Below are 1,057,760 nucleotides of genomic sequence, written 5' to 3'. Positions count from 1 at the left end.
GGGGTGATTGTGAAGTCGAGGTTCTCATGTTCCTTGATCGCCTGCCTCAAGGCATAATCAAAGTCAATGATGAAGAGAAAAGATGCCAGCGTGTCTCCCTGTAAGACCCCCGCGAGGATCTCGAACACTTTGCTCTCGCCATCCGGGGTTACAACCTTGGCCATGGTGCCCAAGTGCATATCCTCAATGGCTTTCAGGAGCCAAGGAGGGATACCCTAAGCCTTCAAAATCCTCATCATTTTGCATCAATGAATCGAGTCAAATTCCTTCTTGAAGTCTATGAAGGTTAGGAGGCCGGCAGGTTGTTATTCTTCACCTCCTCAATGATTCTTCGGAAGGCACAGATCTGTGTGACTGTGTTCCTCGTCTCTCTGAAGCTGTTCTGATTGTAACGTAACTTCAGGTCGATAGCAGCCCTAATCCGGTTGAGAATCGAGCGGTTGTACAACTTGGTCAAGGCACATGTCAGGCTGAAACCACGATAGTTGTCAGTCTTGTTCAGGCTCCCAGATTTGGGGACGGGGTCGATGTTGGATTGTGAGCACTGTGTTGGCTTGTCATTCGTCATTAGCGCTGTGTTGCAGAACTTAAGCCTAATGTCGTTGAGCTCATAGATTTTCAACACCTCTGGAGGGATGTTATCAGGGCCTGGACTTCCCTTGCATCAGCGAGGTCTTCACTTTTCGCAGCTCCTCCATGGTGAAGGGGCCGTCGTGAATCTGTACATTCATGAGGACAGTCTCGATCTCCTCATCTTCCTCAGTGACAGTTGGAGATGACCCAAGCAGGTTCTTGAAGTGGGTGAACCACGTGTTGATTTGGTCCTCTGGAGAATTCCCATTGACTTGACCTAACTTGGCCTTTTTCCTGCCACTGATCTCGTTCATGACCCTCCATGCCTCGCTGTACCGCTTGCCACATTGGCTGCCTCCACTCCCTCTATCATTCTCGCAACCTCCTCCTCCATCACTTTGTCATAAACATCGAAGAGTTGGGATTTGGCCGTCTTCAGGTCAATAGACAATAGACAATAGGTGTAGGAGTAGGCCATTTGACCCTTCGAGCCAGCACCGCCATTTAATGTGATCATGGCTGATCATCCCCTCCTTGAGCTGCTTCATCCTGCTCCTCGTGTAAGCCTCTTAGCATTCAACAACTACTTTCTGTGCTGCAACAATTTCCGGGTGCTCAGATTTGCAACTTCAGTTCACACGCTTCACTTTGGGTAGACTCTTCATTGCTTCAGAGTTGGCGTCTATGAACCGATCATAGCGAGCAGTAGCATTTTCCCTCGCCTCAGCTCCTCCCCTTTCCTCTTCCTCCTCATCTTCTCGTTTCTCCTCTCTCTCTCTAATGGTGTTCAATTATTGAAAAAGGCTATAAGGGATGAGCTACAAAATTACAGGCAGGTGAGTCTTACATCAATATTAGAGAAATTATTGGGAAACATGTAAAGAACAGGATTTACTTTCAGTTGGAAAGGCAGGGACAGGTTAGTGAGAGACAGCATGTTTTATTTGTAGTGGAACTACTGTCTCACAAATCTGATTGAGTTTTTTGATAAGGTAACCAAGAAAATTAATAAAGGCAACATGTTAGATGTGGTTTACATCAACTTTATTCATGCCTTTGAAAAAATCCTGCATTTATGCTGGTCCAGAGATTTAGGGCATAAGGGATCAAAGGTGTGTTAGCAAAGTGGATGTACTGCAGGGATTGGTACTGGGACCATTGTTGTTTGATGTATATATAGACAGTATATATGACTTGGATGAGGATATACAGTAGGTGGACTGATTAGTAAATTTGTTGATAACACAAAATTTGGTGAAATGACATTCAGCGAAGATAGTTGTGAAAGAGAGATATCAATGGGAAAGCTGGGCAGAGTGCGGCAGATGGAAATTAATCCAGAAATGCGTGAGGTAATGCTTTTTTGAGACATCAAATACAAGTAGGACATATACGGTAAATGGCATGGACCTCAGGAGTGTTGATATACAGATAAAACTTGGGATGCAAATTCATAGTTCCTGAAAATGGTGACACAGGTGGATAGGGTTGTAACAAAGGGATTCGGGATGCTTGCCTTCACAGGCCGTGGTATTAAGTATAAGAGTTAGGATTGACACATAACGCTGGAGTAACTTAGCAGGTCTGGAAACATTTCTGGAGAAAAAGGATGGGTGATGTTTCGGGTCGGGACCCTTTTGCATTGGGGTGCCATGTTGTAGCTGTATAGAGCATTGGCCAGGCTGCACTAGGAATATTGTGTGTAGTTCTGATCACCACATTAAAGAATGAATGAATAGTATATTGTCATATGTGACAGGTAACAGTGAATTTTTTGTTTTGCATACCCAAGGTATGCAAAGAGTTACCACATAGAGGGCGCCAACAAGGTTACAAAGTATCCCGCACCAGGTCTTCCTTTGTTCTTCCCCACCCAAACTCATGGCGGCCCCCCACTCCGGATCCTCCTTTATCCCTTTGTTCCTTTCTGGATGGAATATGATTGTGCTGGAGAGAGTGCAGAGGAGATTCACCAAACATTTGCCTGGTTTGCGGATGTCATTGAAAAGGAAAGATTAAAAAGGTGGGGTTTGTTCCCCTTGGAGTGACGGAAACTGAGAGATGACTTGATAGAAGTATACAAAATTATCAGAAGCATTGATAGGATAGTCAGAATCTTTCTTGCATGGTAGGGGTATCAAAAACAAGAGGGCATAGATCTAATATAAGAAGAAATAGTTTTATAGGGCATATGAATGGTATTTTTTTTACACAGAGAATGATTAATGTGTGGAACACACTAATTAGAACTGGTAGTGTCAGATACAATCACTATGTTGAAGCGGCATTTAGACCGATATTTGGATAAGCAAGGAACAAAAGGATATGGACCTAAATCAATTTGGGAGCAATAATGAAGCTAGGACAGATGGGATAGACTGCAGGAAACTTTTCCTTATATCAAATGATTGGCAGTCAGAGAGTGTAGTCAGGATGAGAGCAGAGAGGAGCATCGGGGACCAGGCATGATTGGCGAATTATGATGCGGGAACCAAGGAATTATGTGGAGTGACATCCTTAGGCTGTAGTGTATGATCCAAAATGATGGAACGTGTGTAGTGGACCAATGACAGTAATTCTTAGGAGCATAGGGAATAACGATATTTGCTGCATATCTGACCTGGATAACATGTTGCATGCACAAGCATAACTCATGCCAGAGAGAACCCAGTGCAATTTCCAGAGAGATGTAATATATTTTGAGGCAGTTGCTATTGCATTGCCCTCCAACAAACTTTCACATCCAATTGTTTAAATCCTGAAATAAACAATGTTGCATAATTGAATTTCTATCACAATAAATTTAGAATGATGCATATTAAAATCATCTTCAAATGTTCAGATTTGTTTGCAAGCTCTTTTCTTGCTGATCACAAACATCAACTGCAAATACATTAGATCCTAAGTATTCAACTTGTAAACAGTTTGGTGAAATGTTGTATGATCACTCACAAACAAAAGTGGGAATGGAGGTTTCTGGGGAAGTGCTTTAATTGACAATGAAGGGAATTCAGGGACTGGCTTCATGTGGGCTGTGGGCATGACAACAGGGCCATTGCTTCAAGCAATTCAGGCCTCCAGCAAAGTCTCAAGTCGGACTGATTAGATAATCATTTTACTCATAATTGAGATTGGCTTTAAAGAAAACTCAAACAAGTGATCACAGAAAAAAACAAACATAAAACCTACAACCCACAATCCCTAAAATTTGAAGTGAATTAAAAAAAAAATCCCTTTTCCCTATAAAGAAAACTGCTGCTGAGCACGACTGGATTTTTGCCTCGGTATCTCATCGGTAATTACTGATTGGTTTTGATAATAATCTTCCCATAGTGGGCAGGAGCGGATGCCCGTGAGTGTAGTTATAAATTAAATATGTGAAGTGCATGTTGCTGTCAATGAGAATAGTGTTAAGTCAGCAGAATTTTGAGTCTGGTTTAAACATAATATTTGCCGTATGGGTTTCCAATGGAGCTTAGGAAAGCTATCAGTAAACGGAAGGTGAGGGTTGATGTTTCAAGGAGGTACAGTAAATGCTTTGTATATTTCCCCAGACTCTTCATGGGTTCCTTCAACCTCCTTTGTCAATGGCTTGCTTTTCTACTGTCCTGCCTGACTCGGTGACCTTACCACAGTTTAGATGTTAAACTGTTGAACCTCTCCTTCTGTGATGTGGTAGTTACATAGTCATGATACATGTAAACAGATCATTCAGCCCAACTCGTCCATGCCACCAAGATACCCACCTAAACTCATCTCATTTGCCCACATTTGGCCCATTTCCCTCCGAACATTTCCTATCCAAGTGCCTGCACAAATATCTTTTTGTATTGTATTGTATTGTATATCTTTATTGTCATTTCCTGAGTATTCGCATACCCAGAGGAAACAAAAAAACGTTGCTCAACCAGTGTCCATTCAGTGTGCATGAAAAAATAAATAGAAATGAAAATAAAAAATACATGTCATGAACAAATTTAACACTCTACTAAACATTCAACAGCCGTTCCGACCGGCAGCGGCACAACAGTGGCTCTGCTGCAGTGTGGGGGTTTGTGCGCGATACTTGGCAGGGGGCAAAGTCCATTTAACAGTCTTATAGCCTGTGGGAAGAAGCTGAGGAGCATCCTGCTGGTTTTGCAGCTAATGCTCCTGTACCTCTTCCCAGATGGGAGGATGGAGAAAATGTCATGCGATGGGTGGTAAGGGTCTTTGATGATGGAGATGGCTCTGTTGATACATCTCTTCCTGTATATGTCCAGCAGGAAGGGGAGTGGAGCACCAATAATCCTGCTTGCGGTCTTCACTATCCTGTCCAGTTGGTGCCGTTCGTACGCCTTGCAGCTCCCGAACCAGGAAGTGATGCCGTATGTCAGTGTGCTCTCGACAGTCCCCCTATAAAAAGTCCGTAGGTGTGTGGTGGGGAGGCCTGCTTTACGTAGTCTTCGGAGAGGGTGAAGTCGCTGCTGGGCTCTCTTGACCAGAGCTGTGGTGTTGGCCGTGGACGTCAGGTCATCAGACAGATGTAGTCCTAAGAACTTCATGCTGCTGACCCTTTCCACATCAGCTCCGTCGATGTGCAGAGGTGTATGGTGTTGTTTCCCCGCCCTCCTGAAGTCAACCACCATCTCCTTAGTTTTTCCCACGTTAAGAATGAGGTTGTGGGATTTGCACCAACCTGTGAGCAGCTCCACCTCCATCCTGTACGCCGATTCATCATTGTCACTGATGAGACCCACCACTGTTGTGTCATCAGCGAACTTGTTGATGAAGTTGTTATTGAGTCTGGCACTTGTTGATGAAGTTTTTAATGTTATGGAGAAGATATATAGCAGAGGAGAGTTATGATCCATCAACCTCTGATAGACGACATAAGTTTCAAGCCCTGATCATTCACTTGTGTGCACCTGCAATAGTTTACCACATCTCCACGGCAACATTTTTCCCCAAAATGGTCTTTCCCAAGGGAAAGCCACAACTTACCCTCTCTCCTGATATATTCACACGATCCTCAATCTCTGGTACTGTCCCTCAAATATAGGCCCTTCACACCCCCTAAAACATCTATTGGTAGTACCTGATTATCAGACAACCTATGAACTTCCTTAAAAGATACAGTGCTGGAGTAATTAAGCAGGCCAGGCAGCATTTTTGGAGATCATTACATTTAGGGTTGAGATGTGGAATTTCCCAGACATGGTAAATGCGGCTGTAAATTTATCTGAAGTTCCTCTCCATTAAGGTGTAGAACTTCCGCAGGGATGCCATTTGCCTTAATATTTTTCAATTGATACATAACCTGTTCAGCTTCTTCTCAGTCAGGAACAGGGAAGGTGTCAAGTGCACATAAGTCAATAGCAGAGTCATGGTGGAGAGGTTTTTGAGTCTGTTCCTTCCAGTGGGTACTGACTGCATTCCAATCATGATAATGGCCCTCTCAGCTGTGTGGGCCAATGAATACTTGGACCAACGATAGCTTTGAAGTTGATGAACACTCGAAAAATATCACAACAAGCAGCAAATTGATGTATCTTTTGTACTCTGTCCATCCACGATCTGTTCTTTTGGCTTTTGAGTGATGGTTTTCTGTTGGATCGCCACTCCTGGTATCCGTAGAACAAAAGTATTTTATTTTGGGGGATGTTAGAGTTTCCAGTCAAAGAATAAATGGCACTTTCAATTATTTAAATCCTGGATTTCCTAATCACTCTCATCAAACCGGTCGGTATTTATTGGGATGCAAAAATCAAGAGCCTTCGACTCCTTTCGTTGAGAATGATAATAGACAGATCTTCTTAATTTTTATGTGTTCTCGGAGCAGAATAATGCCATTTGGCCCATCAGATCTACTCCACCATTCAGTCGTGGCTGATCTATCTTTCCCTCTTAACCCCATTCTTCAGCCTTCACCCCATAACCCCTAACACCCTTACTAATCAAGAATCTGTCAATCTCTGTCTTAAAAATATCAATTGACTTGGCCTCCACAGCTGTCTGTGGCAATTTTGGCTGCTCACACAAATTTGTCTCCATTTTATGCCTGCTCCATGGCAGCATGTAAGCAGCAATAGAATCACAGAATTATATAGCGTGGAAACGGGCCATTAGGGCCACCACGTCCAAACTGAACAGTGGGCACCTATCCATATTAGTCTAGCTAATTGTTGATATGTAATTTTCTTAACCTGAGCAAGCTCCCACTATATTGATAACAAAAAAAAAATCAAGATTTTTTGATTTAGTCTAGCTAATATGGACAGGCCATATTGATTGCATACCTGGAATCCCAATCCTGAAACAGACGTATTATTCCAAGCTCCTTTTGGCAAGGGACTATCAGGTGGTGATAAGAAAAGTCATCAATGTTCTGATAGCTTTCTTTACAAAGATCCTAAGACATCACATGTATAAATTCATTTGCAGGATAAATGACTCTAAAAATGTGCTTATTGTGGCCTTGTCAAACATAAGGGTTAGCACTACACGCTACGAATCCCAGCTGTGGAGACACTGGTATCGTTGTCTCGTTGTAGGACATTGATCATTCTTTTAATCTGGATTTTTAACATATGTATTGTGTTTTAAAAAATATATGAATTATGATGTTTTTATAAGTGACATACTAAGATTTTATATGTATTTTTGATATTTAATATGCAATGCATTTTTAATGTAATGTTGCCCCTTGTCTGGACCTTGAGTCCGTAATAAAGTTTTATTATTATTATTATTATTATTATTATTATTATTATTATTATTATTATTATTATTATTATTATTATTATTATTATATCCCCTGACTCTGGGGCACACAGCTATTCAAAATGGAGAACGAGTATTCAGGATGCCATTGAGAGTCCATGCAATGAAAGCACATACAAGCTCAGCATAAGCTGTTGAAGGAACGCACCACCTCCCTAACAACCCACCCACCTGTCTCATCAAAACATTCCTGCAACACCTGTGGCAGACTCTCAGCAGCTAGCACAAAACCTATCAGAAGTGGAAAGCAAATCATCCTTGCTTCGAGAAACAATCTGAACATTGTTATTTTCCACATTCAAAAATGGGACATTACAAGGTTTATAGTGCTATGATTGCCACCTAGTGGTGCACTGTAGCTATAAAAGCTGTTTAAAATACAGTACTGTATTGCACACAGCATTGCATTTTTACATTGGGAGTATTTATCACTTCCATGCCATTTAGGTATTCCTTACAAAACCAACATTTCTTATACACTCCATAATTGTTGATATGCCATTTTTTTTTAACCTGAGCAAGCTCCCATTCTATTAGTAACAAAAAAAAACAAGATTTTTTATCCAATGATGATGAAGAAGTCGGATTATATTTTCAGCATAACGTGTGACTTGGAGGATAATATACGGATACCGGTGTTCCCAAATACTTGATACCTTCACCTTTTAGCTATACTGAAATAAAGCTTGGCACCTTCTTAAAAGGTTACAGGTATGGGTGCTGCTGTCCAAGAGGCCTTGATAAGTTTAGTTTAGAGATACAGCATGGAAACAGGCCCTTCTGCCCACCAAGTCTGTGCCAACCAGTGATCCCAAACATTAACATTATCCTACACACACTGGTAGGGACAATTTACAATTATACCAAGTCAATTAATCTACAAACCTGTACGTCTTTTGAGGAGATCCCGGAGAAAACGGAGATTGTTAAGGGTTTGGACAAGCGAGAGGCAGGAAACATGTTCCCGATGTTGGGGGTCCAGAACCAGGGGCCACAGTTTAAGAATAAGGAGGAGGCCATTTAGAACGGAGACGAGGAAACACTTTTTCTCACAGAGAGTTGTGAGTCTGTGGAATTCTCTGCCTCAGAGGGCAGTGGAGGCAGGTTCTCTGGATGCTTTCAGGAGAGAGCTAGATAGGGCTCTTAAAAATAACGGAGTCAGGGGATATGGGGAAAAGGCAGGGACGGGGTACTGATTGGGGATGATCAGCCATGATCATAATGAATGGCGGTGCTTGCTCGAAGGGCCGAATGGCCCATTCCAGCACCTATTGTCTATTGTCTAAAACTCATGCAGGTCACGGGGAGATCTAAAAACTTGATACAGACAGCACCCGTAGTCAGGATCGAAAGCGGGTTTCTGGTGCTGTAAGGCAGCAACCCTACCGCTGCAGTGCATCTTGTAGATTCAAACCAATTTGTGACAGCAAGCTCCCACAAGCGTTTGACAACAACCAGATTATTTATTTCTGTAAAGTTTAGTGAGATTTCCCAAGGACATTAGGGATAAATCCCTTCCTCTGCTTTGAAATACTATTTTTACATCCACTGAGAGAGCAGATGGGCTCAGTAGATGCTGTAACTGTGCTGCTTCAGTGGTGGAGGAAATATATATTTAAAAGGATGCATGGGAATAATCAGTTTGATTAATATTTAAGGAGGCTGTTGGGATGCCCATCAAGCAAACTACTTTGTCCAAGATGATTCTGAGCTTCCTAATTGTTATTGGAGTTGGCATGGCAACATTTTCAGTGCTAATGTAGTCTTACAGTTGCATGATTTCTAAGACAATTAAACTAAATTAAAAAACATGATAGTGATAAAAAATTGAATTAATGTAATGAAATGTGAATTTTTTTTAGCACTGTTTAAAGTGTGATTTGTGGTTATTCAAAATGAAAAATTGCTTCTAACAGTAATGACAACAGATATTGATTTATAACTAGGAGAAACAAATCTAATTTTAACTTTTCCAATTTGCTCGAAAGCAACTTGTGGACATTAAATTGAGAAGGAAGTAAAAACAGCAACTGCTGGAAATACTCAGCAGGTCAGCCTGCATCTGTGAAGAAGAGAAACAAAATCAATGCTTTAGGTCGGAAATCTTTAGTCAGAGCTAAAAAGGAAACGAAAGAAACCTATTGCGCTGCAGGAAGTTTGATTTAGTTTAGTTCAGAGCTACAGCATGGAAACAGGCCCTTCAGCACACCTGGTCTGCACTGCCCTTATTACCCGTACACTAGTTCTATGTAATCCCAGTTACGCATCCTACACACGAGGGCCAATTTACAGAAGCCAATTAACCTACAAACCCGCAAGTCATTGAAATGTGGGAGGAAACCATAGCACCCAGAGAAAACCCACATGGTCACAGGAAGAACGTACAAACTCTGTACAAACAGCACCAATAGTCAGGATCGAACCTGAGTCTCTGGCACTGTAAAGCAACTCTACCAGTGGGGGGGGGGGGGTGGTTAAGGGAGATGGAAGCAGTTAGATGACATGAAAATTGACAAAGAACCTAGATTAGAAATGTAGACAAAAATGCTGGAGAAATTCAGCGGGTGAGGCGGCATCTATGGAGCGAAGGAAATAGGCGACGTTTTGGGTCGAGACCCTTCTTCAGATGGAGTTGTGAAATAGGCTGGGCTTGTCCTACTGCTCTGCTTTTTGTGACCTGCAACAATTATGTGTTAATCGATGCAAACTATGGTTTTTCCATGGTTTGATTCCACAGTATGACCTATATTTTACTTCCATTGCACTATTATATGTTTTATATGTTAATATATTTAACTTGTAACCCATTGGTAACACCACCAAAAACAATGAAATCACCTTTTTTTTACAATTATCTCTTTAACTCTGAAACCATTTTATGGGAAAAGATTTATTAGGAGAAAAATACCAGATAACTCTAAAAAACTGGTAACCATTAAGACTCTTTTAAAAAAATAGATCAAAAAACATTTCATATTTCATAGAACATCCCCAAACCACGGATATTTTAAATTCATTTGTGATGAATTAATTCTCTATTAATATTCTATTAGTAATCTTCCACACCAGGGCATCGGAAACGTCCTCGTTCTTCAGGGAACGGGGATTCCCCTCCGCCACCATAGATGAGGCTCTCACCAGGGTCTCATCCATACCCCGCAACACTGCTCTCTCTCCCCATCCCCGCACTCGCAACAAGGGCAGAGTCCCCCTAGTCCTCACCTTTCACCCCACCAGCCGGCAAATACAACAAATAATCCTCCGCCATTTCCGCCACCTCCAACGTGACCCCACCACTCGCCACATCTTCCCATCTCCCCCTATGTCTGCCTTCCGCAAAGACCGCTCCCTCCGCAACTCCCTTGTCAATTCTTCCCTTCCCTCCCGTACCCCCCCCCCCCCCCCCCCCCCCCCCCCTTTCACTTTCCCCCCCCCTCCCGGGCATGGCATGAACGTTGAATTCTCCCAGTTTTGCTAGCCCTTGCTGTCTCCTCCCCTTCCTTAACCCTCGAGCTGTCTCCTCCCATCCCCCCGCCCTCGGGCTCCTCCTCCTCCCTTTTTCCTTCCTTCTCCCCCCCACCCCTCATCAGTCTGAAGAAGGGTTTCGGCCCGAAACGTCCCCCATTTCCTTCGCTCCATAGATGCTGCTGCACCCGCTGAGTTTCTCCAGCATTTTTGTGTACTCTATTAATATATACATCTGCACATAATTAATGAAGTGGGTTTTTTTGTGATAGTAGTAGCAATTAAACTCCAGAAAATGAAAAATTTCACAGACTGTCCCCAAAAAAATAGTTTTGTTGCCATTACAAAGGTATCTCATATTTTTGTTTGAGATGTAAAATTCAGGAACAAATATTTAATACTGAAAATGAGTGGATTAGTTCTAACTGGAGACTAACGAATGCCAATCAGCAACTTGAAATCAAGCTTCTCATAGTCGTATACTGAGTATTCAGAAGTGAGATGGAAAGAGATCACCTGATTATGTAACTAATGGTAGAAGTGCACAAAAAAAACAAGATACTAATTCAACATATACTAATTCAGAATGCAGAAGAGTCCCAAAGCAAAACACAGTCTGTTCATTGCCCTTCAAAGATGCTGCTGACCAGTTGAAGTTCTTCCAGCAGTATTTTTTTTGCTTAAACTCCAGCATTTGTAGATCTTTCTGTGTCCATACTAGCTCAACTAATCTCACAATCTGAGATTGACAGAATTTTGTAATCCAAGATTTGTAATCCAAGTGTTAAAAGATGTGGAGGCAAAGTGGGCGGTTGAATTAGGATGCTAATCAACCGCCCATCAATCTCAACAAACTGCAGAACAGAATTAAATAGCTATAAAGTCTACTACTAAAGACGGGGTCATCTACCGCCGTTCCCGCCAGCATCTGCTGCTCGTTAACGAGCCCCGACCTCCGCCTGCTGTCCCCTTCTCCCCTCCCTTGTTTGATTCCGCTCCTGCCGTTCCGCGGATGCCCAGATCCCTCCCTTCGCCGTTGATTAAGCCACCGTCTCCGCCTCCCAGCCCTCGTTCTCCCTCTACCCCGCCGGCGGGTGGGTCTTCTCCTGCCGCTTCTCCCCCTGTATCCCCGGTTCGCTCGCCTGCCCCGGCCCCGGCTGCTCTTGTTCCTGCAGGGGGAGGAGGTGGCGAGCTTCGCACCCGGTCAGGCAGGCTGGTCAAGCCGCCTGTTCGATACGGGGATTTCGTTTAGCTCTGTAATCATTGTATGCCTGCTTGTAGCGCATGAGACGTGGTCGCCCTGTCACTGTTATATTGCTTTGTTCCAAGAGGAAGGATGTAGATGGCTAGTGCATGTGCCTTTAACATAGTGACCTCACCACCCTTAACCACTCCCCTTATTAGGTGTATAATTGCATGTTCCCTCCCTGGTGTCTCTCTCTCTAGCTCTGGTGACAGACCACGTACAGCTAGTATAGCAATAAGGTGGACAGTTAATAAAAGCTACAGTTAAGACAATGTGTTGTTGAGACTTCTTTACAACTACTTACAGAATGCTTTCAAAATACCCCTACACCAAAACACACCAAATAGATTGATTATTTCACTCCTTTCCTGGTAGTCATTTTCAGTGGGAAAAGAGCAGATTGAAAATTGGTATGATGTCCGTCTGTTGGCCTTAAATTGGGTCATTATTGATTCCTGGTCTTACACTGTACAAAGCTCATCTATTAAAATTGAACGTAAAGTGGCAAAACCAGTGACCCTTTAATTGACCGGCTGCTTGTAAAGTAGGTTCGGTTATTTAATTGATTTTTGCGAAGGATAAGGGTTATAAATGCAGGATGGGTAACCTTGATTTTTCCCACAGCATAAATATTATGTGTAGTCGTTTGGAAAGAGAGGGAGGCAGTCACTTGGTAGAATAAAGTAAGATCAAATAAACGGTGATGGAACAAAGAAAGACTAATAGAGAAAATGAAGCAACTGTCTGGAAATAAGAACAGTGCATGGGTGTAGGAGAGGTTTGGAAAGAAAGAGTATAATAGAATAAACATATAACAAGCACAGTTTGCGAACCTGAAATGTGAACCATTTTTTAGTACTTTAACATTGGGATGGATGAATGAAAACAAGGAGTTAGAAGTCATGAGATGTGAAGCACAATGAATATGAATTATTAGAGATTTCACAAGATTAAAATGTGGAATTCACAATAATAAGAATAGAAGAGGGAATGTATAAATACCAGCATTGCATATATCAGAGCAGACACATACTGAATAGGAAATGTTGTTTGTTAAAGGGCCAGTCCCACTATGGCGAGTTTATTTGCAAGTTTAGGAGAGTGTCATGGTCCTGTTGTATCGCCGAAAATTTGGCATCCATCGACTAAGTAGAACACCTCCTACGACCTCCTTCGACTAAACCTACGAGTAAAAAAGTATCGATTTTTTTGCATGCCGACTAATTTTTACGAGCAGAAAAATATTCAGTCTGCTGAAAAATGTTCCTCGACCAAACTGAGGCCGCGAGTAGTAACCACTATGCGGGAACCCCTCTCGACCATGAAGGAGACTTACCAGTGACCACCTACCACAACGTGTCGACCATGCTGCAAGCTTGTGGTGAGCGCAAACTCTCCTAAACTCGCAGATAAGGTCGCCATAGTGGGACAGGCCCTTAAGTGTCGCTCATACCATGTCATTCCGGATTCTGAATCTGAGGCAGGAGTGAGTTTTAAGCTCAATTAAATCCTGAACACAGTTTAGGAGTCTCAGTGCAGTCTTTAGTTCATCACTTTGCAGGATGAACTATCTTTTAAACAAGATATTAAGATGAAGTTCTCTCGGGACTGGAAAATAAATGACATGGTGCTATTCTGAAAAGAGCAGAGATGTTCACTTTACAGTCCTGGTAAATTTTTATTATTTATCTATATCCACCAAATGAAATAATCTGGTCATTGTAATATTGCTGTTCTTAGGAAATGTATTGACAGCACTGTTACATACATTGCAGAACTGCCTACATTTATAAAGCACTTCATTGCTGCAAGGTTTTGAAAGATATATATATACAAGCAAGATGCTTTTATTTCAATCTTCAAGATAATTCCTTTATTATTAATGCTTTAGATGAAGTAATACTACCTGTCATCAGACTTGAACCTATCTTTTATGAGATGGTGTCCTTGCCCTGCATGGTTTAAGTTGAATTAATTGTCAGGATTTATATTCCACTTAATAGAAATAAATCTTAATAAGATCCTGTCTCAGATACTTTATGACTAGGCTAACATATCCAAGAATTTCTGGCCTTTCCTCACAATTCACTTCTTCATTAGCCTTTCCTCACAATTCACTTTTTCATTACGATCGACTTTCTGACTCTGCTTGGCACTGATTCCAGGCCTTATATTAGAAAGCAGGATGATAAATGACAAGGTTCTACTTACTGATTACTTACTTATAGTAATCATTTGCCTGTTCAGGAGCACAGAATTGACAGATTGATAACAGTAATAAAATGTAAATGCAAAACATCGGAGTAATGATACCTAATTAGAGAAACTGCAAAACCAAGTCATAAAAAATATTAGTCTGCGGCACTGATTAACTATTATGGCTTTAAGGTATAAAGTTTAAAATGTTTAAGAATATAAATGATTGCAAGAATTGAGAGCTAACTGTTGAGATACTCAAATATTGAGTGAATGTGTAGACCAAGAAGCTGGGGTACAGACTCTGTCCTCTACAACATTATCCGTTTATCTGACAGAATTTTGTCCCATTCCAGTGTGGATTGAGATTATGTGTAAGAAGGAACTGCAGATGCTGGTTTAAACCGAAGATAGACACAAAAAGCTGGAGTAACTCAGTGGGACAGGCAGCATTGCTGGAGGAATGGGTGATGTTTCGGGTCGAGACCCTTCTTCAGACTGAGATGAAAGCCACTTCCAGGTTAAATTGAAACACTTTTTAAATCAAATGATTTATCCTGCACATATCATTTTAGAACACTGTGCACAGCCCATTGAGTGAAGTAAGTAGGGTTGACTTAATTAAGTGATGGGCTTTGGTGAGGTTGGATCAAATTAAATTCAGTTAAAATAGGGATGGCAGGACAGGTATAGAACATGGGGGCTGATGGAAACCATTATGACCATATCTGCTGTATCTGCATTTTGAGGGACTTTGGCTTAGAGTTGGATTCATAGATTCAGTGGTTGTGTATATCCAGGGAGCAGGAAATTATCTGGACATTTTTGTACTAGGAATCATGTTTTCAAATTAAAATGTCAAATCAATGATTTGAAAGTGTTTAAAATTCAAATGAATTTTTTTTTCTTCAAATAAGGATTATTTCCTTTTTGATTATACATTATTTAAATGCAGGGATTAAAAGTAACATTAGCAAATTTCCAGATGACCCAAAGCTGGGTGGTAGTGTGAACTGTGAGGAGGATCCTACGAGGTTGCAGGGTGACTTGGACAGGTTGACTGAGTGGGCAGATGCATGACAGATGCAGTTTAATGTGGATAAATGTGAGGTTATCCACTTTGGTGGCAAAAACAGGAAAGCAGACTATTATCTGAATGGTGGCCGATTAGGAAAAGGGGAGATGCAACGAGACCTGGGTGTCATGATACACCAGTCATTGAAAGTAGGCATGCAGGTGCAGCAGGCAGTGAAGAAAGTGAATGGTATGTGAGCATTCATAGCAAAAGGATTTGAGTATAGGAGCAGGGAGATTCTACTACAGTTGTACAGGGTCTTGGTGAGACCACACCTGGAGTATTACGTACCGTTTTGGTCTCCAAATCTGAGGAAAGTTATTCTTACCATAGAGGGAGTACAGAGAAGGTTCACCAGACTGATTCCTGGGATGTCAGGACTTTCATATGAAGAAAGACTGGATAGACTCGGCTTGTACACATTAGAATTTAGAAGATTGAGGGGGGATCTTATAGAAACTTACAAAATTCTTAAGGGGTTGGACATGCTAGATGCAGGAAGATTGTTCCCGATGTTGGGGAAGTTCAGAACAAGGGGTCACAGTTTAAGGATAAGGGGGAAATCTTTTAGGACCGAGATGAGAAAAACATTTTTCACAGAGTGGTGAATCTCTGGAATTCTCTGCCACAGAAGGTAGTTGAGGCCAGTTCATTGGCTATATTTAAGAGGGTTAGATGTGGCCCTTGTGGCTAAAGGGATCAGGGGGTATGGAGAGAAGGCAGGTACGGGATACTGAGTTGGATGATCAGCCATGGTCATATTGAATGGTGGTGCAGGCTCAAAGGGCTGAATGGCCTACTCCTGCACCTAATTTCTATGTTTCTATGATATAGCTGAGGAGGGTTTCTATGTTAGCCCTGCACTGTGCTCGACTTGAAATGGAATGGATTGAATTGTTGGCCCTGCAGTGTGCTTGACTTGAAATGGAATGAATTGAATTGTTGGCCCTGCAGTGTGCTTGACTTGAAATGGAATGGATTGAATTGTTGGCCCTGCACTGTGCTGGACTTGAAATGGAATGGATTGAATTGTTGGCCTGCACTGTGCTTGGTCTAAAGGTCCAGCTCACTCCGGAAGTCCCACACAGTGGCGAGGCCTCGCTCAACCGCGTGAGTAGATTCAAGAGTTTTACTGTCATATATATGTTGTATGTGAGTGTGTGTGTGTGGGTATGTGTGAGATGGAGGGTGGCTGTGTGTGTGTGATGTGATGGAGGGTGACTGTGTGTGTGTGTGTGTGTGAGAGATGGAGGGTGTCTGTGTGTGTGATGGATTATGTGAGTGTGTGTGTGAGATGGAGGGTGTCTGTGTGTGTGGCTGTGTGTGATGGTGTATGTTTGTGATGGAGGGTGTCTGTGTGTGTGTGATGGATTGTGTGCGTGTGTGAGATGGAGGGTGTGTGTGAGAGATGCAGTGTGTGTGTGATGGAGGGTGTGTGTGAGCCCACCAACTGTGAGTCAACTGCCAGCCCACCAGCCATGAGTGAGTGAGCCAACTGCCAGCCTACATTTGGTCTACCTGAAACCACTCATTTTGGCCCCTAAAGCCCAGAATCCAGTCCCTCTTGCCCAAAATGCTCGCATTAGCCCAGGAGGAGCAGTTTGGGCCTAAAGGCCCATGCCAGGCCTGGAAAAGTACAGAAAAAGTGCCTTTCACTGAGATTTCACTTGGATTTTTTGTTTTATAAAAGTCCCTTCGGCCCATGGGCAGTCTGCACCCCAGTGGCTTGAACATTGCCTTCTCCAATTTCCGGTAGCCCTTGCTGTCTCCTCCAAAGATACAAGGGGAGCTCCTCTTTACTCTCCTCCCCTTCTCAGCTCTCCCTCAGCTCTCGGGCTCCTCCTCTTCCTTTCTTCTTTCCCCACACCCGGCATCAGTCTGAAGCAAAGATAATAGAGCAGAGCTTCTATAATCTTTGGTCTGAAGAACTGGGTTTCGACCCGAAACGTTGCCTATTTCCTTCGCTCCATAGATGCTGCCGCACCCGCTGAGTTTCTCTAGCACTTTTGTCTACCCTGTATGAGTTAATAGAATAGAATAGAATAGAATGCAATTTATTGTCATTCAAACCTAGGTTTGAACGAAATATCATTTCTACAGTTTACACACAATCCAAGACCCACACTTAACACAGTTTTTACATAAACATCCACCACAGTGAGTCTCCAACATCTCCTCACTGTGATGGAAGGCAAAGTCTTCATCTCTGTAAAGCGGGCTCGAGTTGATAGGATTTCCTGCTGCCTTGCTCTGATCTCCTATCTGATATTTAATGCTGATATCTCAAGGTTTGTTTAGTATTTAACAAAACAAAAATCACTTCAGTTTTGACTGTTTTGTTGCTTGAGACAAAGGCTGTGTTTTGAACAGTTCGTGGCTGATGGTCAGAGCCTCAGAGCCTGCATCTGGACCTGAAAATATTCCCAAAGCATGAGAATTATCAACTGTATGAGTTAATATGTGTAGATTATTTAAAATATTTTGTAATCTGAGGAAACTTTTGAAGTAAAGTGAAATAAAACTTGTCCACATTGTGCTTACTCTCTGAGCCGCTCAACCGCCTCGGTGTGTGGGGTCGCTAATGCGCATGCGGATTACCGCGGGTGGGCGGGCCGGGGCGGGCACTCGCATCTTTGGGCCCAGGGGCCTGGTGGCGCCAAGCGGCCGCTCGGACGGTCTCGGCGCTCGGGAGGCCCCGGTGCTCGGATGACGATGATATTGTGCGTGTCGTCCCAGTGCACCTGAACATGACATCCCATATCCAGCGTGCCCACAGGCCCTGGATCGCGGAGCTGTTGCTGCAGCGGGGAACCGCCGAGAGTTGGTACAAGTCGGCCCCGGTTCAGGTGACAGAGGTGAGCAGTCAATGTGTGCAGGGGGAGACCCTCATAGTGGCCGCAGCACAGAATGGGCAGCTCTTGAATGAAGCCAGGCAGCAGGATTTGTCACTGAAGATTCTCACCAGTCTGGAGAGTACAAAAGATTAGGAAAAAAACCCATAAACATAGATTAATATGTTTATGTTTTAAGAGAGTACAGAGGAGATTTACTAGAATGTTGCCTGGGTTTCAGCAACTAAGTTACAGAGAAAGGTTGAACAAGTTAGGGCTTTATTCTTTGGAGAGCAGAAGATTAAGGGGGGGGGGACTTGATAGAGGTCTTTAAAATGATGAGAGGGATAGACAGAGTTGACGTGGATAAGCTTTTCCCACTGAGAGTAGGGAAGATTCAAACAAGGGGACATGACTTGAGAATTAAGGGACAGAAGTTTAGGGGTAACATGAGGGGGAACTTCTTTACTCAGAGAGTGGTAGCTGTGTGGAATGAGCTTCCAGTGAAGGTGGTGGAGGCAGGTTCGTTTTTATAATTTAAAAATAAATTGGATAGTTATATGGACGGGAAAGGAATGGAGGGTTATGGTCTGAGCGCAGGTATATGGGACTAGGGGAGAATACGTGTTCGGCACGGACTAGAAGGGTTGAGATGGCCTGTTGCTGTGCTGTAATTGTTATATGGTTATATTTCAATCTTTTGTACTCTCCAGACTGGTGAGATCTTCAGTGACAAATCCTGCTGCCTAGCTTCATTCAAGAGCTGCTCATTCTGTGGTCATAAAGGTTCCTCAGTGTGCAAAAGATTTTAAAGAATTGTACATTGAGAAATCTTTTGAAGTGAAGTAAAATAAAACTTGTCGAAAGCTTACTTTCTGAGCTGATCTATTTCCTTCGGTTTGTGAAGTCACAAATAAGTATGCAAGTTGATGAGCTGGAGTTGCAGGTGAACGACTGGAGAATGATGATCTTCTATTTCTGGTTAGTGAATGTTGCACACACAGCATAGAATGAAACTATGTAGGGATTTGTCAATAAGATGATTTTAAAATTTATGCATTGCTACATGGGACATCCCAGTTGTGTTTTTATTTGACAATGTTGTCCTTTTATTTTAGATGTAATCAAATTGAGATAAGGTTATTTGAGAAAATGACTTCCTTTCCCAAAATATGTCAGTCTTGTAATTTCAATGTAAATTCTTAAAATATTTGCTTAAATCTGTTTAACAGAGTTCAGTCTGTTTGAAAGTTGTCATGCTTAATTAATTGTTGCATATATTTGTGCATCTAGCTATGTTTCAATAGACAGTAGGTGCAGGAGTAGGCCATTCGGCCCTTTGAGCCAGCAACGCCATTCAATGTGATCATAGATGATCATCCCCAATCAGTACCCCGTTCCTGCCTTCTCCCCATATCCCCTGACTCCGCTATCTTTAAGAACCCTATCAGCTCTCTGTTGAAAGTATCCAGCGAACCGGTCTCCACCGCCCTCTGAGGTAGAGAGTTCCACAGACTCACAACTCTCTGTGAGAAAAAGTGTTTCCTCGTCTCCGTTCTATATGGCTTGCCCCTTATTCTTAAACTGTGGCCCCTGGTTCTGGACTCCCCCAACATCGGGAACATGTTTCCTGCCTCTAGCGCGTCCAAACTCTTAATAATCTTATATGTTTCAATAAGATCCCCTCTCACCCTTCTAAACTCCAGAGTATACAAGCCCAGCTGGTCCATTCTCTCAGCATGTGAATATGACAAACAGCAATGTTACAGCACATTGACCTGCGTGAGTGAACAGTTTGGGTTCTGTCATGCTATTTTCACAGATAATGCTTGAGATACTATGAGATGTATTATTGATATGTGCAAATGTGCGGATAAGTATATTGTTTTATAATCGTAAGTCATGACAGAAATAGAAATAAATAATGTACATTTCCTGCAGTGGCGCAGCTGAGAGCTGCTGCTGCCTCACAGTGCCAGAGACCCGGGTTTGATCCTGAGTGCTATCTGTGTGGAGTTTGCACATTTTTACGTGGTTGCACATGGTTACATTTTTCCTGTAACCATGTGGTTTTCCACCCATATCCGAAAGACATGGCAGTTTGTAGGTTAATTGGCCTCTTTTTAAAAAAAATGCCTCTACTGTGTATGAAGTCAGTGGAAAGATAGGATAACATAGAACATGTGTTAACTGGTGATTAATGGTTGCTGTGGATTCGTTGGGCCAAAGGTCCTGTTTCCATGCTGTAGGTCTAAAGTAAAACGTAAAAACTCAACTAAAGGTGCTACGTAATTAGATATGATTTATTTTGAAATTGAATAATAAAACATCAAATTAACATTGAAATTTAGTAGTATTTGTTATATGTGTGCAGTTATGGACTGGCTGGGCTTGTATACTCTGGAGTTTAGAAGGATGAGAGGGCATCTTATTGAAACATATGAGATTATTAAGAGTTTGTGCAATGTCGTCCACTTCTAGAGATTAGTCAAGGTTAATTAAGGGTGTTTGAGAAGATGTCATTGTTCTTTAAAAAAAAGTCAGTTTTGTTATTAACATGTGAATTTTTAGAATGTTTAAATGAGGGTTTTCTTTGCAGCTTGCTCCACTGGAGAACTGGATTAAAGAGGCTGGATATCAATCTGCTGTTGTTGTATTTATATCAGATTTAAAATACAGGATTAAAGCTGTTCTGACAGAAGAAGCTGGGAATAACATGCAGCAGTAAGTGATTACATTTAATAAATCTAACTTTTATGTAGTAAGTTACATTTTTGATATTCCTGAGAAGAGGAAATTCTTGACACATGGTATCCAGGTATCCAGAAACCAGTTTAACTATCTTTCTCCCTGTTATAAATAAAAAAGCATGCTATCTAATCAAATCAAATGATACTATACGTAAATAAGGGCCTGTCCCACTGTGGGGACCTAATTTGCGAGTTTAGAAGAGTTTGCGCTCAACTCAAACTCGCAGTATGGTCGACATGTGGTCCTAGGAGGTCAATGTAACTCTCCTTCATGCTCGAGAGAAGTTCCCGCATACTCGAGGCCTCAGTTTGGTTGAGGAGTATTTTGTAGCATGCTGAAAATTGTCCGTGAGTAATAATTGGTCGTCATGGAAAAAATAGATTTTATTTTTACTCATAGGTTTAGTTGAAGTAGATCGTCATAGGTTGACATGTTATTTGTTGGTAATCAAAGGCAATCTAAGGCAATCAAAGGTAGTTGAAGGTAATCGAGGGTAGTCGTAAATAGTGTTAGTATAGTCGAAGGTGGTCGTCTTCACTCTCCATTATTCGGTGTCCAATATTCCCGAAGCTAGTCTTCAACATGGTCGAAGGAGATCGAAGGAGGTCTTCTACATATTCGGAGGACTTCTACATATTCGTAGGAGCTTCTCTGCATAGTCGAAGGAGGTCGTAGGAGGTGTTCTACTTCGGCGATACAACAAGACCATGACACTTTTGAAACTCTCCTAAACTCTTCTAAACTCGCAAATTAGGTCCCCGCAGTGGGACAGCCCCTATACAATCAAGCCAAGCTCAAGTACAATAGATAAAGCAAAGGGGAAGGTAGAGAGTGCAAAATATTGTTCTCAGCATTGTAGTTCACCAGTTCAATAGATAACAATGGGGTAGAGGTGAATCTGATGGTATCCTAACGTTTGTTTGGATACAACACCTATGACAATAATCACCACTCCTAGAGTGGTTCAAGATATGATGGTGCTTTTGGATGTTTAGAAAGCATTTTATCGGGATGCGTCACAGCGTGGTTTGGGAACAGCACCATCCAAGACTGCAAGAAATTGCAAGGCATTCTAGATGCAGCCCAGATCATCACACAAACTAACCTCCCTTCCATCGACTCCATTTACACCTCACGCTGGCTCAGCAAGGCCACCAGCATAATGAAGGACGAGTCGCACCCTGGCCGCTCTTCTCACTTATCCCATTGGGTGAAGGTATGGACTTTATCTTGCACTTAACGTTATTCCCTTTATCATGTATCTGAACACAGTGGATGGCAAGATTGTAATCATGTATTGCATTTCCACTGGCTGGTCAGTACAAGTGACAATAAACTAAACTCAAACACATTAATAGAGAAATCTTCTTTGTGAGTTGTCTGTCAAACAATGCAGCTCAGTGAATATACCTTGACAAAAGTTTGTAAAAGTTTGACAAAAGTCAGCTGCATTTATTTCTATTAACTTTTAGGGAGGAGGAGAACTATACACTCAGTCAACTCAAAAACAAAATTGTTATTTTGAAAAAATTCAATATTCAGGTCAGATTGGAGCTTGAATTGGTAAGTGATTTTTGATATTTTACTGAATGTTTTTAGGTTGATTTTGGGTTTGGTACTGAATTATGTTAATGGCATGTTTTAAATTGGTTCAATGTTTTATTTCATGGGTATAGCCATTGATTATTAAAGCAAAATACACATTTTAATTAACAGTGAGGTTTTGGAAGTAAGTGCAAAAACATATATTTAAGATGCCTTTAACATAATAAGTGCCCCTAAGTGATGTTTAATATGTTGGAGCTTACAAAACAGTAGTAGGCTATCCTGACATCTAAGCCTATTTTGATCATCAGAAATTCTTTACTCATAACCCACGGTTTCTTCTAAAAACTGTAATCCAATTATCTATGGATCTTCTCCTTGAATACAGTCAAATGAGTTAGAGTTTAGAGTAAATGTAAAAGACAGCACTGAACAGGGTGTGAGAGGTGATTATTGCATTAATCGGATTGGAGTGGGGAAGAAGCTGCACTTAAGTCTAGAAGTCCAAGCTCCTGTTTCTTATCCTGGAAGGTGAGAGAGAGAAGGGAGAGGCCAAGGTGACAGACCGGGGACAGTTTCTTCCCAGCTCGGGCAACCGAATCATCCTAACATATCTACTTGATCGGACTTTGCTGGCTTTACCTTGCACTAAATGTTATTCCCTTATCATGTATCTGTACACAGTGGATGGCATGATTGTAATCATGTATTGTCTTTCTGTAGACTGGTTAGCACGCAACAAAAAGCTTTTCACTGAACCTCGGTACACGTGACAATAAACAATAGACTGTAAAATGGTGTCAAAGTCTGTCGACTATTGCGTATGGACTATTATGAATGGGCTATTCAGAGTCTGAAGAAGGGTTTTGGGGCGAAACTTTGCCTATTTCCGTCGCTCCATAGATGCTGCTGCACCCGCTGAGTTTCTCCAGCACTTTTGTCTACCTTCGATTTTCCAGCATCTGCAGTTCCTTCTTAAACTTTTCTTTCAATGTCAGCAAGACAAAGGAGATAGGAACTTCAGGAAGCGAAGCGGTACACACACCCTGGCTTGCATTAACGGCACCTAAGTAGAGATGGTTGAAAGCTTCAAATTCCTAGCAGTAAATATCACCAACAACTTCTTCTGGACCACCCATATTGAAGCAATGGGCAAGAAAAGCCCCCCCCCCCCCCCCCCCCCCCAACGACTCTACTTCCTCAGAAGCATGTCCCCAACAGCTCTTGTCAACTTCAGATGCCCCTTAGAAAGCATTTTATTGGGATGCATCACAGCATAGTTTGGGAATGGCTCTATCCAAGACAGCAAGAAATGCCCAACCCAGACCATCACATAAACCAAACTCCCTTCTGTAAACTCCATTCATACCTCACGGTGCCTCGGCAAGGCCACCAGCATAATCAAGGATGAATCGCACCCTGGCCACTCTCTTTTCTCCCATCGAGCAAAAGGTATAGAAGTGTGAAAACGTATACCTTCAGATTCGGGGACAGTTTCTTCCCAGCTATTATCAGTTATCTGAACCATCCTACCACAATCAGAGGCCAGTACTGAACTCCTGTCTACCTCATTGGAGACCCTTGGACTATCTTTGATCAGACTTTACTGGTTTTATTTTGCACTAAACATTATCCCAGTTATTCCCTTTACCATGTATCTGTGCACTGTGAATGGCTCGATTGTAATCATGTATTGTGTTTCCGCTGACTGGTTAGCACGCAATGAAAGCTATTTACTGTACCTCGGTGCACGTGACAATAAACTGAACTCAAACGCTGTACTTGGTCTACTCCCTGTACACCCATGATTGTGTGGCCAAGGGATAAAGCACACAACCATGTTTTAGTGCCCCCTCTACCACCCACCAAATGGAGCTCAGGGCCTGGCAGACATTGACACAGAGACAACAACCTGACTGCTCAACACCTGGCTTGAGATCTAACTGTTCCTTTGGTTTATGTTCCATTCGCAAGAAGAAGATAGGGCGCTGTATCTAATGACTTTCTCAAAGTTGAATGGGTAGATAGTGAGGAGAAGTGATCATAAAAGGCTGTTTTAACTGTGTTATGAGGAATATCACACAAAATAGAACTGTTCTCTGGCACTGAATTTGTTGCAGATTGAAAGTACAGGTACTCCGGTCCATTATTCTGTATGAGTGGATAAGGCATACAGGGATTATACTACCCATTAGATCCTGCAATGTTATCTACAGTTGTATACAATTACTAACAATGCTTATTCTATATTTTTTCTTTTCTTCAGAGGGATTGTGAATTTTATCTCGTGGTTCAGGATTTGAAGATTTTGCCAGGAGACATGGGTTTTGCTGATGCATGTTCCTGGTAGGAAGTATTCCAACTATATGGAGCAATATATTTATTGATTTTATAAGTTTGCTAAATAGCTAAACTTTGAAATTATTTTGAATTTCAGTAACATGGACCTTGCTGTGCTGAAGAAGTTAAGAGAACTCTGGGAGTAGGTGTTACTTTACATTATTTTTTAAGCTTGTCAATGTTTTTTAAGCTTGTAAGCTTTCCTTGAATTGTGTAGAGTTAAGAAATTAACTAAACCTTTGTTGCCTTGAGTTGCTGAAGGTTTAATTTATTCAACCTACGGTTAGGATGAGTAACTTTAACATTTTCTTTAGGATTCTTTTCCCACAACTGTTCACATTTCTATTACCTTCAAAAGTTCCTCAATTAACTCTAACCAAGTTTTCAGTCACCAGTTTTAATTGTAGTCCATTGGTGATGTTGTTGTGCTTGGTCAGTGAAGCCACCAAGGACATTTAGCCCCATTAACATGGTACATTAGCACATAGTGTTAAACATAATTAAAAAGCCAGTCTGGACTGAAAAAAGGATCCATTGATTCACATTGATTGATTGATACATTATTGTCACCTGTACTTGGTACAGTGAGTTTCTTTGTTTGCATACAGTACAAGAGTCGACAAGTAAAGGGTGCCGACCAAATTACAAAAATAAAGTTGGAAAATTGTGAATAGATACAAAATATTTTAATCCTAGGATTCATCAAAGGCACTGTAAACTGAATGTATGTTGATCTTTATGACCCCATTTCTTCTAAATCCTCTAAAGAGGGAATATTTTACAGTGAACACAGCTCATGCATGTACTTTTAAAATCTTGGTCACTCATTCTTATCTCCAGTGTATTTTATTTTCCTGATTTAGAACAAAAATCAAATGGTTTTCAAGAGAGAGTTAGGGCTAATGTAAACAATGGATATGGGGTGAAAGCAGGAACGGGGTACTGATTTTGGATGATCATAATAATGAATGGCGGTGATGGCTCAAAGGGTCAAATGGCCGACTCCTGCACCTATTTTCTACGTTTCTATGATTTTATTGATGTCCTAGTCAGAGGATGTGAGCCAGTCATGCACACTAATATTTCAGTGTATTTTGTGATAGTGTACATTTTAAAATGGAAACCCATTGGTCTCAAGTAAACGGAGACAAGAATAATAAGTAACTCACTTTCCCAAAGGAAAATTGGGAAAATTACAGGATAAATGATCTCTGTGCAATCTGGTGTTATTTCTGTGGAACTTGTATTAAATGTGATTGTCCTTGAATTTGGAAGAAACTTGAAAATAGGGAGAATCTGATAATTTAAGGGCAACTAATATCGCTGAACTCCAGCTAGTCTGTTTGAGATTTAGCCTGTCTCTTATTTCATTTAAAATCATGTTTTGCATTGACTACAAACAATTAAAACAATGTAAAAGAAAAGTAAAATTGTGGATGAATTGTAACTCAATATTCTTGAAATTTTACAGAAATCACTTAAATATCACAGTCACCCAAGAGAAGACGTTTACCGGTAAAGTTCTGCTTGATTTTTATTCTTGCTGTATATTCTATCACATTTTCATAATTGCTAAGATGCGTCTTTCTAAAGTTTAATTTTTAAATGTGTAGCTAATTTCCTACCCTCGAAATGATGTTGTGTCACACAATGGCCTGGCTATAGCTTCAGGCAACAGGTTTAAACTAACAGATCTGCAAAACCTTTGACAGCAGGCAAAGCCATCCCTTGAGTTGGCTGACTGGCCCTGATAAAAAATGTTGATAAAACTCACCAATCAGGAAATAATTAAACAAATTTAAAACAATATCAAACCTCTAAACAACATGTTTTAACTGTAATTCTATTTTTAATTTATATAATAACACTTAAAGAAGCTTTTAATTCAAAGAAATATAAATTGCCTCGTAATTACCTAAATCCTCAACGTTCTTATTTATTTTATTCAACAAATCTACTGTTCCTTTGACAGCACAACTGTCGAGACATTGCAGCATATTTTCATTCTGGCAGTGGACTCCATGAAGATCGTAGAGTAGTTATCAGCAAGAACATGCCAGCAAATTTGTGACATTGCGTTTGGGTGGGAATCTTGAAAGGAAGCACTAAGGATGAGACATGCTGTCAGTTCAGCATTAAAATGCCAGTGTTTCCAAGCAATTTCCAATCAAATGTTATTTTGGACCTTCATGCTTCATGATACCTTCATAAATACAGTGGTCTCCATTATGTTTGGGACAAAGACCCATCATTTATTTATTTGCCTCTGTACTCCACAATTTGAGATCTGTAATAGGAAAAAAAAATCACATGTGGTTAAAGTGCACATTGTCAGATTTTAATTAAGGCCATTTTTAGACATTTCGGTTTCACTATGTAGAAATTACAGCAGTGTTTATACATAGTCCCATTTCAAGGCACCAAAATGTTTGGGACACATGGAGGGCACTGTAGACTGGCAAATCTGGAATTAGTATTTTTATTGGTACAATTATGACAAAATTGTCCTTTATGTTTTAATTTTTAGATCTCAGTTTATCAAATATGATTACTGCAGCAGTGGAAGATGAAGTTAATGTGTTAAAACATGCTGCAGAACTCTGCCTTGATCCACTTGCGTCTCAAGTTACAGCATCCACATCACATTCAGAAAATCAAACTACAGGATGGAAAACCATGAGAAGACAAAATACGGTAAAGGAGTTTATTTTTGTTCTCTACTATTTGCTTTTGTTGTGTTGTGTCTGTGAAGTATTAGAATTTGTCAGGCTTTTTAGTAAATAATAAAACTTTGACTGAAACTTTCATGTTTGTGGTGAGTTGATAAAATACAGATTTTTCAAGAACACTTGGAGTGAGACTTTCAAATGAGATCCTTGCTGCCTTTTATTTCTCATCTGCATGCTGTAGCTCAGTTATATATTTAAAAAATATGTCAACTTCAACATGTACCTGGACAATACAATTATTCATCATCCATAGTCGCAAACTAGAACTTTATTAATAATTAATTTTAGAATATAGACAATTTTAGAATGCTGGGTGAGCAGATGATTTATACAGCAAATCAGGCATTAAAAATGAAGGATGCTTGAGAAATGTTTGTTAAGATGATATTACATCATCTAATTGCTACACAAATTGACCACTATTCAAGGGAGAAATGTTGAATATTTGGTAAGAACTGGAAAATATAATTTATATCATGGGGTTGGGCAAGAGTGGCATGGTGGCATAGCTGGTAGAGCTGCTGCTTCACAGCGCCATAGATCTGGGTTCGATCCGACCTTGGGTGCTGTTTGTGTGGAGTTTTCACGTGACTGCATGGGTTACCTCCAGCTGCTCCAGCTTCCCCTCCGTCCTAAAAATGTGTAATTTTGTAAGTTAATTGGCCTTTGTAAATTGCCCCTGATGTGTAGAAAGTGGATGAGGAAGTGTATAAAATAGAACTAATGTCATCGGGTGATCGGTGGTCAGTGAGGACTCAGTGGGCTATGGGGCCCATTTCAATACTGTGTTTCTAATTTAATCTGTTTCAAACTAACTAGTGAAGAACATATTTAATCATAATTTTAATTTTTGTTGTTATTAATAGGACAAGAGAAACATTTTCACTGTTCCTGAAGCAATGTTGATGATTTCTTCTGATCAGGAAAAAGCCCTAAATAATATAAAAGGTGAGCAAACCAAGCATTATGCTAAAATTTATTATTCCACTAATTGAATGATCAAGTCTTTATGTAATTGTTATTTAAAATATATTGCCATGTTGGGGTATTTTTTTTCCCCTCAATTACAAACAAAATTGCCATGGTGGCAAATTCTGTGTAGTGTTTTATGCCATTACTGGAGATAAAGCACCATCAACGAGGGAAAAAATGAAATTCATTTGTTTGGGAGTTATGATTTGTAGTTTAACAAAATGATTGACCTACTGGTCTGGTTGGACAGAGTGCAAGATGTAAAGGAGGCCATCTGGGGAATATGCAGTAGATGAGGTTTGAGGAGGTGCACGTGGTCTCTGTCTCACCAGGAAGGGCCGCTGGAGTCTCTGGATGGAGGCGAGTGAGGAGGTGTAGGGACCGATGTTACACCTACTGTGGTTGCGGGGGAAAGTACATGGGGAGGACGTGTTGGCTGGGACGACATGAGTGAACCAGGCGGTGCGGGAAAGAGTGATCTCTATGGAAAGTGGACGGGCATGGGAACGGGAAGATATGTGGTGGCGGGATCGCGTTCAAATGCAATCACTTTTTTTTACACCAATTTGAATCTTCACGCTGTTAGATTCTTACTTACAATTTTTTTACTTTTGTAAAGTTTAAAATAAATAAGAATGCAAAATGTTGTTACAAGCTATTGGAAAACACTTATTTTTCATCATTAGAATGGAAGGATGATTTTGTGTGCACGGAAGATCCAGAATCTGACTATCACAGCTGCATGGATGCATTCACAGATATTGCAGGTATGTTTACGTGTAGGAAGCGCATCCGTTTTTGGAAATTCCAATTTACGCATTTAACAGGAGTCTGAGGGCCAGCAGCAGGCTTAGTTTTAGTTTAGAGATACAACGTGGAAACAGGTCCTACGGCTCACCAAGTCCACGGCGACTAACGATTCCCGCACATTAACACTATCCTGCACGCACTAGGGACAATTTACAATTTTACCAAGCCAATTAACCTACAAACCTGTACGTCTTTGGAGTGTGGGAGGAAACCGGAGCTTCCGGGGAAAACCCACAAACACCGTACAGACAGCATCCATAAATCGAACCCGGGACTCTGGTGGTGTAAGGCAACAATTCTACCACAGCGCCACGTGCCGCCCCATGGCAGTAAATTATTCACTACGGAAAGAGGAAAGCCAAACTTTATAGAGGTAGTGGCAAATTAAAACACTTCTGCATGAATGTGTCTGTTCCAAGTACCTCAACTTGAACAGTTTACAATAACTTCAGTCTTGCGAGAATTATTTTACCCATACCCCAATTAATACTTTAAGGTAACCCCATAAAACAAATAAATAAAATGAATTGTAATGTGCGTTGCAGAAGAGCAGGAGGATCCATCTTCGCAGAATCCTTGGAATATGGTGTTACCTGTCTCCCTTGGTGGAATTCCATCTTCAGGGGGTGAGTAATATGCTTTGGTTGATCAAACGTTTCAGATTTTCAGAAACTGCTTTGAAAATTAATTGGCTATTTACCACCTTCCCCTTGCAGCACAATCGGATTTTAATTGTGTTTTTCTTTGCTAATCAGGAAGCATTTAGTATACAAAGGGTAGTGTGAATTTCTGTGGCTAACCAGGGAGTTGTTCTTACTGATGTTTGCACTTTGAAATCGACTTGAAAGATCAAGATCTAAGATACTTAGAGGAGGAATTTCTTTAGCCAGAGGGTGGTGAATCTGTGGGATTCATTGCCACAGATAGTGGTGAAGGCTTGGTCATTGGATATTTTGAAAGTGAAGATTGATGGGTTCTAGATTAGTAAGGGTGTCAAAGGTTACAGAGAGAAGGCAAGAGGAATTGAGGTTGAGTGGAAAATAGATCAGCAGTGATTAGATGGCAGAGCAGACGTGTTGGGCTGAATTGCCTAATTCTGCTATGTCTTATGAACATATGGTCTGACCCGATATTATCAATACTGCAAATTGTACTGTTACCTTGAAAGCACCTTGTAGTTCAGTTAAATTATGTTTTTGCTTAAAAATTCTCCCAGCTGTTTGAGGGAATATTTTCTATCGATGTTTGCCCGCTCTTCCTGGGATTCCCTGGCACCTTCACAAGCTTTCTGGGGAAAGTTTTGCTAAATAAGTAGTGGAAAGATGGAAAGGAATATATACATTGAAAATTTCTGTATTTTAATATTTGGATTCACTAACAGATGAGCAGACATATGTAAAGAAATAGATGAACTGTACAAACATGGTCCAGTGCACTTGGCTGAGAGATACATTTTGCTAGGACACCAAGAGAACTTTAATCAAAGGATGAGAGTATCTTTTGGGCATAACTTGCACTTTCGACTCTGCTATTCTCTTGCCAAGCTACTTGTCAGAACTGAAATTCAGGTTCCATGTTAAATAATTTTCAAGCTGTGTAGCTAATAGATCAGAGGAGTGACTATCAGTAGATTGGCACAAGATTCAGTGACTTTAGGAAATGGTACGAATGGGTAATTTGTTTGTGTGGGGAACAACAGAAAATATTTTAATACTTTATTATGATGGTTCAGTCCCTTGGTCTTACAAACAAAGAACTGCAGAACCTGGTAAATACATAAAAGGGCACAAATTGCACGAGTAACTCAGCAGGTCAGGCAGCATTACACATGGAAGATATGAGACTCCTTCTAGCAGGCAAATCAGACCACTTCCAAAAGACTTGGTCTGCATTTATCGACTTACTACAAGTATAAGGTGCAACAGAACTCTGGTGGTTTCAGGACCTGGTGAGGGGGGAGGAAAAATATGAAGTTGGTATATCCCTTCCAGTTTTCTACTTTTGACATAGCTTTTGTTTCTTTTTCTCATTTTTCTTTTCTATGATGCTTACTTCTTAACTTTTTTCTCTAACTCTTCGTGCCTAAGGGTCTTTTTTCTTGATCACTCTTTCACACACTCACGATTCTATCTCACTTTCTTTACCTTTCTTTCTTTTTAAAGCTTAAAAAATGAAGTGATAAAAGACATGTATTAAGTTATATTTGGCTTGTATTATTGTAATGTACTTTACTTCTAATAAATAAAATTTAAAAAAAAATTAAAAAAGAAATGTAATTTTAGACAATTTTTTTTGAAATTGTACTCTTGTACATTTTGTGTATAAATACCTTTGCAGATGGAAACTTTCTGTGTTGATATGTCAGTCTTTAATATGTCGTACTCCAGGGATGGCATTGTTATTTCCATTACAAACAGACGTAAGTTAATAATAAAGTTGAAGAGAAGGGTCTGAGATTGCTGTTTTCAACCTGTAAATGTAATAAAGCAGCTCAATTAATGTAACCGATTATTTGTTTAATTCCAGAAACTTGTATTTCATGTACCTGTTCTTCAGAATTGTGTAAGAAGCACGGTGAGAAAAGTCATGCCCTTTGCTCCACGTTGGTCGACGTACCTGCTTGCAGTGAGCTATCTGTGGGGCTCCAGCTTCCAGACATCGGCACACAGGATGATCCAGACAAATCGGTGCAGTTATATACAGATGAGTCCCAACGTTCGGAAGTGCAATGTGCAAAAGGCCGTTTGTGCTCACCAGCCACGGAGAATGGAAGGAACAGAATATATGCCACGGTGCTCAAGGAGGACAACGGAGAGACATCTACAAACTCCACTAGTGCTACTAATTATGTTTTGTTTAAAAACCTCTGCCCTTTATCAGGTTCATCAGTTACTTCCAGTGGCTTGAATTGTGTGAGCTCATTCAAAAACTTAACCCCTATGTCAGCCATAATAAATGGAGGGCAATTGAAACTGAGCATGGCAGCATATGATGATGCAACAGTAACTAGAAATAATATACTGGAGACGGAAAAACAGTTGGATCCCAGAGGTGAAGAACTCTATGAGATCACAAGAGCTGCAAAAAGGAAAAGGCAGATTGTGGATGCAGAAGATCAAATGGACGGAAAAGGTGTTTATCAAGGAGCTTCCTGGACACAGGCGAGGGTCGAAATAGAGGATGAGAACTCCAGGAACTTAAGCAGTGATGAAGCAATCATTGATAGAGGGCATTGTGAAGAAATTGCTAACGATGTTTGCGAAATGAGTAACGTTACTGGACACGAAGCGTTTTTCCGAAAGAAAAAAGGTAGAATTAATAAATTGCCTAAAGATATTGCTTTGAACAATTTGCCAGGAAACAAAATGGCAGTAGAGTCAACAAAGTATAAAAAGTTAGATTTTGTTTCCAAGAGCCCATCTCAACAAGTTCAAAATTGTAACGGTCAAACATCAACAGCTATTCCAAATCGGCAGCACACTGAGGATATAAGGATGCATGCTTTACATCAACATCATGAAAATGAGCCTCGGGTAAGTTCTTCAAAAAATGGTAACCGGAATCTGAGAATCAATTTTTACAGAATTATTTGATTCTTGGAATTCCAATGTAATATTTCAAATTGCCATTTAAAATGCTTCTAAGTTCTGTGGTTGGGTTACCAAATGTTCTCTGAACATGCTGATTGCTTTCACAAATTGGCCCAGTTTAGATTGCATGTGTGGTGCAGGTTTTAGGCAGTTTATGTGCACTGAACCTTTTACTAAATGTACTTTGGTTTACCGCAATTACACTCGTGCTTGTTATAATTTTGGGATTTTGAGTCTGAAACTCTAGCCTCTAACTCCTTCTTCCCCATTGGCAAGTTAGTTATTATAGCACGATTTTCTGTAACAAGACAACTGTTGCATGTATCAGAACCACCTGCAGCCATCGTACTTATCCCCTTTGTGCCTTCGCCCACAGTTGTGGAGGGATGTTTTTATGTTAAATTTCTTCTTCAGTGTTATGTTGTATTTTTATTAGTGTGTTGCAAGGCCACCTGAATTTCCCCTGTAAAGGGGATTAATAAAGTATTTATTATTATTATTAAGTTTACGGATAGCACATAGCTGGGTGGCAGAGTGAGCTGCGAGGAGGATGCTGTGAGGCTGCAGGATAACTTGGATAGGTTGGGTGAATGGGCAGATGCATGGCAGATGTGGTATAATGTGAATAAATGTGAGGTTATCCACCTTGGTGGCAAAAACAGGAAGGCAGATTATTATCTGAATGGTGTCAGATTAGGAAAACGGGGAGGTGTAACAAGACCTGGGTGTGCTTGTACATCAGTCACTGAAAGTAAGCATGCAGGTACAGCAGGTAGTAAAGAAAGCTAATGGCATGTTGGCCTTCATTGAGAGAGGATTTGAGTTTATGAGCAAGGAGGTTCTACTGCAATTGTACTGAACACTGGTGAGACCACACCTGGAGTATTCTGTGCAGTTTTGGTCTCCTAATTTGAGGAAGGACATTATTGCTATTGAGGTAGTGCAGCACAGGTTAATTCCCGGGATGACTGATAGAGGATGAAAGAATGGGTCGACTGGGCTTGTATTCACTGGAATTTAGAAAGATGAGAGGGATCTTATAGAAACATAATGTTCTCAAGGGATTGAACAGGCTAGATGCTGGAAAAATGTTCCCATGTTGGGGGAGTCCAGAATCAGGGGTCACAGTTTAAGTATAAGGGTAGGCCATTTAGGACTGAGATGAGGAAAAACTTTTTCACCCAGAGAGTTGTGAATCTGTGGAATTCTCTGGTGAAGGCAGTGGAGGCCAATTCACTGGATGTTTTCAAGAGAGAGTTAGATTTAGCTCAGAGGGCTAATGGAATCAAGGGATATGGGGAAAAAGCCGTAACGGGGTACTGCTTTTGGATGATCGTCCATGATCATATTGAATGGCGGTGCAGGCTCGAAGGGCCGAATGGCCTAATCCTGCACCTATTTTCTATGTTCCTATGAAATGCCAAATATGGGTCGGAAAACAAAGCATGTTCTCCTGAGCTGGATAATTGATCGAATCTGAGTGTTTTATTGGAGGTGACATCCAATATGATCAGAACCAGGTACATCTAATTGTGTCGTGGGCATTATGCTAGGAGGCCAGGCTATGTGGCAAAGTGGTTTTGATGTCACTCACCACGTGAAAGCAAAGGATTAGTGTAATCATCCTGAAATAAATCAAACTTTCACAGCTGACCGGACCAAAGTGAGAGAGACAATGGCTGTGACAGAAACATTTCACCAAGTTTCCACAAAAATTAGTGCAGTTTAAGAACTCATAATTTTCACCAAGTCTGGAAGCAGTTCTGTCATTCAATGTTGAAACTGTGCTATCATTAGATGACAAAATACTCTTGTCAAACATGCATGTATTAAACATAGTTTAATAATATTACTTAAGAAGAGCTAAGTATTTCCATTGCGACCTGGTTTGCCTTACAGTTGGATGAGGAAGCATGTTTGTGAAATAAATGAGTTTCAACAGAAATTTCTGTGGGTTTTTTGTTTGCTGTGAATCAAATTTCTTTGTGACTTTTGCAGAGACATCCTGATGGAACCAGATTTTTATACAGCTACCCAGCACCTACTGCCGTACTGATTGCTCAAGTAAACTCTATAAGGTTTGTTCACTGAAATCACATGTCTGTTTTTTAAAGATGTTTCTCTCAAGTGTTTCCACAAATACTTTAAATGTTGTCATACAGATTAATGACACAAACATAGACTTTTTGGCCCACAGAGAATGTACTATCAATCGCTCAGTTACTCTAATTCTATATTAAGCCCATATTGTCATCCTCCAGTTTGTGCGGCCCATAATGGTCTTTGGGTTTGTCCAATTGCAGTGTACACAAACTGCTTCACAAACAACCATTTTGGCAAGATAGACATAAAATGCTGGAGTAATTCAACGGGACAAGCAGTTTCCCTAGAGAGCAATAATGGGTGATATTTCAGGTGTTCAGGGAAGGGTCTTGACCCAAAAGGTCACCTATACCTTCTCTCCAGAGATGCTGCCTATCCTGCTGAGTTACTCCAGCATTTTGTGTCTATCTTCGGTGTAAACCAGTGTCTGCAGTTCCTTCCTAACCATTTTGGCAAGTTGAGCTGAAGGGCCTGTTGCCATGCTATATGACTCTATTTTCTTTCCCTCTATCAGATAGCCACATATGGTTAATTGCGTTTCATTTAGAGTAATGTAAGTAATTATAGTTCAAAGTAATAGTCTATTGAACCATAAAAGTGCTCACCGGACTAACACCGAATCCCATCTCCAGGGGTCCTTAAAGGTTTTCACACATCAAGTGCTCACCCTAAAAACTATTTAATGTGGACAGAAATGCTATGGAATCTCAGCGGGTGCACCCGCTGAGTTTCTCCAGCATTTTTGTCTACCTTTGATTTTCCAGCATCTGCAGTTCCTTCTTGAACAAACTATATAATGTGGTCATTTTCTGCATTTACTCTCCTTTTATCTCCAGGACTCTTATTCACACAGAGGTTGGGGGAATTCTCAACCCTTTTGATAAGCTTACCCATTTAATAATAGAGTTGCCGTTTTATTGAAATTCCTTGGGTCTATTTTTAGCAATTAAGGAAAGGAAAACTAGATTCCTTTTTACGCATTATTTTTTCAATACCTACTTACTTTGCCTCATAATTTTACCCCTGTGGAGTTCAATAGGGACGACGTCTGGAAAGAATGACTCTTCATCTTGGCATCGCACATGAGTCTCTAGCTTCTGCATTCTGATCAGTGTGTTAGCAAAAGCTATATTACTTTGGTGCTTTTCAAGTTTAGAAAACAACAGTATTATAGAATGCTGATCAAAAAGTAAATAGAAGGTAGACAAAAACGCTGGAGAAACTCAACGGGTGAGGCAGCATCTAAGGAGCGAAGGAATAGGTGACGTTTCGGGTCGAGACCCTTCTTTGGCCTCACCCGCTGAGTTTCTCCAGTATTTTTGTCTACTTTCGATTTTTCCAGCATCTGCAGTTCTTTCTTAATCATAAAGAAAGAAAATAAAATAACCAGAAGCCTCATCAAATGTAAGGAAGGAAATAACAAGGTGGAGGGTCCAGAGTGTGAGTCTGAAGGTTAAAGTCTGACTGTCATCAACAGATCGAGTTGATGATAAAACTAATACTTATATGATAGATATGATAAAAATAAAAATAATACTGGAAAAGGGCAGGATTTACACAGGGATGTAGAGTTGGGATTAAATTACAGAAATACCTTGACATCACCTTGGAGGTATGTAAAATTCATTTTTGGGAAGAGGTGGACTTTGATATGGATATAGGTAAGAATGTAAATCAATAAAATCTGGGTGAGGGACAGATGCAGAGAGCATTGGAGATGTTGAGTTCGCGACTGAATAACCAATAAAAGTAGCGAGAATAAACAATAAATAACCATAAAACCGTAAATAACCAATTTGGAATGGTGGAGACACATTTGAAATGTATCATTAGATCTGGATTTGAGAAGAGTGCCAGAATGAGCAGGTATCGCAAGCTTTTATCATTGGTCTAAGCATGAAATGAACGTGGAGAGATTGATGGGGCAAAGGCTGGAGACATTTCACTGTATTCGGGAATCAAAACATGCAACAATTAACATAAGTAAAATGGTAGCAGATATCTTAAGCTCAATGGCAGAAATAATAAGACACACCATTGTATAAATGATGTACGTCTTGAAGTGGCATTTCAGGGATAATTGGAACAGAATAGCACAGGGTCCACATTTTAGAAAACATTTACTAGATGAGCATAGGCACTGCTGTTGGAGGAAATATGTTTTCTTCAACAGTAAGACTTGCAAGCGAGGAATTACGGGAGCTGTACCATTTAATTGAATTGTAAAGAAGAATGGAATATTTAAACGTTCATGTTGAAACCTATAGTGTATTGTCTTTTCTTTTTTATTTTATATGGATGAATGGTAATCTAATTTTTTTCTCTGTAAAGCACTTTGGCTTCAACGTGATTTGATTTAAAAGTGCTATATAAATAAAAATTAATTACTTACTAATCTAAGTCTTTGTATTTTTCAGGGTTTCGAGTGACCTATTGAATTGGGCAGTTTCATATCTCTCTGGAACAAGTTTGACACATAACTGACTGCTGCTCTTTACTGACGGGCAATTAACTACGGCTGGAATTCTTTCAAAGCATTTCAACACATTTTAATGCCGCTTTCGTGTGTTTTCAATGGTAGTTCATCTCGAAACTGCATTACCCTTAATACTGCTGAATACCAAGATGGTTTATTTATAGGTACTATGATATATAGTAGTAGTTATTAGACCGGCAAAGCAGGAGTGGAAAAACAGGAATGATACCATTATCATGGGCTGATCTTGGCTGCTCCTTCTGTTGACTGAAGGCACCTTTGGCTTTGAACAGGAAACTACCATGCTTGTGCTGGAAGATCAAAAGATTTGGAGACATCAGAGAACCACTTTGCTCTTGACAAAAACAATCATTAAGTTTCTATATGGGAATTTTGTAGGGGAATAATTAGCCTTCACTGAAGTATTATTATTGTAATGAAGGGATTATTACCTATATTTCTATATTAATCTCTTGATTGACATGAGTTTCACTCCAACTCCAATTCAGAGCTGCATTTTTTTCTATATGTGTAACATTTGGAAAGGAATCTTTATTGTTCTTTGGCGAGTAAATAAAAATATAATATTTTTCTTCAACGTGGGTCTTTTTAATTTTTAAACATCTAAACTTTTTGACAAGTTTATGTGATGAAATCTAATATACATTTGTTAACAAACATGCTCACCAAATCCCAAAATGCCCCTACTGAGTAATTAGGTTTGGAAAAACCCAATCTTGGGAACTCTTTCAAAGTTTTACAAAGAGTTTACAAATGTGGGAACTTGCAAGATCATAAGGGGACTTGAAATCGGGTGAGATTTTTAAAACTTTGTATTGAATGGTGTCATCCTGAGACCAGTACCTGCAGACAGAAAGCAGCTTGAAAGCATTTGAATAAAGACTGTCTTCATTTCATCAGGTGAGGTGGCAATTATGGTGAGAGAAACACTATCCATGTCCTGTAACTGAAGATATTTATGGTTTTAAATTTCTGTATGTGTGTAGATGGACTCTGGATAATACTTAGCATCTGTTGGTGACCAAATCCGTCCTACCTGGTGTATTGGCACACTTGTAGTCTATACATTATAGTAACTTCAAGGTCAGTTTATTGTCACATGTACCAGTTAAGGTACAGTGAAATTTGAATACCATACTCAGAAAAAGCAACAAGACACCAGGACTACATGGAAGTTAACATGAACCCACCACAGCAGCTTCCCCATGTTCCTCATTGTGAAGGATGGCAATAAAGTCCAATCTTCTTCCTCTTATTCTCCTGCGGTCAGGGCAGTTGAACTATCCACAGTCGGGGCGATCGAAGCTCCCGCAGCCGGCGGTTGAAGCCCCTGCGTCGGGGCGTTCGAAGCACCCGCGTCAGGGCAGTCGACGCTCCTGTGGCGTGGAGTTCCCAAAGTCGATCTCTAATCAGAGACCGCGAGCCCATGTTAAAGTCTCAGAATTTTATGTCCTTCTATCAGGTCTTCAGAGACCCACAAAATTAATATTTCTAAATGCAATTATTAATTTATATGTAAATGCAATCTATGATAGCAGATAAATGCAATTATGCATTTTATTTTATCACTTTAGAGATTTGGTAGATGATACAAATGCTTGGAACTATTGCATATTAACTTCAAGTTTAACTGGATTCTATTAAGTACTTTTCAGACAATATTTAAATTAATTGAATAGAGTGTGGAAAAGAATTAATGCCCAAAAAAGACACAGTGCTAGAGTAACTCAGCGAGTCGGGCAGCATCCCTGGAGAGCATGGATTGTTTGTGGTCAGGACCCTTTGGACACCTAATTGGTTCATTTCACAGGTGGTAGTTGTGGTTTTAACTTTAAAGAAATCCAAAAAGATAAATTATTACTAGCTCATTTTATATTTCTAGTTGAGCAAGCTGCTTTTGGCATGGAGGTGTTGACGTAGCTATAGATCTTTATGTGACTTGGACTACATTTCCAGTTCACTGTCCCAAGACAACTGGACAATGCAAAGCTTGCAACAAAGATAAAATTGAAAAAATATTTCAGAAACTGGATACAGCAGAATGGTAACGGGCATTTAAATGCAGCCTTTCCAATCTCACCAAATCCTGGGAACATCAAAAAAGAATCACGGAATCGTTGTAGCACAGAAGTAGGCCATTCAGCCCATTGAGTCAATGTCTGTTCCTATTAATGCACTTCTATCAGTCCCAATCGCTTTTTCGTCGGGGTTGTGCAATGATTATTTTTGCCAATGTCTATCATTTCACAATGATATCTCCTACTTGATCAATCAATTCAGCCAGACTTTCGATGTCACCTGGTAATCTATTTCTATCCTTTTCGATCGTCCAAGCTTTATATCATCTCAAAGTTTGGATTTTTTATCCCGTAATTCATGTCGGAGTTATTAATGTGTACAAGAGAAGGCGGTAATGTCAGCTCCAACTCGAAGTGCGCACCACTGTCTGCCATCTTCATTCTGAAAAACTCTCTGCTCTCTTCCTTTTAGCCCTTGTTGTATTACTACATCCCTTTTAATTTCATGGGGTTCCATTTTGCCAATTAACAAACGTCTGAAAATATAGGTTGAGTACATCTATAGTATTTCCTTCATCAACCTTCTCTGTTAATACATGTGCAACGTTGGCTCAAAAGGCAAGTGTGCTTGTACATTTTGGAATTGGCATCTGCTAAGGGTTCTAAGAAGGGTTGAACACCAGACAGAGAAATCGCTGCATCCATCCTGTCAAGCCCCCAAAAATATTGCACGGTATGAAGATTTTCATAGTTTAATTTATTTAACATATAAATGCCTTAAGACATCTGACACTGGGATTTTAAGAAATGTAATTTCACATTGGTCTCAAAAAACATTTGTATTTACATAGGATTTTTACTATTTTAAAATATTACAAGGTAGTTTACAGGTATATAATCAAACAAAATTAACAATTGGGCCACCAGCCATTTCCCAGACCACGGACGTGAGGAACTGCACGCATGCGAGGAGAGGAAAAGCTGGCATGCATTACGAAGCATGTTAGAATACTTTTCAGTTTATTCGATTCATGGACTGCTTTTGCTATGTTATATTGAGGTACTGTTAAAACAAGTTGGTAAATGTGGAAATGTGAGTGGTCAATTTATCCTCTTCCGTGAGCGTCCATTTTGGCCATCTGTGAAATCATCCCCGTAATAAATTGTAGCATCTCGTGATGAAACAATCGTGTATAAATTGTCTATTCCTGGATTTCTTTTACCGATTTGAACGTTAATAAGGTCAAAAATATATAGAAAGCTAAAACAGAATAGAATGGAGTGTTCTTTTGGCTTCAGGCATGGAATGTGGGTGATGCCTACCCCATAATTCTTTCTCTGAGATTGTGATACAGTTCAATTGCCTTTTTAAAATGTTATGCACTGGTGCAGAATCTACGCTCAGTCGCCCATTTTGAGGCTCCCAAGATTTTAATCCAGGAACCACTGATAAAGGAACAGCAATTTATTTCCAAATCAGAATGGTGTACAAGGTTGAGGGAATGGTGTTGTGAATGCCTGCTGCACTGGTCTTTAGTGTAGGTTGCAGATTTGGGCGGCACAGTTGGATAAAGGTTGACATTCCTGCAGGGACTCTTATGGTTGATATGCAGTACAGTCACTATAATTGGTGGTGGTGAATGGGATACTGGTTAAAATATACTTTTTGCTTGATTTCTTTTTAGAGATATGGTGTGAAAACAGGCCTTTTGGCCAATCAAGACCACTCTAACCACATTCACTAGTTCTATCCTACACCTAAGGGACAATTTATTTTCACAGATGCCAATTAACCTACAATGTGCACATCTTTGAAATGTGGGAGGAAACCAGAGCACCCAGAGAAAACCCATGCAGTCACAGGGAAAACGTACAAACTGCACACAGAGAGCACCCATAGTCGAGTCTGAACCCGGGACCCTGGCGCTGTAAGGTACCAACTCCACCGCTGTGCCGCCCTTTAAATTTACATTTTTTTTTAACAAAATGTGTTGGAATGGTATAAAATATTTTTAAGCATCATTGGAGCTTAAGTGGAGGGTATTCCATCGCATCCATGATTTGTGCATTTATAAATGGTGGTAAGGTGATGACAGACATGGAGAATCTCCACAGAATTCTGACATATTACGCAAGATACTGGCCCAGTTAAAGTTTGTTGAATGTCAGAGGAAGGTTATCAGAGTCTCCCTCTTTGGAGAATCGTATTTCTTTTTGAAAAACCAGGTCTGCATATCTTGTTCATTGTGCTGTTGCTCATCTCAACTCCAGGAAAGAGCACTTTGCCACTTCTGGAACCATTGGCAGAGAATGATCTTGGCAGAACTCAACTCAGTTGAAGACGAGACACAAGGAACTGCAGGGGCTGGTTTACAAAAGGACACAAAGTGCCAGAATAACTCAGCGGGTCGGGCATCATCGCTGGAAGACTTGGATAGGTGATGTTTCAGGTCGGGCCCCTTCATCAGACTGATCATGTTGGGGAAGTATTGATACTACTGACAACATTCATTTATAATTAAGACAAAAGGATGGGGCACTGGTTAATGGAGTTGGTTTGTTTCTGCTTTTGTGTCGGGTAAATGGCAATGGGAATTGTAATAGAACGCTTGGTTCTCAAACACATCCAGCAGGAAAATGGGAATATTGTCAGGCCTTTCCCTCCAATGTCCACAGCTATTTGATAACACATAGAATTAACAGAGTTAATAGAATTAATAGATAGAGCTCTTGGGGCTAATGGAATCAAGGGATATGGGGAGAAGACATGGGTTATTGATTGGGGACGATCAGCCATGATCACAATGAATGGCGGTGCTGGCTCGAAGGGCTGAATGGCCTCCCCCTGCACCTAATTTCTATGTTTCTAATGCAGTTGGCTGAATACTGACTTTTGTGATGTTGGTACCTCAGGAGGCCAAGATAGAGCATCAATTTGACACTTTAGGCTGAAGGTGATCCTACGCTTTCGTCAACCAAATCTGCAAACGCAAGTTACATGTATTTTAATCAACGTTTCATACAAATAGTATCAAAAAATAGAACTATCAAATGGAAATAATTTTCTCTTCCAATTCCTTTTTCAACAGATAATCCAGGTAGGTACTTCAAACTGGTGCAGGGGCAGCCCATTTTCACTTCAGCATTTCAATCTTGATTGCATGTGCTGGTTTTAGACAGTCAATCAGCAATGATCATGAAGACTTTCCTTTAAAAATTATGAATGCTCTGCACAGTTGGAGATCTCACGGGGTAACTGTTCTACAGTGGAGGTTTCACTCTTATCTGGAAAGTCAAAGATCACGTTAATGCTTAACTAGACTTTTCTCCAGCATCTTAACTGCTGCTAATTAACAAATGCATTTGATAAAGTGCTGATTAATTGCTGATGTTGAAGTATGAGGTGATGGTGATTGTGTTAGTTATACAAAACCCTCTGTTCGAACCACACATCTGGAGAAGTGTGGGGAGTTTCAGGCAATATTGGACAATGGTGTACATAGAGTTATTCAGCTCTTGTAATTATGTAACTGAGACATTAGAGTGATGATTTGCTTGAACATAAGAAAATAGGAGCAGTGAACAGTACCAGGCCCCTCCCTCCATTCAGTATGCTCATTGTTGATTGATGCTGGCCTCAAATCCTCTTCTGCGCTAGTTCCCCATAACCCTCAATTCCTTGATATTTCAAATATTTATCTGTCTCTACTTTAAACATATCTAATGATCTGATGTCCACCACTAGCTGGGGGAAGAAATTCCAGAGACTACACCCTCTGAGAAAATACATTTCCATGCATCTCAGTTTTAAATGATCAGCCCTTTATTTTTGCAGCTACAGCATGTCTCCTTGTTCGTGGTTCTCCTACCAATGAAAAATTCTCAACATCTACGCTGTCAATCCCCCTTAGGAACATACCTTTGAATAATTGAATTTGCAAAATATGATGAGCAGATAAGGATAGATGGGGAAATTATCCAGGAGTGGTGTTTTAAAAAAAAAAAAATCTGACTGACACGATAATTTTAAAAAGTGACTGACTATAAATCCCTTGAGACTGGATCTTTATCTCTATGATAAAGGTTTACAGCAAAAATAAAATATAGATAAAGAAGCAGTTAGCTGTACCTTCAGAGGCTGAACTTTCTTCATTCTTTTCCTTTACTGCAATGTCATTTTTCTTTATTGATGTTGAATTTGGAGTTGGCGTTGTATGCTTCTCAATGCCATGCGTTTCATCCAGAGTTAAGCTTTGTTGCAATGACACTGTCTTTCTCGGAACTGGTATAGGATTTACATTCTGTTCTTTTTTCCGCTGTTGCAAATATTTTGTTCGTGGAAGTGGAAACAGAATTTTCTGGTCCTTTCCTGATGTGAGTTCTTGTCTTTTATTTTCTTCCTTGCTATCAACTTCTGCATTCCTGGCTTCTGGCGATAATTGCCCTTCAAAATCTCCTCCTTTATCTGGATTGATCAATGAAAATATTTTCTCAAACATCCATAGAGTCAACGTTTCCCCTTTTCTCAAATTTCTGTCATCTTGGTTCTTCTACAATGACGTTTACATTATTACGAATGATTACTTATTTTCAATTTTTCCCCTTTCCTCCCTCTCCTGGTGGCAGCAAGTACTCGTGATTTACTAAGCCCAGGATCTCTATGCTGATTCATAGACCTAGACAGTAATGTTGAACACTAGAAAGGAAGCTTTTGAGACATATTGCTCAGAAGCACAACTCCGGGGACCATTCCCCTCACTCGCTAAAAGGAGATCATAAAGCAAGCTTTCAAACCTAGTGGAAATAGCAATCATCTTATGAGTACAATTCCACCTCCGCATTTGGGACCTCTATTTTATGTACCCAACATGCTCCTATGTGCAGCTGCCAAGGTGGGGGGGGGGGGGGGGGGGGGGGGGGGGAGGGAGATTTTTGGGCAGCACAGTGGTACAGCAGGAGAGTTGCTGCCTTACAGTGCCAGAGACCTGGGTTCCATCCTGACTACGGGTGCTGTCTGTATGGAGTTTTGACACAAGAAAGCACAAACTGCTGGAAACCATCAACAGGTCAGGAAGCATCTGTGCAGACTAATGCCGCAAGATCACTGCCAGGACATTACAAATGATGTGGAAAAAATAATCTATGTGGAGTAACCAACTGAAGGTTCCAGGACCACAAATTCAGAAACCACTAAGAGAAGAAAAGAAGTTAATATGCTGACATAAATAATGTAAAACAAACTGTAGCATTTATTTCTATAGGGTTAGAATTGAAAACTAGAAAATACTGCTGAACTTGGACCATACACAAAGTAGTAATACTGCATTGAAATAGGCCCTTCTGCCCGAATTGCCCATGCTGTCCAAAATGCCCCGTCTACATTAGTCCCACCTGCCCACGTTTGGCCCATATCCCTCTAAACCTTTCCTATCTCTGCACCTATCCAGATGTCTTTGAAATGTTGTTATAGCACCTAAAAGTAATATGTACATTTCTGGTTGCTGTAATATAAAAGTGTATTCAGGCAGTGAAGATCCACTGTAATGATAACAGAGTTGAGGGATTCTGGCTGCGGGAACGTATGAAAGAAATACATGGACATGGACATATTAGACTGAGAAAGTGATGCTAGAGGCTTTTCTTTCAAATTAGTTACAGTTTTATAGAGTATACACGGAGAATGTTTCCACTTTTGTGGATCAAGTAATCTTCAAGCAATTAAATAAAGAATTTGGAAGCAACAGGTTTATCAAAAGGAGGAGTAGGTCATGTTAAATAGAAATGGATTGAGGAAAGATAGGAAGATCAATTTATGTAAATCCTGACATGGTCTGATGCATATTTTTATGTATTCCTACGTAAAACATCCTGTTGAAATTTTGTATTTACTGCTGTTCCCCTAGCAACATGGTAGTTTGTTTTGTGATATTTTCCTATCAAATAATAGGATGCTTTGACTCACCAATAGGAGAAAGATATGTTATTATCTGCAAGATTCTTACCTAGCTTTACTGCTGTGAATTATGACAGGAAGGGAAAGTCAACAAAGTTCTATTTCACCATAAGATAAATGAGGAGTAGTCTACGAGTTAATGGCTATATAAAACCCACTTGTGATATAGTGCCTGTATTTATTACCGTGTGGTAGTTTATCTCCAATGTGCGTCGTATAGATTGTTACTGAATTGGCTGACTGCAGATTAAGCAGTAAGGGTGCTAAAAATTGTATTGATGCCTTTAAATTAGGTAAGGGGAAAAAGGTCAGGCTTTCCGCATCCAATTGCAATCTGCAATAGGTGCATACATTCGAACATCAGGCAAGAAAGCCAACCTTGTCTTTAATTAGATCTTACTGTTCCCTCAAAATATTCATCAGAATACTTTTTCTACAAGATTTGCTGTTAATTACAGTTTGGGTTGTGTTTGGTTGTAATAGCCCCACTAAGCAACAGAATGCTTAAACTCATTGTAAAGACTTGAGAATGGTGACCCAGAAATAAATTATTTTCTTATTATCCCTTCAGCATATTTAAAGATGGTGAAGGGGAAAACTTCTCATAATTCTGCATTAAATTTCAGTATGTCCCACTTCCATTGTAGATGTTTTATCAGTGAGATGAAAATCAATTTTACCTGTTTTAAGGCTTGCACTGGACTTGGCTAAATTGGCTTGCATGGCACGTTTAAGTGATTGAGGCGGAGGCTGTGGTTTGTTCTCTTTGGATATTCCTTCAAATCAAACATATCTGCATTAAAACTATAACTTACATGATTATAGAAAATGTCACAAGTCTTGTGAAACCAAACATTGTCACAGACAAATTACACATTTTGGTTTTAGTGTTCATAAACATAGTCTAAGTTCCTACAAAAGGTTGAGAGGCAGGAAGATTTGGTGAAATTATTCTAGAGTTCAGAGACTGGAGAAGTCTGATAATGTTACACATATGGAGGCATTCGTTGTCATGCCACAGATATTTAAAACAAAACGCACGTGGATGTAAAATATGCCTAGGTTCTGTACGGTTTGGTTTAATTTCAGACAAATGCCAAGAAGAATGGATTTGCTGCCCAGGGAACACAGTCTGATGGGTTGTGAAGACGTCCAAAAGATGCTGATTGACTGTCAATAGCTCAGCATTTGACTGTCGGCCTTCGAAGCGTGGGCACACGTCTGCGGTCTTGGCAATTGAATGAAGCAGCTGACTTAGTTTAGTTTTAGTTAAATAAATAAACGTTATCCTTTTAAAATAACCCTTGCATCTTAGGACATCTTGGGGCAGCACGGTAGCATGGCGGTAGAGTTGCTGCCTATAGCGCCAGAGGACAGGGTTCGATCCTGACTATGGGTGCTTGTCTCTACGCAGTTTGTACGTTCTCCCCGTGACCTGCGTGGGTTTTCTCCAAGATCTTCGGTTTCCTCCCACGCTCCAAAGACGTACAGGTTTGTGGGTTAATTGGTTTGGTATTAATGTAAAATTGTCCCTAGCATGTGTAGGGTAGTGTTAATGTGCAGGGATCGCTGGTCAGTGTGGACAACTCATAATGGAGTAAAATCTGACAAATTAGTCCCTTCATCAGGACTCTACTCATCAATGATCAGAGGAGTAAGATGCTTTCCATTAAATTTACTCACTAATTTTCTTTTATTTGAAGCAGTTTATATTTTGTATTTTCTTCCGTGTTAAATTAATCTTAAATTCATGTTGGCTTTAATGAAAATGTTGAATATTGAATTCCATCTCAAGCAGTTATTTTCACATGAAACAATATTTAAAATAAACTTTTTTCTGTCTTACCTTTAAATTCTGTTACTTTAAACTCTGATTCCGAGCTCTATAAATGCAGGAAAAAGTGAAAGAATAAATTACCGCATAGTACGCAAGTGTCTACTGCATGGAAATTCAATTCAACCAATGTGCTGAAATCTTCTGCAAGTTTCAAATGGACCATTGACTTTAATCTCTTTCTGCCATCATGGTTTTATTCTGGCTTTTCCTGCTTTCTGCAAAATCCATGCAAAAATTAATTTTGTTCTTCCTGGGTCCTGCTTATTCATATATAAAATTAGAATTTGTGAATTGCCATCATAACCCACAAATTGTATGTTTTTTCAGTTCAAGTGAGAAATCTCAAATTTGTTTCCTATAGGTTTCAGTTTTACTAGGTGCAAAAGGACCAAGCAATGAACATAATTTCCTGGTCCAAAACAATGCATGGCATCATCTAATAAAAGTCTTTAACCCAGAATAAGAGGAGATCATTGTTTGTTATAGTCAGTGAATTTGTGGGGAATATTAAATCAAAAGCTAGAACACACAAAATGGCAACGGTCAGGGTGTAGACCCAATTAATTTTACAACAAATACTTAGAAACTAATGAGAGAACAATATAATTTAGGAAAGAAGAGAAGTGTGTTAAAGTTTGTGTTAAGATTGATTATCGAACAGAGGAGAGAAAGTTGGAATAAAAGGGTTGTTTTTAACCTCAAAGGATGTAACTAGTGGAGTGCTGAAGGATCAGTACTCATTTGGTTATGATTTATATTAATGACCAGCAGGAGGAGTGTAAGGCATCCAAGTTTGCCAATGCCATGAAAATAGACAGGAGGTTTGTTGCAATGAGGAGAGTAGAATTCTACAAGAGGCTAGGTGTGTACGTGGAAACTTGGCAAATGAAGTTTAAGGTGGGATTGTGTGAGGTCTTGTTCAAGGAGTTCAGTGCATGAGACGAGGGAAAGGGAAACCCCGAATGCACATCAACATCCTACTATTCTGGCATGTTTTAAGATATTCCAATAACTCGGGTCCATCCTGGCAGGGGCCTCTGAAATGTACATTAAAGTTCTTCCTCCTAATGCTAATTTTAGGTCGAATGCAGAAAGATCAACCCAATTCATTCATGCCAACCAGGATGCCCATCAACCATAGCCAACCTTTGTAATACCTGAAACTATCGAATCACTGCATATTTATTCTACATCTTCAACATATACCATATAAAACAAAGGATATTGCACTGAGCTCTACAGAATCTCTCTGCAAACAATTTTCCATTACCAAAAACACACTGATCATTGTGTTTTGGACTCAACTTGCTATTGCACCATCTGTTTTCCATGAGATATTTTAATGTTGGAAGCTAACACCTAACACCAGTCTTACTATAAATCCAGGCTGACTACATCAAATGCACTACCCTTATCAACATTGTTTGTTATCTTATCAAAAATTCAATCCTCAGCAGATACTATCTTCTTTTAACAAATCTGTGCTGACTCACCTTGCAAGCCTTTCTAATTGATGATACTGAGACTCAAAATTATTTTTCATTATCTTTTATTCAAGAGAGAGATTCTATAGATATAGCTCTAAGGGCTAACAGAATCAAGGGATATGGGGGAGAATGCAGGAACAGGATACTGATTCTAGATGATCAGCCATGATCACATTGAATGGCGGTACTGTCTCGAAGGGCCGTATGGCCTACTCCACCTATTCGCTATGTTTTCCAACAGCAATGTTACAAGCCTATAATTACTGAGGCTGCCTCGTTCTTCCCTTTTATGCAACACATGTTCAATCAATTGGTTACGCAGCACCAGGCTCACATCTAGACCATTTACCCAAATAGTCAACAAACAATATCAGCTTTAGATGCTTGAACAAGATGCTTGAAAAACATTGACAAGTGTGGTTTGCACTATGTTTTGGCATCAGACATCATTGCCTCTAAACAGCTTACATGCCCACTACCATGACCAGTGACTCCACCTTTCGTCTCTCTAAATATCCTTTCAAGTAATTGAGAGAGTCTCAGTAAAACAGGTCAGTATGCAAACATCATTAATTGATTGTAATGAGTGATCTGTTATCCTGGATTAAGGATCTTTCTTTTGAATGTCTGCCAGATTTCATTGGCCCTGCAGAGTTTCAAAGAGAGTTCAGACATTTTAATCCGATTTTCAGAAGCTGTTTTTTCTTACCAGACTCATCTGAGGGTCAGAGGGCATTGTCTTCAGACCTGCTGTGTCTAGTGCCTGGTGTATGTGTTCTTCAGATCTGAACAGCAGTTTTCCTTCAGAGAGCTCAGAGTTACATTCCTGTGTGTTGGCAGAAATATCAGAGGCCCAATATTAACTCACAAAACCTTCAGTTTCAAGTGACTATATAATATATATATATATATAAAATCAGATTGAATACATTTCAGACTTCCATTCACTGATTCATTACATGTAAGCCACAAAAATTAAATGACAAATACAACATGCATTATTTGTTTTAAGAAGGAACTGCAGATGCTGGAAAATCGAAGGTACACAAAAAAGCTGGAGAAACTCAGCGGGTGCAGCAGCATCTATGGAGCGAAGGAAATAGGCAACGTTTCGGGCCGCTGTTTCTCCAGCTTTTTTGTGTACATGCAATATTTGTTTATTGAATAATATTAAATACCCTTCTCCTTCTACCCCCCCCCCCTCCCCCCCCGTTGTTGTTAACCCCTTGATTACAGCTTAATGGTTCCCTGTGCCTCGCCCACATGGCATCAGGCCAGAGCTTGTCCCCCTCCCCTCATCTTAAAACACTTATGCCACTTATGTAATCATGTCCTCTCCTGACTAAAGCCTAGATAATATACAGGTAGTTCTGCCAATAACATGATTGTTACATTCCTAACAACCTTGTGTTATAGAAAACTGGGTTATTAAAACAACTGTCTCAATGGGGAAAAGGGGTTACGGGGCTAGAGTGTTCCAGACACGCAACGACAAAGACATTTTTCAAAGAAATGGGACATCTTGGTCTGTGCGGGCAAGTTGGGCACAAGGGCCTGTTTCCATGCTGTATGCCTCTAGGATTCTATGTTACATTGTATAGTAGAGCATCATTACACAAGTGCCAATAGAAGCAATTGCACATGAAAGCAGCTGTGTTCCTTGGAGACAGGGAGGTTACATGGAAAGTTTATTTTTTCTAGACTGTTTTTTTCCAAGGCAGGTTTGTTTTTACCCCCATCTCCGCCCTATCTCGAGGGGCAGAGAGAATGGGGCAAAGAAAGAGAGAGAGAGGGGGTGGTGGGAGGGGGGGTAGAAGGGGGTGGAGGGGGAGAGGAGGGGAGGGTGAGAGGAGAGGGAGGAGGAGTGGGGGAGAGGGGGGGAGAGGTGGGGGAGGGCGGCTGGGCTGGGGCGGGGCTCGGACGCTGTGGATGGCCAGCCGAGTGTGGGTTGACTGCGAGCATGAGGCGACAAAATGACTGCGAGTCGGGGGGGGTTTAACGTAACTCGCAGCTCGTGGAAAACAGTGGCCAGCAGGCTGCGCGTTGAAAACTCTGCGCAGCTGGCCGCGAGGAGCAGAGCCATTGTGACGTCATCAGCTCGTTAGCTTTAAAAAATGTCGGAGGAGACTTGATGAGCAGGATGGCCCAATTCTGCTCCTATCACTTATGAAGTTATGATCTTAATTCAATGTCAATAAATACTCACTCTTGTAATGAAGATGCTATGAATGAGTGTGGGCTAGATCGCTGGCATAAAACTGCGGTTATAAAATGTGTCTGACCCCTAGGCTCATCCGGTTAGGAAATGTTTTATGATGGTGGAGCTACAGGACACATGCTTTCCGGTGGTCATTTTTTTTGCCCTCATTACCAGATATCTTTCTGCAATCTACAGGTATCATCCTCATTAAGTCATTATTAATCATAGACAACCTTTGTAATACCTGAAACTATTGTAATCACTCCATATTTATGTCTACATCTTCAACATATACAATGTAAAACAACAGATCTTGCACTGAGTACTACAGAATCTCACTGCAAATACATTTCCATCAACAAAAACACTGATCATTATTCAGTTTTAAACTACACTTGCCATTGTCCCATCTGTTTTCCCTGAGACGTTTCCATGTTGGAAGCTATCAACAGCCTTGCTATAAATCCAGACTGACTACATCAAATACGCTACCCGTATCAACATTGTTTGTTATCTCTTCAAAAATGCAATCCTCCGCAGATACTATCTTCCTTTAACAAATCTGTGCTGACTAGCCTTGTAAGCCTTTCTAAGTGATGATCAATACATGGACGCAACAGCAATGTTACAAGCCTATACTTACTAAGGCTTCACTTTTATACAACACATCATTTGCACCACCTGGTCATGCAGAACCAGGCTCATAGCTGGACCTAGAGCTTGAGACTAGGAAATGCTCGAGTCCCCTCTTAAACAGGCTGTGGCACATTTTATCCAGGTCCAGCAATTTCAAATGCGCTACACCTTTTAATACAGTATTTAATTTCCCCAATAACTAATGATATTATTCTCCCTGACGTCTGCATCATTCCCCCTTGTTTGTGAGGAGAGGTGCAAAATATTAATTGAGAATCAGAACCACATATTCTGTCTCCACAAATCAGTTGTTGCTGTGGTCTTGATTTGACCGTACCCTTTTTTGTTGGCCTCGTGTCCTTTGCATATATATAGGCTTTACTTTCTCTAAAATAGACACATTGTGCTGGGGTAACTCAGCAGGCCAGGCAGCATGAGAAAAAAGATAGGTGATATTACGGGTCAGGTCCCTTCTTCAGTCTGAAAGTAGAGCGGAGGAAACTGGAGATAAGAAAAGACCAGAACAAAGCAGGGTCTGCAACAGATGATCAAGGAAGGGTCGAGCCCATAATGACCCATTGTTGGCTGAGGAAGAGGTGATAATGAAGGGATACAAGGATGCGAACAGTGGAACTAGTAGGATGACTAGGATGGGGAAGGAGGAGAGAGAGGGAATGCACAGTTTACTTGAAATTAGATAAATCATACCGCTCGGTTCAAAGCTGACCAAGCAAAATATGAGGTGCTGTTCCTCCAAATTAATGACATGATGTATTTGAATTTAGAGAAGGTAAAATCACTGTTGACAATGTAAAATTACTGATTAATAATCTTATATTCGTAAAAAATGGCCTTGTCCACACAAAACTAAATCAGAAAATGTTGGAAATGAAATGTAATGACATCAGGATTTAATGCAATTACATCAGGATCTCATTAGGAGAAAAACTATTGGGGAGGGGGAGGAGTCCAGAACCAGGGGTCACAGTTTAGAAATATGGAGTAGGCCATTTAGGACTGAGATGAGGAAAAATGTCTTCACCCAGAGAGTTGTCGATCTGTGGAATTCTCTGCCACAGAAGGCAGCGGAGACCAATTCACTGGATGTTTTTCAATAATGAGTTAGATTTAGCTCTTAGGGCTAAAGGAATCAAGGGATATGGGGAAAAAGCATGAAAGGGTACTGATTTCTGAAGAAGGGTTTCGTCTGAAGCCTGAACAGTCTGAAGAAGGGTTTCGGCCCTTTGCTCCATAGATGCTGCTGCATCCGCTGAGTTTCTCCAGCATTTTTGTGTACCTTCGATCTTCCAGCATCTGCAGTTCCTTCTTGAACACAATACTGATTTTAGATGATCTGCCATGATCATATTGAATGGCTCGAAGGGCCGCATGGCCTGCTCCTGCACCTATTCTCTATTATTTTATGTGTCTATGCTTCTAAAACCTTGTTTCAGGTAAACACTGATGGATTTTGGCAAATCCAATGATTTTTTCAAATTTTCAGCATTTCTGGTTTTCGAAATGTCTGAACACGTCTCTCTTCCAGTCATCTCTGAGCATTCTCACTGTTTTAAAAACATCTTACCACATACCAAAGCATGAACTGACAAATTACTGGCATCCATGTTCCCAGGGAAGAGAATTAATGAGTGTGCTTTAACCCTTCGTGGCGGCGACTGACATTTGAGAACATCCTCTTGTTTGCTTGGCTCGCCACTGCTCTGTGGTGGTGCTGCCTGACCCAGCATCTCCTCTGATTTACAGTGCGGTCTCAGGAAATCCAAGGATGAACTCTTCTTGTTTTTCCGTTGGTTTCCCTCGGGGTCTCCCTCTGTTTTTTTCATTTTATTGATCTTTCCTTTCTTGAAGATAAAGAAGTCGCTGAGTTTAGGGTATCTCTTTTTAGTTTTTAAAGGGATTGACGTTGTGGTGCTTGGTTCTTCTTGCTTCACAGGGTCGGCGTTCCTGTACAAACCAGAGAAATAGTTCAAGGAGAAACAGTCGGATCACAACAATCCAGCCCCATGTGATACAAACGCTTCCCCAAGTTACAATACATCAGCTACTGGGGGCTCTTTATATGACGTGTTTGAAATTATAGTTAATAATAGACTTTCTAACAGATCTTCATTCAACTTGGCACATCCAATTTTCTAACATAATTTACACAATGATCCAGGCTGTTACAAAAAATAATTGTGTGTCTGATCATCCCCATTGTGAAACTGTAGATTGCAAATATCCATCAAGATGAGAAGTTGCAAACTACAACCTAATGATTTGTGGGCATAATCTTGTCTAGCCACAGTGCACATTGACCCAAGTCGATGATGTATTTGTTATCTCGACACAATATTTCAATGTTTGGTAGTTTTAGCTAAAATTGGGTACGTTTTAAAAAGCTCACTCCTGTAAATTGTGATTTATTGATAGGGAGGATTAATTTGGGCTTTTGCATTTACTTGATAACTGATATACAATATAAAGAAAAAATATTCATGGTTAACTTAGATCTTGTCAAAGACTTCATTTTCATGCTCGATTTGTACATCTATTAGGATATCGGAAATTCAGGAACAGTTTGACGAAAAATACTGCAGATTCTATAAGCACATATAAGCCAACTAAGAAAATATTCATCAGCTCAGAGAACAAGGGTATCACATGGACACAACATGCTGGAATAACTCAGCAGATCAGGCAGCATCACTGGAGAACAAGGTTTGTCTAGAGATGCTGCCTGACCAGCTGAGTTACTCCTGTGCACTTTGTGTATCGGGCAGCGGATTTTTTGTAGAATGGTAACCAAAGTTCTGCATCTGCAGTTCCTACGTTTCTATATATCATACCCACCTAATCCCTTCCCAACTGCAAGAAAATACTACATAAGACTCAAGACCTATATGACCTCGGCGATCGAGTAACGCTGGGATGAGCTGCTAGGCGCAAACTCGCGACCTTGCGGATACGAGCCGAGCACTCTACCACTGAGCGGGATCTCTTAGGTTACAGACCTCTGCTCTAAACCACATCCAGTCATAAATAACAAATGCTAGTGGCTACAATAAATATGTACATTAGTGAGATTTCGAAAAAAAATGGGAGAGGCTAATCGGGTCTAAATACACTCTTCCTTTATATAGTTTGCACAATTTCTATAAAATATATCTACTTTGTTCCTTAAATTCCTTATTACCCACAATCCATTCCCAATTAGTTTAGAAAATTATATATTGGACCTGAAACGTCACCTATTCTTTTTTTCCAAAGATGCTGCCTGATCATCTGAGTTACTCCAGCATTTTATGTCTGCCCTAATTTAATTGAGATGATTTCAACTTATTAAAAGTGATCAAGCAGGGAAAAGCAACAGTGACAACCTGGTTGGAAGGAAATTAAACCTTGGGCAAATCCCAACTAATTTGGTTTATTACTGCCAAAATAGCAGGAGGGTTCAGATTTGTCTCTTTTGTCTGATCGTCATGGCTTCTTTGGGAAACAGTAACAGTGAGTTTTGAGGTAAACAATAGGACAATAACAGCAGAATGAAACGGTTGGCATCTGTTTGAAGGAAATCATCGCTTTGGAGTGTTTTGTTAAAAACAACCCTAGTCTTACCCTAATGAATTATCAATGACAGAAGTCTGTGATATATGAGGCAAGATAGTTTAGAATGTAGTAGGGGCGGCACGGTGGCACAGTGGCACAGTGGTAGAGTTGCTGCCTTACAGCACCAGAGACCTGGGTCCCAGGTTCGATCATGACTACGGGTGCTGTCTGTACGGAGCTTGTACGTTCTCCCCGTGACCTACGTTGGTTTTTTCCCCCGAGATCTTGGGTTTCCTCACACACTCAATAGACGTACAGGTTTGTAGGTATAAATGTAAATTGTCCCTAGTGTGTGTAGGATAGTGCGAGTGTGTGGGGATTGCTAGCCGGTGTGGGCCGAAGGGCCTGTTTCTGCACTGTATCTCTAAACGAACTAAATCAAGATTGGGAAGAAACAATAAGCTTGGGCTCTGCACGTGGAAACATAACATGGTCATATTGTATTTTCTGCTTATTGGTTAAATAAATTGTGTGTATCTGTGCATGATCTCACTCAGTTAACCAGCCTGGCTGTAAACCATATTCTGGCTGTAAACCATATTCTGCTATTTGAGTTCATGCTTTGTTTCAGAATCTGTGTTCTTACGTTAGATATTAGTATAGATCAATCAATCCTGTATAACATCCACAAACCTATTTGCCTGCATTTAGCCCATATTCCTCTAAACCTTTCCAATCCACGCACCTTCTAAGTATCCTTTAAATGCTATTATAATACCAAATATTCATCAAATGTTTTATTTTTTATTTAAGATTTCTATTACATTTTGATTAAAGAAGTTATGCTTACAGTGATAGAAATCTTCAATAAAAATTAAACATTTAATGAAAATTTGGTATTATAACAGCATTTAAATGACACTTAGACAGGTATGTGGATCTTTATAAATCCCTCATTAGGCCCTAACTTGAATAATGTAACACAATTTGCCACTACACTTTAAGCTTTTCAAGGTCTTAGAGTGGAAAGCAGATTTAGCAAAAATTTGAATTGGACTCAGTTATGCTCACGTACTCCAAACGCTGTGTTCTCTTTAAATGAGAGAAAATGAGGCAAAGATTGAGTAGTAGGTGTTCAGAATTATGAAAGGTGTTGAAACAGTACCTAGGGTGAAAGCCTCCAGCAGCAGATGGCAAGCGCATGTGTTGAAAATAATTAACATGAAAAACCTTAGGCAAAGAGAATTATTTTTATATACAGCAGATTGTGACAATTTGGCTCGTGGAATGTGAAAATGTGGCTCAATAGTAACTTTAAAATGGAACTGAGTTACTGCTTGAACAGGAACATTTTACAGACCACTGGAAAGAGTAAGGGAGTGGCACTAATTGGTTTTCCACTGCACGTAGAAACATAGAAAAATAGGTGCCAGAGTAGGCCATTCAGCCCTTCGAGCTAGCACCACCATTCAATTTGATCATGACTGATCATCAAAAAATCAGTACCCCATTTCTGTATTTTTCTCACATCCCTTGATTCCTTTAGCCCTAAGAGCTCAATCTAACTCTCTCTTGACACAATCGGCCAAAGACCTAATAGATTATGATGCAAGCCATGGACCATTCTGCAGCTTACTTGCCACAGGATAAAAAACAGTTATATTAACAACATGCTGAGGTGAATGAAATACTGCAAATGTGTTGCATATAATCTTTTCTTTCCGAAACATTCATTTAAAATCAAAGAGGACATCAGAATACTTTTCTGGTAATAAGTCTTCCATCTCTAACATATAATGAGAATATTTCCTCAACCCCATCTCCCACTTAATCCATGTAATTGCCTTGAAAATGGTGCCTGCCATTCTTTAAATGTCCACCAGGAGGTACACAGGAACAGTGTAAGGCGGCCCGGGCAGTGTGCAGGGCGGTGTGCAGGGCGGTGTGCAGGGCAGTGCTGCTCCCCACCATCATCACCGCGATGATCCAGAAGGGCATGGCTGGCCGAGGTGGACTCACGGTGGAAGGTAAGACCTTTTTTTCACCCAGTTTTATTCCACCAGGGAGGTCTTGCCTTCCACTACCTACAACCTCCAGCAACCACCGTCAACTAGCATCGCAACCGGCTTCGACTAAAAAAACTGGCCGCAACCTATTTTTAGTCGTGGCCGGTTTTGAATTTTTTGAAATAATCGCCAGAACATAGAAGAAGCGGAAACCACTTTCAACCATTAGGAAGACTGACAAAAACCTCTGGGAAACTCCAGGAACCGCTGGACAACCTTGGGTGGGGCGCAAAGTCTCCAGAGGTTTCCGTTCAGGTTTCCTAAGTGGGACAGGGGCATAAGGCAGAGACTAGGTATTGTCCTCTGCGCCCTTTACAAACTTCAATTCAAAATTTACCAACTGAATGATGAATCATCCTGGCATCAGCACATACCTGGTTTCCTCAAATACTGTCTTATTATTGAAGAATTCTTCAAGTCCATCATCTACCTGGGTGTTGGCTGCATTCTCTTTCTTCTCCTGGTCTGCAAATTTCACCTAGTCCACATACAAACAAGACATGTTGAACATACAAGCAGGTATCATCGTCAAATAGAATTTAAAAACGCCCTTCTCAGACCGAGCAAAACTGCAATTTCAATTCTGAAGAATAAACTCTTACCAATGCACAATCATTTAAAGAATTGAGGACCAGAGGATCTAGGTTTATGGTGAAGGGGGGAAAGATTTAACGGGAAGCTGAGTGGTAACTATTTTGTACACAAAGGGTGGTGGGTGTACGGAACGAGCTGCCAGAGGAGTTAGTGGAGGCAGGTACTATCACAACGTTTAAGAAACATTTAGACAGGTACCTAGATTGGGTAGGTTTGGAGGGATATGGGCCAAAGGCAGACAGGTGGGACTAGTGTCATGTGCAAGCTGGGCCGAAGGGCCTGTTGCCACGCTCCATGACTCTATCTATAACTGCGAAACAACTTTTTACAAGAATTCATTTTCCAACTCTCACTTTGCATAAAAAATAACCAAGTTCACCCCACAGGGGAATCATCGGCACACCTGGAACAACATAAAAGGAGCTGAAAACCAGCATGGTTTCTTCCCTCTCCTTTGTGGCCTAGTTACTGAAGGTATTCCAGATACATTTGTACAGGTTAACCAACTTCCTGTTTTCTAACACCCAGGTCCACTGTATAATGCTGATGTTAAAAGTGAATATAATATTATTTTTTTAAATCCCACTTAATCTACTACTGATTCCCTATCCACTTCAAAAGTCTGTTCCTCGTTTCATTAAAATCAAATCCAATATTTCTCTGGCAACTATTATTAAAGGTGTCTTATTAGATTAGCTTAAAGAATTAGTTCCTATCCTTGTGATGACACAGTGTATCGGGATAACAATTTGCCAACATAAGATTGTGCAGAGAATGCTGACAATTCATTAGGTCATTGACCTCAGTACAAGTGACAGTAATAATAAACTAAACTAAACAAAAAATACTTTATAATTTTAGTTCTTCTCCATTTACTTAATTGAATTAAGAATGAAGAATTATTTTAATTGTTAAATGTATCCAGCTGATACTAAGGTTAGGACAAAACTCTGATTATCAATAACCATTTTCTGTTACTTGCACTTTATCAGTTTATTTATTCATGTGTGTATATATTTATATCATGGTATATGGACACACTGATCTGTTTTGTAGTAAATGCCTACCATGTTCTGTGTGCTGAAGCAAAGCAAGAATTTCATTGTCCTATACAGGGACACATGACAATAAACTCACTTGAACTTGAACGTGCTAACTGACCTTCCCAAGTTTTGTTATTGTCATGGTAACTTTGCACTGATATTTCAACACATATTATTCATCGTGGATAGAGGGGGGCAGCAAGAGCTACAAATGCTGCAACACACAATGTTCCTTTTACTGTCTTCTGTTGGTGAACAGCACTCATTAAACGTTTATCCCAGGATGCTGTGTTAAATTCACAAAATTACAAATTACACAATTACAAGTATGGAGTAACTCTAATCTGGTCAATTAGCACTCTCCACGTTTATTCTAAAACTAGGAAACACTATGGGAGCTGGAATCTCATCCTTTACCATAAAAGGTTCCTGATTGCACACTTCCTTTTTGCAGTCGGGGGGAAGAGATAGGAATTTACTGGTAGCCGCAGAGTTCTTTATTTCTACCTGATCTTTTCAAACATAAGTAACTACCAAAAAGATTATTGGATTGATCAACAACCTTTTAACGATTTGATGATTTGCCTGCAGATATTGATCCGTCAGAACAGGTAAAAGACACAAAGTGCTGGCGTTACTCAGCGGGTCAGGCAGTATAACTGGAAAACATAGATAGGTGACCCTTTTTTCAGACTGAAGGGTCCCAGCCCGAAACATCACCCATCCATGTTATCCAGGGATGCTCCTGACTCACGGAGTTACTACACCACTTTGTATCTTCTTTTGTAAATCAACATCTGTATTTCCCCCCTCCTACATAAACAGGTACATGATAGGAAAAGTTTGGAGGTATATGGACCATGCACAGGCAAGTAGGACTAACTCCATTAAGCAACTTGGCTGGCATGGACGTTGGGCCGAAGGGCCTGTCTCTATGCTGTAGGGATCTATGTACAGCTTTGACTCTGAGAAAATGACTTACGGAAGGTTTGGAAGGAGGCTGCTTCCTGGTCCGATTTGGCCTTGGTCTTCCCCGTGTGTGGTGCTGCAGTTTAAATCCTTCTGTGGGCAGCTCTATTAGACAATCCGTAGAATCATTCTCAGTATTTGTGCCATTTGCAGCAGTTATTTCTTCACAGGCTGGATGCGACTTAACAGACTGAACGTCATCTGCCAGCAGTTCTGTTGTAGTTGCAGAAGGCACTTCTTCAGTTTGTCTTTCTACCTCCATGTCCGAGCTCCCTGAGGAAAAGAAAATAACTTAATTAAGCACACAGTGAATCTGTAGCTCATACTTAGTCCTTGTTTTAATCTTCTCCCCATCTCCGGCTGTTCACTGTCTTTGGGCCAGTGTTCCATTGGTACCATTCACAATCATGTGTCGCATCCAACCACCTTGAGATTAATTGGGACAGGACCAGGGTTCTGAATGGTGCAGAATTTTTTTAATCCATTCAAGAAGACCATTTTTAGCATCAGAACGTGGCGATCCTAACGCAGAGGAGTCAATGCAAGGCTCGTTGTGATGGAATGACTTTGAACAAGTGGGCATGATGGATCTGCAAGAGGCATGTTGGTTAGAGCAAATATAATTCAGTTTAAATTTGTTATAGAAAAGGCAAAAATAAATAGACTGGATAAAATTTCTAGAATAATACAACTTCTTGAAAATCAATGCCACTTGACCCAGTGGTTGATATGGAGTTACCCAATCTAATCCCACCTTCCAGCACTAGATCTGTCGACCTGCAGTCCATAGCTCTTCAAGCCCTTTTCCAAGTAGGTCAAAGCTGTTAGAGGCTTCTGCTTCTACCACCAGTCAGTTTCAGACGTCTACTGCCGTCAGTGTGGACTTTTATTTAACTTCTACCAATTACTGTAAATCTACGCCTCTTGGTTTTTTAACCTGAGGGAAATAGGTCCTTCCGTTTTCACTCTGTCTAGGTTCCTCATAATGTTTTAAACCTCATTTAAGTCCCGTCTCAGCTTCCTCTGTTCAAAAGAAAACAAGCGTCAAAACTTATCTTACTGGTAAAATGTTTCTGCACTGACAACATCACTGTCTGAAGAAGTGTTTTGGCCCAAAACGTTGCCTATTTCCTTCGCTCCATAGATGTTGCTGCACCCGCTGAGTTTCTCCAGCATTTTTGTGTACCTTCGATTTTCCAGCATCTGCAGTTCCTTCTTGAACACATCACTGTACATCTCCTCCTTGCCCTCTCTAGTATTTGTTTTCTTCAAAATTGATGATTTTCATCAACAGAAGATCAGGTAGACTTGCTGCCTCACAGCGCCAGAGACCCGGGTTCGATCGTGACCTCTGGTGCTGTCTGTGTGGAATCTGCACCTTCGCTCTGTGACTGCCTGGGCTTCCTCCGGGTGCTTCGGTTTCCTCCCACATCCCAAAGATGTACGGGTTTGTCGGTTAACCGGCCTCTGTAAATTGTCCCTGGTGTGTTGAGAGTAGGATAACATACTGTAGAACTAGTGTGAACAGGTGATCAATGGTCGGCGTAGACTTGGTGGGCCGAAGGGCCTGTTTCCCTGCTGTTTCTCTAAACTAAACTAAACCGTACACAGTCCACGAGTACTGTCTGTGTTGTATGCAGTTTTAGCAATAAAACGCCTGCCCTTATATTCACTGATAATATAACTAATAAAGTAAGTTATTTTATTAACCTGTCCTGTTACCTATTAGGATCTATGGCAACCACTTTAAGTCTTCCATGCCAAGTTACAGTGGTGAAATTAAGCGGTCTTAAGAATTGGCATGCATGTGATTAAATGCTCACGTATGATTCAAATCTAACACCAAGTCTGAAAACAGCCTGATTCATTCAGAGACTGGCAATAGGGAAGGATCAGGCTCAGAATTTACAGTAAGGACTGAACTGGGCATGTTTAAGAAATCCATTCAGAGAAATAAAGACAGCCTCAAATTATAAAGCATTAAATGTCATGGGTAGAGTAGGCAAAAATTAAAATCAGATAGTTAATAGATTTTATGATATTAATAGAAACATAGAAAATAGGTGCAGGAGTAGGCCATTCGGCCCTTTGAGCCTGCACCGCCATTCGATATGATCATGGCTGATCATCCAACTCAGTTTCCCATCCCTGCCTTCTCTCCATACCCCCTGATCCCTTTAGCCACAAGGGCCCCATCTAACTCCCTCTTAAATATAGCCAATGAACTGGCCTCAACTACCTTCTGTGGCAGAGAATTCCACAGATTCACCACTCTCTGTGTAAAAAATGATTTTCTCATCTCGGTCCTAAAAGACTTCCCTCTTATCCTTAAACTGTGACCCCTAGTTCTGGACTTCCCCAACATCGGGAACAATCTTCCTGCATCTAGCCTGTCCAACCCCTTAAGAATTTTGTAAGTTTCTATAAGATCCTCCCTCAATCTTCTGAATTCTAGCGTGTACAAGCCGAGTCTATCCAGTCTTTCTTCATATGAAAGTCCTGACATCCCAGGATAATAATTGTGATGAGTATATATTATGGTTCACAGTGTGGTCTATCCCCTTATAAAATGTGAACATTTTCTGCAGTTGCTGGAGTTAGAAAAATCGTTCATTTTCAGTTAGTATGTTATTTTCCCCACTTACTCTTCAAAGCTGTAGTTGGCCTGATTCTTCTGGAATGTATGGTCTTCCTACGAAGTATAGACAGATTCTGTGGAAGAGATGTCACATTTGTTAGAAATTAGCAATATTTTATATTATTCATTCAGTTTTTGGATCTGAGTATCACAAGCATGGACAGCATTAATTGGCTTGAGAGGTGGTAGTGAGCTGGCTTCTTAAAACACCATATTATTTATGCAACAAAGTCTGAGTTGCATAAATTAATGTCGTAAGCCAACCCCAATAAGAATTATCTAATCTTTGAAGTTCACCTTGAAAAGAAAGCACGATACAGTAGTCCCATGTTATAATGGACCATGGGTTGGGGGTAGGGGAGGGGGGGGGGGCATGGTGTCCATTATTGCCGATTATCCACCCAATGCAAAAAACTGCAGATGTTGGTTAATACACAAAAGGACACAAAGTGCTGGAGTAACTCAGACAGGATCTCTGCAGAACATGGCAAGGTGATGTTTTGGGTTGGGATCCTACTTCAGACTTCAGTCTGGAACTGGGCCGAGAATCCCGGTGAGTTGAGGGGATGATCTACGGAGACATTGGTCGTGGCCCGCGGGCGCCCGGAGTGCAGCGAGGGTTGGTGGTCTGGACGTGGGCGGGGGGCGGGGGCAGTAGGTCCGGCTTGGTAGTTGCCAGGGGAGACGGTGTGGGCCAGAGGTGGCGCCTGCAGCCTGGTCTGGCGGTGAAGGTCGGTAGATCCGTCCTCTGTAACTGAAATCCATTACAAAGAGATCCATAAAAACAAGGGTTTACTGTACTCAGTTTCAGCCAATTCCCAATTTTAAAATCTGCTGTGACTAATACCTCCATTGGAACCAAGCCGTCCACTGGGATTTTTAGTGAAACACTACTTTTGTTGCTGATGACTTCTTCCTCTGAGATTTCTACACGTGTTGTGTTTGTGTCTAATGTTTCACACGGAGACTGCATTACATAACATGCCTAAATGGAGAAAATTCAGAGTGTAAATGAATTGTCTAAAATTAAAGGTAATAGCTTTTCATAAGTTCAAAGTTCATAGTTCATAATATGGGAGCAGAATTAGGCCATTCGGCCTATCAAGTCCACTCCGCCATTCAATCATGGATGATCTATCTTTCCCTCTCAACCCCATTGTCCTGCCTTAACCCCTACCATCTGTGCTAAGCAAGAATCTTATTGTTTAGTTTGCTGCCCATTTTACAGGGGAAAGTACAAGGTGGCTGTAAATTGATGTGTAGAAAGCAGATGCTGGTTTAAACAGAAGATAGACACAAAGTGCTGGAGTAAGTCAGCAGGTCAGGGAGCATCTCTGGAGAAAAAGGATGGATGTCGTTTCGGATCGGAACACTTCCTCAGATTGAAAGTAAAGGGGACGGAACATTAGATAGGAAAAGGCCAGAACAAATCAGGGCTGGCATCAGATGACAAAGGTAGGGTGATGTGCCTAATGGCCCATTGTTGGCTGGGGAAGAGGGATACAAGGATGCAAAGGATAACAAAGGGATACAAGGATGTAAACAGTGGAACCAGTAGGATGACTGGGGGGGGGGGGGGGGGGGGGGGGGGGGGGGGGGGGGGGGGGGAAGGAAATGGAATGCAGGGGTTACTTGAAATTAGATACATCAACGTTCATGCAGCTGGGTTGCAGGCTGCCCAAGCTGTAAACAGGTTCTTGATGTGAAAGGGGAGAAGAGTTCTCATGATGAGAGGAAAATGGGAGCGTTGCCCTCTGTGGGAGTTGGTGTTGGAAAGAGTGGAGTGTGGATTGCACGGGTAGATGTGTGGCAGGGGTGAGGTGGGAGAGGGGAGTGTGGCAGGGATGGGAAGAGAAGCTCCAAGACAGGGCGGGGAGGTGACATAAACGGCCAGAGGTTGGGAGCATTGCAGTCATCAAACTGCCAGAATCTAAAAAAAAATAATAATTTATGAAATGTCTTTTACATAATTTATGTCATGAGCAACACTTACAAGCTTCTGCTGAGCAATGGCCAAGTCCTTCAGAACATTGTCGACAATGTGGTTGATTAAAGCAGCGGTAACATTGAGCTTCACTTCACTGTGCCAACACAGAGCAACCATTCGTTATTTACATATCATCGTAATACATCATTATCTCACTTTAAATCCTAACTCGTAGTAGATTCTAGAAACAAGCCGAGTTTGACGTTTCTAATCCCGATTCTCGTTCTCTGACATTTTTTAACTAACTATAATTAAACAGCAAAGGCACAGGGAAAATATTGGAGGAATTCAGCAGAATGGGAAGCCTCTGCCGAGAGAGGTTACAAGTTAATACTTTCTTTCAGAACTGGAATCACACTTGGCCAACAGTATTCAAACATTGTGTGTAGGAAGGAACTGCACATGCTGGTGGTTTACACCAAAGATAGACACTAAATGCTGGCAGTGGCGGACTGGGTCTAAACATTTTTGTTGCCAGGAGACAAAGGGGGCCCACTTCATCAGGGGCCCACTTGATATAGGGGGCCCACTTCATCAGGGGCCCACGCCATCGGGCAAGCTGACACCTTGGCCAGTCCGCAAACGAATGCTGGTATAACTCAGCGGGTCAGGCAGCGTCTTTGGAGAAAAGGAATAGATGATGTTTTGAGTCGAAGCTGAAGAAGGGTCTCAACTCGAAACTATCAAAGGGAAGCTCCTCAGATGCTGCCTGACCTCTTGAGCATTTCCAGCAATTTCTGTTTTTATTTCAGATTTCTGGCATCTGCCATTATTTATTTGTCTATGTTGTGTGCTAATAAAGCCCACTGCATTCAGAAGGCAAAGACACACACAGCCCAGAGAAAGAGGGGATATCATTAGTAGTTCATGAGCTCCTCTCCACAAAGACCTGTCATTTCAAGTTGGTGACATGCTAATATGGTCTGTACCTGTGATGTTTGGTGGACTGTGTGGGGTGGGTGGGAGGCTACAGAGGGCGGTAGACACCGTCCGGTCCAACATAGGTACTATGTCATCGGGGTATCTACAGGAGTCACTGCCTTAATAACACAGTTAATGTCATCACAGACCCACACCGCCTTGACCCCATTCTTATTTTGCTACTTCCATCTGGAAGTAGGTACAGGAGCCTGAAAACCTTGACCACCAGGTTCAAGAAAAGCTTCTTCCTAGAAAACTATCAGGTTCTAGAACACTACACAACATCAGCCTCAGCAACTATGATCTTCTATAGACCGTGTCTTTGGTTACATTGGGGACTTTGCTGGGGTTCATTTTTGCACTATTTGGTTGCCTTCTATAACAGTTCTGAATTGATTGTATTTTTGATTACTATATATTATCTGCGTGCTGTTGTGTTTATGGGGCTGTTAAGCTATAGCAAGCAAGAATTCTATTGTTCTGTCGTCAGCGCATATGACAATTAAATACCCGACTCTTGGACGGGGGAATATCCAGACCTGAGTTTGTTCACGATCCCTAATCCCGTTTGATCAATAATCATGCTCCTTGCAAAATTCTTAGGGTTGACGATTTTGTCAGCTACTTTGCTGATGAACTGTTCCTGCATGTTGACTTTCTGCACAAGACTGGGGCAGAGATTGCTGGCGGACTTCATGAGAGACTGAATGAGTGTCTGAGGAAAATGGAGAGACAAAATTTAATTTGAAAAACATTCATTTTGAAGAAAGATTTTTTAACATACGTTTCCGATTTATTTTTGCCTTAACTTGAGATTATTTCTAGAACGGGATACAGGCGTTGTTCCCAGTTTCAAAACGTTATCCATGTTTATGTCAAAACATTGAGCAATGCAGGTTACAAAACCAAGGGAGTTCCCGGTTTAAGACAGATGATCTCAATTAGCAATAATATGCATACAGTTCATCAAGTTGAAATGATATCAGTTCTCCTCTCGATTAGTACAGTCATAACCAACAATATCTGACTAAATTATAGTCAGTCTTATATGTCCTAAAAAATAACATTGTCACAATTACAGATCTATGCTTATTCATTATCGTTTCATATGGTCAAAACTCAGAACAAAGTTGATGGAAGAATAGTAAGCCCATGAAGACACAGTAGCCTTGTCACAATCTCTCTCTGCAACTGTATTCTGCAGCAAATCTCTCTTCTGTCCTAATCAAGACCGAAGTGCCAATGCTCAATCCTGCATCACCTTTGATTTTCAGAATCGACCTGTTGTTCAGTACTCCCTGCTCAGAAAGGAGAGCCAGTTAGCTTCTATTTTACATTAACTCAGCCTGGTCTTGCTGCTTTGAGAGAAGACCTCTTTCTGCTGACCTTGCTGGAGAAAGGGGGAAAACAAAGATCTCATTCCTAATCACACCCAAATTCTGGCAGACCTTTGTGTCAGGATCAACATCCCAATCCTAAGGCAATACGGCACATGGCACAGCTGTATAACTGCTGCCTTACTGAGACCTGGGTTTGATCCCGACTACGGGCACTGTCTGTGCAGAGATTGTATGTTCGCCCTAGGACCATGAGGGTTTTCTCCGGGTGCTCCGGTTTCCTCCCACATTCCAATGCATGCAGGTGTGTAGGTTCATTGATTACCGTAAATTGCCCCTAGTGTGTAGGATGTGAAAGTGGGATCACATGGAACTAGTGTACGGGTGATCAATGGTCGGCGCGGACTTGGTAGGCCGAAGGCCCTGTTTCCACACTGTAGACAATAGCCAATAGGTGCAGGAGTAGGCCATTCGGCCCTTCGAGCCAGCACCGCCATTCAATGTGATCATGGTTGATCATCCCCAACCAGTACCCCGTTCCTGCCTTCTCCCTATATTCCCTGGCTCCATTATTTTTAAGAGCCCTATCTAGCTCTCTTGAAAGCATCCAGCGAACCCGCCTCCACCGCCCTCTGAGGCAGAGAATTCCACAGACTCACCACTCTCTGTGAGAAAAAGTGTTTCCTCATCTCCATTCTAAATGACTTGCTCCTTATACTTAAACTGTGGCCCCTGGTTCTGGACTTCCCCCAACATCGGGAACATGTTTCCTGCCTCTAGCGTGTCCAAACCCTTAACAATCTTATATGTTTCAATGAGATCGCCTTTCATCCTTCTAAACTCCAGAGTGTACAAGCCCTGCTGCTCCATTCTCTCAGCATATGACAGTCCCGCCATCTCGGGAATTAACCTTGTAAACCTACGCTGCACTCCCTCAATAGCAAGAATGTCCTTCCTCAAATTAGGGAATCTCTAAACAAAACAAAACTACATTCCCTTGAAGGATGCAGATGTTAGTTAGCATTCTCGTTGGATTTTGCTTCATGCCCAGAGAAAATCAATGAGCCACAGATGGAATGCGATGAGCTGCAGCCAAATCTCCGGGATGCAGGACAGGAGACTGTATTACAGGAGCAATACCAAGGATGCTGTTCCTTCACTGAGCAGGAGAACAGGTTACAATAGTCAGACTGATCTGATTCATCTCTAAAGTCATACACCAAGGAAAATGGTCCTTCAGACCATCAAATCCATCAGTACATTTTGTAGAAGATGTACAGCTAGTTCTTACCTGGATTTCCTCAATTATAGCTTGGGAGACCTCTTCAGCAGCTGACTCCAGCTTTCCCTGCACCCTCCTTAACAAAGGTGTTGTGTTACCCATTTGATACATGGCTGGTAACAGCTGTAATATAAGAAGTACGAGAGGGAAAGAAAGAAGCAGAGCGATATTCAAGGCGATAAATAAGAATGTTTGTAACAGTAATAACAAAGAACAAATTTAAAGCTTGACTTTCAAGGTCTTGTAACATTGCCTCTCCATTTCTCATTTCTCCAACTTGATTCTGAGAGAGTGATTTTGAGAGAGTGAAGTGTCAATGTGCACAAGAGTACCAAGATACAGCGACAAGAATAGACTTCAAGCGCATAATGCACAGCAGTGACTTGATTTCTTTCAAAGTTGTTGGTTAGTTCGAATATGTGGGTGGTTAAGGATAGAAGCAGCAGGCCACTCAGCCAAGGCATTCCAGTCACCCAGCCCATTGCAAGAGAATTACCTCATTGATGTCCCAAACTAGCAGGATGGAACCAACAGCCACCTTTGAAATTACCTCATATCTCAAACGACGAACAAAGTTAGCCCTTTGAGACGGTGTTTGTCATCTCCATGTGAACCAACTAGATTCAACTTGCTTTTACTGACTCCCCCTCCGGCTTTCTAATAAATGGGTCAAAAGTACGCAGACTCCGTCTTATCTCTGCACAAAAAATGACATGCATTTTACAAATGACTTTGTTGGACTAACCTTTATTTTTCAAAGTGGATATAGGGGTAGTGGATCAGTATATTTTACAAACTTGTTCCCACATTAGAACAGAGCCCGCATGAAGTTATGGTCCTGGTCATAGATGGCCTGGCCACAAGCTTAATTCTGTGACTATGTGCAATTGCAAAACCTAAAGGTGTGAAGAAGGGTCTCGACCCGAAACGCCGGCCATTCCTTCTCTCCAGAGATGCTGCCTTAGTTACTCCAGTATTTTGTGTCTATCTTTAATTTAAACCAGCATCTGCAGTTCTTTCCTACAAATGCAAAACGTAAATGTTTGAATACAACAAATTCTCTGCCCTTTTGTAACTGGCATCAGTAGATTCACTGCAATTCCTATTCTCTCCAAGATTAAAAATGTCATAACATATTTCCCTGTATAGTAATTCTTCATTTATTTGATTTGTATTCTGAAATGGCCACACTTTAACAAGGGCAGACTTGCTTTAAACTTGACCTAATCAATAATCTACTTATAACAATCAGAGATAACATTCATGTTCCAATGACAAAAATGTTCCAAGAATTTATTATAAAAATATATTTTATTCAGATGTTGGTCAGCGTGATAATCGAAACATTTTACCAAGTATATTTTGCAAATGTTATTAAATCATATCAATGTGTACTCCAGTAAGCCCACATTCCAGCACATAGAAAGATGTACTTTTCATTATTTCATAATTTTAAAAGATAGCAGTCTTTTCATGGACTCACAGTGGTTAATGTCTTAGCATCCTTAATGATTTCTTCCGCAAATATGATATCGTCTTGCCTTTCTTTCACTGATCCATTGTCAATAATGTGCAGATATTCTTGCACCTTTTCACACACACTGTCCACCATCTATACAAGCAAGAAAACCAAGTTATTTTGCGGTCAATTTATTGCTTGACAATTGATATTCATGAGACCCAGGAGCAGAATTAGGCCATTCGGCCCATCGCCTGCTCTGCCATTCTATCTTTCCCCCTCAATTCCATTCTCCTACCTTCGCCTCAGTCTTTGAATTACATTCCGTATCGTTATTTGCTGGTATCATAATTTAAAGTCAGCGTTTACTCTCGTCAGAGGGGTCTCCAATGAGGTAGATGGTAACTCAGCACTGCTCTCTAGTTTGTGATAGGATGGTTCAGTTGCCTGATGACAGCTGGGAAGAAACTGTCCCTGAATCTGGAGGTGTGCATTTTAACACCTCTGTACCTCTTGCCTGATGGGAGAGGGGAGAAGAGGGAGTGTCTGCGTTGAGACTCATGCTTGATCATGTTAGTGGCCTTTCTGAGGCAGCGTGAAGTGCAGATGGAGTCAATGGAAGGGAGGTTCGTTTGTATGATGTTCTGGGCTGCATCCACAATTCTCTGCAATTTCTTGGGGAGAGATTCAACTTTGCAATGCCATTCTTCACGATGCAATTGCAAGTTCTATGGGGGAATTTTCTGAACCACCTTTATCAACTCTATTAACATGTCAATACAAAATAAACTTTATATTCAGTAACTCACTAAGGATAATATTCTTCAATTTCTAGCATTAATACAAACTTAAGAAAAATAAATGTACAAATTCAGTTTTAACTTAAATTAGCCCACAGCTTTCCAATATAATCTTAGATTGCATGGATATGGAAATTACAATACAATATTAAAATTAGCTCCAGCATTAGATTTTAATTTCCATGAACAAAGATGGAAAGGAAAACAACTTGATATTTTTCTCCAATCCAGCTTACTGTTAATCATTGCTAATAATAAAAGCTGATTTTCCCCATTGGTAATGAAAAATCTTCCTACTTGTTGAGTGGAACTTGTTACAATTCTCTCTTGCAGTCGAAAAGCATGTTCTGGAGAAACCTTCTTCATCTGATTGTTCCGGAGGAGATGTGATTGTATCTGGAATTCAAGAATTGACCATTAAAGTTTCACATCTTGTGCAGTCCCAAACCAGAGTACGTACAGAATCAGAGATATAACATTGACAGAGGTTGCGGGCAGACCTGATGGAAGTATATAAAATGATGAGAGGCATAGGTAGGGTGGGCAGTCAGGACCTTTTTCCATAGGATGAAAAAATCAAATACTAGAAGGCATAGTTTAGTTTAGTTTAATTTATAGTGTGGAAACAGGCCCTTCAGCCCACCGAGTACGCACCGACCAGCGATCCTCACACACGAGCTCTATCCTACACACTAGGGACAATTTATATTTTTTATTCAAGCCAAATTAACCTACAAACCTGTCCATCTTTGGAATGTGAGACGAAACCGCAGTATCCAGGGAAAACCCACACGGTCACGGGGAGAATGTACAAACTCCGTATAGACAGTACTGGTAGTCACGATCAAACTCGGGTCCTTGGCGCTGTAAGGCAGCAACTCTACCTCTGCGCCACCGTGCCGCCTGTCATCTTCAAGGTGAAAGGGGCAAAGTTTAAAGGAGATGTGTGAGGCAACTTTTTTTTTTTTTACACAGTTGGTGGTGATTGCCTGGAATGTGTTGCTGGGGATGGTGGTGGAGGCAGATATGATGGTGGCATTTAAGAGACTTTTGTATAGGCACATAGATATGCAGGAACTGAATGGATATGGATTAAGTGCAGGTAGATAGATAGTCTTGGCATCATGTTCGGCACAGACATAGTGGGCCAAAGGGCCTGTTCCTGGGCTGCACTGTTCTACTTTCATTCCATTCAGCAGTGTTGTTCAGTACATTAATTGTCGTTACCTTCTGCAGAGCTTCCTCAGTTTTCTCTGGATTGCTCCTACAAGCCTGAGAGACATCACTCATAGGTAAAGGCATCGACCGTAGTGTATAATTCCTGAAATCAATAAAAACGGCTGCAGGAATGACTGATCAATCGTGATTAAAATCACAAAATTACAATTGAAAGCGGTGGGAGGTTGTCTTTCAGACAATGGAACTATCATTTTTAATCTTGATTCTTTTACCAACATATATCAGATGTCAAATAGAGTTCAGAATTTTATTTTCATTATTTTACACCGGCTGTTTTAAAATTCAATTTGATTTAGTACGTAGGTCAGTTTAGCAGTTGAGTGATTGAATTAACATCTATATTTATAGGAATCTCAAACTGGGGAGTCACTATCTCAAAAATAAGGTTAAGGCCTTTTACCCTCCTTTATCCTTAAGTGTTGTCAAGGGCCAGTTATTGATTGCATTCAAAACAGAGATCAATAAATTCTGGATATTAAAGGAATCAGGGAACTTAAGGATAGGGCTGGAAAATGGTGCCTAAATGTTTAGCCAATTTCATATTTATATTCCATGTTTTCTTATATGAAATGTGGCAAGACCACATTGAATGGTGGGTGAGGTTTGAGAGAATGAATGTCCAATTCCTGCTCTGAATAGCTGGGTACCGACCCACAACGCCATCTATCCATTCCCTCCATAGATGCTGCCTGACCGGCTGAGTTCCTCCAGCACTTTGTACTTTGTTCAACATTCCAGCATCTGCAGTTCCGTGTGTCTCTTTTCCTGCTCTTTATTTCGTCTGTTCTTTGGATGAACATGATAATGGGATGGATCTTACTGGACTGGGGCTGACACCTGGAACTGCTGCCTTCATTTACCTGTTCCTGGGTACAAAAGGCAGGCCTTGTTAGAACAAGCAACAAGGGTGAGTCAGTGAAGACAGACCCAAAATACTGGAGCAACTTAGCGGGACAGGCAGCATCTCTGGAGAGAAGGTATGGGTTACGTTTCAGGTCGACACCCTTCTTCAGATTGTGCTGGTGAGATGGTGATTAACCATTAGTTGGTGCAGAGTTCTGCCTTCTGTAAAAAACATTGATGTTATTCATTTTAAATGCCTCTGACAATTAAGGACATTTAAAATTCCTAAAATTAATGTGTATGTGTATATGTATATACACACACACACATATGTGAGTATGTATATATATATTATATGCATTTGTATGTCAAAGGTCAAAGGTCAAAGGTCAAAGGTCAAAAACTTTATTTGCCATTTGTGCTTACACACATAGGAACTCTTGTGCGGTTGTTCAGAGAGTCAAGTCGTCAAGTTTAAAAAGACACACAGAAGACACATAATCTATAAAAACATATACTTCTCTAGAACTAAAAAAGAAAGAAAATGCCTAAAACCCTATATAAAGGGGAAAGTGAGAGCATTGTAATTTACACAAAACCTATATAAAAAGTGTCGATTGCATTATAAATATCTATATTATATACACACGCACTGAACTTTGTTCTTGTTTATTATATTGTTTACAGGGTTAACATATTCTGTTGTGCTGCTGCAAATAAGAATGTAATTGTTCTATCTGGAACATTTGACAATAATACAAACTTGCACATCAGAGCATGCCTCAATTCAAGGGATGTCAAATTCCTTCAAAGGTGCTGGCCCTACTTTACAAGTGAATTTTTGATTTGTTTCTATCTGGTTACAAAACATAAAAACTGCAGTCCTTTAAAATGTTATAACGGAATTAAATTTCATAGAAGATCAATATGACCAGTATATTATACCACGGTTACCTCTCCAGAGCCCTTGCAACATCCAGGAATCCCACCGCTGTGGTGTTATTTCGGTCCCAGATCACGGTCCTGTCATTAGGAAATCAAAATTGCCATTAACTGCTTTACATCTGCACAGCAATGTCTTTATCACAAATTTGAGTGGAGAATGTTCAACTACATCACAGTTAGAATGCAGGCACAGTGGTAGAGTTGCTTCCTTACAGCGCCAGACACCCAGGTTTGATCCTACTATGGGTGCTGTCTGTACGGAGTTTGTACGTTCTCCCTGTGACCACATGGGTTTCCTCCCACATCCCAAAGACGTGCATGTTTGTCAGTTAATTGGTTTTATCCACCGTCCTTACATAGTGGATTTATAAATTGGAATTTTACTCTGGTGGCCTAACAAGGGTACTACAACCATAGTATCCATACTACAACGGAATAAATGAAAAAAAAATGTTCTTTGCAAAGAGTAATAATTGTGTTGATAATCACATAGTTTGTTGAACGAGGTTCAATTTTTTGACATTGCCGAATTATATAGTCAATGTATGTTCAACATTTGGAACACATCCTTCCCTCCGCTACTGCGCTAATTCCATAGGACAGTATTGGTCAACACTACTATTGAAATATAAAACAAGTATTGTAAACTACATTCTAAAGGTTCATTTTTATTACATTTTGATTTGCTCCACTTCTAAAGCAGTACGCAGTCTATGGTCTTTGGAGATTTATTACTTTTGTTTTCTTGTTCATCATGAGGTGTGTCATTTTTTATTCCATTCATGAGTTCAGTTTCAAAGTTAGACGTTGCTTGCAGCTAAACCATGGTCAAGATGCAGATTTATGTTTTCAAGCAGTTTTACACTGCTATACAAACAAATAAGATGCAGAAAAACTATTTCCTACCAATCTTAGTTAATAGTCCATGAGATGTCAACTCTTGGTGACAGATGGCTATCACTTACCCAAGGGTTGTATTGATCTGCAAAGCTTTGGCCAACATCTTTGCTCCAATGTCTCCCATGGCATTTCCACTAATATCAACTTCCTTCAAGCACGTGTTGTTGCCCAGTGCATTAATGAGAATATTCGCTCCAGACTTCAATCGTGAATCAGCAATCGACAGTGACTGCAGAGGCTGGAAAGAAAAGAAATTGATTTTTTTTTAAATGATTACCTTGTAAAATGTGCAATTTTCACAATTCCTTCCTTGCTTTGTTTCCATGCACTATTCATAATTCAGCTCTAAAATGGGAAACAAATGGCTGAGTTGAGTAGTTCAACTAGTTTTACTCGATGGCAGCAAGGAAAGGGTAACTTCTAGGAGTCTTCTGTCCGTGTGCTTCCTCCTGCTGGGATTTGGAGATTTGCTCGGCGAGATATCTGAGCGGCAAGCCCTGTCTCGCAACTTCCAAGAATTTCCACATCATTGTACTGACCAAATTCTGACCGTTTTCTTCATGACTGTCTATAAATTGCTCCCAAAATTGATTTCCAAGCTGTTGGAAATTGAAATAATTCAGGAACTAACAAAAACATTTTGTTATGTGAATTGTCAAATCAGTTTCATTTGGGTTTCCCCAAATACAAAACAATTCCCACCCCTCTCTTTCCTCCAAGTATCTTGTTGGAAGATATTGTGAACACGCAACTAGAAATGTTCACTAAAGACCCCACTATTTTTCCAAAGTGGCTTTCCTTTTGTGATAGGATATGGGTTGCTACAGAAAACAGACATGTCGGTCTTAGCTGACAGGTGGTTGACAGAGACAGAACTCCTGTATTACCCGGGGACGGGTTGCAAAACTGCACGGTGGCGCAGCGGTGGAGTTGCTGCCTTACAGCGGCAGAGACCTGGGTTTGATCCTGACTACGGGTGCTGTCGGTGTGGAGTTTGTACGTTCTCCCCGTGACCTGCGTGGGTTTTCTTCCAGTGCTCCGGTTTCTTCCCACACTCCTGAGACATACAGGTTTGTAGATTAATTGGCTTTGGTAAAATTGTAAATTGTCCCTAGTGTGTGTGTAGGATAGTGTTAGTGTACGTGGTGATCGCTGGTCGGCACAGATTCGGTGGCCGAAGCGCCTGTTTCCTGTGTTGTACTTTTACCCTAAACTAAATTCTCACTTCCACTATTGATAAAAGATCAGCCTGCTTTTGTCAGTTTTGTTTTCCTCCACCAAGATCCCTTATCTTGCAATTTTCTAGTTTTATTTAAGTCAAGTTTAGTTTATTGTCACCGAGGCACAGTGAAAAGCTTTTGTTCTGCGCTGGCCAGTCAGCGGAAAGACAATACACGATGAACCGAGCCACCCACAGTGTACAATGTGAATAACGTTTAGTGCAAGATAAAGCCAGTAAAGTCCAGTAAAATTGTATTTTATTATCAGATAAAATAGCCAAAGGTGAAAATACTTACACAGTCTTCATCCTGGATAAGTTGGACAATCCTGTGAAGAACATCAGCCAAGGCTCTGAAAATATTAACACGAAAAGTGGACCGTTAACTCATGTGATCAGTAAGTCTTCTTTAAAAAATGAGACGTTAACACGTGACACTTACTTTGGCTTTATATTGAAGTTTTTGCCGAGTGCTACATGTCGGATGGATTTGCTTCTCCCTATAGATAACACCAACGTCACCATGTCCGAGTCAAACCCTGCCAAGACCAGAAAACTAAGTAAGTATCGTCAACCTCTTGTATCGGCCTTAGTGTATCTGAAGAAAGTCACCTACCATTGTCCGAGATATCCAGACTAGTGATGCCGCTGGCATCGATGATGTGATCCTGGATCACCTGAGCCCCAGCTGATCTCAACTGCATGAGAAGACAAAGGGAAAAGGTTTCCTTTAAAACACCACACATCAATAGACATCCAGGACCGTATTGCCCTTGTAGTTCATGCCTTTACTGTTGAATGCCAAAGACTGGTTAAAGGCAGCAGCAATAGTTACACATTATTTAATCCTGTTGCGAGGGAAACAAAACTTGTAGGTAATTCCCTTTCCATTTGGACACTGATATCTTTGCAGCAACTGACAGTGCTACTGACAGTCCTCCCAACGCCAGAGATCCATGTTCGATCCTGATCTCAGGTGCTGTCTGTGTGGTGTTTGCATGTTCTCCCTGTGATCCCAAGGATTTTCTCTGGGAGCTCCGGTTTCCTCTCACCCCCCATAGGTGTGCAGGGTTTGTAGGTTAATTGGCCCTCTGTAAATTGCCCCTAGTGTATAGGGAGTGGATGAGAAAGTGGGATAGCATAGAACTGGTGTGAACAGGGGATCGACGGTCTGCATGGACTTGATGGGCCGAAGGGCCTGTCTCATGCTGTATCTCTGAACTAAACTAATTCTGGAGGGCTGTTCATGAGGAGTCACAGAGCCATACAGCACAGAAACACGACCTTGTGCCACTATGTCCATGCCACACATTGTACCTATCCTCACTAATCCCAGTTACCCGCACATTAGGATCATAAAGTATTTCTCTCGACGCTTCTTAACCTCCTGCTCTTCAGACCGTTCACTCCAGATCACAACCACCATCTCTGTAAAATATACTCCCCCTGAGAAGCCTCTAAACCCGTTACCTTTCACCCCAAACCTATGCCCTCTTGTCTTGGATACCTTTGTCATGGAAAACTGCTTTTCACTTTCTACAGAAGGCTGTGGAGGCCAAGTCAATGGATATTTTTAAGGTGGAGATTGATAGGTTCTTGATTAGTGCGGGTGTCAGGGGTTATGGGGAGAAGGCAGGAGAATGGGCTTGGGAGGGAAAGATAGATCAGCCACAATTGAATGGCGGAGTAGACTTGATGGGCTGAATGGCCTAATTCTGTTCCTACGACTTATGAACTTAAGAACTTTCTGCCCAGTAAATCCACTTCTAAACCTTTTACAGCTCCATTAGATTACCCCTGACCCCAGCCATCTCTGCTCCAGGGAAAACTAACCCAGCCTTTCCAGTCTCTCCTTATAACCATAATAACCATATAACCATATAACAATTACAGCACGGAAACAGGCCATCTCGGCCCTACAAGTCCATGCCGAACAAATTTGTTTCCCCTTAGTCCCACCTGCCTGCACTCGTACCATAACCATAATGGTCCAGTTCAGGCTATATTCTGGTGAATCTCCTTCACACCCTTTCCATCTCAAACGTAACATATTTAAATAATCTGACTGCAGCCTCAGATCAGTGAAAGAGATGGAGGATCAACATAAAATAATTCAAAATCAAGATCCTGGCAATTATTTATTTAAAGTGGCTCCACGTTCAGTATCCTCACTCTAGGCTGCCTCCCAGTGAGATCGGCGAGCTACCTTTATTTTTGGTCACAGGTTTCCTAATGCTGCTGTGTCCCGTTGCAGTCGACTTACACACCCAGGAACACGATACAATTAAGTTTGCCAAGCTCGGCAACTTTTAGACTCTAGAGATACAGCATCTATAGGAAACAGGCCCTTCGGCCCACCGAGTACATGTTGACCAGCGATCACCCCGTGCACTATCCTACATACTAGGGATAATTTCCAAATGTTACCGAAGCCAATTAACCTACAAACCTGCAAGTATTCGGAATGTGGGAGGAAACTGGAGCACCCGGAGAAAGCCCACGCGGTCACGGGGGGAACGTACAAACTCCGCACAGAGAGCACCCGTAGTCAGGAATGAACCCAGGGTCTGTGGCACTGTGAGGCAGCAACTCTACTGTTGCACCACCCAGGTGTAAGCCCTCCATCACTATTGTAGTAATAATGGCTTTAGCTTCCTTCTTGGTGGTAGGTTACGCAAGAGAAAGTCATGTTTTAACATAAAAAGATTGTCGATGCTGATGAAACAGCATTTATATTACTCTAACCGAACATTTACACAAATTGCTTTTGCAGATTATTAATAAACATGTAATAAATTCCTGTTCTATTGGTTTATTGGAAAGCCAATGTACACATTCATCCATCTGGTCTCTACTTCCTTTGAGATTAAACAGGATGGCTCGTTTAGAATTTGCTTGAATGCACAAGATTTTCTCTTTGAAATAAAAGTTATGAATTGAGCATAAATAGTGCACATGTTGGAAATACTTTACATGGCAAAGTATTGAAAAAGATTGCGCTACAGGAAATGATGCATCCTGATGATTATACACAGCTCACTGCTACTTACCTCACAACTACCTAGATCCAGGTGCACATCACAGATGTGAGTGTTAAAGGCCAGGCCTTGGAAAATTGCTCTGTGGATTTGAAACATAAAGAGTATTAGCAAAGCAAATTGCCAAGCATTGAATGAGGGAACCAAACGCTGCCTCAAAGACTTAACGAGTGCCGTTGGCAGTCAAATGGCTTGGCTTCACATTTATGACCGTTTTTATTGTTTAGTTCTCAGGACTACATGCCATGTCCAACCTGCCTTTGGTTCACCTGGGTGGCTAAGGACCTTCTGACTAGTAAAGCAGGCTCATAGAAACATAGAAAATAGGTGCAGGAGTAGGCCATTCAGCCCTTCGAGCTTGCACTGCCATTCAATATGATCATGGCTGATCATCCAACTCAGTATCCTGTACCCGCTTTCTCTCCATACCCCATGATCCCTTTAGCCACAAGGGCCACATCTAACTCCCTCTTAAATATAGCCAATGAACTGGCCTCAACTCAGAGAATTCCAGAGATTCAACACTCCCTGTGTAAAAAATGTTTTTCTCATCTCAGTCCTAAATGATTTCCCATTTAACCTTAAAATGTGACCCCTTGTTCTGGACTTCCCCAACATTTATGAACAATCTTCCTGCATCTAGCCTGTCCAACCCCTTAAGAATTTTGTAAGTTTCTATAAGATCCCCCCTCAATCTTCTGAATTCTAGCGAGTACAAGCCGAGTCCATCCAGTCTTTCTTTATATGAAAGTCCGGACATCCCAGGAATCAGTCTGGTGAACCTTCTCTGTACTCCCTCTATGGCAAGAATGTCTTTCCTCAGAGTAGGAGATCAAAACTGTATGCAATACTCCGGGTGTGGTCTCACCAAGACCCTGTACAACTGCAGTACAACCTCCCTGCTCCTTTACTCAAATCCTTTTGCTATGAATTGCTAACCATTACAGGCCATGCTCTCTAGAGATGGAATCTCCCCACCTTTACATCGATGGCAAACCCCCTCCCCTTCACTGAGTCCACGCCGGCCATCGATCACATTTTCTCATCGATTCCCTACACACTAGGGACAATTTACAAAGGCCAATTAACCTACAAGCCCGCACATCTTTGGGAGATGGGAAGGAACGGGAGCACATGGAAGAAATCCACGTGGTCACAGGGAGAATGTGACGCAGACGGAACCCGAGGTCATGATTGAACCCAGGTCTCTGGTGTTGTGAGTCTGCAGATCTACCAGCTGCACCACTGTGCCACCCAGATTGTTGTTCATTGTTTGCAGTGTATTAGTATGTAATATTAATGGAAGTTTCAACAAATGAACATGATTGCAACCAGTGTTCTGATTGCAGCCATGACCCCACATTGGGGTTTGAATATGGATCTCAGCAGGTCAGGCTGTGCGGGAGGGTAGCTTGATTTACACTAGCTCTGGGTCTCCTTGATGTGACCTTTAGCCAGCTTGCACTGCTGCGAACCAAAGATCCTATAGCAGAGTTCTATAGCAGAGCTCTGCTATAGGATCTTTGCTGCAAAAGACCAATTTCACTTCATCTTTCTCAGTAACTTCCTTTAGTGAAAAAAAATCCTGAGTTTTGATCTGTCAGCATCGAAGCTCAAGGTCTAGAATTTAATGGATGTTCTCAAAAGCTTTGTGAATTTAACATTGTTGTGAAAAGTTTAAAAAGTTACACAACTTGTAGCAGCTACATCTTTTACCAGTGCTATCTGTAGGTTTATAAATACAGTGGGAACTCCAGGCCACAGTCCATATGGTAGTCATTGACACTGACAATTGCGATACAATAGAACTTTATTACTCCCAGGAAGGAAATTGATCTGCCAACAGTCATAAAAACACAAAATACATGAAACGTAAAATTAAAGTGATGAGTGGAAAGGATTGGGGATGTGCAAAACTGTCTTCTATTTATAAATGTTTTAACAAGTAATTTTAGTAAGTTTTCTATGAGTTACTAACTCATAGTACTGGTGCTGTAGAGTCCGCAAAAATATTTTCTGACAGCACGGAGGCGCAGCAGTAGAGTTGTTGCCTTACAGCGCTCGCAACGCTGGAGACCGGGGTTCGATCCCGACTACGGGTGCCGTCTGTACAGAGTTTGTACACTCTCCCCGTGACCTGCGTGGGTTTTCTACAAGAACTTTGGTTTCCACCCACACTCCAAAGACGTACAGGTTTGTAGGTTAATTGGCTTGGTATAAGTGTAAATTGTCCCTAGTTTATGTAAGACAGTGTTAACGTGCGGGGATCGCTGGTTGATGCGGACTCGGTGGGCCGAAGTGTCTCTTTCCACGCTGTATCTCTAAACTAAGAAATCTGAAAGTCAGGAAGATTACACTAAGAGGGAAGTAGATTCTCAGTGTTATTTGAAAATGATTAAAACAATGTAGTGGCATTAAAACACCATTCACAGCCTGTGCGCTGACCAATGGTCAGATTCAGTTACCTTGTCTGGTTTTTAGCATAACATTTTTGTAAACCTGCATGCCAAAAGCTGAACTGTTTTGAATAGAACCATACATTGAGAGATAGGGAACAAAAGGCATCTGAAAAATATGTAAACTGACCAGGGTGTCAGATTCCATCCACATGCAAGGGTAATGCACAGTGGCACATTAACCTGACAACCAATACATTCTGTGGGACATGCAAGTGAAGTCACCCAAATGGCCACAGGGAGAATGCACAATCTCAGTAGTTGCTGCCTCACAGCGCCAGAGACCCGGGTTCAATCCTGACTACAGGTGCTGTCTGTACGGAGTTTGTATGTTCTCCCCGTGACCTGGGAGGAACACCCATATCTATGTACCTCCCACTACCCTGACATCAATCTGAAGAAGGGTCTCGACCCGAAACATCCCCCATTCCTTCTCTCCAGAGATGCTGCCTGTCCCGCTGAGTTACTCCAGCATTTTGTGTCTATGTTAGATTTAAACCAGCATCCACAGTTCCTTCCCACACAGTATGAATATTGATTTCTCTAATTTCAAGTAACCCCTGCATTCCTTCTCTTTCCGCCCCTCCCCACCCTAGTTGTCCTTCCAGTTCCACTGTTTGCGTCCCTACATCCTTTCGTTATATCACCTCTTCCACAGCCAACAATGGACCATTGTGGGCTCCACCATTCCTTGGTCATTGATGCTGGCTCTGATTTGTTCTGAACCTTTTCATGCCTCTAGTTTCCCTCTCCCCGACTCTCAGTCTGAAGAAGGGTCTCAACCTGAAACATAACCTAATCCTTTTCTCCATAGATGCTGCCTGACCCACTGAGTTACAATTTTGTGTCTGTCTTCAGTCACTCAATGTTCTGCCTGAGAACATTGCACTACTGCATTATCTTACTGTGTTGCCATCACAAGGCAGAGAGTCATTTGTTAATCAAAATGATTGATCATCCTTGGGGTGACCTGGATATTGATTATAAGTTCACATTAGAAAAGATTTGCTGGTCTCTTTGTACCTTACTGCTTCTAGTGGTAGTTTGATTCCAGATAGTGAGATGAACTTCAAGGATAAACAGTTGCTGAAGAACTGCCTCATCGAAGAAGGGATTTCCTTTGTTTTCCTGCAAGAGATGACATTGCAAAACCTGTAACCAGAAATATATCTGTGAATATTAATAACAATTGGGGCAAATGAAAGGGATACATAGGGTGAATGCACAGAATCTTGTATCCAGAGTAGGGGAACCAAGAACCAGGGGACACAGGTTTAAGGTGAGAGGGGAAAGAGTTAATAGGAACCCGAGGAACGACATTTCCACACAGAGAGTGGTGGGTATATGGAACAAGCTGCAAAAGGAGGTAGTTGAGGCAGGTACTACAACAACATTTAAAATACATTTGCATAGGAAGGAACTGCAGATAACCAAAGTTAGACACAAAATGCTGGAGTAACTCAGCGGGACAGGCAACATCTCTGGAGTGTAGGAATGGGTGATGTTTCGGGTGGAGACCCTTCTTCAGATATTTTACAGGTACATGGATTGGAAAGGTTTAGAGGCACTTGGGCCAAACGCGGGTGGGTGGGATTAGTGTAGATGGGGCATCTTGGTCATCATGGCCAAGTTGGGCCGAACACGTATGACTCTATGGCTTAAATTTAACCAGAGAGACCAGGGCAGGTTTTCAGTTTGCCTTGGGACGCCAAAACAACCAAATACAATGAAACTTGGACCAAAACGGGGAGTGAGTGTAACTTCAGGTTCAGAACCAAATGGCTCGATAAAAATCCAAAGATGGATATTCTAGCTTGCTGTTAACGAACAGGAGAGAGTAACTGTTGACAATTTTTAAAGGTCACCATTTCACATTAGATTCACCACCCAAACAGTTTTACTCAGTTCATGCAAATAAATTACAGCTCACACACTCATTTATTCTATATTTATACGAGCTAGATCCCCCTTTTCCAACCAGCTTTCACCTTGCAGATCGAAATCTGTGGCCGTACAGGATCAAAACAATACTAAGTTCACTGCGGTTGCTATTTTCTGACTTCATGCAGACTAAGATGTATGGAGTGGAGATTGTAAGCCTGTGAACTGGGTTTTACTAATCTTGGTGCGGTTTGGAGGTGAGAGTTGGTGTGTCACTGTTACAACTTCAGGGCGTTCACAATGGAGCAGCGGGAAAGTTGCTGCCTTACAGCGCCAGAGACCCGGGTTCGATCCTGACTATGGGTGCTGTCTGTATGGAGTTTGTACATTCTCCCTGTGACCTGCATAGGCTTTTTCCTGGATCTTCCTCATACACTCCAAAGACGTACATGTTTGTAGGCCAATTGGTGTGGTAAAAATTGTAAACTGTCCCAGGTGTGTGTAGGATAGTGCTAGTGCGCAGGGAATGCTGGTTGGTGCAGACTCGATGGGCCGAAGGACTTGTTTCTGTGCTGTATCTCTAAACTAAACTAAATTAAATCAGTTTGGGAGTTAAAATATTTGTCTACAAATTGTTTCTAAGTGAAGCAGTCGACACTAAACCAAATCCAGTTTGCAAAATGTAAATTGAATGTAACAGGTCTCACAGGACTATTTCAAAGAGGAACTTTCCCTTATGTCCAGGTCAATATTTGTCCCTCAGTTGTTACTGAAACCAATTATATGGGCATTACATTAGCACTGGTGGGAGTTTACTCTGTGGGAATTGGCTGCACCCCTTCTCACAATAGCAACTATACATTAATAAAACATAATTGGTGGTGGTGCCTTGTTGTGGTTCATCCCGAACAGTGACGCAACAGAGAGCTCTCTGGTTCATGGGTGACTCCCAGAAATGCAGACCAGGATAGATATCGTGCTACTGGAAGATCGTCAACTCAGTGATGATCATCAGCTGGTTGGTCTTCCAGTAGAATGAGATGTCCTTAAGGAAATACTGCCGACTGGCGCATTCCAGACTGCAGGAGCATGAGCTGGGGGACAACACCGAAGCTCCATGCAGCCAACGGAAAGGCTTTGTGGGTTAGGTCCGCAGTCTAGAGTCCTTCTGCTACTGGACATTGATGGAGTACACCTAGTACAGAAAACTTTGAGGTAATGGATGTTGGTATCATCCCAGGAGGTCATGCAACTGGCAACGGTGTGAACACTCCCAATGTATGAAGATAGGCACAAAAGGCTGGAGTAACTCAACGGGGCAGGCAGCATCTCTGGATAGAAGGAATGGGTGACGTTTCAGGTCGAGACCTTTAGACAATAGACGAGAGGTGCAGGAGTAAGCCATTCGACCCTTCGAGCCAGCACCGCCATTTAATGTGATCATGGCTGATCATCCCCAATCAGTACCCTTCTGCCTACCCCTTTGAATTAGTCCAGAATTTTGTGTCTATCTTCGGTGTAAACCAGCATCTGCAGTTCCTTCCTGTACTCACAATGAATGGATCCAATAACACCATGAATGCATAGACCAAACAACATTACAAATATAAAAAGAGCCATGCACTATTTAAATGTATTGCATATCTTTTTTACAAAGCAAGTTTATTTTTGAAATTAAAACAAAAAAGGTGGTCCAGCATTTTAGGACATCCCCATACTGCCAAAGGCATCATGTCAATACAAATGCTTTCTCCCAAATGGCTTCACTTCAATTTATTTACTTACTTGTGGGAAGTTACATTTCGGTTGAGAATCAGAGAGGATAGGTGTATACAACAACCACGATTCAGTGCTCCAAACAGCTATGGTGGAGAAAACAGAAAAGCAGCTGCGGAATGCCAGAATAATATCACAACAAATAGTCACTTATTGTTAACAAAACCATTCTAAAAAGTGCAATTAGACATAAAAAGCTGAAGAAACTCAGAGTGACAGGCAGCATCTCTGGAGAGAAGGAATGGTTGACGTTTCGGGTCGAGACCCGTCTTCAGAGCCAAAAGGCCACCCATTCCTTCTCTGCAGAGATGCTGCCAGTCCCGCTGAGTTACTCCAGCTTTTTGTGTTTATCTTCGTTTTAAACCAGCGTCTGCATTTCCTTCCTACACCAAAAAAGTGTAATCCTGTGTGGGAATCTTTCCCACAGATACTAATAAACTGAGGATACCCAGGAACTCTATTATGGGGTCCCCCACACTGTCGCTTGCATTAAGTACATTCACTAGCAACTTTCTAAAGCAGCTGTGCGTGCATCATTGTTACTCCCTGGCAAATACATCTGTTGTTTACCAGCATCAGGGAAGCTGCACCATGTCATCAGCAAGTTGCAGCAAGGTGTCATTGACAATGCTATCAAGTCACACTTGCTCACCAATAACCTAGTTATCAAATCCCATTGTGGGTTTTACCAGGTCCCCAATGGTAGGCTGGTAGATTAAGATACACAGGATTCACAAAGACTTGGTTGTCGTTCTGAGATGGTAAGACGTACATTGGAAAAAGCAAGGGTTCCCAACCTGGGGTAAATTTACCCCAGGGGATACATTTTGCCTACCCAATTTGTTGATTCTAGATTTGTACATATTTTTTCTCGAATTGAATTGAATTGAATTGAATAAACTTTATTAATCCCCAACCTGGGCAGCACACTAATAAAAAATTTACCCCAGTTCAGGATATCCTCTTGTCCACCCAAAGTTTTCGCCTACCCAGGGGTAAATTTGTTGGTGATGGTACTGGAGAACCCCCAGCGGCTTTGTACGATATTTTCCAAGCCAACCTGACCGCGCCTCATCCACACACTGACTGCGACCCAGGTGTTAAAGTTCAGGTCGCAGCTGGTAGTAATTTAGTATAACCGGATGATGTTTTTCGGCAGTGTACTGGAGTTCCATAAAAAGGCATAAGTGAAATCCAACCGCGTCGCCGCCAAAGCCGATTTCTGTGCTACTAAAGCCGATTACCTGGGCAGTAAACGGGACCCGCTGGTAGGCCGCGAACAGGGAAGACGCTGCTCGGAGGAAGAACCCCTCCGACCTTGAGATAAAGGAACAACAGATAAAAAGATTAGACCCCCTGACTGCACACTCAACTTACTAAAAATCCAAAAAAGAAGCGGACAGCTGCAGGACAGCAGCCGTCAGGACAGCGCCTTCCCGGAAAGATCCGAGGTGAAATAACATTGCTATGTGCTACTAAAGTTACCTGGGGTAAACGGGACGAAAAAGGTTGGGAACCCCTGAGATAACGGAACAAAGAGAAAGTGGTACTTACAGAATCCAGGGCGCAGTCGGTCCCAGCAAGATCCAGGTGAGTCAGTGCATTCGGACGGGCAAGGAAGGCATACAAATTCTGACAGAAAGCAATTTAAAAAAATCAAATCTTTAAACATTTCACATGAAATACTCATTTCAAGCTCAAGAAGCAAATATTTAATCAGACCCCTGAATCTCTAAAAGTAACATTTTTAATTGCTGAAAAGCGGAACATATTTCCAACAAATCCAAGTCTTAAACTGCAAATACAGTTTATTAAAATTAATAAGTCTTATCAACAGTTTGATCATTTTGCATGTTTTATGTTGCTGTTTAACAGGTATAACTTTAGATGGGCCGGGTTTACATTGTGGGAATGAAGATGATAAAAGATCTGGTACTCTTTAGATCACAACTGTTTTATTTCAGGTTTTCAACATTTTATTATGTATTTTACTTTTGGAAGAGGTCAGAAAATGCTGCACAAAATAAACTTGTATTCCTTTTAACTTTAAAACAGATAACTAAAATATGTGTGGAAGTCCGAGCTGCTTTGTAAACTTGATCATTTTCACTAATGCAAAAACAGTGGTTTTAATATTTAAAAGCCAAAACTGGGAGTGCATCCAAAAATATATTTTGTGAAGTTGGCTGTCTAGGCCTGAACAAATGCTTTGTATAAATAGGTCCATGAAGGTGTTTCAATACAGCAAATATGGGATAATAAATATTCAGAAACTGAATTCTAAAATTAACCGCTTCAGATATCAAAAAGGTGTTTGCTTTCCAAAACATGAAATTACTTTGATCAACTTACACAATTCTCTTCAACAGCAAAGATGCCGGGATTACCAGAGAGATCCAGCTGAACAAGAGAGGATGCAAATGTTTCATTGGCAATGAATGACTGAGCCAAAGAGTTCAGACCTGTAAAGTACAAGGTGAAAGGTAAGAGGGAGTGCCGACATATCTGGATAATTACCACTGAGGCACCTTACTTAACATTTCTATGGAGGCTGGTTGGAAGAGACTGGACTCCAGAAAGAGCACAGGTAGCCAAAAATGACCGTGTAACCCATTTATTTTGGATTTCCCCAAATTTCCATCAAAGATTATGCAGGACATTGTTAACATAGAAACATAGAAAATAGGTGCAGGAGTAGGACATTTGGCCCTTCGAGCCTGCACCGCCATTCGATATGATCATGGCTGATCATCCAACTCAGTATCCCATCCCTGCCTTCTCTCCATACCCCCTGATCCCTTTATCCACAAGGGCCACATCTAACTCCCTCTTAAATATAGCCAATGAACTGGCCTCAACTACCCTCTGTGGCAGAGAATTCCACAGATTGACCACTCTCTGTGTAAAAAATGATTTTCTCATCTCGTTCCTAAAAGACCTCCCTCTTATCCTTAAACTGTGACCCCCTAGTTCTGGACTTCCCCAACATCGGGAATAATCTTCCTGCATAAATACTATGCTGGTGTCTTTCGCAAGGAGAATGTGATTCTCCACCACATTACTGGTCGATGAGAGTAAAGAATTATGTGAAGGTTATTTAGATAAGTTTTCAAACATTTTAACTGCCAAGTTTGGGCCCAAGTGGCAGGCTAATGAATAAAGCCTTCATACTATTTTTTTCACAGATCAGTTGATACTTTTATTCCGATGCAGATTCTTGGATTCTGATTCCAGAGCTAACACTGACAACCAATGTTTGTGTGATTGCTCACTACATTCTTTGTTTGCAGCCTCGTTTTGTACTTCATCAATCTATTCATCAATGAGTCAGTCAATCTATTACATGGATGGCTGCCAGGGTTGATGGTTGAGGCAGATAGGATTGTGGCATTTAAAAGACTTTGGATAGGCACATGGATATGCGGGGAATAGAGGGTTATGGACTATGTTCAGGCAGGTAAGAGTTGATCTTGGCATCATGTTCGGCACAGACAATGCGGGCTGAAGGGCCTGTTCCTGTGCTGTACTGTTCTACGTCGCAAATCTAGACCAAATTTAAGGCAGCCTATATTTCCCTCATCACTAGTATTTCATGTAATATAATGCCTCTCTACGATGTGTGGAGGAGAATAATTTATTTTGGGATAATTATCCAATGCAAAAGTTGGTCCATGTAAGAGTTGAAGCTTGGTGTCATGGCCAAGACTTACCCTTTGTTGTCAGTGATGTCCTGGAGAGGTTGATGTACTTCAGCCCTTTGCTGAGCTTTTCAAACTGTTGACTGAGTGCTAACACTCCTGTTGAAAGACAGTTGTTATCATATCATTGTTCAGTTTGTCTTTGCGTTTACATTTTCACATTATTTTCATATTACCAACCCCTTTCACACACCATCTCAATGCAAGATAATTAAAGAGCCTTTTAGATCCCTTCTCAAAATTTCATTACTAATTGTGTTCACTGGCTAATGCCTTGTTTTTTTTCCTCTATCCCCCACCCCTTCCCCTCTTTAAAATTGTTAACAGACTTCCACTGATATAATTTAAACGCCTCGTTAGTTTAAACATCAGAGGTTAGTGAAGGATGCAATTACTGTTCCTGAATGCACTGTTTCATTTAAATGGTTAAAATCAGTTGCAATTGCAGAGGTTATGATTTTGTTAATTTGATGAAGGGCTTTACTACTGATAGTGCTGTTTTGGATCAGGACCTTTCTTCAGAAGGGTCTGAAGAATTGGCCCGACACGAAAAGCCATTATGAAAAAGGTCCTGAAACAAAACATCACCGATCCATGTTTTCCGGAGATGCTGCCTGACCTGCTGAGTTACTCCAGCACTTTGTGCCATTTTTTGTATAATCCTGCGTCTGCAGTTCCTTGTATGTTCTCTACTTTGTGTTCAGAAACCTGCTTTGCTACTAAAACACATTACATGGTTTAAAAAAAAAAAATGTGGTCAATTGCCTGCTTGCAAAACCCTTCATCAAGAGACAACTGCATTTCGTTGTCTCTGTACTGTACACTGACAGTGACAATTAAAGTTGAATCTGAATCTGAATCTGAATCAAATTAACAAAATCATAACCTCTGCAACTGATTTTAACCATTTAAATGAAAGTGCATTCAGTAACAGTAATAACATCCTTCACTAACATCTCATGTTTAAACTAACGAGGCACTTAAATTATATCAGAGGAAGTCTGTTAACAATTTTTGATAGAAAGCATTACAATTTTTCAGACATGCTTAAAACAGATTTTCCAAAAGGCTGATAATCCAAAGACCGCACAGTGGTGCAGCGGTAGAGTTCCTGCCTCACAGCGCCAGAGACCCGGGTTCGATCCTGACCATGGGTGCTTGTCTGTACGGAGTTTGTACATTCTCCCCGTGACCTGCGTGCATTTTCTCCGGTTTCCTCCCATACTCCAAAAACGTATAGGATTGTAGGTTAATTGGATTGGTATAACTGTAGATTGTCCCTAGCAAGTGTAGGATAGTGTCAGTGTGCGGGGATAGCTGGTCGGCGCGGACTCGGAGGACTGAAGGACCCGTTTCTGTGCTGTATCTCTAAACTAAACTAATCATACTCTGAAGTAAAACACAAAGTGTTGGAGGAACTCAATGGATCAGACAGCATCTGTGGAAGGAATGAACAGGTGACAATTCGGGCATTAGACTTTATTGGTGTTGGACACACTTTTAATTCACTTTATTTTTAACCGTGTTACAGAGTATTCTCATGAGCTTTTAAGTGAACCCATTAAATTTAGAGGGAAATGGGAAATGGGGTCCTCGGTTTAAAGAGAGAGTAGAAGAACTGATGCCACAGGACAAGAGACTGCCATCAGTGTGAAGGAGGGTCTTGACATGAAATGTCATTTGTCCATTACCCTCCACAGATCCTGCCTGGCCTGCTGAGTTCTTGAAGCAGTTTGTTTTTACACAGGGACTGGGACCCTGGTGAGTTGATGGGGAGTGAGGCTGGAGGTTTTAGAGCATAATGGTAGGTGGTGTTTGATGTGACAGAATATCAAGGAAACAACTTAAAAAGGGAATTTATGAAAGATTCTTCCGACACCATAGCAGCAGGCAAGGTCAATTTGGTTAACATTTTGTACAAAAGCTTTCTGAGCCGAAAGATCGCCTATCCACGTCCTGCCTGACCCGCTGAATCACTCCAGCACTTTGTGTCTTTCATTGATTTAGTCTTTTCCAATTTTTACTGTTGCGTTTGTTTTTGTAAACCAGCATCTGCGGCTCCTTGTGGCTACTATATCAAGGAACTTGAACTGACCAAGATCTGATCATTACCTCTGTCCTCTAGTTGATTGTTGGATAGATTTATTGTGTGGAGTGCAGGATTCACATTCTCTTCCAGGGCCTGAGCTATTTTCTGTGCAGCATCACTGAAACAGTAGAGCACATACGATGTACACACAGATCAAAGTTTAAATACACATCGACACAGAACTTCACATTCCATAACCCCGGCCAACATGGTTCTCTTTGGTTTTCATAGATTGATACCCACTGCTTGAACACAAAGGAAAAGTACTCATTCACAGGTACGTACGCAAGGAATACAACACATGAAATTGTGGAGAATAAAATTGAGGGAAGATCTGCATATACACGATAGAAAGTCCTTCTTATTAGTGGAATCACTACAGTTTTTGTATTTTTTTGCATTAGATTTACGGTTATTAACATTGTTTTTTTATTTGTGAGGTTTGACACAGTGGTGCAGTTGGTAGAGCTGCTGCATCACAGCGGTGGGGATCTGGGTTCGATCCTGACCTCGAGTGCAGTCTGTGTGAAGTTTGCCTGTTCTCCCTGTGACTGCATGGATTTCCTCCGGGTGTTCCGGATTAGTTCAGTTTTGTTTACTATTGTCACGTGTACCAAGGTATACTGAAAAGCTTTTGTTTGCGTGCTATCCAGTCAAAGAAAAGACTGCATGAATATAATCAAGCCGTCCACAGTGCACAGATATAGGATAAAGGGCACAGCATTTAGTGCGAAGATATAACATTATAGTCTGATAAACTCCGATTAAAGATAAGACAAAGATCTCCATTTAGGTTGATGGGAGGTGAGGACCACACTCTAGCTGATGAAAGGACCGTTCAGTTGCCTGATAAAAGCTGGGAAGATGCTGTTCCTCAGTCTGGAGGTGTGCGTTTTCAAACTTTTGTATCTCTAGCCTGATGGGAGAGGGGAGAAGAGCGAGTGACTGGGGTGAGACTGGTCCTTGATTATGCTGCCAACCTGGCTGAGGCAGCGTGAAGTGTAGATGGAGTCAGTGGAAGGAAGGCTGGTTTGTGCGATGGTCTGGGCCACATCCACATTTCTCTGCAATTTATTGCGGTCTTTGATGGAACTGTTCCCAAACCTGGTGCATCCCAATAAGATGCTGTCACATATTCTAAAGACGTTCGGGTTTGGAGGCTAATTGCCCCTGGTGTTTAGAAAGTGGAATAACAGAGTGAATGGGTGATCGAACTAGGACTTGGTGGGCCAAAGGGTGTTTATCGAGGTGGTCGTTTACGTGGACTTGGTTTGGGGTCCAAAGGGAATGTTTCCATGAGAACATTTGCAATTACTTTCAATCAATTTGAGAGATTAAATAAGTTCACTCTCATAGAAATGTATGGAGAAATGCCAATTTTTTCCTTCCAATGTTAAGCTTGATGCAGAAGACACGAGCAAGTAGAATCATGGAAGGACCGTTTTCTGGGGTACCACAGTTGTATTGTATTGTACATTTTATTGTCATTTCCTGAGTATTCACAAAGAGGAACACAAAAACGTTGCTCACCCAGTGTCCATTCAGTGTGCATTTAAATAGAGATTAAATAAATGAACAAATTCACTCTCATAGAAAGGCGTTCTGCTGCATTCTATGGAGAACGGCAGTGGTAAATAAATGAACACAATTTTTAGCAGTCTTATAGCCTGCCAATCAGTTCCTGCTTGATGCAGCTAAGACACCTGTACCTCTGTCCCAGATGGCAGATGGAGAAAATCATGCGAGGGTGGTAGGGTTTTGATGGGAGATGGCTCTGCTGACATCTGTATATGTCCAGCAGGAAAGGGAGTTGTGTATGAGTCTTCTTTAATCATTTTGCAAAGTTAGCTTACTTCTTGCAAAATGTTAAATTGCTAATTTTCATCTTAGATGCAACTCTTCAAACAAGTAGAAATAAATTCAGTAACAGGTGAATCGAAACAGCGTCAAAATTGTTTACTCACAACTTTATTCCAGCATTTTCTAAAACCAGCTCTTCTAGTTTAGTGGACCAGCTGATTACATACAAGACCTGTTCAATCACATCAGGACTCTGCCAATGACAAGAAAAGTAATGAAAAGGATACATCATTTACTGCTAGTACGCAAATTACTTTTTTAATAGCTCCCTATTATTCCCTTTTGATGTACATGCACTTGGTCAACTTAGTAATTCTTGGCTAACTGGGTGGTAAAGTGGTGGAGAGCAGGAGTTGCTGCCTTAAGGGCCTGTCCCACTTCGCCGTTATTTGTGCGTCACGCAGATTGAAGATTGTAAAATTGTCCCTAGTGTGTTGGATAGCGTTAGTGTACGGGGTGATTGCTGGCCAGCGCATAACCTAACGGGCCAAAGGGCCTGTTACGATGCAGTATCTCTAAAGTGTAAAGTAAAGCCTAAAGCAAGGATCTGGCTGAAAGAAGGCTTTTGTCCCCATTATCCTAATGTTTGTTACAAATTATTATAAAGCTTATGAACAATCATTGCGTATAGCATTAGGTTCTCAATCAATTATCTATTTTATTTATAGATGTCAAAAATTGAGTTGCACAAAGGAATAATCTGGAACAAAATAAACACTGTAGTTTTGCTGCAGTTAATTTGGATTTAAAGCTGACTGTTAACAAGATGTGAACATGTTTACAACTGCCTTCCACATTCTCTGGCAATGCCACCTAGAGTGTCTGCCAGATCAAAACTTGGTGTAATATATGTAAATTGTTCCAGATGGACTTACCAGTCTCAAATCCTTGGAGAAAAGTTTTGTAAACCATTGATTGAATGCCAAGGCTGCCACACTCAATGCCATATCTCTGTTAGACAGAACAGACACAAACTATTGTTTAGAGTCACAGAGCCAAACACCGTGAAAACAGGCCCGTCGGCCCAACTTGCCCATACAGACCAACATGTCCCATCTACACTATTCCCACTTAGCTATGCTTAGCCCAACTCCCTCTAAACCTGTCCTATCCATGTACCAGTCCAAATGTTTCTTAAACTTTGCAAAAGTTTAACTCAACTACCTCCTCCAGCGGCTCATTCCATACATTCGCCAACCTTTGTGCGAAAAAGCTATCCGAAGAAAATCTACCCATGTTGCGAAGTCCAATGGATTCAGTCACTTCAATAGAGTTTCTCCAGCATTTTTGTGTACAGTCACTTCAATAGTTTGTTCAATGGGACCGCGATTTTTTTGGCGACTTGCCAGCACCCATCATCAGGTCGCTGAAAATTTTCAAAATGTTGAAAATCCAGCGGCGACGAGAAAAAGGTACGACTCTTTGGGTGACTACTCACGACTATACTGTATGGTCATGAGTAATCACCCAAAGAGTCGTACCTCTTTCTGGTCGCCACTGGATTTTCAACATTTTGAAAATGTTTGGCGACCTGCTGCGACTATGACGGGTGCCGGCAAGTCACCGAAAAAATCGCGTAAGTGGGACAGGCCCTTAGGCTGGCACATAGCAGGTAGCATTCACAGCATGTCATTGTTGGCTAATAGGCAGCAGCTGTAAGAGAAAGTACAACCATGACTCACTGTCTAGACACACAAATAAAGAACAGTATTGAAGTGTAGCCAGCATTAGTGGGACTAATATTAACAGAAGAACTTTCAGAACAAAATAAGGGAGAAAATCAATAATATTCAATGAACCGCCGGTTAAGTAAATATATTTTTGTACACTTTTCATATCAGATAATATTCTTCTACACCACAGACACATTTCCTCCCAATGTTTAGCCAAGACACTGTCTCCTTCCCCGATAATAGATTGTGCAATTTGTTCACAAATACAGGACCTTGCTCAATACAGTACAGTTGAAGTAAATGAACTGGATATTTTAGGAAATGTATCAATTGGCTGATACATGTCCTAAAAATCTGCTTTGTGCTTTCATCCAGGTTACATTCCTACTTTGATTTTACTGCATTTGGGCTAGGGTGCACGTAATTACAGAAACCTGACTTTTAGTTCAGCTCAGGAAGAGAATGAAAGGAAGACTTGGGGTGGAAGATTGCAACCTTCACGTGGTCCGCCCTGTTTCGATGAATGCGATCAACCCAGTGTACACAATCAAATAAGATCAAATAGAACAAGTTGTCCATATAGATTATTGTAACTCTCTCCTCTCTGGTTTACCCCACAAGTCCATCCATAAACTCCAATTGGTCCAGAACTCAGCTGCCCGCATTATCACCAGAACGCCATCCACCGAACACATCGCTCCCATCCTCAAACAACTGCACTAGCTCCCTGTCCAATACCGCAATGAGTTTAAGATTCTCCTCCCCACTTTCAAAGCGCGCCACAATCTCGCTCCTCCAGACCTCTCTGAACTCCTCCAGCCTTACACTCCATCCCGAACTCCCCGATCCTAATCTTCCTCCCTGCTCTCCACTCCCATCTGCCCGCCTGTCCACGATGGGGTTCAGAGCCTTCAGCCGTTCTGCTCCTCACCTCTGGAACTCTCTCCCACTATACATCTGTACCATAGAGTCTCTCCCCACCTTTAAAACCTCCCACAAAACTCACCTATTCAGACTGGCCTATTCAACGTAACTCCACTTTCTATCAAATTCATGGATATGTTGTCTTTGTTTATTTTTATTTATATATTTGTAATTTGCTTGTTTTAACTGTAAGGTGTCCTTGAGTGTTCTGAAAGGCGGCCATAAATAAAATGCATTATTATTATTATTATTATTAACTTTAGGCTGTGCACGCCATACGCAAGAAGAAGAAGAAAGGAAGACTTGGGTCATCTCACCTTGTGTCCAAGTGGCTGAAGTCTAGAAGGTTAAACTCCTTGGTGTTCTGGCTATGATAGATGGTATCCACATCCTTGGAAGAGAAATGAAGAGGAGTTGAACAACTACATTTAAAGTGTCTCACTGAAGCTGCACCACGGATGCCGATTAATTTCACAGATCGCCATAAAAGCGCTTGTTTTCTCAATTTAGTGGACATTTATGCCAGAGAGATTAACGATGTAATTTTAGATACTATCAGCGTAATACTAGTTGTGAGAGAGTTCCTAACCCCTGCTGGTAAGAACAGAGTAACTGACATTCGGATAAAATATCTGATCAGGGATAGTTAGCAAGGATTTTTAGAGTGTAAGTCCTTCAAATGAATATTGTATATTTTTGTGGAAATAAATGACACACAACAGGTCAGGTAGCGAGGACAGCACATTGACGCAGTGATGATCAGTTTTCCAAATAATATTTGGAGGATGTTCTGTATTGATATATTCAACAGTGAATAACTTTGATCGTAGTTTGAACAAAGACAAACTGTGAAAATCTCCAGTACGAAATTTGCACTTTTTCTATATTGCACCTTTCATTGTTGCACCCTGTTTAAAATACCTCAAAGTTTTTGCTACATTTTGGCATACTGTGAATATTTTAATATTTTAAATAATGTATGTCTACTGTCTATTTTTATTGGTATGTTGTCTGTCTGTGTTTTTAATATTACTTGCACATTTGGAGTATGGGGAAACGTAATTTCGATCCTATGTGTAATTACCGTTGCATAATTGAATTGACAATAAAGTTACTTTTGAACTGAACTTTTGAGTTGAAGGATCAATAGAAGTGCCATTGGCATTATAATACAGCATTAATTCCACTTGTGTACTGGTTTTCGACAGCGTACAGGTAGTAGAACAGCTGTGGTGTTTTTGAACATCAATGGCAACATGTCGAGTACAAACAGAAGTGGACCAAAGACAGATCCTTGCTGGTTGGTAAGTAGTGTGGGTCAGGAAATGAAGCCTTCTATGGTGATTCTCTAAACCTCACAGACATTGTGGGCTGAAGGGCCCATTCTTGTGCTGTACTGTTCTATGTTTTTTTTAGTCTGTTTTTTCTTTTCTTTTTTTCCCCAATGGTACAATGTGGTACAAAGAAGTTATAGGCCGGGTGAGCCTCACGTCAGTAGTTGGGAAGCTATTGGAGAGGACTTTGGGATAGCTCATTTTGAAAAGAACGTGCTAATAAGGGGGTGTCAGCGTGGCTCTACTGAACTCGATTGAGGTTCTTTGGAAGTGACAAAGGTGAGGATAGGGCATGGGGTAGATTTTAATAAGGCTTTTGATAAACACCCTCATGGTAGGCTGATCCAGAAGATGCATGTGATCCATGATGACTTGGTCATTTGGCTTCAGAACTGTCCTATGTTCTATGTCATGTTAGCTGTCTTCCCATTTTACAGCTGTTGTTGTGGTACCAGAGTGATTACAAAAATGGCCACAACCTCTATCTCGGACACCATTCTGGGACAATTCCAATTTTCATTTTATTGTCAATTTCAGGGACATTTGTTTCTGCACACTGTAAATAACAAAGTGAATGCTGTAAATCAAATATAATTCCAACTTTTAGCAATCTTTCCGAATCTTGACTGTGTACTTGATGATCTCACTCAGGCCTTGCTACATGATGTCAGTGAACAGCCTAGTTTGTTGATTTGCCTAGCTTATGCCGCGATAAATATTACAGGGGAGGCAATTGGCGATGCATTATTTTCATAAGGATGTCCCAGCATTCACATTGACATCATTCTCCACCATATGACTTTTTAATATTTTCTATTAAATAACCACACTAGTTATTTTGGACACACTGTACTCAATGTAGACATACCCACTGGATCTCTTCTTTGAAGAGAAACCCATTGTAGTCGCACAACGCTGCGTACATTTCTGAGTAGCCACCTGAAAATAAATGAGAATTATTAGACTTGCGGTTCACTCTGCGATCTGGAATGTGAAAACAATAGTTTCAATTAAGAATGATTCATGTGTAATCCCCAGAAATATCCTAATGTATAAAAGGTGAGAGGAAGGGAACTTCTTCAAAGTAGGCATACCTTGAGGAGATTTTGCAGTGTAGCAGTCAAAATGTAGAAACAAGGACTGCAGATTCAGATTCAGATTCAATTTTAATTGTCATTGTCAGTGTACAGTACAGAGACAACGAAATGCATTTAGCTTTTATGCAGATGCTTTATAACAAAAATCATTCTTACTAAATCATTGGGAGCTGAGTTAATAGTTCAGTTTTGTTTATTGTCACGTGTACCAAGGTACAGTGAAAATCTTTTTTGTTGAGTGCTATCCAGTCAGTGGAAAGGCTATACATGATTACAATTCAAGCCGTCCACAGTGGAGAGATACAGGATGAAGGGAATAATGCTTAGTGCAAGATAAAGTCCAGTAAAATCCAATTAAAGATAATCTGACAGTCTCCGAAGTGAATGGCAGGTCAGGATCGCTCTCTAGTTGGTGATAGGAAGGTTCAATTTAGTTTTGAGATACAACGCAGAAACTGCCCCTTCGGCACACCGAGACCACGCCGACCTGTGATCCTCGTACACTGACATTGTCCTACACACTAGGGACAATTTACAATTCTTACCAAAGTCAATTAACCTACAAACCTGTATGTCTTTGGAGTGTGGGTGGAAATCGGAGTACCCAGAGAACACCCATGTGGTCACAGGGAGAACGTACAAACTCCGTACAGACAGCACCCATAGTCAGGATCGAACCCGGGTCTCTGGCGTTGTAAGGCAGCAACTTTACCTCTGCGCCACTGTGCCACCCTAGCAGTTGCCTGATAACAGCTGGACGGAGGAAGGCTCTACCCCCTTAAGCTCAAGATACAGCAACTGCTGATTGTGACGGGGTTGGCAGGAGCATTACCCAACAGTGGCAAGAAATTGCAGGAGGCCAAGACCAGCGGGACCAAGGTACAGAGGAGAATGTAGGCCAGCAGAAATTCCTCTCTAGAACAGTAAAGATTGGCCTCCACCCATATTAATAAGCTAAAAAAAAATCAAGCAGATATGATTAACTTTTATCATCTCAATGATTTACAGTATACTAACATTGGAGTTATATTTTGTTGCAAATAAGGCTATGATTGGCCAGTATAGAAAAATAAACAAATTAGATGCAATTAAGTCTCATCTAGTCGACTAAAGTAAATTGCTGCTTAGTTCTTGGTTCTTGGTTTCTTGGTCCTCCAAAATATTCCAAATGGAATTTAAACTGGAGGTGGTGGAGGGAGGACTTAAGCCAGAAAGGGTTATTGGGAAGAAATAGCTACTTTAAATTTAGTTGCATCTGGTTGGGTAACTATAGTAGGGTGGAGATTATTCCATGCTTTGTGCGGGGGAAGAACGAATTGCTGTACACATCTGTCTTTGTAGCTGGGATCACAAATTGGATCGAATGCCCTCGTCTGCTCCTAATTGGTTTGGGTTTGGTGTAGGTCTTGTAATCTATGCCGAGCTGACCATTTAACATTTTGTAAAACCAGGTCAAACGTTCATCCCATTAGAATTTGAAAGCATTATGGAGGTGTAACTGGCATGAATCGTACCCATATATAGCAAATTCTCAAACTAATCAAATATTTCCAGTCAGCAGAAGGACTATTAGAGCAGTTGGTTTCACAGTGGGGTGAACTGAGACATACCACATGGTCCTGGATTGGAATCAGTCTGTTCCTCCAACGCCAAACTGATTTTTTTAATCCTCTCTTGCAACTCCGGTGAATTCTTCTTGAGTAATTTCCTACGAAAGCAAATAGAAAATGAAGGGATTCATAGTCACAAAGGTGAGTATTCATGGCCGAGTATTCTGAAGTTAATTTTCAGTCTCATGTTGGACCTCAATTGATATAAAAAGTAAATAATTATGTGACTACACACCTTTAATTAATTAGTTTATTGAGTTTAGTTTATTGTCACATGCACTGAGGTATAGTGAAAATCTTTTGTTGCCTACTAACCAGTCAGCGGAGAGTCAGTACATGCTCATAATCGAGCCATCTACAGTGTACAGATACATGATGAAGAGAATAACATGAATAAGCAAAAGTTAATCAATTATTTTAACCTGGGATGATCTGTAGTTTGTGAGCAGGGGTAGAGTGCAAAGACAGATTTGATTAGAGGACTCAGTGTTTAGTGTCCAAATCAACCTTTTGAACAATTCCACCAATATCAATTTGACTTCATCGAAGTCATGGAGCAAAAATGTTTTTAGTTGAACTCAAAGCAAATCTAGATTCACTCATCCTTCCCCTTGAAATGTTTTGGTACTCATTACAAAAAGCAGAGACTACAATTAAACAAGGAAATCGGACCACCAACATGGATAATTATGAGCAGCTGATTCTCGTTCAGTCTAGTCAGAGCCCAAGTTGACTGGAGAGGCTGGTTCTGATGGATGCCAGAAACAAAATGGTGCCAAACAGACTTATACAATGATATGATTTAATTTTAATCGTTTATTTTGATTCTGTAGAAACCAGACTATGTTTCAGTTGTTTAATATCTGTACTACCTCAATACATAGGTTTGTTTCTTAGCTGATAGCATCAGGAAAACCTTAATCTTTACAGATCAATTTATGCGGCAGAGTGGCGCAGTGGTAGAGTTGCTGCCTTACAGTGCCAGAGACTCGGGGTTCGATCCTGACTACTGGTGCCATCTGTACGGAGTTTGTACGTTCTCCATGTGACCTGCGTGGGTTTTCTCCGGGTGCTCCGGGTTTCCTCCCACATTCCAAAGACGTAAAGGTTTGTAGGTTAATTGGCTTCGGTAAAAAAAATATGTATAGTCCCTTGTGTGAGATGAAACTGACAGTGGAGATATTGGCTTAATGCAAGGAGGAGTCATGAGCACGAGGGAACTCAAAAAGTAGTTGTAGAATGAAATCATACTCAAGGCCGACATAGTTAAATACCATCCATCCACTCTGCGTCAGAAGATGTGGTGGCATGTCATTTGGTTTAGTTTTAGGATGATAGTAGATCTTCCTCCGGGAAGGGAACTCAAAGAGTTGCTACACTCTGGGTTTGATCCCGATTACAGGTGCTGTTTATACCGAGTTTTGTACGTTCTCCCCGTGACCGCGTGGATTTTCTTCCCTCACTCCAATGACAGACAGGTTTGTAGGTTTAATTGGCTAGATGTAAAAAATTGTCCCTGGTGTGTGTAGGATAGTGTTAACGTGCGGGGATCGCTGGTCGGCGCAGACTCGGTGGGCCGAAGAGCCCGTTTCCACGCTGTATCTCTAAACTAAACTAAAGCAGTTATGGCCAGGAAAGAACGACAAAATAAAAGCATGGGTCAGTTGCTGACTCACCTCGGCGATGAGTCTGGAAATATCTTTTTGAGCGATGCTGTGACATGAGTAACGACCTGTTCCAGATCTTCAAGGGACATGAGTTTGAAAGCGTATGAATTTTTCTCCGTTTCTATGACAACCTGCAAAAACAAAAGGCACTTCCCTCAATTCCGCTTTAATTTCTAATAATGTCACCAGTTCCCTTTTGTTATTAATAAAACTTCATTACATTTTCAAAACGCAAGACACCAGGGATGGGAGATGCAAGGAACTGCAGATGCTGGAACCTTGAGAAAAACACAGAGTGCTGGAGTAACCTTTGTGGCGGGAATGGGCAGATGGCGTTTTGGGTCGGGACACTTCTTTGGACTGATTGGAGAAGGGGAGGGGGGGGGAAGAGAAAGTTGAAGAAGGGTCTTGACCCGAAACGTCACCTATTCCTTTTCTCCAGAGATGCTGTCTGGCCCGCTGAGTTATTCCAGCTTTTTGTGTCTGTCTTCTGGAGAAAAGGAGCAGTACTAAAAATAGGTAATAAAATCAGTAATTGAAGAAACTGCATAGTTCATAAGTGATAGGAGTAGAATTAGGCCATTCGGCCCATCAAGTCCACTCTGCCATTCAATCATGGCTGATCTATCTCTCCTAACCCCATTCTCCTGCCTTCTCCCCATAACCTTTGACACCTATATTAATCAGGTTCATAGATTCATAGAGTTAACAGCACAGGAGCCGGCACTGCAGCTCAACCTGTCAAAGCCAGTCAATGTGCCTATCTAAGCTAGTCTCATTTGCCTGTGTTTGACCCTTATCACTCTAAACGTTTCCTGTCCATGTACCTGTCCAAATGTTTTCTTAAAAGTTGTAATTGTACCTGCCTCTACCATCTCTGGCAGCTTGTTCCCAATACCCACAACTCTCAATTTGAAAAACCTGCCCGTCAGGTTCCCTTGAAATATTTCCCCTCTCCTTTTAACTCTACACCCTCGAGCTTTGGACTCTCTTATCCTTGGTAAAAGATTGTGACTATTTACACTTTCTCAGCCCTTCAGGATTTTATAAACTTCTAGGTCACCCGTCAGCCTGTTCCACTCCAGTGAAAACAGTTCCAGCCCATCCACTCTCTCCTTACCTCCAGTCCAGGCAACATCATTGTGAATCTTTTCTGCATCACTTCTAGCTTAATCACATCCTGTTTGTAGTTTGGAAAACAGAACTGCGCACAATACTCCCAAGTGTAGTGTTTAAGAAGGAACTGCAGATGCTGGAGAATCGAAGGTTACACAAAAAAGCTGGAGAAACTCAGCGGGTGCAGCAGCATCTATGGAGCGAAGGAAATAGGCAACGTTTCGGGCCGAAACCCTATGGGTTTCGGCCCGAAACGTTGCCTATTTCCTTCGCTCCATAGATGCTGCTGCACCCGCTGAGTTTCTCCAGCTTTTTTGTGTAACCTCCCAAGTGTAGTTTTGGTTTGGTTTAGTTTAGAGATACAGCGCGGAAACAAGCCCTTCGGCCCACTGAGTCCACACCGACCAGCAAGCCCCCTACACCAGCACTATCCTACACACTAGGGACAATTTACAATCGTTGACCGAAGCAAATGAACCTGCAAACCTGCCGCATGGAAGGAAACCAGAGCACCTGGGGAAAACCCACACGGTCACGGGGTGAACGTACAAACTCCATAGAGAGAGCACCGGTGGTCAGAATCGAACCCAGGTCTCTAGCGCTGTGAGGCAGCTACTCTACCGCTGCGCCACCACAAAAGTGATATTTTGTCCAACTGTGACCTTTACTCACCGCCATGACCAATGAAGGTAACTGTGCCACATTCCATCTTCACCTATCTCTCTACCAACGTTAGGTTGGGTAAGTTAGGTCTATTTACTTTGTATCATGTTGAGGGAAAACTTAATTGATGTTTATAAAATAATGAGAGGCCGACCTAGATGGACAGGAAAGTCCCATTTCCCCCAAGTAGAGAAGGGAAAGTCCCATTTCCCCCAAGTAGAGAAGGGGTTAAATTATTTGTGAGGTGAAAATACATCCACAAGTTCATTGCCCTGCCCCCTACATATGTTTACATCCATATGCGCGTGACAGCCTTCCTGCAGGGTTATGGGCCCAGTGGTCAGGGACAGAATAAGGTTCAGTAGCTCCTCTATCAGCGAAGAAACAAGGTGAAAGGTCTGACCTGTACATTTTATGTAACCTGAAGTAAAATATTCAGGTTATGCTATGTCATCCATGATGCCAGGATAAACTAATCTCCTCTGCCTGCACGTGATCCATATCCTTGCAGTCCCAGCTTCACCCACTGCTCCCATTCACTACATTTCAATGTGAACTGTACCTTTATTCCTCTGTTACACATTATTGTGGAATCGATGCCGATCAGTTGCCAAACTGATCCTGTACTATTTAACTTCAGAGCTGCAGCTGTGAGCTAACAATTCATTTACAAATGGGAGTGAAGTTACCCTGAAGCTGTATTGTACATGCAACCAATTTTCAACTGGGCAGCTAGTGATCGTGTGGTGGACTGGGTTACATCCACAAATCTCTGCCATTTCTCGACGTCTTAGGTAGAGCCATTCCTAAACCATGCTGTGATGCAATCCAATAGTCATCTTTCTATGGGGCAATAAGTTGTGAAAGTTATTGGAGACGTGGCTGAATTTCCTCAGTCTCCTCAGGAAGTAGAGGCATTGATATCCCTTCTTGTCTCTCACTTAGTTGTGATAGGTCCATGCCTGATCGTTGGTTATATTTCCTCCAAGGAACTTGAAGCTCTCACCAATTTACACTTCGGCACCATGGATGCTGACTGGGGATGGACACCACCACGTGGACATGACTTCAGAATTAAGGGACAGAAGTTTAGGGGATGGACTCAGAGAGTGGTAGCGGTGTGGACTTCCAGTTGGTGGAGGCCTGAAGTCAATGGAAGAAGGGAATAGTTCCTTGAGACTAAGGGGAAAAAAACATTTGTTCGGCATTGTAGGGCCTAGATGGCCTGTTTCCGTGCTGTAATTGTTATATGGTTATATGGTTAATAACTAGTTCCTTCGGTATGCTGACAGTGAGTGAAAGGTTGTTGTCCTGATACCTTGTTAGTAAGTCCTCTATCTCCTTCCTGTACTAGTCATGTCATTGTTTGTGATCCAGCCCACCACAGCGCTGTATTTTCTGCAAACTTACAGATGGAGTTAGAGCAGAATTTGGCTGCACAGTCGTGAGTGTGTAGGGAGTATAGTAGGGGACTGAGAATGCATCCTAGTGCGGCACTGATGTTGAGACCTCCTCAGTGAGGTTGTAGTCTGTGGGTCCAAATGTAGAGGATCCAATGGCAGAGGGTGGTTGCTGACTCTTAGGTCCACGAGTTTGGAGATGAGTTTTATGCGATTATGGTGTTGAAGGCAGAACTATAGTTGATAAGTAGGAGTCCTGCACAAGTGTGCTTGTCAAGATGTTCCGAAGATCACTTTAGGGCCAGGGAGATGACGTCTGCCGTGGACCTGTGGTGACGGTGGGCAAACTACAATGTATCAAGGCTGGCTGGGAGGCTGGAGTTAATGAGCTCCATCACCAGTCTCAGGAAGCACTTCATCATGGTGGACGGCAGGGCCATTGGACGGTAGTCATTAAGGCATGCTACCTTATTTTCTCTGGCATCAGGCCGATAGAGGACTTCTTAAAGCAGTTGGGGACCAGAATAGATTAGAGTGAGGTTGAGAGAGATCTCCATGAATACCTCTCTCAGTTGGTCCACAGGTCCCGAGGATGCATTTGGGGACCCCATCCTGGCCAGTTGCCTTCTGCGGATTCACTCTCAGGGAGGCCGATCGTACGTCTGCCACAGTACCTGAGACTGGCAGGGTGAGTAATGTTCCACCACCAACCTTCTGTTTAAAGCGAGCATACGTAACATGTATTGAGCTCATCAGAGCAGAACCAGTTATTGTCATCGATACTGCCTGCCTTCGCTCTGTGGCCCATTATAGCAGTCGTACATCTGTCTGCTTTGATACATCTGCCTCCTGCTCTTAACTAAAGGAGGAATAGAAATAAGGTGCTGCTTTCTTGTTTGGAAAGTTACGATACTGCCCTTGATGCTGATGTGAGCTGTAAACTGTGAAACACAGATTAACCATGCAATGACCTACAGATTAATAATGTTAGAACGCCAATGACCTTTCCCTCTAGAGACACAGTCATGGCTGGTCCACAGTCACAGTCACCGTCCACAGTAACAGACACAGGTTCATGGCTGGAAATACCAGTGGTTTGCCCGACATTATTGCCTCCAAAAACATTAAACCTTCAAATACCCTGCCTCTCCTGCTAAAGGTAGGAATGTGATCCGAATATACTCTGAGCAATAGGATTTTGGGCAAATGCCCTTCTTTTGTTTTTCCTTCAAGGTCAACTGGCAAGTCTGCTTCACCTTTGAATCCTTTCCTCTTGTTACTGGGATGTAGACACCAAGCAGATATATCACAGGTACACACCCATGGGAAAGAAGCACAGTATGAAATAACATATGGCACACGGTACTCACCAACAGTTTGAAAGCAGTTACTGCTACACTCGAGACTCTGAAACCATCAGAGATCATCTGCACTTGACGCTCGAATAAAGTTATACGTGGTTGATTGCTCTTTAAGTAACGTAGGCACCATGCATCAGTGCACTGTTAAAAAACATTGAATACTGCGTGTGGCCAGCACTGTTTCCTAACTCGAAATGTGGTAGGATTTCAATGGGGAGGTTCTAAAGAAACATAGCACAGGTGACTTTTGTTATCAGTGTGTGTGTTGCTGTGCTGTGTACGCAAGCAAACATGGACAAGGAAGTGCTGTTAAGGATCTTAAATGATTTGCATCATTGTTTTGCTGGGTTTGCCCAACATGCTCGATAAAATAGAGGCGGTCATCATACACAGCTTGAAAAGCCAATGTAACATAAGAGAATTTCTGGCTACTGACTTTTTACAGCTGTATTAAAATATCAGGCGTACAACACACACCTTGGTTAGTGGTACATTGGTCACACTTATAGATTAGAACCTGCAATTTCAAAGCTGTTGGGAAAAACTGAATATATGCACAAAATGTTTCTATTTTTACGGATTATTTAAATGATTTAGGGTGTCATAGTGGCACAAGGATTATCCTGCAAATCTGCAGGCATTTGGAATGTGGGAGGAAACTGGAGCACCCATTGAAAACCCAGGAAGAACCTACAAATTCCATACAAACAGCACCCTTTGTAAGGATCGAACTTGGGTCTCTGGCGCTGCAAGGCAGCAACTCGATCGCTGCGCCACCATGCCATCCCGAACATCTGCAGCTTCTTGTTTCCACAACTCCACGAGGATGCATGCTATTTGGGCTTGATGTTATTAGGCCAGAAAAAGATCAGTATCACCCAAAACCACAATAAAATCGCCACTGTAATTGTTATGAATGGCAGAAAAATAGGAAAATATATTACTTGGCTGTGGTATGATGAGGTTGTTTGGTGTCAGTACTGATAAATGCACTGGACTATGGCAGTACACTTGAGTGCACACCGAGGAAAGAGTAAATATTCTAGAGTACAAATGAGTGAAAAATGGTGAAAAAGCTTTATCTGCATCAACAGCATCTCAAATATAAATTTGTAGAATAAGCTTTTTTTTTAAAAAGGACCATCAGTTTGCAACGTGGTGGAGAGATAGATGAGCAGATTTTCTCACCTGCTTACTTACGTATGATGGAACATAATGGTTTTCAAACCAGGAAATGCCTTTGCAGGCGGCAAAGGAAGTTGAAATTGTATTTGAAAGATTTACCCTTCAAAATACCCTTCAAATACCCACATACAATCTTATGTCACATTTAAAAAAAAAAAAAAATCTGTTTCAGTTGGAGGGGTTTGTAGAACAAATTGTACTTGTGCTGCAGTTTCAAGGACAGTGCATCGAAAAATAAGGGGGAGAGAGAGAACTTCTAGGTAAAATTAGTGGTTATTCAAAACAGTGTGAGATGTAGTTGATGCGTTTTCCATTTGAGTGATAAGATCGTCTGACCCGAGCAAATTATTTCCTGCCATGTTTCAGATCGAGAAGAGCATGCATTATGTTGGCATTTTACTGGCATTGCCATAGCATAAATTGCATTTTTCTCAGACAAAACTACCTTTGATTTTCACCTTTAGAACTTTTTCTGTCCCTTATAATTCCAAAATGCAAACATTAAATAGCAGAGTTCTTAAACAGGTTTTTATTCTGCATGCAGGCACAACATAGTGAGAATTTAAAAATTGCAGTACACCCCTCCCTAACGAGTCAGAGAGTCAACAAGTGATATAATCATACAGTGTGGAAACAGGCCCTTCGGCCCAACTTGCCCATGCTGACTAACCCACGCCCAAATTGCCCATGCCAAAAGTGTCAATGTTTCAATTTCATATAACACAGGACCAAATGGGTATTTAAAATATCTCATCGAAGGGTCTTTTATTCATGAACTTTTAGAATGCAGAATGCTATCTGCTCTACAATGGGTCGGAATGGTGATGCAACAGTATAGTTGCTGCCTTACTGCGCCAGAGATCCGATTTACAGGTGCTGTTTTTGTGGAGTTTGACCGCGTGGGTTTTCTCAGGTTTCCTCCTCCGTTCCAAAGTCATACAGGTTTGTAGGTTAAATGGCTTTGGTAAAACTTGTAAATTGTCCCTCGTGTGTAAGATCGTGCTAGTGATCGCTGGTCGGAGCAGACTGGACGGACGAAGGGCCTGTTCCTGTGCTGTATATCTAAAGTCTAAGTGTCATTGCTTGTCCCCAGCACAGTACATAGAAACATAAAAACATAGAAATTAGGTGCAGGAGTAGGCCATTCGGCCCTTCGAGCCTGCACCGCCATTCAATAGGATCATGGCTGATCATCCAACTCAGTATCCCGTACCTGCCTTCTCTCCATACCCCCTGATCCCCTTAGCCACAAGGGCCACATCTAACTCCCTCTTAAATATAGCCAATGAACTGGCCTCAACTACCCTCTGTGGCAGAGAGTTCCACAGATTCACCACTCTCTGTGTGAAAAAAGTTCTTCTCATCTCGGTTTTAAAGGATTTCCCCCTAGCCTTAAGCTGTGACCCCCCCCTGGACTTCCCTAACATCGGGAACAATCTTCCTGCATCTAGCCTCTCACCCCTTAAGAATTTTGTAAGTTTCATAAGATCTCCTCTACCCTGGAGTATAAACAAGTCTATCCAGTCTTTCATAAGACAGTCCTGACAAGGAATCAGTCTGTAATTCTGCATTATGGCAATAATGTCCTTCTCAGATTTGGAGTCAATGCAAAGTTGTGGATGATAGAACTCCATTGCTACACCACAGATTTCTGTTTTGATTTTAAATCACACACTGTGTATTATTGTAATCATAATTACATTTTGAACAAGTAGATTCATCGAGTCATACAGCGTGGACACAGGCCCTTTCAGCCCAATTTGTCCACACCGACCATCTTGCCCCTTCTACACTAGCCTCACCTGCCCGTGTTTGCCCCACATCCCTCCAAATCTTTCCTAGTCATGCACCTGTCCAAATGAGTATATTCTGTCCAAAGTAACGTATTCAGTGTCACAAATTTAGTTGGGTTTTATGTTTATAAATAAATAATTGCCCTAGACTTCTGCATCAAGAAAAGAATATGCTTTGGTAATTTTTTTTATTCAATATTTATCGCAGCACATGGTAAGTTCAGGCATGATGTTTTCCTAAAACCTTTATGGTTGTTGTTCATTGTTGTTGTAACATTACAAAATCAAAGAATGGTGAGTCTGCAGTGTCCCTCTTGAAGAACAATCCATTTTGTTCTATTCCATCACCCCTTCCCCCATTTTCCTGCAATATTATTTGCTTCCAAACAGTTTTCAGGATCCCTTTTCAAGGCTACACTTAAACCTGCATCCAGCACTCTGCTGGAAAGAATATTACAAATCATAACCACATGACTGGTGCAGTAGTGTGGCTGGCAGAGTTGCTGCCTCACAGCGCCAGAGTCCCAGGTTCGATCCTGAGCTTGACCTCGTGTGCTGTTTGCACGTTCTCCCTGTGACCGCGTGAGTTTCCTGCAGGGTGTTGCAGTTTCCTCCCACATCCCAATGAGAACGTGGGATAATTAGTGTGAACGGGTGATCGATGGTTGGCATGGACATGGTGGGCTGAAGGGCCTGTTGACACGCTGAGATATCCAACACCGTGACTTTTTTTTGTAAACCAGCATTGCAATTGTTTGTGTCTGCATCTTATAGGAATGATTTGAAATATTCGACTCAGTTCTAGAAGAACATTGTATCTATCCTGATGCACTTTCCATACTTCATCATAGTAAGTGATTAATTTTTGATCATTTCAAATGAAAACAACAAAATGTGTCTTCTACCTTGAATAATATGTAGCAAAAAAATAAATTGGAGGTAGCTTTCATCGAAATATAAACAAAACTCCTTGTAATATTTCACAACTCGGATCAAAGATGTGCCAAAAAATGGGACAGCAAGTCATATATCTCATAACAGTCACGATTAGACATGGGTAGACAGTCACAACCTTTTAACTAGACTGGAAATGTCCAATATTTGAAGGCATAGCTTTAAGGTAAGAGGGGGGAAAGTTTAATAGAGATATGTGGTGCAAGTTATACAGATATCACTGGGGGCCTGAAACGCGTGGCCAGGGGTGGTGGTAGAGGCAGATACGATAGTGGCGTTTAAGAGACTCGTAGACTGGCATTTGGAAGTACAGGGAGTAGAGGGATATGGATCATGTACAGGCAGATGAGATCAGTTTAAAATGGCATCATATTTGACACAAATATTGTCGACCGATGTGCCTATTCCTGTGTTTAAGAGGGAACTGCAGATGCTGGAGAATCGAAGGTTACACAAAAAAGCTGGAGAAACTCAGCGGGTGCAGCAGCATCTATGGAGCGAAGGAAATAGGCAACGTTTCGGGCCGAAACCCTTCTTCAGTCTGAAGAAGGGTTTCGGCCCGAAACGTTGCCTATTTCCTTCGCTCCATAGATGCTGCTGCACCCGCTGAGCCTATTCCTGTGCTGTGCAGTTCTAAGTTCTATCTTTGCAGAGATCAGTAGCAGGTTTTCTCAAGATTTTTTAACTTTTTGGAACTGATAACAAGTCTTCAGACTTATGATTATGTATTATGTATTTGACACATTATATTAAACAACCAACTGGTTGTAGAGAACATTTATTATTGTGCTTTACAACACATTTTCTGTTGGTAAGGGCTTACAGATAGAGGCTGAGAAGTGAAACACTTACCTGATTGTGATCAGCGACATCAATTGCACTGATCTCCAGGTAACTGAAAGAGCTTTCCACCTGAGAACAAAGGCAGATGCACAAATTGTTATATGTGAGGGGGTCTGCGACAGAAAAAAGAATGGCGATCCATGAAACCACAAGCACTTACTGTAGCTCTTCAGTGGAATGCGGGAGTTTTAATAGTTAATCATTCTTGAGCTGGTATATTGAAGGACCTGCCAAATCAGTAGCTTACATGGTGACCAGAAGCTTTCAAACCAACAATACTGTTTCATACCCCTTACTGCCATTCACTTGTGCATAAGAACTACAAATTAAAGGAAAGCTCATAGTACAAGAAAAAATGCCTTATGATATTGTATTTAATAATAATAATAATAATTTTATTTATAGAGCACTTTAAAAACAAACATAGCTGCAACAAAGTGCTGTACATCTGTAAAATACATGCTGTATTTGTATAAGGGTGCCACAGCGGTAGAGTTGATGCTTTACGATGCCGGAGACTAGGGTTCGATCCTGACTATGGGTGCTGTCTGAATGGAGTTTGTGCATTCTCCCTGTGACCACGTGGGTTTTCTCCGGGTGCTCCGGTTTCCTCCCACAATCCAAAGACGTACATGTTTGTAGGTTAATTCGCTTTCGTTGAAAATTATATATTATCCCCGGTGTGTATGATAGTGCTAGTACACAGGTGATCGCTGGTCGGCACTGACTCGATGGGCTGAAGGGCCTGTTTCTGCGCTGTGTGTCTAAAGTCTAAAGATACACAGAACCCCAAGTATGGAAGGTATACAAGATTGACACAAAATGCTCGAGTAACTCAGGAGGTCAGGAAGCATCTCTGGAGAAAGTCGATGGGGGAACGTTTCGGGTCGGGACCTTTCTTCACCGGGTTTGCTCCAAATAGAAGTTACAGCCACATATCTCAGAAGTTCAGATTCTTTACAAGAGAAGAATAGATTAAGTTGAACCATGGGCTATTGTTCAATGGACAATGGGAGAGCAAACGTGTCACCATTATTGCTCTACATGTTTACCATTTTAAAAGTTGAATTTCATTTATATTTCATTATTAAGCTGCCCGTGTGTTTTTAGAAATTGAGAGTGGATTTCTATCAAACCATAGGGGCAATGAAATGGATCCGTGATCCAGCAAGAAGATTTAAGGACAATTACAAGGCTTGATCTGTGTTCTGTGTAGGAAGGGACCGCAGATGCTGGTTTAAACCAAAGATAGACACAAAAAGCTGGAGTAACTCAGCGGGTCAGAAAGCATCAGGTAGAGAAAAGGAATAGGTGACTTTTCTGGTCGAGACCCTTCTTCAGACTGAGAGTCAGGGGAAAAGCAAATAGGAGATACAGCCGGTGATATAGAGAGATATGGAGCAAATGAATGAAAGATATGCAAAAGGTAACAATAATCAAGGAAAGGTGGCGCCCACAATGGTCCATTGTTGGCTGTGATAACAAATTATGCAGACAGTGAAACTCAACTGGACGACAGTGAAACTAGTACGACAACTAGGGTGCTGTCTGATTGGTTAATTTAATACAGATTGTGTTATTGTAATGTTAACTTTTAGTATCTGTTAAGTGAATGCAGAGCACACTAACTCTGAAATGTGGGCATGAGTTCAAGACGGGAGGGGAAAAGTTTAAAAGGAAACCGAGAGGACGAGCTGCCAGAGGAAGTGATTGAGACAGGTAGAATAACAACAAGAATAAAAGGCATTTGGGCAGCTACATGGAGAGGAAAGGGTTCGATCAGTGGGTCCCAAATCTTTTTTGGCCACCACCTTCTTGGGTCCATAAACTGATTCCCAGTGCTCCCAAATCTACCCTATAAAGAGCATTATTCAGAATAGTGGTTTACATGACTCACCAAGAAGATAATAACACAATAAAATTTAAAATGGTAACACTTATTTGCACATTTATTCAAAATACAATTACAACTTTTTAGTTTAATTAATTTAACAAATTTGATCTACTCGAGTCAGATACCAGCTTTTCAAAGTCTGATAGTCATTTGGCAAGACACCACATTGAGTAACTGCGTTACTACTCAGTAAATTCTCAATGCGACGGACAGGCATTAGAACAGTTTCCCAACTTTGAAAACGTTCCAGGAAATACTATTTAGCAAAACAAGTGTGCGTTTTTATAGAGGTGAGTGGAATGCACGGCAGAACTACCAACCTGTAAGCAGGTCGAATGTGTACTGACACCTCTCTTGCCCAGTGACCTGCCCACCCCTGGCACCCCCTTGCCTCGAAGCGCCCACCCTAGGTAATTCCACCGCCCACCAGGGGGCAGTACCACCCACTACGGGAACCACTGGTTTAGAGGGATGTGGGTCAGAAATGGGACCAGCTTGGACAGGCACCTTGGTCGGCACGGACAGGTTGAGTTGTCAGGATTGCTGCCAGGCCGTATGACTATAAATGTAACCATTTTTGAGCTTGTAATGAAAACTTTGAATAATTGCCCGCAATTTGCCTGTACCAACAAGAGGCCAATTCTTCATAATCCATTTTAAAGGTTCCACATGGCCGGATACAAGACAGTATCATCATACAGCTTATACTACACGGGGCAGACAGCAAAGCTGCATGAAAGCCAGCAGTTGAGGAAACACGCCTGCAAATGTGCAGTCCACACAGATGAAACATTTGCCTGTAAGTGTTTTCAGAGCCTTTTACTATCTCTCTTCATTGTGCTTACTCGTCAGGGAATAAACCTCTTTCACCTTATAATATTTATCCCCGACAACAGCACATTTTATTTGGAACTTTGAAGTTTATTTAGTATGAATCTTCAGCCTAGTATGCATTTCATGCTGGTGTTTATATAAATAGACTTGAGGTCTCTATGAAACTTGCCCACCTGCCCTCTCTGTGCTGAGGTTAGGTGCAGATTATTTACTGCATGCAGCATCTGCAGGTTTTTGCACAAAGCAACGGATTGTTGCAATGTTGTGTAAATTTGAAATGAAGAATTTTTACCCCACCTCTGGTATTCACCGATTAGCATTGTTCACCCACAAGGCGTGAAGTTGTTTCAGTGTTTCAATGATTCAGCTACAAAAAAAAAGTTTCTTCTTAAAATTATTTTTCCAGGGCGACACAGTGGCGCAGCAGTCAAGTTACTGCCCTACAGAAGCCGTATCAGTGCTGACTATGGGTGCTGCCTGTATGGAGTTTGTACGTTCTCCCTGTGACGGCAGGGGTTTTCCTCGGGTGCCCCGGTTTTCTGCCACATTCCAAAGACGTACAGGTTTGTAGGTTAACTAGACTAAGCGGGACCCGTTGGGTCCCAGTCACACGGGAGGCCTGGTCCCCCAACGCAACCCATTCCCCAACGCAATATTCCACCACTCACTTGTTTCCCCCAACGCAACCCGCTCCCCCAAAGCAATATTCCACCACTCACCCATGGCCCCTAACTGCGCAGGCTCCGCTCATTTCCCCCTCATCCCCCAGCAATCCTCCCCCATCCTCTTCATGTGCGGTAGGAGGGGAGTGGGGATGTGTGTGGGCAGGGGAGTGGAGGTGGAGGGGGGGGGGGGGAAGAGCGTGGTGTGGGGGGGGGGGGGTGTGTGGGAGGGGGGGTGTTTGTATGCGTTGCGTCTCTTGCTGCGTTCTTCAGGTGGGGCCTGTCGGGGGACAGGGCCCACCTGAAACTCTCCCCATGGAGGGCGTGGGCGTGTGAGTGGGTGAGGGGGTGGGGATGGGGGTGTGTGTGTGGTGGGGTGTGTGTGTGAGGGGGAGGTGAGGGGTAGTGTGGGGTGGTGTGTGGGGGAGGGAAAGGGTGTGTGGGGCAGAGGGGTGTGGTCGCCGCAGACTCACCCCGCATTCTGCTCCTGATTAGCGATTTCCGCTGATGCTTGTTTTCATTGTTCTTTATCTCTCCACATCACTGTCTATATCTCTCTGTCTGAAGGATCTCGACACAAAACATCATCCATTCCTTCTCTCCGGAGATGCTGCCTGTCCTGCTAAGGTACTCCAGCTTTGTGTGTCTATCTTCGGTTTAAACCAGCATCTGCATTTCCCTCTTACACAGGATCAAGCTTAGACTGTGTCTACTTTTGTATTCCAGCAAGTCATAGTCCAAAGTCATTCAGTGCAGAAACAGGCCCTTCAGCCAACTTGCCCTTGCCAACCAAGATACCCATGTATACCAGTCCAACATGGTACCTGCCTCAACGACCTCGTTTGACAGCTCCTTCCATGTACTCACCACCCTCAGGTTCCTATTAAATCTTACCCTTCTTACCTTAAACCTAAATCCCCTGGTTCTTCCTCTACTCTGGGTAAATCTATCTATTCCCTTCAAGATTTCATACACCTCAACAAGATCACCCTCATCCTCTGACCTCAATTTACTAATCATTTTCTACATTCTCATTGAATTCATTGTTATAAACCACAAAGAACAATGGGCCTTGCACTGAACCATGAGGCACACCACTAGTCACAGCCACTAGTCATAGATTGTGAAAGTCAAATCTTCTATCTTTAGATTTAGAGATACAGCGCGGAAATCTTTGTAAGATAAAATAAGAAATCGTCTTCAATATAACTGTTAGTAGTACGTAGGCAATAATATTAAAATAGTGATTATATTATGAAAGAACTAGAATTAATAAAGAAGAAAGAAAAGGTGAGGAAGGGAGATAAGTGAACTTGCTTCTCTCCAAGTTGTTCAAGGAGGAACTGCAGATGCTGGAAGATCGAAGGTACACAATCTCTCCAAGTTGTGTTCCCCTGTTGCAGAGGAAGACTGAGTCACTGGGACAAACCTAAGACCATCAGCGCCACCGTGTGGTCGAGATTGGACTGCCGGGGAAAGAAGCCCTAATCAGTCAATTCCTCTAATCTGAGACTAAGATTGAATGGCCGGGGCAACAAGATCCAGAACTCATCCTCAGACCTCAAGGGTCACTAATCATTTTCTACACACACTCACACACGCACATTGTTATAAACACATAACACGCAACAGATGGGCCTTGCACTGAAATCCATGAGGCACACCCATCTAGTCACAGCCAGCTGGTCATAGATTGTGAAAGTCAAATCGTCTATCTTTAGATTTAGAGATACAGCGCGGAAATCTTTGTAAGATAAAATAAGAAATCGTCTTCAATATAACTGTTAGTAGTACGTAGGCAATAATATTAAAATAGTGATTATATTATGAAAGAACTAGAATTAATAAAGAAGAAAGAAAAGGTGAGGAAGGGAGATAAGTGAACTTGCTTCTCTCCAAGTTGTTCAAGGAGGAACTGCAGATGCTGGAAGATCGAAGGTACACAATCTCTCCAAGTTGTGTTCCCCTGTTGCAGAGGAAGACTGCAGTCAAGTCAAACCTGTGTTAAAAAGACCAGCTTCGTACAATAGCTAAAATCCACCATGTGGTCCAGATTCGACGACTTGAAAAAAATCATCCGGGCATTCAAGCCCCTACTCACTCAATTCCTATACACTGAGACTAAGACTGAATGGCCTGGGCAAGCCTGAGATGCCAAAACGCCGCAGCGAGCCTTCTGACAGGTACCCGTAAAAGGGACCACACATCACGATCCTGGCACTCCACTGGCCCCCAAGACGGTACAGAACCAACTTCAAGCTCCTCTTATTCGTATACAAAACCCTCAACGGGCTTGCACCCCCTATATCAAAAATCATCAGGATAATCCAGAGACTGCCAGCGCCATCTTGTGGCACTGCCCTGAGCTGGTTCGTTTCCTACCTCAAAAATAGGAGTTTCGCTACCAAAAATATAAATTTTTTACATCTCTTGATAGGAAACGTACACATTCGCTGCATGGGTGCCACAAGGACCCATTGCTGCTTACAGCGCCAGAGAGCATGCTCGATCCTGACCAAGTCAATTTAAAGGCACGGCAATAGTGAAAATGAACTGTTAATGCAAAGAGACACATCAGAGCTATCGGTGATCCCTGAGAGCTTACCTTAGCAGGGACCCGAATAGGCAACAAATATGCCCGCCACAATGTAATGCCTGTAACACAAAAAAAACATTTTAGTAATTCTGGAATAAAAAACATCGTACAAAATAAAAATCAACTTTAGGAGATTCAAAGTACATTACTTACACATGAAAGAAATGGCCAGGAAAATATCTAATAGATCATTCATGCTGTACTACAGTTATGCTTTACTATGAAACGCAATATATATCTATTTATATTCTCCAACTCCATCAAAACGATATCCTACCTGGGAAGCCGTCCGAAGCCTATTCTCTCCAACTAGTTCATAACCGCGTTGCGATCAAAATATTCAATTGGCGGTGATATTATGACTCCGCCCCATTTAAGTTTGCCAGCAATTCAACTCTGTGTTAAAAGCTGAAATTTTCCCCATCGTATACAATGGCCTCGTTGGTTTTTCCGTGACAGCTTCATACAATAGCTAAAATCAAACTATAACATTCCATCGTGTATCCAGTACCCTTTGTGACGCTCTCAAATGCTGCACGCATATCGGCAAGGTCAAGGATAAGGACTAGGAGGACTGCAAACATTCTTGGGGTACACGGTGGCAGTGATAGAGTAGCTGCCTTACAGCCCAGTCCTGACTACAGCATCATCCTCTCTTGTCAATTACTAAGAGGACAAAAACAGCCGCAGGTGCGAGACTTTAAAATATACGGTACAATCGTAAAAAGGGGTTAAGTCGTGTAAAACATAGCAGAGGCTGGGATTGATTGTATTCAACCAATGCCATTCAAAGAGATAGCCTTTGGTAGATAGTAAAAATAATAATATTGTTTCAACAACCCTTTATGTGTGTAGCCTTATTTTAACTTTCCAGTACATACATTTTAAAACTCTGGTTCTCTAAAATATATATATTTAAGCTGTAAGTTTCTTTTAAAGAGATTTGTAAAGCACCCAATGCTTGTACAGTTACTTTTGTGTCAACTTCATCTCCATTATACCATCCACATTAGGCAGCACAGTTTCGAGGGCGGTGTGTGCATGTGTACACAAGTGTGAGGGGGTTGGAGGTCAGGAGACCAACTTGGGGCTACTGACTATCCCTAATGGAAAGGGTAGGTGTGTGCATGTGTACACAAGTGTGAGGGGGTTGGAAGAATTATTGCAAGTTTTTTTTTGAAATACCCTAACCAAAATATAAAAAAAGTGTTCAGAATCTTTTATAAACCAAAAATCCATGTACATCATTTCAAGTAAACCCCATCAGGTTAATGGCTCAATGTGTAAGACAGAGTGCAGATGCTGGTTTAGATCGAAGGTGGACACGAAATGCTGGAGTAACTCAGCGGGTGAGGCAGCATCTCTGGAGAGAAGGAATGGGCTACGGTGTATGGTGACATTTAAATGGAACTAGCAACATGTACTCCAATTGGTTGATCAATAACAAATCTTCAGCAGCTCATACACTTTGATAACTAATTTGTAACTCATCATCATAGACGGTCACTCGAAATGTGTATGACTATCCTCTCCTCTCCTCTCCATAGGGTCATCTACTTGTGGGTCTGCAGATGTCTGTTGAGGCTGATCCGCAATCTACACACCTTGGTGCAAAGTGTAACTATTAGGTCACACACTTAAATACCTCATTGGTGGATTTTGAGGTTCATTTGACCAGAAGCTGTGAGATCTTTGGAAACTGCAAGCAATCTGCAATCCCTTTACTGTTGTGCACTGTGCTAGCCAGATTAAAGGAATTTTTTTTTTTTTTTAAATTAATTAAGACAAATTGCTGAACTCAAATAATTATTCAAGGGAGACTTTTATTCTCAACCTCGATAGTTTCGATGATGGACTGATGGGCAGCTTTCCCGGTAAGTTCCTAAAAAGAAGGATTCTGCTGGTCATTTCTGCATAACATAAAACCCAAGTATGAATATCTATTTATATTCTGGACTCACTTTACTCTTATACTCCCCTACCTGGTAGGAAGGAACTGCAGAACGTTTAAACCGAACACCCGACACAAAAAAACTGGAGAGACTCTCGGGACAGGCAGATTCTCTGGAGAGAAGGAATCGTGCATTTCAGGTCGACACCCTTCATCAACGACTTTCCAGCTGAGGTACTCCAGCTTTTTGTGGCTATCTTAGCCTTAATTTTGTTACAGTTAATGAAATGCTCCGTTGGATGCACAGAACTTACCCTAAGTGGCGTTACGTATCCATATACAGAAAAACATCGCAAGGCACTGTACTAAAGCATTATGAATAATTAAATGTTCAATTGATAATCTGTAAGTGTTTTATTTTTCATTATGCTTGCAAGACTCTCACAGATAACTTATGATTCAATTTGTATGGTGTCATTTGAATAAGATTCCCCAATAGCCAATCTTCACTTTTTAAAAAAAATTAAAATACTGGAGTAGTTTCTGGAGGTATTAATGCTGCTGTTCGTATTATGAATAAATTATTAAAATTGTAAAAATATTATTATTAATCTGGGCAGTAGCACAGTGGTGTAGCGGTGGTGCTGTTGCCCCACAGTGACAGAGACCCGGGATCAATACTGACAACAGGTGCTGTCTGTGCAGAGTTTGTATATTCTCCCTGTGATTGGGTGGGTTTTCTCCTGGTGCTCCAGTTTCCTCCCACATTTCAAAGACATGGAGGTTTGTAGGTTAACTGACCATAGTGTGCAGGACGTAGAACTAGTATAAGGGCGATCGATGTTTGGCACGGACATGTTAGGCCAAAGGGCGTGTTTCTGAGCTGTATCTCTGAACTAAACTGCAAAATCTGGAAGAAGCAGTTTTGCACTAGAAGTTGGAGAAGAGGTGTAGTTTTCGATCTTAGAGACTGTCATACAATGCAGAAACACGCCCTTCACTCCCACTTGCCCACACCGACCAAGATGCCCCATCTATGCTAATCCCACCTAGCCATATTACTCAAAACCTTTCCTATCTTCTAGAAGAGGAAATGTTGGGTTAGTCCCTAGAATTGTTTGGGAAACTAGGAATATGAGGCAAGGTGCTAAAATAATGGAACCGCTGAATGCTTTGAGTTTCCAAAGATCTCGTTGCTTCTAGTTTTAATGGATGATGGGAGATCTTTGTTACGATACAGTTAAGCCTGTATGTTCTGTTTCTAAACTGATTGAATTACAATTGGAAATTAAAGCAGGCACATTAGCTTTACACACATGCCAAGAATAAATAATAGCAAAGAAATAACATTTGAGGTTGACAATGCCCCAAATATCACGACAGACCCTGGGTTTCTTCTCTTGACATTAATGAATGAAATGAACGTATGTAATAATATGATTGATTGTATTTGCTTGCTTAAAATATCTCTTGCAGATAAGTTTTAATAAACATGGTTGCAGTCTCAATTTTTATGCCATTATCTCAAATCCAGCACAAAACAGCATCCACATTCTGCTTAAACATCACAGGTATTGTAACAGTTGATATAGAATTGCTCTTTCATCTTAAAATATGCATGCTGTTGTAAGTGCAGGAAAGTTAAATTGCTTATTTCAAAGGCCATGCCTTATGACCTAAATATTAATATGCATGCATATGAATGTGGTGGGAGTACTGCTACTTTTAAACACCGAGCAAACGATATTACCTTTAAGTAATATTCATTTGTGTCACGCACACGTTAAGAAGCAAATAGATTATTTTACACAAGAATATGCACCTGCCTACTTTGTTTGAGCTGTGGATATGTCAGTTGCCTCTTTACTATATAAGGGAACATTTGACAAGGAAGTGGAATCATAGGTTGAAGCTGCACTTGACCACAAATGTTACTGTATCGGTTGGTGCATGCTACAATAAATGTCTCTTGTCTTGTCATGTCACTTGTGCACCTACCGCGCTTGTCACATTATCACTTCTGAACCTATTGAAATAACAATTCAGGAAATAGGTTCACTCATTTAGCATGAGAGGTGGGATGCACGTTGCTTTTGTAATTGAGAGGATACAAACTATGGCATAGGTATTGTCTTTCTAATTAATGGCAAAATATGATTTTATATCAACTCAATATTAACAAAGAAGAACTTCCGTTAAAGTTCTATTACAATGCAGCAGTTTCAATGCTTATCCCTGGGGTGGAAGATTGCAACCTTCACGTGGTCCGCCCTGTAATCAACCTGGCGTGCACAATCAAATAAGATCAAATAGAACAAGTTGCCCTTGGACTTTAGACTGTGCACGCCATACGCACGAAGAAGAAGAAGAAGAATGTTCATCCCAGATTCTTCCTTCTAGAACTGAGGCATTATATTTGACGGTGCACAGTTATTGTTTATTCATTTGTAGGTTTGAGGTTATATGTGTGCATACAAGAAGCGCTAACTCCACTGCTCCGGTCCGGTGTCCCGTTAGTCCAGGGCTGTCGGTTAACCTGGCGGGACAGGCAAAGTTGAGCTGGAGTTAGCGCTTCTTCTCCCTGCTGGCCTTAAGCCAGGGCCGCCACTGCAACGGGCCGGTGTCCTGTCAGTCCAGGGACATCTCCGGCCTCCCCCAGACAGGGATGGGACACCCGGGAGGGGACGGGGACAGTCCAGTAGCAATTCAACAGCGCTTGCAGCACCGGAGACCCGGGCTCCATCCTGACTACGGATGAAACACAGGTCTGTATTCATGCAGCAGCACAGCTGCCGAGAATGTTTATCGCGAGTGACCTATGACCTGGGCATGCGCTGTCGGAATACCGAACTTGCTTATACTTTGCAAGCCATTTTATTAGTTGCCTCCTAATTTCACCTTGAGCATGAATTTACCCATCATACCTCACGGTATTCTACACGAATCAAAATGAAAAACTCCACATTCTACCCAAAATAATGTAAAAGGATCTTCAAGACAGAATGTAGATTCCAGACAGAGTTAAGTTTACTGTCTTATTTGTAATATATATCCTGACAATGCAGTACTTTTGCAGCACAGCACTGAAGTGACAGGTTTCTGCAGTGTCTTTGGATCAACAACCTAGGTTAGGTTTACTATTTCATGTGCACCGAGATGGTGTGTTACCCAAACTAAACAGATAATACTATAAATGAATACAATCAGGCTAAAACAGGTACAAATGATAGAGCAGAGAGACAGATACAAGAGTGCAGAATATAGTTCTCAGCATGATAGCGAAATAGTTCCAGAGAGAAAATCCAATATCCGCAATAACATTTGACTACGATGCATAAATGTTACCAAAGGTAAGAGTGATGTTTTGGTTGCTTTGTTTCCAGCGATTATTTGAGGGAGTTAATATATTGAATACAGTATTTTGAAACCTTTTATATCCTGGGTAAGCCATTTACATAGAAACATAGAAATTAGGTGCAGGAGTAGGCCATTCGGCCCTTCGAGCCTGCACCGCCATTCAATATGATCATGGCTGATCATCCAACTCAGTATCCCGTACCTGCCTTCTCTCCATACCCTCGGATCCCCTTAGCCACAAGGGCCACATCTAACTCCCTCTTAAATATAGCCAATGAACTGGCCTCGACTACCCTCTGCGGCAGAGAGTTCCAGAGATTCACCATTCTCTGTGTGAAAAAAGTTCTTCTCATCTCAGTTTTAAAGGATTTCCCCCTTATCCTTAAGCTGTGACCCCTTGTCCTGGACTTCCCCAACATCGGGAGCAATCTTCCTGCATCTAGCCTGTCCAACCCCTTAAGAATTTTGTAAGTTTCTATAAGATCCCCTCTCAGTCTCCTAAATTCTAGAGAGTATAAACCAAGTCTATCCAGTCTTTCTTCATAAGACAGTCCTGACATCCCAGGAATCAGTCTGGTGAACCTTCTCTGCACTCCCTCTATGGCAAGAATGTCCTTCCTCAGATTTGGAGACCAAAACTGTACGCAATACTCCAGGTGTGGTCTCACCAAGACCCTGTACAACTGCAGTAGAACCTCCCTGTTCCTATACTCAAATCCTTTTGCTATTTGATTTAGCAAAACACAATGTTATAGTTTCTACTTAACTCATGTCAGTTACATTAATACTGCCAGTTAAATCAAATGATTAATTTTAAATGTGTTTCACGGACAGCATGGTGGCGCAGCAGTAGAGTTGCAGCCTTACAATGCCAGAGACCCGGGTTCGATCCTGACTACAGGTGCTGTCTGTATGGGGTTTGTACGTTCTCCCAGTGACGTGTGTGGGTTTTCCCCAGGTGCTCTGGTTTCTCCCACACTCCAAAGACATTCACGTTTGTAGGTTAATTGGCTTTGATAAAATTGCAATGTTTTTTGTCCCTCGTGTATGGAGGATAGTGTGCGGGGATCGCTAGTCGGCACGGACTCAGTGGGCCGAAGGGCCTGTTTCCGCACTGCATCTCTATACTAAAATACTAAACACAATAGCATTTTCAAAACATGTGAAATTATAAAGAATATTTAATTTGAATTAATTATGAATAAACAAATTATATAAAGGTCAATTTTCTGAGTTGGTAAATTGCTGCTCATTGCAATTTGCATTCCTGAGGCTCAGTGATCTATTCTTACAAATATATGCAATCCTTCACTTTTCAAATGCCTATGTACATAGTTGCTGCAAACTTTTAGTAAAGAAAAAGAAAATGAAAACTGTTGAACCAAAAGAGTCAGAATGGTCAGATAATTCCTCACCAGGCAATCTCGCCAACAACTTACTTGGCATGAAATGTATGTGCGTACTTGCAAACACATGATGGTTATCTGCAATTGGGTGCCAGTTATATTTCTGTGGATACAATGCCCTTTATGCATTCAAATTGTTGGTCAGGATATATTTTAACAGTGCTGGAGGCCGAGGATTTGCTTTCATACTTCTAATCCAACACAGCAGTTCAATGTCAGGTTGACACAACACCAAATTTAAATCATCTCATTCGGCCCAACTTGCCTATGCCGACCAACATGCCCCATCTACACTAGTCCCACCTACCTGCGATTGGCCCATATGCCTCTGAACCTATCCTAATCATGAACCTGTCCAAATGTTTTTTTGTAATGTTGTGATAGCAACCACCTCAACTACCTCCGCCAGCAGCTCGTTCCATATGCCTAACACTCTATGTGTATGAAAGCTGTCCCTCAGGTGCCTTCAGTTTAGTTCCGTTTTCAGTTTGGAGATTAAACGTCACCCATCCTATTTCTCCAGAGATGCTGCATCTGCTGAGTTACTCCAGCACTTTGTGTCTATCTGACAACATTTGCCAGGATAGTCCAAGATATTTTGAGTTGTAAATTTAAAAAACATTAAAAAATTAAACATTGAATACATTGGAAATAACTAAAAGCCATGCAGTAAACAAGCCAATATTCTTAAACGTATCTTCCAGTCCGCATTGCCGGAGCAGCTAATGTATATTCTGCAATGCTATATTTTTAGATTTGTAGCACTACAGGTTTTAAAAAATTCTCATTTACTGTGGGAAGAGTTCCCTATTTACTTCATCTATTTTACAGCATTCCACGTGGCTTCCTATTTAACCAGTTATATCTGCATGTTTACTTCCTTGTAAAAAGATACCCAGATCTCCAATGTATAGCATTCCTTTAATGAGAAGGAAAAATATTCCTAATAAGGCACATTAATTTCCCTTTCCCAATTCATTTCCTGCTCGCTCCCAGAGAAGACATTGAAACTTATGGGAGTACAACTTCATGGATAGTTGCCAATTTTCAGTTTTGTGCCATCTGGTTGTTGTTTAATGAACCCGACAGCTAGTCTTGCCAGATGATCCCCAATGCATAAATCATGTCCACACGTACACACTTCTAACAAAAGTCCGTCATAGTCGTGGGAAGTGTTCAATTGGGGCATTCTTATTTTAAATTCAGAGTAATACAGCACGGGGACAGACCCTTCAGCCCAACCAGTCCCTACCGGCCAAGATCCCCATCTACCCAGTCCCATTTGTCTTAATTAAGCCCATAATAACCCTCTAAATCTTTCCTATTCACATAATGATTCAGATTAACAAACGCATTGTGGACTGGGGAGAATCAAAGGCCTGCTGGTTTCTATGGTTGAATTTTTTTTTAACCTGTAGTGAAATTCTCTGCTTTTTGCATCTGTATTTGGAAATTTTTTAAAAGCTAACACTACATACTTGTAGGTATCCTCAGAAAGCTAAAAACATGAAGCCACTGAAGTATTTTCAGGATTTGAAAGAAAGTATTTTAAGGATTCACAATTAGTGCAATTTCATATTATATCTTGAAATCAAATTCTTCGAATTACTATTTCTCTCTGGATTTTTCTCAGTTGTCTGTATTGCTTCCATGTTTTCTTTCAGAGATAGCAAGTACCATCTTGCCATCTACCAATGGAGATCAAGGAGAGAACATTGAGCAATTGGCAAGAATCCCACCACATTATGACATTGTCCACAACGCTTAGTCAAATACATGTTAATTTAAAGGGGTAATCAAGTGAGTATTAGCAAAGTCAGTACTTCGCTTCTCAGTCCATAGCACCTTGCTAATAGCTTAAATATAATACAACATAGAGCAATACAGTGCATGAGCACGTCCTTCATCCGAGCATGAGGTCTGTGCTGAACAAGGGGCCAAAGTAAGCAAACCTTATCTGCTTTCACAGGACCCATATTCCTCCATTCACAACATCTCTATCTGCCTATCTAAAAGCCTTTTAAACACCACCATCCTATCTGACCACCACCACCCCTGACAGCACGGTCCAGGTTCCCACCACACTCTGTGTAATATAAAACTTGCTCTTCACCTTAAAGCTGTGCACTTTAGACTTTGACATTTCCACCCTGAGAAAAAGGTTCTGATGGTCTGCCCTATCTATGCCTCTCATAATGTTATATACGTCTGTCAGGTCTCCCCTCAACCTCTGGAGTTCCAAAGAAAGCAAATCACGCTAGAATTCAAAGATTCAAAATCAGGCAATACTCCAAATGTGGCATGACCAAATTTGTACAGAACTGCCTCATGACTTCTTGACTCTAATGCCCAGTCCAATAAAGGTGAGTATACCATATGCATTCTTTACCACTCCATCTACTTGCTTTGTTATTTTCAGGGAGCTATAGACTTAGACCCCACGATCCGTCTGCACATCACTGTTGTTAAAGAGTTATCCTTCTGCCTATCAACTCTCGATTATGATTTTGGAGATTTTGTTCCTTCACAATGTTTAGTTGAGTTTACATCTCTTAGGGCTAACCGAATCAAGGGATATGGGGAGGAAAAGCAGGAACAGGGTATGGATTCGGGATGATCAGCCATGATCATATGGAATGGTGGTGCTGGCTCGAAAGGGCCGAATGGCCTCCACCTCCACATATTTTCTATGTTTCTATGTAATTTTCTGTTTCCATCTATTAAATGGAAACGACCTCTGCAGTGGTATAAATGCACACAAATGAACAAGATGCCCGGATTTTATTGCAAGACCAGGCTCTAGGCCTGATAGCAGCTCATGACAACCGAGTGTTAGATCTGAGTTACATATTTACATGTTACCCCCTCCCTACTCTCGACTGCAGAGCAGGACCAACTGCAGTTTCTCTATTGTTTTCCAGATAAAATCAGTCACTAGTTCAGAATGAAATACTCCTAGCATGAGCTTTGAAGTAAGTGGTTTACCATTGCTGCTGCTAGCTTAATGATAAATTTAAAACACATTTTCCCACTAGCACAGATATGTACCATTTTTTTTAGAACATCTCAAAAATTGAACATACCAATATCTTTGCTTCTGATTTGCACTTCACTGTTGACGACACTTTCTTCATGAACTCTACTTTCTTTGGCTGTAAAATCTTGGTTATTTGTTCTGTAAACAAATAAAACACTGAAGCATTGCTGGAAGGGATGACATTTTCCAAATCACAATGTTAACGTACTCTACTCACGAGGAAGCAAATCTATTATTACAGCTCAATCTATAGTTAAATATTGTCAGGGTTGCAAGTTAGAACAAGGTCTTAACTGAGGTGTATTTTCATTTTACTTCCGTGCAACAGGAACAGGTTCTATTTTTCTAGTTAAATAGTGAGACCCCATGAACAGGAAGTCATGAGCATAATCTAGTGGTTAAATGTATAATGTGATCCGATAATTGTTTATCAGTCTGGGGTTGATAACTTTAGGTTCAAAATGAGGAGCTCCATGAAATATTCCTCAGTTAGGGGTGGCACGGTGGTGCAGCAGTAAAGCTGCTGCCTTACAGCACCAGAGACCCAGGTGCGATTCAGACTACGGGTGCTATCTGTACGGACCGCGTGTGTTTTCTTCTGATGCTCCGGTTTTCTCTCACATTCCAAACACATGCAGCTTTGTAAGTTAATCGGCTTTGGTGAAATTGTCCCTAATGTCTAGCAGAGTGTGAGTGTATGGGGTGATCGCTGGTCGGTGGATCGAAGGGCCTGTTTCCATGCAACTCTAAAGTAAATAAAATAGGCCTTTTCAGGCTGATAGTTAACTATGGTAGATCAAAGTGCTGGAGAAACTCAGCGGGTGCTGCAGCATCTATGGAGCGAAGTAAATAGGTAACGTTTCGGGCCGAAACCCTTTTTCAGACAAGTTATCAGACATAGTTAACTATATCTGGTAGTGATTACAGGATGGAAGGGATTCAATTGAGTGAATTGCAGAGTGAGAGACAGCTGCTGATTTGCTGACACCACAGGCAGTAACAGGTTCTCTATGTTTAGATATCACTTTCTGATAACACCATCCTGACTTCAATCGTGGAAGTCCTGTTCTGTCCTGGTTTTGACTACTAAAACATTGTGGCATTGAAACTGTAGAAAGGGAGCATTAAAGATCCAATTTTCTCCTTGTGACATTTTTTCACTTCATCAGTTTCGGTAAGCTTGAGCTGTTTATAAAGGATTGCTTCTCAGCTCAGGATTAAGAAACATATGGACTTTATTGAATCTCCTGTTGAGACTCCATTGTCTATGGGCATGGCCCATGATAGCTACGTCCAACTTATTAGTCCCAGGAACAGATGTAGAAGTTATGGTCAACTAGAATCAATTTGGAATTAGAGGAAGTGTTTCAGTTTCTTGATTGATTTGGGTAAAATGCTCTCCAAATCATACCCATGGACTCTCGGTGTGGTGTTCTGCATTGCAAAGCCTCTGCAGAGGCACAGAGGCACAATTAATCCTGACTTGACAAATGTACACCAAGATATTTTGCTTTCAATGATGATATGGAGACAGGGAGTCTCACAATACTTAACAATTGTCTTCATGAGCACTCAAATTGCCAAGGCATTGCAGGCTGTGGACCAACTGTTTGTATAGAGGATTAGTTAGGAGTGGTACATGATGTTCAGCATGAACATGTTGGGCCAAATGAATGAATGCTTTATGGTCACATGTGACGAGTCACAGTGAAACTCTTTGTTTAAGGACTTCTTTCTGTGCTATATGACAGTATTAGCTTTACCTAAGAAGAGCATGAATGTATACTGATTGTGGATGAAAGTGAATGGCGGTGCTGGCTCGAAGGGCCCAATGGCCTACTCCTGAACCTGTTGTCTATTTGCATGTGTGTGATAACTTCATAAAATGTGACCTTTCAAATCCTGAAAAGCTATTGAAACAGTTTTGTATGTTAATTAACAAGTTTCATGAAACATTTATGTATCTTCATGAAAAGGTCTTAATGTCTAGCTTTTCACAAAACTTGTTAATTCTTTTTTAAGTGCTATAGTATGACAGGTAAGAACTGAAGATTAATCCTCAAGGATGTCTTTAATTTTTCACTGTCAATTTTTCACCTTCCTAACTCCATTCATTACCTGCTTTAATAACATCTGCTCATCTCAGCGTGTTTGTGGAAAAGTGCCTTATTTTGATTCCGTTGTTCTCTGCAGAAATTACAAATTGCCCATCTGTGCTCTGTCATTCCCTGGCAATGTGCCATCATGAAACACACACACACACTTCCATTTATTTATATTATTGTATTAAACACTATATACGGTATATAAAATAACCAAATGGCACAGTGGAAGCCAGAAGTCAGCATCACCTACAGAAATGTAGGAGGTAGGGTCGGGGGGGGGGGATTACAAGGCTTTCCTGATACATGTTAACTTCTGCCAAATTGGCTGTAATGTTGCACCAGTTCTCAAAATTCTAATGAAAGAAAGCATGAGTGTTACCCATATTAAAACAGATATGGATCAATAAACAAAATTGCACTTTTGAAAAGCAAATGTCATCTCAAGGGAGTTAAATCAGAGGAAATTTAAAATCATTGCAATCAGTGGAAATAGACGGCAGAGTACATGAAACAGAGTAATTAACCCAGATCATGTATGCAATATTGAAGATATTTCAATGCTTTTGCTAGCATTAAAGTATTTCTGCTGTTATTTTTGGCAAATGTATATTAGTTATAATCTAACTGGATTCATTTTGCTATGGAAACCCATTAATAAAATACCAGATTCAGAAAAACATTTATCAAATTACTCTTTTACATTCTTTAATTTAATCCAACTGATCCCAGAACTCAAAACACGCACGATTTCATATCATTTTCTCTCCTTCACTATTTTGCTCTAGGAGCAAACTTTACCAGACTACTCCATCCTCATTCAGTTATTGCAATCGTTACCTTCAACAATACTTCAACTACATTCTCAAAGCAAGTCAAATTTCCACAAACACATCATTCCTGGCAGGAAAAGGGATACACAATTGCTTTTGGGTCCGGATGGGTCCTGACATGAAGACGTCACTGGTCCGCATTCTCCAGAGATGCTGCCTGACCCACTAAGCACCTTTTGTCTTTTTTGGCCTGGTAGTCATCTCCATTAACAGTGATCTCACCATTCTGGAACTTCTGCTGGCAACTCTCATAAGATTCAACAGCACAGATTGCAGACACTGAAGCACAGGCTACTGGTACATCAACTCATGGACATACCGTCAGAAATAGATCTTTCTGCGAAGGTAATGGCTATCATCTCAGTTCTGGAAGACAGTATTGACAGTGACCATCATAGCAGTCCTGTACTCTTCAAGAGTACTTATTAACCTGTAGGTCTTTGGAGTGTGGGTGCAAACCGGAGCACCCAGAGAAAACCCACATAGTCACAAGAACGCAGAATTCTTTACAGACAGCATGTGTAGTCAGGAACTAACCTGGCATTGTACCCCAAGTAACTTATTGTGCATTTATTATTGTTGTTAAGTCTAATGTGCCTGTAAAGCTATGGCATATCCAGTGCAAAATGGCAAATATACACTCTTGAACAGTGTAATTCTACTGTGATAATCACTGTCTATAGTCTTCTAAAACCAAAATGTTACAAGCGGAGCATGAAGCTTTGTGCCAGGAGGGACGTTGGCTCTATTGAGGAAGTCTCTCGGGATGTCAATATGCCTGCATTTCATCTCATCGTGCCAATTGGCTGACCCCTTATTTTAAGACTTTGACAGTGGGTTTTATGTACTCCAGCCAGCATTAACCATCAGCTCCACATCCACAATATCAAGCTCTTAAAAAAAATCTAAGATTACATATCATTCTCGTCAGTTTGGGAGTATAGGCCGAGTCTGCATAGTCTCTCATTATAAAATAAACCTATCAAATTAATAACAAACTGAAAAGCACTTAAATGAATACAGTTTGTGTAGAAAGCCATTTTCAGTTAAAATTCAATGCAATGCATTCATTACATTGTTTAATGGCCCGTGTATCACTCTGACAGCTGTGGACGTGAGCAAATTTAGTCTCAATTTAAAAGTAACACAATGTAATCTTGACGTGAAGAATATTCTCAAGATGCTTAAAAAAAATTAAGTGTTTTAAAATGGCTAAAATGCATTTATTAAAGCATACATGCCCAGATTACAACATAACCTTTCACATTTTAACAAATATAATATTCATGGATGTATTTCTGCTAATGAAATGTTCTTGTATTTTTTTCTATGCGTGATCTACTTTACTCGTGTACTTTGCAAGTGTTGCTTAAGCACGTTGCAGGATGAATCATATGCTAGTTGCTCGGCTCCTTTCTGCTTTACATTTTCAAAAGTAACTCCTTAAAACTGAGACTACAGAGAAATTTAAAGGTGGCACACTAAACTCTTCTTTAAGAATTACCAAAAGCAAAAATCATTACCTTGCAACTCTTCTGAAATATCTTGACTTGAAATATCCATTTCTACAGTGATAGCGTCAGTGGAGTAACCGAGAATGATAAATACCAATTTGAAGCAGCTCCACATCCTGAATCAGTAACCACAAGACCCCAAGAGGAAACAGTGCTCGTTGGAAATATAAAAATCATCCAGTAACAATATTGTCATCGGTATGCTTCAATATTATTTTCCTGAATTGTCATTTTTTTATTTAACCAGTTGTTACAAAACAAAAATCTATCAGCTTGGTTAGGTTTTAATGCAATTGTTCGTTCAGCTAGCAACACTCAGTTGTACACATAGGTTGCCCTGGACACTGTTCTCCAAGGTAGAGAATCGTGTTCAATTTTATTGCATTTGGTTGCAGGAAATGTTCTCCATTAAAATACCATGAAGAAGTCTAACAAAAAAGGGAGCAAATTTGGAGATTATACCAAAATGAGGGGAAACGGTATAAATATAATAATATGCAAAAATGAGCATTAACAAAATAACACTATGAAGGGAGCTAGAAGCAAAGTATGCGCCAGTATTTGCAAAAAAACTGTCAGCATTCGTCGCTATTACACTGCAAATTTAATTATGGATTGTACATGCTCGATTAAACTCAGAAGTTCAGATGTTGTCATCAATGATTCCTTATGCTATGCGTTGTTTGACACACGAGCGAACAAACTCCTTTGCTGGACCCAATATCATGCAATCTTCTCAAGTATAATCCAGAAACTTAACTGAGAAATTTGGGTACTTACAAACTATAATTCCTGAAACTTTTCACTTTGTAACCAGAGGTACATGCAAGATCTTCATGATGTGCTAATATTTACGAAACTATCTTCACCCAAAGTAGTTGTTATAAAAGCACAACAATGTTAACATGCAATGGAGTCCAGGTAGTCAGTGGGTTTATAGGGTGATTTCACCAAATGTCAAATGAGCGTAGATCCCCCCCTCACGTGACCGAAAATTTTAACTGGAGGACATATCTCAGTTTGGTACATGTTAGTGAATGGGGAAACACGCACTTTCCCACTCGTTAAAAACATCGAAAACGGCCGATTTTTGAGCTGAAATTGTCTGTGCTAGTCGGGGTGACCGTGAAGCACAGCGACCTAAATTTTCAGGCAAAAAAAAAGATAGAAAGTAAGGTAATTACAAGAGGGAACTGAAGGTAGAAAACAGCGGAAGTGAACAGCAAACATTTGCCGTGGAGATTTAAAGATCCAAAATATCGGGAATTATCGCGTTTGCTCGCTGAATTTCATCAAAAGTAAGGAATTATTAACTTACTTTTGATGAAATTCAGCGAGCAAACGCGATAATTCCCGATATTTTGGATCTTTAAATCTCCACGGCAAATGTTTGCTGTTCACTTCCGCTAGCACAGAAAATTTCAGCTAAAAAATCGGCCGTTTTCCATGTTTTTAACGGGTGGGAAAGTGCGTGTTTCCCCATTCACTAATATGTACCGAACTGAGATATGTCCTCCAGTTAAAATTTTCGGTCACGTGAGGGGGGATCTACGCTCATTTGACCTTTGGTGAAATCACCCTATAGTGGATGTCGGTCAGTAGTCTATCACTTGTGATAAAGAGTGAGGTCAAGAAATGGTCAAGGTGTCAGTGGGTTTATAGTAGATGTCAATGGATTAAAAAAGTTTACATTTTTTCAACTCTCAGCTTGATCTCATATGTTCCAATCTTTATCATGCACAACTTAAAGGTTAAATAATTGCCTTGTCACTTTGGTGCCAGTATTTCCATCAGAACTCCACTTCTTCAGAGAAAACAATCCAACAAAAAACATACCAAACATGATGCCAAATTAAACTGATCTCATCTGCCTGTACGATCCATATCGCATTATTCCTTGCGCTTCCATGTGCCTATCTAAAAACCTCTTAAACACCACTATCGTATCTTCCTCCACCACCACCCCTGGCAATGTGATCTTGGCCATCGCCACTCAGTAATAAAACCTTTCCCTGTAATTCTCTATTAAAGTTTCCCCCTCCCACCTTATAGCGATGCCTTCTAGCGTTGGATATTTCCACCCTCTAAAAAAGGTTCTGACTGTCTACCGTATCTATGCCTCTCATAATTTGATATACTTTTATCAAGTTGCCAGGGAATGAAGCACAATCCAAGCTTATCTAACCTCTCCTTGGAGCTGAAACCCTTTAACCCAGGCAGCATACTGATCTTAAGTGATAGGAGTAGAATCAGGCCATACGCTCATGGCAGATCTATCTCTCCCTCCTAACGCCATTCTCCTGCCTTCTTCCCATAACCTCCGATACCAGTCTGACATACTGGAAAATCCTCTCTACCCTCTAAAGGCCTCCACATCCTTCCTGTAGTAGGGCAACCAGAACAGCACGCAATACTTCAAATGCGGCCTAACCAGTCTTATAGAGCTGCATCATGGCTTCCTGATTCTTATACTAAATGCCCCTAGCAATGAAGGCAAGCATACCATACACCTTATTTACCACCCTATCTACTTGTGCTGCCATCTTCTGTGAGTTATGGACCCCAAGTTCATTTTGTGCATTAATGCTTTAAAAAAAAAAAAAAATTGACTTAATTCCTCAGACTGCAATCCCAGCAATCTTGGTGTCATCTTCACACTTACTAACCAATAGACAATAGGTGCAGTAGGCCATTTGGCCCTTCGAGCCAGCACCGCCATTCAATGTGATCATGGCTGATCATCCCCAATTAGTACCCCGTTCCTGCCTTCTTCCCATATCCACTATTTTTAAGAGCCCTATCTAGCTCTCTCTTGAAAGCATCCAGAGAACCTGCCTCCACCGCCCTCTGAGGAAGAGAATTCCACACTCACCACTCTGTGAGAAAAAGTGTTTCCTCATCTCCGTTCTAAATGGCTTACTCCTTATTCTTAAACTGTGGCCCCTGGTTCTGGACTCCCCCAACATCAGGACCATGTTTCCTGCCTCTAGTGTGTCCAAGCCTTTAACAATCTTTTATGTTTCAACCCCTCTACATTCATATCCTAGTCATTTTTATATATCACGAACAGCAGAGGTCCCTGTGAAGCTCCACTGGTCACAGACCTCCAGCCTGAATATTGTCCTTCCACCACAACCCTCTGTCATCTAACAGTAAGCCAGTTCTGAATCCATATGACTAAGTGATTACTAAAACCATGCATCTTAAGTTTCTGCATCAGTGTACCAGGGGGAACTACATGAAATACATTACAAAAATCCATCTAGATAATATTCACTGCCCAACACTTATCGATCATCGTTGTCACTTCCTGAAACACCTCAATCAAGTTTGTAAGATATAACCTGCTGTGGAGTTATGCTGACTGTCCCTAATGAACACATTCTCTTCCAAATGGGAATTAATCCTAACCCAAGGAATTATCTCCAATAGCTTCCTTACCACTGATGTGAGGCTCACAGGCCCATTATTCCTTGGTTTCTCTCTACTTCCCTTCTTAAATAAAGGGACATTAGCTACTGTCCAGTTCCCCGGGACATTGCTAATGGTTAGAGATGCAAAGATCTTTGTCAAGGTTCCCATCATTTCCTCACTTGCTCCTGTCAATAACCTGGGATAGATCCCATCAGATCCTGGAGATTTATCCACCTTAAGAACCCCAACACCTCCACCTTCTTAATCTCAAACTGTCCATGTATATCAACATTCTCCACACTTATGGTAAAAAAAAGTTTTAAACTGCATAACACTGGGGAGAAAACAGTACAATGCAATTTGTTTTCCAGGCAATGCTTTGTATTTCATTTGGCATAAGCTCATGGCTTGATCTATAGCACCATCTTGTGGCTAAGCAATCCTGTGATACCAAGGCAAAGTTTTAATTTGTTCCTGTTGAGATCACGCTTGCTGAAACGCATACTACAGTACATACTCTATGTAATACAACTATGAAACCATGCAAACTGTTAGAAAAGTATATATATTTTTAATGAATAGGGCAGCATAATACCACTATTACACAATGTCCCATCTCCCCTGCTGTTTAGGCCACATTGAATCCCACCGAATCATCAGCAATCCACCCTCTCAAAAAGGAAAAACCAACAAAGGCTGCCCAAATTCAAATCAATACTCCAAAGTTTAAAGCACGCAAATCCAAACTTACTATTGTGCCATGAATTATGTTATGGACTGGCAACCAGTTGCAGACAACCCGTAATAAACCAGCAGACCTTGTACTTTAGCGCCATGATCACCTGGAGGTTATAATGCTGAATATGGGAGTCATATTACAGATTTGTTGTCAATAAAATTTGGTCGACTTGTACGCAATAAGTGAGATACACAGTTGATTTTTTTTTTAAACCAAAATGTTTTCAAATGTGCTCTTTTCAGTGAACGTGTGAAGAGTTGACCAAGTGTGATAAATAGATTGAAACTTCAGAACCAACCTGTGGATTTTGATTGACTTCCATATTGTAATCCTCAAACTAAATAATCTTGAAGATTATGCCAGCACCCAACACCTTACAATATTTCCATTGACACAGTATTCAACAACGTTATGTTATTGGTTATGTAATCTGATATCAATGTTAACCGATACCTGGAGATTCAGAAGGCCTTCGATAAGGCGCTGCACATGAAGCTACTACAGAAGGTGAGAACCCATGGTATCAGGGAGGAGATATTAGCATAGACAGGATGGCTGGATTGCAGAAGGTCGATAGTGGCAATAAAGGAGGGTTTTTCTGGTTAACAGCAGGGGTCGGTGCTGGGGCTGCTACTCTTCATGGTGTGTATACATGATTTGGATGATGGAATTGAAGGTTTTGTAGCAAAGTATGCAGATGGTACTAAGATAGGTGGAAGGGCAGGTAGTGTAGAGAAAACAGGGACTCTGTAGAAGGACGGATAGGTTGATAGCGTGGGCTTATGTGGCAGATGGAATACAGAGTAGCAAAGTGTGGAATCATGCATTTTGGTAGTAGGAATAAAGGCATAGATTATGATCTCAATGGGGAGCAAAATGAGTAATCAAGAGGTGCAAAAGGACTTGGGAGTGCTGGTGCAGGATTCCTAAAAAGTTAATTTGCAAGTTGAATCGGCAGTAAGGAAGGCGAATGCAATGCTAACATTTATTTAGAGAGGGCTACAAAACAAAAACAGGGATGTTATGCTGAGGCTTTATAAGGCACTGGTCATGCCGCATTTGGAATATTGTGAGCAGTTTTGGGCCTGATATCTGAGGAAGGATGTGTTGGCATTGGACAGGTTCCAGGTGGTTTAAGAGAATGATCAGATTAACATATGTTGAACGTTTGAAGGCACTGGGCCTGTACTCACTGGAGTTTAGAAGTATAAGGGGGGCGGGGGGAGAAACCTCACTGAAACTTAGCGAATAATGAACGGCCTAGATAGAGTGAAAGTGCCATAGCCTCAGAATAAAAGGACGTACCGTTAGAAAGGAGATGAGAAGGAATTTATTTCATCAGAGGATGGCAAATCTGTGAAATTTATTGCCACAGATGGCTGTGGAGGCCAAGTCAGTGGATATTTTTAAGGCAAAGATTGACAGATTTGTGATAGTAAGGGTGTCAGGAGTTATGGGGTGAAGGCAGGAGAATGGGGTTGTGAGGGATAGATAGATCAGCCCTGATTGAGTGACTCGATGGGTCAAATGGCCTTATTCTGCTCTAAGAACTTATGAACTTGTTAAGGGCAATTATGCACCGTTAAATTAAGAGAAGGAAATCTGCCATCCTTACTAGGATAGGAGCGTATGACTACAGGCCAAATATCATTAACTGCCCCTTTAAATGCCAAAACCAGCTGTTCAGTTGTACCAGATACAACTCCAGCTTTTTGTGTCTTTCTTCATAATAATACACCCTTTCTAATGGCAATTTGATAGGACGGCAGTAGTGTAAATCTGCAGCAACACATTTTCTCAATCAAATAAACAAAAGGCATTAATTCTTATATCTTAATTGTTAATTAAAAATGAACCACATTCCCAATAGACATCCAGACCCAATGCATTATATACAAAAGGTCTAACTTAAATTAGTCACTTTTACAAACATTTTACAAGAAACTTGCTAGTTATTCATTTTTCATCTATATTCCTTAGCAGCAGTGTCCACTGGTATGAGCCCTTACATTTCTGAGCTTTTAAGTTCAGACTTTATTCTATAAACCTTTGGTAGAGGCCTGTGAAAGTAAAATTAGCGTGAAATATTATCCAGCCAAATCAATAGCAAATGTACATATAATGTATAACACATTTATGTCAGATTAAGGTGAGGGGGTGGGGGAGGAGAATGAAACACACCCTAAGTGAGAACCAATACAATCTTAAATTTACAAAACAGATATTTTATAAAAATGCACTGGTTCTGCGATTTTATATGCTCCAAATATTGACGGATGGATGAAAATGCAAATGTAATATAAATTCACTAAAATGAAAACACACATGAAAGGCAGGTAAATGGTTTATTTACCAGCTGTACAGCACTACATTAATTAGATGCTTTACCCTAGCTTTCACAAACCCATTGAAAGAGTATTTTTACAATGCTTTCTCATCAGCTTGTCTCCCTGTCCTTCACGGAAACAGTACAGCCACAATAAAAAAAACCCAAAATCAACCCAGAGTCAAAAGCTAAAAATGGGCACAAAGCAGATTTAATTGCAATTCACCGAGAACAAAAAAAAATTCATGTTGATTTAGCAAATAAAGCATATGTTTTCTGACATTCTTTTCTGGCACAACTTTCTCATATCTGCAATAGCGCTAACTTCACATTACTTTATTTTGCATCACAAAGCACAAATGGATATAACTCAATCTTCAAAACTCTCTTCTAGTTTTAAAGGATTAGTTCCATTATGCCCTCTTACAAATATATCAGATACATAGAGGTTCAGAGAAGCGAAAAGTAATAGGTGGGAGACAGCCAACCTATAATGAAAGTAATTAAAATTTACAACATTAAAATCTGCAACTATAAAGGGATTTGTAGTATGCTGTGAATGTGCTTATTACAATTTGACAGTTTCTGCTCTGAACAGCTCAATTTGCAAATTAATTTTTACATGATTCTGCACATATTCACAAACACGGAAGAGTTTGACTCTTTGTGACAAATAATTTGTAAACGTCTCAAGCAGTGGTTAAAATGTTATTCTCCTGCACTTTTGATACATAATCACTAGAAAAGATTAAAATGTAAAAAAGTTATCTACAACAAGCATGACCATTTTTGAGATGCCCTGTACAAAAAAAAGCAAACACACAACAAACATCAGTGTTACTATGGGTGGTCAGTTCTAAAATAATTCATGTGGCTTGAACTTAATTTAACAGTAACACAATGATTTTGAATCAGTGATTTGCACTTTGATACACCCTACCATAGTGAAAGAAACCAAAACTTATGTATTACCATTTATAATCAGGTTGCACAAAGTCATAACTATACTTCCAAAAATTCACAATTCTTTTGTATTTAAAGTTTACTACAAGTCAAATTTCCACCTGCTCAGCTCTTAAATAGGGCAGGACTGTTATGGTAAAAATAGCCTATGTTCTTTGCAACATATATATATCACAATATTTCGTGCCACTGGGAAACATTCCTCTTATGCAAAAGGAGCTACGGCACAGATACTGTACACAATTGTTATATTAGGACAGGAACAAGTTTACTGCTCTGTGTACATAAAGCATACAAAGCATCTCATGGTGTACCATTTCAGTACTGAGAAATTATTCAGAGAAAACATTGGGGACAATTTTTAAACATATAAAATAACAATTTCTGATTCATAAATAGCATTCTATGCTGTAAGAAGGGACTAGTCTATATTCATTTCAGCTTCCCGATGAAAAGTTCTCTAGTACTCAAAAGGTTAAATGGTCTAAATCATTTCATATAAGCATGTGTCAAAGCAAAAAAATACATGTTTATCTTATTGCGCTGGGCCATATTATTAGCATGCCTGGCCTTCCTCCATCACCGGTCCATCATACTGAGGATCATCTCAGGTGTGATGTCTCCATTCTGAGCCTCAATTCCTGCTTGCACCTGTACATCTTCTGCCTCGGGCTCTTTCTTTATCTCAACAATGATGTTTTCAATAGTTGTAGCCCCTGTTTCTTGTAATTGTTGACCTGTTCCTGATGAGAAAATGCAACTAAATCAAAGCCAAGAATAAATGCATGAAATATAGCTATGCTTCTGAAGTAGGGGAACTGATCAAAAATGGTTCATTCCCACACATAATTGGAAAGGAGGAAGCAAATGTATATTGCTGTTCTCTTTCTACGTTGAAACCAGACATAGAAACAAAGAAAAATAGGTGCAGGAGTAGGCCATTCGGCCCTTCGAGCCTGCACTGCAATTTAATATGATCATGGCTGATCATCTAAAATCAGTAACCCATTCCTGCTTTTTCCCCATATTCCTCGATTCCCTTTGCCTAAAGAGCTTAATCTAACTCTTGAAAACATCCAGTAAATTGGCCTCCAATGCCTTCAGTGGCAGAGAATTCCACAGATTCACAACTCACTGGGTGAAAAAGTTTTTCCTCATCTCAATCGTAAATGGCCTACCCGAGTCTTAAACTGTAACCCCTGGTTCTGAACTCCCCCAACAACGGGAACATTTTTCCTGCATTTCCAATCCTTTAAGAATTTTATATGTTTATATAAGATCTCCTTCCTGTTCTTGTCACCAAAGTGGAGAACCTCACATTCATCCACATTATACTGCATCTGCCAAACATCTGCCCACCACCCAACCTATCCAAGTCACCCTGCAGCCTCATAGCATCGTCCTCACAGCTCACACAGCCACCAAGCTTCGAGTCATCTGCAAACTTGGAGATGTCAAATTTAATTCCCACGTTTAAATTGTTATTATATTGTAAATAACTGGGGTCCCTCCGAGACTTGCGGCACCCCATTGCCTGCCATTCTGAAAAGGACCCGTTCATTCCTACTCTCTGATGCCTACATGATAGTGTTGCAGGTTGGCAACTTGTAGGTTCTGAATCAAAATGTCGAAATTGCAGCTGAGTGTGTCATTATTATAGATATTTTTCTTGGTTCAAACTGTTATTGCTAGATCATGGGTCAAATTGCTAGATCATGGGTTATTTTGTATTAGACAAATACCAGAGATTCAACACGAATCGCGTGCACAATTCAAGAAATACTTCAAACACCCCTAGTTTCTTATATTTCTCAAACTAATTTCTTATTGTCACATCCTTCCTTAAATATGCACAAATATTAAATTTGTGATGCAAATGTGTTACGCATAAATACATTTCTTCCCATCAGCTACCCATTTCTGACCTCACTGGTCATGAAGGCCGGGTTGTGCCGCTACAGCTAGCATTTAAACAGGAGCAAAGGTACACAATAATAGGATATTTCTACATTTTATGGACACATTCCAAATATTTTAAAGAAAAGAGTACACTACCAGCATTCTTGTTTGCTTGATTACTTTTTCCAGGTGGTCGGCCCCTTCGTTTTTTGGTTGGCGTTGGTATTGGGATGACTTCAACAACAGGAGGCTCCTCCTCCTCCTCCTCATCTTCCTCTTTCTCAGCCTTGCCCACATCAGGCTCATCATCTTCATCTCCATCTAGATCAGGTTCAGCAACATCATCTTCATCTACAAAAGTATCATCATAAAAACAAAGGAACAGTCAAGTAACTTGTTCATCTAATTTAGGAAAAAACTTGTTTATCTAATTATTAAAAAGTTATTAATTATTAAAAATTATTAAAAAGTGCGAAGTCTACTGAATACCAAATCTGAGGAAGGACATTATTGCCATAGAGGGAGTGCAGAGAAGGTTCACCAGACTGATTCCTGGGATGTCAGGACTGTCTTATGAAGAAAGACTGGATAGACTTGGTTTATACTCTCTAGAATTTAGGAGATTGAGAGGGGATCTTATAGAAACTTACAAAATTCTTAAGGGGTTGGACAGGCTAGATGCAGGAAGATTGCTCCCGATGTTGGGGAAGTCCAGGACAACGGGTCACAGCTTAAGGATAAGGGGGAAATCCTTCAAAACCGAGATGAGAAGAACTTTTTTCACACAGAGAGTGGTGAATCTCTGGAACTCTCTGCCGCAGAGGGTAGTCAAGGCCAGTTCATTGGCTATATTTAAGAGGGAGTTAGATGTGACCCTTGTGGCTAAGGGGATCAGAGGGTATGGAGAGAAGGCAGGTACGGGATACTGAGTTGGATGATCAGCCATGATCATATTGAATGGCGGTGCAGGCTCGAAGGGCCGAATGGCCTACTCCTGCACCTAATTTCTATGTTTCTATAGTGCTGAAATCAATGAGCATAAAACAAAATGACAAAGAATATATAATATGGAAAAGTAACAACTATTAATAGAAGAGTGACAAATATTAAAATATAAAACCTCTAGATATTTCTCTACTTTCCCCTCATATCATCACTTTAAATATTTAGATTGTTCTTGTCATTTCTACCACCTCTCCACAGTTCTCAATGCTTTGAAGTAGAAAACAAAAGTGGAAATCCCAAACCAATTGCAAAAAAGTAAAACTAAAGCTTACTGGTAAACTGTGTTTTATAGCTAAAATACTTGCTTGCAATGGAATATGGAAAATGAGATAATATTAGGAATTGGGAAAATAATGAGCAACCAAGCAATAATCAATAAATGTCAATGAAATCAAAATGTAAACTGCTTAATGCATAGTTTAATTAAATACAGGTAGTTTTCAATTGTTTCACCCCCAATTAATTATATATAGGCTGGAGAGTAACAGGTCTGGGTCATAAGTATTATCCTCTTGCAAAGCAAACAAAAATAGATCAGTAACTATCTTCTGCCGGATCTACGGGGCATTCAATGAGTTACACAGAATTGAATTACATTCTTGAATTGGTAAAAGTGTTTCGGAAAATTTCTAACCACATTCCCAATCTCACTTTCTATAGAGATAATACAGACATTTGAATAAGAATTTTCTATTCAGGTTTGTTAAGCTACTGCAGAAGACTTAGAGTAGAGCACAAAATTACCACTATCAGAAGAATCTCCTTTCTTAGATTGCATTTTCCGCTTCCTCCCTCGTCCCTTGCTCTTCTTGCGTTCTGCTGCATCTCCTTCCTCACCTCCTGGCCCACTACAATTCTCAGCATGTTTTGTCATCGTATTCTGCAAAATGCAAAGCAAGAAGGTCAATAAGTACTTTAATTTTTAAACCAAAAAACTTCCGGTTACAGAAACAATAATTTGATTCCAACCTTTGGGGAAAAAATACAATAACCGCATCAACATTCTAAATATTGCATTCTTTTCTTTATGGTGTAGGATTAACCAGCAGTCCAATTTTACATGAAAAATATATAAATGCTGAAAATATGACAACCAAGATGCATTCATCTGACTCTAAATAACCTGACTAATTGTTATACAAGAATTTCCCCGAACAGTCTGTGATCGTAGCGCTGTTTAAAGCCCATAGCGCTCCAGCGGTAGCGCTATATTTAGAACCCACAGCGCGCAGACGACAGCTCTTCGTTTAAATTCCCACGCGTTTAACTGACAAAGCTCTGTTTAAACCTGGAGCGGGACATGCAGCGACTCTGGAGAAGGAATGGGTGACGTTTATGGTCGAGATTCCTCTTCAGACTGAACCGAACTCCGTATTTAAAATCCGTATACAACACAAAATCGTACATCACTATTCTTATTGCATTTCCGTATAAAATACGGAAAACCCGTACTACTTGGCAGCTCTGAATGGGGACAGGCAGCATCTTTAGAGAGAAGGAATGGGTAACGTTTCAGGTCGAGACCCTTCTTCAGAACTGCAGATGCTGGTTTAAACCGAAGATAGACACAAAATGCTGGAGTGACTCAGCAGGACAGGCAGCATCTCTGGAGGGAAGGAATGGATGATGTTTCAAACTGAAGTAGGGTCGAGACCCCATTTCAGTTTGAACAAGGGTCACAACCTGAAACGTCACCCATTCCTTCTCCCCAGTAAATCTCCCCGTCTGAAGAAGGGTTTCGGCCCGAAACGTTGCCTATTTCCTTCGCTCCATAGATGCTGCTGCACCAGCTGAGTTTCTCCAGCTTTTCTGTGTAACCCCCAGTAAAACTATATTGTTTCAAAAGCAGACTAACATATTTTAACAGTAGTTGCCAGACATTTTGGTGTGAATGTATGGAGCCCATTGCTTTATCTCCATCAGTTTTAAATATGCTTTTGCACTTGATTACTTACAAACAAGCAAAGTTATGGTGATTAAGCTAGGATTCCAGGAGCCAGCCTACAATAGAAGAGCATCATATACACATAGCCTATACACATCATTAGTGTAGACGGGTACTGATGGTCAGTATGGATTCAGTGGTCTATTTTCCTTGCGCCGTGACTTCAAATACATTCTGATAAATATGCTTCCCTTCAATTGAAAAGTACTGCTCAGGAAAGTACTATGCTTGGGGGAAACAAGCACCAAAATGTGCTCTTGAAAAACAAGGCAGTGCTATTCACAAATGAAAAAAAGTCATGTTAATTTGTGAAGGAGCAGCACATCACCACAACCCTCCTTCAAAACCTTCAATTTTTTCTAGTATTTTCTTTGTACATTTGTACATTACCTGCTAGCAATGAACAAATCTAAGATATTTGATACCTTACGAGTGAAGGCTTTTGAACATTTTGAGCACATAAACGTAGCAGGAATAAAACTAGGATCATGGTAGCGCTTGAAGTGCATGTCCAACAGTTGTTTCTGCCGAAAGGTTTTATCACACTGGTTGCACGAATAAGGCTTTTCTCCAGTATGAGTACGTTTGTGCATCACCATGTGACGTTCCTGCAGGAAAGAAACAGAACAGCATTAATATAGTAAGTAATATGGTATGCACTGAAAGGTTATGAACATTTAACAAATTACTTTTGGCTCTTGCCATGAGCATCTCTATCACTACTTTAATTCAAAATGCACACCTACCACTTATTCATGATGAAAAATTGGCAGTTCAAAATCCATTCTATTTCTCAGCAAAATTGCTAATTTTCCACTTGGTTTGAAACACTAACTTTTGTACTACTTGTGGCCTATTTCTTCATCACTTACACTGCACAGATTGACCCAAATTCCATAGATTGACCCGAGTCACATTTAATTCAAAACCAAGTTCCATATCCATGTTACCACATTCCCACTGACCCGACTTTCTATGAAGTAAAATTCCCGAGAATTTAAATTTCTCTGATCTAAAACTGTCATCATAAAAACATAAAATATACTAAATATACCACCCTACCACCCACAGTTAAATTAATAAGGATGTTTCAAGTACAATACCTGTTTACATGCATAATCGCAAAGTTCGCATTTGAAACGTTTCTCATTCTTGTGAGATTTTTGATGCTGTATGAGGGCATATCTCTCATGGAAGACTGCATCACAATAACGGCACTTTTTGCCTGACTCAAGATAGGAATGCTGTTTTCTCAAATGAACACCTGGGAAGAAAATGGTTTGAAGAGATATGACTTGCACCTCACAGTAGAATTTGCCATAAAAGAGGGGCAAAATTGTACAATAATGTTGTCTCACTATATGGTGGGAATAACAGATTATGAATGTACCACAAGCATCCCATGTGATGCTCTGTGCCACACACAGGAATCATTGTTTTGAGTGAGTGTATTACACAAATCTCCGAAAAAAGACAAATAATAACGAGAAGAAATTAGGCGTAAGAAACAGTAATGTTACGTTAATGCTGTGACAAATCGCTTATCTTAATTTACATTTTACCACACTGCTAATATAAAGCAATATAAAATCTTAATCAATAAGAAACAAAATGAAAAGCTTACTTAGTGACAATAAAATGCTTCTCTTCTCTATGACAGCAAGTATTGAAGTTAAAATTACATTTCTTTGCCCATCAGAAAATGGATCTTACAAGTAGTTATTTGGAATTGGTAGCCAAAAAATATAACGGCGACATTGTATGCACAGTCAAGCAATGTGATGATAGGATAATATAGGAACAAGCATGTGCCTACAATGGTCTCCTCGTAGCATCACTACATTAAACAAAAAATTAAAAAATTGTACTTCATGCAAGTACGTCATGTTCAGCACAAGAAATCAGACATTTATTTTATCTACTATCAAAGTGCTGAAGTGCACAGCTTTTCAATGCTCTCTATAAGTTTTTTGTGTGTTTTTCTTTGGAAATAATAGAAGGGAAAGAATGAATGAACCAACGAAAGTAAACATAGAGAGCATTCGGGTGAAAAGCAAAGTGTATGAATCTAAGTGTTACATTAATATTTTTGTTGCCACAAAATTCAATGAATTACAGGTCACATGGAGCAAAACCTTAGCTTTGAAGACATTGCGCGTGTCCCTCACTAATGTTTGCTTGGATGTGAATATTGTTTAATGTTCAATTGTAAGAGAACTATTTTACTATTTGCTACAAATGTATACAAAATAAATTAGAAATATCATTGGCCTGGAAACAAATCAACAGTTGTAGAGCAGGACTTGTACACATTTAATAAAACTGTTGAAAATTTGAATGCACTTACCCAAATCACTTTTTCTAGCAATGACGGTGTCACAATGTGGACAGTGAAACTTGGCCACATTTTCTGTATGTTTCTGTAAAATATGCATCTTCATTGTTCCACTTTGAGTGAAGCGAGCATGACAAATGTAGCATTCATACGGTTTCTCACCTGGTAAAGAAATTTACACTATAAGAATACTCTGCTAAAGATTCGTACAATGAATGGTGTTTTTGCACACTTTAATTAAAAGCAACAACATTTACGCTAAAACATTTATGCGTTTTAACACCAAATGATTTGCTTCAATGTTAAAAATGAAGCATACTGGGCAGCACAGTGGCACAGCTACCTTACAGTGCAAGAGATCCGGGTTCGATCCCGACTATTGTCGGTACAGAGTTTGTACGTTCTCCCCTTGACAGTGTGGGTTTTCTCCAAGATTTCCGGCTTCAGCCCACACCCCAAAGACGTACAGGTTTGTAGGTTAATTGGCTTAGTGTAAGTGTAAATTGTCCCTCGTGTGTAGGGTAGTATTAATGTGTGTGGATCGTCGGTCGGCGCGGTCTCGGTGGGCTAAATGGCCTGTTTCCACACTGTATCTCTAAACGAAACTAGAATTTTCAGAAAGAAAGCTTCACTACACACGTGAGATTGTCCAGCTTTATCACTGGATAAAGCTTGGTTGAATGTTGAAGCTAGTCTTTAAAGGTGATTAACATATCATCACGGCATCATTACTTGGAGCAAGAGATTGGTGTGAACCTGCATTTGTCCAAAATGCAACACCTATATCGTTCATCTCATATGGATTCTGATAAATATCTTCCTCCAATACTGTAGAAACGGCACATCTGAGAATAGTACCTGTTGTTGGGAAGAACTTTGTAAAGGAATACCAAGCTATAAATAAAGGACTGAACATTACCTGACGTGACATTACAACGTAACATCACCAATTATTTTCTTTACTAGCACTAAAAGAATTTAACTCTGCCAGAAACAAATTATTTAACACAAAATTTCACAATACTAGTGCATCTAGAACAAGCTTACAAATAAGTACTGCACTCAAGATTAAATAGCAGAATGCACTGGATTACTGTACCGGAGTGGGTCCTCATGTGGCGCTTCAGTTTATAGGTGTCCCTGCTGGCATAGCTGCAAAGACTACATTGGAACGGGCGTTCTCCAGTATGAGAGCGAATATGGCGCTTTAACTTACTGACCTGGAAATCAAAAAGGCAGTCACATATTTCACAATTTACCCTTTAGTCCTGAGAATACGAGCATTTTATAACAGTGTATTATAACTTTGGCCCAATTAATTATTCAATCACTCACTCTTTTTGTTCAACTAATTCTCACTTCTATCTATTGACTGTATTTACATTTTGGTGCCCAATATCATTACCAAATCTCCCAAAATACACAATTTTGGACATGGTCTTCTCTAGGTGTCCAACACATGATCAATGTTAGTTTTAAAGTAATTACCATATTATTTACATTTACTTTTGAAACATCAATTCAAATTGTAAAACATGAGAATACAGCATTCATTCCATTATACCTTTGTCTTGTGGACATTTTCAATAAATTTCAAATACATTTGTCTTCAATATTGCTCATTACAATACTTCCATATAGCGTGAAATGATACAAAATTAAGTTCAACCGTTGTTTCAGCGCCATACTCAATAATGTACCATATATTAATGTTTCCATAATAAGGGAATCCCATTGAAGTCCTTGTAGATATCAGATTTTTATTTCTTTAAAGGTATACATTAATTTCAATCCTGCTAATGTTTCATAAAATTTAACGAAGACAAAGATTTAATATTTCACTCTTACCTCCACACTAGCATAGTCACACATGGAACATTTAAATGGCTTCTCATGGGTGTGTTTGTAGCGACGGTGCCTCACCAACTCTCCACTGGTTACAAATGCCATATCACAATCAGGGCACTTATGTGGTTTAGTACCTACAATTGCAAAAACACTATTTTTATATTGTTATTTCATTATTTCACCACTGCATGCTTAGTTTTATAACAATTGATTTCAGTTTTAGAATGATGCAATTTATTCATCCCCCTGCAGTTTAAATAAAATGAAAACAAATTATTTTTATCAGTCAGATTTAACTAAACACCTTTTCCTAAACACTTACATTTTAAGTAAAGTTCATTCACCAGCTGCAGATTCATAAGATGTTACATTTTTAGTGCAGTGGTGATTACTTAGTCGTATGTATTTGGAATAGTCTCAATAATATTCTTCTGAATAAAGAGAAATGATTAAATTAAGAGCCAATTGGTAGATGCAAAAATTAATTTGTCAAGAACTTTCTGGGATTTTGTTTACTTTGTGCAGGTGTTGTTCTATTGAATTAGTCAGTCAAATTCCTTCTCGTTTTAACCTGATTGCAGCCTGAGGAACCAGGAAAATATTCAAAGTGTATGTCAAAACTATCCTGTTTTCAACTGCTCCCAATTGCACCCAAAGCACCACTAAATGACAGATCATTCTCAGGCATAACAGCCAGTTATAATGACAAATATCCAATGCAGAGTTTTGGGCTGAGAGTAAGAATCCACAGTTCTTTTTCCACTTTTACTACTAACCTTGAAGTGCTCCATTCTCTCAGAGACAACCAACCAAATGTTTCTCATCAACACCATCCATGTGATAGCTACGATTGACTTGGAACTTGGTAAGCTAAACACCAGCAAAGCCTTCTTACAAAGGAGGACTTTCTAAGAAAGGAAAAATCCCACATGGCATTTTCTGCCACAGAAGGCAGTGGATGCCAATTCACTGGATATATTTAAGAGAGTTAGATATAGCTCTTAAGGCTAACGGAATCAAGGGATATGGGGAGAAAGCCGGAATGGGGTACTGATTTTGGATGATCGGTCATGATCATATTGAATTGCAGTGCTGGCTCGAGCACCTATTTTCTATGTTTCTACATCATCCAGCTGGGCAAGAGTTCAGAAGAACTGACCGAGGTGTAAGAAACTAAACTTGAAAAGTAGCTATCATGACCTCCGTGTAACTGAAAGTTCCCATTCAAAACAATCCCACCATAATAAAAGCCAAAGCAAGGACATTGGCAGAAGCTGGATGTGTCATTTGTCTTAATAGCATTAACAACATACAGCCATCGTAGTATGGAGAGACAAAGATCACTCCCTGGGGTGTACCAAGTTCAGGATGCACTATTTGAGCAATATTTCCGAGTCTATCCATCAGTCAATGGAGATTAGTGGAGTTTGAACTGACCACCAGCAGAATGATGAATGCAGCCCAAAACTGCAAAACCAAAATCAATTAACAATCATAATGCCTTCTAGGAGGTTGTTGACAACATTACATCCAAGCTCCACAACCAACAACAGTGTGTTATTTGTGCTAAATTCAACAGCGGTAGCTTTTGCAATTTCCACAGTATGCTTACAGTAAGCAATAAAGAGGACAAACAATAATTTGGCACACAATACCAAATAATAGAAATACCAAGCCTTACTTCAATGGTGCGGCCAGAACAAGGAAATGCTAAAGCTAACCATATTTTCAAGTATATTCTAAATGGGTAAATTGGCTGCAGGGCCAGCACTTATATATAGCCATATCTCCATAGTTATATATACTTCATACCTCCTGGATTATCCCCATTTCCCTGCGTTAACAAAGGAACACCATTGGCTACTGTCCAGTCTTCCTGGGGGTGGCCTATAGCTAGAGAGGATTCGAATATCTTTTCAGAATGGCAGGCAGTGGCGAGTGGAGTGCCGCAAGGCTCGGTGTTGGGGCCACAACTGTTTACCATATATATTAATGATTTGGAAGAGGGAATTAGGAGCAACACGAGCAAGTTTGCGGATGACACAAAGCTGGGTGGCAGTGTGAACTGTGAAGAGGATGTTAGGAGGTTGCAGGGTGACCTGGACAGGTTGAGTGAGTGGGCAGATGCGTGGCAGATGCAGTATAATATAGATAAATGTGAGGTTATCCACTTTGGCAGCAAAAACAAGGAGGCAGATTATTATCTCAATGGGGTTAGGTTAGGTAAGGCGGAGGTACAGCGAGACCTGAGTGTCCTTGTACACCGGTCACTGAAAGTTGGCGTGCAGGTACAGCAGGAAGTGAAGGCACAAGGCTAATGGAAGCTTGGCCTTCATAACAAGAGGATTTCAGTATAGAAGTACAGAGGTTCTTCTGCAGTTGCATTGGGCTCTGGTGAGACCACATCTGGAGTATTGTGTACAGTTTTGGTCTCCTAATTTGAGGAAGGACAGCCTTGTGATTGAGGCAGTGCAGCATAGGTTCACGAGATTGATCCCTGGGATGGCAGGGCTGTCATATGAGGAAAGATTGAAAAGACTAGGCTTGTATTCACTGGAGTTTAAAAGGATGAGGGGGGATCTTATAGAAACATATAAAATTATAAAAGGACTGGACAAGCTAGATGCAGGAAAAATGTTCCCAATGTTGGGCGAGTCCAGAACCAGGGGCCACAGTCTTAGAATAAAGGGGAGGTCATTTAAGACTGAGGTGAGAAAAAAATTTTCACCCAGAGAGTTGTGAATTTATGGAATTTCCTGCCAGAGGCAGTGGAGGCCAAATCACTGGATGGATTTAAGAGAGAGTTAGATAGAGCTCTAGGGGCTAGTGTAGTCAAGGGATATGGGGAGAAGGCAGGCACCGGTTATTGATAGGGGACGATCAGCCATGATCACAATGAATGGCGGTGCTGGCTCGAAGGGCGAATGGCCGCCTCCTGCACCTATTTTCTATGTTTCTATGCCTGTCCATAAATTAGGTTTCAGTCATGTCTACGTCTCAGTCGCACGTACCTATCCATGCCCTAAGCTCATCTGCCTTACCCGTCAGGCCCTTTGCATTTGAATACATGCAGTTTAAACCAACCCTCCTTCCTCGCTCTCCGCCTTTCACCTGCCTATTCTGTCCACTAACCTTTTCCACACCACCCTCCATACCAACTTCTACCTCTGTCCTACACAATATCCAAGCCCCTTGCCAATCTAGTGTAGCATTAGCAAACCTTCCGGCTAGGATGTTGGTCCCCCTCCAGTTTAGGTGCAACCCAAGTTTAGTGTTTATGATTTTATTAGTATTAATAATAGTGTGAAGAACTTTCAATATATTTCAATGTAGATGACAGTTAAAAAAATGTTGACAGAGTGGCTTAATTGGTTACTACAATAATTCTGAAGGTGGGACTTGCATTCACTGGTCAGGCCCTGTGGAACAATGGGCCAAGAACTGGTTCAAACGGTCTGAAGAAGGGTTTTGGCCCGAAACGTTGCCTATTTCCTTCGCTCCATAGATGCTGCCACACCCGCTGAGTTTCTCCAGCAATTTTGTCTACCCTGGTTTCATAGACCAGGTTTCCCCAGAATTAAGTGCAGGTTGGGAAATAGTGAGCCCACGTTACACCATCACCAAGGTCCTTTAAAGGAAATTTGATTACTTTTTTCATTGCTCGTCTCCATCAGTCGGGCCATTTGTCATTTTCACCCGCCAAATGTGTTTGATGTTATTTTCTGCCCACACAAAAGGTAAACTAGCCCCCATATCATAAGGTTTTGCTTTCTGTTATATCATGGATAAAAGTATGACCGTTAAGTAGGTCTGAACAAGTTGTTTTTGCCACGAATAACACAGCAAATTATTTTCTCAGCTATTGTATGAAACAAAATACTGGAACCTAATAGTGAGATTTCTTATAGAATACAGGAGATTAAAAAAAAATATATATATATATATGGCTAAAACACAAAACTGAATTCTGACATTTTAAATCTTGATTATCCCAACACGATAAATATTTAATTAATGCAGTTATTTTTGTTACCTGTGTGTGTATTGAGATGATTTCTCAACAGTGTGACTGTTCGAAAGGCTCTCCCACAAAGGTGACACTTATGCGGCCGCTCATCTGTGTGGCTTTTCATGTGACGATCTAGGTTGGAACGTCGAGGGCAAGTATAGCTGCACAATTCACACTGGAATGTCTTCTTTACCCCTAAAATTAAAAAGAAACATGACGATTTTCAGTTATATGCATCATAAGAATATGAGAATGGATCTCCTCATTATCTCATAACTAGTAAAAGTCTGATTTTGTGTGTGTGTGTGTGTGTGTGTGTCTGTGTGCGTGTAATCACATCTGCTCCAAAAAACGACGCCCTTACGGTCATTCTTTTTACATATCCGGTGGAGTCCAAAATCGTCTTACCCGAAAAAGTCGAGCTTTATTTCTTGAATTATTTAAGAAAATGTTCCCAAATCTCAAATAACTTTGAAAATAAACGAGCTGATAACATCACAATGGGTCTGCTTGCGCAGCGTGCTGCGCACCTTTTCCCACACGCTGTGAGTTACCCCATCACCCTCCCCCCCCCGACTCGCAGTCATTTGGTCGCCACCCGCGCACAGTCAACTCGCACTCGGCCGCCCCGCCCTCTGGGCTCTGGATTGAAGCCGCTGAACATGCGGTAATTTGGTTGACTCGCTCACCACTGCCCGCTCCCCGCTCGTTTTTCAGACTGCGGCAAGCACTGCGAGTGAAGAACGAGCCCTGTATTAGAGCTCTCTCTCCCCCCCCCAGTTCTCTTCCTCCTCCCCTGGCCTCTCTCCCTTTCCCCGTACTTTCTCTCCCCTCCCCTCCTCTCTCCCCCTCTCCCCCCAGCCTTTCTCTTCCTCCCCCAGCATCCATCTACCTCCCCCCTCCCTCCCGTGTGTTGAGGGGATGGTACCCAACGGGTCCCCCTTGGTTTAATGTAGTATAAAATTAATTTTCATAACTTACTCTCGGCAATGTTCCTCAGCACAATTTTTGCAGCCCAGTGGGTTTTCCCCCCCCAAATCGACAGCATCTAGGATGCTTCAGTCTTAAGATAAAAGGTCAGTGACCAGTGCATAATACCTCAGTAAACTGATGAAATCATACACAAGAAATAATGATGATTAAGAAGTCAACACCAAGTTTATGGTGTTATTTCCAAAGTATAACGATAAGAAATTCATGGAAACTTTTCCCACCATGACCAGAATACAATATTCAATTAATAATGATTTCAAACTTGGCCACCTTTTAGGAATAATTTAAGTATTATAGTAAGGGTATCAGAGTAATGGTACATAAGCAATTAGCTTCCATTACGAACCAAATAATTCAATATCTTACAGTTGATGGGGAAAAAAAGTGTTTTGCATAACCTATCTCGATATGGGTCTTTAAAAATTACGAGGACTATTGTTGCTATGGGCTACTCTCGACCTGAGCACAAGTAACCTACTAACGTAATCTGAAGCCATACCCTTACCCGTTTTAGTCCCTCTCGCAAGAAAAAGAATTACTGCCTCTTTATGTAACATAGTCTGGTAATAATCCAGCAGGTTTCTTGGACGTCAACTTGAAATGTTAACCATAAACTTAAGGCCCTATTTATTTAAAAGCAAAATACAACATATTACAGAAACAGAAATTTAAAATAAAACATTTTGGTAACATCATGCAACATCTACAAGGAAAGAAAAAGAATGATCACCCTAAACTATTAACGGTTTTCTCACTTTTGACTACTCCCATAATTAGCCTGTACTCCTTAGCATATTCTGTTTTTCAATATTTAAGGAAACATAAATTTATATACTAAAAGACTGTTATTTTATATTCCAAAAATTGAATTGGGCAACCAAAGCACTGCAAAAATCAACCATAATCCAGGAGGAATTATTTTAATGTTATTTATGATTTAAACTATATATTCAACTACTGTATTAGTATGCTTCAAAAAGTCCAGAGGTGAAAACTTTTAAAAGCTTATTTGGAAGGATTATTTGTTCTAAAATACTTTTCAGGCAAGGAAATTGGCAGGTCAGGTCATTGACAGACCTGACCCAAAGCAAGGTGGTTGGTTAAAAAAATACAACCAGACCCAAAGCAAGGTGGTTGGTTAAAAAAAAGTGAAATGGTCAAGCAAACCATTCGATTGTAAAATAATATTTACATTGGACGTAGAAAAAGATAAAATTAAATAGACAAGCCATGCACTTAAGCACCAAATTCATACAAAGTAAAATCATTCCCAGCCCTACCAACTTGACAATAACATCCAAATGAATGACTGTCAGAAATACAATACATTGGGAGATCTAACAAATAACAAGTCTGATGTATTTAGAATTGAACACTACTGACAATATACAACATAACTTCACAACAATCGCCAACTATATGGTCTCTCACCAGCATAACTGCCCCACAAGCAAGAAGGCTCAGAAGTATGCAAGTTGGAAGACGGAGCATCCATAATGACCTTACTCATGGCATCAAACATGGGAAAGAAAGCCACCTGTACTTATCAACTTCCCTAAACGGAACAATCAGTGCTATTCCATGCTATTCTGGGGAAAAAACAATCCCACAATAAATTCTGGGCAGGGGTCTTTCATAACCAAATATTTCTTCTGTCTCTACCAATCACTCCTCATCACACAGCACTTTCCCGCACAATTGCAGGATTCACAACACTTATCCTTATACCTCTTCTCATGCTACCATCCAGGAAGCATTATTTCCCTCTGGAGCGGTAATACACTTATAATCTAGTATACTGCATTCAGTGTTCACAATATTGTCTCCTTTACATTGAAGGAACCTAATGCAGATTGAATGTAGATTCATACAACAATCACCCAGCTTGCATCCAAGCTTCAGTTGCCTGCCACTAATAGACTTAGAGACCAGAATTTAATTTTCCAAATTTAAGTAATTTACTTTTTCTTACTGTGTATATGAGAACTGGGTATTTCTGACAGTCATTCATTTGTGATCTTGTCTCAGTTTTACCCTCTCTCCAGCTGTCATTAGTAATATATAAGAGACTTTGTGAAGTGTTGCATTTTGAGAAGTTAAACCAGAGCAAGACTTGCACAGTAAATAACAGAGCTCTGTGGAGTGTTGTAGAACAGAGACATCTAGTGGTTCAAGTGTAGGAGAGAACTGCAGATGCTAGTTTAAACTTCCTAGTCCTTACCTTTCACACATCTGCCGTCGCGTACAACACATAATCCACCAATATTTTGCCACCTCCAACGGGATCCCGACACTAGTCATATCTTCCCATCTCCGCCCCTTTCTGCCTTCCGCAGAGACCGTTCCCGTTGCAACTCGCTGGTTAACTCATCCTTCCCCACCCAAGCCACCCCCTCCTCAGATACCTTCCCCTACAACCGCAGAAGATGCAACACCTGTCCCTGGACCTTCTCCCTCGACTCTGTCCAGGGACCCTGACAGTTCTTTCAGGTTAGGCAGAGGTTCACTTGCACCTCTTCCAACCTCATCTATTGTATCCGTTGTTCAAGATGTGGACTCTTATACATCGGTGAGACCAAACATACACTGAGCGATCGTTTCGCTGAACATCTTCGCTCAGTCTGCCTGAACTTACCTGATCTCCCGGTTGCTAAACACTTTAATTCTCCTTCCCATTCCCACACTGGCCTTTCTGTCCTAGGTTTCCTCCATTATAAGAGTGAGGCTAAACGCAAGTTGGAGAAACAACACCTCATATTTCGCTTGGGCAGCTTACAACCCAGTGGTATGAATATTGATTTCTCCAACTTCAAGTAACCCCCGACATTCACTCTCGCGCTATCCCTGCCCCACCTAGGTCGCACTAGCTTCTCGTTTTCAGATCAACCAATTTGGTCTCACCTCGTCAGAGGTTATTCTACCCATTCTAACCCCATTTTGCCAGCAATCAAAAGCAAAACATGCTTTCTTTTCCCCAGTTGTAGCGAAGGGTCTTCAACCAGAAATATTAACTTGTTTCTTTTTCCACAGATGTTGCCTGACCTACTGAGTGCTCCCAACATTTTGTTTTCCTACCCTTCCATATTTTCAGCATGAAAATAAAATGACAATAAAAATGTCAATATGCAAGATAGATTTGCCTATGCACATCTATCTACCTGTGAAAACACGTGTGCACAGTAGCAGTGGCTTTAGTGACCACGGCACAGTCCCCGTGAAGATAGTTTCATCCTCATGCCAAGGACAACTGACATTATAGCATTACAAACAAGCAAAATGGGAAGGATTTGCACCAGATTCTGGTACATTAAAACTGGACCATAATGTGCAAAAATGTACACAATTTGTAACCTAATCTTTCAGCATTTCTAGCACCATAATTTACCATCAAGCCTGAGAATCCACTCTGATTCAATGAGCTCAGATGCTTGCCAGGAGAATCACCAGGCATGATGCGTCAATGTGGTGAAGCTGCAACACAGGACTAAGTACTTACTCAACAGCGGAGACAATTTGCAACAGGCAGAACCAAACTTTCTCACAATCAATGGTTTTAAACTCTGTATCCTCAACAATGACACGGCCCAGCATGCAGTTACTAAAGGTAAAGCTGAAATCTTTGTATCCATATTCAGACAAACGTGCTTCCTCCCAAGCTAGAGAAACTAATATTTAGCTGATGCAATTTACTCCACATGGTCGAGGATGCAGAGTACAGCAAAGGCTATGGAAAGCAGAGTCTATTAGACAATAGACAATAGGTGCAGAAGTAGGTCATTCGGCCCTTTGAGCCAGCACCGCCATTCACTATGATCATGGCTGATAATCCACAATCAGTACCCTGTTCTTGCCTTCTCACCATATCCCTTGACTCCGCTATCTTTAAGAGCTCTATCTAGCTTTCTCTTGAAAGCATCCAGAGAATTGGCCTCTATTGCCTTCTGAGGCAAAGAATTCCAGATTCACAACTCTCTCTCATCTCCGTTCTAAATGGCCTACCCCTTATTCTTAAACTGTGGTCCCTGGTTCTGAACATTGGGAACATGTTTCCTGCCTCTAGCGTGTCCAATCCCTTAATAATCTTATATGTTTCAATAAGATCCCCTCTCACCTTTCTAAATTCCAGTGTATACAAGCCCAGTCGCTCCATTCTATCAACATATGACAGTCCCGGGAATGAACCTCGTGAGCCTACTTTGCACTCCCTCAATAGCAAGAATGACCTTCCTCAAATTTGGAGACCAAAACTGCACACAATACTCCAGGTGTGGTCTCACCAGGGCCCTGTACAACTGCAGAAGGACCTCTTTGCTCTTATACTCAACTCCTCTTGTTATGAAGGACAACATGCCATTAGCTTTCTGCAGTGCCTGCTGTACCTGCATGCTTACTTTCATTGACTGATGAACAAGGCCCCCAGATCTCGTTGTACTTCCCCTTTTCCCAACTTGACACCATTCAGATAATAATCTGTCTTCCTGTTTTTCCACCAAAGTGGATAACCTTTCATCTATCCACATTAAACTGCATCTGCCACTCACCCAACCTGTCCAAGTCACCCTGCATCCTCATAGCATCCTCCTCAGTTCACACTGCCACCCAGCTTTGTATCATCTGCAAATTTGCCAATGTTACTTTTAATCCCTCCATCTAAATCACTAATGTATATTGTAAATAGCTGCGGCCCCTGCACCAAGCCTTGCAGTACCCCACTAGTCACTGCCTGCCATTCTGAAACGGACCTGTTAATCCCTACTCTTTGTTTCTTGTCTGCCAACCAATTTTCTGTCCATGTCAGCACCCTACCCCCAATACCACGTGCTCTAATTTTGCCCACTAATCTCCAATGTGGGACCTTATCAAAGGCTTTCTGAAAGTCCAGGTGCACTACATCCACTTGTCCATTTTCCCAGACTTTGGTCTCAACTAATGTTTTCCTCTTCACATACGCACAGCACTAGAGTTGCTGCCTTACAGCGAATGCAGCGCCGGAGACCCGGGTTCGATCCCGACTGTGGATGCTGTCTGTACGGAGTTTATACGCTCGACCCATGACCTGCGTGGGTTTTCTCTGAGATCTTTGGTTTCCTCCCACTCCAAAGACGTACAGATTTGTAGGTAAATTGGTTTGGTAAATGTAAACATTGTCCCTATTGGGTATAGGATAGTGTTAATGTGTTGGGATCACTGGTCGGCGCGGACCCGGTGGGCCAAAGGGCCTCTTTCCGCGCTGCATCTCCAAACTAAACAAAACCAACCCTAATAATTGGCTCTGTTCAACATCAGCAAAGTGATGATTAGTCTCAGCAATAATGGTCAAATAACTATAGCGAGTATCAGTATTCCTAAAACAACGATTGTCCGGAAAATTATATTCTGGGAAAAGAGCAAGAAAAAGAAAGCTAATGAGGGAGTGAAGGCAGAAAGGAGAGAGTGATAGACGAAAAGGCAGGATTAAGAGAGTACAAGGGGGAAATTTGATGAGGGGGAAAAAGGGTGACAGTGAGGGAAAAGAGTGGAATGAGAAGGAAAGAAGAGGGGAACAGGAGAAAAAGACAAGAAAGAAAAAGAGCGACCATGGAGTGACATAGGGAGAAGGTTGCTAAAAATAATTAATATTTCCAACATTTTAAACACTGTTAGTACTTTTCCACTTATCACTCCGACAATCGGCATCTTAGTTTTTAATATAACACTGATGGGTACCTTTCTTTTTAATTTTCATTGGCTTTGGAGGCTTCATTGTTCCAACTGCCTTCTCCACATTAACCTCTGAAAGCAAACCTTCTTGCTGCTCCTCTTCAAAATCATATACAGACAAGTCAACATCTTTGGAATCATCCACTTTGTAGCGCAATTTATTCTTTTTCTTTTTAATTTTTTTGACTGGTGGTTGGTAATCAGGATCTTTCTGCCATGCAGCAGAACTATCATCTTCTTCCCTTACTTCTACTGCCCCATCTTCTACCGTCTCCACTTCACCATTAGCGCCTACTTTCACAACCTGAAAACCTTCTGGTAAAGGAAGAGTATGACAGATTACTGGGTCCCCTTCTTGAAGTCCATCTTTGGGAGCTTCATTTTCATAGTTTCCCTGTAGTTCATCAATGCTACTTTGGGCTACTTGCACTAGTTGCAATTCCCCAATGTTTATTGGCTGTTCTTCCATGTTCACCACTTGCAGTGTAATAATTTGTGTATCATCTACTGTATCTGACTCATGAGCTGCACCCTCCATCGGCTGCTTCATTTGTAATAACGTAGGGTCCAATGGCTGCATCATTACCACCTGCATGTTGCTGTTCATGGCTTGTGCTACCTCAGCGACATCCGGCTCTTTCTGCTGCCCGTCGGAATCTTCTGATTGCCCACCCTCTCGTCGCCGTTGATAGGTTTTGTGCTCTTTGACCTTTGTAAACATTTCAGACTCCTCCACTGGCACAATATCTGTTTCGGTCGCCATGGTTACTGAAATTTAAATAAAAAGTGATTAACTATAAATACACAATTTTGTTCCTAAGTTGACTACTGACCATATCATTTAAAAAACATCACTTGCAATAGCACACATGTATATTTTCAATTGTGGCAACTACCAACCAAAACATAGTGTTTTATTGTCTTTCAAATCATTCACTGCGCATTAGTCACTTTACTTAAAACAGATCTTTTTAGGGTTTAATTGATTATCTAACATTAGTAAAATGTAATTGTTAGCAGTAATAACAGCACCATTAGGTACTCTTCCACATTAACCAAAGTGTGAGTAATATTGTGAGTCATCCACTGTATCTGAATTATGAACAAACATCCACCACCGGTTGCTTCGTTTATGGGTGAAGTACTCCCCATCTCCCCTTCAGTGAAAGATGACATGCAAAACAATTTAGACACAGCAAACAAATTTAAGGGACAAACAATAGATAATTATACCCTCACATTAAGGCAATTCGGGCAACAGCCGGTAGAGTTGCTGCTTCTCATCGCCAGAGAATGGGGTGCTGTCTATGTGGTGTTTGCATATTCTCCCTGTGAGCGCTTGGATTTCTTCCAGGTGCTCCAGTTTCTGCCCACATCCTAAAGGCATGCAGGTTTTATAGGGTAATTGGCCTGTATAAATTTCCCCTGTGTACGGAGTGGATGTGAAGGGAGGATAATATAGAAGTAGTGTGAATGGTTGCCGTGGACTCGGTGGGCCAAATGGCAAGTTTTCATACTCCATCACTAAAACTAAAATTATGCTTAAGGAACTCACAAATCATTATCAAAAAAATTATGGTATGGAATAACATTTTATTCTTTTGGAAATTGCTATACGAAAGTTTTTTAAAAAAGCATAAAGAACTGAATTAGATTACCAGGGACAATGATCACTGGCTGCCATTTCACGACGCAAAGGGATTTAATAGTTTTGCCATGTTAGTTTCCAAAGCAATCTCTTTGATGATACTTATACAACAATCACTGGCTGCTGGTTGATGGAAACATGCTACTTAAGGGAGTTGATTTAGAAAGTGGCATAGCTATATCTTCCACAGATAATTGCACACTGATACCTTATCGAACAATGTAACATCCATGTTTAGTTCATTGAAACACTCTTCTACCTGCAACCCTTGCCTTTACGACTGAGTGCCAGCAGGGCATTACTGCCGAGAGAAAAACATCCAGTATGAATGCAATTCCACTTGGGATTCAATGGAGTAAAAAGCTTTTGCCCTCTCATTAACAACTCCCTTGCTCATATTTAGTCTGAAGAGGAGTCTCAACCTGAAACGTCACCCATTCCTTCTCTTCAGAGTTGCTGCCTGTCCCGCTGAGTTACTCCAGCTTTTTGTGTCTATCTTTAGTTAAATTTCTTAGTTCTGATTCCTTCCATCAGATTTTCTATCCTCCTGCAGAGTTCCAGTTCATCAGTTTTGCTACATAACTTAAGTCCTACAAACAACAGATTCTTATTTGTACACTTCATGAATAAAAAAAAGTCAAGGATTTGACACTTTGGTTTAAATTTATCTTTTCACTTTAAGAAAGGTATACAAGAGCATGTATACCACGTATTTCTGTCCCAGCTTTAGAATTGTACCATTTCAATCAGATTGACCAATCTTACTTCATACCAAAATGTCTCAACTGAACTCTAGTACAGGCAAGCACACCTTCCTGAAGTGTCCCTGCCCTCCTCGTTGCACACACGTGAAAGCCAATAGGAGAAGTCCATAAGGCCTGCATTCAATGGAGCTTTGTACCTGTGCACCCAAAGTCCACTTTCCTGTCAACTTGTACTTTGAGCCAATAGTAAATTGTAATTTGTTGTTGGACAAGATATTAGCCCTATACTGCTGGCATTTTTTTGTAATAACAATTATAAAGACCACCGTAGGACATCATTTAAGTCGTAATCATAGATTCACAGCATGCAAACAGGCCATTCTGCCGATTGAGCTTGCATTGATCATTATGCACCCATTTTCACTAATTCACCATTAATCCAATTTTATTCCCCCATATTACGATCAGGTTTACTCCTCGGTTCATCCACGTAAAGAACAATGCTTAATACTGATATGTTCTTATGAATATAAAATTTCCAACCCAGTTTCTCTTGCACCTTGTGCCATAATCTACTCTCCTGAATGTGAAGCAATGATATTCCAATATTTTTTCAAAATAACAACACTACTACTAGTTCTATGACAAGTGTAACAAGATGGTAATGGTCTACCATGGTGAATTTGAAATTAGTAATTTCAGTAAATTATATTTTTTTATCCCAATGTTTAAACATGATTACTACAAAACCAATTATTTTAGGGCCTTTGACCATGCATGTTTGTATTATCCTCTTTGTTTTTAAGTGAAAGGCAAAGGTTGGCAATATAAATTCTATAAAAATGTGGAAATCAACAGTATTTTCTTTTAAAGCCTACTCTATATTGTGTACAGTAAAAGGCTGAACTAAATCAGCAGGTATTAATCTGTCAGGTCAAATTGAACTGAAACTTACTTCACAAATTTCAATTGTCATATGATTTTATGTTAATAAAAAATGCAGAAATACATTTACTCTGGCAGTCTGCAATTTTAATTTATTATTAAGATGCATGATTAGCAAAACCAAAGTAAAGATCTACATTAAAGTCCTGTACCTATCTATATTCACTGTTGTACATTTTCCCCAAAGTGGGCAGACTTTGAGACTTCAAAAAGCAACCTTGTGGAGCTGTGGCTGTTCTGCTGACAGCACAACAGGAACACTTGACCGAGGTTGTCAATTCACATTCAAATTCATTATTAGCAGCAGTGTGATTGGAAGAAATGTAGACAAGATCGTTTTTTGTTAATATTGAATTTATTTTAGCAGATCTACCACACTTATAATAGCCGAGGGGACAAATATTTAAGGTGAATGCAAGTTGTAATTAATTTCAAGAGTGTCAGGACTGAGACCATGCCAGTTTTAATTATGGACTAACATCTACACGTCAGTTCGACAAAGTATTAATTTATTTTTTTGTGCAAGTTCAAGACCTTGGAGTTTAGATTTTCGTAGAACTACTCAGATTAGGCTTGATGCCGAGGAAAGAGGACAGGCCACACTCTACATTACTACTTCCTTTTCAGAAGCAGTTGATATGCTACATTTGCAATTAAGGGAGACGTCTTTGATTTGATCCAATTTGATTTAAGAAAGTTTTAAGTAAGGCGACTAGTTCATTTATTTGCTCGGGCATAAATAAAACCATTGCAGCCGAATCCATGCCGTTGAGCGTTGGATTAAAAGATTGCAAAAGCTTCATTAAAATGTGTCCGGTTTGCATAAAATGGCGACGAGACGGAGAGCCGAAAGCAGCATATGTTTGGATTCCGCCAGCACCGGCATCTCCGTTAGAAATAACCCGCCACTGCCCGGCCGCCTGCGATCAGCCCGGTTGTAGAGGGAGCTCTTTTCAGTTTTAGTGCCACCGAGCGAGCGGGCCCTTGAAGTCGACACACGCAGAGGAGGGGAGGGAGAGGCAGAGGCAGCAGCAGAAGCAGGCGGTCACACTGGGCAAAGGCGCTGCTGGAGCGGCTGCAGCCGAGGCGAAGCCCAGCCACGAACAAAGAAGAAAAGGCCTCAGCGCCAGCAACCTTGCCGAGCCGCCATGGCGCGCACAGGTGAACCGTTTTCGGCGGCTGTCCTCCCCCTCGTCGCCGTTTGGGGGTTTCTTTAGACGCACGGTTACATTTTTTTTTCCCCGAGCATTTTTTCTGTCCGAATATAACGATAGAGGGAGACAAACACACCCAGCGCCGACAAGCCCCACCGTGACACCTAGAGGCGGCACAAAGGACCTGCATTCGGCCCCTAGAACCGCCTTCACTTACATTTTCACCGTCTTTTCTTGCAGAAAAAGTCCCTTTCGGTGTCTCTCGGTGCCTGCCTGAGGTCCCCAGCAGCCCGAAACGCCCCGAAAGCGCGGCGCCAATCGGTTAAAACGTTCCCATTAGAGCAGGGAATAGAAGATGGCGGCCCCGAGCGCCACTACGCATGCTCGGCAGCTCCACAGCCGTGGGGAAGCACGCGGGGCACCCTGGGTAGAGGCTAAAAACCGCGCCAACCGGCATTTTGAAACAACGGTTTAAACCGTCGCCGACGCCCGCGCGCGCCCCGCCCCCCCCGCGCGACGTCAGCCCCGGCAGGTGGCGCCTCCTCCCGGCCGGCCTCAGCAATGACAAGGCAGGACCAAAGATACCAGAGGAGGCGCCTCCAGTGTCATCATGCAGGACCAAGTTCCCACTCAAGACTTGTACTTGACCAGGGAGATCAAAATGCTGGAGAAACTCAGCGGGTGAGGCAGCATCTATGGAGGAAATGGGCAACGTTTCGGGTCGACTGATGTGAGGGTGGGTGGGCGGGGAAGAAGAAAGGAAGAGGGAGAGCTGGGAAGGGGAGGAAAAAGTAGGGACTACCTGAAATTAGGGAAGTCAATGTTCATACCGCTGGGGTCTTCTTCCTCGTGTCCAGCCATCTTCTAATATCACGTCTTTCCGGTCGGTCAGTGACGGTTGATGGTCGGTGGTTGCAGAATCGGCTACTTCAGTCAGTCACTGTGGTACAGTTTCTGTCGTCAGCATTGCCCAGGGAGGCTTTTGCTTGCATCCCATCACTGGGGTGCAAACTGCCCAAGCGAAATATGAGGTGCTGTTCCTCCAATTTATGGTGGTCCTCACTCTGGCCATGGAGGAGGCCCAGGACAGAAAGGTCGGATTCGGAATGGGAGGGGGAGTTGAAGTGCTGAGCCACCAGGAGATCAGGTTTGTTATTGCGGACCGAGCGGAGGTGTTCGGCGAAGCGATCGCCAAGCTTTGGTCTCACCGATGTAGAGCAGCTGACACCTAGAGCAGCGGATGCAATAGATGAGGTTGGAGTAGGTGCAGGTGAACCTCTGACGCACCTGGAAAGACTGCTTGGGTCCTTGAATGGAGTCAAGGGGGGAGGTAAAGCGACAAGTGTAGCATTTCTTGCGGTTGCAAGGTAAAGTGCCAGGAGAGGGATGTGGTTCGGGTGGGAAGGGACAAATTGACCAGGGAGTTACGGAGGGAGCGGTCTCTGCGGAAAGCAGACAGGGGAGGAGATGGGAAGATGTGGCAAGTGGTGGGATCGCATTGGAAGTGGCGAAAATGTCAGAGGATTATTTGTTTTATGTGACAGCTGGTAGGGTGGAAGGTGAGGACAAGGGGGACTCGGTCCTTGTTGCGAGTGGTGGGGATGGGGAGTGAGAGCAGAGTCACGGGGTATAGAAGAGACCCTGGTGAGAGCGTCATCTATAGTAGAAGAGGGGAACCCCTGTTCCCTGAAGAATGAGGACATCTCTGATGCCCTGTTGTGGAACACCTCATCCTGGGTGCAGATGCGGCGTAGACGGAGGAATTGAGAGTAGGAAATGGAGTCTTTACAGGAAGCAGTGTGGGAAGAAGTGTAGTCCAGATAGCCATGGGAGTCAGTGGGTTTATAGTGGATGTCGGTCAGTAGTCTATCACCTGCGATCGAGATAGTGAGGTCAAGAAATGTCGGAGATGGTCCAGATGCATTTGAGTGCGGGATGGATGTTAGTGGTGAAATGGATGAAGTCAGTGAATTGCTGTGGGTGCAGGAGGTAGCACCAAGGCAGTCGTCGATGTAACGGAGGTAGAGTTCGGGGATGGGGCCACGGTATGCCTCGAACAAGGATTGTTCGACGTACCCAACAAAGAGGCAGGCGTAGCAGGGGCCCATGCGCGTGCCCATAGCTACGCCTTGTATTTGGAGGAAATGGGAAGAGTCAAATGAAGTTATTAAGAGTAAGGACTAGCTCTGCTAAGGGAGGAGAGTATCAGTAGACAGTAGGGATTGGATGGTTCTACGGTCGAGGAAGCAACGGAGGGCTTTGAGACCCTCCTGGTGGGGGATGGAGGTGTGGAGTAACTGGACATCCATGGTGAAGATGAGGGAGTGGGGGCCTAGAAAACGGAAGTCCTGGAATAGACGAAGAGTGTTCAAGACACCTCACACGTAGGTAGGGAGGGATTTAACCAGAGGGGATAGGATGGAGTCGAGGTATGTGGAAATAAGTTTGGTAGGACATGAACAGGCAGAAACAATGGGTCTGCCAGGACAGTCAGGTCTGTGGATTTTGGGGAGAAGGTAAAATCTGACCGTGCGGGGCTGGGGAACGATGAGGTTGGAGGCTTGGGAGGGCAGGGAGCCGGAGTTAATGAAGCCATTGATGGTGATAGAGATAGTGGCCTGGTGCTTATCTGTGTGGTCATGGTCCAAGGATAAGTAGGAGGAGGTGTCTGAGAGTTGGCGCGTGGCCTCAGCCTGTACTTGGCCAGTGTGTGGTGGTGGAGCAGTGGTTTGTTCCTTCAGTACCTTGTGTCTCTGTCAAGTTATCCAAGGGCTTGTTAAGAGTTGATGTGGAGAGGATGTTTCCACTCGTGGAATTCCTGACAATTAAAGGACATTCCTTTAGGAAGGAGACGAGGAGGAATTTCTTTAGTCCGGGGTGGTGAATCTGGAATTCTTTGCCACAGAAGGCTGTATAGGCCTAGTCGGTGGGTATTTTTAAGGTAGAGATAGATAAATTCTTGATTATTCACTGTCTTTGGGGGGAAAGGCAGGAGAATGGGGTTAGGAGGGAGAGATTGGCAGTGTTGACAATGGGCCTAATGGCCTAATTCTGCCCCTCTCACTTCTGACCTTATTCATGTGATATATTAATTGACATATTTTAAAGCAAATGATAACATTTCCATTCAATTGTTAGTTCTTTACCAGTATTTGAATTTCTATTTCCAGTTTGGTTTAACTCAGTGGGCCAGGCAGCATCTCTAGAGAGAAAGAATGTAGTCTCAACCCAAAACGACATCCATTCTTTATCTCAAGAGATGCTGCCTGTCCCATTATGTTACTCCAGCATTTTGTGTCTATCTTGAGTGAATCTGCCATCTTTGGTGTAAACCAGCATCTGCCATTCCTTTCTGCACATCTAGTTTGGTTTAGTTTGGTGTCACGTGTAATGAGGTACAATGAAAAGTTTTTTAGTTGCGAGCTATCCAAGCAGCGGAAAGGCTATATATGATTACAATTGAGTGTAGGAATGATCTGCAGTTGCTGGTTTAAACTGACGATAGACACAAAAAGCTGAAGTAACTCAGCGGGTCAGGCAGCATATCTGGAGAAAAGGAATAGGTGAAGTTTTGGATCGAGACCCTTTTCAGACTGAGCAATCCACAGTGTACCGATACTGGGTAAACATTTAGTGTAGTTCAGTGTAGTTTATTGGCAAGCGTAACGAGGTACTGCAAAAAGCTTTTTAGTTGCGTGCTATCCAGTCAGCGGAAAGACTATAAACGATTACAATCAAGCCGTCCACAGTGTATAGATAGAGGATAAAAGGAATAGCATGTAGTGCAAGATAAAGTCCAGAAAGATCCAATTAAAAATAGTTGGTGCGAGGATAGTTCAGATATCTGATAACTGCTGGGAAGAATCTGTCCCTGAATCTGGAGGTGAGTGTTTTCACACTTCTGTACCTCTTGCCCGATGGGAGAGGGGAAAAGAGGGAGTGGCTGGGGTAAGACATCCTTGATTATACTGGTGGCCTTGCCGGGCAGCGTCAGATGTAAGTGGAGTCAAAAGAAGGGAGGTTGGTTTGGGTGATTTTCTGGGCTGCATCCACAGTCCTTTGCAATTTCTTGCAGTCTTGGATGGAACTGTTCCCATACCATGCTGTGATGCATCCTGATAAACTGCTTTCTACAGTTGATTAGAGTTGTTGGGTACAATCCAACTTCCTAAGCCTTCTAAGGACTTACTAAGCACTAAAGCCAGTTGGGGGGGGGGGGGGAAATCGGTGAGGAAACACGCATTGTAGGGGGGCTGCTGGTTGGGGATCGAACATGGGGGGGGGGGGGGGTGTAACTGGTGGGGGAACACACATGGGAGGGGCGGCCACTGGGGGGTGGGACACGCATCGAGGTGGGGGTGGGGAACTGGTGGGGGAATGTGCATCGGGGGGAAATGGGGGAGGAACGCTCATTTCTGGAGGGAAGGAATGGGTGACGTTTCAGGTCGAGGCCCTTCCTCAGACTGATGTCAGAGGAGTGGGCAGTACAGAGATAGATAGATATATAGATATGCCATTTATTGTCACTATACATGTACAGTGAAACTGAAAGCTGCTCGTACTCAGTGCATACATACAATTTAGCACAAAAAACAAGAAACAGAAAAAAAAAAAAACAGAAGGGAGATGGGGGGGGGCGGGGGGGGGGAATAGGTGCACAAATTCTGCGGCGCTACATACATATATACATATATACAGATGGAAGTCCGTGTTGGGCGGTGTAGTCAGTGCATGTGTGAATTTGAATTTATAGTAGATATAATTCTCGGAAAGCAACTATTCCTGAGTCTGTTTGTCCTGGATTTGATGCACCTATAGCGCCTTCCAGAGGGCAGCAGGTCGAACAGTCCAAACGCAGGATGGGAGCTGTCTTTGATGATCTTCTTTGCCCTGCTAAGGCAGCGGGAGGTGTAGATGTCCATCAGGGAGGGGAGAGGGCAGATAATGTAGTCAGAGACAGTAAGGCTGGTAGGAGATAGATGGGACAATGAGTGACGGTGAGGGATGTGGGGGGGGGGGGGGTGGTGTCACATGAATGGAGAGTTTGGAGGAGTTGGGCAATGGAGGAATAGGTGGAGGCAAGGAGAGAAGTTGGGTGACCGAAAAGGAATGGTGGATTCTTGGGAAGAAGGTGTGGGAAGTGCTGGGGAAGGGATTCTGGGGTGAAGGGCTATCTGGAGGGATGGTGGAAGGGCCTAGTCATGGAGAAGTGGTGGATGTGGAAGGCCAAGATGTTAGAGGTGGGGAGAATTGATGTGAGCTGGGTGATGAGTACAAAAAGGAGAACATGGTTGACAGAAAAGGATGTGGCAGACTACATTGGGGGGGAGGATGGATACATGAGGTGAGTGGGAAGGTGGTGGGAACAAAAAGGTGGAAGGGGAGTGATGTGAGTGTGGGATAAATGGGGTGTAGTACAGGTGGTGAGGGGACAGAGGGGAACATGCAAGGGGAAGGAATAAGGACATCATAGCCAAATTGATTCAATGCACACTTACAACTGAGGTGCCTGGAAAATGATTGATGGTAGTAGCCCTAAAGCAATGCATCATTGCAGTATTTTAGAAATTCTGAGTGAGAGGAATTTCTTTGTTTATATCCTTCCCCACCATTGTGTTTCAGGTAGTGTCAAAAGTTAAATATTTCTTAGAATTACTGTGATTGACTAGAAAATTTAATTAATTTTTCTATTTATTTATTGTTCACTGGCATTGAAATGTAAATAAAATTTGTCATTCAAAACTTATTTTCCTGTGGATGTGGAATTGTTTTGGTAGCCTACATTATCCTTCTCTTCTGCTAATCTAAGGATAAGTGAAACCAAGGTCCAGACCTGAAACATCACATATCCATATCCTCCAGAGATGCTGCCTGACTTGCTGAGTTACTCTTAACACTTTATGATGTGAAACCATCTGAATTAAGCTGATTTTATTTAGTATTTATGTTCTTTAGTGTGTGTTTAAAGTGGGCTGTGGCTTATAATTAAAGGGGAGGCCACTAATGATTTTCTTTTGCTGGTGGCTAATGGAATTTGAATATTTTGCACAAAGGCAGACTAAACGTGATAGTGCTTGCTACATACACTGCAGTATAAATGTGACAGTCTTGCCGTAATTACAGCTGAAATTAGTAATAGCTTCGAGAAACAATCTGTAGATGCTGCAAATATGAAATAAAAACAGAAAATACTGAGGATACTCATTACGTTTAAGAAAGAACTGCAGATGCTGGAAAAATCGAAGGTAGACAAAAATGCTGGAGAAACTCAGCGGGTGAGGCAGCATCTATGGAGCGAAGGAATAGGTGACGTTTCGGGTCGGGACCCCTCTTCAAACTCAATTAGTCTCGACCCGAGAGGATACTGATTGGGTCAGGCAGCATCTGTGAAGAGGAACTGGTTTAAAATTATAGCTCCATGAACTTCAATCAGACCTGAAATATCAACAGTGTTTCTCTCTTCACCTCCTCTCTGGTTCTGATGTCATGACATTAACACAGCAGATCACAGCATTCCTTCTTGTCATTTTGTCTAGTACGCTGTCTTTATCATGTCAGCCTATTTACTGGTTATTGGAAGAATCCTTTGGTGTCTGCACAAATCTTCTCCATATCTCTGAGTATTTACTCCTGCCAGTCTGTCCCCATTTGGTTATGATCAGCCCCTTGCATTCGAAGACAAGCAGGCTTTGATCAGGCTAGGATTACACACGGAAGCAATAACTGATGGGCACACCTTGTCAGATGTATCATGAAGGTCCAAATTGCCTCATGGTATCTCAAGTAGCAGTAAATAATGGTAAAGACTTCCAAGACCAAGTAACTTCAAGATAAAGTGAGTGTTGTGTCCACAGTTGATGATGATAATAAAAATATCTGGAAGGGTTTATAAGACTGTCTTTCACTTGGCACCAGCAATGTCATCTGTCATTGGCAAGATTAGTTTGCTGAGCTAATGCACGTTACAGCATGCTGAATCTGAAAAGCATATGGCGGAAATAATGGTTTCAAGATGGGGGAAGAAATAGGGGATAAGTTGGTCTGTGAACTCACTTCCATTGTCAAGAAGGCTTTAAAATTATAAAATCAAATGTTAATTCATTTTTGTTTACAATGATTTAATTAAATAAACCTCATGTCAGTTAATCATTTTTTAATAATCAAAATTTGCATTGGGGCCTTTGTGTCTTTGTGTAAATCAGCATCTGCAGGTCATTGCTTCCACAACCGAAAAGCTGTGGTGGATTTAGTCCTCAGCCAGAAAAGGTCCTTACCATCCGTGTGACATTTTGGTGAGATAAAATACAACCTTCGTAATTCCCAGAGATTCCAGTTACTATTGCAGTGCCACTAGGGATAATGAGCAATACCCTTCGTTGCATCCACAGTAATTGTACGAAAGATAACCAAAGAGGTGAAATGCTGGGGAATGGCTTGAGTCTTCACTTTGACCACTGCACCTGGCCACTTCCCTCCAACCACCATCCATCATTGTGCCCACACATCCATTCCTAAGCCCAAGCTACTGCGGTGAGATCATAATACAGGCAGAGATCAGTACAATGATTCCTGCAATGAAGCGTTGCTGCTAGCACCTCAGCAAGCAGAAAAGATCTGGGGAGAACCATTAATGTCCCAGAGGAACACTTACATTTGGATTCGATTGGCATATGATGTGAGGTTTGCTTGTTGCTTGACAAAGAGTGTTTGATGCAGTTAACAACAATGATATGCATGTGGAGACCCAGGGATTTGACAACAGCAGGAGGATGAGTCATGCCCAGAAGTGACCAATACAATTTCCTGATGGATGGAAGTTTGGCTGGAAATGGACAAAAACTGAACTCAAACTGAGCCTGATTAATTTTAGGTGGATTTCATGCATTAACTAATGGGTCCCATGTGTAAGTACAATCTATTATTGTGTCACGGCAGTTTCAGTAATGGAAATTCAATCTTAGAATCACAAATCACTGCAAAAAAAGGAAAAACATGCTACAGATATTTCAATAAATTGCATATTGCATAAATTGGGGTATATTGTATTATGTTTACATTTAAGGTTCCTTTAAATTATGTTTTCATGGGGCTGTGGCCTCATGCTGACCTTGATTAGTAATCAAATCAGTACACACTGAGATGGTAGTGAGGGGAAGGCATAATCATCAAGAGAAAATTCCACCTCGTGTGCCCATATTAAACATATATTGTGAATTGTCAACGTTCTTTGAAGAATTGTGTTTCATACACAGCATTACATTTTATTTCATTTAATAAATATGTTTTGTTATTTGTTCAATAGCCTGGAATTTTAACTGGAATTGGAATATATTTACTGATATAAGACAATAGTATTTCAGAAAAACAAATTTCTTAAAACTGTAATTTGCTTCAGATAAGTTATACAAGCTAAATACAAGTGAATGTTTAAAAAAAACTGGTGCTGTAAATACACGTGTAGAGAAATTAATTCTGCTTTCTCACACCATAACTAAGAATTAATAAAAGTAATACTATTATTTTGATATTTGTTAGAATATTTCTTCAAGATTAGCCAGCCTGTGACAAGTTACTTCCTGTTTTTCCTGTGGCGGAGCAGCAAATCAGACAGCGAGGTGATCAACTAGTCGCGCTACTTCATTTGGCTCAGTGTGTCATTAATTAATGCTGTTCTCAGCAATCAAACGAATGCTTAACCTTAACAAGAACCAATCTTAGTCTTCAAGCAACCACAATTTGTTGATCAGGCCACTACAGTAACCTATAATCATTCTAGGGGGTTTTGGATTTCAACAAGAGCTATTTTATGCAATGATTCGTAGTTTGTTAATTTAAGGGTCAAAGTAAACAATACAACAATAAACATTCCAGAGATGGTACAGTATTTGAATGTGATCAGTCATCCTACAATACATTGAGGGCAACATATGAAGGCAACGAGAATTGAGAATTAAGGGACAGAAGTTTAGGGGTAACATGAGGGGGAACTTCTTTACTCAGAGAGTGGTAGCTGTGTGGAATGAGCTTCCAGTCGATTTTATCATTTAAAAATTTAAATTTAAAAATAAATTGTATAGGTATATGGACAGGAAAGGAATGGAGGGTTATGGTCCGAGTGCAGGCAGATGGGACTAGGGGAGAATAAGTGTTCGGCCCGGACTAGCCGAGGTGGCCTGTTTCCGTGCTGTAATTGTTATATGGTTATATATGTGCATCTCATTAGGTATGCCACGTTTACAACTGCCTGAGCGAGTTAAAGTAACATTTTCCAAATTTTTATTTCTAACTGGACCAGGACATTTACTATTTCTCTCTGAGATTATTTAGCTGATGACTGGTAAGGGGACACAAATAATGTTTCATATAATTTGGTCTGGCAATGCTGTGGTAGTCGATGGTCAGTTGCTGACTCTCACTTCTCCATCCTTATATCTGAAATTGTCAAAAAGGGTTGTCTAAAATAAACACTCATGGTGAGAGATTGTAAGCCCCCACTCCAAGGGCCAACTTGGTTTTATTTTGCAGTGATACAAGGGGAATTGTAAATTACTTTGTAAATACATATGTAGAGTGATTGTAAATATCTACATCTACACATAATCCTTCATTATCAGATTAGAATTTTGCTAATAATTCCCTCCTTTCACAGGGGGAAAAGCAGGTTCAAGGTGTGATCATTAATATTTTCCCTGCAAACACCGTGATTGTTAGATCATGGTCTTCAAAAGAAACAAAATCAATTCAAGTTCTGTCACCTCCATGTGTATCTCATTCTGTTTATTCTTTTTGTACTAGAGGCATTGATTTTAGTGGGGAATAATTCGAGCTTTTTGTGAAATCTGTCAGAACACGAGTCCAGCTTATCCTGATATGCAAAAAAGGGATCTTGCCTAGATACTCTTATCATCTTGGAGACAATTCTGCCTGTTTTTAAAAATACAGGCTTTTAAAATTATGGCAGAGAGTAATTAACAACTCAGTTTGACACATTGTAAATATGCATTAAGTTTAAACACACGCAACCAGACGGAAATCAAAGGAGATTATGAATATATTTAATTGAGTATTTAATGCCAGTAATAATAATATCTTTTTTTAAATTGTTATTGCACATGATGCTTTAAGTGATGATTCAGATGAATTCTATGACTTTAGGCATTCTAAGGTAACATAGACATAAAAAAAAGTTGTCCATTGGGATCAGTGCCAGCTCTGGCACTTGATAAGATCGTGGTTGACATAATACATCAGCACCACCGTCCTGCAGTACAGGTATACCCACTTCTGGTGATTATCTTCACAAGCAAAATGTATTTATCTCAGTCTTGGATATACTCTGTAGTATGTTCTGGTGACATTTAGGACATAACACAGGTGCTTTAAAAAAAGTGTTGCCGCAGACCAAAGGTTGTTGTCTTATGAAACACTTACACATCAGACCTGATTTCAGTAATTGAGCTAGCAAGCTTGGCACGACAAACAGTCCAGTGGAATGTTTTCTCAGTCAAAGCAATTAACCCCTGGAGGAGTACGGGGGGGGGGGGGGGGGAGGGGGGTGGGTACTGGTAATAACAGGGACGGGACGGGGAATACGGGGACAAGGCCTGCTGGAATAAATGTCTTTGGGGGGGGGGGGTAGTTTTGAAATCAGATCTGGTCAATGGAGGAAAGTGGGTACTGGTAATAACAAGCCTGCTGAATACAAATGTCTTTTGAAGGAATGTGACACAGATTGATCGGAATAGTTGCTTTTGAATCGAAAGGATCTTTTATGATTGGATACCTACCAAGGATGGAAGTCTAATCTCTGGTTGGTCAAGAAATAATAGCAAATTTTTTTGCAGGTTGTACAGGAGATGCTCCTCTAACGCATATAGCGTTAGAATTGGCTATGGATCACTTGCAGTCATTGTCTGGTTATAATCGTTATCAGTTGCGATTCATTCTTCGATGGGAGCAAGCTTCATTAGTCCCACCTTGACTGGGTGTAAATCTGACCCAGTTGATCATTTTAAAAAATGGGACACAGGTAGTCCCTGGGTTACACAAGGGTTTGTTTGTGAAAAATGCTCCTGTAGATTTCTCCCAAGTCAGAAACGTCTGTTTTCAGTAGTAATCCATATTATAACCACCCTGATACCAACCCATAATTAAACTAATATAATAAATATGATATCGAGTCATTAATACCATGAAACATTATTACTAGCTTTAAAAATATTTTCATATTTTAAGAAACATTTAAGCAGATTATACAAAATTCTGCGAGAGTTAAGAAGAGAAAAAAAATGCAGAAAAAAAGCAATGAGAGACTGGGCAACGGCCCAGGAGTGGGTACGCTACTAAAGCTAAAAGGCATGTTCCAGCCTTTCTTCACTCCCTCCTTTTTTAAAACAACATTCCCCTCCACTGATGTATTAAAAGGATCTTAAAGCATTGTCTTTTTTCATCTGGCAACAATTAGCATCCGAGTATCTGGGGCTGGCACTTGCACTCCTTACCCTGCCCTAGGCCAGCACAGAAGAAAAGGAGTAATTTGAGTCTTTGCCCATTCACAAACGGTAACTATCTATTGGGAAGTGAGAAAGACAAATGCTGGAAATTTGAGATGTTAAAAAATGTTGGGAGATAATCAGCAGGTCATGCAGCAGCTGAAGAGAGTAAGAATTAGCATTTCAGGTCAATGAAGTCAGTTATTGCCTGCTGATGTCTTGTGATCTTTCTTGCAAAGAAACACATCCGACTGATACTGACCTGGGCTAATATTTACTTTATTAGCAAAGCCATTTCTACCATTTTCGTGTGGATTGGTATCCGGTATGAATCGCTGGATACAAGGAGAGAAGAAAATCAGCTTGTTTCCTCTCCAAGCCAGAGATCAACAATCCCCCCCACTGCTAACAGTCTGGCTCAAACAAAGCTGGGATAGCACTTGTCTCGATACTCATCTAATATTTGCCAAGACCTTTGGGGAGGTCTCTGATAGTAATCAGAATTCTTCTGTAGACAGACTGCTGGTGTAGCTCAGCAGGTCAGCCAGCATCTCAAGGAAACATAGATAGGTGACATTTCAGGTGGGGACCCTTTTTGTTAAGGGGATTTCACATGCAGCAAAATTCATTCATGATAAAAATAACAAGTGGTGGAAACACATAGCTACTCACACAGCATCGCTGGAAAGAGTTAATGTTTCAGGATGATTAGCTTTCTTTAGGCTTGGAATGAAATTCAAAAACTTTTAAACATGGAAAGAGAGGGATGGGGCACTTTGGTCATCAAAGGGAAGTTGGGCTGAAGGGACTGACGTACACCGAGAAAAACCTTTGGTGCTTTCCGATTACATCAGAAAATATTGCACACGAGTACAATCAAGCCATTCACAAATAAAACCGGAGCAGGAAAAGAAAAATAGTGGCATTTTAGCGTAACATTTCCAGAGAAAAAGTCAAAGGTCTGCAATGAGGTAGGATGGAAGATCAGGACTACACAAGCTTATGAATAAAAAGGATCTTGCACTCTCTTCCCTGCTCCCATTCCCTCTGCAACTCTAAATAATCAGAGCTTTTAAGTTTGTAATGGACAATTCATGTTTGCAGCAGGGTAGAGTTTGAAACAGAACATTTCTCCTCTCAGTTTAAAGAGAAGTGATTAACCCAGTACAGAGGCAGCACTACAGCATACAGACAGCACCACGGCCATGTTAGTTTTTAGATGCATTATGCATGGTCTTCGGTCAGCTGTAGATAAATCTACTTGTTGCAAGTAACCTGAGGAAATTATGTATGTTTTGATTTTTAAGGTAGTTCAGAATCCAAGTGTTTCTGTTTAACAAAGGAAGTTGTGTTTTGGCCTGCACATAAACAATACATCATCGAGGGAACAAGGCATCAACCTTTGACCTCTTGCGAAATCAGTCATACAGCAGTGCAAATGTTCAGGTGTGCATTTACTGGGCCAATCGTCACTCACAGAAGGTCAAAAGGGCTCAGGTTTGGACTGCGAAGCCAATCTCGCAGAGATCCGCAGCTTTTGAGACCCGTGCGAAAATGACTTGTATCACGGCATTAAAATGTTCTGCATTCTCACATACCGAGCATCTTGTGTCCACAAACAAGAACGTTGTAGCGATCACTGTAAACATCAAACTAATCTCTTAGTTGCTGTGGGGTTAATCTTTTATCTGCTGTTGGGTAAATACTGAAAGGCTTCACAACAGCAAAAAGATTACCAAAAGTGGATCATTACTCACAAGGCTGGAGTTTATAATTAATTTTCCGAGCTTTACTATTGCAAGGTTGGATGGGGAAGAATAAATAGAGAAAGTAAAAAAAACCAGAAAAACCAACCTTGATAGAAACAAAATGCTGGAGTAACTCAGTGGGTCAGGCAGCATCTCCAGAGAAAATAAATCCGTGACGTTTGAGGTCAAAACTCTTCTTCAGACTGAGAGTCAGGGGAGAGGAAACGAGAGGTATGAAATTCTGTTCAGAACAAATCAAACCCATGACCAAGGAAATGTGGAGCCCACAATGATCCATTGTTGGTTGTTTGTCGAGGTAAAAACAACAGGGTATATGAATGCGAACAGTGGAACTGGCAGGATGACTAGGGTGGGAGTGTGCGGAGAGAGCGAGGGAAAGCAGCGGTTACTTGAAATTAGAGAAATCAATATTTATACCACTGAGTTGTAACTAGGCATCTTTGTCAAGCAGTGGCAAGCACAATCTGATTCAAGATTATCTTTGATTGAATGTATTAATTCACATTCCCACAGCTAACAAATTTCCTTTAGCCAACACCATTAAAAAAGGATAGACTCAAAATACTGGAGTAACTCAGCAGGAAAGTCCTTTTGTCTATTCCTTCTATCTAGAGATGCTGTCTATCCAGCTGAGTTACTCCAGCATTTTGTGTCCATCTGCAAGGTAAATCAGCATATGAGAAAAATATATGCAAACCTTTCTTAAATTCCCATGGACTAGATTTGCATGATATAAATATTGAGCAGCAAAACAGGCCCCCAAGCCAGGCGACTCTTGTGTGCAGGTCACAGAAGTGGATCAGCAGCACTAAATGTTATTCTCTTTATCATGTATCTGTACACAGTGGATGGCTCGGTAGTAATCATGTATTGTCTTTCTGCTGACTGGTTAGCACACAACAAAAGCTTTTCACTGTACCTCAGTACACGTGACAATAAACTAAACTAAAGCAACAAAAGCTGTACTTTTATACATATTTTTTAAAACAAATGACAAAATTACGTTTTTTTTTGGTAGTATAATACAACATTGTATTTAATGAAGTTTTATTTGTGATCCACAATTCACTCTTACTTACATAATACATTTATATAGAAAATCAAAGTATATCTTTTGAAACTTTACTGCACCATCTGGAAAATAATATAACAGGTTAACAAATTTGAAGCTTTTGCAGTTTCTCCTTTACTGCAAATTAAGTCAATATTAAATAAAAAAAAACTATTGTACACAGAATACTTGTATGCTCCTCAATGTAACACCAGGCACTTGGACGTGACATTGCACGTTTCTTTTCTGCCTCAGAGCAGCACGACATGCAAAACTGTAAATATTTAGCTGTGGCTTTTGGAGACATCTGTCTAGGACCATCTTTCCATCAAGGTCCACTGGTCCCATGTCCCATGGTTCACTCACACCTTCCATCGTTCAAAGTGCATTTTCACAAACTGTCCTAAATTTGGCTGTAGATTCTTTTTACAGGGAGGCCTTCTCCTAAGTTAGGCTTTTGGCTTTTTAGTCAAGACATGTGCATTCGTGTGAAATACTGGCATTGTGATGTAACCATCCCTAGAAAGTGGTATTGCTGAAAGCAATAGTCCAGTATGGCGCCTTTCGAGCCCCACTCCCAAACCTACAAACAGTGAACGAGTGCTGCTGCATGTTGCAAAAATCAACTCCGAAGCAGCTCAACCTTTAGATTACTTGACGCTTTGACAACAAAAGTCACATTTCTTCAGAAACTCTCTTCAGTGGGAAGTGGGCCATTTCTCTGTTAAAGTTGAGGCAGACCCTTTGTTTCAGAAAGCTGTACTAGCCATGCTGACAGAACCCAAAAGCCTCTGCATGCCGTCCAAAGATTCTTCCATCTGTCGATAGGCAATTTTACCTTCATCACCTGTTGGGGCAATCAGAAACCATCACAAGTGTTTGCATGAATGTAAATCACCTTGACACACATCAAAGAAACTGCAGCCCAGACTGGTTGTTATTCATGTGACAATAGTAAACCACATTAAAAACGTTCCCACTTCAGCGAATGAAGAAGTGGAGAGCAAACCAGCTTGAATTTTAATGTCAGTTATTTAAATAATTGTTTAAAAACACACAACATGGTACTGAGGCAAAAACACACAACATGGGTACATCCAAAAAAGAAAATAATCTGTGATCACACAACTAAAAATGAGAGAGCATCCTTTAAAGATATACAAAGGCATCCCAAATTTCATGATTATCATATCATTTTCTGGTTTTCATATTCAAGGAAGTATATGACCAGATAATGATTTAGCAATGTTTAAGAAGAGTCTCGAACCGAAACGTCGTCTATTTCCTTCGCTCCATAGATGCTGCCTCACCCGCTGAGTTTCTCCAGCATTTTTGTCTACCAGTGATTTAGCAATGCTTAGGGGGGGTAAAGGTAGAAACGAGGAAATGCAGATGCTGGTTTGCACCAAAAGGACACAGACTGTTGGAGTAACTCAGAGGGTCATGCAGTATCTCTGGAGAAACATAGAAAATAGGTGCAGGATAGAGCAACCTTTTCAGAGCTGATCAAAATAAGAACTCTGCTTTGGTGAATAATCTCAAATTCAACCAAGTATAAAATCAAACTTCCAATCTTTGAGTAGTACAAGACTCGGAATGTGCAAGATAAAACATCAAATTTCTCAAGAGCAACAAAAGCCTGCAAAATCACCGCATTCTCCAGCATGAAGGCATGTTCCACACATATTGATCGAAGGTTGTTAGTGGAGTTTAATTTCACATTTCAGGATACACAAACCCTGAAGAGATTACTCAAAGCTGCGAGTGTTTCAACTGTTAAGATGGTGAAACCTGATCTGTAAAGGTCCCTGGAGGAGGAACAATTATTCCGTTGTACATGTGCACGTTTGCGTACATTTGGATTAAAACTTGTGTAAATAAATCTGATCTAACAGATCTGGTAAATTAATTTGTTGATATTTGTGTAGGTCTTCTTGCTTTTGTCAGTATTAGCTGAAGGTTCAAGGTGTTTTGCAACCAACATTTGGAGGAAAGCAAACCTAGGAGAGATGGCCGGAAGCTCGCTGAAAGAAGAGAGTTTAAAGCCAGAGACACATGTTTAATGAGGCAATTCCAGAATGTACCGCCCAGTCACCAGTTATAACAGGGGATGCAGAAGAAGTTAGAATTGGAGGAATTACGAACCTAGCACATTTCTCCCAAATCGAAGGATTCCAACCCGAAACGTCATCTATTCTTTTTCTCCGGAGATGCTGCCTGTCCCGCTGAGTTACTTCAGCTTTTTATGTCTATCTTCACTATGAACCAGCATTTATTCAATGAATAGGAAAGAACTGCAGATGCTGGTTTAAATTGAAGGTAGACACAAAATGCTGGAGTAACTCAGCGGGAAAGGCAGCATCACTGGAGAGAAGGAACAGGTGACGTTTCGGGTCTGAAGAAGCGTCTCGGCCTGAAACGTCACCCATTCCTTCTCTCCAAAGATGCTGCCTGTCCCGCTGAGTTACTCCAGCATTTTGTGTCTGCCTTCTATTCAAGGGGTGTTGGGTAGACAAAATGTGCTGGGTTTTCAGAGGCCACAGCACGTTCAAGGACATGAAGGGAAGCGGGGACAGGAGGTTGTGTAAATAGTTAGTAAGCATGGGCTGATCAACACTAGGATTTTGAGGCAGTCACTAAAGCACATTTCAAGGCAAGCGCTCAATATGTGAGATGAAAAGATTTAATGGCATGGGACATTGGAGCAAGGGCAGAAATTAGTGTTCTGCAGTTTTGTGGGAATAGAGTAAGAAGCAGGTGGGAGCTGGGGGATAACCATCGGAATAAACAAGATGAGCTCAGAGTGCATAAGATGGAACAGAAAAAATATACAATGGTTTGGAGGGGCTATGTGAGGGTAAATTGGGAAAGGTTTGACACAGGCCTTCAGGGAGGAAGGGAAGCTATTTTCTGGAGCAAGAAAGTTTTAAAAAGCAGCAATCATTCTATCCCTTATTTTTGTAGTATAGTCTACCCTCGTTATTATGGACATCTTTATAGCAGATTTTGGTTATTGCAGACAAAGTGACCACTAAGTGGCGGCAATGGGCAAGAACAACACCACCAATTTATAATGAATTATGTCCACTATTTTCATTGTTTAAATGAACTTCTTTCCAAATACAATGCAACCCATGATGGAATATGTGAAGTAGTTGGCTTTCTTATCATGCTTGCAGTATCCATTTCATCTTTCATGTACCACTTCAGATATAACATTTAAAATATATGAACTAACATCCCCTTACTTGGTTATATCGAGGGTTATCTGTACTTTTATTTAATCATTCCCCCTGAACAGGGGATCAGTTAAGATTCAACCCTATGAATGGGTCTGGAGTCGCATCTGGATCAGATTAGGCAACAATAAAATATTCCCGTCTCTGATGGTAATGAATGAACTAAATGAGTTGTTAAGCAACAACCCAGTGGTCTGGAGACCAGCACAACCAAGCCAAGCTGCTTTTTCTACATTACAGATTCGTGGTGGGATTGAACTCAGGTCTCTGGATCAAAAGTTGCTGTTCCAGTCATTTAAATAAATAGGACACAGTAACCTTCAGGCTAAGTTTATCCATAATTTCAAAAAAGATCATATACAAGCAAGTCACAAAATGCTGGAGTAACTCAGTGGGACAGGCAGCATCTCTGGAGAGAAGGAATGGGTGACGTTTCAGGTCGAGATCCTTCTTCAGACCCTCCGACTACGACGCGTCTTAAGCCTGATCCCTCCGACTCATATACAAGCACGTTTTCAAGGTACACCCAGCAACTCAGGAGGAGGTTGTCAAAGATAAAGTACTATTAAATATTATCCTTCAAATAAATTCTGTGCAAACACACTAATCTGCATTTTGCAATGCAACAATTAAATGACTTACCAAAGGAAAATAGGGTCTGTTTTGCAACATCACGAACGTCTTTGTCAGTCTGACAAAGGTAGACTAATTGATCCATGCTCTCTTTGGCCTGAGAAACACAAATGGAAATAACAGAAAAATAATTTTGAATTTCCGATCCTTGTGGTGAAATTTCTAACTTTTGTTTACAAAGGTAATTCATTGCTGCCAAAATATGTGCATAACACGACGTTCTGGTTGCTAATTTTCCAGTTCGGGGAGAGGGAAAAGGCTGCTCTCAGGTGGCAATGTCACTTGATCAACCACTAGAGGGCGTATGGAGTGGCAGTGACATTATCTTCGGGGTAAGATGATGAAAGCACCGACAAACACTCATCATAGGTTAACCTACTTATTCCTGGGATCATTCTTGTAAACCTCCTATGGACTCTCTCCAGAGCCAGCACATCCTTCCTCATATATGGTGCACAAAATACGTCTCACATCTTCTGGTTTCCATTGTTGTTTCTGAAGGGCTCACCTTGAGATGTGCAAGTGCAGTGCAGCCTACTTTCCTCAGCTGTCCATCCTCATTCTCCAGCAGCTCCAGGTAACAAACCAAGGCCTGAACACAAACACACACTTTAATTAGTCAGTCGAAACAAAACAAGCCACCATCCATCACTGACCTCCACTTGCTGACTGAACAGCCAGCACTGTGGAAAGGGTTGAATATTGGCCACTTTCACTGACCGCCATCTTGGCAAGTGAAATAAAATGCAACAACGTTGACTGTGATTATTGAAACACACTGGAGCAGCATTAGGCAGGAGCCGCATATTAACAAAGGATAGACACAAAAATCCTGGAGTAGCTCAGTGGGTCAGGCTGGAGAGAATGGATAGGTGATGTTTCAAGTCGGGACCCTTCTTCAGAATAGTTGTGGTAGTTGGAAGCAGGTTAAAAAATGAAAGTAGAAAGATTCAGGACACATAATGGCCGGCAACAGATGTCCTCAGGTGAGGATGTTCCCTGATAGGCAGATTGTTGGACAAAGGCGAGAGATAGAAATAGGTGTGAGCCAGAGAGAGATACATGCTTGTGAAGTGTGGAGCTAAATAACAGACTTTCAGTGGAGGACGGGGGAGAATGTGTAAAGTAATTCAGGGGAAGGGAGTGGGGGGAGAAAAGGTAATGGGGAGAGAAAATGGAGGGGGAAGGTATGTAAAATTAGAGAATTAAATGCTTATACCGTTAGGTTGTAAGCTACCTATGCGGAATACAAGGTGCTGTTCCTCCAGTTTGTGTGTAACCCCATTCTGGCAATGGAGGAATCCCAGGCCGGAAAGATCAGTATGGGAATGGGAGGGCGAGTTTGAATGGTCAAACTCTGAAACTGGATTCAAACTGCATAAAATTGTAATCTGATGAAGAGTTAGGCCATTGAAACCCTGAAACCTATGCCGTTGATCCTCTGGATCACTGTCGCTTGTACAACTCTTAGTCTTCTACACAGTAACACACTATACACATGATCATGCTCTTTCCCCCACCCCGACTCTCTGTATGAAGAGAGCTTTGGCTGCCATTATAAACAGTGGAGTTTTTGATTCTATGAAATTTGAAAATGGTTTCTCTGTATCAATCAAATTCTTTCACCATCTCAGCCCTTCCAGTCCGTGCCGAACACTTATTCTCCCCTAGTCCCATCTACCTGCACTCAGACCATAACCCTCCATTCCTTTCCTGTCCATATACCTATCCAATTTATTTTTAAATGATAAAATCGAACCTGCCTCCACCACTTCCACTGGAAGCTCATTCCACACAGCTACCACTCTCTGAGTAAAGAAGTTCCTCCTCATGTTACCCCTAAACTTCTTGTCCCTTAATTCTCAAATCAAAACCTCTCTGAAGGAAAAACTTTCACTTAATATTAAACACCTCCCAATTGACGATGTCTCTTTTCAGAGCACCCAAAACTCTCCTCTACGACAGATACTGGCAGCTACTAGCTGGATCAATCAGGTTTTCTGCAAAAGAAAGGAAAAGTTTGTGCGGATTTGTCACGACTGACCTTCTCGCGTAACTTGGAGTCTTCTGCCAGGTTCCTCAGCAAGGAAGCAGCAGTGTTGCAGATCTTGGTGTTGTTTTCCAGCAGGAGAAGCCCTATTGCTTTCAGCCCATCCTTCTGCAGCTGAGAACCCGAGAGATGCTTCAGGGTCTTCAGCACCACGTCCTTATCACACGACTGCAGATTCTGCACCAGGAACACTGCAAGAGATGCAACGTACAGCTGTGAGTGAGTCCACAGGAGAGAGCCGAATGTCAAGCCCGTTTGTTGTCACACATCTCTAAACGGAGCAGCACAACAACAAGTTTGTAAAGGCAGCGCTCAATGTGTAACAAACCAAAAAAAACATTCAATAAATAAAAAGACACCCAATATAGCGCAAAAACAAAACAAAGCCCAAAGTTCCGAGTGCAACCCAGGCTGTGGGAGAATAAATAAAAATGGGACCAATGTAGAATTATAAGCAACCTTAGCGTTATTTAGCGTTATGACTGTTCTGGTAATGGATATTCACCCTCACAGAGGAAAACTGGTCACTACAAGAAAAATTGAGAAATGGAAAAAAAAACTCATTTAATTTGTGAGGAATTACGTGAATAATTAAACAATTATTTTCAAGAAGATAGACACCAAATGCTGGCGTAACTCAGCGGGTCAGGCAGCATTCCTGGAGAAAAGGAATAGATGACGTTTCAGGTCGGAACCCTTTTTCAAACTGAAAGATAGAGAAGGCCAGAACAAAACAAGGTCTTTACTCAATTCTCATTTATTGACACGTGCAGATGAGGTGGTTTCGCATTACGTAAAATTGCAATGCAGACTACTATCTTTACACAATACCCCCCCCCCCCCACCACAACCTGGGGTAAAAGTCCCCTGCATTGTAGATGAGTGGTTGATGGTGAACATGGACTGGGTGGGTTAGATTGCCAGTTTCCGTGCTATCTGACACTCTAGGGAGGGGAGGCATTGTTAACAAGAGCTGTAGTTACAGAGACAAGCCAAGGCTGCTGCACAAAGTACATGAAATGCTATTTTGTCATATGAAAAGCAACAAAGTACCTTCCTCTGCCAGCTCCATGATATATGACGGTAAGGAGGGCACATTCTGTTCCTCAATGTGACCCAAGTACTGGAAGATCGTCAGCAGTTCCGCACTTCCACTCCGGGCACGTTTTGGCAACGTTCGGTCCAAGATCCTTTCCACTAGTTTGACAAAAACTGCAACAGGAGATTAAAATGATTCATACTGAAGGAATTATTGAAGGCTGCCTGTAAAGTAATTAATACCAACCGTAACATCCCCCACATTTGGTAGAATCAAAACTAAAACGCGACAACAATCTAATTCTACACCAACCACTTTACATTTAAGTTCATAACCAAGGATTTAACTCAGTTTTAAGAGAGCAATAAATTGTCCACAACTGCGAGCCCCATTTAATTGCAGAAATATGGCAGAGTCCTTCATAACATAAAGCAGGGGTTCCCAACCTTTTTTGTCCCGTTTACCCCAGGCAACTTTAGTAGCACATAACAATGTTATTTATGAACAACTAATGATGAACAGAACCAAGCACAGTCAGTCAATGAGAAAAAATATGTACAAATCCAGAATCAACAAATTTACCCCAGGTTGGGAATCCTTGACATAAAGTATCTAAACCCACGATGCCTCAGACTGATTTTGCAGAGCAGATTCTCTTTCTTTGTTACGTGCATCATCTCTAATAAACTATTATATGATCTTAAAGATCTGTCAGGACATTATACCTCTGAACACAATGCTCCACCTCATTAAAGTCTGCCGATAACGAGACTATTTTGCAAGTATGCTGCCTTTATTTTGCCACAATGATTCTGTAGTTTGGTTTAAAAAAATGAATACGTTGGAAACGTTCAGAAGGTCAGGCAGTATTTCTGGAGAGGATAGTTATCACTTCATCGGATCATGGACCTTTCACATCAGATAGAGGAAATAAATAACAGGGTTTCATGTTGAGGGGGAAAAGAGTGAGCAAAATCCTTGTTTTGTGCCGTCTGTAACTCTTGAAACTGCAGTATGATTCCAGTTTGAACTGTAGAAACAAGAAACTGCAGATGTTGGTTTACAAAAAAAGGGCACAAAGCGTTGGAGTAAGTCAGCGGGTCAGGCAGCATCCATGGATGGATGACGTTTTGGGTCAGGAAACGTCGCCTATCCATGTTGTCCCAGGGATGCTGCCTGACGTGCCGAGTTATTCCAGCACGTTGTGTCGGAATTTGTGAATTGCTCACTGTGGAACATTAATCTCCATCCCATCTTAATTCTTGTCCTTTTCTCAATGTTTTCTGTTCCGTAGCCCTGCTATCACCCAACCCCTATTCCACAAACACAGAGCATGTTATGTGAACATGTAATGTGGTACTTTATTTAGAAGCTTTGTCTTGGCATTGCTTGCTTCTCACACAGATGCTGGCTTATTGATCGAGGCCACCCACCTGTTTCGGCTGGACCCGAGTACTGCTCATTCACTCTGCTCCCAAAACTCAAGTTCAGCTTCTCCAAGACCCTCTCCACCGTGGTGCTGTAGAGGTTTGGGCTCTCGGTACAGTGTGTCCAGAAGGAGAACACCGTTTTATCTTTCAGCAGTGGCATGACTGAATGGAAACAGATTACAAAAAGAACAAGAAAGCCATGAACAACTTCAGCTCCCACAATTATTTTAGGACAAAAAGCAACAAAACTCAAAACCATCTGTACCTCTAATTGGACCAATCTGCAATGAAATGTCAATGGGTGTCCCTCCTGTAGTTTTTTTTTTAATTTCAAAATAAAAACAATTTTTAATCAAAATAAAAACTTTATTCAAAATAAAAACCATTTACCAAACAAAAAAACTGGAGACAAGGAATAGGTACTTCTATACCTCTCGTTTCCCTCTCGCCTGACTCTCAGTCTGAAGAAGGGTCTTGACCTGAAATGTCACCTACTCCAGCTTTCTGTGTCTAAAAAAAATTCTTCGTTCATTCACACTTAGTAATGGTCGCACTTATCTTTAAACAAAACACCCTCGGGTGATAGCCCTTATCATCTTTGAGGGAGGTCCCCACCAGGCTCAGCCCCTCAATGTCCAGCAGTGGAAGGACCCTAGACTCTGGTCCTCCCCCACGGAGCCTTGGCGTTGGCTGCACCGAGCTTCAGTGCGTCCCTCAGCACGTGAGCAGGCCCAAGTCAGCAACATTGCCTGATGGACAGCTCGCTCTGCTGGGAGACCAATACGTTTCTGGCAGACCAAAGAGAGTCTTTCACTGAGGATGGTCTTCCAGCAGTACTTGATGTCCGTCTCTTTAATGTGTTCCAGGGAACAGTGCATAAATCCGAGCACAAGATGAACCATGACAAAGACGCATGCTTCCTTCTGCAGACCCTCTTCACAAACCTCAGTCCCTGATACCACTGGTCATCAAGGCTCAAGTGAGAAAGGACAACAGTTCATCACCTGGAGTTGGCTGATCCAATTAAGGATGGGTGCGATTAACTGTAAAGAAGGGACGGTTGGATGGAATAGGGAGATTCCAAAGAGCTAAGGCGTTTCTAGAAGGCAACGCTTTGAAATATCTCACTCACCCTCTTCGGCAGTGCTTATGTACCCGGATTTGTCCTTGCTTAGTCCAGAGATCACTTCTAGAGTGCGGGCTTCTCTCAAAAGCTTGTCCAGTGCATAGATCTCTCGACATCGTAGAGGTCCGTAGATACCCAGTTGCTGCAACATGAAATATTGGTGTTGATGCACAAGTTAACAAAACTCCACATGAGCCTGACCTGCACCAGGTAACCAGTTGGGGTTGACTTTCTCTACTTCTATACTAGTGTACTTGATAAAAGACACAAATGCATCAGATCAATTAACATTACAATAAGCAAAGAGAACTCACAGTAATTTTAATCTTGGGTGGGAGAATATAATCCAGAAATGCTATTTCTCAAACCGAGGAAGCTGTATTGGTCAAAATATCGGTCAAACTTATATAAGTTATACATTTGGCTTTCAGTGGATGAAATTGTAAAATAAGAACAAAATGTGCACTGTTTATATTGCATTTTTCAAATCTGTATACCACCACTGTGCTTCACAGTTAATAAAGTACTTTCAAAGTTTAGTCACTTTTGTAACGTGTGTATCATTTCAGTCACGGACAGCAGCATCTCCATCAATGAGACTGATGGCAACTGACAGAGGAAGGACCAAGGAAATTCGATCAAACCAGGTAGAGAAATAAAAAGGTGGAGAGAAACTGCATTACAAGGAAAACAAACACAAAGAGAGCTAAATAAACTGAATTATAAATGTTGTTTTCTAATAGTTGTTTATATTCGGTAAACAGATTGAACACCAAGCGATTCCCAGACTGAAGAGAGATCAATTCATGTCAAATTAACGAAGTACTCTTAACTCTGCTAACTCTAATTAAAAGTACTCTGCCCTTGAATTCCAGTATTAATTTTCTCGAGTGCTATTGAGCCTTGGATTCAAACAGCTAATACAAATAATAGAGTCCAGGGATAAGTGCAGAGGTAAATAATAGAGTCCAGGTGCACCGCACACAAAAATGGGATGAGTGTAGGATTAGTGGAAGTTGATGCTTGGGGTGGGTTGGCATCGATACCCCGTTTCCTTGCTGCATTTCTCTATGATTGTCAGACTAAAGCAGGCTGTGTAAACTGAGCAGTCATTTCTGGTGATCGATAAAGTTCTTCTAAACCCCCGAGGGAGCAGGCAGATTTGCATGTACAGTTTGTTGTTGACGTGCGCATATTTTTCCCCAACACTTGTCCCCTTGCTTCACTCAGTTTCCCTAATTCAGAACACTTCAGGCAGATCTTTCCAGTTCCAAACTTGCTTTGATTCTAAAATCAGCTAATGAAAGCCTCTCGATTCTACATAACAAACTCAACATTCAGAGTTTTGTTCCTTTCTGCAGCACCATTTGAACTGCTGCACTGGTTACACGGTTGCATGTCACGGCAAGTTATGAGCTGTTCCCACCTGCTGCTCGCCATTTCATACTTACCAGAAGCAGGTTTACCAAAGGCAGCTTCCCATCACCAAGGCCTTGTGCAAGACATGCCCTTCCCACAGTGAACAGCAATTGCCGAACCATGAAATATATTGTCAGTCAACTAAGCCATTCCACTTGCCTGTCAAATCAAAGCATTTCTGCTTGTCCCTGACATTTGTCTTCTGACATCTTAGGCCTTTATCCACTCATTTGCAAATCATAATGGTTTACTGTATGCCATGTTGTTACTTGCGAGCGGAGCACCAAGGCAAATTCCTTGTATGTGTACATACTTGGCCAATAAACTTATGCTTTCATTCATTCATAAACTGGAGGTGCGAAAAGGCCAGAACAAATCAGGGTATTATTTAATTCAATTTAAATCTTGTAAAGTACTTGAAATTCACTTTTAAACTAAAATTCACTTTTAGTTTAATTTAGAGATACAGTGCCCACCAAGTCCGCATCTACCAGCGATCCCCGCACACTAACATCATTCTACACACACTTGGGACAATTTTACCAAGCCAATTAACCTACAAATCTGTACGTCTTTAGAGTGTGGGAGAACCCTGGAGAAAACCCGGGGACGGGTCACGGGGAGAACACGTGTCATTCTCATTCTCCATTGTCTTAAATTGAATTACTGAACATGTGTCAGCCATGATTGAATGACGGAGCAGACTCGATGGGCTGAATGGCCTAATTCTGCTTACCCTGGCACAGGTTCCACTGGCATCCCAGCAGAAGTTCAGAAAGTTGCAGTGCCAATGCATAGCTAAAATGACAGAAGCAAAGACCAGTGTGGAGTTGGTCTTTCCCATTCACATTTAGTGTCCTTCAGAAGTGGTTCCAATTGTCAATCTAGCTCTCCCAGCAAAACCATTGAAGACCAGAGCGATTTAAGTGTCATCAATTGCTGTTTACCAGTGCCATCTGCAGGCTAAGGTGAGCACTGCAGAACAATCAGTTCCAAGTTGGAGAATGTATTCAAATTCATTATGGCGCAGCAGTAGAGTTGCTGCCTTACAGTGCCAGAGATCCGGGTTCGGTCCTGACTACGGGTGCTGTCTGTACGGAGATTTTACATTCTCCCTGTGACCGTGTGGGTTTTCCCCAGATGCCCCGGTTTCCTCCCACACTCCAAAACCCTACAGGCTTGTACAGGGCCGGCCTTAGAGGGTGCGGGGCCCAATTGGAGGCAATCGGTCAAATCGGCTTAAGGCCGGCCCTGGGCTTGTAGGTTCATTTGGCTTTGGTAAAAAAAAGTAAATTATCCCTAGTGTGAAGGATATTGCAGAGCATGGGGATCGCTGGTCGGCGCAGACTCTTGTGGGCCGAAGAGACTGTTTCCGCCCTGTATCTAAACCAATGATATTGAATAATGAAGAACTTTATTGTTGCCCGATGGCTTGCTTATAAATTGCTGATGACTGTGGATTTCATGCAGCAATCTTCACACGCTCCTCACCACTGACAGCCACTTGACAAGCTCCACTCGATTCGGTAACACTGCTCCACACACGAGTCCCAGACAATGTTAATTCAATGCAGCAATTCTGCGCCATCTTGTGTGTACTTCCATAGAAGAAGGAAAACACACCCAAACGCCCTTTAGACATTTTAAAATTGTGCAATTTAATTTGGTGGAAAGCATTAAATTGCTCCACCTACTTGTTGTAAAGTTAAAGATCTGTGGCAACCATTTTAAGTTGAGCACGAGCAGCCAAAGGATGTTGTTGCGCAACAACCCATAAACTTTAGGAAGATTTGTTACAGGTTTTGTTCCTCTCCACAAACCCTAAAGACAGGGTTAAACTCCTGCTTTAGTAGCAGATTGTATAGACCAAAGATCCTATAAGATAGACCACTCCTGCTCAATGCAATGGGCTGACGTGTAGTACGCAACGGAGAGGAACGCGGGCCTTTTTTTCATCCATTTCAGTAACCCGGCCCGACTTTGGTTATCCCTCTCGCAGTTGTGGGAGAACAGTTTGTGTTAATAAATTGTAATTCTGAAAATGAGGAGAAGACTTTTACCAAAGAACTTTTATTTTTACGAGGATGTTTCCGTAACCAGCTTCCGTCTCCGCACTAGTATCTTTGCTCCGCTATGGGATCTTTGGTGCGGAGCCGGAAGCCGGTTACGGAAATGGGGCCGAAAATTACCCATGAATCTGCCCATGACCGTACTACGTCTCTTTCCTCAAGTGGACTAGCTTGCTTGCTATAGGATCTTTGGTATAGACAGCCACACTACTTTATGCATACATTGAGTGGCATTTCGCAGCACAGGCAGGGAAAACAATGAGAACTATGCATGGCCTGCCAAATAAAAGCTATGCAAGGTATGTCAAACTCCCAACATCCACCCACACCCCACACAAGGTGAGAATAGTGTTTACCAGCAGCAGCTTGTTGCAGGTGTTCAGGTGCAGAGTGAGAACCTGGTCCAAGTATTCACTCCCTGTTGTCATTGGAACTGGACTTCCTTCCGAGCCGCTGCCGACTCCTGTATCCTCCGTTAGTGCCTCGCTGATTCCGGTGGGAAGCCCACGGCCACTCCCGCCGTGCCTGTCAGGAGGAGCAAAGCCAAAGTCAATTCAGTGCCCACAACACAATGCTGGTGCAATCCAGCATTCACTCAGGAGGGGCAGGCTGACCCGTTTCACAATAGAAACCCAAAATGCTGAAGATACGCAACAGGTCAGGCAGCATCTCTGGAGAGAGAAAGTGGTAACTTTACAGCTCTGAAAGTAAACAAAACTGCACCGGCAGGAATTTGAGGCACAAACAGAATTGCTGGAAGAATTCAGTTAGACAAGCAGCATCCGTATAAATAAAAGTAGCTAACATTTCGGGTCAAGGATCTTCATTAGATCACCAGTCCTAAGGGAGGGTCCTTGATCTGATGTGTTGTATAGAAAGGAGCGGCAGATGCTGGTTTATACCGAAGATGATCACAAAGGGTCAGGCAGTATTTCTGGAGAAAGGGTCTGAAGAAGGGTTCCGATCCGAAACATCACCCATCCTTTTTCTCCAGAGATGCTGCCTGACCCATTGAGTTACTCTAGCACTTTGTGTCTATCTTCGGTGTAAACTGCTTTCTCTTCCCACAGATGCTGCTGTCTGAGTTCTTCCAGCATTCTTCAGATTGATACTTCGATGGAAGGCCATTGACCTGATGACTGTTGATCTCTCCTCTGGTGCTGCCTGACCTGCTGGGTATATCCAGCAGCTGCAGTTTTCTGCTTTTGATCTTTTCAAGTCAAAGAGATCTTAAAACAAGGTCTCGTAGGGTGCAATGACTTTGTCTTGCACAGATCTTTCAACGGGGCGAATGTCCTACGTGCAATAAGATGTGGAACTGCCACTAGGCCAAAGCAGGAGATGTCAGGTGTGGTGACTTCATCAAAGTAATAGGATTTAGGGGGCAATCTGAGGAATGTATGTTTAGGGAAGGAATTCCAGTTTGTCAGTTATTTAGCTTTGGTACAGGTTGTAAATTGTCCCTAGTGTGTAGGATAGTCCAAGTGTATGGGGATCACTGGTTGGCACGGACTAGGTGGGCCGAAGGGCCTGTTTCCGTGCTGTATCTCTAAAACTAAACATGACTGCGATATGTGGCTTGGCACAAGATTAGGTGCTCATCTCCCAAATGCCAGCCAGGGAATTGCATCGTTCACACTGCAGCTGAACTCCACGAGGAAACCAGTGGCAATGTGCAACAGGAACGTTGTGAGAATGTGAGAATCTCAAACATGTTGACACCCACACTGCAAATTTCTGGCTGATCGGTGTGGAACAACCAGCACTTCCCTGTAGGATTCAGCCCCCTGGGCCAATATTGTGGTGATGCAATGATATCCAGCATCGTGACACAGTGGTGGAACTGGTAGAGCTGCTGCCTCATAGTACCTTCTTCTTCTTGCGTATGGCGTGCACAGCCTAAAGTTGTAAGACAACTTGTTCTGTTTGATCTTCTTTTTGTGCACGCCGGGTTGATTGCATTTGTTGAAACAGGGTGGACCATGTGAAGGTTGCAATCTCACACCCCAGCCTTGTACTGGAGGCTCAGGTTCGACCTTGACATTGGGTACTGTCTGTGTAGAGTGTGCACGTTCTCTCTGTGACCATGTGGGTTTCCTCCGGGTGCTATGGTTTCTTCCCACATCCCAAAGACGTGTGGGTTTGTGGGTTAATTGACCTTTGTAAATTGCCCCAACAGTAAATGAGATAGTAGGATAAAATAGAACTGGTGACCAAGGGCGGGCACGGACTCGGTGGGCCAAAGGGCCTGTTTCCATGTGTCTCTAAACTAAAAATTCACAGAGTGGGCCGTACCTTCCAGTCCTCTCAGCCTCGTCTTCTGAGAACTCGGAGTCCTCCATGTCGGACGTGTTGAGGAAGTCAAAGCTCTCCAGTGCGTGTTCGACCGTCAGGCTGAAGCTCGAGGCTCTGCTTCTGTTCACACCCTGCCGTTGCTGCAAAAAAACACAACACCCACTGTTCAGCAAAAGGAATGCAAATTGGCATTTCGTGCAACCAAGGCAGAGGCAAGGTGAGACTTATCATTTTAGAGGATCATAAGTCTTTAGAATTCTCCAGATATTTTTCAGAAATAATTGGTTTCGAATTGGAGAAACAAGGCGGTCGGTGAAAGACAAGATAAGCATACTTTATTAGCCAAGTATGTTGTGCAACATACGAGGAATTTGATTTGCCATACAGCCATCCTAATAAAAAGCAACAGAACACACAAAATACATTATTAACATAAACATCCACCACAGCGACTCCTCTGCATTCCTCACTGTGATGGAAGGCGAAGAAAAGTTCAGTCTCTTCCCTTCTTTGTCCTCCAGTGGTCGGGGGTCTCTATCCTTCACGATCTTACTCCCGCAGCCGGTGGCGGGCCTCCTCATCAGGGCGACCAAGCTCCTGCATCAGGGGAATATCAGCTCCCCACGTCATGCGATCTGACCCCAGGTCAGGGCTAGTCGAACGTCATGCGGCTTTTGGAGCTCCCAACATCAGTCCCTTACCCGAGACTGCGAGCTACTGGGGTTAACGTCCGCAGGCCGCGGTTGGAGCGTAATCGCAGGCAAGGGATTGGCTCCGATGTTACGTCCACGCCCCGCGGTGGAGCTGATAGTCATTCCCGAGCAAGGTCTCCAGCTCCACAATGGAGTTGAAATTGCAGTTACATCTGCCATGATCTTATTGAAGCGTACTTGAGAAGCCAAGACACTTTCGCACTGATTAACACGTTACAAAAGAATTGGCCCAGATAAGCACAACCTTTAAAGCAGTGTGAAGATTTCCAAAATAAATCTGGTCATGATTGAATTGCTAAAGGGCCTGTCCCACTTTCCAGAGTTACCCGCGAATTCTCCCGAGTTTTCCCCTCGATTCAAACTCGGAGAATGTCCGTAGCGAGTCCGTAGGAGGCCGTAGATATATCGTAGCGGCTCGTTATGCCAACCGTAGGTACTCGGGGCATCAGCTAAGTCGGGACGTTTTTTCCAGCATGACAAAAAAGTCCACGAGTAAAAAGATAGTCAGGAGTAGGAGTTCGTAGATCACGAAAATCTTTTTTTTTAATTTATTTTTTATTTTTTAAGGTCCTTTCAACTCGGCAGAGGACTCTGGAACGTGGGACAGGCCCTTTAGACATTACCAGGACAGTTTGTTCCCAGCTGTCATCAGGCAACTGAACAACCCATCCACAACTAGTTCCCATGATTTTGTTTCTCTTGTCCTTCTAGCTGGTGGCTCCATCCAAGGCTGCAAGACATTGCAGAGAGTTGTGGACGCAGCCCAGACCACCACGCAAACCAGGCTCTCTACCATTCACGCCATCTACACTTCACTCTGCCTCCGCAAGGCACAGAGTGCTGGAGTAACTCAACTGGTCAGGCATCATCCCTGGAGAATATAGATAGGTGACGTTTCTAGTTCAGATAGATTGGTATACCTACAGTGCTTGAGAAGGAACTGCAGATGCTGGAAGTTGTTTAGTTGGTGCCTCATGCTTCAATCTCCGTTGGTCTGTAACATCACTGAGACAGACGGCTGCATCCTCACTCCCTACGAGTGATACAAGATGCTGCCAGCAGGTGGGGCTATGGTGCTAGACTCAGCCGTTTACATGTAAAAGTGTGCTCTGGAAACTCATATTTCACGCTTTCTTGCTTTAACTTTTGAGGAAGCAGCTCTTACTTCCCAAAGGAAGTTTACTCTGTTACATAACAGCTTTTTAACCGTGAAGAAATTGATCCTTACAGACACAAAGAAAATGTAGGTCGTAATCACGGTGAATTGAAAATGTATCAAAGCAAAACAGCAGGAGGTATCAGGGATAGTGATGAACAGGATATACAATACATGGTGATGGTTCACTGCAAAGCACCAAAGCAAAAGGACGTAAATAAAAACAACCGGCTGCCCTGGATCACAAAATCAGTTTGCTGTTTGCTCCTCGCCAAATCTCCCTGGGCAGTACAGTGCACAGCAGTAAGGTGGAGTTGCTGCCTTACCGCCAGAGAACCGGGTTCCATCCTGACTATGGGTGATGTCTGTATGGAGTTTGTACGTTCTCCCTGTGATGGCGTGGGTTTTCTCCAGGAGCTCTGGTTTCCTCCCAACGTTTCAAAGATGTGTAGGTTAAATGGCTTCTGTAAATTATAAATTGTCCCTAGTGTGTAGGATAGTGCCGGTGATCGTTGGTCAGCAAAGATTCAGTGGGCCGAATGGCCTGTGTCCACGGTGTAGCTCTAGTCTATAATCAATGATCTCTTGATATCACAATAATGGCCTCCGCAGTATAACTAGCAGCCTGTGCTCTCAAAGAGACAAGTTATTCGCAAAGGTCACCTTTGTTCACTGTCACTGTCTTCCTATGGGAATGGGGGGGACATACAGATGTTTATGGAACAACTGAAGGTTACAGAAGAATTATAGCAGTTAAATTGCTAACTAGTAACAAACTAGCATCTGGAGTTTCAGGCATAACTACCAGAAAAAAACCCCGTGTGACTCGATGGCAAAGACTTTACAAGGAGAAAGGATAGGGCGAGGGAGCTGGGAGTGATGACGGGTGGAGTGAGATGTGGAGACCTCCATACTCTCTTCTCCATCTCCAAAGAACTCACAAAGAATTAGGAGGGAGGAGGGGAGGAAGAGGCAGAGGGAAGAGATAAAGGCGGGAAAAATTGAACTGGCTACATGGACTCCACATGTGACATGTATCAGCCTGTTTGCTGTGGTGGTTTCACACATCACGTCTATTCCCCCATATAGTACCTGGTCTATTCGCAGCCTTTCACACCGATGGAATGTGAAGGTGCTTCTCAGGGATCAGATGTGCCTGAATTGATCCAACTAACCAACTGTAAGTATTTTTCTCCGGAATATTATTAAAGCCACAGTTTAGTTTAGAGATACAGCATGGAAACAGGCCCTTCGGCCCATCGATTCCACGCCGGCCATCGATCACCCGTTTACACTCGTTCTATGCTATCCCACTTGCACCCATTCCCTACACACTGGGGGCAATTTGCTGAGGGCAAGTAATCTACAAACCTACACGTCTTTGGAATGTGGAAGGAAACCGGAGCACCCGGAGAAAACCCACAGGGAGAACGTGCAAATTCCGTACAGACAGCGTCCGGGGCCAGGATTGGACTCGGGTCTCTGGTGCTGTGAGGCAGCAGCTCTAACAGCTGCACCAGCAGGTTAAACAGCCTTTCTATCCAAATAGATGGGGTTCAAGCATTACTTATAAAAACAAACTCCATGGCAAAGAAAAGACACGCAGTCAGTTTGGCTGGTGCTGTACAGGAGCTGTGCCAGATACCCCGTCGATCCATTGGAGCAGTGGTTTCTGGCTCGGAGTAAACCGCATTGGTTCCTGCTTCGAGGAGGGCAGTCTGCTCTGGCGAGGGTATACAAGAAGACAGCAGCCAGTTGCACAACAAACAGTGTTCTATGAACATCACTGTGTCAAGCCGGGGCTTTGCAAGATACAGCACCCAGCATGTCCAAGTCCTGAAGGGCGTCAGCACGTGGGGATTGGCAAAATGGCTCCTCTTTAGTGCCAGATCGCGACACAATCCCTCTACCACAACTGACTCTGCGCTGTCACTCGGTCTTGGGGCCATCACCACTGGTTTCTGTAAATTGACCGGAATTGTGGAGGATGCAAAAGTGGGGTAACGGGGAATTAGTGCATGGGTGACCGATGGTCAGCATGGAAACGGTGGGCTATTCCATGCTGTATCGCTCAACTAAAGTAAACTCTCCCTCCCAGCTGCTTCTCATTTTCATTACTTCAGTATCAAAGCATCTAAAACTCTGCTTCATGCTTGCTCTTTTACACTAGGCCCAGTTCACCCATTGCCCTTGTGCTCATTGTCCTGCACTGACTCCCAGTCTGCGAACAGCTCCATTTTAAAGTTATTATTATTCATGTCTTAACACAGCACCGTGCCTTGGCTCCTCCCTATTTCCGTGACCTCTTCCAGCACTGCTGCCAATAATAAGCAGTCCTCCAACTTCAGCCTTTTGCACAGCCTGGATTTTAATAACTCCCAAACCTCTCAACAGCACAGCGGAGAACAGCACAGCACACGGTGGTAAAACTGCTGCTTCACAGCACAAGAGATGTGGTTGATATTGACTACGGGTGCTGTCTGTGTGGAGTTTGTACATTTTCCGTGTCCATGTGGGTTTCCTCTGGGTGCTCCGGTTTCCTCCCAAATTCCAAAGATGTACAGGTTCGTAAGGTTAATTGGTTTCTGTAAAGGGCCTGTCCCACTTAGGCTATTTTTAAGGTGACTACAGGCGCCACATGGTCGCCCGTATGGTCGCGAGTCGTCTCCTCAAGCACCTTCATACCTCATCTTTTCTCCCCTTATTGCTTTTCTATTAATCTTCTTTTGCTCTTTAAACATTACCCAATCCTCTTGCTTCCTGCTCATCTTTGCTACGTTGTACTTCTTCTCTTTTATTTTTATACTGTCCCTGACGTCCCTTGTCAGCCACAGTCTCCCCTTACTCCCCTTGGAATCTTTCTTCCTCTTTGGAATGAACTGATCCTGCACCTTCTGTATTATCCCCAGAAATACCTGCCATTGTATTTCCACTGTCATCCCTGCTAGGGTCTCTTTCCAGTCAACTTTGACCAGCTCCTCTTCTCCTGACGTAGGTGCTGTTGTAGGTTGTCGTAGGTGCTGGCTTCGGTGGATTCCATTGGCGACTACCTACGTTAACCGGTGACAGGTACCAGCGACTGAATTGTCTTCAGTTGTCGCTGACAGGTAAGTAGCTTGACTTCGGTTGTCGTAGGTTGTCATAGGTGTGGTCGTAGGTTGTCGTAGGTGTGGTCGTAGGTTGTCGTAGGTGTGGTCGTAGGTTGTCATAGGTGTGGTTGTAGGAGGACGTCCTAATGGGTCGCCGGTTGTCGGTAACTTGACGTTGACTAGGTGGTAGGTTGTTGTAGCTTGTCGTAGGCATTGTCGAAGGGGGGGGGGGTCCAGTCGCTGTTTTTTCGCCGACCTGCTACAACTATGACAGTCGCCGGCAGTCGCCTAATTGGGACAGGCCCTTAAAATTGACCTACTGTATAGGATGAAAACGTGGGATAATATAGAAGTAGCGTACGGGTGATTGATGGTTGCCGTAGACTCGGTGGCCGAAGGACCCGTTTCCACGCTGTATCTCAGATCAGACAGCATGTGGGCAGGGAATGGACTGGCAACTTCTCGGGTAGGGACCCTTCATGATATTATTATGAATTTCATACAACAATCTTGAAAATCCACTAGTCCAGCAGGACTGAAGTCCCAAGGCCGTCTGATTATCTGTTTTACTGTAGCTGCGTTTCCCACAACATTTTGAAAATTGGCTGAAAATTTAAGCTTCTCACACAAGTAAACTGGACGCATTGAAGTAGTGGCCTCAAAGGGAGAAAGAAATGGATTGTTTGGCCAAAAACGCCGATTTACACAGAAGCTGCAAAGATCATGCCTACATATTGATTCCTACACTTTACTACAGATTACTACAGATTACTACACACCAGACTGATTCCTGGGATGTCAGGACTGTCTTGTGAAGAAAGACTGGATAGACTTGGTTTATACTCTCTAGAATTTAGAAGATTGAAAGGGGATCTTATAGAAACTTACAAAACTCTTAAGGGGTTGGACAGGCTAGATGCAGGAAGATTGTTCCCGATGTTAGGGAAGTCCAGGACAAGGGGTCACAGCTTAAGGATAAGGGGGAAATCCTTTAAAAACTGAGATGAGAAGAACTTTTTTCACACAGAGAGTGGTGAATCTCTGGAACTCTCTGCCACAGAGGGTAGTTGAGGCCCGTTCATTGGCTATATTTAAGAGGGAGTTAGATGTGGCCCTTGTGGCTAAGGGGATCAGGGGGTATGGAGAGAAGGCAGGTACGGGATACTAAGTTGGATGATCAGCCATGATCATATTGAATGGCGGTGCAGGCTCGAAGGGCCGAATGGCCTACTCCTGCACCTAATTTCTATGTTTCTATGTTTCTATATGTATGTGTAAAAGTCATATAAAGAAACTGTGGCAGACAGTGAAGTGGCAACAAGGAGGGCAGTTCAAGCAGCAACACAGGATGCGTAACCCTAACCAGCACAATGTTCTAAATGGGAAAGAATCACATAAGCAATTAATTTTCTCTTCACCACTAAGTGTTGTGAAAATGTGCTTATAATTGTGGAAAGGCTGGGAATGCAGTCAGAGTCTCTTTAATTACTGACAGATTACTGACTGATTGGGAATTGTGGAACAAGAACAAATGATGCTTTAAAAAAATAAATTCTGGAAAGCTTTAAAGATTTAAAATACAATTCGCTGGTGGAAGGAGGGAAATGTACCAACTATATTTTGAGTCGGACTGATGGAGTAGAGGGGAGGTAGCTGGTAGAGAGGGGTGAGGCAAGAACTAGCCGTGTTTGGTCCAGGTGAGGAGGGATTCATTGGCAGACGAGTCAAATGGTTGGGGAGAGAAGGTTGGAGATCGGAACCAAGGCTGTAGATAGTAAATGGGGCAGCACAATACTTTCACCTGCTCAGGTGCGATTCACAAGAGGGCTTGGCATAGTACCCGACTTCATTAAGTTGCTAAACACCCGGAAGGAAAACCTTTCTCAGGATAGTAAAGAGTGGCACAGTGGTGCAGCTGTTTGTTGCTGCCTTACAGCGCCAGAGACCCGGGATGGTTCCCGACTACAGGTCTTGTATGTACGGACTTTGTACGTTCACCCCGTAACTGCGTGGGTTTTCATTGAGTGCTCCAATTTCCTCCCACATGTTCCCCAGAGATGCTGCCTGATCCTCTTTCTTTGTCTCTCTCAATCATAACCTTGTCAATATTCACTTTGTATTGTAATATTCACAAGTATTGGAGCTGTTAATTTAGTAATTTTTTGTTTATTGTCTACGTATAATATCCACTTGTATTGTATTACAGGCCTGTTGTGTTGCTGCACATAGGGATTCCATTGTCAGTACGTGTGACAATTACACACTTGTGACTCTTGCTGGTGAGTCAGACAGCTCTGGCCTCTTACAACATGAAACTCATTGGCGTCTCCCGTCATCCCTGCTCCCAGGGACTGATTCACAGAGAAACTCAAGACTCAGCGAGGGGACAACAACGCACATGCAAACTCCTTTATGGACATACACACCCAACCCAACAGCAGGAGCACGAATGCTGTGGCAGGACTGTGATTTAACATAGACACTCCCTGACGTACGCAATAGACAACTTAGATGCACGCACTGAGTATAAATAGCTCTGTACTCAGTCCCTAGTTCAATCAAGGCAGTTCGTAATTTGCACAACATTGTACAATAACACAAGTTAACATCGGAAACAAGCCGGCAATGGCGGCAGTGTTTACCCATAAGGCCACATGCTGCAGCAAGTTCCCTGGATGCAGCCAGACGCTGTTGAGACAGTTAATAGTCTGACACGTAGACAGACTGAAGGAGGATCTCGACCCGAAACGTTACCCATTCCATCTCCCCAGAGATGCTGCTTGTCCCGCTGAGTTATTCCAGCACTTTGGCGTAAACCCGCACCTGCAGTTCCTTCCTACTCAAATACTCTCAATTAGTTATTTCAGGCTGGGGATAGTGATTATGTAAAATATGACTTGCACAAGAGTTTGTGGAACGTAACCCGTACGTAGGTCGGGGAGTAACTGTGTAGCCAAATTCACATTGCACTGACAAGGCACAACAGCCCAGCCTACAGCAGGGCCTGATGAAGTGACGAGAGGAGGCAAACATTCAGATTGCACAAGTGTCTAATAGTGACTGTGAATTGGAAAATAAACTGCCAGTTCACTGTGGGTTCCCTGGAAACAAATGCTCAATTCCTACCAACGTCACTTGGGGATGGTCACTGAGTGGGCCCAACACATCATCATCATCATCATGATCAGGCCAGCATGGAAGTGGCAGTATTTTGCAATGACTGCACCATCAACAGGACTCAAGAGAGTATTTATTATGCAATGCTCCCCACTCCCTACATGAAACCAGGGATCGATACCTTCTAGGACAGAGAAATCATTACTGTTCTCATTAAATGAATCAGATCATCTGAGGGGAAGAGAGGCTCAACAAATGAGGAGAGACAATTCAACTGCAGAGCGCCATCGGGTGGTTCCGCACGCAGCAGCCTCGCCAGCAGTTTGTCTGTCAATTCACCCTTTTTGTTATTTTTAGTTGTGTCAAAAGTATGTTTTTGAAGGTTTCTTGGTCTTTTTTTATGGGGGAAGGGGGGTGGGGGGGAAGGGGGAAACCGTTTTCTCAGTCGTTTCCAGGTCGAGGATGCGTCTTTTCTCCTCCTCGCATCTTCACAGTCCTCCTCGCGGCCTACCATCTGGATTGGCGCGGCCTTTCCTGCTGGAGACCGGCCAGGTCTTCAGCAGCGGCACAGCACTGGATTCCATCGCCGGGGCTCCGGAGTGTTGGGATTGCTGTTTAACACCGTGGAGCTGAGGTTTGCGGAGCTGACTCTAACATCGCGGAGTCCTGGGGACCTCTTGCTGGGGATCACCAGCGTTGAATCTCCGCCCAGCTTGGCCTGTGGACTTCGGGTGCCGTGGTCTCCGGTAGGAAACTCCAAGCTCCTTGGAGTGTTCTCCATTCCGACGTCGGAGCTCCGATCATCCCGACGAGAGGGCCTGAAACATCGGGCCGCCCATGGCGACGACTGAGGAGGCCTCAAAGGCCTCGACCACGGGTGAACAAAGAGGAAGATGACTGAACTTTATTGCCTTCCCTCACCGTGGGAAACGTTGATTCTGCTGTGTGGGGATGTTCATGTTAAATTCTATTGTGAATTGTGTTCTATTTATTCGTATGGCTGTATGGTCATTCAAATCTCACTGCACCAATTGTTGCATGTGATAATAAATGTCTCTTGAACTTGAACATAACAGGGATTTGAGAAGAAGCTAGTCAACTGAAGAACTTCACCCTGTGGCCTCACCCGACTCATTATTAGTTATCACGCTTGGGTACGCCAAAAAAAAAGGCAGAATTATTTAACTCTCACTGAGGGAATCCAACTCTGAGGAATTCTCCAGCAAACACAGCTGAAACGGATATAGCGCACACCAAGTCCATAAACGAACGGCCACAGAGTTAAAATGTAATTTAATTTAGAGATGCAGTGTGGAAACGGGCCTTCCCGCCAACCGAGCCTGCACCGACCAACAATTACCCCGTATACAAATGTGAGCATAGTACTGCAGTCCCACACTGGAACATTCACACCAAGTTACAACCAACCCTAACCAAACACACTTACCAATAGAACTTCTTCCAAATGCTTGACCTCCATCTCCAGTTTCTGGAGCTCAGGGAATTGGCCGCGGTAATCATCAAGTGTGGAATTTAACATCATCAAGGCTTCCTCGATGCCTGGGTCCGCCGGCTTCACTTTGGCCGGCTCTGCTGGCTCAGTCTTCTCCTCGCTCAGTTTGCTATTCTCCTCTATGGAGGCAGAGCTCTGAGCTGCCACGTCAGTGGTAGCCGCTTCCGCTTGTAGACCACAGGAAGGGACTTCAGGGGTTTCTGCCGTGAGCAGTGGAGCCTCCGACTGTAGCACGGCATCAATGCTCTGCTCAGGCACAGGCGGAGTGGGCTCGGTTGCGGGCATTGGTGGTGAGGCTGCGAAACTCATGGCGGCAACCACCTGTACCTCTGGCTCTGTGCTCAGCAGGGCATTCGAGTCCATCACCACGTCCACACTCGCTTCACTGATATTGCTGAGAGTTCTTGAAATCGGCATGTTCCCATTCCACATTACGTGCTCCGGCTCTACCACGATTTCCTCTTCCACCGAGTGCCTGTTGGCCTCAGCACTCTCCGCCTGTGGTTCATCGGCATGTGCTAACGTTATGGTGATCCTGGGCACCGTTCCCTGAATTTCAGGCTGCACCAGCGTCTTGGGTGAATGCCTGACGCTTGTTGACAACTGCGGGCTGGAAGAACCGTCGGAAGAATCGGAGGAGATGGACCAGGCGGCGCCGTTCTCCAGGTCTTCCTGTCTCCGCAGCATGTTCTAAACAAAGCAGAATGGCACAGGTCAGTCAGCTCCAGGGACACGCTGTACAACAGCACACTGCACGTGCGGGACAAGGTGTGTGTGGGGAACAAGGTGCAAGCAGACTAAAACTGTCTTGAAGATTATTGATTTATCTAACTTCAAGTAACCCTTGCATTCCCTCTCTCTCCGTCCCTCCCCCACCCTGGTCGTCGTACTAGTTTCACTGTCGTCCTGCTCAGTTTCACTGTTTGTATCACTCCTTATCACCTTCTCCACAGCCAGCAATGCACCATTGTGGGCTCCACCTTTCCTTGATTATCATAGTTGGCTTTGATTTGTCCTTTTGCATATCTTTCATTCATTTGTTTTTTGTACCTTTTCATACCTCTCCCATCCCTCTCCCCAGACCTTCAGTCTGAAAAAGGATCTCGAACCGAAACGTCACCTATTCCTTTTCTCCAGAGATGCTGCCTGACCAGCTAAATTACTCCTACATTTTGTCCTGCTAAAGATCCAGCTGGGTGTAAAATGGAAAAGTAATTTACTGGGGCTTCAAAACAATCACCTTGTAGGTCATAAACCCAACTCTCACGACTAAAAGGAATCAAAACTAAACCAATGCAAGGACATATTGTGTGAGGTTGGCTTGACGTGAGGCTTCAGGTAGTGAGATGCTTCTGCTGCCAAAACACCCAATAAAGAGGCAAAACTGTGCAGCAAGGATTTGCCATTTGTCAAAGCTGTTACTGATTCTTACTGTTAAATAATTTTCCCTCCAAAATAAACTTTATTCAAGGTAAAAAATATTTACAAAGCAAAAATCTCTTCCAAATACCCATCACCCTTTGTATAAAAATGGTTGCCCCTCAGTTTCCTATTAAATCTTTCTCCCCTCACCTGAAACCCTCTGGTCCTCTGGTTCTTGATACCCCTACTTTGGGTAAAAGTAAATGTGCATCTACCCTATCTATTCTTCTCATGATCTTATACACCTCTATAAGATCACCCTTCAATCCCCCCGCGCTCCATGCAAACCTATACCCAAGGCTGCAAAAGTAAATCCAAATGTTATAATTTATTAGAAGTTTTATTGAGAACCTTTCTGATTTTTGCGCACCAGTTATCCTTTGTCAGTGAGCCGATTCCCTATTCCTCCCTCCCCAAATTTCTCAACTGTGTGTTTAAAATGTGCGGATGATGTAGCTCGAGTCAGAGCCTATGTGCACCCAAGGGGATGTGAAATTATTAACAAGTTTATACAGACGGTGATAGCTTTACCACATGTGGCTCAAGAACAAAGGTGACTCTCTTCCTTTCCTCAAGTGTGCAGAGCCGCACATTCACACAGAGGGTGGTGGGTTTATGGAATGTGCTGCCAGAGGAGGTAGCTGAGGCATGTACGATGACAACATATAAAGGCTATTTGGACAGGTACATGGATAGGAAAGGTTTAGAGCCAATTTGTGATCCCAGCTACAAAGACAGATATGTACAGCAATTCTTTCTTCCCCCGCACAATTAAAGCATGGAATAATCTCCACCCTACTATAGTTACCCAACCAGATGCAACTAAATTTAAAGTAGCTCTTTCTTCCCAATAATCCTTTCTGGCTTAAGCCCTCCCTTCACCACCTCCAGTTTAAATTCCATTTGGAATATTTTGGAGGACCAAGAAACCAAGAACCAAGAATATGGGTCAAACGCAGACAGGTGGGACTAGTGCAGATGGGGAATCTTGGTTGGCATAGGGTAGTTGGCCCGAAGGGTTGGTTTGCAAGCTGTATGACCATACACTACATCCTTATTAATACTGTAACCCCCCTCCCTATTTACAGTACCCACTGCTGAATGAGCCAAACCATCACGGAACGCAATCTGAAAATAAAAGCTCCGGAGAACCTGGATGTAAAAATCATAAATTACTACGTGGTTTGATAACTTGTTTTAATCCTAAAAGGTTTGTCAGAGGAAACAATTTTCTGTTTAGGCATTTTAGGCAGCTGGCCTGTTGCGTTTGCTGTGAATTAACACGGCTACCCACCAACACACAGGTTAACTTTACAGGTAAACAGGTGTTTTTTTTGTCCTTAGAGTGTGACACAGTGTCGCTGCGGTAGAGTTGCTGCTTTACAGCACCAGAGACCCGGGTGCAGTTTATAGGTATGTTCTCCCTGTGACCACGTGGGGTTTCTCCCGGGTGCTCCAGCTTCTTCCCACACTCCAAAGACGTGTGGGTTTGTAGGTTAATTGGTTTCGGTAAAAGTGTGTGGTAGAGTGTTAGTGTACAGAGTGATCACTGATCGGTGCGGACCCAGTTGGCTGAAGGTCCTGAGTCCGCCCTGTATCTCTAAAGTTTAAAGTAAAGCTCGGAGACACTTACGTAAAAGGCTTGTTCCCGCAAGGATGGGGTATCTGGTGGACTCTGGTTGTAAGTGGAAAATCGCTTGTTTACTGTGGCCACCTTGTTAACCGTGCTTGCAGCAGATGTTTGATCGTCTTTATCAAATGGACTGAAAGACACAGAACAACGATGCAAATTAAGAAATGATACACTGAAGAAACAAGGAACTGCAGATGCTGGTTTACAATGTAAAAAAGAAACAAAGTGCTGGAGTAACTCAGTGTGTCAGGCAGCATCTTTGGAGAGCATGGATAGGTCCGAAACGATATACTGACATTGCCAGCACTTCAGGCTACAAACCAAAAGGGAATTTATTTTCCCACCCTTTTTAAACGTTGGAGTTCAATACATGCTATTAGTTCACGATTAGTGCAAAAACCTGGCAGAAACATTATCAAACACAATTTGACATCAAGTCACATAAAGAAACTACAGAGATGACCAAAAGCTTGGTCAGATAATTATAAGGAGTGTCAAACATAGAAAAATAGGAAGAGTAGGCCATTCGGCCCTTTGAACCAGCACTGGCATTCAATATGATCATGGCTGATCATCTAAAATCTGTACCCAGTTCCTGCTTTTTCCCCATATCCCTTAATTCCTTTAGCCCTAAGAGCTAAATCTAACTCGCTCTTGAAAACATCCAATGAATTGGCCGCCATTGCCTTCTGTGGCAGTGAATTCCAGATTCACAACTCTCTAAGTGACAAAGTTTTTCCTCATCTCACTCCTAAATGGCCTACCCCTTATTCTTAAACTGTGACCCCTGGCTTTGCACTCCCCCAACATCGGGAATTTTTTTCCTGCATCTAGCCTGTCCCATCCTTTAAGAATTTTATATGTTTCTAGGGAACTTAGTGAGTGAGCATTGTTAATATAAAACGCCTAATATACGTTTTAAACAAGACAAGAGCTTGCCCGCACCATTAAGTAAGAGTAGCTGCTAGGAACGGTAATGTCCTGCAGTCCGATGCTGTACATAGATCTAATAAACATGTGTTGTATCTTGATATGTGTTTGACTCCACTCATTACATGGTGTCAGAAGTGGGATTTGAACCCACGCCCCCATTGTTGAAAGCAAGGTTGCCACTGGCGAGGGATTAAAGCCAAGGAAGGGAGGAGCTCAAAGATTTTGGAGATTGGAAGGGATGAAGAGGACGCTAGTCCAGTTCAATTGCACTAGTCCATGGAGGGAATTGTACACATTTGGGAATATTTTATAACAAAGCATTCTTTACTGGAGGCCACATACTATGATCCATAATTGATACTTGTTGAATGGTGTCAGTGTATACCTCAGATCCTTCCTTTCCTGAAGACACATATTAACAATGTAGTTTTCTCTCGTTTTATTTAAGAAAAATAATCATGCAAAAGGAGTCTTGATATGCCTGGGGCAAGTCACCATGCTCCAGAGACGGAGAACGTTAGGTCCTACCCACTGCACTATAGGGACCGAAGCGCACAATGACGCTGTGATGCTCCAGTGCACAGTAACAGGAGAGCACTGCAATGCCAGAGGTTGAGACAATTCACTCCCTTGATGGATGTAAAAGATCTATTCAAAGCGCAGTGAAATTATCTGGCCCATTCTTTGGAAAGTGAACCAAAATGTCACACACGAGTCCAGATGTCATCACAAATTAAGGCATAAAAAAAATTCTTGTAAGAGATTAACCTTATTCATTGCTATTTTCCTGCCTACAGAACTATAATGAGTGCCTGCTAATGATATCAACATTCTAGCTTTTAAAAATTCACAGAGTTTGTAAACTGCTTCCGTGTGGTGTCACACACGTGACCAGTCGTATTTTACCTCTGACCCTAAACAAACATTGTCAGCATAACATATTAAAATTTCACTTGATAAACCGAATAAAATATGAATCATTCATATGCAGTACAAAACAATATACCTTTAATGCTTTCAGAATTAGAAGAGATGTATTCCACAATTTTTCATCTTTTTGGTCCCACACGTGACTAAGATTGGGCCATCTCCAGTGTGCTGGGGAATGTGCAATTCCTAACCAAGTAATTTATTTAGTCCTTCATTTGACTTCTGTCGGCTGCGCACACATTAGTGTTGTGTTTCCTTGTGTTACAATAAAGGCTATCATTTATCTTTGGCAGGAAAGGCCTTTTGATGACCCCCGAGGTTGTGAAAGACGCTGCAGGAATTCAAGGCCTCTAAAGATATTCTCAGAATAAAATTATGTACCTTTAGAATGGAGATGAGGAGGAATTATTTTAGGTCATGAATCTGTGGAATTCATTGCCACAGGCAGCTGTGGAGGTCAAATCATTGGGTATTTTTAAAGCAGAGATTGACAGATTTCTTGATTAAGAAGGGCATCAAAGGTTATGGGGAGAAAAGTGACAGGAGAATGGGGTTGAGAGGGAAAGATAGATCCGCCATGATTGAATGGCAGAGTAGACTCGATGGGTTGAATGGCCCAATTCTGCTCCTATGACTTATGGACTTGTATTACAACATATTGCTCATCTAAATAAAAAAGGAATCCTCATTCAACCTTCAACAATAGCATAGAGTTATGGGAAAGTACAGAGCCAAAGACCATCAATGCTACTACTCTATTTGATTTGTGGCAAACATCTAAAAACAAGCGGTCCTAGAACACTGCCACGAAGGATAATTTTGTAACTTTACATACCGTTGGGACATTCACGCCCTCCTCCCTTCCTTTCCTGAAGACACATATCAACACACAATGTCTCCCATGGGGCCTGCTGACTTCACTGACCTCATCTCCAAACCTGCAAGGTTCAGGTCAATCAAAAAATACAAAACTTTGTCTGACCTAAAAACCTTCTAAATCCAGAACATAGATTGGAATTTAGCGGAAATTAACGTGGATAACTTCCCTTTTCCCAACTAATTCGCTCATTTTAACGTCATCTTACTTCGCCCACCTTTATCAGTGCACCACAATGCCTTGAAAATGATCCACATATTCCAACTCTGCTTTCTGTCATTTAGCCATTCCTTCATCCCTGCTCATATAATACCTGCAAAGTCATGAACGTTTACCTTGTTTAGCAAACTCTTACATGGCACCTCATCAAATGGTTTTGGGAATTCCAAATGTAACGTATCTATCGGATCCCCTTTTTCAAATATCATATATCTTCGAAAAACAGTTGCTACTATTTCTTCAGAAACAAGGAACTGCAGATGTTGGTTTATACCAAGGATACAGACACAAAGTGTTTAACTTCCTTGCTCGATCACAAATGGGTCCTAATTCTTGTAATGGATTTTTTTAATTTTAGAGATTTGGCGTGGAACCAGGTTCTTTGGCCCACCGAGTCCGCGCCGACCAACAATGACCCATACACTAGTTCTATCCGACACACTAGGGACAATTTACAGAAGCCAATTGACCTAAAATCCTGCACATCTTTGGAGTGTGGGAGGAAACTGGAGCAACCCGAGAAAACCCTCACAGGGAGAACGTACAAACTCCATACAGACAGCACCTATAATCAGAATCAAACACGGGTCTCTGGCGCTGCAAGGCAGCAACTCTATCGCTGCGCCACAGTGCCACCACTCAATGGAATCTATTTTTGTTGAGAGTTACAGAATGTTTCTTCGAAATCCTGTCGCTGCTTATACACATCATAATTGATTTTCCCAGTCTGCTCAAGTCAATTCTGCCATCACAATAATTGTTTTTAATCGATGTTTACGATACGGATTCCAGTTATATGTTTCCGGCTCCCATCTGAGAAAATCTGCCATGCTACGATCACTCTTCCCCAAGGGATCCATGACAACGAGATCTGTAATAAGTTCTTAAGTAAAAGTTTCCGTTTGGTTTAGTTTATTGTACAGTGAGGAACAGTGAAAAGCTTCTGTTGCGCGCTAACCAGTCAGCTGTAAATAGCCTGTTCCTGGGATAGCTCAACAACATAGCGTTCTAAAAAACTGCCTCAAGTATATTCTTATGAACCCATCCATAACATCTAGTTTGTTTATTGGATTCGTCCAATTTCCAAGATTGAAGTTATCCACAATTATTGCCATTCATTTCATAAAGATTCCTACTATTTCTTTATTTAAGATACTTTTGTTATTTTTCTTTCTCCACACAAGGGGCTGAGCTGAACAACTTCCTTGCAATTGTGCAACAATTCTGAACGACGCGCTCGACAAAAATAACACAGGAATTTGCAACAGATTGAATGTGAAAGGACTCGTTGTGAAGGGATGACAGTAGCCCTTTGAGAATGTAATATTCTTACAAGTTTTAGATGGAAACGAATCATTTTCAATGCCATCAACACACCACAAAAGGCCAATCCTGTCCCATTTTTAGGCTGCGAAAGACTTACTTCCAGATGACCTCCAGGCTAAGTTTAATAGTTCCCAAGTCATTGATGTCCACAGCGACAGACTGGGGCAAGGCTGCGAACAAATCCTTTGTTTCACACGAGACGTTGCCAACGATGACGTGATTTGCCAGGCTTTTCAACTCTGTCACCTGCAAGAATGAATCAATCAATAATAGCTGTGATGCTAAAAACAGTTAATCTAAAAACAATTCATCTGAAAAATTTTGCTCAATAACCTTCACGACAGTGCAATGAAAGGTTTGCAATTCAATGCATGAAGGACACCTATATATTGGATGAGCCATTCCATGTTGTTTGCTGTGTCAGGAGGTGCAGCAAACCAATGGTACAGCAGACATCCAAATTAAAACCCATCCCTTAAATGTAACTATATTTAAATTTTCCACTTGATGTGGCAGGTCCTGAAATGTAGTCACTGGATTGTGATCCAATGTGGCTTGTTTACTATGTAGAAACAAAGAACTACAGCTGCAGGTTTATACCAAAGATAGGCACAAAGCGCAGAAGGACTGCAGGGAAAATGCTGGGAACTATGGGCCAGTGAGCTTAACATCTGCAGTTGGAAAGTTACTAGAGAGTATTCTGAGGGATAGGTTATACAGGCATTTGGACGGGCAAAGGCTGATTAGGGATAGTCAGCATGGTTTTGTATGTGGGAGGTCGTGCCTCACAAATCTGACTGAGTTTTTTGAAGACGTGATCAAAAAGGTCGATGAGGGCAGAACTGTAGATGTTGTATACATGGATTTCAGTAAGGCATTCAATATGGTAGGCTGCTTTGGAAGGTTAGATCGCACGGGATCAAGGAGAGATAGCTGAATGGATAGCAAATTGGCTTAATGGAAGGAAAGAGAGGGTGACGGTGGAACCCTGAGTGACCGAGAAGGTTGCTTCTCGGACTGAAGGCCTGTGACTAGTGGTGTGCCTCAGGGTTCGGTGCTGGGCCCGTTACTGTTTGTCATCCACATCAATGATTTGGATGAGAACATACTGGGCATGATTAGCGAGTTTGCTGATGATACAAAAGTGTGTGGTTTTGCAGATGGTTGTGAAGGATTGCAGCAGGATCTGGTTCGATTGGCCACCTGGGCTATTTAATGGTTCTGGGTAGTGTTGTAGAGCAGAGGGATCTAGGGTACAGGTGCATGGTTCCTTGAAGGTCAAGTCTCAGGTAGATAAGGTGGTCAAAAAAGCTTTTGGCACTTTGGCCTTCATCAGTCAGAGTATTGAGTATAGAAGTTGGGAGGTCATGTTGCAGTTGTATAAGATGTTGGTGATACCGCATTCAGAATATTGTGTTCAGTTCTGGGCACCAGGTTATAGGAAAGGTATTGTGAAGCTTGAAAGGGTTCAGCGAAGATTTATGAGGATGTTGCCAGGACTAGAGGGTGTGAGCTATAGGGAGAGGTTGAGTAGGCTGGGTCTCTATTCTTTGGAGCGCAGGAGGATAAGGGGTGATCTTATAGAAGTGCGTAAAATCATGAGAGGAATAGATCGGGTAGATGCACAGTCTCTTGCCCAGAGTAGGGGAATCGAGGAATAGAGGACATAGGTTCAAGGTGATTTGATAGGAATCGGAGGGGTAACATTTTCACACAAAGGGTAGTGGGTGTATGGAACAAACTACCAGAGGATGTAGTTGAGGCTGGGACGATCCCAACATTTAAGAAACAGTTAGGCGGATACATGGATAGGGCAGGTTTGGACTAGGCAGGTGGGACAAGTGTAGCTGGGACATGTTGGGTGGTGTGGGCAAGTTGGGCCGAAGGGCGTGTTTCCACACTGTATCACTACGACTCTATAAGTAATTCAATGGGCAGGAAGCATCTCTGGAGAGAAAGGATAGGTGAAGTTTTGGGTCGGGATCCTTCTTTAGACACGACTGTAGAGTGGTCCTGACCCAAAACATCACCTATCCCAGAGATGCTGTCTGACCCACTGAGTTACTCCACAACTTTGTGTCTGTTGTCTACTAGTTTGAGAATGCTATGTTACCAGTCCCTGCGTTACCTTCTCTCTCTGCTCCACATGCAGACCATATGAATTGCATGAAGAAAATTGTGCGAGGGTTTGTGCAAGGGGGGAGGCAAGCAGAGAACCAAATGCAGCTGTCTGGGTAGCAGACTCTGCCGTACAGTCTGTGCCCGAGGCTATGGAAAGGCTCACTCTCTTATATGGAAAACATGAAGCAGGAGGAGGTTATTGGAAGAAATAAAGGAGAAATGTTATCTTCCAATTCTGTTTACATTTCAGCTTAAAAGGATTTTACTTTCATTGCAACCAACATTGAAAGGTCACAGACTCGCGTTCTGGCTGCAGGTTTTAGTTTGAGTCTGGCAGTCGACAGCAATGAGTTTGCAGAGTCATTTTTTCCACTGGAGAATGTGGGCGAGTTCATCATTACAGGCCGATCCTTCTTCTGGAGATCTTCCCTCAGTAAACAGGAACATAGCCAGTAAACAAAGCCATGTTGGGCAGGCTCCATGCATCAGAGAGCAGGGAACTTTGCCCATCTCTCTCTCTCCGAGGGACGCAGGCTGGGAAATCAGTGTTGTTCCTCAGAAGTGGCCCAGCCGCTTACCTTGATTGAGAGGAACTCCGTAACCAGAGGCTGGAGGACCATCTCCTCACTATCCCACACTTGCTTCCCATTAGCTTCAATGCGACCTTTCAACTTCCACCTCTGGCGACCGTATTTCATAAATATCTGGAACCAAATGTTGGAATGTTTTAAAACATGCTGAAAGGGTTTTCATTCCTTAGTTTCGCAAAACATAGAACAGTACAACCCTTCGGCCCACAATGTCACATCATGCCTAGCCCAATTCTTATCTGCCAGAAGATAATCCATATTACAATATTCTCAGCATATCCATCTGCCTATCCAAAAATGTCATAAATGCCACTATTGTATCTGCCTCAACGGCCTCCCCCAGCAGCACGTTCCACACACGCACCACCCTCTGTAAACAAATGTTACCCTGCACATCTCCTTTGAACTTTGCCCCTCTCACCTTAAAGCTATGGACTCACTCGTATTTGATTTTTCCATCCTGGGAATAAGGTTTGACTGAATATCATATCTATGCCTCTCATAATATTCTATATTTCTATCAGGTCTCCCCACAACCTCTGATGTTCTAGAGGAAACAAACTAAGTCTGTCAACCTCTCCCTGTAGCTAATACCCCCTAATGTGGGTAACATTCTGGTAAACAACCTTTGCAGCTTTTCCAAAGCCTCCACATCATTCCTCAACCAGAACTGTACATAATAATACAATGTCGTATAGAGCTGCATTGTGAATTCCAGACACTTTAACTGCGCTATAAAATACACCTGGTGTAGGCAACTGGTGGGAGAATCGTGTGAGAGAATTGGTTGCGGGGAAATATGCAGGGAAAGGGCCTGACGTTCTGACAGCCAGCATAACTTTGATGGGTTTTTACAGCTGTAAAAATATGAGAGATACGTGATATTCAAGTATCTCCCACAGAGGCTGCCCGACCTGCTATGTGTTATTTCAGATTTACAGCATCTACAGCACTTCACGCATCTTGAAATGTTTTCTCACCTCGTACTGATCTCCGGGACAGAGACGTGCAAAGCCTGCAAGTCCTGAAAACAAGACAAGAACGTCAGTCATAGAAAAACATTGAGCAATTGAATACCAACTCCACACAGCAAAAGCTATAACTTTTGTCACAACATTCACAGCCAGCAAAAGCATCACAAAATCAAAAGGTTAACTGCTGCAGGTATTAAGATACAGCGTGGAAACAGGTCCTTCGGCCTATTGCACCATGCCGACCAGCGATCTCCCCGTACATTAACACTATCTACACACTCAGGACAATTCATAATTTACAGAAGCCAATTAACCTACCAACCTGTGCGTCTTGGGAGTGTGGGATGAAACCAGAGCACCCGGAGAAAACCCATGTGGTTACAGGGAGAACGAACAAACTCCGTACAGACAACACCAGTAGTCAGAATCGAACCCGGGTTTCTGCCGCTGTAAGGCAGCAACTCTACGGTTGTGCCACTGTGCTGCCCTCAAGAGAACTTCTTCAGAGAGGGTAAACCTTGAGAAGATTTTGCAATGGAGCAGTGAAAAGTAGAAGCAAGAAACTACAGACGCTGGGTTACAAGAAAAGACACAAAGTGCTGGTGAAACTCAGCGGGTCAGGTAGCATCTCTGGAGAACATGGACAGGTGACGTTCCAGAACAGGGCCCTGCCTCAGACTGATTATAGGGGTACAAGTTAGAAATATCAAAAGTAAGGAGATCTTAATACAGGGTGAGAAAAATATAGGATATTAAAATCTACCTGATGGTGGAATCTGGTGAAGTTCCTTCTATTAGAGTTCTGTTTGTGAGCAGTCATAAAAGGATTTCAGTTTTGTTTTTAATTAAAAAAATATACCAAGTCCTGCAAGATTTTGCAAATTTAAATAAGATGCAATGCTTTGATTCAAAGACAAGAGTGTGGTCAAGGCAGAATTTAAATGTTTTGAGGATCTGAGCGATGGCAGGGTAAGCAAGGAGGAACTAGTTGATGTTTAGAGCTGAGAAAAGCACAAATACAAGCTACAGTGGCAGGCAGCCTGAGACAGGGCCAATGATAAGTTATCCCACAATGATAATGGATAGGATTTTTTTTTGTAATTACATATGCTGGAAATATGAAATATAAAGATAAAATTCTAGAAAAACTCAGCAGATGGTCATCGATCTGGAACGTGAACTGTTCCTCTTTCCACAGATGCTGCCTGGTCAGCTGAATTGCCCCAGCATTTTCTGTTTTTAGTTTTGAAAATAGGCAGTGCTTATGGCAGAGACAATGTGGTGTTGGGAATGATATGAATGGAGATGTTGTTTGGGATACAAAGTGCCGAGCTCATATGTGAGGCAGGAGTTTAGACTTTATGGTGGGGGAAGTGACAATACTGGCTAATATTTAATACTGAGGAAATCACGGCTAATTTGAGATTGGCAGCCAAGCAGCCTCATAGCACAAGAGATGGTCAAGGTATATAAAGTCATCAGCATGCAAGTGAGAATATCATTGTTCTGTGTTGGTACATTTCAACAATTAAACACTCTTGGCTCGCAAAGTGGAATTTCTAGCCTAGAGTGAATTCAAGCAAGCAGATGTGGAATAGGCAGCGGTTTGCATGCCACCGATGGGTAAAAACCTTGGTGGATGAATTCAAAGCCGGATTGCACGAATGATGGCCACAGATATGGAAGCTATATGGTCAAGAAGGGCAATTCGAGGTTAAGCATTGGTAGATAGGATGAGGGTTTTGCTTTCTTGTGGAGATGTACAAAATCATGAGAGGAATAGATCAGTTAAACGCACAGAGACTTTTGCCCAGAACAGAGGAATCAAGAACCATAGGACATTGATTTAAGATGGGGGGGGGGGAACGATTTAATGGGAACCTGACGGGTAACTTTTTTTTTTACACAAAGGGTGGTGGGTGTGTGGAACGAGCTGCCAGAGGAGGTAGTTGCGGCAGGGACTATTGCAACACTTAAGAAACATTCGGACAGGTACAGATTTAAAGGGATATGGACCAAAAGGAGGCAGGTGAGACTCGTCTAGATGTGGCATGTTGGCAACGTGGGCAAGTTGGGCCTGTTTCCACGCAGTATGACTCTCTGAATATACAAAGGATGATGTACAACAGAATGTAAATAGCATCACAGGGGCAAGAACCATTTATAATGGTTGGCATCGTATCCGTGATAAAATATGGTGTGGCAGTTGTTATAGGTCAAGGAAACTAGAATGAACTCTCAACAAACATTCCACCTCCACTCAAAATAAAATCAGCTATTTCAAAATACTCGTATATAGGAATATGAGATAGCTATTTAAGATCTTCAGGTCTGTTTTGTCTTTAAAGAAATGAAATTCGATCAATGACCAAGCTCCTTATCTCCAAATACTTTATATTCGAGACATAATTTATCAAGCTCAGCGATAAAATGAATCCTCCTGACATAATGTGTTCTTTATTAATGCAGCCTCCAAATTCTCAGCACCCTCTGCAACCTTCGCTCCTGGCTGTTCCAATTCCAATTTTTATGCCTCGCTTGTCAGTCTCTGATTCTCTTACTTGTGAAAATAAACATGGACGAATGAACTGCAGATGCTGGTTTAAATCGAAGATAGACTCAAAATGCTGGAGTAACTCAACGGGTCCGGCTGCATCTCTGGAGAGAAGGAATGGGAATAGATGCTCTATATCTACTCTATATCTACTCTAGATCCCCTTAAAATCAACAAAACTGTTTTTAATACGCTATTTAACTCTGAATATTCTCGGGAGTGCAAAACTAGTTTGTGCAATTCTAATTGTACACTCGAGTTTAGATACAATTCTGATAAATCCACCCAACACCATCATAGTCAACACATCTTGAGATACAGGGCCTATAATATCAATCTGTGAGATGTACTGGAAACAAACACATTTACTTAAAAGGTTAAATACAAGGTCTTTGCCTTGGTAAATATACAAATAAATAAAAACGAGGGCTATCAATGGGCTACCTGTGTTGCATTTTAATGCCCACATCAATAATCCCCAAGAACATCTTGACTAGATGGTGCCTACCTTTCCTGAGAAAATGTAACAAAAAATCAAAGTACACAATCTGGGTTGATGAAATAAAAACTGACCACTAAACTAATCAAAACCAATCCGGAGACCACATTGTTTGATGGTCTACACCATATGTATTCCTTCCTCTGGCTTCACAACTCACACTTTTTCCTATCCTTCTCACATGTTTTGTCTTTTCATCTCCGGTGTTTGTCCAACCATCTGCCTATCAACCCCCCTCCCCCATCCACCTGTATCCGCCTATGACCTGCCAGGCTTTGTCCTGCCCCGCCTCCTCTTTCCCAGTTTTCTCCCTCTGATCACAATCAGTCCGAAGAAGGGTCCCAACCCGAATCGTCACCTATCCATGTTCTCCAGAGATGCTGCCTGACCCACTGCGTAACTCCGGCCCTGTGTCTTGTTGCGAGAGTGATATATACAACGTTCCCCAACTGTTGCAATGCCAACCGGTTTTATTTTCCTGAGAGACCGTTCAATATTAATAACTAGATAGTCGTATTCAAAAAGCATAGAAATGTGACCATAGAATAATGAGACATAACTGCTAGTCTAAATACTTGTACTTTATCTCCATTGTGAGTTCAGTAGCTGCCAATTCTCCATACGGTAGATTCTGAAGTTGCAGGCAATTAAAAACTCAATTACTGATGGGAGTCGCAAATATTTTCCTCGGTCCAATTCTTTGTGGTAACACCCACGACGGAAGGTTTGATATGTGCAGCCTTTTATAAGATTATTCAAGCACAACAAACTAATTATGAGCAGAAATGCACAGACAGACATTCTTGAAGACACTCTTCTTGGAAATTCAATTTCTTTCTCAAAACGCATTTAATGTAGTACAAACAAGCTATCTGTGGGCTGAGCAGGGTTTGCTGATGAATATCTGAACACAGAACGGAGAGAATAGGACTTTAATTAGCTGAGGAGTGGAGTACAACATCAATAAGCTATGACAAGAGCAGTGAGACGTATTATTAATTGATTGCTTGTAAATGTAGCCAATATGATTTAAAGACTGATTTCCACTTACTTAAATACTTCATTAATGCGGTGGTCACTAAACCATCCCCACAGGAAAAATTGAAAAAGAACTGAAATCCTTTTATGACTGGAGTGATTGCTGGTCGGCACGGACTCGGTGGGTCGAAGGGCCTGTTTCCGCACTGTATCTCTAAAGTCTAAAGAACTTTGGTTAGAATAATGCAGTCCATGTGGTTTACATTGGCAGAATATCTAATCAAGAGATTTTGTTGAATGCAAAATAGATAAATGTTGTCCTGTCAGAAGGGGGTTTATTAAATCACCACAATACTCTTCCTCTGCAGTCTTCCCGTCTCTCTCATGTAACATCCCCAATTACCAACCACCTAATAATGTATTGCACTCCTGTCACTTTTGCATGGCCAGAACCACTGTTGACATTGGAAGCACAAGAAACAGCAGAAGCTGGCATCGTCAGCAAAAAACAAATGGCTGGAGGATTCAGTGGGTTAGGCAGCATTTGTGGCAGCGTTTCGTGTCGGGACCCATGTTCAGACTGATGGGGTGGGAGAAATCTGGAAAAGGGGTAGGGGTGGGGCAAAGTCTGGCATGTGATATATGGATACGGAGTGGGGGGGTTGGAGTAAGTGACAAGGGCTAGAGGCATAAAGAAGACAAAAAGGTAGCATATAAGAGTGAGTGAAATGTAGGGAGAGAGGAATAAGGGTGGAATGGGACAAGGGGAAAGGAAAGCAAGGGGATGAAAGGGAAATATGGGATTTGGGGATGGCAGAAAGAAGAGGAGCAAGGTGGAACATCTGTGCGTGCTGGGGTGGGGGTGCGGGCAACGGTGGTTTTGGGGTGAGAGAATTACTTGACATTGGAAAGGTCAACTTTCATATTGTTGGGTTTTAAGCTACCCAAGTGCAAAATGGGCTGCTGTTTTTGTAGTTTGCAGTGGTCTCATTCTGGCAATGGAGGTCAAGCACAGAAAGTTCATTCTGGGGATGGGAAGGAGGGTTCTAAATGGTTAGCAGTCGGGAGATCCAGCAAGCCTTGGCACAAGTGTGTGGCGATACGGTGCAACATTCACTCCCACAGCGTCTGCACAATCAGCAGCTTCCAAACAAATCTGTGAAGGGATCTCTCACAAAAGCGAAGAAGCCATGAAATCACAACAGGATCTCTTTGCTGCATCGAGAGCGACACATTGTCGCAGCTGGTAGAGCCACCGCCTTATAGCACCAGAGACCCAGGTTCGATCCTGACTTCAGGTGACGTCTGTGCAGAGTTTGCTCCATCTCCCTGTGATCACATGGGTTTCCTCCCACACATCCTGAAGATGTGCAGGTTTGTAGATTCATTGGCCTCTAAAATTGCCCCAAGTGTGGAGGGAGTGGACAGGAAAGCGGGACAACACAGAACTAGTGTGAATGGGTGATCGATTGTTGGCAACGGTTACTGAAGGGCCCGTTTCTCTAAACTAAATTTGCAATCTGTCTGCCAATTGCGCTTCAATATTGCGAAGTGTTTCACTTAGTGCAAAAGTTGGTTACGTTTTTAATTTTGCTTTTAGTTGGTGAAGATGTGGACATTCCAAACAAGGCTGGCCTTGTCCACTTCTAACAGTCCCTGAATTGTGGAGGCAATTATACATCGACTCCATTGCCGGGTCTAGACCAGACCAGCTGAGCACAGCATACTTGCCGAGTCTAGACCAGACCAGCTGAGCACAGCAGATTTCTGTCCCCAAGGGCCGTGAAGTGGATTAATTTTTAATAACTCAATAGTTTCATTGCCACCGTTATTGATACTAGCTTTCAATTCCAAATTTAATTTAATTATTGGAATTTAAGTTCCTCTTATGCTTCCGTGGGATTCGATGTGTTAATGTTCCCGATACCAGCCCAGTAACAGCAGTTAAAAACAACATGGGGATAGTAACTGCTGTGTTAAGGCATTCGAGATTAGCTGTCGGCATCCTTTTTAAATACAGGGCAGCTTTATCCTGGGAATGCACATCTGCCTGACATTCGTTATGTCTGAAGGTTCCTGTCCCGAAATGTCGCCTGTCCGTTTTCTCCAGAGATGATGCCTGACCTGCTGAGTTACTCCAGTATTTTGGGTCTATGTTGATTATGTCTTCTACAGTCCAAATGGTATTGATGTAAATCTCACAATATTTCTCCTGCTTCGGCGAACATTGCAGATGTGATTTACACCCCTGCGATGCAGGAAAGGCAAAATAGTAGACAAACAATATCCTGCATCGCTAATGATCTCAGACTCCTAATTATGGGTTAAGTTACTGCCTTTGGCCCAGGGAGGTGCATGTTTAGAAAAAAATATTTTTGCAAAAATCATTCACTGCTGAACTTAATGACATAAACATGAGGTTGGGCTTCAAGTCTCCTGCTGTGTGAGTCTCCTCGCTAACACAGCCTCTGTGTACCACGTCACTACTGATCCATAGCAGATGTTTCCTTCACTTAACCACATAAACCCGCACCCCCCAAAACAAAGATGTTCTCTTATCCTAGACAAACTTTCCCAAAGGCTTGCTACCACGTTTTAACTTAAAAAAAAAGAATAAATGTAACAAAAGTAAATTACAATCCACAGACAACAAGAACCAAACTCAGTGATGGCACAAAAACACAACTGTCCAGAAAAAGACAATTCAGACACTAAGTTGTCTGAAGGGGGAGTCTGAAGAAGGGTCTCGACCCAAAATGTCCATGTTCTCAGACTTGCTGAGTTTCTCCAGCACTTTGTGTCCTTTTGTGTATGAATCGGCATCTGCAGTTCTTTGTTTACCCATTCAGCAATAACTTGATTGTAAAATCTCTGCCCCCCCCCCCCCCCCCCACCACAACCCCCGTGCATCATTTAATTGTCCACATTTGGTGACCATGTTTGCCCCTGCTGAGGCTGTTAGTCTCCACACTCCTCCCTCCCTCCCTCCCACCACTTCTTTAAGGTGCTGATTAAAGCATCAGTCCGACTGTCTGCCTTGTAGGACCAGCTGTCTCATGTTTTGGTTTCATTTCTGTACTATGAAGGATCTTGAGATATTTTAGCTGTTTCGTGCACTGCAGACTGGAAGCAGTCGGTGTTGAAGAACCCACATTTTCTTAGTATTTCAGAAGCAGTGACTGATTGTCAGTTGGTTGAACAAACCGGTCCATTGTAAAACAAATAGGCAGAGCAAGGCCACACACAAACTGGAAGAACAGCGCTGCATATTCTGTTTGGATAGCCTATGACCCAATGGCATGAACTTTGAATTCACCAATTTCAAGTAACAGCAGCCTTGCCCAACTTTCATCCCCATTCCCTCCCTCCTGCAACAGTGCACACACAGTTCTCCCACCATCCTAGTCACTCCACTCCTTTCCCCTCCTCTGTATTCTCATCTCTCATCCCCGAGTCCCGTATTTCACATTTATTCCCTCTTTCCCCTCCCGTCCCATTCCACCAATATCCCTCCCTCTAGATTTACTATTTCAATCATCCCCTTTCTTCAGTTTAGTTTAGTTTAGAGACACAGCACAGAAACAGGCCCTTCAGCTCACCAAGTCCGCACCGACCAGCGACATTAGCACTATCCCACACACACTAGGGACAATTTACACTTATACCAGGCCAATTAACCTACAAACCTGAACGTCTTTGGAGTGCGGGAGGAAACCGAAGATCTCGGAGAAGACCCACGCAGGTCACGGGGAGAACGTACAAATCCGTACAGACAGCACCCATAGACAGGATCGAACCCGGGTCTCCGGCGCTGCAAGAGCTGTAAGGCAGCAACTCCCCATTTGACTCCATTATCTGACTCCATTTTGTCTCCCTTTCACCTCCAGCCTTTGTCACTTACTCCACCCATCTGCCAATCACCCCCTCCTCTCAGCTCTATCCACCTATCACTTGCCTGACCTGGTCCCACCTCCAGCTCTCTCTCCCTCCTAGTCCATCTGTCTGAAGAAGGATCCCGACCAGAATCCACTTCACCAGATGCTGCCTGACCCACGTTTGCGGATGATATAAATGTATTTTGTTCAGGGAATGATATAAAAAGACCTAGTGAAAACAGCAGAAAGAGAATTGATAGCGCTAAAAAAAAGGTTTGATGTTAATAAATTATCCCTAAATGAAAATAAAACAAAATTTATGATGTTTGGTGGTGACAGGGTTCATTGTGAATTTAAATGGAGTTGAAATTGAAAGAGTATATCAAACAAAATTCCTGGGAGTGATTATAGATCATAAACTTTGTTGGAAGTCACATATTGAATACATCAAATGGAAATTATCTAAATCCATTGCTATTCTTTACAAAACAAAGGATCTGTTGAATAAGGAGTGTTTGTATATATTGTGTTGCTCGCATATAATGCCATATATGTCATATTGTGTTGAAGCTTGGGGAAATGTATATAAAACAAATATAGACCCTATAATTAAACTCCAGAAAAGAGCTATTAGTATAATACATAAAGCTTCTTACCGTGAAACTACAAATCCATTATTCATAAAGTCCGGTACCTTAAAATTTTTGGATATTGTGCATGTAAAGACATTAGAAATACTTTTCCGAGTTAGGAATAAAACAATTTTAAATTAAGAGAAGGACATTATAATTTAAGAGGGTTGTGTATTTTTTTGAAACACGTAAAGTGAGAACCAATGTAAAATATAGATGTGTCTCAGTTTTGGGAGTCAAATTATGGAACGGGCTTAGCGATGAGTTGAAATTTTGTAGCTCTGTCGAGTTTCAAAAAAGCCTTAAAATGTAAAATAATTAAGGATTATAATGTAAAATGATTAAAATGTAAAATAAATAAAGATTACAATTTAGAGTATTTTTTTTTCTTTCCTTTGGAATGCTGATATTCTGGGTTATCTTATCTTCCGGATTTTATAGGATAGGCAAAAAATAAGCTTTGTGGCTTCAGCCTATTCCTTTTTCGGTCATTGATTATGTGAACGTTGCGTGAAATGGATACAGTGTTGGTTCATATTCACACAGATTGTAAAGTTCTGTTCTTTTTAATGTATGACCGAAATAAACTGTTCTTTTAAATTATATAGCACCCAAAACATACCAAGATACTTGAGTTGTTGCCTTACAGCACAAGAGGTTCAATCCTGACTATGGGTGCTGTCTGCACGGAATTTGTATGTTCTCCCCGTGACCTACCTGGGTTTTCTCTGGGTGTGTGTAGTACAGTGTTAGTGTATGGGAATTGCTGGTCGGAACAGACTCGGTGGGCTGAAGGGCCTGTTTCTGCGCTGTATCTCCAAACTAAACTAAACGACTGGATCAAACCCAGCACCCAACCTTATCATCCACTCCTGAAAAACTCCAAGGTATTTCACAGGAGTTTCATCAAACAAAATAAATTTGGTACTGAGCCAAATAAGATTTCTGGATAGATGATTAAAGGCTTGGAACATTGTGCATGAACAGAGAGAAATGCAGTTGGGGAGATTTTGAGAGAGGACTTCGGAGTCGAGGCTCAGGTTGCTAACGGCAGTGCCACCAGTAGCAGTAATTAAAATCTGGGATGTTTAGGGGACCAGAACGAACATGTACAGGCATCACAATGAGTTCTAGTGCTCAAAGAGATTACACACAATTATGGGGGCGCCTTGAACTGTAAAATCATACTGTTGTTTACTAGCGAGCAAATATAATCATCAAGCACTGGGTAAATAGGAATTATTGAGAGGTAGAGTTTTCAATTACATCAGAGAGTATGAGAGAAACCAGGATAAGGAGTTCATTGCGAAAGCCTAGATGAGAGGTAACAATGAACTTTGGTCTTTGACCTTCCCAATAGTTCAACAGAGGAAAAGTTTCTCACCCAGTCCGGGAAGCTGAACAAAGAGTCGGACAATTCATACATCATTCAGGATTCAACAGAGCTCATAAGCGAGCAAACGACGTGGTGTTGGGATCACTGCATGTCGTTCAATCCAGTCCTGGTATCGCCCACATTTAACCGGGACTTGGCCTCTTCTGTCACATTTAATTCCACCCCCAGTCCCCCACAGCCCCTTGATTATAACCATTGCTGATACAAATGTGAAAGAGCGATTACAGTAAATCCAGGAAATCAGGATTTTCAGTTTAAGTTGGAAAGACTGCAGAGAAGATTTACGTGGATGTTGCCAGGACTCGAGGGCCTGAGCTGCAGGGAGAGGTTGAACAGGCTGGGACTTTATTCCAGGAGGATGAAGGGTGATCTTACATAGGTATATAAGATCACGAGAGGAATTGATAGGGTAGGTGCAGTCTTTTACCCAGAGTAGGGGAACAAGAACCAAAGGACATAAGTTTAAGGTGAAGTGGGGGGCGGTTAATAGGAACCCATGGGACAGCTTTTTTTTTTACACAAAGAGCTTCCAGAGGAGATAGTTGAGGCAGATTCAATCACAACTTTAAAAAAAAACCATTTGGATAGGTACATGGATAGGATAGGTTTAGAAGGGTGTAGGCCAAACGCAGGCAGGTGGGACTTGTATAGATGGGGCTTGTTGGTTGGTGTTGGCAAGTTAGGCCAAAGGGCCCGTTTCCACGTTGTAGGACTCTAAAATCTAAAATCATCCTCACATCTACACAGCAGCAAATGTGTATGCAATTTTACTGAAGTGTTCCTCTTTAGAGTTTCTTTTCTTTGTAAACAATGAAGTTTTTGATGTACACAGCAAGGTTGCTCACTGCAGCTCTCTCTCCTGACGCAAGCTTCCCTTCTCTTCACATCCCTTCTGAATGTGTCAGCCACACAGCAATAAAAGAAACCGACTGTCTGCATTATTCATTTTGTACGATAATCCTTAATTACCGACGTTTTCTAACCACAGCTCCAGATTATAATGCAGTTTTTCCCCCCGTTGCCTGGCAACCCTGAGGCAGCATGGTGGTGCTGATTCCATCCTGACGTTGTACAAAGTGTCTTGATGAGGTCATCTACCTCCTCCACTCTATTCATCAGCAGGAGCTGTAATAGTAGGTGGCTACCGCCTGGACTGGGGATCATGACAGATCCCTGGATGCAACGACACGATGCACTCTGTGACGCGTCGGGTGACAATTCTGTCAACATGTTGGACGACGATAGAAGCCAACAGCGAGCTACAACGTGTGACACACGAGCGAATGAACCGCCTGGACTAAGAATCACCGAGCAGTTTAGAGATTTAGTTTAGAGATAGTCGGGTGGCACGGTGGTGCAGCGGTAGAGTTGCTGCCTTACACCGCCAGAGACCTGGGGTCCATCCTGACTCCGGGTGCTGTCTGCAGCCGACCAACCTCCCTTCCATTGACTCCAGGTACACTCCATGCTGCCTCGGCAAGGCCAGCAGCATAATCATGGACAGGTCATACCCCCCCCGATCACTCCCTCTTTCCCCTCTCCCATCAGGTAAGTAGTACAGAAGTGTGATTCACGGACAGTTTCTTCCCAGATGTTATCAGGCAACTGAACCATCCTACCAATAACTAGAGAACGGTCCGGAGCTACTATCTACCTCATTGAAGGCCCTCGGACAATCTTTGATTGGACTTTACTGGACATTATCTTGCACTAAACTTGTATCTGTATACAGTGGATGGCTCGAATGTATTATCATGTATAGACTTTCCACTGACTGGTTGGCACACAACAAAAAACGTTTCACTGTACCTCGGTACACGTGACAATAAACAAAATGAATCTTCTGCCACATGTAAGCAGCCAGGATGAATTGAGCACGGCAATCCCACATTCACTACGAGACCGTCTGATTTACATCTCAATGATCAGGACTAGAAATAGAGCCTCACAGCCTCAGAATTAAAGGGCGTTCTTTTGGAAAGGAGATGAGGAGGGATTTCTTCAGTCAGGGGGTGGTGAATCTGTGGAATTCTTTGCCACAGAAGGCTGTGGAGGCCAAGTCAGTGGATATATTTAAGGCAGAGATACATAGATTAATGATTAGTACAGGTGTCAGAGGTTATGAGGGAGAGATAGAATGTGGTTATGAGGGAGATATAGATCAGCTATGATTGAATGGCAGAGTACAATTGATGGGCCGAATGGCCTAATTCTGCTCCTATCACTTATGATCAGGTGTCCCGCACATACACCTGGGAAGGAACGGACAATTTTAAATGAACATTTCCGAGCAGGTACGTTTTTACTGTACTCGAAGACAACTGAAAATAAGCACCTTCGGGTCACTGAAGATTATGTACACCAATCGGTGAAGAAACCTAAGTAAGGCCAAATGAATTTGCACAAAACAGAAGGCCAGATTCAAAGCACAATGACTGCACTTTTGCACAGGAAGGAAGGTGTGAAAGGGAGTAAAATAAACAGGAAATTATTTGTTGCTTCTCCAAACCCTTTTGGCAAGGACTGGCAGACAGCATTCAATTAGCGACCTGCTTTGCTCAGCGAGATGCTGGCGTGTTGCTCTGCCGGCTGCGGTCAGCACTGCTGCTGCTTGCCATACAAGCCACCGATCCTTCTCTCCACTGCTGCTCTTTGCACAAATACAAAGCCCTCATTCAGTGTTGCAATCTCAGCCCGGTCAAAACTGATATTGTTCAGTAAAGTCAAATCCGGGACACCATGCAGCCAACTGTGGATGAGACAGAGACCTCCTGTACACTTACGTCAGCAACAGAGTATTCATTCCCAGGACACAATAAGAGCTGCATTACAATGAACGGCTATTAGTTCATAATCCTGCATTCAGTGCTGTAATTACTAATCACTTGAAGTGGATCAGAACCAAGCGAGAGTAAATACATTCTCTGCACAAGCAGATAGTCCATTACGTAAATTACATGAATTTAGAAACATTTACACTGTAACCTGCCTCATCATTATCTCATCTAGCTATTACATATGACACAGCCTGAAAGCATAATGCAGACACTCCTGTACGGCTGTGTCAAATGTAGCAGTTAGATGAGACAATGATCGCACAACATAATGGCATATTCTTACAGAGGACAAGAAGTGTACAAAGGCAAGGAGTTATCAACACAGCAGATCGACATAAAGCAGATAGACATCTTTTTAAAAAAAGCAATCGGTTTTTGTCAGGGCGTTACCCACCTTTCATTTTGACATGGAATTCTCCTAATTGGTTTTCCAAGTCGCTCTCCATCGTACACATACTCTGAATGAAAGAAAAAAATCTTTAGGACCATGCTGCACATGTTTATTTTTGAAGACAAAGCAGAGATAATACTTAAGATATCATAACGCTGAAGGAGAATAGTTATAGAAACAAAGACCATTCCAGCTGCTTTGATTCATGCGGGTGTCAGAGGTTATGGAGAGAAGGCATGAGACTGGGGTTAGGATGGAGAGATAGATCAGCCATGATTGGATGGTGGAGTAGACTTGATGGGCTGAATGGCCCCATTCTGCTCCTATCACTTATGACCTTGTGCATGGCGAGGTTCACTACACGTGGTAAATCTTGTTCAGTCATTCAGCACTCTGGTTCACATCAGTTAAGCACATATACAGTGAAGTTCTCTGTGGGAAAGTGCAGTTTGGCCGCACTTATCCCAACCTAATCATTCTTCCCAACCATAGAGGCCAGAGTGAGTGGGCGCCTGATGACAGACACTAGTTTATTGAGCAGATTGCTTAGAATAATAGACATGGGATGTTTCTGTCATCCCTCACCATCAATGCAGTGCTGTGGACAGAGATAAGGCCAGGCTCCAGAATACAATGACACCAGCCTCCGCCCTGTGGCAGGACTCACAAACTCAGAGACACTTTGCACTCTAGTGAGGTGCAGACATAATCAAGCTGATAATCGGACAGTGGAGAGCATTGTACTATTAAAGCCGGAGTCTTTCTGGCAGCAAGCTCAACTCTGGCGACTAGTTAAGGGAGGGATTGTGAGACCAGGCACTACACTGTAAGAGAGAGTAGCTGAGATCTCCCAATGACCTGGCCTAAATGAATAACTAAACATTTCATTAGTTTTAAATGATTTGCTGTAAGCAATTTTCCGTCATGCTTCTGACATTACAACAGTGATACTTCAAAAATTATTTGTATGGACCATTCTAAAAATATAATACTTTATAATGCAGATTCTTCTTGACAAATGCATAGAAGCTCCACAAATGATTCAGAATATACCCATTAAATTTGAATCGTTAATACACAATGCAAACACCAGAAAAGACAAAAATAAATCATCCCTCATCTTGATGGTAGAAGAATTGATTCATGAATGGAACGGCACAGTGGCACAGCAATTGAGTTGCTGTCTTAGATCGCCTGAAACCTGGGTTCAATCCTGACTACGGGTGCTGTCTGTACAGAGTTTGTACGTTCTCCCCATGACCTGCGTGGGTTTTCTCCGGGAAGCTCCAGTTTCCTCCCACACTCCAAACACTTACAGATTTGTAGGCTAATTGACTGGGAATTGACTGGGAATTAGAGTGTGTGGGAATTGCTGGTCGGCACAGACTTGATGGGCTGAACGGCCCGTTTCCGCGCTGTATCCCTAAACTAAAAATACCAACGTGCAAAAATGAAAGAACACCCAGATGGTTTCATGAATGTGGATCAGAGGTCAACTTAAATTCAGGAAACAAATTTAGATAAAAACAATTTCCATTTCCACAATACAGGCTCAATGAACAAGTCTTATTTTTTTTTGCCATAGCGGTTTCTACACTCTAGCAAATGCAGGGTTGAATCGGGGACCGTCCAGATCCTCAAGATAAACACATTCAATGTTTTACTCAGAGCATGAAGGAAACTTTAACAAACTACTATCGTACTTCCGTTCCCAAGATTCGGTACAGGGTTTGGAATGGGAATCCTTTAGTTACATAATAACATTCCTCCCGTTCCTGGATTTACCTCTGTGTATTCTTTGTAGCCTTTGTTCGCTTCAGCCAAGCTCTCCCTTGCCTCTTTGCTGGTTTGCGATGTGGTGTAGGCCCGCACCATGTTGTTGGCTCCATCCCGCAACCTTCGTTGAATGCAGTAAGATTCATACAGTTCATCAATCTGCAAGTGAAAAAAAAATAATCAGAATGCCAGTGCGACAAGATCAGACCATATTAAGCTGATGCTGTACAGTGTTGGCACAGGTAATTGAGATGGCAGATGAGGGTCAGAACTGGAGACAGAATGAATGACTCGAACTCAATACTTCTTCAGAAGCTACACAGCTGAAGCATTCCATTGACAATTACCAGTGGGGCACATCAAGCAGAGAAGTCAGCACAGGATGAGGTTTACACAAAATGCTGGAGTAACTCAGCTGGACAGGCAGGACACCCAGGATATAAAGAATGGGTGACGTTTCGGATCAAGACCCTTCTGCAGTCTGAAGAAGGGTCTCGACCCGAAACGGCACCCATTCCTTCTCTCCAGAGATGTTGCCTGTCCCGCTGAGTTAGGAAACCTGAACGGAAACCTCTGGAGACTTTGCACTCCACCCAAGGTTTCCGTGTGGTTCCCGGAGGTTGCAGGTGGTTGCAGGTAGTGGAAGCAGGTAGGGAGACTGACAGGATCCTCCGGGAACCACACGGAAACCTTGGGTGGGGCACAAAGTCTCCAGAGGTTTCCGTTCAGGTTTCCTAAGTGGGACAGGTGCATAACTCCAGCATTTTGTGTCTATCCTCGGTGTAAACCTGCAACTGCAGTTCCTTCCTACACATAGGCTGAGGTTCATCTCTCAACAAAGAGATGCGACAGACAGTGGTATCTATATTTATAAGGAAATTTCAAACAGTCATCTAAATTCACCATCTTTTTTTGCTGTGATATTTAATTTTAAACATCTGCCTTTTTAAATTGCCGCATGGCCTATTTTGATATTTTCTGCAAAGAAAAGCTTGGCTCAGAACTCTGGCTGTGTGAGGGATAATACTGACATGGACTTAGATGGTGCGTTTCGACGTTCCAACTTGTAAATATTTCTATTTCTGCACTTGGGCTCAGTTTGAAACGCAGAGAACCACACATTCCCATGCGAGCCAGATTGGAGCGATTTAAAATTGCATTGGCAAAAAGTGTCCAGAAGAAAAGAAAATAGCAATAGGAAGTCAGGAAGACATTAATAAACATCAGCAAGTCGGCAGTAGTGCTCTGAATGCTAATAGTCCCTTGCTCTGTTCTCTGCCCAACTCATGCATTATTATGCAACACAATAGACTGCAGATACTGGGATCTTGAGCAAAGAAACAAACCTCTGGAGGAACTCGGAGTTTTCAGCGGACCAGCTGTACACCTCCAGCAGTTTGCTTTGAGCATTATTTAATGCTGACCTGTACAGCCACATCATTAGCTCATGATAACATTAGATTAGTTTAGAGATACAGCACAGAAACAGGCCCTTCAGCCCACTGAGTCCATGCCGATCAGCGATCCCAGCACACTAATGGTATCCTACACGTACTAGGGAGAATTTACATACATCCAGCACATGTAGTCAGGATCAAACCCGGATCTCTGGTGCTGTAAGGCAGCAACTCTACAGCTGCGCCACTGTGCCGACATACTTAGTTCAGAATTGCTTCACTTAAAGGATAGCTTCATACCCTCAGACTGATGGAAATAATTCCTCCAAAATAATTGAATATTCCCTTCCTTACACCAACACAGCAGGGCTCACACTACCTTCATGTTCAAAGCACATCATTCCTTTATGCTTTTGAATTCTCCTTGATAAAGGTTTTGAGATAACCTCACAGCTACAAGTGTTCAAGCTGGTGTGACACAAGCTGCATCTGGAGTGGGGAGGAGAGTGTGGGGCTTAGCGACAGATCACAGTGGGTCTTTCTATGCCGTTAATGGGTAATTAGTGCAGAATGATAGAGCCACCTGAGTTCTCTTCCGCTGTTGAAAGTACAGCTTCGACTCAAATCATCGTCAGCACTGCGAGATCACCCATTAGTCATTGTAGGGGGAAGCTGCCTCTCCAGCACAATGCACATACATTCACGGGGTCGGATATCCTGAACCTACTTCATCCATGGGATAAGCATTATCTGCTAAAATAAATACTCCTTTCATGCCTTTGAGCATGTGACCAAAATTCTAACGTCACTTCAGTGACTGAATATATTCAAATGGGTGATGTAAAGCATCTCGTATTTCCCCCACCGACATATGATTTTCTTAATTAATCCATGAGATCTTTTTTTCCCCAACACAAAAACTTAGCAAAGTATACAAAGTAGGAATGTGATATTCACGGATCAAGGAATCCCAGCTGTTGGAATTTGCTCAACAGGGTATTTTAAGCAATGACATAATAATGAGATACTGAGGCTGACAAAGTCAAAGCGGGAAGACTGAACAAACTCCGAGATTGTTGCAATGCAAGCGTGGAATTATTAAGCAATACAAAACATTGTAATTCCAGACTTTTGATGCAGATTAAGAGTAAATCATTTGGAGATTTACTTAGCTGCTTTTTCCGGTTGAAATTATTTGAGATTGTAGCCACAAACAAGTTATTCATCGTCCAAATGTCTAAATTTTGCATGCATCAGGTAATTTGAATAGATACATAATGCAGCAGACAATTAAAGATCCGAGCCAGACACCCTCTACAATCACTTCCTCCAAGTAGCAAACACATACGGGTCCACCACCGATTCTCCTGCATCCTTGGTTCCAGAGCCTTTCTGGATGATCCGCTTTGCCGGACCATCAGAGGTCATGGTCTCCGAGAGGAGTCCAACGGTACGGGAACGGTTCGCCTATGCCGCCGAGGGATCAAGATACCGGCTCGCAAAGTCGGCCTTTGAATTCGACCTACGGGAACGGATCTACCGGCTCCGGCAGGGCCGAGTTCCAGAGCTTCGACCTGCTGATCGGCCGCGGAAGTCCCGAGAAGGTCGCGATCGGCCACCTCACCCGGCCTAGGCGCTACATTACTGGGGGGGATTGTCCAAATTAAAGGTGGTGTTGGACTACCAGTGGCCGGATAAATCGGTGCTGGACCTCTAGTTGTAGAAGAAAATCACAGCATTTGCTTCTGATTAATTTCTACATATGATAATCTAGCACTGGGTTTGGGGACAAAAGGAACTGCAGATGCTGGAACCTTTAGCCAAACACAAAGTGCTGTAGTAATTCAGTGGTCAGGCAGCATCCATGGAAGGAATGGACGTTTCGGGTCGGGTAGTGTTTGGGAGCTGAAGCAGGGTGCACTGTGAAAACAGGAGTTGCACAACACTGCCTCAAGAACTTCTTTACAGGTTTGTATACACTTCCCCCGAGTATTTGCAGGGTGATTAGTTCCAGAGAAATAACCATTGGTAAGCCGATTATAAAAATGACATATTTATAAGTGTCTGCACAGACGTCTGATTTTAAGGACATCCAGTCATTACAGAAACATTTCAGAGCATAAATTAAGTGATTTCCATGACAGCAAGCGTATATGCAACTACATCAGCAGCAGTACTTCAAAACAAGTGCCAAAAAAGGAGGTCGCAATGATCCAAGGTCAAAAAAAATTTATTTTATTACTCAAACAGTTGCGGAAATCTAGGAACTTATGAAATCATTTTTGAAGGGGGGTAAAATAGTAAGAATGATTGACATGGAAATTTGGACACATAACACATTTATTTTTCCTATGTACGAATCAATGTTTTTTTCTTTTGATTAATTGCGACCACTTTAAGGTTAAATTGGGCCACTATGGAAATTGCACCAGACACTTCGAGACATGAATATAACATGCAATATTTAACACGGTTTTGCATGGATGCTCATCAAATGATGTCAGTTCCCATGACAAGGTCATTCGTACACGCTGTTCTATAGTGGGACACTTTCAGAACCAACACATCTTAATCATAGAAACAAGGAAATGCAGATAGATGTAGTGCTGGAGTAACTCAGCGGGACAGGCAGCATCTCTGGAGAGAAGGAATGGGTGACGTTTCGGGTCAAGACCCTTCATCAGAGAGGGAGTCGGGGAAGAGGGAAACGAGAAAACAATGAAAGTGTAAGGAACTGCAGATGCTGATTTACACCGACTGCACCAGGACTTTACACCTTTGATTTCTGAATCTTCTCCCCATTTAGAAAGTAGTCTTGGCCTTTATTCCGTCTACCAGTGTGTTTGACCAAACACGTTATATTCTATTTGTAAAAATCAAGGGCGAGGTGTTTAATTGTAATATGACAACGAAACAATGAAATTCTTAGTTCCAGCAGCATAACAAAGCTGTAAACACAATACACGTGGATACTATATAATAAACAAAAAAATTATAAAATTGATAACGCCAATACGTGCAAAAAGGAAACCCAAAATTAGTGGAACCAAAGGCGGTTTATAGATTATAGTTGTGGTTAGTGTTGTGTAGTGTTCAAGAGCTTGATGGTTGTTGGGAAGAAACTATTGGTCACAAAAAGTTTAGTTAAGTTTAGTGATACAGCGTGGAAACAGGCCATTCGGCCCACCGAGTCCGGGCTGAACATCGATCACCTGTACACTGGTTTTGTCCTACACACCAGGGACAATTTACAGAAGCCAATTAACCTATAAAACGGCACATCTTCTGGAATGTGGGAGGAAACTGGAAAACCCAAGTGGTCACAGGGAAAAGTGCAAATTCCGTAGAGACAGCAACCATGGTCAGGATGGAACCCGGGTCTGTGGCGATGTAAAGCAGCAACTCTACCGCTGTGCCACCGTGCCGCATGCTAGGGCTTCAGTAAAAATTATAAATTATCCCTTCTTCTTCTTGCGTATGGCGTGCACAGCCTAAAGTTGTAGGACAACTTGTTCTATTTGATCTTATTTGATTGTGCACGCCAGGTTGATTGCATTCGTCGAAACAGGGCGGACCACATGAAGGTTGCAATCTCCCATCCCAAATTATCCCTTGTGTGTAGGATAGTCTTGGTGTACGGGGAGATCGCTGGTCAGAGCGGACTCGGTGGGCCGGAGGGCCTGTTTCTGCACTCTATCTCTAAGCGAAGCAAAGAAGTATTTTTAACAATACAGAAGCAATTGAATAGAAAGCTCTTGCAGAAAAGCTAGTGCTGCAGAGCAAAGATTCTTGGCTCATCAGGAAATTTGTACATGCTTGAAGCAACTAAAGACGTACTCAAATACTGTGTTGAACATCAGATAGTTGAAAATTGTTTGACAGGGTAAATGGTCTTTGGTTTGGAAGCGTTTAGATCTCCAGCTGCAAACTATTAAATCTGTAACCATCCACTTCAAAGGTCAACTGCGTGACACTGTTGCATGGTTGTGGTTCAAGTGCAGGATTCACCTTTCCCTTTCCCCTCCCTCCTAAGGTCATGTGATAGGAGCAGAATTAGGCCATTCAGCCCATCAAATCTACTCCGCCATACAACCATGGCTGATTTATCTCTCCCTCCTAACCTCATACGCCTGCCTTCTTCCATTAACTCCTGACACAACTACTGATCAAGAATCTATATCTCTGCCTTAAAAATATCCACTGACTCGGCCTCCACAGCCTTCTGTGGCAAAGAATTCCATAGGTTCACCACCCTTTGAGTGAAGAAATTCCTCCTCATCTCCTTCCTAAAGGAACGTCCTTTAATTCTGAGACTATGAGCTCTAGAGTCGAGACTCTCCCACTAGTGGAAACATCCTCTCCACATCCAATTTATCCAAGCCTTTAATTATTCAGTATTTCAATGAGGTCTCCCCTCATTCTTCTAAACTCCAGCGAGTACAGGCCTAGTGTCGTCAAACGCTCATCATATGTTAATCCACTCATTCTTGGGATCATTCTTGTAAACCTCCTCTGGTGGAGAAGGTTTCCTCAGATAGGGTGCCCAAAATTGCTGACAATACTCCAAATGTGGCCTGACCAGCGCCATATAGAACCTCAACAAGACATCCGTTTTTGTATTCTAGCCCTCTTGAAATAAATGTGACCATTGCGTTAGCCCTCACTCGCTCCCCTTCCCTCCTTTGCTCCCCTCCCCTCCCTCGCAAGTAGATTCCGCCGTTCAATCACGGCCGATCTATCTTTCCCTCTCAACCCAATTCTTTTGCCTTTTCCCCATGACCCCTGATACCCTGACTAAATCGCCTCAACAAAACATTTCATTCGTGCTACATTAAATATCAGTGTAATTATGTCATCTAAACTATTTTAACCAGTGGCTTCCCCTGATGTGCCCAAACATCACACACTTCTCCTGTTCGTTACCACATCCTGTCGCATGGACTTTACCAATTGGTTCTTCTCTGCATCAGACAAAAAAACACATTTAACTTATTTTTTTGCAATCCAGCGTTTAATCTTGCCATCGTGGCCACAATATCACACACTGCATGTGATCACATAAAAACCGACTGCACATGATCAGATACATGCGATGATTCATCAACTGTACAATGAGAGACAGCACAACGCAATTAGGTCATTACAATCTAGCACAGAATTATACCGCAGGCATACTGTTATCAGCACTCTCCGGAAGATAGGATCTGTCACCAAGATGGGAATGTAACTGATATCATGGTAAATATTAACAGAAGCAGCGCAGGAGGCTGAGTGGTGATCATATAGCGGTGTACAAAACCATGAGGGGAATTAATAAGGCAAAAGCACAGAGTATTTTACCAATAGTAGGGGGATCAAGAACCAGAGGACACAGGTTTAAGATGAGACGGAAACCGGAGACAAAATGTTTTCACTCAGAGGGTGGTGAGAAAATGGAATAAGCCACCAGAGAAGGTAGTTGAGGCAGGCATAATAACAACGTACACCATTTAAAAGATACTTGGACAGGTAATGGATGGATAGGAACGGTTTATTGGGACTTGGACCAAATGCAGGCAAATCGGACAAGCTTAGATGGGGCATCATGGTTGGACTGAAGGGCCTGTTTCTATGCTGTATGGAACTGAAGGGCCTGTTTCTATGCTGTACGACTCTATGGCACCACGGGCCAGACAGTACATAGAACATAGAAAAATACAGCACAGGAACAGAACCCTTCGGCCCACAATGTCGGTGCCAAACATGGTGCAAAGTTAAATTAAACTGCTACATGTGGACCATACCCTTCCATTCCTTACGCCTATCCATGCGCCTATCTAAAAGCCTCTTGAATGTCACTATTATATTCACACCCAAGCAACCCCTGGCAGTGGGTGCCAGGCACCGACCAGGCTCGGCGTTAAAAACTTGCCTGCACATTTCCTTTGATTTTTTTCTTTTGTTGCCTTAAATCTAAATCGGTTTAAAGATCACAAAGCAGTGTTACAAGTTTCAACGGCCGCTGCACTATCTGTAACCTCACGGAGCAGACACAGACAAGCAGCCTATCGAGGAGAGTACGTATGGGCAAGCACCTAAACTCAAAACAGGTGGATGCTTTGATATGCGTATGATGAAAGCTTGCGTGAGAACACTAGTCAAAACACACACATTTCAAGACCACCACAAGATCCGGCTCCTCTCACTTTGTGCCATCATCAAGGATTCACAGAAAGGTTTACAGTCATATCAAGATCACAAGCTGACACGGAAAATTATGAAAACACCTCCACCCACAACATTCTACCTTGTCGCACTTTACTCAAGGCAAAACTCTCAGGTCGACACAGAGTGCTGGACGAGCTCAACGGGCCAGGCAGCATCTCTGGAGAACATGGAGAGGTGACGTTTCAGGTCGGCACCCTTCATCAGACTGTCTGCCTGACTTGCTGAGTTACTCCAGCACTTTGTATCTATCGTTGGTATGAACCAGCACCTGCAGTTCCTTCTTATCACAACATTCTCAGGTGTTGGTTTCAAGTGCAAAACACACAGTGTAAAGGAAATACAAGAATGTATTTGTTGGATGTCTTGTCCTGTACTTTCTTACCTTACTGACATGAAATTCCAACCGACGGACAAACCTTTCAATCGACTTGATTTGCTGCCGGGGAGGAAGAGGAGGATAAAAGAAAAAAGACAAAATTAAACTTAATAAATTGGCAAGTCTTTTTACTACCAGCACAATGAACAGGTTGGGAATGTTGTTACGTTTTGATCAGAGCACTATTTCAATCACCATCACACCAATTCATCCAGTTCACTCAGAACACAAAATCCGAGATCCAGCCATTCGTTAAATACAAGCAGCTTTACACAAAATAGAGTAGCAACAAGGAAATGCAGATGCTGGTTAATACGCAAAAGGACACAAAGTGCTACAGTAACTCAGCAGGTCAGGCAGCATCTCCGGAGAACCGAGAACAACTCTTATGTGCGGCAGTGGTGCAGCAGTAGAGCTGCTGATTAACGGCGCCTGACACCCAGGTTGAATCCTGACCTCGGGTGCTGCTTGTGTGGAGTTTGCATGTTCTCCCTGTGTGACCTTTAGTGGTGAAGTGGTAGAGCTGCTGCCTCACAGCGCCAGAGACTCGGGTTTGATCCTGATTACAGGTACTGTCTGTGCAGAGTTTGTATGTTCTCTGTGACCACTTGGGGTTTTCCCCGGGTGCTCCGGTTTCCTCCCACATTCCAAAGATTGTGGGAGGAAACCCACAATTGGTGTGAAGGTGTGTACATTAAATGGCTTCAGCAAAAAGCAGGATGCGAAAGTGGGATAACATGGAACTAGTGTGCGGGTGATCAATAATCAGCGTGGACTTTGCGGGGTGAAGGGCGTGTTTCTACACCTGTACTTCTATACTAAACCAGATAACTCATGCACGTCATGAATGTCCAGATGTGCTGCTTGTGCAACGTATTCATTTACAAATGACAAGTTGGAGTTACCATTGTAGGAGGCTGTTCCAAGGGCACGTTTGCCAAATGTGACAACCCTACTCAAACAGGGACAATTGGGCTGAAGACACAAGAGACGGCAGATGCTGGAATGTTGCTGGTCCAGCCATCTGAGCAGGTTGGTAGTTGGTCACAAGCAAAGGATGTGTTAATTGGGAACTATTAGACAGAACAAGGTGCTACAAGTTCAGTAGTAAGAAGATGTGCTAGCGAGAATGAAAGGTATTTGGAATTAGTCCTGATATTTGGGAAGGTCCGGTAAATGACAAAATAAGTGGCAGCATTGGGGGCAGCATGGTGGCACAGCAGCAGAGATGCTGCCTAATAGCGCCAGAGACCCGGGTTCGATCTCGACTACGGCTGCTGTCTGTATGGAGCTTGTACGTTCTCCCCATGACCTACGTGGGTTTTCTCCGAGTGCTCCAGTTTCCTCCCACACTCCAAAGACATACAGGTTTGTAGGTTAATTGGCTTTGGTAAAGTTGTAAATGGTACTCAAGGATACCGAGTTGGATGATCAGCCATGATCATATTGAATGGCGGTGCAGGCTCGAAGGGCCGAATGGCCTACTCCTGCACCTATTTTCTATGTTTCTATGTCCTTGGTGTGAATGGGATAGTGTGAATGTGCAAGGATTGCTGGTCGGCACAGACACGGTGGGCCGAAGGGCATGTTACAGCACTGTATCTCTAATTTAAACATTGGCACCAGTATGGCTTCAAAATATCGGCTCAAAGTTGGAAGAGAAAAGGAGGAAACAGGCAACTTCCAAACCATCCATTTTAATACACTTGCTTCTGAACATGCAGGCAAAGCTGCAGATCCTACAGATGTCAGACGGGACTCGTTAATCAGACCAGACGCTGCAAGGCACCTGTGCCTCAGCCTGCAACCTCGACACATGAAAGGATGTGTCGGCAATCAAGTTCGTAAAATACTGCAAGTTCTTACCTTGTCAAGGTCATATAGAAATCCCTGCAACAATAAAACACAAGAGTTACAATGTGTACTGTGCAATTAACCATAGTAAAACTGCCAACATGCAAATAAATACAGCACATCCCGGATACAAGGGAAACAAGACACCATAACTCTTTTCTCTGCTCAAGTGAACATAAATACAGCAGGCAAATTTCAACCTTAATTTACTTGCAATCAGTTGACATTGCCTTAAAAGTCAAAATGAAACTGATACAAGTGTTTATGTATCGCACAATGGGCAGAATTAACCGCTAGGATAAATGGAACCGTGACTGAAAACAAAACCAGAAACCAGTAAACATGTTAAGACAACCCCCATGCCAAGCACCAAAATGAACACAAAAACAAAATAACAGAAGAAAGTCTTCCTAAATTTCTTAAGAACCCAGAGCGAAAAGCACAATAGAACACATGCCAGAGGGTGAAGCTTAATTTTAGCAAATTTGGGATCCCGTATCCTTCTATACAATTAATTAACAGAAAATGCCAATTAACATAGAAAGATTTTTCAATGACAATGCACTGATGATTTTTCTAATCTTTAACAAGTCATCAAGCAATTCAACTGACAATGTTAGGTGAAAGGGGTAAAGTTTAAAGGAGATGTATGAGGCGATTTGTTCAATGCAGTGGGTGGTGGGTGCCTGGAATTCGCTGCCAGAGGTGGTGGAAGCAGATATGATAGTGGTGTTCAAAGTGCTTTTAGAAAGGCACTTGGATATGGAAGGTTTAGAGGGAAGTGGGTCGTGTGCAGGCAGATGAACATAAAAATATAGAAAATAGGTGCAGGAATAGGCCATTCGGCCTTTCCAGCCAGCACCGCCATTCAATGTGATCATGGCTGATCATCCAAAATCAGTACCCCATTTCTGCTTTCCCATCTAAGATTAGTTTATCTTGGCAGTATGTTCAGCACAGACATCGTGGGCCGAAGGGCCTGTTCCTGTGCTATGTTCTAACCTTCAACCAATTTCAGATGTAATTTGAGCAACAATCCTTACCAGTCTGGAATTCCTTTTCATATCTTTGAGCTGAGCAGTTAAATTGTCCAGTTCCAACTGATGAACTTGCAAGTATGCGCTGTGGGTATACAAGAAACAACAGTTACTTACAGCCAAGATTCAAGAATCAGGAGATTTTATTGCCATCAGAACCAAATGGGAAAGACATAATCTTAGCACTGCATTAACAAACTAAAGTGTCTCGAAATTGTTCCTCTGTGTAAATCACCATCAGCTATCATATTTTACAGGTCAAATAAAATGTACTTGAGCTGATACTTGCTGATCATGTATCTGTCCACTGCAAATAGCTCGATTGTAATCATGCATTATCTTTCCACTGGCTGGTTAGCAGGCAAAAAAAAAGCTTAATTGTACCTCAGTACACGTGACAATAAACTTAACTGAACTGAATTTATTCTCTACTCCCCCAGCTTTATTGTTAATCCTCGACATCTGCCAGGTGATGCAAAACAAAACTTGCTGTTCATATTCAGCGGGTCAGGAACCTGTTTATGAAAAGGTTCCATTGCACTGAAACCCAGTTGTGGGATTGATTTGGGTTATCAAGTACCTATGTAATAAAGCAAATGTCAATACCACTAAATTGTGGGGGAATTCCAAAAGCACAATAAATCCACTGTAGCTTGTGCATTTCCTCCTCCACCATTACCGCTAACAGCTGTAGAAAAGAAAAAGTGTCTCGACCCAAAACGTCCCCCATTCCTTCTCTCCAGTGATGCTGTCTGTCCCACTGAGTTACTCCATCATTTTGTGCCTATCTTCAAAAAGCAAACACACCTGCTTTTGCTTTGTCTTGAATAAAAATATTTCAACATTTGAGTATCTGCATTTCTCACAAGTCAATTCATCAAAGAATTCATTCTAAAAGCAGACCTCTTATCTGATGGGAAAATATTGAGTAACAAGTGTTCACACAATGGTTTAGCTCTTGAGTTATGGAGACCATCTTGGAGCAAATAATTAAGATCATGGAAAGATTAAGCACGGAAACAACTGCATGTACGGCAATCATCAACAACTATGCCAATATGCCAATCCTAGTTGGGCACAGTGCCGCAGCTGATAGAGCTGCTGCCTCTCAGCATCAGAGAACCAGGTTCGATCCTGACCTCGGGTCATGGCTGCGTGGTTTACACATTCTCCTTGTGACAACATAGGTTTCCTTCTGGTGCTCTGGTTTCCACATACATCCCAAATTTGTCGATTAATTGGTCTTTGTAAATTGCCCCCAGAGCAAGAGTGCAAAAGTGAGATGATATTCCTTTTCCTATTTATTTTCTCCAGAGATGCTGCCTGAACTGTCGAGTTGCTCCAGCATTTTGTGCCTATCTTTGGTGTAAATCAGCATTGGCAGTTCTTTCCTACGCATAATATAGAACTTGTGTAGATGGGTGATCAATGATCAGTGCGGATTTGGTGGGCCGAAGGCTAATTTCCATGTCGTATCTCTAAACTCAATTATATTAATCCCATTTTAATTCTCCCCATATTCCCTCACTCACCTATAGACCAGGGGTGATTTACAGCAGCCAATTTACAAAGCAATCCGCACATCTTTGCCATGTGGGAGGAGACCGCAGCAGGAGGAAGAAGCAATACATTCAGACAGAGAACATGCAAACTCCACACAGGCAGCACCAGATGTCAGATTGATCTCTGGCACCGAGGGGCAGTGGCTCTACCAACTGCACGACTGTGTTGCCCAGAGTAGAATGATGGAGGACACAGGAATCAAAATCAATTTACAGCTGAGCTCGTACCTGAATCTTTATAAAGTACTGGGCTCCTACGTGACACAACAGAAAATAGTGCGAATAGTTCAATGTTTCAGGTTATAAATCACAACATTGCAAGTCGCTCGAAGCCATGGACAAAACAAATTTAATAAACTTCAACTCAAGGCAGTGCATGGATCAATATTCTTTTCAGCCAGGATAAGACTAGTCATGTGTCCCTCATATCTATTACAAATAAAAAAAGGAACTAAAGTGTCCAAATCAATCATTTTGCAACCTTCCAGCCTCATACTAGCATTCCATTGTGACCTTTCATTAGAAAGCACTCTGACATATAATCTTAAGGCAAGGAATGACTGCACTTCATCAATTCAAATTCCTGAAAAATACGGACTGTAGCTCAACTAACTTTCCAGAGATCAAATAGAAACAAATAATTAATGCAAGCTGAAGAATATCACAGATTACAAACACATCAACATTCATGTGGAAAACCTATTTCTAGGTGTGTCACCACATAAGTGTACTCTGTTACAATTAGCACAAGTCACTGACATGTACAGCCTCAAAGCTTCACGGTCTCACATTGACTGGAGGCACAAGAAACTGCAGTTGCAGGAATTTTGAGCAAAGAACAAAAAGTGCTGGAGTAACTCAGCGGGTTAGGTTGCATCTGTGGAGAGAATGGATAGACCACAATTCAGGTCGGGAACATTTTTCAGACTGATGAAGTGTTCTGACCCGACAGATCGTCTGTCCATTCCCTCCACAGATGCTGCCTGACCTGGTGATTTCTTCCAGTATTTATTTTTTTTTTTAATTCATGGTGTCCAAACAATAGGATTTTCTCAGTTATTTCAATTCGTCAGGAATCTTCAAGCTGAAATTTTACCGCAGTTTCCCTGTCCACAATTGTTACCTAACCTGTTGAATGTTCCCTGTATCTCCATTGTTATCTCAGCAGGGAACAAAGGAAAATTTCAGGGTTGAATCCTCAAAATCGTGGTATTTAGCATTTTTAATGCCATTCAATTGAATGGTGAAGGCAGATCAGTTTCCTCTCTAGTTATTGTATTCAGATCACCTGAGAAAAAGAAGTGGCGCTCCATGTGAATACACAAAGTGTAATTAAAGGCGGGTGGCTACTTCTGCAAATACTGAATGGATAGATCTCAAACTTTAGCAAATATTTAAGGTTAAGCTCGTGGAAGTACTGTAACCACTAATTAAGTGGAATTAAATATCCAGGCCCTCACAAAGGATGTTTACAGATAACCTCTGTAGACAAGAGGGTGAATGTTCGCGTGGGATTTTCTCATCAATCAACCTGTAATTAGATTCCTCAGTTGTTGGCACTTCATTTATTTTACGCAAATCGTAAAGTGCTAGAGGAAGTTGGTGGGTCAGACAGCATCTGGGGACGGAACGTTTAGTTTAGAGCAGGGAAACAGGCCCTTCGGCCCACCAAGTCTGCGCTGACCAGCATTCCCCGCACACTAACACTATCCTAAACACACTAGGGACAATTTACAATTTTGCCAAGCCCGTTAGTCTACAAATCTGTACGTCTTAGAAGTTTTGGAGGAAACCAGAGCTCTGAGACAAAACCCACACAGGTCATGGGGAGTACGTACAAACTCCGTACAGACAGCACACGTAGACAGGATCGAACCCAGGTCTCTGGCGCTGCAAGGCAGCGACTTTACCGCTGCACCACCGTACCGCACAAATGGACAGATGACGTTATGGTTGAGGATCCTTCTCATTGTGTACCTTGTTTACAAACCTGTTGTGCTGCTGCAAGTAAGAATTTAATTGTTCCGTTTCGATACATATAACAATAAAGCAAGCTTGACTGATTGTAGCGGGGTGGGGGCTGGGGGGGGGGCTGGGGGGGGGAGAGCTGGAAAAGAGAGCGGGGCCGGACAAATCTTGGCAAGTGATAGGTGGATATAGCGGATGGATGAAGTAAGTGACAAAGGTTAGGGGCGAAAAGGAGAAAAAAAAGTGTTGGGTAGGCAGGAGAGGAGGTGCGACCTGATCTGAAACATCGCCTATCCATGTTTCTCCAGAGATGCTGCATGACCGCTGAGTTACTCCAGCACTTTGTGTCTTCTTCTAAGCTGACTGGGGAGGGTAGATTTGGGAGATGGTGGGAGAAATGGGAGCGCACCGGACTTAGCGTGGGGGGCACATTACTTGACGTTGAAGAATTCAACATTCGTGCCATTGGGTTGTTTTACAAAAGTACTCAGTGGCAATTGTTCAAAATGGTTCCAAGCGGCCTCAGAAATGGCGATCGTTAAGCAATTACCTGACACGTTGAGATTCAACACAAACTACAGCTCATTATTTGCCACTGACCTTCACTTACATCCAAACTGTACGTGCATTGGTTGTTCAAGGTTGTTTACCAATTGTCAGCAAGTTACATGAGCAAGGGTGGGCGATACGACTTGTTGACATGGTAACTTGGTTAATAATTGGAAACCTGGTTCTTGTGGGGGTGAGAAAATGAGTACAAGGAATTTTGAAAATGAACTCAGCAAATATTTTGCCATGTCCAATTTCCAACGACGGTATTGAATGCGCAACATTTAAAAAAAAATGCAGCACAGTGGCGTAGCAGTAGAGTTGCTGCCTGACAATGAAAATCTTACTTGCAGCAGCACAACTGGTGTGGATGTGTGGGAAGGAACTGCAGATGCTGGTTTAAACCGAATATAGACACAAAAAGCTGGAATAATTCAGCGGGTTAGACAGCATCTCTGGAGAAAAGGAATAGGTGACGTTTCGGATTTAGCACCTTCTTCAGATATGTATATCCATGTAAAGTTCTCTTCACTGATCAGAAATGAACCTCTGATGAATGAAACCAGCAGCGTTTTTATAAAAGTCCCGCAGGTCCCAAAAATAACATGTTAGTATCGTCATATTCCTTCCACCCCCGCCCCCCCCCCCCCACAGTGAGAACTCCTTACTTTAGCCCCTTTTTCAAGGCTTCATACACCTCATCCAACCGCTCAGGCTGAGGGTACTTGGGAGGCAGTGATTTGTGAGAAATGTTGAACATCTTGCCGGCTCGAGAGGGGGATCTCCGCTGTGTGGTTGGTGTGCTGAACACCTTCAGCTTTCTGCAAGACAGAGGGTCATAACATCAATGAACACGATCAGAAGCCTTTACAAGCACAACGACAACAACAAAAATTAACGCAAAGTTTGGAAATTCTTTCAGCGCAAGAAACATGGCGACTCTTTGTGTACTGCTTACGTGGTCGGCTGTATGATTTTACCGGATTGTATGCAAAACAAAAAAAATTCACTGTACCTATGTATAGCAGCTGACAATAGAGTATCATAGAATTGAATCATTCAACACCAGACTGATTACTCTGGAATTGCCACTCTCATTGCTCGACCCGTTGTACTTGTGCATGGCCTGATTGTATTCATCTGTAGTATTATCTGATTTAATTGTTTTGCACACAAACAAAAGCTTTTCACTGTATCGGTGCACGTGTCAATAATAAACCAATACTAAGACTTCAAAAAGTTACATGAAGGAAGGAACTGCAGATGCTGGTTTAAACCGAAGATAAACACAAAAAGCTGGAGTAACGCAAAAGTTATTACGGTTTTACGTTTTCTGTTGAATCACATAATAATAAAACATGAGGAGTGTAACTTTGAAAGGTATGATTTTGTTAGAGTGATGGTAACCATGAAGATCAGACGTTGCGTACTTTGTAATTAGCAAAAATGCTGTTGAGCCGCAAGAAACTCAGATGTGGGAGCAGCCGTGTAGGAAACGACAAGTTGAGACCTTGGTCTGAACGGTTTGTAAGTAATGTAAACGGCAGCACAGGAGTGTACACCTGCTTATCCAGTCAATGTATTCCCTCCCCCTTCCACCAGCCATTGCTTCCCCCGACTTCACATTTCACACCTCTGCAATCCTTCTCTCACACTTTCTTTGTCAGTTCATCTCTGCCCTTTGTTCAATCTGCCATCTGCCAATGAAACCCCCTCCTCACCTGCATCTATCCCAACCACTTGTCAACGAGACCACAAAGTGCTGGAGTAACTCCGTGGTTCAGGCAGCATCTCTGGAGAACATGGATAAGTGATGTTTATTATACTTCACATCTTTCATATGACTCACTGAGTTACTTCAGCATTGTGTGGCAGCAACTCTACCGCTATGCCACCGTGACGCCTTTCCTAATAGCTGTGTACATCTTATATAAATTAGTCACATTTCATAAGTCTGTCAGAAGAGACTGATTTCCCTCGTACTGCGCTGCCCACTCACAAACCACACAACTCTAAAGAAAACGGCCATTGTATTTTGCAGGTATTTGAGCCGCCTAATACAAGAACTCACGGAGCCAGCTAACCATTCCCACCAGTTATGCATGTCAACCTGCCTGCACACTGAGGGTTTAATTGTGATTGTTGCATGATAAAATTAAATGCCTGTAATATAAATGGATGCTTGCAGTTTCTAGTTCACTTTTCAAACAATCATTCAAGGAAACCAAAAATCCCTACGAGACCAGCAAACTATTTTTATTCCTGCCCAACCCTTCCTGATGGAGTCATACAGTGTAAACAGGGACGACAGGCCAACTTGCCCACGCCGACCAACATGCCTCATCCACATAGTCCCACCTGCCTGCATTTGGCCCCTATGCTTATAAACCAATTCTGTCCATGTACCTGTCTAAATGTTTCTTAAATGTTGCAACAATACCTATCCCAACTACCTCCTCTGGCAGCTTATTGCATTCACACGCACCCCCATTGTGTAAAAAAGTTACCTCTCAGGTTCCTATTAAATCTCACCCTCCCACCCCCTCACTTTAAACCTATGCCCTCTGATTCTCGATTCCCCTACTCTGGGCATAAGACTGTGTGCATTTGCCCGATCTATTCCTCTATGATTTTGTACACCTCTGTAAGATCACCCCTCATGCCCCTGCCCTCCAATGAATAAAGTCCTGGCCTGTTCAATCTCCCCCGAGAACTTAGGCCCCCCCCCGCCTCGCTGATGTCTTGTATAACGGTAACATGACCTCCCAACTTCTATACTCAGTACCTGTAGGAAGGAACTGCAAATGCTTTAAATCGAAGATGCTGGAGTAACTCAGCGGGACAAGCAGCATCGCTGGAGTGAAAGAATGAGTGACGTTTCGGGTCGAAACCTTTCTTCAGACTTTATGCTTCTATACTCAGTACTCTGACTGATGAAGGCCAGCCAATGTGCCAAATGCCTTGTTGTCCACCCTGTCTACTTGATGGAAGTGCCCAATAACCATTTTGGAATTAAATAAGTTTCAGAATAGCCTTGGGCTGGTGGTGCGTGGTCCCTGTAACAAAGGCACATTTCATTGGCAGAAGTCACTAACCTGAATGCTTTGTCCTGTGGTGAATTGACTCCACCAAACGAATGACTCCTAGTAATTCCAGTGAAGAAAGTGCGGCGTGCAGGTCGCACGGAGAGCGACATGGTGAATGGAGTCCTGGCTCAGAGCCCTAGAGGAGGAACACAAACAACATCCACTGTCAACATCTCCCCTTCAACTTCATGCGGCAGCAAAAACATAATCACAAATGGCTCAGTTTATCATTGAGTCATTGAGGCTCGGAAACAGGCCCTTCAGCCCACCGCGACCATGCCGACGAGTTCAAAGGATTTATAAAGCAACAAGTAGAAATTGGTGACGCTAGAAATTGTCGCCACGTCATTAGGCCATTCGGTCCATCAAATCTACCCAGTTATTCAATAATGGCTGATCGATCTCTCCCTCCTAACCCTAATCTCCTGCCTTCTCCCTATAACCTCTGACACCCGTACTTATCAAGAATCTATCTATCTCTGCCTTAAAGAGATGCAAAGACTTGGAGATGCAAAGACTTGGCCTCCACAGACTTCAGTGGCAAAAAATTCCACAGATTCACCGAGGTACAGTGAAAAGCTTTTGTTGCATGCTAACCAACACTTGGTTAGCACGCAACCAATCTTGAGCAATCTTGGTTAGCACTCTAATCTTGAGCAAAACATCAAAGTGCCTGCTTTTACCTCTCTCTCCGCCCCTCCCCCATCCCAGCATAACTGGTGACTGCATAGGGAGGAACTGACGATGCTGGATCAAACCGAAGTTAGACACAAAATGCTGGAGTAACTCAGCGGGACAGGCAGCATCTCTGGAGAGAAGGAATGGGTAATGTTTCGGGTCTAGTCCCTTCTTCAGGACTCTGTCTCAATGTACTTCTGCTACACATACTACTCAGTGCACTACTGCTATTACTGTATCTGAGATGCTTATCTAAGATGTATTTAAGTGCCTCTGTATAGTGATTCTTGTACTGAACTGTATACAAAAATAGATTTCACTGTACCTCAGTAGTGTGACAAATAAAGTACCATTGAACGGCACAACATAGGAATGCAGGTGATATTATTACAGGAGTGTATAGATGGAGAACAAGATGTTAACAGTTTGAAATGCTAGTTACTGCTCACTCTCTATCGTGTGATCATATTTACGTTAATTCAGCACTAACTTTAAGTTTGAATGATTGATAGTACTTCAATGTAGATGGAATGAGCTGCATTAAGTAAATTACCAAGCATGTTTGGAACTATGACTCAACACCATCCATCATCAAAACAAGTGGAGAGATTGAATGGCTAAGACTTGGCAGCTTTTACTATAGATTGGCATTTTATACACTGCTCTAAATCAAATACAATAAACAGCCTTCAATCATATACAAGGTCCAAATGAAAGCCACCCAAATACTGATCCAACATGACAGATCGATAAATCGTACTGTAATTCTCAATTGGCAAATACTGTACAAATCAGTATGGTGTACCGAACAAGGAAAAAAGTAAAAACAAGAAACTGCAGATGCTGGTTTGCACAAAAGGACACAAAGTTCTGGAGGAACTCAGCAGATCAGGCAGCATCTCTGGAGAACACAGATAGGTGACCTTTTGGGTCAACTGTTCAGACTCATGTTTCTACACACCAGTCATATGACTGACACCAAACTCACAATTCCAACACCTTACTCCAAGCATTCACGGGAAGAGATCATCAGGGAGTCAAAGAAGATTCAAGTACGGGCTCAAAGCAACTTTAAGGAAATGTGTTATTCCCACTAACTCTTGATTCATGACCAGTCACAGTAAGATCATGTGTTGGGAACACATAGGCATCTGATGTGAGGTGCACGGCCACACAAACTACCCACCTGCCTGCTTCCTGAGGCAGCGCCTACTCTCTCCATGGGGGTGATGCAATGGTGCGGCTGGTAGTCTCACAGCTTGAGACGCCCAGGTTCAGTCACATCCTCTGGGGCTGCCTGTGTGGAGTTTGCATGCTTTCCCCATGTCCATCCGATTTCCTAGAGATCCACAGATTTCCCCTCCAACTCCTAAAGGGATCATCGGTTAGTTGCCTACTATGACTTGGCCCTAGTGTACAAGTGAGTGGTAGAATCTGGAAAGTGTTAGTGGGAAAAGGACACAGGGCGCTGGAGTAACTACTCAAGCAGCATCTCTTGAAAACATGGATAGGTGATGTTTTGGATACACTGAAGATGGGTCTCGACCTGAAATGCCACCAATCAGTCAGAAGAAGGGTCTCAACCCGAAACGTCACCTATCCATGTTCTCCAGAGATGCTGCCTGATCCGCTGAGCTACTCTGGCACTTAGTGTCCTACAGTGGATTAACCAGCATCTGCAGTTCCTTGATTCTACAAGAGTTGGTGGGAATGTGGGAGAGAAGAAAATGGGATTACTGTCGGATCACCAATGTGTTTGGCACTCGTTAGTCAACATGGACCCAGTGGGCCGGAGGATCCATTTCCATGCTGTATGATTGACCTGATCAGCCAGCTCAACACACACACAAACTGGAGCAGAAGCAAGAATTCCCGAGGGGCCGTCACAGAAAGAAGATGATTTCCTGCATTTTAATTTTAATTGAGGGAAAAAGTAATTACACCTGGTCCTCTCATTGAACTTGGATGTACAAATGATTAGAAACCTGCTGGCTGGTGTATCTCATCTCTTGCCATAAGCACCGTTCGTACACATATTCAGGAAGTTTTTATCCGCAGGAGATGCACTGCATTTTATTATTATCTAGTTTAGTCTAGTTTAGTTTAGAGTTACAGAGTGGAAACAGGCCCATCGGCCCACGCTGACCAGCGATCCCAGCACACTAACGCTATCCTACACACACGAGGGATCATTTAAAATTGCACCAGGCCAATTAATCTACAAACCTGTACATCTTTGGAATTTGAAATACATCATTCCATCAGTATTGGGAGAATTCTTTCAAAAACTATATTAGAACAAGAATAGGTTTTCCTTCCCATTACAATATCTTTAGTTTAAAGATACAGCATGGAAACGGGCCCTTTGGCCCGCCGTGTCCACCCACACCGACCTGTTCACACTATTATCTTATTCCACTTTCTCTTCCACTCCCTACGCAATTTTACAAAAGGCCAAATAATCTACAAACCCACACGTCTTTGGGATGTGGGAGGAAACCGGAGCAGCAGGAGGATAAACCATGCAGTCACAGGGAGAACGTGCAAACTCCGTACAGACAGCAACCAAGGTCAGGATCGAACCCGGGTCTCTGGTGCTGAGGCAGCAGCTCTACCAAATGGGCCGCTTCACCGCCCAAAATCTTTGTATTTGGAATTCTCTTTCTCTCCTCTATCCTCAACTTGGTGCCTCCACCAAGCAATGTTTAATAACAGTCTGCCTATTATTTGTATGTATCAACAGTGGAATTTAGAACACAAAAATATAGAAGAAAACCATTTAACTTACTTCAGTGCAATGCCACTAGACATTCAATGACATTTGATGTCAGGCTATTTATTTATTCCAGGAGAAACACTGCATTAAGTGTAACACTATCTTTATGGCTATTAAATAAGCAATGCGAGCAGCGGGTTTCACTGAGCGTTCCAAGTCGCTCTGCATGGGATTTCTGACAAATCGTATCAATGTAATGAAAGAGCAGCCTCAATCTCGCAAAGCCACAAGAAATCTTCTACTCTCAAGAAAATTAACAGCAGTGGAGAGCCCCATGGGGCTACATGGACCTTACGTAACCCAAAATGAGCAATTGCCAGGAAATGTCCAATGCTTACTGAAGCAGAAGACCCCCAAATGAGATATAAAAGAATGCAACAAAAAATATTTTACAGAAAGTACTAACAATATTAAGTCAAAGTCTGCTTATTCCACCAATTAAGCTGAAAGATACTCTGCTTTAGATAGACACTAAAAACTGGTGTAACTCAGTGGGACAGGCAGCAACTCCCATTCCTTCTATTCAGTGATGCTGCTTGTCCCGCTGAGTTACTCCAGCATTTTGTGTCTATCTTCGGTGTATTCCAGCATCTGCAGTTCCTTCCTACAAATATTCTGCTTTGCTTGCTGGAGTATTAGATTCAAGTTGTGTTCTTGTGCTTCCACACAACAAACTAACCACACAGACCCATGACTAGCAATGTCTAACATTCAAATAATTAATACAGAGTTTACACATGTAATCCTTTAAGTCACAAAAAGTCACAAGTCAAGGGTTGCATTACATTAAAGCAAAAGGCCGACACACACACAATAAAAAACAAAAAAAGGATTAGATACATAGATAATAGGTGCAGGAGTAGGCCATTCGGCCCTTCAAGCCAGCACCGCCATTCAATGTGATCATGGCTGATCATCAACAATCAGTACCCCGTTCCTGCCTTCTCCCCATATTACTTGATTCCGCTAACTTTAAGAGCTCTATCTAACTCTCTCTTGAAAGCATCCAGAGAATTGGCCTCCACTGCCTTCTGAGGCAGAATTCAACAGATTCACAACTCTCTGGGTGAAAATGTTTTTTCCTCATCTCCGTTCTAAATGGCCACCCCTTATTCTTAAACTGTGGCCCCTGGTTCTGGACTCGCCCAGCATTGGGAAACAAGTTTCCTGCCTCTAGCGTGTCCAATCCCTTAATAATCTAAAATGTTCCAAGAAGATACCCTCTCATCCTTCTAAATTCCAGTGTATACAAACCCAGCCGCTCCATTCTTAGGGAGCGAGGAATGAGCTGTTTTCAGAAAGGAAGACCGGAATATTGATAAGGCAGTGGAAGGAATGCAAACGTTATCCAGCAAGAAATGTGACAAGAAACCGTATGAGCTCCAACAGATATGAAGGAAAAACAAAATTTAATGGAGTCGGGTCTTTTGCAGGAGATAAGGAAATCGCAGAGAAATTAAACAATTATTTTGAGTTAGTCTTCATGGAAAAGGACATTAAAACAAAATGAGAGAACAGTGGGGCCAGGGAGTACAATAAAATTTAAAACAAGTTTAAAATATTGGTGCCTCTGCAAATGGGTTTTGGTGCAAGGAAATATGTGCTCCTCGACATCGAAAGTAAATGGGCGATAAAAGGAACTGAAGATGCTTGAATCTTGAGTAGAATACAAAGTGCTGTTGTAACGGCGTAGGTTAGGTGGCATCTCTGGAGGACATGGATAGGTGATGTTTCAGAAACCCTACATCGAAACATCGTCTATCCATGTCCTCCAGAGTTACCCTTGAAGAATGCCATTCTGTACATTTGAGGGACTGGAAGACAAAGATGTCTTCAACCACTCTATAAATCTTAGGTTAGACTATGGCTAATCTATGACTAGTTTTGGTGATCACACATTAGGAAGACAATAGCCAAGAATGCATCACAAATTCACAGAGGTCCAAACACCGCGCTGACGACATCTGTATTCAGGGTCTCTTTCTCTGTGAGGCAGCAACTCTACCACTGCGCCACCCTTCTGGACAAGAGTTTCCATCGCAGCATTAATTTGGAGCCAGGCCACTCAAAACAGAAGCTGGGAAATGCATCTTCAAGCAAACAGGTGCTAGTAAGTATGGGACCCTCACCACAAGGAGCAACAGAAGCCAAGGATTGCAAGTCCAACGTTGATAGAATGTGTAGAAAAGAACTGCACATGCTGCTTTAAATCGAAGGTAGACACAAAATGCTGGAGTAAATCAGCGGCACAGGCAGCATCTCTGGAGAGAAGGAATGGGTGACGTTTCGGATCGATGTCTTTGCTGGCCAAGAATATTAAGGAATATTGAGCCATGACAAATAAATGTAAATAGAATACAGATTATTCCTCCTCTTGATAAATGGCACAATGACCTGTATGGAACATGGCAATGTAATAAGAAACTGGTAGTAAAAAGCTATTTCTCAAAGAGAAGATCGGTGTACTGCCGTGTTCCCCAGAGGTCAGTATTAGCTACATTGCGTAATGCATGTTCATTTGTATTTGAGGGAAAAATGTCCAGGTTTTAAAATTAGATGTGAAGAGTTATGAAGAGATTAATGATAGATTTCGAGAAGAAACAAACATGCTGTGAAATGCGTGAAACATGGCAAATGAAATTTAATGCTGAGAAATGTGAAAATATATTCAAGGAATGAGAAAAGCCAATAAAAACTGGCAAGCACAATTCCGAGAAATGTACAGGAACTGAGGGATCTGGGGGGCAGAGGTGCAGCGATCATTAAAGGTGGTGAAGCTGGTTGAGAATACAGGCCAAGTCGCACATGCAGGGGCATAGAGAGTGCCAGAGGAAGGAAGGAAGCCATTGCGAGGCTTCATAAAATACTGGTTTATGTACTCGCGTGTAACTGTAGAACCTGCCAAGGTACCACATTTCAGGAAAGGAGTAAATACTTTAGAGATGGTGGAGAAGGGATTATCAGAGCAATTCCAGAGAAGAGTAGCTTTCATTACATGGGTAGGCTGGAGAAGTTTAGTTTAGTTTAGAGAGATACAGCGTAGTAACAGGCCACTCAGCTCACCGAGTCCGCCCCGATCAGCAATCACCCACATACCAGTTCTATCCTGATAGCAGAGACAATTTTGTGAAAGCCAATTAACCTACAAACCTGAATGTCTTTGGAATGTGGGAGGAAACTCACAGGGAGAACGTACAAAGTCCGTACAGACAACACTCGTAGTCAGGGTCGAACCTGGGTCTCTGGCGCTGTAAGGCAGCAACTCTATCTCTGTGCTACTGTGCTGCCGTGGCCTCCCCCTCCCCCTCAGCTGAGGTTGTTCTCCTTAAATTGAACGGCTTTTGATCAGCATTTTTTTTAAATCAAGAGCGTCAAGAGTGTTTAATTGTCATATGTTCCAGACAGAACAATTAAAGCATGGGATAATCTCCACCCTACTATAGTTACCCAACTAGATGCAACTAAATTTAAAGAAGCTCTTTCTTACCAATAACCCTTTCTGGCTTAAGTCCTCTCTCCACCACCTCCAGTTTAAATTCCATTTGGAATATTTTGGAGGACCAAGAACAACAAAATTCTTGCTAGGATTAAAATCCTAGGAAGTCTAAAGTCAGTAGAAAGATAGGAACAGTTCCCATTGACAGAAGGGTCAAGAACCAGGAGGCACAAAGTGTTACTCCCAGTTTTGATGGAAGCTTATCACCCCGATCATTAACTCAGTTTCTCACTCCACAGATGCTGCCTGAGCTGTTGAGTGTTTCCAGCAGTCTTTTTCTTTCAGATTTACGGCCTTTGCAATTTTTATTTTGCTTTTAGAACAAAAACGATCGGCATAAGAGCTGATACTAACATGAGGAAAAACTTAACACAGTATGTGACCAATGTCTGGAATGCATTGCCAGGAGTAGTATATATTTGATGTGCTCAAAGTGGAACTGGATTAAATATTTGAAAGGAAAGTATTTTCAGGGCTGTGGGGAGAGGGCAGAGTGGTGACATTAATTAGATCGTGTTTACATCCAGCCATGCAGCCTTGACAGGTCATACAGACTCTTACTCCCTCTTCTCCCATCGGGCAAAAGGTAAAGTGTGAAAACTCATACCTTCAGATTCAGGCACAATTTCTTCCCAGCTGTTGTCAGCCAACTGAACCATCTTACCAACAACCAGAGAGCAGTCCTAAACTGGAGAGCAGACCTCATTGGAGACCCTCAAACTATTTTTGCTCAGACTTTATCTTTCGTCATTCACGTTATTCCTTTTATCATGCATCTCTGTATACTGTGGATGACACAATTGTTATCATGTATGGTATTTCCCTCTCTGGTTCACACGCAACTAATGGGCCTGTCCCACTTGGGCGTTTTTTTTAGGCAACTACAGGCGATTAGGTTGTCACCGCACATTAGCTGGTGGTCGCCAGGAGTCGTCTCCTCAGTCGCGCAAAAAGTCGTAGCGTCTCTCTGGTCGCTGCTACATTTTCAACATGTTAAAACATTTTTGGCGACAGTGGGTTTGACGCCAATAAGCATAGCTTGACTTCTCCTGACGTAGGTGCTGTCATAGGTTGTCGCCACGATGACGCAAGTTGTCGCCGGTTCTTCGGTGACCTACTATGAATATGACAGTCGCCGGCAGTTCACTAAAAAAATCGGCAATTGAGACAGGGCCTTAAGGCTTTTCACTGTACCATGGTACACGTGACAATAAACAAATAATAACTGTGCTGTAACCATTTTGTACAAAATCAACGGGCTAAATGGCCTAGATCTCTCTCACATTTATAATGAAGTCCAACTTCAGAGCCACCTTCAGTCACATTTGTTCTACATTTGGTGTGTGCTGCTAGATTGTTAAGTTCTCACACAGCAGCCCTGTATTTCTTCAAAAGGATCACAGATAGGCAGGAAAAAAAAGATGATTGGACAGACAATGCCAGCAAAAGGATAAACTTCAGGAAGGCAGCAGAAAGTGAGAAATACCCAGTTCTAAGCAATCGTCTTGAGACTTGCACTTAATGGAACAAAGTCAGAGCAATCTCTAAACGCAGATGAAAACCACAACATAAACCTTGGAAAAACTAACCTGGAAAACGTCCAAAATATTCAATTGGGGATTTGTCAGAAATGAACTCATAACTCGTTTTACGAATAAATTATGGCTACCACAGCCCACCAGTCGGTCATAAGAATGTGTAGTCACCAAGAGGTCAGCAGCATGCAAGTGTCTGTGGAACTATTTCATGGTTAAATGCTAAAGCAATATATTTTTTAATCAAATTGTAAGAGATCTCATGTTAACTCTCTGCTACAGTGCAAGATAGGAGGCAGACTGTTGGACCATTCAGTGCAAAGTCACGAGACTTTCGCCAGACAAGCACACTCGTCTCCTGCCTATCACCAACGGCATGATAGAGCCGTCCTACAATCTGCCAAGCTCCCAAACCAAATGTCCCTGGCAAAGTTAGGCTTTAAGTTCGGCAGGTCGGCAGCATGGTCAGTGGAGTGACAGAAAGTGGTGTCGCAGGTGGATAGCGTGGTTAAAAAGGGTTTTGGCACATTGGCCATCATCAGTCAGAGTATTAAGTTGGGAGGTCACGTTGCAGTTACTCAAATGTCGGTGAAGGTAGACAAAAATGCTGGAGCATCTATAGATGCTGCCTCACCCGCTGAGTTCCTCCAGCATTTTTGTCTACCTTCGATTTTTCCAGAATCTGCAGTTCTTCCTTAAACAAATGTTGGTGAGATCGCATTTAGGTTATGATGTTTGGATTTGGGCACCATGTTCTAGGAAAGGATAGGTTTATGCCCATGGTACATAGATAAGATAAGATATGGGCCAGACACAGGCAGATTGGACTAGTGTAGAAGCGACATGTTGGCTGGTGTGGGCAAGTTGGGCCGAGGGGCCTGTTCCGAGTGGATAAGTTTAGTTTAGTTTATTGTCACGTGTCATGTATAGTAAAAAGTTTTTTTGTTGCGTGCTACCCAGTCTGTGTCATTCCAGCAGAAATAAAGAGCCTTCGGTCCCTCAGGTTTTCTCTGGGATCACAAGAAAACTTCAATAAAGGGTGAATGAGGGCCACGGCTAGTCATGTATTGTCTCAGAGCAACCCACAGTTAGGCAGAGCTAACACAGTCTAGTCTTTTTATGTGGGGGGGGAAAGGGTGAAACTGTTTTTTTTCTCAGTCCCTACCTAGTTCTAGATGCGGCTTTCCTCCGACCCGCATCTTCGCCCCTTCCTCGCAGCCTACCAATGGGACTGGAGCGGCGTTTCCTGCTGGGACCGGCGGCGGCGCAGCAATGAAGTACCAGCTCGGAGCGGGCGATGCCGTACCGAGGGTCTCCGTGTGGTAAGCTCCAGAGTGCTGTGACCGCCGACTCCAACATCGCGGAGCTGTCGTTGCGAAGCTTCCAGTCGCGGGCGCGCGCTGAGTTGAAACACCGCAGAGCCTGGGATCTCTCGCCGAGATCGCCAGTGTTGGAGTTCCGACCTGCGCAGCCTGTGGGCTTCGGGAGCCGCGGTCTCTGGCAGCAAGTGGCCGTTCCAGACACTCCAAGCCGCTGAAGAGTGTTCTCCCTACGCCGGAGCTCCATCATCCGGCGAGAGGGCCCGATACATCGGGCCGCCGCTGCGGCGACTGCGGAGGCCTCAAACAGACCCCGAGCACGGGGTGAACAAGAGGAAGAGGACTGGACTTTGCTGTCTTCCCTCACAGTGGGAACCATTGTGGGGGGATGTTTCTATGTTTTATGTTAAATTCTTCTTTAATGTTGTGTCTTATTTTTATTGGTGTGCTGCAAATGAGAAATTGAGAAAATGGCTGCTGGAAGTGAGAATGAACGCAGGCGCGACTAGCTGCCGCTGCTCACTCTCCGAATTCTGTAATTTGCTTGTTTTAACTGTAAGGTGTCCTTGAGTGTTCTGAAAGGTGCCCATAAATAAAATGCATTATTATTATTAATACGTAAACCTTTTAAAAGAACACAACATCATTATTTGAAAGCCAAAAACACGTGGGTACAAAGAAACGTGAAGGTCCATGTACATTTGAGCATCAGAAGTCATGCTCAAGTAAATACCAGTGAAGGCTAATGTACTGTTGGCTTTAACATCAAGAGAATTAGCGTAAAACCTCAATAATCCTCCAGCCTTGGGACTTTGATGCTGCTGGACTAAAAGATTTTTTGGACTACTTAATATTACTCTTATTAATACCACAACACGCTATTATTTGACTTTTTCAATATGTTAAACAGTAGCATAATAAATTTTCCACGAAACAGATTAAGTTTAAAAGAAGTGTGAGGAACAGGGAATGCAGGAAATGGGACCCTAGTGGCTTTAAACGAGTTGGGGGAAACAGGGCCCAGGTGACTCTAAAGAGAGCACAGGAAATGGTGTTGCGGTGAGTCCAAGATAAGGGGCCCCAATGAACCAGATGTCAATTGATTCGGAGTTCTAACACTTGGATAATGGATTATCGGACTTAGTTTAGTTTAGAGATACAGCATGGAATCAGGCACACCCGCCCACCGAGTCCGTGCCGACCAGCAATCACCCTGTACACTAGTTCTATCCTACATACCCAGGGACAATTTACAGAATCAAATTGACCTACACGTCTTTGGGATGTGGGGGGAAACCGGAGCACCCAGAGGAAACCCTGGTCACAGGGAGACCGTAAAACTCTGTACAGACAGCAACCGTAATCAGGATTGATCCTGGGTCTCCGACGCCGTAAGGCAGCAACTCTCCCATTGCGCCACTGTGCTGCAAGACTTGCACTATCCTCTGAAAAGGAGGCAGCAATTATACTTCACCGTCATGAAGCCCTGGTTAGACCACGTCTGGAGTATTAAGGGCAGTTCTGAGCCAATGGCGCAGGGGTAGAGTTGCTGCCTTACAGCGTCAGAGACCCGGGTTCGATCCCGACTACAGGTGCTGTCTGTACGGAGTTTGTACGTTCTCCCTGCAACCACGTGGGTTTTCTCCGGGCGCTTCGATTTCCTCCCATATTCCAAAGACGTCCAGGTTTGTAGGTAAATTGTCCCCAGTGTGTAGGATGCAAAACTGGCATAACAAAACAAGTGGACGGACAATCGCTGGTCGGAGCAGACTCAGTAGGACCAAGGGCCTTTTTCCATGCTGTATCTCTAAACTAAACTCATGTAAGCTTTATGTCGTGTGTTGTCTGAATTAACATGCCCACAAAGTTGCTCGGGGCAAGATGTTTACTCCCCCTGTACTTCACCGGTCTTGCATATGGCAATAAACTCGACCTGACAGTACAAGAGGCACGATGTAAAATTTCAGGCAGGTCTTTCATGAGAATGAGAAACACTTCTATATACAAAGGGCGGCAGAGATGTGAACAACCCTCCTACAAATAGTCATTGATTCTAGATCGATTGCTGCATGTAATTTTAACTCCGAGCGGGATAGATTTTTGTTAACCAGAGGTGTTGAGTGATTTACGGGACAACCTTGTGGGGGTTAAAGGACATTGTTACAGGACTCGCAGGGAAACATTTCCCTCAGTAAAGTATGACCCAAATACAGCTGCCTCGGTGATCGTTTCCTTCACCAGTTTAGCGCCACATGTGCCCAATTTTTTGGGGATCATTATTTGTTTCATTTCCTTACAACACTAAAAGGAGAGCATTTGGCTCATCAAGTCTCTGCTGGCTCTTAGAGAAATTTCGTCAATCTCATTCGCCCAATTAAGGGCCTGTCCCACTTACCCGATTTTTTTCGGCAACTTGCTGGCACCCGTCATAGTCGCAGTGGGTCGCCGAAAAATTTCAAAATGTTGAAAATCCAGCGGCGACCAGATAAAGGTACAACGCTTTGTGTAACTAGGCACGACCAAGCAGGCATCGCCCCGCATAAGTGCGTAAAAATCGTGTAAGTGGGACAGGCCCTTTATTTGCTTGCAATCCATTCTCTCACACATGACAGTAAACACCAAAGATCCTATAGCTATAGGATCTTTGGTAAACACTCTCTCCCCACCTTTCCTATACCAAGGGCAATTTACAGCGGTCAGTCAGACCAACAACCAACATATTTCTGGAGCATGGGGAGGGAACCAGAGCATGGTGCTCGGCACGGTGGCGCAGCGCTAGAGCTGCTGCCTTACAGCGCCAGAGACCTGGGTTCGATCTTGATCACGGATGCTGTCTGTACGGAGTTTGTACCTTCTCCCCGTGACTGCGTGGGCTTTCTCCAAGTGCTCCAGTTTCTTTCCACCTTCCAAAGACGTACAGGTTTATAGGTTAATTGGCTTCGCTAATGATTGTCCCTAGTATGTTGGGCAGTTATAGTGTGCGGAGCTTGCAGGCTGACGCGGACTCAGTGGGCCAAACGGCCTGTTTCCATGCTGTATCTCTAAACTAAAAACTAAATGAAGCTGGAGAAACTTGAACAGTGACAGGGATTCCACACAGACAGTCCCAGAAGCGAGCATCACTAGAGATGTGTGACAGTTACTCTACCTACCTATCTAAGTGCCACACAATAGTACAACCACACTCCAATCATAATTCAGTAATACGAGTTGTAGGTTGCTGAAGGCAAGATAAATGCAAGTTTGATCTTCAAAACCAAGAAGCAAAAGCCTGACATGTCTTAATGCTGGAGTCAAGTGTGAAGTAAAACAGTTGGACATAATGTTTTTTAAAATTACTTACACTGGTTTTTGTCTAATTTAGCAAAGCCTTTGAAGATCCAAATACTGAGCGAGTGTTGAAGCACGAGCACACAAAAGATAACCATCTCCATATTATTGCCGTACCTGGTACATCAGCTAAAGATCCTACCTCATTTTACCTGCTACACGAACAAAAATAAATCACACCCAAAAACACAAAGCTGCAATCTCATGCTGTACAACAACCTACCATCACCTCTCATTACTTTAGCGAAACAGGCCCTTCGGCCCACTGAGTCCGCACCGGCCAGTGATCACCCCGTGTACTAACATTATCCTGCAAACGAGGGACAATTTACTATTTCACAGAAGCCAATTAACCTACAAACCTGTGTGTCTTTGGAGTGTGGGAAGGAAACCAGAGCACCCGGAGAAAACCCATGCAGGTCATGGGGAGAATGTACAAATTCTGTACAGACAGCACCCGCAGTCAGGATCAAACCTGGGAATCTGGCACTGTAAGACCGCTGCGCCACCATGCAGCCCTCTTTGGACTGCATGTCAGGTCATCGAAATCAACTATTTAAATAAAGGAACATTTAAAAAAAACCCACACCTTGCTTACTCAATCTGTAGATAGATGATTCAGGATCTCTCTTCAAGGACAGACGGCGGTTATCTCTTTGATTGAAGGGTTTCACAGTGGGCTGTCCACTTCCAAGTAAAGCAGGCAGTCAACCTGCTGCATTCAATCTCCGTACAGCTGCCATCACTTAATAAAACAGAAATCGCCTCTTCCTCTACCTCCTCTCAGAAACAGACTTGCTCCAGCCCCTGACCCCTGCCAATCCAATGAAGCTCCCAACATCTGTGACAGTCACTAACTGGTCCCGGCAGCTTCTGCATCCCAGTGTCCATTTGTGTATGGAGGTCGTGCCTTTCTGTCCCATTACAATGCACCCACACACGGCATTAACTGTGTTTTGTACCAGGGATGGAAACATGATAAGGGATCCACACAAGCCGGCCCCACATAGCTTGGCAAGAGACCCTTGCAGCACTAAAATTTCCTTTGTGGCTTTCAACAAAAGCACATCTTTATTAACGGAGAAAAGGCTTAAGAGCAACTTTGGGAGAACTGACTGAGACGGACTCCAAGCAAGGCAACCGTTTCAATGGAACAACGTGGACAAATTAAATAGCGATTCATTGCCCTGTGCAGGAGTAGATTATGTACAAGCTCACTCCACAATGTGCCGGCTTGTCAATTGAACGCAGTGTTTTAAAATACAATTAACGCCTGTACTTGTGTCACTGCTTGTGAAAGAATCCAGCAACTACACGGCTTCATTCTCGCTGCCACACAAATGCCTTTGGAGCGCTCAGGGTTAACACACACAGCTCTCAGCAAATTATTTTTATTACAGAAAAACATCTTGGGAGGATGTCAAAGAGGATCACAGATGTGGGACGAGGCGAAAGAATGTTGGTACTGTCCAGAGGGGATTAGCAGGAGTTCAGTGTCTTCATACTAACCGTTTACTAAAAGATGCATTTTAACTCTATTTTGTTTCTTGGGCAGCCATAAATATGCTGCATTCGACTTTGGTGCCTCTACATTGAAAAGGAAAATCAAATGTAAAAGCTGACCAAGGTTTGCGAACCACATTGATTAGTAAGGAGGTTAAAGGTTACAGGGAGAAGGCAGGAGAATGGGATTGAGGGGGAAGATAGATCAGCCATGATTGAATGGCAGGGTAGCCTGTCTATGTCTGCCAGGAGACAGACAATCCAATACCCCCATCAACAAAGCTTTGATCACGCTCCTACAACTCCAGTGGGAATCCACATCAACCCCACAGCAAACCTGGAGCTCAGTCAAGACAAGTTTGGCAGAGGAAATATTGCCAGGTCATTTCCAAATTTTCTTGTGAGAACACAAATGTAATACAGGTCACCACCGATTTTCAGGCACCCTTGGTTCCAGAGCCTTCCCGGATTATCCGTTTTGCCGGCCCAGAGGTCACAGCCGTGGTGGGGGTCGAGATACCCACCCACACTCGGCTACGATAACCGATGGTTTAACGCCAGTCTGGTCAGAATCCAGTGGTGGGCGGCTTAATCCTTACATTCTGACCAAGGATATTTACAAGTGCCAACAGAACATTCGTTCCCTTTTGCCAGACAGCTTATAAACTTCAATGAAATAACAAAGCAGCTGGTTAATGAGGATTCTTTATCTAACAAATTAACATGTCCCAAAAACAATATGCTGAATCGTGCAGGAGGAGTGATTGCTATAGTAAGGTAAACTAGGCCCCAAAAAAAAGTCTTTATTGTGCATCCTATGCAAACTAGGGCTTTTGAATGTGGATTTAAGGAACTGCAGATGCTGGGTTTACAAAAAGCCACAGTGCTGAAGTAACTCAGCAGGTTAAGCAGTGGCTCTGGGGAACATGGATAGGTGACGCTTCAGGTCGGGACCCTTCTAGAGAAGTATCTTGAATCTTCTTTTCACACATACCTAGTACCTCTGCTCGATGCACAGTAGTAAAGGTTAGAAATACCGATCAATAATGAGCAAATTAAATGCCATTCTTGAAATACTTGCTAATGTAAATGAACATATTAGGTACGATTGGGAGGATAATCCCATATGCCCTTATTGGTGTAGCATCTTCTGCATGGAAATGTAGAGAGGAGAAGAGAAAACGTATGGGGGCTGAGAGTGAAAAGAAATCACCAACTTGAGCCTGCTCTCCCTGCATTCCCCTCGATCAGATAAGGCAGCTGCTTGTCCTTTTGGTTGGAGAATAGTGCCAAGTGCTTAACTTAAGATCGCGTCTTTATACAATTCCAAAGGAGGACACACAAGTTCCAGATAGAGCACAGCGTGTAATACATTATCAGCAACACTGGGTGCCTGTCATGACAGCATTCAACTTTGTTAGCCGCAGTCAAACTCCGCCATTGTAAAACACTACAGCTGCGCTAGCCTGCAAAGGTCTGAAGCAAAACAAGGGTCATTGGGCTTTGCAGGATTTAAGTTGGCCCAAAACAATGATGAGAGCGATTCACTTATCTGTCCACAATGTAAGTTTGTAATTTAAAGATGTAAACCCATTAATCAATTGTGCGTAGCCACAAATCAAATGTGCGTACACAACCCCTCCTGACCATACAGCCCCACTGGCAGTGCAGCAAATCTTCCAGTGATTGCGATGGTGTCACTGCAGCACCAACACTATAAAAGGCAGCACAAATGTTGCTCGAGTGGGAGGTTGAATGTAATGGGAACCCACACATTAATTGGAGGTACAGCACCTCATATTTCGCATAGGCAGTTTACACCCCAGCAGTATGAATAATGATTTCTCTAATTTTAAGTGACCCTTGCATTCCCTCTCTCTCCGTCCCTCCCGTGCCCTAGTCATCTTGCTAGTTTCACTGTTTGTATCGCCTCATCGCCACTTACACAGCCAACAATGGACCATTGTGGGCTCCACCTTTTGAGTCATCTGTGTTGGCTGTGATTTGTTCAGAACCTTTTCATTCCTCTAGTCTCCTTCTCCTGACTCTCAGTCTGAAGAAGGGTCTCAGCCCGAAACATTACCTATTCCTTTTCTCCAGAGATACTGCCTGACCCGCCGAGTTACTCCAGCATTTTGGGTTTACCAGAATGTTGCCTGGGCTAGAGGTTGTATCAGAAGTTGGATACATCTGGGTTGTTTCCTTTGACGCATTGGAGGTTGAGGGGAGAACTGATATGACATTACGGGGAGCATATTTAGGGGACACAGTCAAAATCTTTTTCTCAGGGTGGAAATATCAGTCTAGTGGGCATAGTTTTAAAGTCAGAGAGTTAAAGTTTAATGGAGATATGTGGGGCTTTTATTTTTAAGCACAGATAGCAGTGGGTGCCTGGAATGTGCTGCCAGGGGTAGTGTTGGAGACAAATACATCAGGGACATTGAAGAGGCTTTTGGATTGGCATGTGGATATGCAGGAATATAGATCATGTGCAGGCAGAAGAGATTAACTAGGCATGATGTGTGGTACAGACATTGTGGGCCAAAGGGCCTGTTCTTGTGCTATGCTGTTTTATGCTCTCTGTTTAATTGTTAGTCAGCAACATGGGGACAATTGTCCCACCACCAGTTTTTTTCCTATTGAATAGAGTTCTTCTTCGCTCACTCTTCCAGGATAATTACTGTTCAATGCAAAATATTCCTAAGTCTAGTATTTTTCAAATATTTCAATGACACGATGAGAGTTTTTCTAACAAGGACCACATTTATTACCCAATTGACATCAGTGCCAGAGAAGCGAGTTTTTTGTTTTGAAGTAAGCCAAGGCAATGCGAATGTGCTCCACCTGCAGTTCCCTTCAGCTTCAGGCTTGTAAATGTTCCACTGGTTTTGGTCATTGATCGATGCGTTTGCCACAAGATTGATTGTGACAAACACATCGACCACTTTTACACAGAACATTGAACAGTACAGGTACAAATCTGAAGAAGGATCTCGACCAGAAACGTCAGCTATTCCTTCTCTCCAGAGATGCTGCCTGTCCCGCTGAGTTACTGCAGCATTTTGTATCCACCTTCAATTTAAACCAACATCTGCAGTTCTTTCCACATAGAACAGTACAGCACGGGAACAGGCCTTTTGGCCAACAATGCCCGTGCCAAACATGATGCCAAATTAAACTAATCTTCCCCGTCCACAAGTGATCAATCGCCCTCCATTCACCGCGTACCCATGTGCCTCTCCAGAAGCCAATATGGTATCTGCCTCCACCTCCACTTCTGACAGCACGTTCCAGTTACCCAGTACTGAGTTTTAATCGTCAACCCTTGCTACTAATTCCTCACAAACTGTAAATTGCGGATAATGAGAAAATGCGTTTGATCCAGCTCGGAAGCCATTTTACAAACAAGTTATTAAAAGATTGTTTGCAGGAGGAAAAAAAAAAAACGGCTGGGGAACAGATTACAGAAACATTACGAGACATGGGAGTCTTGCCAAGTTGCAAAGGGAACTTGGAGAGGACAAGATTACAAGTGTTGGATCATATTATAGAAAAGAGAGGCCCCCGAGTGTGGATGATGGCAGTCTGATGAAATACAGACCTTCATTGAGATGATGAATAGGCTTGTGGCCTAGCAACTGAAACAAAATAGCCAGCAAAATGGGTTAATCTTCCCAAATGAGATTTTATTGAAAGAAATATCAACTGGAGGACTTTGAATCATCTGCATCGGCCAGGTCCATCCAGCTGTACATCGGAGTACTTGTGACTTTACAAAACTTGCACAAATATTTACATTTCCCAAAGCTTATTTCTTTCCACAAATGCAAAATGCAGCAATGAGGTAATATCCTGTTATTAGAATTATATTATGAAATATAAGAATCCGTCTGTATCATAAATCATTTCTGGTCACTGTACTGGTCCAGACTCTGGCAGAGTTGCAGGAGCTTAACATCTTGTCCCAGAGGCAGCCAAAAGAAATCCTAACCTGGACTCGTGAGCATTTTCTCATTGGTATTTGTTTATTATTGCCATGTGACAAACTTTGTTTTATGTGCTATCCAGTCAAATCCTGAATGCAATCAAACTACACACAGGTCGTGCAAAGAGCAAAGAAAATAAAGTGCAGAATATCGTGTCACAGGTACAGAGAAAATGACTGGTTCGTATGTAGAAACAGGGACTACATACTGTACGCTCGGGTACTGTCCCATTCACCTCTACCTCATTGAGGACATTGGATTCTGCCTCAGGAACCGATGCGCTACAATGCTGAGAACTGTACACTGCACTCTGTATCTTCCCCTTTGCTCTATCTATTGTATTTGAGTTTGAACTGATTGTATCCATGTATGGTATATCTGATCTGTTTGGAGAGTTAGCAAAGCAAAGCTTTTCACTGTACGTCGGCACACGTGACAATCATAAACCTAAACCTAATTAAATAGCAGGGAGGGGCTGACTGGCCTATTCCAGCTTCAAAGTTGTACGTTCATATATAAAGCGCATTGTTGCTCTTGCCGGAGGTCGATACGACAGGGAAAGTTCCCAAAACGAGGAAAGTAATTCAGAAGGAGGAAGTGGAAAAGAACAATACTTTTCAACCCTTCCCTGGGATGCAAAAAACCCCACAGTATTCAACATTTACGGCGTTGTCAGAAAAAGATTTCTAACCCAAAGAATCAATTCCCAGGGGGTAGATTGTACTACAGAGCAGCAGTCATCAAATGATGACTACATCATCTTGTCTGAACACAGGAAGAGTATGCAAGCTAAAAAAAAAGTCTGGTTGCAACTCTCCACAGATCAACTGTTATCCTTCAGGCATCAATATATTTCCAGCGCGACTTAAATCTCGGGCAATTCCTTTGTTTTCCTTCCAGCCGGGAATCTGACATTTATTCAAAGGAGTTAGCGGTGGGAGGGAGGCAGGAAAAGGAAAGGGCTGGGCAATTGACAAAGAATACGTGGAAGACATCCATTTTTACTTGAGAAGCAGAGCTATTGCTCGTCTGGTATTTATAACCCAAGCTTTAAGGGTTATTCAAATTAAATTAATACCAGCTCACAATAGCAATGTCTGCTGACATGCCTGAATGTGAGTCAGCCACTCGTCACTGTTTGAAAACGTTTTGTAATTAAAATGGAAAATTGGAGCGAGTTGGAGATTAGAGTTAGCAGTCTTCCACAGGCTGATTCCCTGCCAAGTCAATCAGCGCAGCATCTCAATGAAGACATTTTTTTCTGAATGGCGAAGGCCGACCTTTGCCCTACCGCCAAGAGTTTCCAATTGACGGAGCAGTGCGGTGCGGGTTTGTCTGCTTCGCAGAATCAATCACTCTCCCAAAGGACACAAGACCTAACAACAGCAGCCTGGAGGGTTGGAAAGATCAAACGGCAGATGAAAGGGGGAAAAAAGGAAAAAAGCCTGAAGACGTTCAAGCCAGTGCTGTTCTTCCCTGGACCAAAACGAACTTTTAAATAACATCAGGCGAATTTCAGCTGTTCTAAAAGTTTACAGATTCTACTAATATCAGCGTGGCCAACTCATCTGTTCCCACAGCGGGAGAATTTGCAGCATTCAAAGCAGAAGGTGGTTCAACTCCGTGGTTATATGTATTTATGTGCCAAAGGGCCTGCCACAGAAGCTTAGATGGTTTAGGAAGTTTGGCATGTCCCCCAACAACTCTCACCAACTTCTACAGATGCGCCGCACAAAGCATTTGATCGGGATGCATCACAGCATGGTTTGGCAACAGCTCCATCCAAAACCGCAAGAAATTGCAGCGAATTGCGGACGTAGCCCAGACCGTCACGCAAACCAGCCTCCCTTTCAATTCCCATTTATACCTCACGTTGCCTCGGCTAGGCCACCAGCATAATCAAGGATGAGTCGCAAACCTCGTCACTCCCTCTACTCCCCTCTCCCATTGGGCAAAAGGTATAGAAGTGTGAAAAAACACACCTCCAGATTCAGGACCAGGTTCTCCTCAGCTGTTTTTAAGCAACTGATCCATCCTACCAACAACAAGACAGCAGTCCTGAGCTACTATCTACCACATCGGTGACCCTCAGACTATCTTTGATCGGACTTTACCTTGCACTAAACGTTATTCACGTTATTCCCTTTATCATGTGTCCGTACACTGTTAATGGCTTGTATCAATGTATCATGTGTAGTCTTTCCCCTGACTGGTTAGTACATGACAAAAGCTTTTCACTGTACCTCAGTACACAATAAACTAAACTCAAAACTTAGACTGCATATAAAGCATTTGCCCAGAGGGACAGCAAATAAAGAGGGAATAGTGGCAGTGACTCCAAAGTGTTTTCACTGCACATCTCCTTGCAAATGTAGAGAAAGGCGAAGAGTTAAAAGCAAGTAAGAACTTTATTGTTCTATCGGGGTTCTCGAGTTGGATGCATAACATTGGCATTCATGTCCATTACGCAAGACAGAAACTTACTAATCTATGAATCCATCTGCCCCTAACACTGCCATCTGTTTAATTAGTGCAGATCAGAAATTGCAGGTACAAGTGCCCCTCAAAAATGTGGCTAAATAATCCAGTCTGCACTTCAGTGCAAGGAATGTTGCACTATTGGCATTTTGCATGAGAAATTAAACCCAACTACCTACTGGTCTTGTGTAGAGAGGAACCAAAGATAGACACAAAATGCAGGAGTAACTCAGCGGGACAGGTAGAATATCAACCCAACTATAGTTACCCAACCAGATGCAACTAAATTTAAAGTAGCTCTTTCTTCCCAATAACCCTTTCTGGCTTAAGCCCTCCCTTCACCACCTCCAGTTTAAATTCCATTTGGAACATTTTGGAGGACCAAGAAACCAAGAACAAGAATGTCCCACCAGCTTGGATCTCCAACCCAAAACGTCACCCATTCTTTTTCTCCAGAGATGCTGCCTGACCCGCTGAGCTACTCAAGCATGTTGTGTCTACTCAGTTGAAAGACAAGACCATATTAAATTGTCCAAAGAAGGGTAGTCCTCCAAGTACCAACTGATATTTTACCTCTCAACCAACATGCTTACAACTTTCAATACAAAGTGGCGGAGTAACTCTGCAGGTCAGACAGCATCTCTCCAAAGACACTGTTCTCCAAAGACACTGCCTGATCCATTGCGTTACTCCAGCACTTTATGTCCTTCTATGTAAACCCGCATCTGTAGTCCCTTGTTTATACATGCTTAAAATTTCGTTCCTCTGTATCACACTGCAGTTTGTGGGGCCTTTCTGTATCAATATGCTCGCTGTGTTTCCAAGTTAACGACTGCATTTTGAAAGAACTTCAAAGTTGAGTTTTTCCTCCCTCACGAGTCTACTTCCGCATCGCCCGACTCTCCTCCCATTTAAACAGGGATTTCACGCAACCCTTACCTGGCTCATTGAGAATTCCAGCACCTAGAACTGGGAGGGAAGTGAAATGTGAAAGATAATTAGGACCAGGTTGAGGAGCTTGTACCTCAGATAGTAACTGTCCCCACAGAAGCCGCATACGTTGGTTTAAATCTCCTGAACCAATTGGGAAAATAACTAAAACGATGGGAGCACTGTGGTCTGAAATACTTAAACACCTCAGCCCTCCCACATCTCCAATGACAATAGTAGACTTCACTGCACGAGTGTGCTGATTGATACTGGCCATTCAACATTCTGTGAAGCATTTCTAACTTAGTCCGAGAACTGATACTGCAGCACTTCAGATATTTCTGCATGCAAACAGTAAAAGATAAGTTCATGTCATAAACACTTTAGCCCCAGGACCACTGCATACAGAGTTAATATAATTTGGTCTGAAAAGGGGCCTCGATCTGAAATGTCGCCCTTCTCTCCAGAGATGCTGCCTGTCCCGCTGAGTTGCTCCAGCATTTTGTGTCTATCTTCGTTAATATAATTGGACTGAACTGATGTTGCAGCCAACTGCATCAATGAACCAATTGCCACACATCGTAAAGAACATAAAACAGGACAGCACAAGAACCAGTCCTATGGCCCACAATGTCTCCGCTGAACATGATGCCAAGACCATCACTTATCCACACAGAAACCATATCCTTCCATTCCCTGCCCACCCAAAAGTCATAAATGCCATTTACATATCCGCTTCATCCACTACCCCTGGGAGCCCATTCCAGGCACTCACCACCCTCTGTGTAAAGTAAATGCCCTGCATATCTCCATTAACATTTCCCCCTCTCACCTTAAAGCATTACCCTCTAATGTTTGATTTTTCCATCCTGTGAAAAAATATTCTGTTTGTCTACCCTATCTACACCTCTCATAGTTTTATAGACATCTAACAGGTCTCTCTACAATACAATACAATACAATATTTATTGTCATTTGAACCTCAGTGAGGCTCAAACAAAACTCTGTTTCTACAGCCATACAAACAAAAGCGATTCCTACTAGACACACTCACAAAACAAAACCTCTGTGTTTAAGAGGGACTGCAGATGCCGAAGGTACACAAAAAGCTGGAGAAACTCAGCGGGTGCAGCAGCATCTATGGAGCGAGGAAATAGGCACACGGGCCGAAACCCTTCTTCAGACCGGCCCGAAACGTTGCCTACTGAAGAAGGGTTTCGGCCCGAAACGTTGCCTATTTCCTTCGCTCCATAGATGCTGCTGCACCCGCTGAGTTTCTCCAGCTTTTCTGTGTAACCTCCTCCTCACTGTGATGGAAGGCAAAGTCTTTTCTCTCCCCTGCTCTCCATTTTTCCCCCGACCTCCGGCAATCTAGCGAAAACCGTCAAAGTAAGTACAATCTCTCCCTGTAGCTTAGACCCCCCTCTGATCCAGGCATCATTCTGGCAAAGAGAGACACAAAAAGCTGGAGTAACTCAGCGGGTCAGGCAGCAAGTCAGCAGAAAATAAATCCGTGACGTTTCAGGTCAAAAACCTTCTTCAGACTGCGAGTCAGGGGAGAGGGAAACTAGAGGTATGAAATTTTGTTCAGAACAAATCAAACCGATGACCAAGGAAAGGTGGAGCCCACAATGGGCAAAAGAGAAGCAATGGGTGACGTTTCGGGTCGAGACCCTTCTTAAGACTGGTAAAGCTCCTCTTTCGAAAGCCTCTACATCCTTCCTGTCAGAACTGCACAGAATACTCCAAAGCTTGCAAACAACACCGAATATCTCACACAAATACACAAGGCAGGTCAATAAAAAGATGTGCGTGTGTGATTGCAGCAAAATATCAACCAGCAGGAAGCAAAACATGACCAAATATTTACACAAGTGACTGACATGACTCAGATGATCCATGCTGAGTTGCTCATAAATAACACACCCCATAAAATTAACAGAATTCATAGAATTAAGATCGTATAGAACAGAAATTTGGCATGGTGGCGCAGCGGTAGAGTTACTGCCTTACAGCGCCAGAGACCATTGTTCGATCCGGACCACGGGTGCTGTCTGTATGGAGTTTGCCCTTCCTCCCCATGATCTGCGTGGATTTTCCCTGGTGCTCCAGTTTCCTCCCACACTCCAAACGCCTGCATGTTTGTAGGTTATTTGGCTTCGGTAAAGATTGTAAATTGTCCCCAGTGTGTAGGATCGCTGGTCGGCACAGACTCAGGAGGCCAAAGGGCCTGTTTACTAAACTAAAAAAAACAGACTTTGTCAACCCATCCCATCCATGCTGACATGATGCCTCCTCAAGCCATTCCCCTTTTCCCACATTAATCCCCCATCTCACCCCCCTCTATGCTGTTCCTATACAATTATCTGTCCAAATTATTTTTAACTCTGTGAAATTCTTTGTTCTGCTGAATCTTGCTGGTCTCCCAGCACAGCGAGATGTCCATCAGGGAATATTGCCGACCGGCCCGCTCCAGACTGTAGAGGTACGTGCTGAGGGGCTCCCTGAAGCTTGGTGCAGCCAATGTCAAGGATCCAAAACATCACCTGCATCAATCTGAATAAGGTTCCTAAACTGAAGCACCAAATGTCCATTCCCTCCCCAGATGCTGCGGGATGCACTGAGTTCCTCCAGCACGCTGCTTTTTGTCAGCGATTCCATCATCTGCAGTCTCTTGTGTCTCTATCCAATCCCTCCTTATAATTACAGCCCTCCATTACTGGCATAAGACTAGTGAATCTCTTCTGCACTCTTTCAATTAGTACCACATTGCCAGAAACATATGCAATACTCCAAGTACCAAAAGTATTGTACAACTCCCAGTTCTTGTACTCAATGCCTCAGCATGAAGGCAGGCATACCAAATGCTTAAGAAGGAACTGCAGATGCTGATTTATACAAAAGATAGGCACAATGTGCTGGAGTAACTCAGTGGGTCAGGCAGCATCTCTAGAGAAAATGGGTTAGGAGACATTTTGGATCAGGACCCTTCTTCAGACAGTGCTTACCAAATGCTTACTCCACTGCCCTATCCACCTGTGTCACCACTATCAAGGAGCTATGGATTCGTACCCCACTTACAAGATCTCTGCCATTTACTATCTCGGTCCAACCAGAATTGAACTTCCAGAATTATCACTCTTGGAACAAAAATGAGCATCAGTAAAGAGTTATAAGAGCACGGTTTGGGCCATGCAACCAATGGCTGCACTGCTTCAATCTCCCAAGGTCAACCAATCAGTTGAAGAAGCCAAAGACCAAGAACATGGCGGCCAGTACAGCTCAATTTTAATCATGTATGATCTCTCCACTGACTGGATAGCATGCAGCATAAAAGCTTTTCACTGTACCTCGGTACATGTGACAAGAACACACCCGGAAGGTCCCACAAATAGGCCTGGCACGCCCACTGGCAAAAGCAAAGGGGATGGGATGAAGAAGGGACCAACATTGCATAAAGGGGACTTTTTGTAACTGTTGGCACCTTTGTGGCAACTCTTTTGTGCACTTGGTTTGCAAAAAACAAAGCATTTCACTGTACCTTAGGTGCACGTGACAATAAAGTATCTAACCATCTATAAACTAGACGATCAAACGATCAAGTGAAACCACATTTACCAATTCCTCCCCACAAATGCAGAAAGACTTATTGTACTACACCTGCCCGCCAATGGAACGTTTATGGCAGTGAAGTAGTTACAAACTGAGCTGAGAATAGCTGCAAAGGTTCACAGCCTGGTTTTGTTTCCAAGTTTGGACCTCGCATCGGGGCGGCCTCAGCCTATGAGAAGCAGATGGCTAATACACAGCAGGATCCTAGCGTTAACTATTGAAAGTTCACCATTCAAGATGCAGCCTCCAGGAGAGAACTTTAACCTTCAAATATGATTAACCATTCACATTACCACTATCTCAACAAACAAGATACTCAGGACTTATCTAGCAGCTATTGCAACCTAATCCTGTCATCAAAGGAGGAACAGTGTCTCACATTTTGCTTGGGCAGTCTACAAACCAGTGATACGAATACAGATTTCTCTAACATCAAGTAACCCATTGCTTTCCCCCTCTCTCCATCTCTCCCCCACCCAGTTCTCCGACTAGTTTCACCATCCTGCGGATTAATTTTACTGATTGTAATTTTACTGATTTACTGACTCGTTATCACCTTCCCCTCAGCCAACCATTAACCATTCTACATTTCTTTACCCTTCCATATCTCTAGACTCCCTCTCCCAACTCAGTCTAAAGAAGGGTCTTGACCTGAAACATCATCCATTCCTGCTCTCCAGAGATGCTACCTATCCCGCTGAGTTACTCCAGCATTTTGTGTCCAGCTTCGGTGTAAACCTGCATCTGCAGTTCCCTCCCACACATCAAAGGATCAATGATTTATAAAGAGGAAAGAGAACCTGGAAATAGTTATTGTGGTCTTTTCGTTTAAGGCTACAGCTAAAGTTCTGTTTTTTATCCAAGGCAGTGTGACTAAATGGTCTATTAATCCAAGCATCGACCCTTTCAAGTACAGGTGCACAACCTTTTATCCGGAGTTCCGGAAACCGAAAAACTCCGAAAACCGGCCATTTTTTCCAGATGTCTTCTGCGCACCAAAGCTCGCGTTTGGCGCCAAACTTGATCCAAAACGACCCACGGTCAACCCAGGTCTGTACTACTGTAGCGCCTGCCTCCTCCCCGGAGACCGGGAGACGCTTAAACATCTGTAAATCATTGCTTAAATGTTAGTCAGTTAGTTTGGAGGGCTTTTATGTGAAGGGGGGGTGAAGGGGTAAACTTTAATTCTTAGTCCCCTACCTGGTCGGAGAGGCGGGGAGCGGTCAATGCCTTACCGGGTCGCCGTGCAGTAAACTCCGCAGCGCTGTGGCCGGTGGGGCTGCGGGCGGCGCCGGTTGTAGCTCCGACCCCGGCAACTCCACCCCTGGCTGCGAGGCGCTCCACATCCAGCGCGGCCCGCGGCCGGACGCCCCAGCTCCGCGAATGTCGGGAGTCGGCGGCGTCGCAGCGCTGGGATACCAGCGGGGAGCAGGCAATGCCTTACCGGGTCGCCGTGCGGCAAGCTCCGGAGCGCTGTGGCCGCCGACTCCCAACATTCGCGGAGCTGGGGCTGCGGGCGTCCGGCCGCGGGCGGCGCTGGATTTGGAGCCGCGCAGCCAGGGGTAGAGTTGCCGGGGTCGGAGCTCCAACCGGCGCCGCCCGCGGCCGGACGGAGCCCCCAGCTCCGCGAGGTTGGGAGTCGCCGACCAGGTAGGGGACTAAGAATTAAAGTTTCCCCCTTCACCCCTACTCCACCACCACCACCACATAAAATCCCTCCAAACTAACTGACTAACATTTATGCAATGATTCTCCCGGTCTCCAGGGAGGAGGCAGCTGCTCCAGACTTTTCAAGCCGCCCGCGCTACCTACCTAATCTACGCTAAAAATCTTCCATTCGGAAATCCGAAAATGTCCGAAATCCAACAAGTGTCTGGTCCCAAGGCTTTCGGATAAAAGGTTGTGCACCTGTACCTACAATATAAAAAAGCACTTGTGGTACAATATCCAACCTCTGATCCAGAAAGATAATTAAAGACAGCAAACCTCATTTCCCACCATAACTTTTATTTAAATATACCATCAAATCAAAACAGTGGTTGAAAATGAACTACATTCCAGCGAAAGGTTGATCCAAATAAGGTTGTTGCACTTAAAGCATGCACGGATGCAACAATGCATCTCATTAACTTCAACATGCTGCTTTTAGATCATTCAAAGCTCACCACTTAGAATGGAGATGAGGAGAGATTAATTTAGCCAGAGGGTGGTGAATCTGTGGAATTCATTGCCACAGACTGCAGTGGCGGCCAGGTCATTTGGTATTTTTAAAGCGGAGATTGACAGGTTCTTGATTAAAGGGAGTCAAAGGTTACAGGGAGAAGGCAGGAGCATGGGGTTGAGGGGGAAAAATAGATCAGCCATGATCAAATGGCAGAGCAGTTTCGATGGGCCGAATGCTGCTCCGATGTCTTAAAACAATATCAATTTTGTATCTGCGACAAAGATTGAAATCAGGCACCTGGTTTCACCCACTCATTAAGTGCATACAATAGTTCAGGACTCCAAGGCCTGAGTTATAGGGAGAGGTTGAGCAGGCTAGGAATTTATTCCGTGGCGCATAACACCTGAAACAAGTAATTGGCAAAATTTTAGTGCTGGATGAATCTCTCTGCTAAAAACAGGCCGCCATTTTGCTTTCTAATACAATAGCTTCACTTCTCAACTGCAGAGGTTTAGGATGGCTAGTGGGCAAGGTGGTGAAAACAACTGCATTTATATAACCGCTTTACTGACCTTAAAAAGGGTTCCAAAGTGTGTTACAGTTTACAATGATCCAATAATTCCATTCAATGATACTTTATTGTCACATGTACCTAGGTACCGTGAAGTGCTGTGTTTTGCACACAACCCAGTAAAATCATACAGCAGACCCTCCCTAGACAGTACACAAGTGTCGCCATGTTTCTGGCACCGACAAAGTTACAACGGCTCATCAAACAGTCCTATCTAGTGCCTCCCACTGCACGTGGCAGCAGGCGGCCAGTCCCATCGTTCTCAGTGACCTCCCTCCCCCCCCCCCACCCCACCCCCTGCTGGTCCTCTGAACAAGTCTGAAGTAGGGTCTCGTCCCAAAACTTCCTTCTCTCCATAGATGCTGCTTCACCCGCTGAGTTCCTCCAGCTATTTGTATCTACCATGCATCAGAATGAGACAGGGTTTCGGTTAAGGACACTAGCATGTATCAGAATGAGACAGGGTTACACAAATTCAAATTCTTTCCCATAAACTGACTAAAATGCATTCAAGAGCATGATTCATTGAGTCAATCTGGGAATGCATTGGAGCAAGGCCAGATTTAAACATAGACTCAACATTGCAGCATTCCTTATCAACCACACCTGAAAAGCCCAACTCTGCAATGTTGGTTTCTATTAGTATCGGGGTCAGGCCCTTCCTGCCATAAATCCACTATCTACCTCAGTTCGTTTTTCCAGCGGATGACGAGCTTAAAGTTGAAGCAGTCACTGCGACAATCACCAAATCTACTGCTGTGCTCGAAAGTCAAGGGAGGAAGTCAAATTCAATTAACGGCATTTTGACTTCATGCTTCACTCAACACCACAGGACACACCACAGGAGTCGCGACCCAAAACGTCACCCATCCTTTTTCTCCAGAGATGCTGCCTGACCCGCTGAGTTACTCCACCACTTTGTGTCTACCACAGGACAGGCCCACGTTTTTACCAGACAATACACACTTTTACTAACTTGCCGTTTTTTGTATTTGCTCCACGGTTTTGTGTAATTGAGAAAGTCAGCATGAGTGTGGGCCAGAGCAAAGGGGTCAGAAGGTAGAAGTGGAAAAATACAATAATTGTGGTCACTGAAGATGGACACAAAATGCTGGAGTAGCTCAGCGGGTCAGGCAGCATCTCTGGACAGAAGGAATGGGTTGAGACATTCTTCAGACTGCCACCATCATTGTGGTCACACCCGATTCACAAAGTGCAAGTTACTGTGCAAGTTGGAAAATATAGACACAAGGGACTGCAGATGCTGGTTTACATAAAGACGCAAAGTGCTGGAGTGACTCAGCGGGTCAGGCGGCACCTCTGGAGGCCATGAATTGACAAGGTTTCAGGTCGCGACTCTTCAGTCCAACTCTTTGTGTCTTTAAATTGGAATATAAATAGTTTTTTTTTGCAGCCTGAGAGATTATCAAAGACTGGCAGATTACAATGTAGTATAATCACACACCTGCTTCCAAAAACACCCAAAAAGGTAGCTTTGTGTGTAATCTACTTTGTATATTGATCAATGGCTAGTTAATTGCAGCCTGCAAGGGGACATATAAAAGGCACCTCTAATTCTCTGTAGGAAACAATGTGACCTTGAGATGACAAGAAGTTAGTAAACAGCACATTGTTCTTCAGAGGGGAACATAAACATGGACTGTGATGTGAGCCTAAAATAGCTTTATCTCCAAACTCAAACTACAGGACTCCATGTAAGGCAAAAATGTAATAAGCACATGCACATGTACATGCACATGCAGTGAACTTTATTCAAATTCACGGTGTTACTCAAATTTAAAAACAACGCTCCACTCGTGAAAGTTGAAGGGAGAGTGGGGTGTTACAGAATGAATTAAGTTTGAGTTTGTTTATACTAATGCAACCCCAACCTAAGGGAATCCATGAACTAGGGGAGCAACATAAAATCATCCCGCCACTCTTCCCAGAATGATTCAGAATGTGCTTCAAGTAGTCAGGCCTCACAGTCTATTTTTAACCTAAACAACTTGCTTATGTTTGCTAAACACAATTTTTTGGCAAATCTCAAAGAATCTCAAAATCAAACCGTGCTGGATAAAAGGCTGTTCCAATTCATCTTCATTTGTACACTAGTCTAGTTTAGTTTACTTTAGAGATACAGCCCCTTTGAGAGAGCTGGGCAGTTTCTTTGTGTCCCATTAGTCTATTCCCACTTTTGGTGAATTTCCTTTTATTCCGATTCTCTCCAACCCTTTGTTTTAAGACATTTCAGAGAACTAACTGCACCACTGCCCATTACTGAAGTTGATGTACATGGCAACAAAATGGAACCAAAACAAAAACTGCTGGTGGTCTCTTTAGCAAAGACTTTAGTTAGGTTGCAGCTGGAGCACTGTGTGTAGTTCTGGTCATTGCACAATAGGAAAAACACAAATGCATTGGAGAGGAACTAGAGGAGAATTACTGGGATGTGGCCAGGATTAAATGTCTGTTACGAAAAGAGGCTTGGTATTGTTATCAAAGATAGACACAAAATGCTGGAGTAACTCAGCAGGGCAGGCAGCATCTCTGGAGAGAAGGAATGGGTGACGTTTCGGGTCGAGACCGTTCTTCAGATTCAGGTATTGTTATCTTAGGATTGGAGGAGACTGAGCGGGGAGCGTAAAAGAGGAATTCAGAATTTAAAGGGGCGCAGATAGGGTGTAAAATGGGAAACCTTTCCCCATAAAGCATACATTCAAAACCAGAGGAGATGGATGTAAGATGAGCAGTCAGAGGGTTGGTGAGAATCAGAATAAAAGGAAATTCACCAAAAGTGAGAATAGAGTAATGGAACACAAAAACAGGCCCTTCGGCCCAACTCACTGATCCCAACCAAGATGAACACAAAGTGCTGGAGTAACTCAGTGGGCAGGCAGCATTCTGGAGAAAATGACAGGTGGCATTTCGGGTCAGGACACTTCTTCAGGCTATCTGGTATAAACGAAAGATGTGTCTATCATTGGCATAAACCAGCATCTGCAGTTCCTCGTTTCTACATTTTGTCTGCTCCAACCAAGATGCCCCATCTCACCTCGTCCCAATTTCCCATTTTTTGCCCATATCCCTCCAAAGTTTCCCTATCCTTGCTATCCAAGTATCTTTTAAATGAATATTAAAGGAATATTACCTTCCTCAAATATTGCCTGTGGCACCTCATTCCATATTCATACCACCCTCCGAGCGAAAAAGTCGAACCTCGGATTCTTATTATATCTTCCCCCTCCGACCTTAAATCTATGTCCTTTGGTCTTGATTATATCTTCCTTGGGCAAAACACTCTGCCATTCACCCCTTCTATTCTCCTCACAATCTCATACAGCTCGTTACGTCACCTATCCATGTTCTCCAGAGTTTGTGCCTGTCTTTCCTAGTTCACTCTACAATGCAAAATGCAGCACTGAGACTTGATTCACTGGCATGCAGCCCATGATTATCTAGATCTCCCTTGAGGAATTATCCTTTGTGACATTAACTGGCCACTAAAATTAGATTTTGGCATCTCCACTAAATACATTGATTTTTCTCTTTTACACAATAAATGGCCTCATTGGTCCAAACAGTTGGTGGTGAAGCCTTGCCTAAACTGTGGTAATGTTGTACATGTTACTTAGCGTAGTCCTCTCGCAGCCCAATTACTGACGGTGGCTGGATCTCATGCAAGTTGTAACTATCCTGAGTCGCAAAATAAACATGCTCATCATACACAGAGCCATCAGAAAACTATGCAGCAATTAACTACAGTGTTTTCCAGATACAAGGAACTGCAGATGCTGGTTAACAAACAAAAAATAACAAGGTGCTGGTGTAACTCAGCAGGTCAGGCAGTATCTCTAGAGAACTTGGACACGTGACGCTTTGGGTCGGGACCCTTCTTCAGACTGATCATCGTTGAGGAAGGGGGAAGAAAGCTGGAAGAGAGGAAGGGCCTGACAAGTGATAGATGGATATAGCTGAGGGGAAGTTTTGAGAGTAAGATGGTTGGATAAAGGCCAGAGATGAAAAGACAAAATGTGTGAGATAAGGATAGTAGTGTGAATTATGAAGCCAGTGGAAGCATAAGTGGAGGTAAAGTAGAATTGTCCAGGTGGGCCATAAGGGATAGAGCAGGAGGGGAAGGGAGGGAGAAGGGGGTGGTTTGCTTGTAGGTTAGCTACCTAAAATTGAAGAGTTTAATGTTCATACCACTAGGTTGTAAACTACCCAAGCAGAATATGAGGTGTTGCTCCTCCACTTTGCCTGTGGGCTCACTCTAGCAATGAAGGTGGCCCAGGACAGAAAGGTCAGTGTAGGAATGGGAAGGGGAGTTAAAATAGTTAACAACCAAGCGATCCAGCAGACCTTGGTGGATTGAGCGCAAGTCTTAGATTCATAGAGTCATACAGCTTGGAAGCTAGCCCTTCGGCTCAACATGCCCACGCAATACCAACACACCCCATCCACACTCGTCCCACCTGCCTGCGTTTGGTCCATATCCCTCTAAACCTATCCGCGTCCATGTGCTTGTCTTAATGTTTCTTAAACGTTGCGATTGTCCCTGTTCAACTACGTCCTCCGGCAGCTTGATTGGCTTCATTTTAGTCTTACCTGTTCTTCAAACAACATTCAAAAAAGTTGAGGAAGCTAATTATTGCACATTCCCTCCTTACGAACAAACCAAATCCAGAAACCGAGCAACAAAGCTCTCAACCGAGTGATCATCATTGTGATCAACTACAGATCACTGGTTTTAATAAATATCATGAGCTTTTCATCAGCATGGACAGATAACACATGACACTTTAATGATGGGAGGGAAAGAGGGACAATGCGTTCATTTGTACACAACTCGATGAGCCTATCCATCCAATACCTCGAGTTGTGCAGAGTTTGTAAATCCCGGTTTACAAAGAGTTTACAGAAGGGATGTTGCATTTTGCAGGACAATAATAAAAAGGAAAACACTTGAGGCACTTGCTTCTGCTTCCTGGCCAATGACCTCCAAGACAAACGCTTGTGTAACATCAACTGGAGCCCCCATTGTGGGCTCCACCTTTCCTTGATCATCGTTGTTTTTTGCATACGTTTCATTGATTTGTTCTATGTATCTTCTATGTCTCTTGTTTCCCTCTCCCCTGTCAGTCTGAAGAAGGGTCTCGACCCGAAACGTCACCTACTCCTTTTCTGCAGAGGTGCTGTCTGACCCACTGAGTTACTCCAGCTCTGAGTGTCTATCATCAGCTAGAACACACCTGACCTCAGCTGTAAGGTCTAAACGTTATTCCCATATCATGTATCGATAAACTGTAAATGGATCGATTGTAATCATGTTTAAGAGGGAACTGCAGATGCTGGAGAATCGAAGGTTACACAAAAAAGCTGGAGAAACCCAGCGGGTGCGCTGATTGTAATCATGTATTGTCTTTCTGCTGACTGGTTAGCACAGAACAAAAGCTTTGCACTGTACCTTGGTACACGTGACAATAATCTAAACTGAACCAAACGGGTCCGATCACGAACAGCTTGCTGACACTCAGACAAAATCCACCCATAAATAATCCCCACATTAATTTTACTGAAGTTCAATGCAGGGTGATCTACACATTCGGGGCAGGGCCCCAAAGATAAAAGGGAGGAAAGAACAGAGAATTTTTTTTAAATTTTTTTAAAAATAAATATACGATTATTTGGAAACAGAAATTGAACAAAACAACCTCCCACAACGTCTTAATTTCCACTCTTGGATGAGCAACAGCTGGTTAAAGGAAGCAAAAGTTCTTGCATTTGGTCTGCATCTCAATAGAGTGTGTGCTTCAACGCTGCAGGAGCAGAGGGGCAGTGTATCTCAAAGATTTTTCTTCTAGCAATAAAGTGATTTATCAATCAAAATCGTTCAATATAAAATAATGCTGTTTCACCCCCCCCCCCCCCCCCCCCCCCCCACACACCAAATCGTTCACAACAGATTAAAATGGCAGACCATTTCCAACCTCACAGTTTCAATGAGTGTGAAAGCCTTATTTAGCTTCACAGAAGGATTATGGTATTTGTTAAGTTAATGGCACAGGTGGCAATGTTTAATCATTTGAGAAGGCCTGGGGTAGGGGAATGGGCAAGGTGCAAGAGAGTAGACAGTCCAGTCGAGTATACTGGACCCAAACAACTTGGAATGTCAAACACATCAGAAACAACCCCTCAGTTTAATCTAGCCAACCAATTATACTTTTAGACAGACACAAATAGCTGGAGTAACTCAGCGGGTCAGACAGTATCTCTGGAGAAAAGGAAAAGATGATGTTTCGGGTCTACCCCAATAGTCACCTATTCCTTTTCTCCAGAGATGCTGTATGTCCGTCCTGCTGAGTTACTCCAGCTTTTTGTGTCTATCTTCAGTTTGAACCAGCATCTGCAGTTCCTTCCGACACAATCAGACTTTTACCTTTCATCAACATCAAATCAAAAAGATTATGAGCTATATTTACCCACTGTGTCGTTTTAAAGTCGGCTGATAATGCAGTGCACAAATCTCAATGGAAGCAACATTTACCTTCTCTTCCGCACAGGCAGCCAAGCGAACGGCTTTTGTGTCTAAATCAACATTGTGAAACTCCAGCTTGTAGCCTGACCACTCAGAAACAGGAATGAAACTCCAGTCCTGTAGCATTTGGGATCCTTCCCACACTAAACACTGACATCATGCATTTCCTGCTGCTCCCGAGAATCATGTCCGAAACATTGTTTTATTGTGTAAAACAGCCACAGGCGTAGAACAAGAGTCTACACCGCCTCATCTGAGGGTTGGCTCAGAGGTTATTTAAGTAAAGCTCCTACGTATTGCTCAGGACTGTTTCTGCTGCAAAACACTGAAAGATTCTGAAGCTCAAAAGATGGTGCGATCAGCCAAAGACAAAAGAACGATGAGGGGAATGGAAAAGGAGACGGGAATGAAGGAAGATAAATCAAATCCAATGATAGTCTCACAACCTCCAAGGGCAATTGCCACACATTACTCATGTGTATTATCATAAAGTTAAAGGACATTTCAGGGCTCATTAGGTCATGGTATTAATTACAGGTCTCTTATTTTCACTTGTCATCATTATCATCACCCTAGCAACCACATAATACATTGATGTACAAAGAAAGTCCACCATTAAACCAATCTCCCCCCCCCCCCCCCCCCCCCCCCCCCCCCCCACTCGTTAGAGATACAGTGCGTAAACAGGCCTCGCGGCCCATCGAGTCCACACCGACCAGTGATCCTCACACATTAACGCTATCCTACTCACACTAGGGACAATTTACAATTATACCAAGACAACTAACCTACAAACCTGTACGTCTTTGGAGCGAGCGAGGAAACCGGAGATCCCGAAGAAAACTCACACAGGTCACGGGGAGAAGGTACAAACAAGCACCCGTAGTCGGGATCGAACCCGGGTCTCTGGTGCTGTAATGCTGAGCCACCATGCCACCCGAGATTCTAAAGTTCTTGTTAGTCCAGCATCTCAAAATTCGATCTGACTCACTTTAACCGAGTCATCTTAAACCAGTGTTTGCTGGAGTCATTAGCAAGTCTGATTAAGGCATTTAAATAATTTTGACGTACTGCAACAAACAGGAGTTACTGACTCAGTAATACTGAGTCATCAGAATTCCCACCAAATTAAAAAGATATGTTCGAGTAATCTGGAACTAAAGGAAAACAAATGAAGGCAGGAGAATAGTCCCGTCCGGAACATGATCCATGTTCTCAAGATGCTGCCTGACCCGCCGAGTTACTCCAGCACTTTGTGTCCTCTTTTGAAAACCAGCATCTGCAATTTACTCAAAGATAGACACAAAACGCTGGAACAACTCAGCGGGTCAGGCAGCTTTTCTGGAGAAAAGGCGTAGGTGATATTTCGGGTCACAAGACCAAAGTTCCCTTGCAAATAGCAAAGTGACAAGATTTTACAATTAATTTATAGTGCAAATCAGAAATACTGGTGAACTTTACTTAAAGCAGTGAAAACCATTTCATTGAAACTTGCAGCACTGTATTTTGTGTGATACAAAATGATTAATGATAGTGTCAAAATCATCTGTAATACTTGTCAGGAGGATTTTGATCAATCGAGAGCATTGTCTTTCTGTAGAAAAAGTTAAATAAAGTTATGAAGCAATTCTCACAACCTCGCCACTCAGTATCCGCCATCTTTAATGCCCCCTCAATCGCACATGATTTTTCACAGCAGTTCATAAGTAATAGGAGCAGAATCAGACTGTTCGGCCCATCAAGTCTCTGCCATTCAATCATGGCTGAGCTATCTTCCCCCCCTCAACCCCATTCTCCTGCCTTTTCCCATACTAATCAAGAATCTATCTATCTCTGCCTTAAAAATGGCCATTGTCCTGGTCTCCACAACAATGCAGTTTCAGGTTTAATGTTGATTTTCCAGGTTACCACACACACAGCTGCAACTTGGGGAGAGGTCCCCGTGAGTCATTACCGGCAGGAAGTGGAAACACAGAAATTGTTCCTCAGAATATCCTTTTTGGGGAAGAACCCAATTTCTGCCTCGCGAGCAACATTTGACAATAACAAACAGCAAGATGAACTCTCTACTCCCCACTGTGAAGCGCAGTACACAAAAATGTTAAAACAAAACACTGCATTAACAGATCAAGATCCATTTCTTGGCAAAACACGACCTCCACATGCAAAATAAATGGCCTTCCTTCACTATTGGTCCCCAATCCTTCATTTATTTTATGTTCATTGGAGCAAGCAGTCTTGCCTTTAGCTTAGTTTAGAGATACAGCGCTGAAACAGTCCCTTCGGCCCATTGATTCCACGCCGACCAGCGCTCCCCGTTACACCAGCCCACACTACACACTAAGGACAATCTACAATATTTACTGAAGCCAAATAACCTACAAACCTGCACATCTTTGGAGTGTAGGAAGAAACTGGAGCATCCGGGGAAAACCCACACGGTCACAGGGAGAACGTACAAACTCCGTACAGACAGCACCCGTTGTCAGGATCGAACCCGGGACTGTGGCGCTGTAAGGCAGCAAATCTACCGTTGTGCCACCATGCCGACCCAGATGTGGGGCATCAGACAACAACACTAAGAATCTGCAGCCTTCACCATTTAAAATTCCTTGTTGTTCCCACGAGACAAGACCACACACAGGCTACAGTGCAATATAAACCAAGGGGGCACAACATACCATCATAACGTTTAAGGGACATTTTGTCAGGTATGTAGATAAGATAGGTTTAGCGGGTTACGGGCCAAATGCAGGCAGGTGGGATTAGTGTAGATGGGGCATGTTGGTCAGCGTGGGTAAATTGTGCCGTAGGGCCCGTTTCCATGTTGTAAGACTCTGACTCAGAGTCAATACCAAATACAATTATCAATACCAAATAAGACAACCAAATTGTGCATTAGATGGTCAGAACACATTGTACACAGTTTGAGCCGTCCCTTGGAATCATCCAAAGCACTTTAAAATGCCGCAATTTTGCAGGGGTGGCACGGTGGTGCAGTGGTAGAGTTGCTGCCTTACAGCGCCAGAGACCCAGGTTTGATCCTGACCATGGGTGCTGTCTGTACGGTGTTTGTACGTTCTCCCCATGACCTGTGTGGGTTTTTCTCAGGTGCTCCGGCTTCCTCCCATGCTCCAAAGATACACAGGGTTGTAGGTTAATTGGCTTCCGTAAAAATTGTAAAATTAGCCCAAGTGTGTAGGATATTGCTAGTGTATGGGATCGCTGGTTGGCCCGGACTCTGTGCGCTGAAGGGTCTGTTTCCGAGCTGTATCTCTAAACTAAACATCAAACCCCAATCCCTATACAGGATAAGGTACTGCGTTTGCTTATTTGCATGTTATTGAACAAGGGCTCCAGTTGTTCACTACATTATACCAAAAAAAGGGGCTAAATAATATTACAGACCTGACCACAATGATCCATTGATACTGCAAAGTCCGAGTTCCACACTGATCAGATATGACAGCGTTAAGTGGAGTACAACTTTCAAAAGCTCACAGGAAACAAAGACGTTAAGAACAAAAAAGGTAAGCAATCCCCAAGCAACTTTATAGAAATAAAGGTTTGCTAAAAGTAATTCAGTTGTAGGTATTGAAACTAAATAGTTTGTTTCCTTCTGTGAAGAAACAAAAATGAAAGAGACTTCACGTTATGCTGTGCATGAGGCAGTGTCAAGTCCCAACACTCTGCTGAGTCTAAAATTACACATATAATCTTCCACACCAATGACTTTACCAGGTCAGAGAACATGAGAACTGCACCAACACAGAAAGGAAAATAAACAGGGCACCCCACCAGATTTTAAAAGAATAAGGACCCGAAATTGCATAACTATCCACCCAGGCAGTCACAGTGGTTCCAAGTTTAACATTTGACGGAATAGGGAGGAGCTGTTTGTGTAGTTCCTGTTTCCGCCAACTAATAATACCAATGACCAACATGCCTGAAAGTTGCGTTGCCTCATTTGGCACCTTACCAGATAAGGGCATAACGGGCTAACCTTTCAAAAGAGTATAGTCCAATCTTCACACTGTACTCACTTTGTGTCTTTTTGTAGGTAAAGAAGATAATTGTTCATCAGCTTTTATTCACACACTTCAGATTCCTGAAGGCTACCAGATGCTTTACTGCACCTGTGGTACCCAAGTACAATTCCTGAATCCAAATGATTTTCAAACAGTGCAGAACCTGATTGGAAAATCTGCTGGAAGGAACTGCAAATGCTGGTTTAAACCGAAGATGGACTCAAAAAGCTGGAGTATCTCAGCGGGTCAGACAGCATCTCTTGAGAAAAGGAATAGGTGACGTTTCGGGTCAAGGCCCTTCTTCAAATTGTTCTTTAGGGTGTCTTACTTGCAAATCACTTGGATAAAACCTTTCACATCCATCACAGTCTTTTTGAGAGAGTCTACTTTTTGGAGAAGGGAGGTGGATTCAGCAGCATAAACTCTCCAATTTCAAACTATAAGACCAGCAGTTTAAAGATCCTTGGAATGATGATGTTTGTGGGGCATTTGGACTGCTGGCAGCCTGCTTGCAAAACCTTACGCCAATGCTAACCACAAGGGAACTTCCTAGACCAGTGCTTGTAGAGCCAGTGACAGAAGCTTATCATTGATAATAATCTAACAGCAATCTGTGATCCACATGTGGCACAGTGCTACCAGTTCATTGATGAAGTATAAACAAACGGCAAAGCCCATCTCAGCTTTTAAGTCAGATCCTTTGTTTATAATGAAAACACCGGAAGAACATGTAGTAAAACTGGATTCACAATCCACGGCAGCACCAGCCCAGCTTAGTGGATAATAGCCCCAGTGAAAGAAAGGGGCCAATAAACGGCACAGCGGTAGAGTTGCTGCCTTGCAGCACTTTCAGCGCCAGAGCCCCGGGTTCGATCCTGACTACGGGTGCTGTCTGTACGGAGTTTGTACATTCTCCCCGTGACCACATGGGCTTTCTCTGAAATCTTCAGTTTCCTCCCACACTCCAAAGACATAGAAACATAGAAAATAATAGTGCAGGAGGAGGCCATTCAGCCCTTTGAGCCAGCACCGCCATTCATTGTGATCATGGCTGATCGTCCTCTATCAATAAACCGTGCCTGCCTTCTCCCCATGTCCCTGGACTCCACTAGCCCCTAGAGCTCTATCTAACTCTCTCTTAAATCCATCCAGTGACTTGGCCTCCACTGCCCTCTGTGGCAGGGAATTCCATAAATTCACAACTCTCTGGGTGAAAAGTTTTTTTCTCACCTCAGTCTTAAAGGATCTCCCCTTTATTCTAAGAGACGTACAGGTTTGTAGGTTGATTGGCTTTGTATAAATGTAAATTGTCCCTAGTGTGCATAGGACAGTGTTACTATGCAGGGATCGCTTGTTGGCGCGGACTCGGTGGGCCAAAGGGCCTGTATCTCTAAACTAAACTAAAAGCAATGCCCGGCAAACAGAATTCTGCCCATTATATATTACTATCAATGTTTCTCTGTGGAGAAGGCAAGTGCCAGCAGGTTTTCACATCCACAGAGCCCATCATTTTCTCATTCTTCACTGAGAACTTACTCCTTATCAACGTTAACTCATTTAAAAGAGACTTGCACAGGTAAATTTTAGAGGGATATGGGCCACATTCAAGCAAATGGGGAAACATGTAGAAGCAAGGAACTGTCAATGCTGGCAAATACAAAAAAAGGACACAAAGTGCTAGAGTAACTGAGCAGGTCAGGCAGCATCTCTGGAGAACATGGGTGGTGAATCTGTGGAATTCATTGTCACAGAAGACTGTGGAGGCTGTCAATGGATATTTTTTTAAGGTGGAAATTGATAGTTTCTTGATTAGTTCGGGGTTACGGGGAGCAGGCAGGAGCATAGGGTTGAGAGATAGACGAGCCATGATTGAATGGCAGAGTAGACTTGATGGGCCGAATGGCCTAATTCTGCACCTACAACTTATGAACATGTTCTCCAGAGATGCTGTCAGATAGAGGCATTGAGTCCCAGATTAATAGTGTGGAAACAGGCCCTTCGGCCCAACAATGTCCCAGCTACCCTAGTCCCACTTGCCTGCACTTGGTCCATAACCCTCCAAACCTGTCCTATCCATGTACCTGTCCATCTGTTTCTTAAACAATGGGATAGTCCCAGCCTCAACTACCTCCTCTGGTAGCTTGTTCCAAACACCCATCACCGACAGTGTGAAAAGATTACTTCCCGGATTCCTATTCAATCTTGAACCTATCTCCTCTGGTCCTCGATTTCCCTACTCTGGGTAAAAGACTGTGCATCTACCCGATCTATTCCTCTCATGATTTTGTATACCTCTGTAAGATCTCCCCTCATCCTCCTACGTTCCATGGAATAGAGACCCAGCCTACTCAACCTCTCCCTATAACTCACACCCTCTAGTCATGGCAACATCCTCATAAATCTTTTCTGAACCCTTTCAACCGTGACAATATATTTCCTATAACTGAACACAATATTCTAAATGCGGTCTCACCAACGTCTTATACAACTGCAACACGACCTCCCAATTTCAATATTCAATACTCTGACTGATGAAGGCCAAAGTGCCAAAAGCCTTTTTGATCACCTTATCTACCTGCGACTCGACCTTCATGGAACCATACACCTGTACTCCTAGATCCCTCTGCCCTACAACACTACCCAGAGGCTTACCATTTACTGTGTAGGTCCTGCCCTTGTTCGACGTCCCAAAATGCAACACCTCACACTTCTCTGTATTAAATCCCATCAACCATTCCTCCACCCACCCGGCCAATCGATCCAGATCCTGCTCCAATCGTTCACAACCATCTTCACTATCTGCAAAACCACTAACCTGCTGAGTTACTTCAGCACTGTGTCCTTTCAGGCAGATGAGAGTAGATTAGATGAAGCATCTTGGTCAGCATGGACACAATGGACCGAAGGGCCTGTTTCTATGCTGTATGCCATTATGACTAATCTGGGCACAACATATTCTGCACCTTGTTTACAATAACACCAATATGGGTGCCCATAAAATTGAGGTGCTTTGGTGCTTCTCCGTGGATTGTCACCTTGTCATGGTGGAGAAGCTTGTGTGGACCTGAGATCCTGAGAGCGCGATGCTGTCTGGAGCTACGCTCCTGGTAGGGCCACCCATGGCAGTAAGATCGAGGGGGAGGTCTCTGACAAAGAGCAATCCAACCAAGACCTCAACAGCGGAACAGGCGGAGGATGATGGCTGACCTTAGTGGAGCGTCATAACGGCTGGGAAGGCGGATGAAGGCTGCAGCAGAAAAGGGTCTCTGGTCGTCTTGGACTCCATGCTACTGGATCCTGACCCAGATCTGTTAAGGACTGTGGGGTGACTGTCTGTGCATGAGTCTCCCCATGTTAAACAAAGTCACACACAGGTGTCCTCCATACAGGGAATAACACCCTGGAGACACCCGTGGAAACCTAAGAAGGTGTTTCTAAATGGGGATGTGTACCAAAGATGGACAGTTGTCAATTTATTATCTGGGCAGAAACAGACCGAGGTCTGCTTTGTTTCTTCTACAGTACCATCGGCAGAAGGAAGGAAACACAAGATCCCAGAGGTTGCGGGTTATTTTCCTTTTAGCAAAAAACGATGTGAATGTTGCTTCTCGAGTAGGAATTAGCCCAGAATAAGATACGACAATAGGTTTCACGAACTGCCGAGTTCTGGCAAAATCCCACAAACTTTGAATCTGAAGGCAAAACAAAAATCCACTGTCAGGGCAGCGGTCACTAGCCTGACCAACGTCAAGCCTGGGAAGGAAAAGGAAGCACATTCTTCTGTGTCGTCAGCTTGGCTTGCAACGGGAGACAGTCTGGAGGAGAGATCAGATCCTGGTGATTTCATACACTTCCTTTTCTTGTGGAAACCCACCTCCCATCCCCTGCTGCTGAGCCGGCGCCAGGAGACAGCAGCTCCTCCTCGCTGGGCCAACAGGGCATCACGGAGCGTGGTGGAAACTGGGTTAAGATGTTGACCCGAAACGTCACCTATTCCCAGAGATGCTGCCTGACCCACTGAGCTGCTCCAGCAATTTGTGTCTGTCTTAGATTAAGTCTGTGTCCTCACCCTGGGCTCAGGGCTCAGCCTCTTCCAGGAGTTGCCAACACAACAGCACAGGAGGCTAACCGTGTAGGGAGGAACTGCAGGTGCTGGTTTATTTACAAAGATAGACACAAAATGCTTGAGCAACTCAGCAGATCAGGCAGCATCTGTGGAGATAGGATCAGACGACGTTTCGGGTCAGACCATTCTTCAGACTAAAGAGATCTGAATCCAGTGGTGCTGCCTGACCTGCTGAGTTACTCCAGCATTTTGTGTCTAACCACAGTAGACTAGCCAAACATGCTGCATTACTAGACGTGCCCTCAGTAAGTTGACCATTTTACAAGCTCAGTGATCCATTTTTAAAGCTGGAATAGAAACTGAATTGCAAGACACAGCCTGGAGTCCTCGCGGACCATCGATCACCCTTCCACACTAGTTCTATGTTATTCCACTTTCATATCCACTTCCTATACACCAGAGACAATTTAGAGGCCAGTTAACCTACAAACCTGCACGTCTTTGGGATGAAATCGAAGAACCCGGAGGAGAACGTGCAAACTCCACACAGACAGCACTGGAGGTCAGGATCAAACCCAGGTCGCTGAGAGGCAGCAGGTCTACCAGCTGCCCACTGTGTTGCTCTCTACTGAAGAATTGAGGAGGGCAAGGGACCATTTGCAAACACCTTTCAAGGTGGTAACAGCCAAGCTGAGGAAGCTGTTTAAAAGCTTTGCTTTATGAATAGGGTAATAGCTGGTGATGGTAGCTAGTGGCCAGTTCTGCACGGTCACCCCGACTACACAGTAAATTGCAGCCGTTTTCTATGTTTTTAACGGGTGGGAAAATGCGTTTTTTCCCATCCACTAACATGTACCGAACCCTCGAGTGTCCTCCACTTGAGAATTTTGGTCACGTGGGTGCGGATCTACGCTCCAGTGACCTTTAGTGAAATCACCCTATAGCTGGTGATGGTGGCTGCTGGCCAGTTCTGCAGAACCAGGTACAACATGCACGCACGCACCCCCTCTCTCGCACACACACAATCTGTGTGTGCCGTGTCTGACAATGTGGCTGAAGCCAATACAATAGTAACCACAGGAGAATTAGAATAATGTACTGAAATCAGGAACCAACAGAAGGGCGGGGAAAGCGGAGAGGAATGGAATTACAGTGAATCAGCCTACAAACCCACACGTCTTTGGTATGTGGGAGGAAACCCACCCTCGGTTTCAGGGAAAACATGCAAATACCTCACAAACAGCATCAGAGATCAGGATTGAACCCGGGGTCACTGGCACTGTGAGGCAGCAGCTCTACTGTGCCGTCCCTCACGTCCTGCAGAGATGCTGTCTGACCTGCGGAGTTACTCCAGCACTGTCTTTTTTTGTAAACTAGCACCTGCAATTCCTTGTTTCTACATCAAGTATTGACTGCGGCCTTCACCCACCCCAGCAACACCTATTAAACAATCCCTCATTTACTAAAGGGCACAAAGTGCTGGAGTAACTCTGCAGGTCAGGCAGCATCTCTGGAGAACTTGGATAGGTAACTTTTTGACCATTCCACATCTACCTTTGATTAGTGCGATCCTCCTGTGTTAAACTTGATGCAGTTTCCTTCTCATCTCTTTTTCCCCCTTCAAGACTTCCACTCTCAAACCTGCCACTGGCCCATTGACAAGCTACTTGTCTGAGCCTTAATGCAAACTATAACATTAGTTTACCAACAGTAACTGCACCCTCTCTACACATTCCTACAAAAAAAAGTCCAACCTTTTCTTAAAGTTTAGTGATTTAGAACAGAAACAGGCCCTTCGGCCCACCGAGTCTGCGCTGACCAACGATCTATGTACATTAACACTATTCTACACACATTAGGGACAATTTACAATTTACCAAGCCAATTAACCAACAAACCTGTACGTCTTTGGGATGTGGGAGGAAATCGCAGTCCTTAAAATAATTTTACAGGAACTAGGAGTCTAATCACCATTAGTCTTAGTCATCATTTAAGTAACTCCAGTAACACACCACAATTTAATATTAATCACAGTTGCACTTTTCCTGCAAAATGAATCTCAACACCTTCCTTCAACGTTCAGAACTTGAGAAATACTTGAATTTGGTACAACTAGAGCTAGACTTTATGATGAAAGAGTTTACGGGAGTGAATGTTATGCAAACCCATAACTCTTAGCCACTTGACATGCTAGGACACAAAAAATTACAGAAATCTAAACCACACTCATTATTTATTCTCCAGGGAAGGACATGTTCCCTCGTCCCTCTCCTGGCATCACCCCATCAAACAGCTGGAATAGACAATAGACACAGGAGTAGGCCATTCGGCCCTTCGAGCCAGCACCACCATTCATTGTGATCATGACTGATCATCTACAATCAGTACACCGTTCCTGCCTTCTTCCCATTTCCCTTGACTCCACTATCTTTAAGAGCTCTATTTAACTTTTTCTTTAAAGCATCCAGAGAATTGGCCTCCACCGCTTTCTGAGGCAGAGAATTCCACAGATTCACAACTCTGTGGGTCTTCTTCTTGCGTATGGCGTGCACAGCCTAAAGTTGTAGGACAAATTGTTCTATTTGATCTTATTTGATTGTGCATGTCGAGTTGATTGCATTCGTCGAAACATGAAGGTTGCAATCTCCCACCCCAAACTCTGTGGGTGAAAAAGTTTTTCCTCATCTCCGTTCTAAATGGCCTACCCCTTATTCTTCAACTGTGGCCCTTGGTTCTGGACTCCCCCAACATCAGGAGCATGTTTCCTGCCTTTAGTCCAACGCTTAATAATCTTATACGTTTCAATAAGATCCCCTCTCATCCTAAATTCCAGAGTATACAATCCCAGTCGCTCCATTTTTTCAACAGCAGCCCATTTTCACTCAAAGGGTGGAGAGTGTATGGAACGAGCTGCTGGAGGAGGCACTTGAGGTACGGACTATAGCAACATTTAAGTAATTAAACAGGTACATGGATTAGACAGGTTTAGAGGGATATGGGCCAAATCCAGGCATGGGACTAGAGTAGTTGGGGCAAGTTGGGCTGGTTTCCTGTATGAGACAAAGCTGTTCAATAGCGTTCAAATACACAGCCTGGTAAGTGGATTGCATCATGATTTATCTGGTGTCAACCAGTGTGTGATCATTCATGGAACTGACTGCTCCCAGGTAGAATCCAATTGCCATAATGTTAGCTTGGAACCCAGGCTTAACAATGGCGAAAATAATAATAATAATAATAACTTTATTTATTAAGCACCTTAAAAACAACCAAAGCTGACCAAAGTGCTGTACAGAAAAAAGAAAACAAGCAAGACATCATAAAACAGGCAGAACAACAGAACATACAACTAACACGAGGCGCATAAATTACATACAAAAATCCAAACAATAAATTAAAAAACATAAAACACAAGTACAAACAACGCAGCAAAACCAAGAAAATGAAAGGATATGCTTACAAACTCTTTGATACTTCTTCCTTGCACTCCGATTTAAATACCACAACTTCCTGGCATGCAATGGGAAACAATTGGGAATGTTTCCCATTCAATTGGGAATTTTTTTTTTTTTTTTAAATTGCACATATCGGTAAAATCAGAGACCTTCCCTCGACGCAGCAGGCTCTTGGGAAATTGTTTTCCACTGATGTCAACTCAAAACTGAAAACATACAAACATGCACGATTAAAGATGTGATCTCAATAGCACTCGTCAGTGCAAGCAATCAGCGATGCCAGTGAAGCCTTTACTCCATCACTTTTCAAATGGATCTGCTAGCTTAAAAAGCAAGCCACATTCCTGAACAACTGTATGAGTAACAAACTTATCGACCCCCACTGCACACAGCCACTGAACTGAAAAGAGTCGTGCTGCTGGGAAACAGCGTCAGTAAAGGTTTTGTCATCAGTGACGGACAGCTATGGGGTGAACAAGTGCTGAACAGAGCAACACAGAGCACGATGCCTTCACATTCTGTACATTAGACCCACTTCAAAGGGCTTACTACATGGGTGAAAGAGGCTCTGCACACTCATTTACCTTCATGTACAAAGTACTATGATCACACACGTAACCCTAAACCAAGTCACACTGTTACTCTAACACAACCTGATCTTATGGGTTTTTCAAAGGAAACATCAAGAGAATCAAGAGTGCTGAGTTGTCAAAAGAAAAATCAAAGAACTGCAGATGCTGGTTTAAATCGAAGGTAGACACAAAATGTTGGAGTAACTCAGCGGGACAGGGAGTATCTCTGATGAGAAGGAATGGGTGACGTTTCAGGTCGAGACCCTTCTCTTGACCAGATCCGAAACCCATTCCTTCTCTCCAGAGATGCTGCCTGTCCCGCTGAGTTACTTCAGCATTTTGTGTCTACCAAAGAGCTGCAGATGCTGGTTTACAAAAAAAAGACACAAAATCCTAGAGTAACAAAAAAAGGCACAAAGTGCTGGAGTAACTCTACAAAAAAAGACACAAAGTGTCTGAAGAAGGGTCCCGACCCGAAACGTCGACTGTCCACGTTCTCCAGAGATGCTGCCTGACCCTCTGAGTTAAGGGTCTGTCCCACTTTGCGATTTTTTCGGCGACTGCGAACGTCAGCGACTGATGCCCATAGTCGCCCTAAAAACCGTCAAGTTGTATGACACTCCACGTCACCGTCAAGTCAAGCTACGACACTCCGCGTTACCCACCTTCACAACACAAGAAGGTTACACCGAAGTATAATAATCACATTGGAAATGAACTCATCTACAATAACTTTAAGAAATCAATTGTTTATTGTACATCAGCGTCACCGGGGTTCACACGCATGTGACAGGGTGCACGATATAAGACACCCAGACATCACCTGAAGGTTTTGAACATTCAAAATCCAGGGGCGGCGGGGGACACCGTGCGTCACTGCACACGTCACTACACGCATCACTACACGCATCATGCCCTGACAACCTCTTTTCAGGCTGTCGCCGAAAATGTCGCCCAAGTGGGACAGGCCCTCAAACCCAGCACTTGGTGAGTTTCTTTTATGTTTGTCATGTGTACCGAAAGAGAACAATGAAATTCTTACTTGCAGAAGCACAATTGATCTATAAACACAGTACTCAATAGATAACATAATAAAGCAGACAAAATAAAGTACAATAAAGAAAATAAACCCCCAAAAAACCCAGAGATTGATCTTTGAAATTCTATCACACAGGCTGACACCCACCTCCTAAAGACCAGCATTTGAGGTTGTGCAGGAAGGGAAATATTAGCATCACAATTAAACTGTTGCTGAAATATTTCAGATACATTACATTCATGAGATAAATATTTAAAAAAACTGTTTAGCATGAAGCCACATTTGGACATAATCTGCAACAATATGATCTGCACTGGTAAAATGATAGATCAACCAAAATATCAGCTAAAACGTGACGCTCTGAGGAAGAAGGAGAAAGGAACAACTAATGTGTTGGAAGGAACAGCAGATGCTGGTTTAAATCAGTGATAAACACAAAATGCTGGAGTCAGCATCTCTGAAGAGAAGGAATGGGTGATGTTTCAGGTTGAGATCCTTCCTCAGAATGACCAACTAAGGAACTACGGTAATGGCTCATTGCTATCCTAATGGCCGATCTCCTTGCAAGCTTTACAAAGTTTCATGCACACTTTAAACCCTTTCCCTTTAGTGATTTAATTACCTGTTATTTAATACTTACTCCATTGGGAGAAATGAGAATTGCCTCAAAGGGCATGTACACTTTATTTTGCTTTAAATGAGTATTAAGGAATGTAGTAGCATACAGATGCTTAGAAGCCCGATGCATAGAAAAGCAGATGTTTAGAAATGCACCACAGACCTGCAACGTCAACGTGGCCCATGCAGTGTTGAAGAATTCACCTTGGCAACAAAGTCACAGTTCCACCTCGGTGATTGAAAGAGGGAATGAGACAATGAGTGTTGTGTCACAGTACCAGATTGAAATAGGCAAAAACGACATACATGAGAGGAATAGATCAGGTGAACGCACAGAGTCTCTTACCCAGAGCAGGGGAGTCGAGAACCAGAGGAGATAGGGGGGATCAAAAAAATTGGAGAGGTAACTTCTTTACACAAAGGGTGGTGGGTGCATGGATTGAGCTGCTGGGGGAGAAAGTTGAGGCAGGTACTATCACAACGTTTAAGAAACATTTTGACAGTACATGGACAGGATAAATTTAAAGAGATATGGGCTAAGCAGCAGGCAGGTGGGACTAGTGCAGATGGAGTTACTCCAGCTTTTTGGGTCTACCTGTAGATGGGACATGTTGGGTAGCTAAACCATTGGGTTGTAAGCTACCCAATCTTAATATTATTTAGAATATTAATTAAATATATTATTATTCATCTTAATATTATTCAGGAAGAATGTTTAATATTTGTTAATCAAAACACATTTCTTAAGTTTGCTTCAGCGAGTAATCAGAAATGCTACAAGTCGAGTCAGAGTGAGAATTTGACCAGCCAAATTATGCAATTAGAGCAATGGAAAGCAGGAAATGTAGTTACACAGCCATTCCAAGCAACCTTCCACAAGCTGGGTCAAAAGCAAATTAAAGTTCAAACAAATGAGACAAAGTTACTCAGAACAGGCAAATGCTCTCTTTTTCTAATCCACATTAGAGGTTAATCATACACCAATAATTTGCTTTGTAATTTCTTCACAATTTAAAAAGTTATGTGTGAAATTAGTTTGGATTATTCAGGTATTTAACAGGTAACATCGAATCAGAATAGAAGGTTCACTAATGTCCACAATGAATAAAACAAACACATCACGCATGGTAGTGTTTAAATTGTACATTCCCATTTTTGGTCACATACTTTAGTCTTCTGCACTGTATCTACATTGAAATATTTAAAATCAACACATTTCAGATGCACATCAAAGGGGAAATGGCCAGACAACAATTTGGAGACACACCTGATGGTGGAATGGTGTTTATATCTTAATGGGGAAAGTAGATCGGCCAATAATCCAAAACAACAATATGTGCACGTGGGATTCTTAACAGAGTAAACTGAGCCAATCGGGGGCAACTTTGAAGAAGACTTTCATTTTATTGCTGACAAGGCACTACTTAGTGCCTTGGTGGCACTACTGTCTGTGGGCTTACATTGCAATAATATTGAATTTTTAAAATTTGTTGTATTTTTTGTTTATGCTATCTACGGTATTGTTTTTACGGGGCTGTTGCACTGCTGCAAGTAAGAACGTCATTGTTCTGTTTTCGGTACACACAGTTAAACCCTCTCGACTCTTGAGGCAACGGTTATGTGGAAAAACATACTGCTGTCCAGTACAGGTATAACAAAGCACTCATCCGAGCTGCATCCTGTCAGCCTCAGCTGCACTGGAAATGTCTGCCAGCCCGCCAGCCTCAACCATTTCACAGTGCAGTAAACCCACGTTAAAACAAACCATAGGGAAGGGAATGGTGTCCTTTATTGCTGATTGTCCAGTTGGACAGTCTCCCATGGAAAGGACGAAGACCTTCACTATCTCCTCATGTTGCTGCATGGATTAAAGGAAGCTCCCATTCCTTTTGGCCTCTGTTCTTTTCACATAAATGTAATTATTTATTCCCTTTCAACTACTTATCCGATATCTTTTGGATTATTTGTGAGTCTGCTTCCCCCGCGATATCAGACGATCCATTCCAGATGATAACTCTGGCACAAAATAAGTCAGTCGTTCTTCATCTCCCCTTCGATGCTATTACAAGTTACATCAATGAGTAGATTTCCACTGGCTCTTTAACAGAACAATTAGAAAAACGGAAGGGTTCAGGGGAAAAGAACATTGCATTCTCCGTATGCAGTTTACGTCACATTGAGCAGAGGCAGTGGAGGTTGCATCATTCAATAGACCAATGATGTGGTAGATATATTTCTTAATGTTAAAGATATTGGGGAATATGGGGAGAAGGCAGGAATAGCAAAAGGATTTGAGTATAGGAGCAGGGAGGTTCTACTGCAGTTGTACAGGGTCTTGGCGAGACCACACCTGGAGTATTGCGTACAGTTTTGGTCTCCTAATCTGAGGAAAGACATTCTTGCCATAGAGGGAGTACAGAAAAGGTTCACCGGACTGATTCCTGGGATGTCAGGACTTTCATATGAAGACTGGATAGACTCGGTTTGTACTCGCTAGAATTTAGAAGATTGAGGGGGGATCTTATAGAAACTTACAACATTCTTAAGCTGTTGGACAGGCTAGATGCAGGAAGATTGTTCCCGATGTTGGGGAAGTCCAGAACAAGGGGTCACAATTTAAGGATAAGGGGGAAATCTTTTAGGACCGAGATGAGGAAAACATTTTTCACACAGAGAGTGGTGAATCTTTGGAATTCTCTGCCACAGAAGGTAGTTGAGGCCAGTTCATTGGCTATATTTAAGAGGGAGTTAAATGTGGCCCTTGTGGCTAAAGGGATCAGGGGGTATGGAGAGAAGGCAGGTACAGGATACCGAGTTGGATGATCAGCCATGATCATATTGAATGGCGGTGCAGGCTCGAAGGGCCGAATGGCCTACTCCTGCACCTATTTTCTATGTTCTATGTTTCTATGTTTAATAGGACCTTGAAGTGAACAATCTAACATGTAAATAGTAGGTTTAAGGTTGAATGCAGCAAAAGCTTTTCACTGTACCTCAGTATATGTGACAATGAACTCACTGATAAACTGAATGGTCTTCTTCTGCTATTTTAGTCTAGTTTATTATTGCCACGTGTGCAGAGGTACAGTGAAAAGCTTTTTTGTTGCGTGCTATCCAGTCAGTGAAAAGATTATATATGATTACAGTGTACAGATACAGGATAAAGGTATACTGCAAGATAAAGTCTAGCAAAATACGATTAAAGGTAGTTTGAAGGTCTCCAATGAAGTAGAAATGCTGGTGCTGAAATAAAGATTTAAAAGTGTGGAGCGATTGTAATGAATGATAGCAGATCGACTTTTGGGCCCAGAGTCACCTGGGCCTGGTGCCATCTTGGGTGGATCTTTCTCCATGTCCCGTCATGTAATGCAAAGTAGCACAGCCCCACTGAACATTCACCTGGGCCGACTTCAAACATCATCAACCTTAAATGTTCCGCTGTTCTTTTCTCCAAGGCTCCCCAGCCTGCTGACTATTTCCAGCATTTTCTGTTTTTATTTCCGATTTTTCACTGCACTGCCGAACTCCCAACAAAAGGCTAGTGTGCTGTGGTTTTAATTTGGAAAGATCAGCTTTAAAATTAAATATTAACTTTGACTAGAGCAAATAAAAGCACAGACTAAATAGTAGTTGTGTCCAAAATTATGATGTGATCTTAAGACTCATGAATAATCCTATTTCTTTTGGCTTTAAAGTTATTCATTTCATTCTCCCTGTCCACAGATACTCAGGGTGATGGAAGTGATGATCAGCTGTGTTATTTTTAATAAGTTTTCTGTTAATGAAGCATATTGGTGAGATGATATCCCAGTTTTGTTTAGTTTAGTTTAGTGATACAGTGTGCAAGCAGGCCCTTTGGCCACCGAGTCCATACTGACCAGCGATCCCTGCACACTTCGAGACAATTTACAGAAGCCAATTAATCTACAATCCTGCACATCTTTGAAGAAAGTAGATGCCTGCACACCTTTTTGTGATTACAAGTGTTGGGTGCTATTGATCATAAGGTCATAAGTGATAGGAGTAGAAGTAGGCCATTCAGCCCATCAAGTCCACTTTGCCATTGATGGTTTTAAAAGAGGAGTTAGATGCAGCAGAATGAGAGCTGGTGTCAAGAACAATTGCCTGCAACCCCACAGCAATCAGCAAATCAATCCCGCCAGTTACCCAAACGCCCATTTGTATGTATGGGTTGTTCAGAATAAAGTGTTCGTAAACTGGGGAGGACCTATACATGCATTGGTATGACATTCACTCAAGGCTGCACATTTGACCGTTCAAACATTGAAAACGTCTCAAGTTTTGATTTGGAGCAAGGGAGGTAAAATGCAGAAGGCAGCAACGTGCACCATGATTAACATTCAAACATCCCATAAATGGAAATGAAAAAGCAAGAAATATTTTTATACTCCACTGCAGAGATGTGAGCTAATCAGCTTTGGCACTTCAGTGCAGTATTGAGGGGAGGCCCCAAGATCTTCTGAATTTTGATTCAGCGTCTTATTCAAAGACAACTGTTCTGAATGTGGTGTCAGAGAAGAGCAGCAAACAGCTTGTCATATGGTGAAAAGATCCCTAGGACCACTTGAGAACATTTCCCACAGTAGCCAACCTTCAACCAACATCAATTATTTCCTTATTTTTATCGTGGCAGCTTGCTGGTAGTCTCATTTTAGTATTTTAGTTTTACTTTTGGAGGAACAGCATGGAAAAGAGCCCTTTGGCCCACCGAGTCCACATTGACGATCCATCACCCGTTCATGAGTTCCAGGTTATCCCATTTGCCCATCTAACCCAAGGTCAGGATCTAACCCGGGTCGCTTGCGCTGTGCCGCTCTTAAAATGGATGAGACAGACAAAAACAAGATTTTTTACCTCACAAAAGTGACCACAGTTGAAAAATAACTCATCAGTTGTAAAGGACTTCAATGTTGATCTTTCTCAAAAAAGGATTACAACGTTGAAAATGCATCATTGTGAATACTGGAACTAAAAAGGCAGATCTATAGGGAACATGGGAAGGACACAGCAAAAAAAAAAGGGGTAGAAGATTACAATTACATGGATCGGGCATGTTTAGAGAGATATGGGCCAAACGCAAGTAGGTGGGACTAGTGTAGCTGCGACATGTTAGTCAGTTGGGCCGAAGGGCCTGTTTCACGCTGTATCACTCCATGACTCTGTGGAAGTCTTACGTAAAGTTGGAGAATTCAATGTTCATACCGTCGGGTTGTAAGCTACCCAAGACCGTTAGGTTCTTCATTTGAGCTATACATACTGCAAACCTTCAAATTATATGAATAGACCGACAATTCTAGAAATACAGCATATGGCACGTGTCTGCACTAATCCTATTACCTTCAGACATTAAGTTCATACAAGAAATGCTGACCAATTTATTTTACTTCCCTAATACCCTCCCTTACTAATTTGAACAGCACACTAAGAGCTCACAACTGATTAGCAGAGACAGCAGCTCAATGCCAAAAATAAATCGTCAATGGACATATGGAATGGTCTGGGAAATTCTGTGGGAGTGACAGTGTTAAAAATAAAAATCAAAGCAAGAGAAATGCAAGCGGCAAAATAAAAGTCTCATTTCAGAATTTTAAAAACACTTAACAAACCTGAAGAAATTAATACTAACATACATATGGACACTCGGAACTCAACATCTCTCATCAACTCTGCACCCCTTTGGTTCTAAACCCCTTCTGGATGGATTGAAAGATATATTGTAGAAACAGATCTTTCGTCTCACTGAGTCCATGCCACCCACCACCTGTTCAAACTAGTTCAACGTTATCCCACTTTTGTATTCACTCCCTACCCACGAGGGGCAATTTATTGAGAGGCCAATTGACCTACAAACCTGCATATCTTTGGGATGTGGGAGGAAACCGGAGCGCCCGGAGGAAACCCATGTGGTCACAGGGAGAACGTGCAAACTCCACACAGATAGCATCCGAGGTCAGGATTGAATCTGGGTTTCTGGCGCTGTGAGGCAGCAGCTCTACCAGCTGCGCTACTGTGCTGCCTAATGTTGGAAATTTGAAGTAAAAAAAAAAATGCCCGAGATACTCAGCAGGTGAAGGAAGCAGCATTTACCAGATGAATGGTCACTGAATTGATGTGGTATTGGTCATTCAATGGGAAGTATTAATTCTATTGTCACAGAAGCTGCCAGACCTGCAATGTATCTGTATCATTTTCTGTTTTTATTTAGTACTTTCAAGCAGCACCGTCATTAAATACTGCGAGCTGACGACACAAACACAATAAACAATTAGAAACTAACTGGATCAATCATTTTTGCAGGTATTTAGAAAGAACATTTAGAGAATCCATTAGCCATTATGACTTGCACGATTAACTCTTACTTGTTTTCTTGATAGCAATTTAATTTATTCCTCTTTATTCAGCCAACAGATAATGATTAACTGCATGTAGGAACCAATTTGGAGAGGAGTTCAGGCTGTGCAATACAAGAACTTGGTTGGGTGGGCTCCGTGAAAGCAATGAGGCATTATCAAGTACAGGAGAGGCAAAGGTAAGACAGAAATAAATATATAAAAACATGAGAAAGAATATTTACATTTACATCTGGCTAATTTAATGTTATGTTTAGATGCACCAATAAAATTGCAATGCTGCATCCCATTATTTGGACATAACACGGGATTTTAAAAAAAGATTCTTCCGAGCAGCAAAGCAAGCACACTACGCAACTAAGTAGACATGAAACGTCACCCATTCCTTCTCTCCAGAGATGCTGCCTGCCCCACCGAGTTACTCCAGCATTTTGCATCTACCCTGCTACACAGCAAAGTGTTTGCTTTTGGCATTAATAAAGCTGCCTCTCACAATTTTACTTTAAACAAAAAGCACAGAATGGTTGTTCAACAGAAGAATGATCATTTAGAAAATAAACATATTCTACCTACACTGGCTGCACTATGCAATTTGGTTGGCACTATTATGATTCAGGTTTCCTAAGTATCCTAGTATGTAGGAAGGAACTGCAGATGCTGGTTTAAACCGAAGATAGACACAAAAAGCTGGAGTAATGCCCCTGTCCCACATAGGAAACCTGAACGGAAACCTCTGGAGACTTTGCGCCCCACCCAAGGTTTCCATGCTGTTCCCGGAGGTTTTTGTCAGTCTCCCTACCTGCAACCTCCGGCAACTACCTGCAACCTCCGGCAACCGCACGGAAACCTTGGGTGGGGCGCAAAGTCTCCAGAGGTTTCCGTTCAGGTTTCCTAAGTGGGACAGGGGCATAACTCAGCGGGACAGGCAGCATCTCTGGTGAGAAGGAACGTCTCCCATTCCTTCTCTCCAGAGATGCTGGTATCCTAGTATTACCGATTTATTAATTAATTGTATTATTGATTATTGTTCATCTATTTATGTGTTTTACATTTATGAGCCTGTAAAGCTGCAGCAAGAAAGATTTTCACTGTTCCTTTGGCAGTATACAAGACAATTAAACACTCTTAACTCCACAATATTTTCAGTTTTGGAAATTGGAAACAAATTTACTTTAATATACCTTTCTGAAAAGACAAACATCCAGATTAAAATTGTTTACACATCTGAAAATAAAGTCCCACCTAATCAATTGGTTGGCTTGGTTCAAATTGTATTAAACCTTGACCATTGTAAAGGCAATCATGAACGTAAAAAACTCCCATTCCCAGCTGCCCATTGCCAAATTTGTAGTGTCAGATTAAGAATACCTTTTCCTTAAATAAAGTAGGTATTCACGATTACGCCACAGACATCACACTGAAGTAGTAGCCACCTCACCCGCCAAATTTTCGGGGGGGGGGGGTCCGGAGCAGGGGAGCGGAGGGAGGTGTGGGACAACCAGTTGCCGGAAAATCGGTGATCGAACAGTATAAATATGATTGTTGTACTGGGAACCTGGGGAAACTGCCTTATTGCAACCGAGGAATCTACCCCAGCACTCACGTGAGACATTTGAAGATGAAAGAAAAGACCAAATGAAAGAGATTAGAGAAAAATAAATAAGTAGAGCCAATTCACTAAATCACGGCAAAGCATTTGTATTCACTCAAAATTATAATTTACAGTTGGAGGCAAGTAACCCACAGTCTTGTCTATAAACAAGGCAACTTGCCTTGTCCAATGCAGCAAAAAAAAAAAAGGATGCATGAATTTTTCTTTGGTCATTATAATCAGAAATAAGGAACCCTCGGTATCTGTCATGTGAATATAGAAAAGTGAAGCAAAAGTAAAAATTTCACTTCCCGGCGAGCCGCTGTGGCAGACGCCTGCCGGTCAAGAAAGGGGAAGTCAATGGAGTTCGCTTCCGAGGTAGGAGCCCGCACGCCTCGAGTCGACGGAGCACATGGATGATGGTGCCTGGGTCGGCGCCATGGAGGCATCCGTAGAGGACCCAGCAGCGATTGTGGAGAGGCCGGTGTGGAGGTCGATGGGGGCACCGACTGATGGAAAAGGAGTGAGGACGTCGCTGCCAGGGGAGAGAACAAAGGAGGACCTAGCGTGGGGGGACCGCCGTGAGGAAGAGGGAGAACAATGGGGACCTGCCGCGGATACCGTGTATACTTTGTAGCTTTGTCAGCGCTCTTATGCAGCGACTATTTGCATACCTTGCTTATGCAAGCAAAGAATTTCACTGTGACTTGTCCCATGTGACAATAAAGTATTCATTCATTCATTCTCTGTGTTACCCATCTGTCCACAATATCAAAGAGTCAAGTTACATCAGCATCAGTAGGAGATAAACACAAAAAGCTGGAGTAACTCAGCGGGACAGGAGGAAATACATCTTCAAGAAAAACTGTTCGAAATTTGTCTTTAACAGCAAACTATTGCATATCACATGATCCTGCATACCTGTCCAACAGTGACATGGGTGGGCCACAACATATATTTTTGCACTTAACATGATAATTATCTAACTCCTTTGTTTACTCGCGCTGTTGTGGTTCCCTCATATGCTCCCACTGTAAAATCTGTTGATGAGATTCAGGGGTTTTCAAAACATTACCAAAGGAAAATGCTTGCACTGAACGTTGAAGCGTTGCATTTCCAAAGCACTTCAGCAACTACATGGAGGCAGAAGTGTCAGGATAAGCAGCCTCCCTGCATGGAAAGTGATTTATTCACCACTTTGGTGACATACGCCTTTAGTTCAGGATATTGGGAGAAAATTGAAGGCATCACTCTAGCGAAAAGATCGAGACTCAAAATTGCAATGATACAAAGTGTGTAGGAAGGAACTACAGATGCTGGCTTATACCGAAGATAGACACAAAATACTGCACAGCTCAGCGGGTCAGGCAGCATCTCTGGAGAAAAGAACTAGGTGATGTTTTGGGTTGAGAACCTTCTTCAGATTGACACAAACCTCATTTCACATTAGGAACAGTTTCTCCACTCCCCCCCACCCCTGAATTATCTCGACCTCATTGTAGACATTGGACTTTGTCTCTGGAACTGTTGTGTTAAAGTGCAGAGAACGATATTCTGCACTCCATTCCTTGACGTTCACCTTGCCTATTATGCTGCGTTTGGCTTGAATGTATTTATGTATAGTATTATCCGATCTGATTGAATAACATGCAAAACAAAGCTTTTCACCGTATCTCTGTACACATGAAAGTAGTAAACATAAACGTAAACAAGATCAAACATATATCTGGATTGGTATCACACCACTACTCATACAACCTCAAAGTAATTACATCCAATCAATGATACTTAATTAAAAAAAACATCATTGACATTCAAAAAGACAAATATAATGGGTTTTAAAAGATTTCTTAAGTTTATATACTCCTAAAATTGAGCCTATTGAGCAAAAGGCTGGGAAGTAATGAATTCTGTTGTAGTTGGAATCCATCCGAGACACATCCAAATCATTCCCAAATTTAACGAGCATATGTAGATTGACAGAGGCAATCTCTTGGGGAAGGAATGCCTTTTCTATTTGACGGATCAAATGAGTCTAACAGAGCATTTCAGAGGAAGAAAGTAGTGGCAGGGAGCACCAGCGGATGAAGGGATTAAAACTAAAACAACTTGGAGCTCTCAAGCCAGTCAGACATGACAAGCTGGATGACAAGATTACCATTATGAAATGGCCTAAGTGTTTCATACCAGTGATTAACAAACAATTTAACAAACCTTTCAAGGAGATATCAGGATATCACTAAAAACGCGTGGACAGCAGAGCTGCTTTTTAACAGCACGTTTAAAGTGCACGTGAGATTGTGGAGGGAATTAGCTTTGCATCTTGCTAGCTGAAGGCACAGCTACCCATAACAAACATGAATGTCACCGTTTCAATGGTGATTTCGTTGTCACGTGTGCAAAATTAAATACTTCTCCTTACAAGCAGTCCAGTAGAGTATTGCCATACCCCTGATTTCCGATTAGCAAGAGTACAGAAGTGGTCTACTCAGCCCGCATGCAAGAGGCACCATGTTTTGTTCTCTCTGAGAGTGTAAACTCCAAGACAAAACACAGCAGTCCAGTGACTCATAGAATGTAAATTGTTCTCAACTGAGAAAGAAAGGGTCAAACAGCCTTTTTCTACTGACTGGGAAAGGTGGCAGAATGATTAAATGACACTCTGATCATAACGTCCGTCCATGTAGATTACAGCATTACCCCGTCATTGACAAAAAGGCACTTCAACAACTCGCCCACCTCTTCCTCCAAGGAAGCTAATGGTTGTCACAACGCCAGCATTGAGACAAGAATTTATACGTCTTGGCAGTGTTGTCATTACGTCCCATATTGGGCAACGCAAATAATAAAGATACCCTGTTGTTTCATTGTTTTGTTAAGTTCATTTAGTTTATTGTCATGTGTACAGTGAGTACAACGAGTTCAGTGGAAAGCTGTTCTGTTGCGTGCTATCCAGTCAGCATAATTGCAATGATTACAATCTCGCCATCCACAGTGTACAGATACAGGATAAAGGGAATAACGTGTAGTGCCAAGATAAAGTCCAGTAAAGTCCGATTAAAGATAGTCCAAAGAAGTAGATGGGAGGTCAGCACCACTCTCTGGTTGGTGATAGGATGGTTCACCTGCCTTAGAACAGCTAGGTAGAAACTTCCCCTGCTTATTATGAGATGTTTGGACCGAATTTCCATTTGGAGTAATAATATTTTTGAAATATGAATTCACTGTTGCAAGAGCTTACAATTGGATCCCCGACTTCCTCAGCAGCAGTCTCAATCAGTATGAATTGACATAAACATTTCTTCCTCCACAACTATCAGCACAGGGGCACCGTAGGGTTGTGTGCTCAGTCCCGTTATACTCTCTCCATACCCATGATGGAGCAGCCAGAAACCGCTCCAATGCCATCTTTAAATTCGCCGAATAACGGTTAATGATGAGTCAGACTGCCAGGAGGGAGATCGATAATCTGATCAAGGTGGGCCAGAACAATCTTGCTCTCAAGGCTAGCAAGAAGGGTCTCGACCCGAAACGTCACCTATTCCTTTTCTCCAAAGATGTTCTCTGACCTGCTGAGTTACTCCAGCTTTTTGTGCCTGTCTAAGGAGCTGATTGTTGACATCAGGTAGGAAATTCACATGTTCTAACAAGTCTTTTGTTTTACACTTACAGCAAGGAGCTAACTACAGCCAAGGGGAAGCAACCTGATGTGAGAGATGACCATCAGCAATGAGATTGAACAACAAAACGGAGAAAGTTAAGGACAAAGTCAACAAGAATGCAGCATTTGTGCAGAGATTTGTGACACAGAAATGGCACAGCTTGAGCTACAGTGCACACTGCCATGCCCAGCGTAGCTTTGTTCCCGAGGTGGAACTACACTCTTCATTACTTTGTGAATGAACTTCAAAAGCATTTAGGACGTGATTGATTGACTGGAATAGCCATTCAAGGAAACCGTTAGAAATGGCAACTCCAATTAGCGATGATAAACATGATTTCAACAACTTTGTTTCTGTGACTGATCACCAGTAAAGTGTAGAATCTTCACCTACCCAGTCACAACCTCTTTTCATTGTATCCATGGAAACTACTGGCATGGGATTTGTAACCTTACATCACAATCAAATCTGAAAGACAACAAGCACAGCCCTTTCCTCCCGCAACACTCCCACCCTGCTCCCCCATCCCTACCATTCAGCGGCACTTGAAAGGCATTGAGGTACAATATACTGGAGGAACTGCAGATGCTGGAATCAGAGCAGGACATAAAATGCTGGAGGAACTCAGTGTAATATGGTCTATCTACCTGCTAATGAAATGTTTAAAAAAACGTAAATTTATGGGAGGAAAAATGGCCAGATGCGAGGCTCTGGTACAAAAATAAACATATTCCACTTTAGTCATAGTCTTGTAGCGTGGAAACAGGACCTTCGACCCAACTTGCCCATAGCGACCAACATGCCCCATCTACACCAGTCCCACCTGCCTACATTTGGCCCATATCTATCTAAACTTGTCCTGTCATGCATCTGTCTAATTGTTTCCTAAATGTTGTAATATTCCCTGCTTCAACTTCCTCCTCCGACAGCTCATTCCATACACCAATCACCCCTTGTGTGAAGAAGTTACCCTTCAAATTCCTATTAAATCTTTTCCCCCTTCACCTTTAAAAGGGATGATTTTACAAACCTATATTTTTGCAGTTCCCTCTGCATCATCCCCAAGTGACATGCATTCTTGTTTGGTTTTCCACCTTTTCCCATTTTCCAGAGAAATGGTTAAAAAAATGTCCATAGCCTCAAGGGACAGTGAAATGGATGTTGTAACATGTGGATAATTCTCTCAACTGGCGTTTCTTCAAGGAGGTGGTGATACGGTAATTGCACAGTCATATTTAAAAACACATTTGCTGAACATGCACTCACGTTTAGATTTACCCACAAGCATGTATTTGCTTGCAGATATAGCCAATTTTATGCTAAGATAATGCCGTTTATTATAGACTGCCAAACTGCTGTCCCAGTGTGAAGATGAACTCATCACCATCTAGTAAACATTCTGCAATGATTACAATTCTGTACATGTTGTAATCATGAATTCTCTGAAGTACTCCTGTTTCATTTAATAATGTACCACAACAATCCCAGCACAAAAGTGGTGTTACTGCAGAGAAGTTTAAGTCGCAGAAAAACATTTTGAGGACAGTTTATCTCTGTCATTGGCAAAACAAAAACAACAAATAAATATTTACGTGTAGGTAGGAACTGCTGGTTTATACTGAAGATAGACACAAAATGCTGGAGTAACTCAGCGGGACAGGCAGCACCTCTGGAGAGTAGGAATGGGTGACCTTTCGCATCTGAAGAAGGGTCTCGACCCAAATGTCACCCATTCCTTCTCTCCAGAGATGCTGCCTGTCACGCTGAGTTAATCCGGCATTTTGTGTCTATCTTCAGCAAATAAATATTCTCAGTCCCAAATGGTGACGGTTGTGAACCCGGAGTTTAAAGGAGTTGTTTTGTTTAAAACTATTCTTCTACGAATAGGCAATACCAATGCTGATTTACAACAAACCCTTCTTTGTCAGGAGGTTGGGCAAAGTGTCCTCTTAAGTACCTGCAGGCAGACCTCATGAAATGACACAAGTACATATCTACACTGGAGGGGGGGGGGGGGGGGGGGACCCCCCCCCCATCAAAAGCAGGATTTAAATGAATTAAGGTAATGAAAATATAAATCCCCACCTGGTTCGGCACAGGGAGATACAAGAACATATCAATGCAAGAAGGTCATTCACCCTGAAGCCAATTCCATCATTTAATTACATCATGGCTGATCCATATCAAATTCATTCACCTGCTTCAATTCAATATTTATTAACACTATTTTCATACAAAAAACAAGTCAATTTCAATTATGAAAATGTTAAGCATCTGAACCAAAGTTTTTTTTTGTGTGGAGCTAGTTCTCTATCCAGCCAATGTTTGCATTGAGAAAACAAAAAAAATGTCTTTCAAAAAGCACAGCTCTTACACTTTTAAGGTTAAAGCCCCTGGTTCAGCAATCCTCCACCATAAACATCCACACAATCAAATACATTTTGTTATCATTTAGGTCACCCCTTGCATGCCATTATTTTAAATTAGAATTCAAAATGTTAATGTTATTTACAACTCTCATGTGCAGTTGATCCCACAGTAAAATATTTAAAAGATAATCTGCTGACAGCGAACCTGTACCAAAGGACAAATTAACATTAAAATAGACAAAGTGGTGGAGTAACCTCAGTGGGTCAGGTAGCATCTTTGGATAGGTGATGTTTGGATGGATAGGTGATGCTTTGGGTTAGGAACCTTCTTCAGACACAAGAACATATATAGTGTGTGTGTGTGTGTGTGTGTGTGTGTGTGTGTGTGTGTGTGTGTGTGTGTGTGTGTGTGTGTGTGTGTGTGTAAATATATATTTGTATATACGCACACACACACGTGTGTATATATGTGTGTATGTGTATGTGTGTATATATTTTATTGTATAATACATAAATAAAATATAAACGTCTTTTTTAAGTTTAGAGATACAACAGGGAAACAGGCTCTTCGGCTCACTGACCAGCATTGACACTATCCCACACACACTAGGAACAATCTTACATTTACACCAAGCCAATTAACCTACAAACCTGTATGTCTTTGGAGTAGGTGCAGAAAATGTTAATATGGTCACTCGACACTTGGCAGCAGTTTTTCTTCTCCTGTGGAATCGTGCATTCATTCAGCATTCTAGCAAAAGCCAAAAGTGTATTTTTTCTGAAAAGGTTGGAAAAGGATGCTTCCATTTAGCCCAAATGAGTGCACAATACTTCAAACCAAGTGAAATGTTCGGAGATCTTGGCTGAGACAAGAAGCTGCACAAAGACCAGGCTTGTTCTAATATTCACTTTGCAGCAGTCAAAACAAAACACCCAGTTGGAATATTTAGTCACTTCTTTTCCCTAAAGGTACAATTTACAGGGACGGTGTTATCCAACAACAACTGGTGAGTAAACTTCGATTAAATTAGAGCAAGGAATGAAATACTTGAATTGAACCCAAGGAAAATGTGACTTCCCACTACATTCAAGGACCACAGTCTTATATTGCCAATCAATAAGAACAGGTCAGGAAAGGAAACAACAAAGTGGAGGTAATTCAAAAGGCTGCTTTATTATCCCTTCAACCATCACCCACCTAAACTCCGGAAGCTTACAAATCTAATGGTGGAACACATCACTAAGATTCAATGCAAACATACAATTCAATCAACGAGGCCCACCCACATGCCAACTGGAGGTATTGCAGTTGTGGAAAGGTCTCCTTTTAAAATCTTGGGTATCGCAGGGATAAGATCACAAGAGATAGGAGCAGAATTAGGCCAATCAAGTCTACTCCGCCCTTCAATCATGGCTGATCTATCTCTCCCTCCTAACCCCATTCTCCTGCCTTCTCCCCATAACCTCTGACGCCCGTACTCTAGGCTCCAACTCGGAAATGGTACGTTTAAGTTCCATTCTAAACCCTCAAGCACAAAATCTCCAGTGCAATACTGAGGGAACAGTGCACCTACGGTTGGTATGAGGCTTGAGGCCCAATCTGCCCTCTGCCACAACATCCTACAGAATTATTTTAAACAGCGGCATTTCCTGGCTTGTAGCCGATATTTATTCTTCCAACCAAAAGCACTAAAACAACTTCTTAAGGAGTCCCTCGGGATGGCTTCCTTCCACTCCAGTTCTGAGGTTGCTGATAATTCCAATGTGGCATCTGCAGACTCTACCACAGTTGGGGTAGGAGGTACTTGGTGGGTGGGTGGTTAGTCAGAAGAAAGTTCTCGACTCAAAACATCATCCATTATTTTTCTCCAGAGATGCTGCCTGTTCCCCGAGTTACTCCAGCATTGTGTGTCTATCTTTAGTCAATTCCTTCCCATTTATCTGTACGCACAACATTGTCAGTTCAATCGTACATGTTCCTTCTCCATTTTGTTCAGTCACGGCCCACGGATTCCCATGAGTGAGATTGTATACAGTTGCTAAAAAGGTTTTGTAAACATCTTTGAATGTTTCCCTTTGCCCACTTAACAATCTCTTATCGTGATGAGGGGGAATCTCATTGAAACCTACCGAATAATGAAAGGCCTAGATAGGGTGGATGTGGAGAGAATGTTTCAGGTAGTGGGAGAGTCTAGGACTAGAGGGTACAGTCTGAAAATACAAGGATGTACCTTTGGAATGGTAATGAGGAGAAATTTCTTTGCCAGAGGAATTCAATGCCACAGACAGCCTTTGCTACATGGGAACTACATACATTAGCAGATGATGTGCATAAATGCCTGTTACATTCTCAAGAGTTGTCACTAACCCATACGCCACAACTCATTGCTCTTCAGCATGCCACCACTCCCCACCCACCCAGCTATTTGTTGGACCTTGGTGTGCCCAAAACTGCTGTGTTTTCTGCATTTTAACACTAACTAAAGTAGTATCTCCCTGGCAGCAAAACATGGAAATATTCCAAATACACAATCCTTGAGACACACTACTCCATTAGTTTTGCCTAGTTCGGATTGACAAGGTGCATTTTGCTCAATTATTGCTAAAGAAATCAAAACACTCTGTAACAGCTTTTAAAAAAAAACCTACAGCTTTTTGCATCCCAAATTTTAAATCATCCATCTGGTGCATCCGACTCTGCCAGCATCCGACAAGGCACACCATTCTCTGACAAAACCACCTTTCAGCCTACGCCCAACTGAAAGCAAATTTTATAATTATCTCTGACATTATTAAAATATACAAATTGCTGTGTTTTTGGCACACTCGCAGCAAGCCCATAAAGCAATGAAGTGTTTGAAAAATATTTGAACATTCAGCTGTTGTACAGCAGACAATGGCACACTTATTTAGCCAAGTCATGGTAGGTTATACATCAAGTCCAAAACAATGCAACGTTCTGATCCATTTCAAAGTACCAATAGAAAAACATTCAGCAGAGTCTGCCCAAATGCCGACAATAAATTTAGGCCTTCACGATACAAGCCGTCGGCATCTCGTGGCATAGAATACGTCCTTGTTGATTCTCCAGACAACGCCATGACTCCTCTCATTGCTACACCATTCACCCACCTCCACATTGAAAACTTCCCAACAGAAAGTACCACGCTGCACGGAAAAGAACAAGAAAGATAATAAATGCATCAAGATGCACAACCGTGCCAGAGTTTTACATTTTTGCCTCCGGGCTTTTGAGTCAAATAATGCTTATGAACACCAAGCACGATTTGCCTATTACTACGTAATTAGCCTTCATTTGGCGTGCCTTCTCTTGTTCCGTCTCACGTGCAAAATCAGCTGTACGGGTCAGTTTTCAATGCAAAGGGCTTCATTTTCACCTGTACAGACCTGCCTGTCTGGAATGCACTGCACGCTCTATAAACCACCAACCCAACCACTCCTTTTAAAAACTCGTGCCCACACAGAACTTAACGGCTCTTAGTAAAATTACAGATTACATCCCGAAGAAGTTGCGGTAAAATAATCTGTTAAAAAAAAATGTTGATTGCCAATTCCATTGCATCACTTTGGCAGTACCATTTCTGAATTACTGGGGAAAATGCTTCAGATTAATCATAAGATCATACAGCAACAAAGCAGGCCCATCAGCCATTGAGAATGCATGACAACCAAGCACCCGTTTACACTGATCCTACACTAATCCTGTTCATTCTCCCCATATTCTCATCAATATGCCCCCATATTCTACCACTTAGCTAGATACTAGGAGCAATTTAGTGACCAATGGATCTGTGACCCTTTGGGATTTGGGAGGAACCTCCAGTATCCAGAAGAAACCAATTTGTTCACAAGAAGGACATGTAGACTCTTCATTTGCACCATCCAAGGTCAGGATCGAACCCAGATCAATGGAGCCGTCAGGCAGCGAATAAGAATTGTGCCGCTGTGCCACGCAAATTGGATGATGCATAATAAGAGATGGAATGAAATGTGTGACATTATTACTGCTTCAGACCGGCTAATAATAGTACCAAAAAACACACAACCTAGTATGAGCCCAACTTACTAAAGTCTACCTCAGCAGTATTGCATCTCCACCTACTTGTGGAGTGCCTGTCATGCAGAATGCCTCAATGTCACTACAAGCTGAAACTTAAACTCAAAATTAAACTTGCAGAGCGTGTCAACCTGCTAATTATTTAGGTGACAGTATTACTAACAGTATGAAGTTTAGAGCAACAATTCTGTGAAAATTAATAGCAATGGACTCACAGCTTCATATTTCAAACGAAAGACGTTATACCTTGCATTCCAGTAAGTCATCCTAGTTTTGTCTTAAACATCAAGTCTACTCGTGTCTCGCAGGATATTGATGAAACATCTCAAGAGACCAGAAGATATTTAATGCTCTTTGACAAACTTAGTGCAAACTGCCCTGATAGTATATCATTTGACTATAAATTCAGATTTATCTAACCTACATAGCCCAGGTAGTGAACACTGCAGAATAACATTTAAAAATTCAAACAATAGTTACGTGATATGTTTAATTAACAATCACTAGATCTTTAATTTTCCTGTACTAGATTTCTCCAACTGTGATGCTGACCAGATTACAGGCGGCCATCAATAGAAAATATCCTCACAAGCTAGTTGGGAGCTTAGGTTGTATGGGGAGACGGGGAATTAATAAATTACATCAGAGATGGATAATGTAAACATGTTGATGATTGATTTAATTACTGAAGGAAACAAACAGGAGCATTGTGATGATGTGTGAATCTGGGCTTACAGCTGGCTTCAAGATGCATCCAAAATGCACCTTGAAGCCAGCTGTATTATGGATGCCTAACTCAGATATGCCAACTTCTCATGCCTGCTTCGACACAAAGTCTCGATACAAGGAACTGCAGGTGCTGGTTTACATAGAAAGACAAAGTGATGGAGTAACTCAGCAGGTCAGGCAGCATCCCTGGAGAGTATGGATAAGTGACTCTCAGCCTGACCCCCCCGAGTTCCTCCAGCACATTGTGTCTTTTTTGTAAACCAGCATTTGCAGTTCCTTGTATCGAGACTTTGTGTCAAATCAGGCATGAAAGTTTGACATATCCGAGTTTGCCACCCATCTTCAGACTGAAGGTGGTTCCTGATCTGAAACGTCACTGGTCCATGTTCTCCAGGGAACCTGCCTGACCTGTTGAGATACTCCAGCACTTTGTCTATCTTTGACACAAAGTCACCAGATACAGATCACTTGCATTAACATGCCTGGACCCTGCCCGCCCATATCAAAAAAGTCACTGCACCTCACATTCTACGTCAGATTTGGTACCCTTTTGAAAGTCAGGTAGAGAACAGAGGATATGAGTAATGCATGCAAAGTTTTGATGTATGCACGTGCACAGTGCTGTTGGAGAGAGTGTCGTAAACAATGTGCTTATGTTTAAGTAGTTCTCCAATTCTCTTGGAATTCGTTATATTCCTGGCACCACATTAAGAATATGAACTCACACATACATTAAAGTTGGCGAGCAAGGTGACAGATGTTTTAAATATTGGAACAGAGGCACAGAATTTCACAGGGGTGAAGTTGAAACAGTTCTTGAGAAGCAACCCAACTATTCTCATCTCCTGACTATCGTGTCAAACTGTTTAGGGTTGCCCTAGGCTTACAGTTGGGTCCCAGATCACATCTACTGGTTAATGTGGTAATACTTTTCCAAGTTGCAACTTTTCCAAGTCAAGGGCTGCTGACTGCAAAACGCCTTCCAAAAATCAGTTAAAAATATATTAAATTCTGGGAAAGACTTGGGCTTCCCGAGACCTGGCAGAACATTTCCATAATGAAACAATTCAAGTCAAAGCACTGGCTGGACAATGTGATCAGTGTATAGAGAGAGATAATAACTCTGGCTACACAGAAGTAACTTTCGATTTAGTTCACTGTAAGGCAAACATTAGCAGAAGTAGGACTGACAGAAGCACAAGAACAGTTGGCGCCTCATCGTTGGCTCAGGATTGAAGATGATTAACTCTGTTTCTCATGGCTGAGGAGGCCAATGTGGAACCCAGAACTGGGGAGGTGGTTTCTCACAGAATGCAGGGATGGGCCGTCTGTTAACCAGTGCCCCCCTTTCAGTATTTATGCGAGGTTGCCTCATGCTCACATGGGCTCAGGTTTCTCAGTGCCAACCAGAACACTCCTTCTTCGCTTTAGAGTTTTTAGAGATACAACATGGAAACAGACCCTTCAGCCCACGAAACCCATACCATTCATCGATCACCAGTTCACACGTGTTCTATGTCATCCCACTTTTTCATCCACTCCATACATATTTAGGAGAAGTTTACAAAGGCTAATTAACCTACAAATCTGCACATCCTAGGGAGTTGGGAGGAAATCGGAGCACCCAGAAGAACGTGCAAACTCCACACAGACAGCCCAGAAAGTCAGGATCAAACTCTAGTCTCTGTGAGGTAGCAACTCTACCACCTGCACCACAGTGCCGCACTTTGAGTGGTAGGAATTTTAGGTCTACAAGAATGTTGTATTTTTCCCCAACAAGAATTTGAGAACATCCTTGAATCTTTTTCTCAGTTCATGGGTGGTAAAATAGAGACAACACTGAACAACTCTTACATTTTATTTACAAAACTGGCAATAGGCTATTGAAGTGATGTCTACCTTTGTGTTAAAAATCAGTTAACAAATGGCCTCCAGAGTTCCTGAATCATTAGGGCCACTTTGTTCAAGACAAACTTAAGTAACTTTTAATTACTTTCCTAAAGTACATTCAAAATACAAGTTTTTTTTCACTTCAGTCCTTGACAAAGACGAGGCCAAATGAAAGATACTTAGTGCAACAAATTCACTGCACGGCTCTCCATTGGAATGCAATTATGCTGATGTCAGAATTACTAGGTCAAAATTCACACATTTTGTTGTAGCATTGCACATAATGATTGTACCAATATAGTAGAGGATAGAATCTTTCCTTAATAAGATTGCAATTCATTGCCATTTTATACTCACTGGAGTCTAGCAGACACACTGAAGAAGTTGTTTTGCACGTAAATACTAAATGACTTAATTTATCACGTTAATTTCTTCTAGGATTAAACTCCCAACGGTAATCTGGGAGAGATAATATTCTACTGAAATCTGGACATTATTTTTTTTTAAACCATCCAAAGATAAAACTTAATTTTTTGTGTTTTAAAAGACAGGGTGGAAGAGAGGTAAGAAAATAGATTAAATTAATCAAATCTACTAGAGACGGGTAATATCCACCAAAGATGTTGGGGAGACAAGAGGGAAAGGAAGTGGTGTAGAGGAAGGGAGAAGGGTAGTGTGAAGGTGAATCAGGGGTGTGTGAGGGAAGTGGGGGGGGGTGAGAGTGCTGGGGAGGGGGGAGGAAGGGGATGGGAGTTGCCAGGCGGGAGGGGGTGCGGAGGTTAGATATAGGTGTGCTGGGGATTGAGAGGTGGTGCGAGGGGTGCCAGAGGGGAGAGCAGACAGATGCCGGGGAGGATTGGAGATGGTTTCCAAGGGAGTGGGGGTGAAGGAAGAAAGATGGATGCACAGGGAGTGGCGGAAGGGGTGCATGGGGAGGGGAACAGAGAGGTAGCAGGGGGGGGGGGGGAGAGAGGTGTCAAAGGGGGGGGGGGGAAGAAAGGTGTCAAAGGGGGGAGAAGAGGGGTGGCAGGGGGGGGGGGGGGGGGGGGGGGGGAGGGGAGAGGGTGGCAGAGGGGAAGGGGGAGAGAGAGGGGGGGGGGCCAAAGGGGGGGGAGGAGTGGCAGAGGGGAGGAGGGAGGAGGGGCCAGAGAGGGTGGCAGAGGGCAAGGGGGAGAAGAGGGGTGGCCATGGGGAAGGGGGGGGGGGGGGGAGAGGAGCCGCAGCCGCAGAGGGGAGGAGGGAGAAGAGAGGTGGCAGAGGGCAAGGGGGAGAAAGAGTAGTGCCGGGGAGGGCTGTTGGGAATCCCAGCTCTATCTGTCCTGTCCCGGCTACAGCCGCCTGTTGAGCGCCGCTCCCTGCCCAGACTCGCGGGGGGGATGAGCCCTTCTCCCCGCGGGACCGCTCCTGCAAGCCCGGCTTGAGCCGAGACTCCGGGGCACGGCCCTCCACCCTCACTGCAGAAGTTTCAGTCGCCCCTGCCCACTCCCTGCCTTCCAGAGAGCAACACGCTGGCGGCCTGGGCTTAGCAGACGTTGCCTGCAGACTGTGCTGTGTTTTGTCCACCCACCCTCCCCGACTTCTGATGCCTTGCAGCCCGTTCTGCAAACCCCGGGCCCCGGCCCCAGCCTGTCGGTCTTCCTGCAGCAGCGAGTTCAATGTCAAGCAAAGCACCCCCTCCCTCCAGCGCGATTGCACAGCGAGCAGGGACGTGGTAGCTGTTGTAAAGGGAAGGGCGAGCGGAGAGGGCTAAATAAATAAAAGCGCCAGCGAAGGCTCTTACATGGTTGCTTGCAAGGGGTCGGCAGGGCGGTCGCTCCGGCAGGTCTTGGTCTTTGCCCGGCGCTTCTTGTGGAGGCAGGGGCTGAGGCGGCAGAGACTTCAGGCTGGCAGCAAGTCCGTGTCCACACACACACACCCACCCTGGAGACAGAGCGGCAGGCACCGGTTGTGCCACCACCGCCCCGCTGCGGCACACACACTCACCCCCTCCTCTTCTTCTTCACTTTCTCCTCCTTATCTCCCGTCCACTAGCTGCTATTTTCCACCCTCCTCCCCCCTCCCCTCCCCAGCGCTGCAGCAGCAGCAGCAGCAGCCCAGCCACCAGTTGTGTGTGAAAGGCTGACACACCACGGCTCGGGGGGGAGGGGCATCAAGCAACAAGCCGCTCTTCGTTGCAGACAGTCCGGGGCTGTGTGTTGTGTTGTGTTGTGCCTTCGCTGGACGTGTACAGACAGTATACTGAGCCGGAGACCCGCACCCGCCGCGGGCAAGATGCGACTCCAACCGCTGTCTGTGTGGTGGGTGGACACAAAGTACCGCTGCACACACAGACACAACGAACCAAATAAAGAAGTGTGCACCATAACAGTAACACCGACTTTCATTGGGGGACAAGCTTTAAGACAAATCCACCCCATTGCTGATATAACGTGCATCAGAGAGAGTCATACAACATGCACTTCAGCCCAACATGTCCCAGCTGCACTAGTTCCACTTGCCCGCCTTCGGCCCATATCCCTCCAAAGCTGTCCGATCCATGTACCTGTCTAATTGTTTCTTTAAAAGTTGCAATAGTCCCCTGCCTCAACTACCCCCCCCCCCCCCCCCCCCCCCCCCCAGCGCATTCCATACACCGCCCCCCTTTGTGTGAAAAAGTTACCCCCTCAGATTCCTATTAATTCTTCCCCCTTCACTTTAAACACATGTCCTCTGGTTCTCGATTCCCCTCCTCTGGGCAAGAGACAGTGTTCTCCTGATGTTTTAAACCTCTATAAGATCGCCCCTCATCTACTACATGAGCCCCCTCATCTATTTCTTACCCCCCCCCCCCCCCCCCCCCATGTTAATCTTCAAAATTGAATTGCAAAGGTAATGGCTTTTTTTGGGCGGGGGTCTGGTTTACAAGGGTTTGGTACAGTTAAATATAGATCTCCTTACAATTCATTTTTAGGGTTCACTTCTGAACTTTCTACGTCGGGAAGGTTGTTGCGAATTTGTGTCCACGTATCACTAATCTCACCATTCTTGCCCCCACCTCGCTTTTCCCCTTGCCACACGGAACCCCCCCCCCCCCCCCCCCGCCTTACAATCTGTATGAGTTACCCTGACCCGCTGAGTTACCCAAACACTGTGTTTTGCCCAAGATTCCAGCATCTGCACTTCCGCGTGTCTGTGACTTTAATGCAGCAATTTTCTGACCCGAAACGTCTCTCACCCCTTTTCTCCAGGGGTGCTGCCTGACCCGCTGAGTTACTCCAACACTTTGTGTCTATCTTCACGAATTACATTGTGCTGAAATTATTAAATTAGAGGAACTGATTGCAAAATTTTATTCCCTCATGCAAAAAAACACGAAAAGCTGATCTAATTAAGATTTGTAAAATTGATTTGTTGGGTTAGATGGAAACTTTTCCCATGGTGAGAGTTTTACCTGGGGACTCTGCAGGTTTGACCAGTAATTTATGGGTACTGTACTTGGCTGCGATCACCAGTGTCTGCCTGTACACACCTCAGCTTAAACCTTCCAGGGCACAGATGCAATAATTGCTGCATTTGTCTTCGACATCATATTTGTATGGGCAAAGAAGAATCTGAAGCCTAAACAAACGTCTCAAAGGCACATCATTTGCCACCCTCCAGTCTGATTAGTTTAGGTTAGAGACTTGGCATGGAAACATGCCCGTCAGCCCACCGAGTCCACGCCTAAGGAGACCAAAGGAATGGAGTGGAATCCTCTTCACCACCCAAAGAATAAATCAAGCCAGATTGATAAATTATTAGTGTTATGATTAATTCATGTGAGATGTTAAGGAGCTGAATGGTGGAGTTGGTGAGGTAAAATTTGTTGCGAAAAGGTCAGTGTGATATTTAGGAAGGTAAAACTAAATACAAGATGTCTTTGCTGCAATAAAGTAACCTTAGATCAAATATTAATTTGTGGTTAATTATGTGGTTGGGACAAGAGAGTAAATAAGGAGTCCGCAATGACTTTCCATCACTGACAAGGCACAACCTGGGCCAGGAACGTAATGCAATATACCCAACTTTCCTGCACAAACACTAAAGGAACATTCTGGACAAGCTTGATACTCCAAGGTTTAAAAAGCCACAAACTAAATACAATATGTGAGACTCGTGTAGCTAAGAAACAATGGTTGGCACAAACCTGTTTGAAAGAAGGGCTTATTTCTGTGGGGTACAATTCCACAGGCACAAACCCATCTAAGTCAAAGCATTGGCTAACCAACCAGCATCTTAACATTCAATGCTTCCACCACCTGTGTATATTAGCTGCCTCGCGAAGCATCTTCAAAAGGCACTACAGTTACATACTTGAGTTATTCTGGCAGCCTCCACCATCGCTGTGCCCTACAAATCACAGAGAGTCCTGATTTGCAAATAACATTCCCCCTAGAGTTTTGTTGAGCGAGGAGTTTCAAGATTTAGACCTTGCAATACTGAAGGTGCAATTATGTGGTCCAGTCTGCCATCACAACGGATGGATAAGCTATAACAAATGCCATGCGTCAACTAACAACAAGATTTCAAGAGTAGTTGGTATTTCTGCTGAGATGGTGAGCTGCAAAAATAGTATTTCACTGTACCGAGTACACGTGGCAATAAAGAAACCATGCAACCATTGAACTTCAGTCAAAAATGCACAATGCCATTATCCTCATCGGGCAAGAAAAAACAATACCAGGAGATCTGAGATAGATCACAATCCTGACCTTCCTGAAGAAACAAGTCTAACTGCAGTATCTCCAGTGGCACCTCCTTATTGACCACACCACAAAATGTCACCAGTCAGATCCTCCTCGACCACCTCTTCCCAGTGTCTACCAGAGTTACAGCATGAGCTCTATGTGGATGGAGGTTCCATGAATGTGATCTCGACTGCCAATAACTCCAAGAGGAAGCAACACTGACCATTATGCATGGTCTTTGCAACTTCACTAAAGCCTTTGACTCCACCAGTTGAGGAGTTTTATGCCACATTCTCCTTGGATTTATTTCCCTTTATACCACAGCCTATTATTCAAGCTTCCCTGATGGCTAATTTTATGTCAGAGAGACTGAATGCTTTAGTTACTCAGCTATAACTCAGCACTTCAAAATTAACCGGTGCATTTGTGGGATTGAAAAGGAAAGTCGTTGATATGGTTCCTAGTGTGGCCCAATTGGAGGGTGCATGCCAGTAAGTACACACTTAAACTAAGCTGTGATACCATAATGGTCATATAACAGGATGACAGTCACTGTTTAGACATAATTAGCACAAGGAGAGTGACTGATATACATGAAACTGCACTCCATTATGAAACTGGCAACTTCAGGGGAGGAAGAACATTGGTTGGGCTTACAATAAGCCACAATTCTGCAAAGAAACTCATTCCCTCACGATGAATATTTTCTTTAAACAGGTTATTCTTAAGAACGATAAGCAAATCTGACTTAGATACCAAATAATTGCCTTTTATTTGCAACGTTGGCACTGTTAATCTATTTCCACCAACCACGATGAATTATCATCTTGATTTGACTTGAAGCCCCCCCCCTTCCCCTCATGTTCATGGTGGCTGCACAATTACCAGTGATTTTTTTTCCCAGGTCCTTTCCCTTTGCTCCACTCAATGTCCGTTCCCGCTGGGATTCAATTCCACAAGTGGCAGGCCATCCTTCAGAACATTGTCCAAACGGTGATACTTCAATCTGATTGTAAGTAGTGTTGGCAGACTAATTCCATTTGCAGGAATGGAAATCCAGGGCGATCGTCTCTTCCCTGACCCACAGAAGACTGGGGCAATGACAATCTTCTCTCCGCCTCTCCGCTGATCAGACAGCTCAGCACAGCTTAGGAAACAAACCTGTGACCTTGTGGTCAGTCCAATTTATTGTTCTTATGAAACCGAAGCACCAGGAAAGCTTTTGTGTGATCTTTTAATATAGAGTATTTTTTGTTTATTCAGGTGAAAACATACTCAGTCAAGTTTGTAATTTTTTTTAAATGAATAAAATAGCTGAGATACACAACCTGCTAAAAAATGTATACTTCAGACACCAAATGAAATGAATAGAAGCTCAGCAATGTTTTGAAGACTGTCATAAAATGAATAGAAACATGTCCTTATCGATCAAAGACTTTTACAGTGAGGATATCCCAACAGACTGCAGGCTAGTTTCTGATGCATCGTAAGAGACAGCAGGGATGGATTCAGACATAATGTTCATTCATATTTTACTTGTCTGGAGATTATTCTGGAGAAGGACAAAGAATTTGCTCATCTTGATTAATATTCATTTGTGTCGCAGCATGTAACATATGTTTCCCCACCTACATTGAATTATAATCTGATTTGACTTTGAGGCCCCCACTCGTGTTCCTGATGTCTGCACTATTACCTGTAATTCATATTTTCACAGGTCCTTTTCCTTTTATAAAATATTGTCTATTGTTAAAACATCTGTTACTTGTGTACATATAAAGGTAAAAGCATAAAAATGTCAATAACTATCACATAAATAATTTTATACCTCCGTGTTCACGTGTTTCTTCCTCCTAAACCTTTTACAGGGCCCATCAATACCAACCTGCTATCATGCCTCACCTAATGACTACAATTGGTAAAGAGGTCCTTGTCTGAAGAAGGATTCCGACCCAAAAAGTCACCCATCTTTTTTCTCCAGCGATACCTGCAGTGACCATTTGGCTTGTTTTGTGTGTCATTAATTATGGCATGTGTCTTTAAATTTTAGACTGCCCGTTATTATGTGGTCGGGATTTATGACGTATTCTAGGGCATGTTTGGAGCTATGTTTCTTGCACAGAAGCTTAGTTTTTAGTTTTAGTTTGGGATTTGCATGAGGAAGGCATACCCTTTGACCATGCGAAGCGTAACGGAGACACGAGGAGTTTTCTAAGCGATATGCTGGAGTTCGATGAAGATTATAGTGTATGAGTCGGAAGAAGTTTGGATGTATACTTTATTGTTTTTCATCAACAATAAAGAATCTATTAATCAAAAGACTGTGTTACGAAGATTTATCCGTGAAGAAGCTCTGAAGGTCTCAGACGGAAAGCTCACATGCGTATAACAACATTCTCCTTAATCATGTAGTCCACTTAGTGGCTAGTGGGAGTAATCTCTTGAACGATATAAAAATCTGCCGCTACAATACCTGACCTGCTGAGTTACTTCAGCAATCTTTGGTATCAACCAGTATCTACAGTTCCTTCCCACACATGCTTATAGATTGGTGTCTTACACTATTTACTTATTTCTCCTACCTCCCAGATAAAAATGTGCAAGAAAGGACTGCAGATGTTGGTTTAAATCAAAGGTGGACACAAAATGCTGGAGTAACTCAGCAGGACAGGCAGCATCTCAGAGATGGCCCGCTGAGTTACTCCAGCATTTTTTGTCTACCTCCCAGTTGAAAATGGCAGGTTCCCTATTTATATTTCCTCCAATAGTAGAGGAATTAGCCCGGGAGGAACAGCCTAGCCTTGCTTCGCAGATTCCTCGGTAATAACTATGAACTGCCTACAGACATGACTGAAGTGGCATATGGCAGTTAGAGCATCATATGAATGCTAACTCTCACCATAAGCCATTTTCCAATGGTGATATTGAGAAACAAGGAACTGCAGATGCTGGTTTAAAGACACTAAGCGTTGGCGTGATACAGCATCTCTGGAGAACATGCTATACATTTGGTGGTGCCAGTCTCAGGATTTGCTGGATCTTGGTGGCTGGTGATGATATTGATGCTGCCTGACCCGCTGAGTAACTGCAGCACGTTTTGTCTTTTCTCCCCCGAAAGTGATACTTATGTATAGACATATGCAACATTGACAAATCCTTATTTGTTGCAGTACTTGTAACGTGGTGTCACTTAATCAATATAACTTAATGTTCACTTGAAGTTCACGTTTTAAATAGCGAAAAGCAATGATCTATTTCACAAAAGAGTAGAACATCTAAGATAATTAACAGAAAGTAACAATGCAGAGCTGAATGTCATTATACCGCGCCATATACTGTAATGGGATGCCAGATACTGGGTTTACATCTGTCATTCTCCACATGGTGAGAAGCTGATTGAGCCACTGCATTAAAACGGTATCAAAAGTGAAGAGTGACACCAGGCTTCTTTCTCAATGAACTGAAGCATCAGTCAATCATTTGTTCATTAGATTGCTCCCACTGCTATCACCACTAATTCCAGGAGAGATCCCCTGAAAGACTACGGACTCGAAGGGGCAAAGAAAATGGATGGCCCATGCATTCTAATGCATAAGCCTCATGCACTGTTCCATAACATTACTGTTAGCGCCATCCATCGTGTTCATTTTATGTCCGCTTTCTTTCAGGGGATTGCACCTGGAATTAGTGGTGATGGTTTTGGGAGCAATCAAAATAGAACTGTCAAATGATTGCATTTGAAATGATCAATAATGGATTCTCTGCACATTGTCCAACATTCTGCAGCCATCCCTCATTGTCCAAAGTCCAAATACAACGAGCCATCGAATCTGTAATATTAACTCTGAAACCGTCCAGTCAAATCAATAACAAATCTGACAAACATACTAAAGGTGTCAGAAAATAAAGTTAATATTGTTCAGAAAATGCCTCTTGTTTCAATCATAAAGTAGCTATTGTAATTATTTTGAAAAAACGGAACAGATGCTACTTAGTTAGTTAACAGTGGGATTACTTTAATATCAGGTTACACAGATAAAATTATTGGGGTGTTATAGTGCAATTCAGAAGAATTGCCTTGAACATTATGTTCACACAGAATTACCAAACAGCTTAAAGGAAGCAGGTTTCTTTTCCCAATGCCATCAGTTGCCGTGGCAACTAGTTCTCGACGCTATATGCTGACAGTGATGTAATTCAATAATAATCAGTCTGACCCATTTTACCCCGACACACATTTGCAGATTATCTTACCAATCAGCAATAGGTCAGTAGAAACTGACTGACAAACTCTATGCCTCCGTTCCGGTCAATTTGAAATTAAATTAAAGGAGAAAGATTGGGGGAATTAAGATTGATTATTTCTACAGATACACTATGGGCGTTTTCAAGATACAAGGATTTTTAATTGACTCCAATTTAATCAGTTTGTTCTTTTCATGTATATTTTGGGTAGAACAAATTCCAATGGACTATTGTCTGCAATTTAATTGATGACACGGCTTTATAACTACTTTCCGGAGGTGGTTTATGGGGCCAAGAACCTGGTGCCCTCATTTACGTCATCTGTCATGCTATTGAACACAGGGGTTGAGAAGTCATGTTACAGCTGTACAAGACCACATTGGGAATACTATGTGTAGTTCTGGTTGACTTGCTGCGGGAAGGATGTCACTAAACTGGAAAGGATGCAAAAAAGTTTCACGAAGATGTTACCTTCTCTCCATAACTTTTGACACCCATTACTAATCAATAATCTGTCAATCTCTGCTTTAAAAATACCCATTGACGTCCGCCACAGCCGTCTGTGGCAATGAATTCCACAGATTCACCACCCTCTGACTAAAGAAATTCCTCCTCATCTCCTTTCTAAAGGTATGTTCTCTTATTCTGATGTTGTGCTCTCTAGTCCTAGATTCTCCCACTAGTGGAAACATCCTCTCCACATTGTAAATATAGATCACATACAGCAATAACATGCTGCTTGTGGTTGTGCATACTCTGAATGTCAACAGGGCATAAATATGAATATTTCAGCACTTAAGTGTATTTAATAAATGATTAATTGTCCCCATGGTTTTTTAAGTCACACTAGTATTCGTTTTATGTCAAGATATTATACAGCAGGAAGAAGTGTCTCGACCTGAAACGTCACCCATTCTTTCTCTCCTGAGGTGCTGCCTGTCCCGCTGAGTTACTGCAGCATTTTGTATCTATCTTCAGTTTAAACCAGCATCTGCAGTTTTGAAGAAGAGTCTCAACCCGAAACGTCACCCATTCCTTCTCTCCATAGATGCTGCCTGTCCCGCTGAGTTACTCCAGCTTTTGGTGTCTACCTGCAGTTCCTTCCTACACATTATACAGTAGGACTGAGCGCAGGTATATGGGACTAGGGGAGAATATGTGTTCGGCACGGACTAGAAGGGTCGAGATGGCCTGTTTCCGTGCTGTAAATTGTTATATGTTATATGGTTATACGGTTAGGATATATCTTAGGCCAGAGCTGATCATATTCTTGGCTTTAATCACTTGGGCCTGGATTCAGAGTCTGTCTCTAAAGTTCATATACGCAATATGTTTAAGTACTGTTGGCCCAGTTTTCTGTGGCTACGGACCGCAGCCCAAGATTGGCAATTTTTTGCTCAGAGGACCACAAAATGTCTGGAGCACAAAATTACTTTGTGACATTGCGTGTTGGACAATGCATTTAAAATGCCTTTGTAAAAATCCTGCTGTAAGGCACAACTTTCATAATGGGACCATGGTATGAGCAATGCTTTCCATCTGTCCCCAGCACTCTTCTTCATTCATTTGGATAGCTAATATGTGCAGAATATCATCCCCACATATCAGAGACCCAGTCAAGCTGTGTAAACTGCATACAACCAATCTCTTGGAAGCACTGATTAACAAGGCTATCTAAACCCTAAGAGAAAAAAAGTATCCAGGAGCACTATGATAGGTCCAACCTTAAGATTTTACCTGAGATCCATGTTTCACTGGTGAATTGTTCTGCTGCGTAAGGGAATAATGCAAAACTGTCATGTTAGTTTGGTACAAAGATCAATTGTTGTCTTTTCTTGACATCACTTCATCTTGGAACCACATCAACCTCAAGGAAAGCACTCTTGTTTTTCCCTCTGACAAGAAGCTATCTGAACTCCAAGGAAAATGATTACGAACTGTTTAACAGATAACCAACATGGACAGTGACTACCATCATCTGTTAACGATCAGCACATTGACTAGCTTAACCTCACTATAAACAATGAAGTGCAAAAGCAATAGCACCATGCATCCATCAATATAATGGATACACCAAACAAGTGTTGTTTTATCAATTGGAGATACTGCAGCAAATGCTCATCCAACTTCATCCTCAGCAGTGTAAGATTTCAGGCCCACACTTGTGAATTGTCTCCCTCCTCCAGATAGCAACTTCCATCAGTTGCTATAAGAGCAAGGCATGTAGATGGAAGGGCAAGGCACCTATTTCTCCCCTCCCCTTTCAGCTACATTCCTTCCTCTAGCTTCACAATTTTCAACCCTTCACTCCTTTTGTCTCACACCTTCTGTCTTTTCGTCTCTGGCCTTAGACCAATCATTTGTCTATCAACCCCTCCTCCCCCCCCTCCTCCCTTACCTGCATCAACCTATTACCCTGCCATGCTTTGTCCTGTTCTCATCTCTTCTAGCTTTCTTCCCCCCCCCCCCCCCCCCATCTAGAATCAGTTTGAAGAAGAGTCCTGACCCGAAAGAAAACAAATCTTTTGTTTTGTTGTTCTGCATTATCAAAGAGACATCTGAAGTTCATTGTCCAGGCTCGCAGGTGAATTATGGCCTTTTGTAGACAAGATCCAGAATTGCAATATCTTAAAAACTAGTATCAGCAGGTAAAAGAAAGATAGACAAAAATGTGTTATTTCGGAATGAGAGATATCGCAATAAGATTGTATCATCATGATTAAATGAAAGTAATGGGTTTTATGAATGCTTACATGAAATGAACACCACTGCTCACATTACAAAAACTCTCAATGTTCGGCTTTATTAAAAGCATTAAATTACCGGGCTTCTCTTGCTGCACATCAACACAGGTGTGAACCGACAGCCTACATTCAATGTGGGTGGTGAATGCACACACTCTCCGAGCACCATTTTCCAGTGTTATATGCTGATGCTCCAAAATACTGACACTCCATCTTTTTTTTTCATTCTCTGAAAATCTGATACATGCCTCGCAACTTAAAGATCAAAAGCAAGATTGTCAGATTTCGTAAAACCATGATGATTGCATTTGAGTTTTAATTATTTTCCATATCGGTTTTGAAGATACAAGATTGTTTCAGACATTCAAATCCCCATGGCAACTTATCCCCAAACTTATCAGTCCCAAAATGAAAGTCATAAGAGTGATACAGTGTGGAAACAGGCCCAACTTGACTGCAGCGGCCAACATGTCCCAGCTACGCTAGTCCCACCCGCCAGCATTTGGTCCATATCCCTCCAAACCCGTCCTATCCATGTACCTGTCTAACTTTTTCTCAAATGTTGGGATAGTCCCTGCCTCAACTACCTCATCTGGCAGCTTGTTCCATACATCCTCCACTATTTGTGTGAAAATGAAAAAAATAATGAATGTTAAAAGCTGATGTTTCTCAGAATTAGATTTATCATTTACTTTTGTCTTTGTTCAATTCAACAATTTTGTCAGTCTCTTTTTGCAAGACTGCAGTCCAAAAATGCAGATAGTTAAACGGGCTTTTATCAAAGCAAAACTTATTTGGAATAGCAGGAGGCTCAAAAGCAAAGAGTATAAAAATGTAATCCAACAGAAATTTGGCAGCTTAATAATATGCCAGATGGCAGAAACTTGTGTTTTTGGACCAGTCACATTCTGGATATTTACAGTTTCATGAGGGTCATGTTGCCGGCAGCGATTGGGTGCCTTTGAACTAGGAAAACACAGAATACAAACCGATAATGGGAGATAAGGTGGCTGAACATTCTTGATGACTTAATGCCAGTTTTAATGGTGAGCCGGATGGAAATTTAGGATTTGTTGCTCTGTTGGTTTAGTTTAGTTTAGTTTATTATTGTCACATGCACCAAGGTACAGTGAAAAGCCTTTGTTTGCCTGCTATTAGGTCAATGAAAAGACAATACAAGATTACAATCAAGCCGTGCACAGGGTACAGATAAAGGATAAAGGCTACAACATTTAGTGCAAGAAAATTATCAGATTAAAGATAGTGATAAGCGTCTCCAATGAGGTAAATTGGAGGTCAGCACTACACTCTAGCTGATGAGAGCACTGTTCAGTTGCCTGAAAACAGATGGGAAGAGTGTCCCTGAATCTGGAGGCATGTGTTTTCAAACTGAGAAGCACTGGTACATTTAATTCCTTTTTATTATTGAAATATTGCATTAAAGGTGGAAATAAGAAATTCACACTGAAGGTTATGCTTGTTTGTTGTTGCAGTAAACTTTATGACAGATTTCTAAAAAGCGAAGGATCTGATGTAAATATAATTTACCTTGCTAGATTAGGTCAAATAACTGATGTAAAATTAAATATTTTGCCAATTTTAATCAAATTATACTGGCAGGTTAACAATGCTATAGTTTGTAAATGCTATTCTACATATGTTTGGGTGTGTAATGTTTTAATGATTAACCAGATGTAATTATAAAAGATAGACTAACAAACATAAGCCCTAACTACACCCAAAAACAGTAGAGTGTGTTGTGTGCAAAATTATTGTGGAGTTTCATGTCGATTTATTGCTAATGTATCTAACCTTTCCACGAGTATAAAGCTATTTCAAGTAACCTTTTGTTATCTCATCAAATTCAACATAGGAATTGGGAAGCTTGGGTCAGCAAAGCCTGGTCAGTCAGATTCACAGCTAACCTGTATTTATAGATCTGGCACAACTAATGACAATTAATGATCAGCTGCAGCCTTAAATTTTCTTCTGCTGACTCTCTACAGGAAATGCTGTGTTGCTGATCTTTAGGCAGCTTTGTCTGAAGTGGAATATATCCTTTAGTTTAGTTTAGTGTAGTTTAGTTTAGTTTAGTTTAGAGATACAATGGGGAAACAAGCCCTTCGGCTCACTGAGTCCACGCTGACCAGTGATTCCTGCACATTAAAGGGCCTCTCCCACTTGAGCGGCATTTGCGCGCAAATGATGTTGCGTAAATGACGCGCAAGTGGGACAGGCCCATAACACTATCCTGTACACTAGGAACAATTTACATTTATACCAAGTCAATGAACCTACAAACTTGTACGTCTTTGGAGTGTGGGAGGAAACTGGAGCACCCGGAGAAAACCCACACTGCAACGCTACCGCTGCGCCACCCAAACAAATTCTATACAAACAAATTCCCCATTAAATATAGGTTCATCTGGCTTCAGACAGTTTTAAGCTGCCACATCTCTGTTTCCTACCAATGGATTTCCAACCAACTAGGCTTGTCAAAGGCTGCCAGTATTCAGCTTACTCACCCGTAAGTGGCACTCTGCCTTGTACTTTGCCAAGTGTCCCCAGCTGTCAACCTTCTACTGCTGCTTCTGCACAGTTTCTTAACCTCTCTGAGTGGCCTAGTGCTCAGCAAGGCTAAATGAATGAATTCCACAAAATCATTGAATGCATTAGTATTTGCTTGAATATTAACGGCACACCATCTGACTACTGTCTGCACAGATGGATGATTGAAAAGTTATTCTTAGGAGTCAATGATTAAGAATGCGAATGCATAACCATGTGCAACCAACATATGCAGCATTGTATATTTATTATGCTTATAATTATTCCTTCAGCAAGATGCTGCCAGGGTTTCGTTTCCAGGTTGTTATGAATACCAGTCAGGAATATGTGTCAGAAATTAATTAACTTTTATTTGTAGCTCCCATGTTGATATCATCAAGGAGAGTAAAGGTGAGAAAATTTAAACAGGAAGTATGCTTAAACGATCCTACTGACACAAATATTGTTTTCTGAATTGTACAGGCACCTTGCCAAAACCCAAAGTTGTGCCAAGTAAATTCCCACAGTTCCAAAGGGAGTGGCATCTTTGGGATAAGGAAGTTAAAATGGCTCCTGCCCTTAAGAATCTACAGCGATCCTTGTTGGAAGTGCATTCGTGGTCAGGATCTCTCTACTACACATCTGAAGTTGGTAGAGCTGCTGCCGCACAGTGCTAGACACCCGGGTTCGATCCTGACTACGGGGTGCTTGTCTGTACGGAGTTTGTACCTTCTCCCCATAATCTACGTTAGTTTTCTCCGAGATCTTCGGATTCCTGTGATTTCGGACTCGGTGGGCAGTGGCGGACTGGCCAGGGTGTCAGCTTGCCCGATGGGCAAGTGGGCCCCTGATAAAGTGATAGCAAGTGATGGCAAGTGGGCCCCTGTTAAATGATAGCATTGTAGTTGTGGGTGGCCCCCTTTGTCTCCTGGCAACCAATATTTTTAGACCCAGTCCGCCACTGTCGGTGGGCCGAAGGGCATGTTCCCTTGCTGTATTTTTAAACTAACCTTATCACTTGTCAGGCTTTGCCCTGCTCCCATCTCTCTTTTCCAGCGTACACCTCCCTTCATCAGTTTGAAGATGGTTCCCATCCTGAAAGATTGCCTGTTCATCATCAACATATGCTGTCTGACCTGCTGAGTTCCTCCAGTGCTTTGCGTTTTGCTCATCATTCGTCAACAACTAGATATTCAAAGCTTTTATCTGGAGAATAGACCTTTTTTAACGTTTTTTTTTAACCTGCTATTATCGACTGATGCTAAGATTATCATGAGCTTATGTGGCAGTTATTCCAGTTATTTTTGTGCCTCACCTACAATTTCTACTTCAGTGGGGATCTCCTGTTCAAAATGTTTGGGAGAAGCAGAGGTGATAAAGAAAGTAGAGACAGGTCAAGTTGCATTAGGCATTTGACTCTTACTCACTGGTGCCTGTGCAAATATTTCACAGACAGTCATTATGAACCTTGTGAAGTTAATGGGAAATCTCCAATCCTAAAGAATTGCAGATGCTGGTTTACAAAAAAAAAGCACACTGACACAAAGTGCTGGAGTAACTCAGTAGGTCAGGCAGCATCTCAGGAGAATATGGATATGTGACGTTTCAGGTTGTGACCCTTCTTCAGACTGATATGTCTGAAGAAGGGTCCCAACTCGAAACGTCGCCTATTCAGGTTCTCCAGTGATAGTATTTGACTCTTTGAGTTACTCAAGCACTTTGTGTCAGTGTGCAATTTCCTTCTGTTCTAGAGAGTTAAACTTAGTGAGTTGTCATCTGCAGAAGTTTATTAACTAATGCAAAGCCTGGTATTTGTCTCGGAGAAGGCAGAGGTACAGATAAAAAACATAACACATGGACTTATTGTCAGAAAAATGGTTCATATTAATTTAAACGATTCCACCATAAGATGTATGATGCGTTAAGATTGTTTTACAGCTCAAATGATAGATAGAAGAATTTTGTTGCATTCCTGCACCAGGAGGTATCAGGCATGATTGCAGCTCTGAGGGTGATGGGAAGTTGGGGGAGTCATTTAAATTTAATTCTGTCAGTACATAACAAATGAGATCAGATAGGTCTTCTAATTAAACCCTGGCTCTCTCCCCACCCTCACCGGAAAGTATGATAGATTGGATGTAAAACAGGTGGCCAAAAGAGATCTGGTTAGCTTCTGCCAAAGAGGCTTGGTTAAAACGACCCATCGTCTTTATTTTTATGTTGCCTTGCAAAACATTGTACTGCCCTTTCCTTCCTCACACTGTGAATGTGCGTCCATCCACCATCCTAGCACAAACATTGCCTTTATTATTTTATAATTCAGTGACAATACAGGGGAAAATATCAACTCACTTACCCTGGTTATATATGAAAGTGAAAGCTGACCAGCATTTTTTTTCACCCTATGAATTACAGCAAGAGGAAAGATATGTATGACATACAGGATGCATTATAAAACCTTCCAGTGACGAATACATCCAGACCCCCTTTGCTCTGGAACAGCAGCAATGGAAGTGTTCAGCCAAGATCACAGTCTGTGTGTGAAATTAATTTAAAATCCCAATATCCTTTATTTTCCCTGTATTACAGCAATCCACAGAGTAACATTTTCCACTCTTTAAAATGACAGGTTGTATAAACTTTCCAGTGCCTACATATAAATAACATGAGAAATTTATTTTTATGTTATTCTTCCAACTTTTACTCTTTCTTCTTCACTCAACAGCGCTTAGTCATACTAAAGACTGGACTGTGGGAAGCAGCAGTCCCAACAGGCAAGCATGAAACAATGCATTGATGGGGCATGGGTAGGAGATTTGGAAGGGCAGTTTGGGAGATAGGGAGAAGGGAATATTATGTACCATTTTCCCATTGTCCCATAACCACACATAGTCACTTTCAAGCAAGGATCACAGCCATCAGGAGAGACAATCCTCCCTGATATTCTTCTCTTTGTTGTCCAGGGATCACAACCAGATATAGAACCAATCCATTTACAAACTGAGGTCCATTATCTGCACGAAGAAACAAAGAACTGCAGATGCTGTTTAATGCAAAAATGGGCACAAAGTGTTGGGAATTGGAGCAGGTCAGGCAGCATCTTTGGAGAACATGGATAGGGGGCATTTTGCAAAAAAGATCCTTCTTCAGGACCCCAGTCTGAAGCATCTCTGGAGCACATGGACAGGTGGCATTTCAGATCGAGACCCTTCTTCAGACTCCAGTTTGATGTCATATTGACATATGATGAAAGAATGGGTCGACTGAGATTGTATTCACTGGAAGTTAGAAGGATGAAAGGATATCTTATAGAAACATATAAAATTCTTAAAGAATTGGACAGGCTAGATGCAGGAAAAATGTTCCCGATGTTGAGGGAGTCCAGAACCAGGGGTGACAGTTTAAAGTAGGCCATTTAGGACTGAGATGAGGAGAAAACAAATTTACCCAGACAGTTGTGAATCTGTGGAATTCTCTGCCACAGAAGGCAGTGGAGGCCAATTCACTGGATGTTTTCAAGAGAGAGTTAGATTTAGTTCTTCGGGCAAAAGGAATCATGGGATATGTGGAAAAAGCAGGAACGGGGTACTGATTTTAGATGATCAGCCATGATCAAATTGGCTCAAAGGGCCAAATGGCCTACTCCTGCACCTATTTTTCTATATTTCTGACAGTATCGACCCGAAAAGTCACAGATCCATGTTCTCCAGAGATGCTGCCTGACCTGCAAAGTTACTCCAGCACTGTGCATCCTTTTTGTCGAATAACTGCATGCTTTGAGTGTGAACCATTCCTGACTTATGAAACTTACTACCAAAGTGGATATTTTGAGATGAAGCACAAATAAATTAATCTCTTCCACATTTTCAGGACAAAAGGGTCATAAACATACATTACTCAGAAGAAGTTGACAGGGAGTAATGGGAAGTGTAAAAATAAAACTGAACAAGATATCTGGCCCTGATAAACTGCATAATGAGAAAAGGCAAATATTAAGCCACAGAATGTTAATCTACATAAAGACAGACTTGTGAGTTTGTCATTGGTAGTGCTAGAATAGAAAATGTACGAAAGAACAGAAAGCAGCAGGAGGGAAACTAATCAGAATTCCTTGACATATTTAGGAATTAATTGATGGGAGAACTCAATGGGCTGGGTCTTGTTAACAAATACCACTCGTATTCAGCCTTTGAAACGTCCGCATGCCCACTTTCTAACACAGCAGTCTGCGACTTACAGATTCAGAAGGCCGAAGATTGTGATTCTGTCTGCTGCAGATGGCAGATTTCTTTGATGTTATTATCCATTTTGTACAGCATGTTTCCTGCACGTGATTCGTTGCTGAATAAATGAGAACACACTGGTAAAAAAATAAATCGGCATTGCATCATGACTTGGCTGCTTCTCAAATCTCCAGTGGACTCTGGTTTTAAGCTGCACAGACCAGGTGTAGTCCTGGCTGCTTGAAAATGCTTCAAATGCCAGGCTGCTCAATGGTACAACTATAACCACTACAAGGTAGTTAACAGTCAATGGTGGAGGTGCTGCAGTTCCATTTGAACCAGACCAGCTAAGGATAGCTGGTTTCTTTCCCCAGGGACACATCTGCCAAATTATAGTACTTTAAATGTTCATATTTGTCTTTTACCTTTCAGATTTTTAAAAATCAATTCAAATTGTCCAAGTCTGTGAATACAGGTTCAGTAACATAACACCACCAACACCAACATAATGAACAATATGCATACATTTATTATGCATTTTGATACTGGACTGCACATGGCTTAGTACTCTTAAATATCCTCCTACCCTTCCAGAACCAGCCTCTTGGCTCTGAATAGAATAGATATGTGTTTCTTCTCTTGCAAACATTTCCCTAGAGTTTCCAGCCATTTGTGTTAAACAAGGCCACCACAAGGGCATAAAAGAAATTGAAAGAGTTATAGGTTAACTTTAGCTTGGAGTAGTTTGCTCCTGGAAGGATTTGTACCAGGGCTAGGACTTGCTACAGCTGATGCTCGCTCTCCAACTCATTGCACCTGGAGCAGACTACAGACAACATTCCACGTTTCCATCTTGGGAGCTTCCAAACTTTAAAATTAATCATTGGAAAGACATGGGTCCTGGGTATAGGATTTCCCACTACGAGTTTCCAATGTTCTCTTGGAATGCCGGAGTGGAAATTCCCAGTAGTTCGCTCTCTGCACTTTAATTTATGTGCAGAGGAAAAAATGGTTTATTGCAAGTTCCATTTGTTTGTCTGAGTCATCGAGCAAGTAATTTGCCTTAGAGCACCGGCAGGGGTGAATTTTGCAAATCGAGATGGGAGTAAAGCCCTAAAACAATTTACCTTCAGCTCTCAAATTGCACCTATACACGTAGTACTACATCTGTAAATGTTCAGCTGTGGAGCACACTAGAAATACAGTGACCTGAACTATGAAACTATGCCAAAATGCTGACATGTTAAAATTTTCAAGCACCCCTTGAGGTATACGAACTTACAGCTGGCTCCAATGTAATGAGTGTTAGTAAATATCTGACACATTCAGTTGTATGGTCTCCATAACTCCTACCAATCCAACTCCCCCCCATCATTAGCTGACACTAAACAGTGCTCATTAACCGTTGTACATCGGCAAGACAAAGACTGTGTCACTGAACACTTACGCTTTATCTGCCAAGGCTTGTTGGATCTCCTGGCTGCTAACCACTTTAACCGCAACATCCTCATCCTCCTCGACCTTAAACAGCACCTCATATTTTGTTTGGGTAGTTTACAACCCAGTGGTATTACCATTTAATTCTCATACACTCCCCTCCCCCTCCTTGCTTCCCCTTTCTCCGCTAAAAGTCACTTGACCAGTTCCAGTTTGCAACGATGTATCCCTCTGAGGGTGAAGATGTGTTAAAAGTTACGGTTCTTGTTTTGAGGGGGGCCAGAATGTTAAGGGAGGTAGACAAGGTGGAGTTGAGATGGTTTGTGAGATCATCAGGTGAGATATGGGTTGAGTCCAGGGGGAGAGTGGTGGAGAGCAGGTCAGAGAGATGGTGGGGATCGATGGATTTTAGATTACGGAAGGTGATTTCTCGGAGGAAGCGGGGGCGAGGTGTCGGAGAAGGGATGGTGAACCGTATAAGCTTATGATCAGAGAGGGGGAAGAGGCATGGATGGAGGTCGAGTACCGGTTGATTTGTGGAGCAGACCAGGTCAAGGATGTGACCTTTGTCATGGGTGGGAAAGGTGACGTGCTGAGTGAGAGAGAAGTTGTCAAGTAAAAAGGCGAATTCAGATGCGAGCTTGCAGGTGGGGGAGTCCATATGAATATTTAAGTCACCAAGTAGCAGCAGACGTGGGGAGAGGGATGAGGCAAGTGTGAGGAGTTCAGTGAAGTCAGATAGGAAGGAGGGGTTTGGTTTAGGTGGCCGGTAAATGAGGATGACTGTCTTGGAGGAAAGGGCTTTGAAGGCGAGGAATTCAAATGATGCTACTGGGGGGGAGGGTGAGTTCAGTGATCCGAAAGTTCTGGTTGAAAATAACAGCGAGGCCACCTCCATGGCGGGAGGGGCGGGGTTTGGAGATGTAATTAAATCCAGGTGGGGATGCTTGATTGAGGGAGAAGAAGACATTGGGTTGTTGCCAGGTTTCAGTGAGCAGAATAGGCAGTTAATTACTGTATGTGGACCCGACTCATCCTTTCCTCTGCCCTTCTAGCACATAGTAGGAACACAGCATTAGGTGTAATGTGTCGGTACTTGATTGCAATCGCCTCATTGATATTATGGTCCCAACTCTTCCTTTTGGTGGCAGAGATGCAAAGATGCAAAACTAATTGGTAAATGTCACTCAACGGCCGATGTTGTTACTGTAAGCATGGAACATAATAAACTTCTTTAGCACAGTGCACTACTATTAAGGGAATATTGTCAAAAGGAGTGGTCGAAGAGGTGGGTTTACGGAGGACTTTGGACAGAAGGCAGTGCATAATGGCAGAATGAGGCTGGTCTGAAGCTGTGACTGAGCATATCAGATGCTGCAGTGAGATGAAGCAAGGAGGTAGGCAACTCACTCCAAGTTGGAGCTGGGTTGATCTTATTGCCATCGCTGGTAGAAGCCAGCTTCAAATGACAATGGCAAATTCCAGAGCAAAGACAAAAGAGAATAGAGACAAACAATAGTTGAAAAGGTAAAAGGAGCTGGGAGAGAAATAAAGCCAGCAACAATGCCACCAAAGCAAGCTTCAAGTTAAGGTGGAGTTGGTAACAATACAAGGTCTGCCCTTCATTTCATGTTGTTTCATTCACATGAACTGATAATTCAAAAATACATTAGTGTTGTTCGTATTGTGTTCTGCTATTTGTTTTGCTTAATGCAAATGATTTAGCAATATTTTTTTAAACCAATAAACATGACCACATCATCAGGCGTTCCAAGCTTTATGGTTTAAAATGTGCAGATTTGAAACAGTAGTAATGAAATGCGAGATTGATGGGGCCCTAAGACTGGAATATATGCTACAGTTAAGATTTGGAAAGCTGGCCTGGAGCCCAGCAGTTGCAAAGTCTGGCTCCGTGAGTTGCATTTCGCCTTTCTTTCAATAGTTCTATTTAGAATTCAGTGCTCAGTCTGTTGTGTACACAATTCAAATCACATTCCATTGCTATTGTCCTGCTGGGTTTCACAAAGAAACTGTGCTTCCCACATATAAATCAGACCACCAATGTGCATTCAATTAGCCCAATCACCTTGGGATGTCTGGCGGCTCTTGTTCTCTTTATTACATTTGCTCTATTTTATCTCGAACTGTTCTCTTCATTCAAAATGTACAGAACATAGCTGTATGAAATATGAAACCTTTACTTTGGTTATGTTAAATAATAATGTATTTTCTTCTTCTTTCCAAGGTTGTTTCCCCCTCTCAAGCTTTTGTCATCTGGTTCTTTGCACACACACTGCAAACATTCAGACATTCGCCGGTGAGATTCTGTGATGCGTCGATTGAGAGATCATAGAAACATAGAAAATAGGTGCAGGAGTAGGCCATTCGGCCCTTCGAGCCTGCACCGCCATTCAATATGATCATGGCTGATCATCCAACAGTATCCTGTACCTGCCTTCTCTCCATACCCCCTGATCCCTTTAGCCACAAGGGCCACATCTAACTCCCTCTTAAATACAGCCAGTGAACTGGCCTCAACTACCTTCTGTGGCAGAGAGTTCCAGAGATTCACCACTCTCTGTGTGAAAAATTATTTTCTCATCTCGGTCCTAAAGGATTTCCCCTCTATCCTCAAACTGTGACCCCTTGTCCTGGACTTCCCCAACATCGGGAACAATCTTCCTGCATCTAGCCTGTCCATTTTTCAAACATTTTTCTCCAATGTGCCAAGTTCAACACATTTTTGAAGGATGGGCGGTTGAGGGATTGACACAGAGGAGGACTGAGGCAGATCGACCAAGATCATTAAGGAAATAGATAAAATGCTGGAGTAACTCAGTAGGTACAAGCAGCATCTCTCGAGAACATGGATAGGTGACGTTCTGGGTTAGGGTCCTTCTTCAGACAGTTGAATCGTGGGGCAGGCAGTCTAATCCTGTTTGTATTTTCTCGTGTAGCACCCTGGAGAACTATAGACGAAGGAGGATTTGGATAGCAATGTATAATTGAGATAAGCAGACAAATTTGGCTGGGTTTTTCTCAAAATTCAAGCCTATCAATTAGATTCGCAAATAAAAAGTGTGCACCCATTTTGTAGTGTGTAAATCTTGCATAAGAACCATTTTGTGCATGTTTTGAAGTGTTGGCACACATTTGCTGTTGAGTCCCGCCTAAATAGAAATTGGACTGCAGACTTCATGTCACGTTTCAACCCGGTGTGGATGCCACATTCTCATTGCCAGTTGACATTATCAACAGGTACAGCGTGTATTTTTTTAACCTATCAACAAAATCCTTTGTTATTCACTCACAGTTAAACAAGGAACAAACCATGCAGCAAGTGAGAACCATGCATGATATACAGGGTGCTGTGGCATCCGTGCATAGCACAAGATGCTGGATTAGTGGCTCCAGTGCTCGTAGTGTCAGTGGCCACTGGTTAACATGGTGGTCTTCATCGCAGCACAGTGCACTCTTTCATCTCTCCACTTCTATTTCTCTCCATCCCCCACAGTTAATCCTCACTTCATTCCAATTCCCCTCCTCCCCCTTCCATTCCCCCTGCCTTCTTCAACTACATAGCAACCTGTTTGACTTCTGTACAAGGTGCCTCTTAGTGGCGCTGGCATGTGAGTGGGAAACCAAATGTCATCGTTCCTGCTTGTAAAAAGGAGAAAATCACAAAACTATGCCTTAAAGCATACGTTCCAATTTAATGGCCTCGTTCAGTGATCCTTGATTTGCATTAATTCCAGCCATTGCACCCACTGAACAAACCAAATAGGTCAAATCCAATTTATCGGCTTCCCTTGAAAAGTTCACCTCAAGAATTAAATACAAATGGGAGAAATACCAGCATCCATTGACTCAATAATCCTGACATCACCCAAAAGACAATTATCACTTTACTCAGTTGTACTCCCCATTGACACAACCTGACTCACCAAACCCTCAACCCTGGGGTGGCACTATGGTGCAGTGGTAGAGTTGTTGCCTTGTAGCGCCAGAGACCCGGGCACAATTTTTATTGTGTATTGTGTGTTCTTTTTAAGTGTATCGCTGCTGCCAAATTCATTTCATTGCATGTGATGTGCATGTGACGAATAAAATTGACTTTGACTTTGACATTCCTGACCATGGGCGCTGTCTGTACAGTGTTTGTACATTCTCCCTGTGACCGTGTGGGCTTTCCCCGGGTGCTCCGGTTTCCTCCCACACTACAAAGACGTACAGGTTTGTTGGCTAATTGGCTTCAATAAAGCTTGTAAATTATCCCACATATGTAGGATAGTGTTAGTTCAACCTCTGCAACATACTTACATCACACTCACTATTTTCTGTACATTTCCTCAGCTCTCTGGATCTATTCAGGAAAACAGGAAATATGTCGATGTCTCCTCTGTTAGACGTTTCAACTTCATCCTGAGTGACTTATTGTCATGGTAAGAACAAGTAAATTGACAGAAAACATATAAAAAATATTGGCCATAGTGCACATCAAACAGTAATTATTTGATAATCAGTTGACGATAGATTTTGGTAGACAGTCAGAACCTTTTCCAAGTGTGGAAATGTCAAAGACGAGGGCCCAGCTTTCAGGTGAAAGAGGCTAAGTTTAAAGGAGACTGGTGCTGCCTGGGGTGGTGGTAGAGCAGATACAATAGTGGTGTTTAAGAGGCGTTTAGATAGGCACATGGATGTGCAGGGAATAGAGGGATATGGATCATGTTCGGGCAGGGGAGATGAGTTTAACTTTGCATCATGTTTGGCACGGACATGTACTTCCTGATCAGACCAAGTCATCAAAGTCTCGCCTTCAGCCAGCAACAATATTTAAGAATAAGGGATAAGCCATTTAGAACGGAGACGATGAAACACTTTTTCATACAGAGAGTTGTGTCTGTGGAATTCTCCGCCTCAGAGGGCGGTGGAGGCTGGTTCGCTGGATACTTTCGGAGTCAGAGCGGAGTCAGGGAATATGGGGAGATGGCAGGAACGGGGTATTGATTGGGGATGATCAGCCATGATCACATTAAATGGCGGTGCTGGTTCGAAGGGCCGAATGGCCTACTCCTGCTCCTATTGTCTATTGTCCATTACTGTGTCCAGGGAATGTTAATCTTCCAATTTAAAGATGAGGATCAAGCAAAGCAGAAACAGCATGTTTCTATGATAATGTAAATTTCAGCACTGAACAACTTATTTGTGGGAGTGTTAATTTGGAAGAGAAAAAAAAAGTTGGAAAAATTCTGTTAGCTTCTTGTAAATTAATCAGTGAACATATCCTTCAGGATATGAGTGAATCATTTGGATAGATATCGTTAATGAGAAGTCAGGACAAAAGGATTCTTCAAAGTAAATTCATGGAATTTATATCATGACTACAGAAATTCCAGCAAAATCTGGCTAACGCGGATCCCTGTTGAATGGCTGGGCGATGTTAATGTGGGAGCCTTTTTTCTCTGTCGGCACTAGGTTTAAATTTATTCATGCCATCAATGCCAAGATAGGACAAAGTCATGCTGTTTTGGAAACAGACTTTTCTACATTATCTTTCTTTTGGACCTGCAGTTCACAGCACAGCACAATTCTTAAAAGAAAGAATTCCCACCTCCTCATTCCTCTTTCTCCCTTCCCCCAGCTCCTTCCACAGTGGTTGAGTGTAAATTCAACTCCACTCACTTGTAGATCCAACACTTGAAGCTATCCGGGTCCAAAGTACCCATGCCCCTCACGTCTGAATGAGTGAACTTGTTGTTCCTGTACGATCCCACAGCCTAGACAGGAAACAGGAGTGCCAGTACCAGTGCCTACGGGAGTGGGAGAGTCTAGGGCTGGAGGTCAAAGCCTCAGAATTAAAGGGCGTTCTTTTAGGAAGGAGATGAGGAGGAATTTGTTTAGTCAGAGGGTGGTGAATCTGCAGAATTCTTTGTCACAGAAGGCTGTGGATATATTTAAGGCAGAGATAGATAGATTCTTGATTAGTATGGGTGTCAGAGGTTATGGGGAGAAGGCAGGAATATGGGGTTTGAAGGGAGAGATAGATCAGCTATGATTGAATGGCGGAGTAGACTTGATGGGCCGAACGGCCTAATTCTACTCTTATCACTTATGATCTTATGACATGATCTTATGACACAAAGATGGCCGGGCAAGGAGAGGGACTTCGGTTCGCTGGAACTGCTCCAGTACATCGAGCACCTGGACCATTGTGCTTTGGAATAATGGCGCCAAAAATGGCGACGCTGCATTGGTAATATATGCAAAGATTTCACTGTGCAGTTGCACATGTGACAAATAAAGCATAATTCAACTATTGAAATAATCAGCAGAGTTTGATCACTAAATTCAGTGCTTCACCATTTACACCGTCCTGAGCTTCCCGACATCGGTTGTGATCAATCCCTCAAAGAACTTCCATGTAAATGGTTGTCATATTCCACAATGCCTTGATTAGAAGTCAGTTTTTAACTTATATTGGTTAATTAACAAAATTGATCAAATCTGCACTAACATTTGTTTGCTTTAAACAACTAGACAGATGGGTATCAATACTGTCAATGCTGCTGATCAGTTCCAATCTCAGCTTTGTGTTTGGCTTCTAACGAAAAGACAGAATGGGGGTGCGGATCGAATGTTCGTTACGTCTTTTATTATTAGATACTCCACAGAACTTACTTTCACAGAACATGCCACAAAGATGATAAATGTGACCTTTGGGACCCGAAACATAATCTAGTCCCTCAGATACAGTGCATCTCTTGTCACCTTTATTTATTGCATGGATGTGACTTCAGCCCTGTCACAATGATGAGCTTGTTGTGACCATAGGCAGATCACATCACACTCCAGCTCCTACCCATATCATGCCTGCAGCTGCAGTACAGTGATTGAAGGCTTTCATGCATATTGCAGCAAAGAATCTGTTGCCCGTGTCAATACTCCGTCCAAAGTGTGAACTCCATATCTAGAAATGCACATTACCTGCCTTTCCAGTGTTCCAGGCAGGCGCTGACAGCAATTGGCACCAATTCTGGGCTGATTTATCCAAGAACGTTGTCATTTGGTCAGGAAAACTTCACAGTCTTTCCCTCAAAAGAGGAACAGTTAGAAATGTGATAGGATTCAAATAAATAAATGGAACTGATGAAATTACCTCCATCATTAGCTCCGTGCTGGATTCAGTGTTGCTATTGGGTTTTCCTATGTATGAGCTAATTATATTTCCAGTTTTTTAGCACATCTAACGGATCGAGCTGTTGATCTAATTGCTGTCATCTGTGCCCGTATGTACATCTGACGTGTTCATAATGCAGACAATTATAGAACAAGGCTGCTTACTGAAAAAATGAATTCATCTTTTTCAGATATTCATAACTATTTCTTCTTTGCTGTGTTGACTCTGTTTCTACAGAACTTGCAGCAGCTCTTCAATGAGGGCAAAACATTTTCCATTCTTCAAACCCTTCTTTTTACATCCACAGCAGTCACTTTTTGATAGCAGAAGTGAATCCTGTTTTCACACATCCGAACCAGGATTTCACTTGGCCCAATATAAGAACCAAAAAGATAAGGAGTGCCACGGCGGCCCAGTGGTATAAACACTGTCTTATAGCGCCAGAGACCCGGGTTAGATCCTGAATACGGGTGCTATCTGTGCGGAGTTTGTATGCTCTCCCTGTGACTGCTTGGGTTTTCTCTGGGTGCTCCGGTTTCCTCCCACACTCCAAAAGCATACAGGTGTGTAGATCAATTGGCTTTGATAAAATTGTAAATTATACCTAGTGTGTACGATAGTGTTAGAGTATGGGGATCGTTGGTCGGCGCGGACTCAGTGGGCTGAAGGGCCTGTTTCCGCACTATAAAGTCTAATGAAACCAAAACAAGCTAAAATTATTTTGTTGTAACTGCATTGAATCCCCAGCCAGAAATGTTGGGGTGACGTTGGTGCTGAAATTGTAGCCATGACCTTGCAATCAGATCCCTGATGCAACAGTGAGCAATCAGAATTATGACAACCTGGGGGACAATTTCATGTTCATTTTAAATCAGAAATGCTGGATATTCTCAGCAGGTCAAGCAGCAATCAAGGAAAGAGGTTAGCATTTCAGGTTAAATTCTCAGCGTTTTCTCTTTTTATTTCAATTTTCCAGCACCTATATTTTTCTAATTTTCTTGCACGCAAAAAAACCCCATTTATTTCACAAGAAATGACAAGGCTGCTTTGCAGCATGCTTGCCTTGTTGTGTTAAGTAATACTCTATTTGAACAGCAGCTTGAAGTGATGAATTTGTGCAACTTTTGCTTCTTCCTCACATCCTTCTTTCTCAAAGACCTGATTAACATAGATTGAAGCAGCAATTGCTGAGTTAAATTGAATAATTATTCTAACGTCTTTTCTTAGCAGTATTTCCTTGCGATTTATTTTGAAGGTTTGAAGAAGAGCTTTGATTGATTGTGTGCACTAAAATCTGATAGCGTAAAATTACCTAATAAACCAGTGGCTATGAAGCAGTGTCAGACTACTAGTAATGATGTGAATGTGGTATGTGACCCGACCTGAAACGTTTCCAATTCTTTTTCTCCAGAGATGCTGCCTGACCCACCGAGTTAACTCCAGAACCTTGTGTTTATCTGTGGTATGAGACACATGCTTATGGGCCAACACAATGCCTCGTCCACGTGATTTAACTTTCCTCCTATGCTCATTATCACTGCTGGCACAATGAAACCTAAACTGTTATTTAACATCAAGGTTTAAGTTAGCACATTCCTGGGTAGACAGTATTTGGGTAATTAAATGCCTGTCATGAAAGGTGCACATTGAAAACAATGGAAACCAAGAAACAACTCCCATAAACAGCGGGGGAGCCCCGAAACTCTGAGCAGTGGTCAAGTCTCAACCAATGTAAGGAAGCAGAGAGCGCTCCTGTTCCCAAATAATTTTGTCACCCAGCTAAGCGGCATTTGGTCGTCAATGTTTTCTGGGCTTTTGACATCTAGAAAGTTAATAATGATTGAAAATAAAATAAAGCAACCAAAATTAAAAATTGGCTTTGCCAGCTAAATCCAAGCCATTAACCTTTCTGTGTAGGGTGGAATTGCAGATGTTGGTTTATATTGTAGAAAGACACAAAATGCTGGAGTAAACTCAGCAGGTCAGGCAGCACCTCTGGAGAAAAGGAATAGGTGACGTTTCGGGTCTGAAGAAGTTCGGGTTCCCCCCAAAAAGTCACCTATTCCTTCTCTTGAGAGATGCCCCTCGACCTGCTGAGTTACTCCAGCATTTTGTGTCTATCTTCACCCATTAACTTTTCTGGTCTCCACGACACTGGATTTATAAACTGCAATGAAAATTATGTACTCATATTTATCTCACTATAAATCCAAATCACCAAGATTCACACAGTTTCATAGTTAGCTATGTGGGAAAGAAATTGCAATGATGTAGCAGTGTGTCTGGCCCTCTGCATAACTATATTAAAGGTTTGTGAAGACCTGTGAAGGCAGGGTGAGTATTGAAGATGAAAATAAATCCGGCTTTTTTTTCTGTATCTTTTGCGTTGCTTTAATATGTTATTTGCACAACACCATTAATGTACAAAATAAACCAAAGCATTTTCCAGAAAAGTCGGCAACAGGTTCAATTTGAGCTGAGGGGGAAATTATTGAAGGTTTACTGTCACATGCACATGTACGGTGAGGTATAGAAACAATGAGAATCTTGCTTGCGGCAGACACAGACTCAGACAACATGCAGAAACATAAATTAAACATATATCACACATAAAATTCTGCAAGATAACAAAAAACTGGGGGGAAAAAAGGAAAATAAATTAACACATTAGCGCAAAAGACAATGAAAAAAACCAAGGCCACAGTCGTGAAAGTGGTCTGTAATGTTCCTTTGTCGATGTTAGATTTGGGTTGTGCAAGTTGGTTCAAGAAATTGATGGTTGTAGGTAAGTAGCTGTTCCTGAACGTGGTGGTATGAGACTGGGGGCTTCTTACCTCCTGCCCGACTGTAGCAGCGAGAGAAGGGCATGAGCCGGATACCTGATGATAGATGCTGGTTACTTGAGGCAGCATCTCATGTAGATGCTTTTGATGGTGCGGAGGACTGTGCCTGTGATGGACCATGACTCTCTGCATCCTCTTGTGTTCCTGTGCTTTAGAATTACCATACCAGGCCTGGATGTAACCTGTCAGGATACCTTGTACAGTACATCTGTAGTCGCTTGTTAAAATATTTCGTGACATGCTAAATCTCTTTTAGGCTTCTAAGAAAGTAGATGTGCTGTAGCACCTTCTTTGTGACTATTTTAGACTTTAGAGATACAGCGCTGAAACAGGCTCTTAGCCCACTGAGTCCTTGCCGACCAGCAACACTGTCCTACACACTAGGGACAATTTACAATATTTCACCAAAGCTAATTAGCCTACAAGCCTGTGTATCTTCGAAGTGCGGGAGGAAACTCTAGAACCTGGAGAAAACCCATGCAGTCATGGGGACAACATACAAACTCCGTACAGAGAGCACCCGTAGTTGGGGTCGAAACCGGGTCTCTGGCGCTGTGAGACAGCAACTGGCGCTGTGAGACACCATGTCGCCTTCACACGACTGTGCAGCCTCCATCTATGTGCTGGGCCCAAGACAGTTAAGGGTTGAATTTAGAATAGAAGTGAAATGGACAAGTAACTTGAAAGAGCATGACCCTAGAGCAATGATGCTGATGAGATGAATAGAGATGGGGCTCCGACGCACACCGGAGAGATGGAATGATGCTGGAGGGAATTTAACAATAGTTCAGGTTACACAGATCTGTTCCAGAGGGAGTCTGGAGTGATTTGAGAATACAGATGTGATTATAATTGCAATTTCTATATTTTCCAATGTCCAACTTTCCGTTGCCATTACTACACAGGTAAGTAGGAGTGATCTTACGCAGACCAAAAAGAACAGTTTATCCCGTCGTTATTTCCAGTTTAATTGGTTCTTTATTGAAGTAGTTGTACAAACAAAAGATGAACGAACCAGGTTCTCCTTATTCTCATACAAGTTGTAGCTTTCTCTTCTCCCCAATCTGTGTTGAGAACTGTGTATCCTCCACCTTCTGTGCCTGGTCTGAATCACTCCCTGTCCCCTGAACCCATATGTTACACCCTCTATGCATCAAATGACCGCCCCCAACTGTCCAAAATAATACTGCTAGAAATTTCTCGACAAAATAATATAATATGCCAACAGTCGCTAGCCTAAATATAAATGGCTCCTACAGTTATATTAAATAGTAATTTGGGGAAAGGAAGTTAAACTAAGAGGCCATGACGAAGTCCCCCGAAATGTGCCCACTCCCCACCAGTACCTACTGGCCACTCAACGATCATTTGCTCTAATCTCAAAACACAGTCCACTTTGCCCATCTAATGGCACATTAATGGCTCCTGTATCCTGCACGATCTTCCCCTCCAATCCCAGCCCCACTGCATTTACACAATGCTCTCCACATAAATATCCCCCTATGCACTCAATCCATTCAGCCACCTCACCTCCCATGTTGTGACTCCACGCCACCATGCTTGATCTGATGGTCCCAGACCTCCATTGTACATGGCCATGTTTCTGACATCCCACCTCCTACCCCTCCTTCTTTTCCATCCCACTTTCATCCCACACCCTACAGTGATCATCTCTCAAACTCTCCTCTCTCTGAATGAAATGCTCTCTCTGATTCTCACACCTCCCACTCTGTGTGATCCTTTCTCCATCTGTGACTACAAACCTGACCCCTTCCACCACTCCCTCCTCTGATATAATTCCCCCCCCCCCCCCCATATCTGACTAAGCCCTTCCTCTACAAATCCATACAATAGCTCAGCTCAGGTTGGTTCCAGACCGGCAAAATGAAAGATCGAGATACAATGGTGTTCATCATCCCAAATTATCCTACATTTTGTCGAGGCAAACATTTACCTTTCAAACATCGACACAAAGAGATCAACAGCCATTTGTATGATTTTGCCGAGTGTACGTTAATCTGAGAAAATAACAATGCTTCAAGAAAGTAATTCATTAGCAACAACGCACGCAGATGACTTAAGGCCATGACAGGCAATATCCAAATAAAGGGTTTTCATTCTGTGGAACTCAGTACCAAAAAACATATGCAAACCATCAGGGGATTGTCTAGTTTTTCCGAACCTCTGATGTCCAGCATTAATCTTATTCCCTTCCCCAGTATACTTGGCATGAAGATAAGAAAACTGCCAGTCTGTGATATTTTGTCATTAAATCAATATTGGAAGGTTAGAAGGGGGAACAGGAATTTAACTCCTGACACTGGAAGGCACTTGTTTAACATTTGTTGGCTACACTCAAGATCTTTTGTGAATGCACAACCAGAAATGAACATCCTTTCCAAAATTACCTTGTGAACCGCAAGCGCACAGTATATTGCTCTCACTCTTTTAATCAGTAATTGGGGTCAAAACACTTTAGATACACACACCACTTGGTTAATAACATCATTGGGCAATGGAAAAGTTAGTTTTTTACAACTAACTAGGTTTGTTGGACAAAACGTGTTGGTATGAAATAAAAGAGGCATAATTATAGAGTTGAATACATTTTCGTGAGAGATCTCAATCAGAATCAAGCCTTACAGTTTACAGAGTAATACCTCAAATAAATCAGTGAGTAATCAGTGACATGTCAAACATCAGTCCCCGAGGCATATCCCTTTTGTAGAACTGACTGTAAAAACAATGTCCTTTTATGCTTCAATAATACAAGGTTAAAATGAAGTACAATGCAAAGAAAGGTACTTTATTAACTTTAGAAAAAATAGCTAAGATTGTGATAGATTAAAATCTCTACCAATTGGTCTCAGGACTTCTTCAAGCTTCTTCAAGCTTCATAATCCCATGACATCTTTCTGGAAACTTGCACCTAATTCACTTTTGAATGATTTAGGAAAAATAAATCAGGTTAATTTCCTCACTGACTAACATAATTTCAATTAGCTTCTTCTGTCACTGTGCTCTTTCAGATTCATTACCTGATGAGAACCAGTATGAAGCTGGATAAAGCAGGAACCAGGTAGATTACGTTTCAAGCTACTCCAAAGAGGATAATGAGAAACCAAATCTGTGATAACTAATCCAAGTTCCTTGTCAGACAATAACATTTGAGTTCACTCCCCTATTCCCAGCATAATTTGAGCTTGATGTTGTCTTGGTGTTTACCTCAGTGCAGACTGGGGCCAACCCTATGTCACCACTCTAACCCCTTTCCCAAAGTGTTGCAACTTTCCTCCAATAAGCTTCCCACTACATGGAGCTAATTTGCAGGGTGATTGGGAAACGGTTCCATTTCTTCTACTGCCATTCCAAAACTAAGGTCAATCCAACCTCAGTCATTGACATTTGTAAACGCAAATGCTCAGGCCCAGGCTACAGGTCATTGTTGACTTTTGAGTAAAGCACACAAGAGAATGGGCTGAACACTGAATATTTGCAACTTGGTGCTGGGTCACTGAAGTAGGGAGACAACAGCTCTCTAAAGTGCACTATTGTGCATTCATATGATATCCCTTGGAATATTCCCAGTTATTACTTGAAACTACAATTATTGTTGTTCATTGACCATTGTGGCCACTATATGTGAACTGAAGATCCCATAGACTGCAGGCAAAAGAGACTGCAGGTGCTGGAATCCTGAACAAACAACAAAGTGCTGGAAGATCTCACCAGGTCAAACAGCATCTGTGCAGGGAGTGGACAGATTACATTTTGGGCCGAGACCCTTCTTCAGACTGATCCACGTATCCCATAAACTGCAACAAGTTACGGTAATCTATTTTGGAGGATGTTGACCAGTGTCGAAGGTTGCTTCTATTGTGACAACATGGGACTTTATTACCTCCTCGAGCCATGCCGGAAGGAACTCTTCCAAAGTGGGTTGGGACTCCCACACCATTGTATTATCAGGCCTTTTGCTGTTTGGTAATGTTTTTGAGCCAAGAACTGACTGATGGAGCAGCAATGACAACATATATGATCTATTTCTAAGTCAAAGTGCATTTTTTTCTCCCCAGTCATTGAATACAAAAACAAAAGGTGCTAGAAAGCCACAGATAAGGCAATACTAGATTGGAAACTGTAAAGGTAAGAATTGGTATAGAGGTTGCCAAATTATTCATTTTAACAAGAATTACACTTGAAGCAAATTTATTAATTTTCACATAATACTGCTTGGGGCAATATTTTTGGTTCAAAAACACATTTAAGTGGGTTCTGACTGGCAACAAATTCTGGTTAATGCACTAATGTAGGGTGTCAGGCCAGAATGTGTCCATTGTCATTACAGAACAAATGTTCACCTTGATGGTGTTCAGTGAAGGCAAAATGTTCCCTCAGGAATGATATTCAGAAGTATAGTCACACCGGGCCCTCATACAAGCCTGCTGATCACGAATGAAATAATATTATCTCAAGACCTGCTCAACCTGAGAAGGAGATGAATAATGGAATCAAACCAATGGATGGGAGAATGTCAATATGAACATATGAAGCGTAGACATAAATGGAGAGCAGTGAGTCACCACATCCCTGCATTGTGCGGTACAGCAGTAGAGTTGCTGCCTTACAGCTCCAGAGACCTGGATTCGATCATGACTATGGGTGTTGTCTGTGTGGAGTTTGCACGTTCTCCCTGTGACTGCATGGGTTTCCTCTGGTGCTCCGGTTTCCTCCCACATTCCAAAGATGAGCAGGTTTGTAGGTTAATTGGCTTCTGTAAACTGTCCCTCGGGTGTTGGGTAGGACTAGTACGATACAATACAATAGAATTTTATTTATCCCAGGAGATAAAATTGATCTGCCAACAGTCATAAGGGTGATTGCTGGTCAGTGTGGACTCGGTGGTCCGAAGGGTCTGTTTCCATGCTGATATCTCTAAAATAAATCATATCGCAGTACTTGCTCGGTTGATGAATAATCAGTCTTCTGACAGTTAACTAAGGTTATGGATTATTTTTATTTAGGCTCGTACACATCCTAGTTCCCAGCCAATCAGCCACATCCAATGATAATTTGTTGCATTGAATTACTGAGCACTTTGAGAAACTTTGTGGAAGAATTTAACTACAAATTCCTGGAAGAGGTAAATGAAGGTCAGGGAAATCTGTAACAAAATGCTGACCAAAATCTGGCTGTTTTGTTTATTTTATGACTTAAGGCCTGACATAAAAACAACAAGTTTACTTTCTACCAAGGATTCATTTAAATAACATACAGGGGAGCCAGATTTCTTTCCTCCTAAGATGCTTTACAAATTTTGTCCTGGTTGTAGGAATAATTGCAGCTTATCTCAAAAGTTACTGCATTTTGTTATTTTCTGTCAATGGTGCTTCAGTTGAGTAACAGATGATCCAGATGACATTGGTTTGAGGTTTAATGTGAGGGGGGGATAGATTTAATGGGAACCTGAGGGATAACTTTTTTACTCAAAGGGTGGTGGGTGTATGGAACAAGCAGCCGGAGGAGGAAGTTGAGGCAGGTACTATCGCAATGTTTAAGAAACATTTAGGCAGGTACATGGATAGGATAGATTTAGAGGGATATGGTCCAGAAGCAGGCAGGTGGGATTAGTGTAGATGGGGCATGTTGGTTGGCGTGGGCAAGTTGGGCTGAAGGGCCTATTTTCATGCTTATGAGATGGTAGAAAAGGATTACATTCAATAGTTCCTTTGGCCTTTTTCCACCTAGACTCTATGTGACGCCCATGATAAATAAAATCTGAAATATTGGGGGCGAACAGTCTGAACTTTAGAATCAGAGCTAATCACATGGACTATTGAAATGCATTGTGCTGTGCTAATAATTGTTTTTCAGTTCAGCATAATATAGCAACTACAGTACCTTCTATCTCCCAGCGTGCCTGGGAGCTTTCTTGCTGGAGTCTCCAAGGTCCTGTAAAAGCTGCAGTATTTCCTGTATTGCCTCATTTTTCTTGACCATGTTTTACTTAAATATTTGCATTGGATGTGCCGAAGTCTCTCCCTAATGTAATACTGCCATTACAGCCAATCAAGAAATTTCAAATGTCACATCATAGATCATTGGATCCAAAATAACACCACACACTGCAGACTTCACAGAGTCTAAATCATTATTAAAAATTTGCCATTTTATACTGTTGTTCAATCCTCGGGCATTTTCCAATCTGTGAGTTTGTCTCCCCAAAAAGCAATTAAGCTCCAATTGATCTTGGATCATTTTTATTAAGAGAAAATGTGGCATTTGCTGGACATAGCTCCTCCACTCTTCATTATCACCACTGAACACAAATTAATCTAGGCCGCAGTGCGATATGAAGCGTAACACTGCTGTTATTACAAACCAGTACCTTATCAGACTCCATGAATAATAGTAATGGAAATATACCAGTCATTTGCAAAATTTCAATTAATACTTTCATATGCCAGGAAATTGACCATTTCCTTTTCTGAAACTCCCTATGATGTTTTGTTTTCCTGCTCACTGCTCATTCAGGAGGCACAAAATGTGCCAATCCTTTGCTGTCCATATTTCAAGGATTCAAAGAATTCCTTGAAACTCTGCGAATCACAAAAGATTTCCCAAGGCTCCCAAAAATTCTTTGAGACGCGATTGTTTGTTGGAAGAAACACTGTGATGCTGCCCTAAAACCTCATGGAAACTGGAATCTTTTATTTATTCTGTGAATGTTGACAACATTAAATTGGCCAGCGTTTACAACACATCCATAAATACATTCTAGTTCAATTTTCTTTTTCAGAGTACAGTGTGGGAATAGTCCCTTCGGCCCACCGAGTCCACGCCGACCAGTGCATTAGCTCAATCTTACACACCAGGGACAATTTACAATTTTTACCAAAACCAATCAAACTACAAACCCTGTAGGTGTTTGGAGTGTAAGAGGAAACTGGAGCACTCGGGGGGAAGCCCACATGGTCAAGGGGAGAATGAGAAACTGTATAGGTAGCACCTGTTAGAATATAACCCAGGTCTCAGGCAGGTAGCAACTCTACTGCTGTACCACCTTGTCGCCCTTGATAATGTGCTGGCACTGCCACATGTCGTTGGGTTATGATATCAATGATCTTGGCCCAGTGATAATGAATGAATGTCAACCATCAGCTTTATCTACAATGACAAAACGGAATAGAGCAAGGAGATTGAGAATCATATATGAAAAACCTGCCCTTCAGATCACCTTTTAAACCTTTCCCCTCTCACCTTAAATCTAGCCCTCTAGTATTCAACTCCCCAACCTTGGAAAAAGACAATATCTACCTTATCAATGCCCCTCATAATTTTATAAAGCTCTATTACATTGTGTCAAGACATCAACCTCTCCCCCAATGTCAGCAAAATGAAGGAGTTAGTCACCAACTTCAGGAAATGGGGTTATGTACATATCCCAGTCAGCACCAATGTTGTGGAAATGGTGATGGTAAAGAGCTTCAAGTTCCTTGCCATCAATATTATTAACACTTTGTCCCAGACCAACCATATTAACACTACATCTAAAAAACAAACCAACGACGCTAGTCATAGAGTGATACCGTGTGGAAACAGGCCCTTCGGCCTAACTTACCCACACTGGTCAACAATGTCCCAGCTAAACTAGTCCCACCTGCCTGCGCTTAGTCCCTATCCTTCCAAACCTGTCCTATCCATGTACCTGTCTAACTGTTTCTTAAACGATGGGATAATCCCAGCCTCAACTACCTCCTCTGGCAACTTGTTCCATACACATACCACCCTTTGTGTGAAAAAGTTACCCTTCGGATTCTTGTTAAATCTTCTCACCTTCACCTTGAGCCTATGTCCTCTGGTCCTCAATTCCCCTACTCTTGGCAAGAGACTCTGTGCATCTACCCGATCTATTCCTCTCATGATTTTGTACACCTCTATAAGATCGCCCCACATTCTCCTGCGCTCCAAGGAATAGAGACCCAGCCTACTCAACCCCTCCCAAATAGGTCACACCCTCTAGTCCTGGCAACATCCTCGTAAATCTTTTCTGAACCAAGCTTGACAATATCTTTCCTCTAACATGGTGCCCAGAACCAGCTACTTCTTCAGAAGACTAAAGAAATTCAGTGCATCTCCAATGCCGCTTACCAATTTCTTCAGATTCATCATGGAAAGCATCCTGTCTGGATGCATCACAAATAGGGTTGTCAGCAGCTCTGCCCGAGACCATATGAAATTGCAGAGAGTTGTGGATGGCCATCACACAAACCAGCCCATCCCCATTGACATCATTAATACTTTGTGCTGATTCGTTAAAGCAGCCAACATAATTAAGAAACACTTACACTCCTCTCCCCTTTTCCATTGGACAGAAGATATGATAGCTGTGCATTTGTTGCACGTATGTATCACTAGATTCAGGAACAGTTTCTTCCCTGCTGCTATTATGTTACTGAACGGACCTCTCACAACTACGGTTACACAGTCCCGATTTCGCAACCTACCTCGTTGCAGTCCTTGTGCTTTTTTATCTACACATTCTTGGTTGCTGTCACATTGTATTCTGCACACAGCTTATTTTTCTCACTGCACTATCTGTTGCACCTGTCTATGGCATGATTATATTCATGTATAGTATAGTTTGACCACATAGCATGCAAACAATTATTTTCACTGTATCTCATACTCATGACAATAATAAACCGATATTAACACCAATACCAATCAGCATAATTGCATGATGTGGGAACAATCTTGAAGGTAATGGTGTTCACACATACCTGCTATGCGGTTTGCACAGTGCTGAAGAAAGAAGATGGTGGCACAACAGTGCAAATCCATAGATGCAAGTTCAAAACCCACCGTGGCTGTAACGTTTAAATTCAGTTAATAATCTGGAATTTGGGAGGGGGTACACTTAATATTTGTAGTGATGACTTCTGGATTGTTGTAAAAATAATATTTAGTTCATTAATGTCTTTCAGGGAATTAAGTCTATCACCCTTACCTTGGTTTGGCTGCAAGGACTTCCAGACCAAATCCTTTTGATTGATTCATAAATAAAATGACTGAGCAAGCCATTAAATTCAAGATAATTTTGGGATGGGCCTTGCTGGTGACTCCCCAATCCCCACAAAAGCATTAATAAAGTGACTGCTGCAATGCATCCTATGGTTGAGATTCATCTTAGCACTGCGGTGGTGGTGAATTAAGGAGCACAGAATGAGCTGTTCAAGCAGGAACTGCAGATGCTGGAAAATCGAAAGTACACAAAAATGCTGGAGAAACTCAGTGGGTGCAGCAGCATCTATGGAGCGAAGGAAATAGGTAACGTTTCCTATTTCCTTCGCTCCATAGATGATGCTGCACCCGCTGAGTTTCTCCAGCATTTTTGTGCACAGAATGAGCTACTGGCTTTATTTAAGTTCCAATTAAAATTCGGCGTTGGATCAAGCTGCGTTTGGAATCTGTTCAAACTTCGATTTTGTTGCCACAAAATTCTTCTGTTACTTTTAAACAGCAAAAGTCAGGCTCCAAGGGCATCCATAACTTTCCACTTCACTTCAGTGCCTCAGAGCAGACAAACATGTCTGCGGAAATTTACGATTGCTGAGGAGAAGGTTTTGGAAACCTATTTATCAGTCGCCGTTGCTGAAGCAGCATAAAGTGCGGCAACAGTCTCATTCCTTTACAGCAACGCAGATTCCAATTGGAGCCAGGACTTCAGTTTAAAGTATACTAAATGTATCATCAGAATCAATGAGTGAACTTTCCTGAAGCTGTGCATCATCAGTGTGCTCTTTGTTTTGCACTGGGCTCCTATTAAACAATAATTGACTACGGTCTACATATTTTCAACCTTCCCTAATTTGTCAACAGCAACAAATCAATTTAAAATAATACTGTACAATTATTATTCTTTAAAAGAAAACATTGGACAAAAGCACAACAGGACCTTCATGTAAATGTATGATAGAATCTAGGAGGAATTAAGAGGAATGTTTGGGAAATTAATGGGGGTGTGGTATGCTCAATGAGCAAGCATTGACTCAGTGGCCCGAATGGCCTTCTCTTTTATAAGGACATTTTTCTGACTTACAAAATCTTTTGTACAATGTACTCTTTAAACATGCACCTGCTAATGTAAGGTATGCACATTTACCTTCTTTATTAGACATTTTTAAACCCTCGCCTGTAATCCATTTTGGGCCCAATCCACATACAGGTTCAGGAACAGCTTCTTGCCTGCCTACTCAGGCTATTAAACACTACAACCTTCAAATAAACTCTGAACTACACAGACTTGGAGGCATTGGTTCTATCTTTTTGCACTATTATTGCTTTTTTTTAATGTGTATCTATGTGTTTGTGTGTGTGCGTGTGTATATATATATATATAATATATATGTGTGTGTGTTTGCGTGTATGTGTGTGTGCATGTATATATATTTATATATAACTAAAAGTCTCATCTTGAGCACTTCCTGTCTGCGCTGTATATTGATTTTAGAAAAAACCCGACCATATACCGCTGTGATTTTTGGCCCTTAATCACAGTCCTCCTCCGCTGAGGCAGCCCCGAGGATCTTGAGATCCGCTGATTGGTCCTCTTGCCTGTCAATCAGCATGATGAAGGTAACGCCCTTTCCGGGGGGCGGGAGGACTATAAAACCCCAGATGCCTGGACGTGAGTCAGTCACTCTGGAAGATCACGAGGGAGAGGCCACAACTGTGATTCTAAGCTGTGAATAAACTAAACTGTGAGTATGCAATGTAATTGCAATAAATGATTTGTTAGCCCTTAATGAAAATGCAATGAGGTGTTTGGCCTGCCCTGCCTGTGCTTGAAACTGCAATGCAAAATTGGAAATGAAATGACGATGCAATGAGTTGTTTGGCCTGCCCTGTGCTTGAAATGGAAATGGAAATTGAAATTGAAATGAGCTGTTGGCCTGCCCTGTGCTTGAAATGGAAAGGAGTCGAGTTCTTTGGCTTACCTGAAACCTCTCATTTCGGCCCACATGGCCCCATATTAGCCCAGAAACCAATCCTTTTTACCCCAAATGCCCAATAATAGCCCAGGTGTAGCATTTTGGCCCAAAAGGCCCATGCCAGGTCAGGAAAAGTTCAGAAAAAGTGCCTTTCACTGCGATTTCACTCTCCTTTTTTTTTTTTAGGAGTCCCTTCGGCCCATCAGGCCTGTACTAGCCCAGGAGGAGTCCCTTTGGCCCATCAGTAAGTATTCCCCCTGTGAGTATTAAACCTCGCCCCAGTATTTTTCTCCCTCCCTTCATTGGCTCCCTGTGAGATACAGGCCAGGATAGACTTTCCTCTGTCATTGCTGTGATCTGCAGAAAAAGATGAAAAATATCTAAAATTGATTCTCCACCCTCTTCCCCCTTCTCTCTCACCTGTTTTGGGCAGAATTTCTGGCAGTTTCTGAGCGAGCCCCCCCACCCCCATTTTTTTCCATTTATTATATTGTTTACAGTATACTGTGTTTACATATTCTCTTGTGCTGCTGCGAATATGAATTTCATTGTTCCATCTGGGATATTTGACATTAAAACGCTCCTGACTACCATTCTATGTCGTATATTCATAAGCTACCCCTGGTGACAGGAATGTGCCATTCATAGCCCGGACTTAAGTCAGTTTAATGATCAAAAGTTAAATACCGCTGATTCCAGCTGATAAAAGCAGACAGTTTAGACCAAACTGTGCATTTAATTTATGGTGCATGTGGCAATCAATCTCAAGGGATCCAGTAGTTTATTACAGGATGTGCCCTAAACAAAAGGCAGCTAAGATACAGCAACAAGCAAAGTGGAGTAAAGCTGATTTTTTTCCTCTTCTTTATTGTAAAATTGTTTAATGGCCAGAAGGAAAAATTGATTTAATTATCACCTCCCACCTTGCTCCTTTTAAAAAACTCTGGCAGAGAAAATTAATTTAATTTGGCATCGTGTTCTGCATCGACACAAGGTTCTGTTCTATAAATATTGCAACGCACATCTGCACTGGTTTTGTATTCAACTGTCAAAATGTTCTGCTCGCTGGTTGTGGTGCAGTAATTTCCTGATTTGAGCAGACAGCCGGCCGGCGAGAGCTTGCAGCCAGAGTGGGTGAGTGTGTTGAATGCCTGCAGCACCATCGTGTGTTCAATGCCTGCAGCACCATCGTGTGTTGGACCGTCGACCCAGCAGATGCACACAGAATACTACCGCACAAAGCTGGTGAATGTGGCATGTTTGACAGCAACTGGACGCGATTGCCTGGGCTACAGGCGAGTTATTGATGGAGGGAGCGGATGCAGCCAATCGCTTCTGGTTTCTAATGGGCATCCTCAAGGGGTCTCATTAGTGTTCTTACTGTTTAATGCAGAGACAACCAGGCGCGCCGCCCCTTTATAACGAGAAGTGAATGTTATCGGTAAGCTCTGAGGCTGGCAGACCTTGACACAGAGACAACAACCTGGCTTCTCAACACCCGGGTTGAGATCTAACTATTCCTTTGGTTTATGTTTCATTCGCAAGAAGAGGTGGGAGTGGGTGTTCTGTAATGATAAAGCATGGATGTGCATTGCTCGGGTTGGGGAAATTATAGTGCCAAAATATAAAGTTATGCAATGTTTCAAATTCTTAACCGGTTAACTTGGAAAAGTAACCACACATCCAACTCGATGCATCACAGATCAGTATCGACTTGTGGGACATGTGGCATCTCACTCGCCTGGGCCACGGGAAGAATGTGTGCCCACCATGTTCTGTGTTGTAGTAGCAAAATAGAAAGTCGGTGCAGGATTAGGCCATTTGGCCTTTTGAGCCAGCACCGCCATTCAATATGTTCATGGCTGATCATCCAGAATCAGTACCGTTCCTGCTTTTTCCCCATATCCCTTGATTCCGTTAGCCCTAAGAGCTATATCTAACTAGAGCTACAGTTAACTATATCTAACTAGTTTTGGGCTTGTTTCTGGACGCCAGTCCAACAGCATGCATACTTCCAAATTAAAGGATTTTCAAAGAAAGTTGGTAGATGGGGGAGTGTTTCACAAAGGCCAGAGATCAAAAGGTGTTTTGTCTCAGATCAGGAAAGCGGAGTGAATTGTACAGTCGGAGGGAAGGATATGATTGGAAAAGGACATGGGGGGGGGGGGGGGGGGGGAGAAGACGGGCGATGAGAGAAATGGGAATGCCTAGGGTGAGAGGCACAGGAAGGGAAGAGGGCACAGAGGGTTATTACTTAAAATTAGAAAATCCAGTGTTCATATTGTTGGGTTGTAAGCTACCCAAGGAGACTAGGAGTTGCTGTTCCTCCAGTTTATGTGCGACCTCAGTCTGGCAATGGCGGAGGGCCAGTACAAATAGGTCAGTATAGGAATGGCTAAATGGTTGGCGACTGGAAGATCCAACAAGCTTGGTAGATCGAGCACAAGTATTCAGTGAAATGGTCACCTAGGCCATGATTGTAGTTGTAAAGGGAGCCACATTGGGAGCATCAAATGCAGTAGATGAGGATTGAAGAAGTGCTTGTGAATCTCTGTCTCGGCTGGAAGAGCTGTTGGGGTCCCTGAATGGAGGTGAGGGAGGAGGTATCAGGTCAGGTTTTTCATTTCCTACGATGGCAGGGGAAGGTACCTGGGGAGGGGACGGTTTGGTGAGAAGGGATGAGTGAACCAAGGAGTTGCAGAGTGAGTGATCTCTGCAGAAAGCAGTGGGGATGGAAAGGTGTGACTGGCGGTGGGAGCAACATTAAAAGATTAGGTTCAAGCCCCCTCTTCGAGACTGCTCTACACAAGATTGGTGGTTCTTTTAATGTTGTTTCAATTGTCATTACACAGTCTCTTCAGATGAAATGAACACTCCATCCAAGTAATGTAAAATAGCCCAGGGCAAGATTTCTTTTGGAATAGTAGGTAAGGTAACACCCACTAACTGCCGTTTAATTAACAAGGCTGCAAATAAATCCAAATGTAATAAAAAGGAAATGCAGATGCTGGTCTAACACCTGACCCTCTCAGTTACTCCAGCATTTTGCATCTATCTTAAGTAAACCCAAATGTTTAACATTACGATACGGTAAAACTTTATTCATCCCTGGAGGGAAATTGGTCTTCTGACAGTCACAACACACAGGGTAGACAAAAACTTGAAATTAAAAGTAAAAAACAAAAAGAAAAAGGCAGGCGACTGTTGACTGGCTGCAGTGTGCACAGCACCTTCACCGGAACAAATGAACAAACAAACACAGGCTTATCCCCTGGGCAGAGGATTCTAAAACTAGAGTGCCCCCCCACTCCATCATACCGGATCCCCCTTTGTTCTCTCACCGTCCCTCATGGCCGCCTCCCCACACCGGGTCCCCATTGTCTTCCCGTCCCCCCTCACGCTCATCGACCGCGAGGCCCCACCGCCGCCGTCGAAGCTCCCATCGCCGCCACTGCAGAGGCTCCTGTGGCTCGCTGCCCGGCTTCAACGCAGTCCCCTGGGAGACCTGTGGGGCGAGTCGGGCCTAACGGGGAGCATTCGATACCACACCAAAAATATATGGTACAAAGTACGCCTGCTCTGGGATGGGTTTTGGAAACAAGATTAATTCTCTTCACTCAAGTGCAAATAATCATATCAGTGAATGAATTACCAGAAAACAGTGCAAATTGCAAAGTTCCTTTTTGTTCAGTAATAAAAAGCAGGGGCTATAATTAGGAAGTGAGATAATTCAGGGTAAGAATATAACCACAAACTATAATTTAAGTGTAATTGTGTTAGAATTTAACAATTTTAAGTTGTATAAAATTGCAGGCAACCATTGAACAGTCTGAAAGTAGAAATTGGTAGATCTTATAATGCTTAAAACCTGGAACATTATACAATAGGAGCAGGCCCTTGGGCCCAAAATGGCTGTGCTGAACATGATGCCAAATTCAACTCATCTCCTCCACCCGCACATGATCCCTATCCTTCCATTTTCTGCATACCCACATGTCTATCCGTGGGTAAATTCTGATGCTGTGATTCCAACAGGTAAGGGACACATTTCTCAGGAAAGGTTTGAAGACTGCGATTTGAACAAAGGAAGGTTTTGGAATTTAAAGGAGCAATTAGGTTTGAAGCATTGGGGTTCTCTCTGCCACTGTGGAAGCTGTAAATTACAAGCAGGAAACAGCAAAGACATGAATGGTTGTAGACTTCTAGGGTCTCGGAGCATTCAAGTGACGGAAGGCATCATCTACAGTACCTATCAAGTGACTAGTCACAAACGTTCATTTTTGGATTCAACCAAGATCATTTGTTTCCAGTCCTCCAATTAAGTTTTTGTTTAAACATCGACACAGGGGCTGAATTCCAGACAGATGCTGCAATTGGCTAAGTGGACTTCAAGACATAATTGCTGACCTCTACCTGAAGCCATAAAGTGAGATGACTATGATTGTTGAAGGTCAGCATTCTCAGAACCACAACATCACTGCAGAAGTGCACCAGGTCCAAGCCAATGACTCTGGAAACCCAGAGTACATTTCTGAACTATTCACTGCAGGAATCAACAGATGTAAGTGATTATGAAAACCAAACTCCATCTGATTGTAGGGAAGTTTTAACTAATTGGATAAATACACTTATTTGCAAATTCAAGGCTACAAATATACCAGCCTGACTTTATTGGAATTGAAAAAAAGTCCTAACCCCCAATTTATTTTACTGTCCATCCATTTGTGTGAACCACCTCAGAAATGAGTTGTGTCTTGACCTTTTATAGTGTGAGTATCACCAGTGGACACATCTTTCAAACTGAATCCTACAGATGTTGATGCACCAGGCTTAATAAAGTCAACGGGAGGGGCAGGAATCAGATATTTGCAAATCATTTTGGAATAATTTACTGGAATTATTAGAATAATCTAATATCGCTGGTGCAGAGGTGGTGCACTTGCTGAAAATGGACTTTCAGACACAAGGTGTGAATATAGGATCTCTACTTAAATATATTTAAAGACTGCCTCCACCACCTTTTGAAGAAGGGGCGTCCAAAGACTCGCAACCCATCTTCAATGGGTAAGCATTCATTTTTTTTTATAGTGACACTCTGGTTGTGGATTTTCCCACAAGAGGAAACATTCTTTACACATGCAACCTCTTACTTTTCTGAACTTCACCCAACAAAAACTTGTCCAACCATTCCTCATAAGACAACCCACCTATTTCAGACATTGGCGTCGTAAATCATATCCAATCTGCTTGCAATGCATTGACATCCTCCCTTAAACATTCTATGACTGCACACCTGTACATGGTACTAACACCATCATCAAGTATGCAGATGATACAACGGTGATTGGCCTCATCAGCAACAACGATGAGCTGGCCTACAGGGAGGAGGTCCAGCACTTAGCAGCATGGTGCGCTGACAACAACCTGGCCCTTAACTCCAAGAAGACCAAGGAGCTCATTGTAGACTTCAGGAAGTCCAGAGGTGGCACGCACACCCCCATTCACATTAACGGGACGGAGGTGGAACGTGTTTCTAGCTTCAGGTTCCTGGGAGTCAACATCTCCGATGACCTCTCTTGGACCCACAATACCTCTACTCTGATCAAGAAGGCTCATCAGCGTCTCTTCTTCCTGAGGAGACTGAAGAAGGTCCATCTGTCTCCTCAGATCCTGGTGAACTTCTACCGCTGCACCATCGAGAGCATCCTTACCAACTGCATCACAGTATGGTATGGCAACTGCTCTGTCTCCGACCGGAAGGCACTACAGAGGGTGGTGAAAATTGCCCAACGCATCACCGGTTCCACGCTCCCCTCCATTGAGTCTGTCCAAAGCAAGCGCTGTCTGCGGAGGGCGCTCAGCATCGCCAAGGACTGCTCTCACCCCAACCATGGACTGTTTACCCTCCTACCATCCGGGAGGCGCTACAGGTCTCTCCGTTGCCGAACCAGCAGGCCGAGGAACAGCTTCTTTCCGGCGGCTGTCACTCTACTGAACAACGTACCCCGGTGACTGCCAATCACCCCCCCCCCCCCCCCCCCCCCCCCCCCCCGGACACTTATTATTTATTTTTTATTCAAATCGTTTGCTATGTCGCTCTTCAAGGGAGATGCTAAATGCATTTCGTTGTCTCTGTACTGTACACTGACAATGACAATTAAAATTGAATCTGAATCTAAAGGATCAATGCACTACTTAACACTTCTGATCTGGTATCAGCAATGCCTTATAACGGAAGCAAAAGTTTCCAATTTTTGTATTCAATTCCCCACAAAATAAATAACATTCTGTTAGCTTTCCCGATTTCCTACATACTAGCCTTTAACAAAATCACATACACTTCTGATTCACTGTAGTGTCAGGCATGAAAATGCATACAAAGAATTTGGCTTGAATGTTACTTTGCACTATCCTGATTGAGATCAAGATCGCAGCTAGAACTCTTCAAACCACAACCTGGTCCCAGGCACGATTGGTTTCTCAATGGCAGAATAATCCTGGGGTCATGTGCAATGGCATCTCACAACAGCAGTCCTCAAACCATCATTGGTTTGTTATGCATTGTCGAATTAGCCTTCCTGAACCACCACCATTTACATTCTAGGCCATCCTCAATGTCTTCCCATCCAATTATCTGCGCCTCTTAAACTGTGCACCTTACATCAAAATTTGAAATACATTTAGAGTGAAGCAACTATAATGAAGGAACCCCTTAAATGGACTATAGAAATTTGAGTATGACTAGCCAACAACAGTCTTGCAGGACTTTAACCATAAAACAAGCATATGAAAGGGATGGCAAAAAGATACCCAATCTTGCTTGGCCCTAATCTCACAAATATGTAGAAAAATGAACAGAAATAGTGGATAACTAGAAGGCAGTTTCCTGAAGGAAAGATCTTTAAGCTTTTGAGATCAAGGATTTTTTTTTTGCCTGTTAAAAGATACTTTATTTCAGAATAAAATGTCACTTTTGATTTACATCTATTAAAACAAAACTAAACAGTCAGCACAATACCTTTAAAAATGCAGCTCTTTACTTTGCTTTCACATTAACAGAATACTACACTCCAACTCCCATCCTTTTGTCAGATTGCAAAAAAACGACACACTTTACAACGAGTATTTCATTAGCTGAAAAGTGCTTTGGGAACACTCGAAATCACACAACATAAATGCAAATATTTCTTCCTTCTTTCTTTGTGATATATTTATTAATATTTCAGGAATGCTTGGTGTCAAGTCACACAGCCTAGACTGAAGACAAATTGGACCACTGTCAAATTATTACTTATTTAAACAATGTGAATGTATTTAATTTCATGTTCAATTATCATGAATCCTTCAGTTGATAATTTTATGGTTGTCCTGTTCCCAGCATTCCCACTTCATATGTTTTGATCGACATTATGGTGGTGAGCTGCCTTTTATAAACCATGGCTGTCTTTCTGATGAGGGTACCAATAAGCGTGTTGGAGAGGAAGTTCCAGCATTTTGATGCAGTGATGCTGAAGAAACCACAATATATTTCCAAGTCAGGCTGGTGTTGTGGAGGGGATATTGAAGGTGATGATGTTCTCTAGTGTTTGCTACATTCTTGATGGTAGAGGTCAGAGGTGGGGAACGTAATGTCGAAATGTGCAACTTGGTATGCAACTTCAATGCTCTGCCAGTGTGCGTGTGGGTGGACAAGATAAGCTACTCATCAACCGTGACTCCCCAACTATTTATAAGGCATTTGCTGAGGGTGTTGCCTTTGAATGTCAAGAATAGAAGTCAGAGTGTTAGAGGAGATAGTCATTGCCTGCCACTTGTGTATGGCAAATGGAATTTGTACATCAGACCTTGCTAAATTTCCCTGGGTCTTGCTACATGTGGGCCTGACTGTTTCATTTGCTGAGGAGATGCAAAATTGAATATTACAAAGTCATGGATGAACTTCCGCACTTCTGAGCACATGATGAAAGAAAGATCATTGATGAAGTCGCTGAGAACTGCTGGGCCTTGGACACTTCCCCATGGAACTCCTCCGATGATTTTTGAGACTGAATTGATTGAAGTCTAACAACCACAACCACCTTAGTGTAAGGAATGACTCCTGCCATTCGAGAGGTTTCCCTTTGAATCCCATCAAGACTGACGTTTAGTTACCAAGACTCCCTGATGCCTCCATTCAGTCATTCATGCCTTACCGCAGGAAGTCAGTTATATGTCCATGGTTGTATTAAGATGTGAAGCCAGGTGGTTCTGGTGAAACTCAAAATGGAGATCAGTGAGCAGGTTACAAATAAGTAGTGGTGAGTGACATTATTGATAGCATTGGTGAATACTGTTGGTCTTACCAATGATCCACCTTCCTCTGATAGTGGCTATTTTAGCAGGCTAACCCTCTCAGTATGTCTCCACGTGCCAAATTTCGAAAGTCTTCTTGGCTATTGGGGATAATGTGCGAGGAACTGTAGAAACCAAAGCTGGTCGTAAATTACCATCCATCTATACCGCTGGAATCCTGGAGCTCCCGACAGCACTGGGAGAGCACCATCACATACTGGAGAGGTTTAAGAGACAGGCTCACTGCCACCTTAATGAAAGAGTATTCAATCCTGGTTTAGCCAGGGATGAACAGTTTCAGTTTAGTTTATTCCCCATGTACCGAGGTACAGTGAAAAGGTTTTGTTGAACAGATACCAAGAGTGAATGTTAATAAGCTTATCTTTTCACTATTCAACTATCTGTGATTGTCCCTTTATTGGAGATGGAGGGTTTGGCAAAACATTTGTCTGTTGTTTTAATGTAACTGAGAAACCAAGGCCCTGTATGGTTTGAGTCTGGACAATAAACAGAGGTTTCAGTGTTTATTTTCCTCCCTTACGCAGACCAATGTCATTTCCATAAGCAAGGGGTTGGTGGAAACAGAGATTAAAGTGCATCTGTTCCAAGTCAAATACTCAGTCAACAGCTTGAGAGCTGATGCTCCTTTGTCAGTGGACTATAATTACAACTCAATTTGTTTTCCAAAATTATATATTTTTTAATTCCTGATATTTAAGTAATAGTGAATGACACACTGGTTTCAGGTTAAAACGCTCTGTGACAGCCAGCCTGGGCATAGCGGGGCAGCTTCTGAACATGGAGTCTGGAAATAAAAATGCCATAGTGGATCATCCATCAATGGAAGTGGAAGCCAGACAGGTTCTATATTGAGCAGCCGAACCGCGACATTGGTTTTATGTCCTGACAGCAAGTTCAAAATCAATCCCAGAGTGACAAAAGATTGATGCCCAGGCCCAATTGGCTATATCCCAGTTAATACTTTTTGACTGTTGATTGACAGAGCAGCGAACAAAGGAGTACAAGGCTGAATAAGATGGTATAATAAAAGCATGCACAATGCAGGCAAAATTTACAGCTGTGGGTTATGAGAAACCTTCAAATCTATTTGAGAGGCAGTGCTGCGCTTTTTATGATAACAATAGAAAAACCTTGGTTACCCTTCCTCCACCAACTAATCACACCTCTTTCCACCTCCAATAACTACCTGAATACCACACTCCACAACATCTTTTGTGCTGGTTAAAAGTTAATTTGTTGCCTTTGCCAAAGGTCTAACATAGAGGTCAGAGATTCATTATCATCAGTCTTCACCTATTTAGATTACTGCTTTTTTTTTTTAAAATTTGGAGCGGGAACAGATCTACAGTAGATGCAGTATCAAAGAACCAGAGGATCAGGGTCAGGTGAGACAAGAGCAATACTAGTGTCCTGTAGCAACAGATGATGCACCAGTTATAGATCATGTGCATGAATGGGTCTGTTGTTACAGTTTAGTTTAGTTTAGAGATACAGCGCGGAGACAGGCCCTTCAGCCGATCGAGTCTGCATCGACCAGCAACCCCCACACATTAACACTATCCTACACACACTGGGGACAATTTACATTTATACCAAGCCTAATAACCTACAAACATGTACGTCTTTGGAGTGTGGGAGGAAACCAAAGATCTCGGAGAAAACCCATGCATGTCACGGGGAAAAGGTACAAATTCGGTACAGACAGCGGCCATAGTCAGGATTGAACCCAGGACCCGGGTCTCTGGCGCTGTAAGGTAGCAACTCTACCGCTGCACCACCATGGCACCCTAGAAAAGTGCAAGGGTAACCTGTTGGGTTACTAAAATGACAGAAGATTTCTGTACTTGTTGATGTGGAAGTGCAACAGGAGAATGGGCAGACACATAAAACAGCTGTCACTGTGCATCTCCTTGGTCCAAATATATCATCTACAACACTAACGTCAATGACTCATAAGGCTACATGCAAAATATCCCTCCATTGAGCAAAATAAAAATGCCCATTGGAATGATTTATCATTTAACAACTTTTTTCTTGGAAATATCTGATCAAAGTTAAGATCAGCAAGTGAACCAAATCCGGTTTCCTGATGGTATTATATAAAACGGAACTACTGTAAGTATCTTGGAACTCGTTGTTTATTAATTATTTCCCTGGCAAGCAGGGGCAGTCCAGCCACAGGTTGTTGGTGATTTAATTAAGTTCAGAACCACTGCACAAGCATTAATCAGATAGGGTTGTCAACATTTATCCTGAAAAGTAAACAATTTACCCAGAGGGTCCTGGATTTTCACTCTCTCAAATTTCAACAAGGGACTGGGGTGGCAGCGAAATCCAAAGATGTTTTTATAGTCTATCAAGACACTTGATAGACTAGAAAAAGCACCATTGATACTTTAAATGCATGATTGAATTTATAAAATTCAACCAGGGATTGGTTGGAAAGTCAAATCAACGAAAGACAACAAATAAATAAGTTGCTTGGATTTTATATGCTAGCATACAAGTAATGTTTATCAAGTACAAACAAATCATTTCATTGCACATTCACACTAATTATACACAATGCATTCAGAAAGTATTCAGACCTCTTCACTTTTTCCACATTGTTACATTACAGCCTTATTTTAAAATGGATTAAATTCATTTTTTTTTAATCATCAATCTACACACAATACCCCAGAATGAAAAAGCGAAAACAGGTGTTTAGAAATGTTTGCAAATTAAAAAGAAATAACTGAAGCTATCACATTTACATAAGTATTCAGACCCTTTGCTATGACACTCAAAATTGAACTTGGGTTCATCTTGTTTCCATTGACTATCCTTGGGGTGTTTCTACAACTTGACTGGAGTCCACCAGTGATAAATAAAAACATTGATTGGACATAATTTGGAAAGGCACACACCTGTCTATATAAGGTCCCACAGATGACAGTGCATGTCAGAGCAAAAACCAAGCCATGAAGACGAAGGAATTGTCTGTAGACCTCCAAGACAAGATTGTGTCGAGACACAGATCTGGGGAAGGGTATAAAATAATTTCTGCAGCATATCAGTTCCCAAAGAGCGCAGTGGGCTCCGTCACTCTTAAATGGAAAACATTGAAACCCCCAGGACTCTTTATAGAGCTGGCTGCCCAGCCAAACTGAGCAAGGGCCCTGGTCAGGGAGATAACCAAGAATCAGATGGTCACTCTGTGTGATATTTCAGTTATTTATTTTTAATTACTTTGCAAAAAACACCTGTTTTTGCTTTTTTATTGTGGGATATTGTGTGCAGATTGATGATAAAAAATTAATTTAAACCATTTTAGAATATGGCTGTAACGTAACAAAATGTGGAAAAAGTGAAGGGGTCTGAATACTTTCCGAATGCACTGTATGAGACTTGTCGGTTTCATTGCAAAGATTCTGGCAGTAATATACGTGTTCATCTTTTTATAGTTTGATTAGTGGTTAGTTCAGCACCTCCTAAAGTAAACATGGATAAGCAGTGGTGAAAGTCACAAAATATACACGTTACGTTAAAAATTAGTTCTTTTATATGTGATCTTTTCACTGAATTTAAGGTTTTAATCTGTTAGGAGCCATTTTAAAGGTTACTTTCACATGTTTTGCACCATTCGGTTCAGCCTTCCTCATCTGGTAATTAGTAGAAACAAGGATTTGAAGAAGGCTCTCGACCCAAAATGTCACCTATTCCTTTTCTCCAGAGATGCTGTCTGACCCACTGAGTTACTCCAGCCTTTTGTGCCTGTCTGAGGAATCGTAGATGTTGGTTTATACCAAAGATAGACACAAAGTGCAGGAGTAACTCAGCGGGTTAGGCAACATCTCTGGAGATGCTGAAGAAATATCCCGACCCAAAACATCACCCATCCTTTTTCTACAGAGGTTGCCTGACTTGCTTTACTCCAGCACTTTGTGTTTATTATCTGGTAATCACCTCCACACAAGCGGTTGCAAAGAGTTTGGCTTGGTGTAAACATGATATGTTCTCGCATGAAAGATTTTCATTCTTGTAGAAAACTTTCATGATCAGAGCATTGAAATACTTTGTGAACTGTAGTTACTGCTAGAATACAGGAATCATGGCAGCCTGTTTTAACTTGGTAAAATTATAAATATATTAACATGATAGTGATCAGATGATCTGCTTTTTGATGGAGGAATAAATATTAGCTAGGCCAGCTGGGATACATTCCCTGGTCTTCCTCGAATGAATGCCATGGAATGCTAATATGCAAGTTTGCATTAGAACCCATTGCTTCATCTTGGGTTTAAACAAAGACCTGATCTTAGTTGCCAACCAACAATAGTAATGACAGATTGGTTGATTGTCGGAGAATTGACTTTTGGATGAACCATTAATCCAGGGCATTGTCCACCGAATCAGGTGGATTCTATTGACAAAGGGAATACTGCCATGTTCTCCTGGCGCCTTGGACAACATTATCCCTCAATCCAGATAACCAATGCTCCATGGTTCATTTTCTTCATGCTCGGCATTTTTTGTCCAAGTCATTCATATACTGTACACATCACAAACAACACGGAGATCTGCAGAACACCACTGGTCACTGCCCTCCAGCCGGAATAACACTCTTCCACCAGTTCCCACTGGGTAAGGCAGTTTTGAATCCTAATTACCAAGCCATTGGAGATCCTTTACATTTTAATCTTCCAGATTTCAGTGTTTCCTTGATTTGCAATATTATTATAATTAGTTCAGCAGAATTTGTACTAGAAAGCAAATGACTTCAGAATATCCATATTTCCAAGGCAATGGGCTGTTAATGATAAGATCACTTGAAGGTAGAATTTCTAAACTAAATTTAATGCTAAAACCTAAAGCTATTTTGTACATCGTATCATACTCAAGAGTACCACGTTAATCTGGAATGCATGCCTGAAAGACCAATCATTTATCAGCTATTACCAACAAATTAAAAAAAAACATTTTTTCCCTTGATATTACCAACGAGGAACTTCATAACAAATTGATTTGATTGCTGAGTTAATTTGGCTGCAATTTCCTTTCTTCTTTAGGTCTGTACGATACGATAGAACTTTATTTATCCCAGAAGGGAAGTTGGTCATCAACTAACTTTATGTTGATGACCAAAATAATCTTTCTGGAATTGCTCAGGGATATGATCCCAGGATCTGGGGTTGGCACTATGCCCAGTGCCTTCTCCACCACTGACCCTGCTAGAAGATGCAGGCTCATTGGGAGAGCAACATGACTTGGCAGGTGCCCACACAAAAATAGGTGATGGTTAAATTCTGGAAAAGGAAGGGACCACAGGTATCCAAAATTGTGGTCCTTCAATAAGAATTTCACTGTACTTCCAACGAGCCTCCTGCAGGGAGGTTGTACTAAGCCTGAGCATTTTACAGCCCATATTTACAACAAAACCAAAATGAATAAAATATGTACAACTCTGGCAAAAAAAAGCAAATTATTGACCGCTCCATAATTATGGGTTGATTCATTTCATGTGATTATATATAATTTGTTAAATTTGCTCTGTAGCTTCTGGTGAGCACACAGCAGCACACATAAGAAACTGCAGCACACATGCACCAACTTTCACATTACACACATGAATCGTGCAGAAAATACACCAATACAAAGTAAACCAGATTTACTAAATCTATACCATGAATCCATCACATCTATGTTCCTCTACCATAAACAATATAGATGTTGCAGTGATACTAACTGAAATTCATTGAGAGTGAAATGCAACCATTCACTGTTTATTCAGTGTTAATTGGTGTGACATTTCAATAGCAGGGGAGTTTAACCAGCTCATTTTCACACACCCATTCTTCCTTCTGTGGGAACATTGATCCCAATTCCTTTAAACTTGGCTCCTAATCTAGAAATAGTGTTTATTATGGCAGGTTAGAGTAAAGCTTTTTTGGCAGGGGTGAGGAAATTACATTTCTCAATTTAATATAAACTGAATGCAGAAGAAAAATAGAAAAGTCAGATTTAGTATAAAAATTGAAATAGATGGTGAAATCTCAATGAAGTGGAAAGCAGGAAGATAGAATAGTGACCAAAATGTATTGAATATCAACAGTTAGCAAGTAAGATGATATGCAGATATCTTCAAGAGTGGCTTGATGGAGAAAAAAATATCTTCATTATTAAATCAAAATGGGAACTACCTCACGGGACAGGGAATCATGGAGCAATAGAATGAAATGATAATTACTAAAAGGAAATTATGAAACCCGCTGAAAGCATTTGGGGAAAAGCAAAGTAGATGGAAGGGGTTAAGTCCAAATGCCAAAAAAAGAAAGTAGAGAAAATAATTTTTCTGAGCATATCGCAAATAAAAGGGTATTCATGGCCACATCTGGAGGTTGTGAGATACTGGTTACGGATCAAAACTATGAAAAATAATTTATTTTCTTGAAATATAATAGTGGAAATGAGAGTGCAGATACACCAGAGAATTATTTGGGATTACAGATAGTGCAGCAAAGGAACCAAAAGTTGAAAAAACTAATGCAAGATTTTGGTCACGTACAAAGGGAAGGACCATTTCCTGAATTATCATAATCATCGACTTGAACTCATTTAAAAAGAGGGGTGGGAGCTTATCAGAGAGTTGCAAGAGTAGGGAATAATTGGCCACAGGGAAGAATAAATAAACAATTTGAAGCAGAGGCATATAAAGGCCTAGGAGACAAAGAAAGGCTGGGGGATTGCTCAGACAGCTGCCCAAATCAAATAGTCCAAATAAACGGTAATTTTCCATGATTCCATCAGTGAAGCAAAACAAATGAAACAAAACAAAAAGACTGCTTTCATTTAGATCCTAAGAAGGCGGCATAATAACACCACTTGTAGAGCTGTTGCCTTACAGCACCAGAGACCCTGGTTCGATCCTGACCTTAGCTGTCTGTGTGGAGTTTGCCTGTTCTGACCACATGGGTTTCCTCCAGGTGTCTAATTTTCCTCCCATATCCCATAGTTGTGTGGGTTTGTAGGTTAATTGCCATCAACAAATTGCTCCCAATGTGTAGGGAATGGATGCAATAGCAGGTTAACATAGGACTGGTGTGTTCGGATGATCAATGGTCAGTGTGGACTCAGTTGGGCAAAGGACTTGTTTCCATGCTTTATCTCCAATCTAAACTAAACTAAGACCGATAGGCAGAAAATGTGAAAATGGAGAAAGAGGAAAAGTTCCAAATGCATTGGATCCAAATTGAAAATGGCAGCCCTGGCTATAAAAGAAAAATAAATTTGCTTTTGAGCAATTAATTCTGTTTTGTTGTGTTGTTGCATCTAATTTATGTACAAAGAGTGTTGTTATTAGTGCAGATTTTCAGAGTAAGAACCAAACTTGGGCATTTCTGCATCCCTTCTGGGCCAGATTATGTCCCAAATGCAGCAGGATTGTGTTGGGGACCGAGAATTACAGGGAACAGCTTTATTCAGGAGGAAATATTGTCCTGCGGCCCGATCTACAGCACATATCTGTTGCAATATTAACAAGATCCCTGCTGACTTGTGGTAAGGAACCTAGGTTGTTCCAGACACCCATGACTTAAAATGGCAGCAATTGGGAAGACAAAGCGAGATGTGTAAGAGCAATGTTCAGCACCCTCCCGCAATGTCTCTGTCGGCAGACTGGTATATGTGTAAATGCTTTGCGGGATCATCACAATGTAAACTTTGACAACATTTTTCCAAGATAATTGAAGACTTTTAAAATTTGCTCTCTTTTTGGTCACTCTCAAAAACCTAATCTTAATTTAAATGGATTGTCCTTGAGATCAGAGTCATGCATTTGGTTGTTGTTGACATTTAATAAATTTCCCAGAAGCTAAAGAACAATGGCGGAGGGTCACGTTTTTCCATGTAGCTGTTTAAATGTCACCAGATGAGCGAGCACTTATCATAATGCTGTGGAAACAACATGTGTAGATGAGCCAGAAATCATGAAAAAACACTTCTGTAATTAAATCGAGGCTTCCTTTGGAAAATTCCGAACAATTTGAGTTTACTCTTGGGTGAATTAACTTCTGCGCAAACCAACACTTACAAGGGAAGACATTTGAACAGTATGTACATGAAACCTCCATGTGGCTCAGTGGCTAAATGGGTGAGGTAGATTAGTTTAGTTTAGAGATACATCGATCTCCCTTTCAAACTAGTTCTGTGTTATCCCACTTTTGCATCCACTTTCTACGTACTAGGGGCAATTTACGGAGGGCAGCTAACCTACAAACCCATATATCGTTGAGATGTGGGAGGAAACCGAGGTACCTCGGGGAAATCCACACGGTCACATGGAGAATGTGCAAACTCTACACAGCCTCACAGCACTCGAACGCAGGTCTCTGGTGCTGAGGCAGCAACTCTACCAGCTGCACCACTTAGCCACACAGATCAGGAAATCCCAAATTCAAAGTTTTTTTAACCAGATTTGATTCAATTGATCTTATCTGCTGCAACATGAGGACACTTCTGTTGGCATCCGCTCCCCTGGAATATGGAGGAGAAAATAAATTTGGTTATGTTCATCTTTTACAGATTTCAGTGACTCACACCAGAAGGTGTGACTGTTGGATCATAAGAAAAAAACCAAATCAGAGTAAGAGTGGGTCATGAGCCTGGTCGACAAATCAATAAGAACCGACCCTATTTGCCACAACTCCATTTTCCCCCTACTTCCTCACTAACCCTTGACTACACTTTTGACTAAAAATCTGTCCAGCTCTGCGTTATACATATTGAATGAATCCAACTGCTGCTGTTTTCTCCAGTGGAACACAGGCAGCATCTATGGAGGACATGGATAGGCGACGTTTTGGGTCGGGAACCTTCGTCAATCTTCTTCTGTGAAACGTGGAGAAATGTCACCTCTCCGTGTCCTCCAATCTGACCCTTGAGTTACTCCAACATTTACCTAGTTATAGATTCCCCCATAAGCTATGCTACCTCTCTCAGAATGGGGCAATGATCCTCTCAATAATTGAACAGACCGTCCTGTGAATAATAGCCACAATGGGTAGCTATAATCAACTATGCCAGGCCAAGAAGATATCACTGAGAAAAACTAAGGTTCAGTGAAAAAGGAGATAGATAATGAGTTGGGGAGTGCGGTATGAAAGTTTAAATGTTGGATCTTTTTTATTTCATTTTCTGCGAGGGACACAAAAGAAGGAAATCGGATCAGTGCAACAGAACAATGTGCTGTGAGCAATAACACCCAGCCATAGCCACCAGCACGCTGCTACACTAGAGAAGTGAGTGCAGAGTTATTAGTACAGAAACTGAGGAGAATAACCGATAAATAATAGAACAATTATACTATCGCACTCGAGGCCATATGCCAATCACGTCTTCATAAATAAAAATAATTTAAAATTCTGTAAATATCCACGTGAGAAGACTAGACTACGAAAACAGAGAAAACCAAAAACTCAAACTTTAACAATTAAAAGCACCTCAGGATGTACCTTCTGAAACATAATTTCTCACTAAAATATAGAAAAGTTCCTCAATATTGGTACAAAGGGTTTACAGTTTTACAACTGCACACAACGGACGATGCACTAAACTTAACTATTGGACATAGTGACATGTTATGTTAAAAATGAGTCACTGATATGAAAACACAATGTTAAAGGGGTCATGTTTTATTTACTGGATCATTAATTCCAAATCTCTGGAGTATTTATTTAATACCTGCACGCTGACTTTTATTAAAGAGCAGGAGAGTACATTAGTATTGGCAATTATCCAGTATGGATAACACCATCAGATGAAAAGTTAATAGTTGATTTTTCATTTGTCAGTTTACTTTGGATTCAGGCAAATAATTCAGCCTGTGCCCAAACCCCAATGAACAAAAATCAACATGTATATCGGAGGGTTGGGTTTGAGGTTTCATGAAAAATTAATAATTTTTAGTAAAGGAACCGTCCCCAAACTTTCCAGCATTTTAGCTATTCTGGTGGGTTTGGATTGTTACACTTAGGAAAAAAAACCATATAAGGCCTTCAATTATTTAACATGAATATTAAAATAGCACCAATGATCATTTTCTGACCCATTCTATGGCTTCATTATTGGAATAATGCAAAACAAAGATAAATAACTGCTTTTCTGATGTGATACAATTTTAAAGTTAAAGGGCATAACTTTATTAAAGGGCGACACAAGAGGAAAGAGGTTTAAAGGGGATCTCAATGATAAATATTTCACACAAGATAGTTGCTATCTGGAATGAGCGGCCAGATGGTGGAGACAGGAATAGTAACATTGTTTAAGAGCCACCTGGACAGGTACTTGAAATGAGCAGGGCATTAACGGATATGGAATGAATGCAGACTAGTGAGAGTAGTATAGACAGGCACCATGGTCGGTATAAACGCAATGGGCTGAAGGGCCTGTTTTTATGCTATGTAACTCCATGACATTGGGTGCCAAATGGGTTGTTTAAAGATTACTTATCAAAATGCAATCTGTCCTCTTAACGGTAATCAATGTTGAAGGGTTTGCTTTGTCTTCGTGAACATGTTTCTGTATAATGAAGCATTGTTTCTCTGGAAGAAAAACACGTCTGGCTCCAGTGACCAGATTATCCTGTTGCTCCTCTATTTTCCCACACACTGGGCCAGAAGCAGTGGACCACAAGAATGTTGCTCCTTTAAAACTCAGATCACCGTCATTCTTGGTCCAAGCAATGAACATGACTTGGTAATAGGTATGGTGTAGCCCAGTGCCACAAGGGATGTCACATTAACAGCGGGATTTTCACACCTGCCAGTATCCACTGGGGATAGACACAAAAAGCTGGAGTAACTCATCAGGACAGACAGCAACTCTGGAGAGAAGGAATGGGTGATGTTTCAGGTCAGTCCCACTGAGTTACTCCAGCTTTTTGTGTCTATCTTCGATTTAAACAGCATCTGCAGTTCCTTCCTACACAGTATCCACTGGGGCTTGTAAAGCAGAGCTCTCTTTTGCATTACCTTGGTGCTTGTGAAAGTGGGTGCTTTGTGGGAGCAAGGCTATGAAGCCAGCATCAGATATCCATTTAACCAATATTCTTTTAACCTCTCATAGGATGGTAGACATGGCAGAAGAAGTAATTTCTCTTACTTGAGGATACCAGTTAGGCAGAGAGATGGATCTACATTGAGTCATAGTCATGCTCACGGAAACATCGCTTTCGGCCCATCTCATTCATGCCGTCCAAGATGCCCTATCTAAGCTAGTCCCATTTGCCTGCGTTTGACCCATATTCCTCCTAAACCTTTGTTATCCATATACCTGACCAAGTGTATGGAGTAATTTGCTCCTTTCCTGTCCCACATCATTTTTTAATAATGGTATAACTCATTAATATATATCCACCTGCTACTATTTAAACCACAATAGTTTAGTGAAAGCTGTCATAACACAAGTAGGATTCCTAAGGATTCCTAAACGATATTTGTCATTGTGGGATTGGAGTGCTTCTCGGAGTCTGGGCTTCTGCTGGCCAGGGAACCCTCATCCTGCATATGGTCTTTACGACCCCCGCCACACCACACAGATCAACAATCTCAATAGCCCACTGCAGATTTTAGCAGTTCTGAAAGGTTTGTGGATAAGATCCAGCTAGATTTCCCACAGACTCATGCTGGAAATTGAATAACTTTGCCTAGCTTTATAGTGGAACGTTAGACGTCTGCTTTGGTGTCTGTACAGTGGAAAGCACACTGACTGGCTTTATCATGGCCTGGCTCGGTAATTCCAACGCCCAAGAGACAGAAGAAAGTCAGGGACATTGCCTGGTCCATCACAGGTATTGACCTCCCACCATCATTAAAGACGCACACCACACTGGCCCTGCCCTCCTTGCTGCAATCATCAGGAAGAAAGTGCAGGAGCCTGAGAATTGTTTTCTCCAGATTAAAAAATAGCTTCTGCTGGCTCCTGAACCAGCAGATGAAATCCATCTGCCTCACTAATTTCTTTGAGAAAACTGCCCTTCTGACCCAGTTGGCCTTTACGTAACTCCATAACTAACCATCAATACGAGTGCCATTTAACTATCCTATAAAATAGCAAATGATTACATACTGTGGGCAATTAGGGTGGATAATCAAATACCTGCTTTGCTAGTTACATTCACATCAATTACTTAATAAAGTGAAAAAAAAGTAGTTTGAAATTCATGCTCTTTCTAAAAGTTGGTCCCTTTAGACATAGAGCATATCTCTTGTCAATAAGATGATTAAATGTACAATACATAATTATTCAACACACGGCACTTTACAAAAGGAACTCAGGGTGATTCTTCTTCCGGCTAACATTTTACTCCACAATACCGTGGCAGAAAGTTTACCATCAAACGAAAATTAGTGCTTGAAATCAAGTCTCATGATTGCATGACAGTCTAAATTGTCACTGAAACATTACTGCAGACTGTTCCTTTATGAAAAAAGTAATCTGAGTTTTCAGGTGACTTATTAAAACATTCAGTTGTTATTTTTCACTACACGCAGTAACATTTCCACTTAAACATAACCTCAAAATTATATTTTTCAAAAGTTAGTTTGATAGGAAGGAAGTTAGTCATTATAAAAACAGGGCAGGAATCAGCTTCCTTGCTGGAAGATCCTGCAGATGGACACTCTTGAATGATGCCAAGCAATAAACATTGTGGAGAAGTTGCACAACACTGCCAGAAATACTCGCTGCTGGAAAACTTAAAAGCAGAAAAGAGAATGAAGTAAACATATCTGATCAGAAGTGAATATGTTCAGCTTGGTGGATTGCTTACTGTTAACAACCACTTTTAATTGTTTAGGTTCACCAGTTTCTGTCCAGGTCATTGGGTTTATTGGTATGGGTAGTCCAAGCATTCCCAAAGGGAGAAAGAAGTACGAAGAGCGAACAACCAAGCATAATTGGAGATGTACCAGTTTGTTTCAGTAGAGTCCCCACTGTCCAAACACAGTGCATCGTTGAGAAGGATAAGAGGGTCATGGTCCAACTATCCCATTGCCACGTGCAAAATTGCTCAAGTAGCATAAAAGCTGATAAAAAATACAACAGGCTACGGTGATAGAACATGTTTTGTTCAATATTGCTGTGGTCTTCTCAACTGTTAAACTTGGAAATGTAAATATCAGAGCAACAACTTTAGGTATAAGTGAATTTGAATAGTTTTTAATAATTATGTTGAAACTGCAGAAATTGATTCCAAGATTATTTCTAATGCATTGTTACTTAAAATATGAAAACTTCACTTCAACACTGTAAATTCTAATTTTTCTTCTGAGAACGGAAAATAAAGATATAAACTGGATGTCCTCAGATGTAAATGAATGTAATCTATTCATCCATAAATCAAATAGACAGCATTGGGTCTTTTTCTTGATGAGATTACAATAGACAGCATTGCCCAAGATGTTTCTTTGAAAGGAACTTGCATCTTTATTGTGCATTTTGTAATGTCTGGAAATCAAAAAGCATTAAGTATTTTAAAAAATGATTGAAATGAAATGATTCAATTAATTGTCATTGTCAGTGTACAGTACAGAGACAACGAAATGCATTTTTAGCATCTCCCTTGAAAGGGAGACACAGGGCGTCGCGGTGTGCCCGCGCCTGCCGCCGTAATTACATTCCATTACACACAGGCAAAGGTGGGTGAAGTGTCTTGCCCAAGGACACAACGACAGTATGCACTCCAAGCGGGATTTGAACCGGCTACCTTCCGGTCGCCAGCCGAACTCTTAGCCCATTGTGCTATCTGTCGCCCTTTGTGCTATCTGTCGCCCTAGGGTTTGGGGTTTGAAAGTCCAGACTGTTGGAAACATTAGCACATGTCCAACACTTTGTAGACTGATAATTCTCAAAGTGACAGGTGCCAGAAAGCATGGCATTTTCATCAACCTTAGAGTTTTATTAATGTCAAGTGTGTCTGAAATTGTACAAGGACAGAAGCAAGTCCAATTCAGTATTTGGTACCTAGAGGCATAATATATGTAAGAAAGGTAAAAGTTGAGTCCTCGAGTACTGAATGCATTATCATTGCTTCTCTCCGTTTAAGCCAAAGAAGAGATTTCTTATTCCAACCATAGCCAACTCAATGATAACCGAAAATCAAGATAATTGGAGCTTCATAGTACAAATCAAACCAATCTGAAATTGATTTTCTGTATAACATATGTTTAAAACATCTTAACTGCAAACACATCTTGTAGTGTCCCTTAAACAACACATTAGGAGGCAATTTTCTTGCATCTAGTCTAAGGTGGCTGCCAGGGAAGCAAACGCATTAGACCCATTCCCCCTCTCCTTATTCTTTATTTACACCAGCAACTTATTCTCTCACTCATACACTTTAATGCCCTCCCCCTTTGAATCTTTCACCACAAATCTACATTAAGGGGTAATTTACTGTAGCCATTTAACTAACCAGCATATCTCTGGGATAAGGGAGAAAATCAGAGCATCCGGAGGAAACCTTTGTGGTCAGAAAAGGAACATGCAAACTCCACAAGGTCCACAACCGAGGTTACAATTGAACTCGGCTCTAGATCTGAAAGGCGATAACCGCTTTGCCTCTGTATCACCTTAAGCTAAGGCAATCTCAATGTCATAAATACATCAAGCTGTAAGTCTAAATTAAGATAAACAAGACAATGTTATGTTTTTATAAAAGCTCAATAAAACATTTCAACCAATCGAATGCTCATTAACAACAATAAAAATAGAATGGCCTCAATAACCTAGAATTGTGATTGCATTTTGATCGAGTGGTGGCGCCATCGAGTGTGGCAGCCTCGCCAGCAGCTGTCCGTCCTTTCACCCTTTTTTGTTATTTTTAGTCTGTCATAAGTATGTTTTTGGAGATCTTTTAGTCTTTTTTATGTGGGGTAGGAAGACAGGAAACCGTTTCCCAGTCACTTCCTGGTCGAGGATGCATCTTTTCTTCGAGCCGCATCTTCACCCCTTCCTTGCGGCCTCCCATCTGGCCTACCGGAGACTGGCCAGAGCTTCAGCAGCGGCGCAGCACTGTATTCCATCGCGGAGTGGGCGATGCCTTACCGGGTATCGCCGTGTTGGAACTCCGAGTGTTGGGCCTGCCGACTTTAACACCATGAAGCTGTGGTCTGCGGAGCTTCCAGCCGCGGGCGGCGCTCACTTTAACATCGCGGAGTCCTGGGATCCTTTGCCGGGGATCACCAGTGTTGGAGCTCCGCCCAGCTCGGCCTGTGGACTTCGGAAGCCGTGGTCTCCAATAAGAAGTGGCCGATTCGAAACTCCAAGTCGCTGAGAGCGTTCTTCCGTTCTAATGTCAGTGCTCCAATTATCCCGGCGAGAGAGCCTGAACATCAGGCCGCTGTTGCGGCGACTGTGGAGGGCTCAAAGGCCCCAACCACGGGTGAACAAGGGGAAGATGACTGAACTTTATTGCCTTATCTCACAGTGGGAAACGTTGCTTCTGCTGTGGGGGATGTTCATGTTAAATTCTATGGTGTTTTGTTCATTTTATTTTATTTGTGTGGCTGTATTCATGCCTTCTATATTCTGTTGTGCTGATGCAAAGCAAGAATTTAATTGTCCTATCCGGGACACATGACAATAAACTCTCTTGTATCTTGTACAGCATTGTAACTCAGATTTCACTGCACCAATTGGTGTATGCGACAATAAATGTAACTTGAACTTGAAGTAACCATATAACCATATAACAATTACAGCACGGAAACAGGCCATCTCGGCCCTACAAGTCCATGCTGAACAAATTTTTTTCCCCTTAGTCCCACCTGCCTGCACTCGTACCATAACCCTCCATTCCCTTCTCATCCATATGCCTATCCAATTTTTTTTAAAATGATACCAATGAACCTGCCTCCACCACTTCCACTGGGAGCTCATTCCACACCGCCACCACTCTCTGCGTAAAGAAGTTCCCCCTCATATTACCCCTAAACTTCTGTCCCTTAATTCTGAAGTCATGTCCTCTTGTTTGAATCTTCCCTATTCTCAAAGGGAAAAGCTTGTCCACATCAACTCTGTCTATCCCTCTCATCATTTTAAAGACCTCTATCAGGTCCCCCCTTAACCTTCTACGCTCCAGAGAATAAAGCCCTAACTTGTTCAACCTTTCTCTGTAACTTAGCTGCTGAAACCCAGGCAACATTCTAGTAAATCTCCTCTGTACTCTCTCTATTTTGTTGACATCCTTCCTATAATTTGGCGACCAAAAATGTACACCATACTCCAGATTTGGTCTCACCAATGCCTTGTACAATTTTAACATTACATCCCAGCTTCTATACTCAATGCTCTGATTTATAAAGGCTAGCATACCAAAAGCTTTCTTTACCACCTTATCTATATGAGATTCCGCCTTCAAGGAACTATGCACGGTTATACCCAGATCCCTCTGTTCAACTGTATTCTTCAATTCCCTACCATTTACCATGTACGTCCTATTTTGATTTGTCCTGCCAAGGTGTAGCACCTCACATTTATCAGCATTAAACTCCATCTGCCATCTTTCAGCCCATTTTTCCAAATGGCCTAAATCACTCTGTAGACTTTGGAAATCCTCTTCATTATCCACAACACCCCCTATCTTGGTATCATCTGCATACTTACTAATCCAATTTACCACACCTTCATCCAGATCATTGATGTACATGACAAACAACAAAGGACCCAACACAGATCCCTGAGGCACCCCACTAGTCACCTGCCTCCAACCCGATAAACAGCCATCCACCATTACCCTCTGGCTTCTCCCATTCAGCCACTGTTGAATCCATCTTGCTATTCCTGCATTTATACCCAACAGTTGAACCTTCTTAACCAACCTTCCATGAGGAACCTTGTCAAAGGCCTTACTAAAGTCCATATAGACAACATCCACTGCTTTACCCTCGTCAATTTCCCTAATAACCTCTTCAAAAAATTCAAGAAGATTAGTCAAACATGACCTTCCAGGCACAAATCCATGTTGACTGTTCCTAATCAGACCCTGTTTATCTAGATGCTTATATATATTGTCTCTAAGTATCTTTTCCATTAATTTGCCCACTACTGAAGTCAAACTAACAGGTCTATAATTGCTAGGTTTACTCTTAGAACCCTTTTTAAACAATGGAACAACATGCGCAGTACGCCAATCCTCGGGGACTATTCCCGTTTCTAATGACATTTGAAATATTTCTGTCATAGCCCCGGCTATTTCTACACTAACTTCCCTCAATGTCCTAGGGAATATCCTGTCAGGACCTGGAGACTTATCCACTTTTATATTTTTCAAAAGTGTCAGTACTTCTTTTACTTTGAACCTCATAGTATCCATAGCTACTCTACTAGTTTCCCTTACCTCACATAATTCAATATCCTTCTCCTTGGTGAATACCGAAGAAAAAAAAAATTGTTCAATATCTCATTTTGTACAATGAAAAGGGATTTGAATGGTCTCTTGTGGGATAAGTACTTAATCTTGCGGGGTAAATATCTAAGTACTTCAAAATAATAACTGCTATTTGTAGGGTCACAAAAGAACACATTTTGGCCAGGCCAATGCCATGCTCAGGGCAGAGCTAGTTGTCATCTGTAATCATTTGGTTGCAACACTGTAAAATTATTTTTATAGTTAACATTAATAGAGAATAAACAGAAGTATAATTGTAATCGGGATATGTTTATGAGGGGAGAAGAAATCGTGAGGGGAATAAATAGGTGAATAGATAAGGTGAGTGCACAGAATCTTTTTCCAAGGGTATGGGAATCAAGAACTAGAGGGTATAGGTTTAAAAGTGAAAAGACTTAATAGGACCCAAAGGGGCAACTTTTTCCACACAGAGGGTGATGGGTACATGGAACCAGCTGCCAAAGAGAGTAGTCGAGGAAGGTGCAATAACAACATTTAAAAGACATTCAAACATACACATGGATAGGAAATGTTTAATTGGAAATGGGCCATATGTGGACAAAGGGGACCAGCTTAGATGGTGCATGTTGGCTGGCATGAGCGAGTTAGGCCAAAGGGCCTGCTTCCGTGCTGTACGACTCTGTCTGATAGCATCATTTATTAAACCACATGACATTGTCTGGTCCTCACACAATCTAAATATCAATTTTGTCCATTACAAAGCAATGATACACATGATAACAGAGAAAGATTTCAGCAAACTCTAATCATCTTTTGATAAAGGGTAATTTTGTACAATGAAAAGGGATTTGAATGGTCTCTTGTGGGATAAGTACTTAATCTTGTGGGGTAAATATTTAATGCAGTGCATGTCAAAACAAATATTATAACTCAATTTGTAATTTTGTCACACACGAGATATAATGGAAATGTCCATGGTGCATAGAATCGGGGATATTAAAGAACATGCACTAACCTTTACAATTGATTCTTGCGTGAGTATTATGGAAGTATGCAGAATCAGCACTACATGGCTATCTAGAATAAGCCGTGTTGTTGAATTTTGTTTCTAGTCTTGGCAGTGTTTCTATTTGCTACCGACTGTCCACAGCAACTTTCCATGATAGTTATTCTTCAGATTCTTCCCCCATTTCCTTCCTAAAGGAAACACCTGGTTTTACTCAGTGAATCGCTACAGAAACACTGCCAAGACCAGAAACGCAATTCAACAACACGGTTTATTCTAGATAGCCATGTATTGCTGATCCTGCATACTTCCATAATACTCATGCAAGAATCAATTGTAAAGGTTAGTGCATGTTCTTTGATACATTAAGGGACTCATCAAGTGACAAATATTGGTGCTGAATCCTGTACACCACGCACCTCTACCAGAGTATTTAATTGCTCACAAAAACGGGCATGCAGGTGGGTGTCCGTTGTTGTACACCTCCCAAAGCCAAGTCAATTGCCACAGTTGCATCACTCACATCTTACATGGTGTACATCCGCGACTGAATCACCAAGGACATATCCTCCAAGCACATCACCATACACTCACTAATAGGTTCACCTATAGAAGAAGAACATTTAGCTTGGGAAGATGCTGCCGGAGGATGCAGAGCAGGTCTGAACAAACTTTAAAAGGAAATACACTGTCCATGATGGGCAGACGAGTCCAATCCTTGGTGACTGCCAATGTTGAAAGAGTCTTCACACAGGCTTTCTTAACAAGATGTCTATTCTGTGGAAAACAGTGACAGGATCGGTCAAATGCAGCATGGATTTAAGAAGGGGAAATCATGCTTGACTAATCTTTTCGAATTTTTTGAGGATATAACAAGTAGAATGGATAAGGGAGAGTCAGTGGATGTGTTGTATCTGGCCTTTCAGAAAGCCTTTGACAAGGTCCTACACAAGAGATTAGTGTGCAAAATTAGAGCACAACGTATTGGGGGTAGGGTATTGACATGGATAGAGAACTGGTTGGCAGACAGGAAGCAAAGAGTAGGAATTAACAGCTCCTTTTCAGAATGGCAGGCAGTGACTAGTGGGGTGCTGCAAGGCTCGGCGCTGGGACCCCAGTGGTTTGCAATATATATTAACAATTTAGGCAAGGGAATTAAATGATGTTAATCTCTAAATTTGCGGATGATACAAAGTTTGGGTGGCAATGTGAGCTGCGAGGAGGATGCTATGAGGCTGCAGGGTGACGGATAGGTTGGGCGAGTGGGGCAGATGCAGTATAATGTGAGGTTATCCACTTTGGTGTCAAGAACAGGAAGGCAGATTATTATTTGAATGGTGTCAGATTAGGAGAAAGAGAGGTCCAATGAGACCTGGGTGTGCTTGTAGACCCAGTAATGGGCCCGTCCCAATGTCAAGTCGCCGACAGTCGCCTAACAAAACGGCAACTGGAACAGAGACAGAGAGAGACAGAGAGACACACACACACACACCCCTACCTACCTTCCTTCACCAGCCCAGGGCAAGCGGAGGGAGCGTGTATGAGTGAAATTCATACGGTGCAAAGTCAAGGTGATACAGACACACACCGTGATGAACAGGAAGGTTGGCGCTGTAATTAAGACGGCTAAAGCACAGTGTACGGTAAGTCCTTTAAAAGAGGGGGTGGGGAGAAGGAATGGAGAAAACTTTTAAGAAGCCAGAGATACATGGCTGTGAAGCTCGGTGGACATTAACATTACCAGTCAGTTATCCTTGGTTCTGAAAACTACTGCTTACGTTTTTTTTCCACCGGTCAGCACCGGCTACAACCTACGAGAATCTACGAGAACCTTCGACCTCCTGGAAACCCACTATGATCTCCTGGCAACCCACCTACCGCACGAGAATTCTCGGTACTCTCCATTCGCCACATGTTGAAAAATTTGCGGCGACCATAATGAGGCCACGACTGGTTCCCAGAATGTGGGAACTCCTCACGACCCCCGGCAACCACCAGCGAACATGTGGCAGCTGCATAGTCTCCTGCAGTCACCTAAAAAGTCGCCTAAGTGGGCCAGGCCCATTAGTCACTGAAAGTAAGCATGCATGTACAGCAGGCAGTGAAGAAAGCCAATGGCATGTTGCCCTTCATTGCGAGAGAATTTGAATTTAGGAGCAAGGAGGTCCTTCTACAGTTGTACAGGGCCCTGGTGAGGCCGCACCTGGAGTATTATGTGCAATTTCGGTCTCCTAATTTGAGGTAGGACATTATTGCTATTGAGGGAGTGCAGCGTAGGTTCACCAGGTTAATTCCCGGGGTCGCGGGACTGATGTATGATGAAAGAATGGGTCGACTGGGCTTGTATTCGCTGGAATATAGAAGGATGAGAGATCTTATAGAAATATATAAAATTCTTAAGGGATTGGACAGGTTAGATGAAGGAAAAATGTTCCCGATGTTGGGGGAGTCTAGAACCAGGGAATTTAAGAATAAGGGGTAGGCCATTTACGACTGAGATGAGGAAAAACATTTTCACCCAAAAAGTTGTGAATCTGTGGAATTCTCTGCCACAGAAGGCAATGGAGGCCAATCCACTGGATGTGTTCAAGAGTGATTTAGATTTACCTCTTAGGGTTAAGGGAATCAAGGGATATTGGTAAAAAGCTGGAACAGGGTACTGATTTTGGATGATCAGCCATGATCATATTGAATGGTGGTGTTGGCTCGAAGGGCCGAATGGCCTACTCCTGCACCGATTTTCTATGTTTCTATGTAACAGACTCTCCCTGAGGATTGGGGATTAACCTAGCTACTGAAAGGGCATACTCATGTGGTCAGGTGAAAAGGTAAATAAAAGCTACTGCAAAGGAAACAGTTTGGAAATGGCAATTTGTCCTTTAGTAGAGATAGAAGTAGCATTCAGGCGAAAAATCTGTGGGATGTCTTAGACTGATTCAACAAGTATTGCTGAAAGCAAATATTTTGTTTTAGGAAAATCTGTAGAATGTCAGATATTATTGGCAGTTCCGAAACCAACTGGGTAAAATAACATGTTCAACAAAGAGGCATTTGCTGATAATAAAACCAGTGGAAAGACCAGTCTCCACAGCAACCAAATTCTTCAGCTCAATGCATACCACCCTTTTAATCACAAATAGCAAAAAATAAAGGCTCAGAAAAGGCCCAACGAATGGTTATATTTACTTCAACAAAATATGTACGGTAGAAAACTGCAAATGAAGTTACACGGAATTGAAATCTATACAAATATGTGAACAATTTTGCCTCGCAGGGGAATACCTAAACAGAGTTTGTATCCATAACTTAAAACAAGACATAATGTTTGGCAGCATTGAATACGACTTCGTACAAACTCCGGAGACATTTCCTCCAAGGAATGAAACTTTAGAAATAATTGGGCAAATTGGATCTGATATATTTAAGAGGCTCCAGACTTCGTCTCAAATGTTACTAAACTAAAATAAATGAACTAGTCTAGTGCTCTCTAGAACATGCACACACAAACTGCAGTTATCCCCAGTCACATTGTAGGCACGGGGTGAATGAAAACGCAGTGACAACATCATCAGTACAGTATTAAAGTCAGAACTTGTGATCATTTTTAATCGGCGTTTACTAGTTAAGTTCGACGTGACATTGTTTTCTCGTAGATGAGCAACGGCCTACCTTCCACTGCCACAGTGAGTAAATGTGGACGTCAGCGTCTTCCAGTTAACTTTATGATGAGGAAATGAAACCAAAGTCTTCAGCAGAGTCCGATTCTCAGACACGAAAATGAAGACCAGATTTGCCGGCAGTCGGCGGTCCAGATGATTGAGGGCTCCGATAGTTTGTGAGAGTCTCGGGATCCTCGGCACCAGCGACACGCCCACCGCTCTCAGCTTCACCCGCCCCCTTCATCCCCCCCTGCCACCCCCTCACCCCCCTGACGTCCCCCTCATCCCCCTGACGCCTCCCCACCCCCCCCCCCCCCCCCTGACGTCCCCCTCATCCCCCTGACGCCCCCCCCTCCTCACACGCCCTTTTTAAAGTCATATTAAACAAATGCAGTAAATATAGTTTTCTCATGTTGCCTTCACTTCTTTTGTCAATCTTGCCACCCGTTTCACCCCAGAGAACACATTCTCCCTAACTAGTCTGAAGCAAAGATCATAGGTCTGAAGGTTCTCAACCTGAAACGTCACCCTTCCCTTCTCTCCAGAGATGCTGCCTGTCCTGCTGAGTTACTCTAGCTTTTTGTGTCTATCTTCCTCTCTATTCTCTCTTAATCCCCTCGTTACCTTAAAGAACTATGTTATCTTATCTTAATATTTCTGGTCTAAAGGAGAAAATTCCACTTAAAGTCACTCATCCTTGGAATCATTCCTGTAAACCTTGAGATTTTCACATTCTTCCCAAAGTGGTACGATTAAATTGATTGCAATACCTTCATGGTAAAAACAATGTTTTAAAAAAAGGTTAATTACATCTTAGACTGTGTACTTGATGCTCCATTTATGATCACGTTGCTTCTGTAATATTTTTCTAAATTCGGCCTGCCATCTTCACCCAGGACACACTGTTCTTGCATTATTGTACATTTGTTTCTTTTGTTATTATTACCCTCCACATTGCTTCTGCCTAAAATATACCTCACTCACCCTGTCTGGAAGGCAGGTTTGTGATTTCAATTGACATTACTGAGCAAGTGCAGAATTATGATATTAACCTCTGCTGCCTTCAAATGTAATATTATCTTTTGATTTCAAAGTGGGCTTTCATAACAAATCCTTTGCCTTGTCCGAGTCTCTGGGTGTATTATCTGCTTTCTGGGCATACAGATATTCCTTTCTTGCATTACATTTCATCTGCCACATGCTAGTTCATATATTTGGCCTATCTATTTTCTCTTGAAGTTAATCCTAAACATCTCACTGCTCATTTTACATACACATTTAGTGTCATTTGCATATTTTGAAACCATTTTGTTTACACCTATACTTAACACATTAAAATTACCAAAGTTGTTATACCAGCATCAATCTCTGGTGAACAATAGTACCTCCAGTCTGAAAATCAATTAGTCAGCACAATTTGTTAACTGTTTACAGAAGGTAATTTCCATTGTTACACAAAAAGGCTGGAGAAACTCAGCGGGTGCAGCAGCATCTATGGAGCGAAGGAAATAGGCAACGTTTCGGGCCGAAACCCTTCTTCAGACTGATCGGGGGCGGGGGTGGGTGGGGACAAGAAAGGGAAAAGGAGGAGTAGCCCGAAGGCTGGGGGATGGGAGGAGACAGCAGGGGGGCTGAGGAAGGGGAGGAGACAGCAAGGACTAACAAAATTGGGAATGGGAGGAGACAGCAGGGGGGCTGAGGAAGGGGAGGAGACAGCAAGGACTAACAAAATTGGGAGAATTCGATGTTCATGCCCCCGGGGTGCAGACTCCCCAAACGGAATATGAGGTGCTGTTCCTCCAATTTCCGGTGCTGCTCGCTGTGGCCATGGAGGATGTAACAATAGGATTGTTTATTTAAGTACTGTTGTACGGGGGACTGTTTTACTGTTGTACGGGGGACTGTTTTAGAGGTGACATGGGCTTGTGGCCCAGTTGCAGATAAGGATACAGAGGCAGAGAGATGAACTGCACAAAGCCAATAAAGTTCAAGTAAGCAAAGCTGCTTTAATCGTCCATTATGTATCGTCCAGATAGAGACAGAACATAATGAAACATGGTGGCAGCGGTGTGGGCGTCGAAAATTGTCTATGAAAAAAGAAAAAGAAGTCACTATCCACTCCCAACTATAGATGACATCCTGCCGGAGATGTCAAAGGCAAAAGTATTCACAGTCTGCGACGTGAAGCAAGGCTTCTGGCACGTCAAACTAGAGGAAGAGTCGAGCTACCTTACCACATTCGCCACCCCATTTGGTCGCTTCCGTTGGCTAAGGATGCCGATGGGAATAAGCCCAGCACCGGAAGTGTTCCAAAGAAAGCTCATGCATGCCCTGGAGGGCCTCCCAGGAGTCTGTGTCATAGCAGATGATGTGTTAATCACGGGGGAAGGAGCAACACAAGAGGAGGCAGGAAAGGACCACGACGAGAAAGTCAGACACTTTCTAACCAGGTGCAGAGAGCGTAACATCAAGCTGAACGCGGACAAATTCAAGCTCAGACAAAAAGAGGTACCCTACATAGGTCATCTGCTCACGGCCAAGGGACTGAGGGTTGACCCGGAGAAAGTACGGGCAATCAGAGGGATGCCAAGGCCAACGGACGTGAAAGGGGTACAGAGATTAGTTGGGATGGTCAACTATCTGTCGAAGTTCTATGACCACCTTTCAGATGACTCTGAGATTCTGAGACAACTCACGCGCAAGGAGAACATGTGGGAATGGACGGACATCCAAGAAGGGGCGTTTCAAAGACTGAAAGACAAAATCGCTAAAGCACCAGTTCTACAGTACTACAACAAGGAAGAGGAGTTGACACTTCAGTGTGATGCATCTGACACGGGACTGGGGGCCGCCCTGACACAGAAAGGTAAACCGGTAGCATTTGGTAGTAGGGCACTCACACCAACTGAAAGGGGCTATGCCCAAATAGAGAAAGAATGCTTAGCCATAGTGTTTGGGATGGAAAAGTTCCATCAGTATACTTATGGTAGAGAGGTCACAGTACAAAGCGACCACAAGCCTCTAGAAAATATACACAGAAAGCCATTACTTAGTGCACCTAAGAGACTGCAGAGAATGCTACTCAGACTGCAGCAGTATGATATTAGTGTGACCTATGTTCCAGGCAGGGATATGCTACTTGCAGACACGCTGAGTAGAGCATACTTACCAGAGAGCACTAAGGGAGAGAGTGAGACAGATATCGAGACTGTGAACATGGTCAGCTACCTACCCATTTCAGCAGAGAGGCTGAGTGCCATCAGGGCTGCAACAAACGATGACACAAAGTTACAGAGTGTGGTAAACAGAATTCTGTCAGGGTGGCCCAAGAGAAAAAAGGACCTACCAAGTGACATCAGGCACTACCACACGTTCCAAGATGAACTGAGTTTCCAGGACGGCATAGTGTTCCGAGGGGACAGAGCCGTGATACCTGACGCACTCAGGGTGGACATCACTCACAGGATCCACTCCTCTCACCTGGGAGTAGAAGGATGTCTGAGGCGAGCGAGGGAGTGTGTATACTGGCTTGGAATGAACGAGGAGATCAAGACCTTCATCGCCAAATGTGACATATGTAGGTCAGTGGACCCAAGGCAACAAAGAGAGACACTACATCCACATGACATGGCCAGCAGACCCTGGGCCAAGGTAGGAACGGACCTTTTCTCCTTTCACAATAAAGACTATCTGATAACAGTGGATTATTATTCAAACTTTTGGGAGGTCGATTATCTACCTGACACTAAGAGCAACACAGTGATCAAAAAACTCAAGGCACACTTTGCCCGACAGGGGATTCCGGACATTGTTATCTCGGATAATGGACCCCAGTATGCATCACAAGAGTTTCAGCACTTCAGCCAGAAGTGGGGTTTTGAACACCGTACATCGTCGCCGGGATACCCGCAGAGTAATGGGAAGGCGGAGTCAGCAGTAAAGACAGCCAAGCGCCTGATGCTGAAGGCTGCAGCAGCGAGACAGGATCCGTACTTGGCAATGCTGGATCATCGCAACACACCGAGCCAGGGCCTCAACACAAGCCCGGCACAGAGACTCCTAAGCAGGAGGACCAGGACCCTGCTTCCCACAAAGGACACTCTGCTGAAGCCAGAGGTAACACACGATGAACAGGGACTGAAATACAACAGACAGAGACAGGAAAAGTACTACAACCGCACAGCAAAAGACATGGACACTCTGAAAAGAGAGGACAGTGTGAGAGTACAGCCCTGTGGTACACACAAGGGCTGGAGACCAGCGAGAGTGGTCCAACAGGTGAGCCATAGATCGTATGAGGTGGAGTTAGAGTCAGGAGGTGTTCTGAGACGAAATCGTCGCCACCTCAGACACAATCCCACCACGCTCACACCAACACAAAACACGCCCACACCAACAGTGACTGAGGCGGCCATACCGCCAGATGGCCCAGCAGAGAACCAAGGCACGGTCACCAGGTCAGGTCGACAAGTTATCAGACCCCGCTACCTGACAGACTATACTCAGTGATTAGAGTATGGACTATGAAAGGAAAAGAAAAGAAATGAAAATGTGGAACTGTTGATTTATTATTGTTTATGTTGTTAGATCTGTTGTAAATGAGCAGAGCATATGGTACAAGTTTGCTGCACTAGAATACCAAAGGGGAAGAGACTTAACTTGAAAAAAGAAAAAGAAAGATGTAACAATAGGATTGTTTATTTAAGTACTGTTGTACGGGGGACTGTTTTACTGTTGTACGGGGGACTGTTTTAGAGGTGACATTGGGCTTGTGGCCCAGTTGCAGATAAGGATACAGAGGCAGAGAGATGAACTGCACAAAGCCAATAAAGTTCAAGTAAGCAAAGCTGCTTTAATCGTCCATTATGTATCGTCCAGATAGAGACAGAACATAATGAAACAGAGGAGACCCAGGACAGAGAGGTCGGAGACGGAGTGGGGGGGGGGAGTTGAAGTGCTGAGCCACCGGGAGGTCAGCTTGGTTATTGCGGACCGAGCGGAGGTGTTCGGCGAAACGATCGCCCAACCTCTGCTTGGTCTCACCGATATAGATCTGCTGACATCTAGAGCAGCGGACGCAATAGATGAGGTTGGAAGAGATGCAGGTAAACCTCTGTCGCACCTGGAACTATTGCTTGGGTCCTTGAACGGAGTCGAGGGGGGAGGTAAAGGGACAAGTGTTGCATCTCTTGCGGTTGCAAGGGAAAGTGCCCGGGGAGGGGGTGGACCGAGAGGGAAGGGAAGAATTGACAAGGGAGTTATGGAGGGAGCGGTCTTTGCAGAAGGCAGATATGGGGGGAGATGGGAAGATGTGGCGAGTGGTGGAGTCACGTTGGAGGTGGCGAAACTGACGGAGGATTACTTTTTGTATGTAACGGCTGGTGGGGTGAAAGGTGAGGACTAGGGGGACTCGGCCCTTGTTGCGAGTGCGGGGATGGGGAGAGAGAGCAGTGTTGCGGGGTATGGAAGAGACCCTGGTGCGAGCCTCATTTATGGTGGAGGAGAAGAACCCCCGTTCCCTGAATAGTGAGGACATTTCAGATGTCCTGGTGTGGAACGCCTCATCCGTGGAGCAGATGCGGCGTAGACGGAGGAATTGGGAGTAGGGGATGGAGTCCTTACAGGAAGCAGGGTGGGAAGAAGTGCAGTCCAGATAGCCATGGGAGTCAGTGGGTTTATAGTGTATGTCGGTCAGAAGTCTATCACCTGCAATGGAGATAGTGAGGTCAAGGAATGGTAGGGAAGTGTCGGAAATGGTCCAGTGGCCGCTGCATCGCAACCCGCTCATCTCGTCGCGCCGGACCCGACCCCGACCTACCGGGCATTACCGCGGGACCGGGGCTTTCCCAGCATGGCCGCTGCATCGCAACCCGCTCATCTCGTCGCCCCAGCTACAGGTAATTTCCATTGCCTTCTTCTTCAGATGCAAATTCTCCTGGACAAATTACAGCTTTTCCAAATCATTTTCATAAAAGTTGCCAATTCATGATTATCATGTAAATAACTTTTCATTAACACAAGAAGTATTGCATCTTAGTTGTTACCACAGTAGCATTAATGACTATTTTACTGGCACCAATACAATACTGACTATTCTACATCGAGATTAGATATATTTTTCTTTCTGTGCCCCTCAGATCCAAATATCCTAGGACATTCTTAAGACAGAAAGGAAATGAATGTTTCCTCTTCTTTTAATGTTAGCCAGCACTACGGAATGAACATTCTATTTGTTTAGTCACTGTCACGACCCTGGTGGATAGTGATGTCAATCTTCCTCTTCCCAAAAATGTGTTACAATATATTAGGCACATGTGCAACAAAACAAACATTTGATCTGTAAAAATATGAAGTTTAGATCACACTAAAGTGAGTGGTATTGTAGATACCAAAGATGGTCATCAAAAATTGTATCAGGCTCTTGATCAGTTGAGCAAGTGGGCTGAGGAATGGTTGAAGGAGTTTAATACAAAAAAGTATGAGGTGTTCCATTTTGGGAAGTCTAACGGGCAGGACCCTAGTTAATGGCAGTACTCTGGGGAGTGTTGTCGAGCAAAGGGAGCTGGAACTGCAGGTACTGTACATAGTTCATTGAAAGTTTGTTCACAGGTAGATGCAATGGTCAAGAAGGCTTTCGGCACATTGGCCTTCAATAGTCAAAGTATTGAGTATGGAAATTGGGAGCTTGTCATAGTTGTACAAGACATTGATGTGGCCACATTTCGAATGTAGATAGACACAAAAAGCTGAAGTAACTCAGCGGGACAGGCAGGATCTCTGGAGAGAAGGAATGGGTGACATTTCAGGTCGAGACTCTTCAGTACTGTGTTCTTATTGAGTCCACACACAAGATTAGAAGTTGTTCAGCCAGAGCTGAACACACTTCTCGGCATCTGCATGCAATGGTGTCTGTCTTGCGCTTCTTGGTGGTGGAAAGATTGGTGGAAACAGGGCCGCGATGTGAACGCCCTTTCCTTGACCCCAGTACTGTATTCAAAGTACCTGTACTGGAAAGGGTGCAGAGAAGATTTATGATGATGTTGCCAGGACTCGCGGGGCTGAGCTTTCAGAGGAGGTTTAGCAAGCTCTGACTTTAATCCTTGGAGCGTGGGAGGATGAGGGCGATCTTACAGAGGTGTATAAGATAATGAGTGGGATGGGGTAAATGTACAGAGACTTACCCAGAGTAAGTAGGGGAATCTCAAACCCGACAACATGTTTAAGGTGAGGGAGGAAAGATTTAATAGGAACACGAGGGGCGACTTTTTTCATACAAAGGGAAGTGGGTACGTGAAACGAGCTGCTTGAGGCAGGTACTATCACAATGTTTAAAAAACATTTGACAGGTAGATGGATAGGATCGGTTTAGAAGGATATGGGCCAAACACAAGCTGGGCCTAATAGATAATAAAATAAAATTGGGCTTCCGTTTACTGATAACATTTATAAAGGCAGATCCATCATTTTTATTAAGATTGTATTTGTGTTCTTTATCCCTGCTCCAATTTTTTCTCCCCCTCGCTCGTATCGTTTATTGCAATCAGGCACTTTCTGATTTTGTGTTCTACTTATATCAGCAAGAATTGTTGACTCAACAGCTGGTTGTATCAACACAAAGTTAATGACCTATCTTTACCCAAATTCACAGGTTTATACTTCTAGGTGGACTTGGGCCACCAGAAAGTGGTCAAGTGCAAGAACCAAGAGTGTTGGGATTATAGCAGCACTACTGAAACTTGTGATATTTCCAAGAATGGTTGGTAAGGTGGATGTGAATGGTGACGGAGGAGCTGCCAAAATTGCTTGATCGGCATGGCTGATCAGTTCAAAAACATAATGAGTCAACTGCTGAGACCTTCACTGATCAGATGTTAAAACAATTTCATCCATTAAGAGACACTAATCCAGTGAAAAATTCATATTGAGTTAAAATAGCATGATTCATTACTTTTGTTACCTTCGATGTACAGTGCCCTCAATGTTTGGGACAGAGACCCGTCATTTAATTATTTGCCTCTGTACTCCACAATTTGAGATTAGTAATAGAAACAAAATCACATGTGGTTAAAGTGCACATGGTCAGATTTTAATAATGGCTATTTTTATACATTTTGGTTTCACCATGTAGAAATGACAGCAGTGTTCATACAGAGTCCCCCCATTTCAGGGCACCATAATGTTTGGGACACAGCGGTCATGTAAATGAAAGTAGTTATGTTTAGTGTTTACACTTTAACCACATGTGATTTTTTTCTATTACAAATCTCAAATTGTGGAGTACAGAGGCAAATAAATAAATGATGGGTCTTTGTCCCAAACATTATGGTGGGCACTGTATTTCTGGAAGGACTGGAATGCCACGATGATTATTCTGATTTGCAGTTTTAATCAAGCATGTTGATATACTATAATATATAGGTAGACAAAAGTGCTGGAGAAACTCAGCGGGTGCAGCAGCATCTATGGAGCGAAGGAAATAGGCAACATTTCGGGCCAAAACCCTTCTTCAGACTGATGTAGGGTGGGGGTGGGGGGCGGGGAGAAGAAAGGAGAAAGGAAGAGTAGGAGCCCGAGGGCTGAGAAGGGGAGAAGACAGCAAGGGCTACTGGAAATTGGAGAAGTCAATGTTTATGCCGCTAGGGTGCAAACTGCCTAAGCGGAATACGAGGTGCTGCTCCTCCAATTTCCGGTGGTACTCACTCTGGCCATGGAGTGCTGCTCCTCCAATTTCCGGTGGTGTTCACTTGGGACAGCCTCCCCTACTATAATATATAGTTGCTTTTAACTGACAGAATGGTCACTGATTCCAATCCATCAGGAAATGGTCAAGTTGTAATTCAAAAATAAACAGGTTTGGCAGTGAACTAATGTTTTAACATTTAGTGAAACTTTATTCAAAGCAATTGGATTGACAAAAAACTTCTCTTTGAGAGGATGTTATATACAAAGATAAAGGACTTTGTGAATGGTCATACAGACATCTAATTGACAGATGAGCTGAATATCATCACAATTGCATATCAATGTCTGGTAATAAGGAACCATAGGTTCTATGTATTAAATTGTCGTTCCATTTTGTTGACAGATCATTTATCGCTCACATTCTTGCTACTTGGAATAAAAAATAAATGCTCCAAAGCACTCGTTATTTTCAATCTCTCGGTCTCTTGCAGATCGTGTGTTTGAGTGTGAACATTGTTTCTGCTGATAATGCCTATCAAGCCAACTGGAAAGAGGGGTTGAAAAGACATCATAGATTAATTATTTTTCCCACATTGTCATTCATGCTAACCTTTGGAAGATCGAAATGTAATTTTTTGCACCCTAGTATGACATACTAAGTTCATGGAATTTCCATGTAGGGAACTGCTTCAATAGACACAAAAAGTTGGAGTAACTCAGCGGGACAGGCAGCATCTCTGGAGAGAAAGAATGGGTGACGTTTCGGGTGTAGACCCTTCATTAAACTGATCAATGGATGTCACTTGTGGTTCATAAGTTCTAAGAGCAGAAATAGTCTATCTGACCTATTTAGTATACTCCGCCATTCAATCATGGTTGATCTATCTTTCCCTCTTAACCCAATTCTCCTGCCTTTTTCCCCATAACCCCCGACACCCTTACTAATCAAACCCTTGCTTGTGGTAGATTGCATTGCCACACAAAAACTGTAAGCAGACTATGGATTGGTAGGCTTATTTGCCTTCCCCACTGCACGACCCTCTATTATAACATTATTTATATGCAACTTGGTAACCTTGTGATGCTTCACTTAGTTAAGTGACCTGTGAACGGGCTTCCAGATAAACCTCAATTTCATTTGTCAGCAAAATGTTGATTAAAAATCATTTGCACAAAATTGAACAAAATGCTGCCATTTAAAAACTTCTTGCAATCTCCACTACCAATAATTGCTTGAAGCATTCATACTTGAAAATTGATTATAACTTTTGAGAAAATAGCATTATGGTTATGATAAAAGTTTTTACCAGGGATACTTACTTAGTTTCACTTAAACAGGAGCAGAGAATGGAATATTTTGATTTAGACAATAGGTGCAGGAGTAGGCCATTCAGCCCTTCAAGCCAGCACCGCCATTCAATGTGATCATGGCAGATCATCCACAATCAGTACCCTGTTCCTGCCTTATAATTACAATGTATGTGGCTTAGCTCTGTATGCTATGAAAGGGAAATTGTTCAAAATACATGCAAATAGCATCCAATGATAACATTTAAAGATTTTGGGGGCAAAATGCCAAGCCAGTAAATTTACTCAGAAGACTGAAAATTTACCTTCTTTGGTCCTCATTTATTTAGCACTCCAATTTAATCAAGATATCAAGCAACAAAATTCTTGATGACTAGACTAAATAGTTTTATGCCAAAGGAGTAGATCGAAATTAAGATGGTCAGTGAAGCATATGAACGAGTTAGAAGAAAGTAACAACAGGTGGCTTCAATATGTTGTCAAGGCATCCAGATGTAAATTATTTTTCATGCTACAGCAAATTTCTAACTAGCTGCTTAATGAGAGGAGATCAACATTGTCTATTGCCAATTCATTTGCTGAAAAACTATCTTTAAAAGTTAACTTTTTAGATGTGGCAATTATTTACTTTCAAAGTGGTTTATAAAAAGCAGGGTAAGTGTCTACTCGTGGCACTTCAGTATACGATTTTTTTTTAATTAAAAAAAAATTAAAAAAATTGTGAGATGAGTGTAGGAGTTTGGCATTTGGCCTGGCTCCTTCCAGCTCAGACGGATATAGGAGCACAACCCTTGGTTTATTGAGTGCAAGTATTCTAGTGTTATCAGGATGCATCTGTGTTAGTTGTCCTTGTACATTTGCACATGACCTATGAATTTTGGGTTCAGTTTCTAAGACATTTTTCCATTAAACTTGATTAATTGTCATGCTTATGAATTTAGTGGAAATGTATCGCATGTCAATTACTTTTTAAACAAGTCACCACACAAAAGCTACAGTTGGCACAGTTTTTGCTGAGATATTCCATGTATAGATTAAATGTACAAACATTTTCAAGGTCAGTAATATACCCATCGTATTCCATTACTTTTCAACAGAAATTCCTAATTCAGCATTTGGAATCATTTGAACAACAAAAACAGACCAAGCATTCAATGAAGCATGAAATGCCTCTAATTGACAGAGTGCTTTGATACCTCAGGATTAATCCGTAATGTAGAACATCACTTTTAATTTATGTTTTTCCCTTTCTCTGCAGTTTTTCTCTTCGTCTCTTGTGGAAAATGACTCCCAGGGATGGTGGTGGAGGCAGATACGATACTGGCATTTAAGAGCCTTTGGATGGGCATGTGGATATGCAGGGAATAGAGGAATATAGATCACATTCAGCAGAGGTTAGGTTAACTTGGCATCATGTTTGCCAGACATTGTGGGCCAAAGGGCCTGTTCCTGTGCTGCACTGTTCAATGCAAGTCACAGCAGTACATTTCTGAGTCGAAGATGTTGCACCATGAAAACTAGCCCCACAAATACCAAGGGAAGAAATGTTCATAATTTATTATCACGCCAATCCACAGCAATTCACAAGTAAAATACACAATAGATAAAACTAAATTGTTGACTGAAATTAAATACTGCTGTGCAGACATTTAGTGGGAACAAGTATCTGAGAATTCTTCACAGAGAACTGATCTGATGAAGGGACATGGAAACATGAGCCTGAAGAAGGATCTTGACCCGAAACGTCACTCATTCCTTCTCTCCAGCGATGATGAATGCCCTGCTGAGTTACTCCAGCTTTGTGTCTCTTTGAAAAGGTTTGCCTCAATAAGCAGTTCTATATGGAGCTTCTCCATGGAAGTGTCATTACTTCTCCCAGAGTTGTCAGTACCCGATGTCCACTTTGGAGACTTGATCTTTGTGCAGGTTTTTTTTAAACAGAGTTTTGCCCACCAGACAACTTTTGCAAAGGAGTTCCCATAATATAAAAGTTCATTGGGCAGGCTGAAGTGGCTCAACGATGCATTGAATTCCAGTCCATTAACGTCATCTACTTCCTCCACATTTTTAGCTTCTATTTCAGATATCTAGAATAGGCTGTACTTTATCTTTTATTACAAGAGGCATTTCTTTAAACTCCCATTCTATTATCTATCAGACAAATGACAGCTGCCTACATTATAACTCATTTCAATGAAAATAAGTTGTAATTCATCAGTGCAAGAGAAAAGATGCTGTAGAGACAAATTTAGTTCATATAAGAGAACAAATATTGCTTATTTTTCAAATTGTTTATTGTTGGACAAATGGATTACAGACATGGCTGTGAGAAATAACGGTGGGAAGGAAGACCATTACCCAATGGTGAGAGTGCAATGAGCCAAATGGAGAAAAACACATCACTGGTAAAAAACATTAAAAATACAGCTACAAAAATCCCTTCTCAGAAATGACGTTCAATTTTATTTAAAAACACTATACTGAAATCTTGAAAACACACAAGCATACCCAGTGTAATCCTGCCCAAAGGTTGTAAAAAGCATGATTTAAAAACAAAATAGTTCAAAGCACCTAGGAAAACTCATACCTTGACAATTATCTCAAAACAATATGCTGGCTTCAGTTGATTATTGTAATTTTCAAATCTGTGGGGGGGGGGGGGGGGGAGGGGAAGATAAATAACAATATTATTACTATTGCACACCACAGTAGATCACTACTTCACAAATATTTTTACTTAGAAGGAACAGAAATACACCAGTTCGTTCCATGAGCTGTTTTGTCATTCAAAAGAATTAGAGGCGATCTATAACTCCATTTTCACTTGGTTTTGCTTCTTCATGCCCATCGTGCCCATAATCTACTCTTGGATTTGCAATAACCAACATGGCAGCAACTACTCTTGTTGAACAGTGTTCTAAATATTTCACTCCTTGATTTGGCACCAACATTTTGAAACAAAGGGTCTGCACCTGTGCCATACCTTTATGTTCCGTGATAAACGAACTGTTAGTTTGTTGGCCGGATTAAAAATTTTTAATTTACACCTTTTCCTTTTATTTTTTTTTTGCTTTGTTAATTCTCATTTAATCAAAAAAAAAGTCAAGAGACATGGTCAGCAATCATCAAAGATACTGCAGTTCCCTCTGGGAATTGAAATGCAGGGGGTAAATAAAATGGTGCAAAGGAAAGACAATAGAAGTGTTCATAATTAATGTCAACACTAGAATTGATTTCACACGTCCTCAACATTCTTCCTTTATCTCACTTTTATGTAGACAGGGTCTCAACCAAGGCCAGTGCCAGAAGTGTCAGAAATCTGATTCAGAGGACAATCATCAACAAGCCCGATGCAGTCCTCATCCAAAGATCTATGTAAAGGTATTTACTTACAGTGGTTATTGTAAGGTCCAAAGGGGCATTTAGTGACACTCCCAGCCTTTGGAGACCATCATTTAGTTGTTTTCGTATTTCATCATAATCTGGCTCTTCGTCATACTGCAGTGACACCACATGTTCGAAGTATTTCCTCAGTTCGTCTGTTAATTAATAACAACCTCTTAAATAAATAGCTTGAGCAAAGAGACTGAAAAAATGCACATCAATATTTATCCAGAAGCACATTTCACTATGAATACTATCAATATTTCACTTCCATTCAAGCTTGAAAACGTTCCATCATATTTAAGGCATTATAAAATTACTTTTTGCTTTAAAAAATTTAAGTAAAAACAAAGAATTGTAAATGAATGGGAGATTAAAGAACAAAATCTTGGGGGGGGGGGAAAGAACTATTGTACATTAATGAAATCAATTAATTAGTGAAATAATTGAAATTAGAGTGAATGTCAGAATAAAAAGGTAAATGAATGTTTGAAATAAATTCCTAACAATGTGACCAATGATTTATTTATTTGAGTAAATTGGCGCGAAGCGATCAATTAAGCTAAATTAACGCAAATATAAATTGTAGCACTGACATTCAATAATCTAACGTATTCAAGTCCACGAGGCACTGAAATTTGGTCCACAAAAGAGTCAGCAAAATGGGGAGATGCAGGAAAGCTATGCGGAGGCCAATGTCAAATTAACCATGATCTTATTGACAAATGGAGTAAGTATGAGGGAACATATCACATCTCCTCCAGTTTCATGTTTTTTTTCCTTATAATTTTTGCCACTCTTTGCAAATTCCATAACAATGTGACACAAGACTAGGTTGGGGCTGTTGATGTTGGAACAGATTATTGCTTAATAGCCACATCGCTGCTGTAGTTTTATTAGGTATTATTTTGAAAAACATAATTGGAATTATCTATGAGCCAAAGGAACATTGACACTTGGATAAATGAATCCTGCACAAATCTTTCTCCAAATTGTTGTACAAATTTCAAGTCCAAGGTGCCCAAAGACCACTTAAAATTCTATCTAACCACAATTTCACTCTTCTCGCATTCTTGTTAGTGTTACTTGGCAGGGAAACAGCTGATTGATAAGGACATAAGCAGAAAATGTTGTTTGCATTCAAAGATTTCTTGAGCTCATCTTACTTGGTATTTTCTTTTTCCCAAAACAAGTCTTTAGGAGACTTGTTATGTCAGCCTTGTATCTGGTTAAAAATATAATAAATAATCAAGTCAGTTTATAAAATCACAATGTTTGAAAACATTTGTCACATATATTGGATCAATGGGGGAAAAAAAATTCAAAAATGAATTCATATTTGTTAGCATAAATATCATAATTCTGAACCACAATTAACCTTCTCGTCAGTTATTTATTTAAAAGTTAATTATACTCTGCAGCCTTAAAATGATAGATTGAAGTCCTGAAATAGCACATCCCTTCTGACAAATATCAAAACATGAATATTTGTAACCTAATTTTTCAAGTGTCACATGTTATTTCACTTTAAGCAGATTTTTCCATAAACATTCAAAGCCTTCATAATTATGCAATATTACACTGTCACTTCTGATGGTGACGAAATTAAGGTATGTCCAGCTTTGTCTATTCTATAAACTGCCCAGAGAGTTCAGTGACCTTGAGGTGTCGAAAAATCAAGGTTTCAAAAGGATTTAATGAATAAACCATTCAATATTTTGGGACTAATCAAGAATGTGTTTTGGCGTGCAATCCAAATCTGTAAAACATAATCGTAGTCCTTTCCTAAATGCAATTATTTAAAATTGTTTTTTTTTAATGTTTAAATTCACTTTTAAAGTAGTCTTAAATTGTATGTATTTATGCAAGTTTCACTATGTCAAAACACTTACTTTTGTTTTGTTTCCATGACAGAATGAGGAGAGTCAATGTTTTTCGACCAAGGCAAGGAACCACACAACGCCTTCAGTATACAATAACCCAGGTTTTCAAGATCGCTGCGTCTGGAAGGCCCTACAATGCACAAGTGGATCTGTTTAATTTCTTTGTTAATTCTAAAATTAAAGTTAATGAAAACATTCTATTTTACCAAACTACCAATGGAATCACCTCCATCCCTCAAATCTGTAATGACATGTTACCATTTGAACCCAAAGATGTGTTAATACCTTGGTATATGCTGCGTAGTGTGGTGAGGATTCTTCAAATATGATCTCAAATTACTGGAACATTCTCATTTTTTGACATTATGTATATAGCCATCTGAGAATTTCTTTCGAGATGTGTGTGTTTTTATACAGAAAAGATTAGTAACAAAACAAAGTTTCTGTTCATCCTGTGGTTGGGCAAACTTCAACGTCTATTAGAGTAAAATATATCACAGTTAAAGCTGGAGAGCAGGAAGAGGGGGGGGGGGGGGGGGGGGGGGGGGGGGGGGGGGGGGGGGGGGGGGGGGGGGATTAGAGATGTACAAAATCGTGAGAGGAATAGATTGGGTAGATGCACAGAGTCTCTTGTCCAGAGTAAGGGGAATCGTGGACCAGAGGACAAAGGTGCAAGGTGAAGGGGAAAATATTTAAGAGGAATCTGAGGGGTACTTTTTCCACACAAAGGATGGTGGATGCAAGAACGGAACTCACTATCAAAACATGGATGAGACGGGGGACACAATTTTTTGGCGGCCGCTCGCGCATGCGCACTCACACGCGCGCGCGAGGCTTCGGAGGCTCAATCCAGCGCTAAATGCAGCTCAACTGCCTGTCTCACCGGGTTAACCAACAGCCCTGTCTGGACTGTCGGGATACCAGCGCTGCTTCTCCACGCTGGCCATATTTCCCGCAAGCCCAGGCAGGTTAACCTGGCGGGGATGTCGCCCATCTCTCAAAACATATGGGGGGGAACGTGTCCCCTCAGGCCCCCCCCTGGTTTTCCGCCCCCTGGGTGGATGTATGGAACAAGCTGCCAAACCAATTATAATTGATAGAATAAAATCCAAGAAATAAAAGAAAATGGACACTTTAATGTGGGACAGCAAGCAAAAGAACAACAAAGGAGCACAATGACTACTTTTGCTGCTGTTTTCTTACAGTGAACAAATCAAGCAAGTTTTATCTACACTTAAATCAAAATAGTAAGCGCAACTTTCAGGAATTGTGACCATTTCTGGAATATATTTGTGTGATAGTTAAGGATTTGGAAATTGGACAGGACAAAAAACCAATGGCTCACAACACAGCGGCTCACCAGCTCCTTTGTGCACATCCACACTGATCAGCTCCACGGTGCCCTCATGTGGTGTTCTGCTCCCTTCTTTATATTCAACATGTTTACCATCAGGGCAGTACCTGAATGCAAAGGAGTAGCCTGCTAGGTGCACCTGAAATGAAAATTCATAATCATTTGTGCTATAATGGATCCACTTGTTACAATCAAAATGTTGCTTAAAGTAATTATCAAATAAAGCATATGATTGACAATTGAATAAAATATATACAAAAGAACATCATACACGCCTTGCTTTACCAGTGTGAAAGGGATTATATAAATTCTGTAATAATTAAGGTCAACAAAATATTCTTAATATTGTTTAAAAAGATTCACACAATATTTTTTACCATTTATTTCTTGCCTGTTGTCATTTTCTCTCCATCTCTTCATAACCCCCATCCCGATATTACCAGTCCACAAATTATATTTTTAGTATATTCTGGATATTAGTTCCATCAAATTAGTATTGATGTTGGAATCTTTATGACTCGACCATAATCAGAAAATTGACAATTTCCCCGAATAATGTGTTCTATAAATAAATGGCAATTCCCATTTTCATTTGTTATAGTTAATTGGTAGGAATGAATCAATGTTATTGTTAATACATGGCACCTCCCAGTTCCAAATATCCTATGAATAGATCATTTTCCAGGAAATTGTGCACGTTTTTGTTTCCAGAACATGTTAAAATACTAAATATCAGTTTGCGTACTAATGAGAAAGGAGAAAGAATGTTCCTATGTGAAATCTTGCTCTGTTAATTTTGTTAAAGGCAGTTGTTCCGTTGATTGATCAAAAACACATATTTTTTATCGCTTAGTGCTCAATGTTATGGGTTGGGGCACTAAATGATATTCCATCTGTTTTGGAACAACCATACTTGGTTGTCTGATACCTCTTCAATTTGGTGTTTAAAGTCCTGCAGTTTATGAGTAAAATGGTTAATATAGATTATCATTATTATGGAACCAAATTGCACTACAATTTCCTCTTAAAGTAGCCATTTCTCATGATGGCCTTAGCAGCGTGACTAGTTGAGGATACAATTCCAGTAAATTTTAGATGAAAGTTGAAGTCTATCCAAAGTACTCAATAAAGGATAACATTTTTCCAATCTGATACAAACTGCAGTGGCTGCAACAAACAGCCTTAAGATTGAACCTTAAAGCTTTTGTTCCTTATATGGCTCAATGTTCAATGTTAAAGCACCACTGATCCAAATAGGACCAGCATGAAAGCCAGTATTAACTTGCCTTTTAAGTTCGACCAATCTGCATGGTGTAATGTTACCTACCTGTTCCAGTTCTTTTGGGTTCACATAAATATTTTCTGCCTTGATGTCTGCGTGTACATATTCATTCGCATGAATGTATTCAAGTACATCAATCTGATTGAAGACGGGGAATATATTAGTTAGAAATTATAACACCAAATGTAAAATAGAAACACATGCTTTTAAGAACACTCACAATTTTATAAGATAGCTGGAATACTGCTTTTTCAGATAATGGCATCTTATTTTTTTCAATAATTGATTGTAAACTGTGACCCAAGTTTGGAAATACTAGAAACCTAGAAAAAAGGTCAAACAATTTTTATTAAACTCCAAATAACATTTAATAAAACAGTAAAATATACATTGTTGAAAATATTGTACAAAACTAGTAAAACATCATAAAATATATTAGACCATTATGTGCTGCAGAAATTTCAGTGAAAGGATACATGTTTGGATATCAATGTGCTTTTTCATCAAAATGACGATTTCTACAGGTTTAAATCAACTTTTGGGTTCCTTAATGATGTATGGTGATAGTACCCAGGTAAAACAGGCGATTTAATAACAAATAAACATATTTTTAGCACACCACACATACCCTCTTATATTGCCTATTTGAGTCTCACTCACTGCACTTCAAGGGCATTTGTCCTGGCAAAAGAATGGGCTGCAAGATGAGCTTGTTAATATCAGCCAACGCATTGTTCTTTAGAAATTCACTGAACTTCCTTAAAACCTCCCTCTTGGGCCAAGATTTGGTCTATGTCTTTCCATAATCCCTTCTTTGCCTCAGCAACTACTAAATTGATTAAGCTTCTGTGAAATATTTTGGGATTTCCCTTCTACACCAGAGACGATAGTTAATTCATGGCAGTGTTGAGATAGAAACATCTATAAATCTATAATGATGGCGCGAAGTGAGGGGTTGCAAACATCCCAAAAAGATGAACGAATTGTGCGCCTCTGGAGGAGATTTAGTGAAATCTTACAAGAACTTGGTTAGAATAGTGCACACTACAGGTGGGGAGAGAAAACAAAAATAGCAGGGGAATATCCAAATACAAAATGTCTTCATTTTAATTCAATGATTAAAGAAACAAACATTAGAATTAACATCCACAGGAAGCACACAGTATCATTAGCACTTCAGCCAAGTCATAGTTAAGTTTTAACACCGTGTTATCCAGCCAGGGAAGAGAAAACTCTAAATTTGATGAGAATATCTGGATGATTTATCTTTTAGTAGCCATCAAGATACCCTCATTATTTCCTTTGACTGTCCCCATACTTTGCCCAGGAACAAAAAAACAAATGCATTACCCACAACCATCGCTTTAACTGAGATCTGATAATTCATCATTAATTTTACTTGGAAACTGGCTGAATTAATTTTTTTAATGCCACAAATGAGACTGGTAGCTGAAAAATGAACTACGAGCAGAGAACACCTAGCTATTTTTGAACATTTTGTGAGCACTGACGAAGTGCACCAGCTATACAATTAAAAATTAATCTGCAATAGATACCCAAGAAGTTCAATGAATGTCAGTGCTTTCAAATGTGATTTACGTTACGAGAGAACTTTATTTATCCCAGGAGGGAAATTGATTTGCCAACAGTCATAAAAACACAAAATACACAAAACACAACACATTTGATATCACAGCAAAATTACACCACATATACTAAGATTTAGTAGTGACTTTGCTTATATGTACTCATGCTGACATATAGTGGGTTGTTTTTTTTATGCATAGATAGTACTTCCAATTGCATCCTAAAATCCTTTTAATGTATGGATGTAATGAATTTAATAACATTTCCAAAGAAGTCTCATATGACCTGAAAGCAGAGTCAAAGGTAAAGTTACAACATTTGTGGAAATTGGAAAAGGGTAAACATTTGAGGACTACGGGGATCTAGGAAATTAAATGGGGGGTGGGGGGTAGTCAATGAAGAGATGTGTAAAAAAGGGTGTGAAATGCTGGCTAACAGCAAGCCAATATTGGCCAGCAAAGTAAAGGATGTAAGGGATTTGGTGGAATTTGGATGACTCCATTTATAGTGTGTCGAGGATGTAGACCAATTAGGAGTGCATTGAATACTTGGGTAAATTGGCAACAAAAGGCATAATATGACGTCTAACTGGTGGGAATAAGGCTTGATTTTTTTGGTGAAGGAATGATGACAATGTTTGAAGAAAAAGAAACAGGACTGAAGAGTGTCCACACTAATTACGACAGAAACCAAGCGAGGAAAATCCAGCAAGAAGAGGGTCAAGGGAATAAGAAGATAAGGCCAGAAGGGCCTGGGAGACAAGTAGCAGAAAGAGGCAAAGCTCCACAGGTTTGATCCAGGCCCACTGCAATGGATCGGAGGGAAACAGCAACTTAGCCCAGCTATATAGGCTCCAATGCACGCAGTGATGTCAAAGATATAGTGTGGAAGGTCACTTTTAATATTGATGAGTATCGAGGCTACAGGGAGGACAGCCACTTTAAGAGAGATGACCGGATATGGTGCAGAAAAGTACTGGGCTGTTTGAATCGCCCCCTACTATCCCAGGGACAGGGACAAAAACACGGGGCCCCGCAGATAACATAGGACAAGAATGGCATGAAACATTTTTGCAAATTGAAGACTTAAGATTAAATAGTTGAGATTCTGAATATGGGACAAGTGATTTATGAGTGCATTATCCAGGGGTTGACAGATTGGAAGGAGGTAAGGAACTTGGATAGAAAGCAATAAAATAAAGTGATCAGAGAGGGTCTTATGACTGAAGTAAGAGGTGTCAACGTCGCAGGAGCAGACACGAGAAATATTAAAGGATGAGGGAGAAGTAGACAAAATAAACAGGACAGGAACAGAACATTGTACACAAGATGAACAGGACAGGAACAGAAGACCCTTCAGCCCATCACGCTTGTGCCGAAGATGATGCCAAAATAAAAGAATCCCTTTGCCTGCACATTATCCATATTCATTTGCTTCTCCAAAAGCCCCTTAAAGATCATTATTGTATCTGGTTCCACCACCTCCCCTGACAGTATGTTCCAGGCACCTACCACTCTAATAAAATTTCTTGCCCCACATTTAAATTTTCCTTCTCACATCTTAAAACTATGCCCTATAGTGCTTGAGTGTAACAACCTGCAAAAAAAAGCACCAATTGTCCATTGTATCCAACTCCCATAATTTTCTGAACATCTGTTAGGTCTCTCCTTAGTGTCCGACGCTTTGTAGAAAACTATCTAGTTTGTCCAACCTCTTTTTATAACTTATATACTCTAATCCTGGTAGTATCCCATTCATGTTCTTCCGCACCCTCTCCAAAGTATCCACCACCTTCCTGTAATGGAGCGTCCAGGACTCAATCAATATTCCAAATGCAAACTAACTAAAGTTTTATAGGTCTCAAGTACTTCACAATTGTGAAAACAAACAAGGTTAATAAAAATTAAATGCTAATAATCAGAATCTTTACAGCTATTAGATCCCTATTTAAGGGTTGTTTGTGTTATACTCATGTTTTGAGATAACATTAAAAAGAGACATTTCCAACTATACCTACCTGTAAGTATTTTCATGTAATCCAAAGCCAACACATGAAGGAATTCCCAAAAAGGTCATCATACGGGACTTCATCCATTTGTCAACTGCCAAAACAAAAACATACATAAATAATAATGTCCAAAGTGAAGGGTTTAAAAAAAATGTTTTTCATAAATGTAATAAATTAGCAGAGAATTGTTCAAACCAGTTGTTGACGAACTCAATAAAGGCAGGAATTATTTTTTAAAGTAACTAACTAAGACCAAAATAAATTGATCCATCTTGTTTTTGACAGGACATTAAAATGAGTTAACGGAGCACTTAAGTACCATATCGCTCAGAATCAAAATGATTGAATCTCTAAATTAAATTGTCTTAAGTTCCTTGTGTATTGGATGAAAAATCAGATTCCTAGCTAGTAATCTGGTTTGGGTAAATGAGAATGAAAATGAAAAATACATAGTGTTAATAATATGATCACCCAGTTCATCAACAGCAAAGCAAGGTGGTTTTTAGATGGCCAAGGTGGCAAAATATGATGGGTAACGCCATTAAAGTTTTGCTTAATAATAATAATAATAATAATAATAATAATAAGGGAACTCAGGGATCATCTCAGAGATTAATAAACTGCAGAGTTCACAAAGAAGTTAGTTTAACATAGCTTAAATAATTGGTGGGCAATGATGAGCCTTTTATCATTTTGTTCTTATTCAAACCTTCACACAATTAACTACTGATTATATCACAAACAAACTAGTGTTGTTTTATTGACACCCTAGTATACACTGTTTACCTTTATTTTGTTTTGCAGCACGCTGAAGAAAATTTTGTTCATTAAAAATTCGACCATCCTTTGCATCCTGGAAGTATATTTACATGCACAGCACGATCAGTATGAAGGATAGTAAGAACAAATGCTAGCTCTGGAAGCTTGGCAGATTACAACTTACCACTTTAACTGTATAGTTGCACTGTGAGGAACCAGGCATTTGTTGTGCTGAAACAGTAAAGAAAACTCAGTGATCAGCAAAATTCTTGAACGGTTGCAGCATTAACTCTAGGCATCAAATTCGATCATCATCATCATCAAAGATTTGGGAAGAAAATTCCAGAGGTTAGATATTTAAATATGTTACGATACAGCTGCCAATAGACAATTATGGAAAAGGAATGCATAAAACACCAGAATTACAAGTATGCAGTGATTTTAGAGGGTTGCAAGACTTGTGAACATAGGAATTAAACAACAATCCCACAGAGGGATTTCAATTATAGACACTGCTGAACGAAGAGATAACATAGGTCATTGAGCAGAGGGTGATGAATGTGTGGGGCAGGATGCAAGCTGCAGGCCTTTGAATGAACCGAGCTAAATGGGGGATGGATTATGAGGGAGTCAGGCACGTAAGCACAGTATTGGTAAAGGTCAGAGGTAATAAAGCTTGCATGAGGATTGCAGTGTCAGATACAACAAGGGATGGACAAATGCAACATTAGAGATAAAAGCAGGCCTAAACAATGCAGCGATTGGAACAACAGTCCCATGTACATTCTGCCCTTCTGAACAGCTTCACTTGTTTTCAGAACTTTATACCTGCCATATGCTTCTTTTTCTTCTGCTTTATCAAATCCTCAATACCTTATGTTCGCCTGAACTTGCCTTCCTTACCATCCAACATTACAGGAATACTTTAATGGCCTGTCCCACTTAGGTGATTTTTTAGGCGACTGCCAGCGACTGTCATAGTCGTAGCAGGTTGCCGAAAAAACAGCGACTGGACCCCTCTATGACAATGTCTACGACAACCTACCATCTAGTCGACATCAAGCTACAGCAAGCTACCGACAAAAGCTAGCGACTTAGGACGTCCACCTACGACGACATCTGTGACAACCAAAGTCAACCTACATCCACCTGCATCAAGCTACAACCCTGTCAGTTACAACTGAAGACAATTCAGTCGCCGGTACCCGTCACCGGTTGACCTAGGTAGTCGTCAATGGAATTCACCGAAGTCAGCACCGGCGACAACCTACATCACCTGGCGACAACCTACGACAGAACCTACTTCAGGAGAAGTCAAGCTACGCTCATTGGCATCAACCCACTGTTGCCGAAATTTTTTGAACATGTTGAAAATCCAGCAGCGACCAGAAAGACGCTACGACTCTTTGGACGACTCACGACCATACATGCGACACCTCAGCGACCATTTGGTGACAGCCTAGTCGTCTGCAGTTCCCTAAAAAATAGCTTAAGTGGGACAGGCCCTTTAGGGCTTCTTCTTCTTGCGTGTGGCGTGCACAGCCTAAAGTTGTAGGACAACTTGTTCTATTTGATCTTACTTGATTGTGCACGCCAGGTTGATTGCATTCGCCGAAACAGGGCGGATCACGTGGAGGTAGCAATTCTCCACTCCGCCCTTTAGGGCATAACCAGCACTATTTCACAATTGATAGATGCTCCCTTTCTGCAGGTCTACTCTCAAAAACCTGTTCCTACTCTGCATTTGTCAGGCCCTATTTTACGATATTTTACAAAATAGAGAGAGTACAGAGGAGATTTACTAGAATGTTGCCTGGGTTTCAACAACTAAGTTACAGAGATAGGTTGAATAAGTTAGGTCTTTATTCTCTGGAGCGCAGAAGGTTAAGGGGGGACTTGATAGAGGTCTTTAAAATGATAAGAGGGATAGACAGAGTTGATGTGGACAAGCTTTTGCCTTTGAGAATAGGGAAGATTCAAACAAGAGGACATGACTTCAGAATTAAGGGACAGATGTTTAGGGGTAACACGAGGGGGAACTTCTTTACTCAGAGAGTGGTAGCGGTGTGGAATGAGCTTCCAGTAGAAGTGGTGGAGGCAGGTTCGTTGGTATCATTTAAAAAATAAATTGGATAGGCATATGGATGAGAAGGGAATGGAGGGTTATGGTATGAGTGCAGGCAGGTGGGACTAAGGGAAAAAAAGTTGTTCGGCACGGACTTGTAGGGCCGAGATGGCCTGTTTCCGTGCTGTAATTGTTATATGGTTATATATTATTTTTAAAAGTGGCCTCCTTCCAATTCAGCATCATAATTTCAGCTTTAAGCCTGTCTATAACTACCTTGAAAATTAATATGATCATTATTCCCAAAATGCTCAACTTCAGGCACTTCACCTACGTGACAAGCTTCAGACTCAAGGATTAGGCCCAATGTGTCATGGAATCTAAATGAACTCTTCAAATCACAAATTATATTCTATAACAACTATTATTCAAATTACAACAAATTATATTCTATAACAGTCGTCCAAAGAGTAGGAGTAAACGGGTCCTTGTCACAATGGCTAGTGGGGTACCGCAAGGCTCAGTGCTAGGACCCCAGCTATTTACGATATATATTAATGATTTGGACAAGGGAATTGAATGCAACATCTCCAAGTTTGCGGATGACACAAAGCTGGAGGGCAGTGTTAGCTGTGTGGAGGATGCTAGGAGGCTGCAAGGTGACTTGGATAGGGTGGGTGAGTGGGCAAATGCATGGCAGATGCAGTATAATGTGGATAAATGTGAGGTTACCCACTTTGGTGGCAAAAACAGGAAAGTAGACTATTATCTGAATGGTGGCCGATTAGGAAAGGGGGAGATGCAACGAGACCTGGGTGTCATGGTACACCAGTCATTAAAATTAGGCATGCAGGTGCAGCAGACAGTGAAGAAGGCGAATGGTATGTTAGCATTCATAGCATAAGGATTTGAGTATAGGAGCAGGAAGGTTCTACTGCAGTTGTACAGGGTCTTGGTGAGACCACACCTGGAGTATTGCATACAGTTTTGGTCTCCTAATCTGAGGAAAGACATTCTTGCCATAGAGGGAGTACAGAGAAGGTTCACCAGACTGATTCCTGCGATGTCAGGACTTTCATATGAAGAAAGACTGGATAGACTCAGTTTGTACTCGCTAGAATTTAGAAGATCGAGGGGGGATCTTATAGAAACATACAAAGTTCTTAAGGGATTTGACAGGCTAGATGTAGGAAGATTGTCCCCGATGTTGGGGAAGTCTAGAACAAGGGGTCACAGTTTAAGGATAAGGGGGAAATCTTTTAGGACCGAGATGAGGAAAACATTTTTCACACAGCGGTGAATCTCTGGAATTCTCTGCCACAGAAGGTAGTTGATGTCAGTTCATTGGCTATATTTAAGAGGGAGTTAGATGTGGCCCTTGTGGCTAAAGGGATCAGGGGGTATGGAGAGAATGCAGGTACAGGATACTGAGTTGGATGATCAGCCATGATCATATTGAATGGAGGTGCAGGCTCGAAGGGCCGAATGGCCTACTCCTGCACCTATTTTCTACGTTTACTGTACTTTTCCAAATTAATTATTCAGTTTGAAAAATCCAAAGCCTTTGCGTTTGTTCTGTCATGGCTTACGCATCAATATTGACAAATTGATTACTTTTAAGTTAAGGAAATTCCAATTTTTCTAACTAAATCCAATCTAGTCCGCAAATATGTGGTAGACATACCTGAATAGAGCAGCCCATATTCAGTTTCATGCTGCGAAAGAATCTTGGTAAGTCTCCATTTTCTGCTGTTCTGATCAGTCAAAATTTCATTTTCTGCAATCGGTTCCAATGGATTATTCTTTTGCCGTTTTCCTTTTGGACTTCTCAAAACTAATAGAAAAATAAATGGTTTTCATACTGAACGACTATTGATTCGTGTTTATTTATATTAATACTGATAAAATTCAAAATAGTCTAATCTCCTGAATATTCTTGTTATGAAGAAAATGTACACAATGGCATCATATAAAGGCATCCAGTGAATCTCAAATGTTTCCAAACACAGATGTAGAAAAATAAATTGTTAAAATTCATTTTGCACAACATAGTTTGAAAAAAGCAACTTTATTAAATTATCAAGCTTGGTTTGGAACACACTAGGCTCTCAGATTAATTTGTATAATAGTCCACACATACAATTTCAATGCTTATTGATTTCCAAAACAATGGTCCTATGGTTATGTTTTAGTTTAGGTTTACAGAAACAGGCCCTTTAACCCACGAGTCCGTGCCGACCAGTGATCAACCATACACTAATTCTACTCTGCACATCAAGGACAATTTACAGAAGCCAATTAACCTACAAACTTGTATGTCGTTGGAGTATGGGAGAAAGCGAGCAGCCGGAGCAAACCCAGTCATAGGGAAAATGTGCAAACTCCATACAGACACCACCCGCACTCAGGATCGAACCTGGGTTTCTGGTGCTGCAAGGTAGCAACTCTACTTCTGTGCCACAGTGATGCCTCGTTATGTTAAAATTTAGAACTTGATTATTCTAGGAAATATATCCTGGGCTGCCTCAATTCCTAGAGTGCAGCCACATTCAAAATGGCATGTCATATTCTGCTTGGGTAGCTTACAACCAGGCTAGAAAGGTCAGTACGAGCATCGGATGGAGGCAAATGATAAGAAACCAGGAGATCCAGTCTTGGTGGGCCAAACACAAGTACTGACTATTGTCTATTGGGCAAAACAGTCAGGCTAGAAAGGGCGGTACAGCTAATGGAAGGAGTCAAAATGGTTAGAAAACAGGAGATGCAATAGGCCCTGGCGGACCAAGCACATACTGGGCAAAAGGGCTGTTGTGTTTACGCTTTGTATCACTGATGTAAAGGAAGCCACATCAGGAACATTGAATGCAGTAGATGGGGATTGGGGAGGTGTTCTTCAGTTTCCCTCTAGTGACACTCCTCAGCCTGACAGAATTAGTCCTGAACAACAACCTATTTTTTGACTCCTCTCAGTTTCTTCAATTTAAAGGTGCAGCCATGGGTATTCACAAGGACCCTAGCTTTGCCTGCCCTCTTATTTGATACATCAAACAATCTTTGTTTCAGGCATATGCTGGCACAATCTCCCCCACTCTTTCTCACTACATCGCCGATGGCTTTGGAGCTGCCTTCTGCACCTGTGTAAATCATCAATTTCATTAAATTTCCATTAAATTTACCACTAACTTCCACCCTGCGTTCAAATTCACTTAGACAATTTCTGACATCTCATCCCTTTCTTGGTCTCCATCACAGGGGATAGACATGGGACTGACGTCTACGACAACCAACCAATTCCCATTTATCTGGACTACATCTCCTCCCACCCTACCTCTTGCAAAGATACTATCGCATACTTTCAAAGTCAGTCTCTGCCACATCTGCTCCCAAGATGAGACTTTCCATTCTCGGACATCTGAGATATTCTCTTTCTTTAGTAAACATGGTTTCAAACACATGGTCCTATGTTTATGTTTTAGTTTAGGTATCAAACACATTGCCAACCGTCTGTTTGTCCCCTCTGTTTTTATTATTTTAAGTATGTTTTAATATTTCTTGGTCTGTTCTAATGTGGGGGGTTGGGGGGGAAGGGAATTGGGGGAAACTTTTTTCAATCACTTACCTCGACGGAGATGCGATTTGTCTCAGTCTCGCATCTCCGTCCCCCCTGTGGCCTAACAATGTGGAGTGGTGCGGGCCTTTCCTGAAGACCGGCCCGGCGCTTCAAGCCAGGGGCGCTGCGCGGACTTTAACATCGGGAGCTGCAATCCTTTGCTGATGATTGTGGAGGGCTCCAACCGCGGGGCCTGCGGACTTTAACAGTGTAGCCCGTGGTCTACGGTAAGAAGAGGCCGACTTGGGAGCTCTATGTCGCGTAGTGTTCCAATCCGTCCCGAGGCCGGAGTTTCGATCATCCAATTGAGAGGGCTCGGAAGCGGCGAATGCGGAGGGTTCAACTGCCCCGATCACGGGTGAACAAAGGAGGAAGATGATTGAACTTTATTACCTTCCATCAGTGAGGAATGTGGATTCTGCTGTGGTGAATGTATATGTTAAATTGTATTTTACGTGGCCGTGTGTATTGTTGTTTTTCACTTAATATGGCTGTATGGCAACTTAAAATTTCACTGTACCTTAATTGGTGCATGTGACAATTAAATTGAATCTTGAATCTTCCCCATCTTCTGTAATAGATGGATCCCTTACTCAAGGTGTCCATAGTTTTGTCCCACAGTTCCCCTCCCCCCAGACAGAACAAGGATAGAGTTCCACTGGCCCTTACCTTTCACCCAACCAGCCTCAGAATCAAAACACATCATTCTCCAACATTTCTACAACCTCCAAAATGATCCCAACACCAGTCATATGTTCCAATCCCCTCAACCATCCAGCAAAGGACCCCAGCAATACTTCCAGGTGTTCATGTGCAACCCCTCTAACCTCATCTACTGCATCTGAATTTGTTATATTGGCAATCCCAACCACAGCCAAAAAACACTTTGCATGAATCCACCTATCACTTGCCTGGCTTTGTCCTAAATGTCGTTGATTCCCACCACAATCAGTCTGAAGAGGGATCCCAACCCAAAATGGCACCCATCCATGTTCTCCAGTGATGCTGCATGAACCACTGAGTTATTCCAACACTGTCTTTTTTTTGTAAACAGGAGTTGCAGATTTTTATTTCTCTAGATTGTTGATGCCATTTATTACAATATTATAGGTTACTATAGAGTGATATTTGTGTATATTTTGAAACTGTCAAAATCAACTTGATGGAAAAATGGAACCAATCAATACCATGAGATGGCCTGTATAGGTTCAGATATCAACATTTCTGTATTGCAATTGCTTTGGAGCCCTGGCTTACTCTTTAGGCAAAGAGTATTTTTCAAAACCACTTCAAGCAAATAGAAACTTAATCAATTATAAAAACTCTAAACGTCTAAACAGCATCAGGCTGCCATTTTAACTAATCTTCCAATGTGTTAACTTACCTTGTGGTGCCTTTGTGGGAGATTTCTGTTCATACAGTTCATTTTGTCGTCTTCTCTTTGGAGAAGCCACTTCTTTCCTGGGTGAGATTATTTTCACAGGGGTGTGCTTTGTACTGGCTGCTTTTAGACTAGGCAGAGTTTGAGCTGAATTTACAATGGAAGAGCAAGCTTTTAAAGACAGGGCCATTCTGCATTAAATCTGTAACACTGCTACTTTAGAACCTGGCAGCCAAGAACTTAATTAGTTGAGTGTCCAGATTTCTAAACACAAAATAGTTTTCATGAGTGCTAAATGAAATGTCAACACTTGATGCTGCGTAACAACGTCTCAGGACAATTCTCCAGAATTCAATGTTTTTCTAAGTAATGAATGGTTGTTTATTTTAGGTAATTTTTAATGGCTTCTATGATGCTATCCAACCATCCTTAACTGAAAAGGCAGAATCAAACATCCACTTATTAAGCTCACTTGTGACAGCAGAAGCTGCATGATGGTTGCATTTGATAGATATAGTGCCCTCCATAATGTTTGGGACAAAGACCCATCATTTTTTTTTATTTGCTTCTGTACTCCACAATTTAAGATTAGTAATAGAAAATAAATCCCATGTGGTTAAAGTGCACATTGTCAGATTTTAATGAAGGTCATTTTAATACATTTTGGTTTCACCATGTAGAAATTACAGCTGTGTTTATGCATAGTCCCCCCATTTCAGGGCATCATAATGTTTTGGACACATAGCTTCACAGATTTTTGTAATTGCTCAGGTGTGTTTTGACCTTGGAAACTTTTACTGTTGTTTATTAACATGAGGACCAACGTTGTGGCAATGAAACACAAAGAAGCCATTATGAGACTGAGAGACATCAGCCAAACAGCAAGCTTACCAAAATCAACTGTTTGGAACGTGATTAAGAAGAAAGAGAGCACGTGAGCTTACTAATCGCAAAGGGACTGGCAGGCCAAGGAAGACTTCCACAGCTGATGACAGAAGAATTCTCTATAAATAAAGAAAAATCCACAAACACCTGTCCAACAGATCAGAAACACTCTTCAGGAGTCAGGTGTGGACTCAGAGGTCAGCAACTCTCATCGTGCCATGGATCCAGATCACCTCCATCAGGCTATCAGCTGCGAGCAGCAGCCATCCCGACTGAAGTCCCGTCACCCTTTTGCTCCACATGAAAAACAACTCCTAGTATCCATCCAGCCAACTGAGACAAAGCAAGGCATAAGCTAAATATGGCTACAATACAGGCCTGGCAGAGCATCACCAGAGAAGACACCCAGCAACTGATGATGTGCATGAATCACAGAATATGCAACAAAATACCAAACATGACTATTTTCATTTACATGACATTGCTGTGTCCCTAACATTATGGTGCACTGAAATGGGAGGACTACGTATAAACACTGCTGTAATTTATACATCAAACCATTGTAAAAAAACCTTACAAATCTGTGTGAGATGAACCATGTGATGATGACAATTCTCAAATTAACGGAAGGCAAAAAAATAAATGATGGGTACCCAAACATTATGGAGGGCAATATCAAATATAATGGAAGCATTAACGGAAAAAAGGATGTTACAATTTTACAAATAATGGAATGATGGAATGAATATGAAAGTGCGTGTCACTCATGGACACAAAGTAAAATGTGAATTGGACTTTTAGGGTGAAAGGAGGATAGCAATGGGTGTCAGAAGCAATGTAAAAATGGTAAGACAAAGGGTTGGTATAGACACCAATTGTTGGCAATTCCATATTCTATCATTTATACCCAAGACAAATAGGAAAATTAAAAAATTAAAAAAAAACACAGTAAAAATACACTTGCTTATATTCGTGGATATTTTCTCCTTGGACAGTACACAATGAAACTCAGAATCCTACTGATCTCAAGTAACCACTTTTTCTAAACTCAGATGGACCAACAATGAGGCCGAAGAGAAACTTAATCTAAACAAACCTGGAGATGTTGTGGCCTGGACAGTAACAGGTTGTACTTCCTCCTCTTTTTCTCCTTTGGGTATCTTGAAACCGCATGTTGGGCAAAAGTTGAAAGTAGCTTCTAAATCCTGGCCACATTCTGGACAATACTTAAAAATCATTCTAAAAGATGAAAATTAAGTTTTATATCATTATGGCATATCATTATGAAAGATATATGGGAGGGTATTATTAGGGAGGGTCAGAATGGGTCATAATCAAAACAAAAACATAGAATGGCTAATGACATCACGCTATTGTGATAGTTTCATTCCTTTATTACATAATGTACATTTGAATCATTTAATGTCCACCATCACGGTTCAGGGCTTCTTTGTATTTGCTCGGAATTTAAAGGAGAAATTAAGATTCCGAATTGAAATGTAACTAGGGTCACTGTGTTTCTTTCCAGGAACGAACACAGTTGAATTAACCCAATCAATTTTTCCTATAAAATACAGAGTTCAGATGTAGGAATTTTGAACTTTGAAACAAAGTGCTGGGAGAACTCAACAGGTTAGGCAGCATGTGTGGATGGAAGGGACCCGAATCGTCCACTGACCCGTTCTCTCCACAGATGACTCCTGACCCACTGTAGTTATACTAAAAGAACAAACATTATAATAAGCAATTGACTTGTTGACTCTGTTGAACTGGACCACGTTTGTGGCATTATTCCTTGATGAGTTGCAGATAAAGTTCATAAGCGTGTAAATGAAGCTACGTTACAACCAATAAATCTAAAATAAATCAAGCTTCGGGCTTGGCCGGTGACTGGGCCACGGGAAGACAGTGCATGAGTTTGCGGGCCTGTACAACCTGTAGATAAACACAAAATGCTGGAGTAACTCAACGGGACAGGCAGCATCTCTGGGGAGAAGGAAGGAATGGGTGACGTTTCGGGTCGAGACCCTTCTTCAGACAGTCTGAAAAGTCCCGAAAAGTCACCCATTCTTTCTCTCCACGGATGCTGCCGGTCCCGGTGAATGAGTTACTCCAGCATTTTTGTGTCTACCTTCCAACATCTGTCGTTCCTTCCGACCCAATGTAACTTCCCATCCCCGGGCGGGGTCGGAGACAGAGGCGAGGGGCCAGGACCCCAGGGTGCCCCGCTCCTACCTGACACCGCCGCCTTGCTGGTCCTCGCTAGGCCCGGCTGATGTACAGCTGCGTGTCCGGGGCCCGCATCGACGCTGCTGGAGCTGGAGCTGCTGGCGCCGGCCCGGCCGCTGGAGGGAGCTGGCCGCCCGCGCGCGCACTCGCTTCACCAGCTCCAGGCTGACGGCGGTGGCGCGCTCTGCCAAACCACGTGAGGAGGAGGAGGAGAGAGACTCGTTCGCTCGCCGCCGCGCGCTCACTTGACAACCCGCGCGCTCACTTGACTACCCGCGCGCTCACTTGACTGACAACCCGCACGCTCACTTGACAACCCGCGCGCTCACTTGACTACCCGCGCGCTCACTTGACTACCCGCGCGCTCACTTGACTACCCGCGCGCTCACTTGACTACCCGCGCGCTCACTTGACTACCCGCGCGCGCTGCCCCAACCGCACGTTGAACCCCTGCGCTCCCCCTCCGGCTCTATAAACCACGTGGGGGCCCTGGTAGACCACGTGGGGAGAGGGCACCCAGTGCACCTCCCCCTCCTGGGACAGTCCAGGACCAGACCAGAGGTCATATAGCCTCATAATTAAGGAACGTTCCTTTTGGAAGGAGATGAGGAGAAATTTCCTAAGTCAGTGGGTGGTGAATCTGCGGAATTCTTTGCCACAGAAGGCTGTGGAGGCCGAGTCAGCGGATATTTTTAAGGCAGCGAGAGATAGATAGATTCTTGATTATTACGGGTGTCAGAGGTTATGGGAAGGCATGAGGATTGGGTTAGGAGGGGGAGATAGATCAGCCATGATTGAATGTCAGAGTAGACTTGATGGGCCGAATGGCCTAATTCTGCTCTTATCACTTATGACCTGAAGATAGAGCGTTCGATGGACGCGAGCTCGCCCTCCACGTGTATTGTCCAAACTACGTGGGGAAGACACATGCTCCCCCATCTCCCAAATGCCCTGAAATGTTAGGCGCGCGCCCGTTCCTTTCACAACCTTCCCACTCCCCCCCCCTCCATGGCCCCCCAACAACACCACCATGAACAAACTCTTCCAACTGTGCTGTGTGCAAGTCTTCTTTGAGAAGCCAAAGTTCATCATCACTCAGAAAAAAAACAGATCCTAGCCAAGTAACTGGAACAAATTGGAAACAGTGCAAGAACCCAGGGACACAGGTTTGAAGGCCAGAGTGTACACGGTAGATGAACACGGCAAAATGCCGCCCAGTCTACGCCAATGTAACAGGGAGCATCAGATGCAATGAAGATAGACACAAAATGCTGGAGTAGCCCAGCGGGATGGGCAGCATCTCTGGAGGGAAGGAATGGGTGACGTTTTGGGTCGAGACCTTTCTTCAGACACAATGGACAACTTTGGAAGAGGAGCACGTGAACCTCTCTCACTTGGAAGGGCTGCTGGGGTCCCCGAATGAAAGTGGGAGAGGAAGTGAAGGAACAACTGTTGCATCTCCTGCGGTTGCAGGGGAAATGCCTGGAGAAGGGGCAGGCTCGGTGGGAAGGGATGAGCGAAACAAGGACTTGGGGAGAGAGTAGTCTCTAAGGAAAGGAGGAATATTGCATTTCGTTGTCTCTGTACTGTACACTGACAATGACAATTAAAGTTGAATCTGAATCTGAATCTGAAGATATGTTGAAGCTGATGGAAATATTGGAAATGTCTAGAAGCATAGATCACAGAAAGTAGTCCTCAAAGAATCACACCACAATATAACCAGCTTTGACAAGGAAGGTGCATGCACTGAAAAGCTATGAGTGGAATAGGATAGTCCTTGCAGGAGGACAGTGAAGCCTACACACTTCTCAGAAGAAGTGCACTCTCAAACATTGCCTCTTGTAGGCACCAGGAGTGTGTGTGACAGGAAATTACCAGTGAGGTATCTAAGGTTCTCAATGCAGAATGAAAAGGCTTGCACTTTTGAGAACCATGATTCTCTTACCTGTGCATATATTTGATTTTAGTTTAGTTGAGAGATGCGGCATAGAAAAAGACCCATCAACCCACCAAGTACACGCTGACCAGCGATCACCCTGTACATTTGCACTATCCTACACTCTAAGGACAATTTACAATTTTACCAAAGCCAATTAACCTACAATACCCTAAAACTGATCATAGGTCAAAAATTTTGTTAATATGGCATAAACCAACTTTCTACATTCTGTATTTCTGAGCGTGTTAATGCTGCAGGATATTGTGTTCATTAATTTCTGTGAAGTAGAGTATGGTGTAGAATTGTGAGGTTGTTCATTTTGATACAGGTCCACCACCGATATTCCAGCACCCTTGGTTCCAGAGCCATTCTGGATTATCCATTTTGTCGGACCAACAATGATCACGGCCTCCAAGAGGAGTGGAATGGTACCGGACTGTCTGCCTTGGCCGCCGAGGGACGGATGTTGGCTGTGGGAATGGATCTGCTGGCTCCGGCAGGGGGGGAAATTTGATCCATCATTCGGGATGGAAGTCCCGATGAGGTCGAGATTGGCCGCCTCAACTGGCCTAGACGCCCCATTTCATGGACATCCGGAGGGATTTCAAGTGCGCTCTCTAATTTTGTCCAGATTAAAGGTGGTTCCAGACCACCAGTTGCAGGAAAATTGGTGGTGGACCTATAGTGGAAGAGAAACGGAATACTATTAACTAGTGAGAAACTGCTATTCAGAGAATCGGGATATCCTTCTATGTAAAGTGTAAAAGGTTGACGTGCAGATACAGAAAATAATTAGAAAGGTGAGACCAAAATTAAAATGTTATATCATTCTGATTTCCAAACGTGTGAAAGTGTAGGGAGGAACTGCAGATGCTGGTTTAAACTAAAGACAGACACAAAAGGCTGAAGTAATTCAGTGGGTCATCACGCAGCATCTCTGCAGAAAAGGAATAGGTGACGTTTCGGGTTGAGACCATTCTTCTGACTGAGAGGCAGGAGAAAGAGGAACATGAGATAAAGATGGAATTTAGGAGAAATGAATGGAATATGCAAAAAGCAACGATAATCAAGGAAATATGGGGCACACAATAGGCCATTGTTGGCTGTTTGACAGGTGGTACCTGCCGTAGCATCAGTGCTTTAATGTTTCTCAGGCCTCAGAGAGGTTTTGGAGTTGGTGGCAGGGTTGGGGGCAGAGCAGTAGTTAATTATCTAGTGAGCTGTATGAATTGGTTAAACAGGTATTCATTATAGGCCACCAGAATGAGAAGTTACTTCTTTGAAACATTCTGAAAGGAAATGAAAGAGCAGATGTTGATGGAGTATTTTCCCGTGAATAAAGAATTGAAAGCTAGGGGCATAATTTCAGGATAAGGGACCCATAATGATGCAAAAATTATTTACTTGCCAATCTTTGGAGTTCCCCCCTCCCCCCCCCCTAGAGTTTTTGGAAGCTCAGATGTCGAACAGAGAGAAGGCTGAAATCAATGTATTGATTACAATAAGAAACAAAAGATAAGGGCGTAGAGAAAAATGGCTTTCAAAAAAAGTAAAGACTTGCATATACTGCATCATGCCCTTTTGATATACCTTTGCTTTTTGCAGCCGTTGAAGTACCATTTTACTGGAGGAAATATTCAGTTGAAAATTGGTGAAATGAGGATCAATATAAATGACTAAAATGTTTGATTTCACAATATGTATGGAATAGTTATGATTGTATTGATACATTTTAATAAATTAATTTAGGTGAAGTAGTCCAAAATAATGAACATGCTATTCTTACCTCCATTAACAGGCCATTTTACTTGACTCGACAAAAGAGGCTCTCTATTCTGTGCTCGGGGGAGTACTTTGGTCTTCCTGAAGTATAATGTCTTTATATCAGTGAGTCCCTGTCCAATAAGTTTTTTTGTCAAGTTCAAATAATTGCAGACTTGACAGAATTAATTAGCCCAACTGAAACTGCAATTCCTCCAGTGTCTCTCGAATGGGTAAAATTAATAGAATTATCACAGCAGCAGTATGATAACTCCAGAATGTTAAACTATTCTTTGTTGTCTCCATTGTCTCCAACATTCTACATTCTGATCATGTGTGTTAATGTTTACATTATCTATGGTGAATAAGACAACTAGAACACTTAATAGAGGAGACAAATATTACTTCAGAACCTGTGTTGACCTTACTTTGGCTGTCTGCCTTTGACTGTCCAAGTCCGATTCATGCCATTGCGAAATTGATTTTTCTGAAAGCTTTTATTTGTATTTATGCATTTTTAGGGATTCTGCATCACTGGTATAGTCAGTGGACAGTTATTTCTCAGGTGCTTCAAAGAGTATTTGGGAGTGACCCAACTTGATGGGTCTGGGGTCACATATAGTCCAAATTGGATAAAGATGTGAGATGGTCTTCCATGAAGGTCATAAGCGACCCAAATGTAGGTATGTTGCAAAGCCTACCTGAAGCGTCGCTGAAAATCTGTCGCTGCGGGTGTGTGCGATTTTGGCGCCGTTTAGAGGGGGCGGGTTTAAAACGCGATTTTCCCTAGGCTGTTCCAATCGAGGATGTTCAGCCTAGTTAATTATTAACGGAAAATCGCTTGAATATTCCGTCGCTTTAGCTATTATTAGTTTTAAAGGCTTTATATAATTGTTGTAGTAGTTTAAAAATTAACCTCTAAACCCGTGACCACCGGCAACCGGCAGGGTCTCATACAGGGGCCAACAGAAGGTAGGCTGTTTATTTTTTCATTAAAAAGGGCTTCTTAAGATCCCTTTATACAAAGTTTAATGTAGCGAGTAGCTCATTTTGGGCCCATTATATCCCGCAGTATTTTTCTGGGCATTTTAGGGCACAAATCTACCGCAATGTGAACGTTCTAAACCAGTGCGTTCACAGGAACCCACTAGAAAGCTGATTTAAATTGACTTTAATTTACAGCAATTGAACACTAAATTCCTTCCATTTGGCCTATAAATTAATGTCAATGAGATTTAAAAATCATGTTTTATTGTGAATTATTTGTGAATATTATTTGGACACTTAGGCTATTTAAAAATGTTAATCATTTATTAAGAAATAGATAGATGTTTAGATCTAGTAATTGAAGTTTGAAATTAGCTCCAATTGGGTAACTAACTAATTATATGCTTTAATTTCAGGTCATCCAAGTAAGATTGATTTATATTTGTTTCAGAATGCTTCAACCTATGATAACTGAAAATTTCATTCAGTTCTCTTAATTTTTAAGAAAGTTATGGGCTTTTGACTGTCCACGATCACAGCTTTTTTGTTATGTCCGTAGAAAATCAATAGGGAACAAGATGCTAATTTTCGAGTATGAAAATGGCCATAACGTTTTAAATACTTGAGATATGAAAGTGAATTAGGTGTCAAATTAAACATTGTTATGCTTTATCTGATGGGATACATTGCAGACTTGATTGTTTAAATCTCAAAATTTTGTAACATTGCTACCAAATGGACTTTTTCAGCAATCCAGTATTGTGTTGGTCCTCACTCATGGTTTAAAGAAAGAACAATTTATTAAAATCTACTGGTGCCGTCGTGGCAATTGAACTTAAATCTGTGGATTGTTTGTCCAGATTTGTAAATTAATATTTGGTAACATCCACTGCATCACAAGAACATCTACAGTACAAGGTACTTCGGTGGCTGTAAGATGCACAGGGACATCGTAAGGACATGAAAATTTAAATATTGTAAAAATACCAGCGGGTGAGATATTTTAAATCAAATGGAACAAAGTGTTTGTGTTAACAGTAATCACAAGAGAATTTAAGGCATTGATCAGGAGAAATATTTTCATAGGCAGAATAATCCACATTTGGAATAAGCTTTGAGAAGCGGTAGAGGCAAAAATGATGGGAGATGAAAGAAAAATATTTTCTCCCAAAATATGGTGACATTTTGAATTCTCTGCCTAATTAAGTGGTGCAGATAGAAACCTCACATTTCCAAATTGTACCCAGCTGGACATTTGATGTTACAAATTCTCTAGGAGTACTAACCTTAAGCTGAGGTGTGGGACTAGTCTGGAGAGTATTTTTGGCTGAGATGAACACAATGGTTTGAATTATTTCATAAACTTTGTTGATTTATCCCTCCCTAATAAACTTAATGCATTCTTTGCTCGCTTTGAGTAGAAGGCCAATAGGTTGATGAGATCCATCCTAACTGACTTGAGTGTGCCTGTTCCCACAGTCATTATTGCAGAGGTAAGATCGGTTTTCCGAGGGTGAACCCTCAAAAAGCAACTGGCCCAGATGGAGTGCCTGACTGTGTCCTTAGGAACCGTGTGGACCAACTAGTAGAAGTGTTCACGGACATCTTTAATCTGTCCCTACTCTGTTCTGAGATACCCACCTGCTCCGAGAATTATCATCCTGATGCCGAAGAAAAGCAAGATTTACCATCATGAAGTGCTTCGAGAGACCGGATATGGTGTATATTAACTCTAGCCTACCAAGCAACCTTGATCCTACCGCCACTATAGGTCCAGAGGTGATGCTCTATCCTTGGCTCTACACTCAACCTGGACAAGAAGGACACCTACGACAGACTCCAATTCATCGACTATAGCTCTGCTTTCAATATCATCATCCCAACCAAGCTCATCTCTAAACTAGTGGAACTTGGAGTCAGCACTCCCCTCTACAACTGAATCCTTAACTTCCAGATCCACAGACCATAATCAGTGAGGTTTATTATTATCACATGTAGCGAGGTACAGTGAAAATATTTTGTTTGTGTGCTATCCAGTCAAAGAAAAGACTGTACATCAATATACAGTAATTAAGCTGTTCACAGTGCACAGATAAAGGGTATAACATTTAGTGCAAAGATACGACATTGAAGTCTGATAAAATCAATTTAAAGATAGTTTACAGGTCTCCTACAGGAGGTCAAAACTGCACTCTAACAGAGAGGAGCATTTAGTTGCCTGATAACAGTTGTGAAGAAACTGTTCCTGAATCTGGAGGTATGCTTGAATGCTCTTCTATCAATCTCCTTTCTAATCTCTCAAACCATCATATCCAGATTCTGCTGTTTATATCCTATCCCACGTCATGCCCCAACTGTCCATGAACCCTGTTCTTACTGTTGTCTTTAATTTTTCTTGCTTAAAATTGGTCCGACAGAGACAAATGTAAACCTGGATAAATTAGTTAAGATGGACTGAAGCAATCCATTGTTTGTAGCTGCCTGTTGTGAAGTTGTTATTAAAAAGTTCCCAGGCATGTGGGGTATTTCAAAACTTTGAGAGAATTCTGTGTTAAATTGTACGTTATAATTTGCACGAAGACAAAGGCTAAGACAGACCAAAGGTCTCTACTTTGCAACAGCACAAAGCATGCACACCATTCTTAAGATTAACTTTGGCTGGTCAAATCGATACAATTTTTTAATATAGAAAACTGTACCCTAATCCCTAAGCAACATCTTCCAGAATTACAATTCTTGGTATGGGAGGAACCTAGCTTTCCTTATCTCTGATGGATCTATAAATAAATTATGTGTTTTTCTGCTGCTAATTATGCAGTCGTAAAGAGTTAATCATGTTGTTTTCAATTAAATAAAAGCCAATTTTGATATAACTGTTTTTTCTTAAAAGGCTTATAATCCATCACTCTTGTAACTATACATGATAATCCAAACAATTCTGTTTAATGAGAATTTAAAGTGCAAACACCACAAACCTTTGGTGGTTGCTTGCCGTCCAAATTCAATGGCAGCTTCTCAGATGACTGCACTACTATGCATCACCGGACTGGCTTTTATTGTATTGGATTACTTTTGTAATGTCAACCAGCACAAAAATTTAATGAAGGGAAGACTCAACCAAGTGTGGGAAACATAAATACGCAAGGTTTCTGGGAACAATTTTACAGGCGAATATAAATCATTTGAAGGAAAATGTAACAGTAAGCCTAATGATAATATGCATTAAAAAAGATTGATTATTATTTTGAAATGAGGATGAATAAATAGGAAAGACTTGTGGTGCTCCTAGCAGTGAACCCGTTCTCTAATGTGACCTCAGCTCTGTGTGGTGCTCCAGCTGTCCTGCATTGTATCACCCTGAAACAGTGCATCTTCCATTTGTTGCCTGCCTGATGGAGACAAAGGAGAAGCAGGTAAAACTGGCAAAATTGACAATGATGGGAAAATAGGAAGAGGTGAGGTCAGGCAGTGTTTGAAGCTGATAGATCAATGGTGATAGAATAAGCATATAAAATCTGAAGAAGCCATGGTTTTCAAAATAATCGGCAATGAATGGAAAATAGGAACAGACGGGAGGTCAGGTAGCAGTAGGGAAAATTGTTGAGACGAACCGAGAACTTGGAAAACTGGGTAAAAGTTTAGAGGAAATAAAAACATATGAGGAAGTACAGTTTAAAAGATGAAATTAGGTTAAAATTAAGAAAGTAAGGAATAAATACAAAGGAAGAAGACCAAGTAACAGGGGAAGTACAGAAGAAATCTTGTAAAATAAAACTGGAATCCATCATGACTACACATAAAATATGTACTGTACTTTAATGTTTCAGAATGATTATTAACATATTAATCTCTGGAGGAAAATGTGTGGTGGTTTTAGATGATAGGCATGGTATTTTCAATTCCTGATTTTAGCCACTGAAAATAATAAAGTTGTTATTGTTGATAATTAGAGAATATATTGATATCTACAGGCAGCAACATGCTGGACAGGTTGACTGCTCCCTGACTTTTGTCATATTGTATATAATGGTTATTTTGCTACTTAATTTCCAAGATTGCTGAAAATGTTCTTAAAAGTGTTTATTGTCCAGTGAAGTTTCTCTTTCTCCAATGATGTCTACTTTTGGATTCCGACATTGGATTGTCAGATTGAATGTCTCCTCAGCGTTCCCAAGTGACTTGTTTTTGGTTAATTTTAACTACAGTATATTACAAACAAAGCTTAAGATTTCTGGGTTAAAATGCCTGTTTTTAATACACCAAATGCAAAATGCAAATAATTAAAGGTCAATTGAAACATAGAGGCTCGTGATGTCCACCCTTAATACAGCTGTAATGCGTTTAAGACGGTGCTACCAGTATCGGTTGGAAACAGAGAATAAAATGTATCAAATTGGTTTGCTTTTCTGCTGAATACACGTCATTAAATTTAGAAACGTGCCCAATACAAAGAATTAAAGGAATGCCATTGCACCGCTAAATTGGTCTAAAATCAAGTAGGTTACATTAATTGTATTCATAAATTGACAACATATTTATTGTCAGTAATTTTGTTTCGATTCTGCTACACATCATTGTAAGATGTAGCCTAAATAAATAGTTAAATATTTCAAACATATGGTTATTTTAAAGTGTTTCTGAAATGCCCCAGTGTATAATATCATTGCCATAAAGAACTGGTTTGTAAAGATTATTAAAGTAAATGCAACATATTAACATGGCGTGGGGTTGAGAAGCAATGGTCAGTTAAGACAGAAAACAAAGTCAACTGTAAGGAATGTAAAGCTGGAACAGAATAATGTTTAAAACGTTTAGACTATGATATTAATTGGGTATGGCTACGGCCAGTTATCGCTGAGATGTGGGGCTCAGGTCAGTACCCTGAAAAACACATAGAGTGTGGGTCAGGCTATGGACTGGTAGTACCAGCTCTATTGCTGATAGACTGACTTGATCCAACAGTCTAACTCATCACCTTCTATAGGATGTGATGGATGGTTCTGTCAACCCCTTTCTTGGTTTGGCTGAACAGCTCTCACAAACCCAGAAATCTCTCCATGGTAACAAAGGCAATAACATTCATTTCCAGCACGGCAGTGTGCAGCAACAGGGTGTGATAGAACCCACACCAGGTCTCAGTGCAGTCAGTAAAAACTCTCAACACAAAATGCTGCATGACATCTTTTAGCACTCACATTCCTGGGAAAACAAAGGTTTCAAAGGGTTTTTATTGTCACATGTACCAATTAAGGTACAGTGATATACGAATTACCCCTGCAACTGAAGTCAAATCAAAACTTGTGTTTCGTGATTAGCATTTTAGAAATGAATCAAAAATATTGATTCTGTTTAAATTGGTCTTGTGGTATATTGTTTACATGAGCAATCAGGTTTATTGCTGTTGGTTAAATACATAACAAGTGCTGTGAAATTATTCTTTGAGGATGATGAAGAAACATTTGGTTTGGGAGTAGAGCATGCAGGCAATTCCCTGTTGCTTGTGTTTACCTAATGTAGAAGTTCTATAATTTAAACCAACATCCTTCTCCACAGTGCCTTGTTGGTACAAGTGCTGCACGATGGAGAAACTATTCCACTTCTTGAGCTGCTACATTTGCTTTAATCAGAGCCGTTATACGAGATAGGAAGTTCTGCCACGTTGTAGGGAGAATATCACAAATCCATATTGTTTTGTTCTATTGCAGCACAAACTAAGAGAGGAACATGAAGCTAAGCGGCTGCAGTTTGACCCCAGACATGAATATATTTTCGATATGGTGGCAACCTGTGTCCCTTTGGAGAAGTCTGACATTGAAGATACTATACTGGAAGGATCTCAAGTAAGTACTACTCTTTTATTCTGTACATATTATTATTTAAATAGATTTCGTTCTCATAACTATGTAACATGCATTAAAGCTATGCCATCTAGTGATTGATTTTTTACCATCTTGGGGAAACTATTCTGTTTGTCTACGTTATCGATGCCTATCAGAATTTTATAGAAACATAGAAACATAGAAATTAGGTGCAGGAGTAGGCCATTTGGCCCTTCGAGCCTGCACCGCCATTCAATATGATCATGGCTGATCATCCAACTCAGTATCCCGTACCTGCCTTCTCTCCATACCCCCTGATCCCCTTAGCCACAAGGGCCACATTTAACTCCCTCTTAAATATAGCCAATGAACTGGCCTCAACTACCCTCTGTGGCAGAGAGTTCCAGAGATTCACCACTCTCTGCGTGAAAAAAGTTCTTCTCATCTCGGTTTTAAAGGATTTCCCCCTTATCCTTAAGCTGTGACCCCTTGTCCTGGACTTCCCCAACATCGGGAACAATCTTCCTGCATCTAGCCTGTCCACCCCTTAAGAATTTTGTAAGTTTCTATAAGATCCCCTCTCAATCTTCTAAATTCTAGAGAGTATAAACCAAGTCTATCCAGTCTTTCTTCATAATTCAGTCCTGACATCCCAGGAATCATTCTGGTGAACCGTCTCTGCACTCCCTCTATGTCAATAATGTCCTTCCTCAGATTTGGAGACCAAACCTGTACGCAATACTCCAGGTGTGGTCTCACCAAGACCCTGTACAACTGCAGTAGAACCTCTCTGCTCCTATACTCAAATCCTTTTGCAATGAAAGCTAACATACCATTCGCTTTCTTTACTGCCTGCTGCACCTGCATGCCTACCTTCAATGACTGGTGTACCATGACACCCAGGTCTCGCTGCATCTCCCCCTTTCCCAATCGGCCACCATTTAGATAATAGTCTGCTTTCCTGTTTTGCCACCAAAATGGATAACCTCACATTTATCCACATTATACTGCATCTGCCAAACATTTGCCCACTCACCCAGCCTATCCAAGTCACCCTGCAGTCTCCTAGCATCCTCCTCACAGCTAACACTGCCCCCCAGCTTAGTGTCATCCGCAAACTTGGAGATATTGCCTTCAATTCCCTCATCCAGATCATCATGCTTCTATCAGGTCTTTCTGCGACATCCGGCGTTCTAGAGAAAACAATCCAAATCTATCCAACCTCATCCTGTAGCCAATACCCATTAATGCAGACATCATTTTGGTAAACCTTCTCTGTATCCTTTCCTCGTCACCTATCCATGTTCTGAGATTCTGCTTGACCCATTGAGCTATTCCAGCACTCTGAGTATTCTCTTCTATTCCCTTTTTTTTTACTTAAATTAGTTTACATTTGTCTGGCCATTGTCACTGGTAGGTATGAATCCACAAGTGATCTCCCAATCTTCGAGCACCATCCTACACACATGCAACAATTAACAATTTTTATCAAAGCCAAATAACCTACAAGCCCGTACGTCTTTGGAGTGTGCGAGGAAATCGGAGCACCCGGAGAAAACCCATGCAGTTACTTAGAGAACGTACAAACACCATACAGACAGAACCTACTGTATAGTCAGGATCAAACTCTGGTCTGGAGCTGTAAGGCAGCAACTCTACCGCTGTGCAACTGTGCCGCCCGACCGAAGTACAAGAACAAACAGTTGCTAATATTTGGGTGCACAAATTTTAATAATATAGTTTTAGTAGGGGATGGGGAAGTTAGGATAGGGATTGTGACTAAATGCAGATTAATGTGTATTTACAGAGATTAGATGCAACAGAAAAGAGAAAACAGGGAACATCATTTAGTGAAAAAATAACAATACTGATTACAAAATAAATGTTCATCTTTTTCAGCTGGAACAGATTGATAATTTTTTCATTGTTGATGGCAGGCAAAGCCTCCTGTTCTTCTACCAAGAAGTTGATCATCCAGAACCAGGTTGTACTTTATTTACATGTGCAAACACTTGCACAAACTCACAAACTGATGTATTCAAGAGAGAGTTAGATAGAGCTCTTAGGGCTAACGGCATCAGGGGATATGGGGAGAAAGTAAGAACGGGGTTCTGATTTTGAATGATCAGCCATGATGATTATGAATAGCAAACAAATTTTAATGAAGATTTGTGACATATTGAGTTTACAATATTATTTTATATCATTATATAGTTGCTCTTGAACCAAGTGGACCCAATGCAGGATTTACAAGTTGCAAAATGAAGAAGCTGTTTCTTACCGATGGGAAACATGCTGGTTTGACTGGAATTTGTATTGCTTTCCTTCGAGGGAATGACAGCAGAGCCATCACATATGAAAACATACACAGGGCAAGTTGCTTAAAATATTTCCAAACATGCAGTTATTACCACATGTTTGATTCAGCAACATGATATATTAGGATATTCAGTGATTTGGATGAATCTGTGGGATGATACTGTACCTATCTAAATGCATCCTTTAGCCTTTTAGATAATAAGTGTTGAGAAATTAACACAGTGCATGCTGGTGTGCCCATTATGGAGATGGTGGATGCTTAGGCAAATAAGTGAAATGCTGATATAGGAAATGTTGATAAAGAGAATTTCTTGGGCTTGTTTGGGGTCATGTTTTCTGAGTGTTGACAGAGCTACATCCTCCCAACCCAGTGGGCAACTCTAGTTTGTATTTTTTAAGCAGAAGAAAAGTCTGGCAGGGTTAAGGGACAAGGCACTTGTTCCAAATATATTTAACTCTTAATTTGTTTTACTAACTACGTGGGTTTTGTATGAATTCTTGATCATTCATGACCCCAGGATATCAATGATGTGGGTGATGATCCTATCATTAAATGGCATTGGGAGATGCTTAGATTTCCTCTTGTTGGAGGTGGTGCCAATGTTACCATCCACCTGTAAGTTCATTGTTGCCAAGGTCTAGCTGCTTTGGTGTGCGGATTGCGGTAATTTCTGAACTTTGCCCATTTGCCAGTGAACAGCCTTTCTAATGTGATGATGATTCATTGCTGAAGCTGGGTGGGGCTAGCAACTGGCTAAGGGAATCCTTGCTGCAATATTCTTGGACTGAGCCAACTGACAAGCGCAAGCCTCAATCTTCTACCTTGAACCAGGTGTGATTTCAGTCACTGAAGAGTTCCATCCCATACTTACTTAGCTCAGCTTTTTTGGAGCTTCTTCCTGTTACAGATGACCAAAGGCTGCCATTCCTAGTCAGTTGCAATATGACTAAATTAAATTGATCTTCTCTTTAAAGGGCGGCAGGGTGGCGCAGCGGTAGAATTGCTGCTTTAGAGCACCAGAGACCCAGGTTCAAGCCTGACAACGGATGCTGTCTGGACCTTCTCCCCATGACCTTGTGGGTTTTCTCTGGGTGCTCCAGTTTCCACCCACAATCCAAATAGATTTGTAAGTTAATTGGCTTTGGGAAGTTGTGAAAAATATTGTCCCTAGTATGCATAGTTTAGTGGTCAGCGTGGTCTCGTTGGGCCACGGGGCCTGTGTCCGTGTTGTATCTCTAAAGTCTAAAAGTAAAGTTTAGACAGATACCATGACTCTAATTATTCAGAATTTTGTTTGATGGTGATGTATGGACACAAATGGGCTGTGTTTTCATTAAAATGACTGAAAATACATTTCTGGAACATTTAAAATAGTACTTCCACAGAGTCCAATTTTCTGTTAAAAAATAATGAAGGTCAGAATTAAAGGTCAGACTATAGTGGGCACAACACCTGGAATTATTATTTTGAGTTTATTAACACTGAAAATGTGTCCAAGTAATTTAAAACGATAGATAAATATCAAAGGCAATATCTTCTTTTAACTTGTATATTTGTCTGTAATATTGCTTTTGGAATCAAATTTGTTTTTTGAAAATGAAATTGCTATCAATATAATTTGTAACAAACACATTAATTTAACATAAAATTACCTTCTGCACACTTGAACACCACTTATTTTAAATGATCTAATAAATATATTAAAATGTGTTTTGAAAATGCTGATAGAGCAGAAAATCCTCAGTCCTGCTTGTGCTCATGTTGTTCTTACACTGGGAGAGCAGTGGAAACTCTGTTCAAGCATATGCTGTTTTCTCTACCATGCCAGTGGTGTCAGAGCAGCACCAATGAATTTCCCTGTGGGTTCAACTACTTTTAAGACTGATAAAAAATAATTTAAACTTTGGTATTCCCAAATCATAACAAGTAAGACACAAGGATCCAGTTATCTGCGATGCCACTGTAAGTTGTTTCAGGTTTGTCTATTTTGATAATTTTAGAATACAACCTGATCACCTGACGTCATTGTAATTTTGTCTCTCTATTCATGTATCTTGTTGGATTTTTGCACTTTCTTTATTATCTTATACTTTCTCTCACTCCATTTTTCATTTGTATTTCACTTTACTTGTCCCATTTTTCCAGCTGTAGAGCACATACTGACGTTCAGAACCATTCTCTTAGCGTATCTTCATCTCCTTTGTAAAGGTATTTATATCTTACATTTGCAGTGGTAACAAATAGGCAAACACTTCTCTCCTATTCTCACTCAATGTCTCAAACCAAGGCAAAAAAAGTGCAGGATTTACTGAGTATGTTTCAAGTCGAAGATCTCATTGTCATGACAGATGCTGCCTGAGCTGCGAAGTGTTTTTTTTCTCTGTGTTATTCTCTTTTCATGCCATATCGATACTTAACTGCAAGTAATTTATTTGAGTTCAAGATCTTGAAGGGTCTTAACAAAGTGGACATGGAGATGATGTTTCCTGTTGTGGGACATTATACAACAGGTATCACTGTTTAAGACATAAGACACTTGAGCAGAATTAGGCCATTTTGGCCCATCGAGCTACTCTGCCTTTTGATCATGACAGATCTATTTTTCCCTCTCAATTCCATTCTCCTGCCTTCTCCCCATAACCGTTGATGCCCTTACTAATCAAGAACCTGTCAACCTTCATTTCAAATATACCCACTGCCTTGGCCTCTGTGGCAATGAATTCCACAAATTCACCACCCTCTGGCTAAAGAAATTCCTTCATGTATGTCCTTTTAAAAATAACAAGCAGTCAATCATTTAAGACAGAGATTAGGTGATTTTTCTTTTTACTCAGAGCGTTGTGAATCATCCTCAAACAATATTAGACACTGAGCCTTTAAGTATTTTTAAGGCAAGGATAGATAGATTCTTGATTCAAAGGGTGAGAGGTGATTGGGGGTAGATGGCAATGCAAAGTTGAAGCTAATGATCAAATGAGGCATGATCTTATTGTAGAGTGGAATAGGATTGCAGGGGAAAGCAGTGGATTTATATTCTTAATTTGTATGTTTGTATGCAAGAGGCAAAGAATTATGTGCAATAGCAAAAAATCATGTTTTTTACTTCCGTATTCTTCATATTTTTAGGAAATAAGTTTCAATGTTTTGGATGCTGAAGGCCTTGGGCTCTTGAAATCTGTTGAACATCTGTTAAGAGATGCTTTTATACCTGTGCTGAAGAATATGAACCAAGGATGGGGACTGCTGAGCAAGCCTGAGTTTAAGGCGGTTAGACAGGGATTTCTCAATTCTCTGGATGGGTTTGTCAGTGCCCTCTCTGCAGCACATGACAATCTCGCCAAGGAGGTGAGTTGACTTTAATTCCTTTTCACCGCTGCAATATTAGAGGAGCAAATAATACCGCAATCCGATTTGTTATTCTGACAAGTATGCATGGGCAATTTCAATCGTAAGTAGATATCAGGAAATGAAGAGCTTCTCGTCCTTCGACGCCACGTCCTAGTACCCAAGTATCGTTGGTCAGCGTGGTCTGGGTGGGCCAAAGGGCCTGTTTCTACACTGTATCTCTAAAGTTTAAAGTAAAGGTCAGGAAGAAACCTGTGTCAGGATAAAGGGAGGAGTCTGTGAAGGGAGGAGAGTGCAAGTTCAGCACTAAATTCTAACACAGAAGTTTGATTTTTCATGGAGTGGTTTGCTGGAGGAGGTTAAGGTACAATCGTTGCCTGTATCAAGAGAAAAGTGGATACACATTTGAAAGGGAACACTGGACAACGAGCTTTCGCAAAACGTAGTTCAGATTTATGCTAAATAAATTCATCCCTGTGTTACCATTAATCATAGAACTTCTCACTTAGTTAATTACTACGATTACTCATTCTTGCCGACATAGTAAATATTTCTTTCTCACTTGAATATGCTGCATTACTTCTATTAGGCATTGTTTTTTACTGAATTACTGCTAAATTCGCAGGTAACTGAAAGAGATTTTCTTTTCCATATTTTAGGTTCGATTGGAACAATGTGTTTCAGAAGAGCTGAGAAATTTGAAATGGCCATCAGATTTTGGTCTGGCTTCACCTGAAACATTGAAGCAAGCTGAGAAAAGTTTGAAAATTTGGATCAAGCAAATTGAACAGGTCAGGGATGAGAAATTATGCATTAGGGGAGATTTAAGCTTCTTTTACACTGGCAGGGGTGAAAATTTACAATTATTTGCCATCAGCTGTATTTCAGATATTTTAAATTGGAATCACCTGGAGATCACAATAATGTACTAAATCATCAAATTACTCCATATTTTGTCTTAAAATATTTTGATACTTTTGGGGGAATTTTACTTTGGGCAGGAAGTTTGTGCAGCACACAGGCCACCTCTGCTTTCATCCTCTTTTCTCCTGCCCTGTACAAGAAAAGGGTGTATCTCGTCCGAGCCTTTCACCCTATAGTCTTCACAATCAATAGATGGTCCTCCATAATTACCACCACCTTCAACCAGATGCCGCCACCAGAAATATCTTAACCATGCTTCTTTTGTGAGGATGGCAAAGGGATTGTTCCCTCCATAACTCCATGTTTAGCTATTCCATCACCACCAACCCCCACTCCCCTTCTGTAACTTTCCATTCAACTGCAGGAGATGCAGCTTTTCCATGTTCTGATGAAAGGTCATTAACTTGAAACCTAAAGTTTTAATTGTGCCTCTGTCCCCTTTCTTCCCCCCCCCCCCCCCCCCCCCCCAGTCTGAAGAAGGGTTTGGGCCGAAACGTTGTCTATTTCCTTTGCTCCATAGATGCTGCTGCACCCGCTGAGTTTCTCCAGCACTTTTGTCTACCCAAATATAATCCCTGATCTGCTAAGTACTTTCAGTATTTTCTTTTCTTATTTCAGATATCCAGCATCTGCAGTTTTTTGCTTTTCCCCACTCCACTTCCCTCTGGCTATTCATTGCAAATACCAACAAACTAGGCACCAACAATTGCATTCAAATAATAGGACCCTGATTGATATTTCTTTACAAGGCACTATCCATATCAGGCGCGAGTCTCTCTCATGCAGGTCAACTACAGCATTAATTCAGCCTGAGATTAAAAACAAATGGCGTCCTCTAGGATTTTGGTAGCCAGATGGAATTAAATTCCTCTTTTAACATCTGCTCCTTTATGTGTTAGATAATTGAATTGTATCTAAAACGCAGTTGCTCAAAATAATAGGGCAATTTGTTTGGGTATTAGTGTGCTTTGGGGAGATGCTGAACATAATGTCAGGCAAACTTTTAACTGCCTGCATATAATCCCTCCATTCCCTACTTATCCATATGCCTATCAAATTCAAGATAGACACAAAAAGCTGGAGTGACTCAGCGGGACAGGCAGCATCTGGATAGAACGAATGGGTGACGTTTTGGGTCGAGACCCTTCTTCAGACTAGTTAGGGGAAAGGGAAAATGAGAGATATGGACTTGATGTAGAGAGATAAAGAACAATGGATGAAAGACATGGGAAAAAGTAACGATGATAAAGGAAACAGTTTGGTGAAAACATGAAGCTGGTGCAACTTGGTTTGGGGAGGGATGGAGAGAGGGCGAATGCTGGGGTTGTAAGCTGCCCAAGCGAAACATAGGATGCTGTTCCTCCAATTTGCGTTTAGCCTCACTCTGACAATGGAGGAGACCTAGGACAGAAAGGTCAGTGTGGTAAAGGGAAGGAGAATTAAACCGGGAGATCAGGTAGGTCCATGCAAACTGAGCGAAGGTGTTCAGGGAAACACTCATTCAAATCATTGGGTGGTAAGCTACCCAAGTATAGAAACATAGAAATTAGGTGCAGGAGTAGGTCATTCGGCCCTTCGAGCCTGCACCGCCATTCAATATGATCATGGCTGATCATCCAACTCAGTATCCCGTACCTGCCTTCTCTCCATACCCCCTGATCCCCTTAGCCACAAGGGCCACATCTAACTCCCTCTTAAATATAGCCAACTAACTGGCCTCAACTACCCTCTGTGGCAGAGAGTTCCAGAGATTCACCACTCTCTGTGTGAAAAAAGTTCTTCTCATCTCGGTTTTAAAGGATTTCCCCCTTATCCTTAAGCTGTGACCCCTTGTCCTGGACTTCCCTAACATTGGGAACAATCTTCCTGCATCTAGCCTGTCCAACCCCTTAAGAATTTTGTAAGTTTCTATAAGATCCCCTCTCAATCTCCTAAATTCTAGAGAGTATAAACCAAGTCTATCCGCCAATCAAAAACCCTCCTCCACCACTCATTTGCCAGATTTTGTCACACCCCACCTCTCTTCCATATCCCTACACTCCCTACTGCAATCAGTCTGAAGAAAGGTCACCTATAGGGTCGCGGATAGATCTGAAACATTGCCCATCCAATGCTCTGCAGAGATGTTGCCTGACTCGCTGAGTTACTCCAGCACTTTGTCTTTTTTTTGTAAACCAGCACCTGCAATTCTTTGTGTCTACCTAGTCAACCATGTCTGCTGCGAGCCAATCTGTGGTAAATATTGAAATGCTCTTCTCTGTGACCAGTGTGAAAGTACCAAGATTCCTTTATACTTCAATCTTTTAGGTGCTGACTGAAAGTGAGCAGGTGCGGAAGGAGGCAGATGATGTTGGACCACGGGCAGAGTTGGAACACTGGAAGCAATGCCTGGCCAGATACAATTGCTTGACTCAGGAGATCCAGCGAGCAGATGTTAAAATCGTACTTGGCTTCATCGCAGCTGCTAAATCAAAGCTGTTGAAGGTCTGAAGAAATATGGTTATTTTTAAAAGCTTTCCTTAACAACTATCCAACTAATTAAACGTATATGAATTCCCTGATGAGTTTCCTCCATGCACTCCTCAATTAATGATTCAATTTTCATTATAACCTTGAAATAATGGTTTGCACTTAGAGGTTGGTATGAAGTTTGTTGCCAAGAATTTCTAGGAAAGGCACTATTGATTTATAGAATTGATCTATAAGAAGGATACATTGATTTTAATTTTTACTTCAATACAAGATGGGGATTGCTTATGCTGTTCCTCCTACATTTCTGTTCATGTGCCAATGTTAGGATGAAAAATTGGAAGGTTTGGAAATCTTAACTAATAGAACAGTACAACACATTATGAGCAAAGAGGTCTTCTGCAGTTGTATAGGGCCCCAGTGAGACCACACCTGGAGTATTGTGTGCAGTTTTGGTCCCCTAATTTGAGGAAGGACATTCTTGCTATTGAGGGAGTGCAAGGTTAATTCCCGGGATGGTGGGACTGTCATATGGTGAGAGAATGGAGCGGCTGGGCTTGTATACTCTGGAGTTTAGAAGGATGAGGGGGATCTTATTGAAACATATAAGATCATTAAGGGCTTGGACACGCTAGAGGCAGGAAACATGTTCCTGATGTTGGGGGAGTCCAGAACTAGGGGGCCACAGTTTAAGAATAAGGGATCAGCCATTTAGAACAGAGACGAGGAAACACTTTTTCTCACAGAGAGTTGTAAGTCTGTGGAATTCTCTGCCTGAGAGCGGTGGAGGCCAGTTCTCGGGATACTTTCAAGAGAGAGCTAGATAGGGCTCTTAAAGACAGTGTAGTCAGGGGATATGGGGAGAAGACAGGAACGGGGTACTGATTGGGGATGATCAGCCATGATCACATTGAATGGCGGTGCTGGCTCAAAGGGCCGAATAGCCTACTCCTGCACCTTTTGTCTATTGTCTATTGTCTATATCTATGCCGAACAATGCAAAGAAGAAGTCTTACATATCCATATGCCAATCCAAAAGTCTCTGAAATGCCATTATCATATCTGCCCCAGCTGCCTCCATTGGCAGAGTATTCCAGGTACTCACCATCCTCTGTGTAAAAGCAACTTGCCCAGCATGTCTCCTTTAAATTTTGCCCAACCCACCTTAAATCTACGCCCCCTAGTATTTGAATGTTCTATCCTGGGGAAAAGGTTTTGCCTGTCTACTCTATCTGTGCCCCTCATAACCACTATCTTACTTTGTTATTTTAATTTTCTGACCATGAAATAACTTGTTATGTCAGTCATTTGGATATTCTTTCTGAGTAACAGTTAAACCTATTATTGTCATTCAGGTTGCCTGACAAATTAACAATGGCAACTAATGATTTTTCCAAAATCATGCAACGACTATTAGTGGAAACCTCAATTTCTCCAGAGTATTAGTGGCTAAGCAGAAGCTAAGTTGGCACTGGGGACTTTCCCAATATTAATCAGACCCTTCTTTGTTGTGGCGTTTTAAAAATGTACGCACATGGTGTCGTTCATAGATATATATTTAACTTTTATTGCATACAACACGTCTGGGTTTGTTCCTTGACTTGAATTGTGCTTTTCACACAACATGTGGATGAGGTGTTGTGGAAAACATTTTAATTTCTTGTTGCAGATATGGAAGGAATTGGATAAACGGATTACAAATGTATTTAATGAAGCTAAAGATAACGTGAAATATCTTTACACGCTGGAGCGATTTTGCGACCCTCTTTACAACAGTGATCCTGTAGGTGTTTCTTTTTAAAAAAACTGTGATAATGGTGTTCTGAAAGCAACATTTAAGATCACAAGTGAAAAACTGATAATTAATTCGGATATTATGTGCTGTTTCCTCCTTTCCCCAGATTGAAATGCTAGATGCCCTTCCTGGACTTCTGAATGCCATTAGAATGATACATACGATTTCTGTGTATTACAATACATCTGAAAGGATGACTTCTCTTTTTACCAAGGTGAGAATATTATCTGTAAGTAAACACTGCAGTTCTCTACGATACTACCACAGGAATTTTCTTAATTATAAATAATTTAGTCTCAGTTCTGCACATGATATGGCTTTCAATCCAACATTGGAAAAGTCCAGCAAAATACAGCAGTTGGAGTTTTAAAACAGGAATGTATAGGCACTTGAAATGTTAAGTTATTGCTCTGCTCAGAACAAGATGAATGGCTACAATCAACATAAAGGGACGGATTTAACAAGAAGCCAGTTGACAGAGGGAATTGTATGTGGGTTCACAGAAAGCTATAGCACAGGAGAAATTTATTTTGCCCATTGTGTCTGTAACAGCTCTTTCAGATTGGGTCCATTCTACTATACTTTATCTAAAAGGTTCTGATTATTTCGTTTTCAAGACCAGACCCAATTTCTTTCTGAAAGAGAAAAACATTCTCACATTTATGTAACACTGAGTTTCAGAATATTCTGAAACATTTTACAGCCAAAGAAGTGTAATTACTCTGGTTATTTAAGATATGCAGCAATGTATTGCACAACACAAACTCTCACGCAGAACGATATAATAAGGATCAGATCATCTATTTTTGTGCAGTTGATTGATGTAAACATTTTGGCTGATACACCAAAGATAACTCCAATTCTTGTTTAAAATAGTACCTTGTATCCTTTTACATCAACCTGAGGGTGTAGACATTGATTTGGCATCTATTGGCTCATTTAGTTGTGTACTAGAGGGTTACTATTGCTTAGATACAAAAAGCTGGAGTAACTCAGTGGGACAGGCAGCATCTCTGGAGAGAAGGAATGGGTGACGTTTCAGGTCGAGACAACATCTTCAGTTACGATTGCTTACTCTCTGAATGCATTACAGATCACAACAGCTAATTGTATGAAATAAATTCTCCTCATATTCCTTCTGGTTCTATTATCAATTATCCGATTACCTCAGACTCCAAAATCATCTTTTACTTCCTTTGATTAGACTCTATAATTTTAGAAAGGACAACAGTATTTTGTATTAACATTCTTTAAAAAAAATAGTTATTTGATGAAAATACAATCTTCTTAGCTGGAGTAGGTTATTTTTTATGAATTCCACCGCAATAATAATGCTGGAATAACTCCTGCTTGGACAGCAACTTCTGAAATATGCACATGTGTAGTTGTCAATTTGGAAGTTGTCAGACAAATGCCATTCCTCCACATGATGTGATGTTACAGTCCTCCCTAATACGCAACACTGAAATCTCATGAATTTGCTCATTTATTCTGTACAAAAGTGGCGAGGAACATTATGGATGGCAGATTAAAGCGTATATAATAAATACTGATGAACAATTGTCCTGCCGCTGAACATTTATTAACGTTATGGTGTCTCATTCTCTCAGATAAAAATCAATATTGGAGATTCTAAAAAACATCAAAACAAATTTTTCTGTTACTTAAATCTCCCTTCCTTAATCCCGTCTATATTAATAATAATAATACATTTTATTTATGGGCGCCTTTCAAAAGTCTCAAGGACACCCTACAGAATTTAACAAGAGTAAAAAACATATCATCGGAGTAAAATAAATAATAAAGACATCACCAATACACAAATTAAAGACAGAATTCGATCCAAAGACATAAAAATCAAAAACACAATGTGAAGAGAGAGCAGCGGCAGCGTACACTCTCCCTTCCGACAACCATTCATTGGTGTTGGCTTTCTGGGCAGGATTTAAATCTGATTTACATTTCCTGAATTTACTTCTAGTTTTGGTCTTTGTGATTCAGTGAGATACTGGTCTGATTTGTTGACGAGTCTTGCTCATGTTCATCTGCTGTAGAAGGCTACATTTTAGAAATTGTGCTCAAAGAAGGGAGTTTTCCACACCAGAACAAGGCAGATCTTTGTGTTTACTTTGAAGGTGCACAGACAGGCATTTTAGGTGATGGCCCTTCTTTTTTGTATCCTAAAGAATGATTCAAAAGTAGATTTTACCAATGATTTTTTTAATATTATTGTTTCAGATCACAAACCAGATGATAACTGCATGTAAAGCATACATTACCAATGATGGAACTGTTACAATATGGGAGTTATCTCCAAGCACAATAATTAGCAAGTTGATGCAATGTATTAAGCTTAATAAGGTAATTGATAGATTGTATGAGCAACATATTTGCAGCATTGTTGGTTGGAACCATGAGAAAATGTCTTGGTTCTTCTTCGCGAGCTTTCATTTCATTCTGGAAACATTTTACAGTATGGAAACGGGTCTTTCGGGACTACTTGCCCACACTGACCAACGTGTCCCATCTACACCAGTCACACTTGCCTGCATTTGTCCCATATCCCTCTAAACCTGTCCTTTCCATGTACTTGTTTACTTGCTTCTTAAATGTTGCGATAGTCCCTACCTCAACTACCTCCTCTGGCAGCTCATTCTATACACCCACCAACATTTGGGTTAAAAAGTTACCCCTCAGATTCCTATAAAACCTTTCTCTGGGTGTGAATTTTAATCCGCAATGTTCTGACGTAATGAAGGGATCCTGCCATTGAGCCAAGGCCAAACCACTTAGATCTTTGATATCACACTTAATTAGATGCTGCTGGTGCACCGTTCTGTTACTGTAACGACCAATTGCCGGCACTGACAAAATAAGGCAAAAAAGCCTCGGGTATAATTTTGCAGTGGAGTCTGAGAAAGGGTTTCGGCCCGAAATGTTGTCTATTTCCTTCACTCCATAAACGCTGCCGCACCTGCAGAGTTTCTCCAGCATTTTTGTCTACCTTCGGGTATAATTTATTTCTCCTGCTAACGCCAAAAATCTATGGGCCTATACCTGAAGTGTGCTCGAGCTGGTAGTTGGAAATGGCGCAGATAACTTTTGAACAATTTATATTGGTATCAAGGATTGTTTTTTCCTATTTTTCAAGCCACATATTTGTGGTCAGATGAGCCTGCAGTCTCTTGATGTATACGCCTGATTCATCTATGTGCTCCACCCACCATACATAGGTCTCAACATGTGTTGTGATGGAAAAATAAAATTCAGATCACATCTTGGGCTCAGTAAAAATTTTCAATGAAGCTGGGAAATTGTCTGCCGCTCTTGGAATCTCCAGTGATTGCGATGCCTTTCAAGACATTGATTTATGTCAACCTCTCACAATTAACACAGTCGATGGGCAGTAGAGCACCGTATACATTTAGTCTAGACCTATAATGAAAGTAGGTTGAAATGAGTAATATTAATGTTTTGGATCTTAACATGAACTGTTCTTTTTTCATAAACATTAGGAATACCAGTTCTGTTATGGTGCTACCAAGCAAAAGATGAAGGAAAACCAGAGGGAAAAACCCTTTGAATTTAGTGAAATCTGCATTTTTGGAAAGTTTGACACATTTGAGAGGAGGCTTAGAAAGATTATTAAGATGATTGAAACTATTAAAGTATATTCCAGCCTGGAGAAATCAACTATTGAGGGGATTGAACAGATAGCAAACAAATTTCAGGTAATAATCCCACCTATGTGTCAAAAATAAATTAATTTCTATTTCAATGAAAATTCTACTGGGTTTAATTCATCCAATTAATCTGTATATGAATGCCTATTTTTTAAATTTATTTTTGCTTTATTGCAACATAATTGTTGTTAAAATGTTGAATGGGAGAGGGAACTGATGCTTGTGAAAATCTTGGATGTTTAAGTGTTTTGTGAGTCACTTGAGAATCAACCTCAATAAAACTTGGTTTTCTTGAAATCATCCCAGGATGGTAACTCTAAAGCCCCTGTCCCACTTACGTGATTTTTCGGTAACTACAGGCGATTAGGCTCTCGCCACATGGTCGCGGGGTGACGCCTGTATGGTTGTGAGTCTTCTCCTCAAGTCGCCTAAAGAGCCGTAACGTTTTTCTGGTCGCTGCTGGATTTTGAAATGTTCAAAACTTTTCGGTGACTGTGGGCTTGATGTAGCTTGATGTCGCTTGTCTTATGCCTTCGAAGGTTGTCGCCAGGATGACGCAGGTTGTTGCCAGGTGACGTTGGTTGTCGCTGGGTGATGACTTTGGTGAATTCCATTGGCGACTACCCAAGTCAACCTACGTCAACTGGTGACAGGTACCAGCGACTGAATTGTCTTCAGTTGTCTTCATTTGTCGCTGTCGCTGACAGGATTGTTGCTTGTCATAGCTTGTCGCAGGTGGACATAGGTTGACTTTGGTTGTCGTAGGTTGTTGCCTGTGTGGTCGTAGGTTGTCGCAGGTGAGGTCGTAGGTGGACGTCCTTATGGGTTGCCGGTTGTCGGTAGCTTGCCGTAGCTTGATTTGGACTAGGTGACAATAGACAATAGGTGCAGGAGTAGGCCATTCAGCCCTTCGAGCCAGCATCACCATTCAAAGTGATCATGGCTGATCATCCCCAATCAGTATCCCGTTCCTGCCTACCTAATCCCTACTCTTTGTTTCCTGTCTGCCAACCACTTCTCTATCCATGTCAGCACTCTACCCCCAATACCATGTGCCCTGATTTTGCCCACTAATCTCCTATGTGGGACCTTATCAAATGCTTTCTGAAAGTCCAGGTACACTACATCCACTGGCTCTCCCTTGTCCATTTTCCTAGTTACATCTTCAAAAAATTCCAGAAGATTAGTCAAGCATGATTTCCCCTTCGTAAATCCATGCTGACTCGGACTGATCCTGTTACTGCTATCCAAATGTACCGCTATCTCATCTTTTATAATTGACTCCAGCATCTTCCCCATCACCGATGTCAGGCTAATTGGTCTATAATTCCCCGTTTTTTCTCTCCCGCCTTTCTTAAAAAGTGAGATAACATTAGCTACCTTCCAATCCACAGGAACTGATCCTGAGTCTATAGAACATTGGAAAATTATCACCAATGCATCCACGATTTCTAGAGCCACTTCCTTAAGTACCCTGGGATGCAGACCATCAGGCCCTGGGGATTTATCAGCCTTCAGTCCCAAGGTGTAAGGAAATGTACTGCAGGATGTTGGATACATTAGATTTATATTCTTTTTGAGGAAGGGGCATTTTAATAATCCAGTTCACTTTCTGTCTTTTTTATATTTCAGGATATTGTATCAGGAATGAAAAAACAAGATTGCAATTTGATTGACCACAGAAAGAGTACCTTTAATATGGATTATGAGACTTTCACAACACAGATCAATGACTTGCAAGTTTGTATTATTTTAACAACTTGAGTGATAAATCCCACTTTATACTATTTGCTATTATTTGTAGGTCAATGCACATAATAAAAGTTGATTAAATAATTCCCCATTTACCTTTTGAACCTTGTTTTGAACTTTTCCTGTCGAGATCGATGTAATGAAAATCTATTCATCCTAATGTTTATCGGACTTTCATGTGAAATGAGTTTCCCCGAGGATCAATTCTACTCATACGGCTCATAAGGATGTCGTGTGTACAAAATTAAAATGTCACATTGATGCATTGGGATTACAGCGGGATTCATTCTGTGCTTGTGCAGCGTTACATTAATTTTACTTTTCCTCTGCCCCTGGCGTCCCTGGTTTAATGTTGCATTATAAGAAATAGAAGTAGAAGGAAGCCATTTGGTCCCTCATGCTTACCCCTCTATTCAATAAAATCAAGGCTGACATTCTACCTTGGTGCCAATTTTCTGCAGCAAGCCAATATTCATGAATTCCCTTAATAGGTAAAAACACCCAGCCATTTGGTATCTCTTGTGGGAAAGGGATCTGTGTTAAAAGAAGAATATTGACATTGTTATTCTGTTTTGAAAATTCATGTGTTTGCTATATTAAAAAAACGCAATTTTAAAATCATGGAGGAAAGAGAAGTTTTTCAAATTCAGGCATGTTTTTGGAGGTAAAAGTGCTGTGACCAACAATTTCCTGTTAATAATTGTAAAATATGATATAATATAATACAGCTTTAATGATGTCCAGTGGTACACACTATTAATTTAAAATAATAATTTTATAACCTGTTTGTCAATGTGAAAACCATGAGAATTATTAAAATAGTTCCTCCTTTTATTATACAAGCAAGCCAGGTAGAAATTTAGATGTCCTTTGAATCCAACTTCAGAACTGGTAATTTGTCAAACCTTTCTCTCAATATCTAACCTTGTTCCAAACTGTGTTGTAAGATGGTTGGAGTCAACAGATGGAGTCATACAGCACAGAAATAAGCCCGTGAACCCAACACGTCTATGCCGATCAAAGTGCCCCATCTCAGCTACATTTGACCATACTCCCTCTAAACCTCCCCTTTCCATGTTCCTGACAAGTGTTTTTTTAAGGTCGTTATTGTACAGATGTGAAACGTTGCTAGATATTTCAGAAATGTTATAAATAGTGGCTGAAACTGTCTCATCAGAGCATTTTTGTACACACAGTATGATTGATTATTGAGCTGGGAGAGAGTTTTTACCTTCCAGTATTAGCATGCAAACAATCAATTAAAGAATAGTTGTTTGCATTGTTTCATAATGAACAGGCTTAATAGCAGATTCTAAAAGCTGGCTTACTGCATCAGTATGTTATTCCTATTACCATAGCTCCACATGAGATTTCCAAATGGGTTGCTGTAACTTTTCACTTCTGTTTTCACTGAATTTAAAGATATCTCCAAGGCAGTTAACTACAGAGGGAAAGTGTTCCTGGATCAGTGCCCAGGCGCATGGGATCAGCTGGGCACATTGAATGTAAGATAAATGGGTTGCTGGAAGAACATCTATCAAACGACCTATCTAGTTTTCCCCAGTAATGCAAGCGGATGATTGAAAAAGTGACTTTATAGGCATCTGCTGCAACAAACCTAATTTTCAAATTTTGACTGCACCCAGAGTATACATTGATCGCAGCCAGAAACACAGGACAACCACAGAACCATCACTCCTGGCAGCTTCATAGCCAACAGACAGCAAAGACTTGGATTCTATCAGTATAGATCAGAGGAATAAAGAATGTAAAAAAACCTCTGCAGCTTCATAGCAAATTCAGTAACTTTCATTTGATGGCTTCAATGGTGCTTTGTTAACTCTTTGTATAGGCACTTAGTTCCCAGTGTGTTATGTTATTGAGTTATGTTTCTGAGTTTTTATTCAAAATAGTTTGCTGGGATATGGTAACTCTATGGGTGGCATAATGCCGCAGCAGTAGAGCTGCTGCCTCACAGTTCTAGAGGCCTGGCTTTGATCCTGATTCCTGATTACTGGTGCTGTCTGTACAGAGTTAGTACGTTCTCCCTGTGAACATGTGGGTTTCTCTGGATGCTACGGTTTCCTCCCACGTTCCAAAGAGGTGCGGGTTTGTAGGTTAAATGGCATGTGTATATTCCTCCTAGTGTGCAGGATGCAAGAGTGGGATAACATGGAATAAGTGGGCGGTCACGGTGGCGCAGAGGTAGAGTTTGCTGCCTTACAGCGAATATAGCGCCGGAGACCCGAGTTCGATCCCGCCTACGTACAGACAGCGTACACACGAGGCAAACCAGCTGTCTGTACGGAGTTTGTACGTTCTCCCCGTAACCTGCGTGAGTTTTCTCCGAGATCTTCAGTTTCCTCCCACACTCCAAAGATGTACATGTTTGTAGGCTAATTGGCTTGGTAAATGTAAAAATTGTCCCTAGTCGGTGTAGGATAGTGTTAATGTTCAGGGATCACTGGTCGGCGCGGACCTGGTGGGCCAAAGGGCCTGCGCTGTATCTCTGTGCTGTATCTCTAAAAAAAAAGTGTACTGGTGATCAATGATCGGTGTGGACTCGGTGGGCTGCATCTATAAACTAAAGTAAACTTAACTATAAACTTCCCTTTAAAAATCAATGTGATTTCAATATTGGGACATAAAAGGATAGGACAGAAAACCTATGCCATCTGTCCCCAGAATCGGCCTAATATATGCTGACATAAATCCTACAGAGCAGCAATAAAATAATCTATTAAAAGAACAGCATCTGCAGTTCCTTCTTGAATACAGCATTAAAAGAAGGTTGTGATGAAAATGTTTTTTTCTCTTTCTGAGGAAGATGGATAAGATGTAATATGGGAACTCAAAAGAAATAGAACAAACATGTAAATGCATATTTTAGCTGCGTCTCTAAATTTACTTTGACAGGCTGAAATCACTGAGTTTATGGGAGCCACTTTTGACAGCATCTCGAGCACTCCAAGGGCCTTGTCGTTGTTAGTGAAGTTTGAGAAGTAAGTCTGTGTTTGATACACATTTTCAAGTGCCTTTGATGAACCTGTATGCTTCCTAGTTTCCTTATAGCAGCTGTGAGCATCACTTGGGATGTATAATTCTGGAATTTGGTTGGGTAGATGTGAATTTAAAGATCAGGTCACAAATATTTCACGTACGCTTATTCCAATGCAGGGTTTCCTAGATCCATACTGGAATAGCCCGACAGTCTAATTAGTTGATGCCACAGTTGGTGTCAATTTGCCTCGTGTGCACTGACAGGCCCAGTCTCCCCTGCTGCTTTTTGTGTATCTTATCCATCCAAATAGAACCACTTTGAGTGAGTTTAAGTCATAACCAATTTTAGGAAAATCAACCCTCCCAATTTTGATTAAAAAAGTACTGCAGTAACCGGTCAGGCAGCGTCTCTGGCGAACACGGATAGATGATGTTTTGGGTCAGGACCCTTCTTCAGGGTGGGTGGGGAATCTATGTTGTCCAGAGATGCTGTCTGACCTGTTGAGTTACTCCAGCACTTTGTCTTTTTTTTTGTAAACCAGCATCTGCAGTACCTTGTGTCACAATTTTGTTTTGATGTTCAGATGAGTTTCTTCCAACCACTTATCCACCACTGACCTATCTTTCAGGCTTGGAATACCAGAACTGAGAATTGACAAACAATTTCAAAAAATTCTCCATATCTACGGTAAAGATATCAACCATGTGTCCCAAATTTACACCAGGGAGAAGACCGACCCTCCAATTCCACGTAACTTTCCTCCAGTAGCTGGAAGCATCACCTGGGTTCGACAGCTCTTCAGACATATTCAAGAGCCCATGTTGTTGTTGGAGAAGAGGCCTGGCATCTTGCAGCGCGAAGAGGCAAAGAAGATTATCCGTAGTTACAACAAAGTAGCCAGAGTTTTGTTGGAATATGAAGTGCTTTATCACAGGGCCTGGATGCAACAGGTAGACTACTGGAGCACGTTTATAGTCATTGTTATGCATGCTTGCATTGGCAGCATTTATATTCCCAACAAAAATGTTGCAAGTTACATAAGTGAGATCATGAAAACAACTTGGGGCTTTTGGTAACATGTATACAAACTTAGTCGCTGCCTAATCTTGTACTAGTCTACGAATGTTTTAATCAAGTTTTTGGACGTATTGTGAAAGTGTTTTAACCCTTTACAAAATGGTATCTTCACCATCAGAATGAGACTGAGTTATCAAATGGCAATTTAATATCAACATTATTGTTCTATGTGCAGAGTTGTGCATAGTGGAGCTAATTTAAAGATAATTTAGCCATAGAAGGCAGAGTCCACGTTTATTCTAGTTGCCAGTAATCCTGTTAACATTTTAGAATTTCTTTCAGAACAACTGATATGCATTCTAGGTTTGCGCAGTTTAGGTTCATAATTGATAAATTGTATAGTTTATCCTGTGGGTAAATCTGTAGAATCTGTCAGAAAGCTATTTGGCCTATCATTCTCTCTACTGGTTTCCACTTTATTCACCTGGGGACAAAGTGACAGCCATATAATTACTGCACATGCAGTGTGAGTATTATCTGAATGGTGTCAGATTAGGAAAAAGGGAGATGCAACGAGACCTGGGTGTGCTTGTACATCAGACACTGAAAGTAAGCATACAGATACAGCAGGCTGTGAAGAAAGCTAATAGCATGTTGGCCTTCATTGCAAGAGGATTTGAGTTTAGGAGCAAGGAGGTCCAACTGCAGATGTACAGGGCCCTGGTGAGATTACACCTGAAGTATTGTGTGCAAATTTAGTTTCTTAATTTGAGGAAGGACATTATTGCAATTGAGGGAGTGCAGCGTAGGTTCATCAGGTTAATTCCCGGGATGACATACGATGAAAGAATGGAAAGAATGGGTCGACTGGGCTTGTATTCACTGGAATTTAGGATGAAAGGGGATCTTATAGAAACATATAAAAATCTTAAGGATTGGACAGGCTAGATGCAAGGAAAATGTTTCCGTTATTGGGGGAATCCAGAACTAGGGGTCACAGTTTAAGTATAAGGGTAGGCCATTTAGGACTGAGGTTAAGAAAAACGTCTTCACCCAGAGAGTTGTGAATCTGTGGAATTCTCTGCCACAGAAGGCAGTGGAAGCCAATTCACTGGATGTTTTCAAGAGAGAGTTAGATTTGGCTCTTAAGGATATGGGTACAAAGCAGGAATGGGGTATTCATTTTAGATGATCAGCCATGATCATATTAAATGGCGGTGCTGGCTCGAATGGCTGAATGACCTACTCCTGCAGCTATTTTTCTCAGTGAGCAATAAATTATGTTCCCAACATATTTAGGAGTAATAATAATAATAATAATAAATTTTATTTTCAGGCGCCTTTCAAATCTCAAGGTCACCTTACAAAGATTAAACAGAAGAGAAAAAAAACATAGAGTCGGAGAAAAATAAATAATAAGGACATCATCAATACACAAATTAAAGATAGAAATCGCTCCAAAAACACAAAATCAAAAAAATCAAAAAAACACAATGTGAAGAGAGAACAGCGGCAGCTAAAGCGCGCAGCGTCCACTCTCTCTTCCGACAGCCATCTTGGACACAGACTAACAAAGTACAGGTACCTTACACACAGAAAAATCACAGGGAAGGCACAAAAGTCCAGACCCCAACCCCAGTTCTCCCAAAAGTCAGGCCTATTAAGGCCACCGCTGTTGCCTCAACGGAGGCCCGATGTTCCTGGCCGTTCTAGCCGGGTGGTCTTGCCCCGGCGTCGGGAGAGTCCTCACAGCTCGTCAAACTGGCATGGGTGGTCTCCAAATCTACTAAATTTACCTCCCTAAACTCCATTCCCTTGATACACCCAGCTAACATAAATCTGATACTTTAGTTGCAAACATTTCAATGAAGCAGCATCCACAACCTTTCTGGAGGGAACATTCATCATTGTCTGAAGAAGGGTTTCGGCCCGAAACGTTGCCTATTTCCTTCGCTCCATAGATGCTGCTGCACCCGCTGAGTTTCTCCAGCTTTTTTTGTGTAACATTCATCATTGCTATTTCCCTTTGTGTGAATGTGTATCTTCTCTGAGGAAAACTGAGTTCTTCCCCTCTGTTAATAGGCTTCTGAATGGTACTTTCATAAGCTAGAGTATTGTCTGATTCGCCTTCCGGATGTGGCGGCGCTGTTGACAGCTGCGGCTCGCCTGCAGTCTGTCTGTTTTTACTTTTTTTGTTGTTTTCTTTTGTCTTGTTTTAGTTAAATTTTAGTTTATTAGGTTGTGTATATATGGGGGGCTGGGGGGGGGGGGGGGTGAATGAGCATGTTTTTTCTGTTCACTTTCTTCGGGGGGATGCGACTCCTTTTTTGTCGTATCCCCCTTCTCTGCCTCCGTCTGCGCTGAGGCCTAATGGCGGAGCTGGCGGCCTCCAACTGCAACCGACCTCGAGGCTCCGGAGGCAGAGTCAGCCAAGGCTTACCAACGTGAGGCTGGCCGAATTCGGAGCTGTGTCGGCGTTCCGGTGGCGATGGCCCGGCTTCGGGGCAGAGGCGTCATTCCGGCGGCAACCTGAATTTGGGGCTCGGCCGCGGCCTGGTGGATGACATCGTCAGGAGCTCGCACGTCACAGGTTGGTGACCTGTTCTCTGGAGCTGCCACAACAACAGCTGCGTCCGCTGGACTGGAGGGCGGCAGCTTCAGCACCTTCTACTACCCTGGGCCACGGAGCTTGAACTGGCCCATTCACGGAGCTCGGTTGAGCCGCGGGACTTACCATCATCCAGCGGGTCACAACAACGGAAGTCTGGAGGGAAGAGACAGAGACTTTAAGACTTTTGCCTCCATCACAGTAAGGAGGTGCCTGGTGAACTCACTGTGGTGGATGTTAAATTGTGTTTATTGTATGTTTCGTTATTTATTATTATATGTATGACTGCAGGCAACGAAATTTCGTTCAGACCGAAAGGTCTGAATGACAATAAAGGAATCCAATCCAATCCAATCCTCCTATTGAGGACGTTTTTTTCCCCCAACTTTAAGTCCTTTATATTTTTAGTTAATATGATATGGCAGACTGATTTCATGGTGTTAAAATACAGTATTTCGAGTGATGAAATCTCGAAAAGTATAATTGAAATATTTCTCGGTATCATAACTGCAGCTGTAGAATGTAAAGATGACCTATAGATATATTATCAAGATGTATTTCAGAAGGTGTCCTTGGTTGAATGAGAAATAGGTTTGCACTTAAATATACACATATATTTATGTATCTTCTGCTTACAATCTTATTTCAGATTGAAACTGCCCAGTTTGGTCTTCAAGCATCTTTACTGGTTAAGCATCCTGACACTGGACAGATGATTGTGAACTTTGACCCCGATCTTACAGTTCTGATAAGAGAAGCAGAATGCATGGTTCGAATGGGGTTGGAGATCCCTGATAATGCGAAAGCACTTCTACAAAAACGGGATATGTTGAAACGGATGTACAATAAGCTGCAGGTATGAATAGTGACTTTGGAAGTGGTAGAATGATGACATTGTAGAGGAATATGCTTTTCCCTAAACAGTTTGAATTAGAACAAAATATATCAATGAACAATGCTGTGCAAACCTATCATTTATATTGTTACAGCAGATGCACATCATCAGTTTTCTCCTGATTTAGGAAAATGCAATCCTTTTTTGGAATCAATTTACTTTGTTCAACAGAACCTACATGCTTGATTTGTCTGCAGGTTAAAATACCTCCTCTATGTCAAAGGAAATTACAAGAGAAAGCCATATAATATAAAGGAAATCAAGGCAAACTGTAGAAAAGTAATTTGAATCTCATGGCCCAGAGACAGTTGGTGAAGCCCATATTTGATTTATTTTTGTTAACATATTGAGTGAGGACAAAAATTGCAGATGAGAAATATAAAATGGGAAATGTTCAAACTGCTGCAATAATGGATTGCATTATAATTCAGTCACTTTAGTTGTGAAATTACACCTGGAATTTTATTTTTCTCAGTCAGATGCAAATTAATGTGATGTACAATTCTGGCTTTTTCAGTCTTTCTCATAAGCCATGCATTATGTGCTACTGAGCTATTTCACTGGTGAATTTTTATTGTAGTTTTACTTTAATTGTGTAGCTGTTGTGTCTATGCTGTGATATTTCCTGAATCTTGAAAATCAGCTCAGTTAATCTGCAGGTTTAGTGATAGTCAGATGTTATAAACATATGGCATCTGACAATTAAGAGCAGACATTTGTAAGTGCACAAGAATGTGACCATGACAGACAATGTTAAGTTTGAAAAAGCATTGATGCAAAGATGAAACAATGAACAGGAAGACAGGCTACAGCAGAAGGATGCAGACTCATATTCAGTTTCCTTAAAGCAACAGACCCAATCTCTATCACTGTTGGGAAGTATGACACATTGATGAGTTCAGCATGGATGCAATAATGGGCCCATTTTTTTAGCATTATACGTGTAAGGCTGCCAACCGTTTTCCTAGTGAAACTAAACAGAACTAATCTGATCTTCTTTGCTGTGTGCCTGCCTCAGTTTTCATTGTCCCTTATCTGGAATTGGAAAAGCTGGGTACCTACTTCCTTCTCAATAACAATTTTTATCACGGTTGACGGAAACAAAAGTAGAAAATGCTAGAAATACACAGCAGGTCAGTGAGCATCTGTGGAAAGAGAACGGAGTTAATATTTCAAATTGAAAACTCTTGGCCATCATCTTCTGTTTTTGTTTCATGAATATGCAAATAACAGTTTTGCAGTCAGAGAAACTTCATACATTTGTATCAAAGTATTTTGCTATTTAATGAAGGCATTAACCCGAATGTAGGCCATTTGGTTCATGTTCATACTTTGCCATTCAGTAAGATTATGGTTGATCTTTCATCTCAGCTTCACTTCTTGCATTAACCACATTGCTATTGATTTATTACAGTCGCATGTACTGAGATACAGTGAAATACTTTGTTTTGCATGTTATCCAGGCAACTTATATCATACCGAAGTAAATCAAGTTAGTGCAAGAGAGAAAACAAATACAGAATACAGAATATAGTATTACAGCTCCAAAGAAATTGCAGGTATTAAAAAAAATGTGCAATGGCCTCAACAAGGTAGATTGGGAGATGGAGAATTCATCTCTATTGTATGAGAGGTCTATTCTCCAGATAACAATGGGAAAGAAGCTGTTGTTGATTCAGGTGGTACATGCTGTCAGGCTTTTGATTCTTCCGTCCAGAGGCAGCGTGCAGCGTAGACAGAGCAAATCGGGGTTGGGAGGGGGGTGGGGGTGGAACGCTGATGTGCAACATAGCTTGGGCTGCGTTCACAACTCTGCAATTTCTTAGTGTAGAAACAAGAAACTGCAGATGCTGGTTTACCAAGCAAAGACACACAATATTGGAGTAACTCAGTGGGGTCAGGCAGCATCCCTGGAGAACATATATAGGTGACGCAGGGTCCCAACTTAAAATGTTGCCTATCCATGTTTTCCAGGAATCCTGCCTGATCCACTGAGTTACTCAAGCAATTTGTGTCTTTTCATTGCAATTTCTTGATGTCTTGGGCAAAGTAGCTGCTGTACTAAGCTATGGTGCATATCCCTTGAATGACATTAATATCTAAAACATCTACATTTAGACAGTGGATGAATTTGTAATTTTGTGAAGATAATCATTGTGGCTTATTAAATAATTTAATTTCATTCATGTCTTTTGAAGTTTAATGTTTGGGCTGTTTTGAAGCTATATTAAGCCTATGTCTGAATATATTGCAATTGATAGTGACTCTGGATGATAAAATATTCCCACTTCAGCACTGAAGTTCATCATTTTGATGAGGGCAAAATTAGAACATTATGTACATAGAGACATGCTGAGGTGCTTAAGTACATAGATTTTATCTGTCTTTGTCACATCTAAGCCAGTTCAGTTTCTTCTGTTATTGGTTTATTTGTCACATGCACCGAGGTACAATGAAATTCATTTCTGTACACAGTTCAGTATAAGTATCACTATACACAAGCACTGACATGCATCTTGGATAAGCACCTTAGATACAGTACATGTATAGCAGTAGTACACTGAGACAGTGTACAGATTTGCTAGTTTGGTGCCATTTTCAAGTCCCAGTTGTTGTAAGTGCTGGGTTCTTGACCTGACCATGAAAGATCGTTGTTCTGGCAGCATTGCGAGGTCGGCCTGGCCAAGTGTAGCTGTAGTGTCCTCCACTGCTGATCCACCACTGTTGGCCAAACAGATTACCAAACCTGTCAGTGAAATGACTGCTTCTTGGATGTTCCTGATATTAATTACAGGTACTCCCCGACTTGTGTAATGGACAAATTGTGTAACCTCGCACTTGTGTAAATAATTGTTTCAGCCCGCTGCTTTATTTCTGAGTTGCGTTTCTTGGCAGTCACTGTAGCAGTGCGATACTGCCGACGTATGCAGAAAGCCAGTCAACTGCTCTCACGGAAGCTCCCACTTGGTCGCCACATGTGGCCTTCTGACTTGACTTGCCTGACATCTGATTCATGCAAGGGTCCACAGTATGTAGCGCGTACATTTGAAGTATAATTTTACCAATTGCTATTCTTAATGTATCTAAGGAATATAAACTGTTTATGATTTTAAGCTGCTATTAAAATTAAATAATGTATTGAAGATCCTAATATTCTTTGTGATATTTTCAGCTATTACTGGAAGAAAACTCCAAAGTACGTGGAAAAATTAAACAAGTTTATGAAACCCTTATTGCACCACATGTGCATGAGATTGATGAAGCTTTTCAACCGGGTCTTGTAACACTAAACTGGACATCATTAAACAATGACCATTTTGTGGATAGTGTGTATGCAAAATTAGGTAATGAATTCAATTCCAAATTATAGCAGCTTCATCAATTTAGAGATTATTTTGTGATTCAGTGGGTATCACCTCACAATCAGGGAGTTGCAGTTCGTCCCACTCCAGAGTTTTGTGCAGTAAGACAGTCCAATGCATAGAAAATAGGTGAGGGAGGAGGCAATTCGGCCCTTCGAGCCAACAACGCCATTCATTGTGATCATGGCTGATCGTCCCCAATCAATAACCCGTGCCTGCCTTCTCCCCATATCTCTTGATTCCACTAGTCCCCCTAGAGCACTATCTAACTCTATCTTAAATCCATCCAGTGACTAGGCCTCCACTGCCCTCTGTGGCAGGGAATTCCACAAAAGCAGTGCTAAGGGAGTGCTTCACTGTTTACGGAAATGCCCCTCTTGATTAAGATGGTACGCTGAGACTCCATCTGCTCTTTTAAGTGGATGTACAAGTTTCCAGCATGCTATTTAATAGAAAAACAGGGAAGAGAATTCTGCTATCCTGGCCAGTGCTTATCTTTCGATCAATGTTATTAAACAATGTGTTCTTGTCACTATCATGTTGCTCATTGTGGAACTTTGCTGTCCCCAAATTGGCCCCTGCATTTTGCATATTGTAACTATGTCTGTGCTTCAGGAGTAATTCTTAAACTCCTGCACACTTCTTGTCCTAAAATGGTGTGAAAAGGGCCTTACGAATGTAAGTCTTTCTCATTTTGTCTTTGAATACCAGTATAAAATGTGCAATCAGGTCTCAGCCATCCATGAAATGCATAGAAATGAAGAGCCGTTCAAGTGGAACTGTCCTCAGACATCGCAGACCCAATTTAGTAAATGGCAGCAGAAAGATATCCAGCAATTTTCCATTCCATGTTTCACTGCATTTAATAGTATGTAATTTAGCCAGGGTATCAAATCATCATCGGCTGCAACCAGATATTTTCAATGATTGTGTATTTTGAAATGTTGGAACAGCATCAAACCATTAATTACAATATTTGGAAGGATAATTGTCCCTTTATTTCAATTGTCCCAATGTTTCGGCTCCACAGGGTTAGTTGATTTACTGATTTGCAGAGTAAATGACCTTGTAGAATATCGTATCGAGCGGACCCTGTGGGATATGAGCACCATCTCACTTTGTGAATTTCCTGAGGAAACACCATGGACATGTGAGGAGTTTTTGAGACACACGCAGGTAACTCTCCAGGACTTTCTGAACAAAGCCCAGGGGTGAAACAGTATGAATATATATTCCATTATATAATTTATGTGAACATGACGGGCAGCGATTTATTTTCGTATACACTCTGCCTGACAGGGGTGGAAATCACTAACAAAACATGGGGGGGGGGGGGGGGGGGGGGGGGTGGGGAGTTTGGGGGGGTCACAATTTCTTGGTGGCCGCACACGCAAACACACACATGCGAAGCTTTGGAGGTTTCGGCCATGGGCCCTGTGGACGGTAACATCGGGAGCTGACCTGGTTGGTGACCGAATCCGAACTCCAGCAACAGCAGCTTCATCCGCCGCAAATCGTGGGGCTTGAATTGGCCTGTTCGCGGGGCCATTCATTGCCTGGCTTGGCTTAAAATCGGCCGGCGAGGGGCTTCTACATCAGGAGCCTCGATAGCCTTGATGCAGCAGTTTGATTTTAAGCCGCGCGGGGCAATGAAAGGCCCCGTGAACGGGCTGATTCAGCCCTTAGAAAGAGTTTGATACCCGCTTGAATATTTTAAAAGCTACAATGTGATAAATAACACTTAAACAAATAAAATTGAGGCAAAATACAGGCAAAGAGAAGAACCAACCCCCTCAAATTTCCATCCATGCTGCCTGAGAGAACTAGAGAGGGAGAGAGAAAATTGAGAGAGAGAGAGAGAGAGAGAGATCAACAGAGAGAAAAACAGAGAGCTGTTGGGTGTAGGGAGAGAGAGAGAGAGAGAGAGAGAGAGAACTAAAGTGACTTTTAATAGTTTTAAGGAAAATTAATGGATGAAATCTAGAATAGCTATACCTGCAAGCAACAGCCCGTTCGACCGGAGCCCTTAATGACCTGACCCTTTTAAATCTGATACCCATTTAAATCTTTCTCATCCACCAATACATCCAATTAGTTCAAATGGTAATTGTACCCGCTTCAGAGAGCTTTAAGAAATTCTCCGTGAATACCTTCAGTAATACTTGAAGATCAAAACACAATTGGTGACACATCATGTTAATACGATGTTAATAGAGACATTTAACAAGCGCTTAACAGTGACACCCCCATTGTCTCGTGGAAATCGGAGATTTTAATAGATTTTGTTTCGCCAAATTTCAAAATCCGGATTACAAAACAAAATCCGGATCGTCCCCCACCTCTCAAAACATGGGAGGGATGTGACCCCCCCACCCCTCAAATTTCCATCCATGCTGCCTGACAGAACTAGATTGTTCTAGTTGTAAAATTGCACATCAGTGTTGCCCATTTATCATCAACAGAGTAGAAAAACAATCTTGCTGTTGGGTGTATTCTCAACCTTAACCAAAGAGCTCTTATTTTAGTGACCTTTAATAAGTTTTAAGGAAAATTAATTGGATGTGTTTTAAATCTAGAATAGCTATATATTAAAATGCAACATGAAAGGTAAAAATATTCTATTCTCCATTTCAAATACGTATAGATGGCAGTCTATAGTGGTGTCAAATACTTTCGATTATCATACTATTTTTCATAAGCAAAACCAAAATTGGAAATGAACACACAAGTACATTGTAAGTGAGAGTAATGATGGGGCTTCCAATGTGCGAACACCCTTCTTCACCAACCTATCTACCTGCGAGGTCATTTTCATGGAACTATGTACCTGTACTCATTGATCCCTCTGCTCTACAACACTCCCCAGGGCCATACTGGTCACTGTGAAGTTTCTTCCCTGGTTTGGCTCCCAAATGGCAACACCACCCTCTTATCTGAATTAACTCCATTTGTCATTCCTAAAGTTCTTGTATTACACTTTCAACATTGGATTTAAACCATTCAAAGTTGTAATTATTTCTCCCTTAAGTCAATTTCTCTTGGGCTTTCTCTTGCTTTGCTAGTGTCCGTTGAAAATTTCTGCTGCAAACAATGGCCATGAAGAAAATAGGCCCTCCATTGCCTCTTTATGAATTATTAATTCTCATTGGATGCCTATGTCTGTGGGAATTAACTTTCATAAAGTGGCTGCTTTTAATATTTACAGCAACAGGCATTCCAACCTACTTCTGGATTTCTGGAAAAATCCAATTGAATCTGCAAGTTAATGCATGATAACAACTTGAACTTAAACGATAAAGAGCCAAAACCCCAAAAAACATTCTCAGAAATGATTCAAAATAAGGAACCACAGGAATAATTGATTGTTGGACCCTACAGAAAAAGAGGAAGCAGAAATATAGAAAGAGGAATTGTTGGAATGTGAGTCTTACTGGTCTAAAGCTCATCCTCTAGTATGAGAAGGGTGAGGGTGGGGTGTGCATAAAAGAACAGAGTGACAGAAGAGTCATAGGAGAGCCCCAGTATTTGTTGAAGAAAAATAGTGTTTTGGTGACTATTGAGGAAATTTGTCCGTGCATCCATTTTCTCTTTTTTTTACACTTTATTTTATCATTGTTAACTTTGGTGCATGCATATATACAACAGTATGAAAAGTTATTTTTGAAAAATAAACAAAATTACCACGTACGATCGATTCTCTAACAGGATATTTGCACCAAAGGAGCGCAAACATTGCAATGTAAAAGTATGATGGTGGAAGCAGCAGTGAATGAACTCATTAAAATGCTTTATGATGTGGATTCAGATGATGAAAATGACATAGAAGGTACAGGAAAATTGGAAAGAACATCATACCTGTTCTCTTCATGGATATTAAAACTTCCATTTCACAATTTCATATTTTAATACTTAGAAACATAGAAAATAGGTGCAGTAGTAGGCCATTTGGCCCTTCAAGCCAGCATTCAATATGATCACGGCTGTTCATCCAAAATCAGTACCCCTTTTCTGCTTTTCCCCCATATCTTGAAAGGCGCCCATAAATAAAATGTATTATTATTATTATTATTATTATTATTATTGTTATATCCCTAAGAGCTAAATCTAGCTCTCTCGTGAAAACATCCAGTGAATTGGCCTCCACTACCTTCTGTTACTTACATTACATATTAATTTATATTTTAATATAAATATAAAAAATAATTTGTACCTGCACTGGTGCATAAGTTGGTTGCAGTTACTTATAACCCGCCTCCTTACTATTGATGAAGTTAATGCATCATATAAAGTTGACCTTTGGATACAAAGTCGTTCTTCTGATATGTAAATCATACTGTTCAAATAATTTGATAGTATGCTTTTAGATAAGGAATCTACCAAACTTTCCAGATTCGCAATGTTATAAACTTTGTTTAACCTGCTTGTACCCAGCGCCAGAGACCAGGGTATATTGAATAAAATCTTTTTGAATTACCATTACTGTGAAGGAAGTTGCTAATCATTATAAAAGGCTGGCATAACATGAAACACATGCAGGGATGAACTGGAAAAGAAGCCGAATATGGTTGGCATGAACTTGATCTGGCCAAAGGGATTTTGATTTCCATGCTGATATCACTTTAAAAAAATTTTCCTATTGTAAGAGGTGATTCCATAGAAACTTTCATCTTCAACGTATTATTTAACTGGTTTAAACAAAATATATTGCTAGATGAGATTAAAGAACAAAAATAATACAATGCAATACCTCTGCTGATCAAAACCTCGACAGCAAAAAGTTACACCACCCCCACCTGAAGCACAAAGCAAGAGAATTACCAACCATTTCATCCATTGTAACAAAGCTTCTATTACATGTACCAATGCCCTGGAGAAGCTGATCTTTGCAAATGTTGCCTTTAAGTATTATTAATTGAAGCTTCCTAGCTTGTGTATGTACTGTCAATAGTCAATATGTGGATTGGTCAACTTCTCTGTTGTTCAATTCCATCAACACAAGAGCTGAATCTTTTGAGGAAGCAGGTTCATTACCAATTATTTGGGTCAACAAGGGATTGGTAATAAATGTGGCTTTGGCAGCACTGCCCCTGTCCATTAACAAATTAGTATGAAATTAATCTCAGAGTTTATTATTAGTGGCATCTGTGTTATCTCACAAAGAAAAACTATTCTAGCACATACTTAAAATTCAAAAGGTTTGTTTAAGAAATAGACAAATATTCAACTTTGCAAAGTAGGAATCATTGTATAATAGGGATGTTATAGACTGATAATTACATGGGCTTTAGCAATTACTGAAACTATTAGTCGAGAAAAAGTGAAGTTTTAATCGGTATTATTGAACTGAGTTTACGGCTTTGATTCTCATTGAAAATAAGATTGAATGAAACTAGTCTATCAAATAGTGCAGCAGAGTGGCGCAGTGGTAAAGTGGCTGCCTTACAGCGCTAGAGACCCCAGTTTGTTCCTGACTACAGGTGCTGTCAAAACAGAGTTTGTACATTCTCCCTGTGACCACAGGGCCTTTCTCTGGATGCTCCGGTTTCCCACAACATTGCAAAAACGTGCAGGCTTGTAGGTTAATTGGCTTTGGTAAAAATTGTAAAATGTCCCAAGTGTGTTAGTGTATGGGGTGATCGCTGGTCGGTGCAGACCCGATGGGCCGAGGGGCCCGTTTCCACGCTGTATGTCTAAATCTAAAATTGCAATCATGTCCATGGAAATGTGATTTGGTTGGTTTTCTTTCCTTAGATGCTGATGCTAGCTTTCAAATGCAAACCTCACAAGCAATTCTCCATGCTGACATTTGCTTTGCCATTCCTAACATTGAGCTGCATCCCAGTCTGGAAGAAGCCCAGAATACTTTAAATAGAGTTTGTGACTGCATTATCAATGTTTCCAAAGGGTTATCTGTATGGGGAAAGAAAAGAATGACAAACGTATGTATTATAAGTCTCCTAATCTTTGGCTAACATGAAATTAAGTTGTACAATGCAACATAAAATTGGAATTTATTGTAAACTATGACATTTTCTATCGAAGATGCTTGAATTGCATTTTATTCACTCTCTTTTATAATTGTCACTAACATTTTTTGAAGTGAATAATTATGAACTTTAAATTGTGCTTTGACAGTTCAATGATGTAAATGCGGACACAGATGGGCTGTGAATGCTGATAGACATAGAAACATAGAAACATAGAAATTAGGTGCAGGAGTATGCCATTCGGCCCTTCGAGCCTGCACCGCCATTTAATATGATCATGGCTGATCATCCAACTCAGTATCCCGTACCTGCCCTCTCTCCATACCCTCTGATCCCCTTGGCCACAAGGGCCACATCTAACTGCCTCTTAAATATAGCCAATGAACTGGCCTCAACTACCCTCTGTGGCAGAGAGTTCCAGAGATTCACCACTCTCTGTGTGAAAAATGAAAACTCTTCTGATGAAGTCAAGTCAAGTTTATTTGTCACATACACATATGAGATGTGCAGTGAAATGAAAGATGAAAGCAATTCTGGAAACAAAGATGTTTCCACTAGAGGTCACAGCGACGTTCCTTTAGGAAGGAGATGAGAAGGAATTTCTTTAGTCAGAGGTTGTGGAATCTGTGGAATTCTTTACCGCAGAAAGCTGTGGAGGCCAAGTCAATGGATATTTTTAATGATAGATTCTTGATTATTACGAGCGTTAGGGATAATGGGGAGAAGGCAGGAGAATGGGGTTAGGAGGGAGTGATAGACCAGCCATGATTGAATGGCAGAGTTGACAAATGGCCTAATTTTGCTCTTATTACTTATGACCTGAAGATAGAACGTTCGAGATAACTAATTTCTTAATGTAATAAGAGAACACTGGAACACTCCGGAACACTGTGCCTCTTAACTTGTCTGAACAAATATGATGTCAAACATTCATGAAACTAAATTATTGTGAAGATTGAAACAAATATTGTTCATTTCATTAACAGATAAAAAATAATGCCCAGGGAATTGCTGAACTCCGAACAAATGATACACAGATTGACCCTTTCATTAATGTTCATGTAGATCCTGGTGAAGCCAATGGTTCAGGTAATTTCTACCACCTGTTAGATATATGCATCAAGCAGATTAAGCAAGTTATGTATCCAAGTATGAATGTAATTAATTTGGTAACACAAGGCTGGGAGAAATCTGTTGACTTGTTTATCAAATGCTGTTTCTCACTCAAGTTTATAGATCCAGCTTGTGCTGGAAGCTGTCATTTCATTTTGGGAATGAACTCTGTGCATGATGCGCATTGAATTCCTGATTTTCATGGTAATTTGCATCTGATTGCAGATGACATTTAACATTTAAAGTTGATTGGACTTCCCTTGCTGCCAACTGGGATGAAGCCTCGAATGACAGATGGGGCATAAGCTGCTGAGAAATGTTTACTCTCTTCCACATGAAGGGACAGACATTTAGGTGCAGTTTGGTCTGTGGTTGAATGGTGTAAAGGAAGGAGATGGAGGGAAGAGGTATCTGTACATGCAAAACTCTGCATCGTGATGCTGACGAGCAATATGTATTGCAGAGTCTCATCGGAAGCAATAGTATTGGCTGGAATCAGGGCTGAAATTTAGAGAAGCATGAAGAATGGGACATGTATCTGTGTGTGATGCATATGAAGCAGAGCTGAATGTGGATATGGATGCAGAAAGAGTCAAAGTGTACTATAGAACTGAAACAAAAGCAGAAAATGCAGGAAACACTCAGTAGGTCAGGCAACATCTGTGGAAAGAAGAACATTGTTAATGCTTTGGGTCAAATTTTTCATGACAGGACTAGAACTGATTAAATGTCTCTCTGAAACTGAGTACATTTGTTTGTGAAGCAATTAGATCTTTGGAGGAAGAAAGGAATTGAATATTTAATGTGCAAGGGAAATAACTATGTAAGTAGAAAGGGCAATGGCAGAGGGTTGGGAAAGGCGAGCAGAGCCTTGGTTCCTTTCTTCCACACCACTTGGACCATCTCCCATATATGAGTAATATATATGTGCACCCACGCATGTGGATAATGTGTGTGCTCAATGTACCTCTCCAAAGGTCATCAGCTTTAATTTGCCACACAATCTATTAAAGAGGACTTTCACCCCAAAGTTGAATGGACAAAAATGTTGCTGCAGTTTGTCTGTAGTTTGAAGGGATTGAAGGGAAACCTGTAAAATTGAAGGCGCCTTTGTGAAAGAGGAAAAAATTGACCTGTAATGTGGGACACAAATAATATCTATAGAAAAGGTGAAAGCACCTTTTTTGGTGTATTGTAGGCTGCTGTTGTGAAGTGGAAGGAGAGAGCAGCGAAGTATGTTGGGGGAAATTACATGCTCTATTGTTCAGATTAATCAGTTAACGCTATATTCACAATACGGCTCTATTTGAAAGATGCTAATTTAATGTGTTTCTCTTACCTGAACACTAATATAGACCTAGATAGACAAAAGTGCTGGAGAAATTCAGCGGGTGCAGCAGCATCTATGGAGCGAAGGAAAAAGGCAATGTTTCAGGCTAAAACCCTTCTTCAGACCCGGCCTTCGGCCCGAAATGTTGCCTATTTCCTTTGCTCCATAGATGCTGCTGCACCCGCTGAGTTTCTCCAGCACTTTAGTCTACCTTTGATTTTCCAGCATTTGCAGTTCCTTCTTAAACTAAAAGAGACCTAAATGTTTTTCCATTAAAGCACAGTTGAAGTGTACCGTCTTCATTTCAGGTGCAGATACTGTTGCTGTCCACACCCAGACTAACAATTACTACAAAATAATTTCAGAAAATAAAGAGGTAGTTAAACTGGTTTCTGTTATTTCAACATCCATCATCTCATTTAGAAAGGTAAGCTAATGAGTCTGAACTGAGTTAATTTTACACAAATGCTTAAACATGTTTTGTCTTGTCTTTGTCTTATTGCAGTGAAACATTGTGGTTCATAAGTCGTTTAGAATGGTGGAAAACAGAAACTTAGAAACATAGAAATTGGTGGACGAGTAGGCCATTCGGCCCTTCAAGCCAGTACCGCCATTCAATATGATCATGGCTGATCATCCAGAACCAGATCACCAGATCATCCAAAAATTTGCTGCAGACCCGAGACTCCCTGTTGGGTTCAGGTCGAGTTACCTATGAAAGAGTCGTCAGATTCAAGTATATTGGGCTGAGCCAACACTTTATAAATAAATTTACTCTATAAATATATTTTGCAATTTTATAAATAAATAAACAAATATACTATTATTTAATAGCAAAGAATATATCAAGGCCCTGCAATGCCGATGAGGGCATTGACGCTGGCTGTATCTCTAGGCTGAGATGGGATATAAAAAAAGACTATTCCTCAGACTCCAATCAGGTTCAGACTCGTTGTGGGGGTCATGTCAGGTGCGGGTCTGAATTTTAATTTTATAGTCAAGCATCGTTTCTGTGTGAAGGAACATAATGAATATGTTTGTAAGATAGCTGATACCTGTACTATTTAGCCATTTCACTAGCTTGAACACATGTTTCATTTACCATTTCTGAAACATTTTATGGCAGTGATATTATTTCCAGTGCTAGTGCTTGAATTCCCAGTGGTGACTTTCATCAGATTGTGACAAAATGAATGGAGTGCAGCACAGTAATGAAACCAGCATTAAAGAGAGTCTGCCTGATTGCCTCACAGTAGATTGTTATTAACCTTGCCATTCATTAGGGAAGGAAAGGCTATAGCACCTGGAAGCAAGGATAAGGGGGATAAAAAACAGGTGGTTTCAGAACAAAATAGGAAAATCCGAAGATAGACACAAAAAGCTGGAGTAACTCAGCGGGTCAGGGAGCATTTCGAGAGAAAAGGAAAAGGTGACGTTTTTGCTCGAGACCCTTCTTCTGGATTTGTTCATCTGGGCCATTCCCCACACAGCTCAAATACTCAACAGATTTGTGCATAATCATCAGCGGCATTTAGAATACAAAATCACAGGGGAATATATCGAGTAAATGTAGTCTTTTGCCCAGAGAAGGGCAATTGAGAACCAGAGAACCAGTTTTCAAGAGAGAGTTAGATTTAGCTCTTAGGGCTAAAGGAATCAATGGATATGGGGAAAAAGCAGGAATGGGGTACTGATTTTGGATGATCATCCATGATCATATTGAATGGCGGTGCTGGTTTGAAGGGCTGAATGGCCTACTTTTCTATGTTTCTATGTATCTATGACATAGATTTAAGATGAGGGGAGAAGGATTTAATGCGAACCTGAGGGGTAACATTTTGACACAAAGGGTGGTGGGTGCATGGAACAAGTTGCTGGAGGAGGTAGTTGAGGCTGGTACTATCGCAATGTTTCAGAAACATTTAGACAGATACATGGATAGGATAGGTTTAGAGGGATATGGACCAAACGCAGGTAGGTGGGACTAATGGAGATGGGGCATGTTGGTCCTAAGGGCCTGTTTCCACGCTGTATGACAATGACTTTATTCCAGTTTATGTGTTCTTTATGTGCAATCCAGTTATATATATATTATATGATTTATTTAGAGGGAGAAAACAGTATCCAGTAAGTTATGTGTAGGAAAGAACTACAGTTGCTGGTTTAAATCGAAGGTAGACACAATCTGGACTGCATTGCTTGAAAAGGTGGTGGGTGGACAGAACTTTCAAAGAGCCAGCACAAACACAGTGGACTTTCAGTGTGGCATCATTCCTTGATTCTATAAAAATGGTAAAAGCATGAAATCTTTCCAGGATAATTAAAGCTTTGTGTGTTCTTGTCCTAGGACCTGCAAGAAGTTTTGGAAAAGTTGATCAGCTACTGTCATATCTGGAAAAACGATCGTGAAACAACTCTGAAGAAGTTTATGAAGGGAAACCCCTCAATCTCCGAACTTGAGTTCCAAATCAAGTTTTACCGCAATCTGCAGGTCCAAGTTCAAGCTGAACCCAGAGTCATTTATATGGGTCCTTTTGCACTGTATGCAGGTATATTTTCGTTTACAAGGTTAAACTTGTATGACTTTTGGAAAGGTAAAATTACTTTAATAAATTAAAAATATTAGCTAAAGTAATAATCGAGAACTCGTTAAACAATCGGTGTTGCTCTGTACATTTCATTTACTTGTGCTTGTATATATGTTCTTGTCTAATATAAATTTGCTCCCGGCAATGACACCCTAAATGTTTACTGAGCTGTTGACACAACCTTGTATCTTAGAAAATATTGCCAATATTTTGTATTTTGGGGCTAATGATAAATGACACAGAGACTCTTTGTCATAAGAATTCAGAGTAGCTTGCCCAACTCAGTCTGTTTCATTAAGGGGTTGGCTAAAATATATATATTGTTGAACAGATGATATGAAGATAGCCTTGATGGAAGAATGCAGAGCTTGGATGATTGGGTTTTCTCAAATCTGTAATGAAAAATATAGGACAAATCTGGAAAATATCTTGATCTTCATAGAAGAGACTTCAAGGAAATTAAATTGTCCATTCAATGACCTGGATGATATTAGAATAATTGTAAGTTCTTTGAAAGAGATACGAGAAAAACAGATTGAGATCGATTTACAAATTGGACCCATTGAGGTAGGAGTATTTCTGGATTTTATTACAATTTTTTTCAATGTTTATTACTTATGTTAGATAACAGCGATACTGAACTTTGCAATATCATCAAGCATTTTCATCACTGTGACAAAGTATCACAGTGGTAGAAAATGAATTGACCGGAGAGTGTTTTGTGAAAGAATTTTGGCAATTGGAACGTCTTTGGAGTGATGCTGGTGTTCCCACTGAATTGTCCAACGCTGTGGGGACTTTTCCACCTTATTGAGAAGTAAAATGAATGGTTGGAAAGGGTGGTGATAAAATAGTTGCTATTGTCCAATGTGTGGGATTAAGACACTGCTACAGTTTACCTTACAATTAACAGATGCTTATATAATAAGACTCTGGTTGACAATCTGGCATTCTTCGGAGGACCTTGGTGGTGCTGGGATAATACATTTTCCAGACAATTGAATGTTACTCTGAAATATTGGAGCGTTGTGGTCATCACTTTCTTTATATGTTATACAGTACTACAGTATGTTTTCCTGTGGACTTCAAATGAACAAGAAATGCCCCTGGTAAGTTTAAAGGGAGCATAGAAACAGAACTCTTTAAGAAAGAACCGCAGATGCTGGAAAAAACGAAGGTAGACAAAAATGCTGGAGAAACTCAGTGGGTGAGACAGCATCTATGGAGCGAAGAAATGGGCGATGTTTCGGGTCGAGACCCTTCTTCAGTGATGTGGGGGGGTGGGGGGATGGAAAAAAGGGCGTGCCCCCCCCCACATTCCCCCCCCCCCCCCCCATCAGTCTGAGGAAGGGTCTCGACCCGAAAACTTCGACTATTCCTTTGCTGCATAGATGCTCCATATGAGCGGGTCATATCACAAATGACCCACCCCCCTGCCACATCAGCCACGTCCTGCCCCATCTGTCTTTTCTCGCCTCCAACCTTTCCTCCTCCCTCCACCCCCTATTTTCAGTCTGAAGAATGGTCCCGACCCAAAAGTCACAGATCATTTTTCTCCGGAGATGCTGCTTGACCCGCTGAGTTACTCCAGCACATTGTGTCTATCTTTGAAAGAGCTTTAGTTGTTTGTGAGAATGTCAGAAGGAAATTGAAACCACAGGAAAAAGAAATGATATCTGCATTGAAAATTTAAAAAAATGTTCCTTTATTGGCTTTCTTTTTTTTTTTTTAAATTTTGCAGGAATTCTTTGCCATGCTGAATAAATATGAGATGCAAGTTGTTAAGGAAGATTCTGACAGAGTGGATACATTGCGATATACCTGGGAAAAGCTTCTCATGCATGGAACAGCAGTACAGAATCAGCTAATTTCTTTACAACCTTCATTCCGTGCTGAACTGATCATCAACATGAAAACTTTTTTAGAAGATTCTGATACTTTCTTCCAAGACTATGAAAAGGTACTGTATTAAGAATTTCTTCCAAATATATTTTAAGTCATGAACAAATTTAATGTTTCAATCGAAGTGCACGGCGGAAGTTGAAGCAGGATGTTCCATCGTTTCTTATAGCTGCCCAGGTAATTTATTGGTTTATATGTGTTGCTTTTCTTCATTGTTGTTCAGTCAAATCTGTTGTGTCTCCTTTTCATTAGGAAGGACCTATGCAGCTTGCATTGTCCCCTCAAGAAGCTAATGACCAGCTGGTTATTTATCAGGTAAAATGGCCATAGAGCTTGTATGAGCTTAACTACTTTCTTTGGATGTTCCAGCTTTATTGTATTGAAAAATGTATAAATATCACATTTTTTAACTTAAAGATGACTTTTGTGAGTGCAAAATTTATTATGTTAGGTCAATTAAACACTGACTATTAATGGTTATTAAGGATGAGGCGTTCCACACCAGGGCATCTGAAATGTCCTCATTCTTCAGGGAACGGGGGGGGGGGGGGGGGGGGTTCCCTGAAGAATGAGGACATTTCAGATGCCCTGGTGTGGAACGCCTCATCCACCATAGATGAGGCTCACACCATACCCCACAACACTGCTCACTCTCCCCATCCCCCCACTCGCAACAAGGGCAGAGTTCCCCTAGTCCTCACCTTTCACCCCACCAGCCGTCACATACAACAAGTAATCCTCCGTCAGTTTCGCCACCTCCAACGTGACCCCACCACTCGCCACGGCTTCCCATCTCCCCCCATGTCTGCCTTCCGCACAGACCGCTCCCTCCGTAACTCCCTTGTCAATTCTTCCCTTCTCTCCCGTACCACCCCCTCCCCCGGGCACTTTCCATTGCAACCGCAAGAGATGCAACACTTGTCCCTTTACCTCCCCCCTCGACTCCATTCAAGGACCCAAGCAGTCATTCCAGGTGCGACAGAGGTTCACCTGCATCTCCTCCAACCTCAGCTATTGCATCCGCTGCTCTAGATGTCAGCAGACCTACACCGGTGAGACCAAGTGGAGGCTGGGCGATCGTTTTGCTGAACACCTCCGCTCGGTCCGCAATAACCAACCTGACCTCCCGGTGGCTCAGCGCTTCAACTCCCCTTCCCACTTCATATCCGACCTCTCTGTCCTGGGTCTCCTCCATGGCCAGAGCGAGCAACACCGGAAATTGGAGGAACAGCACCTCATATTCCGCTTGGGGAGTCTGCATCCTGGGGGCATGAACATTGAATTCTCTCAATTTTGTTAGCCCTAGCTGTCTCCTACCCTTCCTCAGCCCTCGGGCTGTCTCCTCCCATCCCTCAGCCTTCGGGCTCCTCCTCCTCCTTTTTCCTTTCTTCTCTCCCCGCCACCCCCTATCAGTCTGAAGAAGGGTTTCGGCCCGAAACGTTGCCTATTTCCTTCGCTCCATAGATGCTGCTGCACCCGCTGAGTTTCTCCAGCATTTTTGTGTACCTACTGACTATTAATAATGAATTTCGGAACAAAAAACAATGTTTAATGAGTCGGCTAACTGCTATAGTGTCATAACAGTTACGAATACCATTGACTTTGCTAATATTTACCAATTTAGACACATTCAATGTAGAATGAGTCACAAGAGCACATCTGTGCACATTCACATCTACAAGTCCACCAGGCCCCTAAGTAAAGTGGGTTAATTTGTTAAGACTACTGAATAGATGTGAACCATGTTTATTTGGATAGTTGTATTATCATCAAACGGTTTAAATAAATCTGAATGTTTGTGATATGCTGAATAAATCTGTACACGGAGGTGGAGATGTTGCCAATAATATGCTTGTTAATACAATGAACAAAACTGCAAAGATCTAGTCTCACCAGGGACCATCCTGAAAACATTATGTGCCAGGAAATATATATTTCATGCACAAAATGTAATGAATTATTAACTGAAAATATTTAATGACTTAATTTAAAAAGTATGTTTTTTCAAGTGGGAATATTGTATCAGGTTTTCATTTACAAAACTAAAAAGAAAGGTTGGTACCTTTGCATTGCACAAAATAATGTGGTTCACAGTCCTTACAATGTAGAGGAATGACCTGATATTTAGCTTGAGTTGACTCCTTTTTTCAAGGATACCTCTTTTTCCCCTTTAAAAGCTAAAGGGTTATTTGAAGTAGTCTCCAGGGAGACATTTCCTTTTTTAATTTTACTACTTGTATATAAGACGTAAAGGCACTGTAAGAAACTTTGTACATCATGAGTTAAACTTCAAATATATTTCCTGAGGTAAATTAAGATTATTTGCAAAACTACATCTCTGAACAGAGTGTTATAGTTTGGGGATTGTTCAGGTGACTTAAGTTGTACCGATTAAAATCTTCATAAGAATGTATCCTGTCAAACATTTTCAGAATCGTTTTGACAACCTTTATCGCAAATTTATCACCTGCACTGCTGGAGAGGAGCTCTTTGGGTTGTCAGTTACACAATGCCCCGAGCTGCTGGAGGTAAAAAAGGAGCTAAACCTTTTACAGAAGCTTTATGGCCTTCACAATAATGTGATCAACACAGTGAACAGCTACTTTGAAGTTCTCTGGGCCGAGGTGAACATAGAGAAGATAAACAATGAGCTGCTGGATTTTCAGAACAGGTTAACTGTCTTCATTCTATACAACTTTCTTCTGATGATACTCATGAATGTATTGAGAGCAGTAAAGTATTCGCAGACAGAAGAAGGCAAATATCAGAAAGACAAATGTTCTGATATACATAATGGTCTGATACACATGTTCTGATATACATAATGGTCTGACATAAAAGTTCCTCATTGCAAATTCTATCTTTTCATATAATTTGAACACATTCTACTCTACATTCCAGTAACTTATCCTCATGTAATTAAATCCTTTTTTAATGAAGTATGAATATAGTTTTATTTCTGCAAATCTTTCAATAAATATGTTTTATTGATGCTGTTAATTATTAAATCTTTCATGGGAAGTTGATGGTTTTGTTTTTTGTCTCAAAGTGCCAGATATATATTTCAATGCATTCCATGACTATATGTGCAGATTTAATATTCCTGCAGGACATTTCTATGCAAGTAAACCTAATGACAAATCAAAATGAACTTGTTAGTGACACTAAGTAGAGAATGAACTCATCCTCTGGACTAATATAATCAATTTGATATTTTCAGAATTGGAGATAGGCTGTGTGTGAAAGCTAAATGTTTCTGAGAATTTGTTGATGCTGGGGACAAGAATTGGTACCCATGCTGATATTGAAATATTTAATTCTGCCTTGGTGAGAATTTTACAATCCATCCAAGTTTATCCCTCGCAACAAAAAAATGGAAATGCTGGCAATGATGGCAGTAACTACTAGTCAGCTAGTCTTTGGCCCAAGGTCCGATAGAAACGATCCCCTCACTAATTATTTGTGTTCGTTGTTACAAAATTAAAATCTTCCAAACTTCTACTGTATTTGCTTTGAGCCTAGCAAACAAGCTGTAAGGTCAGAAAATTCTGTCAAGAATTTATGGCTTACTCATGGTAAATAACAAAAACGTTTCTGATGAGATTAAATCTGATGAGATTGCTAATGAAGTTCAGCAGCCTCTACTCTTTATAATTATTTGCTGGTGAGTTTAACAGAAGTTTTGTGATTCGTGCTATTGATGAACTGTTGACAGTGAAACTTTTCATTACATAGACAGAGTCTTAAAATCATACAGCACAAAACAGGTCCATCAGCCCAACCCATCTGTGCCAAGTAAGATGCTCTATCTAAGCTAGACTCATATGCCCATGTTTGGCCCATATCTTTCTGAACCTTTCCTATCCATGTGTCAAGCTAATTGTGATTAGCATTCAGTCCAGTGCTATTAATTTAAATGAGCTTGCTCTGGAGAAGAGATGGTATGCTTGATTTTATTGTATGTTGGTGCGTTTCATAAAGGCACTGGTATGTGTCACTACACAAGTCAAATGGGAGGGCCAATACATATTACAACAAGTCAAAAGGGAGGACCAAGGCAAATTTGTTTAGTGGCCATGATGGTTTATTTTCAGTAACATAGGGTGTGTGTAGTGGCAGTAGACAACCTGAGAGTCACACGGGGAGTTGGAAAAACTTCAGCACAATCTGGGCACATGGAATCAATCAGGAGGGCATGAAGTGATACAGAAATTAAACAAAACACGATTGCTCCTCCTAACCTCACAATTTGGTTTAAGAGGAAAGTTAAACCTCACCTTTGAATAGCATCTAGTAATCTATCAATCAAATACCTTCGGTTTGGCTGATTTAATGGATGTGAATATAGATTGCAAAACCAACATTTATTCTCCTCTCCTAATTTGCACTTGGGAAGATTAGTCACCCTCTTGAACCGCAGTGGTCTGTGCTGTGAAAGAGCTCTCAATGCCACTTGGAAGGAATTCTAGGATTCTGACTCTGGCTGAGGTTATTTTCAAATCAGAATGGTTGGCTGCCCTTGCAGTTCCAGATGGTTTTAAATCACTGATTTGGAAAGGTTCTTTTTTTTCTGCCATGAATAAATTATACAAAGCTATTAAGCCTCTAATTTTCATATTAAAATATTTGATGCCAGTTTTGTTAATACTTTCAAAGTGGTAAAATTAGGCAATAGCAGATTGGTTAATTTCATTGGAAAAGAGTAGCGGATATTATTTTTAAAGATCTTATATCTGATTTAAAGCATAATGTAAGTATCTGTTCATAGTAGCAATATATGAATACATGTGCAGACTATGCCCCATTGGAAGTGTAAGTTTTGTTTGAAGCGATGGGTATCTAATAATTGCTGATATGTTTCAGATGCCGCAAACTGCCTCGAGGTTTGAAGGAATGGCCAGCCTACCTTGATTTAAAGCAGACCATCGATGACTTCAATGAAAGTTGTCCCCTATTGGAGATGATGTCCAATAAGGCTTTGATGCCTCGTCATTGGCGGCGCATTGGCCACGTCATGAAACAAGACTTTGACGTTGACAGTGAAACGTTTAAATTGTCCAACATTATGGAAGCCCCACTTCTAAAGTACAAAGAAGAAATTGAGGTGTGTTCTGATTTGTAGAAAATTAAGAATTGAAGGGAATTTCTATCAATGGTTTGTGTTAAAAGATGAAGAAGTCATTCCAGAAGTCAAATTTAAATTCCTCTCATGAAAATAACCAGAGAAGAAACGTTATAACACATCTGTTTCCTGCTGCGTTTTCCATATGCTGGAGAAATGTTTCAAATGATCAAATAATCTGCAATGACTTTAGAGTGAATTTAATAAAAGAACAATGCATGGATAGTCGGAAGAAATTGAAAATCAAAGCCATTTTCTGACTTCCATTCATTCAATAATTTATCTGATGATTCTTATGAATATATTTTTCTGTTATTGCTTACACCTTTATAGAAGCCGTACAAAATAGTTCCATCTGCCAATTCCCTTTCCTTTTCAAAATCCTTAAGTGAGCTGCTATCTTCCAAACACATGTGCATCTTCACTTAGCTTCATGTCTGATAGGTTCTAATTAAATTTTTGTGACTGACGTAGCTCTGAATCATTATTTATATGGCGAGCTTCTGTGCACAATCTCTCCGTGCTTTTGTACAACCTTTCTGCAGTTTATGCCACAGGTTCCTCCAATAGTTTTGGTCAGCAGGGTTGCTTTTATTTTTTTTGCCGCTTGTGTATTTAATCATAGCAGGACCACTCTCACCAATAGATTATTTTCTGGTCATCTATGTTGGTAACTCTGGAAACAACAAGAGATCTACACTTGGTCCCCTTGTCTTCTTCATGCATATATTGCTCCTTAGTTGCATCATTTGAACACCTCGGGTCTGGCTGCACATGGAATATGAGGCAGCAAATCAGGCTTCCTTTTTTACATCCTGTTACTATCGTAGTTCTTAAACATTATTAATAAGGGCCACCATCTATGCACAATCCCTCCATGCCTTTGCACAACTTTTCTGCAGTTTTTGCCACTGGTGACCAGAACACTCTCCTTCAATATTATTTGCCCTTATTAATAATGTTTCAGAGCTATATCAGTAACACTCCACCTCTGCCTCGACTTCCACCTCCACCTTCAACATGCAATGCAATACCAACGTAAACATATTTGAATTGAATATTGTAGGCTCACAGTAAGCTCATGGTTATCCTTCCAGACTCCATGTGTGTTTTAGGAGCTAATTCGCAGAGACGCCCAGCATTTTGCAATTGCATGCAATGTCTAGATGTCTCAGCTGGAACTTTTACTCAATTGTGGAGTTTGTGGATGGCAGAAGCCATTCTAGTGAAGCAAGAACCCACAGTGTGGTGTGGTCTACCACATTGCCTGGGAACATGCTGGGAACCTGGGAACATGCTGGGAACCTGCCATGGGTGTGTCTCCTAAAGTAACACATGCACTCAGGCTTGTCCATACTATCTTTCCCAGGCCAATTATTGCCATGTCTATACTGCACCTCCATCCCTACCTTGGCTCAACTAATTCCCACTGGGCATCTAAACCGCAGTTCGCAGTATTGACTGGCAGACTTAAACTTTGTTCACTTTCCTCCATTTGAACCTATCCCCAAGCTGACCTCTGCCTTGCTTCACCACCAACGATGAACCAAGGCTGTCCCCTACTCCAGATTTATAGTTGATAGGGGATCATATGATTTCATATGATCCAAGAACTTGCTTATTTTCAAAGAAAGATATTGAATCTGTGCAATTCTGATTGATCACTAACCAGTTTCAGGTACAAGATGAATTGAGGAAACTTGTGAACTGAAAATTACTGTGTTTTGATATTAGGATATTTGCATCAGCGCTGTGAAAGAAAAAGACATTGAACAGAAGCTGAAGCTAGTCTTAGCGGAGTGGGATAATCGATACTTCACATTTGCCAACTTTAAATCACGTGGTGAGCTACTCCTCCGGGGTGACAACACATCTGAGATCATCTCACTTGCAGAAGATAGTTTAATGGTTCTTGGTTCCCTCCTGAACAACAGGTAAGATCTGCGTGCAGGCCCTGTACCTGAGTGGATTAGTAAAATGTCAAGAATAAAAGGAACTCAAACAAACAAAATTGATAGTGAAATTATTCATTTTGCTATGTTTTTGTTTGGACCTTACTTAATCCCCCATCCAAGAGTGTTTAACTTGATTATTATCTAACTACAAGCCATCTTATTTATTTATTTATTTATTTATTATTAAAACATCTATTTTGTGAGTCATACATATTGGAAAATAAATATTCAACATCGTAGGTTAATTTCATTGTATATTAGTCAACGGTTTCTCCATTATCTACAGTAGATTTGTGGAAATCAAAGAACTAATTCTTGCACGATTATTTAAACTGAGAAGCATTTATATTAATCACTTTCAAACTATTTTTTGATTGGAAAGACATATGAAGAAGCCTCAGGTAAACCAGAATTTGATAAAGGTCATGAATATAAGGGCAATGGGAGAGATTGACATTTAGGATTCAGTTTAATACAAAACTTGTAACCCAATCTTTCGATTTTACAAGGTCAGGAAGATTGAGAAAGATGAGGATATTCACAGTTCCAGAATGGACTAAGTGGAAAATGTCAATATATTGAGGTTGGAGAGAGTTTAATTGATGAGCATGAACAAAATAACATGGATGTGCTGGCTGTAGAGAGGTGCAGGATATGAAATAGTTCATGTTAACTACATGGGCATATTTTAAGATAGCCTTTTGAATTTCGGCTATATAAACCAGCATTATAAATTAGCTTTGGACAATTTTATTAAATTGAACAAGAGATCAATCTACTCAAACAATACAGTAAAATATCTGAATTTGTATTGTGCGCCATAAAAAAAAGGAATGGTTGGAAAATCTGAAGTAAGAATGAATGAAGAGCAGTGTGGTTTAGCTCGGATAAGTTTTCAGTTTGAAAACAAGTTATTAGATTCTGATCATTGTATTTTTATAAATGACTTATGCTTGCTAAATTAGTTTAGCAGTTCAAAAAGATATATTAAGCTTTCCTTTGGGCATCTGTATTAGTTAAAAAATTATTCATTTAGTGACCAAGGAGCTGAGCAAGTTTATCTCGTATGATATTCATATTCAAATGTCAAGTTCATGCAGCTGCAGTGGATAACTTTATTTTTGCTACAATGGTCTAGAAAACCTTGCTATTAACTTACTGGACAGGCATCGAGTGGCCTGAAATTTTGGATGCAGGAACACAATCATGTTCTTTTGTGGTAATGAGGGAATTTAAATTCAATTGATTAAGTAAATTTGGAGTGAAATGTTGGTGGCAGTAATCATTTCACATTAGACGACCAACCACTTAACCACTCTCTGAAATGGCCATTTTAAATTTCCACTCAGCCCAGGGGACAATTAGACCATAAGAAATAGGAACAGAGGGAGATTATTTGTCTCCTTGAGCCCAAATTCCACGTCATCGATATTCTTTGAGTGATGATATTTGTTCAGAAATCCCTCTTGGGATTTTATTGAACTAAATTTCCACTCTATATCCTAAATGGTGGGAAACTGGGAATAAATTATTACCACAGACAAAGTAATTTTCTGCCCTGAGCCGCCTCCATTGTCAGAGTGGAAAATTGGAGGAACTGCACCTCATATTTCACTTGGGCAGCTTACACCCCATCGGTATGAATATTGACTTCTCTAACTTCAAGTCGCCCTTGCCTTCCCTCTGTCCCCTTCCTAGTTCTCCCACCATTATTTTCTCCGACTACATTTTATCTCTGTACCTCCCATTCCCCTGACATCAGTCTGAAGAAGGGTCTCGACCCGAAACATCACCCATTCCTTCTCTCCAGAGATGCTGCCTGTCCCGCTGAGTTACTCCAACATTTGGTGTCTACCCTTAATTTAGTTAATATGTGTATTTTGTTTCCTTAGGTACAATGCTCCATTTAAAGTACTTATTCAAAAGTGGGTGCACAACCTATCCTCCACAATAGATATAATTGAGAGCTGGTTGACTGTACAAAACCTATGGGTGTATCTGGAAGCAGTGTTTGTGGGTGGAGATATTGCCAAGCAGCTACCAAAGGTTAGCATTAATTTATCTGAAATGATGACTATATAGTGTTACAAGACTCTTGGATTAAGGGGGGGAATTCCTAACATTTATTTTATTCCTGACAGTAAGCAGCCTCACCAAAGCAAGCAAAGGAACTGCATTATGGTAATGCTATGCCAGCATCATCATACTTAGTTCCATCAAGTGTGTTTGAGCCTCTGCGATTCTCATTCGCCTACACTGAACTGTTATGACCAGGAAAGTGGTAGGAGAGTAAATTAGAAGCAGGGTCTGGTATTTCCTGGATGTCCTGGGCAATATCAGCACCAGAGGAGAATGGTTCACACTTGAAATGTTGCTTCAAGGTGATGCTTGATAGCAGTGCTGCACCTTAGGCAATAGTACCTTATTCATTCAAAGTTCATCTGTCTTCAGGGAAACTGACGTAATTATATCACAGATAGACACAAAGTGCTGGAATAACTCAGCAGACCAGGCAGCATCTCTGAAGAAAAAGGATGGGTGACAATTCTTCAGAATCAAATGTAATGATATCACATGACATCTGTTCATTAGAATGAGACATTCACACTGATGAGGAACTTAAGGGCCTGTCCCACTTTCACGACCTAATTCACGACCTCTGCCGAGTTTGCCCTTGACTCATATGTCTCATTCTAATGAGAGATAAGTTTTTTTGCCTTCCATCACAGCGAGGAGGAGATGCGCTGTGATGGATGTCGGTGTAAATTGTGTTGTGTCTTGGGTCTTTTTTTCTTGTGTGTATGACTGTAGAAACAACATTTCATTTGAGCCTCTATGAGGTTCAAGTGACAAATAAATTGTATTGTATTGTATTGTATTCTACTCGCAGCATGATCATCACGAGGTCGTAGGAGGTCGTAGGAGGTTGTGGGTAGGTCGTAGGTAGGTCGTGATGCTAGTCGTAGGTACTCATGGCATCAAGTAGGTCGGGGCGTTTTTCTAGCCTGATGAAAAATATCCACGAGTAAAAAAGGTCGTGAATTAGGTCATGAATGTGGGACAGGCCCTTAAGTGAAATATCTCAATATTAAAAATCTGTTTATTGCTTCACATAGGAATCAGGAAAACATAACTGCAGATCATGCAAAAAAATAATAATTCTGATATAAACCTTAACTAGATGGGCAGGATGTTCTGTTCATTTCCGTTTGGTAGCAAGAGTATTTTGGAAAAAAAATCTTTACCAACCTGTTTTCCAGTCTCCAAAGTTATGTAATCTACTGAGCGATGAGTTATGTAATCCAGGCGATCATATATATTTTTTCTGAGATTTTAAATCCATTTTCTTCCTATCACCCAAAAAGACTAATGGACCAAGATTCTTTTTGGTTGGCAGGAGTTTTTAAAAATTGTAAAACTGTAAATTGCAAAATTGTAAATGTTGGATAAGGAAATTATAGTTTTGTTCTAAAAAGCATTAACCGGAATGATTTGCAAAGATAAATGACCAAATCTATTATGTCTTAACAGGAAGCAAAGAGATTTTCCAATATTGACAAGTCATGGATGAAGATAATGATTCGTGCCCATGAGGTCCCTAACGTGGTTCAATGTTGCATGGGAGATGAAGCCATGGTCCGGCTGCTACCACATCTTCTGGAGCAACTTGAAATATGTCAGAAATCATTAACTGGGTAAATGCTGCAACTGTGTAAAGCAGAGTTAATTTTGAGATGATGTAGTGATGAGGATTTAGTGATAGTGATTAAAGTGACTGAGCCATTTTATTGAATGCACAGATGCGAAAGTGAGGGTTTATTTAATCCTCTATTGTTTATTATTTAATCATCTAATTCACTAGCCTCTACTCTTTTACTGTCTCTTTCAGAACGAATTCCGTCATGTTAATTGAGTCTTAAAACATGACAGTGATTCCAATCTGGGAATGTACAGAGTTTCAGACAGGTTTTATCTGATTAGAATTTATAGTGGTTAATACAGATTATTTATACTTTCTCAGAGATGTGGGGAAAGCACTGTTTACTGAAACTGAGATTTATTTTTGCTCTGCCTTTTGTTCCTACTTTCTCTGGCTGCTCATAACCATCAGTTACCTGGAAAAGAAGCGGCTGATATTTCCAAGATTCTTCTTTGTATCAGATCCCACTCTGCTAGAGATCCTCGGCCAAGCATCTGATTCCCATACAATACAATCTCATTTGCTTAATGTATTTGACAACATTAAATCAGTCCTGTTTCACGAGACGGTGAGTTTGAATTATTCACTGCCTTATCTATGCTGATAAAGTGGATTCCTTTCAGAAAAAATTGAGTTTATTCATGTCAAACACTAAAATTACAGGGCACGAAGATCAATGTCATGATTTAGTGGTAACACTGAAGCCAATATATTTGTAAAGAGTAGGAGTAAATGGGTCCTTTTCACAATGGCAGGCAGTGACTAGTGGGGTACCGCAGGGCTCAGTTCTGGGACCCCTGCTATTTACGATATATATTAATGATTTGGACGAGGGAATTGAATGCAACATCTCCAAGTTTGCGGATAACACGAAGCTGGGGGGCAGTGTTAGCTGTGAGGAGGATGCTAGGAGGCTGCAAGGTGACTTGGAAAGGCTGGGTGAGTGGGCAAATGCATGGCAAATGCAGTATAATGTGGATAAATGTGAGGTTATCCACTTTGGTGGCAAAAACAGGAAAGTAGATTATTATCTGAATGGTGGCCGATTAGGAAAGGGGGAGATGCAATGAGACCTGGGTGTCATGGTACACCAGTCATTAAAAGTAGGCATGCAGGTGCAGCAGGCAGTGATGAAGGCGAATGGTATGTTAGCATTCATAGCAAAAGGATTTGAGTATAGGAGCAGGGAGGTTCTACTGCAGTTGTACAGGGTCTTGGTGAGACCACACCTGTAGTATTGCGTACAGTTTTGGTCTCCTAATCTGAGGAAAGACATTCTTGCCATAGAGGGAGTACAGAGAAGGTTCACCAGACTGATTCCTGGGTTGTCAGGACTTTCATATGAAGAACGACTGGATAGACTCGGTTTGTACTCGCTAGAATTTAGAGGATTGAGGGGGGATCTTATAGAAACTTACAAAATTCTTAAGGGGTTGGACAGGCTAGATGCAGGAAGATTGTTCCCGATGTTGGGGAAGTCCAGAACAAGGGGTCACAGTTTAAGGATAAGGGGGAAATCTTTTAGGACCGAGATGAGGAAAGCTTTTTTTTTTCACACAGAGAGTGGTGAATCTCTGGAATTCTCTGCCGCAGAAGGTAGTTGAGGCCAGTTCATTGGCTATATTTAAGAGGGAGTTAGATGTGGCCCTTGTGGCTAAAGGGATCAGGGGGTATGGAGAGAAGGCAGGTACAGGATTCTGAGTTGGATGATCAGCCATGATCATGTTGAATGGCGGTGCAGGCTCGAAGGGCCGAATGGCCTACTCCTGCACCTATTTTCTATGTTTCTAAAGTTGGTTCCTATTTTGGAAATTTCTATCATTCTTGCACATCATCTTAACCAGTAAGTTTAAATATTATAATTCAGTTCACCATTTCATATTTCAGGTTGTATTCCATGGAATTTAGAGCTGTTAAAGGATTATGTGATCAAAGTTTATATCTGCGGCATGTGGAGACCAAGGTCAAAAATAACAGTGAATCCTTTCAGAAATTATTTTAGGAAATAGGTTTACATTTAAAGACATGCAAAAGTTTGGAACTCTTCATCAGCAGTTGATTCTAGACCAATAATCAATTCTTTAAGGATTACACCACTAAAAAATATGGGGATATCTGCAAAGTTTATTCAAAATGGTTGAGCAGATTGAGAAAGTATTTGAAAAGTAGACAGGTTTCTGGGCTTTATAAAGGGTGGCAAGAAAATTATAATGAAGCTTTGTGCAATTCTAGTTTGTCCTGTTCTTGGCTTCACATTTTAGAAAATATGTAACGACTTTGATGAGACAAAAGAGGAAATTTCCTGGAATGGTTCTTGGGTGTGAGAGATTGGTGAAGCTGGAGTTGTTCTCCCTGGCATAGAGGAGTTTGTGAGGAGTAAAAGTAGAAAATGGTAGAAAAATACTCATCAGTTCATCGAGCATCTGTGGAGAAACAAGCACAGTCAACATTGCAAATCAATGACCTGTCATCAGAACTGAGAGAAGTTTGAAATTAAACATTTAAAGTCACAGAGAAGGAATTTGGGTGGAGAGAACAAAATTAATGCTTGGGATGGGATGGAAACCAAGAGACAGAATGATATTAATAGTGGTCATGTAGCTGAGAGAGGATGGTGAAGGCTTATTGAACACAGCTGAACTGCAAGGAGAAGTTGCAGATAGCAAGACTTTATGAAGATGAAATGGAGAAGTGAGAAAAAAGGTGCTGCCATTGCTGGAATATGGAGAGAAGGCAGGGGCGAGGGAACTGGATCTATTGAAGATACACAGGAAGTTAAATAACATCTCAGGAGAAAGAAAAACTTAGTTAATGTTACAGATTGATGAGAATCAGCTAGTTCTGTCACAAACTGGAATGGCTGCGTATTGTTGCATTCAGCGTTGAGTTACGTGCTCTGTAATGTGCTTAGATGGAGGATGACATTACAGGTCATGTTGAGATTTGAAGGGTCAGAGACCACATTGATGATGGAGTGGATGTGGAATGGAAAATTAAAATGAAGGAAAATGACGGAATGAAAATGAGTGGATGTAGAATGGGGAATGTAAATTAAGGAAAATTGGAAGCTAAAGGTCTTCCTGGCAGACTGAATAGATGTGTTAAAGCGATCACTCAATCTGCAATCAGTTTCCCTATGGTGGGGAAAACTACATTGTATGATTGCCTTATTGCCTGCATTTTAATTCTCCATCCACTCCATCACTGAAAGCAGTTCACTAAACTGGCAGAAGTGTCAGGGGATCTGATGGAGATTTTTTAATTTTGTAAAACTTCAGACAGAGGGAAACTATTCCTGTTGACAGAGATGACATGAATTATGGGACATAGAATGAAGGTGATAAAAGGAATAGTAAAATAAAATGAAATCTTTTAACGCGTGGTTAGGGTCAGCAATGCTTTGCCAGGGGCAGATCAGTTGTAGCATTGAAAAGGATGCCAGATGAATCTGCAAAGAAAGAATGTGCTGGAATATGGAGAGAAGGCCGGGGCGTAGGAACTGGGTCGTTGTCGTGGCAATATGAATTTATTGTACAAAACAACCTTCTATCCTGAAGTTTTCAGTTTCTGATAACCCAAAGTGTAGAAAGTTATTGGGCAAAGTTGGGCTCACAATAGACAATAGGTGCAGGAGTAAGCCATTCGGCTCTTCATGGATCTACCATAACCAGTAATTCATTAAATAGTGACATTGAGTTTTGAAGGGTCAATTGGTGGACTCCTGTTCCTTTCCTTTAATATTCTTTTCCTCCTACTTTGATAATTTGCTATTTTACCAATTCATAATTTTGTTTTGCATTTCTTCCACCAAATTGAACTTTCTCATTATTATGAAGTGATCTTATGTCTTGCACAATATGTTAGTTTTGAATGCAAAGCTCTTTGCACAAAATATCTTTTGGGTCACTGTCCAAAACTATGCCGTACAGATCCATGACCACATATTGGCTGCAATCTCCAGAGAAGGGGACACCATTGAATTTGATAACCCAGTTGTCACAGAAGGGAATGTGGAAGTTTGGCTGAATTCACTGCTTATGGAGTCTCAAAGTTCTCTGCACAGCATTATTCGGACCGCTGCTGAAGTAATACAAGTGGAACACTTTAATCTTATTGATTTCCTGAATGGTTTCTGTGCTCAGGTAGGTTGGAAGATCAGATTATGAGAATATGAATTTGTTCTTAATTTCAATACAAGTTTGAAGTTTTGAAAGTTGATTGTGATCTGCTTTCATAACTTAACAAAATCTTTCTAATTTTCTTTTCAATGGAATAATTGTCAAAGTTTCTTTGATTCTATAATAAATAAAACAAATAAATTGTCAGCTTCCTTGAATACGATTTACACATATTTAGTGTGCAAGCTGTTGGCTCTCTAGGGGAGCTAAGTTTATTATGCTCGGGTGCCAACTGATGTTTGAAGCACTAAGTTGGTGAATTAATTAATTGGAAGTTTAACTTGGAAAGCATGGAATAGGAATCAGAATTAATTGTGGGAACACTGCTTTGGAGTCAAAGTTGTGTTATTCCATGTAGTAATGAAAAAGATCTAGAGTTACAATGTGACCATTAATAAAGATGATATTTGTCACAGGTCGGCCTTCTTGGCATCCAGATGATTTGGACCAGAGATGCACAAGATGCTTTAAGGCTTGCAAAAGGTGATTGCAAAATCATGCAGACAACAAACCAATATTTCCTGGAAATGCTCAATAAACTGATTGGCACAACAACCAAAGATTTAGATGTTAATAAGCGTGTGAAATATGAAACTTTAATTACTATTCACGTCCATCAAAGAGATATCTTCGATGAGCTGGTAAATATATTTTCTGACTTTTGACAGCGGTGGATGTAATATTTTTCCTTTGATGCTTTTTAAAATTAATTACATATTTGAATTCTTCAGTGCAGAATACATTTTATTTCCAGAAAAACATTTCTAAGATGAAATAAAATCCATATAAAAGGTTGAGAGATTGTTCCATCTATCTGTCAATCAACTTGGGAAAAATTTGCTGTAAATTTTGATCATCTTCACACTGGCATCACTATAAAATATTTATTCAAAAGGTTTCATTCCAAAAAAGTTAATCTTGCTTCTTCCTTTTCTCTTTTTGTTAACCATACTTAGTTCATTTTTATAGATACATTTCCAAGATACATACACATACAACTCCCAATTGCATTTAGTGAATTATATTGTAAAATTGTTATAAATTCATGGAATGTGAGTGTCACAGCAAAGTCACTGTTTATTGTTGGTTCCTAACTGGCGGCAGTGAACCGCCTTATCTCTTTGGTCTTTGTGCTGAAGATACTCTCATCCTACTGATGGGCAGGGACATCCATACTTTTCACAGAGCAATAATGGTATATTTTCAAGTCAGGATAATGAGGAGCCTGAAGAAAATGGCATTCCAATGGACTGATACCCCGGTTGATTTGGTTGACAGAGGCTGTGCGTGTTGGGAGATATTGTTGAAGGAGTCTTGCCAAGTCACTACATTTTGTGAATGGTACAAGCACCAGCAGTAGTGTGCCAGAGCCAGAGGAAATGAGAATTAAAGTTGGTAGATTTAGTATTTTGGGTTTCATTATCCTGCTGAATGATGTGTCCTTGAGTATCGGTGTAGCTTCATTTGTCAATGCAAGTGAAGATTATTCCTTCACATTCCTGACTTGTGCTTTGCAGATGGGAGGGAATGGCAATGAGTCATTCATTCCTGATCTGTTTTTGTATTCATTTGTCTGGTTTGGCTGGGTTTCTGTTGAATAGTATTTACTAATATGTTGATATTGTGAGCAGTGAATTTTCTTGGCTTGTTATTAACACAAAGTACGCATTTCACATGTGTGACGTAGATCACACTCCAAAAAGAGCATTACAGCAAACAATAAAAGTTCAGGAGAAAGTTATTTGGCACTTTTGAGACTCCTCTACCATTTAATAAGTGTGCTTGATTTTTGGCCTCTCCAGGTTTCTCAAGCTTTGGTCCGATAAATATTTATCTCAGCCTTGAATATATTTAATGACGGCTTCTATAGCTATTTGGGATCGAGAAAGATATCCTACCTCATCGCTGCACAAGGTTAAGTTTTGTAACTTTGACTGCACCAAAACGTGGTGACACTTGTGTACTGCCGAGGTGATGTCTGCACCATGATTTTACCTTGTTGTCTGCAAGACTACGCATTTCACAGTACTCAGGTACATGTGGCAATAAAGTATCATTAAAGTATCATTGAATCATTGAAGTTTCTATGTCTATGTGACTATGCTTCCTGGTTCCAGGCTTTCCCAGCAGAGGAAACATTCTGTCAGTATCTACCCTGTTAAAATCCCTCAGAAATTAACATGGTATTAACTCTACAGAATATAAATCCAATCTCTTTGGACTTCATTCATGAGGCACTCCCCTTAATTTGTTGGTCAACCTTGTGAGCTTTTGTCCCATCACTTCCAAGGCAACCACAATAAAAGAGACCCAAAGTTTACAGCACTCAAAGGGAATGAAACATAGTCAGTTGCAGCTCAGTTGAGGAATTTATTTGCTGAGAATCACATCATTAATAAAATTAAATCAAATTATAAAATAAAATAAATTATGTTTTAACACAAATGGATGTGTTCCTTGTTGGGACCAAAAGAGCAAAGTGAGATCTGATTATTTTTAAAAAAATATTAATTTCTTGCAGTGCCGGATGCAGATTAAATCTCCGACTGACTTTGAATGGTTGAAACAGTGCAGGTTCTACTTCAATGAAGATGCTGATAAAATGAAGATAGTGATTACTGATGTGGATTTTACTTACCAAAATGAGTTTTTGGGATGCACTGAGAGACTAGTTATCACTCCCCTCACTGACAGGTATGTACCTTGCCACCCTGCACAAATGCCTGAAGACTGATTGATCGTGGGAGTATATCAGTGGAATGTGTGGACTCTGTTGCTGTATTTGATGCTCTGAGGGTCATTCTAGCACATCCTAACCCACCAAGTACAGCATTTGGGACCCTTGAATCTTGGTACTCAAGCATGATGTAGAGATAAATCTTTAGTTAATTTCTGAACTATTTCTTCTTCTTAGCAAGATTCTGGCATCTGCAATTCCGTGTTTATCCAACTCTCTCTTCTTATTGGAAAGCATCTGTTCAGCCTAGTTGACATAGGTACAATCACCCACTTCTCCTGCAGGATTTCTATGGTCTACCTGCAATAGGCTGCTAAAGATCTGACACCATTATGCACAATGCACCAAATCTAAGGCGTAGCTATGGGCACGCGCACGAGCCCCAGCTATGCCTGCTTCTTTGTAGGGTAAGTTGAACAATCCTTGTTCGAGGCGTACCGTGGCCCTATCCCAGAACTACCTCCGCTATATTGACGACTGCATTGGTGCTACCTCCTGCACCCATGCAGAACTCACTGACTTCATCCATTTCACCACTAACTTCCAACCGGCACTCAAATACACCTGGACCATTTCCGACATCTCCCTACCATTTCTAGACGTCACTATCTCCATCGCAGGTAACAAAACTGCTGACCGATATTTACTACAAACCCACTGACTCCCATGGCTATCTGGACTACACTTCTTCCCACCCTGTTTCCTGTAAGGACTCTATCCCATACTCCCAATTCCTCCGTCTACGTCACATCTGCACCCAGGAATAGGTGTTCCAAACCATGGCATCGGAGATATCCTCATTCTTTAGGGAACTGGGATTCCTCTCTTCGACTATAGATGAGGCTCTCACCAGGGTCTCTTCTATATCCCGTAGCTCCACTCTCATTCTCCATCCCCCCACTTGTAACAAGGGCAGAGTTCCCCTTGTTCTCACCTTCCACCCCACCAGCCGTCACGTACAACAAATAATCCTCCGACATTTTCGCCACCACCAAGGGGATCCCATCACTGGCCACATCTTCCCATCTCCTCCCCTTTCGGCTTTCCGCAGAGACCGCTCCCTCTGTAATTCCCTTCCCACCCTTACCACCCCCTTCCCTGGTACTTTCCCTTGCAACCGCAGGAAATGCCACACTTGTCGCTTTACCTCCCCCCTTAACCCTATCTAAGCAGTCTTTCCAGGTGAGGCAGAGGTTCACCTGCACCTCCTTCAAACTCATCTATTGCATCCGCTGCTCTAGGTGTCAGCTGCTCTACGTCGGTGAGACCAAGCCGCACCTCATATTCCGCTTGGGCAGTTTACACCCCAAGCGGTATGAACAATAACTTCTCCAATTTCAGGTAGTACTTGCTTTCTCCCTCCTTCCCCTCCCCTTCCCAGCTCTCCCACAGCCTACTGTTTCCGCCTCTTCCTTTCTTCTTCCCCCCCCCCCACCCCCACATTAGTCTGAAGAATTGTCTCAACCCGAAACGTCACCTATTCCTTCGCTCCATAGATGCTGGCTCACCCGCTAAGTTTCTCCAGCATTTTTGTCTACTTTTGACAACGTTATGCAAATTTAAGTTTGAAGATGAAATATTTGTGTTAATTCACTACAGCATCCATTCTTCACTAATTTCATTGTACTTTGGATACACAAATATTTAATTATTTTTTAATTCATTTTTGAAATGTATGTGTCCTTAATATTATTTACTGCAAATAGGGCGGCACAGTAACACAGCAGTGGAGTGGCTGCCTTACAGTGCCAGAGACCTGGGTTCAATCCTAACTCCAGGGAGGGAGTGTAAAAAGTATGAGTATTTGAATGTTTGAAGTTCTTTTAAATGGAGAGACACAGTAATCTCGTTGTATGTGACACATGCAATGACAATAATGCATTCTGATTCTGATTCTGATTCTGTCTGCACATTTGCACGTTCTCCCTGTGAACACCTGGGGTTCTTCCCGGTGCTCCAGTTTCCTCCCACATTCAAAAGACGTGCAAGTTTATAGGTTAATTAGCTCCTGTAAATTGTCCCTAGCATGTGGGATAGAACCAATGATTGCTCGTCGATGCGGACTCAGTGGGCCGAAGGGCCTGTTTCCGTGCTGTATCTCAAAAACGAAAAATTAAAACATGATTACCCAAGAGAAAGTAGTAGATGAGTTTCCTTTTCAAACCATGTGTTCTAATGGTAGTTGCAATGGGGACATCCATGAATTAGATACATTGACAATCAAGGAAGAGTGATACCTTCCCAGATTATGAATGTGCCTGCAATTTATTATATTGCATTAGGATATAGCATGAAGTTCCTATCACGCAGATATGTTTAGCACATAGCTGGTAGTTGTACAAGGTAGCAATTATAAGAAGCACTGTGGTAGAAATTGTATTTAATCTCTGTTGATTTAGGAGGGCCACTGACTGAATCAATTTGTTCATAAAATTATTTATGCTTCAAAACATGTCTCGGAAACTTTGAGATACCAAATGTAATAGAAAATCTGAAGTGTATAATTTGAGCATTCTGTCTCAGAATTTAATAACGGTTCAACTACATTTTGGTTATGGTGCAAGGCTCTGTGACCCTAGTAAAGTATGCGATTTAAATCATAGCACAATTGAAAAATTTCCAAGGTATTTGTACACTTTAGCTCTTTCCTGCCACTGAAACGGTGAATAGCGAGGTATAATAACTTGCCCCCCTTCCCCCCAATTAAAGTTAACAACCATGGCAAATTTCTTGAATGAATACATTTTAGCACTGGTTCCATCAAGACCATTGCAGTAAATTGGTGGTAGTTTAATTTATCACCCGTTCACAGATGCTGCCTGACCTGCTGAGTAAATCCTGCATTTTCTACTTTTGTTTCTCACCTCCTGCATTTTCTGTTCTTAGTTTACATTTCCAATAATTAAATTAATCTTCATTAAAATGTTTTCCCTTGAGGGCAATGAGTTTTTAACTCACTTGCACTGTGAATATTTTTCCTAGGTGCTACATCACTTTAGCGCAGGCTATTGGAATGAATATGGGTGGTGCTCCTACAGGACCAGCTGGCACAGGAAAGACTGAAACAGTCAAAGATATGGGCAAGTGTCTTGGCAAGTACGTGGTGGTGTTCAACTGTTCGGACCAGATGGATTTCCGAGGCCTTGGCCGAATCTTCAAAGGTAGTCAATAGAAGAAAATGTCCGATTAATACAGTTAACTGTTGCACAATGAGACTGAGATAATGAAAGCTATTTTACTTGTTGTGTTAGGACTGTCCCTATCAGGGTCTTGGGGATGCTTTGACGAGTTTAATCGGATTGACTTGCCTGTACTTTCTGTGGCTGCTCAGCAAATAGCCATTATCCTGACCTGCAAGAAGGAACACAGAAGAAGTTTTGTCTTCACAGACAATGACACGTTAGAAATTAATCCAGAGTTTGGCATCTTCCTTACAATGGTATGTATCTATCGTTTTTGTGAAGTTGTCAGGTTTATGTTTTAGGTTAAAAGAAACGTTGATCGGGTGGAAATGATCCAGATTTGTTTATCATGATGCCATTTCAATTTCTATATGAAGATATACCAATTTAGAGATAGATCATATGATCGTCCTCCGAGCTAAATATCCATCAATGTATGATTAGAATTTTCTTCAAGCTCAATGATGGATAGTGGACATTTCAGGAATGTAGAGAGAATTAATAGTGGGTTTATTATGAAGAAAAAATTGAATGTAAAGCTTCTTTAAACATATCCTAACACACTGATTCAGATACAAGGCAAGCCGAGTACTCGGGTTCATATCAATGTTTTTGGGAAACTATAGACAATAGACAATAGGTGCAGGAGTAGGCGTTTCGGCCCCTCGAGCCAGCACCGCCATTCAATGTGACTATGGTTTTGTGTGTGTACACAATTGATTTCCACAATTGATTTCCACTCCACATTAAGGGTAGGACTTCCTTACCAATGGGGGGGGGGGGGGGGGGGGGGGGGGGGGGGGGGGGGGGGGGGTCTAAACTCTACACAGTCTGGATGTGAATATTACATTGTGATAGGATAAATCCATTAGACAGTATTGAAATGGATTACCACACGGTGGAAGATGGAGTCTTGCTCCAGATTCCAGCATTTGTGTCTTCTATATATTGTTTGTGCTGGGTCCCTGGGGAGTGTAAATCCAGCATCAGATTGGCTTTATTGCATCTTCTTAATGTGGTGACTGGTTCTTGTAATTATACTATGAGGTAAATTAACTTGAACTTGGAGCTTCAAGGAAATACATGTATTGTGACAATGACTCTTCTAAACAAAACTGAACAGTTATGCAAAGCTATGCAAACGACATAACATCTTAAATCAATAATAATCAATAATAACTCATCGACCTCAAAGAAACATGAATGGGTTTGTGGATTCAAGCCATAGACCTTTGTACAGACATAACACTCCTTTTTTAATGGGAAGAGAACTACAATCCTATACAGATAGGTTTACAGTATGTATTCACTTTAAGAACTTATGGTTTACATATACTTGTAAGTTAACTTATGTCAATCATGAACAATCTAGGCCAACTTAGATTCACAAAGTTTTATTCATATGCACAATTTTAAGGCATACTGCAGGTTTCTTGATCCCCTGAGACCTTCTCATAGAGTCATACAGCTCGGAACCAGGCCCACCAGCCCAACTCTTACATGCTAACCAAGATGCTCCATCAAGCTAGTCCTATAGTCTGAAGAAAGAACTCAACCCGAAACGTCACCCATTCCTTCTCTCCAGAGATGCTGCCTGTCCTGCTGAGTTACTCCAGCTTTGGTCTCTCATATGTCTCCTATATTACTGTGCCTGCCCCATATCCCTCTAACCCTTTCCTATCCATATACCTGTCCGAATATATTTTACTGTAAATGCTTAGTATATTGTTTATTGTCATGTGTACTGAGGTGAAAAGCATTTGTTGCATGCAAACCAATTAGTGGAAAGACAATACATGATTACAACCAAGCCATCTACAGTTTATACATATTTGATAAAGGGAATAACTTTTAGTGCAAGATAAAGTTCAGTAAAGTCTGATCAATGATAGACTGGGGGTCTTCAATGAGGTAAATAGTAACTCAGGACTGCTCTCTAGTTGTTGTTGTTATTACTGTACATGCCTTAACTACTTCAACCAGCATCTGGTTGCACCTTTCTCTGTCAGTCGACACTCAAATCTGAACTGAAGCACAGGTCATACAATGTTATTAAGTTAAATGGGTGACAAGAGCACTTGAAATTAATGGTGACCCAATCAACATTGAAGAAATAGCTACTCATAACAATATACATGAGCAACACAACATTTTTCATGCACCACACTCTGCATCTTTCAATTTTTTGTTCTTAATTTGTGAAGGGGATTGTATTCTTCACATGCTTTCAAACACACCTATTGGTACCAGGCATGTCGATAAGTGCATGGGTGCAATTGAATCCATTGCTCTCTTTTAAATGAGATGGATGTTTGTCAAGTATAGGAACTCAAACAGCAAAAGTACTTGCCACCAGATTCCCTTGTACTCTTGAGAAGACAGGTTATATGATAAGGGTTAATTCCTGATCATCCATTCTACCTTGTGGTGTCCATTTGGATGTTTATTTTGCATCAGCACTTTTTCTGTAACTGTTTTCCCTGTTGTTCTCCCTGATGTGCTCTTGTGTAGGGTACGCTTTGCCTGTTAATTACTCAAAACAAGGGTTTTCATTGTATCTTGATGCAGGTGACAATAGTAAAGCAACACCAAAGCACACTTGTATTTTAAAGTTGTCTGTTTTTGACCATTGAATGCAATATACTTAAATATTCATCTGGAAATATCATTTCCGATTTAGTTCATATGAACGATTTTCTTTCACTTAATAGAATCCAGGTTATGCTGGGAGACAGGAACTTCCTGAAAACCTCAAGATTAATTTCCGGTCAGTGGCAATGATGGTGCCTGATCGCCAGATTATCATCCGTGTCAAGCTGGCAAGCTGTGGATTCATAGACAATGTCACCCTTGCTTGCAAGTTCTTTACGCTGTACAAATTGTGTGAGGAGCAGCTTTCCAAACAGGTTAGTGGGCCAGTCTGAGCTCTTGGAATAGGTGGCATGTTTCTCCATAGTGAGTAAAGCGGTGTAGGAGCATCTTGTGGCCCTTGTTTGGGCAAAGAAATTAAAGTGAGATTTAACAAGAAATATTAACACAAGCAGCCCATCCCAATCATAATAATGCAAAATAATTTCAATAGAAGGGTGTAAGTAGGGAGGGGAAACAAATGAATCAAATAAATAAACTAAACTGGCGAAAGGGAAACCTTAAAATTTAGCAAGATGAGTGAAAGAAATTAATGCCAATAGGTTTAGCGATGCAGCATGGAAACAGGCCCAGCAAGTCCACGCCAACCATCAATCACCCATTCACACTAGCTGTACGTTATCTCACATTCTCATCCACTCCCTGCACACAAAGTGCAATTTACTGAGGTCAATTAACCCACAAACCCACACGTCTTTGGGATGTTGGGGGAAACCAGAGCACCTGGGGGAGACCCACGAGGGAGAACATGCAAACTCACAGACTAAAACCTGCCTTGTGGCCATATCCAGTCATGGAAAAGGCTCCTGGAGTAAACCTCAAGAAACTCCGGAGTCGGAGCCCCTAAGGCAGTTCGTCGTTGTGTACAACCTCGCTCTGGCAGCTCCTGCGACGGCGCTGGTGCCAAACTGTAACGGCCCTGCTGTTCTTTTGGATCGATCAGCGACGTGGAGAGGGGGGACGTGCTGCATGGGCAAACTCACAGGGAGAACATGCAAACCCCACAGAGACAGCACCCGAGGTTGGGATCGAACCTGGGTCTCAAGTGCTGCGAGGCAGCAGCTCTATTTGGAATGGAGGAGATGGAATGGTCAATTCAATTGAGCAAAGTGATTACGGATATAAAGGAAGTATGGTGCATCACAGTTAAAGAGGATTTCTTGATGATTCTTGCCAAAACCATGGCTTGTGTGCTGGGAGAAAATTGTCCTGAAGGTTTTAATTTGAGAGTGAAGTAGAAATGTGTATAAAAATTGAAAGGTTGTGCCGTATATGTGAGGGCCTGAGCAAAAATAGACTCGTTCATGCTGATCGTGTTACCAAGTAATTCAATTTTCTCGCATCAGCTCCATTCCATTCCTATTTGCGCCATGATTGAAAACGGTGAAAAATGAAGAAATGGCAGAAACACTGAGTCTCATGCCTTGACTTTCACAAGAAACTGCAGTGGTGAGAACAAATGAGCACAACAGGAAGGGTTGGAGCAATTAGACGATAGCCAATGACGAAGATGTGGTACTGATGTTACAGTATGTACCTGAGCTTATCAAAGGAAGACTGAAAGGAAATAACAATACCTCTGATATCACCACCAGGTGGTGCTGAGATGGCAGCCTTGCCAGCAGCCTTTGTGTTATTTTGACTTTTTTTGTTATTTTTAGTGTGTATGTTTTTATGTGGGGGGGTGGGGGGGGAATAGGGGGAAACTGTTTTCAGTCACTTACCTTGACGGAGATGCGATCTTTCTCCATCGCCCACCCCCCCCACTTTGCGGCCTAACAACTGCATTGGTGCGGGCTTTCCTGGAGACTGACCCGTTGCTTCAAGCCGCTAGCAAGGCGCGGACTTACTTTCGCGGAGCGAGCGATCCTTTGCCAAGGATCGCTGTGGAAGTGCTCCGACCACGGGGCCTTTGCACTTTAACATCGTGAAGCCGTGGTCTCCGGTAAGAAAAGGCTGACTCCGGAGCTCCATGCCGTGGAGTGTTCGATCCGTCTCAACGCCGGAGTTTCAATCATCACGAATAGTGGATCATCGGCAACGGCCCCGTTCAGAGGCCCCAACCACCACGGGTGAACAAAGGAGGAAGATGACTGAACTTTATTGCCTTCCATCACAGTGAGAAATGATGATTCCACTGTGGTGGATGTTTATGTTAAATTTATTGTGTATTCTGTTCTTTTTACTTGTATGGCTGTATGGTAACTCAAATATCACTGCATCTTAATTGGTGCATGTGACAATAAATGTGAACTTGAACTTGAAACATAAGATATTTTTAGAAATGTATGGCGCAATAGCACAGCAATTAGTGTTATTGATGGACAGGTCCTTTGATTAGGGTTCAGTCTTGACCCTGGGTACAGTCTGTGTGGAATTTGTATATTCTTCGTACAACTGAATGGATTTCCCCCAGGGCACTCCAGTTTCCTTGCACATCCAGAGATGTGCTGGTAAGTTAAATAGCTACTATAAAAGAGTTCATGGATGGCAGGGGAATCTGGGAAGATTGGAAGAGCATCTGAGAGGGATAGAATTACAGGGAAGTATATAGTGGAATGGGATTGTTGAGAATGTTCCGAGAATTATCGTAGACTTTGTGGACTGGATAGCCACCTATGTTGTAAGGTAAATTGAGAGCACGAGGATTGTGCTACAGAACTGGACAGTTGCCAACTTTTCAAGAATGGTCAAAGAGACAAATCTATAACTCGACCAGTGAGCAGTTGGCAAGATTCCAGACGAGATAATAACATGAACGCAGACGCAAAAGGTGATGGTGCCCTCTGAGATGGAATGATCACGTCTTATTAATCTCATATGAACTATCAGGAGAAGGCATATTTATGGGGAAATTAACGATTTTGAACCAGAGTTTTTGCAGAGTTTTCTCCAGCTTTTGCAGTTTTGCTTTTGATCAAAGTAGAATTCATCAAAATTTAGACATATTTAAAAAATCTCCAAAACTCAGATCAAGAAACTGATTGTTTATTAAAATTCACGACAAGCTTTCTGGACCTCATGGTTGTCACTGTCTGGTTTCAGGTGCATTATGATTTTGGACTCCGCAATATTTTGTCTGTTTTACGGACTCTCGGAGCTGCAAAGCGAGCCAGGCCTGAAGATACTGAATCTACGATCGTTATGGGAGTCCTTCGAGACATGAACCTCTCCAAACTGGTTATCCACTTTGCTAGTCATTTGTTTTAATTGGAGTTTAAGGAAGTTGTTACCTTTATATTTTATAAGATCGTTTTTCTGCTTCAAATACAAATGTACTATGATCTTGAATTGACAATGTGTGATCAATTGATATGCCTACTGTGGAGCAGGCCCTTGGGAGCAATGTTGGAGGAGATGGAATGGTCAATTCACTTGAGCAAAGCAATTACGGATATAAAGGAAGTATGGTGCGTCACAGTTAAAGAGGATTTCTTGATGATTCTTGCCAAAACCATGGCTTGTGGGTTGGGAGAAAATTGTCCTGAAGCGTTTAATTTGAGAGTGAAGTAGAAATGTGTGTAAAAATTGAAAGGTTGTGCCGTATGTGAGGTCCTGAGCAAAAAAAATAGACTCGTTCATGCTGACCGTTTTACCAAGTAATTCCATTTTCTTGCATCAGCTCCACTCCATTCCTTTCCTCACCAAGTATCTGTACAAATATTACTTAAACATTGTAACCACTACTTCCTCAAGCAGTTCATTCCAAATATTCACCGCCTTCTGCCCCTTACATCTCCTTTAGGTTTCTACCCACTCATCTTAAACCATGCTCTCTAGTTCTCGACACCCCAATACCTCGAAAATGACATCTATCTATACCCCCAGTAATTTTGTAAACTTATATAAGAATAGACCCAGCCTATCTAATCTCTCCTTATAACTACAGTCCTTCATTCATCGCAACCTGGTGAATCTCTTCCACATTCTCCCTATCAATACCATATTCTTCATTTAGTGTGATGTCCAGAGCTATGCTCATATTACTGGTCTAATCAATATTTTGTACAAAAGCAACATTGATGATCCGACTCTTATACTCAATGTCTCAGCCGACAAAGGCAAGCATACCAAATGTCTCTCTCATTACCTTATCCACCTGCATTGCCACTTGGATTTGCAGCCCAAGGTTTCTCCGTACATCTATGCTGCCAAAGTCCTTACTATATACATCCTAAGAGAATTTGATTTCCCGGATGCATTACCTCGTACCAGTCTGGATTAAATTCCATCTGTCACTACTCCGTATGAAATCTGAAGAAAGGGAATAATTGTTTATATCAATGAATGTTGGGTAGTGGTAAGTTGCGGAGGTGGAGGCGACACGAAGGGAGTTTGTGGGGAAAACAAGTGAGCACCTTGGATAAATGGAGAGTATGCTATAATATTTTCGTGCAAAAATATTCTGGGAACAATTTAATATATATGACATTTCTGAACAGTTTTTTTGTGCAAATATGTTCCTAGGTCTGGCGAAGCTGGATGCAGGAAAAATGTTCCCATTGTTGGGGGAGTACCAGGGGCCATAGTTTAAGAATAAAGGGGAAGCCATTGAGCAACTGAGATGAGAACAAACGTTTTCACCCAGAGAGTTGTGAATTTGTGGAATTCTCTGCCACAATGAACTGGATAAATTTAAAAGAGAGTTAGATAGAGCTCTAGGGGCTAGCGGAATCAAGGGATATGGGAAGAAGGCAGGCACAGGTTATTGATTGTGGATGATCAGCCATGATCACAATGAATGGTGGTGCAGGCTCGAAGGGCCAAATGTCCTCCTTCTGCACCTATTTTCTATGTTTCGATGTTTCTAATAGGTTCAAATCTATATATTTCACTGTATATTTGTAACTATGCAGAAAAGGTTTCTCCCCGTCTGGTGCAAGAAAACATTCATTAACAACTGAACTTTTGTTTCTGTATTTTTCTGCTTCTTCTTCTTCCTCATGTCCGGCCAGCTTCTATATCACGTCGTTCCGGTCGGTCAGTGATGGTTGACAGAATCGGCTACTTCAGTCAGTCACTGTGGTACAATTTCCGTCGCCAGCATTGCCCAGGATGCGCCACGTGGAGGCTTCTGCTTGCATCTCATTATTCTGCTGAATGCCCCTAATGGCAAATGGCCTTCAGTTTGTATTCCTATTTGATGCGGCATTATCTAATGTGATACTATTCTTATTAATCACAGGACTTGTGCATATGTTATTAAAGCAAGATATCACTCATTCTCACTTTCTGATACTTGTTTCCAGATTGATGAGGATGAACCACTGTTCCTTAGCCTGATAGAGGATTTGTTTCCTGGCATCCGGTTGGATAAGGCCAGATATCTAGAGTTTGAAGCAGCAATTGACAAACAGGTATTGATAATTCACTTAAATTCAAATAGTTCATAAGGGCATGGGGGGGATTTTAAACAATACAGAGAACTACTAGAACCAGAGGACATAGGTTCGAGGACCAGTCGACATAGGTTTAAGGTGAAGGGGGAAAGATTTAATAGGAATCTGAGGGGTAACTTTTTCACACAAAGGGTGGTGGGTGAATGGAACAAGCTGCCAGAGGATGTAGTTGAGGCAGGGACTATCCCAATATTTAAGAAACCGTTAGACAGGTACATGGATAGGATAGGTTTGGAGGGATATGGACCAAACGTGGGCAGGTGGGACTAGTGTAGCGAGGACATGCTGGCTGGTGTGGACAAGTTGGGCCGAAGGGCCTGTTTCCACACTGTATCACTCTACGACTCTGTGACTCTACTACCAAATGGACAGACTGTAATTGTAACTTTGGAGAAGGGAACAAACTCGGAGAAATAATTTACTGCAGGGTTTTAAGTATTTAAGAAGTGAAAATAAATACTATTGCGGCACAGGAATTGTTCAAGTACCATCTACTTTCTTATCAGATTGACGATGGAGGTTTAGTGAAACATGTAGCTTGGAAACTGAAGGTTATTCAGTTATTTGAAACTCAGCGCGTACGACATGGTATGATGACGTTGGGTCCAAGTGGTGCTGGAAAAACGACTTGTATTCACACCCTCATGAAGGCAATGACAGGTAGGATTTAATATATTAACAACCAGCTAAAAATTGGTGTAGCAATTATGAGCAATACAATGCACATTAATTTAGAAAAATAATCAGTGGAAACTGAAGTGTTAATGCAGGCTGGTGCAATGACTCAATTATAAATATGGTGGTGTTAGTGTCTACCTGCTGTGCAATTTGTGGTTTATACTTGCTCAAGCATGTATCATGATTTGCAACATACTTTCTTTCCTCAAAATGGTCTCTCGTCGAACAGCCTGTTTTTATGCCATATGGTTCCATGAATTCTATAAAAACAAGTTTTAACTTGTCACCTAATCTTGCACAGAACAATTTCAACACTGATGCAATTAAATTGGGAAAATAATACACAGGCAAAAAAGCCTTGAGCAGTGTGCAGGAAAGCTTTAGGTCGGGAAAGTGTTAGGTTTAGGTTTATTATTGTCACGTGTACTGAGGTACAGCGAAAACCAGATATACCGTACATAAATACCATCGTACAATGGGTAGAACAAAGGGGAAGATGGAGTGCAGAATATAGTTTGTGAAAGTTCATATCACCTTTAAACAGAGTACTGCTATACTCCATATTGCCATTAACCCCTGTTGTGGGAAGCTTTGTTAGACGGTTCCCAGGTTTATCTATATTTTCCTGTCGAACTTTGAGACTCTAAAACATAAAAGAACACATTTGGAAACACTATTTGATTCTTACAGATGTTTACTACAATACTAATCAGAAATAGGAATGTTCAGAAAACCTGTTTAGCATCACACTGTAAAGGCACCATAAAGATTCATACAGCATATCAAAGAAAATGAGTTTAACAGCTTATACTAAATCGGAAAGATTACCAGAATAGAGTTATCAAAAGTAAAACCAATTGGATTAAAGGATAGTGCTGCATGGATGCAGAATGGGACAAAGTCAACATTTTTCACTCAAATCAACTCTGATTTTTTATGTTTGGCAAAAAGAAGAGATTTCCGGACACATCAACATGGTCTGAAATTGAATCCAATCCCCAATGGTAGAGATGTGTAGGAAGGAACTGCTGGTTTAAACTGAAGATAGACACGAAATGCTGGAGTAATTCAGCGGGGGGACAGGCAGCATCTCTGGAGAGAAGGAATGGGTGACATTTCAGGTCGAGATCCTCCTTCAGACCCAATGGAAGAGAGTTAGCTTCTATTAATGATGTCCGTCAGTCATACCAGCTTTATTTTACCTGTATGCTAGTTACCAGCACTGTCGGAAGAGTACTTGAGGATACTCTGTTCCGTTTGCTACCTAGAGTGTGGTCAACCTCACAGAGAGATGCGAATGAACCCCAAAGCGATTACTGCCGCTCAGATGTTTGGCCGTTTGGATGTAGCCACCAATGACTGGACTGACGGAATATTTTCAGTATTGTGGAGAAAAACTCTCAAGGCCAAGAAAGGTGAGTGAATGTCGTAGGAAACTGAATAAAGTGCTTCCCACCAGCGTGAAGCATGAAAGACTTAACCAGCTGACAAATTGTTTCTACTTTATCCAAGGAAAATTGTAATTATAGACCCTGATCGTGATCACATATCATCCCATAGACCTCATATTTTTCAGACAGCGTTGTCCTCATGCTCCTTAGCAGTGGTATCAGTGCAGAGAATGCAGAAAAACAGAACATCTAGTGGACAGTGCAGTCCTGTCTCCTCTCGTGAGATCACTTAAAGGAGTCACTGAAACTTTAGTCCAATCCCATTTACCTAGAACGTCTTGCAAAAGTGTAGCTGTGGTTTGAACCTTCCAGTTCCTGTATCTGCCCTTATCGTGTTCATATCACCAGTGAAACCTGGTTACCCCATCACTCCAGAGAAGTCATGTGGCAGAGGGAGAACCATTGAAAACAAACAGCATCTGTTATGGAACTGAGCAAGATGGGCTGACTCTGCTCTCCATGTCGATTTTGTGGATATCGGGGTTGGTGGTTGGCTTTGTTCTGTGGAGAAAAATGGAGCAGACCACATCTAAACTCTAGAATTAAGAAGAATGAAAGACAATCTCATTGAAATACACTGAATTCTTATAGGGTTTGATAGGGTTGATATAGGAAAGCTGTTTCTCTGGCTATGCTGCCTAAATCAAGGAGTCTCGGTCTGAAAATAAGAAGTTAAGCGTTCAGATATAATCTGAGAAGTTTCTTCACTCTGAGGCCTGTGGAGGCTCAATTACTCTAAGCAAAGATTGATAGATTTTGGATGCGGGATATAAGGTTAGTATCAGGAAATGACACTGAGATTTAGACTTTACTTTAGACTTTAGAGTTACAGCACGGAAACTGGCCTTTCTGCCTACGGAGTCTGTGCCAACTAGCGATCACCCCTTACCTTTAGCACTATTTTATGCTCTAAGGACAATTTTCAATTTCATGGAGGCCAATTAACCTACAAACCTGAACGTCTTTGGAATATGGGAGGAAGCCGGAGCACCCGGAGAAAACCCATGCGGTCACAGGGAGAAGGTACAAACTCTGTACAAACAGCACTTGTAGTCAGGATTGAACCTGGGTTTCTGGCACTGTAAGGCAGCAACTCTATTGCTGCACTACTGTGCCGCCCCAAGAGATAAAAGAGCAAATTGTATGGGAGAACAGACATAGGGGATGAAAGGCCAACTCCTGCTTCCATTTCTTATGCTCTTATTTAATTTTGCATAAGGAGATGAAAAGCATTAATTTCTAAAAAGATTACTATCCTATCTCAGGCATTATCAGCACAAATATTTCCTCAGTTAAAAAAATCCAGCATCCATATTTAAGATTATTTTAATGATTCCAGCAACTTGCTTTACTGTGCTATTGGTGAGATTGTTAAGAGACCTGATCATTTAACTCTACGCTGTGTGTGCTGTAGGTGAGCATATTTGGCTGGTACTGGACGGACCTGTGGATGCTATTTGGATAGAAAATCTTAATTCCGTCCTTGATGACAATAAGACTCTTACTTTGGCAAATGGAGATCGTATCCCAATGGCCTCAAATTGCAAGATAGTCTTTGAGCCTCATAACATTGACAATGCTTCTCCGGCCACTGTCTCTCGGAATGGGATGGTGTACATGAGTGCCTCTGTACTTGACTGGAGGCCTATTTTGGAGGTCAGTGACTACTTTGAACACTAATCAGAAAATCCTTTTGAAGATGCAAATAGAACGATGCAAAATTTGGTCATGTTTATGTTTATACTAAACGTACACAGCTTATCATTCAGATGTAATGTGAAAATACAAAAATGCCCGTGCAAGTTTAAGTACAAATAATTGAAAGGTTGACAATGATAATCTTTATTCTTATGTCATTGTTTACTGTACAAAACTCTGTGAAATTGGACCAACTGTAATAATAATGGAGCTTCTGCACGTATGGATGGTTGTTAGGAGATTTTATTTTCTGATTGATACAGGAATAAAGGGGAAACTATGACCTTAAGCTTTTCTCTGCTTTTCACAGAGCTGGTTAATGTTACGTTCACATCATGAAGCTCAAATCCTCAAGGCATTGTATGAAACGGTCTTCCCAGAGCTTTATCGTTTTAGCATACAGTCCTTAAATCAAAAGATGGAAATGCTTGAAGCCTTTGTCATTATGCAAAGTATTAACATGTTGGAAGGTCTTCTACCACCAAAGGTGCAGTATCTCCTTAGTAGGTTATCACTTACCATTGAATATTCTTATATGGTAAATCAATATCTGTTTATTGCTCTCTGCACACTATAATGCAATTATCTCAATAGATGTTTAGTTTCTTTGTTACAACAGAAGTCTATTAATTCTTTTGTTAATAGGTATTACAGGTGATTGGGATTTTAAATTGGATTAGCTACAGTGTTGGCAACCCTCCTGGTCACCTCAATTTTTTACAATTTGTGGACATTTGTGGGTTTCTTTTTAAATGGAAACCAGTCTCAATGTATTATGGCGCTCAACATTTTTAGGAGCAGTCTGGCGAGTTCAATCAGAAGAGACTGGAACGGCTGTTTACCTTTGGCCTCATGTGGAGTATTGGTGCCACTCTAGAGTTGGATGATAAAAGAAAGATGGAATATTGGCTGAGAAATCATGCTTCTATCAAATTAGATATGCCCGAAATGTCTTACCTTGGTGATGAAGAAACAATGTTTGACTACCTCGTGGACCCCAATGGTGAGTTACTTCTAATATTCCAGCAAGTGCGGAAAAAGCAGGAGTAGGTCATTCGGCCCTCCCTACAGTGAGGGATTTAGTACAGGAGCAGGGATGTCTTACTACAGTTATTCAGGGCTTTGGTGAGATAATCTCTCTATCTGAAAAAGGCTACTCATGCAGTGAAGGTAGTTCTGATGTATGAAGAGAAATTGGGCTTATATTTGTTAGTTTAAAAGAATGAGTAACCTCATTGAAACTTAGAAAGTCCTGACAGGACTAAATATTCTGGATGGAGGAAGGGTGTCCCTGATGGTTGGGAAGTCTAGAACTAGGAGTCACAACCTGTGGATATGGGATATGTCATTCAGGACTGAGATGAGGAGAAATGTCTTCATCCAAAGAAAGGTGAACTGTGGAATTTTCTGCCACACAAGTTAATGACTATACAGTATTAGCAAAGAAGTTTGATTTCATCCTCTGGCTAACATAATGAGAAGAAAGCAGGAACAGTGTCCTGGATTTGGATACCTGTCATAATTTGTGTTGAATTGTGAGGTTGAATGCCTTACTCCAGCTCCTATTTTCTTTATTTCCATGTTTCTGTGCACCACAGGGAATTGGTTACACTGGAGCACGCAAGTGGAGGAGTACATTTATCCGCTAAACGCCATTCCAGAATATGGATCGATCCTTGTGCCAAATGTTGACAATGTCAGGACAAGTTTTCTTATTGATATTGTTGCTAAACAGCACAAGGTATTTAAAACTATTACATAGTCCATACTATTAATTGGTTTGTCATAATTAAACATAATATAGGAAAGTAAACACCATAGTTCATAGGAGATTAATACTGGTTAAAAATCACAATATTACTCAGTCTGAGGTAAAAACAGAATGAAGAGGAATTATTTGGTAGGTCAGACAGCAACTGTGCAAGAACACTCCGGAACATGTGGTCACAGTTTAAGGATAAAGGGGAAATCTTTTAGGACTGAGATGAGAAAAACATTTTTCACGCAGAGAGTGGTGAATCTCTGGAATTCTCTGCCACAGAAGGTAGTTGAGGCCAGTTCATTTGCTATATTTAAGAGGGAGTTAGATGTAGCCCTTGTGGCTAAAGGGATCAGGGGGTATGGAGAGAAGGCAGGTACAGACAAGATACTGAGTTGGATGATCAGCCATGATCATATTGAATGGCGGTGCAGGCTCGAAGGGCCGAATGGCCTACTCCTGCATCTATTTTCTATGTTTCTATGTTTATATAACACTTCAAGTCAACAACCATTCGTGGGAACCTGTAAAGTGAGAAAATAAATGGATTTGAAGTTGCAGAGACGGGAAGCGATGGGGAGAACAAAGGGAGTGTATGTGATAAAGAAGAAACCAAGATTGTCATAGTTATATAATGCTTTTGGTGGAATCCAGTTATTTGATGTGTGAAATCAGTTAGAGACAGAGAATAAATTAAAATAACCTGCTGGAACTGTGAGATCAAAATACAGCAGTTGCTGAAAACTGGAAACTAAAGAGAATTCTGGAAATACATTAACTAGCAGGTCGGGCAACATCTGCGAAGGGAGAAAAACTAAGTGTCTGGATGACTTTATATCAGAAGTGGAAGAAAAAAGCTGGAAACACGGAGCTCATTGTTGCTGGAACCTTGAGCAAGACAAAAATTCTGGAGGGACTCAGCCAGTCAAGCAGCATCAATGGAGGGAGATGGACAGATAATGTTTTGGGTTCCTTATCTGATATTGTTGAATTAAGTTTGAGTTTCAAGAGACGCAGTGTACCCAGACAAAAGATGAGGTGCTATTCCTCAAGCTAATTTTGTGACCTGCTGAATCAGCTGCATTAAGAATGAAGAAAGAATGCTCAGAGTAGAAATGGGATGAAGAATTAAAGTGATTGGTGGCGAGATGCTCAGTGCCATTCTTGCAGACTGTAGGGAGATGTTCTCCAAAGTGGCCACCAACTCTGTGTTTTGTTTCTCCAATGTGTCTAACTAGATAGCACCAATAGAACTGTGTAACCAGGATGATCTTGTTCTCCAACCTTTATTCTTTCCACTTTCTTCCTTCCCTGCAACTTAAAACTAACCTGTTTTGTTGAAAGTTCATTCATCTGACACATTAACTCTGATTCTCTCTCTACAGACATTACTCTTTTCAGCATTTTCAAATTTTATTTCAGATTTCCAGCATTGGCAGTTTGGGATTTTCAACAGATATGATGTATTCTATATTTCCCCCAACTGAACAACATTGCACCCTGTTCCCTGCATACTATCTCCCTCTGCTCCTATCATTCTTCTGCTGTCTTCATATCGCTCTTGAATGAAATTAAAGTTTTCATCTCCTTCATGATGCCTGGACGATCATGCTAAATATAGCTCACATATGAGAGAACATATTGAAAGAATTATGAAGTCTGTTGATTTCAAAGATGATAGTGTGGCAGCGCACATCAAGATTAGAAGTTGTGTTCATTCATTAACAAATGTTTTTGTTCAGTTTTAATGTTTTTATTTATTTCTCAGTGCATTATGCCTAACTTTATTTTTGCATTTAATTTTAATATAATTTTTTTTAATTATATTATTTAATATAATATTTTTAAATCATCTGAGCTTCATATTTTATCATTTAAATGCCTTTGAATGTCAGAGACATTAGAAAACTTAAAATTCTACAACAATTTTGGTGACTGCCAAGCCTGCTATCAGAAGCAGTATAATAGTTCCCTGCTTCATTGCCATAGAAGGAAGGTTAATGTTCCTACAACACCAACCACCACTGATCCTTGCTTCTGATCTTGCATCAAGAGATTGGATGGTTCAAGTCCATCTACATAAATCGTTTTTGGGAGTAGCACTTAAGGGAGGAGGGTGGCTGATCAACACTATTGAGAATGCAGCTGAAGTTTTATAAAGATAGAGAAAGAAACAAGGAACTGCAGATGCTGGAAATTTGCGCTAAACAAAAGCGCTGAAGAAACTCAGTGGGTCAAGCAGCATCGGTGAAGGGAATGGACAGACAGCAAACACAAGTACTGAAGGAACTCAGCCGCTCAGGCAGCATCAGTGGAAGGAATGGACAGAGCAAAACATGAAGTGTTGGAAGAACTGAGTAGGTCAGGCAAAACACAACGTGATGAAAGTCAATGTAAAACCACATGCTGCATTGTTACCTTGGGAGTTTTCAATTCTTACCTCTGGTCTTTTTTGAGTCCCAATCGAATCTTTTCATGTCGTGAATCTAAATTTAATTTCAATATCAAGGCCACTGGAGATGGAAACTGTGGGAATTTTGACTTGGGAAGCAAGCTAGCCAAACCATTTTCCTTATGTTGTCAAGTATTTTCATTTATGAATTTCTGCCCTTTTTGTCATTTTCCAGGAAAAATTACTCCTCTTCCAGGGGGAGGCCTGCCATTTCCAGCATATAGTTCATTTCTTAATCCTCTATCGGTCTTTTCACTTCGGAGTCTGCGAGGAAATTCTGAACAATTATGACTTTCATTGATTTCTTTTCACAGGGTGTACTTTTGACTGGCGAACAAGGAACTGCTAAGACAGTCATCATAAAAAGCTACCTATCCAAATATAATACTGAGACTCACCTGCAGAAGAGCCTTAATTTTTCCTCAGCCACTACACCTCTCATGTTTCAGGTAAAGAGTAACAAATAAATGAATTAATGTTGCCATATTTGAAACATGTGTTCCATGGCCAGTTATTTTAGTAGTGTCAGCACTTGAAAGATTGCTTCATGGGACCATCTGTTGATTGATAGAAAAGTCTGGAGGGGCTGTTTTAAAGAAGATTACGAAATATGCCTATTATTGCTGCAAGCTATTTAACACATAACAAAAAAATAATTATTTAATTTGTCAATTATTTTTGGTATCTTAGAGAGTGAGGAAGATACTGAGATAATATTGAACATTACATTTATTGATGATCTATTACATCTATTACTATTACTATTATATTTATTGATGATCTTTTTGCTAAAGCGACTGTAAAGCTACCACATTTCTTCATATTCTTGCATTAATGTCCCTCTCCTTCTGTGATAAGGAGATGAACTACAGTTCTTGTTGAAGGAAGTGTAACTTATGGAAAACAGGAATGAATTAAAAGACAGATGTAATTCAAATGAAATTCATGTAACTTGCTGAATCAATGACTGCCATGTCATTCCTCTCTGATTTCATTCCCTTGCATCTTTTTTAAGTTTATAGACAATAGATGTAGGAGTAGGCCATTCGGCCCTTCGAGCCAGTACCGCCATTCAATGTGATCATGGCTGATCATCCACAATCAGTACCCCATTCCTGTCTTCTCACCATATCCCTGACTCCGCTATCTTTAAGAGCCCTATCAAACTCGCTCTTGAAATCATCCAGAGAATTGGCCTCCACTGCCGTCTGAGCCAGAGAATAGATGGATATTTCCAAAGAGGATTGATCCATGATAAATGGACACGCATGAGCCTGCAGATACTGGAATCTGGAGCGTGTTCCAGTTGAAATATGCAAAATGGAATTTTGCATTTTTGATGGGTTTCAGATTGATAACATTCTAAGCAACCTAAGAGTGGAATAGAAATTTCAAATTTCAGTTTAAATCTATGTACCTTGACTTTTTAACCAGAGAACTGTTGAAAGTTATGTGGACAAAAGGATGGGAAATGTTTATGGACCTCAAGCTGGAAAAACAATGACTGTGTTTATAGATGATATCAGCATGCCTATTGTTAATGAGTGGGGTGATCAGGTAAGTCAAATATTCAATCAGTTTACTTCTCTGGTGTCATTCTTTGCATTAGCTGGTAATTATCTAGTTGACTGTATTGATTGTATGATAAGTGCATTAGGTTAAATGAGATTGTTATTTTCCATTATATGGCTAAGTTGGAGCTGTGATGACCACGTTACAGTTATGCCATCACTACATTTTTTTAGCAAGAGATTGACTTTGCGCATTAAGTCAACTTCATCTTTTGAGTTGTTGAAATTGACCTATGATATCACATGGTCAGGTCTGGGAGTTCCCCTTGCCACGGGTACCATGTAAACCCATGCTATCTGCTCCATGGTTGGATGGTTGGCTAAACTGTCTCCCCCAGGTGAGGAGGGGGCTGTGGACCCCCAGCAGGACCAAAAACTAGGCCTGTCAAAGGACGGATGAGCTTCTAGTGAGCCAACGGCCATCCACACTTCAGTAGAAGTTGTGATCACTGTCATACATAGCATTGTAAGGAAAGATGATAAAACACACACACCAAAATCCTATACTTCCAGTGGCAGAAGTCCGCAGGAACTGCAGGACAGAGATGTGTGGTGCATCCGTCACCGTTCCCATTGGTAACCAGCACCACTGCGTCGCTATGATATTTAGCTGGCATCTCCAGGAATTTAAAATTAGGAGAAAAATCATTAAAATGTGACATTGTCATTTGATAGCAAAGTTTCATCTAACATAGGATGAAGTAGTTTGCTCATTCTGCAGCTGCAAAGATAGACATGCCTGGTGATCACTGTTGCAGATTTTAATATTCATTTTTGCGGACTGCTGTGGGACCTGTGTGTGGGTCCCACCTAATTGTCTTTGAAAAAATACTGCTGGGGGCAAGGCGGTGGGAGGTGGGAGTGCTCCAGGATTTCGAACCAGAGGGTGATAATGAGCAGTCATGTATTGCTCAGTCAGAATAGTGCTTAAGGGAGGTTGGTGGTTCTATTCCAATTCCAGATAGTAGACGTCATAGATCAACAGAATGAGATGAGAACATTTTTTGTGTATTGTTGAATTTGAAAGTTTGTATTGTACAACTGAAATTGAATAAAGTGGTACCAGGAAAATATTGGTAACACAACATCTTATCATGCTCTCAGGTGACCAATGAAATTTTGAGGCAGCTGATAGAACAGAATGGATTCTATAGCCTGGAGAAGCCAGGAGAGTTCACACATATTGTGGACATGCAGTTTATTGCTGCAATGATCCATCCTGGCGGAGGACGGAATGATATTCCTCAAAGGCTGAAGAGGCATTTTGCCATATTTAATTGTACATTGTCTTCAAACATCTCCATTGACAAAATCTTTGGTAAGTTAGGAATGTATTGATTTGCAGTACTTGACAAAAAATGCTCGATGCCACCAATAAGAATTATGTTTCATTAACAAATGTCTGCATTCACAGCAAGGATTAGAAATGTGAAAGGGGACCGTGGAGTTTGATTGTGGTCAGTGGTTAAAATGTTTTGTTAAATATTTAGGATTAATTTGGGAGTGCATTATTTTATAAGCTAAGAAATGTTGCTTTCAAAAACACACCTAAATAAGTAGCTGTGTTTTCTCTGTTGATGTCTTCAATTGGGTGCAGGTGTGATTGCAGTGGGACATTTCTGCAAGCAACGGAGGTTCACTGAGGAGGTTGCAGCTTTGGCAGCTCAACTTGTTCCCATCACACGCAAACTCTGGCAACTTGTCAAAGTAAAGATGCTTCCTACACCAGCAAAATTTCATTATGTGTTCAATTTACGGGACCTCTCCAGAATCTGGCAAGGCATGCTCATCACCACTGCAGAGGTCATTCATTGTAAAGAGGTAAAGCTTTCTGTATTAACAAAGGGATGTGTTTCAAAGCAAATGTGGAGATATCATCGGCTGCTGTGCCTATCAATGGCAGGGAAATTATTGAGAAGTTTCTTGGGAGTAGGATTTATTCATATCTGCAAAAACAAAGACCTATTAAATTTAGTCAGTAGGGGTTTGTGATGGGGAGCTCATGTCTTACACACATTATGAGGAGGAGACGAAGATTGTTGATGAAGGGAGGGCAGTGGATGTTGTCTACATGGACTTTAGGAAAGTATTCAACTAGGTCTCTCATGGTAGGCTGAATGAGAAAATTAAGGGATGGATACCTTACTTGGTAGATTTGATTCAAAATTGGCTTTGCCTTAGAAATCAGAAAGTTGGATTGGGGTTGGGGAGGAAGGGGTATTCTGACTTAAGACCACTGGTGTTCTGCAGGGATCAGTGCTGGGACCTCAATTGTTTGTGATAAATAGAAATGATTTGGATGAAATGGTAAGTGGCCTGCTTAGTAAGTTTGCAAACAACACAAACATTGGATGAATTGTGGATAGTGAGGAGGATTGTCGAAGGATACAGCTAGATATAGATCAGTTGGAAATATGGGTGGAAAAGTGGCATGTGGAGTTCAATCTGGTCACGTGTGAGGTGATGCACATTGGGTGGTCAAATGTAAGTGGAAAGATGCATACTTGCCTAAACGAGTGGTGATGTTGCAGTTGTATAAAAACACTGGTCGCCATAAGGCTTAGCATGGGAAGGATAGGACATTGGAGAGGGTGCATCCCAATGCAGTTGCTATAGGACAGAAATTGGATGTGTTCAAGGAGGGATAATGATGAGAAGACCATTGCTCCAGTCTTTTTCTGGAAATGTCAAACACAAAGGCATTTAAGAGGTAGGTTAAAGGAGATTTGTGAGATGGAATGTAGAGGAGCAATGTTCCAGGGAATGTGGTGGAGACAATGAAGGGCATTTAGATGGGCACATTAACAGCTAGAGGATAGAGGGATATAGAACATGTACAGGCAATGGAAATATTTTAAATTGCATCATGGTCGGCACAGACATCATGAGAAGAAGGACCTGTTCCTGTGCTATGATACTTAAAGGGCATGTTCAATGTGAGAACTTTCATTACCTTCCTTTCATACAAATAGCAGGGCTCCTCACATTTCTATATGCTAGTTTTATTCATAATTTTTGGATTTTTTCACCTCAGATTTGAATATTTTGTGTGTAGACTTGTGTGGATGGTGACCTGGGCACCAGTGTCTGTTTTCTCTCTCGTCCAACTAAATCAACTCCCTGGAGATGCTATGAATTGCAAATGCTGGAATCATGAGCGAAACACAAAGTGGAGGGAAAGGACAGGCGATGTTTTCGGCCAGGTCCCTTCTTCAGATTCTGACTGTTCAGCATAGTTCCTCCAGCATTTGAAATAGAAGGGATCATTCTCAACAGAGAAAGTTAAAGTGCAGTCTGCTGCCAATCATTTGTGGAGAATGCTAGCTCTGTATATATTCTTGTCAGCTTAAAGAAGCCTAGGTCTCATGTATACTCCAAGTAATTCCAAAATGGAATACAGCACCGTGGTCAAGAAATTGTTGACCCCACACAGGTGAACTCTGAAGGGCCTGTCCCACTTGGGCGCTATTTGCACGTCACGCAGGTGGCGCGTGAAGATTTTATGAATCCCAAAATCCTGGGGCGTCACTGCCTATGCCACCATGCCTCACCACGCGTCGTGACGCATAAATGATGCCGCGTAAATGACGCGCAAATGACACCCATGTGGGACAGGCCCTTTAGCTTTGTGTCAGAAGATTGCAATTTTATGTTCCTACTCCAGAACTTCAGCATGTATTCTAGGTAGACACATTATCAACGTGTTCAGGGCATATTGCATTTTCAGAGCTGCTGCCTCTCATGTCACATGTTAAGTAAAGTCATCTGATGTGAAACAATGGCAAAATTAACTTTCAAAATAGAACTACGTCTTGGCCAAAATGTTTTCTTCAACCCCATTATTGCCAATCAGGCATGAGCTGTGGTCTAATCAGATTGTCATTGTGGAACTGGTATGAAAATAGATCTTGTGCTTGTCAGCAGTGACTGTGTATGAAAGATAATGCATCGATTGTGAAGCATAGAATATAGAACATTGCAGCACAGGAACAGGCCCTTCGACCCAAGATGTCTGCACCGACCATGATGTGAAATTAAACTAATCCCATCTGCCTACATATAATCCATATCACATCATTCCCTGCATGTTCACATATCTATCTTAAACATGACTCTCATACCATGCACCCCCTCTTAAATGCGACCAAATCTACCTCCACCAGCTTCCTTTCCAGGGACCTATCTATGTAAACAAAAACTTTCCTCATACATCTTCTTTAAAGCTTCGCCCGCTCCCCTTAATTGTTAAGGTTCATTTCACTTCAAACAGACAAAAACACGATAAAATTAGTAATCAAGTAGTTAAAACCTTTATTTCGCCAGACAGGTGTGGCAGTAAACTCTTACAGTACGTAATATACAGACTATAGGTTCACTCTATCCCCACACACAGAGGTAGTTCAATCAGATATATGTATACCCCAATAATCATCAATTCAGCAATAGTTTATCTTACAGAGCATTGTACAGCCTCTTGCCTGTTAAGATTGACAGGTTCTTCTGAGAGAGGAAAGGTTAGACCATATATATATGGTTATGCTAAAGAAGCTATTTTTTGCAGATTCAAGCACTCTTGTTTTTTGACCTTGTTGATCCAATGTTTGTGCATTGCAACCAGTAGAGCAGAGGGAAAGAACCATTGTCTGAACATACTTCTGATTGCTTATATCAGAAAGGAAAATATTCATATAGTTGTGCTGTTATCTCGCCTGTGTTATTGAAGAAAGGCAAAAACATTTCTGTTAGCCTTGCTAGTGTAATAGGGGAAAGGTGAAAGCATTTCATTTTGTAACTTTTAAATCTTTAAACTTTCTCATTATGATATGGCTTCTAGTTTATGAAATTAACAGTTTTCCGGCTCCTGTACCTTCTTCCCAATTGCAGGGATAAAATGAGTGTGTGGCCACAGTGGTGTGGGTCTCTGATAATACTGGTTGCCTTTCTGAGACAGCGACTCCGGTATATCCCTTTGATGGTGGGGAGGTCAGAGTCGGTGGTGGACTCGGCAGTGTTCACAACTTTCTGCAGTCTTCTTCGTTCCTGGGCATTCAAGTTGCTGAGCCAGGCCGTGATGCAACCAGTCACTATGCTCTCTGACGTACACATGTAGAAGTTCAAGAGAACCCTCTCTGACATACCGAATCTCAGTAATCTTCTCAGGAAGTAGAGGCGTTGATGTGCTTTCTTTATAATTGATGTAATATTCAGGTAACATCCTGGTGAACCTATTCTGCACCCGCTCCAAAGCCTCCACATTCATCCTTCCTGAAACCAGAACAGCACACTATAGTAGTTTGAAGTAGATTTTGAAAGATATGCAATTGTTCTTTATTTTAACTCTTACATGAACATGACACGTTGAAAACATTGTTTTAAACAGATTCTTCTGAAGCTCTGGCAACACGAATGTACCCGAGTAGTGGCTGATCGTTTTACAAGCTCCGAGGACTGTGACTGGTTTAATAAAACGCTGATGGATGTGGCTGCTGAAGAATTTGGGGAAGAAATGAGGAGTGTCATGAGTGCAGAAGAGACTGAAAACTTCTTTATAGATTTCCTGCGTGACCCACCCGAAGCTACAGGTCAGGACACTATTTGCATGCTCATTCACACACAGGATGTAACCCACCATTGGATCACCGACTTCAGAGTATCTTGAGTTCTTATCATTCGTTTGACTGGTCACAAATGCCACTACACTTTTTTTATCTTTGAGATACATTGCGGTAAAAGTGGTTCCATTTTCTCTTCTTCGTGCCGGCGGCGGCCCGGATCATGCAGCCTTTGTTTCAGTGCCTCGCCGGTAAGCCACGGGACCTCGTGTGGCATGACGAGGCCGCGGCTGCGTTCGACGGCGCGAAGGAGGCGTTGGCCAAGGCCACCATGCTGGTGCACCCGCGGGCTGCTGCCCCAACCGCCCTCACTATGGACGCCTCAGGTCCGGCTGTCGGAGGGGTGCTTGAGCAGTTAATCGACGGCTGCCGGCATTTTTTAGCCGTCGTCTGCGACCACTGGAGCAAAGTTACAGCGCCTTCGACCGGGAGCTCCTGGCCCTTTATTTGGCTGTCCGCCATTTCCGATACTTCCTAGAGGGCTAGCCCTTCACGGACCACAAGCCCCTGACGTTCGCCTTTACCAAGGTGTCGGACCCTTGATCAGCTCGTCAACAACGGCACCAAGCCTTTGTGTCAGAGTTCACCACCGATGTACAGCATGTGGCTGGCAAGCCCAACCTGGTCGAGGACGTTAGTCTCATCCTGCGGACCCGGCTGTGACGGCTGTGGACCCCAGTATGGATTATGCGGGGCTTGCCGCCGCGCAACCTGAGGGAGGCGAAATGAACGTTTACTGGACAGCTGCCTCAGGGTTGACGTTGACCGATGTCTTTTTCGGTCCAGTAGAGGTGCCGGTCCTCTGCGACGTGTCCACCAGTAGACCACACCCTATTGTCCCCGTGGGTTGGCAACGGCGTGTTTTCGATGCTATCCATGGTCTGGCACACCCTTCCATCCAGGCAACTTCTGCGTTGGTGGCAGACAAGTTTGTCTGGCAGGGCCTTCGTAAGCAGGTCGCGGCCTGGGCCAGGGCCTGTATTTCCTGCCAGATGTTGAAGGTCCAGCATCATGTGCGGGCACCAATGCAGGATTTTGTGGTTCCCTCTTGCCATTTCCAGCACGTCCACATCGATTTTGTGGGCTCACTGCCGCCATCTCGCGGTGCTACCCACCTGCTGACTGTCATGGATCACTTCACGAGGTGGACAGAGGCAATTCCGCTCGCCGACACCTCCGTTGCGTCTTGTGCTCAAGCTCTCACTGGATTGCTCGTTTTGTTGTGCCTGAGGACATCTCTACTGACAGAGGGGCTCAGTTTACTTCGGCTTAGTGGTCGGCTCAGGCACAGCTGTATGGGGTGCAGTTGCATTAAACCACCGCCTATCACCCTCAGGCCAACGGGTTGGTGGAGCGTTTCCACCGGCATTTGAAGTCGGCACTGAAGGCACGGCTCACGGGCCCGGATTGGGTCAACCAGTTGCCTTGGGTGTTGTTGGGTATTCGCATGGCCCCGAATGTGGATTTGGACACGTCATCCGCTGAGCTCCTGTACGGCTCCCCGCTGCGGGTACCTGGGGATTTCCTTCCTGCGGCTCGAGGGCAACTGGAGCCCGCTTCGTCTGTCTTGGCGAATCTCTGGGAGAAAGTGGGCGGCCTGGTTCCTGTTCCAACCTCTCGGCATGGGACGGCTCCAGTATATGTGCCGCTGGACTGTTTATTTGTATTTCTCCACAGGGACTCGCACCAGACACCACTGCAGCGGATTTATGAAGGTCCTTTCCCGGTGTTGCGACCCGGCGTCGCAACTTTTCTGTTGGATGTCGGGGGTCGGGAGGAGATCGTTTCAGTCGCTCACGTCAAGCATGCTCACCTGGATATTGACAGCCGTTGGTGGTGGCTCAACCCCGGTGTAGAGGTCGTCCGCTGGTCGTCCCAGTTGCACCTGTTGTGCCTGTATCCCCTGCACCTTTAACGTTTGCTGATTCTGTTCCGCCAGTTCCACCTGTACCGCCAGATGTGTCCCTCATTCAGTCTCTCACTCGGTTCCTTACCTCGGGTTCTGGGGGGGGGGGGGGGGGGGGGGCGGTTCCTGTAGTGGCACCTAGTGGTGACTTGAGGCAATGCGAACCCTCGCTATAGGCTGGTGCTGTCACGTGATCGCGGATGTGTTCTCGCGAGCTTTTGGTTCCTCAGTCGAGCTCCACCTGTGTAGCAGGAGCTTCAAGATATTTGGCTTCCCAGCACGTGGTTGTGTTATACATTCTGTTTGTCGTTACAAATAAAAACTTATTTTAATCAACCTTATTTTGCTCATCTCGCCAAATCAGTCTATTTATTCTCCAGGAGCAGAACCAGAGGACAAAGAATATGAGATGCCGAAAGTGTATGAGGCTGTGGAATCTTTGGAAGTCTTAAAAGAGAGACTGAACCTTTTCATGTTCCTTTACAACGAGACAGTACGAGGGGGGCATCTGGACTTGGTCTTCTTTGAAGATGCCATAATTCACCTGGTCAAGGTGAGACCAGATGAATTTTCTTTCACAACATAATTCACTCCTAGTTTTAAAGCTATGCATTGCTAGCCTGTGCTCTGTACAGTATGTAGGTTTAAAACTGATGTCAATTTGGGAAGTAGCATGTTAGATTTTACTATAAGATTCAGCCATGGCCCATTGAAAACACTCCTTTGCTTCTGATTCTGAGATGAAGGACTACTGTAGAGCACATAAACCAACACTAATATTCAATGTTATTCTGGAGGGATGTTGCACTCTTGGCAATATCATTCAAGATTCATAGAAACATAGACATAGAAACATAGCAAATAGGTGCAGGCCCTTCGAGCCTGAACCGCCATTCAATATGATCATGGTTGATCATCCAACTTCTTGATTCAAGATTCAAGACTGTTTATTTGTCATAGGGTCCCTGAGATGAACAGTAACAATGAAGTTATTGCTTCAGCAACTTTGTAGCAGCTTTTTTTTTGGGGGGAGAGAGAGAGAGGTGGGGTGCAGGAAAGAAAGAAGATTTGATAACATTGGAATTGTCAAGGCATCATTGTAAAAAACAAACAAATTTTTGTGGAGTGAAATGCCTTGCTGCCAGTACAAGTGTTCATACAATTTTGTTCAGAATATTCATCCCGCACTCGAGCATTGTTACTTATCCTCCTTTTAACTTTTCTTCATGCGAGATTTGCAACTTTAACCGTTGTCCCGGAATTCACTTGCAGATATCGCGCATCATCAGAACACCTCGGGGCAATGCTCTGCTTGTTGGTGTGGGTGGTTCGGGTAAACAGAGCCTAACAAGACTCACTTCATTTATTGCTGGGTACCAGACATTCCAAATCATTCTCACCAGGTAAATCTACACCTGAAATATGAATGTGTGCATGTGTGTGTCCCGTAAAATATTAATCTCTACAAATGGACTAACACGAAAATCAGGAATAGTTGAAAAGCCACTGTGGAAGGAATTTGCTTTTGCTAATTCTTGCCAAATACTTTCAATGAACAATCATAATCTCTAGTGGCTAAAACCACGAGGAGATGCTTAAATGCTAATGGGGCACGTTGCACTGTGATTTCTGCACTAGAAAATGCTCAAATTATTTATCATTTTCTGGAAGCACTGTAGATCATATTGCATTGAAAATGTCTCTGCTACATTGCTGAAGTATAATTGAAGAGTTTCTGGATGCAGAGTAAAATTTCCTTCAGGTTTTCCGTCCAAAGTCATCGGTTGTTCTTTTATCTCCCTAAATTAATCCACATACAAGAATATAAGAAAGCAGAGCTTCATAATTTGCCATGGCTCATGTTGGAAATAATTTTAGATGTCCACTCGGGTATCGTAAGACTAATATTTTCTTTGCGGTCTGCATTCAGAATTTATATAAAAGACAGTTTAAGAAGTCAGACTGACAGTTAACATGATTACATATTACCAAAGCCTGGGAACAAGAGGAATAGACTCAATTGTAATGGACTATTAAGTGTGTTCATAGGAAAGCATTGATGTTCAGAACAATTACTGTAGCTATCTTTGTATAACTTGTATATAATCAGATCATACAGTACCTCAGACCTGTTGGAAGATCTGAAGACTCTGTACAAAACAGCTGGACAGGACGGAAATGGAGTAACCTTTATTTTTACCGACAATGAAATCAAGGATGAGGCTTTTCTGGAGTATTTGAACAATGTGCTATCCTCTGGAGAGGTGCGGTACAATCTTTACATGTTTTTGTACAATCTTGAGATACATTTGTGCCTTATTACTTTGTGCCCTATTAAAAATGTTATCGAATTTTGTTTCTGTCGTTGCTGGTGAATACTTGAAGTATTCACAAGCAGCAATGCATCTTTATGTGGAGAATTTGCATGCATTGTGAGTGTTTTGCTGTGTTATACAGGTTATGTTTCTTTTCATTTGTCTGATGAATTGATATCAGGTTCCTGAGGAAATTATTGTAGGTTCAGAATCTCCTCTGTTTGATAAGAATGTAGATTTGGTCTATTTTCAAAGAATGATGTATTTAGTTGGCAAGCTTCAGGTGCTAACTGAGAGAAGTAAGTCTTCCCTGCAGCAGTGCCTTAATCTCACTATCATCAGGATATTGTGTTCGGTATCATGTTTAGTACAGACATGGTGGGCTGAATGGCCTGCTCTTGTGTTGTACTGTTCTATGTTCCATTGAACAGAAAATATACTGGAGTGGTCAGTAACTCTGAAGCTGAGAAAAATTATTTGCAATACAAAGCAAAATCCTGATTTGGGTGGGGTGAGATACCAGATAATATTGACTTATGATTTGATTTTTAAGAAAGCACATTCTAATTGTCATTACAATTTGCCAGATATACCATCACCTTCACATCTGACAAAACGTGCGCCAAAATTGAATCCTGAAACTACCACAATTAACAGTTAAGCTGAAGAAAAACCCCAACTAAGTTAACGCTCAATAAAATGCAATGTTGTGTCAGATCATTGTACTCTGTCTCTGAAATCTGCTCTGCTGTGTACCCAAAGAATACATTTTGGAGGATGAGTAAAATGTGCTCCAATGACTACATAGTGTACATCGTGTTAAGAGAATGTGGTAAATAATTTCCAGATAATTGAATGTGGGGAATAGAAAGGTCTTGTTTTGAGGGAAAGCATAATATTGCTGTGGGATTTTAGTGGGTGAATTTCAGGTGGTATGAATGTAATATTTAAGTTGTAATTATCTTTGTAGGTTTCAAACCTCTTTAATCGAGATGAAATGGATGAAATTTGCAATGATCTTGCACTTGCAATGAAGCAACAGTTTCCTAGACGACCCCCAACTAATGAAAACCTGTACGATTATTTCATGTGCCGGGTGCGGCAGAACTTGCACGCCGTGCTTTGTTTCTCACCAGTCGGAGAAAAGTTCCGAAATCGAGCACTGAAATTCCCAGCACTGATTTCTGGTTGCACCATGGATTGGTTCAGTCGCTGGCCAAAGGATGCTCTCATTGCAGGTAGGACTGAATGTGGAGTATGTTGCATATGAGATAACTTCAATTAGAATTCAACATTCAAAGTATTTGTAACCCTGGCTGCACGATTTCCCTATCCTTTTTCTCTTTATTCTGCGCCCTTTAAGTTGTATTGTGCTTGGTCTGTTCTGTCATCCCCACCCTACCCTGATCCAGTGTGGTCCACTGGCAGCGACTAAGCCTCAGGCATGAGTTCCTCAGGCCCTATCCCTGGAACACACTGATAACCTTTTGACAGGTTACTGTTATCAAGGGTGGCACGGTGGCGCAGCAGTAGAGTTGCAGCCTTACAGCACTTGCAGTATCAGAGACCTGGGTTCGATCCTGACTATGGGTGCTGTCTGTAAGGAGTTTGTGCGTTCTCCCCATGACCGCGTGGGTTTTCTCCGAGATCTTTGGTTTCCTCTCACACTCCAAAAGACGTCCAGGTTTGTAAGTTAATTGGCTTCTGTAAATTTTAAATTGTGTGTAGGATAGTGCTAGTGTACAGGGTATCCTAGTGTGTAGGATAGTGCTAGTGTACAGGGTAATCACTGGTCGGCACGGACTTGCTGGGCTGAAGGGCCTGTTTCCACTCTGTATCTCTTAAAAAAAGTCTAAAAAGTCGATGATAATTGGACATATAAAAATAGTTCAATGTAAATATTAAAATGAAACAAAAGTTCTACGAGAAATTAATTAGTTAAACATAATTAGCAAAACTGGATTTGTATAATTTGTAACAATGGAGGCACCAATTGCACCCACTTTGAATGAACACTGAACAAATATATTTTTCACAAAGTTTGTTTGCATATTTTTTGAGCATTGCTTTTTCTCATGGAGTAGAAGAGAAAGAATGTTATTCCAAAGAGCACACATGGTCTGTAAATTATTCAGTACACCGTTGAAGTACAAAATTACCATTTTCAACAGCATTGTAGTCTTATACCGGTTGCTCTTAACATTCGCCTCAAAAGCTATTATGATAATCTTCTCAAATCTAATGAATGCAGAAATGGGGAATGACATTTCCAAAGTAATATAAAATCAAAATAATATAATTCAGTGAGTCATAGGTTACACAATTTGCTATGTGAAATGAGACTTCCAGCATCAAGGTGTATGAAATCAAATCTTAGTCATTGAAGTGAAAGGGATAAAACTTGTGGCTGTTTTTTTTTTACTTTTCAGAGTGGGCAAGTGTTATGATTATAACATCAGTACACAAGACAATAGGAGCAGGAGTGGGTAGCCAGGTTCCATGAGTCCTGCGCATGGCTGACCTCCCAAAGACCTATTCTGTGCCAGTTCCACACAGTCCTTCTTCTTCTTCTTGCGTATGGCGTGCACAGCCTAAAGTTGTACGACAACTTGTTCTATTTGATCTTATTTAATTGTGCATGCCAGGTTGATTGCATTCGTCAAAACAGAGCGGACCACGTGAAGGTTGCAATCTCCCACCCCATAGCCCTCAATTCCACAAACTTCTGAAAATGTATCTCTCCCCTTTTCAAATATCCTCATTGATTTAGACTCCATTGCTCCTTGGGTGGAGAATTCTAAAGAGTCACCACACTCTGTGAGAAGACATTCCTATACATCATTTTAAATGGTCACTCTCTAATCTTTCAATGATGTCCCCTCGTCCATTACCACTGGTGGTGGACATCCTCTCATGCTGCCTCAGCATCTTATTTGTTTCAATACGATCACCCTCATTATAAACTCCAAAGCGTACATCAAACATTTTTTGTTGTTGATTGTGATAGGACAATTTTTGACTACAGAAATCACAATTACTTTGCAGAACGTTGTTTTAAAGGTTACAAAAAAAATTATTGTTTTCCTGTAGTATCTGAACACTTCTTGTCCTCATTTGAGATCGACTGCAGCCTGGAGGTGAAGCAGGAAGTGGTGGAGTGCATGGGTACTTTCCAGGATGGTGTAGCAGAGAAATGTGTCTTGTACTTTGAAAGGTGAGTCCGCATTTTACTAATAAATAGCTTGTAAATTCAGAGAAAATTACAAATAGCAAAGCTGAAAACTTTTCATCAAAACACAAAGTGTTTTTGTGGAGGGAATGAACAAACGACGTTTAGGGTCTGAACCCTCTTCAGACTGATTTGAATTGAGGGGAGGAAAGCTTGAAATGAAAGATGGAAGCAGAACAAAGCCTGGCAAATGAACGGTGAATACAGGTGGGGGCAGGATGGGTTTGTTTGGCAGATGAATGGAGTAAGTGACTAAGGCTCAGGATGAAAAGGCTGCAAAGGTTCAATAATTGTGTAACTTTCAATAATTCTGTTTAGATCTGAAGAGCATGAAGGATATCAAATTGTTCAGTTTTCCTTCAAAGTAGGTGCAATTGATGCCTCCATTTTCCAAGTTATATAAATCCAGTTTTGCTGATGTTTCTTCGGTGCCATATTGTCTTTTAAAATGTTAGCAATTACACATTTTTCTAAGCATTTGTTGACTTTATGTAGATCTAAGTGTAAACAGTATAGTACATTGATGTTACTCTAATAAGTTCCTCTGATAAATTTACTCTAAAGGGTTTTTAGTAGATTATTGGTTTCCATTCATTCATTCTTATGGGGTTAGCCTAGGAAATTGAATACCATGAAAACATCGCTCTTGATCTTATTTGAATGGTGGAACAGGCACACAGTGGTAAATGCCTACTCTGCTTCTAAATCTTGCTGGAATACCAGAATAATGGTTCTTAAACATTGCTGTTACTGAAGTGCAGATTACACTTATGCTATTGTTACACTTACAGCTACCTTGATCTCATGTGTCTATTAAAAGGCATCTTACTGGATTAATTCACTGAGACGTAGTAACTTACAGCCAGTTAACATTAAATGAATAGTTATCATTTAAAACTTCCAAGAATCCCTGCTCAAGTTCCAGAATAATGATTTACTGAACTGTGTTAAATCTAAGGTAAGCTTTCAGCTAGACTTGAATAGCTGAAAGTACCCAGAGGAATTCTGATTTCTTAATTTGGAACTTGCATAATGTTTCTGCTTAGCCACACGTACAGCCAGCAGGTATACTTTACCTTAGAATATATCAACTGAATCTGTTTTCCTGCAGTATACTAGTCTTTATATTTATTTGGCAAGCCATTCCTGGCTTGATAATTATATTGCAGATGTTACTGGACTGTTTCCCCTTTAGCCCGTCTATATGGCTTTGATTCGAGTATTTGCATTTGAATTATATTTTGAAAACTACTGACCTGATCATGGCCTTTCTTGTGGCCAGTTGTATGGCGAAGAGAAGAATGAATTTAAATGTGCCCTGCAATTCTCTGTTAACAATGGGGTTGGCTTCTGTAATATGGTAACTTTCAGAATAGAACTGATATCTAATGAATCAGTTATATTGTTTGTTAAATATGGGGTGATCATGTTAAAGGCATTTGTTAAAATTGTTTTTAAATGTTTTCAGCACCAGCTGCAACGTATAGATGGTAAATCATATTCCTGCAAATTTTAGCACACTTGCACAACTGTTCTTTATAATTCAGTCAGTAACTTTGATTTTCCATTCACAGGTATCGCCGTTCAACCCATGTTACACCCAAGTCCTATCTGTCCTTCATTCAGAGCTATAAAGTCGTGTACCAGGAGAAACGATCGGAGCTGCAGACTATGGCAGAGAGGTGATTTGACTGGCCCTGAAAAAAATGTTCTCTATTCCTTTTCAAACAAATATTACACGCATTATTGTTTTTAAAAAAAAAAGGGAATTGATAAAGCAATCTCATGTTCTAAAGAACTTTACAAATAATGTACCTGTACATCTGAAATGTAGTCACTGCTGTAATATAGTGATAGCTGTAGCCAATTTACATTGAATAACACTCCTGTAGACAATAGTAAAAATAATGAGAAAATAATCTATTCCATATTAATGCTGATTTAGGAGGAAACGTTGGCTAGGACACCAGTAAAAGCTCTCTTGATCGTGTGTGGAAAAACTACCATGAGATCTTACTCCTGCTATTGAAAGTGTTGACAGGACCTCAGTGGAATGTTGCATTTAAAATGATATCAACTTCAACAGTGTAGCTTGCGTTCTGTTGGTCTACATTCTTTGCTCAATATCTGGATTATCTGAGCCCACAATCAACTCTCAGAAGGAAAATTGCTGACTCGAGCTAATCCTCAGGGGGATGTGAGGCTATTTCGTCATTCAGTATGGCCATTTTACTTCTTCACATTGTTCTGTTTTCATTCTGTTGATTGCGGAAATGGAGTTAGTTATTTCTCTTTCCTCCTCAAGAATGAAGACTGGTTTGCAGAAGTTGAAGGAAGCTTCGGAATCTGTTGTAGCCCTTAGCAAAGAACTGGAAATAAAAGAAAAAGAGCTTAAAATCGCCAATGACAAGGCTGACATGGTAATGAGGTGTGCAAGTAATAATTTGCGGAAGTGTTAAATGCATCAATTTTGTTTTTTGTCATTAATTCATATTCATTTCAAGAGAAAACAGTGTTGGGATTTTTGTTCAAAGGCTTTTTATGAATTCTGATTTACTTTGAGAATGCTTATCCATGCCAACTAAATATTCTGCTACTGGTTTTAATTCAGTATTCATGTGCAATTAAGCAGAATGCTGGTAATTATTTGATTATATTCTATTACAAGATTTAATTATTATAGTTAATCACTATAATTTTTGTATGTTGTGGCCTCTGCCCCTTTGAGGCTGCAATTTAATCACCGTTATTATAAATGGGGCTTTTTCTTATCATTTCCCAAATAACAATTATTCTCTTTTGGAAAAGTTACATTTCTGATTTATGAATTATCACAATGCTTTAAAAACCATCTTCAAGAATTCTTTCATAAAATAAATTTCATGCATTCTGCTTAATGTCCTGGCATTTAATATGGTATCATAATATGAATTTGATAATTAGAAATATTTTCATTCTTTGAATTAGTTGAATGTGACCCTGGGTTTGAGTCACAACATACTCCCTGACTTTGTAAACTGCTTGAATGCTCACATGGCTCTCTGCCCATATTACACTCTTTATAAACATGTTTTACCAAAAACTCAGCTGCGTGGATGTTAAGGGATACCATGCATCACACTTATGGTCACTGATCACCAATAGATTCCAGTACAGTAGTGCTTAATTCATAAAATCATCATCTGCAGAGATCTATAGGGAATTTCTCCACTTTGTCTCTGTAGCCTCATCTAGAAATCTTTCATTTCTGACCCTGCTGTTGCCAACTTGCCGCTTGTTGCTAATACCAAATATAGCTACAACCATTTAAGCCCTCAGTTCCAGAAGATCCTCCATATCCACTGCTCCCTCCATCCTCAAATCCATGCCAATGACCAGACTTGTACTAACGTTTCCTTCTTTGGGTGGTGTCAGTTTTAGGTAACCTGGCTGCTGTGATGCCTTGGGCTGCCTCAATATGTTAAATGCTCTCTTTTACTTGCATGGACGTGAAGGGGGAAATGACCTCCTCCTGTATTGTACATTTCTGCTGTGAATGTCAGTTTCTGTTCATGACTACATTTCAGAAAAGACTTAAAGATTAGTTGGAATGCAGTCTGGCTTGAAGACAAGAGAAATTAACAAATTGAAGATGAAAGGACAAATGGGCTAGATCATCTTCAACAGGATTAATGCCTCAACCCAATGCCTCAATCTCACCTCTCCAATCCCAGTTTTTTCAGATGAAGATGGCTGACTGCACCAAAGAGACATCCTACGAGGTGGAGCTTGCTCCAGGAAGTGTCTCAGCCTCGTGAGATGCTTTAGTGTTCCTGTCCCATTTAACACCAGAAGGGTTCCGATCTGAAACATCACCTATTCCTTTTCTCCAGAGATGCCGCCTGTCCCACTGAGTTACACCAGCATTTTGTGTCTATCTTCGATGTAAACCACCATCTGCTGTTCCTTCCTACCCATTTAACACCTCAGCCCATTTTAATTAATTTAAATTAAAATCATATCAAAATGAAAACAAATAATTTAAAACATTGAAATAAAGTAATAATTCAAGACATTGCCTTTTCCCACTGGGTTGATGACAATTCAAATTAATGGGTTTGTTGATCGTATTGCCAGTCTTTCCCAGCACAAAATTCTTGAACACCACTTGATAGCCAATGTGAAGTGTGTCAGGACTCCTCTCCTCGTCTCAATGGTGAATTGTCAGGTTCTGGCACCTCACCCCTAATGATGCTCAGACTCTGACCTTTCACACTGAATGCGTGCGACTTGAAGACACATTAAGTATGAGTGGCTGAATTCTGGCAGTCCCCACTGGATCATTGCTACTGCAAGACCCCGGTATGATTGGATTTAAAACGTGTAAAAATGATTTTTGCCTATTTGGGAAGAAAGAAGATAATGTTGAAATAGAATGCAATACTTTGATTCAGCATTGAGTTGGGAGGAACTCCAATTTCACGTTCTTTATGTTGGTTCCTAGGTTCTTAAAGAGGTGACTGTGAAAGCTCAGGCAGCGGAGAGTGTGAAAATGGAAGTACAAAAAGTCAAAGACCTCGCCCAGATGATTGTGGACGGCATATCTGCAGATAAGGCAGTGGCTGAGAAAAAGCTTGAAGCTGCCAGACCTGCATTGGATGAAGCTGAGGCAGCCCTGCAGGTGAATGTCAGGATCTTGAGTCTGTGGAGGGTGTCTATTGCAAACATTATGTGCAAGCTAGCATACAGTTCAAAACTTTCAAATGTTTATTCAGAATTTGTGCTCACTGTTTACAAATGTAGTTTTAAAATATATTAATGTTTTCATTTATTGATGATAGGCTAATCTGTTCCCTCTAAACACTGCAGACAATTAAACCAGCTGACATAACCTTAGTGCGGACTCTCGGGCGCCCGCCTCATTTGATCATGAGGATAATGGACTGTGTGCTGCTGCTGTTGCAAAGGAAACTGAACCCTATAAGACTTGATGTGGAGAGGAACTGCGTTATACCATCATGGCAGGAATCACTGAAGTTCATGGCAGGAAACCCTCTCCAAGCACTGCAGGTAAATACAGCTGAGCTGGAGATGTTGGCTTGAAATGGAGATAAATACAGCTGTACCTGTGGTCAACCAGTGCCCCTGGTGTTTGGTGAAGATTCTTGTTCAATTTAGATGATTTTGCTTCACACAAAGTTCCCATCAAACATACTTTGGAAATTACTTGTGAGTTTGTTTCTCCTAAAAGACAATTTAATCGTCTGGAGAAGGGTCTTGATCCGAAGCGTCACCTGTTCCTTCTCTCCAGAAATGCTGCCTGTCCCGCTGAGTTACTCCAGCATTTTGTGTCTACCTTTGGTGTAAACTAGCATCTGCAGTTCCTTTCTGCACAATTCAAAGGTTTTATTGGGCTTTAGCTAAAGTAAAGAACTTTTATTCGGACATCAAAGTATTTAAAATAATTAATAAATCCTTTATCCCTCCTCTCTCTTCTTCCAATTGTTTATATTCAGCTTTAATGGTGACTGTGTAAGTTGCCAATTGACTTCAGTAAAACGATTAGAATTGGGAAGACAACTCTGGCCTTCCCTTCTCAGCCAGAAGGTAGTTTCAGAGCTTGTTCCTTATTGTAACTCTAGGCTCTTTGATTCTTTGTCTTGAAGTTATTTGATTGAAATGCTTTGTGAAACCCGCTAATGTAAAAATTCCCTAAGAATCAATATTGACATTGAATCTTAAGTGTCTTGTTTGTTTTATTGAAAATTGTGCATGACTTCACCCAAACTTGGCAACATAAATATGACAGGACCTACTTTAGGTTGGAATATGTTGTTCCCTGAGGCTATGTCTCCTAATTGAACATTTCTGTATTTATCTGTCATCAAAATGGTTTCTTTGTTTTCATAGCAATTTCCTAAAGACACCATCAATGAAGAGACAGTTGAACTGCTCTGTCCCTATTTTCAAATGCCGGATTATAACATTGATGTGGCCAGACGGGTTTGCGGTAATGTTGCTGGTCTTTGCTCCTGGACTCGAGCCATGGCCTACTTCCATGAGATAAATAAAGAAGTCTTGCCTCTTCAGGTTTGTTACACATTGTTGCAGTGACAGTCTGCATTAAAACTGCCATTTATGTCAAATGAAAGGGGTAAATTTTACTTTAGCAATATAGCCGATGCTATCTGTCATTAGTTAGACTTACCATTGTGTGTTTTGATTGTTAATTTTCTCATGCCTCAAGTTGCTGAAAGCATAATGAGGGTCATCCTAGGACAAGCAATCAGTTGAACAAGACAAGCAATTGATAGGAAATAAACGGTGCAAGAACAGAAATGGAAGTATAAATTAAAGTCAAATCAATGCCAAATCATGTACACATCATTTGCTACTGACAGGGAAATAAAGAGGGCAGGGAGATTGGTGTAAAACAAGCTTTAACAAGTAAGAAAATAATTTTAAAATTATCATTCTATTTTAATAATGCCTGAAATCTGAAGGATTCACACTATACTTGTGACGGTTAATTTTCAGTGGCAATTGAATTGATTGCACTTAATATATAACATAATTGAAATGGTATTTAAGAAGGAACTGCAGATGCTGGAAAATCGAAAGTACACAAAAATGCTGGAGAAACTCAGCGGGTGCAGCAGCATCTATGGAGCGAAGGAGATAGGCAACGTTTCGGGCTGAAGAAGGGTTTCGGCCCAAAACGTTGCCTATCTCCTTCGCTCTATAATTGAAATGGTAGTTAGGTTTTGTGTGATGGGTTTTGCCCATTATTATCTCACAAACACCACATATTCCCACCAGTCTTTACATTCCATTAACAAGCCTTATATCCAGTTCCAATATTTGACAAAATAACAGTGAAGTGGTGTGTTGGGCAATAACATTTGCAAATTTGGCTACCGTGCATCGACGACTCTTTGGAAGTTGCTGGCTCATTTTTATGTTTGGTGTGTGTTTTTAGTGTCTGGTTATTTCCATAGAACCATTGATTATGATTTCCAATGTTTGATTCTAATTTGTTTATGAAACTTAAGGAAATATTTAATATTGCACTGCTTGCAATGGTTGAAACTTTTTTTCAATATTTTCAAGGCCAACCTTGCTGTACAGGAAAGTCGCCTGGCCATTGCCCTGGAGGATCTGAAGAAGGCTCAGTGTGAGCTTGATGCCAAGCAGGCTGAGCTTGATACTGTGCAGATGGAATATGAGCAAGCAATGAGAGAGAAACAGGTAAATAGGAGAAGGTAGACAAAAAATGCTGGAGAGACTCAGCGGGTGAGGCAGCATCTATGGAGCGAAGGAAATAGGCAACTTTTTGGGTCAAAACCCTACTTCAGAATAGGAGAACATTCAATAGGAGAACGCTGATTATTTGACTGGGTTATTTTGTGCTGACTCCAGACTTTTGGTTGGAATGTGGGAAAGAAGGAAGAAGGAAGCATTTAGATGTTACTTTTCACTATCTTACAACATCCTAAAGTTCTCCAGCGCTAGGTGTTAGTCAGTATAGGGAATTGCTGCAGTTAACCAGCATACAGCAAAGATTCACAATGAGATAGTGATCCCACAGTCTAGTTTCAATTGATGTTGGTTAAAGGATAAATATATAATTCTAATCAGATCTTGCAATGACTTCAGGACTAAACTTGCCCTGGACACTTTATCACCGGCCAGATATGCATTGGGTACAGCTAGAGCAGAAAAGCTGTTAGTAAGTCTTTTAATATATTTTGCAAAAATAGGGTGGGACGAGAAGACATTGTTTCATGTTGATTACAGATCATCTGTAATGTTCTGCAACTACCAAAATTAACGATGATCGGAAATCTCAACTGTTGTGGTGTGCATTTTGTCTGATAAATATCAGAGCTCATGAAAGGAAGCCGCACACACACAGATCAAAGCAACCTCAGCCCTGTGACCAGCAGGCTACCAAACAGTCCTCCCACAAGATAGGGTGTAGTCCCAATTTCCCAACCTGCCTCACTGCAGACCTTGCACTATTTTCCATTTGCACTTTCTTTGTAATTGTAGTGCTATTATCCTGCAAGTTTATATTCTACACTCTGATATTTTTCTCTTTGCACTAACTATTGTATTCATGTTTGGTATGTGTGGATAGCCCGCAAAAAAAGTTTTTCATTTTATTTCGATACATGTGACAATAATACTAATAAACAAAAGATGTTGGAGGCAGAGTACAATGCAATAACCTGGCTATATGATGCATTCAGCATTACAAACTGGGGATGAATTTTTAGCCATGAACCTACTGAATTTTATAACATAGGACATAAACAGGAGGTAGCCAAGTGGCCTCATTCAATAGGCTTGGAGTCTGATCCAATTCTGACCTCAACATCATTCTCCCACAATTGCCCCCGCCGAGTCCCTTAAATTTAAATGTTTATCAATTTCTGCCATGCCTAGGCTGGGAGAAGAAATTCATCCTCATTTCCTCCTTGTTTTAGATATCATCCCAGGAGCAACATTCTCTCAGCATCCATCCTGTCAGATCCCCAAACCCAATGTCCTCCCATCTCTTCAATTCTCCCTTCACACATTATTTGTGTGAATTTGCTAACTCTTAATTTGCTTTATGTTTTCCCTTTCAAAGACATGCCACGTGACCTATTTAGATTTTCTCAGTACAAAATCTGTTATTTAATTTTTGCTGTAAGATTTTTCACTGGTTGTAGGGGAAGTTGCAGTTTATTATCTGAAAATGTGTATCCTAATTTGCGAAGTAAAAGATGTTGTTAAACCAGATTTCTGACTGGGGATTTGGGGGGGGGGGGGGGGGGGGGGGGGGGAAGGCTGGTGTGTAATTTTGATGTGAAACTTTATCTAATTAACTCAATTTTTTGACATTCCTGCATCTTCATACTTGGCTATTTAAGTGGCTGGTAATTCACTTGGATTGTATGAGTAGATTAATAACCTGATATGGGTCAGAAATGTAATGGTCATTTCGATTAATGATTTTTGAGGGGAGACCTCTTTGAAACGTACAGAATAGTGAAATGTTTTAATAGAGTGGATGTGGAGAGGAGAGTCTAGAACTAGAGGCCACAGGCTTAGAATTAAAGGACATTCTTTTAGGAAGGATATGAGGAGAAATGTCAGAGGGTGGTGAATCTGTGGAATTCTTTGCCACGGAAGGCTGTGGAGGCCAAGTCAGTGGATATTTTTAAGGCTGAGAGATTCTTGATTAGTACAGGTGTCAGAGGTTATGGGGAGAAGGCTGGAGAATGAGATAGTTCAGCCATGATTGAATGAAGGAGTAGACTTGATAGGCCAAATGGCCTAATTCTACCCCTATCCCTTATGAGATTATTATTGATTTTATGGCGTGATTCTCAGACACTACGAGAGGACGCTGAACGCTGCCGGCAGAAGATGCAAATGGCTTCAAGTCTGATCGATGGTCTCTGTCAAATGAGAAGGAACGCTGGACTGAGCAAGGCAAAGAATTTGCTGCTGAGGAGAAAAGACTTGTGGGTAAGTGGTAACAAAGGAATGTAGGAATGCTTCGTACTTACAATGTTGACAATTGCAAGCTGCCTATTTCATGAAAAGTCTGACAGATAATCATAACACATGAATGAACAAATATGCCAAGATTCAGATCCAATTTCCATGTGGCAAACTGAATCTGACCATCTTCTGACTTGACCTGGGTCACCCTCCACCCCTTTCAGCACAAGTACGTACTGAGTGAGTAAAACATACCTCCTAGTTTTTAAAATTCTCAGGAGACTCGAGAGGTTACAGTTGCTGTAATCTGGAACAAAATACATACTGCTGGAGGAACTGCGTGGGCCGGGCAGCATCTGTGGACATTCCAGGTCGAGTCTCTGCAACAGGACATGTGGTGCAGAGTCTCAATCTGAAATGCTGACCCTTCCCTTCCATTGATGCCGTCTGACCTGCAGAGTTCCTCCAGCAGTTTGTTGTTTGTTTACAGTGCTCATCCTTGTCTTGAAAGCTCTCCATGGCTTTACTCCTCATTATTTCAGTAACAGCCTCCATCATTCCAAGCTCCCAAACATCTTCTCTCCAGTTGTCAAGGCCCCTAGCCCTGGAATCTTAAAAGGTAAGGTCTGTGACTGTCTTGTCCATCTAATGCTGTTTAGTGTCAATTATTTTTGAAATAACTCATACAAGTTATCTTGGGTTGTCAAACTAATTAAAAGGAGCTATTTAAATGAAAGATTGTTGTGGTAATGATAAGCCTGAATAACCCAGTAAATTATTGCGAGATTGCTCCATAATTATGCAAAACTACTTTTTACTTGAAGATGGCATTCCATTGAAATGTGCCATTGCTTTTTTTTCTGATATTCCGATAGTCTAAGTGAGAAGTCCCAGATGTTGTTCAACACCCAGAAAGGTTTTAGATTGGTTTTACACGGTTGGTCAATGGTTTCGAGGCAACGAAAAACCTTTCTTTTGTGGCTGAAGCATGAAATAAAATAGGTTGTTATCGGGGGAGGGCAGGGTGTGATGGGGAAGGAGGAAACAAATTTTAATAAGAGAAATCTCTAGAGTTGGGAGCATGTCTATTAGTCAGTGCTGGGGGAAATCTGATTGTGGCGGTTAGGTAGGAGCATCAGAGCAGGGAGGTGGAGTTCAAAGTCCTGATCAAATTAGCAATGAAGAGTTTGGACTTGATACCAACTTGCAGATGTTGGAGTGTTATTTGGAGTGGTGGTGGCAGCAGGCACGGAAATCGCTATAAAAACATGGAGGGGACAGGGGACACAATTTATCACACACACACACACACACACACACACACACACACACACACACACACACACACACACACACACACACACACACACACACACACACACACACACACACACACACACACACACACACACACACACACACACACACACACACACACACACACACACACACACACACACACACACACACACACACACACCTCTCTCTGCGCTGACTGTGGGCCTGTGGGTACAGCTCCCGGCTGACTCCCGGCGTCTCTGGCCACCCGTGGGGGGGGGGGGGGGGGGGGTGGCACTCCGGTAGGGACGTGACAGCGCTGGAGAGCCGGGATCGATCCGGGCTGTGGATGAGGCGCAGGTCTGTGCCGAGAGTGTTTTGGCACGTCTCCCTCCTCCAATCATCGCACTCTATCCGATCGGCGCCCTCGATCAGCAGTCCCACCCCCACTGTCTCGAGGAAAGCGGAGATTTTAAAATCCGGATAACAAAAACTTGGGGATATCCCCCCCTCTCAAAGCAGAGGGGGGATGTGTCTCCCCTGCCCCCCCCCCTCCCCCCCCCCCCCCCCCCCCCCTCCCTGGGATCTGCTTGAGCAGGGCTAGTTTATGTAACATTCAAGCAGGGCTCACATGCACACTGGGCATGGACATGAGGCATACAGAAGGTCAGAAAGAAAATCACGGATTGCAAAGACCTAGTAATCAGTCATCTCTTCTGTTATAGGTGTTTCTTTTTAATGATGTTACAATGTGCTGCCCACACAATGTGTGCAATGTTTATGCTTGTCTGTTTAACCATCCACCTGCAACTGAGAAATAAATTATTTTCAGTTTTTGCTCATCTGATTATTGCATAGTCCATGGCAGAATAAGCTGTTCTGCCTAGGGATTTGTATAGATGCACGATTCCTAAATGTAATAAGTTTATTTTCTCATGTTTGTTACAGGTAATGTTCTCGTGGCTACAGCTTTCTTGTCCTACTCTGGTCCTTTTAACCAGGAATTCAGAAACCAGTTGTTAAGCAAATGGCAGCAAGAAATAACATTACGTAATATCCCTTTCACCACACATCTGAATGTCTCGGAGATGCTTGTTGATGGTCCCACGGTTGGAGAATGGAATTTACAAGGCCTTCCGAATGATGACTTCTCAATACAAAATGGAATAATTATTACAAAGGCAGCTCGCTATCCTCTGTTAATTGATCCTCAGGCTCAGGGGAAGACCTGGATAAAGAACTATGAAGCTAAAAATGAGCTTCAGGTAATTGACATGCACTGTGGTGATAAAATATGTTTCCAGAATTTGCAGTTCATGTTAATGGCCATGACATCCCTGATCATGTTGCAAGATGAAACAAAGCAGATTTAATATTTTTCAAATTAATTAAAATGAGCAATTAAAATAATCAATTAACCACAATTTGCTGCACAGTACAAATTTTTAATCGACATATATAAATACAAATACACAGCAGTTTGACATTTATATTGCCTTGCAAGTATTTAGCATTTCATTAGAATTTTGTCTGTAGGTTGATGATGTGGAAACATTTGAGGGGGAGAGCAGAAAGCATTAAAGAAGCCATTGTTCCTCTTTGTAATGTAGGTCAGTCGAGTGGAGTGAGTAATGCAATGCTAAAGTTGAGGGAAAGCTATAACACTGTAGGAATGGTGAATAAAGACAGAAAGGAAACCAAAAAGTGCAGACAAAAATAATTTATCCCATTAAATTTACTGGCTATAGGATGAGTGAGAAACTGCAGGTTTTTGTATAAAGGGTATCTAATAAATAGTGACGGTTTTAGATTTTTTCCATTCTATTTATCTTGTGTATATGTTTAGGCTCCTGGAATATAGAAGCTACAAAGTTGATGAAAATAATGCAAAATGCACTAGAAGTGTTTCCCTCTATTACAGGCAACATCACTGAATCATAAATATTTCAGAAATCATTTGGAGGACTGCCTTTCACTTGGTAGGCCATTATTAATTGAGGATGTCGGAGATGAATTGGATCCAGCACTAGACAATGTGTTGGAGAAAAACTTCATTAAAACTGGCTCAACACATAAGGTAACTAATAAATCTTTAAAAGTGTCAATAAATAATCCAAATTAAATCTACTGTTTCTGTTAGCTGTGTGGTAACACACATTGTAGGTTTGAATTTTTTTTTGTTGAAAGATACAACAGGGAAACAGGCCCTTCGGCCCACCAAGTAACATTTATCACCTGTTCACACCAGCTCTATGATATCCCTCTTTCGTATCCACCACCCTACACACCAGGGACAATTTACAGAGGCCAATTAACCTGCAAACCCACATGTCTTCAGGATGTGGGAGGAAACTGGAGCACCTAGTGGAAGCCCATGTGGTCACAAGGAAAATGTGCAAACTCCACACAGACAGCACCCATGGTCAGGATTGCACTGGCACTGAGACAGCAGTTCTACCAGCTGTGCCACTGTGCCGCACCATTTCAATACTTATTCTTGGGATATGTATATCACCAACAAAAGCAAATGTATGATGTCTTTACTTTTCTGTAGGTGAAAATAGGAGACAAGGAGACAGAGGTCATGAATGGTTTCAGACTGTACATCACCTCAAAATTGGCAAACCCTGCTTTTACCCCTGAAATAAGTGCCCGGACTTCAATTATTGATTTCACTGTCACCATTAAAGGTCTGGAGGAACAGCTGTTGGGACGAACCATTCTCACTGAGAAGCAGGTAACAAGCTCCTTCAGTTAATGCTAAATGTGAGAGAATTTACAAAATGATCAGACATTATTCTGAAATCAAAGATTTACAACTGCTCATTAAGTGTAAAAACATGAACAAATTAAAATCATCCATGATAGTCGCAGTTCCTTTCTTACATCCTTATGATATTTCCCATTTGTTCAATCGAGGCATAACTCTTTGGGAGCCTATAGACTCCTGTAACCCATGTCTTCATTCCTCTGTTTTCCAATATTTCCACCCAAAAAGATTCAAAGCATCTATGTCATAACTCACCACAGCAAGTGAATACCTTCCTTGAATTACAATGCTGCTCCTTTCTCTTTTTCTCTACTTCTTTTGAACATCATATAATCAGGAATATTGAGTTATCAGTCCAGGTCAACCTGTAACCAAATTTCTGTACACCTTGTTTCTATTTACACTCACTTGACCACTGAAGGGCCTGTCCCACTTAGGTGTCATTTGCGCATCACGCAGATGGCGCGCAAAGATTTTGTACATCCCAAAATCCTGGGGCGTCGCGTGCAACCGCACATTACTGCCTACTTCACCACGCACCATGTTCGCGTCGTGATGCGTAAATGATGTTGTGTAAATGACGCGCAAATGACACCTAAGTGGGACAGGCCTTTAAGTCCTTTGCTCTTTTTCACCCACCATAACTATAAGCATGCATTCAAGAATTATGAGTAGTAAAAAATGGTTCCGTTTTTTCATGGTTTCTTTGCTCAAATAGCATAGAGCAGATGGCCACCCTTACACAATTGCTGTTCTCCTTTCCACTGGATCACAAAATACTTGGTAAAGGCTAAATAGGAAGTCCCATTTTGCTCATGCACATGGGTCAAATGAATTATATTTAATTAAATGCCATTTATCATTTCATTGAAATAACATTTCTGCATGGCAAAACAATGAATTCTGATAGTTTATAGTGACTGCTCTTATATAGGCCACTGAATTCTAATGCATTTAATCCCCATTCCTTTCCAAAAAAGGCGACCTGAAATTTGTGATTTGCATCATAGATTGGTTCTTAGAGCAAGATGTCCCAGAAGATTACAAAATGTAGTTTTAACTTATTATTTGATATCATTATGACTTTGTAACAAGAATTAATTCTTGACAAACATTTAATTGCATTGATGTAAAAAGAAAAGAAGAAAGGTTTAAATAGTTTAGAATGTAAAATTAAAGACAAATTAAACAATTGTCCGTGAGTTTGTTGATGTAAAATTCTCAATTGAAAGTGATACTTATTTAAATTCAGAAATGGAACACATTCTGTCATTATACAGTAAAGAATTCCACCCAAAAGTCCAAAGAAAGGTCTCGACCTGAAGCATTATCCATCCAATTCCCTCCACAGATGCTGCCTGACCTGCTACTGTACCTTCAATTATTTCTTACTCCACCTGTTCTTTTTTCTTTAAGGAACTGGAGAGAGAGAGAACAAACCTGATGGAGGATGTGACTGCAAATAAAAGAAAGATGAAGGAGTTAGAAGATAATCTCCTTTACCGTTTAACAACCACCCAGGGTTCCCTGGTGGATGACGAAAGCCTCATCATAGTGCTTCGAAATACGAAGCAGACAGCTGAAGAGGTAACAGAGAAGCTGAAGACAGCAGCTGAGACAGAAATGCAAATTAACAGTGCCAGAGAAGAGTACAGACCAGGTGGGTCAGCATGTTCTGTACAATCTAATGCGTCAACTCACCATTGTATAAATGCAGGATTTTTTTTAAAATAGGCTAAATACTTCAATTTATTTACACATTTGTGTTCAATTTTTTTCTGATGGACTTGAGGCTCTGCAAATCAACATACATTTAAAAAATATATATTTAAGGGTGCTCATCACTACATGTCCTAACTTGCAAATATATTTGTAGTGATTTTCAAGAGCCAATTCAAGAGTGTTTGATGCTTATATGTACCGCCAATTCAACAATGAAATTCATACTTGCAGCCACATAACAGGCTTGTAAACACAGTACACATAGATAATATATCATAAACAAAAAATCAATAAATTAATAACCCCGAATACTAGTGCAAAAAACTCAAAGTCCTTAATGCAATCCATAGTTGATAGTTGAGGCTATTGTTGTGGAGTATTCCAGAGCCCGGTGGTCATTGGGATGAAGCTCTTCTTGAACCTGGCCAGCACGGTTTTCAGACTAACCTTCTTCCCGATGATAGGAGTAACATGAAAGTGTGGCCAGGGTGTCGCGTGTCTTTGATACTGACTGACGTTTTGATGCGCCACTTCCTGTGGATCCGTTTGATGGTCCGTGTCCGTGATGGCCCAAGCGGCCAGTATTATTTTTAAATAATTCAATTGCTAACAAAAATAGAGAATGCTGATTACACTCAATAAAAAGCATCATCAGTGAGAAATGAAGCAAAGGGGACATTTTGAGTCAAAAGTCCCTTTGCCAGAATGGTGAATATGAGAAGACGAGCATGTTTTGTCCTACCACCCCTTCTACTATTGTTGATATACCTCTCTCCTTCCCACCTCCCCTCTCTGTTAATTAAAATGTTTGCTTTCACATGTTTGATTTCAGTTTTGTTGCAGAGTTCTTGGCAGCTCTGTTTCCTCCCCACGGATTCTGCTGGACCTACTGAGTTTTTCTATTATTCCCTCGATTTGTGTTTCTGATTTCTAGCATCTGCAGTTTTTTGCTCTTTAATAAACCGCCAGGCTCTCATTGTATCTTTGATTGATTAATGTATCCTTTTAATATAAAAAAGAAACAGACAATTTGAAAACTCTCAGCACATCAAGTAGAGAGAATGATAGCTTGCGTTTTAAATTAAAAGTCAATGATCTTTCAGAAGTCCAGTTTACTAAAATGCAGCTTTGAAATTAGTAAAGGCTCCAAGAAAATTGAATTCATGATGTTGAAATGTCAAACCGTGACCCTGTCTTTAAATATATATTGAACTTAAAACGGGGTTGAGAGATACAACATGGAAACAGGCCCACCAAGTCTACGCTGGCCATCGATCACCCGATCACAAGTTCTGTACTTTCCCATCCTACACAATTTACAGAAGCCAAATAACCTACAAACCTGCGCATCTTTGGAATGTGGGAGGAAACTGAAGAATCCAGAGAAAACCGACGTAGTCACAGGGAGAATGTACAAACTCCGTACAGGCAGTACCCATAGTCAGAATCGAACCCTAGTCTTGGTGCTGTGAGGCAGCAGTTCTATTGTTGCGCTACTGTGATACAAGGGGAGAGATTAAATAATATTTCAGTATTGTTCTTTATAAATGAGGAATTCCCTTTAAAAGAAGCAAATTATGTTATTGGGGGTGTGTCTAGGCATTCATAGAAGGCAGATGCAGTAAAAATTTTGATCTGAATTTAATTTTGCATTGTTGTGAGTGAATTAATAGATCTTTATGTTATTTTCATACAGTTGCTACAAGAGGCAGCATTCTTTATTTCCTGGTTGTTGAGATGAGTATGGTGAACGTGATGTATCAGACATCTCTGCGGCAGTTCCTTGGGATCTTTGACCTATCATTAGTCAGGTTGGTACCATCATTGTCTTTGCTTAGATTGAACAGTCATCGTTCATTCCTTCTTTCTGGCTGTCCCACCAATTTTCATTGCAATTTTTTTAATATTAAAGATATTTATGTTGTATCTAATTAATTTCCTTTCAAAACAAATTCTACCAGATCCATCAGAAGCCCATTCACCAGCAAGAGAATAGTGAGCATCATTGATTATATGACATATGAGGTCTATGCCTACACAGCTCGTGGGTTGTACGAACAACACAAATTCCTTTTCACGCTTCTGCTCACATTGAAAATTGACATGCAGAGCCACAAGGTTAAGCATGAAGAATTTTTCACTCTCATAAAAGGTAACTTTGTTCAAAGGCAGTGAATCTATAACTTTAAAAACAAAAATGTTTAAATGTTTTTGTGATAGCTAAATTAAAGAGCACGGACTTGAGTTGTGAATTGTTTTTATCAAAAACAATCCATACGTTCAAACTTCAATTTTCCATATTATAATATCTATCAGACCTCTTTAATCTGCTTGTTTTTGTTGTCTAGGCAAGGGCACCAAACCACTTCTTCTCTGGCTGTGACTGCCAGGAGGTTTATGTTAATTTTTATGTAGTTGTGTGCTTTGGTATGACTACGGCAGAATCAAATTCCTTGTAAGTTTTTACAAACTTGGCTAATAAATTAATTACAATTACAATCGTGCTCTCTGTATCTCATATAGTTACTCCGTTGACAGTCTGATAGATTTATTATGTTTAGGAAGGAACTGCAGATGCTGGTTTACACCGAAGATGGACACAAAATGCTAGAGTAACTCAACGGGACAGGCAGCATCTCTGGAGAGATGGAACCGAAACGTCATCCATTCCTTCTCTCCAGAGATGCCGCCTGTCCCGTTGAGTTACTCCAGCATTTTGGATTTATATGTTTTTAACTCTGGGCTCCATATTATGTGTCCTCACATTTAAATTTCAGGTGGTGCCTCACTGGATCTCAAAACCTGTCCTCAAAAACCCGCCAAGTGGATTCTTGATATGACATGGCTAAATCTAGTTGAACTCAGTAAACTTCATCAGTTTAGAGACATCCTTGTCCAGGTAAAGTGCACGGCAATCAGTTAAAGGCCATTGAATTTGTCATTGTGTGCTAAATAAAAATACTCATTTATTTAGCTTTGACCGCAGACTTAGGCAAGCCTTAAAATGTTGAATATGTGGAATATTCTTCTATCTAGTTGGCCAAGGTAGTGTTCTGACAAACTTTAAATCCAAGCTGTAACTTCCAAATGTAACTTTTGATAACCAAATAGGAAAATGCATCAAAATGGCTGCTACTATTGCTACATATGATTAACTTGCACCTATTCAACTCAGTGCAGACTGCATGTGACATTCTTTGAGCCCTGCTTGCTGTCATAATTACATCTTACAACCAACATTACCCACATTGTTGACTGCATTAGAACATCACCCAATGGCAAATTAAAAACGTGACAGGCACCAGTTTTTGTAAGCTGGCCGTGTTTAAACTCAGCCTGTAAGTTTTGAGGGTGAAGTGCGTTGCTGGAAAGGGCCTCATTTGAATTACATGGGACTATGGTCTTCATAAAAGAATAAAAGGAGTAGTTGCCTGGAAACTAGTATTTATGAAAAGGAGTCTTGCAAGTGACATCAAAATCAACGGCAAAAAAAATCTACACATATTTAGAATAGTGGTAGAGGAGTAGAAGTGGAAAGATCAAAATGAATGAAGAAAATAATGCCACCCATTGAATTTCTATTGTAAAGTCGCGCTAGACAATTTTGACAAATTTGCCTCTCAGCCTTTTAGCTCCGAAATCTGCAGTAGTTCATATATATATATATATATATATATAAAAAAATTGCACAAAAAGTCTGACAATGCGACCTTGTCCATTCTAACAAAATCTGGATCAGTCTTAATATTTGCATTTACCTACCCTCTTTTGCATAAACAAATAGCCATGGGTTTTTTTCCTCTATCCTTTCAATTTTGCACAGCTGTAGGAACTTAGCTGGATATTTATTACAGAGTCTATTGAGCAAACTGAATGCAGCTCATTATATGGAGTGGCAGATGGAAAGAATATCTGTACTTGTTCTGGATTTCTGCTCCAAATAAATATTTTTTTAAAAGACCCAACAAACATGCAGTTGTTCTTCCCTCCCAAATAACTCTACAGTTTATGTCTCTTGTCACTTAATGCTACAATAGAGAGTAGTCCTGAACTACTAACTGCCTCATTGGTGACCCTCAAACTATATTTGATCGGACTTTAATGGCTTTATCTTGAACTAAACGTTATTCCCTTATCATGTATCTGTACACTGTAAATGGTGAATTGTAATCATGTATTGTCTTTCCCCTGACTGGTTAGCACACGACAAAAGCTTTACACTGTACATGTGACAATAAACTGAACTTAAATAACTCTGTTTCAATTTAAATAGGTTATTCATAAGTGTCTTTCAGGCTTGCATCTTCCTCTTGTATTACCCACATGTGTATAAATACAACTAAGATAAATATTCATACTCTTGATGTCAGGTTTGCAAAATAGATAGTAGTTTCCAATCAGTATTCAGTTGAATGCAAGAGACCAGGTGATTTAAGTGTTACCAGATACTGAAGACTGGACATAGTATTTATGGATAAATAGTAGGTATTGTTAACATTCTTGTTAAAAAGCTACTGGATGGGAAATGTGACTAGATTAGAAAAGTCTGACATTACCTAAAGATTAAAAACTTGTTAAAACTATTTTAGATCTTTCCACAAAATACCATTAAATGTTGTGATTATTCAATATCACAGTTCTATTTCTGATATTTTAATGAACTCTAAAGGTACTCAAGATGAATTTAACTGAAAATTATTAGCAGTATAAAAAATCCCAGTTGGTTTAACTAAAGAGTCCAATGAGAATGATGGAATGAGATCCAAGACATAATGTTAAGTTTGTTGACCTTGGGTGCGGCTGTAGTAGGGATTCCATAATGGGTGTCGGCGTTACTTTGGCAAGGAGATAGGGGAAAAAAATCATCAAATCAATGCAGAATTTGGCAGATTGAAATTACGTGGAGCAAATGGAAAATTCTTTCATGCCAACTAGCACGGGTTGCACATGGTCCGTCTCATGTTTGTCTTGATTACCAGCTTTAAAAAATGCAAACAGCGTTGAGATAGTTTTTACGGTTGAATGATCTAACTTAGTTCCCCCTATTGCAGACATTATGTATTTCCAGCACTAAATCATCATGCACAGTGGTTACCATGTTCAGAGAGCAGTCTGACAATTTTTACAAACATTAATGCATGATTGAATAGCGGAGTAGACTTGATGGGCCGAATGGCCTAATGCTGCTCCTGTAACTTATGGAAATAGATGGGTGGCAAAATGTTGCTTGCTAAACTCTCTGCCTGTACTCTAGTGCTCCCCATGTGTGAAATTCAGGTTTGGAGAGTTTTCAATTTGTTTTGAATTGCATTTCCCTTGACTGCTCTTTACCTGTTTATTACATTTATAGATTGGTGAAAATGAGAAGCAGTGGAAAAGTTGGTTTGATAAAGATGCACCAGAAGAGGAAACGTTTATGCCTAATGATTACCATCAATCTCTGGATTGCTTTCGCAAACTTTTATTAGTCCGATCCTGGTGTCCAGACAGAACAATTGCACAGGTGGAGCTACTGCAAATAAGAAATGATTGAGAACTGCCTTTAACATAGTTAAATGGAAATTATATCACAAAAGTAGGCTGTTCCTCCGTAGCAGTCCATGTTGGTATTCAATCCCCAAACAAGCAGTGAAATGTAATACACGGCAAAACTGCTGGAAACGGTCAGCAGGTCATGGAACATCTATGGAAAGAGAAACTGAGCTAATGTTTCAGGTCCAAGAACACGTATCCCAATTCTGTTTCTCTTTCTACGTGTATTGCCTGACCTGCTGGGTGTTTCCAGCATTTTCTGCTTTTATTTCAGGTTTCTAGTGTCGGGAAATTTCTTTACTTTTCATAGTCTGATGTGTCTATTCTGATCTTATGCCCTGCCATTTCCTTCGAATACTTATTTTACCTACTCTTAAATATCATTAAGTCACACATTCAATATCCATCACATTATAAATTTGCAATCAATATTAACAATCTGCTCAAATCTGTTCTTCCCCATTGTCCTGCATCAACGATGGTTCTGTTAGTAGCCGCACTGTTGCTCAAGACCCAGTGAAGAGACTTGAGCATGAAAACCAGCCTGACACAATGCGTTATTTTTTTCAAGATACAAGATACATTTAATTGTCATTTGGACCCCTTGAGGTCCAAACAAAATGCCGTTTCTGCAGCCATACATTACAAACAAATAGACCCAAGACACAACATAATTTACATAAACATCCATCACATTGCTGTGATGGAAGGCCAAATAAACTTATCTCTCCACTGCACTCCCACCCCCCCCATGTCAGAGTCAAAGTCAAAGCCCCCGGCAGGTGATGGCGATTGTCCCGCGGCCATTAAAGCCACGCCAGGTGGTGTGAGGTCGCACACCGGGTCTTGGTGTTAGAGCCCCCGGCGTGCGCTCGCAGAGTCCCGCGGCCATTCCAAGCCGCGCGGGGCGGTGATGTCTGGCCCCGCTCTAGGAGCTCTTCGACCCCGCAACTCGGGCGGGGGAAGTCGCCGTTGCGAGAGCCCTGAAAAGCGGTCTCCCTCCAGGGACCCGCGGGCTCCCGGTGCCGCCGTCCACAGACCTGCAGTTGAAGCCTCCGACTCTCCGGTCGGGCCGCAGCAGCAGCAGCAGCAGCGCTCCTCCACCGCTCCACCCGCTCCGGGCTCGGCCAGCTCCGCGACGGTGAGGTGAGTCGTCGGCACCAGAGTCCCCGGTCTCTTCCTGTTGGAGGCCGCTCCTCATTGCAGCCCCAACGATAACGGAGACACGACGAGGAAAGGTCGGGTCTCCAGTGCAGGGAGAGATTTAAAAGTTTCCCCCTCCCTCCCATCCCACCCCACCCCACCCCCACACACACACACCCCAACAAAAAATAACAAAAACTACATAAAAACATAGACAGAAAATAATAAAACGTGGACGGGCTGCAGAGGCCGCTGCTGACGAGAGTCGCGCCGCCCACCTGAGAGATGGTGAACTGTTAGAAATGTTGCATTTCAGATGAAATGCCAAATTAAATCCTTATGTGTGTGGATGTAAACGATCCCATGATGGAGATGGTGGAATGGTCTTGAGTGTCCTTATTGATACTTATTCCTAAAATACTTGGACAAATATGTGATGAAAGTTGTGTGGGTGAGGTCCTTTTCACTTCACTCTTCCAGAAATTGCTGAGTATTAATGGGAATTTCCTTGGATTACAACTATGAATGAAAAATTGTGCATTGGCTGTAAAGTGTTCTGGAATGGTTCTTTATAAATCTTGGCCTTTGATGTTCCCTTTTTGATTTTCAACATTTCTGTGTCATTTTTTTTCATGTCCTTTGTTCAATTAGGTAATGTCAATTTTCTCGATACTTGTTTCTTTTCTTGGAGAAACCCCCATTTGTTGTGTTACTCAGATTTTTTTAAATGTAACTTGAATCTCAACTACTGTCCAGAGGCAAAGGTGAAACCTTTACAAGCTTAGCTAAGGTGACGTCAAATGTAGGCGTACCTAATTCCTTGTGTCTTGACTAAGATCAGTTAATTAGGTATGGATATATTCTTCAACTTTTCATAGAGAGAGATTTTATTCTCTGTGGTTCACTACCGTTTGAGATATTGTGTTTGTCCACTAGATGAAGAGATAGTTTTTATGGTGACGATTTCCATATACTCCATTACACTTGTATTCAGACCCAGCAAAAATGCAGAAATATTCTTTACACAGGATAAATCATAGTTGCTACTTGAAATAACATTCTTAAATAATTATTTTGTCCACATACAGGCTCGTAAGTATATCATGGACTCTCTAGGCAAGAGATACGTAGAAGGTGTCATCCTGGATCTTGAAAAGAGCTGGGAGGAGACTGAACCCAGGACCCCACTCATCTGTTTCCTCTCCATGGGATCGGATCCGACAGATCGCATCATTGCTCTTGGAAAGAGACTGAAAATCGAGACTCGCAGTGTGTCCATGGGCCAGGGCCAAGAGATGCATGCACGCAGATTACTACAGCATACCATGACAAGTGTAAGAAAAATATCATGCACTCATCTGGCACAGATAGGGTATACAGTCAGACACCCTAGTTCCCAGGGTGGAATTGTCAAAGGCTAGAGGGCATAGCTTTAAGGGGAGAGAAGCAAAGTTTAAAGAAACATGTGGGGCAAGTTTTTTTTACACTGGAAAGTGCCTGGAAAGTGTTGCCGAGGTGGTGGTGGAGGCAAATATGATAGTGGCATTTAAGAGGCTTTTAGATAGTTACATTGATATGCTTCTCTGGAGACAAGGAATAGGTGACTTCTTCAGTCTGAAGAAGAGTCTCGACCCGAAACGTCACCTATTCCTTTTCTCCAGAGATGCTGTCTGTCCTGCTGAGTTACTGCAGCTTTTTGTTTTAATCTTTGGTTTAAACCAGCATCTGCAGTTTCGTCCTACACATATATCTGATCTGTCGGATAACATACATGACAATAAAAATCCTAAACTTAACAGATTAACGTATGAAGAATGAATTATTATCTGTTCATACCTGTAACTAAATATTCTTCAGATTTGTTTTTAAATTCAATGCAATTAATTTAATTGTCTTTGGGATTCCTTTTAAGGGAGGTTGGGCTTTACTGCAGAATTGCCACCTAGGACTGGATTTTATGGATGAATTGATGGATACAGTCACAGAAACTGAAATTATACAGGATTCATTTCGACTCTGGATAACTACTGAAGTTCACAAGAACTTTCCTATTACTCTGCTGCAAATGTCCATAAAGTTTACCAATGAAATACCACAAGGATTAAAAGCTGGATTGAAACGCACATTCTCAGGTAGAAAAGTCATTTACTAGATCAACACTTCTAGCTATGCATGTTTTAATGATATCTTGTGACCGAATATATTTTTAAAAATTGGGACCGAATATATTTTTAAACATTCACTTTGTGTCTTCTCCTCTAAAAAAGAATTTGGACAACTGGTAGATGTTTTACCCAGGTCTGGGCATCCACCTTGTTGCTTAACTTTTGTAATTAGGCCTTGCTCTGTTTCTTGTTGACCATTAAGATGAAAGAATGGATTGACTGGGCTTAGATGAAAGAATGAATCGATGGGCTTAGACTGGGCTTAGATGAAAGAATGGATCGACTGGGCTTGTATTCACGGGAATTTAAAAGGATGAGAGGGGATCCTATAGAAACATATTAAATTCTTAAGGGATTGGACAGGCTAGATGCAGGAAAAATGTTCACGATGTTGGGGGAGTCCAGAACCAGGGGGTCACAGTGTAAGAATAAGGGGTAGGCCATTTAGGATTGAGATGAGTAAAAATTATTTCACCCAGAAAGTTGTGGAATCTGTGCAATTCTCTACCACAGAATGCAGTGGAGGCCAATTCACTGGATGTTTTCAAGTTAGATTTAGCTCTTAACCCTAAGAGGAATCAAGGGACATGGCGAAAAACCAGAACGGGGTACTGATTTTGGATGATCAGCCATGATCATATTGAATGGTGGTGCTGGCTCAAAGGGCCAAATGACCTACTCCTGCACCTATTTTCTATGTTTCTGTGTCTATATATTTTTTACTTTTTTGATCCTTGTGAAATTTACCCTCGAGCTAAGTTTATAAAAAAACCTGTCAGACTATTTAAATGTATTGTGGGCAGCAGTCAGCTCATGTGGCACTATACCTGCTGAACAACATATCTACGTCTCAGCAAAGTGGAAAGAAACAAACTCACACCGCAGCACGGACCTATGAATCACCTGTTTTTTGTTTTCAAGATAGGGTTAGAGTTAGCTCTTAGGGCTAACAGTATCAAGGGATACGGGGAGAAAGCAGGAACGGGGTTTTGGATGATCAGCCATGGTCATATTGAAGGCAGTGCTGGCTCAAAGGGCTGAATAGCATACTCCTGCACCTGTTTTCTATGTTAAGATAGTCACTGAGCAGCTGTGAAACTTGCTTTGTGAATATTGATTATCTTAAGTATTACTCGCAAGCTAATCCACTGCGCATTTCTGTGTTGTGAGACTAAGGTTTGTTAGCATATAGTTCAGTAGGATCACATAATGATGTGGGTATTCAGTCAAGCATTAAATTCAATCTGGAGCTGCTGGCCATAACGTAGGATTTTCATACAGGAGTCTAGATTTTCAATCTCACCTAATATTCATACTGCATTTTCTTTCAGTATGCATTGTATTTTCTCAGATCACCATGTTGACAGCAGGCATGGAGAATTTCCAAACCTCTCTACTTTCATAATTAAAAGTTTCATCTTGTTTCTCTCTATATATATATGTGTGTGTGTATGTGTGTGTTGTGATCGTATCCACGTCAAAACGGTACACGGTAGCGCTAAAATTTCCTCACAACGTTACTCGTCGTCGCCCTTCAGATTGGATGTTATATTTCACGTTATTGATATTTCAAGGTTTAAAAAAGCCAACTTTAAGAAGATTTTTACTGTTAAATCCTTGCTGCCCCAGCTTCCAGGGGGGTGGGGCCAGGGATAGTGGAATTGGAAGTGCTGGGGGGGGGGGGGGGGGGGGGGGGAAGTGCAGGGGGGAGTGGTGGGATCTTACATTGGGGAACGGGTTGAGATTGGGGACCACGCCTCCCTTGGGGGCTACGGTTTAGTGGTGGAATATTGCGTTGGGGTACCAGGCCTCCTGTGAGGCAAGGGAGTGGTGGAATCTTACATTAGGGAATGGGTTGCGTTCAGGGATTAGGACTCCCCTGGGGGCTATGGGTGAGTGGTGGAATCTTACATTGGGGAATGGGTTGCATTCGGGGACTAGGCCTCTCGTCTGACGGGGACCCAACGGGTCCCACTTGGTCTAGTTATATATAAAATCAGTAGAACTAGTTAAATCTCAGAAGTATGGCTAATTAACTATATGCTTATTTTTGTAAATTTAGGACATTTACTGTGGAGCTGAAGACTAACTCACATAGGCTGCATAATATTGACAAAGGTACCGAAACCTAAAGTCCCACACCACTATGTTCAGGAATACAAACACCTATCACCAACGTACAGAACTTTAATCCCATTTCAACAATGGAACATTGCAGCCCATCTCTTGCACTACTATGGACTTGACCCTTTTTCTAATTATGATTTTTTGCACGGTTATGTTGCCTTTTGCAAATACATTCTTTTAGAATATCCTGTTCTGACATGCCATGAGAATTGTCAAGGAAACTTCACCAATCCAGTTTTAATTTTAATGTTTTTAAGGTGTCACCCAAGACCTACTAGAGATCAGTAACATGCCACACTGGAAATTCATGTTGTATGCAGTAGCTTTCCTTCATTCTGCTGTGCAAGAAAGACGCAAGTTTGGACCTCTTGGGTGGAACATCCCTTATGAGTTTAATCAAGCTGACCTAAATGCAACAATCCAGTTTGTGCAAAACCATCTTGATGACCTGGATGGCAAAAAGGTACCTGACATTGTTCGCAAATATGTTTTTCTGACCATTCTGACTTTTTAATAAATTATATTATTTGTAATGCAAATAAATTCAAATTTGAATTCAGATAAATTCATGCTTTGTACAGATTAAATATTTGCTCCTCATTTCTGATCATTTGAAACCAACACTATCCTCACCACAGATTAGTCATGTAAGAGATGAGATGCAGTTGTGCGTTAGAACGTACAACATACAATAATATACAGCACACGAACAAACCCTTTAGTCCATTATGTCAGTACTGACCATGATGTCAATGTAAACCAATCCCATCTGTCTGCAATGGGCAAGGTCTAATTATATGGTCCATTCAAATCTATTAAATGTTCCAAGGTACTTAATAGACAATACTTGACACCAAGCCACTAAGGGAGACATTAAGGCAGTTTACTAAAAGCTTGGTTAGTGGTGTATGTTTCAAGGAACTGCTTAATAAGGAGGGAGACGGCAAATATATTTAGATTTTCAGAGTTTAGGATCAGATGGGTAAAGCTAACAGCAATGAACAGGGTTAGGATTTAGTCCCTGGGTTTGTTCCAGTATTCATTTGAGGCTACAGATGAAATAACAACTTCTACTTTGCCTCAATCCCTTTATACCTTTGATTAACATGAATCCACTCATTTCAAAATCCACAAACTGAACATGAAATGTTTGCGATATTTATCCTCAAATGCCGAGCATTAACTTATGTCACCTAATGTGCTTTTCTTTAGATACAACACAAAATGTTGGAGTAACTCAGCGGGACAGGCAGCATCTCTGGGGAGAAGGAATGAGTGACGTTTTGGATCGAGACCCTTCTTCAGACTTCTCTCCAGAAATGCTGCCTGTTCTGCTGAGTTACTCCAGCACTTTGTATCTACAGTTTAAACCAGCATCTGCAGTTCCTTCCTATACATTTTGCCTGCTTTTCTTATTCCATATGTTTCCACAATTTGAAAATAATTTCTTAGCCTTCTCACCTCAAAGGAATATAATCCTACATTATCTGATCTCTCCTCGTATTTAGACCTTGCTATTATCTAGCACTGCATGTCAATATAGATTGTATTTGCATGGTACACTGTTACTTATCAACATTTAATTTCTGAAACTATGTAGTTGCAAAATTATTTTACTTCAACCTGTAATCTTTAGTTTCTGTCTTGGCTATGGGTTAATCAAAAGATTATGTAGTCACCTCAGAGAAAAACTGTGTCTTGTTCAATAGGGCGTGTCATGGAATACAATTCACTACATGATTGGAGAGATCCAGTACGGAGGACGTGTCACGGATGATTACGACAAGCGACTTTTAAACACATTTGCTAACGTGTGGTTCAGTGAAAATATGTTCAAACCAAACTTCTGTTTTTATAAGGATTACACCATCCCGAACTCCACAACACCAGAACAATATATACAGCACATACAGGTTTGCTTTATATATTACGGAGGAACACCTATCGGGCAATGATTTTGTACCTTTCAGTACTTTTAAGAAAAGAAAAAAAAATTATAATTGAATTTTTTAGGAAGTAAAATTTCTTGTGGTTTATATGTAGATTTGTCATCTGTTTTTCCTATAAAGAGAAACACATTAGATCTTCCTAATAAAACCTTTCTGCCCACATTTTATTTTAGAGCAATTTATTTTACATTGCAATGAATAATATGCAGGGTTCAGTGAATCATCTATTCCTTAAGGAAAGAAAATAACATGGCCTATGAATGCAGTTGTGCTCTTATTCAGCATTACGCAATTGCAAACTCTTTCATTCCAGAGAAGTAAAATATGATAACAATATTTTGGATTTCCTCATCTCTCCCTGAACATTTGACTGAGCATTTGTAGAAACAGTGAACTGCAAATGCTGGTTCACAAAAAAAAGACACAAAGCATTGGAGGCACTAAGCGGGTCAGGCATGGATAGGTAACCTTTTGGGTTGGGACCCTTCTACACACTGATTGTGAAGGGGGGGGGGGGGTTGTGGTAGCTTACAACGCAATGGTATGAACATTGAATTCTCCAATTTTAGGTACTTTTATGTAACTACAGCCCTTTCCATTCTTCCCCCACACGCTCCCTCCCCCCTCTCCAGCCTTCCTCTACCTTCACAATGTTCTTTTGTCGCACCTTCTTTCCTCTCATCTCTCTGGTTATTCTGTTGATATTCTGGATATTTGGATTGAAAGGCGGGATATTCTGATGGATAAGGATCAAGGTCTGTGAAATGACAGCTGCGGATTTTTTTTTAAATTGTTTCATGATTAGTTTTTGATGACTAGATTAAAGGAAAATCTTCGTCATCAGATTTTAAATACCTCCTATAATCTTGCCTTCACGTCTCTCTGCGGTTGACAATTACAAATATTTAACAGTCTCTGCAAGAAGAAATTCATCTGCACCTCAGTTTTGAATGACTGCCCCTTATCTTGTAAACACAACTCTTCATTCATGCCACTTTCAATTGTGGATGCTCTTCAACATCTATTTTGTAATGACTATTGAGGATTACATGAGTTTTTAAATCTGATTTCACCTATAGATGCAATGTATCAATTATGAAAATGTAATCTGAAAAATTACATGTTTGATTTAACACTAGAAAAATCAGAAATCCATGGTGAATAACTGTTGCTTCCTCTGTTGTGATGCTGACATTTGAAAAACTTGCATAATGGTCATCCAATCTCCAGCAGAAAACCTGATCATAAAATTCAGGAAAATAATTTGGAGATTGTGCCTGTTTAACATACTTTGTACTGTGCCTTACTAGAGCCTACCAGCATATGACACCCCAGAGGTCTATGGTCTTCACCCAAATGCTGATATTACTTATCAAAGCAAACTTGCCCAAGACGTTCTTGATACAATTCTTAACATCCAGCCAAAGGATAGCTCAGCAGAGGATGGTGAAACCCGGGAGGCTGTTGTTGCCCACATTGCCGATGATATGTTGATGAAGTTACCTCCTAATTACATTGTTTATGAAGTAAGTGGCATGGGAAATCTTCATCTTCTCGACTCAGAATAGTAACATTAGGAATTTTCTATGGTTAGAGGCTAACTAAAATTGAATCCTGCATTTACTGTATGTGCCTGATCTCCCGGTTGCTAAACACTTTAATTCATCTTATCGACTGACGTCTATTACAAACCCACTGACTCCCACAACTATCTCGACTACACTTCTTCTTCCCACCCTGCTTCCTGCAAAGACTGTACCCTACTCCCAATAACTCCGTCTACGCTGCAACTGCGCACCAGATGAGGTGATGGAGTTAGGAAGGATAAATAAATCAGCCATGATTAAATGGCAGAATAGACTGATGGGCTAAATTGCCTAATTCTGCTCCTGCATGATACAGAAATCTGCAAAATAAATAGAATTAATTAATTAGCAATATTTCTGGTATTTAATCTTGCTTTATTTTTTTTATTGAATTACATGTTTTGCTGCATGGACCAACATGACCCACGATTTGCTTAATATTTTGGTTTCCATTTCCTTATTTCAGGTTAAAAACAGGTTAGCAAAGATGGGTGCTATTCAGCCAATGAATATCTTCCTCCATCAGGAAATCGATCGAATGCAGAAAGTAATTTCATTGGTGCGCAGCACATTAATGGATCTGAAGCTGGTCATCGACGGTACAATTATTATGAGTGAAAACTTGCGGGATGCACTCGACTGCATGCACGATGCTCGTATACCAGCCAGGTGGCTTAAGGTAAAGTAACAGATTGTAATTGAGCACAATATTTATTTTGTGATTGTGTGATTTTCTGCACTATTACTGCTATTCTTGCAAAATGTTTTCATTTACAAAAGATAATTTCCTCCATCTTCAACCTTGTTTGCCTTGTTAATGCTTTCATCTATGTTAAACACCATTCACGGAATAACCTCTAAAATCTGGCGAAATTACTTGGAGATTGCAAGAACAAGTCCACATCTATCCTTTAGTTGATGTGGTGGACTAGTTCAGTGACAGACAGCAAATTCAACCTTTGACAAAATAATTGCTCTTGGCAAGATCCATCAATTAATTAATCTCCATGCGTCCATGCATTTCTTTAAGCTTACCGTTTTATGAATAGTAGATAAATTGACAAACTCTTCCAGCAGTTGAATGGCATTCAAATAATCCTGATATAAATGTACGTTGTGCATTATCTTTGGCAAAATATAGTGCAGACCTGGATCATTTATGGAAGTTGAATCTCTATCCAAAGTACGGGCATCTGGTCATTATAAATGTGTTTCTTTTAAATTTTACCAAGGCATCTTGGCCCTCAAGCACGCTGGGATTCTGGTTCACCGAACTATTGGAAAGGGATCGTCAGTTCCATTCTTGGATATTTGAAGGGAGGCCAAATAGTTTCTGGATGACGGGTTTCTTCAACCCTCAAGGCTTCCTTACAGCTATGAGACAGGTTAGTAAATCATTCGCCTCAAGTCAATTGAGGTAAGATCCAGATGCTTGGTCAAAATAATAAATAGCGATTTAGTCCAATGTTCCCGGTGCACATGTGCAACTTTTATGCCCTATGTCTTCCAAATATCTGCCTTAATGAAACTTAGCAGCAGTGTGAGAGACAAGGAGTGTTATCCACACCTTGCTTCAAAAACAATAAGTAAAATGAATGCCCTGGCGCTTTGTTTGAGTAGCAACAGTTGATGCAATAATGTTGGGCAGGACAACACAAACACTTTATGCCCTTGTGTTCCCCTGAACGGAACCATCAGCAATTAGGTACATCCTCAGTTTAATTTATCATCCAAAGGAGATTACCTGTGACAAGATAATGCTCCCTGAATCAGACATTGGTCTGTTTCGGGACATATGACAATAAAACACCCTTGACTACTAAAAGATCAAGCTGATGCTGATCCCACCTCGAACTAACACTTCTTCAAGAGTGAAGGCAAATTATGAGTTTCTCAACCGTGAGTCTAATTTTATAATCCGTGTGGAGTCAATCCATTCTTTGAGGCTGAAGGCTTTCAAGATGGAAACTTTGCATTTTCTTTTGGGCGGATAAATGTGATACATATTGGTCCCCAGCAAACCAGAACTTTGTTTCCTGGGTGGAAAAACAAATGAAAAATATCCTCTCTAAAGTTTTGTGAAGACAAAAACTGAATTTATAGTTTGCTTGCATTGGTGACTAAATCTGTATCTGTTGTTGTACAGAGGTGAAAAGTGTTTGTGTTCACTCAGCCACCAGTATTTCATTACCAGTACTTCATTAGCAGAGAACCAGCCTAACATTCTGCATTGAATTCTTTCAATCGGAGAGAATATAATGTTGCTTTTTCATTGCATCTGAGCAAGACCTATTGCATGTTAAAGGCTAACACTTCAACTTAGACAGTGCAAGCTTCAACCAAAAAGTATCAAATTTTGTCTGCTTTGTAATGTCTCATCAAAAGTCAAAGATCCCCAAACTACCCCCAGAAGCATCCATACCATCCAAGGCTTTGAATGTTTAAAAATTGAATTTTAGAAAAATTATCAAATGTTTTATTGAATTTTGTGACACAAATAGTATTCTAAATTGTTTCTTAAAAATATAAAATGTGATTGTTATTCCTTTAAAATTGTATTAACATGGGTTTTCGTTTTAATATAGGAAGTTACACGAATTCATAAGGGCTGGGCTCTGGACAGTGTAGTGCTTCACAGTGATGTGACGAGAATATCAAAGGAAGATATTACCCAATCTCCTTCTGAGGGAGTCTATGTCTTTGGCCTTTGTCTAGAAGGTGCAGGATGGGATCGGCGCAACCACAGATTGACAGAATCCAAACCAAAAGTTCTGTTTGAAATGTTGCCCATAATTCATATTTCTGCTATAAACCACCACGGTAAGTCAGTGAAATTAAGATTGACATTAACTGCGGATAAATTGTCAAAAGTACATGGAATAACTTTAAGATCCAATTCTCAGTCTTGACAGTGATGTCAGGGAGATTTACATCAAGTTTGACATTCATTTTTTAATATGCTACTTTATTATTTGATGAAATAAAACAATTCCGATACCACCCGTACTGCTGAATGTTTCTAGTATGTGGTGTTTTGTATTTTCTGAATCTCGTGCAAGGTTAGTTTCAGATTCCAAATTATTATTATCCAGGCATGTTGAGGTCTTTGCATTTGTTGCATATTTTGGCATTAATTATCAATAACGAATCTAAAATACCTTTCCAAGATGAGCAAAAGTAAAACAAAATGTTTAGACGCCGGATGGGAAGCAAGTGGATGGTTGACTCAGCTGCATTGAGCCAAATGACCCTTTTCTGTGCAGATAAAGTCTGATTCTAATGAATATTTTTGATCAGAGTTACAAATATAGTTGGTTCTGGAAATATAGGGGTGACTTAGAACAGTAAAGTCAAAAATAGATAAAATGCTGAAAGATGGAGAACATTCAGGAAAAGGCTGATATGTGGCAAGTAACAGATGTTCCAGGCACTGATTACCTCCATAAGAATGTAACTACAGGCACTGGACAATCAGCAGCATTATCACTGCCAAGTCTCCCTCTATCAGTTTCCTGGGTTACCATTGCCCAGAAACTCAATGGGACTGACAACGTAAACACTATGGCTTTGTGAATAAGGTATTGGGCTGGGTATTCTCTGGTGAATGATTCATCTCCGGAGACCCAAAAGTGTTTCCATCATCTGCAGGGTACAAATCAGCACGACAAAATACTCTGGGTGATTGCAAGGCTAACAACTCAACAAGCTTGACACCATTTAGGACACGGCAGCCCATTTTATTGCTTGCCCATCAACTGCCCTCAATATTTATTTCCACCCCCGATACAGTTGATGGAGGGAAAACACTGCTGTATATACCTGGGCTACTCCAATACCTGAAAGCATGACTGTCACCATCAAGGACAGGAGCAGCAAGCACTTAGGAACACCACCACCTGCAGGTTCCCTTCCACGTCACCTGGAGTTGACTTGGACAATAGACAATAGGTGCAGGAGTAGGCCATTCAGCCCTTCGAGCCAGCACCGCCATTCAATGTGATCATGGCTGATCATCCCCAATCAGTACCCCGTTCTTGCCTTCTCCCCATATTCCCTGACTCCACTATCTTTAAGAGCCCTATCTAGCTCTCTCTTGAAAGTATCCAGAGAACCGGCCTCCGCCGCCCTCTGAGGCAGAGAATTCCAGACTCACAACTCTGTTGTGTGAAAAAGTGTTTCCTCGTCTCTGTTCTAAATGGCTTAACCCTTATTCTTAAACTGTGGCCCTGGTTCTGGATTTGCAATGTAACACTGGTCCTTCATTATAACTGCGTCTAAACCCTGCATTATTGACCCAAAAGCAGTTTTAGAGTACCTTCGCCAGAAGGACCATAGTGGTTCACAAAGGTGGTTCACTGCATCTATGAGGTGGATGAGTAAATTGTGGATGTCGAGATCCCAAAACGGAATTAAAAACACTTGTTTTTCCAATAAATGATTTCAAATTCATCCATTGAAATTCTGAGACTTTAACTTTAGTAACCTTTGTTCTCTTTGCAGATTCCAAAGATGTACGGGTGTATTCCTGTCCTGTCTACAAAAAGCCAGTAAGAACTGATCTAAATTACATTGCCTCTGTCGACTTGAAAACGATGCGCCCACCTGATCACTGGATACTGAGAGGTGTTGCATTGCTCTGTGATGTGAAGTAGGAAGTTTACTTGACGGTCTAATGGTAAAGATTCAGGAAGAAAATGAAGATGAAGAGGAAACTACATTGACCAGAAGTTAACAATGCGATACAAGAGTAACCGTGTTCCAATTGACCATCACCCAACTTCAAAGTAAGAAATCCAAATTCAAAGCAAGAATAAAAAATCCTTTCTTGTCTGCCTTAAACAGCTGGTAGAAATTATGAAAGTCTGGCTGAGAAAGGTTTGGCAATAAGAGCATGTAATTGTGCAGGAACAGGCACAGATCTGCTTCCACATGATCAGAAAGTCTCAATTGGCTGCAGTTATTCATTGTGGAATTTACTTGCAATAATAATCATAATAATGGAGTTGAATCTATAATGTGTTGCACAGCAGTGTTTTAATGATGTTGTTTGTTTACCCAAACTGTGTGCCCTGGAATTTTGCATATTATCTTTAATACGCAAGATATAAAAATTCACTTATCCCCAAAATGTTTTAACAGTATGCAAACGATATAATGAAGCAATGTTAGTGTGGTGCACTCTTACTCTTAACATATCAGATTATTTACACTGACCTCATAAGCAGTTTGACTTTTTAAATTCATTCTTGTACTTGCCCTGTTCAGCCTTTTACAGCTAATTGTAATTTTATTTCAATTGATACCTTTCTTGAAGGCAAACTGTATTTGTAACTTGTCCATTATTGTTTCAGTTATGAGGTGTATGGATTATATCTGTTTATTTATCCCCAGAAGCCATTGGTGTTGCCAGTTACTTTACCCATGACTCCAATCTTCAGAGCTGCAGAAAAAAAAGTTGTCAACATTTTACTTTTTAGACATAGATGCTGGTTACTGCACAAAAGGTCACAAAGTGCTGGAGTAATTCAGCAGGTTAAATGGATAGGCAATGTGTCAGGTCAATATCCTTCAGACTCAAAGAAATTTGGTTTTGACCCGAAACGTCACTATCCGTGTTCCCCAGAGATGCTGCCTGACCTGTTGAGTTACTCCAGCATTTTGTGTCCTTTCCTTTTTCAGACCGGAACACCCGGAGAAAACCCACACGCTTAGAGGGAGAATGTACAATCTCCATACACAGTACCAGTAGTTAGGAGGGAATCACCGCCGCTGTAAGGCAGCAACTCTACCGTTGCCCCACTGTACTGTCGAAATAATGGTGTGAAACCTGAATTTCCTTTCAAATTGTTAGATTGTAAAAAGAATGTCTGAAGTTCAACTGGTCACATGAAAAATGTTTGCAAAGTATGAATGCACCAAGCCACTAGAACAGGACCCAAGTATGTTGAGCAACACATGAAGAAACATCCACTGTCATCACTAACGGAAGTCGAGAGATGTGTAGAGGAGTTGAGAGCTGGCAAAAACTGCGTGATTTGCTTCCGTAAACCACACCTTTTTGCTTAACATCATAAATGTTGCAATACAGCCAATTCTTCTATACCCTCGATCGAGCTGGCCGGAGAGATCTAGACGCCTGTACACCTCAAGCAATCGAGCGCAGTTCTGCAATATCTTTGCCAGGAGGTAAAACTGGAGACAGACCTTCATTCTTATCAATGCTGACTGATATGCCAACAGATATGATAAAGCTGCGGACATTGAAACATTTTACAACTGTTGGTCTTCAAATAGATAATGAATTGAACATTTTAAATTATTTCTCCAAAGCAAATTAATTAGATCTACCATTGGCTCCTAACTCCTAGAATCCCATTAGAGTCTCAGATAGGTAGGATGCAGATGTGACGGAGTCCCAGTGCTGCTGTTGGATAAGGCCAATGACATACAGGTGCACTGCTATCTGTCACTTAGCAAGTCTCAGACTTGTGGGCTCAATAACATTGGGCTGTAGTGAGAGCCATAATTTTAAAATGCTGAATGCCAGTGTTTATGATTGGAACCACCTTCCCACCTTCGCTCTATTGAGAACATTGATGAGAATAAACTGAGATTTTTTGTTGGTTATTCTTTCCCACCTATAGTTAATTCCCTGTCCTCCTGTAACACTGCAGAGTTGCATTATTCAACGTGGTGTGCACAGGTCAAGAATGTTTTCTGGCAAACTGCAGCATGAAAGGAGGAACTCTATTTTGGTTGGATACGGGTTGGAGGGATTATGGGTAAAAAGAAATAGCACTGAATGTCAATGTGTTTGGCATGGACAACTTGGGCTGAAGCAACTTTCCACGCTGAGTAGCCCTGTGTCTCTATTTCAGTAACCTTGTTCCTAAATGCTATACGAATAAACAGAAAATAGGTGCGGAGTAGGGCATTCACAGCCCTTTGAGCCAGCACCGCCACTCAATATAATCATGGCTGATCATCCAAAATCAGTACCCCGTCCCGTCTTTTCCCCCATATCCATTGATTCCCTTAGCGCTAAATGCTAAATCTAACTCCCTCTTGAAATGGCATGGGTGCAATATGGATAGATTATAGACTCATTAAGCAAATATATTTAGAGCACTGGCTCACCACCTTGCCATTGTGCAGGAGAGTTACCAGCAACCAAAAAAACATACCCACTTCCTGCCATCACCTTTCATGGAGAAGGGACAAATGAGGAAGCAAGGGAGATCTGTAACCTCCACCTTTTATAGTACAATTAGTAACAATAACAGGGAATGTGTGACATGTATGTAGTAAGTTATAAATAAGCTTCAGTTCAGGTTTTTCCAATTCCATATAGATGTGGACATAAACTTGCAAAAGAGAAGCAACAGCCAAAACCTTTTCAGTAGAATCAGTGTCTCTGGTGACTTCAGGAAAATGACTGGAAATAAAGTCCATTCTCAGGTAAAGCACTTTTAAAATAAAATGCAAATAAATAGAACGCACAAATGTGAAAATATCTTCATTTTAAAGCATTGCATATCTCTAGCAAGATTTATACAATTAAAAACAAGTCATTCAATAAAATTTATTTTGTATAAATACTTTCCAGTAAATATCACCAAAATTAGCAATGTAAGTAGAAAAATAAAAATTCTGATTTCCCCATGTTGACAATATAAATTTCCAAACAAATATTTGATCATTACATAGCATTAAAAACCCATAATAAACATTAAAATTCACATTGTTAGACATGTTTACAGAACAATCAAGTAAGCTAACGACCTATTTGACTGTACCATGACAGCTCATTTAGAAAGAGAAGCCATTGGTAAGAGGCTTCCACTGCATACATTAAATATTACAAAAAGGTATCATTTGTATAATTAACTAAAATTAATTGGGTTTACAATGAATGCAAGTGACAATGATTAGTAAATATTCACTAATGTGGTTTCAACATGACCAACATCAAAATAAAAGGTGCAAACATACTTAGACTATATTTACACTTACTACATGAATAACTGCAGGCACAGCATAGCAGACATCTACATTCTATCTGGATAGTATCAAGACCATTGACTAGACATTACTTTATAAGCAAATTTGCAATGCAGCACAAAATAATTTGGAAATACTCCTCTGGTTAAAAGGATAGTAAGATAAGCAAATGCAGAATTAATGAATAAAACACAAGGAAAATATCAGATTAGATGCAAAAAGGCAAATATTTTTGAGAAATGAATGTTCTCAATATTTCATTATTCATTACCTGCAAGGCCAATACTTTATGTTGACCAAGTGGAATCCTATTTTTTTTAATCACTTGGGGTTTTCACTGGTATTTGAGGTTAGAGCCTATCATTCCATTTAATTGTCAATTAATAACCAACTCACATCCTACTATCAGATAACAAGTGATTTCCTTTTACAATATGACATTTCTAATCAATTCCTTCACCCATAACCAGCCTCCGCCCACAATTTTCCTAGATAATTATTCAGCAGATAACTATTTAGTGTGACACCATATAAAACAAATTCCTACCATTAGTACTCAGTTGCAATGAACAAGGTCAGGATATAACCCCAACTACAGCACAGGTTAGACAAAAGAAAAAAAAAAGGAACATTGGAGGAGTGCAGATAGAAAGTGCAAACTAAACTCAAAGAACAGAAAACAAAACAAATAAAAGATAAGTAACAAACTAGCACAGAGCAAGTTAATGGCCGCAGCAGGAGGAATAAAACTCCAAGTCTGGGTCAAAACCAGACATTGTGCATTCTGTTCTCTCTCCTCTCTTCCTCCCCAACTCTCCGCTTTCACTCTATTGTACAAATCACAACGTTGTCTGGCTTTGTCACCTATGATAGCATTCATTGAAAAATGTTTTCTCACGAAGGAGAACGTAAATGGGAACAGGTATGATGATAATGTTGACATGATCCCTGATCTTCCATTTACTGTTCCAGAACATTCATGTTTGGCTCCTTTGTAAAGAGCAGTCGGTATAAATTAGTGTGGCCTATAGTTTCTGTTTTTTTCTATAACAGCTATATATATTATTTCACAGCAATTGCATTACCAATGTAATGTAAAAATAGAAACTATATTCAAATCTATTTTAAATGGTTGGCAAATCATGGAAATATGCAAACCTGTTCAATCTGGAGAATTTAACATGGTGTGCAGACAGCTTCCACAGGTTCATCTGGATAATTTAACATGGTGTGCAGACAGACAGCTTCCACAGATGCCCAGCACTTTTTGTCAACACAACCTAGATTCCTTTTCTTACAGTTAGTCTAAGGTGTGCTCATTAACAATCGTTTATACACACAACTAAACAAGGATTTCTAAAAATGTACAAATATTACAATGGCTGATTTTAAATACTAGGAAATATTAAAATGATTGGCACACCTGAATTGTACATACACGTGCACAGTTAACATCAGTCACATGTGCATAGTTACTGCTGCAGTTAACACAGGTCAATGTCAAAAGCTGCAACTGAAACAACATTCCAAGTTTCCAGGATGAAAATCAAAATCAGGACCAAACTTCGCCCACTGGTTTAGTGAAAACTGCAGATCATTTCCAAAGTCATGGCTCTACTTTCTACTTGTGCAATCAAGAGCTAGTAACTGGTAATTAGTCAGAAATGTGGAGGACATTCTCAGTCATTGGCTTAGTAAAAATACCTGCAACACTAGTTGTACATTAAGAAAATGAAATTTGCTTATTTATGATGTTTCCAGAAGCAAAGTGCATGACATTGGCAATTTAGGCCGCTTGGGCCCTAGTTGTGGCTGTTAAAAAAAATTATACACACCCTAGTCTTACCATGGATATGTGTGTAATTACTGATAAAAGCTACTTTACTATATAGTGTAAACAAGGATAAATGGATGAGATATTTATAATCACTGCTTGATTGAGTTGAATGCACAATGAGGAATGATTAAGATCACATTTCTTTTGCTGGGGATAAACAATGAAATTTCATAATCTCAAACTCAACTATTCAACTTTTAATTTAAGTTGTGAAATTATCCTATTTTTAAAAGGAGAAACTCTAAAAATAAGATGCCACTTATTGTTAGAACTGTTCACCTTGTCTAAGCTGCGAAGCTGTAACAACTCAGTTCTTTGGGTATTTACCCTTTGGTAATCTTCAGTTACAAGTGTTTTGGTTGTCTTTTCATAATTATTCCTACTCTTGAAATATTGAGATGTAGTGAGCAGAATCAAAGTACAAGTTCTGTCCATCTCAGAATGAACTTGGTGGTCTGACTTTCTAATCCTACAATAAACATTTTATAATTTTTACAAAATACCTGTACAAGTCTTAATCTTAAGTTAAATTGTGGAAAAAAAAGTCTGTGTGCCTAATAAATGCAAATTACCTCTTTTGGCTTTTGAAAAAAGAACAAATCTCAGATCTTGAGACCCTCAAAAGACTGGTGTTGCAGTGATATCTTGTCACATTGTACCTTAGATATACATGGTACATTGATGGGTGGTTAAAATATTGCATCTTGTTCTTCACGCTTGGCCATCCTAAGGAATCTACCTTTATGGTGTTGCCAATTCCTTTTAGTTGAGCAGCGATGATTGGCATAGAGCTAGTTTGGATTCCACAGGTACAGTGCAATTTCTATGCAGCCTCAAGCTGGAAAATGGTGCAATATTGTTGAACTTGTAATCCTGCCCACTTGGATGGGCAGATCACCTCCTGCTATAAAGTCGCTAAAATCCGTAGAAAAGCAATTGCCACGACGAAAAATACCTGTCCGACCCCAAGAACTAGAGCTTCGTGAGCCACCATTTGCTTTGTAGCAGCTCTGTAGACACCAGCAATAGCTGCACCTGCAAGATAATGTTCAATGGCTTGTCATTTGGGCATGATCCTTTCACTATTCATACACATCCAACAAGGTGCAAAACAATCAAGTGGCAATGATAATGCAACAGAAAGGACAATCAAACTGCATTGACAACAGAGTCATAGAATCAAATATAAATAAAGACTGTTCTATACATATAAAGCTGTATTTATATATAAATAAAGCTTGTCTTATGCAATTAATTTTTTGGCTTTGTTATCAATTCACTTTGTTTGGCTTTGTTAACGTATTAAATGGTGCGAGGTACTTCAGAAAAGTGTAAGCAGATTACAATTGTAGCTGAACAATACAAGGACATTTTTGTTCAAATGACAGAAACATGTTGCTTATAGTTTTGAAAGTCATGGATACCTCTGATGAAATCATTAATGAAATGTCCAGAGCCAGTTAAAAAGGCAACACTTATCTAACAGGACAGCTCATAATGTAAAATTGGGACCCTGTACCACTTAATATAAATTACTTTGGAAAAGGATCAGGTTTCACATGAATCATCATGCTACAATTTTATTGTCTACAATGAAAAGACGTTTATGAATAGCGGAGCCTCGCACATAAATTTAAAACACTTCTACATATAACACTAAAAAAAAAACAATCATATGGAACAGAATATAGTAAAATATAAAAAAAACACAATGTTATATATATATAGATTAAAAGACACAGCATGGAAACCGACCCTTTGGCCCACAGATTCCACACAGAATATCAATCATCCGTTCACACTAGTTCTCTGTCACCCAACTTTCAAATCCACAGCCTCCACACTAAGGCCAATTAACCTATAAACCCGCACGTCTTTGGGATGTGGTAGGAATCTGGAGCGCACGAATGAAACCAAAGGACTCCAGGTCAGATCTGAGGTCAGGATTGAACCCAGGTCTCTGGTACTGTGAGGCAGCAGTTCTACCAGCTACGCCACCCTGATGAGTGTGAAAATATTGCATCTTGTTCTTTAAGAAGAAACGCAGTCTAGAAAGTGAAATAGAATATCCTAATCCAGGAAAAAAGCAAAGATTAAAATTGACCGCGTCTCTTCTTTCAGCAAGGTTGAATAAGTGAGTTCGGTATTTTGACTGTTTCCGACTGCGCATGCCCAGGTCAATGGTCACTATGGTTAAACTGGTACAGTGTAGCAACCGTACTACTGAACTTGTACCAAAACAAGAACACAGAGTATATGCAAGTGAGCTCACGTACAGGCTCTGCAACCACACACAAGAGGCGCTGCTGCCTGGATTAGTTTCCAGGCACACTGCCGTGTCTCCTGCATTACCAAGCTCCCCTACCTCTCTTACTCTAAATAGTTGGATTCCAACCTCAATTAACAGTCAGTTACAGGTCCATTTTGGCATTTGGAGGGCCAGCCTTGAATAATGATACAAGCTTGATAGCCATAATTTTGCACCGTAACTTTGAGCTGGGTTGCAGCGTGGCACAGGAGTCTGCAGGACTGCACCCCACTTTCATTCTCTCTTGGTCATAGAGAATACAAGTAGCCGTTAAAAATAAAATAAAATCCTCAGGGATTAACAAACTGCTGAACCGTTCTGGTAATCTATGCAACGAGGCCGGGTGGTGGTGTCAGGATCACCAGTGGCAGGAACCATCTGCCTACATGAGCAGCAGCAAGTTCCACCGGGAAGCTGAGCTCCTTGAAGATCCAGCACTGGAGCAAAGGGCCCAGCTGGGGACTGCAAGAAAGGCAAACAGATGATTAACCCTGTTCGCCACCTTCCCATGACAAAAACCCAATGACATAATACATACATGATAAAAAAGTAAATAATACAATACCAAACATTACAACATGGAAACATTAAAATATTTGGAATTCAGATACTTTGAGATAAGCAAAACAAATACTTTTGTGGAGAATGTTTTAATTAATTGAAGCTTTAAAGAAACACCTACTCGTCAACACTGCTGCAGTGATGGGTCCCAAGATCCCTGCCAGGATACCCAGCGACATGAAACGGCCGTATTTATGGTGCCGCAACATTACAAATGCCAATAATCCAGCAGGAACGTAGATAAAAACTGTAGACAGTAACGCCCAAAGGAACACTGCGTACCACATCTCTGCAATGGACAAGAGCAGAAGGTTAGATCATTGTCAAACCAACTTAATGTTGTACCTAACCCGGTGATAGATTGGATCCACCAAGTCCCGTTTCATAATGCACTGCTTTCCCTGGGAAGATAATACACAGAATAACATCAATAGAACAACCTCATGAAGTCCCAATACATTCTGCTGTTGCCCTTGACTGATTCATCTTGAAGACAGTGATTTCTGTTAGACAGAAGTAAAACATCCACTATTCCTCTTGAGTGATTTTGATTGTAAGCACACACAGAACATGAAACACCAGCTCCACTTGTCAAGTTTGCAAGATGCAGCTTCCTTCAGCTGGAACTGCAGGAACATATCTCTTAATGAGTTCATACAATAAAACTCACCAGGACAATAGTGTACAATGACTAGGGTGGGGTAAGGGACAGAGAGAGAGAGGGGATACGAGGGTTATTTGAAGTTAGAGAAATCAATATTCATAATTTTATTTGAGCATTACATCACAACTCCATTACATATCATGCTGGACAACACCACCCATGATCGCCTGGGCTTGACAATATTATTAGCTTCATCACTCAACACCCAATATTTTAGAAAAATATTGCTTCTCCAGTGAGCATTTTACAGTTCCAACCTTGTTTCAATTATCTTCTCACCCCCTCCCCCTCCTAATCACTCCATGTTTTCATTTGCATCCTTCCATTTAAAATTTCTGTAGAGAGATCACGGGATTTAAAAAGCCTCACCACCCTTTCTCTCTCTCTCAGCCATTACCCCATGACAGTCTCTTGGCCCATACCCTTTGTTCACTTCAACCATCCATCTTCTCTGTAAATGAAAACATATTTCACTAATGATGAAACATTATCGATCTAAAATGTTAAATCTTTCCACGGATACTGCCTTGCCCCTTGAATATTGCAAGCAGCTTCTGCCTTTAATCTGGATACCAGTGTACATCAGTAAGCATCAGAGTTGCTGAATTGGACCACGTACAAATTAAGATACAAGATACCGAATTTTACCAAGCAAATTTATGCACAGTGAAAGTTTGAATGTTGACCAGGAGAGCTATGGAACAGTTGGTGGAAGCATTGCTGAGAGTTTCAGCTGAAGAGGTTTGAGACAGGTCCAAAACTGGGCAACATTGCAGAAATGAAAGCAGAATGTTTTGGCGATACTGGTCATATGATTGGCAGATCTCAGGATCAAATACCACAAAAACAAAATAGTCTGAAATTTCCAGATCCATGCAGATTTAATGTTTTGGGTCAATGGCCTTTCATCAGAATTAATCGGGCCCAGCTTCAGAAAATCACCGGGGAAAGAAATTGAAACTGGTCAGGAAACTGAATTTGCCACATGCTCTCAAGACAATGCTTTCATTCGTTCAAATATATAACTGGGTGACATTTTTGCTCAAGCAATAGAGGATGCGAGCCAACTAGTGACTTTTCTGAACAGTCAGCAAAGATAAAAGGGCAGATTAGAATTAAAAACAAAGTAAAGGATTTTGTGGGATTGAATAGCATTGTAGAAGCAAAATCTTTATACTTCAATGGACCATGCATCATGAAAAATACAGCACTTTTGGAGAAAATTTAATTTTGCTTTACCAGTCTGAATGCAATTGATCACTTGAAACCTAGCAGACATTGAGTGGTCATATGCAAGGCTAATGGTGGAGCAGTGCATATTGCCAATTAATTTATAACATGATATCTTGCTGTCTCTCCTTTGCCACAGGCTGCTCTGAATATATTTATTAATTATGATGCATTAGTTACATGCACCATAATTAATAAAGTCCCACATTTGCAATGGCAAGTTAAATCAATTATCAGGGTGGTCACGGTGGCGCAGCGGTAGAGTTGCCGCCTTATAGTGCTGGAGACCCTGGTTCGATCCCGACTACGGGTGCTGTCTGTACAGAGTTTGTACCTTCTCCCTGCGACCTGCGTGGATTTTCTCAGATCTTCCGTTTTCTCCCACACTTCAAAGGTTTGTAGGTTAATTGGTTTGGTAAATGTAAAAATTGTCCTTAGTGGGTGTAGGATAGTGTTAATATGCGGGGATCGCTGGTCGGCGCAGACCCGGTGGGCCGAAGGGCCTATTTTCGCGTTGTATCTCTAAACTCAATTACTCCATTCAAGAACACAAGCCTCCATTTTGCGACGTAGAGATTTTAGTTGCAACCAATAAGCAGAACACCTTTCCCAGTTTAAAAAAAAATCCCCTATTGCCCAATACTATTCAACTAAACCAATTTCCACCAATTACCCAGCTATTTCTCAAAATACATCCTCACAGAATGCTCACAACTGCTTCTGCACACAAGCCTGTCTAACTGCCCACTCCTTCCCCCAAAAACAGACTCCCACTCAACAATGCAGTAACTGCCCTTGCAAACCAAGCCACCTTCTCCAACATCCAATATTCCTTACCTTGACACTGGTATGTAAAAGTCACAATATAGTGACTTTATTGTCACACTAAAGTGACAAGCTACTTATTATTGACAATGTTCCTGTTCCAGTATTTCTTGCATCGGTTCTTCGAACTTCACTGCATAAATTTGCTTGGTAAAAGTACAAAGGAAAATGTACTTTTACCTCGAAAAAGTACAATATATACTGAACATCATCATCCCACATATTCCCACCAAACACTCGACCGCACCTTTTACAATATGGCCAGTTGTACATGGTCCTTCAGTCATCATCCCCTTAAACTGAGCTGCAGTCAGTCAAATTAATTTGGGAAAATAACCAATTCATTTCAGTATTGAAGATTTCTGAAACAAACCTAAATTTGGTAAATAATTGACAAAATGTAGAAAAATGTGTGCAGGTATGAATCATCAACCACTCTGAATTTTGGAACTTCCATGGACAGAATGAAGATAAAAGCAGAATATTATATATTTATGTGGTGAAGCAAAATATATATCAATGTGCTCCAAAAATTCTACTTCTGTGTAATTATAGTTGTTCTCAAAATTAAAAAACAATTGCATTTTTAGTGAAAAAGTTAATATTAAACTCAGAAACATGTACTATCTTCCACCCAGCAAAAGCAAAACAAGCACTCAGTTGGATATGGAAGCGGATGAAAAGAAGAATTGAACATACATTTTTGATAGATCATTTTAGCTGACATGACTTGTTTTTGCAACCTACTCTACATCTGCATTATGAATTATTGCATTATGACAATCCAAAATAAAAATATAGCAGAGGCTGGAAATCTGAACTGCATCTCTGGACAGAAGGAATGGGTCTCGTTTCGGGTCGAGACCCTTCATCAGACTGAGACTCAGGGGAGAGGGAGACACAGAGATATGGAAGGGTAAGGTGTGAAAACGGCACATCAAAGTTCAAGGAAAATGTAGAATAAATCATTGTTTGATTGGGGAAGGTGACAACGAAGTATACAAAGATAAAATGTAATTAGGAAAAGAGTCAGAATGGTCGGAGAATTAGGATGGGGGATGGATGGAGAGAGAGGGAAAGCAAGGGTTACTTTCACTGTATGGTGTGCAGTGACATGTTCAATTATTCTTTGCATGCTAAAAACAGACTAATGACAATGATGTGAAAACAAGTGGAAGTGATTAAACTTTAGTGTTTGTAAAAGTAGCAACACAATAGGTTGATTCTCCAAATCCATAACATTTTCAACAACCTATTGCAAGTGCCAGGAATTAAAGCAGGATCAACCCAAGAATTTGATACAATTTGATAAGAAAGCCCGATGCACGAAATACTGGAACAGGAACAGTGTCACTAATAAATACGGAGAACCCATGGGGAGAACTCCGCACAGACAGCACCCGTAGCCAGGATCGAACCTTGGTCTCCGACTCTGCAAGCTCTGGAAGGCAGCAACTCTACCGCTGCGCCACCGTGCCACCCCGTAATCATACAATGTACATGTAATCATGTGTAGTCTTTCTGCTGACTGGTTATCACGCAACAAAAGCATTTCACTGAATATAAACACGAAATGCTGTAGTAACTCAGCAGGACAGACAGCATCTCGGCAGTTCCTTCCGACACAAAATCTTTGCACTGTACCTCGACATGTGACAATAAATTAAACTCAAATGCATTGAAATTAAACAGAGACAGGGAGGGGGAAACAAAGCACAGAGTAGAGTTGCAACTATAGAAAGTCTGATTGATGCAACGATTGTGGAGGAAGCAGCTGCCGATTCTGGTTATGCACCGAAGATAGACACAAAATCAAGATGTGCTGCCTGTCCCGCTGAGATGTGCAGCATGTTGTGTCTATTTTCTGATGCGACTTTCGATTGCTAGGAGGTGGAGAGATTAACAATGATCTCTTCTACATTTCCCCTTTGATGTCTCGTTTTTGCACTCTACACTTTGCTCTACACTTCCGTATTTATGTGTCTCCCTCTCCCTTGACTATAAGTCTGAAGAAGGGTGTCCCATTCCTTCGCTCCAGAGATGCTGCCTGTCCCGCTGAGTTAATCCAGCATCTTTCGTGTGAATTGACCTGGTGTATGTGTAAAGTGTGTGTGTGTAGGATAGTGTTAACGTGCGGTGATCGCTGGTCGGCATGGACTCGGTGGGCCGAAGGACCTGTTTCCGCGCTGTATCTCCAAACTAAAGAACTAAACATCCAGCCCGGCCCGGCCTCCCTCCCTCCTTCCCCCGGTCAGCTCCCTTCACTCACCGGAGAACTGGCACAAGCGTAGAGTGAAATTGCCGGGGCAGGTGGTGTTCCCGACCCGGGGGATGAGGCCCAGGCTCAGGATCTGATGCACCGTCAGGCCAGCGCCTTGCATGGCTCAGCCATCAAACCCATCCATCCACCCGAGAGACTTCAGAAGGGAGATCGAGGGCTCGGCGCTTCATCCACACGGCCGCCATCGGCCGTCAACACCCGGGGAAGGCGGCGGCGGCGAGACGTGAGGTGACGCCCCCTGACGGACGGCCTCGCTCGGCCATTTAGAGACGGAGACGGAGACGGAGACGGAGACGGAGATGGCGCGGCGGAGGCCGCCTCCTCCCACCAGCCCTGGTCAGGCAACGGCCCGCCACTTGATAGACAGCCAGAGCGGCCAATGGGAACGAGCGGACCGGGACCAGGCGGCCCTGACCAGCGAATCAGCGCCCAGCGGGGGCGGGGATTGTCTGCATCATTCGACAGACAGGCAATTGAACCAATCATGTCGCGGAGCAACGCCTCGTCACAATGGGGCGGTTCATCCAATCGGTCGAGGGGGGCGGGGTTTCTGAGGGACACGAACGCGCTTGGATTCGAGACCCGCACATTCGATACACATTTGTTTTCAACTTCAGGCGCGGCCAAATACCTCACCGCGTAAATAAAATATGGAGTATAGTTTTGACATTAAGGAAAAAAATGTCTTCCGGCGTTTGATCGCCCCGTTAGCTGCGACGTGCGCGTGAGAAATTTTGAAGTCGAGTGTGGGTTGTGTTGAATGTGTCTGGCGGAGTTGGGCGCTGCCGGCCGCCGTGCGGTCGCTGGGACCGATCCTCGGCTCGGACGCGGCGTCGGGCGGCTCCAGTGACGTCAGACGTCGGGCGGCTTCGGCGACGACGGGCTTCAAGCGGCTCGGGTGACGTCAGACGTCGGGCGGCTTCGGCGACGACGGGCTTCAGGCGGCTCGGGTGACGTCAGACGTCGGGCGGCTTCGATGACGGCGGGCGTCAGGCAGGTCGGGGTGCGTCGGACGTATGGCTGGTCGGCGTACGTCAGACGTCGGGCGGCTTCAGCGACGGCGGGCTTCAGGCGGCTCGGGTGACGTCAGACGTCGGGCGCTACCGGCTCTTCAGGACAGGCAGAGAGAGGGGCGCCAGCGCACCGGCCCTCGGCTCTCCGGGACAGACAGACATGTCGGATTCCGATTCGGAGAATTACTCGTCGGAGGAGGACGCGGATTACGAGCCTTCGGGTAAACTTCGCCTTCGGTCAACGTGAGGAACACACGTTAGGTTTAAGATTATTATTATTATTGTTGTTGTCACGTGTACCGAGGTACAGGGACAAGCTTTGTTCTGTCTGCTCGCCGAACAGATCAGATAATACTGTACATAAATACAATCATGTCAAACTCAAACACAATTACACAATGGCACAGTGGTAGAGTTTGCTGCCTTACAGCGCCAGAGAACTGGGTTCGACCCTGAGTACGGTTCTCCCCAAAGGCTCCTCTAGTATCTTTGGTTCTCCCTGTGACCATGTGGGTTTTTTCCTGTATCACCGGTTTTCTCCCACGCTCCAGAGATATACTGGTTTGTAGGTTAATTAGCTTCAGTAAAGATTGTAAATTGTCTCCAGAGTGTGTAGGATAGTGCTAGTATACTCGTTGAACTTGTTGGGCCGAAGGGCCTGTTCCTGCACTGTATCTCTAAACTAAATTCATTGGAGACCCTCAGACTATCTTTCATCGGACTTTACTGGACTTTTATCGTGCATTAAACATTATTCCCTTTTGTCATGTATGTGTGCACTTTGCTGGCTCGATTGTAATTATGAATAGTCTTTCCGCTGACTGGATAGCATGAACCAAAAGCTTTTTGCTGTGCCTCGGTACATGTGACAATACACTAAACAAGAATAGGTAGAAGAAAGGGGGAAGATACAAAATGTACAATATAATTCTCAGCATTGTAGCGCATCAGTTTCATGGGCAAGGTCCAATGTCTGAAATTAGATGGAGGAGTATCAGAGTATGTGTAGGAAGGAACTGCAGATGCTCAACACTGACAAGACTTAGTGGTAGACTTTAGGAGGAGAGAAACACCCCTGTCCCCTGTCTCCACCAAGAGTGTGGATGTGCAGTTTACCAAGGAGTACTAATACCTTGGAATGTACAAGAAGGGACAGAGCCGGCTGTACTTTTTGAAAAGTAATATGCTGCAGATGTTCTTTCAATCAGTGGTAGTCAGTGCCATGTTCGTCAGTGGTAGTCAGGCCGAGGATGCCAACAGGATTAACAAACTCATCAGGAAAGCTAGCTCTGTCCTGTTCTGGAATTGGATTTCCTGGGTGATGGTCTTAGAAGGGAGGATGCTCCTCAAACTGCGGAGCATCCTGGGCAATACAACTCGCCCCCTACATGACATAATAGTCAACCTGAGGAGTGCCTTCAGCAACAGACTGATTCCACCAAGATGGTTCTTCCCTGTGGCTATCAAACTGTATAATTCTTCCCCTTCTGTCATGGGGTAGACTGACTCGCCTTCCCCCCCACCCTCCCCAAATCTTTGCACATCCCCAATCATTTCCACTCATCACTTTAATTTCATGTTTCATGTATCTTGTAATTTATGACTGTTTTCAGATCCATTTCCCCCCCGAGATAAATAAAGTTCTATCGTATCGAATGCTGGTTTTCACAGATGATAGACACACAATGCTGGTGTAACTCAGTGAGACAGGCAGCATCTCTGGAGAGAAGGTATGGGTGACATTTCGGGTCGTGGCTGAAAACTGGTCTCAACTTGAAATGTCACCCATTCCTTCTCTCGAGAGATGCTGCTCGTCCCGCTGAGTTACTCCAGCATTTTGTGTCTGGAATCAGTCAGTGCCATGACTTATGGAAGGACCATTCAGAAGGCACCCACTGTCCACACTCTGCCCGCTCGGCAGAAGTGGGAGTGAGGTAGGAAACATCTGAGGACATTGTGCGTAGTAATACTTGCAGCGATGTCTGACTGAACTTCTTCAACCAAATGTAATGCACTGATTTTGTGAAACACATTGGCCTGCTCTAGGATTTTTTTTAAATTAAGGCTTTGAAATCACCCCAGAAACAAATAAAAGCATTCCTTGAATATGTTTTTATGCATTTGCCTAAAATATCCATTGTTACCAGTTGCACAGATGCAGTGGATGGGCAGAAATTTCAATCTAAGACCCCTGCTCATGATTGAGACTCTGGAACAATCTTTTTATACATTTGGGTTAAATTTACGTTTGTTATTTACATGACTACTGTGATAGGATGAAAAGCTTTTGCTCGCGTGCTATCCGATCAGATAATACTGTACATAAATGCGATCAAGACAAACTCAAGTACAATATGTAGAGTGCAGAATATAGTTTCTCAGCATAATAGCACAACAGTTCCAGAGACAAAGTCCAATGACCACAATGGGGTAGAAGTGAATTGCACTGTACCCCTAGATCATGGAAGGATTGTTCAGACCGCTCGGCAGAGATGGGGTAGTGGTGGAACATATCTGAGGGCATTGTATGCAGTGACACTAGCAGCAAAATCAGACTGAACCTCTTCATGCAAATGAAACACAATGGCCTGCTCTTCGCTTGTTTTCAATTAAGGCTTTCACATTGTTCCAGAAACAAATAAAATTGCTCCTTGTAAATGTTTTCATGTGCCTGAATAAGTGATCACCTTAGACTGTGCGAAGTTGCAGTGAAATAGAAATAGGAGGAGAAATTGCAACTTAAGGCACCTGCTCGCTTTAGGTTTGAACTCCTGGTACAAGCTTATTATACGTTTGGATCATGTATAATGCTCAGACAATGGATCCCAATCCTAAGTATTTTCAACACCAAGGATGAATTAGTTGCTTTAAGTGATGATGAAGAATGTAAAGCAGCATTCAGTGTTGTAAATAATCAATATGCTAGTCATGTAAAAAGTATGTCTGCAGATGACAGTAACATTGGTTGTATTAGGATGCTGAGCCGGCACCTCATCTCTCCATGCTCTCCAGAGATTGGGTTAGGTTTGTTATTGTCATATGTACTGAGATACAGTGAAAATATTTTGTTTGCGTGCTATCCAATCAGACCAGATAGGGCTTCTCCATGGCCATCACCGAGGCACGTTTATCTGCTCCACATCTCTATAAACTTTTCCTATCCCCAGGTAGGTACAATTATGACATTTACAGGACATTTTTACAGATGCATGGATGGGAAAGGTTTGAAGGGATATGGACTAGGCTCAGCCCAGTGGAACTAGGTTGGCTGGCAACCTGGTTAGCATCTGCGAGTTGGGCCAAAGGGCCCATTCCCATGCTGTATAGCTCAATGGCTCAAAAAAGAAGGTCACAGTCACAGAATTATACAATGCAGAAACAGGCCCGTTGGCCCATTGGGTTCACACTGACCATCAACTACCCATTTGCAATAACCTTACCTTAATTCAATTTTAAAAATTCTCTCTACATTTTTGTCGACACTCTCCATATTCCACCACTCGTCTATACACTAGGGGGTAATTTATAGTGGCCAATTAACCTACCAACCAGCATGCCTTTGGGATATGGAAGGCAAGCACAGGGAGGATGTGCAAACTTCACATTAGTTAGAACCCATGGAAAGGATTGAACACCAGTCAGGCACTGTGGTACAACTACTCTACTTGCAGCACCACTGTTTTTATTTCAGATTTTCAGAATTTTCTGGAACAGGAATGGAATATTTTCCTGAATTGAGAGATCATTAGTTACAGGGTGTTGATTTCAGATAGGTTATAAAAGAACTAGAGGGAATTGTGGGAAAACATTTTCATTTCTAACACTGTGTGTGCAGAATTTATACCAGAGAGGGTGATGGAGTGTGAAACCCTCACTACATGTTGCTGCACACTTAACAGATGAATAACGTGGGTGGGAGATTAGTCTGAATATTGTTTTTGGTCAGCGTCCTGTTCAACAAATTTCCATCATATGCCATGCAAAGTGCTGTAGTAACGCAGTCGGTCAGGCAACAGCTTGGAGGACATGGATAGGTCCATGACCTCCAGAGCCTGTCTAACCTGCTGAATTACTCCAATACTTTGTATTTCTTTTGGTAAACCAGCATCTGCAGTTCCTTGTGTCCAAATTGTCATAATTGTTTGATTTCTTTTGATTAGAGTAACTAATGAAATCACAAATGAGGATTACAGCAGTACAATGCTTTGTTATTTGTAAACTCTTCTCTCAACACATCCAACCATCTCTACCCCACCCTCCATTGTGCCATGAAGAAAAATCATCCGTTGGTCCCTGCATATCACAGGTTTATTTTCGCCAATAGGAGCTTGTACCAATGTATAAGAGGTGGACTGACCCAATCGATCATTGCCACTTTGCCCATTTTCAATGTTAAGTTCCTTGATTCTGTATTTATTTTGCTTCATTTGTGAACAGATAGAGGGTAACGTACCTTTTAACTTCCACAGATGAAGACTGCAGTGAAGATGATGTCAGTGAGCTGGTAAAAGAAAATCTTGAGGGCGAAGATGACCAACCTCAGAAAAAAAAGCTAGGAAAGAAAACAGGAAAACGAGTCTCCTCCAGGTGAATACATTGTTGAGATGTTACCAAGAGGCAAGCTTCCGGTGAAGATCTCGACACTGAACTTGCACCAAGTGCTGGAAATAACCCCTTCCCGTTCTTCCTTCCCATTACTGTCAATTGTAGGACTAATATTTGCACTCTCCAATTTATTTCCTAAACCCATTGACTTATTTTCCAAAAATCTGCCTGTTGATTTGTGACCGTTGTCTAAACGCTTTTCCCATTGCTGATTCATCTCTGAGTCTCTCCAGTCTTTTCTTGTGAACTATAGTCTGATTTTTTTTTTTAATTAAATGTGCCAATTGCTTTTTACCTTCTCTGCTGATGCCAACCATTTTTGTACTCTTACGGTCTCCTCAAAAGTTAAAAGTCATAGGAGCAAGGTTTGGCCATTCAGCCCGTTGAGTCTACTCTGCCATTCAATCGTGGCTGATCTATCTTTCCCCCGGAACCCCATTCTCCTGCCTCTCGTCAGGTCTCCACTGTGAGCATGTTCTAGCTATCTTTTAGCTCTTACCAATTTGCTGCAATCTGAAGCTTCTTGTTTGCCCGTAAATTACTGTTGCCTGTAAGTTTAAATTTTTATCTCTGTGCTAACCACTAGCAACCATCTGGCAACCAGGTGGCTAGTTCCACCTTTTACTGTTTCTGTATACTTTCTCTCCCCCTTCTCCAGCGAATAACCCTCTTGTATATTAGGCATTACTGGCCAATCCGTGGTGCACTCAACATGACAACATTGGGTAAGGAAACATAATGTAAGCTTTATTCATTCATTGTGTTCTATTTTGCCAACTTTGTGAGATAGTTCCTTGGGCAGATCAGATGGACCAGGAGTCAGCCTTGCACTCTTAATTTGTATGCTTTTGTTTGACAGAAACCGAGATGCCCAATATTTAGAATGTGAAGATGAAGGCAAAAGAGAGGTTGACCAAGCTGTTGATCCAGAAAAATGTGCAAAGGAGGAAAAGGAGAAGGCCGATGACCTGTGGGCCAGCTTCCTGAGCGATGTTGGGCAAAATCCTAAAGCACAAGCAATTATTCCAACCTCCAACAAAGAGGTAATGATAAACCTGATCTGAGCCATGAAACTGGGAGAAAATAAATGGTAGATACTACTGAAACATGTTCCTCCCATCAGATAACGTTTTGAGCCTTCTATCCTTCCAAGGTATAATGTTGCCTAGATGGTGACCTGATTATTAGTTGCTCATTCTGAGCGTCCAAGTAAATGTAATTTTTATATGTGTAGGAAGGAACTGCAGATGTTGGTTTAAACCGAAGCTAGGCACAAAAAGGTAGAGTGACTCAACGGGTCGGGTAGCATCTCTGGAGAAAAGGAAGAGTTGATGTTTTGGGTCGCGACTGAGATTCTGACTTGATCCAAAACGTTATCTATTCCTTTTCTCCAGATATGCAGCCTGACCCACTGAGTTACTCCAGCTTTTTGTGTTAATATTATCTGTAATGGAGTGAAACAGCTCAAGGTGTTTCATAGGAGCATTTACAGATAAAATGTAAGGGAGTCAAGGAAATTATGTTAGGACAGGTGACTAAAGGCTTGGTTTCAAAAGTTGGGGCTTTTAAAGAAGGACATGCACCTGTTTAGTACTTTTTATGATTTAAGAGCACACTTAAGTAGCTTTGAAAAGTACTCATTGACACACTATGGAATATGTGGTCAGCGTGTGAGGGCCTGTTTCCATGCTGTATCTCTAAACTAAACTAAACTACTGTGATAACTATTTGCTTTGCAGGTGAGTTTATAAACTGGAATTTAACAGTGACTATCTGAAAAAAGAATCGCCTCTCCACCTAACTAGACAAAATTGTCTGCAGAATTGGAATTTACAGATAAAATGTAAGGGAGTCAAGGAAATTATGTTAGGACAGGTGACCAAAGGCTTGGTTTCAAAAGTTGGGGCTTTTAAAGAGAGACATGCACCTGTATAGTTCTCTGGCCATGCTTCTGCACCTGGGGCAGTACATTATTTGATAGGGATTTGACGAGGATCTTTGAATGTAAGGTGTAGACTGGGGACAGATTATGAACTTCATTCTGGAATGTATACATTGCTGTTTGGGTGCAAATTTAAAAGTCATTCATTTGAAAAATATAATTCCTGAGCCTGGATGCATTCCCAATTTGCCAAAGTTTATATTGTACAAATATTACTTTATAAAGAGTAAATCTTTTTGTGTTAGAACATATATTTGTAACAGGATTTCATAGGGTTAAGATTGTTGCAACTTACACTAATTTCATTCTGACACCAAGCACCATTAAGATCATGGATAAAGTGCACGCTTGCAGTCTTTTTCCCAGGGCAGAGGTTTCCAAAACTAGAGAGCTTGGGTTAAGGTGAGAGATTTAAGAGGGATCTCAGGGGCAACATTTTGCTCAATAGTGTGGTCCGTATCTGGAATGAGCTATAGAGGAAACTATAGAAGTGGATACAATTATAACTTTTGAAAGCTGGACAGATATTTGGATTGAATGGTGTTATAGAGATATGTGGCAAGAAGCATTCAATGGGACTTGCCCAATATGCCCACTTTGCAGGTATAGTCAAAGTGTTTCAATGCTTTTATAGCTCTATAAAGAAGAATCGTTTTCAGACTGACTGATAGAGAGTAGAAATGGATACCTCTGGTAATACAGGGAAACTGAATTAACTCGTCATGGGGTTAAACAAAAGCCTAGAATCCATTTTAAGTTGGGAGAGGGTTTTCACAATGTGTAAACAGCTTTAAGACTATTTATCTATCAGTTTAGGTGGTAACTATTGAAATTAGAAAGCATTCTATGGATAAATGGTAGGGATGAGTACACCTCTGGTGGTATGTTTCTGGGTTTAACTTTATTGTAAGTGAATAGCAGGTCACCTTGATCGTTTTGTTCTCAATAAAATATATTATTTGGGTGGGGTTGAGGGATATGTATGACAATTTTTTTTTTTTTTTGTCCAGGATACATTAGTTAAAGAGAAGTCTAACAAGCATCGGGATTTAGTGAAGGACACAGAGAAACAAAAATCACCTGGAAAGATCACAATCACAAAGGTGTTTGATTTTGCCGGAGAAGAGGTCAAGTAAGTGGTTTACGTTTGATGAGAATTATTCATGCCTCTTACCTGGACAGGATGTTGCTAGTCTTCATTGATCAAAGGAGGAAGATGTAATTAGGTTGTTCTGTTCAGAGTAATATCCCCAGTTTTTTAAAATGTGGCTTTTCTAATGGAAAGCCACATAAATCAAGGATCTGAAACTAATATTTAAACACGAAGGAATAAATATTATCTTGTTTGTGAAGTCATTCAATTGTCTGGAGGGGCAGGAACAGAAATATATGGAATTTTATTTTATTTCAACTTCTATGTACAGAACACGCAGTTTTGCATTACAGAAAATTGTGGTTCAGACAGTTTTCTAGAAGCAGAACCGACTCGTAATATGGCTTTGCCTATATTTGACGAGGGAAGTTTGCACTGCCAGGATTGTCAATATTTTGCTATATTTAATAAAAAACATCCTGTGTTTTTTAAGTATTGTATATTTTCACAATACAAATATTTGACATAGAGTAATACAGTGTGGAAACGGGTCCAACTTGCCCACACAGGCCAACATGTCCCAGTTACATTAGTCCCACCTGTCTGCGTTGATCCGTAACCCTCGAAACCTGTCCTATTGTGTAGGGAGGAACTGCAGATGCTGGTTAAAAGTGAAGATAGATGCAAAAAGCTGGAGTAACTCAGCGAGACAGGTAGCATTTCTGGAGAGAAGGAATGGGTAATGTTTCGGGTCGAGACTAAGAAGGGTCTCGACCCGAAACGTCACCAATGCCTTCTCTCCAGAGATGCTGCCCGCCCCACTGAGTTAAAGCTGTCTTATTCATGTACATGTCTAATGGTTTCTTAAATATTGGGATAAAGCCTGCCTCAACTACCTCCTCTGGCAGTTGTTCCATACACCCACCACCCTTTGTGTGAAAAAGTTACCGCTCAGATTCCTATTGAACACATGAAATATTTGGAGGTCAGAGTCATTATTGAATTGATGTTAAGTCTAAGGCCCATTCTCTTGAACATTTCAGTAGTTATAGCTCTTCATCGGCTTTCTTCATGAAATCCAGCAGATCCATTGGCAAGATAACGAAACCAAACTCAGAGTCCCCACACAGGTGAATAATCCTTGTATCGTTGTCCTAATTACACTCAGCCAAATCCAAAGGGCTGGCTCTGTCATTTGTACACTTGACACCAGAGTTGTGAAACAGCCAATCTGTTCTGAAATCTGCCATGGCAAAAAAAAGTTACAGGTAGATGGAAAAATATTCCAGGTTGTTTTCACATCCTCATTGAAAAAATATAACAAGACTACTGGCTTGTGAAAATACCTAAAAAAAAATCAGACAATAGACAATAGGTGCAGGAGTAGGCCTTTCGGCCCTTGGAGCCAGCATCGCCATTCAATCATGGCTGATCATCCACAATCAGTACCCTGTTCCTGCCTTCTCTCCTTATCCCTTAACTCCGCTTTCCCTAAGAGCTCTATCTAAGCAAAAATTCAGTCAGAAGAACGCTCTCGACCTGAAAGGTCACCCATTCCTTCTCTCCAAAGATGCTGCCTATCCCGCTGAGTTACTCCAGCATTTTGTGTCTAACCTCAAAAATGACTCGTTTTTTGTTGTTCGATTTAAAAAACATTAAATTCTAAACTTCCTCTTTTTCTTTGGTGGGAAAGGATTGGAGGGATAATAAGATGCTGTTGCAGAGACCAATTATTTATCCAAATGAGAATAGTTTTGGCTAAGTTGGCTCTATCATCCACAGCTGCATTGTGTTTTATATGTAAGGCTTTCTTTTGTTTGTAACGGTGGCAGAAAGGAAGCTACACTAATTGTAGAATTAGTTGGAAACCCCAATTTAGATTAAGTTATTGAAATAATTAAGATGCAACAAACTGGTATATAATTTACTTCATTTTATAGAAACATAGAAAATAGGTGCAGGAGTAGGCCATTCGGCCCTTCGAGCCTGCATCGCCATTCAATATGATCATGTCTGATCATCCAACTCGGTATCCTGTACCTGCCTTCTCTCCATACCCCCTGATCCCTTTAGCCACAAGGGCCACATCTAACTCCCTCTTAAATATAGCCAATGAACTGGCCTCAACTACCTTCTGCGGCAGAGAATTCCAGAGATTAACCACTCTCTGTGTGTGAAAAAAGTTTTCCTCATCTCGGTCCTAAAAGATTTCCCCCTTATCCCTAAACTGTGACCCCTTGTTCTGGACTTCCCCAACATCGGGAACAATCTTCCTGCATCTAGCCTGTCCAACCCCTTAAGAATTTTGTAAGTTTCTGTAAGATCCCCTCTCAATCTCCTAAATTCTAGAGAGTACAAACCGAGTCTATCCAGTCTTTCTTCATATGAAAGTCCTGACATCCCAGGAATCAGTCTGGTGAACCTTCTCTGTACTCCCTCTATGGCAGGAATGTCTTTCCTCAGATTAGGAGACCAAAACTGTACGCAATACTACAGGTGTGGTCTCACCAAGATCCTGTACAACTGCAGTAGAACCTCCCTGCTCCTATACTCAAATCCTTTTGCTATGAATGCTAACATACCATTCGCCTTCTTCACTGCCGGCTACACCTGCATGCCTACTTTTAATGACTGGTGTACCATGACACTCAGGTCGCGTTGCATCTCCCCCTTTCCTAACCGGCCACCATTCAGATAATAATCTACTTTCCTGTTTTTGCCACCAAAGTGGATAACCTCACATATATCGTAAATAGCTGGGGCCCCAGAACCTTGCGGTACCCCACTAGTCACTGCCTGCCATTGTGAAAAGGACCCGTTTACTCCTACTACCGACGTTAGACTAACTGGTCTGTAATTCCCCGTTTTCTCTCTACCTCCCTTTTTAAAAAGTGGGGTTACGTTTGCTACCCTCCAATCCTCAGGAACTACTCCAGAATCTAAAGAGTTTTGAAAAATTATCACTAATGCATCCACTATTTCTGGGGGGCTACTTCCTTAAGTACTCTGGGATGCAGCCTATCTGGCCCTGGGGATTTATCGGCCTTTAACCATTCAATTTACCTAACACCACTTCCCGGCTAACCTGGATTTCACTCAGTTCCTCCATCTCATTTGACCCCCGGTCCCCTGCTATTTCCGGCAGATTTTTTATGTCTTCCTTAGTGAAGACAGAACCAAAGTAGTTATTCAATTGGTCAGCCATGTCCTTGTTCCCCATAATCAATTCACCCATTTCTGACTGCAAGGGACCTACATTTGTTTTAACTAATCTTTTTCTCTTCACATATCTATAAAAGCTTTTGCAGTCAGTTTTTATGTTCCCTGCCAGTTTTCTTTCATAATCTATTTTCCCTTTCCTACGGTTTCATCCTAAAGTGAATCATGAGGAATCCTATTGGTTGACCGACTCGGGGGTTATTAAGTCCTTCTAATTCAGTATGTGAAAATTGGAACTTGTAAAAAAAAAAAAAAAAAAAGAATTTAGTTGTTGCGGCAGCATCTATGGAGCGAAGGAAATAGGCAATGTTTTGGGCCGAAACGTTGCCTATTTCCTTTGCTCCATAGATGCTGCCGCACCGGCTGAGTTTCTCCAGCACTTTTGTCTACCTTCGATTTTCCAGCATCTGCAGTTCCTTCTTAAACAAGTATTTAGTTGTGTTTTGGCAATTCTGAAATAAAGTACAAATCCCTTGTTTTGCAGTGTTGCAAGGTCTTGAAGCATTAATTCTGATTTGCTACCACAAGAGGGTAGCAACCATCCATAAGCACAAATGGACTGTTTTTTTACTCTGTGGCAAATGCTTTCTCATGCCTCCACGAGGCAAATGCTTTCTCATGCTGAAATTTAATTAGGAAGCTTTGAATTTTGTATCTTGTAGATGTGCAAATGTGGTGGATGTCAGGAATTGTCTTCAACTATTAATAACAATAAAATAATTCAGCGCATTCATTAATGACTGGATACAACATCCCCTCCACAGATGCTGACTTCCTCCTGCACTTTGTGTTCTGCTCATATATTCCATTAGTTTAATTATTGGTACTGTTATGTTGATTATTCAATGAAATGGAAGAACCGTAACAAGTCTATCTATAGCAATACAATAAGGGTTAAGGGCCTGTCCCACGAGCATGCGACCTGCATTCGGCAAGCGCGACCAAACCGGAAGCGGAGGTCGAGTGATCCCCGTACAGGGCCGGTCCCACCAGCATGCGCCTGCATGCGGCAAGCACGACCAAACCGGAAGCGGGGCCAAACCGAAGGTCGAGTGAGTGGCGTGAAGTTCGAGCGAAGTCCGCGGGAAGTTCGCGTGTGGCGTACAGCGTCAAGACGCTGCGTACTGCGTCGAGGCGGTTCGTACACCGTTGAAGCGGCTGCGGGCCAGCAGGCCGTTGCCGCGCGGAATTTTTGAACACGGTCAGTTTTTCGGAGCTTCGCGCGATGCCGGGACCAGCTCCGCACAACTCCATACGGCTCCAGCGATCGAAGTGGGACCGGCCCCGTGAGGCCTTACGGGTCGAGCGACCACGTTAGGTCGCGCTTGCCGCATGGAGTCGCATGCTTGTGGGACAGGCCCTTTACTACAGAAAAAATGACTTTTCAGACTTGCAGTTGTGTCACCCAAGGACCATCTGTAGCAGACAGTAACATTCTGCTTAAATCCTGCATCAATTGTTTTTAAAATAGAAGGTACATTTTCACACAAAGTGACTCAAACAGAAATATTGGGAGTTGATTGTCAACTCATTGAAATAGTATTCAACTGCAGTTGTCAGAGAGAACTGTTTGGTTTGTATGTGCTTTCCGCTTTATAAAGGAAAAATTGAGCAAACAATTTCGCAACTTCAGAAATAACTAGCAGAAACATGAATAAGGTATGCAGTCAACGTCAACACATAACACTGCACATAGACCAATCTACATTCCCAGCACCAGCAGGTGGGCTTTGCTTTCCTGTTTAAAATGTGAATTCTGGTAAACTGAAACAAAAATAGAAGCATATTTAAAGAGAGCTCTCCATGAAGCATTAACATATCTTTCCTGCCTACAGATCCTGTTTGCTTCCAGTGTCCTCTATTTTTATATATTCTTCACTATAATCAATTTGAAGGGTTTGTATCTGAGTGTTATTGTACTGCTATATTTGGCCTTTTGAACGATTTGAACTGGCAACTTGTTAATTAAGCTATTACAGGCTTGGATGAGAACATTCGCTTTCATTTTAGCTCAACGTGGTTCAAGTAGTTTTAGCGTTTTAAGTAGCTTTTAAAATGGAAATTAATAACCTGTAAACAACTTTCCTTCCTGAACTACCCCCATCTCCTGTCTCTACCTGTTGAAATAAAATGATTTATTAGGATTTTGTGGCAGTTTAGCATGTTCTCTTTTTATGTCAAGGTATTCAAGCTCAATTCAGTTTAAGCAGATTGCAAAGAGGTTTTCTGCTTGCTTGCTGAATGTAATCCAAGACAAATCGGTTGAAACGACTCATCTCAGTCCATCGATTTTGGGTCCTAAATTTGATACAAACCTGGCAAATATAACATGAGATCACAAAAATGTGATTGTGATGTGATCACAAAAATTGTGTATTTAGGACTGGAGAGAATCACAATAACCTTGTCTCGTGTTCGAGCTAAAAATACTGGAAGTTAAGTATTTTTGTTTGTGTACTTGATGCTGGAAGTTGCTTTGATTCAAGGTTTTGCATTAAATGTAGATTTTAAAAGGAGGATTTTTAAACTTCCTTTGTCCAACTGAGTTACCAGCATTTTTTTTAGTTCCAGCATAGTTTTCTTCTAAATGCTAAAGTCTCACAGCAATTTCCCAGTCATCTTTGACTTGTTTTCCTATCATTATTTTCACTTTCGTTTTCAACAGTGAGGCCTTTCCAAGGGATTTTGCCCTAAGTGAAACTTCTTTTGGTGTATTTGAGATGGGTTCTCCAGGTGAATAAAGTAGTATTTATTAAAGATTAATAGTGAAGAAGCAAAGCATGCCGTGAGACAGAGGCTCCAGGAAAGAATTCCAGAGAGTTTGACCTGGGTCTCAAAAAACCTCTTGAAGGTTGAATTGGAAGAACAAATCTGTCCAACTGGGTTGCTGGTCTGAAGTGATGATACTGAATGTGAAGAATAGTCACTTAGTTTCTCCCTCCCTCTCTTACCGAGAGATGATCATTGTTGGCACTTGTAATGTTAGACGTGCTAATTATGCAAGAACACTCTTCAGAAAGAGGAGTCTTAAACAGAATATAAGATTGGGCAACAATAAGGAATGACCGAATAGTGGACAGAATGTCATTGATGAAACAGCTGGAAATGGCTGAGGCCATTGCCTTGAGGGACTCTTGCAGTGATATCTTGTGCCTGAAATGATTGAAACCAGCAATCCTAGCCATTTTAATTTGTGCCTGCTAAGATTCACATGGGAGTGTTTTATCCTTGATGCCATTGACTTTGATTTTATTCGGATGCCTTGATGCCTTATTTGGTCAAATACTGCTTGGCATCAAGGGTGACCACATACCACATCTCTGGAATTTGGTTCTTCAATCCAATGCTGGGTTGAAGGCTGGAACCAAATGTTCCAGTGAAACCAAAATGTGACCATTGAGGGAGGCACAAAAAAAACTGCAGATGCTGGAATTTTGAGCAAAACACAAAGTGCTGGAGAAACTCGGTGGGCCAGGCAGCATCTATGTAGGGATTGGACCCGGCTGAAGAAAGATAGACACAAAATGCTGGAGTGACTCAGCGGGTGAAGCAGCATCTCTGGAGAGAAGGAATGGGGAACGTTTCGGGTCGAGTCCCTTCGTCAGACTGAAGAAAGGTCTTGGTGAAAAATGTCTCTCGTATATTCCCTCCACAGATGCTGCCTGACATGCCGAGTTCCTCCAGCACTTTGTGTTTTGGGCATCAGAGAGCAGTTAATTGATGAGTAGGGGCAGCTAAATAGCTCTACGACAGACTCTATCCACCCCTGCAAGTAGCTGAATAGTTAACTGGATTGGACTTGTCCTGTACAATGTCACTGGCACCTTGATGATTTTCTACCTGGTCAAGTAGTTGCCAGTGTTGTAACTGTTTGAGAACAGCTTGGCATTTGCTCCGAACATTTTGTCCATGTGAATATGAAATGAATGAAGGGAACTGTTAGTTTAATATTTGTATAACTGTTGAGCCAAAATGTGACGTGTGTCACAGTTCCCTGCCCTGGTAACAAAGCTGGCAGTGACGGTTTGATCTCACGGAAGTTGTTTGTAGCTTAATGTGTTTGGTTACCTCCTGACTGTAACTGCAAGAGTGAGAAACAGACTGCATAACCCATGACTCACTATGAGCAATGTAATGGGAGGCCTGGACATGATTTCATCTCCAAGATTTCACTAAGCCACAATTATTCCTTTTGCAAATTTCTTGGAAGATTAAATCAATCGCTCCCATACAATAAAATGTAATTTTGCACTTTTTAAACCAGCCTATCAAATGTTATAGTAAGTCAATTTCTTGGATCCTGTTCTCAACAGGTTTTAAATCTGCATGTTTGGAGCTATATTTATTGTTGGACTGGTAGCTCCATGGGACTCGAGGTTGTCATTTGGAAGTCTGTGTCTTTCTCATCTGTCATTGCGAACAGTTGCCTTGGGCGCTGTCAGTAGTATAGCTAATTGGAGTATCCTGCGTTTTCCTTAAACATAATTTGTTAGTTGGTGATGGGGAGAAGGGAGCGATGGGGGGGGGTGAAAATCTTCTGCTGATATTGCTGGCGTCTGCCCTTGTGCTTTGTTCTGTAGCTCGTACCCTGGCACTGTGCGTTCCATTGGGAGGTCGACATAATACAGGACCTTGGAGTGTAAGTAGCAGGTCCCCATGCCAGCCTTGGTGTCCTGCTACCAACCTCTGCCCTGGGCTTATTGGCTTTCAAACCTGTTGTTTAATTTGAATATTGCTAAATTTCACCACAAATTGGGTATTATACAAAAATAAAAATACAATTACAGTGCCCTGGGACAAAGACACATCATTTATTTATTTGCTTCTGTATTCCACAATTTGATATTTGTAATAGAAAAAATCACATGTGGTTAAAGTGCACATTTTAATAAAGGCCATTTTTATACATTTTGGTTTCACCGTGTAGAAATTACAGCAGTGTGACCTGAAAGCACCAAACAATAAACACTTGCACACCTTCCCTTCAGCCAACAACGAGCCATTGGACATCTCCTAGATTATCGTCTGATTTGATTTGTCCATTTCACACCTTACATGCTCTTTGTATCCTTCCATATCTCTAGTCTCTCTCCCCCCTGACTCTCAGTCTGAAGAAGGGCCTCGACCCGAAACATCACCCGTTCCTTCTCTCCAGGGATGCTGCCTGTTACTCCAGCATTTTGTGTCTATATTGGTCCAAACCAAATATCATCCAGTGGAGCTGCAGTTCCCTTCCTGCACATTATTGAATATGTTTTTGGTCAACCAAATTAAATCAAATAAGTAGGAATTTAACATGCTTATTGATCTCTCCAAAGCTTATTCTTATTGATATCGTTGATCTACTGAACCTGTGCTGGGGTTAATCTGGTGCAGGCTTAGCAGGCAGCTTGAGAACAGGAAATCTGAGCTGGTCAGTGCTGCCCTGTTGAGCTCAATGAGGTGTTCATTGTGGATCAATGCATAGCTGTGGCGGAAGTTAGGTTTTCTCAGGAGTCCGGAGTTTTATCTGGTTAAGTGGATAAATGCTGGCGGATCAGAGCGGATCTGCGAGCTTTTAAGTGGAAAATTGGGGCTGTTATCTCTCAGAAGAGATGCTTTTTAGTGCATTAGTAAAAATATTTGGAAAAAAAACAAGTTGCTGTTGCCTTTCATCCCACTGGTCGGGAATGGCTTTCAGTGAGCCACTGTTGAAAAGCTGGTTGTATACTTTTTCTTAATGTGCATTGAGAATGAACAAGTTAAAGATTCAAGTATAGCTTTTATGCATTCTAAGTTCTTTGAAGTTTTTCAGTTGTGTAATTTCTGACCGCTTCACATTATTGCTTTCTTTCTGGATTTTATGTTTTTTGAGAAACTTGACATTCACTCTGAAGCTTGATTAGCTCTGCAAGCTGCATTAGTTAAAAAGGATGAGTGCTGGCTTGTTTGCCTGGATTTTACCATTGCACAAAAGCTTTCAGGTCCTTGAAATGAGAAATGCACTTGAGGGAATACTAATCCTCTCTTATTACTGGACTAATTCTAAATGTCCCTATAACAGAAATTGTAGCAGACATTAAAGCAGTGTTGTTGATGCAGGCTAATACCATTTCGAAGCTGATTCTAAATTGAACTTTGGTTAGGTCTTAACTGAAGCATCTTCGTACTGTGACACTCGGAAGGCATGCCAACCCGCGATGCTTGCGCTGTCCCACCGCTGCTGGAGCTCCGGTCGAAAAAGGCCGCGCCAATCCAGAAATGCTTTTTATCCCCCGCATTTCTTTCACCAAAAAAAATTTTTAACATAAAAAAAAACAAAAAAAAAACAAAAAGATACGCTTTGGGGAGGCTGCTGGAGAGATTTAGTATCAACATTTTATCGAGCACCACATTTCACTTGCATTATAGCTGGGCAAGCACATTAGTGGCGCAGCGGTAGAGTTGCTGCCTGGATACAGTGCCAGAGACTTTCTGGTTCTTGAAATCTTGACCATGGGTGCTGTCCTCTCTTATACAGATTTCTAAATGTCCGTTCTCCAGAAATTGACTGCATTAAAGGGTTTTGATGCTCTGGGTGCTTCGGTTTCTCCCACATCTCAAAGACGGGCAGGTTTGTGGGTTTATTGGCTTCTGTAAATTGTCCCTAGTGTGTAGGATAGAAATAGTATACAGGTGATTGATGATCGCAGTGGACTCGGTGGGCTGAAGGGCAACTAATTTCCATGCATCACATCGCTACTGAACCAAATGGTTTTTCTAGCACGACGATAAGCCCCCCCCCCCCCGAAAGTCAAAGTCAAGAGCCCCCGGGGCGATGGCAATTTCGGGAGGTATTTTAAGCCGCTGTCGTTCTCCGAGACGCACACGGGTCTTGGTGTTAGAGGGAGGTGTGCACTCGCAGAGTCCCCTGCCCTTCCAAGCCCGCGGGGCAGTGGTGTCAGGCCCGCCCCCGGACTCTTCGATTCCCAACTACTGCCGAGGGGAAGTCGCCGTTGCAAATTGCCTGACCTTTGGGAGCTGCGGGCTCAGGTGCCCCGTCCACAGACCCCCCTCCGACTCTCCGGTCCGGTCGGGCAGCAGCACAGCAGCAGCAGCAAAGCGCTCCTCCACCGCTCCACCCGTTCCGGACTCGTACCCCGCGACGGCGACGGTGAGTTGTAGCACCAGAGTCCCCGGTATTCCTGTTGGAGGCGGCTCCTCGTTGGACAACGGGAAACCGACTAGAAAAGGTCGGGTCTGTGCAGGGAGAGATGCAGTTGCGGGCCCCCCCCCCCCCCACCCAACCCCACCTTGCGCAGACAGTGCCACATGAACCAAGCAGCCAAAAGTGCCGTCATCTCCCGGATGGATGGGTGAGCCAGCCCGTGGATCACCAACGTAGCGCAACGATAAGCCCGAAATGAAGGCGAGGGGCCAGGTGTTTCGGGAGGTATTTATTCGGTGTCCTTCTCCCGACCAGACAAGTGCAAGAGGGAGATTGCACCTGAAGCCCTGCCCTTTATCCCTGTAAGGGCCGCCCCCGGACTCATCCATTCCCGTGCCGATAGGGGTTCGATAGTGGAAGTTTAAAAGAGTGAATGTGAATATACTGCAAGTCCACAGCATTTAAAAGGAAGGATGGAAATTCTTTCATTAACTCTCATTTGAAACAGTAAATATTTTCTCTTTCAAATGTTTTCACAGGACTTTCTTTTTGTAATAGACTTCCATAATTTTTTTTCCCAGGATTTCTTTAAGGGATAGATGCCAGTTAAACAAAACTACTAAGTCCTATTTTATTTAGATTTGTGTTTAATATTTTGGGGGAAAGCCTCTCGCTAGTGGCAGATCATGGAGCACTCAACCTTATTATATCTCCTTCAACTCAACGTTATTTTTTTCTCCTCTGCCTGCAATAATGTTCAGCTGCTGATTTTTATACGCCACACCTACATCCTGTTATTAATATTCAAAGTAAACAGAGATATTATGGACTTGTCATTTCCGCCGTGTCCAAGTGTTTTCTTGATTTACATTTTTGGACATTTAAAGTTCTCTCAATGTTTGCCTTGAGCATTCTTTGCCTGAGGGGAGTTATGACCCTTGTATATCCTGTTGTGCAGCATTTACAGGAACTAGTGGTCATCTCCTGTGCCTGTCTTATTTAAAGCACAGCTCAAGATACAGAGCAGGTTTATTTTCAAAAGGGAAGGATGTTTTTGAAATGTATATTTATTTTTAAATATTTTTAATATATTTTTATAGTCATATATTTTTACATATTATATTTATATAATATATATAGAGAGAGAAAGACATACTGAACTTTTTTCCTTTTCTTTGTTTATTACATTGTTTATAGAGCATTATGTTTATATGTATGAATATTGAATTCTCGAACTTCAAGCAACCCTTGTTTTCCCCCCGATTACATTTTATCTCTGCTTTGTCACCTTCTCCTAGCTAACAATGATTTATTCTACATTTCCCTTGATCTTCCTCTTTTGATGTCTCGTTTTCACATACTTTACCCTTCCTTATCTCTAGGTCTCCCTACCCTCCTGACTCTCAATCTGCAGAAAGGTCTCGACTCAAAACCCATTCCTTCTATCCAGAGATGCTGTCTGTCCCACTGATGTATTCCAGCATTTTTGTGTCTACCTTGGGAGTAAACCAGCATCTGCAGCTCCTTCCTGCACTATGTTTACATATTCTGTTGTGCTGCTGCAAATAAGAATTTCATTATTGTGTATGGGACATTTAACAATAAATCACTCTGACTCTTTTTATTGAAGTTGTAGAGAAATAGGAAGTTGATGGTAATTTTATTTCTGTGATGGGGAAAACACAAGGAAGTAGGTCATTGGCATCGGAACTAAAAAATATATATTGCTGGATAGTCTCAGCAGGTCAGACAGCATCTGTGGAGAAAGAAACGGTAATGTTATGGATTGATGTCTTATCGGAATAGTCAGAAATCATAAACCTGATCTCAGCACAGATACTGCTTGCTCGATTTGCAAGTATTTCCAGCTTTTTGTGGGGTTTTTTGGCTGCAATTTGTGTTTGTACTTTTTTAAAATAATTTTGCTGACAGCCAGTAATGGAATTATTGACTAATCTTCAAACCCCAGTAATTAATCTTCACTGATCCAAATGTTACAAAGATGCATGTGCTGAAAAAGGTTAAAAGTGCATATTCGAAGTTGTCTGTTGTTTCTCTTTGTCACCCAACTCCTAGACAGTTGTGCTTCCCACATGTTACCTTAGTATTACAGAATATTATTTGCTGGGATGGATCTATCCAAATTGAATTTGCGAGAATTAATACCATCTGCTTGCATTGTATCTGAGGAGAGCCTGTTCTTTATTTTGATCATTTATATACCAGATGGCTAAATATCAAGCACCAATTTACTCTAATTCTCCGTAAACCCATTTTCTTCTCCCCACTTTCCCTTCAATAATTCATATTTCTAATAATCATATACAGTCTGGGGGCAATCTACAGTGGCCATTTAACCTACTAAGCCACCTGCTTTTGGGGGAGTGGGAGGAAACTCGCATAGTTGTTGGGAGAATGTGTAAGCTCCTTACACACAATAGTGCATTCACATTTGCAGGAGCTGTGAAGCAGCTGTTCTACCAACTATCACTCTATCAGACATCTCCAACTCTCATGGGCACTTTAAACTTACAGTATGCACAAGTCCTAGTTCCTGCACTCTTGACCCCATTACCACCAAACATCTTTCACCCAGGCTACTATACTGCTGTTGTTGAAAGTTACCACCACCTCCACTTAGATGCTCTGGTTTTCTTTCCCCTCCTCATGCAATCCCATTTCAAATTTTTAGTTGTTAGTTTAGTTTAGAGATACAGTGCAGAAACGGATCCTTCGGCCCACCGAGTCTGCTCCGATCAGCGATCCCCGTACACTAGCACTATCCTACATGCTAGGGGCAATTTACAATCTTTGCCAAAGGCAATTGTACGTCTTTGGAGTGTGGGAGGAAACGGATCACCCGGAGAAACACCACACGGTCATGGGGAAAACGTATAAACCCCGTACAGACAGCATCCATAGTCGGGATCGAACCCGGGTCTCTGGTGCGGTAAGGTAGCAACTCTACCGCTGCACCATCGTGCCACGAATCGATGCAATCTTCCAGAATCATTGTCCTTGTCAAAATAGTCCATCCTTGACTCCTCTGCCCTGTCAGTCTCTCTGTCCAGTATAGAGTCTTCCTTTTGTTTTCTCAAATGCTTGAATGCATAACAACCCCAAGTCTGTTGTTTCCTTCAGTCAGATAACCATCTCTAGCATAATGTTAAAACTGTCCTTAAAATGTCATTGTGTGACGTGGACAGTGGTCCGTGACCTTGGCTTACCACCTTGCTTCATCACTCTTGACCTGGGTGCAGCTTTTGACATGATTGACCATATTATCCTCTTTAACAACTCTCTATTCTTTAGCTGGAGTGGATCACCTTTGCTCATTCCACATCTACTTGTTGTAATTTTGCTGGTAAGTTAGTGTAGCTTTAACAGAGAATCTGGCCTGCATTATGTACTGAATTGTTTCTATTTCTTAAATATTCAAATTTCTCTTGTTGAATTGAATCCTTTATTTGTCATTCAGACCTTTCGGTCTGAACGAAATGTTGTTGCCTGCAGCCATGCATGTAATAATAACAACACACAATAAACACAAATTAACATCCACCACAGTGAGTTCAATAAGCACCTCCTCACTGTGATGGAGGCAAAAGTCTTAGGGCTGCTGTCTCTTCCCTCCTCTTCTCCCTCTGCGCTGAGGCGATACCCCACTGGGCGATGGTAAGTCAGTCCCGCGGTTCAAGCTCCGCGGCCCAGGGGTGGTCGAAGCTGCCACTCTCCAGTCCAGCGGACGCAGTTGTTGCCACGGGAGCTCCGGAAAACAGGCACCAGCCTGTGACCTGCGAGCTCCCGACGATGTCGTCCACTGGCCCGTGGCCGAACCCCGGTTTCAGGTCGCTGCCGCCAGAACGCCGCCTCAGCTACTGGAGCACCGTCTCCGCCCCGCACCGCACAGCTTGCATGGATTTTTCTGCAGTATTATGTATGTATATGTATGCATGTATAGCTGTAGCAGTATAATACCTGTAAGTTCTGATCTCCGATGAAAATAAAGTTTAGTTTATTATCATCGTCATGTGTACCAAGGTACAGTAAAAAGATTTTTTTGTTGCATGCTATCCTGTCTGTGAAAATTCTATATGTGATTACAATCAAACCTTCCACAGTGTAGATACAGGATAACGGGAATGATGTTTAGTGTAAGATAAAGCCCAATAAAATCTGATTAAACATAGTTCAAAGGTCTCCGATGAGGTAGATGGTTGGTCAGGATTGCTTTCTAGAATGGTTCAGTTGTTTGATAACAGAAACTGTCCCTGAAACTGGAGGTCTGTGTTTTCAAACTTCTCTACCTTTTGCCTATTGTGAGAGGGGAGAGGAGGGTGTGGCTGGGGTGGGACTTGTCCTTGATTATGCTAATTGCTTTTGCCGAGGCAGTGTGAAGTGTAGGTGGAGTCAATGGTGGGGAGGAGAGAGAAGGGTCCCAATCCGAAACAACGTCTGTCTAATTCCCTCCACAAAATGCTACCTGAGCCACTGGGTTCCTCCGGCACTTTGTGTTTGGCTCAAGGTTCCTACATCTGCAGTTCCTTGTGTGATCACAGATGAGACATTGTTTCAAGAGACAGTTGAGATTGCAGTAATACGTCTCTGACTGCGAACATGATAATGTTCAGAAACCTGGTAAGTGTAACATGAAATGCTTGGCTGACATGTTATGAGGTGCGTTTGTAGTTTCCCTACGAATATTGAGATTGAAGTTTGGCCCTTAGGGCCCCGGGTGCAGATGTAAGTGATCACTTATTGAATCATTGATCAATCCAGAGATCTCAGAAAACTGGGTTAGGTTACACCGCTCATAAATAATGTAATAGAGTCATATGGCTGTGACATTTCCCATGGAAATCTATCAGAGCCAGCTGAAGCAATGAAGCAGAGTTATGTCTGAGATGCAATCGTATTTATAGTGAATTCAGTTTGCTTTCTGCAGATGCAACATCGAGTCTTTTTTATTTTGCTTTTTGACCATTTGTTTAAACATGCATCAGTCCCATCATCTATGTTGTGCAAATTAACTAAAATAAAATTAATGGCTAAAATAAATAAAGACACACACACACACACACACACACACACACACACACACACACACACACACACACACACACACACACACACACACACACACACACACACACACACACACACACACACACACACACACACACACACACACGTATATAAATAAAGTGAAATACATGAGGATTAAGTGCCATAATAAATGATAACATTCACTCTGGGATGTGTTTAACCCACATTGTTAGGCAGCTAGAGCCTTGTTTGTGTGACATTATAGTGTTTGCATTTGCGCGGAAAGAATATATTTAAACAGATTTTCTAGTATATTATTTGAAAAACAGATAAAAAGCAACATTTAAAACTGAAGCTAGGATTTTTGTTTACAATTTGATTGTATCGTGTTTGTCAGAATGATGCCAAAACTCTTTCACTGAATATTTGTTCTTTTCTGTTGGATTTACGCTGGTGCAACTGAGATTGAAAAACCTAAAATTAAAATCAATAAAAGTGTCTGAAGAAGTGTCTCGACCCAAAATGTCGCCTATCCATTTTCTCCATAGATGCTGTCTGACCCGCTGAGTTACTCCAGCATTTCGTATCTACCTTTGGTATAAACCAGCATCTGCAGTTTTTTTTTAAATACATTGTGTTTGAAATATTGTCTGCTCTATTTACTGAATAGTTTTTGGTTTGTAGTAGTGCTGCAGCCTTCTGATATATAGGTTTGTACCCCACTGTTTATGAAGTTAACTATTTTATTCATGAGGGAGAAAGAAAGCAAGAACATTTCAGGCTAGTTTACTAATCATCTGTCATAGGAAAATGTTATTATTAATATATGTAAGTATCATTGCTATTAGTAAAGATGATATGGAAGAGTGTTTGGAACATTTCAAGGTAATGAGGCGAAGACTGATTTTGCGAAAGGGACATTGAGTTTCTCCAATTTAAAGTTATTTTAAGAATAAATGTACCATGGTGAAAAGGGAGATAATCGATTTAATAACATTTCCGAGAAGCTTTTGATAAGTACCACATCAATGATTATTGCAGAAAATAAAAGCTTTTGATGCTGGAAGCAATGTGTGTGTTTGGATATAACTTGGCTGACTAACAGGTAAGAAAATAGGCATAAATGCTATTTTTCCTAATTGGTAAGAATTTAATGAGTCATATGCCACAGAGATCAGTGCAGGAGCCTTAATTTTTTACAATTCGTAATATGACTTGGATGATAGGTATGGCTGCTAGATTTGTTAATGACACAAAGATTGAAGGTGTAAAGAGGACATAAGGAACACATTAAAGGGCGCAGATAAACTGAGTGGGAAAAGATCTGTTAAATGCAGGAAAATGTAGGAGAATGTGAAATAATTAATTTTGGCAATTGATGTGAAGTTGCAAAGCTGTGAGAAGCAAGGTGCCATGGTGCATGATGTGCAAATGACTGCAATGCCTGCACAGCAAGTAATTAGGATAGCATTTTTAATTGCACAACATTGAATATAAAGAAAGAGGTTGTACTTCAGTTATACAAGGTGCTGGTGAGACCAATTTTTAATCTATTTTTAAAATATTTCTATCTAGAGTACTGTATACACTATTTGTCCAGTCATTTAAGCAAGGGTGTATATTCAGCGTAAGCATTTCAGAAAATAATTACTGACCTGATACCTGCAATGGAGATGTAGTCTTGTGAAGAAAGGTTGGATAGATCCAAAGATCCTATAGTGGAGCAAGATAGGCCACTCCTGCTAAATGCAGTGGGCTGACGTGTAGTATGCAACGGAGTGGAACGTGGGCCTTTTTTCATCCGTTTCAGTAACCCAACCGGACTCGCAGTGTAATCAACGTTGCGGGGGAACAGTTTCTGTTCATAAATTATAATTCTGAAAATGAGGAGAAGATTTTTAACAAAGAACTTTTATTTTTACGAGGATGTTTCTGTAACCGGCTTCCGTCTCCGCACTAGTATCTTTGCTCCGCTATGGGATCTTTGGTGCGGAGACGTTACGGAAATGGGGCCGAAAATTACCCATGAATCTGCCCGTGACCGTACTATGTCTTTTTCGTCGAGTGGACTATCTTGCTTGCTATAGGATCTTAAGACAGAACAAGCTTGTAACCGCTGGAGTTTAAAAGACTGAGGTGACTGTGTTGAAAGATTTAAGATCCTGAGAAGGCTGGACAGGTGGATGTGGAGAAAATGTTTCCTCTTGTTTGAGTTTCTCGAACCAAGGATCGCAATTTTAAAAATTGTCAATTTAAGAGTGTGATGAGGGAACTTTATTTTTCAGAGTTGTGAGTCTTCCAAGTTCTGCTTCTGCTGCTGCTTGAAGAAGAGAATCATTGAATATTTGTAAGACCGAATTGGATTCTTGATAACCAAAGGGATAAAAGCTACTGCTAGATAATGGGGATGCAGTTTAGCTATAGTATCAGCCAGGCTTGAGCGGTCAAGTGGCCTACATATTACTTTTCTGTTATTTATACATATTTCTTACTTGTCCTTACTTATATTTCTGCTGTGGACACAAGTAACCATTTTACTTTGTGTGCTTTTTATATTCTGCAATTTAAAAAAATATTTGTCTGTCACGTATGCATTTCCTAATTCATTCAACAGTATTCTATTTAAAACTTTTGTCAGAGCAGTTACACAAAATTATTTCCCTTGAGTGTATTAAACACACATGGAAATTTATAATGAGAGGTATTTAAAAACAAATCTCATACACATGTTCAAAAACACTGCTCTTATTGTATTTCTTTATTTTAAAATTCACGGCACACTCTCTACCAATTTTACTAATCTCTGCAATTAAACGTAAGACGTGTGCAAGATTTGAACTCTCGCCCAGTTCCATCACCCTCTGCAGACTTGCTTTTAAGTTGCAGGGACTGCTATAGAGACCACGGATGCTAATATTACACTGTTGCAGGTTTGACGGATGGTATTTTCTGCTTTGCAGCCCGATGACTTTATTACACCCAGGAGGTTATTCTGGTAACATGAGAGCAAATATTGCTTTGTGTCCTTCTCTTTCCAAAACAAAATTGTGTTTGCCCACAGGCTACATTCTCCTCCCTGTTAATAAGCCAAGTGTAGAATGGGCAGCTGCTAACGTGATGGAAATATAAAGAGAATTATTCACAGTCATCTGTGGGTAAAATTGAATTGTATTTTGTCAATTTGGTACATTACAGAAATATGTTGGTGCCAGGATACGTATAAAAGCCTTTCTGGATTGTTGTAAGTAAATATATTTATCATGGCCCATTATAGCTCGAGACAATGGTCCAGCACAATACTTTTCAGTTTAGTTTTACCACATGGTTAACTTTAATATTTTCCAGGACATTCCACCTTACCATTCCTGAGAATATGAAGCATTCTCCAATAAGTTTTACCTGATGGGTGGGGGGTACATTCATCACACTTGCATGTCACCTTTATCCAGCTGCTCTCTGATAACTTCCCATATAACCATATAACAATTACAGCGCGGAAACAGGCCATATCGGCCCTTCTAGTCTGTGCCGAACACGTATATTCCCCTAGTCCCATCTACCTACACTCAGACCATAACCCTCCATTCCTTTCCCGTCCATATAACTATCCAATTTATTTTTAAATGATAAAATCGAACCTGCCTCCACCACCTTCACTGGAAGCTCATTCCACACAGCTACCACTCTCTGAGTAAAGAAATTCCCCCTCATGTTACCCCTAAACTTCTGTCCCTTAATTCTCAAGTCATGTCCTCTTGTTTGAATCTTCCCTACTCTCAGTGGGAAAAGCTTATCCACGTCAACTCTGTCTATCCCTCTCATCATTTTAAAGACCTCTATCAAGTCCCCCCTTAACCTTCTGCGCTCCAAAGAATAAAGACCTAACTTGTTCAACCTTTCTCATGTGGGAAATGTCTCATGTTTCTCAACCTTACCATGTGGGAAAGGGAATATAAAACCATTGGAAGCTGGAAGTGACTAGCGGGACTGATGACATTGTGTGGAGAGACAAAGGCAGGTCAGTGTGTGCTTAGAAATGGTCTCATGTGAAGTGACTTCAAAGAGCAGGGGAGAGGGAGGCTGGTGGAAGAAATTGAGGAACAAAAAATTCAGGGGAAGACGTTTGGTCTAAATTCATTAAGAGCACTGTATTTGTTTTTCTTTTCATCACTCTGTATCATTTAACCTATCAAAACTAACTTGTGAATGGTCATCACTATGTGCTGCCACATTTGAGGATGTTCAGGGTGGATCTTGGTGGTCAAGGGAAGTGATGCCATTTTTTAGCGCCGAAAGAGTTGGGCTCAGAAAGATGCCATTGCCTGCTGTTGCTTTCCATGCTTCCTTCCATTGACCCATCTTGCCCTAGTTCCCTCCTTGTCTTGAATCTCCTCCTCTAGAGTGAAAAGGTCCCAATCCAAAAGGTCCCACCTGTCGATTCCTTCTCTCTCTGCATCATGCATGCTGCTAGCAGGGTGTAAAGGCAAGGAGGGACTGTATAAGTTTGAAAAAAGGTCCCAATCCAAAAGGTCACCTGTCGATTCCTTCTGCAGATGCTGCCAGACCCACTGATAGAAAATAGAAAATAATAGAAAAAAATCACATGTAGTTAAAGTGTACTTTGTCAGATTTTAATAAAGGCCATTTTTATTCATTTTGGTTTCACCATGAAGAAATTACAGCAGTATTTATACATAATCCCCCCATTTCAGGGCACCATAATGTTTGGGACACAGCAATGTCATGCAAGTGAAAGTAGTCATGTTTAGTATATTGTTGCATATCCTTTGCGTGCAATGACTGCTTGAAGCCTGCGATTCATGGACATCACCAGTAGCTGGGTGTCTTCTCTGGTGATGCTCTGCCAGGCTTGTATTGCAGCCATCTTTATCTTATGCTTGCTTTGGAGGCATGCTCAATTGGGTTCAAATTGGGTGATTGACTTGGCCACTCAAGAATTGGCCACTTTTCAGTTTTGAAAAACTCTTCTGTTGCTTTAGCAGTATGTTTGGGATCATTGTCTTGCTGTAGAATGATCCTCCAGCCAATGTGTTCTGAGGCATTTATTTGAACTTGAGCAGATAGGGTGTGTCTATACAGTTCAGAATTCATTATGCTACTACCATCAGCAGTTGTATCATCAATGAAGATAAGTGAGCCAGTACCTTCAGCAGCCATACAGGCCCAGGCCATAACACCCCCGCCACTGTGTTTCACAGATCAGGTGGTATGCTTTGGATCTTGGGCAGTTCCTTCTCCTTCATACTTTGTTCTTGCCTTCACTCTGATATAAGTTAATCTTCTTCTCATCTATCTACAAGACCTTTTTCCAGTACTGTGGTTTCTCTTTTAAGTACTTCTTGGCAAACTGAAACCTGGCCATCCTATTTTTGCAGCTAACCAGTGCTTTGCAACATGCAGTGTTGCCTCTGTGTGTCTGTTCATGAAGTCTTCTGCAGACAATGGTCATTGACAAATCCACACCTGACTCCTGAAGAGCGTCTCTGATCTGTCAAACAGGTGTTTGGGGATTTTTCTTTATTATAGAGAGAATTCTTCTGTCATCAGCTGTGGAGGTCTTCCTTGGTCTGCCAGTCCCTTTGCTATTAGTAAGCTCATCAGTGCTCTCTTCTTAATGATGTTCCAAACAGTTGATTTTGGTAAGCCGAAGGTTGGGCTGATGTCTAACAGTTTTATTCTTGTTTCTCAGTCTCTTATTGGCTTCTTTGACTTTAATTGGCACAAATTTAGTCCTCATGTTGATAAATAGCAATAAAAGTTTCCAAAGGAGATGGAAAGACTAGGTGCTGAGAGCTCTCTTATACCTGCATTAAGGAGGCATTTAAACACACCTGTGCAATTATAAACACCTGTGAAGCCATGTGTCCCAAATATTATGGTGCCCTGAAATGGGGGAGCTATGTAAAACACAGTTGTATTTTCTACATGGTGAAACCAAAATGTATAAAAATACCCTTTAATAAAATCTGACAATGTGCACTTTAACCACTAGTGATTTATTTTGATTACAAATCTCAAATTGTGAAGTACAGGGGCATATAAATAAATGATGGGTCATTGTCCCAAACATTATGGAGAGCACTGCACAGAGCTACCTCTGAGTTTGATTTCCATTCATTTCAGGTGCACATTGCTGAATAGGAAATTGTTGTAAATCCATTGACAAAGATCCAAGTGGACTCATTGGCAGTGTCAAGTCTGTTATTTCCATGTGGTGGTGATACCTTGGGTGAGATTGCTGTACACAAAGAACAAATTAACATGACTTCTCTCGAATCTTTTTCAATGTTCAGCCATTGCCAATAGTTTTCCTGCTGAAGATGGAATTTGTTTACAATATGTTTTTTGTGAACATTTGGAATGACTACTTAACGTCCAAATTTCAAGCATTCTTGAACTGCTTATAGTTCAAACCTGTGATCAGGAAGGGCTGTATGGCTTTATTTGGTCGGTGTTCATATGTTTACCTAAGTTTACGTCTTGCAGGCTTTGACTGGGAAATCTCACCCACAAATTATAGTGTGAAAATTGTGTTTTTGCTACCTTCACCAGATGTTTCTTAAATGAGGCAGAGCATGAACAATTACTTTTTGTTTTGCTGAATGACAGTGGAAAGCCCACCTTTGCAAAGTGGAAGTTGCCATTGTTGGATTTGCTGCTTTAGGATTGCCAGTGGCAGCTTGTGCGCTAGAATCGGCACAAAAGGGTCTTTTCAGCAGGAAATGCTTGAATTTTCTCATACTAAACATAAATGCCAGCATTTCCGTCTCAATTTGCATGTATTTGTATTCACTCTCTTCAAGAGAACAAGTAAATACTGTCGGCTGTTCCCAGCCATCATTCATAATTGGGCAGCTGTAACTTGAGGCATGGCATCCAGCTTCTGGGTTTTCGTGATTTTGTAGCAAGCAATACCGGAAGAAGGAGTTAGATTAGTTCGACATCAAGATTAATCCATGTGTATGTGCCTTGTACTTATCATAGCATATTGCTGAAGATGCCATCATTTTTGGGCAAAGCCACAACTATCGAAATGCTTCAAAAACATTTAGACGGGTATATGGATAGGACCGGTTTAGAGGGGTATGGGCCGAATGCAGGGAGGTGGGACTAGTATAAATGGGACATGTTGACCGGTGTAGGTAAATTGGGCTTGTTTCCAAGCTGTAAGACTCAATTACTCTATGCCTCGATATCTGGTTTTGGCACGTTTAGTTTTCATGTGGATATGTTTCTCAACTGACTATTGGTTTTGTTTGCCACATGTTGCCAACAAAGATTTGACATTCAGTATCTCTATAACATTAAAGCTCTTCCTATTGTTTGTGTTTGTGCCGACAATGTGTCAATCTGCCGTTCCTATCTTCTTCCAATCGCTAGGCCACAACCTTCCCATTTTCACATATCCTCACATTTTTCCTGTCGTGGTGAGAAACATCTTCCCGTCACATTCCCACCTATATTTACGATGATATTAATCCTTTAACTTTTAAAAACAGCCCCAAAAACACACCCATTTTGGGGGGAAAAAAACCCGAGTGACGTCACAATGCACTCACAAGGCAGGACGGGACACTCCGGGAGGGAGGGGCACTCCAGCGCTCGCGGTGAAAGTGGCGGGGGCTGCCGACGCCCGACACCTGGGAGGGTGGAGCCGCGGGCCCTGGCTGGAGCCGAGCCTGGTGCTCGAGCTGGAGTGAGAGCCGAGCCCAGGGCTTGGGATGGGGCCAAGAAAGAAGCCTTGGTTCGGGGTCAGGGATGACCCTGAGATGAAGTCGGGGCCTGGACTGCAGCCCAGGCGGCGGCCGAGCTGTCGGCTGGAGTCTACAGCCAGGGCTGGGCCGAGTTTGAGAAATAGGCCGAGTTCCAGCCCTGGCGCTGCTCTATGACCTGGGTAGAGGAACAGGTGAGTGGTGGAATTTTGCTTAGGGGGAGCAGACACAACGGGTCTGCACTTTGTCTAGTGTTCCATTAAAACTGTTGGTAAGTGAGATGTTGTGCATGGGTAATTAAACTGATTGTCATAGTATAGTTTAGAAACACAGCATGGAACACAGGCTTTTCGACCCATGGAGTTCAGGCCAATCATTGATCACCCGTTTACACCAGTTCTAGGTTATCCCACTTCCGCATCCACTCCTTACACAATAGCGGTAATTCACAGATACCAATTAACCTACAAATATTTCCCAGTATATTGCAAGATGTGTGCTTTGATGCAATCTAACAGCAAGGCGTACCATCACCTAGTACTTGGGTCATGCAGCATGCAAAGGCATCATTTGCTGTGATAATAGGCATAACAAAGGATTTGTCGTGAAATCAGTGAGTTCTTTACAGTTCTTGCAGGGGCAAGAAAATTAACCTGAGCAGATGGTTATTGACAGAGAAACGAAGCAGGGTTTGTATTTGCTTAGCTAATCACCTTGCTGTGTTTGGATTAATCCATAGCATAAAAGCTTTCAATGATGCTCTCTATCTAGGTCCACACTTCAACGCACCTCTTTCCCCCCCCCCCCCCCCCCCCCCCCCCCCCCCCCCCCATAAAGTATGGGAGAGAGTTTTACTACCCATTAAATCTTATTTGTGTGGAGGAAATTAATACAATTATGAGAACAGGGGAACTGTTTTATATTTTATTTTTCCTCCCTCCTTCCCTCTCCTTAATTTATCCTTGTTCGTATTCATTGCTCCTGTGCCACATCTTAGTGCAATCAAATTTGCACTCCATAAAAATATATTGAAATTAATAAAGACTGTAGTCATTGGTTTTATATCCTTGATTCCCCATAGACTTCTAAAAATGCCAATTCAAATACAGAAATATAATTATATTACGACAAAAATTAACCTCTTCTGCTTCGTGCATCACGAAGCACATCGAGAGTAGTAGCTGTCTGCTGTACTTGCCTTTCAATATTCCATTCCTCTTAGTAAATGGTCCGGACTGTCTGGAAACCAGGATAGACACAAAAAGCTGGAGTAACTCAGCGGGTCAGGCAGCATCTCCACAGAAATGTTTTGGGTCGAGGCCCTTCTTCAGACTGAGAGTCTGGGAAAAATGGAAAAAAAAAAGAGATATATAGCCGCTGATATAGAGAGATATAGATCAAATGAATGAAAGATATGCAAAAACTTGAAGTTAGAGAAGCCAGTATTGCCAGCGAGGTGGTTATGTTAAGTAGAATGAGTAAAAGTACATTTCTCCCACAAACATAAGTAAACAGTTTTTTTAGATCACTTTTTTCTCAATTTCTGGCTAGTTTTATCTTTTGTTACCTTTGCTTTTCTTTGGCTGTTTTCTTTTGCCTTCTCTCATGTTTCAAAGGCTGTCTGGAGATTTTATTTCTATAATATATATGAAGAAGGAATGAATTGAAATATAGCAGTGCGTTAGCCAGTGGAGAAAGAAAGCTGTGTAAACAACCAGTTTTTATTTAAGAAATAAAAATAAAGTAAGAAGAAATTGAAGTGGACTGTTAAACCTCTCTTATTATTCGATTGCAATAATAGATATGTAATCCTGGAGGGATTATAATTGAGGTAGACAGTTTGACTGAGGTACTCAACCTGTAATATTGTCTTTCAATCAAGCTGTCTTTTCTCAATTACAACTTTGCTTGTACTCCCGCCTGTCCATTATTGCTTAATTATCATTTTCCTTGCTTTTTTAAAAAACATTATGTTAATATTGCTTTAATGACGTTAACCCTTCTGAGAAATATAGGAACATAAATAATGGATGAAGCCAGTTTAATATTACAAATTATTCAGTGAGACTTATTTCTCGCTTTATGATCCTTTGCATGGCAGCTTCCAAGATTAAACACTAAATATGTGAAGCAAGTCATGCAGGGGGAAGAAAGACGATCAATAAAGCTTTTGAAATGTAAAAGCTTTTCAGAAGTAAGAATTGAACCGTATGGTGATATTTAAAAATCCACTTGGTTTTAAATGCATTCCAAAGGGATGTCATCAGCGATGTTGGCATTTAAAGGTCAACCCAAAATGTAGATAGTTTACAAAAATGCATTTGATAATAGACTTGCCAGTGACTCTGGGCATTAGTAACTGATGTTTCATGTGTTTTCTAAGTGTTAAAATAAATAAGATGGAAAGTTTCAGATAGCACAGTAACGGTTGGTGGAAATCAGATGGTAAGAAAAACTGCATTGCTCTTTATGCATGCAAATGCTGGGACTTTGCAGATGACATGGATGAAAAATGGGAATGGTATCATGCACGTGCATTACATGTAATATCTGGATGACAAAGAATAATGCTGACAGATTGAGTTAAATGCTCACATCCGAGAGCTTCAGCAAGAATGCAAAGGTGTTGGGCAAGTTGCTGTGCTTTGGAACAATACATATGAACATGCTGCAAAGTTACATGCCTCGGCTACATGGCATCTCAAGCCTGTTTGGCCATCTAAGAAGATTGAGAATTATCTGAGTGGAAAATGCTTTCTCTTTGACACCTTTCACTGGTCATATAGCTAACAAACTCTGCTTTAGAAAATATTCAAGGACTTCATTTTCACCGCCTTTTGAGGAAGAGAATACCAAACACTATGGACTCCCTGAGGAAAGAAATTGCAACATGTGTTTTAAATGAGTGATTCTTCATTCGAAAACAGTGGCTCCGATTTTCTTGATAAGAGAAAATGTCCTTTTCACATATACTCGGTTAAAAGCCCTCAGTATCTTATGATTTAATCGAATCTCCTCTCGTTCTTCTAAACACCAGCAGATACAAACTTAGCCTGCAGAAACTTGCTCACAAGTCAATCTGCCCACTCCATGTATTATTTTCATAATCTTCTCGGAATGGTTAAATCGTGGCATCATGCTATGATCTTAACCATCAATTTTATAACAGAACCAATGTCCGTGACATTGAATGAATGAATGAATCTCTTTATTGTCATTGCACATGGTATAACAAAATTTAAAAGTCAATCCCACGGTGCGATTCACAAGAGCAATTTTAAATATATAAGAAAAGGTAAAAATATATACATATTAAAAAAAAAAAAAAATTACAGATAAATAACAATAGCAGCTGAGGTAGAACCATTCAGTTGAATGTGAGTGTTATTACTTATTTTGCATTGTTAAATTCACGTATGGCTATGGGGTAGAAACTGTCTCTGAGTCTGTTTGTGCGAGTTTTGAAAGACCTGTACCGTCTGCCAGAGGGCAGCAGGTGGAACAGGTTGTGTCCAGGGTGGGAAGGGTCCTTCAGGATGTTGGCTGCCCTGCCAAGGCAGCGAGTGCTGAAGATGTCCTTCAGGGAAGGCAGTGGGCAGCCAGTGATTTTTTGTGCGGTGTTGATGACCCTTTGAAGGGCTCTCCTGTCCGCTGCAGAGCAGCTGGCATACCATGTGGTTATACAGTACGCCAGCACACTCTCGATGGAGCAGCGGTAGAAGGACACCAGCAGCTTCTCCTCCAGGTTGTTTTTCCTGAGGATCCTCAGAAAGTATAGTCGCTGCTGGGCCTTCTTGACTGCTGTGGTGGTGTTTGTAGTCCAGGAGAGATCCTCCGTAATTTGTGTGCCCAGGAATCTGAAGTCTGAGACCCTGTCCACACAGTCCCCATTGATGAATAGGGGTTTGGGGGCTGCACTGTTCTTACGGAAGTCTATGATCATTTCCTTTGTTTTTGTGGTGTTTAGGCCGAGGTTGTTGTCTGAACACCACGCTGCCAGTCTTTGGACTTTCTCCCTGTAGGCTGTCTCATCTCCTTCTGAGATACGTCCAACCACAGTCGTGTCGTCCGCAAACTTGACGATGGTGTTGGTGGAGTGGGCGGGGGCACAATCGTGGGTGTAGAGTGCGTAGAGGAGGGGGCTTAACACACAGCCCTGTGGGGAGCCGGTGCTGAGTGTGACGGGGGTGGAGAGGTGGTGGCCCAGTCTGGGTCTGGGGGCGGTTAGACAGAAAGTCCTTGATCCAGAGGCAGATGGGTTGGGAGAGTCCTAAATCCATGAGTTTGGTGACCAGTCTGCTGGGGATGATGGTATTGAAGGCGGAGCTAAAGTCAATGAAAAGCATCCTCACATAGCTCCCCTGGTGTTCGAGGTGGGTCAATGCAGTGTGAAGAGCAGTGGCGATGGCATCCTCAGTGGACCTATTTGCTCTGTAGGCAAACTGGTGTGGATCGAAGGTGGGCGGGGCGTGAGGCTGGCTTTGATGTGCTGCTGGACCAGCCTCTCGAAACACTACATTGTTAGGAAAAGGGGAAGTACAACGAGACCTGGGTGTCCTTATACATCAGTCGCTGAAAGCATGCAGGTGCAGCAGGCAATGAAGAAAGATAATGGCATGCTGGCCTTCATAACGAGAGGAGTTGAAGTATAGTAGCAATAGGTCCTTCTGCAATTGTACAGGGCCCTGGTGAGACCACACCTGGAGTATTGTGTGCAGTTTTGGTCTTCTAATTTGAGGAAGGACATTCTTGCTATTGAGGGAGTGCAGCGTAGGTTCATTCCGGGAAGGCGGAACTGTCATATGAAGGAATAGAGTGACTGGGTTTGTATTCACTGGAATTTAGAAGGATGAGGGGGATCTTATAGAAACATATACAATTATTATGTTCCCGATGTTAAATTCAATATCAATATCACTTCATTATCTTTAGTTTTAAATTTCATTCGAGGTTGACAAATGCATTTTGTTATCTTAACACTCCAATTATACAATGAGAAACATGATTGAGATGTTATTTATTAACTGTGATTTTGCATTAAACCCATTGGTTTTATTATTTTTTAGGGTAACTAAAGAAGTGGATGCTTCTTCCAAAGAAGCGAAAATGTTTTTGCAAAAACAGAATGACACAGAAGAGGAATGTTCTTCTGCAACACCAGAGACCGTGGCAACTGGAGCCCCGACAGGTTCAGGGCAAGTACTGATTCTAATGACTATGTGCCAGAGAAAATAGATTATGAATATGTTCGGAAAAATGTTCTGGCTGTTCATATACATTTTATATAGGAAATTCAAAGCTCTTTAAGGAAAATCTCAACCCAACATGTGGGTTAATCAGTCTTGCGCGGTTACACTTATAAATCTTTGTAAATTTGATCTTGCGGGCTGTGCCTGTGTATAAATTAATTCAGATTTGGATGTAAATAAGCTGATGTAGAATGCAAGGTTTCTAATTTGTTTCTAACATGTTGTTCACATGGATTTCCGTAAGGCATTTGATAAAGTCCCTCATGGTAGGCTGATCCAGAAGATTAAGATGCGTGGGATCCACAGGGACTGGGTGGTTGTGATTTAGAACTGGCTTACACATCAATGATTTATTCACAGTTGTGCTGGAAGGGTGTTAACAATTTGGATGTAAATGTAGATGGATTGGTTAGTAAGTTTACGAACGAAACCAAACTTGGTGGAGATACAGACGGTACAGATTGAAGATAGTTGTCATAAAGTATACAGCGATTACATAGATCAGCTACAGAAATGTGTGAAGCAATTGGAATTTATTGCGAGTAAGTGTGAGGTGTTGCATTGCAAGGTGAAACTCTATAGTTAATGGCTAGTTCCATAGCATAATTGATGAATAGATGGATCTTTGGGTCCAAGTCCATTGCTCCCTGAAAGTAGAAACACAAGTAGATCGAGTGGTAAACTGGCCGTGTGCTAAGCTTGCCATCATAAATTGGAGTATTGAGGAGTGGAGTTAAAAAGTCACCATGCAGCTTTATAGGACTTGGGTTAGGCCATATTTGGAGTATTGGGTGTGGTTCCGGTAGTCCAATTACAGGAAGGGTAATGAAGCCGTGGAGAGGGTACTGGTTTATCAGAATGCTGTCTGGATTACAGGGTATTATCTTTAAGGAGAGGTTGGACAAATTTGAATTGTTTTCTCTTGAAGTTCAAAGGCTGAGGGGTGACATGATAAAAATATATAAAATTATGAGAGGCAAAGATAGAGTTGACAGTCTGAACCTTTTTCTCTAGGGTGGAAATGCCAAAGACTAGAGGGATAGCTTTAAGATGAGAGTGGCTAAGTTTATAGGAGATGTTTGGGGCAAATTTATTTTTACACTGAGCAGTTGGTGTCTGGAACACACTGCAGGGGTTGTGGTGGAGGCAGATACGATAGTTACGTATGCTTAAGAGGCTTTGAGATGGGTGCATGGATATGCAGAGAATGGAGAGATATGGGAGATGATACAGCGAATTATATGGGGTACAGTCTGCAAAAGGAAATGAATAGTTTTAGTGATGTGAAAAGTATGACAAATGGAGTATCATGTGGGGAAATTGTGAGATTATTTACTTTATTCACTTATGGAAAAACAAAATAGCTGTTCAATGGAGATCACAATGTCACATGGGGACACAGTTGTCCATGTTGGAAAGCAAATAAAATGTTTGTCTTTCTTTGAGTAGGGATGGAGAGGAGTTACCAGAACTGTGTATGAATCTTCGGTCTCTTTATTTATGAAGAATATACTTGGATTGGAGAAGGTCCAGAGAAGGTTTACTGTGTTGATTACAGAAATGTATCAAATTCTGAGAGGTTTTATGTGGAGGTGCTGAGAGGATGTTTCTCCTTTCTTGGGACAGTGTGAAACTGGTGTTGTCCCACATGTCACAGATAAGGCAGAGAAGTCTTTCAAATTCACCCCAGGGATTGTAGAGGCTGAGTGATTGAATATATTTGACTGACATTTTTGGACTTTGGAGGAATCGAGGGTTAATATAGATTGGGCAGGAAAGTTGAGTTAATGCCAAGATCAGATTATCACGATCTTATTCAATAGAAGACCAAATTTAAGGAGTCGTCTGGCCTACTACAACTGTGTTTGTTTTTTGTTCTTCTACTTTTTGAATAATGGTACCATAATTGGTGAAAACCCTTCTGCAGCATGTAAGGCTTCTCAAACATGTAATGGTTCAAAGAAACCAGAAAATGAAACACACATTCAACAGAATTTCTCGTGCTTGGAAGCAGTTAACAATGGCTTGAGCTTACATCTCTACGACTTCCAATTCAATGGCTGGCAAAATAACTTGTACAGTAATTATTGCGTCTAAAGTTCTGGATACCAAGGTGCAAAAAGGGACAATTGGCTGCAGTTCAATGAAGCATAATGCCCGAGAAACTCCTGCTAAAAGTAAACTTGAAAAGTTATTAGAGTATTTCTATTCCTGGCGTTGCTTCTCACTCACCTCCTTCTCTTTCACCTGACAACAATGCAGCTTTTCATAATGGACAGTGAGTAAGTGAGCCAGTACCTTCAGCAGCCATACATGTCCAGGCCATAACACCGCCACCACCGTGTTTCACAGATGAGGTGGTATGCTTTGGATCTTGGGCAGTTCCTTCTCTCCTCCATACTTTGTTCTTGCCATCACTCTGATATGTTAATCTTTGTCTCATCTGTCCACAAAACCTTTTTCCAGAACTGTGGTTTCTCTTTTAAGTACTTCTTGGCAAACTGTAACCTGGCCATCCTATTTTTGCGGCTAAACCACATCTTGTAGCGTAGCCTCTATTTCTGTTCATGAAGTCTTCTGCGGACAGTGGTCAATGACAAATCCACACCTGACTCCTGAAGAGTGTTTCTGATCTGTCGGACAGGTGTTTGGGGATTTTTATTGATTATAGAGAGAATTCTTCTGTCATCAGCTGTGGAGGTCTTCCTTGGTCTGCAGTCCCTTTGCAATTAGTAAGATCACCAGTGCTCTCTTTCTTCTTAATGATGTTCCAGACAGTTGATTTTGGTAAGCCTAAGGTTTGGCTGATGTCTCTAACAGTTTTATTCTTGTTTCTCTTAAAAATAGCGGAGTCAGGGGATATGGGGAGAAAGCAGGAACGCGGTACTGATTGGGGAGGATCAGCCATGATCACTCACATTGAATGGCGGTGCTGGCTCGAAGGGCCAAATGGCCTGCTCCTGCACCTATTGTCTATTGTCTCAGTCCCAGTGGCTTATTTGACTTTCATTGGCACAACTTTGGTCCTCATGTTGATAAACAACAATAAAAGTTTCCAAAGGTAATGGAAAGACTAGAGGAAAGAATAGGTGCTGAGAGCTCTCTTATACCTGCATTAAGGAGGCAATTAAACACACCTGAGCAATTACAAACGCCTGTGAAGCCATGTGTCACAAACATTATGGTGTCTTGAAATGGGGGGGGGACTGTATAAACACTGCTGTAATTTCTACATGGTGAAACCAAAATGTATAAAAATGGCCTTTATTAAAATCTGACAAAGTGCACTTTAACCACATGTGATTTTTTTTTTTCTCTATTACAAATCTCAAATTTTGGAGTACAAAGGCAAATAAATTAATGATGGGTCTTTGTCCCAAGCATTATGGAGGGCACTGTGAAACAAGATTTTAAAAATATATAAGTTGTGAGTATTTTTAAACTATATTTGTAAATTAATACAAATGTGGAATTGCATGTGTTAAATGAAAGTGTTTTACATTATTGTGACCAACCTCTGCAATTGTGGCATCCATTACTCATCGGTTGTGGCACGCTACATAATTTTTATTGGATGAAACATTAGTGCGCTGATTTATGTTGCGTTTATGTTAGGCTTTTCAGTCAGTAATTGGAAGTGGTTTAATGCAGCAAATAGTCCAAGTTTCCATCTCCACAGGTGTTATTTGGTCTGATCGTTTTGTGGCAATGATTTTGTCTCCATTTTCACCATTTACCTCTGAGTCTCAGACAAGTGAGATCATTTATCAGCTGTAATCTGTAATTACATTTTTAGGTCTGTCAACACAGACTTTTGTGTTACAGGGGTTTGCATTTGCAGAAAATTAAATACTCTGATCCTTTTCATCATGGTCAAAGCCCCGGCTTTGATCTTCAAATCTGAGTATTCAATTTAAATATTTATAAATGTGATAAAGGGGAAATAGTTTGCTTGATATCAGGAGCTGCTCGAGAGGTACAGCTGGTGCGATTTATTTCAAACACAGACTCTATTGTAAAGTGGGGAACCATGTTTGCGGACTAGGGATCGAGAAAAAAAAACAATTAAAAGCTGGAAAATGTATTTTGGTGAGATGTAGGGAATAAATATTGGATGGGACGTTTGTATACATTCCTGGATTATCTTTTAATATATGAAGGTCTTCCTGAGAAGATGCATAGGACCCAAGTTTAAAATCTCATTACATTGTGTTTCTCATTCAGTACTACATTGAAATGCCAGTCTTCAGACTGAAGAAGGGTCCCGACCCTAAACATCACCTATTCTTGTTCTCCAGAGATGCTGCCTGACTTACTGAGTTAATCCAGCACTTTGTGTCTTTTTTTGACTTGACTTGGTTACATCACTTGCACCCACAACATTCTCAATTGGCAATGAGTGTAATGATGAGCCAAGGCTAAAGCCCAATGTCATAAACAGTGTTATATAAAAATATGTTAGCATTGACAGTATTAATTAGTTTGTCAGCAATTTGACTAAACCAGGAGTCTTGGGAAATCAGCTTGTGGCCCATTACAAATAAATTTACATGATGATTGTTTAAAAAGTAATGATGCTTGTTGCAGTGGAATAATTAACCAACGTTGTCTCGTTTTCAAATCGCCTTCCCGTTGTCATTTACTGCAATCCAAGGACAATTGTGCATAGAGAATTACCGATAAATCCTCAAAGTATATTTCCGTTTAGTTGCAACTAAATCTTCAGTAAGTTCAGGCCCCGCTGACCAAGAAAGTATCTGCTCTTCTTGAGTTGAGTCTGAGAGATCCAATAACAAGAAGTATCACTGACACTATTTGCCAAGAGAGAAGAAAGTAGGAGAGGATGCCTATTCCAGTACAAAGAAGAATGTGCCCTGTGCCATGGATGCAGTAAATCGCCACCTTCCTCTGTAGGTTGTGTGGCGTGGGGATGACGGTGGGTTTGCCAGTGATCACAACGACAGGCAGTAGGGTGAACTCGTGTCATTTATTTTAATTACAGGGGTAAGGAGGTCCAAGACCTCATGGGGAACTGGAAGAGTGGATCTTAAATGGGAAAGGGGAAGAGGTGGCTCTGATGATAGGTAAAGGGAAGAAAAGAGAGGATCTTACCTCAAACAGTCAAAGTAGATTTGAGTGGAGTCAAGAAAGGGCAAATGGCAGAAACATTAATGAGAGTTATTTGTAGACTGCACCCCAGAAAAAAATGGTTATGATAATATTGGACATAATAGAAATCAGAGAATTGGATGTGGATGTAATTAGGGTAACATAATAATCATGAAAGTCTTTACTATATTGAGAGGAGATCTTATTGAAACAGAGACAGACTGGATTGATGCATTGATGTTGCTTTGCTATCTGGGATATCAAGCTACAGAGGTGATATTTTCAACCAAAGGGTTAGCCATTGAGGATTTAAGTAAGAAGACATTTCTTCACCGAGAGGGTAGTGAAAATCGTTTGAAATGAAAATGATTGGCATGCTTCTAATCTCACGCATGTTTATGATATTTGATTATTTTATGATACATTTTAATCTGACAATACAGGGCTGTAAATAAACTGTTTCATTAAAGCTTCAAATGCAACTGAATGAATTTAGAAGGCCACAGAGAATTTGTGGGATTGCAGTGAAATATGGGGCCAGAAAAGATTAAGGAGTCTTCAAATACCTATTCAGTTCTTACATTTTCCAACACTATCAATCTCTCTTGCCTCCCAGCATTTTCTGCCACACATTCATCACTCCCTATGTAAATAAAGTACTTAAATGTGAACTATCGACACTTCTTCCCTCTCAAAGTTTGATTAATTATTGTCTCTGATAGTATGTGTAACATTGTACAATGTTATCGAGGTCAATTTATTTATTTCCTTAAACATATCCTCTGGGCGCCCATTTATTTTGAGTGAACAACAGCATCAGATACGCAGTTAGTACTCCAGTCAAAACGCACCTTGTGTCAGTTAAAATTTGCCCTCTTTTGTCTTTGGACCTGTTTTTTTGTTTTTCCTTTTGTCACCCTGATTTGTTCTTCAAATACAAGGCAAGGCTGTCTGGCCAGACTGTCTGACTCCTATTCCCTTGCCTCATTCTGCTATCTCACCAAGTAAGAGTCATAAAAGATTGAATAATTGCAGTTTTCCTTCCCATTCCTCTGGTATTAGCAGCTGTGTCTTTCGATGCTGAAGCACAGAGCTCCTCAATTTTCATCTCTGTGGCTCAGATTCATATTTTCTTGAAAATCTCACCTGTGAAATGAATTGAGACACTTTACTCAATTAAGAATAATCCTCGTCTCTTCCTTCTTTGCTGATTAACATGCCATGACAACCTTTCCTCTTCAAAGTTCTTGAACATTCGGTCACCTCCCAAATTCTTGCTCACTTTTTCCAGGATTCCTTTAGTAAATTATTCCAATCCGGCTCCAAACAACGTGACAAGTTGGACCTTTTTGACGGACAAAATGTAACTATCCTTCCACATCCTTATCATTCCTATTACAAATTATGACGCACCTTTGACTAGTGCGTGTTTCTACAAAAAACCTTCCTGCCACTGTCCAGCTGTTTGGCATTAAACTCCCTTGGTTTCATGTGTAGGAAAGAACTGCAGATGCTGGTTTAAATCGAAGGTAGGTACAAAATGCTGGAGTAACTCAGTGGGACAGGCAGCATATCTGGAGAGAAGGAATGGGAGACGTTTCGGGTCGAGACCTTTCTTCAGACTGATATCGGGTGTGGGCGGGACAGAGATAGAATGTCCGAGATGGTAAGATTGTTGGGAGAATTGGGAAGGGATGGAGAGGGAGGGAAAAAAAGGGCTATTTGAAGTTAGAGAAGTCAGAGTGAGGCTCAGTGCAAATTGGAGGAACAGCACCTCATATTTCGCTTGGGCAGCTTACACCCCAACGGTATGAACATTGACTTCTCTAAATAGCGCTTGCTTTCCCTCTCTCTCCATCCCCTCCCCTTTTCCTACCAGTCTTACTGTCTCAGACATTCCATCTCTGACTCGACCACTCCCCTGACGTCAGTCTGAAGAAGGGTCTCGACTCAAAACGTCACCCATTCCTTCTTTCCAGAGATGCTGTCTATCCTGCTGAGTTACTCCAGAATTTTGTGTCTCCCTTGGTTTCATTCTCACATGTTCAATTATTGATTGGGAATAACCCACAGTGGTACCTTTTCTTTCTTCTGCACTAATGCCCCTTAATTCCTTGGCCCCTTCTATTTCTCGCTCCTCCAGCACCATTATCAGTTTTGTAATGTACTGATTACTTGTCGGTCTCGTCAGTGATGCTTTTGACCCCTTTGTTGCCTCTAACTTGTCAGATCTTTTCTGAAATCCAGAACATAATAAGCAGAAATCATATTTCAACACCCCTGGCATAATCTCACTCCTCCAGTCTTGTCACTATCCAAAATCTCTGAACTGCTTAATTCTGGACACCTCAGTGACTAGTTTGATTGCTGCACAAATAGCTATGTATTATATACCTTCTAAAATCCCTTTCCTAAATTGTTTGGCCTTGTGTTCCTTTTTTAAGATGCTCCTTCAAGCCTACCTCTTCAGCCAAACTTTTATAAACTTCTTTCAAAATGTCTCCGTAGATGGGTTTTGTTTAGTAATGTTCTTGTTAAGGATAATTTTGCTTTGATAGAAGTGCAATATAAGTGCAAGTAGTTGGCTCGGAATGCAAAACTTTAGAAGGATATGACCTTAAGATTCCTTGTGGCTACTGATTCAGTTGCAAATTATCAAAGGTGGATATGCGGAGGGACTGACGTAATCACAAAGGAAGAATAGATATCTTGTGCTTCTAGCTTAGTTTAATTTAGTTCCTGCTATATAACAAACCATGTTCGAGTGATTGTGAGAGAAGTTTGTTTTTGTCAAATTTAGAATTGTATTGTATCTAAAATCAGAAGCCAGGTGATCAAATTTGCAAAACAAGCTGTGGTGGAACGGACTAAATAGCCTTGAATTTATGATGAAGTTGTATATATTTAGAGTTTTTATTGTGTTGAAATTTTTAGCAGAGGAAATTGTTCAGAATTTGTACAAGTATAAATTGAAAATTGATTGCAGGATTAAAAGATCCCACTGAATGTATTTCGGAACGGTTAATGTTACCTAACAGTGAATTTCAAGGAAAGCATTCATATTATACAATTATGCACAAAACAAATATTTATTTGATAACATACTGAAGTAATTTGTATCTCTTTCCATTATTAAATCTCTTCCAGCCAAATATTTTCAAATCCTTTCTTACAGTAGGTGTATTGTTCTGTATTAATGTAAAACACAATTTTCCACAAGAGGGGGCTGAAGTTAGATATCTATTAACTGCAGTTATGCTTTCCTGCTTTTAGTTTTGTCAAGTATTATGAAATCAGTGAACAATGAGAAAAGGATAAATCGTGCCAATCTGCTGTGTTTGATGTGTAAATCTGTAAAATTCAACGATGCTTTCAACCATGTGGTCCAAAATTAGATAAAGTCCATGTGTGACGTGTAGGTTAAACTTTTATAAAGCCAAGGTGGAATAGGACATTCTAGTTCTATTGAGAAGCTGACAGTATGTGGCACGTGGAATACAACATTTAAAATGCAGCTTCCTTGGGACATAAACATTGGATCTTGATAAATAGATATTTGACTAACCAATTTTCAAACAACATTGTCATTTGAGTTTTCCTGGCAGATTTTGTGGAATATCTCGAACATGTTGGACTCCTACGATTCAAAACCGTACAAGTGTACAATTAAAGCAGGAGGTGCAAGATTGATTTGGGGCTAAATTGGACAAAAAGGATTGCCAATTTTTGTGATTGGTTGTTGCATGAATAATTAAGTACTGCCCTTTAAGCCTTGAAGTGAATCAATTTCTGTTGCGACTCCTGCTTAATATTACGCAATGTATTTTACCAACAGGGACACTGTAGGTAAGCCATTTGAATAGATCCTGTACAGAATGGCAAACTTGCAGCATTATACTTTGCAAATGTGTTTCCTAGTTACCTGTTTTGATGAAGTTTCTATAAAACCTTAAGGGAGATTTATTTTTGACATGGCTGGACCAGATATTTTTATTCCATTTGGAAAGGAAGGACAGTTGCTGCCTTTTACTGTTCTTGGCGTGCATACATACTCATGCTGACATTGTGATAGGAATTTTTTTTTTGTGCACTGTATCTCTTCCTTTGCTTGATTCAAGTCGTCTTATACACTCTGGGTTCTTGATTTTCTATTGGATGTATATCTAGATCTTTTGCTGTGACCCATTTCATGTGCATTTTGACAACATGTAAAATTTATCACGATTCAACTCTTGGAAATGGAGTTCAACCGTGATTATGGATTAGCTAACAGATCAATAGCCAAGATATTTTATTTTTAGTGTAACAAGTTTTGTCAGTGATTTAAAAAAAAATATTATTATATTAATTTGCAAATGTCTGAAGGCTTCTTAGTGGTTCATCATGGGCCTTTAGTACTTGGCTGTTGGTTAGATTGAAAAGTATAGGAAGGAACTGCAAATGCTATTGTAAACTGAAGAAAGACACAAAATGCTGGAGTAACTCAGCGGGACAGGCAGCGTCTCTGGAGAGAAGGGATGGGTGATGTTTTGGGTTGAGACCATTCTTCAGACTCAAATTGAAATTATCATTTCCACGGGGAATTGTGAGAGTGGGTTTCAAATAGAAATAAAGGTCGGAGTTTTTAAACTATTGGAAATAATGTCTTATTTTGAGGTTGCATGGATAGCTGATATGGAAAACGTATCTAATTTGTGAATTGTATTGTGTCAGCTTCAAGGATTATAACGAGATTGATTATGTGTATGTGGCCTGTGCTGCAGTTGATCCAAGAATTAACTATGAACAAGTTCTATTTCTGTAACATTGTCATGATGGTTGAGACAATTAAATATATTTGCACCATATTTCTCCCATCAAATATGGTCATTGGATGATAATGGCACAGCTATTTTTAACCTTTTAGGGGGCTGACTGAAATTCTGACGGAAGTATATCATTATCATTGTTCCACAACACAGTATCATTCGTGACAGCTTCAACTTGCCTTTTATCTTACCAAAACCACTTGAAGTGTGACTCTTATTGGGCTTCCTGGAGAAATGCCATTGTATCAAATTAATGTAATAGAATTTTAAATTTATTCAAGCCTCTGGCTGCATTTGCAATCCAGTTCTGGCAGAGTGACAGCAGACAGTTGAAGCTCACATTTCATCTGGAAATGCTGTGCTCACGATCTGTTGATCATGCCAGCTCGGATGGTCCCCGATAGAATGGTTTACCACCTGAGTGCTTTTATGACTAATTACTGCCTGACTTATGGTAACATTTATGGTAAACAATGTGAACGTGCAGGATGCTTGATTCCTCTCAGGTGTTTATTTGTACATTATTAGTCTTTTCACTTAGCTTTATAGAAACATAGAAATTAGGTGCAGGAGTAGACCATTCGGCCCTTCAAGCCTGCACCGCCATTCAATATGATCATGGCTGATCATCCAACTCAGTATCCCGTACCTGCCTTCTCTCCATACCCTCCGATCCCCTTAGACACAAGGGCCACATCTAACTCCCTCTTAAATATAGCCAATTAACTGGCCTCAACTACCCTCTGTGGCAGAGAGTTCCAGTATACTTATACTGTCCGCATTGTAGTATTGGTAGAGAGGTGAAAACAACAGGATAAATTATGTGGTGGAAGGAACTGCAGATGCTGGTTTACACCGAAGATAGACACAAAATGCTGGAGTAACTCGAGAGAGTACAGAGGAGATTTACTAGAATGTTGCCTGGGTTTCAGCAACTAAGTTACAGAGAAAGGTTGAACAAGTTAGGGCTTTATTCTTTGGAGCATAGAAGGTTAAGGGGGGGGACTTGATAGAGGTTTTAAAATGATGAGAGGGATAGACAGAGTTGACGTGGAAAAGCTTTTCCCACTGAGAGTAGGGAAGATTCAAACAAGGGGACATGACTTGAGAATTAAGGGACTGAAGTTTAGGGGTAACATGAGGGGGAACTTCTTTACTCAGAGAGTGGTAGCTGTGTGGAATGAGCTTCCAGTGAAGGTGGTGGAGGCAGGTTCGTTTTTATCATTTAAAAATAAATTGGATAGTTATATGGATGGGAAGGGAATGGAGGGTTATGGTCTGAGCGCAGGTATATGGGACTAGGGGTGATTATGTGTTCGGCGCGGACTAGAAGGGTCGAGATGGCCTGTTTCCGTGCTGTAATTGTTATATGGTTTATATGGTTAACTCAGCAGAACTGGGGTGAAGGAATGGGTGGCATTTTGGGTCGTCAAGTCTAAAGAAGGGTCTCGACCCGAAACGTCAGCCTTTCCATCTCCAGAGATGTGTACACATTCTGCTACAGGACTTGTGATTCCTGCTGCAGTTCACGCATTTCTACAGTACCATTTCCATTTAGTCGTTGACATCTCAAATGAGAATTTAGGACGTGGCATCAATCTAGCTTCAGATATCCTTTTCTTGAGGAAAATCTCTGAAGGACTTCAAATTATTCAACTCTAGCAAAATATATTTTCGTACAGAACTGAGATTACTGTAATTCACATTATATAGATTGATGGAGAAACTGATGCAGGCCCAAAGGGGACAACATAATATCTTGCTTTTCGTGGAAGAGTAAAGACTTACCTCCCTAAATCTGCTCTCCAGCACCTAGCTGGGTGGAAGCTTTGGTTTTTATGATAATGCTTTGACTGACAGTCTTAATAATCCATGTATGTTAGATGAGTGACTGAACTTGGAAGCATTAGATCAGTTTTATTTTCTCACCACTTATTCTGATTAAATCTGAATATCTCATAGATGTATAAATAACTTCAACTTTGTAGATTAAATCTTGCGACAGTCCCATGGGTTTGATCCATTTTTGCATCATCTTACAGCAAAATAATATCACTACCTCCCCTTCCCAAGGGAATGAGAGATCCAACAATTCTTGATTATTGGAGGAAAGGGGTTGGACGGCATGGGAACGGGTCCCTCAGCTCAACTTGTCCATGGTGCCCAAGTTCTTATCTGACCTTGTCCCATTAGACTACATTCGGCCCATATCTCTCTAAACCTTTCCACTCCATGTACCTGTCCAAATGTCTTTTAAACGTTGTGATTGTGCCCACCTCTGCCACTTCCTCTGCCTCACCCAAAACCCTTCCATTATACCATCCTTGCATGAAGACAGCTTTCAAATTAGGCAATGAGAACTGGAAGTGATTTCATGTATGCCCAAGGTAACAGTTTGATTATTTTGCAATTTAATAAATTGTTTATTTGTGCAGCGAGTGATAACTTTTCGGGTATTCCAATTATTGATCCATAATCCAGCCAAATTCCTTTTGGCATTTCTGGAAGACTACTTTTGGCATCAGAGGGTATACGTAAAGTAAAACTATTGCTGGAATGATTGTTGCTGGATTTTCCAGGACTGGAGCCCAATTTTCTCCTGAACATTATAAATCATCTTTTTAAATAAAAATGCAGCTTATTATGTTGTTGCCCTAAAGATGGGGACCAGATGTCAAAATGCTGGTGAGCAGTGTTTAGGAGAGGTCAATTTGCTTTTAAAACAATTGCTGTTTGTGTATTTTTACAGCAGTGTGTTCAGTAGGTCTAGACATAGTTGTAAATGCTTTCATTCAAAGTATTTCAAATATCATTGGAAAACCATTTTATGATGCAGGAAGTATATATTTTGGAAAAAAATAACCCATTTGATCTAATAGCTGGAATTTTTCTTTTGAACAGCATTATGTTTTGAGTTTATTTTAGTGTTATGTATTAAGTATGAAATAGGAGTAAATGTAACACGAGCTTAGAGGTAGATTGAGTTTGTATGTTGCTGCTTGGATTTTCCCCAGGTGCTCCGGTTTGCTCCCACATTCCACAGACGTACAGGTTTGTTGGTTAATTTTAATGGTAATGCTCTGACTGACTCCTCGGCGGCAACGGAGCCTCAGCTGCGGTGGGGCCTCGCGATCAACCCATGATCAGCGGTTGAGGGGGAGACAATGGGGACCCGGCGTGGAGGGAGGGGCGGTGCGAGAACAAAGGGGGACCTGGTGTGGGGGAGGGGAAGGGGAAGGGGGGCCTTTCCAGTTATAGAATCCTCTGCCCAGGGGATAAGTCAGCGTTTGTTTGTTTGTTTGTTTGTTCGCTCGTTCGTTCCGGTTAAGGTGCTGTGCACATGGGCAGCCAGCCAACAGTCGCTTGTCATTTTCTTTTTTTTTCTCTCTCACTTTTAATTTAGTTTTAATTTCAAGTTTTCGTGTGCCTTGTGTGTTGCGACTGTTGGCAGACCAATTTCCCTCCGCGGATGAGTAAAGTTGTATCGTATCGTAATTGGCCAGAAAAAATGGTAAATTATCCCTGGTGTGTAGGATAGTGCTGGTGTACGGGGATTGCTGGCCGGCACGGGCTGAAAGGCCTGTTCCTCACTGTGTCTCTAAAACTAAAACAAAAAATTAAAGATGCTTTTTCATTTCCTATCCATCAGCTATCTTGGTATTACTTTTCTTTTACTTTTCGTGTAGGTGACTGACAGTAAAAAATCATAACGTAAGAATAACTGGACCATTTAGTACATAATCTTGTACCAAATACACATCATGTGCAGTGCTGTGAAATATTAGAATTAGAATTAGAATTACCTTTATTGTCATTCAGACCTTACGGTCTGAACGAAATTTCGTGCCTGCAGTCTTTTTTTTACATACAATAATACAATAATAAACAACAACAAACACAAATTAACATCCACCACAGTAAGTCCTCCAAGCACCTCCTCACTGTGGTGGAGGCAAAAATCTTAGGGCCCCAGTCTCTTCCCTCCTCTTCTCCCTCTGCGCTGAGGCGATACCCCACCGGGCGATGGTACAAACAGTCCCGCGGCTCACCGAACCCCGCAAACGGGCCGGCTCAAACACCGCGGCCCGGGGTGGTCGAAGCTGCCGCCCTCCAGTCCAGTGGACGCAGCCGCTGGCCCGTGGCTGAACCCCGGACTCAGGTCACCGCCGCCAGAACGCCGTCCCAGCCACCAGAGCACCGTTCCAGCCCCTAGCCGGATTGCCCTCACGTGAGTGCCGTTCCTCCCTCGGGCTGGGCCGCCCCGACGGGAGCGCCACAGCCCCTCACGGGAGAGTCTCAGCCCCGCGCCAGGCCGCCCTCACGGGAGCGTCACAGCCCCTCACGGGAGCGCCGTTCCAGCCCCGAGCCGGACCGCCCTCACGGGAGCGAGCCCAGGGCAAGTCCTGACTGGCTCTGCCTCCGGAGTCTCGAGGTCGCCAGCTCCGCCATTAGGCCTCAGCGCAGACGGAGGCCGAGAAGGGGGATACGACAGAAAAGTTGCATTCCCCCAAAGGGAGAGACAGGAAGCCCCGTTTCAACCCCCCCCCCCCCCCCCCCCACATAAACACAACCTAAAAACCAAAAACTTAATTAGACAAAACGAAAAAAAAAACAACACAGGGCAGCGCCGCCACTTCCGGAATATGCCGCTAATCCTCGGGGAATGAGTGAGAGTGTGGCAGTACCATACAACAGCAAGCATTTAAATATCTTGGAATGCTTCCTAAACCCAATCTTTGTGTGCATATATACATACATACACGTATACACCTTAAAAGAAATACGTTATCTTCAGATATATTTCAAAATCATAGGAAAGTGAACCAGGCAATAAATATATTGATCAACAACTATCTAATTTATCTCCGATTGAAGTGCAAAACAGGGAATATATGTATTTAAAATTGTACGTGATATTTTCTATCGTATTCCTGACAAACAATTTTGTTCCCCCCAACCCGCTCAACCCATCTAACAAAATGGAATATATTATCTTGTGTAAAATGATGACTCAGCAAGCACATTTTCAAAAATCTAGTGAGCCATTAAATTAAACACAAGGAGAGCAGCTGAACTGCTGGTATTTAAAGCCAACCTTAAACAAAACGCTGACATAACAAGAATCTTCCCTGAAGAGTATGATTTAACATCCACAGAGTCCAAACCCACTTGCCATCTTGTCTTTGTGTGGTGCATTGTATAGGCCGTGTGTGGTTTTACTTTAGCATGTGCAGCAGTGAATGGTACTTCAGCTTTACACAGCCCTTGGCTTGTGTTATGCTTCACAGCTTGACGGAGGACCCATCTGTGTCCACCGATAAGGAGATTGGAGAAAGTGAGAAAAGCAGAGTTGGTTTGTTGTTACTCCCAAACGTTGAATTCTGTATTCCCCAGTGATCGTTGAATGGTAAAGTGCTGGATATTTATCACGGTTTCAGTATACTCTTTGCTGTTCAGGAATGGGACACGGTAATAAAATCAAAAATATGTAGAATTATTGTTCTCTTGCATTCAGATGGCTCACTCCCTATCTGTGTAGGTTATTGAAGAACAGCCAAACTATTCCATTGCAAATGTTTAGGCAATGGTTGTCAGACAGGGAATTGAACCTATTTCTGTAGTTTTTGGTTGGCTTAATTTGTTTCATAAGTACGTCACACTTTTTTTTGGTATGCATTCTCTATTTCCCTTAATTGTAAAAGGAGGGTTGTTTTTTTTGCTCTATTATGACAGAGCATCAATGTTACCTCACAGTTCCAGGGATCTGTGTTCATTCTTCACCAGTTGCTGGCTGGGTGGACCTATTCCTGTGACCACATGGGCTTCCTCTAGATACCCTGGTTTCCTCCCAGATCCTAAAGACGTGGTTGTAGGCTAATTGGTTTCTGTAAAATTAGCCCTTTGTGTAGGTAAGTAGCAAAACAAAAGGTGGTTAATGACTATATGTCGAGAGGATAAATTACAGGACTATAAGAGAGGAAATTAAACAGATGGGACCTGAAATAAACCTGAATGGCTCTCTGGCCTTCTGAGTTCCGATCAGTAAGTTCAATGAAAACAGAAACCTTTGCCACCAGTCTTTCCTCATTTATAGCATTGTCCTTGAAATGGCACAAGACTGAGTCTTGGACTAATGCCAACCTAAATATGTCTTTGCTGTTGAAATATAGAACGTGTCTCAAATGACGTTTGCGCATAATCCAAACTCCAATAACAGCAATGTGGTGATGACCATGCATTTACTTCTGTTATGTTACTTGAAGGATAAATGTTCGCCTGGATACCTTTCAATATTTGTGCTGCACAAATACCTGCCAGGCAGTGACCATTTCCAACTAGAGCCTACCTATCTTCTTGCCCTTTCATGACATTGGTTTGCTGAATTCCCCATTCTCCTCTGCAATCAACATTCTGGCATAATCTTGACCAAACCCTACAGGAGCAGCTCCGTAAAAGCCTTTTATGTTGTATCACCATGTACATGCCACAAGTCAGGATGGAGTTGTTTGAATCATTGCACTGCTCCAGACTACTGAAATCTTCACCACCATGCAGGCAAAGCAATCCATCTGGTTGGTACCCCATCCACAACCCCAAACGTTTGCTCCCCATGCCATGAGCGCACTGTGGTTTTGTCGTATGGCGTCTGCAAAATATACTTCAGCAATTCACCAAGGCTACTTCTACTTTCTGCCAACATTTGCCTCGCAAAAAAAGTTAAATCTGCATTGTAGGTGGTGAATCTGTGGAATTCTTTGCCACAGAAGGCTGTGGAGGCCTAAGGCCGAGATAGATAGATTCTTGATTAGTACGGGTGTCAGGGGCTATGGGGAGAAGGCAGGAGAATAAGGTAAGGGGTGCGAGATCGATCAGCCATGATTGAATGGCAGAGTACACTTGATGGGCCGAATGACCTAAAATTGTGGAATGAGGACATAGTTGAGGCAAGTGCAATAACAACATTTAAAAGACATTTGGATAGGGAAGGTTTAGGGAGATATGGGCCGGGCATGGACACATGGGACTAGCTTAGATGGGGCATCTTGGTTGACATGGACATGTTGGGGCGTGATGTGTAATCTCTGACTCGAAAACTTTGGTTAGGCTACATTCGGAGCATTGTATGCATTTATGGTTGCTGCACTAGAAGAATGCTATGGAGGTTTTAAAAAAAACTGTAGAAAAGGTTCATCTGGATATTTCCTGTGTTAGCTATAAAGAGATATTGGACACATTTAGATTGTTTTCAATGGAGCATCAGAGATTGAAGATAGGAACTAATTAACAATTATGAAAGGCATAGATAGGGTAGACAATCGGTCTTTCTCCCAGGGAGGAAATGTAAAATACTAGAGGCTTAAGGTGAGAGAGGGAAAGTTTAAAGAAGATACGCAAGTTACATTTTTTAAACAAAGAATAGTAGATGCCAGGAAAGAGCTGCCAGGAGAGATGCTGGAAGCAAATACGAAGCAATGCTTAGGAGGCATTCGGACAGACACATGAACCAGATCATATGCTGGCAGATGGGATTAGTTAGATTGGCATTTGACTTGTTGGGACAAAGGGTCTGTGCCTGTCCTGTGCAATTTTATGTTCCTCTCAAGTCACGCACCATCTGACTTGCAAATTTATCAGCATGCGTTCAATATTCCTAGTCAGAATCCAGGAGCTTGTTACCTAATAACCCTGCACCCACTATCACCTTCCCAAGGACAATTATGCATGTGCATTAGAAGCTGACCTTGCCGCTGAAGCTCATGGTGCGTGAAATAATTTTTTTTTTAAACCATAGGGATTCTTTTGCATCCAGCTGAGAGGGCAGAGAGGACATCCTCTCTGCGTTATGGTCCAGCACTCCCTCAATGCCACCTTCATGCTGTGTTTGAGCTGACACACCTTGTGGCAGGTTGTTCAGCAGCAAAAATCTCAGTCTGCTGTGGTGGAGAGGGCATGAACCAGTTAATTTCCTTTTAAATTGAGAGGCTCTTCACTCCTTCAATGCTGTGCCTTAATTTTATCTGAGCTGATATAATTGCAAAAACGTAATGGCATTAAATCAATGAATATTAATTTGACAGTGTTCATCTCAGCTTTGGGTTGTCAGATGAAATCTCAACAGCAAGGTGCTTTAAATTAAGCTATAGTTCAGAATTTAATGCAAAAAAAAGAATGGAAAAATACTTCAAATGATTTTCATGGAATACTTGAAATTAGTCTTTGTGAAAAGCATTCAAGTCAGCAGCTGTTGGTATTTTGGTTTGAACAGTTAATTTTGATAACTAGATATTCCCCAGCCATTAAATGATGCTAATTTTCAATTCCTTTAAGTATTTGCTGTGCTGAAGCCCTCATAGAAGCTGGTATGAATGAAAGGGAGATCTTAATTAACTGTTGTTTTAACAAAGTGATTTGCTAAGGAAAAAAAAGCTAATGCCAAAGTGAACCTTTTATAAGTTAACAACATGCTGTGGTATTATTTCCATTTCTATCTCCATTAGACTCGTCTTTTATTTCATCATTTACCAGATTATCATTCCTTTTTATCATACATCACAATACATGAATCAAGCACATTTTATTTTTTATATGGATAATCAGTAGTGAATAAGCAGTGCTTGTATGAAGGAAAATACCTCGTAAATCTCATGTCATTTTTAATCTAAGTAATAGGATTATAAGTATTGACTGACTTATTTTTTTTAATATCATTTAATTTATATAAATGGATTTGCTGTGACTGCAAGCTGAAAACAGATTCTGGTGGCACAGAGGCAAAGTTGCTGCCCTACAGCGCCAGACACCCGGGTTCGATCCTGACTACAGGTGCTGTCTGTACGGAGTTTGTGCGCTCTCCCTATGACCGCTTGGGTTTTCTCCGAGTTCTCTGGTTTCCTCCCACACTCCTAAGACGTACAGGTTTGTAGGCTAATTGGCTACTGTGAATTGTAAATTGTCCCTATATGTGTAGGATAGTGCTGCTAATTTCAAAGGTTGGAGTAGGATTACTGGGGAGTTGTAAAACGGTGCTGCAAAAGTCATTGGTGACAGTAAACTTCAAATAGTTTGGAAAAATATATAATGATGAGTGTATTTGGAACAATTTTGTAGAAAAAGCTTTTTGGGATCAACATTCTTGAAATGAAGAAGCCAAGACATTACCTATTTTAAATCGGGTGAATCAGGATTAATTACAGGCTTCGAGGGTAAAAATGATCGTGACTTGATAGTGTTTGATTCTTGTTTTGAGAGTGGGATACTGAATGTTGTGCCTTAAATTTAGGAAATTAATAGGTACAAAGGCAGAGTTGGCTAATTTGGACTGAGAAAATAAATTAAAAGATAAGTCGGGAGATAAGCAATAGAAGACCGTGATGGAACTGATAATTCAATGGAAAAATAAAAACTACGAGAAGAATGATTCTTCTCTGGTGAACTCGATTGAGGATGATGTCATATTGAAAAAAAATAGACATATGATCTTGCAAAGATTAGCTGTAGGTCACAAGTTTGGGTAAAGCCAGTGGAAAATTGCAAATGCACTGCCTCTATTCAAGAAACAGAGTGGGGGAAGAGCAGAAACTATTGGATCAGTAAACCTAATCCCATTAGGTAGTAAATATTGGAATCATTTCTGAAACTGAAGAAATAATAGCAGGATAGATAGGAAATTATAATACCGTCAAGCTATGTTAACATAGTTTTATGTAATAATAAATGTTTCCAAATTCCTGAAGCGAAAGTACCGTGTGTAATGAGGAACAGTTGAGTTATTGTGCTCATTGTAACTGAGTAGAATGGGAGATCTTCTTGAATCATTCTGAGGGGAATTGACAGGATAGAGAACGTGTTTCCCTTCATGGAGGAATCTGTAAGTTTAGAGTGTAGTTTCAATGAAGATTGGGCTGAGCAGACTACTTTGAGGCTCATGAATCTTTGGAATTATTGACCCCAGTGTGATCTCAGTGAGCTTTATCGACCTCAGCACTGAGTATTTTTTTAGCTGGCAGGGAGTTAAGGTTGTGGATAAAGAACAGGAAAGTGGATCTGAGGCCAAGTTTGTCTGAGCCATAATCTTTGTGAATGTTGAAGCAGGCAAGACGAGGCACATGGCCTACTCTTACTCATATTTCTGATGTTGTGCTCCGGTAAAATAATGCCCAATCTTGCGCTTCAGATGCCACTTGTATATAAATGTTGCTTCTCTATAAACAAATCAGATGAACATCCAATGTAATATTTTAATCAAGCTTTCGAGTCAAAATTGCAGGTAATGGAGCTGTTGTTCCACAACCACCTAGTCCTCTTTGATTTTTGGAATACCGTAAACCCTTGTTTTAACGGACCTCTTTATAACGGATTTCAATTCGTGTGGGCCGACCTACGTACAGCTGCCCACGCCACCCCTGGTTCGTGTCACACCCCTGCTGCTTGCAGCACTGAGTGCCCCTGTGCCACTCCTGGCTTGCGTTGCTTCCAGGCCGACCTTCTGCTGCCACGACCGGCCCACACACCTTCCTTGGCCGTTTCCACACTGCGCCTGCTGCCACCACTGCCGAACTTCACCTGCACTCTGGCCGCCCATGGGCCGCAACCATTGACTCCGCTGATCCTCGCCTCCCCAGGCCGCTAGTGGGCCGGGGCCATCAACTCACCTGGATTCCACGCTAAGTTCCAGACCAAGAGTCTGAAGAAGGGTCTCGACCCAAAACTTCACCTCTCCATCCTCTCCAGAGATGCTACTACCTGACCTGCTGTGATACTTCAGCACTTTGTGTCCATTTGTGTATTAACCAGCAACTGCAACTTGTTTGTTTCTACTACTTATACAATGATGGTGCCTTACTCGATCATAGTGGACAATCAGCAATAACGGACACCATATACCCCCCCAGCCCCCATGGTCCATTAGAACATGGATCTAATGTGCAAGCTGTTTTTTACCACCTTGAGTGATTATCACCCTCCACCTAATCTATAGCGTTTGCAGGATCGTTGAATTGATTGTTGTGCAGTGCACAGACTGGGAAAAGGAATTGAAGTGCAGTTGGGCAGAAATGCAAATTGCCAGTTCACTTCATCCACATCCAGAACACCTTGACAGACTAATGACAGCTTCAATGGAAGTGTTGATCACAATGCCAGTTGAAGCACGCGGTTGAGTGAAGTTTCTAAGGGATTTTGGAAATAAAATGAGAACTCCAGCTGAGAGAAACCTTTAAAGTAAGAGCCGCTGATACAATCTTGTGTCAAATGAAGCAATGATGCAAAATCAACCCCAATTTAAAGATACACCCTCTTGAGCAACTAAAACATGGTAACATTTATTAATGCATTACATAGAACAGTACAGTGCTGGCCCTTTGGCCCATAATATCTGTGCTAAACATGATGCCAAGTTTTACTAATCTCCTTTGCTTGCATGTGATTCATATCCCTCCATTCTCTGCATATCCATGCAGCTATCTAAAAGTCTCTTAAATGTCTTGTAGATACATTGCAATGATTTATCCTCTCCAAATGATAAATATTCAATAGAGTATTATGTTCCCGTATGTGTGTATAATGTTCTTGGGGCTACAATAATACTTTATGGGATTTTTTTTTAATGCTGTATGTTGTATTAATCATCCAGGTTTACCATGTGTGATAGGTTGCATGACAGCTCAAGCCATTTTAATTGTGGTAATTGATTTACTTCATATTTATATAATCTAATTAGTAAAAATTCACAATGTGTGGCATTCCTCAAGCAGTAAAGAAATTGCAGCAGCTGCTAAACATTTTGTGTTTTCACCTAAATCTCTTCCGTTTTGGAACGTTTCCATAGGTGTTATTATTGCATACATTACATCAAGTGGCCAGCGATTGATTATAATTCAGTCAACATTGAAGGTTGAGTACAGGCAGCCAAGGTTTCCAGACTGTTTTGAGCATATTTAAGGGATGAATTTTAAACAAAGACATTCATTGGAAATCACATACTAATAATGGAATTCGCTTTCATTGAACAGAATTTAAGAACAGCTGGTGGCTTTTCAGTTTCCACTATGTTGGTGCCAAATTCACACGATAAAACTGTTATTGATTTGCATTTAGGCACCTGTGTTATTGCTGGAGAAAATCCATTGCTGGAATGTTAATGCATTGCAGTAATTTTGGCCTGTTGGATATAAAGTTTATGCCTTTTAAGTATGTATAATAGTTATGGAAATGTTTTGCAGTCTGTATAATGTCTGGAAACATAAGACTTCTGTTAAAAGCATACCATTTAATTTTGAAATTTTCTTCACAACTGTTCCAGGGTTCCAGTAATGGTTTCACTTCATATTTTGGTGTTAATAACTGAAAATGAAAATCTATGAAGCAGAATTATTTGGTGTGTTTACTTAAATGTTATGTATTTCAAAGACTAATCTGGTCAAATCCCATGCTTACAAACAAAGTATAATGAAATCTATATATCTATATATATATAACTCATCTTGTTTGTTTGTATGTATGCGTGCGTGTAAGTAGGTTTATTGGCCAAGTATTCTCATACAAGGAATGTGCCTTGGTGCTCAACTACATGTAACAACGTGACATACAGTGACAGTTACGAATTACTCAAACGCTAAACATTAATCATAATAATAAAAAATCAATGATAAAACACCATTGATCAAGCATGTAAACCGACTAAATACCAGATCAAAGGGAGGCTACAGATTTTTGGCTGTTGAGTAGAGCAACTGTATGCGTGTGTGCCTGTGCGCGATATTCCTAAACCCTGCCAAAACAGTACAGGATAGCGCTACAATTTTTGGTCCACCTTACTCACCATTGTCCTGGGATGTAAAAGAAGAAAAGTTTTGTTCAGATTGATAGTATATTTTACAAATTATTGACATTTTAAAATTTACCGAAAAAAAATCTCCACTTGCCCTGCCCATCAGCCACGTTCGACGTCATCACAATGATGTCACAATGGGATCCCAAATCTCATTTGCATGAATAATCTCAGTAACATAAATTTAAAAATATTCAGTTTTACTCAAATTCTCCTATTTTTATTAAGAGCTAACATTACGTTTAGGTTATTTTACAGAAAAGCGCGATTTTCATTGAGGAGGGTGGGATAGGGGGGAGGTGATGAGTGGGGGAGCAGGCGGATAGAGGGAGAGGAATGGGGGAGGAGCAGCGAGAGGAGGGGGTAGGGGTTATGGAGGGAGGGACTAAGGGTAAGGGAAAGGAGAGGGAGGGAGAGGGGAGGGAGGGGAGGAGGAGAGGGGAAAGAAGAGGGAGGGTGAAGAGGAGGGGGAGCGAGTACTGGCGGATGAGTGGGAATGGAGGAAGATAGGGGTAGGAAGAAGGATGGCGAGGAGCAGTTGGGGGAGGGCTGCTGTGACTCATGTCACAACGGGGATCTCTGGCATTACAACGGGAACCCCTCAGCCGCGCCTGCGCAGTTGGGGAGCTATGGGTCAGTGGTGGAATGTTTATTTGGTTGACGCGGCCCAACGGGTCCACTCTTGGTCCAGTATTTTATATTAGCAAAGACTCGTGAGGGAGATTCAATTTGATTTATTCTATTCTTACTTTCCCCCATCATTCTATTGAGTTGTTAATCCACATCGCACCTTTATGTGGATTTATTAAGGCAACGGTGTAAAGAAACTGAGAAGAAAATTTGTCATAAAGTCATAAGGAATAGGAGTAGAATTAGGCTATTCGGCCCATCAAGTCTGGCCCATCAATCATGGCTGATCTATCTTTCCCTCCTAACCCCATTCTCCTGCCTTCTCCCCATAACCTCTGACACCATACTAATAAAGAATTTATCTATCTCTGCCGTAAAAATATCCACTGACTTGGCCTCTACGCCTCTAGAGCCTTCTGTGGCGAAGAATTCTCCAGATTTACCACCCTAAAGAAATTTCTCCGCATCTCCTTCCTAAAAGAACATTCTTTAATTCTGAGGCGATGACTTCTAGTCCTAGCCTCTTCCACTAGTGGAACCATCCTCTCCACATCCACTCTATCCAAGCCTTACACTATTCTGCATGTTTCAATTAGGTGTTTTGAGGTAAACCAGCATCTGCGCTGGATTGCTTATTTTATGCACTTAAATATGATGTCCAATCGGCCACCATCTCCTTTGGATGCTCCTTGGCACAAGAACAGAAGCATGTTTTGCCATAGATTCCTTTAACCTCCTTATGAAAAGTTGAAAGGTCAGTCTGAATTGCTCATTTAATGGAAATAGTTAAGCAAATGCATAAATAATATCAACGATTAGAAGTTGAAAGAGGAACATCGTCCTTTCAATTTTGTACTTGAGGAAATCCATGTTGTCCAAAGTGGCTCTTCTAGATTTGTGCAATTGCAGCATGTTAGTAGAGCTACAATGACAGACATTTTGTATAAGTAATAACTTGCTGATAAATGACTATAATTAGATTGTTTCAAATATATATAAAGGTCAGCAAAAAATAACTAAGAGATTAATTAAGACGGGGAAAATAGACTATGAAAGGAATTTAGCGAACAACATAAAAACTAATAGTAAGAGTTTTTATAGCTATATAAAAAGAAAAAGGGTGGCTAAGGTGAACGTTGGTCCATTGGAGGGTGAGACTGGAGAGTTGTTGGTGGGGAACATGGAAATGGCAAAGGCATTAAACGAGTATTTTGTATCAGTCTTCACCATAGAAGACACAAAAAATATTCCAACGCTGGATAAACAGGGGGCGGTAGGAATGGAGGAGCTTAATACTATTAAGATCACCAAGGAGGTGGTATTAGGGAAATTAATGAGACTGAAGGAGGATAAATCCCCTGGGCCTGATGGATTACATCCAAGGGTCTTGAGGGAGATAGCGGTGGGGATTGTGGATGCATTGGTGATAATTTTCCAAAACTCCCTGGAGGCAGGAACGGTCCCAGTGGATTGGAAAATGGCCAATGTAACACCTATATTTAAAAAAGGAAGTAAACAGAAGGCGGGTAACTATAGACCGGTTAGTCTAACATCGGTGGTGGGTAAAGTGTTAGAGACAATTATTAAAGAAACACTAACGGGGCACTTGGATAAACATGACTTCATCGGACAGAACCAACATGGTTTTGTGAAGGGGAAGTCCTGTTTAACGAATCTGCTCGAATTCTTTGAGGAAGTAACAACCCGAGTGGATAAAGGGGAACCGGTGGATGTGGTATACTTGGACTTCCAAAAGGCTTTTGACAAGGTGCCACATAAGAGACTATTGCTAAAAATAAAAAATTATGGGATTGGGGGTAATATATTAGCATGGGTAGAGGATTGGCTAACAAATAGGAAGCAGAGAGTGGGGATAAATGGTTCATACTCGGGATGGCAACCGGTAACTAGCGGGGTTCCGCAAGGGTCGGTGCTGGGACCCCAGTTGTTCACAATTTATATAAATGATTTGGAGGAGGGAACCAAGTGTAATATATCAAAATTTGCGGACGATACAAAAATGGGAGGAAAAGTAGGGGATGAGGAGGATAGGAAGAGTCTGCAAAAGGATATAGATAAGCTAGGTGAGTGGGCAACAACTTGGCAGATGAAATTTAATACTAATAAATGTGAAGTCATTCACTTTGGGAAAAAAATGATAGGGCAAGTTATTTTCTAAATGAGGAGGAGCTGCGTTGTAATGCAACGCAAAGGGATCTAGGGGTATTAGTACATGAATCACTGAAAGTTAGTATGCAGGTGCAGCAAGCAATCAGGAAGGCCAATGGAGTTTTGGCCTTTATTGCTAGGGGGATTGAGTATAAAAACACGGAGGTCTTGCTGCAGCTGTACACAGTATTAGTGAGACCACATTTGGAATACTGTGTACAGTTCTGGGGTCCATACTTAAGAAAGGATGTACTAGCCCTGGAGTCAGTGCAGCGAAGGTTTACAAGATTAATTCCTGCAATGAGGGGATTGACATATGAGGAAAGGTTAAGTAGGCTGGAACTCTACTCTTTGGAGTTTAGAAGAATGAGAGGCGATCTCATTGAAACATATAAGATCGTGAGGGGCCTTGATCGGGTGGATGCACCGAGGATGTTCCCAATGATCGGGGAAACTAGAACTAGGGGACATAGTTGCAGAATAAGGGGGGGCTCTTTTAAAACTGAGATGAGGAAGAACTTCTTCACCCAGAGGGTGGTTAATTTATGGAATTCACTGCCCCAGGGAGCAGTGGAAGCAGAAACTTTAAATATATTTAAGACTAAAATAGATGTTTTTTTAGCTGCCAAGGGGATAAGGGGCTATGGGGAGAGGGCAGGGATATGGACCTAGGTATGGTTAGTATAGTAAGACCTGAGTGATCTCCTGGACAAGTGTCGATCGCCTAGATTGGGGTCGGAGAGGAATTTCCCGGATTTTTTTCCCGAATTGGACCTGGGTTTTTATCCGGTTTTTTGCCTCCCCAGGAGATCACGAGGTTCTTGGGGTGGAGAGGGGTGATAGCGGTATAAAGGGGAGGGTAGTGTCTTGTGTTCTGTGTCTTGTGTCTACTGTTTGTGGGTAAGTGTGTCTGTTTAGTGTTCAGCCATGAGCGAATGGCGGTGCGGGCTCGATGGACCTGGTGGTCTGCTCTCGCACCTACTTTCTATGTTTCTATGTTTCTATGTATATTTTGTGATGGTGATCCAGTAAAGTGTGTAGAAAATGTTCTTTATTTTAAAAGCATTGTCCTTTTAATAATGCCCCTTTTTGCAGCAGTCAGATTTCGGAAGTGGCGGCGCTGTTAACAACTGCGGCTCGCCTGCATTCCGTCTGTCTTTACTTTTTTCTGTTGTTTTTTTTGTCTTGTTTTGGTTAAGTTTTAGTTTGTTCGGTTGTGTTAGAGGGGGTGTGGGGGAACATGTTCTTTGTCTCTTCCTTCGGGGGAATGCGACTTTTTCGTGTCGTATCCCCCTTCTCTGCCTCCGTCTGCGCTGAGGCCTAATTGCGGAGCTGGCGGCCTCCAGCCTGCGACTGACCCCGAGGCTCCGGAGGCAGAGCCAGCCAGGACGTACCAACGAGAGGCTGGCCGTCTTCGGGGCTGAGGCAGCAGTGGCCCGACTTGCTGGTGCGGCGTTCTGGCTTTCGGCGGCGGCCTGGAGCTGATGCAGCGGGACCCGGAGCTGAGACTGCGGGACCTGGAGCTGGGGCGGCGGCCCGGAACGGAGACTGTGGGACCCGGAGCTGGGGCGGCAGCCCGGAGCGGAGACTGCGGGACCCGAAGCTGGGGCGGCGGCCTAGAGCTGGGGCGACTGCCCGGAGCTGATGCTGTGGCGGGCCGTCTCGGAGCGGAGACGGCGTTCCGGCTTTCGGCGGCGGCGACATCACCACGGAGGTCCGCTGGACTGGAGGACGGCATCTCCGGCCTGGATCGATCGCCTCAGCGCAGAGGGAAAACAAGGAGGGAAGAGACGGAGACTAAGACTTTGCCTCCATCACAGTGAGGATGTGCTTGGTGAACTCACTGTGGTGGATGTTTAATTTGTGTTTATTGTATGTTTTGTTTTTATTGGTTCTGTGTATGACTGCAGGCAACATAATTTCGTTCAGACTGAAAGGTCTGAATGACAATAAAGGAATCTAATTCTAATTCTAATGTTGAGCATACATATTTTTTTTTTCTTGACTGACAGATCAAATAGGAACCAAAAGTGCAATTAAGAATGTAGTTGTGTCTAAAAATGTCTATCTCTATTTGCATTAATTCCCAATTCTATGCTATTATTTGTTGCTCATTTCAATCAACTTGCAGTTCTGTACAGAATATTTCATGTGTGTAATTGAATATAGACATTGGTTTTAACGCACATGTTGGCTGAAGAACAGATGAATCGTTTGGCGAATCTGAAGAAAATATCTGGTGAGAAGTCTCTGCAGGAGATTTTGCCCAGATTATTGCTCTGTTAAAAATGAGTGGAGCCAGGTGACAGCAGTCCTGAATTTTGAGTAAATCTTGAACTCATTAATTAGTGCGAAGGTTGTGTACACTGCATGTTCAGTAAAATACTACTTCTGTAATAATTAATCTGAAATTTGGAAGATTTACTGGATGAGCGATATGTCTGGTTCCTGTCTTTGAACAGTTTGGCGCTTTGAACTTTCCCCTCTGTAGTTCTGGCAGGTTCACCAAGATGAAAGATGATCTTGGTGTTTATTGCTGCTTCAAATGGCTGATGAAAGGATAATGCTTTCTAATCAGGTTTCAGCTAGGTGAAAAGCATATTGCCATTCAGAAACTGAGGACTGCTGTGTTGATCTTTTTGGAAGTTACACGTAGAGCCAAAAACTAAACGGGTATGCTGAAAATTATAGTTGATGCTTTCCAGAGTGTCTAAGTATTATCTAAGATATTACAAAGCAGCTATCATGGAATTGATCCAGCTTATTGTTTAAGTGTTTTTTAGACTTTATGTAATAATCACCACAGCTGATTTATTATCACCGCACCACAGATGTTAACCTGTATTGTAATGGGACATCGTTATTGTGACCATGCAGACCATTACTGTAAAATACGTATGCCCCATTACAATACGAGTTTCCCCACCCCCTCTGTGCTCTATATCACCATCTATATCTCGCGTTTCCCTTTCGCCTGATTCTCAATCTGAAGAAGGGTCTCGACCCGAAACGTCACCAATACCTTTTCTCCAGAGATGCTGTCTAACCCGCTGGTTTGTCCAGCTTTTTGTGTCTATCTTCGATTTAAACCAGCATCTGCCATTCCTTCCTCAACATCTAAGAACATTGGTTTGGAACAAAGGAATGGAAATGCTAAGGGTGCATTATCCCAATATTGCCAAAAACTGGCAAAGCAGCTTCTGTGGCACCTGGCTCCCGTTATACATAATTACATCTGACAATTTTTAATCTATTATAATTGCAGAGACTGTTGCAAATGAAATGGATCTCCTGGAATAAGTGGCAATGCCAGAGTAGACAAGCCTTATGTTTTTGTCAAGTTCGGTCACTGATGGGACATACCTGGCCATTATTTATCAGTATGAAAATCTCAGTTGATTGCCACTTGTTTATAAGTGGTAGCCTAAGATTAAATTGGCTCGTGTTTTCTTAGACAAAGTTTAAACAAAGTTTGTAAGCTAATTTGCTTTGGTAAATATCGTGAATTGTCCCGAGTGTGTAGGATAGTGCTGGTGTAAGGGGTGATTGCTGGTTGGTGTGGACTTGGTGGGCCGTAGGGCCTGTTTCCACACTGTCTAAATTCTGATCAGAATGACCAAGATGTGTATTTTAACCAAGTCAGTGCTGAGTTTATTTTCAATTTATCTTTTTGTGAAAACGAGCCAAGGCGTTAAGATGCAGAGATCGATTGGGACGTTTGAACTGTATATTAAAAAAAAGACTTGTTCAATTAGATCATGGCTGATGATCTTTAGTCTGTTTGCCCACCCAATCCCCATATCCTCTGAATTAAGGTCTTGATCTGAACGTCACCCATTCCTTCTCTCCAGAGATGCCGCCTGTTCCGCTGAGCTACTCCAGCTTTTTGTATCTATCCCCATATCCTTTAATTCCTTTAATCTGCATGAAACCATCAATCCCAATTTTAAATATACTTAATGACTTAATGCAATCCTCTGGTGTAGAGAATTTTAAAAGCTCATAAAGCTGGCGAAAAATGTTTCACCTCGTTCTGCTGCCTATTTCCTGGCAGTCCTGCCAGGATAACCGTCTCTCAATATCTACTGTACCTTCAGAATGTGTAGTTCCTTCGGCTGCAGTTGAATAATTGTATACCATTAATTGAATGTTTTATCAGCATTACAGCTGACATTATAGTCTCGGTCATCTGGGATGAATGTTTACGCCATCAGGCAGTGGGTGAGTTGAATGTGCAGTCTTTTGCAAGACAGTGATTTTCTTGGTGACAAGCAAGAAGCCCAGCAGAGGAGAAACCAGGGCTGAAAAACAAGAAAGGAGCAAATGAGAAATTAGCCAACTTCGTCAAGGTCTTTTTAAAAATCCAGAGATATCCCGTGCCCATCCCTGCCTTGAATAAACACAGTGACTGAGCTTCCACGGCCTTCTTGGGTAGAGAATTCCAATGAATAATCACTTTTTAGTGAAATACATTTCTACTCACTTTGGTTCTACACGGTGAACCTCATTCACTTGTATTGAGAATGTGACACCTGGTTCCAAACATTGGAATGTGGGAAGAAACGGGGTACCCGGAGGAAACCCACGTGGTCACAGATAGAACGTACAAACTCCACACAGGCAGCACCTGTGGTGAGGATTAAACCCAGGTCTCTGGCGCTGTAAGGCAGCAACTCTATTGCTGTAAAATTAGAATAGTAATTAGCAAAGATCCTATAGCAATAGTCAAATCGGGTAAAGATAAATAAATAGATTAATGGAGAAAGTATACAAAGGTAAGGCAGTTAAAATGATTGTTTTTAAAACATTTTAAATAATCTGCATCATGCTGGAATGGAGTATTCAACAATACAGCACAGAAATAGGCCCTTTGGCTCATTATGTCCGCGCCAAATATGATGCCAAATTAAACTAATTTCCTCTGCTAATCTGCATTCCCTGCATATCTATCTGCCTATCTGAAAGCCCTTTAAATGCCACTATTGTTTCTGTCTCCCACCTCCCCGGGGAGTGCATTCCAGGCACCCATCACCCTCTATGTGCGTAAAATAAATCTTGCCTTGTACATCCCTTTTACGTTTTACACCAATGAAATTAAATATTTTAAATTGTTCCTATTCTGATCTGGGGAGTCTGATTTTCATTAGATTAACAATTAGCATGTCATCAAAAGGATGCTTGCACACTTGATTACCTGCTCTAATTTTGTGGCGTATTAATAAGCAATGAATATGCAATTCCTGTGAATTTTTTAGAAACAAGGGATAAAAACGACTGACTAGAGACTAACTGATTTTTTTTTTTCTTTAAAATAAAAGCTGTAATTTTAAAAGATCAGAAATGCTGACTGTTTTGAGGCCACAGGCACAATTCAAAATGAAATACTGTACCCTCCATAATGTTTGGGACAAAGACCCATCATTTATTTCCTCAGGTGATGGAAAGACAAGGTGCTGAGAGTTTTCTTATATTTAAACATACCTGAGCAATTAAAAAGGCCTGTGAAGCCATGTGTCCCAAACATTATAGTGCACTGAAATGGGAGGACTATGTATAAACACAGTTGTAATTTCGACATGGTGAAACCAAAATGTATAAAAATGGCCTTTATTAAAATCTGACAATGTACACTTTAACCACATGTGATTTTTTTTTCTCTATTACAAATCTCAAATGGTGGAGTACAAAGGCAAATAAATAAATGATGGGTCTTTGTCCCAAACATAATGGAAGGCACTGTAAATCTCTTGGCAGACCTGAGACTCAGTTCAGCAGTAAAAAGGCTGTGTGCTGCAATTCATTACTGTAGATTAGATTTAACTGGTAGGCTGTACTGGAAATATAAGTGTGAAAGAGAGTTTATCACGAATGTAAAGAATGTGGCATTTGCTTCTCTGTGTTGATAGTTGTGGAGAATCACAGGTTTATAGTGCTGTTCCTGCAACCACTCCATTTTTGACAGACTGCTGCAAAAAAAATGGAGCAACTCAGGCCAGGCAGCTTCTGTGGAGTAAAATAGACAGTCAACATTTCAGGTTGAGATCCTTTATCTAAGCTGAAAGAATAAGGGCAGTAGCCAAAATAGAGAGGTTCATAAGTGATAGGAGCAGAATTAGGCCATTTGGCCCCTCAAGTCTATTCCATCATTCAATCACGGCTGATCTATTTTTGCCTCCTAACCCCATTCTCCTGCTTCTCCCCATAAACGCTGACATTAGTACTAATCAATAATCTATATATCTCTGCCTTAGCCTCCACAGGTGGGGAATAAGGGGGAAGTGGCCAGTACAAAAAGGCTAGGGGTAGGGTTGGGAGCAAGGGCTACAAGTGAGCAATGACAATGGACACAAAATGCTGGAGTAACTCAGCGGGTCAGGCAGCATCTCTGGAGAAAATGAATAGGCGACATTTTGGCTAGGGTCCCTTCTTCAGTCCCGAAATATCACCTATCTGTTTTGTCCAGAGTTGCTGCCTGACCCGCTGAATTGTTCCAGGAATTTGTGTCTATTTTTGCTTTCAACTAGCACCTGCAGTTCTTTTATATTACATTAAGTGATAGGTGAACACAGGTTAAAAAGGGTTTTATTGGCAGATAAGTCAAATGAGGGAGCAGAAGGTGGAGATAAGGGACAGAAGATGTGGGGTGGTGATAAGTGGAGAACACCAGACTACAGATTCTGGAATCTTATAGGAAAGGAAGGTGAAGAATGGAACTGAAGGAAGGGTAGCAGCAGATGGGAAGGGGATCCAGTGGGAGTAGTGTTTGGGGGAGAGTGATGGTAGGCTTGGGGATTATGTGGGAAGATGGATGTGAGGATCCAGGTTAGATGGAGAGAGAAAGCCATAGAGGGTATGAGGATTATCTGAAATTTGACAATTCCATATTCATGCCGTTGGCTTGTAGCCTGCCCATACGGAACATGAGGTGCTGTTGCTCGAGTTTGCCTTTGGCCTCACCTTGGCAGTGAGGACATTGTGAACAGGCAAATGTGTGATTGGGAAGGAGAATTAAAAGGGTTGGCAACCACAAGATCCTGATGTCCACAGTGGTTTGAGCGCCAATGCTCAGCAAAGGACAAAGCCGCCTCATTAGAAAGGTTTTCAACCTGTACCATCTGTCTCTCTTTTCATATGTTGGCTAGTGTTATGAATGCCTGCAGCATTTCTGCTTTAAATCAGCCCCTATCGTCTGCTGGTTTCATTTTTCATTTTTATTCTCTGCGAGTTCTTTAGGCTCCTCTTCAGAGAATGAAAGACTGTTGTGCTTTTAATAGTTCTGCAAGATTGCACTTTCAAAACTACCTTCCCCTTGAGCAGCAAAATGTAAGAGCCATGTTGACAATGGAGCGATCGTAGTTATGAGATGGGCATGCGGGATTGTTTTGTGCCAACGTGAACTGAGCTGTGCAGGAACTGGCCTCTTGGACCAACTGGTCTATTCTGGCGTTCATGTTCCATGTGAACTGTCTTCCAGCCCCCCTTTGGCTTGCCTCATTAAGGCCTGTCCCGCTTAAGCTAATTTTTAGGTGACTAGGCTGCTGCCACATGGTCGCCAGGGTGTCACCTGTATGGTCGTGAGTCGTCTCCTCAGTCACCCAAAGAGTCGTAGCGTCTTTCTGGTCACCGCTGGATTTTCAACATGTTCAAATTTTTTGCCGACAGTCGGCGACAGTGGGTTGACGCCAGAGACCGTAGCTTGACTTCTCCTGACGTAGATGTAGTCGTACGTTGCCGCCAGGTGACGTAGGTTGTCGTCGATGCTAACTTCGGTGAATTCCATTGGCAACTACCAACGTCAACCGGCGACAGGTACTGGCGACTGAATTGTCTTCAGTTGTCGCCGACAGGGTCGTAGCTTGTCATAGCTTGTCGCGGGTGGATGTAGGTTGACCTCAGTTGTCGTAGGTGGACGTCCTAATGGGCCACCGGTTGTCGTAGCTTGACTTCGACTAGGTGGTAGGTTGTTGTAGCTTGTCATAGACATCGTCGTGGGGGGGCCCAGTCGCCGGTTTTTCGGCGACCTGTTACAACTATGACAGTCGCCTAAAAAATCGCCTAAGTGGGAGAAGCCCTTTAGTCTATCTATGTTATGAGTACTGCTAGTATGTGCCACCAGAGTAGAGATCTCTCCCGATTATGGGAGCAAAAATATGCAGTAATATCACTTTGGAATCTGGAAACCTTCCCACTGATAAATAGCAAAGTACAGCCATGGTCCACTGATTGTGGATGGTGGTTCATTCCTGCAAAGCTCTTCAGATGCCACCATATATTAGGATGGAAGTACAAGGGTGCAATAAAATGGTTGCCTGGATCAAAATCCGGCAATACTTTTACTGGGCTTTCAGACCAACTAAGCTCCACACTCTTGGGCTTGGAGTGAAGAGAATGAAATATCAATTTGGCAGCAACTCACTAGTTTGGCGGCATGATGGCGCAGTGTGTAGAGCTGCTGCCTCACGGCTCCAGCACCTCATTCCACTCCTGACCTCGGTCGCAGTCCACATGGAGTTGGCGCACTCTTCCTGTGACTCCGTGGGTTTCCGATGGATGCTCCAGTTTTCTGCCAATGTCAAAGTTGAGTGGATTTGTAGGTGAATTGGCCACTACTTCATAAGTGAAAGGAGCAGAAATAGGCCATTCGGCCCATCAAGTCTCCTCCGCCATTCAATCCTGGCTGACCTATCATTCCCTCTCAACCCCATTCCCTTGCCATCTCCCCATAACCCAAGTGTTGGTGGGATGGGAATGTGGGATGAATAGGTTGCATGGAAAATTAATGGAGGAATCTGTTTCCTCTGAGTATATTCGATGGGCCGAGTGGCCCCCTATGTCATAAGGAAATCTCAAATATTTATTGGGCCTCACAAAGAACAGCAGAAAGTGCTGGTAATTTCTTCTGCCAAGAAGTTGATCGTATTAAATCTTGAAATCTGTTCAAAATCATTTGGGCTGATTGTTGTGTTCCCAAATGGAGGGTTCCACGCCAGCGGTCCTGGACTAATTGAACGCTTTTGCTAGCTGCATTGTAAGCATAGCTGAAGGCCAGTAGCTGTAGAATCTCTTTCATTTGGCAGCATTCATTTACTTTCCATGCTTTGAATTGGACTCTGGGGGGCCAGGTGAAAATTCTACATTTGCTTTTTTGTTAATAGCGTTGCTACTGTTTCTGTAATGCAGGAAATAGTTGCAAGTCTCCAGAAGTAGTGGGGAAGCACTTTGTAAATCTGACATATCAGCAACTAAAAAAGGTCTCAAGGGAGGTTGAAATGGCCTCTGCCAGGAGATTTTGAACTCCTTCCACCTAGATTCAGAGACCAGACTGAGTAGTAATGGAATGATTTTCAACGTATGTAAAAGATCCAATTTTGAAGAAGTTTGGGGAGGGGATGGGGAAAGAGTATCTGGAGACCGAGTCGGTATTTAATCTCAACCAGTTTTGCTAAAAGAAAAACTGTTTGGTTATTATAACGTTGCTATGGTTGGAGCTTGCTGTGTTCAAATTGGCTGTCATGTTTCCCACATTGTGACAGTAACTTCACTTCAGAAGTACTTCATTAACTGTTAAATGCTAACTACAATGTTCTTAAAGGAACATGAAAGGTACTAGATAAATGCAGATGCAAGACGTTGGGAGACCTCCACTTCAGGTTGCTTGCACTCAGTACGGTTCATTGGGTTCGTCATGTAGTCAATGGGAGCACAGAATTTCCCCAATGTGCCAGTACATAATCTGGGACATCTCATAGAAAGAAATAGTTATGTTTAGTTTATTGTCACGTGTACCGAGGTACATTGAATCAATAAGTAGTTCTTATCACACGCTACCTTGGGCAGGACAGGAATTTAAATTTAGATCTGCCTTTGTGCATTCATTTGAAATGTGATTATTCCTACAATTAATCACTTCGCAAAATAGCTTAGCACAATAGCACAAAATAAATAATTTTATTGGTGTCATGTGTGCCGAGGTACAGTGTAAAGGTTTTTTATTGCATGCTATCCAGTCAGAGGAAAGACTGTACATGATTACAATCAAACCGAAGACAGTGTACAGATGCAGGATAAGCGTAATAACGTTCACTACATGATAAGGTCCAGTAAAATCAGATTGGAGACCCTCGGTCTATCTTCAATGAGGTAAATATTAGGTCAAGACCACTCGAGTTGGTTTAAATGAATGTTTCTGTTATGGGCTTTGTTAATATATGTTGAATAAGCTTGCATAGTCCTTTAATATGCTATGTGAATGTGTTTGAACATCTTTCACATCCACATAAAAGTGTTTAATTTAAACAGGAGAAGATACAGAGTGCTGGATTAGCTCAGCAGGTCAGGCAGCATCTCAGGAGAACATGTATAGGTGACATTTTGGGCTGGGACCCTTCAGGACCCTTCTTCAGACTTATTGTGAGGAGGGGGGTGAAGAAAGCTGGAAGAGAGAAGGGGAAGAATTGTGTTACAATAGGTGCACGAATTGGCCATTCGGCCCTTCGAGCCAGCACCGCCATTCAATGTGATCATGGCTGATCATCCACAATCAGTACCCCATTGCTGCCTTCTCCCCATATCCCCTATCAAGATATCCCTTGAAAGTATCCAAAGTACCTAAAATTGATCATTTGTGACAACTTTAACAGGCCGTAAGTCCTCACCCACTCTCTCGGCAATCTAAAGGGAAAACATTTGACTGAGCAGTTACGAAATGCATTTAGATATCTGGCTGGATGTTGAGTCTATCTGGGAAGATCACTGCAAGAAAAGGTCCTCCATGAAAAAGGTGATCATGAAAGGATGGCCGACTTTCTTCCCTTTACCCTACCCGTTTCTAAGGTAACCCATTCTTGCTGTGCCATTGTGCACCTCTGACTCTTACCTGCAATTATGTAGAGAAAATTAGAAGTAGGTTGGGCAGTGATTTAATTATGTTCAAATTCCTGCCTATTGAAGTACAAGATAAATATCCAAATAGTCCCAAGAGAGAGTCACTATCATGCCACTATTTCTAAAGGAAGATGTGGAGTAGAATATGTGCCCACAAGCTTTTAAGATGCATTAATTCTCAAGATTCCTGAACGAGTCTTCACTTGCCCTGAAGTACATGATGTTTCTCAGTAGCTGTGTTGACATTCAGGCTTTAACTTGAAAACTGAGCAGTGTGCGTACATTACATGAGTGAAACTGCTTCTTTGGAAGTATTTGCTTCAAGCAATCGGAAAACGATCTAATTCAATCTCGCACTCTTGCTAAAGCACTTGCACACTGGTGCAGTCATTGTGTTTTATTAAGGGATGCCGAGTCGGTATTTAATTGCACATGCCTAATTGCCCTTGAGATGGTGGTGGCGAGCTGCCTTGAATTGCTGCAATCCTTGAGGTGTTTGCATTAAAAAAAAACCAAAATAAACTTTATTCAAGATTAAAAAAATATGTACAGAACGAGAACTGCACAAAATTTCTCTGACGTTCTCCACTGCTATATATGTACATTTATAACGTTACATTTGGTACTGTTCCCAAAAACCTCAATTATACCTAGCACCCTTGCCACTCATGTGGCCCCCTGGGGTGATATCCCTTCCCTTGTTCGAGGGGCATCTCCACCATACCCGCGCCCCAATGTGCAATGGTCCTCCCCCACAGAGCCTCGGCGTTGGCTGCACCGAGCTTCAGTGCGTCCCTCAGCACGTACTTCTATAGTCTATCCATGGTGCTGTTCAGGAGGGAATTCCCGGATTTTGACCCAGCGATAGCCCTGCTCATCCTCGCACTCTCGCTGATACCTACCCCCGCTTGAAATGTAGTGTTAATAACAGATTCTCTCGTTGAATCTGAACAATATGGCCAGTAGTGATCCTAGTACTTATTCCCTCTCAACTAGATAAATGCTAGGGCGTCAATTGTAGAATGAAAGAGGAAAGTATCAAGTGAATAAATTATCATTGCAGTTTCCATTTTTTTTGCAATTTAAATTTGTATTTTCTTTATTGAGGTGTAATTGGTTTTATGAATCCAGCTGAACTGTTCTCATGCAGGCAGATTGTATAACACTCAAGATATTAATAACCTAATATCAGACTGTCTAAAGAGCAAGGACCATGATTTGCAAGATCTTTGCAAAGAATTATAAAAGGAAAAATATGGTGAATATTGGAAATGGTCAGATCAGGCAGGACACTTGGTAATACTTCTCTAACATCAGCAAAGCATTTGAGATTCTACACTTCATAAATTGAGACATTTTGAAAGTCAAAAGTAATTTTGAACCATTATAAAATATAGAGTCCGCCCTCTAGAATGAATGTGAAGCTTCAGGAGAGCATCTGCAGAGATTTGCTGGATTTCTTCCAGGGATTTCAGCTGCAATGTTGTTACCCTTGAAGGAAAGGAGGTTAAGAGGAAATTTGATTGAGAAAGACGATTATGATGGATTTAAATAAGAGCGAATGGAGTTAAACTGTTCCCGTAAGTGGATGGTTTGAGGAATATAAAGTACAAATCATAGTGATAAGCAGAAGATGAGTAAATGTGTTTTGTGCAAAAGGTTATGATCTGGAACTTGCTGCCCGTGACCGTGGCAAACCAGAGAAAGCCAGAGCTTTTAGATGAGAACTGGGTAGCAAAGGAGGAAATAATTTGGGTCTCACCACAAAGAGCTGGCGCAGACTTGATGAGTCTATAATAATTATTTGTCTGGCCTCTACTGCAAGTCATTTTTTGAAATACTGATTGTACCCAGTTGCAGGCTGTCCCCAAATTATGAACGGGGTCTGTTTTTTACTGATGTTCAGAAGATGCTTTAGTATATGTCAGAAAATCACTTCATTATGTTAACCAAACTTCCACAGTATTGCAATGAATGGAATCAAAAGCACATAAGATTGATAAGAAAGAGGAATTACTAAAAGCAGAGAGAGAGAGAGGGTGATGGAGAGAATAAATTAGCTCTGGCATTTGTAGGAAAATAATGAACATACACATATCAGATTTTTGAATATAATAGTATTAGGGTAACTCATTTGTATGTGTAGGTGTCCAAAATGCAGCATGTATACTCCCTGATCATTACTTTGCCTTTGATTTGCTAAGTATTCTTGTACCACTGATGAGACTATTTTTAATTTGTTTGCTAAAAGGTAGGTTATAGTAACTCTAATAACCTCTCCTAATTCGGTCAGAGTCTTCTCACAGTGACTCAGACCACCTCTGTGTGACTTCCTATAATTTCCCAATGCACTCTAACCTTGTGAAATGCCTCTGTGTATTTAACTTTAATGTAATGAATAAATGAACGATTGTGGTGCATGTAAAGCTTGGACAAAAAATCATTTGAAAATGGGGCACTTGAGTATTACAGCACCGTCTTTGCAAATCTTTAATAATTCTATTTTATTTTGCTGAAGAATCAAAGCTAATTTGCACATCAGTGAAAAACAAGGAGAGGTTGGATTTTCTGATTTCTCACCTTCTGACTGCTTTGTGCAGTTCCTTAAGGGAACTCCATAGATTACAACCAGTGATGTGTTACATTGCCTGACACTGATTTTTTCCATCCAGTCTCTCTTCCCATGGGGCATCTAACCATGATGAACATCGAGGTTTGACTTTATTTTTTTTAAAAGATGCTAGAATAAGTATAATAATAAAATAAGGTGGATAAGGGTTGGCAAATCAGATATATCCAATCATAAGTGCATTACAAGTAGAGAGTGGGGGATTTTTCTAGCCTGCAGTGAAATTGATGCTGATTGTGCACATTGTGAGGAAGCTCAAGAGAATTTGGTCTTGATTAATTGTTGAATATGGGGACATTTTTGAATAGGTTATAGTTGCCATCTTTATTTATGCATCTAAAAGGCTTAAGCTACAGCTTGTTTCAACCATCATTCAAAAACCATTTGCATATGTTTTCGAAGTAATTTTTTTACAGTCATAAAAAATGAATTGAAATGAATACTTTTTGCCAAAGATAAAGCAAAAATTACTGAATTGTAGGAACTTCAGGATCCGGTAATCTAGATTCTTGCCAGAAGATTAATTACAGGCCTTGCTCCGGGCCTTGAGTGCCGAGCTAAAACAATACTGCATTGTTCATTAAGGTGTGAAGCTGAGGTGAGTGTTTCATATTCAATGGAACTCTTAAAGAAAAATAGACTGTTCTTCAGGTGTCCAACATTCACCTCCCAAACAATGGTGCCAAATCAAATATTTAATTGGCCAGTTGTTGTCTTATAGTTAGTGTGCCAAATGTATTTCTATCCATATGATAGCTGTGGCTCAGTTGACATGCAGAGGTAAATACAATACATTTGATCCCATATCAGAGGTTATGGAGAAAAGGCAGGAGAATGGGGTTAGGAGGAGGAAATAGATCCACCATGATTGAATAGCAGAGTAGACTTGATGGGCCGAATGGTCAAATTCTACTTCTATCAAGTATGATCTTATGATCTTTATATGGACCAGTGTGGGTTTCACCTTTCCTGAGCCATTGATGCAGAATCTGCTTTGTTCCATACCTTCCCATACCTCCAGTGCCCCCCTCCCTAACTCTGTCTGATGAAGGATCTCGACCCGAAAAGTCACCTGTTCTTTTTTTTTCCAGAGATGGTGCCTGACCAACAGAGTTATTCCAGCATTTTTTGTCTATCTTTAACTTTTTGATCCCACTTGATTGAAAAAATTGTGAATTCAAGTCCCATTCCAATGACCTGCATTCAAATATCTAAATTGCGACTCTGGGGACGTAGTAAGGAAAGTACTTCATGGTCAGTGATGACACCTTAAAATGCTGCAATGTTAAACCAGGGTCCTGTTTCCACTTTCAAGTGCAATTATCGATTCCTGCTTAGAACAATGGAACTGCTTTCCTCTCTTGGAAACATCAGCACAGTAGCTCAGCTGAGAGAGCAGCTGCCGTACAATGCCAGAGATCCATTTTCAATCCTGACCTCAGGTGCTCCCTGTGTGGGACTTGCACGCTTTCCACTTGACCTTGTGGATGTACTCCATGTGCTCCAGTTTCCTCACAAATCCCAAAGATATGTGGGTTATTGGGTTAAGTGGCCACTATAAATGAAGTTTATTTAGAATAAAAAAACATACGAAACAAAAAAATGAAAAACTCTTCAGACATTCAGTGTCAAAATGTCAGTTTACTTTTTTGTACTAAAATCATTGGTGAGGCACAAACAATTGACTTTATCAATTCATAGCGGATATATTGTCAAACTGTACGTTATGATGTGTATGCGTGTTCCATTAACAAATCTTGTGTTCTGAGCAACAGCTAGGATTGGGTTAAATTTAATTCTTCATTATCTGCAATGGGGTGTTAAAACAAAATTGCACATGTTTTATTAATTCACAAATATCTGCACTGGGGTTGCAGCTGAAATGTGAACGTCAATTATTTTTTATCATGCCCGCACTGATGTGTCTTTGCGTACTGCCCTCTGTATGTCCTTCCACTGTACTGAAGACATGGATATCACAAAGCCGAAGAGGATGTGGGAGCAGCCAATGGCATTGCCTTCAGAATGGGATAAAAAGCCTGACAGTTACTGCTTTTGTGGCTTCACCGAGGAGAATAGCAGAGAGTGGTGCATTTTCATGCTATTGTCAGATAGTGACTATGTCTTTAATGCACAGTAGGCAATCTGAAATTATCATCTTCTGACTATGTTACCTTTTTTGAAAGATAATTAGCGTTATATCCGTTCGTTCTTGAGTGCTTTGGGATCTTGCAGCTTCAGTCTCTAGAGATATAGCGTGGAAACAGGCCCATCGAATCCATGCCGACCAGCGATCACCCCGTACACTAACACTATCCTACACACTAGGGGCAATTTACAATTTTACCAAAGCCAATTAACCTACAAACCTGTATGTCTTTAGGAGTGTGGGAGGAAACCCGGAAGCACCCGGAGAAAACCCATGGGTCATAGGGAGACACACAAACTCTGTACAGACAGCACCCTTGGTCAGGATCGAACTCAGGTCTCTGACACTGTAAGACCGCTGCTCTACCGCTACACCATTTTGCCACTCCAGGTTGTGAAAGGCATTGTATCCAAGTGGGTGCCGGAGTGAGGCAACTCTTTGCGAGGGTTCGAGTGAACAATCTTCTATCGTCTGATACAGTCGCTCTACTCTTTGAAATATTTTTTTCTCTATCTCGGTACACATGGCAATAATAAACCTAAACATAATGCACAGGGAAGGTCCAAACCCTGGCTTGAAGTTGTGTGATAATCAACCAAATAGGAGTTCTGACTTGAGTCAAGATACCTGATGAAGTTGGGAGGAGGAAGGCAGGTTGTCTACCAGAAAGCGAAAAAGGAATACGTCAGATGAGACAAAATGTAACTTTCTGAACTTACTGAAAATATATTTTTCTACCTTCCTTGCAAAAGTTGACTACAGAACGTCTGGGAACATGTCATCTCATTGATGTAAGGAGCATCTTTACCGTGCTCGTCTGTGGTGTGGCCCTTGATTGTGCCTCAGAGAACTTCCTTTTGGTCCATAACAAATGCTATAAGGCTGCAACTCTATTGCTGTGCCACTTTGGGTTTACTCTTTGCGTGAAAACTGTTGCAGGAAATCATATTTAAATATGAGGTTGGCAAAGTTAATGTCAGAGTAACAAGCAGTGTTTGGATATGATTGTAGCAGGAAAGTAAATATCATGCTTCGTAAGAAATAAAAATAACAAGAAATGCTGGAAATACTCAGCAGGTTAGGCTGGAGAGAGAAATAATCAGGTCCTTATGGCAGTTCTGATAAAGTGCCCCTGAAACATGAACGCTCTTTCTCTCTTGGAGATTATATCCTGAATTTTCTATACATATTTCAGATTTCTAAACGAGCAATATGTTTGATTTCTACGCTATGTTTTCTCAGGATAGAGGACATTAGTTTCACGTTGATTAAAAAATGCAGGGAAAAAAAATCTAATTATGATTATGAATTTTTCAGTGCTAAAATTGGTGGTGTTATTTGAATAATTCCTTGCTTATAGCAGGATATTGACAAACTAGATGAATAAAAAAGGATTAATATTTTAACAAACCATGAAATCCCCCCGTGCCATCTAGGAAATTGAGTATATGTGATCCACTATTGTCCTTTTTCATGTATCTGCAATGTAATTTGTTTTGTAACTCTGAAGGTTTCATTACGATTTGGTTAGTCAAGTATAATTTAAATAGCTGACATTTTGCCTCAAAGCTGTGATTGCACTTTAATCATCTAGGATGATTATTCACAGCTATGATTGCTTTTATTTTGCACTGCAACCGTCCTTCCTGTGCCTGTGGTTCAGTGTTATAAGTGAGGCCTACGCTGTTTCCCTACTCATAAAGTCATAAGCGATAGGAACAGAATTAGGCCATTCAACGCATCAAGTCTACTCCCACCATTCAATCATGGCTGATCTATTTCTCCCTCCTAACCCCATTCCCCTGCCTTTTCTCCATAACCGCCGACACCTATATTAATCGAGAATTGATCTATCTCTGCCTTAAAAATATCTATTGACCGCCTCCCCATCCTTCTGTGGCAAAGAATTCCACAGATTTGTGACAACCATCTCCCCTCAATCTTCTAAATTCTAGCGAGTACAAACCAAGTCTATCCAGTCTTTCTTCATATGAAAGTCCTGACATCCCAGGAATCAGTCTGGTGAACCTTCTCTGTACTACCTCTATGGCAAGAATGTCTTTCCTCAGATTAGGAGACCAAAACTGTATGCAATACTCCAGGTGTGGTCTCACCAAGACCCTGTACAACTGCAGTAGAACCTCCCTGCTCCTATACTCAAATCCTTTTTCTATGAATGCTAACATACCATTCGCTTTCTTCACTGCCTGCTGCACCTGCATGCCTACTTTTAATGACTGGTGTACCATGACACCCAGGTCTCGTTGCATCTCCCCCTTTTGTGGCAGTGTTCTGATATTAAATTCCAGCAGCAGAGCAAAGATTGCAGAGGTTTCCTCTGTTCTTACTCTTGGAACTGCCCAAAAAATCTGTGCTCATTCTAACATGTTGCAGCAACAACATCTCCAATGAAATGAAAACCAAAATGTTGCTTTTTTAAAAATTTAATTGAGTTTAATATTATGGTAAAAGTCATTGGAGACGTGCTGAATATCCTTAGCTTTCTGAGGAACTGGAGGCGTTGGTGTGCTTTCTTGGCTGCTGTGTTAATGTGGTTGGACCAGAACATATTATTGATGATTATTTACACCAAGAAACAGCACGGAAACAGGCCCTTCAGCCCAACTTGTCTGGGGTGGTGGCGTTTAAGAGGCTTTTTGGTGGGCACATGGAAATGGAGGGAATGGATGTACGTTTACTTTAGTCAGAGGAATTTCTTTAGACAGAGGGTGGTGAATCTATGGAGTTCATTGGAGGCCAAGTCATTGGGTGCTTTTAAAGCAGAGATTGACAGTTCCTGAAAGAAGGTGGGAACCTATGATTGGAGTAGGAAGAGATTAAAAATGTCAGTGAATACTCCTGTTTGCTGGTTCGCAGAGGTTCTGAGGATCCAGCTGGGTCATTCACTTTTCATGGGTTCACTGTCAGGGAGGCCGATCTGACACCTGCAACCAAGTACAGGTGCACCAAGACTGTCAGAGAGGGTGAGCTCATTCCAAGAACATTTAGTTCAAAACGAGTATTGAGAACATTGAGCAAAAAACAAAAGTGCTGGAGGAATTCAACGAGAATTCTATGTGGTGAGAAAAAAACAGGTGACATTTCGGATCGTGACTCTTCTGTCCAAACCTGAATTATCATCTGTCTATTTCCCTCCACAGAAGCTACCTTGGGAAACTAGCCAACATAACCAATGAACAATGAATATGACCAATGACTGTACCCCCCTCTGCCCCCCGGGTCACTCCGTCTTCTCCCCTCTCCTGTTGGCTGTAGGTGCAAATACTTGAAGGCACATACCACCAGATTCAAGAGCTGGTTCTTCACTCCTGCCTCTTGCAGAAGTTTTCAGATGACTCTGCAATTGCTGCATCAGTGAGGGGAGGGAAGCTGAATACAGAGGTGTAGTCAACGACTTTGTTGAGTGGTGTGGGCTGAACCACCTGCAGCTCAACACCGACAAGACTGAGCAGTTGGTGGTGGACTTTAGGAGGAGAGGAACACCCCTGTCTCCATCGATGGTGTGGATGTGCAGTTTACCAGGGAGTACAAATACCTGGGAGTGTACTTGGACAGTAAACTGGACTGGTCCAGGAACACTGAGGCCCTGTACAAGAAGAGACAGAGCCGGCTGTACTTTTTGAGAAGGCTCTGCTCCTGCAACGCTTCTGCAGTGAGATGCTGCAGATGTTCTACCGATCGGTGATAGCCAGTGCCATCTTCTTCCGCTGCTGTGTGCTGGGGCAGCAGGGCGAAGGCTGCGGACGCCAATAGGATCAACAAACTCATCAGGAAGGCCCCAGGACGGAGGTGGGCTTGAAGGGGAAGATGCTCCTCAAATTGCAGAGCATCTTGGACAATACACCTCACCTCCTCCATGACACACTGGTCAACCTGGGGAGCACCTTCAGCAACAGTCTGGTTCCACCAAGATGCAGCACAGAACGCCACATGAAATCCTTCTTCCCTGTAGTTATCAAACCTTTTATAAATACTTTCTTCCCCTTCTGTCGTGGGGTAGACTGAGACTGACCCACCCCCACCCCCAGAATCTTGGCACATCACCAAAGCCCTACCACTCATCACTTTATTTTCATGTTTCATGTATTTTGTGTTTTTTATGAATGTTGGCAAATTAATTTCCCTCCTGGGATAAATAAAGTTATATTGTATCAGTCTTGAAATAAACTCATATATTCATAAGTGATGGGAGTAGAATTAGACCATTTGGCCCATCAAGTCTACTCTGTCATTGAATCTATCTATCCCTCTTAACCTAATTTTCCTGCCTTTTCTCCATAACCCCTGACACCCATAAGCTAAAAATAAATTCTTGGTCTTCCAATCTATCTTGTTGCAGCCCTTGCACATTTTTTTTTTAATCTGCACTTTCTCGGCAGCTGTAACACTGTATTCTGTACTCTGTTTGTTATCTCTGTTTTGCACTACATATGCTGTGATTTTCTTGGATAACACACAAAACAAATGTTTTTATTGTGTCTTGGTAGGTGACGCCAATATACCAAGGCCAAAAGTGGAACGCATTTATTTGTTTTAAATGTTCTCAGAATTTTACGAAATATTAGGGTTTTTTTTTTAAAAAACTTTCCAAGCGTTACATTTTCAACAGTATTTTTTTATTCTTTCTCTGAAATGTATGTGGTTTGTTGTGTTTGAAAGGCTGGCAAACCCAGCTGTCGGTGCACTGGGTCCTTCCAAGGGGAGGGCTTATTCTTCACACCTAACCTCCATTTATATTTGGAACATCCTGTTGGCAATTAAGGTCCTGCTATTGAGCACTGGGCTGACACTTCACCAGTTAATTGAAAGCAGGGCATCCATAAATGTTCAATTCAGACCTATCGTGTCAGTCAGCAACACGTGCGGGTGGGTTTGCCGCTGGGCACAACATTGTGCACATTTGTGTTCACTTTACAGAGATGCCGGATTGAGAAGTGTTACCTTACAGCAGACCTATTTCAGCAGATTTATCAACAGCAGAGCCTGAGATAAGTATAGTAGATACTGAACCCAGGGAGAGAAGCACAGAAATTCACATCCATGGGTTTTTTTGAAAAATGGGCTAAACTGCATTCACAGCAATGTAACCTGCCACCAACTGGATTGATACTGATTGAAGAATCCCGACCCAAAACTACACTCATCCATGTTCTCCTGAGGTGCTGAAGACAGACACATAAAGCTGGAATAGTCAATATTTATTCTTGTGCTCGATGTCACTTGGTTACTAACATTTTGCTGCTTATATGGGCTTAGTGCATGGAAGTTCAATGCTTTGTTCATGGGTTGTAAAATGCTTGGCATTTCCAGAAAGGACCATGAATTTAATTCCATGAGTAGAAACAAAGAACTGTAGATGCAGGCTTATACCAAAGAGAGATGCAAAGTGCTGGAGTAATTTAGTGAGTCAGGCAGCATCTCTGGAGAAAAGGATGGGTGACATTTCGGGTCGGGACCCTTCTTCAGACTGAAAGTTTGGTATGGGGGGAGGCGGGGGGTGGGGGGGGGGGAGGTGAAGAGCTGGAGGCGAAAATAGACCAGGACTAATCACAGCCAGCCGTAAATGACGTCAGGCAGGGTGGTGCCTGGTAGCTCCATTATTGGCTAGGGAAGGTGTGATCTCAAGAGAAACAATGTGGTGAACTGTGGAATTCCTTCTTTTCCATTGCCAATGAGAAGTTGGACTGTTTAAGCTGAGAAGTGTGCTTTTCACGGAAGCATCTGTTCAAGTTTTTCAATATTGTTCCAATTAATTCTTCCATTTTTAAAACGCTTTGTGTCTTTCCACATAGCATGTATCTTTCCACATTCATATTTAGAACAATAGTTCAAGTATAGAAACTATTATAAAAAATAATAAACCCCTTTTATGAATTTGGAACGGTTTTGAGAGTTAAAAATGCAACACTTGCGGCACTTCTCACGTTGGCTGACATATTTCCAATTAATGTCATATGCATTAGTTGTCAAATCTGTTCCTTTAGAAAACACATCAAAAAGGTGGAAGACTTTGAAACATGATGATGTGTGAACATTTTTGGTCAGACAGAGTGGTGATTCTCTCGGGATCAATTTAAGCAGGGTGTGGTGGGAGTTTGGATAACATTATCATTTCCACAGGGTGGAGTGCCAGTTAAAATTGCCAAGTCTCCTCTTCAAAGGTTCAGGAAATTACTACAGGCTCTGATAACCTTTTCTTGACTTCTTTGTGAAATCCTTCCCTTTCCCTTCGTACCTAGAAAAACAAAAGAAAATTGCACTGTAATGCAATGACATGCTTTGTGAGACTGTGCTGATTGATGAGCCCCAGAAGAGGATAAAGGACTTGCATTTATCTAGCACATTTTTCTGTCCTTAACAGGTCTTTACAGATACTTCACATCAAATAACGTACATCTGATGTGTGGCCATTGTTGTAAGGCTGTAACGCAGCAGACAATTTCAGAAAGAGGTCTCTGATAAATAATGGTGCTGTTGCTGATACTTGCGAGTGGAAGAATCAGTTGTCACCCTTCCTGCGGTCCTGTTTTTTTGGGGTTTTTTTGCATAGAAGCAGGATATTTGCCCCCAGCGGTCTATATCAGCATTTATGCATCATGTAAATCTTCTGTCTCCACTCAAACCTAGCTGTCGAGAGAAAATCTATTATTTTCTCCCTCGTTCTTATCTGGCTTCTCCTTCAAAATAATCTATGTTGTTCAGTTAAGCTACTATGCATGCAAGTAAGTTCCAGATATTCACAGGCAGCAGATATTTGTGGGCAGATGTTTCTAGGTAAGTTTGCCTCTGTAAATGACCCCTCGTGGGTAGGGAGCGGGTGTGAAGGTGGAGTAACATAGAACTAGCATTTAGGAAAGAACTGCAGATGTTGGTTTAAACCGAAGATAGACACAAAAAACTGGAGCAACTCAGTGGGACAGGCAGCATCTCTGGAGAGAAGGAATGGATAACATTTCGGGTCGAGACCCTTCTTCAGAACTAGGAGGACTGGGAGATCGATGTTTGCCGTGGACTAACTGGGCTGAAGGGCCTGTATGCTTTCTGTATCTCAAACTTAAACTAAACTAAACTAAAACTCCCTTCCAACTGCATTTTGGAAACGCCTTCACCAGAAGGACTGCACCATTTAAGAAGGCAGCTCACCTCCTCCTTCTAAAGCACAATTATGGAAGGACAAAAACAAAGCAGCCTACATACCAAAAAAATTATGTTTTTTTTAATGCATCATGATATTAATCAAACACCTGGATTGTAGTACTAATGTTTTCTGATGTTTGAAACAACAAAATAGATGACAATTTTGCATTCTTATATTGTTGGATTTGAGAAATGCAATAATCATGAACCACTTAAATCAAAAAATAGTTGTTTCTCTCCATTCAACCAGCTAAACCAATCATCATTATTTATGTGTTTATTAAAATTGGATGTGTTCAGATAACAATTCATTATTTTTTATTAACCTACAGGTGGTTCTTCCAGTGTTATCCTTAGATTCCCTGTGCATATCTTCCACTTTTGTTTGGAAGGAAGGAGTCAAGCAGGTTCCTAAACACAGCCACCGTGATGTGCAAGGAAAGAATGCTTTTGTAACTCGTTTTCATCAACGGGTCAGGCAGCATCTCCGGAGAAAGGGAAAGGGTGATGTTTTTGATCAGAAACTTTCTTGCAGTCTGAAGAAGGGTTCCGACCTGAAATGTCACCCATTCCTTTTCTCCAGCGATGCTGCCAGACCCGCTGTGTTATTCCAGCATTTTGTATCTGTCTTCTTTCATCAGTAAGATGTGGAATAGTCGAGAAGTCCTGGTGCAGCTTTATAGCGCTTTGGTTGGGCTGCATTTAGTGTATTGCATACAGTTTTAGTTGTCCCATTACAGGAAAGATTTGGAAGCTTTGGAAAGGGTGCAGAGTGATGCCTGGGTATCAGGCAAAGCTGCATTTGTGCAGCTGACTCCTAAAAAATGAAATAGCATTACAAAAGAAAAATAAGAATTCCTCGAAGAATTTGGTCGAATGTTGTGAAGACTTCACAAAGTATATGGGAAAGGTTTGGTGTGATTTTTCTTACAGCAACTAAGCATTATTTTATTTTTTTCGCCAGTTAAGTTGTGATATAACGTTCGATGGCTTTTGCAAACAACTGGTCTTGTATATTCTCTTGGGCTTGTATACTCTGGAATTTAAAAGGATGAGAGGGGATCTTATTGAAATATATAAGATTATTAAGGGTTTGGACACGCTAGAGGCATGAAACATGTTCCCGATGTTGGGGGAGTCCAGAACCAGGGGCCACAGTTTAAGAATAAGGGATAAGCCATTTAGAACGGAGATGAGGAAACACTTTTTCACATTGAGAGTTGTGGTCAGTGGAATTCTCTGCCACAGAGGGCGGTGGAGGCCGATTCTCTGGATACTTTCAAAAGAGAGCTAGATAGGGCTCTTAAAGATAGCGGAGTCACAGGATATGGGGAGAAGGCAGGAACGGGGTTCTGATTGTGGATGATCAGCCATGATCACATTGAATGGTGATGCTGACTCGAAGGGCTGAATGGCCTACTCCTGCACCTATGGTCTATTATTGGTCACATTTGGACGATCACTGGTTTGCATTCACTACCACCAAACTATAGCTTAAAAAGCCCCTGGTGCCACAACATACTAAATACAGTCTAAACTGAGGTTTCTGCTTCAAGGCCTCATCGTGCCCATTTAAAAATTCCCGAATCTGCTTCCAAAATCATTCCCATCCTCTTGCTCTCAATAGAATTCAAATCAATGAAGATGAGAGAAGAATGTTTAATTGGTGGAAAAATAAAATTGTTCTTTTGTCTTTTATGTCTGCGGATAAATACATTCAGAGAAGTGAAATCATTTGGAAGATCTTTGTGGTTTTGGTAACATTATAAACGTGTGACCTTCTGTGGTTTACTCTGTGAAAGCTTTGTTCTCCAATTACAGCTGCTCTGTCTACTCTTGTCACAATCTTGCACATCTGAAAGTTCTTAAAATGTTGCTCTTCATTTAATATTTTAATTTTTTAATTTTAATACCACATTTTTTATTTTTCCAGTCATTTCTTTCTGAATCTCTGGCTTGATTGTTTCAAATCTTCTTCCATGTTTCACTAACGTTGACTTTAGCCAGGAGTAGTGGATCATTACAAAGGCAGCTTTCCCTCCCGTTGCTGAATGTTACACTGAGAATGTTGGAGCTTTGAGTTGCATATCTTCAGGAATACTGCCACAATTTCATTAAGAACTTAAAACTGATTAGTTGTTACTAGCATGGTTCTCTGACATATCAAATCTATTGCGCCATCTTGGCTCTTTTGGAAGCATGCTGATTTTGGAGTTAGAAGGCTTTGGGCCCAAGTACTCCTGAGACAAGCTCGTAATCCTGGCTGAAAGTTTTGCGGGAATGCCGCACTCTTTGAACTAGGCATTAAATGGAAGACCAACTTGCCCACTTGGATAAATGTAAAAGACCAAATGGCACAGTCCCAGGGCATCTTTTACTTTAAAGATTTGAAATTCAGCGATGTAATCGGAACTGAAGAAAATACTCATTAAAGCCAGTTAATACTCAACCTTCGTCCCCATTAATACAAGCTTCATTCTGAAGCAAATGCCAAGCCCGTCATGCTGTGTTTGTTAATTACTTTGCGAACCTGTTTTATTAATGGTCGTCTCTGCTTTGGTTAATTAACCATGAAATCTGGTATATGCTTCACATTGTATTAGTAATATACAGCTTCAATGGAGCCTATTCAATGCGATAGATATAAGATGGGAGGGGAGGATTTTGATTGTGGAGAGGTTAACCAGTTTGCATGGAGATCAAAGGAAAACATTCCTGCTTGTGGCTGGCAAGTAACCCTTAGGAGACCCATAACCAATGTGTCTTTTTCACATATCCCTTCATTAAGTGGGCTTTCCCGAGAGCGGGAGAACCGAGCACAAATCTGAACTGCTAATAAAATTGGAAGCATGCAATCTCATTAAAGTATTTCAATTTAGTACCAGCCGATGGCAAGCAGTTGATTACTAGCCTGTCCCTGCCCCCTTACCACCCCTATCCCCTGTCAAGCCTGCCTCAGGATAGTGAAAAAATGCTTTTCATTATTGAAATCTTCCCTTGAATTTGGAACTGAAGGTGCAGAGGTAAGTGCATGTACAGGTATGTTCATGATAAAGGTCTATATCTCCCCCTGCATCACTTTAAGGAACCTTCATATCTCCTGAAATTTCAGTAAAATCCTATGAAGAATCCCGTGAACATAACAGTTTGAATCTTTCTCTTTACAATGTTTGTTTTTGCTATTTTATTTGATTTGCTTTTGCTTATTTTGATAACAATCATGTTTTCATCTATGAATGTAGAGTAAATGAACGTTATGTTTTTCAAGCAAAATTTGTTAATGTGAAAGAACAATCCTGGGATTACTTTGACCTCAAAAGATTAAGGAATGCAGTGGAAATAACCATTTCCAGAACTATTTCTTAATTTTTTGATTAAAAGGTATAATTGAGTTACACTACAACCCCGATGGGTTATAAATAAATGAAACAGCAGAACTACATTTTATTTCACCTCTGGTTTAATTTAAACTTTCAATATGAATGGGGATTACATAGAATAAGTATGAACGGGTGGGTGACTGATGGCTGGTGCCGACTCGGTGGGATGAAGGACTGGTCGCCAAACAGAATTTCTAACTAAACTAAACATCTTGATGAGGCCTATCTTGTGGTCAGTGGATGTACGATAAATAAATGTACAATACATCGACATCCAAAAAAACTGCTTGAAGGGTCCTGACCCAAAACTTCACCTATCCAGGTTTTGCAGAGATGCTGCCTGACCTGCTGAGTTACTCCTGCACTTTGTGTCCTTTAACAGAATCTGGTCATCTATGAGGCCTAGATTTCCACTTTTCTGATATCAGATATTTGTATTCGTTTGCTCCAAGGGCTGCCGCACATTTTCCAAACATGATGTCATCCAGTTGGCTGAGCGGTTATAAATTCTGTCATAGCAAGCCATGAAGAAGAGTCCTTTAAACTTTAGGAGTGCATTATAAAGATTGGAGCATGCATATAAAATAAAGCTAAAAGCTGTAATATCATAAAATAGCTTTTTTAAAGTTTTAAATGATATAATTAACCAGCCTTCTGCACAAAGGAAGGCAACATGACCTACAGAAGGCCGAATCACACAGAGAGTGGTAAATCTCTGGAACTCTCTGCCACAGAAGGTAGTTGAGGCCAGTTCATTGGCTATATTTAAGAGGGAGTTAGATGTGGTCCTTATGGCTAAAGGGATCCTGGGGTACGGAGAGAAGGCAGGTACAGGATACTGAGATGGATGATCAGCTCTGATCATATTGAATGGCGGTGCAGGCTCGAAGGGCCGAATGGCCTACTCCTGCACCTATTTTCTATGTTTCTATGTTCTATGAATGAATGACAACAACTTAGAAATTCTGCGTTAAACTTCTAGACTTGTAGACTTTCATAAGTTTGTAAGTCATGGGAGAAGAATAAGGCCACAGGGCCCATTGAGTCTAGTCTGCCATTCAATCATGGTTGATCTATCTTTCCCTCTCAACCCCATTCTCCCCATCACCCTTGACACCCTTCCTGATCATTCTCAATTTGCTTTGACACTTCAGTGCCGTGCTTGTAAAAGTACTGGTTGCTTTTCCACGATGTTGCTTTCCTTTTATGATGGTCACAAATAGTTTCTATTGATCCACTTTCTGGAAAGTAGAAAGAATCTTTACTGTACTTAACCATCTGAAGCACCATGCAAGTAAATATTTGGTTACCAATGGGCTGAATGTCTTTTAATATTCTTTATTATTTTATACAATTTTTTAACAAAACAGAACAAAACAAACAAAAAAAATTAATTAAAACTGAAAAAGACAACAGGAAAAAAAAAGGAAGGAAAAAAAAAATTATAATTAAAAAAAAATAATAAAACAAAGCCGCCAGACATAACAGTATTGGTACAATTCACATGGTGCTACACAGTCATGCATTGGAGGTATTTACCGGTTTTTAAAATTTCATCATCCTTAATAAAACATAATTTTATTGATCCCACCGACTCCCACAGCTATCTAGACTACACTTCTTCCAGGCACGTGCCATGAGTAATTACTCGGGGTAGGCAGTGGGCAGTCAGTCGACTTTTAAAAATCGTATAAATCCACGCATGCGCAGAAAATCGTAAAAAAAAAAAACACACATGCGCAGATCGGTCTTGTAGGCAATCAGTCGACTTTTTTTAAAATCTTAAAACAGAGCATGCGCAGATTGGTCTTCTCTCCTGTAGGCATGCGCAGTCCACGGTGCAAAGGCAGGATTGGCGACGTTTCAGGTCGAGACCCTTCTTCAGACTGTCGGGGGACTGAAGTTGGGTCTCGACCCGAAACGTCGCCGATTCCTTCTCTCCATAGATGCTGCCTCACCCGTTGAGTCACTCCAGCATTTTGTGTCTTTCCATTATACTGCCTTGATTATTGTCTTTTTTTATTCCAATAAGAAGCTTTTATTTATGTAATGGTATATTCTAGTACTTGTGATCTAATATTTTCTCCCACATTTTCAATTCACACTAATTTGCACATTGATCCATGTTCTTTATACAAACCCTTTAATAGACTTGCTTCTTGTTAAAAAGATTCAAAAAACACTCCTACTATTAATCTCAAACTAATCTGGTTTAGGTTGGCACTTGTTTTCCCGGAACAGGTAATCAATATTTTATTTGCAAGTATAATAGAACTGTGGTGGCAAAAATTGCAAAGCGTTCAAATTGAACAGAGTTAATTTGATGTGCGACGGGTAGCTTTGAGAAATATTCTGGGGAGAGAGGGGTTAACTGAAAGTATCGAAATGTGGTGTTTTGCTTATTTATGGAATGCACTTTAATTCAGAAAATGTTAGCTCATGGGGTTCATGAATATTCAAAGGGGCAAAGGTTAATGAATTCCTCTCTGGGAAGATTTGTACCAGAATTCAAAGGGAAAGATATCTCCTAAACCATCACCATCTCATTATATGTCATTTCAAATGCATTCCATCTCATCTCTATCTCATTACCTATCATTTAGAAGATCACACCTTAGGTCATTAAATTATACCGTGACAATCAGTCAGTATTATGCCTGACATTAATCTTAGGGGGGAGAAATGGCCATCAATAAAAATGGTGTGAAATCAATTTTGTCCTCTGCTCGACAGTTGTGGAATTCAAGGTTTGGAGTTAAAAGAAGAATATGACTTTTTAATTAATATTTTTGCATGCTCTACAATGGTTCTGCTCGTATTTAATCAATCTGCCTGGAGGTGTCATGCAGTTCAAATGTGGACATACCTTTATTGCAATGCCTCTTAGTAAATAAAACATCTGCATGTTTTGGGGTTGGAACAGCCTCCAGAATCAAGATCTCTACGATCGCCGGGATTTATTCAAAGTCATCTGACTGTCTTCTCTATGGTCTGTCAAACATAATGAAAATTTGAAACCTCAGCAGAGTCTGGGCACTGCTATGATGCATCAGCCAGAAGAGTGATTCAGGCAGAGATTATTAACTGGTACACAGTACATGCTTATTGGCTTTGAGTAAGTCTGTTTTGATGAAAACACTGTTTTTCATCAGATGTGCTTGTCTATTTAAAGGCATTAAAGTTCCTGCTGCCTCACCAGATATAATCAGTTTTGATGAATGTCTAAACAGAAGTCAATACTAAATGTAAAACAAAATGTACAGTATATCCTTTGACTAGCCTGTCACTGTTATGAAGTGACTAGTCATCTTATCGTTTTCCAGAAAGCTTGAAGGATGCAGGCAGTTCGGACGTTATTTATTTTCTTATCGGGTAGTCAGCAGATGAGTAACCTGCACAAAAGCAGAAGCCACATTTTATTCAGAAGTAGTCGTTCACCTCAAATATTGTCCTTTTATCATCGTAAAAGTTTTTATAGCTCTTCGCATTGACAGGGGACATTTGAAAAACGTTGACTCTTTTTCTATTCTGGTTATTAATAGAGATCATTGTATTGTGCCCTTGATTTAGTAAAGTAAATATCTCTCAATGCTTTCAGAAGAGTAATCGTAAAAAAAACTTAGAGTCGTTTGTGATGGGGAGACGGGGAGAGAGTTCCTGGTGATAGTGGGAAGGTAGGATGATGAGGGACCAGGGCAGCCATAATGAGAATATCTAAAGAGTGGGATCCCTCAACATTTTGCAGTCAACCTTTCAAATTCTCTATCGCGGTTTTCTGTCTGCCAGCCAGCTTAAGTACTTGTTAGTTGTCAAGAGCAAAGTAGGACAGCATAGAGGAGCAGATGCTTCTAATGTTTAGATTCGTATCGTCATACAGCACGGAAACAGGCCCTTTGACCCAACACGTCCACATCGACCAAGATGCCCCATCTAAGTTAGTCCCATTTGCCTGCATTTGCTCCATATATCCCTCAAAACTTTTTCTATCCATGTACCTATCCAAGTGTGTTCAATATTATTATTGAACCTGGCTCAACTACCTGCTCTGACAGCTCATTCCTTATACCCACCACCCTCCGTGTGAAAATGGTGCTCCTTAGGTTCCTATTAAATCTTTCTCCTCTCACCATAACCCTATGTCCTATGGTTCTTGATTACCCGCCTCTGGATAAAAGACCTTGTATTCATCCTATCCATTCCCCCCATGATTTCAAACACCTATCTAAGATCACCCTTCTGAGGAAGAAAGTCCTAGCTTGCCCAAGATCTCCCTATCACTCAGGCCCTCAAGTCCTGGCAACGCCCTCGTAAATCTTCTCTGCACACTTTTCAGAGGCATCCCCCCCCCATAGCAGGGTGACCAAAACTGAAGACTATAATCCAAATGTGGCATCACCAACATCTTCTACGATTAGAAAATAGGTGCAGGAGGAGGGCATTTGGCCCTTCGAGCCAGCACCGCCATTCATTGTGATCATGGCTGATCAATTGTAACAGACATCCCAACTTCTCTATTCAATACCCTGACTGATGAAGGCCAATGTTCTAAAAACCTTCTTTACCACCCTATCTACATGTGACCCCACTTTCAGGGAACTGTAGGCCAGCTACAACACTCCCCAGGAGCCTACCAGGGTGGGCGAAAATAGCCAAAGGGTTTGGGGATTGAGATGAGGTGAGGCAGTGTCAACATTTGTTTACAATGTCAGCTAACATGAGGGACTTGCGCGGAGTTGGGGCATCAATGCCATCAAGAAAGTAGCAATTGTGATGCCTGAATCACACGACTAAGAGAAGGCATTAGAGGAATCAGTAATGTAGTCAATGTTGCAGATTCAGGCTGCAGCAGTAAAGAAGATTTGTTTTCATATGCGAGGGGGTGGAAGAGAGGAAATATGGCATGAATTGTCCCAATCTTAAATGGCCACAAACTGTCAGAACATAAAACAATACAGTACAGCACAGGAACAGGCCCTTCGGCCCACATTGTCCATGCCAAACTTGAAGCCAAGTTAAACTAATCTCCTCTGCCTACACATCCATTCGCCGTATATCCATGCGCCTATTTAAAAACATCTTGAATGTTACTATCGTATCCACCTCCACCATCACCCCTGACAGTGTGTTCCAGGCACCCAACACTCAGTTTAAACTTTGCCCCTCTTACCTTAAACCTATGCTCTCTAGTCCATGACATTTCCACCCTGGAAAAAGACTATCTACCCTATCGATGCCTCTCATAATGTTTTATTTTGATCAGGTCACTCCTCTATCCATGTTCTTTATCCAACTTTATCCAACCTTTCCACATAGGTAATTCCTTTTAATCCAGGCAGTAAACCTATTCCTTCACTCTCTCCGAAGCCACAACCTTCCTACAATGGGATGACCAGAACTGCACACAGTAAGTGCCTCTTTATGTTGAAGATGGAGATAGAAATAGCAGAGCAGGGAAATTTTAAGAACGGAAAGCTTTAGAGAAATGAGTGTTAATCTTGCATTCTTCCTGGAACAGTGAAGAGTTTGGCAGAGAAGTGCAGTAACCAGAATTGTTCAGCTAGACGGGTATAAATAGCTAAACCAGTTGTGCAACAAATGTATTCCTGTCTGTACTTTTTGGACTTGAGAGACTGATGGTGGAGCTGTGTATGGAGTGAATAAACGGAACCGTTTTAGCAGGGGCAAGAGTATTAAAGTAGTGAGCGAGCAGATTGTTACAAAGATGGCGAGCATTGTTAAGTGTAGATGAAGCAGTAAATTAGAAAAATTCATGAACCGAAAATCTAGCTGGATTTGGTGTGTGGTTCTAACGAGAACTGCTGGAGTTCAGAATTCAAACTGATGAGAGTTTGAGACTAGGGCTTAATGACAGTCTTTCTGGGAACTCTATGCATTACACAGGGGACATTTCCATCTGACAGCCCATGAATTTCAGTGGGTATTCTCGGATGCAGATCGGGAGAGAAAGGGCAGGGCAAGTTTTAAAATATTTTGTTTTAGTTATCTTAATTATTTCTTATTGCTTTGGCCTATTTTTAATTAACTGTATTTAATATTATTCAATTAGCTTTTTGTTTGCTTCAACTTGTGTCAACAATTAACAGCTGGGAAAATCTATGATAACTCTATGATTCACCGTAGCCTGTTGCAGGCAGACTGGGGCTTGGAATTTTACTGGAAGTGTCTCAAGAGCTAGATGCTCCCCTAACCTGGCGGCACAACTAGAGTGTGAAAGACCAGCTAGATCACACTGCCACATGCAAACATGTGGGGTCAGTGGGCTGGATCCTGCCCATTAACGGATTGAACGAGTGATCCAATGTGACAAATATCCAAAAGGTTGAAAGCATGTATCACCATGTTATGAAACTGCTTCATTCCATCTGTTATCAGATCACTGAACAGTCCTCCCATCAGCTAGCGTGTAGTCCCGAGCTACTTCACCGCATACATTGGTCTTTTTCTCTGTAACTATAACTCTACAACTGTAAAACTGCATTCTGCACTCTGGTATTTTTCTCTTTGTACCACATATGGTACTTCTGTATAGCTTGATTGTACTTATATATTGTATGGTTTGCTTTAACTGGATAGTATGCAACAAAAGCTTTCACTATTTCAGTACACATGAAAAATGTGTCAATGTGAATTTAAAGCAATTGTATCCATTCTCTAGATAGGATGAATGCACAGAATGCACAGTCTTTTACCCAGAGGACAAAGGCTTAAGGTGAGTGGGAAAGATTTAATAGGAACATGAGGGGCAACTTTTTCATACAGAGGGTGGTGGGTATATAGAATGAACTGCCAGCGGAGGTAGTTGAGGCAGATACTGTAACATGTAAAAGATATTTGGACAGGTACATGGTTTAGTGGAATATGGGTCAAATGTGGGCCAGTGGGGATAGCGTAGATGGGCATCTTGAACTGCATGGGCAAGTTGTGCTGAGGCCCTGTTTCCGTGCTTTATGATGCCACTAAAACTCAGAAATCAACTTGCCTCAACTAAGTTCACAAAATCTATTTTTTTCTAGTTTTGTAATCGATTTAGCATTTGAAACACCTGCATACTGTGGATTCTATTTGGATTTTAAAGTGGAGGCATTAATGCGCCAGGAGAAATGTAACCTTTAATTATGGCAATCAGAAGGTGTCTGGTGATTGGGGATATGTTGCAAAGCTGACTCCTGTTATAGAACCTTAACATGAGCTACTCTGCCCAATCGTAGTGTATGGTTTTAACACTAGTTACTTTGAAAATGCAGGTAAACTGTAGAGGTTAATTATTCAGCAATAAATGTTTAAATATAATTTATGAACCTAAAACTATAAATGGAATAGGTTTTGTATATTTTATTTAATACTGTATATTACCATAGATGGAAACATGCAAGTTCTGAGGAAAGTTTGCTTCACTGAACAACTAGACTGGTTTCTCTTTCCGGTGATGCAGCTTGACTGGCTGAGTTCTTAAAGTTTTTTGTTTCAGATTCCAGCATCTACAGTTTTATTTGTTTTCTGTTACTTGTAATTGTATTCATTTATTGTGCAAAACCCCCTAAAACATCAGTTTCTATTGTTTCTGCTTTGTAAAATGTTTCTGCTTTGTAAAATGTTCAACTTAATTTAAACTAAATAGGAATCCAAAGGTAGAGAACAGTTACGGTGCAGAATGGGGCAAATAACAAGTGAGTGCATGGCATAAATGGACACGATAGTTGTAAAAGAAATAAAGCGGAGGAAGGTGGTAGCACAAAAGAATGTGATTCTCTTTGAATCTAAGCCTTTGATTATCAGAAAATATTTTTTTAAACTCAACTAGTGTAAATATGAGAACGAGCAAGAAAAGATTTAAATATTTTCTTGCTCATTCTCATAATTACTTTACGTGAGTTCATCATTTTCTTTTGCTCTTTGACTATTGTGACTATCCCGTTATGTCCTTTGTCACACAACCTTGATTGAGATCCAAAGCAATAATGTTTTAATAATAACTTTCCTCAGAACTTGCATGTTTCCATCTATGTGTGCAATAATAATAAGATAGTAAAAGTGAGTGACTGTCGGAGATTGTGAGAAAGTGCTCTGCATTATGCTTATCCTCGTAACTTGGACCTAGCAGTGGAACTCCCTGCATTTCTAGCATTTCTCGAGACATTTCAACATAGATTATGCACATTCCAATGCTCTGAACACACAATTAAATATTTTTGAATCCATAATGTTGATTTCTAGTGACAGCAAGGGCCTTGTCCTTGTCTTGGCCAATATTTCCCTCACAGTCATGGGCCTGTCCCACTTACGCGATTTTTTTGGGCAACTGCAGTCACCCGTCATAGTCACAGCAGGTCGACAAAAGTTTTCAACATGTTGAAAATCCAGTGAAAACTATACAGGCGTCACCCCGCGCACATGACGCCTGTATGGTCGTGAATAGTCGTCCAAAGAGTCGTACCTTTTTCTGGTCGCCGCTGGATTTTCAACATGTTGTAAATGTTTGGCGACCTGCTGCGACTATGATGCCGAAAAAAATCGCGTAAGTGGGACAGGCCCTTCATCATCACAAAACTGGTCGTTTGCGGCTCGTGACATAGTTGAGTTGCTACAAGATGGGAAGTTCCTACAAGATGGCACTGGCACGTGGCAACTCTTCGTGTGCCTTTCCCAGAGTAGGATCTTCTATCATCCATTACAATAATTGGTCTACTCTTTTAAATCTCTTTTCAACCTTTAAGCATAGCACCATTTCGAAATGTTGTGATGAGATTTTCTTTCTGTTGTACTTGAGTGTGACATGATTTTTTTTCTCTGTATGGAATATGTGATCTGTTTGGAAAGCATGGAAAATAACGTTTTTCACTGAACCTTGGTACACATGACAATCATAAACCTAAACTTAGTTGTTTGAACATTTTTTTGACTAGTTAATCATGTAGTGCAAGTTAAATTCTCTGTATAATGATGAGGTTAGTTGCAGAACTTTAAAAAAAATATATGATCTAGATTCTATTGGATTGATTCTTGTTTGAACTGTGGCACATCGATGTAACTTAATTAGTTTACAAAATGTTTTCTCTATAAAACATGGTTTAGTTAAACAAGAGTAGCTTTAAGACTATGCTGTAGAAAAGCCAAATTTTCACAGAGCGTCTAACAGCATTGAATTGGCAGTTGGCTAAAGCACTTTCCTGTACTCAGGGTCTCTCTCTCTTGTGGTTCAATCTTCATCATAACAGACATTCAGCAAAGAATTGCACTCATCCATAACATACCATAAATAATTCGGGAGATAATCATAGTTTTAAGAAGCATATTACAACCACATGATTTGAGTCAGCGATCCTGGCACCAGTTTTCCTTGGGAGGGTGTAAACAATGAACTGTGAGAGCAAACTGATTCTTCTGAGTGGGTGAATGGAATAACTGGATGGCTACAATTGAATTGTCTCCCTTTTTAAATGAATAAGTGTGTGTGCTCACAAAGGAATTTAGCACAGTAAGATAAACGTGTTGAAACTCTGGGAAAATATGGAGCATATGGAGCAGTGGTCAGTCTCCTGGAGAGGATTTTTTTATTTTAAGTTTTCACATTTAGTTAAATAGGAAAAAAAGGTGATTGGAACTTGTTTGCAAATGCTACTTGCAACGTATATAGAAAAGATTGATAAATACCTCTACAATATTTTGGAGACGGTGATACAAAAATACACTTGGCATAGATTGTCTGGAGAGAATCACCAAGACTTTGTGCGGCCTCCAATATTTCACTCACTTGTTTGAAAGACAATGGGTAGGATCCTCGGAACATATAAAACAGAACTGCATAGGAACGGACACTTCGGCCCACAATGTCCTTGCCGAACATGATGTCAGGTTAAACTAATCCCCTCTGCCTGCATACGATACATATCGCTCCATTCCCTGCAAATCCATGTGCCTATCTAAAAGGATCTTAAATTTCTCTGTCGTTAGGAATTTCTTTAGTCAGAGGGTGGTGAATCTGCGGAATTCTTTGCCACAGAAGGCTGTGAAGGCCCGTCAATGGAAATTTTTAAGGCAGAGATAGATAGATTCCTGATTAATACGGGTGTCGGGTTATGGGGAGAAGGCAGAAGAATGTGTTTAGGAGGGAGAGACAGATCAGCCATGATTGAATGGTGGAGTAGACTTGATGGGCTGAATGGCCTAATTCTGCTCCTATCACTTTAGACCTATGACTTTATAGCCTCCACCACCACCCCTGTCAGTGTGTTCCAGGCACCCTCCACTCTCAGTGTAAAAAGTAAATTGCCCTGTACATCTCTTTTAAATTTTGCCCCTCTCACCTTAAAGTATGTCCTCTAGTCTTTGACATTTCCACCCTGGGAGAAAGGTTCTGACTGTCTACCCTATCTGTGCCTCTCAACTGTGAACAATCAGTGTCACTTGGGAGATGGGAGAAATGGGGGGAAAAAAAAAAAAATAAGGCAGAAAATGAAAATTATGGGACACACAGATATGTCGTGGTGGGGCAGAGGAAACATTTGAGTTAACAGCCATGGTTCTCTCTTAAGCTGATTGTTTACGGAGCCAGTGTTCGGCAGCGTAGAGGAAAGGCCCAGATAATTAACACAAGTCTCATCTTGCAGACTGCATTCAAAGCAACAATTCCTTGAGAGCATGTGCCAAGAAGGCCTGAAAATATATTGTGATCTGAAAAATAAACTCCAATGTGTCCTTTCATGTTAGGAAATGTATTGCAATTTTCAATTGTTTCTTTTAATTGGGGGGGGGGGGGGGGAAAGAAAGTAATTATGACCTGAAATAAAAAGAGAAGACATTCGAAAGTGTCAGCATTTCGGGCAGTGTTTGTGAAAAGGGAAATAGAGGTAATGCTTCAGGTCAAAGACAGAACCATCCTAGTGAAGGATCTTTGATGTGAATTATTAACCCTACTTCTCTGTCCACATGCTCTGTTTGACCCACTGAGTGTTTCCAACAGCTTCTGTGTTTATGTCTATTAACTGACTCAGTGTTGTGCATTTGAGACACAAACTCAACAGCCTGATGTGGTCTCTAGAAAATCTGTTTTGTGCTCATAAGACATAGGAACAGAACTAGGCCATTCGGCCCATCAGTCTACCATTTGATCATGGCTGATCTATTTTTCCTTCTTAGCCCTATAGTCCTGCCTTCTCCACATAACCTTTGATGCCCTTACTAATCAAGACCCATTAATCTACGCTTTTAAAATACCCAATGACTTGGCCTCCACGTCCATCTGTGGCAATTAATTTCAGTCACCACCTTCTGGCTAATGAAAATCCTCCTAATAAAGGTTAGTGACCTGTAGAAGGTGGCTGTCAGCAGGTACTACAATTAAACTTGGGCAACTTGAAGATGCAAAGGAAACAGCAAAGACTTGGAGTGTTTAAGAAGGAAGTGCAGATGCTGGAACAATCGAAGGTAGACAAAATTGCTGGAGAAACTCAGCGGGTGAGGCAGCATCTATGGAGCAAAGGAATGGGTGACGTTTCGGGTCGAGACCCTTCTTCAGACTGATGAGGGGATGGGGGGGAGGGGGGCCGGGAAGAAGAAAGAAAGAGACGGCACAGAGGGGGGGCAGTGAGAGAGGAGGTTTTTAAACTGTCTTCGGAGAGAGAAGGAGAACTTCAAAGTAGGCATACCTTGAGGAGATATTGCAGTGGAGTAGACAAAATGTTTAAGAAGGAACTGCAGATGCTGGAACAATTGAAGGTAGAGAAAAATACTGGAGAAACTCCACGTCACCCATTCCTTCACTCCATAGGTGCTGCCTCACCCGCTGTGCCTACTTTGAAGAAGTTCTCCTCTCTCCGAAGACAAACAACCTCCTCTCTCACTGCCCCCTCTGTGTCGCATCTTACTTTCTTATTCCTGCCCTCCCCCCATCCCCTCATCAGTCTGAAGAAGGGTCTTGACCCGAAACGTCACCCATTCCTTCGCTCCACAGATGCTGCCTCGCCCGCTGAGTTTCTCCAGCATTTTTGTCGACCTAGCAAAGACTTGGAAATCAGTTCTTTGCTAACTTTATCCTGCCTTAACTGTGTAGTCTGAATATACAGCAGCACCGTCTGACCATTAAATTAAATTCTCTGAAAAGCCGTATAACCTTCACAAATGTCGTGGAGTACAATAAAAATCAGAACTTCATCTGCTGGATAAAATGTATTTAGCAGATGAAGTTTGGCTGCAACAATTCTGCTTTATACACTTTCTGCCAAAAATGTATGTCTTTGTAACCCAGAGTTTTAGTTTGGGACTTTACTAATTGGTGACATTTTTTCACATCAATGCCTATTTTCCAGAATTCTGAGTTACATTGACATTTAAAATAAATTTGTGTCTGTTAAGCAGAAATAACGAATGCAAAAATATAACTAATTTCATTTATCTTAGGCCAGAACGATGGGATCATATTTGTGGAATTATTTCCTGATGGTCTGAGACCATCCAAGACCAGCTTGAAATATTTGAGTGCAATTAATTTTCTCGAACACCAGCTGCTTGAAGTTGTAGAAAAGATTATACAGTTGAGGTAATAGAAAAATTCGACTTGTACATATAATGGGCAGTACATCTTCTAACCATTTTCTCAGTCAGATGTTGATAAGTAGCTGTACATCAGGTTAAATAGATGTATGTCAGTGTGCCGAAACTTTGGAGTATCGGGGACAATTTTCAGTTTGGGGCAGGAGATAATGTACTGAAGTTGTTGCTGGCATATGTGGGCCGCCCTGTGGCACAGTGGTGGAGTTGCTGCCTTACAGCGCCACAGACCTGGGTTCGATCCTGATTACGGGTGCTGTCTGCACGCAGTTTGTTCGCCCTCGCCGTGACTTGCGTAGGTTTTCTCCCGGAGATCCGGTTTCCTCCCACACTGCAAAGACGTACAGGTTTGTAGGCTAATTGGCTTGGCAAAATTGGAACTTATCCTTAGTGTGTGTAGAATAGTGTTCATGTGCGGGGATCGCTGGTTTGCGCCGACCCGGTGGGCCGAAGGGCCTGCTTCCGTGCTGGATCTCTGAACTAATTTGCATTTGTAAAGCTCTGGGCACTTGATTGTGGACGACACCAAACATGCACACCGACATCAACTGTGTAATTCTCATTTCCTGTCATTTGGTCGGTGGGGGGCGCTGCGAGCCGGCTGCCCTACCAGCAGCGTGTTAGCTTTTTCTACTTTTTTTGTTTTTTTAGCATGTCCCAATGTGTGTTTTTAATGTTTCTCGGTTTGTCTTGTGTGGGGGATGGTGTGGGCGGGTAACGGGGAAACCGCTTAGGTCGCCTCCTCCACGGAGAGGCGACTTTTTCCATGTCGCCTCTCTCGCGGCCTAACACAAGGATTGGTGTGGCCTTTCCCGGAGACTGTGCCCGGGGCTTCAGCAGCGGGCGCAACGTAGACTTTTTCATCGCGGAGCGGGCGAGCCTTCGCCGGAAGGGTGCGCTCCGTTCGCTGGCCCGTGGCAGCCTGAAACTGCGGTCTGTGGAGCTCCAGCTGGCGCGGTGACGGAGCCTGGGATCCCTCGTTGGGGACCCCGGAGGAGAAGAGCTCCGACCGCCGGACCACGACCTACTTCTCCCCATATCCCTTGATTCCGTTAGCCCCTAGAGCTCTACCCAACTCGCCTTTAAATTCATCCAGTGAATTGGCCTCTACTCTGTGGCAGAGAATTCCAGAAATTCACAACTCTCTGGGTGAAAAAGTGTTTTCTCATCTCAGTTTTACATGGCCTCCCCTTTATTCTTAGACTGTGGCCCCTGGTACTGGACTCCTCCATCATTGGGATCATTTTTTCCAAGCCTGTCCAGTCCTTTTATAATTTTATACATTTCTATAAGATATCCTCTCATCCTTCTAAATTCCAGTGAATACAAGCCCACTCTTTCCAATATTTCCTCATATGACAGTCCCGCCATCCCAGGAATTCACCAGAAATGAATTTATAAAATGTATGAGAGTATTCAATATAGCTCATAATATATAGTTATATGTACTGCGTGCGAGTACTCAATCTGGGACCAGACAACATCTTTGCTGTGGTGCTGAAGAATTGTGCTCCAGAACTGGCTGTGCCTCTAGCCAAGCTGTTCCATTACATCTACATCATTGTTGGTTGGCAAAGTGGAAAATGCCATTGTCCACACAAAGCAAGCGTATCCAATGTCACTAATTGCCATCAGTCCAATCTATATCGACAACTGAAGCTGCTGTTAATGGTACAATAATTTTTAATTTACTCACTAATAACCTCGCAGATGCCATCATTGGCGTTTACTGGAATCATTTGGCATCAGAACTCATAGCTCCTTGATCCAAAAATTGACACGAGGACTCAATTCCAGAGGCAAGCTGAACAGTAAACCCTAGACATCACAGCATTCATTGCCACGTGGTATTAAATAGCCTGGCGAAACAGAAATCCAGCGAGGATTCCTCCACTGGCTGATACCTGGCACATTTGAAGATAGTTGTAAATGATCATCTTAACCCCCAGATATTGCTGCAGTTTTCCTCAGTTGCCCAGTTCTTCAGGGTGCTTCCCTAGATTTCAGTTTTCCCAGAGCTCCTGGATATGATCTGTCAATTGATGCCATGATCTATAAGCTCAGTATGCCTCTGGAATTTAGTCCCTTCATCAAGTTTCTGCTCTTGTCTAGGCACCTTTTTGTTTATTAAAAAATATATATTTGTTGATTGTTGTACAAATTTTCAGGCCTGTTCATCACTCTTCAGCAAATGAAGCAATCTGCACCCACATGTAGCAGGACCTGGACTGTATTTGGGCGTGACGTTATAAAGGACAAGGGACACTCATGCCATGCAAATGTTAGCAGCCACCAAATCTGTGAAAGGAGAGCCCAGCCAAACCTGGCTGTCGACCTCCCGAGAGAAGGGGGCTCACCATTGTCTAAACTGGATCTGGCACACAAATATTGTATCTAGCGCAGGAAGGAGGCTGGGTATTCTGCAGCAAAGATCATAGAGCGGAGCAAGATGGTCCACTCGGTCGTAGTACACAAATGGCCACATGTCAGGAATGTGATGATATGCTCTCTGTTCACTTGGATGAGTTGCAGAAATATGACAATCTCTTTAGATCTTCGGCCTGCGACCTACAACATCTTGAAACCACGGTCTCCGGTAGGGAAGCACCGATTCAGGACTTACCTTGTCTGCACATCTGGCCGCCCGCAACGTTATCCAGAGTTATAGAGCAAAGAAACAGGCCCTTCAGCCAAACTCAACTATGCAATGGTTCAATGTTTCCTTTGATTATCATGTGTACCAAGGTACAGTGAAATTCTTGACTCTAGAGGAGATGTTAACTTGGCATCATGTTTGGTATGGGCATTGCTGTTATAGGGCCTGTTCCAGTTCTGTTAACAATTGAGTTAATCACATTCGTCTTGTAAGTCCCCACCAATGCAGTCAGTTTTCAGCAAAATTGACTCATAGAAACATAGAAAATAAGTGCAGGAGGAGACCATTTGGCCCCTCGACACTCCATTCATTGTGATCATGGCTGATCATCCACAATCAGTAACCCGCGCCTGCCTTCTCCGCATATCCCTTGATTCCGTTAGCCCCAAGAGCTCTATCCAACTCTCCTTTAAATTCATCCAGTGAATTGGCCTCTACTCTGTGGCAGAGAATTCCAGAAATTCACAACTCTCTGGGTGAAAAAGTTTTTTCTCATCTCAGTTTTACATGGCCTCCCCTTTATTCTTAGACTGTGGCCCTTGGTACTGGACTCCTCCATCATTGGGAACATTTTTTCCTAGCCTGTCCAGTCCTTTTAAAATGTTATACATTTCTATGAGACCCTCTCATCCTTCTAAATTCCAGTGAATACAAGCCCACTCTTTCCAATATTTCCTCGTATGACAGTCCCGCCATTCCAGGGATTCACCAGAAATGAAATTATAAAATGTATGAGAGTATTCAATATAGCTCACAATATATAGTTATATGTACTGCGTGCGAGTACTCAATCTGGGACCAGACAACATCTTTGCTGTGGTGCTGAAGAATTGTGCTCCAGAACTGGCTGTGCCTCTAGCCAAGCTGTTCCATTACATCTACATCATTGGCATTTGGTTGGCAAAGTGGAAAATGCCATTGTCCACACAAAGCAAGCGTATCCAATGTCACTAATTGCCATCAGTCCAATCTATATCGACAACTGAAGCTGCTGTTAATGGTACAATCATTTTTAATTTACTCGCTAATCTCCTCGCAGATGCCATCATTGGCGTTTACTAGAACAATTTGGCATCAGAACTCATAGCTCCTTGATCCAAAAATTGACTCGAGGACTCGATTCCAGAGGCAAGCTGAACAGTAAACCCTAGACATCACAGCATTCATTGCCACATGGTATTAAATAGCCTGGCGAAACAGAAATCCAGCAAGGATTCCTCCACTGGCTGATACCTGGCACATTTGAACATGGTTGTAAATGATCATCTTAACCCCCAGATATTGCTGCAGTTTTCCTCAGACGCCCAGTTCTGCAGGGTGCTTCCATGGATTTCAGTTTTCCCAGAGCTCCGGGATATGATCTGTCAATTGATGCCATGATCTATAAGCTCAGCATGCCTCTGGAATTTAGTCCCTTCATCAAGTTTCTGCTCTTGTCTAACCACCTTGAGCTACAATAATCTTTTTTTTTTGTTTATTTAAAAAAGATAATTTGTTGATGGTTGTACAAATTTTCTGGTCTCTTCATGACTCCTCAGCAATTGAAGCAATCTGCACCCACATGTAGCTGGACCTGGACTGTATTTGGGGGTGACGTTATAAAGGACAAGACACTCATGCCATGCAAATGTTAGCAGCCACCAAATCCGTCAAAGGAGAGCCCAGCCAAACCTGGCTGTCGACCTCCCGAGAGAAGGGAGCTCACCATTGTCTAAACTGGATCTGGCACACAAATATTGTATCAAGCGCAGGAAGGAGGCTGGGTAGTCTGCAGCAAAGATCATAGATGGTCCGTAGTAGGTCATGGATAATTTTTAGTGCCATCTTCGGAACCGGCTTCGCGATTAGTATCTTTGCCTGCAAGTGCAGTGTACGCAGCGCCACGCCATTCATGCCAGCGCCGCACATTAATGGGGAGCCCCGTTAGTCTGCAGCCGTGATTATGCAATTCGAGTCAGCTTGCACCAGAGCAACAGCTTTCCTCAGTGTACGTTATCTCCAAGGAAGTAATTTCTCCCAAGTTTGGACCATGCAATTAATTTAATTCATGGTGCAAACTTTTTTGAATGGGATTGCAGTGAAAAATGCACGCGCTCTGGGAGCGAAAATGTGGGAAGTTTCCCCGATCTGTCCTTGGGTGCTTGCATTCACTATGATCTTTGGCCTGTAGTAAGTGACTCGCCTCCAGAAGCCACAAAGCTCCACAAAACCTTGCTACTGTGTACAAGCCACATGTCAGGAATGTGATGATATGCTCTCTGTTCACTTGGATGAGTTCCAGAAATATGACAATCTCCAGATCAAAGTAGCCTGTTTGACTGGCACCCCATCCACCACAATAATTATACACTCCCTCCAGCACCAGCACGTGTCCTATAATATAATCCATTTACAAAATGTGTTGCAGTTACCTAGACGATTTTGATTGCGGCTCACAGACTTAGTCTGCCTACGAGCTGGAAGGACAAAGACAGTCAGCACCATCAGCTACAAGTATCAGACGATGAACATCTCCAGCAAGAGAGTTTAGCCACAAGCCTTTGACATATTTGTAACTTATTCATTGTACTGTTAACTCTTGGCCTTGTGCTCCGATAACCCCTGTAATTAATAATAACAAATGCATATGGTTAGCTGGGTATTAAAAATAAAAATCTTCAATGCATGCATTCAGAAGTAAAAATATAATGCACAACAAGCCTATGAATCTGAGGTTGTTTCTTTAAGCTCTGCTCTTAAAAATCCAAGTGCAAGATCAAGACTGACTTTATTTGCTGAAGGAGTGCTGCAGAGGCTAAAACAACTTTTTTTTAAAAATATTGTTTTCCAGCTTCACTGTCAAGGCCAGGAGTTGTTTTTTGAAGATAGATGCAGTCTGAAGAAGGGTCCCTGCCCAAAACATTACCCATCCATTTTCTCCAGAGATTATGATGCCTGACCCGCTGGGTTACTCCAGCACTTTGTGTCTATCTGTTCTGAATATTTTATCCTTTTTCTTAATATGCTAGCAATTGCACTTCCTTTCTGCACACCAGGAGTTATTTGTCCTGGGAATAAGGTGGCCAGTCGCCGCCTTCAAGCACTGTAGACAAAAATGCTGGAGAAACTCAGCGGGTGAGGCAGCACCTATGGAACGAAGGAATATGCGTCGTTTCGGGTCGAGACCCTTCTTCAGATTGCACTGTAGTCATTTACTGTCCAGCGGTAAAGAATTGCTGAATATAAAATATGAAAGAATGGCAATTATGTTTTCAAGTCAGGATACCTGGCAAATTGGAACTTGCAGGCGGCAATATTCCAATCTGATCACACTTCATCTAGATCGATGCTACAAGATTGGGAGGTGCTGTATATGGATTTTGAAAGATTCAAAAGCACTATCGGAAGTCTACTGATGTCCTGGATCATGTAGCAATCTGTTTAATTATCTTTTTTGTTGTCCATAAACCCTTGCTGCGGCATTTATACTGCAGAAGTAGTGTGGTGGCGCAGCGGGTAGAATGGCCTGGTTGCGCTGCAGTGGGTTTGATCCTGCCTTCGGCTGGTGTCTGTCTGGAGTTTGTATGTACCCCCTGTGACCTGCATGGGTTTTCTCTGGGTGCTCTGGTTTCCTCCAAAGATGTACACTTTTGTAGGTTAATTGGCTTGGTAAAATTGTAAATTGTCCCTAGTGTGTGTAGGATAGTGTTAGTGTGCGGGGATCACTGGTCGGCACATTCTCGGTGGGCCGATGGGTCTGTTTCCGCACTGTATCTCTAAACTAAACTAAAAGTAGTATTTCAACTGTGAGGTATTTTTGAATATGCTGTGCTTAGAAGTCATTTTTATTTTATTGTAATAAATTGCTGGCATCTTTCATATTAATCTTGTTATTAATGCAAATGCTAAAAATGTCATCAGCCTGAGACATTAAATGTATTTCCCCACAAATATTACCTGACGAGTCAAAAGCTTTTAGCATTTTTGACTTTTTTTTCAGGTTTTCCACATCCACAGAATTTCGCTATTGCATATAAATCACTGATTATTGTTGCTGTACAGTAAAAGGTCTTTATTATGTGGATCAATACTGCAAAGCATTACCTATCAAATATAGTCTGAAGAAACTGATTCAATTGACTTTGTACGAGATGCAAATCACAGCAGACAGATTGAAATGGGAAGAGTAAAGGTTTGAGTTGCATACATAATTTATCTTCTCATCGGAGAGCGGAATAGTCAATTACTTCAGTGGCAGTTGTCATAGCACTTGTAAAGATCTCTTTGCAATTGAGATTCATATCATTCCTGTTCTGAATATTTTATCCTTTTTCTTAATTTGTTTTCCCAAATGCAGAATTAAAAGACAAAGTGGATTAAGCAACGTCCTGGGGAAGATTGTAGGAAAGAAGCAAAAGATGAGCACCTTGGAGAAATCAAAAATTGACTGGGAAGCATTCAAAGAAAAGGAGGGGATTGGCGATGAGCTTGCAATCTACAACCGTGGGAAGGAAGGGTGAGTGCGCAAACTCTGTCTCTAAGGAAACTGACCTGGTTTTTAGGATGTCACAGAGATAACTAATCTGTTTTTTGTGGTCACTTTGTACTTGGGAGCCCTTGGCTGCAACTCAAATGAATCACCTATTTATTTTCTCGCACAAGCATTGATGCATCTTGTTGGTTGTAGCGTAGTTTTTTACCACAGTAATAAGATCTGTCTGGTACAGTGGATTCTGTTTAATTGTAAGTCAGTCAGTAGACACTTGTATTTCTAGATATTATCACGCTCTCCATGATATAGCTACCAGCTGCAGGAACTTACAATGGCCTCTTGCTCCTCACTAGCATTAATTGATTTAAAGCTTAAATGTGCCATAAAGCATTTCAGGAAAAGTATTGGAATTTTTTACATTTCCATTATTCCATCTTGGAATATAAATTAAGTCCTAAAATCCGATCCAACTTTGCAACATAGAACAAATCTGCAGAGGAAATCCACCTTTTTTAATACTTTCAGTGCATTCAAACTGAGGAGTTCATACATTTCTTCCACTCTAGTAACCAGTCACAGTTATCAGACAGGATTGCAATAGTCAGAGATATTCCTTCATTGATAACTTTTTCTGTGTTAAAGATGACGACAAGATATTACATTTTTAAAATTACATTTGGAATGAAATTAGATAAGTCCAGACATCAGTCTGAAGAAGGGTTTCGGCTCGAAACGTCGCCTATTTCCTTCGCTCCATAGATGCTGCTGCACCCGCTGAGTTTCTCCAGCATTTTTGTGTACCTTAAGAATTTGTAAAGCATTGTAAGTTTATTTAACAGGTGGCAGTTGACCTTGTCACAAAATGTATTACAGTTTTTGTTCCTCTTCCACCCACCCGTCCCTCACTGCTCAGTCCTATACTGATAAGAATATCCAGTACATTAAACACTCGCAGTAACGGCCAGGGTGGGCGGGATGGAGGATGGTGCCGTTATTGCCAAATGTCCGCTATAAATAGACAATAGGTGCAGGACTAGGCCATTCGGCCCTTTGAGCCAGCACCGCCATTCAAGTGATCATTGCTGATCATCCTCAATCAGTACCCCATTCCTGCCCTCCCCATATCCCCTGTCTCCGCTATCTTTAAGAGCCCAATCAAGCTCTCTCTTGAAAGTATCCAAAGAACCGGCCTCCACCGCCCTCTGAGACAGAGTATTCCACAGACTCACAACTGTCTGTGAGGAAAAGTGTTTCCACGTCTCTGTTCTAAATGGCTTACTCCTTATTCTTAAACTGTGGCCCCTGGTTCTGTACTCCCCAAATATCGAGAACATGTTTCCTGCCTCTAGCATGTCCAAACTCTTAATAATCTTATATTTCAATAAGATCGCCTCTCATCCTTCTAAACTCCAGAGTGTACAAGCCCAGCTGCTCCATTCTCTCAGCATATGACAGTCCCGCCATCCCGAGAATTAGCCTTGTAAACCTATGCTGCACCCCCTCAATAGCAAGAATGGCCTTCCTCAAAATAGGGGACCAAAACTGCACACAATACTCCAGGTGTGGTCTCACTAGTGCTCTGTACAACTGCAGAAGGACCTCTTTGCTCCTATACTCGACTCCTCTTGTTATAAAGGCCAACATGCCAAAGGTTTAACCTAAGGCCGGTTGGGAAGAAACGCGATGGAGGGGAGGGTTAAACGAGGGGGAATTCACAGGCCGGGGAGCCAGGAAACATACCCACAGGTGGTGCGCCAGGGACGGGATGAATATCCATGCTGCATTCATGCTGCTCGCTCTCTTCGCCCCTGCAACCAGAAGCACGCTACATGGCGCAGCTCGTTGGGTAACCTGGCAGAAGTGGGGGGGGGCGCAGTGTAACGGGAACCTCGGTTCACCATAACCAAACTCTGCTGTATAAATAGGCAATGGTCTTCAGCTTGTGACACTGCTACATAACTGTTATATATGGGTCCTATATGCTGAAAATATTGGGGGTGAAAATGACATCAGGACAGTTTGTTAGGAAAATGAAGGAAATCATAACAAAATACTTATGCAGCTGAGTGAGTATAATTATATGGATGAGAAATTGGGTTCAACCAATTGATGATGACTTCTTTGACAAAGTAACTAGCATATTAGATAACAAGGAAGCCAACAGATGTAGCAAATTCTGTTATAAAAAATGTGGTCCATGAAATGCCCCATAAAAGATTACTGCTTTAGATAAGCACCTGTGGACTTGAACGTAATAGGTTAAGTCCAGGGGGTCAGATGTGGGGCTTTATGTGTGGGCCAGATATATTGTCAGTGCAGAGGGGCTAAGAGCAAGGCCAAGTGTGTATCCAGAGTCAAGGTCTGGAATAGTACTAGGTGTGCAGTCCAAGCTGGGACAATGGGTGTGTTCAGCACTGGGAACCTAAGCAGTTAAGCAGCTATGATCAGGGTAGAATAGGGAGCCATGTGTAAGGCTGGACTCGGGGTCAGGAATGAGAGAAGGTATACAACTGGAATCAGGGTCAGGAGTAGTACCAGGTGTGCAGTGAGACCCAGGTTGGTCAACATGGGCCAAGTGCTTGATTATAATCTGATTTCCATACATGAATACACTAAAATCATTCATGTGCTCCACCTGTTGACCAGAGCCTGGCTCTACTGTGGAATGTAATTAGGAATGTAATTTAGCCTAACCTTATTCATACCTAATCCAATTTAAAGCATAAATATTGCATTCAAGTGTAAGTTAAAAGACTCGCTATAGTGTGCACCAGATTGCACAATTTCAAGGTGAAAAATGCTAAAGCTCTGTACCATGGGAGGGGAGGTCACCCCACACCCTTCTCCCACCCCCCACCCCGCCTTCCGTCGCTATGCTCCCTCAGGCTTGGTCTCTCGCAATTTCTCACTCCCAACTCTCACCCAATGTTGACAGCCCTGTGTCAGGGAACGTGAAAGAGCACAAGCGATTACAGGGTACATAAGCAGGTCGTGGCTGTGAATAGTGGCTGTATAGAGAGTATCTGACTGAGCTCAATAGGTAGAGAGCAAATAGAATAGAAACAGAGAAAAATAGGTGCGGGTGTAGGCCATTCGGCTTTACGAGCCATTCAACATGATCATGGCTGATCATCCAAAATCAGTACCCCATTCCTGCTTTCTCCCCATATCCCTTGATTCCTTCAGCCCAAAGAGCTAAATCCAACTCTCTCTCTTGAAAATAATAATCTAATGATATTTGTGAGCATCACCCTGTTACAGAGTAGGATGCTTCATTTTAACTAGCAGTTTTTTCCACATTTTTTTTTTAAAAAAAAAAATTAGGTGCCTACCTTTAAGTTTTAAATGAGGACTGTTTTAACTAACGTACTTATTCTTCATTAAGGGATATAGGGATTTGGGGATAGGGGGTAATGGACTTCATCCTTGTGACACTGAATGGCAATGCAGAATTGAAGGGAATTATAACCTGCCTGCTGCCTTGATTTCTCATGTGATTCTCGTAAACCTCTTTATATTAAATAAATAACAATGATTGTTAAGTCTCTTTTCTGTTTGAACTGGAATCTTTCTTGCTTGTGCATGTGTTGAGGATCAGGAGAGCAAAACAATAAAGCATGAAAATGAAGTAATGTTTGCTTTGGTGTTGGCAGTAAAGAACACTTTGACTTTCGCAAGTCTCTTTGTCACAAATCCTGTGATTTTAGTCTTGTTCGGTACCTTTTTGTTAGCTAAAATAATCATAGCTTGTTTATTTTAACAGTGCATGAAAGCCATGCCTCGGGGTTTATCTTTTAGAAATGCACTTCATTCTGGATGAAAAGATATAGACTTTATTACAAGTAACAGTGCTGTGCTCTTTGTTTGGAAGTATTAATGAAATTGTGCCCCCTGGGTAGATGTAATAAGAGCAGAACCAGTTTTAGTTTCCACATCACACTAGGGATTAAAGTCAAATTTCCATTATCAGCCACATACATAGAGATAAACCAATCAGTCATTACTTTGTGTGTGTACGTGCGGTTATAGGTGCAGATAATGGCTCAATTGCTGTTAAGAAAACCATTCGTCTATAAATACACATTAGTGTACCTAGTTGCCTCGGATTTCAAAATGTTCTTTCAAATCTCATCAATCAGCCTTCAGTACAGTTTGCTAGCTTCAATGATCCAAAATCTTGTCACAAGCGAGAATGGACTAGAAATGTTGCTGACGAGCTGTAAGTGTCATGTGTACTTTTTATAATACTCTTATAGAGTGAGGGCCTAACTGGCAATGGCCAGAATATATTCCACTAAAGATAGACACAAAGTGCAGGAGTACCTCAGCAGGTCGGGCAGCATCTCTGGAGAATAAGGATGGGTGACGTTTTGAGTTGAGACCCTTCGTCTAAAGATGCTGATGCTGCTTGTCCCATTGAGTGACTCCAGCAGTTTGTGTCTATCTTCGGTATAAACCGGCATCTGCAGATCCATTCTACACAGAATATATTCCACTAAATGCCCTTCAGGTGGAGATTGTGAATCGCTGCAGTGAAGTAGTTTAGGAACTCTGACAATATTGCTGGGCAGGGATCTGCAAGATTTCGGAACGGAACGTGCAAATGCTATTATTCCTGAGAGCAAGCACTTCCCTTTATTTCTCTTCTGCTGCTTTGAAGGACGCAAAATGGACTCTCCGCATGTACAAACACAGGGATCAATGGTGTGCCCTTTACATTTCTCAGTGCAGATCACTTAGCAACACTAATGGGCAGCTGCTGAGCTGAAAAAAAAAGTTTTGTTTTTTGAGCAAATATTCTTCCTCTGACTCTGTAAGTTTGTGTAAATTATCCCAAGGGTGCAGGATAGAACTAGTGTACGGGTGATCATTGGTTGGCACAGACTTGGTGAGCTGAAGGTATAGGAAGGAACTGCAGGTGCTGGTTTACACCAAAGATGGACGCAAAATGCTGGAGTAACTTGGTGGGACAGGCAGCATTTCTGTCTATCCAGATATGGTGCCTGTCCCGCTGAGTTACTCTTGCATTGTGTGTCTATCTTCGGTGGGCAGAAGGACCTGTTTCCACGGTGTATCTCTAAACCAAACCAAACTGAAAGAGTGTATCCAACTTTTATAACATTGCCTTTGGGATGATGCTTTCTGTAGTGATTTCTACCCACACCTGAACACAATGCTCCATTTTAACGCTGAAGCAGGGTTCAAGTTGTACTGTTAGCACTGAACTTTGGGGCATCACAACTGTATGTTAGTGCCCAGGTTCTGATGCTCTGAATCATTTACAGCTTATCTACTATGCTCTCTGGTGTTTTCCCTACCATCTTGTTTAATATCAAACTGAAATGTTGTAAGGGAAATAATTTAGCTGTGTTCTTCAAAAATAGTTCTGTCCCTCGCGATCAATGGTACACTGCCTGTTTAAGAAGGAACTGCACATGCTGGAAAATCGAAGGTAGACAAAAATGCTGGAGAAACTCAGCGGGTGAGGCAGCATCTATGGAGCGAAGGAAATAGGCAACGTTTCGACCCGAAACGTTGCCTATTTCCTTCGCTCCATAGATGCTGCCTCACCCGCTGAGTTTCTCCAGCATTTATGTCTACCAATGATAAACTGCCTGTGCCTTCAACAGCATCATTATAATGTTATAAAAATACTTCAAAAGCCGCAAGACACCCGAGTCCATTGCACTTTCTTTGGGTTTCAATTCTAATCTCATCTATCAGTTCCCACCTCCATTACTCTTGAACATAACCTCCGTTTCTGTCCGATAAGCAACTGTTGATTCAGAATATGTTCATGGTTTTACTTCATCTGGAGAATCCAAGACAAGGTGTAAACATTATTGCCCAGAGATCTACGGTGGTGTAACCGTGCACAGTAAGTACCAAATGCTTCAGTAATTAGCAGGTCTGGTCCAAGCCTTCTCTACCGGAGAAAGGCATCTTCTATTATATACCTAACAAATAGGTTGTGATTAATATAATTTGCTCAGTGTCGCAACATGACCAATATAGAATACAGAAGGCAAATCTTGCAAGATGTGCAAAGTGAGAAAAGTTTGAAATAACAATAGAGGTTTGGAGACGAGACCAAGTGCAAATAGTCTAATTTATAATCCCTGGCCTACAAAGGTAAAAAAAAACATACATTGTATTGTACCTGTATGTTAACTTTATTTAGGGTATAAGGTGCACTTGTCTATTTTAAACACCAATGCTACCTTTTTTTTTCCTCACCATTAAAAATGGATCGTCTTATCTTCCCACCATAATGAACTTTAACAAAGGTCAACTTTATACTCCATTGGTCATGACCTTCTCCACTCACGTAACCTGTGTGTAATGTTTGGCAAACTCTGCATCTTTCCTTGCAGTATTATTTTTAATCGCGCTCTGCACCATCAGTGTAAATAGAAACATATTAAAGCCCGAACTAACTACTAACCAGTTGGAATAACAATGACAAATACCTGTTCCAATCATTGCTGCTTTTCTGCTTGAGTCTGACCTCCAGCAATTTATATGAATCCATCCCAGTTTCTGAGAGTGCCACCAGAAGAGAACTGAGTTTACTGTTCCATTGAATGTAAAATGGTTTTTAAATTATTTTTTTATTTAATTAGTAACTTCCTGGGACTAGAAACATTTATTCACATTGGCAATCAAAATAAATTCCTCAATTAGCCAAAATTGTAGTTATAGACTACCTTACACCTAACTCGAGGTTTGGATAAAAATTAGCTCTTGGTCCATGTTGTGAATATGAAGGTTTGAAGTAGGGAGTTTTAAAAGAGATTTGTGATGAAGGAAGGAAGGAAGGATTTTTCCATATCTTCATAGTTTGAATTCCATTTTTTTCCCCATTGAAAATATACTTCACCACACGTCACCACAGCTTGTTAAATGTGCAGACTTGGAACATTGAAGCAGAAATGCTAAGTAAAACCATCCTGGTATTACTGAAGTAATAGTGGTCCTGAAGTACAGAATGGGCTCAGCATAAAAATGGGCCAAATGTTTTACCAAATTAGCAACTTGGCCAAAGCATTTCCCCTGGACTGGACTTCATAATAACGCACGTTCACTATTCCTGATCCACAACTATTATTTTTGGTGATCTGCATTGTGATTCGAAATCAGTAAATGCCTTAACGTCAGTTGGATTTATGAGTTAGACAGGTAGTTTGCGGAACTATGGTAAGTGAAATTTAAAAAAAAGTATGAAATAACACTGAATATTAATATCATGAAATAGAACCTTGGCCTCTGTCGCCAAACACATATTCCTCTTTTGGTGACATCATCGGGTGATGGTGGTGCCTGCAAAAGTTGGGGTCAATGTTTTGTCAACAGTATTGGTAATTTAGGACGCCCCATTAATGTTTAATGTTACATTAACTGGGAATTGATTTCATTTCAGTTGGCACCCATTGTTCAACTTTAGTCATGAAAGATGCACATTTGTCCCCACAATGCGCAGACATGCAAAACTGTGAAGTCTTGCTTACCACCATCTCAACTGCCTGCTGCACATTGTTAACTGGATATCTCTCCACCTTAAAAGTGGTAATTTTGCAAAATGCCTCTTCTTCCTCAACTCTTAAACCTGCTGGAATTTTACCTCTTTCTCCTCAAACCCTCACCCTTCCCCAACTAAGCCTTGACAAATTGCACCAGCCCTTCACTTCCCCCCATCACTGACCAGGCTTTGTCCTACCCCCTCCTCTCTTCCAGCTTTCCCCCCCCCAATCAATCTGAACCGACCAGAAACATCGCCTATTCATGTCCACCAGATATGCTACCTGACCCGCTGAGTTACTCCAGCATTTTATGGGGGGTTTTTTAAATCTGCATCTGCAGTCCCTTGACCTATGGCTTTGCTTGGGCAGCTTACAACCCAGCGGTATGAATATTGACTTCTATAACTTCAAGTAACTCTTGCTTTCCCTCTCTCTATCTCTCCCCCATTCTAGTTCTCCGTCCCGTTTCACTGTCCTCCTAATTAAATTTTACTGATTGTTTGCCTCATTGCCACCTTCCCCTCAGCTGACAATGATCCATTTAGGAGATTGAGAGGGGATCTTATAGAAACTTACAAAATTCTTAAGGGGTTGGACAGGCTAGATGCAGGAAGATTGTTCCCGATGTTAGGGAAGTCCAGAACAAGGGGTCACAGCTTAAGGATAAGGGGGAAATCCTTTAAAACCGAGATGAGAAGAACTTTTTTCACACAGAGAGTGGTGAATCTCTGGAACTCTCTGCCACAGAGGGTAGTTGAGGCCAGTTCATTGGCTATATTTAAGAGGGAGTTAGATGTGTCTCTTGTGGCTAAGGGAATCAGGGGGTATGGAGAGAAGGCAGGTACGGGATACTGAGTTGGATGATCAGCCATGATCATATTGAATGGCAGTGCAGGCTCGAAGGGCTGAATGGCCTACTCCTGCACCTAATTTCTATGTTTCTATGTTGCCACCTTCCCCTCAGCTGACAATGATCCATTCTACATATTCCTTGAATGTCGTCCCCTTTGATCTCTTGTTTTCACACCTTACTCTTCCATATCTCTTTGTCTCCCTCTCCCCTGACTCTCAGTCTGAAGAAGGGTCTTGTCCTGAAACGTCACCCATTCATTCTCTTCAGAGATGTTGCCTGTCCCGCTGAGTTACTCCGGCATTTTGTGTCTACCTGCAGTCCCTCATGTCCACATTTTACTGTTCCACTGTGAAATCCCCTGATGGTATGCCTACTTTGAAGAAATTTGCCTCCTCTTTCCAAATCAAGTTCTGTGAGACCCTCGGTACACAAAATTGCTGGAGAAACTCAGCGGGTGCAGCAGCATCTATGGAGCGAAGGAAATAGGCAGATTGGATCTGTGAGACCCTCTCTCACTGCTCCCCCTCTGAAATTCCTGCTGCTCACCTACTCTTCAACCATGATCCACCCATCACTTGCCTGGCTTTGTACTACCCCCCATCTGAATTCCAGCTTTCTCCTCCTTAATGCAGTCAGCCGGAAGATCCAAAATGTCATCTCTAGAGGTGCTACCTGACCAGCTGAGTTACTCCCAACACTTTGAGCCCTTCACTAGTGTTAGAAACACAGGCGACAGCTCAAATATATGAATTGAGGTGGTTGACTTATTCCCTGCTAATGTGCAGATAGATTGCAGGTCATTCTTGAGGGGCTATGTTGTGGAACTGACACTCACAAATATCCATCACTACATATAGATTCACTGCAGTTCCATAGAATTTAAGGGAAGTTGAGAAGATAACAAATTATTTTACAAAAATGAAGTCTTGCCATAATAAAAATCTAAAAAATGACGACAACCCAGAGTAAATAACACACGAGAAATTATTAGATGATAAAAAATGGCAAAAGGAGCAAAGGGAACACTACATAAAGGAGAGGCGCAGCAGTTGTCCTCATTTTAAATCTCAATTAAAATTATTTTAATACTCATATAATTTGGTTTGCAGTTTTCAGCCGACCATAAAAATTAGTTTGACATTTTAATCAACTGCAGTTCATTTTAGTCGTATTCAGCAAGTTAATTGGTGTTAAGCCCCACGTTGCCCTTTAAGTATTGAATGACCTTTTCCACTTTCACATCTTTTCCACAGACTATTGTATTTTCCAAATGTTAATAGGATTTCAGAGTTGGAACTAGAATATGGCTTCACAAATTTCCTGATATAAGTAACACAAAAAAAAATAATGATTTTAAAAAGAATTATTCAAGGGCGAAGTACTCCTATTTTGAAGAATTTGAAGTGAAATAGCCTAGAGCAAAAAAAAAAGGATTTTAAGATGCAGCTGGTGATCCTTGTGCAACTGCAATGCATGTTGTGCTTCAGTGCTGAAACGTAAATGTGTCTCGATCTTCCATGAGCTAATTTGATGCTCAAACTACTGTTGCTGAGAGTACATGTTGCATGGCACATTGAAATAAATTGTAGAAACTCGGTGGAAAAAGGACTGATTTTGAATTGGCTTCATTATTAGCTATGCCTATCGCGAGTCGTTTATACTTTGAAAACTAACCATCTGATTGTTGTCAGACAGAAGGGTGAAGATACACAAAAAAGCTGGAGAAACTCAGCGGGTGCAGCAGCATCTGTGGAGCGAAGGAAATAGGCAACGTTTCGGCCCGAAACGTTGCCTATTTCCTTCGCTCCATAGATGCTGCTGTACCCGCTGAGTTTCTCCAGCTTTTTTGTGTACCTTCGATTTTCCAGCATCTGCAGTTCCTTCTTAAACAGAAGGGTGAAGATGCACCAGCCTGTGGCCTGCGAGCTCCCGACGATGTCGTCCACTGGCCCGCGGCCGAGCCCCGGATTCAGGTCACCGCCTCAGCTACCGGAACGCCGCCTCAGCCCCGCGCCGGGCCGCCTCAGCCACCGGAGCATCGTCTCAGCCCCGCGCTGGGCCGCCCTCACCGGAGCGCCGTCTCAGCCCCAAGTCGTGCCACAGCCACCGGAGCATCGTCTCAGCCCCGCGCTGGGCCGCCCTCACCGGAGCGCCGTCTCAGCCCCGAGTCGTGCCACTGCCACCGGAGCGTCGTCTCAGCCCCGCGCCGGGCCGTCCTCACTGGAGCGCCGTCTCAGCCCCGAGTCATGCCGCTGCCACTGGAGCGCCCGAACGCCGCCACAGCTCGAAGACGGCCAGCCTCGCGTTGGTGAGTCCTGGCTGGCTCTGCCTCCGGAGCCTCGAGGTCGGTCGCAGGTTGGAGGCCGCCAGCTCCGCCATTAGGCCTCAGCGCAGACGGAGGCAGAGAAGGGGGGGATATGACAGAAAGAGTCGCATTCCCCCGAAGGGAGAGACAGAAAACCACGTTTCAGCCCCTCCACACATAACACAACCTAATAACCAAAAATTCTAACTAAACAAGAAAAAAAAACAACGAAAAAAAGTAAAAACAGACGGACTGCAGGCGAGCCGCAGCCGTTCAACAGCGCCGCCACTTCCTGTGCAGATCCATTATAGTTTAGATATGCCACATGGGGTAAGAGCATCGTAGATTACAACTTCAAAGAAAGAAATCGCTTACGCAATCTTTAGACTTTAGAGATGCAGCGGGTAACAGGCCATTCCACCCCCCGAGACCGCATGGGCCAGCGATCATCACCCTGTGCACTAGCATTCTCCCACACAATAAGAACAATTTACAATTTTATCAAAACCAATTAACCTACACATCTGTATGTCTGGGGTGTGGGGGGGAACCAGAACACCCGGAGAAATCCCTTCATGGCCACAAGGAGAACATACAAACTCCATACAGACAGCCCCAATCATTATCAATGTTTGCATTTCAAAGGGATAAAGCTATCCTTTCAGTTTCTGCTACATATCACTAAGAAAATGGGCTTTCTATACCTGCCTTAAGTCTTTTATAACTTCCAATCACAAACAGTTCAGGTTTAAATATTACTAAAACGTTGTAAAAAGTGACACTTTGGACTTTATCCAATGCTAATTATGGAACTTGTTTTTATTTTTAATAATGATGAGAGTGGGGTGAGGTGTTGATGATCGTACAATGTTTTTCTTAATAGAGCAAATGTTTATTCACAGTTCCAGGAACCAAGAATTAATTTCTGGGATTCTAACATCTACATTTCCCTCAATGTTACATGAGTAATCCCTGCCAGGCCCCTCCCTCCCCCAGTCCATGAAATCTTTTGAATCTAATTACAAAACATTGTGTCCATATCCCTTTTAATCAGACATGCCAATCTGGACCAATTAGAACAATATACATTCCTTTCTCAGCTTTCACTTCTTCCACTCAGCAACAGTCTCGGCTGATTATAGTTACACAGTTTTGAAATAAAGTCTTGCATATCAGTTCCAGTTACTTCAAGAATGTTCACACAACTCTGATCAGAATAACATGGCAGATGTTCCATGTATTTCAATATAATGTGTGTAAATAGTCATTCCTAAGCCAAATTGATGTGTGTGTTCCCACTATAAATGCCACTATTTGTGTACCCAGTTGCTAGACGTTTCTGCTGTTTGATAAACAAAATAAAATTGGATAAAGGCTGTTTTGAATATTTATGAAATCATGAGTTTCAGCATTTGGTTTCAAATGAGAAGCAATTTTATTAATGCACACAACTTCCTTAACAGGCTCTGTGTTGATTTATACTGTTTGTACATGATAAGGACCATATGTTCAAACTCGTTTCCAGTTGCCTGGGGCCATTTGTGTTGTTTAATCTCCAAGGATTAGTGAAATCACTTTAAAATCCAAGTTAATGCCACACAAAGCATCAGCTCCACAACTACCCACCTTTGCATTACATTCAGGAACTTTTAGGAATGATATTGTTGGAAATGGGCTGCCTGTGTGGAGTTTGCATGATATCCCTGTGACCACATGGGTTTCCCCTGGGTTCCTCCAGTGTAGGTAAGGAGATGAGGATCCCATTGCGCAAATCCTATTGCGCAGAGACAGGCACTTCAGCCCACTAAGTCCACGCTGACCAGCGATTACCCTGTACACTAGTATTATGCTAGACGCTAGGGGCAATTCTACAACCTTACTGAAGCCACTTAACCTACAAAAAGCAGTACGTCCTTGGAGTGTGGGAGGAAACCAGAGAAAACCCACGAGGTCACAGGGAGAACGTGCAAACTCCGTACAGACAGCACCCGTGGTCAGTATTGAACCCGGGTCTCTGGCACTGTAAGACAGCAGCTCTATGCAACTGCCACAGTGCTGTCCTATTAGTGGTTTCTTTCTGTATTTCAGTAAAAAGGCCTTCAGTGCAAAATAATTCAATTTTGAAATCAGGTTTTCCTTAACTAAAGGCAGAATCTTATTTCGATGCATTAAAACATCCTCATCGCTTCATGTCAGTTCTTATTAAGTACACTGTTCAACCAGTGTTTGCCCTGCTGGACCTCCTTCTCTGTGTGTTCATTCTGCTTTTATCATCCGATGTTGCTTAATTAACTCACCAGGAGGCTATAATGTTTGGCTGAGTTAATTTGCTGCCATTATACATGTTTTGAGTTTTCTTATCTCGCAGCAAAAAAAATTCCGACTGCCTGGATCAGTTCCTGCAGGGCTAAAGATGAACTGATTACATTCTGCACTAACATATTAATAACACAACACATGCGTTGAATGCTGAGATTAATGATATTTTTGTTTCTTGAAGAAGTGGCTGTGCATGTGCAAGGACTGGCAAACAGCCACAATCTCCCTCAATGCTGCTTCTCAATACATTCTTCCCTGCTCACTCAATCATATTCTATCTCATGAATATTTTTTTTTGAAGGGGCCAGCCTAACTAGAATGTTGCTGGATAGGCATTCTCTATCTGACAGACTAAGTTTGATTGTTCTATAAATTGAAGCTCAGTGTTTCTCGGTGGGTAGAGGCACGGCGTGGCTTGCCATTTGAGTTCCGCGCTTTAAGAATATTTCAGGGTCATTCCCTGGTCCAGCTGATTTAGCTCGTCTCAGCAGGGCCGCCAGTGAGGATGGCACAAAGGCCATCAATCTATCTGCACATTAGCAGGGAATAAGTCAACCAACACTGCCCATGAAGCCAGTTGGATGAAAGACCCCCTGTTAAAGGTTGAATGACCTGTCTAATAGTGTGAATTAACGGCATGGCATATATAAGGTTCAAATAAATAATTTGGTAGTTTAAATTAGCCAAAGCACGGGGTGGAATTATTCTCTCCTGAAAGGCTTTGGTAATAACTGAGGCTTTTGGCGGCATGTGGCACAGCAGTTGAGTTGCTGCCTTACAGCACCAAAGACACTGGTTCGATCCTGACTACAGGTGATGTCTGTACAGGGTTTGTACATTCTCCCTGTGATCACGTGGGTTGTATGGGGTGAGGATAGTGTTATTGTATGGGGTGGTCACTGGTTGGTGCAGACCCGATGGGCCGAAGGGCCTGTTTCAGCCCTGTATCTCTAAAGTCTAACATACTTACGAGTTGAAAGACAAAGTCCTCATTTCTCTATTCAAGGACAACTCCAGCCAAATCCAGAAGTCATTGACTGAGGGGGGAAAAAAATTCCTTTCTTTCCTTTTCCGACCTTCAATCCAGCTCTTGGCATTTGGTCTAACAGAGAAGCTATCTCTGCAACTTAATGTGAAAGATTCTATTGCGTGCAGCACAGACCTCCAGTTAAGGATTACTCCAGCCTTTGGTGTCTATATTCGGTTTAAACCAGCATCTGCAGTTACATACTTCCTACACAAGGAATGGTACAAACTTGATTACATTGTTAGAGTAGGATTTGCAGCTTTAGGTAGGACATTGCTACATGGTGTGGATGTCCTAGATGCTAGGTGAACATACGGCATTGGGAAAAGAGTGGGTAAGACCCGAGTTTCGTTTTAACAGCCCCTCTGTTTGTTATGGAAATAAAACCAGCGTCACATTACTGGGTGCACAGAGAGATGAATTTGATATTGTTTTGTTCAACTGCCAGCCCACACCCATCTACCCTATGACCTAATTCAAGATGCATCAACGTTTTTCTAATCATAAAGGTGAATTACTTTGTGACATTCTTTCGACTGCTTTAGATATCGCACAATTTCTTTGTGTGGTTTTAAAAAAAAGATTATTCACAGTGAAAATTTAAATCAAATTGTAAAAAGCTCGAAATCCATTATATGCCCACGAGCATTGACGGCATCTGAAGGTCTCATCTTTTCAAATGCTGTCAGACTTGATGTGCTTTCTCAGCATCTTCTGGTGCTATTACATATTTTTCAATTTGCAGCGGTAGAGTTGCACTTAGCACTTGCAGCGCCCGAGACCCGGGTTCAACCCTGACTGCGGGTGCTGTCTGTACGGAGTTTGTACGTTCTCCCCGTGACCGCGTGGGTTTTTGCCGAGATTTTCGGTTTCCTCCCACACTCCAAAGATGAACGGCTTTGTAGGTTAATTGGCTTGGTATAAGTGTAAATTGTAAATTGTCCCTGGTGTGTGTGTAGGATAGTGTTAATGTGCGGGGATCGCTGGTCGGGGCAAACTCAGTGGGCTGATTGACCTGTTCCCGCGCTGTATCTCCAAAACTAAAAAAACGAAATCACGTATATGAATGTCATTGAATCTGCCTTGGACTGTTTTTAAGATTAATCTGCTGCTATTTCTCCCTGCAGATACATTGAAAGGAAAGCTTTCTTGGACAGAGTTGATCACCGACAGTTTGAGCTGGAACGTGATATCCGACTCAGCAACATGAAGCCGTGATTTTTATCTTGCAGCCAGAAGTCATTTGCTTAATGTAAATCTGCATCCAAAATACTAATTGTCCGTTTTCAGTGCAGCCGCCAGCCGATGGTTTGTGGCTGACCCACAAGAACTATCAACAGTGCCCGGCCTTTCCTGTCTTGTGAATCCCTTGTATTTGTTTTCACTGTCAGCCTTTTATTAAAGATATTTTTGTTTAAATAATGATTGATAGGTAAGCATCAGAAGGTCTTTTATTTAATGACTGTGTCCGGTTCAACAAGGTGACAAAAATCATTGCATGTTTTATAACCTGCCACTTGGCTAGACTTACATTGGCATTATTCGGTGGCAGAAACCCTTTTTTTCGAGCAGGCCAAAAATAATGAGTTGTACTTTAGCTCCATGGATGTTTTTGATATCAGCAGTCTTAATCATAAATGTTTCAAATGAAAATGAAAATTGGTGAGTCATGAGTCATTATCCTCCCTGTAAATTTTGCCCTTATTCTAAATTGAGTATTGACACTTTTTATTTAACTCTACACACATCGATACATAAGTGATAGGAGTAGAATTAGCCCATTCGGGCCCTTTACCCTGCCATTCAACCATGGCTGATCGATCTTTCCCTCTTAGCCCCATTCTCCTGCCTTCTCCCCATAACCCCTGACACCCGTGCTAATCAACATTTTTTTTTCACAGATATGATCAATAATTGTAGAAAATACCATTTGAAATTTTGGATGAGAAATTGAAAGTAAGAGTGTAAAACTGTTTCTTGGACTGACGCTGCTTTTTTTTAAGATCTCTGATTAAACTGGTAATGCACAGTTACATGCCTCACACGTTTAATCCCTTCACAGCACTGTAATAATATTAAGAGGTATTTGATCAATGAGTTGACTTCACTGGTGTCAGACCTTTCCTAGCAGGTATTGAAAATGTGCTGGAATAGATCAGCCTGAATCACGGGCAATATTAATAAGTGTTTTTTGAGCAGCTAATGCAGGCTATATTAGCTGCCGTTGCAAAGGTCATCAAGCTTCAAAAGCAATATCAGCTCATGCCAACTGCTTGACCAACATTATAAGTCATGCGTACTTTTAAAGGGAATCTTGATGAGTACGTGAGGGAGAAAGTAGCTGAAGTGATTTTCAATAGGAGTGAGATTAAGTAAAATGGGCAGAGCCACAGATAAAGCATAGACATGAGTGTAGTCCAATTAGACAGGCAAATATGATTTTTTTGAAGAGGTGACCAAAAGATTAATGAGAGCAATGCGGTAGACATTTCCTACATGGACTTTAGCAGGATCTCTGGCAAGATATCACACAGTAGGCTGGTCTGGAGAATTGGATCACATGGTATCCAGGACGAGCTAGCCAACTGGATGTAAAATTGGCTTACAGTGCTGGAGTAGCTCAGAGGGTCGGGCAGCAACTCGGCCGAACATGGATAGGCGACATTTCAGGTCGGGACCCTTCTTCATTCTGAATAGATGAGAAAGTGAGTGGATGAGAAAGTGGGATAACCTTGAACCACAGTGGACAGGTGATTGATGGTCTGCATGGACTCGGTGAACTACCCCTCCCATTCCCACACTAACCTTTCTCTCCTGGGCCTCCTCCATTGTCAGAGCGAGGCCCAGCACAAATTGGAGGAACAGCCTGTCATAATCAGCTAGGGGGGCTTACATCCCAGCGGTATGAACATTGACTTCTCTAACTTCAAATAACCCTTGCTTTCCATCTCCATCCCTCCCTTTCCCAGTTCTCCGACCAGTCTTAACTGTCTCCGACTACATTTCATTTGCTTTGTTGTTACCTTCTCCCAGCTAACAGTGATCTATTCACCATTTTCCTTGATCTCCATTCCCTCTGCCCTGTTTTCACACCTTACACTTCCTTATCTATATATCCCCCTCTCCCCTGACATCAGTCTGAAGAAGGGCCTCGACCCGAAACGTCACCCATTCCTTCCCTGCAGAGATGCTGCCCGGCCCGCTGAGTTCCTCCAGCATTTTGTGTCTACCTTCGATGAACTGAAGAGCCTGTTTTCATGCTATATATCTAAACAAAAGTAAGGATGAGAGCTGTAGACCACCACTAGCTACAGATTATTATCTGAGTTACACCATCATGGCTTAGAGAGATATCACTGCCCCTTCTCCATCGCTGGGTCTAAACTCCCCAACAGTGCTATGGGAGTATCTTCATCAAAAGGACTGCTTCCCTCAAACTTATCAGGGGCAAATTGGGCAAGAAATTATCACCTTCACATCCTGTTAAAATAAATAAATGAAGAAAGGAAGGAAAATTTGATGTTGCAAATTGTATTCAACGTGCTTTGGATGCGATTTAATGAAATATTTCAGCATCCACTCCAAGTATTCAGTGTCAAAAGATTAAAACATTGGCAATCTACAACTCAAAGACTTGATTACTGCCAGATAATGAGATTCTAGGTATTCACTTGAAATTGAGGCTAGGACCTCATTCTAACAACTCATGGGTGAAACATGTTCTCCCCAGATGATTCACTGCTTGCGTGCCTGTTTGAGCAAAACTGAGGCTGGAAATTGAGATCCAATGCACTTTCACTACAACAGAATGATTTTCAAGGTAAAATTAATTGAGCTGCCACTTGTTAAAATGTATTCACTCGGGGGAAATTTTAATTTCATGAAAAATTCAACAGGAAATTTACAGTCCATAAACAATCGTGTGAAATGCAATTGCAAATTCAGTCAGGTACGGTTTAAAGTCAGTGTAGTATTTTCATTAACAATGCAATTCTAAATTTTTTTTATTGGGCCTGAACATAAACACTGGAGACCAGGGCAGAGAATCACACAAACCAAGTCCCTTCCATTTACTCCATTTACACCAGGCTGCCTCGGCAAGGCCAGCAGCATAATCAAGGACCAGTCTCATCTCGGTCACTCCCTCTGCTCCCCTCCCATCAGGCAAGAGGTACAGAAGTATGAAAACGCACACCTCCAGATTCAGGGACAGTATCTTCCCAGCTGTGTTCTGACAACTGAACCATCCTACCAACAACCAGAGAGCAGTCCTGAGCTGCGATCTACCTTACTGGAGACCCCCGGACTATCTTTAATTGGACTTTACTGGACTTTATCTTCCATTAAACGTTATTCCCTTTATCAGGTACATTGTGGATGGCTCGATTGTAATTATGTACAGTCTTTCCACTGACTGTATAGCACACAACAATAGCTTGTCACTGTACCTTGTTTGGTACACATGATAATAAACTAAACTAACAGGAGTATGCGCTGGAACCTCATTCCAATGGTTTCCAAGCTAATCATTTGCTGTTTCAGTGACTGGGTCAGCAGGGAGGTCAGAAATCAGCCTTTATTTTTTAATAATTAAATAGAGAGAGCCATAATCTTTTTAAAGGAGATAGTCTCAAAATGCTGGAGTAACCCAGCAGGTCAGGCAGCATCTCTGGAGAAAAGGAATAGGTGGCGTTTCAGGTCGAGACTCTTCTTCAGACACGGCCCAAAATGCCACCGATTTCTTTTCTCCAGAGATGCTGCCTGACCTGCTGAGCTACTCCAGCCTTTTATGTCTAGCTTTGGTGTAAGGCTGCATCTACACTCTTTTAAAGGAGAGGTTAACTCTGGTTATCGTGTACAGGGAAGCATGATACATGGTCCCAAGCCTGGAGAGGGCACAATGCCAATGAACCTCCCGGCTGAGACATCAGCAATAGGCATGATTCTTTTATTTCTGTTTCTCACTGAAGAGAGTCCTTGCAAATGGACGGAGTTGCTGTTCGAAGCTTTTCTTGATTTAGCATAGGCTGCCCGCTGTGTTGGATGATTGAGTTCCAGCTCCAACCACAAGTGTAACGACTGGTGAAACATTCACCACTGTCCACCAGAGGTATCATTTCCTTTGCTGGCAGCTATATTTTTGTCGCAACTAGGAACTACACTAGCTGTAATTTGACATCTATACAAAATGTACTTCACGAAAACAATATCAGACTGTACATTACATCCTCTGTGGCTTCCGGCATGACATGCAATTCTTTATTTTTTTTCATCACAGCAAAACTAGTCAGCAAATAAACACAGCGGAATTAACGTTCAGTGTGTAGGAAGGTCTGAAGAAAGGCTCCGACCCAAAGCGTCTCCCATCCTTTCCCTCCAGAGATGCTGCCTGACCCACCGAGTTGCTCCAGCACTCTGTGTCTATCTTCGGAATTAATGTTAACCTTCATTACAGTAAAGGCTTCAGTACTAATCGCACGAGGAAAGTAAATAAGTGGGTATTGTAAAAGAGCGAGCACTAGCGGTGGTTAATACTCAAGAATACACTATCGAACATTTGAGGCTGCAATCTGCCATACAAACTGCTTTACTCCCCAGCTACTGAGCAAAGTTGCAACCTACTATTTTAATGAACCAGGAATTCTCAAGAAGCATCTATATGTGGGTAAGTTGTTATCTCCTACATAATCCAATCTCAAAAATAAACACTCATAGATTTTAATATGTTTTATTAACACTGGAATTGTGGTTCATTTTGAACAAGCAAATATTAATGTATTGTTGATGCACGATATAGCCTGTTCATAAGTTTCATACAGATTTGTAGAGCCAGTCGAGTTATATAATTAATAACTCAACTGCAAATTCCTCTAACGTGAAATAAATGTGAAGGTTGTGATTCCAGTTAGCCTATATTTATTGTGGATTAACGGGGACTGTGGGCTATTTAGCATCTCAGCCATATGTGCCATTCAATGATATTTTAATTAACCTACCACCAAATTATTTAGTTGTATTTACTTTCTATCCCCTGGTACCTTTAATTAACAACACTTGGTAGTTTTGGCTTTAAAATTAATAATCTCTCCAATGTCAATTCTGTATTATTTATAATTGTCACATGTACTGATGTTACATGTCACGTGTACTGAGAGTCTTTGATGCGTGCTATCAAACCAAATTATAAAAGACACAAGTAAAACCAAATCAAACAAAATATAACATGTGCAAAAAGGAAAATGCCAGAGTACAGAATATAGTGTTACAGCAATATAGCAATACAGCTACAGAGAAAGTGCAGATTAAAAAAGTGCAAGGGCCGCAGTGAGGTAGGCTGGGAGATCAGGACTATGCCCTTAGCTTGTTAGAGGACCGTTCAGTAGTCAGACATCACTGGGGAAGAAATTGTTCCTGAAACTGGTGGTATGTGCTCTTAAGCCTTTGTATCTTCTGCCTGTTGGGAGTGGGGAGAAGAGGAAATGACAAAGGTGTAAATAGCCCTTGATTATGTTGGCTGCCTTCCCGGGGAAACGTGAAGTGTAGATGGAGTAAGCTGCATGCACAGCCCGCTGAAATTTCTTGCAGTCTTGGGCAGAATTGTTGCCAAACCAAGCTGTGACTAATCCCAATTTGATTAGTAAGGGTGATTATGGGGAGAAGGCAGGAGAATGGGGTCAGGAGGGAGAGATAGATCAGCCATGATTGAATGGCGGAGTAGGCTTGACAGGCCAAATGGCCTAATTCTACTCCTGGAATTTATGAAGATAAAACTTTCTACAGTGCATCTGCAGAAGTTGGTCAGCTTTGTCAGAGATGCCAAACTTCCTGTGTCTTCTGACAAACTAGAGGCGATGGTGTGCTGTCTTAGCCGGGTCTTCAGTGTGATTGGCCCAGGACAAATAATCGGTGATGTTTACACCCAGGAACTTGAAGTCTCGCCGTCTTCACTTTAGCATAATTGATGCTGGCTGAGGAGTGGACACCACCTTGTTTCCTGAAGCCAATCACTAGCTCCTTCATTCTGCTGACATTGAGGGAGAGGTAGCTGTCTTCACACAGTGTTTCTAACCTCCCTGTCTACTTCCTGTATTCTGTTTGGTCATTGGTGGCGTGGCGGTAGAGTTGCTGCCTTGCAGCGCCAGAGACCCGGGTTCGATCCTGGCTACGTGTGCTGTCTGTACGGAGTTTGGACGTTCTCCCCGTGACCTGCGTGGGTTTTCTCCGAGTACTCTGGTTTCTTCCCAGGCAACAAAGACATTTCGGTTCGTAGGTTAATTGGTTTTGGTAAAATTGAAAATTACCCCTAGTGTGTGCAGGATGGTGTTAGTGTGCAGAGATCGCTGGTCCGTGCGGACTCGGTGGGCCGGAGGGCCTGTTTCCGCGCTATGTCTGTTAACTGAACTGAACTAAAAAAATGTTTTAATATCCATAGTTCTTTCCCTTATATTTGCCTGCATTGAAATTCAGTTGCCACTATTTTGTCCATTGCTTAATCTATTAATATCATGTTGTAATTTAATTATATCGGGTATCGTTATTGCATCAACAAACTTGGATGAGCGGATTTCTATCCATCCATTTTTAAATACGTGAATGTTCGAGGGCCAAAATCAGATCCTTGGAGGCCACCATTAATTATATTTTATCATTTAAAGTACCTGCCCATTAACCTTGCCTTGAGTCTCCTGCCTCTCAACCTATTTCCTAACAAGGTCAATACTTTGCCTTCCATTCCAGGCACTTCAATTTTAGTTTGTCACTTGCTAATAAGAATTGTATTAAATGTATTCTAAAAGGCCATATAAATTAAATCCAAAGATATTTTTGTGTCCCGTTGTTTGTGAATAGCTCTTTGGAGAAATGCAAATATTTGCCTGGCATGATGTAAACTTTACAATTCCATGTTGATGCTCTCTTTCTGTGTCTCCCTCTTGCTCTCTCTCATCATAGAACATGGAACAGTAGCTCAAGTTGACATTTATTGTCACATGTACCAATTGTTACAGTGAGATTTGAGTTACCATACAGCCAATCGAATAAAAAGAACACAATAGACGATAGAATTTAACATGGACATCCATCCCCACACAGCGGAATCAATGTTTGCCACTGTGAGGGAAGGCAATAAAGTTCAGCCCTCTTCCTCTTTGTTCATCCATGGTCGGGGCCTTTTGACCCCTCCGCAGTCGCCGCTACGGTGGCCCGATGTTCAGGCCCTCTCGCCGGGATGATCGGAACTCCGACATTGGAACGGAAGAACATTCTCAGCGACTTGGAGTTTCCGAATCGGCCACTTATTACCGGAGACTACAAGCCGAGCTGGGCGGTGATTCAACAATGGCGGCCCTTGGCAAAGGGGTCCCAGGACTCCGCGATGTTAAAGTCTGCGCGGCCCGTGGCTGGAAGCTCCGCAACCACAGCTCCACGGTGTTAAAGCGGCAGGCCCAACACTCCGGAGCTTCAACACGGCGATCCCCCGGTAAGGCATCGCCTGCTCCGCGACGGCAAATCAGTGCAGCGCCGCTGCTCAAGCTCTGGTCGGTCTCCGGCAGGAAAGACCACGCCAATCCAGATGGTAGGCCGCGAGGGGGAGGGGCGAAGACGCGACTTGGAGAATAGTCGCAAACTCGACCAGGAAGTGACTGTGAAACGGTTTCCCCCTTACCCTCCCCACCCCCCCACGTAAAAATACGAAGAAACCTCCAAAAATATACTTTTAAACAGACTAAAAATAACAAAAAGATGAAAAACCAGAGACTGTTGCAGAGGCTGCCAATCGTACAGCGCCCAATCGCAGAAGTCCTTGGGCATACAATGTCTGTGCTGAACTTGATGATCAGACCATCACTGATCTCCCTGCATATCATCCATATCCTTCCATTCCCTGCATGTCCATGTGTCTATCCAAAAGTATTTTAAATGCCACTAATGTATCTGCTTCAACCATCACCTCTGGCAGTGCAGTCCAGGCGTTCAACACCCTCTGTATGTAAAATCCTTCCATGTACATTTCCTTTAAGCCTTGTCCCTTTTACTTTAAATCTATGCCCTCTAGTCTTTGACTTTTCCATCATGGGAAAAAAAGATTCTGATCGTCCAGGAAGGAACTGCAGGTGTTGGTTTAAACCAAAGATCGTAACAAGCAGCTGGAGTAACTCAGCGGGTCAGATAGTATCTCTGGAGAAAGGGAATAGATGACGTTTCGGGTCGAGACATCTGAAGAGGGGTCTCAACCTGAAAAGTCACCTATTCCTTTTCTCCAGAGATGCTGTCTGGCCCGCTGAGTTTCTCCAGCTTTTTGTGTCTCTTCTCATTGTCTACCCTGCCTATGCCTCAGTTCAACCTGTTCAGAGCATTCAGTCAACACATTACTATAGAATCTTGCATTTCACTTCAAGAGATGTCAGGTAACTGGACTGTAACCTCTTGCTTTTTCCCTTCTGAACTTTCTGAAATTGTGGGCGTCCTGCACAATAACGCAATCTACCGGAGTGGTTTCCCTAATTAACGAACTGAACCTGACCTTTGGCACTTACCCCACCAACCTGCCCATCAAACACCGTATCCATCCCATCACTTGCCAGCCTTTGTCTTGCCCCGGCCTTTATTTTCCAGCTTTCTCCCCCTCCCTGCTCCAATTAATCGGAAGATGGGGCCCGACCTGAAATGTTGTCTGTCCATTCCTCTATTGATGCTTCTCACCTGTTGAGTTGTTCCAGCACTTTTGCTCAAGTTATACTATACAGTGTTTTCAACCACTTTTTAGTTTAGTTTATAAATACAGCATGGAAACAGGTCCTTTGGCCCACTGAGTCCGCACCGACCAGTGGGCCAAGTGGACCAGTGAGCTGTACAGTACTTCTATTCTACATCCTAGGGACAATTCACAGAAGCCAATTAAACTTCAAACCTAGCGAAAACCCACACGGTCACAGAGAGAACGTACAAACTCCGTACAGACAGCACTCGTAGTCAGGGTTGAACCCAGGTCTCAGGCGCTCTAAGGCAGCAACACCGCTGCGCCACCCTCCGTCTAACTTCTTTTAAACCATGACATGGAAACACATTCCCCTGAAGGAATGTCACTCTTTGGTGGTATTATTTTCATAATTTTTGTTATAGTAACACATTAATTTCTGGTGTTCAAAATTTATTTCCTTTTGTATGTCGCAATATCCTCTTCCTCTACTGTAGATACTGACACAAAATACTCATTTAACAATATTTACAGTCGTGGTCCTCTACAATTATGGCCATTAGCAGTTTTCAAACCCACAATACTGCCAACAGTCAGCTTTTTCTCCTAACATGTGCTGCAAAATATTTTACGTGGCTTTGAATATCCTTTGCAAAATTATTTCCCCTTGCCCTTTTTGGAGCTCTTACTGTTTTGTCATCTGTTGCTGTTCTTCATATCTTGCACTGACACTAACATCCATGTCAGCTTTTCATTTCCATCTGCATTTTTGGCTTCTATGACAAGGAAAGATCCTGCTCTTTCAAGTTGTGAAGTAGTTCTTCACCACAATACATTCCTGATTGCAAACTTCCCCTTGACTTGTAATTTATCCATTAACACGGATTTGTTCACGAGAGACATTCACTTTCTCAGTGCGTTGATGGCTGCTTTATATAAATTGAGAATCATAAAAACCTGTTTAGCGTTCTCCTTACATTGAATTTCTCCTTACCTAGATGAGGAAAACATTTTTCATACAGAGAGTGGTGAATCTCTGGAATTCTCTGCCACAGAAGGTAGTTGAGGCCAGTTCATTGGTTATATTTAAGATGGAGTTAGATGTGGCCCTTGTGGCGAAAGGGATCAGGGGGTATGGAGAAAAGGCAGGTACAGGATACTGAGTTGAATGATCAGCCATGATCATATTGAATGGCGGTGCAGGCTCGAAGGGCCGAATTGCCTACTCCACCTATTTTCTATGTTTCTATGAATTCATCCATATAAAGATCTCTTATAATTAATCTTAATTAACTGAACTTGTAACTAAACTTATCTTTTTACAAAATCCAAAGCTGCCTCCTTGATTCCTGTGATTCCCTACAGCCATTTGGCTGTTAAACACTACAACCTCAAATAAGCTCTGAACCTCATAAATTATTATTGTTATTAATGTACCATTATTGTTTGTTTTCCATGTGTACGTATGTGTGCGTGTGTGTATACGATCGTATGTATGTCTATATACACACACACACATATATATACATCAATATATATATATATACATATATACATACACACATATATATATATGATCTATATGTATATACACATGCTAAACTTTTCTTTCTCTTGTTTATTATATTGTTTAGCTTTTACTATGTTTACATTCTGTTGTGTTGCTGTTAGTAAGAATTTCATTGTTCTATCTCTGGGACATATGACAGTAAAACACTCTTGAATATAGTTGTAGCAAAAATCTTTCCTGATTACAGTGAAGAAATTCTTTACTTTTCTAACATGCTGGTTTGCTATTCCCAATGATGACGAAAGTTAAAATTTCCCATTAAAATAAAAACAGCCTCAGCTTCACACTTGTCAAATCTCTGTGTTTATACATTCCACCCCACACTGAAGCTACCTGGAGGGCATCAGCACAATTCCCTTAAATCCTCTTTCATTTCTTATTTCACACACAATGACTGCATTTACCAATTGTCTTGTTAAATCCACTCTCTTCAGTGAAGTGAGTTAATCATTAAACCCTAAGGCTGGTTCCTTCTTCGTTAAATCTTTCCACTTCATATCAGTGATTTAGTGAGTTGTAATCGGAGCTGGCTTGAAACCCTAAGGCTGGTTCCTTCTCTTCGGTTTATTGTTCAGTTTATGCCACGTATTTACCCTATTCCCAACCTGGGGTAAATTTCCAGGGGGTAAATTTGTTGATTCTGGATTTGTACATATTTTTTCTCATTGACTGATTGTGCTTGGTTCTATAGTAGAGCTCTTCATATCGAAGAATATATTTTGGATTCCAGACTTGAATAACCAAGCTCGGCAGCTGGCTGTTGTACACTGGCCTCCAATTAGCTGAATAAATAGTTAACATTTTTACGGGCTATTAAAGTTCAGGGGGTTATTGCCACGCTATACATGTGAAATCGAGCCATAACCATGTGCTAACCAGTCAGCGGAAAGATTATACATCAAGGATTCCCAACCTGGGGTAAATTTCCAGGGGGTAAATTTGTTGATTCTGGATTTGTACATGTATTTTTTCTGGAAAAGCTTTTGTGCATGCTACTGACTACATGTGCTTGGTTCTTGTATAGATAGATAAGGGAGATAGAGCTTTTAAAGATAGTTTGGTCTGCTTCGAGGCATATGGGGGCGTTTTAAGGTTGCTTTCAAGGAACAGGGGGACCACTGATTGTATAATCATTACCCATTCCGGGGGGTAGGGTGGGTTTGGCGCCCGGGGCAGTTTAGGTTTTGCGTCTCCTCATTAGGGGGGGGCAGAGGGGGGCGGGGGCGGGCGGCGGGGCGGGGGGGGGGCAGAGGCGGGGGCGGGGGGGGGGGGACAGAGTCAGCGGCGGCTGGGACAGCGGCAGCGGCGACCAGAACTCGGAGCTGGGGCGGCGGCAGCGGCGGCCTGGCCCGCGCTGTTTTTATACTCACAGCTCCAGGTAACCCCTCCTCGCTCCAACGGCTCCCCGGGCCTCTTAATTTTATTTTTAAAATGTATTCAACAATTTTTTTGCGCCCCTAAACATTTAGCGCCCAGGGCAACCGCCCCACTGGCCCCCCCCCCACGCTACGCCACTGCCATTACCTAATTATTTTACAACGTTAAGATGCAACGTTTTTGTGTTTGATGATGAGAGCTATCTTTAGAACTGACCCAACACCAATGTTCTGATCTTTACACGATGTATGCAATAAGCTTCCACTCTGTTTGCTTATCGCCACACAGTTGTTCCCCCGGTACGAGTGTTTCACTTTCTGCAAAGCCTGCCTTGGAGACGCGAGGATTTGTGAGCAACTCACACAAAAAATAAATTGTGTAGTTAAAGTGGGCCGGAGGTGAGTTAAATTCTGCCCCAACCCCCCCCCTCATCTCCACTCACTCCCGTCCTACAGTGTCTATGATTGAATTACAGAATTGCCAAACACAATTGTGCTCGTCTTTGATTTATCACTTTCATCGAGAACTCCTAAATCAGCAGTGTTTACGGCTCTCAACACCCATGCCCACTCATCACCCCACCCCACCCCAAACCCATATCCGCCAACAGGGAACAAACACAAAGACTAGTTCATGACGGGGCTGAATGTAGCAAAATATTTAAAATGATTTTTGTTGCACCAAAATAATTAACCGCATTACCATTGTTCCCCTTTTTCCATTGTGGAGTGTCATAGACCTGCTCCTAAAGGAATGTCAGATATCATCTCACAGCGTGTGGAAAGCAGTCAACTTGACAAAAAATATTGACATGCTGTAAAGTCTGACAAACTATCCTTTCTTTCATGTCTCCTTCCAGCTGTTTGTTTCAAAACAGCATAACCGTACATTTCCTGCTGCATAGTTTTATTGAAATCTTTGTCAGCTGAGCAACAAAGGGAGTAGTATTAATAGTAAACATTGTTCCTTTGACAAAAGCATTTAACCTAATAGTTTGAGGCACTGGAGAGTCACTGCTCCTTTATTCATTTCTATTTTATTTGATATTGAATGCCAAGCTAGTGTCATCAATCCCCATGAGTCAAAGATACGATATCTGAATTTCATAAGTTCACAGGGTCTATTGGAATTAGACACAGACTGACGGCTAAAAATATCCAGTGAGCGTATGGAAGAGAATAGTCAGAAATTAAAACATTCATGAAAAGCAGGGAAAAATCGTTTTCCAGTCAATTAAAAGCTTGCGATATGTAACTGGCTGCAGCATTAGTGGTGATTCGATGGAATAAAAATGTGGTACATTTGTAGCTCGTGCTGAAATTCTCAACGCTTCACTGGTGATTTTAAAGATGTGACCTTGAAGCAAAAGGGAATGAAACTACCTATAAAATCTAATTGCGGGGTTAATATAATGGCATTATTCATAAGGGAAAAGTTAAACTGTGAAACGTCCTTGCCCACTACGGTCTGTGGCATTGTAATCACACCCAGCTATACAATATTCTAACGATGAAACCAATGAGGTTTTCAATAACCATTTAATGTACATTTAGAAATCACCCATTTTGAGCATTCTTCTGTTTTATGGAACACATCTACAATCCACTGTATTGCTTGGATTATACTCTCCCTTATAAGGGCGGCACGGTCGAGTTGCTGCCTCACAGTGCCAGAGACCTGAGTTCAATCCTGATGACGGGTGCTGTCTGTATAGAGTTTGCACGTTCTCCCCGTGACCTGCGTAGGTTTTCTCCGGTTTCCTCCCACACTCCAAAGACGTGCAGGTTTGCAGGTTCATTGCCTCGGTATAATTGCAAATTGACCCGTGTGTGTGTGAGGCTAGCGTTAGTGTGTGGGGATCGTTGGTCGGCGAGGATTCGATGGGCCAATGGGCCTGTTTCTGCGCTGTCCTTCTAAACTAACAAAAACTAACCTCATTTAAATTTATGTCTTTCATTGATTGACAGCAGAAAAAGTAATTTCCAAGGATGATGTCAACTTGCACGGCAACAGGCATATTAATCAACAGGATTTTTTACATTCAGTGATCCATCATTTTATATTTTAAATGTACGATTTATTTCATTTGTAAAGACATTTCACAGATTTAGGGCACTGCAATCTGCCTCCACCCTACTCGAATTAATTTTAGATTTAGATACTTCTTACCAAGTCTATCTACTTGTCATTGGGTCGGGCTTATCCAGGTCTGGGCCTCTTCAGGCCTTCCAACACTGTTGTGTTTAAAATGTTTTTTTAAATTCCTGAGCAATTTTACATCATCCTTGGAAATGATTTATTAGCTGCCAATCAATGGAAGATATAAATGATGGCAACTGCATTTTGTAGATGTGTTAAAGAATCTCACTGTGCTGTGGAGCCGTTTATTGTAACAGTGTACTGAATCTCAGAGATCGGCATGGTGACGTAACGGTAGAGATACTGCCTCACAGTGCCAGAGACTCCGGTTCGATCCCGATCACGGGTGCTATCTGTACAGAGTTTGCACGTTCTCCCCAAGACCTGCGTGGGTTTTCTCCGGGAGCTCCGGTTCCCTCCCACACGCCAATGTCGTACAGGTTTGTAGGTTAATTGGCTTGGTATAATTGTAAATTGGCCCTAGTGTGTGTAGGATGGTGCTAGTGAGCGTGGATCGCTGGTCGGCGCGGACTAGGTAGGCCGAAGGGCCTAGTTCCGCGTTGTGCCTCTAAACTAAACTAGAAAAAAATCTGTCAGACGATTAGGTGGAGCTCAGGGGCTGTGGCACTTCCAGGCTGAACGAGACATCCTACTGATGATCCATGAATCATTGCGTGCTCCTCAGTACATTTGTCCATTCCCATGCCTACAGGCCAACGTGAGATGGTCCTAAACTCGAGCTGCGCCTAATTTTCTGCAAGTGAAATGAAAATTTAAGACAGACACAAAATGCTGGAGTAACTCAACGGGTCAGGCAGCATCTCAGGAGAAAAGAACTAGGTGACGTTTCGGGTCGAGACCCTTCTTCAGACTGAGAATCAGGGGAAAGGGAAACGAGATATAGACGGTACTTAGGAGAAATGAAGCCTCGATTTGTGCATATTTTCCATGCCTTGATTTTCGATGCTTTTTGCATATCTTCCATTTATTTCTAAGTACTGCCAATATGTATATACATGTATATGTGTGTGTGTACATATATACACACATATATATAAATATATATATATATATTCTCAGTGTGTAAGAAGGAACTGCAGATGCTGGAAAATCGAAGGTACACAAAAAAGCTGGAGAAACTCAACAGGTGCAGCAGCATCTATGGAGCGAAGGAAATAGGCAACGTTTCGGGTCGAAACGTTGCCTATTTCCTTCGCTCCATAGATGCTGCTGCACCCGCTGAGTTTCTCCAGCTTTTTTTGTGTACCTTATATATATTCTCAGCCCATCGTACTGGGTTACATGTGAGGAAATGGGTAGTTTCTGTATAGCTCTGCCTGTGTAGGAAGAAACTGCTGATGCTGGCTTAAACCAAAGTAGCTGGAGTAACTCAGCTGGTCAGACAGCATGTCTGGAAGAAGGGTCTCGACCTGAAACGTCACCTATTCTTTTCATCAGAGATGCTGTCTGACCCGCTGAGTTAATCCAGCATTTTGTGTCTGACTTCGCTCTGCCTGTCCTAGTTCAGAAATCCTCAAGTGCTGCAACATGGCTGGTGGAAGATTACTGACCTTCAGATGAGGAGAGTGAGGAATGAGAGGAGTGAGGAACTATTTTATATTAATTCTCTGCTCATTCATAAAAGCGGAAAGAATGCAACGCCCTCAGAAATAGTTTGGCAGTCTTTACGTGACGTTGAGCAATTAAATAATCACTTCCATTTCAATGGGTACGGTTTTATTTTTCTGGTGTGTGCAGAGCATATCCATTCCTAGAACTGTAACTGCATTACAGCTTTTTTCAGCGATACGCAATCAAAAATCAAATTTTCCCGGAATTTATTATGAGAAATATCACTTCAAGGTCTTTTCAAGACATTCCAGAGATTGATTCGGGCATTTAGTAGCACAAGTTATACGATACGAACTTTATTTATCCCAGGAGGGAAATTGGTCTGCCAACAGTCAAAGACACAACAAGATGCATGAAACATGAAATTAAAGCGATGAGTGGAAAGTCCAGGGTTGGGGATGTGCAAAGATTGGGGAGTCAGTCTGCCACACGACAGAATGGGGAGGAGTTGTACAGTTTGATAGCCACAGGGAAGAAGGATCTCCTGTGGCGTTCTGTGCTGCATCTTGCTGGAACCAGTCTGCTGCTGAAGGCGCTCCTCAGGTTGACCAGTGTGTCATGGAGGGGGTGAGCTGTATTGTCCAGGATGCTCCACAGTGTGTTGTGGAGGGGAATCCTTGTTCTCCCAAAGTAATTTCCTCATCATGGAACGTTAGGCCTGGCTCGCCCACCGCGGGCTTCAATGGGACTCGCGCCACGAGAGTGAGGAGGGCCGTCGGAGAGTGAGGAGGGTGTTTTGGAATAGTTTTGGGGTGAATTAATGGTCTTTTTCTGCAGAAGATGAGGGGATAATGATCCTTCAGTGGGACAGTTAACAGGCACATTCAAAATAAATGCCATTATGAGGGCAGCTCAGTGGCGCAGCAGTAGAGTTGCTGCCTTACAGCGCCGGAGACCCGGGTTTGATCCTGAGTATGGATGCTGTCTGTGCGGAATTTGTACGTTCTCCCTGTGACCTGCGTGGGTTTTCTCCGGGTGCTCCAGTTTCCTCCCACACGCCAGTTTCCTCCCACACTCCAAAGGCGTGCAGGTTTGTAGGTTAGTTGTCTTTGGTAAAATTGTAAATTGTCCCTAGTGCGTAGGATAGCATTAGTGTGCGGGGATCGCTGGTCAAGGCGGAGTCGGTGGGCCAAGGGCCTGTTTCAGCGCTGCATCTGTAAACTAAACTAAACAAAATGAGGCTTTTTTGCAAAATCTATTTGTGAAACTACTACCGAAGGGCACACTGTTGTTTACTCTTAATGCAAGCCTGGAATTGTAAAGTAGTGGTACACTAATTTACAAATGCCTGCCACTTTTTAAAAATTATGGGTGGCTTGTGATTATGTGGGGGATGTTGCGATGCAGTAAATCTAAATCAGCAGCAATCAATCATGAATCTCGCATGAATTTTTGATATGCACGATCCGTGTGACCTCGATTCTCGATATGAAATTGCATAAAACTCACACGCATTTTGCAATAAAAAGAAGACCCGAAATGTTTATTTTTGAAAGAATAGTTCTCCTGTAGTGGGGGAAATGATTACCCTGAGATTAGAAGCTTTGAATGTTGAGCATATAATGATGACATGCCTCAGTCTAATAACCATTTCATAATGTCACAGTTGATTGAATATTATGGTAGTCTGCATCGTGGGACTCATCTTCTTCATATTAGCAGATCCACAAGATGACTGTAGTTCAATTTTATTTCTGCTAAATGTCACATTGCACATGAAATGAAATGACTTGGAACTGTATCCAACCCGATCTTGAAAACAAGCCTCCTGGATCCCATCTTGGTATTTGCAGGACACGGCAGCGACTAGAGGGATCGTCACAACTGCCTCCGGATTAGTTTAGTTTAGGAACAGGTGACGTTTCGGGTCGAGTCCCTTCATCAGACTGAATGAGTCTGAAGAAGGATCTTGACCCGAAACGTCACCTATTCTCCAGAGATGCTGCCTGACCCGCTGAGTTACTCCAGTATTTTGTATCTATCTTTGGTTTAAACCAGCATCTGCAGTTCCTTCTTACATTGTTAGTTTAGTTTAGTTTACTCTCCTCTCTCCCATGACCCTGCTCGTTCTCAGCGGTTGCCTGCGGGTCACTCCTCGCTGTCGCGGTGCGGGTCCCGTCGACATCCGCGGTGGGCAAGCCGGGCCCCACCGGGCCTACAGGAGGGCCTGGCCCCTCTTGCCGGGCACACTCCTGCCTCCACTCCTGGCATGCCGCTCGCCAGGAACCACATCATCCCCACGTGGCTCCTCAGTGTAACCATGGGCAGAGAGGCTGGCACAGGAACTTAAACTTGCCACCTGTTAGACAGCCAGATGCACTTGTTCGTAATGTTACAGGATAAACATCCATATCTCTCACTGTGCCCCGGCCTGGCATCCCTTTTTGCATGCCCGGTCTCGGACTGATTTAAGAAGAGCTTTAGAGAGATATTCTGCCAACATAGATACACGGAGAGATGGAGTCAAGACCCTGCTCCCTTCCCCTCCCACATTGAGCTCTTTCCTGCAGATTAGAATCAAGTCTCAAAGTGGGTTACCTAGTTTTTATTAACATGCTCTATTTAACTAAAACAGATCACATTGGAACCATGCTTGCGTCAAAAGAAAAAATATGAATTTGTCCTTATTCTTTCTTATTTCCCCTGAAAGTAATACAACAATTAGTTCTTGTAAAGCATCACATGTTCATATCATTCACTGATTCCTTTCTCCTTTCTTCCTTCTGCTCTTCTACCTTCTCATCTTCCCTCTCAGTCTCCCTTCCTCTCTGCATCGCTTGGTTCCTCTCTCCCTTCCTTTTTTTCTCCTTCGCTATTCTCCCCGTTCCATCTTCCTCCCTTCTCCTCCCTTGTCCTCCCTCCCTCCCTTTGTTCCTACATTCCTTCATCTACCCTATCATTTATTCTACATTTTCCTTGGCCTTCGTCCCCTTTGATGTCATTCTCACACCTTACCCTTCTATATCTCTGTGTCTCCCGCTCCCCTGACCTTCAGTCTGAAGAAGGGTCTCGACCCGAAACGTCACCCATTCCTTCTCTCCAGAGATGCTGCCTGACCCGCTGAGTTACAACAGCTTTTTATGTCCATCTCGTATCTACTTGCACATAATCCATTTCCCTCCATCACCTGCAGACCCATATGCCTATCCAAAAATCTCCCAAATACCACTACCATATCTGTCTCAAGCACCAACCAGGCATGGTCAGATTCGAATCAGGGTGGCACTGTTTGTATGCAACCCATTACAAACTCAAGGGTGAACCATCAGTCTTTTATTAAGATATAAAGGAGAGAGAAAACCATACACAGCCGTGCATTTCAGAATCAACTATGTTCTGGCCGCAGTAACCAATACTGACAGGCTGCCAAGGGCACCCAAACCCCGGACTGGATTACTAGATGGAACATGTGGTGTGAATAATATGTGTAGTGGAGATTGTATATGCTTGGATTAATATAATTAATCTACATCCTTCCTCTTAAAGAATCAAGGCATGATTAAAACAAACCACTTGGCACCAAGGGCCTTCCTTCTCCTCTCAGAGAGCGTTGTGTATCCGTTCCCCACAGTGGGCAGTGGGCAGAGATGATCCAAACATTGGAGACTGACTGATGATGTGATGAGCTACACAAACAACACCCTACACGCACTAATGCTGTGGAGGGTCTCTATAAAGGGCCTGTCCCACTGTACGAGGTAATTCTAGAGTTCTCCCGCGTTCTCGTGGATGTCACGTAGCGGCTCGTACGAGTAACGGTAGGTACTCGGGGAAATCCGGTAAACTCGTGACGTTTTTTCAACACTGTGAAAAATGTCCACGAGTTAAAAAAATACTCGTGATGAAAAAAAATTGTTACTTTTTACTCGTACGAGCCCCTACGTACATTACACGAGCTCGAATCAGGGGAGAACTCGGGAGAACTCGTGAATTACCTCATACAGTGGGACAGGCCCTTAAGGCATCACCTTATGGTACGGCACAGTGGCAGAGTTGCTGCCTCACAGCGTTAGAGACCCGGGTTCGATCCTGACTACGGGTGCTGTCTGTACGGAGTTTGTACGTTCACCCCGTGACCTGCGTGGGTTTTCACCGAATGCTCCGATTTCCTCCCACACTCCAAAGACGTACGGGTTGGTAAGTATACGGGCTTTGGTAAAATTGTATCGTGTCCCCAGTGTGTGGGATTGTGCTAGTGTATAACGTGATCGCTGGTCGGCGCGGACTCGGTGGGCCGAAGGGCCCCATTTCTGCGCTGGATCACTATAGTAAAATAAAGTCCAACACATAACGCAGAAATGTCTTGGAATCAAAAGGATTTAGTGCTCAAATTTTAATGTGTCGGCAACTGTAACCAGTAGAGAGATAATAGACTAGAAAGTGTTGGTATTGAGAAGGATTTAAGTTATTCATTTATCCAACACTCAGAAAGGTAACATATTGACACAGGAAGGCAAAGGGTTTGGTGACCTTTATTGCAAGGTGAGAAAAGAAGTCTAGATGTGATTATATAGGGTTGTGATGGGATCACACCCAGAAGAATACTGTATGTACAGAATTAGCCTCCTTTATCAAAGCTGCTACTTGAGTAAGTGCAAAATGTTTATTCACTTTATCCGTCACCTTTCATGCATTTATTGAATCAAGATTCTGTTCGAGTCCAAGACATTCCATAGACAAACAGATTTGTAGGTTAATTGGCATTGGCAAAATTGTATATTGTCCCTACTGTGTAGTATAACGCTCGTGTACGGGGTGATCGCTGGTCGGCGCAGACTCTGTGGGCTGATTGGTCAGTTTCCGCGCTGTATGTCCAAAGTCTAACGCGTATGTCTAACACTGCAGATGCAGGAATCTTGTGCAAAAAACATAAAGTGCTGGAGTAACTCGGCAGATCAGGCAGCATCTCTGGAGAGCATGGATAGGCGATGTTTCACAGAGTGTTGGAGTAACTCAGCAGGCCAGGCAGCATCTCTGGAGAACATGGATAGGTGACGATTCACAGAGTGTTGGAGTAACTCAGCAGGCCAGGCAGCATCTGTGGAGAGAATGCATAGGCGATGTTTCAAAGAGTGCTGGAGAAACTCAGCAGGTCAGGCAGAATCTGTGGAGAGCATGGATAGGCGATGTTTCACAGAGTGCTGGAGTAACTCAGCAGCATCTCTGGAGAGCATGGATTGGCGATGTTTTGGGTGTTTTATTGTCATGTGTCCCAGATAGAACAATGAAATTCTTACTTGCTACAGCACAACTGAATATGTAAACATAGTACACTGTAAACAATATGATAAACGTATATACACCAGCAATTGCTTCTATACTCCTACACAATATCAGTATGCGATGGCGTCTCGGTCCCCCTTATAAAAACATCATAGATAATGAAATGTACAGCGAGTCTAAGGAGAACACTCAGAAGCCGTTAGTGAGTGAAGGAAGTGTCGACGTGAGATTTGTGCATCGATCTCCAGATTTTCCTGCTTTATGAGCGGAGAACAACCTGAAAATGAAATGCCACAGTTGGAATGTACGATTCCTTGTGTGCAAAATTACCTCTGCGGGGAAAACTAGAGAATGCAATAGAGAACACATTCCCTCCAAACCCAGCCAAGAGTAATTAGTGTTAAGCACACTGGACATAACTACATTCATAAACTTATCAATTGCTTTCTTAACAGAAAACTTGAAAGCCCTCAAATACAAGTTCAATACAACAGTTTTTACTGTTAACTTAAATAAATGATTAACATGACCTGTTCTGACTGGCACATTAAAAGAAGGACATTGACGCACTTATTGCAAGGTGATTAATGTAGAAGGCAGTGGAGGCCAATTCACTGGATGCTTTCATGAGAGAGTCAGATACAGCTCTTCGGGCTAATGGAATCAGGGGATATGGGGAGAAAGCAGGAATGGTGTACTGATTTTGGATGATTAGCCATGATCATATTGCTAGCTGGAAGGGCCAACTCCTGCACCTATTTTCTATGTTTCTATTATGTATAACTGCAACAGGAATTATATTACTAATAACTATCTACTTTTGATTTCATATCAATAACTCAGCTGCTTTCCAATGTTTGATTTCAATCCTCGTCTTAAGGTATATATATATTTGGAAATATTAACAACAATTTATATTAGAATCGTGGTCATAGTCACACAGTGTGGAAACAGGCCCTTCGGCCCAACTTGCCCACAACGTGTCCCATCTACACTTGTCCCACCCTCCTGCGTTTGGCCCATATACCTCTAAACCTGTCCTATCCATGTACTTGCCTAATTGTTTCTTAAACGTTGTAATAGTCCCTGCATCAACTACCTCCTCAGGCAGCTCGTCCATACACCCACCACCCTTTGTGTGAAAAAGTTACCCCTCAGATTCCTATGAAATCTTTCCCCCTTCACCTTAAACCTATGTCCTATGTTTCTCGATTCCTCTACTCTGGGCAAGAGACTCTGTGCAACTACCCTGTCTATTCCTCTGATGAATTTATACACCTCTATAAGATCCCCTTATCCTCCTGTGCTCCAAGGCAAAGAGACCCACCCTGCTCATCCTCTCCCTATAGCTCAGACCCTGAAATCCTGGCTACATCCTCGTAAATGTTCTCTGCGTCCTTTCAAACTTGGCAACACCTTTCCTGTAACATGGTTCCCAGAACTGAACACAATAAATCTGGCCTCACCAACCACTTATATAACTGCAACATGACCTCCCAACTTCTATACTTCTGTATCAACTGTTTAGTCTGATGGATCTGTACAGGTGATGAAGCTGAAAATGATTCTCCTTCCATTTCCCTTCACCTGGCATTGTTAACAAAGCTTTCTTCCTCAAGTAAAAAGGACCCAAAGTGCTGAAATAGGCGGCATCTCTGGAGAACAAGGAAGGTGGCGCTTTGGGTCGAGACCCTTCTTTGGACTTTGTGGAGTCACTGTGGTGGATGTTTATGTTAAAATATATTTTGTGTGTTCTGTTGCTTTTTATTTGTATGACTGACTTGGCAAATGAAATTCCTCGTATGTAGCAAAACATACTTGGCTGATAAAGTATTATTGTGGCTGTGATTGATGGTGATTGAAGTAGGGTCTCAATCTGAAACATTACCTATCCATATTCTCCAGAGATGCTGCCTGACCCGCTGAGTTACTCCAGCACTTTGTGCCTTTTTTCCTGTAAACCAGCATCTGCAGTTCTTTGTATCTCCTTTGACCTCAAGTGTTTGTTTTGCTTTCCTTCAAACAAAATTTTGCTATTTCCAATTTGCTTCAACCACATTCTAACCATTCTCTGCATGGTTTCTCCCTATGTTCCTGCCATGTTTAATAGTGTCTGTCTTATAAATATATTTAAATACATTTTATGAAAATGGAAACAAATTTTCTACGTTCAACCATTCATTATTTTTAAAACCTCGACTGGCTCCACTGGAATGTTTCCCTTTCAAGAGGAAACCTCAATCTATTTGATCTTTTCTGATATCCATAAATTCTCAGTTTTGCTGCCATTTTAGTAACTCTTCTCTGCATTTTCTCCATTGCCTCTGTGTTGTTTTTCTAAAATGCAGGTCAGAACCGTCCATGTTTTGCCAAATCTAGCCTGACCAAGGCTTGATACGAATGTTAAAACCAAATTGGTGGCGAATCACAGTGGTGCAGCAGTAGAGTTGCTGCCTTATGTCCCTGTCCCACTTAGGAAACCTGAACCGAAATCCCTGGAGACTTTGCGCCCCACCCAAGGTTTCCGTGCGGTTCCCGGAGGTTTTCGTCAGTCTCCCTAAAGGTCGAAAGTGGTTTCCGCTTCTTCTATGTTCCGGCGGTTATTTCAAAAAATTCAAAACCGGCCGCGACTAAAAATAGGTTGCCGTTTTAAAAATCGGTAATTTTTTAGTCGAAGCCGGTTGTGATGCTTACCTTCCACTACCTGCAACCTCCGGCAACCACCTGCAACCTCCGGCAACCACCTGCAACCTCCGGCAACCACCTTCAACTATCATCGCAACCGGCTTCGACTAAAAAATTACCGATTTTTAAATTGACAACCTATTTTTAGTCGCGGCCGGTTTTGAATTTTTTGACATAATCGCCGGAACATAGAAGAAGCGAAAACCACTTTCGACTATTAGGGAGACTGACAAAAACCTCCGGGAACCGCACGGAAACCTCGGGTGGGGCGCAAAGTCTCCAGAGGTTTCCGTTCAGGTTTCCTAAGTGGGACAGGGGCATAAGGGCACCAGAGATCCAAATTTTGATCCTGGCTACGGGTGCCGTCAGTATGGAGTTTGCATGTTCTCCATGTGACCGTGTGGGTTTTCTCCGGGTACTCCTGTTTCCTCCCACATTCGAAAGACATGTAGGTTCATTGGCTGATGTAAATTGTCCATAGTGTGTAGGGTAGAACTATTGTATGGATGATTGCTGGTCAGCATGGATTCAGTGGACCAAAGGGCCTGTTTCCCCACTGTATCTGCAAACTAAACCAAACTTGGGATTAAAGCAACATCTAGATGGAGATCCAGACGGATAATGTTTTGGGTTGCATCCCTACTTCACACATCCCCTTTTGACCTGGTGAGTTCCTCCGACAGTTTGTTTGTTGCTGAAGCTTCCAGCATTCGCAGTCTCTCATGTCTCCATGCACATTTAACATGACTTCTCCACTTTTTATTGTTGCAGCTTCAAAAATAAATCCCAAAGCTTCCTTTTTCATTTGACCTTTGTTAGTGATTTATGTATTCACTGTTTCTCTTGTGTGTTTTCCTAACAGTCTGTAGCCTCTGCATTATTACAACTCAAATGTATCCTCTCACATTTATTTCAGTTTAGTTTAGTTTATTGTCACGTGTACCGAGGTACAGTGAAAAGCATGTGTTGCGTGCGAACCAGTCAGCGGAAAGACAACAAATGATTACAATCGGGCCACCCACAGTGTACAGATACATGATGAAGGGAATAATGAAGGCTGATCAAAGATAGCCTGATGGTCTTCAATGAGGTAGATAGTAGTTCAGAACGGCTCTCTAGTTGTTGGTAGGATGGTTCAGTTGCCTGAGGACAGCTTGGACTGTCTCCACTATCTACGCCTCTCATCATTTTATATAGTTCTATCAAGTCTCCCCTTAACTTCCAACGTTCCACAGAAAGCAATTCAGGTTTATCCAACTTCTTGCAGCTGATATCCTCCAATCCAAGTTATTTTGCAACAGACCATCTATAGCAGGAGGGCCTGAAGAAAGGTCCCGACCTGAAACGTCACCTATCCGCAGGCTCAGTTACTCCAGCACTCCTTGTTTATCCTTGGCCTAAACCAGTGTCTGCAGTTCCTTGTTTCTGACTCTGTAGCAAGCAGGTCTGAAGAAGGGTCCCAGCCTGAAATGTCACCTATCCAAGTTCCCCAGGGATGCTGCCTGACTCGCTGAGTTACTCCTGCACTTTGTGTCTTTGTCACATGCACAACAGCTTTGTGGCAAGAATTTATAATTTATTTTTAAATTGCTTTTGATTTTTTGCAAACCTGGTGAGGATTTTTTTTGTTGTTGAAAAAGACCCTTGAGGAATGCCATCCAGCTGTAAGTATCCTGTTTATGCTGCATGAAAATGAGACTCTCGTGGGATTAATACTGCAAAGGCTAATGCAGACATTTTGCAAGTCTGCATTTCCTTCCCCCCAACAACTTAGTTGGGAATGTTGTTAACACTATGACCGCCGTGCTTATGAGGAAGCTAATGTTTCTTTTGTCTCATTTTTTTATGATTGAAGTTGACTAATTTGGTCAATCTAACACAAATGTGAAAATACGTTCATAAGTGACAGGAGCAGAATTAGACCAATCAGCCGATCAAGTCTACTCCGCCATTGAATCGTTGCTGATCTATCTTTCCCTCCTAACCGCATTCTCCTGCCATCTCTCCATAACCCCTGACACCCGTACTAATCAAAATGTCCCCAAACCAAACCAAAAATAAGAAACCCAAGATATTCAAATCTTAATTATATCTAATCTGCATGCTCTTTAGATAGAGGATTCAAAGTTGATTAAAAGATACAGCGTGGAAACAGGCTTTCCAGCCCATCGACTCCATACCCACCATTCATCATCCATTTGCACTAGTTTGATGTTATCCCACTTTCTCATCCACTCCCTACACACTGGGGGCAATTTACATCTTTGGGATGTGGGCGGAAACCGGAGCACCTGGAGGAAACCCACGCGCTCACCGGGAGAACGTACAAACTCCACACAGGCAGCAACCGAGGTCAGGATCGAACCCGGGTCTCTGGTGCTGTGAAGGGGCTGTCCCACTGCGGCGACCTAATTGGCGAGTTTAGGAGACTTTGAAAAAGTGTCATGTTGAAGACCTCCTTCGACTATGTAGAAGACCTCCTACGACCTCCTTCAACTATGTTGAAGACTAGCTTCGACTGGCTTCGGGAAAATTGGACACCGAATAATGGAGAGTGAAGACGACCTCCTTCGACCTCTCTTTCGACTATGATGAAGACTATCTACGACTACCTTCGATTAACTTCAACTACTCTCGATTACCTACGACTAACATGCCAACCTACTACAACTTACTTCGACTAAACCTACGAGTAAACATATTTTTTTTTCCATGGCAACCTTTGTGCTCGCGGGCATTTTTCAGCATGTTGAAAAATACGCCGCGACCTAGCTGAGGCCTCGAGTACGCGGGGACTACTCTCGAGCATGAAGGAGAGTTACAACGACCTCCTCGGACCTTGTGTCGACCATGATGCGAGTATGAGTCGAGGGCAAACTCTTCTAAACTCGCCAATTAGGTCATTGCAGTGGGACAGCCCCTTAAGGTGGTTAAATAAAGCAGCATTGTCAGATACCACCATTGCAGTTCCTTGGTGAGACTTATCATTTCTATAAAATGATTTAAGAATGAGCAGTGAAAGATGTCCCTCCCTGAACCAAAACCACAAACAGTCATTCCCTTCATTGGTGCTTTGCCAATAGTTTTCAATTGAATTATTGAATTGAAGTCACAGGTGAAAACGATATGTTACATAATTATGTGTTCACAAATTAACAGATCATTAAGAACGAATATTGATTATTTGTTTGTTGCCACACTTCACTTTTTAGCTTAGATATGGCCAATAAATGGTGGCCATCACAAAGAAAATATTGCAATGTTTGTGCCACTGCACAGGCATGGCTGACGGGTTCCCGTTGTGACGCGAGTTATGCCAACCCCTCCTCAACTGCGCCTCGCCACCCCTCTTCCTACCCCTATCCTCCTCCATTCCCCCTCATCCACCAACACTCCCTTGCCTCCTCTTCACTCTCCCTCTTCTCTCCCCTCTTCTCCTCCCCTCCTCCACTCCCTCCCTCACGTCTACGTCCCACTCCGTTCCCCTACCCTCAGTCACTCCCTCCCCCCTCCCCAAATCTTTGCACATCCCAATGCTTTCCACTCGTCACTTTAATTTCATGTTTCATAGAAACATAGAAATTAGGTGCAGGAGTAGGCCATTCGGCCCTTCGAGCCTGCACCGCCAATCAATATGATCATGGCTGATCATCCAACTCAGTATTCTGTACCTGCCTTCTCTCCATACCCCCTGATCCCCTGGCCACAAGGGCCACATCTAACTCCCTCTTAAATATAGCCAATGAACTGGCCTCAACTACCCTCTGGGGCAGAGAGTTCCAGAGATTCACCACTCTCTGTGTGAAATGTATCATGTGTTTTATGACTTGGTAGATTTCCCTCACATCGTATCGTATCGTCACCTTTTCATGTTCACCAGAGATGCTGCATGAGCTGCTGTTACTCCAACACTTTGTGCCCTGTTCTGACTGTCTACCCTATCTAAGCCCCTCCTAATTTTGTATACTTCTAGGTCTGTTCTCAAACCCCATTTTCCCAGAGAAAACAAACCAAGTTTTTCAAGGAATGTCATAAAATGCATCTGCATTCCTTGTTTCGCTCAAGTTTATTCAACCTCTCATTGAGTTGATACCCTCCAATCCAAGCAGCATCCTATCCTGCCCTACCCCTTCCCAGATGGTGTCCAGCTTGTGAGTTTCAATGCTTCAATGGTGCTTTTTTGTGTGACATGTGCAACTGCACAATTAAATTCTTTAGGCATACATTACACATGCGGGCGCCGCCATGTTTCACCACCATTTCCAAAGTCCAAAGTTCAATCGGTCAGCGTGCTCGATGTGCTGGAGCAGTTCCCACGAAACGACGTCCCTCTCCTCTCCTCTCGTCTCCTCGCCTGGCCATCTTTGTGCCCCGGGTGCACCTCCAGCATCCGACCTTGAAGGTCCTGGAGGCATTACCCCAATTCTCCCTTCTACTGGTCCTTGCTCCTCACATCCGATGTCTCCAGTTCCCGCCCAGTTACGCTGACTGACAATCCTTCAGGCTGGCACCGAGAACTTTGTGTCTTCAGTAGTTCATAAGTGATAGGAGAAGGATTAGGCCATTTGGCTCATCAAAACCATAATAGGAATAGATCGGGTAGATGCATAGAGTCTTTTGCCCAGAGTAGGGGAATTGAGGACCAGAGGACATAGGTTCAAGGTGAAGAGGGAAAAATTTAATAGGAATCCGAGGGGTAACTTTTTCACCATAGGGTGGTGGGTGTGTGGAACAAGCTGCCTGATGAGATAGTTGAGGCTGGGACTATTCCATAGTTTAAGAAACAGTTAGACAGGTATATGGATAGGACAGGTTTGGGGGGGGGATATGGACCAAGCGCAAGCAAGTGGGACTAGTGTAGCTGGGACATTGTTGGCCGGTGTGGGCGAGTGGGGCCGAACGGCCTGTTCGCACACTGTATCACTCTATGACTAAGTCTACTCTGCCATTCAATCGTGGCTGATCTATCTTTCCCTCTCAACCCCACTCTCCTGCCTTCTCCCCATAACCCCCGACACCCGTACTAATCAAGAGTGTGTGTGTGTGTGGGGGGGGGGGCTTTACTTAGAAAATCCCAGCCTCTGTAAATTGACTTTAAACTCTGCTGTTGGGCCAAACAACTGAATCATTTTACCACAACCAGAGAGCAGTGCTGAACTACTATCTACCTCTTTGGTGACCCTTGGACTATCCTTGATTGGACTTTGCTGCCATTACCTTGCACTGAACGGTATTCCCTGATCATGTATCCACGGCTCGATTGTAATCAATGTATTGTGTTTCTGCTGACTGGTTAGCACGCAACAAAAGCGTTTCACTGTAGCTCGGTGAACGTGGCAATAAACTAAACTGAGTTGAAACAATAAATACAATTGAGGGACAAGGTTGTCCCTTGGGGAAGGAGCAGTAATTCTCCCCCTCTTCCCACTTCAAGTGAGATGCTTTCCCTCTCTCTCCGTCCCCATCCCATCCCAGTTCTCCCACTAGTTTCACTGACCCCCTGATTAACTTTTACTGATTGTACACCCCCTTGTCACCTTCCCCACAGCTAACAATGAACCATTCCTTGACATTTTCTTTGATCAACGTCTCCTTTGATCTGTGGTTTTCACACCTGACCCTTCCATATCTCTCTGTCTCCCTGACTCTCAGCCTGAAGAAGAGTCTCGACCCGCAACGTCACCAGTCCCGTCTCCCCAGAGATGCTGCCTGTCCCCCTGAGCTACTCCAGCTTTTTATTTTCTATCTCCGCCTTGAATTGGGTCGAAGTCCCGGCGCCTGCGCTCTGTCTTTAAGGTGAAGTTGCCGATTTCGTCATTGAATAAGCGGGGGTGGGAAAGGAGCGAGAGAGACGGAGACTCTGGGACCTAGTGGCGCTACTCGCCGAGGAATCGGTCTCAGGCGCAGCCCCCAACATCAGCAAACCCCCCCAGGCCAGAAGTTGTTTAAAAAAATCAGTGTTTAATTTGCAGATCTGCAAGGAGAAGAGGAGAGGGGAAAATAAGAGGGAGGAAGGAAGAGAGAGAGAGAGAGAGAGAGAGGCTGACAGCAGGGGGAGGACACAAGGGGAGAGAAAGAGAAGGCGAGTGGAAATTAACCAGGGCAGAGTTTGCTCGGCTCCCGGCTCCAGGATTCATGTCCGCGGCTGCAGGAAGGTGTAGCTGACCGCCGGCTGCCCGCACATCACAGCGGCCGTTGTCTGCAACTTGAGCGCTGGGTGACAGTCAATCCGTGGCCGAAGAGAGAGGGGGACATGGCATCCAGCTGATCGAGAGAGGGGAGGAACAGGAAAAGCAGGCAGGCAGGCACCCCGCCGCCGCCGCTGGAAACTAGCGTGAAACCCGCTGCAAAATCAACCTTTCACCGGGCAAGCGGGACACACGAACAGCGGGAGATGTCTGTGCCAGTAAGTAATGTCTGGAGAGGGGCATTGGGAGGGCGTGAGTGTGTCTGTGTCCGTGTGTGTGTGTGTATGTGGCTGTGTCCGTCTCTGTGTGTGTGTGTGTGGCTGTGTGTGTGTATGTGGCTGTGTCCGTCTCTGTGTGTGTATATGGCTGTATCCGTCTGTGTGTGTGTATGTGGCTGTGTCCGTCTGTGTGTCTGTGTGTATGTGGCTGTGTGTGTATGTGTGTGTGGCTGTGTCCGTCTGTGTGTGTTGGTGCAGTATTAGCACAACAAGGGTTTATTTGGATTTTCAAACTCTGTTTCCGTTCCTGATTTTCCAACGAGTGTTTGTTTTCCTATATAATTTCTTTTAACGCTTCGAGTGTTTGTGGTACGGGCTTGGTAACGTTAGCTCTAGGCTTTTGGAGCCGGCAACGCGGTCTCCCCACTGTGTGTGTGTGTATATCTGTACATAAGGTGGACACAAATTGCTGGAATAACTCAGCGGGGCAGGCAGCATTTCTGGAGAGAAGGAATGGGTGACGTTTCGGTTCAGGGTCTCGACCTGAAACGCCACCCCTTCCTTCTCTTCTGAGATGCTGCCTGTCCCGTTGAGCTACTCCAGCATTTTGTGTCCACCTTCGATTTAAACCAGCACCTGCAGTTCCTTCGTGTGTGTGTGTGTGTATGTATATATATGTGTGTGTGTGTGTGTATGTATATATGTGTATATATGTGTGTGTATATATATATATATGTGTGTATATATACATATATATGATATTATATGTATATATTTATATATATATATATATATATATTATATGTGTGTGATAATGTCCCGGGCCCCAGTTGGAATGGATATTGTCGCTTCTGTAAGCGGTGAAGTCCATGCTCACACAGAAGGATGGTCGCGGCCAAAACACACGCCAGCTGTTAATTCGCTGCTTTTTTTTAAGAGAGGGGGGAAGGGACTTGGCGAATCGTTTCTCTCGGACTGTAATGCGCAGAATGTTTACAAATGTGACGGGGAACAACTTTTTCTTTATTGATCCTCCTTTCGTTTAATTCCCACTCAAACTGTTATCGCTGTGGAATAATCTGTGCACTATTCTGTAGCGAATTTTCTGCTGCGGGAAATACTGAGTGGTGCAGCGGCAGGGACCCGAGTTCGATCCTGACCTCGGGTGCTGTCTGTACGGAGTTTGCACGTTCTCCCTGTGACCGCGTGGTTTTTCTCCGGGAGCTCCAGTTTCCCTCCACACTCCAAACATGCAGGTTTGTAAGTTAATTGCCTTCGGTAACAATTGACGTGCAGGTCAGAATATGTATCTACATTGTGTAGCCAATTTGGGAATTGGCAGGAAATCTAAAAGTGCCCTTGTTGTGTTTTGATTGCAAGATACAACTTGGAAATAGGCCCTTTGATCACCTGTCCACACTAGTTCTACCTTATCCCAGTTTTACATCCACTCCCTACACACTGGAGGGCAATTTTACAGAAACCAATTAACCTACAAACCCGCATGTCTTTGGGATGTGGGTGGAAACTGGAGCATCCGGAGAGAACCCATGCGGTCACAGGGAGAACATGCAAACTCCACACAGACAGTAACCGAGGCCAGGATCAAACTCTCGCGCTGTGAGGCAGTAGCTCTATCTGCTGCATCACTGCGCCTAATGTACCTGCTGCCCTTGGTCTTCTGTGGATTGAAGGTCATGCCGACCAATATTTAATTGGCTCAAGTCTAACTCTCTCTCACACACACACACACACACACACACACACACACACACACACACACACACACACATATATATATATACACACACACACACACACACACACACACACACAGTGAACGGTGTGAAAGTCGCCTTTGTCCGATATGGAATTATTTTTCTGTTACATGATTGTCCAATGTTTGGATTGTGTACATCGTATCTGAGAGAGTGGCACAGGTTGAACGAGCAAGTTCTAATGACAGAAGCTCGATCAAAATGGCCAAGCTCTGCATTGCTGGTCTGTCTTTCACTGTGAGCTGGGACAAAGACAGGATGCGATGTCTTCGTCATGTGTGCAACACAGTCTTGAGATTCCATCTCCAGTTGATCTCATATGGAACTTGCCGAGGCTCTATAAGGCACTGGTTAGACCGCATTTGGAGTTTTGGGCCCCATATATGAGGAAGGATCAGATTCAGATTCAGATTCAATTTTAATTGTCATTGTCAGTGTACAGTACAGAGACAACGAAATGCATTTAGCATCTCCCTTGAAGAGCGACATAGCAAACGATTAGAATAAAAAAAATAAATAATAAGCCTTTGTCCGGTATTGGCAATTACGTTGTTTTAGAGTGACAGCCGCCGGAAAGAAGCTGTACCTGACCTTGGTCCAATGTAGCGCCTGGATGTGTACATCGTATCTTGAGAGAGTGGCAGACAGGTTGACGAGCAAGTTCTAATTTTCACCACAGCAATGCCTTCGATCGGAAAGAGCAGTTGCCATACCGTACTGTGATGCAGTTGGTAAGGATGCTCTCGATGGTGCAGCGGTAGAAGTGGATCTGAGGAGACAGATGGACCTTCTTCAGTCTTCTCAGGAAGAAGAGACGCTGATGAGCCTTCTTGATCAGAGTAGAGGTATTGTGGGTCCAAGAGAGGTCATCGGAGATGTTGACTCCCAGGAACAAGCTGCGTTCCATTCCGTCCCGTTCGTGGATGGGGGTGTGTGTGTGCAACTACAATGAGTCCTTGAGAGGTTGTTCATCTCCAAGTTGATCTAGGCCATATGGAATCACCGTTGTATCTTGCCGAGATGCTCTTAGTACCAGTACAGGTGTGCAGTCTGGTGAAGAGGGAGTAGGAGGAGGGGGCCAGCACATGAGGAACGCCGGTGTTCAGGGTGAGGGTTGAAGAGGTGTGCTTGTCTAACCTCACAGACTGGGGTCTGTTGGTTAGAAAGTCCAGTATCCAGTTGCATGTGCTGGTATTGGAGGTGGTCCAGGGGACGTTTAATGGAGTGATGTCAGCAATGATTGGGCTAACATATGATGAGCGTTTGACGGCACTGGGCCTGTACTTGCTGGAATTTAGAAGGATGAGGGGTGACCTCATTGAAACTTACAGAATAGTGAAAGGCCTCGATAGAGTGGATGTGGAGAGGATGATTCTGTTAGAGGAAGAGTCTAGAGCCAGAGACCATAACCTCAGAATAAAAGGACATACCTTTAGAGAGACGATGAGGAGGGATTTCTTTAGTCAGAAGGTGGTGAATCTGTGGAATTCGTTGCCACAGAAGGCTGTGGGGGACAAGTCAATGGATATTTTTATGGTGGAGATTGACAGATTCTTGATTGGTACGGGTGTCGGGGGTTATGGGGCGAAGGCAGGGGAATGGGGATGAAAGGGAAAGATAGATCAACCATGATTTAATGGCAGGGTAGAGTATCTTTTTACAAACCATGTTCTCGGGGTATCTAAATCTAAATTTGATTAGTTATTTAAGTTATGACATCGGATGGAAGCTGCGTACCAAATCTCATTGCGCTTATGTGCAATGACAATAAAATATAATATTATTGTTATGGGCCAAATGGCCTAATTCTGCTCCTAAAACTTATGACCTTGGCGATAGCATTGCTCCGCTAATTACGGGACCCTTGCCATAATCGGAGAGCGCCCAGTGGAATGTGGTTGAATTCCTGATGATAATCCGTAAGGCTGGGAATAGAGTGGATGTGGAGAGGATGTTTCCACTAGTGGGAGAGTCTAGTACCAGAAGCCATAGCCTGAGGATCTTGAGAAAGGAGATGAGGAGGAATTCTACTCCCAGAACCTATGAACTTACGAACGATGTAATTCCTGAAATTGCATAATCCATGCAAATCTGATTGAAGTCAAACAGAATTGAGGTGACGGGGATGATGAGTTTTAATGCCTCTGAGAAATGGCTCTGCATATGCAGACCTGGAATACTCACAGGTTCTCTTGTAAGTGAAAACTGTTTGCCTGTTGTTGGAACAGATGCTGCTGCAAGCATTGAAGAATTGCTCCTGTGGTCCCGTGAGAGCCCAGTGCTACTGTTCTGCCACCAGAAGCTCTCTTTAAAATGTACTGATCACTGTTGGTACTCTCTGTTCTAAGAAAATGGCAGAAAGTAACATGTCACTGAATTAAATACATATGAATTCATGAGTTGAACAATGGGTCCTTTTTGTACACAGATAGCTGCAGTTGTAGTCATTACACAGTCATGGAAACGGGTTATTTGGCCAACAAGCCCCATTCTAAGCTGGTCCCATTTGCCTGCTGTTCACCCACATCTCTCCAAACCTTTCCTTGCAGTTGTACAGGGTCTTGGTGAGACCACACCTGGAGTATTGCGTACAGTTTTGGTCTCCTAATCCGAGGAAAGACATTCTTGCCATAGAGGGACTACAGAGAAGGTTCACCAGACTGATTCCTGGGATGTCAGTACTTTCATATGAAGAAAGACTGGATAGACTCGGTTTGTACTCGCTAGAATTTAGAAGATTGAGGGGGGATCTTATTGAAAGTTACAAAATTCTTAAGGGGTTGGACAGGCTAGATGCAGGAAGATTGTTCCCGATGTTGGGGAAGGCCAGAACAAGGAGTCACAGTTTAAGGATAAGGGGAAAGTCTTTTAGAACCGAGATGAGAAAAACATTTTTCACCCAGAGTGGTGAATCTGTGGAATTCTCTGCCACAGAGGGTAGTTGAGGCCAGTTCATTGGCTATATTTAAGAGGGAGTTAGATGTGGCCCTTGTGGCTAAAGGGACCAGGGGGTATGGAGAGAAGGCAGGAACAGGATACTGAGTTGGATGATCAGCCTTGATCATATTGAATGGCGGTGCAGGCTCGAAGGGCCGAATGTCCTACTCCTGCACCTATTTTCTATGTTTCTATGTTTCCTGTCCATGTACTTGTCCAAATGTATTTTAAGTGTTGTTATTGTACCTGCCTCAGTTACTTTTGGCAGCTTGTTCCATATACCCACCACTCTCTGTGCGGGAAAAAATGCCCCTCAGGTGCTTCTTTACACTCTCATCTTAAACCTATACCTTCTAGTTCTTGATTCTCCTACCATGGGGGAAAAGACTCTAGGATTCCTCTCATGAATTGATGCATTTCTATTAGACCCCTCCTCAGCCTCCTGCTCTCCAAGGAATAAAGTCCCAGCCTCCAGTGATTCAAGGAAAAAAGTTGACCTTTCCCAAAAGCTGATGCCTTTGAATCTTGGCAACATCTTCATAAAAATTCTCTACTCTCTTTCCAGTTTAACGGCATCTTTCCTATAGCAGGGTGACCAAAGCTGAACACAATACAGCAATTGTGGTCACACCAATGTCTTGTACAATTGTAACATAACATTCCAACTTATGAAGAAGGGTCTCGACCCGAAACGTCACCCATTCCTTCGCTCCATCGAAGCTGCCTCACCCGCTGAGTTTCTCCAGCATTGTTGTCTACCTTTGATTGTTCCAGCATCTGCAGTTCCTTCTTAAACATTCCAACTTCCATATTCATTTCCCGGATTGATGGAGTCCAGTGTGTCATAGCCTTCTTCACCACCCCATCTACCTGTGATGCCACTTTCAGGGAACTGTGTACATGTAGTCCTAGATCCTTCTGCTCTACAACACTCCCAAGGGCCCCACCATTCACTGTGAAGGTCTGTCCTTGTTTAACATTCCTAAAATGCAACACCTCACACTGATCTGAATTAAACTCTGACAGCCATTTTTCAGCCCATTTGCCCAGCTGACAAATGAATCCTGTTGTAATTCTTGAAAACCATCTTCACTGTCAATGTTGCCACTTAAGAGTCATCTGCAAACTTACTAATCATGCCTGCTTTTCCACACCAGAAATTTGTTCTGATCTGGAGTGCAGGTTATTAGAGGCAGATTTAATAGTAACTTTCAAAAGGAAGTTGAATATATATTTGGAAAAGGGGGAAAAATTCAGGGTGCTGGAACTAAATATTGATGTGGAAGTTGGTGGATAGCAGAAGCATGATAGACCGAATAATTAGGTTTATTGAAGTACAGTGAAAAGCTTGGCTTTGTGTTCTATCCAAACAGATCAGATTAGTTTAGTTTAGAGATACAGTGTGGAAACAGGCCCTTCGGCCCATCTAGTCCGCGCCGGCCTGCGATCCCTGAACATTAACACTATCTACATACATTAGGACCTGTTTACATTCATACTAAGCCAATTAACCTACAAACCTGTATGTATTTGGAGTGTAGGAGGAAACCGGAGAAAAGCCACGCAGGTCACGGGCAGAACGCACAAACTCCATACAGACAGCACCCGTGGTCAGGATCGAACCTGGATCTCTGCGCTGGAAGCCAGCAACTATACTGCTGCTCCATCGTGCTGCCCTAACATACCAGATAGAGATAGATATGCCATACATAGATACAATTAGTTTAAACTAAAGTACAATAGATAGTGCAACGGGGAAGATACAGAGTGCAGAATATAGCTCTTGCAGAAGATAGACACAAAATGCTGGAGTAATTCACTGGGACAGGCAGCATCTCTGGAGAGAAGGGATGGGTGAAGTTTTGGGTTTTCAGTCTGAAGAAGCGCCTCGACCCGAAACGCCACCCATTCCTTCCCTCCAGAGATGCTGCCTGTCCCGCTGAGTTTCTACCTTTGATTAAACCAGTGTCTGCAGTTCCTTCCTGCACAGTGATCTTGCAGAATATAGTTCTCAGCATTGTAATTCCTCAGCCAATGTCCAATATCCTCTATGCGGTTGCAGTGAATCAAACAGTGCCCGAGCTTATGGAATAAGGTACAGTACCATAACATTCTATAAGGGTGATAGCCAGTACGTTTGGAAGTTTGGGAAAATGAAAATAAACACAGAACTGTATCATCAGGTGCAGTTAGATTTTATTTTGAACTTTGTTCCCTGTTGCAATCTTCTGCAGAAATTGCCTTTTAGACTGGACTTCTGTGCCATTTTTTTTTTTCAAGAATATTAACAGGATTTTTAGTTACCGAGAGATTGCTTTTCTACAGTGCTGGTAAATTCTCACCGGCTCTGCAAATGCTCAGAAAGTGATTACAAAGCAATCTAACGCAGGTCTGGCGACACACATTCATACTGCCACTACCATTGTGCAAAATAAACCATCTTGTTCACTTCGTGGATCCCATGCATTTTATCTCATCCAACACATTGCAAGTTTCAAAACATTTATTTTCCAATTGTCCATGCTATAAAGGAGCTCGCTAGCGGCTGATTGCAAGGCCACGCTTAATGTCGCAGCCCTGCAGATCAAAATGTCCTCTGCTAATCTCAGTTATGAACTATATGTTGTGTTAGTAAAGACACAGAGTGCTGGAGTAACTCAGCGGGTCAGGCAGCATCCCTGGAGAACATGGATAGTTGATGAGTAGGGTTGGGATCCTTCTTCAGACTGTTGCTGCCTGACCTGCTGAGTTACTCCAGCATTTTGTGTCTTTCCTTGCACCTGCAGTTCTTTGTTTCTATATGACGTGTTACCTGATCTTGACCATTAGCACCAACCAAAGTCATCCAGCAAGATTCCTGTACCTATTCGACATTAGACTTTAGAGATGCAGTGTGGAAACAGACCTTTAGACCAATAATCACCCCGTACACTAGCGCCATTCTACACACTCGGGACAAGTTACAATTCACAGAAGCCAATGAACCTACAAACTGCTCTTCTTTTGGATGAGGTAGGAAACTGGAGCATCTGTGGGAAACCCACGTCGTCACAGTGAGAACATGCAAACTCCACACAGACAGCACCCGAGGTCAGGACTGAACCGGGGTCTCTGCCTCCATGAGGCAGCGTCTACGCCACCATGCAACCCTCTTGCTGAGATTGTAGTGAAGAGATTAAAGGACGAGACATGTATTACAATTCAACCTGACTGATGATCAGAGATGTAGATTCCTGCCCCTGATCATTAACCAGACTCAGACATGGACAATGAACACTTAACTATGGGACTGGACATCAGCACCAGCACAGAGCCTTAGTAAGGAAGGGTAGAGGAGAATGAAAGGGGTGGATCATAAAGAGAGCTTGCGTTTAGCTAACAATATTCAAGTCCTCAAGGTGTTTCACATCCAGTGATTTTTTTGTTCCCCATTGCAGTCATCATCATTAGATAATATTACAGGTAATGAATGTTTAATATAATGGAGATTGTGAATATTGCAAAGTTTTATATTACGAGTGCTGTGGTGTATAGTTTAGAGATACAGTGTTGATACAGACCCTTCGGTCCACCGAGCCCGTGCCGACCAGCAATCCCCGCACACCAACACTCTCATACACACACTAGGGACACCAGCCACTTAGACTATAGAATATAAACGTATTTTTACACTGCGTCTCATCCCAATAAAACGGTGTGCTCATTGATGTGATTACATAGCTTCATTAAAGGCAATCTTTGGTGATATCTAATAAAACATGAAGCATAATGTTAAAGATAAGGCACACGTACAAGATAAAATAAGTCAAGTCAAGTCAAGTTTATTTGTCACATACACATACGAGATGTGCAGTGAAATGAAAGTGGCAATGCTCGCGGACTTTTGTGCAAAAGGCAAACAAAACAACCAAACAAATTATAAACACAATCATAACACACATATGTCCGATGGAGATCAAACATTCTCCCTGTATCTAAGAGCAGAACTAGCCATTAGTTTCAGCAAACGTTTAAATCCAATCTTAGTAGTTTATAAGCAACAGATTATTGACTACAGATCTCTTGTAAAGGGGCTGGTTCCCATCACAATGTGAAGTGCTGGTTTAGGCCTTGTTGCTTCAGTACATTTAGATAGCCACCCTTTGCCATCCATGTTGTCTCTGCACATACAGGTATAGTTAGACCTGAGGTACACAAAAATGCTGGAGAAACTCAGCGGGTGCAGCAGCATCTATGGAGGGAAGGAAATCGGCAACGTTTCGGGCCAAAACCCTTGTTCAGTTATACTTATATTTATAGTTAGACCTGCCCTGACACCCCAGTATTGTCTGGGATCAGGTGCGATACTTCGTTGGGATCCAGCATTTTGTCCCGAAACGTCACCTATTCCTTTTCTCCAGAGCCTGATCCGCTGAGTTAATCCAACAGTTTGTGTCTATCTTTGGCGGGGGAACTCAGCGAGTCAGGAAGCTTCTCTGGAAGGAAAAGGATGGGTGACGTTTTGAGTCGGGACCATTCTTCAGAGTTTTCAGAGTCACCCATCCTTTTTCTCCAGAGATGCTGCCCGACCCGCCGAGTTATTCCAGCATTTTGTGTCAATTTATACTTTAATTATATATATATAGGAAGGAACTACAGATGCTGGTTTAAACCGAAGATAGACACAGAAAGCAGGAGTAACTCAGCGGGTCAGACTTGGGCAGCGTACAATCTATATCTCTTGTTTCTGGGGGTGCAGCATCGGTTTACAAGGTTAAGGGAGTGCAGTGTAGGTTTACAAGGTTAATTCCCGGGATGGCGGGACTGTCATATGCTGAGAGAATGGAGCAGCTGGGCTTGTACACTCTGGAGTTTAGAAGGATGAGAGGGCATCTCATTGAAACATATAAGATTGTTAAGGGCTTGGACACGCTAGAGGCAGGAAACATGTTCCCGATGTTGGGGGAGACCAGAACCAGGGGCCACAGTTTAAGAATAAGGAGTAAGCCATTTAGAACGGAGACGAGGAAACATTTTTTCTCACAGAGAGTGGTGTGTCTGTGGAATTCTCTGCCTCAGAGGGTGGTGGAGGCAGGTTCTCTGGATGCTTTCAAGAGAGAGCTAGATAGGGCTCTTAAATATAGCAGAGTCGGGGGATATAGGGAGAAGGCAGTAATGGGGTACTGATTGGGGATGATCGGCCATGATCACAATGAATGGCGGCACTGGCTCGAAGGGCCGAATGGCCTACTCCTGCACCTATTGTCTATTGTTTCCATTGTCCTTGATTCTCAGTCTGAAGAAGGGTCTTGACCCGAAACGTCACCCATTCCTTTTCTCCAGGGATGCTGCCTGACCCGTTGAGTTACTCCAGCATTTTGTGTCTATCGATACTTGCATTATGGCATGTCCTTGAATTTTTTTTCTGGTGAAGATACCTTCAGCATACAATAGCTCTGAGTTAGAGACACAACATTTTTGGAGAATGTTTCATAACCTATTATTAGATATTGGCTAACAGCTTTATTGATCCTTTTATCATTACCATGTATACTCTATTACGTTATGTTCAGCCATTTATTGAACTCTTGCCCTGTGTTAAGTGCTTCCCTGTGAATTCCTTGCTTATTCTTTTTGCCTCTGTGGATGAACTGTAAATATTTTCACTTATTTCTTCTGAAGAGTTTTAAGAGCAAAGATCTCTTTCTAAATATAGGAGGAGGAGGCTTTATTTTAAATACTGTATATTTATTTAACAATTAAAGTCTGTCACCGCTCACAATTACTCGTGAATCATGAGTAATTTAGTGACACATTCTCTGCTCGGATGACATGGTGTTAAAAGAAGATAGACACAAAGTGCCGGAGTAACAGTGGGTCGGGCATCATCTGTGGAGAAAAGGAATAGGTGACGTTTTAGGTCCTTCAGACCCTTCAGACAGAGTCGGGTGAGAGGGAAAGTAGAAAAGGTACAAAGAAAATAAAATGAATGAGAGGTATCAAAAGAACAAATCAAAGCCAGCACTGATGATCAAGGAAAGGTGGAGCCCACAATGGTCCATTGTTGGCTGTGGAAAAGGAGATAATGAATTGACCAAATTTGTTTTGTTGAACACCTCCGCTCCGTCTGCGTTAACCTACCTGATCTCCCGGTTGCTCAGCACTTTAACTTCCCCTCCCGTTCCCAATCTGACCTTTCTATCCTGGGCCTCCCCCATTGTCAGAGTGAGGCCCAGCGCAAATTGGAGGAACCGCACGTCATATTCCCCAGCGGTATGAACATTGACTTCTCTAACTTCAAATAGCCCTTGCTTTCCCTCTCTCTCCATTCCCTCCCCCTTCCCAGTTCTCCCACCAGTTTTACTATCTCCGACTACATTCTATCTCTGTCCCGACATCAGTCTGAAGAAGGGTCTTGACCCGAAATCTCACCCATTCCTTCCCTCCAGAGATGCTACCAGTCCCGCTGAGTTACTCCAGCATTTTGTGTCTACCTTCGGTTTAAACCAGCATCTGCAGTTCTTTCCTACCCCCTTTTTTTTTTTTGGCATTACACGTGGAATGGAATTAATTGGATCTTTCGCAACGGAGCTGTGCATTTGGCTGAAGGCTGTGGATTGGAACAACAAACAAATCGTGGACTCCTGCAGCTTGCAATCTGCTTTCATTTACTGTGCTGCCTCTGCAAACACAAAAAAAAGTGTCATGTAAAACCAAACAAGCAATTCACTGAAAGCACATATTAATATTTATAAATTAAATTGCGTAAATTGTGTTTAGACACTTTTTAAAAATAGTTGGCAATGGAAGTAACGGCGTGCAGCCGAGCGTTGAGAATCCTCTGTGTTCCTCATTGTGCGTAGGTGGCAGCAAGAATTGACAAGTTGCTGAAAAAGCATTTGCGATCTTTGCCATTATAAATAGAGGCAAGGAGAATACAAGCCATGAAGTCAAGCCAGACTTATTAAAAACATCACTGGATGAACTGCAAGCAAAGCATTGCCTAATTCTGGTTGAATTGGGAGGGAAAGCGGAACAGGATTGTCGGAATAGCCCCAGCTAAGCAGAGAAACAGTGAAAGCCAGAACGTTGAACAGCAAGACCGAGAGATTAGAGGGAGATTTAATTAAGGCTTCCCACGTTTGGGGAGGTTATGTTTGGATTGTTAGTCGCAGGCTCCAAGTGCAACCTGAAGGTGAGTTACTAGCAAGAGAACTTGCAGGAAAATCAAAGAACTGCTGCTGCTGGAAACGTGATCTAGTCAAAAAATAAATGGTGGAAATGCACAGTGAGTCAGGCAGCATCTGCGGAATGAGAAACAAAATTAATGTTTCAGGTCAAAATTGGAAAAAAAAAAAAGACACGTTAGTTTTATAGCCTAGCGAGAAGTCGGAGCCAAAATATTCAACTTTGTGATAACTAGCAAAAAAAAGGAGGAATTGGTTTTATGCTGTGAGAAATGTTCTTTCTTTGTTATACTTCCTGATAAACTATGAGAGCAGATGCTTCCATAGCTTTCATAATGGAATATATTTTAAATTGTGGAAAGGAACAGGGCTTCGCCGGCAAAGGAGGGGCAAGGGGGTTTGAGTCTGTGCCGACCAGACTCAAAGGTCACGAGGTCATAGGAAGTCTTCGTATCTCTCCTTCATGCTCGAGAGTGGTCTCCGCGTACTCGAGGCCACAGCTAGGACGCGGCGGTTTTTTCAATATGTTAAAATATGCCCGCAAGTAAAAAGAGGTCGCCATGGAAAAAATTGATACTTTTTTTAACTCGTTGTAGTAGGTCGTAGTTGGTCGGCATGTTGGTCGTGGGTAATCGAGGGTAGTCGAAGGTAGTCGTAGATAGTCTTCATCATAGTCGAAGGAAATCGAAGGAGGTCGTCTTCACTCTTCACTATTCGGTGTCCAATTTTCCCGAAGTTAGTCGTAGCAAGTCGAAGCTGGTCTTCAACATAGTTGAAGGAGGTCTTCAACATGCCATTTTTTCAAACTCTTCTAAACTCGCCAATTAGGTCGCCCAAGTGGGACAGCCCCTTAATGGTGAGCATGGACTTAGCAGGTTGGAGATTTCTGGTATAATTGAGACCTTTGGATGTCTGCCCGTTCCCACCTGGTCTAGCCTGTATGTGACACGCCTCAGAGTCCATTGTGGTTGACTATTAACCCCGTTCAAGGGGAGCGCTGCCCAGCTGCATTGTGGGAAGCGAGCAGTGTTTGTTCACTGGCCTCTGGCAACAAGGTGGGTTAAGGTGAAACATGGATTGGGAACTCCTAGTTTAGTTCCTCGCGCTTACGGGATTAAATCCGCTTGGAAGAATGTTTGGAGATGGTGCAGGATGGGGTAGGATCCATCTAATCTGAGAGCAGAGTTCATTCCTCTGGAGCATTGAAGATGGTTGAGACTTTTACGGTGATTTTATTGGGCCGTGTAGAGAAAATATTTGCATTTAAGGAGCAATCCTAAACCTAAATGAGATAGAAACTAATTCTGTAAGAAGGAACTGCAGATGCTGGTTTACACGGAAGATAGACACAACATGCTGGAGTAACTCAGCGGGTCGGGCAGCATCTCTGGAGAAAAGGAATAGGTGACGTTTTGGGTCAAGACCCTTTCATCAGGCTGTGGAAGGGTCTCGACCCGAAACGTTACCCATTCCTTTCTTCCAGAGATGCTGCCTGACACGCTGAGTTTTTCCGGCATTTTGTGTCGATCTTCCATAGAAACTAATCCCCCCCCCAGTAAGGAATTTGGAAGAAGCGCCTTTTCCCAGAAAATGGTAAGAATGTGGGATTTGCTAAAGTCTTGAAGTGGTTGAGGTGAAAAACATTGATGAATTCAAGGGGAAACAACATTGATATAGCAGGAAGAAAGGAAATGGCAGAAGGATAAACAGTCAGGCTCGCATGGAGCATAAACAGTAACATTGATCTATTGGGATAGATAGACTTTTACTGTGCTATAAATTACTGGGAGTTTACTTTCCTTCTATGGTCCTTGAAGTAGCTTGATGAGTATTGAATTGAATTGAAAGATACTGCAGGGAAACAAGCCCTGAGGCCCACTGAGTCCACACCGACCATCAATCACCTGTTCACACTCCTTCAATGTTATCCCATTTTTACATCCACTCCCTACACACTAGCGTGTAGGAAGGAACTGCAGATGCTGGTCTAAACCGAAGATAGACACGAAAATCTGGAGTAACTTTCATTTCGGTCGAGAACTGAAGAAGGCCCGATATGTCGCTCATTCCTTATCTCCAGAGATGCTGCCTGTCCCGCGGAGTTACTCCAGCTTTTTGTGCCTCCCTACATGCCAGTAGCAGTTTTTAAAATATCAAGACCAATTAATCTACTAAACCTGCACGTCTGAAGAAGGGTTGCGACCCGAATCGTCACCTATCCACGTTCTCCAGAGATGCTGCCTGACCTGCTGAGTAATGCCCCTGTCCCACTTAGGAAACCTGAACGGAAACCCCTGGAGACTTTGCGCCCCACCCAAGGTTTCCGTGCGGTTCCCGGAGGTTTTTGTCAGTCTCCCTACCTGCTTCCACTACCTGCAACTACCTGCAACCTCCGGGAACCGTACGGAAACCTTGGGTGGGGCGCAAAGTCTCCAGAGGTTTCCGTTCAGGTCTCCTAAGTGGGACAGGGGCATTACTCCAGCACATTGTGTCTTACACAGGATGACTGGGTGATTATAGTGGCACAGCTGACGGTTCTGCTGCTTCAAAGCACCAGCAATCTGACATCCGATGTTGTGAGTTTGTAGTTTCCATGTTCTGCTGCAAACGTGTAGGTTTGATCGTGAAAGGCCCCACTGTTCGTTGTTTGGGGTTCATGGGTTTGTAAGGGAGATCGGTTCATAGGGAAATGGGGAGAATTGATGGGAATGATGTGGGTGCTGGCATTGACAATGGGCCAAATGGCCTCCCACAGTGCCTCCCCTTGGATGGCACAGTGGCGCAGCGGTAAAGTTGCGGCCTTGCGGCATCAGAGACCCGGGTTCGATACTGACTATGGGTGCTGTCTGTACGGAGTTTACACATTCTTCCTCTGACCTGGTACACAAAAATGCTGGGGAAACCCAGCGGGTGCAGCAGCATCTATGGAGCGAAGGAAATAGGCAACGTTTCGTCCCGAAACGTTGCCTATTTCCTTCGCTCCATAGATGCTGCTGCACCCGCTGAGTTTCTCCAGCATTTTTGTGTACCTTCGCTTTTCCAGCATCTGCAGTTCCTTCTTAAACACTTGCTCTGACCTGCGTGGGTTTTCACCAGGTGCTCCGGTTTCCTCCAACACTCAAAAGACGTACAGGTTTGCCAGTTAATCTGCTTGGGTAAAAACTGTAAATCATCCCCGGTTTGTGTAAGGGGTGATTGCTGGTGGCGCAGTTACGGTGGGTCGAAGGGCCTTATTTCTGCGCTGTGTCTCTAAAGTCTAAAGTCGCGTTGTGAGAGAATGTTTAAAAACGACTGGCCCATTGGGGCAAGATAACTGGAGGTTGCATTAGCCTTTGCATGAGTCGGTGACCCTGGGGAAACAAAAATCATAATCCTATTCCTTACAACCTTATGACCTAAAACCTTCACAATTGATAATTGAGTGAAGCTGTAAAATGAATGAACTAACCCCAAGAATGAACTGCAAGGGATATTGGGGAAGGGTTAACTCCTCTGTGCAACTTTGCATAACTTCATCAGGGGCTGGCTATTACTCTTTGTAAATCCTTTACCGACTGATCTCTGCATTATTTTGCTGGCTTTCCCCTGTCCTTTAGCCTCTGGGTTTGCTGATTCACTGCTGCTGTAGCGGTCTCTAGAATCCCCGCTGACGTATGGATCGCTCTATTGTCATCACCTTTTGGGAACTGCCCCAGCATCTATTATTCATTGACCGAGCGATCGCTGGCCGGCTTGCTTCCGCCAGCACAGACCTACCTCACAGCTGAATTTGATCTGACATTACAAACTCAAAAAGGTTACAAATCACAGGACAGAACAGCAACAGGCCCTTCAGCCCACGATGGGCGCACGGCAACGCAGTGGTCGAGTTGCTGCCTCGCAGCGCCAGAGACCCGGGTTCGATCCTGACTACTGGTGCTGTCTGTATGGAGTTTGCACGTTCTTCCCGTGACCTGCGTAGCTGTTCTCCAGTTGCCTCCCACACTCCAAAGACATACAGCTTTGTAGGTTAATGGGCTTCTGTAGATTGTAAATTGTCCCCAGTATGTGTAGGATAGTGCTAGTGCATGGGGATTGCTGGTCGGTGCAGACATGGTGGGCCCAAGGGTCTTTTTCTGCGCTGTATCTCTAAACTAAATGTTGTCTGTACAGAGCATGATGATAAAACCAACCCTTGTCTTAGTTTTAGTTTTTAAGATACAGTGTGGAAACAGGCCCTTCAGCCCGTCGAGTGTACATCAACCAACAATCACCCCGTGCACTAATTCTATCCCACACACTAGGGACAATCTACAGAAGCCAATTAACCTACAAACCTGTACGTCTTTGAAGTGTTGGAGGAAACCGGTGCACGCGGAGAAAACCCACGCGGTCACGGGGAGAACGTGCAAACTCTGTACAAACTGCACCTGTAGTCAGGATTGAACCCTGGTCTCTGACGCTGTGAGGCAGCAACTCTACCGCTGCGCCACCTCACCTTCCAGGCTCTCCACGTTTACTTTAGAGGCTAACACGAGCAAAGATTAATGTTGGACTCCCACTGCAAGGAGCTGTGGAAGGAAAAAAACGGAAGCAATTTATTTTGAAAAGTGATTTCTTATTTTGATAAATTCTGCTTCACATACTTTTTCTATCTTAACTATGCGTTGGGCATGAATAACGGATTTAAAACAGAACAAAGGGCCCTGCTCTGAATTGCAGCGCACAGCAGATAAATATAGATCTCATCCTTGTGTTTGCAAATATTAGTGAGCAGTCTGAATATTATCCCCTATTTTTGCAAATCAACAGCAGAGTATTTTCAGCTAAATCTGGGTTGGTTCCAGCTGGCTGAGGAGCAAATGTTGAAGGGTACCAATTTGTGACAATGACTCCCTCCAGGGCAATGTGTAAACTCCCCAGCACCTCATCAACTCTACCCACGAGCTCCTTCGGCTACACACCAAGCACCTAAATCTGGAGAGATAACAGGTCTTTTTTTAAAGCACTGAATGAAACCGCAACATGAGGCAAGTTCAGGGAGACGGTGGCGCAGTGGTGGAGTTGCTGCGCTTTCAGCACCACAGACCCAGGTTCGAGCCTGACCACGGGTGCCGTCTGTACAGAGATTTTGTACGTTCTCCCCGTGACCTGCGTGGGTTTTCTCCAGCTGCCCCGGTTTCCTTCCACACTCCAAAGACATAAGTGGTTTGCAGGTTAATTGGCTTGGTAAACAAATGTAAAACTGCCCCTGGTGTGTGTAGGATAGTGTTAGTGTGCGGTGATCACTGATTGGCGTGGGCGTGGGACGAAGGGCCTGTTTTCCGCACTCTAGAACTAAACTAAGTAAAGAATTCCTTGTTCTTTTGGTTACCTGGGAAGAATTCCAAAAATATCATAAATCTGTACAAAAATACTCCACAGTACAATGTGTGTGTTTTAAAAGAAAAACCTCGACGGATGCTTCATGTTATTTTGTACACTGTCCAATGGACAAAACTGTGAGTTTTGTTTGTTCTCAGGCTAACTACACTGCGAGTTGCATCATCTGTTCAGCATGTACTGTGGGGGCCAGATGCCAAAGTGTCATTGCTATGTTCTTTTTAGTTTAGGGATAGTGTTGAAACAGGCCCTTCGGCCCTTTGAGTTCACGCTGACCATCCATCACCAGTTCTCACTAGTTCTATGTTATCCCATTTTCTCGCCCACTCCCAACATACCAGGGACAATTTTACAGAAGCCAATTATCCTACAAACCTGCACGTCTTTGGTGTGTGGGAGGAAGCCAGGGCACCCGGAGTCACCGTCCATGAAGTGAAGAATTCGTTGTGTGAGTTTTATTTGATACATTGCTAATTCCCAAACCATTTTTTGTTACTTTAAATTCTACTGTTGTTTGCTTTGGCCATTTTGGATTAACGGTGGTGCAGTGGTACAGTTAGTGCCTCACAGCGCCAGAGACCAGGTTCGATCCTGATGACGGGTGTTGTACAGTCTCCCTGTGACCGCGTGGGCTTTCTCCTGTTGCTCCGGTTTCCTCCATGTCCAAAGACGTACAGGTTTGCAGGTTAATTGGCTTTGGTTAAGCTGTCGCTAATATGTAGGATAGTGTTACTGTAAAGGGTGATTGGTCGGTGTGGACGCGGTGGGCCTAAGGACTTGGCTTCCATGTTGGCTGAAAATGTTCTGCCTTTAAAGAATAACCTTCGTTTTTGATCATGTTTCAAGCGCGGGAGGTTGCCCTTGGCAACCTGTAAGCACTGTATAATTGTTTAACTTGCTCTAATTTTAAACTTTTCAACCTCTTGCAAGACATTGGGTGTAACTGCGACTGTGCAATGGTTTTGCTTGTTTCTTCCCGGCCGATTTTCACATGAGCCTGGAGTTGCTGTGCGGGTGGGAAGGGTGACAAGATTGGGGGGCAAAGTGAGTTCATGATGGGATGGAGACAAAATGCTGGAGCAACTCAGCGGGACAGGTCGTATCTCTGGGTAGAATGATTGAGACCCTTCTGCGGACTGAGAGTCGGGGGAGAGGGGGAGACAGAGATGAGGAAGGGTAAGGTGTGAAAACGAGAGTCCGTGTGGATTTAGTCGCAACACTGCGGTTGTCATTGGAACGACTGTGCAGCCACACGGTGGTGATTTAAGAACCCTCTGTGGATTTATGTCCTGACATTTACTGTTAGCCGTTTAGGAAATCTTGTTCCGAGTCCACTGTACAGATATATTTTCCGTGGATTTATTGCTGCACATCAGAAAATCAACTTGACCTTAAATGAATGAAAGAGCCTGCCAGAATGTAAAACCTTTTTTGTCAAAGGAAGCTGCCAAAGGCCGTTTTCCTCATAATTGCTGCTGTCTGCTTTCAGACATCTTGGAGATTTCTGCCATCTTCTGGTTCCTCAGCGGGTAATGAAAGAAATACTGGCTTGCACTTGATACCTGTTAGGAATTGCCTCGGTCCAAAGCACTTTGCAAGCAGTGTGCAGGCCAGTCACTTTGTAATGTCGGAAATGGAAAGGCCTGTCAATGGCCAACGTTTTTTTGATTAGTACGGGTGTCAGGGGTTGTGGGGTGAAGACAGGAGAATGGGGTTAGCAGGGAGAGATAGATCAACCATGATTAAATGGCAGAGTAGACCTGATGGGACGAATGACCTAATTCTGCTCCTATCACAAAAAAAAGCCTTGAATACCGTAAGGTACACAAAAATGCTGGAGAAACTCAGCGGGTGCAGCAGCATCTATGGAGCGAAGGAAATAGGCAACGTTTCGGGCCGAAACCCTTCTTCAGACTTGAATACCGTAAAATGCCTTCACTTGCATTGCAGCTGAGACCAGACCATCCTGTCCTTGTGATGTGGAAGCAAGGAACTGCAGACGCTGGTTTACCAAAGCAAACCATTTTTTTCATGTATCGCTGTTTTTCATAACTGTTGGCAGTTCAATTTCCCTCCTGGGATAAGTAAAGTTTGATGGTGTCATATCGTGTCAAACAGACACGACGTGTTGTGGTAAGTCAGTGGGTCAGGCAACATCCCTGGGAAATCTGGATAGTAGGTGATGTTATTGGTCAGGGCCTTTCTTCAGACTGATTGCAGGGGTGGGGTGGGGGGGGGGGGAGGGGGAGAAACGCTGGCAGAGTGTGGGGGCAGGGCAACGCATGGCAGGCCAATGGGTGAGGAAGGTGTTTGATCGGCACATGTTGGACAAAGGCTAGAGATGAACACTCAATTCCTTGCGGTCTTGGGCAGAGCTGTTCCCACATCAAGTTGGAGTGTGACCCAACTGTAAGCTTTTTACGGTGCATCTGTAGACGCTGGGTGTGTGTGTGGAACATAAGACTAGAATCCACCTGTGTAATAGGGTGACTTCTTCTTATCGAGTCCACACACAAGATTAGAATTGACCAGCCAGAGCTGAACACACATCTCGGCATCTGCATACAATGGTGTCTGTCTTGTCGCATCTTGTGTTTGGTGGTGGAAACAGGGTCGCGACGTGAACGCTCTTTCCTTGACCCCATTGGGTGACTTGCCAGCGTAGAGTCTTAAAATAATCTGCAGAAGTCATTCACACGCTCAGAAATGATCTAATAGTGCTTGATTGGACCTTGAACAAAGTTAGTATTAAATATCTGGTTCAGTTTAGCGGCACAGCGTGGAAGCGGGGCCCTTCAGCTCACCGAGTCCACGCCGACCCTCGCTCACTGGCGCGCCAGTTCTGTGTCATTCTGTGTTCGCCTCCCACACACGAGGGCCAATTAACCTGCAACCCTGTATGTCCTTGGGATGTGGGAGGAAACCAGAGCACTCGGAGAAACACCACGCAGTTAGAGGGAGAAGGTGGAAACTCAACACAGTGAGTCAAGATCCAACCCGCGTCTCTGCCACTGTTTGGGCAAACAACAAATCCTTGTTATACCACAGGAGTGAGCAGTATCCCAGATCGTGTGGTCACTGACTTGCCTTTAGATCATTCAAACAGTGATCCTGTTTCTTTCCACTTGACACCCCCCTACTTCTGTTTCTCCCCACAAAAACTGCATTTGTTTCCCCTTTCAATCATCTTGGCAAGTGTGCAGCGCGTAATGGGAATGGATTATTTCAACTCCTGGTCCTGATCTGACTCTCATTGATATTGTGCCCTGTATGTGACTTGACTCCATTAACCTTCCTTTTCCCAATTCCCTTAATACACTGCGTTAACAATCACATGTCAGTCTCAGTGGTGATGCATCGCACACTGCCTGCCTTTAACATGAAGCCTTTCCAGGCACGTCGTGTGGCTGTGATCTAATAATATTTAACATCACACCGTACACAGAGAGGAAGGCACAGTGGCGCAGTAGTAGAGTTGCTGCCTCACAGCGGCAGATACCCAGGTTCGATCCTGACTACGGGCGCTGTCTGTACGGAGTTTGTATGTTCTCCCCGTGACATGCGTGGGTTCCTCCGGGTAGCTTTCAAGAGAGAGCTAGATAGGGGTCTTAAAAATAGCGGAGTCAGGGGATATGTGGAGAAGGCAGGAACGGAGTACTGATTGGGGATGATCAGCCACGATCACATTGAATGGCTCGAAAGGCCGAATGGCCTACTCCTGCACCTATTGTCTATTGTCTTTTGTCTCTGCTTTCCTCCCACACTCCAAAGACGCACAGGTTTGTAGGTTAATTGGCTTTGATAAAATTGTAAATTGTCCCTAGTGTGTGGATAGTGTTGGTGTGTGGGGTTCGCTGGTCAGTGTGGACTTGATGGGCCAAAGGGCCTGGTCCCACACTGTATCACTAAACTGAACTAAATCTGGTCCATGAAGGAGGCAGTGTGTTCTATGGTTGGTCTTTGCGGAAGAAGGACATTGGAGAAGTGAATCTTGTGCTCTTGGTCAGATACCTGGTAGCTGAGTGAAGGTTCATGACTTGGGTTCCCCGCCAACAAAATATTAAACATTGTGTTGAAACGAGGAACTGCAGATGCTGTTTTATTTTATTTTTTTAATTACACAAAGTGCTGGAGTAACTCGTGTTCATAAACCAGAGGGGCAGAATTAGGCCATTCGGCCCAACGTGTCTACTCTGCCATTCAATCATGGCTGGTCTATCTCAACCCCATTCTCATGCCTTCTCCCCATAACCCCTGATGCCAATCAAGAACCTATTAATCTCCGCTTCAAAAATACCCAATGACTTGGCCTCCATAGCCGTCTGTGGCAATGAATTCCACAGATTCACCACCCTCTGGCCAATTAAATTCCTCCTCCTCCTTCCTAACGATATCTTCTTTGAGACTGAGGCTGTGCCCTCTTGTCTTAGACTCTCCCACTGGTAGAAACATCCTCTCAACATCCACTCTATCCAGGCCTTTCACTATTCAGTAAATTTCAATGGGGTCCCCCTGATCCTTCTAAACCATCGAAAGCATTCTATTTAGTTCCTCAGTGACTTGGTTTGGGAACAGCTCTGCCCAAGACGGTAAGAAATTGCAGAGTTATGGATGTAACCCAGTCCATCACACAGACCAGACACCCCACCATTGACTCCATCTACTCTTCACATCAGCAGCATCTCTGGAGAACGTGGATAGATGACGTTTTGGGTTGGGACATTGCGTCATTGTGCTTGTTGAGAATTAAAAATTGAACCATGGAGTTTTCAATTTGATTTTTAATGCTTTTGCAGTTCTTTGTGTTTCAGTTAAGTTCACTGTACAACGTGTTGTAACTCAAGCCGAGCGAAGTACCTCCTTTTCGCATTGAATCTGTTGCTGTGATTTATTCCAAGTGTCCAGGCAACAGGATTATCTTGCCTGGGCTGCTTTCCTTTTGAAATGGCCGTGTTCTAAATCTTTTCCTCGGGCTAACTTGATGATTCTATTGAAGTGCCGTGCCTTGTGTGAACGTGTCTTTGTCAAGGTAGTTACAGCACCATCACCGATGACCCGGACAACATCCGTGACTGGATCGTTTCGAGAACATTGATTACTTTTCTCTTTCTGTAAAGGACATCGGATCTCCGGTTTATTGTGTGAGAGAAATGTGGCAAATGTTAGAGGAAGCATTGAGACTGCGCTCTTGCCTTTCATACCATGTTGGCCCTTTGGGTAAAATCTGAATCAGTTGCTGACTCTTTCTACTCCATAACCATTTTGTTGGCAAGGCCCCTCTCCTCCGTGTCGCCTGTGAAAGACCATTCCCAATTCTCTCGCATTCCCACCATTGCCGTTACCATCTTACTAACAATCGGAGAGCAGTCCTGAGCTGCTATCTACCTCACTGGAGACCCTCGGACTATCTTTGATCAGACTCTACTGGATGCCATCTTACATTCAACCTTATTCACGTCATCCCCTTTATCATTTAATAGGATTCAATGTGAACCTGAGGGGTCACTTTTTCACACAAACAGTGGTGGGTGTATGGAAGGAGCTGTCGGAGGAGGTAGTTGATGCAGGTGCTATTGCAACTTTTAAGAAACATTTGGACAGGTACATGGATAGGACAGGTTTAGAGGGATATGGACCAAATGCAGGCAGGTGGGACGAGTGTAGCTGGGACATGTTGGCCGGTGTGGGCAAGTTGGGCTGAAGAGACTGTTTCCATGCTGTATCACTCTGACTCTATGTATCTGTACACTGTGGATGGCTTGATTGGAATCATGCATTGTCTTTCTGTTCAGCAAAACAAAAGTTTTTCACCGTGCCTCGATAAGCGTGACAATAAACCAAACTAAACCATCAATGGTTTCCTACACAAGACGGGTTATTTGTGCTACATGAAAGCACACGCGCGCACACACAAACACCCAGTCACTCGCGCACGCACACACCCACACATTCACTCCCGTGCGCCCACGCACGCACACACACACATACACACGCACACACACACACACACACATACACACAGTCACTCACTCGCACGCAGTCACTCGCGCGCACACGCACTCGCGCACACACACACGCACACACACAGTCACTCGCGCGCACGCACACACAGTCACTCGCGCACGCACACACACACTCCCGCACACACTCTCGCACACACACGCACACAGTCACTCGCACACTCACACAGTCACACGCACACTTGCACACTCACTCACTCATTCACTTGCACTCACACACACTGCTCACTCCTACCTTAATGGATTGATGCAAGAATCTTTATCTTGCATCTCTCCACACAGACTATCCTCTGCCTTTTACTCTAGCTGCCCGTCTCTGTACACTCGCTCCACACTGTCCTTCGTTCCTCCGGTCCCACATATCGATTTGCAGCCTCCGTGGATTCCTCATCGAGCCCGTTGCCAACGCGATCCCCAATCTTTACTCTGCCCTTCAGCTGTCTGTCAACTAGTCCTCATGAGTCTACACGTGTGTTTCCAGGAGCGGTGAGTTATTGCTGTGGGTGATGTGGTGACTACCTCGCGTTAAATAACGTGACAAGGATAAATAAGTAATATCTTATTAGTATCGGGGTCAGAGCCAGTGCTGAGACGTCGTTCCCTATTAATAATGGAGTGAGACCTGAGCAGTAATGATCACCGCGGGGAATTGGTTCAGGTAGTGGCTTTTTTTGACAGGTGAGTTCCAGTTTGGATGATTTTAGCACCATCTGTAAAACCGTCTCCCATCATGAGCGTTTATTGTCAGTAATAGCCATGGTTCATTTGCAAGCGAGCAAATCCCTGCAGAGATCTGCGAGTCAATCCCATCGTAAGCGTTGCGGCTGGACCTGACTACTGTCAAAGGTGTTCACTGAGTGAAAGTGTCACTATAAACCCGTGTCAGTCTGGCCTGCCATAAACTATCTGGCAGCTTCCGACAGTCTGGGTTTAATCATTTACTTATTTTTTTGCTGAAATGCAACTTAGACATCTGTTCATCTCTGTGTGCAAAATGTACTGAGTTAACATTCGCGGTACAACTGTTTATTAGCAGGATGCTGTTCCCGGCCATTATAATAGATTGCCTGTCTCCTTGGATGCTGCCGTGGGCATTGCCTGGAGCTGGTAGCTATAACAATGGCTGTCATAACTGCCTGGAATTGGCCAGCGCCCACTGCAATGGCCTCCAGCAGGATTGCCAGTATAATGCTGGCAGCCTGCCACATACGATACGATACAATAGAACTTTATTTATCCCAGGAGGGAAATTAATCTGCCAACAGTCCATGAAACACAAGGTACATGAAACGTGAAATTAAAATGATGAGTGGAAAGGGTTAGGGATGTGCAAAGATTGGGGGGGGAGGGGGGAGGCTGTCCGTCCTCCCCACGACAAAAGGGGGGGGGGGGGGGGGGACCATGTTTAGTATGATAGCCACAGGAATGGAGAATCTCTTGTGGAGTTCTGTGCTGCATCTTGGTGGATCCAGTAAATTCACCGGGAATACACAGGCACTCTTCATGCAAACGTACGCAATGGTCTTACGCAATGGGTTACTTATGTAAACTCACTGTTACGTAAACACTTCAGTCCCAAGTGCAATCAAGGCAGTTTGTGACAACACTGTACGATCGATCAAGTTTACATCGGAAACGAGCCGGCAATGGCGGCAGTGTTTACCCAGAAGGCCGCGTGCCACAGAAAGTGCCCTGGACGCAGCTGGGCGCCACTGAGACAATATCGTTTAGAGATACAGCGTGGAATCAGGCCCTTCGGCCCACCGTGTCCGTGCCGACCAGCCATCCCCAACACTACCCTATACACACTAGGGCCAATTTACATTTATACCAAGCCAATTAACCTGCAAACTTGTATGTCTTTGGAGTGTGGGAGGAAACCGAAGATATCGGAGAAAACCCACGTAGGTCACAGGGAGAACGTACAAACTCCGTACAAGCCGTACCCGTGGCCAGGATTGAACCCGGGTCTCTAGCGCTGTAAGGCAGTAGCTCTACAACAATGCCACCGTGCCGTCCTCGATATTTGCCCTCATTAATACTCTCGGCGAGTTCTTTATTCATGTTGGGGTGCTTGGACTTGTAGATGAAGTATCTTTCTTCTATCTCCGAATAGATGAAGATTTATCATCTTCATTACAGATGAACTCCTATAATATTATAGACCTGCATTACTTTGGATGCTGGAATCTCGAGCAACAAATAAATTGCTGGAAGAACACAGCAGGTCGAGAAGCATCTGTGGAAAACAAGGAATGGTACTCATCTAGGGCTGAATAGTCAACTATCCTTTTGCCTTCCTGGATGCTGCCTGACTTGCTGAGTACTTCCAGCAGTTTGTTCCAAGTCCTGTGGTATTTCTGCTCAGCACATCCAGAGAGTGGTAATGCATTTCGTTGTCTCTGAGTGGTTCTGAATCTATGTGATTGTTGCAAAGACAATGTGCTCTGGCACTCACTCTGGGGTAACATTTGTTGACATGGACAGTGTAGGATGGAAAATAAAAATCCCGAAGATAGACACCAAATGCTGGAGTAACTCAGCGGGACAGGCAGCATCGCTTGAGAGAAGGGATGGGTGACGTTTCGGGTCGAGACCCTTCTTCAGAAATTGCGCTCAGAAATAACTGATCCCAAAACAGAAAAATCTAAGCAGAGCATTTATCTCAGTGGTGTCTGTGGGAGGGTCTCGACCCGGAACGTCACCCATGAGTCTATCTTCGGTGTAGACCAGCATCTGCAGTTCCTTCCTGCAAATTAAAATCCTGAAACTACTGAGGCTTCTGAGATCAAGACAGAATATGCTAGAAATACTCGATTGGTCAAGCAGCGAATGTGGAAAGAGAACTAGAGGTAATACTGTGGGTAAGTGGTGAAGAATTGTCAAAGGCAGTGTGTTCTTACGGAATGGTTTCACTTCATAAATTCATAACTGATACGAAAGAATTAGGCCATTCGGCCCATCAAGCCCACACCATCTTTCGGTCATGGCTGACCTATCTTTCCTTCTTAACCCCATTCTCTTGCCTTCTTCCCATACCCGCTGACACCCGTACTAATCAAGAATCTATCTATCTCTGCTATAGAAAATATCCTTTGACTTGACCTCCACAGCCTTCCGTGGCAATGACTGTCATATGAGGAAAGATAGGTACAGGATACTGAGTTGGATGATCAGCCATGATCATATTGAATGGCGGTGCGGGCTCGAAGGGCCAAATGGCCTACTCCTGCACCTGTTTTCTATGTTTCTACGATTGAAAAGACTAGGCTTGTATTCACTGGAGTTTAGAAGGATGAGGGGAATCTTATAAAATTATAAAAGGACTGGACAAGCTAGATGCAGGAAAATGTTCCCAATGTTGGGCGAGTCCAGAACCAGGGGCCACAGTCTTAGATTAAAGGGGAGGCCTTTTAAGACTGAGGTGAGAAAAAACGTTTTCACCTAGAGAGTTGTGAATTTGTGGAATTCCCTGCCACAGAGGGCAGTAGAGGCCAAATCACTGGATGGATTTAAGAGAGAGTTAGATAGAGCTCTAGGGGCTAGTGGAGTCAAGGGATATGGGGAGAAGGCAGGCACGGGTTATTGATAGGGGACGATCAGCCATGATCACAATGAATGGCGGTGCTGGTTCAAAGGGCTGATCAGCCTCCTCCTAGACCTATTTTCTATGTTTATATGTTCCTAATGAATTCCACCGATTCACCGCTTGTCGAGAGGGAGTGTGGGGTGGTAGAGGGTGAAGTGAGGACATCCCATTTAGCCTCTCCTCGCATCCTCCAGCGATGGTGTGGTTTTGAGGGGGAGGGAGGAATGTTTTTTAAAATCCCTCGACTATGTGGATACTGAGCGTGTTCTCTGTTGAAATAGAATAGCACTGTGGTGTAGAATTCAGACCACTCACACCAATTTCACAAAGAACTGTTATTTCACACCTGCAATATTGTTTGATCATGCCAAGCAGAACCATTCTCTCTTTCTCTCTCTCTCTCTCACACACACACACACACACACACACACACACACACACACACACACACACACACACACACACACACACACACACACACACACACACACACACACACACACACACAGCATTATATTTTAATAAACCCATCTGTCGCTGAATGTGGTGCTGTCAAAAATTGCTGAGATAAGCTTGTTCTCAGCCTGAAAATGCTTGTCTGCTTTCGGTTAGTCTGTCAGGAGCGTCTTCTGTACGAGGACATTGAGACGATGGATATTTTACAAATTTGAGGGAATAAACCTTTGTTTACACTTCATCGTTCTGTATCAATAACAACTTTAGTTTAGTTTAGAGATACAGGCCCCTTGGCCCACCGAGTCTGCACCAACCATCAATCCCCGCACACTGACACCATCCTACAAACACTAGGAACAATTTACATTAATTCCAAGACAATTAACCTACAAACCTGTACGTCTTTGGAGAAAACCCGGAGAAAACCCACGCAGGTCACAGGGAGAGCGTACAAACTCCGTGCAGACAGGCAGTCAGGATTGACACCGGATCTTAAACGCTGTAATGCCCCTGTCCCACTTAGGAAACCTGAACGGAAACCTCTGGAGACTTTGCGCCCCACCCAAGGTTTCCGTGCGGTTCCTGGAGGTTTTTGTCAGTCTCCCTACCTGCTTCCACTACCTGCAACCTCCGGCAACCACCTGCAACCTCTGGGAACCGCACGGAAATCTTGGGTGGGGCGCAAAGTCTCCAAAGGTTTCCGTTCAGGTTTCCAAAGTGGGACAGGGGCATAAGGAAACTCTACCGCTGCGCCACCGTGCCGACCCATAGGGTGATGCCTTATGGAGACGCGACATAGGATTGGTGCGTATAGGGTGATGCATGTATAGCCATCACATCATCAGTCGGTCTCCAATGTTCGGATTGTCTCTCCACACTGCCCACTACACGACGTTCTCCGAGAGGAGAAGGCCAAGAGTCTTGAGACAGAATTTATAGTTTGACCGAAACACACTTTTCTTTTAAAAATTCAAATGTATCTTGCAAACCTATTCTATAGTAGCAGGTTTATGCGGGTCATTGAGATAAAGTACGTGAATGAATCTTTTAATTCTGAAGCCCTGCACTGCTTTCTCACCGTGTAAATCTCAAGGTAAAACTGCTCCATCTATAAAAAAATTCAACGTGAAATAATCTCCCTTGGCTTCTCTCCAGCACCAAGGTCACCCCAACCAGGCCTTGAGCTGCAGTTGGCAGACGTGGCTTGTATACATGTGTAGGGAGGAACTGCAGATGCTGGTTTACACCGAAGATAGACACTTCAGCAATTCGTGTCTATCTTCGGTGTAAACCAGTATTTGCAGTTCCTCAAATATAGACACAAAATGCTGGAGTCACTCAGCGGGACGGGCAGCATCTCTGGGGAGAAGGAATGCAGGGGCGGAAAACCCGTTGGGGGGGGGGGGGCCTGAGCGGACACGTCAACCCCACGTTTTGAGAGGTGGGGGGCATCCCCCCCCCCCCAAGTTTTTGTGATCCCGATTTTAAAATCTCCGTTTTTAGCGCTGGATTGAGCCTTCGAAGCCTCGCGCGTGTGTGTGAGTGTGCGCATGCACGCGTGGCCGCCAAAAAATTGTGCCCCCCCGTCCCCTCCATGTTTTGATAGCGAGTTCCGCTCTTGAAGGAATGGGTGACGTTTCGGGTTGAGACCCTTCTCAACCCGAAATGCCACCCATTCCTTCTCCCCAGCGATGCTGCCTGTCCCGCTGAGTGACTCCAGCATTTGTATCTATATTTTGTATAAGCCCACCTTTGGAGGCTGAGCTCCAACTCAATGTCAACCCATTGATTGAAGCATTTGAGAGGATGCTCCGTCCACATTAGTCACCAATGGTCCTCTACTCATCTGCCTCTCATTGTCTGGCAATAAAGGTCCACAATGAGGTCTCAGCAGGCATGGACTACATCGGCTTCCACAACCCTGAGGGTCTGCCTCAGGAAACAGTCACCTCAAGGTGAAACATCTCCCTCGATAAAAATATACAAATTGAGATTAAGGTACATTCATTTGGAGCAAAACACAAAGTGCAGGAGTTATTCAGCAGGTCAGGCAGCATCTGTGGAAGGAATATAAAGGTTGCTTATCCACTTCCTCCACTGATGCTGTCTGAGCTGTTGAGTAACTCCAGCTCTTTGTGTTTTGTTCAAGAAGCCAACATCTGCAGTTCACGTCCAGATTAAAGAACAGTTTCTTCCCAGCTGTTATCGGGATTCCGAACCGTCCTCTCACCAACTAGATAGAGTGTAGTCCTGTCCCCCTCATTGGAGACTGTTGACCAATCTTTAATCACAGTTTATCTTGCACTAAATAGTATACCCATTATCCTGTCTCTGTACACTGTGGGCGACTTGATTGTAATCATGTATAGTTTTTTTTTCATGGACTGGATGACATGCAACAAAAGAACTTTTCATTGTATCTCGATACACCTTTCAATAACAAACAAAACTGACTCTGTGTCTCCATTCTATTGAAGCAACTTGCTTGGTCATTGTGGCACAGGTCTTGGGTATTACTCTCATTTTATCTCCGGTTTTGCTTATAGTTTTTAACAATCTCCTCTCGAACCTAGTGAATATGTGGTTAGTTATAATTTGGGTCCAGCCATCAGTGTAATGAACTCCTATGAGCTACTTAATCATACTCGACGATCTATAACGTAAGGGACATAACCCAAATACAGGGCAACATTTCGCCAACATTAGGAGCTCAAATATGAAGGTCCTGAATTTGTAGCGTACCTTTCGAACGTCCCTTCTTCACAAAACCCTAAAGCCGCTGATGGATGTGTTCAATTAGCAATGTTTTTACAGGTAGATGACAGGCTGGAGGTGCAGTAACTAAACGCCTAAACTTAGTTGCCGTAAGGTGATACCTTTATTGAAACACTGACGTTGACGTTACGGTGTAGTGAGCCTTCGAGACTGTGTTGGTCCTTCCTTCATTCATTCGCAAGTTCATCAGTGATAGGAGCAGAATTAGGCCATTCGGCCCATCAAGTTTACTCCGCCATTCAATAGTGTCTGATCTATCTTTCTCCTGCCTTCTCCCCATAACCCCTGACACCCGCACTAATCAAGAATCTATCAATTTCTGCCTTAAAAATATCCATTGACGGCCTCCATTGGCATCTGCGGCAATGAATTCCACAGATTCACCACCCACTGACTAAAGAAATTCCTCCTCATCTCCATTCTGAAGGTACGTCCTTTTATCCTCAGGCTGTGCCCTCTGGTCCTAGACTCTCCCACTAGTGGAAACATCCTATCCACATCCACCTAATCCGACCCTTCATTTGCTCTGTTTGAAAAGTATTACGCAAAGGAAGTTACGCTGCTGACTCTGGCGAGCTGGAGCTTTGCGCTGAAGTCACGGAAGTGGACCTTTAGTTTAGTTTAGAGATACAGCACGGAAACAGGCCCTTCGGCCCACTGAGCCCGCGCCGACCAGCGATCCCCGTACACTAGCAATAGCCTCCACACACTAGGGACAATTTACAATTTTGCCAAAGCCAATTAGCCTTCAAACCTGCAGGTCTTTCGAGTGTGGGAGGAAGCCGGAGCATCCGGTCGGTGAAAGCCCACGCAGTTCACGGAGGAGAACGTGCAAACTCCATACAGACAGCAACCGTGGTCAGGATCGAACCTGGATCTCTGGGGTTGTAAGGTAACAACTCTACCACTGCGTCATCGTGGAAGTGTGGGATTGGAATCCATTACCTTGCCGCTGTGTGTGAACAGATCTATAACGACTCTGGTCCACTCGCTCTCTGTGTAGTTGGCAGTAAAATGCTGACAGTGAATGAATGAGAACTGAGCTGATGTTTTCATCGAGCAGTCCCAGTTGTTCAAATTATCTAATTAGTTTTAGCCGATCTGTGGGCCGATCCTATCAATAGCCTTCTTTGCTAATTTGCACTAAAACCACAAATCAAAGCATCTTTTGGCTCAGGCACTTGACGTTAAAAATGATGTTAATATTTGGTTAAAGCATCTTAAGCATAAAGAGGTCAGCAAGGGTCTCAATCAGAATTGCCTGCCCAGCTACTGTAGTTTAGTTTAGAGATACAGTGTGGAAACAGGCCCTTCGGCCCACCAAGTCCGTACTGACCTGTGATCCCTGCACGCTAACGCTGTCCTGCACACACTAGGGACAATTTACAATTTTAACTCACTCGATGGGTTGAATGGCCTAATTCTGTTTCTATGCTTTATGAACTTAGCAACGTATCAAATCTTTACACTTCAGACTTTGGAGATGCAGCGTGAAAACGCTTCGGCCCACTGAATCTGCGCCGACCGCTAATCACCCCAGACACAGACACAGACACAGACACAGACACAGACACAGACCACACACACACTCTCTCTCACTCTGTAACATTATTCCAATCTGTCGCATAAGAGGTAAGTGATGGAGAATCGAAATCCCAAAACATTCCACCACAGAAAAAACCCACACTCACCAAAGAGCAAGATATTAATGCTGGTCTCAATTCCCAACCCTTGGGCCTAGCTGTGTAGTGTCAGAATAGTACAGCACAGAAACAGGCCCTTCGGCCCAACTCATCCATGCTGACCAAGTTACTCCCATCTGCCTGCATTTGGACCATATCCCTCTAAACGTTTCCTATCCATACACGTGTCCAAATGTCTTGTCAAAGTTGTAATTGGAAGGTTTGCACAAAAGGAATACAAAATCTGGTTGAGTAACTAGAGGGGGGAGATTTGACCAAAAGACCAGCAAAGGGGATATTTTCAGCGTTTGGCAAATAAGCAGAGGGATGGGACAGATGGTGTAGCTCCTTCAAGGGAGCCCCTCCACTGCAACAATGGGCCGAATGGTCTCCTTTACGCTGTAGCATTTCATGCCTGCAGTACAGGAGGCAGCCTGTAGCATTGCTGCGAATACCAACTGCAGGAGCAAGCCTGTTTTGTTTTGTTCAGTTTATTGTCACGTGTACCGAGGTACAGCGAAAAGTTGCGTGCTATCCAGTCAGCGGAAAGACTGGAAGTCAGCAGCATGTAGCAGGCACTTTTGGAGTGAGTCCAAGCAAAACATTCCAACCAAACTAGTGGTGTGCTTGCAGTGTATTGTGAAACACAATAGATGCAGGGCTGTGCAAATCAGAGTCAGGCTAGTCTCTCCTCGGGATAACCTGGTGGGCTTTTATTCCCCAGTCATTGGTAGCTGAACATTTCCTTCCACTTCATTGTATCAGCCCCTACTCTTGTGATAGGACCGGCTAATATCTGTTCCTGATTATGCAAGGTGTTTCCTGACATCTTTACAAGAGTTTGACAATAAACACAATACTTTTCCGACTCTACTGACACGAACCGAGAGCTAGATTTACAGGGAAGTATTCAAATTTGCTCAATTCCCCCTTCCTCACCTCAATAATGCAACATCACATGTTGTCCTGACCACAGAGTCACTGGCGATTTTCACAAGGTGCTGGAGTTTAGTTTTAGAGATACAGTGCAGAAACAGGCCCTTCAGCCCACCGAGTCTGTGCCGACCAGCCATCCATGAACACTAACACTATCCTTTGTCGACAAAAGTGCTGGAGAAAGTCAGCGGGTGCAGCAGCATCTATGGAGCGATGGAAATAGGCAACGTTTCGGGCCGAAACCCTTCTTCAGACTATTTCCTTCGCTCCACAGATGCTGCCGCACCCGCTGAGCTTCTTCAGCACTTTTGTCTACCTTCAATTTTCCAGCATCTGTAGTTCCTTCTTAAAACTAACACTATCCTACACACCAGGAGCAATTTACAACTTTATTGGAGCCGATCAACCTGCAAACATGTACAGTACGTCTTTGGATTGTGGGAGGAATCCGGAGCACTCGGAGGAAACCCACACGGTTCACAGGGAGAACGTACAAACTCCGTACAGACAGCACCTGTAGTCAGGATTGAACCTGGGTCTCTGGCACTGTAAGGCAGCAACTCTACCACTGCACCACTGTGCGCCCTGTATAGATTATAATCTATAAGGATTGAATCTATTGCATTCAATTAGGTATTCATAGAACCTCGCTCTCTCCATCCCCTTGTCTCACAAAACCCCCTGGTAAAAATATCCTAGTTATAGGCTGGCAGCTAATTTAAAAAAAAAAGGTAGACACAACATTTTGGAGTAACTCAGCGGGTCAGGCAGCATCTCTAGAGAAAAGGAGTGGGTGACCTTTTTGGGTCGAGACCTCTCTTCAGACTGAGAGTCAGGGGAGAGGGAAACTATAGTTATGAAAAGGTACAGAACAAATCAGAGCTGGCACCGATGGATAATGAGCCCACAATGGTCCATTGATGGCTGTGGAGGAGGTGATAACAAAGGGATATGAACAGTGAAAATAGCGGGACGTCGAGGGTGGGGGAGGGAGGGACGGAGAGAGAGGGAATGCAAGGGTCACTCATTTTGAAACATTCCCAAGTTTCAAGCCATGTCCCTTTTGAATTCCATGAATACAACGCCAATCCTGGGTACATTAGGTTATAAGGGATAGGAGTAGAATTGGTCATCCGGCCCATGACATCTACTCCGCCATTCAAACATGGCTGATCTATCTCTCCCTCCTGATCCCATTCTCCTGCCTTCTCCCCATAACCTCTGACACCCGTACTAATCAAGAATCTAACTATCTCTGCCTTAAGAATATCCACTGACTTGGCCTCCACAGCCTTCTGTGGCAAAAAATTCCACGGATTCACCACCCTCTGACTAATGAAATTTTGTCCTCATCTCCTTCTAAAAGCAAGTCCTTTAATTCTGAGACTGTGACCTCTAGTCCTAGACTCTCCCACTAGTGGAACCATCCTCTCCACATCCTTTGAACTAAACTATTGTACAGAAATGTGTGCGAGATACTTGCCCCCTTTTCCTTTTCTGAAATCACTTATGGTGTCACTTGAGGGAGTATAAGTTTATGGTTGTTCCCTTTCTGCATTTGAGCCGAATGATATTGACCAGTTGTTATTATTACACAGGTAATCCAGAATTTTACAATTATTTTGCTTTGCGTTGGAGTAAGAATAATAGGCCCGTTACTGCTGGCACTGCATTCCCAAAACAACAAACAGGCACCTCAGCTCATTTCTAATTGATTGGGTCCACCCCAGCATTCAATTACCTCCTAATGACCACCGATTTATTACAAATCCCTTTGCTGGTCTCAACACACTGAGATAAATGGGTTCCCTGAGTTTGTGTAGTCCCCTCAGTATCAGAATCAGATTTTATTGGCCAAGTATGTTTTGCAACATACGAGGAATTTCACTGGCCAGGTCAGTCATACAATTAAAAAGAAACAGACTCGAAAACACATTTTAACATGAACATCCACCACAGTGACTCCGACACATTCCTCACTGTGATGGAAGGCGAAATAAAGTTCAAGGCCTTCCTTTTGTTCTTCATCAGTCAGGGGCCTCGAGCCCTCCATTGACGGGACGGTCTTGACTCCCGTAGCCGGTGGCGTTTGGGCCCTCCGCGTTGAGGTGTTCAGCTCCTGCATCGGGGGGTTGTCAGCTCCCCCGCACTGGGCGATCAAACGTCGCATCGGGGCTGGTCGAACCTTCTGTGGCGTTGGAGCTCCCGACTAGCCTCTCCTGAGACTGCGAGCCCTTGGAGCCCTTGATGGTCAGGCCGCGGTGGGAGCGATCCCAGGCAAGGGATCCGCTCCGATGTTAAGTCTGCGCCCCGCGGTGGGGCTCACGACAGTCTGAGGAGGCTTCCAGCTCCAGCGATGATGAATGTGATCCGAAAATTGATCACATCTCTGGGAAGGTAGGAACTTGATAAAATGTTTCCCCCGATCCCCTCCCCCCATGACAGGGAAGGTGTGGCGACTTTGGAGAAGGCGCTGTAGAGGTTTAGCAGAACGCTACATGAACCAGGGTTTCTGCTGCAATGGAGAGGTTGGATGAACTTGGATCGTTTTCTCTGGAACTTTGGAGGTTGTGTGGAGACGTGACAGGAGTAGGTGACATTTTGAGAGTTGACAGTCAGAGTCTTTTGTCCAACACCAGAGGGCGTAGTAGCTGGAAGATGAGCGGGGGAAAGTTTAATGGAGGTGTGTGGGGGAGATGTGCGGTAGAGTTGCTGCCTCACAGCGCTAGAGACCCGGGTTCAATCCTGACTACGGGCGCTGTCTGTACGGAGTTTGTACGTTCTTCATGTGACCATGTGTGTTTTCTCCGGGCGCTCCGGTTTGCGCCACATCCAAAGATGTACAGGTTTGTAGGTAGATTGGTTTCAGTAAAATTGTGTGTTCGATGGTATTAGTGTGCGGGGATCGCTGGTCGGTGCGGACTCGGTGGGCCGAAGGGCCTGTTTCCGCGCTGTATCTCTAAAGTAAACTAAACTAGGCTGGAGGAAGACCACATGCCCATGTCTAGATGAAACACTCCGTGTGATCTCACTGTGTGAATACCCTGTGTGGAATAATGATGGGCCATCAATACAGGACCGTGTCTAACCCGCCTTCTCTCTAACCACACTGAATTAAAACTCGAACACAAAATAGACACATAACGCTGGAATAACTCAGTGGGACATGCAGCATCTCTGGAGAGAAGGAATGGGGGACGATTCGGGCCTGAAGTAGGGTCGTGACCCAAAACGTCACCCATTTTGTGTCTATCTTCGGAGTAAACCAGCATCTGCAGTTCCTTCCTACACACTAAATCTCTCACTCACTCCCCAATGAAGTGATACATTCTGAGAAAAACGCCCGTGTGATTTGACCCGGTGATATTGAGAGGCATCTGCTCACGATCAAACCGTTCGATGGCCGCGGAAGCACAAATATAACAATCCCACCACTAAAAATAATTGTCAAAAACAAAGTGATCTGAAGCTAAATAAAGCTGGTGCTTGTTCTCTCTCCAGGCCACAGGCTGCATCTGAGGCTTCACAGGGTGTTCCTGCTGAGTACCTAACCTACATTCCTCACAGTTATTTACTGTACTGATTACATCAAAGAAATGTTCAGCAGCAGCTTAAATATGAGTTTTTAGGGAATTGGGGAATAGATTCACAAAAGCATTAATGATCCTTTTATTGTTTTTCCTGTATAAGAGGCAGAAACAACTGTGGTGATTTGGGGTAAAATGGTCTGAAGGTGCTCCTTGTGGGATACTGTGGTTTGGAAAGGTCAGATTTAACACACAATCTTCATTATAAATGCCACATTAAAAAAGCTCTGAATTAATAATCCAGCAATAATATCATTGGGCTTTGTAGTTTTAGTTTAGTTTTAGTTTTGAGATATAGCGCGGAAACAGGCCCTTCGGCCCACCGATCCATGCCGACCAGCGATCCCCGCACACTTACACCATCCTACACACACTAGAGGCAATTTTACAATCTTACTGAAACCAATCGGCCTACAAGCCTGTATGTCTTTGGAGTGTTGGACAAAATTGGCAATCCCGAAGAAAACCCACGCAGGTCACGGGGAGACCGTAAAACTCCGTACAGACAAGCGCCCATAGTCAGGATGGAACCTGGGCCTCCAGCGCTGTAAGGCAGCAGCTCTACCCGCTGCGCCACCGTGTCGCCCTAGTGCTAGAGAGGAGTTGTAATGTAACAATGTAGTCCAATACAAAGTCCGATCCAAAGGTCTGGACCAATTAGCTGGAGGCATTGAGTCAAGTCTATCAGGACCCGAGGGCCTGAGATGTATGGAGGGGTTGAGCAGGCCGGGGCTCTATTCCTTGGAGCGTAGGAGAAAGAGGGGCGATCTTAAAAAGGTGTACACAATCACAAAGAGGAATAGGTTGAGTAGACGCACGGAAGAGCCTTTTGCTCAGAGTTAGGGAATCGAGAACTATAGGACATAGGTTTAAGGTGAGGGCGGAAAGATTGAATAGGAACCTGAGGAGTACCATTTTTACACAAAGGATGGCGGTTGTATGGAACAAGTTGCCAGAGGAGGTAGTTGAGGCAGGAACTATCGCAATGTTCAACAAACATTTGGCCAGGTACATGGATAGGACGGGTTTAGAGGGACAAGGGACAAACGCAGGCAGGTGGGACAAAGCTTTTCACTGTACCTCGGAAGACGTGACAATAAAACTAAACTGACTTAGTGTAGCTTTGGGCATGTTGGTCGATGTGGGCAAGTAGGGCCGAAGGGCCTGTTTCCACGCTGTATGTTTCTATAATGCTTGAAGCAGATCTCATAGCTCTGGCCCCAGATCATGTGAAGGTTGATGATGATCTCACTAGGACATCTCAACACCTTCAGGCAGCCAGGCTGCCTCGTGACATTGGAAGGTGCTTGTGAAACAAATCCATCATCACTGGTAAGGTCCTTTTGAACCTTTGGGCCTGGGGAACTTTGTCACAGTCTGCATTCATTTATCCAAGTCATTGACAAAGCCTTCTGAAACTCCCTGTGCACCTGACTTTACCTACTCCATTGATGGGGAGTAGGTAAACTCCCTACTCTCCTTAAAACCCACCGCTCTGATCTTGCCGTTATTATCCCGCCTGTTTTTACATGGTGTCAGATTTTGTCTGCTAACAGCACCTTGGGGGTTTTTGCTTCATTAACGCTACTGTATAATGTCAGGTTTCTCCTATTTTGTGTTGCCCAGAGCCTGGAATGCAACAGAAAGGAACTGCCTGGAAGCCTTGTTTGTTTACTGTGGGATTTTGACTTTAAGCCACGATCAGGAACTGTGTGGGATTTAAATCTGCCAGCCTTTGTCTGAGCGCAGTATTGCATCATAGATAACTTACTGTACAAATGCCACTGGAAGTCCTGAACTCAGACTTCTTTTAAGTGAGCAACACAAATAATAGAGGCTCAACATTTTAAGTAGAGCGGGAGTCGTTAGTCAAAGGCCTGTAATGTCCGTGTGCAGATTGGTTGTACAGAGGAAGGGTCTCAACCCAAAACGTCACCTATTCCTTTTTTCCTGGCCTGCTGAGTTACTCCAGCGTTTTGTGTCTACCTTCTATTGCAGGTTGGTTAGTTTAGTTTAGTTTAAGTATTTAATTGTTCTGCTTCGGGACATATGACAATAAGATACTCCACACTTTTCAGATAAACCATGGAAACAGACCCTTCCTCTGCACACGGACATTCCAGGCCTTTCACTATTGAATACACTGTTCCCGATGTTGGGGAAGTCCAGAACAAGGGGTCACAGTTTAAGGATAAGGGGGAAATCTTTTAGGACCGAGATGAGAAAAAAAAAATTCACACAGAGGGTGGTGAATCTCTGGAATTCTCTGCCACAGAAGGTAGTTGAGGCCAGTTCGGAAGTGGCGGCGCTGCCCTGGCAGCAGCGGCTTGCCTGCAGTCCGTTTGTTTTTACTTTTTTGTGTTGTTTTTCTTTGTTTAGTCTAGTTAAGTTTTTGGTTTTTAGGTTGTGTTTATGTGGGGGGGGGGGGGGGGGGGGGGGGAGGGGGTGAAACGGGGCTTGCTGTCTCTTCCTTCGGGGGAATGCAACTTTTTTGTCGTATCCCCCTTCTCTGCCTCCGTCTGCGCTGAGGCCTAATGGCGGAGCTGGCGACCTCGAGACTCCGGAGGCAGGCAGAGCCAGGCGGGACTTGCCCTGGGGCTCGCTCCCGTGAGGGCGGTCCGGCGCGGGGGCTGGAACGTGGCACTCCCGTGAGGGGGAGGAACGGCACTGTGGGCGACGGCTCCCGTGAGGGCGGCCTGGCGCGGGGCTGAGACTCTCCCGTGAGGGGCTGTGGCGCTCCCGTCGGAGCAGCCCAGCTCGAGGGTGGAATGGCGCTCCCGTTGGAGTGGCCCAGCTCGAGGGAGGAACGGCACTCACGTGAGGGCGAACCGGCTCGGGGCTGGAACGGTGCTGGGTACTGAGTCTGGATAATCAGCCATGATCATATTGAATGGCGGTGCAGGCTCGAAGGGCCGAATGGCCTACTCCTGCACTATTTTCTATGTTCTATGTTATTCAGTAAGTTTCAATGAGGTCTCCCCTCATTCTTCTCTTCATGCTGAGTTACTGCAGTACTGTGTTTTTTTACAGAGCAGGCTGTTACATTTTCTATTGTCACAATCTCTTTCTACTGCATTTCTGTCCCAAAAAACATTCTCAAACATTACTCCAGCACTTTCTGTTTTTTTTTTGTTCCCGTGTGAGTGATGCGCCAGGGCTTCTGAATCAGTTTAGAGTCATTTGTAAATTCATTTCCTGGTTTACACTGAATTTGAGCTGGGAGCGTTTGTAGTGGAGCTGAACAACCCTGAAGTTAATGAAGGCAGCAGGACACCAGCTTTTGCTCTTGATGTATCAGGTACGTCACCTCCTCCGCCCTCTCCTAAATCCCAGCACGTCTGAATAGCTCGCTAGCGTCACTGGTTGGCTGGCGTGCATTGGCACCTGTTGGGTGGCACAACGGTAGAGTTGCTTCCTCACAGCGCCAGAGACCCGGGTTTGATCCTGACTGCGGGTGCTGTCTGTGCGGAGTTTGCAGGTTCTCCCTGTGACCTGCGTGGGTTTTCTCCGGGTGCTCCACTTTCTTCCCACACTCCAAAGACGTACGGGTTTGTAGGTTAATTAGAAACATAGAAAATTGGTGCAGGAGGAGGCCATTCGGCCCTTCGAGTCAGCACCGTCATTCATTGCGATCTTGGCTGATCGTCCCCAATCAATAACCTGTGCCTGCCTTCTCCCCAATAGAAACATAGAAATTGGCTCCAGTAAGCTGTAAAATTGTCCTTCATGTGTGTAGGTTAGTGTGTGTGGTGATCACGGGTCGGCGCTGACTCGGTGGGCCGAAGGGCCTGTTTCCGCACTGTATCTTTCAAGTCTAAAGTAAAGAATGAAGCATAAACTGATTAAAATGAAAAAACTCGGAAGTGCTCAGCAGGTCAGGTAGTTTCAAAGGAGGGAGAAACTGAGTTAATGCTTCATGTCACAGTATTGATTAGTTGGGTATTCCAGCAAAAATCCCCTCAGACTTGTTAACTAACTCTGGGCCAAGAAAGGACGACTGAAAATGATAAAGCCATGTGGTCAGCGGTAGAGTTGCTGCCTTACAGCGCCAGAGACCCGGTTTCGATTCCGACTACGGGTGCTGTCTGTATGGAGTTTGCACGTTCCCCCTGTGAACTGCGTGGGCTTTTCTCCGGGTGCTTCTGTTTCCTGCCACATTCCAAAGCCGTGCAGGTTTGTCGATTAATTGGCTTTGGTGAAATTGTCCCTTGAGTGTACGGCAATGTTAATGTACGGGTGGGTACAGATTCGCTGGGCTGAAGGGCCTGTAACTGCATCTCTAAAGTCTAGAGATTGTCAGCTGTGATGATTCTGTTGCACCTTGAGGTTGTGCGACAGCTTTCCAACGTGTGTGTTCTGAAACGCCTTTCTGTCCTCTGACACAATCTGAGCGCTGATTCAGCAGTAATCAAAGAAACTCCTCCCTTTGTTTTTAGTATTTAGTTCGGAGATACAGCGTGGAAACAAGCCCTTCGGCCCACCCAGCCCGTACCGACCAGCGATCGCCCTGTGCACTGATTGTACCCTGCACACTAGGGACAATTTACAGAAGCCAATTGACCTACAAACCTGCACGTCTTTGGAGGAAACCAGAGCACCCGGAGAAAACCCACGTGGTCATGGGGAGAATGTACAAACACCGTACAGACAGCATCGTAGTCAGGATCGAACCCAGGTCTCTGGCGCGTGTGGTGTATTTAGAGGCACCAACTCTCTTTACCGCTGCACCACTGTGCTGCATCTTCAGTGTGGTGTATTAAAACTGTCAAAGCTTGGTGAGCATAATGTTGGGATGATACCTGAGTGTTTATTACAAAGAATCTTGACATTTAAGTTTGTTTTAGATCGGCACATGGATGTGAAGGGACAGAGGGGGAAGGATCATGTGCAGGCAGAGGAGTTTAGTTTAGCTTGGTTCGGAACAGACATTGTGGGCCGAATGGCCTGTTCCTGTGCCCTAATGTTCTGTGTTCTGCAGCGTCCGTTTTCATGGAAGTTGTTATAAGTTATACCGATTCCACACACGGCAGATAGGCAGAAGACTGGCAACAATACCAAAGATAGACACAAAATGCTGGAGTAAGTCAGCAGGGACAGGCAGCATCTCTGGAGAGAAGAGACCCACCCTTCTTCAGACTGAGAGTCGGGGGGAGAGGGAGACACTGAGATACGGAAGGGTACGGGTAAGGCAAGCTTACACCCCCAGCGGTAAGCTGAATATTGACTTCTCTAACCAGTAAAGTATTCCGTTCGGTAACGGCCTTTTATTCTGAGGCTGTGGCCTCTGGGTTTCCCACTAGAGGAAACATCCTCCCCACATCCGCTCCATCCAGGCCAGGCCGCTGGCTCATCGATAAGTGGTGGACTGCGCACTGTAGCAGATGGGACGATGAAGCCCCTTGGTGGATAAATGACAGTGCATGTAAAGAATGACATCATTGATCGAGACAAAGAGACATCTTTAGCGGAGATTTCTCCCCACAGGCGTCCAGTATTGTGATAAAACGCCTTGAATGCCATAGGCAGCTTATCATCATTTGAAGGCCGATTAGGAATATTCTCGCAGTCAGAGTGGCAGAATGATTAATTCTGCATTTGCTGGGGCAATTTGGAACAATCTGCTGTTTCACCCAGTCCCTAATAAAAAGTGCCTCAGAGCACTGGCTTTTACCTCAAAGAATTCTTGTAATATTCAGCTTTTATTCACTGCATTTTTTTTTAATTGTTAACAAATATCTACAATTCTAAGGCCAATAACTTGGTAATTGAATGTTCATTCCGAGCTTTGTGCATTGTGTTCCTAATCAACCATCCCACTGAGAGAATTGGATTCTCTCTTTAGATTATTCTGTGTTGGGATCAGTCATTTCTAAACTCTCGACCTGAAGAAGGGTCTCGACGCCAAAAGATCACCTGCTCCTTTACTTCAGAGATGTCTGTCTGTCTGTCTGTCCCGCTGAGTTGCTCCAGCACTTTGTGTCTGTCTATCTTCGGTGGCCTCCAACCAGCAAGAAAAGCCAGTTCCTACCCGCTCACCGTCGCCGTTTCCGGAGCTGAAAATGGATGCTGTTCTTTCCGTTACTTAATTGTTGCTGCCAGCCGGGGGCTTTGGACTCGGGGGGGGGGGGGGAGAGTGCAGTCCCCCAACGGGGATGTTTATGTAAATTATGTTGTGTAAGTGTAACGGACTGCGTCCCCCCAGGGAAGTGTAGCCTGAGGCAGGAGCTCTGCTTGCAGAGACCACCTTGTAGGACGTTGAAGCCATGAGAGTCTGAAGACATGTCTCGACCTGAAACGTCACCCATTCCTTCTCTCTGGAGATGCTGCATGTCCCCGCTGGGTTACCCCAGCATTTTGTGTCTATTTCTGGTGATCTGGCCGTTTGGTTTATTGGATGGGAAGACAGGAGCCTGATGCCCATTGGGATTTGCAGGAGTACGAGTACCTTGGAGTGTACCTGGACAGTGAACCGGACCGGTCCAGGGATGCTGCGGCACTGTATAAGAAGGGACAGAGCCGTCTGTACTTGCTGAGGAGGCTCCGCTCCTTCAACATCTGCAGTAAGATGGTGCAAATGTTCTACCAATCGCTGGTAGCCAGTGACATCTTCTTTGCTGCCGTGTGCTGGGGCAGCAGGGCGAAGGCTGCGGACGCCAACAGAATCATCAAACTCATCGGGAAGGCTGGCCCCGTCCTGGGAACGGAGTTAGATTCATGGGAGGTTGGTCTTGGAGGGGAAGATGCTCCTCAAACTGCAGAACATCTTGGACAATACAGCTCACCCCCTCCATGACACACTGGCCAACCTGAAGAGCACCTTCAGCAACAGACTGGTTCCACCAAGATGCAGCACAGAACGCCACAGGAGATCCTTCCCCCCCCCCCCCCCCCCCAATCTTTGCACATCCCCGATCCAAGATTTTCCGCTCGTCACTTTAATTTCATGTTTCATGTATCTTGTGTTTGGCGACTGTTGGCAGACCAGGGATAAATAAAGTTCTATTGTATCGTATCGTATTGTTAACAACAAAATGACACGGGGTGGTACAGTAAACTAGTCAGTAAAGGTGCTGACCCACAGCTGACAAGATCAAAGACCTGCCTGGTTCGCCTGCTTAACGCAAAACCATGCGTTTGTCGACAATCTTTCACATGTTCAGGGCATTCATTCTCCAAATGTCCCTGCAGATGATGTAGTACCTTGTGAGGTGTAGTCTCTATCAGAATGTAAATAATATAGGTTCAGAAGTGGTGAAGCCTTCACTGAAACAGATTGTAATGATGAAGAACATTGCGCTTGTCATTGTTTATTGTGAATTGTTAACTCGGGTAGGAAGTACTGCATGGATTACAGCAGGAAATGACTTCCTGCAACCACTATCAATGAAGCTTTCATGCCCCCAAGCAATAGATGTTTGCACTGGGGCATTGGCCTCGAGTGGCTTCTCTTGTGGAGATGCCAAGGTGCCCAGTGTGTGGTGGGTGACGATTGGCATTGCGTTGTAATCGTCTCCTTTATTATTCTGTTTTAACACCGCCGTAGTTTCCCGGGGAGCCGCGTGGGCGGCGGCAGCGTACCGGGGAGCCGTGCGGGCCCAATCCACCCGTTGAACAACCGTGGCGCCGACGGCCAGAATGACGACCGGAACGCGGACCAATTTGCCTGACAGGCCACCCAGGGTACTGCGTAGAAGCCGGGCGGCGAGGCCTGCTTGGATCGAAGCTGCCTTGGTGGTGGCAGCTTGAGCCTTGGTGGCAACAGGAGCCTCGGTGGCAACAGGAGCCTCGGCAGCGGTGGAATGTGAGGTGGGGACGGGGGGACAAAGGCGGGGAAGACAATGGAGGACCCGCCCTAGGGGGGGACCACCGTGAAGTACAATGGAGAACTCAGCGTAGGGGAACCACTGTGATGGACGGTGGGAGAACAATGGGGGAAGGGTGGGGGGCACTTTAGTTTTAGAATATTCTGCCCAGGGGATAAGCCTACATTTGTTTGCTTTTCGTTCTGGTTTAGGCGCTGCGCGCACGGCAGCCCGCCAACAGCCACTTGTACTTTTCCGCACTTTTAATTTCAAGTCACTTGTACTTTTCTCTTTGTAAAGGTTTTTTGTATCGTATCGTCATTCCCACTGCAGTAAGCTTACTGCAGATAATGTGGTACAAAATGGACAACTGATGCTACCAGTTTAAGTGCATTAAATTGAATCACTAACCTAATCAGATTGAGATGTTTACCTGGCATGTCAGCCTGTATGTAGGAAGGAACTGCAAGTGCTGGTTGAAACCAAAGATGGACACAGAAAGCTGGAGTAACTCAGCGGGGCAGGCAACATCTATGGAGAGAAGGAATGGGTGATGTTTTGCGTCAGTTGAAGAAGGGTCTCGAACCGAAACGTCACCCATTCCTTCCCTCCAGAGATGCTGACCCCGGGTGCTGTCTGTACAGAGTTTGTACGTTCTCCTCGTGACCGCGTGGGTTTCCCCCCGGCTGATCCGGTTTCATCCTACATTCCAAAAAATCCAGGTTTGTAGGTTAATTGACTTTTGTAAATTGTCCTTAGTGTATTGAATAGAATAGAATATTGCTGGTGTACAGGGTGTTCGGTGCTGGGGCAGTGACTCGGTGGGTCAAAGAGCCTGTTTCCTCACTGCATCTATAAACTCTAAAGAGTGAGCCTGGCATTACAATAGGAAAGATGTGACGGCCTTTGAGAGGCTGCACACAGCCTCAATGTACCACAATACGTCCAGAAATGAGCAATAGACTGGAAAATAATCTGAAAGAAGTTTGTGAAAATAGCTGTTCCCAGCTACACGGACACACACACACACACACACACACACACACACACACACACACACACACACACACACACACACACACAAATGCACACGTGCACGCACGCACACACACTCACACGCACACAAACGCACATGCACGCTCACACACACTAACACACATGCATGCACTCACACACACGCACATGCACACACAGCGCATACACACACGCACATGCACACACACACACACACACGCGCGCAAACATGCACACACACACACACACTCACACACACACACACACACTCACACACACACATTCACACTCAAATGCACACACATACTCACACACATGCACACTCACACACATGCGCACACACACTCACACACATGCACACACACAGAGGTCTACAAGGGATATCAAGGGATATGGGGGAAAAGCAGGAACAGGGTACTAATTCTGGATGATCAGCCATGATCATATTGAATGGCGGTGCTGGCTCGAAGGGCCGAATGGCCTACTCCTGCAACTACTGTCTATGTTTCTGTGTACCAGCCCGGCTCATTCTTTGTGCATTGTGTCATGACCCAGGATACAATCAGGAGCAACTTTGAACACTTTTACTTCCCGATCCGAAGTTGGAATCGATACCAATGGCAGATCCATTAATCACCAGCCAGCTGGAGGCAGACACAGAGCATGAATCACGGCATTGCCAAAATAGCACACTGACACCAACAGTCTCTAATGGCTGTGATTGATGTTTCTGCTGTCAACTTTTAATGCTGCAAGTTCAATGGTATCTGCGCCCCTTGGTTCCCGGCCAAGTGAAGTCGCCCGGGTACACTTTTAAACAGCATCATTGCTTCTCCCCTTACTGCTGGTGATAAATATCTGTAGGTGATGCAACAGCTTAGAACGAATGACATGTCGTAGGGGCGAAAAGCTGCAAATCAAATGAGGCGTGTAAGCAGGTTAATGTTCTGGCGAAAGAGGATTAGGGGACGAGTTCGCTGTCACCAGCAGTTCGATAAAAAGGCTTCTCAGGATTCAGCTGGACAATTGTGATGCAAGCATGTGAAGTCGCTGGTTGTACAGGAGGCTGGGGTGGAGGGCCCGATGTATTTTGTACCAACCCAACCTCAGTCCAGGTTACCACCCTGTTCCATCACACCCAGTACCTGCTCGCTGGGGATTTCCTGGCGTTCAAGACCAGAATGCCAGAGGAAGCAAGGGATTCAATCAACTGCATTCCTTCAAGTTCAAGTGAGTTTATTGTCATGTGTCCCTGATAGGACAATGACATTCTTGCTTTGCTTCAGCACAACAGAACATAGTAGGCATTGACTACAACACATGAATAAATAAACTGATAAAGTGCAAATAACAGTTTATGGGTTATTAATGTTCAGAGTTTTGTCCGAGCCAGGTTTAATAACCTGATGGCTGTGGGGAAGTAGCTATTCCTGAACCTGGTCATTGCAGTCTTCAGGCTCCTGTACCTTCTACCTGAAGGCCCACCTAGTCCGCGCCGATCCCCCTGTACCTCAGCACCATCCTACACACCAGGGACAATTTACAATTTTACGGAAGCCAATTAACCTACAAACCTGCACGTCTTTGGAGTGTGGGAGGAAACCGGAGCACCCGGAGGAAAACCACGCGGTCACCGGGCGAATGTACAAACACCATACAGACAGCACCCACAGTCAGGATCGAACCCGGGTCTCTAGCGCTGTAAGGCAACAACTGTACTGCTGCGCCACCGTGCCGCCACTTTGATCTGTCTGTTTGCATATCTTTCATTAATCTGTTCCTTTTGCTGAGTTACTCCAGCTTTGTGTGTCTATCTAAAGAAACACTGCTCCGCGCACAAACGTTAGAAACTCTACAGTTCCCGTACGCTGCAGCGGCGCAGCGGTAGAGTTACTGCCTCACAGCGCCAGAGACCCGGGTTCCACCCTGACCACGGGTGCTGTCTGTACAGAGTTTCTACGTTCTCCCCGTGACATGCGTGGGGTTTCTCCGGGTGCTCCGGTTTCCCCCCACACCCCAAAGATGTACATGTTTGTAGGTTAATTGGCATCGGTATAAATGTAAATTGTCCCCAGTGTGTGTCGGATAGTGTAGGTGTGCGGGGATCGCTGGTCGGTGCGGACTCAGTGGGCCTGAAGCCACGCTGTATCTCTAAACTAAACTAAACTAAATTTAAACCAGAAAAGTGATAATTGCATTCCCTTTATGTGTGGATGGGCAGGGCTTTTCCCCACTGCCGCCCACAGAATCACCATGTACACTGTGGGGCCAGTGCAGACAATGCACCTGCTTCCACCCTTTGAAGGAGCCACCATATTAATCAAAGTTTTGTGGATGTATGAAAGACTTGAGGTGAATATAAAAAGAAGGAAACACCTTTAAACTTCTCACCAAGAAGTGGCCGGGGCTATTCTTTATTGTTTTGTGATTTACTGGGCGGGTGACACTGATAAATGAATAAACGCAGGAGGTTTACAGTTTTGTTTTCCTCCATTGTTCTCACTCAGGGCATCAATTCAGTCATTGTTGCTGGATATTAAGTTTCTCCATGAAGCGACTATCCGGGCAAGCAGGAAACTTGCTTCCAATCCTCCAACCGGTTCTTGTTTCACCCCAAGTGTTTTGAGGAGGGAGCGTGAGGGAGGTTTGCACTCCGCCTGGTGTGGTGGACACCAACAAGCCTTGTCTGAAGAAGGGTCTCGACCCGAAACGTCACCCGTTCCTTCTCTCCAGAGATGCAGCCTGTCACGCTCAGTTACTCCAGCTTTTTGTGTCTATCCTCGGCTCTAGGCTTGGCAACTTATCCGAGGGAAAGCACAAGCTCATAAGTTTTAGGAGCAGAATTAGGCCATTCAGCCCATCAAGTCTACTCCGCCATTCAATCATGGCCGATCAATTTTTCCCTCTCAACCCCATTCTTCTGCCTTCCCCCCATAACCTATGATGCCCGTACTAATCAAAAATCTGCCAATCTCCGTCTTAAAATTATCCATTGACTTGATCTCCACAGCTGCCTGTTGCAATGAATTCTGTAGATTCACCATCCTCTGACTAAAGAAATTCTTCCTCATCTTTCTAATGGTACGTCCTTATATCCTGAGGCTATAACCTGTGGTCCTAGATTTCCCCACTAGTGGAAACATCCTCTCCACATCCACTCTATGCAGGCCTTTCACTATGTGGTATGTTCTGTATCTAACCCAAACTCTTCTTCAGTGCTGTGCTGAGGGCCAGTCTAGGTTTTCTTGTTGTGTCTGGATTTGGAGCCAAGCTTCCAACCTGACTCGGAGGCAAGTGTGTTACCAATTAAGCCTCCCCTTCTCAGTGAAGCTGCTGCTACTGTTCCAGCTGAGTTGGAGCCGCTGGGCCAGGTTGGCCTCACTGTCAGCTTTTGTAATCCAGTGGATTCACTCGTGGAATGCAGCTCAATTTTATACCGTTAACAAGAAAGTTGGCCAGAAGGTCCACCTGGCGAAGGAAGATCAGAGACTTTAGCAAGCTTGGTCAGCCAAGAACTGCAAAATGTCTTGTTTTCAGGAAGGGCAGGTTGGCCATTCTCCGGGTCCAACCTGTAATACACCCTCCCCTCCAGATGGGGGCAGGATGGATGAAACCCAAGGGCTGGAATAGACACAAAATGCTGGAGTAACTCAGCGGGTCAGGCAGCACCTGTGGAGAAATATGTGGAGATGTGTGACATTTCGGGTCGGGACCCTTCGGGGTGGAGGAGGAGGAAGAGAACTTCTTTAAAGTAGGCACAACTTGAGGAGATTTTGCAGTGGGGCAGTCAATGTGTAGAAAGGAACTGTAGATGCTGGTTTATACCGAAGATAACTGGTGCGGTGGTGGCGCAGTGATAGAGTTGCTGCTGTACAGTGCCCGAGTCCCAGGTTCTGTCCTGACTATGGGTAATGTCAATATGGTGAATCTTTAAACACAGTTGGGATGTGAAATTGGACACAGCAGGCAGGTTCTTTATACTCGGAGTGAGCCATTTAGCATTATCACAAGCTCTGCAATTACCTTCAAGACCACTCCTCCTTTACAACCCACCGCATCTCATAGAGAACATATTTTATCGCCCAGCTTACCCCACATTACATCGCAGAATAACGCCTTTTATCCAATAATGTGACAGCGATATGCCCCGCTGTGAAATATAAATATAAATTGTTGTACATGATTTACTGTGGCAAGTCATAGAATCATACTGTGTGGAAATAGGCCCTTCGGCCCAATTAGCCCATGCTGACCAACACATCCCATCTACACTAGTCACACCTGCTAAAGCCAATTAACCTGCAAACCTGTACGTCTTTGGAGTGTGTGAGGAGGCCGGAGCACCCGGAGAAAACCCACGCGGTCACGGGTGAATGTATGAACTCCGTACAGACAGCACCCGTAGTCAGGATTGAACCCGGGACTCTGGCTATGTAATGCCCCTGTCCCACTTAGGAAACCTGAACGGAAACCTCTGGAGACTTTGCGCCCCACCCAAGGTTTCCGTGCGGTTCCCGGAGGTTTTTGTCAGTCTCCCTACCTGCTTCCACTACCTGCAACCTCCGGCAACCACCTGCAACCTCTGGAAACCGCACGGAAACCTTGGGTGGGGCGCAAAGTCTCCAGAGGTTTCCGTTCAGGTTTCCTAAGTGGGACAGGGGCATTACATAGCCAGAGTCCCGGGTTCGATCCTGACGACGGGTGCTAATCTGCACGCAGTTTGTACATTCTCCCCGTGACCTGCGTGGGTCTCCTCCGAGATTTTCGGTTTCCTCCCACACTCCAAAGACGTACAGGTGTGTAGGTTAATTGGCTTCGGTTAAAAATTGTGAATTGCCCCTAGTAGTCTAGTGCTAGTGTACGGGGTGATCGCGGGTCGGCGCGGACTCGGTGGGCCAAGGGGCCTGTTTCCGCACTGCATCTCTAAAGTCTGAAGGGTGATTGCATGTATATATTTACTGCTGTTTAAGAAGGAACTGCAGATGCTGGAAAATCGAAGGTACACAAAAATGCTGGAGAAACTCAGCGGGTGCAGCAGCATCTATGGAGCGAAGGAAATAGGCAACGTTTCGGGACGAAACGTTGCCTATTTCCTTCGCTCCATAGATGCTGCTGCACCCGCTGAGTTTCTCCAGCATTTGTGTGTACCTTATATATTTACTGCCTCTGTTTCTGGTTCTGCTCATTGTGGATACACTAGGAAAGAGCTGATTGTGAATTTGAAGATAATTAGCTGTTTTGCAGCAGATGTTGGCAAATTTTCCACATCAGATACAATTCTTCTGAGTGATCCAGCTGGGTTATAGATACCCACAACACAGCGCTCTAACTACCTACAGACTCCTGCGTCCCCTCTCTCTCTCCTTCCTTTTGATGCTTTTATCTTTATTGCCTTTTATAATTAGGAGAAGCCTTGTGCATTGGAGAAGTATAAAAGGTTGGATATGTTCAGCAGGTCAGGCAGCCTCCGCAGGGAGAGAAATGGAAGTTAACGTTTCAAGTTGATGGCTTGATGGTCTGCGGTCAAACTTGCACACTCGCCCGCCTGAGGTCGGGATTGAACCTGGGTCCCTGGAGCTGTGAGGCAGCAGCAGCCACTGACCTTCCAAGTAAGGGATTGGACAGGCTAGATGCAGGAAAAATGTTCCCCATGTTAAGGGGGGGGGAGTTCAGAACCAGGGGTTGCAGTTTAAGAATAAGCGGTAGGCCATTTAGGACTGAGATGAGGAAAAACTTCTTCACCCAGTGAGTTGTGAATCTGTGAAATTCTCTGCCACAAAAGGCAGTGGAGGCCAATTCACTGGATGTTTTCAAGAGAGAGTTAGATTTAGCTCTTAGGGCTAACGGAATCAAGGGATATGGGAAAAAAACACGGGGTACTGATTTTGGATGATCAGCCATGATCATATTGAATGGTGGTGCAGACCCAAAGGGCCGAATGGCCTACTGCTGCACCTATTTTCTATGTTTCTTCACGAACGCAGTTGTTCCTGCTCAGCTGCCGCCGTTGAAGCCCCTTCTTCCCCACGTGCCTCCTTTGTTGTACGATTCCTGCGTTATTTAAACAATAGGATTGCTGGCATATTTCATTCCAGATTGACGTCTAATCTGTTTAAGATGAGGATCAGGACTGAACTGCCTATTCCGATCACTGGAAGGCAATAAAAATAATCTCCCTCATTGTTGTTTTTCCTGTTTCTTCCACACTCTTGAACGCGTTTTCTTAGTTAAGGGATATAGCGCTGAAACAGGCCCTTCGGCCCATTCAGTCCACGCCAACCAGCGATCCCCTGTACGCTAGTTCTATCCTTCGAATCCTAATATCTATTAGGTACAATTTATAGAAGTCAATTATCCTACCAATCTGCACCAGATTCGATCCTGACTACGGGTGCTGTCTGTATGGAGTTTGTACGTTCTCCCCGTGACCAGGGTGCAGGTTTGTAGGTTAATTGTCTAACTAAAGGTCAGGATCAAACCTGGGTCTCTGGCGCTGTAAGGCAGCAGCTCCACCACTGTGCCACCCTGCTGCCCTTGAGCTTACTGGAGGACAATGTCACACAAGGCCTTCCTATCCAGGCTTTCCAGCCTCTCTCTCCTTGCGCTCCATCATGTCCTAATGCTCGCCCTGGCAAGCAAAATGTGGTCCCAGGAGAGCACATTAGGAAGAATCAGTCAGTCCCTGGCCACAGCTCCAGTGTACTGAGTTGCAACTGCAAATAATGGGCCTGGCTATTTGCCTTGACAACTGTGTTGATGGCATACCCAGAGGTTTATTCACGTGACATTTGATCAAATGATATTTGCTTACTTTACATCAGCGACCCGACCAGCGGTCCCCGCACTATCCTGCACACACTGGGGACAATTTTACTCTCATACCAAGCCAATTTTTACCTGTAAAAACCTGTACGTCTTTGGAGTGTGGGAGGAAACCGAAGATGTCGGAGAAAACCCACGCACGGTCACTGGGGGAACGTACAAACTCCGTACAGACAACGCCAGTAGTCAGGATCGAACCTGGGCCTCCGGTGCTACAAGCGCTGTAAGGCAGCAACTCTACCGCTACTATTTCTCCGTCTGTGGAACGGAGGCAATCTAGAACCCTCTAGATCAGGGGTTCCCAAACCATTTTCGTCACGTTTACCCCAGGCAACTTTAGTAGCACATACAATGCAATTTCACTTATTTATGAACAATGAATGATGAACAGATATACCAGAACCAAACACAGTCAGTCAATGAGAAACAATACGAACAAATCCAGAATCAACAAATTTACCCCCAAGTAAATTTACCCCAGGTTGGGAACCCTTGCTCTAGATAAAGAAGTATCAGAATTATGTCAGCGCATACAGGATCATTACTTCAGCTAAATGCTCACGTTCGATGGAAATGTTTTGGGATTGTGGTCACCAGGCATTTGTTATCTGTGGTAAGACTGAAGTTGCCAAGCACAAAATGTATCGCAAGCCACCCATGCACAGCGAGGCATTTACAAAGAGTCACTCTGTTGTAACAAGCCGGTTTACAATTATGTCATGCACTGGAAAATAAACCAGTCGTACAATGTAAATGCCAAAAAACAGCGTGCCTGCTTTTCATGCAGAGTTCTGTCACATCAATCCAGACGCAGCTGATGATCGATCGATCGATCGAAGCAGCACAGACCGGGAGATCTGCTCTTAAAATATATGCTTACAAATTCAATCCATTTTCCTGCCCAACAAATCTTTCCCTTTTTATAAAACCAGACGGCACAGTGGTGCAGCTGGTAGAACCACTGTTTCGTGTCACCAGAACCTGGGTACGATCCTGACCTCGGTTGCTGCCTGTCTGGAGTTTGTACATTCTCCCTGTGACCGCGTGGGTTTCCTACAGGTGACTTGACACTTTAGGGATACAGTGTGGAAACAGGCCCTACTGCCCACCGAGCCCTCAGCGACCGGCGATCACCATGCTCACCAACACTATCCTACGCTCACCAGGAACAATTTTTACCAAAGGTACATTTTTGCCTGCAAACCTGCAGTGTGGGAGGAAACCGGAGCACCCGGAGGAAACCCAACCCATGGGGAGAACATACAAACTCAGTCCAGACAACGCCCCTAGGCGGGATCGAACCCGGGTCTCTGGCGGTGTAAGGCACCAACTCTACCGCTGCACCACCGTGCCCGCTTCTGTACCTGTGCCTGCTTCGTTTTCCTCTCGCATCCTACAGGTGTGTGGGTTTGTAGGTAAATTGGCCTCTCAATTGCCCCTAGCATGGAAACGGGTGATCGAAGGTCTGCATAGAGTCAGTGGGCCGGAGGGCCTGTTTCCATGTTGTATCTCTAAACTAAACCTCCACTAGCTCAGGTCAAAATAACTCACAATATTGTAGAAAATGTCTTCAAAGTTATTTGATTCATTGTCATTTGTGTACCATTTGCAGATTAGATTAGTTTGTTTTATACACCAGGATATAATGAAATTAGTGTTCACCTTAAACTCGGAGTAAACAGTATAATTACAGTAAATGCAACAAAGGGCTCAACATCGAGGGCAATACGGCAAATGGTGCAAGTATCCGGGCGGCACGGTGGCACAGCGTTACGGTGGAGTTACTGCCTTACAGCACCAGAGAACCGGGTTCGATCCTGACTACGGGCCTTCGGCCTTCTTTCCAGAGATCCCTCCTGTTCCACTGAGTTACTCCAGCATTTCGTGTCTCTCTTCAGTGTCAACCAGCATCTGCATTTCCTTCCTACTCATCTCCCCTGTTTATTGACTGACTGAGATGACAAAAGGTTTACAGTTTATCAAGGCTGCTCTTTGGTGGTTGGCTGACAGGCTCCATGGGGACTTAACAATGCAGAGTTCATGACCTTTCCTTTGCCTTCCATTTTATCTTTGAACAAATTGTCAGTCTCCCGCACACTTTGCACTGGAAAGCTCTTGCTCTTGTTGTCAGTGACAGTAACTAATGAATGGTCTTGTTAACGAGCAGTGATGCTTCACAATCAGCGAGTGATATTGATGTATCTGAGCGAACAAATGTTATGTCATTGTAACAAACAAAGATTCTTCACGATCTTCATCACCTAATCATAGAGTCATACAGCGTGGAGACAGGCCCCTCGTGTAGAAACAGCCCCCTTGCCCACAACGACCAACGTGTCCTGCACTATCTACACTAGTCCTACCTGTCTGCATTTGGCCCTTATCCCTCTAAACCTGGCTTATCCAACATGCAACTTTCTATTTGTATTGTAAACGTTGCAATTGTCCCTGTCTCAACAATCTCCTCCAACAGCTCGTTCCATACACCCCCCCCCCCCCCCCCCCCCCCCCCCCCCCCCCCCCCCCCCCCCCCCCCCCCCCCCCCCCCCCCCCCCCCCCCCCCCCCCCCCCCCCACCCCCACCCCCCCCCCCCCCCCCAAACCCCCCCTTTGTGTGAAAAGGTTACACCTATAAAATATCGTCCCCTTAACCTTAAACCCATGTTCTCGGTCTTTTGATCACATTGACGATATCATGCGTGCTGTGAAATGGAATGCTTGTCTTATTCATCAGCAAAATCACCTTCATGAAAGCTCGCGGCTGAGTGGATGTTGTTAACAGGTGTTTATATGTTATCAGAAACACTATTAAAAAACATATTGCTATTTTCTGCGTCACAGCACACGCTGGAAGTGTTTGAAGTATCGACCATGTGGCGAATCACCACAGCTCAGTGTAGATGGTCCATGCCTCTGTATCCCCAGCTCAGTGGAACATTTCAGGACGGGACCCGAATACAGACCGGTCCTGACCCGAAACGTCCACCTATCCGTGTTCTCCAGAGATGCTCCCTGACCTGCTGTGTTACTCCAGCGCTTTGTGTCTTTTTTCATAAACCAGCAGTCTGCAGTTCCTTGTGCCGCTCATCTTTGTCCAGGTATGTTTAACATCTCCAGGCACTCTCCTTGCTTAGTTATGGGTGAGTTGGCGTTGTAGACAAACAGTACCCGGTGGGGTTTAGTAATAAAACACTAAGGCAAGGTAGCACGTCTGTTTTACAATGTTTATTAGGTAGCCTGCAGGGTTTTATTATCTTGAATGGTGTTTGCAGTGGAGTCTCACGAGATGTATTGTGCATTATGCTGGGTCCATTTTAACTAACAATAGTCTTCTCCAACGACCTCTCCGTGGCCTTTTGTGCAAGTTGATCCCTGTCACAATTCACATCCTAACTGGTTTAAGACGTCAATTAAGTACATTGAGTTTTTTTTTGCATTCCGTGTACAAATCCTTTGTACAAGGGATGTCATGTTAAATCCAATTGTACACCAAGGCCTTCAATCCCAACAGTGGCTACATCTATTGTACAGGCGCATGGAAGGATCTATAAACACTACCAGCCCAGCCGTTGTCAGAGACGTTTAGTGTGCCACACTGTCTTGTTTACTTGACACCTACAAGTGATTGATTTGATGATTTGGATTTTGCCATGGACCAAGACCACCAAGAGAGTGTTGAATTAAGTTTATCTTGTAAAAGAGATGTCCTTCCCACCTATTATGGTCTATGGGTGAGACGAGGTGGCATTCCTCTGTCGAATGAACCGTGACTAATCAACATAGAATCCTGAAGAATCAGTCTGAAGAAGGGTTTCGGCCCGAAACGTTGCCTATTTCCTTCGCTCCATGGATGCTGCTGCACCCGCTGAGTTTCTCCAGCACTTTTGTGTACCTTCGATTTTCCAGCATCTGTAGTTCCTTCTTGAACAACATAGAATCCTTATCCTTCTCTGATCCGGGCCAGGCACTGCGCTTCCAACTCCACTGCAGAGATTAAAGTGATGATACAGGTTCACCACCGACTGGTTGAGGCGGTCGATCTCGACCTCATCGGGACTTCTGCGGCCGATCGGCGGGTCGAAGTTGCCGCCTGTGGCCGGGGTTCTGGAACTCCGACTTTGCGGGCCGGTATCGTGGCCCCTAGGTGGACTGTTCCCCAACCGCTAGGCTCATCTCAGAGGCCGCGACCTCTGTTGGTCGGGCAAAACAGATAATCCAGAAAGGCTCTGGAACCAAGGGTGCCGGATAATCAGTGAGTGACCCATGTACAATAAATCTAAAGAGGAAGTGAGTTGATCATTTCTTTCCTGCATCTTCTGCCATCTGCATTGAGCTTCATCGTGCTGTTCAACTCGTCGACTGATGATGTATTTTTCTACCCGGAGGTAAGCTGTGGCACCCGGCAACATCATGGCAGAGCTTGTTCCAATCCCTCTGTCCTGTTTACATTGGCGTGGGACAGGACATGCTGTCTTTGAGTTTGTATTTTGTATTTGCTGGTGTTCTGGGCTTCAGAAGAGAGTTAGTGAACAGCAGCACCCTGGAACTGGTTCTGGCAACAGCTCAAGGTATAATTCCCATTCAGAGAAGCATTTTTATCAATGGAAGTGTGTAGGAAGGATGGTTTTAACCAAAGATAGACACAAAATGCTGAAGTAACTCAGCGGGACAGGCAGCATCTCTGGAGAGAAGGTCATCCCTGGTGACGTTTCGAGTCGTCAGCTTTGCTCCTTATAAACCCTCCTTATAAATGGAAGTCTTTTTCCTGCTTAGAGCCCTCCTTAAACCAAGCACCACATTGACTATCTTTTACTTGGGATTACTGTCCATTTGCTTCTGAGGCGTTCATGCAACGTTAAAAGGCCTTTTCAAGATTAAATTATTAATTTTAAAAAGAGACACCGTGCTGGAGTAATTCGGTGGGTCTGGCAGCATCTCTGGAGAACATGGTTGAGTGATGTTTCGGGTCAGGACCCTTCTTCAGACTTCAAATTAGTAATAAGCTAAAGTATTATTTATAGACACAAAATGGTGTAGCAACTCAGTGGGACAGGTAGCATCATCACTGAAGAGAAGGAATGGGAGACATTTTGGGTTGAGACCATAAAACGCTCTTGACTCTTGATTTCAGACCTTCTCTTCAGAGATGATGCCTGTCATGGAGTCACAGAGAGTCATAGAGTGATATATCGTGGAAACAGGCCCTTCAGCCCAACTTGCCCACACCAGCCAACATGTCCCACATACACTAGTCCCACCTGCCTGCATTTGGTCCGTATCCCTCCAAACTTATCCTATCCATGTACATGTCTAACTGTTTCTCTCCCGCTGAGTTTCTGCAACATTTTGTATCTATCTTTGATATAGAACCAGCAACTGCAGTTCCTTCCTAGACACAAGGCACTGTTTAGTTTATTTTATTGAGACATTTACCAAGGTACAGTGCAAAGCTTTCAAAGTATCCAGCATTAAGACGTCACATAGGGCTGGTCACCAAAGATGAGGTTCGAAATGCCTATAGGCATTTGGTATCAACTTTTAAAGCAATTAGGGATTAATCTGTGGAAGTTTATAGCGATGAAAGTTTATCGGAACCCCTAAGTTTGTTTTGCTTGTGATGGTAAGTACAGTAAGTTCTTGTGCTTTTTTATTTATGGTACATGGGTTTAGAAGCCAGATGCAACAGACCATGCCGAACAGAGTTTGTACCTTCTCCCTGTGGCCGTGTGGGTTTTCTCCGGGATCTCCAGTTTCCTCCCGCAATCCAAAGACGTACAGGTTTGTAGCTTAATTGGCCTCTGTAAATCGTAAATTGTGTAGGATAGTTTCCACGCTGTATCTCTAAAATCTATCGTCTAATCTATGAAAGGTGAATTTTTTATTCCTTCCTTTCGATGATGAAAAATAATGTCAGTATGTTTCATTTTCTGTTTCGATTGGCTGAAGCAAGTGGATATAAAACACTTTTTGCAGGTGAATTTTTACCGGAATTTTACACATTGAGTTTAGCCTCGTTTAGAAGTACAGCATGGGAACAGGCCTTTCAGTCCACCGAGTCCACACTGGCCATCGATCACCTGTGCACAAGTTCTAAGTTATCACTCTTCAGTATCCTACATACGAAGGGGCAATTTGCATAAGGTAATTTTCTCAGTGATCGCTGGTCGGCATGGACTAGGTGGGCCGAAGGGCCTGGCTCCACACTGTATCTCTGAACCAAACTAAACTGAAGATTGTGACAAAACGCTCTTCACACACGATCGATGCAGCTGAATTGCATCGCATGGGTCTAATTCCTCTAAATAGAATGTGCAGGTGCTTCTGTGTAGTATGGGGAGGCTGAGCAGCTGGAGGCCTTCACTGTCAGTTTTCCAGGATATGAAGGCTGAGTAACGTATATGTTTTGAACAACTGTGTTTTCAATTGCTACCCGGAGCTGACGTTAGAAATGTTTTTTTTAATATAAAGAAACAACCAGTGATGGGATGGCAGGAACATTAGTAATAACTGGAACACTTTTCATTGACTTGTCATGTCAAAGTGGAAAAGCCCCTCCCCCCCACATTTACAAATCTCGTTAGCTCCTCTTGTCATCTAATAGTGGTGTCCGCGCTGGAAGTTTGATTCTGATTGATCTACCACTGCCTGGTGTGTTTACGGCCAGGCATGCTGTAACTAGGTGTGATAGACGCACTGTAACAGGAACCTACCCACTCTACTGCTTTGACAGAATTACCATCAAATCATCTCCTCTTTACTCGTACTTTGGAGCCATCAATTCCCCGTGGTGCCTCCAGAGGAAGCTGTCAGGTTTTTTATCTTGACTTAAATCGATAAGTTCCAAGCTCGATTTTCAAAATGGAAATATTGTATTTGTTTACCTCAGTCCTGGTGACTTTAGATTTTAGACTTTCAAGGTACGGCCCCCCCCCCCCCCCCCCCCCCCGGCCCCCCCGACTAGCGAGCACCCCATTCATTGGCACTATCCCACACGCTGGGGACAATTTATAATTTTACCGCAGCCAATTAAGCTACAAACCTGTACGTCTTTGGAGTTTGGGTGGAACCCAGAGCAACCGGAGAAAACGTGCAAACTCCACACAGGCAGCATCCTTAGTCGGGATCCAGCCGGATCTCTGGCGCTGTAAGGCAACAACTCTACCACTGCGCCCACTGTGCTGCCCCTTGCACCAAGGTGATGGATTTCCAACCTCTGAACACATTGATGATCATTGAAATGTACAGGGAGCAATGATGACGTTAATTCTGTGTCCCTGTAATATTGTCCTAATTAAATTCATGTGTTTTAACACTGAAAGAAGTAGGCTTGCAAGAATTAATCTCCCTTCTTGGTTATTTTTGAATGATCTTTAAATATGAATGTCCTTGTAAAGGACACAGGAACAGATGTAGGCTGTTCAGTCCTTTGTGCCGAATCTATGTTTAGATCGCTGCTGGGACTGCACATTTCTGCCTTTTATTGCATTCCTCTTGTAATAAAAATCTATTATATTCAGTCGTGAAATTTCCAAGTGACCTAACGACAGAATGTTTTGTGGATGGCAGGTGAAAGAGCTCCGGGTCCGCGCCGACCAGCGATCCACGCACATTAACACTATCCGACACCCACTAGGGACAATTTTCACATTTTTTCCAAGCCAATTAACCTACAAACCTGTACGTCTTTGGAGTGTGGGAGGAAACCGAAGATCTCGGAGAAAAACCACGCAGGTCACAGGGAGAACGTACAAACTCCGTACAGACTGCGCCCGTAGTCGGGATCGAACCCAGGTCGACGGCGCTGCATTCGCTGTAAGGCTGCAACTCTGCCGCTGCGCCACCCTGACCGCCCTTTGCATGGGATCCAGGGGGAGACAGGATGGAGAATTGGTTACATGGAAGGAAGCAGAGGATGATGGTGGATGGTTGATTTTTGGACTGGAGGCCTGTGACGAGCGTTGTACCTCAGGGTTCAGCCCTGGGCCCATTGCTCTGTGGTTTATATCAACGATTTGGGACTCTATTCCCTGGAGCACAGGAGGATGAGGGGCAATCCTATAGAGGTGTATAAAATCCTGAGAGGAATAGATCGGGTTGATGCACACAGTCTCTTGCCTAGAGTAGGTGAATCGAGGACCAAAGGACATAGGTTTAAGGTGAAGGGGCAAAGATTTAATAGGAAGGACCTGTTTCCACTCTGTATGACTCTATGATTCTATTTAGATGAGAATGTACAAGGTATAATTAGTAAGTTTGCGGATGACACTGAAGTGGGTGGTATGGTAAATAGTGAAGAATGTTCTCACAAATCATCACTGGATCTTGATCAAATGGGCACATGGGCTGAGGAATGGCAAATGAAGATTAATGCAGATAAGAGCGGGGTGTTGCACTTTGTCAAAGCAGGACTGGTCCTTCACGGTGCACGATAAGTGTCCTGGAGAGTGTGTTGTAGAGCAGAGGACACCAGGAGTGCTCGTATATAGATCCCAGAACGTGACGTCACAGGTAGATCGGGTGGTCAAGAAGGCTTTTGGTACATTGGCCTTCACCAGTCAGGGTATTGAGTAGAGAAGTTGGCAGGACATTGGTAAGGCCTCATTTAGAATATTGTGTGTTTAGTTTTGGCCACCCTGTCATAGGAAGGATGTTGTTAAGCTGGAAAGAGTGCGGAGAGGATTTACGAGGATGTTACCAAGACTCATGGATCTGAGCTATAGTTTGAGCAGGCTAGGACCTTATTCCTTGGAGTGCAGGTGGCTGAGGTGTGATCTAATAGACAATAGGTGCAGGAGTAGGCCATTCGGCCCTTCGAGCCAGCACCGCCATTTAAAGAGATCATGGCTGAGCATCCACAATCAGTACCCCGTTCCTGCCTTCTCTCCATATCCCCTGATCCCTTTAGCCACAAGGGCCACATCTAACTCCCTCTTAAATATAGCCAACAAACTCTGCTGTCCCTAACAGCTCTATCTAACTCTCTCTTGAAAGCATCCAGTGAATCAGCCTCCACCACCCTCTGAGGCAGAGAATTCCACACACTCACAACTCTCTGTGTGAAAAAGTTTTTCCTCATCTCTGTTCTAAATTACTTACCGCTTATTCTTAAACTATGGCCCCTGGCTCTGGACTCCCCCAACATTGGGAACATATTTCCTGCCTCTAGCGTGTCCAAACCCTTAACAATCTTATTTGTTTCAATAAGATCCCTCCTCATCCTTCTAAATTCCAGAGTATACAAGCCCAGCCGCTCCAATCTATCAACGTATGACAGCCCCGCCATCCTGGGAATTAACCTTGTGAACTTACGCTGCACTCCCTCAAAGGCAAGAATGTCGTTTTATTTGTTGAATAAGAGGTGTATAAAATCATTTGATAGGGTGAATGTACTGTCTTTCACCCAGAGCATGAGAAATCAAAACCAGAAGATATGGGTTTAAGGTGAGAGGGAAAAGATTTAATAAGGATCTGAGGAGAAGATTTTTCACACAGAGGGTGATGAGTTTATGGAATGAGCTGCCAGATGAGGTTGTAGAGGCAGATACTATAATAACGTGTAAAATACATTTGGACATGAATAGGAAAGGTTTAGAGGGACGTGGACCAAATAAGGGCGGGTGGCTCTACCGTAGATGGGGTATGTTGGTTAGCATGGCCAAGTTGGGCCGAAGGTCCTGTTTCCGTGCTATGCTTTTCAACATCAACCTTGAACCAGGTTGCTCTGATTTTAAGCCTAACTCCGTCCCTACACCAATCCACTTTAGGATTCCCAAACTGAATGAATAAATTGTCTTTTAATAATCCCATTGATTGCCTTAAAACATTTGAATTCAATCATCCTTCAATCTTCTTTACTCAATGTGTGTAGAGCGGAACTGCAGATGTTGGTTTATGCTGAAGATAGACACAAAGTGCTGGAGTAACTCAGCGTGTCAGGCAGCATCCCTGGGGAAAAAGATGGTGACATTTCGAGTCAGGACCCTCCTTCAGGCTGGAAGACTGTCTATCTGTTTATCTTCACTCATTGGAGCACAAACCTTGCTGCCATAAACTAACTCTATCATTCCAGTGAATCGGTGTTACTCATTGAGGTTAATCAATATGAGTTGGTGCAGAGAAATAAATGCAGTGCAATGATTGAGGGTCTTTTGTTGTTTTATGTTTTGAATAAGTTGGACGATTGGGTTCGCCTATGATGAGCGTTTGACGGCACTGGGCCTGTACTCGCTGGAGTTTAGAAGGATCAGATGGGACCTCATTGAAACTTACCAAATAGTGAAAGGCCTGGATAGAATGTATGCAGAGAGGATGTTTCCACTAGTGGGAGAGTCTAGAACCACAGGCCATAGCTTCCGAATAAAAGGATGTATCTTTAGGAAGGAGATGAGGAGGAATTTCTTTAGTCAGAGGGTGGTGAAGCTGTGGAATTCATTGCCACGGAAGGCTGTGGAGGCCGTCAATGGATATTTTTAACGCGGTGATTGATAGATGTGATTGGTACGAGTGTCAATGGTTATGGGGAGAAGGCCGGAGAATGGGGTTGAGAGGGAAGGACAGATCAGCCATGAGTCGTCTATGTTGACCCAGGTTCGGCATTCTGCACTTTACCAAAGTGTATTTTACAGAAGCCAATTAGCCTGCAAACCTGCACGTCTTTGTAGTGTGGGAGGAAACCAGAGCCCCCGGGGAGAACATACAAACTCCGTACGGACAGCACCTGTAGTCAGGATCGAACCTGGATCCCTGGTACTGTGAGGCAGCAGCTCCTTCGCTGCGCCACCGTGCTGCCCAATTGTCCCCTCCCACTCAAGGCTGCCTGTTTAACGTACGAAGACATCACTACACGAGCTCTGAATTCAGAAAGCGCGTGAGGCCGGTGTGTAAAAAACCTCCACCTGGCACAGCAGTAGAGTTGCTGCCTTACAGCACCAGAGACCCGGGTTTGATCCTGACTACGGGTGCTGTCTGTACGTGGGTTTGTACGTTCTCCCCGAGACAGCGTGAGTTATCTCCGGGTGCTCCGGTTTCCCTCCACATTCCAAGGACGTACGGGTTTGTAGATTAATTGGCTTCGGTAAAATGTAAATTGGACCTAGTGTGGAGTAGAGAGCTGGTGTACGGGGATCGCTGGTCGGCGCGGACTCAGTGGGCTGAAGCGCCCGTTTCCCCGCTGTATCTCTAAACGAAACTGAACTAAAATAACCCCAAAAAGTGCTTGTGGAGATCATCTGTGTGGATAGCTTGGCCCCCCACCTCTCACTGTGTCACTCCACGGGGCCACGTGGACTACATTGTTTTGAAGGGGCAAAGTCTTACATCAATGAACAGCTCTAATAATAAAGTCATTGTCGGTGTTAATCGGCAGGGCTACGAGTCACTTCATCAGTGGGCTTTATCGTAGTGCGTCTTCAGACTTTCTTCCACAGATGGTGATAACCGGTAGCTGGCTGTGTGGGATTAACTGCCTATTAACCCTGAATGTGAAAGTTCAGAGATCCATCTGCTCTCTGGCTAGAACCCTTGATGCGGAGCAGTGACCATGAGTTCAGGAAGCCCCACTCTCTCACTCCCCATAATCGCTGTTGTAATGAATCATTTATTCATCTTCCTTCCGTACAATTCATCTCCAGTTTTGGGCGGCGCGCTTTCATCATTGTGCCTTCAAGAAGGCGATGGTGTGTGGCAGGAAGCACTTCGGGCGGCTGTGGGATACGCTTATCCCAGTAGCAGGTACCAGATGGAGAGGCAAGTAAATGGTTCACTTAGTGCCGATGGAGCTTGGTCAGCAAGGCACAGATGACAGAGATGGGTAACGTCGGGTTAACCAAGGCCGCAACTGGCAATGAACGGGGGGGATAAAGTGGAGAGGATGTTTCCACCAGTGGGAGAGTCTAGAACTAGAGGCCACAGCCTCAGAATAAATGGATGTCCCTTCAGAAACGAGATGAGAAGGAATTTCTTTAGCCAGAGAGTGGTGAATCTGTGGAATTTATTGCCACAGACAGCAGTGGAGGCCAAGTCGATGGATATTTTTAAGGCGGAGATTAACAGATTCAGAGATTAGTAAGGGTGTCAGGGGTTATGGGGAGAAAGCAGGCGAATGTGGTTGAGAGGGAAAGATGTATCAGCCATAATTGAATGGCGGAGTAGACTCGATGGGTCAAATGGTCTAATTCTGCTCCTAGAACTTATGAACTGGAATGTGAGGTTGGTTTAATGGTTATAGCTTCTCGAAAAGGAAGGCCCTTGATTTTGGCCAAGTGATCACAGCATGGAAACAGGCCATTCGGCCCAACTTGCCCATGCTATCCAGGATGCCCCATCTACACCACAAACCTGCCCGTGTTTGGCCCATATCCATCTTAACCTTTCCTATCCCTGTCCAAATTTCTTTTAAATTTCCAAAACGAACAGATGGTACAGCTGTGGAAAGCTTAATGGCAAAGTAAACAGGGCAAACGGTGGCGCAGCGGTAGAGCTGCTGCCTTACAGTGTCAGAGACCCGGGTCCGATCCTAATTGCGAGTGCTGTCTGTACATTCTCCCTATGACCAGGTAGGTTTTCTCCGGGATCTCTTGTTGCCTCCCACACTCCAAAGCCATACAGGTTTGTAGATTAATTGGCTTCAGTAAAGATTGTAAATTGTCCCTAGTGTGTGTAGGGTAGTGTTAGTGTGCGGGGATCGCTGGTCGGCATGGACTCGGTCAGTCGAAGGGCCTGTTTCCACATTGTATCTCTAAACTAAACTAAACTCAACTCAACTAAAAGTATTTTATTTACTTCACATGTTTAATCGATAATGTTTTATTATTAATGTTTAATGTGTCATTCCAAACTGTCACTGTATGTCATGTTGTCTCTTGCGGGCAGAGCATCAAGGCAAATTCCTTGTATGTGACTATACTTGGCCAATAAACGTATTCATTCATTCATATCAAGCTGGAAAAATGTAACGTTATAGGGTTAATTTAAGAATGTTGTAATGGAGGAATGCATTGTGTTTTGTGTTCAGCTCTATACTAATGGGAGTGTTCCAGGTTTCTCCCACACAGACCACAGCTGAACCATATCCACTCAGAGACAGCTGAATACATTGGGATGGCATCACACTGTAGAGATTGGGTAAAGATAGGACGTTACAATGCAGGGAGGCTGAACTCTCCCGGAAATGATCACTGCTCAGCACAGTCCCTGGGAGGGAGTGAGTATACTTTAGACTTTAGAGATACAGCGCGGTAACAGGCCCTTCGGCCCATCGAGTCTACGCCAGTGATCACCCCGCTCATAACACTAGGGACAATTTTTACAACTTAACAAAGCCAGTCTCCCTACAAACCTGTACATCTCTGGAGTGTGGGAGGAAACCGGAGAGCACACACATGGTTACAGGGAGAACGTGCAAACTCCGTACAGACAGCACCCTTAGTCAGGAGGTGGCACTCTCTGCCTCAGTGCCCCTGAATACGGTATACTCTATCTTGGTGTCCCCTGACTGTGGCACCAACTGCCTGAGGGTGCTAGTATCTACCTGAGTGTGGTTCTCTCTACCTGAGTGTGGTACTATCCATGTCGGTGCCCCTGAGCATGGCACTGCCTGCCTCATTGCCTTGCAGCCTCCATGTAAGCTTCAGTAAGCAGTCAGCGGCAGAAAGATAAGGAAAACAAGTCACTTTCCAACCTGTCTGAGCATGAATCATCCAGCGACACAAATCCTGGGATCACGTGAGCGGAGCTGTCGACTGATTGCACCAGCTGCTGCATTGCATTAAACAAACCATTCTCTGTGCCTGTACAGCACGCTCTGTGCTATTGAGAAAGACACTTCATTTATATGAATCTTGACCCGATGAAGCAGCCCGTAGAGAAAATCCTTGCACACAATGAGAATGGTCCTGGTTTGATCTCCATGATGATGGGTGTGTTTTGGAAGCAGGGGGTTCTGTGGCAGAGGTGGACAAGTGATCAATACAGGTTTACATAATAGTGAACTATTGCAGATTGTGTCAGGCCTGGATAGAGTGGATGAGGAGAGGATGTTTCTACTGGTGGAAGAGTCTAGGACCAGAGGGCATAGCCTCAGAATCAAAGAACGTGCCTTTAGAAAAGAGATGAGGAGGAATTTCTTTCGTCAGAGGGTGGTGAATCTGTGGAATTCATTGCCAGACAGGCCAAGTCGACGGATATTTTTAAGGTGCAGATTGACAGATTCCTGATTAGTCCGGGTGTCATGGGTTGTGGGGAGAAGGCAGGGAGAATGGGGTTGAAAGGGAATGATAAATCAGCCAATGGTAGATGGGCCGAATGGCGTAATTCTGCTCCTTGGACATGAAATTATGAACATCAGGTTTGGGCTACCCAGCTGTACTGCTCAAATGGGGACGGAGTGAAATCCTGGTGGTGCTGGAAGGTTACTCAAGTTTTGTGCTTGATCAGACAGTTGACCATGTTTATTCCATGTCAGGAAGTGGATGCCCCTGACAGAACAGCGAGAGCCAAACTGCAAAGAGTTTGTTTTGTTTGATTTCTGTATTTGGAACTGGGCTGTATACATAATCATTTCTATAAATACCAAGAGAAAGAAGAAACACTGGTTAGAGTTTCCTTAGTGCTTTTCTTGATCTTTATTCTTGGGGTTGTGCAACTGTTGGAGCTGCTGCTTCACAGTGCCAGGGACCCAGGTTCGATCCTGACTCGACCTCGCGGTACTGGCCGTGTGGAGTTTGCACGTTCTCCCTGTGACCGCGTGGGGGGTTCTCCGTTTCCCTTCCACATTCCAAAGGCGGGGTGGGTGTGTGGGCTAATCGGCCTCAGTAAATTCCCTCGAATGTGTCGGGAATAAGATGAGAAAGTTGGATCACGTGGAACCATTGTGGACCGGTGATCGATGGTTGGCGCGGACTCGGTGGGGCGAAGAGCCGGCTTCCATGCTATGACTTTAAATTTTCATAAAGGAAAATATTGCGTGACTTTTGGAAGAGAGTTAGAGACGTTGGCACATTTGCTCAGCCCTTCAGGCACAGAAACTATGCACTGAATGAACTCTTCCCCTGCCCTGCCATGCTGCGATTCTGAACACCAACATCTTTTTTTGTAGAATGAGCAATGTGTGTGGAATGTTTTGAGTGTGAAAGCTTAATGAAACTTGAATCTCTCTCTGGTCAACCGAGGATTTGGCACAGAATTCCTTCAGGAATGCGCTGTAGAACCAGGAACACAGACGCCACCAGGCAAACTGTACTGCACAATCTAGTGACAATGATGAGAAGAAGCTTGTTGTTCTTTTGAGGAGTTATTTGTTCTGGGTTAATAATGGATTTACATAAAGACGTCCATTGTCTTAACGGATGCATTGCATCTTTCTTCGATGACATTTTCCCGTAGGCTGTGGGCCGAGGAGATTTTTCGTTTCGTTTCGTGACCCAACTCGCAGAACTACCTATTTCGTGACCCAACTCGCAGAACTAACATATTGTGTAAAAATATTATATAAATCATACCTGAAACTCGTCAAGAACAAAACCTGCACATGTTTTATGAAATATGAGAAAAACCTCAAATTTTCGTAGTAGTAATTGCCCAATCAATGCACGTTTGACATTGAGGTTGGATGCAAATTGGCCAAACCTGCGCTTTGTTTTATGGTCGCTAGGCAGCGAGGACTCTGGGACCATGGCTGCCACTTCATTACATCAATAGCAATAGCAAGTTTTCCAAGGAGTAACGGTAACGCTAACCTTGCTGATCGTTTTGTTTTTGTTTTGATTTATTTTTATAATGTTATAATGTGTACTGGTAAATAAAAATGATAACTAACAAATGTAGAGCTAGGGTTTGGATTAGGGTCAGTCTGTCAGTCTGTCAGTCTGTCTGTCTGTCTGTCTGTCTGTCTGTCTGTCTGTCTGTCGGTCAGTTGGTCTGGCCGCTGGTCGGTGGTGAGCGTTGGGCCGCAAGGAGGTGAGGGTTGGGCCGGGCCACCATTGAGTGCTGCGAGGGGTCGGTCGGGCTGTCGGCCGGCCAGTGTTGCAGCAAGCATGCGGGCGGTCTGACGGAGCCGGCACTATGAGGGTGCTGAAGGTGGTCCGGGCAGCATGCAGGGCAGTGCTGCTCCCCACCATCATCAACACCAGAACGGCATGGCTGGCCGAGGTGGACGCGCTGCGGAGCCTGCAGCCGGTCCCAAAGCAGCTCCAGCTCCAGCTCCAGCCGTGGGCAGCGAGGGAGGGGGGCGAGTTAGGGTTAGTATTGGGTTAGGCATTTTCCTGCCTTTAGCCTTCCCCCAGCCTGCCACTGCCCCAGTTCCACTATGGCCGTGACCCCCACTTTGCACACTGGCAGTCAGTGGGGTTCAATGAACGGGGGAACCGACAGGAACTGCCCTCACCCATTAATTAGGCTGGTTCAAGAGGACCTCTGCAGCAGTCTCATTCAAAAAAACACACACAATTATATTCATTATTTTAGTTTAATATAATATATTATACATAATTATATATGATTACAGTCATATTCACGTCATATATGTATGTGTGTATATATATATATATATATATATATAGAGAGAGAGAGAGAGAGAGATGGTATAATAATATATAGTTTAAATAGACTACAACATGGAAATAGGCTCCCCTTGGTGTAATATAGGTATTGGACACTAGATGGTGCTTACTTTTCCGATCTCATTTTCTAATTAGTTTAATTAATTAATGTGCAACTTTTGGCACTGACGAGTTATGACTTCCTTCTCAATTATATTTCACCTAAATCTGTGCAAAACTTCATGTAGTTCCGAGACGTGGGTAGTACTGCTGCCTCGCTGCGTCAGATTCTGACCTCGAGTGATGCCACTGTGGAGGAGAACATGCAAACTCCACACAGACAGCACCTGAGGTCGGGATCGAACCAGGGTCTCTGGCGCTGTGAGGCAGCAGCTCTACCAGCTGTGCCATTGTGCTGCCCAGTACACAAACACAACTCAAAGCAGCATTAATTTGGATTTAGAGCTGATCATGTTCAGCTTTAAGATTTATTATTATTTTCTCACTACATATTCAGTCCAGTGCCACCGATTCAAAAGCTGTGGTTTATTTTTGCGAGATATAGCATGGAAACAGGCCTTTCAGCCCCCACCCGTTGCCCACGTTAACCATCGATTACCCGTTCACACCAATTCTATGTTATCCCACATTCCCATCCACTCCTTCCACACAAGGAGCAATCTTACAGAGGCCAGTTAACCTAAAATAACCTGCACGTCTTTGGGATGTGGGAGGAAACTGGAGCATCTGGGAGAAACCCATGCAGGTCACGGGGAGATCGTACAAACTGGGTACAGGCAGCACCCGTAGTCAGGATCGAACCTGGGTCTCTGGTGCTGTAAGGCAGCAACTCTACCGCTGCGCCACTGTTACGGAGGGGTGGGAAGAAATCCCGAACATAATAAGTACGTGGTAGACAAGACGTGGGCGGCAAACACTGAGTCACCATGTCTTGTTGAACTCGGTGCTTTCTTTCACATTTTCGGTTTATAATCCACAAATCTCTTCTGGGATTTCTTTACATCCAGCTACCCGCCTCCTTCCTAGTTCCCAACATCTGTCTGACGCGGCATGTTCTCTGCTGCTGTAACCAAAGGCAAACCCACCATGGACCACAAAAATGTGCTTACACAAGCATTTCCACATTAATATCAGTTATGACCAGGAAGAATGCAGAGCTGCAAAGAGTTTGTGCGGAGGGCCTTTAACATGGGCAGTAACAATGCAATATTACAGGCAGATGGTACGGTTCAAAACTAGTAATCCAACATCGTCAAGTATGATAAATGGTGATGCAGGCGGCAGCTCTGAATACCAAAAATAACTGGAGTGTAAATTACTCTGAATGCACAGGAACAGTTTGTTTTTCTCATGGTTTTTCTTTTCTTTTAGTTTTACAGTGTAACTGTGGAAGGTATGAATGACTGGGAATGGCTCTGGCTGTTTAGCCCAGACTCTTGAGGGCCTGTCCCACCAGCATGCGACTGCATGCATCTAGCGCGACCAAACGTGGTGGCTTGAGGCGTACGGCCTCGTGGGGCCAGTCCCACTTCCGATCGCGGATCCGCCTGGAGTTGTGCAGGGCTGGTCCTGACATCATACTCATCAATCAGCTGGGCAGGAGGCGGGTCGACTGAATTTGGACGTCGCACGGCATCGGGCGGTTACGTCATCGCGCAATAGCACGCCGGCGGTGACGTCATCACGCAACGCCACGCGCTAGGCGTACGCCGTCAAGACGCTGCGTACACCCGTCGAGGCGCTGCGTACGGCCTCAATGCGGCTGCGGGCCAACAGGCCGTTGCCGCGCGGAATTTTTGGACAGTGTCAGTTTTTCGGAGCCCCGCGCGATGTCGGGACCAGCCCCAACTCCATACGGCTCCGGCGATCGAAGTGGGACCGGCCCCGCGAGGCCGTACGCCTCAAGCGACCACGTTAGGTCGCGCTAGCCGCATGCAGTCGCATACTGGTGGACGGGCCCTTTACTGCCTGAACATTCCAACTCTCACCCAACAAGGTCCAGGCCTCGCCCCCAGGGAACAGAAGCATCTGAGAGAGAGTCGGGAAATAGGAGGGAAAGGGGAGGTGAGGGAGGGTGGGATGCAACACAACATGCTCCCTCTACTGCCCCTCCCACACCTCAATTATAACTCAGCTCCTTCTTCCTCTTTCACAGCTCTAGATCTGTCCTTCTGTATCTCCCCATTCCTGTTCTCTTCTTTCCTCTCTCCCTCTCCCTCTATCTCTCTCCCTCTCACTCTGTCCCCCTCCCTCTCTCCTCCTCCCTCTCCCGCCCTCCCTCTCTCCACCCCTCTCCCCTCTTCCTCTACCCCCTCCCTCTCTCTCCCCATCCTTTCCCCCACCCTCTCCCTCCCCCCCCCCCTCCCACTCCCCCTCCCCCTCTCTCCCTCCCTCTCCCTCCCCCTCCCCCCCCCCTCCCCCCTCCCCCCCCCCTCTCTCTTCTTCCCTTTCTATCTCTCTCTCCCTCTCCCTCTCTCTCCCTCCCTGCCGCTCTCTCCCTCTCTCTCTTTCTGTCTCTCTTTCCTTCTGTCTCTCTCCTTTCTCCTGTCATGGCTCTCTTTATCACCCCATTCCCCTTCTCTATCCCCAGCTCTCTTTCCCCCTTTGCTCTCAAAGACTATGCACTATTCAAAAAGTATTGAGCGAAAAATACAGAAGGCTGTAGGACAGGGCAGCTCAGGCAGCATCTATTGGGGGAATGGAGCGGTGACGTTTCGGGCAGGACCCTTCTTCAGACATAGAGGCTGGATGAACATGGTGGGTCGGGCACCTTGGAGGAACCGGACAGGTGGTATTTCGGGTTGGGACCTAACCTGAAACGTCGCTGTCATTTCCCTCCACAAATGCTCCCTGACCCACTGAGTTGATCCAATCCTTTGATATTTTCTCATGACTCCAGCATCTGCAGTATTTTGCCTCCACTGACATCTCATTACTGTTTTACAGTGCAATTAAAGCCACAATGAACTCCCAATTATATAATCCTTAATTGTGTTTACATTTTTAATCACTCAACAGCAGTTTATCGAGTTATCACCTTCAAGATGTAAATGTTATAATGTTAACGTTGTGTTGCGATGAACATGAACAAAGATTTTTTTGAAGATTAATTAATTGGTTAAAGTTCTTTCTTTTAGCTTCATTATGATTTCGCTTTATCTGAATATTTTGAAATTTGCTTTTAATCTCATGGATTTAAATCCTTGGATTTAAAAGTTCTTATGACCAAGTTAGGCTGAAAGGGATTTACAGAGACGTATATCTCACATTATAAAGGCCAAAACAATGTTTAGTTTTGTTTAGTGCGGAGATGCAGCATGGAAACAGGCCCTTCGGCCCATCCAGTTCGTACCTCTTTAAAATTATGACGTGGCCTCCACAGCCTTCTCGCGAAATAAATTCCTCCTCATCTCTATTCTAAAGATACGTCCTTTTATTCTGAAGCTGTGCTCTCTGGTCCTAGAATTTCCCATTACTGGAAACATCCTCTTCCCATCCATTCGACCTAGGCCGTTCATTATTTGGTATGTGTCAAAGAAACATAGCAAATAGGTTCAAGTGTAGGCCATTCGGCCCTTCGAGCCAGCACCGCCATTCAATATGATCATGGCTGATCAGTACCCCGTTCCTGCTTTCTCCCCATATCCCTTGATTCCCTTAGCCTGAAGAGCTAATTCTAACTCTCTCTTGAAAAGGAGATTCCTTCTAAACTCCAGTGAGTATAGGCCCAGAGCCATCGAATACTCATCACACATTGGAAGCAGTTTAGAAGGGAACCTGCAGGTAGAGGTGTTTCTGTGCATCTTCCTGGTTGGAGAATTTAGATGGCGGGATTAGTCTGGGTGAGTAACTATGGCGCATTCTGGTCATAAGGTCACAAGGAATAGGAGACGAATTCGGCCATTCAGCTCATCGAGTCTACTACGCCATTCAATCATGGCTGATCTATCTCTCCCTCCTAACCCCCATGCCACTTTGATGCCACTGTGGGAGTGAACATTTGGGATGCTCGTCAAGCAAACTGCTCAGGAGAATACCAGAGATATCCAATGTGCCATGCTGAAGAAAAATGATCAGATGTGAAGCACCGCCTTACATCACCCCCTCTTCTCCCCGCTCCCATGAGGCAAGAAGCATAGAAGTGTGAAAATGCACAGACTCTACACGCACAGCATCCGAGGTTGGGATTGAACCTTGGGTCCCTGGCGCTGTGAGGTAGCAGCTCTACCGGCTGCGTCACTGTGCTGATAAGATGCAGGTGAGTTGCAAGGTGAGACCTCACTGGGTCCAATGTCATCACCAATGTTCAGAGCACAGCGTTGTGGCAGGAATTGTTTCGTTTTTTTAGTTTTAGAGATGGAGCCTATGGAGTTCACTTCGACCAACAATCACCCGTTCACCAGTTACATCCTCACACATACCTGCAGATCCAGGGAAAGTTTCTTCCTGTCCTATCCTATCAACAATTAGAGACAGTTGTCCTGAGCTACTAGCTTCCTCATTGGAGACCCTCGGACTATTGTTGATCAAGCTTTAGTCTTTATCTTGCACTAAACGTTACTTCCTGTATTGTGTATCTACATTGTGGACGGCTTAATTGTTATCATGTACTGTCTTTCTGCTGACTGGTTAGCACGCAACAAAAGCTTTTCACTGTACAGCGGTACACGTGTCAATAAACTAAACTGAGGTCACACTGCTTGTACCAAGGGAGTCCTGCGGATTGAGAAACCTGAGCAGTAAGTAGAAGCAGTTGAAGTAATAAATCTAGTGGTACATTCATTGTTTGATCGCTGAAGTGATAAAAAGTTCTGTTTCAAGGAAAGAGTTGAGTTTAAAGTTACAGATTGGAAACAGGCCCTTCGGCCCACTGAGTCCACATCGACTATCAATCAGCCGTTATGTGAAAGTAATCTTATTTAATTTAGAGATACAGCGCGGAAACAGGCCATTCATCCCACCAAGACCGCATCGGCCAGCAATCCCCGCACATTATCCTACACTATCCTAGGGCCACTTTACACACATCAAGCCAATTAACCTACATATCTGTACGTCTTTGGAGTGTGGGAGGAAACCGAAGATCTCTCTCGGAGAAAACCACGCGGTCATGGGGGGGGGGGACGTACGAACTCCGTACAAACAGCACCCGTAGTCGGGATCGAACCCGGGACTCCAGCACTGTAAGGCAGCAACTCTACCGCTGCGCCACCGTGTCCACCCACAGAACCTGTGTTCTGTGTCGAAAGCAATATTTGCTGCTGTCGGTGTTTGCAAGATATTGTTAGAGTTCCCAGACTCCCTTGTAGCTACCTGTGCTTAAACTGAAGACTTCTGCACCCCATTATTAAAGAGAATTTGCAGCTGTAAATCAAAAGAAACAAATTCATTTATGTAAGGCAGATGCTTCAGTGAAATTAAAGGGCTCGTTGGTTTTAGTTTTTCCAACAAAAGGAGAAGGGTTTTGTGTGAAATTTCATACACTCTCCATCAGTCATAATCTGCAGACTGTACTGTTGGAAGTTGTAAATTCGCCTTCATTGGCACCTTGAAGCCAACAGACCTCTCCCATAAACAGGTCCTTTGTGTAAGATGTTGGTGAGGCCACATTTAGAGTATTTCCTTCACTCCATAAATGTTGCCACTTTTACAGCAGGTTATGGAACCTAATATAAAATCCATGTGATTCTGTTTGCATTTGATTCCATGTCCATGGCAACATAACCATGGCCTGTGTTATCGTGGATTGTGTTTTCCTTGGGGTTGTAGAGGCTCATGGAAGATGTCACTCAAGCCTGAATATAATTTTCTTAATGGACCTTTCCACCACATGCCAAGATTCATATGTCAGCCCCAGCATTTTGTTCTTGGTGTTGAGACGTCTGTGTTACTTCTCACTCGCAGGAACAGTTGCCAAGCGATCAGAAGGCCCTTCTGCCTCTAATTTATTTTTAGTTCAGTAGTTCCACCTTGACAAATTTGATTGATGGTTGCGGTTGTAATTTATTCGTCTTCATGGCCAGTGTGAGAACCCAGCAGGAAGGATGTTCACTGTACACTGTGAGGTGGTGAAAGTACGAGCCGGCTTGCAACAAGAAATCATTCCCTTCTAGCAGTGGGTTACAATCGTACAGCATGGAAACAGGCCCTTCAGCCCAACTTGCCCACACGGACCAACATGTCCCGTCCTCCCTAGTCCCACCTGCCTGCATTTGGCCCATATCCCCCTCAACCTATCCTATCCTTGCACCTGCCTAAATGTTTCTTAAATGTTGTGATAGTACCTGCCTGAACTACCTCCTGAGGCAGCTCGTTCCATACACCCACCAGCACCTATAACATTTGCCTTCCAGTGTAGAGACCCAGGTTCGATCCTGACTACGGGTGCTGTCTATGGAGTTTTGTACTTTCTCCCCTTGACCACGTGGGTTATCTCTGGGTGCTCCGGTTTCCTCCCACATTCTTATAGAAACTTACAAAATTTTTAAGGGGTTGGACAGGCTAGATGCAGGAAGATTATTCCCGATGTTGGGGAAGTCCAGGACAAGGGCTCACAGCTTAAGGATGAGGGGGAAATCCTTTAAAACCGAGATGAGAATAACTTTTTTTCACACAGAGAGTGGTGAATCTCTGGAACTCTCTGCCACAGAGGGTAGTCGAGGCCAGTTCATTGGCTATATTTAAGAGGGAGCTAGATGTGGCCCTTGTGGCTAAGGGGATCAGAGGGTATGGAGAGAAGGCAGGTACGGTATACTGAGTTGGATGATCAGCCATGATCATATTGAATGGCGGTGCAGGCTCGAAGGGCCGAATGGCCTACTCCTGCACCTAATTTCTATGTTTCTATTCCAAAGACGTACAGGTTGTAGGTTAATTGGCTTCGGTAACAAATAGTAAAGTTGTCCCTAGTGTGCGGGATAGTGCTAGTGTGCGGGGATCGCTGGTCGGCGCGGACTCGGTGGGCCGAAGGACCTGTTTCCGCGCTGTATCTTTAAACTAAACTCAACTCAGCTCCCTATTAAATCTGTCACCCCTCAACCTAAGCCTTTGTCCTCTGGTTCTCGAGCTGAATGAAAAGAAAAGTTTGCCTGCAAGTGACATGTAAAAGTCATCAGAGTGGCTTTGTATCACAAGCAGAACGTTGGACTTGATCTCGGCTTGGTGACTGCACACTCAGCAGGCCCCCCCAGTTGAGTACGCGTGATGGATGTGTCCAGTCACCGGAATGCCTCGGGGAGGGGGTCGACTCCACAACATCTACCTCTCCCACCGGGTGTCCTCTGCACCAAGTAGCAACTGCTGGGTCAAAGTGACTTTCATTTTGGTTACAGGATACTGATTTACTGCGCCTCGCTGGTACCATGCTGCTTGCAGCCAAAAATATATCCCTTTAATGTCTCCGGGCGCAATGAAGCACTTTCCCATTTATAACATGAAGCTTTGGAGCATAGAAAGGTACAGCACAGTAACAGGCCCTTCAGCCCACAATGTCTGTGCCGAACATAATGCCAGGACCAACTTCTATGTACCTGCACACAATCCATATCGATACAATAGAACGTTACTTATCCCAGGAGGGAGATTAATCTGCCAACAGTCATAAAAAAACTCAAAATACATGAAACATGAAATTAAAGTGACGAGTGGAAAGGCTTTGGAGGTGAGCAAAGATTAAGGAGGTGGATGTGGGGGTGGGGGGGCAGTCTCAGTCTACCCCATGACAGAAGGGGGAGGAGTTGTACAGTTTGATATCCAGGGGGAAGAAGGATCTCCTGTGGCGTCCTGTGCTGCATCTTGCTGGAATCAGTCTGTTGCTGAAGGTGCTCCTCAGGTTGACCAGGGTGTCATGGAGGGGGTGAGCTGTATTGTCCAGGATGCTCCGCAGTTTTAGGAGCATCCTCCTCTCCAAGGCCATCTCCCAAGAATCCAACTCGGACGGGGCCAGCCTTCCTGATGAGTTTGTTGATCCTATTGGTGTCCGCAACCTTCGCCCTGCTGCCCCAGCACACAGCAGCAAAGAAGATGGCACTGGCCACCACCGATTGGTAGAACATCTGCAGCATCTCACTGCAGATGTTGAAGGAGCGGAGCCTTCTCAAAAAGTACAGGCGGCTCTGTCTCTTCTTGTACAGGGTCTCAGCGTTCCTGGACCTGTCCAGCTTACTGTCCAGGTAAACTCCCAGGTATTTGTACTTCCTTTCATTCCTTACATATCCACATGCCCATCCAAGAGTCTCTTAAATGCCTCAACTGCCACCCTCGACAGCGTATTCCAGGCACTTGCCACCCTGTGTAATAAAACTTGCCCCACACAGGGAGAAGGGGAGAAGGCAAGAGAATGGGGTTGAGAGGGAAAGATAGATCAGCCACAATTGAATGGCAGAGTGGACTTGATGGGCCGAATGGTCTGATTCTGCTCCTTTATCTTATGATGTCCCCTCTAAATCACCGCAACCGCTGCCTTCTGCTCAGAGACGCCCCTGCTCAGGGGAAGTGTTTCGTACCAAGGGGTGAAAGTCTCTCATTATTTATATTTGTCAGGGAAGGGGTTATGAGGAGGCACCATTCTGTGAGCTAATGATGTGAGACCGGCTCTCTGACAGGAAGGAGCTACATCCACAGCTACACGGTTTTCACCGGGATTTATCGCCAAAGGCTGTTGAATAGTGTAAGGAATTGAATTGCATGTTCAACTCAACATTATCGGAAGACAGTACGAAGTAAAATAAAACTAGTTTGTCATGTTGTCATGAGAGGAATAGATCGGGTAGATGTACAGAGACTCTTGCCCAGAGTAGGGGAATCGAGAACCAGAGGACATTGGTTCAAGGTGAGGGGTAAAAGATTTAATAGGTATCTGAGGGGTAACCTTTTTACACAAAGGGTGGTGGGTGTATGGAGCGAGTTGCCGGAGGAGATAGATGAGGCAGGTACTGTGTGTGGCAATGTTTAAGAAACATCCAGGCAGGAACGTGCATGGGATAAGTTTAAAGAGATATGGGCCTAACGCAGGCAGGTGGGACTAGTTTAGATGGGACAATGTTGGTTGATGTGGGCAAGTTAGGCCGAAGGGCCTGTTCCCATGTCTTTTGACTCTATGACTATGACATTTGACTCAAAATCCGAAGGAACTATGATTGATAGATTGGCTTTAGATTTTTCCTTGGCCCATAACAGGTCAGTCCTGTCTTTCCTTCATCCTACGACTTTTTTTTTGTAAAGGCATAAATGAAGTATCAATTCCTTCCACCTACTGTTGCACTTCCTTGCTGCCATCTGGATAACAGATTCCTCCCCTCTCTTTCCATTTTAAAATGGTTCTTCTCCCTAAGCTCAGCACGGTTGTGGAGCAGTCGAGTTGCTGCCTTGCAGCGCCAGAGACCCGGGTTTGATCCTGACTCAGGGTGCTGTCTGTACAGAGTTTGTACGTTCTCCCCATGACCTGCGTGGGCTTTCTCCAGGATCTCTGGTTTCCGCCCACACTCCAAAGATGTCCAGGTTTGTAGGTTAATTGGCTTGGCATAATTGTAAATTGTCCCTAGTGTGTGTAGGATAGCGTTAGTGTGCGGGGATCGGTTGTTGGCGGGCGTAGACTGGGTGGGCCAAAAGGCCTGTTTCCGCGCTGCATCTCTAAACTAAACTAAATTAAACAACAGAATTTAGTTTTGGGGCTACAACGTCGGGAATGGCCATTTTTTAATGGGAATGACTGGCATTGTGGGAATCAACAGAGGAAACAAACCCTTCCTGGACCCTCCAACCCCTGCCACGCTGCCTTTCAAATCTAAAAATAATTTATGCATCCAGCCTCCCAGAGGAATGAACATAAACAAGGCTTTAAACTTAAGAATAATCCTTCGACTGTGTCGTATCTTGTACGCACTTGTTTTCTTAAGCTGCATTCATTTTGGAACATGGTTATTCTTGTTCCCTACATAAAAGTGAAGTTTCTTTTCCCCCTATTCATCAGGTTACAGTCTGTGTAAATATGCATGTCTGCAAATGGTGAGCCCCGGAGCCTGAGTTAGATGCATTCCACTCTTTAGCAAGGTACAAGATTCCTGTTCCACCTCCAGTACAAACCCAGGAGGAGATCAGCTGGTGAGATGAAGGTGTGAGGCAGATGGCATTTACTGGCCCTGCTGTTAACAGCAGCCCCATAACTCATTTGCTGCTTTCCTTCATTCGATCTCCCCTCTGAATCTCCCCGATGCTATAAGACTGAAACATGCCTCCTGCTTGTTCAACGGTTCAATGGTTCATTTATTTGTCACATGTGCAACTGCACAGTGATAATCTTTGTGCAAATGTACACATCCGGGCGCAGCCATGTTTTGGCGCCATTTCCAAAGTCCAGTCCGCCCGCTCGCTCGGTCTAGTGGAGCAGCTCCTGACCCAGGCGAGCCCCAGGCTCTTACAAGGCCTTCCTCTCCGATGCCTTTGACTGGATCGGCCCGTGAAGCAATGCCCCACTCTTTGCTTTGCCCTCACCTTGTAGCTAGTCCCAGAGAGGTCGGTAACGTCCCCCCAGCTTCACTGGACGACATATTCCCAAGTACGAGATTTAAAACACAGTCAGTCTGAAGATGAGTCTCAACCCGAAACGTCACCCATCCATGTTCTCCAGAGATGCTGCCTGACCCTCTGAATTACTCCAGCACTTTATGACGTTTTTATTTGAAACCATTTGAAGAATCCATCTTCACCAACATCTGATTCTCAATAAACTGAAGGTGAAATATAATGGTCCATGTTATCAGTCTCACAGAGAGTGGTGAGTCTGTGGAATTCTCTGCCTCAGAGGGCGGTGGAGGCAGGTTCTCTGGATGCTTTCAAGAGAGAGCTAGATAGGGCTCTTAAAGAGAGCGGAGTCAGGGGATATGGGGAGAAGGCAGGAACGGGGTACTAATTGGGGATGATCAGCCATGATCACATTGAATGGCGGTGCTGGGCTCGAAGGGCCAAATGTCCTACTCCTGCACCTATTGTCTATTATCTGCGCAATGTGTAGGAGGAGAGGGGAATGAGGAGATTGGAAGAAAATTTGGTTTTGTGGCTTTTAACCAAGTGGAGGTCTTCATCTGTGCTCATAAAGACTTGGTCAAAGTTATCTTGAATGAGCAATTCGATTTTCTGGAAGCATTCCCGCTCTTAATTTTACTTTTAGTATTTTAGAGATACAGCGTGGAAACAGGCCCTCGGCTCACCGAGTCCGCACTGACCAGCGATCACCCCGTACGGTTCCGCAGCCCACGTTTCTGTTTGTGTTTTAATGGCAGGCAATTTACTGATTAAATAGCGGAAGCGGCTTTAGTGTTGTTTCATTTCAAGCCGGCGTATACACCACTCTTATGCCACTGTGCCATCTGTTCCGGATATCAGCCAAATCCAGTGGAGACTCATGAATAAGACTCGATCATTTCCCCAGACAAATGAGCCATCCTTCGAGTGCACAGGCCACACGATCTGGAATTCCTTCTCTACGGGGGTGGCGCAGCGGTGGCCTTGCTGCCTTACAGCGCCAGAGACCCGGGTTCGATCCTGTCCACGGGTGCTTGTCTGTCTGTAGTTTGTACCTTCTCCCCGTGACCACGTGGGTTTTCTACGGGTGCTCTGGTTTCCCCCAACACTTCAAACTCGTGCAGGTTTGTAGGTGAATTGTCTTCGGTAAAATTGTAAATTGTCCCCAGTGTGCAGGACCAGTGCTAGTGGGTAGGGATTGTTGGTCGGCACAGACTCGGTGGGCCGAAGGGCCTGTTTCCACGCTATATCTTTAAACTAAAGTAAACTAAACTAATATCCCTCTCCTACTTTTAAATTTCTTCTTAAAAGATGCACGTATCTTGCCCATTGCCAGCGGCTCTGTCAACTTTTATATTCTGCCCGTCTTTTAAAGCAGCTTGGAACATTTAGCCTTGTAAATGCACTGTGTAAATGCAAGTTAATGACATCGATCTACTTCTGATGCAGTCGTCTTGATCTGCAACTCACAGTGGGTAGGAGTAGTGGAAATGGAGTCAAACAGGGCTTTCTGCTGGAAATTGGATCAGCATTTGAAGGGAAAGTAATTTGCACAACCATGGGGGATTGACAGCACTACTCTGCAAAGAGCAGGAATGATTTTGATCGGACTTTTGTGTGTAATGATGCTGGAATATAAAATTTCTTACAGCAAACCAACTGTAATGTAAAAGAAGAACTTGCCTGAAGGCCCTTCAAGTCCCATTGTAATTCTGCAGCAGATACAGTATGATTTATCCCCAGGTGTATCTGAATTTAAAGATGCTGCACTAGATAGAAATAGCCATCCTACATCCACTTTAATCCCTTTCTCTTAAACACTGCATGACCAAACCTTTCATTTAGGTCCAGGTTCATTATTATTGTCATGTGTACCGAGGTACAGTGAAAAGCTGCGCTTTGCATGCAATCCCATCAAATCAATTAAGCAGGGCCTTACATCGCAGGCACGGCCTTAATGGTCGCGGGACTTACCATCGCCCGCCGGAGTCTTTGACATCGGGAGCGGATGGAGAGCAGGGGAGGGACAAGACTTTGCCTTCCATCACAGTGAGGAGGAGATTCACTGTGATGGATGTCTGTGTGAATTGAGTTGGTTGTGTGTCCTGTAAAATTGTTTATTTTTCTTTTTCTTGTTTGGCTGCAGAAACCAAAGTTCCTAACGGAAAAATAAAGTTCATTGTATCGTACTGATATCACTCTGCTTGAATACATTCAGGCCAGATTCAAGTACAATAGGTGGGGTGAAGGGAGAGCTACAGGGTACAATATATAGTTCTCAGCATTGTCACAGTTCCAGAGACAAGGTTGAGCATCCGCAATGGCGGTCGACACAAGGATGCAGGCATCTTCAGTGGAACACAAAGTGCTGGAGTAATTCAACGGGACAGGCAGCATCTCTAGAGGACACAGACAGGTAACGTTTCAGGTTGGCATTCTTCATTAGACTGGATGAAGAAGGGTCCCGGCCCAAAATATCATCTATCCATGTCCTCAATGATACCAAAGACAAACACAAAATGCTTGAGTAACTCAGAGGGGGCAGGCAGCAGCTCCGGAGAAAAGGAATAGGTGACGTTTCAGGTTGAGACCCATGGGTCTGAGGAAGGGTCTTGACCCGAAATGTCACCCATCCATGTTCACCAGAGATGCTGCCTGCCCGCTGAGTAATTTCAGCATTTTGTGTCTGTTTTCAGTGTAAACCAGCATCTGCAGTTCTTACACTCTGCAACGAGAATTGTTCTCGTCCACTCCCGCTCATAGAAGCGGTTTAGAGGGATATGGGCCAGATGCTGGCAGGTGGGAACTAGTGTAGATGAGACATGGTTGGTGTGGGCAAATTGGACCGACTATGAGTCAAACAGCACGGCCCTGGATTGGGTGGAGAGTCTCGGCCCAGTGGCCACAGCTCAGAATAAAGAGACATGCCTTCAGAAAGGAGATGAGGAGGAATTTCTTTAGTCAGAGGGTGGTGAACCTGTGGAATTCTTTGCCATAGAAGGCTGTGGAGGCTGTCAATGGATATTTTTAAGGCGGAGATTGACAGATTCTTGAATAGTACGGGTGTCGGGTTTTGGGGAGAAGGCAGGAGAATGGAGACAATAGACAATAGGTGCAGGAGTAGGCCATTCGGCCCTTCGAGCCAGCACCGCCATTCAATGTGATCATGGCTGATCATCCGCAATCAGTACCCCGTTCCTGCGTTTTCCCCATATCCCCTGACTCTGCTATCTTTTAGAGCCCTATCCAGCTCTCTCTTGAAAGCATCCAGAGAATCTGCCTCTACTGCCCTCTGAGGCAGAGAATTCCACACTCACAACTCTCTGTGAGAAAAGGTGTTTCCTCGTCTCCGTTCTAAATGGTTTACCCCTTATTCTTAAACAGTGGCCCCTGGTTCTGGACTCCCCCAACATCGGGAACATGTTTCCTGCCTCCAGTGTGTCCAAGCCCTTAACAATCTTATATGTTTCAATAAAATTCCCTCTCATCCTTCTAAACTCCAGAGTATACAAGCCCAGCTGCTCAATTCTCTCAGGGAGGGGGAGAGATAGTTCAGCCAGGATTGAATGGTGGAGTTGACTAGATGGGCCGAATGGCTTAAATCTGCTCCTATCTCTTATGAACATGAAACTGGCCCTTCGGCCCATCATGTTCATGCCACCATGATGCCCCATCTGAGCTGGTCCCGTTTGACCGTGTCTGGCCCGTATCAGGGCTGGATCTATCAGTGATGTCTCATCCTCTCCCTGCTGCTAAACTGCATTGATCTGATTATGCCGTGAGACATTGCAAATGCTAAAGACCTGTTCATCGATTCAATCACTCATGCAGCCTTTAGCAAAATCTCACATCAGAACGCCTTTAATGATTTAATTACCATTGTCAAGAATGGTTATTTACACAAAAAGCTGGAGTAACTCAGCAGGTCAGACAGCATCTCTGGAGAAAAGGAATAGGTGACGTTTCGGGTCGAGACACTTCTCCAGACCTGAAACGACACCTATTCCTTTTCCCCAGAGATGCTGTCTGTCCCGCTGAGTTACTCCAGCTATTTGTGTCTATCTTCGGTTTAAACCAGCTTCCGCAGTTCCTTCCTACACATGGTTCCTCCATGATTCCTATTAAGTCATATGGTATACATAGAACATAGAACTGCACAGCACAGAAACAGGCCCTTCGATCCGCGATATCCACACCGAACATGATGCCAGGATAAACTCTTATCTGCCTGCGCATGATCCATATCCTTCCATTCCCTGCATATCCATGTGCCTCTCCAAAAGCCTCTTAAATACCACTATTGCATCTGGCTCCACCACCACCCCTAGCGATCCACCACCCGCTGAGTAAAAAAATGAATACATCTTTAAATTTTGCTTCTGTTATGCAGCTACTGATTGGAAATATCCAATGAGTAGGAATATCGTGTGTGTGGTTATATTGCTAAGTGGTCTACGAAAGGATAAGGGCTGAAACAGGAGATGGAAGATATCAGCCGACCCTCCGTTTTAGAAGGTGGTGGCGCAGCGGTAGAGTTGCTGTCTCAGAGCGCCAGAGACCCGGGTTCAATCCTGACTGTGGGTGCTGTCTGTATGGAGTTTGCACGTTCTCCCTATGACTGCATGGGTTTCCTCCCACACTACAAGGATGTATGGTACATGTTTGCAGATTAATTGGCTTTGGTATAAAAAATTAGTAAATTGTCCCTAGCGTGTGGGATAGTGCTTGGGTATGGGGTGATCGTTGGTCGATGTGGATTCGATGGGCCGAAGGGCCCGTTCCCACTGTGTATCTCTGGAATCTAAAGCAAAGTAAAGGTGTTGTTCATATCTTCCTCGGTTATTGCTATATGGGTAAATCAGGTACGTATCTCCTTTGGAGAGTGAGGAAATTCTCCAATTATTCTTACAAAACGTCTACAGATGCACCGTAGAAAGCATATTGTTGGGTTGCAACACAGTTTGGTTTGGGAACATCTCTGCCCAAGACCACAAGAGGGTTGTAGATGAAGCCCAGTCCATCACACAGACCAGACACCCCACAAAGCAGCCAACATAATCAAAGACTTGTCCCAACTCGATCATTCCTTCTTCTCCCCGCTCACATCCGACAGAAGGTGCAGAAGCTTGAAAGCCCACACCACTAGTCTCAGAAACAGTTTCTTCCCCTCCGTTATCAGGCTTCTGAACGTCCTTCCACATGCTAGGGTACTGTCCGATTCACTTCACCCCATTGCGGACATTGGACTTTGTCTATGGAACTGGTGCGTTACAATGCTGAGAACTATATTCTGCACTCCCTTTTCTCTATCCATTGTAGTTGAGTTTAATTTGATAGTATTTGTGTACAGTATGTGTGATCTCATTGTTTGGCATTCAATAATGTGTTTTCACTGTACCTCGGTACACGTGACGATAATAAACCTGAACATAAACCGAGCCTGTCAACTCTGTCAACGTGATCTCAGTTATAATCAGCTCTCCATGGTTGATTCCTGGAAGCAATTTTCAAATATTTAGATTTCAGGCTTCACTTAAGGAGTGCCTTACATTGATTTAGCTTAGCCTAAGGGAGAAATGTGCATCATATGCTTACAATAATTATTAGTACAAAGTAGATGTGGCAATTTCCACTCATTCATGAGGCCAGTGTATTTTTTATTCTTACCTTAATCCTTGGTAACATTTATCTCCAGTTGCATCGACCCTCAGTTATGTATTATAAAAATAGAGATAGAATTTGGGGTGGCACAGTGGCACAGCAGTAGAGTTGCTGCTTTACAGCGCCAGTCAGCCAGGTTCGATCCTGACCATGGGTGCTGTCTGTACGAAGCTTGCTACCCACTGCGCCATGTTTATGTGGCATGGTACTATAACAACATTGAAAAGACATTTGGACACGTTCGTATGAAGAAACTGAAAGTGTAATTCAGACAGTATTTCCTGCTAGAGTCTTTCCTGGTCAGAAGAAGGGTCCCGACCTGAAACATCATCTATTCATGTTCTACAGAGATGCTGCCTGACTCACTGAGTTACTCCAGCACTTTCTGTCCTTTCTTGTTATTGTGTTGTTCCTCGATCCTGCTGTTTAGCTATCAGATATCCACAGTTCAGTAACGTAAAATGATTTTTAATTCTTTGAGACTTCACTCTGTGTTGAAGCCTATTTTGTCTCTGTCCTGTTTACTCAAGGCATGGGGCAGTCCTTCCTCAGGGAGTTGAAATGACTGCTTGTTATTGGGCTGGGTTGGTGCAGACGGCTAGTTACAGCTTGAAGAAGTATTTTGGGCAGGCGGTGTTTAAAAATGCGTCACGAAGCAAATCTGCGGGACTGTGCACTCCCCTGTAATTACACAGGTCTCTGCATGTGATGCGTGGGTGCTCGTAGCCCAAGGCCACGCAAGGTTCTTGATTGGAACAGGTGTCAAGGATTATGGGGAGAAGGCGGGGAAATGGGGTCAGGAGGCAGGGATCAGCCATGAGTGAATGGCGGAGTAGACTCGATGGGCCGAATGGCCAGATTCTAATCCTATAACTTGAGTAAGGCACCAGACTCCATGCTGCCTTATCCTTTGTTACTGGAGGTGTTTTGGGAATACCATTCTCCAACCCCCACCGCTGCAATGTTGGACGAATTTGCTGCACTAGACATATCTCCATTGATGCTGAGTTTCACCCAAACTCCCCTGTTTCCAACATAGGGAACAACTATTCCCTACAACTATCAGGCTATTAAACACTACAACCGCTGAATAGGCTCTGAACTACTGTATATGCAGTATCTGTCCCTCTCAACCCGATTCTGCTGCCTTTTCCCCCCATAACCATAGACACATGTACTAACAATCCGGTGGCACGGTGGCGCAGCGGTAGAGTTGCTGCCTTACAAGGCCAGAGACCCGGGTTTGAAACCTGACTATGGGCGATGTCTGTACGGAGTTTGTACGTTCTCCCTGTGACCCCGTGGGTTTTCCCCAGGTGCTCTGGTTTCCTCCCACACTCCAAATACGTACAGGTTTGTAGGTTAATTTGGCTTTGGTAAAAATTGTAAATTGTCTCTCGTGTTAGGATAGAGCAAGTGTAAGGAGATCGCTGGTTGGCGCAGACTCGGCGGGCGTGTTTCCACTCCGCATCTCTAAACTAAACTAAACTAATTTTTTTCCGTTTAGTTTAGAGATACAGCACGGAAACAGGCCCTTTGGCCCACTGAGTCCACACAGACCAGTGATCCCCGTACATTAACACTATCCTACGCACACTGGGGACAATTTACACTTATACCGAGCCAATTATCCTACAAACCTGTACGTCTTTGGAGTGTGGGAGGAAACCGAAGATCTCGGCGAAACCCCACACAGGTCACGGGGAGAATGTACTAACTCGGTACAGACAGAACCCGTAGTCAGGATCGAACCCGGATCTCCGGCGCTGCAAGCGCTGTAAAGCGGCAACTCTACAGCTACGCCATTGTCCCGAGCTGTCAATCTCGGCCTTAAATATACCCATATGTCCTGAGTGGGTACATTGTCTTTGCCACAGGAGTTGGGTGGGGTGGGTGTTGGACAAGGGAGGGTAACCTTTGGGAAGGAACCAGAAGGGTGTGGTTGTTGAAAGTCCAAGTGCTACTTCATCCTTTCCATTTACTTCACAGAGTAGAAAGTCTTTAAATACTTGCAGTTAACTGGAATGCACACGTTCAGAAGAAAATACTAAAAAATACTCTTGAGGTAGCACCCTGGAATCATTCTGCTTGGTCTGAAATGCTGGAAGCAAGTCTGTATTTCAGCTTAGAGTATTCTTGCACTTTGTCATGGGGGGAATCCGAGTGATTCCTGCTTCAGGTAAATAGCCTGTTTCGCTACTTGTTTTCATAACTCCAAAGACTGATGATTAGGGACACACTTAACCTGTCAGCTTTTTATGGCCTGTGTCAGTTTCCATGTGTCTATTTGTGAGCTTGTGTTGGCTTCTAAATGCGTTCTATAAAATTAAGGCTCATTCTACTGCTTCTCCCCAGAAATTTCCAGTTTCATTTCAGACGCATTAATTTTTTCCAATGTTTTTGTCCACTTGTATTAACTGAACTCGACGAAACGCTCACTTAGTATTCAACTTCGATTTGCATCCGAGATGTTGTACATCCCCTGGGATGTTGACTGACCGGATGGGAATTTATTTGGATTTATCTTTCTGTGTCACAGTCCCAGCCTTTGTGTGGGAGTATTTTGTCTTCTCTTTAGTCTGGCTAATCGGAATAAATCTTGTGCTGTTGATGTAAATGATACACAACCGTATCTGTGATTCATGGATGAATATAACTCATTTGTGTGATTCCCATCTCCAGCTTCAGGTGTTGGCCATTCTAGGGCAGGAATGTTATGTGACTAACAGCATGTGATTACGGTGTTTAGTTTAGTTAACTAACACATCTCTTCGGCCCACCAAGTCTGCGCCGACCAGCCATACCCACTCCCTATCCTACACAATTTACAGAAGCCAATTAAACTATAAACCTGAGGTAAACACAAAATGCTGGAGTAACTCAGTGGGTAAGGTTGAAGAAGGGTCTCGACCCGAAACGTCGCCCAGAGATCCTGCCACACCCGCTGAGTTACTCCAGCATTTTGTGTCTACCTTCAATTTAAACCAGCATCTGCAGTCCTTTCTTAAAACTATAAAAACCTGTGCGTCTTTAGAATTTGGGAGGAAAACGGAGCACCCGGAGAAAACCCATGGGGTCACAGGGAGAACGTGCAAACTCCACATAGACAGCACCTGTGGTCAGGATCAAACCCGGCACGTGTGGTCAGGATGGAACCCGGGTCTCCTGCGCTGTGAGGCAGCAACTCTACCACTATTCATGGATGGATGTACCTCAGTTGTGTGGCTCGGTGATCGATCCAAAGTGGAAATCAAATGCAAAGTGTGATTTGGAAATTTAAGTTCAAGTAATTAAATAAGTCCAGATCCAAATCCAGCCGCATTGATTGAAATCACGGATTGTGCTAATAACACATCCAGTTCATTAATGTCCTTCAGGTGAGGAACTCCTCTGGTTCTTGACCCAGACTTTAGAGATACAGTGTTCAATCCTGACTGCTGGTGCTGTCTGTACTGAGTCTGTACGTTCTCCCTGTGACCACGTGGGTTTTCTCCGGGTGCTCAGGTTTCCTCCCACACTCCAAAGATGTACAGGTTTGTAGGTTAATTGGATTTGGTATAATTGTAAATTGTCCATAGTGTGTGTAGGGATAGTGTTAATGTGCGGGGATCGCTGGTCGGCGCGGACTCAGTGGGCCAAAGGGCCTGTTCCCGCACTGTATCTCAAAACTAAACTATAAATCTGAATAAGGTTGATATGAATGTCTTTAATAATTTATCCTTTAAAAGAGACAAGGGTGTTGCCATTAATAAGCCGGTTACTAGGTTTGCTACCCACGCCCAGAGATCCTTAATAGCCTTGTGCGCCGAGAAAGACATTGATATTTAGGAGTGAGAGTGAAAAGCCCAGGAGCAAGTAGCTCTATTTAAATGGAACTACCTTCTTCTGCAGAGAAGGCCACAGGGAACTGGATTTCAATTGTACTGAGTTTGAAGGTAATGAGATGCATTAAGCAGTGTATTATTAAAGGGCTGCAAAATCCCTTCACTTATCATTGATTGTCCTCCAACTATACAATGTCAGATAGAAGTGATTGGGTTCATGTCCATAAGTGGCAGTAGCAGAATTAGGCCATTCGGCCCATCAAGTCTACTCCGCTATGCAATCATAGCTGATCTATCTTTCCTTCTCAACCCCATTCTCCTGCCCTCTCCCCATAACCTCTGAAGAATCTATCTATCTCTGCCTTAAAAGCAGCCATTGACTTGGCGTCCACTGCCTTCTGTGGCAAAGAATTCCACAGATTCACCACCCTCTGACGAAGGAGGTTTAGAGAAGTAACAACATAGAACATAGAAAAGTACAGCACAGGAACAGGCCCTTCGGCCCTCAATGTCTGTGCTGGACATGATGCCAAGTTAAACCAGTCTCATCTGCCTACATGAATATACTTGGAATGGAGCGATGCATATCCCTCCATTCCCTGCATATATATGTGCCTATCTAGAAGCCTCTTAAAAGCAACTATCATATCGACCTCCACTAGCACTCCTGGCAGCATGTTCCAAGCACTCACCATCGTCTGTATATAACAACTTGAGCTACCTCTCTGCAAGACGCCAGTGTGTGGCCACTATGTCTGGCATCTCTGGGAGAATGCCAGACTCTAGTCCCAGAGGAGGATCTACCATCATCCGATCCAATCGACCAATTCTTTAAAAAAATCTTTTGTACTCTTTTAAATCATTTATATTTCTCCCTTCACTCTATCTATGTACTTGAGATTGGCCTGATTGTATTTACGTCTAGGATTTTCTATGTCGGAAGGAACTGCAGACGCTGGTTTACACATAAGACAGACACAAAATGCTGGAGTAACTCAGCGGGACAGGCAGCATCTCTGGAGGAAAAAAGGATGAGTGATTTTCTGGGTTGGAACCCGACTCAAAGTGAGTCCAAAGAAGGGCTCCGACCCGCAACGCCACCCACACATCCTTTTCCTCCAGAGACGCTGCCTGACCTACAGAGTTACTTTAGCACTTTGAGGCTATCTATAGTTTAGTTTAGTTTATTGCCACATGTACAGTGATAAGGTTTTGTTGCGTGCTAACCAGTCAGTTTAAAGACAAAATGTTTAGGAAGAAACTGCAGATGCTAGTTTACACCGAAGATAGACACAAGATTGTGGAGTAACTCTGCGGGACAGGGCAGCCTCTCTGGGGAGAAGGAGTGGGTGATGTTTCGGGTCGAGACCCTTCGTCGGGTTGGATCGTCACCCATTCCTTCTACCCAGAGATGCTGCCTGTCCCACCGAGTTCCTCCAGCATTTTGTGTCCATCTTCAGTGGAAAGACAATAGACAATAGACAATCCAGGACAAGGGGTCACAGCTTAAGGATAAGGGGGAAATCCTTTAAAAACCGAGATGAGAAGAACTTTTTTCACACAGAGAGTGGTGAATCTCTGGAACCTCTGCCACTGAGGGTTCGAGGCCAGTTCATTGGCTTTTGAGGTCCATCTTCAGTGGAAAGACAATAGGTGCAGGAGTAGGCCATTCGGCCCTTCGAACCAGCACCGCCATTCAATGTGATCATGGCTGATCATCCCCAATCAGTACCCCGTTCCTGCCTTCTCCCCATATCCCCTGACTCCGCTATTTTTAAGAGCCCTATCTAGCCCTCTCGTGAAAACATCCAGAGAACCTGCCACCACCGCCCTCTGAGGCAGAGAACTCCACAGACAATACATGATTATAATAGTATTATCTGCTTTGATTGTATAGCATGCCAACATAAGCTTTTCGCTGCACCTCAGTGCACGGGACAATAATAAACCTCCACCTAATAACACAGCAAGTCGTGTGCAGTCTTGCAAGTTTTGCAATTATATTTCTCCCATCAGCACGAAAACAATATACTCGATGATTTCTGTGGTGGAGAAGTTGATATGAGGATCATTATGTCCTCCAAGAGTTGCGGTATGACCTATAAAATCCTGCCCTGTAACCTGATTCTCGTAATCCATTAATGGCGCCCAAGACCTATCAACTCTGAAAGTGGATATGGAGTGAGTGGTTGGTTAGTGGGAGGGTCTGTGTGTCTTTAATTTATTGGTGTGTTGTGCTTGTGAGCTCATTACTGCATAGCGAGGGCAACCTCAGAGTGCCTTGGGCCTGCACAGGAAATGCCATTCCCCCTGTTATTGGGATAAGATACAATTCCCTGGGAATGTGCTGCATTCCAGAGATTTTCACAGGAGTTTGTTTCCGAAGGGGCGAGGAGACGGGATGGGGGAGGGGGTATGTGGGGGTGGTAGAAGTACGTGAGGTTCTGGAGAGAGCTCTTTATTTCTGATCAAGCCAATGATTTACACTGAAAACAACATTTTACAGCAGAGTGTTTCAGTGTTGTGTTGGGGAAGTGGGTGCCGAGCAACAGACGGTTCATTGTACTTTTTACGACTGCTTGCTGTCACTTCTTCTGCACTAACTTGGGTCTTGGTAAATTTACACTAAATGCAGCCTGGTCCAAAGAAAACATTCCAAAAGGTGATTGGAATCTCCCTGGAGCATTGGGATCCTCCTGATATTAAAACGTTTGTAATTCAAATGTCACTGGCACTTCCCTTTTCTAATGGCCCATAAATTGCAAGGCTTGATATGCATTTTCAAGAGACAGAGGAGGGTCAAATTCATTGTGCTATGTCCAGAGCTACCTTGGTAAAGGTCTGCTACATAGGGTAGGACTTCAGTCTGAAGAAGGGTCTATGGGTGGTGCAGTGGTAGAGTTGCTGCCTTGCAGCTCCAGAGACCCGGGTTCGATCCTGACGACAACCGCTTGTCTGTAGGAGGTTTGTACGTTCTCCCTGTGACAGCCAGGGTTTTCTCCGGGTGCTCCGGTTCCCACCCACATTCCAAAGACGTACAGGTCTGTCGATTAATTGGCTTCTGTAAATTGCCCCTAGTGTGTGGGACGCAAACACGGGATAACATGGAAGTAGCGTACAGATGATCGATGGTCAGCGTGGACTCGGTGGGCCGATGGACCTGTTCCCCAGCGGTATCTCTGAAATACCCTCTCGATATGACATTCGCAAACTAGATGAGTTCTCACAACAGTTCAGTGATTATATGGTCATCGTTTCTGAAATTATCTCGTTTTAGAATTTCAGATGTAGCTGATCACTGAAATTTAAATTCCCCAATTCCTGTGATGAGATTTGAACTTTGGTCCATACTTACGAGTTCAGGAATTGATGTTGCTGTGGGAAATCCAAGGACTAGATTAAAGGATGATTATTGTTGATCACTTATTAAACCATTGGGGATGGGGTAAATATCCATTTCATTGGATTAGAAAGGTTGGGTTTAACAGGATATTAATCGAACGCCAGGAACACGTGAAACCAGAGCTGACAACCTCAAGCAACTAAGAGAAAGGTTGTTAAGTGTAGGAAGGAACTGCAGATGTTGGTTTAAACCGAAGATAGACACAAAATGCTGGAGTAGCTCAGCGGGACAGGCAGCATCTCTGAATAGAAGGGATAGGTGATATTTCGGGTCGAGACCCTCTTCAGACCCTTCTTCTAAAGAAGGGTCTTGAGCCGAAACGTCACCCATTCCTTCTCTCCAGAGATGCTGCCTGTTCCGCTGAGTTACTCCAGAAAGGTTGTTAACTTTTGCTTATTCTACAGATCAGGCTGGCCAATGGGAAAGTGGGAGATGATTTAAAGAGAATAAGCTTAATATTGCTGGCGTAAACTGGCATCACAAACAATAGTAGAACATAGTTTGCCTCCCCATGCACTTTCGCAACTAGATATGCAACGGCTTTCCAGCTGACAGAAATGAAATGGATTAACTTTATAAATAACAATATTAAAACCCTGGCAGTTTAATGCACGGCAGTCCCTAATAGATAAACTGCAGAGGTTGAGGTTCATTTACTTCATTTACAAAGTACTTTCACTTTCCAATAGTATAATTGATCTGGGCATTGCAGCCAATGCTTAAAACTGCTGGCTTGACCAGCATTCACCATCGAGATGAACTCAGTGACGACCTTGTTAATATGGAGAAGAAATCTAAATGTGACCACAGAATGCTGGGGTAACTCAGCGAGTCAGGCAGCATCTCTGGAGGAATTTGGCCATTCGGTCCATCGCATCTACTCTGCCGTTCAATCACGGCTGATCTATCTTTCCCTCTCAACCCCATTCTCTTGCCTTCTCCCTGTAAACCCCTGACACCTGTACTAATCAAGAAAATACAGTGTCCAAATGTAACCATGTATTGAATAGTGAACGTTGAGATTTTCTCAGGGTAAACCCAGTGAAAAGGACATCTCTGGTTAAGGCTCTGGGGAGGGAGGGGGAGGGGGGGGGAAGTATTTACGACATCCTTACACTGAACAGAAGAGCCACCGTGTACTATAGGTGAAGTGCAACAATAAATATTCAACCAAGTTCATTCTGATTCTAATATCTGGTCATAAGATTGCACATAGTGTAACAATACTTTCTTTGGGTTTGCTTAACTTTACTGAAGCAAAGTGTGAAATTGGTGATCACAATTTTTACAGATTCATTTAGCTTTTTTGCTAACGAGCTGCTTGTAATTTCTGCTTGGCCGTCACTGAGCTGAGTCGAGTGCCCATTGTCACGGCAGCAAGCTGTAAAATGCACTTGAAATTGGACATTGCCATCTGGAATTAACGGCTTTGCAAACAGCACCTTGTCGGTGGGGAAACTTGGGAAGAGGTGTAATCGTCCCTCAGCTGCTGCTGTGTTCCAGGGGAGTTCCGTTACGGGGTCTGTGGGGCCAGGACGACAAGCAGAGAAAAGAGCACGTACTGCAGGAAGGAACTGCAGATGCTGGTTTACACCGAACATAGACACGGCATGTTGGAGTAACTTAGCGGGGCAATTGAAAGGCATAGATAGAGTGGATGTGGAAAGGATGTTGCCACTGTTGGGAGAGTCATAGCCTCTGAACTAAAGGGTGCTTTTTTAGAAAGGAGGTGAGGAGGAACTTCTTTGCTCAGAGGGTAGTTAATCTGTGGAACTCATTGCCATAGGAGGCTGTGGAGCCCGTCAGTGGATATTTTTAAGGCAGAGATTGACAATTTCTTGATTAGAACGGGTGTCAAGGTTGTGGGGAGAAGGCAGGAAAATGGGATTAGGAGGCAGAGATCAGCCATGATTGAATGGGCCGAATGACCTGATAACTTGTGAACTTTGACAAGAGGGACAGACAGCATCTCTGGATAGAAGGAATAGGTGACGTTTTGGGTGGGGACCTTTCTTCAGGATCCAGAGATGCTGCCTGTCCCTCTGAGTTGTCCCAGCATTCTGTGTCTATCACACAGCACAAGAGCAGGCCTACAATGTGTGTGCTGAACTTGATGCCAAGACCATCTCTTATCCATCTGCACATGAACCCTATCCATCCATTCCATTCCCTCCCCCCCCCATGTGCCTATCCAAAGGTCTCTTAAATGCTGAGACAATAGCCAAGCAATGAGTCAAGAGTGTCTTATGTCCCGAAACGGCAGCACAACAGATATGTAAACATAGTACTCTGTAACCACCATAATAAACAACAAAAATGAGGAGTAGATTTTGCTGTCTTCCAACACCATAGACCCGGGTTTGATCCTCACCACGGGTGCTGTCTGGGTGGGACTGTGTACATTCTCTCCGTGACCGCGTGTGTTTTCTACGGGTGCTCCGGTTTTCTCCCACGTCTAAAGATGTGCTGGCTGCTAGGTTAATTAGGTTCTGTAAATTGTCCCTGGTGTGTAGAATAGAACTAGTATATGGATGATCACTGGTTGGCGTGGACATGGTGGGCCAAATGCTGTTTCCGCGCTGTATCTCTAAACTGAATCAGTAAAACTGTACAGGTAAAGATTTGGCTCAAAGAGGAAATTACTTGAAGGGTACAAGATGGCGATAAAACACAGCGACTCTTGTGAATGGACTCAATGTGGTCTCCTATCTTACAATCTTGCAATTAGTATGATTATGCCTGATGTGTAGCAGATTGTCACTGAACTGTTTGCAAAAAAAGTAATTTCACTGTACTTAGGAAGACGTGGCATTGAAGTACCAGAGAACCATACTCAACTGATCTTATTTTAACATGTCTTTCACCAGTTTTGTGTTTTGTTTAATTTTCTCTTGCCAGTTACCTGATTGAGCTGTAGAGCGAGTTGCCGTGTCCACTTAGCATGGAAAAATGGAGAATGTCTAATTTCGAGGCAGGGGTGTTCATGTTTAAGTAGGTGCTTTTAAATGAACACGTTTGTCTGATCAGCTTAAAACCAGATTATAACAGGGATGACGAGTGCTCCAATACTCTGGACTATCCCCACTTGGTAAAAGGTTTTAAAATGGAAAAGGGTTGACAATATTCAAAGTGGATCTTTACTCTGAGCTGAATTATTGAACCACGGGCCTCAATTCAAGATAAGAAATCTAATGTAAATAAACAGAATTCTACGGAATTTCTTTTGCAGAAGGGCATTCGGAGTGTGGAAGAATGCTTGAGGTCAAAGAAATGTTGGCATTTCAAATAGCCAAATTTTGTGCATTGAGAATAATCAATAATCATAACATTTAATATATAACACTCTCATGAACGAAAGCACATAGTTGGATTGTCTGATGACTTTCCTGTTTGAGTTATCTTATTGTGTCTTTGCCTCTCAGAGTTTATTTAAAAAATCAGTATAGATCCATAGAAGACTAAATTTGTGACCTTAATCATGGCTGACCTTGGTTAAGGAGATCTCTAGGGTACTGCCAGTGCCTGTATTCAGAGTCTATTAGTAAGCAGTGTTTTATTTTGAATGTGTTTAAGAAGGAACTGCAGATGCTGGAAAATCGAAGGTAGACAAAAGTGCTGGAGAAACTCAGCGGGTGCGGCAGCATCTATGGAGCGAAGGAAACAGGCAACGTTTCGGGCCGAAAACGTCAGTCTGAAGAAGGGTTTCGGCCCGAAACGTTGCCTATTTATTTTGCTCCATAGTTGCTGCTGCACCCGCTGAGTTTCTCCAGCACTTTTGTCTACCTTTGATTTGAATGTTTGGTTTACTCATATGTTGAGGTGAGAAGGAGGAGGAGGGTGCGGTAATTTTGTTGGATCTATGAATGGGCATCTATGGCTCAATGTCTTTCCATTAGGTACAATCACAAGCTAAGTGGGCTGACGGTATTATAAATGCAGAGATCGTGACATGGATCGTTATATTGGGAGGTAATGATCAGATGACTATCTAGGGTCGTGATTTTCGACAGCTAACACAGGTTCAGCTGAGTGGGGATGCAAGCTTAACTGATCACAGACCTCTAAAAGGAAAGATCCTGCCTCTTTGACCTCTGGATGTCTTGGGGCATTCCACAACCATGTACTTTTGAGATGTGATCATTGTTGCAACAACACGCTGTAGACCCTTTCAAGGCTCTATAAATACAATGTGATTCATGGTAGATAATGTACTTTAGTGATGTTGGTTGAGGGAGAATATTGGTCACTGCACTGGATGTTAATCCTGGTCTTTTGAAATAGTATTATGATTTATCTTTTATAGCCATCTGACAGTGCAAGACTAGACCACATTCACTTCCTCTTTAGATAGACGCAAAATGCTGGAGTAACTCAGTGGGACAGGCAGCATCTCTGGAGAGAAGGAATGTGTGGTGTTTCAGGTCAAGACCCTATTCACTCCTCTATGCTGTTTGTAAGGCAAGGCAACAGTGTTCTTTAAAAAAAATCCATATATTAGTCCAGTATGAGGTATTATAACAGCATTTAAAAAACAGTTGGACAGGTATATGGATTTCATAAGTTCATGTGATAGGAGCAGAATTGGGCATTCGGCCCATCAAGTCTACTCTGCCATTCAATCATGGCTGATCTATCTTTCCCTCTTAACCCCATTCTCCTGCCTTCTCCCTGTCACCCTGCCTGCCACCCATATTAATCAAGAATGTATCAATCTCTGCCTTAAAAATATCTATTGACACAGCCTTCTGTGCATTGAATTCCACAGATTCACCACCCTCTGGCTAAAGAAATTCCTCCTCATCTTCTTCCTATATGTCCGTCCTTTTATTCCGAGGCTATGGTCTCTGGTCCTAGACTCTCCCACTAGTACTCTCCCTCCCCCCTGACTCTTAGTCAAGTCAAGTTCAAGTGAGTTTATTGTCATGTGTCCCTGATAGGACAATGAAATTCTTGCTTTGCTTCAGCACAACAGAACATAGTAGGCATTGACTACAAAACACATGAATAAATAAACTGATAAAGTGCAAATAACAGATAATAGGTTATTAATGTTCAGAGTTTTGGCCGAGCCAGGTTTAATAGCCTGATGGCTGTGGGGAAGTAGCTATTCCTGAACCTGGTCATTGCAGTCTTCAGGCTCCTGTACCTTCTACCTGAAGGTAGCAGGGAGATGAGTGTGTGGCCAGGATGGTTATGGGTCTTTGATGATACTGCCAGCCTTTTTGATGCAGTGACTGAGATAAATCCCCTCGATGGAAGGAAGGTCAGAGCCGATAATGGACTGGGCAGTGTTTACTACTTTTTGTAGTCTCTTCCTCTCCAGGGCGCTCAAGTTGCCAAACCAAGCCACGATGCAACTGGTCAGCATGCTCTCGACTGTGCACCTGTAGAAGTTAGAGAGAGTCCTCCTTGACAAACCGACTGATAGTCAATAATCAGACAATAGTCTGAAGAAGGGTCTCGACCCGAAATGCCACCCGTCCCTTCTACCCAGAGATGCAGCCTGTCCCGTTGAGTTACTCCAGCATTTTGTGTCTATCATCAGTGGAAACATCCTCTCCACATCTACTTTGTCCAGGCCTGATAGGAAAGATATTGAGAAATATGAGTCAAGCAGGGGCAAATAGGATTAACGCAGATGAGGCATCTTGATTGGCACAGACAAGCTGAGCCAAAGGGCCAGTCTCCGTGCTGTGTGTCCCTATGACTCTTTGACACCTTTTCACTATAGGATGGCAGGTACACATTCCACTTCCTCTCTGCTGTTTGTAGGGCGAGGCAACAGTGTTCTTTAAAAAAAATCCATCCACTCAAGTTCTTATGGAACAAGTGCAACTAATAAAAATAATAAAAACGTTATCACGTTTTATAACAGGAAACTGGAGTGGTTTACGGTATGGCACTGCCAATAAAATGTGTCATTGAAAATGGAGTGCGTTGCCTCGGAACAGCAACCAACATACTGTAAGCAAAGTCTTGTCCCACGCTGGCCATTCCGTTTTCTCCCTGCTCCCAGCCGGGCAGAAGCTTGAAAGTAAGCACCACCAGACTCAGGAGCGGCTTCCTCCCCTTTGTTACCAGGCTTCTGAACGGTCCTTCCATAAGCTGGAGGTCCTGCCTGATTCACCTCTGCATCATTGCACACATTGGACTTCATTTATGGAACTGTTGTGCTACAGCATAGGAAGGAACTGCAGATGCTAGTTTAAACCGAAGATAGACACAGAAAGCGGGAGTAATTCAGCGGGTCAGGCAGCACCTCTGGAGAAAAGGAATAGGTGACGTTTCGAGTCCGGTCTGAAGAAAGGCCTCGACCCGAAACGTCACCTATTCCTTTTCTCCGGAGATGCTGCCTGACCCGCTGAGTTACTTCCGCTTTCTGTGTCCAAATATTGCGCTGCAGTGCTGAGAACTATATTCTGCATCCTGTATCTTACCATTGCTCTGCCTTTGTACTCAGGTTTCACATGATTACTTTTATGTACGGCATTATCTGATCTAATTTGGATAGAATGCAAAACAAAGCTTATCACTGTACTTCAGTACATGTGACAATGATAAACCTAAACCTAAACCGAGTGTAAATGTTACTTAAACTATGCACTTTATGTGCCAGTTTACTGTGTCAGTCACCAAAGGTCACCATTGCTTCCAACTTCTAGTCGAATGCATCAAAGATTGATAGAAGCAGGCCCTTTGGCCCAGTTCGTCTATGCTGACCAAGTGCCTATCTAAGGTAATCCCATTGTTTCTGAGTTTGATCCACATTCCTCGAAACCCTATCCTGTCCACGAACCTGACCGTGTTTTGTGAGCATCGTAATTGTACCGGTCTTCACCATCATTCCACACACACACACTCTCTCTTTCTCCAATAAACTTGCTTCTCAGATTCCCTTTCAGTCTTTCCCCCCACATCTTAAACCTAAATTAATTTAGACTTTAGGAGCGTGGGAAAGGGCCCTTCGGCCCACCAACCTTGGACTTGTACAGCGGTGAATGAATGAATGAAAGTTTATTATCACATGTGACTTGTCTTGTGACATTCTTTGTTTTGCGAACCATACACCAAGTGTAGAGGGTCGTCGACAAAATTACAGAGTGTTCAATATAGTCTAATTCATTTTCACCCCCCCCCCATGCAGGGCCCTTCTTTGTTCTCTTGGTGGCATGTCCTCGACTGACCTCCGGCATAAATGCTGCCATTTATTTTGAGAGGGCTTGTTTACAAAACCAGGGATGTGATGCTGAGGCTATATAAGGCGCTGATCAGGAATATTGTGAGCAATGTTGGGCACCATATCTGAGGAAGGATGTGCTGGCTCTGGAGAAGGTCCTGAGGAGGTTTACAAGAATGATCCCAGGATTGAGTAAGTTAACCTGTGGTGAGCATTTAACGGCTGTACTCGCTGGAGTTTAGAAGAATGAGGGGGAACCTCATTGAAATGTACAGAATAGTGAAAGGCTTGGATAGAGTGGAGCTGATGTTTCCGCTAGTGGCAGGGTCTAGGTCATAGCCTCAGAACTAAAGGACATTCTTTTCAGAAGGTTATGAGGAGGAATTTCATTAGTCAGAGGGTGGCGAATCTGTGGAATTCTTTGCCACAGAAGGCTGTGGCTGCCAAGTTAATGGATATATTTAAGGAAGAGATAGATAGATTCTTGATTAGTATGGGTGTCAGAGATTTATGGGGAGAAGGCAGGAGAATAGGGTTAGGAGGGAGAGATAGATCGGCCATGATTGAATGGTGGAGTAGACTTGATGGGCTGAATGGCATAATTCTCCTATCACCTATGACCTTTGACCCACTGCGAGCCCTGACGTTTCAAGTCGGGACTCTTCTTCAGACCTCAGAAGGGGACTAGTGAAAAGCTTTTGTTGCATGCTAGCCAGTTAGCGGAAAGACAATACACGATTACTTCAGTTTAGTTTATTGTCACATGTACCGAGGTACAATGAAAAGCTTTTGTTGTGTGCTAACCAGTCAGCAGAAAGACAATACATGACTACTAGAGCCAGGATGTTTAGGCACGAAAAAAGCATTTATTGACAAAAAAAAGGCATAAAAAGGCATGTATTTCTACCACCAAAATATGGTTAAAAATGATAATATAAAGGTATACTCCATTAAATGACCAAAGTTGCTGGTTGCCCATAATTACTAGCATGTTTTTCAAATTATCTGGTGTTAAACTATGCCGCCTGTCAGACAGAATATGCTTTAGTTGTGAAAAACTTATTTCTACCTCAGCTGAGGTCACTGGTGCATACCTGAAACAAGCTACAGACTCTATATTCATGTCGATATCTTGTGCATTACAACTACCTTTGAGAACTTTAGCTATGTTTTGTATTTCTTCAAGATCTTTGTTAGCTAAAATCACTCTCTCACATTTTCCTTGTATGTCTTTACCTACATCGCCAGGAACTTTACGAATATCGTCAGTTACTTTGTTGAAAACCTGCAAGTTTATTCTCTAATGTTTCGCCACCTTTCTCAAGGGAAGTGGTAGCTTGTGGGAAGTTTGCAAAATTGGAAGCAATAAATAGATCTTGGAGAAGGTTGAACCAGCGCGCAGCGGCACGAACGATTGAACGACTGACGGTGGCGACCCCGGTTTTGCCCCGGTGGTGGAAATGTTCTTGTAAGTTATACTATGTTATCACGTTAATAATAATATTAATATTAACGTGTTAACATAGAAAACGCCATTGTAATCACTGTGCAACTAGAGAAAATAGCACGACACTTTTAGCAAAATGGCAAAAAAAAGGCTGATTTAGGCACTCGATCATGCAAAGGGCATTATCCTGGTGAAATCATTAAAAAAGGCATGAAAAGGCACTTATGGCAAAATCCTGCCTCCAATGATTACAATCGAGCCACAGACTCAATATGTACAGAAACATGAAAAAGGGAATAACGTTTTGTGCGAGACAATGTCTAGTAATGTTATTGTGATGTTGTTGCTCCACACTTTTAAATCTTTATTCCAACAGCAGCATTTCTTACACTAACCATACTACACTGTGATGGCTCCATTGTAATCATGTATAGTCTTTTCGCTGGGTGGATAACATGCAACAAAAAAGCTCTCTGTTCTGTACCTTTTCATACCTCTAGTTTCCCTCTCCCCTGACTCTCAGTATGAAGAAGGGTCTCGACCTGAAACACCACCAATTCCTTTTCTCCAGAGATGCTGCCTGACCCGCTGAGTTACTCCAGCACTTTGTGTCTGTAGTGCAGATGCTGGTTTAAACCGAAGATAGACACAAAATGCTGGAGTAACTGAGTGGGACAGGCAGGCAGCATCTCTGTGAGCGAAAGGATTTGATGGGGGAGACTGCAGTTGTACAGGGTGGGGTCGAGACCCTTCTCCAAATCAGAGTCAGAGGGAGTGCTGAGGATGTCAGACTTGATCTGATACACTCCTCTCTGAATTTAGGAGATCCCAAAATTCTTAAGGGGTTCAGACTAGATGCGGAGATGCCCGATGCCCGTCCAGCTGAGTTTAAAACCGAGATGAGAAGAACTTTTTTACACAGCAGTTTTTCTGCGTCTATCTATCTGGCAAGATCAGAGGGTGGAAAAGGCAGAGGCATACTTGGATTCAAGATCATATTGAACGGTCGCTTCCGAATGGCCCTTTCTGCAGTGATTTTTCTATTATTTCCAGACAGCGCCATTCCTGTGGATTGGAGGATGCTAATGCTATCCTCCCTACAAAAAGGAGCAGCGCTTAGCCTGACTGGAAAAGTACATTTACATTTGGAAAAAAAGCATTAGTCGACTGGATATCAATGCATTTATCGCAATCACAGCCGGAGACCTCGGGTGGTGGAGAGACCTGAATGCTGGGGAAAGTGTAACATTACCTAAGCAGCATTCAGTCCCGGGCAGTGCGCTGGCTAGCAACTCGCCCAATCTCATACCACACTAGTGAGATCACGCTACTGGATGATGTATTAAACTTAACGCCACTCTGCGGGAAAATCGGCGAGGGAGTTTTATTTGCAGGGTCCGGGGAAGGAGGAGAGCTTTTCACAGCACGGTGGGGAAAAGGGCGACCGTTCAATGATGAACTACTTGGTGAGTGTGGGCCGTGAGGGACAGCGGATACAGTGGAGGGGAAGGCTGGGAACTCGCTCTCCTCTCGCCAGGCTGAGCTGGGCTGTGTCGGGCTATGCCGTGCCGGGCCGGGATGAGCTGGGCTGGGCTGTGTCGGGCTATGCCGTGCCGGGCCGGGATGAGCTTAACGGGGAAAAAAAAGGGAGGGAGTTTTATCTTTGTGTCGGGCTATTCACAGCCGTGCCGGATGATGACAGGGTGATGAGGGCCGTGGGGACAGCGGATACAGGGCTGGGATGTGCCAGGCTGAGCGGGTTGTGGTGTCGTTTGCTATGCTATGCCGTGCCGGGCCGGGATGAGCTGGGCTGGGCTGTGTCGGGCTATGCCGTGTCGGGCTATGCCGTGCCGGGCCGGGATGAGCTGGGCTGGGCTGGGATGTGCCCGCTCTCTGGGGTGTGTGAGCGTGTTCAGCGCTGGGAGATCTCCGTTTACCCGCCCGCCTGAACATTGCCGCTGCTCCGCTTTCCTGCTCAATTTCACTGTGATTTTCCAAGCGCCGCCAGTCTCTCGGGCGCTTGCTGGATATATATGTGTGTGTATATGTATGTGTGTGTGTATGTGTGTGTGTGTATATATGTATGTGTGTGTGTATATGTATGTATGTGTGTGTGTGTGTGTGTGTGTGTGTGTGTGTGTGTGTGTGTGTGTGTGTGTGTGTATGTGTGTGTGTGTGTGTGTGTGTGTGTGTGTGTGTGTGTGTGTGTGTGTATATGTGTGTGTGTGTGTATATGTATGTGTGTGTGTGTATGTGTGTGTGTGCGTGTGTATATATATGTGTGTGTGTGTGTGTGTATATGTATGTGTGTGTGTGTATGTGTGTGTGTATGTGTGTGTGTGTGTGTATGTGTGTGTGTGTGTGTATATATGTGTGTGTGTGTGTGTGTGTGTGTGTGTGTGTATATATATATATGTTGTGTGTGTGTGTATATATGTGTGTGTGTGTGTGTATATATATGTGTGTGTGAACCCAGGCCCCATTCTCTACACTGCACATTATCAGTGTCGGGATTTCCAGCTCCTTGCTCCCTTTGACTTTTCAGTGCTGGCGAAACAAAGTAGCCCCGTGTGTTCAAAAGAGTGGAGTTCACTCTAACCCTTTTGTCAAATGTATCATTTCCAAGTTTGTTCCCAACATGTCCATTGACTTGCAGCGACCAGGAACTGCAGATGCTGGTTAATACACAAAAGGACACAGAGTGCTGGAATAAACCTGTGGGTCAGGCAACACCTCTGGGTGTCTGAGGAAGGGTCTCGACCCGAAACGTCACCCATTCCTTCTCTCCAGAGATGCTGCCTGACCCACTGAGTAATCCAGCTTTTTGTGTCTAACTTCGGTGTAAACCAGGATCTGCAGTTCCTTCCTACACTTTGTGTTTAGCTCTGCCTGGATGTGCTTCATGTTCGAGTTTTGTGGGGGTGGGAAAAGATTTTGGAAGTTTTTTTTTGTTGGGGTGGGGGGGGGGGGGGGGGGGGAGATATATTGGGCATATTGTGGTTGCGTTCTGGGGACTGATGGGGAAGAAAGGGTTTCAAGCTTTGGGCAAAGCCTTGTCAGGGCTGTAGGCGGGCAGGCAGCCAGCCAGTTAGTCACATCTGCCGGCGGGAAGGGGCTGGCTGTGCAAGTTGGCGTGTGTATTACGATGGTGGAGTGAGATTTGTGCCTCAGGGGCATGAAATCACAGCTCATCCCAGCTGATGAATCACAAAAGGCAGGTGTCGGCATACAGTCAAGGTGAGCTGAATAGAGGGGTGTAATTTAAAACTGTGTGTGTGTGTGTGCTACACATACCTGTTTTTTTTTTAAAAAACAACTTTACATGTTACTCAAACTAATTTAATGGGAGCTTTCCTGTGGAGAGGATATTAGTAGAAATTGTAAACTGGTTTGTCTGAATCGTGGATTGTACAGCAAATGTAACTTTAAAGGAAAATCTTTTCCATTCTCCTTGGCAGAGATTTCTTGTCAATTGTCTCATGTCCAAAATAGCAGTGGTTAACACCGACACCCACACAGACTGTTGGGCTGTGTAACTATACTACATTTCCTTATCAGCATCTGCTTTGATCAGTTGTTTTCACACTTTACCCCTCCATATCTCTGGACTCCCTCTCCCCTGACTCTCAGTCTGAAGAAGGGTCTCGACCCAAAATGCCACCCCTTCCTTCTCTCCAGAGATGCTGCCTGTCCCCCTCTGAGTTACTCCAGCATTTTGGATCTATCATGGGAACTGCAAATGCTGGTTTACACCAAAGATAAGACACAAAATGCTGGAGTAACTCTGCGGGTTGGGTTCAAAACCCTTTTTCAAGTTGAGGGTTTTTTCAAGGGTTCGAAACCCTTCTTCAGGCTCGACCCGAAACGTCACTTGTTCGTTTACTCCAGAGATGATGACTGCCCGCTGAGCTACTCCAGCTTTTTGTGTCTGTTAATTGTTGGGAAAAGGCCACCCAGGTATTGGAGCAAGGTGGGTAACTGCAGGGATGATACAGAGATGCGGATCAGATGTGAGGAAAAAATATTACTGAGCATGGATGAGCTTACTTTAGAACCTTTCTCTATAAAGCAGGTGAACTCCACATCTCTAATGTAGCTAAAAGCATTTGTAGCATTTGAAGACATTCAGCTTTCGAAGGCCATGTCTGTGTGTCCCTCTAACTTAAAAGCTTGAAAATCAACCCTCCTAGATAGGTATACAGAGATCTAATTCTGATCTGAGACCAACTCCATGTGTTTGGGCCGGTTTGCTGTGATGTAGTACGTTCCTTCATGCAATGGGTTGAACCGTGTTTGATTTGACACATTCCCTGTGCCTGGAGCCTCTTATTCCTGTTGCTTGCCTTAAATTTAAAAGCCTTGGGTCGAAGTGCCCGCCAGGCCTCGTTGGCATGGCAACCGGGCTGCAGATGACGGATGTAGAGGCCCCACCCTTTGATCAAACTGACCACTGGCTTTTGATAACTTGCTGCAGTCAAAATGCCAACATTAATTTTTTTTTCTGAAGAAGTAACGTTCAGAATTAAAGGGCGCTCTTTTAGAAAGGAGGTGAGGAGGAACGTTTTTACTCAGAGGGTAGTTAATCTGTGTAACTCATTGCTTCAGAGGGCTGTGGAGGCCAAGTCGGTGGATATTTTTAAGGCAGAGAGACAAATTCTTGATTAGAACTGGTGTTGAGGTATGGGGAGAAGCAGGAAAATGGGATTAGGAGGCAGAGAGATCAGCCATGATTGAATGGTGGAGTGGACTCGATAGACCGGGTGGCCTAATTCTACTCCTATAACTTGTGAACAGTGTCGGCTGTGGGTGGGATAGAGCAGAGCGATTGGACTTGAGGTGTGCCCGGCCTCTGAGATCAGCATGTTGTGAGCTTTGCTCCTGGGACTGGCCTCAGAGTCCAGGAGCACAGCGGGAGATCAGCTGCCTCTCTGACTTGCAGTGTGTGCGGCCACATAATCAGCCACGCGCTGAGCCATGCAGTGCTAACAGCCAGTGCTTCTCTGTGGAATTGTCTGTGTTCCTGAGCTGCAGCTATTTTAATTTCCAAAGGTACTTCATTCTAAAATAAGCACATCATCATAGAGTCATACAGCATGGAAACAGGCCCTTCGGCCCAACTTGTCCATGCCGACCAACATGCCTCATCTACACTAGTCCCACCTGCCTGCGTTTGGCCCATATCCCTCTAAACCTATCCCATCTATGGCTCACGGAGTCCACCCATTCACACTCGTTCTATGTTATCGCACTTTCGCATCCACTCCTTTCACACTGGGAACAATTTACAGAGGGTCAATTAACCGACAAACCTACACGGCTTTGGGTTGAGGAAGGCAACCGGAGCACCCGGAGGAAACCCACGCGGCCGTAGGAAGAACGTGCAAACTCCACACAGACAGCACCCCGAGGTCAGGATCGAACCTGGGTCTCTGGCGCTGTACGGTAGCAGCTCCACTTGCTGTGCCACCGTGCCACACAAGTAATGCACATGGCACAAGAAAATATTCGTTGTCCAGACCAGCATGTCTGGTCAACCAGTCTGATCTCTGCTGGTCTGAATTGACCATTTGTATCAGCGCACCTTAACCCTCAATTCTTTAAACTTTAAATATATATCAATCTCCACCATATTCCATTAAGCTTGGTCTGTTTATATCCTGGAGAACAGGCATTGGAGGGATGTCTGTAATCTCCTGTGGTGGGTCTGAAGAAAGGTCCTGACCTCAAACATCACCTGTCCATGTTGTCCAGAGGCATGGCTTTCCCGCTGAGTTACTCCAGCACTTTGCGTCTTTCAGATCTGTGATTCTGTGGTCAACATAATGCCTACAGCTTTACCGACTAGATCCTTGCTGACAATAATGTACCGCTGACACCTTCAGAATATTGCTTTCCCCCTCGAGATATATTGGAACAACTTGGGTGCAAGAACGTTTGAGCACTTCAGAATTTCAAGTGAATTGCACAGCAGCTTGTGGTTTGTCTGCTTACATTACTGCACCCCAGGCTGTTAAGAATACACGCTGAATGCCAAAACCCTACCTTTTTAGATGACATGTTGCAAACTCCAGCACGCCCAACACCACAGCTACAAGTTGGGACAGATTGTTTTGTTTGGTGTAGGGAGGAGGGAAGTGAGCTTGAACAGAAGGCTGTGGAGGCCAAGAGTGGATATTTTGAAGGCAGACATAGATAGATAGCTAGATTCTTGATTACTACAGGTGTCAGGGGTTATGGGGAGCAGGCAGGTGAATGGAGTTGGGTGGGAGAAACAGATCAGCCATGATTGAATGGCGGAGTAGACTTGATGGGGCGAATAGCCCAATTCTGCTCCTATCATTTATGAACTTATGACCTTATATGGAATAATAGCACAGAGAACCTGAACCTTCTCCAACTTCAGTGAACTCTGGGTCGAGCAACATGGCTATTTAATCCCATAGATCTCCACATATTGTGCCGGTCACTTTGTTCTCTCTCTGACCATACAGTACGAGATTCCTATCAAAAATCAATATGGATCAGCCCTTGTCTTATTTAATGCATTAATGCTTTTTTTGTGTGGCATGTCAGGGAATGTGAAACAAGCCTGTCTTTTGGCTTCACGCACAGAACCGAGGGTCTGTGAATAAAACAGAGATTGAAAGCCCCTTAGGAATCAGTTCACTTTTTTTCATATCATTAACCAAGATCTCAACATTTAAGAAATCTCGACGAGTCTATTTTTGTTACTAGTTTCTGTGCAACTGTGATTACTGCGGTCTCTGGAACCAAGGTAGCCATAACAAAAGCGACCTGGGAATAGGGGAACAAAATTGCCTCCTTATTAATTTGAGCAGAACCTTGCCGTGACCCTGGGGAAGTGCATGCATTTTAGTGCGTGGCATGTGTATTTTTAAACCAACTTTTCTTTAGTTTTCTATTAAAAACTATCCCCTGGATTCATTTTACAACAGTGTGTTTAATGTTCTTTAATGAGAATTTAAAAAAAATCAAATTGTAGTTCGGGTATGAATTCAGGATTTGTCACGATTATGTCGTCTAGTTGTAATAATTGCGGTGACTTGCATTTATACAAGGACTTTACTGTGTGAATAAAGTATTGATCTTTCGAGCGGCACGGTGGCACAGCGGTAGAGTTGCTACCTTACAGCGCCAGACGCCCGGGTTCGATCTTGACTACAGGTGCTGTCTTTACGGTGTTTGTACATTCTTCCCATGACCTGCGTGGGTTTTCTCTGGGTGCTCCGGTTTCCTCCCACACTCCAAAGACGTACAGGTTTATAGGTTAATCGGCTTGGTCAAATTGTAAATTGTCCCTAGTTTGTGTAGGATAGTGTTAGTGTGCAGGGAATTGCTGGCCTGCATGGACGTGGTGGGCCGAAGGGCCTGTTTGCGCACAGTATCTCCCAACTAAACTAAACATGTGTGCTTCACTGATCCCTAATTGAGATTAAAATGTGATATCGCTCCAAATATGACATTAGCTGAAGTGATCACAGACTTGATTGAAGAGGTGGGTTTTTAGAAGTGATGGAAGTAAACAGAGAGAATTGGAACAGCTTGAATTCAGGGTTTAAGATGCATATCTTCTAGTCTTGGATAAAAGGTTACAAGAGAAGTAAAAGGCTGATTGGGAAAGGAATGATGTAATGAATGATACTGTTGAGTTGAGTTTAGAGATACAGCATGGAAACAGTCCCTTCAGCTAACCGAGCCTGCACCCAGTTCTATCATACATTCTAGGAACAATTTACAGAACCTACAAACCTGTACATCTTTGGAGCATGAGAGGAAACCGGAGCACCTAGAGAAAATCCACGCGCTCACGGGAGAACGGACAAACTCCGTACAGACAGCACCCATAGTCAGGATTGAACTGGGGTCTCTGGCGCTGTGAGGCAGCAACTCTGTTGCTGCACCACCGTGCTGCCTTTGGGGGACATTACGGAGGAAGGAGAAGGTGCAGCTAAAAGTGTGGAAAAGCGTTTGCCGGGTATGCTGTGAGACCCAGCAGGGACTCGGTGGGCCGAATGGCCTGACTGCGGTCTGGAATTTACACTACTCCATCATTGTCAACAGTCTCGACACAGGAACCAAGCTACATTATGAAATGCCACATGAAGGATAATACATGAATCACTTTCAGTATTGCACCTTAAGCAATTGCCCATTTTTCTCTCGTCTACTCTAAATCATTTGTCTCTCAGTAATCCCGTGAAAAAGCCCCGTTTCTGCTGTTCCTGCCTCTGGTTTCATTTTAAAGGTGATTACTTACTGACGCATACTCTGGGTTCTTTTTGCTAACAGTGCATGGAGCTGAAGCTCATGGATTTGATTGATTAGAAGTGGGTGCGACTGAGTGTAGCAATGGGTGAATGGATTGTTCTGAAGAGAGGGGGGGAGAGCCGTTGAGCCTTTGAACAGCACGCAGTGAGCTGTTTACAGTGGCATGCAGTTGTGCAATGTCAGACTGTTACTAAAAGCTCCTGAGTAAAAGGGATGGAATGTGTCCAGATTCCATTCAGTAAATCAGTAGATCAGGATGATTCAGAATGAGTTTGGTTTGAATTCCTCATAAGGACTTGAATCTCCTGCTGAGGTAAAAGAAAAGAACGGACGGTGAGGCCACATCTTCGTAAATCGTGGTTTATTTTAGCACAAGGTTAATGTCAATGGATATGTTTAAGGCAGAGATAGATTCTTGATTAGTACGGGGGGCCACGGGTTATGTGAAAATGCAGGGGAGTGGGTTAAGAGGGAAAGATGAAACATGATTGAATGGCACAGCAGACTTGATGGGTTGAATGGCCTAATTCTGCACCTATCACTTATGAAGGGAAGATTCATGAGGTCTCATTTTAAGCTGTTTTATTTCAATTGTGTTTTGGGGGGTAACATGAGGTCTGGCAGTCCCACTATTCCGTCATTGTCAACTATCTGGAAACGGGGACCATGCTAACCATTTTAACCCCCCTTCCTATTCCCATACCAACCTTTCAGTCCTGGGTCTCCTCTATTACCAGAGTGAGGACACGTGCAAACTGGAGGAACAGCACCTAATTTCTGCTTTGGTAGCTCACAACACAATGGTATCAACATTGAAGTTAGACACAAAATGCTGGAGTAACTCAGCAGGACAGGCAGCATCTCTGGAGAGAAGGAATGGGTGACGTTTCGGGTCAAGACCCTTCTTCAGACTGAGGGGTGTGGGCTGGACAGATAGAATGTAGTCGGAGACAGTAAGACTGGTGGGAGAACTGGGAAGGCGGAGGGGATGGGAGGGAAAGCAAGAGCTATTTGAAGTTAGAGAAGTCAATGTTCATACCGCTGGGGTGTAAGCTGCCCAAGTGAATTATGAGGTGCTGTTCCTCCAATTTGCGCTGGGCCTCACTCTGACAAAAGGAGGAGGCCCAGGACAGAAATGTCAGATTGGGAATGGGAGGGGGAGTTAAAGTGCTGAACATTCAGGAGATCGGGTAGGTTAGGATGGACTGAGCGGACGTGTTCAGCGAAATGGTCGCCGAGCCTGCGCTTGGTCTCGCCGATGTACAGAAGTTGTCACCCGGAACAGCGCATACAGTAGATGAGTTTGGAGGAGGTGCAAGTGAAACTCTGCCTCGCCTGAAAAGACTGTCGGGGTCCTTGGATGGGTCCGAGGGGGGAGGTAAAGGGACAGGTGTTGCATCTCCTGCGGTTGCAGGGGAAAGTACCTGGGGAGGGGGTGGTTTTGGTGGGAAGGGATGAGTTGACCAGGGAGTTGCGGAGGGAACGGTCTCTGTGGAAAGCAGAAAGGGGTGGAGATGGGAAGATGTGGCCAGCAGTGGGATCCCGTTGGAGGTGGTGAAGGTGGTATGAACATTGAATTCTCCAATTCTCAACTCTACTGCTACGCCACTGTGCTACTCCTCCCCCCTCCGCCCCCCCCAGTTTTACTGAGTACATTGTCACTCTCTAGCCCTTTGTTGGACCATTAGGGTGAGTGGTCACACAGAACCTGAATCATCAGCAATGGAACATATATATTTTTGGGTGGCCCCATTCCCACCATCCGGAAGCTGAACACTCCACGATCAGTGATTGGGGAAAAAAGCGTGGCTCACAGACAGAGTTGTTCTACCAGAAAAATCCGTACCTCTGGGCATTGTTTATTTTTCAAAAGCAAAATGATATTTGTTCTGTTCCTGATGGATTTGGTTTCCTGTTATTCATCCAGGATCCCAGCAGAATTATGGTGCGCAAAGCAAAAAGTCTCACCGCATTTATCCTGTGGTTTGGAATAATGCTTGCTTCCGGGTCGTGTGAATGGGGCCAGGTCTAAATGGCTCAAGTGTATGTGTACAATTTAAAAGTCCCAGCCTGTTGTTGATGTTGGCTGTAAATCACTGGAATATATATATCAATATTCTCAGCAACCAGCTACAGAGAAGGTAACTTGCTTTTTTTATACTGAGGGCACCATTATGTTTTTTCTACTTTCTCCTAGTTTATTTAGTTTAGTGTCATGTGTGCCGAGGTGCTGTGAAAATCTTTTGTTGCATACTAACCAGTCAGCAGAAAGACAATACATGATTATCATCGAGCCATCCACAGTGTACAGACACATGATAAAGGGAATAACATGAACAATGTTTACTGCCAGATAAAGTCCAGTAAGGTCCGATCAAAGGTGGTCCAAGGGGTTCCAATGAGGTAGATAGTAGTTCATGACTTTGTAGTTGTTGGGAGGAAGGTTCTGCATCTTGGATTTGTTGCATCTGTTGCAGTTTACAGCCCAGCGGTATGAACACTGACTTCTCTAACTTCAAATAGCCCTTGCTTTCCCTCTCCCTCCATCCCCTCCCCCTTCCCAGTTCTCCCAGCTCAGTCTACATTCTACCTTTGTACCGCCCATTCCCCTGACATCAGTCTGAAGAAGGATCTCGCCCCGAAACGTCGCCCATTCCTTCTCTCCACAGATGCTGCCTGTCCCGCTGAGTTACTCCAGCACTTTGTGTCATCCTGCAAACCCACGTGTCTTTGGGGTGTGGGAGGAAACCGGAGCACCGGGAGGAAACACACGCGGCCACAGGGAGAACGTGCAAACTCTGCACAGACAGCATCCGAGGTCAGGATCGAACCCTGGCCCCTGACGCTGTCAGGCAGCAGCTCTACCAGCTGCACCACTGTGCCACCCTAATCTAGGTACCATGAAAAGGAGCAGCTCTGTGTGAACTGGCTGTGTAGAACTCCCCAATAAGCAGTCTCACACACACATACATCATTTGTAAACCAGCACAGATTACTGCTGTGAGATTTTTTTCAAAGACTGCAATGCAAAGAATGTTACCCTGGGAGCATTGCTAACACTGCATGTTATGAAATGTGAAGATCCCTCTTCCATTTCCTTTTGTAGTATTGGGAATGAAACCCATACTTCAAGAATTGACCCCACATTTGAGATCCTTCGTCCATGTGGCTATCAAACTGTACCAATCCTCCCCCTTCTGTCGTGGGGTAGACTGAGACCGACTGCCCCCCCCCCCCAATCTTAGCACATCCTCGATCCTTGCCACTCGTCATTTTAATTTCATGTTTCATGTAATTATTTTTTATAACTGTCTGCAGATCAATTTCCCTTCTGGGATAAATAGAGTTGTAACGTATCGTGTCGAGTAGGCTTTGTTCTTCAATCAGGCCTTCGTTGCTGCCTCATCCCCTGCATGATGGAACCGATTTAGTAGAGAGAGAGAGAGAGAGAGGGTGGTGAGGGAGGGAGGTCGCGGGCGTTAGTCTCTTGCAACCTGAACTGAGAAGTATCAAACTCAAAAGCACCTGTGGTGCTGCTGCATTTGGGTCGCTGCGGCTTCTCATCTGCTTTCGCTGCTCCTTGGCGAAGGGTCGAACAAAACCAGACAAGCATCATCTTGCACGGAGCCTTTTAGTTACGGCTCAGCCTGACTCCCAGCCAAGGAGGAAAAAATAACTTGTCTGGCTTTGCTCTGAAACGCTGCCTAGTATTTTGTGTACAAGGCTTCAGTGTAACTCAGCCATCTGACTCACTTTGTGATGGAGTCAGCAACTGTAGAATGATGCACGTACTTGTTGACTTTTATTACGTGATCATTAGGGTGGGAAGGTAAGGAATTGAGCGGGATGGGAGGGGAGGGGGGGGGTGATTGTTGAGGAGGAAAGCTTATCCAGCAGTGAGACGTGAAGAATTTAAAAAAATAATTAGATACTTTTAAAAAAACGCACATCCACCCAAATTACAACGTGACTGTATGTTTGGGATTGAGTCAATATGTTGGCATGGAGAAACTAGGAACTGCAGATGCTGGTTCATGCCAAAGATAGACACAGCGTGCTGGAGTAACTCAGCGGGTCAGGCTGTATCTCTGGAGAAAAGGAATGGGTGACGTTTCGGGAGGAGAACCCGCTTCAGACTGAATCTTTATCCAGTCTGGCTGTTCTGAGGCTGGCCATTTGTACCGTATCTCTTTTCCGATACTTTCGACATATATCACGGGCTTAGGGCGAGGGGGGGGGCTTGTTGAAAGGAATGCAGTAACTGGTGTAAGTGCTCACAGTTATACTCTGTGTTTCGTATTAAACCATTCTCGCCTCCCGAGTCTTGGTTGAGGGCCAACTATTAATCGTGGTATTTGCATCCGCTGGTGTGACAATTCTCCCAGAGTTTCCTGTTGCAATGAGTAGTCCGGCGTGGCTGTTTAAACTCTCCTGCGCTTTATCCAGTTGAACCTGGATGTGGGGGGGGGGGTGGGGGTGGGGGCAAAGCCTGTGAAAGAAAGCAGGATCACTTCAAATAGTTTAGACTAGCTTCTGAGTTTGAATTCTCTTCCTGTCTGAACACGGATTCTTTTATTTTTGCAAACCGATCATTCATTCCAGGCAACGCATCCACCCCTTTCACTGCCTATTGTTCGTAAAATCTTTCAGAACCACCCATGACATTTATTTCCAGGTAATGTTTGGGAAGCCAAACTATAATCTTTTCATCAACTCTAACCTTGTCAGCAGCCGGAGGATTGGGGTGAATCTGACTGTTATTGAATAAGACCTTTATATCTTGTGTTACTTTGGGCTGAGTATTTAGTTTAGTTTAGAGACAGACCATGGAAACAGGCCCTTCAGCCCACCTGACTCTATGCTGACCATTGATCACCCATTCACACTAGTTCTATGTTATCCCAGTCAGCGGAAAGACAATGCGTGATTACAATCAAAGAGCAAAACTAGTCCGAGAGTCTCCATTTGGGTGGATGGGAGGTCAGGAGAGCTCTCTGGTCAGTAATAGGATGGTTCAGTTGCCTGATAACAGCTGGGAAGCAACTGCCCCAGAATCTGGAGGTTTGCGATTTCACACCTTTGTACATCGTACTTGATGGGAGAGGAGAGAAGAGGGGGTGACTGGGGTGAGACTCGTCCTTAATTATGCTGGTGGCCTTTCCGAGGCAGCGTGAGGTGTAAATGGAAGGGTGGTTGGTTTGCTTGATGGTCTGGGCTGCGTCCACAATTCTCTACAATATCTTGTGATCTTAGATGGAGCTGTTCCCAAACCAAGCTGTGAGGCATCCTGATAAAATGCTTTCTATGGTGCATCTGTAGAAGTTGGTTAGAGTTGCTGGGGACATATAACCATATAACTATAACAATTACAGCACGGAAACAGGCCATCTCGGCCCTACAAGTCCGTGCCGAACAAATTTTTTTCCCCTTAGTCCCACCTGCCTGCACTCATACCATAACCGTCCATTCCCTTCTCATCCATATGCCTATCCAATTTATTTTTAAATGATACCAATGAACCTGCCTCCACCACTTCCACTGGGAGCTCATGCTATCTCTGTGTGTATTGTCCCTTAATTCTGAAGTGTGTGTTTGAATGGGAAAAGCTTGTCCATCAATGTTGTGTGGACAGCTGAACTCCTAAGCCTTCTAAGTAGAGGGGTTGGTATGCTTTCTGAACATTGTTTGATGTATGTGTGTGTGTGTGTGTGTTTTTTATATGTGTGTGAGAGCCTCTGAGTCTTTTGTCTGTGTCACTGTGTAGTGTGCATGAGTCTCTATGTGTAGGAAAAAGCTGCAGATGCTGGTTTAAATCAAAGGTAGACACAAAATGCTGGAGTAACGGCGGGCCAGGCAGCATCTCCGGAGAGAAGGAATGGGTGACGTTTCGGGTCGAGTATGTTCTGTCTGTGTTTGTCTGTGTCTGTGTACGTATATGTTTGTGTCACTGTGTGCGTGTGTGCTTCTGTGTGTACGTCTGTGTGCGAGTCTGCGCGCTGCAAGCTCTGTGTGTGAATCTTGCAGCTAATGATCTAATTCCATCAGTGGTTGCTGCTGACGGTAAAGGCAGAGTGAGCTGGGTCAGACTATACAATTACAGTCCAGACATTCCTAGTGGTTAATTGGAGGGAGGGGGGGGGGGGGGGGGGGGGGGGGGGGGGGGGGGGGGGAGGGGGCAAACGTTATGCTGGAGTGAGCTTGTTGGAATTGCAGCAACAATCACCAGGTTAAAGCTGGAGATTAACTGAGTGAAATGAGCTTTTGCTGATAATGCAATAATGATGAGATTTCTCCCACGCCACCAGCAACAGTGTTTGCTGCTCGAATGGACCGAGATCTTATCCATGGCTGGTCAAATGTAGCAGGACGTGACAGAGGGTTCCAGGTCAGGACCCTCCTAAGACCGAAGAAGTCTGAACAAGGGTCCCCAGCTGAAACTTTACCTATTGGAGAAATCAACGTTAATACCGCTGGGTTGTAAGCTACCCAAGCACAATATGAGGTGCTGTTCCTCCAGTTTGTGGTTGGCCTCACTGTCAGTGGTGTGAACATTGATTTGTCTAATTTCAAGTATCCCCTGCATTCCCTCTTTCCCCCCCCTCCCCCCCGACACACATCTTTCTCTACCACCAGTTCCTCCCCCTCTACTCTCAGTCTGACAAAGGGTTCCAACCCGAAACATCACCTATTCCTTTTCTCCAGAGATGTTGCCTGACCCGCTGAGTTACTTCAGCACTTTGAGTCTATCCAAGGCTTAGAGGGATACGGACTAAATACGGGCAGGTGGGGCTGGTGTAGATGGGGCATCTTGGACAGAAGGGCCTGTTTCTGTCCTGGCTGTCCCTATAAGTAGACATCTTGTCTCACACACTGGGAGATTGGCTGAGTCTAAAACATGTCATGACACATCGATACACACTGGAGAAAATTCCCAAATTTAGTATTCACTGTCATCATTCCCCAGTTTAAAACATTGTTCTTGGGCAATTTGTGCTGCATTTGTGAAGCAGAACTGCCCATGACTCATGGATCAGGCACTTCATGTTTCTGGAAAAAGCTGGGAGTCGCGCTTGCAAATCTAGCAGGAGTGGCGATGAAATGACTGAGTGCCAGCAGCTTAATCAGTCCCACCACCACCCACCCCATGTGGCTGGACTGAGGCGCCAGGAGAGAGTCGGACTGAAATTATTGTACTTTCACCGAGAATAACACAAATGAAGAGTACACCTGAATGGGAAAACTATTGCAGGTAGTCACAATTCTGACTGTCAACCTGAGTATGTAAACCTGGAAGATAGTAGTAGGCCGTTTGGCCCTTCAGGCAGGCCTGCTTCTCCATTTAGCATGATCATGGATAACCACCCTCTTATCCCCTCTCCCATCAGGCAAGTGATACAGACAATTGAAAGCGCACACCTCCAGATTCAGGATCAGTTTATTCCCAGCTGATATCAGGCAACTGAACCATCCTCACATCAGCTAGAGTACGGGCCTGACCTCCCATCTATCTCATTGCAGACTTTTGAACTAAGTTTATCGAACTTTATCTTGCGCTAAATCTTGTACCCTTTCTTTGACTGGATAGCATGCAAATAAAAACGCATGACAATAATATTAATGATAATAGACTAAACTTCTAGACCCTCTTCCTGTCTTCCTTGTCTCCCTGGATCCTTTTGACATCAGCAAATAGATCAACTCCTTCCTTGAATTTGTTTACTGCCTTAGCCTCCACTGCCTTCAGTCCCACACACTCTCATCTCTTCAGAAGATATTTCTCCTGATTGTCAAATGCTAAGAGAATGGAGCGGCTGGGCTCGTATATTCTGGAGTTTAGAAAGATGAGAGGGTTTCTTATTGAAACATATAAGATTATTAAGGGTTTGGACACACTAGAGGCAGGAAACATGTTCCCCATGTTGGGGGAGTCCAGAACCAGGGGCCACAGTTTAAGAATAAGGGGTAAGCCATTTAGAACGGAGACGAGGAAACACTTTTTTCACACAGAGAGTTGTGAGTCTGTGGAATTCTCTGCCTCAGAGAGCGGTGGAGGCCGGCTCTCTGGACACTTTCAAGAGAGAGCTAGATAGGGCTCTTAAAGATAACGGAGTCAGGGGATGTGGGGAGAAGGCAGGAAAGGGTTACTAATTGGGGATGATCAGCCATGATCACATTGAATGGTGGTGCTGGCTCGAAGGGCCAAATGGCCTACTCCTGCATCTATTGTCTATTGTCTATATTGTAGATGGCTTAGGGGTGGCACGGTGGCGCAGCGGTAGAGTTGCTGCCTTACAGCGCCAGAGATTCAGTCCTGACTACGGATGCTGTCTGTAAGGAGTTTGTACGTTCTCCCCGTGACTACGTGGGTTTTCGCCAGGATCTCCAGGTGTCTTCCCACACCTCAAAGACGTACAGGTTTGTAGGTTAATTGGCTTTGTATAATTGTAAATTGGTGTGTGTGTGTGTGATAGTGTTGTTAGTGTTAGTGTTAGTGTGCGAGGATCGCTGGTCGGAGTGGGCTGATGGGCCCGTTTCCACACTAAATCACTAAAATAAACTTTTTTGTTAATTCCCAAATTTGGTATTTCTACTATCTATATTCCACAGTTTAAAAAAAAAAAATTGCTCTTGGGCAAGTTGTGCTGCATTTGTGAAGCAGAAGTGCCCATGACTCGTGGAACAGGCACTTCATATTTCTGAGAAAAGCCGGGAGACACGTTTGGAGATCCAGCAGGAGTGGCAACGAGATGATTGAGAGCCAGCGGCTGAACCAGCCCCTCCACCGCCCCTGTGGCTAGACAGAGTAGCAAGTAGTTGTACAGGCAGCATCTCTTGGTAGAGAAGGAGTGGGGGACATTTTGGGTCGAGACTCTTCTTCAGATCCGAAACGTCACCCATTCCTTCTCTCCAGAAATGCTGCCAGTCCTGCTGAGTTACTCCAGCATTTTGTGTCTATCTTTGGTGTAAACCAGCATCTGCAGTTCCTTCCTACACAGCAATTTGCCACTAACTAATAGATCTACATCCTCACTGAGTGTATTCACTAAGATGGCCTCCACTGCCTTCAGTGGAGTAGAGTTTCACATATTCACAACACTTCAGGCGAAGATGTCTGCTTCCTCGGATAAAGAGGTCATGAGATCATAAGGAACAGCAATAGAATTAGGCCATTCGGCCCATCAAGTCTACTCCGTCATTCAATCACGGTTGATTTATCTCTCCCTCCTAACCCCATTCTGCTACCTTCTCCCCAAACACCAAAAGTGGTTACAAACCTCCAGGCAGGGAATCACCATGGCCCTGAACAAATGCAGCGGGATATCATCCTTGCTTCTGTATCCTTGCAGCCGTGGTCAACATTACAAATGCCTTCACAGCTGCTTGCTGGGAAGACCGAATTGCCCTGAAACATCACTCGTACTTTTTTAGTCAGAGATAGTTTGGAGGGGGAGGGGAGGGGGAGGGGGAGGCGGAGTGATGGGGGTTGGGGGGAAGCTGGTCTTTGGGCAGACCTGTTCGCAAACCAAGCATTGAAGCAAAGGATGGTGGAGAAGAGTTCTTTGAGCGTCTGACTAATGTTAGAAAGCTCAAGTTCTTGTCACCAGGAATACTTCTAACATTTCTTCATGATTCCAGGTTTGCATTGGAAGTGTTTGGGCACATGCTGCTCCCTATTTATCACAAGGCCCTTATGGCCAATGGAGTAATTTTGAAGGATGGACATTAATTTGTTCTTCTGCTGGTCCTGGACATTTCTGGCCAGTTGGCTTTCGCGGAGTTAGATGACGGATGCTCAATAAAAGGGAATGTGCTGGGACACAACTGAGATTGATTAGTTTTTGCGAGAAACCGCTGTTATATTGATAGATGGTAGAAATCGTGAGAGACTTGGGAGTGAACCTGGTTGCCAGCCACACATTTCTGTACAGGTCAGCTTTTCATGAGTTGTATCATCAGATAATGACAGCTGATGAGCGCTGGTTGCAGGTGAATGTTTGCTGCAGGAAGCAACATGATGATAGATGGGTGTTCCTTGTTTTTCCCTGCCTTGCAAATGTTTTCTTAGAGGGCAGACACAAACTCCAGGTGTACCATCGACTTTCCGGCACCCTTGGTTCCAAATCCCTGCCAGGTTATCCATTTTGTCGGACCAACAGAGGTCACGTAATAATAATAATTCAACAATACAAGGTGGCGCAGCGGTAGAGTTGCTGCCTTACTGCGCCGGAGACCCGGGTTCGATCCCGACTACGGGTGCTGTCTGTCCGGAGTTTGTACGTTCTCCCCGTGACCTACATGGGTTTTTTCCGGGATCTCTGGTTTCCTCCCGCACTCCAAAGACGTATAGGTTTGTAGGCTAATTGGCTTGGTATAAATGAAAATTGTCCCTAGTGTACGATAGTGTTGGTAAAGGTTTAATTGCCCCTAGTGTGTGTAGGATAGTATTAGTGTGCAGGGATCGCTGGTTGTGGTGGTACTTGGTGGGCCGAAGGGCCTGTTTCCGCGTTGTGTCTTTATCTCTAACTAAACTAAATACACCTCTGACCCACTAATTATACTCCCCCCATATCTCCAAAGCACTATAGACTTCCAGAAACTTAAATAAAGAATTAATAATTAACAAAGAAGCAAACAATGAACTCTTTCAGGATGGAGGCGCACACATCCCGATAGAGCACGAGCCAAATGCAATGGTCTCGTTAGGATTCAAGGAGGTTCCAGACCATGTTACCGGACCAATCAGGAAGGCTGAGACGCAAAGTGCTGGAGTAACTCTGGGGGCCAGGAAACATCTCGAGAAAAAAAGATGGGTGATGTTTCGGGTTGGGACCCTTCTTCAGACACAGGAGCCTAGGAGTTTATACGTACAATAATAGACACTGAGGAATATGTTATCCACAGCATGTGGAATCTAATAGAATGTGGAACAGTACAGTTCAGGAATAGGCCCTTCAGCCCATAACTGCAGGGCCATCCATGATGCCAAGCTAAACCAATTCCCATTGAGTCTGAAGAAGGGTCCAGACCCAAAACGTCAGCTATCCTTTCCCTCCAGAGATGCCGTCTGACCCACTGAATTACTCCAGCACTTTGCGTCTTTGCTATAAACCTGCATCAGCAGCTCCTTCCAGTTAGATACATGGATGTGTTTGCCACTGGTGCTCCTGAAGCAAACCACCCACAGAATAATTGTCGTTGGCCAAGACGGATCATCCCGATTATCCTATCTCCAGACTGGTGCACTTCCTGTAGATTTATGTGCCACTTCCTTATGTACATACGAATAAGCATTGAGGAGCGAACATTGACCTGTTAACTTATTTCTGTAATGCCTTAACTTCGCCATAAAGATCTTTATCTCTATGTTCTACTTGAGAGTTATTTCAAACAATTAATTCCGTTTTACCTGATGTTTTTATGTATCTCACCGCTTTCCACTTATGCTCGTTGTTCCTTAATGTCCCGCTCTCTAAGAGCACAATTTTACACGATGTGTAGCTCTCTGTGTTTGTTAAAGATGCCATTTGAGACACAATATTGGACAAATCAGTGAGGAATGTGGAGGTCACTGTGGTGGATGTTCATGTTAAAACGTAATTTGTGTGTTTTGTTGCTTTTTAACGGTATGCCTGTATGGCTAATCAAATCCGTCGAGTGTTGCAAAACATGCTTGGCTAATAAAGTATGATTATGATCTTTTCCTTGCACTTTCGTACTTTGGGTGTACGTAAGTTGCAGGAGCAGAATTAGGTCATTCGGCCCATCAAGTCTTTTAAAAAAAATATATATATATTTTTTAATTTTTTAAATATTTTTATTAGAAGCCATTGTACACGAATAAAACATTCGGCATGTAAAATTATACAATTATTGTACAGCAATTTTAACCTTTTAACCTGAAAATGAGAGAAAGAACAAGAGGGGAAAAAAGTGAGAAGTGAGAAGATAAGCCCCCTCGACTACCAAAGTAGTGTGGCCAAAATGTGAATGAAGATATAAGAGAGAGAAAAAAAAAGAAAAAGAAAAAAAGAAAGTGGAGATATACCTGCCCCTCGTCCCCCCCCTCGCCCACCTCACCCAACCCAGAATCGGATTTAAATCCAAATTTGTGTTGCACCATACTATCCTTGTAGGAATTCGGTAAAGGGTCTTGAAAAATTGATGGGTCCCATCAAGTCTACTCCGCCATTCAATCATGGCTGATCTATCTTTCCCTGCCTTCGCCCCATAACCACTGACACCCGTACTAATTAAGAATCTGCCGATCAGATGAGCTCCGTATCCATACTTGTTGCGACACAGAAAGCAGCCATTGGGCCCATTGAGCCGATGCTAGCTGCATGAGGGGTAATCCCAGCAGTGGAAGTGGATGGACACAAAAAAGAGTAACTCAGCGGGTCAGGCAGCACCCCTGGAAGAAAGGAATAGGTGACCTGAACTGCTGTGTTACTCCAGCTTTTTGTGCCTATCTTTGGTATAAACCAGCATCTGCAGCTCCTTCCTGCACAGTGGAAGTAGATAGCTGAGCTCATAATTGGCCCTGGCAAGATGCAGCGGGTTATGAACAGGTTGGGGATTTTGGGTTCCTGATTCTGCTCACCTAAAGCCTGAAGCCAACCAACAGTAAATGGGCAAAACATGCAGATAAAGGGGGATAGTTAACTTAAATGGCAAGTAGCGGCAGGCGGAACTATACTCCACAGAGTTGCAACTGCTCAGACAGGCCCTCTTGTTTGCTTACATAGAACAGTATAACACAGGAACAGGCCCTTTGGCCCACCGAGTCCGTGCTGTGCATGATGCCACTAGACTGACCCCTAGTCTGAAGAAGGGTCTTGACCCGAAACGTCACTTACCCATGTTGTCCAGAGATGCTGCCTGATCCACTGAGTTACTTCAGCACTCTGTGAAATGTCACCTATCCATGTGCTCCAGAGATGCTGCCTGACCCGCTGAGCTACTCCAGCACTCTGTGACCGAACTGTGGCAAGTTGTAAGTTAACATGAGAAATACTTTAAAACCAAGTATTTTTTTGATTTTTTTCATACAACTATTTGATTTGAAACAGAGAAAAAAGGTGCAGGAGTAGGCCATTCGGCCCTTCGAACCAGCACCGCCATTCAATATGATCATGGCTGATCGTCCAAAATCAGTACCCCATTCCTGCTTTTTCCCCAAATCCCTTGATTCCCTCATAGCCCTAAGAGCTAAATCTAAATCTAACTTGAAACCATCCAGTGAATTGGCCTCCACTGCCTTCTGTGGCAGAGAATTCCATGGATTCACAACTGTCTGGGAGAAAAGGTTTTTCCTCATCTCAGTCCTAAATGGCCTTATTCTTAAATCTGGTCGTGATAAATGTTTTTTGCAGTGAATGTTTGTGTGGTATAAGTTCCCCATTATCATGAACCCCTAACTCAGTATGAAGAAGGGTCTCGACCCGAAACATCACCCATTCCTTCTCTCCGGAGGTGCTGCCTGTCCCACTGAGTTACTCCAGCACCGTGTGTCCATCCCCATTCATGTGACAATGAAGTTTTTGTTCATTTGTTCATTCCTAAGCAGTGTCCTCTTTCTCTTGCAGAATGTACTTGCTAAAGCCTTGTACGATAATGTGGCTGAATCACCAGACGAGCTGACGTTTCGCAAAGGGGACATCATGACGGTTTTGGAACGGAACACCGGGGGCTTGGACGGCTGGTGGCTCTGCTCTCTACACGGACGGCAAGGTATCGTGCCCGGAAACCGGCTCAAGATCTTGGTGGGAATGTACGACAAGAAACAGCCGAACTCCAGCCAAGCACTGCAGCACCCCCAGTCACCACAGCCTTACCAGCAGCAGAATGTTTACCAAATGCCATCTCAGTCCTCGCAGTACACAGCCATGCACCCAGCCTACGCACCCCTGGGTGACGATGTCTACATGATGCCCTCGTCCAACAAAGCGCAGCAGAGCGTGTATCAGGTCCCCCCCAACCTGCAGAACCAGTCGAACAAGTACCCAGTCACCCCAGCGAAGCAGCAGCAACAGACCATGTATCAGAAGTCCACATCTCAAGGCCAGTTGACCCAGTCCATCAACTCAAGCCAGGAGATTTACCAGGTGCCTCCGTCTATGAATCAACCGCAGGACATCTACCAGGTCCCATCAATGAGTCCACCTCAGGATATCTATCAGGTGCCCCCATCCATGGGCCCTGCACAGGACATCTACCAAATACCTCCATCTATGAATCCAGCCCAGGACATCTACCAAGTGCCCCCTTCCATGAATCCAACCCAGGACATCTATCAGGTACCTCCTTCCTTGGAGAAGAGGAACTGGGAAGGAACAAAACCAGTTGGAAAGGTAAATTAATTCCTTAAACTGATATCCTTGGTGATTCATCCTGCAAATTGTTTTCTGCCATTATTGTGCACTGGGAACATATTGTTCAGTCTTGACATCATACGCAGCGTCCCGACGGCGTACGCCTAGCGTGGCGTTGCGTGATGACGTCACCGCACGACGCCGTGCGACGCCCAAAGTCAGTCCGCACTTTTGAAGCCAATCCATTATTCTCATTCTAATCACACAGGCAAAGCTCGAGCCTGAATATGGCCACAGTACTCTTGGCTGTCTGCTTCAGGCAGCCAAATCCATCCTCTCTCTTTATTGTTAATTAAGTGTCATGACCCGAATCTGTGAATTTCTCGATATCTCTCGTGTTGATTAGAATTTTTAACCTCAGTCCACCACTTTTCAAAGCCATCCCACAGTCCACAATAACAGCTCATTTTGGCCTAAACCAAATCACCAATACAGTTTCCAGTCCAAAATGCCTTTGCTTTTGTGTGAATGAAGTGAAGGCTTGGTGCTTAGAAGTGCATATCTGTGGTTTATAACAACACGTTTATATGCGTAAATGACATCATGCGCGACCTCCACTTCCGGTTGCTCGCCCCAAATGCACGCAGTCGCATGCAAGTGGGACAGGCCCTTAAGAAACAAAGCATGTGGGGATGAGGAGTTGATGGAGACACGTTTAGTCTGTGCTGGAGACATGACCGCATTCCCCGCTGATGGGGAGATACAAAAATCTGACACTTTAATGATTGTAAGCCAAGAGGAGCTGAAGTTGAAAAACCGTTGAAGCGGGCAGCGTAAATGTGTCCGAGACAGTGGAGAGTGTTTCTGGGGAAAAGCGGTTGAAGGATGTGTAAAGAATTGCTGAATAATGACCACCTCCTGTTTTTAGGTAAAAAATTCTAATCAGTCTTCATGGTATTGTTTCCATAATGGCTGGAAGGGTAACCAGACAAGATGAGTTAAGGCACTGTGTTTCAATGACAAGACTGACGAAGCACTTCTTGGTTAATAAGTCTTTCTCTTCTAATGAATTAATCTCCCACTCACTGCAGGGCTCCAGTAACTCTAAACAAGCCAATTTTCCCTGATGAAATCATTTATGCCTGATAAGTAGAAATTAAAATAGAAATATCAAGGATGTTGAGCCTAATCTCAATTCCTTTTAATTGCATAAATTCGGAAGGGGTTCCTGATGAAGATATCCTACCTTCGTGAATTTAGAAGGATGACCGAATAGTGAAATAAATAGAATGGATGTGGAGAGAATTGTTTCCACAAGTGGGAGAGTTTAGGACCAGAGGCCGTAGCCACAGAATTAAAGAACGTACCTTTAGAAAGGAGATGGGGAAGGACATCTTCAGTCAGAGGGTGGTGAACCTGGGGAATTCATTGCCACAGATGACTGTGGAGCCAAACATTTGGGTATTTTAAAGGCGCGGATTGACAGATTCCTGATTAGTGTCGGTGGTTATGGGGAGAAGGCAGGAGAATGAGGTTGAGAGGGAAAGATAGATCAGCCATGATTGAATGGCCGAGTGGACGTGATGGGCTGAATGGCCTAATTCTGCTCCGAGAACATGAACGTATATACGTTGTGGTATAATACGATGCTGTGACCTGTCGGTGGTAGATTTTCCATTGTGTGCACAAAATATGGAAGCTTTTACCAACCAACCATAGCGGTACTTGCACACTTTCACGCAGTCTATTCCAGATCATAACTGCTCACTGCATAGAAATGATTCTCATTTATCATCACCCACTCAGTTCCTCCAATAATTAACTTACACTGTGTCCCGTCCGGTTATTGTCCCCCCTTCACTGGAAACTCTCCATATTCAGCCTAACAAATTTGGAACGTCCCTTTTAAATCTCCAGCACTTAGTAAATTGCATTAATGATCATTAATGGGTGGCGCAGTGGTAGAGTTGCTGCCTTACAGCGCCAGAGACCTGGGTTTGATCCTGACGACGGGTGCTGTCCATGCGGAGTTTGTTAGTGTTTCCCCGTGACCTGCGTGGGTTTTCTCCGAGTGCTCCGGTATCGCCCCATGCTTCCAAGGCGTACAGCTTGTAGGCTAATTGGCTTTGGTAAAATTGCAAATTGTCCCCAGTGTGTGTTGGATAGTGTTAGTGTGCGGGGATCGCTGATCAACACAGAATCGGTGGGCCAAAGAGCCTGTTTCCCTGCTGTATCTCTAAACCAGACTAAACTGGTTAGATTGAATCTTTGGGGCTAATGGAATCAAGGGATATGGGGAAAAAGCAAGAACGGGGTACTGATTTTGGATGATCAGCCATGATCATATTGAATGGCGGTGCTGACTCAAAGGGCCGAATGGCCTACTCCTGCACCTATTTTCTACGTTTCTCTGTTCTATGTTCTATATAATATAAATTCTACACATTTCCTAAACTGTGTAGGAAGGAACTGCAGATGCCAGATTAAACCGAAAATAAACACAAAAAGCTGGAGTAACTCAGCAGGTCTGACAACAGTTCTGGAGAAAAGGAATGGGTGGCGTTTCGGGTCGAATCTGTAGAAGGGTCTCGACCCGAAACGTCACCTATTCCTAAACTAAACTCATCCACTTGCAAGTGAGTCCCAGGAGGGAGTGGACAATTTGGTGCTTGGAGTGTAGCCCAGCTTTTGTGCCCTAAACAAATTAAAAGTGTCTTTTAATTCTCTGATCCTAATTCTCACGTGAAGGAAAGTGTGCGGAACACAGGCTGAAGCAGAAGGGTCACTGCCAGCAACCAGCTGGTGAACAGGCAATCCATGTTGATGGGGAAATAATTGGTAATATGGTTCATTTAATGTCAGAAACAGATGGGGACCCGCAACAGTCTGCAACAGTCATACATTGCTCATTATGTTTTAAGGTCGGGGAGGTCAATCTATTTCCGCTTTTGTGCCTTTTATTTTGGGTAACTGAAGGTCAAGTTCTTAAGATTCCCATGAACAGTCCATTCGAATTAAGGTCAAACACAGACTCCAATCTTTGATTTTAGGTTTGCTATCGACATTACTCCTACAAGGAGAATCAATAGGGCCGTTCCAAATTTTTTTTTTTAGCCTCAGTATGGAGAATTTCCAATGGAGGAGGAGTGTCAGTGAACAGATGAGACGGATTGAAGATAATTGATGAAGGAACAGGATGGAAGGGTGGGTGTTGCTAAATGGGGAGAGCTCTTTATAAGCAGCAAGCTGTTATGATTTGGAACACATTTCTTGAACATACAGTGTTGGGCAGCACGGTGGCGCAGCGGTAGAGACCTGGGTTCGATCCTGACTACGGGTGCTGTCTGTACAGGGTTTGTACGTTCTCCCCGGGGTTTTCTCTCGGAGCTCCTGTGTTCTCCCACATTCCAAAGACATACGGGTTTGTAGGTTTGTAGTCTGAAGAAGGGTCTTGACCTGAAACGTCACACATTCCTTCTCTCCAGAAATGCTGCCTGTCCCGCTGAGTTACTCCAGCTTTTTGTGTCTACCAGGTTTGTAGGTTCATTGGCTTGGTAAAATTGTCCCTAAAATTGTCCCTAGTGTGTGTGTGTGTGTGTGTGTGGGACAGTGTTAACGTGCGGGGATCGCTGGTCGGCGTGGACTCAGTGGGCCGAAGGGGCTTGTTTCCTCACTGTATCTCTAAATTAAACTCTCAACTAAACTAGACTAGTTGCAAAGGAAGTATTTGCAGAGTAGTGGGGAAGTGCAAATAAGCAGAGCTAATTGATGGAATAGACATGATGGGCTGCAAAGAGATGGAACAGGTTTGTATGTATCGTTAGCTTTTAGAAATGTTTGAATGGTGCACTGACTGGCTGACATTTTTAAATTTTGTTGTACATGGTTCATGTTACAATGACAATAAAGAAACTATTCTATTCTATTCTGATGGGCTGAACGACCTATGACTCTTTGATTCGGGAACAGGCCAATATGGGATTTTCCACAAAAGCGACGTTGAGCACCACTTGCAAAGGCATAATAACAGATTTCAGTTCCAAACAGATGGGGCTAATGTGTCACAGGCCCAACGGTGGGGAAAGCCATCCATTGAAACTCATTTACGTGACAAGTTTCTCACGCTGAGCTACTGAAATAATTTAGAAAACTAACAAAAACTGGCAATCGTCATTTAAAAAAAAATAAAAATTGACACAATCCCAAAAACCCAGTCACATCGAAACAGCATGGAATTGGAACCTGTGATGTAGTTACACCAAAGCTGTGGGGTGACACTGGATTGTCTCAATATATGTGTTCTATTGACAATATAATTTTGGAAGGTGCAGCTAAACTGCGGCAATATTGCCCAATTTATTCAGAAGAAATATTGAGCTATTCCACATATTCAATAAGTTACAAAAAACAATTGATCAGGGATGGTCATGTATCCTGTTAGAGTTATACATTGTAGAAACAAGCCCTTCGGTCCAACTTGCCCACACCAACCAATATGTCCCATCTACACTACTCTCACCTGCCTGCATTGGGCTTGTATCCAATACTACCTGCCTCAACTACCTCCTCCGGCAGCTCGCTCCTTGGTGTGAAAAAGTTACCCCTCATGTTCCTATTAGATCTTTTACCCCCTTCTATTCGATCTGTCACTTTAAGCCTATGTCCTTTGGTTCTTGATGCCCCTACTCTGGGCAAGAGACTCTGTTTGTCTACCTGATCTATTCCCCTCATGAGTTCATTTAAACTTTGCTCATGTTCAATAGGAATTGGTCTTAATCCTTCACAATTTACTTCTGGCATGTTCTCCATGTCTCAAATCCCTCTCCCTACCCACCCCTCTCCACCATCACCACGATTTAGTTAGGAAAGATACAGCATGGAAACAGGCCCACCAAGTTGACCATAAATCTCCTCTTCACACTAGTTACGTCATCTCATTTTCGCATCCACTCCCTGCACACTAGGGGTGAATTTACAGAGGGCCCATTAACCTACAAACCTGCACGTCGTTGGGATGTGGGAGGAAACTGGAGCACCTGAAGGAAACCCACAGGGTCACGGGGAGAACGTGCAAACTCCACACGGTAAGCAACCAAGGTCACGATTGAACCTGGGTAGCTGGCGCTGTGAGACAGCAGCTCTGTGTGAACTGGCTGTGTAAAACACCCCGGTCTCACAGCCAGGGGATACCTATGGTTGCCGTGAAACCGTGCAAACTTCACACAGACAGCACCCATGGTCAGGATCGAACCTGGGTCTCTGTGCCGCCAGATTGATCCTGACCGTTGCATTTTGTTCAACAGGAATTTGTTTTCATTGCACTGTCACAGTCATAGAACTCCATGTGGAGGAAGAGGAGAAATCTGGTCGATTTATTTTATGATGTTCTGAAAAAGCAAAGGAACAAAACTCAGGCTGGAATTCACATAGAACAGGGAAGTAAATATCTCGATCGCAGTGCATCCTGATGCTCACTGTTTAGTTTAGAGATACAGAGTGGAAACAAGCCCTTTGGCCCACCGAGTCCCAGCGATCCCCACACACTTAAGCCCCTGTCCCACTTAGGAAACCTGAAGGGAAACCTCTGGAGACTTTGCGCCCCACCCAAGGTTTCCGTGCGGTTCCCGGAGGTTGCAGGTGGTTGCCGGAGGTTGCAGGTAGTGGAAGCAGGTAGGGTGACTGGCAAAAACCTCCGGGAACCGCACGGAAACCTTGGATGGGGCGCAAAGTCTCCAGAGGTTTCCGTTCAGGTTTCCTAAGTGGGACAGGGGCATTACACTATCCTACACACACTAGGGACAATTTACAATGACACTAACCCAATTAACCTACAAACCCACACGTCTTTGGAGTGTAGGAGGAAACTGGAGCACCCGAAGACAACCCACGTGGTCACGGGGTGAACGCACAAACTCCGTACAGACAGCACCCGTGGTCAGGATCGAACCCGGGTCTCCAGCGCTATCAGGCAACAAGTCTACAGCTGCGCCACCTTGCTCCCATTGACTTGTTATGCTGGCGAATTGAGGACAGCTTCGCTGGGCTTTGCTGATTTATTAGGTTAAAATGGATCAAGTTCTGACAGAGAGCCTCTCGTGTCCTGGAGCATGTTGTCAGGCTGTGATGTGCACTCGCAGGAACCAAAGCACACGTTGAAAATGGGAAGTCACGGGTATTATAAATCAAAAAAAAATCTAGGCCGCTGCCCCCAATGGGGAACGACATTAATAACCAGACACCAGCGCACTTTTTAATACGTTTGTATTTTATACCAAATGTAATATTTTGTCATCCTTTGACGGATTGTAATTGTCTTCTCTGGACGCAGATTTATTGTTGAGCTCCCTTCCCTGTGAGGGTGAGAAATGTAACCAGCCTTCTGAGTGGTTTCAATGCAAGGATCAGTGCAGTCCGGCTAATGAGAAGTCTGAAGAAGGGTTTTGTCCCAAAATGTTGCCTATTTCCTTCGCTCCATAGATGCTGCTGCACCCGCTGAGTTTCTCCAGCATTTTTGTGTACCTCCGGCTAATGAGAAGTTCAGACGGACACGGGCCGCAGAGAACAAAGGGGGGACCCTGCATGGGGGGCTGCCGAGAACGATGGTGGGGGGGGGGGGGGGGGTGTGAGGGGCTGACAGGGGAGTGGGGGCGAGACTGGAGATGGAGCTTGGGGGGTGGGGGGGGGGGGAGATGCCTGTGGCTATGTGCGGCAGCAGTCAGAAGATAGGACTGATCGGCGGACTTTTGTAGGTTTGTTGGCGCCAGGGACGTGGCGACTCTTTGCGTGCTGTCCAGGTGAGGTCTGCTGTGTGATTTTATCGGGTTGTATGCCAAGCAAAGGATTTCACTGTGCCTAGGTACGTGTGACAATAACGTATCATTGAATTGGATGATTGAAAATGCTGTAGTAACTAACTCAGTAGCATCTCTGGAGAAAATAGACAGGTGATGTCTTCAGACTCGAGAAATGTTTAATTTCCCCTTCAAATTATATTGTGTTGATGGAAGCTGAAGCTGAATCTCTTGTAATGATCTTAAGTGTTCAGATGAACTGTAGTATTGCAAGTTAATATTTTTGTGCCTGCTACTTGAGCAGTTCCTTGGGTCGAGGATGAAATCCTAGAAGGGTTTCGGCCCGAAACGTTGCCTATTTCCTTCGCTCCATAGATGCTGTTGCACCCGCTGAGTTCCTCCAGCATTTTTGTGTATCTCCAATTCCTTGTTTCTACAATAGTTCGTAGGTACTTTATTGTCACGTGCACCTAGGTACAGTGACATTCCTTTTTTTACATACAATTACAATTCAGTAAAACGATATCCTACTCTGCATAGACACAATCATATTTGACATCAGTTGCGGACCTGATGGCGATGGTATACGGTATGTCTATGGTCTACTCATGGCCTGGAGAAAGGTTTGCCAAAGGGACCTCTCTTGCTGCTTATGCTAATGCAATATTTAAACCATGGGGGGTTGTGGGAAGGTGCTAATTTATTCTGCACAGTCTCTTCCACACCTTTTAATCATTCAAAGACATCTGGCAGACAAAGTGCTGTGATGAGCGCCATGTTTAAAGCGCTAACACTCTAAAGAGCCACAATCATGCTGAGTCTGGCTGACAAAGCCTCATTGCTCAAGGCAGAAGTGCACCAACCTTACAAATCCCACCCATTCTTAATTGGCTAAGCGCTGGGGATGAGTTCAGCTTTGACCCAACTTGTTCGACTTTGACACAACTTGTTCTACAAAACACATTAAAAGAATGATCGATTAAAAGCAGGAGGAACACCTTGCAGCTCGTGCCTGATCTTATATACTTTGTACACAGAAATGTTTACATTGGTGCAGATGACAGGTACTGAACATATAATCAATTGGTGGCGCAGCGGTAGTGTTCCTGCCTTACAGAGACCCAGGTTCAATCCTGACTACGGGCGCTGTCTGTCTGGAGTTTGTACGTTCTCCCGGTGACCTGCGTGGGTTTTCTCCAGGTGCTCTAGCTTCCTCCCACAGTCCATAAGCATGCAGGTTTGTAGGTTTTGCTTAAAAAAATATTGCAAATTGTTCCTAGTGTGTAGAATTGTGCTAGTGTGCGGGGATCGCTGGTCGGCACAGACTTGGTGGGCCGAAGGGCCTGTTTCCGCGCTGTATCTGTAAACTAAACTAATATAACATATAAGCCAGAATGGAGGTGATTCAGTAGTTTAGTTTAGTTTAGAGACACAGCATGGATCAGGCCCTTCAGCCCATCGAGTCTGTGCAGACTTGCCCGGACTCGGTGGGCAGCGGTAGAGTTGCTGCCTTGCAGCGCCAGAGACCCAGGTTTGATCCTGACTCGGAGTTTGTACGTTCTCCCTGTGACCGCGTGAATTTTCTCCAGGTGCTTCGGTTTTCTCCCGCATTCTAAAGACGTGCGGGTTTGTAGGTTAATTTGTAGCTAAATTGTCCCTAGAGTGTAGGAACTAGTATATGGGGTTATTGTTGGTGGGTGTGGGCCGAAGGGCCTGTTTCCACACTGTATATCTAAACTAGACTAGTGACAATCATAGTCATAGCTTCAGAATTAAAAGACGTTCTTTTAGGAAGGAGACGAGGAGGAATTTCTTTAGTCTGAGGGTGGTGAATCTGTGGAATTCTTCGCCACAGAAGGCTCCGGAGGCTGTCAGTGGATATATTTAAGGCGGAGATAGATTCATGATTAGTACAGGTGTCAGAGGTTATGGGGAGATGGCAGGAGAATGGGGTTTGGAGGGAGAGATAGATCAGCCATGATTGAATGGCGGAGTAGACTTGATGGGCCGAATGGCCTAATTATACTCCTATCACTTATGCAGAGCTCTACACAATTGCTTTCTCTCCCTCCTGAGATTACTGTACTGTTTTGGCCACTCCAGTGCATGTCAGATTCTCACAGTTTTGCCTCTGTGGAGCCCTGCCCTATTTTGTTAGCCCCAGGCTATGATTTGCCAAACCCTGAGTTAGCAAAGCACAGAATGTAATGCACTTCTGATGAGAAGGAAGTCTTTTCATCAGAGGAGAAGCTGTGAACCTATTTCATTTTGTGAAAGAGGCTGAAATGAAAATGATTTTGGGGGGGGGGGGGGGGGGGGTTGCAATGCCCATTCATCCCTTTTGAAGTACAGTTGAGTGGGATTTTCTCTAAGAAGTTAAAAACCTTTGCAATTAATTGAAAGAAGATTTTGAGCCAGCATGAGAGTTCTTTGTTCTGCTGACACGTGTCTGATACCGTACGTACTCTGTAAGTAAAATTGATTAAAGGCCTCTGGTCTTGTGTTGTCTGGACTGGATTTATATTCTATTCAATAGTGAAGATTAAGGAGAGTCTAAATGGGGTATTTAAGATGATCAAAGAAGACGATGAGGTGGACAGAGAAAGTATTTCTTCTGATGAGCTTGTGGGGAAGAGGAAGCCATCATTTTCAAAAGCGAGCTGGTTTGTTTGAGGGGATGTTTTCAGCACACACACACACCTTCAGATAAAGGAGATCAGGAACTCTCCAATATCGAGGCTGGAATTTCATCAAAAGCATCAAAGCCAAGATTGATGAGTTTTTTTGTTGTTGTTGGGCCAGGCTGTTCAAAGATTGGGGAACTGAGGGAGGAAATGGAGTTGAAATAAAAGGCTGGAGGAGATGAGTCATGGAGCACAAAGCAGACCTTTCAGCCCACCGTGTGGAATCGAGAGTGGTTCATTGTCATATATACCGGCTGATGGAACAATGAGATCCTTACTTGCTGCAGCTTGATAGGCCCTATAAACGCAATGACACATATAAATATAGAATAATCAATATTACTATAAATTATTAACCAAATTAATTGTCCAGGTTTGTAGGTTAATTAGCTTAGTTGAATGTTAAAAAAAAGTCTCTAGTGCGCTGTACGTCTAAACTATATGAAACTATAAATGCATTAATAGCCAAATTTATTGTCCAGGCCTATCATCAAGTATAAAAATCCCATTTTCCAGAATTTGGGCTCTAGTTGACCTTGTTGATTCAAGTGCTAAAATCATTGTGAGATTCTCTGCTTCATCAACCCAACCAAGTTTGTTCCAGATTCCCACCTGGGTGGAACAGCTTCCCACTTGGGTCTCCTCTCAACCCCGTTCTCCTTGCTTTAAGCCCACACCTTCTGGTTTTACACACCTTTTCCTGCTATTTAATCTATCTCTGCCCCTCGCCTCATGACTGTGCACTTGCCGTCCCCACCCACATACCGTTCCCCAACTCCACGCATGGGTGGTGAAGTAGCCACTGTCTTTGATTGGACATTACTGGCTTTACCATGCACTGAATGTTATTCTCTTATCGTGTATCTATACACTGAAAATGCAGTGAAGTAGGCACGATGCAGGAACAGGTGCCCAACACACTGCTGGTTAAATGTGGCGCGCCCACTGTGGTTTGCCCCAGAATGGAATGGGGCCACTACCCCTGGCACTGGTGCAGAGTCGACTATCTGAAGATAGATGCAAACTGCTGAAGTAACTCAGCGAGTCAGGCAGCACGTCTGGAGAAAAAGGATGGGTGACGTTTTGTGTCGGGACTCTTCAGACCAGTCTGCCATCTGAAGAAAGCAAAACGTCACCCATAACTTTTTCTCCAGAGATGCTGCCTGATCCGCTGAGTTACTCCAGCACTTTGTGTCTATCTTCAGTACATAGCAGCATCTACAGTTCCTTTCTACAGTTTATTTGTTTCAGTTTATCAGTTTAGTTTATAGTCACGTGTGCCGAGGTACAGTGAAAAGCTTTTGTTGCGTGCTAACCAGTCAGCGACAAGACAGTACATGATTACAATAGACCCAATTTGCAGTGTTTAGATACATGATCAGAGAATAACATTCAGTGCAAGGTAAAGCCAGTAAAGTCCAATCAAAGATAGTCCGAGGGTCGCCAATGAGATAGAAAGTAGTTCAGCACTGCTCTCTAGTTGTGGTAGGATGATTCATTTACCTGATAACAGCTGGGAACAACTATACATCTGTACATGGAGTTCTCTGGCTCCTGACTAGACTAGAATGACTTCTGGACTCTATTCTCTCCAGAAAGATATTGCTGCCTTTGATCAAGTCACATACATGGCAGATTAATCTGTCAAGCTGCCACACGCCATGAGACATTAGAGAACGTGCGTTCACTAAGGGATTTGAAATATGATTCGTGAATTTACTTCCGTGCTAATTTTAAGCCTCGGAGAGGGTATCAGACTGCTCCAGAGTCTCTGTAACACAGTGCACTACACAGCCACAATTTGGACTACAAACTGTATCTCACGTTACTCAGTCCTTCTCGCTAACAGTGAGTAAAATAAACTCAGAGAGCCCTCTCTAGAAGCCTGAGGGTGATGTTTTCAGATTTAGTTTAGAGATACAGCACGGAAACAGGCCCTTCGGCCCACCGGGTCCGTGCCGACCAGCAATCCCCCCACATTAACACTATCCTGCACCCACTAGGGACATTTTTTACATTTATCAAGCCCATTAACCTACAAACCTGTATGTCTTTGTGGGGAGGTAACCGAAGATCTCGGAGAAAACCCACGGGGAGAACGTACACACTCCGTACAGACTGCACCCGTAATTGGGATTGAACCCGGATCTCTGCCGCTGCATTCGCTGTAAGGCAGCAACTCTACCGCTGCGCCACCGTGACTGCCGTCTGGAGTCATAGAGTGATACAGAGTGGAAACCGGCCCTTTGGCCCAACTTGCCCACAACGACCAACATGTCCCATCTACACTAGCCCCAACTGCCTGCGTTTGACCCATGTGCCACTAAACCTGTCCTCTCCACGTACCTGTCTAATTGCTTCTTCAACGTTGCGATAGTCCCTGCCTCAACTACCTCCGCTGGCAGATCGTTCCATTTTGTGTGAAAAGGATACCCCACAGATTCCAATTAAAATCTTTGGTATAGTTCTGTTGCCTCACGAAGGACTGGATAACCCCCCTCTGCCCTTCTCACCTGTCTCACCACCCCACAAAGATTTACTGCATTTGAAATGGGCTGACGAAGGTCCAGGGTGGTAACGATCTTGGTCAATGAGACATCGATGGCAACAAATCACCCACCCCTGACTATCTCTGGCACAAACCAATGTCTGCAGTTTAATTTTTAGCTTTAGAGAAACAGCACAGATCAGGCCCTTCGGCCCATCGAGCCCGTGCCAACCAACGATCGCCCGTACACTAGTTCTACCTTGCACACCAGGGGACAATTTACAGAAACCAATTAACCTACAAACCTGCGCGTCTTTGGACTATGGGAGGAAACCGGAGCACCCGGAGGAAACCCACGGGGTCACGGGGAGAACGTACTAACTCCGTACAGACAGCACCCGTAGTCGGGATCAAACTCTGTTCTCTGGCGCTGTCAGGCAGCAGTTCTACCGCTGCACCACCGTATTGCTGTTGCCCAGTTGTTGTCTGTATGGAGTTTGTACATTAATGGAGCAAAAACGTAATCCTATTTTAAGAGTGTTTAAATGACATCTGCAGCGGCAAGGGAACAATAAAATTGCTACTTACTGCAGCTTTACAGGCAAGTTAATACAGTAACACAACAAGTAATTACCCACTAACCACCCATTTCCACTAACCTGACATTACCATGCTTTATATTTTATTCTCCCCACATTCCCATCAACTCTCCCAGCCTCTCCTGTTCACCGACACACCAGGAGCCAGTTAACCCACCAACCAAGACATCTTTGGCCTGTGGGAGAAAGCCAGGGCACAGAGAGATCGTTCAAACTCCAAGTAGACAGTACCCGAGGTCGGGTTTGAACCTATGAGGCAGCAAGTGTACCAGCTGCACCATCGTGTTGCGTCCCTGGAACAGTATTGGTCTCTGTCCGCATGTTATTCTCAAGCCTTCATCAACAGGGCGGCATGGTGGCGCAGTGGTAGAGTTGTTGCCTTATAGCGCCAGGCACCCGGGTTTGATCCCGACTACCGGTGCTGCTTGTACATTCTCCCCGAGACTAGCGTGGGTTTTCTTCATTTCTCTTCATTCCCACACTCCAAAGCCGTACAGGTTTGTGGGTTAATTGGTTTGGTATATGTATAAATTGTCTCCAATGTAGGATAGTGTTGATGTGCGGGGATTGCTGGTCGCGGCGAACTCAATGGGTTGAAGGGCCTGTTTCCGCGCTGTATCTCTAAACCGAACTGAACTAAACTAGATCCCACAGTAAAGAGGAGAGATGCATCTTGTTGAACTGTTGCAGTGATACGTTCACTGACATGTTTCGACAGTAGTCATGGCAGGCTGATCCCGAAGTGATACCTGTAAGCTATCTTCCGTGGTGCAGATGCAGAGACTTGTACTGCAGGTAAAGGCACCGCCTGCCCACCCCACACCCATGTGTTGACTCACCACTGTGCCAAAGGTCATAAGTGATAGGAATAGAGTTAGGCCATTGAGTCTACTCCACCATTTAATAATTGCTGATCTGTCTCTCCTTCCTAACCCCATTCTCATGCCTTCTCCCCATAACCTCTGACACCCGTACTAATCAAGAATCTATTTATCTCTGCCGTCTAAAATTTCCACTGACTTGGCCTCTACAGCCTTCTGTGGCAAGGAAATCCAAATTCACCACCCCATGACTAATGAAATTCCTCCTCATCTCCTTCCTAAAGGAACGTCTGAGGCTATGACCTCTCGTCCTAGACTCTCCCACTAATGGAGACATCCTATCCACACCCACTCTATCCATGCCTTTCATTTTTACTTTAGTTTAGAGATACAGCATGGAAATAGGCCCTTGGGCCCACCGAACCCACACCGACCATCGATCACCCATTCACACTAGTTCTATGTTAGCCTACTTTCTTGTCCACTCCTTACGTACACAGTAGGTGTAGGAAGAAACTGCAGATGCGGGTTTACACACAGATAGACACGAAGTGCTGGAGCAACTCAGCGGATCAGGCACCATCTCTGGAGATTAGGCGACGTTTCGGGTCGAGATCTTTCTTCTCAGTCTTGACCCAAAATGTCACTATTCCTTTTCTCCAGAGATGCTCCTTGAGTTGCCTTGGCATTTTGTGTCCATCCTTACACACTAGGGGCAATTTACAGAGGCCAATAAAGCTACAAACTCACACGCCTTTGGGACGTGGGAGAAAACCAGAGCACCTGAAGGAAAACCCACGTGGTCACAAGGAGATCTTGCAAACTCCGCACTGCCAGCGCCCAAAGTCAGGATGGAACCCCGGTCTCTGGCGCTGTGAAGCAGCAGCTGCACCAGCTGCAGCACCGTGTTTGTGTATGTAATTCGGGGGTCAGTGTGTGTGCTTTTCTCGGGCCGGCATGTCCTACGGCCACATGTATTTTGTTAAACAAAGTGATCACACTTGAGCAGAGGGCGCTGGATTTAATTCTATAATCGGTTCCACATCTCTAACCCAGACAATGTAGGGCGAATCGACAGTGATGTTTGCAACACACTACTGCAGCTTTATACCACTTGTGTGTGAATGTGCGGAGCAGCACTTTTTTAAATGAGCATTCCTGACCTCTAAGCACAAACGTGATGTTTCAGCGTAACACCGTATTCACTAAATGTTTTCCAAGATTGAAGAGTTGGACAGAGCCTCCTTTATGCGCTGTGACTCAGGATTTAGACTACACAGAACCTTGTTTATTTGTGCTGTCCAGTCCACTTTCATTGAGAAATGGGCAGCACTGTGGCGCAGCGGTAGAGTTGCTGCCTTACAGCGCCAGAGACTCTGGTTCGATCCCAACTACGGATGCTGTCTTTACGGAGTTTGTACGCTCTCCCCATGACCGCGTGGATTTTCTCCGAGATCTTCGGTTTCCTCCCACACTCCAAAGAGGTACAGGTTTGTAGGTTAATTGGCTTGGTATAAATGTAAAATTATCCCTTGTGTGTATGGGATAGTGTTAATGTACGGGGACTTGATGGGCCAAAGGGCCTGTTTCTGTGCTCTATCTCTAAACTAAACAAAAAAACTTGCATTCAGTCCATGGCTTTCCTTCTGGAGTCTGCAAGTGTCTGGCTTGTTAGCACAAGAAATCCAAGCCAGGCCATGTGTGCTGACATGCCCCGGTTGTGATTTTTGACACTCGTGTTGCCATTCCCAGGCCAGCACTAGAATATACATCAAGTAGTTACATTGTTGAATTGAAAGATAAAGGCCATTTGGCCCAGCCAGTCCATGCTGACTATCAATCACCTGTTCACACTAGTTCCTTGTTACCCACTCCCGACATCCTTGGGGCAGTATTACAGAGAGTTATTACAGAGGCAAATTAGGGGCAATATTACAGAGGCCAATTAACCTACACCCCATTCCCCCAACCAACCCCCCTCCTCCCAATGTCTTTGGGGATGTGAGAGGAAACTGGAGCACCCAGAGGAAACCCACACGGTCACAGCGAGAACGTGCAAACTCTGCACAGACAGCATTCGAGGTCAGGATTGAACCCGGGTCTCGGGCACTGTGAGGCAGCAGCTCTACCAGCTGCGCCACTGTGCCGCCCCCTACATTGTGCGAACCACAATCTGTACTCGGGGACCCTTTGTGGAGGAGGGCTCGTTATCTTGAACTCGCCCAAGTTCTGTATAAACGTCATGGGCTTTCATTGTGTATTTGGGAACAGTGTTGTGAAAATAACAATGCAAATGCTGCTCCTCGTACACGGTGTCGGGATGAGTTGTAATGGTTTGAGGGGCACAGAGCTGAGAACACTGAAAACAATGAGCTTATACGATGCGAATGGGGACAGATCAACACACCCTGAAATTAACCGTGATACCATCTCCACGGGAATCTGCTGTTCACCACTCCAACCGGGATTTGGCTTTGAAGATCCAGAGCTGATTGAATTCCCAAATGGTTGGTTAGTTTATCAGCATTGAGGCATTTGAAACAGAAAACCAGAATGTTAATGTTTGCTGCCTTCTCAAAGTTGGGAAGGTTCAAAGGAATGTTGTCTGAATGTTGCCTAACCTCCTTTGATGTGAATTAATAAGTAACTGTGGAATAGTGGAAGCTTGACTCATGTTGCTTCACAACTTGTACATGTAACACTGAGTCATTTTTACTGGAAAAGAAATGAAACTCGTGTTGAAATGGGGCCTTTGTAATCAAAGTCTTGCTGCTGATTTGACACAATAGTAAGTTCATAGGAGATAGGATTAGAATTAGGCCATTCAGCCCATCCAATCGACTCTGCCATTCAATCGTGGCTGATCTACCTCTCCCTCCTAACTCCCTTCTCCCCATTACCCCCGACACCCGTATTAATCAAGAATCTACCTAGCTCTGCCGTAAAAATATCAATTGACTTGGCGTCCACAGCTTTTGCAGCAATGAATTTCTCAGTAATTTTATGTACGTTCTGTATGGTACGTAGCTTGCATAGTTGGCACAACAGCCTAACTTCATGCAACCTAACTTCTAGAACTCTGTTCTAAACACCAATTATGATTTATGTTCCAAATATTGTGTCAGACGTTATTAGCAATTGGGTGTATTGGGAGGATGTGGTTTATGATTCCAACTGGTCAAGAAAGGACATGTGCCTTTTACGTCCGAGTTTCGTAAACAAGGAAATACATCACCTTGTCAGCTTGACAACCCTGGGCTGCTTCTCGCTGGAGTTTAGAAGTTTGAGGTGGAACCTCATGGAAACTTTCCGAATAATGAAAGGCATAGATAGAGTGGATGTAGACAGTCTAGCACCAGAGGTCATAGCCGCAGAATTAAAGGCGCTCTTTTAGAAAGTAGGTGAGGAGGAACTTCTTTAGTCAGAAGGTAGTTAATCTGTGCAACTCATTGCCACATAGGGTTGTGGAGGCCAAGTCCGTGGATATTTTTAAGGCAGAGATAGACACATTTTTGATTAGAAAGGGTGTCAAGGGTTATGGGGAGAAGGCAGGAAAATGGGATTAGGAGGCAGAGATCAGCCATGGTGGAGTGGACTTGATGGGCCGAATGGCCTAATTCTACTTCTGTAACTTGTGAACTTGTGAACATCAATTCCGAGCAAGCAAAGGTAATCTGTTTCTGGCTGAGGAGTGATGTATGGAGTATTAGTATCGGTTTATTATCGCCGCGTGTGTAGCGAGATGCAGTGAAAAGGATTGTTTGCTCGCCAAAGCATACCATACACGAGTGGAGCTGCTGCCTTACAGCCCCCGAGACCTGGGCTTGATGCTGACTTTGTGCCTTCCATCACAGTGATGAATGCTGTGGTGGATGTTTGTGTTAAATTATTTTGTGTATTGTGTGTTCTTTTATTTTTATTGTACCACTGCTGGCAAGTTCATTTCACTGCACTTTATGTGCACGTGATGAATAAATCTGACTTGACTTGACTCCAAGTGCTGTCTGTTCGGAGTTTGTATGTTCTCCCCGTGAACACCTGGGTTTTCTTCCGATGCTCCGGTTTCCTTCCACATCCCAAAGACGTGTGGGTTTGTACGTTAATTGGCTTTTGTAAATTGTCCCTAGTGTGTACAAAAGTGCTGGTGTACATGTGATCGCATGTTGGCGTGGACTTGGTGGGCCAGAACGTGTGTTTCCATGCTGGATCTCCAAAAATCTTAAAAAATATAAATAATTAGGACTATACCGAGAGCCATTAGCTGCTCCACTTTGCAGGGTGCCGAGGGATTTTGTCCATATCCACTTGAGCACGCAGGATGAGCATCTATTTCAGTCTGCTTCAGAAAGCATTGTTGCAATACACTGGACTGTTGGGCCAAGCACAGTGACCAAGTCGAGACCGTGACCCTTCTTCTGAAGAAGGGTCGCAACCCGAAACATCGCCCATTCCTTCTCTCCAGAGAAGCTGCCTGTCCCGCTGAGTTACTCCACCATTATGTATCTACCTTCGGTGTAAACCATCTACTGTATCATCTGCAGTTCCTTCCTACACATTTAATCTGCACTTCCGTCCTGCTCAGTGTCCAGGTCTCCAGGTCTGGGACATGAAGCACTTTCATCATTGCGAGCTGCAGCAGCCAAGGGACTAACAGAGATGGACAGTGATCATCTGCTACTGTAAACGAATACAGTCCTGAACCACAGGGAATGATATGTGGGACATGGAAACATCAGTATAAACCGTAAGCTGGGGTCAGTGTTTGACACCATTATCATCCATATCCCCCATAATTGAAGCAGTCATTTCCCAGACCTGCAACATCTGCACAAGCGGAGGAAGGAACACACTGCAGTTTGTTGGTTTATATTCCAGGCACCTTCTCCACACGCTGCCAACTCACGACAGGAACTAATTGCAGAATGGCAGAGCGCTCTGCTGCTGTCAAGGTCATAAGGAATTGGAGTAGAATTAGTCCATTCGGCCCATCAAGTCTACTCCGCCATTCAATCATGGCTGATCTATCTCTCTACTCCTATCCCCATCCTCCTGCCTTCTCCCCATAACCTATGGGATGTGGAGCTTTAGTCTGACCTGGAGACTCTGCGACTGGACCATTGTTCATGGGTCTGTTGTTCCCTGAGACTATGGCTGGAACGGTGCAGAGATCTGATGGTCCATGATACTGCAGGTGGGATATTGTGAAGGTAGACACAAAATGCTGGAGTAGCTCAGCGGGACAGGCAGCATCTCTGGGGAGAAGGAATGGGACATAGTCACAAGACCCTTCAGACTCAGAATATTGTGTTCAGGTCTAGTCTTCACGGAGACTGTGCTTGGATAATGTGCACAGGTCTGATGTCCCATGATACTGCCGCAGGGATATGGTGCACAGGTCTAGTCTCCCCTGAGACTATGGCGGCATATTGTGCCCAGGGACTGCGATTCGGATGTGTTGTACAGGCCTGGTCTCTCCTGAGACTGTGCTGGGATATTGTGCACAGGTCTGGTCTCTGAGGCCATGGCTGGGATACTGTGGACAGGTGTGTTGTTCCATGATACCGTGGCTGGGATATTGTGCACAGTCCTAGTCACCTCTGAGACCGTGGCTGGGATATTGCGCACGGCTCAGGTTTCAGATATGAATGCAACAAAATTTGCGTGCAAAATAGAAACAAGTCTGGCCATTGAAATGCCCCGAGTATTTGCAATCATTAAAATGCGGCATGTTCTTATCTTGTCCACAACCTTTGATGTTCCCCATTCCAGAATAGAGATACAAATGCAATCACTTCTCTGAATGCTCCTTCCTTTGGAAAGCTGACTTGCTCCACTGTGGCGTTTAGAGATCTCTCTGCATCCTGGGCGTGGTGATGAAATGGGCACAACAGTTAAAATTTGTCAGCACCGTAAATTAAACGGTTTTCTTTCCACATGAAACTTCATCCGCAATGATTGAGGAATTGAATATTTCCATTCCACCCCCCCCCCCCCAGCTCCATAAACTGTACTTCCTAAGAATCTCTGCATGCTTTGGTGAACAGCTGAGCAATGGGTTGACAGATGAAAACCTTTTAATAGCACGTAAATGCACGGCATTAATCCACCCTTGGAATACTCCAGTGTCTAGAAATACACCCCCAGCCGAGAGCACATTGAAGTCAATGGACCTGAATATCGGATGCACTGTCACAGCTATGGAGCGTATTTAAGGCTGGCAACTGGGCTGCATTTCTGGTCACTGGTTCATCCCTCTGGAGATACCACAGACACTTTTAGGAATGTAGAGAAAGCAACCAGATTAGAGTTGACTTCCTCCAATTTTCTGTCTTTCCTTTGAATAGAATTGATGGATACACCATGGCAACAGGCTCTCTGGCCCACACTGACCTTCGATCACCTGTTCACACTAGTTCTATGCTATCTCACTCACACAAAGCAATTTTACAGAGGCCATGTATCCTGCAAACCCGCACGTCTTTGAAACGTGGGAGGAAGCAGGAGTACCCCATGAAAATCCACGCTGTCACAGGGGGAACGTACAAACTCCACACAGACAGCACCCGAGGTCAGGATCGAACCAGGTCCCTGGCGCTGTGAGGCAGCAGCTCTACCAGTTTGCGCCACTGTGCTGCCCAAACAACATAGAAGACTATTTTGACCCATTCAGTCTTTGGCAGCTCACAAAACAATGGCTTCCCCTTCCTAATACATCCTGTAACCCATTCTTACTGTAGTCCTAGATTTTACCAGCAATCTTACAAAGGGACAATTTATTGTCACCTTCCTCCCTAATGTTCCATGGAAGTAACCAGTCATTACCTTCTAGTCAAAGTCATACAGCATGGAAACAGGCCCTTCGCCCCAACTCACCCTTGCTGCCCAACGTGCCTCCTTTATGCTGGTCCCATTTGACCACGATCGACCAATACTCCTCTGAACCTTTAGAATCCATGTTCAACTGCCTTTGCCACAGAAGGCCAAGTCAGTGGATATTTTTAAGGCAGAGATAGATAGATTCTTGATTAGTACAGGTGTCAGAGGTTATGGGGAGAAGGCAGGAGAATGGAGTTAGTTAGGAGGGAGAGATAGATCAGCCATGATTGAATGGCGGTGTAGACCTGATGGGCCGAATGGCCTAATTCTGCTTGTATCACTTATGAACTTATGAAATGCTTTATTATAAAGATTAAAATTCTATAAAATGAAATGCTTGGAGCGAATGCAAGTAACTGTAGGAAGGGAGAATAAATTAATGGGTCAGTTTGCCATCTTGCATTGCCTTTGGGCGCTTCCTGCTGGTTGGATTTGGTACAACAGCTGAGAGCTGTGGCTCCAGGGAGTTTCGTCAACCAGTAAATTGGCGACAAAAAATAAAATACATCACAGCTAATTGACCCATTGGTAGTTACTTGTCTGACCTATAATGGGTATGGATTGCATCAACAATCTTAAGGTGGCACAGTGGTGTAGCTGGTAGAGCTTCTGCTTCACAGCGCCAGGGTTCCAGGTTTGATCCGGACCTTGGGTGCTGTCTGTGTGGAGTTTGCACACACTCCTTGTGACTACATGGGTTTCCTCCGGGTGTTCCGGTTTCCTCCCACATTCCAAAGGGGTACAGGTTTGTAGATTCTGAAGAAGGGTCCCAACCCGAAACATCATCTATCCATATCCTCCAGAGATGCTGCCTGACCTGCTGAGTTACTCCAGCATTTTGTATCTTTCATTGGTATAAACCAGCATCTGCATTTCCTCGTTAGTATGGGATTAGTAGGTTAATTGGCCTCTGTAAATTCCCCCTAGCGTGTAGGGAATGGCTGAGGACGTGGAACAACACAGTAATAGTGTGAAAGGGTGATCGATGCTCAGCATGGGCTCGGGGGGCTGGGGGGCCTATTTCCATGCGATATCTCTAAACTGACGTAAACGAGCATTTTTATTTCAGATTTTAAACTTTGGCATGGTTTATGTGCTTGTACAATGTTTGGATATAAAGGAAACCAACTTTAATCAATAGATTTTAAAAGAAATACACTTCTGCTTCTGCAAAGAATAAACTTGCAACAAGCAAGTACCGATAGTGCAAGTATACCCCAAATCTCTGCAGATAGTTGATAGTTCTTATTGATTTGGTTTCCTTTTACCGATTTCTTACAAGCATATGGTGCAACACAACCATAGAAATAAAATGTTTTGGAATCAGGTGGCCAGTTGCCTGGAACATAAAATAGGTACATAGCTTTCAATCTCCTTTTTCCTTTTCTTCTTTTATTTTTATTTTCTCTTTTTCGTCTCTACTTCTTCTCTTTCTTCTTCCTTCTTTTGGACTATCTTTCTATCTCATGCACCACTTATGTCAATCTCTTCTTTTCTACTTTCCTTCCTTATTCCTGTTTTGCTATTAAATTAAAAAATAAGAAGTTGTATATGAAATGTAATATGTCAACAAGTATTAGGTACTGAGGTACCACAGTATTGTACTTACTTCTAACAAAAAAAACAAAAAAATCTCTGCAGAAAAAAAGGTTGGTTTTGTACATCTCAATAAGATCATCCATCATCCTCCTTTGCTCCAAGAAATAGTCCCAGCCTACTCAACCTCTCCCTATAGCTCTGACCCTCTAGTCCTGGCAACATCCTTGTAAACGCGTCAGCGCATTGTTCGATTAGCTGAGAAGGTTGTTGGCTGCAACCTTCCCCCCATCAACGAACTGTACACTGTAAGGGCCAGGAAGCGAGCTGGTAAGATCATCTCTGACCCCTCTCACCCTGGCCACAAACTCTTTGAATCACTTCCCTCTGGAAGGCAACTCCGGACTGTCAAAGCCGCCGCTGCCGGACATAAAATCAGCTTTTTTTTCCACAAGCAGCAGCTCTACTCAACAGCCAAAAGTCTGTAGCCTCCTTTTGCTCTGGCATTTTATTTCATTCTTCACATGTGTAAGTTATAATGTTTTATTTGTAATTGTCTACTGTATATCGTGTTGTTACTTGCGAGCAAAGCTAATAAAATGTATTCAACTCAATAAATCTTCTCTGTACCCTATCCAGTTTGACAACATAGAATTCTGAGATCCTGACTGTCGTTTTGAAGAGTGCATTCCACAAGTCTTTTATAGCAAGATGCATTTGATTATCATCACATCACTGATGTTGAGGCACAGAGAAGGAAATCAGTGTTTCTGGGCCAGATGTGTCTGTGTTTGATGGGGTGGGAGCTGGTAATGGAGAAAGAACATTTAACTATAGATGGTCAAGTCAAGAGTGGGCATCATTGAATGTCCTGCTCTACATGCACCATGGGCATTGAGCTGTCGCATGAGCTGCAAGGCAGCAACTCTACCACTGTGCCCCTGAAATGGAAGCAGATTTTTTTTTGGGGGGGGGGGGGTGCGATATTTTTTACATTTTTCACCTCATTATCCTCCTGCACTGGGCTTTTACCGGAAAGTTATTCCCTTATCATGTACCTATACACTGCAAATGGCTCGATTGTAATGGCGTATTGTCTTTCCGCTGACTGGTTAGCACGCTATAAAAGGTTTTTCACTGTACCTCGGTACACGTGACAATAAACTAAACTAAACTAAACTGAGAAGCAATCCTGGCCTGCTGAAATGTAAAAGTGCCCAGTGTGGGATGTGGGCACACAGGAAGTGTTGTGGGGTGGGGAAGGAAGGAAGCTCTTTGTGTTCAGGGCTGGCTTCCCACCCAGGCTCAGCTGCCAGTCACCTCGGGCAGCTGGAACAACTGCGAGCTGCTGTTTCCACAGCTTGCAATTCCAAACATAGGCAGCATTGCAATGGTATTGGATGTTGACTGTAACAGAATGCAGACACTCAGACTTGATACCACTCATTCTAATTGCGACTAATGTACAAATGGAGGCGGAATGTTTAATTGGCCCTCCATTCATTGCTTCAAGCCCTGTCCACAAATAAAACTGGAGAGTTCAGTCATGGCACCTGTTTCTGTTTCCTCAATTAGTTTAGTTTAGAGATACAGCGCGGAAACAGGCCCTTCGGCCCACCGAGTCCGCACCGACCAGTGACCCCCCTCCCCATACACTAACACTATCCTACACCCACTATGGATGATTTACAATCACACCAAGCCAATTAACCTACAAACCTGTACGTCTTTGGAGTGTGGGAGGAAATCGGAGGTCCTGAAGAAAACCCACGCAGGTCACGGGGAGAACAATACAAACTCCGTACAGACAGCGCCTGTAGTCAGGATCGAACCTGGGTCTCTGGCGCCGTAAGGCAGCAACTCTACCGCTGCCACTATGTCGCCCTATCCGAATTAAAAATCTTTCTCTTCTATGTGGCACCAGAACATTAAAACCACTGGGTTACGTTTTGGTTGATGTATTCTCTGCGTCGTGGAATTTATAGTTGCAAAAGGTAAACCAGGGACCACAGAATAAAGGGGAGGTCATTTAAGACTGAGGTGAGAAAAAACATTTTCTCCCAGACAGTTGTGAATTTATGGAATTCCCTGCCACAGAGGACAGTGGAGGCCAAATCACTGGATGGATTTAAGAGCGAGTTAGACAGAGCTCTAGGGGCTAGCGGAGTGAAGGGATATGGGGAGAAGGCAGGCACGGGTTATTGATAGGGGACGATCAGTCATGATCACAATGAATGGCGGTGCTGGCTCGAAGGGCCGAATGGCCTCCTCCTGCACCTATTTTCTATGTTTCTATGTAAATAGTACAATGTATTTTCAAACTTTAGCATATCCTTTATCTTCTCTTTCTATTTGTATCCTTCGCCCTCTCCCCCCCCCCCCCCCTCCCCCCCCCCCCATCCCTGACACAGCTCCCACCCTCTCCGTGATTTGAAGTCTTGGAATAGTTTTAAAATTGTTTTTCCATCCTATCTTTGAAGCTGGATCGGAATGGGATTTGAGCCAATACTCTAGTCTCCCGTGCAACTGCTCAGGAGACTAAGTCATTTAGAGGTTGCAGACAGCACCTGAGCAGTTAGGGCATTCAATGATATGTTGACTGCGATGAACGTTAAACATTAAATGGTTGTTCCAGGGCTCTGTACTGCGCGCTGGAGCCTGTACTCAATGGAGTTTAGAAGAATTAGGGGGGGACATCATTCAAACTTACTGAATAGTGAAAGGCTTGGATAGAGTGGACGTGAAGGGGATGTTTCCACTAGTGGGAGAGCCTAAGACTAGAGGTCATAGCCACAAGCTATAAGCATTGAGAGGTCGTAGCAATAAAAGGGCGTACCTTGGAAAGGACATTCCTTTAGGAAGGAGACGAGGAGGAATTTCTTTAGTCAGCTGGTGAATCTATGCAATTCTTTGACACAGAAGGCTTTGGAGGCCAAGTCAATGATATTTTTAAGGCAGAGATAGATAAATTCTTGATTAGTATGGGCGTTATGGGGAGAGGGCAGGAGAATGGGGTTCGGAGGGAAAGATAGATCAGCCATGATTGAATGGCAGAGTAGACTTGATGGGCCAAATGGCCTCATTCTTCCCCCTATCCCTTATGACCTTATGGCTCATGGGGAGATGCAGGATGGAAATAGTCCCTTCAGCCCATTCATGTTAATCCTACATTAATCACCTTTATTCTCTCTACATTCTTATCAACTTCCTTAGATTCAAGCCACTCGCCCACACATTAGGGACAATTTACAGTGGCCAATTAACCCTTCAACCCATGTCTTTGGAACTGGTGGGGAAACCGAAGGAAAACCACACAGTTGCAGGAGAACGTACGTCACCCATCCATGTTCTCCAGAGGTGCTGCCTGACCTGCTGAGCTACTCCAGCATTTTGTGTCCATCTTCGGGTACAAACCCAGAATCTGCAGTTCCTTTCTACGCAAGACCTATCCATATTCTCCAGATGTGCTGCCTGACCTGCTGAGTTACTCCAGCACTTTGTGTTTTTTATTTGCATCACCAACATCTGCAGTTCCTTGTTTCTACCTTTGCACAAAGGTGATCTTTACCTTTTAAACGTAAGAACTATTACTTTGCGCTTCTGTTACTTGTGAGAAAATAACGACAAGAAAAAAGGCTGCTCCTACGGTGAGAAAGGAGAAGCTTTCTAATTAATCCTCCCTATCTCTGTGTTCCTGGACCAAATGTCTAGCCTGCCAATTTTAACTCCCCCTCACATTCCCACACTGACCTTTCTGTCCTGGGCCTCCTCCATTGTCAGAGTGAGGCTCAGCACAAATTGGAGGAACTACACCTCATATTTCGCTTGTGCAGCTTGCAACCCAGCGGTATGAACATTGACTTCTCTAACTTCAAGTAGCCCTTGCTTTCCCTCTCTATCTACTGTATCTCTCCCCCTAACTAGTTCTCCGACCAGTCTGACTGTTCAGCCTGATTAAATTTTATCTCTGTTTGCTTCGTTGTCACCTTCCCCTGGTTAACAATGTTCTATTCCACATTTTCCATGAGCATTGTTCCCTTTGATGTTTTGATTTCACACCTTACCCTTCCGTGTCTCTGTGTCTCCCTGTCCCCCTGACTCTCAGTCTGAAGAAGGGTCTCAGCCCCGAAATGTCACCCTTTCCTTCTCTCCAGAGATGCTGCCTGTCCCGCTGAGTAACTCAACATTTTGAGTATCTTCGGTGTAAACCAGCATCCGCAATTCCTTCCTGCTCGTTACATTTTCTTTATTAGACACAAAAAGCTGGAGTAACTCAGCGGGACAGGTGGCATCTCTGGAGAGAAGGAATGGGTGACGTTTCGGGTCAAGACTCTTCTTCAGACTGGTGTCAGTAAAGGGGAAGGTAGATAGATAAGGAAGTGTAAGGTGTGAAAGCAGGACAAAGTGAATGGAGATCAACGAAAATGTAGAATAGATTATTGTTAGCTGGGAGAAGGGAACAACAAAGCAAACAGAGATAAAATATAGTCGTAGACCGTAAGACTGGTCGGAGAACTGGGAAGAGAGAGGGGATGGAGAGAGAGGGAATGCAAGAAGTCAATATTCATACCGCTGGGGTGTAAGCTGCTCCATCTTCTTTTTCTATAACATAGTCAGGCTCCGGTGATGAGTGGGAGCAGCAGCGGCCTCCAGTAATAGCTAGAAAGGCAGCAGAGGAAGGAACAGCAACATTTAAATTCCATTAGTAATCTGAAGAATGTCCTCGGTGTAGAAATGCAAAGAATGAGGAGGTGGTGGGGAGGGGCGGGGAGGGGAGAGTGAGGGGGTGGGCCTGTCACGGAAACCAAAGAGCAAACAGTAAATGATGCTACAATAGTCCGTCATTGGGTGTGAATTTGACCTTCAAGTTTCACTCTGTTGCTTTGAATACTTTTTCTAGATGGGCACATTTTTAATGTATCCAATAACAATTTAATTGGAAAGTATTGTTGCCTTTAAATTAGATTCTACTTTGCGCAGTTTCCGACAGGAATGTAGAAACAAGGAACTGCAGATGCTGGTTTGTTTAAAAAAAGACACAAATTGCTGGAGTAACTCAGTGGGTCAGGCGGCATCTCTGGAGAATGTGGATAGGTGAAGTTTTGAGTCGGGATTATGGGGAGAATGGGGTTGAGAGGGAAAGATAGATCAGCTGTGATTGAAAGGCAGAGTAGACTCGATGGGCCGAATGGCCTAATTCTGCTCTTATAATTTATGACCCTTCTTCAGGCCACTGAGCCACTCGTTTTTGTTTTACCATCACGAGGAAAAATGTTTGGATCATCCAAAATTTTGGAAGGATCAAATGTTGTTGAATCAAAATGTGCCGTTAAAGCAGCAGTAAGTTAGACTGTCATTTTTCTGGTTCATATCCGGGGCAAGTTACAAATAAACCCTCTTGATTACAGGAAACTCGCAGGCTACCTGGGAGTGCTGGAAACTCATAATGACTGCGTAATTCCATGCTGATCAATCTGCAATCTCCTGCAGTAACACAGTGATGAAATTAGGAGGCACAAAAACACAAGCGGGGAACTCTGAAGCAGGTCACAGAATGGAGGAACTAAGACGTGTACCAGCCAGCTAACAGCCAGCAGCTTTTTCTCAAGAGTGTGGCGATCATTGTCAACTCTCTGCCACAGAAGGTAGTTGAGGCCAATTCATTGGCTATATTTAAGAGGGAGTTAGATGTGGCCCTTGTGGCTAAAGGGATCAGGGGGTATGGAGAGAAGGCAGGGTACAGGATACTGAGTTGGATGATCAGCCATGATCATATTGAATGGCGGTGCAGGCTCGAAGGGCCGAATGGCCTACATCTGCACCTATTTTCTATGTTTCTAACTGGCAGGTTAAATAAGATGATAAATTATCACCAAGAACATACTTTTTTCCCCTTCCTGGCTAACATTTATAATTTGTAGAAACAAGGACCCTGACTTGGGGTGGCACAGCGGTAGAGTTGCTGCCTTACAGCGCCAGAGACCCGGGTACAATCCTGACTGCGGGCGCTGTCTGTTACAGAGTTTGTTCTCCTTGTGACCACGTGGGATTTCTCCCAAACTCCAAAGACATACAGGTTTGTAAGTTAATGGGCTCCGGTAAAAATTGTAAATTGTCCCCAGTGTATAGGATAGCGTTGGTGTGCGGGGATCGCTGGTCTGCGCAGACTTGGTGGACCGAAGGGCCTGTTTCCACTCAGTATTTCAAAGGTAAACTAAACGAAAGGAACTGCAGATTCTGGTTTACACAAAACGACTCAAAGTCTATGTCCTCCAGAGATGCTGCCTGATCCGCTGAGCTACTCCATCACTTTGTGTTCTATTTACAATGTGTAGATTAGTTTAGTTCAGACATCCAGCATGGATTTCGTTGTCTCTGTAATGCATTTCGTTGTCTCTGTACTGTACACTGACAATGACAATTAAAATTGAATCTGAATCTGAATCTGAAACAGGCCCTTCAGCCCAGCGCATCAATGCTGACCATCGATCACTAGTTTACATTAGTTCTGTTATCCCACTTTCTCATCCACTCGCTACAAACTCGGGGCAAGTTACAGAAGCCGATTAACCTACAAACCCACACATCTCTGGCATGTGGGAGGAAACTGGAGAGCTGGAGGAAACTCACGTGGTTGCAGGTAGAACGTGTGAACTCCACATGGACAGCAATCGCATTCAGGATTGAACCTGGGTCTCTGACGCCGTGAGGCAGAGGCTCTACTAGCTGCGCTACTGTGCTGCTAGCAGGTACATTAAGTAGAAAAATGTATTGAGTGTTGCATTAGAGGAAAAGATTTACCAGGAACCTGAGGGGTATCTCTTTCACAGAAGGTGTGGAGGGTGTATGAAATGAACTGCCGGAGGAGGCACTGTAGTCGAAGCAGGGGCTGTCACAATGTTTAAGAAACAATTAGACAGGTACATGGATAGGATAGGTTTAGAGGGATATGGGCCAAACACAGGCAGGTGTGATGAATGTAGATGAGACATGTTGGTCGGTGTGGACAAGTTGGGCCGAAGGGCCTGTTTCCACGCTTCATGATTCTTCTATCAGGAGCTGCTTCAATCAATGTTTTTTCAGATCTTTGTGTTTTCTTTGTCAGCCATTGTCTTGGTTTCCTCTGACTCAGTCTCGTAAATGAATGCAGATTATGGAGTTTTTGTCAAGAGTAATTGCATCCTCTCCAGGCTCTGAGTGTATTGTTCTGCAGATCTCCTGTGTATTGACAGCTTGGTACAGATATTGCATATGTTAAGTGGTGATCTAATACACTGACATTGGTTCTGATTCACCTGAGTCTCTGTGGGATGTGATGCAGCCAACTTATTAGCTCTGGTCCTTATGAATTTTGTGTGGGCACTGTGCAAGTTTGTTAATAACCTCTCGTCCCATGTCAATCTAAGTAGAATGGAAAAACTGTTTCTCATTGTTAAAGTTATGATACCACAATAAAGGCGCAAGGAGGCGCAGCGGTAGAGTTGCTGCCTTACAGCCCCAGAGGCCCAGGTTCAATCCTGACTGCAGGTGCTGTCTGTACGGAGTTTGCACGTTCTCCCCGGGACAGCATGGGTTTTCTCTGAAATCTTCGGTTTCAAGATGTACAGGTTTGTCGGTTAAATGGCTTGGTATAATTGTAAATTGTCCCTCATGTGTGTAGGATGGTGTTAATGTGTGGGGATCGCTGGTTGGCACGGACTCGGTGGGTCAAAGGGACTGTTTCCGTGCTGTATCTCTAAACTAAACACCTCGTCCCATTATAACCTTGGTATCATTGAAAAGCTGCTTTTCATTGTTAAAGTTATGATATCACAATGTAGGCATAAGGAACTGCAGATTCTGATTTACAAATAAAAGATACAAAGTGCTGGAGTAAATCAGCGGGCTAGGCGCCGCCGCTGGAGAACATGGATAGGCGACGTTTCGGGTGGAGTCTGAAGAAGGGATCTGACCTGCAACGTCCCCTAGTCAAGAGCCAAGAGCAGAAACAAGGAATTGCAGATGCTAGTTAAATTTAAAAAAAGACAGAAAATGCTGGAATAACTCAGCCGGGTCAGGCAGCATCTCCAGAGAGAAAGGATGGGTAATGTTTCAAGTCGGGACTCTTCTTCAGACTCCGTCACCTGCAGCAGGGTCCCCGATCCGAAACATCACCCGTCCTTTTCCTCTGGAGACGCTGCCTGACCCGCTGAGTTATTCCGGCACTTTGTGTCTTTTTTTGACGGTATCGCAGCGTGGCTTTGATTCCAAGGGGGAATGATTGAGTTCCAGGGCCCCTGGTGTACGAGCTAAGGATATCCAAATGAATGGAGGCACGAAGTGAAACGGGGGAGCAGCTGAGAGTGGGAGGAGATTGCAGCAGGGGGCAGGCAGGCAGAGCAAATGTGGCACTTGGATTCTGCTGTTAATGAATCCTCTGCCTGATCGTGCAAGCAATGCCTCCAGATTGATGCTGGCTTGAAGCAGACACTGAGGGAAGCCTGAGCTGCTGCTTCTGAGTGAATAAATCACTGCGATTTATCTGCATTACAGACTCCAGTCAATGCTGGGTCTGATCCAGGCAGCACAGTCCAATATAACCAGTGGCACAATCCCAGAGACTCCCTTTCCTCGTAATCCTTACTCTCTCCTGTTCTGTTCCATGTTCTATGTCCAATATAATCAGTGGCATCGTACCCAAAACAGTTTTTAGATTGAGACCCTTTCCAAGTACATCTGAAGGTGCCAACAAAAAATGGTCTCATTGTTGTTATGTCAGGAAAGTTTCATCAGAACTTCCTTTGTGAACTGGAAAACAAACTCTCACCCTCATGATGAACTAAAATCCATTCTATACCAGGGTGAAGTTGGGCTGAGATCAGATCATGAGCAACTGGGGAGCCCCCGTGTTTCCTTTTTTAAAAATTTCCAAAATAAACCCAAAACGTAGACCATTTGGCCTATCAAGTCTACTCCACCATTCAATCATGGCTGATCTACCTCTCCCTCCTAACCCAATTCTCCTCCCTTCTCCCCATAGCCCCTGACACACGTACTAATCAAACTTCCCGCAACCTATACTCTCTCAGCTGTATGAAGAAGGTGTCCCGATCCGAAATGTCACCTATCCATGTTCTCCAGAGATGCTGCCTGACCTGCTGAGTCACTCCAGCACTTTGTATCTTTCTTTTGGTCAGCCAACAGCTGCAGTTCGTGGTGTCTCTAACCCTTATCCTTCCTCCTGTGTTGATCATTGTTTCAGGAGTTTGATTGTGATACAGATGTGAGCCAGGTTCTGCTTATCCAATAATGCTCCAACCAGGGAGAAGATTAGACCACACAGGATTACAGCAGAGCTCAGAGGCTTTAGTAAATAACTTTGGTCCGAAGCAAAAATAAAATCCCTGACAGAGCTGAGGAGAGAAAATGGCAAGAGCATTGACTCTACTCGGACTGTACATCTTTTAGTTTAGCTTAGAGATACAGTGCGTTATCAGGCCCTTCAGCCCTCCGAGTCCATGCCGACCAGATATGTGCCCATACGCTAACACTATCCTACACATACACACACACACACACACACACACACACACTAGTGACAATTTATAATTTTACCGAAGCCAATTCGCCTACAAGCCTGTACGTCTCTGAAGATTGATAGGAAACTGGAGAACCCAGTGAAAATCCACGCAGGTCATGGGAAGAACGTACAAACTCCATACAGAGAGCACCCATAGGCAGGATCGAACCCGAGTCTCTGGCGCTGTAAAACAGCAACTTTACACCTGCGCCACCGATGGTTTTTTATCAACTCTGCGGGCTCACGCTAATTCAAAGATGGGCCCAAGATGTTGGTGGATCTCATTGGAGACCATCGGACTATTTTTAACCGGACTTTACTGGACTTTAACTTGCACCGAAGGTTATTCACCTCATCCCCTTCATCATGTCCAGTATCTGTGCACTGTGGACGGCTCGATTGTAATCATGTACTGTCATTCCGCTGACTGGTAAGCAAGCAACAAAAGTTTTTCGCTGTACCTAGGTACACGTGATAATGAACTAAACTAAACTAGTTATGCATGTTTTTATGAATAAAGTTCATTTTGGAAATTAAAAATGAAGGAAACATGGCCCCAGTTACCCGTGATCTGATCTCAGCCCAACTTCGCCCTGCTATAGAATGGATTTTTGTTCGTCATGAGGGTGAGAGTTTGTTTTCCAGTTCGCGGAGGAAGTTCTGATGAAACTTTCCAGACATAATAACAATGAGACCAATTTTTGTTGGCACCTTCAGATGTACTTGGAAAGGGTTGCAATCTAAAAACTGTTCAGGAGTGGGAAATATCAGCTGATTCTCGCCAAATAAGATCCGACTGAGAAGCTGATGGGAAAACTATAATTTAAACAGAACAGTTGTGTTCATAAGTTCATAAGTGATAGGATAAGAATTAGGCCATTCGGCCCATGAAGTCTACTCTGCCATTCAATCATGGTTGATCTATCTTTCCCTCTCAACCGCATTCTCCTGCCTTTCCCCATAATCTCTGACAACCGTGCTAAGCAAGAATCAATTTATCTCTGCCTTAAAAAGATCTATTGACTTGGCCTCCACAGCATTCTGTGGCAAAGAATTCCGCAGATGAACCACAGGTTCCAACAGCTTCTCCTAAAGGGCCTGTCCCACGAGCATGCGACTCCATGCGGCAAGCGCGACACAACCAGAAGCGGGGACCGCGCGGAGGTCGAGTGAGTGACAAGAAGTTTGAGCGAAGTCCGCGGAAAGTTTGCACGTGACGTACGGTGTCGAGGCGGCTGCGGGCCGGCAGGCCGTTGCCACGCAGAATTTTTGAATACGGTCAGTTTTTCGGCGCCCCGCGCGATGTCGGGCTCAGAACCGCACAACTCCATACGGGTCCGGCGATCGAAGTGGGACCGGCCCCGCCAGGCCGTACGGCTCAAGCGACCACGTTAGGTCGCGCTTGCCGCATGGAGTCGCATGCTCGTGGGACAGGCCCTTTAGTTGGAGACTGAACATGGCTCGCAATCTGAAATGCCACCTGTCCATTCCCTCCACAGACACTGCCTGACCCATTGAGTTACTCCAGCACTTTGTGTTTTCTAATTAAAGGAATGAGCAGCACACTGGTGCAGGGGTAGAGTTGTTGCCTCACAGCACCAGAGACCTGGGGTTCATCCTAATTACGGGTGCCGTCTGTATGGAGTTTGCACGTTCTCCATGTAACCGCGTGGGCTTCCTCTGGGTGCTCCGGTTTCCTTCCACATTCCAAAGACGTACAGGTTTATAGGTTAATTGGCTCTGTAACTTGTCCCTAGTGTGCAGGATAGAACTAGCGTACAAGGGATCGTTGGTCAGCATGGTCTCAGTGGGCTGAAGGGCCTGTTTCAAGGCTGTGTCTCTAAACTAAACTAAACCAAACTAAAGCTGTTTCAAATGTTAATGGTAGTGCAATCAAACATGTAGTCTGTAAGTATATGTAAATTATTTAACTGCACTTATGCTGTGGGACAATAATCAATAATAGGCTATCTACATGTTAACAAGCATATAAGAAACTAGTCGTTTATCATTGGGATTATCAAGTGGGCACTCCCTTCACTGGTGTTTTGTTGAAAATAGTGAAATGGTGTATTTTGCGTTTGGATTTTCCTCAGTTACCTGCTGTCAAGCAGATGTTATCTTTACTTGTAGAAGGTAGAAATGAGGTCGTCACGGTGACGCAGCTGGTAGAGCTGCCGCCTCACAGCGCCAGAGACCCCCGGTTCGATCCTGACCTCGGGTGCTGTATGTGTGGAGTTTGCACGTTCTCCCCGTGACCGCCTGGGTTTCTTCCGGGTGCTCCGGTTTCCTCCCACATCCCAAAAACATGCAGCGTTTGAAGGTCAATTGACTTCTAAATTGCCCCTAGTGTGATGATATAGAACTCGTGATCAATGGTCGGCGTGGATACGGTGGGCAGAACGCCCTGTTTCCATACTGTATCTCGGAAACTAAAAGCGAACTAAAGACTTCAGCTGTCATGTGATACAGTGCAGGGCCTGCCGATGAGGTATTGTACATTTCACAGTCACTGTTGTAGGTCTAAATGCCAAATTACACGGCAAAGGTGATTTACTGTGTTGAATAAAACACATGTTGTCAAATGTGTAGTGAAGCTACAGCAAAAGGCAGGTCAAAAGACTAATGAATGCCTGAGGCCGCATACTCAATGATAAGATCAAGAGCAGTTGTACACTGCCATAGTTATATCCACAGAGTGGATTGCCCTTTGAACATGTGTAGAATTAATGTTTACTAGGTTTATCTTCAGCAACTCTGTGATAACTGCTTGGCCATGATGTAAGTGAGATGGTGATGTAGGCCTAGCTTAGTTATCTATCTCGCTAGGCCTTAATTATCTACCAACTCTGTACCAGAACCCTGCAGGTAAACTAGTGCTGGCTTGCGCTGGTGAGAGTTGCACCAGGCGATTTGTAGTTTAGTTTAGTTTAGAGATGCAGTGCGGAAACAGGCCCTTCGGCCCACCGAGTCCGCACTGACCAGCGCTCCCCGCTCATTGACACCATCCTACACACGCTTGGGATAATGTTTACATTTACACCAAGCCAATCAACCTACAAACCTGTACGCCTTTGGAGTGTGAGAGGAAACCGAAGATCTCACAGAAAACACACGCGGTCACAGAGAGAACATACAAATTGTGTATGTCACAGACAACACCCGCAGTCAGGATCGAACCCGGGTCTCTGACACTGTTAGGCTTTCGCTCTACCAGTGCCGCCCAGATTAGGATTAGAGTTTGGGTAACTACCTGAGCTCGACTCTATTTTGCAAGGAGTTTGAGTTTAGGTTATTGTCACGTACCGAGGTACAGTAAAAAGGTTTTGTTGCACAGGCAGATGGAGGCAGATACGATAGTGGAATTTAAGAGACTTTGGATAGGGACATAGGGGGGTGTGGATCATGTGCAGAGAGATAAGGGTCGGTCTTGGTATCATGTTCGGCACGGACATTGTGGGCTAAACATTGAAGGGTCTCGACCCGAAACTTCATCCATTCCTTTTCTCCAGAGATGCTGCCCTGTCCCGCTGTGATACTCCAGCATTGTGAGCTAAAGAGCCTGTTCCAATACTCTTCTGTTCTACGCGCTATATAATAATGAAAAGAATGCAGTAATCATAAGGATATGGTTAGTCCCATACCTTTGTGCCCACATGAAAAGAGAAATGGAAATATTACTATCCCACAAAAAAATAATTTGTCGTTTCATCCCCAGATCAAACAGCAATAAAATACACCCCCATAGAAAATGTACTTAAGGGAAAATTTGCTGACAATCTAGTGCCAAAGTATTTTGTCTTTCTAAATCCATCAGGTTGTAATATCTGCAGATATCGTGGTCTGGGTGGGGATTTATCATCTCTGACTGACGGAAAATTTGATTTACAGCTCCTTGCCAGGGACAGTACCCTCATGTAAACCAGCCTCCCTTCCATTGATTCCATCGCGGTGTCTTGGGCAAGGCCAGCAGCATAATCAAGGACCAGTCTCACCCCGGTCACTCCCTCTTCTCCCCTCTCCCATCAGGCATAAGGTACAGGTGTGAAAACGCACACCTTCAGATTCAGGGACAGTTTCTTCCCAGCTGTTATCGGGCAACTGAACCATCCTATCACCAACTAGAGAGCGGTCCTGACCTCCCATCTACCTCATTGGAGAACCTCAGACTATCTTGAATTGGACACAAAAAAGCTGGAGAAACTCAGCGGGTGCAGCAGCATCTGTGGAGCGAAGGAAATAGGCAATGTTTCGGGCCGAAACGTTGCCTATTTCCTTCGCTCCATAGATGCTGCTGACACCCGCTGAGTTTCTCCAGCTTTTTTGTGTACCTTCGATTTTCCAGCATCTGCAGTTCCTTCTTAAACAAATATCTTGAATTGGACTTTAACAGACTTTATCTTGCACTAAACGTTATTCCCTTTATCCAGTATCTGCACACTGTGGGCAGCTTGTTTGTAATCATGTACAGCCCACTGTCTGGATAACACTCAACCTTTTCACTGTACCTTGGTACACATGATAATAAACTATACTTAACTAAACTAATCTGGGGATAGGGCCTGTAAAGGCTTGAGTATATTGCTATTCTGGCTGGTACTTAGATGCAGTTCAAAATAGCTCCGCGGTGAAATCAACCCTTTAAAATATGTGCAGGCGCAAGAAAGTTGAAATAAACAATGAGGATGCTGGAAAAACTCTGGAGGGCAGGCAGCATGTGTTCTGACAAAGAGCCCTTTGACCTGAAACATTAACCTTTGTTCCATTTCCACAGATGTTGCTTGACCTGCAGCATCTTTCCAGCATTTTAAGTTTTCATTTTGTCGTGAATATTGGTCCAGGTCAGAAGATAAATGGCAATAGTGTCATCAGATGGTTTGTGTTGACTGTGACTCATGTACAAGTGAAAAAGGGGGGAATGCGGAAAGCAGAAGTCAAGGACAGTTCCGATAATGCCAAGCGCTGTCAAGAAGACTTGTGTGGAGCAGATGGCATGGTTGACAGATTAGCTATTGTTGTTCATGGTCCGTCATTAAATTGGGCTTTTGGGCACAATCTCTCTTCACACAGCGTATGTTTTTCTCCTGCTGCTGTTTGCACGTATAATGATGCTCTCAATGCGTGCAGTTGCTGCCTCACTGACAGAGTGGTAAAGCACAGCCTTTTGTATCTGACTCATCATCAAATGGGGTGCAAAGAACCTTGCAAGTCAGGGCTGTTTGCACCAAGGTGTAGGTCACCAAGGACTGGTGAATTAAAAGCCTTCTACAGGGACATCGACACATGGCCACCTTCGTATTTAGTTTAGTTTATTAATGTCACGTGTACCGATGTACAGTGAATAGCTTTTCTGTTGGGTGCTGTCCAGTCAGCGAAAAGACTAGACATGATTACAATCAAACCGCCCGCAGTCTACTGATGCAGAATAAAGGGAATAACATTTAGTGCAAGATAAAGTCCAATTCAAGATAGTCCGAGGTTATCCAATGAGGTAGATGGGAGGTTAGAACCGCTCGGATGGTAGGATGGTTAAGTTTCCTGATATAACCGCTCAGAAGAAACTGGCCCTGAATCGCTGGTCGGCGCGGACTGGATGGGACGAAGAGCCTGTTTCAGCGCTGTACTTCTAATGTCTAAAGTCTAACCAAGATGCCCCTTCTAAGCTGGTCCCATTTACCTGGCGTTTGACCCTTATCCATTTAACCTTTTCCAATCCAGGTATGGTATCTGTCCAAATGTTGTCAAATGTGGAGAACTGTGGAACTGGTAAAACGATTAGGGTGGAGGAAAGGAGCAAGGAGGGAGGGGGGAGACGTGAATGATTACGTTACTTAAAATGAGAGAAATCAATGTTCATGCCACTACAGTAATTGATTGCAGAGATATAGGGTTTCAGTGGAGGAGGAGGAAGATGATAACAGCAAACCTCACTGAATGGTTATAACACAGAGAATGAAGGATGAGAGAACTGGGGGAAGAAGTGTATTTAAAATCTGCAAGCAGGTTGGGGTTGGTCATCATCAGGTTTTAATACTAAATGTTTTTAGGGCGGCTCAGTTACGCAACGGTTGCTCAGCTGCTGCCTCACAGCACCAGAGAACGGGGTTTGATCCTGACCTCGGGTGCTGTCTGTGCGGAGTTTGCGTGTTCTCCCCGCGACCTAGGTGGGCTTTCCCCTCGGTGCTCCAGATTCCTCCCACATTCCAAAGACGTGCTGGTTTGTAGGTTAATTGGCTTCTGTAACTTTCCCCCTAGAATGTAGGATGCGGAAGTAGGACAACATAGAACTGAAGAAGGGTCTCAACCCGGAACGTCATCTATTCCTTCGCTCCATAGATGCTGCCTCACCCGCTGAGTTTCTCCAGCATTTTTGTCTACCTTCGACTTTTCCAGCATCTGCAGTTCTTTCTTAAACACTGGTGTGCAGCTGATCGATGGTCGGCATGGACTCGGTGGTACAAAGGACCTGTTTCCACGCTGTATCTCTGCCCTAAACTACGCTGGGTTACAGAAGATAACTATTTTAAAAAATGGAAATCCGCAAAAACTATTTCACACACAATCACTGGCAAAATTGCACTTTAATAATGGATGTGTGGAAAGGCCGGGGAACACTTTCCTGCTGATTACTTGTATTCTGGGAATGAATTACAGTCCTCTATTAGAGGTCTGTGCCTTCCAAGCGCCTGGCTGCCTTCTCTTGGTGTAACTCGGCGCTGGGCTTTATAGAAGGGCCAATACAAAGGGAATTGTTATTGATTGTCAGAGCTCTGCCGTCAACCTCTGTGATGGATTAGCTTCCAGGCCCATTTTGGGGGGTTGCAAAGGTCATTTACTTTATACTGTAACGTACCAAGGACAGGGGGAAATTGCCAACAGCCTCCTCCCAACATTGTGGCCTTAAAGACACCACTGTGCCCCAGCAGGAAGTCCAGTGTCCTGAGAAGATGCCAAGGTGAAAGGTCAAAGATCGCAGTGCTGACACCCGTGAGACTGAAAGGATCAAAGTAACGATGACATCCGCATTGGGGAACGTTAGTCAACTGAGGTCAGTGTAGGCGGAGGGAACGCAAGGCAGTGAGAAGTAAAATAGATCCTAAGGGGGAGAAAAGACTGACCTAGAAACTCTGTGACAAAAACCTGCTTTATTTCAGCATGTCGCTCACAAAAATCGATTTTTATTCATTCCGTGGAGTTGAAAGCAATCACAATGTTTCCAGCTCAAATTGGGCCGTTCAATCAAGGATTCTATTGCGGGGGTTTTTCCTCCTTATGTCATTACAGTGCAGCCCCTACTCCCAGCAGAGTGGGTCAGAAATTGGGTCTCATGTTCATCAGTCACTGCCCCGAAACGTTGCCCATTCCTTTCCCCGCCACGGATGCTGACGACTGCTCCAGTGTTCACCGTTCAAAATGTCAGTGCGGCCAAACTGGCATCATACCAAGGCAAGGCCCCCCCCCCCCCCCCCCCCCCCCACACACACACACACACTGCCCTGTTATGTGATACGTTCATAAGCTCTAAGAGCAGAATTAGGCCTTTCGGCCCATCAAGTCTATTCCGTCATTCAATCATGGCATATCTTTCCCTCTCAACCCCATTCTCCTGCCTTCTCCTCATAACCCCTGACATCAAGAATCTATCTATCTCTTCTATCTCTGCCTTAAAAATATCCATTGACCTGGCCTCCACAGCCTCCTGTGGCAATGAATTCCACAGATTCACCACTAAAACGAAACTCCTCCTCGTCTCCTTCCTAAAGGAACATCCTTTAATTCTGAGGCAATGACCTCTGGTCCTAGACTCTCCGACTAGTGGAAGCATCCTCTGCACATCAGCTCCACATCTGATCTATCTAGGCCTTTCACTGTTCAGTAAGTTTCAAAAAGGTGCCCCCTCATCCTTCTAAATTCCAGCGAGTACAGGCCTATTCCGACAAACGCTCATCATATGTTAACCCGATGATTCCTGGGATCATTGTCGTAAACCTGCGCTGGACTGTCTCCAGCACCAGCACTTCCTTCCTCAGATATGGGGCCTAGAATTGCTCACATTACTCCTAATGCGGTCTGACCAGTGACTGATAAAGCCTCAGCACTACATCCCTGTTTTTGTATTCTAGTCCTCTCGAAACAAACGCACAGAAAGCAGCAAAGATTGAGGCCAGGGCCGGAGCGGTTGGGTCAAGGGGAAACAAGACGTGGGTCACAGGTTATGGGGCAAAGGTCGACTGCTGCCGATTGCTGGTCAGAGAAGGGCCTGCCGCTCGAGAGTGGGCTGCTTCCTCCAGCAGATTGCTTGTTCCCCCTGATTGAACTCATTTTTCACCTTCCACTGTTGGGATGATGCTGCTTTGTCGTTGCATTGGTGCATCTTGGACAACTGTTGAATCTTCCCACCCCACCTCTCAAAATACACAACTTTTTTTTAAAACCAGCGGGTCAGGCAGCATCTCTGGACAACATGGACAACATGGGATAGGTGATGTCTGTTGGAAGGATCTGCAGATGCCGGATGAAGTCTGAAGAAGGGACTTGACCCAAAACATCATCTATTTCATTTCTCCAGCGATGATGCCTGACTCTCTGAGTTATTCCAGCTTTTTGTGTCCATTTTTCCTGTTTCCTGCACTTATGTGTCCTTTTGTGTTAACCAGCAGCTGCAGTTCCTTGTTTTTACAACTTTTTTTAATGATGCGAAAAGAAGAACTTGCATTTAATCTTCAATGAAAAGTGCCACGTGAAACACAGAAGCTATTGCCATCTAATTGGGCAGGCAGTGGACAGGCAAGTCTGCACAGATGCTGCTAGCAGTGACATGAAATCCCACCGCCTTGGTTTCTAAAGGGCCTGTCCCACTTGGGCGTGATTTGTGCGTCACGCAGGTGGCGAGCGATGATTTTGTGAATCCCAAAATCCTGGGGCGCCGCGCACGACCGCGTGTCACTGCCTACGTCACCACGTCTCACCACGCGCCATGCGCGCGTAATGCACTCCATGCGCGTGTCACGACACATAAATGATGTCCCGGAAATGACGCGCAACTAACGCCCAAGTGGGACAGGCTCTTAACACTTTCCTGCAGTACAGAATAAATTGCCTTCAGGTGCCAGATGACAGGACATGTAACCAATGGGGATCTTTATTGCCCGAACATTTGGTGTTTTGTTCGAGGAACAAAGGACAGTTTACGCCGAATGTCCATTGAATCCTTTAGTTCTATAGTAACAACCTAATTATTCATTTAGCAAAGATCTTGAACCAATTGAATACACGACCACTCCAATCCATTGGTAAATTGTCTACAAGTCGTACTAATTTAGATGGGACCTATGTTTTCTCCTCCGCATTTGGCAGCATAGAGCAGCATATTTAATTTGCATTTTCTGTCTCCATCTTAACAACTTTGGATATTTAATATGACTTAGTGTAGTTTAGAGACACAGCATTGAACCAAGACTATCGAGTCCGCGCTGACCAGTGATCCCCGCACAATAACACTATCCTACACACGCACACTAGGGACGATTTACAATTTTACCAAGCCGATTAGCCTACAAACCTGTACGTCTTTGGAGTGTGGGAGCATCTGTGTTCGATCCTGACCACAGGTTCTGTCTGTACGGAGTTTCCTGTGAAGTCCATGGGTTTTACCCGGTGCCCCGGTTTCTTCCCACTCTCCAAAGCCATAGAGGTTTGTAGGTTAATTGGCTTCTGTGAAATTGTTAATTATCCCAAATGTGTGTAGGATGGTGCGAGTGTGCGGGGGTTGCATGTCGACGCGGACTCGGTGGGCCGAAGGGCCTGTTTCCGCACTGTACCTCTATATTAAAAACTGAACACCCAGAGATCAGGGGGAGAACGTACAAACTCTGTACCGACAGCACCCGTAGTCAGGATCGAACCCAGGTCTCTGGCGCTGTAAGACAGCATCTCTACAGCTGCAACTTCAAAATTAAAATATCTGCAGGAGCAGTCAGGATTGTAAGCCACCTTTCCAAGGAAATAAATTTGCTCGAGACGTTGGCATAAGGTGAACCTTTCATTAAAATGCAAAATGCTGACTCCAAGGGTGATAAATGACCCTGCCAGATTATTTCTTTACGCAATGGCAAATGAATAGTCTTCTTCCTTGTTGACAATGAGCAGCTCGACAAGGCACACAACATTGTACGTGCAAGGCTGCCTGTTATTCGGGTCATTAAGGTAACCAAGTTACTTCTTTCCTTTATGTAAGAAGGGCTGAGACGTTCAGGGTTGGGGAAATTTATGAACTGAGTGATTTCAAGGCACAACGACCATTGATGGCTTGAGTAACATTGGGTATGTGCAAAAATCCAGAATTAGGTGGTTGTTAGTCTGGTTGAGGCCACAGAGGGATCGGCAATGGCTGAAAGTTTTGAAGAGAGGTATTGTTAGATTGTTAGATTGGGAGCTAAAGTAGGTCAACTTTCAAGATATGCATTGTGTTTGTGTGAAATATGGAGCAGTTTCGGCTGCGGGTGATAGAGCTCTGGATGAGAACTTCACATGTACAGAGCGAGGATGCTAATATTTTAATCACAGATTGTAATAAGTCTTATATTGTGAAATTGAGGAGAGCAGCACAAATTTATTTTCAGTTTATTTTGGTTTAAAGATACAGCGCGGAAACAGGCCTTTCGGCCTACCAAGTCCGCGCCGACCTGCAATCCATGTACACTAGCACTATCCTACACACCAGGGACATTTTACAATCTTTACTAAAGCCAATTAGCCCAAGCCAATGGAATGTGGGAGGAAACCGGGACACCTGGAGAAAACCCACGAGATCACGGGGAGAACATACAAACTCCATACAGACAGCAGCCGTAGTCAGGATCGAACCCGGGTCTCAGGCTCTTTAGGGCAGCAACTCTACCACTGCACCATTGTGCTCGCCCCAATGTAGTTTGAAGACTGGACAGGTTTGTTAATGAGGACTATGCACTGGGGATAGATTAGGCCTTTATGTTTGGATAGCATTGTTTATGATCTAGGGTTGGCATGGTGGCACAGTGGTAGAGTTGCTACCTTACAGCTTCAGAGACCTAGGTTCGATCCTGACTACAGGTGCTGTCTGTACGGAGTTTGTACGTTCTCCCTGTGACCTGCGTGGGTTTGCTCCAGTTGCTCTGGTTTCAAGAGTATTTTATTGCCATTTGTCCCAAACGCAACAATGAAATTCTTACTTCCCCCACCCCCCCACATACGTCTCATATTCCAAAGACGCGCAGGTTTGTAGGTTTAGTGTTTAAGAAGGAACTGCAGATGCTGGAAAATCGAAGGTACACAAAAATGCTGGAGAAACTCAGCGGGTGCGGCAGCATCTATGGAGCGAAGGAAATAGGCAACGTTTCGGGCCAAAACGTTAATTGGCTTCTGTAAATTGTCCCTAGTGTGTAGGATAGGGTTAGTATATGGGTGTCATTGGTGAGTGTGGACTTGGTGGGCCGAAGGGCCAGTTTCCATGCTGTATCTCTAAAAATCTAAAAAAAAAAAAAAATGATCAGCCACGCTGATTTAGGAAATAGAGGATCCTTTCCTTGCACCAGTGTGCTTGTTTAACAAGTCTGTAGGTGGTAATGCTCATCGCCTTTCTTCCTAATGGATTGTTGCATCTCAAAGTAAGCAATCAACTATCGGGGAGGAAGTTGAGGAAGGATGTCTGGGGGCGTTGTTCAATTGTGTTTCAATTGCTCTATTTCTTGGACGTGTTTACTTATCCCCTGTGCAAATTTCTACAGAATCGAGCTTTATCTGCATTAGATGTTCCATTCGGAATGATAAGTTCATAAGGAATAGGAGCAGAATTTGGCCCGTCAAGTCTACTCCGCCATTCAATCATGGCTGATCTATCTTCCCCTCTCAACACCATTCTCCTGCCTTCTCCCCATAATCCCTGACACCCGTATTAATCAAGAATCTGTCAATCACTGTCTTAAAATACACAATGACTTGGTCCCCACAGCCGTCTGTGGCAATGCATCCCACAAGTTCACCGCTAAATAAATTCCTCCTCATCTCCTTGCTAAAGGTACATCCATTTATTCTGGTCCTAGACTCTCCCACTAGTGGAAACATCCTCTCCACATCCACTCTATCCAGGCCTGTCACTTTTCGGTAATTTTGAACGAGGTCTTCCCCTCGTCCTTCTAAACTCCAGCGAGTAGAGGCCCTGTGCCATCAAACCAACATCATATGTTAACCCAATCATTCCTGGGATCATTCTCGTAAATGATCTCTATAAGCTTTCACTGGGCATGTGATTTATTAGACCGAATCAGACTCAAAACGTATGTTCTGCCCCAAAGGAAAATACTGTATGCCTTGGTAATTCACATAAAATAATTTTGAACAAAATTAGTTGGACCAGTGCGTGTTTCTAAGATTCAAGGCCAGAAATTGTACATTATAATTTGAGCTCACTAACAATTTAAAATTATAATGAAATACAGGCGATTCTTTTTTTTCTGTTTCCTGCCAGCCTAGAGGCCCCAACTTGTGGAGAAGACTAGCCATAAAATAAATCATTATGTGTTAAAATTATCATTCCTGGGATATTAACTTACCTCAGTTTTTCTCTAAAAGCTTCAAGGCCATGTGATTGTAACCGATAAGACTCACTAACAATTTGTCAAGTTAAAAATAATGTATGTAGGCGAATTCTTTTTAAATTTTCTGTTTCCTGCCAGTGCCATAAAAATACTTAAAACTAAAAAAGAATTAAAAACTTAAAATACTTAGATTATAAATGTTTTTGACAATGGATTGGTACACTGCAAAGTTTACTCTGATTCATAAGATTCGAACCAGAAATTCAATTATAATTTGAATTACCTCTAACAATTTAAAACAAAATGATAATCTGTATAGGCGAAATGATAGCTTACTTTTTCTGTTCCTGTTGAAATATTAATCAGAGGAAAAATTGCCCAAACACAAGATATTGTGGAGAAAATTCAACTGAATATGAATTAAAATATAACAATTTAAATATTATATGAAAGACTAGGCGTTCTTTGAAACCTCTATATATGCCTGTATATTAACTTACCTTTGATCAGTATTAGAGGTTGAGAGGAAATGTAACCAAGAAACACAAACTTCTGTTGTCAGTGTTAATAAAGTGTAGGGTTACGTCTAGATATTTTGTTTTCATCCTGTGATGTGCATGAAATCTGAACTCCTTGAACTGTGCTTTGCTTACAAGGGCTAAACTGGGCTCTGAAATTGAAATGCCTTTTTCCTTTCACTACAATCCCATTATTAATCCTTGTGCAATGCATGACAGAGCCGATTACAAGTTTAGATGCGTTCTGTTTAGCTTGGAGATGCAGCGTGGAAACATGCTCTTCGGCCCACCGAGTCCCTGCCGACCATCGATCCCTGTACACTAAAGGTGAGGGTGGGAAAAAACTTGGCAAGTGTTAGGTGGATACAAGTGAAGGGGATTGGATTGGTAGATGGGTGGACAAAGTTTCCTATCCGTGTCCCCCACAGATGCTACCTGACCAGCTGAGTTACTCCAGCACTTTTGCTTACACAAGGAACTGCAGATGCTGATTTACACCAATGATAGACACAAAAAGCTGGAGTAATTCAGCATCTCTGGAGAAAAGGAATAGTTGACCTTTATAGTCGAGACTGTTCTTCAGATTGAAAGTCAGGGGAGAGGGAAACGAGAGATATGAAAAGGTACATAGAACAAATGAATGAAAGATAAGCAAAGAAATAGTGTCTGGTTTCACTTCACTAGGGAAACTTGATACATTTGCCAACAACTTGTGATTATTGAAGTAAAATGCGGCAGGAAATAAAACTGGAAACAAAGCCAGTTTAAGTTGCAGTTGTACTCTGTAAAACTTTGTTAAACACCAATGAATCTAGAGTAGTTAGCATTCTGCACCTTGTGACAACTCATTCGAATGTGTTTAGTTTAGTTTAGAGATACAACGTGGAAAGAGGCCTGAGTCTCCAATGCTGTGAGGCAGCAACTCTACTGTTGTGCCACCGTGCCGCCCCTGTTCATTAGACCAGGAGGATTTGTAACAGGAATGACTTCCATAGTTCCATCTGGTCATTTATTCTATGAGGGAACAAAAGACTTGCTTGTGGATCTGACCACGGTGCGAATGTTTGAGATTGACAAAATACACAGATTGTTGTGAGCTGTCAGATTAGGTTGTTTCTTCTGTTTTTACTCTATTTACAATCACGTTGGTCATTGCGGTACTATTTCTTGTCTGGAGCTCCCATCAGTGATTGTTTCAGGCTACAAACTGTGAATAATGGCTTTCAGTTCAACAAGGCCAAGGCAGTCCTCCATCTTAGTCCATGTAAAGAATCTTAAAGCACAGGTGCACCCCTTCAATCTCAGCTTGGTTTGCTCGCTTTATACATGTCCACCACTGATTTACCGGCAACTGTTGGTCTGGCGCCCCCTTTTAATCTTGACAAAGTCATGAGTGCGCACTTGAAACCCCCCCCAGATGCCTCTTCCTCCCCAGGCCGGGTGAGGTGGCCGATCTCCACCTCATCGGAACCTCCGCTGCCGATCTGCGGGTCGAAGTTGCCGCCTGAGGCCGGGGCTCTGGAACTCCGGCCTGGCCGGATCCGGCAGATCCGTAGCCAACTTCCAAGGCTGACTTTGCGGACCGGTATCGCGGCCCCTCGGCATGCTAGGCGGAACGTTCCGGTACAGTTGGACTCCTCTCAGAGGCCGTGACCTCTGCTGCTCCGGCAAAACGGATAATCCAGAAAGGGCCAAGGGTGCCGGAAAATCAGTGGTGGAGATAAAGAAATAAAGAATATGTGGAGTCTTCAGATTTCACTCCTCTTCAAATAGTCCTATCGCAGAATGATGATGATTTTTTTTGGCTAAGCTCCGAACTCTCTGCCACAGAGGGTAGTTGAGGCCAGTTCATTGGTTATATTTAAGAGGGAGTTAGATGTGGTCCTTGTGGCTAAGGGGATCAGGGGGTATGGAGAGAAGGCAGGTACGGGATACTGAGTTGGATGATCAGCCATGATCATATTGAATGGCGGTGCAGGCTCGAAGGGCCGAATGGCCTACTCCTGCACCTAATTTCTATGTTTCTATGTTTCTAATGGAGCAACCTACCTGGAACAGCTCTAGAAGAGTTCCTTCCACCTCCTCGCTTACATCTAAATAAGTGATCTAGTTCTCAGACTAGTTTCACTGCCCTCCAGATCAATTTTACTTTTTTTTATGCCTCGTTGTCAACTTCCCCTCAGCCAACAATGAACAATTATACATTTCCTTGATCACTGTCTGCTTTGATCTGTCCTGTTCACACCCTACATGCTCTTTGTACCCTTCAAGTATCTCAAGTTTCCCTCTCCTCTGACTCACAGTCTGAAGAAGGGTGTCAACCCGAAACGTCACCTATTCCTTCTCTCCAGAGATGCTGCCTGTCCCTCTGAGTTACTCCAGCAATTTGTGTCCATCCTGAGTAAGTTGTTTGATTCCGTTCAGACTTGTACTTGAAAGTTTCTGTTGAATCTGCTGCCATCACCCTGTTGAACAATGAATTCCAGTTTGTAAGTACTTGTCGCTTATAGTAAATACTCCTCGTCTCTGTCCCACATCTGAGTGAAAAAGAGGCCTCTCAGATGTCCTCTAGTTTTTGAATGCCCTACCCTGGGTAAAATAAAACTCTGCATTCAGCCTATCTATTCTCCTCATTATTTTATACACCTCTGTAAGATCACCCCTTCGCCTCTTGTGCTCCAAGGAATCAAGTCCTAGCCTGCTCAACCTCAATGCTTGGCCAGGCCGACCCTGCAACACCACCGACAAAGGGCCTTGATGAAAAGCTGTATTTAAAGCAACTTGGACTTAGAAAATGGCTTGAAAACCCGATGACTCTTGTGTATGGTCTCAGTGAAGTATTTGTGTACAGTTTGTACTTAATCTGGGATTGTGTTTTTGTTTAGTTTAGAGATACCGCGCGGAAACAGGCCCTTCGGCCCACCGAGTCCGCACCGACCAGCGATCCCCGCACATTAACACTAACCGACACACACTAGGGATAATTTAGACTTATACCAAGCCAATTAGCCTACAAACCTGTACGGCTTTGGAGTGTGGGAAGAAATGAAAGATTGCGGAGAAACCCCACACAGGTCACGGTGAGAACGTACAAACTCCATAAAGACAGCACCTGTAGCCGGGATCGAACCCTGGTCTCTGGCGCTGTAAGGCAGCAACTCTCCCTCTGCGCCACCGTGCCCCCCCCCCCATATTATGTATTGTAATAATTGACTGAAGTTTAGTTTAGTTTAGAGATATAGCGTGCAAACAGGCCCTTCGGCCCGTCGAGTCTGCACCAGCCAGCAATCACTCGTTCACACTAGTTCTAGACTGCACATCAGGGATAATTTACAGACGGCAATTAGCCTTCTAACGCATGTCATTGGAATGTGGGAAGAAGCCGATTGGGAAAGGGGGAGATGCAGCGAGACCTGGGTGTCATGGTACACCAGTCATTGAAGGTAGGCATGCAGGTGCAGCAGGCAGTAAAGAAAGCGAATGGTATGTTAGCTTTCATTGCAAAAGGATTTGAGTATAGGAGCAGAGAGGTTCTACTGCAGTTGTACAGGGTCTTGGTGAGACCACACCTGGAGTATTGCGTACAGTTTTGGTCTCCAAATCTGAGGAAGGACATTATTGCCATAGAGGGAGTGCAGAGACGGTTCACCAGACTGATTCCTGGGATGTCAGGACTGTCTTATGAAGAAAGACTGGATAGACTTGGTTTATACTCTCTAGAATTTAGAAGATTGAGAGGGGATCTTATAGAAACTTACAAAATTCTTAAGGGGTTGGACAGGCTAGATGCAGGAAGATTGTTCCCGATGTTAGGGAAGTCCAGGACAAGGGGTCACAGCTTAAGGATAAAGGGGAAATCCTTTAAAACCGAGATGAGAAGAACTTTTTTCACGCAGAGAGTGGTGAATCTCTGGAACTCTCTGCCACAGAGGGTAGTTGAGGCCAGTTCATTGGCTATATTTAAGAGGGAGTTAGATGTGGCCCTTGTGGCTAAGGGGATCAGGGGGTATGGAGAGAAGGCAGGTACGGGATACTGAGTTGGATGATCAGCCATGATCATATTGAATGGCGGTGCAGGCTCGAAGGGCCGAATGGCCTACTCCTGCACCTAATTTCTATGTTTCTATGTTTCTAAGCCGGAGGACCTGGAGACAAACCACACGGTCACAGGGAGAACTTACAAACTCTGTACACAAAGCACCCGTAGTCTGGATCGAACCTGGGTCTCCGGCACTGTAAGGCACAAACTCTACCGCTGCGCCACGATGCTGTACTGTACTGCACTGCATACAAAATAAATATTTCATTGTACCTCAGTACATGGGATATTAAAGAACCATTGAACCACTGTTAGTTTGATATTGAGCCAGGTAGATTGATGGCAGTAGGAATATAAATATTTTGCAAACTCTAGTATATCATTTGCAGCAACAGGTTGTGTGTATTGTGTGCATTTGTGAAATTAATTTTAGATGACTTAAAATCAAGGAAGCATGAGAGAACCTGCATCCGATTAATAGATTCAGAGTTTTGGGGATTGCTGAAATCACATGAGGTTGGATCTTTTATCCTAAGCCAATTATAGAAATCCTATTTTACAGCAGAAATGCACAGAAGTCTGACACCATGCAGACAAAATGGACCTGGTTTATGTACTTTCCATGTTCAGGCCCATAACTTCCAGAAAGTGTCATGTAGAGAAAGAATCATATGATCTGAAGAAGGGTTCTGACCCAAAACGTCACCTATTCCTTTTCTCCAGATATGCTGCCCGACCTGCTGAGTTATCGCAGCATTTTCTGTTTATCTTAGATGGGATGCTTGCATTCAGTGGTTGGGACATTGATTATATTGAATGGCGGTGCAGGCTCAAAGGGCCGAATGGCCTACTCCTGCCCCTATTGTCTATAAGAGTCTGGAAGTCAATATGCATTTTCATCGTAGTTTGTAGAAATAAAGAACTGCAGAAACCAAAGATTTGACACAAAGGGTCTTCAGAAGGGTCCCGACCCGAACCGTCACCCCTCTATCTCCAGAGATGCTGTAGTACTTTGTGACTATAATTTTTATAGGACGTGGATGAGGCTGCATTTGAAGTATTGCGTGCATTTGTGCAGGAAGGAATGTGGAGGCTTTGGATCAGGAGGTATTAGCTACTTGGAGAGGTTGAACAGGCTTGGATTGTTTTCTCTGGAATACCAGAGGTTGCGAGGAGACCCGATGGAAGTAGATCAAATTATGAGCGGATTAGATCGGGTAGATTGTAAGAAGCTTTTCCCCCAGGGTGAAAACTATCAAACACTGGAGGGCACAGCTTTCAGGCGAGGTGGGCAAAGTTCAAAGGAGATGTGTGGGTCAGCCTTTTTACACAGAGGGGGGTGAGTGCCTGGAACGAGCTGATGGTGGAGGTAGATACAATAGTGGCATTAAGTGACTTTTGGATAAGCTCATGAGTAGGCGTAGAATGGAGAGAAATGGATTATGTGCTAGCAGATAAGAGTTGGTCTTGGCATCATGCTCGGTACAGACTTTGCGGGTCGAAGGGCCTGTTCCTGTGCTGTATTGTTCTATGTAGAAACAAGGAACTGCAGATTCTGCTTCATACCAAAGATAGACACAAAGTACTGGAATAATTCAGCGAGTCAGGCAGCACCTCTGGAGAAAAAGGGATGGGTGACATTTTGGGTTGAGGCATTAGAAAGGGCACCCATTCTTTTTTTTCCAGAGATGCTGCCTGACTCGCTGAGTTACTCAAGCACTTCGTGTTTATCTGTACTTTTCTATGTTCCAGATCATTGATGCGGAAATTACAGTGTAATAGCAAGATCTGCAGATTTAACGGCACCAATAACTATGCCAACCATTCCCACTAATTCACAAATTCCCAGCTCTCCCACAGCCCACTATCTCCGCCTCTTCTTCCCGCCCCCCCTCCCCCCCCCACCTTCACATCAGTATGAAGAAGGGTCTCGACCCGAAACGTTACCTATTTCTTCACTTCATAGATGCTGCCTCACCCGCTGAGTTTCTCCAGCATTTTTATCTACCACTAATTCGCGAAATCAGTCTTCAACGGCATAAAAATATCAAGAACTAAAATGAACTGATGTGGTTTCTATCCTTCTGAAGTATCTCGACTGCTGGTAAACGGGTTTAGTTCATTGACGTATTCATCTCTGGTTTTACTCATAAAGTTAAAGTAACAAAGAAATATGTCGACCCTGTAATTACTGACGAGAAACAACAGTGGTGTCTGGATATTTGAACCACACTGAATAAGTCTTCTCAAGGAACATCTAAACAGCTTAGATTGGATTTAGCCTCTTTGGCTTTGAGTGTAAGTTCCCAGCTGATGGCCACAGTCTGCATACACGGCAGCATTGTAGTTCAAACTGAAGTTTCCCAAAGCTTTTAATATGTTTTTTTTTTTCACACAGCGTAATTTTGATCTGATGTTAATGAGCCGCTCTTTCTGTTTGCTTTGGTGTAAAGTGGATTAACGAGGGAGGTCAGGGTGGGAACTATGGTGCTGCACTCAGGCATTGGGTACATTCATAGACAGTCTGCATTATTTCCAGCCCATCGGCTGAAAGCAAGGGCTCTCGACTGGCCACAAGATGTGATCCGACTTGCCTAAATGGAAGGAAGAGAGACGTATTATGTGACCAAGTAGTCGGCATGGAGTAGTGCCTGCCAATATGTCAAGCATTCTGTCCTTTATGCTTCAATCATTGGCTACACCAGCAAGGACAAAAGAAACAGTGTGGTTTTGTAGAGCAGAGCAAAGATTACGAGAACTGATCAAGGTCACATTGTCCACATACTTCACAAAACCCAATTGATGTCTACTAGTTACTGGAAACAATACACTCCATTATGGCAAACTATGTCAGAGTTTACAGACAAGGCACATCTGAGTTATTAATTTAGTGTTGATATTCATTCAAAAAAGTTACGTTCCCTGGAGAAATGAACAGCAGATTTCTTTTTTTCTAGAAATGGGTTTGTTTTGGCAGAATTGATATTGTGATCGCATGGGAACGCTGATGGCAATAAAGGGATGTTCAAGGAACGTGCACAGAGGCAGTCGGCCAAAGTGTGTAGGAAGGGACCACAGATGCTGGTTTACACCGAAGATAGACGCAAAGTGCTGGAGTAACTCAGCGGGTCAGGCAGCGGGTTACGGGGAGAAGGCCGGGGAGAATGGGGTAAAATAGATCATCCATGATTGAATGGCGGAGTAGAGTTGATGGGCTGAATGGCCTAATTCTGCTCCCGTCACTGACGAACTAAGTTGGCTTCTTCCGCGCCATTTCGATGACAGTTGCTCCAAGAAACGACACGCTTTGGATCATTCATCATCTCTGGTCAAATTCTGTCCCATTCCTATCCAATGCTGACATAGGAGCAACTTCACCACACGCCACGTCACTCAATGTAGGGACGTAACAGTGTCCATGCAAGTGACACTTTCATTGCTGCCATTACGTTCTTATTAAGGAACGATAATGCAGAAATAAAACAGACTAGCTGTTCCATATCGCCACATTACAAAGCTCCAAAGAAGTACAGGTTTGTAGGTTAATTGGCTTGGTAAAAAAAATGTAAATTGTTGCTAGTGTGTGTCGGAAAGTGTTAGTGTGGCCAGCACGGGCATGGTGGGCTGAAGGGCCTGTTCCCGCGCTGTATCTCTAAACTAAACAAAGCTAAATACAGTCAGTGGCCGTCCCTCCCCTCCCCGTGGGATGTGACTGCAGGATTATATTAATTAACTTCCTCATTTCGTGCTTGGACCCCAACATCAATCACCATCTCCCTCCTCCAGGAACAGCGAGCGACCACACGGTGTCCGAGGAGATTTATTGATGGCCACAACACAGTCAACCCCTCAGATACGGGCCTTCCACTGAGGACGTGTGTCATGCTTCAGCTCGCCATGAATCAAATGGAACGAAAAGCTGAAAGATTCCTTCACATCCCCAACATCTTGCAAAGCCCCCCCTGCTCTGGCCTCTCCTGGGGCCAGGAAGCATTCAAATTGTCCCAATGTTTTACTTAGGAGAATTTTAGCTGCTCCCTGGATCTATTTTTAGTTTGGAGAAAGGCAGGTGGCTTTGCTGGGTTATCTGGGAACCTAGTGCAGAACATCACTTGGGCGACATGGTGGCACAGCGGTAGAGTTGCTGGCGTACAGCGGCGGAGACCCGGGTTCGATCCTGACCGCGGGTGCTGTCTGTACGGGGTTTTCTCCCAGATCTTCGGTTTCCTCCCACACTCCAAAGACGTACAGGCTTGTAGGTTAATTGGCTTGGTATAAATGTAAATTGTCCCTAGTGTGTGTAGGATAGCGTTGGTGTGTGGGGGTCACTGGTCGGTGCAGACTCGGTGGGCCGAAGGGCCTGTTTCCGCGCTGTATCTGTAAACCCCTCTGGTGTGGTAAATAAGGAGGTTCATATTTGTTAGTACTGCCAGAGGCTTTCTTTATAATAGTATTCCTAACAAGGTTTAAAGCTAGACAGGCCAATGAAAATGGTGTTCTTTCCAAGAGGTAGTCCTCTCCTGTTTAGTTTAGTTTTGAGATATAGCATGGAAACAGGCCCTTCGGCCCACCCAGTCCAAGTACCTGCTCCTTGCAAGCTCATTCTTTACAGAAGCAGAAGTTTCCACGTGGGAGAGTCTCGGACCAGAGGCCATAGCCTCACAATAAAAGGACGTACCTTTGGAAAGGAGATGAGGAATAATTTCTGTCATCAGAGGGTGGTGAATCTGTGGAATTCATTGCCACAAACAGCTTTGGAGGCCGTGAATGGATATTTTTAAGGCGGAGATTGGCAGATTCTTGATTAGTAAGGGTGTCAGGTGCTATGGGAAGAAGGCAGATGAATTGGGTTGAGAGGGAAAGATAGATCAGCCATGAATGAATGGCGGGGTAGACTTGATGGGCCAAATGGCCTAATTCTGCTCCTAGGACTAGAGATAGACATAAAATGCTGGAGTAACTCAGTGGGTCAGATAGGTGATGTTTTGGGTTGAGACCCTTCATCAGTGAGATCTCTCCAGAGAGGCTGCCTGACCTGCTGAGTTACTCCAGCACTTTGTGTCTATCCTCGGTATAAAACAATATCAGCAGCTCCTTTCTACACAAGACCTATCCACGTTCTCCAGAGACGCTGCCTGACCTGCTGAGTTACTCCAGCATATTGTGTGTGTTATTTTGGATTTGAACCTCTTGTGTGCAAATCTGAGATTGAATACAATTGCTTCCTCCCCCCCCCCCCCCCTTGTGTATCACCTCCCCGTTACACATTTGCTCCAATGTTGCTGTGCTGTGTTGTTGGCTTCCAGCCCCCGGCACACTTTAGCTCCCACTCCCCCGCACTTTTGCACAGAGAGAATTCATTTCTCGCTGCCTGCCTGCCTTGTTTCCGCGTCTCTGGCCCGGCGTCCCGGACTACAAAGTGAAGCCTCTTCCAGCAGGACTCGGCCGACAGCTGCGTCTCCGCACTTGGCTTCCATTTGTGCCAACGCCAGCGGTTTCATCCGACGTCGGGAGCTGCTCGCGGAGGCAAAATAAAACCCCCGCGGTTTTTAATTTTGGGAGCAGTGAGTGACTGAACATAATTAATCTGGGAAGCCTGAATGAAATGGGAAGGCCCCGCGGAACAGCGTGCGTTTACCCCCCCCCGTGTGACGAAGATAGACACAAAGCGCTGGAGTAACTCAGCAGGTCAGGCAGCGTCTCTGGGGGAAAATGATGGGTGACGTTTCGGGTCGGGACCCTTCTTCAGGCTGAAAGTACAGGTGGAGGAGGGGAGGGGGGGGGGGGGGGGGGCAGGGGGAACTCAAGGTAGGGAAAGGCCAGAACAAATCCAGGGGGCGAGGAATCATGGAGTTAATGGCACACCCGGTCTTCCAACACCTGGACTGGACTGTGCAACTTTGGACTGCTTGTGTTTTCTGTTTTTTTACCTTTTGTCTTTTTTTTAAACGGCACCAATTTTTGTGGTTGTGCAAAAAGCATGTCACTGCTGTGCATACATGACCATAAAGATGCTCTTGAACCTTTGATAGACATAATGGCGGAGGCACTCAGTGGGACAGACAGACAGTGGAGTGAACGAATGGGTGACAATTCGTGCGAGACCCTTCTTCAGACTGAGTCAGGAGAGAGGGAGACACACAGAGATATGGAAGGGTAACCTTTGAACCAGTGAGAGCAAACAGGTTATAGGGAGATAAATGGGGGTTGGAATAGACTGATGAGAATGCTGATCTGGCACAGAGCTCTTTTGCATTGTAGTGAACTTTGAGAACTGAGAAGGGTGTTGCAGGGCAGTTTAATAGTTAACTGAACCAGTGTGTTTGCAGTTGAATCTATGTCAAACCAGGTAAAGATTTCCTCTGAAGGACAAAATTGTTTTTTACGACCATTGGTGGTTTTGGTAGTTTTACCGAAACTAGTATTCAAAAAATGCTGGGGAAACTCAGCGGGTGAGATAGTATCTATGGAGAGAAGGAATAGGCGACGTTTCAGGCTGAGACCCTTTTTCAGACTGAAACCAAAACTAGTTGTTCTTTTATAAATTGTACATTTTTAGCAATTTAGATTGCACCATTGTCAATGTGGGATGTGAACACTGTTCTCTGGATTGTTAGTCGTGGCCACTGGGCTACTAAGTCTGGCATTTAACTATTGAATCAGCACCATGGTATGGGGGTTACAGTTTCAGCATAAGGGGGAGGCCATTTAGGACTGAGATGAGGAAAAACCTTTTCAGCCAGAGAGTTGTGAATCTGTGGAATTCTCTGCCACCAAAGGCAGCGGGGGCCAATTCACTGGATGCTTTCAAGAGAGGGTTAGATTTAGTTCTTAGGGCTAAAGGGAATCAAGGGATATGAGGAAAAAGCCAGAACGAAGCACTGATTTTAGATGTTTAAGAAAGAACTGCAGATGCTGGAACAATCGAAGGTAGACAAAAAATGTTGGAGCAACTTAGCGGGTGAGGCAGCATCTATGGAGAGAAGGAATAGGCGACATTTCGGGTCGAAGAAGGGTCTTGATCACACACATGTCCTATCCACACATTAGGGACAATTTACAATCTTTACCAAAGCCAATTGACCTACAGACCTGTATGTCTTTGGAATGTGAGAGGAAACCAGAGCACCCGGAGAAAATGCACGCGGTCAAGGGGAGAATGTACAAACTCTGCACAGGCAAGCACCCGTAGTCAGGATCGAACTCGGATCCCTGGCGCTGTGAAGCAGCAACTGTACTGTTGTGCCACCGTGCCGCCCCCACCCCTCCCCACTTCCCTTTCCACTTCGTTGTTTGTTTCATCGTCTAAAAATGACAAATTTTCTTCCAAATAATGGCACGGGAAATTTTCTGATTCTAAGGTGAAATTGTTACACAAACTGAGCCGTGTCTTCGCAAACCATGGAGTTATGGGATGGCAGAGGACGTCTAATTATCAATATATTATCTGCCTCCATCTGTCCCCATTGTTTTAGAAGTTACTTCTTCACCCCTTTGTAAACAATAAAATCAAATTAGGCTTAAAAGGTTTTTTTTTGACGAAAGCAGACTGACTGCATGTGACAGGTAAGAGGGTTTTTTTTTGCTGTTGATTGGTTTGTTGGTGCAGCGGGCAACTCGGTAAAGAGGCTTTGTTTGAAGCTTTATTACATAGGGCCAGGGACCTGCTGAAAGCTGTAGTCAGTAGCTGGCTCTCTCTCAGAGTTCGTACTGATTGACGGCACACTGCTCCCTCCAGCTCCTCGTTGCTGATGATATTCATCTCTCCCTGCATAGCATAGCGTTCTCACGCAGGCTGGGCACCCGACTGCCTCTCCCCATGCGTGCAGGCCTGGGCGTGTGGTCATTAAATCACATTCCAGTCTCTTCTCTGCTGCTTCAGTCTTCCCCATTACCAGGCTCAATCATGGAAACATAGACAATAGGTGCAGGAGTAGGCCATTCGGCCCCGTCGAGCCAGCACCGCCATTCAATATGATCATGGCTGATCATCCAAAATCAGTACCACGATCCTGCTTTTTCCCCCATATCCCTTTATTCTGTTAGCTCTAAGATCTAAATCTAACTCTCTCTTAAAAACATCTCTATCAGCCCAATAGCTGAGGTGGCACAGGGAGAGATAGATCAGCCATGATTGAATGGCAGAGTAGATGTGATGGGCCAAATGCTCCAAATTCTGCTCCTATCATTTATGAACTTACATGCTGTATCTTATAAGTCTATAGTGTAAGCTCAGGAGAAAAGAACGCAAACATTTCCAACTCGGTTGAAGTTCATTCCCCGTGCATGAATCCATCTGTAGCGATGTAACATGGTGTTAGAATCATCAGTGAAGTTCCAGCCTTGACCTAAAGCCCTGAGGCTGAAGGGAAGACGTTCAATTGTTTCCGATCATTACATTAAAGATAACGGAGGCAGCATATTGTTGCCAAATTCATAAACATGATGTATTTTGTGAAGGAAAGGACTTTCATTCGTGTTGTGCTGATCAAATCAGTAACAAACAAGTTCCATTTTTACAGATGTCCATAGTTGGGGAAAATACACAAACACTTGGCGACACGGTGGCGCAGCGGTAGAGTTGCTGCCTTGCTGCGCCAGTGACCCGGGTTCGATCCTGACTACGGGTGCTGTCTGTACGGAGTTTGTACGTTTTCCCCGAGACCTCGTGGGTTTTCTCCGGGTGCTCCGGTTTCCCCCCACACTCCAAAGACGCACAGGTTTGTCAGTTAATTGGCTTTGGTAAATTTGTAAATTGGCCCTCGTGTGTAGGATAGGGCTAGTGTACTGGTCGGCACAGACTCGATGGGCCGAAGGGCCTGTTTCCACACTGTATCTCTGAACTAAACTAAATGAATCACTTCACACGGTAACCACGGTTCCACAGTGTTGTACTGAATGGATTCAAAGAAGTACTACACTGATAAGAAAGAACATTTGTTAAAAGAAGGATTTGTCGGAGAAAATATGTTGTCAAGCTGGGAAGGGTGCAGAGAAGATTTACGAGGATGTTGCCAGGACTCAAGGGCCTGAGCAATCGGGAGAGATTGAGCTGGCTAGGACTCTATTCCTTGGAGCGTAGGAGGATGAGAGGTCATCTTATTGAGGTGTACAAAATCATGAGAAGAATAGATCAGGTAGAGTCTCTTGCCCAGAGTTGGGGAATCAAGAACCAGAGGACATACAGTAGGTTTAAGGTGAGAGGGGAAAGATGTAATAGGAACCTAATTCTGCAGATTGAAGAAGGGTCTCGACCGGAGATGTCATCCATCCTTCTCTCCAGAGACGCTGCGCCCCGCTGAGTTACTCCAGCATTTTGTGTCTGCTCGAATGAGGTTCGTTCATTTTAATAAGTAACCATCCGATCAAGGCGATTGGAAATGGCAGCGTTTGTGCCACAATCATCACAGCCTGCACCTGAGACACTGCTGGCTTACGGAGGTTGTTTGGCTCGATGGGTCAAAGGGCCTGTTTCCAGGCTGCATCTCTAAAGTAAAGATCCGGATTGAACCCGGGTCTCGGGTGCTGTGAGGCAGCAGCACCACCAGCTGCGCCATCGTGCCGCCCTTGTATTTTAATTAATCAAGATCAGCTGCACTAACAGGAACAGAGAGATTGTTGGATATTACAAGAGCTATGAACTGAATTACTCTTTTTTTTTTCTTCACAGGTAGTCCTTCCAACTAGAGTTGGAGGCGTTTATGTTTATGACACACCTCCGCAGATGGAGCAAGATGAATACGACATCCTTCCATCGAGAAATCTCCCTCCAGCTACTCAGCAGGAGATTTATGATGTGCCTCCAATTCGAGGAGGAACAGAATCTACTGGCAATCAATATGGGCAAGAGGTGGGTAATGCTTTAGCATTTAATAAAATGCAGTAAGGCTCATCACAACAGTGTATTAAAAGAACACAGATGGTTTTTGGATGAATACTCTTCCCATGTTTTAAATAATAATTTGAAAGCTTAGCCATATCTCACCAGATTCAGTGACACAAAGTAGTTTAGTTTAGTGTAGAGATACAGCATTGAAGCAGGCCCTTCGGCCCATCCTGTCCACACCGACCACTGTTCTATGTTATCCCACTTTCTCAACAACTTTGTACATGTTAGGGGCAATTTACTGAAACCAATTAACCCATAAACCCGCGCATCTTTGGGATGTGGGAGGAAACCGGAGCACCTGGAGGAAACCCACACGGTCACAGGGAGAATGTGCAAACCTCACACATCCAGACAGCACCCGAGGTTAGGATCGAACCCAGATCTCTGGCGCTTTGAGGCAGTGGCTCTACCCGCTGCACCACTGTGTCACCCAGAAAAGAAAGTTTACATTTATGGAGCGCCTTACCCATCCTCAAGAGCTAGCTGTAAATTGGGTTCTTTAGGAATGTAGTCACTGCAATTATGTGGGGATCTTGGCAGCAAAAGTTGTCCCCACCAACGCCATTGTGATAAATGATTAATTGAAATAAATTGATTAATTTGCCAACTATTAAAAGAACATTGTTCTCATAAATAAATCAACCTTTGTGTGTGGCCCAACACAGCACAATGGTTAGGATTAGATTGTTCAGCCCATCCAGTGGAAGTCACAATTATGCCATTGTGATAGAGAAGATAGATGGGCTATTTTCCTTACTGCAAAATAAGAGCAAGGTTGTGAAACAATGTCAGCATCCCATCCAGAGGAACGTAGAGACATGGAACCGCAGATGCTGGTTTACAAAAAAAACACAAAGCGCTGGAGTAACATGGATCCGTGACGTTTTGGGTCGGGACACTTCTCCTGACTTCAGAAGAAAGGTCCCAACCCGATACGTCACCTATCCAGGTTCTCCAGAGATGCTGCCTGACCCATTGAGTTACTCCAGCACATTGTGCCTTCTTTCTTTAATAGTGAGATGTTTTCTCGTGTCTACAATTGACCTTGCAAAGTGCTGTAGAGTACAAAATGTGTGGAAAGGAACTGCAAATGCAGATGTGCACCGAAGATAGACACCAAGTGTTGGAGTCACCCATCCTTGTACTCCGACGATGCTGCCTGGCCTGCTGAGTTACACCAGCACTTTGTGTCTATCTGCTGTACAATACAAGATAAATGTGGAATGGAGGTCAGTGGAGGTCGGTGCAACTTAGGTATTCAGAGGGGCGAGAGAATATGTGCAATTCTTCAAAGATTTGCATCAACCAGTGGAAGATTGGACACATTGTTGTCTCATGATGGATGCTGTTGAACACATTAATTGGTTTGGGCGAGATAAGTGAAAGGAAATGTTGGCTGATTCTTTCTGGATAAAACTCTTGCAGGGACATTTGTAAGCACAAACCTCAGTGGCACAGGATTAATCTAAAGCCAGGAAATCGATATTATAATCCCGGCTCCTCTTTATCAAGCATATGATACTCCTACCATGGCAACGAAAAGGTCCCAACTGCAGAGATAACTCACAGGAAATTTATGATGTTCCCCCCCCAGTATAGAAATGAATCCACAGCACCACATCCAGACTCAACAAATATCTAGAAATGTGTTTCAGGTATCTGTTAACTGCCGCAGTGGAACATTGCGATACTGTGGTGTGAATTATTGTGGCCACCTAACTGAACTGTGTGGGGTAGAAACAAAAGCCAGGCCAAGGGGAGAGCTGAGGTTCTTGTGACTTCCAGACCCGCTTGCATGGACAGCTAAAGGGGATAGTGCGTGTACTAAACAATCACGGAGTTTTCATTCATACACGTGTGTGTGTGTGTACACGGACACTGTCACACACACGCAGATATGCACACACACAGATATACATCCCCCCATCATACAGTTCCCCCCATCAGTCTGAAGAAGGGTTTCGACCCGAAACGATGCCTATTTCCTTCGCTGCATAGATGCTGCTGCACCCGCTGAGTTTTCTCCAGCTTCTTTGTGTACCACACTGATATACACGTACACAGATGCACACACACACACACAGATACACACAGGCACATGCACATGGCACATGCACGCAGTCCCATGTACAGCCACACAAATACACATAGACACACGCGCACAAAAACACACACACAGATATACACACACAGATGCACATGCACACATGCAGATACACACGCACACAGACGCACATACACACACACATGCACAGCCAACCCTGAGCGTTCTAACCTCACGCACACATCACATTCTGACACAGACTTACACCCACACACACAGATGCACATATATTTACAGACACACACACACACACGAGTATGTGTATATATATTTGTGTGTGTGTATATATATATATATATATATATATATATATATATATATATATGAGAGTGTGTATATAGGTGTGTGCGTATACATACATACATACATGCATACACACACCATTTAGGAACACGTATATACATACACACATAAAACAAACAAACAATAATAGTGCAAAAAGACAAAACCAATGCTTCCTAGTCTAGATGATTCTGAGCTTGTGAGATGGCTGTAAGAAAGAAGCTGTTTCAGGCTCCTGTACCTTCTCCATGATGGCAGGAGTGAAATGGTGGCGTGGGTCTATGATGATGCTGGCTGCCTTTTTAATTAATTTGATTTATGCCAGCATTTTAATCTAATCACTCCAAAATCTTATATATTCCTCCAGCAGTTTTTTAAAAAACTTTGAATTGAGAACAATTTGCTACTTTCAATGCAAATGCATTCCATAAATCAACATGAAGATCACACATCATGCTTGAAGTGTTATCTGTTGGTGAGAGCAATTGATGGCATCATCTCACACAGGAGATACAGCGGGCACATTACATTCTCCTTCGACTGATTTGTGGAGCAAGTGTCTATTTCCTAATGGGTGGGACTTATTGGTCATATTGAATATTGTTTATATGTATGTATGAGTATGTATGAATGTGTGTGTGTGTATGTATCTATGTGTGCACGTATATATGTATGAATAAGTGGCTATATGTGTGTGTGTGTGTGTGTCTATATATATATATATGTGTGTGTGTGTATATATAGACACACACAAATATATATACGAAAGACAATTTTACAACCGTTTTTTGTGCTTACATCATAACGGTTGTAAAATTGCCTTTCATGCGTGATTTATGCATAAGGGGTGGACACACTGTTCATTTTCTAGGCCTCGCTTATATTTGAACATGTAAACTTGCATTCAGAGTGAGACAGGAGCTACTATTTTGCGGGGTCAGGACCTCGTGCATTTCAGACAGGTTGAGCATTATGTGGCAGGAGTGGCTGATGGCTAGGATTCCAGCCGATATCAATACCATTGGAACTATTGATAGACTGCAAGGATTGGGACCCTTGGTCAGCTTTGAGGGCATATCTCAAAGGTTCAAAGGTCAGTTTATTGTCACGTGCACCAATGAAGGTGCAGTGAAACTCGAATTACCATGCAGCCATACTAAGAAAAAAGCAACAAGACACACGACTACATAAACGTTGACATAAACATCCACCACAGCGAACTACCTGCATTCCTCACTGTGATGGAAGGCACTGAAGTCCAATCTTCTTCCCTCTTTATTCTCCCGCGGTCGGGGCAGTCGAAGCTCCTGCAGCCGGCGGTCAAAGCCTCCGTGTCATGGTGATCGAAGCTCCCGGGTCTATGGAAAACCCTGGAAATTCTCCCAGACCAGCAGAGTATATTATATGAAGATTATATTAGGAGATTTTATGAGAGGCGGCACAGTGGCATAGCTGCTGCCTTTACAGCGACAGAAATCCTGTCAATTGGTGCTGTCTGTACGGAGTGTGTGCCTACTCCCTGTGATCGTGTGGGTTTTCTCTGGGTTCTCCGGTTTTCTCCCAAAGACTTTCAGGCTTGTAGGTTAATTGGCTTCTGTAAATTGTTCCTAGTGTGTAGGATAGTGCTAGCATAGCGATCGTTGATCAGCGCAAACTCGATGTGCTGAAGAGGCTGTTTTCACCGTATGATCGTGTGGGTTTCCTCCTGGTCCTCTGGTTTCCTCCCACACTCCAAAGACGTACAGGTTTTGTAGGTTAATTGGCTTTGGTAAAATTGTAAATTGTCCCTAGTGTATTGATAGTGCTAATGTACAGGGTGATCGCTGGTCAGTGTGGACTTGGTGGGCCGAAGGTCTTATTTCCGTGCTGTATCTCTAAAGTCTAAAATAAAGTCTAAAGATGTCCTCTGTCACCCAGAAGATATTTTTGCAGCAAGGATTGAATGCTTCTTTCTCTTTTGCTAAAGAGATGCAATGTCCTAGTTGGTCTATGAGCCACCGAGGGATTGTGCTCATCCCTACACTGGGCAAGGTTCTGACTTTCCAGGAGGCAGTCAGGGTTTGTGTCTTTGTCCACCTCTGTAGAAATGGACTCGCTGCCCAGAGGAGCGAGCGGCAGAGGAGCTGCCCCCGTGAAACGAGAGGGGTGCCCTGAATGTGTGGGAAGGAACTGCAGATGCTGGCTTACAACAAAGATAGACAAGAAATGCTGGAGTAACTCAGCGGGACAGGCAGCACCTCTGGAGAGATGGAATGGGTGATGTTTCTGTTCTGAAGAAGGGTCTCGCATTCCTCCTCTCCAGAGATGCTGCCTGTCCCACTGAGTTATTCCATCATTTTGTGTCTATCTGGGGTGCCCTGAATCATGTGCCGGTACATGCAGCTCGCAGCTCAGTACCTCACGTGTTGTATTTGTTCTTCTTCCCACGCAGGTCTACGACTTCCCACCATCCGTGAGCAAGGACATTCCCGATGGCCCTGTCTCAGAAGATACGTATGACGTCCCGCCATCCTTCTCCCACAGGACACCGAAGAGTCCGGATTCCATGAGGTTTGTCCCCCAGGCCCCCGTGGCACACGACAACTATCCCGTCGATGATGTCTACGATATACCGCCGCCAGCCGGGAAACTTGCAGACACGTCCCTCAACCAGGACATCTACGACGTCCCTCCCAACCAGAAGCTTCTTGTATACCAGACGTCCCTACAAGACATTTACGATTTTCCAAGGGATCTCGGAGTCCCGACCTCTGGAGGGAAGGTCCTCTCCAACGAGGAGCCAGCTGGAGATTATGTCTACGACGTGCCGCCTCAGGTATGCAGAGATGCCGCGACGGAAGAAACTACCAACAGCTACAAGAGGCATTCGGCTTCCAGCACAGGGAGTACAAAGAGCAATATTTCGACGTCTTCTCTCGACGTCATTCCTGTGAAGGAGTCCTCCAACGCTTTGCCCAAGCCGAGCAGCAAGGAGCTGAACCTGGACTTGGAGGTGGCCATGGAGATTCTGGCAAAGCACCAGCAAAGCGTGGAGAGCTCCATCTCCTACCTCATGTCCTTCATCGTGACCAGCTGGCGGGGGCGCGAGCACATGGAGGCCAACGTGCAGAACATCAAGGCCGGGGTTGAACAAGTGAAGAACTCCGTGAAGGACCTGCTGGAGTTTGCGCGCGGAGCGGTGGCCAACTCCATGCAAGCCACAGACCGCACTTTGTACACCAAGCTGAGCAAGCAGGTGCAGAAGATGGAAGATGTCTACCAGCTTCTCCTCAAGCACAGCCAGGCGCTGGACAACTGCAACTGGGCTCTCAACGTCTTGGTAATAAACAAGCAGAACTCCGCCGATGACCTGGATCGGTTTGTGATGTACTCGCGGGGCATCCCTGACGACACCAAGCAGCTCGCCTCCTTCCTGCACGGCAACGCCTCGCTGCTCTTCAAACGGACAAAACAACAGCAGCAGCAGCAGCAGGGGCGACGTGAGGTCCAGCGTCCCTCTGCCTGGCCTCGAGAGTGGCAGCCACTCGACAAACAATAACACCATTAATCACTACCAGACTGGCTCAACAGACAAGGCCAACATTCAGGCAAGGCCCCTGCCCTCTCCACCCAGATACACAGCTGAAGGATGTCCAGATACACAGTATGACAACAATGGCAGTGGATGGATGGAGGACTACGACTATGTTCACTTGCAGGTTGGTGGTGATCTCTTCATAGTACAACCATCATGGACGGTGAACTGCTTAGATAAATAAGCCTGAGTCTGGGCTCATACTGTTGGTAGAGCTATTCTTGTGGTATCAGGGAGTTACAGAGTCATACAGCATGGAACAGGCCCCTTCGGCCCATCTTTGCCATGCAGACCAAGATGTGCCATCTACGCTAGTCCCATTTACCCACGTTTGGCTCATATTTCTCTAAACCTGTCCTGTCCATGTACTTGTCCACATGTTTTTAAATGTTGCTTTAGTTCCTGCCTCAACTACCTCCTCTGGCAGCTGCACTTGCCTATCTAGAAACACCTGAAACAACAAGGGAACACCATTAAATGCAAGGGAACAACATAAAATACAATGCAAATAAAATGCAATGGAGCACCATTATATACAGTGGCTTGCAAAAGTATTCATACCTCTTGAACTTTTCCACATTTTGTCACGTTACAACCACAAACGTAAATGTATTTTATTGGGATTTTATGTGATAGACCAACACAAAGTGGCGCATAATTGTGAAGTGGAAGGAAAATGATACATGGTTTTCAAATTTTTTTACAAATAAAAAACTGAAAAGTGTGGCGTGCAAAAGTATTCAGCCCCCCTCAGTCAGTACTTTGTAGAACCACCTTTCGCTGCAATTACAGCTGCAAGTCTTTTGGGGTATGTCTCTACCAGCTTTGCACATCTAGAGACTGAAATTTTTGCCCATTCTTCTTTGCAAAATAGCTCAAGCTCAGTCAGATTGGATGGAGAGCGTCTGTGAACAGCAATTTTCAAGTCTTGCCAGAGATTCTCAATTGGATTTAGGTCTGGACTTTGACTGGGCCATTCTAACACATGAATATGCTTTGATCTAAACCATTCCATTGTAGCTCTGGCTGTATGTTTAGGGTCGTTGTCCTGCTGGAAGGTGAACCTCCACCCCAGTCTCAAGTCTTTTGCAGACTCTAACAGGTTTTCTTCCAAGATTGCCCTGTATTTGGCTCCATCCATCTTCCCATCAACTCTGACCAGCTTCCCTGTCCCTGCTGAAGAAAAGCATCTCCACAGCATGATGCTGCCACCACCATGTTTCACAGTGGGGATGGTGTGTTCAGGGTGATGTGCAGTGTTAGTTTTCCGCCACACATAGCGTTTTGCATTTAGGCCAAAAACTTCAATTTTGGTCTCATCTGACCAGAGCACCTTCCTCCGCATGTTTGCTGTGTCCCCCACATGGCTTGTGGCAAACTGTAAACGGGACTTCATATGGCTTTTTTTCAACAATAGCTTTCTTCTTGCCACTCTTCCATAAAGGCCCGATTTGTGGAGTGCACGACTAATAGTTGTCCTGTGGACAGATTCTCCCACCTGAGCTGTGGATCTCTGCAGCTCCTCCAGAGTTACCATGGGCCTCTTGGCTGCTTCTCTGATCAATGCTCTCCTTGCCCGGCCTGTCAGTTTAGGTGGATGGCCATGTCTTGGTAGGTTTGTAGTTGTGCCATACTCTTTCCATTTTCGGATGATGGATTGAACAGTACTCTGTGAGATGTTCAAAGCTTGGGATATTTTTTTATAACCTAACCATGCTTTAAACTTCTCCACAACTTTATCCCTGACCTGTCTGATGTGTTCCTTGGGCTTCCTGATGCTGTTTGTTCACTAATGTTCTCTAACAAACCTCTGAAGCCTTCACAGAACAGCTATATTTATACTGAGATTAGATTACACACAAGTGGACTCTATTTACTAATTAGGTGACTTCTGAAGGCAATTGGTTGCACTGGATTTTATTTAGGGGTATCAGAGTAAAAGGGGCTGAATACTTTTGCACGCCACACTTTTCAGTTGTTTATTTGTGTAAAAAAAATTGAAAACCATTTATCATTTTCCTTCCACTTCACAATTATGCACCACTTTGTTTTGGTCTATCACATAAAATCCCAATAAAATACATTTACGTTTGTGGTTGTAGCGTGACAAAATGTGGAAAAGTTCAAGGTGTATGAATACTTTTGCAAACCACTGTACCTGCAGGTTCCTCACCATCCTGCTCCAGAAATGTATCATCCTGCAATGTAGCTGGGTCCATATCCTGGCACTCTCCACCTAATTAAAGGAATTAAACCTTCAGAATTAAGGGACGTTCTTTTAGGAAGGAGATGAGGAGAAATTTATTTCACAGTGAATCTGTGGAATTCTTAGCCACAGAAGGCTGTGGAGGGTAAGAGTGAATATTTTTAAGGCAGAGATGGATAGATTCTTGATTAGTAGGGGTGTCAGGAGTTGTGGGGAGAAGGCAGGAGAATGGGGTTAGGAGGGAGAGATAGATCAGCTATGATTGAATGGCGGAGTAGGCTTGATGGGCCGAATGACCTAATTCTACTATCACTTTTGGCCTAATAGAACCGTGGGTGGATCTGTAGCAGCCAAACCTCAGTAGTTCAAGAAAGCAACTCACCACCCACCTCCTAAGGGTCTTTAGGGACTCACTATAAGTGCGGCCTTTTCAACAGGCCGTATCCTGAAAACCAATTTTTAGAAAATAGTTTGTAATGTGTAAGAAGGAACTGCAGATGCTGGTTTACATCGAAGATAGACACAAAATGCTGGAGTAACCCAGTGGGACAGGCAGCATCTCTGGAGAGAAGGAATGATGAAGGGTTTCTACCTGAAACATCACTCTCCAGAGATGCTGACTTACCTCAGCATTTTGTGTCTATCTTTAGAAAATAGTTCCCCTGTTTTCCCCCGTGGGCAGTGACAGCCTGGTTTCTGTGACTGAATAATTCACGTGTCGCTGCAGGCTTCAAGTGAGATAATTCATCATCAATTCAGAGTTAATTCAGTGCCTGGAACTCGCTGCCAGGGGGCGGTAGTGAGGGCCAATGCGATAGTGGCCTTTGAGAGACTTTTGGACAGGCCCGTGCATATGCAGGGAATGGAAAGATATGGCTCCCGTGCAGGCAGAGTAGATTGCTTTATCTCGGCATCACGTTCAGCATGGACATGTTCCTGTGCTGTATGGTTCTCCGTTAATTAAGAGCAGGCACGTTGGATAAAGTGGCTTCACAAATCTTTCACAAAACTGAGGCAGTGACTGGTGGCTCCTGCAGTTGTTTGAAGATCACTCTGGTTCATCATTTTATTCACTATGTTAAAATGCCGCCGTATAAAAGATTTAGTGCGGCTGTACGCTCGCTCGTAAATCTGGACAGACAGAGCTGGGGACTGATATTGGACTGGCTGGAGTTTTAATCCTCCAGCTCTTAGAATAGCTGGGGCCCTTCATCATGTGCAGATGATGATATAACTTACACACTGTCAGGCGCAGACCTTCATGGGATTGAAACCTGTGGGATATTTACTGATATAAAATGGGAAATGTGCAGCATATCTCTCTCTCTCTAAATGGACACAAGGATTCGTCGGTAGTCAGATGTACTCTTTAGTTTAGTTTAGAGATACAGCGCGGAAACAGGCCCTTTGGCCCATCGAGTCCATGCCGACCGGCGATCCCACTGGCACTATCCTACATACACGAGGGACAATTTACAATTATACCACACCAATTAGTCTACAAACCTGTACGTCTTGTGGAGTGTTGGAGGAAACCAGAGCACCTGGGGAAAATCCACGCAGGTTACGGGGAGAACGTACAAACTCCGTACAGACAGTACCTGTAATCGGGATCGAACCCAGGTCTCTGGCGCTGTAAGGCTGCAACTCTACCGCTGCACCACCGTGTCGCCCTTAGAAACAAGAATTGCTGGGGCAACTCATGGTATTTATATTGGTTTATTATTGAACATAGAAATAGAACATAGAACTGTACAGCACAACAACAGGCCCTTTGGCCCACAATGTCTGTGCCGAACATGGTGCCAAGACCATCACTTATCCACCTGCACATATCCCGTATCCCTCCATTCCCTGCATAGTATTCCTATCCACAAATCTCCTAAATGCCACATACATATCTGCTTCAAGGCACATCGCCCCTGTGTAAAAATATTGTTGTCACATATACTGAGATACAGTGAAAAGCTTTTGTTTGTGTGTTTGTTCAATTAAATCAGATAATACCATACATGAATATACTTAAGCCACATACAAGTACAACTGCGAGGAGAAAAATACCTGAGTGCGGAATATAGTTTTGCATCATGGTAGCTTTGCAGTTCCGGAGAAAAAAGTCCAATGAGGTAGGTTGGAAGATTGGGAGCAGACCCAGGTTTATGGCAGGACCATTCTGGAGTCTGATGGCAGAGGGGAAGTAGCTGTTCCTGAGTCTGGTGGTATGTGCTTTCAAACTGTTAAAGCTGTTAAACCTACATCTCTGCACAAATTCTTCTCACTCACCTCACTCACCTATCCAGTTGCATTTTGAAAGCATTGGTTGGGTTTGTATATAAGCACTGGCGGCACAGTGGCACAGCGGTAGAGTGGCTGCTTTGCAGTGCCAGAGGCCCGAGTTCAGTCCTGACCATGGGTGCTATCAGCTCGGAGTTTGTACGCCCTCCCCGTGACCTGCGTGGGGACTTCTCCGTTAGCTCCGATTTTCACCCACACCCCAAACACGTGCAGGTTTGTAGGTTTGTAGGCTTCGGTAAAAATTGGAAATTGTCTGTAGTGTGTAGGAGTGATTGCTCAACCGCGCAGACTGGGTGGACCAAAGAGCCTGCTTCCTCGCTGTATCTCTATTAGTCCATAGAAAATACGAAGCTCTTTGCATCATCCATTTATACCATTTATCAAAGCTGTGGCCCATGACTCTCTCCCTCCTGCTGCTCAACTTCTGACCCCTGTATCCAACCTTTCACCCCGTTATCCAACCTCTGACCCCATTATCCAACCTCTGACCCCCATTATCCAACCTCTGACCCCATTATCCAACCTCTGACCCCATTATCCAGCCTCTGACCCCATTAACCAGCCTTTCACCCCATTATCCAATCTTTTACCCTTTGCTTCCTCATTCCTTTTTTTGTCTCTCGCTTGTCATCACCACCATAGTAGTCACTGAACAAAATGGGTAGAGGCAGCAATTTATTTAGTGGTCTTTGAAATACAAAGGAGGGAAAAGAATTATGATACAGCACTAATTGTCTCACCTCATTATTAACCTGGTCAAGGTATTCATGTTGCTTCCTCAAATTAGTCAGAGATGATCCAAAAATCATTGCTTTTGAACTGAATTTTCCACTCACTGTAATTTGTGCCTACACCATCAATGAAAAATCAAATTGCCAGATTCAAATGGGTGACATTTAGATTAAAAATTCAAGCATTAAATTATTAATGTTTGCATTTTTAATTTGAGCGGAACCCCTGAAAAACGATTTAGTTAGGAGAATGCAGCGTGGCCCTTCGGCCCGACAAGTCCACACCAACTGTTAACCATCCGTTCACACTAGATCGATGTTATCCCACTTTCTCATCCACTCCCAACACACGAGGGGCCATTTACAGAGGCCAGTTAACCAAGGCAGGAATGGCGATCAAGGAATTCAGAAAGCAGTGGGGAACATGAATGTCAGGGGAGCTAATGTCAGGGAACCTACAGAGAAAGGTTGAACAAGTTAGGTCTTCATTCTTTGGAGCGCAGAAGGTTAAGGGGGAACTTGACAGAGGTCTTTAAAATGATGAGAGGGATAGACAGAGTTGACGTGGATAAGCTTTTCCCACTGAGAGTAGGGAAGATTCAAACAAGAGGACATGACTTGAGAATTAAGGGACAGAAGTTTAGGGGTAACATGAGGGGGAACTTCTTTACTCAGAGAGTGATAGCTGTGTGGAATGAGCTTCCAGTGGAGGTGGTGGAGGCAGGTTCGATTTTATCATTTAAAAATAAATTGGATAGTTATATGGACGGGAAAGGAATGGAGGGTTATGGTCTGAGTGCAGGTAGATGGGACTAGGGGAGAGTAAGTGTTCGGCACGGACTAGAAGGGCCGAGATGGCCTGTTTCCGTGCTGTAATTGTTATATGGTTAATGGTGGGCGAGGTCACGGAAACCAAGTGGAGCAAGATGGAGAGATTTGTTTAGTTTAGAGATACAGCATGGAAACAGGCCCCTTGGCCCACCGAGCCCGCACCGACCAGCGATCCCCGCACATTATCACTATCCTACACACACTGGGGACAATTTTACATGTATACCAAGTCAATTAAGCTACAAACCTGCATGTCTTTGGAGAGTGGGAGGAAACGGAAGATCTCAGAGAAAGCCCATGCAGTCCTGGCGAGAACGCACAAACTCCATACACAAACGCCTGTAGTCGGGATCAAACCCGGGTCTCCGGCGCTGAAAGTGCCGTAAGGCAGCAACTCTACCGCAGCACAACATGCCGCCCGGAAAGATGAAAAAAACGCTAATATGAAAAACAACATTGGAAATTAGGCGATGATATGGTCCATGACATTGTGATAGAGTTAGAACTGAGGCAAGGAGACTGGCATTTTGAGAGTTTCGAGCTCATCGAGATTTTAAACAGAGTGTCTCATCAGGAGATGAACGTTAGTTGTTTTTTTATCTTTCTACAAAGTTGACGTTCTTCCTTGCCAGTTGCCTAACCTTGTCAGAACTTGTGTTCTTTGGACTAAATATAAACCAATTTAGAATCTACAGAAACAATAAGAGTAATCATTTTGAAAAACAATGAAGCTAAATTTAAATTTAAAATGCAAGGATTAGTATTTTAGTCCTTGTATTTTTAATTTAATGTTACCAATTTCAATCTATTTTGGTATTTTTTGTTATTAATGCAATTGCCACACTTGAAGTGGGAGTAAAATATAATGTTGTTGCAAATGCAATGACTGCACGGAAACAACATGAACATTGTTCACTGGGTTAATAAAAGAGTGACACAAATAGTGCTGTATACAATAGTTCTTTGTCTCTCTCTGCCCCCCGTCTTACTGCTCTGTGTAACAACAACAACAGGCAGCATCGGGTAGAGGCACAGAGTCCCTTGACCAGAGTAGGGGAATCAAGGAACAGAAGACATAGGTTTATGGTGAAGGGGAAAAGATTTAATAGGAATCGGAGGGGTAACTTTTTCCACACACAGGATGGTGGTTGTATGGAACGAGTCGCCAGAGGAGGTAGTTGAGGCTGGGAATTTCACACCATTTAAGAAACAGTTAAGACAGGTCATGGCTAGGACAGATTTGGAGGGATACGGGCCAAATGCAGGCAGGTGGGATTACTGCAGAAGGGACACGTTGGCCGGTGTGGGCATGATGGATCGAAGGGCCTGTTGCCACGCTGTAAGACTCTATGACTCTATGACAAATTAAACAAGATTTTCTTCCTGGAGGCACAAGTGACTGCAGATGCTGGCGTCTTGAGCAAAAAGGAAAGTTCAGGGGGAACTCAGCGGGCCAGGCAGCATCTGTGGAGGAAATGGACAGACACTGACTGGGGTCGGGGTACAGAGAACTACATTCTCCACTCTCTATCGTACCCTTTGCTCTAACTATTGTACTTGAGTTTGACTTGATTGTGTTTATGTGAGGTATTATCGGATCTGATTGGATAGCATGCAAAACAAAGCCTTTCACGGTGCCTCAGTACATGTGACGGTAATAAAACCTAAACCCTTGATCAGACTGATGAAGGGTCCTGACCTGGAATGCCCACCTGTCCTTTACCCTCCACAGAAGCTGTGTCACCTGTTGACTTCCTCCACCAGTTTATTTTTAGCTTAGTATTTTAGAGATACAGTGTGGCACTGGGCGCTTGGCCCCCCCGAGTCCACTCCGACCTGCACTAGTTTATCCTGCCCACTAGGGGCGATTTACGATAGGATACATGAAATTAAAGTGAAGAGTGGAAAGGATTGTGGATGTGCAAAGATGGGGAACAGTGAAGAAAGCTAGTGGCATGTTGTCCTTCATTGCGAGTGGGGTTGCCAACTGTTCCGTATTAGCCGGGACATCACGTATATCAGGCTAAATTGGTTTGTCCCGTATGGGACCGCCCTTGTCCCATATTTGACTGTTAGTATTCGGGTCAAGGGGATTGTTGGGCCGAGCGCCTCGTCCGGCCCCGCCTCACCTGTCCCGACGTAGTGCAGCCCATGGAGTGCAGCAGCAGGCTTCGCCCTAGCCCCGTCAGTCGGCAGTCCGGCCAGTTGTCCGGTCTTCGGACCTTCGCTTACCGCCGACAACACCACCCCTCCTTCTCATGGTCGATCATCGGTTCATGAGTTGGATGGGGTGCCGGACATTGCGGGCAACGTTGCGCGCCCCCGGGCCACGTTGCGCGCCCCCGGGCCAAACTCAGTCCAGCACCCGGGACAACTCATCATTCACCCAGCCACGGCCAAGTCGGTCAATGAATTGCCGTGGGGAATTTGTCCCATATTTTGACCTTTTGTCCCTTATTTGGGAGTGAGAAAGTTGGCAACCCTAATTACGAGAGGATTTGTGTTTAGGAACAAGGAGGTCCTACTACAATTGTGCAGGGCCCTGGTGAGACCGCACCTGGAGTATTGTGTGCAGTTTTGGTCTCCTAATTTGAGGAAGGACATTATTGCTATTGAGGGAGTGTAGTGTCGGTTCACCAGGTTAATTCCCGAGATGGTGGGTCTGACAGTCTGGAGAAGGGTCTCGACCCGAAACGTCTCCTATTCCTTCGCTCCATAGATGCTGCCTCACTCGCTGAGTTTCTCCAGCATTTTTGCCATTTCTCTCCAGATCTTCAGCCATGATCATATTGAATGGTGGTGCTGGCTCGAAGGGCCGAATGGCCTAGTCCTGCACCTATTTTCTATGTTTCTATGGGAGGGGGGAGGGGGGTGGGCGGAGTTTATTCTACAAATTATAGAAACCAATTAAACTGCAAATCTATACGTCTTTGGAATGATGGAGGAAACCGGAGCACCCTGGAGAAGCCCACGCGGTCACATGGAGAACTTGTAAACTCCGCACAGGCAGCAAACGGAGTCTGGATCAAACCCATGTCTCTGCCACTGGTAGACAAAAATGCTGGAGAAACTCAGCGGGTGAGGCAGCATCTATGGAGCGATGGAATAGGCGACGGTTCGGGTCGAGACCCTTCTCCAGACTGATGTTGGAGGGCAGGGGGGTGGGAAAAAGAAAGGAAGAACTCTGCTGCTGCATCTCTGTGCCCTTCTTTATCTTGTTGAATACTTAAACTGGGAACATTTCCGTCTGCTTAGTGGTTAACCACTCCTTTCAGATGGAAGGCTGGACAATCCTCATACACACAATCAATGTGGGGAAAGTAAAATCTCTATTTGCAAATCTGACCTTGTTTTGTAAAAGAGTGGAATGATGTTTACTTTGTCAAGACTTGGTGTCGCAGCATCATCTAGTGGTGCACTGTTGCCATTGCAAGTAAGAAAATGGCTTCTCCCAAATACCAGTCTGAAGAAGGCTTCCGACCCGAAATGCCACCTATCCATGTTCTCTAGTGATGCTGTCTGACCCGCCAAGTCACTCCAGCAATTTTGTGTCTTTGTGTAAACCAACTTCTGCAGTTACTTGTTTCTAGGCACAGACAACACTCCTCTTTGCTGTCAGAAAGACTCTAATGTGTTGCATTTGACCTGACACATTAACATCAGTAGCCAAGACTCTAGGTTTTGGAGCCAAAACTCCAAAGTTTAAGGCCTGAAAATTTGACAGAAATTAGAAAGATGGAAACATAGAAAATAGGTGCAGGAGGAGGCCATTCGGCCCTTCGAGCCAGCACCGCCATTCATTGTGATCATGGTTGATCGTCCCCAATCAATAATTCGTGCTTGCCTTCTCCCCATATCCCTTGATTCCACTAGCAGACAAACAAACTGCAGATAGACACAAAATGCTGGAGTAACTCCGCGGGTCAGGCAGCATCTCTGGAGAAAATGGAGAGGTGACGTTTCTGGTCAGGACCCTTCATCCATCTGATCATATTGTATGTTCCTCTGTATGTTCCATTAAAGAATCAATGTCATTAAAAAATTGCTTTATTCTCCCTGCTGCTTTTTTTTGCTGACGTGTGTTGATTTTTGGATTGGATACGCAACTTTGGAAACCATTCCTACTGTGTGGTTTGTGATCAGGCAATTAGAATGGGATCGCGATCAGCTGGACAAGCGGGCCAAAGAATGGCTAGTTTAGTTTTTGTTTAGTTTAGGTCTACAGCGCGGAAACAGGCCCTTTCGGCTCACCGGGTCCGCGCCGACCAGCGATCCCCGCTCATTAACACCACCCTACACCCACTAGGGACAATTTTTACATTTACCAAGCCAATTAACCTACAAACCTGTACGTCTTTGGAGTGCGGAAGTGTAGTGTGAGTCTGATCATTTCAACAGGGAGGAAACCGAAGACCTCGGAGAAAACCCACGCAGGTCACGGGGAGAACGTACAAACTCTGTGCAGACAGCACCCGTAGTTGGGATCGAACCCGGGCCTCTGGCGCTGCATTTGCCGTGAGGCAGCAACTCTACCGCTGCGCCACCGTGACCGCCCTAATGTGGTTCAATTCAGATTAGGCGTGAGGTGTTGCACTTTGGGAAGTCAAACCAGGACAGGACCTTCAGAGTGAATGTTAGGCCCCTGGGTAGAGTTGTAGAGCAGAGGGATCTAAGAGTACAAGTACATAGATTTCTTGAAAGTGTTGCCGCAGGTAGATAGGTTGGTGACAAAGGCTTTTGGAACAATCCTGATTTAATTATTCAAGTACTGGTGAAGATTAGCAATGTGGAGACCCTGTAAGATGTTGGCAACCTTGTGCCTTAGCCCAGGGGCACTGACAGTGTCTGCCACTCTTTAATTAATTGATTAATGTGGCGCTACCTAGCAGTTGAAGAAATGGTTGTTTTTACCATGCACGTATTAGGACCACACACTGTGCCCTGCGTTCATTATACACTCTGAATCTACAGAGTAATCGGGGAGTTATTGCTTGTCACTATTGGTAGCGTGCAAAGATTATTTTATAGCAGAATTTTTTTCATTGTGTGACTGTTGTTTTGGCTACTTCACAACACCACTGTCAGTTTAGTTCAGAGATACACCATGGAATGAGGCCTTTCGGCCCACTGAGTCTGCACCAACCAGCGATACTAGTAACACTCTCCTACACACACACCAGGGACAATTTACATTTATACCAAGCCCCTTGACCTAAAAAACCTGTACGTCTTTTGTGGGAGGAAACCAAAGATCTGGGAGGAAACCCACGCAGGAAGAGAATGTACCAACTCCATGCAGACAGCACCTGTAGTCGAATTGAACCCGGGTCTCTGGCACCACCATTGTTATTTAGCTGTGGTTTGCCAATAGGACAATGAGGCCACAGCTTTGAATGTAACACACTCTTCTGTTAAATTTTAGGGCAAGGAGGAGTTTGAGAAAACACAAAAGGAGCTTTTGGAGAAAGGGAACATCGTACGTCAAGGCAAAGCCCAGCTTGAGCAACAACAGGTGAGAAGGGCGTGCACAATGGAAGAGGAACAGGATGTCCAGTCAGTAGTCCCACTTATCCATTCACTAGCTCCCCCATTATACAAGGGCGTGAGGTCGGAAGGTTAGATGGCATGGGATCCAGAGAGAGCTAGCTAACTGGAAACTAAATTGGCTTCATGGTAGGAAGCAGCGGGTAGTGGTGTTGGAAGGAGGATGTTTCTCAGACTGGAGGCCAGTGACTAGTGGTGTGCCTCAGGGATCAGTGTTGTTTGTCATCTATAGCAACGTACAAGCAAACCCACGTATAGAATGTACAAGGCCTGATTAGGAAGTTTGCAGATGACACCAAATCAGCTGGTGTTCTTGATGGTTAACAAGAAGTTACAGTGGGATCCTGATCAGCCGGGCAAGTCAGAAGAAGCGTCTGAAGAAGGTTCTCTACCCAAAACGTCACCTATTCCTTTTCTCCAGAAATGCTGCCTGGCCCGTTGCGTTACTCCAGCTTTTTGTGTCTGTCTTCGGGTTAAACCAGCATCTGCAGTTCCTTCCCGCACAAGAGGTCCAAAGAGTGGCTAACGTAGTTACATTCAGCAATTTGTGAAATCAAACCAGGGCAGGATCCTCAGAATGAATGGTAGGGCCTTTGTAGAGTTGTCGAGCAGAGGGATCTAGGAGTACAAGTAAACAGCCTCCTGAAAGTGGTGCCACAGGTCAGGGTTATATTCATATTGTTGCACTCTGCGGTTCACTAGCTCACGAAGACCCATTGGGTTGAGTTTGTAGGGGAAAAACATGCATCCGGCAGACTTCCCAATGGTTGTAACACTTCAATCCATGCATAAGCTGGTGCGCCCAGAGAGAAGTACGCTACCAGGCAGCACGGTGGCGCAGCGGTAAAGTTGCTGCCTCACAGCGCCAGAGACCCGGGTTCAACCCTGACTACGGGTGCTGACTATGGAATTTGTACATTCTCCCTGTGACCGCGTGTGTTTCATCCCCACATTCCAAAAATGTACAGGTTTGCATTTTAATTGGCTTTGGTAAAAATTGCAAATTGTGCCTAGTGTGTAGGAAGGTGCTAGTCTGTGGGGAGCGCTGGTCGGTACGGACTCGGTGGGCCGAAGGGCCTGTTTCTGTGTTGTATCTTGGAACTGTTCAAGTTGAAAATGGGGGTAAATTGCAGGAAACTCATGCCCTTCCAAATCCGTGCCCCTCACTCAGCATATAGCTTAGGCTACAAAAACTACAGGGAGCATTTCCTGAACATTTGTATCTCGTACCCCTGGTTGGCTTGTATTCCACCCAATGTTCGATCTACATGGTGATGGAACCAACCCAGGGATTTGTAGGTGATTATTCCTGAAAGGAACGAAATGTTTGCATTTTGCTACCCTGTGGCATCTGCTTCTATCTTCTTCTTGTCGAGTCCACACACAAGATTAGAAGTTTCTCAGCCAGAGCTGAACACACTTCACGGCATCTGCATGCAATGGTGTCTGTCGCCTCTTGTGAGTGGTGGTGAAAACTGGCCGCAACATGAACGCTCTTTCCTTGACTCCATCGGCTTCAAGGACCGACTGGATACAAAGCAACTTCGTTTGGAAAGCAGGCTGTGCAGAAACATTTACTGTTGAAAGGATGTAAAGGGGCTTGAAGGGTTTATGGACACACTGAGTGAGTGGCTGAGGAAAGGGGCCGATGGAACATAACGCAAGACCAAACATTTCACTAATCAGAAGAGCAGAGGAATCTTTAGAATTTTAAAATAATATATTAAAATATTTTTTTTATATTGATGTTCAAGGGTACGTGGGTATGTCTTTAAACTTTAGAATTTAGAGATACAGTGTGGAAACAGGCCCTTTGGCCCACTGAGTCCGCGCCCACCTTACACTAGCATTGTCATATACACTAGGGACAACTTACAATTTACCTAAGCCAATTAGCCTACAAACCTGCACATCTTTGGAGTGCGGGAGGAAACTGGAGAACCCGGAGAAAAGCCACGTGGTCACGGAGAGAACGTGCAAACTCCATACAGACAGCACCCTTGGTCGGGATTGAGCCGGGGTCTCTGGCGCCGTGAGGCAGCAACTCTACCGCCGCCTTTGGTTAAAGTTGTCTCATTCATGTGATAAATCATCTCTGTAATGTAGCAATGAGGATTATTGAGCTTGATATTTTTGTCTTTTGCAGGTTAAACAGTTTGAGCGGCTTGAGCAGGAGGTGACGAGACCGATAGAGAACGACCTGTCAAACTGGACACCCTCACAGCAGTACGGCCAGCTGAAGAGCAGGCTGAGCCCCTCGGACAAGCAGCTCCTCTTGTTTTACTCGGAACAGTGCGAGCTAAACGTGACCACGCTGATCAACGCCATCGATGCCTTCTTCACATCCATCAACGCCAACCAGCCCCCCAAGATCTTTGTGGCCCACAGCAAGTTTGTGATCCTCAGCGCGCACAAGTTGGTTTTCATCGGGGACACCCTCTCCCGCCAGGCCAAGTCACAAGAGGTGCGCAACAAAGTCACGCACTACAGCAACCTCCTGTGCGAGATGCTGAAATATATCGTGGTCACGACAAAGACTGCAGCTCTACAATATCCGTCTGGCACTGCAGCCAAAGAGATGATGGACAGAGTCACCGAACTATCGCACTGTACACATCAGTTCAAGATGATGCTGGGCCAGTTAGCAGCCATGTGAGGCAGGGAGGGACCTGCGGATAAGACTACGGTTAAAGACTGAAAGCAAAACTCAGCTGTAAATGGATCATTGTAAATATTGTCCTTCCACTTACCCACCAAGGGAAGAGAGCTTTTGTTTCGTTAGACCCCGCTGTTTCTTATTAATCAGAAGGATATTTAAATTCTAAATGCTGTAGTGGTTCCTGTTTCTCCTTTTTAAATGTTATTTTAACATCGCATTCGATAATACAAAGTGGAAATAATTTCATTGTCGATTTTAAATTGCAAGCCTATGTTCTAGTTTGAAGCATCATTAAAGGTGAAAGGAGGTTCACTAGAGCATTGAAAATTGAGCGATTTTCTACTGTGACAATTAACTGAGTCACTTTTTCATTGTCATGTAAAAAGCAATGAAACGTCTGCTGATTTTTAAGAGTTTTAGAATTCTGTATAACATCATTAACAGCCTCTGTGTGGAGAGACAATGAGAGAGAGGAGCTGACAAGCAGGTGGTGAACGTACCTGTTCCAATTGCATTATATGTTTTCAAAACAAAAATGTTATTCAAAAGTTTTCGGATGGATTTGAATCATACCTCATTCAGTAGGCAGTATGCGTTCCATTGCATTTCAATATTTGTGATTAGTTTTGCCCGCGCTTTTCAGCAAATGCAAATTAATTGGTGCCTTGAAATTATGAAAAGCTTTTGTTGGTGAACAGAACTAGAATCATTTTCCGCCTGCAGTCACATTGGATCTCAAGGTGTGGGGAAGCAAAAAAATATATATTACTGACCGTCAGTGTCATTTTAGTGACGTATTTAAGTTTCTGTGTCTTTTATACGAGTAGTGTATAAAAATCAAAATCATGTGTTCAACATTTGCTCTGAATATATTTGCAAATGCGATTTGTTGAGCCGACCAAGTTGTGTTTCATCCGAAACGATGACTGGAAGAAGTAGGACAACTTCATTTGAACTTCTTAACCAAAGACTGCCTGAGGGCATCAGACTCTATTGACCGTTTATTGTTGGAGCTGCAATATAACATCAAAATTAGCTTCAGAGCTGACGGCCTTTGATCAGTCAATTACTGGAGTCCATAATCTTATTTCCATACACGAGCTAGGTATCCCCCTTTACATTGCAGAAGAATCGTCGAGGATTGCAGCCATTTCTACGCACTATGCTTCAATGAGGATGACGGATCATTTATTAACCTTTAGTTATCCGACCTGCATGAGGTACCATCTTACACACTCACGATTTTATTTTATAATAGAGAAGATTTTACGTACGTTTGAAATTTAAAAGGCTGATATTTGATGTCATTGGAGGGTTATAACCTTGTAAGCAATGTTTCTTTGTTTGTATATGTCTGCACATTATGTGAATATAAGCAATTGTGTCAAAGACTCTTGATCTTGCTTCTGTGGGAAAAGAGAACTCTGCAGCCAAATTTTACTCATTAGACAAGGGCGGAACACCCCCAAGCTGTGCACTGACCTGTTCGTGAACAGAAGAGGACAATGTAATCAAGCGAATCTTGGCACAACAGCCCGGCAATAACTTAAGATTGTGCAACAGATCCAACAAACAGGTGGGCGCTGGAGATTCTGCCCAGCAGTGCCAGAGTTTACACAGCTCTGCTTCAGTAAGTTAATCAGTTAGAAATCAAATTAAAAGTCATCCAAGTTATGGGTTAAGAATTGCAATGTAAAAGGGGCTTAAGGTAATTCTGACATCAATATTCGTTGCTGGAGCTTCTACAGTCATGCTGGAAACTCGTGGTAGTTTTAAAATTAAAAAAAAATATTTTATCCTTTATTCTGTTTCTGATCTTAACATTTTGGTGAAACACTACTGTAAATGTGATGTATTCTTTGCAGTGCTACTGGTTCATATCCATCAGAATGTTTATTTCTCTCACACAGTGATTGGTTTAGGGTGGCTGTTGACTTTTGTATTATATTCAACTGGATTTATTTTTAATTATTAAACAGGCTTAAGAACCATAAAAAGTGAGTTGCGTGTTTGTGGCTGGGACAAGCCGAAACAGTTCCATATTGTTTGGCACAAAATGCTGGAGTAGCTCAGCGGGTCAGTCGGCATCTCTGGAGGTGACGTTTCGGGTCGAGACACTTCTTCAGACTCAAATGTCGCCTATTCCCTTTCTCCAGACGCTGCCTGACCCGCTGAGTTACTCCAGCATTTTGTGCCTAGCTTCTGCAGTTCCTTCCTAAATGTTTTGTTAGCCTGTTTTTTTTTTTATTTTGGGGATCCATTTGAATTTGAAGAATATGCCTTTTTAATTTTAAATAAAAGGTGAAATGACTGGACTTAACTAGAATTCAAACGTGATACTTAATAAGTCCAGCAATTTCAACTTGAAGAGTTTAGAGATACAGCGAGGAAGCAGACCCTGCAGCCAAGCCAAGCCAAGCCAATCCGTGCCGACCAGCGACCACTACTCCTATCTTATACACCAGGGACAATTTACAGAAGCCAAATAACCTACAAACCTGCACATCTTTGGAAGGTGGGAGGAAACCGGAGCACCCGGATAAAACCCATGCAGTCACGGGGAGAACATACAAACTCTGTAGGGACAGCACCCATAGTCAGGATTGAACCCGGGTCTCTGGCGCTGTTATGCCCCTGTCCCACTTAGGAAACCTGAACGGAAACCTCTGGAGACTTTGCGCTCCATCCAAGGTTTCCCTGCGGTTCCCGGAGGTTGCAGGTGGTTGCTGGAGGGTGCAGGTAGTGGAAGCAGGTAGGGAGACTGACAAAAACCTCTGAGAACCGCACGGAAACCTTGGGTGGGGCGCAAAGTCTCCAGAGGTTTCCATTCATGTTTCCTAAGTGGGACAGGGGCATAAGGCAGCAACTCTACTGCTGCACCACCGTGCCGCCCCAAGAAGCCAGCAACCCACTCTTATCGTCCGGTGGGCTGGAATATGCTATAGAGACACATGAAGAGATGGAAAATTAAAATAAGGGACTGATCTGCCAGAATATGCAAGGTGACGGGCTGCTTTCAACAAAGTCAAGTTGGCCAATAATAGATTCAGGCAGTAAGCCATCAGGAAGACCAGCCATGCCAACCGCCTGCCTTTCTTCCAGGGTTTGCTTGTGCCAGGGTATCGCTGGGGAAAGTGCCACAGTGGGTGTTGGCTCAGTGGAAGCCATCATGGAGAGAGTGTACAGGAGCAACCAGGGTACATCCTGGATAATGGGGAGAACATGTTCATGTAAGGTCAACACAAAATGCTGGAGTAAGTCAGCGGGTGGGTCAGGCAGCATCTCTAGAGGGAAGGAATGGGCGGCGTTTCGGGTCGAGACCCTTCTTCAGACTTGTTCCTTCCTACACACATTCATTTAAGATATTTTATGGGATTTTAAATAAAATTATTTAAAAACAAACAGAGGTAGAGCTGCTGCCTTACAGTGCCAGAGGCCCGGGTTCGATCCTGACTACGGGTGCTGTCTGTACAGAGTTTGTACGTTCTCGGTTGCTGAACTAAACATTCCCATGGCAGGAACAGCGCAGATTTTTCTGTTAAGGAGAGAGAAGGCAGGTGGGGGCTTGGCCATTACTTTCCCTTCATTCATATAAATAAATAAAGCTCCATTAAACCATTGCTAAATAACGTGCACCAGCCTTCTGAACAACAGGGTCATCCTGAAATAAAAGATAGGTGAATTAAATAAATAAATTAATTTAAATATTTTATCTATAGCATTTAGCATCTATATGGAGAGAAAACTTGTAGGTGCATTTCTCCCCAAAATGATTCAGCTATTTTTATGCCTAGCAATAGTTTCACTTCTATGAAATGGATGCCATCCAATTCACTAAAACATTGCAATCTATATTATGTATTAATATAAATGATGCATGTAATATGTTAAGCAACATTGTCATGTATTATAACATATTAAAGCAGTAATAATATAACATGTTGTGCCATTACTTGATGGCTGCAATACATTCCGTGCCCTGTAGATGGGAGCAGAGAATACAAACTTTAAAAAACCATGAAGCGCTGGGCTTAACTCAACGGGTCAGGCAGCAGCTCTGGAGGAAACCTTTAAGCTGTTCTGATCAGCAGTAGCGTCATAGAGTGATAACAGGCCCTTCGGCCCAACTTGCCCATACCGGCCAACATGCACCACCTGCGAGCATTTGGTTCATATCCCTCCAAACCTGTCCTATCCATGACCCTGTCTAACTGTTTCTTAAATGTTGGGATTGTCCCTCTGCCTCAACTACCTCTTCTGGCAGCTTGTTCCACACACCCACCACCCTTTGAGTGAAGTTACCCCTCAGATTCCTATTAAATCTTTTCCCCTTCACCTTCAACCTATGTCCTCTAATCCTTGATTCACCTACTCTGGGCAAGAGACTTTGTGCATCTACCCGAACTATTCCTCTCATGATCTTATACACCTCTATAAGATCACCCCGCACCCACAGACAGAGGCTGTGTGATAGGTGCTGGGCCCTACAACAGGAATATCTCTCTTTTTTTTCCAAGACTTTATTCGACACAACAAATGATACAACAGATCAAGTCATAAACAAAAGAGAAATTACATGATATCAAGTGTCATTATAATACAACATTACAATCATTGTTCACAATACTCTCAACCCCACGCGGTGACCAGCGCCCACGGAAAACCTTCAAAGTCCCCGTGAGCACCGCGTGTTCCCTCTCCAGGGACACGCGTGCATGGACGTAGGCCCGAAAGAGGGGCAGGCAGCTGACTCTAGCCTGACCATCCATCGCCTGCTGCCTGGACCCGCGTATGGCCATCTTGGCCAGGCCCAGGAGTAGACCCACAGGTAGGTCCCACCCCCCCACTTGGCTCTCCCCACACCCTGCCTTGTGTCCAAACACAAGAATCGTAGGACTAAAATGCAACCAGAACTTTAGGAACAACCCCTTCAGATATTGGTACAGGGGCAGTAGCCTCTCACACTCCATATAAATGTGGAACACGGTCTCTTCCTCGCCACAGAAAATACAAGCAGCAGACCAGCCCGTGAACCGACTCAAAAGTTTGTTACATGCCACCGCTCTGTGCAGCACTCTCCACCCCAGGTCCCCAATGTAAAGGGGGACGACTCCCTTGTAGAGGGACCCCTCCTCGCCTCTCTCTCTCACTCTCTCTCTGTCTCTCTGTCTGCTCTGTCTCTGTCTCTGTCTGTCTCTCTGTCTCTCTGTCTCTCTCTGTCTCTCTCTCTCTCTCTCTCTCTCTCTCTCTCTCTCTCTCTCTCTCTCTCTCTCTCTCTCTCTCTCTCTCTCTCTCTCTCTCTCTCTCTCACTCTCATCTCCTCACGCTAGCTGCTGCTTACTCATACAGTAACAGTGAGTGTACTTCACACCATGAGTGCAGTTCCTGGTTGCAACTAACAGGCATTTAAGAGCTGCCGGTGCTTGCCTCTAAACGCCATGGAGACAAGGGCAAGGCTTGAACCTCTCCCACCCCTCCACCCCCACTAGCTACAAGATAGTGGGTCCACTCCCCCAGAACAAGCTGCTTATATTCACGTGAACTATATCTATCATCTCTGAAGTATTTACTCAGGGACTGATATTTCCCGATAAACTTCACACACGTGGCCCTGCATTCTCTTCTACAATTGCCCCTTCATCACATTGTATTACTTATTCTAAACACCAAACTATTCAAAGAAGACTAAGCACCAAGCTACTCTTTATACATCAACTGTTGGAGCAGATACAATATGCTGTACATTTGATACATTACTGGATACCATGAATTGGAGTCATAGTGAGTCAGAGAGCATGGAAACAGGCCCTTTGGCCCACATTGTCCAACATGTCCCATCTACACTTGTCCCACCTGCCTGCTTTTGGCCCATATCCCTCTAAACCTGTCCTATCCATGTCCCTGCCTCAACTACCTCCACTGGCAGCTTGTTCTATACACCCACCACCCTTTGTGCCATTGAGCGTGAAACTGATCCTATGGACCAATTCATCCATGTGGACCAATATATTGATCTGAGCTAGTCGACTTGCTTGTGTTTGGCTCCAAACATCCTTCTAAATCTTTCTTATCTAAATATATTTGAAACATTGCAATAGTGTCTGCCTCTGCAGCTTCCTCTGGCAGCTCAGTCCATGTACCCACCAGCCTTCACATGAATTCAATCACAACATCTTTTATTTTGTCTGCTTTTCAAAGCATCTTGTCATTGTGTTCCAGCTTTCACACCTGACTTAGTAAAGACAACTTTCCTATTTCCTGCTCTGCATTTTCAAAATAACAAAGTCTTAGCGATGTACAGTTGCTCAGCACTGAAGCAGGCCCTTCAACCCACCAAGGTAATGCTAACCTTTTGGCCCATCGACACTAATCTAATTTGCCTCCTCAGCCTATGCTTTGTCTATTAAGTGCCTATCAAAGTGTTTTAAATCTTTTAAACTAAGGAAATTTGTCTGATTTCAGCATCTCCTGTCATAAGATCATAAGTGATAGGAGTAGAATTTGGCCATTCGGCCCATCAAGTCTACTCCCCCATTCAATCATTGCTCCCTCCTAACCCCATTCTCCTGCCTTCTCCCCATAACCTCTGACACATGTACTTATCAAAAATCTGCTTTAAAAATATCCACTGACATGGCCTCTACAAGAATGCCACAGATTCACCAGCCTCTGACGAAAGGAATTCCTCCTCATCTCCTCCTAAAAGAACATTGGTGTTGAGTTGTATCAGACAACTTTCTGTGTGCAAAAAAAATCCCCTCATATTCTCTTCAAAACGATTTATTCTTATCTCAAACCTATTTCCTCTTAATTTTGACACCTCTACCGAGGAAAAAATGATTCTGGTTATCTAACCGATCTCTGACTGGTACAACGTGATATACTTCTATGTGGCAATTCCACAGATTCCTTTGTTCTTGGAAAAACAAACCCAACATGTCTCCCTCTCTACAGGTTACAATGGGTCAATGGGTCAATGGCACTTTATTTCTCACATGTGTCGAGGTACAGTGGAATTCATATTTTTATACAGTTCAGCACTTTATCTTATCTTAGATAAGCATCTCAGATACATTGCAAGTGTCTAGTAACAGTCCGATGAGATAGTATCAGAGTCGCCAGATTTGGCATCATTTTCAAGCCCCGGGGTCGAGTACTTAACCTGTCCATGGTCCATGCGCCCGGCCTCTTGGAGCAGCTTCCGATTCAGCCGAGCCCCAGGCTGCCGCCGGGCCTCCAGCGGCCTACACCAATGTTGAGGCACTGCGCTGCCTCCCGCAATCGGTCTGCTTACCGGCTCTCCGTCCGACTCCGTCCTCTGTAGGCCACGGGGTGAACAGGGGCCAGGGTAAAGCCCTGCGACAAAGGCAGGAAGGAGGAGCATGTATGTTCGTTGTACCAGGAAGGATTTCGCCCGTCGTGACGTTTGGCCTCACTTGCGTAACAATACCTAACATGCACGAGAACTGTAGAAACAAAGAACTGCAGATGCTGGTTTATACAAAGATAGATACAAAGTGCTGGAGTAACTCAACGGGTCAGGCAGCATTTCAGGAGAAAAAGGATGGGTGCCAATAGACAATAGGTGCAGGGGTAGGCCATTCGGCCCTTCGAGCCAGCACCGCCATTCAATGTGATCATGGCTGATCACCCCCACTCAGAACCCCGTTCCTGCCTTCTCCCCATATCCCCTGACTCCACTATTTTAAGAGCCCTATCTAGCTCTCTCTTGAAAGCATCCAGAGAACCTGCCTCCACCGCTCTCTGAGGCAGAGAATTCCACAGACTCACAACTCTCTGTGAGAAAAAGTGTTTCCTCGTCTCTGTTCTAAATGGCTTACTCTTTATTCTTAAACTGTGGCCCCTGGTTCTGGACTCCCCCAACATCGGGAACATGTTTCCTGCCTCTAGCGTGTCCAAACCCTTAACAATCTTATATGTTTCAATGAGATACCCACTCATCCTTCTAAACTCCGCAGTGTGCAAGCCCAGCTGCTCCATTCTCTCAGTCCCGCCATCCCAGGAATTAACCTTGGAAACCTACGCTGCACTCCCTCAATAGCAAGAATGTCCTTCCTCAAATTAGGGGACCAAAACTGCACACAATACTCCAGGTGTGGTCTCACTAGGGCTCTGTACAAGTGCAGAAGGACCTCTTTGCTCCTATATTCGATTCCTCTTGTTATAAAGGCCAACATGCCATTCGCTTTCTTCACTGTCTGCTGTACCTGCATGCTTACTTTCATAGGCTGATGTACAAGGACTCCCAGATCCCGTTGTACTTCCCCTTTTCCCAACTTGACGTCATTTAGATTGTAACCTGCCTTCCTGTTTTTGCCACCAAAGTGGATAACCTCACATGTATCCGCATTAAACTTCATCTGCCATGCATCTGCCCACTCCCCCAACCTGTCTAGGTCACCCTGCATTCTCATAGTATCACCCTGCATTCTCAAGGTCCCGATGTTTCGGGTCGGGACCTTGCTCCTTTGGGTCGGGAACCCGACTGTTTCAGGAGCACCTGAGCATTTTGCTTAGATAGTTTACAACCCAGCGGTATGAACATTGAATTCTCTAAGTTTAAGTCTAAGTCTAACTTCATCTACACTCCCCACCCTTCCTGCTAGCCCCCTTGCGTTTTACCAGTTCCCCAATTCTACGTATTGTTTCTCTTGAGATCACAACTTCCCTAGCCTGAGGTCATTTGTGGCCGGCCCTGAGTAGTCCTGGTCTCGTTTTGCCTCCCCCCCCCACCCCTACCCTATACATTCAGTCTGAGGCAGGCTCCTGACTCAAAATGTCACCTATCCTTTTTCTTCGGAGATGCTGCTGGACCTGCTGAGTTACTCCAGCACTTTGTGTCTATCCTGGAGATGAAAAACTGCGTCACTGTTTTATGACAAGCGTATCTACTGTTCCTGCCTTTGATTCATCACATACATTCAACTTATTGATTCAACTTATTGAATGAATGGTATGAATCAGGAATGATGGCCCTTGTGCCTATCATTGGATCTATTGAATTTAGCACCAGGGTCTGCTGTACTGTTGAAGATGCTATTAAACTGCATGTGAGCTGGCTTCACTATCTTCACTAGATAGATGGGGGAAGGCACAGGGGGTGGCGCAGCTTTAGAGTTGCTGCCTCACAGCGCCAGAGATCCGGGTTCGATCCTGACTACAGGTGCCATCTGTACGGAGTTTTCCACGCTGTACCTCTAAAGTAAACTAAACGAAAGGCGGAGAAAGAGCTGGATGGTGGTAAGTGGAACGAGATAAGGGAGGGATGGTGGGCAGATGGAACTGGATGGAACGGGGTGTAGGAAGGGAGACCAAGGGAGAAACTGAAGTGGGTAAAGGAGGTGGTGACGAGCAGATGCAACCATGCTGGGGAAGGTAACAAATCCATGTAAAGGGTGAGGGTGAACAAAGCTCGAGAGAATCTCAGTGACCAGCAGGGGTGAGAGAGGAGTGTAGGGGGAATTGTAAAATTCTATGTTCATACCCATGGGTTGTAGGCTAGCCAAGTGCAATATGACATTCAGAGAGTTATAGAGCATGGAAACAGGCCCTCTGACTCAACCCATTCATACTGACCAAAATGCTTCTCAAAGCTAATCCAATTTGCCCTGCCCTCATCAATCCTCTTGGTCACTTCTGCGATAAGCTCAAACAAATTGCTTTTGCTCCTAGCAAAGACATAGACGTAGTAAAGACATGCTTAACTATGCACAGAATCTTGCTGAGTAACTGTAATCACTCCAAGTCGAGTTTGTTGTCATATGTACAAGTGCAGTGAGTTACAGATACAATGGGAAAGGGTTGTTTGTAGCAGCATTACAACCACATAGACTCAGACAAGGACACAAGGACACAATACAAACAGATCACACCAAAAATATCTAAAATAAAGGGGACAGTGCAAAAACCATAATTGGAAAATAAAGCAAGTTTATGACCTAGTGCAAGTGGTGGACTCTGGTGATTTCTTGCCTTTCCAAAAGCAAATAAATCCTGTCTCACATTCCTTTCCAACAACCTTCCCCGCCACTGATGTTAGGCTCACCGGGTTTTTCATGCAGGCCTTTTTAAATAAATGCGCACCATTGGTCACCCTCCAGTCCTCCACTATTTCGCTAAAGAAGATACCAAAATCTCTGTCGGCACCCCAGCAATTTCTTCCCGCAACTTCCCACGAAATCCCTGGTCAGGCTTTGGGGAGTTATCCATTTTTCATCTTCATGCACTTTAAACCATCAGCACTTCCTCTTTCATAATGTTGATGTATTTCAGGTCATCCCTGTTCGTTTCACTAAATTCCCTTCTTTCCGTGTTCTTCTCCATGGTGAATACAGATGAGAAGTATTCCTTTAAGAACTTGCCCACTCATCGTGACTCCACACATAGATTAGACAATAGACAATAGGTGCAGAAGTAGGCCATTCGGACCTTCGAGCCAGCACTGCCATTCTCTGTGATCATGGCAGATCATCCCCAATCAGTACCCCATAATCCCCTAACTCCGCTATCTTTAACAGCTCTATCTTACTACACAGATCTTTAAGGGGTGCCTATTCTTTCTCTAGATAGACACAAAATGCTGGAGCAACGCACGGGATGTACAGCAAGCATCTCTGGAGAAAAGGAATGGATGACGTTTTGGGTTGTGACCCTTTTTCACCCGAAGCGTCACCCATTCCTCCTATCCGTAGATGCTGCCCGTCCCGCTGAGTTACTCCAGCATTTTGTGTCCATCTTTGTTGTAAACCAGCATCTGCAGTTCCTTCCTACACATTCTCTCTCCAGCTACCCTGTGGTCTTATCATGCTTATAGAATCTTTAAGGTTTTTTCTTTATCTTGTTAGCCATGGGAGACAGGGACAAATAACATCTCGTAGAGCAGAGGTGAGTTTCTCAAACAAGTAGGCCTTCCATGGGAAACACTCTGAGAGAATCCAAAGTCTATCACCCACAGCATGTTATATCCCCACAACACAATGGTTACCTGTGGATTTTACACTTTTGAATCAATTCATGATTGATCAACATTTAACCTCCTGTTGCTTGTCATTGGAAAGCAAATTCTCCATTTACCTAACAAACGGGTGCAATAAAGGATACCTCTATCTCCCATTACATAAGTTCTTGGGTTAAACATATTATAAACTGCTCATCTTTCTTATAATTTTCCAAATTGCCTACATCAATGGCGAAAGGAAACACAGAACCTCCGGCAGTGGAGGCACAGTGGCGCAGCTGGTGGAGCTGCTGTCTCATAGCGCCAGAGATCTAGGTTCAATCCCGACCTCAGGTGCTGTCTGGGTGGAGTTTGCACGTCCTCCTTGTGACCACGTGGGTTTCCACCCACATCCCAAAGACATGCATGCGGGTTTGTAGGTTAATTGGCCACTGAAAATTGTCCCTAATGCGTAGGGAGTGAATGAGAAAGTGGGATGACATAGAACTAATGTGAATGTGATTGATGGTTGGCATGGACTGGATGGGCCAAAAGGCCTGTTTGCATGCTGTACCTCTCAATCAAGTTGGTTTGCAGAGCAGCATACTTTCTGTTACCAGTTGCAAACATATCAGGCTGCAACTAGTTAATACAAAGGAGAACCAGTCTTCAATCCAGGGCAATGACAGTTGCATTAATAACACCACTAAGGCATCAAAAATAGACACAAAATGCTGGATTAACTCAGTGGTTCAGGCGGCATCTCTGGAGAAAACGAATAGGTGATATTTTGGGTCGAGATCCTTCTTAAGACTGAGAGTAAGGGGAGAGGGAAACTAGAGCACAAAGAACAAATTACAAAGAACAGTCCCTGCGTGGCTTTCTCAGAGATGATAGTTATTTTGTTATTTTCATGCCTCTAGTTTTCTTACTCAAGTTCAAGTTCAAGTTCACATTTAGACTCTCAGTCTGAAGGTGTCTCGACCCGAAACATCACCTATTCCTTCTCTCCAGAGTGCTGCCTGACCCACTGAGCGACTCCGGCATTTTGTGTCTATATTCGGTGTATTCAAGAGAGAGTAAGATATAGCTCTTAGGGCGAACGGAATCAAGGGATATGCGGAGAAAGCAGGAAACATAGAAACATAGAAACATAGAAAATAGGTGCAGGAGTAGACCATTCGGCCCTTCGAGCCTGCACCGCCATTCAATATGATCATGGCTGATCATCCAACTCAGTATCCTGTACCTGCCTTCTCTCCATACCCCCTGATCCCTTTAGCCACAAGGGCCACATCTAACTCCCTCTTAAATATAGCGAGGGAGTTAGATGGAACGGGGTGCTGATTTTGGATGATCAGCCATGATCATAATGAATGGTGGTGCTGGCTCGAAGGGCCGAATGGCCTAGTCTACGTTTCTACATATTTGACTATGACTGTAAACAATGGTAATCAGTATTGTAACTAATTAGACACAAAAAGCTGGAGTAACTCTGCGGGTTAGGCAGAATCTCTAGAGATACGGAATAGGTGATGTTTCGGATCGAGACCCTTCTTCACACTGTGAATCACGGGAGAGGGAAAGTAGAGAAATGAAGAGGTACAGGGATCAAATGTGATGTAACTGCTCTTGTGTGCAGAGTTGTTTTTTCTGAAAGTTAGTTGTTTGGTGTTTAGCATAAGTAATCTGATGTGGTGAAGCAACAATTATTGAAGGAAATGTAGAAACACATTACATGAAGTTGATCAAGAAATAACATGTCCTAAGTGGATATCGCAGAGATGATTGATACAGTTCTTGTAGCTGAGAAAACTAAGAAACTGAGCAAATATATGATCGGTTCAATTTATCACAATGTCTATACATATCTTGGTGAATAATGTATTAATTGCATGATTTCATAACCATAAATTATATTATAATTATATCATTTTATGTATGTAGTTTATAGATTCTACATACTTCCTGCTTTTTTATAAAGCAGAAGCAGCAATAATATGTATGAATTAGTGTACTGCATGCAAAACATTTCATACATTTTCATAGCAGATACTTTACCTCTTGGCTTTGGAAGTGGCCACACTTATGGTGATATTCCACAGCCGGCAGGTTACTATCTGCTCTCCCCTCTTGGGATGAGAACATACACTATCCCACCGTTCACATCGCAGCAGTGCTTTGGCCAACTCGCACACGGAACAGAGAATGGGCTAGTCAAAGCCAGACAGGACACACAGCCGGTTGTGTTTGTGGTCACCCTCCGAAACCCTGTGGAGTCACCACCACTGGAATCAGCAGCCGTCCTCCAAACCACCGACACAGCACTGTGTGGAAGCACGAGGATGACATAGAACACAGTACAGCACAGACGCAGGCCCTTCGGCCCACAATGTCCATGCCAAACACGATGCCAAGTTAAACTGATCTCCTCGGCCTCTGCATGTCCATGTGCCTATCTAAACATCTCCAATATGCCACGATCAAGTCTACCTCTACCAGCCTTGGCATTGCATTCCAGGCACCCAAACAAACAAGTGTAAAAAGTTTGCATCGCACATCACCTAGTGGCAAGCCACAGGCACAATGAACCCTCGGCTATGGAGGGAGGTGTCTCGGTGTGGGAGGCGCTAGTCACAACGTTTTTACCTGAGTGGGTATTTAACGCCCGAGACCAGTGAGGAACAGGTAGCAGGACTGAAACAGAGTAAAATATGTCTCGTTCACACAACTTGTTGCGTGTTTCGCTTGGTTTTTGGCTGGGCTCCTGTGAGTCCCCACTACAACCTTCTATTTTTCCCCTCTCACCTGAAAGCAATGCCATCTAGCCATCAACACATATGGAAGAAAGACACTGAGGGAATTACAAGGATGGTTGGTGGATGACAGCTACTCTACAACTCCCCATCCCAATATCGTGACCTTCTCTCCAACGTCCCCAAACCTCATTCACCCCTAACTATGTCTTGCCCGATGCCACCCGATCTTGATCCCATTTCCAAAACACCCTTCCTGCAGGGTGTTGACACTCTCTGACCTCCACCACCCTCACCATCCCCTCCCCAAAGTCACAGCCTTCTCCGAAACACACTTACCCTCACCACCTTCCCAGCAGCCCCCCCTCCAACAGTACCAATTGTGGAGCACAATAGTCAATCCAACACCATAGGCCTCTTGATCTTCTCAACAAATACCTCGACCAGTTACCCACCTGGTTCCCCATGGTTCCTGAGAGACATTCCTCCCCCCCACCAATATGAATGTCCCCGAGATGAGAGAGCTGCAGCAATTTTGTATCATGTTCTCCCTGTGGATGCTTGCCTGCTCCTCTTGTCCTCTCCGTGGAGGTTGTATGCAAGTGGGAAGGAACATCCTGTAATGATGCAGTACGCTGCACACATTGCCAGCCCCGTGCACCGTGTTGCTCACCCATGTCCTGGATGCTGCAACTAGTTGAGCGAGGTGAAGCTGTACAAACAGAAGATGCACCTGGAGACAGGGAACTGCAGTCGCTGGTGGACACAAAGTGTTATAACTCATGAGGCTAAAATAAGCGGTCCAACCCAGTGGCCTCCAAAATTTCACCTATTTTGGATGGACCCACATTGTGTGCCTGAGAACAATAGATCAAATCTGGACTCATCTTCAGAAGTCTTTGTTTTGTTAGTCTTTAATTAACAAAAACCCGGCCGGGTTAATTAGGTTTATTGAATATTGGTGTAAATTACACTGACAGATGGACAAGCAACACATTACGATACATACACTGTCTGTTCCCAGTCTTTCAACCAAGGCCAGCATCTGGTTCCCCATCCCGAAATGTTCCTGAGAGACATTCTTGCACTGCAGCACTCCATGTCCCACAGAGATCAATATGAATGTCCCAGAGATGAGAGAGCTGCAGCAATATATTTCCAGTTCAGCATGTTCTGCAGTGTGGAGGAGATGCTCATGTGCCTGCTCCTCTTGTCCTCCTTGCCGTGGAGGTTGTAGTCCTGGGAAGTGCTGAAGGAACATCCTGGGTGAGTAACAGGAGTGCACCTTGTACGCTGCACACATTGCCAGCCCCGTGCACTTGTGTTGCTCACGCCAGCCTGTTCTGGATGCTGTCAACTAGTTGAGCGAGGTGAAGCTGTACAAACAGCAAGTGAGAAACACCTAGAGACACAGGGAACTGCAGGCGCTGGTTAACCAAAAAAGACATGAAGTGCTGGAGTAACTCAGCAGGCCAGGCTCCCATTGGAACCGCCCGTCACGTTGGCCAGCACCATCTACACCATCTAGTCCACTCCAGAGATGCTGCCTGACCCACTGAGTTACTCCAGCTTTTTGTGCCTGATAACATGGATAGATGACATTTCAGATCTGGACTCATCTTCAGAAGTATCTACCCATTTGTTTTGTGCCTTGTAGACAGTGCAATACAATTGGAGAGTTGCGAGATGAGGTAGTTACTAAAAACCCGACCGGTTAATTAGTTTGTGTCAATGATAACTGCTGAGATATTGGTGTAAATTACACTGAATATCGTGAGAAGGGCGATGGACTCACTTTTGTTGAAGAGCTCATTCATTTCACATTACGAGAAGACTCACACTGTCTGGGTGAAGGTGCAGTCCACCCCATTCAATTACAATGGACACTTGCCCAAAGAACAAGAAAATGCAGATGCTAGTTTACAAAAATAAAAGACACAAAGTGCTGGAGTAACTCAGCGGGCCAGGCAGCATCTCTGGAGAACATGTTTCGGGTCAGGACCTTTCTTCAGACTCATTTGAGGACGTTTCCAATCAGATCACATGCAATGGTTCTTGTGGTACAGTCACGTCTGCGACCTTTCGCTGAGCTAGTCACACAGAAGGAAAGTTCTCTTCACCATCTGCTGTAGGCGGAATATGTAAAACAAAATAATGACTTTGATGCGAGCGGATAATTTGTAGCGTTTCTCAGAGTTGCAGCATGTCTGCAGATTCCGAGCGACGCTCGTTCTCATTGGACTCTTTGTCTCGCTTCTCCCTGATGCTGCTGCTCATTTGATCAAAGACCTTGGCAAGGTTTGCAGCTCTAAATCCCATGTTAAAGTTTCGAGCGGCGAACGCGTACAGGATGGGGTTAATGCAGCTACTGATAAAAGCCAGGGCCCCGGCAGCGTTCTTTGCTGTGCGGTACATCTTGTCCCAATCGCGGAATGAGTCTGGCTGCGCCAACATGACGGTGATCCGAATAAGGTTGACTATGTGATATGGAGACCAGCAAAGCACAAAGGCCACCACGATGCTGGCGATCAACTTCACCGCTCTCTTTTTATTGGTGCCGGTCATTTGCCTGATCCTGTTGGAGATGGCGCTGTATGAAATAGACAGGGAGACGAAGGGGATTAGAAAGCCCACCAGGGTTTCCAGGAGCAGAAGCCCCAGCTCATGTTGACGCGAGGAGTAAACTCGGTAAAGTGGGCGCCCCTTGGCATTTAGCTGGACGTGGAGAATGGCGTGTCGTGGCCACGTCTCCGTCCCGGAGCCGGGGTAAAGGCGAGCTGGCGGCCTCAGGCTGTGGAGGCGTACAGGCCAGGGTGACTTGGACCTGGTGCGTCGGTGTTCCGGCGGCAGACCCACTTTCTGGGGTTAACTCGGCCGCGCCCCAGCGGACGACATCGTTGTGAGCTTGCAGGTCCCAATTTGGTGACCTGTTTTTCCGGAGCTCCCGCGGCAACAGATTCGTCCGCTGAACTGGAGGCAGAGCAGCTGGTGTAGCAGCTTCGACCATCACAGGGCCGCGGAGTTTGGAACCGCCCGTTCGGGGCAGGAGCCTGACGGTTGAGCCACGGGTCGGGTGCTTACCATCACCCAGCGGGGCACACAACATCGGAGGCATGGATTGCCTCATCGCAGAGGGTTCTAAACAAGGAGGGAAGAGACAAAGACTTTAAATTCTTTTGCCTTCCATCACAGTGAGGAGGAGGACTGTGCCTGGTGAACTCACTGTGGTGGATGTTTAATTCCACCAGCTGTTTATTGGTGTGTTTTTTCGTTATTTTTATTATTATCTTATGACTGCAAGGCAACACAATTTCGTTCAGACCGAAAGGTCTGACTGACAATAAAGGATACTTTGACTTTGACTTTGATAATTAAAATGATTAAAAATGTCATTACATAATAAATTCAATTAAAATACATTTATCTGGTGTATTTAGGCAGCACAGTGGTGCAGCAGGTAGAGTTGCTGCCTCACTGTGGCAGAGACCTAGGTTTGATCCTGACGTCGGGTGCTGTCTGTGTGGAGTTTGCACGTTCTCCCTGTGACAGCATTGGACCACTCGGTAGTATGCTACAGCCACAGGGGAACATTTAAATTCCACACACACACACACCACCGGAGGTCAGGACTGAACCCGGGTCTCTGGAGTTGTGAGGCAGCAGCTCCACCAGCTGTTCCTCGGTGACACTTATATCGTGCTCCATTATTATCTGGCGCATTCAAATTTGTCCTCAGCGCATCTAGCCTGGATAGTTCTTTCCATATCTTCAGAATGGATTGTACAACACAAGGTGGCACAGAGGCACAGTTGTAGAGTTGCTGCCTCACAGCACCAGAGACGTGGGCTTGATCCTGACTACGGGGACCAGCCCGTACGGCTTTTGTACGTTCTCAGGTTTCCTGCCACACCAAAAGGTTCAACATGTTCATGGCTCGGGTCTGCCTTGTCGGACCGACCTGGCGTTATTGAGGTCTCTTGCCTAGTGTGGCTGGCCTGAAGTGGGAAACCTAGACCTTTGTTATCTCGTGCATGCTCCAGTCACATCCAAAAAGATATGCAGGCCATAGGTTTAATTGGCATTCATTAAATTTGTCCCTAAACATGGGATAAACATAGAACTAGTGTGATCGTGGATTTATGGGGCCCGAAGGGCCTGATTTATAAACTAATATTAAATCTAATCTAATCTATGACTCAGGTCTGAAGTAGGGTCTCGACCAGAAACATAGAAACATAGAAACATAGAAAATAGGTGCAGGAGTAGGCCATTCAGCCCTTCGAGCCTGCACCGCCATTCAATATGATCATGGCTGATCATCCAACTCAGTATCCTGTACCTGCCTTCTCTCCATACCCCCTGATACCTTTATTATGTAATGACATTTTTAATATTTTAATTATCAAAGTCAAAGTCAAAGTATCCTTTATTGTCAGTCAGACCTTTCGGTCTGAACGAAATTGTGTTGCCTTGCAGTCATACATATAATAAAAATAACAAAAACACACAATAAACACAAATTTAACATCCACCACAGTGAGTTCACCAGGCACCAACCTCCTCACTGTGATGGAAGGCAAAAGTCTTAAAGTCTTTGTCTCTTCCCTCCTTGTTCTCCCTCTGCGATGAGGCGATCCATGCCTCCGATGTTGTGACCCCGCTGGGTGATGGTAAGTAAGTCCCGTGGCTCAACCGTGCTCCGCGAACGGGCCGGTTCCAAACTCCGCGGCCCGTGATGGTCGAAGCTGCCGAAGCTGCTGCCCTCCAGTTCAGCGGACGAATCTGTTGCCGCGGGAGCTCCGGAAAAACAGGTGACCAAATTGGGACCTGCGAGCTCCCAACGATGTCGTCCGCTGGGCCCGCGGCCGAGCCCCCAAAGTCGGGTCTGCCGCCGGAACACCAGAACGCCGCCACAGCTCCAAGTCGGGCCGCCACCGGAACGCCTCCACAGCCCTGAGGCCGCCAGCTCCGCCTTTAGGCCTCAGCACAGACGGAGACGGAGACGGGGGACACGACAAGAAATGTCGCATCCCCCCCGAAGGAAGAGACTAAAACCATGTTTCTCTCACCCCCCCCACACATACACAACCTAATAAACTAAATTTAACTAACTTTAACTAAAACAGACAAAAGAAAACAACAACAAAAAAAGAAAAAACAGACGGACTGCAGGCGAGCCGCAGCTGCCAGGCAGCGCCGCCACTTCCAAAGACGGTGAAAAGATATTTCAACTGTTTTAAAATATTTCTGATGGCCAGGGATGCAGAAGCAGTAATACACGGCCTCAATGAAAACTCATTGTTTCTGTCATTTAATGAATGAAAGAATTAATAGGTTTATTGGCCAAGTATTCACATACAAGGAATTTGCTTTGGTGCTCCGCCCGCAAGTGACAACATGACATACAGTGACAGTTAGGAATGACACATTGAACATTGAACATTAATAATTTAACCCCCTTGTTATAAAGGCATCGATCCTTCACGGTATGAGGGGATGTGTAAGTGAACTTGGTCAGGAGAAACAGGTTCAGATATTTCTCTGTATAGAGAACATGGAAAGCATTCCTAAGGGGGAAATTATCATCAAAGAATAAGGCGAGGATACAGGACAGGATAGCATAGCATATGCTGGAAAAGAAGTTGTTATTGTTAGTTGGGGGCTGGAGATGTATGAGATGTCACTGAGTCTACAGCTCCAAAACCAACGAGGGTGTGTGGTCTTGGGTCACACAAGGACACAGCGTTTCTTATAGAAACTTACAAAATTCTTAAGGGGTTGGGCAGGCTAGATGCAGGAAGATTGTTCCCGATGTTGGGGAAATCCAGGACAAGGGGTCACAGTTTAAGGAAAAAGGGACCGAGATGAGAAAAACATTTTTCACACAGAGAGTGGTGAATCTCTGGAACTCTCTGCCACAGAAGGTAGTTGAGGCCATGTGTTCACAGGGAGCACACACAAACTCCATACAGACAGCACCCGTAGACAGGATTGAACCCAGGTCTCGGGCGCTGTGAAGCAGCAACGCTAACCCTGCACCATTGTTCTCTTCCAATTATAACTACATTTTCTATACAACCAACTGCTGCCTCGGTGCCCAAGACGTAGGTTCGATCCTGACCTCGGGTGTTGTCTGTGTGGAGTTTGCACGTGTGGCTTTTCTCCCACACTCCAAAGACGTACAGGTTTGGAGGCTAATTGGCTTGGTAAAATTGTAAATTGTCCTGCAGGATAGTGTTAGCGTGCGGGGATCGCTGGTCGGGGCGGACTCGGTGGGCTGAAGGGCCTGTTTCTACGCTGCATCTACAAACTAAAGTAAACCAAACATTACAGAGTAAAAAAATCAGTATTTTCTTTCATACAACTCAGAAAACAAAAGCAACAATCCTGAGACTTTCCTTAGTGTTTTTATTTTTGGTTTTGTGACATGTTGCCTGCAGTAAATATTCTGTTAAAGCTAAAAATGTTTCATCACATTTCCTCCACATGTTTTCTTCTACTGTTGAAATATCTTTACATCTGTATGTTGAAACTAGTGCATTGGCTCACAGTAGTTCATTGTAAGAAGGAATGATGTTTATCTTGTCATATTTGGAGAATACAAACAACAAAACATTAAAATGCAATTAAAAAGTCATGAAAGTGCAAAAGTGTGAGATAAGGGATACACAAATATCTTTAGACCAGACAAGACATTGAAAGTGTGAAAATAACAAAGAGAGGGCACAGAGAATAGAAACATAGCGTTACAAAATGAAGAATTAACTCAGCGGGTCAAGTCAAGTCAAGTTTATTCATCACATACACAGATGAGATGTGCAGTGAAATGAAAAGTGGCAAAAGAGGTCAGGCAGCATAGATACCTAGAAAAAATAGGTGCAGGAGTGGACCATTCGACCTACAAGTCAGCACCACCATTCAATGTGATCATGGCTGATCATCCACAATCAGTATCCCGTTCCTGCCTTCTCCCCATACCCCTTGATTCCACTAGCCCTAAGAGTTGTATGTAACTCTTGTTTGAATGCGTCCAGTGAATCGGCCTCCACTGCCATCTGAGGCAGAGAATTCCACAAGTTCACAACTGTGAAAATGTTTTTCCTCATCTCAGTTCGAAATTGCCTACCCTTTAGTCTTATACTGTGGCCCCTGGTTCTGGACTCCCCCAACATCAGGAACATGTTTCCTGCATCTGGCGTGTCCAATTCCTTAATAATTTTATATGTTTCTATAGGATCCCCTCTCATCCTTCTATATTCCAGTGAATACAAGCCTAGTCGTTCCATTCTTTAATCATATGACAGTCCCGCCATCCTGGGAATTAACCTACGTGTACTCCCTCAATAGCAAGAATGTCCTTCCTCAAATTAGGAGACCAAAACTGTACACAATACTCCAGGTGTGGTTTCACCGGGTCCACTGTACAACAGCAGAAGGACCTGTTTGCTCCAATACTCAAATCCTCTCGTTATGAAGGCTAACATACCATTAGCTTTCTTCACTGCCTGTTGCACCTGCATGCTTACTTTAAGTGACTGATGTACAAGGACACCCAGGTCTCGTTGTACTTCCCTTTTTCCTTATCTGAATAGGAAAAGGGGAGATGCAACGAGACCTGGGTGTCATGGTACACCAGTCATTGAAAGTTGGCATGCAGGTGCAGCAGGCAGTGAAGAAAGCGAATGGTATGTTAGCATTCATAGCAAAAGATTTGAGTATAGGAGTATTTGAGCATGTGGTCTTGGTGAGACCACACCTGGAGTATTGCGTACAGTTTTGGTCTCCTAATCTGAGGAAAGACATTCTTGCCATAGAGGGAGTACAGAGGTTCACCCGACTGATTCCTGGGATGTCAGGACTTTCATATGAAGAAAGACTGGATAGACTCAGTTTGTACTCGCTAGAATTTAGAAGATTGAGGGGGGATCTTATAGAAACTAACAGAATACTTAAGGGGTTGGCCAGGCTAGATGCAGGAAGATTGTTCCCGATGTTGGGGAAGTCCAGAACAAGGGGTCACAGTTTAAGGATAAGGGGGAAATCTTTTAGGACCGAGATGAGAAAAACATTTTTTCACACAGAAAATGGTGAAACTGTGGAATTCCGTACCTGCCTTCTCTCCATACCCCCTGATCCCCTTAGCCACAAGGGCCACATCTAGCTCCCTCTTAAATATAGCCAATGAACTGGCCTCAACTACCCTCTGTGGCAGAGAGTTCCAGAGATTCACCACTCTCTGTGTGAACTAGTGATCGCTGGTCGGTGTGGACTCGATGGGCCGAAGGGCCTGTTTCCACACTGTATCTCTGAATTAAACTAAACTAAACTCCTGCTAGATGTTTTGAGATCTGAGCTATAAGGAATTAGCATTTGGCCTCATACTGCATTAATATTCTGCACTATTACTGCACTGTTATCAGATGGATTAGAGCAGCCTTTATCTTTACCCGGTGTATTGCACATGATTTCTATTTCCCTTGCAAGACCGTGTTGCAAGTCCGTTCCTGATCACAATCTCGTACTTCCCTCATGTAACAATAAGGTGGTGGTTTTTTGCTCTTTTCATGTGTGTCAATGCTAAGCTGTTATCTCAAGTCTTTGTGGATGGGGGGGAAATTGGACCACTCGGTAGAAACCCACACAGCCACAGGGGACCATTTTAATTCCACATCCAAACACACCACCGGAGGTCAGGACTGAACCCGGGTCTCTGGAGTGGTGGGGCAGCAGCTCCACCAGCTGTTCCTCGGTGACACTTATATCGTGCTCCATCATTATCTGGGGCATCCGAATTGGTCCTCAGCACATCTAGCCTGGCTAGTTATTTCCATATCTTCAGAATGGATTGTACAACACAGGATGGCACAGTGGCACAGTGGTAGAGTTGCTGCCTCACAGCACCAGAGACCCAGGTTCGATCCTGACTATGGGTGCTGTCTGTAATGCCCCTGTCCCACTTAGGAAACCTGAACGGCAACCTCTGGAGACTTTGCGCCCCACCCAAGGTTTCCGTGCGGTTCCCGGAGGTTGCAGGTGGTTGCAGGTAGTGGAAGCAGGTAGGGAGACTGACAAAAACCTCCGGGAACCGCACGGAAACCTTGGGTGGGGCGCAAAGTCTCCAGAGATTTCCGTTCAGGTTTCCTAAGTGGGACAGGGGCATAAGGAGTTTTTAACATTCTCCATGTGACTGCGTGGGTTTTCTCCGGGTGCTCCGGTTTCTTCCCACATTCCAAGGACGTGCACTTTTGTAGGTTAATTGGCTTCTGCAAATCACCCCTAGTGTGTGATGTTCAGGTGATGGTTGGTGTACACAGACTCGATGGGCCGAAGGGCTTGTTTCCACACTGTATTCATAAACTAATCATATTTGTTGATTAAAGAGCCAGAAATCTTCCTCAACAATCTTTCCGTAATCCATGAAGCAGTGGATTCCTTGCTCTTTGCAGTGGCACGGTGGTGCAGCGGTCGAGTTGCTGCCTTGCAGCGCCAGAGACCCCGGGTTCAATCCTGACTACGGGTGCTGTCTGTACGGAGTTTGTACGTTCTCCCCGTGGATTTTCTCCGGATGCTCCGGTTTCCTCCAACATCCAAAAAGATATGCGGATTTATAGGTTAACTGGCCCTCAGTAAAATTGCCCCTAGTGTGTAGGGGGTGGATGAGAAAGTGGGATAACATAGAACCAGTGTGAACGGGTGATCGGCATGGATTTATGGGCCGAAGGGCCTGATTCCATGCTGTATCCAAAACCTAAACTAAACTAAACTAAAGACTCAGGTCTGAAGAAGGCTCTCGACCCCAAAACGTTGCCTATTCATTTTCTCCAGAGATGCTGCCTGACCCACTGAGTAAATTCTACATTTTGTAACTTCCTTTCTATTCTCTGTAAAGGCCATGAAGGCCTTTGTTATTTTCACACTTTCATCATCTTGTCCGGTTTACAGCTATTTGGGTATCCCTTGTCTCACACTTTTATGAAAGTGGTTTGTTTTGCATTTTCTGACTTTTTAATTGCATTTTAACATTTTGTTGTTTGCAATCTTCAAATGTAATGAGATAAACCTCATCTCAAAAAAATACAGCTTTATAGGTTAATTGGATTCTATAAATTATAAATTGTCCCTAGAGTGTAGGATAGTGCTAGTGTATGGGGTGATCGCTGGTCGGCGTGGACTCAGTGGGCTGAAGGGCCTGTTTCCACCCTGTACCTCCCAAGTATAAAGTCTTCTAAAGGGCCGTGTTGGGGCACTGGAGAAGCAGCTGGATGACCTCAGGACCATCTGGGAAAACGAGAGTTTCCTGGACAGGATCTACAGTGAGGTAGTCACGCCGAGGATACGGGAAGGACCAAGGTGTGTGACGGAGAGAAAGGGTGGAAGTCGTGCGGTGCAGGAGACCCAGGTGGCTGTGCCTAATGAAAACAGGTACGCCCTCTTGGGAACTGTCCGGGGAGACGATGTTTCCAGTCCGAGCCGCGCACACATCGGTGGCTCCAATCCTAGAGATGGGACTCGACCGGCGAGACCGACCTAGTGGTGGGTGACTCCATTGTCCGAGGAGCGGACAGGAGATTCTGTGGCGGCAGACGAGACGCGAGGATGGTCTGTTGCCTCCCTGGTGCCAGGGTTCAGGATGTCACGAGCCGAATTCAGAACATCCTCGAGAGAGAGAGAAGGTGAACAGCCGGCAGTAGTTGTGCACGTGGGCACAAACGACATTGGGAAGAAGAGGAAGGAGGTTCTCCAACATGAGTTCAGAGAGTGGGGAAGAAGACTGAAATGCCGGACTTCTAGGGTGGTTATCTCTGGATTGCTTCCAGTGCCTCGTGCTAGTGAGAACAGGAACTGGGAGATAAGGGATCTCAATGTGTGGCTGAGGGGCTGGAGCAGGGAGCAAGGATTTCGATCTATAGGCCACTGAGATCTCTTCTGGGGTAGGGGTGACCTGTACAAAAGGGACAGGTTACACCTTAACTGGAGGGGGACCGGCGTTCTGGCAGGCAGGTTTGCTAGGGCTACACGTGTGGGTTTAAACTAAATAGTGGGGGGGGAGGGGTTGACAAATTGGGAGTATAAAGATGGAGTTAAAGGGGAAGTGACCAGGAAAAATTACAAAAGTTTCTCGAATAAATGGGAAGGAAAGCTCGAGAATGTACAACAGAGTAAGGTCAGGGCCAATTGCGAGCGGTTCGAGGGGGGAAGTGAATACGGAGGTCAAAGTGCTGTATATGAATGTGCGAAGTATAAGGAATAAAGTGGACGAGCTTGAGGCTCAGTTAGAAACTGGCAAGTATGATGTTGTGGGAATTACAGAGACATGGCTGCAAGAGGGCCAGGGCTGGAAACTGAATATTCAAGGGTATACCTCTTATTGAAAAGACAGGCAGGTGGGCAGAGGGGTTGTGGTTGCCCTGTTGGTGAGGAATGAAATTCAATCTCTTGCAAGGGGTCACATTGAAACAGGAGATGTGGAGTAAAAATTTTCAAGGGTAAAATGGGACTAATCTACAGGCCCCCAAACAGTAGCCTGGTGCAAGTTGAATCGGGAGTTAAAATTGGCATGTAGCAAAAGTAATGCTGTGGTTGTTATGGGAGATTTCAACATGCAGGTAGACTGGGAAAATCAGGTTGGAACTGGACCCCAAGAAAGGGACTTTGTAGAGTGCCTTTGCGATGGATTCTTAGAACAGCTTGTATTGGGGCCTACCAGGGAGAAGGCAATTCTGGATTTAGTGTTATGTAATGAACCTGATTTATCGGACTTGATAAAGGACCTCGAGGTTAATGAGCCATTAAGAAGCAGTGACCATAACATGGTCGGGTTTAATCTACAATTGGAGAGGGAGAAGGGTGGATTGGAGGTGTCAGTGTTGCAGTTGAATAAAGGGGACTATGGGGCCATGAGGGAGGAGCTGGCCAAAGTTGACTGGAAAGATACACTAGCAGGGATGACAGTGGAACAAAAATGGCAGGTATTTCTAGGAATAATACAGATGGTGCACGATCAGTTCATTCCTAGGAGGAAGGAAGATTCCAAGGGGAGAAAGGGACGACCATGGCTGACAAGGGATGTCAGAGACAGTATAAAAATTAAAGCAAAGAAGTACAACGTAGCAAAGATGAGCGGGAAGCAAGAGGATTGGGTAATGTTTAAAGAACAGCAGAAGATAATCAAAAAGACAATACGGGAAGAAAAGTTGAGGTACGAAGGTAAGCTAGCCAAATATATAAAGCAGGATAGTAAAAGCTTCTTTAGGTATGTGAAGAGGAAAAATTAGTTAAGACCAAAGTTGGACCCTTGAAGACCGAAAAAGGTGAATTTATTATTGGGGAACAAGGAAATGGTTCAGCAGGCAGTGAAGAAAGCAAATGGCATGTTGGCCTTTATAACAAGAATCGAATATTGGAGCAAAGAGGTCCTTCTGCAAGGACAGAGCCCTAGTGAGACCACACCTGGAGTATTGTGTGCAGTTTTGGTCCCCTAATTTGAGGAAGGACATTCTTGCTATTGAGGGAGTGCAGCGTAGGTTTACAAGGTTAATTCCCGGGATGGCGGAACTGTCATATGCTGAGAGAATGGAGCAGCTGGGCTTGTACACTCTGGAGTTTAGAAGGATGAGAGGGTATCTCATTGAAACATATAAGATTGTTACGGGTTTGGACACGCTGTGGCAGGAAACATGTTCCCGATGTTGGGGGAGTCCAGAACCAGGGGCCACAGTTTAAGAATAAGGAGTAAGCCATTTAGAACGGAGCCGGGGAAACACTTTTTCTCACAGAGAGTGGTGAGTCTGTGGAATTCTCTGCCTCAGAGGGCGGTAGAGGCAGGTTCTCTAGATGCTTTCAAGAGAGAGCTAGTTAGGGCTCTTAAAAATAGTGGAGTCAGGGAATATGGGGAGAAGGCAGGAACGGGTTGGGGATGATCAGCCATGATCACATTGAATGCCGGTGCTGGCTCGAAGGGCCGAATGGCCTACTCCTGCACCTATTGTCTATTGTCTATTGTCTTAAGATTTGTAGGTTAATTGGCTTCTGTAAATTGTCCCTAGTGTGTAGGATAGAACTAGTGTACGGGGTGATCACTGGTCGGTGTGGACTCGGTGGGCCGAAGGGCCTGTTTCTACCCTGTATCTCTGAATTAAATTAACTAAACTCCTGCTGGATGTTTTGAAGATCTGAACTATAAAGAATTAGCATTTGGCATTTGCATTAATATTCTGCACGATTACTGCTTTGTTATCAGATGGAATAGAGCAGCCTTCATCAACACCCGATGTATTGCGCATCATTTCTATTTCCTTTACATGGCTATGTGGCAAGTCCGCACCTGATCACAACCTCGATAAACCTATGCAGAAAAATGCAGATTAAATCGGAATTGATAGGTCAACTGACCGAAAAAATATAAAGATAACTTACTGTAGCTTTAGAAGATAAGATGCTTTATATTCCTTAACTGACCTCGGAGTGTTTATGGAAATAAAACAGCAGAGCTCATCTATTTAACATTTTTCAGAAGTATCATTCTGAATCACAGACACAGGACTTTCCGAATCATCTGTCAGCAGTCATTATCAAAGTCTTTTTGAATATAATAGAATATGCAACAAAATATTGTTGTGTATGAAGACATAGCCTGTGGAAAATGGCACCGGGTGGCTTCAGATTTTCATCACATGGGAGTAGATGAAGTGCACATGTTTGATATATACCACACTGCAGTGGGAAATTTTATGGAATCAGTAAAAGATTGTAGAATAATAGTATTCTTCACCGAGTCGATACACAAAGAGTCGCCACGTTTCTGGTGCCCACAAAGTTTCAAAGTTCTTGTGCGTGCATTCTTATCTTGGCCTTAAAGGCCCGTTGTCCTGGCGACACCGATCCTCTCCTCCATCTGCCGCCATCTTGAAATTGTAACTTTTCCCAGAATCCATTGCCGTCGCTGACTCCCTTCTCCCCAGTTCCTGGACTTCAGGGTCGAGGAGGAGACGAGTCTCGGACAACTCCAGGTCGGTTCCTGGTTCAGGTCAGCGCTTTAGGCCGGCTGTTGAGGTACACAAGTTAGCGGCTGTACTTTTAACACAATACATCACCAACCATCAACTACTTTCTGATGCTGTTAATTAACCACAACTCCATCATTCGACTGCTAATGACCCTGACTAATAAGGGGCAATATCTTGAGTTCAATGGCCTCACACTTCACCACTTGCATGTATCACTAGCTGTTCAACTATGGCATACGGCATATTATGGAGGTGTATAAAATCATGAGCAGGATCGATAGGGTGAATGTCTTTTATCCAGAGTAGGGGAATCAAGAGGGGCAACCTGAGGGGCAACTTTTTCACACAGAGGGTGGTGGGTATATGGTACGAACTGTCAGCGGAGGTAGATGGGGCACCATTCAAAAGACATTTGGACAGGTACATGGATAGGAAATGTCTAGGGGATATGGGCCAAACACAGGTGGGATGAACTAGATAGGGCACCTTGGTCGGCATTTGGGCTGAAGGGCCTGTTTCTATGCTGCATGATGCTATGACTCAATGGCAACACCTAAACACAATTTGTGTCATTTATTATCAAGAATGCATTTAACTGGGGGCAGTTGGAAAGACAGTTGCACGGGGAAGACCAAGGTGGTCCTCCTCTAAGTAATGCAGTAGTGACAGTAATGCAGGAAACTTTCATCAAAGGTATATTTGCCAATGACCTGACAATAATGTCACTGTGTATGCACAACCACTCATACACACATGACCACACGCACATGCACACACATGCACACACACATATTGCACTGGGTGGCGACATCAGTGATGGCAGCCTCACCAATGGTCTGTCTGTCTTTTTGGCTTTTTTGTTGTTTTTAGTGTGTTTTAAAAAGTTTGAGTTAATGTTCTCTGGTTTGTTTTAGGGGGGTCGGGGGAAACTTTTTTCAATCTCTTACCTTGCCGGAGATGCGATTGTTTTCCGGATCGTATCTCCGGTCGCTCTGCGGCCTAACATCATGGAGGCCTTGCTTGAAACTGACTTTGAGCCCCACCGCAGGGTCGTGGCTTACCTTTGGAGCTTGCGATCCCTTGCCTGGGATCGACGCTCCAACCACAGCCTGCGGACTTCAACATTGAGGAGCTCGCAGTCTCGGGTAGAGACTGATGTCGGGGAGCTCCAAAGTCGCAGAAGGTTCGACCAACCCTGACCCAGAGTCCGATCGCCTGGCGCGGGGAGCTAAGATTCCCCCGATGTGTGAGCTTGATCCCCCCTACGCAGAGGGCCCGACCGCCGGCTATGGGTGCCAAGATCGCCCGGACAGCCGAAGGCTCGACGTCCCCGACCACGGGAGAATAAAGAAGGGAAGAAAATTAAACTTTTTTTTCACCTTCCATCACAGTGAGGAATGTGGAGGAGTCACTGTGGTGGATGTTTATGTTAAAATGTATTTTGTGTCTCTTGTTGCTTTTTATTGGTATGACTGTATGGCAAATGAAATTCCTCGTATGATGCAAAACATACCTGGCTAATAAAATATGATTATGATGATTATGATTATGAAACACACACAAGCATACACACACACATAAATACACACACGCATTCTCCCACACACACATATACACACAATCGCATACACACAAACTCACACACAGACACATACACACATCAAAATTAAAAGCAGATAGTATTGGGACTCACATCATGAAACATATGTTCCTTTTTTAACACATTATGTTTGGTGATCACAAGGAAGGAATCCTTTTGTGCAAATTGTCACCTGGGGATTGTGAAGAGGCGTTTGAGATTAGAAGATAACTAAAGACCTTGTGGAAAAGAGTTCCAGTGTAGTTGACTGGATTTGGAGGCTTGCGTAATGCTGGTGGGAGGTTAGGTATTTGGCCAAAGCAGCTGCGATCAATTTGCACTGCTCCAGACTTCCTGTTTAAAAGTGTGGACACTGAAATGGCCAATGGACATCATGTTGAGCACATGTAGCAAATGTATAGTGGATTCGGGCTACTGGTGCGGGTAATTTGCCTCAACATTATACTTTCAACATACAAGGGAATGGGATAATAGGCTGTGGGGCGGTAGGGGAAATAATAACAGAAAAAATAAGAGACGAAAGCAAGAAATACTTGCATTTATACTATTTTTTAAAAAGGTTTTTATAGTCAATTAAACATTTGTGTCATGTGGTCGCGACACAGGAAGGTGACCTACATCTGTGGTAAAATCAGGTAATTTGCATGAACAGGGGTGAGTAAACATTGGGCAAGATTTAGTTTAGTTTTGTTCAGAGATACGGCGTGGAAACAGGCCTTTAGGCCCACCGAGTCCGCGCCGACCAGCGATCACCTCTACACGGGTTTTATCCTACACGCTAGGGACAATTTACAGAGGTCAATTCACCTACAAACCTGCACGTCTTTGGGATGTGGGAGGAAACCAGAGCACCCGGAGAAAACCCACACGGTCACAAGTGTAATGTACAACTCCATACAGACAGCACCAGTAGTCAGGACCGGACCCGAATCTCTGGTGCTGTAAGGTGGCAACTCTACCAGTGTGCCACTGCGCCACTGCGCCACCCATTGAGTTGCCGCCCACAGTGGCGAAGTACCTTCTCCCTGCATTTACGTTCCTAGATCTGCCCGCTGAGCAACACGTGCAGCAACTCTATTCATTTCAATGAACGGGAGTCACTGTGGGGGGGGGGGGGGGGGGGGGGGGGGGGGGGGGGGGGAGGGGGGGGGGACTAGCAAGGCAGGGGACGGTGGCACAGCTGGCAGCTGCTGCTTTACAGCGCCAGAGACCCAGGTTCGAACCCAACCTCGGATGTTGCCTGTGTGGCGTTTGCACATTCTCCATTTGACCGCGTGGCTTTCCTCAGGGTGCTCCACATTCCTCCCACGTCCAAAAGACGTCCATGTTTGCAGGTTAATTGTCCTCTATGAATTGCCCATAACGTATAGAGTGGATGCGAAAGTGGGTTAACATAGAACTAGCCTGAATGGGGTGATCAGTGGTCAACATGGATTCAATGGGCTGAAGGGCCTGTCTTCATGCTTTGTCTTTCAATCAATTAATGAAGAAAGTTGAGTCAACTTAGATTTATTTACTTTACAATACAATACATCGAGTCCACACCGACCAGTGATCACTAGTTCACACAGAGAGTGGTGAATCTCTGGAACTCTCTGCCACAGAGGGTATTTGAGGCCAGTTCATTGGCTATATTTAAGAGGGAGTTAGATGTGGCCCTTGTGGCTAAGGGGATCAGGGGGTATGTTTTTACATGTCCTAATTTATTTTCCAATTTTAAATGGTCCTTTAGTAATTTTTCAAATTTGTCATCAACTTCATTAATCAAACTGAGATATCAAGGAATGATTGATTTCTAATGGAGTATGAATACCTTCGATTTTTAGAGACAGTTGGATTATGACTAGTCTCATCAGTGTAGTTCGCTAGGGCAGCTTACAGCCCAGTGGTATGAATATTGATTTCTCTAACTTCAGGTAGCCCCGGCATTCCCTCTCTCGCTATCCCTCCCCCACCCAACCGCACCAGCTTCTTGTTTTCACTAAACAAACAGCCATCAATTACCTAAGAAGGAACTGCAGATGCTGGAACAATCGAAGGTAGACACAAATACAATGGCCTGTTTCCTTCATCATCATTACTGTTTTGCATATCTTTCATTCATTGTTCTTTATCTTTCCACATCACCGTCTATATCTCTCCTCTCCCTTATCCTTAACCAGTCTGCAGAAGGGTCTCGACCTTTTTGTATCTATCTTCAGTTTAAACCAGCATCTGCAGTTCCTTCCTGCACATTCAGTCTGGTGGTTTGGTTTAACCAACTGTCTGTAGTCAGAGCTGATGATTCAATCTAACAGTCCACGTGCTCCCAGAACCAAAGCAATTGTAGTATTTCTAACTTCACGGAAAACATTGCTATTGGAATATTCGCACCTTAGGGCGGCACGGTGGTGCAGCGGTGGAGTAACTGCCTTACAGCGCCAGAGACCCGGGTTCAATCCTGATTACGAGTGCTGTTGGTACGGTTTGTACGTTCTCCCTGTGATCTGCGTGGGTTTTCTCCAGGAGCTCAGGTTTCCTCCCACACTCTTGGTTCTTGGTCCTCGAAAACATTCCAAATGGAATTTAAACTGGAGGTGGTGGAGGGAGGACTTATGTCCAATGACGTGCAGGTTTGTAGGTTAATTGGCTTCTGGAAAAATGTAAGTTGTCCCTAGTGTCGGACAGTGCTGGTGTACAGGGTGATCGCTGGTCGGCGCGGAGTCGATGAGCCGAAGGACCTGTTTCCACGCTGTGTCTCTGAACTAAACTAAACCTGATATGTGTGGAGTAGATAAATGGTAAATGCAGACGTTTCATCTTTGAAAGACGTACAGGCTTTAACAGAGATTGTACCTTCCTACTCTCCCACCTCATGGCCCACACACCTTCCTGTTACCTCACTGGCGTCTAGCCTTCCACAGTACCCAGTCCCACCATCCTGCCCCCACCACCACATCCTTCCTGTCTCTGCGGCTGACTAACATTTACAAGGTGCATTTAGTGCTGAAATGGAAGATTGCAATGTCTAGAGCAGTCACTTCAGTTCCAGAGTGGAAGTTGTAATGCCATTAGAGGAATTGATACCTACAGCCAACGCACGGAGAAATTAAAATTGTGATCAGCCCAGAATCTTCTGAATTTTATATACGTTGCATTGGTGTTACTTTTAATCTCTCGGCTAAAAGCCTAGAATATTAAAGCTCTCCATGACCTGTGCTAGTCCTCATCAATCATTCCCCCAGAAGGGCCCCCCTGTCCCCCTTCCCCCCCTCCCCCTTTGTATCCCCCCGTCCCCCTTCCCCCCATCCCCCTTCCTCCCGTGCCCCCTTCCCCCCCGTCCCCCTTCCCCCCCGTTTCCCCCCCGTCCCCCTCCCCCCATCCCCCCCGTCCCCCTTCCCTCCCAATCTTCCCCCCCGTCCCCCTTCCCCCCCGTCCCCCTTCCCCCCCCCCTTCCCCCCTTCCCCCCCGTCCCCCCCCCCCCGTCCCCCTTCCCCCCCCCCTCCCCCCTCCCCCCCCCCCCCCCCCCCCCATCCCCCCCCCCCCCCCCCCCCCCTTCCCCCCCCCCGTCCCCCTTCCCCCCCGTCCCCCTTCCCCACATCCCCCCCGTCCCCCCCTTCCCCCTGCCCCCCAGTCCCCCTTACCCCCATGTCCCCCTTCCCCCCCCGTCCCCCTTCCCCCCCGTACCCCCTTCCCCCCCCCCCCCCCGTCCCCCCTTTCCCCCCCCGTCCCCCTTACCCCATGTCCCCCTTCCCCCCCGTCCCCCTCCCCCCCCCCCCCCCCCCCCCCCCCCTTCCCCCCCCCCCCCCCCCCCTTCCCCCCATGTCCCCCAAAACCCCCCCCCCCCCGTTCCCCTTACCCCCCGTCCCCCTTCCCCCCCGTCCCCCTCCCCCTTCCCCCCCTTCCCCCCCCCCCCCTTCCCCCCGTCCCCCTTCCCCCCCGTCCCCTTACCCCCCGTCCCCCCCCTTACCCCCCGTCCCCTTCCCCCCCCGTCCCCCATGTCCCCCTTCCCCCCCGTCCCCCTTCCCCCCCGTCCCCCTTCCCCCCCGTCCCCCCCTTCCCCCCCGTCCCCCTTCCCCCCCCCCCCCCCCTTCCCCCCCGTCCCCCTTTACCCCCTAAAACCTGCCCCTCCCCCTTCCCCCCCGTCCCCCTTCCCCCCGTCCCCCTTCCCCCCCCCCCCCCCTTACCCCCCGTCCCCCTTCCCCCCCCGTCCCCCTTACCCCCCCTTGTCCCCCTTCCCCCCCGTCCCCTTCCCCCCCCACCTCCCCCTTCCCCCCCCGTCCCCCTTCCCCCCCCCCCCCCCCCCCGTCCCCCCCCCCCACCCCCCTTCCCCCCCTGCGGCCCCCTTCCCCCCCCGTCCCCCTTCCCCCCCATTCCCCTTACCCCCCCGTCCCCCTTGCCCCCCCCCGTCCCCCTTCCCCCCCGTCCCCCTCCCCCCTTCCCCCCCCCCCCCCCCCCCCGTGTCCCCCCATTAGAGGAATTTCCCCCCCAGCCCCCCCCACCCCCCCGTCCCCCTCCCCCCCCCCCCTTACCCCCCCCAGTCCCCTTCCCCCCCGTTCCCCCCCCCCGTCCCCCCCCCTGTCCCCCTTCCCCCCCTTCCCACCCCCCCCCCCCCCCCCCCCCCCCCCGTCCCCCTTACCCCCCCCCGTCCCCCTTACCCCCCGTCCCCTCCCCCCCCCCGTCCCCCTTACCCCCCTGTCCCCTCCCCCCCCCTTCCCCCCCGTCCCCCCCGTCCCCCTTCCCCCCCGTCCCCCTTCCCCCCGTCCCCCTTACCCCCCCCCCCCCCTTTCCCCCCCGTCCCCCTTCCCCCCGTCCCCCCTTAACCCCCCGTCCCTCCCCCTCCCCCCCCCGTCCCCCTTACCCCCCCCCCTTACCCCCGTCCCCCTTCCCCCCCGTCCCCCTTACCCCCCGTCCCCCTTCCCCCCTGTCCCCCTTCCCCCCCGTCCCCTTCCCCCCCGTCCCCCTCCCCCCCCCGTTCCCCCTTCCCCCCCCCCTCCCATGTCCCCCTTACCCCCCCCCCCTTACCCCCCCGTCCCCCTTACCCCCTGTCCCCTTAACCCCCCCCCGTCCCCCTTCCCCCCCCCCTCCCCCTTACCCCCTGTCCCCTTACCCCCTGCCCCCTTCCACCCCCCCCCTTACCCCCTTCCCCCCCTGTCCCCTTACCCCCCCCGTCCCCCCCCCCCCCCCCCCGTCCCCCTACCCCCCTGTAGGTCATCTGGTGCCTGAAATGCATCCACTTTTCCTTGTTCAAGAAGATGGATCAGCTTTCTTTAGAGTTTATAAGAACAAGGGGCAATGTTATTGACACATATGATCAAATGTTTTGACTGGTGTGTGAATCTGGAACAAGAAGATATAGTTTAGTTTAGTTTACTTTAGACTTTAGACATGCGGTGCAGAAACAGGCCTCATGGCCCACCGAGTCTGCATCGAGCAGCGATCCCTGCACACTAACACTATCCTACACATACTAGGGACAATAGCCCTAAGTTACAGAGAAAGGTTGAACAAATTAGGTCTTTATTCTTTGGAGCGCAGAAGGTTAAGGGGGGACTTGATAGAGGTCTTTAAAATGATGAGAGGGATAGACAGAATTGACGTGGATAAGCTTTTTCCATTGAGAGTAGGGAAGATTCAAACAAGAGGACATTACTTTGAGAATTAAGGGACAGAAGTTTAGGGGTAACATGAGGGGGAACGTCTTTACTCCGAGAGTGGTAGCTGTGTGGAATGAGCTTCCAGTGGAAGAGGCAGGTTCAATTTTATCATTTAAGATTAAATTGGATAGGTATAAGGACGGGAAAGGAATGGAGGGTTATGGTCTGATTGCAGGTAGATGGGACTAGGGGAGAATAAGTGTTCGGCATGGACTAGAAGGGCCAAGTTGGCCTGATTCCGTGCTGTAATTGTTATATGGTTATAATTTTTACAATACCAAAGCCAATTAACCTACCTGTACATCTTTGGAATGTGGGAGGAAACCAGAGCACCCGGTAAAAACCCACGTGAGCACGCGGAGTACATAAAAACTCCAAACAAACAGCACCCATAGTCAGGATTGAACCCAGGTCTCTAATGCAGTAAGGCAGCAACTCAACCACTGGTTTGGTTTAATTTAATTTAGTTTGGTTTAATTTAGCCTAGTTTTGTTTAGTTTAGAGATACAGCATGGAAAGATAGGAACATAGACATAGAAACAAAAATATGGGCAGGAGTAGGCCAGTCGGCTCTTCGATCATCCAGAATCAGTATCTTGTTTCTGTTTTCTCCCCATATCCCTTGATTCCATTAGCCCTAAGAGCTGAATCCAACTCTCGCTTGAAAACATCCAGTTAATTGGCCTCCACTGCCTTCTGTGGCAGAGAATACCACGGATTCACAACTCTCTGGGTGAAAAAGTTGTTCCTCATCTCAGTCCTAAATGGCCTACCACTTATTCTTAAACTGTGACCCCAGGTTCTGGACTCCCCCAACATCGGGACATTTTTCCTGCATTTAGCCTGCCCAATCCCTTAGGAGTTTTATATGTTTCTATAAGATCCCCCTCATCCTAAATTCCAGTGAATATAAGCCCATAAGAAACAGGCTCTTCGCCCATCAAGCCCTTGCCGACCATCGATCACCCGTTCACACTAGTTCTACGTTACAAGGAAAGGCAGAGAATGAGATGCAAGGGAAGGTGGCCAAATCATTGGACTTCTCACACCTGTCTCATTACTCAGTTATTTTGCCACATTTCCTTGCATATCTACAGCGCCTCCACAATATATCGTTACACGGTTACAAAATTAGTTTTGATATAGTTACAAGGTCAGGGGAATAAAAAGATAGAACATAGAATGATTGTAATCATGGATTGAAGGTAGACAAAAATGCTAGAGGACCTCAGCGGGTGAGGCAGCATCTATGGAGAGAAGGAATAGGCGACGTTTCGGGTCGAGACCCTTCTTCAGACTACCTTCGATTTTTCCAGCATCTGCAGTTCTTTTTTAAACAGTAATCATGGATTGTCTTTCTGTCTAACTGGGTTAGCACGCAACCAAATCTCTTTGCTGTACCTCGGTACACGTGACAATAAACTAAACTGAACTGAACAGTGAACAGTACATCACAGGAATGGGCACTTCGGCCCACAATGTTTGTGCCAAACATGATGCCAAATTAAACTGACCTCATCTGCCTGTACATGCCCCATATCCCTCCATTCCCTGCACTTCCATGTGTCTATTTAAAAGTCTCTCAAACACCACTATCGCATCTGCTTCCAACCACCTCCGACCATCCCCCCAACTTCTCCCTACGTTAAACTCTGGCCCCGCACATCGCCTTTAAACTTATCCCTTCTCACCTTATAGCTAAACCCCTCTAGTGTTGAACATATCCACCATGGGGAAAAAGCTTCTGACCCTCGATCCTTTATATGCCTCTCGTCATTTTATAGACTTCAATCAAGTCTCCCCTCAACCTCCAACCGGATGGTTATTTGAAACTAAGATGCGTACGGACTTCTCATGGAGGGAGATGAATCTCTGGAATTATCTACCTTTGGAGGATTTTGGACACTAGATCATGGGAGGTATTTAAAGAGGAGGTAGATAATATTTCTGAAAGACTGGAGATCGAGGGCATTGGGGAACTGCCAGGGAACCGGAGTTGAGATCTGGCTGTCCACCCATGATCATATTGAACGTCGGGATGGGACTGAGGTGTCAGTAGATGACCTGCTGCGGACCTTATTTTCTTGTGGTTAATGTCATCAACTTCTCAATTACAATTTGTTGACAAAATGTTCTCTTAGTTCCTCATTCTCACGCGCTTTCTGTTTGTCTAATTTGCAGGTCTTCCTGAGAACTGTGTGTAACCCGGACAGTTTGTAAGACGGAAATGAGCAGATACAGAGCGTGGGAGAGGGGTGGCAGGAACAGCTGAGGCGGGAGAGCAAGGCCTTCAGCTCCATGATGTTAGGCCGCAGAGCGACCGGAGATACGATCTGGAAAACAATCGTATCTCCGGCAAGGTAAGAGATCGAAAAAAAGATTCCCCCGACCCCCTCCCCCACCCCCACATAAAACAAACCAGAGAATATTAACACAAACTTTCAAAACACACAGAAAATAACAAAAAAAGATGAAAAGGACACAGACTGTAGGCAAGGCTGCCACTGAAGCGCCACCTGGTGGTATCTGAATAGACCGCTATTTGAAAAGAGCGGAGGAAATCTGACTAATTGGATAGCTGTGCTAAAGAGGGATTGTAGATTAGTTTGATGCATCAATAAAGGCAAACAAATATTGGATTTTGACTTTTTAAATAATCTTAATCTGTTTTTCATGTGTATAACTCTGAAAAATCTGTGTTGCTAAAGATGAGTGTAACCTAGTCTATCAGCTGTTTCCCACCTACCTGTTACACAGTTGTGGACGGACATTATAATACTGCAACTACAGAGTAAGGTAAAAAGTCTGAAGAAGGGTCTTAACCCGAAACGTCACCTATACATTTTCTCCAGAGATGGTGTCAGAGCCGCTGAGTTACTCCAGCTTGTCGTGTATATTTAAGGTAAAATGTTGCTTGGTACAGGTATGCCATCTTGCACTTGTCACAATACATCACCCACTGGTGCACTCTGCTCTTGATCAATGCAATATTGCTGAACGGAGCACATAGCATGACGATGGACAATAGACAATAGACAATAGGTGCAGGAGACGGCCATTTGGCCCTTCGACCCATTAACTGTGATCATGGCTGATCATCCGCAATCAGTACCTCATTCCTGCCTTCTCCCCGTATCCTTTGACTCCGCTATCTTTAAAATTGAAGATAATGCTTTAAAAATACAATGCATATTCTAGGCTGCAGGTGTAATGTGGGATTCATTGCCACAGACGGATGTGGAGGCCACGTCATTGAGTATATTTAAGGCGGGGATTGACAGATACTTGATTAGTACGGGTGCAAAAGGTTACGGGGTGAAGGCAGGAGAATGGGGTTGAGAGGGAAAGATAGATCAGCCTTGGTTGAATGGTGGAGTCGACTCGATGGGTCGAATGACTATGCTCTGACGGACGCACTGAAGCTTGGTGCAGCCAAGGCCAAGGCTCTGTGGGGGAGGACCACTGTCTAAGATCCTTCCACTGCTGCACATTGGGGGGCAGGGAGTGATGGAGCCACCCCTCACACAATGGTAGGGCTATCACCCCAGGGGAACACACGAGTAGCAAGGATGCATGGGGGTATAAAGGGTTGATTGTGAACACTACTGGGGTGGAAGATTGCAACCTTCACGTGGTCCGCCCCTGTTTCGACGAATGCAATCAACTCGACGTGCACAAACGGAAGATGAAATAGAACAAGTTGTCCAACAACTTTAGGCTGTGCACGCCATACAAAGAAGAACTGAACACTACTGGATGTAACACTAATGAATGTATAAATGCGGAGAATGTCAGAAAACATTTAGTTTAGTTTAGTTTAGAGAAACAGGGCCTTCGACCCACCGAGTCCAGACTGACTTGCGATCTCTGTACACAGCACTATTTTACACACTAGGGACAATTGACAATTTTTACAGAAGCCAATTAACGTACGAACCTGCATGTCTTTGGAGTGCGGGAGGAAACCAGAACACACGGAGAAAACTCATGTCAAAACGTACATACTCCGTATAGACAGTGCCCGTTGTCAGGATTGAACCCGGGTCTCAGGCGCTGTTCCTGTTCTGTATATATTTTTCATTATCCTGAGTAAAGTTTCTTTTTGGAAAACCAAGTCTTCTCTGGAACAAGCAACTACTCTGGACGATAAACAAAATATCATCATCATCGGCAGCCACTTGAAAAGAGTATGACTGTCCTCTCCTCTCCTCTCCATAGGGTCGTCTACTTGTGGGCCTGCAGATGTCTGTAGAGGCCGATCTACGATCCACACACCTTGGTGCAACGTGGGCAGTGGAGACTGGCGGTGGTTGGTAGTCGACGTGCCCCCCTTCTCTCCTTACGGTGCTGTCGCTTTGTCTCTGCGACACGGCGTAGTTCCATTTCGTGAAGTGCAGCTCCTTCCTGCATGGATTTCCTCCAGGAGCACCTGTCCAGTGCATTGCTCGATGTGATGTGGAATTTCTTCAGACTGCTCTTGATGTTGTCCTTGAAGTGTTTCTTTGGCCCGCCGGGGGCTCACCAACCTTCCTTCAATTGAGTGTACAGGATTTGTTTAGGGAGACGTGTGTTGTTTGTTTGACCCTTTAGGTCATAGTGGATGTGGAGAGGATGTTCCCAGCAGTGGGAGAGTCTAGGGCAGTCTCCAAAGAGTCTTTTCCTGAGTGGCGTAGGTTCCGCTGGCACAACTCAGGCGATGGTCGACCTCAGAGTCGATGACAGCTTTTGAGGAATGAATGCTGCCATGGTAGGGGAAGTGGTCAACGTTTTCAAGAGTGGTGTTGTTCACTTTTATAGTGGGCTGGGTAGACGATTGGTTGGGTGGAGGTTGACCAGAAAAAAAAATGTAACGCAGTGACAGAGGTAAAGTGAGTGAAGAGAAAACAATACCCATGCAGATGTATGTCACAAGCAGAATTAAACGTAAGCAACGTTGGCTTGTGGTGAGTGTTTGTGTCTGTGGGTAATGAATGAACTTTTGTGTTTCTGCACAATCTCAGCCCACAGTGCAAGCTCAAGGCAGCGTGGAAACATTCAAAGATCAAAACAAAAACGTGCACTGACGTTTAACTACATCCACAATGAAGTGAGTTCATAAGCTACTAATCTACAAGAGAGATGCAATGAGATCTTTGTAACAAACTGGGAACAAAGTGTGGCTGCAAGTAATGGTCCTAACACACTCTTCGAAAAAGCTCAATGCGCAGTGACACAGCTGGTAGGGCTGCTGCCTCCCAGCGACAGTGACCCAGATTCAATCCTGACTTACGGTGCTGTTTGTGTGGAGTTTACACGTTCTCCCTGTGACCACATGGGTTTTCTCTGAGCGCTCCGATTACCTCGCACATTCCCAAAACGTGCGGGTTTGTAGATTAATTGGCCTCTGTAAATTGCCGCCAGTATGTAGGGTGTGGATGTGGAAGTGAAATAACACAGAACCAGTGTAAATGGGTGAGCAATGGTGGGCACGGACTCGGTGGGCTGAAGGGCCTGTTTCCATGCTATATCGCTAAACTAAAATAAAGTAATGATTGACTCACCAGGTCCATAGACATGTATTCCAAAAACTGAGGCAGCAAGGAAGTGAATCTGTTCATGGTTCACTATATTGGAAACACAGCCAGGAATGTAAGTAATGTAGAAGGAAATAATGAAAGGGTATTCAGAAGACAGACAGAAGTTTTTCCCAATATGCAAATATCAAATGCTGGAGAGCATAGCTTTAAGGTGAGAGGGGCAAAGTTTAAATGAGATGTGTGGGAACTGTTTTTTACACAGAGGGTGGTGAGTGCCTGGAACACACTGCCGGGGATGATGGTTGTAGCAGATATGTTAGGAGAAAGTAATTAAAAGAGTTTTGCATAGGCTTATGGATATACAGGAGAATGGAGGCAAAGTTTACAGGTATAAAGTGAGATGTTCGGCACAGACATGGGGTCGAAGGGCTATTCTTGTGCTGTTGTTCTTCGTAAGAGGCATAAGTGAGTGCAGACTTAGGCCATTCGCCCATCAAGTCTACTCCGCCATTCAATCATGGCTGATCTATCTTTCCCAACCCCATTCGCCTGCCTTCTCCCCATAACCCCTGACAGCCTTACTAATCAGGAATCTGTCAATCGCCACCTTAAAAATATCCATTGACTTGGCCTCCACAGCCTACTGTGGCAATGAATTCCACAGATTCACTGCCCTCTGACTAATGAAATTCCTCCTAAAGAAGGTACGTTCTTTTATTCTGAGGCTGTCCTAGACTCTCCCACTGCTGGGAAAATCCTCTCCACATCCACTATATCCAGGCTTTTCGCTATGTTACTGGACAAAGAATAAGGGGTAGGCCATTTAGGACTGAAATGAGGAAAATCCTTTTCACCCAGAGAGTTGTGAATCTGTGAAATTCTCTGCCACAGAAGGCAGTGGAGGCCAATTCACTGGATGTTTTCAAGAGAGAGTTAGATTTAGCTCTTAGGGAATCAAGGGATATAAGGAAAAAACCAGAACAGGATTTCATGTTCGTTTTCTAGGTCTGCACAAAAACTGAGAGCTTTTAATTTGCAACACAAGTCTTTAATGCTTTACTCAATGCTGGCAGCAAGACAACTCAACAAATTGCTGCACAATCACACTGTGTACAGACTAGATAAACCAAAGATCCTATAGCGGAGTGTTCAAGAAGGAACTGCAGATGCTGGAAGATCAAAGGTACACAAAATTGCTGGAGCAACTCAGCGGGTGCAGCAGCATCTATGGAGCGAAGGAAATAGGCGACGTTTTGGGCCGAAACCCTTCTTCAGGCTGATGGGGGGTGGGGGGGAGAAGGAAGGAAAAAGGGAGGAGGAGGAGCCCGAGGGCGGGGGGATGGGAGGAGACAGCTCGAGGGTTAAGGAAGGGGAGGAGACAGCAAGGGCTAGCAAAATTGGGAGAATTCAACGTTAATGCCATCAGGATGCAAACTGCCCAGGCGGAATATGAGGTGCTGTTCCTCCAATTTCCGGTGTTGCTCACTCTGGCAATGGAGCTCTGCTATAGGATCTTTGAGATAAACTATTTACAAAACATCTCCCTTGTCCTGTGCAGTGCCACCTGCTGCATGGGAGGAGCAACAGGTCCTCCCACCCCATATGATCCACCAAACATCACAGGATGATCAGCCATGATCATATTGAATGGTGGTGCTGGCTTGAAGGGCCGAATGGCCTACTCCTACACCTATTTTCTATGTTTCTAAACTTATTACTGAGTCAGGATCGCAGAGCTTTAAAGTGACACAGTGTTAAGCAGCGTGGTGGGCTGCTAGTTGACAGCAAATGGATGAATGGTTCAAATGGCCAAACCTTTGATCAGATCAGGAAAACCAAACCATAGTTGCAGCAGAAACAGTACTGAAAGTCAGATTACAAAATGGCTATGCAGCAAATGTGGACAACTACATGGCCTCAAAGAGAGAGAAAAAATGTCCAACAAACAAACATAGGCCAGATAGGGTGGCAGATGCCCATCCTTGGAGGGATCCCATGGATTGTTGTGTTAGGCCAGAGGTGAAAGTAAGTCAGAATGGTGTAGGAAGGAACTGCAGATGCTGGTTTACACCGAAGATAGACACAAAACGCTGGAGTAACTCAGCCGGACTTACTGTGTTACTCCAGCATTTTATGCGTCAGAATGGGCTGTGCTGATGTACTAGTCTGGAAGTGGCTGACACAATCAGTGCTAATGTATTGAATCAGCAATGTTAGTGACCCGACTGCACTGGTAGGCAGTTTAAATTACTCTCACCACTGGGTAGGTGATCAAAGTGGCTGAAATCCTGGACACTGCTCCCCAACTGTATCGTGGGAGTATCTTCATCAAGGTTCAAGATGGCCGCTCGCCTTCACCATCACCTTCTGAAGGACAACACAAATGGCCAACAAATGCAAGCCCTGCCAGTAATTTGGCCTTCCATCACAGTTATGTGATGGATGTTTATGTTAAATGTAATTATGTTGTGTCTGGGGTCTATTTGTGTGTTATGTATGGCTGCAGAAACGGCATTTCGTTTGGACCTCCAGGGGTCCAAATGACAAATAAATTGATTCTGATTCTGATTCTGATTCTGAGTAATGCAACATCTTTTTAGAATTAATTCTAAAATGACAATGTGCAGGAAGGAACTGCAGATGCTGGTTTAAATCGAAGATAGACAATAAAAGCTGGAGTAACTCAGCGGGACAGGCAGCATCTCTGGAGAGAAGGAATGGGTGACGTTTCGGAGCCTGACACTTCACCCATTCCTTCTCTCCTGAGATGCTGCCTGTCCCGCTGAGTTGCTCCAACTTTTTGTGTCTAAAAGGACAGTGCTGATGCAGGATTACATTGTAGGCTCCTAATATGAAACATTCCTTCCGTAAACTAGGGAACCGTCCAATTCACCTCTATCTCATTGTGGACATTGAACTGGTGTGCTACAATCCTGAGAACTATATTCTGCATTCCGTTTCTTCCTCTTTGCTCTACCTAATGTGGTGAATCTGTGGAATCTATTGCCACAGACAGGTGTGGAGGCCAATTCAATGTATATTTTTAAGGCAGAGATGGACAGATTCTTGATTAGTAAGGGCGACAGAGGTTATGGGGAGGAGACAAGAGAATGGGTTTGAAAGATAGATCAGCCATGATTGAATAGTGGAGTAGATTTGATGGGTCGAATGGTCTAATTCTGCTCCTTTAATGCTGTGAACTTATGAAGTTGAGTTTGACGTGATTGCATTTTGGTAGTATTATTGTATTTATGATTATATTATCTGATTTGTTTGGATCGCATGCAAAACAAAGCTTTTCACTGTGTCACGGAACATGTGACAATAATAAACCTGAACCAAACTCTGTGAATATCTTTGCTTTCGTTTCGTCTTGAGAAATGTGGATTGGAATATGATTATAAGAATTATGTAACTTTAAGGAACAAAACATAACTGATGGTGCCTGTTATGGAAGATTGCCTGATTCGTTCGGTTTGAAGATTGCAAAGCTGATGCTAATTAATTACTGATAAAGAATGCCGGCAACAGGCAATGAAGCAAATTAGGCGGCCTCGTGGTGCAGTGGTAGATTAGCTGCCTTACAGCACCAGAGACCTCGTTCGATCCTGACGACGGGTGCTGTCTGTACGATGTTTGTACATTCTCCATGTAACCTGCGTGGGTTTTCTCCAGGTGCTCCGGTTTCCTCCCACATTCCAAAGACATGTTTGTAGGTCAATTGGTTTCTGTAAATTGCAAATTACCGCTAGTGTGTAGGATAATGCTGGTGTATGGGGTTATCGCTGGTCAGCACAGACTCAGTGTTTCCACGTTGTATCTCTCTAAACTCTGAAATGCAGCTAGAAAGAAATCTTATTTTTTGATGATAAATGAGTACAAACTATTGAAAACAATTGAAGATGCAAACAATTTCATCAATTTTATCTGATCTATCTGATAAGAGCTTTCTGATACGTTTCTGATCTTTGAGTACTTTTCGAGAAGAGTTTTAGTATTTATTTGCAGAAGTTGCGTTTTTAGTGGAAGTGGGTTAAGATACAAGCAGAAGGGAGCTACGATAGTCAGAGCTTAACCTCTTCACTTCCCCAGAATGAAGAGAGTTGTCAACCCAAGAGATACTTGCAAGAATGGGCCCTGATCATAGGGCCAGTGTGCTTGCTCTTTGTATGGATTATCTCCCTGATGTAACAAGTAGAATGGATAAGGGAGAGCCAGTGGACGTGGTGTATCTGGACTTTCAAAAAGCCTTTGACAAGGTCCCACACATGTGATTAGTGTGCAAAATTAGAACACATGGTATTGCGGGCTAGGGTATTGCGGGCTAGGGTATTGACATGAATAGAGACCTAGTTGGCAGACAGGAAGCAAAGAGTAGGAATGAACGGGTCTTTTTCAGAATGGCAGGCGGTGACTAGTGGGGTGCTGCAAGGCTCGGTGCTGGGACCCCAGTTATTTACAATATATAATAACGATTTAGACACGGGAATTAAATGTAATATCTTTAATTTAGCGAATGACACAAAGCTGGGTGGCAATGTGAGCTGCGATGAGGATGCTATGAGGCTGCAGGGTGACTTGGATGGCCGAATGACCTACTCCTGCACCTACTTTCTATGTTCCCATGTTTCTATGTAATTAAAGTTCAGCTCCTGGGATGGTGATGCTGTTGTACGAAGAGAGATTGTATTAACCAGACTTTACTCACTGGAGAAAGACACAAAACGCTGGAGTAACTCAGAGGGCCAGGCCACATCTCTGGAGAAACGGAAGAGATGATGTTTCGGATTGAGACACTTCTTCAGACTGAGAGTCAGGGGAGAAGGAAACTGGAGGTATGAGGAGGTACAAAGAAGAAATGAAAGCGATCGCCCGGTATGCTTAACACTATCCTACACACACACGAAGGACAATTTACAATCTTAACCAAAGCTTAATTTACCTACAAACCTGCATGTGTCCAGTGTGTGGGGGGAAACCAGAGCAACCGCAGAACATACAAACTCCGCACAGACAGCACCCATAGTCAGAATCAAAGCCGGGTCTCTGGCTTTGTAAGGCAGCAAATCTACCGCTGCTCCAAGAGACAAGAGTCAAGAGTGTTTTATTGTCAAATGTCCGAGACAATGAAATTCTTACTTGCTGCAGCACAACAGAATATGTAAACATAATACATAACGAGAGAAAAAAAAGGTTTGGTGCGTATGTTCACACATACTCAATAAATAAACACTGTGCCGACCTCCCACGACAGATGCCACTGGCTCCCTCCAGCTCTTTGTTATTTACAGACTTATGTGAGACGATGAGTTTAGTTTATTGTCATGTGTACCGAGGTACAGTGAAAAGCTTTTGTTGCGTGCGGATGAATGTTGAAGTCACCTGTACAACTTTAAATACAATTCCATAGTGCTATTGAAGGTGGAACATGGACTTGATGAAGGCTGATGGCTTCCATTATCATGGCTGCACACTCATTGCTGTGGCTTCCTTTCAGCCTACTTGGAACTGTGTTGCCGTCTGCAGTGGCTTAGGCTAGTCTTTCACACATAAGTTGCGCAATGATGGTGATGAAAGAATGAGTAAGCTTTGCGGAGTGGTACGATTCTCTGAGCACGGCTATGTCCGGCTACCACTAAACTGATATAAGCCACGTGTCGCCACAATTGGGAAAAAAGTCCCAGAGGGTTCATGAGCAAGACTTTGCATTCTTGATTAGGCTGAACTTGGCTTTGTTGCCGTTGAAGTCTCTACAGGGATGGTTGGCCCAGATTCCGCTTGTCTTTGTCTTAGGCTGTTTAAACGGCTTTGTTGAACTATTTCTAAAGGAAGCTAACGACCAACCACATTGCTAAAAACGCAGACAAGTTGGAAACACCGGCTTCCTTTCTCACTCATGAATCATCACCTGGTGCATCACCAACATTGGCACAGGCGTTACTTCGAACCAGTGGGTTTATTTGATGTGCTGACGCCGTGACTATCGTAATAGTCATGTAATAGGAGTGGAATTAGGCCATTCGGCCCATCAAGTCTACTCCGCCATTCAATCATGGGTGATCTATCTCTCCCTCCTAGCCCCATTCTCCTGCTTTCTCCCCATAACCTCTGACACCCGTACTAATCAAGAATCTATCAACCTCTGCCTTAAAAATATCCGCTGATTTGGTCTCCACAGCCTTCTATGGCAATGAATTCCACAGATTCACCATCCTGTAACTAAAGACATTTCTCCTCATCTACTTCCTGAAAAAAACATCCTTTATTTCTGAGGCTGTGACTTCTGGTTCTAGATTCTCCCACTAGTGGAAACATCCTCTCCACATCCACTCTATCGAAGCCTGTGTGGGGAACTTTTTTACATGAGTGTTTGATGTCTGGAACGAGCTGCCAGGGGGTGGTGGTGGAGGTAGATGGAAGAGTAGCGTTTAAGAGGCTTTTAGATAGGCACACGGATATGCAGGGTGGAGGGACATGGATCAACAGCGGGCAGAGGAGATCAGTTTAATGTGGCATCATGTTTGGAGTGGACGTTGTGGGCCAAGAGCCTGTTCCTCTGCTCGGCTGTTCTATGTGTAGGAAAGAACTGCAGAAGCTGGTTTAAATTGAAGGTAGACACAAAATGCTGGAGTAACTCAGCGGGACAGGCAGCATCTCTGGAGAGAAGGAATGGGTGACTTTTCGGGTCGAGGCCCTTCTTCAGACCCGAGACCCTTCGTCAGACTTCTGCGGCCTGTCCCCCTGAGTTGCTCCAGCATTTTGTGTCTACCTGTGATGTTCAATGTTCTATTTGGAGCACCTATCCTATTAACCTGGCTGATGACAGCCCGCAAGGCAGAGCAAACCGAAAGACTTTGGAGATACAACGTGGAAACAACGTGGAAACAGGCCCCTCAGCCCACCTAGTCCACACTGCCTGCCGATCATCCCGTTCACTAGCACTATCCTACACACTAGGGACAATTTACAATTTCCAGAAGCCAATGAATCTATAAATCCGCCGTCACTAGAAACCAGAGCACCAGGAGAAAACTCACGCAGTCACAGGGAGAGTGTACTTACTCTGTACAGACAGCACCCGTAATCAGAAACATAGAAACAAAGAAAATAGGTGCAGGAATAGGCTATTCGGCCCTTCAAGCCTGCACCGCCATTCAATATGATCATGGCTGATCATCCAACTCAATATCCCGTACCTGCCTTCTCTCCATACCCCCTGATCCCTTTAGCCACAATAGAAACATAGAAAATAAATAGAAACATAGAAAATATATGTAGGAAAGAACTACAGATGCTGGTTTCAATCGAAGATCAGTCTGAAGAAGGGTTTAGACCTGAGACGTCACCCATTCCTTCTCTCCAGAGATGCTGCCTGCCCCGCTGAGTTACTCCAGCATTTTGTGTCGACCCGTAGTCAGAATATAAACACAAAATGCTGGAGTAACTCAGCCAGTCAGGCAGCATCACTGGCGAGAAGGAATAGTTGATGTTTTTCGGATCGAGACCCTTCTTCAGGTCTGAAAAGTCACCCATTCCTTCTCTCCAGAGATGCTGCCTGTCCCGCTGAGTTACTCCAGCATTTTGTGTCTATCTTTGGTTTAAACCAGCATCTGCTGTTCATTCCTATACACAATTGCACAATTGGTCAGGTTCAGACTTCCCATTGTAACTTCTCAAAAATAGCTCCAGCAAATATGTGAGGAGGAATCTCCACATCATTTAAAAAGTGTTCCTGCTTAGTTTGCATGATTCATTATTACTCTCCACTTCAGGCTTTTAACAAATCTGTTGAAATGAGGAAATTGTTTCTGCTGAGAAAGTACTCATTGAGGCTGGTGAGGCGCTCCGATCAGTCAGAATGGAAATGGGTGACTCTGAGACGGACCGAACTCTGGTTGTGAAAAATGCTCTGGTCTGCACTGTCCTGGGCTTGGCTTCCGTTCTGGGCATCCCGGGGAACGGAATGGTCATCTGGATTATCCTTTTCCACATGCGGAGGCAGAGATCGCCGACGGTGGTGCTGCTACTGAACCTGGCCATCGCTGACGTGCTGGTGCTGGCCACCTTGCCTCTGTGGATCTACAGCTTTGTGCACGGCTGGCCGTTCGGGCAGACCTTCTGCAAGCTCCTCACCTTCGTGGTCCACTGCAACATGTACGTCAGCATCTTCCTCATCACGGTGATGAGCGCCGAGCGCTTCATGGCCGTCCTCTACCCGTTCAGCTCGCAGCGATGGCGCACGGTGGCCGTGGTGCGTGCGATGGTGCTGCTCGCCTGGCTGCTGGCTTCACTCTTTGCCATCCCAGTGCTGGTGTACCAGGTACTGGACGCCGATGAACACGGGCAGGATCAATGCATGTATGGCACCTTCAGCTCGGACGAGCAGGAGATTCTGTGCACAATGATACAATTCCTCGTGGCTTTTGCCATCCCCTTTTCCATGATGTCCGTTTTCTACTTTTGTATCGGGCGGAAACTGAGAGGCATGACTTTTAAACGGCAGTCCAGGACAGGGATGGTGATTGGCACCGTGGTGATTGTGTTCTTCGTTTGCTGGATGCCTTACCATGTGGTAAACCTGATCTCGCTCGCAGCAATGATGCTCAAGACAAACGAGACGGTTTCCGACACGTTAACGGACATCTATAACTATGGCTTCCTGTTCGCTGGGGCGTTGGTTTTCTTCAACAGCTGCGCCAACCCGATCATTTATGCTTTTGCCGCCCGGAGTATCCGAGATGGCTTTCACATGTCGGCCTTTGGCACGTTTTTTGACCAGATGACCAACTCTGTCAAAGAAGAATCGAGGAAAAGAAGCAAGGACACTTCAAAAGCCAACGAGAGCTACACTTTGCAAGAGTTGCACTCCAGCCAGAATAACTGAGCTGGTTTTCATCCAAACACACGTAGCGGTAAAACATTTTATTCACAGTATCCTCGCGCTTTTCCCTTCCCTGGTTTTACTTTGTGACTACCTGCCATGTAATAAAAGCAGTGGACTTCAAGAATCAAAAGTCAGGAGTGTTTTATTGTCATATGCAGCGAAACGGAATAAAGGAAATTCTTACTCTTATGGTGGCACAATGGTGGTTGCTGCCTCATAGCACCGGAGACCCAGGTTCGATCCTGACTACAGGTGCTGTCTGCGCAGAGTTTGTACGTTCTCACTGTGACCCGCGTGGGTTTTCTCCGGGTGCTCTGGTCTCCTCCCACACTCCAAAGACATACAGGGTTGTAGGTTAATTGGCTTCTGTAAATTGTCCCGAATGTGTAGGATCTGCTGGTGTACGGGTGCTAGTGTATGGGGGAGTCACTGGTCGGCATGGACTAGGTGGGCTGAAGGGCCTTTTTCCATGTTGAATCCTTAAAGTTTTAAGTCGCAGAGCTACGTAAACCTAGTGCTCTTTAAAACCAATAATATTTTTTTTTAAATCAGCATATATTTAAAAAAACAGACAGACATATAGACTAATAGAGCAAAAGTCAAAAATAATGTCCCTAAGCCTACTGAGTTCAGAGCCTATTTGGAGGTTGTAGTGTTTAAATTGGAGGAAAACTGCTCCTGAACGTGGACTTCTGAGGAGATACGGGTGGCACGGTGGTAGAGTTGCTGCCACTGTTGAGACCCGGGTTCGATGCCAGTGCTGACTACGGGTGCTATCTGTACGGAGTTTGTACGTTCTCAACATGATCTGCGTGGGCCTTCTGCGCGTTCTCTGGTTTCCTCCCACACTCCAAAGACATACAGATTTGTAGGTTATTTGGCTTGGTATAATTGTAAATTGCCCCCTGTGTGTGTAGGCCAATGTTAGTGTGCGGGGATCGCTGGCTGGCACTGACGTTGGGCTGAAGGGCCTGTTTCTGCATTGTGTTTCTAAACTAAACATAATATGCACTGGTGCGTGACTGTAAGACTGCATAGAGTAAGTGCGGGGAGCGACCCTTTGCTTCACTGGTGATGTTTTGTTCTGCTCACCTTCATTCCACAGACTTTTATCTTGTGTGCCCTCAAGAATGAAATCAAGGGATATGGGGTAAAAGCAGAAACATGGATGGTCAGCCTAGATCATACAGTATTGAATGGCGGTGCTGACTCGAAGGGCTGAATGGCCTACTCCTGCACCTGTTTTCTATGCTTCTATGTTTGACATTTCTGCAGATTAATCCCTAGCGGCTTGAGATCCTACACTCCTGTGAGAATGGATTGGACAATTTTGTATTGATGTAGTTATTTCTGGACGCGGTGCTCAGAACGGTGTCGCCGTTCAGCTCTGTTAATGGAGAGATAATGTAATAAAAATGGATTGCTCCTCTCACCATAGCACTAAAGGCAGGGCAGGCGAGGATTCCAAAACAACACTGGATTCTGGCCTTGACTAACATTCACTTGAAGAAAATTCAACACTATCTAAAACAAGTCCTGGAAAATGGAAGATCTTCCAAAAATCTGGAGGATGTTAAAATGGATGAACGAAACCTGACCACCAGAAGCATGAGCCGGAATGATCTAGAATAGGAAGGATGGTAGTCCTGCACAAGGACTTGCACCACATCCTTCTCCGGATGAGGGCCAATTCGATTGTCAATAGGTGCAAGGCACCAAAACAAATGTGGTGAGGTGCACGAGGTGAAATTGTGCTTTAAGCCTCATAGAAACATAGAAAATAGGTGAAGGAGGAGGCCATTCGGCCTTTCAAAGTCCAGCACCGCCATTCATTGTGATCATGGCTGATCGTTCCCAATCAATAACCCGTGCTTGCCTTCTCCCCATATCCCTTGATTCCACTAGCCCCACGAGCTCTATCTAACTCTCTCTTAAATCCATCCAGTGACTTGGCCTCCACTGCCCTCTGTGGCAGGGAATTCCACAGATTCACAACTCTCTGGGTGAAAACGTTTTTTCTCACTTCAAATATTTAGGGGGTCGAAGTGTTTCAGGGCATGTTAAAATTGCCGATATTTTCTTACCTTTACAATTTAGTGCGGCACAGTGGCGCAGCGGTAGAGTTGCTGCCTTACAGCGCAGGTGAGACCTGGGTCCGATCCTGACCTCGGGTGCTGTCTGTGTTGAGTTTGCTGGTCCTCTCTGTGACCACGTGGGTTTGCTCCAGCTGCTCTGGTTTCCTCCCACGTCCCAAATTCATGCCTGGTTTGTCGGTTAATTGACCTGTGTAAATTCCCCCGAGAGTGTAGGGAGTGGATGTGAAAGTGGAATAACATAGAACTAGTGTGAATGTGTGATCAATGGTGGGCTGAAGGGCCTGTTGAATCTCTGCTGAATCTCTAAACTAAACTACAGTGAATCATCCTTTTTGCATACAGTTCAGTAACAATCTTACTATTCATCAGGCACATTCATAGTGTGCCAATCTGTGTGACTATCGTAAAGTGGGTGAGAATAGTAGATTACAGTATATAAGGGTTGTTGTGTTTCCGGTGCCATTTTGTACCCTTCTGGTTCAGAGTTGTTGGAAATGTTAGCGTTTTAACTTGGCTACAAAGGCCCGCAGTCCTGGCTGTGGCACAGGGCGGAAGTTGTGGGGTCGGCCAGCCTGGCCAGGTGATGTGTTGTTATCCTCCACCACTTGATGGCATGATTCACTGCCTATCTGTACCGTACCGGCTACTTATAAAGGCTTGCCAAACCACCAGGCAGAAACCATCCGAAATAAACTATGAAGTCATGCTGCAGCTCTTGAGTCTGTCCAGTTCCTCACCCACAAGGTTTCACAGAAAACCATGGCAGCAAAGTGAGATCGAAGGATAACGGCGAGCCTGGTTGCAGGGTGGGGTGGTGAGATCACCACGGTAGAGTTACTGCCTTGCAGCGCCAGAGACCCGGGTTCCAACCTCAATAGTCAATAGTCAATAGTCAATAGTCAAGAGTCAAGAGTTAATTGTCATTTGGACCCCTTGAGGTCCAAACGAAATGCCGTTTCTGCAGCCATACGTTACAAACAAATAGACCCCAGACACAACATAATTTACATTTTACATAAACATCCATCACATTGCTGTGATGGAAGGCCAAAAAAAACTTATCTCTCCACTGCACTCTCCCCCCGATGTCAGAGTCAAAGTCAAAGCCCCCGGCTGGCGATGGCGATTGTCCCGCGGCTATTAAAGCCACGCCGGGTGGTGCAAGATCGCACACCGGGTCTTGGTGTTAGAGCCCCCGGCGTGCGCTCGCAGAGTCCCGCGGCCATTCCAAGCCGCGCGGGGCGGTGATGTTAGGCCCCGCTCCAGGAGCTCTTCGACCCCGCAACTCGGGCGGGAGAAGTCGCCGTTGCAGGGGCCCTGAAAGGCGGTCTCCCTCCAGGGATCCGCGGGCTCCCGGTGCCTGACTATGTCTCTACGGTGTTTGTACGTTCTCCCCGTGACCGGCGTGGGTTTTCTTCGGGATCTTTAGTTTCCTCCGACACTAGGCTAATTGTCTTGGTATAAATGTGTAATTGTCCCTAGTGTGCGCAGGGACAATTGCGTGGGGATCGCTGGTCGGTGCGGACTCGGTGGGCCGAAGGGCCTGTTTCCGCACAGTACCTCTGAACCAAACTAAGAAAACTAAACTAAACCTTGCCTGCCTGCCAAGCCTGTGGGCTCAGAGTCAACCTTTCCTCTGCCCAGTATCACTGTATGCAGCTTGTCCCTGCAACCTGAGCATGGCAGTCTGAGTCATTCAGGCCCATTTCTGCTCATGGCCCATCTCTAATGCATCTCTATCAAGTCTAGGCTTCACTTCTCGTTACTAGGCCCGTCCTCTGGGGTCGACGATGACTTGCTTCCATTCCGCGGCTACAGGTTCAGAGCAGAACGTTGAGACCAGTGAGGGAACACATGTGGGGCAGGGGGTGCTGTGTGGGATGGGCCGGTGGGTACGGTTATGCCTGAGTGGTATTCTCGTACAACTCCCACATTCACTCTGGTATAACACACAGTACAGCACAGGAGCAGGCTCTTCGGCCTATAATCTTCTTTCATGTCCATCTTCCATGTTTCAAATGTTGACATCATTGTTATCGTCCGTCCTGAAAAGGACGCAAGCTTCCGGCGACAATCAGTGGGAGCCATCACTCGTCGCAATAGATGATGGTGGTAGCAGAATTAGCTTGGGATACTTCCCGTTTCCAGGTCGTGATTCTTGGCGATTTGTTCTGGGAACGATGTTATCAATATGGAAGTGGTTGTAAAATATTCAGACAATTTTTGTGCTGTTTTTCAATATAAAATGTGTCTAACCTGTTCACGTACTATTGGGGATTGGTTGAACCAGTCATCGTCTGAAGAGAATGGAAGTGTTCTTCCTGAATCCTGAGAATCACTGTGACCTATTGAAGGCCAGGTCTCACCTCCCACCTCCCACCTCCCACCATTTACCCCCCCCCCACACCCCCAACCCCACTCCCAATCACAACCCAAAGTTTGAAATCAATTCAGGAACTGGACGATTCCCTCATCTATCAAACCGGCCGTGTGGCAGAGTGGAGACACAATGAAGAAGGATCTGAAGAAACGTCGACTGTCCGATCCCTCCAGACATATTGTCCGACTTGTATAGGAAGGAAATGCAGATAGACACAAATGCCGGATTAACTGAGTGGGAAAAGGAATGGGTGACGTTTCGGATCGAGACCCTGCTTCAGACTTCAGATGCTGCCTGTCCTGCTGAGTGTCTCCAGCATTTTGTTTCCATCTTCATCACATTGTCTGCATTTATGAGTTATGACTCCAGCACTTTTAAACAGGTACGGCATCGTGTCTGGTGCCCACGATGCACTGGCCATAACTTGACCCAGTCCGCCCTTTACAGATGGACGTTGAAAATCTCCTCGTTCTTTCCCTTCAGTGCCATGGCATCTTACCGTGAGAATATGTGCTTGGCATCGAGACAGATGTGGGGATGATTCTCACCACACAGATGAACAGACAGAGATATGTGAGGGGATGATATAACACAGCCCAGAGACACCCCTGGGGATACTGTGGTGTCCTTAGCTCTTTGCACTTCATTTCATAAGGTACAGCTGATGCTAATGTTTTTTTTTCCAGCTTTCAAGTAGGGAAAAGGGCCACAAGCTTGAGTTCAGTTGATGGTATTGTCACGTGTACCAAGGTACAGTGAAAAGCTAATCAGTCAGCAGAAAGACAATACATGATTATGCGGGATAGTTATCTAAATCAACATGTAGAGGAACCAACGAGAGAGCTGGCTATTTTAGACTGGGTATTCAGTAATGAGGAAGGGTTAGTTAGAAATCTTGTTGTACGTGCCCCCTTGGGCAAGAGTGACCATAATATGGTTGAGTTCTTCATTAGGATGGAGAGTGACATTGTTAATTCAGAAACAATGGTTCTGAACTTAAAGAAAGGTAACTTTGAGGGTATGAGACGTGAATTGGCCAAGATTGACTGGCAATTAATTCTAAAAGGGTTGACGGTGGATATGCAATGGAAGACATTTAAAGACTGCATGGATGAACTACAAAAATTGTTCATCCCAGTTTGGCAAAAGAATAAATCAGGGAAGGTAGTACATCCATGGATAACAAGGGAAATCAGGGATAGTATCAAAGCGAAGGATGATGCGTACAAATTAGCCAGAAAAAGCAGCATACCGGAGGACTGGGAGAAATTCAAAGACCAGCAGAGGAGAGGGCTTAATTAGGAAAGGAAATATAGATTATGAAAGAAAACTGGCAGGGAACATAAAAACTGACTGCAAAAGTTTTTATAGATATGTGAAAAGAAAGAGATTAGTTAAAACAAATGTAGGTCCCTTGCAGTCAGAAACAGGTGAGTTGATCATGGGGAACAAGGATATGGCGGACCAATTGAATAACTACTTTGGTTCCGTCTTCACTAAGGAAGACATAAATAATTTGCCGGAAATAGCAGGGGACCGCGGGTCAAAGGAGTTGGAGGAATTGAGTGAAATCCAGGTTAGCCGGGAAGTGGTGTTGGGTAAATTGAATGGATTAAAGGCCGATAAATCCCCAGGGCCAGATAGGCTGCATCCCAGAGTACTTAAGGAAGTAGCTCCAGAAATAGTGGATGCATTAGTAATAATCTTTCAAAACTCTTTAGATTCTGGAGTAGTTCCTGAAGATTGGCGGGTAGCAAACGTAACCCCACTTTTTAAGAAGGGAGGGAGAGAGAAAATGGGGAATTACAGACCAGTTAGTCTAACGTCGGTAGTGGGGAAACTGCTAGAGTCAGTTATTAAAGATGGGATAGCAGCACATTTGGAAAGTGGTGAAATCATTGGCCAAAGTCAGCATGGATTTACGAAAGGTAAATCATGTCTGACGAATCTTATAGAATTTTTCGAGGATGTAACTAGTAGCGTGGATAGGGGAGAACCAGTGGATGTGGTGTATCTGGACTTCCAGAAGGCTTTCGACAAGGTCCCACATAAGAGATTAGTATACAAACTTAAAGCACAAGGTATTGGGGGTTCAGTATTGATGTGGATAGAGAACTGGCTGGCAAACAGGAAGCAAAGAGTAGGAGTAAACGGGTCCTTTTCACAATGGCAGGCAGTGACTAGTGGGGTACCCCAAGGCTCAGTACTGGGACCCCAGCTATTTACAATATATATTAATGATCTGGATGAGGGAATTGAAGGCAATATCTCCAAGTTTGCGGATGACACTAAGCTGGGGGGCAGTGTTAGCTGTGAGGAGGATGCTAGGAGACTGCAGGGTGACTTGGATAGGCTGGGTGAGTGGGCAAATGTTTGGCAGATGCAGTATAATGTGGATAAATGTGAGGTTATCCATTTTGGTGGCAAAAAAAACAGGAAAGCAGGCTATTATCTAAATGGTGGCCGATTGGGAAAGGGGGAGATGCAGCGAGACCTGGGTGTCATGGTACACCAGTCATTGAAGGTAGGCATGCAGGTGCAGCAGGCAGTAAAGAAAGCGAATGGTATGTTAGCTTTCATTGCAAAAGGATTTGAGTATAGGAGCAGAGAGGTTTTACTGCAGTTGTACAGGGTCTTGGTGAGACCACACCTGGAGTATTGCGTACAGTTTTGGTCTCCAAATCTGAGGAAGGACATTATTGCCATAGAGGGAGTGCAGAGACGGTTCACCAGACTGATTCCTGGGATGTCAGGACTGTCTTATGAAGAAAGCCTGGATAGACTTGGTTTATACTCTCTAGAATTTAGAAGATTGAGAGGGGATCTTATAGAAACGTACAAAATTCTTAAGGGGTTGGACAGGCTAGATGCAGGAAGATTGTTCCCGATGTTAGGGAAGTCCAGGACAAGGGGTCACAGCTTAAGGATAAGGGGGAAATCCTTTAAAACCGAGATGAGAAGAACTTTTTTCACGCAGAGGGTGGTGAATCTCTGGAACTCTCTGCCACAGAGGGTAGTTGAGGCCAGTTCATTGGCTATATTTAAGAGGGAGTTAGATGTGGCCCTTGTGGCTAAGGGGATCAGGGGGTATGGAGAGAAGGCAGGTACGGGATACTGAGTTGGATGATCAGCCATGATCATATTGAATGGCGGTGCAGGCTCGAAGGGCCGAATGGCCTACTCCTGCACCTAATTTCTATGTTTCTATGTTTCTATTACAAGCAATCCATTTACAGTGTATAGATACATGATAAGGGAATAATGTTTAGTGCAAGGTAAAGCCAGCAAAGTCCCATCAAAGAGTCCAGGGGAGCTTTTGACTGTAACCATCTTAGACACAAAATGCTGGAGTAACACAGCGGGACAGACAGCATCTCTGGATAGCAGGAATAGGTGACGTTTAGGGTCGAGTGTACGCCTTTGGAGTGTGGGAGGAAACCGGAGCACCCGTAGAAAACCCACACGGTCACAGGGAGTACGTACAAACTATGGTGTACAATTTTGGTTGCCCAATTATAGGAAGGATGTCAACAAAATAGAGAGAGTACAGAGGAGATTTACTAGAATATTGCCTGGGTTTAAACAACTAAGTTACAGAGAAAGGTTGAATAAGTTAGGTCTTTATTCTCTGGAGCGCAGAAGGTTGAGGGGGACTTGATAGAGGTCTTTAAAATGATGAGAGGGATAGACAGAGTTGACGTGGATCAGCTTTTCCCTTTGAGAGTAGGGAAGATTCAAACAAGAGGACATGACTTCAGAATTAAGGGACAGAAGTTTAGGGGTAACATGAGGGGGAACTTCTTTACTCAGAGAGTGGTAGCTGTGTGGAATGAGCTTCCAGTGGAAGTGGTGGAGGCAGGTTCGATTTTATCATTTAAAAATAAATTGAATAGGTATATGGATGGGAAAGGAATGGAGGTTTATCGTATGAGTGCAGGTAGATGGGACTAGGGGAGAATAAGTGTTCGTCACGGACTTGTAGGGCCGAGATGGCCTGTTTCCGTGCTGTAATTGTTATATGGTTATATGGTTATAAAGCACATCAGTGCCTCTACTTCCTGAGAAGGTGACGGAGATTCGGTATGTCAAAGAGGATTCTACAGGTGCACAGTAGAGAGCATTCTGACTGGTTGCATCATGGCCTGGTTTGGCAACTTGAACGTCCAGGAGCGGAAAAGACTACAAAATGATATGAACACTGCCCAGTCCATCACCGGCTCTGACCTCCCCACCATCAAAGGGATTTATTATTGCACTGTTATTGTTTGTTTTCTGAGTATGTGTGCATGTGTATATATATATAAACATATGTGAGTATGTGTATATATATACATACTGAACTTTTTTTTCTCTCTCGTTTATCATATTATTGATTATGATCACATATTCTGTTGCTGCAGTAAATGAGAATTTCATTGTTCTATCTGGGACATTTGACAATAAAACCATCTTGACTCTTGACAAAGCACAATTTCACCTCAGAAAACATATCACATTTTGCAGCAAGTTTTATGAAATTGCATGTTTCCCATCTTGCGAAATATTCGGACTGTTTACGGGCTGCGTTACAGTTCTGCTTTTGTGTTATCTCCATTGTGAAATATGAATAAAAACCACCTACCCACAATGTTTTCTGTTTTCACACTTCACTATCTCAGTGGGCCAAGGGGAAATGAGGAACTCTACTGTTTGGTAATTGTATTTCACCTCTTGTGTTGCACTAAAACTTTGTTGCATTTCTCACAAAGCCGATCATCTCAAAAGATTGAAAATTGACTGAGGAGCAGTGTTTTCCAGTGTTAACCCCCGACACCCGGACTAATCAAGGATCTATCTATCTCTGCCTTAAAAATACCCATTGACTTGGCCTCTACAGCTTTCGGTGGCAAAGAATTCCAGATTCACCACCCTCTGACTTCAGAAATTCCTCCTCATCACCTTCCTAAAGGAATGCCCTATTATTCTGAAGCCATTCCCTCTGGTCCTGGACTCTCCCACAAGTGGAAACATCTGAGAGGGATATCGGTTCGTGGGCTGATCCAGTCGAAGGCGACAGAGCCTGGGGCTCGCCTGGATCGGCCGAGCGGACATTGGACTTTGGTAATGGCGCCAAAACATGGCGGCGCCTCCATGTGTAAATATGCAAAAGGAATTTCTCTGTGCAGTTGACAAATAACACACCGTTGACAGAAACACTAAAGCATATCCTGCCAGTTTACTGAGAGATGTGGTTAAAATCACTGAAGCTGCCATTGGTTTGTGGGGCAGAGGTCAGAGGAGTTGGTCAACCATAAATATGCATGGTGGCCAGACAGCAAGAGTTCATCCTATGTTTGATGTGGAGGAGACAGAGGAGGCAAGGTTGAGTTGGGACAACGGCAAGATTTACATGAGGATTTATAGAAGTGCTTATCAATGGGATGCAATCCAGCTTAGTTTAGTTTAGAGATACAGTACAGAGACACGCCCTACGGCTGGTCCGCGCTGACCAGCGATCCCCGCACATTAACACTATCCTACACCCATTAGGGACAATTTTTAGATTTACCAAGTCAATTAACCTATAAACCTTTGTCAGGTCATTTGTTACAGAGAGGGCCAAGAGACATGTTAGGACTAATACGTGAAGAGATGAGGAGGCAGCAGCTCACACTGACTCGTATGATCATGTTCATAAGTGATAGGAGCAGAATTAGGCCATTCTGCCCATCATGTCCACTCCCCCATTCAATATGGCTGATCTATCTTTCCCTCTTAACCCCATTCTCCTGCCTTCTCCCCATAACCCCAGACACCCGGACAAATGAAGAAGTGAGGATGCACACACTGAGGAAATTTCATGATCCTCCCCCCCAAATATGTCAGGAGAGCTGCAGAATACTAACAATACCACCCTTTTTTTCCACTTTAGTCTTTATTACTATGATGCATACACAAATAAAACAGAAATATAACAACGAAACATACAACAATGCAGTGAAACGTACAACAGTGCAGCGGGGTGTTCAGTTTACAATTAATGATGCAGTATACACTACTTTTTTCTTCTTAAAACATTTTCCAATAACTTACATTATTGTCAATAAAATTATACAGTGTTGATGTCCTTATTTCTATACCTAATCCATTTTTCCCATTTTCTGTTAAACTCGTCTTCTTTCACTCATATGTCATTTACTCCATCACAAATATTTCCTGTACTTTGTCTAAGCATTGTATAAAGAGCCCGTCTCACCAGCATGCGACTGCATGCGGGTAGCGCGACCTAACATGGTCGCTTGAACCATACGGCCTCGCGGGGCCGGTGCCACTTCGATCGCTGGAGCCGTATGGAGTTGTGCGGGGCTGGCTCCGAAAAACTGACACTGTCAAAAAATTCCGTGCGGCAACGGCCTGCCGGCCCGCAGCCGCATTGAGGCCGCGCGCAGCACCTCGACGGGCGTATGCAGCGTCTTGACGGCGTACGCCTAACGCGTGGCATTGTGCGATGACATCACCACCTGGCGTGCCATTGCGCGATGACGTAACCACCCGACGCCGTGCGATGTCCAGATTTAGTCGGCCCGCCTCCTGCCCAGCTGATTGGTGAGTTTGATGTCGGGACCAGCCCCGCACAACTCCATATGGCTCCAGTTGGAAGTGGGACTGGCCCCGCGAGGCCGTACGCCTCAAGCCACCACGTTTGGTCGTGCTAGAAGCATGCAATCGCATGCTGGTGGGACAGGCCCTTAAGTCGGAGTGTGTCCGCTGCAAGCCAGTTTCTTGTAATGGCCTTTCTGCCAGCTGTGAGTAGGTTTTTAACCAAGTAATGACCTTCCTTCAGCAACACTGTAGTGTTATATTACCCAGGTATAAAATGGAACACTTCTTGGAGATGATATATCCTAATACTTCCTTTAATAATAAATTCACTCTGTCCCAAAATGGTTTTATTTTTGGGCAACTCCAGAAGAAATGTGCATGATTTGCGTCTGCTTGGCCACATTGCCTCCAGCATGTTTGCTGCCTTAGAATTTACTTGCTTTTTATGTTAGGCGTAATAAAGAAACAAATAAAAATGTTCCTATTAAATTCTCTCCATTGGTGTGAATTAGTGGATGTCTGTAGTGATTACATACATATGATGCGGTTCTTCTTCTGAGATCGTGATGTTCAATTCCTTTTCCCACTTAAATTTTACATAAAATATAGTTTTAGCTTGACATTCCATTAAACTATGGTAAAGTTTAGAAATAATCTTTGATGTTTTTTGATGATACGCATTAACTATCACTTCTACCACTGGATTCTTTGCTTCTAGTGCCTCCCTTTTAATTTTTTTATTGTAATAATCTCTCAGTTGGAGGTATCTAAACAAGTCTTGGTTCCGAAGTGCAAATCAACAATACCAGCCTTTCATGTGGACAACTATACATCCACACGCCTACACGGGCACAAGTCTTTCACAATCATTTCCCCCCGTCAATTTACCCAACGTGCCGAGGAGTCTTATAACTACCTCAAATATGCAATTAAACTAAGACTATTGGGTCTACTATGTTGACTTTGGAAGGGGAGAGCTACGAATCACTGAACCTATGGAAGACACAATGAGCTGTTGGCCAGTGTGGGCAAGTTGGGCCAAAGGGCCTGTTTCCGCGCCGTATCACTATATGACTATCTCTGGAGAACAGGGATAGATGACGTTTCGGGTCGGGATCATTCTTCAGATCCCTAGAATCAGTCTGAAGAAGGGTTCCAGCCTGAAACGTCAATGGGGAAGTGTGGGATGAAATGAATATTTTCCACAATAACGTGGGTTGAATTTATTGCCACATTGTTCTGATAGTTTCATAATGGTAAATATAAAAGGTAGCAGCAAACAGCAGACTGAAATGATGGCTGTGGGGCATCATAAAGCATAAGGCATTGTTAATGGCACTCGTCTAGGGTTGTCAACTGTCTCTTATTAGCGTGGACATCCCATATATTGGGCTAAATTGTCCAAACCCACTACCTGCTCCCTCGACCATCTGCCCACTACCCTGCTGAAGTCCTGCCTCCCCGTTCTCTGCCCCTACCTCACAAATCTCTTCAACTCCTCATTGTCCCCTCTGCTTTCAAAACTGCTGCTGTCACACTAATCTTAAGGAAACCTGGTCTTGATCCCTCCTCTCTCATTAACTATCGCCCAATCTCAAACCTCCCCTTTCTTTCAAAAACCCTGGATCGTATCGTTGCTTCGCAACTTCATTCCCACCTCCTTGCGTATAACCTACTTGAACCCCTCCAATCTGGCTTTCGCCCCCTCCATAGCACAGAAACTGCTCTCCTCAAAGTCCTCAACGACCTCCTCACCTCTGCTGACACTGGTTCCCTCAACATCCTCATCCTCCTCGACCTGAGCGCAGCCTTCGATACAGTGAACCATAACATCCTGCTCACCAGACTCAAAGACCTTGGCATTGAAAGCTCTGCACTCAGCTGGCGCCGTTCCTGCCTTTCCAACAGATCCCACTTCATCTCTCTCCACAACCACACCTCTGCTACAGCCACAGTCACTCAAGCTTAAAAAACCTGGATGCAACATAACTTCCTCAAAGTCAACAGCGATAAGACAGAATTTCTCCTCATAGGCTCCAAAGCCACACTCAGCAAAATCAATAACCCCACTCTCACCAGCAACGACACCACTGTCTCCCCATCTCCCAAGGCCCGCAACCTTGGCATGATCTTTGATTCCACCCTCTCCCTTGAGCCTCACATCCGCCATGTCATTAAAACCTCCTTCTTTCATCTCCGCAACATCGCCAAACTCAGACCCTCTCTCACACCTCCCGCTGCTGAAAGACTCATCCATGCCTTCATCTCCTCTCGACTGGACTATTGCAACTCACTTCTCCTTGGCATCAACACCACCTACATTAACCGACTCCAACTGGTCCAGAACGCAGCCGCCCGACTCATCACCCACACCAAATACTGGCATCACATCACTCCAGTCCTTAAACAACTTCACTGGCTTCCCATCTCCCACCGGATCACCTACAAAATCCTGATTCTCACCTACAAAGCCCTCCACCATCTTCCCCCCCCCCATATCTCACTGACCTCCTCTCTCCTTACCAACCCTCACGGTCCCTCAGATCCACATCGGCCGGTCTCCTCTCCATCCACAAGTCCAACCTCCGCAGTTTGGGGACAGAGCCTTCTCCAGGGCAGCTCCCAGGCTCTGGAACTCCCTCCCCGAACTGATCCGCAATTCCGTGTCCCTCACCATCTTCAAGTCCCGCCTCAAGACCCATCTCTTCACCTCTGCCTATCCTTAGCCCCACGTCCCCCTCCCTTTTCATCTGTGCATTAATTGCCTCATATTGTGTTTTGAATTGAATTATGTCTTTACTTTGTGTACTAGTCATGTCTCTACTATTTATTTCATTCCCCTTACATGTTTTTCCTCTACCTGCTAAATTTTTGTAAGGTGTCCTTGAGACTCTTGAAAGGCACCCATAAATAAAATGTTTTATTATTATTATTATTATTATTATATTGGTTTGTCCCATACGGGACCGCCCTTGTCCCGTATTTGACTGCAACTATTCAGGTCGAGGGGACTGTCAGGTCGGAGCGCTGCATCAGGCCCCACCTCACTTGTCCCGACGTAGTGCAGCCCATGGCCTCGCCCGTGGCCCCGGCGATCGGCAGCCCAGCCAGTTTACTGCCGACACCACCACCCCTCCTTCTCAGGCCGTTCATCGGTTCATGAGTTGGATGGGATGCCAGCGTCATGCAGCCCGGGCCAAAACTCCTAAGCTGGCCCGCCGGCTGGGCTTTGTGTGCAGTCCAGCACCCAGGCCAACTCATCATTCACCCGGCCATGGCAGTGTCAGTCAACGAATTGCCGTTGGGAATTTGTCCCGTATTGTGACCTTATTTGGGAGTGAGAAAGTTGGCGACCCTACACATGTCTATACATGTGACTGTGAGGGGCTACGTTGTCAACTGTTGGTGAAGTGTAGGAGATGGGAACACATTCAAGATCTGTTCAGTTCAGCTTAGTCTAGTTTAGTTTAGAGACACAGCGCAGAAACAGTCCCTTTGTGACCATCGATCACCCGTACACTTGTTCTATGTTATCCCACTTTCTCATCCATTACTTACACACTACATACTGCAGCCAATTAACCTACAGTTAACCTACGTCTTTGGAGCATGGGAAGCAACCGGAGCACCCGGAGAAAACCCCAGCGAGAATGTACAAACTGCACACAGGCAGCACCCGTAGTCAGGATCGAACCCGGCACCCTGGCGCTGCGAGGCTGCAGCTCTACCGCTGTGCCACAGTGCCGCCCAACTTTCAGGACTCTCCTTTTCTGCTGAAGTTGTGGAAATAATAATGTTGCAGTCGTCACACACTGTGATGCTGCAGCTACTCAGCCTGTTGGTCAACACCTAAAAAAATCTGTTGTCCAAAAACAAAAGAAAACGTTGTCAGAGCAAGAATTGAATTGTCGTATCTGGGACACAAGACAATAAAACTCTCTTGACTTGCCTCTTGAAAAGCTGATTTCTGAGGGTCATCTCTCTGACTTCCTTGTATAGGGGGGTTGCACGGAAGGTCACTGGGTCATAGGGCTCGACGCACGGAGCCGCTAAATCCAACTGGAAGACATCCGTCACTTCCGGTATATGTTATTAATGCTAGAAACACGTACTTTCCTACCTGTTAAAAACCGCCAAAATGTTGCATTTTTGCGCTGAAAAAAATTGTGGGAGTCGGGGTAAGTGTGAGAGACATGTACCTAACTTCAGAATTCCAAACGTGAAGCGAAATGAAGGTATAGAGAAGCGAGAACTGAAGGGACTACAGCAGCTAAAGTGCTTGATAAACATTGAAAATATTGGGAATTATCGCGTTTGCTCACTGCATTTCATCAAGTAAGGCATTATTTATGTTTTTTCTTGATTCCTTTGGTATCTAAAAATTCTCAGAAGTGATAAATCTGGCTGTAAATTTTCATCAGTTGCGTTTTCATTTTGTATGTAAAAACCCACGAGAACCATGGGCGATTAAAAAAAATTACAGCCAGATTTATCACTTCTGAAACTTTTTAGATGCCAAAGCAATCAAGAAAAACCACAAATAATGCCTTACTTGATGAAATGCAGTGATCAAACGGCCAATGTTCGCCAAGCACTCTGGCTGTTGTTGTCCCTTCAGCTCTCGTTTCTATCTACCGTCATTTCTCCTCATTTTTGGAATTCTGAAGTAGGCTAAATGTCTCTCACGCTTATCCCGATTTCCATAATTATTTACAGCGCAAAAATTGACAATTTCAGCGGGTTTTCAGAGCAACATGATGATAACTAACAAACAGAGAATGAAGAGTGAATGAAGAACTTCAATATGTGAGAATAACTCAGTTTGATAGTTACAGATAGAAAACTTACAGAAGTTGTGGGGCTTTTAGAATGAATAAACTGTATGTTCCTCATGTCCGATCCTTATCTCCAGCAGTAAGAAATGTGGTTGGTTTGAGCTTTGTAATAACAAGTCACACCCCTTAAAGCAGAAATATCTTCCATTTGCCAATCTCTTTGGCAAGTTTCACTGAGGACGTGAGGTCTTACTAAACAGTCTTGTGCTTACGAGCCGGGTTCACAAAGACAATGGTGGAGCTGTCAAACAGCACGGGAGAAGCTGGTCTCTCTCTCGGCACGGAAGTTCGGGTAGCAGCAAGCATCATCTTTGGAGCAACCTGTCTCATTGGGGTCCCCGGCAATTCCATCGTCATCTGGGTGATATTGTCCAAGATGAAAAGGCGACCGTCCACCGTTTTGCTCATCCTCAACCTGGCCATCGCAGATCTCGTCCTTCTGCTCACATTGCCCCTGTGGATTTACTCCATCAACAACGGTTGGGTCTTTGGCACGTTTTCGTGCAAGGTCGTCGCCTACCTGATCTACTGCAACCTGTATGGCAGCGTGTTCTTCATCACGCTGATGAGCGTGGACCGCTTCATGGCCGTCATCTATCCAATCGCCTCCCAACGCTGGCGGACGGAGAGGTCTGTCTGCAAGGTAGTGCCCGTGGTTTGGGCACTGGCCTGTCTCTTTGCAGTCCCTGTTAGTCAATTGATGGTGGTTCAGACCATAGACGGCCAGCGCACGTGCAAAGACTACAAGACCGGTTCGAAAGCCCTGCAAATTACTTCCCTTGTGATGGAGACATTCATTGGGTTTGTGATTCCTCTCACAGTGCTTGCTGTCTGCTACGCTCACGTCGTTAGAAGGGTGAGCCAAATGACCTTCAAGAGTAAAAACAGGACTGAGATGCTGATCGCCAGCATCGTCATAGCATTTGTGATCTGCTGGCTCCCTTACCACGTGTGCAACGTGTTTAAATTTGCCTCCCTGCTGGTGGACCCGCGTTCGGATGCATTTAGCAAACTGGGGAACGTTTCCGAGGTTGCGTCGTACATAACTGGGGCAATAGCCTTCTTCAGCAGCGCCATTAACCCTCTGCTCTATGCGTTCGCTGTCAAGAGTTTACGGGACGGTTTTCGGCCTCCGGTGATGGTAAAAGTCTTTGAGCAAATGGCTCAGTCCACAAAAGACGAATACCCCATGGAGCGCTTTAATAATACAAAAGTGGAAAGTATCCAAGATCTGTAAACCAATTTGGTGTTAATCATGTGTTGCACAGAAGTAAATGATACATCTGTTGCACCAAAGATTGCCTGGTAAATTTTTAATTGAAAAGTTTGTACTAATAGTTTACATTTTTGAATGCCGCAGAATTTAACTTTTATTAGATCATAAAGCATTTCAATCCAGCGAATAATAACATTTATGTATTTTTTCCTATTGCTTTTCTAGTATCAGCACTTGTAGCTTTTTTTCCCCTTTTTAGTTTATTTTCAAGATAGTGTACACTAGTTCTATCCTACACAGTTGCAACAATTTTACAGAGGCGAGCTTAACCTGCAAACCTGCAGGCCATTGGAATGTGGCAGAACCCAGGGAAAACCCACACGGTCACATGGAGAATGTACAAACTCCATACAGACAGCTCCCACAGTCAGGATCGAACCCGGGTCACTGGCGCTGTAAGGCAGCAACTCTACCGCTGCGCTGCTGTGCCACCCTTCTGCCTTCTGTCCTTGTTGATGGCATACATCTTCAAGGTCCCGAGCACTATTTAACAAAGAAACATGTAGTCAACCTTCAGCAAATGTGCTCTAAATTTGCAGTTAATCGACATGGGCTAAAAAATGACAACGTTATCTATCCATAAGGAACTGAAGCTGCATGTACTGAACTTTTTAAGTTTGTTGCAAGCAGAGAAGGAATTCTGGTGAAGTAGTTCGTACAGACACAAACAGGACACGGTTGGAATTGAAAGCTAGTCTGAGGAAGGGTTCTGACCCGAAATGTCACCTACTCCTTTTCTCCAGAGATGCTGCCTGTCTCGCTGAGTAACTCCAGCATTTTGTGTCTTTCTTTGAAATTTGACTACCCATCCTCCCTGCACTGCACAAGACTATCAACAACAACTTAAAGGGCAACACATGAGGAACCAAGATGGTGCCTAATTGCTGGTTGTACTCGCCTTTTCAAGTCATCAGAACCCTCTCTATCCAACAACTTTGTACAATGCTGATCAACTCAGACTTTGCCCTCTCAAAGCATTTTTCTTGTGCTAATAGTCAAATATTGATCACTTCCATATCGTACTTTGATCGAACTACAGAACGCAATCAGGAAAGGGTTTTGTCAAACAAATTGTCATGGATGTAATCTATGTGATTTATTGTATGGAGGATACAGTTTAACAACTTTCATTTGTCTTTGACTGATTCCTGTATAGATTCGTAATGTCATTCCTTCAAGTGAGTGCTGGAGTAAGTTATGCTCAATATCACTTAGAGTTAAATAGTGAATGATACTTCAAGTTGAAGGGCAGCTTTAAGGGAACTCCAGACAGGCGGTCGACTGTACTGATGGGGAGGGTTCCTTCCAGAGATGACTGGAGTAAGTTGCATTCAGTGTCAGAATTGGGGAGAAGTTCGATGTGATCAGAAATCAAAGTTAATGGGTGTAAAGTATGCAGTATAGAAGTTATAACATTGTTTAATCTTCCGTTATTTTATTCCTTTGCTTTTAATAAATTGTTCAAATGCAACGTGTATGCTTATTCCTGATCAGATGCTTGGCAGGATATGGTGCTCAGTAAAGATAGATTCAATTCAGTTTTAGATAACATCTTATTTCATTTCATTTGTAAGCCTTCTTAGTCTGAAAAACCTTTTAAAATAATTTGGCTCATGTTGATCTGTTGGCCTTGAATGGTCTTATACCCCTGAGATAGGTTCAGGCTAACGGAGGAATGGTTGGGTTAACGTCTGTGGACGGTTTCTTGTCTCTGGGCCTGTACCTCGCTGCAAGAAGGATGAGGGGGGGCGAAATAAAGTTCAAGTTCTTCCCTTAGTTCTTCTTCGGTCGTGGGCCTCGAGCTCCCATTGACGGGACGATCTTGACTCCCGTAGCCAGCGGCGTTCGGGCCCTCCACGTCGAAGCAATCTGCTCCTGTATCGGGGGGATGTTAGCTCCCTGGTGAACCTTCCGCAACGAGCTCACCCCTGAGACTGCGAGCCCTTGATGGTAAGTCCGCGGTGGGAGCGATCCCAGGCAAGGAATCAGCTCTGATGTTCAGTCCACACCCCGCGGTGAGGTTCACGACAGTCCGAGGAGGCTTCCGGCTCCATCGATGGTAGGCCACAGAGCCCGGAGAATGTGATCCGAAAATGTATCACATCTCCGGCAAGGTAAGAACCTGCAACACACAATATCTATAAATCGAGCCAGTGAAGAGCTTTCAGAATAACATTGACTCATAAAGAATCAATATATCAGACGGAAGAAAAGCAAAACTGGATGTACAAGGTAAATGGATCAAAGGTTGGGATTAAAGACAATAATGATGTGTTTTTAGTGCAAGGTCTCTGTCAAATAGATGGATGAAATGGGCTTGTGGGGACATGGAGTCAACAAGTCATAGAGTGTTACAGTGTAGAAACAGGCCCTTTGGCCCAACTTGCCTACACCGACCATTATGTCCCAGCTACACTAATCCCACCTGCCAGCGTTTGGTCCATATCCCACCAAAAATGTCCTATTCATGTACCTGTCTAACTGTTTCTTAAATGTTGGGATAGTCCCAGCCTCAACTACCTCCTGTGGCAGCTCGTTCCATTCACCCACCAACCGTTATGTGAACATGTTATCCCTCAGATTCCTATTAAATCTTTTCCTCCTCACCTTAAACCTATGTCCTCTGGTCCTCAATTCACCTACTCTGGGCAAGAGACTGTGCATCTACCCGATCTATTCCTCTCATGCTTTTATACACCTCGGTAAGATCACCCCTCAGCCTCCTACACTCCAGGGAATAGAGTCCCAGCTTGCTCAACCCCTCTCTATAGCTCAGACCCTCTAGTCCTGGTAACATCAGTCGTAAATCTTCTCAGTACCCTTTCCAGCTTGACAACATCTTTCCTATAACATGGTGAACACAACACTCTAAAATGCGGTCTCACCAACGCTTTATACAATTTATGCGATACATATTTCTGATATATTTGTTTAAAGATGGGTAGGGTCAATACTTGTGGTTATGGAGGTTTCAGGTCGGATGATAGGTGGGGTGGGAGATGGGTGAAATAGGTGAATCAAAGCAATAATGAATAGAGCAATAAAGAGAGAATTGTGAAGAGAGATAACACATGAGAAAGATCAACAGAGGAGGCTATGGGGATGAATTGAGAAACAGGACGATCAGACTACGGGGAGTGTTTATAGTTGGTGGGAGATGGAAGAACAAGTACAGTGGAACATTAAAGTGATCAGTAAATAAAAGGCAATCAGTAACAGACCCAAGCGAGTCATTCATGTCAAATTGATCTGGAGAGAAGGAAAAAAGGAATAGGTGATGTTTTTCGGATCGGAACCCTTCTTCGGACTGATTTCTAATCCAATCCAAGGAAAGCGCTCAAAAGTAAAGAGAAAATGGAGCATTTGAATAGCACACGATGAAACTGGTTTCAGACTTCCTACAGCTTTTATGTCTGTTTAGGGTGTGAGTGAAGGAACAACGGCAATGTTTGATGTGGCATTGAAATCAATGTATCTCCAATCCTTGTTTCTCCAGTCAAATTGTGCCAGAGCTCATACAAAGCGGGAGCTGGTAACAGGAAATGAAATGGTGTTTTATTCCTTTGCTTTGAATAAATTGTTCAAACTTGACACAATCAACATGTGGACTTAAGCCCGGTAAGATGCTTTGTGTGACACGGTGCTCAGCAAAGATAGATCTTAATTCCTCCATCTTCTCTTCTTTGGTTCAATCGTTCTTTATTGCCACACACACAGACGTACAGTGAAATTCTCTTTTTTTTTGCATACAGCTCAGTAAAGTATTGCTGTACCCAAGCACTATCCCCAATTAGTAGAGAGTACATTCAAATTGGTGACAGGGTGGTTCAATTGCCTAATAACAGCTGGAAAGAAACTATTCCTGAATCTGGAGGCGTGCATTTTCACACTTCTGTTCCTCTTGCTTGATGGGGGAGGGGAGAGGGGAGAGGGGAGAGGGGAGAGGCTCATTAAAAAAAAAAATCTGTCACCTCTTTTATGAAGCTGCACCTTTTCTTTAGGCAAGGAACGGCGTTTCTGTTGTTCCACCCATCGGAAAGTATTGTGTTTGTTTTATTGCCATTTAATTGTTCTCTCTGGGTGTATACATTCTTGGGATGGAGCAAGTGAGCTGTGGGTATAGAGGAAAGAAAAAGCCCTTTTGTGTGATACTTTGGAGAGACTAGTGCTTTTGTACTGCAAAGGGTTATTCCCTTACTAATGCCCCAGCCAAATTACATTGAAGAATGTGGTGGGTGTGTGGAACGAGCTGCCATGGGAGGTAATTGAGGCAGATACTACAATAACACTTATTACACATTTGGACGGGTAGACACAAAATGCTGGAGTAACTCAGTGAGACAGGCAGCATCTCTGGAGAGAAGGAATGGGTGACGTTTTGGGTCGAATCCCTTCTTCAGTCGGGCATATGGACAGGAATGGTTTGGAGGGATATGGGGCAAGTGCAGACAGGTGGGACTAGCTTAGATCAGGCATCTTGGTCGGCATGGACAATGTGGGCTGAAAGGCCTGTTTCCGTGCTGTATAAGTTCATAAGTTATAGGAGCAGAATTAGGCCAAGTCTACTCCGATAATAAATCATGCCTGATCTATCTTTCCCTTATTCACGAATCTTACCGATGATTACAGTGTGATTGTGCACCTTTTCCAGCACTCTGCTCTGATGTCAAGACCCAAGGCTACACGGGTCATTGTAACAACCCGGGACAATATAAATCTACCCAATTATTCTGCACCCTCTCTCCTTGATGTTTTGTTTCCAGTAAAACCAATAAAAACTGGGTGAGGTGAACGGTGGTTTCCTGATCTGGAACTGCCTCTTACACAACGTCACCCAAAGTTAAACTTAACCCCTCCTCCCTCCTCAGTCCAACCTCAAACATAAACTGTGATGCAAACGCTGGAAAAACTCAGCGGGTCAGGCAGCATTCGCGGAAGGAGAAGCAAAGAATGTTTCAGGTCTCGAATCATCACCCATTTCTTCACTCCACAGATGCTGCCTGCCCGTTGAGTTACTCCAGCATTTTGTGTCTATCTTTGATTTAAACCAGCATCTGCAATTCCTTCCTACAAATATAAAAAAGTCTGAAACACCCCAAAACATCACCTTTCCATTTACTCTAGAGATGATGCCTGACCCGATGAGGTACTCCAGCACTTTGTGTCTATCTTTTGTATAAAGCTGTGTTGTCTATGGTTTGGAAATGCTAAAGCTGTGTTGACTAATTAAAGTTGCCGTGCCTAATTAAAGTTGCCGTGCCTAATTAAAGTTGCCGTGCCTAATTAAAGTTGCCTTGCCCAATTAAAGTTGCCTTGCCTAATTAAAGTTTCCTTGCCCAATTAAAGTTGCCGTGCCTAATTAAAGTTGCCGTGCCTAATTAAAGTTGCCGTGCCTAATTAAAGTTGCCTTGTCCAATTAAAGTTGCCTTGCCTAATTAAAGTTGCCGTGCCTAATTAAAGTTGCCTTGTCCAATTAAAGTTGCCTTGCCCAATTAAAGTTGCCGTGCCTAATTAAAGTTGCCGTGCCTAATTAAAGTTGCCGTGCCTAATTAAAGTTGCCGTGCCTAATTAAAGTTGCCGTGCCTAATTAAAGTTGGCTTGTCCAATTAAAGTTGCCTTGCCTAATTAAAGTTGCCTTGCCAAATTGAAAAGTTAGTTTGAGAATGCCAAAGTTGCCTTGCCTAATTAAAAAGTTGGTTTGAGAATGCCAAAGTTGCCTTGCCTAATTGAAAAGTTGGTTTGAGAATGCCAAAGTTGCCTTGCCATCTACATAATTAAAAGTCTAATTCCTGTTTGCACTGTATATTGTAGGAAAAACGCTGCCACGTATGGCTGTGATTTTTTTTGCCATGTTACTCAGAGTCCTCCTCCGCTCATCAGGTGCAGAGGATTTTTCCCATCGATGAAAAAGTTGCCTTGCCTAATTGAAAAGTTGATTTGAGAATGCCTTTCCTAATTGAAAAGTTGATTTGAGAATGCCATGCCAATTGAAAAGTTGATTTGAGAATGCCAAAGTTGCCTTGCCTAATTGAAAAGTTGGTTTGAGAATGCCAAAGTTGCCTTGCCGTCTATATAATTAAAAGTCTAATCTTGACCACTTCCTGTTTGTGCTGTATATTGATGTTAGGAAAAACGCTGCCACGTACGGCTGTGATTTTTGGCCATCTTAATCATAGTCTGCCTTCGCTCATCAGGTGCAGAGGATTTTCCCCATCGATGAAAAATAAAAGAGTTAATAGTGTTTAAAAAATGTAGATATTCTCTCTCCTGTCAATCATGCCATGAAGGCCACGCCCCTTCTGATGGGAGGGGGAGGAACTATAAAACCCAGAAGTGTCCGTGTGGCTCAGTCTCATGCAAGATGGAGGCGGGAGAGGCATACGACTTGTTGTCTTTAATGGCCTTGCATCCTGCTTGAAATGGTATGAAACTGCACTTGAATTTGGTGGCCTTGCACCCTGCATGAAGTGGTAAGTGACTGAGCCGCCTTCCCAAGAATCCATTCGTCCCAACCATACTAGCGCTCCAGAAAGCCCCCTCCCCCCGCACTGGCCACCAATATTGGAATTGGTGGAGAGGGGGAATATTGCGTTGGGGGACCAGCCCTCCCGTGTGATGCTGGGACCCAACGGGTCCCACTTAGCCTAGTATTACATAAAATCCTTCTGGTTTTATTTCAGATTTCAAGTGCCTTTGGTTTTATTTCAGGTTTTCGTTCAAAAATCTACTCATCTACCTTTATAGTTTAGACTTTAGAGATACAGACCCTTCGGCCCATCGAGGCCGCGCCAACCAGTGATCACTAACCTGCACACACTGGGAACATTTGTTTTTTACAACGTACTGAAGTGAATTAACCCACAAGCCTGCATGTCTTTGGACTGTGGGAGGAAGCCAGAGGATCTGGAGAAAACCCACGCGGTCACAGGGAGAATGTACAAACTCCATGCAGACAGCACCCGTGGTCAGGATTGAACTCGGGTTTCTTGCACTGTAAGACAGCATCTCTACTGCTGCTCTACCATGCTGCCCTATGGCAGTTCGTATACTGTCCGATCAGATCCACGGATGATGCAGTCTCCCAGTTTCTGCACACCACTCTCTCACCTTGACAAGACCACCCAGCGATCACCCCATACACTAAATCAATCCTACACATTTATCAGAAGACAATTAATCTACAAGCCTGTACGCCTTTGGGAGGAAACCGGAGCACCCGTAGAAAACCCACACGGTCACAGGGAGAACGTACAAACTTTGTTCAGACAACAGCCGTAGTCAGGATCGAACCTGGGTCTCTGGCGCTCTAAGGCAGCAACTCTCCCACTGTGCCACTGTGCTGCCCAAAAAATGAAAGGTAAGCAAATATTAGCAATTTTAAGATGCACTGAAACACATCCACCCCCTAAATATTTGAAACGAGGCTCAAACATCCAGCTCACGGAACTGGGTCGAACTCACGGAACTGGGTCGCTGCGCATCCCTCTGCAATTGGATCCACGACTTCCTCATCCACAGACCACAGTCGGTTCAAATTTGCAGAAACACTTCATCCTCAGTAACAATCAGTTCGGGAGCACCTCAAGGCTGCATGCTCAGCCCCCTGCTCTACTCACTCTATACTCATGGCAGTGAAGCCAGACATAGTGCGAACTCCATCATCAAGTTCGCCGACGACACCACTGACCAAATGGTGCCAGCACGACAACCTGGCTCTCAATAGGATTCTCTTGAACTTCTACAGCTGTACAGTAGAGAGTATTCTGACTGGTTACATCATGGCCTGGTTCGGCAACTTGAACGTTCAGGAGCGGAACAGATTGCAAAGAGTTGTGAACACTGCCCAGTCCATCACCGGCTCTGACCTCCCCACCATCGATGGGATTTATCGGAGTCGCTGCCAACATCGAGTCTAAAAGGCAGCAAACATCATCAGAGACCCACACCATCCTGGCCACACACCCATCTCACCACAGCCATCGGGAAGAAGGTACAGGAGCCTGAGAACTGTAACATCCAGGTTCAGGAACAGCTTCTTCCCTACAGCCATCAGGCTATTAAACACTACAACGTCATAAGGTCTGAACTACAAAAGACTATTATTATTATTATTATTATTGCACTGTTAGTTTAATTTTTGAGTATGTGTGCATGTGTATATATATATATATATATATATATATATATGTGTGCATGTGTATATATATATATATATATATATATATATATATATATATAAACATATGTGAGTATGTGTATATATATACACTTTTATTTCTCTCTTGTTTATCATATTATTGATTATGATTACATATTCTGTTGTGTGCTGCAGCAAGTAAGGATTCCATTGTTCTATCTGGGACATATGACAATAAAACACTCTTGACTTGACAAAGCACAATTTCACCTCAGAAAACATCACATTTTGCAGCAAGTTTTATGAATATGCACGTTTCCCATCTTGCAAAATATTCTGACTGTTTACGGGCTGCGTTAGTTCTGCTTTTGTGTTATTTCCATTGTGAAATATGAATAAAAACCACCTATCCACAATGTGTCTGTTCTCACACTTCAACATCTCAGTGGGCCAAGGGGAAATGAGGAATTCTCCTCCTTGGAAATTGTATTTCACCGCTTGTGTTGCACTGAAACATTGTTGCATTTCTCACAAAACCGAACATCTCAAAAGATTGAAAATTGACTGAGGAGTAGTGTTTTCCATTCTGAGGTGCCCCCTGTACACAAAGTTGTCTGGCCAAGGAGAGCTCACAAATTCATACATCTATAAGTGATAGGAACAGAATTAGGCCATTCTGCCCATCATGTCCACTCCCCCATTCAATGATCTATCTTTCACTCTTAACCCCATTCTCCTGCCTTCTTCCCATAACCCCAGACACCCGGACTAATGAAGAATTGAGGATGCACACACTGAGGAAATTGCATGAACCTCCCCCATTAAATATGTCAGGGGAGAGCTGCAGAATACTAACAATACCAGCCTTTCATGTGGACAGTTATACACTCACACGCCTGCACGCGCACAAGTCTTTCACAATCATTTCCCCCTCAATTCACCCAGCGTGACGAGGAGTCTTATAACTGCCTCAAATACTCAATTAAACTAAGACTACTATGTTGACTTCAGAAGGGGAGAGCTACGAAACACGGAACCTATGGAAGACACAATGTGCCGGAGTAACCCAACGGGTCAGGCACCAGCATGTAGACAGGTACATGGATAGGACAGTTTTGGAGAGATATGGACCAAATGCTGGCAGGTGGGACTAGTGTAGCTGGGACATGTTGGTCAGTGTGGGCAAGTTGGGCCGAAGGGCCTGTTTCTGCGCCTTATCACTATATGACTATCTGTGGAGAACAGGGATAGATGACGTTTTGGGACGGGGCCATTCTTCAGGTCCCTAGAATCAGTCTGAAGAAGGGTTCCAGCCTGAATGGGGAAGTGTGGGATGAAATAAATATTTTCCACAATAACATGAGTTGAATTTATTGCCACATTGTTCTGATAATCTCGTAATGGTAAATATAAAAGGTAGCAGCAAACTGCAGACTGAAATGATGGCTGTGGGGCATCATAAAGCATAAGGCATTGTTAAAGGCACTCGTCTAGGGTTGTCAACTGTCCCGTATTAGCCGGGACATCCGATAAAATGGGCTAAATTGGTTTGTCCCATATGGGACCACCCTTCTCCCGTGTTTGACTGCAACTATTCGGGTCGAGGGGACTGTCAGGTCAGAGCGCCGCGTCCGTCCCGCCTCACTTGTCCCGACATAGTGCAGCCCATGGAGTGCAGCAGCAGCGCCTCGCCCGTGGCCCTGGCGATCAGCAGCCCTGACAGCTTACTGCCGACACCACCACCCCTCCTTCTCAGGCCGATCATCGGTTCATGAGTTGGATGGGGTGCCGGACTTTGGGCGCGATGTCGCGCGGCCCGGGCCAAAACTCCTAAGCTGGCCCGCCGGCTGGGCTTTGTGTGCAGTCCAGCACCCGGGCCAACTCATCATTCACCCGGCCATGGCAGTGTCAGTCAACGAATTGCCGTTGGGAATTTGTCCTGTATTTTGATCTTATTTGGGAGTGAGAAAGTTGGCAACACGTCTATGCATGTGACTGTGAGGGGCTACGTTGTCAACTGTTGGTGAAGTGTAGGAGATGGGAACACATTCGAGATGTGTTCAGTTCAGCTTAGTCTAGTTTAGAGATACAGCGCGGAAACAGTCCCTTTGTGACCATCGATCACCCGTACACTTGTTCTATGTTATCCCACTTTCTCATCCATTACTTACACATTACATACTGCAGCCAATTAACCTACAGTTAACCTACGTCTTTGGAGCATGGGAAGCAACCGGAGCACCCGGAGAAAACCCCAGCGAGTATGTACAAACTGCGCACAGACAGCACCCGTAGTCAGGATCGAACCCGGCACCCTGGCGCTACGGGTTAGCAGCTCTACCGCTGTGCCACCGTGCCGCCAGCTTTCAGGACTCTCCTTTTCTGCTGAAGTTGTGGAAATAATAATGCTGCAGTCATCACACACTGTGATGCTGCGGCTACTCAGCCTGTTGGTCAACACCTAAAAAAATCTGTTGTCCAAAAACAAAAGAAAACGTTGTCTAGGCAAGAATTGAATTGTCGTATCTGGGACACAAGACAATAAAACTCTCTTGACTTGCCTCTTGAAAAGCTGATTTCTGAGGGTCATCTCTCTGACTTCCTTGTATAGGGGGGTTGCACGGAAGGTCACTGGGTCATAGGGCTCGACGCACGGAGCCGCTAAATCCCACTGGAAGACATCCGTCACTTCCGGTATATGTTATTAATGCTAGAAACACGTACTTTCCTACCTGTTAAAAACCGCCAAAATGTTGCATTTTTGCGCTGAAAAAAATTGTGGGAGTCGGGGTAAGTGTGAGAGACATGTACCTAACTTCAGAATTCCAAACGTGAAGCGAAATGAAGGTATAGAGAAGCGAGAACTGAAGGGACTGCAGCAGCTAAAGTGCTTGGCGAACATTGAAAATATTGGGAATTATCGCGTTTGCTCACTGCATTTCATCAAGTAAGGCATTATTTATGTTTTTTCTTGATTCCTTTGGTATCTAAAAATTCTCAGAAGTGATAAATCTGGCTGTAAATTTTTCTTCAGTTGCGTTTTCATTTTGTATGTAAAAACCCACGAGAACCATGGGCGATTTAAAAAAATTACAGCCAGATTTATCACTTCTGAAACTTTTTAGTTGCCAAAGCAATCAAGAAAAACCACAAATAATGCCTTACTTGATGAAATGCAGTGATCAAACGGCCAATGTTCGCCAAGCTCTCTGGCTGTTGTTGTCCCTTCAGCTCTCGTTTCTATCTACCGTCATTTCTCCTCATTTTTGGAATTCTGAAGTAGGCTAAATGTCTCTCACGCTTATCCCGATTTCCATAATTATTTACAGCGCAAAAATTGACAATTTCAGCGGGTTTTCAGAGCAACATGATGATAACTAACAAACAGAGAATGAAGAGTGAATGAAGAACTTCAATATGTGAGAATAACTCAGTTTGATAGTGACAGATAGAAAACTTACAGAAGTTGTGGGGCTTTTAGAATGAATAAACTGTATGTTCCTCATGTCCGATCCTTATCTCCAGCAGTAAGAAATGTGGTTGGTTTGAGCTTTGTAATAACAAGTCACACCCCTTAAAGCAGAAATATCTTCCATTTGCCAATCTCTTTGGCAAGTTTCACTGAGGATGTGAGGTCTTACTAAACAGTCTTGTGCTTACGAGCCGGGTTCACAAAGACAATGGTGGAGCTGCCAAACAGCACGGGAGAAGCTGGTCTCTCTCTCGGCACGGAGGTTCGGGTAGCAGCAAGCATCATCTTTGGAGCAACCTGTCTCATTGGGGTCCCCGGCAATTCCATCGTCATCTGGGTGATATTGTTCAAGATGAAAAGGCGACCGTCCACCGTTTTGCTCATCCTCAACCTGGCCATCGCAGATCTCGTCCTTCTGCTCACATTGCCCCCGTGGATTTACTCCATCAACAACGGCTGGACCTTTGGTACGGATTCGTGCAAGGCCCTCACTTACCTGATCTACTGCAACCTGTACGGAAGTGTGTTCTTCATCACGCTGATGAGCGTGGACCGCTTCATGGCCGTCATCTATCCATTCGCCTCCCAACGCTGGCGGACGGAGAGGTCTGTCTGCAAGGTAGTGCCCGTGGTTTGGGCACTGGCCTTTCTCTTTGCTGTTCCTGTTATTCAATTGATGAAGGTTCAGACCATAGATGGCCAGCCCACGTGCCAAGACAACAAGTCCGGTTCGAAAGCCCAGCGAATTACTTCCCTTGTGATGGAGACATTCATTGGGTTTGTGATTCCTCTCACAGTGCTTGCTGTCTGCTACACTCACGTCGCTAGAAGGGTGAGCCAAATGACCTTCAAGAATAAAAACAGGACTGAGATGCTGATCGCCAGCATCGTCATAGCATTTATGATCTGCTGGCTCCCTTACCACGTGTTCAACGTGTTTAAATTTGCCTCCCTGATGGTGGACCCGGGTTCGGGTGCATTTAGAGCACTGGGGAACGTTTCCGAGATTGGGTCGTACATAACTGGGGCATTATCCTTCTTCAGCAGCGCCATTAACCCTCTGCTCTATGCGTTCGCTGCCAAGAGTTTACGGGAGGGTTTTCGGTCTTCGGTGATGGTAAAAGTCTTTGAGCAAATGGCTCAGTCCACAAAAGACGAATACGCCATGGAGCGCTTTAATACTCCAAAAGTGGAAAGTATCCAAGATCTGTAAACCAATTTGGTGTTAATCATGTGTTGCATTCACTCCTGAATGAATATCCATGGATAAAACTGTGCAGGACATGAGTAAATTGCTGCAGAAATAACTGGATGACTTGCACTGAACCCTAGAGATGACACAGTTTCTACACAGAAGTAAATGATACATCTGTTGCACCAAAGATTGCCTGGTAAATTTTTAATTGAAAAGTTTGTACTAATAGTTTACATCTTTGAGTGCCGCAGAATTTAACTTTTATTAGATCATAAAGCATTTCAATCCAGCGAATAATAACATTTATGTATTTTTTCCTATTGCCTTTCTAGTATCAGCACTTGTAGCTTTTCTTCCCCTTTTTAGTTTATTTTCAAGATAGTGTGGAAACAGGCCCGACCAATGATCACCGGTACACTAGTTCTATCCTACACAGTTGCAACAATTTTACAGAGGCGAGCTTAACCTGCAAACCTGCAGGCCATTGGAACGTGGCAGAACCCGGGGAAAACCCACACGGTCACATAGAGAATGTACAAACTCCATACAGATAATAGTGCTAATAGTCAAACATTGATCACTTCCATATCGTACTTTGATCGAACTACAGAACGCAATCAGGAAAGGGTTTTGTCAAACAAATTGTCATGGATGTAATCTATGTGATTTATTGTATGGAGGATACAGTTTAACAACTTTCATTTGTCTTTGACTGATTCCTGTATAGATTCGTAATGTCATTCCTTCAAGTGAGTGCTGGAGTAAGTTATGCTCAATATCACTTAGAGTTAAATAGCGAATGATACTTCAAGTTGAAGGGCTGCTTTAAGGGAACTCCAGACAGGCGGTCGACTGTACTGATGGGGAAGGGTTCCTTCCAGCGGTGACTGGAGTAAGTTGCATTCAGTGTCAGAAATGGAGAGAAGTTCGATGTGATCAGAAATCAAAGTTAATGGCTGTAAAGTATGCAGTATTGAAGTCATAACAGTTTAATCTTCAGTTTTATTCCTTTGCTTTTAATAAATTGTTCAAATCCAATGTGTATGCTTATTGCTGATCAGATGCTTGGCAGGATATGGTGCTCAGTAAAGATAGACTCAATTCAGTTTTAGATAACATCTTATTTCATTTCATTTGTAAGCCTTCGCAGTGAAACATAGTAACATAGAAATTAGGTGCAGGAGTAGGCCATTCGGCCCTTCGAGCCTGCACCGCCATTCAATATGATCATGGCTGATCATCCAACTCAGTATCCCGTACCTGCCTTCTCTCCATACCCCCTGATCCCCTTAGCCACAAGGGACACATCTAACTCCCTCTTAAATATAGCCAATGAACTGGCCTTAACTACCCTCTGTGGCAGAGAGTTCCAGAGATTCACCACTCTCTGTATGAAAAAAGTTCTTCTCATCTCTCGTTTTAAAGGATTTCCCCCTTATCCTTAAGCTGTGACCCCTTGTCCTGGACTTCCCTAACATCGGGAACAATCTTCCTGCATCTAGCCTGTCCAACCCCTTAAGAATTTTGTAAGTTTCTATAAGATCCCCTCTCAATCTCCTAAATTCTAGAGAGTATAAACCAAGTCTATCCAGTCTTTCTTCATAAGACAGTCCTGACATCCCAGGAATCAGTCTGGTGAACCTTCTCTGCACTCCCTCTATGGCAATAATGTCCTTCCTCAGATTTGGAGACCAAAACTGTACGCAATACACCAAGTGTGGTCTCACCAAGACCCTGTACAACTGCAGTAGAACCTCCCTGCTCCTATACTCAAATCCTTTTGCTATGAAAGCTACCATACCATTCACTTTCTTCACTGCCTGCTGGACCTGCATGCCTACTTTCAATGACTGGTGTACCATGACACCCAGGTCTCGCTGCATCTCCCCTTTTCCTAGTCGGCCACCATTTAGATAATAGTCTGCTTTCCTGTTTTTGCCACCAAAATGGATAACCTCACATTTATCCACATGATACTGCATCTGCCAAACATTTGCCCACTCACCCAGCCTATCCAAGTCCCCTTGCAGTCTCCTAGCATCCTCCTCACAGCTAACACTGCACCCCAGCTTAGTGTCATCCGTAAACTTGGAGATATTGCCTTCAATTCCCTCATCCAGATCATTAATATATATTGTAAATAGCTGGGGTCCCAGCACTGAGCCTTGCGGTACCCCACTAGTCACTGCCTGCCACTGTGAAAAGGATCCGTTTACTCCTACTCTTTGCTTCCTGTTTGCCAGCCAGTTCTCTATCCACATCAATACTGAACCCCCAATGCCGTGTACTTTAAGTTTGTATAGTAATCTCTTATGTGGGACCTTGTCGAAAGCCTTCTGGAAGTCCAGATACACCACATCCACTGGTTCTCCCCTATCCACGCTACTAGTTACATCCTCGAAAAATTCTATAAGATTCGTCAGACATGATTTAGCTTTCGTAAATCCACGCTGACTTTGTCCAATGATTTCACCACTTTCCAAATGTGCTGCTATCCCATCTTTAATAACTGACTCTAGCAGTTCTGGCCCTGGCCCTATCTGGCCCTGGGGATTTATCGGCCTTTAATCCATTCAATTTACCCAACACCACTTCCCGGCTAACCTGGATTTCACTCAATTCCTCCAACTCCTTTGACCCGCGGTCCCCTGCTATTTCCAGCAAATTATTTATGTCTTCCTTAGTGAAGACGGAACCAAAGTAGTTATTCAATTGGTCCGCCATATCCTTGTTCCCCATGATCATCTCACCTGTTTCTGACTGCAAGGGACCTACATTTGTTTTAACTAATCTCTTTCTTTTCACATATCTATAAAAACTTTTGCAGTCAGTTTTTATGTTCCCTGCCAGTTTTCTTTCATAATCTATTTTCCCTTTCCTAATTAAGCCCTTTGTCCTCCTCTGCTAGTCTTTGAATTTCTCCCAGTCCTCCGGTATGCTGCTTTTTCTGGCTAATTTGTACGCATCATCCTTCGCTTTGATACTATCCCTGATTTCCCTTGTTATCCATGGATGTACTACCTTCCCTGATTTATTCTTTTGCCAAACTGGTATGAACAATTTTTGTAGTTCATCCATGCAGCCTTTAAATGTCTTCCATTACAGATCCACCGTCAACCCTTTTAGAATTAATTGCCAGTCAATCTTGGCCAATTCACGTCTCATACCCTCAAAGTTACCTTTAAACTCGCTAGAATTTAGAAGATTGAGGGGGGATCTTATAGAAAGTTACAAAATTAGGTGCAGGAGTATGCCATTCGGCCCTTCGAGGCTGCACCGCCATTCAATATGATCATGGCTGATCATCCAACTCAGTATCCCATACCTGCCTTCTCTCCATACCCCCCGATCCCTTTAGCCACAAGGGTCACATCTAACTCCCTCTTAAATATAGCCAATGAACTGGCTTCAACTACCTTCTGTGGCAGAGAATTCCACATTCACCACTCTCTGTGTGAAAAATGTTTTTCTCATGTCAGTCCTAAAAGACTTCCCTCTTATCCTTAAACTGTGACCCCTTGTTCTGGACTTCCCCAACATCGGGAATAATCTTCCTGCATCTAGCCTGTCCAATCCCTTAAGAATTTTGTAAGTTTCTATAAGATCCCCTCTCAATCTTCTAAATTCTAGCGAGTACAAACCGAGTCTATCCAGTCTTTCTTCAGATGAAAGTCCTGACATCCCAGGAATCAGTCTGGTGAACCTTCTCTGTACTCCCTCTATGGCAAGAATGTCTTTCCTCAGATTAGGAGACCAAAACTGTACGCAATACTCCAGGTGTGGTCTCACCTAGACCCTGTACAACTGCAGTAGAACCTCCCTGCTCCTATACTCAAATCCTTTTGCTATGAATGCTAACATACCATTCGCCTTCTTCACTGCTGCTGCACCTGCATGCCTACTTTTAAAGACTGGTGTACCATGACACCCAGGTCTCGTTGCATCTTCCCCTTTCCTAATCGGCCACCATTCAGATAATAATCTACTTTCCTGTTTTTGCCAAGTGGATAACCTCACATTTATTCCTCATCCACTGGCTCTCCCTTATCCATTCTACTTGTTACATCAGGGAGATAATCCATACAAAGAGCAAGCACACTGGCCCTATGATCAGGGCCCATTCTTGCAAGTATCTCTTGGGTTGACAACTCTCTTCATTCTGGGGAAGTGAAGAGGTTAAGCTCTAACTATCGTAGCTCCCTTCTGCTTGTATCTGAACCCACTTCCACTAAAAACGCAACTTCTGCAAATACATACTAAAACTCTTCTCGAAAAGTACTTAAAGATCAGAAATGTATCAGAAAGCTCTTATCAGATAGATCAGATAAAATTGATGAAATTGTTTGCATCTTCAATTGTTTTCAATAGTTTGTACTCATTTATCATCAAAAAATAAGATTTCTTTCTAGCTGCATTTCAGAGTTTAGAGAGATACAACGTGGAAACACTGAGTCTGTGCTGACCAGCGATAACCCCATACACCAGCATTATCCTACACACTAGCGGTAATTTGCAATTTACAGAAACCAATTGACCTACAAACATGTCTTTGGAATGTGGGAGGAAACCGGAGCACCTGGAGAAAAGCCACGCAGGTCACATGGAGAATGTACAAACATCGTACAGACAGCACCCGTCGTCAGGATCGAACGAGGTCTCTGGTGCTGTAAGGCAGCTAATCTACCACTGCACCACGAGGCCGCCTAATTTGCTTCATTGCCTGTTGCCAGCATTCTTTATCAGTAATTAATTAGCATCAGCTTTGCAATCTTCAAACCGAACGAATCAGGCAATCTTCCATAACAGGCACCATCAGTTATGTTTTGTTCCTTAAAGTTACATCATTCTTATAATCATATTCCAAGCCACATTTCTCAAGACGAAACGAAAGCAAAGATATTCACAGAGTTTGGTTCAGGTTTATTATTGTCACATGTTCCGCGACACAGTGAAAAGCTTTGTTTTGCATGCGATCCAAACAAATCAGATAATATAATCATAAATACAATAATACTACCAAAATGCAATCACGTCAAACTCAACTTCATAAGTTCACAGCATTAAAGGAGCAGAATTAGACCATTCGACCCATCAAATCTACTCCACTATTCAATCATGGCTGATCTATCTTTCAAACCCATTCTCTTGTCTCCTCCCCATAACCTCTGTCGCCCTTACTAATCAAGAATCTGTCCATCTCTGCCTTAAAAATATACATTGAATTGGCCTCCACACCTGTCTGTGGCGATAGATTCCACAGATTCACCACATTAGGTAGAGCAAAGAGGAAGAAACGGAATGCAGAATATAGTTCTCAGGATTGTAGCACACCAGTTCAATGTCCACAATGAGATAGAGGTGAATTGGACGGTTCCCTAGTTTACGGAAGGAATGTTTCATATTAGGAGCCTACAATGTAATCCTGCATCAGCACTGTCCTTTTAGACACAAAAAGTTGGAGTAACTCAGCGGGACAGGCAGCATCTCAGGAGAGAAGGAATGGGTGAAGTGTCGGGCTCCGAAACGTCACCCATTCCTTCTCTCCAGACATGCTGCCTGTCCCGCTGAGTTACTCCAGCTCTTTGTGTCTACCTTCGGTTTAAACCAGCATCTGCAGTTCCTTCCTGCACATTGTCATTTTAGAATTAATTCTAAAAAGATGTTGCATTACTGGCAGGGCTTGCATTTGTTGGCCATTCGTGTTGTCCTTCAGAAGGTGATGGTGAAGGCGAGCGGCCATCTTGAACCTTGATGAAGATACTCCCACGATACAGTTGGGGAGCAGTGTCCAGGATTTCAGCCACTTTGATCACCTACCCAGTGGTGAGAGTAATTTAAACTGCCTACCAGTGCAGTCGGGTCACTAACATTGCTGATTCAATACATTAGCACTGATTGTGTCAGCCACTTCCAGACTAGTACATCAGCACAGCCCATTCTGACGCATAAAATGCTGGAGTAACACAGTAAGTCCGGCTGAGTTACTCCAGCGTTTTGTGTCTATCTTCGGTGTAAACCAGCATCTGCAGTTCCTTCCTACACCATTCTGACTTACTTTCACCTCTGGCCTAACACAACAATCCATGGGATCCCTCCAAGGATGGGCATCTGCCACCCTATCTGGCCTATGTTTGTTTGTTGGACATTTTTTCTCTCTCTTTGAGGCCATGTAGTTGTCCACATTTGCTGCATAGCCATTTTGTAATTTGACTTTCAGTACTGTTTCTGCTGCAACTATGGTTTGGTTTTCCTGATCTGATCAAAGGTTTGGCCATTTGACCATTCATCCATTTGCTGTCAACTAGCAGCCCACCACGCTGCTTAACACTGTGTCACTTTAAAGCTCTGCGATCCTGACTCAGTAATAAGTTTAGAAACATAGAAAATAGGTGTAGGAGTAGGCCATTCGGCCCTTCAAGCCAGCACCGCCATTCAATATGATCATGGCTGATCATCCTGTGATGTTTGGTGGATCATATGGGGTGGGAGGACCCGTTGCTCCTCCCATGCAGCAGGTGGCGCTGCACAGGACAAGGGAGATGTTTTGTATATAGTTTATCTCAAAGATCCTATAGCAGAGCTCCATTGCCAGAGTGAGCAACACCGGAAATTGGAGGAACAGCACCTCATATTCCGCCTGGGCAGTTTGCATCCTGATGGCATTAACGTTGAATTCTCCCAATTTTGCTAGCCCTTGCTGTCTCCTCCCCTTCCTTAACCCTCGAGCTGTCTCCTCCCATCCCCCCGCCCTCGGGCTCCTCCTAGAAACATAGAAATCAGGTGCAGGAGTAGGCCATTCGGCCCTTCGAGCCTGCACCGCCATTCAATATGATCATGGCTGATCATCCAACTCAGTATCCCGTACCTGCCTTCTCTCCATACCCCCTGATCCCCTTAGCCACATCTAACTCCCTCTTAAATATAGCCAATGAACTGGCCTCAACTACCCTCTGTGGCAGAGAGTTCCAGAGATTCACCACTCTCTGCGTGAAAAAAGTTCTTCTCATCTCGGTTTTAAAGGATTTCCCCCTTATCCTTAAGCTGTGACCCCTTGTCCTGGACTTCCCCAACATCGGGAACAAATCCTCCTCCCTTTTTCCTTCCTTCTCCCCCCCACCAAAGATCCTAGAGGAAATTTAGATAAGGGCGCCATGACAGTGTGGGGGAAGCCCAATAAAATGCCTCAACAAATGGCGTCCACAATTACACTCGTGACACTACGCGTTTTTCGAGGAGTGAGTGAGTGGTCTATCTTGCTCCTCTAGGATCTTTGCTGGTGACCAAAGACACAGAAGCGACGCGAAATTATGCCGGCTCTCCGCGCAAGCGCAGTGGGCGGGATCAGATCGGCGCCATTTTCAATCCATCGCCTCGATGCTCCGGGCCTAGTTTGGGTGAGTGGGACCGGGGGGTAAACTACGCGTGAAGGGTCCAATGCGACCCGCGGGATAGTTTGGAAAATAAAAGAAATTCCCGTTTCTCCAGAGACGGGAGAGGAGAGGGGGAGAGGCAGACGGGGAGAGAGAATGGAGAGGAGGGAGACATAGAAACATAGAAATTAGGTGCAGGAGTAGGCCATTCGGCCCTTCGAGCCTGCACCGCCATTCAATATGATCATGGCTGATCATCCAACTCAGTATCCCGTACCTGCCTTTTCTCCCTACCCCGATCCCCTTAGCCACAAGGGCCACATCTAACTCCCTCTTAAATATAGCCAATGAACTGGCCTCAACTACCCTCTGTGGCAGAGAGTTCCAGAGATTCACCACTCTCTTTTTTCACGCAGAGAGTGGTGAGGGTAGTTGAGGCCAGTTCATTGGCTATATTTAAGAGGGAGTTAGATGTGGCCCTTATGGTTAAGGGGATCAGGGGGTATGGAGAGAAGGCAGGTACGGGATACTGAGTTGGATGATCAGCCATGATCATATTGAATGGCGGTGCGGGCACGAAGGGCCGAATGGCCTACTCCTGCACCTAATTTCTATGTTTCTATGAGAGGAGAGAAGAAGGAGAAGGAGAGAGAGGGAGAGGAGAGGAGAGGAGGGTAGGGGAGGGGAGGTGGGAGGAGGGGAGGGGAGGGGGCTGCGGTGTCTGCCCACCGGGTCCATCGCCTCCATCCGCGGCATCGGAGCGTCCCCGTCGGTCAGCCTGGCGGCCCGGTCGGTCCGGGGAGACCGTTCTCCCGTCGCCGGGCGGGAAGCGGGAACCACTGACTCTGGACCCAGTGTTCAAGAAGGAACTGCAGATGCTGGAAGATCGAAGGTACACAAAATTGCTGGAGAAACTCAGCGGGTGCAGCAGCATGTATGTAGCGAAGGAAATAGGCGTCGTTTCGGGCCGAACCCCTTCTTCAGAAGCCCTGGCAGCGGCCGTGACCCGACACCAGGCGCTCCTCGGGCCGGGAGAAAAGGAATAAGTGACGTTTGTGGTCGTCGGCGGCGGCAGCGATGGCTGTAGTGAGTGAGGGGTGGCGGAGGGTCGGGGTGAATGACGGGACCCGCGCAACAGCAACAGTGGCGACGGCGGCTCCACCCCCCTCATGCTCCCCGCACGCCCTCATAGCGGCCGCTGAGTGAGTGCGCCACTCCGCCAACGACGATAACCGCTTTCAAAATAAACCCTCCCGCACACCGAGGCTGGGAGGGGGGAGGGAGGGAGGAAAGAAGGGGAGGCCCCCTTCCGCCGTCTGAAGCACCGCTCGGCCCCGCACCTTCCTGTTGGCTGGAGGAAGGGGGGAGACGTTGGCTGACCTTCCTACCTCACCTCCTCTGCCCCTTCCCCTCTCTCTCTTGCAAGCCCCCCTCCACCCCCCTTATCCTGGGACCCTTCCTCCCCACCCCACACTGATCCCCTTCCCCTCTCTCTCTTGTACACCCCCCCCCCTTATCCTGGGACCCCTCCTCTCCACCCCACACTGATCCCCTTCCCCTTTCTCTCTTATACGCCCACCACCCCCTTATCCCGAGACCCCTCTTCACCCCACACTGATCCCCATTCCCCCCTCTCTTCAGTCCTCACTGACATCCCCTGTGTTCCCCTCCCCATCTACCACCCCCCATCTATTCATCCTGCACTGATCTCCCGATCCACCTCGCATTAATTCTCCATCCATCCCGTACTCCTCCACTGACATCTCCCGCGCTCTCCCCTCACAATTTTACCTACTCTGAAGAAGGGTTTCGGCCCGAAACGTTACCTATTTTCTTCGCTCCATAGATGCTGCTGCACCCGCTGAGTTTCTCCAGCACTTTTGTGTACCTTCGATTTTCCAGCATCTGCAGTTCCTTCTTGAACACACTAATTCCCCTACCTCAATCCATCCATTCCAAACCCGATTGCTTTCTCAACCCCCACCCACCCCCTACGGCATCTATCCATCTCGCACTGATCCATTCACCCACCCCCCCCGACCCTATTGTGCTGGAAATGTCTTCATAGCGAACATTGACAATGTTTGACATGGCCGTCCGAAGGGGGGGGTGCGTTGGGTGCAACAGCACCCCCATTTATCCCCCCCAGAGTAAGAAAAAATCCCGAGAAAAAAAAATCGGAGTGCAATCAGTGTTTCCACTTTGACGGAAATCGCCCGACATTCTGGTTCCCGGCCCGCTGGATGATTTAGGAGAAAAAAGTGCAGTTGGCGAAGCTACGCAAAATGACGCCGTCTCTCCGCTTGTGCGCAGTGGGCCCGGGCGGGATCAGACTGCCATTTGCGCTCCACACATTCAGCTCAATGCCTCGTGTCTAGTGGAATATTGCTTTGCAGGAGGGGGGGGGGTCTGTTTTTTATCCTCGGTGGCAAACTACCCGAGAGGGGGTCTAATCCAGGCCACGTAGTGATTTAGAAACAAAAGGGAGTGCCCATTTCTCCGGGGGTGGGGGGGGGGGGGGGGGGTGGGTGCAGTGTCTGCCCGCCCGGTCCAGCGTCTCCATCCGCGGCGTCTGAGCCTCGCCAGGAGACCGTTCTCCCGTCGCCGGGTGGGAGTGGCTGAATCTGAACCCAGCGGCTGTAACCCCAGCACCAGCCGCCGCTGCCCTTGCCGCCGGGACCCAAGCCATCTTCCGCCCACGCCACCCCCCACTCCCGCCAGGCCCCACGCCTTTCTTCCACCACCCGCCACGGACCCTCGACTCACCCCCCACCCCGGCTGGGCCATCCAACGCTGCATGGGACAGAGGAAGGTGAAAGAGGGGAGAATTTGAGAGGGGGAGGGAGGGGATAGGGGAGAGGAGAGGGGGGGGGGGGGGGGAGAGAGAGAGATGGGGGAGGGAGAGAGAGGGGGAGGGAGAGAGAGTTGGAGGGGAATGGGAAAGGGGGATATTTTAGAGGGAACTGCAGATGCTGAAAAATCAAAGGTAGACAAAAGTGCTGGAGAAACTCAGCGGGTGCATCTATGGAGCGAAGGAAATAGGCAACGTTTCGGGCCGAAACCCTTCTTCAGACCGGATGGGGATTATCTTTAGTGTGAGTGCAAAATTAAGGTAGGTTTTAGAGCTATTATATTTTCTCCTCCATATGAATAACATTAAACAATATCAAATAATATCAAACAATTAGAACTTCTTTCTTTTCCTTGATGACAATACTGAAAAATATGAATTCCATAGTATGTGACTATAAATATACATTTTAATGGGATCATTATATACAGATGTAACATTTCCATTTTATGATCGAGAAGCTGAGCAGAGCAGAGGAATCAGAGCTGCCAAGGAAAGATACTCTGAGAAGTTGAGGAGCAAGTTCTCAGCTAGTGACTCTTCTTCAGTTTGGAAGGACATGCAAGAAATCATCAGCTTTAAGAGGAAAGCCCCCCGCTCTTATCTACCAACCTCTAACTGAGCCTCAAGCTCATCTACTTTACTTCTTATACTTCGCGCATTCAAATACAATACTTTTAATTCATTACGCATCTCACCTTTCACATCGATCCCTATTACACTTGGCCATACTCTCCTATCCCTTTGTGAGCTTTCTTTCCCGTTAATTCCAGGGCCATTAACTATCTCTTTACTCCCTTTCCCTTTAACTCTGTCCTTGACTATCCCATTTGACACCACCACCCCCCCCCCCCCCCCCATCTAGTTTAAAACCATCAGATCCTTATCTCCAGCAGTAAGAAATGTGGTTGGTTTGAGTTTTGTAATAACAACTCATAACCCTTAAAGCAGAAATATCTTCCATTTGCCAACCTCTTTGGCAAGTTTCACTGAGGACGTGAGGTCTTACTAAACAGCCTTGTGCTTACGAGCCAGGTTCACAAAGACAATAATGGAGCTGTCAAACAGCACGGGAGAAGCTGATCTCTCTATCATCACAGGAGTTCGGGTAGCAACAAGCATCATCTTTGGAGCAACTTGTCTCATTGGGATCCCCGGCAATTCCATCGTCATCTGGGTGATATTGTTCAAGATGAAAAGGCGACCGTCCACCATTCTGCTCATCCTCAACCTGGCCATCGCAGATCTCGTCGTTCTGATCACGTTGCCCCCGTGGATTTACTCCATCAACAACGGCTGGGTCTTTGGTGAGATTTCGTGCAAGGTCCTCACCTATCTGATCTACTGCAACCTGTACGGCAGTGTGTTCTTCATCACGCTGATGAGCGTGGATCGCTTCATGGCGGTCATCTATCCATTCGCCTCCCAACGCTGGCGGAAGGAGACATCTGTTTGCAAGGTAGTGCCCGTGGTTTGGACACTGCCCTTTCTCTTTGCTGTCCCTGTTATTCTAGTGAAAAGGGTTCAGACTATCGACGGCCAGCCCACGTGCTCAGCCCACAAGTACGATTCGAAAGCCCTGCAAATTACTTCACTTGCGGTGGAGACATTCATTGGGTTTGTGATTCCTCTCACGGTGCTTGCTATCTGCTACGCTCACGTCGCTAGAAGGGTGAGCCAAATGACCTTCAAGAGTAAAAACAGGTCTGAGATGCTGATCGCCAGCATCGTCATAGCATTTGTGATCTGCTGGCTTCCTTCCCACGTGTGCAACGTGATTCAATTTACCTCCCTGATGGTGGACCCGGGTTCGGATGCATTTAGCGTACTGGCGCATATTTCCAAGTTCGGGTCGTACGTATCTGGGGCATTAGCCTTCATCAGCAGCGCCATTAACCCACTGCTCTATGCGTTCGCTGCCAAGAGTTTACGGAACGGTTTTCGGTCTTCGGTGATGGTAAAAGTCTTTGAGCAAATGGCTCAGTCCACAAAAGACGAATACGCCATGGAGCGCTTTAATACTACAAAAGTGTAAAGTATCCAAGATCTGTAAACCAATTTGGTGTTAATCATGTGTTGCATTCACTCCTGAATGAATATCCATGGCTAAAACTGTGCAGGACATGAGTAAATTGCTGCAGAAATAACTGGATGACTTGCACTGAACCCTAGAGATGACACAGTTTCTACATAGAAGTAAATGATACATCTGTTGCACCAAAGATTGCCTGGTAAATTTTTTATTGAAAAGTTTGTACTAATAGTTTACATCTTTGAGTGCCGCAGAATTTAACTAACATTTTATTAGATCATAAAGCATTTCAATCCAGCGAATAATAACATTTATGTATTTTTTCCTATTGCCTTTCTAGTATCAGCACTTGTAGCTTTTCTTCCCCTTTTTAGTTTATTTTCAAGATAGTGTGGAAACAGGCCCGACCAATGATCACCGGTACACTAGTTCTATCCTACACAGTTGCAACAATTTTACAGAGGCAAGCTTAACCTGCAAACCTGCAGGCCATTGGAATGTGGCAGAACCCGGGGAAAACCCACACGGTCACATGGAGAATGTACAAACTCCATACAGACAGCACCCACAGTCAGGATCGAACACGGGTCTCTGGCGCTGGAAGGCAGCAACTCTACCGCTGCGCTGCCGTGCCACCCTTCTGCCTTCTGTCCTTGTTGATGGCATACATCTTCAAGGTCCCGAGCACTATTTAACAAAGAAACATGTAGTCAACCTTCAGCAAATCTTCTCTAAATTTGCAGTAAACCAACATGGTCTAAAAAATGACAACGTTATCTATCCACAAAGAACTAAAACTGCATGTACTGAACTTTTCAAGTTTGTTACGAGCAGAGAAGGAATTCTGGTGAAGTAGTTCGTACAGACACAAACAGGACACAGTTGGAATTGAAAGCTAGTCTGAGGAAGGGTTCTGACCCGAAATGTCACCTATTCCTTTTCTCCAGAGATGCTGCCTGACCCGCTGAGTTACTCCAGCAATTTGTGTCTATCTTTGAAATTTGACTACCCATCCTCCCTGCACCGCCGCACAAGACTATCAACAACAACTTAAAGGGCAACACATGAGGAACCAAGATGGTGCCTAATTGCTGGTTGTACTCGCTTTTGCAAGTCATCAGAACTCTCTCTATCCAACAACTTTGTACAATGCTGATCAACTCAGACTTTGCCCTCTCAAAGCATTTTTCTTGTGCTAATAGTCAAACATTGATCACTTCCATATCGTACTTTGATTGAACTACGGAACGCAATCAGGAAAGGGTTTTGTCAAACAAATTGTCATGGATTTAATCTATGTGATTTATTGTATGGAGGATACAGTTTAACAACTTTCATTTGTCTTTGACTGATTCCTGTATAGATTCGTAATGTCATTCCTTCAAGTGAGTGCTGGAGTAAGTTATGCTCAATATCACTTAGAGTTAAATAGTGAATGATACTTCAAGTTGAAGGGCAGCTTTAAGGGAACTCCAGACAGGCGGTCGACTGTACTGATGGGGAAGGGTTCCTTCCAGCGATGACTGGAGTAAGTTGCATTCAGTGTCAGAATTGGGGAGAAGTTCGATGTGATCAGAAATCAAAGTTAATTGGTGTAAAGTAGGCAGTATAGAAGTTATAACATTGTTTAATCTTCCGTTGTTTTATTCCTTTGCTTTTAATAAATTGTTCAAATCCAACATATGCTTATGCCTGATCAGATGCTTGGCAGGATATGGTGCTCAGTAAAGAGACTCAATTCAGTTTTAGATAACATCTTATTTCATTTCATTTGTAAGCTTTCTTAGTCTGAAATTTGGCTCATGTTGATCTGTGGGCCTTGAATGGTCTTATACCGCTGAGATATGTTCATGCCAACCTAGGAATGATTGGGTTAACGTCTAAGGATGGTTTCTTGCTGCGAGAAGGATGAGGGGAGATCTCATTGAAACCTACAGCAAGTAAGGATTTCATTGTTCTATCTGGGACATATGACAATAATACAATCTTGACTCTTGACAAAGCACAATTTCACCTCAGAAAGCATATCACATTTTGCAGCAGGTTTTATGAAATTGCACGTTTCCCATCTTGCGAAATATTCTGACTGTTTACGGGCTGCGTTACAGTTCTGCTTTTGTGTTATTTCCATTGTGAAATATGAATAAAAACCACCTATCCACAATGTGTCTGTTCTCACACTTCACTATCTCAGTGGGCCAGGGGAAATGAGGAATTCTCCTGCTTGGAAATTGTATTTCACCGCTTGTGTTGCACTAAAACTTTGTTGCATTTCTCACAAAGCCGAACATCTCAAAAGATTGAAAAATGACTGAGCAGTAGTGTTTTCCAATCTGAGGTGCCCCCTGTACACAAAGATGGCTGGCCAAGGAAAGTTTACAAATTCATACGTCTATAAGTGATAGGAACAGAATAAGGCCATTCTGCCCATCATGTCCACTCCCCCATTCAATTATCTATCTTTCACTCTTAACCCCATTCTCCTGCCTTCTTCCCATAACCCCAGAAACCCGGACTAATGAAGAAGTGAGGATGCACACACTGAGTAAATTTCATGTCCCTCCCCTCCTAATTTGTTAGGGGAGAGCTGCAGAATACTAACAATCCCACCCTTTCATGTGGACAGTTATACACCCACACGCCTGCACGCGCACATAGAAAATAGGTGCAGGAGTAGGCCATTTGACCCTTCGAGCCTGCACTGCCATTCAATATGATCATGGCTGATCATCCAACTCAGTATCCTGTACCTGCTTTCTCTCCATACCCCCTGATCCCTTTAGCTACAAGGGCCACATCTAACTCCCTCTAAAATATAGCCAATGAACTGGCCTCAACTACCTTCTGTGGCAGAGAATTCCAGAGATTCACCACTGTCTGTGTGGAAAATGTTTTTCTCATCTCGGTCCTAAAAGATTTCCCCATTATCCCCCTTATCCTTAAACTGTGACCCCTTGTTCTGGACTTCCCCAACAAGTCTTTCACAATCATTTCCCCCTTAATTCACCCAGCGTGACGAGGAGTCTTATAACTGCTTTAAATACACAATTAAACTAAGACTACTATGTTGACTTCAGAAGAGGAGAGCTACGAATCACTGAACCTATGGAAGACACAATGTGTCTGAGTAACCCAGCGGGTCAGGCACCAGCATGTAGACAGGTTTGGAGAGATATGGACCAAATGCTGGCAGGTGGGACTAGTGTAGCTGGGACATCTTGGTCAGTGTGGGCAAGTTGGGCCGAAGGGCCTGTTTCTGCGCCGTATCACTATATGACTCTATGACTATCTCTGGAGAACAGGGATAGATGGCGTTTTGGGACGGGGCCATTCTTCAGATCCCTAGAATCAGTCTGAAGAAGGGTTCCAGCCTGAAACGTCAATGGGGAAGTGTGGGATGAAATAAATATTTTCCACAATGACATGAGTTGAATTTATTGTCACATTGTTTTGATAATCTCGTAGTGGTAAATATAAAAGGTAGCAGCAAACAGCAGACTGAAATGATGGCTGTGGGGCATCATAAAGCATAAGGCATTGTTAAAGGCATTCGTCTAGGGTTGCAAACTGTCTCGTATTAGCCAGGACATCCCATATATTGGGCAAAATTGGTTTGTCCCATATGGGACCGCCCTTGTCCCGTATTTGACTGCAACTATTCGGGTCGAGGGGACTATCAGGTCGGAGCGCTGCGTCCGGCCCCGCCTCACTTGTCCCGACGTAGTGCAGCCCATGGAGTGCAGCAGCAGCGCCTCGCCCGTGGCCCCGGCGATCGGCAGCCCAGCCAGTTTACTGCCGACACCACCACCCCTCCTTCTCAGGCCGATCATCGGTTCATGAGTTGGATGGGGTGCCGGACTTTGGGCGTAACGCCGTGTGGCCCAGGCCAAAACTCCTAAGCTGGCCCGCCGGCTGGGCTTTGTGTGCAATCCAGCACCCGGGCTAACTCATCATTCACCCGGCCATGGCAGAGTCGGTCAACGAATTGCCGTTGGGAATTTGTCCTGTATTTTGACCTTATTTGGGAGTGAGAAAGTTGGCGACCCTACACATGTCTATGCATGTGACTGTGAGGGGCTACGTTGTCAACTGTTGGTGAAGTGTAGGAGATGGGAACACATTCAAGATCTGTTCAGTTCAGCTTAGCCTAGTTTTGAGATACAGCGCGGAAACAGTCCCTTTGTGACCATCGATCACCCGTACACTTGTTCTATGTTATCCCACTTTCTCATCCATTACTTACACACTACATACTGCAGCCAATTAACCTACAGTTAACCTACGTCTTTGGAGCATGGGAAGCAACCGGAGCACCCGGAGAAAACCCCAGCGAGAATGTACAAACTGCGCACAGACAGCACCCGTAGTCAGGATCGAACCCGGCAACCTGGCGCTGCGAGGCTGCAGCTCTACCGCTGTGCCACCGTGCCGCCCAGCTTTCAGGACTCTCCTTTTCTGCTGAAGTTTTGTAAATAATAGTTGCAGTAGGCACACACTGTGATGCTGCAGCTACTCAGCCTGTAAGTCAGCACCTAAAAAAATCTCTCTTGTCCAAAAACAAAAGGAAACGTCAGAAAAGCTGATTTCTGAGTGTCATCTCTCTGACTTCCTTGTAGTTGAGTGCAAATGTTCGATTTGACTGAGTAACAAAAGTCAAGAAAAATTTCAGAGCAACATAACGATAACTAACAAACAGAATGAAGAGTGAATGAAGAGCTTCAATGTGTGAGAGTAACTCAGTTTGATAGTTACACATAGAAAACTCACAGAGGTTGTGGGGCTTTTTGAAGTGTAAAATGAATAAACTGCGTGTTCCAGAATTGTCGGTTCCTTATCTCCAGCTGTACGAAATGTGGTTGGTTTGAGTTTTGTAATAACAACTCATGACCCTGAAAGCAGAAATATCTTCCATTTGCCAACCTCTTTGGCAAGTTTCACTGAGGATTTGAAGTCTTACAAAACAGTCTTGTGTTTACGAGCCGGGCTCACAAAGACAATGATGGAGCTGTCAAACAGCACGGGAGAAGCTGATCTCTCTCTCAGCACGGGAGTTCAGGTAGCAGCAAGCATCATCCTTGGAGCAACCTGTCTCATTGGGGTCCCCGGCAATTCCATCGTCGTCTGGGTGGTATTGTCCAAGATGAAGAGGCGACCGTCCACTATTCTGCTCATCCTCAACCTGGCCATCGCAGATCTCGTCGTTCTGATCACATTGCCCCTGTGGATTTACTCCATCAACAACGGCTGGGTCTTTGGCGAGATTTCGTGCAAGGTCCTCGCCTACCTGATCTACTGCAACCTGTACGGCAGTGTGTTCTTCATCACGCTGATGAGCATGGACCGCTTCATGGCCGTCATCTATCCATTCGCCTCCCAACGCTGGCGGACGGAGAGGTCTGTCTGCAAGGTAGTCCCCGTGGTTTGGGCACTGGCCTTTCTCTTTGCAGTCCCTGTTATTCTAGTGAAAAAGGTTCAGACTATAGACGGCCAGCCCACGTGTTCAGTCCGCGAGTACGATTCGGATGCCCAGCAAATTACTTCCCTTGCGGTGGAGACATTCATTGGGTTTGTGATTCCTCTCACAGTGCTTGCTGTCTGCTACGCTCACGTCGCTAGAAGGGTGAGCCAAATGACCTTCAAGAGTAAAAACAGGTCTGAGATGCTGATCGCCAGCATCGTCATAGCATTTGTGATCTGCTGGCTCCCTTACCACGTGTGTAACGTGATTGAATTTGCCTCCCTGATGGTGGACCCGGGTTCGGATGCATTTAGCGTACTGGCGAATATTTCCGAGGTCGGGTCGTACGTATCTGGGGCATTAGCCTTCTTCAGCAGCGCCATTAACCCTCTGCTCTATGCGTTCGCTGCCAAGAGTCTACGGAACGGCTTTCGGTCTTCGGTGATGGTAAAAGTCTTTGAGCAAATGGCTCAGTCCACAAAAGATGAATACACCATGGAGCGCTTTAATACTACAAATGGGGAAAGTATCCAAGATCGGTAAACCAATTTGGTGTTAATCATGTGTTGCATTCACTCCTGAATGAATATCCATGGATAAAACTGTGCAGGACATGAATAAATTGCTGCAGAAATAACTGGATGACTTGCACTGAACCCTAGAGATGACACAGTTTCTACATAGAAGTAAATGGTACATCTGTTGCAGCAAAGATTGCATGGTAAATTTTTAATTGAAAAGTTTGTACTAATAGTTTACATCTTTGAGTGCCGCAGAATTTTAACTAACATTTCATTAGATCATAAAGCATTTCAATCCAGCGAATAATAACATTTATGTATTTTTTCCTATTTCCTTTCTAATATCACCACAGCACTTGTAGCTTTTCTTTCCCTTTTTAGTTTATTTTCAAGATAGTGTGGAAACAGGCCCGACTAATGATCACCGGTACACTAGTTCTATCCTACACACTAGGGACAATTTTACAGAGGGGAGTTTAACCTGCAAACCTGCAGGCCATTGGAATGTGGCAGAACCCGGGGAAAACCCACACGGTCACATGGAGAACGTATAAACTCCATACAGACAGCACCCACAGTCAGGATCGAACCTGGGTCTCTGGCGCTGTAAGGCAGCAACTCTATCGCTGCGCTGCTGTGCCACCCTTCTGCCTTCTGTCCTTGTTGATGGCATACATCTTCAAGGTCCCGCGCACTATTTAACAAAAGAACATTGTAGTCAACCTTCAGCAAATATGCTCTAAATTTGCAGTAAACAAACTTGGGCTAAAAAATGACTATGTTATCTATCCACAAGGAACTAAAACTGCATGTACTGTACTGCATTTCAAGTTTGTTCAAGAATGTGAGAACTGAAATCCATGTATCTCCAACCCTTGCTTCTCCAGTCAAATTGTGCCAGAGCTCATTCCAAGCAGGGGCTGGTAACAGGAAGTGAAATGGTGTTTTATTCCTTTGCTTTGAATAAATTGTTCAAACTTGACACAATCCTACATGTGGACTTATGCCTGGTAAGATGCTTTGTGTGACACGGTGCTCAGCAAAGATAGATCTTAATTCCTCCATCTTCTCTTCTTTGATTCAATGGTTCAATCATTCTTTATTGCCACACACACAGACGTACAGTGAAATTCTTTTTTTTTTGCATACAGCTCAGTAAAGTATTGCTATACCTAAGCACTATCCCCAATTAGTAGAGAGTACATCAAAATGGAACAAGCTGCTGAACAAAACAGTTGAGGCAGGGACTATCGCAACAATTAAGAAATTAGACCTGTGCTATCTAACCAGTGTGAACAATCTTCCAGCAAGAACTGCTGGCACTCAGTATCTCTTCATGTAATCACCAACTCCTCGTCTATTTGAGTGTAGAACCTTTTCAGTTAGTTTGTTTTAGTTTAGTTATGTTAGGTTAGTTTAATTTAGTTTAGTTTAAGGTCACATAAACTGAGATACAGTGAAAAGCTTTTTTTATTGCGTGTTTTCCGGTCAATGGAAAGACTGTACATGATAGCAATCAAGCCGCCCACAGATAGAGGACAAAGGGCAAGGTAAAGGTGATGTTTAGTGCAAGGTAAAGTCCAGTAAAGTCTAACTAAAAATAGTGTGAGGGTCTCCAATGAGGTTGATGGTAAGTCAGGACTCCTCTCGAATTGGTGACAGGATGGTTCAATTGCCTAATAACAGCTGGGAAGAAACAATTCCTGAATTTGGAGGTGTACGTTTTCACACTTCTGTTCCTCTTGCTTAATGAGAGAGGGGAGAGGGGAGAGGCTGATTCTTGATTATGCTGCTGGCCTTGCCGAGGCAGCGTAAAGTGTAGATGGAGTCAATGGAAGGGAGATTGGTTTGCGTGATGGTTTGGGCTGCGTTCACAATTCTCTGTGTACACAACAAATAAATATAGGCATTTTATGTCCGTAAGACTTCAGGCTGCTTTGGCCAGGAACATTGATTCTGTTCCCACAGATGTTGGCCGATCTGCTACGTATGTATTTCCAGTATTTTCTGTTTTGCTTTTGATTTCCAGCATCTGCAATTCTTTCTTGACTTTCACTTATATAAACCATTGTCAGTGCATCCCCTGCTATGATTTCCCTTCCACCGGAACATCACTTGACTGTCTCAGCTTTCACTTCCTATAATTTATTTTGCAATGTATATTAAAGACATGAACCCTTGCTTTCTACATTGAAAGCTTCTTGCAGTTCCGAACTAACTAGAGGTATAGATGCAACGTGGAAACAGGCCCTTTGGCCCACTGAGTCCACGCTGACCAGCGATCCATGCACACGAGCTCTATCCTGCACTCTAGGGTCAATTTACTATTTCACAGAAGCCAATTAACCTGTATGACTGGAGTGTGAGAGGAAACCAGAGCACCCGGAGAAAACCCACACAGGTCATGGGGAGAACGTACAAACTCCGTACAGACTCAGCCGGTAGTCAGGATCGAACTCGGGTCTCTGGCGCTGTAAGGCAGCAACTCCACTCCTGCGCCACCGTGCCGCCCCTTGTGCTAAAAGATTTCTATTGCCGTGTTAACAGAGCTTCCTATAAGGTCTACATCTTGTCCCACTCCTGGTCTGGTGACAAGTTTGATTCATGTGTAACGAGATATAATGAAAAACATTGTTTTGTGGAGGAATATCACAACCCAATCCACAAAGCTGATGATGATGATGATGATGATGATGATGATGATAGTTATTCTTAGATGTCCCCATGTACTTAGTGCAGTGAAATTCTTTGTTTTGCTCACAATCCAGCAAAATCATACTATAAATAAGCAAAATCATAGATAAGTACAAAAATGCAACGATTGCAGTGTAATAGTAGACTTCATCGAGACAGTACACAAACAAATGCAACGTTTGCGGTGCCCGTAAAGTTTCAAAGCTCTTAAGGATGTTGCCATACCTTGGCCTGAAAGGCCTGTTGTCATGGCAGCACCGATCCTCTATCCATCAGCCGCCATCTTGAAAACAGCCTTTTGTCCAGCGTCCGTCGCCGACTCCCTCCACCCTCATCAGTTCCCGGTCTCCGGAGTCGTGCAGGAGACTAGCATTGGATGACTCCAGGTGTGTTCCCGGATCCGCGGCGGGCGAGTCAGCTCTGCCGTTGAAATATGGCCACATCTCGCGGGATGAGAGTGTAGGGGATGTGCTTGTTTAAAACTTTACTGGGAGATACTCAAAAATCCTCAAGTAACTCGTTGCTGCTGGACTCTGCCTATTATTTAAGGATGTTCTGGCCACACTTATATGGGCCTGTCCCACTTAGGCGATTTCTCAGCGGGCTGCCGGCAACTGTCAGAGTGGAATACACACACACAAACACATCACTTCCTTCACCAGCCTGTGTGAATTTTTTAGACAGCGTTCCCCCCACTTGCTCTGTCTAAAAAATTCACACGGTGCAAAGCCAAGGTGATACAGCCACACACTGCGATGAACAGGACGATTGGCGCCGTAATTAAGATGGCTAAAGCACAGTGTACGGTAAGTCCTTTAAAAGAGGAGGCGGGGAGGGGAGGGGGAGAGGGGGGGAGAAGAAGTGGAGACAACTTTTAAGAAGCCAGAGATACATGGCTGTGAAGCTCGGCGGACATTTAACGTATCCTTGGTTCTGAAAGCTACTGCTTACCTTTTTTTTTCCCAATGAGCCAATAAAATTCATCGGTCAGCACCGGCTACAACCTACGAGAACCTCCAAGAACCTTCAGCCTCCTGGAAACCCACTAGGACCTCCCAGCGACCCACCTACAGCTCGAGAATTCTCGCTACTCTCCACGGCGTCTTCATTCTGGTCGCCACTAATTTTGCAACATGTTGAGAAATTCACGGCGACCATAATGAGGCCGCGACTAGTTCCCAGAATGCGGGAACTCCTCACGACCATGAAGGCGACTCCCCGGCAACCACCCGCGAACATGTGGCGACCACGTGGTGACTGCATAGGCTCCTATAGTCGCCTAAGTGGGATAGGCCCATAAGAGCTTTTCTACTCTGGATCAATTTCCCCAGCAGAGGGCCTCAGAAGCCACATTTCCTTTGCACATCCACTCACCTGTTAGGTTTTCTTTACAATCTACTTCACCCAGATGACTGTTGAAAAACTAGTTCTAATTTCAAACATTGCCCAGCCCTGAAGTCACAAATATTAATCGAGATAAACTCACGCTTATTATAGCAACAAGCTGCAGTCTGAAGAAGGGTCCTGACCCACAGGTGGCTGTGGAGGCCAAAACGTTTGAATTTTTAGGGCGCAGTTTGACAAGTTCTTGATTCGGAAGGGCCTCAAAGGTTAAGGGTTGAAGGCAGGAGAATGGGTTTTAGTGTGAAAAATAGATCAGTCACCATTGAATAACGGAGTCGACTCAAATGGCCTAATCCTGGTCTAATGTCTTATGGGCTTATGCTCTTAAGGAAATGGTGCCTATCCATGTCCTCCAGAGATGTTGTCTAACCCGTTGATATATTCCAACACTTTTTGTTCTAGGCAAGGTACTAGCATCTACAGTTCCTTGTTTCTCCAAATTGCAGACTGATGTTAAAAAAAAAAATGCTATTTCTCCTGTAAAATATGTTGAAGAATTACTATTACAACAGCGTAGATGAGTGGCTAGAAGTGTGGCACAGTGGCGTAGTGGTAGAGTTGCTGCCTTACAGCGCCAGGGTTCGATCCTGACTATGGGTGCTGTCTGCACGGAGTTTGTATGTTCTCCCCGTGACCTGTGTGGGGTTTTTCCGAGATCTTCAGTTTCCTCCCACACTCCAGACGTTGTTTGGCTTGGTATAAATGTAAATTGTCCCCAGTGTGTGTTACAATCTTTTCCTGAATCTATTTAACCTCCAAACCAGTACAATAGAAAATTGTTTGGCAGACAGGAAACAAAGAGTAGGGATTAACAGGTCCCTTTCAGAATGGCAGGCAGTGACTAGTGGGGTACCGCAAGACTTGGTGCTAGGACCGCAGCTATCCAAAGCCGCATAGGTTTGTAGGTTAATTGGGTTGGTATAAAAATGTAAATTGTCCCTAGTGTGTGTAGGATAGTGTGAGTGTGCGGTGATTGTTGGACTCGGCGGGCCAAAGGGCTTGTTCCCGCACTGTATCTATAAACTAAAAATAAACTAAACTAAAGCTCCGGAAAATGCTGATAGGTTTTCACAGGGCTGATTTTCATTAAAACATTACCGAGGCAAGCAATGCATTGACATAACCTATGATCATTCCACCACAAAGTACTCCACTAAAAGTATTTGCCTGTCGGGATGCCCTCTGCCAAATGTAGAGATACCATCAAACTTACAACACGAGGTAGAGATGGAGACACAGGAGACTGCAGATGCTGAAATCCTGAGCAAAAAAAACAAATTGCAGGAGGAACTCTGGATCAGGCAGCATCTGTGGAAGGAAATAGACAGAAGAGGTTTCAGGTCGGGACCCTTCTTCAGACCAAGAAATACAGATATTTTATTTCCAGTGGTAGCTCCAAATGGTCTCCAGGAAATAGAGATCGTATCTAAGTAGAAAAAATTGTGTTTTTTTTCTTTCTCAAAGTTGAGGCCAAATCGGAGTTTAAAGACTCGGAAAATGTTTACATACAAAAATATTTTTGGGGTTTCAAAATCTAACTCAGAGAAAAGTAAACACAGAGGCAGTGCCAGAAAACCTGTTTCTTATTGAAATAAGTAGATAACTCTCCAGTTTGACAGGAATAACCTGATTGTAACAAAGCCTTTAAAAATAAACACCTCTCAAGTTGTTTCTGTATCTACGCAACCCTCTGCAATTTTTTTGCGGTCTTTAATGGAGCTTTACCCGACCATCACGCAAACCAACCACCCTTCAGCCGACTCCATCTACACTTCACGCTGCCTCGGAAAGGCCACCAGCATAATCAAGGATCAGTCTCATCGTGGTCACTCCTTCTTCTCCCATCGGACAAGATGTACAGAAGGTTGAAAATGCACACCTTCAGATTCAGGGACAGTTTCTTCCCAGCTGTTATCAGGCAACCGAACCATTCTCTCACCAACTAGAGAGCGGTCCTGACCTCATTGGAGACCTTTGATCTCTCTTTAATTAGATTTTACTGGACTTTATCTTGCACTAAACATTATACCCTTTATCCTGCGTACACTGTGGACCGCTTGATTGTAATCAGGTACAGTCTTTTCGCTGACTGCATAGCAAGCAACAAAAAGCTTTGCACTACCTCGATACGTGACAATAACACTAAACAAAACTAAACTCAAATCAACTCAACTCTACTAACAATCTTCCCTCTCTATCCTTTCTGATCCACCCCAATGTTGGGAAAATAAAAGTATTTGTCTTTGTAGTGTGACATTATCGGTGCAGATATGGCAAATGTCACATATTTAGCTCGGTAGAAAATGTAGCAATTTATCAAACAGCTTCCAGCAATCAAGGAGACGCCCTGAAACGCCTTTTGTAAAAGAAATGTTTGAGGCAAATTCACTCCTCCGACGCATCAGATTATCCTCCACCATTCGCCAGGCCACAGGCCACATGAACTCCATTGCAAGCAACATGTTGAAGTGCCTCGTGTGTAGAGATGTGGCTCCTCAGATGGGCCATTGCAACAAACAGGTTGATCAACAGCTCCTGAAAGCTACAGCTCTCCATCGGCCTTGACAGCTCACAATGTGTGCAGTGCTGGAGGGAACGTATGAGGCTCCCAGCTAAACTCCACTTGGTGCTTGATATATGTCCCCATCTGACAGAGGTCCTGTAACTCCAACATGCTATCTGTGGGCTGGAGCTAGGCTGGAGCAAGAAAACTGTATGAGCATCGGTGGAAAATACTGCACACAGGAGAGCTGCCTCCCAGCCTCCAGAGACCCCAGTTCGATCCTGACCTCGGGTACTGCCTTTGTGGACAGTTTGCTAATTTTCCATGTGAAAAATCACGTGGTCAGTCGCTCCGGTCTCCACTAAGGATGTGTGGGTGTTTAGGTTGATTGGCCTCTGTCAATGAACCCCAGTGTGTAGGGAGTGGATGCGAAAGTGGCCTTGTGTGAATGGGTGATGGATGGCCAGCATGGACTCATGGTGCGATGGGCCTGTTTCCATGGTGTATCTTTCAATTCAATTCAATCCTCTGCAGAGTTTGGAGTAGTTTAGTCCAGAGATACAGCATGGAAACAGACATTTCGGCCCATCAAGTCCGTGCCGACATATCCTACCCATTAGGGGCAATTTACAGAAACCAACTCACTCTGTACCGTTAGCACCCATGATCAGCATCGAACCCGGGTCTCTGGTACCACTGTGCCCGGTGCTGAGCTACTGTCTACCCCATTGGAGACCCTCGGACTATCTTTTATCGGACTTTACTGGACTTTACCTTGCACAAAATGTTATTCCCTTTCTCATGTATCAGTACACTGTGGAGGGCTCGATTGTTATCATGTATTGTCTTTCCGCTGACTGGCAACAAGAGCTTTTACCTGTACACTGTACATTGATACACGTGACAATAAACTAAAACTGTAAGCTTTCATTGTCCAATGCACAGCTATCCCAAGCACATATAAGATCATCTGTATTTAATAATATCTTTATGATGCCCAATCTATCTGTATTCACAACAACCTCTTCCCATTATCATGTTACGTTCTTCAGGCCAAGACAGCCATAATTTGCTGAAAGCCAGTTATGTTCGACTTGTTTGTGCATTTTTAGTTTTATCATTTCTCCTGGCCACACACACGGGATATGTGGGCCATCAGCAACACTGTGAGGACAGCTGCTCCACAGCTCCAGTGTTAACAATGAACATGCTGTGGATACCAGTAACCAAAGTTGCTCATGGATGAGGCAGTAAACACAGTGGATTATAGCACCTGAATTCAATGTCAAATGTAAAATATTGAAAGACCTGCCACGGACAGCTGTGGAGCCAAGTCAATGCACATTTTTAAGGCAGAGATAGATAGATTCTTGATTAGTGCGGGTGTCAGGGGTTATGGGGAGAAGGACGGAGAATGGAGTTGAGAGGGGAAGATAGATCAGCCGTGATTGAATGGTGGAGTAGACTTGACGGGCCAAATGGCCTAATTCTGCTCCTATCACTTATGAACATGATTCAGAAGGAACGAAGGATTAGATTGTGAGATAACAACAAGAGACAGAAATCTATACAAAATGCTTGTGTTTTAAAATTTGACTTTTTAAATGATATAATAAATATAAATAAATAAATAATTCCAAGAGCATGAAATGCAGCCTCATTTATCGAGTGTTTCCAGAGTTGCTGTTTTTGTTTCAAAATGTTGGTATCTGCAGGTTTTTATTTTCATGTGATGGATGACAAGATTTTTCTCTTGGCCTTTAACAATTAACCCTTTATAAAAAAGATTTTTGTAACGAAATAGTAGAGGTATCTTTCTCATTTGTGGCACTATCTTGAACATCAGGAGGAGACGATGCACAGATAGATGCGTGTTCTTGAGACTAATGGCTGAGTAATGTATTCACGTTTTATTCTTTTGTGGGGGTTAGACGTCACAGATTATTTAATGCCCATTGCAATGTGGCTTCAGTAGTTTAGTCTAGTTTAGCGATACAGCGTGGAAACAGGCACTTCGGTCCAAGTCCACGCCGACCAGCGATCCCCGCCATATTAACACTATCCGACACGCACTGCGGATAATGTTAACGTTTTCCAAGCCAATTTACCTACATTGGAGTGTGGGAGGAAACCAAAGATCTCGGAGAAAACCCATGGGTAGAACGTACAAACTCCATACAGACAGCATCCGTAGTTGGGATCGAACCCGACACTCCGGCGCTGTAAGGCTGCAACTGTACCGTTGCGCCACCGTACCGCCCAGTTGGTCCTCCTATACATCCCCCATATGGTTATTGCAGTCTTGGTACAGTTAGTAGTCTTGCTCATAAGATAACTAACCAATTTATTAATCCATGGTTTAGAGGGCTATGGGTCAAGCACAGGCAAGTGGGACGAGGTCATAATGGGATAGATGGACAGATAGACACAAAAAGCTGGAGTAACTCAGCGGATCAGACTGTGTCTCTGGAGAAAAGGAATAAGACTTTAGACTCTTTCCCCTCCTAGCTCATAGTTGGCATGGCTGAGTTGGGCCAAAGGGCCTGTTTCTGTGCTGAATGGCTCTATGACTCTATGAGGGTGTCATAGTGGAGCAGAGGTAGAGTTTCTGCCTTGCACTGCCAGAGACCCAGGTTTGATCCTGACGATGGGTGCCGTCTGTATGGAGATTGGACGTTTTCCCTGTGACCACGTGGGTTTTCTCTGGATGCTCCGGTTTCCTCCCACACACCAAAGACGTACAGGATTGTAGGTTAATTGACTTGTAAATTGTAAATTATCCCTAGTGTGTCGGATAGAGTTAGTGCATGGGTGATCGCTGGCTGGCACTTACGTGGAGGGCCGAAGGGCCTGTTTCTGCACTCTCTAACATCTAAAGACTCTTTGACTCTAACCATAGTGAATCTGAAATCACACATAGACCAGATAATTAAAGTCAGCAGATTCTCTTCCCTAAAAGACATTAATGAATCAGATAGAGTATTTACGTCAGTCTGACAGTTTCATGCACACTATTACTGATACATAGTTTCTGTTCTGGGTTATTTAATCAAAAGAATTCCATTATCCAACAGGTGGGATTTGAACTCATATCGTCAGATCTTTAGCACAGCTGTCTGCATTACTGATTCAATCATCTAACCAAATAAGTTCTCCGCCTCAGCCACTATATGGCAGCAGAGGCAGCGCAGCGGTAGAGTCATTGCCTTACAGCTCCAGAGACCTGGGTTCGATCCTAAGTATGAGTGCTGTCTGTACGGAGTTTGTACGTTCTCCCCGTGACCAGCATGAGTTTTCTCCGAGATCTTCAGTTTCCTCCTACACTCCAAAGACGTACAGGTTTGTTTGGCTTGGTATAAATGTAAATTGTCCCTAGTGTGTGTTACAATCTTTTCCTGAAGCCGTTTAACCTACAAACCAGCACGTCTTTGCAGTGTGGGAGAAAACCGCAGCACCCGGAGAAAACTCACACCCGGTCACAGGGAGAACGCACAAACTCCGTACAGACAGCAGCTGTAGTCAAAATCAAAATCAGGTCTCTGGCGCTGGGAGACAGCAACTCACCCCGCTGCGCCACCATGCTATTGCGCCACCTTCTCCGAAAGGCTATTCCAGACAGTTTTCATCACGAGGAAAAGAGGGGCAAAAGTCAAGGCTTTTACAGGCAAGGCTCTGGCATTAAACTTGACAGGACTCCTCCCTGATACTTCGATGTTCTCTGCAGGTTGCAGTTACAATGAGTCACCATGTCACGGGGCTACACAGCATGGAGACAGTCCCTCGGTCCACCGAGTGTTGACTATCAACCACCCAGTTACATTCATTCCAGTTTTTAATTCTCCCTGCATTCTCATTAATGTCTAGATTCACTCACCTGCACACTGGGGCCAATCAACCCACCAACCTGCACATCTTTGGGGGAAGCCCAAAAACCTGGAAGAGATCCACACAGTTATAGGGAGAAGGTGACAACTCCCTACAGACAGTACCTGAGGTTAGGATTGAACCTGTGTCTCTGGAGCTGTAAGCTTTTACCTCTACTAGTTGTGCGCTGCGCTGCCCTTTATATGTAAACATTTTAGCCAATGGACAATAGGCAAAAGGTGCAGGAGTAGGCCATTCGGCCCCGCGAGCCAGCACCGCCATTCAATGTGATCATGGCTGATCATCCCCAATTAGTACCCCGTTCCTGCCTTCTCCCGATATCCACCGACTCCGCTATCTTTAAGAGCCCTATCTAGTTCTCTCTTGAAAGTATCCAGAGAACCGGCCTCCACCGCCCTCTGAGGCAGAGAATTCCACAGATTCACAACGTTTCCTCATTTCCGTTCTAAATGGCCTACCCCTTATTCTTAAACTGTGGCCCCTGGTTCTGGACTCCCCGAACATCGGGAACATGTTTCCTGCATCTAGCATGTCCTATATGTTTCAATAGGATCCCCTCTAAACTCCAGAGTATACAAGCCCAGCCGCTCCATTCTCTCAGCATATGACAGTTCCGCCATCCCGGGATGAAGTGATAGTTTAATGATAAGTATGGTCTATCTATGGGGAGAAGGTGGTAGAATGGAGTTGAGAGGGAAACATAGATCAGCCATGATTGAATTGCAGAGTACACTTAATGGGCAAAAAGGTCTAATTCTGCTCCTATGTCTTATGGTCTTATGGAAATATCACCTATCCGTGTTCTCCAGAGCTGCTGCCTGACCCACTGAGGTACTGCAGCACTTTGTATCTATCACTGGCAGGTTTCATTCAGTTTAGTTTAGTTCAGAGATACAGACCCTTTGGTCCAACAAGTCTGCGCCAACCAACACGACCCCACGCACACTAGGGACAGTTTATAATGATACCAAGCCAATTACGCACAAACCAGTACGCCTTTGGAGTGTGGGAGGAAACCGGAGCTCCTGTGGAAAACCCACGCAGTTCACGGGGAGAACGTACAAACTCTGGATTTACAAACTCTAGCCAGGATGGAACCGGGGTCTCTGGCGCTGTAAGGCAGCAACTCTACCGCTAGGCCACCATGCTGCCTGTCTGTGGGGTGAACCATGCCCCTGGAATCACAAATGATCTGAAAGAAACAACCTTCACTTGAGCCCCCATACATAGAAACATAGAAACATAGAAAGTAGGTGCGAGAGTAGACCACCAGGTCCGTCGAGCCCGCACCGCCACTCGTTCATGGCTGAACACTAAACAGACACACTTACCCACAAACAGTAGACACAAGACACAGAACACAAGACACTACCCTCCCCCTTATACCGCTATCACCCCTCTCCACCCCAAGAACCTCGTGATCTCCTGGGGGAGGCAAAAAACCGGAAAAAAACCCAGGTCCAATTCGGGAAAAAAATCCGGGAAATTCCTCTCCGACCCCAATCCAGGCGATCGACACTTGTCCAGGAGATCACTCAGGTCTTACTATACTAACCATACCTAGGTCCATATCCCTGCCCTCTCCCCGTAGCCCCTTATCCCCTTGGCAGCTAAAAAACCATCTATTTTAGTCTTAAATATATTTAAAGTTTCTGCTTCCACTGCTCCCTGGAACCATACATTCTCTGATTTTCCATGAAAAAGCCTATATTTGTAACTCTCCACCATTCTGCACCTTGCCTTTAAATCTTGCACCTGTGTTATGAGTATGGTTATATAACTTCATCCCTTTTGACTAAGGGTGGATGGAATCCAAACTGTTCCGTGGTTCTTGTGTTTAATTAGTTTGCTGCACAGGCAGGCAGGCAGCCAGCTTAATGAGCCTAGCATAATTATTTAAATTTTATGCAAACCCCACATCTCATCCATACTTGTTATGGTTATACAAATATGGGCAAGGGCCTTCAGCATAATCGGACTGGAGATTTATTGCATAACACCATTTTACCGCTGCCATAGCAGGTGACGTAGCCGGGCTTTCAGATGTGCATGCTGATTGCAACACCGCACTGCATCTTAGGCTGGATATTTGTAGGAACCATGCAGTTCTGTGGGTGCAGCCAGAGGCGGCAAGAATGGCCATTGGCAGCACCGTTTCTCCTGCAATGTTCATCCAACCCTTTCTCAGGAAAACGGCATTGTTTGTACATTAGACACAATATGCTGGAATAACTCAGCGGGACAGGCAGCTCCGTGTCAGATGTAAACCAGCATCCGCAGTTCCTTCTCACACACCGTTTACATGTTGTTTAGTTTAGTTTTGTTTCGAGGTACAACATGGAAACAGGCCCACGCTGACCATCGATCGCCCGTTCACGCCAGTTCTATGCTATCCCACTTTCTCATCCACTCCCTGCACATCAAGGGCAGTTTACAGAGGCCCATTGAACCTGCAAACCCGCACATCTTTGGGATCTGGGAGGAAACCGGAGCACCCGGAGGACACCCACATAGCCACAGGGAGAGCGTGCACACTCCACATAGACAGCAAACCATGCAAATAAAGTATTGTAGCTTTTAGTAGCTATGGGTTTTAAAGTGATCCTCCAGATCTATCTAATTGTTTAACTGCGAGTCATACAGCGCAGAAACAGTCCCTTTGCCCCATTGAGTCTGCACTGTCCTTCAAGCACCCATTTACATAACTTTGTGGTCCTGTGCGGTCCTTTACAGTGCTCCCAACCCACACATTTTGAGGATTTGAGACAAAGCTGGTACATAGAAACATAGAAAATTGGTGCAGGAGTAGGTCATTCGGCCCTTTGAGCCAGCACCACCTTTTGGCTGATCATCCAAAATCAGCAGCTTTTTCTCCATGTCCCTTGATTCCGTTTGCCCGAAGAGCTAAATCTAACTCTCTCTTGGTGCACTCAGGGGAAAGCTAATATGGTCAAGTGGGAATGTGCAAATATTCACCCAGACAGCACCAGAGGTCCTTGTGTGGTCCCACCATAGCCCCGCACCCTCCCAGCAAACCTTCATACTTTTGTACACTTCCTCTCTTGTAATAAATGCAACACATGTTCATTATAACTGCATGGGGAAATTCGACTTTTATGAGTTGAGTTGAGTCTATTGTCACGTGTACCGAGGTACAGTGAAAAGCCTTTGTTATGCTTATCTGCGCTGATGCTCATAGAACAGTAGAGCACAGGAACAGACCATGCGGCCCACCATGTATGTGCCAAACATGATGATAAGTCCAAGTCTTATCTTAAGGCCCCTTCCCACTTAGGCAACTTTTCAGCGGACTGCCTGCGACCTTCAAGCTCGCGGCACTCGCCTGAAAAACCGCGAACTGGAATGGCGACTGTCAGAACAGAACACTCACACAAATACATCGTAAAGGCCGGGGCCAGGGAAAACAGTGGAGTGCTGTCTGAAATTCACACGGTGCAAAGCCAAGGTGATACAGACCATGGCCGTCCAAAGGGGGGGTGCGTTGGGTGCGACCGCACTCCCCTTTTTCTCCCCAGAGTAAGATCGGGAAAAAAAAAAAATCAACGCCAGACGCCGCTGCGGCGATGCCCGCTCCTCTCGGCTCCCCCCGCCGCCGGGGCCCAAGCCATCTTCCACCCACACCACTCCTGCTGATCCCTGCTGGGCCCACGCCACCCCCGCTGGGCCCATGGCACCCCCGCTGGGCCCATGCCACCCCCGCTGGGCCCATGCCACCCCCGCTGGGCCCACGCCACCCCCGCTGGGCCCACGCCATCCCCTGGGCCCACGCCACCCCCGCTGGGCCCACGCCACCCCTGCTGATCCCCGCTGGGCCCATGCCACCCCTGCTGATCCCCGCTGGGCCCACGCCACCACCGCTGGGCCCACGCCACCCCCGCTGACCCCTGCTGGCCCCACGCCACCCCACTGCTGGGCCCCCCGCCCACCCCACTCCTGGGGCCCACGCCACCCCCTGACCCCCACTGGGCCCAACCACCCCCACTGCCACCACCCACACCACCCCTGCTGACCCCCACGGGGGCTCACGCCACCCCTGCTGACCCCTTGGGCCCACACTACCCCTGCTGGACACCACCCCTGCCCCTGCTGGGCCACACCACCCCCTGCCCTGCTGGGCCCACACACCTCCCCTGCCGCCCCCCCCCCTGCTGGGCCCACACCACCCCCTGTTGGGCCCACGCCACCCCTGCTGACCCCCACTGGGCCCACACCACCCCTGCTGGGCCCACGCCACCCCTGCTGACCCCCACTGGGCCCACACCACCCCTGCTGGGCCCACGCCACCTCCACTGACCCCCGCTGGGCCCACTGAACCCCGCTGGGCCCACACCACCCCCACTGGGTCCATGCCACCCCCACTGGGAGGAGATTGATAGATTCTTGATTGATATGGGTGTCGGAGGTAATGGGGAGAAGGCAGGAGAAAGGGTTTGAGAAGGAAAGATCTCCCAACTTCTATACTCAATACTCTGACTGATGAAGACCAAAGTGCCAAAATACTTTTTGACCACCTGATATACCTGCGACACGACCTTCAAGGAACCATGCAACCATCAACCATTCCTCTGCCCACCTGGCTAATTGATCCAGATCCTGCTGCAATCTTTCACAACCATCTTCACTATCTGCAAAACCACTCAATTCTGTATCATCAGCAAACTTGCTAATCTTGCCCTGTTCTATGACGTTTCACACAGTGCTGGAGCAACTCAGCGGGTCAGGCTGAGTATAGAAGTTGGGAGGTGATGTTGCAGTTGCATAAGAAGTTGGTGAGGCCGCATTCAGAGTATTGTATTCAGTTCTGGGCACCATGTTATAGGTAAGATGTCATCAAACTGGAAAGGATACAGTGAAGATTTTACGAGGATGTTGCCAGGACTAGAGGGCCAGAGCTATAGGGAGAGGTTGAGTAGGCTGGGACTCTATTTCATGGAGCACAGGAAGATGAGGGATGATCTAATAGAGGTGTGTAAAATCATGATTTGGATAGATATGGTTGAGTCTTTTGCCCAGAGTAAGTGAATCGAGGAGCAGAGGACATAAGTTTAAGCTGAAGGGCAAAAGATTTAACAGGAATCTGATGGGTATGTTTTTCACACAAAGGGTGGTAGGTGTATGGAACAAGCTGCCAGAGGAGGTAGTTGAGGCAGGGACTATTACAACATTTAAGAAACAGTTAGACAGGTACATGGATAGGACAGATTCGGAGGGATATGGATCAAACGTGGGCAGGTGGGACTAGTGCAGATGAGACATGCTGGGCCGAAGGGCCTGTTTCCACACTGCATCACTATATGACTTTATCTATCTTTACCTCTCAAACCCATTCTCCTGCCTTCTCCCCATTACCTCCGACACCTGTATCAATCAAGAATCTATCAATCTCCTCCTGAAAAATGTCCATTGACTTGACCTCCACAGCTGTCTGTGGCAATGAATTCCACAGTTCACCACCCTCTGACTTAAGAAATTCCTGCTCATCTCCTTCCTAAAGGAATGCCTTTTAATTCTGAAGCTGTGGCCACTGGTCATAGACTCTCCCAGTAGTGGAAACATCCTATCTAAATCCACTCCATCCAGGTTTTTACCAGGCTGGGACAGACGGCAACAGCTTCACACCATGCCCCAAAGCTTGTGTCCTGTCCTGCATCTACTGCAGTTGTACAGGGTCTTGGTGAGACCACACCTGGAGTATTGCGTACAGTTTTAGTCTCCTAATCTGAGGAAAGACATTCTTGCCATAGAGGGAGTACAGAGAAGGTTCGCCATACTGATTCCCGGGATGGCAGGACTTTCATATGAAGAAAGACTGGATAGACGCTAGAATTTAGAAGATTGAGGGGGGATCTTATAGAAACTTACAAAATTCTTAAGTGGTTGGACAGGCTAGATGCAGGAAGATTATTCCCGATGTTGGGGAAGTCCAGAACTAGGGGTCACAGTTTAAGGATAAGAGGGAAGTCTTTTAGGACCGAGATGAGAAAATCATTTTTTACACAGAGAGTGGTGAATCTGTGGAATTCTCTGCCACAGAAGGTAGTTGAGGCCAGTTCATTGGCTATATTTAAGAGGGAGTTAGAGGTGGCCCTTGTGGCTAAAGGGATCAGGGGGTATGGAGAGAAGGCAGGGATGGGATACTGAGTTGGATGATCAGCCATGATCATATCGAATGGCGGTGCAGGCTCGAAGGGCCGAATGGTCTACTCCTGCACCTATTTTCTATGTTTCGATGTTTCTATCACCCAAGGCAGCAGAGACATTATAGGAGAGGGCAAACACCGTAACAAAGTAGCTCACGATGGTTTGGGTAACATTCAGGAATGTCTATGCATGTCACATCATGAATATTACTGAAGAAAGGTCTTGATCCGAAATATAATCTATACCTTTTCTCCAGAGATGCTGCCTGACTGAGTTCCTCCAGCACTCTGTGAGATGTCACCTATCCATGTTCTCCAGAGATGCTGCCTGACCTGCTGAGTTATTCCAGCACTCTGTGAAACGTCACCTATTCATATTCTCCGCAGATGCTGCCTGACCTACTGAGTTACTCCAGCACTTTGTTTCTATTTTCCCTTCACCCAAGACCACTCTCCCCCCTCCTTTCCTATGTTCCTTTCCACCCATAAACCTCTCTCTGCCTTCACTCCTCTTTCAAATCTGCTCTACTTATCTACATGCATTTTTCTTCTTAACATTTTAGTCATAGAATGATGCAGTGTGGAAACAGGCCCTTCAGCCCAACTTGCCCACACCGATCAACATGTCCCATCTAAACTAGTCCCACTCACATGCGTTTGGCCCATATCCATCTAAATCTGTCCTATCCATGTACGTGTCCAAATGTCTCTTAAACATTAGGATAGTCCCAGCCTTAACTATCTCCTCTGGCAGCTCGTTCCATACACCCAGTACCCTTTGTGTGAAAAAGCTACCTCTCAGATTCCTGTTAATTTCTGAAATATTGGTCATAAAATTGGTGCAAAAATGCTCCAAAATAAGGCTCAGAATACATCAGAAAGCTTCTAAAACCCCTGAGCTTCCCACTTGGGCCCTGGACCACGGCATCGAGGGACTTCACACTTCACGCTCGTGATGTGTGCAGCGCGCACATTATTTCACATTCAATTTTTTTGTAATCCTGTCATGCCACCCCCCCCTTTTTGAAAAGCTGCGTACGGGCCTGCAGACACACACCGCGATGAACAGGAAGGTTAAAGACGGCTAGCACAGCGTACGGTAAGTCCTTTAAAAGAGTGGGGGGGGGGAGGGAGAAAGAAGGGGGGAGATGGGGCGGGGGGGAAGAAGGTGTGGAGCCACTTTTAAGAAGCCAGACAACATTTAATAAGCCAGAGATACACAGTTGTGAAGTTTAGCGGGCATTTAACATTAACGGTCGGTTTTCCTTGGTTCTGAAAACTCGTGCTTGTGTTTTATTTCCCCAATAAGCTAATGAAAATGTCCGGTCAGCAAAGGAGATTAACTAAAACTACCTACGACTACCTCGACTACCAACAACTACATGGCGACCCCACTACAACTGCACCTACGACTACAAAAGTATCGATTTTCTCCATGGTGACCAATGTTTGGTCGCAAAAGATTTTCAACATGATGAAGAATTTGCTGCGACCATACTGGAGCTGCGACTAGTTCCCAGAATGCGGGAACTCCTCGCGACCATGAAGGAGGCTCACCAGAGGCCACCAGCGAACATGTGACGACCATTTGGCGATCGTGAGGCGAGCGCAGTCTCCTGCACTTGCCTAAAAAGTTGCCTAAGTGGGACAGACCCGTTTACTTTACTTTAGACTTTACCTTAGAGATACACCATGGAAGCGGGCCCTTCGGACCACTGAGCCCATGCCAAACAGCGATCACCCCATGCACTAACGCTATCTTACACGCTAGGGCCAACTTACCGAAGCCAATTGACTTACAAAACTGTACGCCTTTGGAAAGTGAGAGGAAAGCGGAACACCTGGAGAAAACCCACGCAGGTCACAGGGAGAAAGTGCAAGCTCCATACAGACAGCACCCGTAGTGAGAATCAAACCAGAGTCTCTGGCGCTGTAAAGCAGCAACTCTACCGATGTGCCACTGTGCTGCCTGTCATAATCCATGCCTGTATCTAATCCATTTACCTCCATCCCCTGCAATTCTATGTGTGTCTATCCAAACGTCTCTTTTACACCACCATCGTATCTGCCTCCACCACCACCTTCAGAAGCACGCACCACCGCTCACCTTAAATCTATCTATACCCTCTAGTATTTGATATTTCCATTCTGGGAGAAAGGTTCTGACTGTCTACCCTATTGATGCCTCCCATATTTTCCATATTTCTTTCACGATTCCACTCAACTGCTAGAGTTCCAGAGCAAACAAACCATGTCAGCCCAACCTCTCCCTGTAGCTAATACTCCTAATCCAGGCATCCATTAGTAAACCTCTTCTGAAATAAAATAAGAATCTCTTTATAAGTTCATGTTTGGTCTTTGCTGATCTTGGAAGTTGATTCCGAGTAAAATAATCCACATTCATTTTCCGTTGACAAAACAGATCAAAAATTACCAGCAGTGAGACCTTGTGTTTAAGAAGGAACTGCAGAAGCTGGAAAAATGGAAGGTCGACATAAATGCTGCAGAAACTCAGCGGGTGAGGCCCGAAACCGAGTCTGAAGAAGGGTCTCGACCTGAAACGTCACCTATTCCTTCACTCCATAGATGCTGCTTCACCCGCTGAGTTTCTCCAGCATTGTTGTCAACCAGCAGTGAGACCTTGATATGTTTGATATATTTTGTGCTATGTAGCCTTGGGTGTTAGTTTTCATGGTGGATGTGGTTTGGTTGTACTTTGGTTCACATACATGAAGTGCAATGCAAACTTTGCGGCCTTTAATGGCTGACAGAAATTTTATTTTTAGTTTTCAGCAAAGTTGCTGCCTCTTGATTTGAATTTATCCCGGCACTGGTATAAGATGTATTTGGGAATAGTATATAGAACAAGGAGGGAATAAAACAAGGAGGGAAGAGACACACACTTTAAGAATTTTGCCTTCCATCACAGTGAGGAGGTGCCTGGTGAACTCACTGTGGTGGATGTTAAATTTGTGTTTATTGTGTGTTTTTGTCGTTTTTATTATATGTATGACTGCAAGGCAACGACATTTCGTTCAGACTGAAAGGTCTGAATGACAAAAATAAAATTCAATTCAATTCAATTCAATTCAATTCAATTCAATATATACGAGCAGGGCAGTTCAAGACAGTGCACTCTTTTGATGGCACGTGAATGAGGAACCTCCATCAATAGCTGCCCAAAGTTTGCAATCTCTTGTCAAAAAACAAAGCAAAAGGAAACAGTTATTATCGATGCGTAGGAGAGAACTGCAGATGCTGGTTCAAATCGAAGATAGACACAAAATGCTCGAACATCCGAATTGTTTTGTCCTTGTACATCCGCAGATTCTAATTATTATCCTTCCCTGAATCCATTGGGAACGTTAACAGATGCTTATATGCTAAGATAGACACAAAATACTGGAGTAACTCAGCGGGAACTGGCAGCATCTCTGGAGAGAAGGAATGGGTGACGTTTCGGGTCAAGTCCCTTCTTCAGAAAACTGTTAGAAAGCAAGATATGCTTTTGTGACTTTTATTTACGTTGTCTTTGTTTCAAGGAACACTGATAAAGTGATGGTACAGTAGATAGAGAGAGGATTCCATAATAATGCCCTGACTGTTGACTGAGTAAAGTAATTTACTGGGACCATTCCTATTGTTACTTCAAGATGGCCGTGTACAGTTGTGATGAAGTAATCTCCTGGTGCCACCAGGATGGTGAAAACTTCAAATTCCCTGGAGTCAATATCGCCAACAACTTCTCCTGGACCACCCCCATACTGAAGCAATGACCAAGGAAGCCCACCAACGCCGCTACCTCCTTAGAAGGCTTAGGAAGTTCAACATGTCCCCAACAACTCTCACCAACTTCTACAGATGCACCATGGAAGGCATTTTATCAGGATGTATCACAACTTGGTCTGGGAACAGCTCCATCCAATACCACAAGAAATTGCAGCGAATTGTGGACGCAGCCCAGACCATCACACAACCCAACCTCCCTTCTATTGACTCCATTTATACTGCCTGTTGTCTTGTCGGCATTATCAAGGACGAGTCGCACCATGGGGTGAATGTACAAATTCCGTACAATCAGCACCCATAGTCAGATCTTTCTGACTGGTATTATTTTAATGCTGACAGCAGCCTAGTTATTTACATTTTTCATAAGCTCATAAGATCATACGTGATAGTAGAATTAGGCCATTCGGCCCATCAAGCACTCCACCATTCAATCATGGCTGATCGATCTCTCCCTCTGAAACCCATTTTCCTGCCTTCTCCCCATAACCTCTGACGCCCATACAAATCAAGAATCTATCTATCTCTGCCTTAAACATATCCACTGACTTGGCCTCTACAGCCTTCTGTGGCAAAGAATTCCACAGGTTCACCACCCTCTGACTAAAGAAATTCCTCCTCCTCTCGTTCCTAAAAGAATGTCCTTTAATTCTGAGGCTATGACGTCTAGTCCTAGACTCTCCTACTAGTGGAAATATCCTCTCCACATCCACTCTATCCAAGCCTTTCACTATTCTGTACGTTTCAATGAGGTCCCCCCTCATTTTTACTTTGCCTCACTGAAGTATACACGTCTACGATCGGATTCTCCGAAACAGACACGACAAGTTAATTACAGTTAATTACAAGACACGGAAAGAGGATCCAACAAATTCATCTTGTTTCCCATCAGCTCAGAATGTGATCAGGAAAAACAATTATTATGCAGGGTGTGGCATAACTGAGTTCATTCAAATTACTTCACAGACGTACGTTGGAGTATTGACGAGGAACAGCCCAACTTAACCTTTGTCCTTCCCGCTTCTCGCTGTGATGAGCTGATTAAAACCTGTTGCAGTGAGCAAAGCAACTTCTTGGACATGGTGAGGCTTGTACGAAAATAAACGTGTGGAGACTTGATGCAGCTTTAGCCCGCATCTGAATATTTAGCTGTTGAACTAATGGGGCAGAAGATTTTTTTTTAATGTATATTCTAAAGGTCTGATTTGCCTAATTGGATTGCACTAGGGAGGTACTATCACAATGTTTAAGAGATATTAGGAGGTGCTATCATTAAGTTTAAGAGACATTTGGAGGGGGTGGAAGATTGCAACCTTCATGTGGTCCGCCCTGTTTCGATGAATGCAATCAACCCGCGTGCACAATCAAATAAGATCAAATAGAACAAGTTGTCCAACAACTTTAGGCTGTGCACGCCATACGAAGAAGAAGAGAAATTTGGGGAACTAAAATAACATTTCACAGACATTTAACAGTAATATCATTCAATTCAATTCAATTCAACTTTAATGTCATTGCACAAATACGAGTATGGGTACAACGAAATGCAGTTTAGCGTCAGTCCGTAGTATAGTGCAATATAGAAATAAAAATAAAAATACAGAATAATCAAACAATAATCGAACAATGTGGACGGAGAGACTGGAGAAGCCTATCGGCGGGACTCCGAGTTCAGCAATGTGATGGTATTATTGTAGAAGCTGTTCCTCATCCTACTGGTACGAGACCTGAGGCTCCTGTACCGCCTCCCCGATGGGAGGAGGGCAAACAGTCCATGGTTGGGGTGTGAGGGGTCTTTGATGATCTTCCCAGCCCGTCTCAGACACCGTTTTCGGTGGAGGGCATCCATGGCAGGGAGCGGGGCACCGATGATGTACTGCGCGGTTTTCACCACCCGTTGTAGTGCCTTCCTGTCAGCTACAGTGCAACTGCTGTACCATACCGTGAAGCAGGTGGTCAGGATGCTTTCGATGGTACAGCGATTTAACATAACAATTTAGAGACATTTGGACATGGTTAGGATGGGGTCAGAGGGATATGGGCCAAGTGTGGGCAGGTGGGACTAGTGTAGATGGGGCCTGTTGGTTGTCGTAGGCAAGTTGGGCCATTGGCCTTGATTCCACGTTACTTGATTCCATGACTCCCTCTTTGACTCCATGATAGCTTTTACATTAGTCTGGTTAGATCATTCGACAAATTCTACAAAAGGATCAGCACAGTGGCACAGCCTTAAGGTTGCTGCCTCACAGTGCCAGAGACCCGGGTTCGATCCCAACTACAGGTGCTGTCTGTACAGAGTTCGCACATTCTCCCCGTGACTGCATGACTTTTCTCCGGGCGCTCCCATCCCCCCACCCCCCCCCCCCCCCCCCCCCCCCCACCACACTCCAAAGACGTACAGGATTGTAGGTTAATTGGCTTTGGAAAAATTGTAAAATGGTCCTTCGGGTAGTGTTCGTGAGCGGGGTGATCGCTGGTCGGCGCGGGCTCGGTGGGGCTGTTTTTGCACTGTATCTCCAAAGTCCAAATTAAAGTCAAAAACAATTGCCTCTGTTGGTTGCGTGAGAAACACGGGAAGATTTGGTTTTAATCTTCAATTCGTCCAGGATCCAGTGCTATCCCCTGCTTTGCCCCTTGACTTGTAATGGACCTTAATTTGCTGAAGCAGGTAGTCTAACAGTACCTGTCAGGAACACCTGTCGACTTACCCTTGCGTGTTTGGGATGATAAAACTTTTTGCATGACATGTCAGTGAAATGTTGAGATAATGATCGCAAGGGGAAACAGGGCATGTGAATCTGCCCGAACTGGAAAAGCAACACTGTGCTTCCCTTAAACAGGTACATTGGAGGAGTCAAGTAAACAGTACAGAGATCAAGGTGGAAGTGTAGTTTAGAACCCGTGAATTCAACAATTGGGCACCAAACTAATAAAAGTTTAATAACAATGAACTGCAGGTGCTGGGTTATACCAAAGAAAGACACAAAATGCTGGAGTAACTCAGCAGCAGGCAGAGGCAGCATCCCTGGAGAATGTGGAGAGGTGATGTTTCAGAGGGAACCCTTCAAGTCATACAGTGTGGAAACAGGCCCTTCGTCCCAACTTGCCTACACCGACCAACATGCCCCATCTACACTAATCGCAACTGGCTATATTTGTCCCTCTAAACCTATCCTATCCATGTACCTGTCCAAATGTTTCTTAAACGTTGTGATAGTACCCGCCTCAACTACCTCCTCTGGCAGCTCGTTCCATATACTTACCACCCTTTGTGGGAAAATGTTGCCACTCGGGTTCCTATTAAATCTTTTTCCTCTCACCTTAAACCTGTGTCCACTGGCTGTCGATTCCTCGACTCTGGGTTAAAGACTCTGAGCATTCACCTGATCTGCTCCTCTCATGATCTTGTAACCTTCTTCCTGACCAAACATGTGCAAATGAGGAGGGAAAGAAAGATTCGACTCAGGGAAAGACGTTGAGAGACACTGAAAGGAAAAATGGGAAATAAAACTGTTTGTAGACAAAAATGCTGGAGAAATTCGGTAGGTGAGGCAGCGTCTATGGAGCGAAGGAAGTAGGCAACGTTTCGGGTCGAAACCCTTCTCAGACTTTAGTAGATCAATCGGGTTTTGACCCGAAACGTTGTCTATTTCCTTCGTTCCATGGATGCTGCCGCACCCGCTGAGTTTCTCCAACATTTTTGTCTACCTTCGATTTTCCAGCATCTGCAGTTCCTTCTTAAACTAATAAAACTGTTTATTTCCCAACAGCTAAAACCTGAAGAAACGGTTAACTTTTTTAGTTGGCGGGGATTAACAATTATTATCAACTTACAAGGGCAACTTGGCTTAAATGCACAATGTTTAACTTGCAGTGAGAAGTTTAGCTGGTATCCACTCAGCAGATATGATAGAGTTATGCTGCTCCACCTTTCGATAGTGAAGCAAATAATAAGATGACTTTTTCTCAAAGCTAATGGCACCTGAGCAGCAACCTACATATTTTGAGTTGATCCTTGCCTGAAGCTGCTTGCCAGGTATTTTGTTGGTACCTGCAATGACAAGTTAAGCCATTGCTGCTGAATAGAAGGCCTGGGGTGAGGGTTGAACGTTAGGGATTAATGGTTTGGTGGGAGATGGGTGTAAGGCAAATTGCGGCCATTGGACTTGGGTGGGGCCGCCATATTGGTTTCGGGCTGAGTCGAGGGTTTGTGGGTATTTAAGGTGCTGAAGGGTTGAGTGGATTCAGGGGATTAGTGAGAAAGGTATGGGGCAGAAGATTGACGGAGGTGTACAGGAAGTGGAGGGACTCACCTCTATCTTCAGTTCAGTTTCAGTTCAGTTTAGTTTATTGTCACGTGTGCCGAGGTACAGTAAGCCGCACCACTTTTGCTGCGTGCTATCCAGTCAGCGGAAAGCCGATACATGATTACAATCGAGCCATTTACAGTGTACATGATAAGGGAATAACGCTTAATGCAAGGCAAAGCCAGCAAAGCCTGAACAAGGATAGACCGAGGGTCACCAATGAGGTAGATAGTAGTTCAGCACTGGTAGGATGGTTCAGTTGCCGGATATCAGCTTCAGGGTTCGATCACGGGTGTGGAAACACCTTCACGGGAGTGGCGGGAAGCACCGTCATGGCCGAACATCGGTGTGGAAGGTGCAAACTAGAGCAGTAAATAAATTATTTAAAGGAAACTCGCCCAGGTCACTGGCACCGATCCCCCTCAAGGAAGTGAGGGTGGAGCAGTAGAGCTGCTGCCCCAGCCCCACCGCATCTCGCATTGAGATACAGTAATACAAACCTTTAGTTTGTGTTTTACGCAGGAAAATGATCCATGCATGATTACAGTCAAACCACACATGACAATTACATGTAGTGCAAAAAAAATGCAAAACAGAGTGCACAATATAATGTTACAGTAACTGAGAAATTGCAGATTAAACAAAAAAGTGCAAGACCTGCAAATGAGGTAGATTGGAAGATCAGGAATACATCTTTAGAATATGAGATGCCCATTCGAGTGCCTGATAACAGCTGGGAAGAAGCTGTTCGTGAAACTGGTGATACGTGCTTTCAAAGTTTTGTATCTTCTATCTGACGGGAGAGGGGAGGATAGAGAATGACCGGGGTGTGAATAAGATCATAATCATGTGATAGGAGCAGAATAAGGCCATTCGGCCCATCAAGTCTACACCACCATTCAATCATGGCTGATCTATTTCTCCCTCATTACCTCATTCTCCTGTCTTGTCCCCATACCTTTCATGCCCGTATTAATCAAAATAATTGACCCCTCAGATCCCCTTTTAACTTAAATATTTGATCTCTAGACTAAACTTTAGACTTTAGGGATCCAGTGTGGAAACTGGTCCTTCGGCTCACCGTGTCCGCGCTGACCAGCGATCACCGGGTACACCAGCACTAACCTACACACTAGGGACAATTTTACAATTTTACCAAAGCCAATTAGCCCTCAAACCTGCACGTCTTTGGAGTGTGGAAGGAAACCAGAGCGCCCGGAGAAAATGACACTGTCACAGGGAGAACGTACAAACTCCGCACAGACAGCAGCCGTCGTCAGGATCGAACCCGGGTGTCTGACGCTATAAATCAGCAACTCTACCGCTGCGCCACCGTGCCGCTCTTAGTCGTTGATTATGTCGGCGGCTTTCCCAAGGCAGTGTGATGTAGGCTGGTTTGGTGATGGACTGGGTTGAGGACTTGGGCAAACCAGTTACCCCAAGAAGCTTCAATGCACCTGGATGGGATGTTTTCTGTGGTGCATCTGTAGAAGTTGGTAAGAGTGATTGGAGAAATGCTGAATTTCCTTACTGAAATATGCAAAAGGATTGCTGCAGGCTATCAGCGACTATTTTGACTGCGAAATCTGGGCCATGAGGGTAAAATGAATACATTACAATCATTGATAGCCTTGTTCACAATGAATAAGAATAACAATCTGAATTACATGCAAAAAGATGGTTTCCTCCCACATCCTAAGGACGTGTAGGTTTGTAGGTTAATTGGCTTCTGTAAAATTGCCCCTAATGGATGAGAAAGTGGGATGAACATAGAACGAGTGTGAATGGGTGGTCGATGGTCGATGTGGACTGAGTGAGCTGAAGGGTCTATATCCATGCCGTATCTCTAAAATTAAAACTAAAACCAAAGCAGTAGAGTTGCTGCCTTACAGCGCCAGAGACCCGGCTACAATCCGAACTATGGGGGTTGTCTGTACAGAGTTTGTACGTTCTCCCCGTGACCTGCATATGTTTTCACCTGGTACTCTGGTTTCCTCCCACACTCCAAACATGTACAGGTTTGTAGGTAAATTGGCTTGGTAAAATTGTAAATTGTAAATCGTCCCTAGTGTGTAGGAAATTGTTAGTGTGCGAGGATCGGCACGGACTCGGTGGGCTGAAGGGCCTGTTTCCACTTAATGTCTAAACCAAATTGAACTGAACAAAAATAAAACTAAAATTTGCATTGTAAGAACTTTTCAGAATTTGAAGATAGATGATAATAGATTCCCAGTTGTGTTATTTGCCGTGAGCCAGTTGACTTGTGAAACTACATCAGGTACTCATGCACTTCAAAGCACTTCTCTCAATCAGACCTCTTCAATTCATGTGAATGAAAAATCCTAATTGTGTTTTAATTGAATGGTATTCTGGAATTTACTTTGGGTGTTCCACATCTACAAACACCTTATTACTGTGACGCAGTGTGATATTCCTGTTGTAGATAGAATTTGGATAATTGTTTATAAACTGTATATATATATATATATATATATATATATATATATATATATATATGCGTGCATATGCGTGTATATATGTATGGATAGAAACATAGAAAATAGGTGCAGGAGTAGGTCATTCGGCCCTTCGAGCCTGCACCGCCATTCAATATGATCATGGCTGATCATCCAAATCAATATCCCATACCTGCCTTCTCTCCATACCCCCTGATCCCTTTAGCCACAAGGGCCACATCTAACCCTCTTAAATCTAGCCAATGAACTGGCCTCAAATACCTTCTGTGGCAGAGAATTCCACATACCTTCTGTGGCAGAGAATGTATATATATGTTTGTGTATGTGTATATGTATGTATGTATGTATGTATGTATGTATGTGTATATATATATATGTGTGTGTGTGTATATATGTATGTGTGTTTGCGTATATATATATGTAAATATGTGTATATATATATATATATATATATGTGTGTGTGTTGTGTATATGTATATATATGTATATATATATATGTGTGTGTGTGGATATATATATATATATATGTGTGTGTGTGGTGTGGTGTGTGTATATATATATATATAGATGAGATAAAGTTTGCGTATTAATTGATGAGTAGCGGAGAAGGGGTAGGAATAAATAAGTGTATACTTCCTCCTACTCCTTTTCGAACATGTAAGATTTAATTTGTGATGTTTATGAGAAGTTATTCTATGAGTTGCGTATAGGTTTATTGTTCATTTCATTTTATTGTTATTTTGCTTTGTGTTTAACTTTTTTTGTTTCACATGTTCGAAATAAAATATATACTCCAACTACCATATTCCTTTGTCCATCCTTTGTATTTAATTGGCTCTGAGTCATAGCATCATAGAGCAATGCAACAGGGAAACAGGACCTTTGGCAAAGCTGGCCCACATCGACCAACATGCCCCATCTACATTAGTCCCACCTGCCCACGTTTCGCCCATATTCTTCTACAACTTTCCTATCCATGTACCTGTCCCAGGTAGCGAGGCCTACACTCACCTATGAGAATAATTTGAAATGTAGATGCCTGACTTCATAGAAAAAATGTCACAAAGATTACACAGCTCGTATCAGACACTTTAGTCTTCATTCTTTATACAGTATGGAAGCACATTTTCAGCCCACTGAGTCCACGCGGACCATCGATCATCCGTTTGCACGAGTTCAACGTTATCCCAACTTTCTCATCTACTCCCTACACACTAGGGGCATTGTACAGAGCGCCAATTAATCTACAAGCCAATAGGTCTTTGGGATGTGGGAGGAAAACCGAGCACCAGGAGGCAACCCATGCGGTCCCAGGGGGAACGCACAAACTCTGCACAGACAGCACCCGTGACTTAATGGTAAAAGCCATTTGGCAGGAAAAAAACTTCAATTTATTTAATTGCACCTGGTGAGGAAACACCTTAAAATATCTCAGGAAGTGTCTGAGCATATGTTCTGTTTCAGTAAACAATATCATTAACATGAAGGAACATCCCCCGGATAATAAAAGGGTTTCTCTGCCCATTCTCTGCAACATTCACTTGTGGATATAACACATGAAATATATGGTGCTTTCTGCTTAAAACAGCAGTGTGTTTTTACTGTGAGCTCAGCATATTTTTTTATTTTAAGTACATCTGTTAAGTAAGTAGGCATGAGGACAATGGTTTTGTTTAATCAGCATCTTGTGCACATTTGTAATTCAATCCGGTCCCTCCAAGTCAACTAAATCTTCTTCAATGCACATAGTTATCGGCAGAAAAATGTTTGCATTGTCATTGGTATGTTTCCAATGATTCTTACCAATTTCTGTGGATGCACCAAAGAATTACATCTCAGTTTGGTAACTGCTCTACCCAAGACTGCAATGAGGTCTGGCCAAGCTGGTCATCTGCGAGTCATGACGCCAGGCGGAAGAGGGCTTTGCCCGAGCCAGATGCTTGCCCCTATTCCCGGGTTACGTTCTTGCCCGGGTGGTGTTAGAGAGGGACATAGTTGTATAGTAGTTATTTCAAGATTCAAGATTCAAGAGTTTATTGTCATGTGTCCTAGATATACACACCTGTTCGCCCAACACACACTAAGACTATCCTACACACTAGGGACAATTTTAACCAAAGTTAATGAACCTACAAACCTGTATGTCCTTGGAGTGTGGGAAGAAACCGGAGCACCCGGAGAAAACCCACGCAGTCACGGGGAGAACGTACAAACTCCATACAGACAGGATCGAACCCGGGTCTCTGGCGCTGTAAGGCAGCGACTCTACCGCTGCGCCACCGTGCCGCTTCTGTGGGCAGGGGACAATGGGCAGGGGACATTTTTCGGTCGGGATGAGTGCAGTTTGTGATGAATCGAGTGATGCATTGTCAGAAAGCCGCAGATCAAATGTTATTTTGTGGGAATTTTGTGCGGCCTGAGGGAATCAGCCACAGCTACAAGTTACAGGGGAAAGTAAGAGATTACCTTTAATCCATAGAAGCCGTGTAGGGCGATGAGCTCCTGGGACCAGCTGTGAAAGCTGGGTGAGGGCTCGGCAATAATTATCTCTGTCAAGGCAGCTGTTGAGTGACTGGCCGATCAAACTGCTGTGAAGGATGTACTTTAGAAATTTTATACACCAACCTGGGGCTGAATCCATGAATTAGCCTGTAAAACGAGTCTGGGTTTCTGCAGGGGAGACCCTTTATACCTGACACACTTGTTTTTGCATCAGCCATATTGAGTTCACCATGTCCGATTGTTGCTGGAACAAGACCTCTGAACGCAAATAATGCAACAGCATCACGGAAATGTGGTCAGATGTTCTGTAATTTCCTCATTTCTGGGGTTCAATATATGAGCAACAACTCATGTTAAAACGAGGTCCAAGCTAAAAGCTTTGGTTCCTGGATTGAAGATTAGACTCCCCAAATAACCATAAATGCACAAACTGTAGTTCATTGGCTATATTTAAGAGGGAGTTAGATGTGGCCCTTGTGGCTAAAGGGATCAGGGGGTATGGAGAGAAGGCAGGTACGGGATACTGAATTGGATGATCAACCATGATCATATTGCATCGAAGGGCCAAATGGCCTACTCCTGCACCTATTTTCTATGCTTCTATATAAAAAGGGCCTGTCCCACATAGGCTATTTTTTAGGTGACTACAGGTAACTAGGCTGTTGCCATATGGTCGCCAGGGTGTTGCCATATGGTCGCCAGGGTGTTGCCATATGGTCGCCAGGGTGTTGCCTGTCTGGTCATGAGTCGTCACCTCAGTCGTCCAAAAAGTCGTAGCGTCTTTCTGGTCGCCGCTGGATTTTCAACATGTTCAAAAATTTTCGGCGACAGTCAGCGACAGTGGGTTGATGCCAACGAGCGTAGCTTGACTTGTCCTGACGTAGGTGCTGTCGTAGGTTGTCACCAGGTGACGCAAGTTGTTGCCAGTGCTGACTTCAGTGAATTCCATTGGCGACTATCTACGTCAACCGGCGACAGGTACCGGCGACTGAATTGTCTTCAGTTGTCGCTGACAGGGTCGTAGCTTGTCGCCTGTGTGGTCGTATATGTAGTCGTAGGTGGACGTCCTAAGTTGCGACGATTGGGTCGCCGGTTATCGGTAGCTTGCCGTAACTTGCCGTCGACTAGGAGGTAGGTTTTTCCAGTTGCCGGTTTTTCGGCGACCTGCTACGACTATGACGGTTGCCGGCAGTCGCCTAAAAAATCGCCTAAGTGGGACAGGTCCTTTAATCTCATTCCACTTGGTGATATATAACCATATAACCATATAACAATTACAGCACGGAAACAGGCCAACTCGGCCCTTCTAGTCCGTGCCGAACACTTATTCTCCCCTAGTCCCATCTACCTGCACTCAGATATGCGGTTGAATTATTCACCAGGAACCCAGTATCAATACATTCAGGACAACTTCATTCTCCTGTTGTCTACATAAAACCATTAATCGATCTGTAATAAATTCGCAAGGGATTTTTGCACAAATGGAGACCAGAATAAGTATTTTAACCCTGCCTCACCAAGTGGCATGGTGGCGCAGTGGTAGAGTTGCTGCCTCACAGCGCCAGAGACCCAGGTTCGATCCTGACTACGGGTGCTGTCTGTACGGAGTTTGCACATTCTCCCTGTGACCACGTGGGTTTTCTGCAGGTGCTCTGGTTTGCTCCCCCATTCCAAACATGTGCAGGTTTGTAGGTTAATTGGCTTCTGTAAATTGTCCCTAGTGTGTGTAGGATAGACCTGGTGCATGGGCGATTTTTGGTCGGCGCAGACATGATGGGCTGAACGGCCTGTTTCCACACTGTACCTCTAAACTAAACTAAACTAAACTAAAATTGATCATAACAACATCAGAAGAACGTGAGCCTTCTGTAGGTCATTGAGAGATGAGTCACCAGCATAAAACCAGATCGGCAAGTTGATACTAATAACACAGGCTCTGCTGAAGTTGTAATCATCATAGGAGTGGCTAGGCAGGGGAGCTCTTTCCCAGTTTATCTGGCATCTAAGATTGATGATCGATGAAACTATGCTGCCTGGTCTGCAATGACATGGGGATTGCTTCAACAGTACACAGTAGCGCAGCGGAAGAGTTGCTGCCGTAAGGGCCTGTCCCACTTGGCCGTCATTTGCGGGTCACGCAGATGGCGCGTGAAGATTTTGTACATCACAAAATCCTGGGACGCCACGCGCGACCGCGTGTCATTGCCTATGTCATCACGCACCATGCGCGCATCACGTGCGTGTCACAACGCGAGCGTTGTACGTCGTCACGCGTAAACGATGTTGCGTAAATTACGTGCAAATGACGGCCAAGTGGGACAGCGCCACACAAAGGGCTGGCACAATGGCACTGCAGTAGAGTTGCTGCCCTACAGCGCCAGAGACCCTAGTTTAATCCTGACTATAGGTGGTGTCTATATGGAGTAAATATGTTATCCCTGTGACCGCCTGGTTTTCTCCTGTAGGTTCATTGGCCTGTAAATTGTCCCCAGTGTGTAGGATAGAACCAGTGTGTGGGTGTTCATTGGTCAGCGCCGACTCGGTGGGCCGATGAGCCTGTTTCCTCGCTGTATCTCTAAATTAAACTAAATAGCTCTTTTAGGCTGGCTACTCCTTTCAATTACTTCAGCTTCCAGCAGTACTACTATGAGAAAAAGGCACAAAGTGCTGGGGTAATTCAGGACAGTATCGCTAGAGAACATGGATAGGGGATTTGTTGAGTCTGAAGAAGGGTCCTGACCTGGAAGACCATCTATCCATGGTCTCCTTGCTTTCCACAACATCCAACCATGTGGAATCTTATCAAAGGCTTGCCTAAGTCTATATATACAATGTCTATGGCTTCATCAACCTTTTTGCTTCCTGCAAAAAAACGTAATCAAATTCATGGATTTGGTCTCCCACACACAAAGCCATGCTGACTAGCGCTAATCATTTTCTTTCTTTCTAAATGCTTACATATCTTATCCCTCAGAACTCTCTCGAGTAACTTTCCTATCCCAGATGTTAGACCTACTGGTTGATAGTTCCCAGGTTTTTCTTTGCAGCCCTTCTTAAATAGCGGCACAGCAATAGCCACTCACCAGTCCATCAGTGACTAATCTATTATTTTTGTATTTCTCAGGTTCACCGATGTAGCCTCACTCGATGATCCTTCTGTGATGTTATCTTGGAACAGATTGCTGTGGCTTTTTTCCAGGCTTGTTTGAACACAGTTCAACGTTCGACCAGCACGAAGGCACAGCAGTGGAGTTGCTGCCTCACAGCGCCAGCGATCCGGGTTTAATCTGGACTACGGCTGCTTGTTTGTACGTTCTCCCCGTGACCTGCGTGGGTTTGCTCCGGGATCTCCGGTTTCTTCTCACACTCGAAAGACGTACAGGTTTGTCGGTTAATTAGCTTGCCATAATTGTAAATTGTCCCTAGTGTGTGTAGGGTAGTGTTCGAGTGTGGGGATTGCTGGTTGGTGTGGACTCGGTGTGCCGAATGGCCTGTTTCTGAGCTGTATCTCTAAACTAAACTAAATTAAACATAGCTACAGAAATGGGCAGAAAAATGGCAGATGGAGTTTAAGCCGAGCAAGTGTGAAGTGTTGCAGTTTGGGTGGTCAAATGCAAGGGGAAAATGTAGAACTAATGGCACAACCCTTCACGCAGAGATCTTGGGGTCCAAGTCCATAACTCTCTGAAAGTGGCAGCACGTCGATACCTGATAGAATGATAAAGAAGGCATGTGGTCTGATTACTTTCATAGGTCGGTTCATTGAGTGTAAGAGTTAGGAAGTTATGATGCAGCTATAGTCTTAGTGTATGTGCTTGGGATGTGGCTGTAAGCAAGATTGTCATTGTACCTGTGTAGGAAGGAACTGCAGATGCTGGTTTAGACCGAAGATAGACACAAAAAGCTGGAGTAATTCAGCGGGACAGGCAGCATCTCTGGAGAGAAGCAATTACTAAAAAAATATAATGAAAGCAATTAAAAATAATTAAAATATTTAAAGTGATCTCAATCTTTTATAAGCTGTAAATTACTTCATGCTTCTTCAATGTCACTCTTCGCCCCTGAAATGACTAGCTTAAGTGTTCCAATGTCTGAATTCAGCTGGCGGCATAGCGGTAGAGTTGCTGCCTAACAGCATCAGAGACCCAGGTTCGATCCTGACAACCGATGCTGTCTGTACTGGGTTTGCGCATTCTCCCCGTGACCTGCGTGGGTCCTCTCCGGGATCTCCGGTTTCCTCCCACACTCTAGAGACGTGCGGGTTTGTAGGCTAATTGGCTCGGTAAAATTGAAAATTGTCCCTAGAGTGTGCAAGATAGTTTTAGTGTGCGGGGATCGCTGGTCAGCGCGGACTTGGTGGGCCGAAGGGCCTGTTTTTCACGCTGTATCTATAAACTAAACTAAATGCTCAGAGTAGATTATTTCGCAATTTTGAGACATTGCCGTTCACAAAGAAATCCTGAAATTAGTGGCACACATACATATGGAGATATAGGGGCAGTTCCATGCAGTGCAGCTGACACTTCCCAACAAGCCCGGACCATTGCATTTCTATAACTAAATCAACAGCTTATCTCTTGATGAGTGTTTACTTTGCAACACAACAGGATGTGACTATATTTCCCTTGGTGTTGAGCTAAATTTTATTGATCAATTGTAAAATAAAACTAATCGTGTACATAACCACAGGAGACGGCTCCTAGACACAATTGTAGTTCAATTGGTTCAATTGCTTTGTTTGTCAAATGTGCAACTGCCCAGTGAAATTCTTTTTGCAAATTCACACATGCGGGCGCCTCCATGTTATGGCGCCATTTCCAAAATCCAAAGTCTGGTCCAGTCCGCGCGCTCGGTTTACTGGAGCGGCTCCCGATCCAGGCGAGCCCCAGGCTCCTGCAGGCCCTTCCTCCATTGCTCTCGACCGGATCAGCCTGCGAACTGAAGTCCCTCTCCTCTCCTCGCCCGGCCATCTTTGTGTCCCGGGGGCACGTCCTGCAGCTGGCCTTGAAGGCGCTGTTGGCATTACCCCCGGTTCACCCTCCCACCTTGTTCCTCGCGAACCTAATTGGGCCGGGATGACTTGAATCATTGTCTATCCATCTCCACAGATGATGCTCGACCACTGAGTTCTTTACATTTCTAGGTCGCTCACTTCATGTGAAGAAAACATTATTCTCACATCGTCTTTCTACATGTTTCATTAGATTTGGTCTTGAACTAATATCTACCTCATTGGTGGCCCTCAGACTATCTTTGATCAGACTTTACTGGCTTTACCTCACACTAAACGTTATTCCCTTATCATGTGTCTTTACACTGTAAATGGCTCGATTATAATCATGTATTGTCTTTCTGCTGACTGGATAGCACGCTGCAAAAGATTTTCACTGTAACTCAGTTCACGTGACAATAAACTAAACTAAACTAAGGTTTATCTTGCTGGACTGGGACATGATCAGCAGAGAAAACCTGTTTCAACTTCAAATTACCTGCTTCCTCCCAATTTGATATTTGCTATAATACTCAGGCGGGAAGCTGTTGGTGATTTGAAGATAATTTCTATTTATCTTTATTGGCGATCACCAGTGAGACTACGCGCGGCGTAGCATCATAGAGTTAGAGAATTCAAATACATATCCAAGCAAAGTTTACTTGCTGATAATAAATAGATTGAGAACGGATTAGAAGATACCAGTTCATGGCAATTATTAACTCATTGATATATTTTTACTAAAGCTGAACAGGGAAGTGTTTTTCTATCGTACCGTATCTACATCCATTCACTCTAGGCCAATTATTATTTGATAGTTTTCAATGAGATCTCCTCTCGTCCTAAACTCCAGTGAGTACAGGCCTAGAGCCATCAAATGCTCCACATATGTTAACCCAATTACTCCCAGGATCATTCTCAAAGACATCCCCTGGACCCTCCGCAATGCCAAGATCATCCTTCCTCACTTAGTCCTCACAGGGGGAATATGGACCCTAGTGGGCGAGTGTAGGACTAGAGGTCAGCCTCAGAATTAAAGGACGTTCTTTTAGGAAGGAGATGAGGAGACATTTCTTTAGACAGAGAGTGGTGAATCTGTGGAATTCTTTGCCACCAAAGGCTGTGAAGGCCAAGTCAGTGGATATTTTTAAGGCGGAGTTTGACAGATTCCTGGTTTGTACGGGTGTCAGAGGTTATGGGGAGAAGGCAAGAGAATGGGGTTAGCAGGGAGAGATAGATCAGCCATCATTGAGTGATGGAGTGGACTTGATGGGCCGAATGGCCTAATTGTACTCCTATTCCTTATGACCTTAGTTAGGGCACTGTCCAAATCTCCTCTACCCCAATGCGGGCATTGATATTTATCTATGAAACTGCTGTGTTATAATGCTGAGATCTATATTCTACACTCTGTATCTTCTTCTTTGTTCTATCTATTGTATTTGACTTGATTGTATTTATGTATAGTGTTATAACTTTTCACTGTACCTCTGCACACGTGACAATAAAAAATCTAAATGTAAACATAAGCCTAAAATACTCTTCTACATGTTAGAAGCAGTGGCAGGAGGTATGGTACCAAAGGCCGCAGAGTGGATGGAGAGGACTCGATGGGCCGAATGGCCTAATTCTGCTCCCATGACTTGCGATTACAAACAGTTCTCAACTCCAAACTGGATGAGCTTATTCTACAGAGCACAGATATGAATTGGGACAATGGCTTTCATTAATGGAGGAGCTAAACATTGAAAATACCATAAATATCATAAATATCATAAACTAAAACAAAGAAAACAACTGACCCCAACAACAGAGGAAAGGTTATTGATGAAGACAATGAAGAATGTTGGGCAAAGTCTTTGGGGATACTTGTCTATTTGCTGATACCAAACTGATTGAGAACAGGTTAGACGTTACCTGTCCATTGCAATTTTTAACCAATTGATGAATTTTTACACAAGCTGAACAGGGAAGTATAATACTTTTTTTACTGCACTCTCTTTGAATTTAAAATCAGATATCAGGTAATCAGATATCAGTTTGGTTTAGAGATACAGCGAGGACACAGGCCCTTCGGCCCGGCGACTCTGCGCCGACCAGTGATCACCCCGCACACTAACACTACCCTACACACGATGGACAATTGACCATTTTTACATCTTGTAAAGGAGTGTGGAAGGAAACCGGGGCCCCTGGGGAAAACCCACGGGGAGAACATACACACTCCGTACAGACAGCACCCGTAGTCAGGATCGAACCCGGGTCACTGGGGCTGTGAGACACCAACTCTACAGCTGCGCCACCGTGCCGCCCATATGATCACATGTTTCAGCAGATGTGAGCAGTGTAGCTGGCATGATGCCAGGTGTGTAGCAGTAATTCTATCAGCACATTTGGGAAATGTAGAATGCAGATAAAAGCACGCACCAGGTACAAATGTAATCGGTGGCTTGGGTTATTAGCGTGGTTTTTGAATGTACACCCATTGTCATAAATAACAAGGTTTATCTGCTGACAATCTCATGCAAACCCGGCCTTGGCTCAGAAAGCATCGACCAGCTGTTGCTCAGTTAACTATCTCTCTTGATGTTAATTAACAAGGGCACCCAGGGCACGTTACTGGCACACCACGTGCAAATTATAAAAAGTAGCAGATATTCCTTAGCAATTTTGCAAGCCATTTGACTTCAATCTGAATGGATTATATTCAACAAATGAAAGAGCATTTCACTGAGTATAAAAGTAGGGATCGGTCGTTGTTCAATGTATTCGCTTTACATGATGTTAAAAAAATAAGCGTAGGCTTCAATGGAATCAATATCATAAAAACATTTAAGGTGAGGGGGGGGGAAAGATTTAATAGGAACTTGAGGGGCAACCTTTTCATAAAAAGGGTGGTGGGTTTATGGAACGAGCTGCCAGAGGAGGTAGTTGAGGCAGGGACTATATCAACCTTTCAGAAACATTTAGACAAGTAGTCAAGAGTGTTTTTTTGTCAATTACACAAAAATG

At 43.1% G+C, this 1,057,760-nt stretch overlaps 15 protein-coding genes across 18 annotated transcripts; 9 read left to right on the top strand and 6 right to left on the bottom strand.

Moving 5' to 3' along the window:
- Positions 1-17,932: 17,932 nt before the first annotated feature.
- LOC129705080 (uncharacterized) lies at positions 17,933-38,062 on the top strand. The gene is made up of 13 exons (XM_055648475.1): positions 17,933-18,172; positions 20,748-20,872; positions 22,372-22,462; positions 24,711-24,790; positions 24,882-24,926; positions 26,256-26,299; positions 27,312-27,478; positions 28,380-28,461; positions 29,172-29,252; positions 29,841-29,921; positions 31,822-32,828; positions 34,884-34,963; positions 37,406-38,062. Exons 1-13 carry the CDS (start codon positions 18,065-18,067, stop codon positions 37,470-37,472), a joined length of 2,058 nt encoding a protein of 685 aa, XP_055504450.1. The 5' UTR covers positions 17,933-18,064; the 3' UTR covers positions 37,473-38,062.
- Positions 38,063-42,080: 4,018 nt separating this feature from the next.
- Positions 42,081-107,499, bottom strand: carmil2 (capping protein regulator and myosin 1 linker 2). The gene is made up of 35 exons (XM_055648474.1): positions 105,060-107,499; positions 100,520-100,641; positions 98,844-98,941; positions 97,005-97,075; positions 95,120-95,193; positions 93,081-93,156; positions 92,310-92,398; positions 90,369-90,463; positions 88,269-88,355; positions 86,911-87,020; positions 86,113-86,190; positions 84,568-84,644; positions 81,925-82,029; positions 78,458-78,527; positions 76,024-76,105; positions 75,850-75,946; positions 75,706-75,760; positions 74,254-74,426; positions 73,298-73,366; positions 71,489-71,582; positions 70,559-70,657; positions 69,486-69,614; positions 68,012-68,125; positions 65,923-66,098; positions 64,469-64,556; positions 63,323-63,460; positions 62,483-62,549; positions 59,851-60,110; positions 57,606-57,709; positions 53,209-53,581; positions 49,490-49,606; positions 47,303-47,339; positions 46,137-46,232; positions 43,633-43,968; positions 42,081-42,788 (listed from the first exon to the last, which is right to left on the bottom strand). Exons 1-35 carry the CDS (start codon positions 105,114-105,116, stop codon positions 42,721-42,723), a joined length of 3,981 nt encoding a protein of 1,326 aa, XP_055504449.1. The 5' UTR covers positions 105,117-107,499; the 3' UTR covers positions 42,081-42,720.
- Positions 107,500-136,435: 28,936 nt separating this feature from the next.
- ctcf (CCCTC-binding factor (zinc finger protein)) lies at positions 136,436-161,995 on the bottom strand. Its single transcript, XM_055648473.1, has 11 exons — positions 161,796-161,995; positions 157,134-157,895; positions 150,459-150,629; positions 146,426-146,559; positions 145,677-145,797; positions 144,590-144,739; positions 143,346-143,506; positions 142,668-142,850; positions 141,042-141,177; positions 139,449-139,643; positions 136,436-138,136 (listed from the first exon to the last, which is right to left on the bottom strand). The coding sequence occupies exons 2-11, from the start codon at positions 157,888-157,890 to the stop codon at positions 137,973-137,975; spliced, it is 2,172 nt and encodes a 723-aa protein (XP_055504448.1). The 5' UTR covers positions 157,891-157,895; positions 161,796-161,995; the 3' UTR covers positions 136,436-137,972.
- Positions 161,996-175,307: 13,312 nt separating this feature from the next.
- On the bottom strand, positions 175,308-385,656 carry ripor1 (RHO family interacting cell polarization regulator 1). Of its 3 annotated transcripts, none has more exons than XM_055648471.1 (22): positions 385,494-385,656; positions 244,787-244,913; positions 242,360-242,512; positions 237,619-237,697; positions 236,588-236,611; positions 234,728-234,781; positions 226,751-226,900; positions 224,969-225,032; positions 211,810-211,853; positions 210,818-210,943; positions 208,216-208,364; positions 203,834-203,963; positions 200,713-201,468; positions 191,191-191,330; positions 189,252-189,420; positions 185,414-185,549; positions 184,285-184,443; positions 182,866-183,024; positions 181,807-182,003; positions 180,271-180,354; positions 179,772-179,859; positions 175,308-176,737 (listed from the first exon to the last, which is right to left on the bottom strand). In XM_055648471.1, the coding sequence occupies exons 2-22, from the start codon at positions 244,885-244,887 to the stop codon at positions 176,640-176,642; spliced, it is 3,060 nt and encodes a 1,019-aa protein (XP_055504446.1). In that variant the 5' UTR covers positions 244,888-244,913; positions 385,494-385,656; the 3' UTR covers positions 175,308-176,639. The 3 variants fall into 3 exon arrangements, with proteins under 3 accessions (XP_055504446.1, XP_055504445.1, XP_055504447.1); XM_055648470.1 differs by lacking the exon at positions 385,494-385,656 and adding an exon at positions 315,942-316,316; XM_055648472.1 differs by lacking the exon at positions 385,494-385,656 and adding an exon at positions 279,703-280,119.
- Positions 385,657-397,749: 12,093 nt separating this feature from the next.
- Positions 397,750-418,110, bottom strand: LOC129705075 (inactive serine/threonine-protein kinase VRK3-like). 2 transcript variants are annotated; one of them, XM_055648468.1, is made up of 14 exons: positions 417,907-418,103; positions 416,768-416,910; positions 414,790-414,933; positions 411,480-411,629; positions 407,915-407,961; positions 407,758-407,824; positions 406,981-407,065; positions 403,597-403,699; positions 403,422-403,514; positions 402,101-402,233; positions 400,750-400,870; positions 400,024-400,082; positions 398,867-399,012; positions 397,750-398,118 (listed from the first exon to the last, which is right to left on the bottom strand). In XM_055648468.1, the coding sequence occupies exons 2-14, from the start codon at positions 416,907-416,909 to the stop codon at positions 398,113-398,115; spliced, it is 1,296 nt and encodes a 431-aa protein (XP_055504443.1). In that variant the 5' UTR covers position 416,910; positions 417,907-418,103; the 3' UTR covers positions 397,750-398,112. The 2 variants fall into 2 exon arrangements, with proteins under 2 accessions (XP_055504443.1, XP_055504444.1); XM_055648469.1 differs by lacking the exon at positions 414,790-414,933 and having other exon boundaries at positions 417,907-418,110.
- Positions 418,111-427,580: 9,470 nt separating this feature from the next.
- On the top strand, positions 427,581-555,722 carry LOC129705497 (dynein axonemal heavy chain 5-like). Its single transcript, XM_055649085.1, has 75 exons — positions 427,581-427,733; positions 428,296-428,430; positions 433,856-434,074; positions 434,734-434,865; positions 437,306-437,482; positions 439,137-439,250; positions 439,369-439,476; positions 441,501-441,623; positions 442,778-442,993; positions 444,578-444,685; positions 447,614-447,699; positions 448,327-448,648; positions 451,973-452,179; positions 455,391-455,562; positions 456,611-456,756; positions 459,286-459,406; positions 461,332-461,519; positions 462,554-462,656; positions 464,319-464,437; positions 466,358-466,559; positions 466,930-467,165; positions 468,340-468,558; positions 468,753-468,815; positions 470,933-471,171; positions 473,364-473,604; positions 475,357-475,556; positions 477,470-477,623; positions 479,109-479,272; positions 483,239-483,419; positions 483,872-484,096; positions 485,977-486,149; positions 489,175-489,353; positions 489,444-489,631; positions 492,086-492,280; positions 497,273-497,380; positions 497,929-498,082; positions 499,369-499,515; positions 500,966-501,207; positions 501,560-501,787; positions 502,045-502,252; positions 502,848-502,990; positions 505,775-505,909; positions 506,895-507,017; positions 508,136-508,349; positions 508,629-508,852; positions 512,412-512,613; positions 514,930-515,102; positions 515,822-515,952; positions 516,660-516,813; positions 517,835-518,102; positions 519,955-520,078; positions 521,668-521,775; positions 522,399-522,513; positions 524,577-524,753; positions 525,983-526,162; positions 527,183-527,320; positions 529,454-529,591; positions 530,009-530,186; positions 531,794-532,110; positions 532,767-532,922; positions 533,400-533,582; positions 535,032-535,275; positions 537,034-537,148; positions 537,299-537,489; positions 538,115-538,236; positions 540,688-540,840; positions 543,101-543,346; positions 543,925-544,144; positions 546,562-546,767; positions 548,014-548,217; positions 549,564-549,779; positions 550,306-550,518; positions 551,072-551,224; positions 552,425-552,659; positions 554,340-555,722. The coding sequence occupies exons 1-75, from the start codon at positions 427,581-427,583 to the stop codon at positions 554,489-554,491; spliced, it is 13,146 nt and encodes a 4,381-aa protein (XP_055505060.1). The 3' UTR covers positions 554,492-555,722.
- Positions 555,723-557,407: 1,685 nt separating this feature from the next.
- Positions 557,408-567,910, bottom strand: tmem170a (transmembrane protein 170A). The gene is made up of 3 exons (XM_055648467.1): positions 567,535-567,910; positions 562,668-562,835; positions 557,408-560,712 (listed from the first exon to the last, which is right to left on the bottom strand). Exons 1-3 carry the CDS (start codon positions 567,644-567,646, stop codon positions 560,582-560,584), a joined length of 411 nt encoding a protein of 136 aa, XP_055504442.1. The 5' UTR covers positions 567,647-567,910; the 3' UTR covers positions 557,408-560,581.
- Positions 567,911-568,622: 712 nt separating this feature from the next.
- Positions 568,623-692,068, top strand: cfdp1 (craniofacial development protein 1). Its single transcript, XM_055648466.1, has 7 exons — positions 568,623-568,780; positions 573,029-573,146; positions 574,024-574,207; positions 576,117-576,238; positions 604,390-604,518; positions 675,877-676,035; positions 691,163-692,068. The coding sequence occupies exons 1-7, from the start codon at positions 568,720-568,722 to the stop codon at positions 691,251-691,253; spliced, it is 864 nt and encodes a 287-aa protein (XP_055504441.1). The 5' UTR covers positions 568,623-568,719; the 3' UTR covers positions 691,254-692,068.
- A 28,112-nt stretch (positions 692,069-720,180) lies between these two features.
- Positions 720,181-924,476, top strand: bcar1 (BCAR1 scaffold protein, Cas family member). Its single transcript, XM_055648465.1, is given in 7 exon segments — positions 720,181-720,764; positions 843,153-843,917; positions 902,035-902,214; positions 907,071-908,108; positions 908,110-908,337; positions 919,699-919,788; positions 921,967-924,476. Coding segments are annotated over 7 exon segments (2,823 nt in total). The 5' UTR covers positions 720,181-720,752; the 3' UTR covers positions 922,477-924,476.
- A 13,254-nt stretch (positions 924,477-937,730) lies between these two features.
- LOC129705496 (leukotriene B4 receptor 1-like) lies at positions 937,731-939,319 on the bottom strand. The gene is made up of 2 exons (XM_055649084.1): positions 939,045-939,319; positions 937,731-938,983 (listed from the first exon to the last, which is right to left on the bottom strand). Exons 1-2 carry the CDS (start codon positions 939,317-939,319, stop codon positions 938,383-938,385), a joined length of 876 nt encoding a protein of 291 aa, XP_055505059.1. The 3' UTR covers positions 937,731-938,382.
- A 31,359-nt stretch (positions 939,320-970,678) lies between these two features.
- LOC129705070 (leukotriene B4 receptor 1-like) lies at positions 970,679-972,174 on the top strand. Its single transcript, XM_055648464.1, has one exon. It carries the CDS (start codon positions 970,809-970,811, stop codon positions 971,832-971,834), a length of 1,026 nt encoding a protein of 341 aa, XP_055504439.1. The 5' UTR covers positions 970,679-970,808; the 3' UTR covers positions 971,835-972,174.
- A 15,146-nt stretch (positions 972,175-987,320) lies between these two features.
- Positions 987,321-991,681, top strand: LOC129705482 (leukotriene B4 receptor 1-like). The gene has a single exon (XM_055649072.1). The coding sequence runs from the start codon at positions 987,960-987,962 to the stop codon at positions 988,962-988,964; it is 1,005 nt and encodes a 334-aa protein (XP_055505047.1). The 5' UTR covers positions 987,321-987,959; the 3' UTR covers positions 988,965-991,681.
- Positions 991,682-997,301: 5,620 nt separating this feature from the next.
- On the top strand, positions 997,302-1,003,144 carry LOC129705069 (C3a anaphylatoxin chemotactic receptor-like). Its single transcript, XM_055648463.1, has one exon. The coding sequence runs from the start codon at positions 1,000,821-1,000,823 to the stop codon at positions 1,001,823-1,001,825; it is 1,005 nt and encodes a 334-aa protein (XP_055504438.1). The 5' UTR covers positions 997,302-1,000,820; the 3' UTR covers positions 1,001,826-1,003,144.
- A 9,018-nt stretch (positions 1,003,145-1,012,162) lies between these two features.
- Positions 1,012,163-1,017,721, top strand: LOC129705068 (leukotriene B4 receptor 1-like). Its single transcript, XM_055648462.1, has one exon. The coding sequence runs from the start codon at positions 1,013,080-1,013,082 to the stop codon at positions 1,014,061-1,014,063; it is 984 nt and encodes a 327-aa protein (XP_055504437.1). The 5' UTR covers positions 1,012,163-1,013,079; the 3' UTR covers positions 1,014,064-1,017,721.
- Positions 1,017,722-1,017,853: 132 nt separating this feature from the next.
- si:dkey-148a17.6 (uncharacterized protein LOC108190685 homolog) lies at positions 1,017,854-1,023,483 on the top strand. Its single transcript, XM_055648461.1, has one exon. The coding sequence runs from the start codon at positions 1,019,057-1,019,059 to the stop codon at positions 1,020,059-1,020,061; it is 1,005 nt and encodes a 334-aa protein (XP_055504436.1). The 5' UTR covers positions 1,017,854-1,019,056; the 3' UTR covers positions 1,020,062-1,023,483.
- The last annotated feature ends 34,277 nt before the right edge of the window (positions 1,023,484-1,057,760 follow it).

Source organism: Leucoraja erinacea, chromosome 17 (genome assembly GCF_028641065.1).
Source record: "Leucoraja erinacea ecotype New England chromosome 17, Leri_hhj_1, whole genome shotgun sequence".
Taxonomy (NCBI): Eukaryota; Metazoa; Chordata; class Chondrichthyes; order Rajiformes; family Rajidae; genus Leucoraja; species Leucoraja erinaceus.
Note: the sequence above shows the minus strand (reverse complement) of the source record. Positions and strands in the feature narration are given on the sequence as shown.

Bases quoted from the DNA above. Each gene is read 5' to 3' on its own strand.
- si:dkey-148a17.6 (XM_055648461.1), top strand. From the start codon at position 1,019,057: ATGATGGAGCTGTCAAACAGCACGGGAGAAGCTGATCTCTCTCTCAGC.
- carmil2 (XM_055648474.1), bottom strand. From the start codon at position 105,116: ATGATCTCTGATGGTTTCAGAGTCTCGAGTGTAGCAGTAACTGCTTTC. The intron at 92,399-93,080 runs GTAAGTCCATCT...TGTCATTGGCAG, and splicing joins TCTCCAAGGATTTGAGACTG to AGTCCTGATGTGATTGAACA. The intron at 73,367-74,253 runs GTAAGTGATAGC...TCCTAATGACAG, and splicing joins CAGATCAATACAACCCTTGG to GACCGTGATCTGGGACCGAA.
- tmem170a (XM_055648467.1), bottom strand. From the start codon at position 567,646: ATGCAAGGCGCTGGCCTGACGGTGCATCAGATCCTGAGCCTGGGCCTC. The intron at 562,836-567,534 runs GTGAGTGAAGGG...TGTCCATTGCAG, and splicing joins ACGCTTGTGCCAGTTCTCCG to AGATGTGGTACGCAGTGTTC. The intron at 560,713-562,667 runs GTAGGTGTTTCT...ATTATCTTGCAG, and splicing joins CACTGCAGCAGTGTTGACGA to GTGCAGCTATTGCTGGTGTC.
- LOC129705070 (XM_055648464.1), top strand. From the start codon at position 970,809: ATGGAAATGGGTGACTCTGAGACGGACCGAACTCTGGTTGTGAAAAAT.
- LOC129705496 (XM_055649084.1), bottom strand. From the start codon at position 939,319: ATGAGGCAATCCATGCCTCCGATGTTGTGTGCCCCGCTGGGTGATGGT. The intron at 938,984-939,044 runs GTCTGCCGCCGG...ACGCCTCCACAG, and splicing joins GAGTTAACCCCAGAAAGTGG to CCTGAGGCCGCCAGCTCGCC.
- LOC129705069 (XM_055648463.1), top strand. From the start codon at position 1,000,821: ATGGTGGAGCTGCCAAACAGCACGGGAGAAGCTGGTCTCTCTCTCGGC.
- LOC129705068 (XM_055648462.1), top strand. From the start codon at position 1,013,080: ATGGAGCTGTCAAACAGCACGGGAGAAGCTGATCTCTCTATCATCACA.
- LOC129705497 (XM_055649085.1), top strand. From the start codon at position 427,581: ATGGATGGTTCTGTCAACCCCTTTCTTGGTTTGGCTGAACAGCTCTCA. The intron at 475,557-477,469 runs GTAAGATCTGCG...TTGTTTCCTTAG, and splicing joins GGTTCCCTCCTGAACAACAG to GTACAATGCTCCATTTAAAG. The intron at 537,149-537,298 runs GTTGGTACCATC...AAATTCTACCAG, and splicing joins TTTGACCTATCATTAGTCAG to ATCCATCAGAAGCCCATTCA.
- cfdp1 (XM_055648466.1), top strand. From the start codon at position 568,720: ATGTCGGATTCCGATTCGGAGAATTACTCGTCGGAGGAGGACGCGGAT. The intron at 574,208-576,116 runs GTAATGATAAAC...TTTTTTGTCCAG, and splicing joins TTCCAACCTCCAACAAAGAG to GATACATTAGTTAAAGAGAA. The intron at 604,519-675,876 runs GCAAGTACTGAT...TCCCAAATGCAG, and splicing joins GGAGCCCCGACAGGTTCAGG to AATTAAAAGACAAAGTGGAT.
- LOC129705482 (XM_055649072.1), top strand. From the start codon at position 987,960: ATGGTGGAGCTGTCAAACAGCACGGGAGAAGCTGGTCTCTCTCTCGGC.
- ctcf (XM_055648473.1), bottom strand. From the start codon at position 157,890: ATGGCGACCGAAACAGATATTGTGCCAGTGGAGGAGTCTGAAATGTTT. The intron at 145,798-146,425 runs GTAAGAGTGAAA...TTTGATTTCCAG, and splicing joins GTGACTATGCTAGTGTGGAG to GTCAGTAAGTTAAAGCGCCA. The intron at 142,851-143,345 runs GTATTGTACTTG...TCTTTCCTGCAG, and splicing joins GCGATTATGCATGTAAACAG to GAACGTCACATGGTGATGCA.
- LOC129705075 (XM_055648468.1), bottom strand. From the start codon at position 416,909: ATGATTTTTAAGTATTGTCCAGAATGTGGCCAGGATTTAGAAGCTACT. The intron at 407,066-407,757 runs GTAAACAGTGTA...TTGTTTTGGCAG, and splicing joins TGCTGCAAAACAAAATAAAG to TTGACAAATGGATGAAGTCC. The intron at 400,871-402,100 runs GTGAGCCGCTGT...TGTGCATTGTAG, and splicing joins GGATGTGCACAAAGGAGCTG to GGCCTTCCAGACGCAGCGAT.
- ripor1 (XM_055648471.1), bottom strand. From the start codon at position 244,887: ATGTCGCTCTCCGTGCGACCTGCACGCCGCACTTTCTTCACTGGAATT. The intron at 203,964-208,215 runs GTAAGTCTTTCG...TGTGTCTTTCAG, and splicing joins AGCCTGGAGGTCATCTGGAA to TCCATTTGATAAAGACGATC. The intron at 201,469-203,833 runs GTAAGTGTCTCC...TGCTTTGTTTAG, and splicing joins TGCGGGAACAAGCCTTTTAC to AACATGCTGCGGAGACAGGA.
- LOC129705080 (XM_055648475.1), top strand. From the start codon at position 18,065: ATGACATCCCATATCCAGCGTGCCCACAGGCCCTGGATCGCGGAGCTG. The intron at 18,173-20,747 runs GTGAGCAGTCAA...TTTTCTTTGCAG, and splicing joins CCCCGGTTCAGGTGACAGAG to CTTGCTCCACTGGAGAACTG. The intron at 26,300-27,311 runs GTAAAGTTCTGC...TTTAATTTTTAG, and splicing joins CCAAGAGAAGACGTTTACCG to ATCTCAGTTTATCAAATATG.